The sequence below is a fragment of the Pseudophryne corroboree genome, chromosome 2 (assembly GCF_028390025.1).
Source record: "Pseudophryne corroboree isolate aPseCor3 chromosome 2, aPseCor3.hap2, whole genome shotgun sequence".
Taxonomy (NCBI): Eukaryota; Metazoa; Chordata; class Amphibia; order Anura; family Myobatrachidae; genus Pseudophryne; species Pseudophryne corroboree.
In genome coordinates, this window is record NC_086445.1 from 63,788,559 (window position 1) to 64,670,963 (window position 882,405).

General features: G+C 47.4%; 2 protein-coding genes and 1 pseudogene across 4 annotated transcripts; 2 read left to right on the forward strand and 1 right to left on the reverse strand.

Annotated features, from left to right (window-relative positions):
* Nucleotides 1-49,100: 49,100 nt before the first annotated feature.
* Nucleotides 49,101-60,506, reverse strand: FZD4 (frizzled class receptor 4). 2 transcript variants are annotated; one of them, XR_010200931.1, is made up of 3 exons: nt 59,860-60,506; nt 53,819-55,766; nt 49,101-52,312 (listed from the first exon to the last, which is right to left on the reverse strand). XR_010200931.1 is itself a non-coding variant. In XM_063951380.1 (2 exons), exons 1-2 carry the CDS (start codon nt 60,112-60,114, stop codon nt 54,438-54,440), a joined length of 1,584 nt encoding a protein of 527 aa, XP_063807450.1. In that variant the 5' UTR covers nt 60,115-60,506; the 3' UTR covers nt 49,101-54,437. The 2 variants fall into 2 exon arrangements, 1 of the variants encoding a protein (XP_063807450.1); XM_063951380.1 differs by having other exon boundaries at nt 49,101-55,766.
* Nucleotides 60,507-132,325: 71,819 nt separating this feature from the next.
* LOC135051732 (5S ribosomal RNA) lies at nt 132,326-132,445 on the forward strand (annotated as a pseudogene).
* A 106,589-nt stretch (nt 132,446-239,034) lies between these two features.
* TMEM135 (transmembrane protein 135) lies at nt 239,035-832,289 on the forward strand. Of its 2 annotated transcripts, XM_063951381.1 has the most exons (15): nt 239,035-239,370; nt 328,216-328,343; nt 362,299-362,391; nt 475,646-475,679; nt 600,926-600,991; nt 703,725-703,771; nt 793,783-793,824; nt 798,443-798,589; nt 800,576-800,645; nt 808,812-808,979; nt 811,130-811,193; nt 812,588-812,664; nt 818,751-818,849; nt 825,100-825,167; nt 826,704-832,289. In XM_063951381.1, exons 1-15 carry the CDS (start codon nt 239,230-239,232, stop codon nt 826,834-826,836), a joined length of 1,377 nt encoding a protein of 458 aa, XP_063807451.1. In that variant the 5' UTR covers nt 239,035-239,229; the 3' UTR covers nt 826,837-832,289. The 2 variants fall into 2 exon arrangements, with proteins under 2 accessions (XP_063807451.1, XP_063807452.1); XM_063951382.1 differs by lacking the exon at nt 362,299-362,391.
* The last annotated feature ends 50,116 nt before the right edge of the window (nt 832,290-882,405 follow it).

The following is an 882,405-nucleotide window of genomic DNA, read 5'->3' on the forward strand; positions in this document are numbered from 1 at the left end:
TTTGCGCTCACCACGCTGTCGGTATGCCGGCGGTCGGGATTCCGACGCCAGTATGCTGGCCACCGGCAGCCCGGCCGCCGGCATACCATACTACACCCAGGAGGAACGCTGCTGCGGATCAGCCCTGCTGCTGATGCCGGCAAGAGAGTCTTTCTCTCCAGTGCCGACAGTCTATTCAGCCCGACAGTGCTGCATTATTGCATAAGATGTGCCCCCCTCTGCAGTCGTATATAAAGAACCCCTGTTAGTGTCAGTGTATGTGTATGTCAGTGTCCCCCCCTGTCGCCGGGCCTGCCTGTTTGGTGGTTTGCCGCTATCTGATCTAGCAAAAGATGTTTCTGCATCTGAACTTCCACACTGATTTCCTGTGGTTCAGATGCATCTACAGCTGCTAGTATATCCAGTGACACATATTTGTTATCCATATCAACTCCCAGCTTTCCTGTAACTTATGCTGTTTCTTGGAATATGACATCTCCTGACTTGACAAGTGTTATGGTACTTGTATTCCACAATCTATAGACTTTGGGGGTCATTCCGAGTTGATCGCATGTAGCAACTTTTTGCAGCCCGTGCGATCAACTAGACGCCTCCTATGGGGGAGTGTATTTTTGCATAGCAGAGCTGCGATCGCTTGTGCAGCCCTGCTATGCTAACAAAGTTTTGTGTAGAACAAGACCAGAGTAAGCGTTACTTACCCTGTGCGATGAATCCAGCGATGCAGGTCCCGGAATTTACGTCAGACATCCGCCTTCCAAACGCCTGGACACGCCTGCATTCGCCGCAACACTCCCAGAAACCGCTCAGTTGACGCCCCGGAACGCCTTCCTCCTGTCAATCTTCTTGCGATTGCGGCAACGATCGCTTTCTTCGGTCTTCTTGTATTTGCCCAGCGATGGCCGTCGCTGGGCAATGACGCGCCTGCGCATTGCGGCTGCTGCACATGCGCAGAACCGCCCTGTTCGCACTACTGCGAAAAATAGCAGTGTGCGAACGGGTCGGAATGACCCCCTTTGCTTTCATGGCAGTAGCCAACCATGCTTCACTTTACTGAGTTTGAATCCAGCTTACACTTGTTTTTCTCGTTAATCACGCTTTATTAGATTTTATGGACTTTAGGGCAACTGTAGGAGAACAGTTTTTGAGATAAACTGCTGTGGATACAGCTTTCACCCAAAACTGTTTGTCTAGGCCTGCATCCCTTAGCATACATCTTGCTTTCTACACTTTGCTTGTTCACGTACATCATTTTGCTCCAGAGTATAGGCAATGGTCAATTGATGCTCTCTTCCATATTTTGTCAAGAAGAATTCCACCTCTCTGTTTAGATGTTCTCCACCATCATCAGTTCTCGGGGTCTTGAGTCTGTGCCCTGTTTGATTCTCGAGAAGTCTCTTGTGTCACACGCCAGGGGCAGCGGCCGCCGCGCATACCCCTGCGTGGCTGCTGGTCCGTTTGGCGGTCCTCATCTCCGGCGGTTCTCGGGTCCCGGCGTCTGGCTGGCGCGGCTCCCGGCGGTTCCCCGGAGCGTGGGCGCCGCTGTGACAGCCGGCGTCACGTGGGTGGGGAGCAGGTGATGTCACGAACCCGCTTCACCAATCCAATAGAGGCGGGAGATTCAAAACCGGACGCCGGGCAGAGCCTCGGCGCCTGAGTATCGTCTCTTTTCTGAAGTGGATGCCAGAGCTCCCGTACGCAGTGTGTTCCCCAGCAGCTATACTCCAGTGCTTCCAGCATTCAGGGTGCCTTCCTGCAGCACAGTCTCCAGTGATCCGAGCAACTAGTGTGTTCCTCTGCAGTGCAGTTGCCAGCGCTTCCTGGATTCAGTAAGGCCTGTGGGCCGAACCAACTTTAGTGTTTCCAGCGTTCAGTGTCATTCACCATCGCTCACAAGTTCCTCATTCATCAGTGTCCTTAAACATCGCTCACCAATTCTTCAGTGTCATTCACCATCGCTCACAAGTTCCTCATTCATCAGTGTCCTTAAACATCGCTCACCAATTCTTCAGTGTCATTCACCATCGCTCACAAGTTCTTCATTCATCAGTGTCTTTTAACATCGCTCACAAATTCTTCAGTGTCTTTCATCATCGCTCACAAATTCTTCAGTGTCTTTCATCATCGCTCACAAGTTCTTCATTCATCTGTGTCTTTAAAACATCACTCACAAATTCTTCAGTGTCTTTCATCATCGCTCACAAGTTCTTCATTCATCAGTGTCTTTAAAACATCGCTCACAAATTCTTCAGTGTCATTTACCATCGCTCACAAGTTCTTCATTCATCAGTGTCTTTAAACATCGCTCACAAATTCTTCATTCATCAGTTGAACATTGCTCACGAATTCTCCAGTAACTTTTTGACATTGCCCACAAGTTCACTTTCTTTCATGTGCCGCTGTATTGCTCCCTTCCCTTAATAAAGTTCCTCAGCATTCTTTCACCAAACCTAACTATCAGAGTCTTGTATGAGGAAATCCTATATCCGACCATCCCTGCTCCGACCCACCTGTGGTTCCTTTTCCCGACCATCGGAAGAACCCCCGAGTCCACAACATCCCCAACCCAGGTCAGTGATATCTTATAGTCTGCAATCTTCTTCACCACTTCAGATTTCTCTCTGATGAAGTACACGTGTGTCATTTTTGTTAAGGTTATCTAGAAATGTCACTAAGTATCTGTATCCACTCACTGACCACACACATCTGTATGTACACTGAAGCGCCCAGACCTGCAATAGTGGTAATCTGACATCCCATGAATCAGTTTCTGCTCATAGCAAGGAAACATGAATTATAAGAGTTCGAATGGGGCATGATCGTGGGTGCCTGACGCATAAGACATTCCATTTACAGACATTCAACATTCCTCGATTTATGGTGTCATGTGGGGTGGTCTTCAGTATGCCGGCGGTCGGGCTCCCGGCGACCAGCATACCGGCACCGGGAGCCCGACAGCCGGCATACCGACACTAATTCTCCCTTGTGGGAGAATCGCGCAACCGTGCCCGTAGCGTGGCGAGCTCATTTACGCTCGCCACACTGTCGGTAAGCCGGCGGTCGGGCTCCCGGCGCCGGTATGCTGGTCGCCGGGAGCCCGACCGCCGGCATATCGTAGTGAACCCGTCATGTGTGTACCAGGAATACCTCATGGAAGGCATTAATACCCATCATGGATCATAGTTGCTTAATGGTCATGATCAGTAGCATCTGGCCAGAATTGTCTGTGGTAACAGACAAGCAACACTGGCACACATCCTCATTCAAAGCAGAAGGTACCAGACACATAGCCAGTAGGTCAGTGCAGCATTCTTTAGCTTCCATGGGATATGGGAGCAGAAAACCCACCAGAGTGCCCCTGTGAACACTATGACATTGGACACAGCACCTCAACTGGGCTTGTGATGTCGCCAGTTGGACCCTTCAGCACTGGTAACATGTGGCATGGTCCAATGAGTCATGGTTCCAGTTGTATTGGGCTGAGTGTTGGGTTCAGGCGTGGCACAGATTCATTGAGGCCATGTACCCCAGATGTTAACAAGGCACCTTACAGGCTGGTGGTTGTTCCGTAATGGTCTGGGGTGTGTTCACGTGGCATGGGTTGGGTCAGCTGGTCCTCCTAAACACGTCATTGACCAGTAACCTTCATGGACTTCATGTACCACTACAATGATGGAATAGTCCAGCAGGATAATGCACCATGTCATCTGTCCCAAGCTGTCCAGAATTCAGAGCATTCTGAAGAATTCCTACCAATAGTGTGGCCACCAAGTTTTCCCGATATGAACCCAATCGAGCATTTATGGGACGTAGTGGAGAGATCCATTTGCATCCAAGATCCTGCACCTACAAATATGAGGGAGCTGTGGGGGGCTATCAAGATGGCATGAGGTCTTTAGAGGTCTTCTGTCCACTTGCGTAACCGATGCCATGTTGATTTGCTATACTTCACTGGGCTAAAGGGGGTCCTACATGATACTAGGCACCGATCCCATGACTACTGGCACTACATTGTACTATCTCAAGTGATTCTGTAGCTCTTCTTGCCGACTTGGGAAATGGCTGATGACGTTGTTTTCCCACTATATAGCTCTCACTCAATATCAAAGTGGTAGATTTTATATGTATTTAACCTATAGAATTTTGACAGTCCACATATAATCTACTCAGCGTGCATACATTGGAACTATACATTCGTTGGTGTTCCACGGTACTTATTTACTATGTCTTATAGAAAGCTAATTTTTTTATTGTTATTTATTGTAATCTTTATTACACGTTTTGAACCGGCGGCATCTTGTTGGTTATTCCATTTTGACACACTTGTATGTATTTTTACAATTAATCATATTTGTAATTTAATATCAGAATTCTACTACAGATATGTCCTCGCTTACTGATTGTCCATAAGCCATGCGATGCAATTTTGTGTTGTATTCGCATCGCAGGTGCAGCAAAACACCACTCACAGTGTACCAGAGACGCCGGGCTGCGACATTAACCACACCGGAATTGGTTTTAAGCTCCTACAAAGTCACAGATGAAGCACAACAGAAACTGTCGTGAGAAAAGCTGCAGCGGCCGCATCGCAGCACTTCATATACAGATTCAGACTCACGCTCGCACCGATGTACAATGTCGCCCATCAGATTGTTTAGGACAAGCCAGCAATGTAGTGTTGTTGTTCAGTGTTGCCATTTGCCACAACTGAACCAACAGTGATAAAGGACGCATCTGTACAGCTGTATTTACCTGTTTTCCTGTATTCATTTGCCTTGACTCTTGTGAGTTCCTGGGAGCTGACACCCCCCATCCAAACAGTTGCCTATTACAGCTTTTCTATAAGCTCCATCTCCATCTAATTAGGTTAACAGTCAATAGGTCAAACCTGTAAGGTCGACACACATAAGGTTGACAAGTACACAAGGTCAACGTAGTCATTAGGTCAACAGGAAAAAGGTAGACTGTCTAAGGTCGACAGGTGCAAATGGTTGACATGACAATGATCGACACAACATTATTTTTAAAAAAAATTCTCATAATCTACCATCCATGTGGACTATGATTGTGAATACTAATCTGTGCCTTTACCTGTCCAAGCTTAGCCATGCCTAAAGCGTGGCGAGGGATTCGGTACACTTATTGCGATGTTACAGTGTGAAAAATAATAAAAAAATAGATATATAAAAAATGTTGTGTCGACTTTTTCTGTATCAACTGTTTTCATGTTAACCTTTTTGTCATGTTGACCTTTTGTACCTGTCGACAATACACCCTGTCGACCTTACTGCCCTTTGACATTTTGCCAATGTTGACCATACGGGGTTGACCTATTGACTGTCGACCTAATATCGATCGACCTATTTTGATCCATACCCTGGTACTTCCACTTCCATTTCTTACTAGTAAACTTTAAAGTTGATGTAATACTCAAGGTTGACAGTAGATGTCAGTAGTTGCTTGTATTTATTTAGCCAGTATTATTTTATGCACACAGTTCATGTTTAAACAAGGATTTCCCAAAGTCGGTTCTTAACGCACAGTTCAGGTTTTAACTAAGGCAGGGCCGGTTCTTGGGCGCTGTGCGCCCCGGGCGACAATAGGGGGCGTAGCTACGTACAGGGGGCGTGGTCATTTACGCCCCCTGTACAGACTGAAATGATGTGCGCACCGCTACGCGTCTAGTTTCCCTTCGTGGAGAGGACCTTTGCTGTGCGGTGCGCAATGACGTCATCGCGCACCGCACAGTAAAGGACCTCTCCACGAAGGGAAACTAGACGCGTACGCGTCAATTTTCTCTTCACAGCGGCAGCGGGGGGCAACGGACAGCGGGGGTCACAGCAGCAGTGGATCTTGCCCTGGTGCGGCGCCCTGCGCCCTCCGGAAGGCGGCGCCCCAGGCAAAAGTCCTGCTTGCCCGTGGCAAGATCTGCTACTGAACTAAGGCTATCCATGAATGAGCACAGATAGTTAAATTAAACTGACTGAGGTATTAATGATGTCACCTGTGTTTAAGAATGGATAGCCTTAGTACCTGGACTGTTAAGGTGTCTTGAAGACCATTATGGGGGCAGATGTAGTAAGCCTGGAGAAGAGTTAAAGAAGTGATAATTGCAAGGTGATAACGCATCAGCCAATCATTACGGGTTTGAAAAATTACAGTTAGGAGCTGATTGGCTGGTGCGCTATCACCTTACACTTATCTGTTCTTTATCACTTCTCCAGGCTTAATACATCTGCCCTGAGTTTGGGAAACACTGGTTTAAACCATTCATGGAAGGAGAAGGACACATTTGACAGTATGTGCTACATGTATGTGTATTGATTAAACTAAGGGTGTGTACACATGGTGAGATCCTTGCTATGCCCGATTTTCACTTGCGATTTCCCTTGAACTCCCCGGAGTCCAGCACCACCGATTTTGACTAACTTTTCTTGAGATATGGACTATGGCCCTCATTCCGAGTTGTTCGCTCGGTAATTTTCTTCGCATCGCAGCGATTTTCCGCTAATTGTGCATGCGCAATGTTCGCACTGCAACTGCGCCAAGTAAATTTGCTAAGAAGTTTGGTATTTTACTCACGGCATTACGAGGTTTTTTCTTCGTTCTGGTGATCGTTGTGTGATTGACAGGAAGTGGGTGTTTCTGGGCGGAAACTGGCCGTTTTATGGGTGTGTGTGAAAAAACGCTGACGTTTCTGGGAAAAACGTGGGAGTGGCTGGAGAAACGGGGGAGTGCCTGGGCGAACGCTGGGTGTGTTTGTGACGTCAAACCAGGAACGAAACTGACTGAACTGATCGCAGTGGCAGAGTAAGGGTCGAGCTACTCAGAAACTGCTTAGAAATTTCTATTCGCAATTTTGAGAATCTTTCGTTCGCAATTTTGCTAAGCTAAGATTCACTCCCAGTAGGCGGCGGCTTAGCGTGTGCAATGCTGCTAAAAGCAGCTTGAGAGCGAACAACTCGGAATGAGGGCCTATGTGTGCTTACGGTTTTGGCTTATGTGAGATTTTGGCTTATGTGAGATGTCATTGACATGTGAGATGAACTAGATAGTACACCGATCTAGCAAGGATTGACTTGCCTGCACAGTCTATCTTTTCTTACGATGCCAACCTGGCGGGACCGCGCATCGGGATCGCAAGGTGACTTTCACTTTGCGATTTGCACTAACTTTTCTTGCAATTTTGACTATATAGTCAAAGTAGAAAGAAAATATCTCACCGTGTGTACACACCCTAACACTAACTGCTTTGTGTATCCCATACTTGCCTATGCTTCCAGAACGACCAGGAGGCTCTTGAATTCCGGATGGCTCTAAAGGACATTTGGAAAAGTAGGCAAGTCTCAAAGAGGTTCAATATTGGTGGCTACTCCTCTAATAAGGAAAACTGTGAAATAAGACAAATATGCACAGAAACATGTATGGTAGTGGATGGGTTTGATCATGAATTCCCAAGTATAAGTTCCCACTCCTCATTGGCTAAGAGCAGTTTACGCAGTAACACCATGGTTTGCTCACTGACGGTCATCCTGGGATTAATAATATGCTTGAATTAGTTACCAATTTTGACGGCCAAGGTTCAAACAAACAATACAATAGTATGTTAAAGATTGTCCGATTTGATCCAGGGGATGCATTCCGGATACCAATAACCATTGTGTCAGCAAGCATGAGAACGGTAAGACTATGGGCCTAATTCAGTAAGGATTGCAAATTTTGCTAATTAGCAGAATTTGCCATCCTTCTGAATGCAAGCTTGGGGCCGCCCATCGCAGGGCAAGGCAGATTTTAGCTTGGGGGGGCATGCACAACTCACTGGCCCATAAGTGGCAGTTGATCCATAAAATAACCCCTTTGAAAGTTTTTAATTTTCAAACATCACCAAGGTGGTACGTCCTGTTCTGGCAACACTGGGGGCCATTCCGACCCGTTCGCACGCAGTGGTTCTTCGCAGCAGTGTGAATGGGTCAAAACTGCGCATGCGCGGCGGGCGCAATGCGCATGTGCGTTGTTGCCCGGTGACGGCCGACGCCGGGCAGCGGTTAGAACAAAGAAGAAAGTGATCGCTAGCGCGATTGCAAGAAGATTGATAGCGGGGAGGCGTTCCGGGACGTCTACTCACTGTTTTCTGGGCGTGGAGATCCGAACGCAGGCGTGTCCAGGCGTTTGGAGAGCGGATGCCTGACTTCAATCCCTGGATCCATCGCACAGGGTAAGTATGTCCAGGGCTGGTCTTGTTTTGCAGGAAACTTTTTTAGCATAGCAGGGCTGCACAAGCGATCGCAGCCCTGCTATGCTAAAATACACTCCCCCCATAGGCGGCGTCTAGTTCATCGCACAAGCAGCAAAAAAGTTGCTAAGTTCGATCAACTTGGAATGACCCCCACTATCCCTAGACTTGTTACCAGAAAAGATTGTTTTATTTTTTTTAAATGCTTCGTTCTTGGAGTAAAGCACTTCTGCCGTGCTTGAGCACCACCCGTCAAATTATGTGCATTGTTTTTGAAGTCTGTAAATCGCCTTGAGTCCTGCTGGAAAAAAAGCGCTATATAAATAAAATTATTATAATTATTTTTTTACTTTTTCAATAACGCACACATGTTCAACCTGTAAAATATTTACCTCACAAATTTTTTACATGATTATCCCCGTTATGTACTAAATGTAAGCTGCAGAGATAGCGGTAGCGATAACCACTGTCCCTGCGAGTTACTTCCCCGACATATTTGTGAAAGACTTCTCCTGAGAATATGGCACTGCGCATGCGCACACGTCACTTACCGGACCCAGAGCCCTCTCCTGTGAGAATGTTTCCTTAGGCATACAGTGGTTTACGTCATCTGAGGATGGTGTAAACCAATGTGACTAAACTTTGCTTTTGGGGGTTTGGTATGTAGGGGTCAGACTGCAGTCCCCATTGACAATGGGGGTCATTCTGAGTTGATCGCTCGCTGTTGATTTTCGCAGCGCAGCGATCAGGTAAAAAAACGGCAAAACTGCGCGTGCGTATGCGACGCAATGCGCACACGCGTTGTACAGGTACAAAGAGCATCGTTGCTGTGCAATGGTTCTAGCGAAGAATCCATTCGCACAGCTGATCGCAAGGAGATTGACAGGAAGAGGGCGTTTGAGGGTGTCAACTGACCGTTTTCTGGGAGTGTTTGGTAAAACGCAGGCGTGTCCAGGCGTTTGCAGGGCGGGTGTCTGACGTCAATTCCGGTACCTCCGTCGCTGGATTCATCACACAGGATAAGTAACTACAGGGCTATTCTTATTTTGCACAAAATGTTTTTGTACTGCTCGGCTGCACAGGCGTTCGCACACTTGCAAAGCGAAAATACACTCCCTCGTGGGCGGCAACAATGCGTTTGCACGGCTGCTAAAAGTAGCTAGCGAGCGATCAACTCGGAATGAGGGCCAATAACAGGAGCTATGGTCTTCTATGGTAGTTAGCCTACTGCAGGAGATTTCTGTGACAGCTAATGCATTAGGCGGTTACACATGAAGTTCTGCATAAACTGTAGTTTCCACATACTTTTGTGAAAAACCATTTTGATAAATAGGCCCCAAAAAACATTTTAAAAATATACCAAAAATATTTTTTTTCTCTTGCCTTTGAATGAAAATGCTGAATGAATTCTCCACTTCTAGCTGTGCACTCTCTTCTGGTATCCGGACTCCAGGTCGACAGCAAAAAGGTCGACACACCTTAGGTCGCCGCCAATTGGTCGGCACACCTTAGGTCGACGTGGCCAAAGGTCGGCGTGGACAAAATGTCGACAGGAACAAGGTCGACATGAGTTTTTCACGATTTTTTTCTTTTTTGGAACCTTTTCATACTTAACGATTCACGTGGACTACGATTGGAACGGTAATCTGTGCCGAGCGAAGCAAAGGCACCATGACCGAAGCATGGCGAGCGAAGCGAGTCATGCGAGGGGACGCGGTGCACTAATTGGGGTTCCCGGTCATTCTACGAAGGAAACGACACCAAAAAAACATTAAAAACTCATGTCGACCTTTTTCCATGTCAACCTTGTTCCTGTCGACCTTTTGTCCATGTTGACCTAAGGTGTGTCGACCAATTGACGTCGACCTAAGGTGTGTCGACCTTTTTGCTGTCAAACTTGAGTCCCAGACCCCTATCTTCTGCCCTGTATCTCATTCTGGGTGGGATGTACTAAGAGACATCGCCGCCCGTCACTGCCGTTCGTCACGATTCAAATCACATATGTATTTACATCTAATTGTAAAGCGCCACAGAAAATGCTGCGCTATATAAGAAACTGTTAATAAATAAATATGCAATTAGCATTGCGAAGGACAGCTCTTCCGATAAGCGCTGTCCTTTGCATTCCCCGGCGGCTCCCTGACTTCTGGGTCTCGGCCCCCGGATTCATTCTGTACATGCACAGAGTGACGGGGCGGCCTTGGGGCATGCTGGGAGGGATCTGGCAAGCTGGCGATCCCCTCCACGGCGCTGACCCAGTGGCTAGGGCTTAGTACATTCGGAAAATGCGTTAACCGGAACCGCATTTACCATTTAGTACAGCCTACCCTCTGTGTGAGCTAGCTGCAGTTCCTTATGGCTCCTTGTCTTCTTAATGTGTAGAAGGCGGAGACAGGGACACAGGGGGGAAATGGTGGGGAGCCAGGTATAAGAGGAGGCTGGCACTGGGAGTCACAGATTAGAGTTGGAGAGGAGCCGGGACAGGAGTAGTAGGCTGGGACAGTGCAGAGAAGGAGGTGAGGTGCTTGATATTACAGATCCTGTCATGAATCGTGGTCTTAGCCGCCCTTACAGGGTTAAACATTCATTCATTGCTGTATCCAAACCTCCCTGTAGTGATTGCCTTTAACCTGGTTTTCACCTGGTCAGACCAATGAGATCACACCACTCCCTTTATTAGCCAGCCTCAGGGATCAGTTCATTGCCTGAACAACTGTGTTCCTTCCAAGGATCGTTTCTACGCTTCCAGTGTCTACTCTGCTTCTCCATGTCCTGCTGCCGTTATCTGCATTACCACCTGCTGCTGTTATTCCATCTATCAGCACTGCGGCTCCTATACTGCCGGCATTCAGTAAACTTCACGCTACCGCTGAGTTACCGTCCACCATCACTGCGGCTTCCACGCTACATACAGATTTGCTTCCAGTCATCTCACCATCAGCACGGCCATTTCCATCTCAGGTGCCCAGTACTGTTTTACCTGGTCTGCTCCAAGTTCCTCATTTGGATTCTAGGGCCGGGTCTTGCTTCAGAGCAGTACCAGGAATATAGCGTCCTTCATCTCTTCCCTGGTTACATAAGAATCTGATTTGAATTCTGATTCCGTTTTGCCAGTACTGTGCAAGTTCTGGGGCCCTTGTTGCTGGGGTGTGTCTCTGGCCTGGTTGTTTTTTATTGATCACCAGGTGAAGGCCTGTCTCTATGTGTCACTAGTGTGCTTACTCTCCTGTAAAACCTATAAGTGCAAGTAACATCAAGCCTGCCAATTTTCTGTACGTCTCAGCTCATACCCAGGGCCCCCGAGCCAGATCTAAAGAATTCCAGAAGCGTGACAGGAGGAGTGTCTTGGGGCAGGAGAAAGAGGAGGACTGCTGGAGATAAAGGAGAAGGAGAGCTGGGGACAGGAGGAGGCGGAAGCCGGAGACGGGAGGAGTGGGCTGGGACAGGACAGAGAAGGAGGTGGGGTGCTGGGTATAAGAGGAGAGTCAGGTACAGGAGGAGTGTCCTGGGGCAGGAGAAAGAGGAGGACTGCAGGAGATAAAGGAGAAGGGGAGCTGGGGACAGGAGGAGGCGGAAGCCGGAGACAGGAGGTGTGGGCAGCGGCAGGACAGAGAAGGAGGTGGGCTGCTGGGTATAAGAGGAGAGTCTGGTACAGGAGGAGTGTCCTGGGGAAGGAGAAGAGAAGGTCTCTGGATATAAAGAAGAGCGGAAGCCAGGTACAGGAGGAGTGTCCTGGGGCAGGAGAAGGGCTGCTGGATATAAAGCTGAACGGGAGCCGGGGATAGGAGGAGGAGGAAGTCGGGGACAGGAATAGTAGGCTGGGACAGGACAAAGAAGAAAGTGGGGTGCTGGGTATTAGAAGTTCCCAGGTACAAGACGATTGTCCTGGGACAGGGGGAGAGCTGCTGGATATAAAGGTGAAGGGGAGCCGGGGACAGGAGGAGAAGGAAGCCAGGGACAGGAGTAGTAGACTGGGACAGGACAGAGAAGGAGGTGGGGTGCTGTGTATTAGAGGAGAGCTAGGGACAGGAGGAGTGTCCTAAGGTGAAGGGGAGCTGGGGGAAAGGAGGGGTGTGCAGGGACAGAAGCTGAAGGCGGGGTTCTGGAGCCAGGGATAGAAGGAGGGGGGGAGCCGGCTACTGGGATTCGAGGCAGTGAGGTAACTGCTGGGGCCAAGCACGCTGTGGTGCTGGCATATCTTCACTCTCAGCAGGTGCCACACCAACATCAGTAATGGTTTCTGGGATGGTATCGGACATGGGCCCCTCCAAGAAGCCCAGGTAATAAGTACACACTGCACCCCCCTCTTGGTGGCCCTGGTAACCTCTTGCCACTAGCAACCACAGTGGGTCATCAGCACTTCGGAAATGCTTACAAGCTGCTTCAGTTACCACTATAGATAGGGCCTGGCTATGTAGAAAGAACCTGAAACATGTACAGTCTTCTCATAAGCTTTCAAATATGTTTGTTGGACCTTTTCCAGTGTTGGATGTCCCCTCTCCAGTTACTGTTAAGCTACAATTACCTCATACTATGAAAAGAATTCATCCAGTATTTCACGTCTCACAAGTGAAATTATAATCGGCTTCCACTCCAACCACACTTCCTCCTGTCAAAGTGTGAGGACAAGATGAGTTCATAGTAAGAGAAAAATATCAGATTCCTCAATCAAGGAGAAATTATTTTTTCGTCTGTTAAAATGAAAAGACGACGGTGTGGAAGTAGTTCTAGGGAACCATCCGAAAATATTAATTCTCCATATTTGATACATGAATTCTAATAAGCCTAGACTCAAAATATAACTAGCAGGTGCTCCAGGATTATTAGGAAGCTTCTTGAATTCTTGTTCCGTTTTAACAGAAGACTAAGGGCTAGATGCATCATCGCTTGAAAAGTGATAAAATGGAGAGTGAAAAAGTACCAGCCAATCAGCTCCTAGCTGCCATTTTTCAAACACAGCCTGCGACATGGCAGTTAGGAGCTGATTGGCTGGTACTTTTTGGCTGGTACCTCCCAACATGACCCTCCCCAGGAGAAATACAATGCTCTGCTTCTGGACTTTCTCTGACGTCCTAGTGGATGCTGGGAACTCCGTAAGGACCATGGGGAATAGCGGGCTCCGAAGGAGGCTGGGCACTCTAGAAAGATTTATGACTACCTGGTGTGCACTGGCTCCTCCCACTATGACCCTCCTCCAAGCCTCAGTTAGATTTTGTGCCCGGCCGAGGTTGGATGCACACTAGGGGCACTCCTGAGCTCTTAGAAAGAAAGATAGACTTAGGTTTTTTATTTTCAGTGAGACCTGCTGGCAACAGGCTCACTGCAGCGAGGGACTAAGGGGAGAAGAAGCGAACTCGCCTGCTTGCAGCCGGATTGGGCTTCTTAGGCTACTGGACACCATTAGCTCCAGAGAGATCGACCGCAGGCCCAGTCCTTGGTGTTCGGTCCCGGAGCCGCGCCGCCGTCCCCCTTACAGAGCCAGAAGCAAGAAGAGGTCCGGAAAATCGGCGGCAGAAGACATCAGTCTTCTCCAAGGTAGCGCACAGCACTGCAGCTGTGCGCCATTGCTCCTCACACACACTTCACACTCCGGTCACTGAGGGTGCAGGGCGCTGGGGGGGGGCGCCCTGAGAAGCAATTATAACACCTTGGCTGGCAAAAATACCACAATATATAGCCCTAGAGGCTATATATGTGGAAAATACCCCTGCCAGAATCCAGAAAAAAGCGGGAGAATAGGCCGCGGAAAAGGGGCGGAGCTATCTCCTGCAGCACACTGGCGCCATTTCTCCTTCACAGATCCACTGGAAGGAAGCTCCCTGGCTCTCCCCTGCAGTCTACACTACAGAAAAGGGTAAAAAAAGAGAGGGGGGCACTAAATTTAGGCGCTGTATAAATTATATAGAAAAAGCAGCTATAGGGGACATAACTCATAACTCAGTTAGTCCCTGCATTATATAGCGCTCTGGTGTGTGCTGGCATACTCTCACTCTGTCCCCCCAAAGGGCTTTTGTGGGTCCTGTCCTCTGTTGGAGCATTCCTTGTGTGTGTGCGGTGTGTCGGTACGGCTGTGTCGACATGTTTGATGAGGATAATGATGTGGAGACGGAGCAGATGCCTTTAGAAGGGATGTCACCCCCTGCGGGGCAGACACCTGAGTGGTTGAGCTTATGGAAAGAAATGAGTGCACGTATAGACTCCTTACATAAGAAATTTGACGACATGCCAAATGTGGGACAGCCGACTTCTCAGCTCGTGCCTGCCCAGGCGTCGCACAGGTCATCAGGGGCTCTAAAACGCCCGCTACCTCAGACCGCAGACCCAGATGTCGACACTGATACTGACACCAGTGTCGACGACGATGAGTCTAATCTGATGCCCACTAAGGCCATTCACTGCATGATTGAGGCAATGAAAGAGGTGTTACACATTTCTGATATAAATACAGGTACCACTAAAAAGGGTATTATGTTTGGAGAGAAAAAACTACCCGTAGTTTTTCCCCCATCAGATGAATTAAATGAAGTGTGTGAAGAAGCGTGGGCTTTCCCTGATAAAAAATTGGTAATTCCTAAGAAGGTACTAATGGCGTTCCCTTTCCCGCCAGAGGATAGGTCACGTTGGGAAACACCTCCTAGGGTGGATAAAGCGCTCACACGTTTGTCAAAAAAGGTGGCACTACCGTCTCCGGATACGGCCGCCCTCAAGGAACCTGCTGATAGAAAGCAGGAGGCGATCCTGAAGTCTGTATATACACACTCAGGCATTATACTTAGGCCAGCTATTGCGTCAGCTTGGATGTGCAGTGCTGCCGCTGCGTGGTCAGATAAACTGTCAGAAAATATTGACACATTAGACAGAGACACGATCCTGTTAACCATAGACCATATAAAAGACTCAGTCTTATATATGAGAGATGCACAGAGGGAAATCTGCCGACTGGCATCTAAAGTTAGTGCATTGTCCATTTCTCTGACGTCCTAGTGGATGCTGGGAACTCCGTAAGGACCATGGGGAATAGCGGCTCCGCAGGAGACTGGGCACAAAAGTAAAGCTTTAGGACTACCTGGTGTGCACTGGCTCCTCCCCCTATGACCCTCCTCCAAGCCTCAGTTAGATTTTTGTGCCCGGCCGAGAAGGGTGCACACTAGGGGCTCTCCTGAGCTTCTTAGTGAAAGTTTAGTTTTAGGTTTTTTATTTTCAGTGAGACCTGCTGGCAACAGGCTCACTGCATCGAGGGACTAAGGGGAGAAGAAGCGAACCTGCCTGCTTGCAGCCAGCTTGGGCTTCTTAGGCTACTGGACACCATTAGCTCCAGAGGGACCGAACACAGGCCCAGCCTCGGAGCTCGGTCCCAGAGCCGCGCCGCCGGCCCCCTTACAGAGCCAGAAGCAAGAAGAGGTCCGGAAAAATCGGCGGCAGAAGACATCAGTCTTCAACAAGGTAGCGCACAGCACTGCAGCTGTGCGCCATTGTTACTCAGGCACACTTCACACTTCGGTCACTGAGGGTGCAGGGCGCTAGGGGGGGGCGCCCTGAGCAGCAATGTAAACACCTTGGCTGGCAAAAATACACCACATATAACCCCCAGGGCTATATGGATGTATTTTAACCCCTGCCAGAACTCACCAAAAAGCGGGAGAAAAGGCCGCGAGAAGGGGGCGGAGCCTATCTCCTCAGCACACGGGCGCCATTTTCCATCACAGCTCCGCTGGAAGGACGTCTCCCTGACTCTCCCCTGCAGTCCTGCACTACAGAAAAGGGTAAAAAAGAGAGGGGGGCACTAATTTGGCGCAGTTTTAATAATAACAGCAGCTATAAAGGGAAAAGCACATTTTATAGTGGTATTCCTGTCTATATATAGCGCTCTGGTGTGTGCTGGCATACTCTCCCTCTGTCTCCCCAAAGGGCTAGTGGGGTCCTGTCCTCTATCAGAGCATTCCCTGTGTGTGTGCGGTGTGTCGGTACGATTGTGTCGACATGTTTGAGGAGGAAAATGAGATGGAGGCGGAGCAATTGCTTATTATAGAGTTGTCACCCCCTAGGGAGTCGACACCTGAGTGGATGAGCTTATGGAAGGAATTGCGTGACAGTGTCAGCTCTTTACGAAAGACAGTTGACGACATGAGACAGCCGGCTACTCAGCTTGTGCCTGTCCAGGGGTCTCAAACGCCATCAGGGGCTTTAAAACGCCCGTTACCTCAAATGGCAGACACAGACACGGATACTGACTCCAGTGTCGATGATGAGGAGACAAACGTGACTTCCACTAGGGCCACACGTTACATGATTGAAGCAATGAAAAATGTATTGCATATCTCTGATAATACAAGTACCACTAAAAAGGGTATTATGTTTGGTGAGAAAAAAAAAAAACTGCCTGTAGTTTTTCCTGTATCCGAGGAATTAAATGAAGTGTGTGATGAGGCGTGGGTTTCCCCCGATAAAAAACTGATAATTCCTAAAAGGTTATTGGCATCATACCCTTTCCCGCCAGAGGATAGGGCACGTTGGGAAACACCCCCTAGGGTGGATAAAGCGCTCACACGCTTGTCTAAACAGGTAGCACTACCCTCTCCTGATACGGCCGCCCTAAAGGAACCTGCCGATAGAAGGCTGGAGAATATCCTAAAATGTATATACACTCACACGGGTGTTATACTGCGACCAGCAATCGCCTCAGCCTGGATGTGCAGTGCGGGCGTGGCGTGGTCGGATTCCCTGACTGAAAATATTGATACCCTAGATAGGGACATTATATTACTGACTATAGAGCATTTGAAGGATGCATTTCTATATATGCGTGATGCACAGAGGGATATTTGCCGACTGGCATCAAGAGTTAGCGCGCTGTCCATTTCTGCAAGAAGAGGTTTATGGACGCGGCAGTGGTCAGGTGATGCGGATTCTAAAAGGCACATGGAAGTATTGCCTTATAAGGGGGAGGAGTTATTTGGGGTAGGTCTATCAGACCTGGTAGCCACGGCAACTGCTGGAAAATCCACATTTTTACCCCAGGTAGCTTCTCAACCTAAGAAGACGCCGTATTATCAGGCGCAGTCCTTTCGGCCCCATAAGGGCAAGCGGGCAAAAGGCGCCTCATTTCTGCCCCGTTGCAGAGGGAGAGGAAAAAGGCTGCAGCAAACAGCCAGTTCCCAGGAACAAAAGCCCTCTCCCGCCTCCGCAAAGTCCTCAGCATGACGCTGGGGCTTTACAAGCGGACTCAGGCACGGTGGGGGCCCGTCTCAAGATGTTCAGTGCGCAGTGGGCCCACTCGCAAGTGGACCCCTGGATCCCTCAGGTGGTATCTCAGGGGTACAAATTGGAATTCGAGACGTCTCCCCCTCGCCGTTTTCTAAAGTCTGCTTTACCGACGTCTCCCTCAGACAGGGAGGCAGTATTGGAAGCCATTCACAAGCTGTATTCCCAGCAGGTGATAATCAAGGTACCCCTCCTACAACAGGAAAAGGGGTACTATTCCACACTATTTGTGGTACCGAAGCCGGACGGCTCGGTGAGACCAATTTTAAATCTAAAATCCTTGAACACTTACATACAAAGGTTCAAATTCAAGATGGAGTCACTCAGAGCAGTGATTGCAAACCTGGAAGAAGGGGACTATATGGTGTCTCTGGACATCAAAGATGCTTACCTACATGTCCCAATTTACCCTTCTCACCAAGGGTACCTCAGGTTTGTGGTACAGAACTGTCACTATCAGTTTCAGACGCTGCCGTTTGGATTGTCCACGGCACCCCGACTCTTTACCAAGGTAATGGCCGAAATGATGATACTCCTTCGAAGGAAGGGAGTTTTAGTTATCCCTTACTTGGACGATCTCCTGATAAGGGCAAGATCCAGGGAACAGTTGGAAGTCGGGGTAGCACTATCTCAGATAGTGCTGCGCCAGCACGGTTGGATTCTCAATATTCCAAAATCGCAGCTGATCCCGACGACACGCCTTCTATTCCTAGGGAGGATCCTGGACACAGTCCAGAAAAAGGTGTTTCTCCCGGAGGAGAAAGCCAGGGAGTTATCCGAACTAGTCAGAAATCTCCTAAAACCAGGCCAAGTCTCAGTGCATCAATGCACAAGGGTCCTGGGAAAGATGGTGGCTTCTTACGAAGCAATCCCATTCGGCAGATTCCACGCAAGAACTTTCCAGTGGGATCTGCTAGACAAATGGTCCGGGTCGCATCTTCAGATGCATCAGCGGATAATCTTGTCACCAAGGACAAGGGTGTCTCTCCTGTGGTGGTTGCGGAGTGCTCATCTTCTAGAGGGCCGCAGATTCGGCATTCAGGACTGGGTCCTGGTGACCACGGATGCCAGCCTGCGAGGCTGGGGAGCAGTCACACAGGGAAGAAATTTCCAGGGCTTGTGGTCAAGCCTGGAGACATCACTTCACATAAATATCCTGGAGCTAAGGGCCATCTACAATGCTCTAAGCCTAGCAAGACCTCTGCTTCAAGGTCAGCCGGTGCTGATCCAGTCAGACAACATCACGGCAGTCGCCCACGTAAACAGACAGGGCGGCACAAGAAGCAGGAGGGCAATGGCAGAAGCTGCAAGGATTCTTCGCTGGGCGGAAAATCATGTGATAGCACTGTCAGCAGTGTTCATTCCGGGTGTGGACAACTGGGAAGCAGACTTCCTCAGCAGACACGACCTCCACCCGGGAGAGTGGGGACTTCACCCAGAAGTCTTCCACATGCTTGTGAACCGTTGGGAAAAACCAAAGGTGGACATGATGGCGTCCCGCCTCAACAAAAAACTAGACAGGTATTGCGCCAGGTCAAGGGACCCTCAGGCAATAGCTGTGGACGCTCTGGTAAAACCGTGGGTGTACCAGTCAGTGTATGTGTTCCCTCCTTTGCCTCTTATACCCAAGGTACTGAGAATCATAAGAAGGAGAGGAGTAAGGACTATACTCGTGGCTCCGGATTGGCCAAGAAGGACTTGGTACCCGGAACTTCAAGAGATGCTCACAGAGGACCCGTGGCCTCTACCTCTAAGAAGGGACCTGCTCCAGCAGGGACCCTGTCTGTTCCAAGACTTACCGCGGCTGCGTTTGACGGCATGGCGGTTGAACGCCGGATCCTGAAGGAAAAAGGCATTCCGGATGAAGTCATTCCTACCCTGATCAAAGCCAGGAAGGATGTAACCGTACAGCATTATCACCGTATTTGGCGTAAATATGTTGCGTGGTGCGAGGCCAGGAAGGCCCCTACAGAGGAATTTCAACTGGGTCGTTTCCTGCATTTCCTGCAAACAGGACTGTCTATGGGCCTAAAATTAGGGTCCATTAAGGTTCAAATTTCGGCCCTGTCGATTTTCTTCCAGAAAGAACTGGCTTCAGTTCCTGAAGTTCAGACGTTTGTCAAGGGGGTACTGCATATACAGCCTCCTTTTGTGCCTCCAGTGGCACCTTGGGATCTCAATGTAGTTTTGGGGTTCCTAAAATCACATTGGTTTGAACCACTCACCACTGTGGACTTAAAATATCTCACATGGAAAGTGGTAATGCTGTTGGCACTGGCTTCAGCCAGGCGTGTCTCAGAATTGGCGGCTTTATCCTATAAAAGCCCTTACCTAATTTTTCATACGGACAGGGTAGAATTGAGGACTCGTCCTCAATTTCTCCCTAAGGTGGTTTCAGCGTTTCACTTGAACCAGCCTATTGTGGTACCTGCGGCTACTAGGGACTTGGAGGACTCCAAGTTGCTGGACGTAGTCAGGGCCCTGAAAATATATGTTTCCAGGACGGCTGGAGTCAGAAAATCTGACTCGCTATTTATCCTGTATGCACCCAACAAGCTGGGTGCTCCTGCTTCTAAGCAGACTATTGCTCGTTGGATTTGTAGCACAATTCAGCTTGCACTTTCTGTGGCAGGCCTGCCACAGCCAAAATCTGTAAAAGCCCATTCCACAAGGAAGGTGGGCTCATCTTGGGCGGCTGCCCGAGGGGTCTCGGCATTACAACTTTGCCGAGCAGCTACTTGGTCAGGGGCAAACACGTTTGCTAAATTCTACAAATTTGATACCCTGGCTGAGGAGGACCTGGAGTTCTCGCATTCGGTGCTGCAGAGTCATCCGCACTCTCCCGCCCGTTTGGGAGCTTTGGTATAATCCCCATGGTCCTTACGGAGTTCCCAGCATCCACTAGGACGTCAGAGAAAATAAGAATTTACTTACCGATAATTCTATTTCTCGTAGTCCGTAGTGGATGCTGGGCGCCCATCCCAAGTGCGGATTGTCTGCAATACTTGTACATAGTTATTGTTACAAAAATCGGGTTATTATTGTTGTGAGCCATCTTTTCAGAGGCTCCTCTGTTATCATGCTGTTAACCGGGTTCAGATCACAGGTTGTACGGTGTGATTGGTGTGGCTGGTATGAGTCTTACCCGGGATTCAAAATCCTTCCTTATTGTGTACGCTCGTCCGGGCACAGTATCCTAACTGAGGCTTGGAGGAGGGTCATAGGGGGAGGAGCCAGTGCACACCAGGTAGTCCTAAAGCTTTACTTTTGTGCCCAGTCTCCTGCGGAGCCGCTATTCCCCATGGTCCTTACGGAGTTCCCAGCATCCACTACGGACTATGAGAAATAGAATTATCGGTAAGTAAATTCTTATTTTCTGCTAGGAGAGGCTTATGGACTCGCCAGTGGACAGGAGATGCAGATTCTAAAAGGCACATGGAAGTGTTGCCATATAAAGGTGAGGAATTATTTGGGGATGGTCTCTCGGACCTAGTTTCCACAGCAACGTCTGGGAAGTCAGCATTTTTACCCCATGTCCCCTCACAGCCTAAGAAGGCGCCATTTTATCAGGTTCAGTCCTTTCGGACCCAGAAAAACAGGCGTGGAAAAGGCGGGTCTTTTCTATCCAGAGGCAGAGGTAGGGAAAAAAGGCTGCAACAAACAGCAGGTTCCCAGGAGCAAAAGTCCTCCCCCGCTTCTTCTGCCAAGTCCGCCGCATGACGGTGGGGCTCCACAGGCGGAGCCTGGTACGGTGGGGGGCCGCCTCAAGAATTTCAGCGATCAGTGGGCTCGCTCACAGGTGGATCCCTGGATCCTTCAAATAGTATCTCAGGGGTACAAACTGGAATTCGAGGCGTCTCCACCCCACCGGTTCCTAAAATCTGCCTTGCCGATTGCTCCCTCAGACAGGGAGGCGGTGCTAGCGGCAATTCACAAGCTGTATTCCCAGCAGGTGATAATCAAGGTACCCCTACTTCAACAAGGCCGGGGTTACTATTCCACACTATTTGTGGTACCAAAACCGGACGGTTCGGTGAGACCCATTTTAAATTTGAAATCCTTGAACACATACATAAAAAAATTCAAGTTCAAGATGGAATCGCTCAGGGCGGTTATTGCGAGCCTGGAAGAGGGGGATTACATGGTATCCCTGGACATCAAGGATGCTTACTTGCATGTCCCCATTTACCATCCTCACCAGGAGTACCTCAGATTTGTGGTACAGGATTGCCATTACCAATTCCAGACGCTGCCGTTTGGACTGTCCACGGCACCGAGGGTATTTACCAAGGTGATGGCGGAAATGATGATACTCCTTCGAAAAAAGGGAGTTTTAATTATCCCGTACTTGGACGATCTCCTAATAAAAGCGAGGTCCAAGGAACAGTTGTTGGTGGGAGTAGCACTATCTCAGGAGGTGCTGCACCAGCACGGCTGGATTCTGAATATCCCGAAGTCACAGCTGGTTCCGACGACACGGCTACTGTTCCTGGGTATGATTCTGGATACAGTCCAGAAAAAAGTGTTTCTCCCGGAGGAGAAAGCCAGGGAGTTGTCATCTCTAGTCAGAGACCTCCTGAAACCAAAACAGGTATCAGTGCATCGCTGCACGCGGGTCCTGGGAAAGATGGTGGCTTCTTACGAAGCAATTCCCTTCGGCAGGTTCCATGCCAGAATCTTTCAGTGGGACCTGTTGGACCAGTGGTCCGGATCGCATCTTCAGATGCATCGCTTGATAACCCTGTCTCCAAGAACCAGGGTGTCTCTACTGTGGTGGCTGCAGAGTGCCCATCTTCTAGAGGGCCGCAGGTTCGGCATACAGGACTGGGTCCTGGTGACCACGGATGCCAGCCTTCGAGGCTGGGGGGCAGTCACACAGGGAAGAAACTTCCAAGGACTATGGTCGAGTCAGGAGACTTCCCTTCACATAAATATTCTGGAACTAAGGGCCATCTACAATGCCCTAAGTCAAGCAAAATCCCTGCTCCTACACCAGCCGGTGCTGATCCAGTCAGACAACATCACGGCAGTCGCCCATGTAAATCGACAGGGCGGCACAAGAAGTAGGATGGCGATGGCAGAAGCCACAAGAATTCTCCGATGGGCGGAGAATCATGTACTAGCACTGTCAGCAGTGTTCATTCCGGGAGTGGACAACTGGGAAGCAGACTTCCTCAGCAGACACGACCTCCACCGGGAGAGTGGGGACTTCATCCAGAAGTCTTCCAGATGCTGGTAAACCGTTGGGAATAACCACAGGTGGACATGATGGCGTCCCGCCTCAACAAAAAGTTAAAAAGATATTGCGCCAGGTCAAGGGACCCTCAGGCGGTAGCTGTGGACGCTCTAGTGACACCGTGGGTGTACCAGTCGGTTTATGTGTTCCCTCCTCTGCCTCTCATACCAAAGGTATTGAGAATAATAAGAAAGCGAGGAGTAAACACCATTCTCGTGGTTCCGGATTGGCCAAGACGAGCGTGGTACCCGGAACTTCAAGAGATGCTCTCAGAGGACCCGTGGCCTCTACCGCTCAGACAGGACCTGCTACAGCAAGGGCCCTGTCTGTTCCAAGACTTACCGCGGCTGCGTTTGACGGCATGGCGGTTGAACACCGGATCCTAAAGGAAAAGGGTATTCCGGAAGAAGTCATTCCTACGCTTATTAAGGCCAGGAAAGATGTTACGGCAAAGCATTATCACCGCATATGGCGGAAATATGTTGCATGGTGCGAGGCCAAAAAGGCCCCAACAGAGGAATTTCAACTAGGTCGATTTCTGCATTTCCTGCAAGCAGGAGTGAATATGGGCCTAAAACTAGGCTCCATTAAAGTACAGATCTCGGCTCTGTCGATTTTCTTTCAAAAAGAACTAGCTTCAGTACCTGAAGTTCAGACATTTGTGAAAGGAGTGCTGCATATTCAGCCCCCATTTGTGCCTCCTGTGGCACCTTGGGATCTCAACGTGATGTTGAGTTTCTTAAAATCACATTGGTTTGAGCCACTAAAAACCGTGGATCTGAAATATCTCACGTGGAAAGTGGTCATGTTATTGGCCTTGGCTTCAGCCAGGCGAGTGTCAGAATTGGCGGCTTTATCATGTAAAAGCCCTTATCTGATTTTCCATATGGACAGGGCAGAATTGAGGACTCGTCCCCAATTTCTCCCTAAGGTGGTGTCAGCATTTCACCTGAACCAGCCTATTGTGGTGCCTGCGGCTACTAAGGATTTGGAGGACTCCAAGTTGCTAGACGTTGTCAGGGCCCTGAAAATATATGTTTCCAGGACGGCTGGAGTCAGAAAATCTGACTCGCTGTTTATCCTGTATGCACCCAACAAGCTGGGTGCTCCTGCTTCTAAGCAGTCTATTGCTCGCTGGATTTGTAGTACAATTCAGCTTGCACATTCTGTGGCAGGCCTGCCACAGCCAAAATCTGTGAATGCCCATTCCACAAGGAAGGTGGGCTCATCTTGGGCGGCTGCCCGAGGGGTCTCGGCTTTACAACTTTGCCGAGCAGCTACTTGGTCAGGGGCAAACACGTTTGCAAAATTCTACAAATTTGATACCCTGGCTGAGGAGGACCTGGAGTTCTCTCATTCGGTGCTGCAGAGTCATCCGCACTCTCCCGCCCGTTTGGGAGTTTTGGTATAATCCCTATGGTCCTTACGGAGTTCCCAGCATCCACTAGGACGTCAGAGAAAATAAGAATTTACTCACCGGTAATTCTATTTCTCGTAGTCCGTAGTGGATGCTGGGCGCCCATCCCAAGTGCGGATTGTCTGCAATACTTGTAAATAGTTATTGTTAACTAAAGGGTTATTGTTGAGCCATCTGTTGAGAGGCTCAGTTGTTTTCATACTGTCAAACTGGATATAGTATCACGAGTTGTACGGTGTGATTGGTGTGGCTGGTAAGAGTCTTACCCGGGATTCTAAATCCTTCCTTATTATGTCAGCTCATCCGGGCACAGTGTCCTAACTGAGGCTTGGAGGAGGGTCATAGTGGGAGGAGCCAGTGCACACCAGGTAGTCATAAATCTTTCTAGAGTGCCCAGCCTCCTTCGGAGCCCGCTATTCCCCATGGTCCTTACGGAGTTCCCAGCATCCACTACAGACTACGAGAAATAGAATTACCGGTGAGTAAATTCTTATTTTTTTCTTAATTTGTGATTGCTAGCACCTGTGTTGAACAGGTAAATGAATAAAGAAAGGTGTTTCAGAACAGGTGATGGCAATCATAAATTAAGAGGGAAGTCCCAGAGCAGAGCATTCTGTCCCTCCTGGAGAGGGTCATGTTGGGAGGTATGATTTAATGGGGTTTTAAAGTTTGGGTCACTGGTGATATGCACCATTGCATGCCGCAGACAAAACAATACTTCATTCTGTAGAAACTGAGGGCACAGGTGCAGTGATCACCAGCCCTGCTCAGCTCAGGATCTCCACTCCTAAATGGAGAGTTCACCTACTGTAGCAATCAGTGCTAGGTGATTCCCTCCAGTGTCTGGAAAGTGCACGTCTAAAACTCCTGCATTTGTGGACAATCTGTTACCAATTTCTGGCTTGCTACCCTGGTCATTTTTCTGCTTATTCCTATACTGTGTGTCCTTGGGGTATATTTTCAAAGGTGTGAGATGTTGCCTATAACAACAAATCAGATTCTAGCTATTTTCTTCTAGAAGCAGCTAGATAAATGTTAAGTGGAATCTGACTGGTTGCTGCGGGCAACATCTCCACTTCTGAAAAACGCACACCTTAGTAAATATACCTCCTTGTGTAACGAACCGCCTTTGTGTTTGTGGACTTGTCCACTACTGACTCATTCATTGGTACTGTGCTTGAACCCCATATTTTGGATAGTAATTTGGACTTACCTTTCACATCAGCCTTGTTGCATACTGTATGTTGAATACCCAGTGGCACACCCAGGGAGGGTTTCCGAGCACCCAGAAACCCCCCCTCCACTAAATGAGTATTATTAATGGCTGTCTAGAGTCCTCTGCAGCCTGCTGTCTTCCTGGTGGCACTTGTAAGTGCAATAAAAGTTTACTTTATTTTAATTATAGTACATATATATCCATGTGCATACACATATACACATGTATATATATATATACATACATACATACACACACATATGATATATATATATATATATATATATATACACACACACATGTGTATGTGTATATATATATATATATGTACTGTATGTGTATGTATATATATATATATATATATATATATATATGTATGCATGTTTAATATGATGTGTGTGTGTGTGTGTGTGTATATATATATATATATATATATATATATATATATATAGACACACTAGTTTTACGGACCCAGCATATACTGGGTCACCTCAGTCCCCACCCCCGTGATTGGCTCTGCCCAGTTCTGGAAACCCCCCCATGCAAATCCTGCGTTTGCCACTGATACCAGTGTGCTGTACTTATCCTCGGACTGCATGACCACAGCCGCTATAACAGGCGATCAATGCACTTTAAAATTATTTATTTTGGTTGCTCAGTGTCTGTTGCCAGTTATCTGTGTGTGTCTCTGCCATGGGGTACAGCCTTTATAGTGAGTATATAAGTCATGATGAGTGGTGAGTGAGTATATAAGAAATAGTGAGTTGTGGGTGAGGGTACAAGATATGGCGAGAGGTGGGTGAGGGTACAAACGGCGAGTGGTGGGTGAGGGTACAAGAAACGGCGAGTGGTGGGTGAGGGTACAAGAAATGGCGAGTGACGGGTGAGGGTAGAAGAAGTTTTGAAACTGCAGCAAATTCAATTACCTGGTAAAGCTCTGGGCTATTCAATTATTAGTCATTTACCTGTGCGGTAAACCTGTGGGTAGCATGCCTAAACCCATGGATTCCAGATGAAATGTCAGAATCTATGCGTTTTCTTTGTGCTTTAAGCCCCAGAAGATGCATTTAATGTGGATTTTCCCAAGACTGCAGGAAAAATGTCCATTCAATGCACCCTCTGGCATACTGTACCTCCCAATATGATCCTCTCCAGAAGAGACAGAATGCTCTGCTCCTGGACATCCCTCTTAATTTATGATTACCATCACCAGTGCTGAAACATCTTGCTTATCAATTAACTTGTTCAAAACAGGTGATGGCAATAACAGATTAAGAGGGAAGTCCAGGAGCAGAGCATTCTGTCCCTCCTGGAGAGGGTCATGTTGGGAGGTATGCAGACTCTGAGGCTTAATGCGTAGGACAGGCATTCCCAACCACGGTCCTCAAGGCACACCAACAGTGCAGCTTTTAGTGATATCCAGGCTTCAGCACAGGTGACTTAATTAGTAACTAAAAACAGCGTTTTCCCCACTTAAGAGGCGGCAGGTATTTGAATAATATTGGCTAGCGCTGGGCAACCTTTATATATTGTTTTTGACTTAATTAGTAGCTCAGTTATTTTGATTTAACCATCTGTGCTGAAGCCTGGATATCACTAAAACCTGCACTGTTGGTGTGCCTTGAGGACCGTGGTTGGGAATGCCTGGCGTGGGGTATCGGCACTCGATTGAATAGGTCCAGACAGCGCAATTAACTGCAGGTTAAAACCTGCGGCTAACTAAAGCTGCCCCTTACTCTTTTAGAGAGTGTATTAAACAAAATAGGCAGCATAGGGTATAAGAAGCATAGGGCGTAAGGAGTATAGGGCATAGGGCGTACTGTATAAAGTGTTTTCCCCAGATTTGGGCTTTTTCGCTATATAATAAATAGACCCTACACAGCCTGCTAATAACAAACAACACTCTTCTATTATAATCTACGAATGACAATCAGAATTTGCCAGAGACTCTAATATGGAAGCTCATATTCACATTGTTAGAAATATTTTTTATTTGGCAGTTATAGAAAAAAAAAAATTTTTTAATGTAAAAAATATTATTATTATTAATAATAATAATTTCACCTTGTGGGACAGAGGGGGTTAATGATATGTGAGCTGTTACTAGATGGCATTGACTTGCTAGTTGCTTCTGTCAATGAATCATTATTACAATGACCGACTTCCTGTGCTAATTACACCTGTAACGTATATCATTACACACAGGAGGTAACTGACCTGTTTTTCCCATACCTGACGCCCCCGGTCTTGTAACGTTATATATTGTTACATATTGTTTGAAAAGTTTTAACCTTTCTCCTAGGAAGCCTAATACAGGCAGTAATAGGCTTTTCCCCCAATCGGCAAGCGCCTAAGGAGAAGAAATATACTGTAGGAATTGTTGCAGAGAGAACTAGGGTACATTTATTAGGGTTTTAAAGGAGATGTACTAAGTGGTGATAAAAGCGGAGAAGTGAGCCAGTGGAGAAGTTGCCTATGGCCACCAATCAGCATTAACGTAACATTTATAATTTGCATACTATAAAAGTATACAGAGCAGCTGATTGGTTGCCATGGGCAACTTCTCCACTGGCTCACTTCTCCACTTTTATCACTGCTTAGTACATCTCCCCCATAGAGGACATGTATCAAGCCCTGGAGAGAGATTAATTGTAGAATTGATGAAACAATAATTTTTTTGTCATTTCAAAGACTGTGGGGCAGATGTACTAAGTCTTGGAGAGTAATAAAGTGGAGAGAGCTAAAGTTCCAACCAATCAGCTACTAACTGCCATGTTACAGGCTGTATTTCAAAAATCCAGGTTCTTGCGAGATAAAAGTGTGGACATACTGATCGACATGAAGCCTGGTTCTACCTCTTTCAATGCTTCATAGAAAATACAAATATCCCTGGCAACATGCTGGACAACAGTGCGGACCACAGCGGTGGTGGGATCCCTACTCTTCTTCTAGGCTGGTGATAAAGCACTTCCAGCCCAGCACTTTCCCTGAGAATGCTGAGGGGAGCTGGTGGTGTCTCTGCGGTGAGAATACAGCTATGTGTGCTTCCTCCATGACTGTCATGTGCTCCGTGCGCCTAATATTTTCCCTCCTTCTCCCAGAGCTCGCTGGTTTCTAATTTTAACACAAGATGGAGTTCCAGAAATACTTCTGAATGTGACTCGATCTTGCAAGACCTTAAGAAGAAAGAGTGTCCTTGGTGTTAGATATCGAAGCTGTCAATGTTAATTATACGCTGTCTGGAGAGGGTGATTTATGGGCTCCGAAACTGGTGGGAGACGATTAGGGGTATGTATAAAAGTGCTCTGCACACAGAAATCCTTCACAATAAGATCCTTACCAGTATATTTTATGTTCTTACGCGAGCAGTGACTTTATTATAATATATATATATATATATATATATATATATATAATTATATAGCCCCCAACCATCCTGATTTCAGCAGGACAGTCCCGCTTTTCATGCCTGACACAATATCCTATCTGTGGGCCACAGTTGGGAGCAGGGCCGGCTCCAGGCCTACTAGCGCCCTGAGCGAGAAAATTTCAAAGCACCCCACCCCCCTCACCGTCGCCAGCCACTCCTGCTGCTGCCACCGCCGCTGCTTCTGTGAGAAGGGAGGAGAGCGCAGTGTGCACCTCTCCTTCCCCTCACTCCCGCCTCCGGCGGCCTCCTGCCTGAAATCACCCGCCGGTCCGTCAGCCAGTCCAAGACCGCGAGCTCTGATTGGCTGACAGACCGGCGGCTGATTTAAAATTGCGGACGGCTACCGCGCCGGTTTCTCCCAGATGGCAAAAAGCCGGACAAACTTTGTCTGGATTTTTGCCATCCGGGAGGGTCTTTCACACACATCAGATTTGAGCCGTGTGTAATGCTGTGCGCATGTGCAGCATTAGACACGGCTTGGGAAAAAACCGTGTGAAAGCTCCCCTTCACACTACACGGTCCACTGCCTGCAAAGACTGCACGGCCCCTGCCCGGCAGCCGGACCTTCCAGTGGATATTTCCGGCTGCAACCCGGCAGCCGGGCCGGGGCCGTGCAGTGTGAAAGGACCCTACCCTTCACACTGTTAATTACAATGGGGGTAATTCCAAGTTGATCGCAGCAGGATTTTTGTTAGCAATTGGGCAAAACCATGTGCACTGCAGGGGAGGCAGATATAACATGTGCTGAGAGAGTTAGATTTGGGTGGGGTGTGTTCAATCTGCAATCTAATTTGCAGTGTAAAAATAAAGCAGCCAGTATTTACCCTGCACAGAAATAAAATAACCCACCCAAATCTAACTCTCTCTGCACATGTTATATCTGCCCCCCTGCAGTGCACATGGTTTTGCCCAATTGCTATCAAAAATCCTGCTGCGATCAACTTGGAATTACCCCCAATACCGGCACGGGAAAAAGCCGTCCGGGTCCTTCCCGGCCGGCAAAAGCCAGCGCGTGTGTTTCAGCCCTTAGGAGTCAGCGCCCAGCGTGGCCACGCCTAAGGAACATGCCTGGAGCAGACCATGGTTGGGAGGTTGAGGGATACTCTGTCGCTGCACTAGCTGCAGAGCAGTGGCGAATGGAAAGGCTGGGGGCAGCCCAGCCGCTGCTGGAGTGCTGGGCTCACGCCCAGCATAACAAAGAAACAGGGATGTGACAACGAGGTCACGCCGCTAAAATGGCAGACCAGGGGGTGTGGTTTAACAGTCACAGGGCCACACCCTCTTTTTGCCCAAGCATAAAGTCCCGACATAGGACGTCAGAATATTGGGAGATATGTTTTTATGTTATTATCATTTATTTATTTATATGGTACCTCCAAACAGACCATATAATATAAAATAGGATTTTAATACCTACCTGTAAATCCTTTTCTCCTAGTCCGTAGAGGATGCTGGGGTCCACTTCAGTACTATGGGGTATAGACGGTTCCGCAGGAGCCATGGGCACTTTAAGACTTTTCAAGGGTGTGAACTGGCTCCTCCCTCTATGCCTCTTCTCCAGACCTCAGTATAGGAACTGTGCCCAGGGAGACGGACATTTCGAGGAAAGGATTTACTTTTAATTTAACGGTGAGCTTCATACCAGCTCACACCTCAACCATGCCGCACAACATGGCATTCAACATAACACACGCCAACAGGCATGAACCATTTGCAGCAACATGCTGAAAAGAATTGTAACACAACACTTAAGTAACTACAACAAAGTAACTACTGCAGGTAAAGTACGCACTGGGTCGGGTGCCCAGCATCCTCTACGGACTAGGAGAAAAGGATTTACCGGTAGGTATTAAAATCCTATTTTCTCATACGTCCTAGAAGATGCTGGGGTCCACTTCAGTACCATGGGGTTATACCAAAGCTCCAGTACGGGCGGGAGAGTGCGGATGACCCTGCAGCACCGATTGACCAAACTTTAGGTCCTCATCGGCCAAGGTGTCAAACTTGTAGAACTTTGCAAACGTGTTCGACCCTGACCAAGTAGCTGCTCGGCAAAGTTGTAATTCCGAGACCCCCCGGGCAGCCGCCCAGGATGAGCCCACCTTTCTAGTAGAATGGGCATTAACGACTTCGGTATCGGCAATCCTGCCGTGGAATGAGCCTGCTGAATCGTCCCTCTGATCCAGCGCGCAATAGTTTGCTTAGAAGCAGGACACCCAATCTTGTTGGGAGCGTACAGGACAAACAGAGCCTCTGTTTTCCTTATCCAAGCTGTTCTTGCGACATAAATTTTCAAAGCTCTGACCACATCAAGAGACTTTGACTCAGTGAAAGTGTCCGTAGCCACTGGCACCACAGTAGGTTGGTTCATATGGAAAGACGAAACCACCTTTGGAAGAAATTGTTGGCGAGTTCTCAACTCTGCCCTATCTTCATGGAAGATCAGGTAAGGGCTCTTGTGAGACAAGGCCCCCAACTCAAACACCCGCCTTGCAGATGCCAAGGCCAAAAGCATCACCACTTTCCAACTGAGAAACTTAAATTCTATCTCCTGTAGAGGTTCAAACCAATCCGATTGAAGGAACTGCAACACCACATTAAGGTCCCATGGTGCCACTGGAGGCACAAATGGAGGCTGGATGTGCAGCACCCCTTTCACGAACGTCTGAACTTCTGGAAGGGCGGCCAATTGTTTTTGAAAGAAAACTGACATGCCCGAAATCTGGGCCTTGATTGAACCCAATCTTAAGCCCGCATCCACACCAGCCTGCAGAAAATGGAGAAAACGTTCCAACTGAAACGCCTCCGTAGGAGCCTTCTTGGATTCACACCAAGACACATATTTTCTCCAAATACGGTGGTAATGTTTAGACGTTACTCCTTTACTGGCCTGAATAAGAGTGGGGATGACTTCTTTGGGTATACCCTTTCGGGCTAGGATCCGGCGCTCAACAGCCATGCCGTCAAACGTAGCCACGGTAAGTCTTGATATACACACAGCCCCTGCTGCAGCAGGTCCTAGCGAGGAGGAAGAGGCCGAGGATCTTCTATAAGCAACTCCTGAAGATCTGGATATCAAGCCCTCCTTGGCCAGTCTGGGGCAATATGGATTGCTCAAACCCTTGTTCTTCTTATGATTTTGAGAACTTTTGGTATCAGTGGAAGTGGAGGGAAGACATATACCGACCGAAACACCCACTGGGTCACCAGTGCATCCACTGCTATTGCTTGAGGGTCTCTTGACCTGGAACAGTATCTCTGAAGCTTCTTGTTGAGACGAGATGCCCTCATGTCTACTTGAGGAACTCCCCAAAGACTTGTCACCTCTGTGAAGACTTCTTGGTGGAGGCCCCATTCTCCTGGATGGAGATCGTAACTGCTGAGGAAGTCTGCTTCCCAGTTGTCCACTCCCGGAATGAAAATTGCTGACAGAGCTCTTGCATGCCTTTCTGCCCAGAGGAGGATCTTTGTCACCTCTGCCATTGCCGCTCTGCTTTTCGTTCCGCCTTGACTGTTTATGTGCGCGACTGCCGTTACATTGTCCGACTGGATCTGCACGGGTTGATCTTGAAGAAGATGTACCACTTGTAGAAGGCCGTTGTAAATGGCTCTCAATTCCAGAACGTTTACGTGAAGGCAGGTTTCCTGACTTGACTATTTTCCTTGGAAGCTTTCCCCCTGTGTGACTGCTCCCCAGCCCCGGAGCCTTGCATCCGTGATTACTAGGACCCAGTCCTGAATCCCGAACCTGCATCCCTCTAGTAGGTGAGAACTGTGTAGCCACCACAGGAGCGAAATCCTGGCTTTGGAGGATAGGATTATCTTCCGGTGCATGTGTAGGTGTGATCCGGACCACTTGTCCAACAGGTCCCACTGGAATACTCTGGCATGGAATCGGCCAAACTGTATGGCCTCGTAGGCCACCACCATTTTCCCCAACAACTGAATGCATTGATATATTGACACTCTTGTTGGTTTCAAAATCTGTTTGACCATTCTCTGGATTTCCAGAGCCTTTTCTACTGTGTCCAGTATCATCCCCAGAAAGGACAATCTTGTCATCGGTTCCAATTGTGACTTCGGAAAATTCATGATCCAACCGTGTTGTTGGAGTACTGACAGGGAGAGTGCAATTGTCACTGACCTAGGTTGGGGGTGTTGTGAACTCGGGGGTTCTCCCGATGGTACGGGAGAGGAACCACAGTTGGGTCGGAACAGGGATGGCTTAATATAGGTCTTCCTCATACAGGACTCTGACAGTAAAGCTTGGAGAAAATATTAAAGAACTTTATTGCAGGAAGAGAGCAACACAATGTCACATAGCAGAGAAGGAACGTATGGGGAAATGTCCAGGCCTATAGGAGAACTTGTAAGCAATGCTGAGGATTCCAGGAAAAGAAGTACTTGTGAGTGTTGGTACAAGATAATAATGACTGAAGAACTTGCAAGTGATGTTTTTAAAGATACTGGTGATTTGAAGAACTGGTGAACGGTGGTTAAAGACTCTGACGATTTGAAACACTTGTGAGCGGTGGTTAAAGACACTGATGATTTGTAGAACTTGAGAACGGTGGTTAAAGACACTGATGATTTGTAGAACTTGAGAACTGTGGTTAAAGACACTGATGATTTGTATGACTTGAGAACTGTGGTTAAAGACACTGATGATTTGTATGACTTGAGAGCGGTGATTAAAGACACTGATGATTTGTAGAACTTGTGAGCGGTGGTTAAAGACACTGGCAACTTGCAAAACTTGGGAGCGGTGGTTAAAGACACTGATGATTTGTATGACTTGAGAGCGGTGATTAAAGACATGGATGATTTGTAGAACTTGAGAGCGGTGATTAAAGACACTGATGATTTGTAGAACTTGAGAGCGGTGATTAAAGACACTGATGATTTGTAGAACTTGAGAGCGGTGATTAAAGACTCTGATGATTTGTAGAACTTGAGAGTGGTGATTAAAGACACTGATGATTTGTATGACTTGAGAGCGGTGATTAGCCCGCAGCACACGCTGACTCCAAGAAGCACTGGTGACTGGATTGCAGAGAAACACACCAGCCGCAGTATACACTGAACTGTGCAGCAACTGGCACCTGGAAGTGCCGGAGACACTGGGGTACGACTGCAGAGAGATACGTCGGGAACAAGAGCACTGGCATCCACGTCAGGGAAAAAGACGATACTCGGGTGCCGAGGCTCTGCCCGGCGTCTGACTTTGAATCTCGCGCCTCCGCTGGATTGGTGGAACAGTCTGATGACGTCACCTGCTCCCCGCCCACGTGATGCCGGGTGTCATGGCGGCACCCCTGCCCCGGGGAACCGCCGGGAGCCGCGCCAGCCAGACGCCGGAGCCCGTGGACCACCGAAGGCCGCAACACAGACCAGCAGGCACGCAGGGGTAAGCGCGGTGAACGCCGCCTATGGCGTGTGACAGTACCCCCTCCTCCAGGAGTGGCCCCCGGACACTTTCCAGGTTTTGTTGGATGTCTGGAATGGAAAATCCGCACCAGTCGGGGAGCCATAACTTCAGTAGCCTTGACCCAGCTCCTCTCCTCGGGGGCCAAAACCTTTCCACTCCACTAAATACTGTAGATTCTTGTGAAGATAACGAGAGTCAAGAATAGCTTTGATTTCAAAGTCCGTTCCAGCTTCAGACTCTGCAGAGGTTGGCCTCGGGGACTTTAAATGGAACCGGTTTAAAATAAGCGGGCGAAGGAGAGAAACATGAAAGGAGTTTGGTATCCGGAGGTGGGAAGGCAATCCCAATTTGCAGACAACCGGACTCAGGACTTGTAACACGGGCTAAGGACCAATAAACTTTGGGGCGAACTTCATAGTGGGTACTCTTAACCGGAGGTTGCGGGTGGAGAGCCATACCCTGTCACCAACCTTGTATTGGGGAGCTGCTCGTCGCTTCCTATCCGCAAAGAACTTATAGCGGCCGGAGACTCTCTTGAGATTAGCATGAACTCGACTCCAAATTTGACTGAAGTGCCGAAGAGTAGAGGCTGCAGCAGGAACATCCTCCGGAGGACAAATGGGTAATTCAGGAACTTGAGGATGGAACCCATAATTAATGAAAAATGGGGACTCACCAGTCGAAGAGTGGTACAGATGATTATGGGCAAACTCGGCCCATGGCAACAGTTCCACCCAATCATCTTGCGAGGGAGAGAGATAAACACGGAGAAAAGTCTCTAAATCTTGATTGACGCGTTCAGTTTGCCTGTTGGTCTGTGGATGGTAAGCGGATGAAAACTTGAGTTTTATTTGTAAGGCCGTACAAAGAGCTATCCAGAATCTTGCAGTGAATTGTACCCCCCGGTCAGAGACGATTTCCTGAGGTAAACCGTGCAGGCGGAAATGTTCTCGGATAAATAACAAAGCCAACTTGGGCGCTGATGGTAACCCGGTCAAAGGTACAAAATGTGCCATCTTAGAGAAACGGTCGATAATTACCCAGACAGTATTGTGACCCTTGGAGAGGGGCAATTCAGTGACAAAGTCCATAGAGATATGGGTCAAAGGCCTCAGAGGAATGGACAGTGGATGCAACAACCACGCAGGAGGCAAACAAGGAATTTTGTGCTGAGCACACTGAGGACATGATTTGACATAATCTTGAATATCCTTCTTCATAGTGTCCCACCAGTAAGACCTTCGTAGAAACTCCCACATCTTTTGAACTCCAGGATGACCGGAAAACTTGGAAATATGAGCCCACTACAACAACCTTGGTCGAAATTTAGCTGGCACAGACATTCTCCCAGGAGGAGGACCCAGAGCGGTGGGAGCCGCCGACATAGAAACTGGACTGAGAATCAAAGCCTTCTCAACGGAATTCCCCTCATCCGGAGCTGTTAAGGAACAGGATAAAGCATCAGCCTTGGTGTTAAAAGTCCCAGCCCGGTACTTAATGACAAACGAAAACCGAGTGAAGAAGAGCACCCATCTAGCTTGACGGGGATTCAAGCACTGGGCCGTCTTGAGGTACAGCAAATTCTTATGATCAGTGAAAATTGTAATTAGGTGTTTAGCACCTTCCAAAAGATATCTCCATTCCTCCAAGGCAGATTTTATTGCCAAAAGTTCTTTGTCTCCAATGGTGTAATTCTGTTCCGCAGGAGAGAATTTGCGAGAATGGAAACCACATGTATGTAACTTCCCATCTGGAGCGTACTGCGAAAGCACGGCACCTATGCCTACCGTGGAAGCATCAACCTCCAAAAACAATGGTTTTGAAAAATCTGGTTGCTGAAGTACTGGAGCGTACATAAAGGCTGCCTTTAACTGAGTGAACGCTGCTATTGCTTCGGAGGACCAATGACTTGGGTCAGAACCCTTCTTGGTTAGGGCAGTAATAGGTGCCACGATGGTAGAGAATCCCTTTATGAATTTCCGGTAGTAATTTGCAAAGCCCAGAAATCGTTGTACCGCTTTCAAAGAAAGAGGCTGAGTCCAGTCCCGGATGGCAGTGAGTTTCTCTGGATCCATACGAAGCTCCGTGCCCGAAATGATGTAACCAAGAAATGGAATAGAAGAAACCTCAAAGGTACATTTGGAAATCTTGCCATAAAGATGATTCTCTCGTAATCGAAGAAGTACCTCTTTGGCCTGTATTCTGTGCTTTGTGAGATTTTTAGAAAATATCAGAATGTCATCCAAATATACCACGACACTTAGGTATAGCATATCCCGAAAGACTTCGTTAATGAATCCCTGGAAGACGGCAGGAGCATTGCTGAGGCCAAACGGCATTACCAGGTACTCGTAATGCCCATCCCTGGTATTGAAGGCCGTCTTCCATTGGTCTCCCTGTCGGATACGTATCAAATTATAAGATCCCCTTAAATCAAGTTTGGTGAAAACTCGGGCTCCGTGAACTCTATCAAAGAGCTTCGTAATGAGCGGCAAAGGATACTTATTCTTAATGGTGACATCATTTAGACCACGATAGTCAATACATGGTCTTAGCCCTCCGTCCTTCTTCTTCACAAAAAAGAAACCTGCCCCCGCCGGGGAGGTAGAGGGGCGGATGAATCCTTTCTGCAGATTAGACTTGATATAGTCCGACATAGCTTGGGTCTCGGGTAATGATAAGGGATAAGTGCGACCCCGAGGTGGCATTTTCCCCGGAATGAGCTCAATGGGACAGTCCCAGGGTCTATGCGGTGGTAGCAGATCGGCCGCTTGCTCCGAGAACACGTCAGAAAACTCCCGATAGGCCTCCGGAATGAGCCCTTCATCTGACTTGGAAGATACACGGAGCGGATAGACAGGGGTGAGACAATTTGAATGACAAACAGGACTCCAAGATGTTATTTGTGTCGAACTCCAGTCGGCGTGAGGGTTGTGAAGTTTAAGCCAAGGAAGGCCAAGAACCAGATCGTGGGGCATCTCCCGAATCACTAGGAACTCCAGATGTTCTTGATGCAGAGCTCCCACTTGCAGTTTGATTGGTACTGTACAACTTGAAATCAGACCATTAGAAATTTGGGTACCATTGATAGCAGTCAACGTAATAGGTCGTTCGACCGACCGTAGCTGAAAACCGAGATTCTGAGCACAGGAAAGGGAAATAAAATTTCCTGCAGCCCCAGAGTCCAGCAGAGCCTTAACGGGTTTGGCTATTGACTCGGAGAACAGAGACACGGAGAGTAAACAGTCCACTGACGGAGAAGGTTTAGAAGAAACCCCTAGCTCGACTCCTCCGGAACAAGCCAGGACTGCCCGTTTTCCGGACGAGACTTGCAAAACTTGAGAAAATGATCCGCGGCTCCACAGTAGAGGCAGAGTCTACCCTCACGACGATGCTGACGTTCCTCTGGGGACAGCCGAGATCGATTAATCTGCATGGGTTCATCAGGACTTGGAATAACCGTTTGCTTAGACGGAAAAGATCGGACCCTTGATCGATCTGACCGACTACGTTCGCCACCTCGTTCCTGCATGCGAAGATCCACCTTTACACAGAGCGAGATCAACTGTTCCAAAGAATCCGGCAAATCTCTAGTGACCAACTCGTCCTTTAGACGATCGGAGAGCTCGTTCCAAAAGGCAGCCCGAAGGGCATCATTATTCCAACGCAGTTCTGAGGCTTTGGTCTGAAAATTAATCACATACTGTCCCACTGAACGAGAGCCTTGTCGGACACGAAGTAAGTCTGCAGAGGCAGCGGTCGTCCTGCCTGGCTCATCAAAGATCCTCCGGAATGACGCAATGAAATTGGTTTAACTATAAACCAATGGATCAGATCGCTCCCATAACGGAGACACCCAATCCAACGCTGAACCCTCAAGCAAAGAAATAATGTATGCCACCTTGGACCGATCAGTAGGGAAGTTATGTGAAAGAAGTTCAAAGTGTACCTCGCACTGATTGAGGAAACCACGGCAATTCTTAGGATTACCATTATAGCGAGAAGGAGTAGGGAGCTGAAGGCGTGACCTGGTTCCAGAGGAGGATGGAACATTACTAGAAACAACCACTGGAGCAAATACTGGAGCTGGGGCCGGTACTACTGAAGCCAGAGAAGTCTGAATTTGATCCAGCCGGCCAGACAATTCCTGGAGATAATGCATCACCTGGCCCTGTGCTGCTTCCTGACTTTGTACTCGAGAAATCAAGTCCTGGATGGTACTTGCCTCTGGGCTCCGATCCCCCGGGTCCATGAGGCCTGAGTATACTGTCACTGACCTAGGTTGGGGGTGTTGTGAACTCGGGGGTTCTCCCGATGGTAGGGGAGAGGAACCACAGTTGGGTCGGAACAGGGATGGCTTGATATAGGTCTTCCTCATACAGGACTCTGACAGTAAAGCTTGGTAAAAATATTAAAGAACTTTATTGCAGGAAGAGAGCAACACAATGTCACATAGCAGAGAAGGAACGTATGGGGAAATGTCCAGGCCTATAGGAGAACTTGTAAGCAATGCTGAGGATTCCAGGAAAAGAAGTACGTGTGAGTGTTGGTACAAGATAATAATGACTGAAGAACTTGCAAGTGATGTTTTTAAAGATACTGGTGATTTGAAGAACTGGTGAACGGTGGTTAAAGACTCTGACGATTTGAAACACTTGTGAGCGGTGGTTAAAGACACTGATGATTTGTAGAACTTGAGAACGGTGGTTAAAGACACTGATAATTTGTAGAACTTGAGAACGGTGATTAAAGACACTGATGATTTGTATGACTTGAGAGCGGTGATTAAAGACACTGATGATTTGTAGAACTTGTGAGCGGTGGTTAAAGACACTGGCAACTTGCAAAACTTGGGAGCGGTGGTTAAAGACACTGATGATTTGTATGACTTGAGAGCGGTGATTAAAGACACTGATGATTTGTAGAACTTGAGAGCGGTGATTAAAGACACTGATGATTTGTATGACTTGAGAGCGGTGATTAGCCCGCAGCACACACTGACTCCAAGAAGCACTGGTGACTGGATTGCAGAGAAACACACCAGCCGCAGTATACGCTGAACTGTGCAGCAACTGGCACCTGGAAGTGCCGGAGACACTGGGGTACGACTGCAGAGAGATACGTCGGGAACAAGAGCACTGGCATCCACGTCAGGGGAAAAGACGATACTCAGGCGCCGAGGCTCTGCCCGGCGTCTGACTTTGAATCTTGCGCCTCCGCTGGATTGGCGGAACAGTCTGATGACGTCACCTGCTCCCCGCCCACGTGATGACGGGTGTCATGGCGGCGCCCCTGCCCCGGGGAACCGCCGGGAGCCGCGCCAGCCAGACGCCGGAGCCCGTGGACCACCGAAGGCGGAGGCCGCAACACAGACCAGCAGGCACGCAGGGGTAAGCGCGGTGAACGCCGCCTATGGCGTGTGACAGCAATGTTCTGCACCAACCGGTCCCTGGATCTCGCTTTTATCAGGAGATCGTCCAGGTAAGGAATTATATTGACTCCTTGTTGTCGAAGGAGGACCATCATCTCTGCCATCACCTTGGTGAATACCCTCGGTGCCGTAGAGAGCCCGAACGGCAATATCTGGAACTGGTAATGGCAGTCCTGTACTGCGAATCTCAGATAAGCTTGGTGAGGAGGATAAATGGGTACATGCAAGTAAGCATCTTTTATGTCTACTGACACCATGAATTCCCCTTCCTCCAGACTGGAAATCACTGCCCTCAGAGATTCCATCTTGAATTTGAACCTTTTGAGGTAGAGATTCAGATTTTTCAGGTTTAAAATTGGTCTAACCGAGCCGTCCGGCTTCGGAACTACGAAAAGGCTTGAATAAAAACCTTCTCCTTGCTGTGACAAGGGTACCAGGACAATGACTTGATCCTGACATAATTTTTGAATTGCAGCTGTTACAACTTCTCTGTCTGGAAGAGAAGCTGGCAAGGTCGATTTGAAAAATCGGCATGGGGGGACGTCTTGAAACTCCAGTTTGTATCCATGGGACACTATTTGTAAGACCCATGGTTCCAGGCCAGATTGAAGCCAGATCTGACTGAAAAGTTTCCGACGTGCTCCCACCCGAGCGGACGCCCGCAAGGGAGCCCCAGCGTCATGCTGCAGATTTGGCAGAAGCAGGGGTTGATTTCTGCTCCTGCGATTCTGGAGACGCTGCGGATTTCTTTCCTCTTCCCCTTCCTGTACTCTACCTTTGGCCTTTTTGTATTTGTTGGGCTGAAAGGACTGCATGTGAGAGTGTTGTCTTTTTCGCCAGTGTAGTAGCATAAGGCAAGAATGTCGACTTACCTGCGGTAGCCGCAGAGACTAACGCATCCAGCTCATCTCCAAACAAGGCCTCACCTTTATACGGGAGAGCCTTCATATTTCTTTTGGAATCTGCATCAGCATTCCACTGGCGAATCCACAACGCCCTCCGAGCTGATACTGCCATGGTAGCGGCTTTTGAACCCAAGAGTCCAATATCTTTCATGGCTTCTAGCATGTATGCAGCAGCGTCTTTGATATGACCTAACGTTAGGAGTATCTCGTCTCTATCTATCGAGTCAATTTCCGATGACTATCTGACCATTTTTTGATAGCCCTACTCACCCACGCGCAAGCAATGGTGGGCCTGAGCAACGTACCATTGTCCACATAAATAGATTTTAACATAGTCTCCAACTTGCGGTCTGCCGGCTCCTTCAGTGAAGCCGTCCCAAGTGCAGGGAGAATCACCTTTTTAGTTAACCTTGACAGGGCACTGTCTAATACGGGGGGTGACTCCCATCTTTTCCTGTCCTCTGCCGGGAAAGGATAAGCAACCTGAATCCTTTTGGGAATCTGAAATTTCTTTTCAGGGTTTACCCAAACTCCCTCAAATAGAGTATTAAGCTCATGAGAAGGAGGGAAAGTTACATTAATTTTTCTTTCTTTATAAAAATAAGCTTTCTCCTGAGGTACAGGAGGGGCTTCCATAACTTCCAAAACTTCCTTTATAGCAACAATCATATATTGAATGCTTTTTGCCATTTTAGGATCTATCCCCCTGGAATCACTATCGTTGACACAGGAATCAGAGTCCGTGTCGGTATCAGTATGTACTATTTGTGCAAATGGTCTTTTATGTGACCCAGCAGGGTCGCCTGTGGATGAAGAGGCAGAACTATGAAAAATCACATCTACCACTGATTTTCTCCAGCGCTCTGCATGAGACTCAGACTTATCTAATCTCTTACTGATATGATTCACACTATCACGTAATTCTTTCACCCATTCAGGCTCATGGTGTGCCGGCAGCGCCACCACATTACAACTCTGTGTCCCTAAAATGGCTCCCTCAGGGGAAGAGCTCCCTGCCTCAGACATGTCACACACGTGCGCAACCACACCACAGACACTCCGGGACTTATAGGGGACAGACCCACAGTAAAATCTGTCAGAAGGACACAGATAGGATTTGCCAGTTCACAACCCAGCGCCAGTAATAAATTGTCTGTGAAACACAAAATGCCCACTGACATGCAGCGCTTTTATAATGGTAACCACACATTATATAGCACCAAATTTCACTGCCCCCCCCCCCCCTGTTTTGCACCCTGATACTTGGTTGAGCAATGGAGGAGGACCAGCGTTCTTCTCTGCAGCCTGGAAGGAGAGAAAATGACGCTGAGCAGTGTGCTGGCTGACTGAGGAGGAAGCCCCGCCCCCGTAATGGCGCATTTCTCCTCAGCATTTATGAGGTAATTTTTTTATACTGGCGGGGGTAGGACTGTGCCTTAGCATCTTATGCCCTTTATATGCCAGTTTTACTAGGTTTCATGCTGCCCAGGGCGCCCCCCGCGCCCTGCACCCTGCAGTGCCAGTATATGTGTGGGTAGATGGTGCGCAGCGTTCCCGCACGCTGCGCGGTACCTTTTTAGCCGTCACGATGTCTGAAGATTTCTTCTTACACCCACCTGTCTTCTGACTTTTGGCTCTGTAAGGGGGGTGACAGCGGGCTGTGGGAGTGAGCACATAGCCGCAGCTAGCGTTCAGTTCCCTTCAGGAGCTAATGGTGTCCTGTCAGCCAGAAGCAGAGCCATGAAACTATTCAGGAAGTTGGTTCCTACTTCTGCCCCCTAAGTCCCACAAAGCAGGGAGACTGTTACCAGCAGTTCTCTCTGAAAATAAAAAACCTAACAAAAGTCTTTTCAGAGCAACTCAGTAGAGCTCCTCAGAGTGCATCCAGTCTGCCTGGGCACATTTTCTAAACTAAGGTCTGGAGGAGGGGCATAGAGGGAGGAGCCAGTTCACACCCTTGAAAAGTGTTAAAGTGCCCATGGCTCCTGCGGAACCGTCTATACCCCATGGTACTGAAGTGGACCCCAGCATCCTCTAGGACATATGAGAAAAAGGTTTAAATGGACAGTACGCGGGAGTCAAATAGTGAGATATAATTACAGTATTAAATAGTAGCAGTGACCCAGTGCCCTGGGAGGGCAGACAGAAAGGATCAGAGCATCTGCCTGTGAGGGGTGGGAGCACTGTAGACAAGGATAGTGCAGGGTGAGAACCAAGATGGTGGAGGACCCTGCTCGTGAGAGCTTAGAGTCTAGAGGAGTGGAGGTAAACCTGGTAAGTGAACTGGGAAGAGATGTGGAGGGAGCACTTGTGGTGAAAGGGATGGAGTTTATATAAAGGTGCAGAGCACTTGTGGTGAAAGGGGCGGAGTTTATATAAAGGTGCAGGGGGCTTGCGGTGAAAGGAATGGAGCTTATATAAAGGGGCAGAGCACTTGTGGTGAAAAAGGGTGGAGTTTATATAAAGGTGCAGAGCACTTTTGGTGAAAGGGGCAGAGTTTATATAAAGGTGCAGAGCACTTGTGGTGATAGGGGTGGAGTTTATATAAAGATGCAGAGGGCTTGTGGTGAAAGGCATGGAGTTTATATAAAGGTGCAGAGCACTTGTGGTGAAAGGGGCGGAGTTTATATAATGGTGCAGAGGGTTTGTGGTAAAAGGAATGGAGATTATATAAACGGGCAGAGCACTTGTGGTGAAAAGGGGTGGAGTTTATATAGAGGTGCAGAGCACTTTTGATGAATGGGGTGGAGTTTATATAAAGGTGCAGAGCACTTGTGGTGAAAGGGGTGGAGTTTATATAAAGATGCAGAGGGCTTGTGGTGAAAGGCATGGAGCTTATATAAAGGTGCAGAGCACTTGTGGTGAAAGGGGCGGAGTTTATATAAAGGTGCAGAGGGCTTGTGAAAGGAATGGAGCTTATATAAAGGGGCAGAGCACTTGTGGTGACAGGGGTGGAGTTTATATAAAGGTGCAGAGGGCTTGCGGTGAAAGGCAGGGAGCTTATATGAAGGTGCAGGGCACTTGTGGTGACAGTTGCAGAGTTTATATAAAGGTGCAGAGGGCTTGTGGTGAAATGCATGGAGCTAATATAAAGGTGCAGGGCACTTGTGGTGACAGGGGCGGAGTTTATATAAAGGTGCAGAGGGCTTTTGGTGAAAGGAATGGAGCTTATATAAAGGGTCAGAGCACTTGTGGTGAAAGGGGTTGAGTTTATATAAAGGTGCAGAGCTTATCGCCGGTACCTGTAGTAAACAATTGATGGTGAGAATCGCTACCAAATGAAAGTGGGCAAATAACACTTCTCCCACTTCGGCTCAGAACAAACGTGTTGTCCACTAAAAACAGAATGCACGTTTCATATATGTGTCTAATTTCTGTCCATTGTATGTCTCCTAAAGTGTTTTTGCACAGTATATCTGTCCCATAAAATGTTAGCTTTTTCATAGCTGTTATGTATCAGTCTGGCTACTTTAATTTTTTCCATTAAATAAAAATAAAAATGAATTAGTAGTCTGGCTGCCTAATAGCAAGGGATTAAAACGCAGACATATTTGTGTAGGACAGAAGAAAAAAACATGAACAACGACGTAAATTTCTTTCATGGGGAAAAGGTCTGTCACACTTGGGGGTAACTCTATATGCTTGGCCCCTTCCCAGTGTATTACATTACGCCATCATGTGAAACTTAACTAAAGAACGAGAAAAATATTTTCCACAAGAGCCAGTAAAATATGTTTCATTAGAAGTAAGATGTTTTATACTCAATGACTAGGAAGTGACGCATAACAAGGATTTCCTTAAGCATGTCAATTTATTTGTGGCTATCTACTAATATGCTTACGGTCAAATAAGAAGGACCATTCTTTGTGTTTGCAGCAAACAGGAGTGGAAGCTGCATACTAAACCTATATAAACACTATGTATTTGATCTGCAGTACACACGAAGGTGAGATGAACCAGGTACATTTTGCAAAGTCCAGAACACAAGCAGTATGTACAGTGTAGTACTTTCCCATTTCAGTGGGGTTTCCAGCATGCAGTATGTACAGTGTAGTACTTTCCCCATTTCAGTGGGGTTTCCAGCATGCAGTATGTACAGTGTAATACTTTCCCCATTTCAAGTGAGGTTTCCAGTATGTGTACTACTTGTAGAAACCTCATTTACATGAAGGGAAGGACTGGGAACACAAATAAAAAAGTGTCACCCCACCCCCAAAGTCTACAGCCTCTCCTCACCCCCCCCCCCCCCCCCCCCCCCCACCACCACCACCACCACCATTTCATAAGAGTGTGGAATCAAAGATTGACAGTATATAGATAGAGAGTCAATAGGTCAACACTAGATGGGTTAGTAGGCCGACAGGGTCAAAAAGTTGACATTTAAATGGTTGACGTGGATTTAGGTTGACAAGGTCAAAAGGTCATCATGGAAATGGTCAACAAAGAAAAGGTTGACATATTTTTTAACCCTAAACCTAACTCTCCCTTGTGTGTCCCAACCATAACCCTCTCCCTGGTGTCTGACCCAAACTGTTCTCTTCTGCAGCCTTACCCTAACCCTCCCCCAAGTGAGTAATGCTAATCCTAAAAATCAGGAAAATCCATGTGTCAACCTTTGCATGTCGACTTTTTGAACCTGACTACCTTTTGACCAGGAGTTAAAGAGGGCCGGAACGGGGTGGAACTGCGTTCCATCAGTTGTAATTGTGCCTCCATCCACCCACCTGCCATGCCACAGCAGCATCAGACAGTGGTTCCCAACTACTGTGCCACAGCACACTAGTTTGCCACCGATGGTTATCTGATGTGCCGCCAGAGATGCTCACACCACGTCGCCTACGCCAGCCCTCCTGCCTGCAAGCACCAGTTTGCCAGCACGCCTCCAGCGAATCGTTGCTACCCACTGCTCCTCACAGCTACGTGTTGCTCCTTGTTTAATGCCTATTTAAATTCCCCTCAGCCGCCGCTGAGGGAGGGAGAGGAAAATGAAAGTAATTTTGAAATCTACTGATACTGTGGTGGACATTATATAAGCTCACTACTACTGTGGGCATTTTGTGTAAAAAAGGCACTATTACTGTGGGCATTTTGTGTAAAAGAGGCACTATTACTGTGGGTATTATGTTTAAGGGGCACTACTGTGTGGCGTAATGTGTATAAAGTGTACTATTGAGGAGGGTAACGTGAATAAGGGACACTACTGTGTCATAACGTGAATAATTGACACTACTATGTGGTGTAATATGAATCAGGGGCACTTTGTGCTGTGTAATGTTAAATACATTGTGCTACTGTGAGGCGTAATTAGAACCAGGAGTATTATTGTGTGGCCAAGCCACTTCCTTGTGAGACCACACCCATTTTTGCAGCACGCGCCTTCGGCACGCACTATTCCTTTAGAAAGTATGAGAGATAGGGCACAAATTTATAGTTTGCAGGGGGGTTACCGAGCACCCTAGCACCGGCCCTGGCTCTGCCTAATGGGAGGGTGGGTAGATGGCGGGGGAAATGATTTCAACCATTTCTATAGGACCACTTTAAGCACTGCTATTGTCCACTTCAACCTATTGACTGTCGGCCCTCTTTTGTCTATCTATTGACTGTCTATCTTCCTTCCGGATACCCGTCTCCTAACCAGGATATGAAAAAAAATTGCTTGAGCTCATCGTGGCCCCCCTGACCAGTGGGGGGGAGTTCAGTCCAGGATAAGCAACATTGGGCCCCTGGGAGTGGCAATCTTTGCCACATCTGTAGTCCAGACGGAGGGCCATAAGACCCGATTCTGTTATATTACAACAGTAAAGGAAAATGTAATCACAACACACGCACATTTGTAAAATAAAGTTTGATTTATCTTAGCAAGACCTTCAGATGATGCAAATGTCTCCGCTCAGAGCCCTGCCACAGGGTAAACTGTAACTGACTGCGACATCCTTCAGCCGGGCCACTGGCATGAGTGGAAATATGCAGCACAGCTGAGGTGTAACTAGTAACTACGCTTGCTCCCAGGGGCCTTTTTAACAAATAAGGGGTCCTGAGTGCAAATTTTTATGTGGGCCCCCACCTGCACATACACAGAAGATTGAGAGGTGTACATAAACTCAATGGTTTTTGTACATCTCTAATGGTGTGAGATCTGCGCTGTAACTTATATTTTGTCTGATTTATTTTCTGCTGGACTCAGTTCTGTTCTGATAATGCATGTATGGATTATTGCACATTCTCACATGTGCACATTCTCTACAGTTCTGAGCATCCCTACTTATTCTGCATATATGGATGATTACAGATTACCGCATTGCTCATTCGGAATGTAGTTATGAACCCAACGGTCGGGATCCTGGCAGTCAGCATACCGACGCCGGGATCCTGGCCGCCAGAATGCCGGCAGGGTGGTCAGGACTATTCCCACTCGTGGGTGTCCTCAACACCCCATAGAGTGGGAATAAAACCTGTGGCGAGCCACTGAGGCCGCAGCGTGGCAAGTGCAGAGAGCCCGCAAGGGACTTTGTTGTCTCGCCCCCGTGTCGGCATTCTGACGGCCGGGATCCCAGCGTTGGTCTGCTGACCACCGGTCACCCGTACCCAGCCCGTGATTATTCTGCTCAGTGCACACGACAGCTACAACTTTTAGTGATCATCAAAGCACGCCAAATAAAATTCTCATCATGTGTTCTTATTCTGAGTACCTGATACATTACAAGTCATAAGTCTTCCACGCTTATTCAGCCACTAGGTGGCGCACCGTGCCTCTGGATCCAGCAGGTGGCGCACAGTGACTGGTGTAGGGCAAAAGGTGAAGCTGGTTTTAGAAAAATTAGATGTTAACACTGTTGGTGGGGGTGGCATTAGGGCCATGAATTGCCCTGGCTTTATAAGAGCCAACCTTTATAGATTATTAGGGTTATTCAACCCACTCCACAAACCCCCCACCCTTTCTTATAGCTAGAACATGAAACTTTGATTGATAGACACGATTACTGACAGCACATAGCACCGACAGCCTTCTATGCCTGGCTGTAGTGTTCCTTCTTCCCCAGCCACTGTGTCACTCTGCCATTCCTTCCCCAGTTGTGTCTTTCCTTCACTGGAAACCGTATCTGCCTTCTGTACAGCTGCTGTGGCCACTCACATAGTGACAGAATGTCTGCTAAAGGGCTGACGGGGAAAGGTCAGAGAAATAATTCTATGCTTTCCATATATACAATGCAACTTACATTATATTATGCATGAACCCCTGTAAATAATATGCGCAGAAACGTTGATTAATGATGTCACTACTATGTTGGACTACTATGATAAGGACAAACATCATATTATAATGATAGATAGATAGCACGCCCTTCCTAAAATCCAGAGGTGGCAGAAACACGACGGAGGCCCTATAGCTGCTGTGCTGGGCAGCGTGTAATGGTTGTGACAACTGATCATATCGTGGATATTTATCAAACAAGTGGAGAAGTTGCCCATAGTAACTAATCAGACTTTAGCTATTCTAAAACAAAATGATTGCTAGGGGGAGATTTATCAAATCTTGGGTAAAGATAAAGTGGAGAGAGAAAAAGTACCAACCGATCAGCTCTTAACTGTCATTTTTAAACATAGCCTGTAACATGACAGGAGCTGATTGGCCGGCACTTTATCTCTCTCTACACTATCTCATTATCCAAGGCTTAGTATATCTCCCCCACAGCGTCTAAAATGACAGAAGCTGATGAGTTGGCACTTTGGGGTCTATGTACTAAGCCTTGGAGAGAGATAAAGTGGATGGAGATAAAGTACCAGCCAATCAGCTCATAACTGGAATTTTCCAAACCCAGCCTGTGACATGGCAGTTAGGAGCTGATTGGCTGGTACTTTATCTCCATCCAAGCCTTAGTAAATAGACTCCTGTATATGAAAAATGACAGTTAGGAGTTGGTTGGTTGGTTGGTACTTTATCTCTTACCAATAAATATGGGACAGATGTGTTAAGCCTGGAGAAGTGATAAAGTGGAAGGTGATAACACACCAGCCAATCAGCTCCTAGAGCCCCATACACACTAGGCGATATTTTGAACAATCGCTTTCCGAGCAATATTGTTCACAATATCGCCTAGTGTGTACACTCATTATCATTAACGATGGGCGCTCCCACGCATCGTTAACGACCCCCTCCCTCGTCTGAACATGTACAGATGAGGGGGGTCCTCATTACCGACAGCCCCTGACGTTCCCCACGCCGTTGCTCACTTCCCCACCGGCATCGGCAGGTGTGTAAGCACTTGCTGATATCGGCACTCCGCCGAGTCCCCGCCTGCGCCAATATCGTGTTGGTGGGGGGCTCGGCTAGTGTGTACTGGCCTTAACTGTCCTTTTTCAATCCCAGCCTGTAGCTTGATAGTTAGGAGCTGATTGGCTGGTGCGTTATCACCTTCCACTTTATCTCTCTCCATTTGCTACTATGTAAATAGAGCCCTTTATCTCTCTCCACTTTATCTCTCAAAACTTTGATAACTCCCCCCACCCCCAACCCCAAGGAAGAAAGGAACACAGTCATAAGCAGATGATGTGCTTTATTTTTATTTTTTTGATAAAAAATTAAATATAAAAAGGATTTGTACAGTGATAAATTAGAAATTTACAAGACATATCATTAAAGACATATACAAAATATAACACCCATATAAAGCAGTGTCTATTTCCAGAGGTTCACAAATTCATGTCTAACATGAGTATAGGACTTGTACCTGGAAGTTTTTGTCGACATATCAGAAGTTGTTTCGTCAGCAGGTATAAGTGGGGCGAGGCGCTTAAAGGCACAACTCCATCTCAACAGAAATAAGTAGAATGTGTCCGTCAGACTTCTAAGGCACAAGGCTTTTTTTTTTTTGTCACATTCAGGGTCTAGTGTAGCAAGCCTTGGGGAGAAATAAGCTGGAGAGAGATAAAGTACTAGCCAATCAGCTCCTAACTGCCATGTGACAGACTGTGTTTGAAAAACGGCAGGAGCTGATTGGTTGGTACGTTAACTATCTCCACTTTATCACTCTTCAAGGTTTGATATATCTCTCCCTGGTACATTTACACCTAGAAAAGACAACTCCTACATTAAACAGATTGTGCAGATCTATGGTACAACTGAAGTTTGTGCTCAACTAAAGAGTGCGAGTGAAAAATAATTATTCCTTTCATTAAGGCAGTACATAGGCCAAGCTCTCATATTTTCATTTCCGATAACAATTTTATATCTTTTTCCAAGTAGCAACTACAAAATAGCACGTCTTATTCATCCCAGGTGTGGGTCATTGCGTCGACCCTGGCTAGGTCGACAGTCACTAGATCGACCACTGAAGGTCAACAGTAAGTAGACTGAAGGTCGACACATGACCTAGGTCAACAGGTATGCAAGGTCGACATGGCCATTGGGTCGACGTGGGCAAGGTCAACACACAAAATGTCGGCACAGTTTTTTTTGTAAGCTTTAAGGGGTTTCTTGACCCGTATTTCCATCTGGGACCATCAACAGTTGAAACGCGTTCGCTCGCCACGCTTCGGGCACGGTGGCTTGCTACGCTCGCCGCAAGGTTTATAACTAACTCTATGCCCACTTGGATAGAGGAGGTAGGAAAAGGCCCTGAAACCCCGCCAAAAAAAAAAAACTGTCGACCTTGCCCACGTCGACCTAATGACCATGTTGGTCTTCCATACATGTCAACCTAGTCATGTGTTGACCTTCAGTCAATGTTGACCTACTTACTGATGACCTTCAGTGGTACACCTAGTGACTGTTGACCTAGACAGGGTCAACCTAAAGACCGGATACCATTCATCCCAGCTGCAGCGATTATTTGAGCAATGCAATATACAAACCCTCTACTTTTTTTTCACTAATTTTTGACATGCCTACGCATATACTGTAGTATGGCTGCTTACAAATGATCAGATGTAACAAAGAAAATGGCGTCACTATTAGGAAATCTATTGGGTCATGCTCAATTATAAGCCAATGGCGCTGACCTCATATTTTTAAATTAAAAAAAACAGTACAATTCCAACCATTATATAATGACCCACAAAGTAAATCGTTCCCTTTTTTTCTAAACTCAACCTTCCCGTGAACTGGATGATGATGTAATAAGATGCAATTAGTGTCAATCTAGCAAATAAAAGCAATTTGTAAACACGATTTCGTCGTCTTTAAAGCTGCAGAGGGTTTTACGTGCTCTGGCAACAATTTTTCCCGAAGTTTACTAGGGATTCAAGAAAATATTACAGCACTGTTAAACTGGAGGAACACACGGAGCAGGACGGTAACAGAAGTTGCCAGTGCGGGATTGGTTGCCATTTTAGGTCTTTGGTGCCGCCATGATGAACTATTGTTTTTTTTGGGACAAATAATACCATGGTTTACAAGTTGCTGATAATTAATTAGAGAAGAACAAAACAGCGATCTCTTGGGGGAACTCACGGAGCGATCGCTGCTTAAAATCTAAGCAATCTGACTAGATTGCTTAGATTTTAAGCACGATCGCTCCGTGTGTAGCCCCCTTAGCGATAGCGATGCGCAGCCCCGCGCATCGCTATCGCTGCTGCTAGATTGGCCTGCATGCAGGCCAATCTAGCGGGTCGCTCACTTCACCCGCTGGGTGAAGTGAGCGGCCCCCCCGTCTCCCCCCGCACGCTCAGCACAGATCGCGCTGTGCTGAGCGCCGGGAGAGATGTGTGCTGAGCGGTTCGCTCAGCACACATCTCTCTGCCATCGGCCAGTGAGTACTTGTGAGTTTGTAAGAGTGCAGCTGTCGTCTACACATAATGGTGTCAGCCATTTTGTGGCTCTCTAGCAACAAGGAAAGTGGGCATAACTGGTGCACATGATTTGTTACACTCTGCAGCAGAGGACAGGGCCTTGATGACAAGAATCGTGTGGCCAAGCCACCTGTACTTGCCCTTGTCCCAAAACATGCAAACAGAGCGTTAACATTTTACAACGCAATGACGGGAACTACTTTATTGACCTAATGTTAAGGCGCTTACACGTGAAAAGCGCCATACAGCGAATTGGCATGAACAAACCATACGAACACCTTTAGAAATAGTTCTCCACCTTAGATCTTAGCAACAAAACATACTTTTAACATATCAACTACTTTTTCGTATCATAGTCTATGACCTTTTTGTCTTTTTTGGTGGAGCTCCGCAATGCTTTTTGTGCTAGTGACAATTATTATTATTATAATATAAAAATACTCTGTATTCATCATATATTGTAATCCCTACTGACTCATTATTACTAGACTTGAATCTCCTGATTAACGGCACAGCTTTCTGCCCAGGAGAGCTCACATCGCCCTTTATTCCCTTTATAAAAGGCACAGTAATTTAAAAGACACCTATGTGAATATGATATAAGAAGTGACTGAGTCTTTAGCTATTAAATTCTTTAGCAATAAAAACTGCCAAAATCTTAAGTTACTCTGTATGGATCACATATCAAAGAATTGTGGAAGGGTGGTAGGGTCGACTCGTGTCTCACAAAAGACTTATACGAGTCTGATTCTTATTTTAAACTGCAAACACATATCAAGCAAAGCAGGTATACTTGTAATGAGTTCAAAGTTCAGCCGATGGGGCAGATTCAGTTATGCTGTGCATTTATCAGCCCATTTCTGCTTGTATCCCCATAGGGTTCAGATGGCTTCTGCGTGTATCCCCATAGGCTGCAAGCGAATAAGGGGCTTTTGGTGGCACTCTCACTTAATTGAATCGGTACGACTGCCTGCAATGGAAAATATGGGGGAATTTTAACATATCAGGTTAACGTACAACAGAAAGTTCAATACTCATTTTTAAGTAATTCCCAGCGGCATTTTACTTATATGTAGGAAGGTAATTTAAATTTTGCACCTCCACTGCAAAAGATTACGGGATTATGCAGGGGATAACTTAATATACGTCATTCTAGCCCCCCGTGGTTCAATGGCATGATCCGTGTAATTCTGCCACAGGTAATGGGGCCATAGTAACTTGACTCACATTGGCTCAGCCTGCCACTGTGCAATTAAATAAATCCATGCTCAGAAACCAGTAGCAAAACTCATAATGCGAAACGCGTCATCAAGGTACTGCCCACTTCACAGGAAAGAAAATTGACCTACTCTAAGAGGAGTCAGGGAGGGACTCCCCAAAATTCGGGATTTTACTATAGGGATAGGGACTATGCATTTAATCATGCTATAATCAGTACAGTTGAAGCAGACTTCAGTGCAGTATAAACCCCATCATTACATGATCATTATGAATTATAACATCATAGGGATACATCTTTAAAACCTTGGACTGTCTGTGGGAATAAAGGGCAGATGGCATTTATGTACTAGTTGTTCATATATTTAGCCATTTGAAAGCCAGCAATAAAAGGACACCTTCGGCAAGGCAATCAAAATGACTGACACACCTGTGGTTTAGGGGTACTTTTCTCTTATACAGAATAGGGGCTATTTTGTAGGTGAATTTTTTTCTGAGAAAGCCAGAACTAGGGAAATCACTGAGGCATGAGCCACTTGGTAGACAACCATCATCATGTCACTGTGCATCAAACCTTTCAGAGAGACACTGTGGAGAAGCTGCCCATAGCAACCAATGACCTAACTGTCATTTTACAGACTGTGCTAGATAAATGATAGCTAGAAGCCGACAGGTTTCTGTGGGCAACTACTCCATTTTATCTCTCTGGAAGCATCCCCACAATAGGCCGTGTTCTTGACAATAATGGTTCAGCTCACAAAATGGCCACCACCGCAGTGCACTTTTCTTTAACTGGCAATTGACTTCAGCAGCAAAACAGAGAACAGGGTCTAGATAGGAGTTGCAATGTTTAACATGATAATACTATTTTTTTTTACCTCATATTTTACAAAGGCACCACATAGAGTATTCTTATTCTATATACAGAGCCAGGTAGCAAATAGTGCATTATTTTTCATTCCTTTTAAATCCATAGGAGCCTATTTATTTTCTATATATTTTCACTTTTAGTGCATAATGAACTAAACCAGACAATTCCACAGAGTTTCTGTTATTAAACCTCCTGTTTTTTTCGGGATCTCTGGAACCATCAAGTACTAGAGCAGGAAGTATGAATAACCAATCCATAAACAGCAATGTATCTGGACGACATCTCCCATGATGCACCACCAGGAGTCAGCACGCTAGACAACAGATATTACTGTAGTCTATGAGCTGTGATTTACTTAAGTAACAACACCTCAATAAATGAAAATACCTTTTACGAGGCACTGTAGTCAAACACTAATTACAGCTTCCAGTGTTCAGCGGCTTCTCTCGTTCTTTTTCTTTCTTTTTTAGTTAAACTTATTAAAATACACCTTGGGCAAAGTTTACATAGTGGTGCTACTCTGCAAAACACTTGTGTAGAAACTGGACGAAATGTGCCTTGCGCCGTCGCGCTGCTTTGTCGACGTGTCCCTTAATTGTTTCTCTCGTGAAGCAGCCTTCCAATCGTGTACAAGTTTTAAGACTTTACCACAATGTAACCTAAAACATTTGCTTTGATGCAGCACCGAAATATGTGTTTTTTTTTTAATTACTCAGGAAAGGGCTCAAGCGCTGACAAATCAGACAGAGCTGGAAAAATTGAACTTCCTGAGGTCATTAATTTTACCTCTTGGTCGGCCTTTAAGTCTTAAACCAAGGACAAAAGAAAACCAACTTTCCTTTCCTCAAATTTCAGTGCACTATTAGATTGCAGAACGTACATCCAAAGGAAGTTTTTAGGGTTAACCAGCGGTTTGGGAGATCCTACATCTCCAGTAACAGCAAGTAAATTTGATTTATTACAGCGTTCTCTTTCAAAATAAAAGAATATTTGTGCAAACCGCTGTCTATACCACAGTCTCGTTCCCTTTGCCCGGCTTTACCCAAGCATCGGCCCTCTTCTTCCGTTTTACCTTTCCTGAGTTCACTAATCTGTTAGAACACTTTTGCCACGTATGTAGAGTCTTGGCTGACCAAATCCACATGCCAGACGTGATGCCCACCAACAGGGACATAAATATCTTGAGCATCTCCACTGCCATGTTGGAATCATCGCCCGTGTAACGGAAAACAGCCCAGTTGGAGATCTCATAGAAGTAGCAAGCTATCACACACGTAGCCGGGACGGTGTACAAAACAGAAAAGACCCCGATTTTGACCATTAGTCTTTCCAATTTGTCTGTTTTCGTTCCGTCTTTTTGAAGATTGGACCTAATTTTAAACAAGGCCACAAGTCCAGCAGCTATAAATAGTGTACCGATCACCAAATAGGTGAAGAGTGGGGCAACGACAAAGCCCGTGAGGGCATCGATGTTCTGGTTGCCAACGTAGCATAGCCCGGTCAACTCATCAGCGTCTACAAGTCTCATGATCAAGATGACAATGGTCTTCACGGCAGGAATGGCCCACGCAGCAATATGGAAATAGGAGCTGTGCATTTCTATAGCCTCGTGTCCCCACTTGAGGCCAGCTGCGAGAAACCAGGTCAACGTCAAAATAACCCACCAGATGGAGCTAGCCATCCCAAAAAAGTACATCAGCAAGAAAATAATGGCACATCCTGTGTTTTTCAGCCCTTCCTGAATAAGAACAGGTTCAGCCGCCTCTTCAAAATCGCAGGATATTCTTTCACGACCCACCGTTAACCTCACAATATAACCAATGCTATAAATGTTATAACACATGCTGAGGAAAATGATGGGTCTCTCAGGATAGGAGAACCTGGATGAGTCAATTAAGAAAGTTAAGACGGTGAATGCCGTTGATATGAAACACAAACTGGCCCATACAGTCATCCAGATGTCGGTGAATTCCTTGGACTGGCGATTATAGAGCCCCGCGTCATAGCCACACTTCAAGACGCAATTCATGCTTCTTTTAACCCAAGTGTATTGCTCCGAATTTGGCCCAAATGTATTGCAGTCTTCTCCAGGCTGCAGGGACGTCTTGCTGTGCAGTGGGACATCTTCATCTCCTGGGCCCTCCATGCACATGTGATTGTGGTCATTCTGGGGAGGGAATTTACTGCAGTTTAAACTATCTGGCCAAGCAAATCCAAACTCGTTGAGGACAGGTTCACAGCGTCTCTTGACAGAAAGGCACATGCCACCACAAGGACCAATGGGGATGTTAATCTTCTCCGTGCACATTGGAAAATACACCGAACAAAGGAAAAACTAAAAAGGCAAAAAAAAAAGTACATTAGGAAATAAAAAAATAAATAAAAACATATAGATTAAAATGTTATATATAAAGTCAAAACGTCTCTCTAATATGTTACAAAAATACATATGAAACATAACAAACTCTCTCTTTAATACAGTTTCCAAAGATACGTAATTTAGTTATCCAATAATCAAAGGTTAAACATAGAAACATAGAATTTGACGGCGGATAAGAACCACTTGGCCCATCTAGTCTTAGCCTCTACCACCTCTGATGGGAGGCTATTCCACTTATCCACTACCCTTTCTTTGAAGTAATTTTTCCTTAAATTTCCCCTGAAACCCCCCTCCTCACCCCTCCAGCCTCAGTGTATGTCCTCGAGTTCTAATACTTCTCTTCCTTTGAAGAATGTTTCCCTCCTGAACTTTGTTAACACCCTTGATATATTTGAAAGTTAATTGATATATTTGAAGGTTCTCAATTGTGGCCTTCAAGATCAACGATCCAGGTTTTAAGTTTATCCATGTTTGGCCACAGGTAACTTAAAGGGCACCTCAGTCTATTGGATATACCTAAAACCTGGTGGATCGTTGAGGTGCCTTGAGGAGCGCATTTGAGAACCTCTGTGATGACTAAATCAAAGAAAGTTACCCAATTCATTATATAAAATGTAAAATGCAACTTTAATCTGCACTGAGGACCGCAACTAACGTTCCCAGGCATGTAAAAGTTCCTAACTTGAACCGATAACAGCACCTGGCACCATTTTTTATTAAAGATCTTTTGAACAGTGACAGTTTGTTTGGGAAACTTAAATACCCCACTCTCGTTCTTTAAGGAGTGCACTCAGTGGCAGGGATGAAAAGTCTGGGGTTAGAAATGTAATACAGGGCTAATGTAAACTAAATACTTTTCTAATCAAGTTTGAGGTAAACACTGGGAAGAGCTCCTGAGTGAGTTACAATGATGTATTTTATATTCCTGCATGACCTTTCAACTTCCATCATTTATCCCTAAACCATTCCAAAGCCCCTGTGTCTGGCAATCCACTGAATCATAAACTGTTTGTTTTATTTCTGATTAACTGCTGTGAATTATCATGTTTCTTATCAGTGGTCTTCCCACCCATAGGTAAACTGGGACCAGCAGACAGTATCCATCTGGAAACTTTTCAACTGTCTCTTTGTTTAAATTTCCCTCTCTCCTCCAAATCTCACGACTCACTTTCTTTTATCCTCCAATTCCATAAGCAATTATCACAGAGATCTCGCTAATGGGGAATTCAATATGCCCTGTTTCTTTAACAAGCTGAAATTAGCAGGGACTCTAATCAGTCTCCCACAGAAAAAAAACTGCAGAAAATGACAAGTAAACAGATCAGCCCTCACATTCCTGCTGTGCAGCTTGTCACTCTTACAGAGACCTGAAATCCTTATATCAACAATGTGTGCAGAGTGTCAGGGAGAAGCACTGCTTGCAGGCAGCATTCCACCATCTCCATGCCAAGGATTTCACTGCTGTACCAGTCACTGGCATGACAGGCAGAGAGAGACAGCTACAGATTGCGCTCAGAAACTTTCCGAGCATAGATTGCCTATAAAAAGTGCCCAACTACAGACTGCACTCCAAAGGTGCCCAACTACAGACAGCACTCCAAAGGTGCCCAACTACAGACTGCACTCCAAAGGTGCCCAACTACAGACTGCACTCCAAAGGTGCCCAACTACAGACAGCACTCCAAAGGTGCCCAACTACAGACAGCACTCCAAAGGTGCCCAACTACAGACAGCACTCCAAAGGTGCCCAACTACCGACTGCACTCCAAAGGTGCCCAAGTATAGACCGCACTCCAAAGGTGCCCAACTACAGACAGCACTCCAAAGGTGCCCAACTACAGACAGCACTCCAAAGGTGCCCAACTACCGACTGCACTCCAAAAGTGCCCAACTACAGACAGCACTCCAAAGGTGACCAACTACCGACTGCACTCCAAAGGTGCCAAACTACAGATTGCACTCCAAAAGTGCCCAACTACCGACTGCACTCCAAAGGTGCCTAACTACAGACTGCACTCCAAAGGTGCCCAACTACAGACTGCACTCCAATTGTGCCTAACTACAGACTGCACTCCAAAGGTGACAAACTACAGACTGCACTCTCAAAGTGACCAAATGTAGACTGCTCTCTGAAAGTGCCCAACTACAGACCACACACCAAAATGACCCAACTACAAACTGCACTCTGAAAGTGCCCAACTACAGACCGCACACTGACAGTGCCCAACTACAGACCGCACACTGACAGTGCCCAACTACAGACTGCACACTGACAGTGCCCAACTACATAATGCAATCTGAAAGTGTTCAACTACATACTGCAATCTGAAAGTGTCCATCTGTAGACTGCACTCTGAAACTGGCCAACTATAGAATGCGCCCCAAAAGTGCCCCCAACAATGTATTCTACTCAGATATTGGCCAACTACAGACAGCAGTCTGCAAGTGCTCGACTTTATATTGCAATCTGAAAGTACCAATTATAGGTTGTACTGAAAAACTACTTGAGTATATACTGTATATTGCACACAAAAAGTACCCAAATAGAGATTACGCACACAAAGTACCCAACTATAGATAGCGCTCTAAAGTAGCCAATTATAGATTACTCCCCAAAAGTGCTAAGCAATAAAAAAGAGTGCACTTTGAAAGTGGTAATCTATAGAGTTCAGTCTGAATGTACCCAGCAAATATTCCCTCTGTACCATGTACAGTAGGTGCTATATAAATAACTGATAATAAATGAATAATACATTTTAGCTTGTACTGCAAAAATTCCATATTGGGCTACTCAATAAGTAGGCACGATAATAATAACTGTTACTAATGATGTAGTATACATTAAAGCCCCCAAGCTAGCACTTCTAAACATTCCAATTATAAACTGGGCACTAACTTTATATCTGTACAGTGTACTCGTGATATTTGCAACTATATAGCCCTATCCCTAAACTTCACAGCTACAGATTACAAAGTTTACCATTAAGAACTATACATCATACTCCTAATTTACACATTCCTAATTTAGTTGCAGCATCCCAGTGCTATTTTAGTGTTTATTTCTAAATGTGAACTGTAGCACTTTTAGGTAAACACTATCTCATATCTCTATATACTGCTGTGTACAATCCTATGCACAGTTCACTTCTTAATAACATTCATCCTAGAATAATGTACATCATTTGCAAATGTACAGTGCAAAGTAATAGGAGTTTATAAAGACTTGCAGGAACAGTGATGCAAATTGACCTGAAACTAATTATTTTCCATTTGGACATAGGCGATCAGCTACTGCAGTGGTATATTTACTGTAAACAGCTGCTTACAAAGAAATCAATGCAGCCTCTCATCAGGAGTTAAAAGCTGCAGATTGTGCTGTTCTTTGTTTAAGTTAATAAGGAATGTTAATGCATTTTGCTGGGGATCCCCACCCCCAATCAGTCATTTTATACCCTTTAAGAATATAAATCTGTGCAATCCTGTCTTAAAATTTGCACAACATCCTTTAAAGTGCAGCTGAGCTGTTAAATGAATGATTTGTGATGGAACTGTTACAAAGCTATGGAAGGAAATGATCAGGGTTGTTTCCCAGTATAGATAGCTGTGCAGAACTGGAAGCTTGAAGCCGAATCAGAAAGTAAGGGACTGCTTAGCGGCTAGACTAAACTTGCACAGTTCAGTGTTAATCATTAACAAAAATGACATTTTATCTCATGGTGGTTTTCTGAAATGACCCATGTGACAATTTCCACCAGGAAACGCAGAACAGTTATACTTATCACACAGCGATTACATTGAAAATAACCTGATCTCATAAAGCCATGAAAACAGAGCAAATTGTGGTATTTAGATGTTTTTGTATTGGTTATAATTCTTGTAAGCAACCTGTGGCTCTCCAGGGTCTGCCGGGACCTGTAGTTCCACAAGAGCCGTAGAGAGGCACAGGTGGCCTTTATTGATTAACGTTAACATTTACTTATATAGCGCCAGCATATACCATTGCACTTTCCAATTTTGCTTTGTTGCAGCAACGGTGCCCGGTACCCACCTGTAGCTGACTGGAGCACCCATACTGTATGAGGGGGGTGAAGGTGGTCAACTGAAGCTCTGCATCCGTCTGCAGTTCGTGCCCAACCAGATTGGGCATCTTGGTGACATTGTAGCCTAGGTTTTGGCACATGGTAATCTTGATGGGGTCACATCTCCTTTCCTCTTCATCTCCAAAAGAGCAGACCTCCCCTATCAGGCAGCACAGGAGAGGTAAGTACACAGTGACTGACCATAGATCGGACCTTGCTCCCATCTTCTGATGCTTTCCTTGATAACTTCAATCCAGGCAGCCAGGTACTCACATGTAGAAAGCAACCAGATCAGTCTGACTGAAGCTCTCCTCTTTAGTTGGGGAAAAAAAAAAAGGAAGTCAAGATTTAAAAAAAAAAAAAAGTTTGCAGAAACTTTTTGCAACTTTTCTTTATAAACTCCACTTTGCAGATCTCCAGCGGATGGGTGTAATCCAGCAATGTGCAATGCAAACCACAGGACAAATGATATTTCCCAGGAAGATGTGTGCAGCCTGCCTTCCTGGCTCATCCAGCCTGCTCTCTGTGAGCTGCTTTCTCCTGCTAACTGTACTGACTAAGAGAGGAGGAGACCTGGGGAGGGAGAAATGGGCTGCCTCTATCCCACATACAGTATCCATGGAGGCTCAGTTCAGGCAGGTTCTCAAGTTTCCCTCTATTCAGCTCACCCCTGCACTGTGCTTTGTTAACCCTGGCGGTGCTGCAGGGGGAGAGTGAGTCCCACCCTCTCGGCTCTGTCTCCATCTTGACCTGAAGGGTTAATGAGGCTTCCTCTGTTGTTCATGGACTTTCCCTCTGGAGACTTTCACACTGGGATCAGATAAACCACACAGACTGTAATTTAGGGATTCCTAAGGATTTGGTCTGGTTTAGGTTTGTGTGTGTATTTGTCCTGCACTCATGTTACACTGTGTGAAAGGGCTGGCGGGCTACTTTTACCATGAGGGTCAAGCCATTCACACTGCCCCAGAGTCCTGTGCTTCTGCGTTTTACACGCCGTCTGGTGCCACTCGTTCTGTTGGCGGTATAAATATAAGGGGCTCAGGGACAGATTTATTAAGCCTGGTGAAGTGATAAAGTGAAAGGTGATAACGCACCAGCCAATCAGCTCCTAACTTCCATGTTACAGGCTGGGTTTGAAAAATGACAGTTAGGAGCTGATTGGCTGGTGCTTTATCACCTTCCACTTTATCACTTCACCAGGCTTAATAAATCTGTCTCACATTTATCACTGTATGATAAAACTCGTTGTGAATGATAAAACTTGTTGTGTATGAGAAATGGGGCTCCAGCCAATCAGCTCTTAATGCTGGCCATACATTAGTACAACTCGCACTAGGGTGGTCATTCCGAGTTGATCGCTAGCTGCATTCGTTCGCTGTGCAGCAATGAGGCAAAAAACAGCACTTCTGCGCATGCGGCGCAATGCGCACGCGCAAAGTAATATTACAACGAACTATGTCCTTTCACACAAGGTCTAGCGTAGCTTTTCAGTCGCACTGCTGGCCGCAGAGTGATTGACATGAAGAGGGCGTTTCTGGGTGTCAACTGCCCGTTTTCAGGGAGTGTTCGGAAAAAGGCAGGCGTGCCTGGAAAAACGCAGGCGTGGCTGGGCGAACTCAGGGCGTGTTTGTGACGTCAAAACAGGAACTGAACAGTCTGAAGTCATCGCAAGCGCTGAGTAGGTATTGAGCTACTCTAAAACTGCACAAAAAAATTATGCCGCCGCTCTGCGATCCTTTCGTTCGCACTTCTTCTAAGCTAAAATACACTCCCAGTGGGAGGCGGCATAGTGTTTGCACGGCTGCTAAAACTGCTAGCTAACTCGGAATGACCACCAAGGTGCGAGTCGTACTACGATCCCCCCACCACCACCACCAGACGCCGGGCATGCGATAGATTGTACGGTGCTTTTGCACAGGATGCGTCATATGACGCATCAAAATTGTGCATTCGTATACAATATCGCACAAGTGTATGGCCATCTTAACTGTCATGTGTTTGAAAAACGACAGTTGTGAGCTGATTGGCTGGAGATCATGCGAACGAGTTTTATCTCACAACTTATTTTATCACTCATTGATAAATGAGTCCCTACATCTGTATTATCTAACACCGATGGGAATTGGGCGATCTCCTGGGGGCTGAAGTAGAGTGAGTGGGACGCACGTTTGGACAGTGAATCATGCGTTATTTTCGCTCAGTGCATAGTCAGAAATCAAACAAACGCATTTGCGCAATTGCAGACGTGCGCGCATTTTACACCTGGAGAGGCAGGACAGGGGAGGGGCTGTCTAACAAAGGTTATGCCCATTTTGCCAACAAATCTATGTCATTCCCTCTGTACTTAGGATTCAATCAAATTCCTCTTCATTCTGCTGTAATTTTCGGCAGCCAGCCGGGATATACTGCATAAATATCTCCTATGGGGACACAGGTATCAGATTGTTTCTTTTGGTATTTGGTTGCTAATTTGTGTGCTTTGAGCGTTCTAATGTTTTCAATGGCTACAAGTGGGTTTTAGCCTTTTCCATACCGCCTAAACATTTGGTTGCCCCAGATCATTTTTGCAAGATTTATCGTTCATATCGCCAGTGTGTATGGATGAAGGATGCTCACACCCGCGGGTCGTTCTCGTTCATCCATTATCTACTGAACACGCAGCTCAACTTTAACTATATTGTTGAGCTGCATGTTCGGGGAGTGAGGGGGGTGACGTCACTAAATGATATCGTTCAGTGTGTATGCACTGGCGATCTCCCCTAATTAGCAATCAGCGATATAGCGCTGATTGCTAATTAGCTGAGGACGCCCAGTCTGTACCCGGCTTAACAGTGCAGTTAGAGTTAACCCATCCAATCCAGAATATAAGCATTCTGCTCCTCTGCCTGGTACCCACTACCAATGTGAATATGCAAAAAGTAAAGTCCTATTGTAGAGAGACAAAAATACTCTGTGGGCGCCTGGGAACCACGGAATGCCTCCCCCACATGATCCCGACCCATGTAAATTTCTTGTCCCATCAAATAAATTCTAATTTTTATATTTATAAATGAAGGCACCTTAAGTTATGACATATGTGCCTACTCTCCCAGAATGTCCAGGAGACTCCCTAATTGTATGGAGCTCTCATAGATTCCCAGGAGTGTAGTGCAGCCTCCCTGATGCCACCCACCTCCCCAGGGACGTGAGTGGGCTGGGAGCTGAATGTCACAATTAGCAGTGGCCCTCTCCCATGCTCCCACACTGCAAAATTCTGCAAATGGCTGCATGAAGCGTGAGCACCTCAGATCAGCTGGCAGCGCTACTTTCCTATGCACGCTCCATGGGCTTGATATATATTTGGATACATTGGCACCACAATACATTACACACATGACATCAGAAAAAAGGTCTATTCATGAAGCAGTGAAAAGTGTGGAGAAGTGAGCCAGTGAAGAAGTTGCACATGGCGACCAATCAGCTGCTTTGTATAATTTTATAGAATGCACTTTGTCAATGTTACCTCAACACTGATTGGTTGCCAAGGGCAACTTCTCCACCAGCTCACTTCTCCACTCTTTTCACTGCTTCATGAATAGACCCCAAAGTCACTTCAGACGGCCGCAGTTTGCAGTAATGACACTTATCTGCTATGTTACCCCTCCGTCCGAGCGATAACCTTCCCCCAGGAGGCTACGCCTGTCGCTTCTTTGCCTGCTGTCTCTTATGTCCATTTATGGGAGCGGAAACGCTCCCCCTGACATCATGCCCAACCTCCAATGACTCCATCTTCCGCTAACCACCAAAATGCAGCCCCCAACCATTTTATTGTGAGAGGATTACCACACTCAAGTAGATTAGCAAAAGGGAGGAAATAAAGGGATTATGGTGAAGAGAAAACAAACAATGACTGCCATACCGAATGCTGAGCAAAAGTTAGCAGCATCATACTAATTAGGCAATGTCCTATGACAGGAATATTGTATAATTTTATCCCTTTATATCTACACACATTGGGGTAAATTTTCAGAACTAGTGATGTTGCCCATAGCAACCAATCAGATTCTATTATCTTCTAGAAGCAGCTACATCGATGTTAAGTAGAATCTGATTGATTGGTTGCTATGAGCAACATAACCAGTTCTAAAAAAACCTCCCCCCTTAGTAGATTTACCCCATAGAACAGAGGTTCTCAAACTCGGTCCTCGGGGGCACACACAGTGCATGTTTTGCAGGTAACCCAGCAGGTGCACAGGTGTATTAATTACTCACTGACACATTTTAAAAGGTCCACAGGTGGAGCTAATTATTTCACTTGCGATTCTGTGAGGAGACCTGCAAAACATGCACTGTGTGTGCCCCCGAGGACCGAGTTTGAGAACCTCTGCCATAGAAAGAAGAAGATAAAGAGAGGCCTTAATGTAAGATCACATGTAAAGCTTTCTGTACGCTCTCAGGGATGCTGTACCATGTACATCTTATTACATGACAGCCTTATAAAACTTTTATAAGAGCTATTTATGGACCTCAAAAGAGCAAACCCTACAGTGCAATCGTAACTTGTTTTATAGGGAAGCATAAGGATCTGAGGGTTTCCTTCCAGCTGCACTCCGCCAGAAATGGGATCTATATAATAATTGTGTAAGGTCTGTTGTGTCTCCAACATGCGCCTACCCCAACGGCTGCCACTGCCAGGGAGACAGGATAGACATTAGCCTAGCAGGAGCTATAAGAAGGAGGAGCAAACTGCCGGAACGTGGTAAGCATGGGGGTGGGATGGAGCAGGGGCCGTGGTGGTGGTGCTATAAATTGCATCATCGAGGCCATGCCCCCGGGTCGTGGGGGGGGGGGGGGGGGGGCACATGGTTGCGCAATGCAGATGGGAACCTGAATAGTCAGATAGGACAGCTTATCGCAACTTCTATAAATAATTTGTGACTAAATTATGGGGTGTGATAGGCTTTACCGGTGTTCGGGATGCCGGCGGTCAGGAGACAGACTGCGGCATTCTGATGGGGAGAATCCCGACGGGGTAGGTTAGTATTCTTACCCTCTCCCAATACCACCTTAATCCTCCCTTCCAGCAGCTTAAATCTAACCCTCACCCCACCTGCAGCCTAACCCTAACCCTCCCCAGTGGTGCCTAAATCTAACCACTCCCTCCCCGCAGCCTAAAACTAACCGTCTCCGGTGGTGCCTAAACGTAGCCGCCCCTCCCCACAGCCTAGCCATAACCCTCTCTTCCCCGCAGCCCAACCCTAACCCCTCCTCTGCTCCCACCGGGGAAGCCTAAACCTACCCCCCCCCCCCTTCCCCGCAGTCTAACCATAACCCACCCTTTTCCGCAGCCCAACCCTAACCGTACCCAGGGGTGCCTGTACCTAACTCACCCCCTCCCTCCGCACGGGCTAACACTACAGCATTTTGGCTGATGTTGGAGTTCTGGTGTCGGCATTTTGGCCACGTGTCGGGACTCCGGCGCCGGGATTCCCGCTGTCAGCATCCTGACTGTATCCCTTCCACACTAGTCTGTACGCAGTGGCACAGAGAGGGAAAAGGGAGCAGGTACTAATTACCCAGGACTGGGCTTGCTGAAGGGGCCCTGTTCGCTGCTGAGGGAGGACAAATGTCCCCTTGTATGGCCACCGGCGGCCCTGTGTGGGAAGCTGTTCTTAGTTGTTGTTTTTTATGAAGGGTTGTGACCACGCCTCCCCAGATTTGGCCAAACCCCCTAAGTACCCGAGCCCGTGACCGCTGTTGGTGGCCCTCTCTGTACGTAGCAATAGATAAATAATCTGCAATGTTCTGGTAACAATAGTACCATGTCCAGCAAAATAATGTAAAACAATCAAATTAACATATGTTACATATGTGCCTCTTTTGTATATTCATGGTAATGTAAAGAAATACAATAATTTGGACATCATAGAAATTATAGTGATCTGCGAAGTCAACCACTGCACATAGTGGGGGTGTATAAAGCTACATTTTAGGGGCCATATTATAATGAGAAATAATGAATATGTAAGTGCTTTGGCAAATACTAAACAAACAGAAGGAAATTGTCCCTGATCTCAAGACCTTACAGTCTAATCTTACAATGTCCGTGCAGTTGCATTGTTTCAGAGGGGCATATAACATGTCACCATGGCTTCTACGGTAAACGGTATTCCCGCCTCATTTATCTTCAACCGTGTGAACTAAAGTCTTAAGGGTAGGTCTGGTAACCCCCCTCTAAAAAGGTCAAAACAGGCTAATTACCAAACAGCTGAAGCTTCTTTTGTACATACCCAAGGAGATGCAAAGACACACTGGACGACAAGTACCAAAGTGGATCTAAAGTTTTGCAAAAGTTGGACCAAGATCCAAAACACACATCAACTTTACTTGTCATAGTGTGTGTCTTAAAATCTCCCTGGGAATGTACAAAAGAAGCTTCAGCTGATTGAAAAGAGAGAGAGAGAGAGGTTATTTTCTTTCTTTCTTTTTTTATTGTATTTTTTTCCCTGTAATCTACACAGAAAATAAGACTACACAAAGTGCATTTCTGGTGAATACTAAGAGCTATTTATACATGTCCCTATTTGTTGGGAGATGACCCTTGAAGACGCTCTGGTCATTTCAGGTTTTTGTTCACAGCAGTGACAGACAAGTGTGATCCGAGAGCGACTCAAGTCAGTACAATCACACCCACACAAGAGACAACTGCCCCCCTGCTGTCCCAGCCAACCTGCTCCAAGATGGCATGTGGTTCCTTCTTGACATGTCTTGTCACTTGGCTTCATGCTGGGATGAGCATTGACGCAACCATTAAGGGGAATTATCTGCACTGTTGTAATTACACTCTAGTCACAATGCAAAATTACCTGATTATAATTCCAGTGCAAAGTAATATATTTGTGCTAAGGACCTAAATCCAGGTCAGAGCCTGGGCGGCTGGATCTCTGTGAGATTTAACCATACGCATGCAATGCTACTGTATTCTCCAATAGCAAAACAGTGATCTATTGACCACTACAAGTTACACTTTGGGGCTTATTTACTAAGTGGCATCTCGTAAAAGCTGTCACTTCCCACCATGTTTAAGTCCAAATTTAAAAGGGCAATGTATTCTACAGAAAATGAGGCAGTGTTGTTCTAAAAATTCACCCCTTAGTAAATAAGCCCCGTTGTCTGTACACACTAGATTGCTGGGTGGACCAGAAATAAAACAAGTTGCACTCAAGGTTCACCCAGGATCCGGTGAGTATAGGCTACACATCCAAATAGTGATCATTAGGTAGTTTTTGGACTGCTGAAACTTTATGCGCCTTCCATAGAACACATCACAGACCCTCGGTACAGCCCTACCTCAACAACATCTGCTGCTGCTAACAACTTCTTTTTAGACCATAGCAGGCTCATTTTCATGAGTGCCACGGGCCCCCCTATAACTTAATCCAGTTTTGGGCCACCAGGATCTCCCGGAGGGGAGTTCCAGTGGACTTGCATAGGGGCATTCCAGCCCCATTCACTTGATGACAATCCAGCCCTTAATGTAAAATGCCACGAATCAAAGCATCACACAGCTGGGAGATGGGCCATGATGAACTGGGCAAATCGTAACCACTGGAGAAGTGGACAGGATCCATGAGAGTGGTCTACTCTTCCAGAATACTGGAGTTTGTCCAGCAGATTAGGCAAGTATGTTATCCGACCTATCAAAGAAAGTGATCCAAATTCCAGAAAGCCAAACACGTTCAACCACATTTAAGCTTGTTCGACTATTTTTGAGGTGTAGTGCACACGGTCAGGATGGTTTGCGCATCTTTCAACCCGCTCACATATACATGTGGAGGAGTGCACAGGAGACAACTAAAATGATTGGAGGTTTTAACGTTAATCCACCCTCCCCATTTGGCTACAAAAATGCCATGCATAGATATATTTGTGGCTGAGGGATCGGAAACCTCAGGGTCCTCCTTAAGAACCCAGAGAGTTGGCACCTACTGTATGGAGTAGGGGGTTAGGACACTGCGGCCCACCTTGAGCATTAGGTACCTCTACTCGTTGACCCGCTCTCAACCAAACACTGGGGAAGAGGCTTTTATTTTTTTACAAACACTTCTTCTGGTGAAAGGTCCGAATAAGGGAGAGTTTTTTCTTTCCAAAGCTGGGCAGATATCTGCTTCTTGTGAAATCTCTGCCGCTACGATGTCTCAATGCTTTCTACAGCTCAAAAACAGTAAGCGCCTCTTATTTACCATGCAGTTAAGTGCCACTCTGCCATGAGTTTCGTAACAAATTACAGGAAAATTAAAGTTCTATTATTTCAAAGTTGAGTGGCTGCCAGCTAACCTAGTTCAGGCCTCATCTCTTAACTTTGTATGTTTTACTTATCAAGTTACATTTTTACAGTACTTCAGTTTTATGTGTATGCAGGAGCCTATTTCTTAAATAATATTTTCAGCATATTCCCCCAAAACACCCATTCTCGGGGGATACTTATAAATACTAGGGGGTAAATTTACTAAGATTGGAGTTCTATTTAAGATGGGATGTTGCCCATAGCAAGCAATCATATTCTACTTCTCATTTATCTAGCATCTTCTAGAAGATAATAACTGGAATTTGATTGGTTGCTATGTGCAACATCCCATCTTAAATGGGATCCGGTCTGAAGATCGACAGTGTCTAGGTCGACAATGTTTAGGTCGACCACTATAGGTCGACAGTCACTAGGTCGACATGGATGGAAGGTCGACAGGGTTTCTAGGTCGACATGTGCTAGGTCGACAGGTCTAAAGGTCGACATGAGTTTTTCACATATTTTTTGGGGGGGGATTTTTTCATACTTAACGATCCACGTGGACTACGATTGGAACGGTAAAGTGTGCCGAGCGAAGCGGTAGCGGAACGAAGGCACCATGCCCGAAGCATGGCGAGCGAAGCGAGCCATGCGAGGGGACGCAGTGCACTAATTTGGGATCCCGGTCACTCTACGAAGAAAACGACACAAAAAAATAATAATCCTCATGTCGACCTTTAGACCTGTCGACCTAGCACATGTCGACCTAGAAACCCTGTCGACCTTCCATCCACGTCGACCTAGTGACTGTCGACCTATAGTGGTCGACCTAAACATTGTCGACCTAGATACTGTCGATAAAACGAACCACACCCTCTTAAATAGAACTCCCATCTTAGTAAATTTACCCCATGGTCTCATCTGTATGCACAAACATATCTGCTGCAGTCACCCCATTTCCGACAGTAGCTGCAGCTCCCATAGGTTTCTGTGGGCGATGCAAAGCTGTCATATTTACTAAACTCTGGAATGCCAAGCATTCCGGAAGTTGGCCCCAGCATCTAATACCATCTGAAGATGGCATTAGCCGCTGTAGCCTATGGCCAACACTTTGCAAAAGTTACCGAGAGAATGTTCCTCTGTAACCCTCCCGGTAATGGCCACCACACATGAGGGTCAGCGGAAAACGCACATGAGCAGTAGCGCGCCGGGGGTCCAGATATAGTAGAGACGTGACGGCTAATGCGATTACTTCACTGCTAGCACATTGCGGGGATGAGGCCCTGTCCCTGCATGCTCCTTTTTTTATACATTTAGGCAGAAAACTATTCCTTATTACCACAAATAGCGGCAATAACAAATTACAATTATCAGCTCCTAAACATGATAATTGACAGATACAGATAGAGCCTCGCTCACCTAGGCTTCTCTGCTGCACCAAGGTACACCAAGGCTTATTAGCATAAGCCTTTCATCTATTGTTCCCAGCTGCAATACAATACAGAGAGAACAATACAGCGGGGGATTAAGTCATTACAGCAGGGGATTATGGTGGTCATTCCGAGTTGTTCACTCGCTAGCTACTTTTAGCAGCCGTGCAAATGCATAGTCACCGCCCATAGGGGAGTGTATTTTCGCTTTGCAAGTGTGCGAACGCATGTGTAGCCGACCGGGATGAAAAAGTTTTTTGCAGTTTCTGAGTAGCTTTTGGACTTACTCAGCCCTTGCGATCACTTCAGTCTTTTTGGTCCTGGAATTGACGTCAGACACCCGCCCTGCAAACGCTTGGACACGCCTGCATTTTTCCAAACACTCCCTGAAAACGGTCAGTTGCCACCCACAAACGCCTTCTTCCTGTCAATCTCCTTGCGATCGGCTGTGCGAATGGATCTTCGTTAAATACATCGCCCAGCAACGATCCGCTTTGTACCTGTATGACGCACCTGCGCATTGCGGTGCATACGCATGCGCAGTAGTAACCTGTTCGCTGCCCTGCAAAAAATGGCAGCGAGCGATCAACTCGGAATGACCCCCTAAGTCGACTGCCCTGGCTCAGTGAATCCTATTAAAGGGATAGATTAGGAGGGCTCCATCTGTATAACACGCAGAGGCCCATGGCGTGTATGTATCACTCATGAAATGAGTAAACTAAGCGATCAGGGACTGTGGAATGATTGTTAGCGCTTGTAGTAGCGGTGTGAGAATTACAGTAGTACAACGACTGCACTGGTAACTTGTATGAGGGCGGCATGCGAAAACTGTGCACAGTGTGATCAGCAGCCAAAGAATCAGGTCTCAGAACAAGGCCTGTGGTCGTAAACAGCTTCTGGATGCTTCAGTGGAGCTGAGAGTGGGCAGAATGGTTCACTCGGGCAACAGTGCTTCAAATTATGGCTAGTCTGAATCAGGGACCAATTCAGATGGCCTCACACCAAACACTACACCGCACATTGCATTGGGCAACAGAAGTAGAACACCTGTCCGTACATCATTGCTATAAGCTGCAAAAAGGGTGAAACGCGTCCAGTTTGCTCAGGAACACAGGAATTGGACAGTAAATGTATGGAAATGGGTCATGTGGTCTGATGAATCCCATTTTCAATGACACCATGCAGATGGTAGGGTGAGGACATGGAAGGGTGATTCTGAGTTGGGATTATACAACAAATAAGGCAAGTAACTTTGTACCTGGACAAGCTATTGTGCAACACAAGACGTGCAAAATACATGCCTTTATTTAGGTTTGCATGCAGGGTAAGTACTGGCTGCGTTTGCATGTAACCTGCTAATGTTGGGCAGCTCTATTTTTAGTTAGGACACGCCACTCCCATATCTAAATCTCTTTGCACATTGTAAATTGGGGAAACTGCAGTGCAGCTTGGTTTTGCTAAGGTGCACGGTTACTTGCTGTTTTTGCTTTGCTCCCAAATCAGAGTCAGCCCCAAATAGCACAATATAATGCTAGATCTACAGCAACACGCGTTTCACCACCTCCACTCATTAAGTTCCTGGGTGGATCTATAAAAACATAGATCACTTCTGGGTGGGTTTTTCAATGAGTTAAGCTTATACCAGGTTCATTTCCTGAGCAATGAGCTCAGAATGTAGGAAGCAATATTTGTTTTGTAGATTGCAATGGACAATACTGTACTGGGGGCAGGAGAACAGATGCCTTCCATCATAAGCCCTGACTTTCAAGGTATGATTAAACTGAAAGAATCTTTCACAGAAAAACATAATTGCATTGGAACTGTACCTCTTATAAGTACTTCATAACACATACTTTGCTTGAAATATGGATATGTATTTGCAGCCATTTTGTCAATTTAACTAATTTCAAGTAAATACAAACTATCACTAAACTGAGGACGAGTGGCATCACGGAGGGGCGACACATTTTGTGCCGTTTCCTCAATTACAGTATGCCTTTAGTTCCAAGAGAACTGAGAGGTTGACTGTTGGTTTAACCCACAAATGGCTGTTCCCACCGAGTAAGGCGATGGGTACACTTTAAATGCTCCATTGCACCACAGTGAAAGGACTGTCAAGAGAGGCTGTGGTATCCATGGGTGAGTCTAGACGGTTATCTAGGGTGCCAATGGTCAGGGGCGTAGAGAGCCACGCTGGGCCCCGATAAAGGGGTGGGGGCGTGGCTTCGTAAAGTGGCCATGACTATGCCCTTTAATATAAAAATATTTTAATAATACAATAATTGTGGAGCGGCGAAGCGCGCACCACAAGGAAGGTGATGTTTTAACACAGGAGGGCAGGGTGATCGCGGGGGAGAGCACCCAGTTTTTACTTATATTGATCTGGAAGCAAGTCCCTCCTCACAGTAATATGTGGGAAGATGACGCTGGTGACTAGAGAGCAAAGACTCTGGCATAGTGGCTGAGTCTTTGCTTTCTATGCGTGGCGCCATCTTCGTGAAGATATCACTGGGAAGATGGTGCCGCCACCGGCCGGCCACAGCACAGGTATGCTCAGGGGGGAAGGGAGGGGGGTTAGCAGCCACTGCCCCTTCGGCCCCTCCAGCAGCCCGGGCCTGGGTAATTTTTACCCGCCCTCCTCTCTTGGCGCCATTGCCAATGGTTAGGAAGCACCAAGAACACTGAATAATTAGCATGATATCACACATCCGGAGATGTCAGAGAACATACAGCAACATACAGCAAAATAATGGAGATGCAATCAGCAGATTCTTACAGTGTAGCAGCTACTTGCAGAGTGGCGCTTAGCTATGATGTCACAACCAAGCACCACAATCCCAATCTGAGGCGTTGATGATACCAACCCCACCTTCAGCCACTGCTGTGAGGCTTTGTCGATGCCGCTTCCGAATGGGGAGTGGGTCACAGCCAAAGCTTGCCTCAGCACTGACTGTCAGAAGACAAGAGGATTGCCAACCTTCTTATCCACACTGAAGGGGAGATGTACCAAACCTTGGAGATAGATAAAGTAGCAGCCAATCAGCATCTAACTGCCATGTTACAGGCTATGTTTGAGAAATGACAGTTAGGAGCTGATTGGTTGGTACTTCATCTCTCTCCAAACTTTAATGCATCTCCCCCTGAGCATTGACATACTGTACAACAGAGAGGCTAATGCCTATATTCCTGTATTACCTGTCTGTCATTGCATGTTATATTGGCTGCACAACACCTCTGGTGAGTGCTGCACCCTCTGGCTGACCTGGAATGAAAGCTTTGACTGATCTGCTTGTTTTAGATGTTGGATTTCGGAGCCCCCTGAAGTGTCTGTCAATCAAGTTCTTTCTTGAACTCTTGCCCATCTGTCCTTATCAGGGGGACACAGATAAGCACTTGTGCTCAATCACAACCTCACACAGGGTGAACTACAAACCACTGATAGAGCCTAGATCTCTATACAGATGCACATCTCTGTATGTAGATGTTTTCTGACCCTAACCATTGACTATTCCTACTCTTATATAACCTTAGATAAAAGTGTTGTGTAGTATCAGTCAAAACACCATCAAATGCATAAGGATATGCATGTACAGACGTATTCTGAGTCGCAGAGCCGGCCCTAATTAATATGATGCCCTAGGCAAGATTTTGGCTGGTGCCTCCTAGCACCGCGCTGCTAGTTCCGCCTCTGACCCTGCACCCCTTTCCCAGCACCATCACCCCTCACCCATAGAAGTCCTCATTTTGGTGCTCCTACCCCCTATATTTTAAATAGGAACAGTGTGCACATTCGGCGCACAGTCCAAAAAGGGGCATGTTCTTTTGGGAAGGGGCATGGCTACACAATAGTACCCCCAGTTCAAATTACGCCACACAGTGGTGCAACTTTATTCACATTATATCATGTAATAGTGTTCCTTCTTCACGTTACATCACACAGTAGTACCACGTTACTCCTCACAGTAGTGCCCCTTATTCACATTACAACACAATGATTTGCTTCTTATTTACATTACACCACACCATATTGCTCTTTATTCGCATTAGACCATACAGTAGTGCCTATACATTTCGCCACACAGTAAAGCACCTTATACACATAATGCCACATATTAGTAATTCATTTATACACATAATACCACACAGTAATGCCCCTTACACAAATGTCCTTATAAATATAATGCACCTTACACATTATGCCATCCTCTATTAATGCCCTTATACACATAATGACAAACAGAATGCCCCTTACACATGCCGCACATTATTAATGCATTTATACACATGACACACATAATGCCCCTCAGGGGCGGATCCAGAAGAAAATGATAGGGGGGGCACCATGGAAGGGGCAAGTACATTTGCGTGCGGCTTCGGTGCATGTGAGGTGGCGCTTCTTATACAATGCCCACAGTTGTAGCGCTCATTATGCAATGTCCACTGTACTGGTAGTGCCCCTTATATATAGACCCCATAGTAGTGGTGCCCCTTATGCAATGCCCGTATTGCCCCCAGTAGTAATGTTGCCTGTAGTAATGCCCCCAGTCATTTAGCGCCATAGTAGTTATGCCCCCAGTGGTAATGCCCCTGCAGTTATGACCCCAGTAGTTTACCCCCCCCCTTTAGTTTAGCCTCCCAGTGGTAATGCCCCCAGTAGTTTGCCTGCTTGTAGTTTAGCCACCAGTAGTAATGCCCCCTGTAGTTTGCCCCATTGTAGTTTAGCCCCTGTAGTTATGCCCCCCTTGTAGTTTAGCCCCCAGTGGTTTGGCCCCTGTAGTTATCCCCAGTAGTTTGGCCCCTGTAGTTATGCCCCCAGTAGTTTGGCCCCCTGTAGTTTAGCCCCCAAGTAGTAATGCCCCTGTAGTTACGCCACCAGTAGTAATGCCCCTGTAGTTACACCGCCAGTAGTAATGCCCTCCTGTAGTTTGCCCCCAGTAGTTAGCCCCTTTGTAGTTGGCCCCCAGTAATAATGTCCCCCAGTAGTTTGCACCCAGTAGATGCCCCCCAGTAATAATGTCCCCCAGTAAGTTGCCCCCAGTAGATGCCCCCCAGTAATAATGTCCTCCAGTAGTTTGCCCCCAGTAGTAATGCCCCTTAGGAGTTTGCCCCCAATAGATGACCCCCCAGTAGTAATGTTGCCTGTAGTAATGCCCCCAGTCATTTAGCGCCATAGTAGTTATGCCCCCAGTGGTAATGCCCCTGCAGTTATGACCCCAGTAGTTTACCCCCCCCCCCTTTAGTTTAGCCTCCCAGTGGTAATGCCCCCAGTAGTTTGCCTGCTTGTAGTTTAGCCACCAGTAGTAATGCCCCCTGTAGTTTGCCCCATTGTAGTTTAGCCCCTGTAGTTATGCCCCCCTTGTAGTTTAGCCCCCAGTGGTTTGGCCCCTGTAGTTATCCCCAGTAGTTTGGCCCCTGTAGTTATGCCCCCAGTAGTTTGGCCCCCTGTAGTTTAGCCCCCAAGTAGTAATGCTCCTGTAGTTACGCCACCTGTAGTAATGCCCCTGTAGTTACACCGCCAGTAGTAATGCCCTCCTGTAGTTTGCCCCCAGTAGTTAGCCCCTTTGTAGTTGGCCCCCAGTAATAATGTCCCCCAGTAGTTTGCACCCAGTAGATGCCCCCCAGTAATAATGTCCCCCAGTAGTTTGCCCCCAGTAGATGCCCCCCAGTAATAATGTCCTCCAGTAGTTTGCCCCCAGTAGTAATGCCCCTTAGGAGTTTGCCCCCAATAGATGACCCCCCAGTAGTAATGCCCCCAGTAGATGCCCCCCAGTAATAATGCCCCCAGTTGTAATACACCCAGTAGATGCCACCAGTAATAATGTCCCCCAGTAGTTTGCCCCCAGTAGATGTCCCCCAGTAAAAATGTCCCCCAGTAGCTGCCCCCAGTAGTAATGCCCCCAATAGTTGACCCCCCAGTAGTGCCCCCAATAGATGCCCCCAAGTAATAATGACCCCAGTAGTTTGCCCCCAGTTGTAATGCCCCCCCCCAGTAGTAATGCCCCTTGTTGATGCCCCCCAGTAGAAATGTCCCCCCGTAGTTTGCCCCCAGCAGATGCCCCCGCTGCACTAAGGAAGAAAAAAATGAAATCATACTTCCAGACCGCTGCAGTCCTCTCTTGGCGTCCTCTCCTCAGCACTATGAGAGAGACGTCATGACTGAAACATTACCTCCGAAACATTACCCATCTCCTCAAGTTTCAACAAAAACTGTGTGGTATCCTTCAAAAAAGTTTCTTGTTTCATTACTAACGGCTGTAACAAAAAAAATCTAAAAATTGCGATATTGGTCGCAGCAATGAACCACGGGCTGAGATGATGGGTCTGCCCAGAGGGTTCTTGGCATCCTTGTGCACCTTGGGGATGGTATATACCAATATCGCAATTTTTAGATTTTTTGTTACAGCTTGAGGAGATGGGTAATGTTCCGGAGGGGGCGTTCTTGTGCACCTTGGATGTAAAGAATCTTTACACCATTATACCACATTCAATGGGACTGGAATTTATGAGAAGCTTCTTGTATGCCAATCAGTTTTGTGATTTTGATATTCCCTTATTTTTGGAATTATTGGGGTTTGTACTGACTCGGAATTTCTTTCTCCATAACGGTAAATTCTTTTTACAGTATATTGGCTGTGTGATGGGGACGAATGTGGTCCCATCGTACGCCAATATATTTATGTTTGAACAAGAACGCAATTTTTTCATTTCAGATCAAGAAATACATCAAAAGATCTTGATGTATACTAGGTATATAGACGACCTCTTTCTGATCTGGACTGGATCTGAAAATGAGCTACTGCAAGTTATCACCCAGATTAACGAGTTAGACCACCCAGTAAAATTCATATTCCAATATAGTCAGGAAGCAATTAACTACCTCGATGTGACAGTTAAAATCAGGGATGGTGTTATTTCTACTGAAATTTACCATAAAAATACCGACTGCAATACTCTATTGCATTATAGTAGCTGTCATCCACCTCCCCTGAAGAGAGCCCTCCCTAAGACACAAATGTTGAGGGCCGCAAGGATCTCGAGTAGCATGAGTACATTGGAACCAGCTTTAGAGCATGTTCAGGAGAAATTTGCCAGTGGGGGATATCCAAATTCACTCTTAGAAGAGTCTAAACAACAGGTTTTGAAAATCCCTAGAAAGGACCTTTTGAGGCAAGGAGCTCCCAGCTCAAAACAAGATAAAATCCCAATAATATCAGAATATACGCTGGCTAGCCAGGTATTGCCTCGGGCTACAAAAGCACTATGGCCGACAGTGTCTGGAGATAGTGAGATACCAACATTTAAGAACAAACAAATTATGCCATGCTATAAGAGAGGTAGAAACCTCAGAGACATCCTGGTTAAAACCAACATTGAGTATACTGTACCCCTAAATCAAGCAGTAGATCTTTTTTGACACAAAAGAAGAAACCAGGGTGTTACAAATGTATCTCTTGTACTACATGCAATTACTTAGAACCAGGATCATATTTTAAACATCCCCGCACTGGCCATAAATACAAAATTAACCACGTGTTAACATGTACATCTCAGTATGTGGTATATCTTATCATGTGCCCATGCGGGCTGTATTATGTAGGGCAGACTACACGCACCTTCAGAGAAAGGATGGCCTTACATCGGTCGGCTATTAAGGCTGCACTAGAGGATAAAGAATGTGATCAGCCGGTGGCGCGTCACTTTAAAAATGCCCGCCACTCATTGACAACCTTGAAATACAAGATCATAGACCATGTCCTCCTCGACATCCGAGGGGGCGACCGTAAAAAACGATTGAGCCAGTGTGAATCCAAGTGGATTCACATTTTGGATACAATAACCCCTAAAGGCCTTAATGAAAGGAGAGCTGCAGCGGTTGCTATGGACGCTTAGTTACCGGCCGGCCGGGCGCCGGGGGGACGTCACTTCCGGGTGCGCGTCATCCTTGCTGAGCAGGCGGGAGTGGTGGATGCCAACACCTGTGGGTATGCACAACTTATAAAGGTATGTCTTGGATAATATGTCTGTATGCTTCACCTTGACCCGTTTACTTTTTACACTTTGTAAACGTCCTGATGAAAAGGCCCACGGGCCTTGAAACGTTGACGCTGATGACAATGACATGAACCACTAAAGTCTTCACGTTTTTCATGCAACTACTGGAGTGCCGCCTGGTTATTCTTATTTATAAGAATTTAGCAGTTATCTAATTAATTTGGGAAGGCACCAGCTGTATCACTGATCATCCGGAGTGCCAAGCTACTGCACGTCTATATATATATATATATATATATATATATATGTGCGTGTGTGACAAGATGTAACAGAAGGAAAGGACTCATCTATCAGCACTGGTGTTTTAGCCCTGACTGCTTACTGTATGAACCAGGAGCAGGTGATTATGTAGCTAATACAGTAGCTATTAGTAAATAACCCCCATAAACCCTACTGAATAGAGAGTGTGGTGTTTTGACTGCACCATTCAGGGAGTGGTCAATTAACAGTTGTAAAGTCATTTAGAACTCTCAGAACAATTTAATACAAACAACCTGTTTGCGGGAGTTGATGCCTGTTGATTAAGGGGCACTCAATGGCCAAGTGGATTTTCCTATATTTCCGGGGGGTGGGGTCCGCACTCTGTGACACTGACCTCAGTATACTGTACACCTGTATTGTCAATATACTTTTAAAGGGACAGATGCGAATGTCCTGGGGGCAACTTCAGGAGAACACATTGCAACCTCTGTTATGTTGATTTCTTTTCTCTTTGAGATTACAATTTGAAAGCTTGTGCATTTTTCTTTTTGTGTGTGTGTGTGAATGGGTGAGCATTAAGGGTAAATAACAATCTAGGTAATTTGGGGGTATGGGTTGATCTTTCATTTTGGAGGCAAGAGGTATTCCTGAAAGGTAAGCTAATCAGTGTCATTTGGAGACAATGCAGAGACACCTGATATCGCCACACGGAATAAAAGCCTTTGATTACCAAGGAGTGGCTCACAGTGGGCTCTTTGTGATGGACACTGATACTCATCAGTGGCCCGAGAGTTGCAAATCAAAAGGCCAAGTGACATGAGAGGTGACATTTTTCTCTACCTTGGAAAAACTCCTAATGCCTGTAATGTCCGTTGTGACAAAGCATAGAGTCTGAGAACTCTTAGGCACCTGGTTTTTGGACCCAGGTAGCAACTTAGAAAAGTTTGTCCACACTTGCCTTGTCAAATGTAACATATCTGGTAATTTGCTGATCAGGGTGTAGGGCAAAAGGGTTTTGCATGCAGTGCAAATGGCACTCAAATGATCAGGTGGTCTGAGGAACCCATGTTTGACCTGGATGAGATGACAGCTATATGGCTGGTCAGTTACAGACAGATTGGCCAATGAGCCCATCTATGAGAAGATATTGGGCTGGAGGTGATGAAGTCCGAGTTGGCCGGAGGTGCGGGTTCCTGGCCGAAGTCGGATGTTTTTTTTAAAGCGGCAATCATTTACAAGTGTGTGTGGGTTTAACATCTGATGGATAAAATTGGTCCTCTTAGGATCCATAGGTCTATCCGGGTGTTCTTCTGTTTGCCGGCGGCCGGGCTCCCGACGACCAACATACTGGCGCTGGAATCCCGACCGCCGGCATACCGACATCTTTTCTCCCTCTTGGGGGTCCACGACCCCCCTGGAGGGAGAATAGATAGCGTGGTGCTACCGTGCCCGCACCATGGCGAGCGCAGCGAGCCCGCAAGGGGCTGATTTGCGCTTGCCCAGCTGTCGGTATGCAGGCGGTCAGGATTCCGGTGCTGGTCGCCGGGAGCCCGGCCGCCGGCATACCCTACTACACCCGTCTTTCCAATTCAATAAAGCAGAATTGAAACACTGCATTGTATAGAATAAAAATGATGGACTGAGGCTAACTGCCAGGGCTGCGTTGCATGAACCCCAGAGACCATTTTCTGGCTGCAGGTACTGTATATAGGGAATATTCCCAGGTCCTGTACCCACCAATTGCGACAATGAGGGGCAGTACATATAGAGGAGAGGTGTTTGTATAAGAAAACATACCCTTTGTTTATTTGAATACATGCAATTTAAGAATGCATAGCATACAAGTGAGGGCATGTTGGAGCTTGTGGTTCCACAACAGCTAGATTCTCAGGTTGACCCACTCTGTCATAGAATGGATTCAGTGTGATTTACCGGCTGTCCATATCCCAACAGCGGCATCCCGCCCGCCAGAATGCCGGCAGCGGGGAGAGCGTAAAGAGTCCCCTTGCGGGCTTGCTGCGCTCACCACAGGATCTATTCCCACCTCTATGGGAGCCGTGGCCACCAGTGGGAATAGTCCTGTTTTGCCGGGATTCAGGCTGGCGGCATTGTCAGCTGGCGCGATTCCGGCGCTGGCATCCTGGCCGCCGGGATCACTACAGCCCACTAATTGAACGTATCCCCATAGAACATCTGAATAATTGGTTACGTTTTCGGTTTGTAGTCTGAAAATAGCTGATAAACCACCTTTTGGGCTATAACGCAATGGAATATGCTGCGCTCTATAAGAAACTGTTAATAAATAAATAAAATAGATAACCAAAAGCTGGTGCAGAGATAAAGTGGAGGCCAACTAGGACAAAATTGGAGGAAGAAGAACGTGGAGGTAAACTGTTCTAAACATTAGGCTACATTAAACCCTTAGGGGGGCATTTACTAAGCAGTGATAAGAGCGGAGAAGTGAGCCAGTGGAGAAATTGCCCCATCAACCAATCAGCAGATCTGTATCATTTCATAGTATGCAAATTATAGATGTTGCTTCAGTGCTGATTGATTGCTATGGGCAACTTCTCCACTGGCTCACTTTTCTGCTCTTATCACTGCTTAGTAAATGTCCCCCATAGTATATAAAATCCCAGCATTATAACCAACAGCTCACTACCACTTTCTGGTTATATACTGGAGGTATCTTTGGTGATATGTTATTATAGAACATTGTGTTAATTTCTCATACGTCCTAGAGGATGCTGGGGATGCTTCAAGAACCATGGGGTATAGACGGGATCCGCAGGAGACATGGGCACACTATAAGACTTTGAATGGGTGTGAACTGGCTCCTCCCTCTATGCCCCTCCTCCAGACTCCAGTTAGATTCTGTGCCCAGCGAGACTGGATGCACACTGATGAGCTCTCCAGAGTTTCTCAGAAAAAGACTTTATTTAGGTTTGTTATTTTCAGGGAGACCTGCTGGCTACAGGCTCCCTGCATCGTGGGACTGAGGGGAGAGAAGCAGACCTACTTCTTAAGAGTTCAAGGGCTCTGCTTCTTAGGCTACTGGATACCATTAGCTCCAGAGGGTTCGATCACTACGGTACGCCCAGCTGCTTGTTCCCGGAGCCGCGCCGTCACCCCCCTCACAGAGCCAGAAGATTTAAGCCGGGTGAGTATGAGAAGATCAGTAGACTTCAGTGACGGCAGAAGACGGCGTTTGAGGTACCGCGCAGCTGTCGCACTGCGCGCCATGCTCCCACACTGATCACGGCACTGCAGGGTGCAGGGCACAGGGGGGCGCGCCCTGGGCAGCATGGGGGGCCTCAAATAGCACTGGCATAGAGTATAATAGTGCCCAGGCACTTGTTATGGGACCCCCGCCAGTATAAAGATTTTTTGAGCGGGACTGAAGCGCGCCATGTAGTGGGTGGGGCTTAGCCGCATAGCTCTCACCAGCGCCATTTTTTTCTCTTCACAGAAGGCTGCAGAGACGCTGGCCCTGACCTCCACACTGCTGTGCAAGTAACGGTGCAAAACGGGGGGGGGGGGGGCACTAGTGATTGGTGAATTATTATATATGAAAAAAGCGCTAGCAGGTCTGGGCAGTCTTGTTACTGACTTCAGAACCGGGATAGGCGCTGGGTGTGAGCTGGCAGAACTCTCACTGTGTCTCTCTAACAGGCTCTGCTGTGGGTCTGTCTCCTATAGCCCCAGTGTGGTTGTGGCTGTCGGTACGTGTGTGTGTCGACATGTCTGAGGCTGAATGCTCTTCCCAGGAGGAGGCTGGCGTGGGGACAGACAGTTCTGTGAGAGTGACAGAGTCGGCACCGCCGACGGATGATTGGGTCAATATGTTGAGTGTTTTAAACACGAATGTGACTAAGTTGGCTAAGAGATTTGATAAATCTGAGTCTAAGAACCAGACATGGAGGAAATCCATGGAAGATGCTTTGTCACAGGTCCAGACCCCTTCGGGGTCGCAGAAACGTGCATTTGCCCAGATAGTAGATACAGATACCGACACGGACTCTGATTCCAGTGTCGACTATAGTAATGCCAGATTACATCCAAAACTGGCTAAGAGTATTCAGTACATGATTGTGGTGATAAAAGACGTATTACATATCACGGAGGACCCTGCGGTTCCTGATACGAGGGTCTGTATGTTTAAAGGAAAGAAACCTGAGGTAACGTTTCCTCCCTCTCATAAACTGAACGCACTTTTTGAAAAGGCTTGGGAAAATCCTGACAAAAAGATACGTTCCCAAAAGAATTCCAATTGCTTATCCGGTCCCCTCTGGGGACAGGGACAGCTGGGAGTCAATCCCCACGGTAGACAAAGCTTTATCGCGTCTATCCAAAAAGGTGGCACTTCCGTCCCCTGACACGGCAACCCTAAAGGATCCTGCGGATCATAAGCAGGAAAATACCCTGAAATCCATTTATGTCACTACAGGGTCGCTACTCAGACCCGCTGTTGCTGCGGCATGGGTGAGTAGCGCTATTGAAAAGTGGGCAGATGACTTGTCCTCTGAGGTAGATACCCTAGACAGGGATAGTGTGCTTTTGACTTTGGGTCACATCAAGGACGCTGCAGCATATTTAAAAGAAGCTGTAAGGGAAATTGGCCTTTTGGGATCAAGGGCCAATGCCATGGCAGTCTCAGCTAGGAGAGCATTGTGGATGCATCAATGGAATTCTGACTCTAAGAAGGCGATAGAGACTTTACCGTTTAATGGTAAGGTCTTGTTTGGTGACGGCCTCACTGACCTGGTGTCTACGGCTACCGCCGGTAAGTCATCTTTTTTACCTTATGTTCCTGCACAACAGAAGAAATCGCCTCACTATCAGATGCAGTCCTTTCGGCCCAACAAATTCAAAAAAGGACATGGGTCCTCCTTCCTTGCTGCGAGGGGGAGAGGAAGGGGAAAAAGGTCACAGGCTGTGGCAAGTTCGCAGGAGCAGAAGTCCTCTCCGGCTTCTACCAAATCCACCACATGACGCTGGGGCTCCGCTGAGGGAGTCCGCACCAGTGGGGGCACGTCTCAAACTCTTCAGTCAGGTCTGGGTGCACTCGGACCTGGATCCTTGGATAGTAGATATAGTAACCCAGGGATACAAGTTAGAGTTTCAGGACGTGCCCCCTCACCGATTTTTCAAATCGGCCTTGCCAGATTCTCTTCCAGAAAGGGAGATAGTAAGTGCTGCGATACTAAAGTTGTGTCGAAATCAAGTGATTGTCACGGTACCCCTGTCTCAACAGGGGGAAGGTTTTTATTCGAGCCTGTTCGTGGTTCCGAAGCCGGACGGCTCAGTCAGACCGATTCTAAGCCTCAAATCCCTCAATTTCTTTCTGAAAAGATTCAAGTTCAAGATGGAGTCTCTACGAGCAGTGATCTCCAGTCTGGAGGAGGGGGATTTTATGGTGTCTGTCGACATAAAGGATGCCTACTTACTAGAGATGAGCGGGTTCGGTTCCTCGAGATCCGAACCCCCCGAACTTCACCTATTTTACACGGTTCCGAGGCAGCCTCGGATCTTCCCGTCTTGCTTGGTTAACCCAAGCGCGCCTGAACGTCATCATCCCGCTGTCATATTCTCGCGAGATTCGTATTGCATATAAAGAGCCGTGCGTCGCCGCCATTTTCACTTGTGCATTGGAGATGATAGCGAGAAGACGTGGCTGCGTTCTCTCAGTTTCTGTGTTCAGTGTGCTGCAAATATCTGTGCTCAGTGTGCTGCAAATATCTGTGCTCAGTGTGCTGCAAATATCTACATTCTCTGCCTGAAAACGCTCCATATCTGTGCTGCATTGTAGTATATAGTAGGAGGACAGTGCAGAATTTTGCTGACCACCAGTATATATATAGCAGTACGGTACAGTAGTCCACTGCTCTACCTCTGTGTCGTCAAGTATACTATCCATCCATATCTGTGCTGCATTGTAGTTATGCACAGTATATAGTAGGAGGACAGTGCAGAATTTTGCTGACCACCAGTATATATATAGCAGTACGGTACAGTAGTCCATTGCTCTACCTCTGTGTCGTCAAGTATACTATCCATCCATATCTGTGCTGCATTGTAGTTGTGCGCAGTATATAGTAGGAGGACAGTGCAGAATTTTGCTGACAACCAGTATATATATATATATATATATATATATATGTATATATATATATATACAAATATATAGCAAGATAGCCCGGCACTCCCTTGTACCTTGGTAAAATAATTGCTGCGGTGCCCTCCTGGTGACAATAGCCACTATATGGGTTGATTAGAAGAAGGCGGCACTCAGTCAGGCTCTTATTGAAGAATTTGGGTCATTTATTTAGACCATGTAGGCTGACATGTTTCGGGGTGAACCCCCGTCCTCAGGGCCAAAAACAGCAAATGTTTGCTGTTTTTGGCCCTGAGGACGGTGGTTCACCCCGAAACATGTCGGTCTACATGGTCTAAATAAATGACCCAAATTCTTTAATAAGAGTCTGACTGAGTGCCGCCTTCTTCTAATCAACCTATATATATATATATATATATATATAGCAGTACGGTACAGTAGGCCATTGCTATTGATATATTACTGGCATATAATTACACACATTAAAAAATGGAGAACAAAAATGTGGAGGGTAAAATAGGGAAAGATCAAGATCCACTTCCACCTCGTGTTGAAGCTGCTGCCACTAGTCATGGCCGAGACGATGAAATGCCATCAACGTCGTCTGCCAAGGCCGATGCCCAATGTCATAATAGAGAGCATGTAAAATCCAAAAAACAAAAGTTCAGTAAAATTACCCAAAAATCAAAATTAAAAGGGTCTGATGAGAAGCGTAAACTTGCCAATATGCCATTTACAACACGGAGTGGCAAGGAACGGCTGAGGCCCTGGCCTATGTTCATGGCTAGTGGTTCAGCTTCACATGAGGATGGAAGCACTCATCCTCCCGCTAGAAAAATGAAAAGACTTAAGCTGGCAAAAGCACAGCAAAGAACTGTATGTTCTTCTAAATCACAGATCCCCAAGGAGAGTCCAATTGTGTCGGTTGAGATGCCTGACCTTCCCAACACTGGACGGGAAGAGGTGGCGCCTTCCACCATTTGCACGCCCCCTGCAAGTGCTGGAAGGAGCACCCGCAGTCCAGTTCCTGATAGTCAAATTGAAGATGTCACTGTTGAAGTACACCAGGATGAGGATATGGGTGTTGCTGGCACTGAGGAGGAAATTGACAAGGAGAATTCTGATGGTGAAGTGGTTTGTTTAAGTCAGGCACCCGGGGAGACACCTGATGTCCGTGGGACGAATATGGCCATTGACATGCCTGGTCAAATTACAAAAAAAATCACCTCTTCGGTGTGGAATTATTTTAACAGAAATGCGGACAACAGGTGTCAAGCCGTATGTTGCCTTTGTCAAGCTGTAATAAGTAGGGGTAAGGACGTTAACCACCTAGGAACATCCTCCCTTATACGTCACCTGGAGCGCATTCATCAGAAGTCATTGACAAGTTCAAAAACTTTGGGTGACAGCGAAAGCAGTCCACTGACAACTAAATCCCTTCCTCTTGTAACCAAGCTCCTGCAAACCACACCACCAACTCCCTCAGTGTCAATTTTCTCCTTAGACAGGAAAGCCAATAGTCCTGCAGGCCATGTCACTGGCAAGTCTGACGAGTCCTCTCCTACCTGGGATTCCTCCGATGCATCCTTGAGTGTAATGCCTACTGCTGCTGGCGCTGCTGTTGTTGCTGCTGGGAGTCGATCGTCATCCCAGAGGGGAAGTCGGAAGACCACTTGTACTACTTCCAGTAAGCAATTGACTGTCCAACAGTCCTTTGCGAGGAAGATGAAATATCACAGCAATCATCCTGCTGCAAAGCGGCTAACTCAGGTCTTGGCAGCTGCAGTGGTGTTAAACGTGTGTCCGGTATCCACCGTTAATTCACAGGGAATTAGAGAATTGATTGAGGTACTGTGTCCCCGGTACCAAATACCATCTAGGTTCCATTTCTCTAGGCAGGCGATACCGAGAATGTACACAGACCTCAGAAAAAGAGTCACCAGTGTCCTAAAAAATGCAGTTGTACCCAATGTCCACTTAACCACGGACATGTGGACAAGTGGAGTAGGGCAGACTCAGGACTATATGACTGTGACAGCCCACTGGGTAGATGTATTGCCTCCGGCAGCAAGAACAGCAGCGGTGGCACCAGTAGCAGCATCTCGCAAACGCCAACTCGTTCCTTGGCAGGCTACGCGTTGTATCACCGCTTTCCATAAGAGGCACACAGCTGACAACCTCTTCCGGAAACTGAGGAACATCATCGCAGAATGGCTTACCCCAATTGGACTCTCCTGGGGATTTGTGACATCGGACAACGCCACCAATATTGTGCGTGCATTACATGTGGGCAAATTCCAGCACGTCCCATGTTTTGCACATACATTGAATTTGGTGGTGCAGAATTTTTTTAAAAACGTCAGGGGCGTGCAAGAGATGCTGTCGGTGGCCCGAAGAATTGCGGGCCACTTTCGGCATTCAACAACCGCGTGCAAAAGACTGGAGCACCAGCAAACACTCCTGAACCTGCCCCGCCATCATCTGAAGCAAGAGGTGGTAACGAGGTGGAATTCAAGCAGTGGTGTAACTACTGCCCCCGCAGTCCTCGCGGTTGCTTGGGGGTGAGGGGCTGCGGGGGCGCCACTGATTTACAGCAGACTGACATGCGGACGAGCGTCCGCATGTCAGTCTGCAGTCTCCTTCCCTCCGCCGCTTGTTGGAGGGACACGGAGGGCACACAGCGCGCCTCCCTGTGTCCCTCCTGCTGCATCATCTCCGGCGGCCGCGGGTCTAATAGGGGGAAGTGCCGTCCGTGAGCTCTAATTGGCTCACGAACCGGCACTTCCCCCTATTAGACCCGCGGCCGCCGGAGATGATGCAGCAGGAGGGACACAGGAGAGACGAGCTGTGCCCTCCGTGTCCCTCCAAAAAGCGACGGCGGGGGGGGGGGTAAATATCTGGCACTGGGGGCATATATGGCACGGGGGGGGAGGAGGGAGGAATATCTGGCACTGGGGCATTTCTGGCACTGGGGGGAATATCTGGCACTGGGGGCATATCTGGCACTGGGGGGGGGGTATCTGGCACTGGGGCATATATGGCACTGGGGGGAATATCTGGCACTGGGGGCATATATGGCACTGGGGGAGGCATATCTGGCACTGGGGGCATATATGGCACGGGGGGCATATATGGCACTGGGGGGAATATCTGGCACTGGGGGCATATATGGCACTTGGGGGGGGATATCTGGCACTGGGGCATATATGGCACTGGGGGGAATATTTGGCACTGGGGGGAATATCTGGCACTGGGGGCATATATGGCACTGGGGGCATATTTGGCACTGGGGGGGAATATATGGCACTGGGGGCATATCTGGCACTGGGGGCATATGTGGCACTGGGGGGGAATATCTGGCACTGGGGGCATATGTGGCACTGGGGGGGTATATGTGTACCTGGCACATGGGGGGGACGACTATATTTGGCACTGGGGCATGTAAGTACCTGGCACCGTGGGGGAATATCTGGCACTGGGGACATATGTGGCACTGGGAGCACAGCCCTAGCAACAAGGACTACCTCCTAGCAACGAGCATGACACCTAGTGCATGAAACACCTGGCAACGAGCATTACACCCAGTGCATGAAACACCTGGCAACGAGCATGACACCCAGTGCATGAAACACCTGGCAACGAGCATGACACCCAGTGCATGAAACCCCTGGCAACGAGCATGACACCCTGAGCATGAAAACCCCTGGCACCGTGCATGGAACCAAGAGCATGAAACCCCTGGCAACGAGCATGACACCCAGTGCATGAAACCCCTGACAATGAGCAGGTAATTGAAAAGTAATTAGAAGCCTTACTGTAGGACTTAATGTGTAATGGGCATTACGGTGTGTGGCATAATGTATCACGGACATTGCGGTGTGTGTCATAATGTGTCACAGGCATTACGGTGTATGGTATACTATATCGCGGGCATTGTGATATGTGGTATAATGTCTCAGGGTCATTGCAGTGTGTGGCATAATGTATCACGGACATTGCGGTGTGTGTCATAATGTGTCAGGCATTACGGTGTGTGGTATACTATATCACGGGCATTGTGGTATGTGGTATAATGTCTCAGGGTCATTGCAGTGTGGCATAATACATAACGGGCATTGCGATGTGTGGCATAGGGTATAACGGGCAGGGCATTGCGGTATGTGTCACAGGCATTACGGTGTATGGTATACTATATCACGGGCATTGTGGTATAATGTCTCAAGGTCATTGCAGTGTGTGGCATAATGTGTCACAGGCATTGTATGTGCTATAATGTATCGGGCATTGCAGTGTGTGGCATAATGTATCACGGACATTGCGGTGTGTGTCATAATGTGTCACAGACATTGTATGTGCTATAATGTATCAGGGGCATTGCAGTGTGTAGCATAATGTATAATGGGCATTGCGATTCCTGTCATAATGTGTCACAGGCATTACGGTGTGTGGCATAATGTGTCTGGGGCATTACAGTGTGTGCATATTGTGTCATGTGCATTATTGTGCGTGGAATAATGTCTAAGGGCCATTGCAGTATGTGGCATAATGTATACTGGGCATTACTATAAGGAGGAAAAATGACAAATAATGTAAGGGGCATGAATCAGGATTATTTTTCTTTCCTGTGGTGGCCAACGTATGGGCGTGCAGGTTGCAAAACTGGGGTATAAGGTAGTCTTTTCCTGCAATGCCACACCCCTTTATGTGAAACCACGCCCACTCCAACAAAACCACGCCCCTTTCTTACTCCCGATTATGGAGCATGAAGGGGGGGGGCGCCGAAGAATTTTTTGGCTTGGGGGAGAAAAATTTCTAGTTACGCCACTGAATTCAAGCCTCTATATGCTTCAGTTGATGGAGGAGCAGCAAAAGGCCATTCAACCCTATACATCTGCCTACGATATAGGCAAAGGAGGGGGAATGCACCTGACTCAAGCGCAGTGGAGAATGATTTCAACGTTGTGCAAGGTTCTGCAACCCTTTGAACTTGCCACACATGAAGTCAGTTCAGACACTGCCAGCCTGAGTAAGGTCATTCTCCTCATCAGGCTTTTGCAAAAGAAGCTGGAGAGATTGAAGGAGGAGCTAAAACGGAACGATTCCGCTAGGCATGTGGGACTTGTGGAGCCCTTCATTCGCTTTACCAGGATTCACGGGTGGTCAATCTGTTGAAATCAGAGCACTACATTTTGGCCACCGTGCTCGATCCTAGGTTTAAAGCCTACGTTGTATCTCTCTTTCTGGCAGACACAAGTCTGCAGAGGTGCAAAGACCTGCTGGTGAGACACTTGTCAAGTCAAGCGGAACGTGACCCGTCAACAGCTCCTCCTTCACATACTCCCGCAACTGGGGCTGCGAGGAAAAGGCTAAGAATTCCGAGCCCACCCGCTGGCGGTGAAGCAGGGCAGTCTGGAGCAAGTGCTGACATCTGGTCCGGACTGAAGGACCTGCCAACGATTACTGACATGTCGTCTACTGTCACTGCATATGATTCTGTCACCATTGAAAGAATGGTGGAGGATTATATGAGTGACCGCATCCAAGTAGGTACGTCAGACAGTCCGTACATATACTGGCAGGAAAAAGAGGCAATTTGGAGGCCCTTGCACAAACTGGCTTTATTTTACCTAAGTTGACTCCCTCCAGTGTGTACTCCGAAAGAGTGTTTAGTGCAGCCGCTCACCTTGTCAGCAATCGGCGTACGAGGTTACTTCCAGAAAATGTGGAGAAGATAATGTTCATCAAAATTAATTATAATCAATTCCTCCGTGGAGACATTCACCAGCAATTGCCTCCAGAAAGTACACAGGGACCTGAGATGGTAGATTCAAGTGGGGACGAATTAATCATCTGTGAGGAGGGGGATGTACACAGTGAAAGGGGTGAGGAATCGGACGATGAAGAGGAGGTGGACATCTTGCCTCTGTAGAGCCAGTTTGTGCAAGGAGAGATTGATTGCTTCATTTTTGGTGGGGGCCCAAACCAACCAGTCATTTCAGTCACAGTCATGTGGCAGACCCTGTCACTGAAATGATGGGTTTGTTAAAGTGTGCATGTCCTGTTTATACAACATAAGGGTGGGTGGGAGGGCCCAAGGACAATTCCATCTTGCACCTCTTTTTCTTTAATTTATCGTTGCATCATGTGATGTTTGGGGACAATTTTTTTTAAGTGCCACCCTGTCTGACAGTGCAGTGCCACTCCTAGATTGGCCAGGTGTTTGTGCCGGCCACTTGGGTCGCTTAGCTTTGTCATCCAGCGACCTCGGTGCAAATTTTAGGACTAAAAATAATATTGTGAGGTGTGAGGTGTTCAGAATAGACTAGAAATGAGTGGAAATTATGGTTATTGAGGTTAATAATACTATGGGATCAAAATGACCCCCAAATTCTATGATTTAGGCTGTTTTTGAGGGGTTTTTGAAAAAAACACCCGAATCCGACCAAAAATTTTCATGGAGGTTTTGCCAAAATGCGTCCGAATCCAAAACACGGCCGCGGAACCGAATCCAAAACCAAAACACAAAACCCGAAAAATGTCCGGTGCACATCACTACTACTTACATGTCCCCATATATCCTCAGCATCAGGCTTACCTGAGATTTGCTGTACAAGATTGTCATTACCAATTTCAGACGTTGCCGTTTGGTCTGTCCATGGCTCCGAGGATTTTCACCAAGGTTATGGCGGAAATGATGGTTCTCCTGCGCAAGCAGGGAATCACAATTATCCTGTTGCTCTTTCACTGACGATTTTGCAACAACACGGTTGGCTCCTAAATTTGCCAAAATCACAGTTGGATCCAACGACACGGCTGTCGTTCCTGGGTATGATTCTGGATACAGAATTGCAGATAGTTTTTCTTCCAGTGGAAAAAGCTCTGGAAATACAGAACATGGTAAAACAGATTCTGAAATCGGCAAGGGTGTCAGTTCTTCACTGCACTCGGTTGCTGGGGAAGATGGTGGCGGCCTACGAGGCCATTCCGTATGGCAGGTTCCATGCCAGGGTGTTTCAGTGGAACCTGCTGGACCAGTGGTCCGGGTCTCACCAGGACATGCACCGGAAAATAATTCTATCTCCCAGGACCAGAATTTCCCTTCTGTGGTGGCTGCACAATTCTCACCTTCTGGAGGTACGAGATTCAGGATTGGAATTTCACCTGGGGCGTTTGCTCCATTTCCTACAAGCAGGTGTGGATGCGGGCCTAAAGTTAGTCTCTATTAAAGTTCAGATTTCGGCCTTGTTGATCTTTTATCAAAAAGAATTGGCCTCTCTTCCAGAAGTTCAGACCTTCGTAAAAGGCGTGCTGCACATCCAACCTCCCTTTGTGCCCCCTGTGGCACCATGGGACCTTAATGTGGTGTTGCAGTTCTTGCAATCACATTGGTTTGAACCTTTGTGCAAGGTTGAGTTAAAATTCCTTACTTGGAAAGTGGTCATGTTGTTGGCCTTGGCGTCTGCAATGCAAGTGTCTGAGTTGGCGGCTTTGTCTCACAAAAGCCCCTATTTGATTTTTCATGCTGATAGGGCAGAGTTGAGAACTCGTCAGCAATTTCTGCCAAAGGTGGTTTCGTCATTTCATGCTAACCAGCCTATTGTGGTGCCAGTGGCTACTGACGTCTTGGCGGAGTCAAAGTCTCTCGATGTGGTCAGATCTTTGAAGATCTATGTCGCCAGAACGGCGCAGGTTAGGAAAACAGAGGCTCTGTTTGTCCTGTGGGCTCCCAACAAGATTGGGGCTCCTGCTTCTAAGCAGACTATTGCACGCTGGATTTGTAATACGATTCAGCAGGCTCATTCTACGGCAGTATTGCCGTTACCGAAATCAGTGAAAGCCCATTCTACCAGAAAGGTGGGCTCATCCTGGGCGGCTGCCCGGGGAGTCTTGGCGTTACAACTTTGCCGAGCTGCTACTTGGTCGGGTTCAAACACCTTTGCGAAATTTTACAAGTTTGATACCCTGGCTGAGGAGGACCTCTTGTGTGGTCAATCGGTGCTGCAGAGTCATCCGCACTCTCCCGCCCGTTCTAGAGCTTTGGTATAAACCCCATGGTTCTTTTTTTTCCCCAATAGTTTTTATTGAATTTTATGAATAACAATCACAAGAAAAGAACAAGAAAAGAACAATGGAAAAATAGACATAACTTCTGTGAGGAAATTGAGCAATTAGAACGAAAATAAAATAAAAGAAAGGGGGTGGGAAGCCAAACATGTCTACATGTATATCAGACATCATAGTCAAGTACAACTCATTCACTGAAGTGTGTGAATTAGGAAATCTATTAAAAAAAGGCCAGTGTGGTTGAACTCCTATAAAGCCAAAATGTATGTGTATAAAGGAGGTGAGTTAAGATTATCAATAGTAAGGTATTGAGTACATGCCCATGAGGAGTTGCTCCGCGTTACATAATCATCCCATTTCAGCCATTTATTAAAGACAAGAGAGCCGGACGGGGAATATAGGCTTCCAGTCGTTTCAAAAATATGATGTTTATGGATTTTACTTTTAATGGTGACAATGTCTGGGATCTTCGCTGACTTCTAGAGTTGGGCTACGGAAGCTTTCGAGGCTATGAGAATATGTCCCAGCAAATACTTATTTGAAACAGCCACATGCGGATGGGAGTAGTGAAATAAAGCTAGGAGGGGATCTAGGGGGACAGCATATTCAAATACATCAGAGATCAAAACAAAAACCTCTCTCCACAGGGGTTGTAATATTGGGCAGGACCAAAAAACATGCATAATGTTCCCTATATGTCCACATCCTCTCCAACAATAGGGAGAGACATCCGGCCATATTTTATGAAGACGATCTGGGGTGAGAACACTCTTTTCCTACACCATATAAGACTTAAGTGGGTGCCTATAGTACACTCACCAATTGTTCTACAGCTGCCACCCAAACCCTACAGCCATATTTAGGAGTGTCGCAGTACCTCACACAACCTTTTTTCTCATAACCTATCTACTATATGAGGAACAGCAGCCTTCCTATTGATTTACCTTTGAGATATTTTTTGTAGTAGCAGTAACATTACTAATATATTAATAGTAAATAGACATATAAAATCATATATATAATTATCTCTACACATGGCATTTAATAGGGCAGAAAGATTTAAGCACCTGGAAAGCTTTACTGCACCAAGGATAAAAGGGAGGAGTAATAATAAAAATACATCCGTCTCAGAGGACAATTTCTGCACACTATACCTCACCTTAGAAAGATTAGAGATAATGGAAGTGAAACAATGGTGGGAGAGTACTACACTTAGTAAATATTTAAATCAGAAAATGATTCCCAGAGGTCTTCGAATTTTAAAAAAATCTACGTTTCTTTCAAATGATGTCAGGTTTTTGGAAAGATGGAACACAACATTAGATACATGTTCCAATAAATTGATAGAATTAATTATAGAGGATAGGGAACTCTCTATTAGGAGGATTGAAGATGATATAGAAAAGATTAGAAAGAAGATTGAACCCCTAAAAGAATTAGAAGACTTCAAAAAATTGGATGGTTTAACCAGGAATAAAATTAGAAGATTAGAGGAAGAAGTGATAGAACAGAAAAAACGCAAATTCAACAGAGACCTGGAAGACTATGAAAAAGATTATAGGAACTGGAAAAAAGATTTCCGCCAAGAAGATAGACAGTATGGAGTATGGAAAGGGGTACAAACACAACATTCTCAACACAATGGCACCTATGACACAGGAAGAAGAATACCCCACCAGAGGGACCAAGGGACACTAAAAAGACAGGACATACGAGAGAACACACACCAGATAGACACCAGCAGACATCAGTTTTACAGGGATAAGGAAACCTATAGAGGAGAACAACAGAGGAGAAACAGAGATGAAGACCCGTATCAGGACCGTACACAGACCAGACCACGGAGAGAAAGGGAACTAGACCATGGGAGGACGAAACACAATACGAGGTATCCGGATGAACAAACCATAAGATTGAGCTTCAACCAAGGGAGACAAGATCAGGAGGAAGATATGAACCTATCGGCCTATACTCTTATAAATAGACTTACAAATAGAGTTGACTATATTAAAGGGAAAGACAGGAGAGTACAAGTGGTAGAAGACGAGGAATATGGAGAAGATGAAGATGCAGATCAGTATATGGACACTTTTTTAGGCATGGTTTACAAGGACCAGGTTCTGATGAACCAAGGGGCCATACCAAAGACAACACAATCCCAGTAAGAGAAGGGGAAGAGAAAACGGAGACCATTAAGCCCAAGCACAAGCGAGGAAAGCGTGGAGGTACTAAAACCAAGTGGAAAGCGAAACAGCAACAAAACAAAGAAAAACGCAAGGAAACGTCTACAGAAGGCATCTTCAACCTGAGTGATTATAGATTGAGCCATACGGAAGTAAAAGTGTTACGGAAAGGACTCAAATTTGCGCCGACCAATAAACTTAATAAATTCAACACTTTCATAGACTTACATAAATTCATCAGGAAATTAACACTCAAGAAATTCCATAAAAAAACAACAGCCAGACGCTGGCAAACAGAACGGAAATGAGGAAGAGTTTGTACACTCGGGTCTAAAAGAACCATCTACATTTTATCCCCATCATTTGAAGGGGCCATCTATAAAGACCTTCCAGAAATTGATAGAAGGAGACATAGAGAAAATGACAGAAGATATCCCGAAGAGGAAATGGAATATGACAAAAGAGGAAAGAAAGGCATTGTGACACTGAGTAAAAATAACACCATAACGATAAAGCCAGCAGATAAGGGAGGAGGAGTCATGATTATGAATAGATCAGCATATGAAGAAGAAGCGCTATCACTACTAGGAGACAGTACCACTTACCAGAAATTAAAAACCAATCCCGCCATAAGGTATATGGAGAAATTGACGATATTACTAAAAAAGGGATAGACATGGGGATACTTAATAAAAAAGAATTTGAGTATTTGAATCAAAAGAATCTAATTACCCCTAATTTTTACCATCTACCGAAGATCCATAAAGATCAGAAGAAACCACCAGGAAGACCTATCATTGCGGGTATTGGGTCCCTGACTGCTAATCTGTCAGGATATGTTGACACGTTCCTCCAACCGGTAGTGGCAAAACAATGGAGCTACATTAAAAACACCACACATGTGATAAATATGATCAATAGTATAGAATACGAAGAGGACCTCCTACTGGCAACTTGCAATATTAAATCGTTGTACACCTGCATACACCACGAGATAGGATGTGAATACGTGGAGAGACAACTAGATGAAGACGCAAGTCTTAGGAAAGAACAAATACAGTTCTTAGTGGAATCCATGATGTTTATCCTACAACATCATTATTTCCAATTTAGAGAAGAGTGCTATGTCCAAATTAAGGGGACAGCTATGGGCAGTAAATTCGCGCCCTCGTACGCTAATCTTTGTTTGGCGGAGTGGGAAAACAAGAGGATATGGAATAACCTACCCCAACTCAACAACCTGAAACTTTGGGCAAGATTTATAGACGACATTATCATTATATGGAAAGGTAAGAGAGAAGACCTTGAGGTGTTCCTTAATCAACTGAATAATAATATAGAAAATCTAGAGTTTACATTTACCATCAGTGAAGAATCCGTTAACTTCCTAGATCTAACCATTTTTAGAAAGAATAATAAATTGGAAACAAAGACATTCATCAAACCAACAGACTGTAATAGTTACCTCAATGCAACCAGCAAACACCATCAAAAATGGATTAGGAACATTCCCGGAGGACAATTCAGAAGAATTAGAAGAAATTGTTCCAGAAAAACTGACTTCGAGTTACAAGCGAACAATATGATGGACAATTTTATAGAGAAGAAATACAGTCCAGGACATCTGATGGATGAAAGAAAAAGAATTGGAGAAACAGACAGAAAAGACCTGCTGGAATACAGGAGTAAGAAAACAGAAGACCGGAGGGAAATCCTTTTTATATCAGACTATTCCGCACAGAGTAAACTACTCGAAAAAAGCATTAAACAGCATTGGCACATACTCCAAACGGATGAGGATCTTAAGGATATACTGCCAGAACGTCCACGAATAGTTTACAGAAGGGCCCCCACCATCAAGACAGCATTGGTCAAAAGTCATCAAAGTTTGACCGTAGGAGGTCAGAAAAGGAATATTAATGGCTTTTCACGATGTGGTGTTTGTACAGCCTGTAAAAAGACAAGATGTAACTCTACAAGAATAATAAAAGAGGTCAAGTCCTTCACAAATAAAAGAACGATCACTATAAAAATAAGAATTTACTCACCGGTAATTCTATTTCTCGTAGTCCGTAGTGGATGCTGGGGACTCCGTAAGGACCATGGGGAATAGACGGCTTCGCAGGAGACTGGGTACATCTAAAGAAAGATTTAGGTCTATCTGGTGTGCACTGGCTCCTCCCCCTATGACCCTCCTCCAAGCCTCAGTTAGGACACTGTGCCCGGAAGAGCTGACACAATAAGGAAGGATTTTGAATCCCGGGTAAGACTCATACCAGCCACACCAATCACACCGTATAACTCGTGATAGGAACCCCGGTTAACCGTATGAAAACAACGGAGCCTCTGAACAGATGGCTCGCAATAACAACCCGATTTGTGTAACAATAACTATTTACAAGTATTGCAGACAATCCGCACTTGGGATGGGCGCCCAGCATCCACTACGGACTACGAGAAATAGAATTACCGGTGAGTAAATTCTTATTTTCTCTGACGTCCTAGTGGATGCTGGGGACTCCGTAAGGACCATGGGGATTATACCAAAGCTCCCAAATGGGCGGGAGAGTGCGGATGACTCTGCAACACCGAATGAGAGAACTCCAGGTCCTCCTCAGCCAGGGTATCAAATTTGTAGAATTTTGCAAACGTGTTTGCCCCTGACCAAGTAGCAGCTCGGCAAAGTTGTAAAGCCGAGACCCCTCGGGCAGCCGCCCAAGATGAGCCCACCTTCCTTGTGGAATGGGCTTTTACAGATTTAGGCTGCGGTAGTCCCACCGCAGAATGCGCCAGCTGAATAGTGCTACAAATCCAGCGCGCGATAGTCTGCTTAGAAGCAGGAGCACCCAGTTTGTTGGGTGCATACAGGATAAACAGCGAGTCAGTTTTCCTGACTCCAGCCGTCCTGGAAACATAAATTTTCAGGGCCCTGACTACGTCCAGTAACTTGGATTCCTCCAAGTTCCTAGTAGCCGCAGGCACCACAATAGGCTGGTTCAAGTGAAACGCTGATACCACCTTCGGGAGAAACTGAGGACGAGTCCTCAACTCTGCCCTATCCATATGGAAAATCAGATAAGGGCTTTTATAGGACAAAGCCGCCAATTCTGACACACGCCTGGCCGAAGCCAGGGCCAACAGCATGACCACTTTCCACGTGAGATATTTCAAATCCACAGTCTTAAGTGGTTCAAACCAATGTGATTTCAGGAACTCCAAAACCACATTGAGATCCCAAGGTGCCACTGGGGGCACAAAAGGAGGCTGAATACGCAGAACTCCTTTGACAAAAGTCTGAACTTCAGGCAGTGAAGCCAGTTCTTTCTGGAAGAAAATCGACAGGGCCGAAATCTGGACCTTAATGGACCCCAATTTGAGGCCCAACGTCACCCCTGCTTGCAGGAAATGCAGGAATCGACCCAGTTGAAATTCCTCCGTTGGGGCCTTCCTGGCCTCACACCAAGCAACATATTTCCGCCAAATGCGGTGATAATGTTTTGCGGTGACATCCTTCCTGGCTTTGATCAGGGTAGGGATGACTTCTTCCGGAATGCCTTTTTCCTTCAGGATCCGGTGTTCAACCGCCATGCCGTCAAACGTAGCCGCGGTAAGTCTTGGAACAGACAGGGCCCCTGCTGCAGCAGGTCCTGTCTGAGCGGCAGAGGCCAAGGGTCCTCTGAAAGCATCTCTTGAAGTTCCGGGTACCAAGCTCTTCTTGGCCAATCCGGAACCACGAGTATCGTTTTCACTGCTCGCCTTCGTATTATTCTCAGTACCTTGGGAATGAGAGGCAGAGGAGGAAACACATAAACCGACTGGTACACCCACGGTGTTACTAGAGCGTCCACAGCGATCGCCTGAGGGTCCCTTGACCTGGCGCAATATCTTTTTAGCTTTTTGATGAGGCGGGACGCCATCATGTCCACCTGTGGTCTTTCCCACCGGTTTACCAGCATTTGGAAGACTTCTGGATGAAGTCCCCATTCTCCCGGGTGGAGGTCGTGTCTGCTGAGGAAGTCTGCTTCCCAGTTGTCCACTCCCGGAATGAACACTGCTGTCAGTGCTAACACATGATTTTCCGCCCATCGGAGAATCCTTGTGGCTTCTGCCATTGCCCTCCTGCTTCTTGTGCCGCCCTGTCTGTTTACATGGGCGACCGCCGTGATGTTGTCTGATTGGATCAGTACCGGCTGGTTCTGAAGCAGGGGCCTTGCTTGGCTTAGGGCATTGTAAATGGCCCTTAGCTCTAGAATATTTATGTGAAGCGAAATCTCCTGATTTGACCACAGTCCTTGGAAATTTCTTCCCTGTGTGACTGCGCCCCAGCCCCGAAGGCTGGCATCCGTGGTCACCAGGACCCAGTCCTGTATTCCGAATCTGCGGCCCTCTAGTAGATGAGCCCTCTGCAGCCACCACAGCAGCGACACCCTGGTCCTTGCTGACAGGGTTATCCACTGTTGCATCTGGAGATGGGACCCGGACCATTTGTCCAACAGGTCCCACTGGAAAGTCCTTGCGTGGAACCTTCCGAATGGAATTGCTTCGTACGAAGCTACCATTTTTCCCAGGACTCGTGTGCATTGATGTACCGACACCTGTCCCGGTTTTAGGAGGTCTCTGACTAGAGATGACAACTCCTCGGCTTTTTCCACTGGAAGAAACACTTTTTTCTAGTCTGTGTCCAGAATCATTCCCAGGAACAGAAGACGTGTCGTCGGGACCAGCTGTGACTTTGGAATATTGAGAATCCAGCCGTGCTGTTGTAGCACTTCCCGAGAAAGTGCTACCCCCACTACCAACTGTTCCTTGGACCTCGCCTTTATCAGGAGATCGTCCAAGTAAGGGATAATTAAAACTCCCTTCTTGCGAAGGAGTATCATCATTTCGGCCATTACCTTGGTAAAGACCCTCGGTGCCGTGGCTAACCCAAACGGCAGCGTCTGGAACTGATAGTGACAGTCCTGTACCACAAATCTGAGGTACTCCTGGTGAGGAGGGTAAATGGGGACATGCAGGTACGCATCCTTGATGTCCAGGGAGACCATGTAATCCCCCTCGTCCAGGCTCGCAATAACCGCCCTGAGCGATTCCATCTTGAACTTGAACCTTTTGATATAAGTGTTCAAGGATTTTAAATTTAAGATGGGTCTCACCGAACCGTCCGGTTTCGGTACCACAAACATTGTGGAATAGTAACCCTTCCCTTGCTGAAGGAGGGGTACCTTGACAATCACTTGCTGTGAATACAGTTTTTGGATAGCCACCAACACTGCCTCCCTGGCAGAGGGAGTTGCTGGTAAGGCAGATTTTAGAAAACGGCGGGGGGGGGACATCTCGAATTCCAGCCTGTACCCCTGAGATACTACTTGAAGGGTCAAGGGATCCACCTGTGAGAGAGCCCACTGTGTGCTGAAATTTCTGAGACGGGCCCCCACCGTACCCGGATCCGCCTGTGAAGCCCCAGCGTCATGCTGTGGACTTACCGGACGCGGGGGAGGACTTTTGCTCTTGGGAACTGGCTGTATGTTGCAGCTTTTTCCCTCTACCTTTGCCTCTCGGCAGAAAGGATGCGCCTCGAGCCCTCTTGTGTTTATGGGGCCGAAAGGACTGTACTTGATAATACGGTGCCTTCTTTTGCTGTGGGGTAGCCTGTGGCAAAAATGTCGATTTCCCAGCCGTAGCTGTGGAAACGAGGTCTGAAAGACCATCCCCAAACAGTTCCACCCCCTTATAAGGCAAAACTTCCATGTGCCTTTTTGAATCGGCATCACCTGACCACTGCCGAGTCCATAACCCCCTTCTGGCGGCAATGGACATTGCGCTTATTTTTGATGCCAGCCGGCAAATATCCCTCTGTGCATCACGCATGTATAAGACAGCGTCTTTTATATGCTCTACTGTCAGCAAAATAGTGTCCCTATCCAGGGTATCAATATTATCCGACAGGGAATCTGACCACGCAGCAGCAGCACTGCACATCCATGCTGATGCAATCGCTGGTCGCAATATAATGCCCGTGTGTGTATATATAGCTTTTAGGGTAGCCTCCTGCTTTCTATCAGCAGGATCCTTTAGGGCGGCCGTATCCGGAGACGGTAGTGCCACCTGTTTTGATAAACGTGTAAGCGCTTTATCTACCCTAGGGGATGTTTCCCAACGTGACCTATCCTCTGGCGGGAAAGGGTACACTGCCAATAACCGTTTAGAAATTATCAATTTCTTATCGGGGGAAGTCCAGGCTTCCTCACACACCTCATTTAATTCCTCAGATGCAGGAAAAACTACTGGTAGTTTTTTCTCACCGAACATAATACCCTTTTTTGTGGTACCTGGGGTACTATCAGAAATGTGTAATACATTTTTCATTGCCTCAATCATGTAACGGGTGGACCTATTGGAGGGTACACTAGTCTCATCGTCGTCGACACTGGAGTCGGTATCCGTGTCGACATCTGTGTCTGCCATCTGAGGTAGCGGGCGTTTTAAAGCCCCTGATGACATTTGAGACGCTGGAACAGTCACAAGCTGAGTAGCCGGCTGTCCTATGTCGTCAAACCTTTTATGTAAGGAGCTGACACTGTCACGTAATTCCTTCCATAAGTCCATCCACACAGGTGTCGACCCCTCAGGGGGTGACAACACATTTACAGGCATTTGCTCTGCCTCCACATCATTTTCCTCATCATACATGTCGACACAGCGGTACCGACACACAGCCCACACAAAGGGAATGCTCTGACAGAGGACAGGACCCCACAAAGCCCTTTGGGGAGACAGAGGGAGAGTATGCCAGCACACACCAGAGCGCTATATACCACAGGGATATCACCTATAAAGAGTGTTTTCCCTTATAGCTGCATATATATATTATACTGCGCCTAAATTTGTGCCCCCCCCTCTCTTTTTTACCCTTTCTGTAGTGCAGGACTGCAGGGGAGAGCCAGGGAGCGATCCTTCCAGCGGAGCTGTGAGGGAAAATGGCGTCAGTGTGCTGAGTGAGATGGCTCCGCCCCTTTTTCGGCGGGCTTTCTCCCGCTTTTTGTGTTATTCTGGCAGGGGTAATTTACACCTATATAGCCTCTGGGGCTATATATGGTGTCAGTTTTGCCAGCCAAGGTGTTAATATTGCTGCTCAGGGCGCCCCCCCCCCCCCAGCGCCCTGCACCCATCAGTGACCGAAGTGTGTGGTGTGCATGAGGAGCAATGGCGCACAGCTGCAGTGCTGTGCGCTACCTTGGAGAAGACAGAAGTCTTCAGCCGCCGATTTTCCGGACCTTCTTGCTTCTGCCTCTGTAAGGGGGACGGCGGCGCGGCTCCGGGAACGGACGACGAGGTCGGGTCCTGTGTGCGATCCCTCTGGAGCTAATGGTGTACAGTAGCCTAAGAAGCCCAAGCTACCACCACTTAGGTAGGTTCGCTTCTTCTCCCCTTAGTCCCTCGCTGCAGTGAGCCTGTTGCCAGCAGGTCTCACTGTAAAATAAAAAAACCTAAACTATACTTTCTTTCTAGGAGCTCAGGAGAGCCCCTAGTGTGCATCCAGCTCGGCCGGGCACAGAAATCTAACTGAGGCTTGGAGGAGGGTCATAGGGGGAGGAGCCAGTGCACACCAGATAGACCTAAATCTTTCTTTAGATGTGCCCAGTCTCCTGCGGAGCCGTCTATTCCCCATGGTCCTTACAAAGTCCCCAGCATCCACTAGGACGTCAGAGAAAGGAAGAATAAGTTGTCACACCACAGGAGTAATCTATATGCTATGGTGTCCATGTGGCTTACAATATGTGGGTAAAACAAAAAGAAAACTCCATGTACGGGTACAGGAACATTTATGTAACATAAAGAATGGAAAAGACAACCATAGCATACCCGTACACTTCAAAGAAAAACATAACTCAAACCCCAGTCTTCTACAATTTGTCAGACTAAAACAAATTATGAAACTATGGAGAGGAGGAAATACCGAGGACCTCCTATCCAGAGAAGAAACAAAGATGATCTATGAATTAGGTACTCTGGCCCCAAGAGGCCTCAATATAAACATATAACTGACATAATTTTTTAAATAAACAACTACTGGGGAATATATCTTATTATTACATTGAATATTAAGACATTGGACATGTGTGTATCTGTACATATATGCACACATCAAGATGATTCCAGCTATATTCCTCTCATTTAGCATAAGGAACAATACAGTATAGAAGACCATAATAGGGGTAATATTATACAATATAATATCTTATTACGTAACTCCTTAATTCGAATATTATATAGCACTTTATTATAAAATAGATTTCAGTTCCCGGTCATAAATTCCCATCTTTTGTTTTATATTGTTTTTCTTTTATCCCAATGTACGTTTATGTTTTTATGGGGGGGATTCATGTTTTTAGAAATATTTCTTATGTTTTTAGAAATATTTCTTATGTTTACCTAATGGAAGTAACCAATAGCAACCAAGTTTGTGGAAGAAGGAGAATATGTGGATATCACAATAAGGACTAATAAACATTTTGGATCTAGTCTTATCCACTAAACCACTGTGTTATGAGCCACGGCTGTGGCTCATTCCTGTTTTGCATGTCGGTTAGGTATTTTATGTTTATAAGTTGTCTTGCAGGCCAGGATTTCCTGTTGCTCTGTTTAAGAATACTCTTGGTTGCTGCCGCTGGTGAGTCTGTGTAATTGCAGCTTGTTCCCATGTGTTCAGCCTCACCTGGCTGCTAATTGCATCTTGTCAGTTTGGAGTCATGCAACAGGGCAGCTGCATTATATTATTAATTAGGCCTCTCTGTTATATGCTGGCTCAGTGCAATTCACAGATGCTGGTGATATTTCTTGGTTTCCAGTCTGCTTGAGTTCTGAGCTTGTTCCTGCCAATTCCTGAGCTCCTGTGTAGCAGTGTCTGTCGAACTGCTTCCTGTGTCGATTCCTGTGTCAGTCCCTGTGTCGATTCCTGTGTCTGATCCCGTGTCCTGCCGTGAAGTGTTCCTGTACAGAAGTCCAGTGGCTTTGCCTATGCCTGGTCGAGTTTCTGGCTTCTTGGTGTCCACTGGTCTGTCGTTTGGGATTCTGCCTGTCCTCCAGTTCTGAGAGTCTGTGTCAGCAGCATTGGGAGTTCCTGTCCGTTTGCCAGTATTCGTACCGGTTCCATGAGTAGCGGCTCTGCCGCGTCCGTCGGCCTAGGACGCTGTATTCCGTTATTATTTCTGTCACTGGTGTTTTGCAGTCACCGCCGGTACACAAAAGTATTGTGTCGGCGTGTGGTCAGCATTTCCTTTGTTGTTCTTTTCCTTTGGCGGCAAGCCGCACATACATTTAGTTTTAGGCTAGTTAGTAGCCCCTGGCTTTGGTTGTTTCAGTAAGAGGGCCCCTTGTTATCACCCTGTCTCGGTACACTCTTTGTCTCTCATTAAGACCTGAGGGGGCATCGAAGTTGGGCAGACGTAATCCGCCCTTCAAACGCGGCTGCCATGGGCTCAAGAAACCATAGTCTCGCAAGAGTACTGACAGCACGGGCGAGACAACGGAGATAGGGCGCCAGGGGCTATTCCCTTTCCATTCCCCTTTCCCAGCGTTACGTCCTGGTGCTCTGGACTCACTTCATAACATCTCCCTTGTTCTGAGCTCCAGGAACCTAACACACTGCCAATTATTAGTATTTAAATACAGGAATGATGGAAAGAACCATTATATATGATTGTTTTTTAAGTGTGGGCAAAAGGTACACCTCGTATAGGAAAATAACAGTGCGGCCATCTTAAGTAAGGGTGGAAGAAAACGGAGCACAGCAGCAGCTATAAAGACGAAGGGGATCCGTGAATCGGATATCCAGCCATCCTGACGAAGCCTAACACCAAGGCGTAACGCGTCGATTGCGGAGAAATCGATCCCTGCACGGAGTCCGGAATTAGAGGGACACGGAGCAGCGGTTGTCTGCCGGCAGACCACGGGAACCTCACCACACCACCAACGGAAAAAGGTACCACAGGACTAATTCCCTGCAAGGAATTTAACCACCCACTAGGAGCTTTATTCAAACACCTAAGTGTACCAAGTCACGTCACAGCACAGACTGCACACAGGTAACACCAGGCGCAAGCCTCAGATTGGATCATTTAATCCCACAGAGACTCCACAAGCATATGCACCTAACGGGGTAAAACGCTAATAGTGTACCCACAGGTGGAATTCTTGCAGCCCATATTTGTGTTCGTATTTGTGCTATATGTCTGTTTTTGTATACCGGTATTAGGCTTGTTTAAAATACTTACATATATATATATATATATATATATGTATGTATACTTTCTCATAGATTCATCTATACAGCTACAGGTCCCTTTTATTCTCAATTGGTTTTATTTATTTATTTATAATTAATTAATTATTATCCATAGCCAAACCTGATATTAACTCATTCTTATTCATATTTTAAAACTTTATATTTTTTATATATTCTGAATAAACTATTTTGAATTTTATTGATTGTGAATATTTATGTTAACAGAATAGCAGATTGCATATATTATTGGTTTAAAAGGGGGGGAAGGTGAGCGCTGAACACTCTTTTCCTACACCATATAAGACTTAAGTGGGTGCCTATAGTACACTCACCAATTGTTCTACAGCTGCCACCCAAACTCTACAGCCATATTTAGGAGTGGCGCAGTACCTCACACAACCTTTTTTCTCATGCTCTATGGATCAATTTAAAAAACATTTCTGAATGACCAACACATCTTGAAATTTTAAAACATGAGTGATAAATTCTCGACCAGATCTCCTCAGTAAAAACATTGGGCAAATCTACCTCCCATCTACCTTGGGACCCAAAAGTATGAGTCGTCCTTTCTGAAACTAAATATCTATACCATTTGGAGACATTACCCCGACTCTGTTTAGTGCGAATAAGGAGAGGGAGCATCTTGGGAAGACAGTTAGATGCTGAGGGATTGGGGCGGTGTTTGGAAAGCCAGTTCCGTATTTGGAGGTACTTATAAAAGTCTTGTTTCAGGATGTGGAAGTGCGTTTGTAGATGATTGAAGGAGACTTATGTACTATGTAAATGGATGTCCTGAAGGGTCTGGAGACCACATTCTGACCAAGAGAGTAAGGACAGGTTGGTTCCGGTATGAATGGTCGACCATGTTATGGTCGACAGTCATTAGGTCGACCACTATTGGTCGACATTGACATGGTCGACATGGACACATGGTCGACACATGAAAATGGTCGACACATGAAAGGTCGACATATGAAAAAGTCGACATGGGTTTTTTAACTTTTTTTGGTGTCGTTTTTGCGTAAAGTGACTGGGAACCCCAATTAGTGCACCGCGTCCCCTCGCATGGCTCGCTTCGCTCGCCATGCTTCGCTCGGCACACTTTACCGTTCCAATCGTAGTCCGTATGGAAAAGTTCCCCAAAAGAAAAAAAAGTTAAAAAACTCATGTCGACCTTTTCATGTGTTGACCTTTCATGTGTCGACCATTTTCATGTGTCGACCATGTGTCCATGTCGACCATGTCAATGTCGACCAATAGTGGTCGACCTAATGACTGTCGACCATAACATGGTCGACCATGTGAACGGATACCGGACAGGTTGGGAATCGTAAGAGTTATCGTCCTTAGTGGAAGCTGCAGAAAGGGGAGTGATTGTTTAGATTCGGGTGAGAGGAGAGTATGCCAGACAGTCAATGTGAATTACATTTATTAACTGACGCAGGAATGGCAGACATTGGGAGCCACAACAGATCTGCGAGACGATAAGGAAATATAGTTGTCTGTTCCATAAGTACCCAAGGCTTCACCGTATCCAAGTCAACCCAATCCCTGATGTGGCTCAGAATGCACACCTTGTGGTATTAACCCCATGGTTCTTGAAGCATCCCCAGCATCCTCTAGGACATATGAGAAAATAGGATTTTAATACCTACCGGTAAATCCTTTTCTCTTAGTCCGTAGAGGATGCTGGGCGCCCGTCCCAGTGCGTACTGTATCTGCAGTTTGGTTATAGTTACGCTCATGTTGCGTTGAGTTCAGTCAGTCTGTGACTGTTATTGGTCATGCCGTTGCATGCATTGTTGTTGAATGCCATATTGTACGGCGTGTTAGTGGTGTGAGCTGGTATGTGTCTCACCTTAGTTTAAATTAATTAAATAAATCCTTTTCCTCAATGTCTGTCTCCCTGGGCACAGTTCCTATAACTGCAGTCTGGAGGAGGGGCATAGAGGGAGGAGCCAGTTCACACCCATTCAAAGTCTTATAGTGTGCCCATGTCTCCTGCGGATCCTGTCTATACCCCATGGTTCTTGAAGCATCCCCAGCATCCTCTACGGACTAAGAGAAAAGGATTTACCGGTAGGTATTAAAATCCTGTTTTATCTACAATTTACAATTTACCTCTAATTTCTGTTTCCTCTTCTTTTAGAAACTTTTCCCTATATGTGTGACTTATGTATCACTGACATATTGACAATACATATATTTTTATATGTACTGCTACCAGATTCTGTAGGTAAAGGAGCTGGTGATTATAAGTGTGTTTTGATCACTGTAATTGAATACAAAGCATAGACTCAGCATACTGTACATACTGTATAACTAGGTGCTTCATCGCGCCTTACGGGCGCTCTTCACACCGCCGCAAGGGGCTACGCCCCCTTAACCCTTGCATGCCTTTCCGGGGTTCAATATTTGTATTATATGGAGTATTACCTGCATTCTTTTGTTAGTGGTTAAATATTGCACAATGAAAGGGCGTGCGATGGTCAAGGAGGCGCAGCCCCTTGCGACGGCGTGAACAGCACCTGCAGGGCACGATGTACAGAATGTAGCGGGTGCGGGGGGGACTGCGGATGGGGGAGGGTGTCTGTAGATGCTGCGGGTGGAGGAAGGGCGGTAGCGGGGGGGGGGGGCGGATGGGGAAGGGTCGGGAGGTGCTGCGGGGGGGGGGCAGAGGAGTGGGGGGCTGCAGATGGGGGAGGGGTCCGGAGGCACTGTAGGTGGGGAAGTGGCAGGGGTGCCATGGGTGGGAGAGGGGCAGGTGCGGGGATGTTGTGGATGGGTGAAGGGTTCCGTAGTTGCTGTGGGATGGGAAGGGGTGGGGAAGGGGGTCCGGAGGCGCCGCGGGTAGGGGAGGGGCAGGTACTGTCAAAGTCAGAAAAATATCACGCTGCACACTGCCATATATGCACCTCATGCGTGTGCCCGCTGCACGTGCATGAGCTCTCCCGTGCGTGCGTATACTCGCGGTCGCGTGCACTCGCGGATGCGCGGTATGCGCATTTACGGTAGAGTTTGTGTTCGTCTAGCGGGCGACTCAATCGTAACATATTTTATTCACATAATGTATTTTGTAGATTATGGTCCCTTTGATAGAATCTGAAAGTTTAGTTAATGTAGTATGTTCGGGGACAAAGAGATCCCTCTTTGTTTGATACGAAGGGTCAGACAGGGGTTACACAGTGGTGTTTAGTATCCATCGGAAGAGAATATAATTAGCAATATTCCGGTGTTGGTTTGAAGCGGATTAATTGCTCGTGCGTATAGTTATGGACATAAGAAGTTTATGGACATTTACTATATTTGCACTTTATTACCCATGCGGCGGGAAACCCAGTTTCCCACCCACCTGAGCAGTTAGGAATAGTCACAGCCCACCTGTATGAACCAACCTATGACCTTTTGTTATAATGCGGAGACGGATTCCTGTGTCCAATGAACAATAAGAATGTAGGGACCATTGTACTGTATTGTGTGTGGTGTATATAAGGTCAGCCGGCCTGAACAGCTCCCCCACTCTCTCCACAAAGGGTTTTTCATATTGACAAACTTGGGGTCTGGTACCAGGCTGCGCTGCGATCGTTCCTAGTATGTGTGTGTAAGTAATTCTCTGTAATCATCTCGCTCTTTGTTTGTATTGGCCACATTCTCTCTCTTTCTGTTTAGTTTAAGATTGTAACGTTATTGTATATTTCTGTCTAGATATTCTGTTAGATTTATATGTTAGTATGTAGTGTATGACTTGTAAACTGTTTTACCCCTTTTCGATATAACTTAAAGCTTGTTAGTAAAGGTGTTGGATCCTTAGCACGGTATTGTGTGTTCATTATATTGCAGAGGGTAATAGGAGCGTCTCTATCGCTCAAACAGCTTTAGTGTAAACAAGGTTAAGCAGCGTTATATCGCTACAGTGTTTCAGTTCAAGGTCTACAGTATAAGAATATCCTTTCTGTGTGTTACATTCAAGGTCTACTGATTGTTATCTTGTGAGCATCTGCGCCGCTCGTGATCTCCTCGTGGTCTCGAGCGTCCGCTACGCTGATAGCGTAGCATTACGGTAGTCGCTCACCTATAGTGTGCCCGATACCAACAGCGTATTCTCGCGAGCGTTTGTGTCGCTCGAGCGGCTCGCTTCCGATACAGCGTCCGCTACGCTAAGGGCGTACCCTTACGGTACCTCGTGCGCCAATTGCGTACTGTGTCTCTTAACCTCTTTATAGTGTGTTATATAGGATAAATATTAGACTTTATCAATTGGGGGCTCGTCCGTCCTCCACATATCCTCACTACTGTAATCAGACTTTATCTGTCAGCAAAGGGCGGGAACGCAGTATCCCTTCGTATCCGTATTGGTGGTGAGGGATACAGTGGTGCTAACTAGATGAGCGTCTGTTACGCTACGTTGTAGGAGTGCTGGGGTGGAATCCGGAACCGGAGGTAAGAACAATACGTTAGTATCTTTTAAAACTGTTTATTTTTGTTTTTGCATACACACACATGCACGCACACATCTACATTGTTGCAGCTCACTTTCTTGTTGCCATTAGAATTGATTATTAGACACGTGCTGAAGAAATCTGGTGCTATTTAGTTGAGATTAAATAGGATAATTTTTAAGGGAATAATTGTAAAGGACACGCACACAGCATAGCAAATACTGTGTGGTGTACGGTAAGCGATTTCTGTTGAATATTGTTTACATTGATAGAAACGTGTTGATTGTGTCGCTGTGGGCGTATCTGCACTTTGTGCATAAGTGTCTCGGACAACGTGCGAAAGCACGTATGTGACGCAAAGGCATACGCACGTGGCGTGTTTTACGCAACGGAGCGTACGGATACGCCCATTGAGACTTGAATCACACAATAACCTTGTTTAGGGTGGGCGGTATAGTATAGCCACCTGATAATAGCACACGGTTGTTCAGTTTTTTTCCCAAAAAGTATTAGTTAAAAGAAAACCTTTTTCTACTGCAAACCCAGGGATTGGACTCCTACCTGTATGAAAGGAATTTCTGTACAGAAAGATCAGTATGCATATGAGTGAGTAGGAGTGAGTGTGGAACTTAAGGTATTATTTTTGTGAACCCACAAATCGGGATCCCGTCGGAGACCACATCAGGTGAGTGGACACTTGGTGGCGTGGACTGGCTTGCCCGCGTTAACATTGTAGAAGGTAAAAAGGAGCAAGTAGTTTCCGCAGAGGTATTTAAGCGCAGCCCGAGGGGTTTGGCGTAGCACCCATATAGTCAAGTTAAAGCTCCGGCTGAAGGTTTCGCAGCCTAAACAAACGATTCCATTGGTCGTAAAGCGTATAAATATTTAGTTATTTATGCGCTGTGCGACTGGACCGCACGTAATTGTGTGCATTAGTTTGTTACCTTGATACCCATTAAAAATTTATTGTGGGATCATAAACGCTATTTATACATTCTAACGTGATTTGTGTAGGTTTTTGTTATTTTAAGGGAGTTTCGCTGTTCACTAAGGAAATCTCCAACAACCAATACTTACTGGGGAGGGATCGCATACTCCCACGCGCCCCAGTAAATAGAGGTTACAAAAGATCCCACGGATTGGATAGGCCAATTAGGGCGCAGAGTGAGTGAAGGCACTAGTTGAACTTTCACCGTCGCCTTACCGCGGGCAATCAGGTCTGTTTGTGAGAATTAGCTAAGACAGCAATATCTACAAATGATGGGGGCCAGTTGTTCAAAGAAGGGACGTCCAACAAGGGTTCACGTTGGTAGTTGCTGGCCCAAAGGGTCCGCAAGGTATCAGGTATTCAAAGAATGGGAACGAATGACAGAGGATGATGGGGAACAGTCTCCCCGGGTAGGCAGTCTGAACCCTGAGGTATTACAGAACCTACGAAAAAGGATAGGTCTAATAAAATCTGCCAAGCAGAGGATTAGACAAAATGATTGTTTACAGTTATGGCAACGGGAAAGTGAAATACAAGGAGAGTTAGCTCATACAGCTGACTCTCACCTTGGTGAGAGAAATGTGGCAATGAGAGAGACGGTGGTTACAGAGAATGACACACTGGTGAATGATAAAAATGCACTTAGTAACTGTATTATAGATGATAAGAATAATTGTAATAAACGTAACAATGATAATTGCAATACTGTTCAATGTACAACTGTTAACCTGTGCAAGTCGCACCCCATGTTAAACTTCCCTCAGGATTACCAGCAAGAAAGTGAACCCGGAACGATGTCGGCACCTTTTCCAGCAGCCATCACACAAGACATCCAGGTGGACGCGACCAATTCGGTAAAGGCAGTAATCAAACCCCCTAACGGAGGGTCAGGTGAGGTCGTGTCCACAGGTACGTACGGTGTTATATATCATGCACAAACAAATGTACCTCATATTGAAGAACCAACACAAGATGATGTAATTGAATTTAGTCCTGTCAGGGTGATCACAGTCCCCAATGGGAAGACTGACGCTCAGGGAATCATTCCCGTCAAGGACAGTGCAATGCGCCGTCCCTGGTCTCGGACAGAATTAAGGTCAATTATGTCTGAATTCCCTGATCCTAGGAAAGATCTAGATGCATGTCAGAGATTTATCAAAGAACTAGGAAACTCCACAGAACCCACCAACAAAGATTGGCGGACAGTTCTGAGGGCATGTTTGCCCTCCAGCGTTGACCCTGCGAAATTTATTGCTGATTGTAAAGTAGACACAGAGGTACCTCGTACGGAGGAACACAATCAGGAATGTATTAAGCAGATCAACCGACAGTTAGGAGTATATTTCCCTGCCGTTGTCAAGTGGAATTAAATTTTCTCCATAAGACAAGAAGAAAGGGAAAGTACTTCTGACTACTTCAATCGAGCACTGCAAGTAATGGCTAGAGACACTGGGATCACAGACATCAAAACAAATGCAAAGCATAGAGAAGTAGCGGTTAAGTTATTAATGAATGGTTTAAAGGAGGTGTTGAGAACAAGGGTACAGACCACCAACCCAAACTGGAGAAATATCTCGGTGGCTGCACTAAGAAAGTCCGCTGTTGGGCATGAGCAAAACATCAGCAAGCACAGAGACACACAGAGACGTAAGGAGCCTCAGATCCCTGTGGGTAAGTCCAAGGTGATAAGGTGTTATAATTGCCAGAAGGAAGGCCATTATGCAAGAGATTGTAGATCAAGAAATTTACAGAAGGTATATAAACCCCCTAGACAACAACATAACCATGGTATCCAAGGAGTCAGGGAAAGCGGTTGATGGTGATGAGCATCCAAGCGTTTGAGGAGGCATCAAATCAACCAAGACCTCAGGTCACTGGCACTTGGAGGAAGCCCAGGGCTTGTTATCTTTGTAAAAGAGAAGGGCATTATGCCAGTAACTGTAACAGCCCACATAAAGTCAAACCCCCTAGACAAGAACACGAGCAGAGTTACGACACTTGGAAGTATAATCAGGTATCACGCATGTCAAATTTTGGTCCACACATATAATTTATGATTAGGAAAATTGATCATTAGGACTGATGGTAAGCCTGAGGTAACGGTTAATAAATTGGGAGGTCATTCCCTGAAGACACAGGAATGACCGGGTAAAATTTGTAATGTATCTGTGAAATGTTTTCTTTTTCCCCATCTCTGATGGTCATCAGCAGGACTCAAACATTGCATAGCTACTTGGTCTTTGCAGAAGTCTACCAAACCCCAGCATGACCTACCCGCATCAATGTATCCTGGCCAGATACAAAGGTTGGAGTATGGAGGTGCTGGTGGGAGGGACTGAGCAAGGATACCATTGGACATGTAGATATGACAGCCTGATGATGAACGGCAGATCTGACAATGTTTTAAAATGTTTGAAAAATGTTTTTTTTTTCCTGTTGTTGTTTATTGTTGGTTTATGTAATATATATGTATATGAATTGTTCTCTCTATCTTTTTTTTTTTTCTCTCTTCTCACTCATGTTTTCATGTTTTAAAGATGGTATGTCACACATCAGTTAGACAAATGGTGATGCAAGATTTTTGCTCCTTACAGAAAGATCGATGGTGTGGAAGAAATATTGTATCACCGGAGTGTTCGGTTGGAAGACTGAGAGACAGCACCTTTGAGATGACAGCAGAACAAGAAGAACAACAAGACTAGAGAACTAATTATCGTAACAAGTTTCTCTCCCCCTCAAACTGTTTTTTTTGTACCCCCATTACAAATTTCTCCTTTGCTCCTCCTGTAAGATGGACTCCTGTAAGATGGACTAAGATGATGACTAAGACGGAGGTGTAAATTTCCAATAGCAACACAATCACCGAGCAAAGGCGAGTACCGGAAACGATCCAGCAGCCATGTTATTTATAGACATTGTGAAGGATTGTTAGCTGAAGAGAAATGTATCTGTAAACTCTGTGATAACCTAGTTGAGGATGGGTGCATCAAGAAATGTCAGTCCAGTTTTAATATCCATATGGATAGGCATCCATTGAGTGACTATCACTCCTTAGTGGGTAAAGTATTAAATCAGACAGATTGTTGGGTATGCTCTCAAGTACCTCAAGGCCATAGCAAATCAGGATTAGTGCCCTTCCCTTTAACTATAGGGGAGGTACTTGAGCTAAGTGGTGGGAGGCCGGTGGACAGGAGGTTTAATATCTCCAGTCCTCCTAGTTTGAAGCTCCACCAATATCATGTGGATAGATCCCTAGTATGTTTTAACATTTCCAATCCCCGAAAGCCGGGAAATTGGGAAGTGTCATGGAATAACCAAACCATGACCTTTTCATACAGAGCCGATAGAATGCCTACAGATACAGAACTTATACGCCACATAGCCGGTAGTGGGAAATATTTCCGATATAGGTATACCCTAGGAAGTAGGATCATGAGAGTTGGAGAAGTATCACCAGGATACTGTGCACATATCGTACAAACTGATATGTGTACTAAACAGATGGGAGAATTAGGGTTAGGAGATTTCATATGGAAAATGTGTAATATGGTAATGTCCTACTCCGTCCCATATGTTCTCCCCGATGATGCATATTTCATATGCGGGAGGAAGGCGTATAAGTGGCTTGCCCCAAACTCAGAAGGGTTATGTTATATTGGAAAAGTACTGCCTGAGGTAATGACCGTATCCCACACTAAAATGAAGGATATTCACCGCAGTGCCCAAGCTCCTTATACTCACACTCATTACGAACACATCGTTAAACGGCACCTAATAGAAAGAACAGAGCATCCGGCCTCTGACCTGATCCATGAATCCACCGGGATTCAATTCCTAATCGCGTTAGATATCACTCGTACCGCCAGAGGAGTGATAAATTATAAATATATATCTGCGCTTGCAAATTTATTAGACAACATCACTGAAATGTATGATGACATATTCAGGTATACCGGAAGGGAGCTCCAAGCTTATAAAACAGAACTGGTTCAGCATAGGATGATTCTCAATTATCTCACAGCTGTGACAGGCAGGTATTGTGTTACCCTAGCGACTCAGTATGGAATAAAGTGCTGCACGTATATTACAAACAGCACCGAGGACCCGGTCGAGGTCATAGACCAAAAGATGGACGACATTCTCCAATTAAAGTGGGAATTCCGCAGGGGACACAATCTCACCCTAGCTGCTGTGGGTAATGAGCTGACCGGTTGGGTGTCATGGTTGAACCCACGAAATTGGTTCTCTGGTTTAGGAGAATGGACTCAAGGAATTATCATGGATGTAGGGAAATTTCTCTTGTGTATTCTGGGTGTCATCATATTGGTCGGTCTGATATTTAGATGCGTTCGGGTTTTAACAAAGTGTAAACGTAGCGCCCGAGTGATGAGTTTAAGAAGTGAAGATACTGTAATAACAACGACTGATTTGGTTTATGACCCAACAATAGAGACAATGTTGTGATGAAAAATGTGATTCCACGGTCCGTTTCTTTCACCCGTTTCTCCTTTGTTTTCCTCCAAGGTACAAAGACATCCGCTTGGAAGAAGAATTTGACAACCTTTTACACAGACAACTGATGGACTATGCCATAGACCCCCCATATCCCTAGTACTTTAAATTTTACGCTAGCCCAACACTTTTTGTAAGTCTATGGACATTGAAAAAGCTTTTTGCACACCGTTTATAGCAAAAGCATCGGGAGACTACAGTCAACATGTACATCGAGACAAGACAAGACAAGACACAAGACAAGACCTCAATCGGCAAATGTATATTAAACTCACATAGTTTATCACTGCATTTACCATAATTGTTCTTTATCTTCATCTCTACAACCTTCAGGTAATAACACACATAGTCGATAGGGAATATAGGCACAGATATCAGCACTCACATATTCCCCAATTCATGTATCATCAACTAAAATGTGCTCCCCCATTTTGTTGCAACCAAAAGCCGAAGAGAGCTCGGTAAAGTTTGACAGCCCATCCACAGACCCGTACCACAGGATAAGAAGGAATTCAAATGTATACTTCGCAATACCTCGAAGCTTGATTTAAAACACGTACGGCACGATGATACATGACCCCCCCAAACATGGATTCATACACACATGCTTCTGCTATCTCACTAGGTCATACCCTTTTCCTACCTTCTCCTTTCCTCCCCTACCCAATCATAGAAATGTATTATACATGACATATATTTTTCTCTTTTTGAACTGTTTTAGGAAGTGGCAGTTATTGGTGACTGCCAAAGGGTGGACTGTCAAAGTCAGAAAAATATCACGCTGCACACTGCCATATATGCACCTCATGCGTGTGCCCGCTGCATGTGCATGAGCTCTCCCGTGCGTGCGTATACTCGCGGTCGCGTGCACTCGCGGACGCGCGGTATGCGCATTTACGGTAGAGTTTGTGTTCGTCTAGTGGGCGACTCAATCGTAACATATTTTATTCACATAATGTATTTTGTAGATTATGGTCCCTTTGATAGAATCTGAAAGTTTAGTTAATGTAGTATGTTCGGGGACAAAGAGATCCTTCTTTGTTTGATACGAAGGGTCAGACAGGGGTTACACAGTGGTGTTTAGTATCCATCGGAAGAGAATCTAATTAGCAATATTCCGGTGTTGGTTTGAAGCGGATTAATCGCTCGTGCGTATAGTTATGGACATAAGAAGTTTATGGACATTTACTATATTTGCACTTTATTACCCATGCGGCGGGAAACCCAGTTTCCCACCCACCTGAGCAGTTAGGAATAGTCACAGCCCACCTGTATGAACCAACCTATGACCTTTTGTTATAATGCGGAGACGGATTCCTGTGTCCAATGAACAATAAGAATGTAGGGACCATTGTACTGTATTGTGTGTAGTGTATATAAGGTCAGCCGGCCTGAACAGCTCCCCCACTCTCTCCACAAAGGGTTTTTCATATTGACAAACTTGGGGTCTGGTACCAGGCTGCGCTGCGATCGTTCCTAGTATGTGTGTGTAAGTAATTCTCTGTAATCATCTCGCTCTTTGTTTGTATTGGCCACATTCTCTCTCTTTCTGTTTAGTTTAAGATTGTAACGTTATTGTATATTTCTGTCTAGATATTCTGTTAGATTTATATGTTAGTATGTAGTGTATGACTTGTAAACTGTTTTACCCCTTTTCGATATAACTTAAAGCTTGTTAGTAAAGGTGTTGGATCCTTAGCACGGTATTGTGTGTTCATTATATTGCAGAGGGTAATAGGAGCGTCTCTATCGCTCCAACAGCTTTAGTGTAAACAAGGTTAAGCAGCGTTATATCGCTACAGTGTTTCAGTTCAAGGTCTACAGTATAAGAATATCCTTTCTGTGTGTTACATTCAAGGTCTACTGATTGTTATCTTGTGAGCGTCTGCGCCGCTCGTGATCTCCTCGTGGTCTCGAGCGTCCGCTACGCTGATAGCGTAGCATTACGGTAGTCGCTCACCTATAGTGTGCCCGATACCAACAGCGTATTCTCGCGAGCGTTTGTGTCGCTCGAGCGGCTCGCTTCCGATACAGCGTCCGCTACGCTAAGGGCGTACCCTTACGGTACCTCGTGCGCCAATTGCGTACTGTGTCTCTTAACCTCTTTATAGTGTGTTATATAGGATAAATATTAGACTTTATCAGTACGGGTGGTGCGGCGGATGGGGAAGTGGGTCCGGAGGCGCGGCAGGTGCGGGGGTGCCATGGGTGGGGGAGGGGTGGGTGGGGGACTGCAGATGCTGTGGGTGGAGGGGGGCAGGTGTGGGGGGAGACATATATGGGGGGTGGATGATGGAGGGGGTCTGGAGGTGCTGTGGGTGGTGGAGGGGCATAGGAGTGGGAGCCACGGGTGGTGTAGGGGGTGTGGAGGCACAGCGTGTGGGTGAGGGGTGGAGCGCCGCATGTGGTGGAGGGGAAGGTGCGGAGGTGTGGTGCATTGAGGAGGGGTCTGGAGGCACTGCGGGTACTGTACCTGCCAAAAAGGTAGTTGGAGGGCATGCAGTAACAGGGCCAGGACAGGAGTGACAGGGTCAGAACAGGGGTGACAGTGTCAGAACAGAGGTGACGGGGCCAGGACAGGGGTGACGGGGCCAGGACAGGGGCGACGGGGCCAGGACAGGGGCGACGGGGCCAGGACAGGGGTGAAGGGGCAAGGACAGGGGTGACGGGGCAAGGACAGGGGCGACGGGGCTAGGACAGAAATGACAGGGACAGGATAGGGGTGACAGGGCCAGGGTAGGGGCAGCAGGACCAGGACAGGGGTGATAGGGCCAGTATAGGATTGACAGGGCAAGCACAGGGGTGACAGGGCCAGGATAGGGGTAACAGCAGGGGCGTATCTACACTTTGGCCAGGATGGCACTCGCCAGGGGCGCCGCCAGAGCTAGGGCGCTGCCTGGCTGTGCCATCCGCAGCCACTGTGTTTAAAATAATAGTGACAGTGAGTGGTGTAGGGTGGAGTGTAGATGTGTCTGAGGAGCGCATATCCCGGACCCCGTCATCATTGCAGCGCCGGGGGAAGGGGGGGGGAATCTCCGTCCGTATCTGAGCCAGCCAGCCAGGGGGGAGGGACCGGCTGCAGACACCGCTCTGTCTCTCTGTGTGACAGCGGGAGGTGGAGCTGCTTTGTCCGCTGATCCTCCCTCGGACATATCAAAGGCGCCACTGTATGGAGTGGGTGACGTGCTGATATGTGGGCAGCGGCTGAGTGACTGGGTAGTGGGTGCGGACTCCACACTGGAACATGGGTGAGAAAGGAAGCTGTGTCTCTGCTTGTGGGAGAGGGCACACCAGGTAACAGAGGATGAGGGGAGGTTTGGGGTGGGGGAGACATTTAGTGGGTGAGTGTCTTGACGCAAATGGATTCTAGAATTTCAATATGCTATCCCTCCATATCCCCTCTCCCATCTTCCATAATTGAAGATGGGAGATGGGTATGGGTGGATGACAAATTGAGGAGAAGGCATATGGGGGGTGCCATAGTGAGGGGATGGCATGTTGAGGAGAAGGCATATGGGGGTGGTGGTGGTATATTAAGGTATTTGGGTTATAGCCTATTGAGCAGGTGTATGGGGGATGGTCTATTGAGGGGAAGGGATGTATGGGGGGGGAGATGGCCTATTGAGGGGAAGGGGTATGGGTGGGGAATTGATAAGGGGTATATGGGGGGGTACATTGAGGAGAGGGCCTATTAGGAGTACTGGCATATAATTATGTATATACGGGGGAGGAGGGGTATGTTGGAAAGCCAAATTGGGGAGAAGAGCTGCAGATGGCTGGCACTTGGAAGGCACATGTGGGGGGGGGGGATGAGAGTTGCTGGTATTTTAGAGGGGATGCGGAAATGGTGATGATGAGACTCTGGTAGTGTAGATGAGAACGGATATCGGGTTATCTGGCATGGTATGGAAAAGGGATATGGAGGGGGGGTGCTGGTGTTTAAAGTAGATGGGATATGGATGGTGCTGTCATGAGAAGTTAGCTGGCAAATTGAGAAGGGCTGTGTGTTAAAGGAGAAGGATATGGGGGAGCTGAGTGATGTGTTAGAGTGAAGGGACACTGCTTTTTTTAAAGAAGGGAACAGACTGGAAGGGGTTGAATTGTGGGAAGGGGAAACCGTAGAATGGCTGATATCATGGGACAGTAGTTTTCGCTCAGCTACACAGAAATTGTTCATACATATGTACTGATGGTGTAATCCTATTTCAAATATGGGGGGGCGTCAGCCCCGTAATTTGCCAGGGGCGCTCGGACCCATAGATACACCCCTGGGTAACAGGGCCAGCATAAGGGTGAAAGGGCCAGGATAAGGGTGACAGGGCAAGGCCTGGGGTGACAGGGCAAGGCCAGGGGTGACAGGGACATGACAGAACACAGGGCACGGGAGAGATTGGTATTAGGGACAAAACAGTGGTGACAGACAGATGTGTCTTACCGGAGTCACTGCTGCTGGCTACTGCTGTTCCACTCCAACCTGTTGGGATCTGCTGCTGGTGGAGACTTGGCATGGCTGACTCTCTCAGGCTGGAGTCCTGCTTCCTCTGCCCGTCAGCATCCCTCCCCCCTCTCAGTCACACACCGCAGACCTCGCGCAGCTGCTGGGCACTGTGGTAAAGGGAGACTGGGAGTGACTGGTTAGCCCCCAGGAGACGCTGCGACTGGAGGGAGGAGGGGGTCATAGCATGCACACGGAGCGGACCTCGCGACTGCCGGGCACCGTGGTAAGGGGAGATTGGGAGTGACTGGTTAGCCCCCATGAGATGCTGCGGCTGGAGGGAGGAGGGGGTCGGAGCCTGCAAGCAGCTCGGACTTCTGCAGTGCTACCCGCTGGCTAAAGTGTGTGAAGGAGCTGGGCGCACCTCACTGCGGGCGGCAGCGCTGCAGCTAGCGGTGGGGTTTCCGGGGCTGGAGATAACAGAGGCAGTACGGAAACTGCACAGCGGCAGGTGCCCTACAAAACTGCAGCTAAGAAGCGTGGAGTGTGCTAGAAAGTGACACTCCTCCGCGCCAGAGAGACCCTGCTGAGTATGCTGATGTGGGGGGTCAAGCACACAGTGAGCCGGTGCCCGTCTGTCTGTACGGCATACCCCCTCACACACCCCCATACCCCCCAACTGTCCCGGGGTTCCAGCAGCAGAGCCGGATTAAGGGGGGGGGGGACCAGGGGGTACGTACCGTGGGCCCCACAGTTTTAGGGGGCCCCCCGGCTGGAGTAGCTCTGTACCAACTCAGAAGCTCCCCCGTCCTGCCAGAAACAGCGGCAGCATTGTGCTACAGTCAGCACACGCTGCTGCGTGTTGGCAGGTCTGTGGTGTTGCAGGGAGGCAGCAGTCTCCCTGCTTTCTTCTGCCTGTGCGGGTGTGTAGGGGGGAGCGACCACCTCCTCTGGATTTAACCCTAGCTGAGGGGCCAAAATTCCATATAAAAAAAAAATCCCGAAATTTGCATGAGGGGGCGTGGCCACGCAGTCCGCGATTAGGCCACGCCCCCAACCCTACAGCAGGCACAGCAATGAGATAGGGCTCCCCTGTCTCAAGTGCTCTGGGCCCCCCGGACTCATAATCCGCCCCTGGAGGCATGCCAGCAGCTCACAGAGCGCTGGGCATGCCCCCTCACTGACAAATACGGGGGCCCGCCCCGTGAAGCCACACCCCCTTTTTGTTTGCCACGCTCCGTTTTCGCTACTCGTGTGTCCCTCCTTCTGCCTGAAGAAAGCTGGGAGGTATGCACCCCTGTCTGCCTGAAGAAAGCTGGGAGGTATGCACCCCTGCCTGTGCCATGCCCATACTATCTGCTTCTGCTCCTAGTCTCCTATAGATTTGTCCAGATCTGTGACTCATTTGACTAACTCCGCCCAGTGTTGTGACTCCGCCCAGCGTTAGCAAATGAGTCACAAAGTCACAGATCTGGGCTATTATATAGCAGATGGCAGGCGAGGAGGGATGTAAAACTTGATTGGGAAAAATAAGTGATGTAATAGTTTTAGACTCGTGATTCAGAAACACAAATTAGTTTTTGTGCTGTTTTCTGCAATCAGTATTGTTTTTTAATTCTTAAACCCCTATCAATGATTCCTCTGGGTGGTTTACAGATGAATTATTATGGTCACTGAAGGCTCTCCAGTAGACATTACATGGCTCAGGCCACTGTCTCAGAAGTAAGGGTCTTCTTCAAACTGGACCTTTGCAGACATTGAGGGACACATTGACTATTATGTAAGAGACAGGGGCAGATTTAGGCGTGAGGGCGCCCCTAGGCACAACAGTAATGCCCACCCCCCACCTAATTTTATTATTTTTATTGATTGGTTAGAAGCTCTCATTGGATGATAGTCAATTTAATAGAATAACAATAAAAAAAAAACTGGCTTTGCCATTTTTTTATTTTTAAATATGTATACATATTTACTAAGTAGAGAAATAGAAAAAGTGCAGTCACCAGAGTAAATCCATAAAAAAGAATTTTTAATCCTCACATATGCATCATAGTTGGTGATCTCAACGTTTCGGTCCACTCCGGACCTTCATCAGGATAAGCACATCATTATCTGTTACAGCACCTTGTCACAGTCCAAACCAGACCAGCATCTTTACTTTACTAAGTAGGACATCTTACAGGGGCAGTATGTCCTACCCAATTACACTCCATTCAATGTGGCATATGGTACAGTACAGTGGAAATATTTTGCCGTTACTGGCACTTTTTGGGATGACGTTACCAATACAAGCATCCAATTGCCACCCCAAACAAGTGCCGCCCCTCATGTGCCTAATGGAAAATTCAACACTAGTATGATCGCCTCTGGCTTTGAGCTTTCATTTGTCTGTAAAGGGCTCCCACTTTGGACAACCCCTTCTAGTAAAATTAGCCATACCTAGCTACTCACTTAGAACGTCTGGAAGACTCACAATTTATATGGATAGTCCTCTCCGACCCCCAGAAGAGTTTGTGTATCTCCTGTATCGTGCCCATTTCTTAGTGGAATGTGCTGATAGGGACCCGTTTTATTATGATGGCATTGTTTGCCACAAAGTGCCTGGCCCTGCACCCTCAGTGGCCAGCTGTAACTCCTCTCCAGGTTTCTCTGAGCGAGGAGTTCAATAAAGTCAGCAAGTATGTATATAACCCACACTTATAGTACATAGGAGGTTCCACCCAAGGCCCCCACCTGAAGCCAAAGGTCAGTTTGCATGTCCAAAGGTCAGCTTGCATGTTACTGGACCATGAAATCCATCCATAGCTCTGCAACAGAATAAGGGAGGCCAATCCCGGTTTATGGCGGGATCCCGGGATTTAGGCCCACAAACAGCCAGGATTCAATCCCGGGATTGGAAGCTCCAATCCAGGGGATTGAGAGATCAGCGTTGAGTGTCCTCAGGACGATCAGACGCTACCCGGCTTCCTCCTCCCGGCTCCCCAGCACATTGTGACGTGCAGTGAGAGGTCACGCTACGCCGTCACGCGCCGCCGGGAGAGAGAAGATGATGTTTTTCGCCCGCGATATATGGTGAGTTATGTATGCGGGGTGGGGCGGGTGACGGGGTGGCCACATAGGGAAAAGCCTATCCAGGGTATCCGGGGAATCCCAGGATTGACCATTTTTCAATCCCAATACCCGGAATTGAAAAAAATGGCCACGGATTGGACTCCCTAATCAGAATAGCTATGTATGTCATGTAATTTGCTCATTTTCCCTGCAAAATCCGGTATGATTCAGTGCTAACCACTTTAGGTAACACAAAAGTTCATAGAGTGGAACCTACTATGAAACATGTGGGGGACTCGTTTATTTAAGGAGCAATTGTCCAAAAGTGTCCAATTTCCTTGCACGACATATCTAGGAAATGGTGGCATGGTATTCTAATGTCACATTGCGGACTTCGAAAACAGAGGTTTCAAACAAAAACCAATCAAGTTACATAATTGTCTATTTCCCTAACTAACTTACTGCAGTGCTAATGACTTTGGTTTATTTCTCTGGAAGCAAACATTACGTTTTATGACTTAATGGAATGTGTGCTAATGGCATACTCTCTGTATCCCTGTATCCATTCATCTATCTTTATGGGTTCCCTGATAATTAGAGGAAATGAGAATTTATTTTTTTTACTTTGGCACAAACTACTTGAACTTAGCTGGTGTCAGATGACCGTAAGATGCAGTATGTAGTAATGGCCACTGGTAACTGAGGAGGCCCATGTGTGAGGTAATCGACCAACCAGGAAAGATGACTTGGCCTTCAGCATTTCATAATGCAGGTCTGTTTTATGCAGTTTAACACATTTCAAGATAATTTGTAATGAGCTTGTAATGTGTTTTATACATGTGCTAGCTGACGCCTTCTGAGAACAATGACATCACTTCCTGTGGCCATTTTGTAAGCCTAGATTACTTATTAAGTATTAATTGGGTTATTAGTAGAGATGAGCGGATTCAGTTTTACTCGGATTTACTCGGTTCTCAAAACGGCATCTTATTGGCTCACGGATGTCACGTGTTTTGGATAGCCAATCAGATGCCGTTTTGAGAACCGAGTAAATCCGAGTAAAACCGAATCTGCTCTTCTCTAGTATTTAGTGATTTCAATTATGAGAAAAAATTTATCAGGCAAAGAACATATTATTTACACCACCAAGTGTCACAAAGACAGTGAAAGGGACAGTTTAAACTAATATTTAGAGGTATACGTAAGAAGGAGCCACTTAACATAATAGTATATTTTTGGATTGTGGGAAGCGGGACACCAGGAGAAAACCCACACAAACACAGGGGAGGATGTGTAAACTCCACATAGATGGGGCCCTGGTCGGAATTGTACACAAGATCCCAGTACTGTGAGGCAGTCATGATATAATTATGTATGTATATATATATATATATATATATATATATCTCCAAACAGTGAATCAGGGGGTGCTAACAATCACTTCCCATTAAACCAGCAATACAATTGACCACATATGTGGATAATAACAATTTATTAAAAGCACAATCCGCTATTAGAGATAACACTTTCAAATACACAAATCAATAATTAGTGTCATAGATGAAATGAAGGGTATTTTTCTCTCTTCAACCCTGACGTGTTTCGTCCTTTGCGGACTTCTTCAGAGGGATCGTCAAAATAGCTATAAAATCAATCCAAAATTGACAATCGAAGAAAACACCAGGCCAGTTGGACCATTTTACAGTACAGATTCGTTGGACAATTTCATAAAATGGGACCTCTATCAGCGTTACGTGAGGGTCCAATCAAATAAAAGCAAATAGATATCCCACTTAGGGTGAACTTCAATAATAAGTGAAAATCTCCACAGATGGAAAGACGTGGTTCAAGTGTGCTCTCCCAAAGTGCACTCTGTACTGTAAAATGGTCCAACGGGCCTGGCGTTTCCTTTGATTGTCAATTTTGGATTGATTTTATAGCTATTTTGACCATCCCACTGAAGAAGTCCGCAAAGGATGAAACGCGTCAGGGTTGAAGAGAGAAAAAATACCCCTCATTTCATCTATGACACTAATTGTTGATTTGTGTATTTGAAAGGGTTATCTCTAATAGCAGATTGTGCTTTTAATAAATTGTTATTATCCATATATGTGGTCAATTGTATTGCTGGTTTAATGGGAAGTGATTGTTAGCGCCCCCTGATTCATTGTTTGGAGGAGTGTTTTCTTTGGTACTAGCTAACAGTAGGACCGTTTCAGAGGGCAGCAACAATACAGCGCAGGATAAGGGTGTTTTTGGCACATATATATATATATATATATATACTTTATATCTATATATCTATATATATATGTCTATATATATATATATATATATATATAAACAGACAGAAAGTTCAGCACTCACCAAAGAAAGCTCACTTATTTTCACAACATCAATAAAAGCCATGGAGTATTTGGCAGATACACAGTAAACCAAGTGGGCATATTTGCAGTTATATTATGTGTGACACAGTTGCTAGGTTTTAATTTTGAGACTCTGTGATAGTGTAGGACCTGCATGAAGATGGGGTACCTTGGCGAGCGGTTTGCAGGCTTCCGTGCATTGGCCAATTCACTAACTAAACCCCATCATTTATTTATTGATGTTGTGAAAATAAGTGAGCTTGCTTTGGTGAGTGCTGAACTTTCTGTTTGTATATTTTTAAGTAGGTGGCCATGGGCTACATGCACCCCACCCTATGAGTGGTGAGTGCAGACACTGCACCCCACTTCTGGGGTGGTGAGTGCTGTGGTTTTACATTTGTTGGCATATATATATATATATATATATATATATATATATATATATTGTGGTGAGCGTGCTTGTGCCTCACCACAATTGGCCACATTCTCGTAGAATCAGCACTCTCCAAGGGAGAGAAAAGCAAGACCTGCTGCTGTAATGGAAGTGTGGAATTCCGGGTTTTGTTAAGTAAGTACACAACTCAAAGTGGGGAAAAAAGGAATCCGGGTATTCTAACTCACTCAGCGACAACAGGAAGTCAGCTGCAGGAGAGGAGGTTTAAAATACACACTGCACTGAGAACTGATGCCTGTTAGAGACCAGTGAGCAGGGAATAGTTTGTACAGTAGCGCCAGGGACTGTGGACTTTGGCTGTGCCAGGAGAGCATGGCATGTGTGTGGCTTCAAGCCACTACAGAGGACTGATGATGGAGCACAAGAAGTGCTAGGACTTTTTATGTTTGTGTTTTTATTTTTCTGTTTGTACTTGTGTGACCGGACCCAAGTCTGAATATACTCAGGGATCCCCCCTGTACAATCAACATTACGATTTTATTCAAATCATCTTCAGGATCGTGAGTGCTGTCTGGACTTTTATTTGTGTGTATATATATATATATATATATATATGTGTATATATACAAACAAATCTAGAAAACCACAGCACTCACCACCCCAGAAGCGGGGTGCAATGTCTGCACTCACCACTCATAGGGTGGGGTGCATGCAGCCCATGGCCACCAACCCAAATACATACAAACAGAAAGTTCAGCACTCACCATAGCAGGCTCACTTATCCTCACAACATCAATAAATAAATTAATGTATATATATATATATATATATATATATATATATCATATACAGTACTGTATATAGGGATTTGACATAGACTTTCCCACAAGAGACTATTCCATAGCTATATTTATGCGGTCTGTTTACTTTTCTCACCTCAGCGGGTCCAAAGGAAAGTCTCTTTATGAGTTCCCTCTGCAGGAAACGGACTGGGTAGATTTAGCCTAAAACAAGGGACTGCCCTTCTGTTCTCATGGCTAAACCCAATGTATATAACAAATAAGAAGGAGACTTATGCAAAACCTGCAAGGAATTCCTTTCCGAAGACGACAACCCTTAGCTGGGGCACTGCCAAATCATACCGGTGATCTCAGCTGGAAAAGATGGTAATTGCACTGACCTGAGTCCCATGCATACTAAAGGATTTAAGAGACTACAAGAGATGCACATGTATAATGGCCTTCTCTGAATAGATCAAAGGACAGCAAATGCAGCCATGGCTCAGGCACAGAGCTTACTAATTAAAAGAAATTTTATCTACTTAATTGTTAGCCACTAGTATATTCACCACACACTTCAATGTCATCATGGGCTTACATCTGCATATTAAAAGAGCTATTCCCATTCTTAGGAGAATGGTTAAATGAAATAATTGGAATTTGTGTAAAACTGATTCCTCATTCAAGGGCCCAGGAACAAAAGTGTTTAGAATTTCACAGTATAGCTGGATTCGCTGGGTGGCTGTCACTACACTTCATCTATGCAGCGTCCTCCATCCCGTCCCCCCATGCCAATATCAATGTAGCATTCATTAGCGTCGCGTCTGCCTTGCATATTAAATAGAAGCCAATGTATATGTTTAGCGGCGTAAAGACACCGATAATTCACGTAGGATGAAAAGGTTCAATTAGAGGGGATTAGCTGAGCACAAAAACCGGGAACAATATTAAATATATCTTTTGCAGTTGTGATAACGCTGCCATAGTGTTCACCTGCGATTTAGCCATAATGTGGTCTTATAAAAATGAGGCTCGTAATATTGTGCCCCTATGAAGCCACTGTCACATACAGTACAAATAGGAGATGGAAATTTCACAAGCTTAAATCCAGGATGCATTCACCGACGCAACTTCACAGAGCAAAAAAAACAAAAAAATGATATATATATCTTTACCTGATGACGGAGTGGTAATAAAGTTCTCCGAAACGTTGTATATTCTGCCTTAAACGTATTCTACATCTGAGTGCCGCCGTACCTGGTAGTATATATATATATATATATATATATATATATATAAAATAGGATTTTAATACCTACCGGTAAATCCTTTTCTCTTAGTCCGTAGAGGATGCTGGGGACACTTCATAGACCATGGGGTATAGACGGGATCCGCAGGAGACATAGGCACTCTAAGACTTTGAATGGGTGTGAACTGGCTCCTCCCTCTATGCCCCTCCTCCAGACTCCAGTTATAGAACTGTGCCCAGGGAGACGGACATTTCGAGGAAAGAATTTATTGTTTAACCACGGTGAGCATCCTACCAGCTCACACCCAAGCATGCCGCCGAACGTGGTATTCAAGAGAACACCAGGTAACAGCATGAAAAAATATGCAGCAATACGCTGACATAAAACATAACACAACCTGTGTGTAAACACAATCAATAACAGCATAACGCCTGCAACGGCACGAATAACGTCAGCAACAGGCTGACTTAAACGCAACACAACATGTGTGTAACCATAACCAACAACTGCAGATACAGTACGCACTGGGACGGGCGCCCAGCATCCTCTACGGACTAAGAGAAAAGGATTTACCGGTAGGTATTAAAATCCTATTTTCTCATACGTCCTAGAGGATGCTGGGGACACTTCATAGATCATGGGGTTTATACCAAAGATTCAGATCGGGTGGGAGAGTGCGGATGACTCTGCAGCACCGATTGACCAAACAAGAGGTCCTCATCAGCCAGGGTATCAAACTTGTAGAACTTCGCCAAGGCGTTTGAACCTGACCAAGTAGCCGCTCGGCAAAGCTGTAACGCCGAGACCCCACGGGCAGCCGCCAAAGATGAGCCCACCTTTCTGGTAGAATGGGCCTTCACCGATATCGGTAACGGCAATCCTGCCATAGAATGAGCCTGCTGAATCGTATTACAGATCCAGCGTGCCATAGTCTGCTCAGAAGCAGGAGCCCCAATCTTGTTGGGAGCATACAGGACAAACAGAGCCTCTGTTTTCCTAATCTGAGCCGTTCTGGCTACATAGATTTTCAAAGCTCTGATCACATCCAGAGACTGAGTCCACGAGGGCGCCAGTAGCCACTGGCACCACAATAGGCTGGTTTACGTGAAATGATGAAACCACTTTTGGCAGAAATTTCTGACGAGTTCTCAACTCCGCTCTATCAGCATGGAAGATTAAATAGGGAATTTTGTGAGACAAAGCCGCCAAATCAGATACCGCCTTGTGGATGCTAAGGCCAACAACATGACTACTTTCCAAGTAAGAAATTTTAATTCAACCTTATGTAAAGGTTCAAACCAACGAGATTGCAGGAACTGCAACACCACATTAAGACCCCCTAGAGCCACTGGGGCACAAAGGGAGGTTGGATGTGCAACACGCCTTTCACAAAGGTCTGTATCTCTGGAAGGGAGGCCAATTCCTTCTGAAAGAAAATTGATAAAGCCGAAATTTGTACTTCAATGGAGCCTAACTTTAGGCCTGCCTCCACACCTGCTTGCAAAAAATGGAGCAAGCACCCCAGCTGAAAGTCCTCCGTAGGAGCCTTCTTGGATTCACACCAAGACACATATTTCCTCCAATGCGGTGGTAATGCTTTGCCGTTACTTCTTTTCTAGCCTGAAGAAGTGTGGGAATGACTTCACTGGGAATACCCTTTCGGGTTAGGATTTGGCGTTCAACCGCCCTGCCGTCAACCGCAGCCGTGGTAAGTCTTGATACACGCACGGCCCTTTTTGTAACAGGTCCTCTCGCAGAGGAAGAGGCCAAGGATCTTCTATGAGCAACTCCTGAAGATCTGGATACCAGGCCCTCTTTGGCCAGTCTGGAACAATGAGTATCGCCTGAACCCTTGTTCTTCTTATGATCTTTATCACCTTTGGAATGAGTGGAAGTGGAGGGAACACATAGACCGACTGAAAACACCCACGGTGTCACCAGGGCGTCCACCGCTATTTCTTGAGGGTCCCTCGGCCTGGAACCATAGTTTCTTGTTGAGGCGAGACGCCATCATGTCTATTTGAGGAATTCCCCAAAGACTTGTCACTCCTGTGAAAACCTCTTCATGAAGAATCCACTCTCCTGGATGGAGAACGTGTCTGCCGAGGAAGTCTGCTTCCCATTTGTCCACTCTTGGATCTAACATCGCTGACAGAGCGCATATATGTTTTCGTCGCCCAGCGGAAAATCTTCCTGGCTTCAGCCATTTCTTCTCCGTTTTTTTTTTGTTTTTTGTAGAAACCCGATATAAACGGCCCTCAACTCTAGACCGTTAATGTGACAAGTATCCTAACTCTACACTTTTCCCTGGTGAGAATCGTGCCGCTACCACAGAAATGAAATCCTGGCTTGAAACCAGACTATCCCATGTGGGAACCGGACCTCTTGTCCAACAGGTTCCGCTGAACACCCTGGTATGCAACCAGCCCACTGAACGGCCTCGTAGGCCGTAACCATCCTAATCAGCAACTGTTGCAGGTCTGACCAGACTCTGAATCCTCAGAGCCTTTTCCACCGGAAGCCAAATAACATCTCATCAGTTCTGTGTCAGATTGTGTTTTGGCTGTGTCCCCGGAGGGGGCGCTAGTGGGTCAGTGGAGGTGGATGGGAGAAAACGAGGAGGCTGGATAACGTTTCTGCGCATGAGCGCAATGATATTTATTTAACAGATGATTCACAGAACGGCAGCAGAAATAATAATAACAAATGCAATGTCAATCACACAGCGTAATAGCTGAAAGTCTATGGCAACGGAATGAATAATGACTGGAGAAATGATAACCGGTAATATGATGAACAGATGAAATGATAACTTTGTAAAGATGATTCTGGTATGGAAACCAGTGCAGGTTAAAACATGGAACTTGGCAGTGATGGTGTTAAATGGCAAACCTGGTAGCAGAGGCAGGAGTCTGACTAAGTCCACAGTGCAGGTGGTGAAGCACTGACAGCAAGCAAGCTGTATCACAGGTGGAGGAATGGAACACACCTGGAGTCAGTCTCTACTGCAAGGCTGAAGCACACAAGATGATGATGGGTGTGAAGCCTGTTGGTAAATGCAGGTATTGCTGGGACTTGAAGTTCCACGGAGCTGTGTAAATAACCAGGAGTACAAGTCTTAGGTAGAGAGCCAGGAACACGGAGGAAACAGGAACAGATCCTTTCACATGGGTCGCAGGAGTGACACAAAGTCCAGGATGCCTGCAGACTGATCCTGCAGTCTCTTATATACCCCTTGGTGTATTGACATTGGTGGAGTGAGGGAAAGTGGGTGCGGCCAAGCACCGGATTGGCCGCTGTATGCTGACTGTTGGAAACTGTCATGGCGGCGCCCATGCCGCGGCCTAGCGGGAACGCGGCGTGCTACACGCCCGCTGTCACAGGAGCGCTCCCAGGCCCATGATGGCGTCCGATGGCAGGGACGTGGACGACAGATGACCGCAGGGACCCAGGACGGAGTCCGCAGCGGCGGACAGATGTCAGCTTGGTGAGTCGATTCCTGACATTCTGGATCTAATAAAATTGCCCAAGCCGACCACTGAGTCGTTGGGACCAACAGGGATTCCGACACGTTCAGGAGCCAATCCTGTTGTTGAAGAACTGTCAGGGAGAATGCAACGTTTTGCACCACTTGGAATCCTGATCTCTCCGTAATCCGGAGAGCAATGCAGTACAGAATCATTATGACTTCTTACTATCGAAGGAAACCCATCATACCGCCATCACTCTGGTGAATTGATAAAGACAATCCTGAATCGCAAACCTCAGGTAAGCCTAAAACGGAAGAAACCGTAATAAGATCTCCTTTCTCCTCTTTCAAATTGGAGAACACTGCCATGAGCGATTCCCTCATGGATTTTACGTAGGAATTTGGGGATTACAGATATAGGATTGGTCTACCCGAGCCGTCCGGCCTCGGGAGCACGAAAAAGCTTGAATAACAGCTTCTTTTTTTTGTGTGTGACCAGGACAGCGGGACAATGACCTGATACTGACACCAGTCTTGTAATGCATCGCAATACTACCTCCCCGTCCAGAGGAGAATCGGGAAGGCCGAATTGAAAAAATCGGTGAGGGGAACGTCTGAAAAAACCCATACGACCCCCTAGGGACTCTATCCTAAACTCACTTGTCCATGTCCACTCCAGGACTGACTGAAGAGTTTTAGACGTGAATCCACTGGTGTGGGCTCCCGCAAGATAGACCCAACGTCCATATCTGCTCCTATGAACCTGAAAAGGCAGCTGACCTCTTACCTTTTTTACCTTCCTCAATCTGCAAAGAAAAGGGGAATCCGTACCTATACGGTCGAAATGACTGCATCCTACCATAATGTGTCACCAACCGTTGTGAGGGAACATAGGGCAAGAAGGTAGACTTACCAGTGGCATCTGCCGAGAGCATATTAACAAGGCCATCACCAAACCAGGCTTCACCTTCATAGGGAAGAGACTCCATTTCTTCACGGAGTCAGTATCAGCATTCCATTGGTGAATACACAACGCCCACCTAGCCGAGACCGCCCTAGAATTGGCCTCCTAGTCACGCGTCAGTATGCTGCAATGTTCAAGATATGACCCAACTTAAGGAGTATCCCATTTCTCCCCAGGGTAACTATATCGTATGACAAGGTAACCGACCCTTCCTGAATACAAGCACTCCCCAATGCGCATGTAATGCAAGTATAAACAACGCATATAAGTAAAATATCACTTAGCTTCCTGTATACGATCCTTTGTGACAGGGTCCCGTGTAGGACAGGGGTTGACTCTCACTTTATTTTTAGCCACGGCGGGAAAGAATAAACACTCGGACTCCTCGTGAGGATCTGAACCATCTTGTCACGGCTGACCTAAAGTTTTCTTAACAGAGCAACCAGCACATGAGAAGGAACGTTACTTCAGCATTCATTATAACTTTATAGAAATATACACATTTAAATACACATATCCACATATATCTATATATCACTCATATAATATATATATATATATATATATATAAACACTCACTTCTTCCACAATAGAAAAAAGAATTAGACCAGCACTCACGTTTAGTAGGTGAAAGAAAAAAAGGGTTTTATTCCTGACAAGCCATCTGGATATAACCCACTGCTACAGTCCGCCCGACAGCCGTTTCAACGCTCAATGGTTTTCATCAGGGGCAGCTGTCACTCTGTCCGGAGTCTCTTTAAATAGCAGAGAGGGCGCCGGAAATTTTGAACAGGAAGCCTGTCACCTGGAGGCAGCGCGTCATAGCTGCTGCCTGATTGGCTTCTTCCGTGCACGTGGGTTGTGTTGCTATAATAAACAAACCCGGCTCTCTCCTTAGCAACCCGCTCCGGCAGCGCGACATCCGTGTAGTGCAGGCAGATCTGTATTAGCGTGCAGCGGCAAACAGGTAAAGTTGCTGCTGTCTGCGTCCCCAGCCAGAGGCATGCCCGTAGAGTAGTCAACCCCACAGTGCGCCGACAGCATGGAGATTCGACAGCCCAAACTTATACAAACCATGAAACAATATATAACATATATAACACAAGTGAGCAAACTGTACTGGCTTGCACAGCAATAGTATCATAACACTCAGGGAATATTAATATCTAAATGCAGCACAACATCGTTGTGATACAATCATACCACACTGGAAACCATCCGATCCCGTCCGATCTTGGCAATTAAGCAGTGTTGGGCCCAGTTAGTACCATGCTTGGAGACGGCATGGGAATACCGGGTACTGTACCAAGAGACAAATTTTGTCCTACAGGTGATGATTATGTTGTCCCCTTGTTGTCCTTGACATCACACGGCGCTTGCATTTGCCTTTCACGTTAGCCCAGTATAGTATTGTGGTGCATTACCTATGGTGTTATTAACCATGGTTATATTCCATCAGTGCAACGATGTTGTGCTGCATTTAGATATTAATATTCCCTGAGTGATATGATACTATTGCTGTGCAAGCCAGTACAGTTTGCTCACTTGAGTTATATGTTATATATTGTTTCATGGTTTGTATAAGTTTGGGCTGTCGAATCTCCATGCTGTCGGCGCACTGTGGGGTTGACTACTCTACAGGCATGCCTCTGGCTGGGGACGCAGACAGCAGCAACTTTACCTGTTTGCCGCTGCACGCTAATACAGATCTGCCTGCACTACACGGATGTCGCGCTGCCGGAGCGGGTTGCTAAGGAGGTTTGTTTATTATAGCAACACAACCCGATGGCTTGTCAGGAATAAAACCCTTTTTTTCTTTCACCTACTAAACGTGAGTGCTGGTCTAATTCTTTTTTCTATTGTGGAAGAAGTGAGTGTTTTTATCAATTACCAGGACCCTGCACCAGAATTCAGTGTTATAGGACATAGAGTGCTGTCATTTTGTTATATTTTTTTTATATATATATATATATATATATATATATATATATATATATATATATATATATATATATATATATCCTTTTGTCAGGAACCACAGGGTCCCTAGTGACGTTAATACGTTCTTAATGTGTATGAAACATGTACTGAATGCCGACGTTGTGGATCTAATCAGGAAACATTATGGTCGACATAAGAAATAGTATTCGTGTCGATCTCAGGGAGCAGTAACTGGGCAAAATAAAATTTCTGCGACACCGAGGGAAATATATATATTATAATACACCCTCCACAAATATTACATCTGTGTTCGATCCACAGATCTATGTAACCATACTACACCTATATATATATATATATATATATATATATATATATATCTCCAGGTATAGCTCTTATAGAAATGCATCACATTATCATGTCAATTTCTACCGTCGAAGTCAAAAAAATATTACATAGAAAGAACATACAGACTCCACACATATAAGTCGCTATACTTGCAAATACGCGCAGCGAGCACAGCAATATATGGTAACACATGCATTTGCACGGACATGCCACAGTGATGGATTCAACACTTATTTCATACAGCACATAATTATAATGTCACGATCCGGGTATCTGGATGCCATTTCTTACCCATCAGATGCCTCCTAAGGCTGGCTCAGCGCTCCAGGACCGGATCCCATCTGTTATCCTGATGTGTACATTCCTGTATCCTCTCCTGTCACTCTGGGACGCTGTCACAGTAAACGCCATATTACACCTGGCATGGCGTCTCCCGCGGCCTCCACCGCCGTCCCTGAACTTCTGCATGCAGAGTGTCTGAGTGGCGATTACGTCAGCCGCGGCCTCCGCTGTGTCCGCGTGGCTGGATGTGCATCTGTCAGCCTGGCGCCTCCTGTCTCCGGTGGCCGGCGCCGCCATTACTGTTTTCATTACCACATGGATTACAAACCAAACTTCCCTCCAAGTGTCTGCATGGGCGCAGCCATCTTGGATTCTGTCAGCTGTTCATTTCCACCAATCTGTTCTCAGTATTGATAATCTGCATAATTGCCTAGCCAATCCCTTCCTTGCTGCAGGTATAAATACACTGTGCCTGAGCAAGGAAGGCGTCAGTGCTTTGGTTGTCAAACCTAGTTCCTGTTTGTCTCTCTCCTGTGATTGTCTTCCAGGTTCCAGCTCCTGTCTCAAGACTTCCACCATAGAGACCCGCACCAGCATTCCACCTGCGGTGTAGCCTGACTCTCCAATCCATTGTGGATTCATCTGTTTCCAGCTACAACATTACCTGCTTCCAGCTCAGCTTCCAGCAGAGTACAGCTTCCCTTAAAGGGCCGGTGTCCTTTCTACACTTTACCACTCTCCACCGGTATTATTATTTCTCCGCTCTCAAGTTCTACATTTCAGTTCATATTTCATCGCTCCCAAGTTCATTTATTATTTAACTGGTTCCAGCCAGTATCCACTCCGTGCTAACAACAGTCTGGTTCCAGCCAGTATCCACAGCAGCTGTTTTATCTTCAGCAACCCAGCTTTTCCTGGAACACCAGCTGGCACAATCCTGGGTTATCTCCATTGCTACAGTCGGGCCTGGTAAGGACTTTCCATCTAGAAGATCATAAGAACTATCTCACACTACCAGTGCCCTGTGGCTCCTGCCATCCTGTAGTACCCAGGAACTGTATTTATTCTTTGCTGACTTTTACGTTTTCTTTTACTGCTGCTGTGTTGCGGAGTTGTCATAATAAACATCATTGACTTTTATCCAAGTTGTCGTGGTCACGCCTTCGGGCAGTTATTATTCATGTTACTTACATGTCCAGGGGTCTGATACAACCTCCCAGGTTCCGGTACATCTCAACCCCTACAACTGAGGCTGCCTCCCGTCAGCTCAGGCCCTCAGTTGTGACATATAATAATATCAAGCGCCAGACATCATAATGATTTAAAAACTATATAATGGAGTAATGTCATGTATGTGTATTATTTGAATGAAGCAAGATAGACCTGTCGTATTTGGTATTAAAGCAAGCATTTGATACTTGTTATTAAGTTGTAGGACATTACAACAAATAGTTATGATTAAATGTATGAAAGCTAAAGTCACTGTTATTAGGACAACAGACATTCCAAACAGGTGGTGGACAGGAAACTCAGGCCAGCCCTTTGGATGTCTTCAAGGCTGAACCTGTTTAGCATACGAACAGACCAGTGACTCATCATGAATGTGAAAGTTCCTTCCCTTAAACTAGATAACACATTACAGAGACACACAGTTGCTAGTTGCTGTTTTGTCCCAGACGATGATGGAGTTGCTGCCAGACCAGTTCCTGTATTTATTTATTTACAGAGAGAGAGAGAGTGATATGGAGGGAAGACTTTTATATGAGAAAGATATGGTAATTGTATCGCTGGCCTGTAACTGTATGTATTACCTGCTCACTGTATAAATTGTAACCATGTAACTATATGTATACCGTACATATCCTTTTAATAACAAATATATACATCAATGAGCTTTGGAACTCAGATAATGTGTGGGTGTATTGTTTTCTCTTATGGGATGCAGTGTTTTGCGATGTATAGCGCACATTCATGGCACATGGTAATAAGATGTGCAGGCATCTACAATATATATTAGAGCGGGCATTTTAAATATTTGTTAGAAAGCAATTTGGTATTAACACTACCCAGTCAGATTTCACGGTGACGACAGGGTCACCCACCCCCTGGTGTGTCTCCCGTATAATTTTCTCTTGGAAAAAACATACATATATTGTCATGTTGCCATCTATGTACATGTACCGAGTACCCTTTAGGAGTCGGCGGTACCGACAGAGACCTTCCCATAGCCGTTTGTGGTGGAGCCCTCAGCTTCAGACATGCCGACACACGTGTACCGACACCAACAAGGCCCTGGTCTATAGGGGACAGACCCACAGTCAAGCCTGTTAGAGACACCCAAGGGAGTTTACCAGCTCACAACCCAGCGCCTTTCGCGCTTTTTATATAAATAACATAGCACCAAATCAACTGTGCCCCCCCCCCCCCTTTTTGCACCCTGTTACTTGTATAGCAGTGTGGGAGATCAGGCTCAGCGTCTCTGCAGTCCCGTGGAGATAAAATGGCGCTGGTTAACGCTGTGAGGGCTAAGCCACGTCCCCGTAATGGCGTGCTTCAGTCCAGCTACTGAAAATACATATTTATACTGGCGGGGGTATAATGTGTGCCCAGGCACCTATTTTATCTGCCAGCGCCTGAGCTGAGGTTTTATGCTGCCCAGGGCGCCCCCCCTGCGCCCTGCACCCGTCAGTGCCGCTGTGTGTGTGTGGGAGCATGGCGCGCAGCGCGACCGCTGCGCGGTACCTCACACTCTGATCTTCTGCCATCTACTGAAGTCTTCTGATCTTCTTAATACTCACCCGGCTTCTTTCTTCTGGCTCTGTAAGGGGGGTGACGGCGCGGCTCCGGGAATGAGCATCTAGCATGGCTAGCGATCAGACCCTCTGGAGCTAATGGTGTCCAGTAGCCTAAGAAGCAGAGCCTTTGAACTCACTAGAAGTAGGTCTGCTTCTCTCCCCTCAGTCCCACGAAGCAGGGAGCCTGTTGCCAGCAGTGCTCCCTGAAAATAATAAACCTAACATGAAGTCTTTTCAGGGAAACTCAGTAGAGCTCCCCTGTTTAGTGTCCAGTTTCTCTGGGCACAGAATCTAACTGGAGTCTGGAGGAGGGGCATAAAGGGAGGAGCCAGTTAACACCCATTCAAAGTCTTAGAGTGCCCATGTCTCCTGCGGATCCCGTCTATACACCATGGTCTATGAAGTGTCCCCAGTATCCTCTAGGACGTATGAGAAATATATATATATATATATATTAATTCCTCCAAAAACAGCCGGCACTCGTGTAAACTGCACAACAAGCTCCGGTGCCCGGAAAAAAACCCACCAATATCCCTCCGAAGGAACCGGCACTCGGAGACAACACTTATGGCAAAAATAATTTTGTATTACTCCATAGGCAATATTGTATATATATATATATATATATTTATTTATATAGTTATACACACACACACACACACACACACACACACGCATACATACTGTATATATATATATATATATATATATATATATATACACACACACACACATATAAATATATATATATTCCCAGTGGTGCACACAGGGGGGGGGGCTCTCAGAACCTAGAAACCTCCCCTTACTGACCACAATCGAAGCCCTGACACCCTTCCGGTGCAAAGCCACGATGAGGAGGCTGGACAAGGTAAATAGCGTCATTATGCAGCTGCAATTAAGTGTAAATATATATATAAAAGACGGCGTCACTCCAGGTCTTTAAGGTGCTAGTAGTGTATTTCAAATTAACATCACGAAAACCAACGTTTCGGGGCTCTTTGTCAAAGTGTGTGTGTGAGGGGTGTGCTACGGGCCCCGAAACGTTGGTGTGCTACGGGCCCCCCTCCAGACCTCAGTTAGTTCCTGTGCCCAGTGGAGACTGGATGCACTGCAGGGGAGCTCTCCTGAGTTTCTCTGAAAAAGCTTTTGTTAGGTTTATTATTTTCAGGGAGCACTGCTGGCAACAGGCTCCCTGCTTCGTGGGACTGAGGGGAGAGAAGTAGACCTACTTAAATGATAGGCTCTGCTTCTTAGGCTACTGGACACCATTAGCTCCAGAGGGAGTCGGAACGCAGGTCTCACCCTCGCCGTTCGTCCCGGAGCCGCGCCGCCGTCCTCCTCACAGAGCCGGAATATAGAAGCCGGGTGAGTATAGGAAGAAAGAATACTTCAAAGGCGGCAGAAGACTTCAGACCATTGTTCCAGATTGGCCTCGAAGGGCCTAGTATGCAGATCTTCAGGGACGGCTCCCAGAAGATTCGTGGCCCCTTCCTCTCAAGGAGGACCTGCTTCTACAGGGGCCCTGCATGTTCCAAGACTTACCGCGGTTACGTTTTACGGCATGGCGGTTGAACACCAAATCCTAGCTAAAAAGGGTGTTCCAGAGGAGGTCATCCCTACTCTTATTAAAGCTAGAAAAGATGTTACGGCGAAACGCTATCACCGTATCTGGAGAAAATATGTGCTTTGGTGTGAAGCCAAGGATGCTCCTACTGAGGGTTTCCAACTAGGATGTGTTTCTCCATTTTCTACAGTCAGGTGAGGATATGGGCCTATAGTTAGGCTCCATTAAGGTGCAGTTCTCTGCCTTATCCATATTCTTTCAGAAGGAATTGGCTTCTCTCACAGAAGTCCAGACTTTTGTAGAAGGAGTGTTGCACATCCAACCTCCTTTTGTGCCCCCAGTGGCACCATGGGGCCTTAACGTGGTGTTACGGTTCCTTGAGTCATACTGGTTTGAACCGCTTCAAACGGTTGAATTTAAGTTTCTCGCTTGGAAAGGGCTCTTGTTATTGGCCTTGGCATCTGCGAGGCGGGTGTCCAAATTGACGGACTTGTCGTACAAGTGCCTCTATCTGATTTTCCATGCGGATCTAGCGGAGTTGAGAACTCGTCCTCAATTTCTGCCTAAAGTGGTTTCGTCATTTCATATGAACCAACCTTTTGTGGTGCCTGTGGCTACGGGGGTCTTGGGGAATTCCAAGTCCCTTGATGTAGTCAGGGCCTTAATGATTCATTTAGCCAGAACGGCTAGGGTTAGGAAAACAGAGGTCTGGAGGGGGGGCATAGAGGGAGGAGCCAGTGCACACTCATTCTAAAGCTTTACAGCGCCCATGTCTCCTGCGGAGCCATCTATACCCCATGGTCCTTACGGAGTCCCCAGCATCCTCTAGGACGTAAGAGAAATAAATATATATATATATATATATATATATATACATACACATATACAAATACATAGCTACAGTACACACCCCCACACACACACACACACCCTTGCAAATCCTGCATTTGCCCCTGATATAGTAACACTTATCCTTCCTAAGGTTGTAAAAATGGTGTCTGGCTCTCACTGTTAATATATTTGTAGAAAGTGGTTACTCTATAATAGATGTAAACAACATCCGACCGAATGTCCATTTCCACCGCCTAAGTGGTTTTCCTCAGGGGCACTGTAGGTCAGTGCATGCCCAGATAATAAAGATAAAATGGGTGTCAGAAACAGTTGAATCAATTACGTGTGGTTCTATTCATGATGCTAATATTAGCATCAGCAGACGCGAGTAGCAGAGGTGGATGTTCAAACACTGCTCCTGTGCCGGGACAGCTGATCCGAAGATCAGCTGACCCTGCGATCCCTATAACTGCTACTTTTGTAGAAGTGAAACGTAGCTGCCAAGTCTAAAGGTGGGTACACACTGGCCGATATATCGGCCGTTCTGTTGAATGGCCGATATATCGCGAGTCCATCGGCCAGTGTGTATGGCCGATACGTCTGTGAACTCCGTTGTTCACAGACGTATCGTGTCGGCCCGCAGCACAGCCGACGGCCAATATATCTACCGATATATTGGCGCGTCGCTGTGTGTGTACGGGCAGTCGGCCGACCGCCCGTACAAATGCTGCGGCGGCCGGCGGTGATTGACAGCTGTACACACGCCCGCCCAGTTCATGACGTCAGTCCCCGGTGGATCGGGCAGTGTGTAGGCACAGCACACTGCCCGATCCGTCCATAGATATATCTGCCAATCAATTGATCGGCAGATATATCTTCCAGTGTGTACCCACCTTTACTCAGCATTACTCAGCAGTGCTAGCGCACATGAGTGAACTTGGGTTCATGCATGTGCACAAAGAAATGGGGAGCCAGCGGAAGGAGCCGAACAGGGGTGGAGGGTTCCAAACGAATCCCGTTTCCCAACCTGGGACACCGGGGTCTGGGAATCAGCACCATCTGAAGAAGGTGAAGGTTCCCGCGGTTAAGATCTACCCCATACATTTTTATGAATTTTGTCCCAATTCTATGGATGGGGACAGGGGGCCAGATCGGGACTGAAAGGTAAGCAGGAGATTTCCAGTGGAGCATGCAGGGGGTTTCCGAGTACCTGGAACCCCCCCCCCCCCCCCCCCCCCCCGATGAGCCGAATTTAATTTAACAGATGGCCCCATTACTTTATTTACATCTGCGAGAGAGAGGGTGTTAGAGAGAGAGAGAGAGAGAGAGAGTGTGTCAGACAGAGAGAGAGAGACAAAAGACAGTGTCAGGGATAGAGGGAAAGACAGTGTCAGGGAGAGAAAGACAGAGTCATAGAAAGAGAGAGATAGTGTCAGGACTAAAGAGAGGGAGTGAGAGACAGTGTCGGAGAGAGAGGGATGGAGAGAGCATCAGTGTCAAGGAGAGAGGGAAAGGGAGGGGAAGACAGTGTCAAGAAGAGAGGGAGAGAGAGACAGTGTCGAAGAGTAAGAGGGAGAGAGCGACAGTGTCAAGGAGAGAGGGAAAGTGAGGGAAAGATAGTGTCAAGGAAAGAAGGAGAGAGAGAGTGTCAGGGAGAGGAGAGATGGATAGAGAGACAGTGTCAGGGAGAGAGACAGTGTAAGGGAGAGAGGGAGAGAGATACAGTGTCAGGGAGAGAGTGACAGTGTCAAGGATGGAGGGAAAGAAAGAGAAAGATAGTGTCAAGGAGAGAAGAGGAGGGAGAGTGCCAGGGAGGGAGAGAGAGAGAGAGAGAGAGAGAGAGAGAGAGAGAGAAAGATAGGGGTATATTTATTTACTAAGCTCCCGATTTTGACCGATTTGGTGTTTTTTGATCAAAGTGTCATCTCGGGAATTTACTAAACTAAAATCTCGGCAGTGATCAGGCAATTTGTATTTTTTTTTGGTAGTCAAAGAAAAAAAATACGAATGATAACACCATCGGTCAAACGTGGCTGTTTAGGTATACAACTCTGTCATTTACTAAAAATTGTATTTCACAAACACTGCCGGCAATAGCCAAACACTGCTGTGAAAAAATACAATTCGTAAAAAAAAGCAGTTTTAAAACAGACCTGCTTTTTTTTACCGTGTTCTGATAGTCATGAACGGATCCATGAGATCCGTGCATGTTTATCAGTGGGAAGGGGTGTGAAACTGTTGAAAAAAAAAAAATGCGTGGGGTCCCCCCTCCTAAGCAAAACCAGCCTCGGGCTCTTTGAGACGGTCCTGGTTGAAAAAATATGGGGGGGGAAATCACTGGGGTTCCCCCATATTTAAACAACCAGCACTGGGCTCTGCGTCCGGTCCTGGTGCAAAAAATATGGGGGACAAAAATCGAAGGGGTCCCCCGTATTTTTTGAACCAGCACCGGGCTCCACTAGTCAGAGAGATAATGCCACAGCCGGGGGGCACTTTTATATCGGTCCCTGCGGCCCTGGCATTAAATCGCCCAGTCCGCTGAGATATCCGCTGCTTAAATCATGGGGGGACCCCTAAAACCAAGTGTTTCCCCCCCCCTCCATCCACCCAAGAGCCAGTGTGAAGAGCCCGAGGCTGTCCCCCCCCATCCAAGGCTGCGGATGGGGGGCTGATAGCCATGTGTAAAAATAAGAATATTGTTTTTTGTAGCAGTACCACAAGTCCCAGCAAGCCTCCCCCACAAGCTGGTACTTGGAGAACCACAAGTACCACCATGCGGTGGAAAAATGGGCCCGCTGGTACCTGTAGTACTACTACAAAAAAAATACCCAAATAAAAACAGAACTCACACACCTTGAAAGTAAAACTTTATTACATACATGCACACCTTCATACACACATACTTACCTATGTTCACACGTGGCTCGGTCCACTTCTCCAAGTAGAATCCATGGGGTACCTGAAAATAAAATTATACTCACAAAAATCCAGTGTAGATCTGTCCTCTTCTGAGCTTGTAATCCACGTACTTGGCAAAAAAACAAACCGAAAAACCTGAACCACGCACTGAAAGGGGTCCCATGTTTACACATGGGACCCCTTTCCCCGACTGCCGAGACCCCCCGTGACTCCTGTCACAGAGGGTCCCTTCAGCCAATCAGGGAGCGCCACGTCGTGGCACTCTCCTGATTGCCTGTGCGCTCATGTGCACTGAAGATACAATGTAGTGCATAGCCGCTACATTGTATCCAATGGTGGGAACTTTGCGGTCAGCGGTGAGGTTACTCGCGGTCAACCGCTGACCGCAAAGTTCCCACTATTGGACACAATGGAGCGCCTATGCGCTACATTGTATCTTCAGTGCGCAGCCTGCCTGTCAGCTCAGGAGCGCACAGGCAATCAGGAGAGTGCCAGGACGTGGCGCTCCCTGGTTGGCTGAAGGGACCCTCTGTGACAGGAGTCACGGGGGGGCTCGGCAGTCGGGGAAAGGGGTCCCATGTGTAAACATGGGACCCCTTTCAGTGCGTGGTTCAGGTTTTTCGGTTTCTTTTTTTGCCAAGTACGTGGATTACAAGCTCAGAAGAGGACAGATCTACACTGGATTTTTGTGAGTATAATTTTATTTTCAGGTACCCCATGGATTCTACTTGGAGAAGAGGACCGAGCCACGTGTGAACATAGGTAAGTATGTGTGTATGAAGGTGTGCATGTATGTAATAAAGTTTTACTTTCAAGGTGTGAGTTCTGTTTTTATTTGGGTATTTTTTTTGTAGTAGTACTACAGGTACCAGCGGGCCCGTTTTTTCCACCGCATGCTGGTACTAGTGGTTCTCCAAATACCAGCTTGTGGGGGAGGCTTGCTGGGATTTGTAGTACTGCTACAAAAAACAATATTCTTATTTTTACACATGGCTATCAGCCCCCCATCCGCAGCCTTGGATGGGGGGGGACAGCCTCGGGCTTCACCCCTGGCCCTTGGGTGGCTGGAGGAAGGGGACCCCTTGGTTTAAGGGGTCCCCACTCCTCCAGGGTACCCCGGCCAGGGGTGACTAGTTAGTGATTTAATGCCAGGGCCGCAGGGACCGATATAAAAGTGTCCCCCGGCTGTGGCATTATCTCTCTGGCTAGTGGAGCCCGGTGCTGATTCAAAAAATACGGGGGACCCCTACGCTTTTTGTCCCCCGTATTTTTTGCACCAGGACCGGATGCAGAGCCCGGTGCTGGTTGTTTAAATATGGGGGAACCCCTGTCATTTTTCCCCCCATATTTTTTCAACCAGGACCGGCTCAAAGAGCCCGAGGCTGGTTTTGCTTAGGAGGGGGGACCCCACGCATTTTTTATTTTACTTTAACTCTTTAAACACTTTTTTAAGGTACACAATGAAGCCCTGCACGGATCTCACAGATCCGGCCGAGATTCATTGTGTTAATGTCGGCAGTGTTTTACTAATCACTCACGTAAAACACTGCCCGACATTACGAATGACATCGACATCCGAAAAAACGAAAATGCAGAATATGACAGCATAGTAAATGAGGCGTAAAAAAAAACAAAAAGTTGCAAATTCACACATTCGATGTCATTCGTGTTTGAACTTTAACCTAATTCTGAAAAATACGAATTTTAGTAAATATACCCCATAGTGTCTGGGAAAGAGAGAAGGCGAGAAAGACAGTGTCAAGGAGAGAGAGACAGTGTGAAGGAGAGAGAGGGAGAAAGAGAAAGTGTCAAGTAGAGAGGGAGAGACAGTGTCGGGGAGAGGGGGGGGGAGAGAGGCAGTGATGGAGAAACAGTGTCTGGGAGGGAGAGAGTGAGAGAGAGAGAGAGAGAGGGAGAGGTACCGACTACAGAAAAGTCATAGGTTGATGATGAGGGCTGGCACTTTACGGCATTAGATTCCACCCCCTAAATACCTACGAATAGTGGAACTGCCCTGCCCTGCTGCCAGGAGACAGTCAGGTTGGGGTAAAGTTTGCTGCAGTGTTGGGGCCCCTGCTGCATCCTCCACGGCTGCAGGCTGCGGGGGTACTATCGTCAGCGGCGGTTCTGTCTGGCGAGCGGAGGTGCTGGAGGAGCACCAGGCCCTGGAAGCAGCCCGGGCCCCATAACAACTGCACCCTCTGCACACACGCTAGTTACTCCACACCGTGGAATCTGCAACAAAAATAAAAAGGTAAAATAATGTATTTCTCAAACAGGTAACTCAAAACAAAGAAAAACATAACAAGGCATGTAACAAATACAGTATAACAAAGTTGTGCAGCAGTCAAAAATATCACATTGATTCAACAATAATCAAATAAAGAAATCCCAGCACACAGAGAGGACAAAAACAAAGTAGCTATACTATACCAGATGTTGTTAAGCAGGCATATCCTGAGTAAATGGCTTGCATAAGAAGGAGGCTGCCAAAAATAGTAATACGAGCTGTACAGATTGGCAGATTGAAGGAGAGGGATGTAACTCTCCTCTTCTTCATTTTCTTTAACCAGTTTTGTGGCTTCTGAATTTCACAAAAATGACCCAGAAATAAAGGATTTTTTTTTTCTTTACAAAATCTTTGGCACGCTCAGCACCGAGAAACCAATAACAGAAATTGTGTTTGAACTGCGCTGATACAAAGTAATAAAAAGTGTATTGATTTTCAGCTTTGAGTCAAGCAACTATTAAGGCTTCTTTTAACCATCAACATTTAATATGCAAAGAAGCCACAGCCCTGTACATCTGCAGTTACACCAATGTCAACGGCAGTTTTGTACTTTTTTTCATGTTCTCCATAATGCAGCTTAAATGGAAATCCTATCTCACCAACTCATGTCCAGGCCAAAATGGATGGTAAGTAATGATGGCGGCAGCAGCCTCTTTGATGGAAAACCCTAGTTTGGCAAAGAAGCAGGAAAATCCCAGAAGATGCACACATCAAAAGGAAGTCCACCCTCCTGCGACTTTGCAACCAGCGCCTTTATAAATTAAACTTTAGGTACTTCTCCTAATGTCCTGTTGGGTGCAGCCTCAATAATGGCTTACATCAGGCCTGGCCAACCTGTGCTCAAACATACTGTCCTCAAACATCTGAGTTTTAGAAATCTCGGCACATCCAAGCAAAATGTGCCTCCAAAGAGGCATATACCTTGCACCTCAGCTGGTCTCATGCTTATAAATCCTTTCTCCAAAACAGTGGAAAGAAATCACACGAACATCAGTGGTCGAGTGGAAATAGTCGATTAATGTTTATAGAAAACTTTTCCTTCTCACATCTGTGGCTGTTTGTTAGTACAAATGTGAAGCAGTCTCTCCCTAATTGAGGATAAATGTGAATTTCCCGCAACGATGTTCAATAACTAGAAAAGAATGTTCTACTTGTACAACTTCTAACCCACATCCAAGACAGTTGCAACTCTGTACAGCGCTGCGGGATATGTGTGCGCTATATGAATAACTGGTAATAAATAATAAATAAATAAATTCAACACACAGGCCGTGGTGGTGTATTATCCATTCTAATACTTCTTGTTATTATTGGTTACTGCTGTTGCTGTCACAATATTACAGGACAGCAGTTGTTGTTTCAGGAGGCAAACGGCGTTCCTGATTCACAGTCACACGCAAACCGCGCTCAATGCCGAAACAGCAGCGCCAATCTCTGAATCCGGTACGGTGTCTGCCTGGAGTATAGTACATTTTTAAGGACCCAAAGCTGAGCTTATGGGATATGAACCACGCAGTCAGGTTAAATACAAAAAGTGAGAAATGGTCTGCAACATAGTGCAAAAACAGGCTCTGTTAGGAGCAAGAGCATAGCCAGAACTTTGTGGGCCCCATAGCAACATTTTTAAGGGGCCCCCACCCATTGCTTCTACAGAGACACCTTTCACTGCAATAGTTGTTCATTTTATGCCCCTTAGTAATTCCCTGGTTACTGCTACTTCCCTAGTTCATTGTATGTCCCATAATAGTGCCCTAGTTCATTGTATGTCCCATAGTAGTGCCCTAGTTCATTGTATGTCCCATATTAGTGCCCTAGTTCATTGTATGTCCCATAGTAGTGCCCTAGTTTATTGTATGTCCCATAGTAGTGCCCTAGTTAATTGTATGACCCATATTAGTGCCCTAGTTCATTGTATGTCCCATAGTAGTGCTCTAGTTAATTGTATGACATATAGTAGTGCCCTAGTTCACTGTATGTCCCATAGTAGTGCCCTAGATAATTGCATGACATATAGTAGTGCCCTAGTTCACTGTATGTCCCATAGTAGTGCCCTAGATAATTGCATGACATATAGTAGTGCCCTAGTTCACTGTATGACCATATTAGTGCCCTAGTTCATTGTATGACCTATAGTAGTGCCCTAATTCATTGTATGACCTATAGTAGTGCCCTAATTCATTGTATGACCTATAGTAGTGCCCTAATTCATTGTATGACCTATAGTAGTGCCCTAATTCATTGTATGGCCCATAGTAGTGACATACAAGCAATTTTCACCCATATGTCTGGAGGGCATGGTTAAGTGGTTGCTATGGTATCCAGACCGGGATTGCACAAAATGTTTGTTTCTAGGTTTCTGTTCCCAGTTTCTGGCCCTGTTCTCCAAAGAACTTGAAACTGGCTCGGCAGCTCCCTTTAGAGGTTCAGGAAAAACTGTTGTTGGAGGTGCGATTAGAGCATATAGCAGGGAATTTTGCTCCCCACCCTAATGCAGATTTGGTGCCTTTCCCAATTGATGTAAAAAAGAAGACACCAGGCAAGTTCTGACTTATACAACATTTATCTCACCCTGCAGGGTCGCCGGTTAATGACACCATCCAGTCTTCCATTTGCACTGTACTGTGTCAGTCATTTTGATAGTTACAGATCATGGTCCAGGAAACCGGCTGGGTAAAGTGGATGTTAAGTTGGCCTTCCGTTTGCTCCTTTTACATCCTGATGCTTTCAGGTGTATGAGGTTTTGCCTGGATGATGTATATTACATAGACAGGTGTTTGCCCATGGGATATTCGATATCCTATGCTTATTTTGAATGTTTTAGGACCTTTCTGCATTAGTGTGTTGAAACCCGGGGCATGGAGTAGCAGGATAGATCACTATCTTGACTACTTCCTTTACGTGGGCCCTGTTGCTGATTTCCCCAGGAGCTCTCAATTGTTGATTTCCATTCAGGCCTTGTTTTATTCATTTGAAGTCCCTGTAAATAAGGATAAGACTGAGAGTCCCACTCTTTCGGTTGTCTTAAGGTGCGTACACACTGGCCCATATATCGGCCGTTCTATTGAACGTCTGATATATCGCAGGTCCACCGGCCAGTGTGTACGAGCGATGTCTGTGAACGGTGTCATTTACAGACATATCGCATCGGCCCTGCAGCACAGCCGACGGCCTACATTTCTAACGATATATTGGCGCATCATGCTGCGTGTACGGGTGGTCAATTAACCACCCGTAAACTTGCAGCAAAAGAACGGCGGTGATTGACAGCGCAACTGCGTGGGCGCATGTAAATGCCCGCCCAGTTTGTGACGTCAGTCCCAACAGAACGGGCAGTGTGTATACACAACACACTGCCCAGTCCGTGTGTAGATATATCTGTAGATCATTTGAGCTGCAGATATATCTACAAGTGTGTACCCAGCATCACAGTATCTCGGTATTGAAATTGATACCATAGAACAGTGGTTCTCAAACTTTTTTTGAATCATGGCGACCTGAAATATCAGAACTTTTTTCACGGCACCCCTAGGCCAAAGGTTTCTCACTGAGAAATTCAGACAGCAATATTAAATGAAGTAAATTGTGTTTATATATGTCATCTTTAGATAGTGTGGTGAGGGACAAGGTTTGCTTCTGTTTGTCCATGTAGTTGTGACTGGAAGTCAGAAGCACTGGTTTTGCCTATTACATTGACCATAAATAATTTTAATTGGTCCTGGACCACCAACCCAGGGCACCCCTGCAAGTGTCCTGAAGCACCCCAGGGTGCCACGGCACACAGTTTGAGAACCACTGCCATAGAAGGCTGTTGCAGATTGCTTTTGGATAAAGTGTTAGCATAGAAACGCCAAAGAGCAGGCCTGGCCAACCTGGGGCTCTCCAGCTGTTGTGAATCCACACCTCCCAGCATGCCCTGTTACAGGTGTAGCATTCCCTAATAGCAAAACTGAGGCAGGAGATGCTGGGACTTGTAGTTTCACAACAGCTAGAGATGTACAGGTTGGCCCTGTCTACCACAGAGGTTGCATTTGCAGCAGGGAAGGTTCGTTGACCTGTTGATTGGATCTGCAAGGGCTTCACGAAGGGTCTCCACATCTTGGAGCTCTTTCCTATCATTGTAGCTTTGGAGATTTAGGGTGAGCGGTTGCACAACACAAGAATCATACTTAAGTGCGACAACCTTGGTATTGTGCACGCTATTAATCCCCAGCAGGCTACATAAGTGTATATTATGCGCTTGCTTGTGCAGCTAGTGTTGCATTGCTTGCAGCGCAACATTGTTTTCAAATCTTGGAATGTTCCAGGTGTTTTTCAACGTGATGAATAGGCCTTTTTATTATACTTATCCCTCCAGAGTCCTGAGGCGGCCGCTGGCCCTGCAGACAGAGAGCAGTGGCTAAATGGTGCAGCGCCCATTTTCCTGGTGATTTTCACATGTTCCTGGGAACAAGGCGCGGTCACCACATTCCCAGAGCCCTATGCATGTGCAGTAGAATCTGGCACAAAGTCAGCTGCTTGAGTCTACAGTATTGCTGCCAGAGAGAAGGGGGCACACACAAAACCTTAAAACGGACCCCCTCCTCTCTTAAACCGCCTCTGACACAATCTGTCTGTTTCTCCTATAAGATAGTCTTATGATGAGCATCCAGGTGAGAATTGAGGGAAGTGACATTATAGCCTATCCAAGCTACTTAAGTATCTCTGAAGAGAGAATGTGATTTGGCATATGGACCGTGACCTATAAATGGCAATCTGGCAGCGTGATGTCTTAGGTCACGCAGCCACACTTCCCCCTTTTCACACAGTGTGCTGTCTGCACAGGCTCTGCAGTAGTGACTAAGACACTAAGGCAGCTGAGCGTGAGGGAGGGACTGGGAGAGTCTGACAGCAGGTGAGGACAGGTGACAGGCCAGTCTTCCGTGAGGGACAATGAGCGAGTTTTATTATTTTCCTGTGGGAGCCAATGTGTGTGGGGTTATTTCTGTGGTTGCCAATGTGGGGTTTTTTTCCTGTGCAGGGCAATGTGTTTTTTTTTCTCCTGTGGGGGCCAATGTATGTGTTTTATTTTGTGTGGGCAAATGTGTGTGTTTATTATAACAATAGTTTGTTTGTACAATTCAATCCCTGGATTACAAAACATGGAGTGGGAATAGCTTCCCTTATTCCTATCCATGGCCCATTCTAGATATTGCTGCCATGTTTATTAGGGTTGGTACGGGATCATGAAACTGAGGATGCCTGAGGTCAGAATACCGGCAGCGGCATCCCAACTTTCAGAATCCCATCACTTTTTAGTACGTATGCTAACTTTAACCCTACCTTCAACCTAACCCTAACCCTCCCCTCCCACAGCTTAACCCTAACTCTGCGGCAGCCAACCCTCCCCTCGTGCAGACCTGGCCAACCTGTGACTTTGCAGCTGTTGTGGAAACTACACATCCCAGTATGCGCTGCCATAGTTTTAACATTCCCTAATAGCAAAACTGTGGAAAGGCATGTTGGGGCTTGTAGTTTCATAACACCTGAAGAGCCACAAGTTGACCAGGCCTGCCCAAGCGCATAACCCTAAACTCCTCCCCTCCACAGCCTATCCCTAATCTTCCTCGGTATACTTATGTTCGGGATGCTGACTGTCAGGAATCTTAGTGGTGCCGCGATTCCAGTGCCGGTCCTCATCAGTTTATTAATTCATTTGTTATTCCAAGTTAAAGATGATTAGATCCCTGTTTTCCTGGTAGGTTTTGCAGTTTAGACCATATATTATTTTACGCAGTTGCAGGTGTAAATTACCTGAAAAAGCCACAAGTGCATGCATATACAATTCCTTGTTGTTAATAAGCTTAGACAACAAGGAGCCAAAGCAATGATTCTGTCACGGACCTGGGTTGAGAGAGTTGAGAACTCTGGGATTCTTCCGATGGTCGGGAAGAAGAACCGTAGTTGGGTCGGAATAGAGGCGGTCGAATGTAGGTCTTCCTCATGCAGGGTTAATAGATAACTTAAGTTCGTGAACAATGCTGGGTGCACTGGATGAGGAATGAAATGATGACTTGAGAACGGTGCCGAAGAACTCTGATCGAAAAAGTGAATGATGACTTGGGAACAATGCTGAAGAACACTGAACGAAGGAGTCAGTGATGACTTGTGAACGATGCCGAAGAACACTGAATGCAAGATGACTTGTGAACGATGCTGAAGAACACTGAATGCAAGATGACTTGTGAACGATGCTGAAGAACACGGACTGCAAGATGACTTATGAACGATGCTGAAGAACACAGACTGCAAGATGACTTGTGAACGATGCTGAAGAACACGGACTGCAAGATGACTTATGAACGATGCTGAAGAACACAGAATGAGAGATGACTTGTGAACGATGCTGAAGAACACTGAATGCAAGATGACTTGTGAATGATGCTGAAGAACACTGAATGAGAGATGACTTCTGAACGATGCTGAAGAACACTGAATGAGAGATGGCTTGTGAACGATGCTGAAGAACACTGAATGCAAGATGACTTGTGAACGATGCTGAAGAACACAGACTGCAAGATGACTTGTGAACGATGCTGAAGAACACCGAATGAGAACGGAGAAGTAAATGATTACTTGTGAACGATGCTGAAAGTACAGGGATTCTGTGGCTGGGAGACACGCTGAATGCGGAAAGCACTGGAGTCTCTGTGGCTGAGAAAAACGCTGAAGGCTGGAAGCACTGGAGTCTCTGTGTCTGAGAGACACGCTGAACGCTGGAAGCACTGGAGTCTCTGTGTCTGAGAGACACGCTGAATGCGGAAAGCACTGGAGTCTCTGTAGCTGAGAAAAACGCTGAAGGCTGGAAGCACTGGAGTCTCTGTGTCTGAGAGACACGCTGAATGCGGAAAGCACTGGAGTCTCTGTGTCTGAGAGACACGCTGAACGCTGGAAGCACTGGAGTCTCTGTGTCTGAGAGACACGCTGAAAGCTGGAAGCACTGGAGTCTCTGTGGCTGAGAGACACGCTGAACGCTGAATGCTGGAAGCACTGGAGTCTCTGTGTCTGAGAGACACCCTGAAAGCTGGAAGCACTGGAGTCTCTGCGGCTGAGAACACACTGAACGCTGGAAGCACTGGAGTCTCTGTGTCTGAGAGACACGCCGAACGCTGGAAGCACTGGAGTCTCTGTGGCTGAGAGACACGCTGAACGTTGTATGCACTGGAGTCTCTGTGTCTGAGAGACACGCTGAACGCTGGAAGCACTGGAGTCTCTGCGGCTGAGAACACACTGAACGCTGGAAGCACTGGAGTCTCTGTGTCTGAGAGACACGCCGAACGCTGGAAGCACTGGAGTCTCTGTAGCTGAGAAAAACGCTGAAGGCTGGAAGCACTGGAGTCTCTGTGTCTGAGAGACACCCTGAAAGCTGGAAGCACTGGAGTCTCTGTGGCTGAGAGACACGCTGAACGCTGGAAGCACTGGAGTCTCTGCGGCTGAGAACACACTGAACGCTGTATGCACTGGAGTCTCTGTGTCTGAGAGACACGCCGAACGCTGGAAGCACTGGAGTCTCTGTAGCTGAGAAAAACGCTGAAGGCTGGAAGCACTGGAGTCTCTGTGTCTGAGAGACACCCTGAAAGCTGGAAGCACTGGAGTCTCTGTGGCTGAGAGACACGCTGAACGTTGTATGCACTGGAGTCTCTGTGTCTGAGAGACACGCTGAACGCTGGAAGCACTGGAGTCTCTGCGGCTGAGAACACACTGAACGCTGGAAGCACTGAGAGACGTGAGCCTGGGGGTATCAAAGTAGCGACGATACTCAGGCGCCGGAGATTTCCTCGTCATCTCCTTTTGAATTTCCTGCTCAGTTTCTTTTGGCCGCTGCGGCCACGTCACAGCCGACACTCATCACCGGCCCACTCCCGTCCCGTGACCGCCGGGAACAATTGCGGCGCCCACGGGACGAGCAGCAGGGACCCTTCCACCACCGGAGCGCTGAGTCCAGCGGCCCCCAGACGCGGCCCAGCAACGGAGCACACAGCGGAGGGGTAAACGTGGCGGCCGCCGCTGCCACTCTGTGACAGATTCTGGGACAAGTCAGCACAAAATATAAAACTAATTGCAGATAGTTTTTCTGAAAACTACTCTTACTTATGTGACCTAAACAATGACTCTCTATATATGTGATCAATACATGATCATATAGATCATTTTTTTTCAACCAGTAAACACTCCTCTGTCCTTTGAAAAAGCTGCTATTTGACCGCAGCGAAACGCGTCAGTGGTATAGGGACTCACGCCAGGATTTTACTTGGAGACCGAACCATCCCCCACGGAAACCCAGAAAACTTCTCTGATTTGGAGGATTTTTCCACTTGCTGAACCGATGAACTTTGCTCACCGCAATGCATGAGGAGCTCACCACTTAAACATCAGGAGCAACATACCTTCTAGTGGTAAAGTTTCAACATTGGACTATTTGCTAACCTCCTAATTGCTTTTTCTGGACTCTAGTATTGGGGGAAATAACCTGGAACGGACTTCCTAGATTGAAAGCTATCCTAATATTCCTGGCTGATTGGGTAACCCTTATTTTATCAGTTGTATTAACTGCAATTTTTATCTTATTATTGGTGCATGCATTAAGGTGTAATCACCTTATTTTAGTGTATTAATTATTAATAAATTTTCATAAATTTTCAAGTATTCATTATATTATATTATATTATATCAGTATTGTCAACATATATCATTTTAGCGCAGCCTCCATCTTTGTTTTGCATTTGTTAATCTATGTGGGAGTGACTTCCTGTATTTATCTGAGGCTGCTGCTCGACATAGCATCTCAAACCTTAAGCACCCCAGTACCTTTGGGTAACCATCACCCATGTAAAAAAAAATCTTAGCAATTGTATAAGGCTCCAGTGTAGGTATGGTTTCTTTATATTATACTAATACCCAAGTAGATTCTGTTATTTCTGCCGTAATCATGTGAAAACCGCCATTTTTGCAATATTTATGGCACAAAAAATATGAATAAATAGACCCATTATGTTTTATCCTTTTCACATTACAAATGGAACATGCCAGAATGCACTGGCCTCTGACCCTCTTTCTCAATCAGATCTGACCCATGACGCATTCCTCTGTGCTGCTAATATCATATTAACAACAATAGAGCCGCAAAACGTAGAGGAAAATGTATCCTATATATATGTGAATTTCCTTATTTATAGTGTAACGCATTTCGCACCTGTGCTAAGTCCCATATATCACTGCCTGGGGTTGTGCTTGGCCGGCCCGATCGCTGCTCATCTTGAATGTCTGTCCTGCCGCTATCTAAGTCAGTGCACCAACCCCAAACTTGTTTCCGTGACATGACGTTATCACCATCAAGTTGGCGATTAATTCAACGGCTGATGTGCCATTTAGATGCACAAATCTAATCACACTGCACACCTCAGTGTGTGACCGTGTTTCCGCCAGCCCCGCCATCTTACACCTGATGTTAGGATGGTATGACTGATATGAAGCGCAGTCTAATGGCCGTGAGAGGAAGCAGTGGAATGAAATGGAGAACATTACACATGTGAGAGGTCTTGTTACCTTACTTATTGAACCACCTAAGAATGCCAATTTGCTTTCTCACAAATATTTAAAATGCCCGCTCTAATATATATTGTAAACGCCTGCACCTCTTATTACCATATCCAATGAATGTGCGCTATATATATATCGCAAAACACTGCATCCCATAAGAGTAAACAATACACCCACACATTATCTGAGTTCCAAAGCTCATTGATGTATATATTTGTTATTAAAAGGATATGGATTCAATGTAAATTACAAAGTACAGTATACCTATAGTTACATGGTTACACTCACACAGTAAGCAGTTAAAACATACAGTTACATACAATTACATACAGTTACAGGCCAGCGATACAATTACCATTCCCTCCAATGCATCTTATGTCTTTCTCTCTCTGTAAATAAATACAGGAACTGAACTGGCAGCAAGTCCATCATCCTCTGAGACCAAAAAGCCACTAACTTCCTGTGTGGTCAGCAATGTGTTATCTAGTTTCTGGGGGAGGGATTCATGATGAGTCACTAGTCTCTTTGTATATGCTGAACAGGTTCAGCCTTGAAGACATCCAAAGGGCTGGCCTGAGTTTCCTGTCCATTGTCCTAATTGGAATATCTATTGTTCTAATAAAAGTGATTTTAACTTTTATACATTTAATCATAATTCCGTGTTGCAATGTCCTACAACTTAATAACAAGTATCAAATGAATCTACACATTATTCTGGTCGCTTTAATAGTAAACATGACCGGTCCATCTGGTTTCGTTCAAATAATACACATACATGACATTAATTCAGTATATATAAATTTAAGTCATCATGATGTCTGGAGCTTGATATTATTATAATTATGTACTGAATAAAAATAAGTATCGAATCCATCTCTGTGGCATGTGTAAATGCGTGTGTTACCATATATTGCTGTGCTTGCTGTGCGTATTTGCAAGTATAGCGACTTATATGTGTGTAGTTTGTATGTTCTTTTTATGTAATATTTTTGACTTCGACAGTCCACCCTTTGGCAGCAAACAATAACTGCCATCAATTATTAACATAAGAAAAAATATTTCATACAATAATCGGCGACCTAGACACAAGTATGTATTCATTTCGCAAATTAGACACTTGACTATATTTGGGGAAGACAGGGAGGAGGACGAGACATCCTCTATATGCACTCGGCGGTCACGGGACCACTGGTTGGGTGTGGGACAACATTCAACCTATAGAGTATGCTTGGACAGTGCTTTGGCCTATAATGTCTGATTTGTGATGAACATTTCACACATACATGTACCTACGTCTTTGTACACTGACGTTTGGATTCGATTGAGGTTCTGCTGGGTAGATGAAGAAGACACAAACAAATCGTGACAGTGACATATAAAATTTTCATGATCTACATATTCCTATCATTTTCTGAACATTGTTTCCATTTCTGGAACATATGCTAGGTCTGTTTAATCATTGAACAAGGGTTATAAGTAGTGTCCTTCCTAAATAACATAAACCTTTGGAGTTCGGGGAGAGCCACTCATAAACCTTTCTTCCACATATATTAATGAGCTCTTTATCTGCAATGTGTGAATAGCCATTGTCTGATTGTTTCTGATTACCTCTGAACTCCATAACTACTAGAACTTTAATTTTTCTCTGATTTTAACAAACTGATCGGCTAATCCTGGGATCCTATAAGGAAATCACTCCTTCCTCCAGAAACCAGTTCCAGTCCCACACTCGACTCCTCATAAAAAAACCTTGCAAAAATGGAATATCCTGAAAGAAAATGTTTGTCAGCGGGAAAGAGAACTCTTGTTCATAACAAATCAATTACAATGACTGGTCTTTCTGCAATCATTTAGTACGCTCAGGTAGTGTTCAACAGTGCTGCCTCTCAGTCTTCACGGAACAGAGTCTCTGGTGATACTTTTGCGATCTCACTCCATTTACGAGTTCCTTCCGGACTACCGACTTTCCTGCAATGGGAATCGTGGACCCAAGTCTCTCTCTCGGCTACTTTCACTGGGATAGTGCTGTCACCAAAACTTGGTATGGTCCTTCCCACCTGTCTATTAGGCAACCTGAGCGTAAGAACAATCACACAGTCTCTTGGTTCATAACCAAGACAGTTAGCATTTGGCATACCAGCAATCAACAGTTTCAAGTTCTTTGTCAAGTTCTCAAATGCTGGCTCATCTCAACAAGGTACTGTACTGTCACCTCATTAGTGTATTTCTGATCATTGTGCGGATCAATCATGACATGAGGTTGTCTTCCAAAAACAACCCAAAAAAAACCACAAATACCAAAACCAAAACAAATTTCGAAGAGGGTGATTCGTTGAGTGAAGATCTGGGAGTGGTTCCGAAGCTACATAATACTAGTGGCAGTATCTATGATCACAATAGTACAATTTCAAGCTTTGCTCCTACTTCTAGGGGTACCATTATCTACACACAAATTTCTGCGCAATTTTTCTTTGCGGTAAACACAGCAGCATCCGTGGCGGCAGGAAATGCCTCTACCCAGTTTGAGAAAACATCAGTGCACACCAATACATAACAATAATTCCTAAAGGGTGTTAACTGTACGAAGTCGATTTGTATTTCCTGAAAAGATCCGTCTGCAGGAGGGATATGGGATGGCTCTGTTGGTATTGCTTTACCAATATTCTTCCTCAAACAAGCAAGACAGGTCATTGCTCTCTTTACCTGCATGAGAATAGAATCCTGGCGCACACCAGTAGGCTCTCATTAGCCTGCACCTACCCTCTTTGCCTAGATGAGTCAGACCGTGTGCCACCTCAGCTAGACTTGGAAGGGGCTACTGGCTTACCGTGTCCACCTGCCCACAGTCCTGAGGACTCCTGGCCATACCCCTTTGTCCTCCAGACTGCCTCTTCCTGCAGGAAACACAATTTTTTTGTATCTTCTTTTAACTATCATGTGTTTGCAATGCAGAGTACCATGAGCATAACTCAAAAAAAAAAAAAGAAAAAGAAGAGGAGAGGAGAGAAAGAAGAAGAAAATGGAAAAGAAAATGTCAGGTTTGCCATTCACCAACAGGCATATCAGTGTGTATACAAAATTTCCCTTCACCAGTATTCCCATTCTCCACCCTTTGTACATGACAAGGCACACTGCAGTAATACTGGTGTCATCGTGCTGTTGAGATATACTGGGTTTGGGCAAAACTCTGAAGGACCTAGGCATGTGGAGTTTGAACTGTACTTGGGTCCATGTATTGAACCACCCTGTGCGAACGCAAAAGATGAAGAGGAAAACTGTAGAGAAACAGAATAGAGGTTGGTGACAGATGATTTTGTAGAGGTGAACAAGATTTTATAAAAATTTGACAACTGGATTGGGCACTATGGGGAAGTGATTCTCTACTTGGTCTCTTCCCCTTAAAAAAAAATTCTGTGTTTATCGTATCGCTATTGGGAATATCCCAGCCATCAATCCAGTGTCCTGTCCATCCTAAGTTCATAGGGAACCCGGTATCTGTGAAATAATTTCCTCTACCTGTGATGGACATGCATCTAGAACAGTAGAATGCGACATTAGCCTTTGAGGGGTGTCTAGTATATTTTGTACTTCTTGAGCATGGTTCTCAGGTATATCCAAGAAGACACCCTCAGGAGTACAATATATGACACACTGCATTTTACACAATAAGTCTCTGCCGAGTAGATTAGTCGGAGCCGATGCAGCCAGCAGAAAAGACTGTTTGGTTTGCAAGGGCCCTATCGTAATCTCTGCAGGTCTACTCAAAGGGTATTGTTGCATCGTTCCTGTTACTCCCATTGCCCGAATCTGTGTTTTCTATATGGCTCGTGATTCCTTACTATATGTCCCTTGGTCCCGTCTATGTTTTTAATAATGTGGCTTGTGTTTTCTGTCTAGGGGATCTATATTGACTGTGTGTCCTACTACTCCTACAATCTCAGGCAAAATGCCCTTCCTTCCTACAAGTGTAACATATTATTGACCATTAGGGATCTGGGTTTGGACTGATGGGTCTTTCCTGTATATGCCAGTATACTTACCATCCTCAACTTCTCCACCTGTTGTTCTCTGCGCCTAGCACTATTCTTGTGATGTTCAATAGCACGCTATCTAAGATTAGCTACTGTGACCCCTTTCCAATTTTGCAATGAAGTCTGCACCCTGACACTCAATGCCTTATTGAGCCCGTCCATTTGCACAGAGACAGCCACCTCCCATTTGCCGAATTAGTGTTTACCAGTGGTCTTATCCAGATGGAGAGTTTTCTATTACTGCAAAAGACAAAAACAAAAAAAAAGTTTAACAAGCTTCTAGGTCATGCGAAGTATTTCATTTACTCCTTCTCATCCCGTATTAAGGGTCTGTACATGGTCCAACAAACATTTCCGAGCTCATCTTTACTAGGGGCATTACTAGCTACGAATACTTCTTATATGGTAACTGAAAGAAATACCCTTGGGTTAACTTGTCTCTGTCCGCTTTCCTACTGGCAAATACTAATGTGCGGACAGGTTTTTTCTCCATTTCTGACGTTACTTTCTTTCTTTCTTTTTTCTTTTTTTTGTTTTATTGTTGGGTTTTACTATATATGTACACAAATGATACCATACTTACCTGTTCCACTGGTCTCAGCCACTTCCCCCACAGGCTACTGCTCTTCTTTTACTGGTTGGATACTCCTCTGGGTACATGAGAAATGGCTGAAAACAATCAGGTCACCTTCTCCTCCTAAATAAAATTTCAACATTCATTAGTACATATATAGGTTACAGTCATATTTTTCATATTTTTATTATTTTCTATAGTTTGTATGCTGGCCGTAACTGCTTCCACATCTACATATGGCGGTGTACTAGCATTCTCTTTTTTTTTTTTTCTACTTGTTTATTGTTGCTACAAGTTCAAACAGTTCTTATATTTTCATTCTTGTCTTATAAGACTTTGGTTAGACATACCACCTGCAATACCTTAGGATCAAACTCACCAACCCCTCTTGCTGTCACAGGTTTAAACAATTTGTATGTCTGACACTTTGTTTTTTGGGGTTTTATCAGACATATTCTTATCCTTAAGTTCTGCAATACCTCTGGTCCAAAGCTGCCCACTTTAGGGAATGGTACCCTATCTTTGTCAGTCATACATACCCATTCATTGCAAAAAGCCTCCGTGTGTGACCCATATTTTTCACACATAATAAACCTCGCTGACCCCCTGGGCCGCGGCACCTCAACCTGAACCCTAGTTACCAAACGCCCACTGCTTGTGCAATTGGATCGCATCGCGGACTTTTTGCCAATAAATGCAATCCCAAATGCCGATAGACGGTGAAAGACACCTAGCGCTTTCACTCGCTCACGCCCACGTTGGCCAGTACTACCATACACTGTCGATAGCAAAGGCAATGTACCCAACCTAGGGCCCTATCTGACCTATATTTACTGGAAGCTTTTAGGAATAACTTACCCTTTCCAGTAAAGTATCGGTCGTTGGAGGTTTTCCTGAGAGAGACCAGCGAAAACTCCCTATGCACTTTATTATACACAAATCACGCTTGCGTATGCTCTATACAGCGCTAATGATACCGCGATTTTACGCAAAAGCTCATAAAAAGGATATCAAGTTGCGCTATCGCACCCACAAACGCGCGGTCCAATCGCACAGCATATAGGTACTTGTTACTTATCTGCCGTACGACCACTGGAATCGAATCACAAGCTGCGAAACCTCAGCCGTAGCGTAACAAAAAAAACCTTTTACTTCAATACTACACAATACACAATTCCCTATTACGCTCCTCTGCAAATCTCCTCACGATTTGCGTATTTCAATCTATATTAACGTGAACCAGCCACTTCACGCCACCAAGCCTCCGCTTACTTGGTGTACCACAGGACCCGACTTACGGGGTTCAGTTCCACTCACTCCTACGGTCGCTCGCTCAAGTACACTTTGTCTTTTCTGTACAGAAAATTTTGATTCATTCAGATAAGCAGCTTTACTCCCAGAGGCAATACAGTTTAAACAAAAAGTTTTATACTAATCTGCTTTAGAAACCGGGCAGTTTTGTGCTATTGTAGCGTGGCTACTGTCCCACCTTTTAACTAAACGATACTATTGTGTAATTTGTACTTAGCGCCCGTACTCTTACGCACTTTGCGTAAACACGCGACCGTGCGTGTCTTTTACGCTGCATTCGCAGTCCTGTACTTTGTCCGAGACACGTGTACAAAACCGTACGTCCGCAATTATACAAATCATACAACTTTATAAATGTGAGCAATAAAACTACTATTGCCCACTAAACACAACCCACACTTGTTCCGTTTTAACCCTCTTACTTCTGGGCCAGAACTGCGTTTTGTGCTTTTACTCTTACTTCCTTAAACATTTATTTTAGTTTTAACTATATAGCAACAAATGTATCCGGTTTCACAGAGATCTATAATGACTCTAGCAATAATCAATAATTTAAATGATATGATTCAGATTGGATAGCTATCCTGCAGAACATACACTGATATAAACACACACACAATTATAATAATATTATATATATTTATATATATATATATATATATATATATGTATATATATGTATATATATATATATATATATATATATATACCACTTGACTCTCATTGAACCCCCACACAGTACACACCTACTGAATGAATGCATATCCTTCAAAGTCTCTAATTTGCATATCAACAGAGGTTCATATGCCTGTTCAAGAGGGTAGTGGGACAGGTTAATTAACATTTCAGTGGCTATCCTAAACTAGCAAGCAGAGTTAACTAAATCCTAGAGGTAACAGAAAAAAACTTTGTTTATATCTGTGTGTAATTCTTACACTAGGCCCAATTGAAACTATTTGTAATTGACTATGGCATGGGTTAAATAAATGCATTGGTAACTCATAAATGGTGTTTGATGTGACCAAGGAAAGCTGATTATTCTGAGCAGTGAAAATCAGCCATTTAGAAAATGACCTTCCCAAAATGGCTGCTGCTCCTCCCCCTTCCACATCCATGAGGATTACACAAAATGGTGGACAGGCCATGTGGTTAGTCCAAAATGGAGGACAGACCATGCAGCTTCCTTTGTCACAAAGAAATCACACATCATACAAGCACCAGAAGTTATTTTAGGCCTGAGTTAAAAATAAAAACTATATCAAGGCTATGCAGCAACTTTTAAATATACTTTTAAACCTACTTAAACAGATAAACAATCCAATCTGAATCAAACACAATATGACTTATTTGAACCTTGTTTTGCAACAATAAAAATACATTTTAGCATCTTATATATTATGAGAAACGCATTGTCCCTTGAATTTCATATCAGCGTCTTACTAATAACACAACTATACACACGGATATGATTTTCTCAGCTTTAGGATGCGTCCATCGCAAGCTGATCGACCACAGCGTTGCGGTTTATAATGTACAGTGCATCATTAAGAATGTGATGTCCCGGACGAGCACCCATCTAAAAATGCCAAATTGCTTTCTCACAAATATTTAGAATGCCCGCTCTAATATATATTGTAAACGCCTGCACCTCTTATTACCATATCCCATGAATGTGTGCTACACATCGCAAAACACTGCATCCCATAAGAGAAAACAATACACACGGATATGATTTTCTCAGCTTTTAGAATGCGTCCATCACAAGCTGATCGACCACAGCGTCGCGTTTATAATGTACAGTGCATCATTAAGAACGTGATATCCCGGACGAGCCCCCATCTAAGAATGCCAATTTGCTTTCTCACAAATATTTAAAATGCCCGCTCTAATATATATTGTAAACGCCTGCACCTCTTATTACCATATCCCATGAATGTGCGCTATATATATCACAAAATACTGCATCCCATAAGAGAAAACAATACACCCACACATTATCTGAGTTCCAAAGCTCATTGATGTATATATTTGTTGTTAAAAGGATATGGATTCAATATATATTACAAAGTACAGTATACCTATACTACATACATACAGTTACAAGCCAGCGATACAATTACCATTCCCTCCAATGCATCTTATGTCTTTCTCTCTCTGTAAATAAATACAGGAACTGAACTGGCAGCAAATCCATCATCCTCTGAGACCAAAAAGCCACTAACTTCCTGTGTGGTCAGCAATGTGTTATCTAGTTTCTGGGGGAGGGATTCATGATGAGCCACTAGTCTCTTTGTATATGCTGAACAGGTTCAGCCTTGAAGACATCCAAAGGGCTGGCCTGAGTTTCCTGTCCACTGTCTTAATTGGAATATCTATTGTTCTAATAAAAGTGATTTTCGTTTTTATACATTTAATCAGAATTCCGTGTTGCAATGTCCTACAACTTAATAACAAGTATCAAATGAATCTACACATTATTCTGGTTGCTTTAATAGTAAACATGACCGGTCCATCTGGTTTCGTTCAAATAATACACATACATGACATTACTTCAATATATATATAATTTTAAATCATCATGATGTCTGGCGCTTGATATTATTATAATTATGTACTGCATAAAAATAAGTATCGAATCCATCTCTGTGGCATGTCCGTGTAAATGCGTGTGTTACCATATATTGTTGTGCTCGCTGCGCGTATTTGCAAGTATAGCGACTTATATGTGTGTAGTTTGTATGTTCTTTTTATGTAATATTTTTGACTTCGACACACCTTTCGTAGATTATCTGTGTAATCAATAGATCTACCGTTATTTTATTCAATACTTCTAGGTAAAACATCTGTACGTGGAACAAAAAGGTTTTTTTTTCAGCCACAAAAACAAAACAAAAAACAGATTTAACCACTTGCCTGGCATGGCCGCATCAGATGCGACCACATAAGCAAGTGCCTTATCTGACCTGGTCGCACAGGATACGACCAGCCAGATACACAGTGTTTGCAGCTGCAGGGAAGAGAAACTTCCCTCTGCTGCCACTGTATGTTAGAGTTCATCTAAATCCACTGATACAGTATGTTTATATTCTGATTATGGCCCTCATTCCGAATTGATCGCTCGTTGCCATTTTTCGCAGCGTAGCGATCAGGTGAAAAAATGGCATTTATGCGCATGCACATGGTACGCAGCGCGCATGCGCTAAGTACTTTCACACAAAACTTTGTAGTTTTACACAAGCTCGAGCTACGCTTTTCAGTCGCTCGAGTGTTCGTTGTTTGATTGACAGGAAGTGGGTGTTTCTGGGCGGCAACTGAGCGTTTTCCGGGAGTGTGCTAAAAAACGCAGGTGTGCCGGGTAAAAACGCAGGAGTGGCTGGAGAAACGGGGGAGTGACTGGCCGAACGCAGAGCGTGTTTGTGACATCAAACCAGGAACTAAACAGACTGCAGTCATCGCAAGCTAGGAATAAGTATCGAGCCACTCTGAAACTGCATGAAAGTTTTTAGTAGCAGTTCTGCTAACCTTTCGTTCGCTATTCTGCTAAGCTAAGATACACTCCCTTAGGGCGGCGGCCTAGCGTTTGCACTGCTGCTAAAAGCAGCTAGCGAGCGATCAACTCGGAATGAGGGCCTATGGTGGTCATTCCGAGTTGTTCGCTCACAAGCTGCTTTTAGCAGCTTTGCACACGCTAAGCCGCCGCCTACTGGGAGTGAATCTTAGCTTATCAAAATTGCAAACGAAAGATTCGCAATATTGCGAAAATACTTCTCTGTGCAGTTTCTGAGTAGCTCGAGACTTACTCTGCCAGTGCGATCAGTTCAGTGCTTGTCGTTCCTGGTTTGACGTCACAAACACACCCAGCGTTCGCCCAGACACTCCTCCGTTTCTCCAGCCACTCCTGCGTTTTTCCCAGAAACTGTAGCGTTTTTTCACACACTCCCTTAAAACGGCCAGTTTCCGCCCAGAAACACCCACTTCCTGTCAATCACATTACGATCACCAGAACGAAGAAAATACCACGTAATTGTTAGGGTCTCCTGCCCTGTGCTGCCACGTCGTCATGGCAACCGGGAGACAAGTGCTAGCGGAGTGACCTGAGCGCAGCTGATACTCCGGTTCGGGTCTTTTGCTGTGCAGTGGTTATAGGCTCTGTGCATGGCAGGGGATCCGGTGCTGGTTTTTGTGCTCACAGTCTGTGAGGTCTGAGTGGGGCGTGGACAGCACCTGCTTTATAAGGCCTCTTCTCAGGGTAAGCAGATGCTGCTGAATCTTTGTTGGTTAGTCAGTTTCTGAAAGTTAGCCAGTACTGTGTAGCTTTGTATTTGTTTGTTGCTTACTGCAAATAGGCCTGGGGATTTGGTATTACGCTCTGCCAATCCAGACCTAGCAGTAAGACTGGAGTCAGTCGTTTAGCTTGCTGGGGTTCTGTTACTACTCTGTGAACTTAGCAAGTTTGCGGCTGTATTCTAAGACTTGCCTGTCTAATCCTGTCTCACTGTGCTAGGTGTCAGGGGTCAGTTTAGTGGCAGTAAGCTGAACCTGTGCACTGCAAGTGAGAATTAGGATTGTGGAGACTCTCCTTGTGTCTATCATTCCATCTCTGACCAAGGAGTTTACTGCCACACCCGTTGGTAACCCTTTAGGGTTTTGCTGTTGCCCTTAGCAACAGCATTTCGGGTTCTCTACGTATTAAAACACAACATCTTGCTTTTCCCATCTGAGCAGTTCTAATACAAGGGAGATACCCAGTTCCTTAGCCTCTGGGCTTCTCTGTTCACTTTGTGTGTATTTTGTTACCCTATCACCTTCTGTGTACGTTATGTCATATTCCCCAGTCTGTCTGTAAGTCCATTTGTTTTGCATAACAGTTCAAACACCAGTACATTCCTGCAGGCACTGGAGTGCATAACAGTCCTGACACCAGTACTTTCCTGCAGGCACTGGTGTGCATAACAGTAATGCCGTGAGTAAAATTCCTAACTGCATAGCAAATTTACTTGGCGCAGTCGCACTGCAGACATTGCGCATGCGCATTAGCGACTAATCGCTCCGTTGCGACAAAAAAATAACGAGCGAACAACTCGGAATGACCCCCAATGTACACTGTGTGCTTATCCTAGGCTAAAGTATAAATGATTTTTTATGCATGTATATGACCGAGTTATATACTTTCTGACAATAAACAATTTTGAACATACAGTAGTACTTGAAAGTTTGTGAACCCTTCAGAATTTTCTATATTTCTGCTGAAATTTGGCCTAAAACTACCCCAGTTTTCACAAAAGTCCTAAAAGTAGATAAAGAGAACTGAATCAAACAAATAACACAAATAAATTAGACGCGCTCATTTTTTTATTGAAGAAAATGATCCAATATCACATATCTGTGAGTGGCAAAAGTATGTGAACCTTTGCTTTCAGGATCTGGTATGACCCCCTTGTGCAGCAATAACTGCATGTAAATGTTTCCGGTAATTGTTGATTAGTCCTGAACATCGGTTTGGTGGAATCCCCCATTCCTCTGTACAGGGCCGGTGCTAGGGTGTTCGGCACCCCCCTGCAAACTATAAATTTGCGCCCTCCCATACTTTACAAAGGGACAGCGCTTGTCAATAAAAGGATGTGGTCTCACAAGGAATGGACGTGGCCACACAATAGTACCTCCATTTAAAACACCCCCAGTAGTAGCGCTGCTTACACATAACGCCCCAGTTGTATCACAGATTACACATAATGCCGCAGTAGTAGCGCCACTTACACATAACGCCCCGAGTAGTAGCACAGCTTACACGTAACATCTCTGTAGTAGCGCCACTTACACGTAACGCCCCGAGTAGTAGCGCAGCTTACACGTAACACCACAGTAGTAGTGCAGCTTACAAATAACACCTCCAGTAGTAGCGCAGCTTACACATAACACCCCGAGTAGTAGCGCAGCTTACACGTAACACTACAGTAGTAGCACAGCTTACAAATAACGCCCCGAGTAGTAGCGCAGCTTACAAATAACGCCCCCAGTAGTAGCGCAGCTTACACATAATGCCCCAGTAGTAGCGCAGCTTACAAATACGCCCACGGAAGTGCTGTTTATTCACATTTTGCCACACACACACACACACACATAAATACACAAACACACATACATACACACACACACACACACACACACACACACACTTACTCACTCTCCCTTCACTTACTTATCAGTCTGGCTGGCAGGATCTGGAGCAGCATGTCCTCTGTGGTACTGCAGTCTTCTGGTCCCGTGTAGCCCCACCCCCTTTTGCCAGTGTAGCCCTGCCCCCTTTTTGGCTGTGTAGCTCCGCCTACCTCCGTCCGAACAGTTAGTCACTGTCGGCGGGATGTACTAACCTCCCCCGTCGCGTTATTTGGCTTTTCTCAGCGCTCTTTGTATTATCTTCATGGCTACTGGTCACTACTCCGCTGCCCGTTGCTACCCGTTGTTCCCCAACGCTCCTCATCTTCATTCTCCTCTCTGTCATACGCATCATCACCGCCGCGGCCATTGATTCCTCCGTTCTCCGTAGAGCTTGGTCAGTGCTGCGCTCCCCCTGTCAGCTACTTGTTACAGCTTCCTGGCAGGCACATCACGTGGTTGGTTCCATCACGCTAGAGAGGAGAATGAAGACGGGGAGAGTGGGGGAGCAATGGGTAGCGCCGGGCAGCGGAGCGGTGACTTGATTGGTTGAGTTCAAACTATTTAGAGATGGTTTTGTAACCTTTTCCAGGCTGATGAGCATCAACGACTCTTCTTCTGAGGACCTCAGAAATTTCCTTTGTTCATGGCATGATACACTTCTGGAAAGGGATGCGTTCAGCATCAGGGCTGTCGGGATGTGACCGACGCCGGAATCCTGACACCACTCAGGATACCGGTGATGGATTACCGATAGATGGGATGCCGAAGGTGAGTATCGGGGTTCAGGGTTAGGGACTGGGGGAGGGGAGGGTTAGGCACTAGGGGGGGGGGTCAGGCACTGGGGGGGGTAGTTAGCCATAGCTGCCACCCCTAAGGGTTAGCCATAGCCAACACCCGGGGGGGGAGGGGGAGGGGCGGTTAGCCATAGCCGTCGGCCCCTGAGGGTTAGGAACGAGGAGGTAGAAATACCCCCTCCAATGTTGGGATCTTCACAGTCGGGATGTCGCTGTTGGTCATGTGACCACAGGGATTTCGTACGTATTCCTTGCAACATGTGTTGTGAACATCAGACTTTGATAGATCCTTGTTCTAGGTCGTTCTCTCACACCTGATTGTCATCCCATAGATTAAAAATACCTGACTCTAATTTCACCTTCAAAATATCTGCTAAGCCTAAAGGTTCACATACATTTGCCACTCACAGATATGTGATATTGTATTATTTTCTTCAATAAAAAAATTAGCACGTGTAATATTTTTGTCTCGTTTGTTTGATTTGGTTATCTTTATCTACTTTTAGGACTTATGTGAACATCTGAGGTAGTTTGAGGCTAAATTTCAGCAGAAATATAGAAACTTCTGAAGGGTTCACAAACTTTCAAGCACCACTGTAAAGAGGGCAAGTATTTTATGGCATCAAAATAAGTAAATCAAAACCCCAAACTTTGCCGTTCTTCATCATAAGCATGAATCACATATAGAAATGCCCAATTACAAAAACGAATAGCATCCGCTTTAGTAAACAAGAAACATTCCATGTCTGTACCAGACGGAGCTGAGGGGTGGGGGGGAATCAAGGACATTTCCTGAAATAGTTGTACAATTAAGACATGCGAAAGTGATTCAACAATGTAACTGATTGTATCTGATATTGTACTAAGCACAGCGCTGAATGTGTATTTTATACTGTCTTGGAACACTGCACCATTCACTATATTGAACATTTTATGTTTGTATATATTAGTTAAATACATAATGTACATGAATATATATTGTATGACCCTACTGGGTACATAGGGGTATATTTACTAAGATCCGTATATTTTTGCCGATTTCAGCCTAGATAAATCTCGGCTGACATCAGCAGTGCACGAATGCAACTTTTTGAAAAAAAACAACAACATGGTAATTTACTAAACTACCGTGTTTTCTCAATTCGAGTTCACCGATGTCGAAGTAATTCGTATTGCCGGCAGTGTTTTACGGGAGAGAATAGTAAAACACTGCCGGACTAAATACAATGAAGCCTGGCCAGATCAGTGAGATCTGTGCAGGGCTTCATTGTGTACAGTATGTAAAGTGTTAAAAATCTTTAAAAAAATTGCGTGGGGTCCCCCCTCCTAAGCATAACCTGCCCCAGGCTCTTTGAGCCGGTCCTGGTTGTTTAAATACCGGGGAAAAATTGTGTAGGTTCCCCCAGTATTTAGACAACCAGCACCGGGCTCTTGGTCCAGTCCTGGATCCAAAAATACGGGGGATTAAAGCCGTAGGGGTCCAGCACCGGGCTCCACTAGCCAGGGAGATAATGCCACAGCCGGGGGACACTTTTATAATGGTCCCTGCGGCCGTGGCATTACCCCCCCCAACTAGTCACCCCTGGCCAGGGTTCCCCGGGGGAGAAGGGAACCCTTTAATCAAGGGGTCCCCCCTGCCAGACACCCAAGGGCCAGGAGTGATGCACGAGGCTGTCCCCCCCATCCCTGGCCAGTGGATGGGGGGGCTGATAGCCTTTTCGAGTGTAAAAAAAGAATATTGTCTTTTATTTTGGCACTACAAGTCCCAGCGAGCCTCCCTCGCTTGCTGGTGCTTGAGAACCACAAGTAACAGCATGCAGGGAAATAACGGGCCTGCTTGTACCTATAGTTCTACAACAAAAGAAAGAAATACCCAAATAAAAACATTACACACACACCGTGACCGTAAAACTTTAATAAACATACACTTACACATACTTACAGTACCTACATCCAGAGGCGTAACTAGGGTTTTTGGAGCCCAGGGCAAGATCAATAATGGGGCCCTCCCCCCCCCCCCCCCCCCCCCCCCCCCAAAAAAAAAATATTTTTTTTTCTTAATAAAAATAATAAATTAATAAAATGATAATAAAAAAAAAAATACAAAAGGGAAGTATGTGCAGACGCCACCGGTGTCACTGCATATAAAGATGTCAGGGTGTGTGTGTATGTATGTGTATGTAGGTGCGGTGGTCGAAGTTGAATTTTTGAAGGTGGAATGAAAGAGTGCAGATAGCAATTATGCGCGCGCCGAAGGCGCGCGCTCCGGAAAAGGGGTGTGGTCACTCAAAAGGGGCGTGTCCTTCAGTGTAGTAGGACCCCTTATACTATCTAGTACTGGTGCCCCTTTCACATTATAGCACACGGTATGAGCCGAAATTCACATTATAGCACACAGTATGAGCCGAAATTCACATTGCCCCACACGGCATGAGCCGAAATTCACATTATAGCACACAGTATGAGCCGAAATTCACATTACCCCACATGGTATGAGCCAAAATTCACATTATAGCACACGGTATGAGCCGAAATTCACATTATAGCACACGGTATGAGCCAAAATTCACATTACTCCACATGGTATGAGCCAAAATTCACATTTCCCCACATGGTATGAGCAGAAATTCACATTACAGCACACGGTATGAGCCGAAATTCACATTACAGCACACGGAATGAGCCAAAATTCACATTACCCCACATAGTATGAGCCGAAATTCACATTATAGCACACGGTATTAGCCAAAATTCACGTTACAGCACATGATATGAGCCAAAATTCCCATTATAGAGTTAGGGGATCCTACCCCCAGAATTAACATGGCCTGTGGGGCACTATGATGAGGGGAGCCCACCCCCTTAATAGACTAATTGCAGAGTTTAGCAGCGGAAGGGCTGCAGCGGTTTCTCACCCCAAGCTGCGGCGCTTCTGCCACCTCCGACACTCCACATCTTCGGCACCACCCGGGATGCAGAGCACCGCACCGGGTATGTACCCTTTTCAGTGTGGCCTGCTGCGCTCCGAAGGGGTTCTTGTTTCATGCTGCAGGATCCCGATGTGCGCCTTCCTCCCCGCTGTTACTGTCACGGTAAGCATTAGTATCGTTTACCGCAGAGGCCATTTTCTGAGGCATATGTGTTAAACCTCAGGAACTGAGATGCCCTTCTCACCATACAGCTGTGTGGCCGAGCCGGGCGGGGGGATAGCCAGCAGCAGCATGCCGGATATCAGCAGCAGAGGGTGCGGGCTGTACATACTTGAGGCAGCTGGATATTCAACAGTGCTGAAAGCCTCCGGAGCCCGCACCCCCGGAGCTGCAGTACACCGGCAGAGGACACCCATCCCCCGAACCCTGCGTAGCCCAAAGCCGGAGATCAGCAGCATGTTGAACGCGGAAGCAGAAGCTGCTTATTGCCGGTCAGCATGCTGCTGATCTCCGGCTTTGGGCTCCGCATGTGCATTACAGCCCCCACCCTCGGCTGCTGATATCCGGCATGCTGCCCCTGCTGCTGGCTTTCCACCCGCCCGGCTCGCCCACCCAGCTGGATGGTGAGTGAGAAGGGCATCTCAGTGCCCGTGGTTTAATACATATCTCTCTTCGGTAAATGGCCATTAGTACATCCCACACACACTGATTACACACACACAGACTGGCCACCCCCAAATCCTACACACACCCACTCAGACTACACACACACACACATTCTCATACTTTCCTCTCCCCCACACACACACTGGACTGCAAAAATTTACACACACTGACACTGTTCCACACACAATTAACACACACTCACACTGTCCCACACACACAATTAACACACACGCACACTGTCCCACACACCAGTGGCGTGCGGTGAGGTCAGTGGCGTGCGGTGAGGCACTACAGCCATAATGTCCGCCGAATCCTGTCGATGAACCCTACCGCCACCGAGCCAATGCCCACCACTGCCTCTGAGCCGATGCCCGCTGCCACCACCAATGGCTTACAAACTCGCCCACCATCAACTGACCCAGCCCTCCGCCACTAATTTGCAACTCAGTCCAAAGTCGCCAATGCCCGCTGCATGCCTGCTCATCATACTTATGATATATTGGCCCTCATTCCGAGTTGTTCGCTCGGTATTTTTCATCGCATCGCAGTGAAAATCCGCTTAGTACGCATGCGCAATGTTCGCACTGCGACTGCGCCAAGTAACTTTACTATGAAGAAAGTATTTTTACTCACGGCTTTTTCTTCGCTCCGGCGATCGTAATGTGATTGACAGGAAATGGGTGTTACTGGGCGGAAACACGGCGTTTCAGGGGCGTGTGGCTGAAAACGCTACCGTTTCCGGAAAAAACGCAGGAGTGGCCGGAGAAACGGTGGGAGTGCCTGGGCGAACGCTGGGTGTGTTTGTGACGTCAACCAGGAACGACAAGCACTGAAATGATCGCACAGGCAGAGTAAGTCTGGAGCTACTCTGAAACTGCTAAGTAGTTAGTAATCGCATTATTGCGAATACATCGGTCGCAATTTTAAGAAGCTAAGATTCACTCCCAGTAGGCGGCGGCTTAGCGTGTGTAACTCTGCTAAATTCGCCTTGCGACCGATCAACTCGGAATGAGGGCCCTTGTACATTTTTATAGAAAAAAATAATAATCAGTGTTTGGGACTGGGAAGGGAGCGGGAGGAGGACATGAATGCAATTTTGTTGTCCAGGGTTTCCATTAACTTAATGGAGAAGGGTCTGAATGGGTTAAAAATTTAAAAAAAAACTGCGTGAGGTCCCCCTCCTAAGTATAACCAGCCTCGGGCTCTTTGAGCCGGTCCTGGTTGTTTAAATACTGGGAAAAAATTGGACAGGGGTTCCCCGTATTTAGACAACCAGCATCGGGCTCTTAGTCCAGTCCTGGTTCCAAAAATACGGGGGACAAAAGATGTAGGGGTCCCCCCCGTATTTTTAAAACCAGCACCGGGCTCCACTAGCCAGGGACATAATGCCACAGCCAGGGGACACATTTATGTAGGTCCCTGCGGCCGTGGCATTACCCCCCCAACTAGTCACCACTAGCCGGGGTTCCCTGGAGGAGTGGGGACCCCTTAAATCAAGGGGTCTCCCCCCCTCCAGGCACCCAAGGGCCAGGGGTGAAGCCCGAGGCTGTCCCCCCCATCTGTGGGCTGTGGATGGGAGGCTGATAGTCATGTAAGTAAAAAAAGAATATTGTTTTTTGTTGTGGAACTACAAGGCTCAGAAAGCCTCCCCGCTTGCTGGTACTTGGAGAACCTCAAGTACCAACATGCAGGGAAATAACGGGCCCGCCGGTACCTGTAGTTCTACAACAGAAAAAATACCCAAATAAAAACACAACTCACACACCGTGACAGTAAAAATTTATTAAAGCACACTGACACACTCACACATACTTACCTATATCCCACGCCGGTCACGTCCACTTGTCCAGTAGAATCCAATAGGGGTACCTGTAAAAATGAGAGACAGATTACTTACCTACATCCCACGCCGGTCACGTCCACTTGTCCAGTAGAATCCAATAGCGTTACCTGTAAAAATGAGAGACAGATTACTTACCTACATCCCACGCCGGTCACGTCCACTTGTCCAGTAGAATCCAGTAGGGGTACCTGTAAAAATGAGAGACAGATTACTTACCTACATCCCACGCTGGTCACGTCCACTTGTCCAGTAGAATCCAATAGGGGTACCTGTGAAAATGAGAGAGAGATTACTTACCTACATCCCACGCCGATCACGTCCACTTGTCCAGTAGAATCCAATAGGGGTACCTGTAAAAATGAGAGACAGATTACTTACCTACATCCCACGCTGGTCACGTCCACTTGTCCAGTAGAATTTAATAGGGGTACCTGTAAAAATGAGAGACAGATTACTTACCTACATCCCACGCCGGTCACGTCCACTTGTCCAGTAGAATCCAATAGGGGTACCTGTGAAAATGAGAGAGAGATTACTTACCTACATCCCACGCCGGTCACGTCCACTTGTCCAGTAGAATCCAATAGGGGTACCTGTAAAAATTAAAATGATACTTACAAACTGCAATCCACAGGAGGAGAGAGAGAGAGAGAGAGAGAGAGAGAGAGAGAGGGGGGGGGGGGGGAGAGACTAACCTGCTGCTGCTGCTGGGGAGACCGGCACACACTGCAGGGCCACGACGGGAGGACGGAGCCGGCGGAGGAGGGGGAGAGCCGCACACCGCCGCTCCTGTCAGCGGCAGCGGAGGAGGATGGGGCGCACACTACAGACGCCAATAACCGCCGGGACAATTAACACACACACACACAATTAACACACGCACACTGTCCCACACACAATTAACACGCACGCACGCACACTGTCCCACACACACAAATAACACACACGCACACTGTCCCACACACAATTAACAAACACGCACTTTCCCACACACACACAATTAACACACTCACACTGTCCCACACACACACACAATTAACACACACACACTGTCACACACACACACACAATTAACAAACACGCACTGTCCCCCACACACAATTAACACACTCACACTGTCACACACACACACACAATTAACACACGCACACTGTCCCACACACACACACACACGCAGTCAAACACACACAATTTACACACATTCAAACTGTCCCACACACACAATTAACACTCACACTGTCCCACACACACACAATGTCCCACACACAACACACACGCACACTGTCCGACACACACACACTTAACACACACACACACACAAAAAAAATGTCCCGCACCCCCTTCCCGCTCACCTGCACGCCACTCACTGCTGTCAGGGCTGAGGGCAGGGGCCGCACGCACGCCCCCCCCCCCCGAGGTCGCGCACGCGCATGCGCGCACCTCCGCGATCGCGTACACACACAGTCACTTTGCAGGGGGGAGTAGGGGGAGGCTCCTGGCTGCCGCTGCCTGTCTATTGTGACAGGCACAGCAGCCGGGGAGACAGGGAAAGCGCCGCGGGTAGCGCCGGCGGAATCCCTGAAGCATGGGGCGAGTGGGCCGTGCAGGTGCCGGTGGCGCCCCCCTCTGTTGGGGCTGCCATGGCGCCCAGGGCACGTGCCCTGCTCGCCCCGTGCTAGATACGCCTCTGCCTACATCCCACGCCGCCATTCACGTCGACTTCTCCACGTAGAATCCAATAGGAGTACCTGTAATAAAAAAAAATATTTACAAACAATCCAGTGATGGTCTGTCCTCTTTGTTCCTGAAGTAATCCACGGGTTAAAAAAAAAATAAAGCGCAAGGTCCAACGAACTAAAGGGGGTTCCACATCATAGCGCTCTCCTGATTGGCTGTGCGCTCCTGGCCTGTCAATCAGGCAGAGCTCACTGGCTAAAGTGGAGCATCACAGCGCTCCTATGTTGGGAAAATTGCGGTCTGCGGCTAACCGCGAGGTTGGGGTCACTCTTGTGGGTGACCCCAATTAACTTTGCGGTTAGCCACAGACCACAATTCAGGCATTATCTCCCTGGCTAGTGGAGCCAGGTGCCTGTATAAAAAATACGGGGGACTCCTATGTCTTTTGTCCCCAGTATTTTTGGAGCTCGGTGCTGGATGTGTAAATATTGGGGAACCCCAGCTTTTCCCCGGTATTTAAACAACCAGGACTGGCTCAAAGAGCCCCAAGGCTGGTTATGCTTAGGAGAGGGGACCCTACGCAATTTTTTGTGGGGATTTTTAACTTTTTCAGACCCTTTTACACAGATAAGCATGCACAGATCTCACTGATCCGTGCATGACTATCCAAACACGCCAGCAAAAAGCAGGTCTATTTGAAAGCTCCATATTTTTACGAATTATATGCTTTCCCGGCAGTGTTTGGCTGTCGGCAGTGATTGAGAATACCAATTCTTAGTAAATTCCCGAGTTGTATAAAATAACAGCCGTGTTTGACCGACGGTCTATTCATTCGTATTTGTGTGGTCGGCAGTGTATCTCAATACGAATAGCCCCAACACTGCCAGAGCCGGCCATAGGTATAGGCAAACTAGGCAATTGCCTAGGGCATTTGATATGCCCAGGGGCATCAGCAGCTTCTGCTGATTAAAATGATATGCGGCATGCCTATATTCTGTGTGTAGCATTTCATATGCAGATACAGCCACAGTCTCACACAGTATATAGGCATGCTACATATCATTTTAATCAGCAGAAGTTGCTTGTGTATCCTAGCCTCATAGCAATGCAAATAAGATGCATTTTCATTAAAAAAGGTGCCCAACGTTAGCATTGAGGCAAGATTTATGAGGACACATCTGTATCCAAGCAGAGGCAGAGGTCACAATGTTAGTGGCAGTGTGAGTGCTGTGTGCATGTGAGTGGGTTGGTTGTGCAGTAGTGTTCAGAATATGTGTAAGGAGCATTATGTGTGTCATGTAAAAATGCATTAATAATGTGCAACATATGTGTAAGGGGCACTATGTGTGTCATTATGTGTATAAGGGCATTAATAATGTGCGGCATATGTGTAACAGGGTACTACTGTATGTGTGTCATTATGTGTATAGGGGCACTAATAATGTGCAGCAAATGAGTAGGGGGCACTGTGTGTGTGTCATTATGTGTATAAGGGAATTAATAATGTGCAGCATATATGTAAGGGACATTATGTGTAAAAGAGCATTAATAAATAAAGGGGCATTACTGTGTGGAATTATGTGTATAAATGCATTACTGTGTGGCATTATGTGTATAAGGTGCTCTACTATGTGGCGTTGCGTATAGAAAGGGCACTACGGTGTCGTATAATATGAATAAAGAGCAATAGGGTGTGGTGTAATGTGAATAAGGAGCAATTCAGTGTGATGTAATGTGAATAAGGGGCTCTACTGTGAGTAGTAATGTTTATAAGGTAAAGTAATACTACTGTGGGATGTAATATGAATTATGGACACTATCGCATGATCAAATGTGAATAAAGTTGCAGTACTGTGTGGCGTAATTGGAATTGGGGTTACTATTGTGTGGCCATGCCCCTTGTCAGCAAAAACACACCGCTTTTTGGGCTGTGTGCCAAATGTGCGAACTGTTCCTATTTAAAATATAGGGGGTACAAACACCAAAATAAGGACTGCTATGGGTGAGGGGTGATGGTGGTGGGAAAGAGGTACAAGGTCAGAGGCGGAACCAGCGGTGGTGCTAGGGGGCACCAGCCAAAATTTTGCCTAGGGCATCATATTGGTTAGGGCCGGCTCTGAACACTGCTGAGATTTGTGTTTAGTAAATTCCCGATATCACACTTAGAATAAAAAAAAAAAAAACAACTCGAATGAAATTGGGAACTTAGTAAATATACCCCATAGTACATTGCAAAATGTACATGGATACAGTGTAGGGTTCAATTCAAAACACAGAGAAGCAAACAACACCATGAATCAGCAACTGAAATCTCTCAGGGGAATATTAAATTGTGTGCAGATTTTTCCCGTAACCTCTGGGTTTTTGTTCATTTGAAGGAGATTTCTATAGAAAGCACTGCGCCTTTTTTCTCGAAGCCCCAGAGCAAGTCTGTTTTTTTCTAAAATCGTTATTTTTAGGGAAAATTGTGGGGACTTGCTCTGGAATGCTTTGCACAGCCCCCTAATGACCAATTAAGCAATTGGAAGTTTCCAATTAGCTTAATAAGTCCTTAATTACTCATCTTCTGAAGCGCTGTCCTCCTCCATCTCTTTTCCATCTTAGCAGGCAGCTTCCATGGACCGGCCGGGCACAGGACAGGTGCTACACCTAACCCTGCACCCCACTACTCCTAACCCTGCACACACTACGCTTCCGCTCACCTTGCACCCGGTTGATGCACACACTACAGGATACTAAATACTATATTACACAACACTGCAGCCACTCCCCGCATACAGCATCGGCAGCCGTCCGCAGCCCACTTGTAACCCGGAAACAGAGCATCATCAGCTGTCCTCAGCCCACTCGCACCCCGCACACACAGCACCGTCACCTGTCCGCAGGCTGTTAAAAAAATGTCCCCTCCCGCTGGATTTTGGCAGTAATATACCCTGCGACTAAATTTTTAAAAGTTGGATAACACCAGTATCTGGAGCGCGCATACCCACAGTAATCCAAAATATGTCGCGAGGTTCGCGTAATTCTATGCAGGCAAAACCTTGTGCCCAATTGGATATGCCCCTTAGTATTGCTTCTGCACCGATATGCAAATTTCGCTACAAGCCCTTCCCAAGTGAACATCTACGCGTTGGACGCACAAGGGCTGGACACCAACTTTGAGCACCTTTAGACATTCAAATGCTTGGAGCATGTTTAGACACAACCATCAGTTGCACCATCGATGCTAAGCGCAGAGAATTGGTGCCCCCCCTCCATTTTTCCAATGGAGGCATAAGGTGGCATGCCTTGTGGGGAACAATACCCTTTATTAAATAATACATTTCAATATACTGCCATACCCAGAATTCAAACCTATAACTTGTTGCATTCCAGTCAAAGACCCTACTCATTGGTCTATTTGATCCTGCATAGACACTATGAGATTCCTAACAATATGAAGCTAATTGTACTTTGTAAAAAATAATCAGCATTGCTGTTGAGCAGATCTATATAGTGTGCAGCCACCCATCCAATCCCTTGCAGCCACACACTACATAGATCTGCCCAGCTGCAACGCTGATAATTTTTTCACAAAGTACAAGGTAAACTTAAAATAGTTAGAATTTTCTAGCTTAGGATTCTCTAGCTTTCTATGCAAGGGAAGATAGCTCAATGAATAGATTGTCTGACTGCAATGCCACAGGCAATGGGTTAGAATCCCGGGTATGTAAGCGTCTTGAAATGTAATAAAGGACAATGTGACTGAATAACAAAGAGCTATCAAGTTAAGTTCATCCATGTTGTATAGGTATTAGCGGCAGAAGGGGTGTTGGTAGGAGACAGCAGCGGTCAGAAGATTCTGGCCTTTAAAAAAGGGGGAAGCTACAAGTGAAAGTAATTAAAACAGATAATTGACAAGTGCTGCCAACAGTGCCCCCTACCCTGCAGCGCTATGTGCGGTGCACATTCCGCACACACCTAGTTACGGCCCTGCTTATATGCATGTGCAGTAGAAAATAGTCGCTTAAAGGGGGTCATTCCGAGTTAATCGGTCGCTAGCAGTTTTTAGCAGCCATGCAAACGCTATGCCGCCGCCCACTGGGAGTGTATTTTAGCTTAGCAGAAGTGTGAACGAAGGATCGCAGACCGGCTACAATTTATTTTGTTCAGTTTCTGAGTAGCTCAAAACCTACTCAGCCCTTGCGATCACTTCAGACTATTCAGTTCCGGATTTGACGTCACAAACACGCCCTGCGTTCGCCCAGCCACGCCTGCGTTTTTCCTGGCACGCCTGCGTTTTTCAGAACACTCACTGAAAACGGTCAGTTGCCACCCAGAAACGCCCACTTCATGTCAATCACTCTGCGGTCAGCACTGCGACTGAAAAGCTTCGCTAGACCTTGTGTGAAACTACATCGGCCGTTGTGAAAGTAGGTCGCGCGTGCGCATTGTGCCGCAAACGCATGCGCAGAAGTGCCGTTTTTTTGCCTCATTGTTGCACAGCGAACTAGTGCAGCTAGCGATCAACTCGGAATGACCCCCAATATCCACTGACATTGAATCCGGATCAGGTACAGTCTAATTAGATTAATGGAACAACAAGCATTAGTAAAATGGTTTTGGTGTGGCAGTGACTTAAAACAGTTATAGCGGCTGCAATTACTGTATTCACAATGAAGATAAAATCAGCTACGGCTGTGAGGAGGAAGCTCTGCCTCATTGTTATTATTTCAAAACTGCTACAAAACTGAAATAGAAAGTTGTTTAAACCTCTGGAGCCCTCACCCCGAGGGACCTTCAGGTAACTTTCTAAAATTCTTCATGTACTGCTGCAAGAGCAACTATAATAACTCAATATTGCTCTCTCAATTAAGGTAAACATTTCGTTTTGCCCCGTAGTATATGATAAAGCTAAATATTTATCTTATTTAAATACCCTTTAAGAGGTCTAAGAACACTGTACGCTATTTACGTCTGGAGTACCGTAAGGGTACGCACGTTGCGTAACAATCGCTTAGCCGTAGTCGAGACGCTGTGTCGGGAGCGAGCCGCTCGAGCGACACAAACGCTCGCGAGAATACGCTGTTGGTATCGGGCACACTTATAGGTGAGCGACTACCGTAATGCTACGCTATCAGCGTAGCGGACGCTCGAGACCACGAGGAGATCACGAGCGGCGCAGACGCTCACAATGTTGAACCTTTATATCTAAACCATAAACAATGTAATATGCAGTAAAACCTTAGTGTAGAGATAGGGTGTAGATGCAACACAGTGTAACCTTATTAACTTAAAAGCTGTTCGAGCGTCACCGACGCTCTGAGAATACTTAACGCTATAAGAAATACACAACTACCGGGCTTAGGGTCTAACGCCTTATGAATATGTTATACTTGCAAAAAGAATAATACAGTACAAGTCATACACTACAATATAACATAGACTAACTAACCAGGTAACTACACAGGAAATACAATACAATACTATTACGTTTAAGAGAATACGAGAGAAAGAGGAGAAGAGAGAGAGAGAGAGAGATATGGCTCACAATAACAAGAAAAACAATATGATTGCGGAGAAAACTTACGCACAAAGGGGAACGATCGCATGCGCCTCTGGACATCCAGCTCCCGATTATCAGCAATGAGAACCGTTGAAGAGTGAGAGCTGGATGTGATCGGCATGTCTATTTATGCCCCACACACAATACAATTCAATGGTCCCTACAATCTCATTGTTCATTGGACACAGGAATTCCTCCTCGCATTATAACAAAAGGTCATAGGTTGGTTCATACAGGTGGGCTGTGACAATTTCCAACTGCTCAGGTGGGTGGGAAACTAGGTTTCCCGCCGCATGGATAAGTAAGTGCAAATAATAGTAAATGGACATAAACTTCTTATGTCCATAACTATTCGCACGAGCGATTAATCTGCTTTAAACCAACACCGGAATATTGCTAATTAAATATTCTTCCGATGGATACTAAACACCACTGTATTACTCCTGTCTGACCCTTCGTATCAAACAAAGAGGGATTTCTCTGTCCATGAACATGCTACATTAACCAAACTTTCAGATTCTATCAAAGGGACCATAATCTACAAATACATTATATGGTGAAAATATGTAACGAAAGATTCGCCCGCTAGACGCATACAATCTCTACCGTAAATGCGCATACCGTGCGCCTGCGGGTGCCCGCAACAGCGAGTATGCGCACGCACGGGAGAGCGCACGCATGCGCAGCAGGGACACATATGAGGTGCAAATATGGCAGTGTGCATCGTGATATTTTTCTGACTTTGACAGTCCACCCTTTGGCAGTCAACAATAACTGCCACTTCCTAAAACATTTCAAAAAGAGAAAAATATATGTCAAGTGTAAATACATTTCCATGGTTGGGTAGGGGAGGAGAGGAGAAGGTAGGAAAAGGGTATGACCTAGTGAGATAGCAGAAGCATGTGTGTATGAATCCGTGTTTGGGGGTCATGTATCATCGTGCCGTACGTGTTTTAAATCAAGCTTCGAGGTATTGCGAAGTATACATTTGAATTCCTTCTTATCCCGTGGTACGGGTCTGTGGATGGGCTGTCAAACTTTACCGAGCTCTTTTCGGCTGTGGTTGTAACAAAATGGGGAGCACATTTTAGTTGATGATACATGAATGGGGGAATATGTGATTGCTGATATCTGTGCTGGTATTCTCTATCGACTATGTGTGTAATTACCTGAAGGTTGTAGAGATGAAGAAAAGACATAATTACGGTAAATGCAGTGGTATTCTATGTCAGGTTAATGAACATTTGTCGGTTGAAGTCTTGTTCGGTGTCTGTTGAATGCAGTCTTCTTTGTGCTTTTGCCAAAAGGCGTGTGGGCAAAAAGCTTTGTCAATGTCCATAGACTTACAAAAGTGTTGGGCTAGCGTAATCTTAAAATTTCTAGGGAAACTGGGGGTCTATGGCATAGTTCATCAAATATCTGTGTATAAGGTTGTCAAAACTTCTTCTTTAATCCATCAGTTGTCTGTATACAGGATCATCAAATTCCTCGTCATAAGTGGGTCTTTTTACCTTGGAAAAAACGGAAAAACAGGTGAAAGAAACGGACCGTAGAAATCGCATTTTCATCACATCATTGTTTCTACAGTTGGGTCATAAATCAAATCCATTGGAATTACAATTTCCTCACTCCTTAAACTCATTACCCTAGTACTACGTTTGCACTTCATTAAAGCCTGACCGCATCTAAATATCAAGCCAATCGTTATGACAACACCTAAGATACATAGAAGAAACTTCCCAACATCCATTATGACTCCTTGAGCCCATTCTCCTAAACCAGAGAACCAATTTCGCGGGTTCAACCATGACACCCAACCAGTCAGCTCATTACCTACAGCAGCAAGAGTGAGATTGTGTCTCCTGCGAAATTCCCACTTCAGTTGGAGAATATCGTCCATCTTTTGGTCTATGACCTCGACCGGGTCCTCTGTACTATTCGTTATATATGTGCAGCATTTCACGCCGTACTGCGTTGCCAGTGTGACACAATATCCACCTGTGACTGCCGTGAGATAATTGAGAATCATTCTATGCTGAACCAGTTCTGTTTTATAAGCCTGAAGCTCTCTTCCAGTATACCTAAAAGTGTCATCATACATTTCTGTGATATTGTCTAACAAATTTGCGAGCGCAGATATGTATTTATAATTCAACACTCCTCTGGCGGTGCGAGTGATGTCTAACGCGATTAGAAACTGAATCCCGGTAGATTCATGGATCATGTCAGAGGCCGGATGCTCTGTTCTTTCTATCAGGTGCCGTTTAACTACGTGCTCGTAGTGGGTGTGAGTATAAGGAGCTTGGGCAACACGGTGTATATCTTTCATTTTGGCATGTGATACAGTCATTACTTCAGGCAGTACTTTTCCAATATAACACAATCCTTCAGAGTTTGGGGCAAGCCACTTATACGCCTTCCTCCCGCATATGAAATATGCATCATCGGGGAGAACATATGGGACGGAGTAGGACATAACCATATTACACATCCTCCAGGTGAAATCTCCTACCCCTAATTCTCCCATCTGTCTAGTACACGTATCAGTTTGTACGATATGTGCACAGTATCCTGGTGATACCTCTCCAACTCTCGTAATCCTACTTCCTAGGGTATACCTATATCGGAAAGATTTTCCTCTACTGGCTATGTGGCGTATAAGCTCTGTATCTGTAGGCATTCTATCTGCTCTATATGAAAAGGTCATGGTTTGGTTACTCCATGACACTTCCCAATTTCCCGGCTTTCGGGGATTGGAAATGTTAAAACATATTAGGGATCTATCCACATGATATTGGTGGAGCTTCAAACTAGGAGGACTGGAGATATTAAACCTCCTGTCCACCGGCCTCCCACCACTTAGCTCAAGTACCTCACCTATCGTTAAAGGAAATGGTACTAGTCCTGATTTGCTATGACCTTGAGGTACTTGAGAGCATACCCAACAATCTGTTTGATTTAACACACTACCCACTAAGGAGTGATAGTCACTCAAGGGATGCCGGTCCATGTGGATATTAAAACTGGATTGGCATTTCTTGATGCACCCATCCTCAACCACATTGTCACAGAGCCTACAGATACAGTTTTCTTCAGCTAACAATCCTTCACAATGTTTACAAATAACATGGCTGCTAGATTGTTTCCACTACTCGCCTTAGCTTGGTGGTTGTGTTGCTATTGGAAATTTACACCTCCGTCTCAGTCATCAGAACCTTTCTGGATCCTTTCTCGACCTCCATGGTACTCTCGCCGGAACAGACTGCTCTGGTCAACATCATGGTCAACAGGAAATTCCGTATCACAGTCTCTTGGGGCAAGTCCATCTTACAGGAGGAGAAAAGGAGAAATTTGTAATGGGGGTACAGAAAACAGTTTGAGGGGGAGAGAAACTTGTTACGATAATTAGTTCTCTAGTCTTGTTGTTCTTCTTGTTCTGCTGTCATCTCAAAGGTGCTGTCTCTCAGTCTTCCAAACGAACATTCCGGTGATGCAATATTCCTTCCAAATCAGCGATCTTTCTGTAAGGAGCAAAAATCTTGCATTACCCTTTGTCTAACTGATGTGTGACATACCATCTTTAAAACATGAAAACATGAGTGAGAAGAGAGAAAACAAAAAACAAAAAAAAAACAAAAGAGAAAGAACAATTCATATATATATATATAACATAACACATCAATAAACAACAACAGGAGAAAAAAAACATTTTTCAATCATTTTAAAACATTGTCAGATCATCAGGCTGTCATATCTACATGTCCAATGGTTTCCTTGCGCAGTCCCTCCCACCAGCACCTCCATACTCCACCCTTTGTATCTGGCCAGGATACATTGATGTGGGTAGGTCATGCTGGGGTTTGGTAGACTTCTGCAAAGACCAAGCAGACATGCAATGTTTGAGTCCTACCAATAATTGTCAGAGATGGGGAGAGAAAAAGAAACATTCCACAGATACATTTACAACGTTTCACCCGGTCATTCCTGTGTCTTCAGGGAATGACCTCCCAATTTATTAACTATAACCTCAGGCTTACCATCAGTCCTAATGATCACCTTTCCTGACTACATATCATGAGTGTGGGCCAAAATTTTCCTATCTGATCCCTGATTATAACTTGGTGTGTCCTAACTTTTGCTCATTTTCATGTCTAGGGGGTCTGACTTTATGTGGGCTGTTGCAGTTGCTAGCATAATGCCCTTCTCTTTTACAAAGGTAACAAACCCTGGGTTTCCTCCAAGTGTCAATGACCTGAGGTCTTGGTTGATTTGATGCCTCCTCAAACGCTCGGATGCTCATCACCATCAACCGTTTTCCCTGTATTTCCCTGATTCCTTGGATACCATGATTATGTCGTTGTCTAGGGGGCTGATGTGACTTTTGTCTACTTCCTGATCTACAATCTCTTGCAAAATGACCTTCCTTCTGGCAATTGTAACAGATTTCCACATTTAAATTTCTCGCAGGGGTTTGGGGCTTATGCTGGAGTGGTCTTGTGGTTAGGGCCTGTATACTTGCGGCCATTAACTTATCACTTTGTGACTCCCTGTGTCTGGTGATATTTCGATCATGATCAATAGCGGCCTCTCTTAATGCGGCCACTGAGATATTTCTCCAGTTTGGGTTGGTGGTCTGTACCCTTGTTCTCAATACCTCCTTTAAACCATTCATTAATACCTTAACCGCTATTTCTCTATGCTGTGCGCATGTTTTGATGTCTGTGATCCCAGTGTTCCTAGCCATTACTTGCAGTGCTCGATTGAAATAATTGGAAATACTTTCCCTTTCGTTTTGTCTTATGGAGAAGATTTCATTCCACTTGACAACGGCAGGGAAATATACTTCCAACTGTTGGTTTATCTGCTTAATACATTCCTGATTGTGTTCCTCCGTTTGAGGTACTTCTGTGTCTAATTGACAATCAGTAATAAATGTCGCAGAGTCAACACCGGAGGGCAAACATGCCCTCAGCACTGTCCGCCACTCTTTGTTGGTGGGTTCTGTTGAGTTTCCTAGTTCTTTAATGAACCTTTGACATGCGACTAGATTTTTCCTAGGATCAGGAAATTCAGACATAATTGATCTCAATTCGGTCCGGGACCAGGGACAGCGCATTGCACTGTCCTGGACGGGAATGGTTCCCTGACCGTCAGTCTTCCCATTGGGGACTGTGGTCACCCTGACAGGGCTAAACTCAATCACATCACCTTGTTTTGGTCTTACAATATGGGGTACATTTGTTTGTGCGTGATATAAAACATTGTACGTACCTGTGGACACGACCTCACCTGACCCTCCGTTAGGGGGTTTGATTATTGCCTTTACCGATTTGGTCGCGTCCACCTGGATGTCTTGTGTGATGGCTGCTGGAAGAGGTGCCGACATCGTGTTGGGCTCACTTTCTTGTTTGTATTCCTGAGGGAAGTTTGACATGGGGTGCGACTTGCACGGGTTAACATTTGTAATTTTTACACTTTCATTTTCATAAACATTATTACATTTTACACTTTCATTCTTAATACAGTTACTAAGTGCATTTTTATCGTACACCATTGTGCCTTTCTCCGCAACCATAATCCTCTCCATTGCCATATCTCTCCTCCCAAGATGAGAGTCAGATATGTCAGTTAACTCTCTTTGCCTTTCACTTTCCTGTTGCCATAATTTTAAACAATCATAGTGTTTGATCCGTCTCTTTGCTGGTTTAATAAGACCTATCCTTCTCCTTAGATTTAGTAACACTTCTGGGCTAAAGCTACCTATTCTTGGGAATTTCTCCCCGTCATGTACAGTCACTCTTTCCCATTCATCACATAAAACCTCTGTGTGTGAACCGTATTTTTCACACATTACATACCTTGCCGACCCGATTGGTTGGTTTACTAAATCAACCCGAACCGAGGTTGATCGCCCCCTACCTGAACAACTGGCCCCCATAACTTGCAGGTGTTGCTTTTCTTCAGCGAACCCTTACAAAAACCAAGATGTCCGGGGCAGGCTGGCGGTGAAGTTTACCGAGTACTCCACTCACTTCTCGCCCACGTTGGCCAGTAACACAATCACTGTATCCAGAGCTGTTGTACCCAACCTAGGGCCCCTGTGAACCTTTATTTACTGGGGCACGTTCCCCAGCAAGTATCGGTTGTTGGATAGTTCCTGAGTGACCAGCGAACTTCCCTTAAAATAAAAAAAATTTCACAAATCACGTTAAAATGTACAAATAGCGTTTATGACCTTCGTACACAAATAGTACCGGTCAGGTTTACTAATGCACACAATTACGTGCGGTACAATCGTTCAGCACATAAGCAACTAATCTTATGTGCGGAGCGACCAGTGGAATCGAAAATTACGGCTGCAAATTCCTTCAGCCAGAGCTTAATGGCCTATATGGGTTCCGCACCAACCCTTCTTGGTGTTGTGCTACTCGTCTCTATAGCGGACTTCTTAGTCTGCTGTAACTGGACCTCCTGGTCTTGTTATAAGACCTCCTGGTCTGCTGCTACAGTGTGACCTCCTGGTCTGCTACACTCTAATGCTCAAATTTTATGTTTAACCAGGGATGCCTCCCTAGCCACCATGCACGTCACTTACATGTATGTACCTCCACGAGAACTCGATACTTTTCTTGTGGTTCAACCTCAAAATTGTATATAACACACTCACTCACCACATGTACACTTTTGTTTCTATTTCTATTTCTGCGCAGAAATTTTCTTTAAACCAGATGTGTTGTAAATTTGGAGAAGGATCTGTTAATTTAAATTTCGGATATTAAAATAGATTTGCGCTATTTATCGCGTTTTGCGCTATTTATCGCCTGTTGCGCTATTTATCGCCTGTTGAAAATCAACACTATCGTGTGATTTGAGTTACGTGGGCGTACCCAGACGCTCCGTTGCGTAATTTACGCTGCGTGCGTCTCAGCCCTTTGTTAGAGACACGTGTACACAAAACCAATGTCCACCGTAACACAATGTACACGTTTATCAATGTAGATGATCCTCGATCCTCTACTGAACCCCACACCAATCTCTCCTTGTACCTTTAGGTAGAGCTGCGTGTGTGCTTTACACTTTATCCCTTAATATATTACTTTTACACTTTTAACTATGAAATAGCGACAAATTTCTTTTAGCACGTTTATCAATTATAAAATGGCAAACAGGAGAGTGATATATGAAAATACACGAAAAAGAAATGCAGATATGCGTGTGTGCGTACGCAAGATAGAAATAAACAGTTTTAAAAGACACTAGCGTGTTGTTCTTACCTCCGGTTCCGGATTCCCTCAGCACCCTTTACTAAGCGAAGCAGACGCTTATCCCGTCAGCACTGCGAAGAATATGATCTCCCGCCCTTTGCTGATGGATAATGTCTGCTGAAATTACCTAGCAGAGATATGTGAAGGACAGGACGAGCCGCCAATTGATAAAGCTAAATATTTATCTTATTTAAATACCCTTTAAGAGGTCTAAGAACACTGTACGCTATTTACGTCTGGAGTACCGTAAGGGTACGCACGTTGCGTAACAATCGCTTAGCCGTAGTCGAGACGCTGTGTCGGGAGCGAGCCGCTCGAGCGACACAAACGCTCGCGAGAATACGCTGTTGGTATCGGGCACACTTATAGGTGAGCGACTACCGTAATGCTACGCTATCAGCGTAGCGGACGCTCGAGACCACGAGGAGATCACGAGCGGCGCAGACGCTCACAATGTTGAACCTTTATATCTAAACCATAAACAATGTAATATGCAGTAAAACCTTAGTGTAGAGATAGGGTGTAGATGCAACACAGTGTAACCTTATTAACTTAAAAGCTGTTCGAGCGTCACCGACGCTCTGAGAATACTTAACGCTATAAGAAATACACAACTACCGGGCTTAGGGTCTAACGCCTTATGAATATGTTATACTTGCAAAAAGAATAATACAGTACAAGTCATACACTACAATATAACATAGACTAACTAACCAGGTAACTACACAGGAAATACAATACAATACTATTACGTTTAAGAGAATACAAGAGAAAGAGGAGAAGAGAGAGAGAGAGAGATATGGCTCACAATAACAAGAAAAACAATATGATTGCGGAGAAAACTTACGCACAAAGGGGAACGATCGCATGCGCCTCTGGACATCCAGCTCCCGATTATCAGCAATGAGAACCGTTGAAGAGTGAGAGCTGGATGTGATCGGCTTGTCTATTTATGCCCCACACACAATACAATTCAATGGTCCCTACAATCTCATTGTTCATTGGACACAGGAATTCCTCCTCGCATTATAACAAAAGGTCATAGGTTGGTTCATACAGGTGGGCTGTGACAATTTCCAACTGCTCAGGTGGGTGGGAAACTAGGTTTCCCGCCGCATGGATAAGTAAGTGCAAATAATAGTAAATGGACATAAACTTCTTATGTCCATAACTATTCGCATGAGCGATTAATCTGCTTTAAACCAACACCGGAATATTGCTAATTAAATATTCTTCCGATGGATACTAAACACCACTGTATTACTCCTGTCTGACCCTTCGTATCAAACAAAGAGGGATTTCTCTGTCCATGAACATGCTACATTAACCAAACTTTCAGATTCTATCAAAGGGACCATAATCTACAAATACATTATATGGTGAAAATATGTAACGAAAGATTCGTCCGCTAGACGCATACAATCTCTACCGTAAATGCGCATACCGTGCGCCTGCGGGTGCCCGCAACAGCGAGTATGCGCACGCACGGGAGAGCGCACGCATGCGCAGCAGGGACACATATGAGGTGCAAATATGGCAGTGTGCATCGTGATATTTTTCTGACTTTGACATATATTAATAAAATTGCCCACATAACAGAATTATTAATGTTATTTGCTTCCTTATGTAGGATGATTGGCCTCCTTATTGTGGATTCTCTTTCTGTAACAGCCACCTCATTTTTTGGGAAGTTTTGATGGAGGATTTATAGTGGTTTGCAAAATCGAATGGTAATGTGGCTATATCTGTCTTCTAAACTGGTGGCTTTCCCGATGGTTTTGACTTGAGAAAATCTGGGGTTTAAAAAGCCATTAAGAAAAATAGCAAAGCAAAATGGCCAAACTGCAGCTGCCGATGTGCCATGTGCCTCCATGTAAACAGATGCACCCAGAGTTCCACTCATGCTCATAGCTTGCACCTAGGGAGGCCAATCCCGGGATGGGCGGGATCCCGGGATTTGGGCCCAAAAATGCCGGGATTTGAATCCCGGGATTGGAGCCTCCAATCCCGGGATTCAAGGGATTACAGTGCGCATGTGCGGGAGGGTTGGAAGCGGCGTGGGAGGTTGTAAGTAATAACACTTACTATCAGGCGGCCGCGGCAGCCATGGACATGCTGAACGCAGCGGCAATTCAAATGAAGCGCCGGTCGCCAGCCAATCAGAGCTGGCGGACCGGCAGCCAATCAGGGAAGCTGCCGCAGCAGCGGCAGCCAATCAGGAGCGACTGCTGCGGCAGCTTCCCTGATTGGCTGCCGGTCCGCCAGCTCTGTTGGCTGGCGGCCGGCGCTTCATTTGAAATGCCGCCGCGTTCAGTGTGTCCATGGCTGCTGCGGCCGCCCGCCTAATAGTAAGTGTTATTACTTACACCCTCCCTCCCGCGCCGCTACCAACCCTCCCGCACCCCTACCTACACCCACCCTCCCGCATCGCTACCTACCCCCATAGGTGTGCGCAGACACTGACAGGCGGGTGCCGCTCCGGATTCCCCCCCCCCCCCCCCCTCTCCACGGCATGGCATTATAGTGTTCTCTCACCTCCCCTGTCCTGGACATAGACTGCTTACCTGGGCCGCCCAGGTGAGCAGTCTATATCCAGGACAGGGGAGGTGAGAGAACACTATAATGCCGTGCCGTGGAGGGGGGGGGGAGGAGTCCGGAGCGGCACCCGCCTGTCAGTGTCTGCGCACACCTATGCCTACCCCCTCCCTACCTCCCGCACCGCTACCTACCCCTCCCTACCTCCCGCACCGCTACCTACCCCCTCCCTACCTCCCGCACCGCTACCTACCCCCTCCCTACCTTCCGCACCACTACCTACACCCTCCCTCCAGCGCTGCTCCCTACATCTTTCACTGGTCCCTACTGCAATTCCGGGATCCCGGGAATCCCGGAATTGGCCGTTTTTCAATCCCGAATCCTGGGATTGAAAAAACGGCCCGGGATTGGCCTCCCTACTTGCACCCAAGTATTAGCGGAATTTGTAATGTACAGAGAGCACCTGGTTCTAGGGAGAGGTGTAATAACGAGAGGTGATTTGCATTTTCACATTTCAGTTACACTCTGGCAAATATTAAACAAGGATTTAAGGGGGTAATTCAGACCTGATCACTCGCATGGGGATTTTTACACTGCTGCGAACAGATAGTCGCCGCCTATAAGGGAGTGTATTTTCGCTTTGCAAGTGTGAGAACGCATGTGTAGCAGAGCTGTACAAACAGATCTTGTGCAGTCTCTGCGCAGCCCAGGACTTACTCAGCCGCTGCAAACACTTCAGCCTGTCCGGGACCGGAATTGACGTCAGACACCCGCCTTGCAAACGCCTGGACACGCCTGTGATTTTACAACCGCTCCCTGAAAACGGTCAGTTACCACCCACAAATCAAACCTGTCAATCTCCTTGCGACCGCCCGTGCAAATGGATTCTTCGCACAAACCCATCGCTGAGCAGCGATCCTCTTTGTACCTGTGCGATGCGCCAATGCATTGCAGTGAATACGCAGTTCTGTCCTGATTGCAGCGCTGCAAAAAAATGCTAGTGAATTACCCCCTAAATACAGAAAACTGCCACCTTGACAAAGGGGCGCTTGAATAGTCTATGTGCGTTTGAATATAGGTGGTCATTCCGAGTTGATCGCTAGCTGCATTCGTTCGCTGTGATGAGGCAAAAAAACTGCACTTCTGCGCATGCGGCGCAATGCGCACGCGCGTCGTACTATTACAACGAACGATGTAGTTTCACACAGGATCTAGCGAAGCTTTTCAGTCGCACTGCTGGCCGCAGAGTGATTGACATGAAGTGGGCGTTTCTGTGTGTTAACTGACCGTTTTCAGGGAGTGTTCTGAAAAACGCAGGCGTGCCAGGAAAAACGCAGGTGTGGCTGGGCGAACGCAGGGCGTGTTTGTGACGTCAAAACAGGAACTGAACAGTCTGAAGTCATCGCAAGCGCTGAGTAGGTTTTGAGCTACTCTAAAACTGCACAAAAAAACTTTGCCGCCGCTCTGCGATCCTTTCGTTCGCACTTCTGCTAAGCTAAAATACACTCCCAGTGGGAGGCGGCATAGCGTTTGCACGGCTGCTAAAAACTGCTAGCGAGCGAACAACTCGGAATGACCACCATAGCGTTTTCTCAAGACTTTGAGTGCTGCCGCCTACTTAGAAACTTGCAGAGGGCACCGGAGGACAATTAACCTCGATCTATGTATATACAGTATATATGTAGAGTAAATAGGTTGACAGATATTTTCAGAGTAACCATTTGCTTTACTCTGGGGGTGCGCCCTGCACTCTCCAAGATACTGGCTGCACCCAGGCTCTCCCTGCACTTTAAATAGATGCGGTGATGCGCACGGCATCTATTCACACGCTGCTCTGTAGAACAGTGAGAAATGTTGCTACTTGAAACTGAAGCAAATGTAGGGAAGGTTTTCTTAATTTCTTGCAAAAGTGACGTCTACAGCATCCGACGGGCTAAAGTATATTCTGATACCAGATCTGTGTCTTTTGCCGGCCACACATCTGCGACTTTATGCTACCACTGCTACAAGTCCTTCCCTGGTGTACAGCCGCACATCTGAATGTACAAGGACTGATACGCCTACTTCCAGCATCTCCAGGCACTGCGCTCGTGCATCCTTACACGCTACCACTGGTCCAATCAAAACTTACCCCAGCCCTATGCTACAGTAGGTGCAGATTTTCCAAGTATGGCCTCCAATGTGAGCAATTAAGCATCTGTGTGCGGAAACAACAACACCCTCATAACAGGAGCTCTCTCTGTGCATCCACTTAGCCACCTTCCTGCGCCTACCAGGAACGTCCAAAGCATTCTGAATACACTTCTGCATGCGTGTGTCTGAAATCGCAACTGCACTCTGTACAAACACAATCGGGATGCAAGTGTGTTGTGACTCAAAACACATGCGCTGGAAAAATAACTCTGTAGCCCTATTGTTGTTGGTTACAAAGAGGCCCCTATAACAGTTCAAGCTTCAGCGCCCGAAAAATTGAGGTTCACCACTGGACACGTAACGGCGGGATGGCTTAACCTCTAACACTTTCATAATAAGTCACTGAGAAGCCATTGGTTTTAGAGCTTTGGGTGGTTTTATATGGTCACATCATCAATCTCTTCAGGCCTCACTTCCACAGCTAAATATTGTGCCCCCTCTCCCAGGTTAGTCGCCCTTCTCAAATACCCACCAAGATTGGTGTAGATTGGTATTAGCTCCGTATAAAGAGCATTTGTTGGTATACTGCAGGGGTCAGGGAACTTTTTTACCTTTTACCCCGAAATATACTTAGATACGCCGACGTTACCCCCTTGATTTGAAAGGAAGGAAATCATATATTATTGTGCATATATACTGGTTATTACTGTTTGTATGGCATTTATGAGGCGATACTGTGTATATATAATATAAATATATATATATATATATATATATATAATTATTTTTGCCAATTATTTTTTGGCAATGAATGGGTTAATTAACACTTTCTCCCCAAAACACCAGAATGAATGTAAGAAGGATGGATGAGGGGGGAAGGTGGGGGGGGGGGGGGGGGACACGACTTTTAGGAGACAGATGGTCACATCCTCACCTCAGTAATGTCAGTGGGAATCTCCCACTGTTATGTGGGCCACTGTCTGATCCTGCGGAACTCCGTCAGCGGTCAGCCACAGAACACTTCAAGTTCTGTGTGTGGGTTGGCGGGCCGCGGGCGGGAGGACAGATCAGCGCAGGATGGGCGGGCGTGAGGGAGCGTGGTGTGACGTCAGCACGTCACACCGTGGCCAGGAGCACAGCGCACGGCGGGCAGGAGGGAGCGCGGTATGATGTCAGCACGTCACATCGCGAGCCGGCCGTTGCTGGACGGGGCTGTGTTTCTCGGCAACGCGACCGTCCATTACCCCCAGGAATTTCATTTTTGCCCCATTCGGGGTAATTTACCCCTGTTCCCTGACCACTGGTATATTGTGTGTATCATCTTGTACTTCTCGGTACCACACATTTATTTTGAATATAACAGATACGCACACATATTATGCAGTGCTTTACAATAATCACATGCAGAGGTGGAACAGACCTTGTAAGAAATATTCTGCCATTGTAGGTCAAGGAGGCTGGTAACGCCAATAGGATTGGCCAGTGATGGAAAGTTACTGATAAGAGAGAAACCCAAGACAAAGTGGCAAAATGTTTGTTGAGACAAAGACAAGTAAGCAGAGGAAACCCATCATGTACTAGTCTGTAACTGGTATAACTGGTAGGATAATCCAAGTTGGGTTTTCGGAGACCAGTTTGAGAATGCTGAGTAATTTCGGCACTAGATGGACACACAGGATGGCTGAGTACAGTGGAATGTCCAGGGTGGTTCCAAAGGGGTAAATTTACTAAGAAGGGAGATCTAATTAAGATGGGATGTTGCCCATAGCAACCACTCAGATTCCAGGTATTATCTTCTAGAAGGTGATAGATAAATGAGAAATAGAATCTGATTGGTTGCTATGGGCAACATCCCATCTTAAATAGAACTCCCATCTTAGTAAATGTACCCCTAAGATTCTGTCAAGCCACGACAGGTGAGATCAGGGCGGCACTGACAAACTGGGGGGGGGGGGGGGCATGACAGGTCAGAGATGGCAAAAGCTGACGTCAGTCCTGATTAAAAGTATTAGCCAGAGACAACCACAGAGGGACCTGCAGGAGCCTCTCAGAGCCCAACACCCGCTCACAGCAGTTGCTCCGGCCTAGAGCATACACCAGAAGTTCTGGCCTTCCAACTCCCTAATCATGGCGGGGCTGCTTTGCTATATAGGCAGCTGGGGGCCTTATGGGACATAGCAGACTGCAGAGGAGCTGTTGCTTACTACCCAGACATGGGCGAGTAAGATGTGCAAATCCAGCAGGCAGCCCAGAAAGACTGTACAAGCAGAGGAACACCCCTCTACTGCTCACCAGCACCCCAAGCAAGTACAGAGCCATGTCCCGGAGAGTGATTAGAGACTACTAGAGCTCCAACTGGGAGACAGCATTATAGCTGCTGGAAAATCGGTCACCTAACAATGAACTATCCCCCAGCCCAAGCACCCCTGCCCGAGTCCCGGCTTTTGCTTGCCTGACAAACAAGACTTCTCCCACTCCAGTAAGTCAAGTGGAGTGTGGCATGCAATCAGGTGATTGAGCAGAGAGATCTTAGTGAATAGATGCCGGCAGAGCTTGTTAACCCTATTAAAGAGTCCCGATGCCCGATGCAGTCATCAGTATATGTGCTAGATTCACACGTTCCAGGGGTACAGGTCCAAGCTACAGTACTAGAAAACAGTCATCCAGCCCCGGCACCAGCCCCGTCCAGCACAGTGGAGAAGGCTTAGGTGGTTAGATCATCAGGACTGCCCAGCCGGCCTTTTGTGAGACAATGACCAATCGTGTCATTACACCCCATTTGGGCACCACGCCCCCTGCTGTGCCAACCTGGCTGCCCACTCCTGAAGGGAGCGTCCAGAAATTCTGCAACTATGAAGTTGCATAAAACAGGTCAGCATGTTGTGAAGGGATCCGTTTAGGATACCGGCATTCAGCATCCCGGGCAGTCGGAATGCTGACGCCGGAATCCCGGCACTGCTTGGAATGGCAACACCGGTATCCCGACATGGATCGAAATGCTAGCAGGGACGTGCAGTCAGGGGAGGCAGGGGAGGCAGTGCCCCCTCTGTGAATAATTATTACAATCATACAAAGAAGATACTTATGACACATAGGAGTAAATTTACTAAGATGGGAGTTCTATTTAAGATGGGATGTTGCCCATAGCAACCAATCAGATTCTATTTCTCATTTATCTAGCACCTTCTAGAAGATAATACCTGGAATCTGATTGGTTGCTATGGGCAACATCCCATCTTAAATAGAACTCCTATCTTAGTAAATTTACCCCATAGTCTGTGTCATAAGTATCTTCTTTATTTAATTGTAATAATTTGATGCATTTAAATGCATTTGGGAGGCACTGATAGCGGTGCCTCCCATAGATAATGGGAACGGGGGCAGAGCGGGGGGCGGGGCCAAGCACTGGGCTGTATAAGCCCATTCAAATAAATAGGGAAAGCGGCACTGAAAGAAGTGCCTCGCTGACAGGGACACCACCCCCATGTCAGCGAGGCGCCTGTGATTGGGCACCCACGCGACGCTGGAGGCGGAAGAGGCGGCGGGACCCGGCGGCTGTGACCGGCGTTGGAGTGTCGGGGCTGAAGCAGGAGTGAGGGGTGAGTTAGTTTTCTATTTGTTTTGTCTAAAATGTCCCCGCAGTGCTCACCTCTCCACTGGGCCGCCCGCCTCCAGATCCCGTCCGTCTCTGCAGCCGTCCGCCTCCAGATCCCGTCTCCACAGCCTCCGCTCAGACTGCTTGTTGTTGCCAGGCGTCCCGTTACTAAGCAACGGGCCAGAGCGACAAGTGAGTCTCTCTCTCTCTCCCCCCCGTCCTCTGTAACTGCTTAATTTTCATTCACTTTTACAGGTGCCCCTATTGGATTCTAGTGGACGTGACCGGCTTGGGATGTAGGTAAGTTTTCTGTCTCTCATTTTTACAGGTAACGCTATTGGATTCTACTGGACAAGTGGACGTGATTCTCGGCGTGGGATGTAGGTAAGTATGTGTGAGTGTGTAAGTGTGTTATAATAAAATGTTACTTTCACGGTGTGTGTGTTGTGTTTTTATTTGGGTATTTTTGTTGTTGTAGAACTACAAGTACCAGCGAGCCCGTTATTTCCCCGCATGCTGGTACTTGAGGTTCTCCAAGTACCAGCTAGCGGGGGAGGCTTTCTGGGTCTTGTAGTTCCACAACAAAAAACTATTATTTTTTTAACACTCATGACTATCAGCCTGGCACCCACCGCCCAGGGGTGCTGGGGACAGCCTCGGGCTTCACCCCTGGCCCTTGGGTGCCTGGAGGGGGGGGGACCCCTTGATTTAATGGGTCCCCACTCCTCCAGGGAACCCCGGCCAGGGGTGACTAGTTGGGGGGGGGGGGGGTAATGCCACGGCCGCAGGGACCTACGTAAATGTGTCCCCCGGCTGTGGCATTATGTCCCTGGCTAGTGGAGCCCGGTGCTGGTTTTAAAAATACGGGGGACCCCTACATCTTTTGTCCCCCGTATTTTTGGAACCAGGACCGGACTAAGAGCCCGGTGCTGGTTGTCTAAATATGGGGAACCCCTGTCCAATTTTTCCCCAGTATTTAAACAACCAGGACCGGCTCAAAGAGCCCGAGGCTGGTTATACTTAGGAGGGGGGACCTCACGCATTTTTTTTTTATTTTTTTAACCCATTCAGACCCTTCTCCATTAAGTTAATGGAAGCCCTGGACAACAGAATTGCATTCATGTCCTCCTCCCACTCCCTTCCCAGTCCCAAACACTAATTTTTTTTTCTATAAAAATGTACAATATATCACAAGTATGATGAGCAGGCAGGCAGCGGGCATTGGTGGCATCGGAGTGAGATGCAAATTAGTGGCGGAGGGCTGGGTCAGTTTATGGTGGGCGAGTTTGTAAGCCGGCGGCGGTGGCAGCGGGCATCGACACAGGGGCAGTAGCGGGCATTGGCTCGGCGGCGGTAGGGGTCATCGGCAGATTCGGCGGACATTATGGCTGTAGTGCCTCACCAGCCACTGACCTCACCGCAAGCCACTGAATGCTAGCGCCGGGATCCCGAATGCTGGAATCACGATTGAGCTCTGCTGAGACTCCTGCTTTGCAAGCTGCGAGGGAGGTTAGGTTTAGGTTGTGGGGAAGGGAGGGTTAGGCTGCAGGGAGTGGGGGTTAGGTACCCCCGGGCAGGGTTAGGCTGCAGGGGTGGGAAGGTTAGGTTTAGGATGTGGGAAGGGGGTTAGGTTTAGGCACCATCAGAGAATGTTAGGGGTAGGCAGCGGGGAGAGGCGAAGGTTAGGAGTAGGCAGCGGGAAGGGAGGGTAAACATACTTACCCGACCCCTGTCGGGTTTGTCTATGTGACCGTCTGCATCCAATCCGCCAGGATATCGTATGTGTTAGGAAACACCTGTATTCTAGAAGCAGACACCAGGTGGTTGGCGCGACCCAGAACAGGGAACCCCGCAAGGAGATTTGGGCTTCGCTGCCCCCGATGTGCAGGTCGCAGCCCCCTGCCTGGGTCACCTGGTATCTGCACAGGAGTCCACAAGGTATTAAACAAAAAAATTTACCTGGAGAAATGCAGCTGGTAAGGCAGGGGTTAATTTTAGAGTGACTGACACAGCAGGGCAAATGGCAGGCAGGTTTGATGAGAGCTGAGCTGGATTATATCTCTTTCAGACCGCCACCACTGAACACGGGTTATTGGAACATGAACACGCATAACCCGTGTTCAGGTGCGGTCTGAAAGGTGCAAGAGTTGAAATACCGGGTCCAGTGACCCGGTATTTCAACCCAGGTCGTGAGCAGGGATGAACTCGTGTTCAACTCGGATCACTGTGCAGTGGGAATGGGAGTCGGGTCGATGCGACCCGTTTCCCGTTCACTGTGAGTGTACGGGCAGCGCTTGGAGATCATGTGATCTCCAAGCACCGCTCCATCCGCATCAAAGCTGACGTCACCAACCCAGCAACATGCCGGGCTGCTGACTACGGTGTGAAAGGTGCCTGAGGCGGGTCGAACTCTTGGAGCTCCCGTGTCAGGCGAGTTAGATGTGCAGAGAGAGTTAGATTTGGGTGGGGTGTGTTCAAACTGAAATCTAAATTGCAGTGTAAAAATAAAGCAGCCAGTATTTACCCTGCACAGAAACAATATAACCCACCCAAATCTAACTCTCTCTGCACATGTTACATCTGCCCCCCCCCCTCCCTGCAGTGCACATGGGGGGTAATTCCAAGTTGATCGCAGCAGTTGGGCAAAACCATGTGCACTGCAGGGGGGCAGATATAACATTTGGGGGGTCATTCCGAGTTGTTCGCTCGCAAGCTGCTTTTAGCAGCTTTGCACACGCTAAGCCGCCGCCTACTGGGAGTGAATCTTAGCTTCTTAAAATTGCGAACGAAAGATTTGCAATATTGCGATAAGACATCTCTGTGCAGTTTCTGAGTAACTCGAGACTTACTCTGCCAGTGCGATCAGTTCAGTGCTTGTCGTTCCTGGTTTGACGTCACAAACACACCCAGCGTTCGCCCAGACACTCCTCCGTTTCTCCAGCCACTCCCGCGTTTTTCCCAGAAACGGTAGCGTTTTTTCACACACACCCATAAAACGGCCAGTTTCCGCCCAGAAACACCCACTTCCTGTCAATCACATTACGATCACCAGAACGAAGAAAAAACCGTGAGTAAAATTCCTAACTGCATAGCAAATTTACTTGGCGCAGTCGCAGTGCGAACATTGCGCATGCGCACTAAGCGGAAAATCGCTGCGATGCGAAGAAATTTACCGAGCGAACAACTCGGAATGACCCCCACGCAGAGAGAGTTAGATTTGGGTGGGTTCTTTTGTTTCTGTGCAGGGTAAATACTGGCTGCTTTATTTTTACACTGCAATTTAGATTGCAGATTGAACTCACCACACCCAAATCTATCTCTCTCTGCACGTTATATCTGCCCCCCCCCTGCAGTGCACATGGTTCTGCCCAACTGCTAACAAATTTGCTGCTATGATCAACTCTGTATAACCCCCAAGGTGCAAGCCTGGCTGGAATGGTGCACTGATGACTTGAAGCATGGATTCCAAGGCAGAAGGACACACTGGATACAGGATTGCAGAGTTACAGGTCCAAGATGCAGGACTGGCAGGAATTCTGGGACCAGTTACCAAGACACAGGAGACAGAAAACTTGCACAGCGTGCAATGGCCACGTGCTGAGCTTGCAGAAACAGGCTCACACTGGTTCTGACTCTCTCTGATACTGAAATTCTATCACTGGCAAGGTAGAGTACCCAGACATCAGACTTATTGGACGGCTGACCAATAACAGGAGAATCAGGATGGATTACAGGTAATGAGGTTCAGGTGATCAGTTGCTAGGAAACAGCATGAACAACAGAAGGTAGCAGCAGCTTCCAGGGGGTGTGGATCATTAGATCGACAGTGTCTAGGTCGACAATGTTTAGGTCAACAGTCACTAGATCGACAGGGTTTGACGGTCGACATGTTCTAGGTCAGGGGTGGCCAACCAGTCAGTGGCAAAGAGCCAGAAAAGATCTGTAGTCAAGGGTAAGAGCCATATCGTGAGCAAAAATGGGGGCGTGGCATAGTTGTCCCAAAGCCATACCCCATTTTTATGCGCACACCTTTTGGTTTGACGTTTGTAGGAGTATGACCTTGTGTCATAACCCCATTTTTAGTCATGTTGTACAGTGCCACATACATATAAAAACACCAAAAAATGGGTGCCTCCACAGTGCCAAATACATATATGCCTCCACAGTGCCAGATACATATATGCCTCCACAGTGCCAGATACATATATGTCCCCCCAGTGCCAGATACATATATGCCTCCACAGTGCCAGATACATATATGTCCCCACAGTGCCAGATACATATATGTCCCCACAGTGCCAGATACATATATGTCCCCACAGTGCCAGATACATATATGTCCCCACAGTGCCAGATACATATATGCCTCCACAGTGCCAGATACATATATGTCCCCACAGTGCCAGATACATATATGTCCCCACAGTGCCAGATACATATATGCCTCCACAGTGCCAGATACATATATGTCCCCACAGTGCCAGATACATATATGTCCCCACAGTGCCAGATACATATATGTCCCCACAGTGCCAGATACATATATGCCTCCACAGTGCCAGATACATATATGTCCCCACAGTGCCAGATACATATATGCCCCCACAGTGCCAGATACATATATGTCCCCACAGTGCCAGATACATACATTCCTCCACAGTGCCAGATACATATATTCCTCCACAGTGCCAGATACATATATGTCCCCACAGTTCCAGATACATATATGTCCCCACAGTGCCAGATACATACATTCCTCCACAGTGCCAGATACATATATGTCCCCACAGTGCCAGATACATATATGTCCCCACAGTGCCAGATACATATATGTCCCCACAGTGCCAGATACATATATTCCTCCACAGTGCCAGATACATATATGTCCCCACAGTGCCAGATACATATATGTCCCCACAGTGCCAGATACATATATGTCCCCACAGTGCCAGATACATATATTCCTCCACAGTGCCAGATACATATATGCTCCCACAGTGCCAGATACATATATGTCCCCACAGTACCAGATACATATATGCTCCCACAGTGCCAGATACATAATTTCCTCCACAGTGCCAGATACATATATGTCCCCACAGTGCCAGATACATATATGCCCCCACAGTGCCAGATACATATATGTCCCCACAGTGCCAGATACATACATTCCTCCACAGTGCCAGATACATATATTCCTCCACAGTGCCAGATACATATATGTCCCCACAGTGCCAGATACATATATGTCCCCACAGTGCCAGATACATACATTCCTTCACAGTGCCAGATACATATATGTCCCCACAGTGCCAGATACATATATGTCCCCACAGTGCCAGATACATATATGTCCCCACAGTGCCAGATACATATATTCCTCCACAGTGCCAGATACATATATGCTCCCACAGTGCCAGATACATATATGTCCCCACAGTACCAGATACATATATGCTCCCACAGTGCCAGATACATAATTTCCTCCACAGTGCCAGATACATATATGTCCCCACAGTGCCAGATACATATATGTCCCCACAGTGCCAGATACATATATGTCCCCACAGTGCCAGATACATATATTCCTCCACAGTGCCAGATACATATATGCTCCCACAGTGCCAGATACATATATTCCTCCACAGTGCCAGACACATATATGTCCCCATAGTGCCAGATACATATATTCCTCCACAGTGCCAGATACATATATGTCCCCACAGTGCCAGATACATATATGTCCCCACAGTGCCAGATACATATATGCTCCCACAGTGCCAGATACATAATTTCCTCCACAGTGCCAGATACATATATGTCCCCACAGTGCCAGATACATATATGTCCCCATAGTGCCAGATATGCTGCCACTGCCAGATACACATCTCCCCAGTTCCAGATATGCCCCCACTGCCAGATATGCCCCCAGTGTAAGATACACATGTCCCCCTAGTTTCAGATATGCCCCAGTGCCAGATATGCCCCCAGTGCCAGATACACATCCCCCCAGTGCCAGATATGCCCCCAGTGCCAGATACACATCCCCCCAGTGCCAGATATGCCCCCAGTGCCAGATATGCCCCCAGTGCCAGATACACATCCCCCAGTGCCAGATATGCCCCAATGCCAGATACACATGTCCCCCCAGTGCCAGATATGCCCCCAGTACCAGAAACACATGTCCCCCCAGTGCCAGATATGCCCCCAGTGCCAGAAACACATGTCCCCCCAGTGCCAGATATGCCCCCAGTGCCAAAAAAAAAGGGGATTGAAGGCGCTGTCCAGAATAAAGAATATTTATTTAAAATTGCATTTAATCACACATAAAAAATACCCTTTGGCTACTATCTTTAATAATATTTAGTATCAATTCAAACACCAAGGTTTTTTAACAAAAAAATCCAATTTCCTTAAAAATTAGCTACTTTCTACCACAGCTGTGTATAATAGTTACACTTGCAGATAAAATGGACACTCTTTACACCATTTGAAACAAATGTATCATAGTATTATAAATTACTCCACAGTGACTAATCTTAGAGCACTGATTCTCTTCAGAACAGCCTACTATCAACTATATACTTCACAATCCAGACATATCTAGAGGATTAAAATACCACATACATTAGTATTTATAATTGCATGTTTCCTCCCGCTGGTACAGCATTAAAATGTATATTAATCACAATACTGATGATAATAAGATCTGCTGTAAATTGAAGTGAAGTAATATAACTGTCAGTCTCATTAGTCTCTTTTACAGACTGCAAATGTTCTAACGGGCCTCCCCGTTTGCTGACAATTTAAAAGAGACAGTGGCGCTTTTGATGACTATTTTGTGCCGTGCTTCACAATCAGTTACGGAGCCACTGCGGCTGTCTAAAGTCATTGGCTAGTGCTCACCTGTGATTCCTGTATTCGGGCCGTCCAGGGCTGCGTCTCCCGTCAGGTACTTGTCCCCACCGCGCTCAGGAGCTCCACCGCTAGCCCCTACGCTGGAGATCTCACAATGAGGATTTCGTGGCCCGTCTCCAATTGTAGTTAGGTGCAGGCAGCTGAAACCTGGGCAGTCCTCCGGCCGATACACAGAAATGGCTCTATCAGCTGCCAAGAGCCGCCTCACGATCTCCGAGATCTCCCCAGCACTGGGAGATTGCCTGTTTCAAATGCTTGTGTCCATAGGTACAGGGGTAACACTTGACGCGTTTCTCAGCCTCGTGTTAATGGCTGTTTCCTCAGATACAGACCCCCAGTGCCAGATATGCCCCCAGTGTAAGATACATATGTCCCCACACTGCGCCCCCCCAAGTGCTGCTCTGCTCAGTCTGCTGCTTGTGAGGGGAGGAGAGCGCAGCGTGCGCCTCTCCTGCCCCTCAGTCTCCACTCTCCGTCAGCGTTGATTCTCTCTAATTAGGCGTCGGTCCGTGAGCCAATCAGAGTTCATGGACTGGCAGCTAAGACTCCTGATTGGCTGCCGGTCCACGAGCTCTGATTGGCTCACGGGCCGGCGCAGGGCACTGCAGACTAGGGCAGCGGGAGGCGCCGTGGGAGCTTACGAACCGCATGCAAAGATAGAAAGAGCCACATGCGGCTCGAGAGCCGCGGGTTGGCCACTGTTGTTCTAGGTCGACAGGTCAAAAGGTCAACATGAGTTTTTCATGTTTTTTTGGTGTCGTTTTCTCCATACAGTGACTGGGAAGCCCAATTAGTGTATGGGAGGGTGGAGCTGGGAGATCATGTGATCTCCCAGCTCCGCCCCTGCCGCATCAGCAGCAGCGTCACCAACCCGGCAATATGCCGGGTTGGTGAGCGCTGATGAAAGGGGGCTGTAGCACGGGTCCCAGCCGTGTCAGGTGACACGGCTGCGACCCGTGCTAGCAGTGGAAAAGGGGTATTAGGCACCTCGAGGGGGGATTAAGCACAAAGGGGCGAGGTTAGGGTCAGGCTGCTGGAAGGGAGGGTTAGGGTTTGGGGGGTGGGCACAGGGGAGAACACCCCTTACTCACCCCTGTCGGTATTTTGTGCAGCGGGAGCCTGGCGTCGGTATTACGACCGCTAGGATCTCATACTGATTCCTATCAAACATAGGGTATTGCAGCTAATAGGTGTCTCACATCAGGTTGGAGGTCGCACCTCCCTGCAGACCCTGGGTCCTAGTGCCCAGCATGTTCTAGCACAAGGACAGAGACAAAACAGAGTGCCTGTCCTTCAACAGTGAAATACTATTAAAAGAACTTCTACTGTTTATACTTTACCAATAAATATACAGATTGCAATAAAAAGAGCTGAAATAGATTTAATTGCCCGTTTTGTTTACTTGGGCGCACTGCCATTGATTCAGTGCTATGTTCTGAAGCTTCTGTTCTGTAAAAGTATGTAAAGAGTGTTATATATACAAACTGATTCATGTATGACTTATTTAAATTACAGGCACTGATTTATTTGTATAGTCTCAGAACACTGAGTTGTGCGCTGGGAATGACAGTACAACACAGATAGAGTACACTTACGTGTTTAGTCTCTGCTGTATTTATTATTCCCATGGGGTATCTCTAATGGAGTTATGAAATATGCATGTAACAATATTGCTTTTTCAGATTCCCATACCTTCAGTAAAATGATCAGCTATTACCAGGAAAAAAAAATCAATTACATTTTTTTATTTGCAGACTGGATCGCGGCAGAGATCACAGTCTGAAGCCCTTTGGGGAGTGCCTCCACGCAGCTGGCGCACTGGACGTGCGCACCCCTGGATCACAGATGTGAAAGTATCTCAGGGCTGCGATCGCCTCTGCGGTCGCCGTGCGGGAGGGGGCATGCCAACGGCATTAGAATGCCGCTGGTGGGGCGCAGTCCAGACAACGCAGGCGTGTCGGAACTGTTGCGGGGGTGGGCCGCGTGATGTCACACGCGGCCGCTGTGACCCAGGGCGTGATGGGTAGCGCAGGCAGGGAGCTACTCGCCAGGTGCAAAAGCATCACCGCCGTGCAATTATTTTGCACCAGTGCGGGGGGGAGGCAGGGCCGTCTTTCCGTATGGGCTCAATGGGATCTTGCCCAAGGGCCCCAGGACTATAAGGGCCCTAGGCTGATAGCTGAGGGTCCCCTCTTTCCAGGGGTACCAGATTTTTGAAAATCGGCCTTGGGGAACCGGAGATATCCAACGTGAAAGCAGTGGTCCCCATCCGAGCCTGTTAATTGCTCTTCCCAGCCAGATATCTCAGGTTCTGTCTGACTTAGAGTTTTTCTGAGGGAATAATCCAAAAGCTGGGACTCTCCCCTTTTGCTGGACGCTGGCAGCTTGTCTCTACTGTGCCCAGAACCAGAGATATCAGCCTTCCAGCAGCTGGTCCCTGCTCCAGCTCCACGCGCCTGGTATACAGTTTTATATATTCATTGGAGGATTGCTCTGGCTCCTGAACTCTGATCCCCAAGTCCCCAAAACCTTCTGAAAGGTGGGAATCTCTAGTTTTTTATCCCATTCAAAACAAAGAAATATATTTTCAGGAACTTGAGATATCTGCAGTCAAGCAAGCTGCCCTCCCACCAGAAAATGATGAATATTAAGCCCACTCCACTATCCATCCCTCCCCTGTGTATTAAACACCCCCTACCACCCCGGAAGTCATGTACCGGGGCCCCTTCATTCAGCCCAATGCCCTCTTCTACAGTTTAGTGTTCTCCCTCCCGCCCCATATGTGCAGTAAAGGAGCAATTAGCAGAAATTACTGCTCCAGGTCCTACATGCTGAGCGGAAGATAGAACATCCCCTACCACCCACGGGACATCAAAGCTGCCGCTGATAGCACCCCCCCCCCCACTGCTGGAGGATGGGTAGGGGGCCCAATGCATTGCTGTGCCCAGGGGCCTACACTGCCGTTAAGACGGCCCTGGGGGGAGGGCCTGACATATGGGGCGGAGCAGCCCTGTGCTGGGCGCCCTCCCCACATGTCTGAGTAACTGATCGTAGGTGTGCTAAATTTAGCACATCTACGGCCAGGTCTGAATCACCCCCTCAGTTGGCTAACCAAAGCTCTCTCTATTTACCAGTGCATATGTACTTGATAATGTGCCAGATTGCTAAAAGAAATGCACTGGAGTGAACACACCATAGCCCTGGGAATGCAGCATAATGTAAAGTGTACAGTGAGTATAATAATTTAGCACAAGACGGTGATCCTGTCTCACATTAATGTACTCTGCTTGTGATAGGGGACCCCAGTGCTGACCGGCCAGTGGCTAAAACTCAATGGGCGCTGCATTAAGTCTAGTAAAGGTGAAATAATGTAATAAAAAATTAAATAAAAAATCAACTGTTTAAGCTGAATGAGGAGATCATGGGGGTAATTCAGGTTTGTTAGCAAACCAAAAAAGTTGGGCAAAACCATGCTGCACTGCAGGTGGGGCGGATGTAACATGTGCAGAGAGCGTTAGATTTGGGTGGGTTATATAGCTTCTGTGCAGGGTAAATACTGGCTGCTTAGTTTCTATACTGCAGTTTAGATTTCCCAAATCTAACTCTTTCTGCACATGTTACATCTGCCCCACCTGCAGTGCAACATGGTTTTGCGCAATTGCTAACTTTTTTGGTGTGATAACAAACCTGGATAAGGCTTTATGGCCCTCATTCCGAGTTGTTCGCTCGCTAGCTGCTTTTAGCAGCATTGCACATGCTAGGCCGCCGCCCTCCGGGAGTGTATCTTAGCTTAGCAGAATTGCGAATAGAAATTTCTTAGCAGTTTCTGAGTAGCTCCAGACTTACTCCTACACTGCGATCAGTTCAGTCAGTTTCGTTCCTGGTTTGACGTCACAAACACACCCAGCGTTCGCCCAGACACTCCCCCGTTTCTCCAGCCACTCCCGCGTCTTTCCCAGAAACTTCAGCGTTTTTTCGCACACACCCATAAAACGCCCAGTTTCCGCCCAGAAACACCCACTTCCTGTCAATCACACTACGATCACCAGAACGAAGAAAATTCTTTGTTACGCCGTGAGTAAAATACCAAACTTTTGTGCTAATTTACTTGGCGCAGGCGCACTGCGAACATTGCGCATGCGCAGTTTGCGACTAATTGCTCCGTAGCGAAAAAAATAACGAGCGAACATCTCGGAATGATCCCCTATATGCAGTATTTCCAGCTATGTGCACATGGGGCGGGGCTTAAATGAAGCAAATTATGTAATTTAGCCCCACCCCTACCCACGTACTTGAGAATTGCGGCATTTAGATGTGACGGGGCCTAGTGACATAACAGATTGGCCCCACCTTCCGAAGTGGCCCACAGAGGTAAGTATGGCTTACACACAACACTAGAGACATAGAATTTGATGGCAGCTAAGAACCACTTGTCCCATCTAGTCTGCCCATGTACATACACACTCAGGGTTATTTTTTGTTGGCAGCCAATTTACCTACCAGTATATTTTTGGACTGTGGGAGGAAACCAGAGTATCTGGAGGAAACCCACGCAAGTACGGGGAGAATATACAAACTCCACACAGTTAGGGCTGTGATGGGAATCGAGCCCATGACCTCAGTGCTGTGAGGTGGTAATGCTAACCATTACACCATCTGTACATCAGCGCCGCAGCGTCTAAGAAACTGCGCTACAACAAATAAAATCGTCCATAATCTGCAGAGAGAACGTGCCGCACTGGCCAATGGCCCTCATTCCGAGTTGATTGCTCGCTAGCAGTTTTAGCAGCCGTGCAAACGCTATGCCGCCGCCCACTGGGAGTGTATTTTAGCTTAGCAGAAGTGCGAACGGTTGTATCGCAGAGCGGCTACAAAGTTTTTTTGTGCAGTTTCAGAGTAGCTCAAAACCTACTCAGCGCTTGCAATCACTTCAGACTGTTCAGTTCCTGTTTTGATGTCACAAACCCGCCAAGCGTTTGCCCAGCCACGCCTGCGTTTTTCCTGACACGCCTGCGTTTTTCCGAACACTCCCTTAAAACAGTCAGTTGACACCCAGAAACGTCCACTTCCTGTCAATCACTCCGCAAACAGTGCGACTGAAATGCTTCGCTAGACCCTGTGCAAAACTACATCGTTCGTTGTGCCCGTACGACACGCGTGCGCATTGCGCCACATACGCATGCGCAGAACTGCCATTTTTTAGCCTGATCGCTGCGCTGCGAACAAATGCAGCTAGCAATCAACTCAGAATGACCCCCAATGTACTAAAAACAAGAATGTTGTTTTTTTTTAGCTCTGGCCGAAGCTTTTAAGGCTTTATAGCTTATCTGCCGCATACCTATATTGTTAAAATATATATTTTAAAAAATAACTATCATTATTAAGCTTCACGTACAATCAGATCTGGTGCCTAGTGGATTCCTGGCATTCCTTCCTGCTGGAGTGGATTTTTACAGTCCTCCCTTTTCCTAATGGCGTAATACTTCCCTTTGTCTGTCCCATTCCACGTGTGTATCAGACAGTATCATCGCACCAGAACCAGAGGAAGTTGGGGTTTTCCATGGAGCAATAGGAAAATATGCTAGAAGATGACAATTGCTTCCAATTTTTAAAAGTTTCTCATGCTGCATTAAACACAAGAAATGTATATTGCAAGTATCTTGATGTGCTGATAAAATGGCAATATAATGAAATAAAATTTTACACCCCCCATTAACTTTTGTCTGAGTTAAAGAAATACCTGCAGACAAAAACAGATAATAAATAACTTAAATTACTTTTGAAATATTTGCCTCAGGATGGAAAGGTTTACCTATTTATAATGCGTTAGTAATCATACTTATTGGGGTGTAAATCATTAATATAAAATGTTAGCTAGAAGTGAGTAAGTATTGATATGAAATTAATCATATTTGGAAGCATCTCCCTGCAAACAGCTTAAAAAAGCCAAACACGATTCACAACACCAATTTTGTGGAATCTGGTGACATGGTTAACATTCAAAAGATCGACGCCATAATGTCGACGTGGCCAAACTGTTGACGGTATCATGTCAACGCCCTCAGAATGGCAACATTGGCAAATGGTTGACGTGAAAGTTCAACATTCTGGGTTTGCCGATGGTTAGGAGCCGTCAGGAGGGCTTGGCTGCGGGGGGCTTAGAGTTAGGCTGCAGGTGGGTTATGTTAGGGTTAGGCACTAAGGGGAGGGTTAGTGCGAAATACGTACAAAACCCACTGGTCCCTCAGAGGTTTGACATGGAAGTGACACATAACCGCCGGGACTCAGAAGCCGCTGGGATGGTTTGTTGACAGTTGACCATGCGGACATTGTCACGTTGACGTGATCGCTGTGGACAAATTATATATATATATATTTATTGTCTACCCCACCTGTGTCACCCCTGCCTGTCTGCCCCTCCCCTTTAGGATGTAAGCTTGGGCCCTCTTCCCTCATGTGCTTTTCCTTCTCTTACTTATATAATTTTCTTCTCCATACTCCCTTCGGTGGCACCAAATCCCTCAGTTTTCTGCCGCCCTGATACTTATGTCATTGTCGTCTGCTGATGTAGCTATGTTCATGTACCCTCAGTGTCGGACTGAGGCATGAAGGGCCCACCAGGGGAATGCAGTGGTAGGGGCCCATACTTAGAGGTGTGGCCAGCCACCACATTAGATCTGAGCACCTTGATACATATATCTCCTATATAATAGCCCAGATCTGTGACTTTGTGACTGATTTGCTAACGCTGGGCGGAGTCACAACACTGGGCGGAGTTAGTCAAATGAGTCACAGATCTGGGCAAATGTATAGGAGACTAGGGGGTAAATTTACTAAGGTCCCGATTTTGACCGAGATGCCGTTTTTTCATCAAAGTGTCATCTCGGTAATTTACTAAACTCAAATCACGGCAGTGATGAGGGCATTCGTAATTTTTGGGTAGTCCATGAAAATAATTACGAATGAATACACCATCGGTCAAAACGCGGCTGTTTAAGTATGAATCTCGGTCATTTACTAAGAAGTGCAAAGCAAAAAAAAACCAAACACTGCCGTGAAAAATTACAACTCGTAAAAAAGTGCTTAAAAAAAACAGACCTGCTTTTTTTTACCGTGATTGTATAGGCATGCAGGGATCCATGAGATCCGTGCATGTATATCAGTGGGAAGGGGTGGGAAAGTGATTATTTTCTCCACAAAAATTGCGTGGGGTCCCCCCTCCTAAGCATAACCAGCCTCGGGCTCTTTGAGCCGATCCTGGTTGCAGAAATATGGGGAAAAAATTGACAGGGGTTCCCCCATATTTAAGCAACCAGCATCGGGCTCTGCGCCTGGTCCTGGTTCCAAAAATACGGGGGACAAAAAGAGTAGGGGTCCCCCGTATTTTTAAAACCAGCACCGGGCTCCACTAGCTGGACAGATAATGCCACAGCCGGGGGTCACTTTTATATAGTGCCCTGCGGCCGTGGCATCAAATATCCAACTAGTCACCCCTGGCCGGGGTACCCTGGGGGAGTGGGGACCCCTTCAATCAAGGGGTCCCCCCCAGCCACCCAAGGGCCAGGGGTGAAGCCCGAGGCTGTCCCCCCCCCCCATCCAATTGGCTGCGGATGGGGGGCTGATAGCCTTTTGTGAAAATGAAAAGATATTGTTTTTAGTAGCAGTACTACAAGTCCCAGCAAGCCTCCCCCGCATGCTGGTACTTGGAGAACCACAAGTACCAGCATGCGGCGGAAAAACGGGCCCGCTGGTACCTGTAGTACTACTACTAAAAAAATACCCAAAAAAAGACAAGACACACACACCGTGAAAGTAAAGATTTATTACATACATGCACACAAACATACATACATACTTACCTTATGTTCACACGCAGGTCGGTCCTCTTCTCCAGTAGAATCCAAGGGGTACCTGTTGAATAAATTCTACTCACCAGATCCAGGGTCCCAGGGTCCTCGGGGCAACCATTTGTAATCCAGGTACTTGAATAAAATAACAAAACGGATACCCGAGCCACGAACTGAAAGGGGCCCCATGTTTTCACATGGGACTCCTTTCCCCGAATGCCAGAAACCCACTCTGACTTCTGTCTAAGTGGGTTTCTTCAGCCAATCAGGGAGCGCCACGTTGTAGCACTCTCCTGATCGGCTGTGTGCTCCTGTACTGTCTGACAGGCGGCACACGGCAGTGTTACAATGTAGCGCCTATGCGCTCCATTGTAACCAATGGTGGGAACTTTCTGCCCTGCGGTTGACCTAAAGTGACGTCACCGCTGAGCAGAAAGTTCCCACCATTGGTTACAATGGAGCGCATAGGCGCTACATTGTAACACTGCCGTGTGCCACCTGTCACTCAGTACAGGAGCACACAGCCGATCAGGAGAGTGCTACAACGTGGCGCTCCCTGATTGGCTGAAGAAACCCACTTAGACAGAAGTCAGAGTGGGTTTCTGGCATTCGGGGAAAGGAGTCCCATGTGAAAACATGGGGCCCCTTTCAGTTCGTGGCTCGGGTATCCGTTTTGTTATTTTATTCAAGTACCTGGATTACAAATGGTTGCCCTGAGGACCCTGGGACCCTGGATCTGGTGAGCAGAATTTATTCAACAGGTACCCCTTGGATTCTACTGGAGAAGAGGACCGACCTGCGTGTGAACATAAGGTAAGTATGTATGTATGTATGTTTGTGTGCATGTATGTAATAAATCTTTACTTTCACGGTGTGTGTGTCTTGTCTTTTTTGGGGTATTTTTTTAGTAATAGTACTACAGGTACCAGCGGGCCCGTTTTTCCGCCGCATGCTGGTACTTGTGGTTCTCCAAGTACCAGCATGCGGGGGAGGCTTGCTGGGACTTGTAGTACTGCTACTAAAAACAATATCTTTTCATTTTCACAAAAGGCTATCAGCCCCCCATCCGCAGCCAATTGGATGGGGGGGACAGCCTCGGGCTTCACCCCTGGCCCTTGGGTGGCTGGGGGGGGGACCCCTTGATTGAAGGGGTCCCCACTCCCCCAGGGTACCCCGGCCAGGGGTGACTAGTTGGATTTTTGATGCCACGACCGCAGGGCACTATATAAAAGTGACCCCCGGCTGTGGCATTATCTGTCCAGCTAGTGGAGCCCGGTGCTGGTTTTAAAAATACAGGGGACCCCTACTCTTTTTGTCCCCCGTATTTTTGGAACCAGGACCAGGCGCAGAGCCCGATGCTGGTTGCTTAAATATGGGGGAACCCATGTCATTTTTTCCCCCATATTTCTGCAACCAGGATCGGCTCAAAGAGCCCGAGGCTGGTTATGCTTAGGAGGGGGGACCCCACGCAATTTTTTTTTAAGTTTTACAGTGTTTATTTAAAAAAAATAAAAAAAATGAACCCCAGCACGGATCACACAGATCCGGCCGAGATTCATTGTGATAAAGTCGGCAGTGTTTTGCTAATCACTGCCGTAAAAAACGGGGAAAAAACACGAATGACATCGACATCGGAACAAATGAAAAATCCGAATACGACAGCTTAGTAAATTAGGCGTAATAAATTCAAAAAGTTGCAGTTTTACACTTTCGATGTCATTCGTGATTGAACTTTGACCTGAAACGGGAAAATACGAATCTTAGTAAATTTACCCCTAGGAGCAGAAGCAGATAGTATGGGCATGGCACAGGCACGGGTGCATATCTCCCAGCTTTTTTCAGGCAGACAGGGGTGCATACCTCCCAGCTTTCTTCAGGCAGAAGGAGGGACACACGCGCGGCGAATAGGGGGCGTGGCAAACAAAAGGGGCGTGGCTTCACTGGAGGGCCCCCGTTTTCATCAGTGAGGGGGCATGCCCAGCGCTCTGTGAGCTGCTGGCATGCCTCCAGGGCGGATTATGAGTCCGAGGGGCCCAGGGCACTTGAGACAGGGGAGCCCTATCTCATTGCTGTGCCTGCTGTGGGGTTGGGGGCGTGGCCTAATCGCGGCCCGCGTGGCCACGCCCCCTTATGCAAATTCCGGGATTTTTTTTTTTTTTTTTTTTTTTGAATTTTGGCCCCTCAGCTAGGGCTAAATCCAGAGGAGGTGGTCGCTCCCCCCTACACACCCGCACAGGCAGAAGAGAGCAGGGAGACTGCTGCCTCCCTGTAACACCACAGACCTGCCAACACGCAGCAGCGTGTGCTGACTGTAGCACAATGCTGCCGCTGTTGCTGGCAGGACGGGGGAGCTTCTGAGCTGGGACAGAGCTACTCCAGCCGGGGGCCCCCTAAAACTGTGGGGCCCACGGTATGTACCCCTGCCCCCCCCCTACCTTAATTCAGCTCTGCTGCCGGAACCCCGGGACAGTTGGGAGGTATGGGGGTGTGCAGTGGCAAACGCAGGATTTGCATGGGGGGGTTTCCAGAACTGGGCGGAGCCAATCACGGGGGTGGGGACTGAGGTGACCCAGTATACGCTGGGTCCATAAAACTAGTGTGTCTGTGTGTGTGTGTATATATATATATATATATATATATATCTACACATATATATATATATATATATATATATGTATATACATATATCTACACACACATATATATATATATATATATATACATACACACACATACATATACACGGGTGGTCTTCAGTATGCCGGCGGTCGGGCTCCCGGCGACCAGCATACCGGCGCCGGGAGCCTGACCGCCGGCATACCGACACTTATTCTCCCTCGTGGGGGTCAACGACCCCCCTGGAGGGAGAATAGAATAGTGTGGCGCGCGTAGCGTGGCAAGCGCAGCGAGCCCGCAAGGGGCTCATTTGCGCTCGCCACACTGTTGGTAAGCCGGCGGCCGGCCTCCCGGCGCCGGTATGCTGGTCGCCGGGAGGCCGGCCGCCGGGAGATCGTAGTGAACCCATATACACATATACATAGCATATTAAACATGCATACATATATATATATATATATATATACACACATATACAGTACACATATATATACACATGTATATATATATATATATATATATATCATATATGTGTGTGTGTGTGTGTGTGTTTATATGTATGTATGTATATACATGTGTATATATGTAGGTACATGGATATATATGATTATGTACTATAATTAAAATAAAGTAAACTTTTATTGCACTTGCAAGTGCCACCAGGAAGACAGCAGGCTGCAGAGGACGCTAGACAGTCATTAATAATACTCATGCAGCTAAAAAAAAAAAAAATATTTTTTTTTAGTGGAGGGGGGTTTCTGGGTACTCGGAAACCCCCCCTGGGTGTGCCACTGGTGTGTGAGGGGGTATGCCATACAGACAGACGGGCACCGGCTCACTGTGTGCTTGACCCCCCACATCAGCATACTCAGCAGGGTCTCTCTGGCACGGAGGAGTGTCACTTTCTGGCACACTCAATGCTTCTTAGCTGCAGTTTTGTGGGACACCTGCCGCTGTGCAGTTTCCGTACTGCCTCTGTTATCTCCAGCCCCGGCAACCCCACCGCTAGCTGCAGCGCTGCCGCCCGCAGTGAGGTGCGCCCACCTCTTTCACACACTTTAGCCAGCGGGTAGCGCTGCAGAAGTCCGAGCTGCTTGCAGGCTCCGACCCCCTCCTCCCTCCAGCCGCAGCGTCTCCTGGGAACTAACCAGTCATTCCCAGTCTCCCCTTACAACAGTGCCCGGCAGCCGCGAGGTCCGCGCCGCGTGCATGCTATGACCCCTCCTCCCTCCAGTCGCAGCGTCTCCTGGGGGCTAACCAGTCACTCCCAGTCTCCCCTTACCACAGTGCCCGGCAGCCGCGAGGTCCGCGCCGCGTGCATGCTATGACCCCCTCCTCCCTCCAGTCGCAGCGTCTCCTGGGGGCTAACCAGTCACTCCCAGTCTCCCCTTACCACAGTGCCCGGCAGCTGCGCGATGTCTGCGGTGTGTGACTGAGGAGGGGGGAGGGAAGCTGACGGGCAGAGGTAGCAGGACTCCAGCCTGAGAGAGTCAGCCATGCCAAGTCTCCACCAGCAGCAGATCCCAACAGGTTGGAGTGGAACAGCAGCAGCCAACAGCAGTGACTCCGGTAAGACACATCTGTCTGTCACCACTGTTTTGTCCCTAATACCAATCTCTCCCGTGCCCTGTGTTCTGTCATGTCCCTGTCACCCCTGGCCTTGCCCTGTCACCCTTATCCTGGCTCTTTCACCCTTATGCTGGCCCTGTCACCCCTGTCCTGGTCCTGCCGCCCCTACCCTGGCCCTGTCACCCCTATCCTGTCCCTGTCATTTCTGTCCTAGCCCCGTCGCCCCTGTCCTGGCCCCGTCACCCCTCTCCTTGCCCCGTCATCCCTGTCCTTGCCCCGTCACCCCTGTCCTGGCCCCGTCACCCCTGTTCTGACACTGTCACCCCTGTCCTGGCCCCGTCACCCCTGTTCTGACCCTGTCACTCCTGTCCTGGCCCTGTTACTGCATGCCCTCCAACTACCTTTTTGGCAGGTACAGTACCCGCAGCGCCTCCAGACCCCTCCTCAATGCACCACACCTCCGCACCTTCCCCTCCACCACATGCGGCACTCCACCCCTCCCCCACACGCTGTGCCTCCAGACCCCTTACACCACCCATGGCTCCCACTCCTACGCCCCTCCACCACCCACAGCACCTCCAGACCCCCTCCACCATCCACCCCCCATATATGTCTCCCCCCACACCTGCCCCCCTCAACCCGCAGCATCTGCAGTTCCCCCCTCACCCACCCCTCCCCCACCCATGGCACCCCCAGACCCCCTTCCCCATCCGCCGCACCACCCGTACCTGCCCCTCCCCTACCCACGGTGCCTCCGGACCCCTTGCCCACCCCCGGCACCCCCGCCCCTTCCCATCCCACAGCACCTACGGAACCCTTCACCCATCTGCAACATCCCTGCACCTGCCCCTCTCCCACCCGTGGCACCCCTGCCACTCCCCCACCTACAGTGCCTCTGGACCCCTCCCCCATCTGCAGCCCCCACTCCTCTACCCCTCCCCCACCCGCAGCACCTCCCGACCCTTCCCCATCCGGGCTCCCCCCACGCTTCCGCTCCCCCCTTCATCCGCAGCATCTACAGACATCCTCCCCCATCCGCAGTCCCCCCCGTACCCGCTACATTCTGTACATCGTGCCCTGCAGGTGCTATTCATGCCGTCGCAAGGGGCTGCGCCTCCTTCACCATCGCACGCCCTTTCATTGTGCAATATTTAACCACTAACAAAGGAATGCAGGTAATACTCCATATAATACAAATATTGAACCCTAGAAAGGCATGCAAGGGTTAAGTGGGCGTAGCCCCTTGCGACGGTGTGAAGAGCGCCCGTAGGGTGCGATGAAGCACCTAGTATATAGTAAATACTGCTAGTGCATGCATAATACACCACATTAAGCCGCTCATAACTTTATTGTGATTACATAACCTTTTCTTTAAGCTAGCTTATCACTAAATAAAACCACACCACACACTGAAATAAAGACACGGACACAGTAGCTGGAGTTAAAGGTCAGACGATGTTTATTAATCGCTGACCAACTCTTTAAACTAATAATTTAGGCCGAATTAGAATTGATTTGAATATATATAATAACTTTAGTTTGGAGGATGGCAAACAGAAAATCGCTGCCAAACACCAGCACCAGTCACCTAGATGAAAAACCACCAAACCAAGGAGGGGAGTACACCTACCCCGCCTCCTTCCCGCATAAACCGCATTGTGCTGGCCTTACCCCTCTCTCTCTGGCAAACGTTCGGTTCCCGCAGGGGAACGTCTAAATGTCCAACCGCAAGAAAAGGACACACCTGCCGTCCTTCTAAAGAGGGAGCCCCACAATGACCACTTATGCCTGTGTGACAGCTGGTTGGCAGCGACTTCCCGCCACCAAGGTTTACCAAACCGCCACCGCCATCCGCAAACCGAACATTAACCAAACCAGAAACTAACTAGCTCTACCGAAAAAGACCAAAAATATCCTCCAGAAAAAACTGCACTCCTTCCGGAGAAAGGTGAACCCCATCGTCTCGGTAGAACTGCCTGTTCCGCAGCACCAGCAGAGGATGCTTGATTGCCACTCCGCCTATGGCCTTGACAAAAAGAGACACCGTAGAATTCACCTTTTTGCGTGCTTTCTCCAGCGCCGAGAAACGCACCGCACCACGCCAATGGAAACGGGGCACCATTTCCGACCAGACTATGCATACCCCAGGCCAGTGACAACGAATCGCCACCACATCCGCCTTTATAGACAAAATCAAGTCTATGCCTTTAACTCGGCCTAGATCATTACCACCCAAATGAATGATAATACAACTGGGGCGACCCCAGCGGCGCTCCCGAGAAAAAAGGACGCGCAACAGATCACCCCATAACATACCCCTAACACCTAACCATCTCAATTGCCTGGACCCAAAAATCTCAGTCGCCCTAGATGCCATGGGATGTTTTTCCGCCCAAAAAATATATGAATGACCAACCATCCATATGTGGTCTCCAAAATTGCTGACAGCTGTAAAAGAAAATATCCTAATGTCAGATTATGCACATAATCTGTAACTTAAACACAACGTAACAGAATTAAACCCAAGTGAAGGAGAAAACTCAAAAAACCTCCCGTGGACCTTGATAGAACAGCCAATTGAAATTAGGCCCCCTCGGAGGAAAAATTTTAAAAATTCACTTCACACCCTCGATTCCTGAACGGTAAGCGTTCAAAAACCGACGAGTAAACGCGTTTTTGGGTTAGCGCAACAGGCGCACTTATAACTTATCTATACGGACATAGGACTTATAGGAGGCCGACCTCCAGCGACCAACTCCCGAATAGCCGCCGGTGATGAACCAGCGGCCGCCGCATGGGTAGCCGCCCCAATCCGAAAGGAATGAGTACCGAAGTCCGCCTCCTGCAAGCCCAGCGCCGTCAAACATTTCTTGAACACAGATGCAAACTGAAACTTTGTCAGAGGGTCCGACTGCGCGTGCACCAGCAACTGGTTGCCCCCCGGAGGTCTTAACCGCACATACTCTTGCGTCAACCGCAGCGGGCAAACGCCCGTTCCCTCCTGAGCCTCCAAGGACAACCAGCGACCCCGACCTGTTTGATCTGTCTTGGATCGCACAATCCTACAGAGCAACAGGCCCTCTTGCAAGCGCACATTCTCGTAGAGCAGACCCGATTCCCGGGACGCCTTGCTGCTCGCCACTAACTCGCTCACCCGGAAAGCCCCGAAGAAGGCCAGGGCATACGCGCTACTAAACAATGCCACCTCAAATTCCGAGGACGCAATCTGAGGTAGCACACGCAGCAATTCTGCTAGCAGCTGCAATGTTATAGGCCTACGTGAATCCGCAGGCGCCGGGTGCAACCTAGCCCAACCTTTCAGCGCTCTGGAAAGGACAAACGACCCCGTGGGGTCCGTCGTCCCGTGGAGCCGCGAGTGAAAGGCGATGCCCGCAAGGGCAGTAGCCATGGCCGCTTTTGACCTACCGTTTTGGTAATGCTCCCAAACAAAGGTCAACAGGGCGTCGGCCGAGGACTCACCTGCTACCCCGTACCTACTCTGAAAGGCTGACCAATCCCGCCATGCAGCATCATACGCTCGTAGCGTGGAGGGAGCCAGAGCACACCTGGCTAAAGCAGTTAAACCGATTCGACCATCTGCCAGACAGAAGGTGGGCATTGTAACCCCTCCGCCTCCGCTCCCGGAACCAACGTCCTGAATTTGTCAAATTGGAACCGGGACAATGCATCCGCAATTCCATTGTCAACTCCAGGAACGTGGCGAGCCCTAAAATTAATATTGCGCTGCAAACAAACTAACACTAAATGCCTTAGCAGTCGCAGTGCCTGCGGTGAGGAGGAACGCTGATTATTAATCGCATGCACTACCCCCAAGTTGTCGCAAAGAAACAAGATGTCCCTATTTGCGAACCGTCCGGCCCATAACTCAAGCGCCACTATGATCGGGAACAATTCCAGCAACAGAAGGTTCTTGGTAAACCTGCGCGTTACCCAAGATGCCGGCCAAGCCGCAGCGCACCATGCGCCAGCGAAGAACGCGCCGAACCCTCGACTGCCTGAAGCATCCGTGAACAATTGCAGCTGCTTACTAGAACAACAAGGAGCGGGCCACAAAACCTCCTTGTTGAAGGACACCAGGAAAGATACCCAAATCCGCAAATCATCTCTGATCTCGCGGGAAAGGTACACGGAGTGATTCTGCCGTACCGTCCCCGCCGTGGCCCGCTCGAACTTGCGACAGAAAATCCTACCCATGGGGATAATCCGACACGCAAAATTGAGAGAACCAAGCAAGGACTGCACCTGCTTAAGCCGAACCCTGCGTTTGCCTAAACAGTCTGTAATTAAACCCAATAGCTTCCGCACCTTATCCTCGGGCAAGCGACAGCAACCCCCAACCGTGTCAATTTCGATACCTAAATAGCTAAGACAAGTGCAAGGGCCCTCGCACTTATCTTGCGCGACCGGCACCCCTAAAGCGCAGAATAACGACCTGGCCACCGAGAGAATGTCCCCACAGACCGAACTGTCCCCGGGCCCAACAAAGAGAAAGTCGTCCAGGTAGTGAGCCACCCCCATTTGTCCGGAGGCGGTCTGGACGCACCAGTGCAAAAATGTGCTAAAGCACTCAAAGTAGGCGCAGGAGACAGAGCAACCCATGGGGAGACACCGATCCACGTAAAATTCGCCCCCTAGTTTGAAACCCAGAAACCGTAGGGAATCTGGGTGCAACGGGAGTAGGCGAAAGGCCGATTCTACGTCCAATTTTGCCAAAAGACCCCCCGGACCACAATCCCGCACTAAGCGCAGCGCGTCGTCAAAAGACTGGTAACGTACCCTGCACTTGGCGTCCGGAATGGCGTCGTTGACCGACAATCCCGGAGTGTGCGACAAGTGCTGTATCAAGCGAAACTTGCCCGTGGCCTTCTTGGGCACCACCCCTACTGGGGAAATGCACAAGGAGGGCAGAGGGGGAAAGGCGTAGGGCCCGGCCATGCGCCCCAGGCCAATCTCCCCGTCTACTTTCCGCCGGACCTCCTGCGGGAATTCGCGAGCCGATCTCAAATTCCGGCGCGCCACCACCTGCACCGAATCCGAAATGGGCAGACGAAAACCGTGCCGAAAACCCTCCAAGAGAAACGATGACGCCGCCTCATCGGGGTACAAGCTAAGCCATCGCTGCAACTCGGGAACTAGAATCGGGGAGAAAGCCTTACTTGCCAATTCCCCCGGCCTCGGCGGAAGCGGCGGGCTTACCGCCTGTCGCCGAGGTGCAATCCTTGGCCGGGTGACTTGCTCCGCACATCTTACATGAGTGGCGAAAACGACAACTCGCTCCTTTGACGCACTTGCCGTCGTTGTAGGCAAAGCACTTGCCTTTACCCGTCAATCGGGAACCCGCCGCCCCGGCCGCCCCGGGCTTCTTGGCCGTGACGTCCGGGGTGGGTTTGACCTGCTGCGTGACCTCCAACCACACCTCAACATCCTTAAAACCCGCGGGCAGGATGGGGTTGCCATCCTGATTGCGACGAAACTTCTCGTCGTAATCCCGCCACGCGGACCCCTTGGATTTTAAGTACATATCGTGTACTAAAAACAAATATTTAACCAAGTTGGCATACTCCGAGGGACGCGATTCCGTGTAGCAAGCCATGAAAACAAAAAAACCACGCAGCCACTGGTGAAAATTGCGAAACGCATTTTCCCCAATACCACCCGGCTTCTTGGCTGCGTCAAAGCCCTGCCGCATTTCCTCCGTGAGGGTGAATACGTCTACGTACTTCCCCTTCCGTATTTTTTCCCGCATGCGCTTGCGAACCCCCCGTGTGACTGCAGTGTTAGCGCAGTGTACCATCTCCCCATAACGGGGGGGTTCAGGAGGGACCACCGGCGCAGGAGCGGCTACTCTATGCGCCTCCTTCGCCATTCGCCGCGCGATGAGTCTAGCTAATTTCCGCGGGCGCCGCGGAGAACCTGACGACACGCTGCTGGAAGATGAGGAACTACATGTTGTAATGTGCAAAGGAAGGTTTAGCTCACCGGTGTTAGAAGGACCCGGAACCGCGTCGTCCGCTGCAACCGCCTCCGCTGATGGCTGCACCTCCCTGGTCGATGCTGCGGTCGTCCGCGACCCTCGCCTCCTGCCGGGCGTAGCCCCTGAACTGGCCGGAACCTGTGAGGGAGAAACAGAGGGGACAACAGGCGAAGAGGAGACCAAAACATCACTAACAATGGGTTGAAACTGCGGGGGAGGGGGCCCGGCCCAGCCGCTCCGCGGCGAAGTGCCGGCGGGGAGCTGCAGGGGAGGACCCCCAACCGAGGAGTACCCGACTGATTGCGTGAAGGCAGCCCCGCCCCCGGCACTGAAACCCACGGGGTAAGAAGGCCGCCACGCCGTATGCGGCGTGTAGCCGTCCGCCCCCGCCCATCCGTAGGACATCGGAAGGAAATGAGGGTGTGTCGGGAATGGCGGCCAACCCCGCGCTACCTGACTCCCCCCGGCCACTGCCTGCCCCGATTGCAAGCCCGCAAGGGCAAGGGGTGGCACCGTGACTCGGGGGCCGCCGACCGACCAAGTGGTCTGTACGCCGGCGCCCGCGACGGCCATGTGCGGGGAAAATTGTGGACCGGACGCCACCGTGAGGCCCATGGAGGGCAAGCTGGCAGCTAAGGAGAACGCCGGCGCTAGCGGCCACGGGAACCCCCCTGGGAAGGGCTGGTTCCCTGTGAAGCTTTGCTGAGCTGCGAACGAAGGATCAGGGCCGGAGGCCTGGACAGACGCCGCGACGGACGCCTGTGTTGACGCCACTTGCCATGCCCCCGGCAACGCAGGGGGAGGGGTTTGAAACCCGACAAATGGGGATGAAGCCTCGGGCGGCGGAGCGACTGCCGACCAGGGGCCCACGAAGCAGGCCCCCGATGCCGGAGTCACCCCCGCAAATTCTTGCCCCGTCGCTGAAGCCGGGGCGGGCGCAGCGGCAGTCACTGCTACGTCCCCCGCCCCAGCCGCACCAGTGTCAGCCAGCCCCCCATACCCTATTAAATACATGGGAGCCATAAGCCCCCCAACCGACCGGGGTGTAATTGGGTCCTGCGCAATACCAGGGACAGCGGGGACGTCTCCCCGCTGACCCTGACTCATCTCCCCCACATGTGTACCGGCCCCCCCCTCCCCGCCCGGAGCCCGGCCGCGGCTGCCCGAAGTCACGTGGGCGCCCGAGCTGCCGCAGCTAGCCGCCGGCGGGGAAGGCAGGAGAGGCCCGGCGCTGACCAGCGCGCTGATAGATGCAGGCGGCGCCGTGGATTGTGCCGCTGGGGACGCCGGCGACCGCGACCTGGCCGGGCCGCGCGTCCCGGCGCCATGTGCAGAGCGCCCGCTGGCCGCCTGCCTCCGGCTGGCCGGGCAGCGGGCCGTCACGGCCCGCCCCCGCCGCCTGTCAGCAGCATTGTTAAGCCCGGGGCTCCGAACCAGGGGATCGTGATCGGGGGGTGCCCCCAGCCTCCACGAGGCGTCGAGGGGGAGGGGCAGAATGCCTAGGCCGCGGCATGATAGTAGGGGGGGGAGACACTGATGCAAACACCCTGGAACCTAAAAGGCAAATCAGCAGCAAAAAGGGGGGGGGGCAAAGGGGGTAAAATGCCCAGTAATGAATAAACAATTAAACAACAACAAAGAATAAGCAGCTTATATAAGTAAAGATATACTTATCCTTCCTGGGCCATAAACTGAATGGCAAGAGGAAGTCTAGCAAAATGGCCACCACCTATATACTAACCTAAGACCCTCCTCTTCATCTTGATGCACAACCCTCTAATCCAATAGGAAAAAACCAACCGGGAAAACTGATCTGCCTAGCAACTGCTTAGTCATTTAAACAACCAATCACAAAAAGTTGATCGCTTATATGGCCTCAGGCTTATGCAGCCTTCAGCTTATCTAATCACAGCAATGCACTGTAGAGAATAAACCATAGTCCTGTGCAGTATTAGGCAAAATATTTATGTTTCATTCAACTGCATAGTCGGAGACCTTATCCCTAGAGGAGGTGGGCCCCCAGGCAATGGGGCCCACCGGGGTTTCCCCTGTGCCCCAGTCCAACCCTGTTTACCCTGCACAGAGCCGGCCCTAACCAATATGATGCCCTAGGCAAGATTTTGGCTGGTGCCCCCTAGCACCACCGCTGGTTCCACCTCTGACCTTGCACCTCTTTCCCAGCACCATCACCCTTCACCCATAGCAGTCCTTATTTTGGTGTTTGTACCCCCTATATTTTAAATAGGAACAGTTCGCACATTTGGCGCACAGCCCAAAAAGGGGTGTGTTTTTGCTGGCAAGGGGCATGGCCACACAATAGTAACCCCAATTCCAATTATGCCACACAGTACTGCAAATTTATTCACATTTGATCATGCGATAGTGTCCATAATTCATATTACATCCCACAGTATTATTACTTTACCTTATAAACATTACTCCTCACAGTAGAGCCCCTTATTCACATTACATCACACTGAATTGCTCCTTATTCATATTACACCACATCCTATTGCTCTTTATTCATATTAGACGACACAGTAGTGCCCTCTCTATATGCAATGCCACATAGTAGAGCACCTTATACACATAATGCCACACATTAGTAATGCATTTATACACATAATTCCACACAGTAATGCCCCTTCCACATTATTAATGTCCTTATAAACATAATGCGCCTTACACATTATGACAACCGTTATTAATGCCCTTTTACACATAATGTCCCTTACATATATTAGAGATGAGCGGGTTCGGTTTCCCGGAAACCGAACCCCCCCGAACTTCAGCCATTTTACACGGGTCCGAGGCAGACTCGGATCTTCCCGCCTTGCTCGGCTAACCCGAGCGCGCCCGAATGTCATCATCCCGCTGTCGGATTCTCGCGAGGCTCGTATTCTATCGCGAGACTCGAATTCTATATAAGGAGCCGCGCGACGCCGCCATTTTCACACGTGCATTGAGATTGATAGGGAGAGGACGTGGCTGGCGTCCTCTCCGTTTAGAGTAGAGTAGAGAGTCTAGAGACACTTGATTTACTAATTTTGGGGAGCATATTAGGACGGAGTACTACTTGCTGATAGTGTGACCAGTGACCACCAGTTTAATTAATCCGTTCTCTGCCTGAAAAAAACGATACACAGTGTGACACAGTCACATACCATATCTGTGCTCAGCCTCAGTGTGCCCTCAGTGTGCTGCATCATCTATGTAACACTGTATATCTGACTGTGCTGAGTGCTCACTGCTCACACAGCTTAATTGTGGGGGAGACTGGGGAGCAGTTATAGCAGGAGTACATATTTTAACAGTGCACACTTTTGCTGCCAGAGTGCCACTGCCAGTGCCAGTGTGACTGACCAGTGACCACTGACCACCAGTATATTGTGATTGTCTGCCTGAAAAAGTTAAACACTCGTCGTGTGGTGTTTTTATTCTATAAACGCATTCTGCTGACAGTGTCCAGCAGGTCCGTCATTATATAATATATACCTGTCCGGCTGCAGTAGTGATATATATATATATATTTTATATCATTATCATCCAGTCTATATTAGCAGCAGACGCAGTACGGTAGTCCACGGCTGTAGCTACCTCTGTGTCGGCAGTCGCTCGTCCATCCATAATTGTATACCACCTACCCGTGGTGTTTTTTTTTTCTCTATCTTCTTGATACTAGTAGCTTACTTTAGGAGTCTGCAGTGCTGAGCTGACAGTGTCCAGCAGGTCCGTCATTATATAATATATACCTGTCCGGCTGCAGTAGTGATATATATATATATTTTTTATATCATTATCATCCAGTCTATATTAGCAGCAGACGCAGTACGGTAGACCACGGCTGTAGCTACCTCTGTGTCGGCAGTCGCTCGTCCATCCATAATTGTATACCACCTACCCGTGGTGTTTTTTTTCTTTCTATCTTCTTGATACTAGTAGCTTACTTTAGGAGTCTGCAGTGCTGAGCTGACAGTGTCCAGCAGGTCCGTCATTATATAATATATACCTGTCCGGCTGCAGTAGTGATATATATACATATTTTTTATATCATTATCATCCAGTCTATATTAGCAGCAGACGCAGTACGGTAGTCCACGGCTGTAGCTACCTCTGTGTCGGCAGTCGCTAGTCCATCCATAATTGTATACCACCTACCTGTGGTGTTTTTTTTTTTTTTTCTATCTTCTTGATACTAGTAGCTTACTTTAGGAGTCTGCAGTGCTGAGCTGACAGTGTCCAGCAGGTCCGTCATTATATAATATATACCTGTCCGGCTGCAGTAGTGATATATATATATATATATTTTATATCATTATCATCCAGTCTATATTAGCAGCAGACGCAGTACGGTAGTCCACGACTGTAGCTACCTCTGTGTCGGCAGTCGCTAGTCCATCCATAATTGTATACCACCTACCTGTGGTGTTTTTTTTTTCTATCTTCTTGATACTACTAGTAGCTTACTTTAGGAGTCTGCAGTGCTGAGCTGACAGTGTCCAGCAGGTCCGTCATTATATAATATATACCTGTCCTGCTGCAGTAGTGATATATATATATATATTTTTTATATCATTATCATCCAGTCTATATTAGCAGCAGACGCAGTACGGTAGTCCACGGCTGTAGCTACCTCTGTGTCGGCAGTCGCTCGTCCATCCATAATTGTATACCACCTACCTGTGGTGTTTTTTTTTTTTCTATCTTCTTGATACTAGTAGCTTACTTTAGGAGTCTGCAGTGCTGAGCTGACAGTGTCCAGCAGGTCCGTCATTATATAATATATACCTGTCCGGCTGCAGTAGTGATATATATATATATTTTTTATATCATTATCATCCAGTCTATATTAGCAGCAGACGCAGTACGGTAGTCCACAGCTGTAGCTACCTCTGTGTCGGCAGTCGCTCGTCAATCCATAAGTATACTAGTATCCATCCATCTCCATTGTTTACCTGAGGTGCCTTTTAGTTGTGCCTATTAAAATATGGAGAACAAAAATGTTGAGGTTCCAAAAATAGGGAAAGATTAAGATCGACTTCCACCTCGTGCTGAAGCTGCTGCCACTAGTCATGGCCGAGACGATGAAATGCCAGCAACGTCGTCTGCCAAGGCCGATGCCCAATGTCATAGTACAGAGCATGTAAAATCCAAAACACCAAATATCAGTAAAAAAAGGACTCAAAAATCTAAAATAAAATTGTCGGAGGAGAAGCGTAAACTTGCCAATATGCCATTTACCACACGGAGTGGCAAGGAACGACTGAGGCCCTGGCCTATGTTCATGGCTAGTGGTTCAGCTTCACATGAGGATGGAAGCACTCAGCCTCTCGCTAGAAAAATGAAAAGACTCAAGCTGGCAAAAGCACAGCAAAGAACTGTGCGTTCTTCGAAATCACAAATCCACAAGGAGAGTCCAATTGTGTCGTTTGCGATGCCTGACCTTCCCAACACTGGACGTGAAGAGCATGCGCCTTCCACCATTTGCACGCCCCCTGCAAGTGCTGGAAGGAGCACCCGCAGTCCAGTTCCTGATAGTCAGATTGAAGATGTCAGTGTTGAAGTAGACCAGGATGAGGAGGATATGGGTGTTGCTGGCGCTGGGGAGGAAATTGACCAGGAGGATTCTGATGGTGAGGTGGTTTAAGTCAGGCACCCGGGAAGACACCTGTTGCCCGTGGGAGGAATAGGGCCATTGACATGCCTGGTGAAAATACCAAAAAAATCAGCTCTTCGGTGTGGAAGTATTTCAACAGAAATGCGGACAACATTTGTCAAGCCGTGTGTTGCCTTTGTCAAGCTGTAATAAGTAGGGGTAAGGACGTTAACCACCTCGGAACATCCTCCCTTATACGTCACCTGCAGCGCATTCATCATAAGTCAGTGACAAGTTCAAAAACTTTGGGCGACAGCGGAAGCAGTCCACTGACCAGTAAATCCCTTCCTCTTGTAACCAAGCTCACGCAAACCACCCCACCAACTCCCTCAGTGTCAATTTCCTCCTTCCCCAGGAATGCCAATAGTCCTGCAGGCCATGTCACTGGCAATTCTGACGAGTCCTCTCCTGCCTGGGATTCCTCCGATGCATCCTTGCGTGTAACGCCTACTGCTGCTGGCGCTGCTGTTGTTGCTGCTGGGAGTCGATGGTCATCCCAGAGGGGAAGTCGTAAGACCACTTTTACTACTTCCACCAAGCAATTGACTGTCCAACAGTCCTTTGCGAGGAAGATGAAATATCACAGCAGTCATCCTGCTGCAAAGCGGATAACTGAGGCCTTGGCATCCTGGGCGGTGAGAAACGTGGTTCCGGTATCCATCATTACTGCAGAGGCAACTAGAGACTTGTTGGAGGTACTGTGTCCCCGGTACCAAATACCATCTAGGTTCCATTTCTCTAGGCAGGCGATACCGAAAATGTACACAGACCTCAGAAAAAGACTCACCAGTGTCCTAAAAAATGCAGTTGTACCCAATGTCCACTTAACCACGGACATGTGGACAAGTGGAGCAGGGAAGGCTCAGGACTATATGACTGTGACAGCCCACTGGGTAGATGTATGGACTCCCGCCGCAAGAACAGCAGCGGCGGCACCAGTAGCAGCATCTTGCAAACGCCAACTCTTTCCTAGGCAGGCTACGCTTTGTATCACCGCTTTCCAGAATACGCACACAGCTAAAAACCTCTTACGGCAACTGAGGAAGATCATCGCAGAATGGCTTACCCCAATTGGACTCTCCTGTGGATTTGTGGCATCGGACAACGCCAGCAATATTGTGTGTGCATTAAATATGGGCAAATTCCAGCACGTCCCATGTTTTGCACATACCTTGAATTTGGTGGTGCAGAATTATTTAAAAAACGAGAGGGGCGTGCAAGAGATGCTGTCGGTGGCCAGAAGAATTGCGGGCCACTTTCGGCGTACAGGCACCACGTACAGAAGACTGGAGCACCACCAAAAACGCCTGAACCTGCCCTGCCATCATCTGAAGCAAGAAGTGGTAACGAGGTGGAATTCAACCCTCTATATGCTTCAGAGGTTGGAGGAGCAGCAAAAGGCCATTCAAGCCTATACAACTGAGCACGATATAGGAGGTGGAATGCACCTGTCTCAAGCGCAGTGGAGAATGATTTCAACGTTGTGCAAGGTTCTGCAACCTTTTGAACTTGCCACACGTGAAGTCAGTTCAGACACTGCCAGCCTGAGTCAGGTCATTCCCCTCATCAGGCTTTTGCAGAAGAAGCTGGAGACATTGAAGGAGGAGCTAACACAGAGCAATTCCGCTAGGCATGTGGGACTTGTGGATGGAGCCCTTAATTCGCTTAACAAGGATTCACGGGTGGTCAATCTGTTGAAATCAGAGCACTACATTTTGGCCACCGTGCTCGATCCTAGATTTAAAACCTACCTTGGATCTCTCTTTCCGGTAGACACAAGTCTGCTGGGGTTCAAAGAACTGCTGGTGACAAAATTGTCAAGTCAAGCGGAACGCGACCTGTCAACATCTCCTCCTTCACATTCTCCCGCAACTGGGGGTGCGAGGAAAAGGCTCAGAATTCCGAGCCCACCCGCTGGCGGTGATGCAGGGCAGTCTGGAGCGACTGCTGATGCTGACATCTGGTCCGGACTGAAGGACCTGACAACGATTACGGACATGTCGTCTACTGTCACTGCATATGATTCTCTCCCCATTGAAAGAATGGTGGAGGATTATATGAGTGACCGCATCCAAGTAGGCACGTCAGACAGTCCGTACTTATACTGGCAGGAAAAAGAGGCAATTTGGAGGCCCTTGCACAAACTGGCTTTATTCTACCTAAGTTGCCCTCCCACAAGTGTGTACTCCGAAAGAGTGTTTAGTGCCGCCGCTCACCTTGTCAGCAATCGGCGTACGAGGTTACATCCAGAAAATGTGGAGAAGATGATGTTCATTAAAATGAATTATAATCAATTCCTCCGTGGAGACATTGACCAGCAGCAATTGCCTCCACAAAGTAGTACACAGGGAGCTGAGATGGTGGATTCCAGTGGGGACGAATTGATAATCTGTGAGGAGGAGGATGTACACGGTGATATATCGGAGGATGATGATGAGGTGGACATCTTGCCTCTGTAGAGCCAGTTTGTGCAAGGAGAGATTAATTGCTTCTTTTTTGGTGGGGGTCCAAACCAACCCGTCATTTCAGTCACAGTCGTGTGGCAGACCCTGTCACTGAAATAATGGGTTGGTTAAAGTGTGCATGTCCTGTTTATACAACATAAGGGTGGGTGGGAGGGCCCAAGGACAATTCCATCTTGCACCTCTTTTTTCTTTGCGTCATGTGCTGTTTGGGGGGGGGGGGTTTGAAAGGGCCATCCTGCGTGACACTGCAGTGCCACTCCTAGATGGGCCAGGTGTTTGTGTCGGCCACTAGGGTCGCTTAGCTTACTCACACAGCTACCTCATTGCGCCTCTTTTTTTCTTTGCGTCATGTGCTGTTTTGGGAGTGTTTTTTGGAAGGGCCATCCTGCGTGACACTGCAGTGCCACTCCTAGATGGGCCAGGTGTTTGTGTCGGCCACTAGGGTCGCTTAGCTTACTCACACAGCTACCTCATTGCGCCTCTTTTTTTCTTTGCGTCATGTGCTGTTTGGGGAGGGTTTTTTGGAAGGGACATCCTGCGTGACACTGCAGTGACACTCCTAGATGGGCCAGGTGTTTGTGTCGGCCACTTGGGTCGCTTAGCTTAGCCATCCAGCGACCTCGGTGCAAATTTTAGGACTAAAAATAATATTGTGAGGTGTGAGGTGTTCAGAATAGACTGAAAATGAGTGGAAATTATGGTTATTGAGGTTAATAATACTTTGGGATCAAAATGACCCCCAAATTCTATGATTTAAGCTGTTTTTTAGGGTTTTTTTAAAAAAACACCCGAATCCAAAACACACCTGAATCCGACAAAAAAAATTCGGTGAGGTTTTGCCAAAACGCGTTCGAACCCAAAACACGGCCGCGGAACCGAACCCAAAACCAAAACACAAAACCCGAAAAATTTCCGGTGCTCATCACTAACATATATGCCACACATTATTAATGCCCTTATACACATAATGACACACATAGTGCCCCTTACACATATGTTGCACATTATTAATGCATTTTTACATGACACACATAATGCTCCTTACACATATTCCGAACACCACTGCACAACCAACCCACTCACATGCACACAGCACTCACACTGCCACTAACACTGTGACCTCTGCCTCTGCTTGGATACAGATGTGTCCTCATAAATCTTGCCTCAATGCTAATGTCGTGCACCTTTTTTATGAAAATGCATCTTATTTGCATTGCTATGTGGCTAGGATGCACAAGCAGCTTCTGCTGATTAAAATGATATGCAGCATGCCTATATACTGTGTGAGACTGTGGCTGTATCTGCATATGAAATGCTACATACAGAATATAGGCATGTCGCATCTCATTTTAATCAGCAGAAGCTGCTGATGCCCCTAGGCATATCAAATGCCATAGGCAATTGCCTAGTTTGCCTATGGCCAGCTCTGACCCTGTACTTGTCCTATATTGTCTTGAAGTTTAAGTCACCATTTTCTTGTTTGTTTATGTACTCTGTAACTGGGCGCTGCGGATCCCTTGTGGCGCCGTATAAATAACGGAGGATAATAATAACGCAGTGAGAAATGTTGCTACTTGAAGCTGAAACAAATCTTGGTAAAAGGTTTCCTTCATTCCCTGTAAAAGCGACATCCGCAGCATCTGACTTGCTAAAGTATATTTTGATGCCAAAACATTGGACAGGATTTTAAATAAAATTGGTAAGATAAAGGAACGGTGAAGACTAGTTAGCAAGATAGTGTTTGCCGCTGTTCACTATGGGGTAAGCCCAGCCGAAGACAGGGCCGGATCTAGGGGGGGGCGCGAAGGGGGCGACCGCCCCCCCCCCTAAAACAGTCATAGCCACGCCCACTTTTGAGCAGAAGAGAGCTCTCTGGGGAGAACCTGAGTCAGAACGATGTGCTGCAACTTATACCACAGCAACACAGAGGAGCCAAGAGTGCAAGGGTTACAGAGCATTTGCCTCTCACTTGCTGGTGTGTGGGTACTAGGGCTAATAAATACAATTACCCCATAGCACAGTCACATGTACATAGAACAATCACAAAGCTCTATCTCAGTCTCACTCAAAAAGTTCAGTCAGAATTGAGAGAGGAGGAGTTAGGATTGCAGATGGGAGGAGTTGGGACTGTAGAGGGAGGAGTCAAGATTAAACAGTAAACCGCCCCCCCTAAAGAAAAGTCTAGATCCGTCCCTGGCCGGAGAAGAATCTTCCAATGCCTCCCCGATGGGCTGGACCTCCCAGATATTTCCTATGTACCTCGCAATTATATTGTAATAGCACATTCATGGCTGGATGGCCATACATGTGCAGCTGCGCGCAGGGCAGTAGAGAGCCGAGCTGGGCCCAGGTACTTTCCAGGGGGTGTGGCCTAATCACAGGAGGCGTGGCCATGCACATTTAGAGAAAAAAAATACTGAAAAAATTGTATTTTAAGCACCTCCATGGCCACACTGCAGCACAGCACACAGCAGCATGTGCTGGACTGAGGAGAAGAACTGCAGCTGCTAGGTAAGGGGGAGGGGGCCCGGGCCCCTCCATCAGACCTGGGCCTGGGTAATTTGATCCCTCTACCCAAGTCTCTCGGCTCCACTGGCTGCGCGCCCAGGTCCAGACCCACAAGTAAAATGATGGCATTACCCAGTGTTGGACTGGAGCATGAAGGGCCCACCGAGGGTATGCAGTGGTAGGGGTCCATGATTAGAGGTGTGGCCAGCCTCCAAAGGGGATGTGGCCAGCCACCACAGAGTTTTGGCTAACGATTAGAGAGTACCTGGTCTGGACGCCTTGATAATTTATATAGTAATTAATACTAGTGCATGCATGATAATGTGCCAGATTAATGACAGCAATGTACTGTAGAGAATACATCAGAATCCTGTGCAGTATAAGGTAACATATGTATAATGTATAATACAAGTGCACAGTCTAGAACCTGATCCCTAGAGGAGGAGGAGGGCCCCCCAAGCAGTGGGGCCCACCGGTAGTTTCCCCTGTGGGCCAGTCCGAGCCTGGCATTACCTATCACTTTCCTTTTGTCTTATAGCTGGGAAGGGCTGCTATTGGAGCCTGTACGATGATGATAAATAGCTACAAAGAGATTCCAAGATGATATGCGGTGATAATGAATGTTGGATTTCAGGCCACTAGTGGGAATTTTGTTAAATATGATCCAGTGTGACTTCATAGTAATTTTTCTCTTGGAAAGTTAAAATGTTTTAGTTCACTTTACACTCTCAGATCATTGATTGATGGGCCCCAAAGGTGAGGAAGCTAAATAAATGGTAATAAATTTGCACAGTTGGGTCTGAAATGGACTTTTTTTTTTTTGGGGGGGGGGGGATTATTACCAAAATCGTCGACAGGTGGTGTCACGTGACCAGAGAGCGGAGCTACAAAGTGGACACTGGTAGCTATACAAATGATACGAGAGCTAGTTCTTTGAACCATTAGCACTCGCACAGGCCGATGGCGGCCATCTTCCGCCATGTGCCTGATAACGAGCGCATACGTTTTAAGCTGATAATTTTAGCGCATCTCTTACAGCGAGAAAGTTGCCCCGTACATCACAACACCCCAGTGTATGTAGCTAGATTTAGGTGGGGGAAAAAATGCTGAAATACCCAGGAGTGGATTAATAGCGGGGTTAGCCCATGTGCAGCTTCCATGAATGACCCATCCGGTCTCCACGGTGCAGCTGCGAATCGACAGTGATTTCTGTGATGTGCATGTGCACTTCTCTGAGAAATGGCGGCAGCTACATTTTCCTAGTGATTTGTGCAGCACCGATGTGGGACTGTGGAGAGGTGGGTTTTACTAGATGGGTGCAGGGTGTTCTCTACACACTGTGCATGCATTATAACAGGCCACTAGAGACCAGGTTAGGGTATGTAGTCATCTCAGGGATAGGTTAACGGACGGGATCACGGCGGTTGTTATACCGATGCTGGGATCTCGATTGAGGATGCAATCCCGGCATCTAGATACCAAAGCCGCACAGGATACCAGCGTCACTATACCAACAGCCAGCATCCCGAACGCCCAGACAGCGGGACGTGCAGGCGTTTTGCCGCGCACGCGCGCGGGGGTGTGGGGGGGATGTTAGGTTTTAGGCAGGAGAAGGGAGGTTAGGGTGCAGGGTCGGGAAGATTAGGATTAGGGATCGGGGAGGGAGGGTTAGGTTTAGGCACATAGAAGGGAAGGTTAGGCATCACCCAGGAGGGTTAGGCACCCACAAGAGAGCGTTAGGGTAGGGGGCAGAGGAGGGTTAGGGTAGGGGGCAGAGGAGGGTTAGGGGACTTTAGAGGGGGCTGTCGAGTTCTTATGGACGGGATGCCACTGTCGCTATTCTAACCGCTGGCATCCCGTCCATCGGTAAATCATACTGAACCCCCTGTACTGGTGGTGACCAAGAATTATTTAAAGAACTCAAGAAGTCACAAAGTGACTCACATAACAAAGGCTAATGATATGTAATAAGCATAGAAAATATATACTCAGCACATTTACATAATAAAAGATGCAGACAGCAGAAAATTTCCATGATTTTTAAATGAAAGTGTGACAAGAATCTGTCGTACAGTGTAACTCTGCCAGGCCAGATGACAGGGAGAGATCTCTGCCAGCCCAGCACGGGAAACACTGTGAATCACGGGCACAGAAAAGAGCAAGAAGCAACAGATTAGCAGCAATTTATTCCTTGCCAGAACGTCTTGCTAAGCAACTGTAAAGCAATGCATGTTGGTTTCTATTCTGCAGGGCAGGACTGACCCCATCACTGTCAAAAGGATCAACCGGGCTGCAATTTGAATAACCATGTGGTCCAGATTGTCTGGCAGCGAAGGTTAATGAGATGCCTCTTTGTGACTCTTCTCCCAATAAAACATAAAATGATAATTTCCAGTCATTTTCTTTTCCTGGTATCCCGGCAACGTGGACTCACTCTTGGCAAGGCCCTGCTGTCAGCAAATATACAACAGTGTGGTTTGTGCATGATAAAATGCTGCAGCTTGAGAGCAAGCGGGGGCTCATTTACATATATGTTAATTTGGTTCATCGGTGTAAATGGAGGCTTCTTTTCTAAAATAAATCCAGAGGACGCTTCTCTGCTGAGCAGGTGCATCTGAGCGTATCAAGCACTGTATAGACTCAGCGCTCATATATGCTCTACAAGTGCCAGTGTTTGCTAACCCTAAACTGGGGCAGATCTATTAGTATCTCCTTTATCTCTGCGCTAATAGACATCCTGCGTCACCGCTTATTGCAGTAAGGCACAAGGCCTTAGCGCAGCAATGCATCAAATAAGAGTTTTCCAGAAGAGGAAGTACAGTAACACAGGGGCAGATTTATTAAGCCTGGTGAAGTGATAAATTGGGAGGTGTTAACGCACCTGCCAATCAGCTCCTAACTTCCATGTTACAGGCTGGGTTTTAAAAATGACAGGTACTGACTGGCTGGTGCTTTATCAGCTTCCACTTTATCACTTCACCAGGCTTAATAAATCTGCCTCATAATGGGGTCTGTTCATAAAGCAGTGAAAAGTGTGGAGAAGTGAGCCAGTGGAGAAGTTGCCCACCAATCAGCTGCTCTGTATAATTTTATAGTATGCAAATTATAAATGTTACTTCAATGCTGATTGGTTGCCATGGGTAACTTCTCCACTGGCTGACTTCTCCATTCTTTTCACTGTTTCATGAATAGACCGGTATCTCTCCCTGGCCACAGCGCATCAGCCTAGCGGTGATGCAATATGTAATAGCTTCTGGGAGGCTCTAATGTGCATGAGCGAGATTTATGGAATAAGCGGTAGCACCAGCCTCTCAGTCCCCGTGGCTAGTTGGCGTGACCACAGACTCACTCAAGGAGTCGATGTTGCACCCCCCCTCCCCCCCCACCGGTGGTCACAGTGAAAATTTATGCACGAATTGAGTGAGTCAGAGAGCGTTTGTGGGTGAGAACAGGGGGAGCGGCCACTTAAACGCAGGAGCTTTCCAATCCCTTCAGGGCCTATATCACAGTTTAATCTGGGACGCTGACATTGGGGCATCTCAGTACAAATCCCGGTGCCTGAGACATTTCCATATTTTCTCACAACCGCTGCGTACGGGATCGCAGCTGCAACAGCATTTGTAACCATCTCGGAATCAAGCACTTAGGGGTCTATTCATGAAGCAGTGAAAAGTGTGGATAAATGAGACAGTGGAGAAGTTGCCTATGGCAACCAATCAGCATTGAAGTAACATTTAAAATGTGCATACTATACAATTATACAGAGCAGCTGATTGGTTTCCTCTCCACTGGCTCATTTCTCCACTCTTTTCACTGCTTCATGAATAGACGCCTCAGTGAATTAGGTTTTCCCATATTTAAATGATTTCTTTGTGGTGTGTATAAAAATAAGGGGTCTGGATGGTAGGTTGACAGGTACAAAAGTTCTACATGTAAAAGGTAGACGGTGCTTATGGTCGACAGGTTCAAAAGGTCGACACAAGTTTGTTTATTTATTTTTTACTTCATCATTTACCATCCACGTGGACTACGATTGGGAAGTCACCTGTACTCAGCGCAGCGGAGCGAGGCACCTAGCCCGAAGCGGGCCTGCCAGGGTATGTTTCCATTAATTTGGCTTACATGTGGTTAAACATCCAAAATGACATAAAGAAACAGATTTGCATCAGCAGCAAAGGGGTTACATGCTCATCTTCACCAAATTTTGGGGTCTATTCATGAAGCAGTGAAAAGTGTGGAGAAGTGAGCCAGGGGAGAAGTTGCCCATGTCACCTGCATCTGTCATAAGGCACCAAGCAGAATGACTTTGTATATGGACGCCGTCAGTGGAGGGCCTCAGCTCTTGCACATTTGGGCGCACGAATGCACATAAGGCAATGGCTTTGTAGTGACATTTGTATAAAGGTGCAGACGGCATCCGCAGATAGACTTCTGCTTCCACCTCTGAATCAGGTCTCGATGTGGAATTTGTACTGCTTAGAATGGGAAGCTTTGTGTATCGCAGACAGTCTCGTGGGGGAAAAAATTACAGTACGCCGCAAATAAAAATAAAATAAATCTAGTCAACTCTGCTCAGCATGGGTATATATATATATATATATTTATAAATACACACACACATTTTTTTGTGTTGTTTTCGCTGTCCTGGGACGTGGAACCCCAGTTAGTGTACTGCTTCACTCGCCATGCTTCAGGGAAGGTTACAATGCCCAATTATAGTCCAACGTGGATACTGAAGTATGATTTTTCTGAATAAAATGCTAAAAAATCTCCAAAAAGCAGTGTCGACCTTTTGCGCTTGTTGATCTTTTACACGTTGACCAGCTGCATGTCCACCATTAGTGGTTGACCTAATGACCGTTGACCTTTACGACCTAAAGCCCGGATACCATTCAAGAATTACAGTTCTGAGCTTGTGGGTAATATTTTCTATTTTTAGCACTGTGATGAGCAGTGATTGAAAATGTTCTTTTGGGGGGGTCTTAATGACCAGGGGTCTTCATGTTACACTCCGGTGTATGGATCTTGCTACTCCGGGGATATTATCTGCATTATTTTACCCACTGCCCAATGGAGCCTAGAAGGCAAACACAGAAGGCAGGTAGGGCAGGCTCTAATAAGGGGTGTGGCTCATTAGATCGACAGTATCTAGGTCGACTACTATAGGTCGACATGTTCTAGGTCGACAGGTCAAACGGTCAACAGGTCAAATGGTTGACATGAGTTTTTCATGTTTTTTTGGTGTCGTTTTCTCCGTACAGTGGACAGGAAGCCCAATTAGTGCACCGTGTTCGCTTGCCATGCTTCGGGCAAGTTGCCTCGCTCCACTACCGCTGCGCTCGGCCCAGGTTACTATTCCCAATCGTAGTCCACGTGGATCGTTAAGTATAAAAGTTTAAAAAAAAAGATTTAAAAAAAACCCCTCATTTCGACCTTTTGACCTGTCAACCTAGAACATGTCGACCTAGAAACCCTGTGGACCTTGAAAACATGTCGAACTAGACACTGTCGATCTTCAGACCAGATCCCCTAATAAGAGCACCAACCCGGCAGCTGGTTAGCACTATACCAATGGCACTGCACAGCACACTGCCGGGGGTGGTCTTCAGTATGCCGGCTGTCGGGATCCCGGCGCACAGTATACCGGCGCCGGAATCCCGACAGCCGGCATACAGACACATTCTCCCTCGTGGGGGTCCACGACCCCCCTGGAGGGAGAATAAAATAGTGTGGCGCAGCGTGGCGAGCGCAGCGAGCCCCCAAGGGGCTCATTTGCGCTCGCACACTGTCGGTATGCCGGCACCGGTATGCTGGTCGCCGGGAGCCCGACCGCCGGCATACCATACTGCACCCCACTGCCGGTTTCACTTGTTATACAGCAGCTTGTGCAGGTAGAATTTATGTTTTATTATTATTTATTACTGTTGTTATTAACACTGCTGGTCCTATACAGCAGAACCATTGGTGCTTCAATGTCAGGTTCTCATAATGATACTTGTCCGGCCCACATACATGATAATAACTCACTGTTTGAGCAGCAGATCACAAGATTACTGAGCTGTCCCGTGATGCTGCTTCATAGCTGACAGTGTACACAGCGCACGCTGCCACCCACAGAACTCAGTTACAACTTCCGCTAGGAAATACTTTCCTAATGTGCCCCCTGCTCCATTCAGGCACATTCGAATATTTCCCTAAGCGGAGGCGCAAACTTAAATGACTTGACAACCACAGTTTCAGCCAATAATTATTTTATTGTTTTTTTTTTTTAGCACAGTGGCACAGTGATTAGCATCGCTGCCTCAGAGAACCAGGGCATACTTTCAATGTGGGGGGGTCTTCCAAACAGTATAGCCCATGAACATGAAACATAGCTTGGTAGGAGTAACCATGATTCAATAGGTGCTATATATATATATATATATATATATATATATATATATTCAAATTTTGGAGACTCCTGCCTGCCTCTACAGCAACATCTGTGCAACCCTGTCCCCCAAGTCAGGACATCTTTATCGCAGGATAGTCTTCTATTCCATACCTCCCAACATCTTGATGCTTCAGCCCAGGACCACGGTGGGTGTTTATGGCCAGATTGGGGTGTGGTTTTCGTGGATTAGGGGTGAGGCCTATTTTGTCCTGATTTGCAATTTTTAAATGTTGGTAGATATAGTGGAAGGGAATTTAAAGTCCCATTTATCAACGGGTGTTAGCCATTTAAAACTCGTTGCGTATGATATATGGTGCTCCAGTCAATCAGCTCCTAACTGTCATGTGTTTGAAAAATGACAGTTGGTAGCTGATTAGCTGGAGTCCCAGTTATCATACACGAGTTAGCTACCTCATTTAGATGCATGTGTGAAAGGGGTATTAGGATGTAACGTTCCCTGGGGGTATTAAATGTGAATGAGTAAATACTCTGTACTGTACTACATAATACGGGGATGATACATAAATTGATATTATTCATTAAAAAGGTGTCAGCAGAATATTTACACGGTCTCTGCAGATCTGTACATGTATCTCTCCAGTGTAAGCACTGTATGCCCTTAATGGGGGTCATTCCGAGTTGATCGCTCGCTAGCTATTTTTTGCAACGTTGCGATCACATAGTCGCCGCCTATAGGGTAGTGTATTTTCGCTTTCCAAGTGTGCGAACGCTTGTGCACTCGAGCGGTACATAAAAGATCTGTGCAGTTTCTGAGTAGCTCTGAACTTACTCAGCCGCTGCGATCACTTCAGCCTGTCCGGGCCCGGAATTGACGTCAGACACCCGCCCTGCAAACGCTTGAACACGCCTGCGTTTTTACAACCACTCCCTGAAAACGGTCAGTTGACAACCATAAACGCCTTCTTCTTGTCAATCTTTTTGCGATCGGCTGTGCGAATGGATTCTTTGTTAAATCCATCGCCCAGCAACGATTCGCTTTGTACTCGTACGAAGCGCCTGCGCATTGCGGTGCATATGCATGTGCAGATTTGCCAACTTTTGACCTGATCGTAGCGCTGCAAAAAATAGCTAGCGTGCGATCAGGTCGGAATGACCCCCAATGTCTCTTCCTAATTTAAATCTCTGACATCAGGTGCCCATCCGGGAACTGCCCTTAGCAACAGGCAGAAAACCTCACAGGCTAATACAATCCCTTGTTAAGTAGAGGTTGCACGTAATAATTTCAATATTCAATATTAGTTCGACTGGAATCACCAGCACAGGGGCCAGTTCTGTGGGTAAACGCAATATCTGTGCTGGCGCTGACAGTACCAATGGGGGTTATTCCGACCTGATCGCACGTTGCCGTTTTTCACAGCGCAGTGATCAGGTCAGAAGTGCGCATGCGTATGCACCGCAATGCGCAGGCGCGTCGTACGGGTACAAAGTGGATCATTGCTAGGCGATTGATTTAACTAAGAATCCATTCGCACAGCCGTTCACAAAGAGACTGACAGGAAGAAGGCGTTTGTGGGTGTCAACTGACCGTTTTCAGGGAGTGGTTTGAAAAACGCAGGCGTGTCCAAGCGTTTGCAAGGCGAGTGTCTGACGTCAATTCCGGGACCGGACAGGCTGCAGTGATCGCAGCGGCTGAGTAAGTACAGACCTACTCAGAAACTGCACAAACTGTTTTTGTACCGCTCGGCTGCACATGCGATCGCACACTTGCAAAGCGAAAATACACTCCCCTGTGGGCGGCGTCTATGGGTTTGCACGGCTGCAAAAAGTAGCTAGCGAGCGAGGACTGTGCATCCCCCAATATCTGTGCATGACGTGTATCAGTTATATGGGAGGGGGGACTGTGCATCCCCCAATATCTGTGCATGACATGTATCAGTTATATGGGAGGGGGGACTGTGCATCCCCCAATATCTGTGCATGACATGTATCAGTTATATGGGAGGGGGGACTGTGCATCCCTAGTATCTGTGCATGGCATGTATCAGTTATATGGGAAGGGGAACTGTGCATCCCCAATATCTGTGCTGGAAGTACCAATGTCTCTGCATGGCATTTGTCAGGGGAGGCTGTGCACGACATATATCAATTACATGGGAGGGGAGGAGGGGTTGGGCTGTGTATCCCCAAAATGATAATATAGTATGCACCCATTGGGTCACACAGGGACAGGTGCATGGTGACAGGCAGCTGAGTGACAGGTGTGCCTTACTCCCTCTCATCCGGGATCCTCCACCGCGCGCCCTCCCCAGCAGCCCAGACAGTCAGCACCAGCAGCAGCCTCCTCGTGCGCGCGCCGCGCGTCCCCCAGCCCTGTGCCGTGCGCGCTCCCGGCCTCCCCAGGCGGCCCGGGGCTTTGAACGGGAGTAACCCCGAGCCGCGCTCCCAGCAGCGGGGGAGACCTTTACCCTCCTTCCCCCCTCCCTCTCCGGCAGCCTAAGCAGCCGCGTCCCTGCACCGCATCATGGCGGCCCTCAGCAAGTCCGTCCCGCATAGCTGCTATGAGATCGGGCACACCTGGAACCCGTCCTGCTTCACCTCCTACCTGCAGATCACGCAGAGCGCCATGGAGGAGTCCCTGAAGATCTATGCACCCCTCTACCTGGTGAGAGTGCTGGCTGGCTAGCTTGGGGAGGAGAGGGCCCGGGGAGGAGAGGGCCCGGGGAGGAGGTGCCTGCTGCTGCTGCTGCCTTCCTGCTTCCGCACTGTGTACTGTATATACTGTACTATATATATATATATATATATATATATATATATAAAATCTCTGTATGCACAATGCATGTCTTCCTGTGCATGTGTGCTGGGACTTGTAGTTCCACATCAGTGGTAGTGCCACGTCTGACACTGACCTACAGTGTGACTTTCCAGAGACGCCCTATCCTGGAAGTCCGGGCCAGAGGGACCCTAGGCTCTGTATACTATTCTATATATTACTGGTGTATTGCACTTAGAGGGGTCGCTTGTCCAGCCTCACTTACCCCGGCCTCGCATTCCGCCTGCCCCGAATCCATTCTCTCTCTCCCCTGCGCTGGGAGCCCCCACTGCGCAAATGCCAGTCTCAGGATGTGCCATAGGCTGTAAGTAGTGTATATATACTTGTGTGTGTTCCCGGATGCAGGCCGTGTGACTACATACACATATGTAGTACACCGGCCTGTCACTGGATTAGGCTGGCGTGATTTGCATTCTGCACATCGTATATGGATTACTAGCGTTAGCGTGGGCATGTGTATTTCATACGTGTCCAGTTTGCACGGCTGATCGGTGAACCCTCAGAGTGGGACTTCTCATGCTCTGGGTTCAGGCCTGTGTTTCTCATCCTGATACATTGATCCCTTTTAAATTACAGCTGTCACTTGGCCACAGTTCTTTATAGGGAATGGGTCACGGTCCGCAGATCACTAGAATGTATGCGTCTGATGCATGCTATGCAAAGGTCAGGGTCCTCCGCCATCTGATTGTGAAGCGCAAGGAAGGTCTTTTTTGTTTTTCTTAGCTAAAGTCCAAAAACTAGAGTGACTCTGGGAACTGGCAGGCCAAAGGGGAAGCTTAATAAGTTTTCCCAGGAGTTGGGCACCCCATGTTCATTCTACAAACAGGTGGGTATCTGAGCCCCCTTCTGCTTGGCCCAAACTCCCCAGATGGGGTCTTGCTCCTGTGGTGTGTATGTATAGGTATAGGAAACTATAAGGGGGCCTATTCAAAATTTTCGGATTGGTCCACAACAGGAGAACACCTGACGTAGGAATGTTCCTGCTGTCCCGTATCATTGCCGGTAACCTAATGTGACCCCCTAGTGTTATACATAAATATGCTATATGTTCTGTACTTATTTTATCAGGTTTGAACTAATATTTATTTTATGGTAACTTGTAATAAAGTATTTTAATTGTACTGTTAACCGCCCTCTTTATAGATAATTAATGAGCCGTGGTATACAGACACTCCCATTCTCTCACTCTTAACTCTTCAAAAATAGTCATTTATCACAAGCCAATTTGTCTCCAGTGCAGAAGCCATAGTGTGTGAGCTATTTACATAGTCATCAGTGCATTTTGGTCTCCAGAAAAATGGCTGTCTCTTGCATAACACAGCAATAGAAGCACACTTTCACACAGCTTTATTTAGATACTTCCTATCAGTAGAACGAACAACACATTCTCTGCACAATGACATGCAGTTTACTGACAGGCAGATTTCTGCATTCTGGACGTTATTCTCATTCGCTGTGATGTGTGTGCGTGTGATGTGTGTGTGTTTTACATGGGAGAGGCATGGGACACAGAACTTGGGTCATTCCGAGTTGATCGCTAGCTGCATTTGTTCACAGTGCAACGATCAGACTAAAAAAACGGCAGTTCTTCGTATGAGGCGCAATGCGCACGCGCGTCGTACGGGCACAGGGTCTAGCGAAGCATTTCAGTCGCACTGGTGGCTGCAAAGTGATTGACATGAAGTGGGCGTTTCTGGGTGTCAACTGACCGTTTTCAGGGAGTGTTCAGGAAAAAAAACGCAGGCATCCCAGGAAAAACGCAGGCGTGGCTGGGCGAACGCTGGCCGGGTTTGTGACGTCAAAACAGGAACTGAACAGTCTGAAGTGATCGCAAGCGCTGAGTAGGTTTTGAGCTACTCTGAAACTGCACAAAAAAACTTTGTAGCCGCTCTGCGATACAAGTGATTGCAGTTCTGCTAAGCTATAATACACTCCCAGTGGGCAGCGGCATAGCGTTTGTACTGCTGCTAAAAACTGCTAGCGAGCGATCAACTCGGAATGACCCCATTAGTGGGAGCGGAGTTTTGCGTCCGGGAAAAAGTCAGACAAACTCTGACATTATAATTTGCGTCTGTTTCCTGGAACTTGGTCAGTGTAATGGCATGCGTCTTTTGCGCTCACATTGCAAATTGGATTCAATCCCGGATGGCTTCTTTTATAGCGGGAAGCGTCCGATTTATTTCAGACCAACTGGAAACGTTAAAAATATCCATTTAACATCCGTGCTATTTTAACAGTTGCCCATTGATAGAACGCCAGCCATTGGCACCCAAAAGTCCCATGATAAAGCAACACCCCCCCTAAATAAACAACAGTCCTACAGAACGAATAAGCAGTTTATGTTGATATGCAGCATGGCAATATTCTGTGTGTCTTGTGACTGTATCGGCAAACCTAATTATGTTAGTGTTTGGATGGAATACACTGTAGCATAACATTCTGTATGCAGATACAGAATTGCAGAGGTGCGGCACTCACAGCATAATTAAAGAAATAGCAGGGACTCAAAAATGATCTCAACGTTTCAATTTCATGTCAGAAATTTCGTCAAGCGTTATGTATTACTTATGAGGGCACCCTTCTGGACTTTATATAATATACTTTCTCTAACGTCCTAAGTGGATGCTGGGGACTCCGTAAGGACCATGGGGAATAGCGGCTCCGCAGGAGACTGGGCACAACTAAAGAAAGCTTTAGGACTACCTGGTGTGCACTGGCTCCTCCCTCTATGTCCCTCCTCCAGACCTCAGTTAGAATTTTGTGCCCGGCCGAGCTGGATGCACACTAGGGGCTCTCCTGAGCTCTTAGAAAGAAAGTAATATTAGTTTTTTTATTTTCAGTGAGATCTGCTGGCAACAGACTCACTGCTACGAGGGACCTAGGGGAGAGAAGCGAACCTACCTGCTTGCAGCCAGCTTGGGCTTCTAGGCTACTGGACACCATTAGCTCCAGAGGGATCGAACACAGGCCCAGCCTCGGTCGTCCGGAGCCGCGCCGCCGTCCCCCTAGCAGAGCCAGAAGCAAGAAGACGTTCCTGGAAATCGGCGGCAGAAGACTTCGGTCTTCATTAAGGTAGCGCACAGCACTGCAGCTGTGCGCCATTGCTCCCCATTACCACACACTCCGGTCACTGATGGGTGCAGGGCGCTGGGGGGGGGGGGGGGGCGCCCTGGGCTGCAATATGAGTACCTTACCTGGCAAATTAACACATAATAGTCTTTAAGACTATATATGTGTAAAAATCCCCTGCCATAACTGTATAAAAAAAGCGGGAGAAGTCCGCCGGAAAAGGGGCGGGGCTATCTTCCTCAGCACACTGGCGCCATTTTCCCTCACGGCTCCGCTGGAAGGATCGCTCCCCAGGCTCTCCTCTGCAGTTCCAGACTACATAGGGTAAAAAAGAGAGGGGGGGCACTAAATTTAGGCGCAATCTGTGTTATATAAGCAGCTATAGGGGAAAATTCACTGTGTAGTGTGTATCCCTGTTTTATATAGCGCTCTGGTGTGTGCTGGCATACTCTCTCTCTGTCTCCCCAAAGGGCTTTGTGGGGTCCTGTCCTCAGTCAGAGCATTCCCTGTGTGTGTGCGGTGTGTCGGTACGGCTGTGTCGACATGTTTGATGAGGAGGCTTATGTGGAGGCGGAGCAGGTGCCGATAAATGTGATGTCACCCCCTGCGGGGCCGACACCTGAATGGATGGACACGTGGAAGGAATTACGTGACAGTGTCAATTCTTTACATAAAAGATTTGACGACATGGCAGATGTGGGACAGCCGGCTTCTCAGCTCGTGCCTGCCCAGGCGTCTCAAAAGCCATCAGGGGCTCTAAAACGCCCGCTACCTCAGATGGCAGACACAGATGTCGACACGAATACTGACTCCAGTGTCGACGATGATGAGACTAGTGTACATTAGAATAGAGCCACCTGTTACATGATTACGGCAATGAAAAATGTGTTGCATATTTCTGATATTACCCCAGGTACCACAAAAAAGGGTATTATGTTTGGGGAGAAAAAACTACCAGTGGTTTTTCCCCCTTCTGATGAATTAAATGAAGTGTTTGATGAAGCGTGGGCTTCCCCCGATAAGAAACTGGTCATTTCTAAAAAGTTACTAATGGTGTACCCTTTCCCGCCAGAGGATAGGTCACGTTGGTAGACATCCCCTAGGGTGGATAAAGCGCTCACACGCCTGTCAAAGAAGGTGGCACTACCGTCTCCGGACACGGCCGCCCTAAAGGAACCTGCTGATAGGAAGCAGGAGGCTATCCTGAAGTCTGTTTATACACACTCAGGTATTATACTGAGACCGCTATTGCTTCAGCATGGATGTGCAGTGCTGCAGCTGCGTCGTCAGATTCCCTGTCAGAAAATATTGATACCTTAGACAGGGACACTATATTGCTAACTATAGAGCATATTAAAGACGCAGTCTTATACATGAGAGATGCACAGATTAGATATTTGCCGGCTGGCATCTAAAATAAGTGAAATGTCCATTTCTGCCAGGAGGGGTTTATGGACTCGGCAGTGGACAGGAGATGCAGATTCTAAAAGGCACATGGAAGTTTTGCCTTACAAGGGTGAGGAGTTGTTTGGGGATGGTCTCTCTGACCTAGTTTCCACAGCAACAGCTGGAAAGTCAACATTTTTACCCCATGTTCCCTCACACCCAAAGAAAGCACCGTATTATCAGGTACAGTCCTTTTGGCCCCAGAAAGGCAAGCGGGTTAGAGGCGCGTCCTTTCTGCCCAGAGGCAGAGGTAGAGGGAAAAAGCTGCAAAATACAGTCAGTTCCCAGGAACAAAAGTCCTCCCCCCGCTTCATCTAAGTCCACCGTATGACGCTGGGGCTCCACAGGCGGAGCCAGGTGCGGTGGGGGCCCGTCTCAAGAACTTCAGCGATCAGTGGGCTCGCTCACGGGTGGATCCCTGGATTCTACAAGTGGTATCTCAGGGGTACAAGCTGGAATTCGAGACGTCTCCCCCTCGCCGTTTCCTCAAATCTGCCTTGCCAATAACTCCCTCATACAGGGAGGCAGTGCTAGAGGCAATTCACAAGCTGTATTCTCAGCAGGTGATAGTCAAGGTACCCCTCCTTCAACAAGGAAGGGGTTACTATTCCACAATGTTTGTGGTACCGAATCCGGACGGTTCGGTGAGACCCATTTTAAATTTGAAATCCTTGAACACCTATATAAAAAGCAATAAGAAAATAATTCCTCTCTGGGCGCCGCAAATGAGCTGCACAGGAAAGTACTAAATAGAACACCAATCTATACAACCTTGTAAAAAAAGAAAAAAGTACGATCTCACTTTTGCGCTCAATGTCCAGAAAATTCAGTTTTGCCACAGTGGACCGATGTAGTTCATTCAATATGAAAAAGAAAAAAAATGCACCATAGTATAATACTGCATTGAGACCAGATCTTTCACCACTGTGTAATACAGGGAATGGAAATGTGGATATAGTCCCAAAACTGGAAAGTTCAAGCTTCCACCTCTTTTTCAAGGCACCCAACGTGATATGCAGGATTTATGGTGATGGACGCTTACATGTAAGCTTACTTCTGTAAGACGTGATGAAAACTCATAAAGGTTTCTTTTGTTGGCCTTACGATCTCTTCATATAGGTAGATGGACCCCAATATCCCTCGTAACAAATCAAAGCCAGAGATACAATCCAATTAGGACAAGGACACTCTTTATTAGAGTACAAACAAAAGAGTGAACAGAAAAAAACCATACCATGTGGGAAAAGGCAGGATGTTGTTAATAGCCAATAGCAATGGGTCCGGATACCAATAGCTATTTATCCCCCACTATGGATAGTCAAATCTGTCACCCACAACAACACACTGTGTCGACGCGTTTCGACGCTATGCAGCGTCTTTTTCAAGATTCACAGTGTGTAATCACTAGAAATACAAGTTGAAATTAGGTCCCACTTGACCAATAATAAACATGCAGTGATTCCATATATTTTCTAAAACATACTGACATTGTTATTTAACTCTTTCTAAACAACATTTTCCTATTTTAAAAACTGATGATATTTACCAACAGTCATAGAGAGTTTGGACTTCATTATAAAACTATTCAAACAAACTTAAGCATCAAACCGGTTACATACCCCTGGAGTACAGCATGTCCTGTCTGTTCAGGTAGAGAACAAACATGATTGTAATCATGTGTTTTATATAGGCAATGGTCTGATTGGTGTAAATTCAATCAACCAATCAGAGTTAAAATAGGCAGATGACTGGCACTTTTATAAGCCAATGTGTATTCACATTCACAGCTGATCGTTAGTGTGTAATCACTAGAAATACAAGTTTAAATTAGGTCCCACTTGACCAATAATGAACATGCAGTGATTCCATATATTTTCTAAAATATTTTCTAAAACATACTAACATTGTTATTTAACTCTTTCTAAACAACATTTTTCCTATTTTAAAAACTGATGATATTTACCAACAGACAGGGTATGTTTTTGTTTGGTTTGGGTAATGCTGTTTCCTAATTTCATAATTCAAAACATAACATTTTAAGGAACATATTATAAACAGATACAAAAAATAAAACATATTTATAAAAACCACCTTATTTCGAAATCGTGGTTTAAACCAAGCGGCGCAAGGCTATTAAAATCAAATATATTTTTCATTTCAGATCTGGCTAATCTGTTGTCTCTATCTCTGGTCCTCCAATTGTTCTTGATCCATTTTATAGCACAAAAGCTTTTTAAACCTTTCAGAGAGTTCTCATGTTTGTCTTTAAAATGTAGGGAAAAAGGGTGATTTTCATTCCCCTTCAAAATGTTCCTGACATGTTCTGCCCATCTGATTTTAACTTGTCGTTTTGTTTTGCCAATGTATAATAAATTACACTTACAGACAATGGCATAGACAACATAATCCGTGTGACATGTAATAAAATCATCTATCCTGACTTTTTTCTGTCTCCATATAAACTGCGTCACCTTAGATTCAGTACTAGGGCAGGCTTTGCACATCCTACATTCCCCACAACGGTAGAAGCCCTTATTTCTAGGTAAAAACCTTTTTCCGTCCATGGGTAGAGCACTGCTAACCAAAGTATTTTTAATATTGGGAGCTCTTTTATATGTGAAACGTGGTTTCTGTGGCAAAATCTTAACTAGAATCTCATCTTTGAGAAGAATATTCCAATTTTTCTTCACTATTCCCTCAATTCTCTTATATTGCTTGTTGAATTGAGTGTGGAATGACAAGGGGAAGTTTCGAGTGCGTGTTTTTTCTTTCCTCTCTAATAATACTGATCTTTCAACTTCTTCTACCTCCTTTGAGATCTTATCTAATGTGGATACGTCGTATCCTTTGGTTGCAAAATTGGACACCATTAGACTCGCTTGTTCTCTGTATTTCTCTTTACTAGAACAATTCCTCCGTACCCTAAGTAATTGGCTTTTGGGTACGTTAGTGAGACAGAGATTAATGTTCCCATACCTGAAAGGGCTGGGAGACGATTTCAGAGTGCTGATAATCGGTCTAGATGGAATAAGAAGACCAGGTACCCTAATACTAAATTTTCAGCAAGGTGGTCCCCCTCTAGGAATTTTCCCTTAAGAAGGGGAGAGCATACACATAAAAAAGATTATAATCCCACAGCTGAGAATGCTGCTGAGCAATGGGCCCGTAATCGAGCACCAAACAACTACAAAGATAGGAATGTTATAAATAGGACATCCTGGGTACAAAATAGGCCCAATGAGACACGATCATCTACTGATCTTGATGGAAGATCAATCAACCATCATTTTTTGGAGAATACCCAGTTTCAGAGGAGGTACCATTAGGGGATAGAAAAATCATCAGCAGTAACTCCAGACGCAAAAGAGGAAAGAGGGGTGGAAAGAAAAGAAATAAAAAGAAAAGAAAAAAGATAGAGGTTGATAGAGAACAAATATGTGAAAACATTGTATCCACTTCAGGGTCAAGCGTTGAATCAAATATTGAGACAGGGGTTAAAATCTTTAATCTCAGTAGCTATGTACTTAATGAGATAGAGACCAATGTTCTCAAAAAGGGGTTTAAATTTTGCCCAACTAATGACATCAATCATTTCAACCTATACGTAGACTTGCAGAAATTTGTCCGTAATCTGTCACTAAAGCGATTTTTTGATGATAAGATACAGGACGAAGTTGATGAGAATGCACCCAAATTCAGACGAAAATCTGTGTTTAATCCCACACACAGCAGAGGCTGTTTTGTTGACACTTTTTATAAAAGTGTCCTTAATGATTTCAATCAACTTAGGGATGCTGTTCCCAACAAAAGGAATAATCTAAATAAAAAAGAACGTGAGTGTTTAAAAAACCTGCAGGATAACACTGATATTGTTTTGAAGGCAGCTGATAAGGGAGGAGGCATAGTAATCATGAGTAAGGAAAACTACATCAAAGAAGGACTCCGACAATTAAATGACGGGGATACCTATGTTAGGCTGAAAAGTGACCCCTCTTCTAGTATTTTTAAGGCATATGATAATCTCATTAGTCAATATGTAGATTTAAATGTCATTGACGACAATACTGCTCAATATTTGGTGAATGAGAATTTCTCTATCCCAGTGTTATACCTTTTGCCAAAGGTTCATAAATGTATTGATAACCCCCCAGGTAGGCCAATAGTGGCAGGTACCAATGCAATTACCTCTAATCTTTCGGCTTACATAGATTACCAATTACAACCATTTGTAACAAAGGGACGATCACACCTTAAGGATACCAGAGATATATTGAATCATCTCTTGGGGGTACATTGGGATGATGATTGTTTTCTAATCACCGCTGATGTCTCCTCACTTTATACGATAATTTCCCATGATGCTGGTTTAGATGCAATCAGGTCTACATTAGTAGATGAACACCTTGACAGTTCCCTTACTCAGTTCATTTTGGATGGTATTTCTTTTATACTTAGAAACAATTATTTCAATTTTGATGGACTTTTTTATAAACAACTCGTTGGTACCGCCATGGGCACCAGGTTCGCACCCAGCTATGCCAATCTCTTCATGTCCAAGTGGGAGGAGTCCCATATTTGGGCAGGTCATGGCTGGGGTGCGAGCCTGGTGCACTGGTGGCGGTACATCGATGATATTCTCTTTGTGTGGAAAGGAGAAGAAGGTGACCTCCAGGATTTTTGTAGATACCTTAATGATAATGAATTAAATATTCATTTGTCCTTTTCCATCAGTAAATCCAACGTCAATTTCCTGGATCTTAATATAACAGTAGAGGACGGGAGTCTGGTGACAAGTAATTACACCAAGCCAACCGACTGTAATACATACATACCTCTAGACAGTAATCATCTACCTATTTGGCTCACTAACGTACCCAAAAGCCAATTACTTAGGGTACGGAGGAATTGTTCTAGTAAAGAGAAATACAGAGAACAAGCGAGTCTAATGGTGTCCAATTTTGCAACCAAAGGATACGACGTATCCACATTAGATAAGATCTCAGTATTATTAGAGAGGAAAGAAAAAACACGCACTCGAAACTTCCCCTTGTCATTCCACACTCAATTCAACAAGCAATATAAGAGAATTGAGGGAATAGTGAAGAAAAATTGGAATATTCTTCTCAAAGATGAGATTCTAGTTAAGATTTTGCCACAGAAACCACGTTTCACATATAAAAGAGCTCCCAATATTAAAAATACTTTGGTTAGCAGTGCTCTACCCATGGACGGAAAAAGGTTTTTACCTAGAAATAAGGGCTTCTACCGTTGTGGGGAATGTAGGATGTGCAAAGCCTGCCCTAGTACTGAATCTAAGGTGACGCAGTTTATATGGAGACAGAAAAAAGTCAGGATAGATGATTTTATTACATGTCACACGGATTATGTTGTCTATGCCATTGTCTGTAAGTGTAATTTATTATACATTGGCAAAACAAAACGACAAGTTAAAATCAGATGGGCAGAACATGTCAGGAACATTTTGAAGGGGAATGAAAATCACCCTTTTTCCCTACATTTTAAAGACAAACATGAGAACTCTCTGAAAGGTTTAAAAAGCTTTTGTGCTATAAAATGGATCAAGAACAATTGGAGGACCAGAGATAGAGACAACAGATTAGCCAGATCTGAAATGAAAAATATATTTGATTTTAATAGCCTTGCGCCGCTTGGTTTAAACCACGATTTCGAAATAAGGTGGTTTTTATAAATATGTTTTATTTTTTGTATCTGTTTATAATATGTTCCTTAAAATGTTATGTTTTGAATTATGAAATTAGGAAACAGCATTACCCAAACCAAACAAAAACATACCCTGTCTGTTGGTAAATATCATCAGTTTTTAAAATAGGAAAAATGTTGTTTAGAAAGAGTTAAATAACAATGTTAGTATGTTTTAGAAAATATTTTAGAAAATATATGGAATCACTGCATGTTCATTATTGGTCAAGTGGGACCTAATTTAAACTTGTATTTCTAGTGATTACACACTAACGATCAGCTGTGAATGTGAATACACATTGGCTTATAAAAGTGCCAGTCATCTGCCTATTTTAACTCTGATTGGTTGATTGAATTTACACCAATCAGACCATTGCCTATATAAAACACATGATTACAATCATGTTTGTTCTCTACCTGAACAGACAGGACATGCTGTACTCCAGGGGTATGTAACCGGTTTGATGCTTAAGTTTGTTTGAATAGTTTTATAATGAAGTCCAAACTCTCTATGACTGTTGGTAAATATCATCAGTTTTTAAAATAGGAAAATGTTGTTTAGAAAGAGTTAAATAACAATGTCAGTATGTTTTAGAAAATATATGGAATCACTGCATGTTTATTATTGGTCAAGTGGGACCTAATTTCAACTTGTATTTCTAGTGATTACACACTGTGAATCTTGAAAAAGACGCTGCATAGCGTCGAAACGCGTCGACACAGTGTGTTGTTGTGGGTGACAGATTTGACTATCCATAGTGGGGGATAAATAGCTATTGGTATCCGGACCCATTGCTATTGGCTATTAACAACATCCTGCCTTTTCCCACATGGTATGGTTTTTTTCTGTTCACTCTTTTGTTTGTACTCTAATAAAGAGTGTCCTTGTCCTAATTGGATTGTATCTCTGGCTTTGATTTGTTACGAGGGATATTGGGGTCCATCTACCTATATGAAGAGATCGTAAGGCCAACAAAAGAAACCTTTATGAGTTTTCATCACGTCTTACAGAAGTAAGCTTACATGTAAGCGTCCATCACCATAAATCCTGCATATCACGTTGGGTGCCTTGAAAAAGAGGTGGAAGCTTGAACTTTCCAGTTTTGGGACTATATCCACATTTCCATTCCCTGTATTACACAGTGGTGAAAGATCTGGTCTCAATGCAGTATTATACTATGGTGCATTTTTTTTCTTTTTCATATTGAATGAACTACATCGGTCCACTGTGGCAAAACTGAATTTTCTGGACATTGAGCGCAAAAGTGAGATCGTACTTTTTTCTTTTTTTACCTATATAAAAAGGTTCAAGTTCAAGATGGAATCGCTCAGGGCGGTTATTTCAAGCCTGGAAGAAGGGGATTACATGGTATCACTGGACATCAAGGATGCTTACCTACATGTCCCCATTTACCCTCCTCACCAGGAGTACCTCAGATTTGTGGTACAGGACTGTCATTACCAATTTCAGACGTTGCCGTTTGGTCTGTCCACGGCACTGAGGATATTTACCAAGGTAATGGCCGAAATGATGATACTCCTTCGAAAAAAGGGAGTTTTAATTATCCCGTACTTGGACGATCTCCTTATAAAGGCGAGGTCCAGGGAGCAGTTGTTGGTCGGGGTAGCACTATCTCGGGAGGTGCTACAACAGCACGGTTGGATTCTGAATATTCCAAAGTCACAGCTGGTTCCTACGACACGTCTACTGTTCCTGGGGATGGTTCTGGACACAGACCAGAAAAGGGTTTTTCTCCCGGAGGAGAAAGCCAAGGTGTTGTCATCTCTAGTCAGAGATCTCCTGAAACCAAAACAGGTGTCGGTGCATCACTGCACGCGAGTCCTGGGAAAAATGATAGCTTCTTACGAAGCAATTCCATTCGGCAGGTTCCATGCAAGAATCTTTCAGTGGGATCTGTTGGACAAGTGGTCCGGATCGCATCTTCAGATGCATCGGCTGATAACCCTGTCTCCAAGGACCAGGGTGTCTCTGCTGTGGTGGCTGCAGAGTGCTCATCTTCTAGAGGGCCGCAGATTCGGCATACAGGACTGGGTCCTGGTGACCACGGATGCCAGCCTTCGAGGCTGGGGGGCAGTCACACTGGGAAGAAACTTCCAAGGACTATGGTCAAGCCAGGAGATTTCCCTACACATAAATATTCTGGAACTAAGGGCCATTTACAATGCCCTAAGTCAGGCAAGACCCTGCTTCAAAACCAGCCGGTGCTGATTCAGTCAGGCAACATCACGGCGGTCGCCCATGTAAACCGACAGGGCGGCACAAGAAGCAGGATGGCGATGGCAGAAGCCACAAGGATTCTCCGATGGGCGGAAAATCACGTGTTAGCACTGTCAGCAGTGTTCATTCCGGGAGTGGACAACTGGGAAGCAGACTTCCTCAGCAGGCACGACCTCCACCCGGGAGAATGGGGACTTCATCCAGAAGTCTTTCAGCTGATTGTAAACCGTTGGGAACGGCCACAGGTGGACATGATGGCGTCCCGCCTCAACAAAAAGCTAGAAAGATATTGCGCCAGGTCGACAGACCCTCAGGCAATAGCTGTGGACGCTCTAGTGACACCGTGGGTGTACCAGTCGGTTTATGTGTTCCCTCCTCTTCCTCTCATACCCAAGGTACTGAGGATAATAAGAAGCGGAGGAGTAAGAACTATACTCATTGTTCCGGATTGGCCAAGAAGAGCTTGGTACCCGGAACTTCAAGAAATGATCTCAGAGGACCCATGGCCTCTGCCGCTTAGACAGGACCTGCTGCAGCAGGGGCCCTGTCTGTTCCAAGACTTACCGCGGCTGCGTTTGACGGCATGGCGGTTGAACGCCAGATCCTGAAGGAAAAGGGCATTCCGGAGGAAGTCATCCCTACGCTGATTAAAGCTAGGAAAGAGGTGACCGCAAACCATTATCACCGCATATGGCGAAAATATGTTGCGTGGTGTGAGGCCAGTAAGGCCCCAATGGAGGAATTTCAGCTGGGCCGTTTTCTGCACTTCCTACAGTCAGGGGTGACTATGGGCCTAAAATTGGGTTGTATTAAGGTCCAGACTTCGGCTCTATCGATTTTCTTCCAGAAAGAACTGGCTTCACTACCTGAAGTTCAGACATTTGTTAAGGGAGTGCTGCATATTCAGCCCCCTTTTGGGCCTCCAGTGGCACCTTGGCGATCTCAACGTGGTGTTGGATTTCCTAAAGTCACATTGGTTTGAACCACTTAAAACCATGGAACTATAAAATATCTCACGTGGAAAGTGGTCATGCTGTTGGCCTTGGCTTCGGCCAGGCGTGTGTCAGAATTGGCGGCTTTGTCATGTAAAAGCCCTTATCTGATTTTCCATATGGATAGGGCGGAATTGAGGACTCGTCCCCAATTTCTTCGTAAGGTGGTATCCGCTTTTCATTTGAACCAACCTATTGTGGTGCCTGCGGCTACTAAAGACTTGGAGGATTCCAAGTTGCTGGACGTAGTCAGGGCCCTGAAAATTTATGTTTCCAGGACAGCTAGTGTCAGGAAAACTGACTCGCTATTTATCCTGTATGCACCCAACAAGCTGGGTGCTCCTGCTTCAAAGCAGACTATTGCTCGCTGGATCTGTAGTACGATTCAGCTTGCACATTCTGCGGCTGGATTGCCGCATCCTAGATCAGTGAAAGCCCATTCCACGAGGAAGGTGGGCTCTTCTTGGGCGGCTGCCCGAGGGGTCCCGGCTTTACAACTTTTCCGAGCAGCTACTTGGTCAGGGTCAAACACATTTGCTAAATTCTACAAGTTTGATACCCTGGCTGAGGAGGACCTAGAGTTCTCTCATTCGGTGCTGCAGAGTCATCCGCACTCTCCCGCCCGTTTGGGAGCTTTGGTATAATCCCCATGGTCCTTACGGAGTCCCCAGCATCCACTTAGGACGTTAGAGAAAATAAGATTTTACTCACCGGTAAATCTATTTCTCGTAGTCCGTAGTGGATGCTGGGCGCCCATCCCAAGTGCGGATTGTCTGCAATACTTGTATATAGTTATTGATTATGTCAAGGGTTATTGTTGAGCCATCTGTTGAGAGGCTCAGTTATATTTCATACTGTTAACTGGGTATAGTATCACGAGTTATACGGTGTGATTGGTGTGGCTGGTATGAGTCTTACCCGGGATTCCAAATCCTTTCCTTATTGTGTCAGCTTTTCCGGGCACAGTATCCTAACTGAGGTCTGGAGGAGGGTCATAGAGGGAGGAGCCAGTGCACACCAGGTAGTCCTAAAGCTTTCTTTAGTTGTGCCCAGTCTCCTGCGGAGCCGCTATTCCCCATGGTCCTTACGGAGTCCCCAGCATCCACTACGGACTACGAGAAATAGATTTACCGGGAGTAAAATCTTATTTTATATATATATATATATATATATATATATATATATATATATATATATATATATATATATATATATATATATATATAGCAGACACATGGTGGTGCGGCACTCCAATGATTCACAAAGGCAGAGGTTTTTGAATACAACGTTTCAATGCCCGTTTAATAAGATGGCATTTTCGTCAGGTATAATGCCATCTTATTAAACGGGCATTGAAACGTTGTCTTCAAAAACCTCTGCCTTTGACCCTGTTCATTTTTATATCTATCTATCTATCTATCTATCTATCTATCTATCTATCTATCTATCTATCTATCTATCTATCTATCTATCTATCTATCTATCTATATATATATATATATAATGTTTTTTTTCCGGGTGATCCTAATTGGATAGCCTATAAAAAAAAAATCGATGAAACATTGGAAAAAAGTTAGCACCCAATGTTTTAGCAACTGTAATAGGATACCGCCCGAGATGTTCGTTCTATTAAAAAGCACATTGTCTGGCAAAGGTGAATAAAATCAGATGTTCGCAGTAATGTTTTCTAAAGTGTAATTGCAAAAAAAAATTTGAATTGTGTTCATTTTTTGTCATGAGTTACCACACATTATATTTATTTGACCAACCCCCCTATACATTAGGTTTTACTTCCATGATGGGGTAAAGGAAAAATATATTAATGCTGCATTTTCTATCCTGCCTTCTTAGAAAATGCACAGTAGTCACCAGTTACATTACTATTCCATATATCCATTCTACAAGCTGATGTATATATAGGGCAGGAGTTTTAAAGTTACCAAAAGCAACAATCATTTCTAATATAGATGAATATATTTCTCTTACGTCCTAGAGGATTCTGGGGTCCATTTAGTACCATGGGGTTTAGACGGGTCCACTAGGAGCTATGGGCACTTTCAGAATTCGATAGTGTGGGCTGGCTCCTCCCTCTATGCCCCTCCTACCAAACTCAGTTTAGAAAATGTGCCCGGAGGAGTCGGTCACGCTGAAGGAAGCTCCTGAAGAAATTTCTGCATTTATTTTATGTTTATTTTCAGGCAGGGCTGGTTGGCTCAAGCCTTACTGCTTCGTGGGACTTATGGGGGAGAACAGCCCAACCTCTTGAAGGGTTAATGGTCCCTTTCCCCGCTGACAGGACACTGAGCTTCTGAGTGAACTATTCGCAAGCCCCACCACGGCGAGCGTAAATTCCTGCAACACGCCGCACGGCTTCTAAATGGGGCGGAATGCGTCTCCAGACACAGTACACGACTGCGTCTCAGTACACTACCCAAACTGGCAAACACAGCCTTAAAACAGTTCTGCTCCATTTTAAGCACACAAATTACCTCAGCCAGTATAAAAAAAAGCGGGAAGACCGCGCGCCATTGAAGGGGCGGGGCTTCACTATGAGAGGATCCAGCAGCTCACCATCGCCATTTTCCCTTTGCAGTGGACACAGATGCTGACTGACAGGGACGCACAGCTCCTCCGGTGTGACTCCAAATTACCTCAGTGGTACCGTGTCGTCGTAGCAAGGGGGAAGCGACTATTAGTGTACTAAGTCCCCTATCAGGGTACTTAGTCTTGCGACTGGGCTAAGCTTGGCATTAGCGGAGTGGGTTGGCTCTAAACAACTCTGTGGGTTAATTGTGCTTAACCTTTTCCTGTGTGTGTGTGTCACATTTACATTATGTCAGGCCATGAGTGTTTCTTGTACAGCGGAGTGTTCCTCTTCACCAGGGGGCTCACTACTGGGTACTCAGGGTTCATAGATCCCCTGCATTCTGCCGCTCGCCTGGCGCTGGGAGCGGGGACACCGCCCAAGCGCCGGAACGCAGCTCCACACATCAATTACCAAATTTTCATTCTAAGCAGTTAGATAATTGTATAGTCTGTACCTAGCATACAGCATTTCTCTAACGTCCTAAGTGGATGCTGGGGACTCCGTCAGGACCATGGGGTTTAGCGGCTCCGCAGGAGACAGGGCACAATAATAAAAGCTTTAGGATCAGGTGGTGTGCACTGGCTCCTCCCCCCATGACCCCCCCCCAAGCCTCAGTTAGATTTTTGTGCCCGGCCGAGAAGGGTGCAATCTAGGTGGCTCTCCTGAGCTGCTTAGAATAAAAGTTTAAGTTAGGTTTTTTATTTTCAGTGAGTCCTGCTGGCAACAGGCTCACTGCTACGAGGGACTTAGGGGAGAGAAGTAAACTCACCTGCGTGCAGGATGGATTTGCTTCTTAGGCTACTGGACACCATTAGCTCCAGAGGGAGTCGGAACACAGGTCTCACCCTGGGGTTCGTCCCGGAGCCGTGCCGCCGACCCCCCTTGCAGATGCCGAAGTTGAAGAGGTCCAGAGGTCCAGAAACAGGCGGCAGAAGACTTTCAGTCTTCATAAGGTAGCGCACAGCACTGCAGCTGTGCGCCATTGTTGTCAGCACACTTCATACCAGCGGTCACTGAGGGTGCAGGGCGCTGGGGGGGGCGCCCTGGGCAGCAATGTATTATACCTTTTTTATGGCTAAAATACATCACATATAGCCCTTGAGGCTATATGGATGTATTTAACCCCTGCCAGATCTCACAAACTCCGGGAGAAGAGCCCGCCGTTTTAGGGGGCGGGGCCTATTCTCCTCAGCACACGGCGCCATTTTCCTGCTCAGCTCTGCTGTGAGGAAGGCTCCCAGACTCTCCCCTGCACTGCACTACAGAAACAGGGTTAAAACAGAGAGGGGGGGCACTTATTTGGCGATATGATTACATATGTGAAAATGCTATAAGGGAAAACACTTGTATAAGGGGTTGTCCCTGTATAATTATAGCGTTTTTGGTGTGTGCTGGCAAACTCTCCCTCTGTCTCCCCAAAGGGCTAGTGGGGTCCTGTCCTCTATCAGAGCATTCCCTGTGTGTGTGCTGTGTGTCGGTACGTGTGTGTCGACATGTAGGAGGACGATGTTGGTGAGGAGGCAGAGCAAATTGCCTGTATTGGTGATGTCACTCTCTAGGGAGTCGACACCGGAATGGATGGCTTATTTAGGAATTACGTGATAATGTCAACACGATGCAAGGTCGGTTGACGACATGAGACGGCCGGCAAACAAATTAGTACCTGTCCAGGCGTCTCAGACACCGTCAGGGGCTTGTAAAAACGCCCATTTACCTCAGTTGGTCGACACAGACACGGACACTGACTTCAGTGTCGACGGTGAAGAAACGAACGTATTTTCCTTTAGGGCCACGCGTTACATGTTAAGGGCAATGAAGGAGGTGTTACATATTTCTGATACTACAAGTACCACAAATAAGGGTATTATGTAGGGTGGGAATAATCTACTTGTAGTTTTTCCTGAATCAGATAAATTAAAGTGTGTGATGATACGTGGGTTTCCTCCGATAGAAAATTATTGGAGGTATACCCTTTCCCGCCAGAAGTGAGGGCGAGTTGGGAAACACACCTTAGGGGTGGATAAGGCGCTCACACGCTTATAAAAACAAGTGGCGTTACCGTCTCCAGATACGGCCGCCCTCAAAGAGCCAGCTGATAGGAAGCTGAAAAATATCCTAAAAAGTATATACACACATACTGGTGTTATACTACGACCAGCAATCGCCTCAGCCTGGATGTGCAGCGCTGGGGGGGCTTGGTCGGATTTCCTGACTGAAAATATTGATACCCTTGACAGGAACAATATTTTATTGACTATAGAGCATTTTAAGGATGCATTTCTATATATGCGAGATGCGCAGAGGGATATTTGCATTCTGGCATCAAGAGTAGATGTGATGTCCATATCTGCCAGACGATGTTTATAGACACGACAGTGGTCAGGTGATGCAGATTCCAGACGGCACATGGAAGTATTGCCGTATAAAGGGGCGGTCCATCGGACCTGGTGGCCATGGCAACAGCTGGAAAATCCACTTTTGTTACCCCAAGTCACATCTCAGCAGAAAAGGACACAGTCTTTTCAGTCTCAGTCCTTTCGTACCCATAAAGGCAGGCGGGCAAAAGGCCAGTCATATCTGCCCAGGGTTAGAGGAAAGGGAAGAAGACTGCAGCAGGCAGCCCATTCCCAGGAACAGAAGTCCTCCACAGCTTCTGCCAAGTCCGCAGCATGACGCTGGGGCCATACAAGCGGACTCAGGTGCGGTGGGGGGTCATCTCAAGAGTTTCAGCACGCAGTGGGCTCACTCGCAAGTGGACTCCTGGATCCTACACGTAGTATCCCAGGTGTACATTGGAAATTCGAGACGTCTTCCCCTCACAAGTTCCTGAAGTCTGCTTTACCAACGTCTCCCTCCGACAGGGAGGCAGTATTGGAAAAAAATTCACAGGCTGTATTCCCAGCAGGTGATAATCAAAGTACCCCTCCTACAACAAGGGAAGGGGTATTATTCCACACTATATTGTGGTACTGAAGCCAAACGGCTCGGTGAAATCTAAAAGATTTGAACAATTACATACAAGGGTTCAAATCAAGATGGAGTCACTCAGAGCAGTGATAGCGAACCAGGACGATATGGTGTCACTGGATATCAGGGACGCTTACCTACATGTCCAAATTTTGCCCTTCTCACCAAGGGTATCTCAGGTTCGTGGTACAGAACTGTCACTATCAGTTCAGACGCTGCCGTTTGGATTGTCCACGGCACCCCGGGTCTTTACCATGGTAATGGCCGAAATGATGATTCTTCCTAAAAGAAATATGGACGCTTTCCTGATAAGGGCAAGGTCCAGAGAACAGTTGGCGGTCGGAGTAGCACTATCTCAAGTAGTTCTACGACAGCACGAGTGGATTCTAAATATTCCAAAATCGCAGCTTTTTCCGACGACACGTCTAATGTTCCTAGGAATGATTCTGGACACAGTCCAGAAAAGGATGTTTTCTCCCGGAGAAGAAGACCAGGGAGTTATCCGAGCTAGTCAGGAACCTCCTAAAACCAGGAAAAGTATCAGTGCATCATTGCACAAGGGTCCTGTGAAAAATGGTGGTTTCTTACAAAGCGATCCCATTCGGTAGATTTCACGCAAGAACCTTTCAGTGGAATCTGCTGGGAAAATGGTCCGGATCGCATCTTCAGATGCATCAGCGGATAACCCTGTCTCCAAGGACAAGGGTGTTTTCTTCTGCGGTGGCTGCAGAGTGCTCATCTATGAAAGGGCCGCAGATTCGACATTCAGGACTGGGTCCTGGTGACCACGGATGCCAGCCTGAGTGGCTGGGGAGCAGTCACACAAGGAAAAAATTTCCAGGGAGTGTGATCAAGTCTGGAGACTTCTCTCCACATAAATATACTGGAGCTAAGGGCAATTTACAAGGCTCTAAGCTTAGCAAGACCTCTGCTTCAAGGTCAGCCGGTATTGATCCAGTGGGACAACATCACGGCAGTCGCCCACGTAAACAGACAGGGCGGCACATGAAGCAGGAGGGAAATGGCAGAAACTGCAAGGATTCTTCGCTGGGCGAAAAATCATGTGATAACACTCTCAGCAGTGTTAATTCCGGGAGTGGAAAACTGGGAAGCAAACTTCCTCAGCAGGCATAACCTCCACCCGGGAGAGTGGGGACTTCAGCGGGAAGTCTTCCACATGATTGTAAACCGTTGGGAAAAACCAAAGGTGGACATGATGGCGTCCCGCCTGAACAAAAAACTAGACAAATATTGCGCCAGGTCAAGGGACCCTCAGGCAATAGCGGTGGACGCTCTGGTAACACTGTGGGTGTACCAGTCAGGGTATGTGTTCCCTCCTATGCATCTCATACCAAAAGTACTGAGAATCATAAGAAGGAGATGAGTAAGAACGATACTCGTGGTTCCGGATGGGTCAAGAAGGACTTGGTACCCGGAACTTCAAGAGATGCTCACGGAAGAACCGTGGCCTCTACCTTTAAGAAAGGACCTGCTCCAGCAGGGGCCTTGTCTGTTCCAAGACTTACCGCGGCTGCGTTTGACGGCATGGCAGTTGAACGCCGGATCCTGAAAGGGCATTCCAGATGAAGTCATCCCTACCCTGGTCGAAGCCAGGAAGGATGTAACCGCAAAACATTTTCACCGCATTTGGCGAAAATATGTTGCGTGGTGTGAGGCCAAGAAGGTCCCTACAGAGGAATTCCAACTGGGTCGTTTCCTACATTTCCTGAAAACAGGACTGTCTATGGGCCTAAAATTAGGGTCCATTAAGGTTCAAATTTCGACCCTGTCAAATTTCTTCCAGAAAGAACTGGCTTCAGTGCCTGAAGTTCAGACGTTTGTAAAAGGGGTACTGCATATACAGCCTCCTTTTGTGCCCCCAGTGGCACCTTGGGATCTCAATGTTGTTTTGAGTTTCCTAAAGTCACATTGGTTTGATCCACTCACCACTGTGGAATTAAAATATTTCACAGGGAAGGTGAAGATTCTATTAGCCCTGGCTTCAGCCAGGCGTGTGTCAGAATGGGCGGCTTTATCATATAAAAGCCCTTACTTAATTTTTCATTCTGACAGGGCAGAATTGAGGACTCGTCCTCAATTTCTCCTTAAGGTGTTATCTGTTTTTCACATGAACCAACCCATTGTGGTACCTGCGGCTACTAGGGACTTGGAGGACTCCAAGTTACTTGACGTTGTCAGGCCCCTGAAAATATATGTTTCCAGGACGACTGGAGTCAGAAAATCTGACTCGCTGTTTAGCCTGTATGCACCCAACAAGATGGGTGTTCCTGCTTCTAAGCAGACGATTGCTCGCTGGATTTGTAGTACAATTCAGCTTGCACATTCTGTGGCAGGCTTGCCACAGCCAAAATCAGTAAAAGCCCATTCCACAAGGAAGTGGGCTCATCTTGGGCGGCTGCCCGAGGGGTCTCGGCTTTACAACTTTGCCGAGCTGCTACTTGGTCAGGGGCACACCCTGACTGAGGAGGACCTGGAGTTCTCTCATTCGGTGCTGCAGAGTCATCCGCACTCTCCCGCCCGTTTGGGAGCTTTGGTATAATCCCCATGGTCCTGACGGAGTCCCCAGCATCCACTTAGGACGTTAGAGAAAATAAGAATTTACTTACCGATAATTCTATTTCTCGTAGTCCGTAGTGGATGCTGGGCGCCCATCCCAAGTGCGGATTGTCTGCAATACTTGTACATAGTTATTGTTACAAAAATCGGGTTATTCTTGTTGTGAGCCATCTTTTCAGAGGCTCCTTCGTTGTTATCATACTGTTAACTGGGTTCAGATCACAGGTTGTACGGTGTGATTGGTGTGGCTGGTATGAGTCTTACCCGGGATTCAATATCTTTCCTTATTATGCACGCTCGTCCGGGCACAGTATCCTAACTGAGGCTTGGGGGGGGGGGTCATGGGGGGAGGAGCCAGTGCACACCACCTGATCCTAAAGCTTTTATTATTGTGCCCTGTCTCCTGCGGAGCCGCTAAACCCCATGGTCCTGACGGAGTCCCCAGCATCCACTACGGACTACGAGAAATAGAATTATCGGTAAGTAAATTCTTATTTTTACTTCTTAAAAGCAGATATCCACTGGTCCTTATTTTGTTCGCACAGTCGTGAGTTTCTGGCACTGTACCACAGTCCTATATGCGGGTCTCTGTACACACGCACCACCGCTATGGCAGTGTCGGCACGCAGGGGCTTGTGGCTACGCCAGTGGACTGCTGACGCGGACTCCAGGAAAGGTGTGGAAGGCCTACTATTCACAGGAGAGGCCTTGTTTGGAGATGAACTAGACAAATGGATCTCCACAGCTACTGCGGGTAAGTCTACGTATTTTCCTTCCGCAGCCCCCCCAACCAAGAAGACTTATTCAGCTTCTAAGTTACAGTCCCTTCGGACGGACAAGTTCAACTGCAGGTGCTCAGGAACAGAGCTCAGGCTCTGCTTCCTCAAAGACTTCAGCATGACGGTGGACCGCAATGCCTGGAAGGCTATCAGGATGGAGCCCACCTACAATTCTTCAGTCAGATCTGGTCACGTTCGTGCCAGGATCCCTGGGTCTTAGATCTTATTTCCCAGGGCTACAGACTGGAGTTCCAAAAGCTCCCGCCTCACAGATTCTTCAAATCAGGCTTGCCAGTTTCACAAGAGGCAATGATTACTTTACAGCATGCCATCCAAAAACTGGTACAGACTCAGGTCATTGTTCAGTTCCACCTCATCTGCTCAACAAGGGGTACTACTGGCAGAGATGATGTTTCTGTTCCGCAAACAGGGAGTGAACATAATTCCATACCTGGACAATCTACTGATAAAAGCAATGTCCAGGGAAAGGTTGCTGCACAGCATTGGTCTCTCAACCAAACTCCTCCAGGATCACGGGTGGATTCTGAACCTTCCAAAGTCTGACCTAGAGCCAACAAGGAGGCTCCCATTCCTAGGAATTATACTGGACACGGAGTCGCAGAAAGTGTTCCTTCTGTTGGAGAAGGCATTGGTAATCCAGTCGATGGTTCGGGAGGTCCTGAAGCCAACCCGGGTGTCGGTGTATCTGTGCATTCGCCTTCTGAGGAAAATGGTGGCATCTTACAAGGCTCTTCAATACTGAAGGTTTCACGCACGACCCTTCCAGCTCGATCTGTTGGACAAATAGTCCAGATCGCATCTTCATATGCACCAGAGGATCTGTCTGTCGCCAAAAGCCAGGATCTCCCTTCTGTGGTGGCTACAGACTTCTTATCTCATTGAGGGTCAGAGGTTCGGAATTCAGAACTGGATTCTGTTAACCACAGACACAAGCCTCAGAGGTTGGGGAGTAGTCACTCAGGGGGTACAGTTTCAAGGAAGATTGTCAAGTCAGGAAGTCATCCTTCCAATCAACATTCTGGAACTCAAGACCATATACAATGCCCTTCTGCAGGCCTCACATCTTCTTCAAGATAGGGCCATTGAGGTCCAGTCGGACAATGTGACAGCAGTGATGTACATAAACTGACAGGGCGGAACGAAAAGCAGAGCAGCAATGTCAGAGGTGTAAAAATTCTCCCCTGGCAGAAAGAAACGCTGTAGCGTTGTCAACGGTCTTCATTCCAGGAGTAGACAACTGGGAAGCAGACTTCCTCAGCAGACATGACCTGCACCCGGGGGAGTGGGGCCTTCACCCGCAAGTGTTCAGGTGCTTGACAAGTCGATGGGGATATCCACAGATCGACATGATGGCCTCTCATCTCAACAAGAAGTTCAAGCGGTATTGTTCCAGGTCGAGGGACCCACAGACAGTGGTGGTGGACGCCTTGACGACTCCATGGGTCTATCAGATGGTTTTCGTGTTTCCTCCACTTCCTCTGATCCCAAGAATTCTAAAGAGAATAAAAAGGGAAAGGGTTCAAGTAATATTCATTGCTCCAGACTGGCCAAGAAGGGTCTGGTACGCGGACCTTCTGGAGATGCTCCTCGAAGATCCGTGGCCTCTACCTCTTCGTGAGGATCTTCTCCAACAGGGCTCGTTCGTCTTTCAGGATTTACCGCGGCTACGTTTGATGGCATGGAAGTTGAACGGCTGATTCTAGCCAGGAGAGGGATCCCTCACAAGGTTATCCCGACTATGATCCAAGCCAGGAAGGTGGTAATGTCTAAGCATTACCATCGTATTTGGAAGAAATACGTCTCTTGGTGTGAGAGCAGAAATTATTCTGTGGTGAAATTTCATCTGGAACATTTCCTGCTTTTTCTACAGGCAAGCGTTAATGTGGGCCTGCATCTAGGCTCCATAAAAGTCCAGATTTTGGCCTTGTCCATATTCTTTCAGAAACAATTGGCTTCTCTCCCTGAGGTCCAGACGTTTTTAAAAGGTGTTCTGCACATCCAACCTCCCTTTGTGCCTCCTATGGCACCTTGGGATATCAGTGTGGTGCTGCAGTTCCTCCAATCGGATTGGTTTGAACCATTACAGGAGGTGGACGTAAAATATCTTACGTGGAAGACCGTCACACTGTTGGCCTGGGCTTTAGCAAAACGTGTATCCTAGCGGGGGGCTTTGTCTCACAAAAGTCCCTATTTAATTTTCCATGAGGACAGAGCTGAACTCAGAACTCGTCAGCATTTTCTTCCTAAAGTGGTGTCCGCATTTCACATCAACCAACCTATTGTGGTTCCGGTTGTCACCGACACCTTTGCTACTTCAAAGTCTTTGGATATTATGAGTGCTTTGAAGGTGTATGTAAAGCAAACAGCTCGTCACAGAAAATCTGACTCGCCGTTTGTTCGTTATGATCCTAATAAAATTGGGTGTACTGCTTCAAAGCAGTCCATTGCATGCTGGATCAGGCTTACTATACAGCATGCTTATTCCACGGCAGGTTTGCTGTGTCCAAAATCTGTACAGGCCCACTCTACTAGGTCTGTGGGTTCTTCCTGGGCGGCTGCCCGGGGTGTCTCTGCTTTACAGCTCTGCCGAGCGGCTACTTGGTCAGGTTCAAACACAATTGCTAAGTTCTACACGTTTGATACTTTGGCCTCTGGGGACCTTCAGTTTGGTCAATCAGTTCTGCGGGAACCTCAGCACTCTCCCACCCGGTTTGGGAGCTTTGGTACATCCCCATGGTACTAAATGGACCCTAGTATCCTCTAGTACGTAAGAGAAAATAGGATTTTAATTACCTACCGGTAAATACTTTTCTCATAGTCCGTAGAGGATACTTGGCGCCCGCCCAGTGCTTTGTTCTTCCTGCACTGTTACTTGGTTAAGTAATGTTGATTCAGGGTGTTCCGAGTTTGGTTAGCTTGGCTTTCCTCTGTTTGTGTGTGCTGGTTCGGAATCTCACCACTATCCTTATCTATCCTTCTCTCAAAGTATGTCCTTCTCCTCGGGCACAGTTTCCTAGACTGAGTCTGGTAGGAGGGGCATAGAGGGAGGAGCCAGCCCACACTATCAAATTCTTAAAGTGCCCATGGGTCCTAGTGAACCCGTCTATATCCCATGGTTCTAAATGGACCCCAGTATGCTCTACGGACTACGAGAAAAGGATTTACTGGTAGGTAATGAAAATCCTATTTTTTTTTTGTACATGCCTTTGTGTTAAGAGATCTGTTTATGCCGACTGTTCCCCATAGGCCTCATTACCCCATAGTAAGTGGGGTCAGAAATGCAATAAAATTGTCAGAGCGCTGGAGCACTGGTCACTTGTTGGGCAAAACCAGGAATGGTTACTGATTAGTAAGCACATTTATAAAAACTTCCAAACAGGTATGGTGGATGTGTTAACCATAGCAACCAATCAGGATCTAGCTATCATTTATCTAGTAGAGGGAAGGGGGGGAGGTGTTGCTCGTAGCAGCCAATTAGGGTCTAGCTATCATTACCTAGTACAGGTAAAATAAAGGTGTTGCTCATAGTAACCAATCAGTTTCTAGCTATCATTTATGTTCTACAGAGAAAGGGGAGGGGTTATGCATAGCAGCCAATCAGGATCTATCTATCATTTACCTAGTGCAGGAAAAGGGGAGGTGGTGTTCATAGCGAGCATTTAAGTTAGACACGTAGAATTTGACGGCATATAAGAACCACTTGGCCCATCTAGTCTGCCCCTTTTTTACCATATTTTTACCTCAAACCTTATTTGAACCTTATTTCTTTGTAAGGATATCCTTGTAGCTATCCTATGCATGTTTAAATTGCTCTACTGTCTTAGCCTCTACCACCTCTGATGGGAGGCTATTCGTTTTCTCTACTACCCTTTCTGTGAAGCAATTTTTCCTCAAATTTCCAGTGAACCTACCTCTCCCCAGTCTCAGTGCATGTCCTCGTGTCCTATTACTTCTCTTCATTTGAAAAATGTTTTTTTTGTTAAAACCCTTGATATTTGAAAGTCTCTTTCATGTCCCCCCTTTCCCTTCTGTGCTCCAAACTACACATATTTCGATTTTTTTAGTCTTTCTGGGTATGTTTTGTGATGTAGGCCATGCACCATTTTAGTTGCCCTTCTCTGTACAGTCTCTAATGTATTAATATACTTCTGAAGATATGGCCTTCAGAACCGAACACGATATTCTAGATGAGGCCATACCAATGACCTATACAGTGGCATTATTACTTCTTTCTGCTGCTGATTCCACTCCCTATGCAACCAAGCGTCTGACTAGCCTTCCTCATTGCCAAACCCAGGAAAGCTCTGGGTCAGCTCGCCCCCATATTCACCAAGATCTTCAACAAATTGCTGAAGCTACAGAAAGTCCCTTCCTGCCTCAAAAGGTCCACTATCGTCCCCAAAAAATCCTCTATCACGACCCTGAATGACTATAGGCTGATAGCACTGACGTCTTTGGTCATGAAAATGTTCGCGCGTCTGGTTTTGAATCACCTGAAAACTGTAACTGGCCCCCAACTGGACACCCTACAGTTCGCCTATCGATCGAATCGGTGTGTTGAGGATGCAGTCAACCTGGGCCTGCACTACATTCTACAGCACCTAGACATTCCCGGTACGTACGCGAGGGTCCTGTTTGTCGATTTCAGCTTGGCCTTCAATACAATCGTCCTCCGCATCCTCCACCCCAAATTAATTCGCCTAGGGGTCCCAGAAGCTACCTGTTCCTGGATAGTATGCTTCCTGATAGATAGGACACAGGTGGTGAAAGCGTGGGAATTCACCTCTCAAGCGCGTTCCATTAGTACAGGGTCCCCTCAAGGCTGTGTCCTCTCACCCCTGCTCTTCTCCCTGTACAAAAATGACTGCACCTCAGAGGCACAATCAGTAAAGATCATCAAATTCGCCTACGTCACCACCGTCATCTGCCTCATCAAGGACGTGGACGAATCGGCCTATAGACGAGAAGTAGAATGGTTGGCCCAGTGGTGCAGCCACAACAACCTTGAGCTCAACCCCCTCAAAACTGTCGAGATGATAGTAGACTTCAGGAAGAAGTCAGCTGGTGCACCTCCACTAACGATTGCTGACAGTGTGGTATCTCTAGTGGACTCCTTCAAGTTCCTAGGGACCACAGTTTCCCAGGATCTTAAATGGGGGTCCAACGCTGACGCCACTGTCGGGAAAGCGCAGCAGAGGTTGTTCTTCCTCAGGCAACTAAGGAAGTTCAACATCCCACAGAAGCTTCTGCTCCTCTTCTACTCCGCGATTGTGGAGTCGGTACTGTTCTCCTCGATATTGGTATGGTATGGCTCCGCCAGCGCGAGGGACAGATGCAGGCTCCAAAAGGTAGTCAGAACCGCAGAGAAGATCCATCGGGCCGACCTTCCCTCAGTCCAGGACCTGTACCTGTCCAAAGCTAAAAAGCGGGCAACGAAGATAGTAAAGGACCAGCTACACCACGGCCACAGCATGTTTAACTTACTTCCTTACAGGGTCCACCAGGAGCCTTAAAAGTTTCTTTCCCCATGCTGTCCGCCTGCTGAACTCCTGAACATTGACTGACTAGACGTATATGTAACTCACTTGTGTCCATATGTTATACCTATCTGTATGACATTATTTGCCTCCCCTTGCTTATCTGTTACCTACTTGGCTGTTGTATAGCAAACCGAAGACAACTTCCTAGTACAGGTTGAGTATCCCATATCCAAATATCCCGAAATTCAGAATTTTTTGAGTGAGACTGAGATAGTGAAACCTTTGTTTTCTGATGGTTCAATGCACACAAACTTTGTTTTAATACAATATTTTTAATAACTGTGTATTAATGACCTTCAGGCTGTGTGTATAAGGTGTATATGAAACATAAATGAATTGTGTGAATGTACACACACTTTGTTTAATGCACAAAGTTATAAAAAATATTGGCTAAAATGACCTTCAGGCTGTGTGTATTAGGTGTATATGAAACATAAATGCATTCTGTGCTTAGACTTAAGCGCCCTACAGACTTGGCAACCCGCCGCCGAGCTGCCCGAACCGCCGATACAGCAGATGGGCAACCCGGTGGCGGGGGTAGATGACGGGGGAAGTGAAGTTTCTTCACACCCCCCGTCACCCGGCTCCATAGCAATGCATGCTAATATGGACGATATTGGCCTGCATGTTTAAACGGGCCGGCACCAGCGATGAACGAGCGCGGTGCCTACACACTGAAAGATATGAACGGTATCTCGTTCATTAATGAACGAGATCGTTCATATCTTTCACTGGTATCGACCAGTGTGTAGGGCTCTTTAGGTCCCATCGCCATGATATCTCATCATGGTATGCAATTATTCCGAAATCTGATATCCAAAATACTTCTGGTCCCAAGCATTTTATATAAGGGATACGCAACCTGTGTATGTAAGCATACCTGGCCAAAAAAGCTGATTCTGATTCTGAGGTAGCATCTAGCTTTCATTTACCTAGTGCAGGGAAAGGGCAGGTGTTGTCCATAGAAACCAATCAGGTTCTAGCTATCATTTATGTTGTTCAGAGAAAGAAGAAGTGTTGTCCATTGCAACCAATCAGGATCTAGCTTTCATTTACCTAGTGCAGGGAAAGAGCATGTGTTGTCCATAGCAACCAATCAGGTTCTAGCTATCATTTATGTTGTTCAGAGAAAGAAGAAGTGATCATTAGAGTCTGGTTGCTATGGGCAATGCCTTCCTAAATAAGTGATTATGAGTCTGGTTGCTATGGGCAATGCCATCCTAGATAAGTGATCATTAGAATCTGGTTGCTATGGCCAGTGCCTTCACTATACTTTTTTCTCTAACGTCCTAGTGGATGCTGGGACTTCCGTAAGGACCATGGGGAATAGCGGCTCCGCAGGAGACTGGGCACAAAAAGTAAAAGCTTTAGACTAGCTGGTGTGCACTGGCTCCTCCCCCTGTGACCCTCCTCCAAGCCTCAGTTAGATTTTTGTGCCCGAACGAGAAGGGTGCATGCTAGGTGGCTCTCCTGAGCTGCTTAGAAGTAAAAGTTTAAATAGGTTTTTTATTTTCAGTGAGTCCTGCTGGCAACAGGCTCACTGCATCGTGGGACTAAGGGGAGAAGAAGCGAACTCACCTGCGTGCAGAGTGGATTGGGCTTCTTGGCTACTGGACATTAGCTCCAGAGGGACGATCACAGGTTCAGCCTGGATGGGTCCCGGAGCCGCGCCGCCGGCCCCCTTACAGAGCCAGAAGAGCGAAGAGGTCCGGAGAAATCGGCGGCAGAAGACGTTCCTGTCTTCAGATAAGGTAGCGCACAGCACTGCAGCTGTGCGCCATTGCTCTCAGCACACTTTACACTCCGGTCACTGAGGGTGCAGGGCGCTGGGGGGGAGCGCCCTGAGACGCAATAAAACATGTTTAAACCTTATATGGCTAAAGAAATACATCACATATAGCTCCTGGGCTATATGGATGCATTTCACCCCTGCCAGTTTTCCTAAAAAAAGCGGGAGAAAAGGCCGCCGTGAAGGGGGCGGAGCCTATCTCCTCCGCACACAAGCGCCATTTTCCCTCACAGTTCCGCTGGAAGGAAGGCTCCCAGACTCTCCCCTGCAGTCCTGCTACAGAATCAGGGTAAAACAAGAGAGGGGGGGCACTATTGGCAGCTAATATAAAACAGCAGCTATAAAGGGAGTAACACTTACATAAGGTTATCCCTGTATATATATATATATATATAGCGCTCTGGTGTGTGCTGGCAAACTCTCCCTCTGTCTCCCCAAAGGGCTCGTGGGGTCCTGTCCTCTTTCAGAGCATTCCCTGTGTGTGTGCTGGGTGTCGGTACGATTGTGTCGACATGTATGAGGAGGAAAATGATGTGGAAGCAGAGCAATTGCCTGTGTTAGTGATGTCACCCCCTAGGGAGTCGACACCTGACTGGATGGTCGTATTTAAAGAATTACGTGACAGTGTCAGCACTTTGCAAAAAACTGTTGACGACATGAGACAGCCGGCAAATCAATTAGTGCCTGTTCAGGCGTCTCAGACACCGTCGGGGGCGCTAAAACGCCCGTTACCTCAGATGGTCGACACAGACCCAGACACGGATACTGAATCCAGTGTCGACGGTGAGGAGACAAACGTAATGTCCAGTAGGGCCACACGTTACATGATCACGGCAATGAAGGAGGCATTGAATATTTCTGACACTACAAGTACCACAAAAAAGGGTATTATGTGGGGTGTGAAAAAACTACCAGTAGTTTTTCCTGAATCAGATGAATTAAATGAGGTGTGTGATAAAGCGTGGTTTTCCCCCCGATAAAAAACTGCTGATTTCTAATAATTTATTGGCACTATACCCTTTCCCGCCAGAGGTTAGGGCGCGTTGGGAAACACCCCTTAGGGTAGATAAGGCGCTCACACGCTTATCAAAACAAGTGGCGTTACCGTCTCCCGATACGGCCGCCCTTAAGGAACCAGCTGATAGAAGGCTGGAAAATATCCTAAAAGGTATATACACACATACTGGTGTTATACTGCGACCAGCAATCGCCTCAGCCTGGATGTGCAGTGCTGGAGTGGCTTGGTCGGATTCCCTGACTGAAAATATTGATACCCTGGATAGGGACAGTATATTATTGACTATAGAGCATTTAAAGGATGCATTACTATATATGCGAGATGCACAGAGGGATATTTGCACCCTGGCATCTAGAGTGAGTGCGATGTCCATTTCTGCCAGAAGAGCGTTATGGACGTGACAGTGGTCAGGTGATGCGGATTCCAAACGACATATGGAAGTATTGCCGTATAAAGGGGAGGAGTTATTTGGGGTCGGTCTATCGGACCTGGTGGCCACAGCAACGGCTGGAAAATCCACCTTTTTACCCCAGGTCACCTCTCAGCAGAAAAAGACACCGTCTTTTCAGCCTCAGTCCTTTCGTCCCCATAAGATTCTTATTTTTTTATTTTTTAAAGTTTTGTAAATCTCTCCCTAAAAGTGATGTGAAAGACACTGTGAAATTGATGACTGAAAAGCGTTCTTTTTTGACAATGTGAATTATAACCCTTATTGTATTTCTCGATTTGGCATTGTACAATGTGTCACAATTTTTTGACTGCAATGAATACTTCAGTTTGGCACCGAACCAACCAGATAATTTTTTGCAACAAGTTGTCACTCTGTTGTACACTATTTATGAGGTCATTACGTAACCACATTCTTTTGGCCAGGCCTTGAACTTATCAGCTGTTTGTGTAATGTAAAATAAACTGGTCTCGACACGATTAGTTTGCTGATTAATAGCTATTAAGTTAGTAGGTAAACTGAACAAGGCGATCTTACCTTTTTTTTTTTATAACTTTTTTTTAATTTTAGTGAAATCCTCGTGGAGCTTGGGGTCAGCGCTGTCGCTGTTACTACAATTGTAGCTCATTTAATGGCTCATTCGCACACGGCTGGGAGAATGAAAGCTAAGCTGCATTTTAGTGATGCGTTTGTTACTCCGTTATCTGTGTGCTTTTGACATGTTGCTCTTCTACCAATGTTATCCATTTTACTGGTAATGTGTGCGTCCATTCATTGTAACGGGACCAGTATGAGATCCCGGCGTTCGAAATATCAGATCCCGCTGATTAAAAACCCGGCAGGAGTGTTCTCCCCTCTCTCCACCCTCCTAACCTTAACCCTCCCCACCCGCAGCCTAACCCTATCCTCCTCCCTTAGTGCCTAACCCTTACCAACTCCCGGAGGTGCCTAAACCTAACATCCCGTCCCTGCTGCCTAAACATAACCCTCCCCCCGTAGCCTAACCCTAACCCTCTGAGGGGGTGCCTAACTCTAACCCCCCTCCCCGCAGCCTAGTCCTAACCCCCCCATCCCCGGAACACGGCCTAAACCTAACCTCCCCCACCAGTGCCGCTGTGTCTCTTCGTTCGCCATTCCGGTGCCGGGGTGGTGCACCCATTCTGGATGCCGGTATCCGCATTCAGAATGGTGTCAGGACTCCGGCGATAGTATTGTGATTGCCGATATCCCGACAGCCGGGATCCTGACTGCTTCCCCATTGTAACAGGTGCAAGATCGCCAAAACTTATTACAATCCAGTCTAATTCTGCATGTGAAATTGAGCAATTCAAGATTGCTAAATTGAACTGATAATGTAGTTGTTTGGACTGCACGGATGGTATAGTGGTTAGTATTACTGCTTCACAGCACTGAGGTCATGGGTTCAATTCCCACCATGGCCCTAGTTGTGTTGAATTTTTGTATATTCTCCCCGTACTTATGTGAGTTTCCCCCAGGCACTTCGGCTTCCTTCCCCAATCCAAACATATACTGGTAGGTTAATTAGGTCCCAGTGTTTGCATATGGTATGGTAAGTATTTGCATATGGTAGGGAATATAGAGTGTAAGCCCCACTGGGCAGGGACTGATGTGAATGACCAAATATTCTCTGTAAAGTGCTGCTGGATATGTGGGCAGGGCTGTAACTAGGTGTGTGCAGAGTGTGCTCTGCACATAGCGCTGCAGGTTAGGGGTCGCTGTTGGCAGCACTTGTCAATTCTGAATGATCTAATTATCTAATATCTAATTAATTTCAATTGCAGCTCCCCCCCCCTCTTTTTGAAGCCCAGCATCTCCTGACCGCCCCTGTCTCCCACCCCCACCCCTTTTGTCACTAATACCTGTACAGCATTTATGAACTTGACTTGATAGCTCTTTGTTGTTTTGTCGCACTGTCCTTTATTACATGCTGATGTGCCCGGGATTCAAACCCATTGCCTATGGCTTTGCAGTCGGACGCTCTATTCATTGAGCTATCTGCAAGCTTACCTTGTACTTTGTGAAGGGGTGATCAGCGTCTCGGCTGGGCAGAGCTATGCGGTGCGTGGCTGCAAGAGATTGGATGTGTGGCTGTATTTATTTACGGGGTACAGGTAGCTTCATATGGTTAGACATCTCATAGTTTTATATGCAGGAACAAGTGGCTCGGTGGGTGGGGTGTTTGACTGGGATGCTACAGGTTGTGGGTTTGAGCTCTGGGTGTGGCAGTTTATTGAAATATATATATATATATATATATATACACTGCTCAAAAAAATAAAAGGAACACAAAAATAACACATCCTAGACCTGAATGAATGAGATATTCTTATTAAATACTTTGTTCTGTACATAGTTGAATGTACTGACAACAAAATCACACAAAAATTATCAATGGAAATCAAATTTATTAACCCATGGAGGTCTAGATTTGGAGTCACCCTCAAAATTAAAGTGGAAAAACACACTACAGGCTGATCCAACTTTGATGTGATGTCCTTAAAACAAGTCAAAATGAGGCTCAGTAGTGTATGTGGCCTCCTCGTGTCTGTATGACCTCCCTACAACGCCTGGGCATGCCCCTGATGAGGTGGCGGATGGTCTCCTGAGGGATCTCCTCCCAGACCTGGACTAAAGCATCCGCCAACTCCTGGACAGTCTGAGGTGCAACTTGCCATTGGTGGATGGAGCGAGACATGATGTCCCAGATGTGCTCAGTTGGATTCAGGTCTGGGGAACGGGCGGGCCAGTCCATAGCATCAATGCCTTCGTCTTGCAGGAACTGCTGACACACTCCAGCCACATGAGGTCTAGCATTGTCTTGCATTAGGTGGAACCCAGGGCCAACCGCACCAGCATATGGTCTCACAAGGGTTCTGAGGATCTCATCTCGGTACCTAATGGCAGTCAAGCTACCTCTGGCGAGCACATGGAGGGCTGTGCGGCCCCCCAAAGAAATGCCACCCCACACCATTACTGACCCACTGCCAAACCAGTCATGCTGGAGGATGTTGCAGGCAGCAGAACGTTCTCCTTGGCGTCTCCAGGCTCTGTCACATGTGCTCAGTGAGAACCTGCTTTCATCTGTGAAGAGCACAGGGCGCCAGTGGCAAATTTGCCAATCTTGGTGTTCTCTGGCAAATGCCAAACGTCCTGCACGGTGTTGGGCTGTAAGCACAACCCCCACCTGTGGACGTCGGGCCCTCATACCACCCTCATGGAGTCTTTCTGATCATTTGAGTAGACACATGCCCCTGTTCTCGAGGCTGAGAAACGCGTCAAGCATCCCGCCCGACGTTCTGTCCGGTATCCTGGTTATTATTCAACCTCCAACACACCATCAGTGATTTAGCGGCTCCCGCTACGGAAGCACGAGCGAACGGCTTTTGGCCCCGACCAGCCGCGCTCCGACATGGCTCTGTGAAGTGCAGCATCCATCCAGTGCCACTGACAGCCTTCTCTGTGCCGCTGCTTAGCGGTGTGGGCAGCCGGCGCCCACCATCAGGAAGGTGACCACGGGAAATCTCTCCAATATTGCAAGACCTGGGTAAGCTTTTCTGCATGAGACTGTACAAATAGCGGTTCCAGCTTAAAAGTCACTGCGTATACATGGAAACATGTTCATTTAAGCTACCCAGAAAAAGCCTCTCTTCAATTGGATGAGACTGTGAATATTCAAGTTGATTATTTTATGGTGGATAATTAAAAATATATCACTTCACTGTGGATGGACTTCCTAAGCAACATCTAAATGAATTCATGTGATCCAATCAGCCCATGCATGGAGCTTAATCCAATAAGTATTAGTGAAATATAAATGCTATAGTGTGTATCAGAAATATAAGTGGTTACGTTCTTTTAATGGAATTTTTACAATGTATCTTATAAATGTTACCATTTTTTAACTACTAAAGTTTTGGTGTTTATTACATGAATAATATTCCAGGATAATTGGATTATTCACTAAATTGTGATAGTTATATACAATAACATCTTTTTATAATAAATTATATCAATACTGTTTAATGGTAGCGCTTCTGAGTATTTCTTGTTCTGTGAATTTTTGGGTTGAGGATCAGCACCTCGATCTTGGGGAGCTGCTGCCAGAGAACAGTAATAGCATTCTAGGTGTCTTGTAGCCATTTACCAAGCGCCCTCCCACCCCCCCCTTTTTTTACATTTGTGGCTTGCTGGAGGTCATTTTGCAGGGCTCTGGCAGTGCTCCTCCTGTTCCTCCTTGCACAAAGGCGGAGGTAGCGGTCCTGCTGCTGGGTTGTTGCCCTCCTACGGCCTCCTCCACGTCTCCTGATGTACTGGCCTGTCTCCTGGTAGCGCCTCCATGCTCTGGACACTACGCTGACAGACACAGCAAACCTTCTTGCCACAGCTTGCATTGATGTGCCATCCTGGATGAGCTGCACTACCTGAGCCACTTGTGTGGGTTGTAGGAAGGTCATACAGGCACGTGGAGGCCACACACACTACTGAGCCTCATTTTTACTTGTTTTAAGGACATTACATCAAAGTTGGATCAGCCTGTAGTGTGTTTTTCCACTTTATTTCTCTGACGTCCTAGTGGATGCTGGGAACTCCGTAAGGACCATGGGGAATAGCGGCTCCGCAGGAGACTGGGCACATCTAAAGAAAGCTTTAGGATCACCTGGTGTGCACTGGCTCCTCCCCCTATGACCCTCCTCCAAGCCTCAGTTAGATTTCTGTGCCCGACGAGAAGGGTGCACACTAGGGGCTCTCCTGAGCTCTTTGTGAAAGTTTTAGTTTAGGTTTATTATTTTCAGTGAGACCTGCTGGCAACAGGCTCACTGCATCGAGGGACTAAGGGGAGAAGAAGCGAACTCACCTGCGTGCAGAGTGGATTGGGCTTCTTAGGCTACTGGACATTAGCTCCAGAGGGACGATCACAGGTTCAGCCTGGATGGGTCACCGGAGCCGCGCCGCCGTCCCCCTTACAGAGCCAGAAGAGCGAAGAGGTCCGGAAAAATCGGCGGCAGAAGACGATCCTGTCTTCAGATAAGGTAGCGCACAGCACCGCAGCTGTGCACCATTGCTCTCAGCACACTTCACACTCCGGTCACTGAGGGTGCAGGGCGCTGGGGGGGGCAGCGCCCTGAGACGCAATAAATCGATAAAAAAACCTTATATGGCTAAAATAAATGCATCACATATAACTCCTGGGCTATATGGATGCATTTAACCCCTGCCAAAACATACAGAAAAAGGATGATAAGGACGCCGAGAAAGGGGCGGAGCCTATCTCCTCAGCACACTGGCGCCATTTTCCCTCACAGCTCAGTTGGAGGGAAGCTCCCTGGCTCTCCCCTGCAGTCACTACACTACAGAAAGGGGTTAAAAAAGAGAGGGGGGCACAAATTAGGCGCAGTATATAACAATACAGCAGCTATAAAGGGAAAAACACTTATATAAGGTTATCCCTGTATATATATAGCGCTCTGGTGTGTGCTGGCAAACTCTCCCTCTGTCTCCCCAAAGGGCTAGTGGGGTCCTGTCCTCTATCAGAGCATTCCCTGTGTGTGTGCTGTGTGTCGGTACGTTGGTGTCGACATGTATGAGGAGAAAAATGATAAGGAGACGGAGTAGAGTGTCTGAAATTGTGTTGTCACCCCCTAGGGGGTCGACACCTGAGTGGATGTACTGTTGAAATTGCGTGACAGTGTCAGCTTTGTATAAAAGACAGTGGTTGACATGAGACAGCCGGCTACTCAGCTTGTGCATGTCCAGACGTCTCATACAGGGGCCCTAAAGCGCCCGTTACCTCAGATACAGACGCCGACAGGGGTACTGACTCCTGTGTCGACGGTGAAGAGACAACCGTGATTTCCAATAGGGCCACACATTGCATGATTGAGGCAATGGAAAAAGTTTACACCTTTCTGATAATATGAATACCACCAAAAAAAGGGGTATTATGTTTGGTGAGGAAAAACTTCCTGTAGTTTTCCTGAATCTGAGAAATAAAATGAGGTGTGTGATGATGCGTGGGTTTCCCCCCCGATAACAATTGATATTTTCTAAAAAGTTATTGGCAGTATACCTTTTCCCGCCAGAGGTTAGGGTGCGTTGGGAAACACCCCCTAGGGTGGATAAAGCGCTCACACGCTTGTAAAAACAAGGGCTCTACCCTCTCCTGAGATGGCCGCCCTTAAGGATCCTGCTGATAGAAAGCAGGAGCGTATCCTAAAATGTATTTACACACATACTGGTGTTATACTGCGACCAGCAATCGCCTCAGCCTGGATGTGCAGTGCTGGGTTGGCGTGGTCGGATTCCCTGACTGGAAATATGATATCCTAGATAAGGACAGTATATTATTGCCTATAGAGCAATTAAAAGATGCATTTCTATATATGCAGGATGCACAGCGGAATATTTGCCGACTGCCATCAAGTATAAGTGCGTTGTCCAATTATTCCAGTAAAGTGGTCGTGATGCGGATTCCAAACGGCATTTGGAAGTATTGCCTTAAAAGAGGGGATGTACCCCAGGTCGCCTCTCAAAATAAGACGCCGTATTATCAGGCGCAGTCCTGGTTGGCAAGCGGACAAAAGGGTTCCTCTTTTCTGCTCGTGACAGAGGGAGAGGAAAATGGCTGCAGAGATCAGCCAGTTCCAAGGAACAGAAACCCTTTTCCGCCGCTGCCAAGCCCTCAGTATGACGCTAAGGCTTTACAAATTCAGGCACGGTGGGGTCCCGTTCTCAATGAATTTCAGTGCGCAGTGGGCTCACTCGCAAGTAGACCCCTGGATCCTTCAGATAATATTTCAGGGGTACAAATTGGAATTCGAGACGTATTCCCCTCGCCGTTTCCAAAAGTCTGTTTTACCGACGTCTCCCGCTGACAGGGAGGCAGTTTTGGAAGCCATTCACAAGCTGTATTCCCAGCAGGTGATAATCAAGGTACCCCTCCTGCAACAGGGAACGGGGTATTATTCTACACTATTGTGGTACCGAAGCCAGACGGCTCGGTGAGACCGATTTTAAAATCTAAAATCTAAAATCTTTGAACACTTGCATACAGAGGTTCAAATTCAAAATTGAGTCACTCAGAGCAGTGATTGCAAACCTGGAAGAAGGGGACTACATGATGTCTCGGGACATCAAGAAGGCTTACCTTCATGTCAAAATTTACCCTTCTCACCAAGGGTATTTCAGGTTATGGTACAGAACTGTATCAGTTCGGACGCTGCCGTAGGGATGGTCCACGGCACCCCGGGTCTTTACTGAAGTAATGACCGAAATGATGATATTCCTTCGAAGGAAGGGAATTTTAGTTATCCTTTACTTGGACGATTCCCTGATAAGGGTAAGATCCAGGGAACAGTTGGAGATCGGTGTAGCACTATATCAGGTAGTGTTGCGGCAGCACGATTGGATTTTCAATATTCCAAAAATCGCAGCTGGTTCCGACGACTTGTCTTCTGTTCCTAGGGATGATTCTGGACATAGTCCAGAAAGAAGGTGCTTCTCCCGGAGGAGAAAGCCAGGGAGTTATCCGAGCTAGTCAGGAACCTCCTAAAACCGAACCAAGTCTCAGTGCATCAATGCACAAGGGTTCTGGGTAAAAATGGTGGCTTCCTACGAAGCAATCCCATTCGGCAGATTCCACGCACAGTGGAACCTTCTGGACAAATGGTCCGGGTCGCATCTTCAGATGCTTCAGCGGATAACCCTGTCACCAGGGACAAGGGTATCCCTCCTGTGGTGGTTGCAGAGTGCTCATCTTCTAGAGGGCCGCAGATTCGGCATTCGGGACTGGGTCCTGGTGGCCACGGATGCCAGCCTGCGAGGCTGGGGAGCAGTCACACAGGGAAGGAATTTCCAGGGCTTATGGTCAAGCCTGGAGACATCTCTTCATAAAAACATTCTGGAACTAAGGGCCATTTACAATGCCCTAAGTCAAGCGAAACCCCTGCTTCAGGGTCAGGCGGTTTTGATCCAATCGGACAACATCCCGTCAGTCGCCCACGTAAACAGACAGGGCGGCACGAGAAGCAGGAGGGCAATGGCAGAAGCTGCAAGGATTTTCGCTGGGCGGAAAATCATGTGATAGCACTGTCAGCAGTGTTCATTCCGGGAGTGGACAACTGGGAAGCAGACTTCCTCAGCAGACACGACCTTCACCCGGGACAGTGGGGACTTCACCCAGAAGTCTTCCACCTGATTGTAAACCGTTGGGAAAAACAAAAGGTGGACATAATGGCGTCCCGTCTAAACAAAAAACTAGACAGATATTGCGCCAGGTCAAGGGACCCTCAGGCAATAGCGGTGGACGCTCTGGTAACACCGTGGGTGTACCAGTCAGTGTATGGGTTCCCTCCTCTGCCCCTCATACCAAAAGTACTGAGAATCATAAGAAGGAGAGGAGTAAGAACTATACTCGTGGTTCCGGATTGGCCAAGAAGGACTTGGTATCCGGAACTTCAAGAGATGCTCACGGACGAACCGTGGCCTCTACCTCTAAGAAAGGACCTGCTCCAGCAAGGGCCTTGTCTGTTCCAAGACTTACCGCGGCTGCGTTTGACGGCATGGCGGTTGAACGCCGGATCCTGAAGATCCCTACCCTGGTCAAGGCCAGGAAAGACGTAACCGCAAAACATTATCACCGCATTTGGCGAAAATATGTTGCGTGGGGTGAGGCCAAGAAGGCCCCTACAGAGGAATTTCAACTGGGTCGTTTCCTCCATTTCCTGCAAACAGGACTGTCTATGGGCCTAAAATTAGGGTCCATTAAGGTTCAAATTTCGGCCCTGTCGATTTTCTTCCAAAAAGAACTGGCTTCAGTGCCTGAAGTTCAGACATTTGTAAAAGGGGTACTGCATATACAGTCTCCTTTTGTGCCTCCAGTGGCACCTTGGGGATCTCAATGTTGTGTTGAGTTTTCCTAAAGTCACATTGGTTTGAACCACTCACCACTGTGGACTTAAAATATCTCACATGGAAGTGACGAGTTAGCCCTGGTTTCAGCCAGGCGGGTGTCAGAATTGGCGGCTTTATCATATAAAAGCCCTTACTTAATAGTTCATTCTGAAAGGACAGAATTGAGGACTCGTCCTCAAATTTTCTACCTAAGGTGGTTTCTGCATTTCACATGAACCAACCTATTGTGGTACCTGCGGCTATTAAGGACTTGGAGGATTCCAAGTTGCTTGACGTGGTCAGGACCCTGAAAATACATGTTTCCAGGACGGCTGGAGTCAGAAAATCTGACTCGCTGTTTATCCTGTATGCACCCAACAAACTGGGTGCTTCTGCTTCTAAGCAGACGATTGCTCGTTGGATTTGTAGTACAATTCAGCTTGCACATTCTGTGGCAGGCCTGCCACAGCCAAAAATCTTAAAATGCCCACTCCACAAGGAAGGTGGGCTCATCTTGGGCAGCTGCCCGAGGGGTCTCGGCTTTACAACTTTGCCGAGCAGTTACTTGGTCAGGAGCAAATACGTTTGTAAAATTCTACAAATTTGATATCTTGACTGAGGAGGACCTGGAGTTCTCTCATTCGGTGCTGCAGAGTCATCCGCACTCTCCCGCCCGTTTGGGAGCTTTGGTATAATCCCCATGGTCCTTACGGAGTTCCCAGCATCCACTAGGACGTCAGAGAAAATAAGAATTTACTTACCGATAATTCTATTTCTCGTAGTCCGTAGTGGATGCTGGGCGCCCATCCCAAGTGCGGATTGTCTGCAATACTGGTACATAATTATTGTTACCAAAAAATTCGGGTTATTGTTGTAGTGAGCCATCTTTTCTAGAGGCTCCTCTATTATCATGCTGTTAACTGGGTTCAGATCACAAGTTGTACAGTGTGATTGGTGTGGCTGGTATGAGTCTTACCCGGGATTCAAAATCCTTCCTTATTGTGTACGCTCGTCCGGGCACAGTATCCTAACTGAGGCTTGGAGGAGGGTCATAGGGGGAGGAGCCAGTGCACACCAGGTGATCCTAAAGCTTTCTTTAGATGTGCCCAGTCTCCTGCGGAGCCGCTATTCCCCATGGTCCTTACGGAGTTCCCAGCATCCACTACGGACTACGAGAAATAGAATTATCGGTAAGTAAATTCTTATTTTTTGAGGGTGACTCCAAATCCAGACCTCCATGGGTTAATAAATCTGATTTCCATTGATAATTTTTGTGTGATTTTGTTGTCAGCACATTCAACTATGTAAAGAACAAAGTATTTAATAAGAATATTTCATTCATTCAGATCTAGGATGTGTTATTTTAGTGTTCCCTTTATTTTTTTGAGCAGTGTATAAAATATATATTTCTCTTACGCCCTAGAGGATGCTGGGGTCCACATTAGTACCATGGGGTATAGACAGGTCCACCAGGAGCCATTGGCACTTTAAGAGTTTGAGAGTGTGGGCTGGCTCCTCCCTCTATACCCCTCCTACCAGACTCCGTTTAGAAAATGTGCCCTGAGGAGCCGGTCACAGCTAGGGGAGCTCTACAGAGCTTCTTTAGTAAAAGTGTATTTTAGAGTTTATTATTTTACAGGGAGGCTGCTGGCAACAGCCTCCCTGCTTCGAGGGACTTAGGGGGGGAGTAGTGTCCGCCCTGCGGGGTCTGAGCCACTATCTCTGCTTACAGGACACTGAGCTCCTGAGGGGTTAGAATGTTCCCCGCCACAGGGGATTGCTTACCCCGGCAGGGACGGATCTAGAGTTTACGTTTAGGAGGGGTGGTTTACTGTTTAATCTTGACTCCTCCCCTCTCTAGTCTCAACTCCTCCCATCTGCAATCCTAACTCCTCCTCCTCTCAATTCCCGGAAAACTGAACTTTTTGAGTGAGACTGAGATAGTGCTTTGTGATTGTTCTATGTACATGTGACTGTGCTGTGGGGTAATTGTATTTATTAGCCCTAGTACCCACACACCTGCAAGTGAGGGGCATATGCTCTGTAACCCTTGCTCTCCTGGCTCCTCTGTGCTGCTGTGGTATAGGCTGCAGCACAGCGTTCTGCCTCATGCTCTCCCTGGAAATCTCTCTTTAGCTCAAAAGTGGGCTTGGCTATGACTGTGTTAGGAGGGGCGGTCACCCCCTTCGCCCCCTTCCCCCTTTAAATCCGGCCCTGCATCCCGGCAGCATGCCGCCACCCCCTTACAGAGCCAGAAGATTAGAAGAGGCGAGATATGGCGGCAGAAGGGTAGGAGCGCAACTCTGAGAGGCTGCGCTCCAGGAAGGCTCAGCGGCACACAGTGTTGGCGCTATGAGGGGCGTCCTGAGCCAGCGTCTTAATACCCTACACTAGTCACAGACGCTAACCGGAGTCTGAATGCCCAGGCTAGCGTCAGAATCTCCCGTACTCAGACGCTCACAGGGGACGGAATCCCCCGCCTAGCGACGGAATCCTCAGGCCAGTATACAGAATTTGTGCGGGAAGACGTGCCATCTTCAAGGGGTGGAGCTTCTCCTCAGAGCGGACCCAGCAGCGTTCAGCGCCATTTTTCTGCCTGCAGTTCCTGTACACAGACGCTGACAGAGCTGTCCCTCCAAGCAACTCCAGCTATCCTGTGCGATACCAGGGGGTTGAAGAAGGGAGGGGGGGGGGGGGGAGGCAGTGAATTAGATCTGTGCAACTATTACAGTACACAGGTGGCGCTGGTAAGGGGTGTCCTTTATCTAAACAGCGCTGTGTGTGGGTTGACTACAATCTCTGTGTCTCTTGCCATTCTCAGGGGGGAAACTCTGTTTTGCTTCCCCTGTGTGTGTGTGTGGAGTGTTTGGGGTCACCAGTTAGCTACGTCCAGGGACTCTGTGTCATATGCGGCTGAGGATATGTCCTCTCAGGATGATCTCATCCCATGTAATCAGGATTGCACTGTTGTAGCGCAGATACCAGCAAGGGAGCCGGAGTGGTTATCCTCTATCAAATCTACGATTGCTCAGATTTCTACTAGAGTTGCTCAGAATGAATCTGAAACTCAGGTTTTACAGAATTCTATGGCAGTTTGGTCCGATTTTGCTACCTCAGGACCCCCCTCTGTAGGTTCCCATAAACGTGCTCTTGCCCAGATTATGCAAGACGACACGGATACCGACTCTGACATGGCAGATGGTGATGGGGATGTGCTCAGGGGGGCTGGCGACGCATAGTCCAGCATAGGTGTGGAGACCCTACCCTACACAGGTCAGGCTCTCTTTGGGGAAGCGTTGGATGCTTGGATCTCCACGACTACAGCGGGTAAGTCCCCTTTTCTTCCCTCAGCAGCGCCTGCTACGAAGAAACCTTTTTCTTCACCTGCATCACAGTCCTTTCGGGTTACTAAACCGAGAAAGGCCAAACCGTCCACCACCTTCTTTAGAGGGGACCGGCCAAAATCCAAGAAACCTGCAGCTGCGGGTTCCCAGGAACAGAAGCCTGCTTCAGGTACGCCAAAGTCCTCTGCATGACGGTGGACAGCGTGGCCTGGACGTAGGGCCGGAGGGGGCGAGACTCGGACATTTCAGTCACGTCTGGGTGTCGTCCGGCCTGGACCCCTGGGTACTAGATATTGTGTCCCAGGGGTACCGGCTGGAATTTCAAGATTTCCCTCCTCATCGGTTCTTCAAATCGGGCTTGCCAGCTTTGCCGGCAGACAGGGCTACCCTACAGGGAGCCATACAGAAGTTGGTGGAGGCACAGGTCATTGTACCAGTCCCTCTACAAATGCAAAACACGGGTTACTATTTGAACCTTTTCGTGGTACCGAAACTGGATGGTTCGGTCAGGCCCATTCTGAACTTAAAATCACCTAACCCCTTTCTGAGGGAGTTCAAGTTCAAAATGGAGTCTCTATGGGCAGTGATATCAGGTCTGGTGGAGGGGGAATTCCTAGTATCCCTGGATATCAAGGATGCGTACCTCCACATTCCGATTTGGCTGCCGCATCAAGCTTATCTACGATTCGCACTGTTGGACTGTCATTTTCAGTTCCAGGCCCTGCCATTCGGCCTCTCCACAGCACCGAGGGTATTCACCAAGGTGATGGCGGAAAGGATGGTTCTCCTCCGCAGACAGGGGGTGAACATAATTCCATATCTGGACGATCTGCTGATAAAGGCATCGTCCAAGGAGAAGCTGTTACAGTCCATAGCTCTCACGACCCAGCTTCTCAAGGAACTTGGTTGGATCCTGAATCTTCCAAAATCACATTTGGAACCAACCAGGAGGTTGTCCTTTCTGGGAATGATCCTCGACACGGAGGTGTAGAGGGTGTTTCTTCCAGAGGAAAAAGCTTTGGTGATTCAAACAATGGTCTTGAAGCCAGCCCAGGTGTCTGTTCGTCAGTGCATTCGCCTTATGGGGAAGATGGTGGCCTCTTACGAGGCGCTGCAGTATGGGAAGTTTCATGCTCGGTCCTTCCAACTGGATCTCCTGGACAAGTGGTCGGGATCCCATCTTCACATGCACCAGAGAATACGTCTGTCGCCAAAGGCCAGGATTTCACTCCTCTGGTGGCGGCAATTATCTCACCTCCTTCTAACTACGGATGCAAGACTCTAGGGCTGGGGCGCGGTCGCTCAAGTGGAAACCTTCCAAGGAAGGTGGTCAAGTCTGGAAGCCGGCCTGCCGATAAACATTCTGGAACTAAGAGCCGTTTACAATGGTCTTCTCCAAGCAGCCCATCTTCTGAGAAATCGGGCCATTCAAGTGCAGACGGACAATGTAATGACCGTGGCTTTCATAAACCGACAGGGCAGAACGAAGAGCAGTGCTGCAATGTCAGAGGTAACAAGAATCATCCTCTGGGCAGAAAAACACGCGTTGGCGCTGTCAGCGATCTTCATTCCGGGAGTAGATAACTGGGAAGCGGACTTCCTCAGCAGACACGACCTCCACCCAGGGGAGTGGGGTCTCCATCCGGAGGTGTTCAAGGAGGTAACAGATCTTTGGGGCATACCCCAGATCAACATGATGGCCTCTCGTCTCAACAAGAAGCTTCTGCGGTATTGTTCCAGGTCGAGGGACCCGCAAGCAGTGTCGGTGGACGTCCTAGTGACTCCGTGGGTGTTCCAGTCGGTGTACGTGTTTCCACCACTTCCACTCATTCCAAGAGTTCTCAAACTCATAAGGAGAACAAGAGTTCAGGCAATCCTCATTACTCCGGTCTGGCCAAGAAGGGCTTGGTACGCGGATCTACTGCTAGAAGAGCCGAGGCCTCTTCCTCTTCGGGAGGTCCTGCTGCAGCAGGGGCCGTTCGCCTATCAAGACTTACCACGGCTATGTTTGACGGCATGGAGGTTGACCGCCAGATTCTAGCTCGGAAGGGCATTCCGAGCAAGGTTATTCATACCCTTATACAGACTAGGAAAGGAGTATAAGGGTATGAATAACCTTGTATTTGGAAAAAATATGTATCTTGGTGTATTTGGAAAAAATATGTATCTTGGTGTGAGTTCAAGAAGTTTGTATTTGGAAAAAATATGTATCTTGGTGTGAGTTCAAGAAGTTTCCTGCGGTGGAGTTTCAACTGGGACGTTTTCTCCTCTTCCTGCAAGCAGGTGTGTATATGGGCCTGAGGTTAGGATTCATAAAGGTCCGGATTTCGGCCATATCCATTTTCTTCCAGAAACAGTTGGCTGCCCTCCCTGAGGTTCAGACTTTTTTGAAGGGAATTCTGCACATCCAACCTCCCTTTGTGCCGCCTATGGCGCCCTGGGATCTCAACGTGGTGTTGCAGTTCTTCCAGTCGGACTGGTTTGAACCTCTACAGGAGGATGAGATCAAGTTTCTCACGTGGAAGGCTGTCACTTTAGTTGGCCTTAGCCTCTGCTAGACGTGTGTCAGAGTTGGGGGCTTTGTTATGTAAAAGCCCATACTTGATCTTCCATGAAGATAGAGCTGAGCTTCGGACACGTCAGCAGTTTCTTCCGATGGTTGTGTCGGCATTTCATGTCAACCAACCTATTGTGGTGCCAGTTGCAACTGACTTCTCAATTTCATCAAAGTCCTTGCATGTTGTAACGGCTCTAAAGATCTATGTGAGGAGGACTGCTCGTCACAGAAAGTCGGACTCTCTGTTTGTCCTGTATGATCCCAAGAAAATTGGGTGCCCTGCTTCTAAGCAGGTAATCTCTCGCTGGATCAGGTTCATTATCCAGCATGCATATTCTACGGCAGGCTTGCCGTGTCCAATGTCTGTTAAGGCCCACTCTACTCGTAAGGTGGGTTCTTCTTGGGCGGCTGCCTGGGGTGTCTCGGCATTACAACTCTGCCGAGCAGCTACTTGGTCGGGGTCGAACACGTTCGCAAAGTTCTACAGGTTCGATACTTTGGCCTCTGAGGACCTTAAGTTTTGTCAGTTGGTTCTGTAGGAGCCTCCACGCTCTCCCTCCCGTTCTGGGAGCTTTCGTACATCCCCACGGTACTAATGTGGACCCCAGCATCCTCTAGGACGTAAGAGAAAATAGGATTTTAATAACCTACCGGTAAATCCTTTTCTCGTAGACCGTAGAGGATGCTGGGCGCCCGCCCAGCGCTTTGTAATCCTGCAGTGGTTATTTAGTTCAGTACTGCTTATTTCTTGGTAAGTACTGTTTTGTTACTTGCTAAGTAATCCTGTTCAGCCGTTACTGATGTTTCAATCTAGTTAGCTTGGTTTGCCTTGTGTGTGAGCTGGTGTGAATCTCGCCACTATCTGTGTAAAATCCTTCTCTTGAAGATGTCCGTCTCCTCGGGCACAGTTTCTAGACTGAGTCTGGTAGGAGGAGCCAGCCCACACTCTCAAACTCTTAAAGTGCCAATGGCTCCTAGTGGACCAGTCTATACCCCATGGTATTAATGTGGACCCCAGCATCCTCTACGGACTACGAGAAAAGGATTTACCAGTAAGGTCATTAAAATCCTATTATATAAACAGAAGCTGACACTCCAATGCAGAGAGGCGGCACTCACGGCGACTTGGTAAAGAATCGCACAGATCCCAAGTTCAGGGATATCAACGTTTCAATCTTATTATAGATTTTCGTGGTGACTAGCACTGAGGGTAACACAGGGGCACACTGGAAACTGGAGGGTGTCCAGCAGTGGTGACTGACACTGCAGTAACACAGGAGCACACTGGAAACTGTGTAGCCGAACTCAGGAACAACAGCACTCAGATAGCTAGATAGCAGGCTACAGTAGAAGTTGTTTGAACATGGTCACAGGGAGACTTTAATAGGGCGCCCTGGCTGCTGATATTTCTCTGTAGCCATAAAATCAGATCAGATTGGTTGGAAAGTGATCAGCTGACTGAAGGCAAGATGGAGGCGCCCATGTCCTGGTAGAACCAAACAACCATTGGCAGCAACACTGCATGGGGCACACTCAGGCAACAAGGGAGACAGATGAAAAGCCATGAAGCGGCAGTGCCGAGTACAGTAACAGGTCCCGCCAGTAGACGTGTGACAGCACTTACCTGCTGCTTCCCTGTTATTGGTGTTTGGAGCCTTTTGACTCCTTTGAGATTATGCTTTAAAAACTCATTTTTTTGGGTGCTGCCTAAAAGGGCTGCCACACAAACCATGCAAATGTTATTGCTCAGTCAGTCCTCCTTATAGCGTGTCCCATCTGCATATTAAGTATGGCTGTCACATGTTGCCCAGAATAACCTGCCCTGAACTGATGATGCCATGCAAGGGTGAAGCAGGCTGCCGCCTGCAGGTGGATGGTCGGCACAAGCCCCCACCGAGCCTAAACAGCGGGTGGTTGGGGCTTTGACTCAGTTGGCTGCAATATACTGTATGTCTCATAGCCCTGAAAGGTACAAGTGAGTTCTGAACTCATCATTAATAGTTTGACAATTCATTAGGAGAACAGTGCAGCTCCTGCTATAAATTACCCGGATATTATTATTATTATTATCTTTTATATGGTGCCATAAGGTATCCGCAGCGCCCAGGTACAGAGTACATAAACATATAAGTAAAACAGGAAAATACTGACTTATAGGGGATCATTCCGAGTTGTTCGCTCGTTGCCGATTTTCGCAACGGAGCGATTAAGGCAAAAATGCGCATGGTACGCAGTGCGCATGCGCTAAGTATTTTAGCACAAAACTTAGTAGATTTACTCACGTCCGAACGAAGAATTTTCATCGTTGAAGTGATCGGAGTGTGATTGACAGGAAGTGGGTGTTTCTGGGCGGAAACTGACCGTTTTCAGGGAGTGTGCGAAAAAACGCAGGTGTGCCAGGATAAAACTCGGGAGTGTGGAGAAACGGGGCAGTGGCTGGCCGAACGCAGGGCGTGTTTGTAACGTCAAACCAGGAACTAAACGGACTGAGCTGATCGCAATCTGTGAGTAGGTCTGGAGCTACTTAGAAACTGCTAAGAATTTTCTATTCGCAATTCTGCTAATCTTTCGTTCGCAATTCTGCTAAGCTAAGATACACTCCCACAGGGCGGCGGCCTAACGTGTGCAATGCTGCTAAAATCTGCTAGCGAGCGAACAACTCGGAATGACCCCCCAATGTTCAAGACAATATAGGACAAGTACAGGGTATATAACATAGCTGCATCAGCAGATGACACTGACAGGAGTATCAGGTAGCAGAAAACCGAGGAATTTGATGCCGTCAAAGGGAGAATGGAGTAGAAGTTGGTTTAAGTAAGAGAAGGAAAAGCACATAAGGGAAGAGGGCCCTGCACCGTGAGAGCTTACATTCTAAAGGGGAGGGACAGATAGAGGTGACACAAATGGGGTAGACAGTGAGCATGAGCCAGAGGGTTTAGGATGAGATTTGGCTGGGTTTGATGAAGAAGTGGGTCTGGAAAGCCCGTTGAAAGTTTTGTAGAGAGGTGTAATGTAGGGAGAGGTAGAGAATTCCAGAGAAAGGGAGCAGCACGTGTAAAATCTTGGAGGTAGGAGTTGGAGGAAGTAATCAGTATTGCGGGAGAGTCGGTGTGCATTAGCAGAGAGAAGAGGACGGGTGGGAGTGTAAAGGGAGATAAGGTCAGAGGTGTAAATGGGAGAGGAGTGGGTGAGGGCTTTGTAAGTGAATGTGTCCAGTTTGAACTGGATTCTGAAAGGGAAGAGAAACCAGTGAAGGGCTTGTAGGAGAGGGGAGGTGGATGTAGTGCGTTTGATGAGGAAGATGAGCCGTGCTGCAGCATTGAGGACAGATTGCATTAGAAGTCACTGGGGGTAATTCCAAGTTGATCGCAGCAGGATTTTTGATAGCAATTGGGCAAAACCATGTGCACTGCAGTGGAGGCAGATATAACATGTGCAGAGAGAGTTAGATTTGGGTGGGGTGTGTTCAATCTGCAATCTAATTTGCAGTGTAAAAATAAAGCAGGCAGTATTTACCCTGCACAGAAATAAAATAACCCACCCAAATCTAACTCTCTCTGCACATGTTATATCTGCCTCCCCTGCAGTGCACATGGTTTTGACCAATTGCTATCAAAAATCCTGCTGCGATCAACTTGGAATTACCCCCACTGTGCGGTGTAAAAGTGCTCAATCCACAGTATGCCTTGATGTGGTCATATCCTGCCATGGAGACTTCTAATATCCATATAATGCACAGTAGGGGGTACATTATTATTGTCATTTGTTTCACATTTCTTTGTTGCTGATGAGCCCCACTTCAGTTCCCTGTGTTTGGTTACTTGCTGTGCTGACAAAGCCCAGCCTATTCCTCCAATATACATTACACAAAGCTCGGGACTTAGCTGTCTTACATCTACATTCTTCAAAATTTTCTTTCTAAGATTGCAATTGATTTTGTTTTCCAATTCAGCCAAATTTTCATTCCTGTCTAAGCTGTAAATGTCCTTTTTAGGTTTGATTTGTACATTGCTGGCAACTATTTTCTGGCTGTACAAACCATTAAATCTGTAACTCATTTTAGAGTTTTTTTCCCCCCTCCCTCTACCCTTAGTTGAAGAATTTACAGATAGTTCTCCATGCGTCATCCTAAAGGCATACCTGAGAGACAACGGAATCTGCCAGGTCCAGCGTGTTAGAGATGCGCACCCGATAATTTGGTAATATGATTTTCATTTATCTTGAAGGCATCACTAATGGCTTGATCCTGAGTCACACGGCAGCATACGTCGGCGTTCCCACCTCTGCGTCTTTATGCAAGTGGCATGAAAGCACCTTCTATTTACAACTGTGCGACCGACTGAGACGCCCACTTTTATCGCCCGCGCACACACTGTAATAGAGATTGGTGTGTCCTTATACGACGACATCGGTCTCGCCATCGAAACTTATACCAGCACTAAGGACCTTATTCAGAGATGGATGCAGATCGTTGCATCCGCAGCAAGATCTGTGTCCGTCTTCTTACATGCTGGGGGCCGCCCAGCACAGGGCAAGGGCGCTGAGGATGTGTGGCACCCCCGCAACGCCGTGTTGCCGCCCCCTTGCCCTGACGGCCATTCCGCGTGCGCAAATCAGATGGATGCGGCTGCTGCCTACATCTTTCAATTGCCCACTAAGGCAGGTTTCTACTGGCGTACCGGAAAAATTTTAAGTGAAATATAGTATATAATAAGTAGTAAATTGTTGTTTTCAAAATGGTGTATTATGCTCATGAAGAACAATAATGCTTAACCTGTCTAGACCGGGTATGATACGGGATGCCGGCAGTCAGAATAACGACATCGACATCCCGACAGTGAAATCCTGACAGTTCTTCGTAAGAAATGTAAGTCTACTCCTTACCCTCTTCCTAACCCTAACCCTCCCTCCCCATAGCCTAACCTTCCCTCCCCATAGCCTAACCTTATACTTTCCCTCCCCTCACCCTAACCCTTATCCTCTCTCCAGGCAAGCCTACCTTGCCCTCCTGTAGCATAACCTTTTCCCTCTCTTCCCGCAGCATAACCCTTACCCTCTTTTCCCGCAGCCTACCTTATTCCTCCCTCCGGGAGCCTAACTCTTACACTCTCTCCCCGCAGCCTAACCCTTACCCTTTCGTCCCGCAGCCTAACCCTTACCCTCCTCTCCCGCAGCCTAACCCTTACCCTTCTGTCCCACAGCATAACCCTTACCCTCTCTTCCCGCAGCCTACCTTATTCCTCCCTCTGGGAGCCTAACCCTTACCCTCCTCTCCCGCAGCCAAACCCTTACCCTTCCGTCCTGCAGCCTAACCCTTACCCTCCTCTCCCGCAGCCTAACCCTTACCCTTCTGTCCCGCAGCATAACCCTTACCCTCTCTCCCCGCAGCCTACCTTATTCCTCCCTCTGGGAGCCTAACCCTTACCCTCTCTTCCCACAGCCTAACCCTTACCCTTCTGTCCTGCAGCCTAACCCTTACTCTTCTCTCCCGCAGCCTAACCCTTACCCTTCTGTCCCGCAGCATAACCCTTACCCTCTCTTCCCGCAGCCTTCCTTATTCCTCCCTCCGGGAGCCTAACTCTTACCCTCTCTCCCCCCAGCCTAACCCTTACCCTCCTCTCCCGCAGCCTAACCCTTACACTCCTCTCCCGCAGCCTAAGCCTTACCCTTCTGTCCCGCGGCATAACCCTTACCCTCTCTTCCCGCAGCCTACCTTATTCCTCCCTCTGGGAGCCTAACCCTTACCCTCCTCTCCCGCAGCCAAACCCTTACCCTTCCGTCCTGCAGCCTAACCCTTACCCTCCTCTCCCGCAGCCTAACCCTTACACTCCTCTCCCGCAGCTTAACCCTTACCCTTCCATCCCGCAGCCTAACCCTAACTCTTCTGCCCACAGTCTAACTCTAACCCTCCCTCTCGCATTCTAACCCTATCTTTCCCTCCTGCTGCCTAACGCTAATCTCCCCTCAGGATGTTTGTCGTCTGGCTGCTGAGAGGTGTCGGGATTCTGGTACCAGTCTTCTGTGCGCCGGCATTCTGAGCGTCGGGATGCTAACTACATCCCAACTAGACCCTTAGCACTCTTGTAGTGTTTGACATACCAGGAACATTACTTAGCAAGTAGGAGAATATGCCTGCATGTAGTGGCGGCCACATGATAATATGATCCAGCAAATCATTTATGGGTCTCCTTTACATTTTAAAATCCCTCTTATAACATTTTGATGCACAAATCATTTCTACTTTGGCCATTTCTTTCAGTGTTTTTCTTGTTTTCAATGTTGTTCAATAATTGCACCTGGCAACCTACAGTACTCATTAATGGAAACAGCAATTATGTTTACAGATTGCCGGAAACCAATATCTAAGTGATACTTTGGTGCAGAACTTCAGGGCATGTTAGAGCCTGGCCTATTGTCCCTGTATCGTAGTTGCATAATGTATGTGGTTACTTGGTTTGGAAGATCCATCATTTGGATGTTTCATTTCCTGCTGTAGTGTATTAATATTGTACCCCCCTCTGTTACCAAGAGCCCTGCCATTGTCCAACGGTTCTTATTTATTTATTTGTTTTGGACCCCTGGATTAACGACTTTCCCGGACGTCTGTGTTGTATGTGGATTTAATGGGACTGCGGAGTCTGTCTGCTGGATGGGACTGTGACCTGGCTCTGCGCTCAGTGGCCACACACTTGTCTTTCCAATGGAGGTTTAAATCTTTAGCCAGGAGAGTACGCCTGTATCAGCCAGTCTCAACAGGGAAATGGTCTTGATCCATTGAAAAATTGGAGCCTTTATTGGAAACTTGGTCTTTACATACATATAATCTAACAGATACAAATCTACGGTTGCTGGAGCATAATTCCTCTTTCAAACAATAATTAATGCTTGCAGCTCGCCCTCTGTATGATGGATGAAATTATCTGCGACGCTCTATTGAATCAGTTCAGAACTGAATCCTTTTGCCAGCGCCGTAACTACCTGTGTGCCAGGTGTGTCTGGCACACAGCGCAGTTGCCCTGAGGGTGCACGGGCAGCGGCTTGTAATGAGTCAAATTGACTCATTACAAGCCGCTTGTTCTGTGCTGTGCGCTGCGCTGAAGGAGAGCAGCCGCGCCGGAGGCAGGGAAGGAGGAGGAGGGAGGGGGACTGGAGCCGCAGCAGCGCTATGTCATTGGTAGTAGCGCTGCTGCAGCAGTCCCCTCTCCTTCCGCATTGGCTGCCCGGCGCTACTGTGAATGCTGGGATGCGGTTCCCTCATCTCAGCATTCACAGCGGCGGACAGCCAATGCGGAAGGAGAGGGGGCTGCTGCAGCGGCGCCTCCACCAATTACATAACGCTGCGGCAGCTCCAGTCCCCCTACCTCCTCGTCCCTCTCCGCTGCCCGGGAATGGATCTGCCTGCACGAGGAGCCTAACTGCCAGCGGGGAGAGATGGTAAGTCTCTCTCTCTCTTCTGTCTGATGTAATGTGTAAAAAGGGGGACTGGCTGCCGTAATTTGTAAAAGGGGGACGCTGTCTGCCATAATGTGTAAAAAGGGGGACGCTGTCTGCCATAATGTGTAAAAAGGGGACGCTGTCTGCCGTAATGTGTAAAAAGGGGCTCTACCTGGTGTAGTGGCGCTACTGTGCAGCGTAATTTGAATAATGGAGACTACTGTGCACCGTGAATTGGTATTATTTTGTGGCCACACCCCTTCCCCATGAAGCCACGCCCCTATATATATTTTGCGCGCCCTGCCCCTATCTTGCATGGGCGGGTGGGGGCAATGCCGTTTCTTGCACACAGTGCTAAAATGCCTAGTTACGGCACTGCCTTTTGCAGTAGAGAGAGAATGGGTTTTATTTATTTAGCCCCAAATATTACATAGTGTTCTACAAAGACTGTTTAAGTAATTGCATCAGTCCCTGACCCAGTTCAGATTATAGTCTAAAGAGCATGTTGTCAACATTTAGGGCGAGATTCAATTGTTGCGCCGTCCGAGCGCAATGGATGCCGGCACCTGCATTTCAGCTCGGCCCCCCTCCCAAAGGGGTGGCGAGCTGAAATGTGCAAAAATGTGACCCATTTGGGCAGACGGCGCTTTTTGCGATCGCGCCCATCGCTTTGCTTTGGTCGGGTTTAGCTACTTTATTTGGCTAAAGCCGACCTCTATGCGCAAGAATTTTTTTTTTTAATTATGCCCCGCAATCTCCAGTCACTTTAGTCGGTAGATCCTGCACGCAAAACAGTTGAATACCGCCCTTAGAATGTTAGTACGAGAATGTCAAAACGTGGTCCCACAATTTTTGTTCGCAAACACGGTCTCCAGATAATGTGAAATGTACCAAGTTGCTTGTCTCTAATAGCTAACGCTATTTAGTGTTCACTCTAGGACAGAGTGCTGATCACTGATTGTAATACGTTCTGTCCATTTCTTTGCTGCAGTAATGTTTCTGTTGTCAGTATACGTCAATCAAATAATTTTTTTTGTTATGTAGCCGTAGCGCGTGTTATTTTAACTTTTTCCCTAAATGTGAAGACAAGTTCAGGGCAGATGTACGTATTAACCTGGAGAAGGCATAAGGAAGTGATGAACCAGTGATAAGTGCAAGGTGATAAACGCACCAGCCAATCAGCTCCAATATGTTAATTAACAGTTAGGAGCTGATTGGCTGGTGCACTTATTACTGGTTTATCACTTCCTTATGCCATCTCCAGGGTAATATATTTGCCCCTTAAGTTCCTTTGTTACGCAATCCGTTTTAGGGCAGTGGCAGAGTTACATGCCCCGAACACTAGGGGGTGGTGGACTGCAGAGTGAGTATGTATGTCACAGGGTACTAAATAACCCTGACTAAATTCACTTTTTCTTAACTAACACTGTCAGCAGACATGTAGAATACTTAAGTGTCCTGTAAAATACACAGCGCTGACAGCCAGGCGGCTTTACAGAGGAGGATTTGCACAAACAGTCCCAGGAACAGTGCTGCTGTGTGTAGTGGTGCCCAAACACTGACTGGGAGTGAGGGAGAGAGATATGCAGCTCCAGGGCGGGAACATTTACTCTAAATGGCATCCTGAGGCTGGGGGAGGGGCTCCAGGTCAAAGCCTTATCCCCCTGCTGGACTTCACCACCGGGTATTGGGGGCTTAATAAAACGGTTTTGAGAGAGAAAACCGACCTGTGCCCATGCCCTGGTGGTCTAGTGAGGTCCCTGTACTGCCACAGTGTCCACGCCAGCGTGCGCGGCCCGCCTCCCACCGGCCGCGCGATTTACAGTGGGTCCCGTTGAGGGGACCCCTTACCTTCTCCCTGTAGTGCGGCCACACGATCCTGGAGATCAGCGGACGTGTGTGTGACTAACATCAGAAGAAAACCGGAGCCTCCGCTGTAGGTACCCGGCATCCAGTGCGCGGGAGTATACAGCACCGCTGGGGGAGGTGATGGAGCTGCAGCAGGAGATGTCTGACTGACATCTAACACAGTCAGTGTCTCTGCTGCAGCCCTTGAAGTCTTCAATTTTCTTTAAAAGCTTCTTTTAGGGCTGCTGGAGCAGCCCACCTGTTGTATGCCTGCTTACTGCATGGCACCAATTACAAAACTGAGCTCCTGTCCTACTTTACACCCCAATGTCATTCCCTGTGGAGCCCAGTATACCCCGCAGCAGAAAGGGAACATACTGTAGGCACATATGTGATTGCAGTCCTGCACGCATCTGGCTCTTATGCCTGCCGGCACCTGGAGGGTCGGGGGAATGAAGAGGTGTTTTTTAATGTAGGCAGAATAAAGTGACGGTGTGCTTAGGCAAATACAACTCATGCAGACCTGCAGAAAGCGCATTTGTGTCTGTTAGGCGGTGTTTCTTTTGTGTCCGCTACAGGGGAGGTGCCAATGCATGCTAATGTGGATGATTTGTTGTAAGCCAGGTGCATATCCTGCCAATGTGAAGACTTGTATATCTTGAGAAAATACGCTATGTTTCTGCTATGTATATATATTTTTTTTTACGAATAATGGGCGTGATTTAGACATGGATGCAGGAGTTATTGATGCTGCTTACATAGAGCAGCAGTGATTGCACTACTATGGTAATGCAGCATGGGGCGTCACACAGCAGAAGCATTAATATGGTAATGTAGCAGGGGGCGTCAAACAGCAGCAGCAGCGAAAGCAGTAATATGGTAATGCAGCAGGGGGCGTCACACAGCAGCAGCGAAAGCACTAATATGGTAATGCAGCAGGGGGCGTCACACAGCAGCAGTGATAGCACTAATACGGTAATGCAGCAGGGGGCGTCACACAGCAGCAGTGATAGCACTAATATGGTAATGTAGCAGGGGGCGTCAAACAGCAGCAGCGAAAGCACTAATATGGTAATGCAGCAGGGGGCGTCACACAGCAGCAGTGATAGCACTAATACAGTAATGCAGCAGGGGGCGTCAAACAGCAGCAGCGAAAGCACTAATATGGTAATGCAGCAGGGGGCGTCACAAAGCAGCAGCGATAGCACTAATATGGTAATGCAGCAGGGGGCGTCACACAGCAGCAGCGAAAGCACTAATATGGTAATGCAGCAGGGGGCGTCACACAGCAGCAGCGAAAGCACTAATATGGTAATGTAGCAGGGGGCGTCACACAGCAGCAGTGATAGCACTAATACGGTAATGCAGCAGGGGGCGTCAAACAGCAGCAGCGAAAGCACTAATATGGTAATGCAGCAGGGGGCGTCACACAGCAGCAGCGATAGCACTAATATGGTAATGCAGCAGGGGGCGTCACACAGCAGCAGCGATAGCACTAATATGGTAATGCAGCAGGGGGCGTCACACGGCAGCAGTGATTGCACTACTGTGGTAATGCAGCAGGGGGCGTCACACAGCAGCAGCGAAAGCACTAATATGGTAATGCAGCAGGGGGCGTCACACAGCAGCAGCGATAGCACTAATATGGTAATGCAGCAGGGGGCGTCACACAGCAGCAGTGATAGCACTAATACGGTAATGCAGCAGGGGGCGTCACACAGCAGCAGTGATAGCACTAATACGGTAATGCAGCAGGGGGCGTCAAACAGCAGCAGCGAAAGCACTAATACGGTAATGCAGCAGGGGGCGTCACACAGCAGCAGCGAAAGCACTAATATGGTAATGTAGCAGGGGGCGTCAAACAGCAGCAGCGAAAGCACTAATATGGTAATGTAGCAGGGGGCGTCGCAGCAGCGGCAAAAGCACTAATATGGTAATGCAGCAGGGGGCGTCACACAGCAGCAGCGATAGCACTAATACGGTAATGCAACAGGGGGCGTCACACAGCAGCAGCGATAGCACTAATACGGTAATGCAGCAGGGGCGTCACACAGCAGCAGCAATAGCACTAATACGGTAATGCAGCAAGGGGTGTCACACAGCAGCAGCGATAGCACTAATACAGTAATGCAGCAGGGGGTGTCACACAGCAGCAGCGATAGCACTAATACGGTAATGCAGCAGGGGGGCGTCACACAGCAGCAGCGATAGCACTAATATGGTAATGCAGCAAGGGGTGTCACACAGCAGCAGCGATAGCACTAATACAGTAATGCAGCAGGGGGTGTCACACAGCAGCAGCGATAGCACTAATACGGTAATGCAGCAGGGGGGCGTCACACAGCAGCAGTGATAGCACTAATACGGTAATGCAGCAGAGGGCGTCACACAGCAGCAGTGATAGCACTAATACGGTAATGCAGCAGAGGGCGTCACACCTCCTGCTGCATTACTCATCTGAGCTGTGTCTTAGGACACAGCATTTGATCATCTGCCACACCAATGGCCGGCTGCGTGACCCATGGGGCTGTGCAAGCCGGCCGCCACAGGTCCTACCAAGAGGACAGGAAATTTCTGTCTTTGGAAGGAGATACTGGCCCAGTCCCTCCCCAACAACGGCAGCGACACGACTCCGTTTGGGAAACCTGAGTCCGTCGATGCCCCTCTCCCACCCCCAAGCGCCATCAGACTATCAATACTCACAGTCTGATGCTGTAGTGCGACCAACGTGGCACATTCATATTGCGCATGTGCAGAATGGGCATGGCGCAGAATATCTGCGGAATGCGCCACAGAAGCGCCGGGACCTGAATCAGGCTGCCCCTGGGAGTACAAAATCAACTTTTTAAGGGCATGGTCGGTAAACTGATGGTTGGTCACAGGTGACAGATATGAGCCACAAATAATTCCTGTGGGTTAATTTACTAAAGATTGATTCTAAATCGATTTTGCAAAGATCAACATCGATGTTGTGTTTTTGGGGTTTTTTTTTTTACTTAGTTTTTAAAAAATAAAGTAAAACATCATTAGTTAGTGAGTGTGCGATTCAGACCCTGAGTCCAGAGCTGGTTTAAGATTCTATGAGGCCTTGGGCAAGATACCGGTCTGGGGACTCCCCTCCTCCGTTACCTCCAAATGACATCGACGGGATGTCTCAAACATCGCACTCTGAATGTGATACAACCTGACACTGATCACATGCATAGCAGCGTTTAGTAACACTCTACAGTTGCAATTAAAATTGCTAAGGACGGCACTTTTGATAAGCGCAGCCCTTTGTGATGATAGGACTTCCGGGTTATGAGTGTTGGTCCGTGCATATGACCCGCAGGGGACACTGGAAGGGATCCTGTTTGATGCCTCTCTGGGAATATTATGAAAAGAAGCCTGTAAGCTTCTATTAGGTAACGCAATCTAAAGATGGCCATACTTATCGGGGAAAAGCTCTGGAATTTAGCTTTCTGGAAATAGTCAAAACTCTGAAAACAGCAGTTTATTACATCCCGCCTTGTGACACATATAGCCCACTGATGCCATCCGATTATTCAGGCGGGGTATAAATTACCGATGTCACAGCCGCCCCCCTCTCCCTGCCCCCTGACCATCTGCTGCTGTGCCTCTCCCAGTGCGCAGCACAACCCTGTGACTGTGCATTGTGCAGGAGAGGAGACAGAGCGGCGTGCGGCGCCAGCTCACGTAAAAAAAAGTACCCTCCGCTTGGGTTGCTCTGCTACTGCCTGAATGATGGTGAGTGATTTAGTATCGATCAAAAATCAATCTTTAGTAAATTTATCCCCTGGGGTCATATTTACCAATCATCGAACTTGGGGGGGGGGGGGGGGTCACTCCTACGATCCTAAGCGCAGTTTCCAGATAATGGCGGTCACAGTAACGAAGCCGGCATCCTCAGTTTTTTAATCCCGTTAGGGACGAGTTAAGAGTGCTCTCCCTTCTTCCCTTAGCCCTTAACCCTAACTTCACGCAGCCTAACCCTAACCTCCCCCCTCCCCACAGCCGAACCCTCCCCCTTGGTGCCCAAACCTAAACTCCCCCCCCCCCCCCCCCCCCCCCGGATGAGCCTAACCCTAACCTCCCCCTGCCCTCCCGCAGGCTAACCCTAATCTTCCCCCAACCCCGAGTGGTGCCGAAGCCTAACCTCCCCCACCTCAGCCCTAGCCTGGCCGCTATGCCTATATTGAAGATTCCGGCGTCGATGTTCTAACGGGTGTCTGGATTCCGACTGCCGGAATCCCGACATCTGATATCTTAACCGCTTCCCTGCTATAACAATACTAATAGATTCTGTTATTTGGAGAAAATTGGGAACAAAACAAGATTTATTTTTTTTACATTCACATGAAATAAAAGTGTGTGATTGATGTGTTATGGCTATTTCCTTGTATGCCGTTTGCAGTAATCCCTGTCATGACATTTTGAAGTATGCACAACAGTCTCGCATTATGAGTCACCTCCATTCTGATTGGTTGTAATGAAGATGCACTGCTTCCAGTACACAACACTCATGAACTCGTAATGTCATTTGCGGCGGTTACAAGTGACGAATTGGCGTCTTAACCCTTAACCCTACAGACCGGATCCATTATCTGAATCTACTGCAGAAAGTTTCTGAAAATTCTAACAAAATGAATATAGATGGGACTTGGGGGGAAAGCTGCCAAGTTTTAGTTCCATCTGCGATTCCGTTCACTCCTTCCTCTCCCCCCCCTCTCCCCCCCCCCCCTACCCCCCTAAACGTGTAATCCACTGAACGACTGGATTTTAAGCTAAATTCCTTGCTGAACTCAAACGTCTAAAGCTGTCATAGGAGACAAAACACAACTAATGCATTGTACTTATAAAGGGACTTTAAATTCCAGCGGGCTTTAAAACTTCTACTTGCAAGGATTGTGTTCTTGACAGCAGATTGCTGGGGCTCCGGAGCGTTTCGTCCCATTGCCATTTTTATCTCTCTGGAGACTGGGTGCGAATTTCAAGTAGCTGAGAAATTGAAGCAGTATTTTTCTTTATATTGCTGTATAGGATCTGCGCTCCTTACCAGGGCCGAAACTAGGATTCTTGTCACATGGAGCAAAGCAGTAATGTGGCGCGTGCCCCCCAAGCACACATCTATTTATGGGCTGACTATAGATGCTCTCACTCACTGTAGTGGCTGTTATCTCCCATGCACAGAGGTGGATGCCTGGGGCCGGTGTATGAGGGCAGGGGTCTGCTGTTAGGATGGTCCTCCGAGTAGCAGGGTGTGTGGTCAGTGCTGGAACTCAGCAGCTGCTGCCTCTGGTGTCTGTGTCTCTGTGTACACTCGCAGCTCCTGTCCTGGAATGTGATTGGAGGAAAGCCGTGGGGCGGGGACATGCACAACCCGGTATAGAAGTCCCAGCCCGCTGACTGACTGGGACACTGCAGAACTTTCCAAAGGCTTCCCCAGCCCGGGAGAGACTGAGTACCGACACCCACACAGGCTGCAGTAGCAACACTGGGAGGGAGGCACACGGAGATAGCTGGTGTATGTATGTATGTATGCCGGTGACCGGGAAAGGAGAGGATGCATCAGTGTCTGGGGTGGGGAGAGTGGACAGCTTGCATCCTCTCAAATCCGGTGCCCGGGGCATGTGCCCCCGTAGCCCCCCCAGTTACGGCTATGTCCATACATACGTGTTCATAAAATAGATTAATATGGTCTGTACATTCCAGTCATGTATATTGTAACTATTGTACACGCCTTAGGGCTTGTATGTGTGTGTGTGTAGATATATATATATATATATATATATATATACACACAGTATGTATTTGTATAATAAAGCTAGCTGTTCTACCTGTTTTTTTGCACGGGAGTTTCTGATTTTCACGTTTGTAAATATAAATGAGTGTTCAAAATTTGGGAAATCTATAGAGCTGTAAATTTGAGACGTCATAATGTAAGTAAATATTAATGCATGGTTCTTGGCGTTACCCGAGGAGCACCCATAGCAGATACGGTAAAAACTGACAGGACTATTTTTGTAGTTTATGAAATTCTACACACTGGAGGTGCAATCCAAATTTTGATCCCATTGTCCATTTGGGCGTTATCGTTCACGCAGCGCAAGCCGCGCATCTGTAATGACGTCATTATATCAACCCCCTTTTCATCCCCTTAGGGGAGGTTTATTAAAATTCTAATAACGTTGTTTTCCTATTTCCCGCCTGCAGAATACCAGTGTTACATTTCAGCTTCCTAACAAGTAAAAGAATTAGTGATGAGTCAGTCAGTCAGTCAGTCAGTGAGGGCTTTCGTATTTATATATAGATCATGGATATTCATCATGCTGCCCTCCTGTTGTGGAACTACACATCCCAGCATGCTCTGCATGCACCCCTTCTGTCTGAATTCAGCATAAAAGTAATCTTCCTCTCCCGCCATTCCTCCTCTGATGGACCTCAAAGCCTTCTTCTGGCTCCCCATCCATCCAGAATACAATACAAACTGCACCCTCACCTAGAAAACCCTCTACATTGCCTCCTCTTCTACATCTCCGACCTTGTCAGAACATACTTCTGACCTCACCCACTCTGCTCTGCCGATGAGCTTCAGCTCTCTTCCCTGTAATCACCTCGTACCTCGTCTCCAGAACATGGTCTGCACTGCCCTAGAACCTTGAGAACTTCTTTCCTGCTTGACCAGACTCCCCTAACCTCCAATTTTTCACTTGACATTTAATTGGGACCTTTGCCAATTTCATATTATTTGATGGCAGACAAGAACCACTTGGCCCATCTAGTCTTCCCCTAAACACATGTACATACACACATTTATACACTGGGGTTAAATTTTGTGAACTTACCAGTATATTTTTGGCTTGTAGGGCGAATCCGGAGTACCCATAGGAAATCTAAGCAAGCGTGGGGAGAATATATAAACTCTGCTCATTTACAAACTCTACACTTGTCCTGTTGTGGGAATCGAACCCAGAACCTCAGTGCTTGTGAGGCAGTAACGCTAACCATTACACCATCCGTACTGTCCATCCTTTTTTATTTATATGGCATCAGGTGGTTTCCATAGCTTCATAAGTAGGGGATCGCATGCAACAAAAATTACTTGAAAGTCAAGGCAAATATTATTGTGGGGGCATCTTAAGGTACGAGGTGTTGTCTGACAATATGCTTTTCTGAGGCAATCTCTGCATATCCGGTCATTTAAAAAAATCGTTGACCCATGTACAGGTAGTGTGTCCTGAGGGTACGGGTGCTGTGTCATCTGCTTTGGAAAGTGTCATTTTGGCCTTGGAGAACATGTAAAGAAAAATCATAGTAATTGCAGCTTAATCCGCCTTGTAGCCTGAGGTCCCACTCTCAGGGTGGCAGATAGGAAATCCATGCAATCTGCAGTATCAGGTCACCGGTTATGTGAATAGAATCTATAAGAGTTGGAAAATGTTGATCTGCTAGTATACAAGTTAGAAAACGACAGTATAAGGGGTTTCAGATCTTTCAGACTGCATGGTATTACATATCCAACTTCAAGCCAAGACCGATTTTAAAAGTATAACTGCCATGGTCTTTAGCTGATTCATTTGGCACCGTATAAAATATTGCAAACAATTCCAAAATGAGGCCATTTAAAAAATAAAGTAAAATAAAAATATAAAGCAGCAACAACAAAAAAACAACAAAGTAAGATAATAAACATCACTAGCAACTTGATAACTGGCAGAACATTCCACAATCATCTTGCATTAAAAACCTTTTTCACTTGGGTTTGGCAGCCGTTACTGAGAAGGGGATATGCAGCCAAAGAGACACTGTCCAAAACCATTTGGATGTTTCGTACAAAACTGAAAAGTTATGCGTTGTGCAGCAAGGCTCGGTTTAGTAGGGGTTCTGGAAAGTTTTATGATGAAGGCATTTGTACTGATTTTTGTATGAAGAGTTTCTCATCCTCCTAGTGTAATATCCCGACGTGTCATTTACGTAGATGGTTATCGAGCAAGTCATTCAGGCTAATTACACACGCGCAACCTGGTAAAAGTTCTAAAGGAGCACAGACATTCTCAGACTTTGTACTTGTTTCTTGCTGTAGCACAAAGTAGTAAATCCTGCTTCTACGGCCGCCCGCAACTGCAGCCGGTGTGCGCGCCCTAGTTGCCTACCCTCCGCAACTGCAGGAGACTCCCTGAAATAGTAGCAATCTCCCTGACTCCCTGAATAGATCTGCAATCTCCCCGATTGTACCTTACTCCCATTATGCAGCTCTTACATTCTTGTGGGAAAAAAAAGAAATCAGAGATACATACATTCAAAGGGCTCATCATGACTTGTGTGTCTAGGTGACGAGCCATCTGAACAACAACATGGAAAATGCTAATAAAATAAATCAAGTTTGATATATTGATATTGAATCATTTAGAGGTAGGAAGGTAGTTAAATAGTTGACACTGATACAGTCAAAATGTTGACGGAATAATGCAGACACTGCAGTAGTGTTTTTCTCTAACGTCCTAGTGGATGCTGGGGACTCCGTAAGGACCATGGGGAATAGACGGGCTCCGCAGGAGACATGGGCACTTTAAGAAAGTATTTAGACTCTGGTGTGCTCTGGCTCCTCCCTCTATGTCCCTCCTCCAGACCTCAGTTTGAATCTGTGCCCGGACGAGCTGGGTGCTGTTCAGTGAGCTCTCCTGAGCTTGCTGTAAGAAAGTATTTTGTTAGGTTTTTTATTTTCAGGGAGATCTGCTGGCAACAGACTCCCTGCATCGTGGGACAGAGGGGAGAGAAGCAGCCCTACTCTTTGAAGCTAGGTCCTGCTTCTGAGGCTACTGGACACCATTAGCTCCAGAGGGATCGTACACAGGATCTCACCCTCGTCGTCCGATCCCAGAGCCGCACCGCCGTCCCCCTCGCAGAGCCCGAAGACAGAAGCCAGGTTAGTATGAGAAGCAAGAAGACTTCGAAATCGGCGGCAGAAGACTCCGTTCTTCACATGAGGTAACGCACAGCACTGCAGCTGTGCGCCATTGCTCCAAACACACCTCACATACTCCAATCACTGTAAGGGTGCAGGGCGCAGGGGGGGCGGGGGGGTCGCCCTGGGCAGCATATGTACCTCTGTTGGCAAAAGTACTCATATATACAGTTGGGGACTGTATATATGTATGAGCCCCCGCCAAAAAGATATGTATTTTAGCGGGACAGAAGCCCGCCGTCGAGGGGGCGGGACTTCTCCCTCAGCACTCACCAGCGCCATTTTTTCTCCACAGCTCCGCTGAGAAGAAGCTCCCCAGGTTCTCCCCTGCAGTTCACGGTAGAAAATGGTAAAAGGAGAGGGGGGGCACATAATTAGGCGCTAAAAACACAATATACAGCAGCTACTGGGTTAACATTAAGTTACTGTGTTATTCCTGGGTTATATAGCGCTGGGGTGTGTACTGGCATACTCTCTCTCTGTCTCACCAAAGGGCCTTGTGGGGGAACTGTCTTCAAAAAGGGCATTCCCTGTGTGTGTGGTGTGTCGACATGTCTGATGAGGAAGGCTATGTGGAAGCAGAGCGGGAGCAAATGAATGTGGTGTCTCTGCCGACGGCACCGACACCTGATTGGATGGATATGTGGAAGGGTCTCAGAAGCGCCCACTATCCCAAATTATTGACACGGATACCGACATTGATTCTGACTCCAGTGTCGATTACGATGATGCAAAGTTACAGCCAAGATTGGCTAAATCCATCCGTTATATGATTATAGCTATTAAGGATGTGTTGCACATCACAGAGGAAACCCCAGTCCCTGACAGGAGGGTTCATATGTATGGGGAAAAAAAGCCGCAGGTAACTTTTCCCCCCTCACACGAGCTCAATGAGTTATGTGAAAAGGCTTGGGAATCTCCAGATAAAAAACTGCAGATTTCCAAAAGGATTCTTATGGCGTATCCTTTCCCGCCAACGGACAGGTTATGCTGGGAATCCTCCCCTAGGGTGGACAAAGCTTTGACACGCTTATCCAAGAAGGTAGCCCTGCCGTCACAGGATACGGCTACCCTCAAAGATGCTGCGGATAGAAAACAGGAGGGTACCCTGAAGTCCATTTATACACATTCAGGTACCTTACTGAGGCCGGCAATCGCGTCGGCCTGGGTGTGTAGTGCTGTAGCAGCATGGACGGATACCTTATCTGAGGAACTTGATACCTTAGACAAGGATACTATATTAATGACCCTGGGGCATATTAAAGACGCTGTCCTTTATATGAGAGATGCTCAAAGAGACATTAGCCTACTAGGTTCTAGAATAAATGCTATGTCGATTTCTACCAGAAGGGTCCTGTAGACTCGGCAATGGACAGGTGATGCCGACTCAAAGAGGCACATGGAGGTTTTACCTTACAAGGGTGAGGAATTGTTTGGGGAGGGTCTCTCGGACCTGGTCTCCACAGCTACGGCTGGAAAGTCGAATTTTTTGCCATATGTTTCCTCACAGCCTAAGAAAGCACCGTATTACCAAATGCAGTCCTTTCGATCACAGAAAAACAAGAAAGTGCGAGGTGCGTCCTTTCTTGCCAGGGGCAGGGGCAGAGGAAAAAAGCTGCACAACACAGCTAGTTCCCAGGAACAGAAGTCCTCCCCGGCTTTCACTAAATCCACCGCATGACGCTGGGGCTCCACAGGCGGAGCTAGGCCCGGTGGGGGCGCGTCTCAGAAATTTCAGCCGCCAGAGGGTTCACTCCCAGTTGGATCCCTGGGCAATAGATATTGTGTCTCAGGGATACAAGCTGGAATTCGAGGAGATGCCCCCTCACTGATACCTCAAATCGGCCCTGCAGGTGGTGGTCAAGGTTCCCCTCCTTCAACAAGGAAAGGGTTATTATTCGACAATGTTTGTAGTACCGAAACCGGACGGTTCGGTCAGACCCATATTGAATTTAAAATCCCTGAACATGTACCTAAAAAGGTTCCGGTTCAAGATGGAATCGCTGAGAGCGGTCATTGCAAGCCTGGAAGGGGGAAATTGTATATTGTCTCTGGACATAAAGGATGCATACCTTCATGTCCCCATTTATCCACCTCATCAAGCGTACCTCAGATTTGTGGTACAGGATTGTCATTACCAATTTCAGATGTTGCCGTTTGGTCTCTCCACGGCTCCGAGAATATTTACCAAGGTAATGGCGGAAATGATGGTACTCCTGCGGAAACAAGGGGTCACAATTATCCCATACTTGGACGATCTCCTCATAAAAGTGAGGTCAAGAGAGCAGTTGCTGATCAGCGTAGCACGTTCTCTGGAAGTGTTACGGCAACATGGCTGGATTCTAAATATTCCAAAGTCGCAGTTGGTTCCTACGACTCGTCTGCCTTTCATGGGCATGATTCTGGACACAGACCAGAAAAGGGTTTATCTCCCTATAGAGAAAGTTCAGGAACTCATGACACTGGTCAGGGACCTATTACAACCAAAACAGGTGTCAGTGCATCACTGCACTCGAGTCCTGGGAAAGATGGTGGTATCATACGAGGCCATTCCCTTCGGCAGGTTCCATGCGAGGACCTTTCAATGGGACTTACTGGACAAATGGTCCGGATCACATCTTCAGATGCATCGGTTAATCACCCTATCCCCCAGGGCCGGGGTGTCTCTACTGTGGTGGCTGCAGAGTGCTTACCTTCTCGAGGGCAGATTCGGCATTCAGGACTGGGTCCTGGTGACCACGGATGCAGGCCTCCGGGGGTGGGGAGCAGTCACACAGGGATGAAATTTCCAAGGTCTGTGGTCAAGTCAGGAGACTTGCCTTCACATCAACATCCTGGAACTAAGGGCCATTTACAACGCCCTGCATCAAGCAGAGACCCTGCTTCGCGGTCAACCGGTTCTGATTCAGTCAGACAACGTCACCGCTGTGGCTCATGTAAACCGACAGGGCGGCACAAGGAGCAGCGTGGCGATGGCGGAAGCCACCAGAATTCTTCGCTGGGCGGAGAATCTCTTAAGCGCACTGTCAGCAGTGTTCATCCCGGGGGTAGACAACTGGGAAGCAGACTTCCTCAGCAGGCACGACCTCCACCCGGGGGAGTGGGGACTTCATCAAGAAATCTTCGCACTGATTGCAAGTCGGTGGGAACTGCCACAGGTGGACATGATGGCATCCCGCCTCAACAAAAAACTACAGAGGTATTGCGCCAGGTCAAGAGACCCTCAGGCGATAGCTGTGGACGCCCTGGTGACACCGTGGGTGTTCAAGTCGGTCTATGTATTTCCTCCTCTTCCTCTCATACCCAAGGTGTTGAGAATCATAAGAAAAAGAGGAGTGAGAACAATACTCATTGTTCCGGATTGGCCAAGAAGGACTTGGTATCCTGATCTGCAAGAAATCCTCACAGAGGACCCGTGGCCTCTTCCTCTAAGACAGGACTTGTTGCAACAAGGGCCCTGTCTGTTCCAAGACTTACCGCGGCTGCGTTTGACGGCATGGCGGTTGAACGCCGGATCCTAGCGGAAAAAGGCATTCCGGATGAGGTCATTCCTACGCTGATAAAGGCTAGGAAGGACGTGACAGCTCAACATTATCACCGTATATGGCGAAAATATGTTGCTTGGTGTGAGGCCAGGAATGCCCCTACGGAGGAATTCCAGCTGGGCCGTTTCCTTCACTTCCTACAGTCAGGAGTGACTTTGGGCCTAAAATTGGGTTCCATTAAGGTCCAGATTTCGTCCCTATCCATTTTCTTTCAAAAAGAGCTGGCTTCTCTACCTGAAGTTCAGACGTTTGTGAAGGGAGTGCTGCATATTCAGCCCCCTTTTGTGCCCCCAGTGAGACCTTGGGATCTTAACGTGGTGTTGAGTTTCCTGAAATCCCACTGGTTTGAACCACTCAAAACGGTGGAATTGAGATATCTCATGTGGAAGGTAGTCATGCTACTAGCCTTGGCTTCGGCTAGGCGTGTGTCAGAATTAGCGGCTTTGTCACATAAAAGCCCCTATCTGGTTTTCCATGCAGATAGAGCAGAGTTGCGGACCCGTCCACAATTCCTGCCAAAAGTGGTTTCATCTTTTCATATAAACCAACCTATTGTGGTGCGTGTGGCTACTACTGACTTGGAGGATTCCGAGTTGCTTGATGTGGTCAGGGCTTTGAAGGTTTATGTAGCCAGAACGGCTAGAGTCAGGAAAACAGACTCTTTGTTTATCCTGTATGCTTCCAACAAGCTTGGTGCGCCTGCTTCAAAGCAAACTATTACTCGCTGGATCTGTAACACGATTCAGCAGGCTCATTCTGCGGCTGGATTGCCGCTGCCAAAATCAGTTAAGGCCCATTCCACTAGGAAGGTGGGCTCTTCTTGGGCGGCTGCCCGAGGGGTCTCGGCATTACAGCTGTGCCGAGCGGCTACTTGGTCAGGTTCAAACACTTTTGCAAAGTTCTACAAGTTTGATACCCTGGCTGAGGAGGACCTTGTGTTTGCTCATTCGGTGCTGCAGAGTCATCCTCACTCTCCCGCCCGTTTGGGAGCTTTGGTATAATCCCCATGGTCCTTACGGAGTCCCCAGCATCCACTAGGACGTTAGAGAAAATAAGATTTTACTTACCGGTAAATCTATTTCTCGTAGTCCGTAGTGGATGCTGGGAGCCCGTCCCAAGTGCGGACTTCTTCTGCAATACTTGTATATAGTTATTGCTGCAATAAGGGCTATGTTATTGTTGCATCAGGGTTGAACTGTTGCTCTGTTGTTGTTCATACTGTTGACTGGGTAAGTTTATCACAAGTTATACGGTGTGATTGGTGTGGCTGGTATGAATCTTGCCCTGGATTACCAAAATCTTTTCCTGGTACTGTCAGCTCTTCCGGGCACAGTTTCTCTAACTGAGGTCTGGAGGAGGGACATAGAGGGAGGAGCCAGAGCACACCAGAGTCTAAATTCTTTCTTAAAGTGCCCATGTCTCCTGCGGAGCCCGTCTATTCCCCATGGTCCTTACGGAGTCCCCAGCATCCACTACGGACTACGAGAAATAGATTTACCGGTAAGTAAAATCTTATTTTAATTTGATGTTTTACGATCATGTTTAAATGAAAAATGCTTAAAAAAACAGTACTGCCATGTCGTCATTGTCCCGACGACATGTCACTGTCGACAAATCACTATTATTTATTAACAGTTTCTTATATAGCGCAGCATATTCCGTTGCGCTTTACAATTAGAAAAACAGTAATAGAACAAAACTGGGTAAAATCAGACAGACATAGAGGTAGGAAGGCCCTGCTCGCAAGCTTACAATCTATAGGGAAATAGGCATTGGTACACAAGGATAGATGCTACCTATTGCATAATGGTCCACCAGATTGCTAGGTTATTAATGGGTTGTATGATGATACCCCGAAATGTTGGCCAAGTGTCAGGAGGGTGTGAGAGTAAAGAAAGACAAGATATGTGATGTTATGTGTACTGTACAGGGAGGATGTACTTAGATAGGGAAGCACTGAAGGTTATGTGGGTGGGTCTGGAATTTGGTAGGCTTGTCTGAAGAGATGAGTTTTCAGGAAACGTTTAAAGGTTTGGAGACTAGAGGCGAGTCTAATTGTGCATGGGAGGGCATTCCACAGAGCGGGTGAAGCCTGGCTAAAGTCCTGTAATTTTGAGTGGGAACAAGTAATGCGTGTGGATGAGAGACGCAGATCTTGTGCAGAGCGGAGAGGTCGGGTAGTGAGATATTTTGAGATTAGTGAAGTGATGTACGTTGGTGTAGTTTGGTTAATAGCCTTGTGTGTAAGTAAAAGTATTTTATATTTAATACGGTAGAATAATGGTAACCAATGGAGGGACTGACAGAGCGGATCTGCAGACGATGAACGTCTAGCGAGGAAGATTAGCCTCGCAGCTGCATTCAGAATGGATTGTAGTGGTGAGAGCCTATGTTTGGGAAGACCGGTCAGGAGACTATTACAATAATCAATGCGGGAGATAATGAGAGCATGGATTAGAGTTTTTGCTGTGTCTTGTGTGAGATATGGTCGTATTTTGGATATGTTTCTTATATGTATGTAACATGATCTTGAGACAGATTGAATGTGGGGAACAAAGGACAGTTCAGAGTCAAGAATGACACCTAGGCAGCGAGCTTGTGATGGTAGGGATAATTGTTGAGTTATCAACAGTGATAGAGATATCAGGTTGGGAACTACTATTGGCTGGTGGAAATATAATGAAATCTGTTTTGGAAATATTAAGTTTGAGATGGCGAGATGTCATCCAAGATGAAACAGCAGAAAGGCACTATTGACCATACATACTGAACCCTAGAGGTGAGTATAGCAGCAGCAGACCCTCCTGCAGTATCACTATTCTGTGCTGCTAGGAGACAAATAATCAGAATGTACAGTACCAAGAGGCTGATACATTCGCAGGTCTCCGAGGCTATTCGTTACAGTAAAACAACATGTCTCGGTTCACACATTCCTACACAGGCATTGCATTGCAGACCGTGCCGTGGAAAACTTTATTTAGTTAGTTTATGTTGGATTTAAGCTCAATTCCTGAGATACACATGGGAGTCACTGGAACTTTCCTATGGAGTGTATGCAAAGGTCACCAACGTGAATTTATGTGCCATTTCTCTTGTGACTAAAACCAGCCATTTCTTGACAAATGAGTCTGTTAACAAATGGCTGGCTCACCCACCGCTAGGAAAAACAGCGTTTCCTGTTAAAGGGAACATTGCTTGTTTGGAAAGCTATATATCTGGCCTTTCTCTTGCTGAATCAGACCAGTGTCATAACATATGATATAGATGCTTATTGGAGCAGACGGCCAGGGCCGTCATAACAGCAGTGTAGGCCCCTGTGCAAAGCAAAGCTCTGGGGCCCCTACTCATCCTCCAGTGGTAGGGTTGGGAGTGCTATCAGTGGCAGCATTGATGTCCCGCAGACGGTAGGGGGTGTTCTATCTTCCACTCAGCATTAGTGTTCATGCTAGGCTGTTTTAGCAGGGCGCCGCACCCTGCCCGATTTTTTTAAGGGCAAACCTGCCCTGCCCTTTCTGCGGCGCCCTGCTAAAACAGTCGCCCGCTTTCTGCCCTCCCAGCGTGTAAAGATGCCGCGCACATGCACGCGGCATCCATTCACGCTGTGAGAGAGCTTGGGGGAAGCCCAGCACGCCCCCAACAGTGACGCCGCCGGGCGCCCGCGCCCCCCGTCTGTGGGCTGAACCGTCCACTTGTATTATGTATATTGGCCACGCCCCTTTTTGGCACGCGCTTGTGCCCCTTACGGACCGGCGCCCTGCTTGGATTCTAGCGTGAACACTACAGCGTGTAAGACCTGGAGCAGTCATTTCTACTAATTACTCCTTTACTGCACAGATGATGGGAGATGGGGCGAGAGTGATAACTAAACTGTAGAAGGGGGCTTAAGACTGAATGAAGGGGCCCCAGTACATGACTTACAGGGTAATACAGGAAGGGTGGATAGTGGAGTGGGCTTAATATTCATTTTCCGGTGGGAGGGCAGCTTGCTTGACTGCAGATATCTAAAGTTCCTGGAAATAGGTTTTTTCGTTTTCAATTGGATAGAAAACCAGAGAGTCCCACCTGTCAGGAGGTTCTGGGGACTTGGGGATCAGAGTTCAGGAGCCAGAGCAATCCACCAATGAATATATAAAACTGCATATTAGGCGTGTGGAGCTGGAGCAGGGACCAGCTGCTGGAAGGCTGATATCTCTGGTTCTGGGCATAGTAGAAACAAGCTGCCAGTGTCCACCAAAAGGGGAGAGCCCCAGCTTTTGGCGTATACCCTCAGAAAAACCCAGTCAGACAGAACCCAAGATATCTGGCCGGGAAGAGCAATTAACAGGTTCGGATAGAGACCAATGCTTTGAAGTCAGATATCTCCGGTTCCCCAGGGCCGATTTTTCAAAAATCTGCAACCGCTGGAAAAAGGCGTCCCTCAGCTATCAGCTAGGGCCCTTATACTCCCATTGAGCCCATAAGAAAAGACGTCCCTGCAGACGGCTGTGCCAGCAGGATAGTTGTTCCTTGTGGAGTGTGTGTAGTAGGGGCACGACACTGCATTTTCCCAATCACTCCCTTTAAACTCCACGTTACCACCTTCAAACGGTCACTTATGTCACTCACTTCCCCATGAATTCCTTATTGCTAGCAGAATCACAGCAGCCCCTTCGTGCATGTGCATTGTGATCGCAGCACATGCGCAGTCTGGTGATAATCGCTCCGTTGAGTTACAATCGCCCATTGCGTACAAACAGGAATTTGACCCCATGGTAATGTAATGTTTAGACCTAGACTACACACTAATAATTTTGTCCAGCAGTCGGCCATATGCAACCACAGGTTATCATCACAAATTCCCTTCCTGTAAAGACGTAACGGCCAGGCCGATTAGGGCACAGTAAACACGCGTTGCATGGCCTGCCTACCGGCCTAGGGACCTGTCATAGTGCAACACTCTCCAGCTGTCAGAAGACGGTACAACACATGTAGCCAAGTCACTTAGGGCCGACTCCTGCAAAAGTACAGATGGGGGGGGGATAGATTTCCTCTGTTAGTGCTTTGTGGTTGCATGCTGAATGCATGGTAATTAGGCAGGCATTGTGGTTGCTGGTTCAAGGTTTATACCCAATGCTAACAATTTTGTCAATGGGTCGGACAGTACAAGATCTGGGTAACCTGTAAAGAGTTATTATTATAGAGGTGACGACAATGGGTGAGGAATTCTATACTCATGAGTAAAGGGAATATTTGAAGGTCTTGAGGCCAGAGGAAATTCCTGTATGAGGGGAGGGTATGACTGGGAAAGTCCTGTAATCGGGTCTGGGGGTAGGTAAATTGTGGATGAAAGATGCAGACTAGGGAGGCCAATCCCGGGATTGGTGGGAATCCGATCCCAGCCTAAAATTGGCCGGGATTCAGTCCCAGGATTGGAGCTTCCGGGGATTTGGGGATTGGCCGGCAACCTAGTTTTTGGTATGTCGGGCAGCGTCGAGCGTTCTCAGGATGCTCAGACGCTGCCCAGCTCCTCCTGCTTACCTCACACGGCTGGCCTACTTGATCCGGTAGCTGGGTGGTCCGCCGCGCAGCGTGACCTCTGACTCCACGTCACGCTGCACAGCCACCGAGCTAGCTGGCGGATCTCACTTCCGCTCTACCCGCCGAGCCGCCGGATCGAGTAGGAAGTGATTGCTGTGAGTTATCTGGCCTGGGCAGGGCATGGGGGGTGGAGCATTGAAATGCAGCCAATCCCGGGTAGTTTTAGTGATGGCTTTATATGGTAATAGGAGTATTTCATATTGGATTTGGTAAAATATACAGCAGATAACCGCTATAGGGACTGGCAGCAATAGAACATCTACAAGGAATATCCATTTAGCCACTGCGTAGGGAATAGATTGTAGGAGCGAGTTTGGAGGGAATTACAATAGTCAATGCGGGAGATAATGCATCAATGAGGGTGTTTGCAGTGTGTGACGTGTGTATTCTGGGAATGTTTCTATAGCTGGCTACACACTGAGACGATATCGGCTGATTTATGGTTTCCGGCCTAATCGGAATGACAAATCGGGCATACCGCACAGTGTGTGTCTGCGCTTTGCAGGTGCCCACATCAAACCTAGTGCCAACCCTAGTGACAGTGCTAGCACCCTCTGCAATATGTCGCTCTGACCTTCATTACATCGCTCAATGTGTACCAAGGATCTACTATGTCGGTCCGCCGAGCTGACTTGTAGGCTGGGTACACGTCGTCCCAGCGTGTACCCAGCTTTAGATGTGTGTAGCAGGATTTGGGTGTAGACTGGCACAGAAAACAAAGGCCAGTCCATGGTGACACATAAGGCGGCAACCTCACTGGGTACGATCCATTGTCGCATTGTTAGCGGAAGTAGAGTCCCCATTGAGGAAGCCTACGGCAATCTCCAGACACAGGTTACAGATGCGTGTCTCTATTTGTAGCAGCATTAGGAAGCAGAAAGGCAGAGTTGGTGGGGGCACCGGCTGAGGGGCTGATTCAGACATGGACGCTGCTGCAAAAGCGGTCGCAGGCAGAAGGCCGGTGAAGTGTGCGCACACGCAGCAGCCGCACTGCGCGTGTGTACACATTGAGATGCAACCGCATCTCACTTTTTGCGAACGCCTTTGACCGATTGACGGGCAGAGGCTTCGCAGGGCATGGGCTTTAAAGGGGCGTCGATTCTGCGTTGGTGGGACATGATCCGGACAACGCAGGCATGTCTGAACCGTTTGCAGAGCGGTCCGCGGTGGCTGTGTGACGTCACACACAGCTGCTGCGACCCGAAACATGGTGGGTAGCCGCCGGCCTTTGCGCAGGCAGAGGGCTACTCGAAACATACGAAATCATCGCTGGATCTGGCGGGGTGGACTTGCCCTATGCTGGGTGTCCCTTCCCCCGCATGTCTAAGAATTGGATCGTAGATGTGAGTTTTTTTGCGCACATCTACGATCATGTTTCAGTTACCCTCTTAGACAATCTTAGGAATCTTTTTCAAGGCTCAATATAACATAGCATCCGTCACAGCATGGCATACACAAGCGTGATATATATATATATATATACATATGTTGCAATTCGGTGGCACCATGTTACAGTACATATATAAAATGAAGCTGGAACGCAGAGGGTTACTCTAAGCCCCATTCCTTGACAGGAAATTAAAGTATGCCTCCTAGTGCATCAGGTATATCTGCCATTCTTTGTCTTGTCTCATGTAATATCTGCTTATTTTCTCAGTGATGTAACCCTGCACGGATCAGACAATGAGATCTTCTCCGACGATCTGTCTAGTGGTAGTTCCAGAGTTTCAGCATTAAGTGTTGTAGTATATATTGCTGTGTTTAGCACACTGTACAGTATCACTTGATGTAGAACTGTAGTTGCTGATGTGCAGTTGGCTTAAAGCGCTTTGTTTGGGCACAAGTTGCACCTATACCTTTGTGTATTCTGATGCATTTTGCACTTGCACACCCCGACAGAGGCAGAACAGGGAATGTAGGGGGCAGGTAAGCATTGGACAAATGCAGCAAGCGCTTGTTGGAGCAAATGCACTCCATCAAGAGCACAAGACGGAAACCTTATTTATTTATGAACAGTTTCTTATATAGCGCAGCATATTCCGTTGCGCTTTACAATTGGAACAGCACTAATAGAACAAAACTGGGTAAAATCAGACAGTCATAGAGGTAGGAGGGCCCTGCTCACAAACTTACAATCTGTGGGGAAATAGGCATTGATAAACAAGGATAGATGCTACCTATCGCATAATGGTTCACCAGATTGCTTGGTTCCTAATGGGTTGTATGATATGGTCACCCCGCAATGTTGGCCAAGTGATGTTTTACAATCATGTTTAAATAAATTACAATTAGAACAACAGTAATAGAACAAAACTGGGTAAAATCAGACACACATAGAGGTAGGAAGGCCCTGCTCGCAAGCTTACAATCTATGGGGAAATAGGCATTGATACACAAGGATAGGCGCTATCTATTGCATAATGGTCCACCAGATTGCTAGGTTCTCAATGGGCAGCATGATATGGTCACCCACAAATGTTAGCCAAGGGTCAGGAGGGTGTGAAATTGAAGAAAGACAAAATATGTGAGATAATGAGTGGACTGTACATTAGATAGTAAAGCATTGCAGGTTATATGGGTGGGCCCAGAATTTGATAAGCTTGCCTGAAGAGATGAGTTATCAGGGATCATCTGAAGGTTTGGAGACTAGAGGAGAGTCTTATTGTGCGTGGGAGGGCATTCCACAGAGTGGGTGCAGCCCAGAGAAAGTCCTGTACTTTTGAGTGGGAGTGAGTAATGCGTGTGTATGAGAGACGCAGATCTTGTGGAGAGGTCAGGTAGGGAGATATTTCAAAGTGAGTGAAGAGATGTATGTTGGTGCAGTTTGGGTAATGACCTTGTGTGTTAGTAAAAGTATTTTATATTGAATACGGGTAACCAAAGGGGCTGACAGAGTGGATCCATAGACGATGAACGATCAGCCACATACACCATACACAGAGGCAATCACACTGACGGTGACGACGATAGGCTGCTTGCGTTTTGATCCCTACCGATGATATTATTATTACTATGGCTGTCTGCTGCAATCTGTTTAACTAATTGCATTCTTGCAGTCGGTCCATTGATGTCTCCCATGACATGTATTTGAGTGCGATTTGTTGCATAGTCCTAGATTAAGGGGGTGATTTAGACCTGGTCACACGCAGGCCATTTTTCTCTTACGTCCTAGAGGATGCTGGGGACTCCGTAAAGGACCATGGGGTATAGACGGGCTTCGCAGGAGACATGGGCACTATAAAGAACTTTTAGTATGGGTGTGCACTGGCTCCTCCCTCTATGCCCCTCCTCCAGACCCCAGTTAGATCTTGTGCCCAGAGGAGAGTGGGTGCATTACAGGGAGCTCTCCAGAGTTTCTCTAAATAAAGAATTTTGTTAGGTTTTTTATTTTCAGGGAGCACTGCTGGCAACAGGCTCCCTGCATCGTGGGACTGAGGAGAGAGAAGCAGACCTACTTAAATGCTAGGCTCTGCTTCTTAGGCTACTGGACACCATTCGCTCCAGAGGGAGTCGGAACACAGGTCTCACCCCGCAGTTCGTCCCAGAGCCGCGCCGCCGTCCTCCTCGCAGAGCCAGAAGATAGAAGCCGGGTGAGTATAAGAAGAAAAGAAGACTTCAGAGGCGGCAGAAGACTTCAGATCTTCACTGAGGTAAGCGCGCAGCGGTAACGCTGCGCGCCATTGCTCCCACATAAGACACACACGGAACAGGCACTGGGGAGGCGCCCTGGGCAGCAATAAACCTCGGGTATGGCTTTTCTGGTTACATTAGGCTGCGGAGTCAGTAAATGTAAAGATCCCCCACCATTTTTTACATATTGAAGCGGGACCGAAGCCGCTGGAGCTTGATCCCTCAGCACTAATAGCGCCATTTTCTCCGCAGAACGCTGCAGAGAAGCTGGCTCCCCGGACTCTCCCCTGCTGAACTCGGTGACAGAGGGCTGAAAAAGAGGGGGGGGGGCATTTTCTAGGCGTAGTGAGTGTTTTACACATTGTTTGTGAATAAAAAGCGCTATCTGGGTGATTTTCCAGTATTTACTAGGCGCTGGGTGTGTGCTGGCATACTCTCTCTCTGTCTCTCCAAAGGGCCTTGTTGGGGAATTGTCCCCTTATAGATATATCCCTGTGTGTGTGGGGGTGTCGGTACGTGCGTGTCGGCATGTCTGAGGCGGAAGGCTCGTCCAAGGAGGAGGTGGAGCGAATGAGTGGTGTGTCTCCGTCGACAACGCCGACTCATGAATGGATGGACATGTGGCATATGTTAAATGCAAGTGTGGCCTCATTACATAAGAGACTGGACCTGGCAGAGTCCAGGGAAAAGCTGGGAGTCAATCCACGGATTGGTCTAGGTCACAGGGCCCGTCTGGGTCTCAAAAACATCCCCTATCCCAAATAGCTGACACTGATACAGACGCGGATTCTGATTCCAGTGTCGACTACGATGATGCAAGATTGCACCCAAGGGTGGCTAAAGGTATTCAGTGTATGATTATTGCAATGAAATATGTTTTGCATATCACAGATGACCCCTCTGTCCCTGAAACGAGGGTGCGCATGTATAAGGAGAAGAAACCTGAGGTCACCTTTCCCCCTTCTCATGAGCTGAGCGAGTTGTTTGAAAAAGCTTGGGAAACTCCAGATAAAAAACTGCAGATTCCCAAAAGGATTCTTATGGCGTATTCTTTCCCTGCTCAGGACAGGGTGCGTTGGGAATCCTCTCCCAGGGTGGACAAGGCTTTGACGCGCCTGTCCAAGAAGGTGGCGCTACCGTCTCCGGACACGGCAGCCCTCAAGGATCCTGCTGATCGCAGACAGGAGACTACTTTAAAGTCTATTTATGCACTTACAGGTGTTTTGCTCAGATCGGCAATAGCATCGGCATGGGTATGTAGCGCAGTTGCAGCATGGACGGATACCATGTCAGATGGCCTTGATACCCTACACAGGGATACCATTTTATTAACATTAGCTCACATTAAAGACGCAGTCTTATTTATGAGGGACGCTCAAAGAGACGTTGGGCTGCTGGGTTCCAGAGCCAATGCCATGGCTATTTCTGCGAGACGAGCTCTATGGACCCGCCAATGGACGGGTGACGCAGACTCCAAGAAACATATGGAGGTTTTACCTTACAAAGGCGAAGTGTTGTTTGGGGAGGGGCTCACGGACCTGCTTGCCACAGCTACCGCAGGTAAATCTACCTTTTTACCTTTTGTTCCCCAACAGCAAACGAAAACTCCACAGTATCAGATGCATTCCTTTCGGTTGCAGAAGGCCAGAAGAGGTCGGGGCTCCTCTTTCCTTGCCAGAGGTAAGGGTAAAGGGAAAAGAACACCTGCGTTGGCTAGCTCCCAGGAGCAAAAGTCCTCCCAGGCTTCTACAAAATCCACCGCATGATGCTGGGGCTCCCCTAAGGGAGTCCGCACCGGTGGGGGCACGTCTTCGACTTTTCAGCCGAATCTGGGTTCTGTCAGAAGTGGATCCTTGGGCAATCGAAATTGTTTCCGAGGGCTACAAGCTGGAATTCGAAGAGGTGGCCCCCCCCCCCGCCGATTTTTCAAGTCGGCCTTGCCAGCTTCGTCACCGGAAAGGGAGGTAGTGTTTTGAATTGCAGCTAACTTAGCTGCAATTCAAAAGCTGTGTCAACAGCAAGTGGTGGTCAAGGTTCCCCTGGTTCAACAGGGAAAAGGGTATTATTCAACCCTGTTTGTGGTCCCGAAGCCGGATGGTTCGGTTAGACCCATTTTAAATCTAAAATCTCTAAACCTGTACTTAAAAAAGTTCAAATTCAAGATGGAATCGCTCCGAGCGGTCATATCCAGCCTGGAAGGGGGGGATTTTATGGTGTCACTAGAAATAAAGGATGCATACCTTCATGTCCCCATATACCCTCCTCATCAGGAGTACCTGAGATTCGCTGTACAGGACTGTCATTACCAGTTTCAGACGTTGCCGTTTGGGCTTTCCACGGCCCCGAGGATTGTCACCAAGGTAATGGCAGAGATGATGCTGCTCCTGCGCAGGCAGGGAGTCACAATTATCCCATACTTGGACGATCTCCTGATAAAGGCGATATCGAGAGACAAACTGCTGGAGAGCCTGTCGCTCTCCTTGAAAGTGCTCCAACCTCACGGTTGGATTCTCAATCTGCCAAAGTCACAATTGGTTCCAACGACTCAGCTATCGTTCCTAGGCATGATTCTGGACACGGAACAAAAGAGGGTTTTTCTCCCGATGGAAAAAGCCCAGGAACTCCAGAACATGGTCAGAGACCTGTTAAAACCGAAAAGAGTGTCAGTCCATCAATGCACTCGAGTACTGGGAAAAATGGTGGCAACCTACGAGGCCATTCCCTTCGGCAGGTTTCATGTGAGGACATTTCAGTGGAACCTTCTGGACAAGTGGTCCGGGTCCCACCTTCAAATTCATCAGAAAATAAGCCTGTCCCCCAGGGCCAGGGTGTCTCTTCTGTGGTAGCTGCAGAGTGCTCGCCTCCTAGAGGGTCGCAGGTTCGGCATTCAAGACTGGGTTCTGGTGACCACGGACGCGAGCCTCCGAGGATGGGGAGCAGTCACACAAGGAAGAAATTTTCAGGGACTATGGTCAAGCCAGGAGGCTTGTCTACACATCAACATACTGGAGTTGAGGGCCATATACAACGGCCTACGACAAGCGGAGAATCTTCTTCGGGGCCTCCCGGTTCTGATTTAATCAGACAACGTCACAGCCGTGGCTAATGTAAACCGCCAAGGCGGGACAAGGAGCAGAGTGGCGATGGCGGAAGCCACCAGGATTCTTCGCTGGGCGGAAAATCACGTAAGCGCTCTGTCAGCAGTCTTCATTCCGGGAGTGGACAACTGGGAAGCAGATTTCCTCAGCAGACACGATCTCCATCCAGGAGAGTGGGGACTTCATCAAGAAGTTTTTGCAGAGATAACAAGTCTTTGGGGAATTCCTCAAATAGACATGATGGCGGCACGCCTCAACAAGAAGCTTCAACGGTATTGCGCCAGGTCACGGGACCCTCAGGCAGTAGCAGTAGACCTAGTGACACCACGGGTGTTTTCGGTCGGTCTATGTGTTTCCTCCTCTTCCTCTCATCTCAAAAATTTTGAGACTCATAAGGCAAAGGAGAGTGCAGGCAATACTCATTGTTCCAGATTGGCCTCGAAGAGCCTGGTACTCAGATCTTCAGGAAATGCTCAGAAGATCCGTGGCCTCTTCCTCTCAGAGAGGACCTGTTACAGCAGGGGCCATGTGTGTTCCAAGACTTACCGCGGTTACGTTTGACGGCATGGCGGTTGAGCACCGAATCCTAGCTGAAAAAGGTATTCCGGAGGAAGTCATCCCTACTCTACTAAAGGCTAGAAAAGAGGTGACGGCAAAGCATTATCACCGTATTTGGAGGAAATATGTTTCTTGGTGTGAAGCCAAGAATGCTCCTACGGAAGATTTCCATCTGGGCCGATTTCTCCACTTTTTACAGACTGGAGTGGATATGGGCCTGAAGTTAGGCTCCATTAAGGTACAGATTTCGGCCTTTCTATCTTCTTTCAGAGGGAATTAGCTTCTCTCCCAGAAGTCCAAATGTTTGTGAAGGGAGTGCTGCACATCCAGCCCCCCTTTGTGCCCCCAGTGACACCGTGGGACCTTAACGTGGTCTTAAACTTTCTGAAGTCTCACTGGTTTGAACCTCTTCAAACAGTTGAATTAAAATTTCTCATGTGGAAGGTGGTCATGTTATTGGCCTTGGCATCTGCAAGGCGGGTGTCCGAATTGGCGGCCTTGTCCCACAAGAGCCCCTATTTGATTTTCCATGTGGATAGAGCTGAGTTGAGGACACGTCCTCAGTTTTTGCCTAAGGGGGTTTCTTCTTTTCACATGAACCAACCTATTGTGGTGCCTGTGGCTAAGGGGGACTGGGAGGACTCCAAGTCCCTGGATGTGGTCAGAGCCTTAAAGATTTATGTAGCCAGGACGGCTAGGATTAGGAAAACAGAGGCTCTGTTTATCCTGTATGCGGCCAATAAGATTGGCGCTCCTGCTTCGAAGCAGACTATTGCTCGCTGGATCTGTAACACGATTCAGCAGGCTCATTCTACGGCTGGATTGCCGTTACCTAATTCGGTAAAGGCCCATTCCACTAGGAAGGTGGGCTCTTCTTGGGCGGCTGCCCGAGGCGTCTCGGCATTACAGCTTTGCCGATCGGCAACTTGGTCAGGTTCAAACACTTTTGCTAAATTCTACAAGTTTGATACCCTGGCTGAGGCGGACCTTGCGTTTGCTCAGTCGGTGCTGCAGAGTCATCCGCACTCTCCCGCCCGGTTTGGAGCTTTGGTATAATCCCCATGGTCCTTACGGAGTCCCCAGCATCCTCTAGGACGTAAGAGAAAATAAGATTTTGAACCATCCTCCTAGTCCGTAGAGGATGCTGGGCGCCGGTCCCAGTGCGGACTAAGGTGGTCATTCCGAGTTGTTCGCTCGTTGCCGATCTTTGCTATATTGCGATTAATCGCTTACTGCGCGTGCGCAAGGTTCGCAGAGCGCATGCGCTTAGTTATTTTACTCAAAAGTTAGTTATTTTACTCACGGCATAACAAGGATTTTTCATCGTTCTGGTGATCGTACTGTGATTGACAGGAAGTGGGTGTTTCTGGGCGGAAACTGGACGTTTTCTGGGCGTGTGCGAAAAAACGCTGCCGTTTTTGGGAAAAACGCGGGAGTGTCAGGAGAAACGGGGGAGTGTCTGGGCGAACGCTGGGTGTGTTTGTGACGTCAAACCAGGAACGAAACTGACTGAACTGATCGCAATGGCAGAGTAAGTCCCGAGCTACTCAGAAACTGCAAAGAAATTTCGTTCGCAATTCTGCTAAGCTAAGATTCACTCCCAGTAGGCGGCGGCTTAGCGTGTGCAAAGCTTCTAAAAGCAGCTAGCGAGCGAACAACTCGGAATGAGGGCCTAAATCTGCAGACTTGTATATAGTTGTTGCTTTCATAAGGGTTATGTTGCAGTTGGAATCGGTCTTTGACTGATGCTGTTTTTGGTTCATACTGTTGACTGGTTGTGTATATTCCAGGTTATATGGTATGATTGGTGTGGGCTGGTATGAATCTTGCCCTTAGATTAACAAAATCCTTTCCTCATATTGTCCATCTCCTCTGGGCACAGTTCTCTAACTGAGGTCTGGAGGAGGGGCATAGAGGGAGGAGCCAGTGCACACCAATACTAAAAGTTCTTTATAGTGCCCATGTCTCCTGCGGAGCCCATCTATACCCCATGGTCCTTACGGAGTCCCCAGCATCCTCTAAGGACTAGGAGAAAAAGATTTACCGGTAGGTTTAAAATCTTATTTTTGCACTGCTGCGATCAGGTAGTCGCCACCTACAGGGGAGGGGTTAATGGCTTTGCAGTGGTTCGTTCGCTTGCGCAGAGAGCTGCACAAGCAAAAAAATGTGTGCAGTCTCTGCACAGCTCAAGACTTACTCAGCCGCTGCGAAGATCCTTGCTGTAGCTGACGTCACGAACCCTCCCTGGAAACGGAGCGGGCAAGTCTACGTTTTTCTGGACACTCCCAGAAAACGGCGAGTTGACCCCCCCCCGGACGGCCTCTTCCTGTCAAGCTTTGTTCGTTCTTTCCGTCGCTGCGGCGCTGTTCAGACCCGGTCGCATGGTTGCAAAAAAAAAGCAGCGTGCGATCGGGTATGAATCACCCCCTAAGTCTTATATTTATCAGCAGTGCAAATGTTGGGCCCTCCCCCTACCATTAGTGGCTGAATGGTCTGCAGCACTTGTCAGGTTGTCATTTCAGCCTACATATCGGAAACCTCTCCTGCTGTACTTGTCCAGTGATAGTAGGAAGTGTGACCTAGGTGTACATAGCAAATTCTGGGGTTCCTTTTGTGTTTTAGGGTGAGATAAGTGGGTGGTATTTCCCCTACCCACCCCCCAAACCACCCACCACACCCAGTTCCGAGCTCTTTTACTAAAAGTATAATTAAATCGAATTCCGCTGTTATCCTACGCCAATACGTTGCAAAGTACAGTCCACTCTACTCCTACACAACACACCATAATCATTTACCTTGAGCGTTTTCCTTTAAAAACAAAATTGCCATTTGGTATGAAGTGTATACTTAGACGTCCAAGATGTTTAGAGTTATGTAATCAATGTAGGAAATGTTTATATACAATCTGTGCTATGTAGCTAGCTGTTTCCTTTGCTAACATTATATCCACTGTCATTCATACTCCAGCTATGTGAGTTCCCCGATCATAAAATGACTCTTTCCATATTTTTGATTATTAAAGGGAAATAAGAGGGTATGGGTCGTTGGGTCGACACAACTTAGGTCGACAGTCGTTAGGTCAACCACTATTTGGCGACATGCATTAGGTCGACAGCATTTCTCGGTCGACATGGTCATTAGGTAGACATGTATTACTAGGTCAAAAGGTTGACATGAGGTTTTTTTTAAACTTTTTTTTGGTGTCGTTTTCTTCGTAAAGTGACGGGGAACCCCAATTAGTGCACCGTGTTCGCTCGCTATGCTTCGGTGCCTCGCTCCTCTACCGCTGCGCTCGGCACAGGTTACTATTCCCAATCGTAGTCCACGTGGATCGCAAAGTATAAAAAAGTCCAAAAATTATTATTATTTTTTAAAAACTCATGTCGACCTTTTGACCTGTCGACCTAGTACATGTTGACCTAATGACCATGTCAACCTAATGACCCAGTCGACCTAATGACAGTCGACCTAATTGGTGTCGACCTAATGACCGTATCCAGTGTAAGAGGTTTTTAAGTTTCTTCCTGTGACGAATCTGATATCGGAGGAATTGGGGACAAGCCAGGGGTATGACAGGTAGAAGGGGATGTAGAGGTTACGTCTATATGTGAGTGGAGGGACCCTGTTAAATTTATCACATGGTAGTTGTTGACCTGTGATTTAATCCCATAGGGTGGGGGATGCATCTCTCTCTTGCAGTATCTTGAAATAAACATGAAGATAAATTTGCCAAATGTATATATATATAGAGATATTAGTGTGGGGTCCACAAAGATCAGTATCCAGGTTACGTCAGATGTGATCAGACTGTTAAATTGATGCTGGACTGCCATTGCCAGGTGTGTTGGGTGATTGGAATAATAGGATCTGTGCTTTGCATTGCAGTATGGTTATTTTACCCGATGCCTGAGGAACAGTATTAGTGGCTTTTGATCCTTTGTGAATACGTTGCTCACTGCTCTGGTTATTTGGCGGGTTATACCAATTGTTCCTAAGGAAACCACAGAATATATCGGCAGATGATAGTAATCCGAACAGTAAATTTATCATTGTATATTTCTAGATGTTTAGTTAAGAGCACATTAACACAAGCCTGTATGAATGGATTCTGTCTTATGCGTAGTCACTTTGCTGTAAACTTGTACATTATACATGTAGACCACTGTGATAATAGAGGTGGGAGGTCCCTATTGATCCCTCTAGGAACACCCTTTTTCACAAACACACACACAATGGAGTCGCAGTTCCGGATGAATACTGTGAACAGATTCTGAATTGGACTATACGCCCGTGTTCAGAGTTGTCCATATTAATGCGATCATACCAGCCCTTGGCGACACTTGCACCTACACCGTGCCAGGGGCAGGCGATGCGTCTGCATTTGATGTGCCCTGTACATATAAACAATTTAGAATAGGTGGCAACTGGGTCTTGATGCCCACAACACGTTCAACGTTTGTTACGTGTGGACAGGTGTGTTCTCCTTCACTCAGAGCAGCTTAGCGGATAATTCTACGGTGGCAGCAAATCCCGTATAAACTGCAATTCTATACCCAGCAGATTTGCACAAATGTTACGGATGCAGGGATTAGAGATCCCTGCGGTTGCGCAGAATGTCTGTCAGGGCCTTTACTACTGCGCCTGCAGACACAGCCCAGCCAGAGAGACGCCCCACGAAGTGGTCGCAGCACACCTGCACCTGCAAACATCTGTGTGCTCTGTTACCACCTGTAAAGAAAAGATGACTGAGACACATAGGGGTCTGAGGGGTCTATTTACTAAGCCTTGGATGGAGATGAAGTACCAGCCAGTCAGCTCCTAACTACCATGTCACAGGCTGTGTTTGAAAAATTATAGGAGCCGATTGGCTGGTACTTTATCTCCAGCGACTTTATCTCCATCCAGAGCTTAGTAAATAGACCACTGAATCTCTTGTAAGTCCTTATAATGTGTATACAACAACGTGGTGCATGTGCAGTTTGCTAAATATCGCTAGGCGCAGAATATGGTACATTATGCAAATGCATGCACACTGGACAGCGTGCACCCTTAGGAATAGGATTATTATGGCGGAGCAGAGCAGACTGTTAATTTACATATTGGATCTGATTGGCTGGTGGGTTTATCACCTTGCACATATCGCTGGTTTATCACTTCCTTATGCTTTCTCCAGGTTAATACATCTGCCCCACTGTCCTAAACCGTTACAAAGGTAATAGATTCTACTTGATAACCTAATTCTTTCTGCCCTTTCCCTGACCTCCCCTGACTCTATCTCTGGAGTCCAGGTAATGAGTGTACAGATAATTCAGTGATTAGCTCCAGGCTACAGTGTCTGATAAGGAGGGCTGTGCCCTATTGAAGTAGCCTGAAGGTCACAAGTCACCTGGATTGATTTTTCTAATCAAAGCTGAGTAAATGAACAAATACCCACTGCAGTTATTAGTGACATAACCATGGCTTTCCCCGTCTCTGACTCTGATAGGAGAACTGGCACCGTTTGGTAGCACAAAGATTTTCCCTTGATTCATACCCACACACTCAAGAATATTGAATTGTGTAGCACCCAACATTTGTGCATGCGAAATCGGGACCAAATAAGCCCCACACCCGATTCACCCATACCCCGCCCACTTTATGCCAAAGCACCGCCCTTTTGAGGTTCATGATAGGGACTATCCTGATAAAATGAGGACAAGTTGGGGAGGTATTAAGGGGATACGGTCATTAAGTCGACAGCACCTAGGTCAACAGTTAATAGGTCAACCACTATTGTTCGACATGAATTAGGTTGACATGTTCTTTCTAGGTCGACATGACAAAAGGTTGACATGAGGTTTTTTTTTTTTAAAATTCATATTTTCAACTTTTTCATACTTTACGATACACGTGGACTACAATTGGGAACGGTATCCCGAAGCAAGGGGACACGGTGCACAAATTGGGGTTACCTGTCACTCTACGAAGAAAATTACACCAAACAAATTTAAAAATCTCACGTCGACCTTTTCTCATGTCGACCTAGACCATGTTGACCTAACGACTGTCGACCCAATGACCCATATCCGTAGTAAGTAACAGTAGGTGATGACTGTCTAGTTGGTTTCACCCAGTGGGCTAAGCGCAGGAGTCTCACCACTCAAGAGACTATAATATAAGTTCTTCATCAGTCTCTTAGTAGGATGTGGGGAAAAATGTATAGCTCATCAATGGTACATCTTATTAGTACCCAGCATGGTGGATGTGAATGTTTTAATGTCACACTGTAGTATGTACATGATCAAATACTCCCAGCTCTGTTTTCAGTATGAAATAATACAGGTGCATTGTATAGCGGGTTGTCTGTTTCTATAGGTCAGATGTGTGTGTGATTTCTTTATTACTTATTACCAGTGCAGCAAATTCTTTTTCGCTTTGCAATTGGAAACAACAGTGATAAAACAAAATTGGGTAATAACCCAGTCATAGAGGTAGGAGGGTCCTGCTTGCAAGCTTACACTCTATAGGGAAATAGGCATTGATACACAAGGATAGGTGCTATGTATTGCATGGGTGGTCTTCACTTTGCCGGCGGCCGGGCTCCCGACGACCAGCATACCGGCGCCGGAATCCCGACCGCCGGCATACCAACAGTTCTTCTCCCTCTTGGGGTCCACGACCCCCCTGGAGGGAGAATAGATAGCGTGGCGCACGTAACGAGCCCGCAAGGGGCTCATTTGTGCTCGCCCAGCTGTCGGCATGCCGGCGGTCGGCATTCTGGTGCCGGTATGCTGGTCGCCGGGAGCCCGACCGCCGGCATAACATGCTACACCCGTATTGCATAATGGTCCACCAGATTGCAAAGGTTTTTGGTGGGCTGTATGATATGGCCACACAGCAATGTTGGCCAAGGGTCAGGAGGATGGGAAAGTAAAGAGAGAGAAAATATGTGTGGACTGTACGTTGGGGAAGTAATTGGATAGTCAAGTCTATGAAGGTTATGTGAGCGGTTCTGGAATTTGATATGCTTGCCAGAAGAGGTGAGTTTTCAGGGAACGCTTGAAGGTTTGGAGACTAGAGGAGAGTCTTATTGTGCGTGGGATGGCATTCCAGAGTGGATGCAGCCCGCAGAAAGTCCTGTAATTGTGAATGGGAGCGAGTAATGAGTGTGAGAGACGCAGATCTTGTGAAGAGCGAAGAGGTCGGGTTGGGAGATATTTACACTTCTTTTGCAGGTTTGTTTGGATTTGCAGATTTTTATGTTGTTTTACCTTTATATTGCACATACAACTTTCATGCGCTGTGCACACAGCTTGTCGAGCAGTTTCCCTGTTCGGTGGAGGTTACAATATAGTTTCAAATACCCATAATTTAGTGAGATAACATGCTTTGTATAAGGTCAACCTGAGTTAGCTTTGGGAATCAAAGCTGCGTCTCTGGGCCTAATTCAGACCTGATCGCTCGCTAGCTATCTTTTGCAGCGCTGTGATCAGATAGTCGCCGCCTATAGGGGACTGTATTTTAGCTGTGCAAGTGTGGGATCGCTTTTGCAGCCGAGCGATACAAAAAAGTTTTGTGCATTTTCTGAGTAGCCCAGAACTTACTCAGATGCTGCGATCACTTCAGCCTGTCCGGTCCCGGAATTGACGTCAGACACCCGCCCTGCAAACGCTTGGACACGCCTGCGTTTTTCCAACCACTCCCAGAAAACGGTCAGTTGACAACAACAAAACCCTTTTCCTGTCAATCTCCTTGCGATCGGCTGTGCGAATGGATTGTTTGTTAAATCCAGTGCTCAGCAACGATCCGCTTTGTACCCGTGTGACATGCCTGCGCATTGCGGTGCATACGCATGCGCAGTTATGACCTGACCGCTGCGCAGCGAAAAAACCTAGTGTGCGATCAGGTCTGAATGACCCCCACTGTCTCTGTCATTGCTGTCATTCTCTATACTACGGTGATCATTAATCTAGAATGCAATACGAGCCATTGGCTGTCATGTTAAACTTCCCTTTTCTTTTTCTTTTATTTTGCAGGTAGCCGCAATCCTCCGCAGGAGAAAATTAGATTACTACATTCACAGATTACTGCCGGAACTGCTGCGCTCCACTTCTTTCCTAACTGCTAATGGAAGTCTGTATATTGCCTTCTTCTGTATACTGAGGTCAGTATGTGAGATTCTTGCTGATGGGCTCTGGTTAGTGACTGCCGTTCGGAAAAGAGCTTTGTGATGAATTATACATGTGCCAAGTAATATTGCTCTCCTGCCGGGATACACAACCTTTCTCGGTCCAAGGGCCGCTATGGGAGATTGTATTGATCTGCAGCGTCAGCCATAAAGGTACACTTGCTTGGGTATAAGATGTGTGTGCGACTGTGCAAGAGGCGTTGTGGTCATCACAGGTAGAGGTGTTAGTAACATCACATACGGACATCCTCCTGCTCAATAACTCATGTGTAGCAACGTATCCTTGCTCTCTATTCTGTAACACATATCCCCTCAGTAGTAACACATATCCCCTCAGTAGTAACACATATCCCCTCAGTAGTAACACATATCCCCTCAGTAGTAACACATATCTCCTCAGTTGTAACACATATCCCCTCAGTAGTAACACATATCTCCTCAGTAGTAACACATATCTCCTCAGTAGTAACACATATCCCCTCAGTAGTAACACATATCCCCTCAGTAGTAACACATATCCCCTCAGTAGTAACACATATCCCCTCAGTAGTAACACATATCTCCTCAGTTGTAACACATATCCCCTCAGTAGTAACACATATCTCCTCAGTAGTAACACATATCTCCTCAGTAGTAACACATATCCCCTCAGTAGTAACACATATCCCCTCAGTAGTAACACATATCTCCTCAGCAGTAACACATATCCCCTCAGTAGTAACACGTCTCCTCAGTAGTAACACGTCTCCTCAGTAGTAACACGTCTCCTCAGTAGTAACACATATCCCCTCAGTAGTAACACATATCTCCTCAGTAGTAACACATATCTCCTCAGTAGTAACACATATCCCCTCAGTAGTAACACATATCCCCTCAGTAGTAACACAGATCCCCTCAGCAGTAACACATATCCCCTCAGTAGTAACACATATCCCCTCAGTAGTAACACGTCTCCTCAGTAGTAACAAGTCTCCTCAGTAGTAACACGTCTCCTCAGTAGTAACACATATCCCCTCAGTAGTAACACATATCCCCTCAGTAGTAACACATATCTCCTCAGTAGTAACACATATCTCCTCAGTAGTAACACATATCCCCTCAGTAGTAACACATATCCCCTCAGTAGTAACACATATCCCCTCAGTAGTAACACATATCCCCTCAGTAGTAACACATATCCCCTCAGTAGTAACACATATCCCCTCAGTAGTAACACATATCCCCTCAGTAGTAACACATATCCCCTCAGTAGTAACACATATCCCCTCAGTAGTAACACATATCTCCTCAGTAGTAACACATATCTCCTCAGTAGTATCACATATCTCCTCAGTAGTATCACATATCTCCTCAGTAGTATCACATATCTCCTCAGTAGTAACACACATCCCCTCAGTAGTAACACACATCCCCTCTGTAGTAACACATATCCCCTCTGTAGTAACACATATCCCCTCAGTAGTAACACATATCCCCTCAGTAGTAACACATATCTCCTCAGTAGTAACACATATCTCCTCAGTAGTATCACATATCTCCTCAGTAGTAACACATATCTCCTCAGTAGTAACACATATCCCCCAGTAGTTACACCCTCCCCCCTCCCCGCTCTGTGACATATTCTGTACCCCCACAGTAGTAACACATTCCCCCTTCCCTCTATAATACATGTCCCCTCAATAGTAACACATTCCTCTCCCCCGGTAACACACCCCACTTCTTCTCTGTAAACACATTCCCCCTCCCCTCTGTAACCCAAATTCCCTCAGTAGTAACACATTCCTCTCCCTCCTGTAACACATGCCTCCCCACCCTCTGTAACCCATACACTTTAAGTAGTAACACATCTTCCCCTCCCCTCTGTAACACATATCCCCTCAGTAGTAACACATCCCCTTTGTGACATATAGCCCCTTAGTAGTAACACATCCCCCTACCCATGTAACACATATCCCCTCAGTAGTAACACATCCCCACCCCCGTGACATATACCCTCTCCACTCTGTAACACATTCCCTCCTTCCCTCTGTAACCCAAACCCCTCTCAGTAGTAACAACCCCCCCTCCTCTGTAACACATTCCCCCTAGTAGTAACAGATCCCCCTCTGTACCACATACCCCCTAAGTAGTAACACATGTCCCCTGTGAGGTGTGATCAAGGGCCCAGCACACTTCTGGCTTACACTGGGGCTTATTGTTGCAGTGATGAGATGAGGTGGCCGCCCACACTCGGGTAATCTTTTGCTTTATCTGCCATGCAGGATAGTGGCCCTGTCTGTTACTTGGATTAGCATTGGTCATCCCATTTGTTTTGGGAGCAGACATGTTCCTGATGCCTGATGCACGATATGAGCAGTGTTACTGCTTCATGTAGGCTGCTTTGTTCTATAGTGGATAGTTATGAGGCCACTAGGAATGGGCAGAAGGACCTAGGGGATGGGGGTTGCACATTGCCATAATCTATATCAACCAATAAACAGCTGGCTTTCATCTGTCCGGCATGGGCTCTCTTACCAAGTGTCCCTCATGTCTGTAATAGCATACATTTTTGTATAGTATAATTTACAAATCCAGGAAAAAGGATTCTGAATAGAATTGATACCTGGGATTTCATGTACCACAGGGGGAGTATCTGGGGTCTAGTGTAATGTAGACTAATAATAGTATGCTTCTGATTGGTTGCTATGGATTATTGCACCGGGCAGGTTTGTTCCAATTAATAACTGTACAATTCCTATAAAATTGTGCAATTTAAACTAGGTAATAGGCCATTTCCCATTGCTGTCTTAAAATCCCCCTGTAAAAGCAGATTTATTTAAAAATCACACCTGGCATCAATTATTCCAAGAACCGAATATAATTCATATTGGAACTGTGCAATTTTAACATGCAGATGATATCTTTATTTATATACTGCGTGAATAGCAATGTAGTCGGAATAATATATTAAATAAACCTTTAAAATAAAAACAAACTCTCAAGAAGGTATAGTGGGACAGGAGTAATGTCAGAGTTCTCTTGTTTTTACACTTTGTGGCTGACCACGGTCTTCATCTCAAACCCAGTATATCTCTTAGAGAGAGCCGATGAACTGCGGGCATTAATGGTGGCTGAACGCCGCATCGCTCGGTGACGGCCAAGGGTCAGAGCGGGGTCAGGAACTAATTGTTGTAACTGCTGCTTCTCCGATCGCATGAGCCCTAGCGTTCATGCTGCAACGGAGTTTGTGATTGAGAACTTTCACATACTATGCCAGGTTGTTGTTATGTGGCCCAGTGACATCATGATGACATCACCGGGATCCCTTTATATGGGCCGAATATTTTAATAGAGTAGGACTGTGCGGCTCGGATCTCTTAACGCTATCATATCGAATGTAACCATGATCTAGAGAACACTAGAGCAAGGAGTGTAAAGGAGCCATACATCAGCAGTTAATTGGGCCAATTCCCCCATTCTGCCAGGAGAACGGCAGCAAAATACAACCTGACGTGCTCAATTCTGTGATTTCGACCCAATTTTTTTCTCCTTCATCCACTAGGGGCCACTGGAGTGTAGTTACAATGGGGAGATAGTAGGTGGTATTGGTAGCTGGCACTTTAAAAATTCTCACACTGTGGCTAGCTCCTCCCCTACTATCTCCCCTCCAAGCCAGTCTTAGTTTAGTGCCCGAGGTAGCTGGTTCACTTGGGTTTAGCTGAAGAATTTTCTTCTTTTTTCTTTATTATTTTATTTTTCTTACACACACTCACAGACTGGCAGCTCTGCCACTGCCAGTCTGCACCGTGGGAGCTGCCGGCGGGGTCCCATCGCAGCTGCGTGCGGCTAGGGATGGGCCCCGGCTGAGGGAGACACTGAGCTCTCCTGAGTTGGCGGACACCGCTGCGTGCGGCGCGTGTCGCGGCCACTCCATCCAGCAGAAGATTCCGGCAGCATGGCAGCGGTGAGTATCAAAAATGGTCGGACACCGCTGCGTGCGGCGTGTGTCGGGACCACTACATCAGAAGATTCCGGCCGGACACCGCTGCGTGCGGCGCGTGTCAGGGCCACGCCATCAAAAGGACGGTGAGTACAATCTCCCCCCCTCCAGACTGATGTGTGATTTTACACTTAAATGTGATGGTTTTTTACTGTGTGTCCCCTGTATAACAACCAGTGTTTGAACAGAGTACAGAAAGGAGCTGTGGTTCATCTAGTAAATTCAGGGACCCACAGCATAGAAAGTACCAGTACCACTGAAGTCTGGGTTCAAATCTTAAACACATAGTGTAATCTTGGCGCCATTATGAGGGGGGCGGAGCTTCAGCCCGCTCTGTAAGCGGGCTCAGCGCTCTTCTATCCCCGGCTGCAGCAGAAGGCAGCCGGGTGATACATTTACACTACCCAAACGCAGCTCAGCCGGGTAATACAGGCGCCGGAGTAGCTGAATTTTAGATTTAAAAGTGGCGCCGGAGCAGAGGGGCGGAGCTAAGTCCCGCTCCGTCCGGCGGGCTCAGAATCAGCTGCATACAGGTGGCCGGGGGGGTTACACACCGCTCCCCGGCCACAGCATATATGACAATATACATTCTCCCCGGCAGGGCCGGGGGTTATATTTGCCCGCAAGGCGGCCGGGGGATACCTTTGCACGAGGCAGGGGGGGCGGAGCTAACTCCCGCTCTGTACGGCGGGCTCTCTCCGCTCCCCGCGCCGCTGCAGCACGCCGCTCCAGTGTGTGTCTCACACTGAAGACTCATTCCTCTCCTGGCTGTGCAGGGAGGATTTCTTTACAGATAACCCGCTTTACTCAGCAGGCTCCCAGGTCTCCCTGTCGCTAGGCAACAGACCCTGTCTCTGGGGTTTGTAACTTTTCGATACTTCAGGCTGCTGAAATATAGATACATTCCTCCTGCAGTAGAGTCCTCTACCCAGCATTTCCCTACTTGCAAATCAGGGAACCTGCTCTATTACAGTAGCTGGGACTCAGCTCAATAATAATTAAAAGAATCTACTGTGCAGTATTTATTTACCTACGGTGTGTGTGTGTGTGTGTGTGTGTGTGTATATATACATATATAGTTATGTTTGTGCATGTATATATATAGATATATATATTTAAGTGCGTGTAGGTATGTATATAGATATATCCATAAAATACCAGATATAGGGGATAAAACAAAACTTCCGCAATGTTTTCTAATAACATCTTGCACATAACATTTTCCCCCATCTTTCTCACAGGCTGGTCACCATTTTGAAAAGCCAGCGGAACCTCCGAGAAACATCTGGTGCACCTTAATTAGCGGTACACTAAATACAGGGCGGGGTGTTGCCTTCCCTTTATTATTCCTTGGTGTCACTAGTTACTAATGCTATTTGTAATTGTGGAATGCGTGTAAGGCATCAGACAAATAGCGCTGCGGCTCAGTACGCTAGTAGCGGGTATCTGAACAGGGGTTTGAATCCAAACAAAACTTTAAGGAGAACTCCTATAGCCTAGGGCTAAGACTCCTGTCCCACAGCGCAGCGCTACTGGTTCAGGTCTCCGCTGCTCCAGAAAGTTTATTTTAATCGTATCGGTCACTACACATTATAGTGCAGACCTTACGTAGGGCTCTGTTTATTTAACCCACCTTTTCTCCTTTCGTTTGTCTCTCCTGGGATAGTCGAAGAATTCCCTCTTAGGTGTGAAGTATGCGGCGGAGCCATCTGCTTCGCCCTCCACGCACCTGCACACCCCTGTTTGATCAATGATGCAGGTAATGTCACTATTATCCAGACAATAGCTCATCAGGTAAGCCCTTGGACTTTGGTTTCCAAGGTCACAGGATCAAATCACAGCGGGACCAAACACACCTTTCCAAAAAGAAACTTTGCTAACATTCCATGCATTACTGATGTCTGTTTTCTGTGGATCTGAACCAGTGTCTCAGAATAGACAGGTACATAATACAGCAGTTCATTTGATACTGCAGGTAAAGGAGGAGGACACGTCAAGTCCATCAGGGTTCCACGCCATTGACGAAAATGACAGCGACTGGTCCAGTTTCGGATGAGCTGGGCAGGCTCCGGTAGGCGGCCGACAGACACGAATACACAATATCAGGTATCAAACAAGGTTTGTTTTCCTATCTTTTCCCCGCAGATGGCAGGAGATGGTATCAGAACCTCTCTAGGGTATACACCTCGGTGTATCGCCGGTCCATCAAGCCGCCGTTTTCCTGAGGCAACCTTGCTCAGGGATCCATCGACATATGCGGCAGCATGGTTCTACCGTGTCCGGAGCAGGTAGGTTGGGGAACAATTGTCCTCTAGGTTACAGGATGCTTCGCATCAGGATCAATTGATACTTTGGTACAGGTCAGAATCACGATTCTGCTTTATGTTCCTTGGAGGTCTCCACGTCTACAGACTCGGACCCTGCATCTTCGCTTGGGCTGTCTTAACCCGACGACCTCTGGGGCTGCGACAGTGACAGGTAAACATGAAATCCTACGGGGCAGATGGTTCTGGGGAAGGAACTTTCTGCAGGATTTCTTGAACCAATGGAGGTAGGTCCACTTTGATTTCTCCTACTACTGCCCCAGCTCCAAGACAGACCTTTACTGGTCTTCCCTTTAGATTTTTCCGTGCCCTTTCAGGCTTTTGACTCCACACGGGTGATATCTTCGTCGCCAGGGGTTCTCAGGGTAAAAAGGCTGAAGCAGAGGTTCAACATCCTCGGTCCAGTCTGATTTTATGTCATCCTATACACCCATTACACAGACTTTTCTACCACCTGCAGGGTCCCAGGGTAGGCGCAGGTCGATGGGAGAAGGCTTGGGCGGTTACAACCGTCTTAGGAGTCCCTCGGCATGGGTCGGCTGATTTACGATGACAAGAGAGTCATACTGCAGGCTGCGCTCCATAGGTTTCTAACCGCAAAGGGTGTTGATCCCTGTTTTTTCACATATCATTTGAATGAGGACAGTTCTCAGGCCTTTGTTTTCTTTTCATGTTCCGAAGCCAAGTGGCTCGGACAGGCCTATTCTGGCCTTACAATCCTTTTAGTCTGTGATTGCTAGTTTAAACAAGAAAGGGAGTTTTACGTGTCCCTTGTCTTCAGAGATGCCTGTTTACTGATTTCCGTTGGACAGGCTTTTCTCAGATTCCCCCTTAACAGGATTCTCATTTTCACTGTAAGTCCTTTACTCTTCTCTCTTCCGCTCCCACAGAGTTTAGGAAGATAACAGAATAACTCTTTTTCAAGGGCAGTGGGTGACGTTGGTTCCCTAATGGGACAATTTACTGCTACTATCCCACTCTGTACATTAGGTGGCTTCTGAATTTTCGGAGGATCCACGAGCTTCTGATTCGACACAGATCCAATTTATGCTCCGCATAGACGTTTCTCAACACGGTCCGTCAGAGGATTTTTCATTCCTCGGCACCAGAGACTCTATTTCTTCAGTCAAGTTGCGACGCAATGAGTGGTCGCCTCCATTCCTCTCGGAGCGGGGGACAACAATCTTGTTTCCAGATCAAGCCACCAGGTCAGACTCCTGGGTGAGGGAACATGCCCCGGAGTTTTGTCAGCTGGTCCGCTGTGGGCGGAGATTTCGGATCGACCTCAGGGCGTTCTGACTGACTCTTTAACCCTTTATTACTCTCGGACGGCAGTAGCCGTGGAGGCCCTCAGGGCTCCGGGGAGTTTTCTGGTTATTCTATCCTGCCTCCTTTTCTATTTCTACTTCATGTTCAGTAACACAGGAGGGGATTATGCGTGCTAGTCCTCTCGGTGACGCTGGTTGGGCCACGCATGACTTGAAGATACAGATACGCCTGTTGTCAGTAGAGGAGCCTTGGCTCCTACCTCGACTGGACTGTCTACTTCAACAGGCTCCTTTTTTCTCCTTGTTCAATTTTACACTGGTTTCGGTTACCCGTGTGACTGTTCACGAGACCTCAGAAGGGAGGAGTTCCCTAGTTCGGTTAGGCCTACTGGGCTCCGATTTCAGAAGTCTATTACCTCTTCTCGCTTTTGCCACTTTGGGAAAACTTTATGGGACATAATGAAGATAAAAGGGGTTTTTCCCCCTTCTTCCAGTTACCATTCATCTTTGGTTTCTCTGGGAGGTTTTTTGCTCCGCTGCGCTTCAAACCACACTGACCGGAATTTTAGGTCTCTGCCTTTTTCGCTTTTCTTCCAAATGATATTAGCCTAGCGGCCGTAAGTTCGGCCTCTTGTTCAGGGAGTACTCTATTGGCAACTCCCCGGGCTGTGCTTCGGCCTCAGCGGTCGTTTCTTCCAGAGGGGATGTCCATTTTTCATATAAATCTGACACTAGTGGTTGTCAATCCTCTCTGAATGTTGTCAGGGCTCGTCAACTCTCTCTACAGAGGTCTCAGGCTATTCGATGAAGTGTTTTTCTTCTTTGCTTTGGACGATGCTCCCGTACTAAATAGCCGGGGTCCCAGCATATGCTGGACAGTTGGATACATCTGATCATCAGACAGTCTTCTTGGCGGTTACTAGGGAGCCTCCGTTTTCCATTTCAGCGCGCTTTACGCGCATTGTAAGACCTTCGTGGGCAGCCGCCCGCGGGGTCTCCATGAATATTTTGTCGGGCGGCTACTTGGTCAAACCGACATTCGTTTTGTCAAATTCTACAAGTTTGACACTTTTACGGCCTCTGCATCACTGTTTGGCCGAGCAGTTTTTACAGGACTCTCAGCGCTTTCCCACCCGTTTTTTGGGAGCTTTGGGACGTCCCCATTGTAACTACACTCCAGTGGCCCCTAGTGGATGAAGGAGAAATCAGGATTTTGGTACTTACCGATAAATCCCTTTCTCCGATTCCACAGGGGCCACTGGACGCCCGCCCAGCGCTGTTTCTCCTGATTTTTGTTTGATTAACGATTGCAGATCACCATATGACTGCTTGTTGGGTTCAGGCTAGCCTGGTTTTTGTCAGGTTCTGTTCCAGGTTTAGTTTGTGTTCGCCTGGTTTACAGGGCGTCGCTAACCTCCTCTACCTTACGGTTTGTTTATTACAGCTCTCCTCGGGCACAGTTTAACGTAGACTGGCTTGGAGGGGAGATAGTAGGGGAGGAGCTAGCCACAGTGTGAGAATTTTTAAAGTGCCAGCTACCAATACCACCTACTATCTCCCCATTGTAACTACACTCCAGTGGCCCCTGTGGAATCGGAGAAAGGGATTTATCGGTAAGTACCAAAATCCTGATTTTGGAACCGTTGATTTGGGTAGTATTGTGCAGATCCCCAAAAACAAACCCATAATAAATAGTAGATACCCCAATACTTCCCCAGAATAATCCCTTCGCCAGTCATTATAGCAAGCAAACATTCAGCGCACATAACACATAGGAGAGAAGTGTTCTATAACATTATATGTAGCAACCAATAGCTGCTATGTATCATTTTATAGAATGCACTGGGTAAATGTTACCTCAAAGCTGATTGGTCTCCACTGGCACACTTCTCCACTCTTTTTTCACTGCTTCATACATCTTCCCCTTATTCTTATAGCGTTTCTGCACTATATGTCGCCAGATGCATGGAGCGACTTACCGCTTTGCCGCGGATAACTAGGTTTGTACGCTTGCACGTTAGCATCTTTTTTTCACTGCATAGTGGGGGTTATTCAGAGTACTACGGGAGGCGCTAAGTACCAATCATCATTACTTTGCACATACTCAAGACCTGCTCTGTGTGTGCGCAAAAGTGTCCTACGACAAAGGGCGCACTCCATTATCAGACCGTGTGATTGACAGTCTGCTGCTTTCTAGGGGGTGGAGAGTGGGCGGCGACAGCTTCTGTTTGTTTAAATGGAGGCGTGTCACCGCTGTTTAGGGGGAGGGAGGAGGAAAGGGCACTGCCTTGTCTAATTTTTCATGGCGCGCCAACGTGGCTATTTGGCACAATTTGGGGATGGCTTGGTGAGGAAACATCTGTACTAATTAAACACATGGTGACGCACAATGACTGACATCCCTGATACGTCATCCTGTCATCCGTATTATAACCGTTTTTCTATTGGAAGGATTTGTGCTCCGACTACATCGAGCTCATCTGCAGAGAAATATAAAATAGTTATTCAAAGTAAAGTCATTACAGTTATCATCATCACATCTCCCAAATGTGAAAACTTGTCCTGGTCGTGAAGTATGTAGAAGATCTTGCTTCAGTAGTTGTCCACTAGAGGCGCTGTTTCGCTCAGATATCCGTTTATATTGCCTGAGTAGCCGACATGGAAGCTTCCAATCTTACTACGAAGTCCATACGGTTTACTGTTACATTGCAGCTGGGCAACGTGTCACCCTACATCTGTTGTAGGACTACAAGTCTGAGCCTGCCCTGGCAGCTACAGGTTTCCTAAAGCCTGATTTACAGCATGTGAACGTGGAATATGTGGCTATCTGGGACACCGCTAGATGTTTGCCTAATAGTGAAGTACTCTAACCATAAACACACGTAATTGTAACCATCCTTGTCTAATCTAGCAGTAATAGACACAATACGGAGACCGCGTGTGTGGATCAGTATTTCAACACTCACTGGTGTGTTTTTCTACACAGCTACAAACAAACAGATGTGAGCAATATACTGAGCAGGCCCCTCTGAGTCATAACAAGCAATTAGCAGATGTGAGGTTACAGCACACGCAGAAGGGACCGCATCATGAGAAGTATCTCTACGGAATTATATGTGTTCTCTGATTTTATTACAGAGGATGACCGGAGTATATAGAGAAACTCCAACATGTTACTACAGCAAAAAGCATCAACAGGGCGAGAATATAAAATTAGGTAGAGCTAGGACTTAGGTTCTTAAGCTTTGATTTATGGGGTCCCAAATGGGTTTCGTGCTGCCCTCCACTTGCACTCCCCACTAGGATTGCCCACCGATATCTTCACGCCCCGGGTGATCAGAACGCTTTTGAGGGAGGGGCACTGACAGCAGCTTGGCCTGTTTCAAACAGACTGAGCGTAAGGGGAACAGCGAATTGCACAATGCCAGTGGGGGCCCAATGGGGACCCATGCTGATTCAGCAGGTAAGTACGCTTCTCTGAGTACACACCAGGGTCAGACGGAAAAAAAAACAGGTTTTAAAAAAAAAAGTGGTTTGTTTTTGTGGGGTTTAAACCAATTGCAGTACACTCAGAGACATTTCAATAGGACTATAGGTTTTAAATTGAAATGAAACCACGAGGTGTTTCTCTGTGTATTGCCTCTTTAATGTGTTAGAGTTGTTTACCCTTTTTGATTGAGAATGTTAGTTGTGGTTTTCTCTTGTCCTATAGGATTGTTAGGGGAGGAGTTAGTGGAGTCTTTGCGGAAACTAGGCAGATTTAGCACCTCTATGATTTGGTTCACCCTCCCGTCTTGCCTATATCACTGTTGTGAGTTTTTTTTGCACACCCTAACAGTTCCACGAGCAATAACTGTGGATGGAAGTATACAGTGAAGGGAGTGTAAGTGGGTGTGCAGCCTGTACTTCCATCATTCATACTAGGGATGTAAGTAGGACTGTACGAACGATGCCATCGCGCAGGTCTTTGCGGGGCAGTACCAGTGTGGCACTTTACGGCCAGAATCGCTGCTGCGGTGCCACCCCAGACCTGCACACTGCGGCCTGTACAGCCACTCGGAGCATCCTGAGGATTCTTTGGGCCGTACTGTTCTTCCCTGTGGCTGGTGGCCCCGTCCCCCTGGCATGATGTCATGTGCTCAGGGGTGTGTGGCCAGCACAGTGCCCTCTTATGGCGCTGACTCATACTACATATGATTTATATCCCTGAAGTCTTCAGTGTCGGCCCACGGAACAGCCCTGCTGTCACTTCTCTGTGAACCAGTCACTTTGTTCTGCCTACTCTGCTTAATTGCATTTATTAGCGCCTTCCTTTTCAATTGATAAAGGAGCTTCAAACATTGGGCCTAATTCAGAGTTGATCGCAGCAGCAAATTTTTGTTAGCAGTTGGGCAAAACCATGTGCACTGCAGGAGGGGGGCAGATATAACATGTGCAGAGAGAGTTAGATTTGGGTGGGGTGTGTTCAAACTGAAATCTAAATTGCAGTGTAAAAATAAAACAGCCAGTATTTACCCTGCACAGAAACAAAATAACCCACCCAAATCTAACTCACTCTGCACATGTTATATCTGCCACACCTGCAATGCACATGGGCCCTCATTCCGAGTTGATCGGTCGCAAGGCGAATTTAGCAGAGTTACACACGCTAAGCCGCCGCCTACTGGGAGTGAATCTTAGCTTCTTAAAATTGCGACCGATGTATTCGCAATATTGCGATTACTAACTACTTAGCAGTTTCAGAGTAGCTCCAGACTTACTCTGCCTGTGCGATCATTTCAGTGCTTGTCGTTCCTGGTTGACGTCACAAACACACCCAGCGTTCGCCCAGGCACTCCCACCGTTTCCCCGGCCACTCCTGCGTTTTTTCCGGAAACGGTAGCGTTTTCAGCCACACGCCCCTGAAACGCCGTGTTTCCGCCCAGTAACACCCATTTCCTGTCAATCACATTACGATCGCCGGAGCGAAGAAAAAGCCGTGAGTAAAAATACTTTCATCATAGTAAAGTTACTTGGCGCAGTCGCAGTGCGAACATTGCGCATGCGTACTAAGCGGATTTTCACTGCGATGCGATGAAAAATACCGAGCGAACAACTCGGAATGAGGGCCATGGTTTTGCCCAACTGCTAACAAATTTGCTGCTGCGATCAACTCTGAATTGCCCCCATTGGTAATTGCTTCTACCTCGTGTGTATTTGAGAGGCTCAAGTATGGTCCCAGGAACCAGATCACCTCAACGCAACATTTATATATTTGTCACAAGTCCTTATATATATGCCTTATATATTTAAGTCCACTTGTCCCAGTTTTAATACAATTGGCGCAAATCGCTTCCTGTAATGTTTCATCTGACTTTGGCGCTCAGTAAAAAAAAGGAACGATTAGTTCAGCCCTTCATGTTATGCGAGTGTCACTGTTATACATTTTCATATAAATCGCAGCCACAATTATTAATGTTAAGTGCCCGTCACATTCATCCCTATGTCATACAATGTATAACCCCAGCGTCCGGATGGTGCATGTTTTTCAATCACCAAAAGACTAATTTCTACAACATTATTACATGTAGGTAAGTTGAGGTAAAGAAAAAGTTGTGAAGGTTTAGAAATTTGTGATTTGGCCTATTTTGGGCGTCTTTAATTAAATAATACTTAAAAAAGAGAAAACTGTTGGCAGAATTTTACAAATAGTTTTTGCAAACAGCTGGCACTTGACTGTATTGGGTACCCTAAGCTATGTTACACATCTGTTTGATGCCTTCATGTAATAACACAAATAGCATTGAAGTGTGGGTGCATGGAAATCTGACTTGACAGGAGGGAGGTGCTCAATTATCTTGGCACTTAACTGGGAAAGGGATCATGGCTTTGTAGAAATTTACAGTATATTTACGCTTTAATAAAAACAAGAGATTGGCTTTATCGCTGGTTAAAAACAATTCTGAATTATAAATGGACTGTATTTCTCTTCAAAAAGCAAGTCTATATTTCATTGCGCTGTATAGCACAGTCTGTATATTATTGTGCTGGGAAATGGTTTTTAGACCTCTAACGTGTTTATGTTTCATTGAATTTGCATCTTGCTTTCTCGCCCCTTTTCAGCATATTGCCATCATAGTATGGCGTTGGTTCTCAATGAGCTAGCAGAGGGTGAGTGGCAGGCTTGGCACACTGTGCAGAAATGCACTCTGTAGATTGGAGGATACATACATATCATTGGGCCAGTGATGTCACAGCAGATTAACTGACTGGCATTTCAGCTTTTTGCCTTATTTCCGATCTCATTGCAATGTGTTTCTGCCAGTGTTTTGGTTAAAAAACATGGCTTTATTTTGTTTGCGCCATATTGTGCAAAAAATAAGTGACGTTTACTGTACAGTAGTGTCCGGATTTGTTTGCTGGAGCAGAGCACAGCTGAATATCCAAGATCCATATATGAAAGTACAAATGTTTGATAATTTAATCGTGCATTCCGGCGCTACGATTGAGTAATAGTAAATGCATACCTACTCTGCCTTGTTCTGTTGTAGGTGGACCCATTCGGGCTATATAGCAAAACAAGACACATGTGTTTCCCGACTTTTACAATGTAACACATTTGTTAAACATTTAATTCAGTATATTCTCGCTTTCACCAGCCTCGTCATTTATGATCATTCACTTTGGAAGAATGGCATCCGCTGATCCGTGATTGGCATCTCTGCAGTCCTAAAAAATAATCAATATCAGGACAGCCTGGGAACAAGGGAGCGAGATCTAGGCTTGGAAAGCGGTTGTAAAATTCCTGGTAAAGTCTTGTAGCTCTTTGTGTAATGAAGGGCAGCTGTGTTGGATTAAGGTTTCCTAGTGCAGAGACCTATAGCGTGCTTACCTCTGCACACACAGAGGCTACAGGACTTCTCTTACACTGCTTGAAACGTGAGGCTTTCCGAAAACATCGCATCCCGGGGATATCTATCAATTATATCCAACACGATACCCAGCGTATAGAACCAAAGTTTTCTTCCTTTTAATGAAATGCAGATGAGAGCAGAGTTGGATTTGGAAAGCTTAGTCAAATAAAAGCCTGCCACAAATGCATGTGACTTTTTTGAAAACTTTTTTTTTTTTTAAATATATTTTTGTAGGACTCCTTGCTCCAAGCTTTAGGAATCCTTTACTTCAGAGTATATAATCTGCTTCACAAGCGGGTCAGGAAGTGTTAATCAAGACTCTCGCTTGTTAACTGCGTGCACAGTGGTGACATAGGGATCACTGGTTCCTGGATTTAACAGGCCTTACCTGCTCACAATATTGTGCAGGCTGGGTGTGCTAGAGAAGCATTTGGGATGAAGATTTCCTTAATTTAAGCCGTTATGTGAATGGGGGATTTCCTAGATTGGTGATTCCTAGTAGAAAAAAAAAAAGTAGCGCTGGAGTATTCAGATATGAGACATCTTACAGCTTCCACACTACGCGATAACACTGAAAGATATGAACTATCTCGTTCATTAATGAACGAGGTATCGTTCATATCTTACAGTGTGTAGGCACCAACGAGGAATGATGCGTGGCCCCGGGCTCGTTCATCGTTGGTGCCGGGTCGCTTATACATTCATGCCAATATGGACAATCTCGTCCATACTAGCATGCAAGGCTATGGGGAAGGGTGACAGGGGAGTGACCCTGGCGTCGGGTTGTCCGCCGGCCGTATCGGCGTTGGGCACCTCGGCGGCCAATCGACAGGTGTGTAGGGCCCATTATAGACCAAGCAAGTTGCAGTATAAGACATAACTAGTCAAGCCTAGTCATTTTCTGCACTATTAAAGTATGTATGATATCACTGACCATGGATGTGTATCTACATCCATTACTTTATAGGGAATTTCCAGTCACTAAGAAACAGTCTCACCATCGCTAGGTTGTTGCTGCTGCAAGACGAAGACGCTCCACCATTCTAAGCTGCAAAGGGGCTGACCAGTACTGGAACATTTTGTTAAGCATAAGCTCACTTTGGGGAAGATATACAGTATCTATATCCTCAATGCTGCAGCCGGGCTTATCTTCCTCAGCAAAAGCAATAAGTCCACCTCCCCTCTCCTACAAGCTCTTCACTGTCTTCCCTTCCCTTTCAGAAGCCCATTCAAACTTCTCACACTCACTTACAAAGCCCTCACCCACTCCTCTCCCATCTACATCTCTGACCTTATCTCCCTTTACTCTCCCACCCGTCCTCTTCACTCCGCTAATGCACGCCGTCTCTCCTGTCAACTGGTTACCTCCTCCCATTCCTACTTCCAAGATTTCTCACGTGCTGCTCCCTTTCTCTGGAATTCTCTACCTCTCCCCCTTAGACTCTCCACCTCTCTACAAAACTTCAAACGTACTCTCAAGACCCACTTCTTCACCAAACCCAGTCGTCTCTCATCCTAACCCTCTGTTCCACGTTCACTGTCTACCCCATCTGTGTCACCCCTGCCTGTCTGCACCTCCCCTTTAGAATATAAGATCTCACGAGTAGGGCCCTCCTCCCTCGTGCTTATTTATTTATTAACAGTTTCTTATATAGCGTAGAAAATTCCATTGTGCTTTACAACTGGACACAATTAGAAGACAAAACTGGGCAAAAACAAACCGTCATAGAGGTAGGAGGGCCCTCCTTTCTCTGACGTCCTAGTGGATGCTGGGAACTCCGTAAGGACCATGGGGAATAGCGGCTCCGCAGGAGACTGGGCACAAAAGTAAAGCTTTAGGACTACCTGGTGTGCACTGGCTCCTCCCCCTATGACCCTCCTCCAAGCCTCAGTTAGATTTTTGTGCCCGAACGAGAAGGGTGCACACTAGGGGCTCTCCTGAGCTGCTTAGTGAAAAGTTTAGTTTTAGGTTTTTTATTTTCAGTGAGACCTGCTGGCAACAGGCTCACTGCATCAAGGGACTAAGGGGAGAAGAAGCGAACTCACCTGCGTGCAGAGTGGATTGGGCTTCTTAGGCTACTGGACACCATTAGCTCCAGAGGGATCGAACACAGGCCCAGCCATGGAGTCCGGTCCCAGAGCCGCGCCGCCGGCCCCCTTACAGAGCCAGAAGCAAGAAGAGGTCCGGAAAATCGTCGGCAGAAGACATCCTGTCTTCACCAAGGTAGCGCACAGCACTGCAGCTGTGCGCCATTGCTCCTCAGCACACTTCACACTTCGGTCACTGAGGGTGCAGGGCGCTAGGGGGGGGCGCCCTGAGCAGCAATAAAAACACCTTGGCTGGCGAAAATACATCACATATAGCCCCCAGGGCTATATGGATGAATTTTAACCCCTGCCAGATTACACTGAAAAACGTGAGAAAAGGCAGCCGAGAAGGGGGCGGAGCCTATCTCCTCAGCACACTGGCGCCATTTTCCCTCACAGCTCCGTTGGAGGGAAGCTCCCTGGCTCTCCCCTGCAGTCACTACACTACAGAAAGGGTTAAAAAAGAGAGGGGGGCACTAATTAGGCGCAGTATAAACAATACAGCAGCTATAAGGGGAAAAACACTTATATAAGGTTATCCCTGTATATATATAGCGCTCTGGTGTGTGCTGGCAAACTCTCCCTCTGTCTCCCCAAAGGGCTAGTGGGGTCCTGTCCTCTATCAGAGCATTCCCTGTGTGTGTGCTGTGTGTCGGTACGTTTGTGTCGACATGTATGAGGAGGAAAATGATGTGGAGGCGGAGCAAATTGCCTGTAATAGGGATGTCACCCCCTAGGGGGTCGACACCTGAGTGGATGAACTGTTGGAAGGAATTACATGACAGTGTCAGCTCTTTACAAAAGACAGTGATTGACATGAGACAGCCGGCTACTCAGCTTGTGCCTGTCCAGACGTCTCATAGGCCGTCAGGGGCTCTAAAGCGCCCGTTACCTCAGATGGCAAATACAGACGCCGACACGGATACTGACTCCAGTGTCGACGGTGAAGAGACAAATATGACTTCCAGTAGGGCCACACGTTACATGATTGAGGCAATGAAAAATGTTTTACACTTTTCTGATAATACGAGTACCACCAATAGGGGTATTATGTTCGGTGAGGAAAAACTACCTGTAGTTTCTCTGACGTCCTAGTGGATGCTGGGAACTCCGTAAGGACCATGGGGAATAGCGGCTCCGCAGGAGACTGGGCACAAAAGTAAAAGCTATAGGACTAGCTGGTGTGCACTGGCTCCTCCCCCTATGACCCTCCTCCAAGCCTCAGTTAGATTTTTGTGCCCGGCCGAGAAGGGTGCATGCTAGGTAGCTCTCCAGAGCTGCTTAGAGTAAAAGTTTTAAATAGGTTTTTTTATTTTCAGTGAGACCTGCTGGCAACAGGCTCACTGCATCGTGGGACTAAGGGGAGAAGAAGCGAACTCACCTGAATGCAGAGTGGATTGGGCTTCTTGGCTACTGGACATTAGCTCCAGAGGGACGATCACAGGTTCAGCCTGGATGGGTCCCGGAGCCGCGCCGCCGGCCCCCTTACAGAGCCAGAAGAGCGAAGAGGTCCGGAAAAATCGGCGGCAGAAGACGTTCCTGTCTTCAATAAGGTAGCGCACAGCACTGCAGCTGTGCGCCATTGCTCTCAGCACACTTCACACTCCGGTCACTGAGGGTGCAGGGCGCTGGGGGGGAGCGCCCTGAGACGCAATAAAACATGTTTTAAACCTTATATGGCTAAAGAAATGCATCACATATAGCTCCTGGGCTATATGGATGCATTTAACCCCTGCCAGTTTTCCTTAAAAAAGCGGGAGAAAAGGCCGCCGAAAAGGGGGCGGAGCCTATCTCCTCAGCACACAAGCGCCATTTTCCCTCACAGCTCCGCTGGAAGGACGGCTCCCTGACTCTCCCCTGCAGTCCTGCTACAGAATCAGGGTAAAACAAGAGAGGGGGGGCACTAATTGGCAGAAAATACATATACAGCAGCTATAGAAGGGAGAAACACTTATATAAGGTTATCCCTGCATATATATATAGCGCTCTGGTGTGTGCTGGCAAACTCTCCCTCTGTCTCCCCAAAGGGCTCGTGGGGTCCTGTCCTCTATCAGAGCATTCCCTGTGTGTGTGCTGTGTGTCGGTACGATTGTGTCGACATGTATGAGGAGGAAAATGATGTGGAGGCGGAGCAATTGCCTGTAATAGTGATGTCACCCTCTAGGGAGTCGACACCTGACTGGATGGTCGTATGGAAGGAATTACGTGACAGTGTCAGCACTTTGCAATCCAGTGTCGACGGTGACGAGACAAACGTAATGTCCAGTAGGGCCACACGTTACATGATCACGGCAATGAAGGAGGCTTTGAACATTTCTGATACTACAAGTACCACAAAAAAGGGTATTATGTGGGGTGTGAAAAAACTACCCATAGTTTTTCCTGAATCAGATGAATTAAATAATACCCTTTCCCGCCAGAGGTTAGGGCGCGTTGGGAAACACCCCCTAGGGTAGATAAGGCGCTCACACGCTTATCAAAACAAGTGGCGTTACCGTCTCCTGATACGGCCGCCCTCAAGGAACCAGCTGATAGAAAGCTGGAAAATATCCTAAAAGGTATATACACACATACTGGTGTTATACTACGACCAGCAATCGCCTCAGCCTGGATGTGCAGCGCTGGAGTAGCTTGGTCGTATTCCCTGACTGAAAATATTGATACCCTGGATAGGGACAGTATATTGTTGACTATAGAGCATTTAAAGGATGCATTACTATATGTGCGAGATGCACAGAGGGATATTTGCACCCTGGCATCAAGAGTAAGTGCGTTGTCCATTTCTGCCAGAAGAAGTTTATGGACACGACAGTGGTCAGGTGATGCGGATTCAAAACGGCATATGGAAGTTTTGCCGTATAAAGGGGAGGAGTTATTTGGGGTCGGTCTATCAGACCTGGTGGCCACGGCGACGGCTGGAAAATCCACCTTTTTACCCCAGGTCACCTCTCAGCAGAAAAAGACACCGTCTTTTCAAACTCAGTCCTTTCGTTCCCATAAGGGCAAGCGGGCAAAAGGCCACTCATTTCTGCCCCGGGGCAGAGGAAGGGGAAAAAGACTGCAGCAAGCAGCCTCTTCCCAGGATCAGAAGCCCTCCCCCGCTTCTGCCAAGTCTTCAGCATGACGCTGGGGCTTTACAAGCGGACTCAGGCACGGTGGGGGCCCGTCTCAAAAATTTCAACGCGCACTGGGCTCACTCGCAAGTGGACCCCTGGATCCTGCAGGTAGTATCACAGGGGTACAAATTGGAATTCGAGACGTCTCCCCCTCGCCGGTTCCTGAAGTCTGCTCTACCAACGTCTCCCTCCGACAGGGAGGCAGTATTGGAAGCTATTCTCAAGCTGTATTCCCAGCAGGTGATAATCAAGGTACCCCTCCTACAGCAGGGAAAGGGGTATTATTCCACGCTGTTTGTGGTACCGAAGCCGGACGGCTCGGTGAGACCGATTTTAAATCTGAAATCATTGAACACTTACATAAAAAGGTTCAAATTCAAGATGGAATCACTCAGAGCAGTGATAGCGAACCTGGAAGAAGGGGACTATATGGTGTCTCTGGACATCAAAGATGCTTATCTCCATGTCCCAATCTACCCTTCTCACCAAGGGTACCTCAGGTTTGTGGTACAGAACTGTCATTATCAGTTTCAGACGCTGCCGTTTGGATTGTCCACGGCACCACGGGTCTTTACCAAGGTAATGGCCGAAATGATGATTCTTCTTCGAAGAAAAGGCGTCTTAATTATCCCTTACTTGGACGATCTCCTGATAAGGGCAAGGTCCAGGGAACAGTTAGAGGTCGGAGTAGCACTATCTCAGGTGGTGCTACGTCAGCACGGGTGGATTCTAAATATTCCAAAATCGCAGCTGATTCCAACAACACGTCTACTGTTCCTAGGGATGATTCTGGACACAGTCCAGAAAAAGGTGTTTCTCCCAGAGGAGAAGGCCAGGGAGTTATCCGAGCTAGTCAGGAACCTCCTGAAACCAGGACAAGTGTCAGTGCATCAATGCACAAGGGTCCTGGGAAAGATGGTGGCTTCTTACGAAGCGATTCCATTCGGAAGATTCCATGCAAGAACGTTTCAGTGGGATCTGCTGGACAAATGGTCCGGATCGCATCTTCAGATGCATCAGCGGATAACCCTATCTCCAAGGACAAGGGTGTCTCTCCTGTGGTGGTTGCAGAGTGCTCATCTTCTAGAGGGCCGCAGATTCGGCATTCAGGACTGGATTCTGGTGACCACGGATGCCAGCCTGAGAGGCTGGGGAGCAGTCACACAGGGAAGAAATTTCCAGGGCTTGTGGTCAAGCATGGAAACGTCTCTTCACATAAATATCCTGGAACTAAGGGCAATTTACAATGCCCTAAGTCAAGCAAGGCCTCTGCTTCAGGGTCAGTCGGTTTTGTTCCAATCGGACAACATCACGGCAGTCGCCCACGTAAACAAACAGGGCGGCACAAGAAGCAGGAGGGCAATGGCAGAAGCTGCAAGAATTCTTCGCTGGGCGGAAAATCATGTGACAGCACTGTCAGCGGTGTTCATTCCGGGAGTGGACAACTGGGAAGCAGACTTCCTCAGCAGACACGACCTCCACCCGGGGGAGTGGGGACTTCACCCAGAAGTCTTCCACGTGATTGTAAACCGTTGGGAAAAACCAAAGGTGGACATGATGGCGTCTCGTCTCAACAAGAAACTAGACAGATATTGCGCCAGGTCAAGGGACCCTCAGGCAATAGCGGTGGACGCTCTGGTAACACCGTGGGTGTACCAGTCAGTGTATGTGTTCCCTCCTCTGCCTCTCATACCCAAAGTACTGAGAATCATAAGAAGGAGAGGAGTAAGAACTATACTCGTGGCTCCGGATTGGCCAAGAAGGACTTGGTACCCGGAACTTCAAGAGATGCTCACGGAGGACCCGTGGTCTCTACCTCTCAGAAAGGACCTGCTCCAGCAGGGACCTTGTCTGTTCCAAGACTTACCGCGGCTGCGTTTGACGGCATGGAGGTTGAACGCCGGATCCTGAAGGAAAAAGGCATTCCAGATGAAGTCATCCCTACCCTGGTCAAGGCCAGAAAGGATGTAACCGCAAAACATTATCACCGCATTTGGCGGAAATATGTTGCATGGTGTGAGGCCAAGAAGGCCCCTACAGAGGAATTTCAACTGGGTCGTTTCTTGCATTTCCTGCAAACAGGACTATCTATGGGCCTAAAATTAGGGTCCATTAAGGTTCAAATTTCGTCCCTGTCAATCTTCTTCCAAAAAGAACTGGCTTCAGTGCCTGAAGTTCAGACGTTTGTCAAAGGGGTACTGCATATACAGCCTCCTTTTGTGCCTCCAGTGGCACCTTGGGATCTCACTGTAGTGTTGAGTCTCCTAAAATCACATTGGTTTGAACCACTCACCACTGTGGAATTGAAATATCTCACATGGAAAATGGTCATGCTGTTAGCCCTGGCTTCAGCCAGGCGTGTCTCAGAATTGGCGGCTTTATCATATAAAAGCCCTTACCTAATTTTTCTTTCAGACAGGGCAGAACTGAGGACTCGCCCTCAATTTCTCCCTAAGGTGGTTTCAGCGTTTCACATGAACCAGCCTATTGTGGTACCTGCGGCTACTAGGGACTTGGAGGACTCCAAGTTGCTGGACGTAGTCAGGGCCCTGAAAATATATGTTTCCAGGACGGCTGGAGTCAGAAAATCTGACTCGCTGTTTATCCTGTATGCACCCAACAAGCTGGGTGCTCCTGCTTCTAAGCAGACGATTGCTCGTTGGATTTGTAGTACAATTCAGCTTGCACATTCTGTGGCAGGCCTGCCACAGCCAAAATCTGTAAAAGCCCATTCCACAAGGAAAGTGGGCTCATCTTGGGCGGCTGCCCGAGGGGTCTCGGCTTTACAACTTTGCCGAGCAGCTACTTGGTCAGGGGCAAACACGTTTGCTAAATTTTACAAATTCGATACCCTGGCTGAGGAGGACCTGGAGTTCTCTCATTCGGTGCTGCAGAGTCATCCGCACTCTCCCACCCGTTTGGGAGCTTTGGTATAATCCCCATGGTCCTTACGGAGTTCCCAGCATCCACTAGGACGTCAGAGAAAATAAGAATTTACTTACCGATAATTCTATTTCTCATAGTCCGTAGTGGATGCTGGGCGCCCATCCCAAGTGCGGATTGTCTGCAATACTTGTATATAGTTATTGTTACAAAAATCAGGTTGTTTATTGTTGTGAGCCATCTTTTCAGAGGCTCCTACGTTTATCGTACTGTTAACTGGGTTCAGATCACAAGTTGTACGGTGTGATTGGTGTGGCTGGTATGAGTCTTACCCGGGACTCAAGATCCTTCCTTATTATGTACGCTCGTCCGGGCACAGTATCCTAACTGAGGCTTGGAGGAGGGTCATAGGGGGAGGAGCCAGTGCACACCAGCTAGTCCTAAAGCTTTTACTTTTGTGCCCAGTCTCCTGCGGAGCCGCTATTCCCCGTGGTCCTTACAGAGTTCCCAGCATCCACTACGGACTATGAGAAATAGAATTATCGGTAAGTAAATTCTTATTTTTCCTGAATCTGAGAAATTAAATGAGGTGTGTGATGAAGCGTGGGTTTCCCCCGATAAAAAAACTGATAATTTCTAAACAGTTATTGGCATTATATCCTTTCCCGCCAGAGGTTAGGGTGCGTTGGGAAACACCCCCTAGGGTGGATAAAGCGCTCACACGCTTGTCAAAACAGGGGCTCTACCCTCTCCTGAGATGGCCGCCCTTAAGGATCCTGCTGATAGAAAGCAGGAGGGTATCCTAAAATGTATTTACACAACATACTGGTGTTATACTGCGACCAGCAATCGCCTCAGCCTGGATGTGCAGTGCTGGGTTGGCGTGGTCGGATTCCCTGACTGAAAATATTGATGCCCTAGATAGGGACAGTATATTATTGCCTATAGAGCATTTAAAAGATGCATTTCTATATATGTGTGATGCACAGCGGGATATTTGCCGACTGGCATCAAGAGTTAGTGCGCTGTCCATTTCTGCCAGAAGAGGGTTATGGACACGACAGTGGTCAGGTGATGCGGATTCCAAATGGCATATGGAAGTATTGCCTTATAAAGGGGAGGAGTTATTTGGGGTCGGTCTTTCAGACCTGGTGGCCACGGCAATAGCTGGGAAATCCACGTTTTTACCCCAGGTCGCCTCTCAACATAAGAAGACGCCGTATTATCAGGCGCAGTCCTTTCGTTCCCATAAGGGCAAGTGGGCAAAAGGTTCCTCATTTCTGCCCCGTGACAGAGGGAGAGGAAAAAGGCTACAGAAATCAGCCAGTTCCCAGGAACAGAAGCCCTCTCCCGCCTCTGCCAAGCCCTCAGCATGACGCTGGGGCTTTACAAGCAGACAGGGAGGCAGTTTTGGAAGCCATTCACAAGCTGTATTCCCAGCAGGTGATAATCAAGGTACCCCTCCTGCAACAGGGAAAGGGGTATTATTCCACACTGTTGTGGTACCGAAGCCGGACGGCTCGGTGAGACCGATTTTAAATCTAAAATCTTTGAACACTTACATACAGAGGTTCAAATTCAAGAGAAGGGGACTACATGGTGTCTCTGGACATCAAGGATGCTTACCTTCATGTCCCAATTTACCCTTCTCACCAAGGGTACCTCAGGTTTGTGGTACAGAACTGTCACTATCAGTTTCAGACGCTGCCGTTGGATGGTCCACGGCACCCCGGGTCTTTACCAAGGTAATGGCCGAAATGATGATACTCCTTCGAAGGAAGGGAGTTTTAGTTATCCCTTACTTGGACGATCTCCTGATAAGGGTAAGATCCAGGGAACAGTTGGAGGTCGGTGTAGCACTATCTCAGGCAGTGTTGCGACAGCACGGTTGGATTCCCAATATTCCAAAATCGCAGCTGGTTCCGACGACTCGTCTTCTGTTCCTAGGGATGATTCTGGACAGTCCAGAAAAAGGTGTTTCTCCCGGAGGAGAAAGCCAGGGAGTTATCCGAGCTAGTCAGGAACCTCCTAAAACCGAGCCAAGTCTCAGTGCATCAATGCACAAGGGTTCTGGGAAAAATGGTGGCTTCCTACGAAGCAAAGCCATTCGGCAGATTCCACGCAAGAACTTTCCAGTGGGACCTGCTGGACAAATGGTCGGGGTTGCATCTTCAGATGCATCAGCGGATAACCCGGTCACCAAGGACAAGGGTGTCCCTCCTGTGGTGGTTGCAGAGTGCTCATCTTCTAGAGGGCCGCAGATTCGGCATTCAGGACTGGGTCCTGGTGACCACGGATGCCAGCCTGCGAGGCTGGGGAGCAGTCACACAGGGAAGAAATTTCCAGGGCTTATGGTCAAGCCTGGAGACATCACTTCACATAAATATCCTGGTGCTAAGAGCCATTTACAATGTTCTAAGCTTAGCAAGACCTCTGCTTCAAGGTCAGCCAGGTTGATCCAGTCGGACAACATCACGGCAGTCACCCACGTAAACTGACAGGGTGGCACAAGAAGCAGTCAATGGCAGAAGCTGCAAGGATTCTTCGCTGGGCGGAAAATCATGTGATAGCACTGTCAGCAGTATTCATTCCGGGAGTGGACAACTGGGAAGCAGACTTCCTCAGCAGACACGACCTCCACCCGGGAGAATGGGGACTTCACCCAGAAGTCTTCCACATGATTATAAACCGTTGGGAAAAACCAAAGGTGGACATGATGGCGTCCCGCCTCAACAAAAAACTCGACAGGTATTGCGCCAGGTTAAGGGACCCTCAGGCAATAGCTGTAGACGCTCTGGTAACACCGTGGGTGTACCAGTCAGTGTATGTGTTCCCTCCTCTGCCTCTCATACCCAAGGTACTGAGAATTATAAGATGGAGAGGAGTAAGCACTATATTCGTGGCTCCCGATTGGCCAAGAAGGACTTGGTACCCGGAACTTCAAGAGAGGCTCACGGAGGACCCGTGGCCTCTACCTCTAAGAAGGGACCTGCTCCAGCAAGGACCCTGTCTGTTCCAAGACTTACCGCAGCTGCGTTTGACGGCATGGCGGTTGAACGCCGGATCCTGAAGGAAAAAGGCATTCCGGATGAAGTCATCCCTATCCTGATCAAAGCCAGGAAGGATGTAACCGCAAAACATTATCACCGCATTTGGCGAAAATATGTTGCGTGGTGCGAGGCCAGTAAAGCCCGACGGAGGAATTTCAACTGGGTCGATTCCTACATTTCCTGCAAACAGGAGTGTCTATGGGCCTGAAATTGGGGTCCATTAAGGTTAATATTTCGGCCCTGTCAATTTTCTTCCAAAAAGAACTAGCTTCAGTCCCTGAAGTGCAGACGTTTGTAAAAGTGGTACTGCATATACAGCCTCCTTTTGTGCCTCCAGTGGCACCTTGGGATCTCAATGTAGTTTTTGGGTTCCAAAAGTCACATTGGTTTGAACCACTTAAAGATGTTGGCCCTGGCCTGGGCCAGGCGCGTGTCAGAATTGGCGGCTTTATTCTGTAAAAGCCCTTATCTGATTTTCCATACGGACAGGGAGGAATTGAGGACTCGTCCTCGGTTTCTCCCTAAGGTGGTTTCAGCGTTTCACCTGAACCAACCTATTGTGGTGCCTGCGGCTACTAGGGACTTGGAGGACTCCAAGTTGCTAGACGTTGTCAGGGCCCTGAAAATATATGTTTCCAGGACGGCTGGAGTCAGAAAATCTGACTCGCTGTTTATCCTGTATGCACCCAACAAGCTGGGTGCTCCTGCTTCTAAGCAGACTATTGCTCGTTGGATTTGTAGTACAATTCAGCTTGCACATTCTGTGGCAGGCCTGTCACAGCCAAAATCTGTAAAAGCCCATTCCACACGGAAAGTGGGCTCATCTTGGGCGGCTGCCCGAGGGGTCTCGGCTTTACAACTTTGCCGAGCAGCTACTTGGTCAGGGGCAAACACGTTTGCTAAATTCTACAAATTTGATACCCTGGCTGAGGAGGACCTGGAGTTCTCTCATTCGGTGCTGCAGAGTCATCCGCACTCTCCCGCCCGTTTGGGAGCTTTTGGTATAATCCCCATGATCCTTACGGAGTTCCCAGCATCCACTAGGACGTCAGAGAAAATAAGAATTTACTTACCGATAATTCTATTTCTCGTAGTCCGTAGTGGATGCTGGGCGCCCATCCCAAGTGCGGATTGTCTGCAATACTTGTACATAGTTATTGTTAACTAAATCGGGTTATTGTTGTAGTGAGCCATCTTTTCTAGAGGCTCCTCTGTTATCATACTGTTAACTGGGTTCAGATCACAAATTATACGGTGTGATTGGTGTGGCTGGTATGAGTCTTATCCGGGATTCAAAATCCTTCCTTATTGTGTACGCTCGTCCGGGCACAGTATCCTAACTGAGGCTTGGAGGAGGGTCATAGGGGGAGGAGCCAGTGCTAGGTAGTCCTAAAGCTTTACTTTTGTGCCCAGTCTCCTGCGGAGCCGCTATTCCCCATGGTCCTTACGGAGTTCCCTGCATCCACTACGGACTACGAGAAATAGAATTATCGGTAAGTAAATTCTTATTTTTCTTACTTTAATAACCTTCAAGTGCACCAAATTCCACAGTTTTCTGCCACCTGATACTTATGTCAGTGTCGTCTGCTGATGTAGCTATGTTTATTTACCATGTACTTGTCCTATATTGTCTTCAAATGTAAGTCACTATTTTCCTGTTTTCATTATTTGTTTATGTACTCTGTAATTGGGCGCTGCGGAACCCTTGTGGCGCCATATAAATAAAGCATAATAATAATAATAATGTTCAAGCAGTGTAAAGAGTGTGAAAGTTGCCCATATCAACCAGTCGGATTTTACCTACCATTTGTACTTGATAGATGCTACCTCGAAGCTGATTGGTTTCTATGGGCAACTCCTCTACCGGTCCACTTCTCCACTCTTTCCATTGCTTGAAGCACCTCGCCCTTTGTGTTGCGAATGCTTTTTAGTTTGTGCTTTTAGTGACGTAAAATGGAAAGTGTGATACATTAATTCATGTCGTGATGTTTATTTTACTTTGACTTTAATTATATTTATTTATCTAACGTCCTTGAGTATGCTGGGACTCCGTAAGGACCATGGGGAATAGACGGGCTCCGCAGGAGATAGCGCACTTTAAGAAAGCTTTGGACTCTGGGTGTGCACTGGCTCCTCCCTCTATGCCCCTCCTCCAGACCTCAGTTTTACACTGTGCCCAGAGCAAGATGGGTGCACTGCAGAGAGCTCTCCAGAGTTCTCTGCCTAGAAGCATTTTTGTTTGGCTTTTTTTCTACCTTTTACTACTTTTTCACAGGGAGCACTGCTGGCAACAGGCTCCCTGCATCGAGGGACTGAGGAGAGAGGAGCAGACCTTCTTGTCAAAGATAGGCTCTGCTTCCTCGGCTACTTAACACAATTAGCTCCAGAGGGGGTGAATGCAGGTTCTTACTGGGCGTCCACCCCCGGAGCCGCGCCGCCGTTCTCCTCACAGAGCTAGAAGTACAGAAGACAGAAGTCGTCAGGCGGCAGAAGCCTTCAGCTTCACTGAGGTAACACACAGCACTGCAGCTGTGCGTCATTGCTCCCATACACCTCACATACTCCGGTCACTGTAAGGGTGCAGGGCGCAGGGAGGGGGGGGGGGGGGGCGCCCTGGGCAGCAATATAAACCTCTGCATGGCAAAAAGACTATATACATGTACAGGTGGGCTCTGTACATGTATATAAAAGAGCCCCCGCCATATTTTACTAAGTTTGAGCGGGACAGAAGCCCGCCGCCGAGGGGGCGGGGCTTCTCCCTCAGCACTCACCAGCGCCATTTTCTCTCCACAGCACTGCTGAGAGGAAGCTCCCCGGACTCTCCCCTGCTTACACACGGTGAAAGGGTGCTTAAAAGAGAGGGGGGGGACACATAATTGTCGGTTTACATATTATACAGCGCTGCTGGGGAAAAACCATTTGTGTTGGTCTCCAGGGTCATTGCGCTGGGGTGTGTGCTGGCATACTCTCTCTCTGTCTCTCCAAAGGGCCTTGACAGGGATACTGTCTTCAGGAAAGGGGTTCCCTGTGTGCGTGGGAAGTGTGTCGGTACGCGTGTGTCGACATGTTTGACGAGGAAGGCTCGCTTAATGTGGAGGGGGAGTGCTTGAATGTCAGGTCGCCGTCGGCAACGCCGACACCGGAATGGGTGGATATGCAGAATGTCTTGAATGCAAATGTCAATCTATTGCATAAAAGATTAGATAAGGCAGAAGCTAGGGATCAGTCAGGTAGCCAGTCCATGCCTGTCCCTGGGGCGCCAGGTCCTCCGGGGTCTCAGAAGCGCACCATATCCCAGATCGATGACACAGATACCGACACAGTTACTGACTCTAGTGTCGACTATGAAGATGCAAAATTACAGCCGAAGGTGGCAAAGGGTATACGGTACATGATTATTGCCATTAAAGAGGTTTTGCATATTACTGAGGAACAGGGGGTACACATGTATAAAGGGAAAAAGCCTGAAGTCACTTTTCCATCCTCATTTGAATTAAGTGACTTGTGCGAAAAGGCTTGGGAATCTCCGGATAGGAGACCACAAGTTCCCAAAAGGATTCTCATGGCGTATCCTTTTCCACAAACTGATAGAATACGCTGGGAATCTTCGCCAAAAGTTGACAAGGCGCTGACACGTTTGTCCAAAAAGGTGGCACTGCCCTCTCAGGATACGGCTTCCCTCAAGGAACCTGCGGATCGCAGGCAGGAAATGACCTTAAAGCACATTTACAATCATTCCGGTACTATTGCTCGACCGGCTATGGCGTCGGCCTGGGTTTGTAGTGCGGTTGTGGCATGGGCAGATTCCTTATCTACGGAAATTGACACCTTAGATAGGGATGCCATTCATATGACCATAGAGCATATCAGAGATGCTGCCTTGTATATGAGGGATGCTCAGAGAGACATTTGTTTATTAAGCTCCAGAATAAATGCTATGTCTATTTCTGCTAGGCGGCTCTTGCGGACCCGGCAGTGGACGGGAGATGCCGATTCAAAGCGGCATATGGTGTCCTTGCCTTACAAAGTGGTGGAGTTGTTTGGAGACGGCCTCTCGGATCTTGTCTCTACGGCTACGGCTGGTAAGTCAAATTTCTTACCTTATGTCCCCCCGCAGCATACAAAAAAGGCACCTTATTATCAAATGCAGTCCTTTCGTTCCAATAAAAACAAGAAGGTACGGGGATCATCCTTTGTTGCCAGAGGGAAAGGCAGGGAAAAAAAGCTGCACACAGCTAGTTCCCAAGAGCAGAAGTCCTCCCCTGCGTCTGCAAAGTCCACCGCATGACGCTGGGGCTTCCGGAGGGGAGGCAGATCTGGTGGGGGCTCGTCTTCGGTTTTTCAGCCACGTCTGGGATCACTCGCAGGTGGATCCCTGGGCATTAGAGATTGTTTCTCAGGTATACAGGCTGGAATTCGAAGACTTGCCTCCTCGCCGATTTTTCAAATCGGCTCTGCCGGCTTCCCGGTCAGAGAGGGAGCTAGTGTTGGCAGCAATCCAAAAATTGTGTATTCAACAGGTGATTGTCACAGTTCCTCATCTCCAGCAAGGAGAGGGAAATTACTCAACCCTGTTTGTGGTCCCGAAACCGGACGGTTCGGTCAGACCCATTTTAAACCTGAAATCTCTGAACCTGTACTTGAAGAGGTTCAAGTTCAAAATGGAATCACTCAGGGCGGTCATCGCCAGCCTGGAGGGGGGGGGGGGGGATTGGATGGAGTCCCTGGGCATAAAGGATGCTTACCTTCATGTTCCGATATTCCCCCCGCATAAGGCGTTCCTGAGATTTGCAGTGCAGGACTGTCACTACCAATTTCAGACGTTGCCGTTTGGGCTTTCCACGGCCCCGAGAATTTTCACCAAGGTAATGGCGGAAATGATGGTGCTCCTGCGCAGGCAGGGGGTCACAATTATCCCATACTTGGACGATCTCCTTATAAAGGCGAGATCTCGGGAGAGGTTGCTGGACAGCGTGTCTCTGTCCATGAAGACGTTGCAGATACACGGCTGGATTCTCAATATACCGAAGTCCCAGCTAGTCCCTACAACGCGTCTGACCTTTTTGGGGCTGATTCTAGACACAGACCAGAAAAAGGTTTTTCTTCCGATCGAAAAGGTTCAGGAACTCATAGCCATGGTCAGGAACCTATTAAAACCAAAAAAGGTTTCAGTGCCTCAGTACACGCGGGTCCGGGGGAAGATGGTGGCTTCCTACGAGGCCATCCCTTTCGGCAGGTTCCATGCGAGGACTTTTCAATGGGACCTCTTGGACAAGTGGTCCGGGTCCCATTTACAAATGCATCAAAGGATCACCCTGTCTCCCAGGACCAGGGTATCTCTCCTGTGGTGGCTGAACAGTGCTCACCTACTAGAAGGTCGCAGGTTCGGTATTCAGGACGGGGTCCTGGTGACCACGGACGCAAGCCTCCGAGGCTGGGGAGCAGTGATACTGGGAAGAAATTTCCAAGGTCTCTGGTCAAGCCTAGAGTCTTGTCTCCACATCAACGTCCTGGAGTTGAGGGCCATATACAACGCCCTGCGTCAAGCGGAGGAAGGGCTTAGGAGAAAACCGGTTCTGATTCAGTCAGACAATGTCACGGCAGTGGCTCATATAAACCGCCAAGGCGGAACAAGGAGCAGAATGGCCATGGCAGAAGCGACCAGGATTCTACGCTGGGCGGAAGGCCATGTAAGCGCGATATCAGCAGTGTTCATCCCGGGGGTGGACAACTGGGAGGCGTACTTCCTCAGCAGGCACGACCTGCATCCGGGAGAGTGGGGACTTCATCAAGAAGTCTTCGCACAGATCACGGATCGTTGGGGACTGCCTCAAATCGACATGATGGCATCCCGTCTCAACAAAAAGCTAAAGCGGTATTGCGCCAGGTCAAGGGACCCTCAGGCGGTAGCAGTAGACGCTCTGGTGACACCTTGGGTGTTCAGATCGGTCTATGTGTTTCCTCCTCTTCCTCTCAATACCCAAGGTGTTGAGAATAATACGAAGAAGCAGGGTCAGAACAATACTCATTGTTCCGGATTGGCCACGGAGGACTTGGTATCCGGAGCTGCAAGAGTTGCTTGCAGGGGATCCGTGGCCTCTTTCTCTAAGGCAGGACCTGCTGCGGCAGGGGCCCTGTCTGTTCCAAGACTTACCACGGCTGCGTTTGACGGCATGGCGGTTGAACGCCGGATCCTAGCGGAAAAAGGGATTCCGGAGGAAGTCATTCCTACCCTGATCAAGGCTAGGAAAGACGTGACGTTAAAACATTATCACCGTATATGGCGGAAATATGTTTCTTGGTGTGAGGCCCGAGCTGCTCCTATGGAGGAGTTCCATTTGGGACGTCTACACCACTTCCTTCAAACAGGAGTGACTTTGGGCCTAAAATTAGGGTTCATAAAGGTCCAGATTTCGGCCTTATCCATTTTCTTTCAAAGAGAATTGGCCTCTATTCCTGAAGTACAGACCTTTGTGAAGGGGGTGCTGCATATTCAGCCTCCCTTTGTGCCTCCGGTGGCGCCTTGGGATCTTAACGTGGTGTTGCGTTTCCTCAAGTCACCTTGGTTTGAACCACTCAAAACTGTGGAGTTGAAATACCTCACGTGGAAAGTGGTCATGTTGTTGGCGTTAGCTTCGGCAAGACGTGTTTCCGAATTGGCGGCTTTATCACATAAAAGCCCATACTTGGTTTTTCACGTGGATAGGGCAGAGTTGAGGACTCGCCCTCACTTTCTGCCAAAAGTGGTCTCATCTTTTCATGTGAACCAACCTATTGTCGTGCCTGTGGCTACACGGGACTTGGAGGATTCCGAGTCCTTGGATGTAGTCAGGGCTTTGAAGATTTATGTGACCAGAACGGCTAGAATCAGGAAGACTGAAGCTTTGTTCGTTCTGTATGCGGCCAACAAGGTTGGCGCTCCTGCTTCAAAGCAGACTATTGCTCGCTGGATCTGTAACACGATTCACAGGCGCATTCTACGGCAGGATTGCCGTTACCGAAATCGGTTAAGGCCCACTCCACTAGGAAAGTGGGCTCTTCTTGGGCGGCTGCCCGAGGGGTCTCGGCATTACAGTTGTGCCGAGGAGCTACTTGGTCGGGGACAAACACCTTTGCAAAGTTCTATAAGTTTGATACCCTGGCTGAGGAGGACCTATCGGTGCTGCAGAGTCATCCGCACTCTCCCGCTCATTTTGGAGCTTTGGTATAATCCCCATGGTCCTTACGGAGTCCCAGAATCCTCAAGGACGTTAGAGAAAATAAGATTTTACTTACCAGTAAATCTATTTCTCGTAGTCCGTAGAGGATGCTGGGCGCCCGTCCCAAGTGCGGACTTTTTCTGCAAGACTTGTATATAGTTATTGCTAACATAAGGGTTATCTTATAGTTTTTCGGTTGAACCGTGGCTATGTTGTTGTTCATACTGTTAACTGGGTAAGTTTATCACAAGTTATACGGTGTGATTGGCGTGGCTGGTTTGGATCTCGCCCTTAGATTTACAAAAATCCTTCCTCGTACTGTCCATCTCCTCTGGGCACAGTTTCCCTAACTGAGGTCTGGAGGAGGGGCATAGAGGGAGGAGCCAGTGCACACCCAGAGTCCAAAGCTTTCTTAAAGTGCCCTATCTCCTGCGGAGCCCATCTATTCCCCATGGTCCTTACGGAGTCCCAGCATCTTCTACGGACTATGAGAAATAGATTTACCGGTAAGTAAAATCTTATTTAAAACACGTTGAGCGTACTTAGCAGTGCTTTATAACTGCTACTACTTGTGTTAATATTGTCGCTTCATATATAAAAGAAACTGTTTGCCAGAGTTCGGGTTACCTTTATCATTACAGTTATTGTCCTTTAGCCTATGCAGGAGCGCACACTGTGTTTTTTCCCTCTTATCTCTCGTTATTTACTCTGTGTAATCAAAGAAAGCCGCCACGTTTCTAAACTTCCACCGTTTCCTTTGTGCTGGAATATTCCGATACAGGCCTAAGGATGTAGAACTTGAAATGTACAGTAATTGTCTTAGGTCCAAGCGGTACAGAAACATGTTTACATAGGTCTGTTCATACAAAGAACCATTGTTTCGGGAGAAATGACCTGAATCTCTTGCTCGACCCAACTAAACCAGTGTTGCATATGGTGCTTAACCCGTTCGCTGCAGAGCTTATACCATCTGTGGATGTTTTTTTTTATCACATTGGGGGTAGAGATTGCGTAGGGATCTTTACAGTAGGGTGATGGCGGCGGTATGATACTGTATGTCAGATCTGGTCGTTTGTTTATAATTGTGAATAAATCCTTACAGTATATATTACCTGTGGTTCTCCATTGCAGGAAAATCCTGGGAAGATTCTACTTTTGGTCGCCGGGATTTGGCGCCGCATTACCGGCTTCGTATGTTGCTATATTGATTGAAAGAAAAAGCAGGTAACCGTTATCTGAGCTTGCCATCTAATGAAAATTCTATGTTTAACAATTCTGGTCCATTTAGTACATCATGGTTTTGAGACGTTTCAGTGTTCATCAGAGAATAGTGAAATGTAACCTGTCATAAAACAATTTAAATGTGCAAAAAAAGTTTTTTTTTTAAATATTATGTTTCTGACCCTGATATGCGTAGTCAGAGGTGCATATGCCCCTCACTCACAGCCCCTTCCTCCCACTGCCACCCGTGGTGTGCATGCGTTCTCAGTGTGTGCGGCAGTGAGCCGTTCTCCCAAGGCAAGATGGCGACCTCAGTGCCAGGAACGTTGGGGTCACACACAAGGGTATGGCATTTTAAAGGGTTAGCTCAATTAGCAGCAGTGCTCAGACAGCCCGACCTACACTAAGCTTGTCCATGATACGCCCTTCCACGCTGCCACTAATAATGAACTAAAGAGAGAAGAAAAGGGGGTGCGGGGAGGGGGGGGGGGATAAAACAGAAAAGGGGGAATGAGAGAGGGAAAAGGGAGAATGAGCAGCGAGGGAGAGAGAGAGATAAGGGAAGGAGGAAGGGGGAGATAAATAGATGGTGGGAAAGGGGAGAGTGGGTAGAAAGAGATAAAAATGGGAAAGAGTATGGGGCAAGAGGGGGACAGAGTTGAGAAAGGGGTAGGAGCCAGAGAGAAGTGAATTAAAAACCAGTAACGTCATACACAACAGGCAGCGATTTGTCAAATGACTGGTCTGTAATACTACTACTAATAATAATAATATAATAACTCATAATTAAATTGAGGATTCATCACCTTTTATAGAGCATATGTAGTCTATACGTGTAGGTGAAATTTGTGTAATCATTTAAAATGTAATTAATAAACTTGTAAAGTAAAATAATAAATATAAAGGATGTTACCCACACTGGTTTTGTGGTCACGGCAGGACATGTAGCTTGGTAGTTATCTATGCATTGAGAGATAGTCGGCCCAGCTCCAATAGTTTTCACTGGGGCTGTGATAGAATGTGTCGCCCTAACAGGTGCCCCTTGTAATGTGGGAGCGGAGTCTCAAATAGCCGAGACCAGCTCGCTCAGCGTTTCACAGCTCTTGCCAGTGCGCGGGGTGTCTCGCTTTCATGGGGAAGTGGGATCAGTGTGGACACTTGAGAGAGACATCTGTCTCCCATTACCACGTACTGGCAGCATCTGCCGACCGTGCACCAGCTGTAACAGATAGTCAGATATTTATTGCCCTCGTAATAGTCATTATCTGTGGTGTAACTGCTGCGGGGTCCTCGCTGAACACTGTAGAGGACACTGATCTGTCACTGAGCAGCTCCGTATACTGTAATAGGGCATATGCTTATATAATATTTGTAGAGCACATCTCTTTGGAAGAAGTCAGGGTCACTCCTGTGTCTTACAGATGATTGGCTCGCACTGTATTGCTTGGTATAGCTCAGCCCCTCTTCTGTCGTTATGCTTGTTAGCCGATTTGTCTTTTACCATGGGAGACCAAGCTTTAGAACGGGCAGCACCTACTAGTGTAGGGCTGCTTATACACTGGTGTTTGAGATGCAGTTTTGTTATTACAGTAAATGCCTGACAAAACAACCGTCTAAATGCATGCCGAAAAGCATTACGTCTATACAGCCTCGGCACAATTTAAATGAAACGCAAATATGTATGTTCATGGCCTAATTCAGAGATGGCCGAAGATCGCGGCAAAATCTGCATCCGTCTCCCCACATGCTGGGGTCCGCCTCACAATGCGTCCGCAATTACATTGGTTGACCTCTGGCAGCGGTCCACTGCCATCTTTTTAAAATTGGAGCATCTGCATGTGACATCACGCAGCCGCACCGGAACGCCCCCCCACCCCCCGTTCGGCCCGCCACGCCCCCACAAGCCCACCCCGAACCCTTAACGTCCGCTGATCTCGATTACATTGCGTCCTTATCCTTCTGGGATGCACCTGCAATATTTTAGGTCGCACAGGTACAATGCGGCCGCTGCGCATGTGTAGTTTGCCGATGCTGATTTTCAGCTTCCCCACCATTTATTTTAATGGCAACGTTGAGCCTTCAGCTGCAGCCTCAGCTTTGTATATGTATATACAGCTCCGTTTTACTCCCTGCCCCAGCCTGTAAATCCCACCTGTGCTCTGTAGCCTATCCTACCCATACCAGAGCTACCATCGGTGGTGCTGGTAGGTCGTGGAATCAAGGGTGCTGATATATGGAGGCCATTACAGTGCCAGACTATGCAGAACAAGGACATGGTATATAAACATTGCTGCGTTAGTTGTCATAAAACTCAAATAAGCAGCAGGGTGGCCGTTGTAGAGGGTATAGTGTAGATGATAGTATAAGTTAAGGGCCCCATACGCTAGAGCGATAATGCCCGATTTCAGCCCAATTCGGGCATTCGGCCCGATATTTTGGGTGAAATCGGGCATTTTTGAGGTGTCTCCGGGCCGATGCACGTTCCTGTGAGCTTCGGATCAGATCCTCCAGATTGAATGTACTGCACATTCAAACTGGCCTGACCTGGGGGCATGGCTGGGATCGCCCACGATACATCGGATGCAAAAGGACAGCATACGATGTATCCTGTGCGATCCTGCCCCCCCCCCCCCCCCCAGGAGGCTTCCGGGGTGATCGCCTGCGATCGCCTCCAACATGACATCAAACAAATGTATGGGGCCCTTAAGGCAAGGAAAAGCACATGAGTCATGAAGGCCCTGCTCGTGAGAGCTTACATTCTTAAGGGGAGGGAAAGACAGACAGACAGGGGTGACACAGATGAGATAGACCATGAGCAACGGGCAGTTGGCCTAGAACGTTTTGTGGCAAGGGATAGAATTCCAGAAGTAAGGCTTAACATGGGCAAAAAAGTATTTACATTAAGCATCTCTATTTCAAATTCATGCTCACTTCCTACTTCTCTGATCTGTCTCACACTAAACTATATCTCACTTCAGATCTCTACTCTCCCAATCCTCCAATCCATGATGCTACATTCAGATTACCACGACCCCCCCTTCCGCCCCTATCCCCATTACCTTCCTCCCTCTATGCCTTGGACTTCACCCCTAGCTTTAGTACCAAACTTAAAGCCATCCGCACTGCTATCTCCTCTCTCCAGCCACCTCCTCCGACCCCCCTCCATGTACTGCTGCTCACCATCATCTGCCTTCCGGCCCTTTCTGTCTTCTCCCCCACCACCCAGAATAAACTCTGCATCCTCCCCCCACCCTTCTTCCCCTTAGCTCCATATCCTCTCATCTCCTCTTATTGTTCCCCCTTCCAGAGTACCTCCACCTCTCCTGCTCTCTCACTCCATTTATGACATCACTTTCTCTTCTGTCCACCAAGTCCGCTTCCTCGTTGTCATCCCCCACACCAGTCTCTCGTTTGCACCCTATATTCCACCTCCAATACATCATCAAATTCCTGCCCTTCCTCTCCGGTGATGCCATCAGAACTCTCATTCACGCTTATACCCTATTACTGTGAATTGTATTTTTTCTCTATGTTTACCCGGTGCAGCGCTGCGTACACTTTGTGTAAATAAAAGTTAGTAATGACGATGATGGCTGTGAAACAGATAGGGGTGGTGTGACCACAACTCTGTATACGGACAATAATTTAGACCATGTATGCCAGGCCTGGCCAACCTGTGGCTCTCCAGCTGTTGTAAAACTACAAGTCCCATCATGCCTTGCCACAGTTTTGCTATTAGGGAATGCTAAAACGGTGGCAGGGCATGCTGGGATGTGTAGTTTCACAACATCTGGAGAGCCACAGGTTGGCCAGGCCTGATGTATGCAATGTTGGAACAACTGAGTCCATCTTGCGTTCATCTCTATACTGGCCCCTCCGTGTCTGCCCAACCCAAATGTTGTATTTTTCATTGAAAGCTATATTAAGCCCTGCAATACTCATTTGACCTTCAGTGTCTGTTTTCTTCTTTATCCATCATCCTGTCCTGTCTCCTCTATGTATGTCCCCTCTCGTATTGATTGACTCTTCCTCTTCTTATTACCTTCATATTGTCATCTGCTTCCTGGATTTGTTGTTAGTTCTCAAACTTTCCCTTGTACCCCTTTCCCTCTATCTCTCAGGAGTCTCTTACTTCATCCCCTGGTGACGTCTTCTCTTGCCTTATACTTCCTCTTGCTCTGTTTACCCTCATTTATCCTGTTGTCGCCTCTGTGCCCCCCCCCCCATCCCATTATATAATGCATAGTTAATCCTCTGTCTTTTTATTCCATGTCCATCCTGTTGTCTGCTGATCTCATTCTCTTCTTCCCGAGTTCTATCTGTGTGTTCTGATCCTCTGTCTCTGCTCTCAATATCTATTATTTCCTCACTCATTTATTCCCGTTTTCTCTCTAACTCTACCTGTTCTATTTCCAACGTCTGCTCTCTCCCCTAGACTGCGCCCCCACTTTATCCCCTTGTGGTAAGAGCAGCTGGCTGGACTTTGGAAAGCAGGATTTGGAATAGGCCTTGTGGGTTTGTACTGACTGAATATCATCCTGGAACACTTTAAGATTGACCTTGAGGCAGCAATTTCTAGTCCTGCACCTCTGGCTGTGCCAGATATGACCTCGGCACTGGGAAATGCGAGTCTTAGCCTTGTAGACGACAGCCGAGATCAAGTCTTCTGGAAATACTGTAAGACCTGCAGGGACTTTGCTGCGTTTCTGTGCTCTCCAAGCAAAACATTTTTGTGCAATGAATATCTGATATTATTCCGTTCTGCGCGACTTATCGAAGATATGTCATTATCGTACAGTGTAATAGGGGTGCATTCGAAGCCACTTTCAATACATTCGTACCCATAAAATACATAAGATTCACTAGATTCATCGGCAAATAGTAGTAAAGCAAAAGTTGAAAGATTGTGCATTGATTGGCTAAAATGGTTGGTTTCAGGCAATTTTGAATTTTCATTTATTTTTTCTTTTAATATGTTCAGTAAAATTTTTGTCTGAAAACAATTCTGCACAGATGAGCCCATGTCTTAGTATATCTATGAGTTAGTTTGTGCTTTTTGGAAAATGATAGCTGGGACAGCAAATGTAAAGGGTCATTTACCAACTCTGTATCCAGAGGGTACGCATAATAATATACTGTACATGTATGATAAATAGAATGCGGTGGCTAAGGACGCCATCGTAGGGAGGACTGCCGGGACTGCAGTCCCGGGCCTGGCCACCGGCAGAGTTAGTTGATAATTAGTCACCCTCACACAGGACAACGCAAGCTGCTAGCGTCGGCTGGAGAGTGACATGAAAGACTCATCACACACCTAAACTGTGCGATGCATAATTCATTAATAATCTCTCCATCCAGCGTTGCAGCAGCATACTGTGAATCAGAAGCACCTGCAGAGGGACCAGATTATGATGAGGTTAGAAGTGCTGGGCCATCCTCTCACTGGCAGGTTTCACCTCTTAGGACCTCTTCCTTCTTCAGCTCTGCCTCTGTAGTTGCTACACATGCAGCCTTCCTCTTTCTTCCCCTACTCTCATTGACCAGATTTAGTTTGTACAATGTGTTCCACTGTCCCCTTTACTATTCCTGTATCTGCCCCCTCCCCACATCTGTGTCTCTGCCCCCTCCCCACATCTGTGTCTCTGCCCCCTCCCCACATCTGTGTCTCTGCCCCCTCCCCACATCTGTGTCTCTGCCCCCTCCCCACATCTGTGTCTCTGCCCCCTCCCTACATCTGTGTCTCTGCCCCCTCCCCACATCTGTGTCTCTGCCTCCTCCCCACATCTGTGTCTCTGCCTCCCCCCACATCTGTGTCTCTGCCTCCCCCCACATCTGTGTCTCTGCCTCCTCCCCACATCTGTGTGTCTGCCTCCTCCCCACATCTGTCTCTGCCTCCTCCCCACATCTGTGTCTCTGCCCGCTCCCCACATCTGTATCTCTGCCTCCTCCCCACATCTGTGTCTCTGCCTCCTCCCCACATCTGTGTCTCTGCCTCCTCCCCACATCTGTGTCTCTGCCTCCTCCCCACACCTGTGTCTCTGCCTCCTCCCCACACCTGTGTCTCTGCCTCCTCCCCACACCTGTGTCTCTGCCTCCTCCCCACATCTGTGTCTCTGCCCTCATATCTGTGTTTCTGCCCGCTCCCCACATCTGTGTCTCTGCCTCCTCCCCACATCTGTGTCTCTGCCTCCTCCCCACATCTGTGTCTCTGCCCCCTCCCCACATCTGTGTCTCTGCCCCCTCCCCACATCTGTGTCTCTGCCCCCTCCCCACATCTGTCTCTGCCCCCTCCCCACATCTGTGTCTCTGCCCCCTCCCTACATCTGTGTCTCTGCCTCCTCCCCACATCTGTGTCTCTGCCCCCTCCCCACATCTGTGTCTCTGCCTCCTCTCCACATCTGTGTCTCTGCCTCCTCTCCACATCTGTGTCTCTGCTCCCTCCCCACATCTGTGTCTCTGCCTCCTCCCCACATCTGTGTCTCTGCCTCCTCTCCACATCTGTGTCTCTGCCCCCTCCCCACATCTGTGTCTCTGCCCCCTCCCCACATCTGTGTCTCTGCCCCCTCCCCACATCTGTGTCTCTGCCCCCTCCCCACATCTGTGTCTCTGCCCCCTCCCCACATCTGTGTCTCTGCCCCCTCCCCACATCTGTCTCTGCCTCCTCCCCACATCTGTGTCTCTGCCTCCTCCTTACATCTGTGTCTCTGCCTCCTCTCCACATCTGTGTCTCTGCCCCCTCTCCACATCTGTGTCTCTGCCCCCTCCCCACATCTGTGTCTCTGCCTCCTCCCCACATCTGTGTCTCTGCCCGCTCCCCACATCTGTGTCTCTGCCCCTCATATCTGTGTCTCTGCTCCCCCATGTCTGTCTCTGCTCCCCCCATAGCTGTGCCTTTGCCCCCTCTCTTTATATTTGTTCCTCTGCCTGCTCCCTATCTGTGACTCTGTTCTCTTCCTCTCTGTGTCTTTGTGCCATTTACCCAAGAGTACATATCCCCATTTGTGTCTCTGCCACTTTTACCAAGGTGTGCCTCTGCCCCTTCCCATATTTGTGCCTCTGACCCCTCACCCCATCAGGAGAATCACGGCTGAACGAATGACCAACCAGACCTTTTGGGGGGGGGGGGGGGGGGGGGGGGGGGGGGGGGGGACCGAGAAGGTGGGGGGCTCTGTCTTTTTCATTTGTTTTGGGCCCCACAACTTCTGATAGTAGCCCTGGCGGCGGCACTCGTAGCATAAAAACCAGCGATTTATGTTTCAGACCTATATTTGTATCTTTCTAAGGGATACTCTGGAACAGCACGTGTAGGGATTGTTGATCCCTGGGGAATGAACCAAATATAGGGGTCTATGTACTAAGCCTTGCAGAGAGATAAAGTGGATGGAGCTAAAGTACCAACCAAGGCTGTGTTTGAAAATTGGAGCTGACTGGCTGGCACTTTATCTCTCTCCAAGGCATAGTACATAGACCCCATGATTCCGAAACGCCAGACTTATTGTTGAAGTCTTCATGATACTCACGTCGGCACAGTCTATCTCCCACTAACTGCTAGTGAAGGGCACTGGAGACAGTAAAGGGCCTTAGCATTGGATCTTCAGCTTTAATGATATCACCGTTTTCCATAAATAATAAAAACAGTAATAGAAAAATGGGGGCCCCTTTAATAGCACTTGGATTTTGTTTACTGAATATAATACAAGTGATTTGTTTAATGATCTGCTGGAAATTTGCTTCCCTTCCGTACCGCCGTTTGAGTTACTCTATATTAATCAGGCGCAGTTTTAGGGAAGGGGGGTATAGATGACCTGCACAGGTAAAGAGACATGTTTAGGTCAGAGTCCCTTTAAAGCCACGCAGTGTTCTAGGCTGCTTATGACACTGAAGTGGGGTTAGGATGGGAAGTAGAAATCAACGGGATCATATTATTTCTTAATATTTATGCATGCTCTTTGCAATGGAGAACCTTGAGTTACATCCTAGACCAGCCTGTGTGAACAGGATTATAGAAGTGTGTACAATTGTAACGCTCCATGGTGGTCATTCCGAGTTGATCGCTAGCTGCATTTGTTCGCAGCGCAGCGATCAGGCTAAAAAACAGCAGTTCTGCGCATGCGGCGCAATGTACGGGCACAACGAACGATGCAGTTTTGCACAGGGTTTAGCAATGCATTTCAGTCGCACTGGTTGCCGCAAAGTGATTGACAGGAAGGGGGCGTTTCTGGGTGGCAACTGACCGTTTTCAGGGAGTGTTCGGAAAAACGCAGACGTGCCAGGGAAAACGCAGGCGTGGCTGGGCGAACGCTGGGCGGGTGTGTGACGTCAAATCCGGAACTGAATAGTCTGAAGTGATCGCAAGCGCTGAGTAGGTTTTGAGCTACTCTGAAACTACACAAAAAGTTTTTGCAGGCGCTCTGCGATCCTTTCGTTCGCACTTCTGCTCAGCTAAAATACACTCCCAGTGGGCGGCGGCATAGCGTTTGCACGGCTGCTAAAAACTGCTAGCGAGCGAACAACTCGGAATGACCCCCCATATGAGAACCAAAGGACAAGGTCACAGATGGGCTCTGTAGCCAAGATGGAGCCAGTGTGAGCTCCGGCCGGGGTCTGCAGCACTGGCAGACCGCGTGCACCCTCGTTAGATAAGCGATATGTTGTACAGTTGTTTATTAGATCGTGTTATTTAACCAAGATAACGCCTTCCAAACCGAGCGGGAGGCGTGCATTGTAATCAGAGCTGTGTTCTGTTCTCTCTATCATTGACTTTGGAATAAGAGTATTTACATTTCATGTCCTGGTAGATTTACCCAGCCACTTAAGTAAGTGGAATGGCCCAGATAAAGCTAGTCTTGTACTAATTATATTGCTTTTATTACTGATATATATTAATGGCACACATGTCACATATGGCACGCCAGTAGTGTGTATGCTAACAAGATTTCCAGATAACCACGGCAAGCGTGTGTGTACGCAAGCACCCCATTAATGCCTGGTAGGATTCCGGTGTTAACCCGCGATGCACCATGGATTGGAGATAGTTTAGTTTTCATACATTGGGGGGTAATAGTGTGGATCCCCCAGCCAGCAGCATTATGGGTAACTGATAGCGGGGAGACAGAATATTATTGTGTTTAATAAGATTTCTTACACATTAAGGTGGTCACACACGTGTGCACGGGTGTGGATTGTTGGGTTTACAGTAAGTAGGTCGACAGTCATTAGGTCGACCACTATTGGTCGACAGTGACTAGGTCAACACCTGAAATGGGTGGGCACCCTCTGGCTGGAGTCACTGTGTCATGTGTCACTCCAGCCAACACCCTCCTGTGTCACTCCAGCCAGCACCCTCCTGTGTCACTCCAGCCAGCACCCTCCTGTGTCACTCCAGCCAGCTCCCCCATGTGTCACTCCAGCCAGCACCCTCCTGTGTCACTCCAGCCAGCACCCTCCTGTGTCACTCCAGCCAGCTCCCACATGTGTCACTCCAGCCAGCACCCTCCTGTGTCACTCCAGCCAGCACCCTCCTGTGTCACTCCAGCCAGCACCCTCCTGTGTCACTCCAGCCAGCACCCTCCTGTGTCACTCCAGCCAGCACCCTGCTGTGTCACTCCAGCCAGCACCCTGCTGTGTCACTCCAGCCAGCACCCTGCTGTGTCACTCCAGCCAGCACCCTGCTGTGTCACTCCAGCCAGCTCCCACATGTGTCACTCCAGCCAGCACCCTCCTGTGTCACTCCAGCCAGCACCCTGCTGTGTCACTCCAGCCAGCACCCTGCTGTGTCACTCCAGCCAGCACCCTCCTGTGTCACTCCAGCCAGCACCCTGCTGTGTCACTCCAGCCAGCACCCTGCTGTGTCACTCCAGCCAGCACCCTCATGTGTCACTCCAGCCAGCACCCTCCTGTGTCACTCCAGCCAGCACCCTGCTGTGTCACTCCAGCCAGCACCCTGCTGTGTCACTCCAGCCAGCACCCTCCTGTGTCACTCCAGCCAGCACCCTGCTGTGTCACTCCAGCCAGCACCCTCCTGTGTCACTCCAGCCAGCTCCCACATGTGTCACTCCAGCCAGCACCCTCCTGTGTCACTCCAGCCAGCACCCTCCTGTGTCACTCCAGCCAGCACCCTGCTGTGTCACTCCAGCCAGCACCCTGCTGTGTCACTCCAGCCAGCACCCTCCTGTGTCACTCCAGCAAGCACCCTGCTGTGTCACTCCAGCCAGCACCCTCCTGTGTCACTCCAGCCAGCACCCTGCTGTGTCACTCCAGCCAGCACCCTCCTGTGTCACTCCAGCCAGCTCCCACATGTGTCACTCCAGCCAGCACCCTCCTGTGTCACTCCAGCCAGCACCCTCCTGTGTCACTCCAGCCAACACCCTCCTGTGTCACTCCAGCCAGCACCCTGCTGTGTCACTCCAGCCAGCACCCTCCTGTGTCACTCCAGCCAGCTCCCACATGTGTCACTCCAGCCAGCACCCTCCTGTGTCACTCCAGCCAGCACCCTCCTGTGTCACTCCAGCCAACACCCTCCTGTGTCACTCCAGCCAACACCCTCCTGTGTCACTCCAGCCAGCACCCTCCTGTGTCACTCCAGCCAGCACCCTCCTGTGTCACTCCAGCCAGCTCCCCCATGTGTCACTCCAGCCAGCACCCTCCTGTGTCACTCCAGCCAGCACCCTCCTGTGTCACTCCAGCCAGCTCCCACATGTGTCACTCCAGCCAGCACCCTCCTGTGTCACTCCAGCCAGCACCCTCCTGTGTCACTCCAGCCAGCACCCTCCTGTGTCACTCCAGCCAGCACCCTGCTGTGTCACTCCAGCCAGCACCCTGCTGTGTCACTCCAGCCAGCACCCTGCTGTGTCACTCCAGCCAGCACCCTGCTGTGTCACTCCAGCCAGCTCCCACATGTGTCACTCCAGCCAGCACCCTCCTGTGTCACTCCAGCCAGCACCCTGCTGTGTCACTCCAGCCAGCACCCTGCTGTGTCACTCCAGCCAGCACCCTGCTGTGTCACTCCAGCCAGCACCCTCCTGTGTCACTCCAGCCAGCACCCTGCTGTGTCACTCCAGCCAGCACCCTGCTGTGTCACTCCAGCCAGCACCCTCCTGTGTCACTCCAGCCAGCACCCTGCTGTGTCACTCCAGCCAGCACCCTGCTGTGTCACTCCAGCCAGCACCCTGCTGTGTCACTCCAGCCAGCACCCTGCTGTGTCACTCCAGCCAGCACCCTGCTGTGTCACTCCAGCCAGCACCCTCTTGTGTCACTCCAGCCAGCACCCTCCTGTGTCACTCCAGCCAGCACCATCCTGTGTCACTCCAGCCAGCACCCTCCTGTGTCACTCCAGCAAGCACCCTCCTTTGTCACTCCAGCCAGCACCCTCCTGTGTCACTCCAGCCAGCACCCTCCTGTGTCACTCCAGCCAGCACCCTCCTGTGTCACTCCAGCCAGCACCCTCCTGTGTCACTCCAGCCAGCACCCTCTTGTGTCACTCCAGCCAGCACCCTCCTGTGTCACTCCAGCCAGCACCCTCCTGTGTCACTCCAGCCAGCACCCTCCTGTGTCACTCCAGCCAGCACCCTCTTGTGTCACTCCAGCCAGCACCCTCCTGTGTCACTCCAGCAAGCACCCTCCTTTGTCACTCCAGCCAGCACCCTCCTGTGTCACTCCAGCCAGCACCCTCCTGTGTCACTCCAGCCAGCACCCTCCTGTGTCACTCCAGCCAGCACCCTCCTGTGTCACTCCAGCCAGCACCCTCTTGTGTCACTCCAGCCAGCACCCTCCTGTGTCACTCCAGCCAGCACCCTCCTGTGTCACTCCAGCCAGCACCCTCCTGTGTCACTCCAGCCAGCACCCTCCTGTGTCACTCCAGCCAGCACCATCCTGTGTCACTCCAGCCAGCACCCTCTTGCGTCACTCCTGCCAGCACCCTCCTGTGTCATTCCAGGATCAGGGCCGGATTAAGCCTTTGGGGGGCCCGGGGCACCTAAGAGAGGGGGCCCTCATATCAGCACCGCCCCCCTGGAGTTGCGACACCTGCTGTGTGACTCCTCTTCCTGCACCTCCATGAATGGCAGCAGTGCAGGTCAAATAGATAGATAGACAGATAGACAGATAGGTAGGTAGATAGATAGATAGATAGATAGATAGATAGATAGATAGATATCTGTGTGTATAGATATCTAGCTATATGGATGGATCTATCTAGGCATATCAATATACCACTCTATTATATGTAGTAAATGATTCTGTCCCAACTCCTTCCCTCTGTCCCCTCTCCCAGCAGCAACTCATCACCTCTGCTTCTTATATATTTGAAGATCCCCTTCACCCATTATGTATTTTAATGATCTTTCTCCCCTCAAATATGAAATATTTTCTCACCCTCCACACTTTATGAAATATATGAAGTGACACAGACTGCTGCTGATTGGAGTGGGCTGCGTTCTGTTTAGTCCTCTAGATCCCAGCATAGTCAGTCAGTCCAGCCTCCCTTTCCCTGTCACCGACCTTCAGATGCACAGCACCGGTGTCTGCTTGTCATCGGCGCTGCCGGAGTAGGGGAGTGAGAGCAAGTACAGGCAGGTGCAGGTGTCTGGGACGATATTACTTCTCTCATGGGCTCCTCCGCCGTTGCAGCTCCCTGCGCTGCTGTGGACAACTGCCACACTGCTGCTGAGGGTTGCTGATTGCAGCGGAGCTTGGAGAAGCGGAGCTAGTTCCCGTTCAGCAGCTCCGATGGGGGGGGCCCCATGACACAGATGGCCCGGGTTACTGACCCCCTAGGCCCCCCACTTCTGGCTCAACGTGTGGCTCGGCTGTCCGACACCTCCTCTACTCCCTGGGCCGGCTCCTCCCTTCAAGACGCGCGGCCAGTCAGAGAGCCGGTGGAAGCACAGCAGCACATAACAGGTGCGGTGCTGTTGCGGCACTGCAGATTGTGTTTAAGGTCTGATCTGTGGTGTGCGGCAGGGGGCCCTCTTAGATTGGGGGGGCTCGGGGTACTTACCCCCTGTGACCCATTAATCCGGCTCTGTCCAGGATGCTCCCCCATGTGTCACTCCTGCCAGCACCCATATCAGTCCAGGATGCTCCCACATGTGTCACTCCTGACAGTACCCTCCTGTGTCACTCCAACCCACCCTCATGTTTCACTCCAGCCCCTCCCGCTTTCATGCTATTGCAGCGTCCCCTTCTGTCTGCCGGTGGGTGGCTCCCTCAGTTCTCAGTCCGCGTAGTGCTGCTGCATGTCTGGCTGGAGTACAGTGGTTTCCGGATCTGTTGTGGTCATGTGACCTGGAGTGTCAGGAACCACATTTGAATAAAGAAAGAGCCGCATGCGGCTCAAGAGCCACGGGTTGGCCACTGCTGCTTTATAGCATCCTGTTGCCTGGCAACAAAGAGCGGCAATTTATGAAGCTAGTTAGCAAACTATTTCCCTTGTTATACACTTGGCTGCAACATTTTGGGATTCATTAATTTAGCCATGAGGGTAGTGAGTTGCTGTTGTAACAGCATGGAAACGCCACCAACGGCCCCTGCAACTTGCCCGTTCTCTCCCCGGACTGGTGGATTTTTGTACACAGCCCTATTGTGAAACGAAGTTGTATGTATTGTGAAACTGTTGTGTAGTCACTTTAAAAGGTTGCAGTGCCAAGCTATTTAAGAGAGCTACTAACAGTCTCAAACAATAATTATATATGTGTTTATTAAGCTTAATGAATAAATATTATATATATATATATATATATATATACACACAAAGTTATTCAAAAGTTGCAGTACACCCTTTTGTTTCAAAAACTGTGCAGTAAATGGGAATGGGATGTTGTTTGACATGTTGCACGACTCCCTTTCCATTTGAAAAACTGACTTAGATTCAAGATGGCCGATTTCAAGATGGCGTCCAAGTTCGATACATACCCTAAAAGATAGCCCACCTCACCCATAACTTAATGGAGTATTCAGTTTTCCCATGTCATGCACAGTTTTTGAAACAAGAGGGTGTACTGCGATTTTTGAATCATTATATATATATATATATATATATATATATATATACACACACACACACACACACACACACAGAACCATTGGAGTAGCGGTTAGTATTAGTGCTTCACTGCACTGAGGTCCTGAGTTTAATTGCCTGTCATAGGTGATATGTGTGGAGTTTGTATGTCCTCCCATGTTTCCATGAGTTTGCACTGAGTGATCCAGTTTCCTCCTTAACTACATAAACATACCGGTTGGTTAATTAGTCCCTGACATAAAAAATTATCCCTACTGTGTCAGTGTGTCCATGTGATGGGGAATATAGATTGTCAGCTCCACTGGGGCAGGGAATGTGAAGACTGAAATATCTGTAATGCCTGCCATACACTAGATCGATATCATGTACGAAAACACAATATCGATGTGTCAGTCGGGCCATCGCATGCACATCGTGCATGTTTTGGCTGCGAGTCGCACGTTGCATCAAATGATCATATGTGCTGCACATATGATCAGTCGATACTGGTAGGGGTCCATTGTGGATCATCGATAGATTGTAAGGTGCACCTTTCGATCTGTCGTACGCCCGGGAGCTGGCGTGGGGGGTATGTATGGCCGGCATTAGGCTCTGTGTGTAAGTGTGCACTACATAATACACTGGTAATAAATACCATAAATCTATACTGCCATGTTTCAGTTAGAACGCCGACACTGCCATAATGCCTGGTCCGACCTAACAGCGTCCCCGTTCTCATTGTGAACATTATGATTATCAAAATTGCAACTACATACATGTTACTGTGAATGTCACCTTAGAGAATGTGGTTTCTTTCAGAGCTGCATGACATTTGCCGTGTGCAATTCCTAAGCAGTAAGCGCCAGTTTTCATATATGTGGTCATTCCGAGTTGTTTGCTCGGTGACGATTTTTGCTATGCTGCGATTTGCTGCTAAATGCGCATGTGCTTGATACGCATGGTACGCAGGGCGCATGCGCTAAGTTATTTAACACAAAACTTAGCAGTTTTGCTGTTGTTCGTGCGGCGCTTTTCAGTCGCACTGCTGATCGGTGAATGATTGACAGGAAAGGGGCGTTTCTCGGAGGTAACTGAGCGTTTTCCGGGAGTGTGCAAAAAAACGCAGGCGTGTCAGGGAAAAACGCGGGAGTGTCTGGAGAAACGGGGGAGTGGCTGGCCGAACGCAGGGCGTGTTTGTGACGTCAAACCAGGAACTAAACGGACTGAGGTGATCGCAATCTGTGAGTAGGTCTGGAGCTACTCAGAAACTGCTAAGAATTATTTAGTAGCAATTCTGCTAATCTTTCGTTCGCTATTTTGCTAAGCTAAGATACACTCCCAGAGGGCGGCGGCCTAGCGTGTGCAATGCTGCTAAAAGCAGCTAGCGAGCGAACAACTCGGAATGAGGGCCAATGTCCCATCATCTTCTTTATAAAGTATATGCTGTGTGTCTAAGGGGCAGATGTATTAACCTGGAGAAGGCATAAGGAAGCAATAAACCAGTGATATGTGCAAGGTGATAAAGGCACCAGCCAATCAGATCCTAACTGTTAATTTACATATTGGAGCTGATTGGGTGGTGCCTTTATCACCTTGCACTTATCACTGGTTTATCACTTCCTTATGCCGTCTCCAGGTTAATACATCTGCCCCTGTGTGCAAGCTGCTGTTCTCCGATGTCATGGATTACAGACAGGCAGACAGACTTCACGCGTCTCTCAGTAGACCTAAAACCAGAGAGACTATTACATAGGAAAAGTGATTGACTCTGTTGGTATAACCTCCAGGAAACTCTACAGGGGATACGGTCATTAGGTCGACAGTCATTCGGTCGACCACTATTGGTCGACATGCATTAGGGCGACATGGACATTAGGTTGACATGGAAAAAAGGTCAACATGAGGTTTTGTTTGTTTTTGTTAATTTTTTAACTTTTTCATACTTTACGATCCCTGTGGACTACGATTGGGAATAGTAACCTGTGCCGAGCGCAGCGGTAGCGAAGCGAGTCACCTTGCCCGAAGCATGGCGAGCGGACACGGTGCACTAATTGGGGTTCCCCGTCACATTCCGAAGAATACAACACCCCCAAAAAAACAACTCATGTTGACCTTTTTCCATATCGACCTTGTTCATGTCGACCTAATGCGTGTCGACCAATAGTGGTTGACCTAATGACTGTTGACCTAAATATGGTCGAACTAATGACCCACACCCCCTTACAGATATATCGGGACTGTTTCTATCTCAGCTACATAATGCAACTCGCACAATCCGTTTCATTCCGCAGTATCGGTCCCTGACTTAGGCCGTAGGGCTCTCGTTAGAAACCAAATAGAAGGTCAGACTGATGGGAGGCGATGTTCTATGGCAGTGGTTCTCAAACTCGGTCCTCAGGACCCCACACAGTGCATGTTTTGCAGGTAACCCAGCAGGTGCACAGGTTGTATTAATTACTCACTGACACATTTTAAAAGGTCCACAGTTGGAGCTAATTATTTCACTTGCGATTCTGTGAGGAGACCTGGAAAACATGCACCGTGTGGGGTCCTGAGGACCGAGTTTGAGAACCTGTGTTCTATGGCATCAGACCGGTACAGCTGAGGATGGCTCATGCCTATAAGGAAACCGGTGTGGATCATAGGGTCAACAGTAACTAGGTCCACCACTGGAATAGCTCAACATATAAAAAGCTTGACATGAGGTTTTTATTTTTATTTTGTCGTTGTTTTCTTTGTAAAGTGACCGGGAACCCCAATTAGTGCTCGCTTCGCTTGCCATGCTTCGAGCAAGGTGCCTCGCTGCGCTAGTCACAGGTTACTACTCCCAATCGTAGTCCACGTGAATCGTAAAGTATGAAAAAGCTCAACAAATGAAAAAGATGTGAAAAACTCATGTCGACCTTTCCAGGTGTCGATCTTTGTCACGTCGACCTAATGCATGTCGACCTAATGAGTGTCGTCCTAAGTCCTGTCGACCTAAAGACCGGCTCCTGAGCAAACACATCAAAAAGTTCTCTTGTAGGTTTGTTTGCAAAGTGCTGAAATCAATAATAATCATTAAAACGAAAATCATAAAACTCTGATTAATTTCACAAAACTTTGTTTTTATTCTCCAAGTAACTGAGTTTTGGCGGAAGGCGTCGGGAGCGGACTTGTGTGTTACTCTGCACTAGTTCTCGTGCTTCATACTGGAACTGATTCTGTATCCTATGTGTATCCTGTTCTTCTTACAGTGGGTTCATAATTAGCAGTAGTCTTTCCTTGTTTTACAAGTTCCGTGCTGTGCGAGGTCAGCAGTGACCCGTCAGTGGCTGTTTCTTGATTTGTTTTTTTAATTAGTTTAATCGTGAAATGATTACAAAGTGTAACCTTTAACCTCTTATTCATATTACATGGGAGAACATATTTTGATATGTTGTAGTAAAAGTTAATCTGTATAGTGTTACCTTTCCTTTAGAGCCCCCTTGTGTGAGAAGACATACTTTTGCTATAAATGGGTACATCAAAGGAACCCGATGGTACATACCGGCATTTGCAGGTGTGAGCTTGCTTGCGGCGCTGGTTTTGCCCATTGCATGCTCAACGTACTCAGCTTACTTGGGTTGGATAATTGAGACAATTGAGTGTCCTTCATTAGTCGTCTGCACCGGGACACAAGTGTTGCAAGCACTTGTCGACAACGCCTGTTAAAACAAATGCCTTTTGACACGGCACCAGTGGCACCTAATGCAATTCTAGCGCGTATTCAATTAGTGGAGATGTGCGGCTGTGCGCATCACCATTTATTACGGTAGCCCAACATCAAAGATTTTCTTGTGCACCTCTCTGCAGTGCCAGTAGAAATTCTGCAGCAATCCTGGTCGTGAGGCGTCGGAGAACTGTCGGAACACCTTCACCTTGTGGTCATCACCCCTGACTAAATGCCTCCATTAATATCGAGCTGGAAAATAAATCCAGGATTGTTGCTCACTGCCTGTTGCCATAAACTTTTGTAAAATGACATCGTATATGCTTAATGTGTGTTAATTTGGTTATTTTCCGCAAGATTTAGACGAACCCATTGTCAGGACATACGCTATACCCTTAATCTGACCGAACTGTCACATACCAGCGGATGGCGCGGGGAATTGTACAGTCTGTTGCTGCAACCGAACACTAATTATCGGTCTGTTCGACATTCTGAAAACATCCAGCACGTTGGAAGCATTAGATTATAAATTGGCCGTATCTGGCAGTATATGGTATCTGGCAGTATATGTGCTGACGACTGCCTGATATTTCCCTGTTCCCCCGCAGGGGATGGGGGGAGTGGAAATGTCTCCTCCGAAACGCAGATATGGGATCTTTCCAAAGAAGATAAAATGGCGGCCAGATAACAGGAATGATCCTTTTATCTCTCTCCACCGTTTCTCTTTCCAGGCTTTGATACATCTCCCCCATGTATGGCCAGCATAAGTGACAGCTACATTACAGTTACTGACAGTTAGTCTGAACTCTGACCCCCTCTCCCACCAGTGCAAGTTGTGTTTGCCCGCTCCTCCACCCCTCTTTCCCCCGCTGCTCCGCCCCACTTTCCCCCGCTGCTCCACCCCCTCTCCCCCACTGCTACACCCTCCTCTCCCCCACTGCTCCACCCTCCCCCTTTCCCCTGCTGCTCCACCCTCCCCCTTTCCCCGCTGCTCCACCCCCCCTTTCCACTGCTGCTCCACCCTCCCCCTTTCCCCCGCTGCTCCACCCTCCCCCTTTCCCCCGCTGCTCCACCCTCCCCCTTTCCCCCGCTGCTCCACCCTCCCCCTTTCCCCCGCTGCTATGCCCTCCCCCTTTCTCCGCTGCTCCACCCCCCCATTCCCCCGCTGCTCCACCTCCCCATTCCCCCACTGCTCCACCCCCCCCTTTCCTCCACTGCTCCACCCCCCTTTCCCCCACTGCTCCACCTCCCCTTTCCCCCGCTGCTACACCTCCCCTTCCCCCCGCTGCTACACCCTCCCCCTTTCCCCCGCTGCTACACCCTCCCCCTTTCCCCCGCTGCTACACCCTCCCCCTATCCCCCGCTGCTACACCCTCAACCTTTCCCCCGCTGCTCCACTCTACCCCTTTCCCCTGCTGCTACACCCCCCTTTCCCCCGCTGCTCCACCCCCCCCCCCCTTTCCCCCGCTGCTCCACCCTCCCCTTTCCCCCATTGCTACACCCTCCCCCTTTCCCCCGCTGCTCCACCCTCCTTTCCCCCGCTGCTCCACCCTCCCCCTTTTTCACCGCTGCTCCACCCTCCCCCTTTCCCCCGCTGCTCCACCCTCCCCCTTTCCCCCGCTGCTACACCCTCCCCCTTTCCCCCGATGCTCAGTCTCACTCTGTCGTCCTGCCTGTTCCCGATTCCCACATCCCACCCCCATACTTACCATGTTCCTCTCTTGCTAGGCTACGGTCTGTCTCATCTCCGTAGCAGTGGGAGTCAGTGGGGCCCCTGAATGTTGGAGACAGGACAGACCGTAGCAAATTACTATATAGGTAATGTATTTTCTCTGACGTCCTAGTGGATGCTGGGGACTCCGTCAGGACCATGGGGATTAGCGGCTCCGCAGGAGACAGGGCACAAAAATAAAGCTTTAGGATCAGGTGGTGTGCACTGGCTCCTCCCCCTATGACCCTCCTCCAAGCCTCAGTTAGGTTTTTGTGCCCGTCCGAGCAGGGTGCAATCTAGGTGGCTCTCCTAAAGAGCTGCTTAGAAAAAGTTTTTAGGTTTTTTATTTTCAGTGAGTCCTGCTGGCAACAGGCTCACTGCATCGAGGGACTTAGGGGAGAGAAGTGAACTCACCTGCGTGCAGGATGGATTGGCTTCTTAGGCTACTGGACACCATTAGCTCCAGAGGGAGTCGGAACACAGGTCTCACCCTGGGGTTCGTCCCGGAGCCGCGCCGCCGACCCCCCTTGCAGATGCCGAAGATGGAAGAGGTCCAGAAGCAGGCGGCAGAAGACTTTTCAGTCTTCCTGAGGTAGCGCACAGCACTGCAGCTGTGCGCCATTGTTGTCAGCACACTTCACACAGCGGTCACGGAGGGTGCAGGGCGCTGGGGGGGCGCCCTGGGCAGCAATGTATAATACCTTTTTATGGCTAAAAATACATCACATATAGCCCTTGAGGCTATATGGATGTATTTAACCCCTGCCAGATCTCACAAACTCCGGAGAAGAGCCCGCCGAAATAGGGGGCGGGGCTTATTCTCCTCAGCACACAGCGCCATTTTCCTGCTCAGCTCCGCTGTGAGGAAGGCTCCCAGGACTCTCCCCTGCACTGCACTACAGAAACAGGGTAAAACAGAGAGGGGGGCACTTTTTTGGCGATATTACTATATTTAAGCTGCTATAAGGATACAACACTTATATAGGGTTGTTCCCATATATATTATAGCGCTTGGGTGTGTGCTGGCAAACTCTCCCTCTGTCTCCCCAAAGGGCTAGTGGGGTCCTGTCTTCAATAGAGCATTCCCTGTGTGTCTGCTGTGTGTCGGTACGTGTGTGTCGACATGTATGAGGACGATGTTGGTGTGGAGGCAGAGCAATTGCCGGTAATGGTGATGTCACCCCCTAGGGAGTCGACACCGGAATGGATGGCTTTGTTTATGGAATTACGTGATAATGTCAGCACATTACAAAAATCAGTTGACGACATGAGACGGCCGTCAAACCAGTTAGTACCTGCCCAGGCGTCTCAGACACCGTCAGGGGCTGTAAAACGCCCTTTACCTCAGTCGGTCGATACAGACCCAGACACGGACACTGAATCTAGTGTCGACGGTGAAGAAACAAACGTATTTTCCAGTAGGGCCACACGTTATATGATCACGGCAATGAAGGAGGCTTTGCATATCTCTGATACTACAAGTACCACAAAAAGGGGTATTATGTGGGGGGTGAAAAAACTACCTGTAGTTTTTCCTGAATCAGAGGAATTGAATGATGTATGTGATGAAGCGTGGGTTAACCCAGATAGAAAAGGGCTAATTTCAAAAAAGTTATTGGCATTATACCCTTTCCCGCCAGAGGTTAGGGCGCGCTGGGAAACACCCCCTAAGGTGGATAAGGCGCTCACACGCTTATCAAAACAAGTGGCGTTACCGTCTCCTGATACGGCCGCCCTCAAGGATCCAGCTGATAGGAGGCTGGAAACTACCCTAAAAAGTATATACACACATACTGGTGTTATACTGCGACCAGCCATCGCCTCAGCCTGGATGTGCAGTGCTGGGGTGGTCTGGTCGGATTCCCTGACTGAAAATATTGATACCCTGGATAGGGACAGTATTTTACAGACTTTAGAGCAATTAAAGGATGCTTTTCTTTATATGCGAGATGCTCAGAGGGATATTTGCACTCTGGCATCGAGAGTAAGTGCGATGTCCATATCTGCCAGAAGAAGTTTATGGACACGACAGTGGTCAGGTGATGCGGATTCCAAACGGCATATGGAAGTATTGCCGTATAAAGGGGAGGAATTATTTGGCGTCGGTCTATCGGATCTGGTGGCCACGGCAACGGCCGGGAAATCCACCTTTTTACCTCAGACCCCCTCCCAACAGAAAAAGACACCGTCTTTTCAGCCGCAGTCCTTTCGGTCCTATAAGAACAAGCGGGCAAAAGGACAGTCATATCTGCCCCGAGGCAGAGGAAAGGGTAAGAGAGGGCAGCAAGCAGCTCCTTCCCAGGAACAGAAGCCCTCCGCGGGTTCTGCAAAGCCCTCAGCATGACGCTGGGGCTTTACAAGCGGACTCAGGAACGGTGGGGGGTCGACTCAAGAATTTCAGCGCGCAGTGGGCTTGCTCACAGGTGGACCCCTGGATCCTGCAGGTAGTATCTCAGGGTTACAGGTTGGAATTCGAGAAGTCTCCCCCTCGCCGGTTCCTAAAGTCTGCTTTGCCAACGTCTCCCTCAGACAGGGCGACGGTATTGGAAGCCATTCACAAGCTGTTTTCTCAGCAGGTGATAGTCAAGGTACCCCTCCTACAACAGGGAAAGGGGTATTACTCCACGCTATTTGTGGTACCGAAGCCGGACGGCTCGGTAAGACCTATTCTAAATCTGAAATCTTTGAACCTGTACATACAAAAATTCAAGTTCAAGATGGAATCACTCAGAGCAGTGATAGCGAATCTGGAAGAAGGGGACTTTATGGTGTCCCTGGACATAAAAGATGCTTACCTGCATGTCCCAATTTGCCCTTCACATCAAGGGTACCTCAGGTTCGTGGTGCAAAACTGTCATTATCAGTTTCAGACGCTGCCGTTTGGATTGTCCACGGCACCTCGGGTCTTTACCAAGGTAATGGCCGAAATGATGATTCTTCTGCGAAGAAGAGGCGTATTAATTATCCCTTACTTGGACGATCTCCTGATAAGGGCAAGGTCCAGAGAACAGCTGGAGGACGGAGTAGCACTAACCCAAGTAGTGCTGCAACAACACGGGTGGATTCTGAATTTTCCAAAATCTCAGTTGACCCCGACAACACGTCTGCTGTTCCTGGGAATGATTCTGGACACGGTTCAGAAAAGGAGAAAGCCAAGGAGTTATCCGAACTTGTCAGGAACCTCCTAAAACCAGGAAAAGTGTCTGTGCATCAATGCACAAGAGTCCTGGGAAAGATGGTGGCTTCTTACGAAGCAATCCCATTCGGCAGATTCCACGCACAAACTTTTCAGTGGGATCTGCTGGACAAATGGTCCGGATCGCATCTGCAGATGCATCAGCGGATAACCTTATCGCCACGGACAAGGGTGTCTCTTCTGTGGTGGTTGCAGAGTGCTCATCTGTTAGAAGGCCGCAGATTCGGCATACAGGACTGGGTCCTGGTGACCACGGATGCCAGTCTGAGAGGCTGGGGAGCGGTTACACAGGGAAGAAACTTCCAGGGAGTATGGTCAAGCCTGGAGATGTCTCTTCACATAAATATACTGGAGCTAAGAGCGATTTACAATGCTCTAAGCCTGGCAAAACCCCTGCTTCAGGGTCAGCCGGTGTTGATCCAGTCGGACAACATCACGGCAGTCGCCCACGTAAACAGACAGGGCGGCACAAGAAGCAGGAGAGCAATGACAGAAGCTGCAAGGATTCTTCGCTGGGCGGAAGATCATGTGATAGCACTGTCAGCAGTGTTCATTCCGGGAGTGGACAACTGGGAAGCAGACTTCCTCAGCAGACACGATCTACACCCGGGAGAGTGGGGACTTCATCCAGAAGTCTTCCACATGATTGTGAACCGTTGGGAAAAACCAAAGGTGGATATGATGGCGTCTCGCCTCAACAAAAAACTGGACAGGTATTGCGCCAGGTCAAGAGACCCTCAGGCAATAGCTGTGGACGCTCTGGTAACACCGTGGGTGTTCCAGTCAGTGTATGTGTTTCCTCCTCTGCCTCTCATACCCAAAGTACTGAGAATTATACGGCAAAGGGGAGTAAGAACGATACTCGTGGCTCCGGATTGGCCAAGAAGAACTTGGTACCCGGAACTTCAGGAGATGCTCACGGAAAATCCGTGGCCTCTACCTCTAAGGCGGGACCTGATTCAGCAGGGACCGTGTCTATTCCAAGACTTACCGCGGCTGCGTTTGACGGCGTGGCGGTTGAACGCCGAATTCTAAGGGAAAAAGGCATTCCGGAAGAGGTCATTCCTACACTGGTTAAAGCCAGGAAGGAGGTGACTGCACAACATTATCACCGCATTTGGAGAAAATATGTTGCGTGGTGTGAGGCCAGGAAGGTCCCCACGGAGGAATTTCAACTGGGTCGATTCCTGCATTTCCTACAAACAGGATTGTCTATGGGCCTCAAATTGGGGTCCATTAAGGTTCAAATTTCGGCCCTGTCGATTTTCTTCCAGAAAGAATTGGCTTCAGTTCCTGAAGTCCAGACTTTTGTTAAAGGAGTACTACATATACAGCCCCCGGTGGTGCCCCCTGTGGCTCCGTGGGACCTTAATGTAGTTTTGGATTTTCTCAAATCCCATTGGTTTGAGCCACTCAAATCGGTGGATTTGAAATATCTTACGTGGAAAGTAACGATGCTACTGGCCCTGGCTTCAGCCAGGAGAGTATCAGAATTGGCGGCTTTATCGTATAAAAGCCCATATCTGATTTTCCATTCGGACAGGGCAGAACTGCGGACGCGTCCTCATTTTCTGCCTAAGGTGGTGTCAGCGTTTCATCTGAACCAGCCTGTTGTGGTGCCTGCGGCTACTAGCGATTTGGAGGATTCCAAGTTGCTGGACGTTGTCCGGGCATTGAGAATATATATTTCAAGGACGGCTGGAGTCAGAAAATCTGACTCGCTGTTTATACTATATGCACCCAACAAGCTGGGTGCTCCTGCTTCTAAGCAGACGATTGCTCGTTGGATTTGTAGCACAATTCAACTTGCACATTCTGTGGCAGGCCTGCCACAGCCTAAATCTGTCAAGGCCCATTCCACAAGGAAGGTGGGCTCATCCTGGGCGGCTGCCCGAGGGGTCTCGGCATTGCAACTCTGCCGAGCAGCTACGTGGTCGGGGGAGAACACGTTTGTAAAATTTTACAAATTTGATACCCTGGCTAAAGAGGACCTGGAGTTCTCTCATTCGGTGCTGCAGAGTCATCCGCACTCTCCCGCCCGTTTGGGAGCTTTGGTATAATCCCCATGGTCCTGACGGAGTCCCCAGCATCCACTAGGACGTCAGAGAAAATAAGATTTTACTTACCGATAAATCTATTTCTCGTAGTCCGTAGTGGATGCTGGGCGCCCATCCCAAGTGCGGATTGTCTGCAATACTTGTACATAGTTATTGTTACAAAAAAATCGGGTTGTTATTGTTGTGAGCCGTCTGTTCAGAGGCTCCTACGTTTGTCATACTGTTAACTGGGTTCAGATCACAAGTTGTACGGTGTGATTGGTGTGGCTGGTATGAGTCTTACCCGGGATTCAAAATCCTTCCTTATTGTGTACGCTCGTCCGGGCACAGTATCCTAACTGAGGCTTGGAGGAGGGTCATAGGGGGAGGAGCCAGTGCACACTACCTGATCCTAAAGCTTTATTTTTGTGCCCTGTCTCCTGCGGAGCCGCTAATCCCCATGGTCCTGACGGAGTCCCCAGCCTCCACTACGGACTACGAGAAATAGATTTATCGGTAAGTAAAATCTTATTTTTTATTATTATTATTATTATTATTATTATTATTATATAGATATATATAATACAAATATTTCAGCCCTGTGGTATCCATGTGTGTTTGTGATTGGTGGTGGTAGTAATGATATGCAGTGATGTCACAGTCAATCAGTCTGTCTGGACATTATGACATCACAGATGCCCAGAGCTGATGCCTCGGAATCTTCACTTCTTGCTGTGAGATGGAGATGGAAAGGTGTGTTTTGGAGGACTCCATAACAGATAGCAAGTTGCCTACAATGGAAGTGCCAGATTCCAGGCCAATATCTTCTGGCGATATTGTGAGAATTACAGAGGCTTGGGCTGAAGACAGAGAAGGGGACCTGAGTCCTGCAATTATACAGTGCTCATATGATCCAGTGTCGCCCTTCCCAGAACCAGCAGATTCCAGTCCAGAGACTCTGATTAACATCAGCGCTGATGGAGAAGAGGCCAGTGCGGAGATCAGGGAAAGTCCTGACAGCAGCCCTGAGACAGAGACCACCCCAGTGACCAGAAAGAGGAGGAAGAGGGTGCTGAGCTGGCTGCGATCCAAGTTCTGCTGCACCTCAAGGGTGGATGACTCCACCAGCAGCATGGAGGATGGAGAAACCATCGCCAAGAACCCTGATGACGATGGACATAGGAAGCCAAAAATGTTTTCCTTACAATGGCTGCTGTTAAAATTCAGGAATTTCTCAGCGTCCATCAGAACCCTGTCTATAGATCGGCTGCTCTATGACCTGTCACAGCGCTTGGGACAATACTATCACTTTGCCGTATTACTGATGCTCTTATGTTCCTGGTTCCGGATACTCAGCGGCACCATCAGTGGGAACCAGTGATCACAGCAGCAGGAACTGGTGTGGTCAGGTGATAGACAATTTGGGTCCAGCACCGTCCTGCGCACCATTACCCTGGTCACATGACTGAGAGATGCAGATTATATGGACGTATAATACGCAGATCTGCGCTCTCCTATTCATGGCAATGACTGCGTCCAGGCAGAAAGTGTCACAGTTACACCTGGATATATCTGAGTGAGCGTATACTGTGTGAAGCCGTATATGGGACTTATTCACTCTGTATATTGATGTTCTTTTAGTTACACTAATTACATTTATAGAATTGTTTCTATAAATAAATAACTAAAAATCTTCAACTTTAAAAGCAGCCTCACTTTTTACTTTCTATTTACTAAAATCTCTCTCCATACACATCTCCGAAAGTGCCTGTGTAATGATCTGTGTGGATAAAGTATGTGTCTCCCAGCTGTCTCTGCAGTCAGAGTGCTGGCCTGTGGGGGAGTGCAGCCAGGGATGGAATAGACAACAGGAGGGATGCTGTATACTGGCTGTACCTGCTGCTTGACTTTATGGCTCGTCCAAAGTCTGTGCTGGTGACTGGCCTGCTGCGGTAGAACTACAAGTGTCAGAAAACCCTGCAGCAGGCTGCCTAACTCTGTTGTATGCCGTGAGCGAATGCTGACATTATCTAAGTCATATTAGGAGGCACAAGGTAATAATGTTATAACAATGCTTTATAGCAGCACTTTCAGGGTGATCTTCTGTGGGTTATGATGAAATTCCCCGGCATATAACTATAGATTAGCAGGAGTTCTATTGTGACCTTTATTCATGAAGTGCAGATTATTGGTTTACTGAAGTCACATGCTCCAGTAATAGCCTATCCCGGCGGAGATTTAGAAGTGAGGTGTTAGCTTTCTTTACTGCTGGGCTTGATTCGGAGATTTTCGTTAGAGGCATGTCAACACTAGTAAACCTATGGGCAGCTGTCCCCTTCCCAAAAAGAGTAGAAGACACTTTGGTGGTCATTCCGAGATCACTCACTGCATTTGTTCACAGCGCAGCGATCAGGCTAAAAAACTGCAGTTCTGTGCATGCGTATGCGGCGCAATGCGCACGCGAGACGTATGGGCACAACGAACGATGCAGTTTTGCACAGGATCTAGCAAAGCATTTCAGTCGCACTGCTGACCGCAGAGTGATTGACATGAAGTGGGCGTTTCTGGGTGTCAACTGACCGTTTTCTGGGAGTGTGCGGAAAAATGCAGGTGCGCCAGGAAAAACGCAGGCGTGGCTGGGCGAACGCTGGGCGGGTGTGTGACGTCAGGTCCGGAACGGAATAGTCTGAAGTGATCGCAAGCGCTGAGTAGGTTTTGAGCTACTCTGAAACGACACAAACATTTTTTGCAGGCCCTCTGCGATACAACCGTTCGCACTACTGCTATGCTAAAATACACTCCCAGTGGGCGGCGGCATAGCGTTTGCACGGCTGCTAAAAACTGCTAGCGAGCGATCAACTCTGAATGACCACCTTTATTTGCTTAGTAATAAGTATGTAATCTTGCTTTTACCTTATAGTCGCAGCAGTTTATCATTTATGAATGGGTGTGTCAGACACATTCAGCCAATCGCACGCGGCCTGTTGCCGTCATTGTTATCCGCTTGAAACTTGCGCCAGTGTTTCACTTCCCGCAATTCAGGTCCCACCAAACAGGCGCATACTGTAGATGACTGTACTCCGGCTGTCTTGGCTGCAGTTCGTGTCGGCATGCCCTGGCTGTATTAGCCGCATCTTGGTCCAAATTTCTTGGCGATTAAAAAAAGGACAGGCATTGTGAAAATGCATGCACCTGTCCTGTGGAAAGAAGAATCGTAGCCAAAAACAGCCACAAGCTGATACATACGGAACTCTGAATGGACAATCACAGTTTTGCTGTATATTAAGTTTGGATCTAGCTTTTTGCCTTCCTCCCTTTACATTATATCAACATGTAACATTCTTGTATCTTATAGGGTACCTTAAATATTTCTATATAAATGGATTTCACATTATAGGTTTACAACACACACATACAAAATAATTAGCAAAGCTCTGTACCATCTTCAACATGCATGCACAGTGGAAGCTGGAGAGCGCACCGCTTACCCAATAGTTCCCACTGCTAGGGAGACAGAAAAGTGACCGAGAACCCAATGGATGCTAGGAATGGGGTAAGTATGGGGGGCAGGAAGGAGTTGGGGATGGGAGCAGGGCAGAGCATCAAAGAGGGAGGCGGTACAGGTCAGAGCGGGAAAGGGGGGAGGGGATGGGTTCAGACTGAGGTGACCCTTTATCTCCTATATAACAGCCCAGATCTGTCACTCTGTGACTGTGTGGCTAACGCTGGTCGTGGCTAGGAGCTCTCGTTGGGTTAGCAGCAGGTCCATCACACCCAGTCCACAGCTGATTGGTTGAGAAACGCCCTCCCACACAGATTACATCCAATGGGAGGCTCTGCTCTTTGGCTGCTGTGTGTTGTGTTCCCAGAGCAGGATTAACAATGGGGCTGATGGAGCTGCAGCTCCAGCTCCACACCCCAAAATAGGCCCACTGCATCTGCAGCATCACACCCTCCAACACTTTACACAGAAAATAGAAAAGGGGTCGTGGCCACACCCCTTTTACTATACTTTCATTGGAAGATGGAGAGCCAAAAATCAGTACAGACCGTAAACAAAAGGTACTGTACCTGCCAAAAAGGTGCAGCTGGAGGGTATGCCACTGCATCTGCAGCAAGTCTCTGCGCTGTAGATAGGGAAAACAAAAAATCCTTTTACTGCAGCGTCCTGTGTCCTGCTGCCAGTCCGCCTGCCCCCTCCAGCATCAACAATCCCCACTCCCTAGCCGCGGCGCATGTGGAACAAAAGCAGCTGCGGCCACCGGCATAGATGTGTATGAAAGCGGTTCAGCGGAAGGCTTTCATAGCCCTCCCTGAGCCGCATACTCTCTGAGCCCCGGAGCCTCCTCTGCACATGATGTCACAGAAGTGCCTCCCCGCCACAGCCGCGCCCAGATCCCCAGAGGCCCTGACTCCGCAACACAGCACCTGGGCTGCCGGCCTGGAAGCCCCGAGATGGCTAATGTAACGGATAGAGTGGGTGATATCGCGGAGGGTAATGTATGGACGCTGAATCAATGGGGGTCATTCTGACCTGATCTCACGCTGCCATTAATTGCAGCACAGCGATTAGGTCAGAAGTGCGCATGCACCGGCGCCGCAGTGCGCCAGCGCATGGCTGACAGACGACGGCTGTCGTTGCCTAGCGATCGCCTCTGCCTCATTGACACGCAGAGGCGTTCGCTTGGCGGCAGGGGACGGCATGCTGGCTTTTGGCGGGCCGCAGCGGCTGTGTGATGTCACACACAGCCGCTGTGAGCCAGGCAGTGACGAGTAGGTCCCGGCCAGCACGCAAAAGCTGCACTGGCCGGGAGCTACTCCTGAAGTGCAAAAGCATCGCCGCTGTGCGACTAGCCCTGTGCTGGGCGTCCCCCCGCATGTCAGTGTGCCTGATCGTAGCCCTGCAAAATTTTGCAGGGCAACGATCAGGTCTGAATTAGGCCCAATGTAAAAGGTGACAGTGCTGTGCAGCAGTGACGTGCGGTGGGGTGAGGCAGGTGAGGCAGAGGCTTTCCTGTCATACTAATGTTTCCGCACGTCCCTGCTATGCAGTGCAGTGGGTGTGCAGTGTCACTGACACTGCACAGCACTCTCACCTTTTACAGTGATTCAGCGAGTCAGTCAGTTCTGCCAGCCAGTCACTATTGTTAGCGCCAGTGTCCCAACGCCCCGCATTACAGGGAAGTAGACGCACTAAATAAACTACAGCTCCCAGCAGCCCTTAGCACCGAAGCATTCCGGCCCTTAGGGCTGCTGGGAGCTGTAGTTTATTGAGTGCATCTTCTTCTCTGTAATGCGGCGCGCTGGGACACTTGCGCTCATAATAGTGACTGGCTGCTTGGCTGCTGTGCAAGTATCCTCTGCTAGGTGATATTATATGTGTATGTGTGTGTGTGTGTGTGTAGTCAAATGGGCACTCTGCTATATATATGTTATAGTAATATGCAGAACGGACTTCAATACATTGCTTATCCATACTGTGATTACAGCTAATGTGTTCTAACGTTTCGGAATTTTATTCCTTCAGGTTCTCTGAGGAAGGAATAAAGTTCAGAAATGTTAGAACACATTTGATGCAATCACAGTATGGATTATTAATTTATTAAAGTCAGTTTAAATGCCGCCTCCCTACGTATTATCGCTGCTTCCAGGAGGAGAAGCAGGAGAAGCATTACCCGCCCCTCCCCCACTCGCAGCACCACCGGGCCCCCTCCCATCAATGGTACCCCACACCTGCCCCTCCCCCACCCACCGCACCCGCCCTTCTACCCCCCTGCTCCTTCCCCACCCGCGGTACCACCACACCTACCCGTCCCCCACCCGCGGCACCCCCGGACCCCCTCTCCCATCCGCGTCTCCCTCGCACCCGCCACTCCCCCCAACCACAGCACCTACTATGTGATTCATCGGACACTGCGTGCGCTGTTCACGCCATCACAAGTGGCTACCGCCCCTTAACCATCGCACGCCCTTTGTCCATGCAATATTTAACCACTGACAAAATTATGATTAAAGTTAATACTCCATATAATAAAAATATTGCACGCCAGAAGGGTGTGCAAGGGTTAAGTGGGCGTAGCCCCTTGCGACGGTGTGAAGAGCGCCCGTAGGGCACGATGAATCACCTAGTATATATATATTCTTACATTGTGTGAGATTTAATGGGTGATTGGAGTGATTACTTTTGGGTCAGTCTTTATGTAGGCTGTAGGATGGCTTTATGGTTTCACAATGTATATCTGAATAATGTCTCCGGGATGAGCCCCATCTTACCGCTGTCTCTGTAGGTTGTTGCTAATGAAAGGAGCAACCAAAACCATCATTACTAATAGCGGACATACATTATGCAGTTATCGGCCCGATAATCAGCTGAAAGTCACGAAATGTATGGCCGAGACTGATCAGCGATGATCGGATGGTCGGGCACAAGAAATGTTGCGACATGCCTTACTGATCCGATCATCGGTCGGCCACATCTGGCAGTGTATGTGCTGGTCCGGCCGACTGCTTGACATTTCCCCTTGTCCTCTTCACTGGGGAGGAAAGAGAGAAATGTCTCCTCTCCAGAGAAGGATATTGTGTGGTCATACATCGTGACATATCTCACAGTGTACGGCCACTATATCGGATAGGTGTGAGGCTGTCAGATAATATTGTCTGTCGGTCTGACAGTGTACGCCCAGCGTTAAGACTGTATTCCCACTGAATCACTAGTGTATACAGGCAACTTGGAAGCATGAGACGATATATATCCAGTTTACAGCAAGGGTGGTAAGTCACCATGGCAGGGTTTATAGTAAATATTCACATCGATAGGAGGGTGATGTGCTAACACATGCACTCGTTAATACAGATTACAAGTGACAGCCGAGTGTCTTGCTTCATCTTGAGAATGTCCTACAAGACCGCAGCTGTCATTGAAGCAATACCAGGATTAGTGAGGAAATTCATTGGCTTGTAAGTGATATGGGGAAGGGGTCAACAGTAGAGCTACCAAATTTGTTAAAGGATCCTCTGGGAGAGTAGAAGGAACGGACTCTAAACTGGGCAGGCAATCCGATGGAATGCGCTTCGCCTTGCTCAGAGTTCACGTCTTGCATTGTAAGAGATTAGTGAAAGTTAATATAGCAGATGAGCACTTGTATATATAACTTGGGATATTTGGATTTTAATTAGTGGTTTTTGAAAGTGTGAGTAGATGTATTATTATTATTATTATTATTATTACATTTTATTTATAAGGCGCCACAAGTGTTTCGCAGCGCCGTACAAAGGACAGTACAGGGAGACAAACTTAACATTACAGTAAATAAATAACAAAAATAGATTACAGTTAGCAAAGAGCACCACAATTCTCAAAACATAATACAGCTAAGATGTAAGTAGCGAATGAGTGATCAGCGCTGGCGGCCATAGATAGAGATGAGCCTTTACCAGCAGGAGAAAAAGCGGGTAAAGATGGTCGTTGAGTAGGAGAGTCTAAAGTGCAAGTAGGCATATTGGCCCTCATTCCGAGTTGATCACTAGCTGCTTTCGTTCGCAGCGCAGCAATCAGGCTAAAAATAGGCATTTCTGCGCATGCGTATGGGGCGCACTGCGCACGCACGTCGTACTTTCACAAAAGCCGATGCAGTTTTACACAAGCTCTAGCGACACTTTTCAGTCGCACTGCTGATCGTTGAGTGATTGACAGGAAGTGGGTGTTTCTGGGTGGTAACTGACCGTTTTCGGGGAGTATGTGAAAAAACGCAGGCGTGCCAGATAAAAACGCAGGAGTGGCTGGAAAAACGTTGGCGTGGCTGGCCGCACGCAGGGCGTGTTTGTGACGTCAAAACAGGAACTAAATAGTCTGAAGTGATCGCTAGGTAGGAGTAAGTCTGGAGCTACTCTGAAACTGCACAATCTTTTTTTGTAGCCGCGCTGCGATCCTTTCATTCGCACTTCTGCTAAGCTAAAGGCCCGTACACACTGGTCGATGTATCGGCCGTTCTCTTGAACGGCCGATACATCGCGGGACCGTCGGCCAGTGTGTACGGGCGATACGTCTGTGAACTCCGTCGTTCACAGACGTATCGCGTCGGCCGCGCAGCACAGCCGACAGCCAATATATCTAACGATATATTGGCGCGTCGCTGTGTGTGTACGGGGCGGTCGTCCGCCCGCCCGTACACATGCTGCGGCGGCCGGCGGTGATTGACAGGTGAACTGCCCGCCCAGTTCATGACGTCAGTCCCCCGACGGATCAGGCTGTGTGTATGCACAGCACACTGCCCGATCCGTACATAGATATATCTGCAGATCAATTGATCTGCAGATATATCTAATAGTGTGTACCCACCTTAAGATACACTGCCAGAGGGCGGCGGCTTAACGTTTGCACTGCTGCCAAAAGCAGCTAGCGAGCGATCAACTTTGAATGAGGGCCATTGTCTAAAGTGCAAGTAGGCATATTGAACAAATCCTAATGGAAGAATGTTTATGCTGTCACTCGCATAATCTCCACAACCAAATAGCTACCATATTCTCGGAAAGGGTTTACGTGTGTTCCTGTTTTTTCAGTTCAGTCCTGTTTCTCTAACGTCCTAGTGGATGCTGGGAACTCCGAAAGGACCATGGGGAATAGCGGGCTCCGAAGGAGGCTGGGCACTCTAGAAAGATTTATGACCACCTGGTGTGCACTGGCTCCTCCCACTATGACCCTCCTCCAAGCCTCAGTTAGATCTTGTGCCCGGCCGAGGTTGGATGCACACTAGGGGCTCTCCTGAGCCTCTAGAAAGAAAGTATAGAATTAGGTTTTTTATTTTCAGTGAGACCTGCTGGCAACAGGCTCACTGCAGCGAGGGACTAAGGGGAGAAGAAGCGAACTCGCCTGCTTGCAGCCGGATTGGGCTTCTTAGGCTACTGGACACCATTAGCTCCAGAGGGATCGACCGCAGGCCCAGTCCTTGGTGTTCGGTCCCGGAGCCGCGCCGCCGTCCCCCTTACAGAGCCAGAAGCAAGAAGAGGTCCGGAAAATCGGCGGCAGAAGACATCAGTCTTCACCAAGGTAGCGCACAGCACTGCAGCTGTGCGCCATTGCTCCTCATGCACACTTCACACTCCGGTCACTGAGGGTGCAGGGCGCTTGGGGGGGGCGCCCTGAGCAGCAATAAAAACACCTTGGCTGGCAAAAATACCACAATATATAGCCCCAGAGGCTATATATGTGGTAAATACCCCTGCCAGAATCCAGAAAAAAGCGGGAGAATAGGCCGCGGAAAAGGGGCGGAGCTATCTCCCTCAGACACACCGGCGCCATTTTCTCTTCACAGTGCAGCTGGAAGAAAGCTCCCCAGGCTCTCCCCTGTAGTTTTCAGGCTCAAAGGGTTAAAAAGAGAGGGGGGGCACTAAATTTAGGCGCAATATTGTATATACAAGCAGCTATTGGGGAAAATTCACTCAGTTATAGTGTTAATCCCCACATTATATAGCGCTCTGGTGTGTGCTGGCATACTCTCTCTCTGTCTCCCCAAAGGGCTTTGTGGGGTCCTGTCCTCAGTCAGAGCATTCCCTGTGTGTGTGCGGTGTGTCGGTACAGCTGTGTCGACATGTTTGAGGAGGAGGCTTATATAGTGACGGAGCAGATGCCGATAAATGTGATGTCGCCCCCTGTGGGGCCGACACCAGAGTGGATGGTTAGGTGAAAGGTATTAACCGACAGTGTCAACTCCTTACATAAAAGGGAGGATGACGTAACAGCTGTGGGACAGCCGGCTTCTCAGCCCGCGCCTGCCCAGGCGTCTCAAAGGCCATCAGGGGCTCAAAAACGCCCGCTCATTCAGATGGCAGACACAGATGTCGACACGGAGTCTGACTCCAGTGTCGTCAAGGTTGAGACATATATACAATCCACTAGGAACATCCGTGACTTGATCCCGGCAAATAAAAAATGTGTTACACATTTCTGACATTAACCTCTAAAAATGGGTTTTTATGTTTGGGGAGAAAAAGCAGGCAGTGTTTTGTTCCCCCATCAGATGAATGAATGAAGTGTGTGAGAAGCGTGGGTTCCCCCTGATATGAAACTGGTAATTTCAAAAAAGTTACTGATGGCGTACCTTTTCCCGCCAGAGGATAAGTTACGCTGGGAGATATCCCCTAGGGTGGATAAGGCGCTCACACGGTTGTCAAAATAGGTGGCACTGCCGTTTTAGGAACGGCCACTTTGAAGGTACCTGTTGATAAAAAGCAGGAGGCTATCCTGAAGTCTGTTTTTACACACTCAGGTACTAGACTGAAACCTGCAGAGCGTGCTGCTGCAGCGTGGTCGGTGACCCTGTCAAACATACTAGTTTGCTAACATGAGAACATATTAAAGACGTCATCTTATATATGAGGGATGCACAGAGGGATATTTTGCCGGCTGGCATCCAAAATGAATGTAATGTCCATTCTGTCAGGAGGGTATTAGAGACCTGTCACTGGACAGGTGATGCTGACTTTAAAAGGCGCATAGAGATTCTGCCTTATAAGGGTGAGGAATTATTTGGGGATGGTCTCTGGGACCTCGTATCCGCAGCAACAGCTGGGAAGAAATATTTTTACCTCAGTTTTCCTCACAGACTAAGAAAGCACTGTATTATCAGGTACAGTCCTTTCGGCTTCAGAAAAGCAAGCGGGTCAAAGGCGCTTCCTTTCTGTACAGAGACAAGGGAAGAGGGAAAAAGCTGCACCAGTCAGCCTGTTCCCAGAATCATAATTCTTCTCTCGCTTCCTCTGAGTCCACAGCATGACGCGGGGGCTCCACAGGTGTAGCCAGGTACGGTGGGGGGCCGTCTCAAAAATTTCAGCGATCAGTGGGCTCGCTCACAGGTGGATCCCTGTTTCATTCAAGTAGTATTTCAAGGGTACAAGCTGGAATTCGAGATGTCTTCCCCCCGCCGTTTCCTCAAATATGCCTTGCCGACAACTCCCTCAGGCAGGGAGGCTGTGCTAGAGGCAATTAATAAGCTGTATTCCCATCAGGTAATACTTAAGGTGCCCCTACTTCAACAAGGACGGGGTTACTATTCCACACGGTTTGGGGTACCGAAACCGCATGGTTCGGTGTGACCCTTTTTTATATTTAAAATCCTTGAACACATACATAAAAAAATTCAAGTTCAAGATGGAATCGCCCAGGGCGGTTATTGCAAGCCTGGACGAGGGGGATTACATGGTATCCCGGGACATCAAGGATGCTTACCTGCATGTCCCCATTTACTATCCTCGCCAGGAGTACCTCAGATTTGTGGTACAGGATTACCATTACCAAGTCCAGACTCTGCCGTTTGGACTGTACATGGCACCGAGGGTGTTACCAAGGTAATGGCCGGAATGATGATACTCCTTCGAAAAAGGGGAGTTTTTAATGATCCCGTACTTGGACAATCTCCTTATAAGGGTGAGGTCCAAGGAGCAGTTGCTAGTCGGGGTAGCACTATTTTGGAAAGTGCTACAACAGCACGGTTGGATTCTAAACAGTCCAAAGACACAGCTGTTTCCTACGACACGTCTACTGTTCCTGGGGATGGTTCTGGACACAGACCAGAAATAAGTGTTTCTCCCGGAGGAGAAAGCCATGGAGCTGTCATCTCTAGTCAGAGACCTCCTGAAGCCAAAACAGTTATCGGTGCATCATTGCACGCGAGTCCTGGGAAAAATGATAGCTTCCTACGAAGCAATCCCATTCGGCAGGTTCCATGCAAGAAATTTTCAGGGGGACCTGTTAGACAAGTGGTCCGGATCACATCTTCAGATGCATCGGCTGATAACCCTGTCTCCAAGGACCAGGGTATCTCTACTGTAGTGGCTGCAGAGTGCCCATCTTCAAGAGGGCCGCAGGTTCGACATACAGGACTAGGTCCTAGTGACCATGGATGCCAGCCTTTGAGGCTGGGGGGCAGTCACACAGGGAAGAAGCTTCCAGGGACTTTGGTCAAGTCAGGTGACTTCCCTACATAAATATTCTGGAACTGAGGGCCATTTACAATGCCCTGAGTCAGGCAAGGCCTCTGCTTCAAAACCGGCCGGTCCTGATCCAATCAGACAACATCACGGCAGTCGCCCATGTAAACCAACAGGGCGGCACAAGAAGCAGGATGGCGATGGCAGAAGCCACAAGGATTCTCCGATGGGCGGAAAATCATGTGTTAGCACTGTCAGCAGTGTTCATTCTCGGAGTGGACAACTGGGAAGCAGATCTTCTCAGCAGACACGACTTCCACCCGAGAGAGTGGGGACTTCATCCAGAAGTCTTCCAAAGGATTGTACACCATTGGGAAAGGCCACAGGTGGACATGAAGGCGTCCCGCCTCAACAAAAAGCTATAAAAGATATTGCGCCAGGTCAAGGGACCTTCAGGCGATAGCTGTGGACGCTCTGGTAACACCGTGGGTGTACCAGTCGGTTTATGTGTTCCCCCCTCTGCCTCTCATACCAAAGGTACTGAGAATAATAAGAAGGCGAGGAGTAAGAACGATACTCGTGGTTCCGGATTGGCCAAGAAGAGCCTGGTACCCAGAACTTCAAGAAATTATATCAGAGGACCCATGGCCTCTGCCGCTCAGACAGGACCTGCTACAGCAGGGGCCCTGTCTGTTCCAAGACTTACCGCGGCTACGTTTTGATGGCATGGCGGTTGAACGCCGGATCCTAAAGGAAAAGGGCATTCCGGAGGAAGTAATTCCTACGCTGATTCAAGCCAGGAAAGATGTAACTGCAAAACATTATCACCGCATATGGCGGAAATATGTTGCTTGGTGTGAGGCCACAAAAGGCCCCAACAGAGGAATTTCAACTAGGTCGATTTCTGCATTTCCTACAAGCAGGAGTGTCTATGGGCCTAAAATTAGGCTCCATTAAGATACAGATCTCGACTCTGTCGATTTTCTTCCAGAAAGAATTAACTTCAGTACCTGAAGTTCAGACATTGTAAAAGGAGTGCTGCATATTCAGCCCCCGGTTGTGCCTCCAGTGGCACCTTGGGATCTCAACGTGGTGTTGAGTTTCTTAAAATCACATTGGTTTGAACCACTAAAAACCGTGGATCTAAAATATCTCACGCGGAAAGTGGTCATGTTATTGACCTTGGCTTCGGCCAGGCGTGTATCAGAATTGGCGGCTTTGTCATATTAAAGTCCTTATCTGATTTTCCATATGGAGAGGGCAGAATTGAGGACTCGTCCCCAGTTTCTCCCTAAGGTGGTATCAGTTTTTCACTTGAACCAACCTATTGTGGTGCCTGCGGCTACTAGGGACTTGGAGGATTCCAAGTTACTGGACGTAGTCAGGGCCTTGAAAAATTATGTTTCCAGGACGGCTAGAGTCAAGAAAATTGACTCGCTATTTATCCTGTATGCACCCAACAGGCTGGGTGCTCCTGCTTCTAAGCAGACTATCGCTCGCTGGATCTGTGACACGATTCAGCAGGCACATTCTGCGGCTGGACTGCCGCATCCTAAATCAGTGAAAACCCATTCCACAGGGAAGGTGGGCTCATCTTGGGCGGCTGCCCGAGAGGTCTCGGCTTTACAACTTTGCCGAGCTGTTACTTGGTCAGGGGCAAACACGTTTGCAAAATTCTACAAATTTGATACCCTGGCTGAGGAGGACCTTGAGTTCTCTCATTCGGTGCTGCAGAGTCATCCGCACTCTCCCGCCCGTTTGGGAGCTTTGGTATAATCCCCATGGTCCTTTCGGAGTTCCCAGCATTCACTAGGACGTTAGAGAAAATAAGATTTTACTCACCGGTAAATCTATTTCTCGTAGTCCGTAGTGGATGCTGGGCGCCCATCCCAAGTGCGGATTGTCTGCAATACTTGTAAATAGTTATTGCTAACTAAAGGGTTATTGTTGAGCCATCTGTTGAGAGGCTCAGTTGTTTTCATACTGTCAAACTGGATATAGTATCACGAGTTATACGGTGTGATTGGTGTGGCTGGTATGAGTCTTACCCGGGATTCAAAATCCTTCCTTATTATGTCAGCTCGTCCGGGCACAGTGTCCTAACTGAGGCTTGGAGGAGGGTCATAGTGGGAGGAGCCAGTGCACACCAGGTGGTCATAAATCTTTCTAGAGTGCCCAGCCTCCTTCGGAGCCCGCTATTCCCCATGGTCCTTTCGGAGTTCCCAGCATCCACTACGGACTACGAGAAATAGATTTACCGGTGAGTAAAATCTTATTTTTTCCTTGTTGGAAATTTCCAAAATTAAATTGTTTTCCAAGAATTCCTATTGACAAACCAATTTTACAAAATTGATGGAAATAAATCATATGGTTGTTTTACCGTGCAGGGAAACTTAGGGTGGCTTCAAAGGCATCCAGAGGCTTGCACATAGCAACCAATCAGATTCTATTTAGCATTTATTTAGCAACTTCTAGAAGATAATAGCTAGAATCTGATTGGTTACTATGAACAACATCTCCACTTCTATAAACCTGCACTTTAGAAAAAAGTATACCCCCAGGTGTTCACGTTGGCACTACCTTTAATTACTATGAATATAAAATATTAATAGTATATATTGGTGGCAACAATAATGTGAGTTTCTGCTGCGGGGTACACTGGGCTCCACGGGGAATGGACAATGGGGTGTAGAGTAGGATCTTGATCCGAGGCACCAACAGGCTCAAAGCTTTGACTGTTCCCAGAATGCATAGCGCTGTCTCCTATATCACCCCGCCTCCCTGCACAGGATCTCAGTTTTGTAGTTGATGCTGCAGTAGCAGGAACTTAACAGAGGGGCTGCTCCAGGCAGCCCTAAGAAGAGCTTTTTTTCTGAGGAAAAAAGTGAAGACTTCAAGGGCAGCAGCAGTGTTACATGTCAGTGGATATTTTCGGCTGCAGCTCCGGCTCTCCCCAGCGGCGCTGTACACTCCCGAGCCCTGGTTGCCGGGTAACTACAACTGGAGGCTCCAATTTTCTTCATGTCAGGCACACACGACGGGGGCTCTCCGGGATCGCGTGGCCGCGCTTCGGGAGGTGGTAAGTGGGTCCCGTTTGCGGGACCCGGTCTTTATCGCGATCCGGCGCGGTCAGTGGGAGACGGGCCGCACGCGCTGGACACTGTGGCAGTACAGGCGATCCCACTAGATCACCAGGGCATGGGACAGGTCAGGTTTTCTCTATAAACCGTTTTATTAGAGCCCGCAGTACCCGGTGGTTTTGCCAGCAGGGGGATAGAGCTTGGACCTGAAGCCCCTCCCCCAGCACCAGGGCGCCATTTTCTGCAAATGTTCCCGCCCTGGAGCTGCATATCTGTCTCTCCCTCACTCCCTGGCAGTGTCTGCGGCGCCATTATCCCTCAGCTCACTGTTCCTGGGAATGCTTGGGCAAATCCTCCTATGTAAAGCCGCCTGGTTGTCAGTGCTGTGACTTTACAAGACACTTAAGTATTCTACCTGCCTTTTTTTAGTCAGTGTTAGTAAGAAAGAGTGCACTTAGTCAGGGTTTCCTAGTACAATTACCCTGAGATATACATCCAGTTCTTACTGTGTAGTGTTATATCTATTGTTATATAGCTGTGTAAGCTAGTCCAATGCAGTATTATTGTTAGTAATAACCTCTGCATTGTACAAACTGTGACTATTTGTGTGTGCATTTGATAGCTGAGTGGTGTCCATTTCGTGTCTTTCACTCAACCTGCTATCCCTATATTCTATAACCTGAGGGGGCTTGGTGCATCAGGTTTTATCTAATATAGGATTTTCACAAAGATATACTGTATTACGTATTTTTCTCTGTGATTTAGTCATCATATCTCTCCTTTATCTCTGCTGGTGCTGACTACACTGCGCAGGGGTTTGGGCTAGCGGTATCGTGCTGCTGACAAATTGTACTGTATTACCTGATACTGCAAGTTATATCATGTCTGCTTCTGAGGGTAACGGTTCTGGGGCTGAACACACTGCCGGTGTTGCTGAAGCCGCAGATACCTATGAGGAGAATATAGCAGCTTTGGGCTCTGGTTCTGGGGGCTCCTTGCCCCCCAATGGGACGGTGGCAATGGGGGCAAATAATGACCCGCCGTGGGCCGCTTTTTCCACGCTTCTGCATACGCTAGTTCATTAACTAATACCCCCTATGGGACCCCCAATGCCGGTGCAACCGTTTGTGGTCCCTACAGCTAACCCGCCGTGGGCGGACGATTTATCTGCTCAAATAAAGAAGTTGAACCAGTCCCTGACTACTAAAAAGTCTGTCCGTCGCTCGCCTACGTCCAAGGGGTCCTCTAAGCGAGCGCTTGTCTCCTCACAATCCACTGCTGTCACTGACACCTCGTCGGATGAAGACGGCACTTACACTGACCCCACAGGTTCTGACTCCGATATGGCTGATGGGGAGGGGTAGTTCACATGTGGATGTTCCTGATCTCTTGGAGGCTATTAAGTTAATTTTACAGATTATGGATGATCCCGAGCCATCCGTTCCTCCTAAGAAACCAGATAGGTTCAAGCGTCAGAAGGTGATTAAACAAGTTTTACCTCACTCTGACCACCTAATTGATATACGTCAGGAACCCTGGGAAAACCCGGGTACGAAGTTTGTGCCTATAAAGAAGATGCTGGCTCGCTATCCCCTCGCGCCGGAGCTGTCTAAGAATTGGGAAACGCCTCCTCCAGTGGACTCACATGTGGCTAGGATGATGGTTTCCTCAGCTCTACCGGTCACCACCGTCACGTCTCTAAAAGAGCCTACGGATAAACGTGTGGAGGGTTGTCTGAAAGCGATTTACACCCTCACGGGTGCTGCACAAAGGCCCACTATTGCAGCTACTTGGGCTGCAGGGGCCATTGAAGCATGGGCCTTGGAGTTAGATTCTGAAATCTCCTCTGACCATGCTAGACAATGCTTGTCTTATATTGTCACAGCTTCTCGTTATATTAAAGAGGCGGCTTCTGATACCGGTATCCTGGCAGCCAAGGCCTCTACTACATCAGTCCTGGCTCGCCGGATATTGTGGCTGAGATCCTGGTCTGTGGATCTGGACTCTAGAAAAACCCTGGAGGTACTTCCTTTTAAGGGAGATATTCTGTTTGGGGAGGATTTAAATAAGATAGTGGCTGACTTGGCTACTGCCAAAACTGCCTGTCTGCCAAGTACTGCTCCTTCTGTGTCGAAGGCTAAAGGTACTTCCTTTCGTCCTTCAGGTAAAGCAAAAGGTCAGGCGTACAACAAGCAGGCCCGCACTTCCAAACCTGGTAAGCCTAAGCCCAAAGAACCTGGGCGGCCCGTCAGCCAGCTTCCAAGACAGATAAGCCTGCCACATGATGGGGCGGGCCTCCCTCTGGGGCATCCCAGGGTGGGGGGGGGGCGGCTTCTAGGGTATACCCAGGAATGGTTGAAGACCACTTCAGATGCCTGGGTACGGGAAGTCGTCACACAAGGTTACGCCATAGCCTTCAAAAACCGACCCCCTCATCGATTTTGCCAGACAGATGTCCCGTTGAACAAGACAAAGGCAAGCACTCTACATTCGGTGGTACAGACCCTCCTGGATACAGGAGTCGTAGTACAGGTGCCTCTTGCGCAGAGGGGCCGGGGGTACTATTCTCCTCTGTTTCTAGTCCCGAAACCGAATGGGTCCTCCCGGCCCATTCTCAACCTCAAGGCATTGAACAGGTTTGTGAAAGTTTCCAAGTTCCGGGTGGAAACCCTTCGTTCTATAGTTCTGGCCTTGGAACCTGGGGACTTCATGGTCTCCCTGGATATACAGGATGCTTACCTGCATGTTCCTATAGCAGTGTCTCATCAGCATTACCTGAGATTTGCGATTGGCAACTGCCATTACCAGTTTCGGGCGTTACCTTTTGGTTTAACAACGGCTCCGCGAGTCTTTACAAAAGTCATGGCGGTGATGACGGTGGTACTCCGCCGTCAAGGGGTCAGGATACTGCCGTATTTGGACGACTTGTTAATCCCGGCAAATTCCCCAGAACTTCTCCTGCGTCATCTAGATGTGACGGTCCGGTTTCTGCAAGCCCACGGGTGGCTCATCAACTGGAAGAAGTCATCCCTGATCCCTGCTCAGAGCATGGTGCATCTGGGAGCACTATTGGACACTCACAACCAGCAGTTGTTTCTGTCTCGGGAGAAAGTCCTGAAACTTCAGGACAGGATTCGTTGCTTCCTATCTCGTCCGCAAGTGTCGATACAATCGGCGATGCAGGTGCTGGGCCTCATGGTGTCGGCATTCGACATGGTGGAGTACGCTCAATTTCATTCTCGCCCTCTCCAGAGGCTGATTCTAGCCAAATGGGACGGCCTGCCTCACAGGATCAGGTCTCAAATGATCTCATTGACTCTGGAGTGCAGGGGCCGTCCGTTCTGGATATCCGACTGGGTCCTGTTGACGACAGATGCCAGTCTAAGAGGTAGGGGTGCGGTGCTGGAGCAACACTCCCTTCAGGGGCGGTGGACCAAGGAGTAGTCCCTCCTCTCGATCAATATTCTGGAGTTGCGGGCGGTCTTCAATGCCTTGAACTTAGCCCAGCATTTAATTCAGAACCGTCCTGTTCAAGTACAGTCGGACAACTCCACCACAGTGGCCTACATAAATCATCAAGGCGACACTCGAAGCCGCCTAGCAATGAAGGAAGTCTCACGGATTCTACAGTGGGCAGAACGCCATCTACCAGCCATATCGGCAATATTCATTCCGGGAGTCCTGAATTGGGAAGCTGACTTTCTCAGTCGTCAGGACGTGTATTGCGGCGAGTGGGGCCTCCATCCAGAAGTGTTTCAACTCCTAGTGGAAAGGTGGGGCCTTCCAGACATAGATCTGATGGCGTCTCGACACAATCACAAGGTTCCGGTCTTCGGAGCAAGGACAAGGGATCCTCAAGCAGCATTCGTAGATGCGCTGGCGGTACCGTGGAGGTTTCGGCTGCCGTACGTGTTTACTCCTGCCCAGGATAATTCGGAAGTTCAAGCAAGAAAAAGGAATTCTGCTTCTCATAGCTCCAGCGTGGCCCAGACGGCACTGGTTCTCAGACCTGCAAGGCCTATCGTCAGAGCGTCCATTTCTACTTCCACAACGCCCAGACCTCCTCGTTCAGGGCCCCTGTGTCTACCAGGACCTAGACCGGCTGCCTTTGACGGCGTGGCTCTTGAAGCTTCCGTCTTAAGGGCTAAAGGGTTTTCTGAGGCGGTCATTCAAACTGTTGCGGGCCCGGAAACCGGCTTCGGCTCGGATTTACTATAGGGTCTGGCATTCTTACTTTGTTTGGTGCGCATCTAACGATTATGACGCTTCCAAGTTTAGGATTGCCAAGTTGTTGGCTTTTCTTCAGCAGGGCCTGGACTTAGGCCTGCGTCTGGCCTCCCTCAAGGTTCAAATATCTGCCTTGTCCGTGTGGTTTCAGAGAAAAATTGCGACCTTACCTGATGTGCATACCTTTACTCAGGGCGTGTTGCATATCCAACCTCCCTATGTCCCGCTTGTTGCTCCTTGGGACTTGTCGGTGGTTTTGGAGGCGTTACAAGAGTCTCCGTTTGAACCTCTTCGTTCAGCTGACCTTAAGTGGCTTTCCCTTAAGGTGGTGTTTCTGCTGGCTATTGCTTCAGCTAGAAGAGTGTCGGATTTGGGTGCCTTGTCCTTTAATTCCCCATATCTGATATTTCTCCGTGACCGGGCGGTTCTTAGGACTCGTCCCGGCTATCTAACTAAGGTGGTTTCTTCGTTCCACCTTAATCAGGAGATTGTAGTTCCGGCACTTGTTTCTCCTGATCTGTCTTCCAAAGAGCGGTCTTTGGATGTGGTACGGGCTCTCCGTATCTATGTGAAGAGAACTGCTCCTATTAGGAAATCGGATTCTCTTTTTGTTGTATTTGGGTTTCACAAACGTGGCTGGCCTGCTCACAAGCAAACTCTGGCCAGATGGATTAGAATGGTGATTGCACATGCTTATGTGAAGGCTGGTCTCTCTGCTCCTGATCACATTAAGGCCCATTCTACTCGGTCTGTTGGACCTTCTTGGGCGGCCCAACGTGGTGCGACCCTTGAACAATTGTGCAAGGCGGCTACGTGGTCCTCTGTGAACACGTTCATAAGGTTCTATGCCTTCAATACTGCCGCTTAACAGGATGCTTCCTTTGGACGCCGGGTTCTTGTGCCCGCTACAGTGCGTCCCCTCCCATAAGGAACTGCTTTAGGACATCCCCATTGTCCATTCCTTGTGGAGCCCAGTGTACCCCGCAGCAGAAAACGAGTTTTATGGTAAGAACTTACCTTTGTTAAAACTCTTTCTGCGAGGTACAATGGGCTCCACAAGGCGCCCACCCTGACGCACTTAGCTTCTTTGGGTTGGTATGGCATTAGCCGCTGACACGTCACGAGAATGCGGTGTTGTGGATACTAACCGTTGTCGTCTCTTTTCCTGCTACTGCATTGGACTGGTTAACTAAAAACTGAGATCCTGTGCAGGGAGGCGGGGTGATATAGGAGGCGGCGCTATGCATTCTGGGAACAGTCAAAGCTTTGAGCCTGTTGGTGCCTCGGATCAAGATCCTACTCTACACCCCATTGTCCATTCCTTGTGGAGCCCAGTGTACCTCGCAGAAAGAGTTTTAACAAAGGTAAGTTCTTACCATAAAACTCGTTTTTTATTTTACATACATAAAAGATAATTGAACAGTAAGCAAAATACTGACCTAATGGATAGAGAAACTGGGCAAACGTAAGGCATAATAAGGGACATAAGAAGCAACAAGAAGGATGCACATTTGCCCATTTGGAAGTGGACAAACAGACTGGAGGAATGAGGACCCAGCTACTGAAATTTTGTTTTGTTGGGATGAATGAGGCTGAGCAGGTGCCATTGGCACACCATGGATTGGGGGGGGGGAAATACACAAATGCAATTGCGATTTTCTAGACTTCGGAACTGTTAATGTTAGCTGTGAAGCTAATGCCCAGAAATAAAAAAAAATAAAAAAAATGCCCACCGGAGCCATTCCAAACTCATTCACAACTCTAACCTCGCCTCTGTAACCTAACCCTAACCTCTCTCTAGTGCCTAACCCTAACCTCCTCACCTTTATATCCTAACACTAACCTCCCTCAGCCTAACCCTAACCTCCCTCTAGTGCCTAACCCTAACCTGCTCACCTCCATAGCCTAACCCTAATTTTCCTCTAGTTCCTAACCCTAACCTCCTCAGCTCCATAGCCTAGCCCTAATTTTCCTCTAGTTCCTAACCCTAACCTCCTCACCTCCGTAGCCTAACGCTAACCTCTCTCTAGTGCCTAACCTCACCTCCGCAGCCTAACCCTAACCTCTCACTAGTGCCTAACCATAACCTTCCCACCTTTATAGCCTAACCCTAACCTCCCCCTGCCTAACCCTAAACTCCCTCTACTGCCTAACCCTTATCTCCTCACCTCCGCAGCCTAACCTCCCTCTAGTTCCTAACCCTAACCTCCTCACCTCCTCAGCCTAACCCTAAACTACTTCTAATGCCTAACCCTAACCTTCTCACCTCCATAGCCTAACCCTAACCTCTCTCTAGTGCCTAGCCCTAACCTCCCCACCTCTGCAGCCTAACTCTAACCTCTCTCTAGTGCCTAACCTTCCCACCTTTATAGCCTAACACTAACCTCCCCCAGCCTAACCTTCCCACCTCCGCAGCCTAACCCTGACCTCTCTAGTGCCTAACCTCCCCACCTTTATAGCCTAACACTAATCTCCCCCAGCCTAACCTTCCCACCTCCGCACCCTAACCTTCCTCTAGTGCCTAACCCTAACCTCCTCACCTCCGTAACCTAACCCTAATCCTCCCACTAGTGCCTAACCGTAACCTCACCTCCGTAGCCTAACCCTAATCCGCCCTCTAGTGCCTAACCCTAACTCCCCCTCCTTGGCCTAACCCTGACCACCCTCTAGTGCCTAACCTCCCTCTAATGCACAACCCTAGCCTCCCCACCTTTGCAAACATCATGACGCTGTCGGCATTTCACATACTGTACATCCGCTAGGCAATATGCTGGTGTCTTTTAGTGCTCCAAATACATAAAGTAAAATAATAATTTCCCTGATTCTAGCCTTTAAAAGATAATTTGCCAGATTTCCTTGGTGTCCCCCACTGAATACCAACACATTGAATGTCAGTTATCTTGGGCGTGTGCTGATTAACCACCTGGCGGCCACCGCTGTCTACTGGGCAGTCTTCAAGTGAAAATTACTATTATTATTTCTCTTACGTCCTAGAGGATGCTGGGGACTCCGTAAGGACCATGGGGTATAGACAGGCTCCGCAGGAGACATGGGCACTCTAAGACTTTAGAATGGGTGTGCACTGGCTCCTCCCTCTATGCCCCTCCTCCAGACCTCAGTTAGATCCTGTACCCAGAGGAGACTGGATGCACTGCAGGGGAGCTCTACTGAGTTTCTCTGAAAATACTTTTGTTAGGTTTTTTATTTTCAGGCAATAGGCTCCCTGCATCGTGGGACTGAGGGGAGAGAAGCAGACCTACTTAAAGGATAGGCTCTGCTTCTTAGGCTACTGGACACCATTAGCTCCAGAGGGTCGGAACACAGGTGTCGTCCTCGCTGGTCGTCCCGGAGCCGCGCCGCCGTCCTCCTCACAGAGCCGGAAGATAGAAGCCGGGTGAGTATAAGAAGAAAGAAGACTTCACAGGCGGCAGAAGACTTCAGCTCTTCACTGAGGTACCGCGCAGCGGTAACGCTGCGCGCCATTGCTCCCACACTCACACACACATAAGGCACTGTAAGGGTGCAGGGCGCAGGGGGGGCGCCCTGGCAGCAATAATAACCTCAAGGGACACTGGCCAGCATAATAGATACTGCGGAGGCAGTACATTACAAAAACCCCGCCAGTATAAAGAATTTGAGCGGGTCCGAAGCCCGCCGTTGAGGGGGCGGAGCTTGATCCTCCAGCACTAACCAACGCCATTTTCTCCAAAGCAAGCTGCAGAGAAGCTGCTCCCCGGACTCTCCCCTGCTGAACACAAGTACAGAGGGCAAAAACGAGGGGGCGGGGGCACATTTAATTGGCGCAGTGAGTGTATTATATATCTATAAAAGCGCTGTACAGACTGGGACTTTGTTCCAGTATCCAGTGGCGCTGGGTGTGTGCTGGCATACTCTGTCTCTGTCTCTGTCTCTCCAAGGGGCCTTATTGGGGGGCTGTCCCCATATTTGTATATCTCAGTGTGTGTCGGCATGTCTGAAGCGGAAGGCTCGTCTAGGGAGGAGGCAGAGCAGATGATTGTGGTGTCTCCGTCGGCACCGCCAACACTTGATTGGTTGGATATGTGGAATCTTTTAAATGCAAATGTGACTTTATTACATAAAAGATTGGACAAAGCAGAGTCCAGGGTAAAAGCTGGGAGTCAATCCATGGCTTTGACTGTGTCACAAGGCCCTTCGGGGTCTCATAAACGTCCTCTTTCCCAGATAGCAGACATTGATACCGACACGGATTCTGACTCCAGTGTCGACTATGATGATGCGAGGTTACACCCAAGGGTGGCCAAGAGCATTCATTATATGATTATTGCAATAAAAGATGTTCTGCAGATCACAGAGGACCCCTCTGTCCCTGACACGAGGGTCTGTATGTTTAAGGAAAAGAAACCTGAGGTAACGTTTCCACCATCTCATGAGCTGAACGCCTTATTTGAAAAATCTTGGGAAACTCCAGATAAGAAACTGCAGATTCCCAAGAGAATTATTATGGCGTGTCCTTTCCCCTCACAGGACAGGTTACGATGGGAATCCTCACCCACGGTGGACAAGGCTTTAATGCGCTTGTCCAAAAAGGTGGCGCTACCATCTCCAGAAAACTACCTTAAAATCAATTTATACGCATACGGGTGCCTTGCTCAGACCGGCAGTAGCGTCGGCATGGGTGGGCAGCGCAATTGCTGCATGGGCAGATAACTTATCATCTGACATTGACACCCTAGATAAGGATAGCATTTTGTTGACCTTGGGTCACATTAAAGACGCAGCGTTATATATGAGAGAGGCTGCGAGGGACATTGTGCTGTTGGGTTCAAGAGCCAATGCCAAGGCAATTTCTGCTAGACGGTCCCTGTGGACCAGCCAATGGACGGGTGATGCCGATTCAAAAAGACATATGGAAACTTTACCTAACAAAGGTGAGGTTTTATTTGGGGAGGGCCTTGTGGACCTGGTTTCCACGGCTACCGTTGGTAAGTCTTCTTTTTTGCCTTATGTTCCCCAACAGCAAAAGAAAATACCTCAATATCAGATGCAGTTCTTTCGGTCGCATAAGTTCAGAAAGGGTCGGGGATCTTCCTTCATCGCCAGAGGTAAAGGTAGAGGGAAAAGAACGCCTGCTACGGCTAGTTCCCAGGAACAAAAGTCCTCCCCGGCCTCTACAAAATCCATCGCATGACGCTGGGGCTCCGCTGAGGGAGTCCGCACCAGGTCTGGGTTCAGTCGGAATTGGATCCTTGGGTGATCGAAATTGTATCCCAAGGCTACAAGCTGGAGTTCGAAGAAGTGCCTCCTCGCCGATTTTTCAAATCGGCTTTGCCAGCTTCTCCCCCAGAGAGGGAAATAGTTTCATCTGCCATTCAAAAGCTGTGTCAACAGCAAGTGATTATCAAAGTTCCCCTAATGCAACAGGGAATAGGGTACTATTCAACCCTGTTTGTGGTCCCGAAGCCGGATGGCTCGGTCAGACCCATTCTGAATCTAAAATCCCTGAACCTGTATTTGAAAAGGTTCAAATTCAAGATGGACTCTCTCCGGGCAGTGATCTCCAGCCTGGAAGGGGGGGATTTTATGGTATCACTAGACATAAAGGATGCATACCTTCATGTCCCCATTTATCCCCCTCATCAGGCTTACCTGCGATTCGCTGTACAGGATTGTCATCACCAGTTTCAGACGTTGCCGTTTGGGCTTTCCACGGCCCCGAGGATTTTCACCAAGGTAATGGCGGAAATGATGGTGCTCCTGCGCAGGCAGGGAGTCACAATTATCCCATACTTGGACGATCTCCTGATAAAAGCGAGATCGAGAGATCAATTACTGAAAAGCGTGTCGCTCTCCCTGAGAGTGCTGCAGCAACACGGCTGGATCCTAAATCTACCAAAGTCGCAGTTGTTTCCGGCAACTCGGCTATCATTTTTGGGTATGATTCTGGACACGGAAGTGAAGAGGTTTTTTCTCCCAACGGAAAAAGCCAAGGAACTCCAGAACATGGTCAGGGACCTGCTAAAACCAAAAAGAGTGTCAGTTCATCAATGCACTCGAGTATTGGGAAAAATGGTGGCGGCCTACGAGGCCAGCCCCTTCGGCAGGTTCCATGCGAGAACGTTTCAGTGGGACCTGCTGGACAAGTGGTCGGGGTCCCATCTACAAATACATCAGAAAATAAGCCTGTCCCCCAGGGCCAGGGTGTCTCTCCTGTGGTGGCTTCAGAGTGCTCACCTCCTAGAGGGTCGCAGGTTCGGCATTCAAGACTGGGTTCTAGTGACCACGGACGCGAGCCTCCGAGGATGGGGAGCAGTCACACAAGGAAGAAATTTTCAGGAACTGTGGTCAAGCCAGGAGGCTTGTCTACACATCAACGTGCTGGAATTAAGGGCCATATGCAACGGCCTACGACAAGCGGAGAATCTTCTTCGCGACCTACCCGTTCTGATTCAGTCAGACAATGTCACAGCCATGGCGCATGTAAACCGCCAGGGCGGGACAAGGAGCAGAGTGGCAATGGCGGAAGCCACCAGGATTCTTCGCTGGGCGGAAAATCACGTAAGCGCTCTGTCAGCAGTCTTCATTCCGGGAGTGGACAACTGGGAAGCAGATTTTCTCAGCAGACACGATCTCCATCCAGGAGAGTGGGGTCTTCATCAAGAAGTTTTCGCAGAGATAACAAGTTGGGGACTTCCCCAAATAGACATGATGGCGTCACGCCTCAACAAGAAACTTCGGATGTATTGTTCCAGGTCGAGGGACCCTCAGGCAGTAGCGGTGGACGCCCTGGTGACACCATGGGTTTTTCAGTCGGTATATGTGTTCCCTCCTCTTCCGCTCATCTCAAAAATATTGAGAATCATAAGACGAACAAGAGTGCAGACAATACTCATTGTTCCAGATTGGCCTCGAAGGGCCTGGTATTCAGATCTTCAGGAAATGATCGCAGAAGATCCGTGGCCTCTTCCTCCCAGGGAGGACCTGTTGCAACAGGGGCCCTGTGTGTTCCAAGACTTACCGCGGTTACGTTTGACGGCATGGCGTTTGAACACCAAATCCTAGCTAGGAAAGGTATTCCGGGGGAAGTCATCCCTACTCTGATCAAAGCTAGGAAGGAGGTAACAGCGAGGCATTATCACCGTATCTGGAGGAAATATGTGTCTTGGTGTGAAGCCAAGAATGCTCCGACGGAAGATTTTCAGCTTGGTCGTTTTCTCCATTTTCTACAGACAGGAGTGGATATGGGCCTAAAGTTAGGCTCCATTAAGGTGCAGATTTCTGCCTTATCTATATTCTTTCAGAAGGAATTGGCTTCTCTCCCAGAAGTCCAGACTTTTGTAAAGGGAGTGCTGCACATCCAACCTCCTTTTGTGCCCCCAGTGGCACCGTGGGACCTTAACGTGGTGTTACAGTTCCTTAAGTCACACTGGTTTGAACCTCTTCAAACGGTTAAATTAAAATTTCTCACTTGGAAAGTGGTCATGTTGTTTGCCTTGGCATCTGCGAGGCGGGTGTCCAAATTGGCGGCCTTGTCTCACAAGAGCCCCTATCTCATTTTCCATGTGGATCGAGCGGAGTTGAGAACTCGTCCTCAATTTCTACCTAAGGTGGTTTCGTCGTTTCATATGAACCAACCTATTGTGGTGCCTGTGGAGGATTCCAAGTCCCTTGATGTAGTCAGGGCCTTAAAAATGTATGTAGCCAGGACGGCTCGTGTTAGGAAAACAGAGGTACTGTTTGTCTTGTATGCAGCCAACAAGGTTGGCGCTCCTGCTTCTAAGCAGACTATTGCTCGCTGGATCTGTAACACGATTCAGCAGGCTCATTCTATGGCTGGATTGCCGTTACCAAATTCGGTAAAGGCCCATTCTACTAGGAAGGTGGGCTCTTCTTGGGCGGCTGCCCGAGGCGTCTCGACATTACAGCTTTGCCGGGCAGCTACTTGGTCGGGTTCAAACACTTTTGCAAAATTCTACAGGTTTGATACCTTGGCTAATGAGGACCTCATGTTTGCTCAATCGGTGCTGCAGAGTCATCCACACTCTCCCGCCCGGTCTGGAGCTTTGGTATAATCCCCATGGTCCTTACGGAGTCCCCAGCATCCAATAGGACGTAAGAGAAAATAAGATTTTAAACCTACCGGTAAATCTTTTTCTCCTAGTCCGTAGAGGATGCTGGGCGCCCGTCCCAGTGCGGACTATTTCTGCAAGGTTTGTATATAGTTGTTGCTTACATAAGGGTTATGTTACAGTTGTGATCAGTCTCTGGCTGATGCTGTTTTGTTCATGCTGTTAACTGGTTTAGTGTATGCCAGGTTGTACGGTATGTATGGTGTGGGCTGGTATGTATCTCGCCCTTAGATTAACAAAAATCCTTTCCTCGTACTGTCCGTCACCTCTGGGCACAGTCCTAACTGAGGTCTGAAGGAGGGGCATAGAGGGAGGAGCCAGTGCACATCCATTCTAAAGTCTTAAAGTGCCCATGTCTCCTGCGGAGCCCGTCTATACCCCATGGTCCTCACGGAGTCCCCAGCATCCTCTACGCACTAGGAGAAAAAGATTTACCGGTAGGTTTAAAATCTTATTTTTTTTTATTTTACGCATGTTTATTGTACAAATCCCAAACTGGTATGTTTTCTGTTGAGTACTTCAAGCGACCTGTTACATGTTTGCATGCTTATGAAGACCGTGGCATCCTGACAGTGAGAATCCCGACACTTGACTAGGGTAAGTATTGCACTCCTCCCTGCCCCTAACCCTCCTGGGGTATTGGCTAGGGCTAACCCTCTGGGGGTGTCAGCTAATGTTAACCCCCCAGTGCCTTTCCCTAATCCTTTCCCAGTGCCTAACACTAGTGGTACACTAATGGTCCTTGTTTGTGACAGGAAAGTTACAAAACACCCCAAAAAATAGACTAAATTGTGTCTACCTTTTTTGTGTCGACCATTTCCATGTTGACCCTTGACTCTGTTGACCTTTTGACCCTGTTGTCATTCTCTACTGTCTACCTATTCCATGTCAACCTTTTGACCCAGTCGATCTAATACATGTCAACCATTAGTGGTAGACCTATTGACAGTAGACCTTTATAGTGTACATCTAATAATCCACACCCGACTGCTGCATAGAATCACATACAAATAAAAGAATAAAAATCTGTAATATCGAGGCTTCGTTAAAAACAGTAGTAGGGTGCAAATAGAGTTGGCTTCCCCAGGGGTCACATATTTGTAAGACTGGGTTATGCGAAAAACTTGCCCAGACGTCTGTATCTTCCCCTGTGGCTTTATCATAGGATTAGTAATTTTTTGGAATTTCGTGACCAGCGCCTCTGATATGAATTGCAGACGTTGACTCCTATTTGACACAGGGCACCAGGGAACTGAAGGCAAGTGATCTGGGTCTTAGCCTCCGTATCTAGAAGGGAGAGACTTCCAACAATTTGTAAAGGGTGGAGTACAGTGAAGTCATCGCAACATTTACGCCAAACTACAGGATGAAAAACGGACTAAGAAATCCTATTCTGGGGAAAATGGGGATTCATTTCTTCCATGTAGCAAGTGTGACATCTGCTTTATTAGAATGGTATTAATTAGGTATATTATTTATATGCTCAGTAACAAAGAGCTCATTTGTAAACCCTTGTTGGGAGTTTGTCACATAAGCACAAGACAGGGTTGGCAGCCAGATGAAGTATGTCTTAAATGGGTGTGGTATGTTAGGTAGATAAGACTTAGGTCGACCACTATTGGTCGACAGTAAATAGGTCGACATGGTTTCTAGGTCGACCGGGACTCTAGGTCAACATGAGAAAAGGTCAACATGAGTTTTTTTTTAACCTTTTTTGGTGTCGTTTTCTCCGTACAGTGACCTGGCACCCCAATTAGTGCACCGTGTCCCCTTGCATGGCTTGCGAGCTTTGGGCAAGGTGCCTCGCTCCGCTGTCGCTGCGCTCTGCACAGGTTACCGTTCCCAATTGTAGTCCACGTGGATCGTAAAGTATGAAAAAGTTTAAAAAATGGGAAAAAAAGGTGAAAACTCATGTCAACCTTTTGTCATGTCGACCTAGAACATGTCGACCTAGAGACCATGTCGACCTACTTACTGTTGACCAATAGTGGTCGACCTAGACAGTGTTGAGTGTTGACCTACTTACTGTCGACCTAAAGACTGGATCCTGTCTTAAACCAAAATTAATACTTGTTGCGGAAAAAAAACTACCATAATGCCTGCAGCACAGCATGGAACGGGATGTACTGACAGCGGGATCCCGCCCCATCACAATCCCGACATGTTCTTGATAAAGGTGGCAACACCGAAATGTCGGACCACAGAACTGACTCAGTAGTCTCTATTCTTGCTATGTGAAGACCTGCGAGTGCTGCCCTTCTTTGACTCTATATATATATATATATATATATATATATATATATATATATATATATATATATATTCTTTTTTATTATTATTATTATTATTATTCTAAATATTATTATTATGTTCTTTTTCCTCTGCTTGCAGTAAAGTTTTGATTCCTGTAAAGCACATTGAATCCTATGGGAGAAAAAGTGTTACTGTATGTAGTTAAATTATTATTATTATTATTATTATTATTATTAACCTGATTCACTTTGCCAGCATTACAATCTATAACAGACAAATAGGACAACATGTAGGATGGAGCTGGAGGACTGCATGTGGCAAGAAAAAAATAATAGTATATTCTCCCAGCACACTGAAAAGTATCAGCAATGATATTTGAAGACCCCATAATAATAGAAATACAGAGATATCAGTTGCATATATTTGCAAAAATACGACTAAACCGTCAGGCTGCGTCAAGGCATCTCATTGCTGATACTTTTCAGTATGCTAGCAGTATATATATATTTTTTCTCTTGTCTGGAATAATCCCTCCCTTTCATGCACCCGAGAAGGAATTATTAAATGTATTGAGCAGCCACCATGGACCACATGTCGCCCATCACTAATACCACTTTTACACTCGCACTCCCGGGATGCTTCCCGGGATGCATCCCGGGATGCATTCCCGGGACTGACCCCTTTCACACTGCATTAAGACCTGGGATCGACCCGGGACAGCCCCATTTACACTGATCCCGGGATATCCCTGCAAATGCATTAGTATGTCATTAGAAATGGCCTTGGGCTCAGAAAAGATGACATCAGCTTTTCTGAGCCCAAGAAAGCTCCAATCCAAGTCCTTTTAACAGTCCCGGGATAGTGAATCCCGGGACGGACCCTTTCACACTACACAGCTTCCCGGGACGGTCCCGGGTTCAACCCTGCTTTTGACCTGGGATGAAATCCCGGGATGCTCGTCCCGGGAAATTGTCCATGTACCCATTTACACTGAGAAGAATCCCGGGATGATGCGCGTTCACGTGCAATATCCCGGGATTTTCCTGCGAGTGTAAAAGGGGTATAATTTACATCAATATGCTAGTACAGACCTGACAGAACTCTTAGGGGGGTATTAAGTTGCATAACTATGACCATGTCCTTTCCTTCTGGTGATATTTACGGTGTGTCAGTGCTGTCAATAAGGTCCAGCAGGTAACGACAGGGCCCACAACTGAATAAAGCTCCGCCCATCTCTCCCATGTATAAAACCAATAAGGGTGAGGCTACTGATCTTCTGCAAGCGAGTACACAGCCCTGGCAACAAGCATGACACCCAGTGCATGAAACCCCTGGCAACGAGCATGAAACCCCTGGCAATGAGCATGACACCTAATGCATGAAACCCTTGGCAACAAGCGTGACATCCAGCGCATGAAACCCCTGGCAATGAGCATGACAGCCAGTGCATGAACCCCCTGGCAACGAGCAGGTAATTTAAAAGTAATTATAAGCTTTACTGTAGGGCATAATGTATCACGGGCATTATAGTGTGTGGCACAATATGGTGCAAGGGGCATTACTGTGTGGGGCTTAATATGGAGGAATGTTTTTTTTTTCTCCTGTGGTGGCTGAGGTCTGTTGTTGTAGGGTCAAAAACTGGGGTGTAATTATTATTATTATTATTATTATTATTATCCTTTATTTATATGGCGCCACAAGGGATCCGCAGCGCCCATTACACAGTGCATAATCAAATGAGCAAACAAGAAAATAGCACTTAAAGTTCAAGACAATATAGGACAGGTATAGAAAACCAGGGGGGGTTAGGTGCCATCAAAGGGAGTATGGAGTATAAGATAGTGTAAGTAAGAAAGAAAAGGCACATGAGGACAGAAGGCCCTGCTCTTGCCAGCTTATGTAAGGTTTGTCTTTTCCTGCGAGGCCATGCCCGTTTAAGCGAGGTCACGCCCATTTTAATGAGATCGCGCCCCCTCGTGGGGGTTGGGGGTGGTTGTGTGTGGGCAAAACAGGTTTTAATATGTCTAGGGGGGGGGGGGCGCATTTTTGAATGTCTATTGGGGATGGGGGGGCACTTTTTTTACTGCTCGCAGTGGGCACTAGAAACAGCCCAGAGTGTCTTTTATTAATACCGTATGCATGTAGATCTATGCAAAGGGCATGTCTTCCAAAAAGAGCTGTCCTTTGCAGTGTGTGGACTTCTGGGTTTGTGACCCACCATTGGATCCCTCTCAGAGAGATAAAGTACCAACCAATCAGCTCCTAATTTTCTAAAATAGCCTGTAAAGTGATTGTATTTTATCTCTCTCCAAGCTTTGATAAATCTCTCCCATAGTCTTCATTCTCACTATTGGGTTGGAATTCAAAATGGCTGCCTTTGTGTGTAGCTGCAATATTCCCATTCAGGGCTTTTGTTTGACAACTAGAGACGTACCTCCCTCGTCTCACCGTCTGCTTTTTATTTTTCACTTTGACGATCACCCAAGTCTTAGAACATCCGTAACTAGTGTAGGAAACTACTGCTCCAACCCTACTAAGCCCAGGGGCTGTGTGGAATTGATGGGAGCTGTAGTTGGCCAGCAGCACCTGGTAACTAGACGGCAATGTATATCCAATACACTTTCACTATATTAATGGAGCTTAATGTTAGTTGTCAAGAGTTTAACCCATCCCTGCTGTCTACAAGGACGTCCAGCTGAGCGCAGTATACGTGTTGTGAGACATAACATTGAAATACAAACAATCCCAGCGGTGAATTGCGGCCTGATTATCCACGTCTGGCTTTGAAAGCTAATCTGCCCTAACTGCTATAAGGTGAACTTTTGCACCAACGTCTCCCAGCTGGAAACCAACTGTCAGGAGGAAATTGCTGGGTGGGAAAGATTAACTAAGATTTAAACATCAGCTCTGGGGCTTTGTTATTTCACAGTCACAAGTACAGATTCCTATCTCCCATTTCTGCAATTCTCTGCCCCTTTCTTACTGTACGAAGACGAATCCGTTTCTTAATATTGCACATGTGCAGACCCTGTGTGTTAGTTTAGCTGCTCGCTGTTGTGTGTTACAGTAGAAGGACGCCTCTGTTTTTTGTGCTTGTTTAATGCTGTGAATGGTGGGATTTGCAATAAATATTCTGTAGCCACATAAAATTCTCCAGTAATGAAACGGAGTCATCAGCGCTTAGCGAAGTTTCTCTTTTTTTTAAACCGTAGGTGCCATTGGGACTGTACTTGTAAAAGTGGGACATTTGGCATTTGTTAATCAGTGTAGCCAGCTTGGCATAATTTCAGTACAACACAAAACCCTTACAGTACTTAGGCATATATATATTTCTGCGTATAAAGGCAAATGACTGAAAGGATTCTTGTTTTGCGGTTTCTCGTGATGTTGCACTGGAAGTCTATTGGTGTGACTGGTGTAATACATTGGGCTCTGTGTACTAAAGTTGAAAATTCCTGTTCCCTCAGACTGCTGGTAAGGATTGATTATTCTTTAGATTTTCCACATTGTCATGGGGTTACCATAGTAACCTCAGTCACATGGCACACAATGTAGGGAGCAGAGAGGCTTGGAAATGCCCCTCTGATCTCTGTTTTTACTATGACATCCCTTGTCACCTCCCTCTTCCATTGCATAATATGCTGGTAGTTGTCCTTTGTTTGGCAGCCATAACTCTTTTCTCTCCAGAATAATTATGAGGAGGAGATAATTTGTAGGAGAACAACTGTAGTCAAAGCACGCTTAAAATGTACTTGTTTAAAAATAATAATAATAATGTGATATTGCATCTTTATTGAAATATGGAGATATATGGTTCATATGCACTTTTCCCATACATGATTCATCTTGGTTACTTTGCAGTGCCCTTAGGAGCAGTCAGGGTGGGGCTCAGGAACACATGTTTGGTAATGAGATTAATCATTACCTTGTGGCGAGTGCTCTCTCCCCTTCTCTGACCGGCTAAATCCTCTTGCACCATGGAGGACACCTGTTTTATGAGCAGAGCTGCTTAGTATGTAATAACTATTACGTATTGCACTGCTTTGCTCCAAAAACAGAGCACAGCAACACTATGTACTAAGGAGGTCATTCCGAGTTGTTCGCTCGGTACATTTCTTCGCATCGCAGCGATTTTCCGCTTAGTGCGCATGCGCAATGTCCGCAGTGCGACTGCGCCAAGTAAATTTGCTATGCAGTTAGGAATTTTACTCACGGTTTTTTCTTCGTTCTGGTGATCGTAATGTGATTGACAGGAAGTGGGTGTTTCTGGGCGGAAACTGGACGTTTTATGGGTGTGTGCGGAAAAACGCTACCGTTTCTGGGAAAAACGCGGGAGTGGCTGGAAAAACGGAGGAGTGTCTGGGCGAACGCTGGGTGTGTTTGTGACGTCAAACCAGGAACGACAAGCACTGAACTGATCGCAGATGCCGAGTAAGTCTCGAGCTACTCAGAAACTGCTACGAGGTGTGTAATCGCAATTTTGAGAATCTTTCGTTCGCAATTTTAAGATGCTAAGATTCACTCCCAGTAGGCGGTGGCTTAGCGTGTGCAAATCTGCTAAAAGCAGCTTGCGAGCGAACAACTCGGAATGAGGGCCTAAGCGCTTTACATAGTGTATATTGATAGGGTATTCTAGGTTCTCTCCTAGGGGCATATTCATCAAGCCAATTCATATGCTTAAACAGTTCTTTACACATGTTTAATGGGGTGGTCTTCAGTATGGCATACCGGCGCCGGAATCCCGACCGCCGGCATGCCAACCCATATTATCCCTCTTGGGGGTCCACGACCCCCCCTGGAGGGAGAATAAATAGCGTCACATAAGTGACCTCATTGTGCCTTATAACCAATGTATAATGTCAGGGATATTGCTAGACTATTCAGGGAGTCGGGGAGATTGATACTATTGTGCTGGCGGTCTAGTTTTTTAGGTTTTACCCATCAATGGTCATCCCTGCATTACTGTTAAAATCAGGGGGCGGAGCTAAGGTCAGTGTCCTGACACTTTGAGAGAGAAAAAAAAACCTAATTCTGTAGCACTAAACCATCAATGGCGGGAAACCATCTGGTTCTCCCCCATCGATGGTAAAAGTATTCAACATCGGTCATAGACCATCAATGAGTTTGAATCATCGATGTTCGATGGCCACCCCTAGCTGCCCTTAGGCAACGAGCATTCCCCGTAGCAACGAGCATGTATCCCAGAGCATAAAACCCCTGGCAAAAACTATAACACAACACGTGAAACCCCTGGCAACGCGCAGGTAAAAAAAATTAAAAACCTGCCCTGGGAGGTGTGACCAAATTCCAAAAAGTTACCACTGAATGGGTTAATGGCACATTTAAGTGTCACTAGAGTTTAACCAAGTTTTTTCTCTTACGTCCTAGAGGATGCTGTGGTCCACATTAGTACCATGGGGTATAGACGGGTCCACCAGGAGCCACTGGCACTTTAAGAGTTTGAGAGTGTGGGCTGGCTCCTCCCTCTATGCCCCTCCTACCAGACTCAGTTTAGAAAATGTGCCCAGAGGAGCCAGTCACAGCTAGGGCAGCTCTACAGAGCTTCTTTAGTAAAGGTTTTTTTTTCCAGAGTTTATTTTTTTACAGGGAGGCTGCTGGCAACAGCCTCCCTGCTTCGTGGGACTAAGGAGGTGGGGGGTAGTGTCCTCCCTGAGGGGCCTAAGCCACTATCTCCACTGACAGGACACTGAGCTCCTGAGGGGATAGATGGTTCCCCGCCACAGGGCATCGCTATTTTTGAAAAGGCTTGGGAAAACCCGGATAAAAAATTCCAGATACCTAAAAGGGTTCTGGTGGCATTTCCTTTCCCGGTAGAGGATAGGAAAAAATGGGAAAACCCGCCTATTGTTGATGCGTCAGTATCTAGACTCTCAAAAAAGGTGGTTTTATCTGTTCCAGGATCTACCGCCTTGAAAGAACCGGCTGATTGTAAAATTTATAATACGCTCAAATCCATGTACACGGCTTCTGGGGCAATACTACGTCCCACAATTGCCAGTGCTTGGATTGCCAAAGCTATAGTAAATTGGTCAGGCACGTTACTTGAAGACTTGGATACTATGGAGAAATGTGGTGTTGAATTGTTTTTACGTAACATTCAGGATTCAGCAGGATTTCTGGTAGAATCCATGAAAGACCTGGGTTCCATGGCTGCTGGAATTTCTTCCATGTCTGTATCACCTCGTCGAGGACTGTGGTTGTGCCAGTGGTCTGTCGACGCGGAATCCAGGAGAAGTGTAGAGACACTACACTACACAGGTCAGGCTCTCTTTGGGGAAGCGTTAGATGCGTGGATCTCTATGGCTACGGCTGGTAAGTCACCTTTTCTTCCCTCAGCTACACCTGCTCCGAAGAAACCCTTCAACTACATCACAGCCCTTTCGGTCTACCAAGCCCAGAAAGGCCAAGCCGTCCAACACCTTTTGGGGATGTCGGCCCAAGTCCAAGAAACCTGCGGCTGCAGGTTCCCAGGAACAGAAACCTGCTTCAGGTACACCAAAGTCATCCGCATGACGGTGGACTGCACACCCCGGAGGTGGGGCCGGTGGGAGCGAGACTCAGGCATTTCAGTCATGTCTGGGTGTCATCCGGCCTGGACCCTTGGGTGCAAGATATTGTGTCTCGGGGTACAGGCTGGAATTTCAAAATCTCCCTCCTCACAGATTTTTCAGATCAGGCTTGCCAGCTCTGCTGGCAGACAGGACTGTTCTCCAAAAAGCCGTCCAGAAGTTGGTGGAGGCACAGGTCATTGTGCCAGTACCACCTCATATGCAAAACAAAGGTTATTATTCGAACCTTTTCGTGGTACCGAAACCGGATGGTTCGGTCAGGCCCATTCTGAACTTAAAATCACTAAACCCCTTTCTGAGGGAGTTCAAGTTCAAAATGGAGTCTCTAAGGGCAGTGATATCAGGTCTGGAGGAGGGGGAATTCCTAGTATCCCTGGATATCAAGGATGCGTACCTCCACATTCTGATTTGGCTGCAGCACAAGCTTATCTTCGATTCACACTGTTGGACTGTCATTTTCAGTTCCAGGCCCCACCATTCGGCCTCTCCACAGCACCGAGGGTATTCACCAAGGTGATGGCGGAAATTATGGTTCTCCACCGCAGATAGGGGGTGAACATAATTCCATATCTGGACGATCTGCTGATAAAGGCATCGTCCAAGGAGAAGCTGTTACGGTCCATAGCTCTCACAACATAGCTTCTCAGGGAACACGGTTGGATCCTGAATCTTCCAAAATCACATTTGGAACCAACCAAGAGGTTGTCCTTTCTGGGAATGATCCTCAACACGGAAGTGCAGAGGGTGTTTCTTCCAGAGGAAAAAGCGTTGGTGATACAAACCATAGTACGGGATGTCCTGAAGCCAACCCGTGTGTCGGTTCATCAGTGCATTCACCTTCTGTGGAAGATGGTGGCCTCTTACGAGGCTCTACAGTACGGGAGGTTTTACGCTCGGTCCTTCCAACTGGATCTCCTGGACAAGTGGTCGGGATCCCATCTACACGTGCACCAGAGAATACGTCTGTCGCCAAAGGCCAGGATTTCACTCCTCTGGTGGCTGCAATTACCTCACCTACTGGAGGACCACAGGTTCGGGATTCAGGACTGGATCCTTCTAACCACGGATGCAAGTCTCCGGGGCTGGGGCGCAGTCACTCAAGGGGAAAACTTCCAAGGAAGGTGGTCAAGTCTGGAAGCCGGCCTGCCGATAAACATTCTGGAACTAAGAGCCGTATACAACGGTTTTCTCCAAGCGGCCCATCTTCTGAGAAATTGGGCCGTTCAAGTACAGTCGGACAATGTGACAACAGTGGCTTACATAAACCGACAGGGCGGAACGAAGAGCATAGCTGCAATGTCAGAGGTAACAAAAATCATCCTCTGGACAGAAAAACACGCGTTTTCACTGTCCGCAATCTTCATTCCGGGAGTAGACAACTGGGAAGCGGACTTCCTCAGCAGACACGATCTCCATCCAGGGGAGTGGGTTCTCCATCCGGAGGTGTTCAAGGAGGTAACAGATCTTTGGGGCGTACCCAGATCGACATGATGGCCTCTCGTCTCAACAAGAAGCTTCGGCGGTATTGTTCCAGGGCGAGGGACCCGCAAGCAGTGGCGTTGGACGCCCTAGTGACTCCATGGGTGTTCCAGTCGGTATACGTGTTTCCTCCACTTCCACTCATCCCAAGAGTTCTAAAGCTCATAAGGAGAACAAGGGTTCAAGCAATCCTCATTGCTCCAGACTGGCCAAGAAGGGCTTGGTACGCGGATCTTCTGGATCTACTGCAAGAAGAGCCGAGGCCTCTTCCTCTTCGAGAGGACCTGCTGCAGCAGGGGCCATTCGCCTATCAAGACTTACCGCTGCTACGTTTGATGGCATGGAGGTTGAATGCCTGATACTAGCTCGAAAGGGCATTCCGAACAAGGTTATTCCTACCCTGATACAGGCTAGGAAAGGAGTAACGTCTAAACATTACCATCGAATTTGGAAAAAATATGTATCTTGGTGTGAGTCCAAGAAAGTTCCTGCGGTGGGGTTTCAACTGGGACGGTTTCTCCTCTTCCTACAAGCCGGTGTGGATATGGGCCTGAGGTTGGGATCTGTGAAGGTCCAGATTTCGTCCCTATCCATTTTCTTCCAGAAACAATTGGCTGCCCTCCCTGAAGTTCAGACCTTTTTAAAGGGAGTTCTGCACATCCAACCTCCCTTTGTACCGCCTACGGTGCCTTGGGACCTTAACGTGGTGTTGCAGTTCCTCCAATCGGACTGGTTCGAGCTTCTACAGGAGGTTGAGGTCAAATTTCTTACATGGAAAGCTGTCACGGTGTTGGCCTTAACTTCTGCTAGACGTGTGTCGGAGTTGGGGGCTTTGTCCTGTAAAAAGACTTGATCTTCCACGAAGATAGTGCTGAGCTCCGGACATGTCAGCAGTTTCTTCCAAAGGTTGTGTCGGCATTTCATATCAACCAACCGATTGTGGTGCCAGTGGCTACTGACTTCTCAATTTCATCAAAGTCCTTGGATGTTGTAAGGGCTCTGAAAATCTATGTGAAGAGGACTGCTCGTCACAGAAAATCTGACTTTCTGTTTGCCCTGTATGAACCCAAGAAGATTGGGTGTCCTGCTTCTAAGCAGACGATCTCTCGCTGGATCAGGTTCACTATCCAGCATGTGTATTCTACGGCAGAATTGCTGTGTCCTATGTCTGTCAAGGCCCACTCTACTCATACGGTGGGGTCTTCCTGGGCGGCTGCCCGAGGTGTCTCGGCTTTACAACTTTGCCGAGCTGCAATTTGGTCTGGGTTGAACACGTTTGCAAAGTTCTACAAGTTCGATACTTTGACCTCTAATGATCTGAAGTACAGTAAATCAGTTCTGCAGGAGCCTCCGCGCTCTACCCTCCCGTTCTGGGAGCTTTGGTACATCCCCATGGTACCAATGTGGACCCCAGCATCCTCTAGGACGTAAGAGAAAATAGGATTTTGGTTACCTTCCGGTAAATCCTTTTCTCGTAATCCATAGAGGATGCTGGGCGCCCGCCCAGTGCTTCGTTTTCCTGCTATTGTTATTTGGTTCAGTACAACTTCGTTTTAGTTGAGTCCTGCATGTTACTTGGTAAGTAATGTTTCAGCGGTTGCTGATTTTTCAAGCTAAGTTAGCTTGATGTGCCTTGTATGTGTGAGCTGGTATGAATCTCGCCACTATCTGTGTTAAATCCTTCTCTCGAAGATGTCGGTCTCCTCGGGCACAGTTTCTAGACTGAGTGTGGTAGGAGGGGCATAGAGGGAGGAGCCAGCCCACACTCTCAAACTCTTAAAGTGCCAATGGCTCCAGGTGGACCTATCTATACCCCATGGTACTAATGTGGAGCCTAGCATCCTCTACGGACTACGAGAAAAGGATTTACCGGTAGGTAACCAAAATCCTATTTTTTCCGATCACCAGTCATCGCAGGAGCTATCCACATAGTTTTCTAAGGGGGCGGCGCAAAAGCTTATCTTCTGGGTGCTAGCCTGCATTAGCTAACGTCATCTTCAGATGAAGTTTATAATAAACACATCCCCAGATGAGCAATTTTTTTTGCCATTACATATCTGTGCATTGATACAGATTGAGTATCCCTTATCCAAAATGCTTGGGACCAGAGGTATTTTGGATATCGGATTTTTCTGTATTTTGGAATAATTGCATACCATAATGAGATATCATGGTTATGGGACCTAAATCTAAGCACAGAATGCATTTATGTTACATATACACCTTATACACACAGCCTGAAGGTAATTTTAGCCAATATTTTTTATAACTTTGTGCATTAAACAAAGTGTGTCTACATTCACACAATTCATTTATGTTTCATATACACCTTATACACACAGCCTGAAGGTCATTTAATACAATATTTTTAATAACTTTGTGCATTAAACAATGTGTGTGTACATTGAGCCATCAGAAAACAAAGGTTTCACTATCTCACTCAAAAAAGTCCGTATTTCGGAATATTCCGTATTTCGGAATATTTGGATATGGGATACTCAACCTGTAATAGGACATATAACCAGGAAAGTGCAACATGGGAACATCGTACAACAGCGCAAGGTCCGTCCTGCTCAGGTGCAGATTCCCGATAATCGGGAATCTGCATATCTTTGTCCCACTCTGAATCAGACACACAGGCGATAGATAAGCAGTGTAATCGCCAAAACGTTATCAGCAGATGTAAATTCGTTAGGCTGACACCTTTTAAACTGTAAGCCTGCTATACAAAATTTTTCATTATTAAATATATTTAGGTATTTTGGTTTAACTAAATAGTACTTGTTTATGGTTTATATTTTCCTGTAGCAAATTTAGAAAACGATTAAAAGTGATGTGCCTGAAAAATGGAGAATATTTATATTAAAATCCCTGCAATGGTCAATTTATAATGTCTTTGATTTAGTGAAAGTTCTTGGATTTAAAAACACTGCGTAATCCAAGAATGTTTTATAGCTGTTAAATGTAAGCATACTTATACCAAGCAAAGCCTCAGTGCGGAAAATAGTGAAATAAGAGAAATTTAAAAAATTATTTAAAAATGAGTAAAGCACAGTACCCCATTGGTGTATCAGTTTGACCATGCCAGGACATCCGAACACATTAAATGCAGATCAGGGTTGACTAGTTTAAATGGTTTAAAAAAAACAATAAACAAACAAACAAAACACTGTGTCTTTTTTATTATGCTGTGACTACAGGCATAATAAAGGGATTAATATACGGGATTCACCCTGGTATTATTCCACATTTTTGTTTCTTGTGGTCTTCATTTGAGTAAACTAACCAGCGCAGTGACACACACAACAGAGAAATAGGGAAGTTGGGAGGGTGACCCACATCATAGAGGTACTTAATCTGCCTATCATCAGCTAAGACTCCACAAACTCCTCCCCTAACAATGCTATAGAACAGAGGTTCTCAAACTCGGTCCTCGGGGGCACACACAGTGCATGTTTTGCAGGTCTCCTCACAGAATCGCAAGTGAAATAATTAGCTCCACCTGTGGACCTTTTAAAATGTGTCAGTGAGTAATTAATACACCTGTGCACCTGCTGGGTTACCTGCAAAGCATGCACTGTGTGTGCCCCCGAGGACCAAGTTTGAGAACCTCTGCTTTAGAACAAGAGAAAACCACAGCTAGCATTCTCAATCTTAACCAGCTCCAATATATTAAAGAGGCAGTACACCATATTAAAGAGAAACATCTCCTTGTTTATTTAATTTCAAAGCCTTCAGTCCTATTGAGATGTCTCTGAGTTTACTTTGTATGTTAAAATATGTTTAGTCTATCTACATACAAGTATTCAGATGAAATAGGAACAAGGGGGGTAATTCCAAGTTGATCGCAGCAGGAAATTTTTTAGCAGTTGGGCAAAACCATGTGCACTACAGGAGGGGGGGGGGGGGCAGATATAACATTTGCAGAGAGAATTAGATTTGGGTGGGTTATTTTGTTTCTGTGCAGGGTAAATACTGGCTGCTTTATTTTTACACTGCAAATTAGATTGCAGATTGAACACACCACACCCAGATCTAACTCTCTCTGCACATGTTAAATCTGCCTTCCCTGCAGTACACATGGTTTTGCCCAACTGCTAAAAAAATTCCTGCTGCGATCAACTTGGAATTAACCCCAATAAGCAGTAAAAAATTGGTTTTATTGAAAGACGTCAAATAAATCGTATCAAAGCCTAATAACTTTGGGTTGTTAATGGTAGAAAGCACTAGAACATGGTTGATCAAGATTTAAATTCTAATACATAACAATGTTTTCAAGTGTTAATACTGGATAATAAGCAGGATTCACTAAAACATGAATTAAAAAAAAAATGGTTTAAACAAAAAGGTTTTTTTAGTTTATTTTTCTTTTTAACCCTGTTATTTTTTCCAACCCTGGTGCAGATGGAGTTTCTTAGCATTACGTTACCATTAAACTGATATTAGAGCAGATGAGAGCGGCTTGCACAGAGCTACATTATCAGAATACATAAATGCATTGTACTGTAAATGTAAAGGTAAATGAGACCGGAATCACATGGGAATGTTGCGCTATGCAGGGATGGCGTCACACTGGCTATATTTATACATATTTACGTAATATTTGTCATGTACAACATTAGCAGCTGTTGTGTGTGGTTTTTTTTCTTGCTCTAAGGTAATTCTGGAGTTTTTCTTTTTCTCTGACGTCCTAAGTGGATGCTGGGGACTCCGTCAGGACCATGGGGATTAGCGGCTCCGCAGGAGACAGGGCACAAAACTAAAGCTTTAGGATCAGGTGGTGTGTACTGGCTCCTCCCCCTATGACCCTCCTCCAAGCCTCAGTTAGGTTTTTGTGCCCGTCCGAGCAGGGTGCAATCTAGGTGGCTCTCTTAAGGAGCTGCTTAGAAAAAGTTTTTAGGTTTCTTATTTTCAGTGAGTCCTGCTGGCAACAGGCTCACTGCATCGAGGGACTTAGGGGAGAGAAGTTCAACTCACCTGCGTGCAGGATGGATTGGCTTCTTAGGCTACTGGACACCATTAGCTCCAGAGGGAGTCGGAACACAGGTCTCACCCTGGGGTTCGTCCCGGAGCCGCGCCGCCGACCCCCCTTGCAGATGCTGAAGATTGAAGGTCCAGAAACCGGCGGCAGAAGGCTTTTCAGTCTTCATGAAGGTAGCGCACAGCACTGCAGCTGTGCGCCATTGTTGTCACACACTTCACACCAACGGTCACGGAGGGTGCAGGGCGTTGCTGGGGGCGCCCTGGGCAGCAATGTATAATACCTTATTCTGGCTAAAAATACATCACATATAGCCCCTGGAGGCTATATGGATGTATTTAACCCCTGCCAGGTCTCAGAAAAACGGGAGAAGAAGCCCACCGAAAAGGGGGCGGGGCCTATTCTCCTCAGCACACAGCGCCATTTTCCCTCACAGAAAGGCTGGTGGGAAGGCTCCCAGGCTCTCCCCTGCACTGCACTACAGAAACAGGGTTAAAACAGAGAGGGGGGGCACTTATTTGGCGATATGTATATATATATTAAAATGCTATAAGGGAAAAACACTTATATAAAGGTTGTCCCTGTATAATATAGCGTTTTTGGTGTGTGCTGGCAAACTCTCCCTCTGTCTCCCCAAAGGGCTAGTGGGGTCCTGTCCTCTATCAGAGCATTCCCTGTGTGTGTGCTGTGTGTCGGTACTTGTGTGTCGACATGTATGAGGACGATGTTGCTGAGGAGGCGGAGCAATTGCCTGTAATGGTGATGTCACTCTCTAGGGAGTCGACACCGGAATGGATGGCTTATTTAAGGAATTACGTGATAATGTCAACACGCTGCAAGGTCGGTTGACGACATGAGACGGCCGGCAAACCAATTAGTACCTGTCCAGGCGTCTAAAACACCGTCAGGGGCGTTAAAACGTCCTTTTACCTCAGTCGGTCGACACGGACACTGACTCCAGTGTCGACGGTGAAGAAACAAACGTATTTTCCTTTAGGGCCACACGTTACTTGTTAAGGGCAATGAAGGAGATGTTACATATTTCTGATACTACAAGTACCACAAAAAAGGGTATTATGTGGAGTGTGAAAAAACTACATGTGGTTTTTCCTGAATCAGATAAATTAAATGAAGTGTGTGATGATGCGTGGGTTTCCCCCGATAGAAAATTATTGGCGGTATACCCTTTCCCGCCAGAAGTTATGGCGCGTTGGGAAACACACCTTAGGGTGGATAAGGCGCTCACACGCTTATAAAAACAAGTGGCGTTACCGTCTCCAGATACGGACGCCCTCAAGGAGCCAACTGATAGGAGGTTGAAAAATATCCTAAAAAGTATATACACACATACTGGTGTTATACTGCGACCAGCGATCGCCTCAGCCTGGATGGGCAGCGCTGGGGTGGCTTGGTCGGATTCCCTGACTGGAAATATTGATACCCTTGACAGGGACAGTATTTTATTGACTATAGAGCATTTAAAAGATGCATTTCTATATATGCGAAACTCTGGCATCAAGAGTAAGTGCGATGTCCATATCTGCCAGACGATGTTTATGGACACGACAGTGGTCAGGTGATGCAGATTCCAAACGGCACATGGAAGTATTGCCGTATAAAGGGGAGGAGTTATTTGGGGTCGGTCCATCGGACCTGGTGGCCACGGCAACAGCTAGAAAATCCACCTTTTTTACCCCAAGTCACATCTCAGCAGAAAAAGACATAGTCTTTTCAGCCTCAGTCCTTTCGTCCCCATAATATCTGCCCAGGGATAGAGGTAAGGGAAGAAGACTGCAGCAGGCAGCCCATTCCCAGGAACAGAAGCCTTCCACCGCTTCTGCCAAGTCCTCAGCATGACGCTGGGGCCGTACAAACAGGTGCGGTGGGGGGTCGTCTCAAGAGTTTCAGCACGCAGTGGGCTCACTCGCAAGTGGACCCCTGGATCCTACAAGTAGTATCCCAGGGGTACAGATTGGAAATTCGAGACGTCTCCCCCTCGCAGGTTCCTGAAGTTTGCTTTACCAACGTCTACCTCCGACAGGGAGGCAGTATTGGAAACAATTCACAAGCTGTATTCCCAGCAGGTGATAATCAAAGTACCCCTCCTACAACAAGTAAAGGGGTATTATTCCACACTATATTGTGGTACTGAAGCCAGACGGCTCGGTGAGACCTATTCTAAATGGAGTCACTCAGAGCAGTGATAGCGAACCAGGAAGAAGGGGACTATATGGTGTCCCTGGACATCAAGGATGCTTACCTCCATGTCCAAATTTGCCCTTCTCACACCAAGGGTACCTCAGGTTCGTGGTACAAAACTGTCACTATCAGTTTCAGACGCTGCCGTTTGGATTGTCCACGGCACCCCGGGTCTTTACCAAGGTAATGGCCGAAATGATGATTCTTCTTCAAAGAAAAGGCGTCTTAATTATCCCTTACTTGGACGATCTCCTGATAAGGGCAAGGTCCAGAGAACAGTTGGAGATCTGAGTAGCACTATCTCAAGTAGTTCTACGACAGCACGGGTGGATTCTAAATATTCCAAAATCGTAGCTGTCTCCGACGACACGTCTGCTGTCCCTAGGGATGATTCTGGACACAGTCCAGAAAAAGGTGTTTCTCCCGGAGGAGAAAGCCAGGGAGTTATCCGAGCTAGTCAGGAACCTCCAAAAACCAGGAAAAGTGTCAGTGCATCATTGCACAAGGGTCCTGGGAAAAATGGTGGCTTCTTACGAAGCGATTCCATTCGGCAGATTTCACGCAAGAACCTTTCAGTGGGATCTGCTGGACAAATGGTCCGGATCGCATCTTCAGATGTATCAGCGGATAACCCTGTCTCCAAGGACAAGGGTGTCTCTTCTGTGGTGGCTGCAGAGTGCTCATCTACTAAAGTGCCACAGTTATGCATTCAGGACTGGGTCCTGGTGACCACGGATTCCAGCTTGAAAGGCTGGGGAACAGTCACACAGGGAAAAAATTTCCAGGGAGTGTGATCAAGTCTGGGACTTCTCTCCGCATAAATATACTGGAGCTAAGAGCAATTTACAATGCTCTAAGCTTAGCAAGACCTCTGCTTCAAGGTCAGCCGGTATTGATCCAGTGGGACAACATCACGGCAGTCGCCCACGTAAACAGACAGGGCGGCACAAGAAGCAGGAGGACAATGGCAGAAACTGCAAGGATTCTTCGCTGGGCGGAAAATCATGTGATAGCACTGTCAGCAGTTTTCATTCCGGGAGTGGACAACTGGGAAGCAGACTTCCTCAGCACGACCTCCACCCGGGAGAGTGGGGACTTCATCGAGAAGTTGTTTCCACATGATTGTGCACCGTTGGGAAAGACCAAAGGTGGACATGATGGCGTCCCGCCTGAACAAAAAACTGGACAGGTATTGCGCCAGGTCAAGAGACCCTCAGGAAATAGCTGTGGACGTTCTGGTAACACCATGGGTGTACCAGTCGGTGTATGTGTTCCCTCCTCTGCTTCTCATACCAAAGGTACTGAGAATTATAAGACGTAGAGGAGTAAGAACTATACTCGTGGCTCCGGATGGGCCAAGAAGGACTTGGTACCCGGAACTTCATGAGATGCTCACGGAGGACTTAGGGCCTCTGCCGATAAGAAGGGACTTGCTTCAGCAAGTACCATGTCTGTTCCAAAACTTACCGCGGGTGCGTTTGACGGCATGGCGGTTGAACGCCGGATCCTAAGGGAAAAAAGGCATTCCGGAAGAGGTCATTCCTACCCTGGTCAAAGCCAGGAAGGAGGTGACCGCACAACATTATCACCACATGTGGCGAAAATATGTTGCGTGGTGTGAGGCCAGGAAGGCCCCACGAAGAAATTTCAACTCGGTCGATTCCTGCATTTCCTGCAAACAGGAGTGTCTATGGGCCTCAAATTGGGGTCCATTAAGGTTCAAATTTCGGCCCTGTCGATTTTCTTCCAGAAAGAATTGGCTTCAGTTCCTGAAGTCCAGAAATTTGACAAGGGAGTACTGCATATACAACCCCCTTTTGTGCCTCCAGTGGCACTGTGGGATCTCAACGTAGTCCTGGGATTCCTAAAATCACGTTGGTTTAAACCGCTCAAATCTGTGGATTTGAAATATCTCACATGGAAAGTGACCATGATGTTGGCCCTGGCCTCGGCCAGGCGAGTGTCAGAATTGGCGGCTTTGTCTCACAAAAGCCATATCTGATTGTCCATTCGGACAGGGCAGAGCTGCGGACTCGTCCCCAGTTTCTCCCTAAGGTGGTGTCAGCGTTTCATCTGAACCAGCTTATTGTGGTACCTGCGGCTACTAGAGACTTGGAGGACTCCAAGTTGCTAGATGTTGTCAGGGCCCTGAAAATATAGATTTCCAGGACGGCTGGAGTCAGGAAAACTGACTTGCTGTTATCCTGTATGCACCCAAAAAAAAAACTGGGTGCTCTTGCTTCTAAGCAGACGATTGCTAGTTGAATGTGTAGTACAATTCAGCTTGCACATTCTGTGGCAGGACTGCCACAGCCAAAATATATAAATGCCCATTCCACAAGGAAGGTGGGCTCATCTTGGGCGACTGCCCGAGGGGTCTCGGCTTTACAACTTTGCCGAGCTGCTACTTGGTCAGGGGCACACCCTGGCTGAGGAGGACCTGGAGTTCTCTCACTCGGTGCTGCAGAGTCATCCGCACTCTCCCGCCCGTTTGGGAGCTTTGGTATAATCCCCATGGTCCTGACGGAGTCCCCAGCATCCACTTAGGACGTCAGAGAAAATAAGATTTTACTTACCGATAAATCTATTTCTCGTAGTCCGTAGTGGATGCTGGGCGCCCATCCCAAGTGCGGATTGTCTGCAATACTTGTACATAGTTATTGTTACAAAAAAAACGGGTTGTTATTGTTGTGAGCCGTCTGTTCAGAGGCTCCTACGTTTGTCATACTGTTAACTGGGTTTAGATCACAAGTTATACGGTGTGATTGGTGTGGCTGGTATGAGTCTTACCCGGGATTCAATATCCTTCCTTATTGTGTACGCTCGTCCGGGCACAGTATCCTAACTGAGGCTTGGAGGAGGGTCATAGGGGGAGGAGCCAGTACACACCACCTGATCCTAAAGCTTTAGTTTTGTGCCCTGTCTCCTGCGGAGCCGCTAATCCCCATGGTCCTGACGGAGTCCCCAGCATCCACTACGGACTACGAGAAATAGATTTATCGGTAAGTAAAATCTTATTTTTTCATGTTAACTATCTAGATTGCGTGCCAAATACCTGTATATCTTTGAGGAATAATGACCCCGTGATTTAGCCCATTCTTATGTCCTGTTTATTTAAACTTTGTGCAGCAGGACATGTCATTATAGCTCTATAATTACTGTGCTTTCTCATTACTCTTGTTTGGGCTTTGGTGTAGTTTTGTAGGTAAAAAATATATACGTGTGTGTGTGTATATATATATATATATATATATTTTATAGTATTTACTTCACAATGAAATCCATAAAAAAAAAAAGTCTTCTGTCCCTTGCACACTACAGGGGCGTACACACGGGAGACATCCGTTCTAAAAACCTGCTTAGATTTTAAGCACTGATCTATGGTGTGTATGCCCCCCAGCGATAGGGCCACGCATTGCTATCGCCGGTGCTAGATCGGCCTGCATGCAGGCTCAATTACGCACATCGCTCATTTCATCCGCTGGGTGAAAAGAGCGGTGTCATCCCCCCGCCGCCCCCTCAGCACACATTGCGCTGTGCTGAGCGGGGGGAGAGATGTGTGACGAGCGGTTCGCTAAGCATACATCTCCCTCCATCTCTCTCCGCCAGTACGGTCTTTACCACATCAAGCTGGGGGCAGACAGACTTGCCAAATAGAGCCAAGGCTGGTCAGGAACCAGTGATGACTGCCTTGCTTAATCTTTTCCTGACATTTTGAGAGAGACAAGAATGTTACTGTTGTAGATATATTAATGTTTGCTAACACAGGCTGCGAGCTTGTAAAGTGGGTAAATAGTTTGTTTGAAACCTATAACAACCAGTCAGACGTTTGGCTTTGAGCAGTATGGTGCTTCAGCATTAGCGGGAACATATCACTCTTAATTTTTGTTTTTGACAGCAGAAGAGGGGTCCCAAACCAGTATAGAGCTGCCGTCAGCGGGTTGGGTATGAAATGCCGGTGGTCGGGATGCCGACGGTCATATGACTGGCCGCGGCATCCCGACAGTGAGAATGCCGACACTAGACAGAGGTCTGTATTTTTCCCCTCTCCCTTCCCCTACCCTAACCATAAGGGTGGGTACACACTAGCCGATGTGCTCTATTAGCGACTCGCCTTCCCTGCCGGGGTGGCTGGCGGCAGTGCATACACACTGAGTGATATGCAGACGATATCGCTCAGTGACGTCACACTGCGTGCATGCAGTTTTTGGACAACAGTTCAAACAAATTGAGCTGCATGCACAGCTGACAGCGAATGCCGTTAACGTGCCGCGGGGCTGCGCATCCCACGGCGGTGGCCTACGCACTTAGCGATAAAGTAAATGACATCGCTCAGGAAGGATCAAAATGAGCAACGTCGTTTAATTTATCACTAAGTGTGTACCCACCTTAACCTTCCCGGGGATTCGGATAGGGCTAACCCTCCGGAGGTGTCGGTTACGGCTAACCCCCTAGCTAGTGCCTAACCCTAGCTCCCCCCCAGTGCCTAACCCTCCTCTCCAGGCCCTAACCCCTACCTTAATACTCACCTGCGGGATGTTGGCTGTCGGTGTCCTGGCATCGGACTTCTGAGGAGTGTCGGGATTCCCGTGTCGGTCACATGACCGGCGGCATCCCAAACGCTTCCCCCGTCAGCTACCATATCCCCTCCTACTCAATTGTATAGCGCAATAACGGAATAAAAAAAAGTGAAGATTTATTTCAATTTTCCCCGCTGACGTACAGCCATGTTTGTCAGTGCAGTAGAAGAAAATAGACCCAACTTACTTTTTTTTTTTGCTCTCCCTTCAGTTTTACACGATCATGTAGCAGCAGCAGCAGCATAATGGTGGTTGTCATTTATCTTCCGTATGGTGATGAAGGAGTTAACTGAAGAGTTTAGAGAGAGAGAAAAAAAAATCCTTTGTAATTTCTGCATTGAATGTAGAGACCTTTCCTGGAAAAAGCATAAGGTTATGTTTGGTTGGCTGACATAAATTGAATACTCTAAGGAGAGTCTCCCCTGATAAGGATTTCCTGGGGTGTGGACTTTGCTAAAAACAACAGCGGCACTGTGCAAACAAGGGGACAAGGGAAATTTTACCACAGAGAATTCCATTAAAGGTCCCTTTTTTGTGTGTCCGTAGCGTTTGAAAAGTTATTGTGAGCTATTGTGGAAAGCGAGCGGCCGGGGGGCAAATATATATTACAGAGAGTAAAGGTTCTCTTAGATCTAGGCTGTAGCATTCACCAGAAGTCTCCGGAATGCCCGCAATCATCCTTCTGCTTACATACCAAGTTGGCGGACGCTCCCTGGGCCAAACATTTATTTTCTATATGAGCAGTTACTTCTATTGCTCCAGCATTATTTCATTGTGCTTTACTATTGGGAACAAAACAGTAGTGAGGCGAGACTGGGTAACAACAGATAGACACAGAGGTAAGAGGGCCCTGCTCCCAGATAGTCCGCCTTCTCTGGCCTATAGAGCGGAACCAGCAGTAGTACATTTCCCCTAAGCATGACACAAGAAAACTTGATGGGGTCACAGTATCTCAGGTGTAAACCCCAGCGAACGGTGCACTATGGGCCTAATTCAGACCTGAGCGCTGTTGTGCGAAATCGCGCAGAGGTCGATTATCGAACGACTGCACATGTGTATGCACCGCAATGCGCAGGCGCAATGCCAAACAGCGACAGAATGGTGCGAAAATTTAGAGCGCGCCCCGTTTGCAAGGTGATTGACCGGAAGCGGACATTTGGGGGTGGTAACTGGCCGTTTTCTGGGAGTGTCAGGAAAAATGCAGGCGTTCCCAAGCGTTTTTAGGGAGGGTGTGTGACGTCCGCTCCGGCCCCGATCAGCCTGTGTGTATCGCACTGTAGGAGTAAGTCCTGGGCTATGCACAGACTGGAAAAATCATTTGATGGTGAGTGAGTTGCAAATGGATTTATCGCTGTCCACTGCCTGGTGAAGTTTTCGCACGTGGAGGGTTTTCACTCTCCTGGGCGGTGACTATCTGATCGCAGACCTCTGTAAATTTGCAGCACAGCGATCAGGTCTGAATTAGGCCCAATATACCTACTTTTTTCCACCTATGAATGGCACTGGATTGGAACCACAGGACATGCTGCACTTGGTTGTCATATGCTGGGCTTCTTCAAAGTGTTACATTAAGTGTTACATTACATTAATGGAGCACCATACCATATATACCATATGAGGCAGCATGGACAGTGTAGTGGTTAGCATTACTGCCTCACAGCACTGAGGTCATGGGTTTGATTCCCATCATGGCCCTAACTGTGTAGAGCAGGCTTTTTCAACCAGTGTGCCGTGGCACACTAGTGTGCCGCGACCACTTGCAAGGTGTGCCGCGGAGCCAGAGCAGCTTCCTGCACCTTCAGAGTGATTTTGTTGGCCCGGGCTCTTCTTAGAGGATCAGTCATGCTCCGACCGTGTCCTATGCCTTGAAGACGCGGCGGTGTGATATCATAGGTCACGGCCGCCACGTCTCACCAACCAGCCAGCCCACCCGCCTGCACACACATCTTCCAGTTCCTGCCTGCATACACAGCTTTCCTTGCCCACCCACATCCACACCTGCCCGACCGCCCGCTGCTCAGTATTCGCAGCACTCCACTATGAACAACCCCCGCCACTGAGGGACAGGGAGGAGGACAGCTGACCGGTAGGGGCTAATATTTGTTATTTCTCTAACGTCCTAGTGGATGCTGGGGACTCCGTCAGGACCATGGGGATTAGCGGGCTCCGCAGGAGACAGGGCACATCTAAAAAAGCTTTTAGGTCACATGGTGTGTACTGGCTCCTCCCCCTATGACCCTCCTCCAAGCCTCAGTTAGGTTTTTGTGCCCGTCCGAGAGGGTGCAATCTAGGTGGCTCTCTTAAAGAGCTGTTTAGAAAAGTTTTTTTTTAGGTTTCTAATCAGTGATTCCTGCTGGCGACAGGATCACTGCAACGAGGGACTTAGGGGAGAGACTTGCAACTCACCTGCGTGCAGGAGGATTGAAGTCTTAGGCTACTGGACACTGAGCTCCAGAGGGAGTCGGAACACAGGTCAGCCTGGGGTTCGTCCCGGAGCCGCGCCGCCGATCCCCCTTACAGACGCTGAAGAACGGCAGAACGGAGGTCCGGAAACAGGCGGCAGAAGACTCCTCAGTCTTCCTGAAGGTAGCGCACAGCACTGCAGCTGTGCGCCATTGTTGCTACACGGCTCACTGATCTCGGTCACGGAGGGTACAGGGCGCTGCTGGGGGCGCCCTGGGCAGCAATATAGATTACCTTAGAGGCAAATAAATACATCACATATAGCCATTAAGGCTATATGTATGTATTTAACCCAGGCCGGTTTTCCTAATAACCGGGAGAAAAGCCCGCCGTGAAAGGGGCGGAGCTTATTCTCCTCAGCACTCAGCGCCATTTTCCTGACCAGCTCCGCTGGTGAGGAAGGCTCCCACTCTCCCCTGCACTACAGAAACAGGGTTAAAGAGAAGGGGGGCATAAATTGGCGATATAATTATATATTAAGAGCCCATATATAGAAACAACACCTTCTAGGGTTGTTATATACATTATGGCGCTTTTGGTGTGTGCTGGCAAACTCTCCCTCTGTCTCCCCAAAGGGCTAGTGGGTCCTGTCCTCTATCAGAGCATTCCCTGTATGTGTGTGCTGTAGGTCGGTACGTGTGTGTCGACATGTATGAGGAAAATGTTGGTGAGGAGACGGAGAAAATTGCCTGTAATGGTGATGTCACTCTCTAGGGAGTCGACACCAGAATGGATGGCTTACTTATGAAATTACGTGATAATGTCAACACGCTGCAAGCCGGTTGACGACATGAGACAGCCGGCGGACAAATTAGTATCGGTCCAGGCGTCTCAGACACCGTCAGGGGCTTGTAAAAACGCCCATTTACCTCAGTCGGTCGACAGACACTGACACGGACACTGACCCCAGTGTCGACGGTGAAGAAACAAACGTATTTTTCCTTTAGGGCCACAAGTTACATGTTAAGGGCAATGAAGGAGGTGTTACGTATTTCTGATACCACAAGTACCACAAATAAGGGTATTTTGTAGGGTGGGAATAAACTACTTGTAGTTTTGCCTGAATCAGATAAATTAAATGAAGTGTGTGATGATACGTGGGGTTCCTCCGACAGAAAGTTATGGGCGGTATACCCTTTTTCCCGCCAGTAGTAAGGGCGAGTTGGAAAACACACCTTAGGGTGGACAAGGCGCTCACACGCTTATAAAAAACATGGCGTTACCGTTTCCAGATACGGCCGCCCTCAAGGAGCCAGCTGATAGGAAGCTGGAAAATATCATAACAGTATATACACACATACTGGTGTTATACTACGACCAGCAATCGCCTCAGCCTGGATGTGCAGCGCTGAGGGGGCTTGGTCGGATTTCCTGACTGAAAATTTTGATACCCTTGACAGGGACAGGATTTTATTGTCTATAGAGCATTTTAAGGATGCATTTCTATATATGTGTGATGCGCAGAGGCATATTTGCATTCTGGCATCAAGAGTAAATGTGATGTACATATCTGCCAGACGAAGACACGACAGTGGTCAGGTGAGGCAGATTCCAGACGGCATATGGAAGTATTGCCGTATAAAGGGGCGGTCCATTGGACCTGGTGGCCATGGCAACAGCTGAAAAATCCACCTTTTGTTACCCCGAGTCACATATTGGCAGAAAAGGACACAGTCTTTTCAGTCTCAGTCCTTTCGTCCCCATACGGGCAGGCGGGCGAAGGCCAGTCATATCTGCCCAGGGGGAGAGGAAAGGGAAGAAGACTGCAGCAAGCAGCTCATTCCCAGGAACAGAAGCTCCTCACGGCTTCTGCCAAGTCCGCAGCATAACGCTGGGGCCGTACAAGCGGACTCAGGTGCGGTAGGGGGTCATCTCAAGAGTTTCAGCAACACTCGCAAGGGAACTCCGGGATCCTACATGTAATATCCCAGGTGTACATTGGAAATTCGAGACGTCTCCCCCTCACACAATTCACAGGCTGTATTCCCAGCAGGTGATAATCAAAGTACCCTTCTTACAACAAGGAAGGGGGTAGTATTCCACACTATATTGTGGTACTGAAGCCAACCGGCTCGGTGAGATCTGAAATATTTGAACACTTACATACAAGCGTTCAAATCAAGATGGAGTCATTCGGAGCAGTGATAGCGAACCAGGAAGAAGGGGACGATATGATGTCACTGGATATCAGGGACGTTTACCTACCGGTCCAAATTTGCCCTTCTCACCAAGGGTACTTCAGGTTCCTGGTACAGAACTGTCACTATCAGTTCAGACGCTGCCGTTTGGATTGTTCACGGCGCCCCGGGTCTTTATCAAGGTAATGGCCGGAATAATGATTTTTCTTAAAAGAAACATGGACGCTTTCCTGATAAGGGCAAGGTCCAGAGAACAGTTGGAGGTCGGAGTAGCACTATCTTAAGTAGTTCTACGACAGCACGAGTGGATTCTAAATATTCCAAAATCGCAGCTTTTTCCGACGACACGTCTACTGTTCCTAGGGAAGATTCTGGACACAGTCCAGAAAAACGTGTTTCTCCCAGTGGAGAAAACCAGGGAGTTATCCGAGCTAATCGGGATCCTCCTAAAACCAGGAAAAGTGTCAGTGCATCATTGCACAAGAGTCCTGGTAAAAATGGTGGCTTATTACGAAGCAATTCCATTCGGCAGATTTCCCGCAAGAACTCTTCAGTGGGATCTGCTGGACAAATGGTCCGGATCACATCCTCAGATGCATCAGCGGATAACCCTATATCCAAGGAAAAGGGTGTCTCTCCTGTGGTGATTACAGAGTGCTCATCTTCTAGAGGGCCGCAGATTCGGCATTCAGGATTGGATGCCGGTGACCACGGAGGCCAGCCTGAGAGGCTGGGGAACAGTCACACAGGGAAAAAATTTCCAGGGAAGTGTGATTAAGTCTGGAGAATTCTCTCCGCATAAATAAGCTTAGAGCAATTTTATAATGCTCTAAACTTAGCTAGACCTCTGCTTCAAGGTCAGCCGGTATTGATCCAGTGGGATAACATCACGGCAGTCGCCCACGTAAACAGAAGGGCGGCACAAGAAGCAGGAGGGCAGTGAAAACTGCAAGGATTTTTCGCTAGGCGGAAAATCATGTGATAGCACTGTCAGCAGTGTTCTTTCCGGGAGTGGACGACTGGGAAGCAGACTTCCTCAGCAGGCATGACCTCCACCCGGGAGAGTGGAAACTTCATAGGGAAGTTTTTCAACATGATTGTGGACCGTTGGCAAAGACCAAAGGTGGACATGATGGCGTCCCGCCCGAACAAAAAACGGGACAGGTATTCCGCCAGGTCATGAGACCTTCAGGCGATAGCTGTGGATGTTCTGGTAACACCGTGGGTGTACCAGTCTGTGTATGTGTTCCCTCCTCTGTTTCTCATAACCAGGGTATTGAGAATTATAAGACATAGAGGAGTATGAACTATACTAGTGGCTCCGGATTGGCCAAGAGGGACTTTGTACCCGGAACTTCAAGAAATGCTCACAGAGGACTAAGGGCCTGGGGAGCTAAGAAGGGACTTGATTCAGCAAGTACCATGTCTATTCCAAGACTTACCGCGGCTGCGTTTGACGGCATGGCGGTTGAATGCCGGATCCTGAGGGGAAAAGGCATTCCATAAGAGGTCATACCTACCCTGGTCAAAGCCAGGAAGGAGGTGACCGCACAACGTCATCACCACATGTGGTGAAAATATGTTGCGTGGGTGAGGCCAGGAAGGCTCCACGACGGAAATTCAACTAGGTCGATTTCTACACTTCCTGAAAACAGGAGTGTTTTGGACCTCAAATTGGGGTTCATTAACATTTAAATTTCGGCCCTGTAGATTTTCTTCCAGAAAGAATTGACTTCAGTTCCTGAAGTCCAGATTGTAAAGGATGTATTGCATATACAGCTTTTTTGTGCCCCTAGGGGCACCGTGAGATCTCAACATAGTGTTGGGATTTCTTAAAATCATATTGGTTTGAACCGCTCAAATCTGTGGATTTGAAATATCTCACATGGAAAGTGACCATGCTGTTGACAAATATCTCACATGGGAAGTGACCATGTTGTTAGCCCTGGCCTCGGCCAGGCGATTGTCAGAATGGGCGGCTTTGTCTTACAAAAGCCCATATTAAAATTTTCCATTTGAACAGGACAGAACTGGGACTCGTCTCCAGTTTCTTCATAAAGGGGTGTCAGCGTTTTCACCTGAAACAACCTCTTGTGGTGCCTGCGGCTACTAGGGACTTGGAGGACTCCAAGTTACTAGACGTGGTCAGGGCCCTAAAAATATATATATATATATATATATATATATATATATATAGTTAGGACGGCTGGAGTCAGAAAGTCTGACTTGCTGTTTATACTGTATACACCCAACAAGCTGGGTGCTCATGCTTCTAAGCAGTCTATTGCACGCTGGATTTGTAGTACAATTCAGCTTGCACATTCTGTGGCAGGCCTGCCACAGACGAAATATGTAGATGCCCATTCCACAAGGAAGGTGGGCTCATCCTGGGCGGCTGCCCGAGGAGTCTCGGCATTACAACTTTGCCGAGCAGCTACGTGGTCAGGGGAGAACACGTTTGTAAAATTTTACAAATTTTGATACTCTGGCTAAGGAGGACCTGGAGTTCTCTCATTCGGTGCTGCAGAGTCATCCGCACTCTCCCGCCCGTTTGGGAGCTTTGGTATAATCCCCATGGTCCTGACGGAGTCCCCAGCATCCACTAGGACGTTAGAGAAAATAAGAATTTACTTACCGATAATTCTATTTCTCGTAGTCCGTAGTGGATGCTGGGCGCCCATCCCAAGTGCGGATTGTCTGCAATGCTTGTACATAGTTATTGTTACAAAAATCGGGTTATTACTATTGTTGTGAGCCATCTTTTCGGAGGCTACTTCGTTTTGTTATCATACTGTTAACTGGGTTCAGATCACAAGTTGTACGGTGTGATTGGTGTGGCTGGTATGAGTCTTACCCGGGATTCAAGATCCTTCCTTATTGTGTACGCTCGTCCGGGCACAGTACCTAACTGAGGCTTGGAGGAGGGTCATAGGGGGAGGAGCCAGTACACACCATGTGACCTAAAAGCTTTTTTAGATGTGCCCTGTCTCCTGCGGAGCCCGCTAATCCCCATGGTCCTGACGGAGTCCCCAGCATCCACTACGGACTACGAGAAATAGAATTATCGGTAAGTAAATTCTTATTTTTTTTTCTCCTGTGGGGAACAGTAGGATTTATGTGGGGAGAATAAGGATTTATGGATTTATGGGGGTACAATGTGAATAATTCATGTGGGGAGCAATAGGATTTATGTAGGGAGCAATAGGATTTATGTGGGGAGCAATTTTTCTGTGTAAGCCAATGTATGTATGGATTTTTTTACTATGAGGGCCAATGTGTGTTTTGTTTTTTTCTTCTGTGGGGAACGGATGGTGTGTCTTGGCAGTTTTAAAATATTGTTTGTGTGCCGCGAGTGAAAAAAGGTTGAAAATCGCTGGTGTAGAGTTTGTACATTCTCCCCGTGCTTGTGTGTGTTTCCTCCGGGTACTCCGGTATCCTCCCACAATCCAAAAATATACTGGTAGTTTAATTGGCTCCAACAAAATTAACCCTAGTGTGAATGTGTGTGTGTGTACATGTGGTAGGGAAAACAGATTGTAAGCTCCACTGGGGCAGGGACTGATGTGAATGGACAAATGTTCTTTGTAAAGCGCTGCGGAATATGTGTGCGCTATATAAATAATTGGTAATAAATAAATAAATAAATAATACCTTGATCAAAATGCTAAAGCTCTATTAATATGGTCCTGACAAGTGTGACATTGTCCCCTCCGCCTCCCCACTATGCTTTCTGGTCTTTCTGTAATCTCTTGGTGATCTCTTCCATCTCCATCACTGTGGTAAGAGCTGTGGGGTGGTGGGAAGGGGGGTGTGGAGATTATTTATTTAGTTATTTATTTTTGTATTAACCGTTTCTTATATAGCGCAGCAAATTCCGTTGCGCTTTACAACTGGATACAATTAGAAGACAAAACTAGGTAAAAACAAACAGTCATAGAGGTAGGAGGGCCCTGCTTGCAAGCTTACAGTCTATGAGATGCACTGTTCATTACTGAGACGGGAAAGACCACCTTCAATTTTTTTTTTCTTTGATTTTTTTTTTGTACTTTCGATTTTTTTTTAAAATATAAAATGCATTTCTTTGTCAGAAAGTCCATGATGCAACCATCTAGGCCTGAATGATCAGCTGGTAGGCATCTTGCTCCATTCCTGTTGGGCCTATTTGCATGTACTCTTCACTTAAGGTCCAGCCACAACAATTGGATTAAGGGGGGTAATTCCAAGTTGATCGCAGCAGGAATTTTGTTAGCAGTTGGGCAAAACCATGTGCATTGCAGGGGGGGCAGATATAACATGTGCAGAGAGAGTTAGATTTGGGTGGGGTGTGTTCAATCTGCAATCTAATTTGCAGTGTAAAAATAAAGCAGCCAGTATTTACCCTGCACAGAAATAAAATAACCCACCCAAATCTAACTCTCTCTGCAAATGTTATATCTGCCCCCCTGCAGTGCACATGGTTTTGCCCAACTGCTAACAAAATTTCTGCTGCGAGCAACTTGGAATTACCCCCAAGGTCTTGAGTTTGAGTCAATCATAACAAAATAGTCCTTTTCCTGCTACCACCAAATTGTCCTAACAGGAAAACTGTGTACAGTATACAAGAGTTTCCCAAACACTGCTATTGCAGTCCAGGTTTTAAGGATATCCATGCTTGAGCACAGGTGACTTAATTAGAACCTCAGTCAATTTGATGTAACCAACTGGTCTCAAACATGGATATCCTTAAAACCTGGACTATAATGGCGAGGTCGGGGAAACTCTGGGGTATGCAGTTATCGGCTTGCCACCAGTCTTACTGTGCATTCAGTTCAAGCACAGTTTGTGGATGGATATCCTGACATTTCCCTACAGAATTTCTCATCAGAATTCATAGTTGCATAAAAGATGGAATACTGCCCTGGTCGAAACAGCCCCAACCTATGATACAGCCGCCATGTTTAATGGTTGGGATGAGGATTTATGTACGATGGCAGCGTTTAGTTTCCTGCAAACACATTGTTTTGCATTTAAACTAAATACTTCTTTGTACAACACGTGCGTCCAAAAAACAGTCTTCCAGTAGTAACATCAGCGCCATCTGTCCGATGACTGAGTTCTGTGCTTGTGCAGCACTCAACCATCGATGGCTAACTATCGGTGGTTTTCGATCAATGGTTTAATTCATCGGCCATCAATGATGCTGCCTTCTATCGCCATCACTAGTTTAAAGTTCAAGTTCATGCACTCCAGGGTTGGCTGGTTTAAACCAAATGTTTTTTTTTTATAATAAAAAACTTTTTTTTTTTTTTACATATGCTGTTACTAGAGGCATGGTGCCATGACTTCTTATAAAAAAAATCTAATATACTAAAAAAATTGTGTTTTTATTCAAAATGTTTAATGCTAGTGGCATGTCCCGTGCTAATACTTAACTCCTCCTTGTGTGTGTGTGTGTGTGTGTGTGTTTCTCCTTAAAGTTTTTTTGCATTTGTTCCTTTTATATTACTACTTAGATTTATTGAATTACTAGCTGAATACTAGTGATGTGCACCGGACATTTTTCGGGTTTTGTGTTTTGGTTTTGGATTCGGTTCCGCGCCCGTGTTTTGGATTCGGACGCCTTTTGGCAAAACCTCCCTGAAAATTTTTTGTCGGATTCTGGTGTGTTTTGGATTCGGGTGTTTTTTTTACAAAACCCCCTCAAAAACAGCTTAAATCATAGAATTTGGGGGTCATTTTGATCCCATAGTATTATGAATCTCAATAACCATAATTTCCACTCATTTTCAGTCTATTCTGAACACCTCACACCTCACAATATTATTTTTAGTCCTAAAATTTGCACCGAGGTCGCTGGATGACTAAGCTAAGCGAACCAAGTGGCCGACACAAACACCTGGCCCATCTAGGAGTGGCACTGCAGTGTCAGGCAGGATGGCACTTCAAAAAAATAGTCCCCAAACAGCACATGATGCAAAGAAAAATGAAAGAAAAAAGAGGTGCAAGATGGAATTGTCCTTGGGCCCTCCCACCCACCCTTATGTTGTATAAACAGGACATGCACACTTTAACAAACCCATCATTTCAGCGACAGGGTCTGCCACACAACTGTGACTGAAATGACTGGTTGGTTTGGGCCCCCATCAAAAAAGAAGCAATCAATCTCTCCTTGCACAAACTGGCTCTACAGAGGCAAGATGTCCACCTCCTCCTCATCGTCCGATTCCTCACCCCTTTCACTGTGTACATCCCCCTCCTCAAAGATTATTAATTCGTCCCCAGTGGAATCCACCATCTCAGGTCCCTGTGTACTTTCTGGAGGCAATTGCTGGTGAATCTCTCCACGGAGGAATTGATTATAATTCATTTTGATGAACATCATCTTCTCCACATTTTCTGGAAGTAACCTCGTACGCCGATTGCTGACAAGGTGAGCGGCTGCACTAAACACTCTTTCGGAGTACACACTGGAGGGTGGGCAACTTAGGTAAAATAAAGCCAGTTTCTGCAAGGGCCTCCAAATTGCCTCTTTTTCCTGCCAGTATACGTACGGACTGTCTGACGTGCCTACTTGGATGCGGTCACTCATATAATCCTCCACCGTTCTTTCAATGGTGAGATAATCATATGCAGTGACAGTAGACGACATGTCAGTAATCGTTGGCAGGTCCTTCAGTCCGGACCTGATGTCAGCACTCGCTCCAGACTGCCCTGCATCACTGCCAGCGGGTGGGCTCGGAATTCTTAGCCTTTTCCTCGCACCCCCAGTTGCGGGAGAATGTGAAGAAGAAGCTGTTGACGGGTCACGTTCCGCTTGACTTGACAATTTTCTCACCAGCAGGTCTTTGAACCTCTGCAGACTTGTGTCTGCTGGAAAGAGAGATACAACGTAGATTTTAAATCTAGGATCGAGCACGGTGGCCAAAATGTAGTGCTCTGATTTCAACAGATTGACCACCCGTGAATCCTGGTTAAGCGAATTAAGGGCTCCATCCACAAGTCCCACATGCCTAGCGGAATCACTGTTTTAGCTCCTCCCTAAATGTCTCCAGCTTCTTCTGCAAAAGCCTGATGAGGGGAATGACCTGACTCAGGCTGGCAGTGTCTGAACTGACTTCGCGTGTGGCAAGTTCAAAGGGTTGCAGAACCTTGCACAACGTTGAAATCATTCTCCACTGCGCTTGAGTTAGGTGCGTTCCCCCTCCTTTGCCTATATCGTAGGCAGATGTATAGGCTTGAATGGCCTTTTGCTGCTCCTCCATCCTCTGAAGCATATAGAGGGTTGAATTCCACCTCATTACCACCTATTGTTCAGATGATGGCAGGGCAGGTTCAGGAGTGTTTGCTGGTGCTCCAGTCTTCGGCACGCGGTGGCTGAATGCCGAAAGTGGCCCGCAATTCTTCGGGCCACTGACAGCATCTCTTGCACGCCCCTGTCGTTTTTTTAAATAATTCTGCACCACCAAATTCAATGTATGTGCAAAACATGGGACGTGCTGGAATTTGCCCAGATGTAATGCACGCACAATATTGCTGGCGTTGTCCGATGTCACAAATCCCCAAGAGAGTCCATTTGGGGTAAGCCATTCTGCGATGATGTTCCTCAGTTTCCGTAAGAGGTTGTCAGCTGTGTGCCTCTTCTGGAAAGCGGTGATACAAAGCGTAGCCTGCCTAGGATCGAGTTGGCGTTTGCGAGATGCTGCTACTGGTGCCGCCGCTGCTGTTCTTGCTGCGGGAGGCAATACATCTACCCTGAGGTCTGTGTACATTTTCGGTATCGCCTGCCTAGAGAAATGGAACCAAGATGGTATTTGGTACCGGGGACACAGTACCTCAATCAAGTCTGTAGTTGCCTGTGAATTAACGGTGGATAACGGAAACACGTTTCTCACCGCCCAGGCTGCCAAGGCCTGAGTTATCCGCTTTGCAGCAGGATGACTGCTGTGATATTTCATCTTCCTCGCAAAGGACTGTTGGACAGTCAATTGCTTACTGGAAGTAGTACAAGTGGTCTTCCGACTTCCCCTCTGGGATGACGATCGACTCCCAGCAGCAACAACAGCAGCGTCAGCAGCAGTAGGCGTTACACTCAAGGATGCATCGGAGGAATCCCAGGCAGGAGAGGACTCGTCAGACTTGACAGTGACATGGCCTGCAGGACTATTGGCTTTCCTGTGTAAGGAAGAAATTGACACTGAGGGAATTGGTGGTGTGGTTTGCAGGAGCTTGGTTACAAGAGGAAGGGATTTAGTGGTCAGTGGACTGCTTCCGCTGTCATCCAAAGTTTTTGAACTTGTCACTGACTTATGATGAATGCGCTGCAGGTGACGTATAAGGGAGGATGTTCCGAGGTGGTTAACGTCCTTACCCCTACTTATTACAGCTTGACAAAGGCAGCACACGGCTTGACACCTGTTGTCCGCATTTGTGTTAAAATAATTCCACACCGAAGAGGTGATTTTTTTTGTAATTTGACCAGGCATGTCAATGGCCATATTCGTCCCACGGACAACAGGTGTCTCCCCGGGTGCCTGACTTAAACAAACCACCTCACCATCAGAATCCTCCTTGTCAATTTCCTCAGCGCCAGCAACACCCATATCCTCATCCTGGTGTACTTCAACAGTGACATCTTCAATTTGACTATCAGGAACTGGACTGCGAGTGCTCCTTCCAGCACTTGCAGGGGGCGTGCAAATGGTGGAAGGCGTCAACTCTTCCCGTCCAGTTTTGGGAAGGTCAGGCATCGCAACCGACACAATTGGACTCTACTTGGGGATTTGTGATTTAGAAGAACGCACAGTTCTTTGCTGTGCTTTTTCCAGCTTGAGTCTTTTCATTTTTCTAGCGAGAGGCTGAGTGCTTCCATCCTCATGTGAAGCTGAACCACTAGCCATAAACATAGGCCAGGGCCTCAGCCGTTCCTTGCCACTCCGTGTCGTAAATGGCATATTGGCAAGTTTACGCTTCTCCTCAGACGCTTTTAATTTTGATTTTTGGGTCATTTTACTGAACTTTTGTGTTTTGGATTTTACATGCTCTCTACTGTGACATTGGGCATCGGCCTTGGCAGACGACGTTGATGGCATTTCATCGTCTCGGCCATGACTAGTGGCAGCAGCTTCAGCATGAGGTGGAAGTGGATCTTGATCTTTCCCTATTTTACCCTCCACATTTTTGTTCTCCATTTTTTAATGTGTGGAATTATATGCCAGTATCAATAGCAATGGCCTACTACTATATATACTGCGCACAACTGAAATGCACCACAGGTATGGATGGATAGTATACTTGACGACACAGAGGTAGGTAGAGCAGTGGCCTACTGTACCGTACTGCTATATATTATATACTGGTGGTCAGCAAACTGTGCAAAACTGAAATGCACCACAGGTATGGATGGATAGTATACTTGACGACACAGAGGTAGGTAGAGCAGTGGCCTTCTGTACCTTACTCCTATATATTATATACTGATGGTCAGCAAAATTATGCACTGTACTCCTACTATATACTACAATGCAGCACAGATATGGAGCTTTTTTCAGGCAGAGAACGTATAATACTGGTGGTCACTGGTTAGCAAAACTCTGCACTGTACTCCTCCTATATATACTGGTGGTCCCCAATCCCCACAATAAAGCAGTGTGAGCACAGATATATGCAGCACACTGAGCACAGATATGGAGCGTTTTTGAGGCAGAGAACGTATAATACTGGTGGTCACTGGTTGGCAAAACTCTGCACTGTACTCCTCCTATATATACTGGTGGTCCCCAGTCCCCACAATAAAGCAGTGTGAGCACAGATATATGCAGCACACTGAGCACAGATATGGAGCGTTTTTCAGGCAGAGGACGTATAATACTGGTGGTCACTGGTCAGCAAAACTCTGCACTGTACTCCTCCTATATAATACTGCTGGTCCCCAGTCCCCACAATAAAGCAGTGTGAGCACAGATATATGCAGCACACTGAGCACAGATATGGAGCGTTTTTCAGGCAGACAACGTATAATACTGGTGGTCACTGGTCAGCAAAACTCTGCACTGTACTCCTCCTGTATAATATACTGGTGGTCCCCAGTCCCCACAATAAAGCAGTGTGAGCACAGATATATGCAGCACACTGAGCACAGATATGGAGCGTTTTTCAGGCAGACAACGTATACTGGTGGTCACTGGTCAGCAAAACTCTGCACTGTACTCCTCCTATATAATACAGCTGCTCCCCAGTCCCCACAATAAAGCAGTGTGAGCACAGATATATGCAGCACACTGAGCACAGATATGGAGCGTTTTTCAGGCAGACGACGTATACTGGTGGTCACTGGTCAGCAAAACTCTGCACTGTACTCCTCCTATATAATACTGGTGGTCCCCAGTCCCCACAATAAAGCAGTGTGAGCACAGATATATGCAGCACACTGAGCACAGATATGGACCGTTTTTCAGGCAGAGAACGGATAAAACTGGTGGTCACTGGTCAGCAAAACTCTGCACTGTACTCCTCCTATAATACTGCTGGTCCCCAGAATAAAGATATTTGCAGCCCCCTGAAAGTTCTGAAACAAAATGAGTGGACGCCAGCCACGTCCTCTCACTATCATTTCCAATGCACGAGTGAAAAATGGCGGCGACGCGCGGCTCCTTATATAGAATCCGAATCTCGCGAGAATCCGACAGCGGGATGATGACGTTCGGGCGCGCTCGGGTTAACCGAGCAATACTGGAGTATCCGAGTATGCCTCGGACCCGTGTAAAATGGGTGAAGTTCGGGGGGGGGTTTGGATTCCGAGGAACCGAACCCGCTCATCACTACTGAATACCCGTGCTTCGCTACAGAATTTCAAGTATGCTGTCAAAAGGCTGGCGCTGAGGAGAATAATCTTCCTCCTTCTCTGCCCCGTCCTGCCTGATGCTGCCCTGCTCAGTGCTGTAAATGCTGGGACAACAGGCCACTGTATATGTATGGTTTGCTGGGATAGGGTGACTCTATTCCAAAGATCCCTAGTTCTCCTTGCTTAGCTTCTCGCTCTCCTTAGGACTCCTTCTTTGAGGTAAAAAGGTAAAGAGTTTCGCACAACACTTAAGGTCACTGGGAGAGCTGTCGGTACCCTTTACACAGTAGATAATCAGTTGCTGACTTTCAAGCTTTCCTATAATGCATATCTATGTCTCCTTTCCTCCTATTGTTCTCTGAGAGGATCGGCAATGTTTAGTTTAAGTGACAGATTAACCTCTGATAATTGAGACACTATCCTCTCCTGACTGGAAATAGGTTGGTTAAGTACTTATATATGAAATCTATAGATATAAAAGGCAAATACCACTGACTCATCACAAAATCTCCTGAACCATAAGGCTGGACTTCCTTGCCAGTGGCAGTTGCAGAGCAGTCCATTATTCAAATAGGGGAACCACACCCAGTGATGTTTGACAGTGTTTAGGGGTGTCAGTTGATGTGGCTCCCCTATTTCAATAATGGACTGCTCTGCAACTGCCATTGGCAAGGAAGACCAGGGGCAGAGCATCATGTCCTCCCCCCTCCGCGGTTTGGTATCGCTGGCACCATGCATTCTTTGTAGCCCCGGCTGGGTGGGCTGTCTATCCTCTGTGAGGGTGGAGTTCCCAATAATTATCTCACCCCTTTTAACTTCTTTGTGGGAAGAATTTTGAAAAATCCCTTCTTAGTTGGTGCCTACGACACAAAAGCAAGCTAATGTCCGCCTGTTAAGTTCCTAGTCCTTATGGTTCATGAGATTTTGTGATGAGTCAGTGGTATTTGCCATATATATATATATATATATATATATATATATATATATATATATATATATAGATAACTAGGCGCTTCATCGCGCCCTACGGGCGCTCTTCACACCGTCGAAAGGGGCTACGCCCCCTTAGCCCCTGCATGCGTTGCTGGGGTTCAATATTTGTATTATATGGAGTATTACCTGCATTCCTAGGTTTGTTAGTGGTTAAATATTGCAGACGAAAGGGCTTCCGATGGTGAAGGGGGCATAGCCCCTTGCGACGGCGTGAACAGCGCCTGCATGGCACGATGTACAGAATATAGCGGGTGGGGGGGGGGGACCGCGGATGAGGCAGGGAGTATGTAGAGGTATATGGTGTCATTAGACACAGAGAGGAGTGCTGGTACAATGAGGAACAGGGGCAGCTGTGTCCTATCTCTACACCGTCCGATCCTTCAGGTGTAGCAACGCGGGGCGGTAGGGAGGGGATAGAGAGACGCGGGGCGGTAGGGAGGGGATAGAGAGACGCGAGGCGGTAGGGAGGGGATGCAGAGACTCGGCGGTAGGGAGGGGATAGAGAGACGCGGGGCGGTAGGGAGGGGATAGAGAGACGCTGGGCGGTAGGGAGGGGACACAGACGCGGAGTGGTAGGGAGGGGATAGAGAGACGCGGGAGACAGGTTGGGGATACAGAGACGAGGGGTGGTAGGGAGGGGATACAGAGACGCGGGGCGGTAGGGAGGGAATACAGAAACGCGGGGCGGTAGAGAGGGGGTACAGAGACGCGTGGCGGTAGGGAGGGGATAGAGAGACATGGGGTGCTAGGGATGGGACACAGAGGCGTAGGGAGGAGGGGATACAGAGACGCGGGGCGGTAGGGAGGGGATAGAGAGATGTGGGGCGGTAGGGTGAGAGACGCGGGTGGTAGGGAGGGGATACAGAGGCGTAGGGAGGAGTGGATACAGAGAGGCGTGGCGGTAGGGACGGGATACAGAGCTACGGGGTGGTAGGTAGGGGATAGAGAGATGCGGGGGGGTGGGTGGGGATACAGAGGCGTAGGGAGGAGAAGATAGAGAGACGCGGGGCGGTAGGGACGGGATACAGAGACGCGGGGTGGTAGGGAGGGGATAGAGAGATGCGGGGCGGTAGGGTGGGGAGAGAAGCGGGACGGTAGGGAGGGGATACATAGACGCGGGGCGGTAGGGAGGGGATACAGAGACGCGGAGCGGTAGGGACGGGATACAGAGCCACGGGGCAGTGGGGAGGGGATAGAGAGATGCGGGGTGGTAGGGTGGGGAGAGACGCGGGGCGTTAGGGTGGGGATACAGAGATGCGGGGCGGTAGGGACTGGATAGAAAATCTCGGGCGGTAGGGTGGGGATAGAGAGACGTGGGGCAGTAGGGAGAGGATACAGAGATGTGGGGTGGTAGGGAGGGGATACAGAGATGTGGGGTGGTAGGGAGGGGATACAGAGACGTGGGGCGGTAGGGAGGGGATAGAGAGATATAGGTAGGGGATAGAGAGACGCGGTGCGGTAGGGAGGGGATAGAGAGAGGCGGGGCGGTAGGGAGGGGATACAGAGACGCGGGGCGGTAGGGAGGGGATACAGAGACGCAGGGCGCCAGGGAGGGGATAGAGAGACGCGGGCGGTAGTGAGGGGACACAGAGAGGCGGGGCGGCAGGGAGGGGATACAGAGACGCGGGCGGTAGGGAGGGGACAGAGAGACGTGGGGCGGTAGGGATGGGACAGAGTGATGCGGGGCGGTAGGGATGGGACAGAGAGACGCGGGGTGGTAGGGAAGGGATAGAGTGAGGCACGGCGGTAGGGAGGGGATAGAGAGACATGGGGTGCTAGGGATGGGATACAGAGGCGTAGGGAGGAGGGGATACAGAGACGCAGGGCGGTAGGGAGGGGATAGAGAGATGTGGGGCGGTAGGGTGAGAGACGCGGGGTGGTAGGGAGGGGATACAGAGGCGTAGGGAGGAGTGGATACAGAGAGGCGTGGCGGTAGGGACGGGATACAGAGCTACGGGGTGGTAGGTAGGGGATAGAGAGATGCGGGGCGGTAGGGTGGGGAGAGACACGGGGCGGTGGGTGGGGATACAGAGGCGTAGGGAGGAGAAGATAGAGAGACGCGGGGCGGTAGGGACGGGATACAGAGACGCGGGGTGGTAGGGAGGGGATAGAGAGATGCGGGGCGGTAGGGTGGGGAGAGAAGCGGAACGGTAGGGAGGGGATACATAGACGCGGGGCGGTAGGGAGGGGATACAGAGGCGTAGGGAGGAGGGGATACAGAGACGCGGAGCGGTAGGGACGGGATACAGAGCCACGGGGCAGTGGGGAAGGGGTAGAGAGATGCGGGGTGGTAGGGTGGGGAGAGACGCGGGGCGTTAGGGTGGGGATACAGAGATGCGGGGCGGTAGGAACGGGATAGAAAATCTCGGGCGGTAGGGTGGGGATAGAGAGACGTGGGTCAGTAGGGAGAGGATACAGAGATGTGGGGTGGTAGGGAGGGGAGGGGATACAGAGACGCGGGGCGGTAGGGAGGGGATACAGAGACGCAGGGCGCCAGGGAGGGGATAGAGAGACGCGGGCGGTAGTGAGGGGACACAGAGAGGCGGGCGGCAGGGAGGGGATACAGAGACGCGGGCGGTAGGGAGGGGACAGAGAGACGTGGGGCGGTAGGGATGGGACAGAGTGATGCGGGGTGGTAGGGATGGGACAGAGAGACGCGGGGTGGTAGGGAGGGGATAGAGTGAGGCAGGGCGGTAGGGAGGGGATAGAGAGACGCAGGGCGGTAGGGAGGGTCCCCAGTGAGGAAGCTGATGAAGAGAGGGGGGGGGAGTAGTGGAGGGGGTGGACACCAGAACTGAAGACATTTGAAAAGTGGTGACCAGACATAGATACAGTCGGCAGGATGGCCGGAGGGACTCACCGGTGGGGCTGTGGCCGGCTGCTGCAGGCTGGTAAACAGTCCAGTATCCAGAGGCAGTCTGTGCTCCTATTACACACATCCCCCCCCCCCATCCTGCTCGTGGAGAGTGGTGCCTGAAAAGGGGGCGTGGCCAAACGTAAAAGGGGCGTGGCCTCACAGGTATTGTCTCTCTCGCTCCGGGGGTGTTTCCAGCTTGCCTGTAGATGCTGGCAGCCCCCGGAGACTGGAGTGTGTGTGCCGGCTCTGTGACAGGAGGCGAGTGCTGCCGGAGATGATGTCACTGCAGCACTCGGCTCCTGTCACAGCAGGAGAGCTGACAGCTGGATGTGTGCGGAGGAGGCGGCGGGTGTGTGTACGCTGCGCAGGGAGGGCTATGAAAGCCTTCTCCTGCACCACCTGTCCCTCCTAATGTCTATGCCTGTGGCAGCAGCTTTTGTTCCCACGGCGCTGCGGCCGGGGAGTCGGAGCTGCTGATGGCGGAGGGGGGAGATGGACAGGCAGCAGGACCTATCACACTGCACATGTGACTGGCTCTGTGACTCCGCCCACCACTGTGACTCCACCCAGCGTTACGGCCAGGCACAGAGTCACAGATTTGGCCTAATATATAGGAGATAAGTAATAAGTAGGACTAATGCTTAACATTAACTTGTTCTTATTTTCAATTTTATCTATCTCTGAGTATACTTTGTATGGATTACTACATTTCTCTGACGTCCTAGTGGATGCTGGGTACTCCGTAAGGACCATGGGGAATAGACGGGCTCCGCAGGAGACTGGGCACTCTTTAAAGAAAGATTAGGTACTACATCTGGTGTGCAATGGCTCCTCCCTCTATGCCCCTCCTCCAGACCTCAGTTAGAATCTGTGCCCGGCCTGAGCTGGATGCACTTAGTGGGCTCTCCTGAGTTCACTATAAAGAAAGTATTTGTTAGGTTTTTTATTTTCAGTGAGATCTGCTGGCAACAGACTCACTGCTACGTGGGACTTAGGGGAGAGAAGCAAACCTACCTGCTTGCAGCTAGCTTGTGCTTCTAAGGCTACTGGACACCATTAGGGATCGAACACAGGGCCCGACCTCGATCGTCCGTTCCCAGAGCCGCGCCGCCGCCCCCCTTGCAGAGCCAGAAGACGGAAGAAACCGGAGAAAATCGGCGGCTGAAGACTCCGGTCTTCAATAAGGTAGCGCACAGCACTGCAGCTGTGCACCATTGCTCCCACAGCACACCACACGCTCCGGTCACTGGTGGGTGCAGGGCGCTGGGGGGGGCACCCTGGGCTGCAATTAGTATACCTTTTGGCACAAAAAGCACATAATACAGTGTATAACACTGTATATGTGCAAAAACCCCCGCCATTAACATTATAAAAAGCGGAAGAAGCCCGCCGCTGAAGGGGCGGGGCTATCTTCCTCAGCACAGCCAGCGCCATTTTCTCTTCACAGCTCCGCTGGAAGGACGCTCCCCAGGCTCTCCCCTGCAGTATACACTACAGAAAGGGTAAAAAAGAGAGGGGGGGGCACATAAATTTAGGCGCAAATTGTGATATAAGCAGATATAGGGGGAAAATTCACTTTGTGTATTGTGTATATCCCTTTGTTATATAGCGCTCTGGTGTGTGCTGGCATACTCTCTCTCTGTCTCCCCAAAGGACTTTGTGGGGTCCTGTCCTCAGTCAGAGCATTCCCTGTGTGTGTGTGCGTTGTGTCGGTACAGCTGTGTCTACATGTTTGATGAGGACGCTTACGTGGAGGCGGAGCAGGTGCCGATAAGTGTTATGTCGCCCCCTGCGGGGCCGACACCTGAGTGGATGGATATGTGGGAGGTATTAACCGACAGTGTCAACTCCTTGCATAAAAGGTTCGATGACGCAGCTTTGGGACAGCCGGCATCACAGCCCGCGCCTGCCCAGGCATCTCAGAGGCCGTCAGGGGCTCAAAAACGCCCGCTACCTCAGATGGCAGACACAGATGTCGACACGGAGTCTGACTCCAGTGTCGACGAGGATGAGACAAATGTACAATCCACTAGGGCCATCCGATGCATGATTACGGCAATGAAAAATGTGTTGCACATTTCTGACATTAACCCGGTAACCACAAAAAAGGGTATTATGTTTGGGGAGAAAAGCAGCCAGTGACTTTTCCCCCATCTGATGAGTTAAATGAATTGTGTGAAGAAGCGTGGGGTTCCCCAGATAAGAAACTAGTAATTTCTAAGTGGTTACTAATGGCGTATCCTTTCCCGCCAACGGATAGGTTACGCTGGGAGACATCCCCTAAGGTGGACAAGGCGCTCACACGCTTATCAAAAAAGGTGGCACTGCCTTCTCAGGATACGGCCGCCTTAAAGGAGCCTGCAGATAGAAAGCAGAAAGCTATCCTGAAGTCTGTGTATACACACTCATGTACTATACTGAGACCTGCTATTGCTTCAGCATGGATGTGTAGTGCTGCAGCAGCGTGGTCTGATTCCCTGTCTGATAACATTGATTCCCTTGACAGGGACACTTTATTGCTAACCATAGAGCATATTAAAGACGTAGTCTTATATATGCGGGATGCACAGAGGGACATTTGCCGGCTGGCATCTAGAATTAATGCGATGTCCATTTCTGCCAGGAGAGTATTATGGACTCGGCAGTGGACAGGTGATGCTGATTCTAAAAGGCACATGGAAATTTTGCCTTATAAGGGTGAGGAATTGTTTGGGGACGGTCTCTCAGACCTCGTATCCACAGCAACAGCTGGGAAGTCGACTTTTTTACCTCACGTTCCCTCACAGCCTAAGAAAGCACCGTATTATCAAGTACAGTCCTTTCGGCCTCAGAAAGGCAAGCGGGTTAGAGGCGTGTCCTTTCTGCCCAGAGGCAGGGGTAGAGGGAAACAGCTGCACCAGACAGCCAGTTCCCAGGAACAAAAATCCTCCCCTGCTTCCACTAAGTCCACCGCATGACGCTGGGGCTCCACATGTGGAGCCAGGTGCGGTGGGGGCCCGTCTCCGGAACTTCAGCGACCAGTGGGTTCGCTCACAGGTGGATCTCTGGGTTCTACAAGTGGTATCTCAGGGATACAAGCTGGAGTTCGAGACGTCTCCCCCTCGCCGTTACCTCAAATCAGCCTTGCCAGCTACTCCCCAGGACAGGGAGGTAGTACTGGCGGCAATTCACAAGCTGTACCTCCAGCAGGTGATAATCAAAGTTCCCCTCCTTCAACAGGGACGGGGTTACTATTCCACAATGTTTGTGGTACCGAAACCAGACGGTTCGGTGAGACCCATTCTAAATTTGAAATCCTTGAACACTTACATAAGGAAGTTCAAGTTCAAAATGGAATCGCTCAGGGCGGTTATTGCAAGCCTGGAAGAGGGGGATTATATGGTATCACTGGACATCAAGGATGCTTACCTACATGTCCCAATTTAACCACCTCACCAGGTGTACCTCCGTTTTGTGGTACAAGACTACCATTACCAATTCCAGACGTTGCCGTTTGGTCTGTCCACGGCACCGAGGGTATTTACCAAAGTAATGGCCGAAATGATGATACTCCTTCGAAAGAAGGGAGTTATAATTATCCCGTACTTGGACGATCTCCTTATAAAGGCGAGGTCCATGGAGCAGTTGTTGGTCGGAGTAGCACTATCTCAGGAAGTGCTACAACAGCACGGCTAGATTCTGAATATCCCAAAGTCGCAGCTGGTTCCTACGACGCGTCTGCTGTTCCTGGGTATGATTCTGGACAAAGGCCACAGGTGGACATGATGGCGTCCCGCCTCAACAAAAAGCTAAAAAGATATTGCGCCAGGTCAAGGGACCCTCAGGCGATAGCTGTGGACGCTCTAGTGACACCGTGGGTGTACCAGTCGGTTTATGTGTTCCCTCCTCTTCCTCTCATACCAAAGGTACTGAGGATAATAAGAAAGAGAGGAGTAAGAACTATACTCATCGTTCCGGATTGGCCAAGAAGGACTTGGTCCCCGCAACTACAAGAAATGATCTCAGAGGACCCTTGGCCTCTGCCGCTCCGACAGGACCTGCTACAGCAGGGGCCCTGTCTGTTCCAAGACTTACCGCGGCTGCGTTTGACGGCATGGCGGTTGAACGCCGGATCCTGATGGAAAAGGGCATTCCGGGTGAAGTCATTCCTACGCTGATAAAAGCTAGGAAGGATGTGACAGCAAAACATTATCACCGTATATGGCGATAATATGTTGCTTGGTGTGAGGCTATGAAGGCCCCAACAGAAGAATTTCAGCTGGGTCGATTTCTGCACTTCCTACAGTCAGGAGTGACTATGGGCCTAAAATTGGGATCCATTAAAGTCCAGATTTCGGCCTTGTCTATTTTCTTTAAAAAAGAACTGGCTTCACTGCCTGAAGTTCAGACGTTTGTTAAGGGAGTGCTGCATATTCAGCCCCTTTTTGTGCCTCCAGTGGCACCTTGGGATCTCAACGTTGTGTTGGATTTCCTAAAATCACATTGGTTTGAGCCACTTCAGACCGTGGAGTTGAAATATCTCACGTGGAAAGTGGTCATGCTTTTGGCCTTGGCTTCGGCTAGGCGTGTGTCAGAATCGGCGGCTTTGTCATGTAAAAGCCCCTATCTAATCTTCCATATGGACAGGGCAGAATTGAGGACTCGTCCCCAATTTCTCCCTAAGGTGGTATCAGCGTTTCATTTGAACCAACCTATTGTGGTGCCTGCGGCTACTAGGGACTTGGAGGCTTCCAAGTTGCTGGATGTAGTCCGGGCCCTGAAAATATATGTTTCCAGGACGGCTAGAGTCAGAAAAACTGACTCGCTGTTTATCCTGCATGCACCCAACAAGCTGGGTGCTCCTTCTTCTAAGCAGACTATTGCTCGCTGGATCTGTAGCACGATTCAACTTGCACATTCTGCGGCTGGACTGCCGCATCCTAAATCAGTCAAAGCCCATTCCACGAGGAAGGTGGGCTCTTCTTGGGCGGCTGCCCGAGGGGTCTCGGCTTTACAACTTTGCCGAGCTGCTACCTGGTCGGGATCAAACACGTTTGCAAAATTCTACAAGTTTGATACCCTGGCTGAGGAGGACCTTGAGTTTGCTCATTCGGTGCTGCAGAGTCATCCGCTCTCTCCTTCCCGTTTGGGAGCTTTGGTATAATCCCCATGGTCCTTACGGAGTACCCAGCATCCACTAGGACGTCAGAGAAAATAAGATTTTACTCACCGGTAAATCTATTTCTCGTAGTCCGTAGTGGATGCTGGGAGCCCGTCCCAAGTGCGGATTTCTGCAATACTTGTATATAGTTATTGCTTAACTATAGGGTTTTTTGTTCTGAGCCATCTGTTTAATGAGGCTCAGTTTTGTTGTTCATACTGTTAACTGGGTATAGTTATCACGAGTTGTACGGTGTGATTGGTGTGGCTGGTATGAGTCTTACCCTGGATTCCAAATCCTTTCCTAGTATGTCAGCTCTTCCGGGCACAGTTTCCCTAACTGAGGTCTGGAGGAGGGGCATAGAGGGAGGAGCCAGTGCACACCAGATGTAGTACCTAATCTTTCTTTAAAGAGTGCCCAGTCTCCTGCGGAGCCCGTCTATTCCCCATGGTCCTTACGGAGTACCCAGCATCCACTACGGACTACGAGAAATAGATTTACCGGTGAGTAAAATCTTATTTTTGTCTATCTACATATATTCAGCTGCAAAAAATAGTTTTAATTTAAATAGGTATAATAAATAAAATCAAAGCCTAATAACATTAATGTTAGCATTAAAACATAGTTTATCACGGTTTCTAATTAATACACGATTCCATTTTTATTTATTTTTTCATTAAAGCATTAATGCAAAAAAGCCAAACCAAAAAACTGGTTCAAAAAATAAAAAGCTGGTTTCAAGAAAAAAAAAAAAGTTTTTTAAAAAAAGAAGCTATTTTTATTTTTTGCAACCTTTTATCATAAAAACAGCTATTTATATGGTATGCTATGTTTCTAAAAAAAAAAAAAAAAAAGTTTTAAAAAATAAAATAAAACTTGTTGGGTAAGTTTTAAATACATGTTCTTGATCTAATAAAAAACTATTTTTGAGCATTATTTGAGAAAATATTGATATAAAAATGTAATTAATATAATAACGTGATATTGATATAAGAACATTCTTTTCTGTGGATCTGAAACAATATTTAGAAGAAGAGCAAATTCCCACATAACTATATTTTTGCACAACAATTAGCTGGCAGAAGTGAGGCGCTTGGTGTGAATGGTGATTGTAAACCTGCTGTTACATGATGTAGAACAAAGAGCCGAGCAGGAAGCGTTTGTTTTGTCATGCGGTGTCACACGAGAAGAACAGCAGACATCATGGGATTTACCCAGTGACAATGTTTTCACAAGCGCTTCGGTTTCATCTGGCCCAAGACAAAACAACCTTTCCCCGATTTCAGGCATTGTTTTTGTTGTGCAGTAATCTGAACGCTCCTGGTCGGCTGAATAGGCCCCACTTCTTCACCTGTTTACAATTTCCTTTATTTTTGTTTCTAGAGTATTGGAATACATGTTAATTTGCACAGGCATGTAGCAGAGTCCACATTAATCCTACTGTACACAAGGAGTAATTGATAAAACGAAATGACTGGCTTTATTGAACTCTGCCGTAATATAAACAGAGGAAACAGTATGTAAACTTTAAATTAGAGAAAGGGAAATGCCTTATCTAGATGACATGATGTGTTGTGTAAGCTGGTAAATCCGCACTAATGCACTATGTCGGAACAGAGGTTTCTGTCATCTTTCTACATACGTTAGGATAATGGTAATTTCACGACCATGGTCTTCAAAAAAACACATATATGGTTGTATGTAGTACAGCCATTGTATGGCACACTTACATGTTATCAAATTCCAAATCTATTCTATTTACCCCCCTAAACTTTTCTTCCTGATTACTTCCCCTCTATTCTACCCAACTAGCTCCCTTCTGCACAGTTCACACAAAACTTACATGTGTTCTCTTCAGTATTCTCCCCAGGATCAACTTCACAAATGCTCCACTTGGCTTTTTTTTTTTACATGCCACCCTACACTATCCTGCTCCAGTGGTCTGACGGACAAAATAAGAGCTGCACTGTGACAGGCAGAGTAAAAGGGCCGTATTGACGGGGAGATTTCCCCAGAGATGTGTGCTGAGCGGCCTAGCACAGACCGCTCAGCACACATCTCTACCCCCACTCAGCACAGCGCAATGTGCTGAGCGAAAGGGGGGGACGGACACGGGGGGGGGGGGGGGGGCAATATCTGCAAGTGTCTTTATAAATGATGTCCAGCCAGATTACACTGCCCCCACATGGCTACTTCTTAATACCACTTGGCTGGCAACATTTTCTGTGTAGAACACTACTCTTCAACAACCCACTGATAACCTGTCTGGCATTGTTGTGACTGGATCACGTGGTGCACTTTGCAAGAACCAGTGTGAAATCTGTAGCAATTAGCTTCATGCACAGGCCCCTCTTATATCTTTGGGCTGTGGTCTTATCTGTAATCTAATGACTGCCTCTGCAGCGTGGTAGCTGCAGTGTTTGGATTGAGATGGATCCAGTCTCTCCCTAGGTGGTTATTATAGTGCTGACACAGTCAGTATTGCATCCTCTCAGTGTCACGTAGTAGTGGGCTGCTGTAATATTATAATATTATGTGTGTGGCGTAATAAGTAGTGATGAGCGGATTCGGTTTTACTCGGTTTTACTCGGTTCTCAAAACCGAATCTTATTGGCTCACTGATGTCACGTGTTTTGGATAGCCAATAAGATTCGGTTTTGAGAACCGAGTAAAACCGAATCCGCTCATCACTAGTAATAAGATGCCTGTAGACCACACGTGTGGAGAGAGGGGAAGAGAAGCAAAACAAACACACACACACACACACACACACACACACACACACACACACACACACACACACTGAGTGAGATCTCTTCACGGTCATGTGACTTGTGATCTGTGGTTCCTGGGGGCATTGGCTGGCAGTGGTGACCTTCCGGCTCCGTGTGTGGTCCGCCATCCCATGCGTTCTGCTCTCACTGTAACACATCTGTGTGTCCTCACTCTGTGGCAGGTTGTGCTTTTCTCACCTTGACCTCCTGTCAGTGGGCGGTGACATGTAATAGTAAGCTCTGCGCTGTTCTGTGCCAGTTTGGCAAATGTGGCGTTCCATGCCTTTTCTAAAAGGCCGTGTTTTTATACTGTTTTGTTCCCCATTGTGAAGTGCAGCGGTATATGCTGGCGCTATATAAGTAAATGATAATAAATAAGAGGTGTAGGGAACAATTGATATATAAGGTAGTGGAATATTGCTGTGAACAGTAGTCACAATGTGCCTGATTGAGATGTGGTTGGAGGAGCTATCGCTGCTGATTACATAGAAGCAGCAGCGACCGCACTAATATTGTAATGCAGTAGGGGGCGTCTCACCTCCTGCTGCAGTACTAATCCGAATTGCATCCAAGGACGCAGTATCAGATCTTCCCAGGCACCATCAGTCAGCTGCGTGACCCGTGGACTGGTCGCACAAACTGGCCACCGCAAGTCCTACCTAGAGGCCAGGAAATCTCCGTCCTCTGACAGGGATCTTGGCCTGGTCTTTCCCCTGTAACAGCGACGACGCAACTCCGATTGAAGAAACGGAGGTCGTCACCTCCCCCAAATGGCGTCAGACTGTCAACCACTGACTGTCTGATGCCGTAGTGTGTCATTATTTTACTTAAATAGCCTCAAGATCAGTGCACATTCAGAACTTAGGGGCAGATGTATTAACCTGGAGAAGGCATAAGGAAGTGATAAACCAGTGATATGTGCAAGGTGATAAACACACCAGCCAATCAGCTCCCATATGTAAATTACAGTTAGGAGCTGATTGGCTGGTACATTATCACCTTGCACATAACACTGCTTTATCACTGGTTTATCACTTCCTTATGCCTTCTCCAGGTTAATACATCTACCCCTTAATGCTGGTGCTTTCGATCCTTCCCCAGCGGATGGTACAGTTACAGTATATTACCCTACCGCAGCGTAGGGAACTACTGTAAACCCAGAGTGTACAGGACCTGTTCCATTAAGGTGCGTATAGACCCCATTCCCTGCTATACAACCAGCCACATGCTCTCTGCTTTTCTGGATGTTACACAATTTTATTTGTCATATGGAATCGCTTAGGATTTTGGTTTTGATGGGTCTCTTAAGCTGATCAGCGCCTATCCAAACATGTATGATTAATACCTTAATTCCGTCCACATTTATTAGCCTGCTAATGTGCGTTTGATGGAGCGGACGTACATTTCTGCTGTCTGTTGTTTTTCGGCCTTTCATTGTGTGCGCCGAGCGTCCGCCGTGTCACAAGGTACAAATAAAGGGAACGATTTTTCACATCTACCTTTTTCCTCTGTGCTGGCCTCTGACTTACAGCTGTATCCTCCCGGACGGCCAACTCTCGGCTGAAATATCTGCGGGGAAGCAAACAGTAATGGGAAATAAACGGAGGGCCTGAAATACAGATTTTTCTTAACCCTTTTCAGTCTCACCGAACAATGCTCATTGATAAAGTCTGAGGTCGTGTATACCTCCGCTGCTCTGGCGATTGTTACCCTTCAGGCTCCGGAAGCCTGTCTTCATTTTCAGGCTAGAACATAGAACCCTGTTTACTTTTTAACTATTGAATGTATGTCTACAAATCTTGCATTATACGGCGCGGGGGAGGTCATTTGCTTAAATGTTGGAGATCGGGGTCTGTGGCCGGAACGGTGGAATCGCAGGAGATGAAAATAATGGGTGATCTGCACATTTGTGCTGGAATGATTTTACAATATCTTTTTGGATGCTTCCTACACCGTGCTTGCCAATATTCCAAAATAATTTCTGGGTACACTGTGCTGCTGAGTCGGTGAGCCTAAAGCATTGGCCGTTCTCGGCGGATGTTGGAGCACTTACAATCCCCGAAGTGCCGTGTTTACTGAATTGGGCTCTAAATGATTTTTTGTGCATTTCGATTCGATTGTTGATGACGGACGCAAAGTATGATCAAAAAAAGATAATATACACTAGTGTTTTTAAGTTATTGACCTTTAGGTCAGGCCTAACATATGGGTTACCGCGGCATCTACAGTGGGTTCCCCGTGATCCTCCGATTGTGTCCTATCAGCAAATAAACGAATCATTAATCAACTTTTCTTTTTTTTTTCTTCAAATTATTTTTTATTGAATATTTTCAATAACACAAAGTACAACAAAAAAATAGAAGTGCATCAGGTGTACAGAAATTCAAATAGGGCAGGATCAAAAGAAGTACACACCGTGTAATCATAGTAAGGCATATAGCAAATAGCAATAATTAAGCATTAAAGAAAGGAGAGAAAAAGACAAGGAAGAGCGGAGAGAAGAAAAGGAAAGAAAAGAGAAAGGGAAGAGAAGAAAAGGAGAGAGGTCGCACAGCCCGGCCCATTAATCACCTTTTAATATTATTCATTAGTACAAGTTCCCTGTTTGTTACAGCTTTACCAGTAATATACTAAGGGGGAAATTTAACCTTCTATAGAGAATAAGTTAAGAGGTTGCCCATAGCAACCAGACTTTATCTATCCTTTTTCTGGTACATTCTATAAAGGGATAACTAGAATCTGATTGGTTACTAGCACATTCTATAAAATGATAGCTAGAATTTATGACAACATCTCCACTCCAGAAAGCAGTATAGTAACTAAAAGGAAATACATTTCTCTGACGTCCTAGTGGATGCTGGGAACTCCGTAAGGACCATGGGGAATAGCGGCTCCGCAGGAGACTGGGCACAAAAGTAAAAGCTTTAGGACTACCCGGTGTGCACTGGCTCCTCCCCCTATGACCCTCCTCCAAGCCTCAGTTAGATTTTTGTGCCCGGCCGAGAAGGGTGCATTCTAGGAGGCTCTCCTGAGTTTCTTAGAAAAAGTTTAGTTTTAGGTTTTTTATTTTCAGTGAGACCTGCTGGCAACAGGCTCACTGCATCGAGGGACTAAGGGGAGAAGAAGCGAACCTGCCTGCTTGCAGCCAGCTTGGGCTTCTTAGGCTACTGGACACCATTAGCTCCAGAGGGACCGAACACAGGCCCAGCCTCGGAGTCCGGTCCCAGAGCCGCGCCGCCGGCCCCCTTACAGAGCCAGAAGCAAGAAGAGGTCCGGAAAAATCGGCGGCAGAAGACATCAGTCTTCAAAAAGGTAGCGCACAGCACTGCAGCTGTGCGCCATTGCTCCTCAGGCACACTTCACACTCCGGTCACTGAGGGTGTAGGGGGGGGGGGGGCGCCCTGAGCAGCAATGTAAACACCTTGGCTGGCGAAAATACACCACATATAACCCCCGGGGCTATATGGATGTATTTTAACCCCTGCCAGAATACAGCAAAAAGCGGGAGAAAAGGCCGCCGAGAAGGGGGCGGAGCCTATCTCCTCAGCACACGGGCGCCATTTTCCATCACAGCTCCGCTGGAAGGACGTCTCCCTGACTCTCCCCTGCAGTCCTGCACTACAGAAAAGGGTAAAAAAGAGAGGGGGGGGGGCACTAATTTGGCGCAGTTTTGATAATAACAGCAGCTATAAAGGGAAAAGCACGTTATATAGTGGTATTCCTGTCTATATATAGCGCTCTGGTGTGTGCTGGCATACTCTCCCTCTGTCTCCCCAAAGGGCTAGTGGGGTCCTGTCCTCTATTAGAGCATTCCCTGTGTGTGTGCTGTGTGTCGGTACGTTTGTGTCGACATGTATGAGGAGGAAACTGATGTGGAGGCGGAGCGATTGCCTGTAATGGTGATGTCACCCCCTAGGGGGTCGACACCTGAGTGGATGGGCTTATGGAAGGACTTACGTGACAGTGTCAGCTCTTTACAAAAGACAGTTGATGACATGAGACAGCCGGCTACTCAGCTTGGGCCTGTCGGGGCGTCTCAAAGGCCATCAGGGGCTCTAAAGCGCCCGTTACCTCAGATGGCAGATACAGATGCCGACACGGATACTGACTCCAGTGTCGACGGTGAAGAGACGAATGTGACTTCCAGTAGGGCCACACGTTACATGATTGAGGCAATGAAAGAGGTTTTACACATTTCTGAGATTATAAGTACCACTAAAAAGGGTATTATGTTTGGTGAGAAAAAACTACCCGTAGTTTTTCCTGAATCTGATGAATTATATGAAGTGTGTGATGAAGCGTGGGTTTCCCCCGATAAAAGCAGGAGAATATCCTAAAATGTATATACACACATACTGGTGTTATACTGCGACCAGCAATCGCCTCAGCCTGGATGGGCAGTGCTGGGGTGGCTTGGTCGGATTCCCTGACTGAAAATATTGATACCTTGGATAGGGACAGTATATTACTGACTATATTGCATTTAAAAGATGCATTTTTATATATGCGTGATGCACAGAGGGATATTTGCCGACTGGCATCAAGAATAAGTGCGCTGTCCATTTCTGCCAGAAGAGGGTTATGGACGAGGCAGTGGTCAGGTGATGCGGATTCCAAAAGGCATATGGAAGTATTGCCTTATAAAGGGGAGGAGTTATTTGGGGTAGGTCTATCAGACCTGGTGGCCACGGCAGCGGCTGGGAAATCCACATTTTTACCCCAGGTAGCCTCTCAACATAAGAAGACGCCGTATTATCAGGCGCAGTCCTTTCGGCCCCATAAGGGCAAGCGGGCAAAAGGCTCCTCTTTTCTGCCCCGTGGCAGAGGAAGAGGAAAAAGGCTGCAGCAGACAGCCAGTTCCCAGGAACAGAAGCCCTCTCCCGCTTCTGCCAAGTCCTCAGCATGACGCTGGGGCTTTACAAGCGGACTCAGGCACGGTGGGGGCCCGTCTCAAGAATTTCAGAGCGCAGTGGGCTCACTCACAAGTGGACCCCTGGGTCCTTCAGGTGGTATCTCAGGGGTACAAATTGGAATTCGAGACGTCTCCCCCTCGCCGTTTCCTAAAGTCTGCTTTACCGACGTCTCCCTCCGACAGGGAGGCGGTATTGGAAGCCATTCACAAGCTGTATTCTCAGCAGGTGATAATCAAGGTACCCCTCCTGCAACAGGGAAAGGGGTATTATTCCACGCTGTTGGTATACCGAAGCCGGACGGCTCGGTGAGACCTATTTTAAATCTAAAATCTTTGAACACTTACATACAGAGGTTCAAATTCAAGATGGAGTCACTCAGAGCAGTGATCGCGAACCTGGAAGAAGGGGATTATATGGTGTCTCTGGTCATGTCCCAATTTACCCTTCTCATCAAGGGTACCTCAGGTTTGTGGTACAGAACTGCCACTATCAGTTTCAGACGCTGCCGTTTGGATTGTCCACGGCACCCCGGGTCTTTACCAAAGTAATGGCCAAAATGATGATACTCCTCCGAAGGAAAGGAGTTTTAAATTATCCCTTACTTGGACGATCTCCTGATAAGGGCGAGATCCAGGGAACAGTTGGTAGTCGGGTTAGCACTATCGCGAGTAGTGCTGCAGCAGCACGGTTGGATTCTCAATATCCCAAAATCGCAGCTGATCCCGACGACTCGTCTTCTATTCCTAGGGATGATCCTGGACACAGTCCAGAAAAAGGTGTTTCTCCCGGAGGAGAAAGCCGGGGAGTTATCCGAGCTAGTCAGAAACCTCCTAAAACCAGGCCAAGTCTCAGTGCATCAATGCACAAGGGTCCTGGGGAAAATGGTGGCTTCCTACGAAGCAATCCCATTTGGCAGATTCCGCGCAAGAACATTCCAGTGGGACCTGCGGGACAAATGGTCCGGATCGCATCTTCAGATGCATCAGCGGATAACCCTGTCCCCAAGGACAAGGGTGTCTCTCCTGTGGTGGTTGCAGAGTGCTCATCTTCTAGAGGGCCGCAGATTCGGCATTCAGGACTGGGTCCTGGTGACCACGGATGCCAGCCTGCGAGGCTGGGGAGCAGTCACACAGGGAAAAAATTTCCAGGGCTTGGGGTCAAGCCTGGAGACATCACTTCACATAAATTTTCTGGAGTTAAGGGCCATTTACAATGCTCTAAGCCAAACAAGACCTCTGCTTCAGGGTCAGCCGGTGCTGATCCACTCGGACAACATCACGGCAGTCGCCCACGTAAACAGACAGGGCGGCACAAGAAGCAGGAAGGCAATGGCAGAAGCTGCAAGGATTCTTCGCTGGGCGGAAAATCATGTAATAGCACTGTCAGCAGTGTTCATTCCGGGAGTGGACACGACCTCCACCCGGGAGAGTGGGGACTTCATCCAGAAGTCTTCCACATGATTGGGAACCGTTGGGAAAAACCAAGGGTGGACATGATGGCGTCCCGCCTCAACAAAAAACTGGACAGGTATTACGCCAGGTCAAGGGACCCTCAGGCAATAGCTGTGGACGCTCTGGTAACACCGTGGGTGTACCAGTCGGTGTATGTGTTCCCTCCTCTGCCTCTCATACCCAAGGTACTGAGAATTATAAGACGGAGAGGAGTAAGAACTATACTCGTGGCTCCGGATTGGCCAAGAAGGACTTGGTACCCGGAACTTCAAGAGATGCTCACAGAGGACCCGTGGCCTCTGCCTCTAAGAAGGGACCTGCTCCAGCAAGGACCCTGTCTGTTTCAAGACTTACCGCGGCTGCGTTTGACGGCATGGCGGTTGAACGCCAGATCCTAAAGGAAAAAGGCATTCCTGAGGAAGTCATCCCTACCCTGATCAAAGCCAGGAAGGATGTGACCGCAAAACATTATCACCGCATTTGGCGAAAATATGTTGCGTGGTGTAAGGCCAGGAAGGCCCCAACGGAGGAATTTCAACTGGGTCGATTCCTGCATTTCCTGCAAACAGGAGTGTCTATGGGCCTCAAATTGGGGTCCATTAAGGTTAAAATTTCGGCCCTGGAGATTTTCTTCCAGAAAGAACTGGCTTCAGTTCCTGAAGTCCAGACGTTGTCAAGGGAGTGCTGCATATGCAGCCTCCTTTTGTGCCTCCAGTGGCACCTTGGGATCTCAATGTAGTTTTGGGGTTCCTCAAATCACATTGGTTTAAACCACTTAAATCTGTGGATTTAAAATATCTCACATGGAAAGTGGCCATGCTGTTGGCCCTGGCTTCGGCCAGGCGCGTGTCAGAATTGGCGGCTTTATCTTGCAAAAGTCCCTATCTGATTTTCCATTCGGACAGGGCGGAATTGAGGACTCGTCCTCAGTTTCTCCCTAAGGTGGTGTCAGCGTTTCACCTGAACCAACCTATTGTGGTGCCTGCGGCTACTAGGGACTTGGAGGACTCCAAGTTGCTAGATGTTGTCAGGGCCCTGAAATTATCCTGTATGCACCCAACAAGCTGGGTGCTCCTGCTTCTAAGCAGACTATTGCTCGTTGAATTTGTAGTACAATTCAGCTTGCACATACTGTGGCAGGCCTGCCACAGCCAAAATCAGTAAATGCCCATTCCACAAGGAAGGTGGGCTCATCTTGGGCGGCTGCCCGAGGGGTCTCGGCTTTAAAAACTTTGCAGAGCAGCTACTTGGTCAGGGGCAAACACGTTTGCAAAATTCTACAAATTTGATACCCTGGCTGAGGAGGACCTGGAGTTCTCTCTTTCGGTGCTGCAGAGTCATCCGCACTCTCCCGCCCGTTTGGGAGCTTTGGTATAATCCCCATGGTCCTTACGGAGTTCCCAGCATCCACTAGGACGTCAGAGAAAATAAGAATTTACTTACCGATAATTCTATTTCTCGTAGTCCGTAGTGGATGCTGGGCGCCCATCCCAAGTGCGGATTGTCTGCAATACTTGTACATAGTTATTGTTAACTAAATTGGGTTATTGTTGTAGTGAGCCATCTTCCTAGAGGCTCCTCTGTTATCATACTGTTAACTGGGTTCAGATCACAAGTTGTACGGTGTGATTGGTGTGGCTGGTATGAGTCTTACCCGGGATTCAAAAATCCTTCCTTATTGTGTACGCTCGTCCGGGCACAGTATCCTAACTGAGGCTTGGAGGAGGGTTATAGGGGGAGGAGCCAGTGCACACCGGGTAGTCCTAAAGCTTTTACTTTTGTGCCCAGTCTCCTGCGGAGCCGCTATTCCCCATGGTCCTTACGGAGTTCCCAGCATCCACTACGGACTACGAGAAATAGAATTATCGGTAAGTAAATTCTTATTTTTTAATTAAAAACCAGATAATTGGTAGTAAAGTTGAATCATTGTTCTGCTTGAAGAAAGGTGAAGGCCCTCTGGTGTAACGGGTGTCTTGGGGGGGCTTGCTCGTCACTGTGAATTAATCCAAAAGCCAGTTGGTTTCTTCATTAAAGAAGATGACCCCACACACATATGTACATGTTATTACTAAAGTCTGCTTATCTCAAAGACGCATGACGCCAGGGGCCAGAGCCTGGACAAGAGGAGCTGATGCTGGGGACCCAAGTTGTTTTGATACTTGGGGGGTTGCTTTAAGAGACCAATCTTTCAGACTTTTTGCAATCTTTGCCTGTTAACTAAAATGCCTTACTGCCACTTTTTGCAGGGACAAGGGAAGAAGTAATGGAGCTATTTATCATGTTACCCATTCTGGGACACCTGCTTTGAATACTAAGATCTACTCTTTACACTTCCGTGTCTTAGCTGTATACTCAGAGCACAAGTGATTATGAGTCAGTGCATGCTCCCTCACTGGCTGGGTTGATCGGGACTGACCTGTAGCGATCCCTTTACAGGGGTGGCTACGCTTGTTATACTGGACAGGACCATGGTTCCCATAGAAAACTGTGGGGTCTATTCATGAAGCAGTGAAAAGTGTGGAGAAGTGAGCCAGTGGAGAAGTTGCCAATGTCAACCAATCAGCATTGACGTAACATTTATAATTTGCATACTATACAATTGTATGGAGCAGCTAATTGGTTACCATGGACAACTTCTCCACAGGCTCACTTCTCCACACTTTTCACTGCTTCATGAATAGACCCCTCTATATGTTGCGAATTCTGATGTCCTCACTTATAATCAGTGTTTTCAGCTGTCGTCATTTCAATTTATTATAAGGACTAATGCACACCTTAACATACATTTCTTACAAATGAAAGATATTAGAATCTCCCCCATAGATCTATGCCCTTTCTAAAAGCACCTTTTGCAGCCTCATGCCTTTATATGGCCACGGAACTCCTCAGTGTCTTATAATGTACAGTAGGGGATGCTTAATACCATATATTTATTTATTAATGAATAGTTTCTTATATAACTCAGCAAATTCCGTTGCGCTTTACAATTGGAAACAACAGTGATAAAACAAAGCTGGGAAATAATAGAAAGTCATAGAGGTAGGAGGGCCCTGCTCGCAAGCTTACAGTCTATGGGGAAATAGGCATTGATGCACAAGGATAGGTGCCATCTATTGCATAATGGTCCACCAGATTGCAAAGGTTCTTGGTGGGCTGTATGATATGACCACACAGCAATGATCAACTTTATTTATTAGTCTGCAATTTATTCATTATAATTTGGAAACAACTGTGAATTGATGTTAGATGCAGTATGGATAGAAGAGTTACATGCCTCGTTAAATGCAATTACATTCTCCTTTGCCTGATGAATATCATAATATTTATTGTAGAGATTAGTCTCTTTTCTTTCTACCAAGCATGGATCTAAAAAATGAGGCAAAAAGCTATTTTTTTTAGATTCTGCCATAATTATGCGACTGCACTCCCCCCCTCCCCCCCACTCACCCATCCCTTCTCTGGAAGAATCATTCATCACCAGCCACATACGGCCTTATCCTTGGTAAAAGAGATCTCTGTATACACTCACCATTGCCATCAGCCCACCCACAACACGTTCTTAGGTCACTTATCCTACGTGCTAGCGCCCCACTGCCACCCAGTAGTACTGGGCGTGGGGCAAATGTGTTGCTGTTGACATAAAGTCAGTGGGGGCAAAGCACACCCTCACACGCCAGATCGCCCTCACTTTAGATGGAGGGATATTCAGTTGATTGTGCCAGCGGACAAGAGTTACTGGGTGCCCAATACTTTACGTGCATGTCTTGCCCAAATAAACCTGCTACGAGCAGAAATAATGGGGCGGATGATCGGAGCAACAATCAAATTACTCCTTTGGGCTCAAGGTTCCCTAACAATTAGATTCCCCCCCAATGTGCATCAGTGTCGACATAGTGATTTTTTGTTCATCTAAACCTAACCGCAGCCTAACACCCTAACAGGAGCTGTCGACATTTAATACTGAATGTCCGCATTTGCCATCATACAGGAATATCCACTCAGTTGCATGTGCAGATCTGACCGAGAACAGCCCGTTATTTCTATAGGCTGTTGATAATACTGATTTATCCTTAGGAATGAAAGCTATACCTTAAACACACCTTAAATACACTTTACCATGGAGCCGCTGCGGCCGCTATACTTAATACACAGTCTACGTACTTTGTCCGATAATAGCGTACAAAGTCTCGTACTGTGTACGGACTTTGCATACAAACGCCGCGCTGACAGTACAAAGTACTCACAGCGCGTACACACCCAGTGATACACTTTAAACCTTATATAGCAAATGCAATGCAATGATAATAAACCTTAGCAGGGCAATGAAGACACGACACCAGATTGTAATTAAACCGCTGGGTTCCGAAACCACAGCGTATTATTGCTGAAAGGGGGTTACCATACAAATAATACAATACAAATATAACAGAGTAAATGGCTACATTCAATGGTACATACGTGAGTGAATTCGCTTGCGCTTCCCGGTCCGGTCCTCCGTTATCTGATAGATAACGTTGTGAGTCTTGTGTCTGACCAGGCCAGCAACAGCCTCTCTTTATACACTTCTTCCAAAAAGCAATACAATAGATACTGTAATCTCTTTGTCCATTGGACACAGGGATGCACATTTACAGTACAGGAGAGGTCATAGGTCGGTTTGAATAGGTGGGCGATGTCTGATCCAACTGCTCATGTGGGTGGTCTCCTCTGGATTCCCGCCGCATACATAATGTACAGTAAATACAGTTTATATCTATATTCTGCTCCTGCACATAACTATCCGCAGGAACATGCGATCTTCCTCAAACCAACACTGGAATGTTACCCTTAACATACCCTTCAGCTCTATACCAAACACCACCTTATAACCTTGTTCTGTCCCCTCCTATTCTGTAAAGGTGAATCCCTTTGTTCTGAAACCCTTTAAACTGCTGTTACTTCCTGATGTGGTGCAGGGGGACTATGTGTACATTGTGCACTATTTGAATTAAATATGTAATGTGTTTTGATAGCTCTCCATGCGTCCACAAACTCTACCGTAAATACCTATACCACGCGCTGATACGCACGACCGCGGGAGCGACCATACGCAAATTGCGAATATGTACACGCACAGTAGAACAAGTACACGCGCGGAGGCCATCTGTGTGTAGTTTGTACGTGATGTGTGTACGGCAATTTTTTTCGACTTTGACACTGTGTATGCGCGGTCCAGTATTGGCAAGAGCCACCCGCTATTGCGCACAACTATGAATCAGGCCCAGTGGGTCCTCCCATTGGAGCTCATTATACTGTGCTGAGTATTAATAGCGCAACACAGGAGTTTGGAAATATAACTGACACGGCTTCACCACTTTCCTTCCGTGTATCCAGCCCTGGAACATGTATGTATAATTTTTATGTGGTCAGCCCAACTGTATTATGCATTCAAAAGTGTAGCGTGATAAAGTACCAGCCAATCAGCTTCTGTCATTTTTCAAACACATCCTGTAACATGGCAGTTAGGAAGCTGATTGGCTGGTGCTTTATCACAATCCACTTTATCATTTTTTAAGGCTTAATACATTTGGCCTCTGTCCCTTCTCAGTGTGTCCTGCAGCCATTGTCATCCTTGCCTTGTATAAAGGTTTTCATCTCTACTTTTGTCTTTTTAGGAGGGGGCTCCTGACAATTTACATGGCCAATCAGGTAAGAAAGAACTATATATTGTTTCTTTGGCATGACATTTATGTATTACAATGAGCAGGTTTGAGGGGGAAAAAAACATAAAGCAATGAAAAAAAACCAACCTGTTTTTGAGTGCAAAGGCTAAGATGGTGTAAGAGTTTGCCTTTGGTTCTGTGATGCTATAATTTGGGTCTCCGCCTGGGGTACAGCGCTGCTCTGACATGTGCTGCCAACACCAAGCGATGGAGTCAATGCCCATCTCCCATTCACATGTTTGTGGGAGTAAACTCATAGGACAATATTTAAATAAGATCCTATAATTCCAGGCACACCAGTTCAGCGCCGTACAAGTTCTATACATAAAATCAAATAGGAGAAAGGGTTAAAGTTGTCTCATATCACTGGGGAAAGTACTGGGAGACATGGCTGCAGCTGTTGCCGCCCAGGTGGGCGCTGTATGGGCTACAGGGTATTCCGCAGTTATGGCACATCTACAGGCGGGAAGAGTCCTGCTGGGAAGAAGTATAGAAGTCACGGCATATAGAAGTCATACTACTGGCGTTGTTGAAGGGATGGGGGAACTGGGATAAAATAAATGATTTGCAAAAAATGATCTCCCAATAGGATTAATTTGTGGGTTGATTGTTGCAGTTCATTATATTGCACTGGGGAATGTGTTCAGAATCCCGGCACCAGTCGCTGATGTTCAAGACTGACGCTGCTTTGCATGATGGGTACAGTAATGGGGAGAAAGTGAGTGAGTGGGCTGACAAACAGCGGGATGAGAACTTGGGTCCCAGGGCTTATGTTCTGACACCTGTCATGCATGTATGAGTGCTACAATACTGTGGATGAATGTTCTATGCATTTTTGTAGTGTTTTAACTGCTAATAAATTGACGGGTACGGGCCATTGGGTCGACTCAACTTAGGTCGACAGGCATTAGGTCGTCCACTGAAGGTCGACACGGGCATTAGGTCGACATGTACTAGGTCGACAGGTGAAAAGGTCGATATGAGTTTTTGAACTTTTTTTGGTGTTATCTTCGTAAAGTGACTGGGAACCCCAATTAGTGCACTGTGTCCCCTTGCGTGGCTCGCCATGCTTCGAGCAAGGTTACCGTTCCAATCGCAGTCCACGTGAATCGTAAAATATGGAAAAATCCCCAAAAAATGAAGAAAAAATATGTGAAAAACTCATGTCGACCTAGTACATGTCGACCCAATGACCATGTCAGTCTAATGCGTGTCGACCGTATCCCAAATTGACAGTATCAGGATATGACATTAGTGCCATTGAATGACACCGTCGCTGTAGGTAGCCTGGCGGTTCTGTTCTCAGAACACACAATACCAAATCCTGCGGTGAGGTCCAAATGCTAGTAACAAATACATGCCATATGTTCTCGCATTTCAGCGTGGTTTCAGTGGAATTATAAAGCAATAATGCAATTCCAGCAGGATAATTACACTGATGTTTTAAATAGTTTGCTGAATCAGAAATAAGACATTTAGGTTCATATTTATTAAGCATCGGAATAGCTGTGAATTTTCAGGTGGTTTTACATCCCCTGATTTACTGTGCTGAAATCCACTGCAAAAGTACGCTTTAGCCCAAAATAATGCATCCCCATTTTCCTCCATTAGAAGAATAGAAGCCACTAGCAGCATTTTTTTTTCTAAACCGGCAAATCTGCAAGAAAGTCTCCTAAAAATATTAGATGTTTGTTTCTCTAACGTCCTAAGTTTATGCTGGGGACTCCGTAAGGACCATGGGGATTAGTGGCTCCGCAGGAGACTGGGCACAACTATAAAGAAAGCTTTTAGACTACTGGTGTGCACTGGCTCCTCCTACTAAGACCCTCCTCCAGACCTCAGTTAGATTCTTGTGCCCGGCTGAGCTGGATGCACACTAGGGGCTCTCCTGAGCACCTAGAAAGAAAGTATATTTAGGTTTTTTATTTTCAGTGAGATCTGCTGGCAACAGACTCACTGCAGCGAGGGACTAAGGGGAGAAGAAGCGAACCTACCTAACAGGTGGTAGTTTGGGCTTCTTAGGCTACTGGACACCATTAGCTCCAGAGGGATCGACCGCAGGACCCGACCTTGGTGTTCGTTCCCGGAGCCGCGCCGCCGTCCCCCTTACAGAGCCAGAAGCACGAAGAAGGTCCGGAAAATCGGCGGCAGAAGACTTCGGTCTTCACCAAGGTAGCTTACAGCACTGCAGCTGTGCGCCATTGCTCCTCATGTACACCTCACACTCCGGTCACTGATGGGTGCAGGGCGCTGGGGGGGGGGGCGCCCTGAGGGCAATAAATAACACATTGGCTGGCAAAATATACATCATATATAGTCCCAGAGGCTATATAGATGTAAAATTACCCCTGCCAGTATTACAGAAAAAGCGGGAGAAAGTCAGCCGAAAAGGGGGCGGGGCTTCTCCCTCAGCACACTGGCGCCATTTTTCCCTCACAGTTCCGCTGGAAGGAAGCTCCCTGGCTCTCCCCTGCAGTCTGAATACTACAGAAGGATAAAAAAGAGAGGGGGGGCACTAAATTTAGGCACAGTATAGATATTATATATATGTAATATATATAAAAAAAGCAGCTATAGGGAAAACACTCATTGATAGTGGGATCCCAGTGTTATATAGCGCTCTGGTGTGTGCTGGCTTGCTCTCTCTCTGTCTCCCCAAAGGGCTTTGTGGGGTCCTGTCCTCTGTCAGAGCATTCCCTGTGTGTTTGCGGTGTGTCGGTACGGCTGTGTCGACATGTTTGATGAGGAGGCTTATGTGGAGGCGGAGCAGATGCCTGTAAATGTGATGTCACCCCCTGCGGGGTCGACACCTGAGTGGATGGTGCTGTGGAAGGAATTACGTGATAGTGTCGACTCCTTACATAAAAGGTTTGACGACATACCAAATGTGGGACAGCCGGCTTCTCAGCCTGTGCCTGCCCAGGCGTCTCAAAAACCATCAGGGGCTCTAAAACGCCCGCTACCTCAGATGGTTGACACAGATGTCGACACGGATACTGACTCCAGTGTCGACGACGAAACTAATGTAACTTCCAGTAGGGCCACACGTTACATGATTGAGGCAATGAAAAATGTGTTGCACATTTCTGATGTTACCCCCGGTACCACAAAAAAGGGTATAATGTTTGGAGAGAAAAAACTACCAGTAGCTTTTCCTCCATCTGAAGAGTTAAATGAAGTGTGTGAAGAAGCGTGGGCTTTCCCTCATAAAAAGCTGGTAATTTCTAAGAGGTTACTAATGGCGTACCCTTTCCCGCCAGAGGATAGGTCACGCTGGGAAACATCCCCTAGGGTGGATAAAGCGCTCACACGCTTGTCAAAGAAGGTGGCACTACCGTCTCCGGATACGGCCGCCCTGCTGATAGAAAGCAGGAGGCTATCCTGAAATCTATATATACACACACAGGTGTTATACTGAGACTGGCTATAGCTTCAGCCTGGATGTGCAGTGCTGCTGCGTGGTCAGATTCCCTGTCAGAAAATATAGATACCCTAGACAGGGACACTATTTTGCTAAACGTAGAGCATATAAAAGACGCACTTTTATACATGAGGGATGCACAGAGGGATATTTGCCGGCTGGCATCCAAAATTAGTGCAATGTCCATTTCTGCCAGGAGAGGGTTATGGACTCAGCAGTGAACAGGTGATGCAGATTCCAAACGACACATGGAAGTTCTGCCTTATAAGGGTGAGGAATTGTTCGGGGATGGTCTCTCGGACCTCGTTTCCACAGCAACAGCTGGGAAGTCTACATTTTTACCCCATGTTCCCTCACAACCAAAGAAAGCACCGTATTATCAGGTACAGTCCTTTCGGCCCAATAGGGGCAAGCGGGTTAAAGGCGCGTCCTTTCTGCCCAGAGGCAGAGGTAGAGGGAAAAAGCTGCAGCATACAGCCAGTTCCCAGGAGCAAAAGTCCTCCCCCGCTTCCTCTAAGTCCACAGCATGACGCTGGGGCTCCACAGGCGGAGCCAGGTACGGTGGGGGCCCGTCTCAAAAATTTCAGCAATCAGTGGGCTCGCTCACGGGTGGATCCCTGGATCCTTCAAGTAGTATCTCAGGGGTACAAACTGGAATTCGAGACGTCTCCCCCCCCCCGCCGTTTCCTCAAATCTGCCTTGCCAACCACTCCCTCAGGCAGGGAGGCATTGTTACAGGCAATTCAAAAGCTGTATTCACAACAAGTGATAGTAAAGGTGCCCCTACTTCAACAAGGAAGGGGTTACTATTCCACAATGTTTGTGGTACCGAAACCGGACGGTTCGGTGAGACCCATTTTAAATTTGAAATCCTTGAACACATATATAAAAAAATTCAAGTTCAAGATGGAATCGCTCAGGGCGGTTATTGCAAGCCTGGACGAGGGAGATTACATGGTATCGCTGGACATCAAGGATGCTTACCTACATGTCCCCATTTACCATCCTCACCAGGAGTACCTCAGGTTTGTGGTACAAGATTGTCATTACCAATTCTAGACGTTGCTGTTCGGTCTCTCCACGGCTCCGAGGGTCTTTACCAAGGTAATGGCGGAAATGATGATACTCCTTCGAAGGAAGGGAGTTTTAATTTTCCCGTACTTGGACGATCTCCTGATAAAGGCGAGGTCCAGAGAGCAGTTGTTGGTAGGGGTAGCACTATCTCGGGAAGTGCTACAACAGCACGGCTGGATTCTAAACATTCCAAAGTCACAGCTGGTCCCTACGACACGCCTGCTGTTCCTAGGGATGGTTCTGGACACAGAACAGAGAAAAGTGTTTCTCCCGGAGGAAAAGACCAAGGAGCTGTCATCTCTAGTCAGAGGCCTCCTGAAACCAAAACAGGTGTCGGTGCATCATTGCACGCGGATCCTGGGAAAAATGGTAGCTTCCTACGAAGCGATTCCATTTGGCAGGTTTCATGCAAGAACCTTTCAGTGGGACCTGTTGGACAAGTGGTCCGGATCGCATCTGCAGATGCATCGTCTGATAACCCTGTCTCCGAGGACAAGGGTGTCTCTGCTGTGGTGGCTGCAGAGTGCTCATCTTCAAGAGGGCCGCAGATTCGGCATACAGGACTGGGTCCTGGTGACCACGGATGCCAGCCTTCGAGGCTGGGGGGCAGTCACACAGGGAAGAAACTTCCAAGGACTATGGTCAAGTCAGGAGACTTCCCTGCACATAAATATTCTGGAACTAAGGGCCATTTACAATGCTCTAAGTCAGGCAAAACCCCTGCTTCAAAACCAGCCGGTACTGATCCAGTCAGACAACAACACGGCGGTTGCCCATGTAAATCGACAGGGCGGCACGAGAAGCAGGACGGCGATGGCAGAAGCCACAAGGATTCTCCGATGGGCGGAAAATCACGTGTTAGCACTGTCAGCAGTGTTCATTCCGGGAGTGGACAACTGGGAAGCAGACTTCCTCAGCAGGCACGACCTCCACCCGGGAGAGTGGGGACTTCATCCAGAAGTCTTTCAAATGATTGTAAACCAGTGGGAAAAACCACAGGTGGACATGATGGCGTCCCGCCTAAACAAAAAGCTAGAAAAATATTGCGCCAGGTCGAGAGACCCGCAGGCGATAGCTGTGGACGCTCTGGTAACACCGTGGGTGTACCGATCGGTTTATGTGTTTCCTCCTCTTCCTCTCATACCAAAGGTACTGAGGATAATAAGGAGAAGAGGAGTAAGAACTATTCTCATTGTTCCAGATTGGCCAAGAAGAGCGTGGTATCCGGAACTTCAAGAAATGATCTCAGAGGACCCATGGCCTCTACCGCTCAGACAAGACCTGCTGCAGCAGGGGACCTGTCTGTTCCAAGACTTACCGCGGCTGCGTTTGACGGCATGGCGGTTGAACACCGGATCCTGAAGGAAAAGGGCATTCCGGATGAAGTCATTCCTACGCTGATAAAAGCTAGGAAAGAAGTAACCGCAAACCATTATCACCACATATGGCGAAAATATGTTGCGTGGTGTGAGGCCAGGAAGGCTCCAACGGAAGAATTTCAGTTGGGCCGGTTCCTGCACTTCCTACAGTCGGGTGACTATGGGCCTTAAATTGGGTTCCATTAAGGTCCAGATTTTGGCTCTATCGATTTTCTTCCAGAGAGAATTGGCTTCACTACCTGAAGTGCAGACTTTTGTTAAGGGAGTGCTGCATATTCAGCCCCTTTTTGTGCCTCCAGTGGCACCTTGGGATCTCAACGTGGTGTTGGAATTCCTAAAGTCACATTGGTTTGAGCCACTTTAAACCGTGGATTTGAAATATCTCACGTGGAAAGTGGTCATGTTGTTGGCATTGGCTTCGGCCAGGCGTGTTTCAGAATTGGCGGCTTTGTCATGTAAAAGCCCTTATCTGATTTTCCATATGGATAGGGCAGAATTGAGGACTCGTCCCCAGTTTCTCCCCAAAGTGGTATCAGCTTTTCATCTAAACCAACCTATTGTGGTGCCTGCGGCTACAAATGACTTGGAGGCTTCCAAGTTGTTGGATGTAGTCAGGGCCCTAAAAATTTATGTTTCCAGGACAGCTGGAGTCAGGAAGACTGACTCGCTCTTTATCCTGTATGCGCCCAACAAGTTGGGTGCACCTGCTTCTAAGCAGACTATTGCTCGCTGGATCTGTAGTACGATTCAGCTTGCTTATTCTGTGGCTGGACTGCCGCATCCTAAATCAGTGAAAGCCCATTCCACGAGGAAAGTGGGCTCTTCTTGGGCGGCTGTCCGAGGGGTCTCGGCTCTTCAACTTTGCCGAGCTGCAACTTGGTCAGGGGCAAACACGTTTGCAAAATTCTACAAATTTGATACCCTGGCTGAGGAGGACCTTGAGTTCTCTCATTCGGTGCTGCAGAGTCATCTGCACTCTCCCGCCCGTTTGGGAGCTTTGGTATAATCCCCATGGTCCTTACGGAGTCCCCAGCATCCACTTAGGACGTTAGAGAAAATAAGAATTTACTCACCGGTAATTCTATTTCTCATAGTCCGTAGTGGATGCTGGGCGCCCATCCCAAGTGCGGATTGTCTGCAATACTTGTATATAGTTATTGCTTAAGTAAAGGGTTATTGTTGAGCTATCTGTTGAGAGGCTCAGTTGTTATCATGCTGTTAACTGGGTATTGTATCACGAGTTATACGGTGTGATTGGTGTGGCTGGTAGGAGTCTTACCCGGGATTTAAAATCCTTCCTAATTGTGTCAGCTCTTCCGGGCACAGTATCCTAACTGAGGTCTGGAGGAGGGTCTTAGTGGGAGGAGCCAGTGTACACCAGTAGTCTAAAAGCTTTCTTTATAGTTGTGCCCAGTCTCCTGCGGAGCCGCTAATCCCCATGGTCCTTACGGAGTCCCCAGCATCCACTACGGACTATGAGAAATAGAATTACCGGTGAGTAAATTCTTATTTTTTGCGTGTTGGTTTAAAGAGGTTGTGTCGGGATCATGGTTTGGAAACCAATGGTGGATTCAGTTTAGAAGCTCAAAATAACCTTAAGTTAATACAGATGCGCCCTCATACATACAGCCTCAGTACGCCGGAGATGCAATGAGGCTCTGCTGTTTAAATTGATATATGACACTTGTATATTGGGGGTCATTCCGAGTTGTTTGTTCATTATTTTTTTGTCGCAACGGAGAGATTAGTCGCTAATGCACATGCGCAATGTCCGCAGTGCGACTGCGCCAAGTAAATTTGCTATGCAGTTAGGTATTTTACTCACGGTATTACGAGGCTTTTTCTTCGTTCTGGTGATCGTAATGTGATTGACAGGAAGTGGGTGTTTCTGGGCGGAAACTGGCCGTTTTATGGGTGTGTGCGTAAAAACGCTACCGTTTCTGGGAAAAACGCGGGCGTGGCTTGAGAAACGGAGGAGTATCTGGCCGAACGCTGGGAGTGTATGTGACGTCAAACCAGGAACGAAACTGACTGAACTGATCGCAGTTGCCGAGTAAGTCTGGAGCTACTCAGAAACTGCTAAGAAGTGTCTATTCGCAATTTTGCTAATCTTTTGTTCGCAATTTTGATAAGCTAAGATTCACTCCCAGTAGGCGGCGGCTTAGCGTGTGCAAAGCTGCTAAAAGCAGCTTGCGAGCGAACAACTCGGAATGAGGGCCTTTGTGTGTGACTGAGCCTGCATATGGAGCACAACAGAACTTGTATTGGAAAAATACAGCTGCGGCTGCTACATTGTAGCACTTTCTGTACAGATTCAGAGACTCAGTCGCGCACAGGTATCACATTAATCAGGTTTGTGTGCCCTAGTCGCATTGCGTTGCAACTAAGATGCACGAGGCCGTAATTAGGTGTGTACGGAGGGGGCACCGCACATAGCGCTGCAGACTAGGGGGCGCTGTCGGAGTCACTTGTCAATTATTTGTTTTAAGAACTTTCACTTGCAGCTTCCCCCCTATACAACATGCGTGAACTCAACTTGAGACTCAACATTCATGAACTCAACTTAAGACTCAACATTCATAAACTCAACTTTTCAGTCACATTGTCATTTATTACATTTCAAAATACTGGGATTCTAACCCATTGCCTGTGGCATTGCAGTCAAACAATCTATTTATGGAGCTATCTGCCCTTGCATAGAAAGGTAGATAAGTCTAAGCTACAGAATTCTAACTATTTGAAGCTTACCTTGTACTTTGTGAAAAAATTACCAGCATTGCAGCTGAGCAGATCTATGTAGTGTGTGGCTGCAAGAGATTGGATGTGTGGCTGCACACTACATAGATCTGCTCAATTGCAATGCTGATCGCATACCTCCCAACTGTCCCGATTTTCGCGGGACAGTCACGTTTTTTGCTGTCGCTGTCCCACCCGCGGGCCGCAGTGTCCCGCGGTGGGGGTGGGGGGGGGGGCAGTTGAGAGTCTCTGTGTCTTGCTGCCCTGCTTAGCAGAGCAGCGGTGAATAGACCCTGTGCGCATGCACACAGCGTCTATTCACTGGATTCAGAGGGAGAGGGGGCATGCCAGCGGCTCAAAGAGCGCTGGGCATGCCCCCTCAGTGACGAAAACGGGGTGTGGCTCGCGATCGCGGGTCCTCCCGTGAAGCCACGCCCCCTTTTCGTAGGTCACACCCCTTTTCAGGAGCGAGTGTCCCTCTTTAGGAAACTGTAAAGTTGGGAGGTATGTGATTATGTTTTACAAAGTACCAGTAGCTTCATACTGTATAGTGTTCATAGTTTTTATGCAGGATCAAATAGATCAATGGGTAGGGTGTTTGATTAGAATCCAATGTTATAGGGTTGAATCCTGGGTATGGCAGTATATTGGAATATGTTATTTAATAAGGGATAGTGTAACTGAATAACAGAGAGCTCTCAGATTAAGTGCATGAATGTGGTATGAAGAGTATTTGTGACCAAATCTATTTTCTCTTACTTCTCTTACTTCCTAGAGGACGCTGGGGTCCACATTAGTACCATGGGGTATAGACAGGTCCACCAGGGGCCATTGGCACTTTAAGAGTTTGAGAGCGTGGGCTGGCTCCTCCCTCTATGCCCCTCCTACCAGACTCAGTTTAGAAAATGTGCCCGGAGGAGCCGGTCACAGCTAGGGGAGCTCTCCATAGTTTCTTTAGTAAAAGTTATTTGTTAGAGCTTATTGTTTTACAGGGAGGCTGCTGGCAACAGCCTCTCTGCATTGAGGGACTTAGGGGGGGGGGGGGGGGGGGGGCAGTGTCTGCCCTGCGGGGTCTGATCCACTGTCTCTGCTGACTGGACACTGAGCTCCAGAGGGGATAGATCGTTCCCCGCCACAGGGGATCGCTCACCCCAGCATCATGCCGCCACCACCTTGCAGAGCTGAAGAATCGGTGGCGAGTGAGACACCGACCGCCCTAGCAAGCGGTGTGCCGGAGTGAAGATGGTGGCATAAGGGTAGGAGCGCAGTATTAACTGCGCTCCGAGAGGCTCAGCGGTACATTGTGAGGCACTGTGAGGGGCGCCCTGAGCCAGCGCCTACACCCTACACTGGTCCTCAGCCTGTCGGGGTCCCCGGATCTCAGCCAGCATCAATCCTCAGGCCAGTATAATCCTATGAAGAGTGGAAATACAGCGCCATTTTGGGGGCGGGCTTCTCCTCAGAGCTTCAATCTCTGTGTCTCTCTTGCCATTCTTGGGGGAGAAACTCTGTTTGTATCCCGTGTGTGTGTGTGTGTGTGTGTGTGTGTGTGTGTGGAGTGTTTGTGGTCACCAGTAGCAATGTCCAGGGACTCTGTGTCATATGCTGCAGAGGATTTGTCCTCTCAAGATGATCCCATTCCATGTAATCAGCATTGCACTGATTTAGCACAGATACCAGCAAGGGAGCCGGAATGGTTATCCTCTATCAAACATATGATTTCTCAGATTTCACAGAGGGTTGCACAAAAAGGTGCTGCAGAATATGGCAGTCTGGCCCAGTTCTGGTACCTCAGTTCCCCCCGCTGTGTATTCCCATAAGCGTCCTTTAGCACAATTTATGCAGGATGACACCGATACAGATTCTGACGGTGATGATGGGATACGGGGGACAGCATCTCTTGCTAAAGGGGTGCAGTCGATGATAGAGGATATTAGGGATGTGTTGAACATTAATGATACACCACCTGAGCAGGTTGAGGAGGCTTACTTCACTGACGATAAGAAAGCCTCGCTAACCTTCCCTGCGTTAAAAGAATTAAATGCTATTTTTGAAAAGGCTTGGGAAAACCCTGAGAAAAGATTCCAGATCCAAAAGAGGGTTCAGGTGGCGTTTCCTTTCCCTGTTGAGGATAGGAAAAAATGGTAAAACCCGCCTATTGTTGACGCGTCAGTATCCAGACTTTAAAAAAAGGTGGTGTTACCTGTTCGGGATCTACCGCCTTGAAAGAGCCGGCTGATCGTAAGATTGGTAATACGCTCAAATCCATGTACACGGCTTCAGGGGCTATACTGCGTCCCACTATTGCCAGTGCCTGGATTGCCAAAGCTATAGTAAAGTGGTCAGACATGTTACTTGAAGATTTGGATACTATGGATAAGGATGATGTTGGCTTATTTTTGCGCAACAGTCAGGATTCAGCGGATTTCTGGTGGAATCCATGAAAGATCTGGGTTCCATGGCTGCAGGAATTTCTTCCATGTCAGTCTCAGCACGGCGAGGACTGTGGCTACGTCAATGGTCTGCCGACACAGAATCCGGGAAAAGTGTGGAGTCCCTACCGTATACAGGTCAGGCTCTCTTTGGGTAAGCGCTAGATGCGTGGATTTCCATGGCTACAGCGGGTAAGTCTCCTTTTCTTCCCTCAGCTGATCCGAAGAAACCATTTTCTTCACCTACATCACAGCCCTTTCGGACTATGAAGCCCAGAAAGGCCAGGCCGTCCAACACCTTCTTTCGGGGATGTAGGCCCAAGTCCAAGAGACCCGCTACGGCAGGTTCCCAGCAACAGAAACCTATTTCAGGTACACCAAAGTCCTCCGCATGACGGTGGACTGCTGGTCCCGGAGGTGGGGCCGGTGGGAGCGAGACTCAGGCAATTCAGTCACGTCTGGGTGTCGTCCGGCCTGGATCCCTGGGTGCAAGATATTGTGTCCCAGGGGTACAGGCTGGAGTTTCAAAATCTCCCCCCTCACCGATTTTTCAAATCAGGTTTACCACCTCTGCTGGCAGACAGGACGGTCCTACAAGCCGCCGTCCAGAAGTTGGTGGAGTCACAAGTCATTGTGCCCGTACCACCTCATATGCACAACAAGGGTTACTGTTCGAACCTTTTTGTGGTACCGAAACCGGATGGTTCAGTCAGGCCCATTCTGAACCTAAAGTCACTAAACCTCTTTCTGAAGGAGTTCAAGTTCAAATTGGAGTCTCTTAAGAGCGGTGATATCAAGTCTGGAAAAGGGGGAATTCCTGGTATCCCTGGATATCAAGGATGCGTACCTCCACATTCCGATCTGGCTACCGCATCAGGCGTATCTCCGCTTTGCCTTGCTGGACTGTCATTTCCAGTTCCAGGCCCTGCCATTCGGCCTCTCAATGGCACCGAGGGTATTCACCAAGGTGATGGCAGAGATGATGATTCTCCTCCGCAAACAAGGGTTGAACATCATTCCATGTCTGGACGATCTGCTGATAAAGGCATCGTCCAAGGAGAAGCTGTTGCAGTCCATTGTTCTCACAACCCACCTACTCAGACTCCATGGTTGGATTCTGAACCTTCCAAAATCACACTTGGAACCAACCAAGAGGTTGTCCTTTCTGGGGATGATCCTCGACACGGAAGTACAGAGGGTATTTCTTCCACTGGAAAAAGCGTTGGTGATACAAACAGTGGTCCGGGATGTCCTGAATCCAGCCTGGGTGTCGGTTCATCAATGCATTCACCTTCTGGGAAAGATGGTGGCCTCTTACGAGGCTCTCCAGTACGGAAGGTTTCATGCTCGGTCCTTCCAACTGGATCTCCTGGACAAGTGGTCAGGATCTCATCTGCACATGCACCTGAGAATTCGTCTGTCACCAAAGATTTTGCTCCTCTGGTGGCTCCAACTACCTCACCAACTGAAGGGCCGCAGGTTCGGGATTCAGGACTGGATCCTTCTAACCATGGATTCAAGCCTTCGGGGCTGGGGCGCAGTCACTCAAGGGGAGACCTTCCAAGGAAGGTGGTCAATTCTGGAAGTCGGCCTTCCGATCAACATTCTGTAATTAAGAGCCGTATACAACGGTCTTCTTCAGGCGGGCGGCCCCTCTTCTAAGAAATCGGGCCATTCAAGTGCAGTCGGACAACGTAACAACAGTGGCTTACATAAACCGACAGGGCGGAACGAAGAGCAGAGCTGCCATGGCGGAGGTAACAAGAATCCTCCTTTGGGAATAAAAACACGCGTTGGCGCTGTCAGCAATCTTCATTCTGGGTGTAGACAACTGGGAAGCAGACTTCGTCAGCAGACACGACCTCCATCCGGGGGAGTGGGGTCTACATCCGGAGGTGTTCAAAGACATAACAGACCTTTGCGAATTACCCCAAATAGACATGATGGCCTCTCGTCTCAACAGGAAGCTTTGGCGTTATTGTTCCAGGTCGAGAGACCCACAGGCAGTGGCAGTGGACGCCCTGGTGTCTCTGTGGGTGTTCCAGTCGGTGTACGTGTTTCCACCACTCGCACTCATCCCAAGAATCTTAAAGCTCATAAGGAGAACAAGGGTTCAAGCGATCCTCATTGCTCCAGACTGGCCGAGAAGGGCTTGGTACGCAAACCTTCTGGATCTACTACAAGAAGAGCCGAAGCCCCTTCCTCTTCGAGAGGAACTGCTGCAGCAGGGGCCGTTCGCCTATCAGGACTTACCACGGCTACGTTTGACGAAATGGAGGTTGAACGCCTGATACTAGCTCGGAAGGGCATTCCGAACAAAGTTATTCCTACCCTGATACAGGCTAGGAAAGGAGTAACGTCTAAACATTACCATCGTATTTGGAAAAAATATGTGTCTTGGTGGAGTTTCAACTGGGACAGTTTCTCCTCTTCCTGCAGGCAGGAGTGGATATGGGCCTGAGGTTGAGATCTGTGAAGGTCCAGATTTCGTCCCTATCCATTTTCTTCCAGAAACAATTGGCTGCCCTCCCTGAGGTTCAGACCTTTTTGAAGGGAGTTCTGCACATCCAGCCTCCTTTTGTACCGCCATGGTATCTTGACGTGGTGTTGTAGTTTCTCCAGTCGGACTGGTTTGAGCCTCTGCAAAAGGTAGAGGTCAAGTTTCTTATGTGGAAGGCTGTCACTTTGTTGGCCTTAGCTTCTGCTAGACGTGTGTCGGAGTTGGGGGGCTTTTGTCTTATAAGAGCCCCTACTTGATCTTCCACGAAGATAGAGCTGAGCTCCAGAAACGTCAGCAGTTTCTTCCGAAGGTTGTGTCGGCATTTCATATCAACCAACCTATCGTGGTGCCAGTTGCTACTGACTCCTCAGTTTCATCTAAGACCTTAGATGAAGATCTGTGTGAAGAGGACTGCTCGTCACAGAAATTCGGACTCTCTTTTTGTCCTATATGATCCCAAGAAAATTGGGTGCCCTGCTTCTAAGCAGACTATCTCTCGCTGGATCAGGTTCACTATCTAGCATGCATATTCTACGACGGGATTGCCGTGTCCTAAGTCTGTTAAGGCCCACTCTACTCGTAAGGTGGGGTCTTCCTGGGCGGCTGCCCGGGGTGTCTCGGCATTACAACTTTGCCGAGCAGCAACTTGGTCTGGGTCGAACACGTTTGCAAAGTTCTACAAGTTCGATACTTTGACTGAACTTCAGATCATCAGAGTCCAATCAGTTTTGCAGGACTCTCCGCACTCTCCCTCCCGTTCTGGGAGCTTTGGTACATCCCCATTGTACTAATGTGGACCTCAGCATCCTCTAGGACGTAAGAGAAAATAGGATTTTAATTACCTACCGGTAAATCCTTTTCTCGTAGTCCGTAGAGGATGCTGGGCGCCCGCCCAGCGCTTCGTTTTCCTGCAGTTGTTATCTGGTTCAGTACAACTTTGTTGTTAGTTAGGTACTGCATTATTACTAGGTAAGTAATGTTTCAGCTGTTGCTGAAGTTTTTCAAGCTCGTTAGCTTGATGTGCCTTGTATGTGTGAGCTGGTATGAATCTAGCCACTATCTGTATATAATCCTTTTCTCCAAGATGTCCGTCTCCTTGGGCACAGTTTCTAGACTGAGTCTGGTAGGAGGGGCATAGAGGGAGAAGCCAGCCCACACTCTCAAACTCTTAGGGGGAGATTCAAATGTTTGAAAAGTTGGTTGGGTGTCTATTTTTTCCTGTCTATTAGATAGGAAAAAAACAGACTCCCAACTGACTTTTCAAACATTTGAATCTCTCCGTTAAAGTGCCAATGGCTCCTGGTGGACCCGTCTATACCCCATGGTACTAATTTGGACCCCAGCATCCTCTACGGACTACGAGAAAAGGATTTACTGGTAGGTAATTAAAATCCTATGTTCTTGCAGTAAATTCGAAATGTGTGTGCATTATTTATATATATACACACACACACACACACACACACACACACACACACACACACACACACACACACACACACACACACACACACACACACACACATATATATCTCTGGAAGGAGCGGCACTCTACGGATTCTTCAGAAAATGACCACACAGACAAGCATCTGTACTGCTACGTTTCGGTTTATTCAACCGTCGTCAGGCATGTCAAATACAAAAACTTTTTCACCTTTTATAACATCCACCTCATGTGAAACGCCCCTGGGTGTCGTAAGCAATTCATTTCCTGCTGACTTTATCAATTACAAACAAATGTGAATAATTAGTTACTTCAATCACCATAGAAACCGTTATACAAAAGAGCTTTACACTATAAGAACAGCAATTTTACATTCATGAGAATTGATGCTACATGTTTCAATTATCTCTTTGAATGAACGTTCAACGTTGATGGCACCCGGTGAGCTGTTTACACTTTTGATGAGGAGTGCCGAGTATCTACTATACAGTATATATACAGTGGTGGTCAAAATTGCGAACACTATTTGAAATTTGAATGTTTTTCAGCTTTGAATGCTTATAAAAACTGTTACACTTCACGCAGTGCAATGATTCATATATCAAATGAAAGGAAATTTAATGCTGAACTCAACACAATAATCAGAGGTCAAATATTTGCATTACAAGGGAAGTTATGCAGTGAAAACAACACTTAGGGTGAAAATCCCTGCGTACCTATGACGTCACTATTCTATCAGTTTTTCGTTGGGTATCCTTTATTTTTCAAGACAGCAACACAGCGACGTGGCACTGAGCCAACCAATGTTTGGAGCTCTTCCTTCTTTATTATGTGGTGCCATGAGACAATTATAGCCTCAATTCTGTTTTATTGGATGGACGCCTCAGATGTACCAGTTTTCTTCAAACGGAACCACAAATGTTCTATGGGGTTCAGGTCTGGGCTGTTTCCTGGCCATCCCAGCACCTGTATGTCATTCTCCGTGAACCACTGTTTGCATATCCGTGCAGTGTGGCAGGGAGCTGAATCCTGCTGGAACAAAAATGGGGCATTATCTGGAAAAAGATCCCTGATAGAAGGTAGAAGTTTTCGTTGCTGGATGGTGTCAATATACTTTCTGCTGTTCAGTGTGCCATCTATGACATGAAGGCGGCCTACAACATCTGCTGTCATAAATGCCCAGATCATAACACTTGTAGGATTCTTTGCTGTCGCTTGAATGCAATCTGGATGTACCTCTTCCCCTATGTGACGTCTCGCATATTTTCTCCCATCACTACCAAGTAGCGATATCTTAGTTTTGTCACTCCATATCACTTGTTTCCACTGACTTTCTGTCCATGCAATGTGTTCTTTTGCCCACTGTATTCGTTTCTCCCGCTGCTTTTTATTCAGAAATGTCCTTTTTTGCGGCATCCTACCTTTTAGGCCAACCTCTGCTAGTCTTCTCCGTACCGTTCTTGCACTGACAAAAATACCAGTTGCACTCAGTTCACTGCTAATGGCCGCAGATGACATCCATCTGTCCCTGCCGCAAATTTGTTTTATTCTCCTATCATCAACAGCTGTTGTGCACTTTTTCCGGCCTTTTCCTTCTTTGTTTTGTATAGATTGTGTTTCCTGATAGCGTAAACAAAACTTTCGTACTCCTGATGTTGTCACATTCCCACCAACTTCTCTCGCAATTGCTGCATACGAAAGACCATTTTCACATAACACCACAATCCTGGATCTCTTCTGCCTGGACGACATTGTTGTGTTTATTTTTTACACCGTCGGTAGCACTAAACAATACACACAAACATCCAACCGTAATTGCACTTCAGTAACCAACTTTATTCTGCAAAATGAAACAGCCAAACTGACCTTTCCCACCTTTGAACATGACCTTGCACCTGCTCATAAACAACAGCTGATTGGTCCTCACAACGACGATTCCGATTGGCTGGTAGTAGCTGTTACTACAATCCACTTCTTAAATCTCGCGCATCTGTGCGTCTTTGTCTGACTGAAAGTAGCACAACTTCCCTTGTAATGCAAGGATTTGACCTATGTGTATTGTGTTGAGTTCAGCATTAAATTTCCTTTCATTTGATATATGAATCATTGCACTGCGTGAAGTGAAACAGTTTTTTTAAGCATTCAAAGTTGAAAAACATTCAAATGACAAAAAGTGTCCGCAATTTTGGCCACCACTGTATGTGTGTGTGTGTGTGTGTATATATATATATATATATATATATATATATATATATATATTGTGGCAGGAGAGGTACTTGGCCACCTGTAAGCTACACACAGGGTCCTGGGGATAGATGGGAAGTGTGAATGGACTGGGTTCCCGTCCATTTGGCCCAGACCAGGTCTTATAGGTTTCTTAGCCCAAGAAAATGCTTCATCAGCCAGCACCTGGCTGATGGCTTTAAAGCAGAGTCTCTCCTACGAGTCAGAGCTCCTGAAGGCAGTTAGTGTCCAGGTGATAGGCCTGCTAGGGACAGTGGGATCCGGATTGCTGGGCCACTAGTGTCAGGATGCAGGGACCTGAAGGGTTCCTTATTAAGTAAGAGGGAGTGAGGCAGGGCCTAACCTCCCTGGTAGTTTATGCTAAAGACAGTGATCTTTGTTTTATGTATATCTTTGTTTTGAGCTACCTGAATAAAAGGTATTTGTTTTTGCACAAGCCTGGAGTCGGTCGTTGGTGGAATTTTTGTAGCAGAGTGCATTCTAGCAAGACTCCTGTTACAATATATATATATATATATATATATATATATATATATATAGGGAAGGGTCATCATGGCATGGGCTTCCTCTGGGATCAATCTTGTCATGCCCCCTTCCCAAGAGTCATGCGCCTTATGTCTCTATTTGAAAAGTGTGTGTGTGGGAGGGGAAGAGGGGGAGGGGGGGGGGGGGCGCCGCCAATATTCTCTATGGCACAGAGCACCAAAAAGTCTAGCTACGGCTCTGAACATGCATTTTTGTAAAAGAAGGAAGCAAAAAAGATGCCCGACAATAGAAGGCTCTCATGCGACCTGGCGTGCCAAGAGGGGCTGTTTGGCGTGACTGCAGCTAAGCTGTATGGGGACACATCTGTACTGTAGTTTTAACATTGAACCCGCTTTCCGTTTGCAGGGGATCCCATCGGTTTCTGAGCCCTTGAAAAATCACCACTTAGTAAATATTGCCCTTAGGTTAATAATCTGCCTGCCGCATATTTGAAATTATAGACATAAGGAACCATACACACAGCAGAATAATACAACGTTGTGTGCGCCTTTACTCCCCGTATTCAGTGAGTCACACTCATCACTCATCTTGTTAGAAATAACGGGGGTAATTCTGAGTTGATCGCAGCAGCAAGTTTGTTAGCAATTGGGCAATACCATGTGCACTGCAGGGGGGGCAGATATAACATGTGCAGAGAGAGTTAGATTTGGGTGTGCTGTGTTCAATCTGCAATCTAAATTGCAGTATAAAAATAAAGCAGCCATTATTTACCCTGCACAGAAACAAAATAACCCACCCAAATCTAACTCTCTCTGCAAATGTTATATCTGCCCCCCCCCCCCCCCTGCAGTGCACATGGTTTTGCCCAACTGCTAAAAAATTTCCTGCTGCGATCAACTTGGAATTACCCCCAACATGTACACATTGTAGGACAAAACCTGTTTCCCCATGTGCGATTCTCATTCTTGTCATTTTCCAATGTGACTCTAAGGAGAGTTTCACTTTTCTAAGATTATTGCTCCATTTACAAGCCAAAGAAGTCATATGAGGATTGTTTCTTTCCAAAGCTAAAGCTACCTTCTGCATTTCCTGTGGCTTGCCCCGGTTGCTATGGGAAACGGTCCACTATTGTGATCATACCTCTGAAATTTCCGGTGGGAACAGCCAGGTTTCTTGTTTATTGACCAAAGAATTTAACAATTCTCCATCACAGGGATGACAAAAAGTCTGATCGTAATTGCTCCTATCCATTTTTTTTATTTTAAATAAATGGAAAATAAACCACTGAAACATTTATTTGCTTATATTTCAAAACCGTTTCTTTAAACGCAATAAGAGTAATGTGTTTATTTATTAAGAGGTTCTCGTTTGCAGCCCTAATGATATTTTATTTAAAAAAATTTTTAATATGGGCACTTGTCACAGCAATATATCAAAACAGTATAGACAGGTCTGCTGAGGGATTGCTGCCCCGTTGATCGTTGCCCAGAGCTGTAGGAGTCGACTGAGTTTGGTGGTCATTCCGAGTTGTTCGCTCGCTAGCAGTTTTTAGCAGCCGTGCAAACGCTATGCCGCCGCCCACTGGGAGTGTATTTTAGCTTAGCAGAAGTTCGAACGAAAGGATCGCAGAACGGCTGCAAAGTTTTTTTGTGCAGTTTTAGAGTAGCTCAAAACCTACTCAGCACTTGCGATCACTTCAGACTGTTCAGTTCCTGTTTTGACGTCACAAACACGCCCTGCGTTCGCCCAGCCACGCCTGCGTTTTTCCTGGGACGCCTGCGTTTTTCCTGGCATGCCTGCGTTTTTTCCGAACACTCCCTGAAAACGGTCAGTTGCCACCCAGAAACGCCCACTTCATGTCAATCACTCTGCGGCCACCAATGCGACTGAAATTCTTCGCTAGACCCTGTGCAAAACTACATTGTTCGTTGTAATAGTACGTCGCGCGTGCGCATTGCGCCGCATACGCAGAACTGACGTTTTTTGCTTCATCGCAGCACAGCGAACGAATGCCACTAGCGAACAACTCGGAATTACCCCCTTTGAACGTCGTTTTAACAACATTGTAAGGCCTGGGCAAAGCAATGCACTGGGGCCCATTTACAGGAGTTGCCTCCCAAGAAGCTTCGGAGGCACCATCCTGCCCCTGCTCGAAGTCCCCTAGAATCATGGGGCCCTAGGGCAGCTGCCCAGTAAGCCCATACGTTAAGATGGCACTGCTGACTTCTAAGTTACTTACACACACGTCAAAAGAAAATAATAATTTTAAAAACATAAAGGCTAATTTATAGACGTGCAATTCTCTTCTGAGGTCATGCTACTACATTTCTACAAGGTAGGTCATTTTTACAGGTAAGTGCATGGATATTGATTGTCCAATGGGAGGAGTTGTAGGTCTTAGTTGTTTGCTAGTAGGAAGGCCAATCCCGGGCCATTTTTTCAATCCCGGGTATCGGGATTGAAAAATGGTCAATCGCGGGATTCCGTATGGTGCAGTGTGACCTGTGACTGCAGATCACACTACGCTGGGGAACCGGGAGGGGGGAGCCAGGCAGTGTCTGAGCGTCCTGAGGACGCTCAACGCTAATCCCTCAATCACCGGGATTAGAGCTTCCAATCCCGGGATGGAATCCCGGCCATTTTTGGGCCTAAATCCCGGGATCCCGTCGATTCCGGGATTGGCTTCCGTATTTTCAAGGTGCAGATGAGAAGCTGAGCGACGTGGTTTCATCTTGCAAATTGTACTGTAGATTATAAAAGATTGGGTAGGGGTGTAGAAGGCCTGAATAGGGAGACATGCCAGAGTGGAACCTTTTTCACTTTATGAAAAGATTTACTTTTCTTGGATTCCTGGAATGAGGTACTTGAAAACCAAGATCATCCCTATACTTTCACAATGATCAACAGGCAATTACTCTTAAGGGTGTCCCCAATGTCTCTGAGTTCCAGGACGGAGCAGATTGGGTACTTTAACTTCTTTCCTCCATCACTTGGTTTTTCAGGGTTATGTGTATGGATGAGCATTGGTGTTGACATAATTGCATTTTGGTGTGATGATTACACCATTGCCTTGTCTCCTCCTCCATCACCCACCGGTAGTATTTACCAAAGGGAGGCATGTACTGTGAGAATTTCCAGTTAGTACTACTGTCATGCTAAGGACAAGTGGGACTAATTCAACATTAAGGTATATGCTGAGGATGAGGCTCACTCATTCTTAGCACTCAAAAGGTTAGTTCACGAGCAGTGAAAGACAAATATAAAAAAGTTAATAAAATGTCTTAAAAAATGGCCAAGACAACATTTTACAATTTTTGTTTTGTACTGTATAGGACAATTGAGTCCAAATGAAAGTAAGACTGGTTTCACTCCTCCATTTGCTTCTGTTTCCTGTTGTCAGAGTTTCTTCTCAGTCAGCGGAGAGCCTTCTGCTGTGTATAATTCATTTTACTTTTGTGTATTATGGCATTCACATGTAATTCACCTCGCTGTGACTGTTCATAGAAAAATATGTAGAATGGAAAGTGCAGAGAGCGAAGTGTGGCCCTGCTGGGTTTTCTGTGCTGCTAGAATACCTGTTTGCATTATTTTCAAGGATAAACATGCTCTTTATCCGTGGTGCTCATAACTGTGACCCCAATTGCCAGTGTGCCATCACTCTGTGACCCCAATTGTCAGTGTGCCGTTGCTCCCTCAGTGTCGGTGTGCCATTTCTCTGTGAGCCAGAGTATCAGTGTGCCATTTCTCTGTGACCCTGAATGTCTGTGTGCCATTTCTCTGTGACCCTGAGTGTCAGTGTGCCATTTCTCTGTGACCCTGATTGTCGGTGTGCCATTTCTCTGTGACCCTGTGTGTCGGTGTGCCATTTCTCTGTGACCCTGATTGTCGGTGTGCCATTTCTCTGTAACCCTGAGTGTCGGTGTGCCATTTCTCTGTAACCCTGAGTGTCGGTGTGCCATTTCTCTGTGACCCTGTGTGTCGGTGTGCCATTTCTCTGTGACCCTGTGTGTCGGTGTGCCATTTCTCTGTGAGTCTGAGTGTCGGTGTGCCATTTTTCTGTGACCCTCAGTGTCTGTGTGCCATTTCTCTGTGACCCTGAGTGTCGGTGTGCCATTTCTCTGTGACCCTGAGTGTTGGTGTGCCATTTCTCTGTGACCCTGAGTGTCGGTGTGCCATTTTTCTGTGACCCTGAGTGTCGGTGTGCCATTTCTCTGTGACCCTGAGTGTCGGTGTGCCATTTCTCTGTGACCTTGATTGTCAGTGTGCCATTTCTCTGTGACCCTGAGTGTCGGTGTGCTATTTCTCTGTGACCCTGTGTGTAGGTGTGCCATTTCTCTGTGACCCTGAGTGTCAGTGTGCCATTTCTCTGTGAGCCTGAGTGTCGGTGTGCCGTTTCTCTGTGACCCTGAGTGTCGATGTGCCGTTTCTCTGTGACCCTGACTGTCGGTGTGCCGTTTCTCTGTGACCCTGATTGTCGGTGTGCCATTTCTCTGTGAGCCTGAGTGTCGGTGTGCCATTTCTCTGTGACCCTGATTGTCAGTGTGCCATTTCTCTGTGAGCCTGAGTGTCTGTGTGCCATTTCTCTGTGACCCTGATTGTCGGTGTGCCATTTCTCTGTGAGCCTGATTGTCGGTGTGCCATTTCTCTGTAACCCTGAGTGTCTGTGTGTCATTTCTCTGTGACCCTGAGTGTCAGTGTGCCATTTCTCTGTGACCCTGAGTGTCAGTGTGCCATTTCTCTGTGGCCCTGAGTGTCTGTGTGCCATTTCTCTGTGACCCTGATTGTCTGTGTGCCATTTCTCTGTAACCCTGAGTGTCGGTGTGCCATTTCTCTGTGACCCTGTGTGTCGGTGTGCCATTTCTCTGTGACCCTGAGTGTCTGTGTGCCATTTCTCTGTGACCCTGTGTGTCGGTGTGCCATTTCTCTGTGACCCTGAGTGTCTGTGTGCCATTTCTCTGTGACCCTGAGTGTCGGTGTGCCATTTCTCTGTGACCCTAAGTGTCGGTGTGCCATGTCTCTGTGACCCTGAGTGTTGGTGTGCCATTTCTCTGTGATCCTGAGTGTCGGTGTGCCATTTTTCTGTGACCCTGAGTGTCGGTGTGCCATTTCTCTGTGACCCTGATTGTCGGTGTGCCATTTCTCTGTGAGCCTGATTGTCGGTGTGCCATTTCTCTGTAACCCTGAGTGTCTGTGTGCCATGTCTCTGTGACCCTGAGTGTTGGTGTGCCATTTCTCTGTGATCCTGAGTGTCGGTGTGCCATTTTTCTGTGACCCTGAGTGTCGGTGTGCCATTTCTCTGTGACCCTGATTGTCGGTGTGCCATTTCTCTGTGAGCCTGATTGTCGGTGTGCCATTTCTCTGTAACCCTGAGTGTCTGTGTGTCATTTCTCTGTGACCCTGAGTGTCTGTGTGCCATTTCTCTGTGAGTCTGAGTGTCGGTGTGCCATTTTTCTGTGACCCTGAGTGTCTGTGTGCCATTTCTCTGTGACCCTGAGTGTCGGTGTGCCATTTCTCTGTGACCCTGAGTGTCGGTGTGCCATTTCTCTGTGACCCTGAGTGTCGGTGTGCCATTTTTCTGTGACCCTGAGTGTCGGTGTGCCATTTCTCTGTGACCCTGTGTGTCGGTGTGCCATTTCTCTGTGACCCTGAGTGTCGGTGTGCCATTTCTCTGTGACCCTGTGTGTCGGTGTGCCATTTCTCTGTGACCCTGAGTGTCTGTGTGCCATTTCTCTGTGACCCTGAGTGTCTGTGTGCCATTTCTCTGTGAGTCTGAGTGTCGGTGTGCCATTTTTCTGTGACCCTGAGTGTCTGTGTGCCATTTCTCTGTGACCCTGAGTGTCGGTGTGCCATTTCTCTGTGACCCTGAGTGTCGGTGTGCCATTTCTCTGTGACCCTGAGTGTCGGTGTGCCATTTTTCTGTGACCCTGAGTGTCGGTGTGCCATTTCTCTGTGACCCTGAGTGTCGGTGTGCCATTTCTCTGTGACCCTGAGTGTCGGTGTGCCATTTCTCTGTGACCCTGAGTGTCGGTGTGCCATTTCTCTGTGACCTTGATTGTCAGTGTGCCATTTCTCTGTCACCCTGAGTGTCGGTGTGCCATTTCTCTGTGACCCTGTGTGTCGGTGTGCCATTTCTCTGTGACCCTGAGTGTCAGTGTGCCATTTCTGTGTGAGCCTGAGTGTCTGTGTGCCGTTTCTCTGTGACCCTGAGTGTCGGTGTGCCGTTTCTCTGTGACCCTGAGTGTCGGTGTGCCGTTTCTCTGTGAGCCTGATTGTCGGTGTGCCATTTCTCTGTGACCCTGATTGTCAGTGTGCCATTTCTCTGTGACCCTGAGTGTCTGTGTGCCATTTCTCTGTGACCCCGATTGTCGGTGTGCCATTTCTCTGTGAGCCTGAGTGTCGGTGTGCCGTTTCTCTGTGACCCTGAGTGTCGATGTGCCGTTTCTCTGTGACCCTGACTGTCGGTGTGCCGTTTCTCTGTGACCCTGACTGTCGGTGTGCCGTTTCTCTGTGACCCTGATTGTCGGTGTGCCATTTCTCTGTGAGCCTGAGTGTCGGTGTGCCATTTCTCTGTGACCCTGATTGTCAGTGTGCCATTTCTCTGTGAGCCTGAGTGTCTGTGTGCCATTTCTCTGTGACCCTGATTGTCGGTGTGCCATTTCTCTGTGAGCCTGAGTGTCGGTGTGCCGTTTCTCTGTGACCCTGACTGTCGGTGTGCCGTTTCTCTGTGACCCTGAGTGTCGGTGTGCCATTTCTCTGTGAGCCTGAATGTCGGTGTGACATTTCTCTGTGTGCCTGAGTGTCGGTGTGACATTTCTCTGTGAGCCTGAATGTCGGCGTGACATTTCTCTGTGTGCCTGAGTGTCGGTGTGCCGTTTCTCTGTGACCCTGTGAGTCGGTGTGCCATTTCTCTGTGAGCCTGAGTGTCGGTGTGCCATTGATTTGGAGCCCCATGTGTCGGTGTGCCTTTGCTCAGAAGCCCTGAGTGTCGGTGTGTTATTGCTCCAATGCGCCTAGTGTCGGTGTCTCATTGCTCTGGGTCCCCGAGTGTCGGTGTACCTTTGCTACAATGCCTGTAGTATTGGCGTCTCATTGCTCTGGGTCCCCAAGTGTCGGTGTGCCATTTCTCTGTGGGCCTGAGTGTCGTTGTGCCATTGCTTTGGGACCCTCAATGTCCGTGTGCCATTTCTCTTGGATCTCAAGTGTTTGTATGTTATTATGTAATTGCTTGGAGACCCTGAGTGTCGGTATGTAAATGATCTGATTCCCCGAGTGTCGGTATGTCATTGCTGTGAGTCCCCAGTCTGTAGCTCCTCGTTACCTTGTATAGCAGAGTTCCTCATGGTAAATATGGTAGGATGCAGTCAGTAATGTGCCTGATGTTATCTTTGGTAGTTAATGCAACTTTCCAGACAGTGGGTCTCCAATTCCAGACTACAGGTCTCTGGATAAAAGGTACCATACCTGTAAACCAATTGTCCAGGATAATGCAGAACACTGAGTGAAAAAACAAAGGAAATAAAAGTACATCCAGTTCCTACGGGGAACAGCATTAATATTACCTCATGCATATTTCAGAGTTCTTTCCATGCCTGTAGCAGAACAGTATTATATTTGCTTAGACATGGGGGCAGTTCAATTAGCCCCTGCGGCTGCGACTTTTTGCTATTTTGATTAGAAAAACATGTTAGAATATAACAGCCTCAAATGGAAGAAATCGCGGCTTTTCGTTTGTCACTCCAAAGCTGCCAATGACATTATAAAGGTTCTAACTTTGTATGTTGAGGTGTAATGATGTGTTCCTTATGGCCACTAACAGCCTCCTATACTTTCCTTATGGCCACTAACAGCCTCCTATACTTTCCTTATGGTCACTAACTCTCGTATTCTTTGCTTATGGCCACTAACAGTCTTGTATACTTTCCTTATGGCCACTAACAGCCTCCTATACTTTCCTTCTGGTCACTAACTAACTGTCTCGTATTCTTTGCTTATGGCCACTAACAGCCACCTATACTTTCCTTATGGCCACTAACAGCCTCCTATATTTTCCTTATGGTCACTAACTGTCTCGTATTCTTTGCTTATGGCCACTAACAGCCACCCATACTTTCCTTATGGCCACTAACAGCCTCCTATACTTTCCTTATGGCCACTAACAGCCTCCTATACTTTCCTTATGGCCACTAACAGCCACCTATATTTTCCTTATGGCCACTAACAGCCTCCTATACTTTCCTTATGGCCACTAACAGCCTCCTATACTTTCCTTATGGCCACTAACAGCCTCCTATACTTTCCTTATGGCCACTAACAGCCTCCTATACTTTCCTTATGGCCACTAACAGCCTCCTATACTTTCTTTATGGCCACTAACAGCCTCCTATACTTTCCTTATGGCCACTAGCAGCCTCCTATTCTTTCCTTATGGCCACTAACAGCCTCCTATACTTTCTTTATGGCCACTAACAGCCTCCTATACTTTCCTTATGGCCACTAACAGCCTCCTATACTTTCTTTATGGCCACTAACAGCCTCCTATACTTTCCTTATGGCCACTAACAGCCTCCTATACTTTCTTTATGGCCACTAACAGCCTCCTATACTTTCCTTATGGCCACTAACAGCCTCCTTTACTTTCCTTATGGCCACTAACAGCCTCCTATACTTTGTTTATGGCCACTAACAGCCTCCTATACTTTCCTTATGGCCACTAACAGCCTCCTATACTTTCTTTATGGCCACTAACAGCCTCCTATACTTTCCTTATGGCCACTAACAGCCTCCTATACTTTCTTTATGGCCACTAACAGCCTCCTATACTTTCTTTATGGCCACTAACAGCCTCCTATACTTTCCTTACAGCCACTAACAGCCTCCTATACTTTCCTTACGGCCACTAACAGCCTCCTATACTTTCCTTATGGCCACTAACAGCCTCCTATACTTTCTTTATGGCCACTAACAGCCTCCTATACTTTCTTTATGGCCACTAACAGCCTCCTATACTTTCCTTATGGCCACTAACAGCCTCCTATACTTTCTTTTTGGCCACTAACAGCCTCCTATACTTTCCTTATGGCCACTAGCAGCCTCCTGCACTTTCATTATACAGTAGTCACTTGCTATTATGTTAGACACATTTTGAGGTTTCTGATGACTTCCCCACTCTGTCATGCATTCCACATAGATCACATACTGCAGAGATAACGCAATACCCGCTGGATCGATGCGATTTGACGTTTTGAATTGAATTGCGCGTTCCTGTGAAGCTGGATCGCTGGATTTTACAGCAAATACATCACAGCTAATTTATTCGACCCCATAAAGTTTATTTAATTACATCTGATTAAGGTTTGTGACTATTCCAGTCATACACCACCACTGTGCCATCGTGCCAACATTATCAGATTCATCTTAGTAATGTTATTATCTATTCTTGTCCTTGATTGAAGCGCAGTGACGTTGGGTTTGTGACTCAGTAGTGGGGGCTGATTGATACAGAAGACAAATCATTCCTCTAACACACACCAAGAGAGCAGAAGCTGTCAGTGCAGCATCTTACAAGCCGCTACAGGCACAGTCCATCAGGGTGTTATTGGCCCAAGTAGGCATTCTGGGGGGCAGATTTATTAAGCTCGGTGAAGTGATAAAGTGGAAGGTGATAAAGAACCAGCCAATCAGATCCTAGCTACCATGTCACAGGCTGGGTTTGAAAAATGACAGTTAGGAGCTGATTGGCTGGTGCTTTATCACCTTCCACTTTATCACTTCACCAGGCTTAATAAATCTGCCCCTGGGTCTCTTTTGCACATAAAATATAGCAAGCCATGGGTGTACTGTAATAAGGGCTGCCCGACAATACGTAGGGAGAGGAGACAGACAGGCAGGAGCAGGTGGGTGACCCTACACTGTGATCCAATTTATAGACTACATTCGGTGCTGTACTCACTACATCAATCAGGATAAAAGCAAAAAAATACACAAATGATTTGTTTATGAACAGTTTCCTATATAGTGCGGCAAATTTTGTTTGCTTTACAACTGATAATAACAGTGATAAAACTGGGTAATAACAGACAGAGAGGTAGGAGGGCCCTGCTCGCAAGTGTGTGTGTATATATATATATATATATATATATACTAGGAGCTTCATCGCGCCCTACGGGCGCTCTTCACACCGTCGCAAGGGGCTACGCCCCCTTAACCCTTGCATGCCTTTCTGGGGTTCAATATTTGTGTTATATGGAGTATCACCTGCATTCCTTTGTTAGTGGTTAAATATTGCACAATGAAAGGGCGTGCGATGGTGAAGGAGGCGCAGCCCCTTGCGACGGCGTGAACAGCACCTGCAGGCCACAATGTACAGAATGTAGCGGGTGCGGGGGGTACTGCGGATGGTGTCTGTAGATGCTGCGGATGGAGGGGGGGCGGAAGTGGGGGTGGGGCCCGGATGGGGAAGGGTTGGGAGGTGCTGCGGGTGGGGGAGGGGCAGAGGAGTGGGGGATGCAGATGGGGGAGGGGTCCGGAGGCACTGCAGGTGGGGGAGGGGCAGGGGTGCCATGGGTGGGGGAGGGGCAGGTGTGGGGATGTTGCAGATGGGTGAAGGGTTCCGGAGGTGCTGTGGGATGGGAAGGGGCGGGAGTGCCGCTGGTGGGTTAGGGGTCCGCAGGCGCCATGGGTAGGGGAGGGGCAGGTACGGGTGTTGCGGCGGATGGGGAAGGAGGTCCGGAGGTGCTGCAGGTGGTGGAGGGGCAGGTGCGGGGGTGCCATTGGTGGGGGAGGGGTGGGTGAGGGGGGGACCGCGGATGGAGGAGGGTGTCTGCAGATGCTGCGGGTGGAGGGGGGCAGGTGTGGGGGAGACATATAAGGGGGGTGAATGGTGGAGGGGGCCTGGAGATTGCTGGGGGTGGTGAAGGGGCGGAGGAGTGGGAGCCGCGGGTGGTGTGGGGGTTCTGGAGGCACAGCATGTGGGGGAGGGGTGGAGTGCCGCATGTGGTGGAGGGGAAGGTGCGGAGGTGTGGTGCATTGGGGAGAGGTCTGGAGGTGCTGCGGGTACTGTACCTGCCAAAAAGGTAGTTGGTGGGTATGCAGTAACAGGGCCAGGTCAGGGGTGACAGGGTCAGAACAGGGTTGACTGGGCCAGGACAGGGGTGACAGGGTCAGAACAGGGGTGACGGGGCCAGGACAGGGGTGACGGGGCCAGGACACGGGCGACGGGGCCAGGACAGAAATGACAGGGACAGGATAGGGGTGACAGGGTCAGTGTAGGGGCGGCAGGACCAGGACAGGGGTGACAGGGCCAGTATAGGGTTGACAGGGCAAGCACAGGGGTGACAGGGCCAGGATAGGGGTAGCAGGGCCAGCATAAGGGTGACAGGGCCAGGATAAGGGTGAAAGGGCCAGGATAAGGGTGAAAGGGCCAGGATAAGGGTGGCAGGTCAAGGCCAGGGGTGACAGGGACATGACAGAACACAGGGCACGGGAGAGATTGGTATTAGGGACAGAACAGTGGTGACAGACAGATGTGTCTTACCGGAGTCACTGCTGCTGGCTGCTGCTGTTCCACTTCAACCTGTTGGGATCTGCTGCTGGTGGAGACTTGGCATGGCTGACTCTCTTAGGCTGTAGTCCTGCTTCCTCTGCCCGTCCGCATCACTCCCCCCCTCCTCAGTCACACACCGCAGACCTCGCGCAGCTGCCGGGCACTGTGGTAAGGTGAGACTGGGAGTGACTGGTTAGCCCCCAGGAGATGCTGCGGCTGGAGGGAGGAGGGGGTCATAGCATGCACGTGGCGCGGACCTCACGGCTGCTGGGCACTGTGGTAAGGGGAGACTGGGAGTGACTGGTTAGCTCCCAGGAGACGCTGCTGCTGGAGGGAGGAGGGGGTTAGAGCCTGCAAGCAGCGCGGACTTCTGCAGCGCTACCCGCCGGCTAAAGTGTGTGAAGGAGCTGGGCGCACCTCACTGTGGGTGGCAGCGCTGCAGCTAGCGGTGGGGTTGCCGGGGCTGGAGATAACAGAGGCAGTACGGAAAGTGCACAGCGGCTGGTGACCCACAAAACTACAGCTAAGAAGCGTGGAGTGTGCCAGAAAGTGACGCTCCTCCCCGCCAGAGAGACCCTGCTGAGTATGCTGATGTGGGGGTCAAGTATGGCATACCCCCTCACACACCCCCATACCTCCCAAATGTCCCAATTTTCGCGGGACAGTCCCATTTTTTGGGGTCTGTCCCGCTGTCCTACCCGCGGGTCGCAGTGTCCTGCGGTGGGGGGGGGGCAGTTGGAAAGCTCCTGTACTCGCTGTTCTGCTTAGCAGAGCAGCGGTGAATAGTGGAGACAGAGGGAGAGGGGGCATCAGGGGGTACGGATTAAGGGGGGGTTCCAGCAGCAGAGCCGTATTAAGGGGGGGGGGCAGGCAGTACGTACCGTTGGCCCCGCAGTTTTAGGGGTCCTCCCGGCTCGAGTAGCTCTGTCCCAGCTCAGAAGCTCCCCCAGCAACAACGGCAGCATTGTGCTACAGTCAGCACACGCTGCTGCGTGTTGGCAGGTCTGTGGTGTTGGAGGGAGGCAGCAGTCTCCCTGCTTTCTTCTGCCTGTGCAGGTGTGTAGGGGGAGCGACCACCTCCTCTGGATTTAGCCCTAGATGAGGGGCCAAAATTCCATTAAAAAAAACCCCGGAATTTGCATAAGGGGGCGTGGCTTCGCGGGGCGCGATTAGGCCACGCCCCCGACCCCACAGCAGGCACAGCAATGAGATAGGGCTTCCCTGTCTCAAGTACCCTGTGCCCCCCGGACTCATAATCAGCCCCTGGGGGCATGCCAGCAGCTCACAGAGCGCTGGGCATGCCCCCTCACTGACGAAAACGGGGACCCTCCCGTGAAGCCACGCCCCCTTTTCGCTGTGTGTGTGTGTGTGTGTGTTTTTGTGTGTGTGTGTGTGTGTGTGTGTGTGTGTGTGTGTTTCCCTCCTTCTGCCTGAAGAAAGCTTATGAAGAAAGCTGGGAGGTATGCACCCCTGCCTGTGCCATGTCCATACTATCTGCTTCTGCAGCTGCTCCTAGTGTCCTATAGATTTGGCCAGATCTGTGACTCATTTGACTAACTCCGCCCACTGTTGTGACTCCACCCAGCGTTAGCAAATGAATCACAAAATCACAGATCTGGGCTATTATATAGGAGATATATATATATAGTTTTAAGCAAGTCTTATAAGAGAGTGCCAGCCTTTGGGTCAGGGCCATTACCAATGTGATATGTCACTGAAATGACAGATTTTCCAGTTGGAATCATGTGAGCAGGGGACTGTGGCTAAAGTCCTTTCTTGTAACTTATACAGGTTAAGTATCACATATCCAAATATTCCGAAATACGGAATATTCCGAAATACGGACTTTTTTGAGTGAGAGTGAGATAGTGAAACCTTTGTTTTTTGATGGCTCAATGTACACAAACTTTGTTTAATACACAAAGTTATTAAAAATATTGTATTAAATGTCCTTCAGGCTGTGTGTATAAGGTGTATAGGAAACATAAATGAATTGTGTGAATGTAGACACACTTTGTTTAATGCACAAAGTTATAAAAAATATAGTCTAAAATGACCTTCAGGCTGTGTGTATAAGGTGTATATGAAACATAAATGCATTCTGTGCTTAGATTTAGGTCCCATCACCATAATATCTCATTATGGTATGCAATTATTCCAAAATACGGAAAAATCCCATATCCAAAATACCTCTGGTCCCAAGCATTTTGTATAAGGGATACTCAACCTGTACAACAATAGAGGGGGGGATCCCGGCAGCCAATGCGGCCTGACATGGCTAATTGGTTTTGGCATCCCGGCCCCAGGAAACCTCATCCATCACTTTAGAACAGGAAGTTTGGCAGAAGGCAAGGGAAACATTCAGTACTTTGTTTCTGTCTGTTATACTACACTGCTCTGCCATTTAGCCCTCTGAGAGGTAAAAAGTCCCCTCTAGGTTTACGTGACCCTTTCAGTGCTGTTGGCATGGAGTCCGTGCCCAGGCATCTGAGGCAGTAACTTAGCCTGTCCCTGCTCTGTCTAATCTTCACCGCAACATCTGATTGCTTCATTAACATTCCTGTCCACCCTCGGATAACTTTGATTTGTTTGCTTTGACTTCCTTCCTGCGACTCACTGTATTGCTTTACCTTTCTTCCTTCCTTATGTCCTTATTAGGCCTGCATTGCCAATGCTATTTTCTGTTACAAGGTGAAATCTCCTTTAAAGAAGAAAATTAAAACATGCATGATGGAGATACGATTACCATAGCTCAGCCAAGATCTTTTGTTATATCAATGAGCCAATTTGCTAAATAATACAGATATGGCCTTTGCAGCATTAAATCACATAGCGCCGACATATACTGTACCCCGGTTTGTGCAGATCAGTCGGAAGGGTAGATTTAATTGCCTTGTGTTTTTGATTGGGAAGATATATATGTTATAGATTTAATTCAGGGGTCAGGGAACTTTTTTTACCTTCTACCCCAAAATATATTTAGATACGCCGACGTTACCCCCTTGATTTGAAAGGAAGGAAATCATATATTATTGTGCATATATATACTGGTTATCACTGCTTATATGGCATTTCTTAGATACTGTGTATATACAGATATCTATCTATCTATCTATCTATCTATCTATCTATCTATCTATCTATCTATCTGTATATATATAAAATTATTTTTATTTTTATATTCGCCAATCATTTTTTGGCAGTGAGTGGGTTAATTAACACTTTCTCCTCAAAACATCAGAATGAATGTAAGAAAGATGGATGAGGGGGAAGGGGGGGGACACGACTTTTAGGAGACAGATGGTCACATCCTCACCTCAGTAATGTCAGTGGGAATTTCCCACTGTTATGTGGGCCACTATCTGATCAAACTCCGTCAGCGGTCAGCCACAGAATACTTCAAGTTCTGTGTGTGGGTTGGCGGGCCGCGGGAGGACAGGACAGCGCAGGACGGGCGGGCTTGAGGGAGCGCGGTGTGACGTCAGCATGTCACACCGCGGCCAGGAACACAGCACAGGGCGGCCAGGAGCACAGCACAGTTCGGGCAGGAGGGAGCGCGGTGTGACGTCAACACGTCACATCGCGAGCCAGGCGGGGCTGTGTCTTGGCAGAGCGACCGTCCATTACCCCCAGGAATTTCATTTTTACCCCATTTGGGGTTTGTTTTAAAATAATGTATTGATGACCAAACCCCCTTTATAGGTTTTATTGATCACTGTTCGCGTTGTGGCTAGACTCTCCGGAACACTCGTACAGTCCGAGTGGACTCTAGAAATCTTCTGAACAGACTGAAGACTTACCTGGTTACTCATGCATTTGTTTAATGACTCTTTATTTTCTTAAACAACCCCCAAATCTTGTTTGCTTTGTATCATGCAGTTTTTTTAATCGCAATTGAGATAGCAGTTTAAGACTGATTTTGAGTCTTCCACCTGCTTTTTTTTTTTTTTTTTTTTTTTGCTGGTCCCTACATCTGGACGTGCAAGGAATCTCACTTGGTGCATCTTTAGACTGCAGCTCTGTGCGCCAGGACTGCATGCGCAGTGCGACTTAGATGCATGGTCAGAAAACAAAACACTCAACTGAGTCGACATTGCATCCAACTCAGAATCAGGTCCTGGAGTGGGAGATCCAATTCTAGCCGTGATGAAGCGCTGGGTGTGATGTGCCGTAAGGACGACAGGTGAACAGATAAGGGGGGCACAGCATTGATCCAGCATCATGCTTTTCCCGCCACTTGCCCTTAGGGGTGCGCTGATAATATGTGATGTTGGGTGACCATACTGTATGTACATGTGACGTGTGTGATGTAACTTCACATAAAATTGAATCCACTCCTTTGATATATCATTATTATCCTTTGATTGCTCTGGCTGTACGAGTGACTGTACTGTATACGGCGAGGCCGCTTGCTTCACAGATAACTGAGGTGTTCTAGTAGAGATGTGCGGTTTGGTTCTCCAGAAATCAGAATCCACACGAATTTTGTCGATCCTTTTCCTCAGAGATCCGATTTAATTCCCAGTTTGGATCTTACCATGGTTTGGAATTCAGATTTTAAATCCAAATTTTGGGTATTGGATTGCAAATATTATATGATTTTACTTTTCTTTTTTTCCCCTTTGTTCTTCTTAAATCGATTTTTTATCATTGATTATAGGGCCTAATTCAGACCTGATCGTAGCAGCACGGGCTACGATCAGCCACCCTGACATGCGGGGGATACGCCCCGCAAGTCTTGCCTCTCCCCCCCCCCCCCCCCTCCACACAGGTACAAAAGCATCGCACAGCTGCCGGCCCGCCCCCTCCCACCCTGAGAACGCACAGGCAGAGGTGATCGCCGGGCAGAGTTGCTGATCGCATCTCTGGCATGCACCGGCGCATTCGCAGTTCAGACCTGATCGCCCGCTGTGTTTGAACACACAGCAGCGGTCAGGTCTGAATTGGGCCCATAGATTTTACTTCTAGATGTTAAGCAGACCGGAATCCGTACCAAAACACTTGAGGATGAAATTGGAGCCAAAACACGACACTCCGCGCGCATCTCTATGTTCTAGACGGTGGGGGTTATTCAGGTCCGGATGCTGCACTGATTATCGTTACTTTGCAGATGTGCATTCATGCACGAATGGGTACTGCTGCACAGGACGCAGGTACCGCATCAGACCGTGATGCCGTTTGGGGGTGATGGCCTCTGTTTGTTAAAACGGAGAAGTGACGCCGATGTTTAGGGAGATGCGATGGCCGGCATGTTCATCCCCATGGGTGCCTCAAGCCGCCCGATGGTGAGTGAGTGATCCGATGGCTGCGGCCTAAGACGCAGGTGGGATCACTACTGCAGCAGGAGTCTGCTTGTAACAGACGCCTCCTGCTGCATCACCGTACAGAGATATCAGTGCTGCATCACCGTACAGAGATATCACTGCTGCATCACCGTACAGAGATATCACTGCTGCATCACCGTACAGAGATATCACTGCTGCTTCCAAGAAAGTGACAGCATCTCCAGCCACATCTGAATCAGGCCCAGGGACGGATCTAGACTTTTCTTTAGGGGGGGCAGTTTACGGTTTAATCTTGACTCCTCCCTCTACAGTCCCAACTCCTCCCATCTGCAATCCTAACTCCTCCTCTCTCAATTCTGACTGAACTTTTTGAGTGAGACTGAGATAGAGCTTCGTGATTGTTCTATGTACAAGTGACTGTGCTATGGGGTAATTGTAATTATTAGCCCTAGTACCCACACACCAGCAAGTGAGGGACAAATGCTCTGTAACCCTTGCTCTCCTGGCTCCTCTGTGCTGCTGTGGTATAAGCTGCAGCACATCATTCTGCCTCAGGCTCTCCCAGGAGAGCTCTCTTCTGCTCAAATGTGGGCGTGGCTATGACTGTGTTAGGGGGGGCGGTCGCCGCCTCTGCCCCCCCCCCCTAGATCCGTCCCTTATCAGGCCCAGTGCTTGTGATGATAATACTTTTTAACCACGTATTTGAAGTCATTAAAAATTCCGGAAGTCATTCGCAGAAGATCCCAAATGAGATATTTCTGGGTGTTTGAAAGAAATAAAAACACAGACATCATTTTGGTCCAAATATTTGCTCAGTTACAGCAACGTTGGACTCCTCATTTTCGCTTGGTTCCTTTTTCTTAGCATGGCGGATTGCTGGTGAGCCCGGCTTTGTCTATTGTGTCAGGCGGCTGCCCCCAGGAGGTAGACCTCACCCTCCGTCTCCTCCTGCCTGTCCTCACAGACGTCTTGTTTTTACAGTCCTAAAATACACATTAATATTAGATTGCCCATAAATAATCCTCCATTAACATTAATATTTTGAGGGAAAGCACAGAGCAGCGATTCACAGTGCATGAGTTATTGCCTGAGACGGCAGACACTTGTCCCGTCCCATAGCCGCTGTTTGTATGACACAGGCACAAAGGGATCGCTGCACCCCTATACGTTTAGTGTGCCCTGGCTCTCAATGGCGACCATTAGGATTCCATATGGACACAAAGCCACTATTGTGCACCAAGTAGAATGGAGATGTTATGAGTCTTTTCAATTGATCCTGCATGGGATTGTAACAAACCTTCCATTATTCCTACACTGACCACTTCTGAGGCTTTAGCTCTCATATTGATTGGGTGGGTGGTCTGCCCCCGGGGACATCAGGTACTACAATTGCCTGACTCATTTAATATCCATTAGATTGTTGAACATTGCTGGCGTGTATAGAGCGCTCACTGTTTATTCACCAGTTCGTTCTAGCTCTTGGATTGTACAAGGTAAAACAGTAAACCAGTGGGTCCCAAACTTTCTTCATTCACAGAACCCCAGAGTATAAGCATATTCTTCCCGGCACCCCTGGGCCAAAAGTTTCTTCTTCAGATATTTAGTAAAAAAAATAAATACAATTATGTAAACATTAGTTTATGATTGGCAGCCACCAAATCTGGTTTAGCCTATCACATGGATCAAAAATAATTTGATTTGGATCACCAACCCGTGGCACCCCCAGCAAGTGTCCCACGGCACCCATTTTGGAAACCGCTAAAGTAGACTTAAAATCAACTTCCCTGTTTATTGTGGATAGTGAGGGTCAGTTCTAAAGCTAGATTGGTCTGTATAAACAACAGATATGTCCTTAGACATCTTTGCTGCAGTCACGCCAAGCAACCCCTCCTGGCACGCCGGGTCACATGAGAATCTGCTAGTGTCGGGTGTTTTCTTTGATTTTTTTGCTATTTTTTTCTGAAAATGCATCTTATTTGCAATGCAGTGCGACTAAGATACATGACAGTTGTATATCTATGTGCGACTGAGTCTCTGAATCTGTACACAAAGTGCTACAATGTAGCAGTTCTGTTCTGCTCCGTATACAGACTCAGTCACACACAATATACAGTGTCCTATATCACATTACTATGCACAGGTACATTTTCTACAAAATAGACCCCCGCGTTAGCAGAATTCCATGGGACCTGGCGACTCACTCACGTCAGGCATGGCGTATTGCGGCTAGATGTATGAGGACGCATCTGTCCTTTCCCATATGTGGACATTAGTTCTAAACCCTTATTCTTGTTGCAGAGAGTCCTATTGTTTAACATTAGTCCTGTTCCCACCACACCCAAGTTTTTTTCCTTTTTAGAGAGTTTAGTAGAAGCCCTTTCTGCAGTGAAATGGTTCCATTGATTGCCATCTATTTCTGCTATCAATTTGTACAAAATCAGCCTGTATATGTTATTGTAATATCTGCAAGTGAAGAGCAAATAAAACTACAATAATATGTCTTGTTCATTTGGTTCTATACTATCCCCCATGCTTTTTGCAGTATACATGCTCCCGCTGGGTGAAATAATCAGGCGCCATGGCCTGGTCTACCACTGCTATGCAGATGATACACAACTGTACTTGTCCTTTGCTCCGGGCACTGATAACCCAATACCAACCCTAAATGGCTGTCTAGCTGAGCTCCAGGAGTGGATGAGCGCCAGTTGGCTGCGACTGAACCTGGATAAAACAGAGGTCCTTATGATAGGACCGCAACATCAAAGGACAAGACTGCAGCATAGCCGACCAACTGGACTTACACTCTGGGATTCAGAATTACAAACCACTGATCGTGTGCGGAATCTTGGCGTTGTCCTGGATGGTGGCTTGACACTTAAACATCAGATATCAGCCACAATCAAATCCTCATTCTTTCACCTGTGGAACATAGCCAGAATCAAGCACTTAATTCCCTCAGATGATCTTCCAAAAGTCATCCATGCATTTGTATCATCTCGATTAGACTACTGTAATGCCCTCTACCTTGGTCTCCCAGCAAAAGAATTCCACTGCTTACAGCTGGGGCAAAACACGGCTGCCAGGCTGTTCACCAACCAACCCCATTCTAGCCACATAACACCCATCCTCTACTCCCTTCACTGGCTGCCTGTAAGATGGCGAATCATCTTCAAGATTGGCTTACTGAGCTTCAACGCCCTACATGACCAGGGCCCAAGGTACCTGAAGCAGCTTCTGATCCCATACTGCCTTACTTGATTACTGCGATCTGTAGATGAAGGACTTTTAGCAACACCTAGAATCTCCCGAAATTCATCTGGGGGTCGAGGTTTTAGTCATGCGGCTCCGACTCTATGTAAATCACTTCCCCGCACAGTGCGAGAGGCCCCAACCATAGAATCCTTCAAAAGTAGACTCAAGACTTTACTGTTTACTCAAGCATTTCCATAATGTCCCTTTAGTATCTTCATGCTTCTGTATTTTATGAAAAGCTGTTCTGTACTTCATTATTTTCTGTACTATATTATGCTATGTATCTGTTAAGCGCCTTGAGTCCTATTGGAGAAAGAGTGCTATATAAATAAAATTATTATTATTATTTGTAACCGTCGTTGCTTCGGTGAGGGTGCTTCTCTTTCCGCCATCATTGGGGCAGTGTACATCCAGAACTTGGGTTATCATCTTGGTTTCCCAGTTACAGCCTTACTGGACCTGTCCTTACATACAATGTAGGCAGCATTTACTAAGGCTAGACTAATATTCATGTGCATGTAGAGTCAGTATCTTATTAGTAAAAGTCATGCCACTTAAATATTAAGCTGTATGTGTGATTTCACTGGTTATTTAACTTGCACATATATGTTTTTCCAATAATATGGCCTGGATACAGATTATTTTTCCACCTAGTCCCCATACTTGTCTAAGGATTTGTTCCAGCAGTACACCAAGGCATCTATCTGTCGATGAAGAAATCGTGTCAAGCGCCTGAAGCCAGACATGGCGGCTTGCTGAACTTCACAGTCGATTGCGATTCGCCTATCACCCAGTTGCTTCTTCACTAGTCCAAAGAGATGGAGAACACTCGGTGATAGGTGAGGGCTGTTGGGAGGATGGTCTAGCACAGTGATGGCTAACCTTGACACTCCAGCTGTTGTTGAACTACATATCCCAGCGTGCCCTGCTACAGTTTTGTTATTTGGCCATGCTAAAACTGATGCAGGGCATGCTGGAATGTGTAGTTCAACAACAGCTGGAGTGTCAAGGTTAGCCATCACTGGTCTAGCACCTCCCAATGGTAGCATCGGCTGGATCGCTGCTCATCTTGAATAGGCAGTGCACCAAACTCAGAACTGTTTCCATGGCATGGCGTTATCACCACAAGTTGCATAAATCTATTACAATACACACCTGAGTGTGTGACCATGTTTCCGCCCGCCCCGCCATCATACATCAGATGTTGGAACAGTATGACCGATATGAGGCGCAGTCTAATGGCCACGAGAGGAAGCAGCGGTCTACCTGCTCTGGCCTGGTGGGGAATTACAGTGAAATAGAGAACATTACATACGTGAGAGGTCTTGTTACCTTGCTTACTGAGCCACCTTCGTATGTGAGACAACAAAGTACAAGCCGCCTCTCTGTGTAGTGACAAGTCACCTTAAGACTGGTGTGTTCCTATACGGATGTCACCGCAACCACAATGTTACCGTATGCTGTGCTTTATATGAACTACATGATTCTTATTCAAGAGTTTTGCTTCAAGGTCTAAAGGGCGGCTAAATCCATTCACTTTGAGTCCCCTGCAGCTTTTTACCTATAGCTTTTTATCTGGTCAAGTTTTATTTGTTTTTTATTTAATAAATGTTCAGATCAATACTGGGTACATTAATTTGCAATAAAAGTGGACAATGCAAAAATACACAGTTCGTACAGTTTGCTTGGTATTCACTGAAATTTTGGGGACAGTACCTTGAAAGTTTAAAAAAAAAAATAGAAATATTGAAATAAAAGAAATAACTTTTGTGTAATACATAATACCGCCATCATTACTTGTTTTCAGTCACTGTTTAAAGGCCCCGCAGCCTGAGGACGGCTGATTGCGGATATGTAATAGCTGCCGTCAGTCGGTGCTAGAACCCTTACATGTTGTCCTTATACATGACTATTTGCCCAACATAAGCTAATGGCACGGAGGGTCAGGCTTCCGGAAGATGCGGCCTCATCATAACTGGGTGATTGCACACTGCTCCTCTCATACCACACACCTCGCTGCACTCGCCACGCAGCGGGACACCCACGAATGGGAATAGTCCCTGTTAGTCAACACGCTGACTGTCGGCTTCCCAAGCGCCGGGCACATGACGTATGGGAAACCACCAGTGGCAGCTTTCATATGTAACTACCCCTTGCACAATGCAGCCTGCACTCTTATGTTGTGCACGCATAGGGGCAGATGAACTAAGCTTTGGAGAGTGATAAAGTGGAGAGAGATAAACTACCAGCCAATCAGCTCCTAACTGTCATTTTTCAAACACAGCCTGTGACATGGCAGTTAGGAGCTGATTGGCTGTTTCTTTATCTTTTCATTTTTTAGAGAATTAAATATTGTTTCATATAAAAGAAAAAAAAAGAAAAAAAAACTAACCAAAAAAACAGAATCAGGACCTAAATTTACGACCAAACTGCTGATGATTCTCTTTACTGTGTGTAGGTTTGTGGTATATAGTCCAGGTCTAAACTCCGCTACGCCACAAGCTGATGCCCTGTGTACCCTATGAATCAGATTGCTGCCTGGATAAATCAAACTTCAATAAAACCAAGATGCGCTGAAAGCACGGCTGCCGTAGTGGCTAGCATTACTGCCTCACAAGGCCATGAGTTGAATTCCTGATCAAGTTACTGTCTGTGTGGAGTTTGCATGTTGTCCCAGTGTTTGCGTCGGTTTCCTCTGGGTTCTTCAGTTTCTTCCCACACTCCAAAGACATACCGGTGGGTTGATTGTCTTCTGACAAAGAAATTACTTATAGTGTGTATGTGGGTCCGTGTTGTAGGGTTGTATAGTTTGTAAACGCCACTGTCAGGGCCGAGCGACCCTGCAGTCTGTAGCGCTGCCTCATGTGATGTCACGGGTTTATGGGCAGGGCTAGCAGGGGGTGGCAGTGATCCTTGCCCTGCCGCTGTCCACTGTGGCAGGGACTGCAGTGAATAACTGAAATATTCCCTGTACATTGCTGCGGAATATGTTTGCGCTATATAAATAATTTAATAATTGTAAAAAAAAAAAAATAAGTGTATGTTTTTCCTCTTAAAGACCTAGGCCATCAATGCCAACCCTCAGTTTTGTTTCTGCTGATTCGCCCTTGGTGAAATGACATGAACTCATATTGTCCATTCCATGTCACCGATTGCCCCCACATGGCTGATCAGTACTGTAACCTGAAGAAGAAATATTGCAAAAATCTGGCCCTGAGAGACGTTTCTCTCCCAGTACATCCACTTACTGCTTCATTTCACAGGAGTAATGTATCCTTATCCCCCGGTTGAAGGATGGTTTCCAGATGATTAAGTACTAAACCCTCTATACCTTTCAGCTTAATGAGAAGCAGGCAACACACCATTTGTCAGGCCGGGATGATAAATGAGAGTTTTTTATTTTGTTTACGGCTCATTTTCTCGGTGTCCTCACAAAGACTTTGCTTTGTTAGGTGGCTTACCTTATCTGGGAATATCCTACAAGAATAGGTAGGTGCTTTCATTTATTGTTCTAATAAATCAGTGCAGAGATGCTTCATAGACACACGGAGCACAGTAAGCCTAAAGAGTCCTGTATTCATTTATATATTTGTAACCGATTAATCTGACGTTGACAGAGACTCATAGGTCCTATGCTCACTCTGGGGCAGATTTATTACGCTCGGTGAAGTGATAAAGTGGAAGGTGATAACGCACCAGCCAATCAGATCCTAGCTACCATGTTACAGGCTGGGTTTGAAAAATGACAGTTAGGAGCTGACTGGCTGGTCCTTTATCACCTTCCAATTTATCACTTCACCGAGCTTGATATATCTGCCCCTCTGTCTTTTCCAGATCAGATACTTTGGAACAGTTTGAAATAATCTATCAGTGGAAGTGCCGACACAGCTAATGAAATGGGTGGGGTATGAAATGTAGACATTCAGAATATTGACCCCAGAATGTCAACATCGTACAAGGGGCCCGATTCAGGTTTAAGCGATCCAACCTCAAAAAGAATGAAAATATTGCGCAGCGCCCGACCGGCGCATATGCCCACATTTTCTGCGGGCGCCTACAGAAAATGTGAACGCCTCTGCCTGTCAATTAGGCAGAGGCGTTCACAGGGCGTGGGTGGGCGGCAACACTCCGTTTCCTAGGCGGAGACGGTGCATTACAGGGGCGTGGCATCAAAACGGGGGAAGGGGCCTGATTGGGGCGGCTGCGTGATATCACACGCAGCCGCCGCGATAAGAAAGATGACGGCGGACCTCCTGCGCCGGCAGGAGGCGACCCTAATCTCTACGGTCAAGCAGAAATTGCTATTTGATCGCAATTTCTGCTTGATTGAGGAGGTGGAGCGGTGGTCAGCATGCTGGGTTGCCTTGCCCTGCGATAAGCGGACCCCAGCATGGGTTCACATGGATTGCAAATTCAGCTACTTAGCAGAATCAGGCCCATTGTCAACATGGTCATAATCAACGTCATTGTGCACGTTGACATAGTAGTTCTACAGTGTTTGAGCCGTAACTGTAACCCTAACCGTAACACCGACGTGTACTTGTCAACATCGTGACTGTTGACTTTCACAATGTCCACATATTGACCAAGTAGACGATATGTCCATTTTGCAATTTTCACTGTATATATTCAGAGTACGTCAACATTCTGGTGTCGACATCTGATGAAGTTATCACAAATGAAACTTGTGGAGTCCTGGTTGATCTATAATTGAGTCATTTCCCGGCACTTCCCGGGAGCTTGCACTCAAATATGGGTGAAGTTTTTTTCTTTTTAACACTGAATAAAAAAAATAGTTAGACTTGTTCCTGCAATCAGGGGCATTATGGGTTTTCGGGAGATCACCCATTATTTTGGAAGTCTCGCAGACGTTCCTGGAGACTCTGCAAGCATCTCCGTTACTCATGCAATGCATGTCTTATAACGCTTTAGATTGTGTTGTGTATTATATACAGTTAATGTCATTTTAACCTAATTTGTGCACACAGTGCGTGGATTCTCCCTTTTCTCTCTCTTGCCTTCTTGACCCTCAGCCGAGTCCGTTGCTGGATTAGATTAGTTTTGTGTCTGTTAGCAATTTCACAGCCAACAATGAATTACAATGCTCCTATTTAAAGAAGCAATAAAACCACTCGCGCTCATTACTCAATTAGCCCGAATGCTAATCAAATACGATATCTGACTACGTTTGGATTGCATCTAATTTTTTCACAGCGATGGCTTCTTCTTCTGTAATTGCAGATGTTAGCAGGAAGTGCATGGGACGGTCAGTCAGTAACAGCTGTTGCCCTGATGCTTGCATTTAGAGTTCCTATACATTTACAATTGTTCTAGATTTCCAAACAGGACTTAAGATCTACCACATTGGATTGGAGAAGCCGATAGATAAATAAATAAATAAATGACTTTCTAATAAAGTGGACAGTATTGTGGCGCAGTGGTTAGCTCTGACGCCTGACCGCTCTGAGGTCATGGGTTCAATTCCCACCAGGGACCTACCTGTGTGAAGTTTGTCATAGGGGTGTAGAGTAGGATCTTGATCCGAGGTACCAACAGGCTCAAAAGCTTTGACTGTTCCCAAGATGCATAGCGCCGCCTCCTCTATAACCCCGCCTCCCAGCACAGGAGCTCAGTTTTGTAGTTGGAGCCGCAGATAGCAGGCACATAACAGAGGGGCTGCTCCAGGCAGCCCTAAGAAGAGCTTTTTTTTAGAAGAAAAGTGAAGACTTCAAGGGCTGCAGCAGTGTGTACATGTCTGTAGACATTCACCGCTGCAGCTCCATCTCTCCCCAGCGGCGTTGTATACTCCCGCGCCCTGGTTGCCGGGTAACTACAGCAGGAGGCTCCAGTTTTCTTCTGGTCAGGCACACATGACTGGGGCTCTCCGGGAACGCGTGGCCGCGCTTCGAGAGGTGGTGAGTGGGTCCCGCTCGCGGGACCCGTGCTGTATCGCGATCCGGCGCGGCCGGTGGGAGGCAGGCCGCGCGCGCTGGCGGTGGACACTGTGGCAGTACAGGTGATCCCACTAGATCACCAGGGCATGGGTGCAGGTCAGGTTTCTCTTAAAACCTTTTTATGTGTAGCCTGCAGTACCAGGTGGTTTTGCCAGTAGAGGGGATAAGGCTTAGACCTGGAGCCCCTCCCCCAGCCCCAGGGCGCCATTTCCAGTAAATGTTCCCACCCTGTAGCTGCATATCTGTCTCTCCCTCACTCCCTGTCAGTGTCTGGGCGCCATTTAGTCAGGGTTCTCTGGTACAAGTACCCTGAGATATACATCCAGTTCTTACTGTGCAGTGTTATATCTATTGATTACAGAGCTATATATATATATATATATATATATGCTGGTCCAGTGCAGTATTATTGTTAGTAATAACCTCTGCATGGTATAACTGTGACTATATGTGTGTGCATTAGCTTGCTGGGTGATTTCCATTTCGTGTGTCTCACTCAATTTGCTATCCCTATATTCTATAACCTGAGGGGGCTTGGTGCGACAGGTTTTATAATAATATTGGATGTTCACAAGATATACTCTAATTTGTATTTTTCTCTGTGATTTTAGTCACCATATCTCTCCTGTATCCCTGCTTGTGCTGACTACACTGCGCAGGGGTTTGGGCTAGCGGTATTGTGCTGCTGACAATTGTACTGTGTTACCTGATACTGCAAGTTATATCATGTCTGCTTCTGAAGGTAACGGTTCTGGGGCTGAACACACTGCCGGTGTTGCTGACGCCACAGATCCCTATGAGGAGACTATAGCAGTGGCGGGCTCTGGTTCCAGGGGCTCCTTGCCCCCCAGTGGGACTGTGGCAACGGGGGTCCATAATGACCCACCGTGGGCTACTTTCTCCACACTTCTGAATACACTAGTTACTAAACTAACACCCCCTATGGGACCTCCTATGCCGGTTCAACCGTATGTGGTCCCCGCGGCTAACCCGCCGTGGGCAGATAACTTGTCTGCTCAATTGAAGAAACTGAACCAGTCCTTGACTACTAAATAGTCTGACCCTCGCTTGCCTAAGACCATGGGGTCCTCTAAGCGAGCTCTTACCTCCTCACAATCCACTGCTGTCACTGACACCTCATCTGATGAAGATGGCGCTTGCACTGACTCCACAGATTCTGACACAGATACTGCTGATGGGGAGGGTAGTTCACATCTGGATGTTCCTGATCTTTTGGAGGCTATTAAGTTGATTCTACAGATTACGGATGATACCGAGCCATCCGTCCCTCCTAAGAAACCAGATAGGTTCAAGCGTCAGAAGGTGGTTAAACAAGTTTTACCTCATTGTGACCACCTAGTGGATATACGTCAGTAATCCTGGGAAATCCAGGGAAGAAGTTTGTGCCTCAAAAGAAGATGCTGGCTCGCTATCCCCTCGCGCCAGAGCTGTCTAAAAATTGGGAAACGCCTCCTCCAGTAGACTCGCATGTGGCTAGGATGGTGGTTTCCTCAGCTCTACCTGTCACTACCGTCACGTCTCTAAAAGAGCCTACGGATAAACGTGTGGAGTGTTGTCTGAAAGCGATTTACACCCTCACGGGTGCTGCACAAAGGCCCACTATTGCAGCACCTTGGGCTGAAGAGGCTATTGAAGCATGGGCCCTAGAGTTGGAAGCTGAAATCTCTTCTGACCATGCTAGACAATGCTTATCATATATTGTCACAGCTTCTTACTATATTAAAGAGGCGGCTTCTGATGCCGGTATTCTAGCAGCCAAGGCCTCTACTACGTCAGTCCTGGCTCGCCGGATATTGTGGCTGAGATCCTGGTCTGTGGATCTGGACTCTAGAAAAACCCTGGAGGTACTCCCTTTCAAGGGAGATATTCTGTTTGGGGAGAACTTAAATAAGATAGTGGCTGACTTGGCTACTGCCAAAACTGCCTGTCTGCCAAGTACCGCTCCTTCTGTGTTGAAGGCTAAAGGTACTTCCTTTCGCCCCTTTCATCCTTCAGGTAAAGCAAAAGGTCAGGTGTACCACAAGCAGGCCCGCACTTCCAAACCTGGTAAGCCGAAGCCCAAAAGAGCCGGGCTGCCCGTCAGCCAGCTTCCAAGACAGATAAGCCTGCCACATGACGGGGCAGGCCTCCCCCTGGGGAATCCCAGGGTGGAGGGTCGGCTTTTAGGGTATACCCAGGAATGTTTGAAGACCACTTCAGATGCCTGGGTACGGGAAGTCACTCAAGGTTACGCCATAGCCTTCAAAAACCGTCCCCCTCATCGATTTTGCCTGACAGACGTCCCTTTGGACTAGACAAAGGCAAAAACTCTACACTCGGTGGTACAGACCCTCCTGGATACAGGAGTCGTAGTACAGGTGCCTCTTGCTCAGAGGGGCCAGGGGTACTATTCTCCGCTGTTTCTGGTCCCGAAACCGAATGGGTCCTCTCGGCCCATTCTCAATCTCAAGGCATTGAACAGGTTTGTGAAAGTTTTCAAGTTCCGTATGGAAACCCTTTGCTCTATAGTTTTGGCCTTGGAACCTGGGGATTATATGGTCTCCCTGGACATACAAGGTGCTTACCTGCATATTCCTATAGCAGTGTCACATCAGCTATACCTGAGGTTTGCGATTGGCAACCTCCATTACCAGTTTCGGGTGTTACCTTTTGGTTTAACTACGGCTCCGCGAGTCTTCACCAAAGTTATGGAGGTGATGACGGTGGTACTCCGCCGTCAAGGGGTCAGGATCCTGCCGTATCTGGACGACTTGTTGATCCTGGCAAATTCCCCAGAACTTCTCCTGCGTCATCTGGATATGACTATCCGGTTTCTGCAAGCCCACGGGTGGCTCATCAACTGGAAGAAATCCTCCCTGGTCCCTGCTCAGAGCATGGTGCACCCGGGAGCGCTGTTGGACACTCACAACCAGCGGTTGTTCTTGTCTCAGTAGAAAGTCCTGAAGCTTCAGGACAGGATTCGTTGCTTCCTTTCTCGTCCGCAAGTGTCGATACATTCGCCGATGCAGGTGCTGGGCCTCATGGTGTCAGCATTCGACATGGTGGAGTATGCTCAATTCCATTCTCGCCCCCTTCAGAGGCTGATTCTAGCCAAGTGGGACGGCCTACCTCACCGGATCAGGTCTCACATGATCTCATTGACTCCGGAGGTCCGTCTGTCGCTGCACTGGTGGCTCCAGGACCAACGATTGTGCAGGGGCCGTCCCTTCTGGATATCCGACTGGGTCCTGTTGACAACAGATGCCAGTCTAAGGGGTTGGGGCGCGGTGCTGGAGCAACACTCCCTTCAGGATCGATGGACCAAGGAGGAGTCTCTCCTCTCGATCAACATTCTGGAATTGCGGGCGGTCTTCAATTCGTTGAACCTGGCCCAGCATTTAATTCAGAACCGTCCTGTTCAAGTACAGTCGGACAACGCCACCACAGTGGCTTACATAAATCATCAAGGCGGCACTCGAAGCCGTTTGGCAATGAAGGAAGTCTCACGGATTCTGCAATGGGCGGAACGCCATCTACCGGCCATATCGGCAATATTCATTCCGGGAGTACTGAATTGGGAAGCGGACTTTCTCAGTCGTCAGGACGTACATGCCGGAGAGTGGGGCCTCCATCCAGAAGTGTTTTAACTCCTAGTGGAAAAGTGGGGCCTTCCAGACGTAGATCTGATGGCGTCTCGACACAATCACAAGGTTCCGGTCTTCGGAGCAAGGACAAGGGATCCTCAAGCAGCATTCGTGGATGCGCTGGCGGTGCCGTGGAGGTTTCGGCTGCCGTACGTGTTCCCTCCGGTGTCACTCCTGCCCAGGGTAATTCGGAAGTTCAAGCAAGAAAGAGGAATTCTGCTTCTCATAGCTCCAGCGTGGCCCAGACGGCACTGGTTCTCAGACCTGCAGGGCCTATCGTCGGAGCGTCCAATCCTAATTCCACAACGCCCAGACCTCCTCGTTCAGGGCCCCTTTGTCTACCAGGACCTAGCTTGGCTGTCTTTGACGGCGTGGCTCTTGAAGCTTCTATCTTGAGGGCTAAAGGGTTTTCTGAGGCGGTCATTCAAACTATGTTGCGGGCCCGGAAACCGGCTTCTGCTCGGATTTACCATAGGGTCTGGCATTCTTACTTTGTTTGGTGCGCATCTAACAATTATGACGATACCAAGTTTAGTACAGCCAAGTTGTTGGCTTTTCTTCAGCAGGGCCTGGATGTAGGCCTGCGTCTTACCTCCCTCAAGGTTCCAATATCTGCCTTGTCGGTGTGGTTTCAGAGAAAGATTGCGACCTTACCTGATGTGCATACCTTTACTCAGGGTGTGTTGCGTATCCAACCTCCCTATGTCCCGCCTGTGGCTCCTTGGGACTTGTCGGTGGTTTTGGAGGCGTTACAAGAGTCTCCGTTTGAACCTCTTGGTTCAGCTGATCTTAAGTGGCTTTCCCGTAAAGTGGTATTTCTGCTGGCTATTGCCTCAGCTAGAAGGTGTCAGATTTGGGTGCCTTGTCTTGTAGTTCCCCATATCTGATATTTCACTGTGACCGGGCGGTTCTTAGGACTCGTCCCGGTTATTTGCCTAAGGTGGTTTCTTCGTTCCATCAGGATATTGTGGTCCCGGCCTTTGTATCTCCTGATCTGTGACCCAAAGAGCGGTCTTTGGATGTGGTACGGACTCTCCGTATCTATGTGAAGAGAACTGCTTCTATTATTAAATCTGATTCTCTCTTTATTCTGTTTGTGTTTCACAAACGGGGCTGGCCTGCTCAGACTTTGGCCAGATGGATTAGAATGGTGATTGCACATGCTTATGTGAGGACTGGTCTGTCAGCTCCTGCTCACATTACGGCCAATTCTGCTTGGTCCGTTGGACCTTCTTGGGCGTCCCGCCGTTGTGCGAACCTTGAACAATTGTTCAAGGCGGCTACGTGGTCCTCAGTGAACACGTGCATAAGGTTCTATGCCTTCGATACTGCCGCTTCCCAGGATGCTTCCTTTGGACACTGGGTTCTTGTGCCCGCTACAGTGCGTCCCCTCCCATAAGGAACTGCTTTAGGATATCCCCAATGTCTATCCTTGTGGAGCCCAGTGTACCCCGCAGCAGAAATCAAGTTTTATGGTAAGAACTTACATTTGTTAAAACTCTTTCTGCGAGGTACACTGGGCTCCACAAGGCGCCCACCCTGACGCACTTAGCTTCTTTGGGTTGGTATGGCATTGGCTGCTGACACTTCTCCTGGCGTGAGAGTGTGGTGTATGTGGCTACTGACTGTTGTCGTCTCTTTTCCTGCTACTGCATTGGGCTGGTTAACTAAAAACTGAGCTCCTGTGCAGGGAGGCGGGGTTATAGAGGAGGCGGCGCTATGCATCTTGGGAACAGTCAAAGCTTTTGAGCCTGTTGGTGCCTCGGATCAAGATCCTACTCTACACCCCTATGTATATCCTTGTGAAGCCCAGTGTACCTCGCAGAAAGAGTTTTAACTAAGGTAAGTTCTTACCATAAAACTCGTTTTCTTCCCACTCACTGCTTGACCCTCTCCAATCTGGTTTCTGTCCCAGCACTCCACTGAAACTACCCTCACGAAAGTCTTCAGTGACCTCCTTGCTGCTAAATCCAGGGGCCACTACTCTCTGCTTATTCTCCTTGACTTCTCTGCTGCTTTTTACACTTTAGACCACCCTCTCCTTCTGCAAATCCTTTACTCCCTTGGTTTGTGTGATACTGCTCTCTCCTGGCTGTCCTCCTACCTTTCTGCTGTGTCTCCTCTCATGACTCCACCTTTCCCCCTCTTCCTCTACCAGTAAGTGTCCACCAAGCTTCTGTTCTTGGGCCTCTCCTTTTCTCTCTCAACACATCCTCATTAGGTGAGCTCAGCTCTTTTGACTTAAAATATCATCTCTATGCTGACAATACTCAAATCTACCTGTCCTCCCCTGACCTCTCCCCTGCTCTCCTCTATTGTATCTCTAACTGTCTCTCTGCTATCTCCTCCTGAATGTCCCAGGGCTTTCTTAAACTTAACATGTCTAAGACATCCTTCCTATTCAGAAACCAATTCAAGCTTCTCACACTCACCAACAAAGCCCTCACCCACTCTTCTCCCTCTTACATCTCTGACCTTATCTCTCTTTACATTCCCACCCGTCCTCTTGGCTCTCCGTCTCTCCTGCCAACTGATTACCTCCTCCCACTCCTACCTACAAGATTTTGCACGTGCTGCTCCCTTTCTCTGGAATTCCCTACCTCTCTACATCCGACTCTCCACCTCTCTACAAAACTTCATACGGGCTCTCAAGACCCACTTCTTCACCAAACCCAGCCAACTCTCCTCCTAGCCCTCTGTCTATGCTCACTGTCTACCCCTTCTGTGTCACCCCGGTCTGTTAGCCCCTCACCTTTTAGATTGTAAACTCGCAACGTTAAAAGAGTCTCTCTTCACACTGCTAAGTGATAGAGCAAAAAAAACAAACCAAAACAAACAACTGCTGCAGATCTTCCTATGGGGACTTAGTGGGAACTGTCACTTGATCCCTGTGTGTCTAATATGGTTATAAACTGAGGGAAGACAGCATGGCGCACAGCTTGTAAATGTCAGCGTGATGAAAGGCAGATCCACCACTGGAAAGATGGTAGAAAAACCTAATTATAACAAATGATGTATACTGCATCTATATTACCCGCTGACACTTTCAGTTTCGTAGGGTGAAACATTATACTTAACCAGTCCATCAGTAATCGTAAGTGATCTGTTTTAGGGGCAAATATCCTTACATACTGTACACAGGTCACGTCCCATTAAGAATGAAGTCCATAAATTAGTGCATTACCTTATTAGTTATTTGTATTTCTCTGACGTCCTAGTGGATGCTGGGGACTCCGTCAGGACCATGGGGATTAGCGGCTCCGCAGGAGACAGGGCACAAAAATAAAGCTTTAGGATCAGGTGGTGTGCACTGGCTCCTCCCCCTATGACCCTCCTCCAAGCCTCAGTTAGGTTTTTGTGCCCGTCCGAGCAGGGTGCAATCTAGGTGGCTCTCCTAAAGAGCTGCTTAGAAAAAGTTTTTAGGTTTTTTATTTTACAGTGAGTCCTGCTGGCAACAGGCTCACTGCAACGAGGGACTTAGGGGAGAAGAAGTGAACTCACCTGCGTGCAGGATGGATTGGCTTCTTAGGCTACTGGACACCATTAGCTCCAGAGGGATCGAACACAGGCCCAGCCATGGAGTCCGGTCCCGGAGCCGCGCCGCCGACCCCCTTGCAGATGCCGAAAAGTGAAGAGGTCCAGAAACCGGCGGCAGAAGACTTTTCAGTCTTCATGAGGTAGCGCACAGCACTGCAGCTGTGCGCCATTGTTGTCACACACTTCACACCAGCGGTCACTGAGGGTGCAGGGCGCTGTGGGGGGCGCCCTGGGCAGCAATGAAATACCTATACTGGCTAAAAGATACATCACATATAGCCCCTGGGGCTATATGGATGTATTTAACCCCTGCCAGGTCTCAGAAAAACGGGAGAAGAAGCCCGCCGAAAAGGGGGCGGGGCCTATTCTCCTCCGCACACAGCGCCATTTTCCCTCACAGAAATGCTGGTGGGAAGGCTCCCAGGCTCTCCCCTGCACTGCACTACAGAAACAGGGTTAAAACAGAGAGGGGGGGCACTTATTTGGCGATATGATTATATATATTAAGATGCTATAAGGGAAAAACACTTATATAAAGGTTGTCCCTGTATAATTATAGCGTTTTGGTGTGTGCTGGCAAACTCTCCCTCTGTCTCTCCAAAGGGCTAGTGGGGTCCTGTCCTCTATCAGAGCATTCCCTGTGTGTGTGCTGTGTATCGGTACGTGTGTGTCGACATGTATGAGGACGATGTTGGTGAGGAGGCGGAGCAATTGCCTGTAATGGTGATGTCACTCTCTAGGGAGTCGACACCGGAATGGATGGCTTATTTAAGGAATTACGTGATAATGTCAACACGCTGCAAGGTCGGTTGACGACATGAGACGGCCGGCAAACCAATTAGTACCTGTCCAGGCGTCTCAAACACCGTCGGTCGACACAGACACAGACACGGACACTGACTCCAGTGTCGACGGTGAAGAAACAAACGTATTTTTCTTTTAGGGCCACACGTTACTTGTTAAGGGCAATGAAGGAGGTGTTACATATTTCTGATACTACAAGTACCACAAAAAAGGGTATTTTGTGGAGTGTGAAAAAACTACCTGTAGTTTTTCCTGAATCAGATAAATTAAATGAAGTGTGTGATGATGCGTGGGTTTCCCCCGATAGAAAATTATTGGCGGTATACCCTTTCCCGCCAGAAGTTAGGGCGCGTTGGGAAACACCCCTTAGGGTGGATAAGGCGCTCACACGCTTATCAAAACAAGTGGCGGTACCGTCTCCAGATAGGGCCGCCCTCAAGGAGCCAGCTGATAGGAGGCTGGAAAATATCCTAAAAAGTATATACACACATACTGGTGTTATACTGCGACCAGCGATCGCCTCAGCCTGGATGTGCAGCGCTGGGGTGGCTTGGTCGGATTCCCTGACTGAAAATATTGATACCCTTGACAGGGACAGTATTTTACTGACTATAGAGCATTTAAAGGATGCATTTCTATATATGCGAGATGCACAGAGGGATATTTGCACTCTGGCATCAAGAGTAAGTGCGATGTCCATATCTGCCAGAAGTTGTTTATGGACACGACAGTGGTCAGGTGATGCAGACTCCAAACGGCACATGGAAGTATTGCCGTATAAAGGAGAAAAAGACAACGTCTTTTCAGCCTCAGTCCTTTCGTCCCCATAAGGGCAAGCGGCCAAAAGGCCAGTCATATCTGCCATGGGATAGAGGAAAGGGAAGAAGACTGCAGCAGGCAGCCCATTCCCAGGAACAGAAGCCCTCCACCGCTTCTGCCAAGTCCTCAGCATGACGCTGGGGCCGTACAAGCGGACTCAGGTGCGGTGGGGGGTCGTCTCAAGAGTTTCAGCACGCAGTGGGCTCACTCGCAAGTGGACCCCTGGATCCTACAAGTAGTATCCCAGGGGTACAGATTGGAAGTTCGAGACGTCTCCCCCTCGCAGGTTCCTGAAGTCTCCTTTACCAACGTCTCCCTCCGACAGGGAGGCAGTAGTGGAAACAATTCACAAGCTGTATTCCCAGCAGGTGATAATCAAAGTACCCCTCCTACAACAAGGAAAGGGGTATTATTCCACACTATATTGTGGTACTGAAGCCAGACGGCTCGGTGAGACCTATTCTAAATCTGAAATATTTGAACACTTACATAAAAAGGTTCAAATCAAGATGGAGTCACTCAGAGCAGTGATAGCGAACCAGGAAAAAGGGGACTATATGGTGTCCCGGGACAGATGCTTACCTCCATGTCCCAATTTGCCCTTCTCACCAAGGGTACCTCAGGTTCGTGGTACAGAACTGTCACTATCAGTTTCAGACGCTGCCGGTTGGATTGTCCACGGCACCCCGGGTCCTTACCAAGGTAATGGCCGAAATGATGATTCTTCTTCAAAGAAAATGGACGATCTCCTGATAAGGGCAAGGTCCAGAGAACAGTTGGAGGTCGGAGTAGCACTATCTCAAATAGTTCTACGACAGCACGGGTGGATTCTAAATATTCCAAAACCGCAGCTGTTTCCGACGACACGTCTGCTGTTCCTAGGGATGATTCTGGACACAGTCCAGAAAAAGGTGTTTCTCCCGGAGAAGAAAGCCAGGGAGTTATCCGAGCTAGTCAGGAACCTCCTAAAACCAGGAAAAGTGTCAGTGCATCATTGCACAAGGGTCCTGGGAAAAATGGTGGCTTCTTACGAAGCGATTCCATTCGGCAGATTTCACGCAAGAACTTTTCAGTGGGATCTGCTGGACAAATGGTCCGGATCGCATCTGCAGATGCATTAGCGGATAACCTTATCGCCACGGACAAGGGTGTCTCTTCTGTGGTGGTTGCAGAGTGCTCATCTGTTAGAGGGCCGCAGATTCGGCATACAGGACTGGGTCCTGGTGACCACGGATGCCAGTCTGAGAGGCTGGGGAGCGGTCACACAGGGAAGAAACTTCCAGGGAGTATGGTCAAGCCTGGAGATGTCTCTTCACATAAATATACTGGAGCTAAGAGCGATTTACAATGCTCTAAGCCTGGCAAAACCCCAGCTTCAGGGTCAGCCGGTGTTGATCCAGTGGGACAACATCACGGCAGTCGCCCACGTAAACAGACAGGGCGGCACAAGAAGCAGGAGAGCAATGGCAGAAGCTGCAAGGATTCTTCGCTGGGCGGAAGATCATGTGATAGCACTGTCAGCAGTGTTCATTCCGGGAGTGGACAACTGGGAAGCAGACTTCCTCAGCAGACACGATCTACACCCGGGAGAGTGGGGACTTCATCCAGAAGTCTTCCACATGATTGTGAACCGTTGGGAAAAACCAAAGGTGGATATGATGGCGTCTCGCCTCAACAAAAAACTGGACAGGTATTGCGCCAGGTCAAGAGACCCTCAGGCAATAGCTGTGGACGCTCTGGTAACACCGTGGGTGTTCCAGTCAGTGTATGTGTTTCCTCCTCTGCCTCTCATACCAAAAGTACTGAGAATTATACGACAAAGGGGAGTAAGAACGATACTCGTGGCTCCGGATTGGCCAAGAAGAACTTGGTACCCGGAACTTCAGGAGATGCTCACGGAAGATCCGTGGCCTCTACCTCTAAGACGGGACCTGCTTCAGCAGGGACCGTGTCTATTCCAAGACTTACCGCGGCTGCGTTTGACTGCATGGCGGTTGAACGCCGAATTCTAAGGGAAAAAGGCATTCCGGAAGAGGTCATTCCTACACTGGTAAAAGCCAGGAAGGAGGTGACTGCACAACATTATCACCGCATTTGGAGAAAATATGTTGCGTGGTGTGAGGCCAGGAAGGCCCCCACGGAGGAATTTCAATTGGGTCGATTCCTACATTTCCTGCAAACAGGATTGTCTATGGGCCTCAAATTGGGGTCCATTAAGGTTCAAATTTCGGCCCTGTCGATTTTCTTCCAGAAAGAATTGGCTTCAGTTCCTGAAGTCCAGACTTTTGTAAAAGGAGTACTACATATACAGCCCCGGTTGTGCCCCCAGTGGCTCCGTGGGACCTTAATGTAGTTTTGGATTTTCTCAAATCCCATTGGTTTGAGCCACTCAAATCGGTGGATTTGAAATATCTTACATGGAAAGTAACCATGCTACTGGCTCTGGCTTCAGCCAGGAGAGTGTCAGAACTGGCGGCTTTATCGTATAAAAGCCCATATCTGATTTTCCATTCGGACAGGGCAGAACTGCGGAAGCGTCCTCAGTTTCTGCCTAAGGTGGTGTCAGCGTTTCACCTGAACCAGCCTATTGTGGTGCCTGCGGCTACTAGCGATTTGGAGGATTCCAAGTTGCTGGACGTTGTCAGGGCATTGAAAATATATATTTCAAGGACGGCTGGAGTCAGAAAATCTGACTCGCTGTTTATACTGTATGCACCCAACAAGCTGGGTGCTCCTGCTTCTAAGCAGACGATTGCTCGTTGGATTTGTAGCACAATTCAACTTGCACATTCTGTGGCAGGCCTGCCACAGCCTAAATCTGTCAAGGCCCATTCCACAAGGAAGGTGGGCTCATCCTGGGCAGCTGCCCGAGGGGTCTCGGCATTACAACTCTGCCGAGCAGCTACGTGGTCGGGGGAGAACACGTTTGTAAAATTCTACAAATTTGATACCCTGGCTAAAGAGGACCTGGAGTTCTCTCATTCGGTGCTGCAGAGTCATCCGCACTCTCCCGCCCGTTTGGGAGCTTTGGTATAATCCCCATGGTCCTGACGGAGTCCCCAGCATCCACTAGGACGTCAGAGAAAATAAGATTTTACTTACCGATAAATCTATTTCTCGTAGTCCGTAGTGGATGCTGGGCGCCCATCCCAAGTGCGGATTGTCTGCAATACTTGTACATAGTTATTGTTACAAAAAAATCGGGTTGTTATTGTTGTGAGCCGTCTGTTCAGAGGCTCCTACGTTTGTCATACTGTTAACTGGGTTCAGATCACAAGTTGTACGGTGTGATTGGTGTGGCTGGTATGAGTCTTACCCGGGATTCAAAATCCTTCCTTATTGTGTACGCTCGTCCGGGCACAGTATCCTAACTGAGGCTTGGAGGAGGGTCATAGGGGGAGGAGCCAGTGCACACCACCTGATCCTAAAGCTTTATTTTTGTGCCCTGTCTCCTGCGGAGCCGCTAATCCCCATGGTCCTGACGGAGTCCCCAGCATCCACTACGGACTACGAGAAATAGATTTATCGGTAAGTAAAATCTTATTTTATTTAATATATATTTATGTAGAACCAGTTGAAATTATATTATTCATAATGCACTAGTGTTTGCTACTATTGGTCAGTGTTCAGGCTACAATTGATTATCCTTAAGTGGTGAAAACACTCAATAAGATAAGTAGATTCTGATTGGTTGTTACGGCAACCTTTCCACAGGTACACTTCTCCACTCTTTTCACTGCTTTGAGTTCACTAATACCCCTTTCACATCGCACAAATAATCCGGTATCGACACGGCATATTGCCGTGTCGAAACCGGTCAGTGTGCGATGTGAAAGCTCCTTTGCCGAATTAGCGGGTCGCCTGACCCGGTAATTCAACCCGGTTAAAAAGAAGGGTTATTACCGAGTTGAATACCGGGTCAGGTGCAGTGTGAATGGGAGCCGTTCCGATGCGAAACGGCTCCCATTCACAGCATAGGGAGAGGCGGCACAGGAGATGAGCTTATCTCCCAGCGCCGCCTCCACCCCGCCCCTGCTGCTGCTGCGCCCCCTGCTGCTATGGCAACCGACCCGGTATATTGCCGGGTCGGAAAGCCAGCAGAAAAGAGCAAATGCCGGATCCCACCCGGTAAGGACGCGTTTCTCTTACCGGGTGGGATCCGGCATTTGCGATCTGAAAGCGGCATAATAAAAGTGTAACCTTAGCTCTGCAGGGTGTTGTGTAAGAGTCTGTAATTAGCAGCCCTTCTGGTATGGTGTCCTTGTACTGCACATTGGGCTGTAGATGAGGGACAAGCGGCTGCATTATATACTGGACATTTGTCTTGGATGAGCACATTATATACTTTTTCCTGCTATCTAGGGGGCCTAATTCAGACCTGATTGCTGCTGTGCATTTTCGCACAGCAGCCGATCAGGTCTGAACTGCGCATGAACCGGTGCCACAGTGCGCCGGCGCATGCCAGACAGCCGACGGCCTTCTCAGCCCTGCGATCGCCTCTGCCTGATTGACAGGCAGAGGCGGTCGCTGGGCGGAAGGGAGCGGGCCGGCTGCTTTTGGCTGCCGTTTTAGGGGCGTGGTCCGGGCAATGCAGGTGTGCCCAGACCGTGCGGGGGGCGGGCCACGGCGGCTGCATGACGTCACACATAGCCACACAGCAGCGACTAGTAGCTCCCTGCCAGCGCACAGGAGCTGCGCTGGTAGGGAGCTACTCGTCAAGTACAAAAGCATCGCCACTGTGCGATGCTTTTTGTACTTGTGCGGCGGGGCAGAACTAGACATGCGGGGCGGACTAGCCCTGTGCTGCCCCCCCCCCCTGCATTTCTGAGTAACTGATCGAAGCCGTGCAAAATTCAGACTTGCACGGCTACGATCAAGTCTGAATTAAGCCCAATGTTACGTAGTATTATGGATCGTTCTACACACGGTGCACTCAGTATATATCCTTACTGCGAGGGTGTTTAATTGCAAAAAATTAGGTATGGTATAAAGGGAAATCTAACCCTATATATTTTTCATTTGTGTTTCTTATATAAATGTTAAGGTATGTATATTGGGGGTCATTCAGACCTGATTGCACGCTAGGTTTCTTCGCTGCGATCAGGTCAGAACTGCGCATGTATATGCACCGCAATGCGCAGGCACGTCGTACGGCTACAAATTGGATCGTTGCTGGGCGATGGATTGTACGAAGAATCCATTCGCACAGCCGATCGCAAGGTGATTGACAGGAAGAAGGCGTTTGTGGGTGTCAACTGACCGTTTTCTGGGAGTGTTTGAAAAAACGCAGGCGTGTCCAAGCGTTTGCAGGGAGGGTGTCTGACGTAAATTCCGGGACCGGACTGGCTGAAGTGATCGCAGCGGCTGAGTATGTCCTGGACAACTCAGAAACTGCACAAAACTCTTTTTGTACCACTCGGCTGCACATGTGATAGCACACTTGCAAAGCAAAAATACGCTCCCATGTAGGCAGTGACTATCTGATCGCAGCGCTGAAAAAAATAGCTAGCGAGCGATCAGGTCTGAATTAGGCCCATTTTTTTTTTTTCCAGCACTTACCTAGTTTCTATAATGGTATTAGTAAGTCTACTTTACTAAGCTCACAATTGGCCCAGTTCCTTTGTTTGCTTTCTTATCCATTGAATAATTTTATCTCGTGTGATAATTCTCTAACAATATTATAGCTTTTGGCCTTGTGGCTGGATATGTATTAGGGCGATTCTCCGTGATGCATGAGACAGCTGCACAAATTCAAACAACATACTTCTCCAAAATAACCAAGCTTTTAGTGGGTCTTAAGTTATAGGTTAAGGCATTGCTACCAAGCAATTAAGTTTTCATATAACAACAATTTCTTAACGGACCAGTTTAAAAGGGAAAAAAATTAAAAGCGTGTAATGCACGGGACGTAATGTTCACTTTCTTGAGAATCACCCATTATATCCTTGTTTGCAGGCTGTCTTCGAGCATGTTTAGATACAGAAAACAAAAAACAAAAAGTTCAGGGAACGTTCTTAAGCTTTGTGTTGTCTAGGTGCGTTCCCTTGTATTCCACCAGGAAATTGGAGCCATAGCCGAAAATTCGGATTCACTGTCCAATTGGTGACACAAAGCACGTCATCATCACTTTGTTCCAAAATTTGGCAAATCGCAGCAAATTGCTTCATCACCGTCCCCCGCCGACTTCACTGCAAAAGTGGTTAGTGTTGGGGAGAGTGGTCTAACTTGGGAAAGCTCCCCAGATATTCCAGGAGAGCAGACGAGCATAAAGTAACTTGTGTCTAGTTCTCTGGTCTCTGAGTCTAGCCTAAAGGCATGCCCAAACAGACTGGATCTCGCACACATTGGTGACCACTTATGGGATCATGCCAGCTACACTGTATTGTTGCAGGGTCCTTGCTGAGAGGACCTCTAAGTCGCAAATGCAACGGAATTCTTTGAATGAACTTTAAATAACCGCCACAAGCATGTATATTTGTTTCATATCGATATGATATGATAACTGTCCTCAGGCAGATAATTGCTTAAATTCACGCAGACCACACTTCCTGTGGCATCTTGAAGACCACAACAGTTTGTTATTGTGCGCCTTGACGGTGAAAAACAATTCCTGGAATTCTTACAGTGAAACTTTGAACTTAATATTTTTTACTTTCTCCTGTTGCAGTCATCACATATAATGCAACTCAACTAAAACGGGGCCTGGAGCGCTGCACGCTTTAATTGCATCCATCTGATGATTTCCATGGACGTTCTTCCAGTCAGGATGGAATATAATCTATTTTCCTCTTTGTCTGTTTGGATTGGTGTCAGTATTTGGGGCTTTGAAGTTCAAGTATTGATTGACATGGTGTTTGTAACTTGTGATATCCCCTCGGTGGACCAGCATAATCTCTCACGAAAGTTTCACGGATGCTTTAAACCAATTTCTCTGAAATTTATTACGTAAATATTATTTTTGGGCACAAACAGGATGTAGATCCGGAAAGTCATGAACACACACACATACATATACAAACATATATACCCCAGGATACGCTAGGATATCAACTCCAAAACTACAGAAACTCAATCAGTGAACCATGGTAGTCCATTTAGGAAGCACAAATGTCTTTGAGAGTGTTGTATACCTTGTAATGTGCCTAAATTTTCACCAAAATTATCAAGATCATGGAGCAAGAAGTTTGGCTGATTAACAAGAACGAGGATGTTCCTTGTGGAATACTGAATTAGTACATCTGTTTAAAGAGAAATCAAGAACTAGAATGGAACCACAACTTCTCCACTCTTATCACTGCTTCATACATTTACCCCATTGTTACAGACAGTGGCTGCTTCAGGTACATTAATCCCAGCCTCGTTATATGTAGAACTTTTTCTCAACATATATCATAGGACTTATCTTCCCCCCACTGCAGATATTTGATAGGATTGGTGGAGGATCCTTCCTGTCCTAGATGTGGGTCTTCAAGGGCGGACTTGACGCACTGTCTTTCGGCGTGTCCTGTTATATGTAGATTTTGGGCTCAAGTGTGGAATTATGTTAACTGTCACTTGATTAACTATCTACCTCTCTCTCCTGAGTGGGCAGTTTTTGGCATCCTCCCTGAGGGCGTGTGTGTTGTGGAGGAGGCTCAGAAATTGTTATTAGCTGTATCCAAAAAGTGTATTCTGCAGCTGTGGATACAACCCACCCCTCCGCCATTCTTGCTCTTTTTAGAAAAGCTCTTTCATGTCTTCCAATGAATTGGTTGGAGGTCTCACTGCAAAAAGAGAAGTTTACCGAATGCTTCTTTGAGACATGGGGGAGCTACATTGACATCCCTACAGTGACACTATCACTTGTTTATACTTTTTTCTATGTACTTTTATAAAAATAAAAAAAAAATGTGTTTGCAAATTAAAAAAAAAATGGTAATGGAATTATTGAAATTTTAACTGAGCTGGCACATTTGTAGGTGAAGGACTATTTCTACTCTACAAAAGTACTAGACCTTCCTGCATCAGCTGTAGGAGAATGGAGGGTAAGCGACTGAGCGTGCACCTTGTTTGTGCTAAGCCAAGACATTTTCACTGCACCATTGAGGACCTGAGTTGCATACAGTGCAAATATTCTTTCAAATGTTCCATGTTTTTCATCCGTGCATGCATCTACAGTACGTTGCTGAAAAGTCTCAGCAGCGATTGAGAAGTGCGGTCTCAGAAATGGATTGGGCTTTCTTGAGCGGTGACTCGGGTGGTGGCTATTCAGACGTGCTCTTGCATGCAGAAGATCAGGAATCCGTCCATGCGCCTGCATATAGAAGGCCAGAGATCCGTCTGTGCTCCTGCATGCAGGAGGCCAGGGATCCGTCCGTGCACTTGCATGCAGAAGGCCAGGGATCTGTCCATGCACCTGCATGCAGAAACCAGCGAGTTGTTTGTGCGCCTGCATGCAGAAGGTCAGAGATCCGTCCATGCGCCAGCATATAGAAGGCCAGAGATCAGTCTGTGCGCCTGCCTGCAGAAGACCAGGGATCCGTCCGTGCACTTGCATACAGAAGATCAGAGATCCTTCCATGCACTTGCATATAGAAGATCTGGGATCCGTCTGTGCGCCTGCATGCAGAAGTCAGGGTTCCGTCTGTGCGCCTGCATGCAGGAGCCAGGGATCTGTCTGTGCGCCTGCATGTAGAAGCCAGGGTTCCGTCTGTGCGCCTGCATGCAGGAGCCAGGGATCTGTCTGTGCACTTGCATAAAGAAGATCAGGGCTGCTTTTCCGTCTGAAACAGGCATCCCCTCTGCGTCCGCACACTACGAACAAGCACGGAAGTCATCTCACACTCTCACAAGACAGATCAGTTCTGCGCAATGGCACGGTCACCACCTATTCACAGAAAGAGCAGACAGAACAATCCAACAGCACTAGCAATCTCGGTCCGTGTGCATATGTGTGGTGCAGCACATGCACAGTCTGCAATTTATTTTCCTGGCACATGCTGAGTTTGCAGATGTCTGTGGGATCTGTCTGTATTTTTACTTACGACCAACTTGCGAATTAAAACCAAAATGCCTTTGTACATTGTGATTGCTGTGTGTGAGAGCCTGAAGCATCACTCTGGTTGCACAGTGGACTTCTTACTGTTCACTTCTTACTGATTCATGTAAGTAAAGCAAAAGACACAAGTAACTTTGTGTCTGGGACAAACCATGTTGCCACGTAAGGTGAGAAAATACATTCATATTATTTCTGTGCAGGGTAAATACTGGCTGCTTTAGCATGTAACCCACAAATGTAAGACAGCTTTATTTCTCTTACGTCCTAGAGGATGCTGGGGACTCCGTAAGGACCATGGGGTATAGACGGGCTCCGCAGGAGACATGGGCACTCTAAAGACTTTAGATGGGTGTGCACTGGCTCCTCCCTCTATGCCCCTCCTCCAGACCCCAGTTAGATCCTGTGCCCAGAGGAGTCTGGGTGCACTGTAGGGGAGCTCTACTGAGTTTCTCTGAAAAATTACTTTTTGTTAGGTTTTTTATTTTCAGGGAGCACTGCTGGCAACAGGCTCCCTGCATCGTGGGACTGAGGGGAGAGAAGCAGACCTACTTAAATGATAGGCTCTGCTTCTTAGGCTACTGGACACCATTAGCTCCAGAGGGTCGGAACGCAGGTCTCACCCTCGCCGTTCGTCCCGGAGCCGCGCCGCCGTCCTCCTCACAGAGCCGGAAGATAGAAGCCAGGTGAGTATGAGAAGATAGAAGACATCAAAGGCGGCAGAAGGCTTCTGATCTTCTATGAGGTAACGCTGCGCGCCATTGCGCCCAACACACACACACACTGGCGGCACTGTATGGGTGCAGGGCGCAGGGGGGGCGCCCTGGGCAGCAATTATTAACCCTCTAGGTACACTGGCATAGATATATACTGCGGAGGCAGTATATTGCAAAAACCCCCGCCAGTATAAAGATTTGAGCGCAGTGGCGGATCCAGGGGGGGGGGGGGGGGGGCACCAAGGCACGTGCCCCCCTGTCGTTTAGAAGAAGATTTTTTTTTTAATTGATAGTGCACGACACTGTAAGGGAAAATGGGACGCTCCAATCTCCGCGGCGGCGGCCCCTGCAGTACGGGGGGAGATGGTGCAGTCCTGTTGCTAGACTGCACTGAAGTCCCCCTCTGTCCGGTCCGCGTCCTGCTGCTGAGTGCCGTCCTGACACCCGTGCTGCTGCCAGCTGCTGTGCGGCGCTGGCAGCATGAAAAGCCCACTCCCCTCTTCCCTCACCTGTGTGTCAGTGGCTCGGTACATATCAAAGGAGGGGGCGGAGCTACACTGACCGGAATGGGCGGAGCTAAACGGGACAGAAGGGGCGGAGCTACACGGACCAGGCTGCTGCAGTGCTGTACTGAGGGAGACAGTGGCTTAGGTAAGTGGTGGGTGACAGAGAAATGTGTGTGTGTGTATATATGGTGGGTGTGTATGTGTGTGTCTATGTGTGTGTGCGCACACGTTTTATGGACGCTACTACTGGGGGGGTGCATTACGTGTAAGGACGCAACTACAGGGGGGGCATTACATATAATGACGCTACTACTACTGGGGGGGCATTACGTATAACGACTCGACTACTACTGGGGGGGCATCACATGTAAGGACGCTACTACTACTGGGGGGGCCATTACGTATAAGGACGCTACTAGAGGGGGGGCATTATGTATAACGCTACTACTACTGGTGGGCGTTACATGTAAGGACGCTACTACTACTGGGGGGCATTATGTATAAGGATGTAGTAGTAGCGTCCTTACATGTGATGCCCCCCCAGTAGTAGTCGAGTCGTTATACGTAATGCCCCCCCAGTAGTAGAAGCGTCATTACATGTAATGCCCCCCCTGTAGTTGCGTCCTTACACGTTGATTAAATATGGGGGAACCCCTGTCATTTTTCCCCCCATATTTTTTCAACCAGGACCGGCTCAAAGAGCCCGAGGCTGGTTATGCTTAGGAGGGGTGACCCCACGCAATTTTTTTTCCCGTTTTTACACTAAACAGACCCTTTCCCATAGATAACCATGCACAGATCTCACTGATCCGTGCATGGTTATCCAAACTCGACTGGAAAAAGCAGGTCTATTTTATTGCTGCTTTTTTTAACGAATCGAAAAAAAACAGACCCGCACTAGAGCACTCAGAAACTAACACCCAAATACGAATGAATAGTGAATGCCCGTATTCTATGAAATAACAGCCGCGTTTGACCGATGGTCTATTCATTCGTATTTGTGAACGTTGTCATTCAAACCATTACGAATAGTCCAAACACTGCCGAGATTGGTGCTTAGTGAATTCCCGGATTGGGACTTAGAAAAAAAAACACAAATCGGGCAAACTCGGATTTTTAGTAAATACTGGCCAGGGAGTCAATCCATTACTTTGGCTGTATCACAGGGCCCTCCAGGGTCTTAGAAACGTCCCCTGTCCCAAGTAGCAGACACTGATACTGACACGGATTCTGACTCCAGTGTCGACTACGATGATGCGAGGTTACACCCAAGGGTGGCCAAAAGTATTCATTATATGATTATTGCAATAAAAGATGTTTTGCATATCACATATGACCCCTCTGTCCCTGACACGAGGGTATGCATGTTTAAGGAAAAGAAACCTTAGGTAACCTTTCCCCCATCTCATGAGCTGAACGCGTTATATAAAAAGATTCCCAAGAGAATTCTTATGGCGTATCCTTTCCCTGCACAGGACAGGTTACGGTGGGAATCCTCGCCCAGGGTGGACAAGGCTTTGACGCGCTTATCCAAAAAGGTGGCGCTACCGTCTCCAGACACGGCAGCCCTCAAGGATCCTGCTGATCGCAGACAGGAAACTACCTTAAAATCAATTTATGCACATACGGGTGCCTTGCTCAGACCGGCAATAGCGTCGGCTTGGGTTTGTAGCGCTATAGCAGCTTGGGCAGATACCTTGTCATCTGACATTGATACCCTAGATAGGGATAGCATTTTATTGACCTTAGGTCACATTAAAGACGCAGTCTTATATATGAGAGACGCTTCGAGAGACGTTGGGCTGTTAGGTTCGAGAGCCAACGCCATGGCGATTTCTGCTAGGCGAGCCCTGTGGACCCGCCAATGGACGGGTGATGCCGACTCAAAGAGACATATGGAAGTTTTGCCTTACAAGGGTGAGGTTTTATTTGGGGAGGGTCCAGCGGACCTGGTTTCCACAGCTACCGCGGGTAAATCTACTTTTTTACCTTATGTTCCCCCACAGCAAAAGAAAACACCACAATATCAGATGCAGTCCTTTCGGTCGCATAAGTCCAGAAGAGGTCGGGGCTCTTCCTTCCTCGCCAGAGGTAAGGGTAGAGGGAAAAGAATGCCTGCTACGGCTAGTTCCCAGGAGCAGAAGTCCTCCCCGGGCTTCTACTAAATCCACCGCATGACGCTGGGGCTCCACTGAGGGAGTCCGCGCCAGTGGGGGCACGTCTTCGACTCTTCAGCCACGTCTGGGTTCAGTCGGATGTGGATCCTTGGGCGATGGAAATTGTATCCCAAGGCTACAAGCTGAAATTCGAAGACGTGCCTCCTCGCCGATTTTTCAAATCGACTTTACCAGCTTCCCCCTCAGAAAGGGAGATAGTTTTAGCTGCAATTCAAAAACTGTGTCAACAACAAGTGATTGTCAAGGTTCCCCTAGTACAACAGGGGAAGGGGTACTATTCAACCCTGTTTGTGGTCCCGAAACCGGATGGCTCGTCAGACCCATTCTAAATCTAAAATCCCTAAACCTGTACTTGAAAAAGTTCAAATTCAAGATGGAATCGCTCCGGGCAGTTATCTCCAGCCTGGAAGGGGGAGATTTGATGGTGTCACTAGACATAAAGGATGCATACCTTCATGTCCCCATATATCCCCCCCATCAGGCATACCTGAGATTCGCTGTACAGGACTGTCATTACCAGTTTCAGACGTTGCCATTTGGGCTTTCCACGGCCCGAGGATTTTCACCAAGGTAATGGCGGAAATGATGGTGCTCCTGCGCAGGCAAGGAGTCACAATTATCCCATACTTGGACGATCTCCTGATAAAAGCGAGATCGAGAGATCAATTACTGAAAAGCGTGTCGCTCTCCCTGAGAGTGCTGCAGCAGCATGGCTGGATTCTAAATCTACCAAAGTCACAGTTGATTCCAACGACTCGGCTATCTTTCTTAGGCATGATTCTGGACACGGAACAAAAGAGGGTTTTTCTGCCGATGGAAAAAGCCCGGGAACTCCAGAACATGGTCAGAGACCTGTTAAAACCGAAAAAAGTGTCAGTCCATCAATGCACTCGAGTACTGGGGAAAATGGTGGCGACCTACGAGGCCATCCCCTTCGGCAGGTTCCATGCGAGGACGTTTCAGTGGGACCTTCTGGACAAGTGGTCGGGGTCCCATCTACAAATACATCAGAAAATAAGCCTGTCCCCCAGGGCCAGGGTGTCTCTCCTGTGGTGGCTGCAGGGTGCTCACCTTCTCGAAGGTCGCAGGTTCGGCATTCAAGACTGGGTTCTGGTGACCACGGACGCGAGCCTCTGAGGATGGGGAGCAGTCACACAAGGAAGAAATTTTCAGGGACTATGGTCAAGCCAGGAGGCTTGTCTACACATCAACGTACTGGAATTGAGGGCCATATACAACGGCCTGCGTCAAGCAGAGAATCTTCTTCGCGACCTACCGGTTCTGATTCAATCAGACAACGTCACAGCTGTGGCTCATGTAAACAGCCAAGGCGGGACAAGGAGCAGAGTGGCAATGGCGGAAGCCACCAGGATTCTTCGCTGGGCGGAAAATCACGCAAGCGCTCTGTCAGCAGTCTTCATTCCGGGAGTGGACAACTGGGAAGCAGACTTCCTTAGCAGACACGATCTCCATCCAGGAGAGTGGGGACTTCATCAAGAAGTTTTTGCAGAGATAGCAAGTCAGTGGGGACTTCCACAAATAGACATGATGGCGTCACGCCTCAACAAGAAGCTTCGGAGGTATTGTGCCAGGTCAAGGGACCCTCAGGCAGTAGCGGTGGACGCCCTGGTGACACCATGGGTGTTTCAGTCGGTCTATGTGTTCCCTCCTCTTCCGCTCATCTCAAAAATACTGAGAATCATAAGACGAAAAAGAGTACAGACAATACTCATTGTTCCGGATTGGCCTCGAAGGGCCTGGTATTCAGATCTTCAGGAAATGCTCACAGAAGATCCGTGGCCTCTTCCTCTCAGGGAAGACCTATTGCAGCAGGGGCCCTGCGTGTTCCAAGACTTACCGCGGTTACATTTGACGGCATGGCAGTTGAACACCAATTCCTAGCGGGGATAGGTATTCCGGAGGAAGTCATCCCTACCCTGATTAAGGCTAGGAAGGAGGTGACGCCGAAACATTATCACCGCATCTGGAGGAAGTATGTATCTTGGTGTGAAGCCAAGAATGCTCCTACTGAAGATTTCCATCTGGGCCGTTTTCTCCACTTTCTACAGACAGGAGTGGATATGGGCCTAAAGTTAGGCTCCATTAAGGTACAGATTTTGGCCCTATCAATTTTCTTTCAGAAGGAATTGGCTTCTCTCCCAGAAGTCCAGACTTTTGTAAAGGGAATGCTGCACATCCAGCCTCCTTTTGTGCCCCCAGTGGCACCATGGGACCTTAATGTGGTGTTACAGTTCCTAAAATCTCACTGGTTTGAGCCTCTTCAAACGGTGGATTTAAAATTTCTCACTTGGAAGGTGGTCATGTTGTTGGCCTTGGCATCTGTGAGGCGGGTGTCCGAATTGGCGGCTTTGTCTCACAAGAGCCCCTATCTGATTTTCCATGTGGATAGAGCAGAATTAAGGACTCGTCCTCAATTTTTGCCTAAGGTGGTTTTATCTTTTCATATGAACCAACCTATCGTGGTACCTGTGGCTACGGGTGACTTGGAGGATTCCAAGTCCATTGATGTAGTCAGGGCCTTAAAAATGTATGTAGCCAGGACGGCTCGAGTTAGGAAAACGGAGGCACTGTTTGTCCTGTATGCGGCCAACAAGCTTGGCGCTCCTGCTTCTAAGCAGACTATTGCTCGCTGGATCTGTAACACGATTCAGCAGGCTCATTCTACGGCTGGATTGCCGTTACCAAATTCGGTAAAGGCCCATTCCACTAGGAAGGTGGGCTCTTCTTTGGCGGCTGCCCGAGGCGTCTCGGCATTATAGCTTTGCCGATCGGCGACTTGGTCGGGTTCAAACACTTTTGCTAAATTCTACAAGTTTGATACCCTGGCTAATGAGGACCTCATGTTTGCTCAATCGGTGCTGCAGAGTCATCCGCACTCTCCCGCACGGTCTGGAGCTTTGGTATAATCCCCATGGTCCTTACGGAGTCCCCAGCATCCTCTAGGACGTAAGAGAAAATAAGATTTTAAACCTACCGGTAAATCTTTTTCTCCTAGTCCGTAGAGGATGCTGGGTGCCCGTCCCAGTGCGGACTGAATTCTGCAAGACTTGTATATAGTTATTGCTTACATAAGGGTTATGTTACAGTTCTGATCAGTCTCGGGCTGATGCTGTTTTGTTTCATACTGTTAACTGGTTTGTATGTTCCAAGTTGTACGGTGTGGATTGTGTGGGCTGGTATGTATCTTGCCCTTAGATTAACAAAAATCCTTTCCTCGTACTGTCCGTCTCCTCTGGGCACAGTTCTCTAACTGAGGTCTGGAGGAGGGGCATAGAGGGAGGAGCCAGTGCACACCCATCTAAAGTCTTTAGAGTGCCCATGTCTCCTGCGGAGCCCGTCTATACCCCATGGTCCTGACGGAGTCCCCAGCATCCTCTACGGACTAGGAGAAAAAGATTTACCGGTAGGTTTAAAATCTTATTTTTTACACTGCTATTTAGATTCCAGTAAGGACACACCCCACCCTAATCTAACTCTTTCTGCACATGTTACACCTGTCCGCCCTGCAGTGCAGCATGGTTTTGCCCAGTTGCTTTCTTTTTTGCTTTACTTACAAACATGAATCAGGCCAATGGTCTTGAGATACTTTGGTCTGTGCTTATTACTTAGCACTTTTCTATGTTCCACCGTCACCTGGTCATCAGATGGACTAAAAGCGTAAAGTGTTTGTATTCAGGTGGTCACCTGATCGCACGTTTGATTTTTTCGCTGCGATCAGGTTAGAACTGCATATGCGCATGCACCGCAATGCGCAGGCGCGTCGTACGGGTGCAAAGCGGAACGTTGCTGTGCAATGGGTTTTACGAAGAATCCATTCGCACAGCCGATGGAAAGGAGATTGACAGGAAGACGGCGTTTGTGGGTATCAACTGACCGTTTTCTGGGAGTGTTTGGAAAAATGCAGGCGTGTCCAAGCGTTTGCAGGGCGGGAGTCTGACGTCAATTCCGGGACATGACAGGCTGAAGTGATCGCAGCGGCTGAGTAAGTTCTGGGCAACTCAGAAACTACACAAAACTTTTTTGTACCGCCCGGCTGCACATGCGATCGCACACTTGCAAAGCAAAAATAAACTCCCCTATAGGCGGCGACTATCTGATCGCAGCGCTGCAAAAAACTGCTAGCGAGCGATCAGCTCTGAATTAGTTCCCTAGTTGGCTAGTAATTATCCTGATACGATGTGGCTTCCATGAAAGAAATTTGGTGCACTCAAGGACTTTCTCCTCCCCTCCTAAACCGATCATCAAAGATCTGACTCGAAAATTATTTATTCTGATCACTACTGAAACGTTTACAAAAAGATCTCTGGATATTTATAGTAATTTTTTTTTTAAATAAATCATATGGCATTTTATATTCTGTGGTCCTTTAAGATGAGGTTAGACAAATGTTATTGCTTAAAAGTGTGAATCACTCTCCTCATTTTCTTCAGCCATAAATCATTCGTCTTCCATGGAGACTATTCCCAATGACATCATAGCATGTGTCAACACCTCAGGACACGGAGAGTCCTCGGTTGTTCTCGGAGAGCACATGTTGCTCTCTGCACAGTGACATCATACAGCACACTGTCACTGTCACTTAGGTCATCGTTACAGTTTTATAGCTCCGCTTGGAAACATTATTTTGCAACTTGCCATTTCCATTCTGGGCTGCGTGCCTTTTTTAATCATAGTAGTCTTGGCCTAAAATTGTAAGTAGGTTGCAAGTATCTTCTGGAAGGAGGACGAAAATACATGGTGAGCCACGGTTATGGCTAAATCCAAGTTGGCTAAAGGACCTGTGACGTCATCACCACGAGACCCGCGACAACAGGGGGGAGGAGCAAGGTCAGAACATGGGACCCGAAACAGACTGATAGTATTATGCAGTTTGGGGTCAGGGAGGGGGCAGCGATTCTCCAAACACAGGCGTTTCGTCAGAGGAGGGAAATTTCCTGGCCTTCAGGTAGCAGTTACAATGGCCGACTTGCGCAACCCTATGGGTCACGCAGCTGGCTGATGGTGTCGGAGACGATCTATTATTGCATCCTGGATCAGTAATACAGCAGGAGGTGTGACGCCCCCTGCTGCATTACCATATTAGTGCTATCGCTGCTGCTTCTATATAAGCACCTCCAACCACATCTGAATGACCCCCCTTGGTCGCCGGAAGTAAGACCTCAGAGCCATTTTAGCCATGTATGGGATCACAATGACAGGCAGCAACACGCCCCCAAAACTGTTACATACACTTATGTTTTAGTAGTTACCACCCACAAACAGAGTCTGACTGTCACTGGCATAAATCCTCACTGACTGCTGTTGCAAGACCGTTGCGGCCCATGGTCCTAATTCAGACCTGGGCACATCTACGATCCGCATCCCTGACATGCGGGAGGGGGGGGGCGGGGGCGCCCAGCACAGGGCTAGTCCACCCCGCATGTCAGGCCCTAACCCGCCGCACAAGTACAAAAGCATCACTCCTGCGCGCTGGCAGGGAGCTACTTGTCACTGGCTGCGTGTGACGTCATGCAACCACCGCGACCCACCCCCTGTGTGGTCCGGGCACACCCGTGTTGCCCAGACCGAGCCCCTAAAATGGCGGCCAAATGCCGCAGGCAAGCCCCCTCCCACCCAGCGACTGCCTCTGCCTGTCAAACAGGCAGAGGCGATTGCAGGGCTGAGACGCCCGTCGGCTGTCTGGCATGCACCGGCGCATGCGCAGTTTAGTCCTAATCGGCTGCTGTGCGAAAATGCACAGCAGCGATCAGGCTTAAATTAGGCCCCATGTGCAGTGTGACTCCGATGCATGCGCAGTGGCAAAAGATCGCTTCATTGCGTCCAATATCAACATGCATAACAAATTAAGCAGCAGTACCCAAAGTAGGATTGCAGCAAAGAAGGCTAATAAGAAATTAGCATGCATAAAACGGGGAATTGATGCAAGGGACGAGAGTATTATACTCCCATTATATAAATCACTAGTGAGGCCACATCTTGAATACTGTGTGCAATTTTGGGCACCATATTACAAAAAGGACATCCTGGAGCTAGAAAAGGTTCAGAGACGGGCAACCAAACTAATCAAGGGCATGGAGACGCTGGAATACGAGGAAAGCCTTGCAAGGCTAGGCATGTTTACATTGGAAAAGAGGAGACTAAGAGGGGACATAATCAACCTCTACAAATATATAAGGGGTCAATACACAGAGCTTGGGAGGGACCTGTTTTCTATAAGATCAGCACAGAGGACACGTGGTCACTCGCTTAGGTTAGAGGAGAGGAGTTTCCGCACATTGAGGCGAAAAGGTTTTTTCACAGTAAGGACAATACGTGTTTGGAATTCCCTGCCTGAGAGAGTAGTAACAGCGGACTCAGTCAACACCTTTAAGAATGGGTTAGATAAATTCCTATTGGATAAAGATATTCAGGGTTATGGTGCGTATAACTAGTCCTAACATAAAAATAACTAGTCCTATAATAAGACTGCATAGGAGACCACAAATAGGTTGAACTCGATGGACAATTGTCTTTTTTCAACCTTAGTTACTATGTTACTATGTAATTTGGTGTCCGTCCTTGAATCAGCCCCTGTGTACACACAGGAGCAGGAGCTTCCTCAGTACTTACTGTCTGCATCCGCTGTGTGCATTCCAATGAAACTTTGCCACAAGTCAGTTGCCGTCTGCTATTCTGTGGCCTGTTATGATTGGTGGAATTTCTGAAGACTGTTGCAACATCTCTCTACTAAAATATTCCCTTTCCCAGCACTGAGAACACCAGGCAGCTGCTAGAGCAACATTCAATGGGGCAGCTGTATTAACCTGGAGAAGGCATAAGGAAGTGATAAACCAGTGATAAGTGCAAGGTGATAACGCACCAGCCAATCAGTTCCAATATGCAAATTGACAGTTAGGAGCTGATTGGCTGGTGCGTTTATCACCTTGCGCTTATCACTGCTTTATCACTTCTTTATTCCTTCTCCAGGCTTAATACATCTGCCTCAATGTACGTACACTCTGGGGATTGAGAAAATTCATATTTCTCTTACGTCCTAGAGGATGCTGGGGACTCCGTAAGGACCATGGGGTATAGACGGGCTCCGCAGGAGACATGGGCACTACAAAGAACTTTTAGTATGGGTGTGCACTGGCTCCTCTCTCTATGCCCCTCCTCCAGACCTCAGTTAGATCTTGTGCCCAGAGGAGATAGGGTGCATTACAGGGAGCTCTCCTGAGTTTCTCTGATTAAAGAATTTTGTTAGGCTTTTTATTTTCAGGGAGCACTGATGGCAACAGGCTCCCTGCATCGTGGGACTGAGGAGAGAGAAGCAGACCTACTTAACTGATAGGCTCTGCTTCTTAGGCTACTGAACACCATTAGCTTCAGAGGGAGTCGGAACGCAGGTCTCACCCTGCCGTTCGTCCCGGAGCCGCGCCGCCGTCCTCCTCGCAGAGCCGGAAGATAGAAGCCGGGTGAGTATTAGAAGAAAGAAGACTTCAAGGCGGCAGAAGACTTCAGATCTTCACTGAAGTAAGCGCGCGACATTGCTCCCGCACAGCACACACACAGAGCAGGCACAGATGGTTGCAGGGCGCAGGGGGAGGCGCCATGGGCAGCAATAAACCTCTGGACTGGCATTTTTGGGTATATTTGGCTGCGGAGGCAGTAAATACATAAACCCCCGCCATTTTTTGTATATTGAAGCGGGACCGAAGCCCGCCGCTGGAGGGGGCGGAGCTTGATCCCTCAGCACTAGCAGCGCCATTTTCTCCACAGAAGCTGCAGAGACGCTGGCTCCTCGGACTCTCCCCTGCTGAACTCAGAACAGAGGGCTAGAAAAGAGGGGGGGGGCACAATTATTGGCGCAGTGAGTGTATAACTTATTGATTTAACATAAAAGCGCTATCTGGTTTTATTCCAGTGTCAGTAGGCGCTGGGTGTGTGCTGGCATACTCTCTGTCTCTCCAAAGGGCCTTGTTGGGGAATTGTCCGCTTATAGTTATATCCCGGTGTGTGTGGGGTGTCGGTACGTGCGTGTCGGCATGTTTGAAGCGGAAGGCTCGTCCAAGGAGGAGGTGGAGCAGATGAGTGGTGAGTCGCCGTCGGCGGTGCCGACTCATGAGTGGATGGACATGTGGCATATGTTAAATGCAAGTGTGGCATCATTACATAAGAGACTGGACAAAGCAGAGTCCAGGGAGACAACAGGGGGTCAATCCACGGATTGGACCGAGTCACAGGGCCCTTCAGGGTCTCAGAAACGTCCCTTGTCACAAGTGGTAGATACGGATACCGACACAGAGTCTGACTCCAGTGTCGACTACGATGAAGCAAGATTGCACCCTAGGGTGACAAAAAGTATTCAGTGTATGATTATTGCAATAAAAGATGTTTTGCATATCACTGATGAACCCTCTGTTCCCGACACGAGGGTACACATGTTTAAGGGAAAAAAGCCGGTGTTAACCTTTCCCCCATCCCATGAACTTAACGAGTTATTTGAAAAAGCTTGGGAAACTCCAGATAAGAAACTGCAGATTCCCAAAAGGGTTCTTATGGCGTATCCTTTCACTACACAGGACAGGGTACGTTGGGAATCCTCTCCCAGGGTGGACAAGGCTTTAACACGCCTGTCCAAGAAGGTGGCGCTACCGTCTCCAGACACGGCGGCCCTTAAGGATCCTGCGGACCGCAGGCAGGAGACTACTTTAAAGTCTATTTATACACATACTGGTGCTTTGCTCAGAACGGCAATAGCGTCGGCATGGGTATGTAGCGCAGTTGCAGCTTGGACAGATACCTTGTCAGCTGACCTTGATACCCTAGACAGGGACACCATTTTATTAACTTTAGCCCATATTAAGGACGCAGTCTTATATATGAGAGACGCTCAAAGAGACGTTGGACTGCTGAGTTCCAGAGCCAATGCCATGGCTATTTCTGCGTGACGAGCCCTATGGACCCGCCAGTGGACGGGTGATGCGGACTCAAAAAAGCATATGGAGGTTTTACCTTACAAGGGTGAAGTGTTGTTTGGGGAGGGGCTCGCGGACCTGGTTTCCACAGCTACCGCGGGTAAATCTACCTTTTTACCTTTTATTTCCCAACAGCAAAAGAAAACTCCACAGTATCAGATGCAGTCCTTTCGGTCGCAAAAGTCCAGAAGAGATCGGGGTTCCTCCTTCCTTGCCAGGTCTCTTCAGCCAGGTCTGGGTTCGGTCAGACGTGGATCCTTGGGCGATGGAAATTGTTTCCCAAGGCTACAAGCTGGAATTCGAACAGGTGCCCCCTCGCCGATTTTTCAAGTCGGCCTTACCAGCTTCTCCCAGAGGGAGGGAAGTAGTATTAGCTGCAATTCAAACGCTGTGTCAACAGCAAGTGATTGTCAGGGTTCCCCTGGTCCAACAGGGAAAAGGGTATTATTCGACCCTGTTTGTGGTCCCGAAGCCGGATGGTTCGGTCAGACCCATTTTAAATCTAAAATCCCTAAACCTTTACTTCGAAGGAAGGGGGGGATTTTATGGTGTCGCTAGACATAAAGGATGCTTACCTTCATGTCCCCATATATCCCTCTCATCAGGAGTACCTGAGATTCGCTGTACAGGACTGTTATTACCAGTTTCAGATGTTGCCGTTTGGGCTTTCCACGACCCCGAGGATTTTTACAAAGGTGATGGCGGAAATGATGGTGCTCCTGCGCAAACAAGGAGTCACAAGTATCCCATACTTGGACGATCTCCTGTTAAAGGCGAGATCGAGAGATCAATTGCTGAAGAACGTGTCACTCTCCCTGAGAGTGCTCCAACAGCACGGTTGGATTCTCAATCTGCCAGAGTCTCAATTGGTTCCAACGACTCGACTATCGTTCTTAGGCATGATTCTGGACACGGAACGAAAGAAGGTTTTTCTTCCGTCGGAAAAAGCCCAGGACCTCCAGAACATGATCAGAGACCTGCTAAAGCCAAAAAGAGTGTCAGTTCATCAATGCACTCCAGTTCTGGGAAAAATGGTGGCAACCTACGAGGCCATCCCCTTCGGCAGGTTTCATGCGAGGACTTTTCAGTGGGACCTTCTGGACAAGTGGTCCGGGTCCCATCTGCAAATACATCAAAAAATAACACTGTCCCCCAGGGCCAGGGTGTCTCTTCTATGGTGGCTGCAGAGTGCTCACCTTCTAGAGGGTCGCAGGTTTGGCATTCAGGACTGGGTTCTGGTAACCACGGACGCGAGCCTCCGAGGATGGGGAGCAGTCACGCAAGGAAGAAATTTTCAGGGACTATGGTCAAGCCAGGAGGCTTGTCTGCACATCAACGTGCTGGAATTAAGGGCCATATACAACGGCCTTCGACAAGTAGAGAATCTTCTCCGCAACCTACCGGTTCTGATTCAATCAGACAACGTCACAGCCGTGGCTCATGTAAACCACCAAGGCGGGACAAGGAGCAGAGTCGCGATGGTGGAAGCCACCAGGATTCTTCGCTGGGCGGAAAATCACGTAAGCGATCTGTCAGCTGTCTTCATACCGGGAGTGGACAACTGGGAAGCAGACTTCCTCAGCAGACACGATCTCCATCCAGTTGAGTGGGAACTTCATCAAGGAGTCTTTGCAGAGATAACGGGTCTCTGGGGAATCCTCAAATAGACATGATGGCGTCACGCCTCAACAAGAAGCTTCGGAGGTATTGTGCCAGGTCCCGGGACCCTCAGGCAGTAGACGCCCTGGTGACACCATGGGTGTTTCAGTCGGTCTATGTGATTTCTCCTCTTCCTCTCATCGCAAAAATTTTAAGGATCATAAGACAAAAAAGAGACAATACTCATTGTTCCAGACTGGCCTCGAAGGGCCTGGTACTCAGATCTTCAGGAAATGCTCACAGAAGATCCTTGGCCTCTTCCTCTCAGGGAGGACCTGTTGCAGCTGGGGCCCTGCATGTTCCAAGACTTACCGCGGTTACGTTTGACGGCATGGCGGTTGAACGCCGAATCCTAGCTGGGAAAGGTATTCCGGAGGAAGTCATACCTACTCTGATAAAGGCTAGAAAGGAGGTGACGGCGAAACATTATCACCGTATCTGGAGGAACTATGTATCTTGGTGTGAAACCAAGAATGCTCCTATGGAAGATTTCCATCTGGGCCGTTTTCTCCACTTCCTACAGACAGGTGTGGATATGGGCCTGAAGTTAGGCTCCATTAAAGTACAGATTTCAGCCCTATCTATATTCTCTCAGAAGGAATTGGCTTCTCTCCCAGAAGCCCAGACTTTTGTAAAGGGAGTGCTGCACATCCAGCCTCCTTTTGTGCCCCCAGTGGCACCATGGGACCTTGACGTGGTGTTACAGTTCCTTAAATCACACTGGTTTGAACCCCTTCAAACGGTTGAATTAAAATTTCTCACCTGGAAGGTGGTCATGTTATTAGCCTTGGCATCTGCAAGGCGGGTGTCAGAATTGGCGGCCTTGTCTCACAAGAGTGCCTACTTGATTTTTCATGTGTATAGAGCAGAATTAAGGACTCGTCCTCAATTTTTGCCAAAGGTGGTGTCTTCATTTCATATGAACCAACCTATCGTGGTACCTGTGGCTACGAGTGACTTGGAGGACTCCAAGTCCCTGGATGTAGTCAGAGCCTTAAAAATGTATGTAGCCAGGACGGCTAGGGTTGGGAAAACAGAGGCTCTGTTTGTCCTGTATGCAGCCAACAAGGTTGGCGCGCCTGCTTCTAAGCAGACTATTGCTCGCTGGATCTGTAACACGATTCAGCAGGCTCATTCTACGGTTTGGAGCTTTGGTATAAACCCCATGGTCCTTACGGAGTCCCCAGCATCCTCTAGGACGTAAGAGAAAATAAGATTTTAACCCTACCGGTAAATCTTTTTCTCCTAGTCCGTAGAGGATGCTTGGCGCCCGTCCCAATGCTGAATTACTCTGCAAGACTTGTATATAGTTGTTGCCTTCATAAGGGTTATGTTACAGTTGGAATCGGTCTTTGACTGATACTGTTTTTGTTCATACTGTTAACTGGTTGCGTATATTCCAGGTTATACGGTGTGGTTGGTGTGGGCTGGTATGAATCTTGCCCTTAGATTAACAAAATCCTTTCCTCGTACAGTCCGTCTCCTCTGGGCACAGTTCTCTAACTGAGGTGCATAGAGGGAGGAGCCAGTGCACACCCATACGAAAAGTTCTTTATAGTGCACATGTCTCCTGCGGAGCCCGTCTATACCCCATGGTCCTTACGGAGTCCCCAGCATCCTCTACGGACTAGGAGAAAAAGATTTACCGGTAGGTTTAAAATCTTATTTTTACACTTAACGCTGGTGTTTGGCTTTATTTAAATAGAGAAGTTCTGCATGATTCATGCTATAGGCGCCAGGATCGTTTGTTACCGGGATTGTTCACCACCAGATCTAGTAGACATCACTTCTCATAGTTTGTTGATTTAAGGTGTAGTTATGTCAATTAACATGAAATATGGACCTTCCCAGGAGCTTTCCTAAAATTCCGAGAGGTACAATTACAAATGAGAATACCTGAAGTTTCCGACTTGCCTGCTTCAGAGGGAATTGGCTCTGCCTCTCATCCTGCCCACAGGCTTTCATAGAAGGGATTGAGTTAACGCTAATTATATTACGTTGATTGGTGCTCTTAAGACAGGGATATCGAGTGGCAGAACTATTATTACCAAAGGCGACTTCTTTTATCCTGTGTTTATTTTGAAATAGGACGGAACGTATTGAATGAAGGGAAGGGGGGATCGCTGTCCGTGCTAAAAAACCACATAGTCCGTAGAATTAAGACCTGTACGCAATTTCAGGAGAGAGAAATTGTTATTGATTCCTATGGCTCTTCCCCATGTGTTTCCAATTCATCTCTTAATCGGAATATGGAAGTGATTAGCCTGACATCTGAAACTGAAGTAGCAATGAGAAATTATCACAAACAAGACAGACGCAAGTGATCCCGTGCTCGTAGCTGGGTGGTCTTTCCGAAAACAGCCCCAGAATAAGTGCCGTGTGACGCTGGCACATTTAACCCCCGTGCCTAAGTAGGTTCCTCGTCTTGACTATGTGGTGTCATTTCCCCTCGTGGCATCAATCCAGAGTCGGACCTGTCCCCAATATTATGACGTGATGAGATTTCACGTGGTGGGATTATTCCTCTTGAGAAAGAGATTGGTACCTTTGAGTTACTGTAAACGTCATCGCATTTTTGTTGGATTCCCCTGCGGCTTCGGCAATATTGGGGCTTAATAGGGTCATGGGCGAGGATCCATGTTATTTTTTTGAACTATAATAATGGAATTAAAATAGCAATAGATGCCAAATACACATAAAGTTACACTTTGAATGTAGGCATGCTTGTTCTAAATAGATAGATACAGATTTCCAATCATTGTACGGCATACAAACATTTAGCATGCAATGCCCAGGCTATTGTGGCGCAGACCATGGGCATTTCCAGGGGAGGGTAAAAGTGGTTGGCGCTACATAGCTCAATTGCTGGCCCCTGCTAATTACACTTCTTAGTATATCCATCGTGGCAGCAATGCACAGTATGAGCCCCATTATTCCGACAGTATACAGTACTGTACAGCCCCTATCATACCGAAGTAATAGTATACAGTACTATAGAACACAATCAGCAACTACTCTCTTGGTGTGGGCAGTGCATGGCACAGCGCCAGGTCCAACCGGGCATCCAGTTCCTTGTCCAAGACGTGACTCCGTTCTGGAGTGAGCGGACACATATATTAGTGATATCTGAATGTAAAATGCTACATAGGGAAAAGTGGATCAATGTGCAGGTATTTAAGCTGCGGGAACCATAAATGTGGCCAGCTGGCCAAAGATGAGAATGTTCAATATCCTTATCTGTTCAGATCAAGGTGGTCATTCCGAGTTGATCGCACGTAGCAACTTTTTGCTGCTCGTGTGATCAACTAGACGCCGCCTATGGGGGAGTGTATTTCTGCATAGCAGGGCTGCGATCGCTTGTGCAGCCCTGCTATGCTAAAAAAGTTTCCTGCAAAACAAGACCAGGGTCAGACCTACTTACCCTGTGCGACGGATCCAGCAACGAAGATCCCGGGATTGACGTCAGACATCCGCCCTCCAAACGCCTGGACACGCCTGCGTTTGGATCTCCACGCCCGGAAAATGGTGCGTAGACGCCCCGGAACGCCTCCCACCTGTCAGTCTTCTTGCGATCGCGCTAGTGATAACTTTCTTCTCTGTTCTGGCTGCAGCGCGTGCGCAATGTGGATGCCGCGCATGCGCTGTTCCGACCCGTTCGCACCGCAGCGAAGAACCACTGCGTGTGAATGGGTCGGAATGACCCCCCCAAACTCGTTCCCCTGTATCACAAAGCTACCTAGTCATTCTCCCCCGAGTCCTCTGTATATAGTTCAGTCTGTAATTTGTATTGTATTTCCTCTGCACACATTCTGCTGGTTAAGGTCACATGGGTTTAAACCAAAAAGCTAAGAGGTCTCTGTAAGTCATTACTAATGGAGCAGTTCTCAGACGGAATCAATGATGGCCTGTTTATTACTCGCTATCTGAGGAATGTAATACAGATGTACTTAGTCCTGTGTACTTCAACCAAAGAAGACGAGCAATGTCTCAAGTAACTCCATTAATTGAAATGTTATGCTTAAAACCCTTTCACCGTCCACTGGAGGGGATACGGGGCCGCAATGCTGCATGGGTCTTCATGTATGCACTTTTAGATAAGAGATTGTCTCCGGGAACAAGTAGAAAGCTATTCCTAACCTTATAAAAGAGCTCTGAAGCAACAGTGATGCAACGGGTTCAGTATGATTCACCGACGGTCATAATCCTCACAGCCATTGACCGACAGTCAAAATACCGACACGGTCAAAATACTGACATTCATTATGCCGACATGTCCAAAATGCCGACATAGTCAGAATACCGACATTGGAGATACTAACATTTCAAAATGCCAACATGAGTTTTTCTGGGGGGTTTTGTGTGTGTGTCAATGTCGACATATGTCGACATGGACACCGTGTTAGTGTACCGCGTCCCCTCGCATGGCTCGCTCACTGTTATAATTTCTCTCCAGGTCCACTGGGATGGTAACGTATAAACAAGTCTGTTTTTGGGGCAAAAATGCCTTAAAACGCATGTCGGCATTTTGACATGTCGGCATTTCAAATGTTGGTATTCTATGTCGGCATTTTGAACATGTCGGTATAATGAATGTCTGTATTTTGACCGTGTCGGTATTTATACTGGCAGTCAATGGCTGTCAGGATTATGACCGTCTGTATTGTGTCCGTCGGTAAATCAACCTTAGTATGTGAACATCAACCCCAAATTCTGAAATGGCATTCATAAGTTACGTCCTGTGCATCTAGCAAAGACGCCACACTCGCCGAGATTTATCAGTGTGAAGGGGAGATGTATCAAATCTTGGAGAGAGAGTCCCAGCCAATCAGTTTCTAACTGCCATTTTACAGGCTGTATCTGAGGAGCTGGTTGGTTGTTACTTTATCTCTCTCCCAGGTTTGATGCATCTCCCCCCCTTTGTCATTAAATAATAATGATATGAATTTCATAAAATGACACAGTCACTCTTTATAATACATTTTACTAAAAGGGAGATGTATTAAGTCTGGGAGAGAGATAAAGTGACAACGGTACCCAAAAAAACAATCACCTTCTAACTATGATTGCAAATATGCAAGGTTAAGTGACAGTTGGAAGCATATTAATTGTTTTGGGCGATTTCTCCACTTCATCTCTCTCCAAGACTTGATATATCTCCCCCTAACTAAAATAAAACATAGCTTGATAATAATTTTGTAAATAAAATTAATACAACAGCAACATATTGTTGATAAGAACAGGGGGCGGGGGGGTCAAGCAATTTGGAGAACATAAGGGATTCTGTTAAGAAGACTTCCTCACTGTAGGTGTCCATGATGCATATGACATACCGTCCATGTCGTCATTTATTTTGACCACTGCTGTGTGCAACCGTGTTAAGCTGATGATGTCCTAAATTCTAGTGTCGCCCCTGCATGGAATTCCCTGCCCCTTAGAAGCCCCCTTTGTTAATGAAATCATTGTATTATAAAATGCATGCAGTAAAACAACTTAATAGCATGAAAATCGCTGATTAAACAAAAGACATCTTTAGTTTATAGAAACGTGTGTTCTAAAGGAAACTGGAAGAATAGCCGTGCACTCATTAGTATTAGAAACACAGTTAATTAGCACGGCTTTAATAACCTGCCTAAAGCTAATAAATCCTCTAACTTCGCAATTGGTGGAGTCACCTCAACCTCTGCCTTTGTTGCTTTAACTAGAGGAAGCTGGTTCTTATTTTATGCTCAATAATGCAGCCTACAATACAGGACATTCTGCATATGGGCCTGGCGTTGTTAAAGTGCTGGGTTTATTATGTGAGTACAATGTTGGGCATTGTGCTCAATCAGAAAATCATTAGGGGCTCCGGACTGTTCAGCTGGGTAATGCCCTAGCCGGAGCCATCTAAAAATATAGCAGGTGGGATAGAGTCCATTTTTGTTATTTCATATGGGCCATATATACAGTAGCTGTTTTGTAGACTCACAGAGATCTAGGTAGGTACCACCCTACGTGGAATGGGCCACATTGTATATGATTTATTTTTTTATCTTCATCCAAATACGTGGCCGGCCCTGGGATAGACAGGAGGTTTAGTATACAGTAGATGTGTCCTCATTCACCCATCCTTTTTGTGCCACATGGCAGATGCTCCGCCACGGCTGGCGTTTTTCCAACTTTCGTACCTTACAGTATTTCTTAATTTAGCATCATTGTGGCGTCATACAGATGGAGCCTTGCTCATCTAGCCTTCTCTGTTGCGCTTAGGTGCACCAAGGTTTATTAGCATAAGCCTTTCATCTATTGTTCTCAGCTGCATTACAATACAGAGAGAACAATACAGCAGGGGATTAAGTCCGACAGCAAGGGATAGATGTCATCTTGGATGACATCTCGCCACCTCAAACTTAATATTTCCAAAACAGAATTAATTATATTTCCACCGGCCAATAGTAGTTTCCAACCTGATATCTCTATCACTGTTGAGAACTCTGCAATCACCCCTACCCCACAAGCTCGCTGCCTAGGTGTCATACTTGACTCTGAACTGTCCTTTGTTACCCACATTCAATCTGTCTCAAGATCATGTTACATACATCTAAGAAACATATCCAAAATACGCCCTTATCTTACACAAGACACAGCAAAAACTCTAATCCATGCTCTCATTATCTCCCGCATTGATTATTGTAATAGTCTCCTGACCGGTCTTCCCAAACATAGGCTCTCACCACTACAATCCATTTTGAATGCAGCTGCGAGGCTAATCTTCCTTGCCAGACGTTCATCGTCTGCAGATCCGCTCTGTCAGTCCCTCCATTGGTTACCGGTATTCTACCGTATTAAATATAAAATACTTTTACTCACATACAAGGCTATTAACCAAAGTGCACCAACATACATCTCTTCACTCATCTCAAAATATCTCCCTACCCGACCTCTCCGCTCTGCACAAGATCTACGTCTCTCATCCACACGCATTACTTGTTCACACTCAAAATTACAGGACTTTATCCGGGCTTCACACACTCTGTGGAATGCACTCCCACGCACAGTAAGACTCGCCTCTAGTCTCCAAACCTTTAAATGTTCCCTGAAAACTCACCTCTTCAGACAAGCTTATCAAATTCCAGACCCACCCACATAACCTTCAATGCTTCCCTATCCAATTACATCCTCTCTGTACAGTATACATGACATCACATATCTTGTCTTTCTTTAGTCTCACACCCTCCTGACACTTGGATAACTTTGTGGGGTATCATCATACAACCCATTAAGAACCTAGCAATCTGGTGGACCATTATGCAATAGGTAGCATCTATCCTTGTGTATCTATGCCTATTTCCCTATAGATTGTAAGCTTGCGAGCAGGGCCTTCCTACCTCTGTCTGTCTGTTTTTACCCAGTTTTGTTCTATTACTGTTGTTCTAATTGTAAAGCGCAACGGAATATGCTGCGCTATATAAGAAACTTAATAAATAAATAATAAATAAATGAGCAGGGCTCCATCTGTAGCTGCATCCAAAGTCACTTATACTATGCTGGGTGCCTAGGATTAGTATTTTTGTTGCAATTGAGTTGGTTCAGAGTTGCAGATTAAGCAAAATGCTGCAGAGAGTTGGAGTTGTGTCTTCTCAATTTTTTTGTTTGGTTCTGTCCGCTAACAGAAATGAATGCTTATTAGGTGTCTAGTCCATTAGCCATGAGCTTGGCTCGCTCATTCCATAGGAGAAGGGGGCAGCTCCAAGGTTGTGCAACTTCTTGTCAGGTCCCGGCCGGGGTGCTGGGGGTCAGGGGCTACCGGTCCAGGTGCTGGCAGTGCTGTAGGCGTGCATACGGCCTCTACGTCTGGTGAGAGGCAGTGAAAGGACTGGCTGAGGCGGTTGGTGTGAGTGTCGGCCCCGGGAGCTCTGTGCATCGGGGACAGCATTTTACAGGTGGGTGCTTCTTGTGTGTCTGCAATGCAGGGCACCGCCATGTTGGAGACCAAACACTGCACAATTAGCCAGTGGTGGGCTAGCAAGAGTTTCTCAGCCAATCCCTGTCATCCATCCCTATTAAAAGGGTTTGTGCTTCTGCTGGGCTCTGCCAGTGCTTTAAGATGCAGCCTCAAGCAAGTGTCTCAGCTCTGTGCTGCAGTTTGTGCTCCTGCTCCTAGTGTGCTGTATCAGCGCCTTGCCATGTCTACCATTGCACTTCTAATCGGATCGGGGGGTACGGTGTCGCATCCTGCGGCCTGCCCGCATCCCTGGCAGATATACCTGATGTTCCTGTACCGCTGGTTGCTCCTCTGGTACCCCATCCAGTCACTCCAGTATCCAGTCTTCTCAATGCTGTTGCAGCTGCTCCAGTATCCAGTCTTCTTCAGTCTCGTTCTTCTAGTTGCAATCGCTCCAGAATCCAGTTTTCTTCAGCCAAAATCTTTCATGTGTTAATCGTCCAGCCGTGTCAATTCAAGTTCTAGTTCTTCCAAGTGTCCAGCTCCTCTCCAGTTGCTACTCTGTCTGAATGATTCTTTAGGCCCTTCACATGCTTTAGGTGACTCCTGTGGTCCATGAGAAAGAACTACATCCGGCCTCCTCACTTTCATCCTCCTGAGGCCCTGACTTCCCCAGCTTTAGTCAGCTTGCCGGAGACCTCTCTCAAGCCTGACCTGACAGGGAATAGCCCAGGGCTATTCCCACATGTGGGTGTCCAGGACACCCATAGAGCGAGAATAGAACCTGTGGCGAGTACAGCGAAGCCCGCAAGGGACTTTGTTGCGCTCGCCCCCGCTACCGGCATTCTGGCAGCCGGTATCCCGGCATCGGTATGCTGACCGCCCGGATCGTGAACGCCGGTCACCCAACCCTGTACACAGATGTATTGTACGGTTATGACATAATAATCTTAGGCCTTTGTGTTAGATATTTTTTTTTTTTTTTACTGTTATCTCCTTTGCCAGTGTACATACAGATGTCATGCTTTTCTGGTGTCGACTATATTATTCTGGGGGCAAGTCTAATATCAATACTCTTATCTTGTTCCAAGATTAATTTGCAGAGCTGTAACTGGTGGCCAGTGTATTATGCTGAGCCATATCACATGCCAAGTCTTATAGGCAGAGCCATATCTGGCATCAAGTCTTATGCGTAGAGCCATATTGATGCCAAGTTTATATGTAGATCCGTATTTACGCCATGTCTTGTAGACAGAGCCATATCTGGCATCAAGTCTTAAAGGCAGAGCCATATCTGGCACCAAGTCTCATAGACAGAGCCGTATCTGGCACCAACTCTTATAGGCAGAGCCATATCTAGCACCAAGTCTTGTGGGCAGAGCCATATCTGGCACCAAATCTCATAGGCAGAGCCATATCTGGCACCAAGTCTCATAGACAGAGCCGTATCTGGCACCAGGTCTCATAGACAGAGCCGTATCTGGCACCAAGTCTCATAGGCAGAGCCGTATCTGGCACCAAGTCTTATAGGCAGAGCCGTATCTGGTACCATGTCTTGTAGGCAGAGCCGTATCTAGCACCAAGTCTTGTAGGCAGAGCCATATCTAGCACCAAGTCTTATAGGCAGAGCCATATCTGGCACCAAGTCTCATAGGCAGAGACATATCTGGCACCAAGTCTCATAGGCAGAGCCATATCTGGCACCAAGTCTCATAGGCAGAGACATATCTGGAACCAAGTCTCATAGGCAGTGCCGTATCTGGCACCAAGTCTTATAGGCAGAGCCATATCTGGCACCACTTCTTATAGGTAGAGCCATATCTGGCACCAAGTCCTGTAGGCAGAGCCATATCTGGCACCACGTCTTATAGGTAGAGCCATATCTGGCACCACGTCTTATAGGCAGAGCCATATCTGGCACCAAGTCCTGTAGGCAGAGCCATATCTGGCACCACGTCTTATAGGTAGAGCCATATCTGGCACCACGTCTTATAGGCAGAGCCATATCTGGCACCACGTCTTATAGGCAGAGCCGTATCTGGCACCACGTCTTATAGGCAGAGCCTATATAGTATGCACAGCAGTAGCTGGTGGTCAGTCTCAGCAATGTGTACCAGCAACACCTGATCTCTGGCCCTGAGACTTGTCAGCTGTCTCCACAGCTTCTGTTAGTGCTTTTCTAACACATATGTTACATGTACAGTATAAGGTAGAGGGGAACCTCCACGTATGGGCTGACGTGGTGGTTTGGAGTATTGACCATAGGGCACACTGCTCCCTCCTGCCTGGCAGTGAATGTTACTGGACGGTGTGGGAAGCAGCATAAAGACCGCCTGCATGTGTAACCAGCACCACCTGGGAGAACATCAGTGGGAAAGTGTGACCCTTGTGCTGTGCATAGTCCCAACGATAATCGATCACTACAGACTGAGGTCTGCCTATTGCTGTGGAGGAGAAATCAAATAGTGTGGAGGTTAAAAAAAGGGACAGACTAGATGGGCCGAGTGGTTCTTATCTGCCGTCACATTCTATGTCTCTATGACATGTGCAGCGTGATTTGCTTATATTTATCCGATCTTTAGGAACTTTACACTTCAGGTTTGTGTAATAGATTCCTCTCTGCTACTTGTCTGTCTCCAAGTTACTGTACCTTCCCCTAGCTTCCCTGTGCGCTGATGAGCGGATTCGGTTTTACTCGATTTTACTCGTTTCTCAAAACCGAATCTTATTGGCTCACTGATGTCACGTGTTTTGGATAGCCAATAAGATTCGGTTTTGAGAACCGAGTAAAACCGAGTAAAACCGAATCCGCTCATCACTAGACTGCGCTGTAAGATGTTATCTCCAGTATAGTGGAACTTCCGCCAAACTGGCAGAGTCATTTATCAACCGTGGCTTCAAGGTGCAAAATCACCCGCGGGCATCATGTTAGCAGTGCAGGTATTGTGCAGGACATGCGAGCAGCTACTTATGTGGTTTGCAGTAACAGAATGAAGCTGTGAATCTACCTATTGCCTTCTGCCAGGAAAGTTGTGTCTAGTTGTCGCTGATGTCAGACTTGTCTCAGTCTGTATATTATTATTATTATTATTATTAACCTTTATTTATTGCACCCCAGCGTATTCCTTTGCACTTCACGAATGGGAACACAGTAATAAAACAGTGCTGGGTGTTAGCAGACAGACATAAAGGTGAGAGGGCCCTGCTCGCAAGCTTACAATCTATAGATTACATAGCAATGCATGACCTATAACAGTAAGTACAGTAGTGTGAGTGTATTCCGTTCCCTTACAACAAGATACAAAGCTAAGCAAATGCAACTCTGGATATATTAATTATAAAATCGTATTACTGTTACTACTTTCACCATCACTGTATGGCAATAAACAAAGAGAACACATAGCAATCTCTCGCTTTCTATACCACATAGACTGTCCCGCCGTCCCACCCGTGGGTGAATAGGTGCCATGCACATACACAATACACAACCCCCCCTTTACCTGTCATTTACCTGAAGTTCCTTTCAAGGGATCGGTATGGTTTGCCTAATTGTCATCCCTGGTGGCCATCTTCTCTGTTGTACTGTGCATTTATAGTCCAAGGAAATGGGTGGACTCTCTGTACCAGTTCTTAGGTAATTGCGGCTTCTGCAGTCACATAAGACTCAATTGAATGTTAGTCGTAGCTGACTGGACAAGCCTTCAATCAGCTGGAATTGCACATTCAGATACCTGGAGGACACATCAAAATGGGATCTGTCATTATAAGTAATGGGAAAAAGACAAGGAAAGCTGAACTGTGAGGAGGAAAAGTTGGAGTAAGACATTTGGACCTCGAATTGTCTCTTAAATCAACTTATATTTATTTAGAGATGATAATATAAAGTCAGCACACAAGTTTACCTGTACATGTGTGCAGGACCACACTGGACCTCAGGTGTACTGGGGAAATTCTTGGTGGCCCCTATTGCCCAAAGGCCCCATCCCTTCCTGTGGGGGGTGGGTGGGGGATAGTAACTTGTTGTAGCAGGATCATGGATGATCTTGAGTGCTTGGTTTGTTTCTGTGGAAACTGCACCAAGAATAGCCCTCCTGCCAAACAGAGGGTGGTCCTGACACCTTCTCTGGTGGTTGGCCACACACCTTAAGCTTGGGGCCCTACCACTGCGTTCCCTGGTGGTCCCTTCATGGCCCTGTCTGACACTGCATGGGTGCAGTACCTTCCATCTGAATATAAAATACTGACACACAACTGATTTCACCAAAAGGGTAACTCCGCTCTTGAGCATTAGGGAAATACGTTGGCTGTCCGCTAATTAAGAAATGTTCCTGTTTGTAACTTGAAAACCCTAATCCCCTGTTTCCGTGATTATTACCAAACCTAGCTTTTGTTCGAGTAGTTCAGGTTAATGTTTATATAATAGACGTTTTCCCGTAAAAGTCGTTGAGGACGAGGGCTGAGGGACCTCTCAGTGCTAAGCACATCCATTTATGTTGGCTGTCCACACAAGAGCATTTTTCTTCTCTGACTTAGCTGATGGAAAACTAGGATGAATAAATGTAGCCCATCTGTGTTGGATTTAGAACAAAATTATTATCTAGGGGCCCAAGTTTTGTAATACACAAGACCTATTCTTAGTCCTTTATAGGTCAGCGCTATGTGTTCCAAATATGTTACACTGTAAATACTACGGTATATGGCTTACTAAATGCCGTTTGGGAATCGTTTCTGGCTCTTGTGTACTTTCCCATGTAAGAGGACTTGTTCTCATAAAATATTTATTTTGACGAACGCTCAGACTCTGGAAGATTACACTAAAGTGTCTGCATGTATCAGAAAGAAATGCGCCAAGGTTCTGTTGAGCGGGGCTGGTGAAAGTGGCTCTCACTAAAGTGCAGATGGAGTACAGTGTATTGCAGTGAACCGTGGTAGACAACTGGTTTTCAAATTAATTTTAATATCCCTAACGACTGTAATTGCAGTTAATCTGATTCACGGGGACAAATTGTGCTTCATCTGTATTGCTGTCGGGATCCGGTCTCTAGGTCGAAAAGACTTAGGACGACACTGTCTAGGTCGACCACTATTGGTCCAGAGTAAGTAGGTCGACATGGTATCTATGTCGACGGGGACTCTAGGTCAACATGACAAAAGGTCGCATGAGTTTTTAAAAAATGTTCTTTTTCATTTTTTGACTTTTTCATACTTTACGATTCACGTGGGCTACAATTGGGAACGGTAACCTTGCCCGAAGTGCGGCGAGCGAACACGGTGCACTAATTGGGGTTCCCGGTCACTGTACGGATAAAACGACACCAATTTTTTTTTTTTTTTAAACACTCATGTCGACCTAGAGTCCCTGTCGATCTAGAAACCATGTTGACCTACTTACTGTCGACAAATAGTGGTCGACCTAGACACTGTCGAACTAAAGTGCCCCATATACTACAACAATATATCTGAGGCTGAAGTCGGATGTAATTACCCTTGAACTCCCCCTGGGACCTTCCCGGGAGTGATTCCATACGATTTGGTACTTTTGTGCTATTTTTGCATAAGATATATCACATGTGATTGATGAAGCTGCTATACATCGCATGCAATATATCGTACAACATACAATTGTGCCATGAGATATATCTGATGGGCTGGATAGAGGGCTAGGGGGGCTGGGAGTGTCCTGAGAATGCCAGTCACACTTCCCTGTGATACATCGCATGCATATATCACATGCACAAAAAACACACTTTTCTGCTGCGGGGTACACTGGGCTCCACAAGTCTGGACAATGGGGGTGTAGAGTAGGATCTTGATCCGAGGCACCAACAGGCTCAAAGCTTTGACTGTTCCCAGAATGCACAGCACCGCCTCCTATATCACCCCGCCTCCCAGCACAGGAGCTCAGTTTGTCAGTTGGTGCTGCAGTAAGCAGGCACATAACAGAGGGGAGCAGCCCTGAGAAAAGCTTTTTATGAGGTAAAAAGTGAAGACTTCAAGGACAGCAGCGGTGGTAAATGTCTTGTGACATTCTCTGCTGCAGCTCCAGCTCTCCCCAGCGGCGCTGTACACTCCCGAGCCCTGGTTGCCGGGTACCTACAGCGGAGGCTCCGGTTTTCTTCATGTTAGACACACACGGCTCGGACTCTCCAGGATCGCGTGGCCGCGCTTCGGGAGGTGGTAAGTGTGTCCCGCTCGCGGGACCCGGTCTTTATCGCGATCCGGCGTGGTCAGTGGGAGGTGGGCCGCGCGCGCTGGCGGTGGACACTGTGGATACAGGCGATCCCACTAGATCACCAGGGCATGGGCGCAGGTCAGGTTTTCTCTTAAAACCGATTTTAATATCGCCCACAGTACCCGGTGGTTTTGCCAGCAGGGGGATAAGGCTTAGACCTGAAGCCCCTCCCCCAGCCCCAGGGCGCCATTTCCAGCAAGTGTTCCCGCCCTGGAGCTGCATCTCTGTCTTTTCCTCACTCCCTGTCCGTGTCTGCGGCGCCATTACTCCTCAGCTCACTGTTCCTGGGACTGCTTGGGCAAATCCTCCTATGTTAAGCCGCCTGGTTGTCAGCGCTGTGCCTGTACATGACACTTAAGTATTCTACCTGCCTTTTTAGCCAGTGTTCGTAAGAAAGAGTGCATTTAGTCAGGGGTTTATAGTACAATCACCCTGTGATATACATCCAGTTCTTACTGTGTAGTGTTATATCTATTGACTATATAGCTGTGTAAGCTAGTCCAGTGCAGTATTATTGTCTGTAATAACCTCTGCATTGTACAAACTGTGACTATTTGTGTGTGCATTAATAGCTGAGTGGTGTCCATCTCGTGTCTTTCACTGAACCTGCTATCCCAGGGGTGGCCAACCAGTGGCTCTTGAGCCGCATGCGGCTCTTTCTGTGTGTTAATGTGGCTCCCGGCTCCCTGGCTGCCACTGCTCACCATTACACACATGAAGCCTCCTCTGACTGACGTTCAGCAGTTCAGAGGAGGCTTCATGTGTATCTCAGCTCATCTCCGCTCCGTGCGTCCAAAGTGACTTCATGATGTCACAGCCGCACAGCGCTTGAGCCACAAAGAGGACGGATCCTAGGAGCTGGAAGACTGCAGACAGCGGGCGCCCAGAGAAGGGAGAACGATCAACAAGGCATGGTAAGTGAGCGTGTGGTGCTCTGCCCTGCCCTAATATGTGATCAACAAGAGGTGGGGGGGGGGGGGGGCATTGTTTTGATCGGGAGAGGCGCCGAGAGCGGTTGGGGGGGAGGGGGTGGGGAAGAGGACTAAGGTGCTGTCTAGGAGCGGGAGAGGACAAGGGAGCTTTTTAAGGGCGGGGGGGGGGGGGGCGACGACACAGAGGCGCTGTTTAAGAGGAGAAGGGGGAGAGGGCAGAGGAGCTGTTTAAGAGCAGGGGGGAGGAAAGAGGCGCTGTCTAAGAGCGGAGGGGGGGGTGCTGTCTGAGAGCTGGGGGGGAGGGAGGAGAGAGGTGCTGTGTGAGAGCTGGGGATGGGGAGGAAAGAGATGTGCGGTCGGAGAGCTGGGGGGGAAGAGAGATGTGCTGAGAGCTGGGAGGGAGAGGTGCTGTGTGAGAGCTGGGGGGGGGGGGGGGGGAGAAGTGCTGTGTAAGAGCTGGGGATTGGGGGGGGGGGGGGGAAGAGAGGTGCTGTCCGAGAGCTTGGGTATGGGGGGAGGAGAGAGGTGCTGTCCGAGAGCTGGGTATGGGGGGAGGAGAAAGGTGCTGTCCGAGAGCTGGGTATGGGGGGAGAAGAGAGGTGCTGTCCGAGAGCTGGGTATAGGGGGAGGAGAGAGGTGCTGTCCGAGAGCTGGGTATGGGGGGAGGAGAGAGGTGCTGTCCGAGAGCTGGGTATGGGGGGAGGAGAGAGGTGCTGTCTGAGAGCTGGGTATGGGGGGAGGAGAGAGGTGCTGTCTGAGAGCTGAGTATGGGGGGAGGAGAGAGGTGCTGTCCGAGAGCTGGGTATGGGGGGAGGAGAGAGGTGCTGTCTGAGAGCTGGGTATGGGGGGAGGAGAGAGGTGCTGTCTGAGAGCTGAGTATGGGGGGAGGAGAGAGGTGCTGTCTGAGAGCTGGGTATGGGGGGAGGAGAGAGGAGTTGTCTGAGAACTGGGAGGAAGGAGAGAGGAGTTTTCTGAGAGCTGGGGATGGGGCGTGACCTTGTGCCAGCTGTCGGAGCTGCTGGCACAAGGGACCCATTTTTACTAGGCCACACCCACTTTTGCAGGCATGATCCCGGCTCTTCGGCTTTCTTGGAGACAATTCTGGGCTCTTTGACTCTGACTAGTTGGCCACCCCTGTGCTATCCCTATATTCTATAACCTGAGGGGTTTGGTGCATCAGGTGTTATTTAATATAGGATTTTCACAAAGATTTACTGTATTACGTATTTTTCTCTGTGATTTAGTCACCATATCTCTCCTTTATCTCTGCTGGTGCTGACTACACTGCGCAGGGGTTTGGGTTTAGAGATATAGTGCTGCTAATAATTGTACTGTTCTACCTCATACTGCAAGTTATATCATGTCTGCTTCTGAGGGTAACTGTTCTGGGACGGAACACACTGCTGGTGTTGCTGAAGCCACAGGCACATGTGGGGAGAATATAGCAGCTGTGGGCTCTGGTTCTGGGGGCTCCTTGCCCCCCAGTGGGACTGTGGCAACGGAGGCACATACTGACCCTCCGTGGGCCGCTTTTTCCACGCATCTGCATACGCTAGTTCATAAACTAACACCCCCTATGGGAACCCCAATGCCGGTACAACCGTATGTGGTCCCTGCAGCTAACCCGCCGTGGGCGGACGATTTATCTGCTCAATTAAAGAAGTTGAACCAGTACCTGACTACTAAAAAGTCTGACCATCGCTCGCTAAGTCCAAGAGGTCCTCTAAGCGAGCGCTTGTCTCCTCACAATCCACTGCTGTCACTGACACCTCGTCTGATGAAGACAGCACATACACTGACCCCACAGGTTCTGACTCAGATACGGCTGATGGGAAGGGTAGTTCACATGTGGATGTTCCTGATCTTTTGGAGGCTATTAAGTTAATTCTGCAGATTACGGATGATCCCGAGCCATCCGTTCCTCCTAAGAAACCAGATAGGTTCAAGCGTCAGAAGATCATTAAACAAGTTTTACCTCACTCTGACTACCTAGTGGATATACGTCAGGAACCCTGGCAAAGCCCGGGTACGAAGTTTGTGCCTCAAAAGAAGATGCTGGCTCGCTATCCCCTCGTGCCAGAGCTGTCTAAGAATTGGGAAACGCCTCCTCCAGTAGACCACATGTGGCTAGGATGGTGGTTTCCTCAGCTCTACCTGTCACTACCGTCACGTCTCTAAAAGAGCCTACGAGTAAACGTGTCGAGGGTTGTCTAAAAGCGATTTACACCCTCACGGGTGCTGCACAAAGGCCCACTATTGCAGCTACATGGGCGGCAGAGGCTATTGAAGCATGGGCCTTGGAGTTAGAAGCTGAAATCTCCTCTGACCATGCTAGACAATGCTTGTCGTATATTGTCACAGCTTCTCGCTATATTAAAGAGGCGGCTTCTGATGCCGGTATCCTAGCAGCCAAGGCCTCTACTACGTCAGTCCTGGCTCGCAGGATATTGTGGCTGAGATCCTGGTCTGTGGATCTGGACTCTAGAAAAACCCTGGAGGTACTCCCTTTCAAGGGGTATATTCTGTTTGGGGAGAACTTAAATAAGATAGTGGCTGACTTGGCTACTGCCAAAACTGCCTGTCTGCCTAATACAGCTCCTTCTGTGTCGAAGGCCAAAGGCACGTCCTTTCGCCCCTTTCGTCCTTCAGGTAAAGCAAAAGGTCAGGCGTACCATAAGCAGGCCCGCACTTCCAAACCTGGTAAGCCGAAGCCCAAAAGAGCCTGGGCTGCCCGTCAGCCAGCAGCCAAGACCGATAAGCCTGCCGCATGACGGGGCGGGCCTCCCCCTGAGGGATCGGCTTCTAGGGTATACCAAGGAATGGTTGAAGACCACTTCAGATGCCTGGGTATGGGAAGTCGTCACTCGAGGTTACGCCATAGCCTTCAAAAACCGACCCCCTCATCGATTTTGCCAGACAGACGTCCCGTTGGACCAGACAAAGGCAAACACTCTGCATTCGGTGGTACAGACCCTCCTGGATACAGGTGCCTCTTGCTCAGAGGGGCCGGGGGTACTATTCTCCGCTGTTTCTAGTCCTGAAACCGAATGGGTCCTCCCAGCCCATTCTCAACCTCAAGGCACTGAACAAATTTGTGAAGGTTTCCAAGTTCCGTATGGAAACCCTTCGCTCTATAGTTCTGGCCTTGGAACCTGGGGACTACATGGTCTCCCTGGACATACAGGATGCTTACCTGCATATTCCTATAGCAGTGTCACATCAACAATACCTGAGGTTCGCTATTGGCAACCTCCATTACCAGTTTCGGGCGTTACCTTTTGGTTTAACAACGGCTCCGCGAGTCTTCACCAAAGTTATGGAGGTGATAACGGTGGTACTCCGCCGTCAAGGGGTCAGGATACTGCCGTATCTGGACGACTTGTTAATCCTGGCAGATTCCCCAGATCTTCTCCTGCGTCATCTGGATATGACGGTCCAGTTTCTACAAGCCCACGGGTGGCTCATCAACTGGAAGAAATCCTCCCTGGTCCCTGCTCAGAGCATGGTGCATCTGGGAGCGCTGTTGGACACTCACAACCAGAGGTTGTTCTTGTCTCAGGAGAAAGTCCTGAAACTTCAGGACAGGATTCGTTGCTTACTTTCTCGTCCGCAAGTGTCGATACATTCGGCAATGCAGGTATCAGCATTCGACATGGTGGAGTATGCTCAATTCCATTCTCGCCCCCTCCAGAAGCTGATTCTATCCAAGTGGGACGGCCTGACTCACCGATTCAGCTCTTGAAGCTTCTGTCTTAAGAGCTAAGGGTTTTTCTGAAGAGGTCATTAAAACTATGTTGCGGGCCCGGAAACCGGCCTCTGCTCGGATTTACCATCGGGTCTGGCATTCCTACTTTGTTTGGTGCGCATCTAACCTTTATGACGCTTCCAAGTTTAGTACAGCCAAACTTTTGGCTTTTCTACAGCAGGGCCTATATTTAGGCCTGCGTCTGGCCTCCCTCAAGGTTCATATTTCTGCCTTGTCGGTGTGGTTTCAGAGAAAAATTGTGACTTTACCTTTACCTGATGTTCATACTTTCACTCAGGGTGTGTTGCGTATCCAACCTCTCTATGTCCCGCCTGTGGCTCCTTGGGACTTGTCGGTGGTTTTGGATGCGTTGCAGGAGCCTCCATTTGAACCTCTTGGTTCAGCTGACCTTAAGTGGCTTTCCCTTAAGGTGGTGTTCTTGCTGGCTATTGCCTCTGCTAGAAGAGTGTCAGGTTTTGGTGCCTTGTCTTGTAGTTACCCATATCTGATTTTTCACTGTGACCGGGCGGTTCTTAGGACTCTTCCCGGATATTTACCTAAGGTGGTTTCTTCGTTCCACCTTAATCAGGAGATTGTGGTTCCAGCTTTTGTCTCTCCTGATTTGTCTCCCAAAGAGCGGTCTTTGGATGTGGTACAGGCTCTCCGTATCTATGTGAAGAGAACTGCTTCTATTCGAAAGTCTGATTCTCTCTTTGTTTTGTTTGGATTTCACAAACGTGGCTGGCCTACTCACAAGCAGACCCTGGCCAGGTGGATTAAAATGGTGATTGCGCATGCTTATGTGAAGGCTGGTCTGTCAGCTCCTGTTCATATTACGGCCCATTCTACTCGATCTGTTGAACCTTCTTGGGCGGCCCAGTGTGGTGCGACCCTTGATCAATTGTGCAAGGCGGCTAAGTGGTCCTCCGGGAACACGTTTATAAGGTTCTATGCCTTCGATACTGCCGCTTCCCAGGATGTTTCCTTTGGACGCCGGGTTCTTGTGCCCGCTACAGTGCGTCCCTTCCCATAAGGAACTGCTTTAGGACATTCCCATTGTCCAGACTTGTGGAGCCCAGTGTACCCTGCAGCAGAAAACGAGTTTTATGGTAAGAACTTACCCTTGTTAAAACTCTTTCTGCGAGGTACACTGGGCTCCACAAGGCGCCCACCCTGACGCACTTAGCTACTTTGGGTTGATATGGCATTAGCCGCTGACACTTCTCTTGTCGTGAGAGTGTGGTGTATGTGGCTACTAACCGTTGTCGTCTCTTTTCCTGCTACTGCGTTGGGCTGGTTAACTAAACTGAGCTCCTGTGCTTGGAGGCGGGGTGATATAAGAGGCGGTGCTGTGCATTCTGGGAACAGTCAAAGCTGTGAGCCTGTTGGTGCCTCGGATCAAGATCCTACTCTACACCCCATTGTCCAGACTTGTGGAGCCCAGTGTACCTCGCAGAAAGAGTTTTAACAAGGGTAAGTTCTAACCATAAAACTAGTTTTTTCATCCGATTCCATCCAATTCCGATATATCATTAGTGCAGCACCAACGTCCTAGGGGATACTATCCGACACGCATCAGATTGGATACGATCTGAAAAACATAGGATTGTACACGATTTCATACAATATATCAGACAGATATATCGGAATTGTATGAAATAGTGTAAAATCGTGGGGCCTATTCTATCTAACATACCACACCCATTACTGTCATGTGTTATTTAATGAAGGAGAAAGGGACCATCTTGCATTGTGACCCTCCCCTCCTTCCCCGTAAACTGGGTATACGTAAACTTTTGTTTTGTTCAGATCCAGGGCCATACCAAGAATTACGATCCAACTTTTGGATTTTTACTTTATAATGCATTTCCCTTTAGCTATTTTAATGTTGTGTATCTCATTGGTATTAAAAAATGATTTATGATTGGAAAAGTACATTCGGTACAAACGTTTGTACTTATGTGTTTATTATTAAAAAGAAAAAGAAAACATTTGAAAATGTATATTAAATTATAAGTACTATATTACAATAACTAAATGATGACATTATATAATAAACATTTATTATTAAAGAGTTTATTATTTGGATGCCGTAGTCTTGCTAGGGGCAGCAATTCCACTTCTATAAAATCGCACTTTAGTAAATGTACCCCTAAGTGCTGCTCAGACCTCCCCCAACCAGGGGGAGCCAGCGGTCACCAGGCTGTGTGACTTTACCACACTAGGCAATAAAAACTATCTGCTGTAGTTTCATTTAATTGTTGAAGAGAGATTACACACTGAGATTAAATTATAGATACTGTAAATAGATTTTACTTTGGTAAATGTCATTCTATATGTGAAGGAATGTACAGTAATCCCCCACTACTCGGACGGGGACATTTATGATGACTGGAGCACACGAGAAAGGTTGTGTGGTGTTGATGATGGAACCTAGGCCCAAATGTATTAAGCCTTAAAAAGTGATAAAGTGGAGATGGATAAAGGGACAGATGTAGTAAGCCTTGAGAAGTGATTAAGTGGAAGGTGATGATGCATCAGCCAGTCATCTCTTAACTGTCATTTTTCTGTAACTTGACAGTTAGAAGCTGATTGCCTGGTACGTTATCACCTTCTACTTTATCACTTCTCAATTTTTAATGCATCTGCCTCAAAGAGTGATAAAGTATCCGCTTCCTAACTGCCATGTTACAGGATGTGTTTGAAAATTGACAGGAGCTGGTTGGCTGTTACTTTATCACTCTTAGGGGTCTATTCATGAAGCAGTGAAAACACTGGAGAAACAGACAAGTAGGGAGGTTGCCCATGGCAACCAATCAGCATGTCCCTTACATTTTATAGACTGTACTTGATAAAGGCTTCCTTCAAAGCTGATTGTTTACTATGGGCAACTTCTCCACTGATCCTATTCTCCATTATTTTCATTGTTTCATGAATAGACCCCTTTACCTGTCTCCACTTTAGCACTTTATGGCTTGATACATTTGGTCCCCTAATCAGTTGTAACTGTTGTCTTGCGCAGTTCAAAAACTGAAAGTAAATATGATTGGTTGCTATGAGCAACCCCCATTATATTCCTATACAATAGCTCGCATAAACACTTGCTATGAGCAACATCTGTTCAAATATTAATCCCCCAGCAGAGTATCTGTGCATTGCTAGCCTGGTACGGATATAGACTCCGGAATCCCGACAGCCAAGGAAATCCTGGCTGTTGAATCTCGACCGGGGCCCAGAATCCCCACTCAGAGGGTGGTCCACGCCACCTTCCGAGGGGGAATAAATTAGATTGGCAGGCAAAGCTCGCCACCGGGCGGTGCAGCATGGGGAGCGCAACTAGTCCGCGTGGGGACACGCTGCGCTCGCCGTATGGATTCCGGCGTCAGTCTTATTACCACCGGGATCCCGACCGTCAGGATCCACACTGAATCCCTGGTACAACTACAGCAAGCCGATAATAGCAGCTGTTGACCTTTATTTTGCCGACCCAAAACTTTTTTCTTATAAGCACAAGTAATAATCTCATTACATTTATTTTTATATAGCACCAACACTGTGCAGATCATTTCTGTTCTTTTACTTCAGTCACTGCCCCAGTAGGAATTTTTTGAGCTACCGTGCACACACCAATCTGTTTGGAAGCCTGGATGGTATCCTGTACAGACAAAGAGAACATGCAAACTGCACACAGATAACACACTGGCTTGGCTCAAATACTTTTCCAAACACCTGTCGCCAGAATGTGCTGCTGGATTGCCTGACCATCAGACTTCCTTTAGGCCCACTAATAAAGACAAAAAGGCCAAACAATAAGATTGCAGTGCCCCCCCCCCCCCCCCCCCCCCACCCCCCCCCCCCCCCCACCCCCCCATTCTTCATAATATCACAATGAATGCATCAGTTTGTTTGTGGTCTTCATTAATCAAAACAGATCAGATTATTGTTATAATTAAACCAATTTTGGCCCACTTTTGCCAAAGACATCACTGTATATTGTCTGTCCAAAATAACCCATGTTTAGGGCCTATGCAAAATGCCAGGCCGGGACCAGCTAAGTTGGGTGCTTTGCTAGTGGCCATCTGTGTTGGTTTAGCAGGCTAGAACTGGTATCGCTGGTCACTGGGTTGAAACCAGTGTGGAAGAAAGTTGAGCTGCAACCAGGATTGCTGGAATCGGTAATCTGCAGGATTGACGAGGGCTGATCACTGATCCAACTAGGCTGGAACTAATATTGCTGTGGTCAGTAGTGCTGCAGAGCAGGTCTGAACTGGTAACTGGACTAACCAGGCTGAAACTAGTATTGCTGAGTTCAGTAGTGCTGCAGGGCAGATTAGAACTGGTAAACTGAGCTAACCAGGCTGGAACTGGTATTGCTATGAGCAGTAGTGCTGCAGAGCAGGTCAGTGCTGGAACCAGATGGCAGTATAACTGAAGCTAGAAACTGATCTGGGAGACCAGGAGCCAAGACACGGTGGTGTATAGCGATGTGACACTGGCAACCTTCAGGAAGCTCTTTTATAGGGGGCGCTGAGCTGTGATTGAAAGCTGGAGTCACGTGGCCCGGATGAGACCACTATTGGCTAGGGTGTGGTCAGGTGACACTTCCCAGGATGGTAGTGCCCAGTCCAGTAAAAGTAGCCGGCGGGAGAAGCCCAAGAGAAGAGGCCAGGTCCACGTGCAGCATCGCTGTAGGAGCAGCGTGGACCAGCAGGAAGACAGTGGACCCCCTGGGACCCCCTAAAGAGGAATGCGGATGGTTAAAATGCCGACATCATTAATGTCAGCACCTGCTAAATGTTAACACTGGCAGAACGACATTGGCAAAATGTTAACATTTCCATTAGGGAGAGAATCATGTTTAAAAGAAAGATATAAACCCTAGATTTGGACATAATTGTTGCATCTATGGACAGGGGAAGCAATGTTCTTGACATAATAATAACCTATGGCTGTATATACTTACATCCTACTGTATATACTTTATAAATATGTCCGGACATTGACAAGCAAATAAAGTGTGAACTTTTGGTTCTCGTGTTGTAAAAAGAAAGTGATCTGTAATTTTAACATATGTAAATGGATTTCTTCTTCTTTTTTTTTTTTTGTGTTTAATGAGTAAAATTAGATTTGTTATCGTGTTATATCGGACAAAGCTGCTAACTACTTTTAGTATGAATGCTGAACAGAATAATGGCTTGTGGTTCATTTGCTTCCTATGTAAGGAAGTGGAACACAATATATAAATGACTTGGCACCTTGAGAGCCAAAGGCCAAGCTGGGCTTTTCCCAGCGGATTTCTGCAGACAAGGTAACCGAAGCTGTAGGGTGTATGCTGTTTGTCACATTTCATAGAGAGACGTTTACACGCTCTGCGAGCTGTGTAAAACAGCAGTCTCTTACAACCTTTCCTATTATATATAGTTTGCAATTAAAGAAGTGGTTAGGTTAGTCTCTCACTAGAGTTACTATTGTATTTTATGTGTCGTACTTGATTTGTGGTTCCTAGAAAATATGGCTGACTGCTTCGTCCACTCTTGGCGAAGGAAAACAGACTTTGCTTTGTGTTCTGGCTGACTTGCTTTTATTTAATACTTGTGTTTTTATTTCCTCATTTTTGGCACTATAATATAATTGATTTATAATAGTGCAATTATAATCCAACAACTCTTTCAGTTTTCTGTCCCTCTCTTTCAGTAAAATGGACATTCATTCCAACTCCACAGATCCAAATAATTTCTTGTTTTAAAGCCACTTATGCTTGACATCTTTAATTGTTTTCCCCAGGAACCCCCACTCCACCCCGTTTCCTCCTCCTCTCTTCCCCTCTTGCCCTTTCCTCAATTGAGGACTGTCCAACTGGCAGCCTGTATGTCATCTGTGACCCTGCAGAGCATTTCTGTATCTCCTGAAAAGCTCCATAGTGCTTGCTGTTTGATATTAATTATTCAGCGCTATTTGTGATGACGTGGTTGGAAGAAGATTAAAACCCTGTTCGTGGAAATTTTTTGGACAATGATAGTCATCATTACCACATTGTACAACCTGTTGGACATCTGCCTTGATAGTTGGCAAAGTTTGCTCCTCATACAACCTGATGGTCATCTCCCCCGTTGGTTGGCAGAGCGTCCTTCTCGTTTGACCTTTTGCTCCTCTGCCCTGATGGTTGGCAGGGTGTGCTTCTTGTACAACCTGATGGTCATGTGCCCTGATGGTTAGCAGAGCATGCTCCTCGTACAACATGATGGTCATGCTCTGATGGTTGGCAGAGTGTCTTTCTCGTTTGACATTATATTCCTGTACCCTGATGCTTGGCAGAGCATGCTCCTCATACAACCTGATGGTCATGTGCTCTGATGGTTGGCAGAGCATGCTCCTCGTACAACCTATTGGTCATCTGCCCTGATAGTTGGCAGAGCATGCTCCTCATACAACTTGATAGTCATGTGACCTGATGGTTGGCAGAGCATGCTCCTCGTACAACTTATTGGTCATCTGCCCTGATGGCTGGCAGAATATGCTCGCTGTACAACTTGTTGGTCATCTGTCCTGATGGTTGGCAGGGCACCCTGATGAAACAAACCAAGGGATACTAATTTTATCATTATTTTTATCTTATTTATTTAGGTGTTGTTTTTTTTTTTTTTGGGGGGGGGGGGGATTACTGCTTCAAGGGTTCTATGTCACTACCAGAGGCTGCTGTCCATTTCTTTTTCCTCACTGATTACATTCATGACTGGCATAGACCATGTCATAGGGCCTGATTCATGTTTGCAGTTATCAAGCAACTGGGCAAAGCCATAATCTGATCACTGCTGTGTATTTTCGTATGCACCGCAATGCGCAAACGCGCTGGACAACAACAATGGGCATAGTCGCTCAGCGACGGGATGGTGTGAAAAATCTGATCGCACGGGCGTTCGCGAGGTGATTGACAGGAGGAAGCTGTTTGTGGGTGGCAACTGAGCATTTACTGGGAGTGTTCGTGAAAATGCAGGCGTGTCCAAGCGTTTTCAGGGAGGGTGTGTGACGTCAGCTCTGGCCCCGATCAGCCTGTTCTCATCGCACGGTAGGAGTAAGTCCTGGGCTGCGTACACACTACACACAGTGGATTTTTGCAGCTCAGCGTACACATGTGATCGCACACTTGCACGGCGAAAATACACTCCCCCTGTAGGCGGCGACTATCTGATCGCAGGACAGCAAAGAACGCAGCCCAGCAATCAGATCTGAATTAGGCCCCTTGTGCACTGCAGGTGGGGCAGATGTAACATGTGCAGAGAGATTTAGATTTGGGTGGGTTATATTGTTTGTGTGCAGGGTAAATACTGGCTGCTTTATTTTTACACTGCAATTTAAATTTCAGTTTGTACATACCCCACCCAAATCTAACTCTCTCTGCACATGTTACATCTGCCCCACCTGCAGTGCAACATGTTTTTGCTCAGTTGCTTGATAATTTGCTTTACTTGCAAACATGAATAAGACCCATTGTCACCAGGCAAATTATGTCTCATCTGCTGATGGTGTGAAAGATGCAATAGTCCTCAATAATCCCTGTTTGTGATTGGACCTATGTAGCAATAACAGTACTTTGCTTATATTTCAATTACCACTGACTTTCCCAGTGATGTGTTCATCCAAAGCCGATGCCTAATGTGACTTAGACCGCAGTTCTATGACGTTTCACCCTCCTGATTTAGACGTATGATCCCCTACTCTGATCTGTATTAGATCACTGACGAAGTGTAAAGTTGTCCCCTTCACAGGGTTTCCTAAATCTTTAAATAACAAACCCTTGGTGCATATATCTCTTAATCCTTCTTGTACATTTCATGTAGATCAAAAGGTTGAACAATTCCCTGAAGTCCACCATTCTCTATTAGACAATACCCAGATTATGCTCACTGAGATGTGGAGTATCGTCTTACTGAGCAGAAACACGGCTAGTATACCAGAGAGAGAGAGAGGAACCACGTATACACAATAAGGAGAAAGACGTGAGATGGGGGTAAGCCTCCATAGGATCTCATCTGATTGTAGCACGTAGGCGGAATAATCTTCTCTGAAGCCCCCAAGCGACGCTATGTACGAAAGTTAACTCAGCGAGAGATCGTGTCGTACTTGACGCCTTATATATTTCTTTGCATGACATGAAAGGAGCCAACACGGGATAATACCACGTCCACAACTAATAATTACAATATGAATCAGATATGAGAGCAGGTTTGTTCTCTTCACTCAGTGGGGCTGTCCAGTGGTATTTGGGTTAGAACAAGCACTTCTCATTTCCCACCTGTGTCTTCATGTAGCAGATACTCTGCAATGTTCTGTAAAGTTAATATATGGGTCCGTCGGCTTTGTGTGACCTATAGGTAATGAGTAATCCCAGGTATGCGGCTTGTTAGGGGTGTAACAGTGTTAAAGTGAAGTCTAGCCATTATTTGCAAATGTGGATCTAGGGCTTTTGATGGTCATACCTTAAATATTGACCTTTCTTCAAAACAGTCAGTTGTGCTATTATTTATGGATTCATTGTATTGTGTAGATATACACCTGTTCTCTACTAAAGTGTGGCAGTATTTGAGAAATCATTTTCTTTGAACACTTAGCGGCTGATTCCGAGGTGGGAGTAAAGCAAAATCAAAGCAGTAACTTTGCACCTGGACAAACCATGTTGCAATGCAAGAGGAACAAATACATGTATTCATTTGTGTGCAGGGTAAATACTGTGTGCTAATGCATGTAGCCCACAAATGCTGAACGGATTAATTATTACACTGCAATTTAGAGTAGAGTTTGGATACGCACATCTAATGCGTACGGCCAATATATCGCGGGTGTGTACCCCTAATATGTCTGTGAGCGTCAACGTTGGCTGTGCAGCACAGCCGATGGCCAGTGCATCTGCAGATACAGTATATCTGGCTGTGTGTACACGTGGTGCGCCAACTGCCTGTACACTTGCAGCCGGGGGGCTGATATCACAGTTGGGCGGGCAAGTGTATGGAACCACCCATTGAGGCAGATGTATTAACCTGGAGAAGGCATAAGGAAGTGATAAACCAGTGATACTGTAAGTGCAAGGTAGTAAACGCACCAGCCAATCAGCTCCAATATGTAAATTAACAGGAACTGATTGGCTGGTGCGTTTATCACCTTGCACTTATCACTGGTTTATCACTTCCTTATGACATCTCCAGGCTTAATGCATCTGCCCCATTATGCGGAACAATCATTTGATCCCTAACAAACCCTTCATCTTAGCTAATAAACATTGTAAGACAAAAGTGGGCAGATGTATTAACCTGGAGATGGCATAAGGAAGTGATAAACCAGTGATAAGTGCAAGGTGATAACTGCACCAGCCAATCAGCTCCTAACTATTAATTTATATATTGACGCTGATTGGCTGGTTCATTTATCACCTTGCACTTATCACTGGTTTATCACTTCCTTATGCCTTCTCCAAGTTAATACATCTGCCCCAAGGTGACACAATAGAGACATTGGCTTTGTCGCTGTGCGTAAAGCTTATACGGCTTACATGGACTATTTACACCATATGTATCCAATGTTTGCATTCATAGCTGGCCTATAGCCTTGGAGATATTGCAGCTGAAGAACACATTGGTATATTGTGTGTTATTATAAACATCTGATGTGAACAGATTTACAGTTTACATATGTCTTTTTATACAATGCATTAATGCATTCATCACCTTTTAAACAGTTTAATAGCTTGGAGTACACAATAACGCGGCTCTCGCAGACCAGGACAGCGCATTTTTCCTGTTTACATAAACTACCATAAACATTTGTGTAGCAGCAGTATACATTAATAACATAGATGTATTTACATACATTGACAGGTGGAAACAATCTATATTTTTGTAAACATAGAAACAGAATTTGACGACAGATACGAACCACTTGGCCCATCGTGTTTGTCCCTTTTTTACCATATTTTTACTTCAAACCTTATTTGATCCTTATTTCTTTGTAAGAATATCCTTATATCTATCCCAATCATGTTTAAATTGCTCTACTGTCTTAGGGCCTGGCAAAAGTAAAATCTTCCTCTAATGGGCAAAACCATGTGCACTGCAGGTGGGGCAAATGTAACATGTGCAGGGAGAATTAGATTTGGGTGGGGTGGGTTCAAACTGAAATCTAAATTGCAGTGTAAAAATAAAGCAGCCAGTATTTACCCTGCACAGAAACAATATAACCCACCCAAATCTAACTCTCTCTGCACATGTTACATCTCCCCCCCCCCCCCCCCCCTGCACTGCACGTGGTTTTGCCCATTAGAGAAAGATTTTGCTTTTGTGATCCATGCTGATTTAGACCCTTAGGGGTATATGCAATTGCCGGCGAATCGCGGCAATTTTTCGCCCGTTTTTTAATTCGACACATTTCGACCGTCGAATTTCCGGCAAGTGGGTGCCGGAATTCAACATATTCAATAAAAAACGGAGTCGACAGTCCCGCTGTCGAAAAACGGCCGATTTGACGGATTTTGATTAGACTTGTAAAAATGTAAAAGAAAAACGGGAAAAACCCCGAAAAAAAATTGCGTGGGGTCCCCCCTCCTAAGCATAACCAGCCTCGGGCTTCACCCCTGGCCTTTGGGTGGCTGGAGGGGGGGACCCCTTGATTGAAGGGGTCCCCACTCCTCCAGGGTACCCCGGCCAGGGGTGACTAGTTGCGTATTTAATGCCATGGCCGCTGGGCGCTGTATAAAAGTGACCCCCGGCTGTGGCATTATCTACCCAGCTAGTGGAGCCCGATGCTGGTGTAAAAAATACGGGGGACCCCTACGCTTTTTGTCCCCCGTATTTTTTGCACCAGGCGCAGAGCCCGGTGCTGGTTTTAAAAATACGGGGGATCCCCTGTCAGTTTTTTCCCCGGATTTTTAGAACCAGGTCCGGCTCGAAGAGGCCGAGGCTGGTTATGCTTAGGAGGGGGGACCCCACGCATTTTTTTTTTTTCTGATTTTTACCATTCCATTTAAAAAATAAAAAATAAAAATAATATTATTAAAAATATATAAATAATACTTGTGCCTCCCAAATAGACAAACCAAGTACCTAATCCCTTCTAATATAAATAGATATGCTATTACCAATAAAAAAAAAAACACAAAAAAATACATGTTTTTAAAAAATTTTATTAGATTCCGCCAGCAAAGTGTGGCGGATTGAAAATGACGAATTTACTGTCTAAAAGCACTGTTGTCGAATTTACAATCTTCAATTGAATATACTTTTGTCGAATTGCCGCATTTGTACCATTGCAGAAATGTCGAATTTCAAAAAGTCGAATTTTGAAAGTCCGTTTTTTTGACGAAAAGTACTGAATTGCATTGTCGAATTTTTTTTTTTTTTGGCGAAAATGTCCTGTTTTTCGACATTTTTTAGGAATTCGACCGCAATTGCATATACCCCTTAGCCTCTACCACCTCTAATGGGAGGCTTTTCCACTTGTCCACTACACTTTCTGTGAAGTATTTTTTCCTCCGCTGAACCTACTTCCCTCCAGTGTCAGTGCATGTCCTTATACCCTATTACTTTTCTGTTTCCTTCCTGGACTTTGTTAAAACCCTTGATATATTTGAAAGTTTCTATCATGTCCCCACTTTCCCTTCTCTGCTCCAAACTATACATAGTGAGATTTTTTAGTCTTTCTGGGTATGTTTTGTGATGTAGACCATGCAAATTCCAGTTGCCCTTCTTTGTACAGTCTCTAATAGATTTATATCCTTCGGAAGATATGGCCTCCAGAATTGAACACAGTATTCTAGATGAGGCCGCACCAATGACCTATACAGTGGCATTATTACTTCTTTCTTTCTGCTGCTGATTCCTCTCCCAATGCGACCAAGCATCTGACCAGCCTTCCTCATTGCTGTGTTGCATTGTAGCAAAGATCCTCCCAAATCCTGACTCCTAGAACAGCTGCTGCGGTTTGATTTACTGTAACATTTGTGCCACCCAATGGCACCATAGGTGGGTCGTCACCAAACAAAACAGGGCTCAAAGCATTGAGTTATTTGACCTATAAAAACTAAAAGTAGGAAACTATACTGTAGTAAGAGACAGATTTTTTCAGTTTTGGCCAAAAGTGACAATCAATTGGACCATCTGCAAGCCCTACCTGAGTAGGAGTGGGAACATTTGTTTTGGTATCCAGTCCACCCAGTAGTCATAAAAGTAAAGAAACCAGGAGCATAGCTACCTAAACCTGGATTATCCCATTAAGCAGAAGTGTCACTAGCACAACATCAGACCCCTTTGGCACGTGCCAAGCACCCAGACTGTATCCACGTGATATCACGTGATGTCTAATAGAAACTATTTTATAGTTCTGTGTTCTCGACCAGCCACAAATGAGAGGACAGAGAGAAAATACTGAATTCAGAGCTCTCCTTCATCAGTAGATCAATAAAGGTATTCTACTTCCAACATTGGCTGTTTAGACTGTAGTTCTCTCTGTATCTTCAAATGTAGACTCCTTGATATCTGCTTTTCCCACTTATTGTCCAGTTCCAGTAACTTGGGCCAAACTAGATCAAACGTTTAACTCATGTCTTCAAGGCTGGCGAGAAGCCTTTGGATCCCTCAAACGACCATATTTTGCTCCATGGCTTTGGGGAAAGGTGGCGTTGTATGGCCAGCCTGTGAGGGGTATGATGGAACAGGCCATTAAGAAGCCATTGGTGGAGGAGTCCATTGAACTTGCCCATAATCCAGATCACCTGGAGCCTAGGTACTTTGTACATGCTTCCTTGGCTCCCATAGCAGTCCAAAGAAAAACAAGACTATCTTAGATGCGGGTAACTCAGGGTGCAGCTTTAACAGTGGCAGATAATTGGGGAACTCAGCAACAGTAACACACGCTGTTGGAATGATTTATATTGGACGAAACGTGAATTAAAAATACAACAAACTGATTTCTGTGGCTCCAGTCTCATGTTCGTGTTGGCAATATGTGGAGTTCTAAGAAATGACTTTGATTGGACGATACTTGTTAGTTTGTTTACAGAAGCACTTAGGCACAGCAGTGACACATTTGCAGCACATAGCCCATGTAACGCAGTGTTCTCCAGCACTCCGAGATGTCCCTAATGAGTTTCAGGAATGCAGAGCACACCTCCCATGAAGCTTTCAGATTGCTGTGTACTGTTTACATTTTTAATAAATTCTTGATAATTAGTAGCATATGCCCAGCTTGTTCTGATTGTGATGTTATTATGACACTCCCTGGAACCTTGTATTTAATTGTTGCTACTGAGTGGTGTTATGTGGACCACTAAGCACATCATAAATCAGTTTCAGAGTCTCGGAGACCAATGCGATTTTAAAAAGAAAAAGTTTTCCGACTGTTGTTTTTCCTCTAATTACTCGAAACTTGTGACCAGTAGCTTGTGGGGACATCTGTGTTGTGTATAAAGCTCAATGTTTCCAGAACACTGCTGCTTTCAATATACGTGTCTTAACTACAGTATTTGCTAACATTTATTTATACATGCTTGTAATGTTTCATCAAACAAAAAGATGGCGACTTCTGACTCACTATAAAACAGCCGGCGTGGCTTGCGCTTGTATGGATGATGGTCATTAGGTCGACAGTCATTAGGTTGACCACTATTGGTCGACATGCACTAGGTTGACATGGAAAAAGGTCGACATGAGTTATTTTTTACTTTTTCTGGTGTCGTTTTCTTCGTAAAGTGACCGGGAACCCCAATTAGTGCACCGTGACCCCTCGCATGGCTCGCTTTGCTCGCCATGCTTCGGGAAAGGTGTCTCGCTCCGCTGCCGCTGTGCTCGGCACAGGTTACCGGTCCCAATTGTAGTCCACGTGGATTGTAAAGTATGAAAAAGGTGAAAACATTTTTTTTTTTAAAGGTGAAAAACTCATGTCAACCTAATGACCATGTCGACCAAATAGTGGTCGACCTAATGACTGTCGACCTAATGACCATAAGCCGCTTGTATCTTATAGACCAGAGATTTTCAACCTTTCACAACTCGCGGCACACTGTACAAGATTTAAATATTGCCAAGGCACACTCAAATATAATGGTGATGCATGGTGCCATTGCGTGTCCTAGGATGTCATGTCGCAGCTTCTCCATAGGTAACGCTTGAGCCCAGAGGCACTTTAAGAGAGGAGGAGGCCTGTGTTCAGCCTCCTCCGTTCGGGCCCCCTCCTCTCTGCCGGCAGCGCTGGGAGTCTGAGTTCTAGAGGGCTCATACTCTACTACGCATGCGCAGATCTCCGGGAAAATGGTGCGGCGGCCATTTTCCCTAAGGTTTGTCTACTGTGCATGCGCTGCGGATACCGGTGCTGGACTCTGGAGGGGTGAGTATTTTAAAAATGGGTGCTGCGTGTGCGGTGGGGGCCCATGTGGACCGCTCACACTGCACCCATTATAGAAACGCCAGTGCCTGAGCCACACAAGAAAGCCAGAAGAGCCCAACACTGCCCGAGCCCAAAATTAGAACTGGCTCTGCAACCACTAAACCCACCAGTATTGATCGTTCCAGGGCCTGGCTGTGCTTCTATGGCGGCACACCTGGAGACTGCTCAGGGCACACTAGTGTGCCACGGCACAGTGGTTGAAAAACACTGTTATAGACTTATGCCCCTTTCACACATGCAGCAAAACCCAGGGTTTTTAGACGTGAACGCGCATCGACCCTGGTTTTTGGTTATGTGTGAAAGCAGACTACCCGGGAGGAAATCCCGTGTCCCCGACTCTGCTCTTTCCCAGGATTGGGGTGAGACCTGGGAATTTGCCGGCTTGGTAGACCCGGCAGTTTACCAGGTTGCATGTGTGAAAGGGGTGTTACAAGCAATTTGAAATACATTAAGCGACTCGTTGCACACAGACGTACAAATGTTGCACATCTAATTGATCAGTGCAAGCTAGCATTATCGTTTTCCTGCTCCCAGTTTTATTTATGCATATAAGATGTCCGTACGTTTTGAGCGGACAAGTCGCCCGGGACATGGCGCTGCGAGAGGAGTCATTTGCTGCGACTTCAGTATATGAGAACACATCTGTATATGTTAATACCTGTTGCTTGCATGGTTAATTAGGGAAGGATGTATATTTTACGCCTCTGCATTGCAAAACCCATCAAATGTATTTCCGTCTCGCTAAAGGAACCTCTATTGGACAACACATAATTTTATTTTCGGCAACGCAGTACATGGTAGCACAGCTGCCTTTTCCGCATCTCCTTTGTTTGCATACCAGCAGCGCGGTCACTTGGAAGCTTAATACTGTCAATTAGTGAATAGCTCCAGGTGGCTGCCTCTAGCCATGTTCTCTCTCCCGGCCATTGTACAGCTAGCCTCCTAGGTTTAATCTCCTTAGTGACACTCCACACATGAAGAGAGGAGGTCCTATCAAGAACTCTTTGGAGCTAGGTTTACAAGTGCTCGAAATTTGCTTTCTATCTTGAATGGATTTGACATCTGGCGGTAACTGTGGTGCAGGATAGGGAATTAAAAGCGATCTCTAACTAGTCAAGGTGAAAAGAGCTTCTTACACCCCAGTGGGTTTCTATAGGCACAAAGAGAGCCGAGCTGTATTGACGGAGCACTCTATTTGAGTGAAACATCCTTAAAATGTTGGTGGGAAGAGTTGATAAAAGAAACTAGTTCTGATATACATGAAAGGTTGCGTGAGACACTCCCAGAGCCATTCTGTTTTCAGAGGCCATGTAATAGAATCATGTCTTAGTGGCTGACAGACAGACGTACGACTCAATGCTTATTGCAACACTGTGTTCCATACCGGACAAATAGCTACATAAATTGTGGTCGATTAATCTGATTACCAAGGCCAGTTTACAGCAGGCATTAGAGAGGGGTCTCTTGCTGTTTCCATTGAGACTGTCACTAATTCGGTGTTCACAACAGAATAGCAGCAGACGCTTCCCCGCAGATAGTGATTCCTGTGCTTGAGAGCGTTTTTCAATAATTTTGCGTCTTAGTTCGCAATAGTGTAATAAGTACTCAGTATTATTGTATTATTGGTTGCAAAGTATCAGATTAGAATAGGCATTTTAAGAAAATTATTGCAAAGTCCGTGGCGGGCCAAACAGGGCTTTTGGCGCAATTTGAGGATACGGTTGGTGTATGTGGGCACATCTGTACATACACTGTGCAAGCCAAAATCTGCTGTTGACTTATAGTGGACATTGAATTGCTTGAGTACATCTAGAAGCTTTGCAGGGTACCTGGGTTTATGGAGCCAGATTATTACTTTTTTACTTATAAGGCACCACAAGGGATCTGTATTGCCGTACAGAGGGGAAAAAACAAAGAGCAAGTAGCGTAAGTACAAACTGGCTACAGTATACATTATTAGAAAATGCAGTCAGCATAAGTATGTAGAGAAAGCAAAGGGGAGAAGAGAGGGCCATGTTTGCAAGAGCTTGCAATCTATGAAGTAAACAGATGCGGAAGGGGGCAGAGGCTGGAAATGTAGCTGGCGGGGCGGTAAGCTAGAAAGAAAAAGTGAATTTTAAGGTGACGTTTGAGGGCTGAGTGAAAGTCTAACTAAGCATGCAAGGGCAAAGCCGGGATTTGGGAGTGGCCTAGGTGAAATCCCAAAGGCGAGAAAGGAAGCGATCAGGGTGGAGTCAGTTGTTGGCAGAGCAAGGAGAGAGCGTGTGAGAGGAAATAAGGGAGGAGAAGTGCTGGAGCTATAGGTGAGAAAGAGTCTGAAAAGCAAGTTCAGGTTAAACTGGAGAGGGGCGAGGCAGTAGTTTGGAAGTCCAGGTAAGAAGAGATTATACCAGTCTACACTAGTAATGATCAGGGCAGGAATGAGAGTTCATATAGCATCCAGGGTGAAAAAGGTCCTGATTCTGGAATTGTTGCAGAGGTGATAGTAGCAGTTTGACCAAATGTGTGTATGTGGGTGGAGGGGGTTGGAAACAGTAGAGGCCAGAGTCCAGGGTGACATCCAGACTGCAGACTCGGGGAACAGCAAAGAGAGAGGGTGGAAAGATAATTACATCAGTGTTATTGAAATAATTAGTTTCAGCAAGCATCTACAGTAGCTTAGTGGTGATTCTGGAGGCCAAGGGAGCTGATGAGCTCAGTAAGGGAAGAGGTATAAGGGAAAAGGGAAGGAGACTAGGGCAGAGCTTAGAAGGGTGGTGGCAGACCATTGCACAATCTGAGGTGAGGCGTTGAGCCTTGCTTTGCAGAGCAGCCTACTAAAGGGGTTTCCCTTAATGAAGGGACATTGATGAAATTAGTTAAGGGGTGGAAAAGGTAAATGTTTAGGTTGGTCTCTTACTGTCCACTCTGAATTTAAATCAATTTCCCAGGCATGTACGATATATATATATATATATATATATATATATATATATATATATATATATAAAAGCAGTTTTCACACATCTATAGTATGATTGAATTGCCAACTAGCTGCCCAAGCTCTGACCATTATAGCCCCTCCTCTGTGACCTTTCATAGCATGTAATGAGGTGCAGGGAGGGTCTTTGACAACCTTGAGTGAGGATTCCCGTAGCAGTCCTGCTTGGACTCTTCATCCGGCTAGTGACTCTCCATATCAACCTATTGCCTGTTCATTTTTGTATTTTAGTTAACCATGTTCTTCCCAAAATTAATTGTTTAGGGTTTGCTTTTTTGTTGAATTAATCTTTCTATATATTCTTTACAAACAATATTTAAAGTGATTTGTGAATATGTTGACTCCACATAGATAAACAGTAATATACAAAGTTACGTTACGTAGAACAAGAAATTTCTTATTGGTAAAGGTTGGTAAGGCCAAAAGATATTTCTCTGACGTCCTAAGTGGATGCTGGGACTCCGTAAGGACCATGGGGATTAGCAGCTCCGCAGGAGACTGGGCACAACTAAAGAAAGCTTTAGGACTACCTGGTGTGCACTGGCTCCTCCCACTAAGACCCTCCTCCAGACCTCAGATTCTTGTGCCCGGCTGAGCTGGATGCACACTAGGGGCTCTCCTGAGCTCCTAGAAAGAAAGTATATTTTAGGTTTTTTATTTTACAGTGAGATCTGCTGGCAACAGACTCACTGCAGCGAGGGACTAAGGGGAGAAGAAGCGAACCTACCTAACTGGTGGTAGCTTGGGCTTCTTAGGCTACTGGACACCATTAGCTCCAGAGGGATCGACCGCATGGAACCGGCCATTGATGTTCGGTCCCGGAGCCGCGCCGCCGGCCCCCTTACAGAGCCAGAAGCAAGAAGTGTTCCGGAAAATCGGCGGCAGAAGACTTCAGTCTTCACCAAGGTAGCGCACAGCACTGCAGCTGTGCGCCATTGCTCCTCATGCACACCTCACACTCCGGTCACTGATGGGTGCAGGGCGCTGGGGGGGGCCGCCCTGAGCAGCAATATAAACACCTTGCCTGGCAAAATCATCACAATATATAGCCCCAGAGGCTATATATGTGATAAATACCCCTGCCAGAATCCATAAAAAAGCGTGAGAAAAGTCCGCGAAAAAGGGGCGGAGCTATCTCCCTCAGCACACTGGCGCCATTTTCTCTTCATAGTGCAGCTGGAAGACAGCTCGCCAGGCTCTCCCCTGTAGTTTTCAGGCTTAAAGGGTTAAAAAGAGAGGGGGGGCACTAAATTTAGGTGCAATATTGTTTATACAAGCAGCTATTGGGGGAAAAATCACTCAGTTATAGTGTTAATCCCTGCATTATATAGCGCTCTGGTGTGTGCTGGCATACTCTCTGTCTCCCCAAAGGACTTTGTGGGGTCCTGTCCTCAGTCAGAGCATTCCCTGTGTGTGTGCTGTGTGTCGGTACGGCTGTGTCGACATGTAGGATGAGGAAAGTTACGTGGAGGTGGAGCAGAGGCCGATAAATGGGATGTCGCCCCCTGTGGGGCCGACACCAGAGTGGATGGATAGGTGGAAGGTATTAACCGACAATGTCAGCTCCTTACATAGAAGGCTGGATGACGTAAAACAGCTGTGGGACAGCCGGCTTCTCAGCCCGCGCCTGCTCAGGCGTCTCAAAGGCCATCAGGGGCTCAAAAAAGCGCCCGTTACCTCAGATGGCAGACACAGATGTCGACACGGAGTCTGACTCCAGTGTCGACGAGGTTGAGACATATACACAATCCACTAGGAACATCCGTTACATGATCTCGGCAATGAAAAATGTGTTACGCTTTCTGACATGAACCCAAGTACCACATAAAAGGGGTTTATTTTTGGGGAGAAAAAGCAGCCAGTGTTTTGTTCCCCCATCAGATGAATGAATGACGTGTGTAAAGTAGCGTGGGTTCCCCCGATAAGAAACTGGTAATTTCTAAAAAGTTACTGATGGCGTACCCTTTCCCGCCAGAGGATAGGTCACGTTGGGAGATATCCCTTAGGGTGGATAAGGCGCTCACACGTTTGTCAAAAAAGGTGGCACTGCCGTCTTAGGATACGGCCACCTTGAAGAAGCCTGCTGATAAAAAGCAGGAGGCGATACTGAAGTCTGTATATACACACTCAGGTTATATACTGAGACCTGCAATTGCCTCAGTATAAATAGTGCTGCTGCAGCGTGGTTTGATACCCAGTCAGATAATATTAATACTCTAAGACAGGGATAATAGTTTGCTAACATAGAGCATATTAAAGACGTCGTCTTAGATATAAAGGATGCACAGAGGGATATTTGCCGGCTGGCATCCAGAATTAATGCAATGTCCATTCTGCCAGGAGGGTATTAGAAACCCGGCAGTGGTCAGGTGATGCTGCCTATAAAAGGCACATGGAGATTCTGCCTTATAAGGGTGAGGAATTGTTTGGGGATGGTCTCTGGGACCTCGTATCCACAGCAACAGCTGGGAAGAAATTTTTTTACCTCAGGTTTCCTCACAGCCTAAGAAAGCACTGTATTTTCAGGTACAGTCCTTTCGGCTTCAGAAAAGCAAGCGGGTCAAAGGCGCTTCCTTTCTGCACAGAGACAAGGGAAGAAGGAAAAAGCTGCACCAGCAGCCAGTTCCCAGGATCAGAAATCTTCCCCCGCTTCCTCTGAGTCCACCGCATGACATTGGGGCTCCACAGGTGGAGACAGGTGCGGTAGGGGCGCGTCTCGGGAACTTCAGCGACCAGTAAGCTTGCCCACAGGTGGATCCCTAGGTTCTGCAAATAGTATCACAGGGAATACAGGCTGGAGTTCGAGGCGACTCCCCCTCGCCGTTACCTCACATCAGCCTTGCCTGCTGCCCTCGGAGAAAGGTAGTACTGGCGGCAATTCACAAGCTGTACTTCCAGCAGGTGAAATCAAGGTACCCCTCCTTCAACAAGGCCGGGGTTACTATTCCAAAATGTTGTGGTACCGAAACCAGACGGTTCGGTGAGACCCATTCTAAAATTGAAAGCCTTGAACACTTATATACGAAGGTTCAAGTTCAAAATGGAATCGCTCAGGGCGATTATTGCAAGCCTGGAGAATTTCATGGTATCACTGGACATCAAGGATGCTTACCTGCATGTCCCTATTTACCCTCTTCACCAGGAGTACCTCAAAATTGTGGTACAGGATTGTCATTACCAATTCCAGACGTTGCCGTTGGTCTGTCCCCGGCACCGAGGTATTTACCAAGGTAATGGCCGAAATAATTATCCCGTACTTGGACGATCTCCTTATAAAGGCGAGGTCCAGGGCGCAGTTGTTCGGCAGAGTATCACTATCTCGGGAAGTGCTACAACAGCACGGCTGGATTCTGAATATTCCAAAGTCGCAGCTGGTTCCTACGACGCGTCTACTGTTCCTGGGTATGGTTCTGGACACAGAACAGGATAAAAAGGGTTTCTCCCGGAGGAGAAGTCCAAGGAGTTGTCGTCTCTAGACAGAGACCTCCTAATACGTATACAGGTGTCGGTGCATCAATGCACGCGAGCCCTGGGAAGGATGGTAGCTTCTTACGAAGAAATTCCTTTCGCCAGGTCCCATGCAAGGATTTTCCAGTGGGATCTGTTGGACAAGTGGTCCGGGTCGCATCTTCAGATGCATCGGCGGATAACCCTGTCTCCAAGGGCCAGGGTGTCGCTGTTGTGGTGGCTGCAGAGTGCTCATCTTCTAGGGGGCTGCAGATTCGGCATACAGGACTGGGTCCTGGTGACCACGGATGCCAGCCTTCGAGGCTGGGGGGCAGTCACACAGGGAAGAAACTTCCAAGGCTATGGAAAAGTCTGGAGACTTCCCTACACATAAATAGTCTGGAACTAAGGGCCATTTACAATGCCCTAAGTCAGGCTAGACCCTGCTTCAACACCGGCCGGTGCTGATCCAGTCAGACAACATCACGGCGGTCGCTCATGTAAACCGACAGGGCGGGACAAGAAGCAGGATGGCGATGGCAGAAGCCACAAGGATTCTCCGATGGGCGGAAAATCATGTGTTAGCACTGTCAGCAGTGTTCATTCCCGGAGTGGACAACTGAGAAGCAGACTTTCTCAGAAGACACGACCTCCACCCGGGAGAGTGGGGACTTCATCCAGAAGTTTTCCAAATGATTGTACACCGTTGGGAAAGGCCACAGGTGGACATGATGGCGTCCCGCCTCAACAAAAAGCTACAAAGATATTGCGCCAGGTCAAGGGACCCTCGGGCGATAGCTGTGGACGCTCTGGTAACACCGTGGGTGTACCAGTCGGTGTGTGTGTTCCCTTCTCTGCCTCTCTTACCCAGGGTAATGAGAATAATAAGAAGGAGAGGAGTAAGAACTATACTCATTGTTCCGGGTTGGCCAAGAAGAGCTTGGTAACCAGAACTCCAAGAAATGATCTCAGAGGACCCATGGCCTCTGCCGCTCAGACAGGACCTGCTGCAGCAGGGGGCCTGTCTGTTCCAAGACGTACCGCGGCTGCGTTTGACGGCATGGCGGTTGAACGCCGGATCCTGAAGGAAAAGGGCATTCCGGAGGAAGTTATCCCTACGCTATTTAAAGCTAGGAAAGAAGTGAACGCAAACCATTATCGGGCAGTACGGATGGTGTAATGGTTAGCATTACTGCCTCATAGCACTGAGGTCATGGGTTCAATTCCCACCATGGCCCTAACTGTGTGGAGTTTGTATATTCTCCCCGTACTTGCGTGGGTTTCCTCCGGGTACTCCGGTTTCCTCCCACAATCCAAAAATATACTGGTAGGTTAATTGGCTCTCAACAAAAAAAAATTAACCCTAGTGTGAATGTGTGTGTGTGTGTGTGTGTGTGTGTGTGTGTGTGTGTGTGTGTGTGTGTGTGTGTGTGTGTATATATGTATATGTGATAGGGAATATAGATTGTAAGCTCCACTGGGGCAGGGACTGATGTGAATGGCCAAAATATTCTCTGTAAAGCGCTGCGGAATATGTGTGCGCTATATAAATAACTGATAATAAATAAATAATTTTCACCGCATATGGTGGAAATATGTTGCGTGCTGTGAGGCCAGGACGGCCCCAAAGGAGAAATTTCAGCTAGGTCGATTTCTGCACTTCCTACAGTCAGAGGTGACTATGGGCCTAAAATTGGGTTCCATGAAGGTCCAGATTTCGGCTCTATCGATTTTCTTCCAAAATAGAACTGGCTTCACTGCCTGAAGTTCGGACTTTTGTTAAGGGAGTGCTGCATAGTCAGCCCCCGTTTGTGCCTCAAGTGGCACCGTGGGATCTCAACGTGGTGTTGGATTTCCTGAAGTCGCATTGGGTTGAGCCACTTAAATCCGTGGAGCTACAATACCTCACGTGGAAAGTGGTCATGCTGTGGGCCGTGGCGTCGGCCAGGCGTGTATCAGAATTGGCGGTTTTGTCATACAAAAGCCCTTATCTGTATTTTATATGGATAAGGCGGAATTGAGGACTCGTTCCCAATTCCTTCCTAAGGTGGTATCAGTTTTTCATGTGAACCAACCTATTGTGGTGCCTGCGGCTACTTGGGACTTGGAGGATTCCAAGTTACTGGACGTAGTCAGGGCCCTGAAAAGTATATGTTTCCAGGACGGCTGGAGTCAGGAAAACTGACTCGCTATTTATCCTGTATGCACCCAACAAGCTGGGTGCTCCTGCTTCTAAGCAGACTATTGCTTGCTGGATCTGTAGCACGATTCAACTTGCACATGCTGCGGCTGGACTGCCGCACCCTAAATCTGTAAAAGCCCATTCCACGAGTTAAGTGGGCTCTGCTTGGGCGGCTGCCCGAGGGGTCTCGGCTTTACAACTTTGCCGAGCTGTTACTTGGTCGGGTTCAAACATTTTTGCAACAGTCTACAAGTGTGATACCCTGGCTGAGGAGGACCTAGAGTTTGCTCATTCGGTGCTGCAGAGTCATCCGCACTTTCCCGCCCGTTTGGGAGCTTTGGTATAATCCCCATGGTCCTTACGGAGTCCCAGCATCCACTTAGGACGTCAGAGAAAATAAGATTTTACTCACCGGTAAATCTATTTCTCGTAGTCCGTAGTGGATGCTGGGCGCCCATCCCAAGTGCAGATTGTCTGCAATACTTGTTTATAGTTATTGCCTAACTAAAGGGTTATTGTTGAGCCATCTGTTGAGAGGCTCAGTTATATTTCATACTGTTAACTGGGTATAGTATCACGAGTTATACGGTGTGGCTGGTATGAGTCTTACCCGGGATTCAAAATCCTTCCTATTTGTGTCAGCTCTTCCGGGCACAGTATCCTAACTGAGGTCTGGAGGAGGGTCTTAGTGGGAGGAGCCAGTGCACACCAGGTAGTCCTAAAGCTTTCTTTAGTTGTGCCCAGTCTCCTGCGGAGCCGCTAATCCCCATGGTCCTTACTGAGTCCCAGCATCCACTACGGACTACGAGAAATAGATTTACCGGTGAGTAAAATCTTATTTCTCTGACGTCCTAGTGGATGCTGGGACTCCGTCAGGACCATGGGGATTAGCGGCTCCGCAGGAGACAGGGCACAAAAATAAAAGCTTTAGGACTAGGTGGTGTGCACTGGCTCCTCCCCCTATGACCCTCCTCCAAGCCTCAGTTAGGTTTTTGTGCCCGTCCGAGCAGGGTGCAATCTAGGTGGCTCTCCTAAAGAGCTGCTTAGAAAAAGTTATTAGGTTTTTTATTTTCAGTGAGTCCTGCTGGCAACAGGCTCACTGCAACGAGGGACTTAGGGGAGAAGAAGTGAACTCACCTGCGTGCAGGATGGATTGGCTTCTTAGGCTACTGGACACCATTAGCTCCAGAGGGATCGAGCACAGGCCCAGCCATGGAGTCCGGTCCCGGAGCCGCGCCGCCGACCCCCTTGCAGATGCCGAAAAGTGAAGAGGTCCAGAAACCGGCGGCAGAAGACTTTTCAGTCTTCATGAGGTAGCGCACAGCACTGCAGCTGTGCGCCATTGTTGTCAGCACACTTCACACCAGCGGTCACTGAGGGTGCAGGGCGCTGGGGTGGGGCGCCCTGGGCAGCAATGATAATACCTTGTTCTGGCTAAAAATACATCACATATAGCCCCTGGGGCTATATGGATGTATTTAACCCCTGCCAGGTCTCACAAACACCGGGAGAAGAGCCCGCCGAAATAGGGGGCGGGGCCTATCTCCTCAGCACACAGCGCCATTTTCCTGCACAGCTCCGCTGCGAGGAAGGCTCCCAGGACTCTCCCCTGCACTGCACTACAGAAACAGGGTAAAAAAACAGAGAGGGGGGGCACTTTTTTGGCGATATTGATATATTAAGCTGCTATAAAGGAAACAACACTTCTGTAGGGTTGTTCCTATATATTTATAGCGCTTGGGTGTGTGCTGGCAAACTCTCCCTCTGTCTCCCCAAAGGGCTAGTGGGGTCCTGTCTTCGATAAGAGCATTCCCTGTGTGTCTGCTGTGTGTCGGTACGTGTGTGTCGACATGTATGAGGACGATGTTGGTGTGGAGGCGGAGCAATTGCCGGTAATGGTGATGTCACCCCCTAGGAAGTCGACACCGGAATGGATGGCTTTGTTTATGGAATTACGTGATAATGTCAGCACGTTACAAAAATCAGTTGACGACATGAGACGGCCGGCAAACCAGTTAGTACCTGTCCAGGCGTCTCAGACACCGTCAGGGGCTGTAAAACGCCCTTTACCTCAGTCGGTCGACACAGACCCAGGCACCGAATCTAGTGTCGACGGTGAAGAAACAAACGTATTTTCCAGTAGGGCCACACGTTATATGATCACGGCAATGAAGGAGGCTTTGCATATCTCTGATACTGCAAGTACCACAAAAAGGGGTATTATGTGGGGTCTGAAAAAACTACCTGTAGTTTTTCCTGAATCAGAGGAATTGAATGAAGTGTGTGATGAAGCGTGGGTTAACCCCGATAGAAAACTGCTAATTTCAAAGAAGTTATTGGCATTATATCCTTTCCCGCCAGAGGTTAGGGCGCGCTGGGAAACACCCCCTAGGGTGGATAAGGCACTCACACGCTTATCAAAACAAGTGGCGTTACCGTCTCCTGAAACGGCCGCCCTCAAGGATCCAGCTGATAGGAGGCTGGAAACTACCCTGAAAAGTATATACACTCATACTGGTGTTATACTGCGACCAGCCATCGCCTCTGCATGGATGTGCAGTGCTGGGGTGGTTTGGTCGGATTCCCTGACTGAAAATATTGATACCCTGGATAGGGACAGTATTTTATTGACTATAGAGCAATTAAAGGATGCTTTTCTTTATATGCGAGATGCTCAGAGGGATATTTGCACTCTGGCATCGAGAGTAAGTGCGATGTCCATATCTGCCAGAAGAAGTTTATGGACGCGACAGTGGTCAGGTGATGCGGATTCCAAACGGCATATGGAAGTATTGCCGTATAAAGGGGAGGAATTATTTGGGGTCGGTCTATCGGATTTGGTGGCCACGGCAACAGCCGGGAAATCCACCTTTTTACCTCAGGTCCCCTCCCAACAGAAAAAGACACCGTCTTTTCAGCCGCAGTCCTTTCGTTCCTATAAGAACAAGCGGGCAAAAGGACAGTCATATCTGCCCCGAGGCAAAGGAAAGGGTAAGAGAGTGCACCAAGCTGCTCCCTCCCAGGAGCAGAAGCCCTCCCCGGCTTCTGCAAAGCCCTCAGCATGACGTTGGGGCTTTACAAGCGGACTCAGGGGCGGTGGGGGGTCGACTCAAGAATTTCAGCGCACAGTGGGCTCACTCACAGGTGGACCCCTGGATCCTGCAGGTAGTATCTCAGGGTTACAGGTTGGAATTCGAGAAGTCTCCCCCTCGCCGGTTCCTAAAGTCTGCTCTGCCAACGTCTCCCTCAGACAGGGCGACGGTATTGGAAGCCATTCACAAGCTGTATTCTCAGCAGGTGATAGTCAAGGTACCCCTCCTACAACAGGGAAAGGGGTATTATTCCACACTATTTGTGGTACCGAAGCCGGACGGCTCGGTAAGACCTATTCTAAATCTGAAATCTTTGAACCTGTACATACAAAAATTCAAGTTCAAGATGGAGTCACTCAGAGCAGTGATAGCGAATCTGGAAGAAGGGGACTTTATGGTGTCCCTGGACATCAAGGATGCTTACCTGCATGTCCCAATTTGCCCTTCACATCAAGGGTACCTCAGGTTCGTGGTGCAAAACTGTCATTATCAGTTTCAGACGCTGCCGTTTGGATTGTCCACGGCACCTCGGGTCTTTACCAAGGTAATGGCCGAAATGATGTTTCTTCTGCGAAGAAAAGGCGTATTAATTATCCCTTACTTGGACGATCTCCTGATAAGGGCAAGGTCCAGAGAACAGCTGGGGGACGTAGTAGCACTAACCCAAGTAGTGCTGCAACAGCACGGGTGGATTCTGAATTTTCCAAAATCTCAATTGACCCCGACGACACGTCTGCTGTTCCTGGGAATGATTCTGGACACGGTTCAGAAAAAGGTGTTTCTTCCGGAGGAGAAAGCCAGGGAGTTATCCGAACTTGTCAGGAACCTCCTAAAACCAGGAAAAGTGTCTGTGCATCAATGCACAAGAGTCCTGGGAAAAATGGTGGCTTCTTACGAAACGATTCCATTCGGCAGATTCCACGCACGAACTTTTCAGTGGGATCTGCTGGACAAATGGTCCGGATCGCATCTGCAGATGCATCAGCGGATAACTTTGTCTCCACGGACAAGGGTGTCTCTTCTGTGGTGGTTGCAGAGTGCTCATCTGTTAGAGGGCCGCAGATTCGGCATACAGGACTGGGTCCTGGTGACCACGGATGCCAGTCTGAGAGGCTGGGGAGCGGTCATACAGGGAAGAAACTTCCAGGGAGTGTGGTCAAGCCTGGAGATGTCTCTTCACATAAATATACTGGAGCTAAGAGCGATTTACAATGCTCTAAGCCTGGCAAAACCCCTGCTTCAGGGTCAGCCGGTGTTGATCCAGTCGGACAACATCACGGCAGTCGCCCACGTAAACAGACAGGGCGGCACAAGAAGCAGGAGGGCAATGGCAGAAGCTGCAAGGATTCTTCGCTGGGCGGAAGATCATGTGATAGCACTGTCAGCAGTGTTCATTCCGGGAGTGGACAACTGGGAAGCGGACTTCCTCAGCAGACACGATCTACACCCGGGAGAGTGGGGACTTCATCCAGAAGTCTTCCACATGATTGTGAACCGTTGGGAAAAACCAAAGGTGGATATGATGGCGTCCCGCCTCAACAAAAAACTGGACAGGTATTGCGCCAGGTCAAGAGACCCTCAGGCAATAGCTGTGGACGCTCTGGTAACACCGTGGGTGTTCCAGTCAGTGTATGTGTTTCCTCCTCTGCCTCTCATACCAAAAGTACTGAGAATTATACGGCAAAGGGGAGTAAGAACGATACTCGTGGCTCCTGATTGGCCAAGAAGAACTTGGTACCCGGAACTTCAGGAGATGCTCACGGAAGATCCGTGGCCTCTACCTCTAAGACGGGACCTGCTCCAGCAGGGACCGTGTCTATTCCAAGACTTACCGCGGCTGCGTTTGACGGCATGGCGGTTGAACGCCGAATTCTAAGGGAAAAAGGCATTCCGGAAGAGGTCATCCCTACCCTGGTAAAAGCCAGGAAGGAGGTGACTGCACAACATTATCACCGCATTTGGAGAAAATATGTTGCGTGGTGTGAGGCCAGGAAGGCCCCGACGGAGGAATTTCAACTGGATCGATTCCTACATTTCCTGCAAACAGGATTGTCTATGGGCCTCAAATTAGGGTCCATTAAGGTTCAAATTTCGGCCCTGTCGATTTTCTTCCAGAAAGAATTGGCTTCAGTTCCTGAAGTCCAGACTTTTGTAAAAGGAGTACTACATATACAGCCCCCGGTTGTGCCCCCAGTGGCTCCGTGGGATCTTAATGTAGTTTTGGATTTTCTCAAATCCCATTGGTTTGAGCCACTCAAATCGGTGGATTTGAAATATCTTACATGGAAAGTAACCATGCTACTGGCCCTGGCTTCAGCCAGGAGAGTGTCAGAATTGGCGGCTTTATCGTATAAAAGCCCATATCTGATTTTCCATTCGGACAGGGCAGAACTGCGGACGCGTCCTCAGTTTCTGCCTAAGGTGGTTTCAGCGTTTCACCTGAACCAGCCTATTGTGGTGCCTGCGGCTACTAGCGATTTGGAGGATTCCAAGTTGCTGGACGTTGTCAGGGCATTGAAAATATATATTTGAAGGACGGCTGGAGTCAGAAAATCTGACTCGCTGTTTATACTGTATGCACCCAACAAGCTGGGTGCTCCTGCTTCTAAGCAGACGATTGCTCGTTGGATTTGTAGCACAATTCAACTTGCACATTCTGTGGCAGGCCTGCCACAGCCTAAATCTATCAAGGCCCATTCCACAAGGAAGGTGGGCTCATCTTGGGCGGCTGCCCGAGGGGTCTCGGCATTACAACTCTGCCGAGCAGCTACGTGGTCGGGGGAGAACACGTTTGTAAAATTCTACAAATTTGATACCCTGGCTAAAGAGGACCTGGAGTTCTCTCATTCGGTGCTGCAGAGTCATCCGCACTCTCCCGCCCGTTTGGGAGCTTTGGTATAATCCCCATGGTCCTGACGGAGTCCCAGCATCCACTAGGACGTCAGAGAAAATAAGATTTTACTTACCGATAAATCTATTTCTCGTAGTCCGTAGTGGATGCTGGGCGCCCATCCCAAGTACGGATTGTCTGCAATACTTGTACATAGTTATTGTTACAAAAAAATCGGGTTTTTTATTGTTGTGAGCCGTCTGTTCAGAGGCTCCTACGTTTGTCATACTGTTAACTGGGTTCAGATCACAGGTTATACGGTGTGATTGGTGTGGCTGGTATGAGTCTTACCCGGGATTCAAAATCCTTCCTTATTATGTACGCTCGTCCGGGCACAGTATCCTAACTGAGGCTTGGAGGAGGGTCATAGGGGGAGGAGCCAGTGCACACCACCTAGTCCTAAAGCTTTTATTTTTGTGCCCTGTCTCCTGCGGAGCCGCTAATCCCCATGGTCCTGACGGAGTCCCAGCATCCACTACGGACTACGAGAAATAGATTTATCGGTAAGTAAAATCTTATTTTTTTCAGTGTTCCATTCATTGCAACCTATTACTTCACCTTTTATTCTATTTTGGACAAGCAACAAATATTGAAGCTCCCACTCCGCGCACACATATAGGAAAGTAAGGTCTTCTCTGCAGAATGACTTATGTCTGTGTTCTACCGAAAATATATTACAAAATAAACTTCTCAAAAAACACTATATCTTTACTTAATTGAATGTGTGATTAATTGACGGACGTTATGTAAATGGGAATCTGTCATGAAATTTTAGTCACATATTTACTATTTTTCTGGTTAATAAACTTTTCTTAATTTTTTATTTTTTAAGATGCTTTTTTTTTCAGAAAGAAAATATAAAATTGATCTTTAAAGTCCAAAAACAAATTAACAGTACTAATGCGCCCTACACACTGGGCGATAAAACTGACAGATATGAACGATCTCGTTCATTAATGAGCGAGATACCGTTCATATCTTTCAGTGTGGAGGCAGCAACGATGAACGATGCGCGGCCCCGCGCTCGCCCATCTCTGGTGCCCCATCACTTGTGCATGCAGGCCAATATGGACGAGATCGTCCATATTGGCCTGCACTGCTATGGAGCCGGGTGACCTCCCCCCGTCACTGTTTACCCCGCCGCCGGGTCGCCCGTCAGCCGTATCCGGCATCGGGCAGCTTGGCGGCGGATCGCAATTGTGAAGGGCCCTTAAGATTTTGAGAACTTAATTAGAAATATTTAATTGTTTTGCTATGTAGCTAACTTATTATCATTGATTATCATCTGGTCAGATACTGCTTTGACTAGCTGCTTTTTTTGTTTTCCTTTCTTCTTTTTTCAGTTCAATTATTATTATTCTTTTTTTTTTTTTCCGAAACTTTAATTTAATTAAATTCAATTTACTTTAATTGAGTCACCATTAAATTTTCCCAGGTTGGCAATATCCTGAAAAGTTTCTATTTTTATTCTTTAATCACAGCAGCCTTTTTAACTTTGCTGTCTTTTGCAATAATTAATACAAATATAATAATTTTTGGGGAAATTTGTATTTGAGCCCTGGGACTAAAGCATGCAATAAATTACCTCGATGTTCGCATCATCACCCTTTATATATAAGGCGTCAGTAACTTTTACGGTGACAGAAGTCACAGTTATAAATTATACAAACCCAATGGCACATTATCAATGTTGTTGCATCCTTTGCTCACGAAATAATTTCCCTGGTATATTTATAATTGTGTTTGTTTTTAATGCAGGCTTCGGAGACATTATTCCGCATGGGAGTGACTAGAGGTTATTTAAAGCCCATTAGACATGGAGAGGTAAGCATTATACAGACGATATCGAATTTACCATTTATTTAAATTATTACCATATTTTTTATATTTTATTACTATTGTATTATTTTTGTCTGGTTTATAATTCACAAATTAATATGTATCTTTGACATATGTGGATTATATTTAACAGTGTATGCCCTTGTAGCTCAGGTGATGAGGCTTGTATGATTTATTTTGATGACCATCCCCAGTATTTGCACAACTAGCCTGTGGTGCAAAGTAAGATGATGCAACAATGTAATCACCCCACCGCACGTCACTGGTGCACCATAGTGTTGGTACCCGAATTATTAGTGCAACAGATTTCTCGTACCCTAAAGAGGTGGCTTACAATAGAATTTATGGCGTATCTCATAAGTCACTTGACCCTGATAAAACATTTTTAGGATCCCCGTCTTGGTCCTGACCCATGACTTGCGCACTTCTGACATTGATTATGAATATCGGACAGAATTAATGCTCATTCCTGCAGCTATGCATATCACTCCTATGCTACACCGCCGGCAGGAAACCTGTCAGCAGAGGAGTCAGCCCTTTAAAATGGTTTAGTGAACTTGTGTCACACCACTGTCATATTTAAAATACCGGTTGTTGAATAATAGATCTACATAAAATAGACCGTCATTAGATCGACGGTAGAAAAGGTCACTGTGTCTAAAGTCGATAGGGTTAAAAGGTCTGCATGAAATTGGTTGACACAAAAAAGCTTGACACAAGATTTTTTTTTTTTTCACCAAAATTTGTTCATTTCACAGTCTGTGCTTTGCTCGCCACTCTTCGGGCAAGAATTACTATTCTCAATCATAGTCCACTTGGAAGGTAAATGGAGCAAATGTTGAATTTTTTTTTAAAAGAAAACCTGGTGTCCAACATTGTCACATAGACACAGTCGATCTTTTACATGTTGACCTCTTGAACTATTGCATGTCGACTATATGGTATCGACCTATTGACTATCTAACTAGACACTGTCTATCAATTGACTGGAACCCAAAAATACCATGTACAGACTGTACAGACATGGTTAGTGGCAACGGTAGCACAGATATTGGGGCTGCCATAGATCTGGCTTTGCCGATTTCACATATAACAACTGCATCAGATCCATATTCTCACTGATAACTGTGATATACTTAGATAATAAAAAAGAGACTATTTAATCATTTATATAATGCTCCTGGCACAGAGAGGAATAGCCTCTACCAGACAAAGGTAAGTTCTGAAGTACTGTACCCAGAAACTGTGTACTGTCTGTATATTCAGGAAGTAGATTTATACTGTCTTAAAGACTCCCTGGGTCCAGGAACTGGAAGGAGGTAGTATGGTAAAGGGCACTAGCCAGGGCCAGGAATTTAAAGAGATAGGACAATCAATTGTCACTCTCTAGGGGACAGAAACTGTAAGAGGTTAGACAATCAAGGTCACTTATCGAGGCTAGAAACTGGAGTAGGTTGGTGATAGTATTTGCCCGGAAATGAAAGAGGTAGGATAAGGTCACTAGTTGAGGCAGGTTCCTGGAAAAGGAAGGATAAACAAAGTCACTAGTCGGGGTCAGGAACTGAAGAAGGTAGAAAAATCATGGTCACTAGTCAAGGATGAGAACTTGAGGATGTAGAACAATTAAGGTCTCTAGTCAAGGCCGGGTACTAAAAGAGGTAGGACAATCAAGGTCACTGGTTGGTCGAGGCCAGGAACTAGAGAAAATAGGTTAATCAAGGTCACAAGTCAAGGCCAGAGACTGGAAGAGGTAGGTCAATCAAGGTCAGTAGTCTAGTCTACTAATCTAGATATTGAAAAAGGTAGGGAACTCAAGGTCAGTAACAGAGGTCAGAAGTGAACAGAGCAGAATGTTCCTGGTTCGTAACAGAGGTTAGAGCTGGAGAGCTAAATAGTGGAGGCCACTAAACAAGGTTAGGAGTTGGAGAAAGCAAGAGTGGGTCTAGTTGGCAATAGCTCAGCTTCAGAATATCAACAGACAATTGCATCCTCACAGCTAAAACTTTTTATTAATACACTCAAGGATGGTTGAGAACAGATACCTTAAACATGAGAAATGCAGTAGCAAGCATTAATGAGGTGTGGTGCTTAACCATTCGCCATGGCTTAAAGTGGTCCTGGAGAGGTGGTGGAACTCATTTACCCAGCCACCCCCACCCCCCACATTAAGCGGAGCCAGGGCCAGTGCTAGTGTTTTTGGCACCCCCATGCAAACAATAAATTAGTGCCCTATTTCCCATACTTTGTAAAAGAACATTGATCTCACAAAGAAGCAGCGTGGTCACACAATAGTACCCTCAATTCAAATTGCGCAACACAGTAGCACAATCGTATTCACATTACACCGCATAGTAACGCCTCGTACTTAGGTTACATCACTCATTAGTGCCCTTTATGCACATTGCACTAGACAATGGTACCCTCTATACATGTTATGCCACACAGTAGTGCCCCTTATACACAATTCCCACTGTAGTAGTGCCGCTTACACATAGTGACAGGAAAGGAAGTCACTGGACAACAGTTACCATTACAGTTGTGCAAAGTTCCAAGTAAGAACGCTACAGTGCCAAGAAGGGCGCCATGCGTTCTGGGGACCAATGTCAGGTACTTTAGATGTACTTTTTTGGAAAGGCGACCATCAAGAATAATTTTGACACCTGCTCATTGATTACTGCTGACAATAAGACAACTGTTCAAAGCAGCTTTCTTGCTAATACAGTGAAATCTGCCCCCAGTCAGTGCCTTTGTATTACAGCGTTGCTGTCTCTCTCTCTTTTTTTCTTTAAAGACGTTCTGCCTTTGATCCTAAATTCAGTGTGCATAATATTAATGGAAACCAATAAGCTGCTTCCCACTGGTGATGTGATCTTATCTCGCTGTTTACACATATTGTAATCACTATTGTGGCTGAGATTCTGACATCGGAGTACATAAAGCACGGTGCCAAGAATCAATTATATCAGCCAGGTTGGCAAGGCCTCCAGTACGGTTTCCTCTTTAACCACAAAGAGAGGATTATGCGGAGCATCATGAAGACGGGATTGTTTGATGGTCGCTGCAGGATTCACATGAAAGAGACAGTGTTTAGTGTTACAAGTACAGTGCCACTTGAGCTGTGTTTTCTGTTGGGAGACCTAATTATTGTATCAGACGTTGAAATGATAGTCTTTAATAACGGCATCTGACATTTCAGGAATTTTAAAGACCCTGGGGATTTACTGCTCCTCATGAGCAGATCCTAAATGTTAAATCTAGGAACAGGTTATAAGGACGGTAAATTCTCTCCGGTCAGTTTTCTTACATGACTGAGTTAGAGGACATCTCATTGCTAAGGAGCTGATGCAGACTAGGTGGCAAAATGGCAAAGTAAAATAAGTGCACAAAAATAGCGTATTTCAGCAGAGCAGTATACATCTGTAGACCATACACCACCTCATCGGCAGCATGTGCACCTAATTTGTGCCAAGTCATCATCATCATCACCAGGTGCTGATCCTACCCTGTAGCTGTTGCCTTCTAATAATTATATTATGGGTTTTTAGGCTGCACTTTCTCCGTGGAATTGCCTCCCACACATAACAAGACTTTGCTCTAGTCTCCAAACCTTCAGGTGTTTCGCGCAGAGAAAAAAGAGAAAATGCAGGTGCACACTCTAAGTACTAAATACTGAAAATCAGAATAATTCTAAGAAACTCAATATAACATACAGTAGAGTAAATTTGAGGTGCCTAGCACAATGTAAAAATATGGGCTCAACAGCCATGACCTGGTGACCTCATCTGATGTGTCCCTAACACTAAGGTTCAAGTCCAGGGCACGGGACCCCCCCAGGCCAGGACAAGTCAACCTCCCCAAGGCATCACACTAGTGAAATGTTTAAGTGGTAAAATGTGTTACATTAGTAAGAAGCAGCAGCTGTGTGTTGACAGTGTTACATATATGAGGGGTAATAATTAGAGTTTTAAGAAGTGTTACATTGGTAAATAATAAAAAAAAAAAAAAGATGCAAACGCACATAAGATCCAGGATAAGTGTTTTTGTAGCCGCCATTCGCTAAAAAGGGTAATTTAGCAGGGGGTGTTTTCACCTGTCTCCGGGCAGGTGAAAAAAATTCCCAGATAGTGCAGGCTTTCGTGGCTAATTGGATAGCCTCAGGGGATCAATTAGCCGCGGTAATTTACAGCGGCTAATTGAACTCCCCTCTTAGGCACTGTAAGTTTCAACTGCAGTTAGATAGGTGGATACATTCCTTACTGAATGAATGAGCTTTGCATATGAGAATGTCCATTCAATATAAATAATAATTATTCTTTATTTGTTCAATACCAGAATGCAGAGGGTGTAAAGGGGCCCATACATATACTATTCCTAGCCTGCATCCGGACAATTCCTGGTTCTGCTGACGCCGTGGTTGAGGGATGTGAATTTTACTTAATAGGTGGAGGCTACCCATTTCCCTGATGCATCGCAAATCATCGATGTCTGCCATTCATCAGATCGGTCTTGCAGTTTTATTATGGCAGAGATATGGGGCTAAGTATGGATTGGCTTTTTGATTGTATCAGCCACTCAAAAGAAAGGATTGTCATGGACCTACCTTATTGAATGACTGCACTCCTCAGCGGGATAGAGGGACCTGTTTATCTGCTTCTGTGGCAATAACATGGTTGTAAAAGGGATGGAATGTCATTCTAATAATAAAAACATGTTTTAGATATTATTCGCATTAGTATATACATAGGTAATAGTCACTAGCGTGTTACACATAATATCATAATTTATGCCAACATTTTTAATGGTCAAAGAGGAACACTTAAAACGGTATCCGGATTATACACTAAAATCTACATTCAATAGGTCTACTACTAATGGTAGACATGCATTAGGTAGACAGGTTCAATAGGTAGACAGTTCAACAGGTTGACAGGGTCAAAAGTTTGACATGACAATGGTCGACACACATATGGTGGACAAGTTTTTGTATTTATTTCTCTGACGTCCTAGTGGATGCTGGGGACTCCGAAAGGACCATGGGGAATAGCGGCTCCGCAGGAGACTGGGCACAAAAGTAAAAGCTTTAGGACTACCTGGTGTGCACTGGCTCCTCCCCCTATGACCCTCCTCCAAGCCTCAGTTAGATTTTTGTGCCCGAACGAGAAGGGTGCTCACTAGGTGGCTCTCCTGAGCTGCTTAGTAAAAAAGTTTAAGTATAGGTTTTTTATTTTCATTGAATCCTGCTGGCAACAGGTTCACTGCACCGAGGGACTAAGGGGAGAAGAAGCGAACTCACCTGCGTGCAGAGTGGATTGGGCTTCTTAGGCTACTGGACATTAGCTCCAGAGGGACGATCACAGGCCCAGCCATGGATGGGTCCCAGAGCCGCGCCGCCGGCCCCCTTACAGAGCCAGAAGACTGAAGAGGTCCGGAAAATCGGCGGCAGAAGACGTCCTGTCTTCAATAAGGTAGCGCACAGCACCGCAGCTGTGCGCCATTGCTCTCAGCACACTTCACACTCCGGTCACTGAGGGTGCAGGGCGCTGGGGGGGGGGCGCCCTGAGACGCAATAAAAACACCTTATATGGCAAAAAATACATCACATATAGCTCCTGGGCTATATGGATGCATTTAACCCCTGCCAATTTTTCCTTAAAAAAGCGGGAGAAAGGCCGCCGAGAAGGGGGCGGAGCCTATCTCCTCAGCACACTGGCGCCATTTTTCCTCACAGCTCCGTTGGAGGGAAGCTCCCTGACTCTCCCCTGCAGTCCTGCACTACAGAAACAGGGTAAAACAAGAGAGGGGGGGCACTAATTTGGCAGATAAATCTATACAGCAGCTATATAAGGGAAAAACACTTATATAAGGTTATCCCTGTATATATATAGCGCTCTGGTGTGTGCTTGCAAACTCTCCCTCTGTCTCCCCAAAGGGCTAGTGGGGTCCTGTCCTCTATCAGAGCATTCCCTGTGTGTGTGCTGTGTGTCGGTACGTTGTGTCGACATGTATGAGGAGGAAAATGGTATGGAGGCGGAGCAATTGCCTGTAATAGTGATGTCACCCCCTAGGGAGTCGACACCTGACTGGATGGTCTTATGGAAGGAATTACGTGATAGTGTCAGCACTTTACAAAAGACTGTTGACGACATGAGACAGCCGGCAAATCATTTATTACCTGTACAGGCGTCTCAAACACCGTCAGGGGCTCTAAAGCGCCCGTTACCTCAGATGGTCGACACAGACCCAGACACGGACACTGACTCCAGTGTCGACGGTGAGGAAACAAACGTATTTTCCAGTAGGGCCACACGTTACATGATCACGGCAATGAAGGAGGTTTTGAACATTTCTGATACTACAAGTACCACAAAAAAGGGTATTATGTGGGGTGTGAAAAAACTACCCGTAGTTTTTCCTGAATCAGATGAATTAAATGAGGTGTGTGATGAAGCGTGGGTTTCCCCCGATAAAAAACTGCTAATTTCTAAAAAATTATTGGCATTATACCCTTTCCCGCCAGAGGTTAGGGCGCGTTGGGAAACACCCCCTAGGGTAGATAAGGCGCTCACACGCTTATCAAAACAAGTGGCGTTACCGTCTCCTGATACGGCCGCCCTCAAGGAACCAGCTGATAGGAAGCTGGAAAATATCCTAAAAAGTATATACACACATACTGGTATTATACTGCGACCAGCAATCGCCTCAGCCTGGATGTGCAGTGCTGGGGTGGCTTGGTCGGATTCCCTGACTGAAAATATTGATACCCTGGACAGGGACAGTATATAGAGCATTTAAAGGATGCATTTCTATATATGCGAGATGCACAGAGGGATATTTGCACTCTGGCATCAAGAGTAAGTGCGCTGTCCATTTCTGCCAGAAGAGGGTTATGGACGCGACAGTGGTCAGTGATGCGGATTCCAAACGGCATATGGAAGTATTGCCGTATAAAGGGGAGGAGTTATTTGGGGTCGGTCTATGGGACCTGGTGGCCACGGCAACGGCTGGGAAATCCACCTTTTTACCCCAGGTCACCTCTCAGCAGAAAAAGACACCGTCTTTTCAGGCTCAGTCCTTTCGTCCCCATAAGGGCAAGCGGGCAAAAGGCCACTCATATCTGCCCCGGGGCAGAGGAAGGGGAAAAAGACTGCAGCAGGCAGCCTCTTCCCAGGAACAGAAGCCCTCCCCCGCTTCTGCCAAGTCCTCAGCATGACGCTGGGGCCTTACAAGCGGACTCAGGCACGGTGGGGGCCCGTCTCAAGGATTTCAGCGCGCAGTGGGCTCACTCGCAAGTGGACCCCTGGATCCTGCAGGTAATATCTCAGGGGTACAAATTGGAATTCGAGACGTCTTCCCCCTCGCCGGTTCCTGAAGTCTGCTTTACCAACGTCTCCCTCCTGACAGATATTGCGCCAGGTCAAGGGACCCTCAGGCAATAGCTGTGGACGCTCTGGTAACACCGTGGGTGTACCAGTCAGTGTATGTGTTCCCTCCTCTGCCTCTCATACCCAAGGTACTGAGAATCATAAGAAGGAGAGGAGTAAGGACTATACTCATGGCTCCGGATTGGCCAAGAAGGACTTGGTACCCGGAACTTCAAGAGATGCTCACGGAAGACCCGTGGCCTCTACCTCTAAGAAAGGACCTGCTCCAGCAGGGACCCTGTCTGTTCCAAGACTTACCGCGGCTGCGTTTGACGGCATGGCGGTTGAACGCCGGATCCTGAAGGAAAAAGGCATTCCGGATGAAGTCATCCCTACCCTGATCAAAGCCAGGAAGGATGTAACTGTGCAACATTATCACCGTATTTGGCGTAAATATGTTGCGTGGTGTGAGGCCAGGAAGGCCCCTACAGAGGAATTTCAACTGGGTCGTTTCCTGCATTTCCTGCAAACAGGACTGTCTATGGGCCTGAAATTAGGGTCCATTAAGGTTCAAATTTCGGCCCTGTCGATATTCTTCCAAAAAGAACTAGCTTCAGTTCCTGAAGTTCAGACGTTTGTCAAGGGGGTACTGCATATACAGCCTCCTTTTGTGCCTCCAGTGGCACCTTGGGATCTCAATGTAGTTTTGGGGTTCCTAAAATCACATTGGTTTGAACCACTCACCACTGTGGACTTAAAATATCTCACATGGAAAGTGGTAATGCTGTTAGCCCTGGCTTCAGCCAGGCGTGTCTCAGAATTGGCGGCTTTATCCTATAAAAGCCCTTACCTAATTTTTCATACGGACAGGGCAGAATTGAGGACTCGTCCCCAATTTCTCCCTAAGGTGGTTTCAGCGTTTCACTTAAACCAGCCTATTGTGGTACCTGCGGCTACTAGGGACTTGGAGGATTCCAAGTTGCTGGACGTAGTCAGGGCCCTGAAAATATATGTTTCCAGGACGGCTGGAGTCAGAAAATCTGACTCGCTGTTTATCCTGTATGCACCCAACAAGCTGGGTGCTCCTGCTTCTAAGCAGACTATTGCTCGTTGGATTTGTAGTACAATTCAGCTTGCACATTCTGTGGCAGGCCTGCCACAGCCAAAATCTGTAAAAGCCCATTCCACACGAAAAGTGGGCTCATCTTGGGCGGCTGCCCGAGGGGTCTCGGCTTTACAACTTTGCCGAGCAGCTACTTGGTCAGGGGCAAACACGTTTGCTAAATTCTACAAATTTAATACCCTGGCTGAGGAGGACCTGGAGTTCTCTCATTCGGTGCTGCAGAGTCATCCGCACTCTCCCGCCAGTTTGGGAGCTTTGGTATAATCCCCATGGTCCTTTCGGAGTCCCCAGCATCCACTAGGACGTCAGAGAAAATAAGAATTTACTTACCGATAATTCTATTTCTCATAGTCCGTAGTGGATGCTGGGCGCCCATCCCAAGTGCGGATTGTCTGCAATACTTGTACATAGTTATTGTTACAAAAATCGGGTTATTATTGTTGTGAGCCATCTTTTCAGAGGCTCCTCTGTTATCATGCTGTTAACTGGGTTCAGATCACAAGTTGTACGGTGTGATTGGTGTGGCTGGTATGAGTCTTACCCGGGATTCAAAATCCTTCCTTATTGTGTACGCTCGTCCGGGCACAGTATCCTAACTGAGGCTTGGAGGAGGGTCATACGGGGAGGAGCCAGTGCACACCAGGTAGTCCTAAAGCTTTTACTTTTGTGCCCAGTCTCCTGCGGAGCCGCTATTCCCCATGGTCCTTTCGGAGTCCCCAGCATCCACTACGGACTATGAGAAATAGAATTATCGGTAAGTAAATTCTTATTTTTTTCCTTTTTTTCCATACTTTACCATCCACGCGGACTATGATTGGGAATAGTAACCTGTGCCGAACGCAGCGGTAGCGGAGCGAGGATCCTCGACCGAAGCCGCTCGCCATGTGAGGGGATACAGTACGCAAATGGGGCTTGATTGTGCCATAAAAGTGACATAACACCCAAAAAAATAATAATTGTGTTTACCTTTTTTGTGTAGACCATTTCCATGTTGACCTTTTGACCCTGTCAAACTTTCCTACCGTCTTCTATGTCGACCTTTTGACCCTGTCAGCCTTTCCTACCGTCTACCTATTCTGTGTCCACCTTTTGACCCCATCGACCTAATGCATGTCTACCATTGCCATCTTTATTTTAATTATGCTTCAGAGTAGAGTGGGAATACTGGAGATGGGGTGTAGATGAAATTAGAATAGAGTACGGGGCTTCCGAGTTTGGATCTATAGAGTGTGTTCTGTAGCTGCCACTTTTCCTGCTAGTTTAAACTTTTGATAGCAAAGCTAAAATGAAACCTACATTTATATGCAACAAATATTAGTGGAACAGTTCCATTGTAGATCTATATGATGTTGTTATTATTATTATTATTATTATTATTTTTAAATTGACAACATACCTAAAAATGTAAATGAAATTAATAAATAGCACTAGTTGGGTCGCATCACAAACAATATGGATTCTCTTAGAAGCAGCTCTGGAGATCCACTGGATGGATCCAGGAGCTCAAAGTTCTCTCTTTAGCTGGAGCTCGGTTAATAGAACCAGTCTGGCACCGATACTGCCTTACTTGGGCCAACACCATTTAACAATCGCATGCACTGCGGGTTGTGTACAAAATCCCGGCATTCCGTATCCCAACTGTTAGGATGCTGGCACCATCTTCCCGACAAATCCCGATGGATCCCGGTGAGTATTTATACCCTATCCCACCCCTTCCACAGCCTAGCCATAAATCCTCCCACCTGCAGCCTAATTCTAGCCCTAACCCCCCATTCTTACCGGCGACATTCTGACTGGTGGGATCCTAATGGCAGTATTCAGACTGGTGGGATCCCGACTGTCAGAATCCTGACCGTATTTGGATCCAAAAGAGACTTACACATCAAGTAGGGGGGTATTTAAGTTCCAGTTGCCCCAAGCTCTTTTTCTTTCTCTAGTGGTAGAGTATTTATGTAAGTTTTATTATACATTATAGTGCAGATGCTACAGCCAGCACTGCTGCCTTCCACCCTCTTGGGATCTGATGTCTGTATTTAGCTTTTCCCAGTGAGTATATGTGTTTTCTGTGAGAATAACCAGAAAAGTTCCGTAAAGCACGGAGGCCTAAGACCACAATGTTATTTGTGGAAGGGGAACCTCTCTAGTGAAAGGTTACTTAGCCTTGGCCAGCTCTAGAAAAACACACGTTTACTCCCTCCAGGATGCCGTCTTATTATGAATAATCCGCATAGGCTTACAAGTCGCAGGTACATGCGTGCGGATATATATTATTTCTTCGTCTGACTTAACGTTTTACAGATTGTCATGAGTTTGTTCCTAAAGTAACTTTAATATCACATAGTTTTCAAGAATGTAAAACTGGTTTATATTGTTCTCCAAAACACTTTGCAAAACCCTCTCAATCAGAATGATATCATGCAGAATCTGCCATAGAGTTAGCAATTCTAGGATTGCAACAAGAGCGGGATAATTGTTCCGGCTGTCATTCAGTTCAGCAGATGATTATTCACATTATAAATCTTAATTGCAAAACAAATTTAACAGGGATTTGACTGCACAATGCCTCTTTTTAATGATGCCCCAAATGTCATTTTCTTCAATTTCATAATTTCACAACTGAGATTCTTTATACAGCCGTTCTGTTTGATCCGGCAGCGATATGTCCACTTAATGTGCCAAAAGTGGCAGTGAACTTTGCTTATTAAGCTGCAGCGCCTAGTTCTCTGGAACGGTGCCACCCAGAGTCACAAAGATTAAATTGCCGTCTTTTATATAAATCTGATTTTGTTCTCATGGCAGCTGGTACTGCTACCATAGCAGGGTCAGCTGCAGTTCACGGTATTGTAGGTTAGATATTAAGACCACTGATGTGTAGGTGGCGGTGTGTGCTGCCTGATAGGACCGGGTAACCTATGTCTGATCTAGGAACATAAATTAGCATCTGTCCGCAGCTAGGAGTAATGTGTTGGATTGTGGACCATAATTCTGTATTTGTTTTCATTGCTAGGAAACCCTTTGTTGATATGGCAGTTTTTACATGTCAACGAGATTATTTATTGTGTCTTTGGCGCATTTTGGAAAGTAAAAGTATTTACCTCCCTTCTTGCAATTATCAGCTGCTTTGGCATATGTGATATAACATTCCCCTATTCCCTGTCTGCACCTTTCTCAGACATTCGCTTATTTCTCCAGCTACATAGTTACTGGAAATAGATTCCTTTCCCACGTATAGGCAGATAGAGGGGGACAGCTATGTCCAAGTTATTATTCCCTCTTAAATTCCCAGTGTTCTCATTAGCCGTTTTCCCAGCCATCACGTTTGTCTCCACCAAGACCTCGTTCAGGATTGCGCTGAAAATAAAACTTCTCAGCCTAGATAGGAGCCAACCTTTAATAATGATCGTGGGTGCTCTCTTTACTGCCCCATGTGACGGAAAAATGCGCTACCCCTAACCATGGGGTCGTTTCAATTCTCAGACAGTTGAATAGCGCCGGGAATTAGCTCCCGGAATAGCGCCGGGAATTAGCTCCCGGTGCTATTCAGTACAGCACCAAGTGACACTCAATTGTCGGGAATTCTTCTCTCACCCCAGGGGGATGCGAGAGGATATCCGAGAAAAGTGCTGCCGCGGCCTGCGCGAGGCTGATTCTGCTGGGAATCGGCATCGCGGATGGGGAGTTAAGTCGGAAAATACCCGTTCTCCCGACAAATCAACCTGTTAAGTACAGGAGAACGGGCATTCGCCGACTTAACTTGTGCTGAATTGAATAGCGATGGGAGCTAATTCCTGGCGCTATTCAACTGTCGGAGAATTGAATCGACCTACATGAACAGTATACGGCACCACAAGTATTGGGAGTTGTCATGCACCCACAGAACGGGATACGGCCGTTAGGTCGACAGTCATTAGGTCGTCCACTGAAGGTCGACATGCATTAGGTCGACATGACCATTAGGTCGACGTGTCATTAGGTCAAAATGTCGACATGAGTTTTTCACTTTTTTCATACTTAACGATCCACGTAGACTACGATTGGAACGGTAACCTGCCCGAAGCATGGCGAGCGAAGTGAGCCATGCAAGGGGACACGGTGCACTAATTGGGGTTCCCCGTCACTTTACGGAGAAAACTACGCCAAAAACAGTAAAAAAAAAAAACAAAAAAAACATGTCGACATTTTGACCTAATGACCTTGTCGACCATCTATGGTTGACCTAATGACTGTCAACCTAAGTTGTGTCTATCCAACGACCCATACCCCACAGAACTGACTCCTAGGTCAGCCTAAACCAGGAACTGTTGGGCTGAATGCAAAAATGAATTCTAGATAATCTTACATTTTACAAGAGTACAGACTGGGAATTCCAGCACACTTACCCGTGCGTCTCCTGGCTTTGTATCTCCGCATGCGAGGGCTGTGCCATGATGAGATGTTATAGGAGACACATTGGCTGCACTTAGATCTTGCATATTTTGATGTTGAGAAAACCTGATGACCCGAGTTGTTCCGTGCATGGTGTTATTATGGAAAGGTTACAAATTTCTCTTGATTTTATCATTGTACTGAAATGTAGTCATATTATCAAGTGGGTTTATGGGAATATTATTGTCTCATGGCTTAAAAAGGGACACGCATGACTACAGATTGTTCCTCTTTTTCTCTAACGTCCTAGTGGATGCTGGGGACTCCGTAAGGACCATGGGGAATAGATGGGCTCCGCAGGAGACTGGGCACTCTAAAGAAAGATTCAGTACTATCTGGTGTGCACTGGCTCCTCCCTCTATGCCCCTCCTCCAGACCTCAGTTAGAATCTGTGCCCGGCCAGAGCTGGGTGCTCCTAGTGGGCTCTCCTGAGCTTGCTAGAAAAGAAAGTATTTTGTCAGGTTTTTTATTTTGAGAGAGCTTCTGCTGGCAACAGACTCTGCTACGAGGGACTGAGGGGAGAGAAGCAAACCTACTCACGGCAGCTAGGTAGCGCTTCTTAGGCTACTGGACACCATTAGCTCCAGAGGGATCGAACACAGGTACCTAACCTTGATCGTCCGTTCCCGGAGCCGCGCCGCCGTCCCCCTCGCGGAGCCAGAAGTACAGAAGCAGCAGAAGCATGAAGACATCAAAATCGACGGCTGAAGACTCCTGTCTTCACTTAAGGTAGCGCACAGCACTGCAGCTGTGCGCCATTGCTCCCACAGCACACCGCACACTCCGGTCACTGTAGGGTGCAGGGCGCAGGGGGGGGGCGCCCTGGGCAGTAATTAATTACCTTTTTGGCAAAAATAGACATATATACAGTCTGGGACTGTATATATGCCTGAGCCCCCGCCATTTTTTACACATTAAAGCGGGACAGAAGCCTGCCGCTGAGGGGGCGGGGCCTTCTTCCTCAGCACACCAGCGCCATTTTCTCTTCACAGCTCTGCTGGAAGGACGCTCCCCAGGCTCTCCCCTGCAGTATACAGGTGCAATAGAGGGTAAAAAAGAGATGGGGGGCACATAAATTTAGGCGCAGATATATATTTAACAGCAGCTACGGGGTAAACACTAAGGTACAGTGTAATCCCTGGGTTATATAGCGCTGGGGTGTGTGCTGGCATACTCTCTCTCTGTCTCCCCAAAAGCCTTTGTGGGATCCTGTCCTCAGTCAGAGCATTCCCTGTGTGTGTGCTGTGTGTCGGTACGCCTGTGTCGACATGTTTGATGAGGAAGGATACGTAGAGGCAGAACAAGTGCAGCTGAGTGTGGTGTCGCCGCCGACGATGCCGACACCTGATTGGATGGATATGTGGAAGGTGTTAAATGATAATGTAAACTCCTTGCATAACAGATTGGATAAAACTGTAACCTTGGGACAGTCAGGGTCTCAACCCATGCCTGATCCTACAGCGCAGAAGCCGTCAGGGTCTCAAAAGCGCACACTATCCCAGATAGTTGACACAGATGTCGACACGGAATCTGACTCCAGTGTCGATGACGGTGAGGCAAAGTTACAGCCTAAAATGACTAAAGCCATCCGCTACATGATTGTAGCAATGAAGGATGTACTACACATTTCTGAGGAAAATCCTGTCCCTGACAAGAGGATTTATATGTATGGGGAGAAAAAGCATGAAGTGACTTTTCCCCCTTCACATGAATTAAATGAATTATGTGAAAAAGCGTGGGATTCCCCTGACAGGAAGGTGATAATTTCCAAGAGATTACTTATGGCGTATCCTTTCCCGCCAACGGACAGGTTACGCTGGGAATCCTCCCCTAGGGTAGACAAGGCGTTGACACGCTTGTCTAAGAAGGTGGCCCTGCCGTCTCAGGATACGGCCGCCCTAAAGGATCCTGCGGATAGAAAGCAGGAAGCTATCCTGAAGTCTGTTTATACACATTCTGGCACACTGCTGAGGCCAGCAATTGCTTCGGCCTGGATGTGTAGTGCGGTAGCTGCATGGATGGATACTCTGTCTGAGGAGATAGATACCCTGGACAGGGACACTGTTCTACTGACCCTGACACATATCAAGGACGCGGTCCTATATATGCGGGATGCCCAGAGGGACATTTGCCTGCTGGGCTCTAGAGTAAACGCAATGTCCATTTCTGCCAGAAGGGTCTTATGGACTCGGCAATGGACAGGGGATACCGACTCTAAAAAACACATGGAGGTTTTACCTTATAAGGGTGAGGAATTGTTTGGGGACGGTCTCTCGGACCTATTTTCCACAGCTACGGCTGGGAAGTCAAATTTCTTGCCTTATGTCCCTCCACAGCCTAAGAAAGCACCGTATTACCAAATGCAGTACTTTCGTTCTCAGAAGAGCAAGGTCGTCAGAGGTGCGTCCTTTCTTGCCAGAGGCAGGGGTAGAGGAAAAAAGCTGCACCATGCAGCTAGTTCCCAGGAACAAAAGTCTTCCTCGGCTTCCACTAAATCCACCGCATGACGCTGGGGCTCCACAGGCGGAGCCGTGGGGGCGTGTCTCCGACATTTCAGCTACCAGTGGGTTCGCTCACAGGTGGATCCTTGGGCTATACAAATTGTGTCTCAGGGATACAAGCTGGAATTCGAGGTGACGCCCCCTCACCGTTACCTAAAATCGGTTTTACCAACTTCCCCCATGGAAAGGGAGATAGTGTTGGCGGCAATTCACAAACTTTTTCTCCAGCAGGTGGTGGTAGAGATTCCCCCCCTTCAACGGGGAAGGGGCTACTATTCCACTATGTTTGTGGTACCGAAACCGGACGGTTCGGTCAGACCCATTTTAAATTTAAAATCCCTGAACATTTATCTGAAGAAATTCAAGTTCAAAATGGAATCGCTCAGAGCGGTCATTGCAAGCCTGGAAGAGGGGGATTTTATGGTGTCCCTGGACATCAAGGATGCTTACTTGCATGTCCCCATTTATCCGCCTCATCAGGAGTACCTCAGGTTTGTGGTACGGGACTGTCATTACCAATTCCAGACGTTGCCGTTTGGCCTGTCCACGGCACCGAGAGTTTTTACCAAGGTGATGGCGGAAATGATGGTGCTCCTTCGGAAGCAAGGGGTTACAATTATCCCATACTTGGACGATCTCCTCATAAAGGCGAGGTCCAGGGAGCAGTTGCTGATCAGCGTTAGCACACTCTCAGGAAGTGTTGCGTCAGCACGGCTGGATTCTAAACATTCCAAAGTCGCAGCTGATTCCTGCGACGCGTCTGCCCTTCCTGGGCATGATTCTGGACACAGACCAGAAGAAGGTGTTTCTCCCGGAGGAGAAGGCTCAGGAGCTCGTGACTCTAGTCAGAGACCTCCTAAAGCCAAAACAGGTGTCGGTGCATCACTGCACACGAGTCCTGGGAAAGATGGTGGCGTCATACGAAACCATTCCCTTCGGCAGGTTCCATGCGAGGATCTTTCAGTGGGATCTGCTGGACAAGTGGTCCGGATCGCATCTTCAGATGCATCGGATGATCACCCTGTCCCCCAGGGCCAGGGTGTCTCTTCTGTGGTGGCTACAAGGTGCTCACCTCCTCGAGGGCCGCAGATTCGGCATACAGGACTGGGTCCTGGTGACCACGGATGCAAGCCTCCGAGGGTGGGGGGCAGTCACTCAAGGAAGAAACTTCCAAGGGCTGTGGTCAAGTCGGGAGACTTGTCTGCACATAAATATCCTGGAGCTACGGGCCATATACAACGCCCTGAGTCAAGCGGAGCCTCTGCTTCGAGACCAACCAGTGCTGATTCAGTCAGACAACATCACGGCAGTCGCTCATGTAAACCGCCAGGGCGGCACAAGAAGCAGGGTGGCAATGGCGGAAGCCACCAGGATTCTTCGTTGGGCGGAGAATCACGTGCAAGCACTGTCAGCAGTGTTCATTCCGGGAGTGGACAACTGGGAAGCAGACTTCCTCAGCAGACACGACCTCCACTCGGGAGAGTGGGGACTTCATCAAGAAGTCTTCACGCAGATTGTAAATCGATGGGAACTGCCACAGGTGGACATGATGGCGTCCCGCCTCAACAAAAAATTAAAGAGGTATTGCGCCAGGTCAAGGGACCCTCAGGCGATAGCTGTGGATGCACTGGTGACACCGTGGGTATTCCAGTCGGTCTATGTGTTTCCTCCTCTTCCTCTCATACCCAGGGTACTGAGAATCGTAAGAAATGCTCACAGAGGACCCATGGCGTCTGCCTCTCAGACAGGACCTGTTGCAACAGGGGCCCTGTCTGTTCCAAGACTTACCGCGGCTGCGTTTGACGGCATGGCGGTTGAACGCCGGATCCTAGCAGAAAAGGGCATTCTGGATGCAGTTATTCCTACGCTGATAAAGGCTAGGAAGGACGTGACAGCAAAACATTATCACTGTATATGGCGAAAATATGTTGCTTGGTGTGAGGCCAGGAAGGCCCCTACAGAGGAATTCCAGCTGGGTCGATTCCTGCACTTCCTACAGTCAGGTGTGACTATGGGCCTAAAATTAGGGTCCATAAAGGTCCAGATTTCGGCCCTATCCATTTTCTTTCAAAAAGAACTGGCTTCACTGCCTGGGGTTCAGACGTTTGTTAAGGGAGTGCTGCATATTCAGCCTCCTTTTGTGCCACCAGTGGCACCTTGGAATCTTAACGTGGTCTTGGGTTTCCTGAAATCCCACTGGTTTGAGCCACTTAAGACAGCGGAGCTAAAGTATCTCACGTGGAAAGTGGTCATGCTGTTGGCCTTAGTCTCAGCTAGGCGTGTGTCAGAATTGGCGGCTTTGTCATGTAAAAGCCCCTATCTGGTTTTCCATATGGATAGGGCAGAATTGCGGACTCGTCCGCAGTTTCTGCCAAAGGTGGTGTCATATTTTCATTTGAACCAACCCATTGTGGTGCCTGCGGCTACTCGTGACTTGGAGGATTCCAAGTTGCTTGATGTAGTCAGGGCTTTGAAGATTTATGTTGCCAGGACGGCTGGAGTCAGGAAAACTGACTCGCTGTTTATCCTGTATGTATCCAACAAGCTGGGTGCTCCTGCTTCAAAGCAAACCATTGCTCGCTGTATCTGTAACACGATTCAGCAGGCTCATTCTGCGGCTGGATTGCCGCATCCAAAATCAGTGAAAGCCCATTCCACAAGGAAGGTGGGCTCTTCTTGGGCGGCTGCCCGAGGGGTCTCGGCATTACAGCTTTGCCGAGCTGCTACTTGGTCGGGTTCAAACACATTTGCAAAATTCTACAAGTTTGATACCCTGGCTGAGGAGGACCTGGTGTTTGCCCATTCGGTGCTGCAGAGTCATCCGCACTCTCCCGCCCGTTTGGGAGCTTTGGTATAATCCCCATGGTCCTTACGGAGTCCCCAGCATCCACTAGGACGTTAGAGAAAATAAGAATTTACTCACCGGTAATTCTATTTCTCGTAGTCCGTAGTGGATGCTGGGCGCCCGTCCCAAGTGTGGACTTTCTGCAATACGTGTATATAGTTATTAATTAACAAAGGGTTATGGTTATGTAGCATCGGTTGAGTGATGCTCAGTTGTTGTTCCTACTGTTAACTGGGTAAGTTTATCACAAGTTGTACAGTGTGATTGGTGTGGCTGGTATGAGTCTTACCCTGGATTCCAAAATCCTTTCCTTGTAGTGTCAGCTCTTCCGGGCACAGTTTCCTTAACTGAGGTCTGGAGGAGGGGCATAGAGGGAGGAGCCAGTGCACACCAGATAGTACTGAATCTTTCTTTAGAGTGCCCAGTCTCCTGCGGAGCCCGTCTATTCCCCAAGGTCCTTACGGAGTCCCCAGCATCCACTACGGACTACGAGAAATAGAATTACTGGTGAGTAAATTCTTATTTATTTTTTTATATTTTTTTTTACTGTGATACAGCAAAGGAATAAACTACTATGGCGTTATTCAGGTTTGTTAGCAAACCAAAAAAGTAAGCAATTGGGCATAACCATATTGCACTGCAGGTGGGGCAGATGTAACGTGCAGAGAGAGTTAGATTTGGGTGGGTTATATTGTGGCTGTGCAGGGTAAATACTGGCTGCTTTATTTTTACACTGCAATTTAGGTTTCAGTTTGAACACACCCCACCCAAATCTAACTCTCTCTGCACATGTTACATCTGCCCCACCTGCAGTGCAGCATGGTTTTACCTGGAAATGAGCGGGTTCGGATTTACTCGGTTCTTTACGCCAGAATTATCGCCATTTCTTATTTTCTGGATTTTTCTTATTGGCTATCCAAAACACGTGACGTCCGATAGCCAGTAAGGAGAGTCGGGTAAATCCGAGTAAAACCAAACCCGCTCATCTCTAGTTTTACCCAATTGCTAACTTTTTTGATCTGAGTAAGGACCCATAGTTTTATTTTGTCCTGTAAGTTGTGTTAGTATGGAAAAGACAAACCTCAAAACTTCTGTGTTCCGGAATCGAAACTGTGTAGGCTATATACTTCAGTCCATCCATGCCACATTTATTTATAGGTGAGTCCATGGCATTTTTTTCAACAGGCCACTGTTCCTTTAGCATCTAGTCATCAGTGACAGGAGAGTCTGGATTTCTGTATAGTAAGTGACTTAATGTATTAAGATCTCAGTGAAGACCTGTTATAATAAGCAGTTGGCACGACTTTTACCAAATGTCCTTCCCTAGAGAATACATTTTTGTCAGTATTATTTTGTTGCTGGAAACACAAATCGGCTTTCATTGACAGGGTTATGGATCAAAGGGTCACAAGAGGTCGACGGGTCAACGTGGAAACATGGAAATGATTGACGTATGAAAAGGTCGACATGAGTTTGTGATGTTTTTTTTGTATCAAAATTTCCATTCAAGCACGTGGACCCCCAATTAGTGCACCGCTTCACTCACCATGCTACGGGCAAGGTGCCTTGCTTCGCTCAGCATAGGTTACCGTTCTTCGTTATATTTCACGTGGATGAAAAGCTCTTAAAAATGGGAAAAAATTCCAAAAAAACTTATGTCGACCATATGCTTTGTCAACCATTGTCGTGTCGACCATTTGACCATGTCCACCTATTGCTTGTCAATTTTTTAATTGTTAACCTATTATTCGGATACCCATTGACAGTAAATCCTACTATGTAGCAGGTTGGTAGGGTTATAAATTGTGTAACCTTGTGAGTTGTGGGGTCAGTAAAGTACTAGGACAGAGGCTGTTTTGGACATTCCTCTTTCTGTAGAGGCTGTTTTGGACATTGTCCCTCTTTATAGAGGCTGTTGTGGACATTCCTCATCCTATAGAGGCCGTTGTGGACATTCCTCATACTATAGAGGCCGTTTTGGACATTCCTCATCCTATAGAGGCTGTTGTGGACATTCCTCCTCCTATAGAGGCTGGTGTGGACATTCCTCCTCCTATAGAGGCTGTTGTGGACATTTCTACTTCAGAGGCTGCTGTGGACATTCCTCCTCCTATAGAGGCTGTTGAGGACATTCCTCCTCCTATAGAGGCTGCTGTGGACATTCCTCCTCCTATAGAGGCTGTTGTGGATGTTGTTCCTCCTGTAGTGGCTGGTTGTGGATGTTCCTCCTCCTATAGAGGCTGCTGTGAACATTCCTCCTCCTATAGAGGCTGTTGTGAACATTCCTCCTCCTATAGAGGCTAGTTGTGGACATTCCTCCTCCTATAGAGGCTGGTTGTGGACGTTCCTCCTACTGTAGAGGCTGCTGTGGACGTTCCTCCTACTGTAGAGGCTGCTGTGGACATTCATCCTCCTATAGAGGCTGTTGTGGATGTTGTTCCTCCTATAGTGGCTGGTTGTGGATGTTCCTCCTCCTATAGAGGCTGCTGTGGACATCCTCCTCCTATAGAGGCTGTTGTAAACATTCCTCCTCCTATAGAGGCTGTTGTGGACATTCCTCCTCCTATAGAGGCTGTTGTAGACATTCCTCCTCCTATAGAGGCTGGTGTGGACATTTTTCCTATAGAAGCTGGTGTGGACATTTCTCCTATAGAGGCTGTTGTGGACATTCCTCCTTATACAGAGGCTGTTGTGGACATTCCTCCTCCTATAGTGGCTGTTGTGGATGTTATTCCTCCTATAGTGGCTGGTTGTGGACGTTATTCCTCCTATAGTGGCTGGTTGTGGACGTTCCTCCTCCTATAGAGGCTGCTGTGGACATTCCTCCTCCTATAGAGGCTGTTGTGGATGTTGTTCCTCCTGTAGTGGCTGGTTGTCGATGTTCCTCCTCCTATAGAGGCTGCTGTGAACATTCCTCCTCCTATAGAGGCTGTTGTGAACATTCCTCCTCCTATAGAGGCTAGTTGTGGACATTCCTCCTCCTATAGAGGCTGGTTGTGGACGTTCCTCCTACTGTAGAGGCTGCTGTGGACATTCCTCCTCCTATAGAGGCTGTTGTGGATGTTGTTCATCCTATAGTGGCTGGTTGTGGATGTTCCTCCTCCTATAGAGGCTGCTGTGGACATCCTCCTCCTATAGAGGCTGTTGTAGACATTCATCCTCCTATAGAGGCTGGTGTGGACATTCCTCCTCCTATAGAGGCTGTTGTAGACATTCCTCCTCCTATAGAGGCTGGTGTGGACATTCCCCCTCCTATAGAGGCTGGTGTGGACATTTCTCCTATAGAAGCTGGTGTGGACATTGCTCCTATAGAGGCTGTTGTGGACATTCCTCCTCATACAGAGGCTGTTGTGGACATTCCTCCTCCTATAGTGGCTGTTGTGGATGTTGTTCCTCCTATAGTGGCTGGTTGTGGACGTTCCTCCTCCTATAGAGGCTGCTGTGGACATTCCTCCTCCTATAGAGGCTGTTGTGGATGTTGTTCCTCCTATAGTGGCTGGTTGTGGATGTTCCTCCTCCTTTAGAGGCTGCTGTGAACATTCCTCCTCCTATAGAGGCTGTTGTGAACATTCCTCCTCCTATAGAGGCTAGTTGTGGACATTCCTCCTCCTATAGAGGCTGGTTGTGGACGTTCCTCCTACTGTAGAGGCTGCTGTGAAAATTCCTCCTCCTATAGAGGCTGTTGTGAACATTCCTCCTCCTATAGAGGCTAGTTGTGGACATTCCTCCTCCTATAGAGGCTGGTTGTGGACGTTCCTCCTACTGTGGAGGCTGCTGTGGACATTCCTCCTCCTATAGAGGCTGTTGTGGATGTTGTTCCTCCTATAGTGGCTGGTTGTGGATGTTCCTCTTCCTATAGAGGCTGCTGTGGACATTCCTCCTCCTATAGAGGCTGCTGTGGACATTCCTCCTCCCATAGAGGCTGGTTGTGAACATTCGTCCTCCTATAGAGGATGCTGTGGACATTCCTCCTCCCATAGAGGCTGGTTGTGAACATTCCTCCTCCTATAGAGGCTGCGGTGGACATTCCTCCTCCTATAGAGGCTGGTTGTGGACGTTTCTCCTCCTATAGAGGCTGCTGTATACATTCCTGCTCCTATAGAGGCTGTTGTGAATATTCCTCCTCCTATAGAGGCTGTTGTGGATGTTGTTCCTCCTATAGTGGCTGGTTGTGGATGTTCTTCTTCCTATAGAGGCTGCTGTGGACATTCCTCCTCCTATAGAGGCTGTTGTAGACATTCCTCCTCCTATAGAGGCTGCTGTGGACATTCCTCCTCCCATAGAGGCTGGTTGTGAACATTCGTCCTCCTATAGAGGATGCTGTGGACATTCCTCCTCCCATAGAGGCTGGTTGTGAACATTCCTCCTCCTATAGAGGCTGCGGTGGACATTCCTCCTCCTATAGAGGCTGGTTGTGGACGTTTCTCCTCCTATAGAGGCTGCTGTATACAGTCCTGCTCCTATAGAGGCTGTTGTGAATATTCCTCCTCCTATAGAGACTGTTGTGGACGTTCTTCCTCCTATAGGGGCTGGTTGTGGACATTCCTCCCCCTATAGATGCTGCTGTGAACATTTCTCCTATAGAGGCTGGTTGTGGACGTTCCTCCTCCTGTAGAGGCTGCTGTGAACATTCCTCCTCCTATAGAGGCTGTTGTGAACATCCCTCCTCCTATAGAGGCTAGTTGTGGACATTCCTCCTCCTATAGAGGCTGTTGTGGACATTCCTCCTCCTATAGAGGCTGGTTGTGGACGTTCCTCCTTCTGTAGAGGCTGCTGTGGACATTCCTCCTCCTATAGAGGCTGTTTTGGACGTTCTTCCTCCTATAGAGGCTGGTTGTGGATGTTCCTCCTCCTATAGAGGCTGCTGTAGACATTCCTCCTCCTATAGAGGCTGTTGTACATATTCTCTCTGGTATAGCTTTTGATGCTGATTCCCACAACTAAATCTCCTATAATTTGAAATGTAAAACCAGCACATCCATTTGACCTGAAGTGTGATGAGGCAATAAAATCCATTCAATACAGTATTTTTTTTTTACGGCCCAAATAAGATAAATCAGTTATAGCAATCTGTTTACACTTGTCCTGCTGATTTGCTGTTGAAATAACCAGGAAACCACAATATCGTGGATCGCCCTGGGAAAACTGTGTCATAGGTCTCCCATACGTCCTGCACAAAGCCCCAATAGTAACATAATGTCTTGGGGGGTGGTTTACAGGCCCCCTGGGGTAATGACCATGCGGAAGGAAACCAGAATTAAGCTTGAGTAAATAGACAGATTTTCAGGTCTGTAAAAGAGAGTTTAGCTCACAAACTGATACCACAGCACTTTACTTTCACAGGAAAACGAGATTAATACCTGCTGTTCAGCGTTTCGTGTAAAACAATACAGTCACTGAATTCCAATTCCAAACGTGTTCCTTTGTGCGCGGGAGTTGTTAAACTATTTCAGAAATGCTTATTAGCTCACGTAATGAGTATAAAGTCACTCCGGAGCGCGGACCTTGAAATTAGGCACATAAAACAGGAGAGAGGCCAGTGCAATAGCCTGAGAGATCCGTGCCGAAGCGAGGTTTCTGCTGGTGCTATTACTGGAGGACGCTCCTGCATTAATATTGATGTCCACGCTTATTTAGCACGGTCCTGTAACACTTCTCCATGCCTGTGTTGTAATTGAGGTATGATTGGAGATGGATGGATGTTTTGTCAGCTTTCTTGGAACTGCTTTGCAAAAAAAAAAGAAAAAAAGTGTCCAAAATGGTTTCCCACTGGTCCTGATTGAGATGTGGTTGGAGTGAGCGTCGCTGCTGGAGGCCCACGTTTACCCCAGATTTGCGTTATTCCTCACACTGTTGTCACATTGTGGGGCTGAAGATTAAAATGTCTTCGCTTTCGTTAACTGGTCCTTGATTTTATACTATTACAGTTATTTATTAAAGGTTTTTATTTATAGTGACAGGCTTCTGTTCTTTCACACTTCACAGAAGTGCATAGATAGGATACGTTTAATTTTGCCGGCGGTCAGGATACCATCGCCAGAATCTCGCCAGCCGTCAATGCCGCCAGCCGGAAAACCGGCGCTACAGGACTATTCCCACTCGTGGGTGTCTACAACACCCATAGAGTGGGAATAGATCCTGTGGTGAGCCACCGAGCCGGCAAGGGGACTCTTCACGCTCACCCCGCTGCCGACATACTGGCGGCTGGGATGCCACTGTCGGTATATTGACAGCCGGCATCCCAGACGCCAGTAAATCATACTGAATCATAGATATATAAGTAGATATATAGATATATAAGTAAAGAAAGGTAGGGAGATGACGAAAAAGGTGCAGCCTCGTACCCCAATAATTCTATCTCACAAGGTCGTAGACTATGAGGGCTTACCACCAATCCACGTCTGGGAGAGCATCTGCTCCGTTTAATACAATAGCAGGTGTTTAGTTCACAACAGTACTTCAACTTAAAAATTGTCTTGGGACAATAGTATGCTATAAATAGCCAATGGCTAAAACAAGACAATGTGGAAATGATTTCTGAAAAAATTAGATTTTGAGTTAAGTGTGAATGTTGAAGCCGATATACCACATCACAGTGACACCTTTATATGGGTTCCAACGCTTACACCAGAGTTCCACATTCAAAATGTGGGTATGCCACCTCAGAGTGTCCCCATTCTCATTGTCATCATTTTGAATATCAAACTTGTACTACTTCCCCATATGTGTACCTTATATTTGTATCTAACGTTTGTGTTGACACCCCTGTGGTTTGCTGTCTCCCTCAGTATCATCTAGCATCTTGTCCCCATTCTGCCGCACATATTCTTATAAGCATGGTATCAAATAAACAAGAGACAATGCAGATGCACACTAGCTACTAAACGCTGCTAATCCAAATAATTCTAATGAACTCTGCAATATAACAAAGAGTAGAATGGAGGTGCTCAGCATAATTTTGGCCAAAAATATGTACCCACCAACTTTGACCGGGTGACCTCAACTGATGGATCTCTAACATTCCTAAGGTTAAAGTCCAGAGCACGGGACCCCACCAGCTAGCACAAGTCAACTGCCCATATATTCAACATAGCATAGTATATAGACAAGTGTCTAGCTATATTTATTTATTAGCAGTTACGTATATAGCACACGCACATTCTGCAGTACTTTACAGAAAATATTTCAGTCATTCACACCAATCCTTGCCCCAGTGGAGCTTACAATGTAAGTACCTCATCAAACAAACACACATACGCGCTAGGATTAACTTAGTTTTTAGCAGCAAATACCCTCCCAGTGTGTTTTTGAAGTATGTAAGGAAATCCTAAAAAAGCATGGGGAAAACATATAAACCCCACTCAGATCAGCCATGACTGGGAAATTAACTCATTACCTCATTGCTATGAGACAGTAATGCTTACCCCTATACCAACCGTGTCGCCCTGTATATTGTTTGCAATCTGCAAAGCAAGTTGTAAAGGTATGTACAATAAATCTGTTATCCCATAATGTTACCATCATGTACCACCTATTTTATTTTAATTTAAAAATAAATTTTTAGTTTAGCAGCATTTTCAGATTTCCTTGTTTTAGCCTACTGTATATGCATGTACTTAGTTAAGCTGTACACCTGCCCTCTTGAAAGCATTTTATATGACTTCAGCGTAGCAGCCTATCCAGTTCTTATTTTATCTAAAATAATACGATACATCCAGGACCCCCATGGTTTTATTTTGTACGAGATGCAGGTCCAAAACGTATTTCACCCATTACATTGCACTGTTTATAATTTTATCTGCTCCCATCTTAGTGTGGGAAAGTGTCCCCACCAACTGTACGATGTTATTCTTGGCACAAGCTGTTTTCTGTGCCCTCTTCTCAAAAGGTTTATGCAGTATTCACTATTGTCCTTATATGCTCCCAGCATTCAATTCATAGGGGACATTCAATTTCCGCCTTTTCACATGTCATTTTATTTTGGCTTTAAGTCTTTTTTTTTTTTTTTTTTTTTTCACATTTGTGCACTACTGTCACCAATTTTCTCAACTTTGTTCCTTCCCCAATGAAGTTGCAGGGTGGGTCCTATTCAAGTATTTTTGTGCAGTATTTTTGGTAATGTGAAAATAATTATTGTGACCTTAAAAACTGCTTGCCACACTTGAGGTGTTTACAAGATTTAGGGACAGTGGGTATTCAGGACAAATGTGCCTGAACTACTGTATGCTCAAATCTCACTGCGAACCATAAGTAATGTATATTCTAAAATCTATATTTTTATTATTTTAAAAATCCTCTGAAGCTACTTGTGTGACAAGTAATTTGTTAGTACTTCTCAGGATATTGCTTATTTAAATATTCAGTTCAGCACCAATTACCCACTGGCGTGTTTGCATCAGAAAACATGCGTGTACACCTCATGTGACATTGCGGCGTATTTGTTTGGTGTACAGTACGGTTTACAGGTGTTTAACGCTCTACGGACTTTGCGACCTAGCCGCCCCAGAACACTAATCCTTAGTACTGTACCTAGTACACTGTAAGCAAACTAAGACTAAAAATTGAGAAAAGCGCAATAAAACTGAGGTAAAGGTACACAGTCTTGGGTAAAAAGGCAAAAGACAGGTGTGATACGAGTGACCCGCACCACAATTAGAAGTATCACGTGCGTGTCGCGAACACTTCACCAACATGCACGCGACGCTTTCATTTGCAACAGTGCCTTTGTGCATATACTTTGTGTAATGCATGTTCCCTAGGAGCGTTTAGGGATTTCTGCATATGCACCGTAGCAATATATTGCTCAAAGCCAACATCGCCATTCCGTGCAGGCGCTATATAGGAATTAAGATGCAAACCTGAGGAAAAAGTGCACAGCAGGACCTTATTTTGCATATGGTCCTGTATTTGTATAACTACAAATATACAGTCACCCCTTCTGTTCAGTTTAGGTTGTCATCTCCTATTTAGATTGTCATCTCCTAAAATATTCTACTGTTTAGCTGTAGGGCAGTACGGTGGTGTAATGGTTAGCATTACTGCCTCACAGCACTGAGGGAGGAAACCCACGCAAGCACGGGGCGAATATACAAACTCCGCACAGGTAGGGCCATGGTGGGAATCGAACCCATGAGCTCAGTGCTGTGAGGCAGTAATGCTAACCATTACACCGTCCGTACTGCCCCATGAACTTCCACACTTCTCACACCCAAAGCGCCCAAGTACCTTCGGGTATATCTATTCTTTCACTTCCACACGACTGCCTCGTTACTGTAATCACTGTACAAACACTGCCCTGTGATCTACAGAGCGGGAGCCCTGTGTGTCCCTTTAACTCTTAATTTCTATTACAAGACTTCATTTTCAAAGACCTGGATCTACAACTCACATACATTTGAACGTTCATTTAATTATTACAACGTTCTTTTTTGTTTCATCCATTGCTGTCTGCGGAGGATCTCTGAGACACTGAAGACCGCAGATGACCTCCGCTGGCTGACTGCTCCCTGTATATTAACATCAGTTCCTTAGTTAACACCACTGTCAGGTCCTGACTGTCAAATAAACAACATGGACCTATGGAAACAAAGCTTAGGAAATTAATAAATGTTTTACAATTATTTAAAATTAATCCCCTTTAAATCCAAGGATTTTTGAAGGCAGGTTTTCTTTTTCTTCTTTTTCTTTTTTTAATGCATACTACTTTTTTTAAACAAAATTATATAAAAGCACCTGCATGTGCCGCATCCGGCCGTGCCCCGCACAGGAGACAATCTGTTCCTGCTTTCATTGTGCAGTCTGTTTGTTTCTATTGGAATTACTGCACTGTTTCTTTATCCCCGTTTCAGTTTATCTGTGCTAAAATATTTTCCAAATATTGTCTTGGAAGTGTTCACCGCCACTCCCGTCTCGAATTCCCTGGCCTTGCTCCCAGGACATACACTAAAACGAGAATATAAGTTTCTGCGTTCCTCATAAAACCAAAATCTAATGTTGGCTTCCTATCCACCGACATGTTCCAGAGGCATTACAGTAATTGCATTTTGTCGATATTGCACAGTCCACCTGCAGATGTGTTGTGATATTGCTCCGTCTTTCTTTGTTACAGCAGCATATCGTTATTAGATGTTGTTTCAGAACCGTAGGACTTGCTTCCTTTCACTGCTTGGAAGAACGAGATAACGTCACAGCCGATAGAATAAGTACTTGATGTGAGGTGGTGTAAGTTCATACCGCAGTTGTTTTATTTATACGTCATGGGGCTTATTCACAATTGCACACAAAGTCGGCTGCAATTACCCTTGCTCTGTGTTCACAGAATTTCCCCATACACCTAGCATCTATATGCCATACAACGTGAGACGCGTAACGCGCCTAAGGCGCTCCGAGAAGAGTGGCATACCATACTTTAAAAAAATTGCATACAGAAAAAAGAGAAAATGCAGGTGCACACTCTAAATACTAAACACTAATCAGAATAATTATAATATATTCAGCAGTATAACAGGGCCCCCTGGGTTGGTGTTGGTGTGGCCTGGCTGCTTTGGGGCATCATATTGTAACACTTAATCTAGCACTTTAAAAAAATATATATTTTTACTGATGCAACGATTTATAACACTCTAATTATTACCTCTCACCTGTGTAACACTCTCAATGCATAGTTGCTGCTTCTTACTAACAGTAACAGTTTTTAACACTTAAACCGTTCGCTAGTGGATACCTTTGGGAAATTGGCTTGTGCTTGCCAGGGGGGGGGGTCCCATGCCCTGGACTTGAACCTTAGTGTTAGGAACCTACCAGATGAGGTCACTACGGTTGGTGGCAGGCCCGGCGACAGGGGGGGTCAAAGGGGACACCCGTACCGGGCCCCGACGTTGTGAGGGGCCCCAAGGATCTGGGCATCAACCATGGCATCAAGCTGTGTCAGTGCAACACGTAGGATGGGGTAAAATTTAAATGGATTGCGCTGGCCGGAAGAGAGCCGTGGCACTGTATAGTTGATAACTCCGTCGGTGGAACCCATACGTGCACGCAGGGGGGGTTTCCGAGTACCTAGAAACCCCCCCTGGCCGCCGATCCATCTGCGCTGCTGATCGTTTTTTGTGTGTGTATACAGCGTGAGGAACTGACAGGCTGCAGCAGCTCCATCCTTACACAGAGACGCTTGCTTCTTGGTGCCTGTAGAGGGAGCTGCAGTGACAGCGCAGCACACACCTCCTCTCAGGAGGTACTGTACTTGTACGTGAGGTGAAAGAGAAAAAGGCTGGTGACGGTGAGGGCACTGGGTAGGCAGTGGATGTGTCCAATACTCTCACTGAATCCAGGTGGGTGTTAAGGTGTGTACACACGGTAAGATATTTTCTTCCGATTCTGACTATATAGTCAGAATCGGAAGAAAATATAGTGCAGATCGCAAGGTGACAGTCACCTTGCGATCCCGATCCGATGCCGATGCGCGGCCCCGCGCGGTCGGCATCGGAAGAAAAAATAGGCTGTGCAGGCAAGTCAATCCTGACTATCTCTATAGAAGAGATAGTCAGGATTGAAATCGCACATAGCCAGCATCGCAAGCACAGTTATTATGTGCTTGCGATACTGGCTAAGTGCCGACCCGGCCCCCTGTCGCACGGTGAGAATCGGATAAGTCCGAATCTCACCGTGTGTATGCACCCTTAGATACTGTTTGTTGGGATTGAAGGAGAGGCCGGTGGTGTGTAATAAAATAGTCTGGCTGGGGGGGATGGTGATGGAAGGCTGTAGTTACTTATAATGGTGTGTGTATGTATGGCATGTGTAGTGTGTGTGTATGCAAAGCATGCTATATGCATGTATAGTGTGTGTGTATGTATACTATGAATGCATGTATACTGTGGGTGTATGTATGCATGTATACTGTGTATGTATGCTATGCGTATGTATACTGTGTATGTATGTATGCAGTGTGTATGTATGCTGCGTGCATGTATACTGTATGTATGCTGCATGCATGTATAGTCTGTGTGTGTGTTTGTATGTATGCTGTGTGCATGTATACTATGTGTGCTATAGTGTGTGTGTGTGTGTGTGTGTGTGTGTGTGTATGCATGTATGCTGTGTCCATGTATAGTGTGTGTGTGTGTGTGTATGCTATTGTATGTGTATGTACGGTGGTCCGCCACTCCTCTGACATTCAAAATAATACTCAAGTGCCCTCTGTAAATAATTATAATCCCGATAAAAAAGGCAGGTGCACTCAGATATTACAAAAAAACTGTAATGATGCAAAGTCACAGCATATCCACGTTTCGGGGGCCCGTAGCCCTGACATGTTGATATGCTGTGACTTTGCATCATTACAGTTTTTTTGTAAAATCTGAGTGCACCTGCCTTTTTTACTGGGATTATATACAGTATATTCAAACACAGTACATGTATACCCAACCACACATATACGTATACAAACACATGAATACATACATGTACGGAAACCCCCCTATGGAAATCCTGCGTTTGACACTGGAACCCCCCCCCCCTCTCTGCGGCGGTAACCCAGCCACTGCCGACAGTCACCTGTCCGTGTCCCACTGTGTGCGTAGATATCACATGACGCTTCCATGCGACGCTACACCCTTCACTTACTCCCCGCCTTTTACAGTTCACTTAAGTCTTTGCAGTGGCGACGGTCCTAAGAGGAGCCCAGTCCAGTGCCCAGGAGAAACACTGGACTGCAGGAGAAACAGCCCAGGCAGCTTGGAACTGGAGGATAGCAGTGGTATTTTGGTAAGTGACAGCAGTCAGAGTGTGGAAACGCTGTCACGCAGTGTCTCTCATGAGCCAGAGCATACAATGTTTTAAAAAACAAACAAACCAGATAATATTCAATAATGCAATGCTATTTCAAAGTAATGCAGCATATTTTTATTAAAGTGCATAGTGAATATTATCTGTTTTTTTATAATATTTAAAAAAACATTCAATATGCAATGTAATAAAAATATACTGCACTACTGCTGAGGATATGCTGTAACACTATCTGCATTTTCAATAGAACGTCTCTACCTGATAGCAGTGACATTAGTGGTTTTTATTAATATTGTTGAATTGTCGGCATAATGTTATTTTAGAATTAAATAACATTATGCCAGCAATTCAACAATATTAATAACAAATACTAATTTCACTGGTAGAGGACTTCTATTCAAAGTGCAGATAATATATTATGGTCCACTTTGCTCAGCAGTAGTGCAGTGTACTGTATGTATAGTAACATCCCTAACTGTGTGGAGTTTGTATATTCTCCCCATGCTTGTGTGGGTTTCCTCTGGGTACTTGAGTGTCATCCCACACTCCAAAGATATACTGTGTGTAAATCAGTGTGTGTACAGTACACGTGTTTAGGGCAGACTAAATGGGCCAAGTGGTTCTTATCTGCTGTCAAATTCTCTACTTCTTTGTGTTCACCTGAACAGTACACCTATATGGCAATACATTTATTGGCACATGCAAGGGACGGATGTGTGGGTCTGATATCCGGGGGGGGGGGGGGGGGGAGGTGTTTGGAGGGAAGAGGGGGGCCCCAGAGGTATCAGTGTACCGGGCCCCGAGATTTCTGTTGCCGGCCCTGGTTGGTGGACCCAAAGATGCACAAAGTTCTGGCTATACAACTTTTACAGATGGGTCCTCATATATCTAGCCTCAATACGCCACACAGTGTGAGATGCCTGGTGTGAGTAAGTTGACAGGTCCTGTGCTAGCGTCAGGCGTCTTTTTTTGCTAACAATGCATCCTAGTTGTTGCTGCATTGTAGCACTTCGTATGCAGATTCAGAGACTCAGTCACATATCCAATTAGTCAGCACAGTCTCCTGGTATGTCCTAGTCGCATTGCGTTGTGACTGAGACGCAATTTTCAGCAAGAAAGACGCCCCATGCACCAAGAGGGACGCGACTGCAGTAATGATGTATGACAGGCATGTCCAAACTGCGGCCCTCCAGCCATTGTGAAACTACATATCCCAGCATGCCCTAACACAGTTTTGCTGTCAGTGAATGCTAAAGCTGTGTCAGGGCATGCTGGAATGTGTAGTTTCTCAACAGCTGGAGAGCCGCAGTTTGGACATGCCTGATGTATGAGAACACATTTGTGAATTTCTTTTGCTTTTGCAGAGTTTATAGAGTTGAGGGGGACAAGGGTCAATTTATTCTGCCTTGTGGTCTAGTTGGGGTAGGACGTGAGCACTTAGGGCCAAATTTCGCTGGCAAATGAACTAAATTCCATGGCTAAATCCACAATGCAGTGAATATTTTGTGGAAGAGTTGTGACAATTCACTCCTCTCTAGGTATAACTAAGAGCACATAGGTTGGGTTTTTCTGTGTATTATGCATTACTGTCAGCATCACAATTTAGTAAAAAAAGAATAACGCAGAGAGTAAAAACATTACTGTATTATCCCATGTACCCGCTGAGCTATTTCTATGCGTGTTTCAATTGACTTTCATTAGAAAGGAATTCACGTATACTGTATATTATGAGTTCTGAACACCTAAACAAACACATTCCGGAACTGTTGGAGGGCAATGACTCTGAACAGTTATATCAATTGCAGTACATTTTTTTTTAATATAGTATTTCATGTTGAAGATTATGTCTTCCAGTATTTCATTTACTGCAGCTTTTGCATTTTTTTTCATATTCTGGAATTCGTTTGATTGATTTCTAGGTTCTCAGGTACTAGATATGCCTATTGTATTTACGGAATCTCTCTTTCCGTTCGTGTATACACAAGAAGCAGATCACGCCACCAAGCAGTAGGCTCAATGCCAAGCAGGTAGCATCTGTTTTCATCATCATCATCATCATCATCATCACAATCATCGTTTATAAGGCACCACAGATTCTGCAGTGATATGCAGTAAATGAAGTCACAAAATGGAAAGGATTAAGGGTCAGGAGAAACAATGCCTTCAGTAAATTCATTACAGGATGAGATAATAGACAATGCAACAACATCAGAAGACGCCACTTGAATTCAGGAAAGGGAAGGGCACGAGGAGTCAAGAAGCCCCGAGAACCATGCTCCTAAGAGCTAATATTCAGGGGAGGCAGGGCAGGGCAGTAAACAGAGATGGTAGGAATAGAGGGAATTGAGTGGATGGGATGGGGAAGGAAGTTGGGGTAAAAGGAAAGAAACAAAAAAGGGTGAGTGGAGCGTGAAGATGTAGCTGTCCAGGATGGGGTGAAGTAGGCAAATGTGAACAAGTGAGTTTTGAGGGAGCACTTGGAAGATTGGAGGTCGAGGCGAGTATGGTCAAGTGGAACAAGTAGCTACAGCGGGAACACATTTGTGGCTGACAGGCTAGAGAGAAGGAGATTGCAGTAATCAAGGCAGCCCATGGTCAATGATCTTGGTAACTCCCGGGGAGATAAGAAGGCGAATCTTGGCAATTTTGTGAATGTGGAGTCAAGATGTGGTAGAGTAGAGAGGAGGGGTGGGGAAGAAGGGTGGTCAACTGTGTTAAAAGTGGGCAAGAGGTCATGCGGCCCTACAACTTTGCCAAAAGGCTAGTTGATGGTGGAAGACTTGGGTTGTTGGACTGGGAGGAGATAGGACTCTGGACTGTTTGACAAGAGAGAGGACAACATAAAGAAGGCGGTGAATTTCAAATGGATAAAGTTGGCGTTGGAACAAGACTTACAGGCGCTCTTCAGTAATATGATGTGTACTACGCCTAACTTATATGGTGTTAGTACATTGCAAGCTCAGGGAATTACTGTGAAAGATTTTCTCAGTGGAATGTATTCTTTACTGTTTCTGTTTTCTCCTTCACTGGACACGTCTAATAGTTTTCATCTCTCCAGAATCTCTTTGTTACCATCCTCCCCTTTAGCCCTGTCAGACATTGTAGACCTTGTAACACAGTATTTCCTACAGCGGTCTGTTTTTCCCTCCACAACACCCGATACTTCCTTCACTTTTCATTGTTCTCCGTGTAATCTCTTTGACACGGAGGTCGTTGCCTGTAGCAATGCAAGTTTTACTCTTTTTTTTCCCAGTCTTTCAGTCCTTCTCTGCAAATAGTTTTGTGTCAAATGTTTCCTGCAATACCAGGCCATCGCCAATATCTGAATCAGGCATGGCATAGATTGCCAGTCTGAAATCTTATTCTGGCACAATTCCTACATTGGTAGCCAAGCTTTGCTGACTCTGAAAAAACTAATACCTAACAGTTTATCAATTTATCACACACCAATGCTAACACATTGTAACAAACTGAAACCTAAAGGACATGGGGTGCTTGTGTCATTAATCTGCATTGCACATATGTTACCCAGAGCTGGCCTTAGGCATAGGCAAACTAGGCAAATGCCTACGGCATTTGGTATGCTTAGGGGCACTAGCCGCTTCTGCTGATTAAAATTATATGCGGCATGCCTATATTCTGTGTGTGACTGCGGCTGTATCTGCATACGAAATGCTACTTTGCAGTGTATTCCTGGAAATCACTGTAATGTAGCATTTCGTATGCAGATACAGCCACAGTCGCACACAGAATATAGGCATGCTGTATATAATTTTAATCAGCAGAAGCTGCTTGTGCATCCTAGACACAAAGTAATGCAAATAAAATGCATTTTCATAAACAAAAGGCACCCAACATTAGCAGAGCTGCCAGCCGACTCATGCCAGGCATCTGCTGCAGAACTAGCGGCGGTGCTAGGGGGCACCAGCCAGAATCTTGCCTAGGGCATCATATTAGTTAGGGCCGGCTCTGATGTTACCCCTATATTCTTGTGACACATTCAGCCCAACACAGACGTGTACTGATGCACAGTAAATGTGGGAGTCTATGGGGTAAATTTACTAAAGCTTCTAAAACAGAGAATTTGTGATGTTGTCCATAGCAACCAATCAGATGCTGTCTATAAATTTTCTAAAAGGCAATAGAGAAATGGTAGGCAGCATTTGATTGGTTGGTATGTGTCTCTGTTGTAGAAGCTTTAGTAAATTTACCCCTACGTGTTGTCCATTGCACTCCTACCATGAAACCATGTATTCCTAGGGTTCAGCATTCACCATGTCGATATGGGCATAATGACGACTGTGAACAGTCGACACTGACAGAATATGGACACTTTCGGCTTCAGTTAATCCTATGTCTACCGCTAACTCTAACCCCTAAACTGAAGCCTAACCCTAATGCTAATGTTAATATTTCATATGTTGAAATTCTGTGTATTTTGGCATTTTTACTGCGTCGACGACATAACTGACTGGTGTTGACATTATGAATTTTCGACATTGAGAATATTGTATTAGTGGGGGAGATTCAAATGTTTGAAAAGTCAGTTGGGAGTCTGTTTTTCCCTATCTAATAGACAGGACAAAACAGACACCCAACCGACTTTTCAAACATTTGAATCTCCCCCAGTGACTGCATTCTGTATTCATCCACTGCTCCTTCTATCCCGTCTCCTGGTTCTCCCTTTCCTTTTCACCTGCATGGTTCTCCCTTTACCTGCCCCTGAAGGGCATTTATCCACCGCTCTCTACAGAACACACACCCTTCCCCCACACCAATCTCTTCCCCACTATCTCATGTTTGCACTCCCTGCCCGTTTCTATCTTTTCCCCTGTCCCTTGAACTTTTATTGTAAGGTGTATCCTCTCCCCTCCTCTCCCCTGAAAGACATGATTATACTGGGGTCTATTCATGAAAGCAGTGAAAAGTGTGGAGAAGTGAGACTGTGGAGAAGTTGCCTAAGGCAACCAATCAGCATTGAAGTAACATTTAAAATTTGCATGCTATACAATTGTACGGAGCAGCTGATTGGTTGCCATTGACAACTTCTCCACTGGCTCACTTCTCCACACTTTTCACTGCTTCATGAATAGACCCCTATGTCACATCTGCAATGCCTAAAGAAGCATTATATGGCCTTCACAGTATTACTATAATAGCAGCAGTACCCTAGGTGCATAGGGCAGCTGGGGTGGGTACTCTGGTCAGTCGGTCCCAGCATAGATCCTTCTAATTTCTGGACAAATTGGCTAAAGCTGGTTGTGACCATATCTGGTCCATCATTCAGAGTGTGAATAGGTTGTTTCCTGATTCCAGGTTGGAGATTGTCCGAAGATCTCTCTGGCCATTCGTTTAAGCTCGGTACAGGTTTTATTCAGTATTCTGTAAGTTTAGGAGCCAGGTAAGGGTCAGCAGTTAATTGCCAATAGAGGAATTAATCCATCTAAATCACTATATCACAAGAGTGGTGCAGTTTGTGGAACAAAGAGAATAGCCAGATGTCCCTCCTTATAATTAGGGGCTGTAGTTAGGAATTTCAGTTGTAGCTCCTCTCTGTGGTGGTGTTTCTGAGCTGCTTTGCCGCTCACAGGGGGATTGGGTGAGAAGAAACAGATCCATCATGGAGGGTGTTATGAGACCAGATTGAAGGTGGAAAAGTCCAAAGGTAGAGAATAGTGCCGGGACAGTCGCTCAGGGGCTTCCACACATGGGGGGGGGGCCTCCCACACACAGCTACATCACCAGAGTGAGGGGCGCTGCGGCATATGTGAACTGGGGTGTCCATGTGGCATAATGTGAACTGCGGTTCAACACGCCAGCAAATTTTATTGACCGTTTTATTGGTAGAGTCCCTTTGAAACCTTAATCCGTCCATGATAATAAATCTATTTTATCCTCCTTATGGCACCCTTTTCCCTGGAACTCGCTCCTCATACCTCTGGCACCAATGGTACTCTCCCCTGATACTTTCTCTTGGAACCCTGTTCCATGAGGCCCCGTACCTTGGGATCCTATACACTGGCCCCTCTTATGCGTCATTTCCTGACTCGTCTTTAAAAAAAAAAGAAAAGAAAAACGTGAGAAAAACCTGGTACAATAAATACCTCTAACAATTGACCACAACCCATAGCTATAATCTATAATAGATGTAATAATGGCGTTCCTTACCATTTGTTGTCAAGTTCAGCTGAATACAAGAAGGTTCAATATTCGTGTTCGTCCACGTTCCGATGTGTTTTGTAATTATTTGGCCGGTAAATCTGAAACACAGTGCAGGATATCTCATACATCCGTGTGTGATGCGTATTTCGCATGTTGTAGCGGGTTGGGTTGGGAGGGTCTCAAATAAGCAAAGCTCGGTGAGGGGGAGTTAACAGAACGGCGGGCGGTGTAGAATTGGATGGAAAGGTAAAAATGGCCTGCTTACAGGCATATCAGCTGCACCACCTATAGTCTGCTGCAAGTTCGTACTGACACACATAACACTAAGGGGTATATTTACTAAAGTACGGGTTTACAGAAGTGGAGATGTTGCCCGTAGCAACCAATCAAATTCTAGCTATTATCTTATAGAAGGTCCTAGATAAATAAGTAAGTAGAATCTGATTGGTTTCTATAGGCAATAGCTCCACTTCTGTAAATATACCCAGGGGTGCAGATGTATTAAGCCTGGAGATGAGATAAAGCAGTGATAAGTGCAAGGTGATAAAGCCCCAACCATTCAGCTCCAATATGTAAATTGGCAGTTAGGAGCTGACTGCTTTATCCCTTCTCCAGGTTTAATACATCTGCCCCATAATGTGCTGATAGGGGGAGGGTATGTTACAAAGGCGTGTACCACTCTGCGTATATAAAAAAAAAATCTGTGCAGGCAGTGTGGGAACATGTACGGACGACTTGCTTTTACCTCTGCATCATGCTCAATTATATCTTCTTGCCTAATTTTAATATGTACCAAGATTCTGCACGTGCTGCTCCCTTTCTCTGGAATGCTCTACCTCTCCCCCACAGACTCTTCACCTCTCTACAAAACTTCAAGCGGGCTCTCAAGACCCACTTCTTCACCAAACCCGACCGTCTCTCATCCTAAGCACTCTGTGGTCCACGTTCTCTTTCTCCCCCGTCTGTGTCACCCCTGTCTGTGTGCCACTCCCCTTTAGAATGTAAGCTCTCACGAGCAGGGTCCTCTTCCCTCATGTGCTTTTACGTTTCTCTTACTCAGCCTATCTTCTTTTCAATACTCCCTTTGACGGCACCAAATCCCTCGGTTTTCTACCGCCCTGATACTTATTTCATTGCTGTTTACTGACGCAGCCATGTTTATATACCCTGTACATGTCCTATATTGTATTGAGCTGTAAGTCACTGTCTTCATCTTTTGCTTATTTGTTTACTCTGTAATTGGGCGCTGCGGATCCCTTGTGGCGCCATATAAATAAAGGATAATAATAATAAATGTTAATTGTGTATCTGATGTTAGTAATCCTCAGGATTCTGAATCTTCTAGATGCCCCTGTTTAAATAACTCTTCCTTCAGCAATTAGTTGGTGCCTATAAGACAATGATATAGGGGTATATTCAATAAGAGTCTGGTCCATTCCGACATGCAGTTGTCGGAATGGACCCGACAACCCCTATTCAAAAGAGCGGACAAATCCGACTGTCGGATTTGGCAGCTCCCATTGTCATGGCCTGCTGCTGCTGTCAGCGGCGCCTGGGGAAGGGAGCGGTCTGCGGTGCAGGGAGGAGGTAATGACAGCCCGTCGGGAGGAGGCGGTGGCAGCCCGCCGGGGGGGGGGTGCCGGCGGCCCAGACGGAGTAGGAGATGACGGACAGCCTGTGGGAGGTAACGGCGGCACCCCGGCGGTAGGGGACATCGGACAGCAGGGGAAAGGTGACGAAGGCCCGCATGGAGGTGACGGCTGCCGCCTGGAGGAGACGGAGTAGAGGGGGAAGAGAGGAGGAGATGGGGGGGGAGCAGCAGCTGCAGCAGCGTAACAACAGGAGGCTCACGGCAGCGTCCACCCGTCTCCTGCTCTCAGCTCACTTATCTTAATCCGACTTTTTTTAAAGCCGGATTGAGATTGTTGGAAATGGGGCTAAAACCTGTCGGGTTTGGCCCCGCTTCCGACAATGCACGCTGATCGGCGGCTGAAGCCGCCGATCAATGTGCATTCCGACAGCATTCTGACAAGTCGGGTTTCCCGACTTGTCGGAATAAATGGGGCCATAATGAATAGGTCGTAACCCCATCCGACCTAAAACTGTCGGAAGCTGCCGTCTTTCCGACAAGACGGCAGCTTCCGACAGTTATTGAATATACCCCATACTGTACGTTACAGACTATGCAATGCCCTGTTAATACCATCACAGTGTCTCCTGTGTGTGTGTGTGTGTGTGTGTGTGTGTGTGTGTGTATATATATATATATATATATTTATACACGTGTGGATCTAACATTTACGCAAGGTATCCCGTTCTGCTTGCACAAGTTGTACAGTAGTGGTGTCTGTCTGCCTGACATTACTGCTACACAGATAAATACACTGACAGCATAGGATCAGGGAAACATCTGCAAACTGGCATCGTTATTATGAAAAGATTGTGAGTGATTACACTGATAACAGGCAGTTGTTAACGTGTCATCCCATCCAAATACTAGAGTAGACCCTGGTTTTGTTCTGTGTTATCAGGCAGAGACAGGTGACAACCATCAAGGGATAATATTAATTGATGTGTAACCGGATTCCTGCCTGTATCATGTTTTCTATCGTCTCCTGCTCCCTCTGTAGTGAGATGGGATAGCTTGGAAATCTGTGCTCTGACACCAGGGAGAGATCCTTTTTCAATTCCCCAGTTCCTGTCAATTGTCCTCCTTTTCTACTCCCAGCTACTTGAATTGGAAACTTCAGTCTCCGTAGGGCTCAGATTTAACCTAACAGAGATTAGAAAAGGATGCCTGAGAGCGGGAAGATCCGATTTCACTCTGTCCACATTGTATACTGTATGGTAACAAAGTGCCCCCCCCCTTCGCCTTCTCTTTCCGAATGATAGGTTCACATAAACTGATTAGGTACATTGTTGCACGTAGAAGACAGAGGCTGTATACGATCCATATAAAACATGACTGTCGGTGGTTATGTGGCGGGCTAAATATTATTACTATTACATTTTATTTATAAGGCGCCACAAGTGTTTTGCAGCGCTGTACAAAGGACAGTACAGGGAGACAAAACATAACATTACAGTAAATAAATAACAGAAATAGAGTACAGGTAACAAAGAGCACCACAATTCTCATACATAATACAGCTAGGATGTTAGTAGCGAGGGAGTAATCATCGTACTACTTGGGGCTGGTGGCCATAGATAGAGATGAGCCTTTACCAGCAGGAGAAAAAGCGGTAAAGATGGTCGCTGAGTAGGGGAGAGCTGCGAGTGAAATGTTTCGAGAAGAGGGCTTAGATAACAAGAGGAAAGAGGGCCCTGCTCTGAAGAGCTAACAATCTAGTGGGAAGGGGCGACAGACAGATGACATGAGGTGCAAGCAAGCGGGAGGAAGCCTGATGGCAGTATGCAAGCAAAGCTGAGATGTTCAAGGCATGAGGTAGTGGTTTGGGAGAGCGGCCGCGAGACTACGTTATGCAGTGGAAGGGTACGCTTTGATGAATAGGTGGGTTTTTAGTGCCCGTTTGAAGCTTTGCAAGGTCGGGGAGAGTCTAATGGAGCGGGGGAGAGAATTCCACTGAAGGGGTGCAGTGACCAGGGCAGTGGAGGGGCGACAGTCATTGGCCAACTGTAGGGGGCGGGAGGGAGTATGAAGGGAGAGGAGACCCACTACAGGTATTTGCTGGTAGACCGGATTGACGTCAGGTGTATCTAAAATAGCTTACCTGGTTATCGTATCATTATTATTGTTATTGATATTGTGTTGGTGTTACCTTCAGTCATTTTGCTTTGTTACCTAATAAAGTTCTATTTCCGTAACCTTATGCAGAGCTATAATTTATTTTCCTCCACAAGCACAAATGAAGCCTGATCTTATCAATTCAGGACAGCAGAGTCCACATTGAATTGGAGAACGTACGTTTCCTGTTCTTTGTTCGCTCCTGTCATTATCTCTGCGGAACGACAGATTGCTGCAAAACGTACAGGCACCAAAATGTTTATTTCTACGTGGCTTGAAAACTTGGCCAAGTAGAAAGGCACTGTAGGTTCCCCCCCTTTCTTTCTTTCTTTCTTTCTTTCTTTCTTGCAGGAAGTCTCTGAGAGAATTCACAGGAACCAGATCCAAAATATAATTATGTGCAACCCCTTCAGTTATTAAGAGTCTCCTGCTGGAAGATGAGAGATGAAGAGTTTAACTTTAATGGCTTTGCTGAGATATTTCTTGGTGACAGTTCTGCTGTGTGCGCCTCACAGACCTGTGTTCTGGATCCCGCTTGTGTAATTGCATCATTAGCCGTGGTATTTTCTCCCTCTATGACAAAACACATTTATATTATTGAGAAACACAGAAAACTAGGCTAAAGGGCATCCTGTCTCCTCCACGCCGGAAAAGAACTTGACCAGGAGCCAATGCTGATCACACAGCTTGGAGTTCAGTTGGTTTAGTGATGTTACTAGTGAATTTGACGGTCATACCAAAATGCAGCATAAGCAATGACAGCAGAGAAGTCTCCTCACTTCTCAAATGTCCCGAGGCGCATTCCTGATTTTAATTGACTGTACCACCTACTTGACATTTGTCCCAACTGCCAGGAATGCTGTGCACTTCTGCCCCTGGTGCAAGTGCAGAGGTGTATTTAGGGGAGTGTAGTCATGGGGTGTCACCCAAAAGACCATTTGGCTCTTATACATAGGGTGACATGGACCATTTGGCTCTGATACATTGAGCGCCATGGACCATTTGGCTCTGATACACTGAGAGTTTTGGACCTTTTGGCTGCGATACATTGAGCGTCTTGGACTGTTTGGCTCTGATACATAGGGCGTCTTGGACCATTTGGCTCTGATACATAGGGCGTCTTGGACTGTTTGGCTGTGATACATAAGGCATCATGGACCACTTTGCTCTGATACATTGAGCTCCATGGACCATTTGGCTCTGAAACATTGAGCGCCATCGACCATTTGGCTCTGATACATTGAGCGCCATCTACTATTTGGCTCTGATACATAGGGCATCATGGACCATTCGGCTCTGAAACATTGAACGCTATGGACCATTTGGCTCTGGTACATTGGGCCATATGTACTGTTTGGCTCTGTTTTCTGAATGCAAATTCTATTTTTCTTAATTTAAACTTGGCTGACCTATGTTGAAGAAGAGAATCTCTTTAGTGATGTGCTTGGTTTATTTTAAAACAGAACCAAATTAAATAAAAAACGAACTTTCAAAATAATAGCACAATAATACAATAAATTCTATATCCAGACAAAGAATAGCAGAATACAACAGTAGCAAGTCATTTTGCCGCTGACCGTTCCTTCATGGCAATCTCTGTAAGGCAATTTAGCAGCACAGTTACTGTATGTATATAGGAGGCTTAGACCTGCACTCCTTACTGAACCTTATACCATGCCTTTATGATAGTGGATGCTGTAAAACACAAGCTGCTGTGATATCGCTGCATCAGATGTACTCTTGTTTACTCACAACAGAACACTGAACTGCACATAAAACTTCACATATCCTATGTAATAAAAGGTTATTGCTGTTCCTAACCTTTATGGGGGGAATTAAAGTGATTTGCATGCCGGCAGCCACTAGATGGCAACCGATGGAGCAATTCAAGTGTTGCTCCGTTAGGTTGTTCACAGCCACAGGCTCTGACATTACTGTTATGTTGTTCCGTCATTTTGATGGGCTGTTAACTAGTGAAATAATAAAAATCCTATTGTGTTCTGGTAGCTATTTCAGCAGCTGTTGCGTTCAACTGTTGTTTATTTAATATCAAGTGTCAATGACAATTCATTGCAAACATGTTAAGACAATTCAAACGTGCTAAGCTATTTTGAAGCTTACAGGAGCACTCCACATAACACTTAAAGCTAGCCTGTTCATCTAAAATAGTATTACCCGCAGTGCTGCAGTTTTCCAATCCATCCTCTCTGAGCTGTTACAGGCTGCCCTGCTTCCAGCACACAGTGAGTGGTGTGCTTGATGGGGGTGACTCCGAGTTGTTCGCTCGCTAGCTGCTTTTAGCAGCATTGCATACGCTAGGCCGCCGCCCTCTGGGAGTGTATCTTAGCTTAGCAGAATTGCGAACGAAAGATTAGCAGAATTGCAAATAGAAATTTCTTAGCAGTTTCTGAGTAGCTCCAGACCTACTCACAAATAGCGATCAGTTCAGTCAGTTTCGTTCCTGGTTTGACGTCACAAACACACCCAGCGTTTGCCCAGCCACTCCCCCGTTACTCCAGCCACTCCCGCGTTTTTCCCTGAAACGCCTGCGTTTTTCCGCACACTCCCAGAAAACGGCCAGTTTACGCCCAGAAACACCCACTTCCTGTCAATCACACTACGTTCACCAGAACAATGAAAAAACTTCGTTACGCCGTGAGTAAAATACCAAACTTTTGTGCTGATTTACTTGGCGCAGGCGCACTGCGTTCTTTGCGTATGCGCAGTTTGCGACTAATCGCTCTGTAGCGAAAAAAAAATAACGAGCGAACAACTCGGAATGACCCTCGATGTTCCTTCCCTGTGATGGGTATTACAACACCACAGCCAGATTGACATATAGAACATAGCAGGGGTCAGCTCCATGCTGTTATAAGCAGTAGGTTAACCCCTGCAAGAACAGTAGTCCGCCTGTACTATAGTTACTGGAAACAATGGTAAATTTGGGGAGGGGATCTTGCAACATTTAGGAATAATTCTTTTCAGCAATGCAGTGTATGTACTTTTATTTGGCATTTCTGTGGGTTCAAAATCTAGGTTGTGGTTAAGCATCGTTGCCACTTACTATGGTCCTAATTGAATGAGCCACTAACACACTATACATCAGCAAGTTATCTGTATTAAGTAGCACTGTTTGCACACGTGGGCAGATGTAGACACTTAACTTAGGTGCTAAGCAAGCAGATCTGTCCACGTAGATAGAACTGGGTATTCAGTGCTCATGCCAGGCAAGGTATCCGTTTGGATGGTCGACCATGTTATGGTTGACAGTCATTAGGTCGACCACTATTCGACATGGACGACACCTGAAAATGGTCGACACATGACATGTCGACATATGAAAAGGTTGACGTGGCTCTTTAAAAAAATTAATAGATTTTCTTAATTTTTTTTCATACTTTACCATCCACGTGGACTACGATTGGAAATAGTAACCTGTGCCGAGCGCAGCGGTAGCGGAGCGAGGCACCTTTGCCCGCAGTTCGCTCGCCATGCAAGGGGACGCGATACACCGTTCCTGGTCATGTTACGTAAAAAATGACACCAAAAAACATTTCAAAAATCCATGTCGACATTTTCATGTGTCGACTCATCACGTGGCGATCGTTGTCATGCATTAGTCCATGTCGACCGTGTCAATGTCGACCAATAGTGGTCGACCTAATGGCTGTCGACCTTAACATGGTCGACTATTCATACTGGAACCGCCAGGCAACTCGCATCACATAGGGGTAATTCAGACCTGATCGCTGCTGTGCGTTTTCCCACAGTGGGCGATCAGGTCCAAACTGCGTATGCACCACAGTGCGGAGGTGCGTTGCACGGGTACAAAGCAGATCGCCGCTCAGCGATGGGTTTATGCGACGGATCCGTTTGCATGGACGATCGCAAGGAGATTGACAGGAAGAAGGCGTTTGTGGGTGTCAACTGACTGTTTTCAGGGAGTGCCTGGAAAAACGCAGGCGTGTCCATGCGTTTGCAGGGAGGGTTCCTGACGTCAGTTCCGGTTCCGGACAGGCTGATGTGATCGCAGCGGCTGAGTAAGTCCTGGTCTGTGCACAGACTGCACAGAATCTGTTTGTACAGCTCTGCTACATATGCGATTGCACACTTACGCAGCTTAAATACTGTAAGCGGCGACTATCTGATCGCAGCAGTGCAAAAATCGCTTGCTAGCGATCAGGTCTGAATTAGGCCCATAGTACAGCCGGCCAATGGCGGCAACTATCTCCGTAGCCACATAATCTGGGAATCATCAAAGACTGCTTTTGTGGACACCATACTGCTACCAGAATGGAAGTCTCTCTCTTTGAACTCTGTATCCCAAGTATTTATATTGAATGCTACTTCAGTGTTTTGTGTTGCGTTGATCTACATTTGGCGGTCATGGATGAATGACCTAAAGCCTAAACCTCTGGCCAGGTATCCAGCCAGTGCCTCACCTGAATCAAAGTTGCAGTGGAGGCCACCATAAAATCCCTGTGTTATCATAAGCCAGGAGCCAGATTGCAGTAGATTGAGTCCACCAGTGCGGCGAATGTGTGCCGAGAGCTGGCCTTCTATTAAAGAGAGAGATCCTGGGTGGGCAGTAGTGGTTCTAGAGTGCAGAGCTTCTTCTGTATTTATCATTCTGCAGTGTGGAATGTTGTGCAGCGGGGTAGCAGTGTGCCGCATCCTTTGGAGAGATGGGTGGATGCACATAGAGAACCCAGCACTGCAGAGGAGCAAATCACATGCTCCCCTTTTCTGTACAGCTTTTTTTATTCATATCAGTTACTTGTGCCTATTGTTTGCACGTTTTTGTTGTCCTATGATAAATGTTATACTGATTTTATGCAGCTACTGTATGTTTGAGGACTTGTTTCTGCATGTGTTCCTGGAAAGAGAAGTCAGTGTATCTATATGGTTATAGCATGTGTTGCTCTCTGTTTAAATGAATATATACTTGTTCCTCTCAAAATTCAAGTTTTGTGGATCAGGACATGGCCATGTGCTCTCTGCAAAGGGTTAACGATAGCATAACGTTAGTGGCATAGCCATGCCACAATGGTTGTGGTCGCATGGTGGCTTATACTTCTGCTGAAGTCCTCTTATTAGATGGTATTAAACATAGAAACAGAGAATTTGACGGCAGATAAGAACCATTCTTTAGGTAACCTAAACACTATTTGGTCCTTACTTCTTTGTAAGGATATTCATATGTCTATACCATAGGCATATGAATAGGCACCCGTTCATGGCCTCTCTGCAATGCCTTCCAACTGATGTGCCCACCAACCCCCCTCCACCTCCCCCACTCACCAACAGTATCAGGTCAGAGGTGTGTGTACTTCACAACATTTTAAAAAGCAAAAGTCAAACAAAATGATCCCCACATTGATCCATCCTCAATCCTTACCAGGTGTGCTCAATCTTGCAACCTCCCAGAAAAGACATTCCCACTTTACGGTAGATGACACCCCTTCATGGTTCAAGACTGAAGATAGTTCGGACAAGACTCTGTTGTATTCAAAGATTTTCAAGCTATCATCAACGTCTTTGGAGAGTGTGGTGGTGTTCAGATAGCATCATAAGGGCAGGACTGGGAATAAATAGGAGAGAGGAATCGTTCAACAGATGCCGAGAAAAGGATGAAGTCAAGGCCGTTGAGGTGTTGTGTGCAGGTGTGATGGCAGAAGTAGAAGGAAAAGAGATTGTGGTCAGAGAGAGGGAAGACCAATTTGGAGAAGATGGCAGTGAGGTCTAGGGAGTATCCTTCTGGGTGGGACAGGGTCTCTGCAATGGGTGGGAGATGATGTCTATTGACAGAGGTCAGTTATTGGGAGAGGACAATGCAGGAGGTGAGTATGAGGAGTTTGGAGTTCAAACAGTAAAGGATATTAGGTGTGCAAAGTTTACTATACAAAGACAGAATTTCTGCACATTTGGCCCTCATTCCGAGTTGTTCACTTGCTGGCTGCTTTTAGCAAACTCTGGGAGTGTATTTTAGTTTAGCAGAATAGCGAACGAAAGATTAGCAGAACTGCTACTAAATAATTCTCTGCAGTTTCTGAGTAGCTCCAGACCTACTCCTAGACTGCGATCACCTCAGTCCGTTTAGTTCCTGGTTTGACATCACAAACACGCCCTGCGTTCAGCCAGCCACTCCCCCGTTTCTCCAGCCACTCCTGCGTTTTTACCTGGCACGCCTGCGTTTTTTAGCACACTCCCTGAAAACGGCCAGTTTCCGCCCAGAAACACCCACTTCCTGTCAATCACACTACGATCACTCCAGCGATGAAAAAACTTTGCTCGAGCTTGTGTACATCTACAAAGTTTTGTGTGAAAGTACTTAGCGCATGCGCAAGCGTACCATGCGCATTTTTACCGTTTTTTTAACTTAATCGCTGCACTGCGAAAATTGTCAGCAAGCGAACAACTCGGAATGACCACCATTATCCTTACAGATAGTTACGTATATATGTTGCATATACAACAAAAAGTTAAATTTTTTTCTAGTTTAGGATGGAGGTCCTATTGCCACTATGGGGTATATTCAATTGAAGTCGAAAGCTGCTGTCTGTCGAAAAGACGTCAGTTTTCGACTTTTTTAGGTCTGAAGGGGTTCTGACCTATTCAATCTAACCCCAAATTATTTGAGAAGTCGAGGAATTTGACTTGTCGAAAAGCACGTGGATCGGCGGAATAGCTGCCGATCCACGTGCATGTGTCCGACGTGTTTTGGCCCCCTTTTCGACCATCTCAATTAGACTTAAAAAAAAAGTCGAAGTGAGATGGGGAGAGCAGCGCCGTAGACGGGGAGAGCCGTGCCGGAGATGGGGAGAGCAGCGCCGTAGACGGGGAGAGCCGTGCTGGAGATGGGGAGAGCAGCGCCGGAGGATGTGTCACAGCCGCCACTCACAGCAGCGTCCACCCGGCTCCAGAAAGCGAGACCTCGCTTGCTGGAGCCGGGTAGACGCTGCCATGAGCGGCGGCTGTGATGCGGGGACGAGGAGAGGCGGAGGGGGAAGGGGGGAGCCGCGGGCAGACAGGGGAGAGCAGCGCTACAGAAGCGGCTATATATGCTGCAGCGCCGCTCTCCCCCGTCTGCCCGCGGCTCTCCCCCGTCTCAGCTCCCACATCTCAATTCGACTTTTTTAAAAGTCGAATTAAGATGACATTGAATTGCCCAGGTCGGATCCATTCCAACAAATGAATGTCGGAATGGATCCGACTTCAATTGAATATACCGCTGTATGTTTTCTGTTGAGTAAAAAAAAAGTATTTGCTGCCAGTCTAATACCTTGCCCTACTTTTTGACCACCTGCATCCTTAAAGCATCTGATATGAAGAATACAAAGGATTGATATCAGGCAGTTAGAGTATATACCACAAGGTCAACAGGACTCGTCTTACTGGGCTAATCTGAGGCGAAAGGAAAGCCATCTCTAGTAAACATCAAGCAAATCAATTCATTGTGTTGATAAAACACAATTAATTGTCAGTACCGATGGTGTAAGGGTTAGCATTACTGCCTCACAGCACTGCGGTCATGGGTTCGATTCCCACCATGGCCTTAACTGTGTGGAGTTTGTATTCTCTCCCCGTGCTTGCGTGGGTTTCCTCCGGGTACTCCGGTTTCCTCCCACAATCCAAAAATATACTGGTAGGTTAATTGGTCCCCAACAAATATTAACCCTAGCATGAATTTCTGTGACTGTACATGTGGTAGGAAATATAGATTTTAAGTTCCACTGGGGCAGGGACTGATGTAACGGCCAAATATTCTCGGTAAAGCGCTGCGGAATATGTGTGCGCTATATAAATAACTAGTAATAAATAAGTAATAAGTGTAGTGAAAGAGGGACCTTCTTGCACAGAGCAGTATATAATTCTTAGCTGACTGGACCTCGTGTTCATTGATATATATATTTTTATAAGGTACAGTGGGGCAGATGTATTAACCTGGAGAAGGCATAAGGAAGTGATAAACCAGTGATATGTGCAAGGTGATAAAGGAACCAGCCAATCAGCTCCAATATGTAAATTAACAGTTAGGATCTGATTGGCTGCTGCCTTTATCACCTTGCACATATCACTGGTTTATCACTTCCTTATGCCTTCTCCAAGTTAATACATCTGCCCCAGTATTAGTGAGTATTGTTAGATCTTTGAGACAGGTGTTGTGTTCTTCCAGATCCGCCTGGTGACCTCCTCAGTGTACGGGACAACAAACCGCAAAACTCTTTTCCTTAATTGAGTGCTGGGATGGTAATTCCATACCCTCTTTTGTGAGAAGCAGGTGTACTGGGCATGAAGTCTCCGTCTTCGCCTCTTCTTTGTCCTGTACTGTTTTTTTTTTTCTTGCTTAATTGACTGAAAGCAAAGTATTAATTAGAAGCGCACACAAACATTTAATGAACAATCAGTGGACACCCTTACTTAGTGCAGCATTGCAATGTTGCGTGCCCCTCTCTATGCAGATGCATTGGTGTTTATGGGGAAATTAATGGATTCTAGGGGTAGAGCCTGTGGTTTTACAAAATGTATTTTCTGATAGATGGATCTGAAGCCTTCCGTGACGTACATGGATTAGAAGCATGACTTCACTGCCACATGCTACAGCAAGCTCTAATTTTTTAGATAAGATTTTTTTTTTTACCTTTTACCCATCATTCCTGGTACGCTCAGACGGTGCCCGGCTCCCCCTGCGCAGCATGACATGAAGTCAAAGGTCACACTACGCGAGCCAGCCGCCCACCGCACAGACCTCAATGAACCAGAGGAAGTTACCCACCCACCCTCCTAGGTACCATGGTGGCGAGTTATGTGAAGGTGCGGGGCGGGGGCGTTGACACAGGAAACAAACCAATCCTGGGATTGACTATTTTTCAATGCCGATACCTAGGATTGGCCACCCTAGCGAGGACCCTATATTTTCATATTATGCCAGCCTTGGGGCACCTGGCCTCAAAAGATACTACTCGGTGGCACAAGTCTCTCAATGCATTCATAGGCACATTCGCCCTTGGAGCAAATTATGGATAGACATGGAATCATATCTGCTCCATGTGTTGGCAAGTACTGTCTGTCCGTGTCTCCCCTGTAGTTCTTAGGCCAGTCAAACATTATGATTTCCCTACTCTGCTCCTATCCTGTTTGCTGTGGGATCGAGCTACGTCTGACCAGAACATTCTCTCAAAGCTGGAGTCCGCAATTCCCACCTGGGATGTGCTACTATACCTCCAATGGTAGTTTAGATTTCAGTGAAGTATCACTTCTATGTACTGGTCCAGAATTATTGGATCTGCAGTCCGGGATACCCCTCGCCAATAAACATTTTCACCAATATCTATAGACTGACATTTCTACAGCTGTAGGTTCCCTTGTGGTGTTTCCACCACTTGGGAGTCCTTGTTGTTTCCAGCTTAGGGTCTTATCTCCATCATGTATGAATGGATGATAGCTCTTCTCAAACTAAATTGAGAACAGTGGGGGGGGGCACGTAGATAACATGACCCATCTGCAGGTGCAGCTGTTATGAAGAAAGCATTGCATATTTCTAAGCTTGAATGCATTGCAAGTTATTTTAATAATTAGTCTAAGACAGTTGAGAACGTTTGGCTAAAATACTACAATTCCAGCAATAAAAAATAAAATTCTATGTTAGTTATAAACCATCGATAATTTTGAATTATTGATAGTCGACAGCCATCCTTAGTCTGGACCAGTATTCATGAGAATACAGCTCATTAGGAACCAGTGCTTAATGAAAATCTTGTGAAGCAGCATCTTAATGTAGACACTGGTCCTTAGTGAACTGCTAGATGCATTTTGGTTCAGTACATGACCTACCTGCCAAAAATACATGCAGGTGACAGGCAGAGTTTCACCAGCATCTAAATTTCACAGTTATCTCTTCTTTTCCGCAAACACGCCAGATGAAATCTGAGCCGATTCTATCAGTAGTTGCTGGGAAAGACAAGTTTGAACATTTGTTAAATCAATTTTTTCTTCTTAACTATAATACTGCAATCAGAAATATGTAGAAGATTGCAAACTCTTTATAACGTCCTTTTCAAGCACAGGCCAAAACTGACATTCTAGTAAGGTCTATAAATGGTGACATGAAATCAATATATTATAATGCAGAGAATGTACCTGGTGGTATTACAAGAGTGCACTGTAATTACATTTTTGAAGCGTAAGAACCATTAAACGCAGAGGCTTTTCATTTCACAGATCTATCAAAAGCACCTCTGGAGCCCCCAGCAAATCGACATTAAATAAACACATAGGTAAGGCGATCTTCAAAGGACACAGACAAAGTTTTTGTTCAGCGGCCTGGCAGCGAAACAGTTAAGCCATTCTTTGCAAATCTATTACTGGCCGCAGGAACAAAGCCTATAAATTAGCCCAACATAGATGTTATACCACGTTTGCTATCAGTCTTGTGACTTGCCACTGAAAGCTCCTATTAACATTTCCATTTGGTACTGTGCCAAGAATGAATCTTTAAACAATTGATAATGAAACCTTTTAGCTATTTAATGTCTGCCAACAAAACTTTTATGCAGCGTCTACATTTCGAGCGCGGTGGTGAAAAAGGTAAATTTACTGAACGTACTGTTCCTGGAGTTAGTCAGGGAGAGAGAAAGTAATCCATGGAGCTTTTCTCTAAAGTTATATGGCAGGAACTCTAAGCAGAAATCCCATGGAAATAAAAAATAATGTGTTTTTTAACGTAAACCACTTTGGCATTTTATAAGAAGTTTTCTCCTGTTGTTTTTTTTTTTTTTTCTTTTCTTCTTACAGCTGCTTATTAATGCTTTTCGTTTCTTGGCTACCATGGTAACCACTGTCACATACATGGCACATGATATAATGAGCAAAGAGGTTTTGGACTGTCCTTTCGAGCTCTGTCTGCACTGAAAGAGACCTCTCACCGCCAAAGGTTTATATTCCGCATGTGTTAGTACAATGTCCTGTGAACTATAGGAATTTAAAGTGTCTGTGTATATGAATATAGGCAAAAAATCCTCCTATAATCCACAAATGTAAATATTAGGCAGTCACCTGCTTGACGCGTTTCCCTATGATGTGGTCAGTTTCATCTGAAGCATGCTCACACCCATATCCATGTTGCTGACACAGATGGTAGTTAACATCATCTATGCTGTGAACATGGAACATTATGGGACAGAAGGCACTGATAGAGCAAGAACTTTGTAGTGCAAGCACATTACTTCCATATAATAATAAAGTATAGAAAAGTGTGCAGGGTGCAGTTACTATACTGGCTGTCGGGGTCCTGGCGTTCAGGAGACCGACGCCGGAATCCCGAAAGCCGGTGAAATGCTATCGGTTGGAATCCAGACAAACATGGGGTATTCTCACTCGGTTGGTGGGTCCACACCACCAACGGAGTGGGAAGGAATAGAGCTTGTGGCAAGCGAAACGAGCCCGCTGGCCCGAAACATAGTGAGCCTGCGAGGATACTGCCGTCTGTCGGTCACTCGTATACATTCCAAATAGACCAGCCTTTTTCTTAACCACAGGTTATCAACAGGATAACATTGGGATATGTTGAGTGGATTTGCACCAAACGGTCAAAGCTTTTGTCCTCCCAGCATGCAACGGACCCATCCATATAGCCCTGCCTCCTGGCTCAGGCAAATCAGTTTTTTGTTTGGTGCGGTAGGAGCCTGACCATGGTCAATGGGCTGCTGGGTTTTAGCAGCCATAAGCTTTTTTTATTTTATTTTTATAGTCTTACTATTTTTTTATTTTTTTTTAGCGATCTTTCTAAAAAGCATCTTATGAGTACCTTGGAAAAAGTCACTCCAACAACTCCCCGCCGGGTCACTTACCCACGTGTACAGTGCTGTTTCGCCGGCCGTCTGTGTAGGATGTACTAGCAAGTCCAGCAGACGTTACCAGGCTGTGGCCGGAGCACGGGGAGAAGGTAAGACATCGGTTCCGCTTAGTAGGGGAACACGGACACAGCCGCACTGTTTCGGGAGGAGACTATTGAACAGTCGCTGATGTGGCTGCCACCTCGGGTGCACCAACGCTAGGCCTTAGGGATCATAGGCTCCAGGGGTAGTATGAGGCCGCAATCCCTATGGTTGATGTCAGCAGTGGGGAGTAATATGCTCCCTTGGTCGTCCCTACCCCTGGTTCATGACCAGTTTCCTCTGAGTTTCCCGCCATGAACTGAGTTCCCGCTTCCATCTGAGACGCTGTGTATGTAAAAAGGACCCAGTCGCAGCATAGGTGGCTCTGTGACCGGTGCATCAGTGTTAACTTAGGCGTCTGTGTACACTGTAGGTTCACGGGGCGAGTGTGTACACTATTAGCATCTGGATCCACTCAGCGTTTACTAACGTAGTGATCGATCCTGGAAGTGGGTTGAAGTCTCCTTGTATCCCACTCTCCTGAGCTGGGTGATACAGCACTAAGGGCCTAATTCAGAGTTGATCGCAGCAGCAAATTTGTTAGCAGTTAGGCTAAACCTTGTGCACTGCAGGGGGGCAGATATAACATGTGCAGAGAGAGTTAGATTTGGGTGGGGTGTGTTCAAACAAATCTAAATTGCAGTGTAAAAATAAAGCAGCCAGCATTTACCCTGCACAGAAACAATATAACCCACCCAAATCTAACTCTCTCTGCAAATGTTATATCTGCCCCCCCTGCAGTGCACATGGTTTTGTCCAACTGCTAACAAATTTGCTACTGTGATCAACTCTGAATTACCCCCAAGTCTCTATCTAGCTTTGAGTATGTATAGTAGGATAAGTGCCTGATGCATATGAGTCTGAAAACTATTGCTGCTGGTTTCTTTTGCTGTGTGACTGAATACGGTTAAAACTCCTATATAAGGTAATGCAGTAGTATGTTCTCCTACATACTTGAAATGTATTTGTAGTTGATTATGTGCTCATATTGCTTATTATAGTAATGTATAACCTGTGACTGATTGCTAGTGTGATATCTGACTTTACTATAATTCTGTCAGTTTTCTGTGTATTCCGATCCTCAATGCTGGTGCAAAGCAGAGTTGGGTCGGATTGTATGTCACTTTAACAAAAATTTTTAAGTGATTACAGTCACAAATTGTGTAGTTAACACTGTACAGGTGTGTGATTTATTTATCATGTCTAAGAGCAGCACGGGTGAGGAAAATACACTTCCACAGCAGCACCAACACTCATTTCATATTTGTCTTGCAAAGCTGGGTTAACCTCTCAGGATCTGGTTCAAAATGGATTATGTGCAAATTGTTTTAGCTTTCACCGAAGCATCGTAAATAATCTGAGGCAAGCACAGGTTCAAGTTGAACCCCCATGGGCTACTTTTGCACAGCCATTATCCAGTATAGCTGAGTGGATAATGCCAGCTCCTGTACCAGGGATAGGTTACCGTTTTAACCCTTACATGCCACATTCCACCTGGGGTTCATCACATCCAGCCCAGGAATGGCAGCCTCTCAACAAAAGCAGACTGAAAGGAAGGTGCAAGTAAATCACATAGACATGAAGCAACATCTTCACAGTCTACACATATTTCAGATGAGGATTCGGAGGAGGATAAGGACTCATCGCACTCCGGGTCTCCATAAAGAGATGAGGAGAAAGGCCTCAGCTCAGTGGATATACCTGAGCTAATTAGTGCTATGAAAGTCATTTTATCCTTAGAAGAGGCAGCAGAGCCTTTGTTAAAATCTTAGGCACCTGCCTTTAAACGTCCCAAAACAGTTAGGACTGAATTTCCTGGGTCAGATCAGCTGGTATTCCTGGATATCCAGGATGCTTACCTACATGTTCCTATAGCACTGTTCCATCAGCGCTATCTCAGGTTTGCTACCCTCCAGCATCATTTTCAGTTTCAGGCCCTACCATTTGGACTGGCCACAGCTCCCAGAGTTTTCACCGCAATTATTGTGGTGATGGCATCTTATCTCCTTCAGCAGGGGATAAGGATTTTTCCATACCTCGATGACTTATTAATCCTGGCACAGTCTCAGGAATTGCTTCAGTGTCATCTGCAACAGACAATAGCTTGTTTACAGAGACACGGTTGGCTCATAAATTGGGCTAAGTCATCCCTGGTCCCGTCACAACAGATGACTCATTTGGGGGCTGTGCTGGATTCAGGTCATCAGAGAGTATTTCTACCTCTGAACAAAATATCCAAGGTTCAGTCAAAGATTCAGGAGCTGCTACACAGTCAAAGGGTATCCATTCACGCCGCAATGCGTGTGCTGGGGTTGATTGTGTCGACATTCGACATGGTGGAGTATGCTCAGTTCCATTTGCAGCCTCTGCAACGTCTGATCCTTTGCAAATAGAATGGTTTTCATCAGACAAAAAAAAAAACGCAGACTATGGTCCTTCCTCTGGAAGTAAGGAGGTCATTAGCCTGGTGGCTACAGATATCCCATCTGGACAAAGGGAGACCCTTTTGGATATCAGATTGGGAAATTCTGACAACGGATGCCAATCTTCAGGGCTGGGGAGCGGTGTCAGGAAGGAGTTGCTTCCAGGGGCAGTGGACCAAGGAAGAAAGTTGCCTGCCAATAAATATATTGGAACTTCAGGCCATATATATGTCCCTTATTCAGGCAAAGGACATCCTTCAGGGGAAACCAGTCCAAATCCGCTCGAACAATGCAACTGCAGTAGCGTACCTCAACCATCAGGGAGGAACTCGCAGTCATAATGCAGTGAAGGAGGTAAGTCACACATTAAAGTGAGCAGAACTTCATCTTCCAGCCTTGTCCGCAGTGTTCGTTCCGGGAGTCCTAAACTGGGAAGCAGATTTTCTCAGTCGACACACCATTCATGCAAACGAATGGGCTTTACACCCTGAGGTCTTCCAGACTCTGGTAGACAAGTGGGGGTTGCCAGAGATAGATCTGATGGCATCCCGTCAGGACAACAAAGTTCCTGCATATACGGGTCAAGAACAAAGGATCCCAAAGCGATCTTGTGGATGCCCTGTCAGTGAGATGGGAATTTCGTATGTATTTCCACCAAACTCCCTATTACCCAGGGTGATGCAAAAGACAAAACAAGGAAGGGGCGCCGTGATACTAATCTCTCCGGCATGGCCCAGAAGACATTGGTACGCAGATCTGCAGAGGATGTCGATAGATGCTCCATTCCTTCTCACTCAACGTCCAGATCTACTGTCTCAGGGTCCTTGCTATCACAAGCACCTGGATCGACTGTCTTTGACGGCGTGGCTCTTGAGACTTCCATCCTGAAAGCAAGAGGATTCTCACAACAGGTAATACAAACTAGGCTCAGAGCAAGGAAACCTTCCTCAGCTGGCATTTATCACCGAATATGGCAAGCCTATATTCAATGGTTCAGTAACCAGAAATTTGACCCTAGGTCTTTCAGAGTTTCCAGAGTCTTAGCATTACTTCAGGCAGGAATGGACAAAGGTTTACGGGTGGCTTCCTTGAGAGTACAAGTGTCAGCATTGACTATATGGTTCCAAAAGAAAATTGCTAACCTAAAGGATGTGCGCACTTTTTTCCAGAGAATGCTGCACATTCAACCTCCTTTTGTTCCTCCTACAGTGCCTTGGGACTTAAGTTTAGTCCTAAAGACCCTACAAGTTGCCCCATTTGAACCACTTAAAGGAGTGGCTCTTAAATGGTTGACAGCTAAAGTTCTCTTTCTACTGGCTGTTGCTTCAGCTAGAAGAGTTTCAGATTTAGGGGCTTTGTTATGTCGCCTTCCTTTTCTAATTTTTTTTTATCCAGATAGAGCTTTTCTCAGAACCAAATCTGGGTATCTTCCTAAGGTGGTGTCTAAAATCCACCTTCACAAAGAAATTGTAGTCCCGGCCTTCCAGGGGCCGGACCTTTCTGCGGGAGTTGCATCGTTGGATGTAGTCCGTGCCTTAAGGATCTACGTGGATCGTACCAGTGCCATCAGAAAGACAGACACTCTTCGTTCTTTACGGATTTCACAAGAGAGGATGGCCTGCTGATAAGCAGACACTGGCAAGGTGGCTTCGGATGACGATTTCAGAAGCATATTCTCAGGCTGATCTCCCTGTTCCGCCTAATGTCTCTGCTCACTCTACTCGTAAGGTAGGTCCATCATGGGCAGCACAACATGGTGCTTCAGCAGAACAGATATGTAAGGCAGCCACATGGTCTTCTATTAACACATTCATTAGACATTATGCCTTGGATACCTTTGCCTCTCAGGACGCTGAATTTGTGCGAAGGATTCTCCTGTCCAATTAGGAGCGTCCCCACCACTAAATTGCTTTGGGACATCCCAATGTTATCCTGTGGATAACCTGTGGACCCTGCAGGAGAAATATACATTATGGTAAGAACTTACCGTTGATAACGATATTTCTCCTAAGTCCACAGGGACCTGATTTGAGGATCCTTTTCACTCACTAACCTCATCCTTCTTGTACGGAAGGGTGTGCATCAGTGACGTGCGGTTAAGCAAAACCAGCACTAGGCTGAGCCAGCCATGGGGGATAATGCCATAGGAGGGGAGACACTCAGTATGTGGTCCCCCTGCCATAGCATTAAACACCCCCCAAAGCCAGTCAGCCCAGGGTTGGAATTCCTCAGAAAGTGGGGACCCCCCCTGCTGAGCAACAACCCTTGGTGGTGGTGGGTGCGGGGTTCATGATATGCTAATATTGTTCTTTACAGTCGGCCTACAGGTCCCAGCATGCCTGCCCTAGCTTGCCGGCACTTGGAGAACCGCAAGTGCCAGCTGACCGGACATTAAGGGCCCGCTCGCACCGTAGTCCACCTGTAAAGAAAATATTAAAATAAAAACACAACACTTAATGTTTAAATAGTTTATTAAGCTGCACCTTCACCTGGGGACGGCGGCCTTTAAGCTCTTTTTTCATGGCCACCGCCTCCACAGGGCTACCGGCGTCTTCACCTGGGGGGTCCGTGGCCTTTAAGCTCTTTTTCATGGCTACCGCCTCCCCGGCGTCTTCTGTCTTCGGGAGCTCTAGCCTGCTCCCTCCCGGCCGCCGGACTGTCCGCCGCTACCTTGCCGCTGGCTTATATAAGCCAGTTGAGGGGACAGGCGATAACGCGGCGAGCCGTGATTGGCTCGCAGTGGCCATCTTGAATTTCAAAAATGAAGCTGAGGTGCCATTTTTGAAATGGGAAACCGCCTCTCCGCTGCCGAACTCTGCAGAATGGCTGGCAGGGACTGGATCCTCTCAGATCCAGGTCTGCCTCCAGCCACCCTTTCTCCGCTGGGTCCCGCCGCCGCGTTGCGCTGCCGGATTCGTGCCCGCTGGCCAGCGGATCCAGTGGATCTTTATCTGCGGGACTGACAGAGACGTGCAGTCATGTGGGCTGATTGCATGCCCCTGTCATTGATGCACCTGTACTGGTGCCACTTCACTATGTTTTTTCAATGGGCTTTTACAGCCTGTGGCTTGGCACTGCCGCACCCCCCCCCCCCCGTTAGTGTTAGCAGCGGAGGCACTTCTCCCGCTGCCTCCCACCCCAAGATGCAGCCATATTCCCAGGGTGGAAATTATTAGAATAATAAAAGAAGCTATTTATCACAGAATCTGTTATAATTATAAATATCTTCTTTGTATTATTTTAAATCCGCTGTCGCATCATCATATCCCAATGTTATCCTGTGGATGTAGGAGAAATAGCGCTATCAACGGTAAGTTTTACCATAAGGATTATTTTTCTTCCCGGACCTAGAGCATTGTACGTTATCTGAAACTGACGTCAGTGTCTTTGCAAAGAAGTGTGTATTTACCAAACCATGTCTTGATAAAAATAGTAATTACAGGTCCTGACATCAGCAAGCCTTGGTATATTAAAGAAGCTTAAAGGCTGTTATTGACTTCACAATAACCTTATCTTGCATGAAGATAGTAACTATCACTTCCAGGACATTGCTACAAAGCAAATATTGTACCATTAAATGTAAAGAGGTTGTTGTCATCTTATCTCCTCTCCTCCTCTCACTTTTCTGTTCCCAAGTTCTTTCCAATTCTCTCCTCCCCTGATGCCTTCTATTTATCTCTCCCTCTCTCCTGTTTCATCTCCCTCTCTCTTCTCCCTCTCTCTCTCTCTTCGCTTTCCTCTCCGCTCTCTCTTTTCTCTTTCTCACCACCCCTCTTTCTCTCTCTCGCCCCCTTTTCTTATCTTCCCTCAGTTTATAGTCTTACTTTGTACTTATGTGAACCTACATGTGGGCGGTTTGTAAAAGGAAACTGGTTTCAATAATGTTTACATACATTTAGGGTCTAAATAGGAGTTGTATGCAAGTCCAAATGCAAACAGAGCTGACGAATATCTGCAGACTATACATGCGCCGTGTAAAGCTATGGCAGACTGATTGGGGTGAGTCAGGTTGCACCTGCTCTATCATGCCCAAAGTACCACTTTTCGGTACATTGCGCATGCACAGAACGGATCCTGCGACATCAGAAGCAGTACGGCCGCACGCTGTCGGTGATTGACAGTCTGTTGCCATTTGGGGGGCGTTGACGGCCTCCTTTTGTGAAAACAGAGACGTGTTTTTGCCGTTTTGGGGGTGGGATTGGCCTATTGATCAGGGATCTCCATCGTAGAACGGAGATTTCCTGGCCTCTGCCCTCCAGTCTGCGCCGGTTAGGGGTCTATTCATGAAGCAGTGAAAGGAGTGGAGAAGTGAGCCAGTGGAGAAGTTGCCCATGTCAACCAATCAGCTGCTCCGTACAATTGTATAGTATGCAAATTATAAATGTTACTTTAATGCTGATTGGTTGCCATGGGCAACTTCTCCACTTGCTCACTTCTCCTCACTTATCACTGCTTCATGAATAGACCCCCGAGTGCAATTTAGGCCCATGTAAAGGAGTTTTCTTTCTCATTTCTTATGTAATTTAAAATGGAAAAGGAAATACAATTCCAAACACAGGAAGAATTGGGATCGCAGGTCCAGATGTGTGTAAGGGTTTGCTTGTGGGAATGTTGGAGATTGAGCTGGACTGACAGTAACCTGCACAGCTGTTAGCAATAATTGCTTCCGTAGGACATCGTCAAGTGCACCTGCCTTAAGCCCAGAGCTTATCCTCATTCTGCAAGAACGCTCTTTACGAGACGTAGCTCTTTATTTAAAGGATGTGTAAGTTATTTAAATAGCTCATGGTATTCAGCGCAACAAGAGTGTGGTCTATTGGGAAAGGGCGTCGTACCTGAAAGGGGAACAGGTGGATGGATCTGGAAGTGGCCTAATCTGTCTGAGCTTTCCATTTGGGAAATCAGGCAGGTATTCACAGTTATAGGGATTCTATATTGTATACACGCTGTAGCATTTCTGGAATATCAGATGCAGAGCTTCGCAGCCTTATGGGCCCTGCACACTTGTAGATTTCACTAAACAATATGAACGTTCTCGTCCATTAATGAACGAAAACTCATTCATATTGTTCAGTGTGTAGGCACCACCGATGAACGATGTGCGGCATGGTAATTGCAGCATACATTGGCCCCCACGGTAATTGCAGCATACATTGGTCCCCATGATAATTGCAGCACACATTGGCCACCACAGTAACAATAATTTTTTTTTTACAGGAACCTACTGTACTTGAGTAGGTTAGTTGATCTGTAGCTGTGGAGGAGGCAGGAGCTGTTTACTGCCTCCCTCCTTCAGCGGTCCAGCCACTGGTGAGGAGCGAGGACACAGGAGCAGCACTGGGCGGGCAGATGACGTGGAAAAGCACTGGGCGGGCAGGTGACATGGAGAAGTACTGGGCGGGCAGATGACGTGGAGAAGCACTGGGCGGGCAGGTGACGTGGAGAAGTACTGGGCGGGCAGGTGACGTGGAGAAGTACTGGGCAGGCAGGTGACGTGGAGAAGTACTGGGCAGGCAGGTGACGTGGAGAAGTACTGGGCGGGCAGGTGACGTGCAGAAGTACTGGGCGTGCAGACAAGTGACGTGGAGTAGTACTGGGCGGGCAGGTGACGTGGAGAAGTACTGGGCGGGCAGGTGACGTAGAGAAGTACTGGGCAGGCAGGTGACGTGGAGAAGTACTGGGCGGGCAGGTGACGTGGAGAAGTACTGGGCGGGCAGGTGACGTGGAGAAGTACTGGGCAGGCAGGTGACGTGGAGAAGTACTGGGCGTGCAGGCAGGTGACGTGGAGTAGTACTGGGCGGGCAGGTGACGTAGAGAAGTACTGGGCGGGCAGGTGACGTGGAGAAGTACTGGGCGGGCAGGTGACGTGGAGAAGTACTGGGCGGGCAGGTGACGTGGAGAAGTACTGGGCGGGCAGGTGACGTGGAGAAGTACTGGGCGGGCAGGTGACGTGGAGAAGCACTGGGCGGGCAGGTGACGTGGAGAAGTACTGGGCGGGCAGGTGACGTGGAGAAGTACTGGGTGGGCAGGTGACGTGGAGAAGTACTGGGCAGGCAGGTGACGTGGAGAAGTACTGGGCGGGCAGGTGACGTGGAGAAGTACTGGGCGTGCAGGCAGGTGACGTGGAGAAGTACTGGGCGTGCAGGCAGGTGACGTGGAGAAGTACTGGGCGGGCAGGTGATGTAGAGAAGTACTGGGCGGGCAGGTGACGTGGAGAAGTACTGGGCGGGTAGGTGACGTGGAGAAGTACTGGGCGGGCAGGTGACATGGAGATGTACTGGGCGAGCAGGTGACGTGGAGAAGTACTGGGCGGGCAGGCAGGTGACGTGGAGAAGTACTGGGCGGGCAGGCAGGTGACGTGGAGAAGTACTGGGCGGGCAGGTGACGTGGAGAAGTACTGGGCGGGCAGGTGACGTGGAGAAGTACTGGGCGGGCAGGTGACGTGGAGATGTACTGGGCGAGCAGGTGACGTGGAGAAGTACTGGGCGGGTAGGTTGCGTGGAGAAGTACTGGGCGGGCAGGTGACATGGAGATGTACTGGGCGAGCAGATGACGTGGAGATGTACTGGGCGAGCAGATGACGTGGAGAAGTACTGGGCGGGCAGGCAGGTGACGTGGAGAAGTACTGGGCGGGCAGGCAGGTGACGTGGAGAAGTACTGGGCGGGCAGGTGACGTGGAGAAGTACTGGGCGGGTAGGTGACGTGGAGAAGTACTGGGCGGGCAGGTGACGTGGAGATGTACTGGGCGAGCAGGTGACGTGGAGATGTACTGGGCGAGCAGGTGACGTGGAGAAGTACTGGGCGGGCAGGTGACGTAGCGTGCTTGTGTAACCTATGAGTCACGCTGCATCTCCATACAGGTCACGGGCCAGGCTGCGTCTGGGCTACCCGAAAGAGCACAGCATCTCCCGAGCCCGTCATTATAAATTAAAGTGAGGCAGCGGCAGGGTTATCCAGCGGCAGCGGTCAGCTCTGGCGGCACATCTCAGAACCGTAGTGTGACGCTGCTCTAGAGGGTATCCGGTCTTTATGTCGACAGCACTTAGGTCGACACTCATTAGGTTGACCACTATTAGGCAACATACATTAGGTTGACATGGTCACTAGGTTGACATGGCAAAGGTCAACACATGACACATGAAAGGGTCGACATGAGGTTTTTTTGTGGTTTTTTTTTAAACGTTTTCATACTTTATGATCCACGTGGACTATGCTTGGGAATAGCAACCTGTGCCGAGCACAGCGGTAGCGGAGCGAGGCACCTTGCCCGAAGCATGGCGAGCGGACACGGCGCACTAATTGGGGTTTCTGGTCACTTTACAAAGAAAACGACACAAAAGTAAAAAAAAAGCTCATGTCAACCGTTTTCCGTGTCTTTTGTTTTTTTCCATGTCGACCTAATGACCGTGTCAACCTATTTCAGGTGTCGACATAGTCACTGTCGACCAATAGTGGTCGACCTAGTTACTGTCGACCCAATGATCCACACCCACTCTAGATGGGAACAGTTCCCTTTTGGGCAGACTACCTGCTCAACACAGGGCATCATTTTTAGGTAACACTTCTCTGTGTTGTGTGGAGTCCTACTGTTCTTCCCTGCAGTCACCATCCTGCACCCTCTAAATGCGATTGCATCAAATGCAGTCGCCTACTAAATTTAGGCAGTATCCTAAATTTAGAAAGTAACACTTTACTATGGGGGTAATTCCAAGTTGATCGCAGCAGGAATTTTGTTAGCAGTTGGGCAAAACCATGTGCACTGCAGGGGGGGCAGATATAACATGTGCAGAGAGAGTTAGATTTGGGTGGGTTATTTTGTTTCTGTGCAGGGTAAATACTGGCTGCTTTATTTTTACACTGCAAATTAGATTGCAGATTGAACACACCACACCCAAATCTAACTCTCTCTGCACATGTTACATCTGCCCCCCCTGCAGTGCACGTGGGGGTAATTCCAAGTTGATCGCAGCAAGAATTCTGTTAGCAACTGGGCAAAACCATGTGCACTGCAGGGGAGGCAGATATAACATGTGCAGAGAGAGTTAGATTTGGGTGGGGTGTGTTCAATCTGCAATCTAATTTGCAGTGTAAAAATAAAGCAGCCAGTATTTACCCTGCACAGAAATAAAATAACCCACCCAAATCTAACTCTCTCTGCAAATGTTATATCTGCCACACCTGCAGTACACATGGTTTTGCCCAACTGCTAAAAAATTTCCTGCTGCGATCAACTTGGAATTACCCCCATGGTTTTGCCCAACTGCTAACAAAGGGGGTAATTCTGAGTTGTTCGCTCGGTAAAAATCTTCGCATCGCAGCGATTTTCCGCTTAATGCGCATGCGCAATGTCCGCAGTGAAATGATCGCAGATGCCGAGTAAGTCTGAAGCTACTCAGAAACTGCTACGAGGTGTGTAATCGCAATATTGCGAATACATCGTTCGCAATTTTAAGATGCTAAGATTCACTCCCAGTAGGCGGCGGCTTAGCATGAGCAAATCTGCTAAAATTCACTTGCGAGCGAACAACTCGGAATGACCCCCAAAATTCCTGCTGCGATCAACTTGGAATTACCCCCTATGTACGATATGTGTTTTGTGCTCTTCCCTTTCGTTTATCAATAAGATAGACTTTGATGTAAATAAATTAAACTATTAAGTAATTGTCAGTCCTGTAATTATATATACTGGATGCAGGAATCCCTAACCTTCCTTAATATGTGCTGGACAGGACCTTAAAAGCCGAAACAAATTGCATCTGTTCTGGACTCTGCTAGATATGTGCAGTGGTATTAAGAGAAACGTAATCTACGTGGTCAATATATTGGGTATAATTATGTGTAACTGACGTCAGTGTAATAGTTGTTTTTAAATTCCTAATTGTCTGTTATGATGAACTATCCTTAGTTACTGGCCAGAGTATTATCATATTTTACACCTTGCGTTGGCACGCCACCCCGGCGTCAGAGCATCATTACCACTCATCCAGTGCAGAACAACAGCTGCAGATTCTTCCAGCTAGGTGTGAAGTGGTAGTTCTTAATTCTGCAATTATAGTGAATGGAATATTATTTAGCAATTAGCACTTTGCAGCCTTTGATAATTAAAGCTATTGGGTATAAATAGTTTAGCATCGGATTTGCCCTTCGGTTTATATATGCCTGCCTGAGGGATTTTGAGTATGGAATCCAGAGCATCCTATGCCGATAATTCCTAAGGAAGGCGCAGAATCTGTCGTTCGTTTCCAAGTACTGTGTTCTCTGGAAAGGCCAAAGCTTTCCCTTAGTGCCAGATCCACAATCCACTGTGTACGGGAAGTGTGGTAGCTGCTGTCAGGAAGCCTATGTGTACTGGAAGCTCCAGAAACTAGAAACAAAGTTTAAGTAATTGCTGTTAATTTAAGCCTTATACACACATGTAGGTTGATTCTAATTTGCACACTAAGGGGGGTATTCAATTTTTAAAAAGTCAGTTGGGTGTCTGTTTTTTCCTATCTAATAGACAGGGAAAAACAGACACCCAACCGACTTTTCAAGCAATTGAATACCCCCCCGTGTGTCAGTAGCTGCACATGCACTGTATGCATAAACTCACCATTTGTGTCTGTGCACAATCAGCCCCGCGATCGCCAAGTTCCTTCTCTAACATTCACTGTGAGGAGCACTGCTACACATGGACGGGAATGGCTGCTGAGGGGCAATGGCCCTCATTCCGAGTTGTTCGCTCGGTAATTTTCTTTGCATCGCAGCGATTTTCCGCTAATTGCGCATGCTCAATGTTCGCACTGCGACTGCGCCAAGTAAATTTGCGAAGAAGTTTGGTATTTTACTCACGGCATTACAAGGTTTTTTCTTCGTTCTGGTGATCGTAATGTGATTGATGGGAAGTGGGTGTTTCTGGGCGGAAACTGGCCGTTTTATGGGAATGTGTGAAAAAACGCTGCCGTTTCTGGGAAAAACGCGGGAGTGGCTGGAGAAACGGGGGAGTGCCTGGGCGAACGCTGGGTGTATTTGTGACGTCAAACCAGGACGAAACTGACTGAACTGATCGCAGTGGCAGAGTAAGTGTCGAGCTACTCAGAAACTGCTAAGAAATTTCTAATCGCAATTTTGAGAATCTTTCGTTCGCAATTTTGCTAAGCTAAGATTCACTCCCAGTAGGCGGCGGCTTAGCGTGTGCAATGCTGCTAAAAGCAGCTTGTGAGCGAACAACTCGGAATGAGGGCCAATGTTGGGAAAAGCAGGTAATGTAAAAATGTATTTTAATACTTGGTTTCCTAAATGACGTAACATCCCCTCGTCTTTAAGACCCTTTACTAAGCGGCGGGTTTTCATGGCCACCAATTTTCAGTAGTTTTGCCTGTGGTATTTGGAATGGCGGTAACATTCCATGAAGTAGTTTCGCACTTATCTGGCGGGATTTCGGAATTGTGTGCCAACTTGAGATTTTATATGCGACTGGTTGGAGCATCTCTGCTCAGTTCCAAGTAAAACCTTCACATGTTGTATAATGTAAAAGGAATTCCATGCGCAAATCTGGAAGGGGTTCTGACTGAAATGTTTTATTTGACCTCTGACCTTTGTGAAAAAAGAGAAAAAGGCAACCTGGCGCTATACCAACAATAACCGTAAAATACTTATATTCCTAATTTTCCAATACCACACTCTTTATTATTAATTTAGCAGCAGGAAAAGCTTTGACTTGGGGTTTGCAAGTCAAATCAAACACCAGAATTACCAAGTGTATATAACGGAAACACTAAAACGAACTATCCCCCTGCGCTACAATTTAAAATGTACGATATGGCTGAGTGTCCAATAATTCCAATTCCAATAAATTTGTATAATATAAAATTGAATAAATTTTTTGTTGTTGTTTAAAATTGACCGGTCATAAACAAAAAAAATCACATACAACACATTTAATAACACTATGGAGGTGGATCCAAAAATCGCTATGTGCACAAAAATATATAATATATAATAAAAGTCAGTCTATGGACTATAATTTGCTTGTATACTCCATATACTTATTTTAAGTTCAATTTGTCACCATGAATGCGGTTAAATTCCAGCATGGATACTTTATATCACAGTTCCTTTATCACTTGGCGCTAGCAATACAGTGTTGCAGTATAATAGACAGCTCCACACCGGAGCCTTACGTGCTATTTCCACACAGAATGTCAGCGATGGAGAGTTCTAGTAGCGTGTGAGGTATACTTCGGCTGCGGGATCTGGCACTTAGCTCGCGCCTGGTGATTACGTTGCTCCCGACCTCACGCCGCTATGAGTCCCTTTCTTGATGGGAATCCGGTCTCTAGGTTGACAGTCTCTAGGTCGACCACTATTGGTCGACAGTAACTAGGTCGACAGGGTCTTTAGGTTGACATGCTCTAGGTCGACGGGTCAAAAGGTCGACATGAGTTTTTCACAATTTTCCTTTGTTTTGAAAATTTTCATACTTAACGATCCACGTGGACTACGATTGGAACGACCTTGCCCGAAGCTGCGAGCCATGCAAGGGGACACGGTTCACTAATTGGGGTTCCCGGTCACCCTACGAAGAAAACGACACCAAAAAAATATATTAAAAAACTCATGTCGACCTTTTGACCTGTCGACCTAGACCATGTCGACCTAGTTACTGTCGACCAATAGTGGTCGACCTAGTTACTATCTACCTTCCATACCATACCCTTCTCGATGTGCTACATTGACCTTTTGTGGGCAGCATTGCGCCAGTGTCCCGGCTGTAAGTCGTTATATTGGGCTGATTGCTGATTGTTATGTCCCATACTGTACATTGCATTGGCCATGCTGCATATCTCTTCTCCATGCCTGTAGACAAATAACGTACATAGGGCCTAATTCAGCACGGGTTGCAGATGTGCGAAAAATCGCACACCTACAACGCTTTACTCTGACATGCGGGGGGGGGGGACGCCCCGGACGCCCCGCACAGGGCAAGTCCGCCCCGCATTCCGAATCCTGCCCCCCTACAAACATGCTCTCGCATTGCAAGACGGCGGTGCTCTCGCATGTTTAGGGTTGCCCTCTGCCTATGCAGCCAAGCTGCTAAGGCAGACGGCGGGCCGACATGTTTCGGGATGCAGCGGCTGCATGCGCCCCGCTAACGACTCTGCCTGCCAATCAGGCAGAGATGTCCGCACATGTGGGATGCCGTCGCATCTCACTTTGTGCTACCGCTGCACGTGCGCACACTGAAGAGGGCTTCAGCATGCAAACGCTGTCAGAGCAGCGTTCTAAGCTGAATTAGGCCCATAGAGCAGAACTGCTGACCATCAATCTGGCCGCATTGTGTTCCCGTATTCTCTATTTACATACCAATTGTGGGTCTGTAAAAATGAGTCGTCAACTTTGGGTTAACGCCACAGATTCCTTTTGTCAGTCCCATGACAATTAGCCCAGTTCTCCGAGAGGCCATGACTAATTCCATCTTATATATAAGGAAAGGGCAAGCATTTCACTGTGCGAGTGCCAGGCCATTGTGAGGGATTACATGCGACAGTGGGGCTCCACTTCACCAGCAATCATCTGCACAACGTGACCATGCTGGCCGACCCTGCTGGGAGGCTTCTTGTTCTGCACAGTGGGAGTGGGGCTACACTGGTATTTAAACGTGACCAGGGTGACCTTTACTTTGATTTAGAAGTGTTTTGGAAATGCCCCAGGAAGCACCGGCCTCCTTGGCATTGAACTTTCAGCATTAGAAAAGTGAGGTTGAAAACAGCCGTGATCTGAGGTTTAAAGGTCATGGCCTTCACCATGTATTATGATATCGATGTATATGTGCTGTGAAGGTTCTAAAATGCATGTTCCACTCTAAGTAAATACAAACATCTATAAAATAAATCACCAGGACAGGATTCCATGCCTAACTGAAAGCATACCCTGTTGTAATTGGTATTTTATTTCACTTTTTTTCTGCCTATGGTCAATAAAACATGCAGGCCTTATTTCTCTTATCTGCATTTATGTATGAGCGCAAGCTCTCTGCTGCTTCCTTTGCCTTGTGCTGTAAAATCAATAAACACATAGGAATAACAAAACAGCGCCACCTGCAGGTAGAACCATGAAAGTGTACCAAACGCCTGCAAATAGTGAAGGTAATGATTTAGTTGATTTTGTGACCCAGTATTCATTATAATATATAATAGAATGTGGCCATCAGTTCACTGGGAACCAGTGACAGCATTCAGGCATTTACACACCTCCCAACATTCGCACAGGTGAAATAACACCCGCTTCACATCCACGCCAACACCCCACTTTATAGCACACTTTCCTACTCGCCCGGTATGTCAACCTTCTTTCCGACTGCTTGGTAGACGGAGATCCCTCCTGGATGCCAACCTTTTTCCTAGTGAAACGCGTAGGGTAGGAACGGTATGCTGCAATTAGCTGTGAATAACTTGATCGTAGCCTTGACAGCATGACGAGATGCTACATTGCGGCTTTACGCTCAGTGGTAGGGCCATGGCAGTGCAAATTGCTTCACCCTGTCCCAACGCATTTAATGCTTGAACTTTCCATCTGGGATCTCTGTTGTAGGGATGTACAGGGTTGCACGCAGTTCACGCTTGCCACTATAATACAGAGTTGTGTGTATACATTATTACACCTGGTTTCACTCGATTCCTTTGCACCAAGGATAGGGCTTCTGCAAGTGCGTGCTGATAGTGATGGTAGGTGTGAAATATAGGCCTAGATGCGTTTGAGCGATTACGGAAGACTTTGTTAAACTCTGCTTCAGCCCTTTAAGGTCCCCATACATCTTCGACGGATTGTCGTTATTCCCTGATCTCCCAACTTCTGGGTTGGTCGATTGTTGAAATTGGACATGTTGGATTCTTCTTCCCGATTTGCTGATCTCGACCCAAAAAATTATCGGGATTTGCAAATCGGGGAATTTTAACATGCAGAATTTCCCCCCTTTCCCTACGGATTATTGATCATCGATGGCCACCATTTGGAGTTTTTGAACTGCAAAACGGATCGGATCAGGAAATTATTGAAAGCCTTTTAGGGTGAGTGTTGGTGTAGCCCAGAAAATCTTCTGTGCGTGCTGCAGCAAGTAGTTCGGCCTTGGGTATTGATTAATACATTACTTATGTGGGAATATTCCCAGTAAGCAAAGGGTACTCTTCCAATGCAGCTGGCAAAAGCTGCCTAGCACCACGGGTTTACAGCTATATATTTTAATCTTTTTTTTTTTTTTTTGTGGTTTGTTCTTGAGCTCACACCCTGTTTTCACTATAACGTGCCGCATTGACAACATCAGTGTTTTTCCATTGGTTAGATGTATTCAGTTTCAAGATGAAGGTGCAGAAAGACGTTCTCGGGATAAGCCCTTAATTCCTCTCATTTGCACCTGCAAGACTTATTTTCCCCCATGAGTTTGTGGATACGCTGAGATTCGATGACGATAATAATGTAATTAAATGGCTCTGAGAACGGCGGGCGCATCCCACGGAGATCTCGTTGGCGTTTCTAAATGCAGAAAATGTAAGCCTCAGAATTACCCCCTTGTCTTCTGCTGACAGGTGTGATATGTCTAAGCTTGATTGCATACAGCACATGCCACTTCCAGTGATTTCCTTAGGATAAAGCAGCACTAACTGAGTACCAATCCCAATAATCTCTTGTTTAATATCACACGCTAATCTTCCTTTGTATCCCACCTGCCTACAGATTGCTTAAGCTTTTCCTTTTTTTTTTTGGCAGAGCTGCCGTAGTTGCCTACAGCTGCCCGGGCAAAGGTGTGGCGCCGCCTAGTACCTGTCAAACTGTTTTATTTTATTTTTTCTTTTCTAAAACATGTCAAAGTGAAATCTGGGGGCGTGTCTGTACATCACTCCTTGGTGTGTTTATTTGGAGTGACAGTAGAGAACATCTTCACTGACTTGTAGCCTTGTGACTGGAGGGCAAATAAACCACAGTTCTATGTGTACAAAGGGAAAACACAATAATATATATATATTCTTATTAGGTACACCTCCCATAGCACTAGGTAGGGCGCATTTGTCCCAAGAGCGGCTTGATTTTCTTTATTGCGTGGATTCTGCAAGGTGCTTTTCCTACAGAATCTGGTCCATGCACTGCCGGGCGGTCAGCGTACATTTTTTTTTTTCAGAGCAGCTGCATGTGACGTCACACAGCCGGGATCCGTTCTGAAGATCGACACAGTCTAGGTCGACAATGTTTAGGTCGACCACTATAGGTTGACAGGGTTTCTAGGTCAATAGGTCGACATGAGTTTTTCAAATTTTTTCCTCTTACGTCCTAGAGGATGCTGGGGACTCCGTGAGGACCATGGGGTATAGACGGGCTCCGCAGGAGACATGGGCACTATAAAAAACTTTTAGTATGGGTGTGCACTGGCTCCTCCCTCTATGCCCCTCCCCCAGACCTCGGTTAGATCTTGTGCCCAGAGGAGATAGGGTGCATTACAGGGAGCTCTCCTGAGCTTTCTGTTTAAAATAATTTTGTTAGGTTTTTTTTATTTTCAGGGAGCACTGCTAGCAACAGGCTCCCTGCATCGTGGGACTGAGGAGAGAGAAGCGGACCTACTTAAATGATAGGCTCTGCTTTTTAGGCTACTGGACACCATTAGCTCCAGAGGGAGTCGGAACGTAGGTCTCACCCTGGAGTTCGTCCCGGAGCCGCGCCGCCGTCCTCCTCGCAGAGCCGGAAGAAAGAAGCCGGGTGAGTATGAGAAGTAAAGAAGACTTCAAGGCGGCAGAAGACTTCAGATCTTCATTGAGGTAAGCGCGCGCCTTTGCTCCCACACAACACACACAGGCACAGATAAACCTCAAGGGATGGCATAGTAGACTAGTTAGACTGCGGAGGCAGTAAGTAGTTTAACCCCCGCCATTTTTTGAGAATCAGTGCGGGACCGAAGCTCACCGCTGGAGGGGGCGGAGCTTGATCCCTCAGCACTAACCAGCGCCATTTTCTCTGCAGAAGCTGCAGAGAACGCTGGCTCCCCGGACTCTCCCCTGCTGAACAAGGCTCAGAGGGCTGAAAAAGAGGAGGGGGGCACAATTACACGCAGTGAGTGGGTAAATCAGTGTTGATATATAAAAAGCGCTATCTGGGTTTATTCCAGTGTCAGTTTGGCGCTGGGTGTGTGCTGGCATACTCTCTCTCTGTCTCTCCAAAGGGCCTGGTTGGGGAATTGTCCTCTTATAGTATATCCCAGTGTGTGTGGGGTGTCGGTACGTGTGTGTCGGCATGTCTGAAGCGGAAGGCTCATCCAAGGAGGAGGTGGAGCAGATGAGTGGTGTGTCCCCGTCGGTGGTGCCGACTCAGGAATGGATGGATATGTGGCATATGTTGAATGCAAGTGTAGCATCATTACACAAGAGACTGGACAAAGCAGAATCCAGGGAGTCGACAGGGGGTCAATCCACGGATTGGACCGACTCGCAGGGCTCGTCGGGGTCTCAGAAGCGTCCCTTGTCACAAATAGTGGACACAGATACCGACACGGACTCTGATTCCAGTGTCGACTATGATGAAGCAAGATTGCACCCTAGGGTGACAAAAAGTATTCAGTGTATGATTATTGCAATAAAGGATGTTTTGCATATCACTGATGAACCCTCTGTGCCCGACACGAGGGTACACATGTTTAAGAGAAAAAAGCCGGTGGTAACCTTTCCCCCGTCTCATGAACTTAACGAGTTATGTGAAAAAGCTTGGGAAACTCCAGATAAGAAACTGCAGATTCCCAAAAGGGTTCTTATGGCGTACCCTTTCCCTACACAGGACAGGGTAGGTTGGGAATCCTCTCTTAGCGTGGACAAGGCTTTAACACGCCTGTCCAAGAAGGTAGCACTACCGTCTCCTGACACGGCGGCCCTCATGGATCCTGAGGACCGCATGCAGGAGACTACATTAAAGTCTATTTATACACATACGGGTACTCTACTTAGACCGGCAATTGCGTCAGCATGGGTATGTAGTGCAGTAGCAGCTTGGACAGATACCCTGTCAGCTGACCTTGATACCCTAGATAGGGATACCATTTTGTTAACATTAGCTCATATTAAGGACGCAGTCTTATATATGAGAGACGCTCAAAGAGACATTGGATTACTGAGTTCCAGAGCCAATGCCATGGCTATTTCTGCGAGACGATCCTTATGGACCCGCCAATGGACGGGTGATGCGGACTCAAAAAAGCATATGGAGGTTTTACCTTACAAGGGTGATGTGTTGTTTGGGGATGGTCTCGCGGACCTGGTTTCCACAGCTACCGCTGGTAAATCTACCTTTTTACCTTTTGTTCCCCAACAGCAAAAGAAACCTCCACAGTATCAGATGCAATCCTTTCGGTCGCATAAGTCCAAAAGAGGTCGGGGCTCCTCTTTCCTCGCCAGAGGTAAGGGTAGAGGTAAGAGAACACCTGCTTCGGCTAGTTCCAGGAGCAGAAGTCCTCCCCGGCTTCCGCTAAGTCCACCGCATGACATTTGGGCTCCCCTACGGGAGTCCGCACCGGTGGGGGCACGCCTTCGACTATTCAGCCAAGTCTGGGTTCGGTCAGACGTGGACCCTTGGGCGATGGAAATTGTTTCCCAGGGCTACAAGCTGCAATTCTAGGAGGTGCCCCCGCGCCAGTTTTTCAAGTCGGCCTTACCAGCTTCTTCCCCAGAGAGGGAAGTGGTGTTATCTGCAATTCAAACGCTGTGTCAACAGCAAGTGATTGTCAGGGTTCCTCTGAGCCAACAGGGAAAAGGTTATTATTCGACCCTGTTTGTGGTCCCGAAGCCGGATGGATCGGTCAGACCCATTTCTCTAACGTCCTAAGTGGATGCTGGGGACTCCGTAAGGACCATGGGGATTAGCGGCTCCGCTGGAGACGGGGCACAACTATAAAGAAAGCTTTTAGACTACTGGTGTGCACTGGCTCCTCCCACTAAGACCCTCCTCCAGACCTCAGTTGGATTCTTGTGCCCGGCCGAGCTGGATGCACACTAGGGGCTCTCCTGAGCACCTAGAAAGAAAGTATATTTAGGTTTTTTATTTTCAGTGAGATCTGCTGGCAACAGACTCACTGCAGCGAGGGACTAAGGGGAGAAGAAGCGAACCTACCTAACAGGTGGTAGTTTGGGCTTCTTAGGCTACTGGACACCATTAGCTCCAGAGGGATCGACCGCAGGACCCGACCTTGGTGTTCGTTCCCGGAGCCGCGCCGCTGTCCCCCTTACAGAGCCAGAAGCACGAAGAAGGTCCGGAAAATCGGCGGCAGAAGACTTTGGTCTTCACCAAGGTAGCGCACAGCACTGCAGCTGTGCGCCATTGCTCCTCATGTACACCTCATACTTCGGTCACTGATGGGTGCAGGGCGCTGGGGGGGGGGGGCGCCCTGAGGGCAATAAATAACACCTTGGCTGGCAAAATATACATCATATATAGTCCCAGAGGCTATATAGATGTAAAATCACCCCTGCCAGTATCACAGAAAAAGCGGGAGAAAGTCCGCCGAAAAGGGGGCGGGGCTTCTCCCTCAGCACACTGGCGCCATTTTTCCCTCACAGTTCCGCTGGAAGGAAGCTCCCTGGCTCTCCCCTGCAGTCTGAGAATACTACAGAAGGGTAAAAAAGAGAGGGGGGGGCACTAAATTTAGGCGCAGTATAGATATATATATATATGTAATATATATAAAAAAGCAGCTATAGGGAAAACACTCATTGATAGTGGGATCCCAGTGTTATATAGCGCTCTGGTGTGTGCTGGCATACTCTCTCTCTGTCTCCCCAAAGGGCTTTGTGGGGTCTTGTCCTCTGTCAGAGCATTCCCTGTGTGTTTGCGGTGTGTCGGTACGGCTGTGTCGACATGTTTGATGAGGAGGCTTATGTGGAGGCGGAGCAGATGCCTGTAAATGTGATGTCACCCCCTGCGGGGTCGACACCTGAGTGGATGGTGCTGTGGAAGGAATTACGTGATAGTGTCGACTCCTTACATAAAAGGTTTGACGACATACCTAATGTGGGACAGCCGGCTTCTTAGCCTGTGCCTGCCCAGGCGTCTCAAAAACCATCAGGGGCTCTAAAACGCCCGCTACCTCAGATGGTTGACACAGATGTCGACACGGATACTGACTCCAGTGTCGACGACGAAGAGACTAATGTAACTTCCAGTAGGGCCACACGTTACATGATTGAGGCAATGAAAAATGTGTTGCACATTTCTGATGTTAACCCCGGTACCACAAAAAAGGGTATAATCATGTTTGGAGAGAAAAAACTACCAGTAGCTTTTCCTCCATCTGAAGAGTTAAACGAAGTGTGTGAAGAAGCGTGGGCTTCCCCTGATAAAAAGATGGTAATTTCTAAGAGGTTACTAATGGCGTACCCTTTCTCGCCAGAGGATAGGTCACGCTGGGAAACATCCCCTAGGGTGGATAAAGCGCTCACACGCTTGTCGAAGAAGGTGGCACTACCGTCTCCGGATACGGCCGCCCTGAAGGAATCTGCTGATAGAAAGCAGGAGGCTATCCTGAAATCTATATATACACACACAGGTGTGATACTGAGACCGGCTATAGCTTCATCCTGGATGTGCAGCGCTGCTGCTGCGTGGTCAGATTCCCTGTCAGAAAATATAGATACCCTAGACAGGGACACTATTTTGCTGAATGTAGAGCATATAAAAGACGCACTTTTATACATGAGGGATGCACAGAGGGATATTTGCCGGCTGGCATCCAAAATTAGTGCTATGTCCATTTCTGCCAGAAGAGGGTTATGGACTCGGCAGTGGACAGGTGATGCAGATTCCAAACGACACATGGAAGTTCTGCCTTATAAGGGTGAGGAATTGTTCGGGGATGGTCTCTCGGACCTCGTTTCCACAGCAACAGCTGGGAAGTCTACATTTTTGCCCCATGTTCCCTCACAACCAAAGAAAGCACCGTATTATCAGGTACAGTCCTTTCGGCCCAATAGGGGCAAGCGGGTTAAAGGCGCGTCCTTTCTGCCCAGAGGCAGAGGTAGAGGGAAAAAGCTGCAGCATACAGCCAGTTCCCAGGAGCAAAAGTCTTCCCCCGCTTCCTCTAAGTCCACAGCATGACGCTGGGGCTCCACAGGCAGAGCCAGGTACGGTGGGGGCCCGTCTCAAGCATTTCAGCAATCAGTGGGCTCGCTCACGGGTGGATCCCTGGATCCTTCAAATAGTATCTCAGGGGTACAAACTGGAATTCGAGACGTCTCCCCCCCGCCGTTTCCTCAAATCTTCCTTGCCAACCACTCCCTCAGGCAGGGAGGCAGTGTTACAGGCAATTCAAAAGCTGTATTCACAACAAGTGATAGTAAAGGTGCCCCTACTTCAACAAGGAAGGGGTTACTATTCCACAATGTTTGTGGTACCGAAACCGGACGGTTCGGTGAGACCCATTTTAAATTTGAAATCCTTGAACACATATATCAAAAAATGCAAGTTCAAGATGGAATCGCTCAGGGCGGTTATTGCAAGCCTGGACGAGGGAGATTACATGGTATCGCTGGACATCAAGGATGCTTACCTACATGTCCCCATTTACCATCCTCACCAGGAGTACCTCAGGTTTGTGGTACAAGATTGTCATTACCAATTCCAGACGTTGCCGTTCGGTCTCTCCACGGCTCCGAGGGTCTTTACCAAGGTAATGGCGGAAATGATGATACTCCTTCGAAGGAAGGGAGTTTTAATTATCCCGTACTTGGACGATCTCCTGATAAAGGCGAGGTCCAGAGAGCAGTTGTTGGTAGGGGTAGCACTATCTCGGGAAGTGCTACAACAGCACGGCTGGATTCTAAACATTCCAAAGTCACAGCTGGTCCCTACGACTCGCCTGCTGTTCCTAGGGATGGTTCTGGACACAGAACAGAGAAAAGTGTTTCTCCCGGAGGAGAAGGCCAAGGAGCTGTCATCTCTAGTCAGAGGTCTCCTAAAACCAAAACAGGTGTCGGTGCATCACTGCACGCGGATCCTGGGAAAAATGGTAGCTTCCTACGAAGCGATTCCATTCGGCAGGTTTCATGCAAGAACCTTTCAGTGGGACCTGTTGGACAAGTAGTCCGGATCGCATCTTCAGATGCATCGGCTGATAACCCTGTCTCCAAGGACAAGGGTGTCTCTGCTGTGGTGGCTGCAGAGTGCTCATCTTCAAGAGGGCCGCAGATTCGGCATTCAGGACTGGGTCCTGGTGACCACGGATGCCAGCCTTCGAGGCTGGGGAGCAGTCACACAGGGAAGAAACTTCCAAGGACTATGGTCAAGTCAGGAGACTTCCCTGCACATAAATATTCTGGAACTAAGGGCCATTTACAATGCCCTAAGTCAGGCAAAACCCCTGCTTCAAAACCAGCCGGTACTGATCCAGTCAGACAACATCACGGCAGTCGCCCATGTAAATCGACAGGGCGGCACGAGAAGCAGGACGGCGATGGCAGAAGCCACAAGGATTCTCCGATGGGCGGAAATTCACGTGTTAGCACTGTCAGCAGTGTTCATTCCGGGAGTGGACAACTGGGAAGCAGACTTCCTCAGCAGGCACGACCTCCACCCGGGAGAGTGGGGACTTCATCCAGAAGTCTTTCAAATGATTGTAAACCAGTGGGAAAAACCACAGGTGGACTTGATGGCGTCCCGCCTAAACAAAAAGCTAGAAAAATATTGCGCCAGGTCAAGAGACCCGCAGGCGATAGCTGTGGACGCTCTGGTAACACTGTGGGTGTACCGATCGGTTTATGTGTTCCCTCCTCTTCCTCTCATACCAAAGGTACTGAGGATAATAAGGAGAAGAGGAGTAAGAACTATACTCATTGTTCCGGATTGGCCAAGAAGAGCGTTGTATTCGGAACTTCAAGAAATTATGTCAGAGGACCCATGGCCTCTACCGCTCAGACAGGACCTGCTGCAGCAGGGGCCCTGTCTGTTCCAAGACTTACCGCGGCTGCGTTTGACGGCATGGCGGTTGAACACCGGATCCTGAAGGAAAAGGGCATTCCGGAGGAAGTCATTCCTACGCTGATAAAAGCTAGGAAAGAAGTAACCGCGAACCATTATCACCGCATATGGCGAAAATATGTTGCGTGGTGTGAGACCAGGAAGGCCCCAACGGAAGAATTTCAGCTGGGCCGGTTCCTGCACTTCCTACAGTCAGGGGTGACTATGGGCCTGAAATTGGGTTCCATTAAGGTCCAGATTTCGGCTCTATCGATTTTCTTCCAGAGAGAATTGGCTTCACTACCTAAAGTTCAGACTTTTGTTAAGGGAGTGCTGCATATTCAGCCCCCTTTTGTGCCTCCAGTGGCACCTTGGGATCTCAACGTGGTGTTGGATTTCCTAAAGTCACATTGGTTTGAGCCACTGAAAACCGTGGATTTAAAATATCTCACGTGGAAAGTGGTCATGCTATTGGCCTTGGCTTCGGCCAGGCGTGTTTCAGAATTGGCGGCTTTGTCATGTAAAAGCCCTTATCTGATTTTCCATATGGATAGGGCAGAATTGAGGACTCGTCCCCAGTTTCTCCCCAAAGTGGTATCAGCTTTTCATCTGAACCAACCTATCGTGGTGCCTGCGGCTACGAATGACTTGGAGGCTTCCAAGTTGTTGGATGTAGTCAGGGCCCTAAAAATTTATGTTTCCAGGACAGCTGGAGTCAGGAAGACTGACTCGCTTTTTATCCTGTATGCGCCCAACAAGTTGGGTGCACCTGCTTCTAAGCAGACTATTGCTCGCTGGATCTGTAGTACGATTCAGCTTGCACATTCTGCGGCTGGACTGCCGCATCCTAAATCAGTAAAAGCCCATTCCACGAGGAAAGTGGGCTCTTCTTGGGCGGCTGCCCGAGGGGTCTCGGCTCTTCAACTTTGCCGAGCTGCTACTTGGTCAGGGGCAAACACGTTTGCTAAATTCTACAAATTTGATACCCTGGCTGAGGAGGACCTTGAGTACTCTCATTCGGTGCTGCAGAGTCATCCGCACTCTCCCGCCCGTTTGGGAGCTTTGGTATAATCCCCATGGTCATTACGGAGTCCCCAGCATCCACTTAGGACGTTAGAGAAAATAAGAATTTACTCACCGGTAATTCTATTTCTCATAGTCCGTAGTGGATGCTGGGCGCCCATCCCAAGTGCGGATTGTCTGCAATACTTGTATATAGTTATTGCTTAACTAAAGGGTTATTGTTGAGCTATCTGTTGAGAGGCTCAGTGGTTATCATGCTGTTAACTGGGTATTGTATCATGAGTTATACGGTGTGATTGGTGTGGCTGGTATGAGTCTTACACGGGATTCAAAATCCTTCCTAATTGTATCAGCTCTTCCGGGCACAGTATCCTAACTGAGGTCTGGAGGAGGGTCTTAGTGGGAGGAGCCAGTGCACTCCAGTAGTCTAAAAGCTTTCTTTATAGTTGTGCCCAGTCTCCTGCAGAGCCGCTAATCCCCATGGTCCTTACGGAGTCCCCAGCATCCACTACGGACTATGAGAAATAGAATTACCGTTGAGTAAATTCTTATTTTTAAATCTAAAATCCCTAAACATGTACTTGAAAAGATTCAAATTCAAGATGGAATTGCTCCGAGCTGTAATATCCAGCCTGGAAGGGGGGGATTTTATGGTGTCGCTAGACATAAAGGATGCTTATCTTCATGTCCCCATATATCCCTCTCATCAGGAGTACCTGAGGTTCGCTGTACAGGATTGTCATTACCAGTTTCAGACGTTGCCGTTTGGGCTTTCCACGGCCCCGAGGATTTTCACCAAGGTGATGGCGGAAATGATGGTGATCCTGCGAAGGCAGGGTGTCATAATTATCCCATACTTGGACGATCTCCTGATAAAGGCGAGATCAAGAGATCAATTGCTGAAGAACGTGTCGCTCTCCCTGAGAGTGCTCCAACAGCACGGTTGGATTCTCAATCTGCCAAAGTCGCAATTGGTTCCAACAACTCGACTATCGTTCCTAGGCATGATACTGGACACGGAACGAAAGAAGGTTTTTCTACCGTTGTAAAAAGCCCAGGACCTCCAGAATATGGTCAGAGACCTGCTAAAGCCAAAAAGAGTGTCAGTTCATCATTGCACTCGAGTTCTGGGAAAAATGGTGGCCACATACGAGGCCATCCCCTTCGGCAGGTTTCATGCAAGGACGTTTCAATGGGACCTGCTGGACAAGTGGTCCGGGTCCCATCTACAATTGCATCAAAAGATAACACTGTCCCCCAGGGCCAGGGTGTCTCTTCTATGGTGGCTGCAAAGTGCTCACCTTCTAGCACCTTCTAGCAGGTTCGGCATTCAGGACTGGGTTCTGGTAACCATGGACGCGAGCCTCCGAGGATGGGGAGCAGTCACCCAAGGAAGGAATTTTCAGGGACTATGGTCAAGCCAGGAGTCCTGTCTGCACATAAACGTGCTGGAATTAAGGGCCATATACAACGGCCTTCGACAAGCGGAGGGTCTTCTTCGCAACTTACTGGTTCTGATTCAATCGGACAATGTCACAGCCGTGGCTCATGTGAACCGCCAAGGCGGGACAAGGAGCAGAGTCGCAATGGCGGAAGCCACCAGGATTCTTCGCTGGGCAGAAAATCACGTAAGCGCTCTGTCAGCTGTCTTCATTCCGGGAGTGGACAACTGGGAAGCGGACTTCCTCAGCAGACACGATCTCCATCCAGGAGAGTGGGGACTTCATCAAGAAGTCTTTGCAGAGATAACGAGTCTCTGGGGAATTCCTCAAATAGACATGATGGCGTCACGCCTCAACAAAAAGCTTCGGAGGTACTGTGCCAGGTCCCGGGACCCTCAGGCAGTGGCAGTAGACGCCCTGGTGACACCATGGGTGTTTCAGTCGGTCTATGTGTTTCCTCCTCTTCCTCTCATCGCAAAAATTTTGAGGATAATAAGACAAAAAAGAGTACAGTCAATACTCATTGTTCCAGACTGGCCTCGAAGGGCCTGGTACTCAGATCTTCAGGAAATGCTTACAGAAGATTCTTGGCTCCTTCCTCTCAGGGTGGACCTGTTGCAGCAGGGGCCCTGCGTATTCCAAGACTTACCGCGATTACGTTTGACGGCATGGCGGTTGAACGCCGGATCCTAGCTGGAAAAGGTATTCCGGAGGAGGTCATACCTACTCTAATAAAGGCTAGGAAGGAGGTGACTGCGAAACATTATCACTGTATGTGGAGGAAGTATGTCTCTTGGTGTGAAACCAAGAATGCTTCTACGGAAGATTTCTATCTGGGCCGTTTTCTCCACTTCCTACAGACAGGAGTGGATATGGGCCTGAAGTTAGGCTCCATTAAGGTACAGATTTCGGCCCTATCTATATTCTTTCAGAAGGAATTGTCTTCTCTCCCAGAAGTCCAAACTTTTGTGAAGGGGGTGCTGCACATCCAGCCTCCTTTTGTGCCCCCAGTGGCACCATGGGACCTGAACGTGGTGTTACAGTTCCTTAAATCACACTTGTTTGAACCCCTCAAACGGTTGAATTAAAATTTCTCACTTGGAAGGTGGTCATGTTATTAGCCTTGGCTTCGGCAAGGCGGGTGTCAGAATTGGCGGCCTTGTCTCACAAGAGCCCCTACTTGATTTTTCATGTGGATAGAGCAGAATTGAGGACTCGTCCTCAATTTTTACCTAAGGTGGTGTCTTCATTTCATATGAACCAACCTATCGTGGTGCCTGTAGCTACGAGTGACTTGGAGGACTCCAAGTCCCTGGATGTAGTCAAGGCTTTAAAGATTTATGTAGCCAGGACGGCTAGGGTTAGGAAAACAGAGGCTCTGTTTGTCCTGTATGCAGCCAACAAGATTGGTCTGCCTGCGTCGAAGCAGACTATTGCTCGCTGGATCTGTAACACGATTCAGCAGGCTTATTCTACGGCTGGATTGCCGTTACCAAATTCGGTAAAGGCCCATTCCACTAGGAAGGTGGGCTCTTCTTGGGCGGCTGCCCGAGGCGTCTCGGCTTTGCAGTTATGCCGAGCAGCTACTTGGCCGGGATCAAACACTTTTGCTAAATTCTACAAGTTTGATACCCTGGCTGATGAGGACCTTGCGTTTGCTCAGTCGGTGCTACAGAGTCATCCGCACTCTCCCGCCCGGTTTGGAGCTTTGGTATAAAACCCATGGTCCTTACGGAGTCCCCAGCATCCTCTAGGACGTAAGAGAAAATAAGATTTTAAACTTACCGGTAAATCTTTTTCTCCTAGTCCGTAGAGGATGCTGGGCGCCCGTCCCAGTGCGGACTTACTCTGCAAGACTTGTATATAGTTGTTGCTTACATAAGGGTTCTGTTACAGTGGGAATCGGTCTTTGATTGATACTGTTTTTTGTTCATACTGTTAACTGGTTATGTGTATTCCAGGTTATATGGTATGCTTGGTGTGGGCTGGTACGAATCTTGCTCTTAGATTAACAAAATCCTTTCCTCGTATTGTCCATCTCCTCTGGGCACAGTTCTCTAGCTGAGGTCTGGGGGAGGGGCATGGAGGGATGAGCCAGTGCACACCCATACTAAAAGTTCTTTATAGTGCCCATGTCTCATGCGGAGCCCGTCTATACCCCATGGTCCTTACGGAGTCCCCAGCATCCTCTACGGACTAGGAAAAAAAGATTTACCTGTAGGTTTAAAATCTTATTTTTCCTTTTTTTTTTACTTTTTCATACTTAACGATCCACGTGGATTACGATTGGAACGGTAACCTTGCCCGAAGCATGGCGAGCAGACACGTTGCACTAATTGGGGTTCCCGGTCACTTTACAAAGAAAACGACACCCAAAAAAAACCAAAACCTCATGCCGACCTTTTGACCTGTCGACCTAGCACAGGTCGACCTTCCAACCCTGTCGACCTAGTGACTGTCGACCTAGACACTGTCGACACCCACACAGCCGCCGCGAAAATTGTCCCGGCCCACCCCAATTTTCGCTGCGCCGCCCCTTCAACAACGAACCTCCGCCCCCGCAACGGCCTCGCCCGTCAATCACATTGCGGTCGCATCCATCGGGGCAAACTGCGCTGCAGGGCGCTATTGCGGCCGAGTCTAAATACCCCCCTAAGCCGTTAGCTCAAGGCAAGATGGATCCCTTTTGTTTCCGCCAGATTGTGCATGTTACAGAAGTAATCAGTATTCCAGTCTTCAGCTGTTCCGTTTAGGTAGCCTCAGTTTCCTGTCCTTAGCTGGCAGTAGTAGAACCCTGTGAGCAGGGGCGTCTTAAGCGAGGAGGGGGCCCGAGTGCAGACTCCAGGTGGGCCCCCTCCTCTCCACGGTGCCGTAGGCTCTGACATTGTGCCGGAGGCTACTGCGCTTGCGCAGGTCTCCGGAAACATGACACCCGCCATGTTCCGGAGACAAAATTCAAACTGTGCATGCACAGCGGCCATTTTGGAGGGGACTCCGGAGAGGTGAATACTAAAATCTGGGTCCAATGTGTGCGGTGTGGGCCCCTCCTTGACCCAGGGGCCCGTGTGCACCACACACATTGCACCCATGATAGAAACGTCAATGCAGATGAGCTCTTCTGCTGCTGAAGCCCATCCACGTCTAGGCTGGATGTGCTCTGTGGTCACAGATGCTCTTCTGTATACCACTGTTGTTATTTGAGTTACTGTTGCCCTCTTGTCCGCTTTATCCAGTCTGGCCGTCCTCCTATCAGCTCGCATCCTTTCTAATGGTGGTTACGGTGTTTCTTTGAGAACACCGCAAAGAAGAACAACTCTTCCGGGTCCTTTATTCTGAAAATAATAAAACAATCTGTGTGCATACCTTTTTAAATGCACACAATGCAAATGAAAACTAGTATACAATGTAAAATATATGCCCCCTTGTGTTATCAGTATAGCTGCCTCAGCTGTGCTAATTAGGATCCACAGGCAAATTATGTAGAAATATTTGTAAGAATCCTAACTATAGTCCGTAAAACACCAAATTCCCTACGCATTTCGCATGGAACCACCGTGCTTCATCAGGATATCACAGTTTTCAGCCCCCAATGTTTGGATATAGTTAAGCTTTAAGTGATTTGCATTGTTTTTCACAGAAATATAACAACATGCAGTGGGCAACTTATAAGTAACTACAGAAATGTTAACATCCACAGCTAGGTTCTACAATACTGTGCTCCAGTATAACATATCAAAGTAAAGTTGAACAGGTTTAACTGTAAAAAGAAATCCAATTTAGTACCTTCAAAGATACCAATTATTTAATGTAATAAATTGTGAACCTCTAAAATACTGTCTTCTCCTTCCTATGTTTTTGTATACTAGAAAATAAAAATAATAACTGTGTAATATGCATGTAAGTGGTGGAGTACAGGAAGCTTTGGCAATTTCGTAAGGGGGCAGATACTGGTCTAAGATTTCTTGAGAGGGTAGAAAATAATAATAGCATCTCATAAATCTCTTCCTCTTGTATCTCTTACATCTTCAAGAGTATCCGATAGATCAGAGAGCCGGATGACTTTTCCGAAATGTGCCTTGCACTTAGCATTGCTACAGAACAGTGTTAAGAAGCTGACGGTAATGACCAAATTGCGCGTCGACACTAATAGATTAATAGACGCAGCACTTTCAGCGCCAAAGTGCATAGAACGTCTTATATTCCGCAGATGACACCCAGCCTGATATAAGGGCGCTCGATGGCTGCTACATTCCGCTGTCTCCATGCTCTCTCCTGTATTCTAAACAAATGTGCCCTGGGATAATTTTTGACATTGCAGAGGAAAGATCAGGTTCTAGTTCCGCGAGAGCCATGGGGTATTCTGCACAACCTTGTTAATGATTTTCTTTTTTTTTATTATTTTACCTTGATTTTTTTATTGGTACCTATTATTTCTGGGGCCAAACACCAACACCAATCATTTATGTTAATGTCTCAGATTTGGCACTGTATGGTTTTCAATGACTCCAGCTATTTATTAACCAAAGAAACATGAGTAAGCTGTATAATGTCACTAAAAATAAAAATAAAATATTCCAGACTTCAATTAGGGCAGCTGGTATAATATATTATCATTACAATATAAAGACTGTTGCTCGGATAAACATAGGGGGTCATTCCGAGTTGTTCGCTCGCAAGTGAATTTTAGCAGATTTGCTCATGCTAAACCGCCGCCTACTGGGAGTGAATCTTAGCATCTTAAAATTGCGAACAATGTATTCACAATATTGCGATTACACACCTCGTAGCAGTTTCTGAGTAGCTTCAGACTTACTCGGCATCTGCGATCAGTTCAGTGCTTGTCGTTCCTGGTTTGACGTCACAAACACACCCAGCGTTCGCCCAGACACTCCCCCGTTTCTCCAGCCACTCCTGCGTTTTTTCCGGAAACGGTAGCGTTTTTCCCCACACGCCCATAAAACGGCCTGTTTCCGCCCAGTAACACCCATTTCCTGTCAATCACATTACGATCGCCAGAACGATGAAAAAGCCGTGAGTAAAATACCTAAGTGCATAGCAAATTTACTTGGCGCAGTCGCAGTGCGGACATTGCGCATGCGCATTAAGCGGAAAATCGCTGCGATGCGAAGATTTTTACCGAGCGAACAACTCGAAATGACCCCCATAATCTGCTATGTGCAAATTAAAGGGGAAGTGCAGTCATGTTCATTTCTTTTTTTAAGCAATGCACCCCTGTCCTGTTGCACTAAGAAGGTGACCACTTTCCTGCTAGATCCTTACATTCAGCAGTGCAGTGCTAGAGGCTGCCAGGTGGGGGCGCTAAGAGAAGCTGCTGGGAGGCATTCAATGAGTACAGATGGGTCCACGGTTATCTTGACTAGTTTTCTGCGCCTAGGCACAACATGACTTATTAGCATAAACCATTCATCTATTGTTCTCAGCTGCAATACAATACAGAGAGAACTATACAGCAGGGGATTAAGTCATTACAGCAGGGGATTAAGTCCGATTGGCCAGTCGCAGTTAATCCTATTAAAGGTCAAGATAAATGTGGACCCATCTGTATGTGTACATGGAAGAAGGGACACTTGGGATGATCCAGAGCTGGGCACAGTTTTGATTATTTCCTGATATGACCAATGGTTGTGGTTGAGCCTCACTGGGCATGTGCAGATGTGGAACACAGATGGCATTTTTAGGGATTCCTGGCATTACTTCCGTCCGGGTGGTGATACAGTGATGCAGTTCATAGCAAATCCAGTCATCGTGCCCTCTGCCCCCACCCACTTCCTCTGAGAAGGTAAAATATACGGGAGATCTGCACACTTTCCCGGGAGCTGGGAAACTCCCCCCCAAACTTAGGAGTCTCCCGGAACTCCTGGGACAGTGGGCAGGTATGATATGTGAGTGAATCACCCGGACTTTTTAAGTGCATTCATTTATAACAAGATAAAAAGTTTAGTGAATGAGGTATTTGTAGAAAGTGGTGCTGTCTTAAGAACTATTGATTTAAACAAGTTGCAAATTACACTGTGTCGTCTACAGTTAACGCAGACGTTTTTAGGGAGGCACCAGTATTCAGCCTCTTCATTCGTTCGAAAATAGTGATGTCACCGAGGCATTCTGTTCCTTGTGCCTCACTGTTATCGCACTTTATTAGCTAATGAATATTTGCAATATTTGTTCCACTCAAACATAAAAAAAAAATAACTATCCACTGTCTAAGCAGCAGGTGCACTTTATATAAGCTTATGGGTGATGTAAGCCACCTGCAGCAGGTGGCACATTTTTGGGTGTGGACTAGGGAGGCCAATCCTGGGCCATTTTTTTCAATCCCGGGTACCGGGATTGAAAAATGGTCAATCCCGGAAACACCCGGGATAGGTTTGTTTCAGGTGTCCCCGCACATATAACTGACCACCATAATACCTGGGAGGGTGGGTAGGTCAATTCCTCTAGTTCGGTGAGTCTGTGCGACTAGTGGCGGGCGGCTGGTTGTGCAGCGTGACTCACCTCTGACTTCACGTCATGCTGCACAGGGGGAGGAGGGAGCCGGTCAGGTCCGTGCGGCGGGTGGCTGCACAGCGTGACCTCTGGCTTCACGTCACGCTCCGCAGGGGGAGCCGTGAGGAGGGAGCCAGTGAGGTGCGGGTGGCGGGCAGCTGGTTGTGCATCGTGACCTCTGACTTCACGTCACGCTGTGCAGGGGGAGGAGGGAGCCGGCCAGGTCCGTACGGTGGGTGGCGGCCGGCTGGCTGCGCAGCGTGACCTCTGGCTTCACGTCACGCTCTGCAGGGGGAGCCGGGAGCCGGTGACGTCTGTGCGGCGGGTGGTGGGCAGCTGTTTGTGCATCGTGACCTTTGACTTCACATCACACTGCGCAGGGGGACGAGGGAGCTGGAAGCATCTGGGCCTCCTCAGTACTCTCAACGCTGCCCGGCATTAAAAAAAACAAAGGACCGCCTGATCCCGTAATCTCCTTGATTGGAGCCCGGACGATTTTTGGCCTAAATCCCGGGATTCCACCAATCCCAGTCCCAGGATTGGCCACCCTAGTGTAGACACATAGATTTAGAACCATTGCCTAGTACACAGTATTTATTATGTCTTCTGCTATAGCACCAGTCTGTTCTGCGACCAATACTTGTACATAGCTTATTGTAAATCATGCCATGACATGCTATGTAGAAATGAATCTGTGGATATGTATCCTCCTAGCTGCCACAGATCTGCTCTCTCCTGCAGCCATGAATCTCCTCAGCCCCTCTCTGAGAGAGCTCATTGTCTTATATTTCACATGGCTTGCAGATAAAAGGAGAATCTCTGGCACCTCAGCTCCTTCCAGCCTCATAACCTTTATGGCTCCAGCCTATTCCTTTCAAGACTTACTTGTTATCTTATCCTCGCTATGCACCGGGCTCTCTATTCCTCCGCAAAAATGGCTGCAATTTCTGCCCCGCGTGCGCTTTCGTTAGGCCTTTCATGTATGTGAAAGTTCAGGTTGTGTTCTGATACCGGAGAAATTAAGTGTCCGCTGAAAGTACATTTCTCACTTTGAAGCCAGTTCGCTCTGATGGCTAGCGAGTGGGGGACGGGGCTTCGTGTATTGCTTTGCAACGTGCATCGGCCATTATTGGCTATTGCAGTCGTTTCCTTTTTCCTGTAAATAACGAAAAGAAAAAACAAAGGACGTTTCCTCCAAGAATTAATGCATTCTGACTGAGCGGATGACGTTTCATGTTCAAAAAGATCTTGTAAATGTTGAATTTAGAGGCAGATCCAATGAGCGATATTCTTGGTACCGCCTGTCATTTTTTCAAACACATGACCGTTAGGAGCTGATTGGCTGGAGCACAATTTATCATACGCAATGAGTTAAAATAAGAATATCGCTCATTGATAAATCTTTCCCTTCGTTTCTTGCAATTTGGTAAAATGTCCTGGAGACTCCAGAAATAGCGCATGGTCTTCCAGCTCCGCAGATAAGGAATGTCCATCAGTGGCCCAGTCCCTTGGTGTGACGTCATGTGCTCGTGGAGCATGCTAGCACAGGGCGACACTGCACCCTATGCCAGCCCATCCCCTGAGCACTTGAGGACAGGGGCTTCCAGCGCCAAAACATACAGCATTCATCGTGTCGGCATCGATTGCTTCCTTACGTTTTTCCAGATTTTCAGTGAAACATTGATGGTTGAAACCATGGCATGGCATGTAATCATGACGGCAAACATGTAACCATTCGATGCCACCCTTCCAATGACCATCCCTACCAGAGAGAATCTGACACTCCCTGAAGCCGGATGAAGTAGCTCTGGGTGGAACTCAGGGTGATGGTGCGTTTTGCTTCACCATACTCCAACCTTCACAGTGACACGTTTCACATGTGCCTGCTCTGCGCAGGATGCTATGAAACATGTTGTGCCGTTAAATCCTAGCTGACGTCACAGAACTCCTCTCGGTGTCTTGCTGAGGAGTGCTGGAAAAGGCTGCAGCTATTGCAGTTACCTATGGTAACCTGCCCAGATCTTACATGTGCAGCAGCAGCAGACACACAAATCATTCAGCTAATCAGATCTGAGCTATCATTAGCTACAGTAGTTAGTACATTCTAGAAAGTGATAGCTAGAACCTGATTGGTTGCGATTGGCAACTCCTCCTATTTTCTTTTCTCATACGAGGATGCTGGGGTCACATCAAGAACCATGGGGTATAGACGGGATCCGCAGGAGACAAGACATGGGCACTTTAAGACTTTCAAAGGGGTGTGAACTGGCTCCTCCCTCTATGCCCCTCCTCCAGACTCCAGTTTAGAATCTGTGCCCAGGCAGACTGGATGCACTCTGAGGAGCTCTACTGAGTTTCTCTGAAAAGACTTTGGCCCTCAATCCGAGTTGTTCGCTCGCAAGCTGCTTTTAGCAGCATTGCAGACGCTAAGCCACCGCCTACTGGGAGTGAATCTTAGCTTAGCAAAATTGCGAACGAAAGATTCTCAAAATTGCGATTAGAAATTTCTAAGCAGTTTCTGAGTAGCTCGACACTTACTCTGCCACTGCGATCAGTTCAGTCAGTTTCGTTCCTGGTTTGACGTCACAAACACACCCAGCGTTCGCCCAGGCACTCCCCCGTTTCTCCAGCCACTCCCGCGTTTTTCCCAGAAACGGCAGCGTTTTTTCACACACTCCCATAAAACGGCAAGTTTCTGCCCAGAAACACCCACTTCCTGTCAATCACATTACGATCACCAGAACGAAGAAAAAACCTCGTAATGCCGTGAGTAAAATACCAAACTTCTTAGCAAATTTACTTGGCGCAGTCGCAGTGCGAACATTGCGCATGCGCAATTAGCGGAAAATAGCTGCGATGCGAAGAAAATTACCGAGCGAACAACTCGGAATGAGGGCCTTTGTTAGGTTTTTTTATTTTCAGGGAGACTGCTGGCAACAGTCTCCCGGCTTCGTGGGACTTAGGGGAGAGAAGTCAGACCTACTTCTGTGAGTTTCAAGGCTCTGCTTCTTTGGCTACAGGACACCTTTAGCTCCTGAGGGTTTGATCACTAGGTACGCCTAGGGGCTCATTCCCAGAGCCGGCCGTCACCCCCCTTGCAGAGCCAGAAGTCAGAAGACCGGTGAGTAGAAGAAGAAAAGAAGACTTCAGTGACGGCTTTGAGGTACCGCACAGCGATCGCACGCTGCGCGTCATGCTCCCACTACACAGCGGCACTGTAGGGTGCAGGGCGCGGAGGGGGGGGGGGGGGAGGTGCCCTGGGCAGCATATCTAACCTCTATAACTAACTGGCAAGAGCGGACATAGTGCCAGGGCACTGTCCGGACCCCCGCCAGTATAAACATTTATTTAAAAAGAGCGGGTCTGAAGCGTGCCATTACGGGGGCGGAGCTAAGCCCTCACCTCACACAGCCCGGCGCCATTTTCTCTACACAAGGCTGCAACGCTGGTCCTTCCTCACACTGCTGCTTAAGTATCAGGGTGAAAAACGGGGGGGGGGGGGGGGGGGGGGCACAGTTATTTTGGTGCATTATTTGTAAATTATAAAAGCGCTGCAGGTCTGGGGCATTTCTGTGGTGTTTCAGACCGGATTGGGTGCTGGGGTGTGGGCTGGCAATAACTCCCTCTGTGTCTCTCTGACAGGCTTTACTGTGGGTCTGTCCCCTATAGGCCCAGTGTGTCTGCGTGTGTTGGGTGCACGTGTGTCGGCATATCTGAGGCGGAGGGCTCTTCCCAGGAGGAGACTATGTTAGGGACACAAACGGCTGTGGGAGTGACCCTGTCGGCACCGCCGACACCTGATTGGGTGAATGTTTTGAGTGCTCTGAATGCTAATGTCGCTTTGATAAATAAGAGATTGTATAAATCTGAGTCTCAGAACCAGGCTTGGAAGAAATCCGTAGAGGAATTATTGTTACAAGTTCAGACCCCCTCGGGGTCAGAAAAACGTTCATTTGCCCAGCTGGCAGACACGGATACAGACATGGACACTGACTCAAGTGTCGACTATAGTGATGCCAGATTAGATCCAAAACTGGCAAAGAGCATTCAGTACATGATTGTGGCTATAAAAATAAGATTTTAAACCTACCGGTAAATCTATTTCTCCTAGTCTGTAGAGGATGCTGGGGACTCCGTAAGGACCATGGGGTATAGACGGGCTCCGCAGGAGATAGGGCACCTAAAAAAAACTTTGACTATGGGTGTGCACTGGCTCCTCCCTCTATGCCCCTCCTCCAGACCTCAGTTAGAGAACTGTGCCCAGAGGAGATGGACAATACAAGGCAGGATTTAGAAATCCAAGGGCAAGATTCATACCAGCCCACACCAATCATACCATGTAACCTGGAACATACATAACCAGTTAACCGTGTGAACAACAACAGTAACGGTCCAAGACCGATTTCAACTGTAACATAACCCTTATGTAAGCAACAACTATATACAAGTCTTGCAGAGTTTCCGCACTGGGACGGGCGCCCAGCATCCTCTACGGACTAGGAGAAATAGATTTACCGGTAGGTTTAAAATCTTATTTTCTCTTACGTCCTAGAGGATGCTGGGGACTCCGTAAGGACCATGGGGTTTATACCAAAGCATCCAATCGGGCGGGAGAGTGCGTATGACTCTGCAGCACCGACTGAGCAAACGCTAGGTCCTCATCAGCCAGGGTATCAAACTTGTAGAATTTAGCAAAGTTGTAATGCCGAGACGCCTCGGGCAGCCACCCAAGAAGAGCCCACCTTCCTAGTGGAATGGGCCTTAACCGAATTTGGTACCGGCAATCCAGCCGTAGAGTGAGCCTGCTGAATTGTATTACAGATCCAGCGAGCAATAGTCTGCTTCGAAGCTGGTGCGCCAATCTTATTGGCCGCATACAGGACAAACAGAGCCTCTGTTTTCCCAATTCTAGCCGTCCTGGCTACATAAATCTTTAAGGCCCTGACTACGTCCAGGGATCTGCAATCCTCCAGGTCACTTGTAGCCACAGGTACCACAATGGGTTGATTCACATGGAATGAAGAAACCACTTTAGGCAAAAATTGCGGACGTGTCCTCAATTCAGCTCGATTCACATGAAAAATCAAGTAGGGGCTTTTGTGTGACAAAGCCGCCAATTCTGATACTCGCCTTTTGCTGATGCCAAGGCCAACAACATGACCACCTTCCAAGTAAGAAATTTCAACTCAACCTTGTTAAGCGGTTCAAACCAGTGTGATTTTAGGAACTGTAACACCACGTTGAGGTCCCTCGGTGCCACTGGAGGCACAAAAGGAGGCTGGATGTGTAGCACTCCCTTTACAAATGTCTGGACTTCTGGAAGAAAAGCCAATTCCTTCTGAAAGAAAATCGAGAGGGCCGAAATCTGAACCTTAGCAGAGCCTAATTTCAGACCCATATCCACTCCTGTCTGTAGGAAGTGGAGAAAACGACCCAGATGAAAATCTTCCGTAGGTGCATTCCTGGTCTCACACCACGACACATACTTTCGCCAGATACGGTGATAATGCTTAACCGTCACCTCCTTCCTAGCCTTTATTAAAGTAGGGATGACCTCTTCCGGAATCCTCATTTTCGCTAGGATTCGGCGTTCAACCGCCATGCCGTCAAACGTAACCGCGGTAAGTCCTGAAATACACAGGGCCCCTGCTGCAACAGGTCTTCCCTCAGAGGAAGAGGCCAGGGATCTCCTGTGAGCATCTCTTGTAGATCTGAGTACCAGGCCCTTCGAGGCCCGTCTGGGACAACGAGTATCGTCTGTACTCTTCTTTGCCTTATGATCCTCAACACTTTTGTGATGAGAGGAAGAGGAGGAAACACGTAGACCGATTTGAACACCCACAGTGTTATCAGAGCGTCTACTGCCACTGCCTGAGGGTCCCGAGACCTGGCACAATACCTCCGAAGCTTTTTGTTGTGGCGTGACGCCATCATGTCTATTTGAGGAGATCCCCAAAGACGTGTTATGTCTGCAAAGACTTCTTGATGAAGTCCCCACTCTCCTGGATGGAGATCGTGTTTGCTGAGGAAGTCTGCTTCCCAGTTGTCCACTCCCGGAATGAAGACAGCCGACAGAGCGCTTACATGATTTTCCGCCCAGCGAAGAATCCTGGTGGCTTCCGCCATCGCGACTCTGCTTCTTGTCCCGCCTTGGCGGTTCACATGAGCCACTGCTGTGACCTTGTCTGATTGAATCAGGACCGGTAGGTTTCGAAGAAGACTCTCCGCTTGTCGAAGGCCGTTGTAAATGACCCTAAGTTCCAACACATTGATGTGTAGACAGGACTCCTGGTCTGACCAAAGTCCCTGAAAATTTTTTCCCTGTGTGACCGCTCCCCATCCTCGGAGGCTCGCGTCCGTGGTAACCAGGATCCAGTCCTGAATTCCGAACCGGCGACCCTCCAGCAGGTGAGCACTTTGCAACCACCACAGGAGAGATACTCTGGCCCCTGGGGACAGAGTTATTTTCCGATGTAAGAACAGATGGGACCCGGACCACTTGTCCAGAAGGTCCCATTGAAAAGTCCTTGCATGGAACCTTCCGAAGGGAATGGCCTCGTAAGCCGCCACCATTTTTCCCAGAACTCGAGTGCATTGGTGAACTGACACCATTTTCGGTTTTAGCAGGTCTCTGACCATGTTCTGGATGTCCTGGGCTTTCTCTATTTGTTCCGTATCCAGTATCATACCTAGGAACGGTAGTCGAGTTGCCGGAATCAACTGTGACTTCGGTAGATTTAGAATCCAACCGTGTTGCTGGAGCCACACTGCTCAGCAATTTCTCCCTTGATCTCGCTTTTATCAGGAGATCATCCAAGTATGGGATAATTGTGACTCCATGCTTGCACAGGACCACCATCATTTCCGCCATTATCTTGGTTAAAATCCTTCGGGGCCGTGGAAAGTCCAAACGGCAACGTCTGAAATTGGTAATGACAATCCTGTACAGCGAATCTCAGGTATTCCTGATGGGGGGGCATATATGGGGACATGAAGGTACGCATCCTTTATGTCCAGAGACACCATAAACTCCCCCTCCTCCATGTTGGCTATTATCGCTCTGAGTGATTCCATTTTTAATTTGAATCTTTTTATGTACAGGTTTAGGGATTTCACATTCAAAATAGGTCTGACCGAACCGTCCGATTTCGGTACCACAAATAGGGTTGAGTAGTAACCATTCCCTGCTGGTGCAGGGGAACCTTGATTATCACTTGCTGTATACACAGCGTTTGAATTGCAGCTAACACTACATCCCTTTCCGATGTGGAAGCTGGTAGGGCCGATTTGAAAAATCGTCGCTGGGGCATCTCCTTAATTCCAGTTTGTACCCCTGGGAAACTATTTCCAACACCCAGGGATTCAGGTCTGATCTGACCCAGGCCTGACTGAAAAGTCGAAGACGTGCCCCCACCGGTGCGGACTCCCTCAGGGGAGCCTCAGCGTCATGCTGTGGGTTTTGAAACAGCCGGGGAGGACTTTTGGTCCTGGGCACCTGCCCTTACCTCTGGCGAGGAAAGAGGATCCCCGACCTCTTCTGGACTTGTGCGACCAAAAGGACTGCATCTGATAGGGTGTTACTTTCTTTTGCTGTTGGGGAATATATGGTAAAAAATTTGATTTACCTGCCGTAGCTGTGGAAACCAGGTCCGTCAGCCCATCCCCAAACAATACCTCACCCTTATAGGGTAGTACTTCCATATGTTTTTTGGAATCCGCATCACCCGTCCATTGGCGAGTCCATAAGGATCTTCTCGCCGAGATAGACATGGCATTGGCCCTAGAAGCTAGCAATCCAATGTCCCTTTGAGCATCCCTCATAAATAAGACTGCGTCTTTTATATGGGCTAAAGTTAAGAATATAGTATCCTTATCCATATTATCAAATTGATCTGTCAGCTCATCTGTCCAAGCTGCAATTGCGCTACACACCCATGCCGACGCAATTGTCGGTCTTAGCACAGCACCCGTATGAGAATAAATACACTCTAAGGTAGTTTCTTGCCTGCGATCTGCAGGGTCCTTAAGGGCCGCTGTGTCAGGAGACGGTAGCGCCACTTTCTTGGACAAGCGCGTCAGGGCCTTGTCCACAGTGGGGGATGATTCCCAAATCTCCCTGTCCTGGTTAGGGAAGGGGTATGCCATATAAATTCTTTTGGGGATCTGCGGTCTCTTTTCCGGAGTCTCTCAAGCTTTTCCAAAGAAATCATTTAATTCATGAGATGCGGGAAAATTTATAATCTGTTTCTTTTCCTTAAACATGTGTACCCTTGTGTCGGGGACCGAGGGTTCATCCTCAATATGCAACACATGCCTTATTGCCACAATCATACACTGAATGGTTTTAGTCACCCTAGGGTGCAATTTTACTTCATCATAGTCGACACTGGAATCAGAATCCGTGTCGGTAATAGTGTCTTGTGTTAAGGGACGCTTTTGAGACCCCGACGGGCCCTGTGAGTCGGTCCAATCCGAGGATTGACCCCCTGATGTCCCCCCTAATTCAGCCTTATCAAGCCTTTTATGCAAAGATGCCACACTTGCATTCAACATGCCACATGTCCATCCATTCCGGAATCGGCACAACCGACGGGGACACACCACTCATTTGCTCCACCTCCTCCTTGGAGAAGCCTTCCGCTTCAGACATGTCGACACCACGTACCGACATCCCACACACACAGGGATTTACCTACAAGGGGACAAAACCCCAACCAGGCCCTTAGGAGAGACAGAGAGAGAGTATGGCAGCACACACCCAGCGCTTAATAACACTGTGGAAAAATATGACCAGATAGCGCTTTTTTATATAATAATATTCCAATTCCCACTCACTGCGTCGCCAATGTGCCCCCCTCCTCTTTTTTCCAGCCTGTGAAGTTCAGCAGGGGAGAGACCAGGGAGCCAGCGTTCTGTGGAGAAAATGGCGCTGGTTAGTGCTGAGGATCAAGCCCCGCCCACCCGACGGCGGGCTTCGGTCCCAGTGCTTTTTTTATTAAAATGGCGGGGGATTCTTGGAGATACTGCCTCCGCAGCCTAATCCATCTTAACATGCCCAGAAGTTAGGAATATTGCTGCCCAGGGCGCCCCCCCCCCCCCCCTCCCCAGCGCCCTGCACCCTTCAGTGCTGCTCTGTGTGTGTATAGTGGGAGCAAATGGCGCGCAGCTTACCGCTGCGCACCTTACCTCATGAAGAACTGATGTCTTCTGCCTTCTCATACTCACCCAGCTTCTATCTTCGGCATCTGTGAGGAGGACGGCGGCGCGGCTCCGGGACGAACCCCAGGTGAGACCTGTGTTCTGACACCCTCTGGAGCTAATGGTGTCCAGTAGCCTAGAAACAGAGCCCAACCGTAAAGCCAGCTCTGCTTCTCTCTCCTCAGTTCCACGATGCAGGGAGCCTGTTGCCAACAGGACTCCCTGAAAATAAAAAACCTAACAAAATTCTTTTAAAACAGAAAACTCTGGAGAGCTCTCTGCAGTGTACCCTTTCTCCTCTGGGCACAGAATCTAACAGGTCTGGAGGAGGGGCATAGAGGGAGGAGCCAGTGCACACCCATAGTCAAAGTTCTTTTTAGGTGCCCTATCTCCTGCGGAGCCCGTCTATACCCCATGGTCCTTACGGAGTCCCCAGCATCCTCTAGGACGTAAGAGAAAGACGTATTACATATCACTGAGGACCCTACTGTTCCTGATACTAGGGTCTGTATGTATAAAGGAAAGAAACCTGAGGTAACGTTTCCTCCCTCTCATGAACTGAACACGCTTTGTGAAAAGGTTTGGGAAAATCCTGACAAAAAGTTTCAGATTCCCAAAAGGATTCCAGTGGCTTATCCGTTTCCCTCTGGGGATAGGGAAAAATGGGAGTCACCCCCCATTGTGGACAAAGCTCTATCACGGCTGTCCAAAAAGGTGGCTCTTCCGTCCCCTGACACGGCAACCCTAAAGGATCCTGCGGATCGTAGGCAGGAAAATACATTGAAATCCATTTATGTCACCGTGGGTACGCTACTCAGACCGGCTATTGCTTCTGCGTGGGTGAGTAGTGCTATCGAAATATGGGCAGATAACTTGTCATCTGAAATAGATACCCTGGATAGGGATAGCGTGCTTTTGACACTAGGTTATATCAGAGCAGTCTACCTAAAGGAAGCTGCGAGGGATATTGGCCTCTTGGGATCAAGGGCCAATGCCATGGCGGTCTCAGCTAGGAGAGCATTGTGGATTCATCAATGAAATGCGGATGCTGACTCTAAGAAAGCTATGGAGTCTCTACCGTAAAAGGTGGTGTATTGTTTGGTGACGGCCTCGCTGATTTGGTATCTACGGCTACCGCGGGTAAGTCATCATTTTTACCTTATGTGCCTGCATCACAAAAGAAAGCACACCACTATCAGATGCAGTCCTTTCGGCCCAATAAATACAGAAGAGGCCGTGGGTCCTCCTTCCTTGCTACTAGAGGAAGGGGTAAAGGTAAACGATCACCGGCCGTGGCCGGTTCCCAGGAGCAGTAGTCCTCCCAGGCTTCTGCCAAATCCACCGCATGACGCTGGGGCTCCTCTGCGGGAGTCCGCACCAGTGGGGGCATGTCTCAAGCTCTTCAGTCAGTTCTGGGCTCGTTCGGCCCTGGACCCATGGGTTTTAGAAATAGTGTCCCAGGGGTACAAACTGGAGTTTCAAGACGTTCCCCCTCACCGATTTTTCAAATCGGCCTTACCAGCTTCTCTTCCGCACAGGGAGGTCGTATGCGCCGCAATACAAAAATTGTGTCACAATCAAATCATTGTCAGGGTTCCCCCGTCGCAACAGGGAGAAGGCTTTTATTCGAGCGTGTTCGTGGTCCCGAAGCCAGACGGCTCAGTCAGACCAATCCCGAACCTCAAATCCCTCAATCTCTCCGGGCAGTGATCTCCAGTCTGGAGGAGGGGGATTTTATGGTGTCGGTAGACATAAAGGATGCCTTCTTACATGTTCCCATTTATCCTCCACATCAGGGTTACCTGAGGTTTGCAGTTCAGGATTGTCATTACCAATTTCAGACGTTGCCGTTTGGCCTGTCTACGGCTCCGAGGTTTTTCACCAAAGCAATGGCCGAAATGATGGTTCTCCTGCGCAGGCAAGGAGTCACAATTATCCCGTACTTGGACAATCTCCTGATAAAGGCGAGATCCAGGGAACAATTACTGCAGAACATTACGCACTCCCTGACAATTCTGCAGCAATTTGGTTGGCTCCTAAACTTGCAAAAATCACAGTTGGTTCCGATGAGACGGCTGTCGTTTTTGGGAATAATTCTGGACACAGAATTACAGAGAGTTTTTCTTCCAGTGGAAAAGGCTCTGGAAATTCAGAACCTGGTCAAACAAATTCTGAAACCAGCAAGAGTATCGATCCATCAATGCACTCGGTTGCTGGGGAAGATGGTGGCGGCCTACGAGGCCATTCAGTTTGGCAGATTCCATGCCAGAGTGTTTCAGTGGGACCTGTTGGACAAGTGGTCCAGGTCCCATCTACACATGCACCGAATGATAACCCTGTCTTCCAGGACCAGAATCTCACTCCTGTGGTGGCTGCACAGCTCTCACCTCCTAGAGGGACGCAGGTTCGGGATCCAGGACTGGATCTTAGTGACCACGGATGCGAGTCTCCGAGGCTGGAGAGCAGTGACACAGGGGGAAAGCTTCCAGGGAAGATGGTCAAGCCAGAAAATGTGTCTACACATAAACGTTCTGGAGTTAAGGGCCATTCAAAACTGCCTTCTGCAAGCGGAACATCTTCTTCGCAATTGGTCCGTCTTGATTCAGTCGGACAACATAACAGCAGTAGCGTACATAAACCGCCAGGGCGGAACAAAGAGCAGAAAGGCAATGGCAGTGGCAACAAAGGTTCTCCATTGGGCGGATAGGCATACAAGCGCTCTGTCAGCGATCTTCATTCCAGGGGTGGACAACTGGGAAGCAGACTTCCTCAGCAGACACGATCTCCATCCAGGAGAGTGGGGTCTTCATCAAGAGGTCTTTACAGAAGTGACAAGTCTTTGGGGAATTCCTCAAATAGACATGATGGCGTCTCGCCTCAACAAGAAACTTCAGAGATATTGTTCCATGTCGAGAGACCCTCAAGCAATAGCAGTGGACGCCCGAGTGACACCGTTGGTGTTTCAGTCGGTGTACGTGTTTCCTCCGCTTCCACTTGTTCAAAAAGTAATAAAGATCATAAGAAGAACAAAGGTTCAAGCGATCCTCATTGTTCCAGACTGGCCAAGGAGGACTTGGTATCCAGATCTTCAGGAATAACTCATAGGAGATCCCTGGCCTCTTCCTCTGAGGGAGGATCTGTTAAAGCAGGGGCCGTGCGTGTTCCAAGACTTACCGCGACTTCATTTGACGGCTTGGAGGTTGAACGCCGTATCCTAGCCCGAAAGGGTATTCCCAAGGAAGTCATCCCCACTCTTATTCAGGCCAGGAAAGGAGTAACGTCTAAACATTACCACGTATTTGGAGGAAATACGTGTCTTGGTGTGAATCCAAGAAGGCTCCTATGGAAGAATTTCAGTTAGGACGTTTTCTCCAATATCTACAAGCCGGTGTGGACGCGGGCCTAAAGTTGGGCTCAATTAAAGTACAAATTTCAGCTTTATCGGTTTTCTTCCAAAGACAATTGGCCTCCCTTCCAGAAGTTCAGACTTTCGTGAAAGGCGTGTTGCACATCCAACCTCCCTTTGTGTCCTCTGTGGCACCGTGGGATTTTAACGTGGTGTTGCAATTCCTTCAATCTCATTGGTTTGAACCTTTACAGAAGGTAGAGTTGAAATTCCTCACTTGGAAAGTGGTCATGCTGTTGGCCTTGGCATCCGCAAGGCGGGTGTCTGAATTAGCGGCCTTGTCTCACAAGAACCCTTATTTGATTTTCCATGAAGATAGGGCAGAGTTGAGGACTCGTCAGCAGTTTCTGCCGAAAGTGGTTTCGTCGTTCCACTTGAACCAACCTATTGTGGTGCCAGTGGCTACTGACGCCTTGCTGTAATCGAAGTTTCTCGATGTAGTATGAGCTTTGAAAATTTATGTCGCCAGAACGGCTCAGTTTAGGAAAACAGAGGCTCTGTTTGTCCTGTATGCTCACAACAAAATTGGCTGGATCTGTCATACGATTCAGCATGCTCATTCTACGGCTGGATTGCCGTTACCAAAATCGGTGAAGGCCCATTCTACCAGAAAGGTGTGCTCGACCTGGGCGGCTGCCCGGGGGGTCACGGCATTACAACTTTGCCGAGCGGCTACTTGGTCGGGTTCAAACACCTTTGCGAAGTTCTACAAGTTTGATACCCTGGCTGATGAGGACCTCATGTTTGGTCAATCGGTGCTGCAGAGTCATCCGCACTCTCCCGCCCGTTCTAGAGCTTTGGTATAACCCCATGGTTCTTGATGTGACCCCAGCATCCTCTAGGACGTATGAGAAAATAGGATTTTAATACCTACCGGTAAATCCTTTTCTCTTAGTCCGTAGAGGATGCTGGGCGCCCGACCCAGTGCGTACTATATCTTCAGTTTTTGTTGCATTTTTAACACAGGTTGTGTTACGTTTTAGTCAGCCTGTTGCTGACGTTGTTCATGCCGTTGATTTGCGTTATGTTAAATGCCATGTTGTACGGCGTGCTTGAGGTGTGAGCTGGTATGTATCTCACCTTAGTTTAACAATAAATCCTTTTCCTCGAAATGTCCGTCTTCCTGGGCACAGTTCCTATAACTGGAGTCTGGAGGAGGGGCATAGAGGGAGGAGCCAGTTCACACCCCTTTGAAAGTCTTAAAGTGCCCATGTCTCCTGCGGATCTTGTCTATACCCCATGGTTCTTGATGTGACCCCAGCATCCTCTACGGACTAAGAGAAAAGGATTTACCGGTAGGTGTTAAAATCTTTTTTTTTTATAAAGTTTAATCATTGTCCCCCTTATGTAATAATGGTAATTCAAATCTGCGCAAACCTATGAAATCCGGCCTGTGGATCCACAATGGAGTCTCCACAATCACTCCACAGAATGGGTATAGTATTGTCCCACACTGCGCAATCACAGTACACGCGGGATCCTGTCCACCATACAGAAAATTGTGTGGACTGCATTTGGGGTCTGTTCATGAAAAAAAGAGTGGAGAAGTTGCCCATGGCAACCAGTCAGCTGCTCCGTACAGTTTTATAGTATGCAAATTATACATGTTACTTCAATACTGATTGGTTGCCATGTGCAACTTCTCCACTGGCTCACTTCTCCACTCTTATCACTGCTTCATGAGTAGACCCCTTATACTGTGACTGCGCCAGTGTGGGGCAATCTGTATACACATTGGCCCTCATTACGAGTTGATCGCTCGCTAGCTGCTTTTAGCAGCAGTGCAAACGCTAAACCGCTGCCCTCTGGGAGTGTATCTTAGCTTAGCAGAACTGCTTGAAAAAAAATTTCATGCAGTTTCAGAGTGGCTCCAAACCTACTCCTACCTTGCGATCACTGCAGACAGTTTAGTTCCTGTTTTGACGTCACATACACGCCCTGCGTTCGGCCAGCCACTCCCCCGTTTCCCTAGGCACGCTTGTGTTATCCACTGTCACGCCTGCGTTTTCTTAGCACACTCCCGGAAAATGGTCAGTTACCTCCCAGAAACGCCCCTTTCCTGTCAATCACTCACCGATCAGCGGAGCGACTGAAAAGTCACTCGACCTTGTGTAAAACTGCATAGTTTTGAGTGAAAGTACTTTGTGCGTGCGCACTGCGGCCCATACGCATAACAGCCGATTTTTAGCCTGATCGTTGCGCTGCGAACAACTGCAGCTAGCGATCAACTCGGAATGACCCCCATTGTCCCCCTGAAACAGGGAGCTGTTAACATAGACCCCAATGTTTGTATTTGTAACCCGGTTATGCTGATTCTTCTTTATGTACTGTAAACACTGTTTGGTAGTCTTTGTGATCAATGCCGTTTAAGAAGTATATAATTATTTACAGATTATTACCTTATTTTAGAGGATTGTTTAGTACATCTCTCACAGGACTGTATGTATAACTCACTAACTAATTAAGAAGTATGATTACCATGCAAGAAAATGTGTACTAATAACTCAGTGTATGTTACCTAACCCTGTCAGCAATTATCCTATCTGTCTGTAACACGTTAGCATTATGGCCTGTATTCCGGTTATTGTCCACCGTTTTTGGAAGCCGCCATTATGAGAACCCTTCTTAACCTACCTGTGTACCAGGACCCAAGATCATGACTGAAAATGGCAGCAACTCACAATTCATTTATTGGCTGCATTTCAGGAATAGTAGTTTGGCTTTCAAAATGGCTGCCTTGAGCAGCAATGAGTTTCCCACCTTCTGGGTTACCACAAAGTAATAGTTTCAGCCCTCACTCCTTCCCTGGGATGTTTTTGAGGTACACCTGTCTCCAGTATTCTGTACTAATTACGGTTCCGGTATGAATGGTCGACCATGTTATGGTCGACAGTCATTAGGTCGACCACTATTGGTCGACATTGGCATGGTCGACATGGACACATGGTCGACACATGAAAAGGTCGACATGAGTTTTTTAACTTTTTTGGGTGTCGTTTTTTGCGTAAAGTGACTGGGAACCCCAATTAGTGCACCGCGTCCCCTCGCGTGGTGCCTTCGCTCCGCTACCGCTTCGCTCGGCACAGATTACCGTTCCAATCGTAGTCCATGTGGATCGTAAAGTATGGAAAAGTTCCCCAAAAGAAAAAAAGTAAAAAAACTCATGTCGACCTTTTCATGTATCGACCTTTCATGTGTCGACCATTTTCACGTGTCGACCATGTGTCCATGTCGACCTTGTCAATGTCGACCAATAGTGGTTGACCTAATGACTGTCGACCATAACATGGTCGACCATGTGAACGGATACCACTAATTACTGTCTATAGACAGTGTATAACACAGTGGGGGAGTGTCATCACAGCTTGGGGACAAATAAAGTACAGCACCAACCAATCAGCTCTTAACAGTCATTTTCCAAATACAGCCAGTTCAATGACAGAAGTGATTGGTTGGTACTTTTACTCGCTCCACTTTATATCTCTCCTAGCATTGATAAATGTCCAGAGGGGGCGGGGATGGGGGTCATGCACTAAAATAACATTATGGATGGTTCCTGAAGCCATCCAATCAGAAGCAGAGTATTTATCTTGCCTTTGGGATCAGACCCCCTCCCCAGAAGGCCTCAGTGTAGTATGGGAAATTTAAAAAACATAAGTGTTTCTGGGTCCTTGTCAGTGGAGGCCATTCATGCGTTAGGAATATGTTTTGCAGATGTTTATGGCCCCCCATTCCCTGCTTACATTCTGCAGGTGTCAGATGTGTCCTGTGTTATTTATGCATGTATACTAACATCTTTATAGAGCATGTTAGGATCATTTTAACAAATATGTGTCGTGTGTATATGATTTATGTGTGTTTCATTTATTTATTGCTTCTTGTAGGTCCTTTTGTTTTGCATCACAGCTGCCCTCTACATGTTCTTTTTCAGGTAGGTTCAGTTTTGTTTTTGCTTTCTAGAATTCCTGTCTGCTAGGTTACAGCTCGTTAGTGTCCGACAAGTTGAATTTTAACAGTAAAAACAATGTTTTCAATTAGTGCTACTGTATGTTATTCAGGAAATTGAAAGTCGATTCACTTTGTAACACAATATTATTATTTTGTTCGCACAACAAATGCAATAATAGGGGTCTACTACGCTTGGCCACTGTCGGGATCCCGACCGCCGGAATGCCAGCAGCAGGGCAAGCGCAAAAGACACCTTTGCAGGCTCGCTGCGCTTGCCACACTGCGGGCATGGTGGCGCGCTACACACGCCGTGCTATTTTTTCTCCCTACAGGGGTGTCGTGGACCCCCAAGGGGGGGAATAGGTGTAGGTATCCCAGCGGTTGGTATCCTGGCGCCGGTATGCTGAGCGCCAGGATCCTGACAGCCAGGATATCGAGTGCCACCCCAATAATAGTATGGATGAATGTTTTTCATTCAATAGCTGTAAACTAAATAAATGTGTACTTTACTGTCATATTTTACCTGTTTCCTAAAAACCGTAAAGGCGGTCATCTTGTTAACCAAGATTCAAATACACACACGTGATGTGATAACAGGAGGCAGGTTTTGGAAGTTACTTTTTGCGGTGTCTTCCACAAATCTTGTGGCAATATGGCAGGGGAGGGGGGGTTAGTAAGGTTTAGTAAGTAACTCAAATAGTCAATTGACTGTAAGTCGGACACATCTCCCAAAGCCTGCAAATTTGGTCTTGTCATGGAGGAGGAAAGTCTCTGATCCTTAAGTAAAGATTTTCAATAAAAAAAAATGACTCTTCGTAAAGTTTTGCAAACTTGCAAAAGAAATGTATTTTTCAGTAACCATGAGCCTCGGTTATGTCCCTTGTGCAGAGAGAGGCTTATACCTATATGGGTTCTTGAATCTGGGTGTAGTATGGTATGCCGACAGCCGGGCCCCCAGCGGCCAGCATACCGGCGCCAGAATCCCGACCACCGGCATACCGACAGATGGGCAAGCGCAAATGAGCCCCTTGCGGGTATGGTGGCGTGCTATGCGCGCCACACTATCTATTCTCCCTCCAGGGGGGTCGTGGACCCCCAAGAGGGAGAAAAAGTTTTGGTATACCGGGTGTTGGGATTCCGGCGCCGGGATCCCAACAGCCGGCAAACTGAAGACCACCCCTTGAATCTGTGTGAGTTTAGAATTGTTGATCTGTCCCTTGTCAATATCACACCAATGTGACTGTCGCACAATGCCACACACATAAGTACATCCAGGTCACACTCATATACACAGTGCCTCATTGTCACTGGCCAGAGACTACTCCTTCCATTCATCTGGTCATCAGCACTGACGCCATGAAATCTGTAACCTCTGAAGAGAGAGTTTGAATTCCAGTTTTTCAATGGGCCCAAGTGCTGGATCCAGTGCTAATAATATCTCACAATGCAGACCAACTAACCTACATCATTATCTCACAGTGCCTCCAGAGAAGCTCCCTATCTCACCCGACATCAGTCGTTTCCTGACCCGATCTTTCCTGTGCTGTGGCGGCCACACAAAGTATTGGGTGTCTTATTTTAAATACCCTGCACTGATATTAGAACCTAGATCTTGGTCAGCAGTCAGCATAGGGAACATCCGCTACTATCTGAAATAATTAGCAAAAGGCCAAATGGGGCCCCAAACAGGGACAATATTCATTTACTTGAATCGGGATGACCCAGACCATTGCCAACGTTAGCTATGATGTACAGAAGGTGTTTAATTAATGTGCCACCTGATCGGCTATTGCTCCACTGTCTACGTCCCTGTGATGCCTTTATAAATGACAATAGATTATTATTATTACCAGTTATTTATATAGCGCACACATATTCCGCAGCGCTGTACAGAGAATATTTGCCCATTCACATCAGCTCCTGCCCCAGTTGAGCTTACTCTCTATGGGGGTGATTCCGAGTTGTTCGCTCGCTAGCTGCTTTTAGCAGCATTGCACACGCTAAGCCGCCGCCCACTGGGAGTGTATCTTAGCATAGCAGAATTGCGAACGAAAGATTAGCTAATTTTCTCGTAACGATTACCCCGCAGTTTCTGAGTAGCTCCAGACTTACTCTGCCATTGCGACCAGCTCAGTCCTTTTCGTTCCTGGTTTGATGTCACAAACACACCCAGCGTTCGCCCAGCCACTCCCCGTTTCTCCAGCCACTCCTGCGTTTTCAACTAGCACGCCTGCGTTTTTCCGCACACTCCCATAAAACGGCCAGTTTCCGCCCAGAAACACCCACTTCCTGTCAATCACATTACGATCAGCACAGCGATGAAAAAGCTTTGTTATGCCGTGAGTAAATCTACTAAGTTTTGAGCTAAAATACTTAGCGCATGCGCACTGCGTACCATGCGCATTTTCGCATTAGTCGCTCCGTTGCGAAAATCGGCAACGAGCGAACAACTCGGAATGACCCCCTATATTCCCTATCACATGTGCACACATTCACTAGGGTTAATTTTGTTGGGAGCCAATTAACCTATCAGTATATTTTTGGATTGTGGAAGGAAACCGGAGCACCCGGAGGAAACCCACACAAGTCCGGGGAGAATATACAAACTCCACACAGTTAGGACCAATAATAATACATAATAATTCTTCTTCAGTGGTATGAGGTCCCCACCCAGGCGGGCCCACTGTGCTTTTCCCCATTTAAACTGCATGAGAACATGGTCGGGCTTGGAAGGGATTGCCTCCAAGTACAAACTGATAGAAAAATCTTTGTCCAAATCATAGGTACAATGATTCTGACCATAAGCCTCTCATCACCCACCGGAATAATAATCACAGAGTATACTGATTGGCCTATACGGAGTTTTCCCCTTACTGTTTATTTAAATCCTCCCAAGATATTATCCAATCTGCATTTCTCTCATTCCTGGAATATCCATCTGTGTTCCCCAAGTAGTTTTAAATTCCTTAAGAGACGCAGCCGCCTCCACCTCTGCTATTCAAACTTAACTCGATATTGGTGAACAGCTATTTCCATAGATTACACCCCTCCCCTCCAAGCCTCCCACAGATACTGAGATATTGCTGCTCTCATTTACTGCTGCTTTCCTGACAGTCAGGGTCAGCGTTATACATCATTGCCACTCAAGTATTTTACATTGCCTCCAGTTACAACCCCCTAATCTTATGCCGTGAAACAGCCCACGGCTCCTATCAAGAGCCTAAAGTAACTCGCATTAAAATAAATTGATGCAAATGCCCAGAATATGAGATATTTAAAATTGACTGCCAGCATATATTACTGGAATAGATGTGAGGCATGTTCATTAGTCATGCATGCTGGATGTAAAGAGAAACGCAGGAGCAAGCTGATTGGTAGAACATATAGCGTTATAAGGATAATTGCAGTATCATTCACAACTTTAGAGAGCAAATCAAGGGCCAGAAGTCTGGATAGCAAATCATTTTACAGGAGTCCATTGTGATGGTCATAGCTAGGGAACGGGGCTTCCAGCCAATCAGAGGACGGCAATTGAGACTCAACCAGCGGATTTCCCATTGAATGCCTCCCATTGAATGCATTTCCCGTTAAGGTCCTCCTATTGAGTGCATTTCCCATTGAATGCCTCCCACTGAGTGCATTTCCCATTGAGATGTAGCAGGTCACTGCTAAAACACAAATGTATTATTATTATTATTATTACTGCTCATAGCCTACGTTAGGGCTTCCAGTTCCATTGTGCATGTGGGAACTGTCTATCCAGGTCACACACCTGCATTTCCCCTGAGATTGGCCCAACAAAGCCGTCTTACTCTTGTTATCGGTAGTAATTTTGTTCTATAATTCATTCATTATTTTTTTTAATAACTGATCCTGGATATATATTTTCCTTATGCCTATTATATATTTGGGGTGGTCTTTAGTTTGCCAGCTGTCGGGGTCCCGGCGCCCAGTATACCGGCGCTGGAATCCCAACAGCCGGCATACTGACACCTTTTCTCCCTCTTGGTGGTCCACGACCCCCCTGGAGGGAGAATAGATAGCGTCGCCACCGTGCCCGCAGCGTGGCGACCGCAGCGAGCCCGCAATGGGCTCATTTGCGCTCGCTCAGCTGTTGGTATGCCGGCGGTCAGTATTCCAGCGCCGGTATGCTGTGCGTCGGGACCCCGACAGCTGGCATACCATACTACACCCATATATTTGTACTCGTATTTGAATACTATCTGTATCTGAACAGTTCCTATAAAGCTATAAGGATTGTTATTATTCCAGTGTTTACACATGCCAAGCGACCATTAACCAAGACTCATACATTAATTGTTGTTATTAAACTTTTGTCTTATGGAAACAGCTCTCAGCTTTTCCTTTCCATAGAAAAAGGTCTGCCAGGTTGTAATCATACTGCATTAATATACCACCATTAATCTCCAGCTCACAAGTAAATAGGTACAAAACAACTCAAATCTATGTTTATTTGTCTACCAGAAGGCAACATTAACTTTCAAATCGTCCTATCGTTACTCAGAATTCCTTCACTACAACAACCTCTACTCCACCTGCGTTCATACCTGCATGTGGGCCGACATGTTTGGCAGAGACCTGGAATTGCAATTAGTAACTGAGAACAGCCACGTTATGATGTGCTGATATCAGCTCCTGTGGAACAAGAGACATCTGGGGAAGCTTAGCTTACCATTGCAGGATATAAGCAATTACTTAAAGCCGCACTACCTCCTAGGAAAATATTTTCCTAAGGTGCCCTGTCCTCCTACAGAACTGTGTCGGCTTTGTCAGGTCTACAATGTGCTGGCAAAGTCATTTTGTGAAACAGCCTAAATTAGTGTCTATGGGGAGGGCCCGATCACAAGCCGTGGATTCTTGATTGCCGTTAGTGATTGATCGGCAATTTACTTTCCCAGGCCCCCTGTTTGTGGATGAGTCCCGGCAAAATAGCTACGCAAAGCCTGCTCCGACTAATTGGAGCGTGCACCTTAGTAGATATTGCCCTAGGTTGTAGTGAGGTGGGAAGTAGTGAGGAGTATAATGTCATTAATAATTATCAATGTTGAATATAACATATGGTAAACATATAAAAAAAAGATTCTGTGGAAAACCAGTGGGTATAATGGGGTTCTGTATGATTTACCGACGGACACAATACCGACAGCCAGTGACCTACAGTCAAAATACCAACGCGGTCACAATACCCAAATTCATTATGCCGACATGAAGGGTAATTCCACTGATAGGGATAATATGCTGAGCACTGATAGAGATAATTTGCTGGGCACTGATAGGGATAATATGCTGAGCACTGATAGAGATAATTTGCTGGGCACTGATAGGGATAATATGCTGAGCACTGATAGAGATAATTTGCTGGGCACTGATAGGGATAATATGCTGAGCACTGATAGGGATAATATGCTGTGCATGGATAGGGATAATATGCTGAGCACGGATAGGCATAATATGCTGGGCACTGATAGGGATAATATGCTGAGCACTGATAGGGATAATATGCTGGGCACTGATAGGGATAATATGCTGAGCACTGATAGGGATAATATGCTGTGCATGGATAGGGATAATATGCTGAGCACGGATAGGGATAATATGCTGGGCGCTGATAGGGATCATATGCTGGGTATTGATCGGTATAATATGCCGGGCACTGATAGGGATAATATGCTGGGCACTGATAGGGTGATAGGGATAATATGCTGGGCACTGATGGGGATAATATGCTGGGTACTGATAGGGTGATAGGGATAATATGCTGAACACTGATAGGGATAATATGCTGGGCACTGATAGGGATAATATGCTGGGCACTGATGGGTATAATATGCTGGGTACTGATGGGGATAATATGCTGGGCACTGATGGGGATAATATGCTGGGTACTGATAGGGATAATATGCTGGGCACTACTTATAGGGTGATAGGGATAATATGATGAGCACTGATAGGGTGATAGGGATAATATGCTGAGCACTGATAGGGATAATTTGCTGGGCACTGATAGGGATAATATACTGTGCACGGGAAGGGATAATATGCTGGGCACTGATAGGGATAATATGCTGGGCACTGATTGGGATAATATGCTGGGTACTGATAAGGAATATGTGCTGGGCACTGATAAGGATTAATATGCTGGGCACTGATAGGGATAATATACTGTGCACGGATAGGGATAATATGCTGGGCACTGATAGGGATAATATGCTGGGTACTGATAAGGATAATGTGCTGGGCACTGATAAGGATTAATATGCTGGGCACTGATAGGAATAATATGCTGAGCACGGATAGGGATAATGTGCTGAGCACTGATAGGTATAATATGCTTGGTACTGATAGGTATAACATGCTTGGTACTGATAGGTATAACATGCTTGGCACTGATAGGTATATGATGCTGGGTACTGAGACACAGCGACGCGAGACTGTGACTTTAACTGCACAGGGATTGTTGTTTTTGCTCTAACGTACAAAGTTGCAGATGAAGTACAATGGACATTGGTGCCAGAAAAGCTGCAGCCGCTCAAATCAGAGACGTTTTTTTACAGATTCAGACTCAGTCGCAAATTGATGTACAAATGACGCAATCTCCAGTGCTCAGTGTACGCTAGCAAAGTACTGTGTCACTTCCAGTTTTAATTATGCAAGTGAGACGCACAATTTGAGCTGAGTCACACGGGCCCTGTCGCGCCAAGAGGAGCTATTTTAGCGGCCTTTTAGCCATATTATAAAAAGACACATCTGTATTTGTCTGCAGTATATCTGAGTCATTGTATAGATTGTGATTCATTGTATAGATTGCGGTTCCTGTTAAAAAAAATTCTAATATCTCATTAGTAACATGAAATGGGAAAAACTTGAAACTGTTGTAGCAATAGGAAGACCTCAATCCCCCTAAAAATCTCCCATCTTTGCCATGGGGAGTGGCACGTACCCCCAAAGCATTCCCACTAGTCGGGACAGAACCCCCTGCGGATCAGGACTGTCCCCTCTACATCTTAATATTAGCGAGTAATAGGAAATATGCAGTGTGTAAATGGTGAATGTGCCTGATAATGATAAGCCCTGGGCAGCCCCCTGTCTGGGTGTAGCGACATTGCTGGAGGTAAATGTACGGGAACACGGTCATTATTATTACAGGGAACAATTACTTCATTTCTAAAAATTCCTACTGACAAAAGATTGTCTTAATCTGTGGTGTAATTCCGAGAGGAGCCATTCATTCAGGATTATTGTTACCCACTCAAATGTTTACAAAGCTCTTCGCAAACACCAGGCGTGAAATGTTCTTTCACCTACATCCCTGAAGTCTTCTAGTGTAGAATGTTACTGCAGTGTTCTGTTACCACTCCAGGGAAATCCTAGACGTCTCCCTTATAGCCTGCAGTAATCCAAACAGCTTTCATATTTCTGCCAAATCTGTAAAATATCTGTTTCGTTTTAATAGACTGGGGCCTATTTATCAAGCTTTAAATCACGTGGTAAGGCTGTTTCTGCATTATTAATGGAAATTTATCTAACTGGGCTATTTAACAACAGCCTAATAGAATACCGCAGTCTCCATACTTGTCATTCTCCTGAATGAGTAACGTTTTGGATCTTGTCTGTGATTGCAGCATCTCTAACTGATAGGTAAAGCGCCTTTGGAGGGTGATCTACTCCCATCCATCCTCTTATGTGTCTAAGTGTGCGTACTGACCGTTTACAGTACACACAGTAAAGACTCCGAGTCAGAACCCAGAAGTTTGTTCTTTGACCTTTGCAACCAGCAAGCAGCAAAACACCTCTCTGTCAAAGGCCGGTCCAGCCTCTTCTCTGATGCCCTGTTCTGGCAGGAGATTATTCCCGACAACCGGCATCCCGGCCATAAGTAAACTGGGCGAGTTACAGTTAGGGCGGAGGGTGGGGCCTATTTTTAGGCAGTACCAGGGGGGTTAAGATGCGGGGGTAGGTTAAGTTAGGGTTAGGCACTAAGGGGAGGGTTAGGGTTAGGATGCTGGGAAGGGGGGGGGGGAGGGGGTTAGGGGTAGGGGAGAGGGAGGAACATACTTACCTCACCCCTGTCGATATTGCAAACATCGGGATGCCGTTATCTGTACTGTGACCGCCGGCATTCCGTCCGCCATCAATCATACTGAACCCCGCTATTGCAGTAGGAAGAATTACTATTTAACTTTGGTAGAACAAGATAATCCCCACCCCTATAGGAAGGCACAAATATGCAGAATACTTTTATTTATTTATTTATTTATATATATATATATATATATATATATATATATATATATATTAGGTGATCATTGTGCCCTACGGGCGCTCTTCACACCATCGCAAGGTGCTACGCCCCCTTAATTCTTGCACGCCCTTGGGGTCGAACAGCGCATGCAGGGCACGATGAATCGCCTAGTAGGTGCTGTGGTTGGGGGAGTATATATGTATGTATATTGTGGGAGGGAGTCTGTATATGCTGCGGCCTGAGGGTTGGGAGTTGTTGTGCTTGGGGGATTTGCGGATGCGGTGGACAGGGGGATGGGGGACGGTGACCGCAGGTGCCATGGGTGGGGAAGGGCCACATGGAGTGGTTGGGTGGATGGGGGAGGGTATTGAGAGGTGATGTGTGCAGGGTATGATGTCACCAGTACACAGACAGGTGGTTAGTGAGCAGGATGAGGGTGACAGAGTGGAGTGGTGGGGAGTACTCAGTAGCTATAGGCGTAGAGTAGAGTGGAGTGGTGGGGAGTACCCAGTAGCTATAGGTGTGGAGTATAGGTGTGACGTAGAGTGGAGTGGTGGGGAGTACTCAGTAGCTATAGGCGTGGAGTATAGGTGTGATGTAGAGTGGAGTGGTGGGGGGCACTCAGTAGCTATAGGCGTGGAGTATAGGTGTGATGTGGAGTGGTGGGGAGTACTCGGTAGCTATAGGTGTGGAGTATAGGTGTGACGTAGAGTGGAGTGGTGGGGGGTACTGAGTAGCTATAGGCGTGGAGTATAGGTGTGATGTAGAGTGGAGTGGTGGGGAGTACTCGGTAGCTATAGGCGTGGAGTATAGGTGTGACGTAGAGTGGAGTGGTGGGGAGTACTCAGTAGCTATAGGCGTGGAGTATAGGTGTGATGTAGGGTGGAGTGGTGGGGAGTACCCAGTAGTTATAGGTGTGGAGTTTAGGTGTGACGTAGAGTGGAGTGCTGGGGAGTACTCAGTAGCTATAGGTGTGGAGTATAGGTGTGACATAGAGTGGAGTGGTGGGGGGTACTGAGTAGCTATAGGCGTGGAGTATAGGTGTGATGTAGAGTGGAGTGGTGGGGAGTACTCGGTAGCTATAGGCGTGGAGTGTAGGTGTGACGTAGAGTGGAGTGGTGTGGAGTACTCGGTAGCTATAGACGTGGAGTATTGGTGTGACGTAGAGTGGAGTGGTGGGGGGTACTGAGTAGCTATAGGTGTGGAGTATAGGTGTGATGTAGTGTGGAGTGGTGTGGAGTCTCAGTAGCTATAGGCGTGGAGTATAGGTGTGACGTAGAGTGGAGTGGTGGGGAGTACCCAGTAGCTATAGGCGTGGAGTATAGGTGTGACGTAGAGTGGAGTGGTGGGGAGTACTCAGTAGCTATAGGCGTGGAGTATAGGTGTGACGTAGAGTGGAGTGGTGGGGAGTACTCAGTAGCTATAGGCGTGGAGTATAGGTGTGACGTAGAGTGGAGTGGTGGGGAGTACCCAGTAGCTATAGGTGTGGAGTATAGGTGTGATGTAGAGTGGAGTGGTGTCGAGTACTCAGTAGCTATAGGCGTGAAGTATAGGTGTGACGTAGAGTGGAGTGGTGGGGAGTACCCAGTAGCTATAGGTGTGGAGTATAGGTGTGACGTAGAGTGGAGTGGTGGGGAGTACCCAGTAGCTATAGGCGTGGAGTATAGGTGTGACGTAGAGTGGAGTGGTGGGGAGTACCCAGTAGCTATAGGCGTGGAGTATAGGTGTGACGTAGAGTGGAGTGCTATGGAGTACTCAGTAGCTATAGGTGTGGAGTATAGGTGTGACGTAGAGTGGAGTGGTGGGGAGTACTCAGTAGCTATAGGCGTGGAGTATAGGTGTGACGTAGAGTGGAGTGGTGGGGAGTACTCAGTAGCTATAGGCGTGGAGTATAGGTGTGATGTAGGGTGGAGTGGTGGGGAGTACCCAGTAGTTATAGGTGGGGAGTTTAGGTGTGACGTAGAGTGGAGTGCTGGGGAGTACTCAGTAGCTATAGGTGTGGAGTATAGGTGTGACATAGAGTGGAGTGGTGGGGGGTACTGAGTAGCTATAGGCGTGGAGTATAGGTGTGATGTAGAGTGGAGTGGTGGGGAGTACTCGGTAGCTATAGGCGTGGAGTGTAGGTGTGACGTAGAGTGGAGTGGTGTGGAGTACTCGGTAGCTATAGACGTGGAGTATTGGTGTGACGTAGAGTGGAGTGGTGGGGGGTACTGAGTAGCTATAGGTGTGGAGTATAGGTGTGATGTAGAGTGGAGTGGTGTGGAGTACCCAGTAGCTATAGGCGTGGAGTATAGGTGTGACGTAGAGTGGAGTGGTGGGGAGTACTCAGTAGCTATAGGCGTGGAGTATAGGTGTGACGTAGAGTGGAGTGGTGGGGAGTACTCGGTAGCTATAGGCGTGGAGTATAGGTGTGACGTAGAGTGGAGTGGTGGGGAATACTCAGTAGTATAGGTGTGGAGTATAGGTGTGATGTAGAGTGGAGTGGTGGGGAGTACCCAGTAGATATAGGTGTGGAGTTTAGGTGTGACGTAGAGTGGAGTGGTGTGGAGTACTCAGTAGCTATAGGCGTGGAGTATAGGTGTGACGTAGAGTGGAGTGGTGGGGAGTACCCAGTAGCTATAGGTGTGGAGTATAGGTGTGATGTAGAGTGGAGTGGTGTGGAGTACTCAGTAGCTATAGGCGTGAAGTATAGGTGTGACGTAGAGTGGAGTGGTGGGGAGTACCCAGTAGCTATAGGTGTGGAGTATAGGTGTGACGTAGAGTGGAGTGGTGGGGAGTACCCAGTAGCTATAGGCGTGGAGTATAGGTGTGACGTAGAGTGGAGTGGTGGGGAGTACCCAGTAGCTATAGGCGTGGAGTATAGGTGTGACGTAGAGTGGAGTGCTGGGGAGTACTCAGTAGCTATAGGTGTGGAGTATAGGTGTGACGTAGAGTGGAGTGGTGGGGAGTACTCAGTAGCTATAGGTGTGGAGTATAGGTGTGACGTAGAGTGGAGTGGTGGGGAGTACCCAGTAGCTATAGGTGTGGAGTATAGGTGTGATGTAGAGTGGAGTGGTGGGGAGTACTCAGTAGCTATAGGCGTGGAGTATAGGTGTGACGTAGAGTGGAGTGCTGGGGAGTACTCAGTAGCTATAGGTGTGGAGTATAGGTGTGATGTAGAGTGGAGTGGTAGGGAGTACTCAGTAGCTATAGGTGTAGAGTGGAGTGGTGGGGAGTACCCAGTAGCTATAGGTGTGGAGTATAGGTGTGATGTAGAGTGGAGTGGTGGGGAGTACTCAGTAGCTATAGGTGTGGAGTATAGGTGTGATGTAGAGTGGAGTGGTGGGGAGTACCCAGTAGCTATAGGCGTGGAGTATAGGTGTGACGTAGAGTGGAGTGGTGGGGAGTACCCAGTAGTTATAGGTGTGGAGTTTAGGTGTGACGTAGAGTGGAGTGCTGGGGAGTACTCAGTAGCTATAGGTGTGGAGTATAGGTGTGACGCAGAGTGGAGTGGTGGGGAGTACCCAGTAGCTATAGGTGTGGAGTATAGGTGTGATGTAGAGTGGAGTGGTGTGGAGTACTCAGTAGCTATAGGCGTGGAGTATAGGTGTGACGTAGAGTGGAGTGGTGGGGAGTACCCAGTAGCTATAGGCGTGGAGTATAGGTGTGACGTAGAGTGGAGTGGTCAGTAGCTAAAGGCGTGGAGTATAGGTGTGACGTAGAGTGGAGTGGTGGGAGTACTCGGTAGTTATAGGCATGGAGTATAGGTGTGACGTAGAGTGGAGTGGTGGGGAGTACTCGGTAGCTATAGGCGTGGAGTATAGGTGTGACGTAGAGTGGAGTGGTGGGGAGTACTCAGTAGCTATAGGCGTGGAGTATAGGTGTGACGTAGAGTGGAGTGGTGGGGAGTACTCGGTAGCTATAGGCGTGGAGTATAGGTGTGACGTAGAGTGGAGTGGTGGGGAGTACTCGGTAGCTATAGGCGTGGAGTATAGGTGTGACGTAGAGTGGAGTGGTGTGGAGTACTCAGTAGTATAGGTGTGGAGTACTCAGTAGCTATAGGCGTGGAGTATGGGTGTGACGTAGAGTGGAGTGGTGGGGAGTACTCAGTAGCTATAGGCGTGGAGTATAGGTGTGACGTAGAGTGGAGTGGAGTATAGGTGTGATGTACAGTGGAGTATAGGTGTGATGTAGAGTGGAGTGGTGGGGAGTACTCAGTAGTTATAGGCGTGGAGTATAGGTGTGACGTAGAGTGGAGTGGTGGGGAGTACTCAGTAGTTATAGGCGTGGAGTATAGGTGTGATGTAGAGTGGAGTGGTGGGGAGTACTCAGTAGCTATAGGTGTGGAGTATAGGTGTGATGTAGAGTGGAGTGGTGGGGAGTACTCAGTAGCTATAGGCGTGGAGTATAGGTGTGACGTAGAGTGGAGTGGTGGGGAGTACTCGGTAGCTATAGGTGTGGAGTATAGGTGTGACGTAGAGTGGAGTGGTGGGGAGTACCCAGTAGCTATAGGTGTGGAGTATAGGTGTGACGTAGAGTGGAGTGGTGGGGGGTACTGAGTAGCTATAGGTGTGGAGTATAGGTGTGACGTAGAGTGGAGTGGTGGGGAGTACTCGGTAGCTATAGGTGTGGAGTATAGGTGTGACATAGAGTGGAGTGGTGGGGGGTACTGAGTAGCTATAGGTGTGGAGTATAGGTGTGACGTAGAGTGGAGTGGTGGGGGGTACTGAGTAGCTATAGGTGTGGAGTATAGGTGTGACGTAGAGTGGAGTGGTGGGGGGTACTGAGTAGCTATAGGTGTGGAGTATAGGTGTGACGTAGAGTGGTAGGGGGGGGGGGTACTGAGTAGCTATAGGCGTGGAGTATAGGTGTGATGTAGAGTGGAGTGGTGGGGAGTACTCGGTAGCTATAGGTGTGGAGTATAGGTGTGATGTAGAGTGGAGTGGTGGGGAGTACTCAGTAGCTATAGGTGTGGAGTATAGGTGTGATGTAGAGTGGAGTGGTGGGGAATACTCAGTAGCTATAGGTGTGGAGTATAGGTGTGATGTAGAGTGGAGTGGTGGGGAGTACTCGGTAGCTATAGGTGTGGAGTATAGGTATGATGTAGAGTGGAGTGGTGGGGAGTACTCGGTAGCTATAGGTGTGGAGTATAGGTGTGATGTAGAGTGGAGTGGTGGGGAGTACTCAGTAGCTATAGGTGTGGAGTATAGGTGTGATGTAGACTGGAGTGGTGGGGGGTACTCAGTAGCTATAGGCGTGGAGTATAGGTGTGATGTAGAGTGGAGTGGTGGGGAGTACTCGGTAGCTATAGGTGTGGAGTATAGGTGTGACATAGAGTGGAGTGTTGGGGGGTACTCGGTAGCTATAGGTGTGAAGTATAGGTGTGATGTAGAGTGGAGTGGTGGGGAGTACTCAGTAGCTATAGGTGTGGAGTATAGGTGTGATGTAGAGTGGAGTGGTGGGGAGTACTCGGTAGCTATAGGTGTGGAGTATAGGTGTGATGTAGAGTGGAGTGGTGGGGAGTACTCAGTAGCTATAGGTGTGGAGTATAGGTATAATGTAGAGTGGAGTGGTGGGGAGTACTCGGTAGCTATAGGTGTGGAGTATAGGTGTGATGTAGAGTGGAGTGGTGGGGAGTACTCGGTAGCTATAGGTGTGGAGTATAGGTATGATGTAGAGTGGAGTGGTGGGGAGTACTCGGTAGCTATAGGTGTGGAGTATAGGTGTGATGTAGAGTGGAGTGGTGGGGAATACTCAGTAGCTATAGGTGTGGAGTATAGGTGTGATGTAGACTGGAGTGGTGGGGGGTACTCAGTAGCTATAGGCGTGGAGTATAGGTGTGATGTAGAGTGGAGTGGTGGGGAGTACTCGGTAGCTATAGGTGTGGAGTATAGGTGTGACATAGAGTGGAGTGGTGGGGGGTACTCGGTAGCTATAGGTGTGGAGTATAGGTGTGATGTAGAGTGGAGTGGTGGGGAGTACTCAGTAGCTATAGGTGTGGAGTATAGGTGTGATGTAGAGTGGAGTGGTGGGGAGTACTCGGTAGCTATAGGTGTGGAGTATAGGTGTGACGTAGAGTGGAGTGGTGGGGGGTACTGAGTAGCTATAGGTGTGGAGTATAGGTATGATGTAGAGTGGAGTGGTGGGGGGTACTGAGTAGCTATAGGCGTGGAGTATAGGTATGATATAGAGTGGAGTGGTGGGTGGTACTCAGTAGTTATAGGTGTGGAGTATAGGTGTGACGTAGAGTGGAGTGGTGGGGAGTACTCGGTAGCTATAGGCGTGGAGTATAGGTATGATGTAGAGTGGAGTGGTGGGGAGTACTCGGTAGCTGTAGGTGTGGAGTATAGGTGTGATGTAGAGTGGAGTGGTGGGGAGTACTCGGTAGCTATAGGTGTGGAGTATAGGTGTGACGTAGAGTGGAGTGGTGGGGGGTACTGAGTAGCTATAGGTGTGGAGTATAGGTGTGATGTAGAGTGGAGTGGTGGGGAGTACTCGGTAGCTATAGGTGTGGAGTATAGGTGTGATGTAGAGTGGAGTGGTGGGGAGTACTCAGTAGCTATAGGTGTGGAGTATAGGTGTGATGTAGAGTGGAGTGGTGGGGAGTACTCGGTAGCTATAGGTGTGGAGTATAGGTGTGATGTAGAGTGGAGTGGTGGGGAATACTCAGTAGCTATAGGTGTGGAGTATAGGTGTGATGTAGAGTGGAGTGGTGGGGAATACTTAGTAGCTATAGGTGTGGAGTATAGGTATGATGTAGAGTGGAGTGGTGGGGAGTACTCAGTAGCTATAGGTGTGGAATATAGGTGTGACGTAGAGTGGAGTGGTGGGGAGTACTCGGTAGCTATAGGTGTGGAGTATAGGTGTGATGTAGAGTGGAGTGGTGGGGAGTACTCAGTAGCTATAGGTGTGGAGTATAGGTGTGATGTAGACTGGAGTGGTGGGGGGTACTCAGTAGCTATAGGCGTGGAGTATAGGTGTGATGTAGAGTGGAGTGGTGGGGAGTACTCGGTAGCTATAGGTGTGGAGTATAGGTGTGACATAGAGTGGAGTGTTGGGGGGTACTCGGTAGCTATAGGTGTGAAGTATAGGTGTGATGTAGAGTGGAGTGGTGGGGAGTACTCAGTAGCTATAGGTGTGGAGTATAGGTGTGATGTAGAGTGGAGTGGTGGGGAGTACTCGGTAGCTATAGGTGTGGAGTATAGGTGTGATGTAGAGTGGAGTGGTGGGGAGTACTCAGTAGCTATAGGTGTGGAGTATAGGTATAATGTAGAGTGGAGTGGTGGGGAGTACTCGGTAGCTATAGGTGTGGAGTATAGGTGTGATGTAGAGTGGAGTGGTGGGGAGTACTCGGTAGCTATAGGTGTGGAGTATAGGTATGATGTAGAGTGGAGTGGTGGGGAGTACTCGGTAGCTATAGGTGTGGAGTATAGGTGTGATGTAGAGTGGAGTGGTGGGGAATACTCAGTAGCTATAGGTGTGGAGTATAGGTGTGATGTAGACTGGAGTGGTGGGGGGTACTCAGTAGCTATAGGCGTGGAGTATAGGTGTGATGTAGAGTGGAGTGGTGGGGAGTACTCGGTAGCTATAGGTGTGGAGTATAGGTGTGACATAGAGTGGAGTGGTGGGGGGTACTCGGTAGCTATAGGTGTGGAGTATAGGTGTGATGTAGAGTGGAGTGGTGGGGAGTACTCAGTAGCTATAGGTGTGGAGTATAGGTGTGATGTAGAGTGGAGTGGTGGGGAATACTCAGTAGCTATAGGTGTGGAGTATAGGTGTGATGTAGAGTGGAGTGGTGGGGAGTACTCGGTAGCTATAGGTGTGGAGTATAGGTATGATGTAGAGTGGAGTGGTGGGGAGTACTCGGTAGCTATAGGTGTGGAGTATAGGTGTGATGTAGAGTGGAGTGGTGGGGAGTACTCAGTAGCTATAGGTGTGGAGTATAGGTGTGATGTAGACTGGAGTGGTGGGGGGTACTCAGTAGCTATAGGCGTGGAGTATAGGTGTGATGTAGAGTGGAGTGGTGGGGAGTACTCGGTAGCTATAGGTGTGGAGTATAGGTGTGACATAGAGTGGAGTGTTGGGGGGTACTCGGTAGCTATAGGTGTGAAGTATAGGTGTGATGTAGAGTGGAGTGGTGGGGAGTACTCAGTAGCTATAGGTGTGGAGTATAGGTGTGATGTAGAGTGGAGTGGTGGGGAGTACTCGGTAGCTATAGGTGTGGAGTATAGGTGTGATGTAGAGTGGAGTGGTGGGGAGTACTCAGTAGCTATAGGTGTGGAGTATAGGTATAATGTAGAGTGGAGTGGTGGGGAGTACTCGGTAGCTATAGGTGTGGAGTATAGGTGTGATGTAGAGTGGAGTGGTGGGGAGTACTCGGTAGCTATAGGTGTGGAGTATAGGTATGATGTAGAGTGGAGTGGTGGGGAGTACTCGGTAGCTATAGGTGTGGAGTATAGGTGTGATGTAGAGTGGAGTGGTGGGGAATACTCAGTAGCTATAGGTGTGGAGTATAGGTGTGATGTAGACTGGAGTGGTGGGGGGTACTCAGTAGCTATAGGCGTGGAGTATAGGTGTGATGTAGAGTGGAGTGGTGGGGAGTACTCGGTAGCTATAGGTGTGGAGTATAGGTGTGACATAGAGTGGAGTGGTGGGGGGTACTCGGTAGCTATAGGTGTGGAGTATAGGTGTGATGTAGAGTGGAGTGGTGGGGAGTACTCAGTAGCTATAGGTGTGGAGTATAGGTGTGATGTAGAGTGGAGTGGTGGGGAGTACTCGGTAGCTATAGGTGTGGAGTATAGGTGTGACGTAGAGTGGAGTGGTGGGGGGTACTGAGTAGCTATAGGTGTGGAGTATAGGTATGATGTAGAGTGGAGTGGTGGGGGGTACTGAGTAGCTATAGGCGTGGAGTATAGGTATGATATAGAGTGGAGTGGTGGGTGGTACTCAGTAGTTATAGGTGTGGAGTATAGGTGTGATGTAGAGTGGAGTGGTGGGGAGTACTCAGTAGTTATAGGTGTGGAGTATAGGTGTGACGTAGAGTGGAGTGGTGGGGAGTACTCGGTAGCTATAGGCGTGGAGTATAGGTATGATGTAGAGTGGAGTGGTGGGGAGTACTCGGTAGCTGTAGGTGTGGAGTATAGGTGTGATGTAGAGTGGAGTGGTGGGGAGTACTCGGTAGCTATAGGTGTGGAGTATAGGTGTGACGTAGAGTGGAGTGGTGGGGGGTACTGAGTAGCTATAGGTGTGGAGTATAGGTGTGATGTAGAGTGGAGTGGTGGGGAGTACTCGGTAGCTATAGGTGTGGAGTATAGGTGTGATGTAGAGTGGAGTGGTGGGGAGTACTCAGTAGCTATAGGTGTGGAGTATAGGTGTGATGTAGAGTGGAGTGGTGGGGAGTACTCGGTAGCTATAGGTGTGGAGTATAGGTGTGATGTAGAGTGGAGTGGTGGGGAATACTCAGTAGCTATAGGTGTGGAGTATAGGTGTGATGTAGAGTGGAGTGGTGGGGAATACTCAGTAGCTATAGGTGTGGAGTATAGGTATGATGTAGAGTGGAGTGGTGGGGAGTACTCAGTAGCTATAGGTGTGGAATATAGGTGTGACGTAGAGTGGAGTGGTGGGGAGTACTCGGTAGCTATAGGTGTGGAGTATAGGTGTGGTGTAGAGTGGAGTGGTGGGGAGTACTCAGTAGCTATAGGTGTGGAGTATAGGTGTGATGTAGACTGGAGTGGTGGGGGGTACTCAGTAGCTATAGGCGTGGAGTATAGGTGTGATGTAGAGTGGAGTGGTGGGGAGTACTCGGTAGCTATAGGTGTGGAGTATAGGTGTGACATAGAGTGGAGTGTTGGGGGGTACTCGGTAGCTATAGGTGTGAAGTATAGGTGTGATGTAGAGTGGAGTGGTGGGGAGTACTCAGTAGCTATAGGTGTGGAGTATAGGTGTGATGTAGAGTGGAGTGGTGGGGAGTACTCGGTAGCTATAGGTGTGGAGTATAGGTGTGATGTAGAGTGGAGTGGTGGGGAGTACTCAGTAGCTATAGGTGTGGAGTATAGGTATAATGTAGAGTGGAGTGGTGGGGAGTACTCGGTAGCTATAGGTGTGGAGTATAGGTGTGATGTAGAGTGGAGTGGTGGGGAGTACTCGGTAGCTATAGGTGTGGAGTATAGGTATGATGTAGAGTGGAGTGGTGGGGAGTACTCGGTAGCTATAGGTGTGGAGTATAGGTGTGATGTAGAGTGGAGTGGTGGGGAATACTCAGTAGCTATAGGTGTGGAGTATAGGTGTGATGTAGACTGGAGTGGTGGGGGGTACTCAGTAGCTATAGGCGTGGAGTATAGGTGTGATGTAGAGTGGAGTGGTGGGGAGTACTCGGTAGCTATAGGTGTGGAGTATAGGTGTGACATAGAGTGGAGTGGTGGGGGGTACTCGGTAGCTATAGGTGTGGAGTATAGGTGTGATGTAGAGTGGAGTGGTGGGGAGTACTCAGTAGCTATAGGTGTGGAGTATAGGTGTGATGTAGAGTGGAGTGGTGGGGAGTACTCGGTAGCTATAGGTGTGGAGTATAGGTGTGACGTAGAGTGGAGTGGTGGGGGGTACTGAGTAGCTATAGGTGTGGAGTATAGGTATGATGTAGAGTGGAGTGGTGGGGGGTACTGAGTAGCTATAGGCGTGGAGTATAGGTATGATATAGAGTGGAGTGGTGGGTGGTACTCAGTAGTTATAGGTGTGGAGTATAGGTGTGATGTAGAGTGGAGTGGTGGGGAGTACTCAGTAGTTATAGGTGTGGAGTATAGGTGTGACGTAGAGTGGAGTGGTGGGGAGTACTCGGTAGCTATAGGCGTGGAGTATAGGTATGATGTAGAGTGGAGTGGTGGGGAGTACTCGGTAGCTGTAGGTGTGGAGTATAGGTGTGATGTAGAGTGGAGTGGTGGGGAGTACTCGGTAGCTATAGGTGTGGAGTATAGGTGTGACGTAGAGTGGAGTGGTGGGGGGTACTGAGTAGCTATAGGTGTGGAGTATAGGTGTGATGTAGAGTGGAGTGGTGGGGAGTACTCGGTAGCTATAGGTGTGGAGTATAGGTGTGATGTAGAGTGGAGTGGTGGGGAGTACTCAGTAGCTATAGGTGTGGAGTATAGGTGTGATGTAGAGTGGAGTGGTGGGGAGTACTCGGTAGCTATAGGTGTGGAGTATAGGTGTGATGTAGAGTGGAGTGGTGGGGAATACTCAGTAGCTATAGGTGTGGAGTATAGGTGTGATGTAGAGTGGAGTGGTGGGGAATACTCAGTAGCTATAGGTGTGGAGTATAGGTATGATGTAGAGTGGAGTGGTGGGGAGTACTCAGTAGCTATAGGTGTGGAATATAGGTGTGACGTAGAGTGGAGTGGTGGGGAGTACTCGGTAGCTATAGGTGTGGAGTATAGGTGTGATGTAGAGTGGAGTGGTGGGGAGTACTCAGTAGCTATAGGTGTGGAATATAGGTGTGACGTAGCAGTGTGATTCCCTTTGCTGTCGTGTGTGACATATCTGTGACTTAATAATGAGCGTGTATTCTGAGCAGGTAAACCCTCGCTGGTTTCGTGAGATGTTGATTCAGCTGCCGTGGGCGGGAGCTGCGGGTCAGTAGCAATGGGTCGCGATCAGTGTTGCATTCTGTCCCCGGTCGGGTGTATATGGTATATTCCGCCTGACGGGCCTCATGCCTTCACTGTTTCTGCCTGTGGCAGATGGTCTTACCATGGCGGCCGTCCGGTGGTCTAGCTGTATTCCGCCAGGCATCGCGCTTTCCCAGGAGCGGAGCAACGGGCGGACCTAGGCTGCAGACGGAGGGAGGCGATTGTTAACAAATATGTGTTAGAGGCGGCCAGCAGCACATGTCCCGTCCCGCTTGGCGCCCAGCCTGTGTTGCAGCGGAAGGAGTTTGCCCTGGGGTGTGGGGGTCAACAGGCAGGCAAGTTATGTAGCCGGGAGAGGAGCGCCAGGGCGGCAACCTGCTGCCTGCGAGTACCATCAGTATCCGTGGTGTTACCCTCCCTGCAGATGCTGTCAGTGTCCATAGTGTACCCCTCACTGCTGCTACCGCTGGCCATATACACCTCCCTGTACAGTAAGTAGTCACTGTGCACATTGTACCTCACTCTGCTGCTGCACAGCAAATGGCGCAGCTCCCTGCAGATGATGTGAGTGTATGACTCTGACTCCAGACTCCGACCAGCGTTATACACACAGTCACTCTGCTGCTGCACAGGAAATGGTGCAGCTCCCTGCAGATGATATGAGTGTATGACTCTGACTCCAGACTCCGACCAGCGTTATACACACAGTCACTCTGCTGCTGCACAGGAAATGGTGTAGCTCCCTGCAGATGATGTGAGTGTATGACTCTGACTCCAGACTCCGACCAGCGTTATACACACAGTCACTCTACTGCTGCACAGGAAATGGTGTATGACTCTGACTCCAGACTCCGACCAGCATTATACACACAGTCACTCTGCTGCTGCACAGGAAATGGTGCAGCTCCCTGCAGATGATATGAGTGTATGACTCTGACTCCAGACTCCGCCCAGCGTTATACACACAGTCACTCTGCTGCTGCACAGGAAATGGTGTAGCTCCCTGCAGATGATGTGAGTGTATGACTCTGACTCCAGACTCCGACCAGCGTTATACACACAGTCACTCTACTGCTGCACAGGAAATGGTGTATGACTCTGACTCCAGACTCCGACCAGCATTATACACACAGTCACTCTGCTGCTGCACAGGAAATGGTGCAGCTCCCTGCAGATGATATGAGTGTATGACTCTGACTCCAGACTCCGACCAGCATTATACACACAGTCACTCTGCTGCTGCACAGGAAATGGTGCAGCTCCCTGCAGATGATATGAGTGTATGACTCTGACTCCAGACTCCGCCCAGCGTTATACACACAGTCACTCTGCTGTTGGCACAGGAAATGGTGCAGCTCCCTGCAGATGATGTGAGTGTATGACCCTGACTCCAGACTCCGCCCAGCGTTATACACTCAGTCGCTCTGCTGCTGCACAGGAAATGGTGCAGCTCCCTGCAGATGATATGAGTGTATGACTCCAGACTCCGCCCAGCGTTATACACACAGTCACTCTGCTATTGGCACAGGAAATGGTGTAACTCCCTGCAGATGATGTGAGTGTATAACTCTGACTCCAGAATCCGCCCAGCGTTATAAACACAGTCACACTTCTGCTGGCACAGGAAATGGTGTAGCTCCCTGCAGATGATGTGAGTGTATGACTCTGACTCCAGACTCCGACCAGCATTATACACACAGTCACTCTGCTGCTGCACAAGAAATGGTGCAGCTCCCTGCAGATGATGTGAGTGTATGACTCTGACTCCTGACAGGGCCGGTTCTAAGACTTGTGGCGCCCTGGGCAAAATATGGGGGCGTGGTTTCAATTGGGGGCGTGGTCACGACGCTGAGAGAAAAAATAAATAAATAAAAAGTATACTTACCATCCCCGTTCCTGATCCAGACCCCCTCCGCCGGCGGCGCCGCTCTCCTCCTCTCCTCTCTTCGATCTATGGGAGAGACGTTATTACGTCTCTCCCATAGAACAGCATAGACACTAGAGGTCAATTGTGACCCCTAGTGTCTGTGCCACTATGCTGTGCGGTGCGCGATGACGTCATCGCGCATCGCACAGCAAATGTCCTCTACACGAAGGGAAACTAGACCGTAGCGTCTAGTTTCCCTTCATGGAGAGGTCCTTTGCTGTGCGGTGCGCGATGACGTCATCGCGCACCGCAAAACTAAGGTCCTCTCAATGAAGGGAAACTAGACGCTAAGCGTCTGGTTCCCTTCAAAGCGGGGGGCACAGCAGGGCACTGCGGGGGGCACAGTGGCGGATCTTGCCCTGGTGCGGCACCCTCCGGATGGCGCCGGCGCCCTCCGGAAGGCGGCGCCCCGGGCAAAAGTACCGCTTGCCCGTGGCAAGAACCGCCACTGACTCCAGACTCCGCCCAGCGTTATAAACACAGTCACACTTCTGCTCATACTTACCTACATTCTGGCTGCTCTCTGCGGGAGAGAGCAGCCAGGTCGGCTCAGAGGGCGGGCAGGGGAGGCTGTAAGGTCGAGGAGGGGGTGGGTCGGAGGCGGGACAGGGGCGGAGAAAGCATGATGATGCCTCTTTTAAGCCACGCCCCCGCTCTGTAATGCCGCGATCACCGGCATTACACTGCAGGGGGCGTGGCTATGATGACGCGATTCAGCAAGAATCGCGTCATCAACTGCCCGGACCGCCCACTTTACACACTAAGTGGGTGGACGGGCAGGGGGGACCCCACGAATCGGGAGACTTGCCTGCTCTTCCGGGGGGCCGGGAGGGTCACCCGATTTTCGGGAGCCTCCCGGCCATTCCGGGAGAGTAGGCAAGTATGCTTCTGCTGGCACAGGAAATGGTGTAGCTCCCTGCAGATGATGTGAGTGTATGACTCTGACTCCAGACTCCGACCAGCATTATACACACAGTCACTCTGCTGCTGCGCAGGAAATGGTGCAGCTCCCTGCAGATGATGTGAGTGTATGACTCTGACTCCGCCCAGCGTTATATACACACAGTCACTCTGAGCTAATATGAGATAAATGTCCAAAAATTTTACTGAACATTTATAGAAAAAATCCCCAAAAAAGCCAAATAAAGAGTAGTCTATTCTGACATCACGAATCCTCCCACAAAACGCCAAGTCCCTCCTGAGTTTTTCCGGACACTCCCTAGAAACGGTCAGTTGCCACCCACAAATGCCCTCTTCCTGTCAATCCTCTTGCGATCGCCGCTGCGATTGGATTTTTCGCACCATCCCGTCGCTGCCTGCCGCTCCCCGTTGCTGCGGACCGTCGCGCCTGTGCATTTTTTTACCCGCGAAAATGCACAGCAGCGATCAAGTCTGAATTAGCCCCTATAGTGGACCGTCTGCAACCAGCGAGTGTTTTATTCAGTGTGGGGAAAGCTGTTTTCAGAGAGAAAGTGGTTAGTGAAGTGAGAACATGCCCCCATGATGGTGGAGGTGATATGAGGCACCATGCAGCCTGATGGGCGCTGGGTGTACACTCACACATGACAGGAATTGCAAGTCTGGCGTACAAGTGACATTTCGTTCCACCATTCCCAGCTCCCAGCGCAGGTTTGGTTTCACATGTCTGCCTCAGAGAGCAGCAAAGCAGGAAGGTGTTTACCTGGAAGGTGAGTCTGAGATGCTTTTAAAGTCTAAAATTTCAGGCGCCTCTCTCACAACCCGTCCTCATAGGAAGGAAAAGCCAATCTCCTCCCTTTGTGCCGTTTCCTCCTGTCAATCACAAAGTCTCTTTGTCCCAACACAGCATTGTTGTGCCTGGCCATTTATCATACCCCTGTCATCCTGGACAGCCGAATAATAGCAGGGGAACAGCGTCTTGTTCTCAGGCCTGAGAGAATACGTGGCTGGTGGCATTGTGAGGTGGCTGTGACTCCCAGCTGCCCTGGGAAGCTCTCTGTGTCCTCTCTCCGTCACTAACAATGCTGAGTATTACATGGACCACTCCGTACGCTGACATAATACGGCTGATATTACAGGTCAGACGCAGGGAAAGCAATTGAGCCTCGCTGATTTGGTTTCTGCTATTGATCTCCAAACAAAGGCTCGAGATGACAGCGCAGAGATTTTCCTGACCCGTGCCACGTCCAATAGCTATGGGCCTGGTTCAGAGATGTACGCTATTCTGATTCTTGCGCAGTCGGATAATGGTGTTATTACTGCACTTGCTTCCCGATGCCTCTGCAGAGAGAATTAGGGCGCAGACGGATTGACAGGTAATGACCTTTGTGTGTGGTAACAAGGGGTGGTTAAAAAAAAATGGTAGCGACAGCTTCATAAAATGGAGCCAATCCCTAGAATAGACGTTTTTGCCAGAGATACAGATGTGCCACATACCCCTAGCCTTAAATTGCACCAGACAGCCCCATTTGGCACGCAGCAGACTTTGGGGGACATTTACTAAGCAGTGATAAGAGCGGAGAAGTGAGCCAGTAGAGAAGTTGCCCCATCAACCAATCAGCAGCTCTGTATCATTTTATGGTATGCAAATTATAGATGTTACTTCAGTGCTGATTGGTCGTCATGGGCAACTTCACTTCTCCGCTCTTATCACTGCTTAGTAAATGTCCCCCTTTAGGAATAACCCGCACCATGTGTCTCACCACAGGCTTTTTCAGGAATGCTGTGACTAAGTCGCATCACTAGTGCAAGAATGGTACAGTGCACAGGTACCCTGGACGTGGCGCCAGCACTGCATGCACCGATACAAGTAAGCCGTGCCACGCGTCATCTCGCTTAACCTGCGACTTTACTGATTTTGTGGCAAAGGAATTTGTTGTAATCCTGTGCCTAGCACACTATAGGGGACATTTACTAAGCAGTGATAAGAGCGGAGAAGTGAGCCAGTGGAGAAGTTGCCCATGGCAACCAATCAGCACTGAAGTAACATCTATAATTTACATACTATAAAATTATACAGAGCTGCTGATTGGTTGATGGGGCAACTTCTCCACTGTCAACTTCTCCGCTCTTATCACTGCTTAGTAAATGTCCCCCTAAGAGTGAGTTTGGATGCAGCTACGATGTGAATAAAGGGCAAAATGTAGGAAAAAATCAGGAAGTTAGTGAATTGCTACCGGTGGCGCAGCGTCCTAAGTCACGCCATATGGCGCAAACAGGATATGTGTACGAGGAATTAACTGAATGTCTGCTTGTCTAAGCGCACTGACATTCTGAGAGAGGAGGCAGCTATGCTTGGTGCCTCATGCCTCAGTAGTTATACTGGGTGTGGTGTAATAGATCTACACATAATAGATAGTCAATAAGTCAACCCCATATGGTCGACATGCAAAAGGTGGACAGTGAAAAGGTTGACTGTGTCAAAAGCTAGGTACACACTACACGATGTGTACCCAGAAACATCGCACATGGCGGAATCCGGCAGTGCCTACACACTTGCCGACGTCGGCAGCGTCAGAGCGATGGCGGGGCCCATGCTGCAGTGTCTTCCGTCAGTCCTGCATGAGGGGCCAACGGAGGATGTTGCTGATGACCCGCGGGAGCGCGCATTGTCCGCGACATAGTGTGTACACACTAGACAATGTGCCCAATACGTCAGTCAGAACCGCCGGATTGGACGACATATCGTCTAGTATGTACCCAGCTTAAGGTCAATAGATACAAAAGGTTGAGAGTGTTAAAAGGTCAACATGGTAAAAAAGGTCGACACAAGTTTTTTTAAAATAAGTTTTTGGGGCAAATGTTGTCCCTTTCACAGTGTGTGACCATGATTGGTGCAAGTGTAGACCCTGGCGGGCTCGCTTCACTCACCACGTTTCAGGCAAGGTGGCTCGCTCCGCTACTGCTGAACTCGACACAGGTTACTGTTGTATTCCATGTGGTAAATGAAGCAAAAGTTGAAAAAAATGGGGAGGAAAAAAAAACCTTCAAAACTTGTGTCGACCATTTATGTGTCGACCATTCTCATATCGATCGTTTGAACCTGTTGACTTATTGCATATCAGGCATATGGGGTCAACCTATTAAATGTCTAGCTACACATTGGAACCCAGTTATACTAAGGTGGATATTGGTTAAGGCACAAAATGGCTTCCCTCACTGTGTGCATGACCTAGGCTGGGTGCGCTTTACCGTAATATCTTTGTGTTTCGCAAATTTAGATTATTTTATTTCATTTTGTGCTCAGTCCTTTTTCATCCGTTCTAAAAGCCAGACGTATCCTATAGCGCCCCGCCACTGGATTATGTGCCATGTTAACAGCTAAAACAACAGGGTTTTTTTTTTAAAGCATATTATTACGTAGTGTGAGGAAAGGTGGACGAGCGGCGCAGAACACAGCGATTGTGTGAAACGCGGGTCCTGGCTGTATAATCCCATCCTCTGGGTTTCCACAGTTGCTTCTTTGTGCTCAGAATGATTTAAGAGTTTAAACAGACTCCTCGGAGCACCCTCAGTAATTCTAGAGGATTTATATGTTTCCATCTGGAGCCGAGTGACACGTTACAGGTTACTGTATGTTCCATACTTCAGTAATAGGATGGTAGATTCATAGACGTCTTGTGTTTTGCTGTCAAGCAACGCATACTGTTATTATATTAAACAATTGTGGCATCTCAAAATAACGCATCATTTTGGTTTATGATTTCTATAAAGCATTTGGAATTAGTTACGGCAAACTGTTTTTTTTATAGACATAATCATACAATGTTGGAACAAAAATAATACGCGTAGTACGTCGATCACTAAATAACTGCGGCTTGCTGCGCAGGGATACTGTATGTACCAAGGCCAACCCTTTCGATTACAGTATGGGTGGGGGCATTCCGACCCGTTCGCTCGCTGCGTTTTAACGCAGCAGAGCGAACGGGGTCCGTGCTGCGCATGCTCCGGCGCCATAGTGCGCATGCGGGACGGCCGAAGGCCGTAGCAGGATAGCGATCGCCTCTGCCTGATTGACAGGCAGAGGCGATCGATGGGCGGGAGGGGGCGAAACGGCGGCATTTGGCCACCGTTTCGTAGGCGCGGTCCGGCCAACGCAGGCGTGGCCGGATCGAACGGGGGGCGGGCCGCGTGATGTCATACGCAGCTGCTGCTGGCCAGGGAGCGAGGAGTAGCTCCCGGTCAGCAGGCCAAAGCTGCGCTGGCCGGGAGTTACTCCTGAAGTGCAAAGGCATCGCCGCTGTGCGATGCCTTTGCACTTCTGCGAGGGGGGCCGGACTGACATGCGGGGCGGACTAGCCCTGTGCTGGGCGTCCCCCCACATGTCAGGAAAGATGATCGTAGCTGTGCAAAATTTTGCACAGCTACGATCAACTCGGAATGACCCCCTATGTCAACTTCTGTGAAGGTTTTGTTGCATATTTTCTTCCTTATCCCTCTTGAGGGCTACATATACGTCCTGATTCTGAGTCAGAGGAAGCTGCGATACTGGACACAGTGGAGCAATGTTTTACCTCTGCACATGCTTCGGAGTCCTGATTTTGTTCATTCAAAGTGGCAGCGCAGATTTAGACGCATGGTAGCAGAAATGTAGGGGGCATTCCTGGGAGGTGGCTAATAAGACAGATGGAGATGTTGCATCTTATGAGAGTGCTGCTGAAAGCGTTTACGTACAAAGACGCCACACTCCTGCATTTAATGGCATGTTCCACAATTGAAGTACTATAAATAGGCAGATATTTCTGCAATCCTTGCATTAAAGATGGCAACGTAACACGATTTAATGCAACTTTGAACAACGCTTGAAAGAAGGTGCCAAATATGGTGGCCAATCCCGGGATCGGCGGGATCCCGGGATTTAGGGCCAAAAACGGCCGGGATTCAATCCCGGGATTGGAAGGTCCAATCCCGGGGATTGAGGGATCAGCGTTGAGCGTCCACAGGACGCTCAGACGCTGCCCGGCTTCCTCCTCCCGGCTCCCCTGGCGCAGCGTGAGGTCACGCTGCGCCATCATCCGAGCACTGAGGGAGTGCATAAAGAGATCCCCACCCGCCCGCCCTCGGTATACGGTTAGTAATGTGTGTGGGGCGAGGGGGCTGCCACACACTTAAAAGCCAATCCCGGGATTGAATAAATGGCCCGGGATTGGCTTCTCTAGTGCCAAAGATATGGGTCACTTTATCTCCGAAATCAACACAAAGTTTGTATTTTCACAAAAATTTCAACGGTGTACTGCACACTACACAACATCAGGGAAGACGTGCAACCACTGTGGATGATCATGGACCGTAAAGTCTGCCACGCATTGTAACATTGCCGCAGATAACATCGGAATTTAATGCTGGGGCCACAATTAACATAAGTGTCCAAACAGTGAGGCTTTCCTTTCGTCCTTTGGCCCATTCTAGTCCTTTTGCTGACCCCATGGGCCTGGGTTTATGAACACCACCACTGGATGCAAGATGACTGGAACTGTGTAGCTTGGTCTGAAGAGTAGAAGTTCTAATTGTTTCGGGTAGAAGGACAATGACATGTGTGGAGAAAACCCCAAAAGCAAACCGCCACCGCCACATTGGACTGTCCTTTGTTATCATGGTTGGGGATGGGTGGGGACAAAAAATAGTCTAGGGTGGCGGCAGCTCGGGAATGCTGTGTGGGTTTTTTTTGGTGGATTTTTTTTTACTGGCACGCGTTAGGACCCCTGATACATCTGTAGACATCTATGACCAGCATGCGGATCATTCCTTAATGTCATACCTTCATTCAGGCGGTAGCGAGCTTTCAGCACGACAATGCTCCGATCCACATTATGGATGGAGGATCATTCCTCTGACTTCGCCGTCATGAGTTGGCCACCACGTTTGCCAGATTTGAACCCAAGAGAACAAGAGAAGTGGGATGCAGTTCAATATGCCATCAATGGCAGGGTTCCACCACCAACAGATGTTAGGAAATCGTGGACCACTATTCAAGAGTCGTGGTGTATACTACCGTATCTATAGCACACAGTACTTCTAAGAGCAAGTGCAGCCTATGGATCTACACAGGTGTCTTGGTTTTCCTGGCACACACAGAAGGACGTTAGAAAGATAAAGTAACGTATTTAGTTAAATCTCGAGAACATGTGCCAATAAACTGAAGCCATCTTATGTGGAAACTCTGTAATGTAAAATATCTGCTGTTTAGTTTCCTGAGCTAAAGTGAAGGCCCATCAATTAACTTCTCGCTTCACTCTGGACTAGACATACTGCTGAGCTAGGCCCCTGGTTCTTAGTGCATTTACTGTATAATCAGCTTTCCCAAGAATACTAATTCAGTCCACAAAATGGCTGCCTCCGCCCTCAGGCCACAGGTATTCTGTGAATTAATCTGAGAAGGGTTTCCGTACAATTTGTTTGTCTCGGGGAAAGCTGAACTAGAGTAAGATGGATGTTTCTGTCAGCTCTTACGCTGTGTGCACATGCATAAGATTGCACGACAGGAAGTGTGGAGAAGAATACATAGCTCTCAGGTTTGTTCGGCACGGCCCCGGAACCTGATCCGTAGTGTCAGCCGCTATGCTCCTGACAGTGACGGACAGTGACGGCTGTGACCGAGCAGTAAATCCAGAGTCATTTTCCTTATGTTACATATGAAATTACATTTCACATATTTGACATTTTTCTCACAAAGCCCTGAAATCTGTTTGGCCTTACGTGCCCCTTACTCACTCACAGAGACATTAGGAGCTGTCTTCCTTATAAGCATGAGTTGGTTGGGGAATAATAGTAAAAAAAAAAAATGTCAAAAAGTGTTAGGGAAGAATTCAATTCAGTGTGATGCGACGTTCCGAAACGGTTCATCCACATCGCAGGTCTTTCCTGGCACTACGTAGAGGTGCATAGGAGAACTTGCGGTGTCGAAGGCCCCATAACTGACCGATATGTTCGCAGCCAAGCATCATAGCCGTACTTGGCGGAACATCAATTGAATTCCCCCCTATGTGATAGGCCAGAAAATAATTAAAGTCACAAATATATTTGTAGTTAATGTTATCATTGTCATCAGAGGAAACGTCGGAATCCCAACACCACTCAGCGTCGAAAGACCCCTCCCCCCATCCCCTCCCAAGGGGGTTAGACCTAGCCACCATAGCTGCTGACTTTGTGCGACTCCCCTCCATATCCTAGTGGGAGAGGACCCAGCAGCACTACAAGGAGCATTATATTTTGCAGCTGGAGGCAGGGCCGTGATAACGGGGGGAGTGTCCCTTTAATACGTTGCTATTAGCGATTGCAGCAATATTTGTGGTAATATGGAAAGTTAGCGCCTAGATTCAGGAAGGACTCTGGTGTGGAATGCCAGATCTGGTGTCTCTGCGCTAGAGGGAGATACTGCAGCATATGTTTCTGGTATGTTATACTGTTACAGCATACATTTATACACCAGGTGGGAGCTGACAGACAGGAGTGATGTATCTTTCACTGCCATTTACCAATCGCCTTAAAATCTTTAATAAACATATCCATGGCCAGTGCAAACAGAGTGTCCGTGTCAGGCATCTGCCCGCAGATCTGTTTACATATTTCTTATGACAAAACCAAGGCTTGTGTACACAGCGGGAGCTGACAGAAGCATCAGTCCCTATTGCTGTGCGGGAGGAGCGGAAACATGAATGGATTGCATCTACACCTTACTGCTCATTCACACACATAATATCAAGTAAGTAAAACACATATAAGCGAACTTGTGCTTTAGATGCAGTTTACTGAAGCCTTTTTCAAGCTCTTTTCCAACACTATTTAATAACGCATGCAAAACAGGTTGCAAGTGCGGCGTTACCATCATATCAAAGATATATACGTGGTACATGAGAGCAAAGTTCTACCCTGTGTTATGCTTATCACTTTGACATGTAGAGGACTCAGCGTTACATGATGCACATATGTTACTCGTGGTGGAGGTAAATCATGCGTGCCCACTGTGGAATCTTCCCCTTTTGAAGAGTTCCCAGAGGGGATGTGGGCGGCTGACCTCTGTGAGCTGGGGTGGCCGTGAGTTATTGTCATTAGGCTCCGCCTACTAGTGGCATGATTCCATGAATTGCGAGTTTTTAAAGGGGACAGGGCCAAGATGATGTGATTTTCTGAGAATCGTGTCATTGCGCCCCCATCCAGTTTTCCGGGAACTCTCGGGAGGGTGACTTACTCTCCCGGGAGTCCACAAAACTCCCAAAAGTCGGGTGTCTCCCAGACTTTCCTGGAGAGTAGCAAAGTTGGATTTGTGATGAAAACCATGTTCTAGATTGTTAAAATTGGCCCATGGACAGTTATTTTCAGTAGTCCAAAAGGGTCACTACACCAGGGGGGAGGGGGTTTGTACTAAACCTTGGAGAGAGATAAAGTACCAACTAATCTGCTTCTAACTGTCATTGTTAAACACAGTTGGTACTTTGGGGTCTATTGATGAAGCGGCAAATAGAGTGGAGAAGTTGCCCAGGTCAACCAATCAGCTGCTGCTGATTGGTTGCCCTGGGCATAGAATGCATTTTATAAATGTTACCTCAACACTTATTGGTTGCCGTGGGCAATTTTTCCGCTGGCTCACTTCTCCACTCTTTTCCCTGCTTCATACATATATCCTTTTATCGCTCTCCATTTTATCTATCTCCATGGTTTGATACATCTCCCCCCCACGACTGAAGCCTGGATAGACGCAATCATTGCTGGTCTAGAATCCTCTTTTTCCCAGTTGTTGACCACATAAAGGACACTTCTACTTTAAGCTACTTGTTATCATTTTATTGAAAATACATCAATGTTTGGAGTACTTGGAGTATTAAATTGCTCTGGGTGCATTTCCCATACACTTGGAACAAGCCTTCACTCATACATTTACACGTTCATGCCAATTTACTCCCATAGTAAAAATAATTGCCCCAAAAACCACGGAGAGGCTGAGTGACTCTTAGAATGCTAGAAATCCTATGTACTTTGTTGGAGATAATCTTTATTACTAACACAGTAATACGAGCCACAGCAACAAACGCGTATTATTGGTTGATTCCATCTGGGATTTCTATTGGACCATAGTCCCACAATTTCATTGGATGAAATGTCAGGTTCTTTTGTATTGGCTCTCTGCTCTAGTTGGCCATTTACTTATTGGCTAGATCCCGGCACAGGTCTTGTCCGGTAAATGAGTTGTTGAGATAGACCTAACCTGACCCTGAGAAGTTCATTTATTTTGCGACTTACCAATGTTAAAATAGCCGGGGGGGGGTGGGGGGGTTTCATGCCGTGCAAATTTTTTTCTGTGAACGCTGTACTCATCACAGTGGGGGAACGAGGTCCATATACATTTTATTTATTTCATTAAGCTCATCTTTCATATCACTTTCTCAGCTATATCTCCAACATTCTTCATATTACGCAGCTAGTGAAAAAGAATATTGGGGAAAACAGCAGGCTGTTTCGTCGTAAATTTCCATTGGCATAAAATATAGGCCTTTCCTTGCCGGGGATTAAAATATCTGCTATTATGAAATACAAGAACATAAAAGAGATATTTTAAAACACTTTGGTCCAAGATTTTTCAATGTTTTCCTAAGCAATCCAAGGAGCGATCAGCCCCGTGATTCCATTCCACGTTTAATCTCTTGTATGTTTTTGATCCCCGAGTAAGAAAAAGCAGACGTTCCTTGTAGATGGAATTATGGGCTGTAATAATGTTATAGCTGCTGGTACAGCTGGTGGAGACCGGCTCCTAGCAAGAAGCATAAACATTGGCAGGGTCTGTTCTTTAATGGAAAACTGCTTACAATCCGCAGAGTCCTGACACTGAATCCTTTAACTGCTACAGGACTGGGGGGATTTGGGAATAACTATTTTTTGTTTGTTTGTTTTTTAGTCCACCAAAATATATTCTACATTTTTTTTCTAACAGATGGGTTTTTTTAATAAATATTTTAATAGAAAATGGAAATAAATGTACAGATGTGTCCACATACACCAATCCCCAAATTACGCCAACTCAGAACTAGCCGCTAAAACGCAGAATTGAGGAACAAGCAGCACAATGGAGGGAATATACGGAATCGCACCATGGGGGTGATTCAGACCAGATCAGTGCTGTGCGTTTTCGCACAGCAGTGATCAGGTCTGAAGTGCGCATGTGCAGGTGCCGCAGTGCGCCAGTGCATGCGAGACAGCCGACGCCTCTCTCAGCCCTGCGATCGCCTCTGCCTGATTGACAGGCAGAGGCGATCGCTGAGTGGGAGGGGGCGGGCCGGCGGCATTTGACCTCCGTTTAGGGGACGCAGTATGGGCAACGCAGAGGTGCCCGGACCGTTGGGGGGGGGGCGTCGTGGCGGCTGCGTGACGTCACACGCAGCAGCTGCGAACCGAGCAGCGACAAGTAGCTCCCGGCCAGCGCGCAGGAGCTGCGCTGGTAGGGAGCTACTCCTGAAGTACAAAAGCATCGCCGCTGCGTGATGCATTTGTACTTGTGCGGTGGGGTAGGGTCAGACATGCGGGCGGACTAGCCCTGTGCTGGGCGTCCCCCCGCTTGTCAGGGAAGCTGATCGAACATGTGCTAAATTTAGCACAGCTACGATCAGGACTGAATCACCACCTATGTCTCGCACCATATTGCACAAAACAAGAGAGATGTATAAGGATAAATCTGTATCTTTATTTTATAAGCGTCACCTAGGCAAAGCAGATAAAATAGGAAAATAAAAAAAACTACTATTTCCTTGGTCATTTCCATAATTCCTATAATGCTTACTTCCCAGACTGATGGAGATGAATACTGTGGGAGACGATCTGAGCACTTCTCATTATTATGTGATAGAACAGGTGGTTCCGGCGCTTCTTAATTGGCAATTGTAACTTAAGTCTCCAAGGGGATGACCCCAATGTGGAATCAAGAGAGAGAAAATACAGTGTACTCTGTGGTATAGAATCTACGGTGTAAACTCACCTTTTGTAAAATAATAATAGATGTTGGACAATCTATACACCGATATTCAAAACTTGGTATCATTTTCATTTGTTCTGAGAGAAATGACGGATACTGCAAAAATAGTGCAGATAAAACAGCTACTTATCATTAGCCCTGCCCCCGTCCCACCCAGTAGGAAGTTAGCAGGCTATAGGAGGGTGACCCACTCTTCCCAAAAATTCAGGACTCCCACACCTGGATGTTCCGGGAGTTTAATCTAGAAATGTTTCCCCAAATCATGCTTGCCTACTCCTGATTTTCAGTAAGCTCTCCAGCGAAAGTAGAACAACCTCTTGGATCCCGTACCACTTCCCAATGAAGGGGCTCAGTCTTCATTGGCCTGATAAGAAGTTGGATAGTTGGCAGTAGGGAGGCCAATCCCGAGTCTTTTTCTCAATCCTGGGTATCGGGATTGATAAATGGTCAATCCCGGGATTCACGGGGAATACCCGGGATTGGGTTGAAGACCCGCTTACCCCAGCCCACACAAAAACATTGTGGGTGGGAACTGGGCAGCGATGTGCGATGCAGGCGGCTGGCTTCATATTCACCATTGTGGGTGGGAGGGCTCACGTTATGGCGCGGTCTGGGCGGCGCAGGTGGCTGGCTTCACACTGTGCAGCATGACCTCTGACATGTCGTACTGCGCAGTACGCACTACGGGGGCAGGGGGAGGAGGGAGCAGGGAGCCAGGCATCGTCTGAGCGTCCTGAGGACGCTCAACGCTGCCTGGCATTAAAAAAAATAATGGGCAGGTAAATCAGGCAATCCCCGTTATTGGACCTTCCGATCCCGGGCCATTTTTTTGGCCTAAATCCCGGGATTGGCCTCCCTAGGTGGCAGGGATGTCCTATTTTTGAAACATATATTATTTACTTTGTGGGGTTTGTTTTTATATTTCCTTTACTAACATTTTCATTTTACAAACGTTTTACTTGAGATACTGAATGCCGTTAATGCAATTTGAGTTTTTAGAGAGCTTCTGTTGTCTTTTGCTGCAACTTTATTTCTTTTTTTCAATTTTTATTATTTTAAATTACAGAAATAAACTTGAATAAATAATATTATTGGCTGAACGTGTCTTTCATCTTGCCTTCTTTGTGCTCACATCCGCTGACACATCATGTAACACAGTTCCTCACACCTCCCATGCATTCCAGCAGCGTATACGCAGCATCAGGCCGCGGCTCAGGATGTTTCTATAGAGAAGACAGGTTTGTTGTGTTTGCTCGGTATGTGAAGAGGACGTATTTTTCCAGATCGCGGCAGGTCCAGTGGACAATAATTGTCATTCTTTGTGAAAACAGCCCTGTGCTTTGTGATGGTACCTTGAAGTGTTTTGCTTTTGTGTGCTATGCTGTGTTGACACAAGCTTAATCCAGCTAGCGTGTGAATTTTACGCTGCCTGCCCCGACAAGAATTCACAGCATACCTCATCTGCGAACCTTTTACGCGCAGACTGAGGAATAAAGTGTCATTAAAACACTGCACACTCATTGCCTGGCAAGGCCCTGCGAAACGTGTGGCCTGTTCTCTTACAGTGTAACGATCTTTTCTCTGACGTCCTAGTGGATGCTGGGGACTCCGTCAGGACCATGGGGATTAGCGGCTCCGCAGGAGACAGGGCACAAAAATAAAGCTTTAGGATCAGGTGGTGTGCACTGGCTCCTCCCCCTATGACCCTCCTCCAAGCCTCAGTTAGGTTTTTGTGCCCGTCCGAGCAGGGTGCAATCTAGGTGGCTCTCCTAAAGAGCTGCTTAGAAAAAGTTTTTAGGTTTTTTATTTTACAGTGAGTCCTGCTGGCAACAGGCTCACTGCAACGAGGGACTTAGGGGAGAAGAAGTGAACTCACCTGCGTGCAGGATGGATTGGCTTCTTAGGCTACTGGACACCATTAGCTCCAGAGGGATCGAACACAGGCCCAGCCATGGAGTCCGGTCCCGGAGCCGCGCCGCCGACCCCCTTGCAGATGCCGAAAAGTGAAGAGGTCCAGAAACCGGCGGCAGAAGACTTTTCAGTCTTCATGAGGTAGCGCACAGCACTGCAGCTGTGCGCCATTGTTGTCACACACTTCACACCAGCGGTCACGGAGGGTGCAGGGCGCTGCGGGGGGCGCCCTGGGCAGCAATGAGAGTACCTTGTTCTGGCTAAAAAATACATCACATATAGCCCCTGGGGCTATATGGATGTATTTAACCCCTGCCAGGTCTCAGAAAAACGGGAGAAGAAGCCCGCCGAAAAGTGGGCGGGGCCTATTCTCAGCACACAGCGCCATTTTCCCTCACAGAAATGCTGGTGGGAAGGCTCCCAGGCTCTCCCCTGCACTGCACTACAGAAACAGGGTTAAAACAGAGAGGGGGGGGCACTTATTTGGCGATATGATTATATATATTAAGATGCTATAAGGGAAAAACACTTATATAAAGGTTGTCCCTGTATAATTATAGCGTTTTGGTGTGTGCTGGCAAACTCTCCCTCTGTCTCTCCAAAGGGCTAGTGGGGTCCTGTCCTCTATCAGAGCATTCCCTGTGTGTGTGCTGTGTGTCGGTACGTGTGTGTCGACATGTATGAGGACGATGTTGGTGAGGAGGTGGAGCAATTGCCTGTAATGGTGATGTCACTCTCTAGGGAGTCGACACCGGAATGGATGGCTTATTTAAGGAATTACGTGATAATGTCAACACGCTGCAAGGTCGGTTGACGACATGAGACGGCCGGCAAACCAATTAGTACCTGTCCAGGCGTCTCAAACACCGTCAGGGGCGTTAAACGTCCTTTTACCTCAGTCGGTCGACACAGACACGGACACTGACTCCAGTGTCGACGGTGAAGAAACAAACGTATTTTCCTTTAGGGCCACACGTTACTTGTTAAGGGCAATGAAGGAGGTGTTACATATTTCTGATACTACAAGTACCACAAAAAAGGGTATTATGTGGAGTGTGAAAAAACTACCTGTAGTTTTTCCTGAATCAGATAAATTAAATGAAGTGTGTGATGATGCGTGGGTTTCCCCCGATAGAAAATTATTTGCGGTATACCCTTTCCCGCCAGAAGTTAGGGCGCGTTGGGAAACACCCCTTAGGGTGGATAAGGCGCTCACACGCTTATCAAAACAAGTGGCGGTACCGTCTCCAGATAGGGCCGCCCTCAAGGAGCCAGCTGATAGGAGGCTGGAAAATATCCTAAAAAGTATATACACACATACTGGTGTTATACTGCGACCAGCGATCGCCTCAGCCTGGATGTGCAGCGCTGGGGTGGCTTGGTCGGATTCCCTGACTGAATATATTGATACCCTTGACAGGGACAGTATTTCTCTATCGTCCTTGTGGATGCTGGGGTTCCTGAAAGGACCATGGGGAATAGCGGCTCCGCAGGAGACAGGGCACAAAAAGTAAAGCTTTCCGATCAGGTGGTGTGCACTGGCTCCTCCCCCTATGACCCCCCTCCAGACTCCAGTTAGATTTTTGTGCCCGGCCGAGAAGGGTGCAATCTAGGTGGCTCTCCTAAAGAGCTGCTTAGAGAAAGTTTAGCTTAGGTTTTTTATTTTACAGTGAGTCCTGCTGGCAACAGGATCACTGCAACGAGGGACTTAGGGGAGAAGGAGTGAACTCACCTGCGTGCAGGATGGATTGGCTTCTTGGCTACTGGACATCAGCTCCAGAGGGACGATCACAGGTACAGCCTGGATGGTCACCGGAGCCGCGCCGCCGGCCCCCTTGCAGATGCTGAAGTAAGAAGAGGTCCAGAATCGGCGGCTGAAGACTCCTGCAGTCTTCTAAAGGTAGCGCACAGCACTGCAGCTGTGCGCCATTTTCCTCTCAGCACACTTCACACGGCAGTCACTGAGGGTGCAGGGCGCTGGGAGGGGGGCGCCCTGGGAGGCAAATGAAAACCTTTTTTGGCGAAAAATACCTCACATATAGCCCCCAGAGGCTATATGGAGATATTTAACCCCTGCCAAGATTCACTAAATAGCGGGAGACGAGCCCGCCGAAAAAGGGGCGGGGCCTATCTCCTCAGCACACAGCGCCATTTTCTCTCACAGAAAGCCTGGAGAGAAGGCTCCCAGGCTCTCCCCTGCACTGCACTACAGAAACAGGGTTAAAACAGAGAGGGGGGGCACTGATTTTGGCGATATTGAGATATATATAAAGATGCTATAAGGGAAAACACTTATATAAGGTTGTCCCTATATAATTATAGCGTTTTGATGTGTGCTGGCAAACTCTCCCTCTGTCTCCCCAAAGGGCTAGTGTGGGTCCTGTCCTCTGTCAGAGCATTCCCGGTGTGTGTGCTGTGTGTCGGTACGTGTGTGTCGACATGTATGAGGACGATGTTGGTGAGGAGGCGGAGAAATTGCCTGTAATGGTGATGTCACTCTCTAGGGAGTCGACACCGGAATGGATGGCTTATTTAGGGAATTACGTGAGAATGTCAACACGCTGCAAGGTCGGTTGACGACGTGAGACGGCCGACAAACTATTAGTACCGGTCCAGGCGTCTCAGAAACACCGTCAGGGGCGTTAAAAACGCCCATTTACCTCAGTCGGTCGACACAGACACAGACACGGACACTGAATCCAGTGTCGACGGTGAATAAACAAACGTATTTCTCATTAGGGCCACACGTTAAGGGCAATGAAGGAGGTGTTGCATATTTCTGATACTACAAGTACCACAAAAAAGGGTATTATGTGGGAGTGAAAAAACTACCTGTAGTTTTTCCTGAATCAGATAAAATAAAATGAAGTGTGTGATGATGCGTGGGGTTACCCCGATAGCAAATATTGGCGTTATACCCTTTCCCGCCAGAAATTAGGGCGCGTTGGGAAACACCCCTTAGGGTGATAAGGCGCTCACACGCTTATCAAGTGGCGTTACCGTCTCCAGATACGGCCGCCCTCAAGGAGCCAGCTGATAGGAAGCTGGAAAGATATCCTAAAAAGTATATACACACATACGGTGGTTATACTGCGACCAGCGATCGCCATCAGCCTGGAGATGCAGTGCTGGGTTGGCTTGGTCGGATTCCCTGACTGAAAATATTTTATTAATATAGAGCATTTAATAGGATGCATTCTATATATATGTACGTGAGATGCACAGAGGGATATTTGCTCTCTGGCATCAAGATAAGTACGTTGTCCATATCACCCAGAAGATGTCATGGACACGACAGTGGTCAGGTGATACAGATCCCATACGGCACATGGAAGTATTGCCGTATAAAGGGAAGGAGTTAGTTGGGGTCGGTCCATCGGACCTGGGGACCACGGCAACAGCTGGGAAATCCAACCTTTTTACCCCAAGTTACATCTCAGCTGAAAAAGACACCGTCTTTTCAGCCTCAATCCTTCCTTTCCCATGAGGGCATGCAGGCAAAAGGCCAGTCATATCTGCCCAGACATAGAGGTAAGGGAAGTAGACTGCAGCAGGCAGCCCCTTCCCAGGAAAAGAAGCCCTCCACCGCGTCTGCCAAGTCCTCAGCATGACGCTGGGGCCGTGCAAGCGGACTCAAGGTGGGGGGGTAGTCTCAAGAGTCTCAGCGCGCAGTGGGATCACTCGCAGGTTGACCCCTAGATAGTACAAGTATTATCCCAGGGGTACAGATTGGAGAGTCGAGACATCTTCTCCTCGCAGGTTTCTGAAGTCTGCTTTACCAACGGCTCCCTCCGACAGGGAGGCAGCATTGGAAACAATTCACAAGCTGTATATCCAGCAGGTGATAATCAAAGTACCCCTCCTACAACAAGGAAAAGGGTATTATTTTTCCACACTATATTGTGGTACTGAAGCCAGACGGCTTGGTGAGACATAGTCTAAACTGAAATCTTTGAACACTTACATAAAAGGTTCAAATCGAGATGGAGTCACTCAGAGCAGTGATAGCGAACCGGAAAGAAGGGGACTATATGGTGTCCCTGGACATCAAGGATTACCTCCATGTCCAAATTTGCCCTTCTCAACAAGGGTACCTCTGGTTCGTGGTACAGAACTGTCAATATCAGTTTCAGACGATGCCGTTTGAATTATCCACGGCACCCCGGGCCTTTTACCAAGGTAATGGCCGAAAAGATGTTTCTTCAAAGAAAAAAGGCATCTAAATTATCCCTTACTTGGACGATATCCTGAAAAGGGCAAGTTCCAGAGAACAGTTGGAGGTCGGAAGAGCACTATCTAAAGTAGTTCTACGACAGCACGACTGGATTCTAAATATTCCAAGAATCGCAGCTGTTTTCCGACGATACGTCTGCTGTTCCTAGGAATGATTCTGGGCATAGTCCAGAAAAAGGTGTTCCTCCGGGAGGAAAAAAGCCAAGGAGTTATTCGACCTAGTCAGAAACCTCCTAAAACCAGGCCAAGTATCAGTGCATCAATGCACAGGAGTCCTGGGAAAAATGGTGCTTCTTACGAAGCGATTCCATTCGGCAGATCTCAGGGGATTTGCTGGACGAATGGTCCGGATCGCATTTTCAGATGCATCAGCGGATAATCCTGTCTCCAAGGACAAGGGTGTCTCTTCTGTGGGGGCTGCAGAGTGCTCATCTTTTAGAGGGCAGCACACTCAGCATTCAGGACTGTGTTCTGGGGACCACGGATACCAGCCTGAGAGGCTGGGGAGTAGTCACACAGGGAAAAAATTTCCAAGGAAGTGTGGTCAAGTCTGGAGACTTCTCTCCACATGAATATACTGGAGCTAAGGGCAATTTACAATGCTCTGAGCCTAGGAAGACTCCTGCTTCAAAGTCAACCGGTGCTGATCCAGTAGGACATCATCATGGCGGTCGCCCACGTTATCAGACGGGGCGACACAAGAAGCAGGAGGGCAATGACAGCAAGGATTCTTCGCTGGGCGGAAAATCATGTGATAACACTGTCAGCAGTGTTCATTCCGGGAGTGGGCAACTGGGAAGATTTCCTCAGCATAAATGAATTCCACCCGGAAAAGTGGAAACTTAATCTGGAAGTTTCCACATGATTGTAAACCGTTGGGAAAGACCAAAGGTGGTTATGATGGCGTCCCACCTGAAGCGCCAGGTCAAGAGACACTCAGGCAATAGCTGGGACGCTCTGGTAACACCGTCGGTGTACCAGTCGGTGTATGTGTTCCATCCTCTGCTTTTCATACCCAATGTATTGAAAATGATAGGAAGGAGAGGAGTAAGAACTATACTCGTGGCTCCGGTTTGGCCAAGAAGGACTTGGTTCCCGGAACTTCAAGAGATACTAAGAAGGGTCTTGATTCGGCAAGAACCGTGTCTGTTCCGGGACTTACCGCAGCTGCGTTGACGCCAAGGCGGGTGAACGCCGGATCCTAAGGGAAAGAGGCATTCCGGAAGAGGTCATCCCTACCCTGGTCAGAGCCAGGAAGGAGGTGACCGCACAACATTATCACCACTTAGGTGAAAATATGTGCCAGGGTGTGAGTCCAGGAAGGCTCCACGGAAGAATTTCAACTAGGTTAATTTCTACATTTCCTGCAAACAGGAGTGTCTATGGGTCTCAAATTGGGTCCATTAAGGTTCAAATTTCGGCCTGTTGATTTTCTTCCAGAAAGAAATTGGCTTCAGTTCCTGAAGTCCAGAAGTTGTTAAGGGAGTACTGCATATACAGCCCCTTTGATGTCTCCAGTGGCACTGGGCGATCTCAACGTAGTTTTGGGATTCCTAAAAAATCACATTGGTTTAAACAACTCAAATCTGTGGATTTGATATATCTCACATGGAAAATGACCATGCTGTTGGTCCTGGCCTCGGCCAGGCGAGTGTCAGAATTGGCGGCTTTATCTCACAAAGCCATATCTGATTGTCCATTCGGACAGAGCAAAGCTGCGGACTCGTCCCCAGTTTCTCCTTAAGGTGGTGTCAGCGTTTCACCTGAACCAGCTTATTGTGGTACCTGCGGCTACTAGGGACTTGGAGGACTCCAAGTTGCTGGATGTTATCAGGGCCCTGAAAATATAGTTTCCAGGTTGGCTGGAGTCAGGAAATCTGACTTGCTGTTTATCCTGTATGCACCCAACAATGCTGGGTGCTTCTGCTTCTAAGCAGTCGATTGCTCGTGGGATTGGTAGCACAATTCAACTTGCACATTCTGTGGCAGGCCTGCCACAGTCTAAATCTGTTAAGGCCCATTCCACAAGGAAGGTGGGCTCATCTTGGGCGGCTGCCCGAGGGGTCTCGGCATTACAACTTTGCCGAGCAGCTACGTGGTCGGGGGAGAACACGTTTGTAAAATTCTACAAATTTGATACCCTGGCAAAAGAGGACCTGGAGTTCTCTCATTCGGTGCTGCAGAGTCATCCGCACTCTCCCGCCCGTTTGGGAGCTTTGGTATAATCCCCATGGTCCTTTCAGGAACCCCAGCATCCACAAGGACGATAGAGAAAATAAGAATTTACTTACCGATAATTCTATTTCTCGGAGTCCGTAGTGGATGCTGGGCGCCCATCCCAAGTGCGGATTATCTGCAATACTTGTACATAGTTATTGCTAACTAAATCGGGTTATTGTTGTTGTGAGCCATCTTTTCAGAGGCTCCGCTGTTATCATACTGTTAACTGGGTTCAGATCACAGGTTGTACAGTGTGATTGGTGTGGCTGGTATGAGTCTTACCCGGGATTCAAAATTCCTCCCTTATTGTGTACGCTCGTCCGGGCACAGTACCTAACTGGAGTCTGGAGGGGGGTCATAGGGGGAGGAGCCAGTGCACACCACCTGATCGGAAAGCTTTACTTTTTGTGCCCTGTCTCCTGCGGAGCCGCTATTCCCCATGGTCCTTTCAGGAACCCCAGCATCCACTACGGACTCCGAGAAATAGAATTATCGGTAAGTAAATTCTTATTTTTATTGACTATAGAGCATTTAAAGGATGCATTTCTATATATGCGAGATGCACAGAGGGATATTTGCACTCTGGCATCAAGAGTAAGTGCGATGTCCATATCTGGCAGAAGTTGTTTATGGACACGACAGTGGTCAGGTGATGCAGATTCCAAACGGCACATGGAAGTATTGCCGTATAAAGTTATTTGGGGTCGGTCCATCGGACCTGGGGGCCACGGCAACAGCTGGAAAATCCACTTTTTTTTACCCCAAGTCACATCTCAGCAGAAAAAGACACCGTCTTTTCAGCCTCAGTCCTTTCGTCCCCATAATGGCAAGCAGGCAAAAGGCCAGTCATATCTGCCCAGGGATAGAGGAAAGGGAAGAAGACTGCAACAGGCAGCCCATTCCCAGGAACAAAAGCCCTCCACCGCTTTTGCCAAGTCCTCAGCATGACGCTGGGGCCGTACAAGTGGACTCAGGTGCGGTGGGGGGTCGTCTCAAGAGTTTCAGCGCGCAGTGGGCTCACTCGCAAGTGGACCCCTGGATCCTACAAGTAGTATCCCAGGGGTACAGATTGGAAATTCGAGACGTCTCCCCCTCGCAGGTTCCTGAAGTCTGCTTTACCAACGTCTCCCTCCGACAGGGAGGCAGTATTGGAAACAATTCACAAGCTGTATTCCCAGCAGGTGATAATCAAAGTACCCCTCCTACAACAAGGAAAGGGGTATTATTCCACACTATATTGTGGTACTGAAGCCAGACGGCTCGGTGAGACCTATTCTAAATCTGAAATATTTGAACACTTACATACAAAGGTTCAAATCAAGATGGAGTCACTCAGAGCAGTGATAGCGAACCAGGAAGAAGGGGACTATATGGTGTCCCGGGACATCAAGGATGCTTACCTCCATGTCCCAATTTGCCCTTCTCACCAAGGGTACCTCAGGTTCGTGGTACAAAACTGTCACTATCAGTTTCAGACGCTGCCGTTTGGATTGTCCACGGCACCCCGGGTCTTTACCAAGGTAATGGCCGAAATGATGATTCTTCTTCAAAGAAAAGGCGTCTTAATTATCCCTTACTTGGACGATCTCCTGATAAGGGCAAGGTCCAGAGAACAGTTGAAGGTCAGAGTAGCACTATCTCAAGTAGTTCTACGACAGCACGGGTGGATTCTAAATATTCCAAAATCGCAGCTGTCTCCGACGACACGTCTGCTGTTCCTAGGGATGATTCTGGACACTGTCCAGAAAAAGGTGTTTCTCCCGGAGGAGAAAGCCAGGGAGTTATCCGAGCTAGTCAGGAACCTCCTAAAACCAGGAAAAGTGTCAGTGCATCATTGCACAAGGGTCCTGGGAAAATTGGTGGCTTCTTACGAAGCGATTCCATTCGGCAGATTTCACGCAAGAACTTTTCAGTGGGATCTGCTGGAAAAATGGTCCGGATCGCATCTTCAGATGCATCAGCGGATAACCCTGTCTCCAAGGACAAGGGTGTCTCTTCTGTGGTGGCTGCAGAGTGCTCATCTACTAAAGGGCCACAGATTCGGCATTCAGGACTGGGTCCTGGTGACCACGGATGCCAGCCTGAAAGGCTGGGGAGCAGTCACACAAGGAAAAAATTTCCAGGGAGTGTGATCAAGTCTGGAGACTTCTCTCCACATAAATATACTGGAGCTAAGAGCAATTTACAATGCTCTAAGCTTAGCAAGACCTCTGCTTCAAGGTCAGCCGGTATTGATCCAGTGGGACAACATCACGGCAGTCGCCCACGTAAACAGACAGGGCGGCACAAGAAGCAGGAGGGCAATGGCAGAAAATGCAAGGATTCTTCGCTGGGCGGAAAATCATGTGATAGCACTGTCAGCAGTGTTCATTCCGGGAGTGGACAACTGGGAAGCAGACTTCCTCAGCACGACCTCCACCCGGGAGAGTGGGGACTTCATCGGGAAGTCTTCCACATGATTGTGAACCGTTGCGAAAGACCAAAGGTGGACATGATGGCGTCCCGCCTGAACAAAAAACTGGACAGGTATTGCGCCAGGTCAAGAGACCCTCAGGCAATAGCTGTGGACGTTCTGGTAACACCGTGGGTGTACCAGTCGGTGTATGTGTTCCCTCCTCTGCTTCTCATACCTAAGGTACTGAGAATTATAAGACGTAGAGGAGTAAGAACTATACTCGTAGCTCCGGATTGGCCAAGAAGGACTTGGTACCCGGATCTTCAAGAGATGCTCACAGAGGACTCATGGCCTCTGCCGCTAAGAAGGGACTTGCTTCAGCAAGTACCAGGTCTGTTCCAAGACTTACCGCGGCTGCGTTTGACGGCATGGCGGTGGAACGCCGGATCTTAAGGGAAAAAGGCATTCCGGAAGAGGTCATTCCTACCCTGGTCAAAGCCAGGAAGGAGGTGACCGCACAACATTATCACCACATGTGGCGAAAATATGTTGCGTGGTGTGAGGCCAAGAAGGCCCCACGAAGAAATTTCAACTCGGTCGATTCCTGCATTTCCTGCAAACAGGAGTGTCTATGGGCCTCAAATTGGGGTCCATTAAGGTTCAAATTTCGGCCCTGTCAATTTTCTTCCAGAAAGAATTGGCTTCAGTTCCTGAAGTCCAGAAGTTTGTCAAGGGAGTATTGCATATACAACCCCCTTTTTGTGCCTCCAGTGGCACTGTGGGATCTCAACGTAGTTCTGGGATTCCTCAAATCACATTTAAACCGCTCAAATCTGTGGATTTGAAATATCTCACATGAAAAGTGACCATGCTGTTGGCCCTGGCCTCGGCCAGGCGAGTGTCAGAATTGGCGGCTTTGTCTCACAAAAGCCATATCTGATTGTCCATTCAGACAGGGCAGAGCTGCGGACTCGTCCCCAGTTTCTCCCTAAGGTGGTGTCAGCGTTTCACCTGAACCAGCTTATTGTGGTACCTGCGGCTACTAGGGACTTGGAGGACTCCAAGTTGCTAGATGTTGTCAGGGCCCTGAAAATATAGGTTTCCAGGACGGCTGGAGTCAGGAAAACTGACTTGCTGTTATCCTGTATGCACCCAACAAACTGGGTGCTCTTGCTTCTAAGCAGACGATTGCTCGTTGGATTTGTAGCACATTTCAACTTGCACATTCTGTGGCAGGCCTGCCACAGCCTAAATCTGTCAAGGCCCATTCCACAAGGAAGGTGGGCTCATCCTGGGCGGCTGCCCGAGGGGTCTCGGCATTACAACTCTGCCGAGCAGCTACGTGGTCAGGGGAGAACACGTTTGTAAAATTCTACAAATTTGATACCCTGGCTAAAGAGGACCTGGAGTTCTCTCATTCGGTGCTGCAGAGTCATCCGCACTCTCCCGCCCGTTTGGGAGCTTTGGTATAATCCCCATGGTCCTGACGGAGTCCCCAGCATCCACTAGGACGTCAGAGAAAATAAGATTTTACTTACCGATAAATCTATTTCTCGTAGTCCGTAGTGGATGCTGGGCGCCCATCCCAAGTGCGGATTGTCTGCAATACTTGTACATAGTTATTGTTACAAAAAAATCGGGTTGTTATTGTTGTGAGCCGTCTGTTCAGAGGCTCCTACGTTTGTCATACTGTTAACTGGGTTCAGATCACAAGTTGTACGGTGTGATTGGTGTGGCTGGTATGAGTCTTACCCGGGATTCAAAATCCTTCCTTATTGTGTACGCTCGTCCGGGCACAGTATCCTAACTGAGGCTTGGAGGAGGGTCATAGGGGGAGGAGCCAGTGCACACCACCTGATCCTAAAGCTTTATTTTTGTGCCCTGTCTCCTGCGGAGCCGCTAATCCCCATGGTCCTGACGGAGTCCCCAGCATCCACTACGGACTACGAGAAATAGATTTATCGGTAAGTAAAATCTTATTATTTACTCACCATTATATTTGGGACATGACACTTAGGGGGGATATTCAATAAGCCGCAAATTTGCGGCTATTTTTTTGTGTGCGAAAAGTGCTGCGGAAACGGCTTTTCGCAGGCATGCGCGCTCCAGTTTTTCAACCTGTTCAATTCAAAACAGGTTTCACATGAAAATTCTTGCAGTGAAAATGGGGGAATCAGCCTGCACCCCAAAAAGTGCTAAACTAATATAGGATAGCAGAAGAGAAGTGTATTAAATATCACATTAAAGAGTTTTGGGGACTTAGATTGTGTGAAATGGTTGTTGTATGCATTTTTTTAAAACGACAAAAATTTTTATAGAAAGCAAGTTTCTTGTGCAATATAAATGCTCTCATTAAATTTGGAGTACTTGAAAATGGGTATAAATATGCATTTGGGTCATTTTAGGGTACTTAAAAAAAAAAAAGTGGAAACAGACTGATTACTCCCACCTGCAAGCCTAAAAACACCTGTCCCACTTATAAAGCACCCCAATATACCTGTCCCATACCTTGTACCCCAATTTCCATTACTTTGTATTTCCCCCCCAAAAAAATGACATGTCATTGTTGGCCAATTAAAAATAATTAAAAACTTCAATGTGCCTAATTAGACATTAAGGGGGGTGTCCCAAGGGTTCTGTTCCATATCCAAACATTTTTACCTTAAAATAGAGTTTTTCCCCAACTGTTCACCTGCTCAGAGTACTGTAGGTGTAGTGAAATTTGCGAAAAAATTATCACTGATAAATTTTCCCAGATAATTGAATAGGCTGTAATCTAGACTCACGGGAAAAGTCTGGTTTTTCGTGGGAAAAGTCTGTTATCGCATTATCGCAGCTAATTCAATACCCCCCTTAGAGTAACCAATCAGATTCTAGTCATCATTTTATAGAATGTACTGTGTAAGTGATAAATGGAATATGATTAGCTGCTCTGGGATTTGATAAATAAAGTGCTGACTGCAAATTGAGGGCTAGTAGAAAATTTTCACTGAAGGAACACTTCAATGAGGACTCACCTCACGAAAATATTTTGATTGGTGGAGGAGGGGGAACTAAAGCGTTTACCCCCCCTTTTCATAAAATACATGGATGTCAGGACAGTTATGTTTCCACAGAAATCAGTCGGATGTTGCTCATGGCTTGATGCCATGTTTCTGTGAAACTCTGTCCCACGCCCCAAAGTCACTCCATAGACAACTGTTTTATCAGCAGTTTACATGTCAGGGTAGCTTTTAACACCTTTACCTTTAGACAGTCACACTCTACAGAGATTTGTTCACTTTGTGAGACCTAGTGATGATAAAGGGAAAAAAATCACATGAATTATGGTTGGGAGCTGTCAGGTTAGAATTTCCATTATGCTTTATAGGTAATGCTTTGTATACTTGAAAGTCGCTCCCTTCTTTTGTTTCTCTAAGGGCAAGGAAGATGGTTAGTCATATTCTGGAATTGTAATGAAATGAGCCTCTGAATGTATAGTATACAGGTGTGCCTTAACATTCCCATCCCTTTTGCGCCACATGGCGTGAGACCCAAAAATGACAATACAAAAATAATAGAGAGTATCCTTTAGATTCTGACGGATGGTGTAATGGGCAAAGAAAAATGGAAGGCTGCGCTAAATGAATACGTTCTGACAATAATGATATTAGTATATTACTAGTACAATTTATTAGCAGATAATATCACTAAATTCTTATGATCAATATGTCATAAAATGCATGCAACGTAAATAAAACTTGATAAAAACATACAATAGATGTAATAAAAAAGGGGTTACCCAATTGGTCAGAATAAGAATTAATCGGTGAGTGGAAGAGTCCGTTCCAAAATAGTCCCCCAGATCGATCTGAGTCCGGTATAGATGAATGTATAGGAGGTAAGCAGTGTCCCATAAGATAGCAATTACCGCTAGAGGAATCCGTGCTCTTGGATTTTGAATGGTGAGCTCCTCATGCAATGCGGATTGTAGAAGTTGTCGGTCCAATCTGCTATTTGAGTCCTCCAATTCGTATATGGCGATCCGGAATTTGTGTGGGGGTGGTTCGGTCTTCCAATTAGTAGTCTCTGACTTTGGGTCCCCTGTGCACCTGACGCGTTTCGCTGCGTTCAGCTAGCAGCTTTTTCAAAGGTGGTGTAATGGTTAGCATTATTGCCTCACAACACTGAGGTCCTGGGTTCGATTCCCACCATGGCCCTAACTGTGTGGAGTTTGTATATTTTCCCCGTACTTGCGTGGGTTTCCTCCGGGTACTCCGGTTTCCTCCCACAATCCAAAAATATACTGGTAGTTTAATTGGCTTCCAACTAAAAATGAACCCTAGTGTGAATGTGTGTGCGTATGATAGGGAATATAGACTATAAGCTCCACTGGGGCAGGTACTGATGTGAATGGTCAAATATTCTCTGTAAAGCGCTGCAGAATATGTGTGTGCTATATAAATAACTGGTAATAATAATAAATAATGGTAGATCCGCAAAAGAACCCATCCCAAAAAAAAAAAATCCATTTGGAGTTGACCAAAACACTATAAATGGGTAAAAAATAAACAGTATTGGCTTATTAGGTCAATAAATAGAAATAAAAAGGCAATTTCAGTTTTGGGACTTAAAAAGTAATACATACTGTATAAGATGACATTCTACCTAGTAAAGGTTAGACTAATACAAAGACATATTCAATGGGGCAGATGTATTAACTTGGAGACGGCATAAGGAAGTGATAAACCAGTGATATGTGCAAGGTGATAAAGGCACCAGCCAATCAGCTCCAATATGTAAATTACCAGGTAGGATCTGATTGGCTGGTACCTTTATCGCCTTGCACATATCACTGGTTTATCACTTCCTTCTGCCGTCTCCAGTTTAATACATCTTACCCTATAGTCCATAAACAGGGTAAAGTATCCTCAGAGAAGTGTAGACGCTGAAGACCCTGAGGGGTCTATTCACGAAGCAGTAAAAAGAGTGAAGAAGCGAACTTGTGGTGAAGTTGCCCATGGCAACCAATCAGCTGCTCCGTACAATTGTATAGTATGCAAATTCAATGCTGATTGGTTGCCATGGGCAACTTCTCTACTCTTTTCACTGCTTCATGAATAGACCCCTAAGCCTCAACTCAGACAATGGAGTTAATTTGAAAGCTGCTGTTAGTCCATGATGATGTTAAATAGAGGTGTATAAGGACTCATAAGGTGACTATCAAGTATTGGCACACAGATTAATATTCTTCAGCCTACATTACTGATGGTGGTGACTTCTGGCTGGTCACCACCAGTGGGCGCTCTAATGTCCCCTCAAGCTACCAGCACTGCTGATAACATCCTTTATCGCCGGAATCTGTTCCTGTCTGTCAGAGGAAGGATCATAGAGCAAGAGAATGCAAAACCAGTTCCATAAATAATAATTATAATGAACCACACACACACGGTTCCTCCTGCCCTGAGGGCCACAGTTCTGTCACTCTGCCCAAACTATACAAAGTTCCAACACTCAAGTATAAATTATGCTTCAGGTGAATTGTACATTTAATTAGTGCACGTGCCACCTACACGCAGTAGTGCCAGGTATTTTGCGGTTTGAACCTGAGAGTGGCAAATATCCAATCACTAGGAACCAATTAATTTGGGACTTGTGACCTCGCTGAGGTTCTGCTTCCTAGGCTGAGTTCTCACAAGTATGATAATAAAAGGGTATGCCCTCAGTGAGTGAGGCGTAAACTTTCACTTTTTAGATATTTGTGTGTGGTGGTGAAAAAACTTTTTTTCTTTTTGCGTTGATAGTTTAGTCAAAAAGTTTATTACTTTGGCGTACAGAACAAATTTTGAGGATGCATGTTGTCTGAGTAATTGCACATATTAACAATTAATGCATTTAATTCAATTGTTCCTCTCGGTCGCTATGACATCTGTCACCAGAAGAATGTCCCACTTCCTGAACACCATTTGCTGCCAGAGATAGGAGCTGAGTGTGCACAGGGAAAAAGACGGCCATTCATCTGCTGAATTGTGATTTATAACACTCGGCCTGCCCGATATGAATCATTTCCTTGTTCTTAAATTCTAGGGATAAGGGACAGATGTTCATAACTACATTATAGCCTGCTCTTACAGCGATAAGAAAGAGTCGTGTTTTGTATTTCTGTGCTCTAGAACGTTTGCCATCATGTGAGTTGTAGTACTAGGGCAAAGGTCAGACTTTACAGAAATAGCGAAATAATGTTATTTAATAGTTATGTACTATATATAAGCGCCTTGAGTCCTATTGGAGAAAGAGCGCTATATAAATAAAATTATTATTATTAATATTACTATTTATGGCATAAAATTGTATTGCCAGAGATGACATAAAATACAAATAAAATACGTTTGCCTTGTTCAAAACTGGAAATATTTCAAATGTTTTTTTTAGAATAGTGTTTTGGGGTTTTTTTGTTTTCACCTAGGTTATTTCAATAAGGAAACCACATTATACTTGCATAAGGGTTTGAAATACCTACAACAATTGGCCGACAAGGTCAAAATACCGACATTTAAAATGTCGACAGGTCAAAAAGTCAACACAAGGTTGTTGTTTTTGTGTATGTCGACATGGACCCTGTGTGTCGACGTTCGCTCGCCATGCTTCTGGCACGGTTCCTCGCTGCGCTTGGCACACTATTATATTTCCCCTCCAGGTCCACTGGGATGGTAAAGTATGAACAAGTAGGTTTCAATGAAAAAATCATGTAGACTTTTTGACCTGTCGACATTTTAAATGTCGATATTTTGACCTTGTTGGGATTTTGACCATGTCGGGATTTTGACCATGTCGGTACTTTGACCATCGGTCAGTGGTTGTCGGGATTTTGATTGTAGGTAAATTGACCACATCCCTTGCATGATAACCTGAAATGTCCAGGAGACCCCTGAATTTTGAGGAGTCCTCCTGGAGAATAGGCCACACTGGCAGACTGTTTTTCTTTCTCTTGTGAAGTGCGTGGAGTCTTAACAACGCATTTAGCTGTATCAGGTCACACAGAATGAAAGAAAGTGCAGGTGCACACTCTATAGTACTAAGCACTGCTAATCAGAAGAATTATAATTTCTGGCCAAAAATATGGGCCCACCAACTGCCATCAGGTGACCTCATCTGGTGGGTCCCTAACACTAAGGTTCAAGTTCATGGTGCGGGACTCTCCAGGCAAGCACAAGCCGCTGTATCAGGTCACACTTGCTGTGTGAGTGTGCCTTTGGCATCATTGTGCAGCAGGCTATGTGGCTTGATGATGCCAGTTGTGTTGCTATGGTTCTTCATATTTCCTTCCCCATTCCGCTGTACAAGGTCATGCCCAACGCACTTGAGGTTGTCCAAAAAGTACATTACACAAAATTTGTTCCTGTAACAGCGCACCAGAGCCCAGCATTCAAATACCGAAACTGTCGGCGCAGTTCCCCGGGGGTCTGCAGCAGTTCCGCCGCGGGCAGTGCCCACTGCATTAATTCTTCTGGCAGGCTATTCCTGTCTAAAATTTAAAGGGCCAGTAGCACCAAAACTTGATGTCACGTTTGGTGCCAATTTCAAGTTCCGTCCCTTTAAAAGGAAGTCTCTGGACACTGCCGAGCGCCACAGTATAGGCTCACATACTGTACCATACTCCAGCAATCAAGCCTTTTGCTTCCTTTTGCGTCCCCAAGTTGATTTTGTTCCTGATTGCTAGTTCCCCTCTGTTCTGTTCCTTGTCTGTAACTTGCTTATCCCACGTCTATTCCTGTACCCGTCTATGACTGTATGGGGTGTGGTATGGAAGTTAGACAGTAACTAGGTCAGCCACTATTGGTCGACAGTAACTAGGTCGACAGGGATGCTAGGTCGACACGGTCTCTAGGTTGACAGGTCAAAAGGTCGACATGAGTTTTTTCTAGGGGTTTTTGGTGTTGTTTTCTCCGTACAGTGACCGGGAACCCCAATTAGTGTCCTCTCGCATGGCGAGCGAAGGTGCCTCGCTCCGCTGCGCTTGGCACAGGTTACCATTCCCAGTCGTAATCCGCGTGGATCGTTTGAAAAAGTTCAAAAAAAGAAAAAAATTGTGAAAAACTCATGTCAACCTTTTAACCTGTCGACCAGTAGTGGTCGACCTAGACAGTGTCGACCTAGTTACTGTCAACCTAGAGACTGGATCCCGACTGTATGTATGCAAAAAGCATTAAAATGGGTGACATTCATTACTGATATGCATTTTGTATGCTATTTATACCCCTTTCACACTACACAAATAACCTGATATCGACCCAGTATATTGCGGAGTCGACGCGGGTCGCTGTGCGGTGTGAAAGGGTCACTGACAAATTCCCGGGTCACCTGACCTGGTAATTCAACCTGGGAATAAAGAAGGGTCATTACCGGGTCAGGTGCAGTGTGAACGGGTCGATGCGACCCGGGACCCGTTCACAGCATAGGGAGAGGCATGTGCGGAGATGATCTCATCTCCCAGCGCCGCCTTGGCACGCACCTACATGGTGGCTCAGTCCCTGCCCCCAATGGCAATCCGACCTGGCATATTGCTGGGTCAGGAAGCCAGTCTGAAAGGGTCCAATGCCGGGTCCAGGGTCGGACTGGCCCACAGGGGTATAGGGGAAACCACCGGTAGGCCCTACTGCCTGAGGGCCCACTCCTTCCTCTAGGGATCAGGTTCCAGACTGTGCACTTGTATTATACATGGTAGATATGTTGCATTACACTGCACTAAACTATTGTGTATATCACGCCTCTGTGCAGGCTGGCCACACCCCCTTTGTAGGCTGGCCACACCCCTAAGTATGGGCCCCCTATCACTGCATCTCCCCAGTGGGCCCTTCATGTCCCAGTCCGACACTGGCTTGGTCGCACCTGAAAGCGGAATTACTCAAATTAAAAAATTTCACAAATGACCCCTATAGCTGGATCTGTGCACCTCGGTGGTCATTCCGAGTTGATCGCTAGCTGCATTCGTTCGCTGTGCAGCGATGATGCAAAAAAACGGCACTTCTGCACATGCGGCGCAATGCGCACGTGCGACGTACTATTACAACGAACAGTGTAGTTTCACACAGGGTCTAGCGAAGCTTTTCAGTCGCACTGCTGGCCGCAGAGTGATTGACAGGAAGAGGGCGTTTCTGGGTGTCAACTGACCGTTTTCAGGGAGTGTTCGGAAAAACGCAGGCGTGGCTGGGCGTGTTTGTGACGACAAAACAGGAACTGAAGGGGGGGCGTGGCTTGGCTGGAGAAGAGAGCAGACGCGTGTCTGCTGCTCTCCTCTCTCCAGTGCTCTATATTAGTGTTTTCTGGGTGCTCACCCACTGGATATCCTCTCTGGGGGCTCCCCATCCCTCCCTGTGGGTCCCCTCAGCCCTGTGGCGTTTGCTGCGGAGCCGGGGAGTGGTTTTCACCGCTCTTGCAGGTTGCGGCCCTCGCCCATACGGAAGCCAGGGACTCGCGTACTCCCGGCGCCCGTGTCTTGAGTTCCACGGCGGGAGCGCGGTGCCGGGAAGCGGCGCGGACCCCGCACTCAAGCTCCGGATCATACAGGGGCCCTACCCTGACCCCCAGGGCGGACACCCCCCGAGGCAGAGGATCGGAGGGAAGCCTGGCAGCGGGAGACGGAGGTGAAACAGACAGCCAGGGAGACGCGGCGGCCATCTTAAGTCCTTCTGGTGGAGCTGGAATTGAGGTAGCGGGGTGCTCTTGCGGCTGTGGGGGTCTCTGGATTGGGGCTACCTTGGGTCTGGTGGCCCTCTGGTATTGATCCCTCCCTGCTCTTGCTTTGGGGTCCCTGTGGTAGGATTTGTGCATATACCTATAAGTGCAGAAATAGACTTACACTTGGCACTATTCTTTTCTACTGCACGTGCCCCACCTGGTGGCCTCTAGCTGCAATAGCCCACATTTCCCTCTCAGTGTGCTAGATATATAGTACATAGTGTTCTGCAGACTTCATTGGACCGCAGATTTCCCGGCTCCCGCCGAGACGAGCGGCCGCGATGTCCACATGGCTGAATAACATTATGTTCTGATTACTCTGAGAAGGCCCTGCCTGCGCCCGAATGCTTTTATGACATGATATGACAGCCCGACAAGACTGTGGATCCTTCCTCGACTGACGCTCCAGACGCCTCTTGCCTCTAGTTCCTCTACCTTTGTCATTCAGCGTTGCAATGCCTCCCAAGAAATATAAGGCTGCTAAAACTGTTTCCCAGGTGGCGTTCTTTAAACCTTCTCCCCAGGCCGCTAAAGCAAAGGACACACGGGGTGGCGCCTCTAAACCCGCTGCTCTCGTGTCCTCACCACTTAGAGATACGCCCGTCCCTGCAACAGCACACGTCAGCTCCATTGCTGACAGCGAAGCGCTTACGGTGGGTGCTATGAAGCAGCTCCTAACGCAATTTAAGGATGAAGTTGCGGCAGAATTTAGAGCGACTATGAAGGAATGCCAGCGATCTATTGACGAGATCGGAGGTCGCACCGATCACCTAGAAACAAAAATGGGTGAAGTGGTGTCGTCGCACAACGACCTAATCTCTTCACATGAACTGCTCCAAACTGAGGTCACGGCCAGTGGCGGAACTAGCGAGCGGTGGGCCCAGGTGCGACAAAATGCTTTGGGCCCCCCCCACACCCCCCCCCCCCCCCACACACACACATCCCATCCAAGTCCACCCCCTCACCCCTGGAGAGGATCTGGTGAGGGGGACCTGCTCAGGGCCAGAGAAATGGATACCTAGCAACAGTGCCGTAACTAGACATTTTAGCACTGTGTGCAAGAAACGGCATCGGAGCCCCACCCCTGCATGCAAAAGAGGGGCAGTGTGCGCCGTAGGCGCGCGCAAAAATACATAGTGGCGTGGCTTCGTGGGGAAGGGGTGTGGCCACAAAATAATACCAATTCATAAACGGTACACAGTAGTCTCCATTATTCAAATTACGCCGCACAGTAGCACCACTACACCAGGTAGAGACCCTTTTACACCTTACAGCGGACAGATTCCTCTTTTTACACATTACAGCAGACAGCGTGCACTTTTTACACATAACGGCAGACAGCGTGCCCTTGTTACACATTACGGCAGACAGCATCCCCTTTTTACACATAACGGCAGACAGCGTCCCCTTTTTACACATTACGGCAGACAGCGTCCCCTTTTTACACATTACGGCAGACAGCGTCCCCTTTTTACACATTACGGCAGACAGCGTGCCCTTGTTACACATTACGGCAGACAGCGTCCCCATTTTTACACATTACGGCAGGCAGATTCCCCATTTTTACACATTGCGGCAGGCAGATTACCCCTTTTTACACATAGCGGCAGGCAGATTACCCCTTTTTACACATAGCGGCAGGCAGTCCCCCATTTTTACACATTGCGGCAGGCTGATTCCCCCTTTTTACACATTACGTCAGGCAGTCCCCCCTTTTTACACATTACGTCAGGCAGTCCCCCCTTTTTACACATTGCGGCAGGCTGATTCCCCTTTTTACACATAGCGGCAGGCAGTCCCCCATTTTTACACATAGCGGCAGGCTGATTCCCCTTTTTACACATAGCGGCAGGCAGTCCCCCATTTTTACACATAGCGGCAGGCAGGCACAAGAAAAAAGAAAGAGAAAGAAAAAGAGAAAAAGAAAGAAAGAAGAATTATACTTACCCTCTCCGCCGGCTCAGGCTCCTCAGTGCAGCCGCGTCAGACGATTCCCGGGCAGTAGAGGAGGTGGAGGACGGAGGTGAAGAAGGGAGCCGCAGCAGCGCTTTGTTACTGGTGGAGGCAGTGCTGCTGCTGCCCCTCTGCTTCCCTATAGGCTGTTCTCGGAAGACAGCCTATAGTGAAGCAGAGGGGCAGCAGCAGCAGCGCCTCCACCAGTAACAAAGCGCTGATGCGGCTCCCTCCTTCACCTCCCTCCTCCTCCTTCCCCCGTCCGTGCCGCTGCTCCTCTCCTCTCCGGGCGGCTGTGCGCTGCGGGCAGCGGTTGCCTGCAGCGCACAGCGGCATGTAATGAGTCAGTTTGACTCATTACATGCTTGGGCCCCTGGACAGAGGCGGGCCCCAGTGCAACGCACTGCTTGCACTGCCGGTAGTTCCGCCTCTGGTCACGGCGCTGAGAGACAAAATCTCGGATATAAAAGACAGATCGAGGCGTAATAACTTAAAGCTACGGGGTGTTCCGGAAACTGTCGCTAATAGCGCTTTAAACGACTTTGCAGTTGACCTTTAGCAAACTCCTTCCTTCGAACCGCCCCGTGGACTTCCTAATTGATCGTATCCATAGGCTTCCAAAAGCCAGGAATGCTCCCGATGGTGTCCCCCGGGATGTCCTTATGAGGCTACACTATTACCATGTGAAGGAGGCAATCTTGAAAGCTGCTAGACCCTCGGATGCTGCGTCAGAGGCTTTGGGCTCACTTCAAATTTTCAAAACGGCGCTCTCTTTACCCCATCACATCAGTGCTACGGAAAGAGAACATTTTATACAGATGGGGATTTCCTACGAAGCTGCTCATCTCTCGAGAGGGGTCCACAGTTGTTATAACGAACGTCGAGGAGGGTAAAAAGATCCTAGCATCATGGAACTCTGCAAGTTCTCCTACACACACCTCTCCCGAACGGGGCCTTCAGCGGGACTGGGCCTCCTCGGCTGCAGAACTTTGAGTATTGTTTGATTTACTATTCTTGCATTATTTTCATGTTTCCTAATCAGTTTGTCATGTCGTATATTCCTACGTTGCATCAACTCCTTGGCGATTATCTGAGGAGGTTGTTTATGTGATTTGTGAGTGTTTCTAGAATGTCTTTCAGTGTTACCTCCTCACCGGTATTTCACTGTTTACTGTCTGTCTCTGCTGCCCCGACTGCCATCCACATTTCTTTGTTGGCTGGGAATTCTACCTGAGTTTCCTTCATTTCCGGTGGCAGTCGCGGGCCCAGATCTGGGGTGATGAGGGACTACTTTTAATTTAATTTAGGTTCGGGTATGGACGGATTGCCACTACCCCCCACCGTTTAACTCTGAGTCGCCATGGTTAGGTGTCCAAATGTGCCCCCGAGAGGGGTTAATGTTCTGTTTTTTCTTTCTGTTTTTTCTTTCTGTATTTCTTCTTCTCATTTGTCCTTTTTTTCCCCTTTGTCCTTTTTTCCCCCTTTCCTCTCCTTTTGTCCGGGTATGTTCCACACACTTTTTACCTGCCAGTTGTTTGTTGATAGATACGCATTCCCCGACGAGTTTTACATTATGGTTAACATTGTCTCTATAAATGCAAAAGGGCTTAATTCCCCACACAAGAGGAGATTAGCGCTTAATTATTTTCATAAACTTAAAGCTCAAATCATAGCAGTCCAAGAGACTCATTTTATTAAATCCGCCCCTCCACGGTTTACTAATGGGAGATTCCCCCATTGCTATTTGGCTAACGTGCCAGCAAAGAAGGCGGGAGTGGCAATCTTGATATCTCAGCACTGCGCGTTCTCCCTCACCTCGCAATATTGTGACCCTGAGGGGAGAATCCTCATTCTAGTTGGTACTCTTGAAAACAAAGAGGTGACATTAGTTTCTTGCTATGCCCCTAACACCAAGCAACTAGCATTTTGCAGGAAACTCTGCGCTAAGGTGCAACAATTGGCTAAGGGTGGTTTACTCTTAATGGGGGACTTTAATTTGACTCTGGACCCTTTAGTTGATAACTCTGGCAAGCGACCCTCACTCTCCAGTCAGCTCCATAGGAATGCACAGGGCTTTAGTCAGCTACTGGTGGAATATGATCTTTTAGACCTCTGGCGCGTTAAGCATACAATGGATAGAGATTACACATTTTATTCCTCGGTACACGCATCCTACTCTAGAATAGATCTAGCATTAGCAGATAAGTGGACTCTGCAGTCCATCCGTAAAATCTCCATCCATCCCATGTCCTGGTCGGATCACTCCCCACTATTCATCGAATGGGATGTAAATAATAGAAAGGTTACCCCGGCCCCCTGGCGTTTGGGTAAACTCAGTCTTCTTCAGCCGGAGACCATGCAGGCGATCCAATCCACCGTGGATTATTATCTTTCTGAGAACTCTCCTCAGGAGACGTCTATCTTCACATTCTGGTGCGCCCTCAAAGCAGTGACACGAGGGACGGCAATTCAAACAGCGGCTAAACTTAAACGGGCATATCGCAAAAAATTTGAACAGGCTGAGCTTACAGTCGCCTCCCTGGAGAGTTCTCACAAGGCACATCTGCACGATAAAGCCCTTCTTAAGTCATTAAAAGAAGCAAGGGAGGCGGTGAATGTTTTCTATCTAGCGGAGGTTCAACGCAACCTACATAGACTGAACCAAAAATTTTATGTTTCTGGTAATAGGGCGGGTAGACTGCTGGCGAGGAAGCTGAGGGGTAAGAAGGCTAAGGAAAAAATCCACATTGTCCATTCGGATAGGGGTAAAAGAGTCTACGATCCTGACGAAATTGCAGATGTCTTTGCATCCTATTACTCCAAACTATACAACCTGAAGGGGGCTCTTCAACCTAAAGACGTAGATGTTCAGAATTTTCTGTGCAACCTTCCTCTCCCCTCGCCATCGTCGGAGTCGTGTAGCTCTCTAAGTGCGCCTTGGACTTTAGCTGAAGTCGAAAAGGCTAAGGCCCCAGGTCCCGACGGTTATCCTGCCGGTTTCTATAAATCCTTTAGGGAGAGCTTGGCCCTGGTGCTCTTGTCGGTGTTCAATGAAGCCTCAGAGGCAGGCCACTTCCCTAAAGAGATGCTGGAAGCTCAAATCATTACCATTCCCAAACCAGGAAGAAACCCCTCCTCCGTCCAAAACTATAGACCAATCGCTTTATTAAATACGGATTTAAAAATTTGTGCCAAATTAATTGCCAACCGTATCAGCCCTCTGCTCCGCTCTCTTATCATTCCTGATCAAGTGGATTTCGTATTGAACAGACAGGCCCCGGATAATACCCGCCGGGTGATTAATGTGATTGAGCATTCTGCCGGTAAAAGAGAACCCCTCCTAGTCTTGTCTCTTGACGCCGAAAAGGCGTTCGATAGATTGAATTGGGATTTTATGAGATTAACTCTGGACAAATTTGGCTTCTCTGGAAGGATCTTGGACTCTATCTTGGCCCTTTATTCCTCTCCTAGTACACGGGTCTTTGTTAACGGATGCCTTTCATCACCTTTCAATATCTCGAATGGCACGCGTCAGGGATGCCCGCTATCCCCTCTTATTTTTGCGTTGGCGATAGAACCCCTGGCTGCTTGCATTAGATCTCGGGATGCGATTAGTGGCCCTGTTATAGGGGGCATTTCTCACAAAATTAGCTTGTTTGCGGACGATATTCTGCTATGTCTAACTGACCCCGAAGCTTCCTTGCCAGTTTTGCATGAGGTCCTTCAAAGCTATTCAGATGTTTCTTTTTATAAGTTAAATACAAATAAAACTGAAGCCCTCCCACTCCATATACCTCCGAATGTGGTCTCTAAGTTGAAGGATTTGTATAAATATGCCTGGAAGTCCTGCTCCTTGAGATACCTGGGTATAAACTTAACCAGGGAAGATAACTTGATTGAGTGTAATTATGCCCCGTTGTTAAAAGTGTTTACTGAGCTGACCGGAGAGTGTATGTTGCAGGAGGTATCTTGGTTGGGTAGGATTGCTGCTGCTAAGATGGTCCTATTGCCGAAATTAATGTACCTGTTTCGCGCCATACTAAGGCCCCTTCCCAGACTCTTCCATAATAAATTTAACCAGATCCTGACCAGATATGTGTGGGGAGGATCTAGACCGAAAATTGCTAAGAAGACTCTAGTTCGGCCTAAACTGTCTGGGGGGGTTGCTTTCCCAGATATAGAAAAGTACCATGCGGCATGTCTGATAAGTCAGTCTAGGGACTGGTTTGACACCTCGAGTCTGAAGCCTTGGGTTATTCTGGAAGCCTCATGCTTGGACGCGGTTTCTCTCCCTGATTTGTTTTGGTTACCACTGCATGCTGCTCGGAGTAGGGCCGAATCCTGCAAGTCTATTAAAACGACCATAGATTCCTGGCATAAATAAGTACTCTCTTCAGAAGAGCTTAATTTACCCGCCCCCTGCCTGTCGTTAACTGCTCTTATGTCATTGATCCCTAATGTTTCCCTAGTGAAGTGGACTCGGAAGGGGCTTCTATACCGTCACCGTGGGCGATTTGTTTGTAGGGGACGTCCTGATGTCCTTCTCTCAATTACAAGAGAGATTTGGGATTCGGACCCAGGATTTCTTTAAATACCTGCAGGTGAGAAGTTGGTTGCACTCATTTACTCCCTCACATCTCCACAAACTGTCTCTTCCGGCTTATATTGTAAGCCGATTGGAGACACCCTCGCATAAATATGGGATTACGTGGTGGTATCAATATCAAATGACAAACGGCACCCAGATAAAATTGAAAGCTCAGATTTTATGGGAACGAGATTTGAACAGGTCCTTTACTGAGGTAGAGTGGGATGGTATATTTAGGTCTTGTTTTAAAGTGTCCAAATGTGTTAACCACGCTGAAATGTTTTACAAGCTTATACAGAGGGCCTACTTCACCGCTGCCAGACAGCACAGAATCTGGCCTTCCCAATCTAAATTATGTTGGAGGAAATGCGGCTCCACGGGGGATATCTTTCATATCTTCTGGGCATGTCCTCGTATACAACCACTTTGGAGAGAAGTTTTAAATATGGCCGGCATGGTGTTAGGGCTCAGCGTCCCAATGGACCCAGCTCTGGCGCTATTTCACTTGTACGTAGATCGCCTCTCCGCAGGTGATCGTTATGTCTTGGGGCATATTTTGATAGCCGCTAAAGCGGCTATAGCACAGTTGTGGAAATCCGAGAGTGTTCCCACCTTAGAGCTCATCCAAAATAAGATTCACAAACATTTCATTTTTGAAACCGCGGAGGCTAAATACTCCTCATCGGCTAACTCTATCCACATGAAATGGTTGGGATGGTCTGATTATAGAAGTAGAGAAGGTAGGCTAACGGTGTACAGCTCTCCAATTGACATGTCCGTGCTCGACCTCTCCTAGTATGACCTCTACGAGAATGCCGTGATACCAGATATGTTCTCTTCATGTCTTCTTGTAGTGCTTTCTCCTTTTCTTGTGTCTGTACGCTCGATGTAACCAATTGTATACTCCTCAGACTGTGCGTTGTTTAAGTTTGCTTATGGTAACCATTCCGGACTTCCCCTGTGTTTCCCTGTCTCTTTATTCTGTTCCCCATTTCTGTGTGTAAATTCTTCAATAAAAAACTTATTGTTTTAAAAAAAAATAAGATTTTACTCACCGGTAAATCTATTTCTCGTAGTCCGTAGTGGATGCTGGGACTCCGTAAGGACCATGGGGATTAGCGGCTCCGCAGGAGACTGGGCACAACTAAAGAAAGCTTTAGGACTACCTGGTGTGCACTGGCTCCTCCCACTAAGACCCTCCTCCAGACCTCAGTTAGGATACTGTGCCCGGAAGAGCTGACACAATAAGGAAGGATTTTGAATCCCGGGTAAGACTCATACCAGCCACACCAATCACACCGTATAACTCGTGATACTATACCCAGTTAACAGTATGATAACAACTGAGCCTCTCAACAGATGGCTCAACAATAACCCTTTAGTTAGGCAATAACTATATACAAGTATTGCAGACAATCCGCACTTGGGATGGGCGCCCAGCATCCACTACGGACTACGAGAAATAGATTTACCGGTGAGTAAAATCTTATTTTCTCTAACGTCCTAAGTGGATGCTGGGACTCCGTAAGGACCATGGGGATTATACCAAAGCTCCCAAACGGGCGGGAGAGTGCGGATGACTCTGCAGCACCGAATGAGCAAACTCTAGGTCCTCCTCAGCCAGGGTATCAAACTTGTAGACTCTTGCAAGAGTGTTTTAACCCGACCAAGTAAAGGCTCGGCAAATTTGTAAAGCCGAGACCCCTCGGGCAGCCGCCCAAGAAGAGCCCACTTTCCTCGTGGAATGGGCTTTCACAAATTTAGGGTGCGGCATTCCAGCCGCAGAATGTGCAAGTTGAATCGTGCTACAGATCCAGCGAGCAATAGTCTGCTTAGAAGCAGGAGCACCCAGCTTGTTGGGTGCATACAGGATAAATAGCGAGTCAGTTTTCCTGACTCCAGCCGTCCTGGAAACATATACTTTTCAGGGCCCTGACTACGTCCAGAAAACTTGGAATCCTCCAAGTCACAAGTAGCCGCAGGCACCACAATAGGTTGGTTCACATGAAAAACTGATACCACCTTAGGAAGGAATTGGGAACGAGTCCTCAATTCCGCCTTATCCATATAGAATACAGATAAGGGCATTTGTATGACAAAGCCGCCAATTCTGATACACGCCTGGCCGACGCCACGGCCCACAGCATGACCACTTTCCACGTGAGGTATTGTAGCTCCACGGATTTAAGTGGCTCAACTCAATGCGACTTCAGGAAATCCAACACTACGTTGAGATCCCACGGTGCCACTGGAGGCACAAACGGGGGTTGACTATGCAGCACTCCCTTAACAAAAGTCTGAACTTCAGGCAGTGAAGCCAGTTCTATTTTGGAAGAAAATCGATAGAGCCGAAATCTGGACCTTAATGGAACCCAATTTTAGGCCCATAGTCACCTCTGACTTGTAGGAAGTGCAGAAAACGACCTAGCTGAAATTCCTCCTTTGGGGCCTTACTGGCCTCACAGCACGCAACATATTTCCGCCATATGCGGTGATAATGGTTTGCGTTCACTTCTTTCCTAGCTTTAAATAGCGTAGGGATAACTTCCTCCGGAATGCCCTTTTCCTTCAGGATCCGGCGTTCAACCGCCATGCCGTCAAACGCAGCCGCGGTACGTCTTGGAACAGACAGGCCCCCTGCGGCAGCAGGTCCTGTCTGAGCGGCAGAGGCCATGGGTCCTCTGAGATCATTTCTTGGAGTTCTGGGTACCAAGCTCTTCTTGGCCACCCGGAACAATGAGTATAGTTCTTACTCCTCTCCTTCTTATTATTCTCATTACCCTGGGTATGAGAGGCAGAGAAGGGAACACATACACCGACTGGTACACCCACGGTGTTACCAGAGCGTCCACAGCTATCGCCTGAGGGTCCCTTGACCTGGCGCAATATCTTTGTAGCTTTTTGTTGAGGCGGGACGCCATCCTGTCCACCTGTGGCCTTTCCCCACGGTGTACAATCATTTGGAAGACTTCTGGATGAAGTCCCCACTCTCTCGGGTGGAGGTCGTGTCTGCTGAGAAAGTCTGCTTCTCAGTTGTCCACTCCGGGAATGAACACTGCTGACAGTGCTAACACATGATTTTCCGCCCATCGGAGAATCCTTGTGGCTTCTGCCATCGCCATCCTGCTTCTTGTGCCGCCCTGTCGGTTTACATGAGCGACCGCCGTGATGTTGTCTGACTGGATCAGCACCGGCCGGTGTTGAAGCAGGAGTCTAGCCTGACTTAGGGCATTGTAAATGGCCCAAAGTTCCAGAACATTTATGTGTAGGGAAGTCTCCTGACTTTTCCATAGGCCTTGGAAGTTTCTTCCCTGTGTGACTGCCCCCCAGCCTTGAAGGCTGGCATCCGTGGTCCCAGTCCTGTATGCCGAATCTGCGGCCCCCTAGAAGATGTGCAGTCACCACCACAGCGACACCCTGGCCCTTGGAGACAGGGTTATCCGCCGATGCATCTGAGAATGCGACCCGGACCACTTGTCCAACAGATCCCACTGGAAGATCCTTGCATGGGACTTGGCGAATGGAAATTCTTCGTAAGAAGCTACCATCTTTCCCAAGGCTCGCGTGCATAGATGCACCGATACCTGTATTTGTATTAGGAGGTCTCCGTCTAGAGACGCCAACTCCTTGGACTTCTCCTCCAGGAGAAACCCTTTTTATCCTGTTCTGTGTCCAGAACCATACCCAGGAACAGTAGACGCGTCGTAGGAACCAGCTGTGACTTTGGAATATTCAGAATCCAGCCGTGCTGTTGTAGCACTTCCCGAGATAGTGCTACTCCGACGAACAACTGCTCCCTGGACCTCGCCTTTATAAGGAGATCGTCCAAGTACGGAATAAGTACTTCGGCCATTACCTTGGTAAATACCCTCGGTGCCGGGGACAGACCAACGGCAACGTCTGGAATTGGTAATGACAATCCTGTACCACAATTTTGAGGTACACCTGGTGACGAGGGTAAATAGGGACATGCAGGTAAGTATCCTTGATGTCCAGTGATACCCTGAAATTTTCCAGGCTTGCAATAATCGCCCTGAGCGATTCCATTTTGAACTTGAACCTTCGTATATAAGTGTTCAAGGATTTCAATTTTAGAATGGGTCTCACCGAACCGTCTGGTTTCGGTACCACAACATTTTGGAATAGTAACCCCGGCCTTGTTGAAAGAGGGGTACCTTGATTTCACCTGCTGGAAGTACAGCTTGTGAAATGCCGCCAGTACTACCTTTCTCCGAGGGCAGCAGGCAAGGCTGATGTGAGGCAACGGCGAGGGGGAGTCGTCTCGAACTCCAGCCTGTATCCCTGTGATACTACTTGCAGAACCTAGGGATCCACCTGTGGGCAAGCCCACTGATCCCTGCAGTTCCCGAGACGCGCCCCCACCGCACCTGTCTCCACCTGTGGAGCCCCAGCGTCATGCGGTGGACTCAGAGGAAGCGAGGGAAGATATTTGATCCTGGAACTGGCTGACTGGTGCAGCTTTTTCCTTCTTCCCTTGTCTCTGTGCAGAAAGGAAGCGCCTTTGACCCGCTTGCTTTTCTGAAGCCGAAAGGACTGTACCTGAAAATACGGTGCTTTCTTTAGGCTTTTGTGAGGAAACCGGAGGTAAAAAATTTTCTTCCCAGCTGTTGCTGTGGATACGAGGTCCCAGAGACCATCCCCAAACAATTCCTCACCCTTATAAGGCAGAATCTCCATGTGCCTTTTAAATGCAGCATCACCTGTCCACTGCCGGGTTTCTACTACCCTCCTGGCAGAATGGACATTGCATTAATTCTGGATGCCAGCCGGCAAATATCCCTCTGTGCATCCTTTATATATAAGACAACGTCTTAAATATGCTCAATGTTAGCAAATATTATTATCCCTGTCTTAGCGTATTAATATTATCTGACAGGGTGTCAGACCACGCTGCAGCAGCACTATTTATGCTGAGGCAATTGCAGGTTTCAGTATATAACCTGAGTGTGTAAATACAGACTTCAGGATCGCCTCCTGCTTTTTATCAGCAGGTTCCTTCAAGGTGGCCGTATCCTAAGACGGCAGTGCCACCTTTTGACAAACGTGTGAGCGCCTTATCCACCCTAAGGGATATCTCCCAACGTGACCTATCCTCTGGCGGGAAAGGGTACGCCATCATTAACTTTTTAGAAATAACCAGTTTCTTATCGGGGGAAACCACGCTTCTTTACACACTTCATTCATTCATCTGATGGGGGAACAAAACAGTGGCTGTTTTTTCTCCCCAAAAATAAAACCCCTTTTATGTGGTACTTGGGTTTATGTCAGAAAATGCGTAACACATTTTTCATTGCCGAGATCATGTAACGGATGTTCCTAGTGGATTGTGTATATGTCTCAACCTCGTCGACACTGGAGTCAGACTCCGTGTCGACATCTGTGTCTGCCATCTGAGGTAACGGGCGTTGTTTTGAGCCCTTATGGCCTTTGAGACGCCTGGGCAGACGCGGGCTGAGAAGCCGGCTGTCCCACAGCTGTTACGTCATCCAGCCTTTTATGTAACGAGTTGACACTGTCGGTTAATACCTTCCACCTATCCATCCACTCTGGTGTCGGCCCCACAGGGGGCGACATCCCATTTATCGGCCTCTGCTCCGCCTCCACGTAACCTTCCTCATCCAACATGTCGACACAGCCGTACCGACACACCGCACACACACAGGGAATGCTCTGACTGAGGACAGGACCCCACAAAGCCCTTTGGGGAGACAGAGAGAGAGTATGCCAGCACACACCAGAGCGCTATATAATGCAGGGATTAACACTATAACTAAGTGATTTTTCCCCAAATAGCTGCTTGTATACATATATTGCGCCTAAATTTAGTGCCCCCCCCCCTCTCTTTTTAACCCTTTGAGCCTGAAAACTACAGGGGAGAGCCTGGGGAGCTGTCTTCCAGCTGCACTGTGAAGAGAAAATGGCGCCAGTGTGCTGAGGGAGAAGCCCCGCCCCCTTTTCGGCAGACTTTCTCCCGCTTTTTCTGTGATACTGGCAGGGGTAATTTTACATCTATATAGCCTCTGGGACTATATATGATGTATATTTTGCCAGCCAAGGTATTATTTATTGCCCTCAGGGCGCCCCCCACCCCAGCGCCCTGCACCCATCAGTGACCGAAGTATGAGGTGTACATGAGGAGCAATGGCGCACAGCTGCAGTGCTGTGCGCTACCTTGGTGAAGACCGAAGTCTTCTGCCGCCGATTTTCCGGACCTTCTTCGTGCTTCTGGCTCTGTAAGGGGGACGGCGGCGCGGCTCCGGGAACGAACACCAAGGTCGGGTCCTGCGGTCGATCCCTCTGGAGCTAATGGTGTCCAGTAGCCTAAGAAGCCCAAACTACCACCTGTTAGGTAGGTTCGCTTCTTCTCCCCTTAGTCCCTCGCTGCAGTGAGTCTGTTGCCAGCAGATCTCACTGAAAATAAAAAACCTAAATATACTTTCTTTCTAGGTGCTCAGGAGAGCCCCTAGTGTGCATCCAGCTCAGCCGGGCACAGAAATCTAACTGAGGTCTGGAGGAGGGTCTTAGTGGGAGGAGCCAGTGCACACCAGGTAGTCCTAAAGCTTTCTTTAGTTGTGCCCAGTCTCCTGCGGAGCCGCTAATCCCCATGGTCCTTACGGAGTCCCAGCATCCACTTAGGACGTTAGAGAAAAACAGGAACTGAATGGTCTGAAGTGATCGCAAGCGCTGAGTAGGTATTGAGCTACTCTGAAACTGCACAAACAAACTTTGTAGCCGCTCTGCTGCACAGGCGTTCGCACTTCTGCTAAGCTAAAATACACTCCGAGTGGGCGGCGGCATAGTGTGTGTACGGCTGCTAAAAACAGCTAGCGAGCGAACAACTCGGAATGACCCCCCTCATGCAGGCAGTTGCTTGGAGCCTTCCTATACAGCTGCTCTTTTCTTAAGTAACTGAGATTTACCAGAGTCCGCTAACTTGTTTTTACAGGACAGAAGTAGCAGCTCGCTCCCTCCCTCTCTCCTGCTATCTTACTCAAAGCTTTCACTGCCAGTGTTAATATTCCTGGCTTTAAAAGTGTTATCAATGTCAAGAGACTCTCTGGTGTCTGGATAACGCCGATAGGCCGTACTGACAACCGGCAGTGGAGCATGTTCCATGTCCAGGCTTTTGCAATACATTTCATTACCTTCTAATGTGATGAAACTATGTAACTAGGATGCATAATAGTAAAATCTATATACTGTATAGTCTATATGTATATACGCCCTCCTTCCATTCCGTGGTACTTGAACTGTCTGCTTACGCTCTAAAGTTTTCAAGTACTTTACTTCCCAAAAAAGCCCTGCAATCTGCAGAGAAGTGCGCCTGTCACTGGGCTAGGAGCAGACAGCTAGGCAGATGATTTATAGAATGTGAGGGAGACATTAGCCATTAGCCACCTACTATCACGTGTGTCAGAACACTCAAATATTGACAATTACCACACCAGCGCTATCTTCACACACCGGCGGCACATGCAGAGAGACAGGGAAATGGGTTATTTTTAAACTTGGCTGACGGGAACATAACTTGCGCAGATAAGTGGTCTAAAACATGATGTCTGCTGTATTACTTTTAAAGACTGTTTGGTTTGTATTGCAAGTCGGTTGTTTATGTGAATGAGTAAATATTCTCTGTAAAGCAATAGAGTGGAAGGGCTTACAAGCCCCAGGCCTACACATAATATAGGCCCACCATCATGAGAGGATGGCCAGCCACACAGCCTTCAACCATAAGCATACAACTGTCCCGATTCTCGTTTTTCTGGGGCTGTCCCACCCACGGATCGTAGTGTCCCGCGGTGGGGGCAGCTGGGATGCACCTGTCACTCGCACAGCGTCTATTCACGAGAGCCAGAGGGACTGGGGGCATGCCCCCACAGTAATGAAATGGGGGGGCGTGGCTTGCGACCACGGTACTCCCGAGACAGCCACGCTCCTTTTCCATAAGCCACGCCCCCTTTTTGCAGCGTCAGAGTGTCCTGGCCATCCTTATAAAGATGTTGGGAGGTATGCATAAATATTATAATTGTATTTCTATTTTCCTCACAAAATTGTGTCATTTTGCTACATTTATGTTTTTAGACATTGTGGCTGATAGTGTAGGTGGTGTACACGCCCACTTAGCACTGGGCACACCCACACAGCACTGGGCACACCTCCTCCGCTTCACACAATAGGCTCCTGGCCATTTTCAGTCTCAGGCTCATGTGACCCTTATTTGCACGTTGGTGATATAAGATCTGTGCTTTATGTACAGGTATGTCCTCAGAAATTCAAACAAAGACTTCCTCAGGAGAATGCAATGGAAAGCGCGAACAAATAATAAATGTTTATAAATACTGGAATCTAAAACAAAAGTCTCTTTTGGACAAATTGAGAATGCTAGTAGCTTTAAGGTCCCACACTTCTCTTTCCCAAAAGTTTAATGGTGACGCACTGGGGCCCTCAGGGCTGCCGGGACATTGGGGATCATTCCAACCCAATCGCACACTGCGCTTCTTCGCAGCCGTGCGATCGAGTCGGAACTGCACATGCGCGGCGGCCGCATTGCGCAGGCGCGTTGTTGCCGTCGCTGGGCAGCGACACCGCTAACGGAAAAAGCGGTCGCAGTGGTGACCGCAAAAAGATTGACAGGAGGAAGGCGGAACCGGGCGTCAACTCACCGTTTTCTGGGCGTGGAGATCCAAACGCAGGCGTGTCCAGGCGTTTGGAGGGCGGGTGTCTGACGTCAATTCCGGGACCTGCAACGCTGGATTGATCACACAGGGTAAGTAACTGTTACCCTGGTTTTGTTCTACACAAAACTTTTTCTGCACAAGCGATCGCAGCCTTGCTATGCAAAAATACACTCCCCCATAGGCGGCGTCTAGTTGATCGCACGGGCTACAAAAAGTTGCAGTGTGCGATCAACTCGGAATGACCCCCATTGAGCGAGCCTAGGTACTGCAGTAGGCGTGGAATACAGAAGTGAGGTAAGCAGAGTACATATACAGTATCCTAATGAAATATTACTTCCCTTAAAAGTTGTCGTTGCTTTCTGTTGTACTTTGTGGATTTCTCAATATATGTATAATAATGGTTCATGAGCAGATTCCGATGTTACAATGGATGTAGTAATGATGGAGGCTCCGGATACCAGTCTCTGGGCCCTCTCGTTCACTGGAGTCTGGGTCTCCTACCAGTACTGTTACCTGCTCCAACGCGTTTCGGGACAGTTCCCTTCCTTAAGGCAGCCTTAAGGAAGAGAACTGAAACCAACAGTAACTTCTAACGGTAATATTTCATCACGATACATGTACCCTTCTTAACTCACTTTTAGTACATTAGCGCACCTATCTGATCACTTGTCCTTTGTTTAATGTTTGTTTTAGCGCCATCACACTTTTCCCGCCTTCTTAAGGATGCGAATGATGTCATCCGGTCGTCTTTTCACACCTGCCCCCACCCCTCTCGGACAGCGCGTATAAAAAGAGGCACTTGCGTCTCGCGCTCCTCTGTACTCTTTCAGCATTGACACGTGCGGTTTAAAAGCCGCTACTGTTAATGCGACACTTTCAGCAGCCATTCTTTTCTAATTCACTTATACATCAGACTCCTAAAGAATGGACGAAAAACCACATAGGTGTGAATAGGCCCCGCAGGTCTTTTCTGCGCATTTCAGGTACACACCGCACTGGCCAATGTGCCTGATAAATAGTTTATTATTATATAACAGCCGCTATTAAGCAGGTTTATTGGTGCAGCGTTTTTCCTGTCTGCTGAATGACCTCATTATTGAAAACACACTTTGATTCTCATCTGGCAGCGTTACCCGTTCTAATTCTAGATACTAATTAAGCCTTTAAGAGTGTCAAGTTGCCAGGACCTGAGCGATGATTTATGGTGCTGCCATACAGTCAGAAAATCATTGTTTAGTTGATACATACACACAGTCCTCCTTTGTACAGATGGTTTAACATCTTAATTCTGGCTGAATTTTAAAGCTCGTCATGGTTTAGCACTTTGGCATATGGCATAATGAAGAGTGATCTCTTCCATATTGAGTACATTCTTCAGCTTTTTTTCACTATCGGCATTCAATTTTACTGTTGAAATATCAAGAATATATGTGGTGTTATAATTACACTGCATGTACAAGAGGTACACATGGAGACCTGTACGATTATCCTGTGATAGTTACTGTATGACTTGTAGCTGATCAATCAAGGCATTATACTGATAAAATCTGACCTCGTTATGAATAATCTATTGGAAGGGGTTGCACTGAACAGCAGATTACGAATGCAGACCTTCCAGGTGGAGCTTTTGCAAGGATAACATTTCTGTCCGATGAGAGAAGAGAAGGTTAATAGAAGGTAGCAGTAATTTGGTCTGTAATATCGACCCTTTCAGTGGTAAGACGCAGGCCGGATCCTGCTTGGGTGTGTGGCAGAGTTGGTTTAGATCCAAAAATTTGCAGCCGAAAATGTTCCATCTAGCAATGGAGCCTGTGCACTGTACCACAACGGGCATCTTCCAGCCGCAGTTCTCAACTTTCTCTATAATCAGACCCATTAAGAGTCATTGCTTTTATTTCCAGGCTGCAACTGCAGTGATACAGAGCAAGACGGCCCACAGCACCACTAGCTAAAGTAAAAAATTCAGCCCGAGTACATGGTTTAGCTTGGCGGTGCCGTACAGATGTGTCTTCATACATTAATGCTGCATCAAACTGCCATTCTCGGTGCACCAGGTCCTATGTGATCCTGTTAGCGTCATCCGTCTTTTTCTTTTTACCCGAAAATGCATTGTCATGTGATGCAATCAGGACACACCTCCTGTGTTAATTGTATGTGTGTGTGTGTGTGTGTGTGTGTGTGTGTGTACGTCAATAGATTTGATGGCATGTACAGTGCAATGAAATATCATGCCGCTATATCAGTAAATGTTAATAACGTGGGGAAGACTGCGGGCCATGCAAGGGACATGTGGGAGGTCTGATAACATGAGGGGAGATCTGGGGTCCGTGTGGGGAGGTCCTGGGCCATCTGACGCATATTTGTGCTGTAGGGATGGCCATCGACCATCGGTGATTCGAAATCATTGATGGTCTATGACCGATGGTAACTACTTTTACAATCGATGTAGGAGAACCAGGTGGTTTACTGCCATCAATGATAAGGCTATCAGAAGGTGAGGGGACCTATATCATATGTTCACTCAATTAGGCCCCTCCCAAAGGACCCGCGATTCCCAATACTTTAGTAGATCCACCCAACTCTACTGGTTGTATGGGAGACTAACTGAAAATCTGGAATCTCCTGGACTTTCCGAGAGAACAGGTAAGTATGCTCCAAACATGGTTTTCTCTCTACCACCAGCAAGGAGTGGCGTGCGACTGGTGCCACTGACCAGGGCACAAAGCTGAGGGGGGTGGCATCCTTCTCCACCATGCAATCTGGAGTGCCACCTCCTTCGGACATGGCCCCCATCTATATGGCCGCTCCTGACTCGCAGCCCCCTGCACATGGTATGGAAGTGCCCTGCAAAAGGGGTGACACTTGATACACTGGCTGTTGGGATCCCGGCGCTCAGCATATCAGCGCCGGAATCTTGACCGCCGGTATACCGACAACTATTCTTCCACTTGGGGTGTCCGCAAGGGGCTCTTTTGCGCTCGCCCCGCCGCCGGCATTCCAGCGGTTGGGATCCCAAGCGCCGGCGATTTATACTACATCCCTGCAAAAGTCCTTCTTCAGGTAAATGAAAATCATGGTTAAGCAGTTTATGGCACCTGATTTAAGGGGACAAAAAAACAACAACCCACATGAGCTCATACGTTGTAGATTAGTGGTATTTCAGCAATAAAACAAACCAGGCCATTGTGTAATAAGTGTGCATATACATACTTTCAGCAACTCACAGCTTGAAGCCATTACATGGTAAACACACACGGCACAGGAATTTATTGAACTTATGGAATTGGTTAATGCCTCGAAAAAATACACAATCCTAACGTGTTTAAAACAGTTTGGAAGCCGGCCCGCTCCAGGTCATAGGATTGTTATAAGAAGCGACTACTTTACTGAACATGTAACTCTGCTGAATGAAAGTGTCACGTTTCCTCCGCCTCCCGCTGTCATGAATTTGTTCATGGACTCGATTTTCACTGCGCAAAAGCTTTACTGTCAGCCCCATAACAAATCATGGCAGCTTAGTGTCACACCATAAGTGAGAGCTCCTAATATATCTCTTACTACATTGGTCTTACAGAGGGAGGGGTAATATATCTCAGTACTGTGCATCATACATTTACCGTCTATTGCCTCTTGCAATAAAATAATGCACTGTCTTTTCCCTCCAAAAAAGCAAAATGTTCCCTTAAAGGTAACACTGACCGTGAAACATATGCGTCAGAACAGACGTCAAATGAGCCCTTCCAACTGTATTCTGTGGTAAAAGTGAGAGAAACAGACGTGTTCCACAGCTTTGTGTGTTGGTGGAGCTACTGTAATACATCACCCCGCTGTTGCCAGCCCAGCAGCATCAGTGGCTTTTATTAGGATTTACATTATACTTTGTAATGAAAATGACTTAGGCCCTTATTCCGAGTTGTTCGGTCGCTAGCTGCTTTTAGCAGCCGTGCAAACGCTAAGCCGCCGCCCTCTGGGAGTGTATTTTAGCTCAGCAGAAGTGCGAACGAAAGGATCGCAGAGCGACTACAAAAAAAAAATTGTGCAATGTCAGAGTAGCTCCAGACCTACTCAGCGCTAGCGATCACTTCAGACTATTCAGTTCCTGTTTTGACGTCACGAACACGCCCTGCGTTCTCCCAGCCACGCCTGCGTTTCCCCAGGCACGCCTGCGTTTTTATCTGGCACGCCTGCGTTTTTCCACACACTCCCTGAAAACGGTCAGTTGACACCCAGAAACGCCCACTTCCTGTCAATAACTCTGTGGCCAGCAGTGCGACTGAAAAGCTTTGCTAGACCTTGTGTGAAACTACATCGTTCGTTGTAATAGTACACCGCACATACGCATGCGCAGAAGTGCCGTTTTTATGCCTGATCGCTGCGCTGCAACCTTTTAGGGCTCTATTTACTAAGCCTTGGATGGAGATAGTCGCTGGAGATAAAGTACCAGCCAATCAGCTCCTGTCATTTTTCAAACACAGCCTGTGACATGGCAGTTAGGAGCTGATTGGTTGGTACTTTATCTCTCTACTTTAGGCTTAGTAATTAGACCCCTCTCATATTTTTAAATCTGCTTTGCCCGAGGGAATAGTTATAATATCCTCCTCAGCGGGAGCTGTTGCTATTGCTGTGCACGTTTTTCATGACTGTGACTAAAACAGAATTATATAGAAAGGAAGTCAGGTTTAATGTGCTGTTTTGGCATAAAAAAATGACTCTGGGCGTAGAGAATGGCAGGACTTAGTGTTCTAGCACCCTGCACCTAATCAGTGAGAAGGGCATATTTTAATTTCGAAGTGCAAAATTTTTAGGGGTGTGGATCATTAGGTCGACAGGTTCATTGGGTCGATATGTAAAAGGTAGGCAATCCAAAAGGTGCTAAATGCCGACGCATGAAAAGGTCGACATGAAAAATGGTCAACACAAAAAAAATTGACAACACTTTTTATTTTGTTGGTGTCGTTTTTGCCGTCAGAGCACATGGAGCCCCAGTTAGTGCACCACGTCCCCTTGCATGGCTTGCTATGCCCCCGCCAGGCTGCAGGCAAGGAGACTCACTCCGCTACCGCAGCGATCGGCACAGGTTACTATTCCCAATCGTTGTCCACGTGGATGATAAACTGGCAAAACTACAAAAAAAAACAACTCTTAAAAAGTTGTGTTGACTGCATGTGTGTCGACCATTTGAACCTTTCAACCTATTGACTGTAGACATACAGTATAGGGGGTAATTTCAAGTTGATTGCAGCAGGAAATTTTTTAGCAGTTGGGCAAAACCATGTGCACTGCAGGGGGGGCAGATATAACATGTGCAGAGAGAGTTAGATTTGGGTGGGTTATTTTGTTTCTGTGCAGGGTAAATACTGGCTGCTTTATTTTTACACTGCAATTTAGATTGCAAATTGAACACACACCACACCCAAATCTAACTCTCTCTGCACATGTTATATCTGCCTCCCCTGCAGTGTACATGGTTTTGCCCAACTGCTAGCAAAGTTCCTGCTGCGATCAACTCAGAATCACCCCCATAATCCGGATACCAAATTCTACAGCCATAGCCAAAACTTTTGAGGATGACACTAGTATTAATTTTCACAAAGTCTGCTGCCTCAGTTTTTATGATAGCAATTTGCACAAATGTCATGAAGAGTGATCAGATGATCAGATGAATTGCAAAGTCCCTCTTTGCCATGACAATGAACTTAATCCCAAAAACATTTCAACCCTGCCACAAAAGGACCAGCTGACATCATGTCAGTGATTCTTTCGTTAACACAGGTGAGAGTGCTGACGAGGACAAGGCTGGAGATCACTCTGTCATGCTGATTGAATTGGAGTAACAGACTAGAAGCTTTAAAAGAAGAGTGGTGCTTGAAATCATTGTTCTTCCTCTGTTAACCATGGTTACCTGCAAGGAAACGCGTGCAGTCATCATTGCTTTGCACAAAAAGGGCTTCACAGGTAAGGATATTGCTGCTAGTAAGATTGCACCTAAATCAACCATTTATCGGGTCATCAAGAACTTCAAGTAGAGAGGTTCAATAGTTGTGAAGAAAGCTTCAGGGCGCCCAAGAACGTTCAGCAGCTCCAGGACTGCCTCCTAAAGTTGATTTAGCTGTAGGATTGGGGTACCACCAGTGCAGAGCTTGCTCAGGAATGGCAGCAGGCAAGTGTGAGTGCATCTGCACGCACAGTGAGGCAAAGACTTTTGGAGGATGACCTCGTGTCAAGAAGGGCAGCAAACAAGACACCTCTCTGCAGGAAAAACATCAGGGAAAAACTGATATTCTGCAAAAGACACAGGGATTGGACTGCTGTTGACTGGGGTAAAGTCATTTTTTCTGATGAATCCCCTTTCAGATTGTTTGGGGCATCTGAAAAACACTTGTCCGGAGAAGGAAAGGTGAGCACTACCATCAGTCCTGTGTCATACCAACAGTAAAGCATCCTGAGACAATTCATGTGTGAGGTTGCTTCTCAGCCTAGGCAGTGAGCTCACTCACAATTTTGCCTAAGAACACAGCCATGAATAAAGAATGGTACCAAAACATCCTCCAAGTGCAACTTCTCCAAACCATCCAAGAACAATTTGGTGATGAACAATGCCTTTTCCAACATGATGGAGCACCTTGCCATAAGGCAAAAGTGATAACGAAGTGTCTCGAGGAAACAAAACATCCAAATTTTGGGTCCATGACCAGGAAACTCCTCAGATCTTGATGCCATAAGGCAAAAGTGATGACTAAGTGTATCGGGGGAACAAAACATCCAAATTTTGGGTCCTTGACCAGGAAACTCCCCAGATCTTAATGCCATTGAGAACTTGTGGTTAATCCTCAAGAGGCGGGTCAACAAACAAAACCCCACAGATTCTGACAAACTCCAAGCTTTGATTAGGCAAGAATGAGCGGCCATCAGTCAGTATGTGGCCCAGAAGTGATAGCATGCCAGGGTGAATTGCAGCGGTCTTGAAAAAGAAGGGTCAACACTACAAATATGGACTCTATGCATAAACTTAATGTAATTGTCAATAAAAGCCTTTGACACTTGTGAAATGCTTGTACTTTTACTTCAGTGTACCATAGTAATATCTGACAAAAATGTCTAGAAACACTGAAGCAGCAAACTTTGTGAAAACCAATACTTGTGCGTTGGTAACGCTATTTCATTTGTCCGGATAGTGGAGTACCCACATAGCACCTACTGTATACTCTCTCCTGCCGTAATATGTGTCTGTAAATAACAGAGTATCTGGATTGTGTTATATGACAAAACTGGGGCTGATCCAAAACGGTATCCAGATAGGTAGGTCGACAGTCAGTAGGTCGACCACTATTGGTCAACACATTAAAATGGTTGATACGGGACAGGTCGACCGACACATAAAAAGGTTGACATGGCTTTTTAAAAACATATTAGATTTTCTACTATTTCATACGCAGCAGTAGCGGAGTGAGGTAAGGGGACGTGGTACACTAATTGGGGTTCCTTGTTATGTTATGGAAAAACTACCCCAAAAACAGTTTAAAATCCATGTCGACCTGTCCCGTATCTACCATTTTCATGTGTCAACCATTATCCCATGTCGATCATGTCAATGTCGACCAATAATGGTCGACCTAATGACTGTTGACCTTAACTAGGTCAACCATTTATCCCAGAACCAAATTGAAGACAAGTAAATTTTTTGGGCAGATCTTCAGCACTGCACGTGCATCAGAGCCAGGCGTATTTACAGGCATTGTACGCATCTCAGTCGGGAGGCATTCAGTATCCTGGCTGTCGGGATCCTGGCGCTCAGCATACCGGCGCCAGGATACAGACACCTATTCTTCCACTTGGGGTGGTCACGACACCCCTGGAGGGAGAATAAATAGCCTTCTTGCAGTGTGGCGAGCGCTCTTTTGTGCTCACCCCGCTGCCGGCGCCCGGCATCCCGCAGTCGGTATTCTGACTGCTGGGATGACGGGCGCCGGTATTTCGATACCATCTCAGTCACCTCTCCACTTGCGGCTGAGGGATTATAACTGGGTGCAGCGGGTTGTTCGCACATAGGGCCTAATTCAGTAAGGATTGCAAATTCTGCTAATTAGCAGAATTTGCAATCCTTTGGATCGCATGCAAGGGTCCGCCCATCACAGGGCAAGGCCTCCCAGCATACTGACCGCCACAACCCCCCCCCCCCCCCCCCGCCCTTGATGAAGCAGAAATTGTGATCCCATCGCAATTTCTGCTTCATCGTAAAAATAAGTGATTCCTCCTGCCGTGGGAGGCCTGCCGCTATGTTCCCCATTGCGGCGGCTGCGTGTGATGTCACGCAATCACGCCCCTACCATGCCCCCGTTTGCGCTGCACTGCCCCCACAACACTCCATCTCCGCCCTGGAAATGGGAATTAAGTCATTACAGCAGGGGATTAAGTCCGACTGCCCTGGCTCAATTAATCCTGTTAAAAGCCAAGATAAAGGTGGCTTCATCTGTATGTCAGAATGTAAGCTCTCCCAAGAGGGCCCTCTCCCCTCATCTTGCTTAGTCTGTCTTCTACTCCATACTCCCTGCAGCAGCACCTAGCCCTCAGTTTCCGCCTCCCTGATGCTTATATCAGTGTCCTGTCCCCTCATGCAGAAGTGTCTATATACCATGTTCTTGGTCTACATTGTCTTGTACTGTTGGTCGCAGTTTTCTTGTTTTGTTCCTGTGTTTATGTTCTTTGTTAGGCGCTGCAGAACCCTTGTGGCACCATATAAATAAAGGATGATAATAATAAAAATTATGTGAGACGTGCCAGAGAGATATTTGTACACCTTCGTGTAATGGTTATTATGAGGCAAGAAAGTGGCGCGATGCTCTGCCGTCCTCCCTTAGAGATTGTTCTGCAGCTGGAAGGTCCCAGGCTCAGTGTTTCTTAATAATCTGTATACAATACCGTGTTCTCAGAATGCCTATCACTTATATCAGATGAACACATGAGGTCACAGTTTACCCAGAAGCGGAACCAGACACAGAACAGGGAAGTCGCAGTGAGACGAGAAGTCTGTCTACACATATTTCCACTGTCAGACACTTTAAACTTTTCAGAAACCAGATATTGTAAAAATAGTCCAGAACTAGTGTTAACAACACTTGTGGGCAGGTGAGAAACATGAGCCCTGTGTGACTGTGTGCAGACCCAGTGTGACTCCGCTGCAGACAGGCACGAGCAAAGTATAAAAAGGTGTTCACATGTTACTATTCCATAGCTCCAGTTTCCTGTAAAATGACCGCTCTGCTACTACAGGACATGTACAGTCAGGATGAGGAGTAGATTACTGACCACCATCACTGTGTGCCTGGTGAATGGGGACATCTAGTGGCAGATGGATTTATTGCAGCACACAAAAATTTGGGAAAGGCTCATTCAGAGTATGGAACATTATCTATTAACCGTTTAATTATATAGCACGGATTCAGTAGGATTTCCCTACAGTCGAAATGCCGACGCCAAAATCCCGACATTGAGCGCAGCCTGGCCTTGCTGCGGTCGTCACGCTTCGGGTTTGGTGACTCCCGAAAATCAGGAAGGTGGAGAAGTATCCCAGAATCTGGATGCCCCATCAGTTACCCCGGCAACGGCGTGGTGCTGAATCACGTCATCGTAACCACGCCCCCGCTGTGCAGTTTTGCTAATTTCTGCATTGTATAGCAGTGGTGTGGCCATGATGATGCGATTGCAGAAACCACGCTCCCAGACCAGCCTCCGTTGTCTTGCTGCCCCCTATGACTCGCACGTTCCCCCGCACTGCTCCGTGCTCAACTGACACGGCTGCCCTCTCCCAGAATGGGTGGTCAGAATGTCAGCAGCTATGGCATTAATGCTAACTACTAAGCCAACTGTGGGACATATTTATCAATCGAGCCATTACTCCGGTATAAGGATAACTTTATATTGTGATTGCCACAACAAAACTAATACAATTAATAAGGTTTAACGTAGCACTTTGCCAGGCAAGTCGGCTCATATATGCTCAGTGGTTTTGGGCATTCCGTTTTACTAATGTTAAAAAATAAATGAATTACATTAATTGAAAAAATTCTAAAATATTTTAAATTGTTTCATAGCGGTATTTGTCACTTTGCTTTTAGGTCTTGGCAGCGACAGGTCTTTCTTTAAACCTCTGTCCCCGTGTTGCAGTGCAAGCTGGGGAGTAATTATCACATTAAATGCACATAAAAATGTAGATGGTGATAAATACGCCCCTGCATATATTCTAGGCGACCAATTTGGGATTTAAATTGTGGAGCATTGTGGGTGTGGTGCATTAATTTGCCCCTTTAGTGCCTGCTCTAACACTACAGCAATGCAATTTTCCCATTCCTGTGCTGCTGTACCACTCCAGGGAATGCCACTGTGGGGGAGATCATGTACTAAGCAGTGGTAAGAGTGGAGAAATGAGCCAGTGGAGATGTTGCCCAGGGCAACCAATCAGCATTGAAGTAACATCTATAATTTGCTTACTATAAAAGTATACAGAGCAGCTGATTGGTTGCCATGGGCAACTTCTCCACTGGCTCACTTCTCCATTCTTATCACTCTGCTTAGTACATCTCCCCCTACATTTGTACATTTGTTTGTTTTTAGAAGTTATAGTTTATGGGCCAAATGTAGTTCATTGTCACGTGCCACCAATCTCTCCGGTGTCCAGCAGCCCACATTCCCGTCTGTTACGGTAGACCATCTTCTTTCATTTATCTGCGCATCTCTGTCGCAACGTCTTCACCCAGTTGTTCCCAAGGCGCTAAGTAACCATTGCAGTAAAAATGTATCATACGTGTCTACTCTCCGGCAGTCCCTGTCAGCGAGTACCCCCCTACTCCCGCAACATCACCCTGCCCTCCTGCCCACTACCCTGAAGAAGTGGTCAGAGCAGGGTCCGGCGACACGAGTAAGAAATGGCTTTATCATGTGACTGTGTTTTGGATCACGGCAGGAATGGGAACGCAGTTGCACAAATATTAACACCACGCTCATTGCATTTACTACTCGGACCCCCTCCCTCCCAAGGGATCTCTTGGAGGAGCGGTCCATACAGTAAGCAAGTATGGATCATGGACACTGCTGGTCACCGATAGGCTAGGAACATTTGAGGCCAAATTCTGCACACAAAGTGTTCTGACCAAATGTGCATCGAGGGGAACCAGGTATGAAAATGTCACTCTTCTATGTGTGGTTGTATCCAGATAACCTTGGAAAGAGGTGCGCTGGGGTTAGTCTTGGCCCTACCTAGAGCCACCTGCTTAGCGGTTATCTTGGTCATATAATACTTGTGTTTGTGCCACACTCTTTCTCGCTTTTACCTAACCCTCCGGCATAATGTTTAGGAAGATTTAGATATTTGCAGACAGGGTTTATATATTGTGTGTGTATCTGTGCACACACCAGCACCTTTGTGTAATAATCCTCACGTTGGCTGCCAGAGGAGATCACAGTAGGCTGGAGGAGGTCTGAGCTCACACTGTTTGTCTGCAGGATTTGGGGAGCTGAGTGAGGTGACTGTAACACACACTGTACGTATTAGTGTAATGTACCTGACACAGAGGTAACGTGAGACCGTCCTTTATATTTGCCACCAACACCTGCCGCGTAATCTCTTACAGGGTCTGACTCATGCAGCGGTAGGGACTGACTGTAGGCGTGTAGGGCACAGATTGGAAATAGTGGCACTTTTGTGTTGTGTTACCCATACCATGTAATAGGTCTGCCCGTGCATTATTTTGTATTGTATGTTTGAAAGAGTACATACAGTATATATCCAGATTTGGTTCTTGTGCCTCACGGTTTGGGGAGGTGAAGCGAGGAGGCATGAGGCATGTTTGTGTACTTGCAAACTGAGGCAGACCTGAGGCATATATGCTGTCAGTAGGTCTATCACATGTTGGGGTATGCAGTCATAGGCATTCACAGTATTGACAACAGAATGTTGACAGTCATGATGCCGACAATGGTTCAATTGTCGACCTAGGAAATGTCGACGTGGACAGAATGTAAACATTGTGAAAATGTCAGCATTACCACTAGGGTTAGGCTTAGGAGTAGACTTTCCGTAATAGCATATTGCCAACATTTTGCCCACATTGGAATTTCAACAGTGCCGACATAATATACCGAATCCCTTGTGGGTGCCCGGTGACTGGTGCAAGTAATATGATAATTAAAATAGTGATGGCAGTTCCCAGCTGTCGTTGCTTCTGATTGGCTGATTGCGAATTCACCTGTGAAGCTGATAGGTGCTTTTCTCATTGACCGTTCCTGTATTATAGGGGGCTTTTTCTACCGTCTTATTGGTACAGGAGCGCTGTGTTATAGAGGGGTTTCTGTTCAAATCCACCCTAATAGCAAATGCATCTTTCACTCCCTTTTTCTGGTGCTTATGACCATGGGCCTAATTCAGACCTGATCGCTAGGCTGCGTTTTCGTACAGCCTGCATCAGGTCTGAACTGCGCATGCGTATGCACCGCAATGTGCAGGCGCGTCGGTCCGCAGCGACGGGCATCGGCGGGCAGCGACGGGATGGTGCGAGAAAAGCGATTGCACGGACGATCGCAAGGTGACTGACAGGAAGAGGCCGTTTGTGGGTGGCAACTGACCGTTTTTAAGGAGTGTTGGGAGAAACGCAGGAGGCACCAGGCGCTTGAAGGGAGGGCTTCTGACGTCAGCTCTGGCACAGATCATCGCAGCGGCTGAGTAAGTCCTGGGCTGTGCAGAGACTGCACAAATTTCTGTTTGTGCAGCTCTCCTGCACATGCCATCGCACCCCTGCACAGCGATTTCCCCCTCCCCCTGTGGGCGGTGACGACCTGATTGCAGGGATGCAAAAACCGCACCCTAGCGATCAGGTCTGTATTAGGCCCCATGTTGGGTCTAAGTATATGTGGGTATAAGCATGGCCGGATCATCCATTAGGCAATCTGTGACCCAGGAAATATCAAGAGGTCCGGATTGCCCTAACTCTTTGTTTTCATATTTCTCTAACGTCCTAAGTGGATGCTGGGACTCCGTAAGGACCATGGGGAATAGCGGCTCCGCAGGAGACAGGGCACAAAATAAAAGCTTGAGATATCAGGTGGTGTGCACTGGCTCCTCCCCCTATGACCCTCCTCCAAGCCAGTTAGATTTTTGTGCCCGGCCGAGAAGGGTGCAAACTAGGTAGCTCTCCAGAGCTGCTTAGAATAAAAGTTTAGTTAGGTTTTTTTATTTTCAGTGAGTCCTGCTGGCAACAGGCTCACTGCATCGTGGGACTAAGGGGAGAAGAAGCGAACTCACCTGAGTGCAGAGTGGATTGGGCTTCTTAGGCTACTGGACGTTAGCTCCAGAGGGACGATCACAGGTTCAGCCTGGATGGGTCACCGGAGCCGCGCCGCCGTCCCCCTTACAGAGCCAGAAGAGACGAAGGTCCGGTGAAAGCGGCGGCAGAAGACATCCTGTCTTCAAGACTAAGGTAGCGCACAGCACCGCAGCTGTGCGCCATTGCTCTCAGCACACTTCACACTCCGGTCACTGAGGGTGCAGGGCGCTGGGGGGGAGCGCCCTGAGACGCAATATAACACACATATACCTTAGCTGGCAAAAGGAATACATCACATATAGCTCCAGGGCTATATGGATGTATTTTTTCCCCTGCCATTTTACACAAAAAAGCGGGAGTTAAGGACGTCGTGAAGGGGCGGGGCCTATCTCCTCAGCACACTGGCGCCATTATTCCCTCACAGCTCCGCTGGAAGGACGGCTCCCTGATTCTCCCCTGCAGTACTGCATCTGATTCAGGGTAAAAAAGAGAAGGGGGGGCATTTTGGCAGCAAATAACTAGATTAACAGCAGCTATAAGGGATTAACACTTATATAAGGTTATCCCTGTATATATATAGCGCTGGGTGTGTGCTGGCAGACTCTCCCTCTGTCTCTCCAAAGGGCTAAGTAGGGTCCTGTCCTCTATCAGAGCATTCCCGGTGTGTGTGCTGTGTGTCGGTACGCGTGTGTCGACATGTATGAGGAGGAAAATGAGGTGGAGGCGGAGCAGTTGCCTGTGTTAGTGATGTCACCCCCTAGGGAGTCGACACCTGACTGGATGATTGTGTTTAAGCAATTAAGTGATAATGTCAGCAATTTACAAAAAACTGTTGACGACATGAGAAAGCCGGCAAATCAATTAGTGCCTGTTCAGGCGTCTCAGACACCCTCAGGGGCCCTAAAACGGCCGCTACCTCAGTGGGTCGACACGGATCCAGATACAGATACTGAATCTAGTGTCGACGGTGACGAGACAAACGTAATGTCCAGTAGGGCCACACGTTACATGATCACGGCAATGAAAGAGGCATTGAACCTTTCTGACACTACAAATACCTCAAAGGCGGGTATTATGTGGGGTGTGAAAAAACTGCCAATAGTTTTTCCTGAGTCTGAGGAAATAAATGAGGTGTGTGATAAAGCGTGGGTTTCCCCCGATAAAAAACAGCTAATGTCTAATAAGTTATTAGCACTATACCCTTTCCCACCAGAGGTTAGGGCACGGTGGGAAACACCCCCTAGGGTAGATAAGGCGCTCACACGTTTATCTAAACAAGTAGCGTTACCGTCCCCTGATACGGCCACCCTCAAAGAACCAGCTGATAGGAGGCTGGAAAATATCCTGAAAAGTATATACACACATACTGGTGTTATACTGCGACCAGCAATCGCATCAGCCTGGATGTGCAGTGCTGGAGTCGCATGGGCGGATTCCCTGACTGAGAATATTGATACCCTGGATAGGGACAATATTCTGTTAACTATAGAACATTTAAAGGATGCATTGCTATATATGCGTGATGCGCAGAGGGATATTTGTACCCTGGCATCAAGAGTAAGCGCAATGTCCATCTCTGCCAGAAGAGCATTATGGACCAGACAGTGGTCAGGGGACGCAGATTCCAAACGGCACATGGAAGTATTGCCGTATAAGGGGGAGGAGTTATTTGGGGCTGGTCTAACAGACCTGGTGGCCACGGCAACGGCTGGAAAATCCACCTTTTTACCCCAGATTACTTCACATCAACAGAAAAAGACACAGTCTTTTCAAACTCAATCCTTTCGTTCCCATAAGTACAAGCGAGCAAAAGGTCACTCTTTTCTGCCCAAGGGCAGAGGAAGAGGAAAAAGGCAGCACCATGCAGCCGCTTCCCAGGAGCAGAAGCCCTCCCCTGCTTCTGCCAAGTCTTCAGCATGACGCTGGGGCTTTACAAGCAGACTCAGACACGGTGGGGGCCCGTCTCAAGAATTTCAACGCGCAGTGGGCTCACTCGCAAGTGGATCCCTGGATTCTACAGGTAGTATCACAGGGGTACAAACTGGAATTCGAGGCGTTTCCTCCTCATCGGTTCCTGAAGTCTGCTTTACCAAAGTCTCCCTCCGACAGGGAGGCAGTTCTGGAAGCCATTCACAAGCTGTACTCCCAGCAGGTGATAATCAAGGTACCCCTCTTACAACAGGGGAAGGGGTATTATTCCACACTATTTGTGGTACCGAAGCCGGACGGCTCGGTGAGACCAATATTAAATCTAAAATCTTTGAACACTTACATAAAAAGGTACAAATTCAAGATGGAGTCACTCAGAGCGGTGATAGCGAACCTGGAAGAGGGGGACTATATGGTGTCGCTGGACATCAAGGATGCTTATCTCCACGTCCCAATATATCCTTCTCACCAAGGGTACCTCAGGTTTGTAGTACAAAACTGTCATTATCAGTTTCAGACGCTGCCGTTTGGATTGTCCACGGCGCCTCGGGTCTTTACCAAGGTAATGGCCGAAATGATGATTCTTCTACGAAGAAAAGGCATTTTAATTATCCCTTACTTGGACGATCTCCTGATAAGGGCAAGAACCAAGGAACAGTTAGAAGTCGGAGTGGCACTATCTCAGGTAGTGCTAAGTCAGCACGGATGGATTCTAAATATTCCAAAATCGCAGCTGATTCCAACGACACGTCTACTGTTCTTAGGAATGATTCTGGACACAGTCTAGAAGAAGGTGTTTCTCCCGGAGGAGAAGGCCAGGGAGTTATCCGAGCTAGTCAGGAACCTCCTAAAACCAGGACAGGTCTCAGTGCATCAGTGCACAAGGGTCCTGGGAAAAATGGTGGCTTCTTACGAAGCGATTCCATTCGGAAGATTCCATGCAAGAACTTTTCAGTGGGATCTACTGGGAAAATGGTCCGGATCGCATCTTCAGATGCATCAACGGATAACCCTGTCGCCAAGGACAAGGGTGTCTCTCCTGTGGTGGCTTCAGAGGGCTCATCTACTAGAGGGCCGCAGATTTGGCATTCAGGATTGGATCCTGGTAACCACGGATGCCAGCCTGAGAGGCTGGGGAGCAGTCACACAGGGAAGGAATTTCCAGGGCTTGTGGTCAAGCATGGAAACATCTCTTCATATAAACATTCTAGAACTAAGGGCCATTTACAATGCCTTAATTCAAGCAAGGATTCTTCGCTGGGCGGAAAATCATGTGATAGCACTGTCAGCAGTGTTCATTCCGGGAGTGGACAACTGGGAAGCAGACTTCCTCAGCAGACACGACCTTCACCCGGGAGAGTGGGGACTTCACCCAGAAGTCTTCCACCAAATTGTAAACCGTTGGGAAAGACCAAAGGTGGACATGATGGCGTCACGTCTAAACAAAAAACTGGACAGATATTGCGCCAGGTCAAGGGACCCTCAGGCAATAGCAGTGGACGCTCTGGTAACGCCGTGGGTGTACCAGTCAGTGTATGTATTCCCTCCTCTGCCCCTCATACCGAAAGTATTGAGAATCATAAGAAGGAGAGGAGTAAGAACTATACTCGTGGTTCCGGATTGGCCAAGAAGGTCTTGGTACCCGGAACTTCAAGAGATGCTCACGGACGAACCGTGGCCTCTACATCTAAGACAGGACCTGCTACTGCAGGGGCCTTGTCTGTTCCAAGACTTACCGCGGCTGCGTTTGACGGCATGGCGGTTGAACGCCGGATCCTGAAGGACAAGGGCATTCCAGAAGAAGTCATCCCTACTCTGGTAAAAGCCAGAAAGGAAGTAACTGCAAAACATTATCACCGCATTTGGCGTAAATATGTTGCGTGGTGTGAGGCCAAGAAGGCCCCTACACAGGAATTTCAACTGGGTCGTTTCTTGCATTTCCTGCAAACAGGACTGTCTATGGGCCTAAAATTAGGGTCCATTAAGGTTCAAATTTCGGCCCTGTCGATATTCTTCCAGAAAGAACTGGCTTCAGTACCTGAAGTTCAGACATTTGTGAAAGGGGTGCTGCACATACAGCCTCCTTTTGTGCCTCCAGTGGCACCTTGGGACCTCAATGTTGTGTTGAGATTTCTAAAATCACACTGGTTTGAACCATTGTCTACGGTAGATTTAAAATATCTCACGTGGAAGGTGTCGATGCTGTTGGCCTTGGCTTCAGCTAGGCGTGTGTCAGAATTGGCGGCTTTATCATGTAAAAGCCCTTACCTAAATTTTCATTCTGACAGGGCGGAATTGAGGACTCGTCCTCAATTTCTACCTAAGGTGGTTTCTGCATTTCACATGAACCAACCTATTGTGGTACCTGCGGCTACTAGGGACTTAGAGGACTCTAAGTTGCTGGACGTTGTCAGGGCCTTGAAAATATATGTTTCCAGGACGGCTGGAGTCAGGAAAACTGACTCGCTGTTTATCCTGTATGCACCCAACAAGCTGGGTGCTCCTGCTTCAAAGCAGACGATTGCTCGTTGGATTTGTAGTACAATTCAGCTTGCACATTCCGTGGCAGGATTGCCACAGCCAAAATCAGTAAAAGCCCATTCCACAAGGAAAGTGGGCTCATCTTGGGCGGCTGCCCGAGGGGTCTCGGCTTTACAACTTTGCCGAGCAGCTACTTGGTCAGGGGCAAACACGTTTGCTAAATTCTACAAATTTGATACCCTGGCTGAGGAGGACCTGGAGTTCTCTCATTCGGTGCTGCAGAGTCATCCGCACTCTCCCGCCCGTTTGGGAGCTTTGGTATAATCCCCATGGTCCTTACGGAGTCCCAGCATCCACTTAGGACGTTAGAGAAAATAAGATTTTACTTACCGATAAATCTATTTCTCGTAGTCCGTAGTGGATGCTGGGCGCCCATCCCTAGTGCGGATTGTCTGCAATACTTGTATATAGTTATTGTTACAAAAAATTCGGGTTATTATTGTTGAGCCATCTTTTCAGAGGCTCCTTTAAATTTATCATACTGTTAACTGGGTTCAGATCACGAGTTGTACGGTGTGATTGGTGTGGCTGGTATGAGTCTTACCCGGGATTCAATATCCTTCCTTATTATGTACGCTCGTCCGGGCACAGTATCCTAACTGGCTTGGAGGAGGGTCATAGGGGGAGGAGCCAGTGCACACCACCTGATATCTCAAGCTTTTATTTTGTGCCCTGTCTCCTGCGGAGCCGCTATTCCCCATGGTCCTTACGGAGTCCCAGCATCCACTACGGACTACGAGAAATAGATTTATCGGTAAGTAAAATCTTATTATTTCTGTACTGTACACATACTGTACATTAGCTATCTACAGGGTGCGTGTGACTAGCTAGCTCATATACCTTTGTCTGGATGTGGATGCGTTTCAGCCAGGTTGTAGTTCGTATCTGCTGGGTAAATCTGCTGCGTACAGTGCCCGGAAGGATCTCTTACGTGATATGAATTAGCAGCAGATATCTGCTGTTTTATACTGACCAATAAATCGCTTCTGGGTACACACCGATGTCAGTGACATTGTGCAAGATCCGCCCGTAAACGATATCGTTCATACACACTGAACGATATCGTTTGCGTCTCGTCGGTGACGGCATTCACCCACATCCATGTGCATGCCCTCTTGTACAATGGGGGGTCATTCCGAGTTGATCGCTAGCTGTTTTCGTTCACAGCGCAGCGATTAGGTGAAAAAGCGGCACTTCTGCGCATGCGGCGCAGTGCGCACACGCGACGTACTTTCACAATAGTCAATGCAGTTTCACACAAGGTCTAGTGACACTTTTCAGTCGCACTGCTGACCGCAGAGTGATTGACAGGAAGTGGGTGTTTCTGGGTGGTAACTGCCCATTTTCGAGGAGTGTGTGTAAAAACGCAGGCGTGTCAGACACAAACGCGGGCGTGCCTGGGGAAACGCAGGCGTGGCTGACCGAACGCAGGGCGTGTTCGTGACGTCAAAACAGGAACTAAACAGTCTGAAATGATCGCTAGCTAGGAGTAAGTCTCGAGCTGCTCAGAAACTGGACAAACTTTTTTTGTAGCAATGCTGCGATCCTTTCATTCGCACTTCTGCTAAGCTAAGATCCACTCCCAGAGGGCGGCGGCATAGCGTTTGCACGGCTGCTAAAAGCAGCTAGCGAGCGAACAACTCGGAATGAGGGCCAATATCTTTAGATTTGACATTTAAAACTAAAGATATTGTACCTTGTTAACGACCCTCGGGAGCGCGCATCGTTAACGATGTAGAGTATAAATACTTGTCGATATATACGATTTATCACCCGATCCACCGATTCAGACGATATATTGGCAGGTGTGTACCCAGCCTAACACTGTTATTAAAGATATTCATATCTGTGTTTAGTCCACAGTAAATGAGGCTCTCTCTTATTTTACTTTATAATGATAGTAGTGGGGTCTTACACATTAAAGGGTCACTTAACGTAAAAAGCTCTTGAAAACATGCAGACATAACTTACGACTTGCGCGTTGTCTGTATTCCTGCTATTCCGATCGTGTGAGCTATTGTCTCTGTTATCAGCCATGACAGATGCCGAGGAGCAGAACGATCTAAATTATTGATAGTTCTGATACGTTGTGGATACTTGTAGATTTAGGGGGTCATTCCGAGTTGTTCGCTCGTTGCCGATTTTCGCTATGCTGCGATTTCCTGCTAAATGCGCATGGTACGCAGAGCGCATGCGCTAAGTTATTTAACACAAAACTTAGCAGTTTTGCTGGTGTTCGTACAACGCTTTTCAGTCGCACTGCTGATCGGTGAATGATTGTCAGGAAAGGGGCGTTTCTGGGAGGTAACTGAGCATTTTCCGGGAGTGTGCTAAAAAACGCAGGCGTGTCAGGGAAAAACGCGGGAGTGTCTGGAGAAACGGGGGAGTGGCTGGCCGAACGCAGGGCGTGTTTGTGACGTCAAACCAGGAACTGAACGGACTGAGCTGATCGCAATCTGTGAGTAGGTCTGGAGCTACTCAGAAACTGCAAGAAAATATTTAGTAGCAGTTCTGCTAATCTTTCGTTCGCTGTTCTGCTAAGCTAAAATACACTCCCAGAGGGCGGCGGCCTAGCGTGTGCAATGCTGCTAAAAGCAGCTAGCGAGCGAACAACTCGGAATGAGGGCCTTAATTAGGTCAATTTACGGTTAGAGCTTTTATAAACGGCAATGTGTATTTAGGTTTTAGAATGTAATTTTTGTGAATTTACTGAGGATCCTAAAGCCGTTCAAGAGCATCAGTGCAAATAAATCATTATTTGTTGTTGCAGGTGCAAGGACGGACTCCAGGGATTCGCCTTTTCAGCCCTGAAGTAAGTACATCTCTGATTTACTAAACGTTCCTTGATGCCGTGGGCATTAATTGCCAGTGTTGTACAATATTTTCCTGGGAGCCCGTGCGTCCATGGAGGTGATACACATGTTGTCTTGCATTTTAAATAGTAACATTTGTAAAAAAAAAAAAAAAAAAAAAGGAGTATAAAGGCCTGTACACACTGGCCGATATATCAGCCTTTCTCTTGAACGGCCGATATATTGCGGGTCCGTCGGCCAGTGTGTACGGCTGATACGTCTGTGAACTCCGTCGTTCACAGACGTATCGCGTCGGCCCCGCAGCACAGCCGACGACCAATATATCTACCGATATATTGGCGCGTCGCTGTGTGCCGACCGCCCGTACACATGCTGCGGCGGCCAGCGGTGATTGACAGCTGAACTGGGCGGGCGTGTGTACAAGCCCGCCCAGTTCATGACGTCAGTCCCCGACGGATCGGGCAGTGTGTATGCTCAACACACTGCCCGATCCGTACATAGATATATCTGCAGATCAGTTGAAAAATGCTGCACAGTAAGAATGTTTTAAAAAATAGAAGCGTTAATAGTTTATTTTTATCAATTAACAATATGCAAAGTGAATGAACAGAAGAGAAATCAAATCAATATTTGGGGTGACCACCCTTTGCCTTCAAAACAGGATCAATTCTTCTAGGTACACTTGCACACAGTTTTTGAAGGAACTCGACAGAGAGGTTGCTGCAAACATCTTGGAGAACACAGATCATCTGTAGACTTGGTCAAATTCTTCTGCCTCTATATGTAATCCCACACAGACTCGATGTTGAGATCAGGGCTCTGCGGGAGCCATATCATCACTTCCAGGACTCCTTGTTCTTCTTTACACTGACGATAGTTCTTAATGACGTTGGCTGTATGTTTGGGGTTGTCCTGTTGCAGAATACGTTTGGAGCCAATCAGACGCCTCCCTGATGGTATTGTGTGATGGATAAGTACCTGACTGTATTTCTCAGCATTGAAGCACAATGAAACGGGCAACATTGAGGATCATAGACACAGTGGTTGGCCAAGGAAACTTAGTGCATCAGATGAAAGACACATCATGCTTACTTCCCATTGAAATCGGAAGATGTCCAGCAGTGCCATCAGTTCAGAACGGGCAGAAACCAGTGGGATCCAGGTACTTCCATCTACTGTTCGAAGAAGTCTGTCCACAAGTGGTCTTCAAGGAAGAATTACGACCAAAAAGCCATACCATCAACGTGGAAACATGGCCAAGTGACTCAACTATGTGCGAAAACATATGAGCTGGGGTGCAGAAAAATGGCAGCAGGTGCTCTGGACTGATGAGTCAAAATTTTAAATATTTGACTGTACAATAATTGCCACCTTAAATTCCCTTTGGGTGGGAAAAATGCTAAATGAAAACCAAATAATGATATTTTGTGTTGGTCACAGTAATCATAAAAGGGTAAATTGATAATACATGGGGTAAAATCTAGCCTACAGTTATGTGGGATCCGGACTGAAAGTCGACAGTAACTAGGTCGACAATGTCTAGGTCGACCACTATTGGTCGACAGTAACTAGGTCGACAGGGTGTCTAGGTCGACAGGGTCTTTAGGTCAACATGTTCTAAGTCGACAGGTCAAAAGGTCGACATGAGTTTTTCACAATTTTTTTCTTTTTTTTGAACCTTTTCATACTTAACGATCCACGTGGACTACGATTGGAACGGTAATCTGTGCTGAGCGAAGCGGAGCGAAGGCACCATGCCCGAAGCATGGTGACCGGGAACCATGCGAGGTTCCCGGTCACTCTACGAAGAAAACGACACCAAAATAACATTAAAAACTCATGTCGACCTTTTGACCTGTCGACCTAGAACATGTCGACCTAAAGACCCTGTCGACCTAGACACCCTGTCGACCTAGTTACTGTCGACCAATAGTGGTCGACCTAGACATTGTCGACCTAGTTACTGTCGACTTTCAATACCACACCCCAGTTATGTATACAGTACATGATTGAATGTGGATTTAAATATTTCCTGTGTTAAGATGAATATAGTCTGAATTAATGCAATCTCAAAAATGATCGTTGTTCCACCATGAGCTTTGGTGCACGGACAGAACTGCAGCGCCCTTCATGGCCAGCACCTGAAACGCGTTAATGTATTCAGGCAGCGGACATCAAGTTGCATTTACCAAGTGGAAAATGTTCGTATGCTAAATGGCATTAGCACCCTTTAGTGAATGATTCCATACCGTGTGTTATATTTGAATTAATACCAACAATACCTAAACATTCATTGCTTTAATTTAGAGTCACAGCTTGTGTATTGGGTTTCCAAGCAGCCCAACCATAATATCAACACCTTTCCACGTAGTCCTCGTGCTTCTGGCGCTCAGTGGAAAGTGCTGTTCTCAGTAATATAATTAGGGGATATTTTCCATGGAATTGTTGCGCTGCCAAATAAGTTATCTGTCCTACAAGTTTAATTCAGCGTTCTGTAAACATGTCACTCATTAGTGATTCCCAAGAGGTGTAATATGTTTGTGCTGTGTAAATAAAGGTTAATAATAACATCATGTACAGTAGAAGTTGCAGAGCATGATATAATGCATTTTAGGCACTTGTCATCACTTCCTGCGTATTTCCTGGTCCAGACTTATTTACCCCCTTTATGACCAGGCAATTTAATACCTTCATGGCCTAACCACATTTCACAGTTTAACTCTGAGAATCATTTTTAGTTTGCAGAGCTTAGCAAGCACATCGCTTTGGGGTAAATATTGGGGTAAAATTAGTAAGAAATGTACTTTTCCATGATATCCCATTGTTACTTTTACCCAGTTAGTGCAAAATAATCATGAACGTCTTCTCATGGGTATAGGGATATCAGTTATGTACATAGGAGATAGTTATTACTCACTGACACATTTTAAAAGATCCAAAGGAGGAGAACCTATGCCATAAAGAAAGAAGAAACATAGGATATACACCCCTCCCCTAAAGAAAGGACTGTATACAGTCCTTCCCTGAAGAGCCAGAGGACTGTATAAGCCCCTCCCCTGAAGAGACAAGATAAAGAGGACTGCATATATTCTCCCCGGAAGAGAAAATATACAGAGAACTACATATACTCCTCACCTAAAGAGAGAATATACAGAGGACTGCATACACCCCTCCCCTAAAGAGACAAGATACAGAAAACTGCATACACCCTTACCCTGATGAGAGAAGACACACAGGACTGCATATACTCCCCCTCTGAAGAGAGAAGACACAGAGGACTGCATACACCCAACCCCTGAAGAGATATGATACAGAAAACTACATAAGCCCCACCCCTGAATAGAGAAGACACAGAGGACTGTATACACCCGACCCCTGATGAGAGAAGATACAGAAAACTACATAAGCCCCACCCCTGAATAGAGAAGACACAGAGGACTGCATACACCCAACCTCTGAAGAGATATGATACAGAAAACTACATAAGCCCCACCCCTGAATAGAGAAGACACAGAGGACTGCATACACCCGACCCCTGATGAGAGAAGATACAGAAAACTACATACACACTTCCCCTGAAAAGAGAAGACACAGAGGACTGCATACACCCAACTACTGAAGAGAGAAGACACAGAAAACTACATAAGCCCCACCCCTGAATAAACAAGATACAGAGGACTGCTTACACCCAAACCCTGATGAGAGAATATACAGAGGACTGCACATATTCCTCCACTGAAGAGACAAGATATAGAAAACGACATAAGCCCCACCCCTGAAGAGACGAGACACAGAGGCCTGCATGCACCCAGCCCCTGAAGAGAGAAGACACAGAGGACTGCATACACCCAACCCCTGAAGAGACGAGACACAGAGGCCTGCATACACCCAGCCCCTGAAGAGAGAAGACACGGAGGACTGCATACACCCAACCCCTGAAGAGAGAAGACACAGAGGCCTGCATACACCCAGCCCCTGAAGAGAGAAGACACAGAGGACTGCATACATCCAACCCCTGAAGAGAGAAGACACAGAAAACTACATAAGCCCCACCCCTGAAGAGACAAGACACAGAGGACTGCTTACACCCCTCCTCTGAAGAAACAAGATACAGAAAACTACACACACACCTCTCCTGAATAGAGAAGACACAGAGGACTGCATACACCCGACCCCTGAAGAGAGAAGACACTGAAAACTACATAAACACCACCCCTGAATAGAGAAGACACAGAGGACTGCATACACCTGACCCCTGAAGAGACAAGTTAGAAGGCCACATAAGCCCCACCCCTGAATAGAGAAGATACTGAGGACTGCATTACCCCCCCCCCCTTCCCTTTTGAAGAGGGAATATTCTGTTAGCTACAATCCAAAGGAAATTGTGTCTGACTAACTAGACAAGTCACAAGCCTAATTAGAAAATAGAATGTTGGCGTTCATTAGGTATAATTTAGGGGAAAAGTATCTGCAGTTCTTAGTGCCCTGTAATAGTGTTGATAATTAGCCATCTGTACTAGAAATAAATACGCTTTATGTGAGAATACTCTGTATGTTGAATAAAACCTAATATCGGAATATTAATATATCTCTACTACTTTTGCCCTTTCTGATCAGATTCATTGTGGGTAAAGAAGAAATCCCGGCTCACTCATTATTGCCTGAGACCATGTATGCCAAAACCGGGAAGAAGAGCAAGGAGCGGACGGAGACATCTCGGCGGTTTAATATCTTTTCCTTAATAAGGAAACTTATGGACTCAATGTAAGTACAGGCGGCACTTTTGTTCCTTCTACTCTTCATCAGGAGAAAACAATTGTAGGAATGGAAATACCAAACACTCGCCACAGTCATGGCTATTAATCATGGAAAAGTATCCGAAAATATCAGGAATCCACTTTCTCAAACGTTATCTTCCAAGCTGTGTTACACAACATGTTCATAAACTAACGTACAATATGCCAATGTCTTTCATAGGCTCTGAAATATGGTTTTCATTTTCTTCAGTTCTAGTTTTGTTGCAGAGTAAAACAATCTCTTTGGGCGTTTTTACTGTGCAATAATTTCTTGTTTGAGCGTAGAGATATTTTAGGTAACAGCAATAAGGTAATATTTTGTCTTTTAATGGCTAAAGATAAATATCCTGTTGCAGCCATAAAGAGCAATTAAAGCCACAGGAGCTATTCCCACTCTATGGTTGTCGTGGACACTCAGAAGTGGGAATAGCCCTCAGCCCCCTGGCAGCCGGGATCCTGGCGTCGGTATACTGACCGCCGGTCAAATAACTGCATCCGCTTAAGATAACAGGAGTGTCTACACTTAATTGAGCATCTCATTATGGTGTCGGTTACTCCTTAGCAGCTGGTTGCCATGGAAGAAGGCTGGTGCTTCACTATCTAATGAAGCAGGCCGTGATTGGCAGCTACTGTAGGTGGAGCTACAAATGCACAGTGTACATTGGTTGGTTCATAGACAGGAACGTGACCAGTGATGTCAGCTACGCAGCTTTTTGACCTGTAGTATACCATCAGGACACTGTTCTAAACGAGCAAAAGCTTCTCCATAAACAGAAAATTAAAGGAGGGACAGTAGAGATAAATGGCGAAACAGCTGACTGTCCAGATGTTTCTGAGGGGATTGCCCTTTAAAAAAAAACAAAAAAACAAACACCAACAGAGTTCGGCCGGCATACTGCGCGGCCGCAGAAGTCGGACTTCATTACATCCCGGCCATTGTGTTTTTGTCTAATATTTGGCAGAATATAACGATGCCATAAATATAATATGGGAACTTAGGGCAATGTGCTAAACTCCAGCTGCTGTGGAACTACATGCCCAGCCACAGATTTGCTGTTAGGGCATGCTGAAACTGTGGCAGGGCTTGCTGGGATGTATAGTTCCATAGCAGCTGGCGTGCCAGACATTGTCTACCCCTGACTAAGGAACTATTTGGGTAGTTAAAAGTGAACGTACTGTATATACATTTAAAATCATTACAAGGTGAAATATTTTAACCCAGTGTTTGCCAAACTTGACCCCCAAAACACACTAACAGCCCCGCTTTTATTGAATTGTCATGCTTGAGCACAGGTGACTTAATCAGTTCTTCAGTCATTTTGATTTAACCATGCGTGCACAAGCAAACCTTGAAACCTGGAGTGTAAGGGGGCTTTAAGGGCCGAGTATGGGAAACACGGCCTATAAGGATCTAAGCCATGAGTCTTCAACCTGCGGCCCTCCGGCTGCTGTGGAACTACACATCCCAGCGTGCCCTGCCTCAGTTTTTGCATGCCTTAATAGCAAAACTGTGGCAGGGCATGCTGGGATGTGTAGTTCCACAGCTGCTGGAGGTCCGCAGGTTGAAGCCCCATGATCTCAGCTGTACAGAATGTGCAATTCATGCAAACATGGCGGCTAGTAATATATGACATAAGGCTGATGGTGCTGGCCTGCTTTAATAAAGGAAGACCGCTGTACAAAGCATTTTGGTTTCTGGATGCACGATGTCCCAGGACAATGTACCGCTGACCCCCCCGATATGTGCGATGATTGACAGTATATATATTACACAACTGGATGCGGATCACACACAAGCCCCCTTCCAGGTTTATACTAGCTATATATCTTCTCTGTAACCACACAGCGTTGCTGTTGGACCCGGTCAGACGGTTTATGTTTATTTGTCTGATACACACATACATTTGTATTTACGCTGTGCATATTTGTGCCTGATTTACGTCTCTCTTTACAGATGCAAACACGGTCCAAGGCACAGATGTTGCAAACACTATGGAGACAACTGCATCTCGTACTGCATTAAGGTGAGCTGACGATGTCCAAACCTCCGCGGGTTGGAAAGCAGCGAGTAATTGCAACCTGATGTGCGGGCACGCGGCCAGGGATGGCAGGCCTGTTTCTTTGAAGACCCTCACTAAATAATATACTATAAGCAAGCGAGCCAGCCTTTCATGTTATCCCCAAACCCTGGGCCAGAAACCTGTTCCAGCAACATGAATGTTATGGCTGTTAATTGGGATTAGACGTTTAATCAATCAAATTAGTTAGTAACGCTAATGACTTGCCCTAGATGGCTGAACCTGCTCGCTGCTGTCTGCAATTTTCCATGCAGATATTCTGATTCCTGGAGACGGAGGACCAGACAGGGCTTAAGGGTCCCATACACTATGGGCTCCGATCCGATGCTCACTGGGACATCGGATCGGATGTAAAACACATCCGATTTGCCACTTTTCATCCGATTTATCGTCCCGAAAGGTCATTATCGTTCTAGTGTATGGGGCCCTTTAGACCTCTCTGACTGTGGTCGTAAAAACGCTGGAAAGAAAGAACGATGCAGTGAATATAGCACTGCCAGTGCCTCCACCCTTGTATCAGGCTCACAGTAGGAACGCACAAATCTCGTGGGAGATGATAAACATTTTAAATGAGATCTGATGATATAAACGCTACTTATTATAATGTGACACTTACCAAGCAACAAAACAGTGAGGGCCCAGATTCTAGAACACCGCAGAGAGATGATCACCCCCGGTGGCTCCTGGGATGTCATCATTCTCAAGCTTGCAGCTGGTAAGATGTACTTTCAAGACTCATTTCCTCCCAGCCTGGAGCTGCAGAGCGTACCTCTGCAGATGTAGGGTTACTAGGAGTGACATTCCTTATATGAAGCCAGCATACCCTGCAGCACCTTACAGATAAGCGGACCCTGCTGTCATGCTTACACTCTATGGGATGGCTTATCGCTCTGTCCTGGAGAACTGAGGCAGAAGCTGGCCTAGACCCATGGAGGAGCTAGCTGGGGGTAGAGGCGAGTGGGATCCGGTCTCTAGGTCGACACTGTCTAGGTCGACCACTATTGGTCGACAGGAACTAGTTCGACAGGGTGTCTAGGTCGACAGGGTCTTTAGGTCGACATGTTCTAGGTCGACAGGTCAAAAGGTCGACGTGAGTTTTTCACAATTTTTTTTCTTATTTTGAACCTTTTCATACTTAACGATCCACGTGGACTACGATTGGAACGGTAATCTGTGCCGAGCGAAGCGGTAGCGGAGTGAAGGCACCATGCCCGAAGCATGGCGAGCGGACGCGGTGCACTAATTGGGGTTCCCGGTCACTCTACGAAGAAAACGACACCAAAATAACATAAAAAACTCATGTCGACCTTTTGACCTGCCGACCTAGAACATGTCGACCTAAAGACCCTGTCGACCTAAAGACCCTGTCGACCTAGTTACTGTCGACCAATAGTGGTCAACCTAGACATTGTCGACCTAGTAACTGTCGACCTTCCATACCACACCCGAGGTGAGTTTGTCAACTCTATTTGTTTGACTTATGGAGTTCTCTTCTAAAGGAGCCATTGGAAAACCGCGAATGGACACGTATATTTGCATTTGGATGATCATTAGCAAAGAGGGTGAGGAGTAAAGTTGTTCCCATGTTCAGGGGTAGACAGATTGCAGTGGCATGAGGAGCCCACCTGGCAACCGGCTGTTGAGGCCTGGCTGTAGGCTCCGTGACTTGGCAACAGGTTAAGGATTTTCAGCTAAAAAGTTGCCCAATTCCCATATTTATATGTACTAAACATGTCAAATGGCCCACTTAGGCTCTGATAAATTTAGGGGATCTTGTGGTGTCTTCAGTGGGCTGGTTGTGTAGCCAGAATGGGCCTGAGCTGCTTATAAACTATCCTGGTCTTACATGAAATAAGCAGAATTATGGGGGAGCTGGGCATTGCTTTCCAATCAGCAGTGATGCCTGGTGTATTGTGTAAGCACGGGTCAAACATATAACGTGCTTTACCAGTCTGACAAACATAAACCCTAGTGTCGTATGTGTCGTATGTGTGTGTATATGTGGTAGGGAAATATTCAGTAGATTGTAAGCTCCACTGGGGTAAGGTCTGATGTGAATAACCAAGTATTCAATGCGCTATGAAATATGTGCGCGATATGTAAACAACTGTTAACAAGTAAATAATAGATTGTATTTACATTGCATAGGCTACATTATACTGTATACAGTGTTTGTCACTCTACTACCATCTAGTGACGATAAAGTGTTTGTACAAGTATAATTCTGTCCATTGGAGTAAGTGGGAAATGCCATAGAACATGCTTGGACATTAACTCTGCCTGTGTATTAGAGAGGTGAGTGAAGGGAGGAATATGGTGTGAGCCGGGTACAGCCACCCTGGTGTATCCGACATATTTTGTATGAAATAACTGTACTCAACTCAGAACTGATGTTTCATAGTAGGTGGCGGTGTCCTTTACATGTTTTATTATACGCTCGTCTGTTTGTCAATAAATAGTTATTTCTCTAACGTCCTAAGTGGATGCTGGGGACTCCGTAAGATCCATGGGGATTAGCGGCTCTGCAGGAGACTGGGCACAACTAAAGAAAGCTTTAGGACTACCTGGTGTGCACTGGCTCCTCCCACTAAGACCCTCCTCCAGACCTCAGTTAGATTCTTGTGCCCGGCTGAGCTGGATGCACACTAGGGGCTCTCCTGAGCTCCTAGAAAGAAAGTATATTTAGGTTTTTTATTTTACAGTGAGATCTGCTGGCAACAGACTCACTGCAGCGAGGGACTAAGGGGAGAAGAAGCGAACCTACCTAACAGGTGGTAGTTTGGGCTTCTTAGGCTACTGGACACCATTAGCTCCAGAGGGATCGACCGCAGGACCCGACCTTGGTGTTCGTTCCCGGAGCCGCGCCGCCGTCCCCCTTACAGAGCCAGAAGCATGAAGAGTCCGGAAAATCGGCGGCAGAAGACTTCGGTCTTCACCAAGGTAGCGCACAGCACTGCAGCTGTGCGCCATTGCTCCTCATGTACACCTCACACTGATGGGTGCAGGGCGCTGGGGGGGGGGCGCCCTGAGGGCAATATATGACACCTTGGCTGGCAAATCTACATCATATATAGTCCTAGAGGCTATATAGATTTAAAATTACCCCTGCCAGTATTTCAGAAAAAGCGGGAGAAAGTCCGCCGAAAAAGGGGCGGGGCTTCTCCCTCAGCACACTGGCGCCATTTTCTCTTCACAGTGCAGCTGGAAGACAGCTCCCCAGGCTCTCCCCTGTAATTTTCAGGCTCAAAGGGTTAAAAAGAGAGGGGGGGCACTAAATTTAGGCGCAATATATGTATACAAGCAGCTATTTGGGGAAAAATCACTCAGTTATAGTGTTAATCCCTGCATTATATAGCGCTCTGGTGTGTGCTGGCATACTCTCTCTCGGTCTCCCCAAAGAACTTTGTGGGGTCCTGTCCTCAGTCAGAGCATTCCCTGTGTGTGTGCGGTGTGTCGGTACGGCTGTGTCGACATGTTGGATGAGGAAGGTTACGTGGAGGCGGAGCAGAGGCCGATAAATGGGATGTCGCCCCCTGTGGGGACGACACCAGAGTGGATGGATAGGTGGAAGGTATTAACTGACAGTGTCAACTCCTTACATAAAAGGCTGGATGACGTAACAGCTGTGGGACAGCCGGCTTCTCAGCCCGCGCCTGCCCAGGCGTCTCAAAGGCCATCAGGGGCTCAAAAAACGCCCGTTACCTCAGATGGCAGACACAGATGTCAACACGGAGTCTGACTCCAGTGTCGACGAGGTTGAGACATATACACAATCCACTAGGAACATCCGTTACATGATCTCGGCAATGAAAAATGTGTTACGCATTTTCTGACATGAACCCAAGTACCACATAAAAGGGGTTTTATTTTTGGGGAGAAAAAGCAGCCAGTGTTTTGTTCCCCCATCAGATGAATGAATGAAGTGTGTAAAGAAGCGTGGTTTCCCCCGATAAGAAACTGGCAATTTCTAAAAAGTTACTGATGGCGTACCCTTTCCCGCCAGAGGATAGGTCACGTTGGGAGATATCCCTTAGGGTGGATAAGGCGCTCACACGTTTGTCAAAAGGTGGCACTGCTGTCTTAGGATACGGCCACCTTGAAGGAACCTGCTGATAAAAAGCAGGAGGCGATCCTGAAGTCTGTATTTACACACTCAGGTTATATACTGAAACCTGCAATTGCCTCAGCATAAATACTAAGACAGGGATAATATTTTGCTAACATTGAGCATATTTAAGACGTTGTCTTATATATAAAGGATGCACAGAGGGATATTTGCCGGCTGGCATCCAGAATTAATGCAATGTCCATTCTGCCAGGAGGGTATTAGAAACCCGGGGCAGTGGACAGGTGATGCTGCCTTTAAAAGGCACATGGAGATTCTGCCTTATAAGGGTGAGGAATTGTTTGGGGATGGTCTTTGGGACCTCGTATCCACAGCAACAGCTGGGAAGAAAACATTTTTACCTCAGGTTTCCTCACAAACGCCTAAGAAAGCACCATATTTTCAGGTACAGTCCTTTCGGCTTCAGAAAAGCAAGCGGGTCAAAGGCGCTTCCTTTCTGCACAGAGACAAGGGAAGAAGGAAAAAGCTGCACCAGTCAGCCAGTTCCCAGGATAAAATATCTTCCCTCGCTTCCTCTGAGTCCACCGCATGACGCTGGGGCTCCACAGGTGGAGACAGGTGCGGTGGGGGCGCGTCTCGGGAACTGCAGGGACCAGTGGGCTTGCCCACAGGTGGATCCCTAGGTTCTGCAAGTAGTAGTTCGAGGCGACTCCCCCTCGCCGTTGCCTCACATCAGCCTTGCCTGCTGCCCTCAGAGAGAGGTAGTACTGGCGGCAATTCACAAGCTGTACTTCCAGCAGGTGAAATCAAGGTACCCCTCCTTCAACAAGGCCGGGGTTACTATTCCAAATTGTTGTGGTACCGAAACCAGACGGTTCGGTGAGACCCATTCTAAAATTGAAATCCTTGAACACTTATATACGAAGGTTCAAGTTCAAAATGGAATCGCTCAAGGCGATTATTGCAAGCCTGGAAAATTTCAGGGTATCACTGGACATCAAGGATGCTTACCTGCATGTCCCTATTTACCCTCTTCACCAGGTGTACCTCAAAATTGTGGTACAGGATTGTCATTACCAATTCCAGACGTTGCCGTTGGTCTGTCCCCGGCACCGAGGGTATTTACCAAGGTAATGGCCGAAGTACTTATCCCGTACTTGGACGATCTCCTTATAAAGGCGAGGTCCAGGGAGCAGTTGTTCGTCGGAGTAGCACTATCTCGGGAAGTGCTACAACAGCACGGCTGGATTCTGAATATTCCAAAGTCGCAGCTGGTTCCTACGACGCGTCTACTGTTCCTGGGTATGGTTCTGGACACAGAACAGGATAAAAAGGGTTTCTCCCGGAGGAGAAGTCCAAGGAGTTGGCGTCTCTAGACGGAGACCTCCTAATACAAATACAGGTGTCGGTGCATCAATGCACGCGAGCCTTGGGAAAGATGGTAGCTTCTTACGAAGAATTTCCATTCGCCAGGTCCCATGCAAGGATCTTCCAGTGGGATATGTTGGACAAGTGGTCCGGGTCGCATCCTCAGATGCATCGGCGGATAACCCTGTCTCCAAGGGCCAGGGTGTCGCTGTTGTGGTGACTGCAGAGTGCTCATCTTCTAGGGGGCCGCAGATTCGGCATACAGGACTGGGTTCTGGTGACCACGGATGCCAGCCTTCAAGGCTGGGGGGCAGTCACACAGGGAAGAAACTTCCAAGGCCTATGGAAAAGTCAGGAGACTTCCCTACACATAAATGTTCTGGAACTATGGGCCATTTACAATGCCCTAAGTCAGGCTAGATCCCTGCTTCAACACCGGCCGGTGCTGATCCAGTCAGACAACATCACGGCGGTCGCTCATGTAAACCGACAGGGCGGCACAAGAAGCAGGATGGCGATGGCAGAAGCCACAAGGATTCTCCGATGGGCGGAAAATCATGTGTTAGCACTGTCAGCAGTGTTCATTCCCGGAGTGGACAACTGAGAAGCAGACTTTCTCAGCAGACACGACCTCCACCCGGGAGAGTGGGGACTTCACCCAGAAGTCTTCCACATGATTGTGAACCGTTGGGAAAGGCCACGGGTGGACAGGATGGCGTCCCGCCTCAACAAAAAGCTACAAAGATATTGCGCCAGGTCAAGGGACCCTCAGGCGATAGCTGTGGACGCTCTGGTAACACCGTGGGTGTACCAGTCGGTGTATGTGTTCCCTTCTCTGCCTCTCATACCCAGGGTAATGAGAATAATAAGAAGGAGAGGAGTAAGAACTATACTCATTGTTCCGGGTGGCCAAGAAGAGCTTGGTACCCAGAACTCCAAGAAATGATCTCAGAGGACCCATGGCCTCTGCCGCTCAGACAGGACCTGCTGCAGCAGGGGGCCTGTCTGTTCTAAGACGTACCGCGGCTGCGTTTGACGGCATGGCGGTTGAACGCCGGATCCTGAAGTAAAAGGGCATTCCGGAGGAAGTTATCCCTACGCTATTTAAAGCTAGGAAAGAAGTGAACGCAAACCATTATCACCGCATATGGCGGAAATATGTTGCGTGCTGTGAGGCCAGTAAGGCCCCAAAGGAGGAATTTCAGCTAGGTCGATTTCTGCACTTCCTACAAGTCAGAGGTGACTATGGGCCTAAAATTGGGTTCCATTAAGGTCCAGATTTCGGCTCTATCGATTTTCTTAAAAAATAGAACTGGCTTCACTGCCTGAAGTTCAGACTTTTGTTAAGGGAGTGCTGCATAGTCAGCCCCCGTTTGTGCCTCCAGTGGCACCGTGGGATCTCAACGTAGTGTTGGATTTCCTGAAGTCGCATTGAGTTGAGCCACTTACATCCGTGGAGCTACAATACCTCACGTGGAAAGTGGTCATGCTGTGGACCTTGGCGTCGGCCAGGCGTGTATCAGAATTGGCGGCTTTGTCATGCAAAAGACCTTATCTGTATTTTATATGGATAAGGCGGAATTGAGGACTCGTTCCCAATTCCTTCCTAAGGTGGTAGCAGTTTTTCATGTGAACCAACCTATTGTGGTGCCTGCGGCTACTTGGGACTTGGAGGATTCCAAGTTTCTGGACGTAGTCAGGGCCCTGAAAAATATATGTTTCCAGGACGGCTGGAGTCAGGAAAACTGACTCGCTATTTATCCTGTATGCACCCAACAAGCTGGGTGCTCCTGCTTCTAAGTAGACTATTGCTCGCTGGATCTGTAGCACGATTCAACTTGCACATTCTGCGGCTGGACTGCCGCACCCTAAATCTGTGAAAGCCCATTACACGAGGAAAGTGGGCTCTTCTTGGGCGGCTGCCCGAGGGGTCTCGGCTTTACAAATTTGCCGAGCTGTTACTTGGTCGGATTCAAACACTCTTGCAAGAGTCTACAAGTTTGATACCCTGGCTGAGGAGGACCTAGAGTTTGCTCATTCGGTGCTGCAGAGTCATCCGCACTCTCCCGCCCGTTTGGGAGCTTTGGTATAATCCCCATGGTCCTTACGGAGTCCCCAGCATCCACTTAGGACTTTAGAGAAAATAAGATTTTACTCACCGGTAAATCTATTTCTCGTAGTCCGTAGTGGATGCTGGGCGCCCATCCCAAGTGCGGATTGTCTGCAATACTTGTATATAGTTATTGCCTAACTAAAGGGTTATTGTTGAGCCATCTGTTGAGAGGCTCAGTTGTTATCATACTGTTAACTTGGTATAGTATCACGAGTTATACGGTGTGATTGATGTGGCTGGTATGAGTCTTACCCGGGATTCAAAATCCTTCCTTATTGTGTCAGCTCTTCCGGGCACAGTATCCTAACTGAGGTCAGGAGGAGGGTCTTAGTGGGAGGAGCCAGTGCACACCAGGTAGTCCTAAAGCTTTCTTTAGTTGTGCCCAGTCTCCTGCGGAGCCGCTAATCCCCATGGTCCTTACGGAGTCCCCAGCATCCACTACGGACTACGAGAAATAGATTTACCGGTGAGTAAAATCTTATTTTTCTTTTATTTGAGTATATTACTGATGCATTGCACAAAAGATACTAAACAACCGGTAATATTGTATTTGTTTGTTTTCCAGGGATTCATCCGAATGTTCAGCGTTGGGTACTTGATCCAGTGCTGCCTCCGCGTCCCGTCTACATTCAGACATCTGTTTACAAAACCCTCCCGGTTACTGTCTCTGTTTTACAACAAGGAGAACTTCCAGCTGGGGGCTTTCTTAGGCTCGTTTGTCAGTATTTATAAGGTGAGGCTCTGCGAGCACACGCCACTGCAGGCAATTCTCAAGGCGGACGCGCCGAGCAAATTTTTTGCAAACTATGTGACGCGATCTGCATATGCGAGACGTACGCAACTCAGAGGTCTATTCATCAAGCAGTGAAAGAGTGGAGAAGTGAGCCTGTACGGAAGTTGCCCATGGCAACCAATCAGCTGCTCCGTACAATTGTATAGTATGCAAATGGTAAATGTTACTTCAATGCTGATTGGTTGCCACGGGCAATTTCTCCACTATCTCCACTCTTTTCACTTTTTCATGAATAGGCCCCTATGTCACTTCTCACTTGCGGCTAGATGGGGGTTACTGGGTGGCAGTGGAGCGGTATCAGAGCGTTGGCGTGTAGAATACGCTTTCAGTGAGTGTTGCACAGAGCTACGTACATTCGGATCCCCTGCACCAAAGCTAGACCTGGGGCAAAGGTAGATATGGTTTATGAGCAAGCAGATGGCTGGAGCAGTGTGGTTGCCTAGATACAACTTTAAATATCAGCGGGTGTTTTCGTGGGACTTCCAATCACAGGAAGCATCCAGAATTGCCCCCCCAGTTAATGCTTAAAATGTAAATGTTTTTCCACTATTCATTTACCTTTTTTTTTCCGATACTTTCATACATTTTACTAATTTATGTGTTCGAGGGAATCAGTTTTATCCAATTTATAAATAAATGTAACTTATTTCTTTATTTTTATATTTTTAAACTTCTTTAAGATTCTGGCCCTCATTCCGAGTTGATCGCTAGCTGCCGTTGTTCGCAGCACAGCGATCAGGCTAAAAATCGTCTGTTCTGCGCATGCGTATGGGCCGCAGTACGCATGCGCAAAGTACTTCCACACACAACTATGCAGTTTTACACAAGGCCGAGCGACTCTTTTCAGTCGCTCGGCTGATCAGTGAGTGATTGACAGGAAGTGGGTGTTTCTGGGAGGTAAATGGCCGTTTTCTGGGAGTGTGCTGAAAAATGCAGGCGTGTCAGGTTAAAACGCAGGAGTGGCTGTGGAAACGGGGGAGTGGCTGTCCGAACGCAGGGCGTGTTTGTGACGTCAAACTAGGAACTAAACTGTCTGCAGTGATCGCAAGGTAGGAGTAGGTCTGCAGCTACTCAGAAACTGCATGAAAATTTTTATGAGCAGTTCTGCTAATCTAAGATACACTCCCAGAGGGCGGCGGATTAGTGTTTGCACTGCTGCTAAAATTAGCTAGCGAGCGATCAACTCAGAATGAGGGCCTCTGTGTGGCATATTCAGTTACCCGCAGGTAAAGACCCAGGTTGAATGCCCATAGCTAGTCAGTTCATTGTCAGTTTCCCCACAGGTAGTGCGCACTAAGCCATAGATTCCGTGGCACCTATGGGTTTTCCTGGCGCATTAAGTCCCAGAGGGTGCGTTTCAGCACAAGATTTTCCCTCTCAGTTTCTGAGGTTGCAAGAAAAAGATCTGCATTTAGTGCACCCTCTGGGGCTTAATGCGCGGAGATGCTGCGCTAATTGAATAGGTCCAGGCAGAATATTAGCCATCAGGTAAACCACACTGCTGATGTAATATGCCCCTATGGAGCTCACTTCTCCTCACTGTGCAAGAAGCTCCCACTCTCTAATTCTTCAAAAACAGACTCTGGGAATTCCCGTAACTCACGCATTTCACTAATGTCCCTTTAGTTCCTGCAATCCAAATGCATAGTCCTCTTTCTGATAGGCTTATTTTATATCTTGTGGTTTTTAAATGCAAATGTAATGAGTCCTATTGGGAGGAAAGTGCTGTATAAATAAATACATAAAATTATTATTTATTTAATCTTTTGTATTATTATTATTATTATGTACTTTAAGTACATAATAATAATAATTTTTATACTATTATTTATATGACCTTGTTGTACAGTAGGTCATATACCTGTAAGTAGCCTTGTGTGCCCAGTCTATCCTATTCAGGCACCCATTACAATTACCGGGTGGGGTGTTGAGTAAATAGGAGCACAGCATTTTATGGAAGTTTAAAAAAAATAAAATAAAAATGTTAATACTTGTGAAATATTTAATTAGCACTCTGTCATTTCATTATTTCTGTTAAAAAATGATGCTGCTGTGTTAGTAAACACTTCTGTTCCCGTTTATTAATTTAGGGTACCAGCTGCTTCTTACGATGGGTGCGCAACCTGGACGATGAGCTGCACGCTCTTGTAGCGGGTAAGCCGGGCTCGTTCTGAAACATTGTTATTTTTAGGTTATGGAACTGTCGGCTGGTTACTGTGCCGAAATACCCACCGGCCCATGCTTCTGTATTCTGCAGAGTTTATTGTAACTGTCCTTTTATAATATGATTCACCCAACAGCCAATCAAAAAAGGGCATTGCCATAATATAATGTGGCCATAATAAACCTGGTGGGTAGTGTGCGGGTATGAATATAGCGATCCCTTATCTTTGTATCCTATCCACATAGTGATATTAATATCCAGGTACAGAATGAACTGGGGGGCAGATGTATTAAGCCTGGAGAAGTGATAAATGCAAAGTGATAATGCACCAGCCAATCAGCTCCTAACTGACAATTTACATATTGGAGGTGATTGGCTGGTGCGATATCACCTTGCACTTATCACTGCTTTATCACTTCTCCAGGCTTAATACATCTGCCCCTGAGTGTCTGCTCTACAACAATCTTTGGGGCAGATGTATTAAGCTTGGAGAAGGGATAAAGAAGTGATAAATCAGTGATAAGTGGAAGGTGATAACACACCAGCCAATCAGCTCATAACTGTCATTTTTTTCAAACCCGTAATGATTGGTTGGTGCGTTATCACCTTGCACTTATCACTGCTTTATCGCTTCTTTATCCCTTCTCCAGGTTAATACATCTGCCCTTTGTATGTACAAATGAGCAATCAGGTTTGTCCAGAGGTGTTCACAGTTATTCTTTGGTGCCACATGGGTTCCAGAGCACCATACTGTACGTAGCGGAAAGGAACATACAGCAAAATATACCTCTTCAAATATACATAATAACATAAATATAATCCATAGATGACCTGATTACATAGAGATCACACAAGGTGACTGGGACCTGCTCACAGGAGCTTACATTCTAGAGGGGCTCTCGGTGCACACATAAAGGAAGTGGGAAGCAGAGTTGGGGGTGGCATAGGCTGGAGAGAGAGGTGGGAGGTTTGGGAGAGGAGATGCATTAGGAGGTCACGTCTGAAGTCTGGGAAGCCAGGAGAGTGTCTGCTGTAGTGTGGGAGAGCATTCCAGGGAATAGGAGCAGCACGAGAGGAGTGATGGAGATGGGCACGGGAATAGGTAAAAAGGGTGGAGGAAGAGTACCATAGCCTAATACTAATGTCATCCAATATATATAGAGTCTGGGAAAATGCAGTTAGGCTTGTTCCGCAAGTAAGTGCGCGCAGATGCAGAACTTATGGTAGTCTCAGGCTTCAACGATTTTTATTTGCAGCCCCACAGTGTTAGATGACTGTTAGTAACTAAAGCACTCACACAACTTATTAATATCATAGTACTAAACACTCAAGTTAAGAATCTTCATTTTTAATATTAACATTCTGCCTCTTTGTCTGTTGTTAGGTTTTCTGGCTGGGATCTCCATGATGTTTTACAAAAGCACCACCATCTCCATGTACCTGGCGTCCAAATTGGTAGAGGTGAGTGTGATCGCTGCAGCTGGGAGTAACCCGGTCACATGTTACCCTGGGGGGTGCGGCGTACTTATGCCCAGATACAATGCCCCGGTGATGGTAGTGGAGGCTCCTGGGTTACTTCCGTTAAAGATGTTTCCTTCCTTACTGTTGCTTCTGTCGCGCCTAATAGCCCTTTTGCGTATAAGACGCAAAATTGAAAGAAAAATCCTGTATGCTACAGCACTTGCAGCGTCTCAGCTGCTCCCGGACACCTGGCGCCATATGGGGTACGGAGAACCAGTTATACCCCTTTCAGACATACGACCCGGGAATTACCCTGCTCAAGTCCCGGGATTTTCTCTCCAGCAAAATCCCGGGTTTTTCTTCAGACCCCCTTTCATACTATACCACAGACCCGGGAAATTCCCGGATTGGCCCCTTTCAGACATAAGCTGGATTTTCCAGTTTTGAAGGCAGTGTCATCATTTTAAGGGGACGATTTTATAGGCGCACAATAATGAGGTCATGCAAAGGGGAGGGCAGGCTATAAATGGACTGGGTGTGGTGCCCATAATGCAGTGCTGGATTCATGGCTGACAGGCATTTGTGTAGCATGGAGAGTTTGTTTGCTGTGGCATCTGTTCCCCTCCGTCTGCTGGTGATGAGGTCGTTAGCAGGCATCAGATGGTCCTTCCTGACCAATGAAAACCTTTTTCATGCAGCCAGAGAGGAAATTTCCGGGTCGCGCCTTTCAGACTCAACCCGGGAAGAAAGACCCGGTAAAACTAAAATCCCAGGTCAATTGCAGGGTTGGCGACCCGGATCACATTCCCGGGTCGGAGCCTTTCAGACATACCATATTCCCGGGTTGATGCGCGTTCATGTGCAAAATCCCGGGAATTTAGAGCATGTCTGAAAGGGGTAAAAGTGAGGACGCATCTGTAGCTGTCAGTATATACGTACATGAATACAGATGTGTCCTCAAACGCCCAGCCTCAATACGCCATGCAGCCTGAGCGAGCCGAGTCACGCAGTGTAGCGTAATGACTGTCTCTTTTAATTTGCATCTTATGCGCACCGCAGACGCAGCGACACACCGCTCACACTCACAGTGTACTACAGACATGGGGCTGTGACTCTAACTGCACAGGAATTCATTTTCAATATGTACAGAGACAAAGATGAAGCGCAACAGAACTTGGCGTGAAGAAAAGCCGCAGCCGCTGCATCGGAGGTAGAAAAGCCAATCCTAGGATCGGCGGGATCCCGGGATTTAGGGCCAGAAACGTCCGAGATTCAATCCCGGGATTGAAAGGTCCAATCCCGGGGATTGAGGAATCAGCGTTGAGTGTCCACAGGACACTCAGATGCTGCCCGGCTTCCTCCTTCCGGCAGTCAGCCGCCACTGGGGGAGAGAGATTGCGGAGTTTTCCACCTGCCCGCGGTATACGGTTAGTTATGTGGGAAGAGCGAGAGGGCGGCCTCATAGTTAAAAGCCAATCCCGGGAATCCCGGGATTGGCAATTTTTCAATCCCGATACCAGGGATTGAAAAAATGGCCTCTGATTGGCTTCCCTAATCGGAGGCCATGTTACTCAGAGTCAGACTCAGTCGCACACAGATGTACACACGTCTCTGAGCAGTCTGGTGAAGCCGTTTGGTCACATTGCAACTAATACGCATAATCAAGCAAATAAAACGCTTGGTGCAAGCCAGTCGCAGGGAACCTGGTGCACCAAGAAGGAGCATTTGGCACAACTGCAGCAATAGTGTATGAGGACACATCTGTATGTGACCCAATGTAGACATGGCTACAGTGAGGTCCACTGCATTGGCAGGGGTGGTATGGCCAGGCAGGCGGCTTGTCACAAATTTGCAAATGTGTAATGAGACTCCTGCATTCTATGTACATATAAGGGGATATTGAACGCTGGGTTTTTGTTTTGTTTTTTACAGCTGCTGGATTTTTAATATTCAAATGAAGATGAGAAAATGAGGCGCTGTGATTTCTATAGAAATCTTTTTTTCTCGCAGCCCCAGAGCAAGTCTGATTTTTTCTTACAATCGTTTTTATTAGGAAAAATCATTGGGACTTGCTGTGGAACATCTGCAGCAACCCCTGCCGCCCCAAATATTACTAATTAAGCAGTTGAGTTTGATTCCCACCATGGCCCTAACTGTGTGGAGTTTGTATAGTCTCCCCGTGCTTGCGTGGGTTTCCTCCAGGTACTCCGGTTTTCTCCCACAATCCAAAAATATACTGGTAGGTTATTGGCCTCCCGACAAAAAATGAACCCTAGTGTTGCACGTGTTTATGGCCAGACTAGATGGGCCAAGTGGTTCCTATCTGCATGCATGCAGGCCAATCTAGCACCAGCGATGCGCGGGTCTGCGCATCGCTATCGCTGTAGGGGGTACACACGGAGCGATCATGCTTAAATTCTAAGCAATCTGGTCAGATTGCTTAGAATATCGCTCCGTGAGTACCCCCCTTTACAGTGTGCTGGGGGATCTGTCTGTCTTACATCTGGCACCTTCTGTGTACAATGCCAGGAAACAAGCTGAGCTGCAATAAGCCGCAGTTACCATAAACTCTATGGGGTGTTACTCAGTGGGTATAGTGACCAGTAGATAAAGCACTGGCCCAGGTTATATCAGCTGTGTTAGATATAGGGGAAATATATCACACCTTCTAAAGGCGACAAGTGGAAGTGTTGCCCATAGCAGCCGTTCAGAGTCTAGATGTAATTTGTCTTTACATTCTATAAAATGCGTTAGTATGTTATGCCAGGCCGCCATACCGGCACCTGGATCCGTACCACCGGCATACCGACAGCTGAGCGAGCGCAAATGATCCCCTTGCGGGCACAGTGGCGTGCTACGTGCACCACGCTATTTATTCTCCCTCCAGGGGGGTCCTGCACCCCCAAGAAGGAGAATAGTTGTTGGTGTGTCGGGGTTCCGGTGCCGGTATATTGAACGCCGGGATCCCGACAGCCGACATACGGAATACCACCCCTATAAAATGATAGCTACTGTAGAATCTGGTTGGTTGCTACGGGGAACACATTCACTCCTGCTGTTGAGGAGGATTCTCCCCCATAGAGCCTCGTACCTCTTGGCCAGTCTGTTACTACCCAGTCTCGTTATATTGGTGTTTTGTTCCCAATTCTCAAGCGAAACAGAATATGATGACACTGTACTGTATAAATACATGCTAATCATATAAATGTACTATAACGTCTTATATGTATGAATGCCTAGAATTAATTAGAGGGAATAGTGGCAGCCATGTGTGGCTGTAATATTTATAGAGCAAGGTAAACTGCAAATATTACAGACCATGAGTCTGACCTTAGTGGTGGGTGAAACATTGGAGGAGGGGGATCATCTCATTTTGTTTGTACCTGATATTTAAAAGGGCAATGCTTAGATCGGCCTTTCTCTGGGTCAGCGCATCTAGAATTTGTTAAAAGAAGAGTTGTGTGTCTATATAACTATGATGCAGCTACTCAGAGCCGGCCATAGGCAAACTAGGCAATTGGGCATTTGATATGCCTAGGGGCATCAGCAGCTTCTGCTGATTAAAATGATGCCTATATTCTGTGTGTAGCATTTCATATGCAGATACAGCCACAGTCTCACACAGTATATAGGCATGCTGCATATCATTTTATTCAGCAGAAGCTGCTTGTGCATCCTAGCCACATAGCAATGCAAATAAGATGCATTTTCTTTAAAAAGGTGCCAGATGTTAGCATTGAGGCAATATTTATGAGGACACATCTGTATCCAAGCAGAGGCAGAGGTCACAGTGTTAGTGGCAGTGTGAGTGCTGTGTGCATGTGAGTGGGTTGGTTGTGCAGTAGTGTTCAGAATATGTGTAAGGAGCATTATGTGTGTCATGTAAAAATGCATTAATAATGTGCAACATATGTGTAAGGGGCACTATGCGTGTCATTATGTGTATAAGGGCATTAATAATGTGTGGCATATGTGTAACAGGGTACTACTGTATGTGTGTCATTATGTGTATAGGGGCACTAATAATGTGCAGCAAATGTGTAGGGGGCACTATGTGTGTCATTATGTGTATAAGGGCATTAATGATGTGCGGCTTATGTGTAAGGGACATTATGTGTAAAAGGGCATTAATAAAGGTTGTCATAATGTGTAGGGCGCATTATGTTTATAAGGACATTAATAATGTGTCTCGTATGTGTAAGGGGCATTACTGTGTTAAATTATGTGTATAAATGCATTACTAATGTGTGGCATTATGTGTATAAGGTGCTCTACTATGTGGCGTTGCGTATAGAAAGGACACTACTGTGTCGTCTAATGTGAATAAAGAGCAATAGGGTGTGGTGTAATTTGAATAAGGAGCAATTCAGTGTGATGTAATGTGAATAAGGGGCTCTACTGTGAGGAGTAACGTTTATAAGGTAAAGTGGTACTACTGTGGGATGTACTATGAATTATGAACACTATCGCATGATCAAATGTGAATGAAGTTACAGTACTGTGTGGCGTAATTGGAATTGGGGTTACTATTGTGTGGCCATGCCCCTTGCCAGCAAAAACACACCCCTTTTTGGGCTGTGCGCCAAATGTGCAAACTGTTCCTATTTAAAATATAGGGGGGACAAACACCAAAATAAGGACTGCTATGGGTGAGGGGTGATGGTGCTGGGAAAGAGGTGCAAGGTCGGAGGCGGAACCAGCGGTGGTGCTAGGGGGCACCAGCCAAAATCTTGCCTAGGGCATCATATTGGTTAGGGCCGGCTCTGCAGCTACTGATTAATGATGTCACTACATGATATGTGGTCATTGACTAGTGATGTCATTGCATCACATAAAGTCATTAAGTACTGATGTAATAACATAGTATATTTTAGTGTTGTTATCACTTGTTCTGTAGTCATTGAGTAGTTATATTATAGCTTATTATATAAGCAATAATATTATCTTACCTGTTATTCTCTGTGTCACTAGCTCCCGCATGCGGCACTTTGTGTGTGTATACAGCGGTGCTTGAAAGTTTGTGAACCCTTCAGAATTTTCTATATTTCTGCTGAAATTTGGCCTAAAACTACCCCAGATTTTCACACAAGTCCTTAAAGTAGATAAAGAGAAACAAATCAGACAAATGAGACCTAAAAAATTAGACTTGCTCATTTTTTTATTGAGGAAAATGGTCCAATATCACATATCTGGCAAAAGTATGTGAACCTTTGCTTCCAATATCTGATATGGGCCCCCTTGTGCAGCAATAATTGCATGTAAACGTTTGCAGTAATTGTTGATTAGTCCTGAACATCGACAGCAGCCACAACTTTGAAGATTGGGAATCTTCCCTGGTCTTTGCATCTAAGGCTGCGGACTTCATGTTGCGGGTGGGAAGGGGGGGGGGGGGGGGGGGGTAATGCACAGAGGGGACAATATTCAATGTAGATTGACTAGTAATAATATAATTTGCTGTATAGGTATTAAGTAATGATATAATCTGTTATACAATCAGTAATTGTGTAATGATGAGATGCATTCAGATGTGGTTAATAATAACATATCCCTGAGTTTGGGGGAGATTTATCATTGCTTGGAGAGAGATAAGTACCAAACAATCAGCTTCTGACTGACATGTTACAGACTGTGGGGCAGATGTATTAACCTGGAGAAGGCATAAGGAAGTGATAAACCAGTGATATGTGCAAGGTGATAAACAAACCAGCCAATCAGCTCCTAGCTGTTAATTTACATATTGGAGCTGATTGGCTGGTGTGTTTATCACTGGTTTATCACTTCCTTATGCCGTCTCCATGTTAATACATCTGCCCCCATGTCTAAAAAATGTCAGGAGCTCATTGGTTGTTACGTTATTTCTCTCCGAGCTTTGATAAATCTCCCCCTTTGTGTCTTGGTAAGGCTGCTAGACTGCTGGTAACTCTATTATTCTTATGGGCCATTTTACAGTGCATGTTACTGATAAATACTGCAGCCCTCTTTCTACGTACACTGTAACAGCACAGACCCCCAGAACCTGAGCTGTATCCTGCCTTGTACTCTGTTCTGCAACCTGTATATTTATACCTGTATATCTGTTCTTACAGACAATGTACTTCAAAGGAATAGAAGCGGGGCGGTGCCCGTACTTCCCGCACGCAGATAGCGTCATCTATGCAGTGTCTACCGCTGTCTGCTTCCACGCAGTAAGTAGCTTCATGCCATCTCACCGCAAACCCCATATGTGACAGCTGGTGTGTAGGAAAAGGGGGGGTGTCTTACAGCAGCCAATCAGATTCCAGCTACTTTCCTAGTTCTGCTTAGTTACTGGAAGCAAACTTCTGATTGGTTACCATAGGAAAACCTCTTCCTTTCCAGCTGTTTGTGTAGTGTGTGTGTGTGTGTGTATATATATATATATATATATATCTCCTATATAATAGCCCAGATCTGTGACTTTGTGCCTGTGTGTATAACGCATCTCTCATTGGGTTAGTGGCAGGTCTATCACACCCAGTCCACAGCTGATTGGGCAAGAAACATCCTCCCACACAGGTTACATCCAGTGGGAGGCTCTGCCCTTTGCCTGCTGTGTTTTCACAGAGCAGGATTAACAATGGGACTGATGGAGCTGCAGCTCCAGCACCACACCCCAAAATGGGCCCACTGCATCTGCCACATCATACCCTCCAACAATTTACACATAAAAATGTATACAAATTTGAAAAAAGGGGGCGTGGCCATGAGGTACAGCCACGTGGTCACGCCCCTTTTCCGGTACTTTCGCTGGAAGCTTGGAGAGTCAAAAATCGGTACAGACCATAAAAAAAAGGGACTGTACCTGCCAAAAAGGTACAGCTGGAGGGTATGCCACTGCATCTGCAGCAAGTCTCTGCGCTGCAGATAGGGGGGGGGGGGACTTTTACTGCAGCGTCATATGTCCTGCTGCCAGTGCGCCTGCCCCCTCCGGCATCAACAATCCCCACTCCTTCGCAGCGGCGCAGGTGGAAAAAAAGCTGCTGCGGCCACTGGCATAGATGTGTATGAAAGCGGCGCAGCAGAAGGCTTTCATAGCCCTCCCTGCGCCGCATACTCTCTGAGCCCCGGAGCCTTCTCTGCGTGTAATGTCACAGAAGTGCCTCCCCGCCACAGCCACGCCTAGATCCCCAGAGGCCCTGACTCCGCAACACAGCACCTGGGCTGCCAGCCTGAGAGCCCCGAGATGGCTAATGTAACGGATAGAGTGGGTGATATCGTGGAGGGTAATGTCTGGACACTGAATCAATGTAAAAGGTGACAGTGCTGTGCAGTGCAGTGGGTGTGCAGTCAGGGCCGGTGCTAGGGTGTTCGGCGCCCCCCTGCAAACTATAAATTTGCACCCTCGCATACTTTACAAAGGCACAGCGCACATAATACCCCCTGTATTACAGACACTTACACATGTAACGCCCCCTGTACCAGTGACACTTACACATGTCACGCCCCCCCCCCGGTACCAGTGACCATACACAAGTAACACCCCCTGTAGCAGTGATGCTTACACACGTAACACCCCCTGTACCAGTGACTCTTACACACGTAACGCCCCCTGTACCAGTGATGCTTACACACGTAACGCCCCCTGTACCAGTGCCGCTAACACATGTAACGACCCCCTGTACCAGTGACGCTTACACACGTAACGCCCCCTGTACCAGTGACGCTTACACACGTAACGCCCCCTGTAGCAGTGACACTTACACACGTAACGCCCCCCTGTACCAGTGATGCTTACACACGTAACGCCCCCCTGTACCAGTCATGCTTACACACGTAACGCCCCCCTGTACCAGGGACGCTTACAGAAGAAACACCCCCTGTAGCAGTGACACTTACACACGTAACGCCCCCCGTACCAGTGACGCTTACACAAGTAACGCCCCCTGTAGCAGTGACGCTTACACACGTAATGCCCCCCCCCCGTAGCAGTGCCGCTTAGACACGAAATGCCCTCTCTACCAGTGCCGCTTAGACACGTAATGCCCTCTGTACCAGTGATGCTTAGACACGTAACGCCCCCTGTACCAGTGCCGCTTACACACGTAACGCCCCCTGTACCAGTGCCGCTTACACGCATAACGCCCCCTGTACCAGTGCCGCTTACACACGTAACGCCCCCTGTACCAGTGCCGCTTACACGCATAACGCCCCCTGTACCAGTGCCGCTTACACACGTAACGCCCCCTGTACCAGTGCCGCTTACACGCATAACGCCCCCTGTACCAGTGCCGCTTACACACGTAACGCCCCCTGTAGCAATGCCGCTTACACACGTAATCCCCCCTGTACCAGTGACGCTTATACACGTAATGCCCCCTGTACCAGTGACGCTTGCACACATTATGCCACAAACACATGAATGTCACACAGGGGAGGGGGAGAGGAGGTTTTGTGCTGTCGCTGCATGTGTGACAGCAACCAGCAGCAGCAGCAGGGATAGCAGCAGAAGCTCAGCACAGGGATGCAGAGCAGGGAGAACGCCTCTCCTTCCTTGTGCCTCCCTGCACTGCATCCCTTTGCTGAGCGGCTAGCGCCGGGCCTGTGTGCAGTGTCACTGACACTGCACAGCACTCTCACCTTTTACATTGATTCAGCCAGTCACACAGTTCTGCCAGCCAGTCACTATTGTTAGCACCAGTGTCCCAATGCGCCGCATTACAGGGAAGTATACGCACTAAATAAACTACATCTCCCAGCAGCCCTTCGCGCCGAAGCATTACGGCCCTTAGGGCTGCTGGGAGCTGTAGTTTATTGAGTGCATCTTCTTCCCTCTAATGCGGCGCGTTGGGACACCGGCGCTAACAATAGTGACTGCCTGCTGTGCGAGTCTCCGGGAGAGCCACTGCCAACCGGAGGACAGCAGCTTAGCTGCTGACAGGAGGAGAAGCAGGATAAGCATTACCCGCCCCTCCCCCACTCGCAGTACCTCCGGGCCCCATTCGCAGCACCCCCACACCCCCCCTCCAGCAGCCACTGTAGCTCCGGACCCCCTCCCCCACCCGCAGCAACCCGCACCCACCCCTCCCGCCGCACCACCGCATTTGCCCCTCCCTCACCCGGGGCACCCCCGCAACTGCTCTGGACACCCACCTGAGGCACCACCGCACCAGCCCCTTCCCCACCTGCGGCACCACCGCAACCACCCCTCCCCCGGCACCCCAGGATCCCATCCGCGTCTTCCCCGCACCCGCCACTCCTCCAACCAAAGCACCTACTAGGTGATTCATCAGGCCCTGCATGCGCTGTTCACCCCATTGCAAGGGGCTTCGACCCCTTAACCATTGCACGCCCTTTGTCCATGCAATATTCAACCACTCACACAATTATGATTGGAGGTAATACTCCCATATAATAAAAATATTGCACGCCACAAGGGTGTGCAAGGGTTAAGGGGGAGTAGCCCCTTACGACGGTGTGAAGAGCGCCCGTAGGGCGCGATGAATCACATAGTATATAATATTAGTATATTCTTTTGGGATGGGATGGTACTTTCTCCCCCAGCGTTCCTTCTCGTTGTTACCAGTTTTAGGGGAACTTTCAGTAGGAGGCGTGTGAGTGCCGGGTACTGATCTGCGTATTGACACTATAGGAGAATATACAACTTACATCATCCAATAATTAGTGGTTTATTGAGCCTTACATGATTACATTTCCCTTGAAATCTTGTGCTGGCGGAGAGATGCTGGTTTCAACAAATTTAGCTTAGGTGAGTACACGTGTGTAGACGCACGGCCCTGCCTGTTCATGAGCAGTGGGAGGTAGGTCGGCACAAAAGCCATGACTTTCCCGCGCAGAGGGACGGTCGGAGTGTGCTGCACACGCTCCCTGCTGTGTCATTAGTCATGCTGCCACCGGGCGCCCAGTGACACACACTAATATCCGTACTGCGTGTTTCTCTAAGGGAGATGTAAGACAACCTCTGCAGCACAGACACTGTAACACCACCTACAGGACAGTGTTTCTGTTAGCGGTTACATATACCTGTACTGGTAGTACTGTCTTCCCTCTCCTCCTAGCACTGTGACTGTATCTGTACTGTAGTAGTCAGTTTATATTGCCATCTAGTGACATGATTATGTTTCTCTCATTATTCTGCGATAACATTACTGTATGACTAAAGTGTTCAGCAACACAGGGCCATTCTAATAACAATACAGGTACTGGGGGCCCACCAGCACAGCCCTTCTGGTTCAGAAAACTCCTCTGTCATACTTCCCAATGTCTTACGGTATCCGGACTCCAGGTCGACAACAAAAAGGTTGACACACCTTAGGCCGGCGCCAGTTGGTCGACATGGACAACAAGGTCGACATGGAAAAATGTCGACATGAGTTTTTCACAATTTTTTTCTTTTTTGGAACCTTTTCATACTTAACGATCCACGTGGACTACGACTGGAACGGTAATCTGTGCTGAGCGAAGCGAAGGCACCATGCCCGAAGCATGGCGAGCGAAGCGGTGCACTAATTGGGGTTCCCGGTCACTCTACGTAGAAAACGACACCAAAAAAAATAAAAAACTCATGTCGACCTAAGGTGTGTCGACCTTTTTGTTGTCGACCTGGAGTCCCAGACCCATGTCTTACAAAGCCCCTTGTTTCAGAGGGAAACGAAAAAGCCATAAAGTTAAAAATAAATACTAGAGAGCAGATGAAATTCTTGTTATCGCTCATTGCAAATGATAAATGGTGCTCCAGTCCGCTTCTAAAGAGGCCTACACATTGGGCAATGTTTTCAACCATCTGTATTATCGACCTACGATATTATCGATGGTCGATTTTTACTACACACTGGACAATATCGATGGTCAGTTTGGGCGATATTAGAGTACATACATCTATATCGTCCAATTGACTGGCATGTATAGGGGCCTACACACTGGGCAATATCTTGAAAGATATGGACGATATTGTTCATAAATGAACGATTAATCGTTCATATCTTTCAGTGTGGATGCATCAACGATGAACGATGCGCGTGCCCGCAATTGTTCATCATTGAAAGATCATCATTGATACATGCCATCAGTTTGGACGATATAGATGTATGTACTCTCATATTGTCTAAATTGACAATCAATATCGTCCAGTGGGCAGTAAAAATCGACCATCGATAATATCGTAGGTTGATAATATCGATGGTCAAAAACATCAGCCATTGTGTAGGCCCCTTATCAACGATGATTGTTCAACGATACACGATTGCGGGCAAGCAATCCACACTGAAATATATGAACGATTCTCAGAATATCGCCCAGTGTGTAGGCCCCTTTACTGTCACGTGTTTGAAAAATGACAGGAGCTAATTGGCTGGAGGACCATTTAACATTCGGAACAAGTGATAACAAGAATATCACTGGTTGTTAAATCTGACCCTAGGTTCAACCTTTTAAAGGAGATATGGACACCCTACATTTCCTGGGATCTGGTCTGAAGATCGACACTGTCTAGGTCGACAATGTTTAGGTCGATAGCCACTAGGTCGACAGGGTTGGAAGGGCGGCAGGGTTTCTAGGTCGACATGTGCTAGGTCGTCAGGTCAAAAGGTCGACATGAGTTTTTCACCGTTTTTTTCTTTTTTTGAACTTTTTCATACTTAATGATCCACGTGGACTACTATTGGAACGGTAATCTGTGCCGAGCAAAGCGGTAGCGGAGCGAGGCACCTTGCCCGAAGCATGGCGAGCGAACACGGTGCACTAATTCGGCTTCCCGGTCACTGTACGCAGAAAACGACACCAAAAAAAAAAAAAAAAACTCATGTCGACCCTTTGACCTGTCGACCTAGCACATGTCGACCTAGAAACCATGTCGACCTATAGTGGTCAACCTAAACATTGTCAACCTAGACACTGTTGATCTAATGATCCACACCCCATTTTCCTAACATGCCCCAAAGTGCTCAGTCTGATCCTTCCATCAAATTGTAACCCCAAGCCCAAGCCCTGATCCATTCTAAACCATAATCCTACCTGGCTCTTATATTATCCTCAGCAGATATCTGGTCATCCATTCTTGTATTGTAATATTCCATCATACTGAGTCATTTGTACTAGTGAGAAGTATATATACTACATTTTAGAAGGTCCCACACCAGCAGCCGCCGGCTTAATGGACGTAGAGTAAAACAGGTGGTGCACGTCGTGCTGGGCCCGTTCCTCACTGAGATGCGGGCAGTGTGGGAGGAGCTACATCTCTTTCCAATGGTCAGCTGTTTTAGAACTCAAGCAGGGCACTTTGAAGTTAAACTGCTTAGTTGTCGGCCCGGGAACCGGAATAGTTGAGGCGGTGATAAGGTTAGGATCTGCTGAGCGGCCTGGGACCCTCACAGTTCTCCCAATGGGGGAAATCAGTTTTTGCTGGAATAATACTTTTGCTACTTTAAAGTAACAATTATTCATCTTGTTTTTGTATATTAGGCTGTCCTGGAAGTCCATAATTTAAGACCCTCTTACTGGAAATTTCTTTTGAGACTAACAAAGGGCCGGTAAGATATATATTTTATCCAAAAAAATAATCATTCAACTTGTTACATGGAATAGTTTCCCTATATACTGTATTAGTATGTTTTAGCTAAGAATGCTTGGAAAACTGCGCAGGACCTATACGGCGCACATGCAGATCGGGTCCTGCATCCTCGCACACAGTGTGGCTGCAGACGTCAGGCGAGGGACAGTCTGCAGCCGTGATGAGGCGGTGACGGGAAGCGTTTCACAAAGCGGAGGTGTGCCGTTTTTTGGGAGTACCGGAGCCATGGTCTGCGTCTTCCGATCCAAACGTACTGGCACGGCAGAGGAGTTGCAGCGGTCATTCTGAGTAATTTGAAGGTTACTCAGATGAGCGGTGTTCACACAGAATGATCCGTTTCTTCATCCACAGGTGCAGCAGCCAGAAGGTGTCTATATGCACAAGACGACTCTTGCTACAGTAGCGGCATATAACCACGCAGCTACTGCGTCTATCCATGAATCAGGTGCATTGACAGGCACATGGTTGTAGTGAGGAATTCTTTAGCAGCGAAGTCACTTGGGGCAGAAGCTCTAAGGGGATCGGTATGTGATCCCACCGCACGGGATGCCGAATGTCAGCATACCGACACCGCGCAAACTGCGCATGAACCGTAGAATGCAATCGCAGACAGCCCATGCAAACGCACACAGATGAAAATTGAAAATGCGGGCATTATCAGATCGCTCCGTGAAATGGGCGTCTCAGATCGATCACCGTGCAAGTGACATGTGAGTGTCGTGGGCTTGCAGGCTGACTTCTGTGCTCATTTGGCGCGCGTTGATGGAGACGCTACACCTGTTTATGGCCGATCTATTTCGCCCTGCGTATGGTGGGTGTAAGTCCTGACACTAATGATGGCAGCTGCAGACGGGAAGACTGTGATGCCGCAGATGCACCCAACTCAAAATTAAGGTCCTTGGAGGTGAAAGTAACACAACTAGAAGGAGACCCTTTCCAACATCTTATTGCTAAGTAAGGGGAGGACAAATAGAAAATGTGAGAACAATTTTAGAGTTTGAGGGCAGCTGGGGGGTGCTCTAAATTACAGTGTTAAAACAAAGCTATCCACTACTTATGTGCTAAAACTATTAATAACGCCTCTATGGTATAGAGGAGGGCGGCCTACCGTTACATCCCAGCACTGTTTGCAATCTTTGCGTTAGAGCACTACATTTCCCATCATGCATTGCAGTATCTGTCTCTCCCCTATGGCATCAACACCAATATTACCCTCCCCTCCCCCCAGGAGCCAGGTGGTGCCATACCATAAAAACGTAAGCTTCCTCTACCATGTTGCATTCACAGATATGTAGGACGCTCTTCCTCCATAGCACAGTCATATTTTAAAGAGTTTTACTGGCCAAAAAAAAAATCTCTATCCTAATAATAAGAACAATACATTAATTAGTCAATTATTACCCGATAAAAGATTCAGAGAAAAAGGTCCCAAACAAATGAATTTCTATTTGTGAACACAACCTGACAATTACTGATCTGTTCTCTCCTCTGACAGGTTTGCGACCATGAACCGGAAAGCGCTGGACGTCTTTGGTTCCGAAGCTTCCAAGAACTTCAAAAATTTTATCCCCGGCCTAGACCCAAGATACACAGTGGTGAAGCCAAATTTACCGATACACTTCTCCTGAGCCCCTCTCTCCTTTCCCATGACAAAATGTGAAAATCAAGTGTCCCAAATTTGAAGCAGTGCCTGGAGGGTAGCAATGCGGGCGCTTGTAAACCTCTGCTCAGTATTAACTAATTCTAGCTGACCAATACAGGTTAATTCTCGTTGAACATGAACAGTTCGGTAGATTAATGGGTGATCCCTACTTAGATTTAAAATGGAGACAACCGGCCTATTGCTTTCATCCCTTTCATAGTCCGACAAATTGCTGCAAATAAATAGTCACTTATAATTGCCTACAATTATTATATCTAGCTCATATCATTGATTGTATTTAAAACAAACTAACACCAATTTAAATGTCTTAAATTCCCCCTGAGATGTTTTGCAAACTCCTTGATGAGGCGTAGGGATCTTGTGCTTATTGGTTGCCCGCTCCTGTGATGCGGACCAAAGGAAATATTTGATGATGTCAGCTTCGCTTGTGTTTTACATTGGAGCTCTATGTTTTGTTGCATTTCCCGGCATAGTTTTTGTGGCAAAGATTTGAACTTTAAAGGGCCATATCCTTTTTTAAAATATATATATAATAATACCTTTCTTACCCAATGGTTTTCAATGTGCAATCTAACTGGCGTTTTAGAGATGGGTTTATGGTTTTACAATGGGCAATAGAAATGGAGTAAGTACTGTAGCATTAAAAAGATAGCACCCCACAATATAAATGCATGCAAAGACATAAATAGCAGTTGGTGCTCATGGTAGACAATAGAGCTCATTAGGCTGGACCAGGGAGAATGTGACACTTCTATTCTAGGGGGTAATTACTGAGACCTAAGAGGCCCTGTGCATACCTAAACTTGTGATAAATCTCAGATAGGTGTGTTGCAGCCACACCTCCTTATTGCTACCTCCCCAGTACCATCTCTCATACTTCTGTCAGTCATTGTGGTCCTCACAATATATGGAGCGCTGACTCCTTCGGTTGCTGCTGTCAGACATTGGGGAGACAGAGGACAGGGGCCCTGGAGGCAAGATGAGAACCTCATCTCAGCCGCCTCTGAAATAGCCCTGGTATGAGCCAGAAATGTGCTCCTTCCTTTGTGGTCAATGCAAATGTAAACCTCAACGACCTTGGGCTGTTCCCTATGAGACACACGAAGACAGAACATTATAATTGTATATGTATCATTAAGAAGATGGTATAACTGTTCAGATGCGCTGTGCAATTTAAACGCGTTGATGTAAATGTATAGTGTAATTGCTTTCTGTTGACATGGAGCAGGTCAACCTGTAGGTCGGGACCCCAAAATTTGTTTTCGGGGTCCCATTTTGTCCGATATACTATACATTCTTTTGGGAAGAACCTATTTTTGTGTCCACTGACAATCGGGTTTCCAGAAAGCACTACTGGAGGAGGAGACCGTACACTACAGTGTTTTGTCTTTCGTCTTCGAGAGCTTTGTCTGAGTTTACTGTTTCCATTGTCAGCTGTAATGACTCCAGTTGCGTTTGTGTTAACGTTTCGGATACAATGCATGTTGCCATCTCTGTTTTCTATTTTCATGGTAACGATATTAGTCAATCTAAAGTCTCAAAGTTGTTTCCGTGTGAGAGTGATTTGTGAACACCTGTCATTCGTAAAAAAAACTCCTTTATATTACTTGTAGAATGTGATTATTTTCTCTGCATCTCTGGGCACTTGCTCATATGCCGTCAATGCCCCAGCAGGCCTGGGCTGGCATCTTGGCATTTACCAGAAGGACCGTAGGGTGTGGGTGTTCCAGTGGGCTGTGTCTGGGCTACCAGGCTTTTGGTAAAATGGGCCAGATGGTCTCAGCCAGCCCACGTGGCTAATTTAAATGATCAAGAGGTTTATTTACTAAGCCTTGGATGGAAATAAAGTGGAAGGAGATAAAGTAGCTTCTAATCAGCTCCTAACTGTCATTTTTCAAACCCAACCTGTGTCCACTTTATCTACATCCAAGGCTTAATAAATAGACCCTATAGTCCTGATATGATCCATTACACACACTGTACTTGGGTCTCTACTGCTGTACTGGTTGCTGATGGTACCTTCTCCCATCACTAATTCTCTAAATCAGTGGTTCTCAAACTTGGTCCTCAGGACCCCACGCGGTTCACGTTTTCCAGGTCACCCGGCAGGTGCTCTATATATCACCAACTGTCACATTTTAAAAATGTACAGGTGACCTACAAAACATGATCCGTGTGGGGTCCTGAGGACCGAGTTTGAGAACCTGTGCTCTAAATATTAGTTTACTGTCCTGCCCCTGAGAGATCGCGTTACTACTTTGGATTTCTGATGTTGTCTGTAGAACATATGTCCCAACCCCAGAAACCATCTCCCGTCCCATTGCTGACAACTTTAGGAATTGCACTCCAATAGTCTTTATTATTCCAGTGACGTTCTGAAAGCTCCACCTGACCTAGCGTTATATATTTACACAAGAAATAATCCCATATTCTGTATAATAAACAGTGTATGTTTTAAAATGCACGTATAATGACCACATACTAATCACGGATTGTTTCTTGTGTAGGATACATCTCTAGCGCCGTGTGTCCTATATATTTTATGTCTTTTCTGTGGTTTGCTTCCCACACACAGCTGCTCTGGGTTAATTTCTCTTATAGCTCTTCATAAGTTTTCCATCCCAGTGCCGAGGTGTCATTTCCTGTTTATTTCCAGCAATAGAACAGTAAGGCAAGACAGGGCTGCATATGACAGTGGCAGTGACATGATGTAAGGATGCCACAGTCTGAGGGTTATATAGTGGGAGGAGCCGGATCCCAAGCAGCACAGAGTATATCAGGAGATGAGTGATGTGTCGGTGAGGGCAGGGCTACATACAGTATGACAGGGGCAGTGACATGATGTGAGGAAGAGTATGTAGTCAGCTGGAAGCTACAGAATGAGAGTTGTATAGTAGAAGGAGCAGAATCCCCAACAGCACAGTGTAGTGACGTGAGGCTCCTATCAGACTAGATGAATTGTTACCATTTGCAGTGGCTTGAAGACCCTTAGTTCATTTCACTCTAAACCTCACCCCCACCACCATCTCACTTTGCATATGAAAGTATCCTATGTATAATCACAGGTTCTCATACACAGCCCTCAAGGCATCCCAACGGTCCAGGTTTTAGGTATATCCATGACTCAGCACAGATGGTTAAGTCAAATTGACTGAGGTGCTAATTAAGTCACCTGTTGCCAAGCATGGATAATCTTAAAACCTGGACCGTTGTGGTGCCGCCACTGAGAACCCCTCATCTATACAAATAAAAAAATACTGTGTTGATTTTCAGTACTCCAGTAAATCCAAGCAAAAAAAGAATCCTTCCCGGGCCGCGGGGGCCCACATTGAATGTACAGTACAGTATAAACTTTCCGACAGTCTGAGCTGTAGACCAGCTTGTTCCTATGGTTTTCTAGTTGACGGGATAAAACAAAAACTTTTCGTGTCTCTTTAGGGATGGTCAGAGAAGCACTTCGCTTGGGATGTTACTGGGTGGATTTGCAAAGTCTAAGTAGAAGGTCTGTTCATCTGATAACATTTAAATATTGTTAGTATAGTTTATCCATCTTTAAATGCATTAAATGGGCTGTGCGAGCGGGTTCGGTCTGTAATACCGGCGGTGGGGGTGCCGGCACATCTGAACACTGAAGAGCCCAACACCGGACGGGGTAAGTATTTTAACCCTAACCCTCCGGGGGTTGGCAGCTATGGCTAACCCTCCGGTGGTGGCAGCTACGGTTGACATTTTGGGTGGGGGGTTGTGGTTATATCTAACCATCGCCGTAGTGCCTAATCCTCCCACCCCCCCTGCTAACCCGTACCCTGATACTTCACTTCGGGATGCCGGCTGTAGGCGTTCTGCCGCTGGCCTGGATTCCGGAATCGGTCACATGACCGCTGGCATTCCGACCTCTGAGACGCCAAACCCAACCTGCTGTAAGACTCATTGAACCTCTCTGGACCAAACCTCATGGCTGTAGGATCTGCCATAGCAGACAGAGACTTCAGCCAAAAACTCTCCCATCACTGTAGTGGGACATTACATGCACTGATCACGCCCAGTCCCCCTAGTACACCCTGTAGTCACTTCTTGTACGGCCCAATTTGCTGCATCCACTCCACCATTGCTGTTGGGTGGTACAAGAGAGGTCCACAGTTCGGACTTATGATGACAAACCAGTTTCTCATGGTTGGGAACGTTTCAGAAATGTGTAAGTGCTTAAAGGTGCACTAAGCCTTCTTTCCTATGTTTGGGGGCCGATTCAATTACACGCGAGGAGATTTGCGACATAACCGAAAATACGACAAGGAATTCTGTGTTCAATTCTTCTCACCCCTCTGTGGGCTGCGAGCAGAAATAACCAAGAGAGAAATGTGCCGCAAAGCCATTCCTGTAGCACCGGCGGTGTAATTAAATTAACCATTAGCCATGGCGTTCATTACATTAAACTGATCTATAATATCTGTATCTTAGCGTTTATGGACTAAGGAGGTCCAACATGTATAAAAAATTAAATTTCCTTTAGATACTGCTGTGGCATATTATTTTATTAATATAAAAAAAGGATTAGTTGAATAACTTATGTACCAGAGGAATTAATATATGTTTTGGTGAATTTTTATCAATGTCACAAAAATGTAAGACTTTTTGTTAATTTGTTTGAAAAAAATGTTTTGGATTTCTAATAATTAGCTTTGGTGTTAAATCATTTCCATTTGTATCAAGAACATGTTTTAATGTCGTGCCCTCAGTTTCACTTTTGGCCTGTTTTGCTATCTGACCATTTCAGTTTCATATTGCTGTAGTTTACATTTTATTTTTACCGTGTCTCGTACTGTGAGCGGCGAACCAATTGCAGCAACCGTAGTAGTCCAAAGAGTCTCCGGATTGTATATTCCTTTCCCACCTCTTGTGGCAGCAAAATAACCAGCAGGTTATGTGGAGTCCTCTTTTTTAAGGACCCTCACATAGACAAGCAGTGCTGCTGCTCGGGGTGGCGAAATGCGCTGCGGTACCCGTTTCAGATATTCTCACCGGGGCCCAGGAGGTTTTCGCTACGCCACTTCTTACTGTACTTGTTTTGAAAACGGAAATGAGACCAACATTTGTTTTGCAGGGAATTCTATGGCTGTTTTTTTTTCTTTTTGTTTTTTTTATAAATCTATATTTATACATATATACATGGTACCATCTCATCGTCGGCCTTATTGGTTCTCTAACGTACTGGTTAATGACGGCTGTTATCTTTGACAGACGTGTTGCATTTGGTAAATGATCTAGTAAATTTGGACTACTTTTACTAATAATAAGCTGACGATACTTTGGCTAGCATAATTTGGTCTGGAATCAGAAGGAGAGAAAAAAAGAACAAATTCTTACTAAAACAAATGTGTTTAAAATGTCAATAAATGATCTGAGTACAAATACATTTGATACCTGGTGTTTGCGGTCTATTATTTGTTTCAGTATGTGTTTAAAAATAATTAAATTCCGCGGGTTAGTTGCTCAACTACAGTTGAAAAAGTTCAGAACTTTCATGGAGGAAAAAATAAATGAATATTTATTTGTGGTCATTGGAAGGTTTCAGCATCAGGGCGGCTGAGTAAGTTCTGGGCTGCGCAGAGACTGCACAGAATCGGTTTGCACAGCTCTGCTACACATGCGTTCGCACACTTGCACAGCGAAAATACACTCCCCCTGTAGGCGGCGGCTTTCCGATCGCAGCAGTGCAAAAATCGCTTGCTAGCGATCAGGTCTGAATTACCCCCATAGATTCCACGCCCTGGATAGCTAGTTTTGGATTTTCGCACCACAGCTAAACATAAAAAGGGTTGCAGAGTACTGGGGTCTTTTATCACAATCGATTCGGTGAAAATGTGCACGATGAGGTTTTTTTTTCAGGTGAGCATCCTTGTCATACTGCTATAGAACGCAAATCCACCAGGTTTGTACAGAATACGCGCATTTTCTGCTTTATCGCATTAGTACTGCAAAAAATGATGCAAATTCAGTATAAACACTGAATGAATGGACACATGGTGGCGTTTTTAGTAGTGCCGCTAAATGGGGATATTTGGCGCGATTAAAGGCTAGGTGAATAGGACACTTATGTATAGGAGGGTGACATTCTGTCAGATAGAGCAAGTACAGTAATCATGGTCAAAATTGGGTCACAAGAAGTTTACACTCCCACCCAAGAGGCTTTGGCAATCAGGTAGTGCCAAGCCTTGGTACAGTACAGGCACATTGGCATTAGGACATACTGGGCCTAATTTAGAGGTGCACGCAGCCGCAACTGCGCCAGTTTCTGCAACAGCATCTTTCTTTACTAAGACACAAAATCAGTCTCCACATCAAAGAGTGCACCTATCCTATGGCAGGTGCTATTTCGCCGTCTAACCATGGCAAACCTATCAGCTGCGTCTTAACTAGAAAAAAAAAACAAATTCCCCCAGCATACCGCAATGGACCAGCAAAAGATTGTAAAGTGCAACTGAATATGCTGGGCTATATAAGAAACTGTGAATAAATAATAAATAAAAGAGACTTTCATCCTGCATGATAATGACAATGCAGAGATCTGGGGGGGTAATTTAGAGTTGATCGCAGCAGCAGCAAGTTTGTTAGCAGTTGGGCAAAACCATGTGCACTGCAGGGGGGGCAGATATAACATGTGCAGAGAGAGTTAGATTTGGGTGGGTTATTTTGTTTCTGTGCAGGGTAAATAATGGCTGCTTTATTTTTACACTGCAATTTAGATTTCAGTTTGAATACACCCCACCCAAATCTAACTCTCTCTGCTCATGTTATATCTGCCCCACCTGCAGTGCACATGGTTTTGCCCAACTGCTAACAAATTTGCTACTGCGATCAACTCTGCATTACCCCCTGAGTTACATACATTTGCAAACATATAGTAAGCCTCCAGCCACGGCAAGGTGTCTCTCTGCTTTGGTGGTCCTACACTATATGATAATAGCACCACTTTGGGTCATACATTTATCCAGTTCTTAATTTTAATTTAGAGCCAACTAACCTGGAAGCACCACAGGATCCTCCAGTATGGTATTATAAGGATCGGCATACCCCCAACTACTGATCCCATCCACGTCTCTCAGAACAGTGATACACAGAATGGAAGTTGAATGGAAGGGAGGTGTTAATCTAGACTTGAAAAACAAACAAATTCCCCCAGTATACCTAAACTTACATCTGCACTGACATCCTACATGATAATAGTAATAATAATTTTATGTATGTAGTGCTTTTTCTCCAATAGTACTCAAGGCGCATAACACATAATACAGTACAGAAAATGCAGAGATCACTAAAGTCTGGCCCTGGGCCGTTACTATGCTTTGGGGACCAAGGGTGGGAATACCTGCCCTTAAAGGGTAGTAATAGATCAGGACACAAGAGGTCCGAAACAGTATCAAAGTCTTTGATCTATTGCTGCAACTGTCAGATCTTTATTTCACAAGGTAGATATTGATGCGATAATAGAGGTGATTATGGTATCCAATAACTAATTGCAGAGTCTGTGAACCATCCATCACTACCTTGACTTTCGAAAAACAATTTACCGATTTCATTAACGTCTATGAGACTCTACTTTCATTTGGCCTAAATAAGATTCTCCCTGATCTTTAGAAGCCTAAAATGTAATTCTGTTGGCCAGACAGAGTGCCATATATTTCCCTAGGTACAGTAGTGCCTAATTTATTGCTACTGTAATTCTATACTTGATATAATGCCACAGGTTGGGTTCTATTTGCTGGTGGTCAGGAAGCCGGCAGTCAGAATACCAACCGTGGCACTTCGATGTTCGAAAACCAGACAGTGGAAGCTACGTATACTTACTTGGACCCCTTACTCACCCTCCCTGCAACCTAAATATAGCCCCCAGACACACACACCGCAGCCTAACCCTCCCTGGGGCGTGCTAAACACCCTTCTCTGCAGCCTAACCTCCCTGGGGCGCTGCCTAACCCTCGCCCCGCAGCCTAAACATAACCTCCACCCCGCAGCTAACCTCTTCTGGGGGCCGTTGTCTTCTCGTTTGGCATCCCGGTTGTCAGTATTCCGGCGCCGGAATGGTGAACCTATCCAGGATGCCGGTGTCGGCATTCCCAATAGTGTCGGAATTCTGATTGCCCAGACCCTGACTGGATCCCAATACCACATCTTCTGATACAGAAACTTGAGCATTCCGATTCCTGCTTTAGCCATGACGGAAGACGCAGCGCCCAACTTGAATGCATAAGTGCTGAGCTGGAGGAATTCTGCGAGGGAAGTCTTCTGAGGCCATAATGACATCACTAAGGGAAGACGATAAGGAAAACATATAGAAAAGATCCCTTTACTGGAGCACGTCACTGTCTTGCAAATGTTTTAGGATAAACTATATCCTTCATTGATATACATTAATAAACGCATCACCATCGATGCTGAAACATTAAAGTCAATAAAATATAATAAAGAGGTGAAGATTAATATGAAGGCTGTTCTCTGTCTGATAAACCCTCTATTACGGTGCGTCAGTGTTTATTACTTTCCTGGAGGATACATGTACTTTTGTAACATTAAAACATTTTATCTCATAGTGTATCTCAGGAGAGAATGTGTTGCGTCATCAATTTGACACATTGATTTAGTAGTTGTATTATATAATTAGGTTCTCCAGTGACTTGTAACGTGCAGTTTTCTATGGTTACTAACGTTTTTGTTTTGCTAACAAACCTGAATGACCCCCTTAATACGGAAGCTGCAAGCCGCAGAGAATTGAATTCGTCCCTGTGTTTTTTTAAAGAAAAATGCTGCAGACCCACATTAGTCCACTAGGTGGAGATATAGGTACACTGATATATTCTAGTTTAAGACAGTTACAGATAAATACAATTGCATTGTTGTTTCCAGGGGCTGGTTGTACTAAAGAGAAAATGCATTAAAACCCCCGTTTTCTGGGGTTTTACTGCATTTTCATATGTACTAACCCCCGGCCGCTGAGAGTATTGCCATCTTTTGATGGCGATACCCTATTGAAGCCTATGGGCTTCTTACCGCCGGCTGCTGCATCCCGCCTCCGCTGCACCGCTCTCTCCGACCCCCCTCCCCCTGGCATACTTGTATCCCTGAACCCAAACTCCTCCTCCCCCTAGCAACACGGCTGGAGGTCCTTCCGACTGCAGGGAGGAGGAGGAGCCAGGGACTGACTGCTGCCTGCTTGCCGGCCTGGGAGGTGACTGAGACCCCTCACAGGTATCGCGGCGGGGCTCAGTCACCACATTGCGATGTTAATCGCATATGTTAGTACATATGCGATTAGCAGCGATGTATTTTAATACAGCCCACCCCAAGTCTACACAAGTATGTGGAGCACATTGCACATGGGGCCTAATTCTGAGTTGATCACAGCAGCAAATTTGTTAGCAGTTGGGCAAAACCATGTGCACTGCAGGGGGGACAGATATAACATGTGCAGAGAGAGTTAGATTTGGGTGGGGTGTATTCAAACTGAAATCGAGCTTGCAGTGTAAAAATAAAGCAGCCAGTATTTACCCTGCACAGAAACAAAACCCACCCAAATCTAACTCTCTCTGCACATGTTACATCTGCTCCCCCTGCAGTGCACATGGGCCCTCATTCCGAGTTGTTCGCTCGGTAAATTTCATCGCATCGCAGCGATTTTCCGCTTAGTGCGCATGCGCAATGTCCGCACTGCGACTGCGCCAAGTAAATTTGCTATGAAGTTAGGATTTTTACTCACGGCTTTTTCTTCGCTCAGGCGATCGTAGTGTGATTGACAGGAAATGGGTGTTTCTGGGCGGAAACAGGCCGTTTTATGGGCGTGTGGGAAAAAACGCTACCGTTTCTGGAAAAAACGCAGGAGTGGCTGGAGAAACGGGGGAGTGTCTGGGCGAACGCTGGGTGTGTTTGTGACGTCAAACCAGGAACGACAAGCCCTGAACTGATCGCAGATGCCGAGTAAGTCTGAAGCTACTCTGAAACTGCTAAGAAGTTTGTAATCGCAAAATTGCGAATACGTCGTTCGCAATTTTAAGATGCTAAGATTCACTCCCAGTAGGCGGCGGCTTAGCGTGAGCAACTCTGCTAAAATCGCCTTGCGAGCGAACAACTCGGAATGACCTCCATGGTTTTGCCCAATTGCTAACAAACTTGCTACTGCGATCAACTCAGAATTACCCCTATTATTATTATTATTATCCTTTATTTATATGGCGCCACAAGGGTTCCGCAGCACCCAAGTACATATGCACATAATCAAAACAGGAAAACAGTGACTTACAGTTGAAGACAATATAGGACAAGTACAGGGCAACTAAGCATAACTACACCAGTAAACAGAGATAAGTTCCAGGTGGCCAAAAAACTGCGGGATCTGGGCAGTTGAGGATTATTAAAGTAAGAAAAGTATAGGCACATGAGGGAAGAGGGCCCTACTCGTGAGAGCTTACATTCTAAGGGGAGGGTTAGACAGACAGGGGTGACACAGATGGGGTACATAGAGAGCATGGAACAGAGGGTTAGGTTGAGATTTGGCTAGGATTGGTAAAGAAATGGGTCTTAAGAGCCCGTTTGAAGTTTTGTAGAGAGGTGGAGAGTCTGAGGGGGAGAGGTAGGGAATTCCAGAGAAAGGGAGCAGCACGTGAAAAATCTTGGAGATAGGAGTGGGAGGAAGTAATCAGAAGACAGGAGAGTCGGCGTGCATTAGCAGAGCGAAGAGGACGGGTGGGAGAGTAAAGGGAGATAAGGTCAGAGATGTAGATGGGAGAGGAGTGGGTGAGAGCTTTGTAAGTGAGTGTGAGAAGTTTGAATTGGATTCTGAAAGGGAAGGAAAGCCAGTGGAGGGCCTGTAGGAGAGGGGAGGTAGACGTAGTGCGTTTGGTGAGGAAGATGAGCCGGGCAGCAGCATTGAGGATAGATTGGAGTGGAGAGAGGTAATTGTCAGGGAGGCCAGTTAGGAGGAGATTACAGTAGTCCAGTCTGGAAATAATCAGTGAGTGAATAATGATCTTAGTGGCATCCTGGGTGAGAAAAGGTCTGATTCTAGAAATGTTTTTGAGATGAAAATGACAGGTTTGTGAGAGGTGCTGAATGTGTGGTTTGAAGGAGAGGGAGGAGTCAAGGATTACGCCAAGACAGCGTACTTGGGGGCTAGGGGAGATAGTCGTGCCATCAATGGATAATGAGATTGTGGGAGGTGAGGCTGTGCGGGAGGGTGGGAAGATGATTAGCTCAGTCTTAGACATGTTGAGTTTAAGAAAGCGCTGAGACATCCAGGAAGAGATAGCAGAAAGACAGTTTGAGGTACGAGTGAGGAGAGCCGTGGAGAGATCAGGGGAGGAGAGGTAGATTTGAGTGTCATCAGCATAGAGGTGGTATTGGAAGTTAAAAGAACTAATGAATTCACCTAAAGAGGACGTATAGAGAGAGAAAAGGAGAGGACCAAGAACAGAGCCTTGGGGGACACCAACAGTTAGTGGAAGTGGGGGGGAGGTAGCATCATGAGAGGAGACAGAGAAGGAACGATCAGAGAGGTAGGACGACAGCCAGGAGAGGGCAGTATCACGCAGACCAAGAGAGTGAAGGATTTGCAGAAGGAGAGGGTGGTCCACAGTGTCAAAAGCAGCAGAGAGGTCAAGAAGAATAAGCAGAGAGTAGTGGCCCTTTGATTTGGCTGCATGGAGGTCATTGCAGACTTTTGTGAGGGCAGTTTCAGTGGAGTGGAGAGAACGGAAACCAGACTGGAATTGGGTCAAGCAGTGAGTGAGAGGAAAGAAAGGCAGTGAGGCGATTATAGACAATACGCTCAAAGATGGGTCGATAGTTGGAGAGAGTGTTAGGATCAAGGGTAGGTTTTTTAAGAATAGGGGAGACGAGCATGCTTGAAGGCAGAGGGGACAGTGCCTGATGAAAGGGAGAGATTGAGAAGGTGGGCAAGATGGGAACAGGCAGAAGGAGACAGGTAGCGGAGGAGGTGGGAGGGGATAGGGTCGAGCGGGGAGGTTGTGGGGGGGGGGAGGAACGGATGAGGGCCATGACTTCCTCGCCAGATACATGGGAGAAAGATGTCAGAGTTGGTAAGAGGGAAGGGGAGGGGTGGCAAGGGATGGGTGGTGGCTGGTCTGGTGGGATGTGATATCCTGACGTATGGAGTCAATCTTGGATGTGAAATAAGTGGCAAAGTCAAGAGCAGACAATGAGGAAGGGAGAGGAGGTGGTGGTGGGCAGAGGAGGGAGTTAACAGTGGCAAAGAGGCGCCGGGGGTTGGAAGACTGGGTAGAAATTAGGATTTTGAAGTATGATTGTTTAGCAAGGGAAAGGGCAGTACTGAAGGATGAGAGCATGAATTTGAAATGGAGGAAGTCTGCTTTAGAGCGTGGTGCATAAGGCAGGACACTACAGCTACCTACATTTTAATAAACTATTGGAACAAAACCAGATACTAAAAGCTGCAATATACACTTAAAATAAGAAAAGCAATTAGTATTAAAAAAGTCTGGGATACATTTTCAGTGCCTGGAACTGTCAAACCCAAATGTGTTAACCCACGTCCCCCCACCATCACCACGTACCAGCAGAAACAGGAATAAACCTAGGGGTACAGCCCTGGACTGTCCAGACCATACACGGGTCCTGAGATGCACACCAGCAGTGGGCTGTTTGGAAAACTACATCTACTGTACCAACAGTTTCAATGATGTCTGACAGCAACTGACATTCCATGGGGACCCTTCATGCATCAGTCCGCACCCCTGTGGTCCTACCATTGCGCTCTCTTCTATGTGAAAGATTCAGTTAAAGACTCCATGGGGCATTAGGCAACATGTAGATTTCAGCCTCTTCTGTTTGTAATCTTGGCCCTAAGTACCCACTAGGCCCTAGGCATGAGCCTAAGCTGACAAAAGGATTATGCAGCTATGACCGGAACTCAAAAAAAAAATAAGTTAAAAAGCCAATACACACCCACCAGCATAATATCTGCAGTGCCGGACTGATGCATGAAGGGCCCTCGTGGAATGCAGTGGTTGTGTAGCCAGCCCAGAGGGAATTGGCCAACTATTAGCGAGGACATGCAAAGAGCAGGGCCCCTTTATAAAGGAGGGGGGTCAGGACCACCCACTTTGATTAGCAGGAGGGCTAATCTTGGGGTAGTTGCCATAGATGATCCTGCTCAAACAAGTCAGTAAGGACCTATAAAGGAGGCAGTGGTGCCCACCAGGGATTTCCCCAGTATACCTGTGGGCCAGTCTGACTCTGGATATCTGTAGCGGTTATTTATCACCCACCACACACGTTCTGCTAACGACATCTCTTTATGACATTCATAGAAGAGACCAGTGAAAAAAATATTTAATTGACTTAGTAAATGATATTATTAAGTGCAGGTGTCTTTGCCAGTTTGTGATGTTGCTTTTGTGTCAGAAAGCATGAGGAGAATTTATTATTTATTTATTTATTTATTAGCAGTTTCTTATATAGCGCAGCATATTCCTTTGCGCTTTACAATTAGAACAACACTTATAGAACAAAACTGGGCAAAGACAGACAGACAGAGGTAGGAAGGCCGCAAGCTTACAATCTATAGGGAAATAGGCATTGATACACAAGGATAGATGCTACCTGTCACATAATGGTTCCCCAGGTTGCTAGGTTCTTAATGGGTTGTATATGATATGATCACCCAGCAATGTTGGAAGACAAAATGTGAGTTTATGTGGACTGTACAGAGGGGATGTAACTTGATAGGGAAGCTGTGAAGGTTATGTGTGTGGGTCTGAAATTTGGTAGGCTTGTCTGAAGAGATGAGTTTTCAGAGAACGTTTAAAGCTTTGGAGACTAAAGGAGAGTCTTATTGTGCGTGGGAGTGCATTCCACAGAGTGGGTGAAGCCCGGGTAAAGTCCTGTAATTTTGAGTGGGAACAGGTAATACATGTGGATGAGAGACGCAGATCTTGTGCAGAGCGGAGAGGTCTGGTAGGGAGATATTTTGAGATGAGTGAGGAGATGTATGATGGTGCAGTTTGGTTAATGGCCTTGTATGTAAGTAAAAGTATTTTATATTTGACACGGTAGAATACCGGTAACCAATGGAGGGACTGACAGAGCGGATCTGCAGATGAAGAACGTCTGGCGAGGAAGATTAGCCTCGCAGCTGCATTTAAAATGGATTGAAGTGGTGAGAGCCTATGTTTGGGAAGACCAGTAAGGAGACTATTACAATAATCAATGCGGGAGATGATGAGTGCATAGATTAGAGTTTTTGCAGTGTCTTGTGTAAGATAAGGGCGTATTTTGGATATGTTTTTAAGGTGCATGTAACATGATTTAGAGACAGATTGAATGTGTGGAACAAAGGACAGTTCAGAGTCAAGGGTGACACCTAGGCAACGAGCTTGTGGGGTGTGGTGGATAGTTGCATTGTCAACAGTTATAGAGATATCAGGTTGGTAACTACTCTTAGCTGGTGGGAAAATAATTAATTCGGTTTTGGAAATGTTGAGTTTGAGGTGGCGAGATGACATCCAAGATGAAATGGCAGACAGGCATCCAGTGACACGAGCCAATACTGGTGGTGACAAATCTGGGGAGGATAGGTAGATTTGAGTATGCATCAATGCATACGTAAAGTCAATGCGTCTGGTATCTGATTCACTTCATGTATAACAGCGTTGGCATTATGCCCAGAGGCAAGCGTCACTTTCTCATTCATATCTAAGGGAAAAGGTGACGCTCTGATGATAAAAAGAACATGTCCTGCCCCATCATAAAAACATATTCAAATTATGTTCATTTAAATAAAACACCCACAACCCCTTGTTTATGATTTTGAAAAAGAAAAAAAAATGATTTGCTGTTGATCTGTCTAAGAGACACTCTCCTTAGCCGCTGGCCAATTATTCAGGCAGCGTGGGGAAACTCTGTGATTGGCTGACCCTGGACTGGCAGAGGTGGCCATTTGTAGAGAGCAGTGGTGGCTACGGATGTGGGGCTGCGGCGCAGTCCAAAATTCAAATAGTGGAGCCACACCAACTGCCAGTGAGTCCCAGCCGGTGATGTTTGGCAGTATATGGAGTGGCAGTTGGTGCGGCTCCCATATTTGAATTTTGGACTGCACGGCCTCCCCACCTTTGGAGCCGCCACTGGTAGAGAGGGAGTGTATGTTGGAGATGGAACGGTTAGGATATATTTAGGTGTTCTCTTTATGTTTGCCTGCTCATTTCATGGTCGATAAACTAACTCAGGATATTTTTCAATTCGTTACTTCCTACTCTATTACCATGCATTAAGGTCTACCATCTACCTATTCCTGACATAATAGAATCTGGTGCCCAAGACTCCACCACATCGCTCCATCAGCTTCTGGCTTATGGATCTCATTCACAGATGGATGCTAATGGATCTGCAGCTGAGATACCTCCTGCTTAAAACCCAAAAAGTCAGGAGGATCGTAAGGACCCGATGTCACGGCCTTTTCACAGTGTTTTGCAGTTACTACCTATTACTTACCCCAAACGTTACCTGGCTGTCAATTACTTTGCAAATAAATCCTCACATCACTAGGGTAATTTGGCGTTGTGCAGTGCGACTTAGATGCATGCGCAGTTTGCCGGTAATCGCTCAACTCCGTAAGTATCGACTGACAAATTCATATGAACAATGCAACCAAACAGCTCACCTCTGGAAAAAGCTGGATCTCCATATTTAGTGTCCATGAATTATATTTGTTTTGTTGCAAGCATGGAATAAATAGGTAAATGTCTAATTCTATGGTGCAGTGTTGCAGCACTTGGGGATGATGGCGCACCCATTACAGTACCCCCATGCCTGGAGCAGCCTAGATAACTACAGTTGCTATGGTGATCAAAGACTATCCATCTTCCTCAACAATCCACATTACTACCTATTTGTCTTAGCACCGTTAACCTTGAATGTATACAGTGCTTTCATAGATTACGTTTGTAAATTGTATGTGCTCTATATCCTGTATCAATTTTGAAAATATACCTTATTCCTTTTTTAAACATTTGTATAAATGAATATAATCTTATATGTAGATGCAGAAATAGAAGGGATGACAATGGAAGATGTAGATTGGGAAACTCATGGGCACAACAGTAGACTAGGGACAGAGTGAAGGAGGAAGAGGAGGTTATACCATGAAAAAGAAGAGAAGCTGAGCAATACATTAATGAGGACAGGAAAGTGCAGCGAGAGATAACCAAGGGGGTGGGGGGAATGTTTCCACTGATGAACAAAACACAGTGGCATAAATTTACTAAGGTGGGAGTTTTTTTTAAGAACTGGTGATGTAGCCCATAGCAACCAATCAGATTCTATCATCTTGAAGCAGCTAGATAAATGTTAAGTAGAATCTGATTGGTTGCTATGAGCAACATCACCAGTTCTAAAAACCTCCCACCTTAATAAATTTGCCCCAGTGACTGGGAGGAAGGATAGAATTAGTGGGGTAATGGGAGAAAGTAAGTTCTGATAAATATGAAGTAGCGTGTGTGAGAGGAAATAATTACAGTAGATTACGATTGGGGCAGATAGACTGCAGTGCTGCAGAAAGCACACTACCGAAATGGGGTTACAGAGGCAACATTGCAAGAGCCCACATTACCGGGGCAACACTGCAGAGAGACCACGCTACAGGGACAACACTACAGAGACCACGCCACAGGGACAACACTGCAGAGAGCCCACGCTACAGGGGCAGCACTACAGAGGCAACACTGCAGAGCCCACGCTACAGGGACAACACTACACAGGCAACACTGCAGAGAGCACGCTACAGAGACAACACTGCAGAGACCATGCCACGGACAACACTGCAGAGAGACCACGCTACAGGGACAACACTACACAGGCAACACTGCAGAGAGCACGCTACAGAGACAACACTGCAGAGACCATGCCACAGGGACAACACTGCAGAGAGACCACGCTACAGGGACAACACTACACAGGCAACACTGCAGAGCCCACACTACAGGGACAACACTACAGAGACCACGCCACAGGGAGAACACTGCGGAGAGCCCACACTACAGGGACAGCACTACAGAGACAACACTACACCGCAACACTGCAGAGAGCACGCTACAGGAACAGCACTACAGAGGCAACACTGCAGAGAGCACGCTACAGGGACAACACTACAGAGACAATACTGCAGAGACCATGCCACAGGGACAACACTGCAGAGAGACCACGTTACAGGGACGACGCTACAGAGACAACACTGCAGAGACCATGCCACAGGGAGAACAATGCAGAGAGCCCACGCTACAGGGGCAGCACTACAGAGGCAACACTGCAGAGAGCACGCTACAGGAACAGCACTACAGAGGCAACACTGCAGAGAGCACGCTACAGGAACAGCACTACAGAGGCAACACTGCAGAGAGCACGCTACAGGAACAGCACTACAGAGGCAACACTGCAGAGAGCCCACGCTACAGGAACAGCACTACAGAGGCAACACTGCAGAGAGCACGCTACAGGAACAGCACTACAGAGGTAACACTGCAGAGAGCACGCTACAGGAACAGCACTACAGAGGCAACACTGCAGAGAGCACGCTACAGGAACAACAGTACAGAGGTAACACTGCAGAGAGCACGCTACAGGAACAGCACTACAGAGGCAACACTGCAGAGAGCACGCTACAGGAACAGCACTACAGAGGCAACACTGCAGAGAGCACGCTACAGGGACAACACTACAGAGACAATACTGCAGAGACCATGCCACAGGGACAACACTGCAGAGAGACCACGTTACAGGGACGACGCTACAGAGACAACACTGCAGAGACCATGCCACAGGGAGAACAATGCAGAGAGCCCACGCTACAGGGGCAGCACTACAGAGGCAACACTGCAGAGAGCCCACGCTACAGGAACAGCACTACAGAGGCAACACTGCAGAGAGCACGCTACAGGAACAGCACTACAGAGGCAACACTGCAGAGAGCACGCTACAGGAACAGCACTACAGAGGCAACACTGCAGAGAGCCCACGCTACAGGAACAGCACTACAGAGGCAACACTGCAGAGAGCACGCTACAGGAACAGCACTACAGAGGTAACACTGCAGAGAGCACGCTACAGGAACAGCACTACAGAGGCAACACTGCAGAGAGCCCACGCTACAGGAACAGCACTACAGAGGCAACACTGCAGAGAGCACGCTACAGGAACAACAGTACAGAGGTAACACTGCAGAGAGCACGCTACAGGAACAGCACTACAGAGGCAACACTGCAGAGAGCACGCTACAGGAACAGCACTACAGAGGCAACACTGCAGAGAGCCCACGCTACAGGAACAGCACTACAGAGGCAACACTGCAGAGAGCACGCTACAGGAACAGCACTACAGAGGCAACACTGCAGAGAGCACGCTACAGGAACAGCACTACAGAGGCAACACTGCAGAGAGCCCACGCTACAGGAACAGCACTACAGAGGCAACACTGCAGAGAGCACGCTACAGGAACAGCACTACAGAGGCAACACTGCAGAGAGCACGCTACAGGAACAGCACTACAGAGGTAACACTGCAGGAGCCACCATACAGGGACAGCACTACAGGAATACACTGCAGAGATCATACTACAGGGACAACACAGCAGAGACCTTTCTACACTGGGGCAGTTCTACAGAAACAACACTGCAGAGGCCACACTACAGGGACAGCACTACAAAAAAATAAGATTTTAAACCTACCGGTAAATCTTTTTCTCCTAGTCCGTAGAGGATGCTGGGGACTCCGTAAGGACCATGGTGTATAGACGGGCTCCGCAGGAGACATGGCCACTCTAAGACTTTAGAACTGGCTCCTCCTTCTATGCCCCTCCTCCAGACCTCAGTTATAGAACTGTGCCCAGAGGAGACGGACAGTACAAGGAAAGGATTTTTGTTAATCTAAGGGCAAGATTCATACCAGCCCACACCATCCACACCGTATAACATGGTATACGCAACCAGTTACCAGTATGAACAAAACAGCATCAGCCAGAGACTGACCAAAACTGTAACATAACCCTTATGTAAGCAACAACTATATACAAGTATTGCAGAATTTGTCCGCACTGGGACGGGCGCCCAGCATCCTCTACGGACTAGGAGAAAAAGATTTACCAGTAGGTTTAAAATCTTATTTTCTCTTACGTCCTAGAGGATGCTGGGGACTCCGTAAGGACCATGGGGTTTATACCAAAGCTCCAGACCGGACGGGAGAGTGCGGATGACTCTGCAGCACCGATTGAGCAAACATGAGGTCCTCATCAGCCAGGGTATCAAACTTGTAGAATTTTGCAAAAGTGTTTGAACCCGACCAAGTAGCTGCTCGGCAAAGCTGTAATGCCGAGACGCCTCGGGCAGCCGCCCAAGAAGAGCCCACCTTCCTAGTGGAATGGGCCTTTACCGAATTTGGTAAGGGCAATCCAGCTGTAGAATGAGCCTGCTGAATCGTGTTACAGATCCAGCGAGCAATAGTCTGCTTAGAAGCAGGAGCGCCAACCTTGTTGGCTGCATACAGGACAAACAGAGCCTCTGTTTTCCTAACCCGCACCGTCCTGGCTACATAAATTTTTAAAGCCCTGACTACATCAAGTGACTTGAAATCCTCCACGTCACCCGTAGCCACAGGCACCACAATAGGTTGGTTCATATGAAACGACGAAACCACTTTAGGCAGAAATTGAGGACGAGTCCTCAACTCTGCTCGATCCACATGGAAAATCAGATAGGGGCTCTTGTGAGACAAAGCCGCCAATTCGGACACCCGCCTCGCAGATGCCAAGGCCAACAACATGACCACCTTCCAAGTGAGAAATTTTAATTCAACTGTTTGAAGAGGAACAAACCAGTGTGATTTAAGGAACTGTAACACCACATTAAGGTCCCACGGTGCCACTGGGGGCACAAAAGAAGGTTGGATGTGCAGCACTCCCTTTACACCTTTACAAAAGTCTGGACTTCTGGGAGAGAAGCCAATTCCTTCTGAAAGAATATAGATAAGGCCGAAATCTGCACCTTAATGGAGCCTAACTTTAGGCCCATATCCACTCCTGTCTGTAGAAAATGGAGAAAACGACCCAGCTGAAAATCTTACGTAGGAGCATTCATGGCTTCACACCAAGATACATATTCCTCCAGATACGGTGATAGAGCTTCGCCGTTACCTCCTTCCAAGCTTTGATTAGAGTAGGGATGACTTCCCCCTTTCCTAGCTAGGATTTGGTGTTCAACCGCCGTGCCGTCAAACGTAACCGCGGTAAGTCTTGGAACACACAGGGCCCCTGTTGCAACAGGTCCTCCCTGTGAGGAAGAGGCCACGGATCTTCTGTGATCATTTCCTGAAGATCTGAATACCAGGCCCTTCGAGGCCAATCTGGGACAATGAGTATTGTCTGCACTCTTGTTCGTCTTATTATTCTCAATATTTTTGAGATAAGTGGAAGCGGAGGGAACACATAGACCGACTGAAACACCCACGGTGTCACCAGGGCGTCCACCGCCACTGCCTGAGGGTCCCTCGACCTGGAACAATACGTCCGAAGCTTTCTGTTGAGGCGTGATGCCATCATGTCTATTTGAGGAAGTCCCCAACGACTTGTTACCTCTGCAAAGACCTCTTGATGAAGTCCCCACTCTCCTGGATGGAGATCGTGCCTGCTGAGGAAGTCTGCCTTCCAGTTGTCTACTCCCGGACCGCTGACAGAGCGATTACATGATTTTCCGCCCAGCGAAGAATCCTGGTGGCTTCTGCCATTGCTGCTCTGCTCCTTGTCCCGCCCTGGCTGTTTACATGCGCCACGGCTGTGACGTTGTCTGACTGGATCAGAACGGGTAGATTGCGAAGAAGATTCTCCGCCTGTTGCAGGCCGTTGTATATGGCCCTTAATTCCAGCACATTGATGTGTGGACAAGCCTCCTGGCTTGACCATATTCCCTGAAAATGTTTTCCTTGTGTGACTGCTCCCTATCCTCGGAGGCTCGCGTCCGTGGTCACAAGAACCCAATCTTGAATGCCGAACCTGCGACCCTCTAGAAGGTGAGCACTCTGGAGCCACCACAGGAGAGAGAACCTGGCCCTGGGGGACAGGCTTATCCTCCGATGCATCTGTAGATGGGACCCTGACCACTTGTCCAGAAGGTCCCACTAAAAAGTTCTCGCATGGAACCTGCCGAACGGAATGGCCTCGTAGGCCGCCACCATCTTTCCCAATACTTGAGTGCATTGATGAACTAACACTCTTTTTGGTTTCAGCAGGTCCTTGACCATGTTCTGGAGTTCCTGGGCTTTTTCCATTTGGAGAAAAACCCTCTTTTTTCCGTGTCCAGAATCATGCCCAAAAATGACAGCCGAGTTGTCGGAACCAACTGCGACTTTGGTAGATTTAGAATCCAGCCGTGTTGTTGTAGTACTCTCAGGGAGAGAGACACGCTTTTTAGTAACTGATCTCTTGATCTTGCCTTTATCAGGAGATCGTCCAAGTATGGGATAATTGTGACCCCCTGCTTGCGCAGGAGCACCATCATTTCCACCATTACCTTGGTGAAAATTCTCGGGGCCGTGGAAAGCCCAAACGGCAACGTCTGAAACTGGTAATGACAATCCTGTACAGCGAATCTCAGGTACGCCTGATGAGGAGGATATATGGGGACATGAAGGTATGCATCCTTTATGTCTAGTGACACCATAAAATCCCCCCCTTCCAAGCTGGAGATCACTGCCCTGAGAGATTCCATCTTGAATTTGAACTTCTTCAAATATAGGTTTAGGGATTTTAGATTCAGAATTGGTCTGACCGAGCCATCCGGCTTCGGGACCACAAATAGGGTTGAATAAAACCCTTTCCCCTGTTGCACTAGGGGAACCCTGATAATCACTTGCTGTTGACACAGCTTTTGTATGGCAGCTGAAACTATTTCCCTCTCTGGGGAAGAAGCTGGCAAGGCCGATTTGAAAAATCGGTGTGGAGGCACATCTTCGAACTCCAGCTTGTAGCCTTGGGATACAATTTCGACCACCCAAGGATCCAAATCCGACTGAACCCAGACTTGGCTGAAGAGTCAAAGACGTGCCCCCACCGATGCGGACTCCCGCAGCGGAGCACAGCGTCATGCGGTGGATTTTGTAGAGACCGGGGAGGATTTTTGTTCCTGGGAACTAGCCGTAGCTGGTGTTCTTTTCCCTCTACCTCTAGCGAGGAAGGAAGAGCCACGCCCCTTTCTGAACTTATGAGACCGAAAGGACTGCATCTGGTATTGAGGTGTTCTCTTCTGCTGTGGGGGAACGTAAGGCAAAAAAGAAGACTTACCCGCGGTAGCTGTGGAAACCAGGTCCGCGAGGCCCTCCCCAAATAAAACTTCACCTTTGTAAGGCAAAGCCTCCATATGTCTCTTTGAGTCAGCATTACCTGTCCATTGACGGGTCCACAGGGATCTTCTAGCAGAAACTGCCATGGCATTGGCTCTTGAACCCAAAAGCCCAATATCTCTCGCAGCCTCTCTCATATATAATGCTGCGTCCTTGATGTGCCCTAAGGTCAACAAAATACTATCTTTATCTAGGGTGTCAATGTCAGATGACAAGTTATCTGCCCAAGCTGCAATTGTGCTACCCACCAATGCCGACGCTACTGCAGGTCTGAGCAGGGCTCCCGTAGTCGCATAAATTGATTTTAAGGTAGTTTCCTGCCTGCGATCCGCAGGATCCTTTAGGGCCGCCGTGTCTGGGGACGCTAGTGCCACCTTTTTGGACAAGCGCGTCTAGGCCTTGTCCACCGAGGGCGAGGATTCCCACCGTACCCTGTCCTTTGAGGGGAAAGGATACGCCATAATAATTCTCTTGGGAACCTGCAGTCTCTTGTCTGGCGTTCCCCAAGCCTTTTCAAATAAAGCATTCAGGTCATGAGATGGGGGAAACGTTACCTCAGGTTTCTTTTCCTTAAACATGCAGACCCTCGTGTCAGGGACAGAGGGGTCCTCTGTGATATGCAAAACATCTTTTATTGCAATAATCATATATTGAATACTCTTGGCCACTCTTGGGTGCAACCTTGCATCATCATAGTCGACATTGGAGTCGGAATCCGTGTCGGTATCAGTGTCTGCTATCTGTGAAAAGGGACGTTTATGGGACCCTGAAGGGTCTTGTGACACAGTAACAGCCATGGATTGACTCCCTGCTTTGTCCTTGGACTCTGCGGTGTCCAATCTCTTATGTAATAAAGCCACGTTAGCATTTAAAACATTCCACATGTCCAACCAATCAGGTGTCGGCTGTGCCGACGAAGACATCACCACCATCTGCTCTGCTTCCTCCCTAGACGAGCCTTCCGCTTCAGACATGTCGACACACGCGTACTGAGACCCCCACACACACTGGGATATATGAATATGGGGACAGACCCACAATAAGGCCCTTTGGAGAGACAGAGAGAGAGTATGCCAGCACACACCCAGCGCCACTAGATACTGAAACAAAGTCCCAGCCTGTACAGCGCTTTATATATAGAATTAGCACCAAATAAATGTGCCCCCCCCCCCCACCCTTTGTTTTTGCCCCCTGTTACTTGTTCAGTAGGGGAGAGTCCGGGAGCAGCTTCTCTGCAGCAAGCTGTGGAGAAAATGGCGCTGGTTAGTGCTGGAGGATCAAGCTCCGTCCCCTCGACGGCGGGCTTCGGTCCCGCTATTTTTATTAAACTGGCAGGGGATTTATTATATATACTGCCTCCGCAGTATCTATATACGACTGCCAGTCTTATGTGAGGTAAAAATTGCTGCCCAGGGCGCCCCCCCCTGCGCCCTTGCTGTGCCTTGTGTGTGTGTGGGAGCAATGGCGCGCAACACGACCGCTGCGCGGTACCTCATAAAGATCTGGAGTCTTCTGCCGCCTTTGAAGTCTTCTTGCTTCCTATACTCACCCGGCTTCTATCTTCCGGCTCTGTGAGGAGGACGGCGGCGCGGCTCTGGGACGAACAGCAAGGACGACACCTGTGTTCCGACCCTCTGGAGCTAATGGTGTCCAGTAGCCTAAGAAGCAGAGCCTATCCTTTAAGTAGGTCTGCTTATCTCCCCTCAGTCCCACGAAGCAGGGAGCCTGTTGCCAGCAGTGATCCCTGAAAATAAAAAACCTAACAAAAGTATTTTCTAGAGAAACTCAGTAGAGCTCCCCTAGTGTGCAACCAGTCTCCTCTGGGCACAGGATCTAACTGAGGTCTAGAGGAGGGGCATAGAGGGAGGAGCCAGTTCACACCCATCTAAAGTCTTAGAGTGCCCATGTCTCCTGCGGAGCCCGTCTATACCCCATGGTCCTTACGGAGTCCCCAGCATCCTCTAGGACGTAAGAGAAATAATACTGCAAAGACCACGCTATAGGGACAACACTAAAAAGAACACATTACATATACATCATTGCAGAGACCACACTACAGGGACAGGACTGCATAGACCACGCTAATGAAACATCTGGCTGGACTGCACTTCAGAGTTCAAATTCTCATGCATATCACATACTCAAACATGTAATTGTAAGTCCTTGCTAGGCGAAAAGAGGTATAAATAGGGGCATATGTACTAAAGCCTTGGAGAGAGATAAAGTATCAACCAATCCGCTCCCAACTCATGTTACAGGCTGTGTTTGAAAAATAACAGTTCGGAGCGGATTGGTTGATACAAAGGGGGTCATTCCGAGTTGTTCGCTCGCAAGCGGATTTTAGCAGATTTGCTCATGCTAAGCCGCCGCCTACTGGGAGTGAATCTTAGCATCTTAGCATCTTATGTAACGATGTATTCGCAATATTGCGATTACACACCTCGTAGCAGTTTCTGAGTAGCTTCAGACTTACTCGGCATCTGCGATCAGTTCAGTGCTTGTCGTTCCTGGTTTGACGTCACAAACACACCCAGCGTTCGCCCAGACACTCCTCCGTTTCTCCGGCCACTCCTGCGTTTTTTCCGGAAACGGTAGCGTTTTTTCCCACACGCCCATAAAACGGCCTGTTTCCGCCCAGTAACACCCATTTCCTGTCAATCACATTACGATCGCCAGAACGATGAAAAAGCCGTGAGTAAAATTCCTAACTGCATAGCAAATTTACTTGGCGCAGTCGCAGTGCGAACATTGCGCATGCGCATTAAGCGGAAAATCGCTGCGATGCGAAGATTTTTACCGAGCGAACAACTCGGAATGAGGGCCAATATCTCTTTCCAAGATCTAGTACAGATGCCCTATAGATCTATTATAGGACATAATGGTCAGAAACAGCTCCCTATTCTACTAATCCCCTCCAACCGTGTACATACCGCAAGTAATGATGGAGGGCAGTACGGATGGTGTAATGGTTAGCATTACTGCCTCACAGCACTGAGGTCAAAGGTTCAATGGCCCTATCTGTGTGAAGTCTGTATAGTCTCCCGTGTTTGGGTGGGTTTCCTCTGGGTACTCCAGTTTCCTCTCACAATCCTAAAAATACTGGTAAAGTGGGTTCATTGGCTCCTGACAAGATATTAACCCTAGCATGTAAGTGTGTGCATGTGTTTAGGGCAGACTAGATGGGACGTGTGGTTCTTATCTGACGTCAAATTCTATGTTTCTAAGTTAGACATCAGCACTAACCAAGCATAGGACTGTATTCTAAGCTAGAGTTTACTTATAGGGAGATCCCTAAACTGTTACAAGTGGTTAATGAGGCGATTCAAGTTTTCACATCCTACTTTTATTACAGCTTTAATTACTATGATATTGCTGAAGAGAAATCAGCGTATGAAAGCTGTAGTGATTAGCTGTGTGTCACTGATTAATGTTACACTTTTCTTGACATTTCTTTAGTAACACTTGTAAAGTAAATCTAAACTATAAATTCACCATTCTTTTCCCTTATCCTCATATTAAATGTTTTAATAATAAATATTTTAAGACGGCATAATAGAGCTGTCAGGGGAGGCAGTAGTGCAATGCAGGTTCTTGTTGCTTCTAATGGCTAGAAGTAGTTTTGGACTGTCAAAAATTAATGGCAGCGTGCAGTAAGCAACTCAGTAATGATTTCTCTTAGGTGTGGGCTTTATACCCAACGGATTATCCTGATTTTAGAATTTGTATTCGACTACATCAAGAAAGAAGATTGATTATTAATAATGAAGTAAAATAAAGCTTTTTCATTAAAGTATTATTATTATTTAAAGATGTAATTGTTTTATTTACATTTATGTATTTTTTTTCTCAGTCTAGTGCTTGTGGTCTCTGACAATGGAGTACGCAGTATTTTTTTGTGTGTCCTCCTCCTAAAGAGACTCGAACCCTGTACTAACCAGGCCATTACTGGTACCCACGGTGACACGGTGATTGTACTCTGAATGTTTCCCTGTTATAGTGTAACCTGTCCTAGCTGCCTAGTCTGACAATGTTTTGCACTAAAACTGGGGATCCATACTTGATGTGAGCAAATTGAAAGCTAGCCCAGGATGTCTAGTACTGGGAATGTTTAAGGATTTTATGGGAAGGGGAGGGAACACATCGCTTATTTTTATTAATTTATTCGATAAATTTCCCACTAATGTCGCTTCCTGCTCATGCGCAGACCAGTTCCTCTGGGCTGACACCTGGTGCTAAAATATGGGTATTACAAGTAAAAAACAAAAAAAAGAGTGCTTTTGATGCTTGCTACCTCTGTACTTATATCCAGGTTAGAATACAGAAATCCACCTATGGCAATGCATTCATAAAGCTGCAATTGTTGTTGTTTTATTTATTGTTTTAGTGCAAAAATTAATAAAAACGCCTGGAAACCCACCATGGCCTCGGGTCTGGAAAAAACTTTCCTGCACTAGTTTCAGTTTTGTAGCTGCCGTACCATGAAACATACTTGTATAAGCCGATTAAAGCTGATTATTTAGAATCAGCAAATACAGAATACTTTATTTTACGTCAGCACTTCTGGGCAGGCTTGGACTGGCCCACAGGGGTACAGGGGAAACCACCGGTGGGCCCCACTGCCGGGGCCCCCACCTCCTGCTCTAAGGATCAGATACCAGACTGTGCACTTGAATTATACATATGTTACCTTATACTGGACTATGGTGTATATTCTACAGTGCATTGCTGTTATTAATCTGGTACATTATCATGCATGCAGCAGATGAATTTACTGTATATATTTATGAAGGGGCCCAGATGTTGCATTCTCTAATGGTAAGTCAGACCAATGAGGTGGCAGGCCACACCTCCTCTGTGGACTGGCCACACGCCTTACATGGGCCCCTACCACTGCATTCCCCCTGTGTGCCCTACATGCCCCAGTCCGACACTGCTTCTGGGTAACGACAGCAGAATACAGTCATTCAGCGTGTACTGCACGCTATTGTGTGATTCCTATACAAAGCACAGTGACGTTATTCACTACATTCTGTCATGTCTGGGCCAGACTCCGTGCACATAACAAGATTACATCCAATCAGAAAACAGCCGGAGAATACAGAGTCGTTTATAATGTGATTTCTTTATCAAACACACGTGAATGCCGTCGCTGCTGCGGTGGGTATACTGGATTACCCAGGCCCTTTGCTGAGCAGACACGTTACCGCGTTACAAATGTGACATGTTGCGAGGCTATGTGATGTCACTGTGTGTGTCTGTAATGAGGAGAATGTGGTTTCCTTCCAGAGAGTATTTCCTCACCCAATGTAATCCACTTTCTGTCACCGTACAGTGAATGAGTGACAGGCAACTTATGTAGCTTTAAAGTGTTTGCAAGTATAATCAGAGTCTTTTCAGGAGGGAAATGCAGTTTACATGGTAGAATCAGTAACTGTGTTCTCTGTTCCATGAGGTACCCTTAGAGACATGTATTCTGGGGGTACCCGCAAATATTAATCATCCCCTGGATGTACCAGGGAGGCACGCAGCAAATATCTATAAACTCAGCAGCGGCCCCTCCATTCCCAACCACAGAAGCAGCCCCCATCGGTTTCTATAGAGGCTGCAGAGCTGTCAGATTTACTAAGCTCTGGAATGAAGAAAACATTTTTGAGTTTGGCCTCGGCAGCTGTCACCATTTTCAGATGCATACTTACCTACCCTCCCGGAATGGCCAGGAGGATCCCGAAAATCGGGTTCCCCCCGGAAAGGTGGGCAAGTCTCCTGCTTTCCCTGCCAACCTCTCCGCACCCTCCCTTTCCCCCTCAGCCGCCCACAGCAGAGAACAAATGGGCAGTCCGAGGGGATCTGATGACACGATTCACGCTGTACAGTGTCTATTTTCTCGGCACTGTATAGCGGGGACGGAGCCATGATGATGCGATTGTGATGCCACGCCCCCGGACTGCCTACTACCCCACCAGCCACACACCCCGGACAGCCCACCCTGCCTCTGGCCACGCCCCAGACATCACATCTTACCGCTGGCCACGCCCCCATACACCTACAACGCTGTCTCCTCCCAGCAAGTAAGCAGATGAGGTTAGCTGCTGTGGCCTATGAGCTATATACTAAGCAGAACATGCTGGGAGAGGGCTCTGGCCCTCATTCCGAGTTGTTCGCTCGCTAGCTGCTTTTAGCAGCATTGCACACGCTAAGCCACCGCCCTCTGGGAGTGTATAGCAGAATAGCGAACGAAAGATTAGCAGAATTGCGATTAAATAATTTTCTCTAACGTCCTAGTGGATGCTGGGGACTCCGAAAGGACCATGGGGATTAGCGGCTCCGCAGGAGACTGGGCACAAAGTAAAAGCTTTAGGACTAGCTGGTGTGCACTGGCTCCTCCCCCTATGACCCTCCTGCAAGCCTCAGTTAAGATTTTGTGCCCGAACGAGAAGGGTGCAATCTAGGTGGCTCTCCTGAGCTGCTTAGAGTAAAAGTTTAAATAGGTTTTTTATTTTCAGTGAGACCTGCTGGCAACAGGCTCACTGCATCGAGGGACTAAGGGGAGAAGAAGCGAACTCACCTGCGTGCAGAGTGGATTGGGCTTCTTAGGCTACTGGACATTAGCTCCAGAGGGACGATCACAGGCCCAGCCATGGATGGGTCCCGGAGCCGCGCCGCCGGCCCCCTTACAGATGCTGAAGCAAGAAGAGGTCCATAAATCGGCGGCAGAAGACTTTCCTGTCTTCATAAGGTAGCGCACAGCACTGCAGCTGTGCGCCATTGCTCTCAGCACACTTCACACTTCGGTCACTGAGGGTGCAGGACGCTGGGGGGGGCGCCCTGGGAAGCAATGAATTTACCTTATTTGGCAAAAAATACATCACATATAGCTCCTGGGCTATATGGATGTATTTAACCCCTGCCAGTTTTCCAGAAAAAAGCGGGAGAAGAGCCCGCCGTGAAGGGGGCGGGGCCTATCTCCTCAGCACACAGCGCCATTTTTCCCACACAGCTCCGCTGGTAGGAAGGCTCCCAGAATCTCCCCTGCATCCTGCAACTACAGAAACAGGGTAAAAAAGAGAGGGGGGCACTTATTTGGCAAAATAACAGATATAAGCAGCTATAAGGGATAGACACTTATTGTAAGGTTGTCCCTATACATATATAGCGCTCTGGTGTGTGCTGGCAAACTCTCCCTCTGTCTCCCCAAGGGGCTAAGTGGGTCCTGTCCTCTATCAGAGCATTCCCTGTGTGTGTGCTGGGTGTCGGTACGTGTGTGTCGACATGTATGAGGAGGAAAATGATGTGGAGGCGGAGCAATTGCCTATAATGGTGATGTCACCCCCTAGGGAGTCGACACCTGAATGGATGGCCGTAATTAAGGAATTACGTGACAGTGTCGGCACGTTACAGAAAACTGTTGACGACATGAGACAGCCGGCAGCTCAGTTAGTGCCTGTCCAGGCGTCTCAAACACCGTCAGGGGCTATTAAACGCCCGTTACCTCAGTGGGTCGACACGGACCCAGACACAGACACTGACTCCAGTGTCGACGGTGAAGAAACAAACGTATTTTCCAGTAGGGCCACACGTTACATGATCACGGCAATGAAGGAGGTTTTGCACATCTCTGATACTGCAAGTACCACAAAAAGGGGTATTATGTGGGGTGTGAAAAAACTACCCGTAGTTTTTCCTGAATCAGATGAATTGAATGAAGTGTGTGATGAAGCGTGGGTTACCCCCGACAAAAAACTGCTAATTTCTAAAAAATTATTGGCACTATATCCCTTCCCACCAGAGGTTAGGGCTCGTTGGGAAACACCCCCTAGGGTGGATAAGGCGCTCACACGCTTATCAAAACAAGTGGCGTTACCGTCTCCAGAAACGGCCGCCCTTAAGGAGCCAGCAGATAGGAGGCTGGAAAATATCCTTAAAAGTATATACACACATACTGGTGTTATACTGCGACCAGCAATCGCCTCAGCCTGGATGTGCAGTGCTGGGGTGGCTTGGTCGGATTCCCTGACTGAAAATATTGATACCCTGGACAGGGACAATATATTATTGACTATAGAGCATTTAAAGGATGCATTCCTATATATGCGAGATGCACAGAGAGACATTTGCACTCTGGCATCAAGAGTAAGTGCGATGTCCATTTCTGCCAGAAGAGGATTATGGACGCGACAGTGGTCAGGGGATGCGGATTCCAAACGGCATATGGAAGTATTGCCGTATAAAGGGGAGGAGTTATTTGGGGGCGGTCTATCGGACCTGGTGGCCACGGCAACGGCTGGGAAATCCACCTTTTTACCCCAAGTCACCTCGCAGCAGAAAAAGATACCGCCTTTTCAGGCTCAGTCCTTTCGTCCCCATAAGGGCAAGCGGGCAAAAGGCCACTCATATCTGCCCCGGGGCAGAGGAAGGGGAAAAAGACTGCAACAGACAGCTTCTTCCCACGACCAGAAGCCCTCCCCCGCTTCTGCCAAGTCCTCAGCATGACGCTGGGGCCTTACAAGCGGACTCAGGCACGGTGGGGGCCCGTCTCAAGAATTTCAGCGCTCAGTGGGCTCACTCGCAAGTGGACCCCTGGATCCTGCAGGTAGTATCTCAGGGGTACAAATTGGAATTCGAGACGTCTCCCCCTCGCCGGTTCCTGAAGTCTGCTTTACCAACGTCTACCCCCGACAGGGAGGCGGTATTGGAAGCCATTCACAAGCTGTATTCCCAGCAAGTGATAATCAAGGTACCCCTCCTACAACAGGGAAAGGGGTATTACTCCACGCTGTTTGTGGTACCGAAGCCGGACGGCTCGGTGAGACCCATTTTAAATCTGAAAGCCTTGAACACTTACATAAAAAGGTTCAAGTTCAAGATGGAGTCACTCAGAGCAGTGATAGCGAACCTGGAAGAAGGGGACCACATGGTGTCTCTGGACATCAAGGATGCTTACCTCCATGTCCCAATTTGCCCTTCTCACCAAGGGTACCTCAGGTTTGTGGTACAGAACTGTCACTATCAGTTTCAGACGCTGCCGTTTGGATTGTCCACGGCACCCCGGGTCTTTACCAAGGTAATGGCCGAAATGCTGATTCTTCTTCGAAGAAAAGGCGTCTTAATTATCCCTTACTTGGACGATCTCCTGATAAGGGCACGGTCCAGAGAACAGTTAGAGGTCGGAGTAGCACTATCTCAAATAGTACTACGACAGCACGGATGGATTCTAAATATTCCAAAATCGCAGCTGATTCCGACGACACGTCTGCTGTTCCTAGGGATGATTCTGGACACAGTACAGAAAAAGGTGTTTCTCCCGGAAGAGAAAGCCAGGGAGTTATCCGACCTAGTCAGGAAACTCCTAAGACCAGGCCAGGTGTCAGTGCATCAGTGCACAAGGGTCCTGGGAAAGATAGTGGCTTCTTACGAAGCGATTCCATTCGGCAGATTCCACGCAAGAACTTTTCAGTTGGATCTGCTAGACAAATGGTCCGGATCGCATCTTCAAATGCATCAGCGGATAACCCTGTCTCCAAGGACAAGGGTGTCTCTCCTGTGGTGGTTACAGAGTGCTCATCTCCTAGAGGGCCGCAGATTCGGCATTCAGGATTGGGTCCTGGTGACCACGGATGCCAGCCTGAGAGGCTGGGGAGCAGTCACACAGGGAAAAAATTTCCAGGGCTTGTGGTCAAGCATGGAAACGTCACTTCACATAAATATCCTGGAACTAAGGGCCATTTACAATGCCCTAAGTCAGGCAAGGCCTCTGCTTCAGGGTCAGCCAGTATTGATCCAGTCGGACAACATCACGGCAGTCGCCCACGTAAACAGACAGAGCGGCACAAGAAGCAGGAGGGCAATGACGGAAGTGGCAAGGATTCTTCGCTGGGCGGAAAATCATGTGATAGCACTGTCAGCAGTGTTCATTCCGGGAGTGGACAACTGGGAAGCAGACTTCCTCAGCAGACACGATCTTCACCCGGGGGAGTGGGGACTTCACCCAGAAGTCTTCCACATGATTGTAAACCGTTGGGAAAAACCAAAGGTGGACATGATGGCGAGGAGTAAAGACTGTACTCGTGGCTCCGGATTGGCCAAGAAGGACTTGGTACCCGGAAATTCAAGAGATGCTCACGGAAGACCCGTGGCCTCTACCTCTAAGACAGGACCTGCTCCAGCAGGGACCATGTCTGTTCCAAGACTTACCGCGGCTGCGTTTGACGGCATGGCGGTTGAACGCCGGATCCTGAAGGAAAAAGGCATTCCGGATGAAGTCATCCCTACCCTGATCAAAGCCAGGAAGGATGTGACCGTACAACATTATCACCATATTTGGCGTAAATATGTTGCGTGGTGCGAGGCCAGGAAGGCCCCTACGGAGGAATTTCAACTGGGTCGATTCCTGCATTTCCTGCAAACAGGACTGTCTATGGGCCTCAAATTAGGGTCCATTAAGGTTCAAATTTCGGCCCTGTCGATATTCTTCCAAAAAGAACTAGCTTCTGTTCCTGAAGTTCAGAATAAAAGCCCTTACCTAATTTTTCATACGGACAGGGCAGAATTGAGGACTCGTCCTCAATTTCTCCCTAAGGTGGTTTCAGCATTTCACTTAAACCAACCTATTGTGGTGCCTGCGGCTACTAGGGACTTGGAGGATTCCAAGTTGCTGGACGTAGTCAGGGCCCTGAAAATATATGTTTCCAGGACGGCTGGAGTCAGAAAATCTGACTCACTGTTTATCCTGTATGCACCCAACAAGCTGGGTGCTCCTGCTTCTAAGCAGACGATTGCTCGTTGGATTTGTAGTACAATTCAGCTTGCACATTCTGTGGCAGGCCTGCCACAGCCAAAATCTGTAAAAGCCCATTCCACACGGAAAGTGGGCTCATCTTGGGCGGCTGCCCGAGGGGTCTCGGCTTTACAACTTTGCCGAGCAGCTACTTGGTCAGGGGCAAACATGTTTGCTAAATTCTACAAATTTGATGCCCTGGCTGAGGAGGACCTGGAGTTCTCTCATTCGGTGCTGCAGAGTCATCCGCACTCTCCCGCCCGTTTGGGAGCTTTGGTATAATCCCCATGGTCCTTTCGGAGTCCCCAGCATCCACTAGGACGTTAGAGAAAATAAGAATTTACTTACCGATAATTCTATTTCTCATAGTCCGTAGTGGATGCTGGGCGCCCATCCCAAGTGCGGATTGTCTGCATTACTTGTACATAGTTATTGTTACAAAAATCGGGTTATTGTTGTTGTGAGCCATCTTTTCAGAGGCTCCTTCTGTTATCATGCTGTTAACTGGGTTCAGATCACAAGTTGTACGGTGTGATTGGTGTGGCTGGTATGAGTCTTACCCGGGATTCAAAATCCTTCCTTATTGTGTACGCTCGTCCGGGCACAGTATCCTAACTGAGGCTTGGAGGAGGGTCATAGGGGGAGGAGCCAGTGCACACCAGCTAGTCCTAAAGCTTTTACTTTGTGCCCAGTCTCCTGCGGAGCCGCTAATCCCCATGGTCCTTTCGGAGTCCCCAGCATCCACTACGGACTATGAGAAATAGAATTATCGGTAAGTAAATTCTTATTTTTAGCAGTTTCTGAGTAGCTCGAGACTTACTCCTACACTGCGATCAGTTCAGTCCGTTTCGTTCCTGGTTTGACGTCACAAACACGCCCTGCGTTCGGCCAGCCACTCCCCCGTTTCTCCAGACACTCCCGCGTTTTATCCTGGCACGCCTGCGTTTTTCCGCACACTCCCAGAAAACGGTCAGTTTCCGCGCAGAAACACCCACTTCCTGTCAATCACACTCCGTTCACTTCAACGATGACAAGTCTTTGTTCGGACGTGAGTAAATCTACTAAGTTTTGTGCTAAAATACTTAGCGCATGCGCACTGCGTACCATGCGCATGCGCATTTTTGCCTTAATAGCTCCGTTGCGAAAATCGTCAACGAGCGAACAACTCGGAATGACCCCCTCTGTACGAACCCTCCTCCAGCAATGGTCGCCAAACTCGCACAGTCAGCAGACCAGCCACGAGCGGTAGTACTGCAGGATTCTGAAAGTGAGGAATTATGCAATCAAACCACTTCTTACACCTTGCAGAACCTGTCACTGCGGGTGTATATTGTAGCAATCGGGCCAATCATAATTTCTTATAAATTACAATTATTGCGTCTAAAACATGATAATTGATAAATATGCTCCATAATGTCGGGTGCAAACATTCTTTCTAATGGGAAAATCTTAAAAATGAAGAACCGTTTTTGTTTTAATAAATTCAACAGAGACTGGAGGGTAAATGATAAGAGAGTAATAATAAGCAAACCCCAAAAAATGACAAAAGATTAAGGTAGAATAAAAATGAATAATCAGTAAATCAATTCAACATAATTTTGTAGCAAATTGTAGAGTTGCAATGCTAATAAAACACTAGCACAATAAAATAAAACACATTTATTTTTAGGAGGGAAAAAAAACTCTAGTGTGAACCTTATTGGCACCTGCAGGGGCTGCGTTATGCATAGCAAATTTTGGAATGTGTCCTCACCCTCCCAGCTTCTAAATATCCCCACGTGGTAACTCCCTTTGTTCTCCTATTTTCAGACACGCAGCTACAGTACCTCATAATACCGTCCCATCTCTGTGGATAGCCAACTGGATGGTGCATTACAAACCAGACCGTTGGGTATCCACAGTACCTCCTTTATATACTGTATATACACCCTGGACATCGGTTAGATCTAACTACATGGAATGGTGGTAAGCGCCTTGAGTTCTGTTGGAGAAAAAGCGCTATATAAATAAAATGATAATAATAATTATTATTATTATATGGCTAAGTGGCGAAATGCGTCAGTAACAGATGTACAAATCATTATTCAGGTTTTGTGCAACTGAACATGCAACTGGTATCTTCCTCCTACACTGAGAGGCACATCAAGTGACTGCTTAGATCGGGTACGTGTGTATATACTTTTAAGGATATTTTCCAGCCTCCTATCTGCTGGCTCCTTAAGGGCGGCCGTTTCTGGAGACGGTAACGCCACTTGTTTTGATAAGCGTGTGAGCGCCTTATCCACCCTAGGGGGTGTTTCCCAACGAGCCCTAACCTCTGGTGGGAAGGGATATAGTGCCAATAATTTTTTAGAAATTAGCAGTTTTTTGTCGGGGGTAACCCACGCTTCATCACACACTTCATTCAATTCATCTGATTCAGGAAAAACTACGGGTAGTTTTTTCACACCCCACATAATACCCCTTTTTGTGGTACTTGCAGTATCAGAGATGTGCAAAACCTCCTTCATTGCCGTGATCATGTAACGTGTGGCCCTACTGGAAAATACGTTTGTTTCTTCACCGTCGACACTGGAGTCAGTGTCTGTGTCTGGGTCCGTGTCGACCCACTGAGGTAACGGGCGTTTAATAGCCCCTGACGGTGTTTGAGACGCCTGGACAGGCACTAACTGAGCTGCCGGCTGTCTCATGTCGTCAACAGTTTTCTGTAACGTGCCGACACTGTCACGTAATTCCTTAATTACGGCCATCCATTCAGGTGTCGACTCCCTAGGGGGTGACATCACCATTATAGGCAATTGCTCCGCCTCCACATCATTTTCCTCCTCATACATGTCGACACACACGTACCGACACCCAGCACACACACAGGGAATGCTCTGATAGAGGACAGGACCCACTTAGCCCCTTGGGGAGACAGAGGGAGAGTTTGCCAGCACACACCAGAGCGCTATATATGTATAGGGACAACCTTACAATAAGTGTCTATCCCTTATAGCTGCTTATATCTGTTATTTTGCCAAATAAGTGCCCCCCTCTCTTTTTTACCCTGTTTCTGTAGTTGCAGGATGCAGGGGAGATTCTGGGAGCCTTCCTACCAGCGGAGCTGTGTGGGAAAAATGGCGCTGTGTGCTGAGGAGATAGGCCCCGCCCCCTTCACGGCGGGCTCTTCTCCCGCTTTTTTCTGGAAAACTGGCAGGGGTTAAATACATCCATATAGCCCAGGAGCTATATGTGATGTATTTTTTGCCAAATAAGGTAAATTCATTGCTTCCCAGGGCGCCCCCCCCAGCGTCCTGCACCCTCAGTGACCGAAGTGTGAAGTGTGCTGAGAGCAATGGCGCACAGCTGCAGTGCTGTGCGCTACCTTATGAAGACAGGAAAGTCTTCTGCCGCCGATTTATGGACCTCTTCTTGCTTCAGCATCTGTAAGGGGGCCGGCGGCGCGGCTCCGGGACCCATCCATGGCTGGGCCTGTGATCGTCCCTCTGGAGCTAATGTCCAGTAGCCTAAGAAGCCCAATCCACTCTGCACGCAGGTGAGTTCGCTTCTTCTCCCCTTAGTCCCTCGATGCAGTGAGCCTGTTGCCAGCAGGTCTCACTGAAAATAAAAAACCTATTTAAACTTTTACTCTAAGCAGCTCAGGAGAGCCACCTAGATTGCACCCTTCTCGTTCGGGCACAAAATCTTAACTGAGGCTTGGAGGAGGGTCATAGGGGGAGGAGCCAGTGCACACCAGCTAGTCCTAAAGCTTTTACTTTGTGCCCAGTCTCCTGCGGAGCCGCTAATCCCCATGGTCCTTTCGGAGTCCCCAGCATCCACTACGGACTATGAGAAATAGAATTATCGGTAAGTAAATTCTTATTTTTAGCAGTTTCTGAGTAGCTCGAGACTTACTCCTACACTGCGATCAGTTCAGTCCGTTTCGTTCCTGGTTTGACGTCACAAACACGCCCTGCGTTCGGCCAGCCACTCCCCCGTTTCTCCAGACACTCCCGCGTTTTATCCTGGCACGCCTGCGTTTTTCCGCACACTCCCAGAAAACGGTCAGTTTCCGCGCAGAAACACCCACTTCCTGTCAATCACACTCCGTTCACTTCAACGATGACAAGTCTTTGTTCGGACGTGAGTAAATCTACTAAGTTTTGTGCTAAAATACTTAGCGCATGCGCACTGCGTACCATGCGCATGCGCATTTTTGCCTTAATAGCTCCGTTGCGAAAATCGTCAACGAGCGAACAACTCGGAATGACCCCCTCTGTACGAACCCTCCTCCAGCAATGGTCGCCAAACTCGCACAGTCAGCAGACCAGCCACGAGCGGTAGTACTGCAGGATTCTGAAAGTGAGGAATTATGCAATCAAACCACTTCTTACACCTTGCAGAACCTGTCACTGCGGGTGTATATTGTAGCAATCGGGCCAATCATAATTTCTTATAAATTACAATTATTGCGTCTAAAACATGATAATTGATAAATATGCTCCATAATGTCGGGTGCAAACATTCTTTCTAATGGGAAAATCTTAAAAATGAAGAACCGTTTTTGTTTTAATAAATTCAACAGAGACTGGAGGGTAAATGATAAGAGAGTAATAATAAGCAAACCCCAAAAAATGACAAAAGATTAAGGTAGAATAAAAATGAATAATCAGTAAATCAATTCAACATAATTTTGTAGCAAATTGTAGAGTTGCAATGCTAATAAAACACTAGCACAATAAAATAAAACACATTTATTTTTAGGAGGGAAAAAAAACTCTAGTGTGAACCTTATTGGCACCTGCAGGGGCTGCGTTATGCATAGCAAATTTTGGAATGTGTCCTCACCCTCCCAGCTTCTAAATATCCCCACGTGGTAACTCCCTTTGTTCTCCTATTTTCAGACACGCAGCTACAGTACCTCATAATACCGTCCCATCTCTGTGGATAGCCAACTGGATGGTGCATTACAAACCAGACCGTTGGGTATCCACAGTACCTCCTTTATATACTGTATATACACCCTGGACATCGGTTAGATCTAACTACATGGAATGGTGGTAAGCGCCTTGAGTTCTGTTGGAGAAAAAGCGCTATATAAATAAAATGATAATAATAATAATTATTATTATATGGCTAAGTGGCGAAATGCGTCAGTAACAGATGTACAAATCATTATTCAGGTTTTGTGCAACTGAACATGCAACTGGTATCTTCCTCCTACACTGAGAGGCACATCAAGTGACTGCTTAGATCGGGTACGGGACTCAGGGTCGACACCTATTGGTCGACAGTGGCTAGGTCAACACTAGAAACAGGTCAACACGGCCATTAGATCGACATGAACAGGGTCAACATGAAAAAAGGTCGACATGCGTTTTTCATGGGGGGTTTGTGTCGTATTCTTCGTAGAGTGACCGGGAACCCCAATTAGTGCACCGTGTCCCCTCGCATGGCTCGCTTCGCTCGTTCGCTCGGTTACCGCTCCCAATTGTAGTCCACGTGGATCGTAAAGTATGAAAAAGTTCAAAAAAAGAAAAACTCATGTTGACCTTTTTTGCATGTCGACCTTGTCCATGTCGATGCAATGGTCATGTCGACCTACCTCTAGTGTCGACATATTCACTGTCGACCAATGGGTGTTAACCTAATGGGTGTCGACCTAAGTGATGTCAACCCAGAGTCCGAATACCACTTACTACACCCCATCATTAAGATATTTGGTATTCAATTAGAGGACTGAAAATGAGTATTTTTCCCCCCGCCCCTACAGAGCAAGTCTGATTTCTCCTAGGACCAATTAAGCAGTTGCAGTGTCTGTGAGTGAGTGAGTGAGTGAGTGAGTGAGTGAGTGAGTGAGACCCCGCTTTGTGTGCCCCCCTTCCTGGCGTAGTCTATCTCCCTTTAAAAAAATATTACCTACATTTATCTGGTCACAGTGTCGACATTCAGTGTGTCGACAGTTTAATGTTGAATGGTTCTGAATGTTGACATGCATGAAATATTACAATCAGGTTCTGCCAGCGTCAACAGGTCAAATGACCCTGTCCACGTTCACAATGTCAACATTCAGACCATGTCAACATTCTAACGTCAACATGCTCAATACCGACATTAAGATTGTCTAATTCATATACCATATTCCATATTATGGCAGGTATGTAGTCATACTGCCGACAGTGACAACATTTAGAACGACAACACCAAAATGTCAATCTCTGTGATAAAATGTAGACATCACAAATGACGATGCCTACAGAATGTTGACATATGGGATGTCGACATTACTAAAATGTCGACACAAGCATTAGTGTGAGGGTTATGTTAAGGGATTAGGATTATGTTGAGGTTTTAAGGTTAATATTGGGCATAGTGTGACATTCCGTCAGTGTGGACATGCTCAGTCCCTATGTTATGACTGTTGATGTGATGCCAACTTAATATAAGGAACCATCCCTTATATTACCATTGTATGCCAGTGGGGAAATAGGTGAAGTTGGACTTTTAGTAGTTATGAAAGAAAGGCGTCTTCTGCTGCTTTACTGTACTGGTGTATGGGTCATTAGGTCGACCACTATTGGTCGACATGGTCATTAGGTCAACATGGAACAGGTTACTATTCCCAATCGTACTCCACGTGGATCGTAAAGTATGAAAAAGTTGCTTTTTTTTTAAAGTGAAAAACTCACGTCGACCCTTTTCCGTGTCAACCTTTTTCCATGTCGACCTAGTGACCGCGTGGACCTAATGCATGTCGACCAATAGTGGTCGACCTAATGACTGTCGACTTAAGTCTTGTCGGCCTAATCACCGTATCCCCTGTACTGAACGAGTCATTTCTGTCTTATTTAGCGGACAAATCCTATCTCTATTGTGTAATATAGAGCTGTATGTTAGCAGGAAGGTCCATTCTCCCTTCAGCCTCCGCCTGCTCCTGTCTCCTACACAATTCCCCAGGCAGCAGTCGTGTTGCACTAATGCAATTTTAAGCATTTGTCTCTATGGCTAAAGCAATTATTATCTAGATTGGCAACCGATTAGCTGCCATTGGAATTGCTATAGAATGTTACGGCAGATTTGAAATAAAGATAGACCATTAATTACAATGACAAACCTTTTACCTTATTTCCTAGTAACAAGTCCATGACCTGGACACAAGCAGAAAATCTCTCTTTTAAAAATATTTCCTCCATAGATATAACGTTCCCCCAGCAACACATTTATGTGTATAGTATAGCACATGCATTATGCAGATAAAAGATTGACGTTTCCTATATCTATGTAAGAGATGAGTGGGTGAGTGCGGCGCTAAGTGCAGGACAAAGGCAGATGCGGAATGCTCCAGTCCAGTGTATAGCTGCTGCTTTTCTCACCAATTAATGATAAATGTTGAATAATTGTTAATTGAGTCTTTCTGATGGCCTAAACCTATATAGCTGAAGTACTGTATCTCTGAGTACTCATTAATCCCTGCAGTGCCGTCAACACTGAATCTACGGTAGCAGTAAAGACATAGGGGGTCATTCCGAGTTGATCGCTCGCTAGCTACTTTTAGCAGCCGGCAAACGCATAGTCGCCGCCCACGGGGGAGTGTATTTTTGCTTTGCAAGTGTGCGAACACCTTTGCAGCCGAGCTCAGCAAAAACATTTTGTGCAGATTCAGAGTAGCGCTGGACTTACTCAGCCCTTGCGATCACTTCAGTCTTTTTGGTGCCGAAATTGACGTGAGATATCCGCCCTGCAAACGCCTGGACAAGCCTGCGTTTTCCCAAACACTCCCAGAAAATGGTCAGTTGACACCCATAAAGGCCCTTTCTGTCAATCACCTTGCGTTCGGCTGTGCGAATTGAATCTTCGCTAAATCCATCATCCAGCACGATCCTCTTTTTACCCGTACGCCGTGCATACGCATGCAGTTTTGCCTTTTTTTACCTGATCACTGCGCTGCGAAAATGGGCAACGAGTGATCAACTCAGAATGACCCCCTCATAGGGCCCACTTACCGGAGTCTTTCCTCCCAATGCCCTAGGAGCTGGTACGTGCCGCTATCTGCTGTGTTTGTGGACATTTATTTAACACATATATTGATCCTTGCTGTGCCACAGAAGCCACTTATGAGATTGTTTGAATTACTGGAGGAGAGATTCCTTTAAACCCCCAAAAATATTTCCTGACGATATTGGCCCAGAGAGACATACAGTGATATTTTTACAAACCAGCAGGGGTGTTTTAAGAGAGGAGGGGCCCATGTGCAGAATCTGGGTGAACCCCCCTCTTCTCCACGGCGCAGTAGGCTCTGGCAAAATACGTTGTTTTTTATTAGGCCCGAGGTGTGTACTGCAATACACCCAGTGCAGTGCAAAACTGTGCTATTGGCTCAGGTCTTGAGAAGAGCTCAGTTCTCCCCAAGCCCACCAGGAGCCAAAAGGCCGATTAATGAGTAAAGGGAATTTTCAGGTATCCCTTCTCCAAAGCCAGGAGGGATCCCTTGAATCCCCGACCCCAGAGCCAAACGGTCCCTTAAGGAAACAAGGGTCTTCAGACTTCCCTCCACTGCAAGGCTCAAGGTTCCCCCTTTTTCCATAGGGTTGGCCGAAGCTTCCCCCTGAGTATTGGATTATTTGGCTCTCCTCAAAAGGAGAGAGTCTAAGGAGACTTGGGGAGAGGATGCCCCATAAGGGTCTCGATCAAACCCCCACAAATGTGACACATTAACCAAAAAAAAAGTAAGTTTAAAAGTACAAAAAAAGTGCAAACAACGTGACATGAGTGTAATCTCCTATGTAATAGCCCAGATCTGTGACTTTGTGATTCATTTGCTAACGCTGGGCGGAGTCACAACACTGGGCGGAGTTAGTCAAATGAGTCACAGATCTGGCCAAATCTACAGGAGACTAGGAGCAGAAGCAGATAGTATGGGCATGGCACAGGCAGGGGTGCATACTAGAGATGAGCGGGTTCGGTTCCTCGGAATCCGAACCCGCCCGAACTTCATGTTTTTTTACACGGGTCCGAGCGACTCGGATCTTCCCGCCTTGCTCGGTTAACCCGAGCGCGCCCGAACGTCATCATCCCGCTGTCGGATTCTCGCGAGGCTCGGATTCTATCGCGAGACTCGGATTCTATATAAGGAGCCGCGCGTCGCCGCCATTTTCACACGTGCATTGAGATTCATAGGGAGAGGACGTGGCTGGCGTCCTCTCCGTTTATAGAGAAGAGAGTGAGACAGTAGAGAGAGACACAGTAGTAATTTTGGGGAGCATTAGGAGGAGTACTAGACTAGTTACTTGCTGAAGTGATAGATAGTGTGACTGTATTATCTGACTTGTGGGGGAGACACTGACAGTGGGGAGCAGTTTGAGTCTGAGAGCAGGACTCAGGAGTACATATAACGTACAGTGCACACTTTTGCTGCCAGAGTGCCACACTGCCATTGTGACCACACTGACCACCAGTATAATATATATTGTGATTGTCTGCTTAGGAGTACTACTTGCAAGTTGCTGATAGTGTGACCAGTGACCTGACCACCAGTTTAATAATCACCACCAGTTTAATATATATATATATATATATAATTGTATATAATATATATATAATATTGTATACCACCTACCCGTGTTTTTTTTCTTTTCTTTCTTCTTTATACATACTACTATAGTAGCTTACTGTAGCAGTCTGCGGTGCTGCTGAGCTGACAGTGTCCAGCAGGTCCGTCATCAGTCATTACATAATAAATATATCTACCTGTCCGGCTGCAGTACTAGTGTGATATAATATATATTGATTTCATCTCATTATCATCCAGTCTATATTAGCAGCAGACACAGTACGGTAGTCCACGGCTGTAGCTACCTCTGTGTCGGCAGTCGCTCGTCCATCCATAATTGTATACCACCTACCCGTGTTTTTTTTTTTTTCTTTCTTCTTTATACATACTACTATAGTAGCTTACTGTAGCAGTCTGCGGTGCTGCTGAGCTGACAGTGTCCAGCAGGTCCGTCATCAGTCATTACATAATAAATATATCTACCTGTCCGGCTGCAGTACTAGTGTGATATAATATATATTGATTTCATCTCATTATCATCCAGTCTATATTAGCAGCAGACACAGTACGGTAGTCCACGGCTGTAGCTACCTCTGTGTCGGCAGTCGCTCGTCCATCCATAAGTATACTAGTATCCATCCATCTCCATTGTTTACCTGAGGTGCCTTTTAGTTGTGCCTATTAAAATATGGAGAACAAAAATGTTGAGGTTCCAAAATTAGGGAAAGATCAAGATCCACTTCCACCTCGTGCTGAAGCTGCTGCCACTAGTCATGGCCGAGACGATGAAATGCCAGCAACGTCGTCTGCCAAGGCCGATGCCCAATGTCATAGTACAGAGCATGTAAAATCCAAAACACCAAATATCAGTAAAAAAAGGACTCCAAAATCTAAAATAAAATTGTTGGAGGAGAAGCGTAAACTTGCCAATATGCCATTTACCACACGGAGTGGCAAGGAACGGCTGAGGCCCTGGCCTATGTTCATGGCTAGTGGTTCAGCTTCACATGAGGATGGAAGCACTCAGCCTCTCGCTAGAAAAATGAAAAGACTCAAGCTGGCAAAAGCACCGCAAAGAACTGTGCGTTCTTCGAAATCCCAAATCCACAAGGAGAGTCCAATTGTGTCGGTTGCGATGCCTGACCTTCCCAACACTGGACGTGAAGAGCATGCGCCTTCCACCATTTGCACGCCCCCTGCAAGTGCTGGAAGGAGCACCCGCAGTCCAGTTCCTGATAGTCAGATTGAAGATGTCAGTGTTGAAGTACACCAGGATGAGGAGGATATGGGTGTTGCTGGCGCTGGGGAGGAAATTGACAAGGAGGATTCTGATGGTGAGGTGGTTTGTTTAAGTCAGGCACCCGGGGAGACACCTGTTGTCCGTGGGAGGAATATGGCCGTTGACATGCCTGGTGAAAATACCAAAAAAATCAGCTCTTCGGTGTGGAAGTATTTCAACAGAAATGCGGACAACATTTGTCAAGCCGTGTGTTGCCTTTGTCAAGCTGTAATAAGTAGGGGTAAGGACGTTAACCACCTCGGAACATCCTCCCTTATACGTCACCTGCAGCGCATTCATAATAAGTCAGTGACAAGTTCAAAAACTTTGGGCGACAGCGGAAGCAGTCCACTGACCAGTAAATCCCTTCCTCTTGTAACCAAGCTCACGCAAACCACCCCACCAACTCCCTCAGTGTCAATTTCCTCCTTCCCCAGGAATGCCAATAGTCCTGCAGGCCATGTCACTGGCAATTCTGACGATTCCTCTCCTGCCTGGGATTCCTCCGATGCATCCTTGCGTGTAACGCCTACTGCTGCTGGCGCTGCTGTTGTTGCTGCTGGGAGTCGATGGTCATCCCAGAGGGGAAATCGTAAGACCACTTTTACTACTTCCACCAAGCAATTGACTGTCCAACAGTCCTTTGCGAGGAAGATGAAATATCACAGCAGTCATCCTGCTGCAAAGCGGATAACTGAGGCCTTGGCATCCTGGGTGGTGAGAAACGTGGTTCCGGTATCCATCATTACTGCAGAGCCAACTAGAGACTTGTTGGAGGTACTGTGTCCCCGGTACCAAATACCATCTAGGTTCCATTTCTCTAGGCAGGCGATACCGAAAATGTACACAGACCTCAGAAAAAGAGTCACCAGTGTCCTAAAAAATGCAGCTGTACCCAATGTCCACTTAACCACGGACATGTGGACAAGTGGAGCAGGGCAGGGTCAGGACTATATGACTGTGACAGCCCACTGGGTAGATGTATGGACTCCCGCCGCAAGAACAGCAGCGGCGGCACCAGTAGCAGCATCTCGCAAACGCCAACTCTTTCCTAGGCAGGCTACGCTTTGTATCACCGGTTTCCAGAATACGCACACAGCTGAAAACCTCTTACGGCAACTGAGGAAGATCATCGCGGAATGTCTTACCCCAATTGGACTCTCCTGTGGATTTGTGGCATCGGACAACGCCAGCAATATTGTGTGTGCATTAAATCTGGGCAAATTCCAGCACGTCCCATGTTTTGCACATACCTTGAATTTGGTGGTGCAGAATTTTTTAAAAAACGACAGGGGCGTGCAAGAGATGCTGTCGGTGGCCAGAAGAATTGCGGGACACTTTCGGCGTACAGGCACCACGTACAGAAGACTGGAGCAACACCAAAAACGCCTGAACCTGCCCTGCCATCATCTGAAGCAAGAAGTGGTAACGAGGTGGAATTCAACCCTATATATGCTTCAGAGGTTGGAGGAGCAGCAAAAGGCCATTCAAGCCTATACAATTCAGCACGATATAGGAGGTGGAATGCACCTGTCTCAAGCGCAGTGGAGAATGATTTCAACGTTGTGCAAGGTTCTGCTGCCCTTTGAACTTGCCACACGTGAAGTCAGTTCAGACACTGCCAGCCTGAGTCAGGTCATTCCCCTCATCAGGCTTTTGCAGAAGAAGCTGGAGACATTGAAGGAGGAGCTAACACGGAGTGATTCCGCTAGGCATGTGGGACTTGTGGATGGAACCCTTAATTCGCTTAACAAGGATTCACGGGTGGTCAATCTGTTGAAATCAGAGCACTACATTTTGGCCACCGTGCTCGATCCTAGATTTAAAACCTACCTTGGATCTCTCTTTCCAGACCTGCTGGTGAGAAAATTGTCAAGTCAAGCGGAACGCGACCTGTCAACATCTCCTCCTTCACATTCTCCCGCAACTGGGGGTGCGAGGAAAAGGCTCAGAATTCCGAGCCCACCCGCTGGCGGTGATGCAGGGCAGTCTGGAGCGACTGCTGATGCTGACATCTGGTCCGGACTGAAGGACCTGTCAACGATTACGGACATGTCGTCTACTGTCACTGCATATGATTCTCTCCCCATTGAAAGAATGGTGGAGGATTATATGAGTGACCGCATCCAAGTAGGCACGTCACACAGTCCGTACTTATACTGGCAGGAAAAAGAGGCAATTTGGAGGCCCTTGCACAAACTGGCTTTATTCTACCTAAGTTGCCCTCCCACAAGTGTGTACTCCGAAAGAGTGTTTAGTGCCGCCGCTCACCTTGTCAGCAATCGGCGTACGAGGTTACTTCCAGAAAATGTGGAGAAGATGATGTTCATTAAAATGAATTATAATCAATTCCTCCGTGGAGACATTGACCAGCAGCAATTGCCTCCACAAAGTACACAGGGAGCTGAGATGGTGGATTCCAGTGGGGACGAATTGATAATCTGTGAGGAGGGGGATGTACACGGTGATATATCGGAGGATGATGATGAGGTGGACATCTTGCCTCTGTAGAGCCAGTTTGTGCAAGGAGAGATTAATTGCTTCTTTTTTGGTGGGGGTCCAAACCAACCCGTCATTTCAGTCACAGTCGTGTGGCAGACCCTGTCACTGAAATGATGGGTTGGTTAAAGTGTGCATGTCCTGTTTATACAACATAAGGGTGGGTGGGAGGGCCCAAGGACAATTCCATCTTGCACCTCTTTTTTCTTTAATTTTTCTTTGCGTCATGTGCTGTTTGGGGAGTGTTTTTTGGAAGGGCCATCCTGCGTGACACTGCAGTGCCACTCCTAGATGGGCCAGGTGTTTGTGTCGGCCACTAGGGTCGCTTATCTTACTCACACAGCTACCTCATTGCGCCTCTTTTTTTCTTTGCGTCATGTGCTGTTTGGGGAGTGTTTTTTGGAAGGGCCATCCTGCGTGACACTGCAGTGCCACTCCTAGATGGGCCAGGTGTTTGTGTCGGCCACTAGGGTCGCTTAGCTTAGTCATCCAGCGACCTCGGTGCAAATTTTAGGAATAAAAATAATATTGTGAGGTGTGAGGTATTCAGAATAGACTGAAAATGAGTGGAAATTATGGTTTTTGAGGTTAATAATACTTTGGGATCAAAATGACCCCCAAATTCTATGATTTAAGCTGTTTTTTAGTGTTTTTTGAAAAAAACACCCGAATCCAAAACACACCCGAATCCGACAAAAAAAATTCGGTGAGGTTTTGCCAAAACGCGGTCGAACCCAAAACACGGCCGCGGAACCGAACCCAAAACCAAAACACAAAACCCGAAAAATTTCAAGTGCACATCTCTAGTGCATACCTCCCAGCTTTCTGCAGGAGCTTTCTTCAGGCAGAAGGAGGGACACACACTCGGCGAAAAGGGGCGTGGCTTCACGGGAGGGCCCCCCGTTTTCGTCAGTGAGGGGGCATGCCCAGCGCTCTGTGAGCTGCTGGCATGCCCCCAGGGGCTGATTATGAGTCCGGGGGGCCCAGAGCACTTGAGACAGGGGAGCCCTATCTCATTGCTGTGCCTGCTGTGGGGTTGGGGGCGTGACCTAATCGCGGGACGCGCGACCACGCCCCCTTATGCAAATTCCGATTTTTATTTTTATTTTTTGATTATTATTATTTTTTTTATGGAATTTTGGCCCCTCAGCTAGGGCTAAATCCAGAAGGGGTGGTCGCTCCCCCCTACACACCCGCACAGGCAGAAGAAAGCAGGGAGACTGCTGCCTCCCTGCAACACCACAGACCTTCCAATATGCAGCAGCGTGTGCTGACTGTAGCACAATGCTGCCGTTGTTGCTGGCAGGACGAGGGGGGGGGGGGAGCTTCTGAGCTGGGACAGAGCTACTCCAGCCGGGGGCCCCCTAAAACTGTGGGGCCAACGGTACGTACCCTCTGCCCCCCCCCCTTAATCCGGCTCTGCTGCTGGAACCCCCCCTTAATCCGTACCCCCTGATGCCCCCTCTCCCCCTGTCTCCACTATTCACCGCTGCTCTGCTAAGCAGAACAGCGAGTACAGGAGCTTTCCAACTCCCCCCCCCCCCCACCGCTGGACACTGCGACCCGCGGGTGGGACAGCGGGACAGACCCCCAAAAATGGGACTGTACCGCAAAAATCGGGACATTTGGGAGGTATGGGGGGGTGTGAGGGGTATGTCATACAGACAGACGGGCACCGGCTTACTGTGTACTTGACCCCCCACATCAGCATACTCAGCAGGGTCTCTCTGGCGCGGAGGAGCGTCACTTTCTGGCACACTCCACGCTTCTTAGCTGCAGTTTTGTGGGGCACCTGCCGCTGTGCAGGTTCCATACTGCCTCTGTTATCTCCAGCCTCGGCAACCCCACCGCTAGCTGCAGCGCTGCCACCCGCAGTGAGGTGCGCCCAGCTCATTCACACACTTTAGCTGGCGGGTAGCGCTGCAGAAATCCGAGCTGCTTTCAGGCTCCGACCCCCTCCTCCCTCCAGCCGCAGCGTCTCCTGAGAGCTAACCAGTCACTCCCAGTCTCCCCTTACCACAGTGCCCGGCAGCCGCGAGGTCCGCGCCACGTGCATGCTATGACCCCCTCCTCCCTCCAGCCGCAGCATCTCCTGGGGGCTAACCAGTCATTTCCAGTCTCCCCTTACCACAGTGCCCGGCAGCTGCGCGAGGTCTGCGGTGTGTGACTGAGGAGGGGGGGAGGGTTGCGGACGGGCAGAGGAAGCAGGACTCCAGCCTGAGAGAGTCAGCCATGCCAGGTCTCCACCAGCAGCAGATCCCAACGGGTTGGAGTGGAACAGCAGCAGCCAGCAGCAGTGACTCCGGTAAGACACATCTGTCCCTGTCATTTCTGTCTTGGCCCCGTCGCCCCTGTCCTGGCCCCGTCACCCCTGTCCTGGCACTGTCACCCCTGTTCTGACCCTGTCACCCCTGTCCTGGCCCCATCAACCCTGTTCTGATCCTGTCATCCCTGTCTTGGCCCTGTTACTGCATACCCTCCAACTACCTTTTTGGCAGGTACAGTACCCGCAGCGCCTCCAGACCTCTCCCCAATGCACCACACCTCCGCACCTTCCCCTCCCCCACATGCGGCACTCCACCCCTCCCCCACATGCTGTGCCTCCAGACCCCCTACACCACCTGCGGCTCCGACTCCTCCGCCCCTTCACCACCCACAGCACCTCCAGGCCCCCTCCACCATTCACCCCCCTTATATGTCTCCCCCCACACCTGCCCCCCTCCAGCCGCAGCATCTGCAGACACCCTCCTCTATCCGCGGTCCCCCCCTCACCCACCCCTCCCCCACCAATGGCACCCCCGCACCTGCCCCTCCACCACCTGCAGCACCTCCGGACCTCCTTCCCCATCCGCCGCACCACCCGTACCTGCCCCTACCCTACCCATGGTGCCTGCGGTCCTCTACCCCACCCCCGGCACTCCCGTCCCTTCCCATCCCACAGCACCTCCGGAACCCTTCACCCATCCACAACATCCCCACACCTGCCCCTCTCCCACCCGTGGCACCCCTGCCCCTCCCCCACCTGCAGTGCCTCCGGACCCCTCCCCCATCTGCATCCCCCACTCCTCTGCCCCTCCCCCACCCGCAGCACCTCCCGACCCTTCCCCATCCGGGCCCCACCCCCACTTCTGCCCCCCCCCCCTCCACCCGCAGCATCTACAGACACCATCCGCAGTCCCCCCCGCACCCGCTACATTCTGTACATCGTGCCCTGCAGGTGCTGTTCACGCCGTCGCAAGGGGCTGCGCCTCCTTCACCATCGCACGCCCTTTCATTGTGCAATATTTAACCACTAACAAAGGAATGCAGGTAATACTCCATATAATACAAATATTAAACCCCAGAAAGGCATGCAAGGGTTAAGGGGGCGTAGCCCCTTGCGACGGTGTGAAGAGCGCCCGTAGGGCGCGATGAAGCACCTAGTAAATATATAAACAGGCACCAGATTTTCAGTCGGTAAAAAAAGGTAAAGTAAAATGGTGCAACCTTGAAAAAAATTGCTTAGGGAAAATTGCCTTACTAGTGCATAGGTGTTCCCCAACAGCCGTGTATTTTCAGGCACCCCTGGTTCAGGCGGTACAATGGGCACATAGCACCTTGGGATTCAGGCTGTCAGTCGCTTGGCCAGAGGACCAGGTGATGTCCCACCACCTACTGTAGGAACCTTTAAGCCCATCAGTTTACATAGGTATCTACACCTGGTCTGAACCAAAAGGCGGGGAAGTGATAACTAGTACACAATTAACAACCTGATCCCTTTACCCCTTGTCTCATTACTGAAGAAGGACCTACTGTACAGAGGGGTGTAGAATGGTATGTCGGCGCTCGGGCTCCCGGCGACCAGCATACCGGCGCCGGGAGCCCGACCGCCGGCATACCGACAGCGTGGCGAGCGCAAAGGAGTCCCTTGCGGGCTCGCTGCGGTTACGGTGGCGCGCTATGCGCGCCACACTATTTTATTCTCCCTCCAGGGGGGTCGTGGACCCCCACGAGGGAGAATAGTTGTCGGTATGCTGGGTGTTGGGATTCCGGCGCGGTATACTGTGAGCCGAGATCCCGACATTCGGCATACAGAAGACCACCCGTACAGAGATGGGTGTCCCTCACTTAAGGAGACATCACTGTGAATCAGTTGGCAAGCAGCTGCAAACGCAGGGATACCCAGTCACATCTTTAACACAAGATTTTGATGCGTCAGAAACACAGACCTGGCGGGGCCTCAGGCAAAATACTTGAAAAAAGTTTGGAACAAAACTATCTATTATAACTTAGTATTTTTCCAGAATTTTACTATTTACCAGTTGATTAACTAAAACAATGTAAAAAAGGAAATTCTGCAAATGTGTAAAAATTTTACATTTTATACTTTTTTTTTAGCCCAATCTTTTTGAGCAATGTTTGTTTTTGACCCATTAACAAAAAAGCTGTGAATCCATTTGTGTAAAATTGTGCTACAGGCCCGTAAGTGTGAGTTCTCCGGGAAACCCGACCTCAGGAGTACCGCCTATCTCTCTTTTCCATGGGCCACAATATGGGGCTGATTCTACATAGTCTTTTGGAGGTCATAAGTCTGACTTCATGCAAAGCCTTTCCCTGGTGTAGGCTACATCTGTGCGTCCAAATGTGCAAGGACTGAGACGCCCACTGTCAGCGGCCACTGATGCTGAAATACAGATTGGTGTGTCTTTAGATGTCAACATCAGTCACACCTTAGAACCCATTCTCCATCTCTGTACGCAACCAATATCAGCGTCTCCCGCGCATCTCAGTTGCAACTCCGACTCTGTGTGCTCGCTACCTGGCAGGGCTGGATTAAGGAAGGGTGACAAGGGCAGTTGCCCCGGGGCCCCCAAACCCACAGGGGCTCCCCACATACGTTGGGCCTGACTTTGCGATTGTCGAGAACAATCCTAGGCAGGATCTGCCGCGTCTCTGCGCTCTATATGCACAGTGCATACAACGCAGAGTGGGTCAGAATCCCTTCATCAGTGTTACATGACACATTACATCCGTGACGCTGATGACAGGACTCGATAGCCGCTCTGTGCTGTATGCAATGTTTATACAGATCACAGAGCCTGAACGACTGAAGAGAAGCCGGCCCCGGGAAGTGGGTACTTGAGGGGACTGGGGAGGTGGGGGGGAGGGGAGGGTACTGTGTGGTATATAGGGCACTGTGGGGCATATACTGACAACGGGGGCATCATTGTCATTGGAGGAAACTCCCACAATTTAGTTGCCCCAGGGGGCTCCCACAGGCCTTAATTCAGCCCTGCTATCTGAACACATGCGCAGTGCAACTTAGGCCAAGTACGTCGGACTTAGAATCAGCGCCTACGTGTGCTAGGTCCGTCACGTTGTTAAATAACCTTTATTGCAGAATGTGCATTTGATTAACTGTATCATTGGATTCTTTTCAGAAAGATCTTGTGGAAGCTTTGTACCCAAGTCCGACATACAGATCTTGTCCTAAGAAATAAAAAAAACAAGATACAGTAAGATGAGTCACTTTCCCGCTGTAGTTGATGAATATTTATGCCGCGTATGTCAGACACTGGTCTGAAGATACATTTGCCGCTGTCCTGTGTTTCCTTTGATAAATATAATGTCACAACATACTTTCACAGGGACGGAAACATTTCCCCGCTCCAGCTTTGACCTTTGCATAGGAAACAAAGGCAATCGTGCCCAGGAGAATACAGCGACAGGCCTGCTAATATCCTAAAAGGGGGGAATATTTTAATAATTCATAGGGAATAACGAGGCAAGAACATTTACAACCTTTAGCGACATGACAGAGAAACAAGACAGAGCCATGCGCTCGGCTACATACCGTAGGCGCGGGGATGTTCTATAAAACCGCATTTATGAATTTCAGGCTCTGTAGTTTAATGTCTGACATTTCAGGCTTCGTAAAGCACATTTACCTTATTGCAAGTCATCAACTGGCATTTATCATTCTTAGAGTCCGGGGAAATATGGCTTTAAATGCCAGGAGTAATGTCTTCTCGTCGTAGTGTATTGACCCGCATGGGGATGATCTAATCAGCGTCCATAATGAGCAGATACAAATGAATGTAGATGGGGGCAAACGGAGCGATTCCTCAGATGTCTGTCCTGCCTTAGACAATTACTGGAATCAATATATATTTATGATGCAATCCTTGGGCTTGCGTCACAGCGAGTTCACATCGATTACATTTTTGTGGGCAGTTACTGTAAGCGCTAATTCAAAGTATGTGCGGTGGATGTGTCCCCAGTGGGCCCTAACGAGCTTACTGTCATAGTATAAAAGCTAGCAAGAGTTAAACAACGCCTGGATGAGCCCGATTCATAGGAGACAACGCTTTAAAATGATTGGGCGTGCACCAGGAACAGTACAGGTGCTGCGCAGGTGTACGCCGGGCTCATTTAGGGGTGGGTACATTTACGCTTGGTATATTGAGTTGGGTCCATCTCAATGTGTGTCGTGAACAGTAGTAGCATTTGTACAAGTCACAAACCGGCACCTAGTGCCATCTAAGCAGAACCGTGCGGTTCAGCTCTTGGGGTCATTCTCACACCCAACAGGCTGCTCAGAGGCTTCTTCCTGTCTGACGCCAGTCGCAGGCTGATTCAGTGGTGGCACCTCCCATAAGGCTCTATCACGATTGTACATGGTTAGATGCACGTGACTGATGTCACATGGGTGCAAATTCAGGCCAGCAGCCTAGTACTAGCTCGTATTTTCCAGCTTTTGTCATTTCTCATTGCTCTCCGTGTATCAGACCCTGCTACTGTACATATCAGACACCTCACCTCTGCCTGTGACCCTTACCCCGGCGGACTATAGCACTGTAACACCGCTAGTCACCCAGACATCGGAATTGTTGACCATTCGTTTGACTGCTGATCCTGCCCCATGCTAGATACTGTTACTTCCACACTGTCACCTCCTGGCAGTGAAGCCAATCCCTCCTTAGCGGCAGTTCAGGGGTATGTTAGAATCTGTTCCTAGGAGCCGTCAGCATAAATCCTGGTCTGACAGCATCCAATCTGCCCAGATACGTGATATTACAGTATTGGGGGTATTCAATTAAGTGCCGTTTATTTCGACTGGTCGAAAAATTGGCACTAATTTGACACAGGGTTTTAAATTGCGCGCATTTTCGCCCATTTTTCTTAATCCATTGTTGCCCATGCTGTTTCACTTTTTTTTTGTCGAGTCGGCATGGGCAAAAATTGCACCAAAAATGGTAAAAAAAATGCCTGCAAATTCGCCAAAACACGTGTATCGGTGTCGAATTCGCCGATATACGTGGTTTTTCAAACAGTTTAAAAAACAGCACGGGCATTGAATAGGATGAATGTAAATCGACCTAAAAGCAGGTGAAAACTAATTGAATACCCCCCAAGTATCTGTACGCCCCATAACAGCGCAGCAGTAGTACTGTATGTATCTGTACGCCCCATAACAGCGCAGCAGTAGTACTGTATGTATCTGTACGCCCCATAACAGCGCAGCAGTAGTACTTTATGTATCTGTACGCCCCATAACAGCGCAGCAGTAGTACTGTATGTATCTGTACGCCCCATAGCAGCGCAGCAGTAGTACTGTATGTAACTGTATGACCCATAGCAGCACAGCAGTAGTACTGTATGTATCTGTACGCCCCATAACAGCGCAGCAGTAGTACTGTATGTATCTGTACGCCCCATAACAGCGCAGCAGTAGTACTGTATGTATCTGTACGCCCCATAACAGCGCAGCAGTAGTACTGTATGTATCTGTACGCCCCATAACAGTGCAGCAGTAGTACTGTATGTATCTGAACACCACATAACAGTGCAGCAGTAGTACTGTATGTATCTGTACACCCCATAGCAGTGCAGCAGTAGTACTGTATGTATCTGTATGCCCCATAACAGCGCAGCAGTAGTACTGTATGTATCTGTACACCCCATAGCAGTGCAGCAGTAGTACTGTATGTATCTGTATGCCCCATAACAGCGCAGCAGTAGTACTGTATGCATCTGTACACCCCATAGCAGTGCAGCAGTAGTACTGTATGTATCTGTACGCCCCATAACAGCGCAGCAGTAGTACTGTATGTATCTGTACGCCCCATAACAGCGCAGCAGTAGTACTGTATGTATCTGTACGCCCCATAACAGCGCAGCAGTAGTACAGTATCTGTACACCCCATAACAGCGCAGCAGTAGTACTGTATGTATCTGTACGCCCCATAACAGCGCAGCAGTAGTACTGTATGTATCTGTACGCCCCATAACAGCGCAGCAGTAGTACTCTATGTATCTGTATGCCCCATAACAGCGCAGCAGTAGTACATTATGTATCTGTACACCCAATAACAGCGCAGCAGTAGTACTGTATGTATCTGTACGCCCCATAACAGCGCAGCAGTAGCACTATATGTATCTGTACGCCCCATAACAGCGCAGCAGTAGTACATTATGTATCTGTACACCCAATAACAGCGCAGCAGTAGTACTGTATGTATCTGTACACCCCATAACAGTGCAGCAGTAGTACTGTATGTATCTGTACGCCCCATAACAGCGCAGCAGTAGTACATTATGTAACTGTACGCCCCATAACAGCGCAGCAGTAGTACTGTATGTATCTGTACGCCCCATAACAGCGCAGCAGTAGTACTGTATGTATCTGTACGCCCCATAACAGCGCAGCAGTAGTACTTTATGTATCTGTACGCCCCATAACAGCGCAGCAGTAGTACTGTATGTATCTGTACGCCCCATAGCAGCGCAGCAGTAGTACTGTATGTAACTGTATGACCCATAGCAGCACAGCAGTAGTACTGTATGTATCTGTACACCCCATAACAGCACAGCAGTAGTACTGTATGTATCTGTATGCCCCATAGCAGTGCAGCAGTAGTACTGTATGTATCTGTACGCCCCATAACAGCGCAGCAGTAGTACTGTATGTATCTGTACGCCCCATAACAGCGCAGCAGTAGTACTGTATGTATCTGTACGCCCCATAACAGCGCAGCAGTAGTGCTGTATGTATCTGTACGCCCCA

Coding starts and splice junctions, on each gene's coding strand:
- FZD4 (XM_063951380.1), bottom strand. CDS start 60,114: ATGGGAGCAAGGTCCGATCTATGGTCAGTCACTGTGTACTTACCTCTC. Junction 55,767..59,859: donor GGTGCTCCAGTCAGCTACAG/GTGGGTACCGGG, acceptor TTGCCTTTTTAG/TTTTTCCTTTGTTCGGTGTA.
- TMEM135 (XM_063951381.1), top strand. CDS start 239,230: ATGGCGGCCCTCAGCAAGTCCGTCCCGCATAGCTGCTATGAGATCGGG. Junction 475,680..600,925: donor CAATTTACATGGCCAATCAG/GTAAGAAAGAAC, acceptor TTTTTAATGCAG/GCTTCGGAGACATTATTCCG. Junction 818,850..825,099: donor CCGCTGTCTGCTTCCACGCA/GTAAGTAGCTTC, acceptor TTTGTATATTAG/GCTGTCCTGGAAGTCCATAA.